The 1153433-nt window shown below is 39.8% G+C and overlaps 13 protein-coding genes, 2 long non-coding RNA genes, 5 other non-coding genes and 5 pseudogenes across 54 annotated transcripts; 14 read left to right on the plus strand and 11 right to left on the minus strand.

The window, feature by feature from the left end:
* The first annotated feature begins 9741 nt into the window (after window positions 1-9741).
* Window positions 9742-42975, plus strand: DUSP29 (dual specificity phosphatase 29). 2 transcript variants are annotated; one of them, XM_088019986.1, is made up of 5 exons: window positions 9820-9905; window positions 14829-14850; window positions 20662-20888; window positions 34328-34548; window positions 42731-42975. In XM_088019986.1, the coding sequence occupies exons 1-5, from the start codon at window positions 9820-9822 to the stop codon at window positions 42973-42975; spliced, it is 801 nt and encodes a 266-aa protein (XP_087876112.1). The 2 variants fall into 2 exon arrangements, with proteins under 2 accessions (XP_027965294.1, XP_087876112.1); XM_028109493.2 differs by lacking the exon at window positions 14829-14850 and having other exon boundaries at window positions 9742-9905; window positions 20656-20888.
* A 5108-nt stretch (window positions 42976-48083) lies between these two features.
* Window positions 48084-228205, minus strand: KAT6B (lysine acetyltransferase 6B). Of its 6 annotated transcripts, none has more exons than XM_028109534.2 (18): window positions 228132-228205; window positions 217041-217110; window positions 212814-213692; window positions 113088-113196; window positions 100978-101093; window positions 100651-100732; window positions 98085-98217; window positions 94156-95087; window positions 93009-93130; window positions 91357-91472; window positions 89464-89605; window positions 86117-86278; window positions 82703-82796; window positions 58896-59127; window positions 58423-58582; window positions 57496-57828; window positions 55104-55395; window positions 48084-52001 (listed from the first exon to the last, which is right to left on the minus strand). In XM_028109534.2, exons 3-18 carry the CDS (start codon window positions 213432-213434, stop codon window positions 49456-49458), a joined length of 6192 nt encoding a protein of 2063 aa, XP_027965335.2. In that variant the 5' UTR covers window positions 213435-213692; window positions 217041-217110; window positions 228132-228205; the 3' UTR covers window positions 48084-49455. The 6 variants fall into 6 exon arrangements, with proteins under 6 accessions (XP_027965335.2, XP_027965334.2, XP_027965333.2 ...); XM_028109533.2 differs by lacking the exon at window positions 228132-228205 and adding an exon at window positions 227818-227923; XM_028109532.2 differs by lacking the exon at window positions 228132-228205 and adding an exon at window positions 226712-227098.
* LOC114214095 (protein Largen pseudogene) lies at window positions 179206-180726 on the plus strand (annotated as a pseudogene).
* Window positions 228206-291945: 63740 nt separating the features above from the next.
* Window positions 291946-782479, minus strand: ADK (adenosine kinase). Of its 7 annotated transcripts, none has more exons than XM_028109691.2 (11): window positions 782352-782477; window positions 741110-741184; window positions 718666-718719; window positions 624068-624146; window positions 549469-549641; window positions 545828-545936; window positions 453487-453657; window positions 389483-389518; window positions 380160-380274; window positions 326505-326591; window positions 291946-292762 (listed from the first exon to the last, which is right to left on the minus strand). In XM_028109691.2, the coding sequence occupies exons 1-11, from the start codon at window positions 782414-782416 to the stop codon at window positions 292638-292640; spliced, it is 1089 nt and encodes a 362-aa protein (XP_027965492.1). In that variant the 5' UTR covers window positions 782417-782477; the 3' UTR covers window positions 291946-292637. The 7 variants fall into 7 exon arrangements, with proteins under 7 accessions (XP_027965492.1, XP_027965493.1, XP_087876002.1 ...); XM_028109692.2 differs by lacking the exon at window positions 782352-782477 and adding an exon at window positions 761112-761277; XM_088019876.1 differs by lacking the exon at window positions 782352-782477 and adding an exon at window positions 736728-736829.
* LOC114214237 (U6 spliceosomal RNA) lies at window positions 294492-294598 on the plus strand. Its single transcript, XR_003610363.1, has one exon. It is a non-coding gene; the product is annotated as a U6 spliceosomal RNA (small nuclear RNA).
* Window positions 371795-371873, plus strand: LOC114214251 (small nucleolar RNA U2-19). Its single transcript, XR_003610375.1, has one exon. It is a non-coding gene; the product is annotated as a small nucleolar RNA U2-19 (small nucleolar RNA).
* LOC114214249 (small nucleolar RNA U2-30) lies at window positions 372030-372098 on the plus strand. The gene has a single exon (XR_003610373.2). It is a non-coding gene; the product is annotated as a small nucleolar RNA U2-30 (small nucleolar RNA).
* On the plus strand, window positions 411985-412444 carry LOC114214192 (small ribosomal subunit protein eS19 pseudogene; annotated as a pseudogene).
* LOC114214253 (small nucleolar RNA SNORD2) lies at window positions 581650-581718 on the plus strand. Its single transcript, XR_003610377.1, has one exon. It is a non-coding gene; the product is annotated as a small nucleolar RNA SNORD2 (small nucleolar RNA).
* LOC114214096 (proteasome assembly chaperone 2 pseudogene) lies at window positions 752257-752865 on the plus strand (annotated as a pseudogene).
* On the minus strand, window positions 780334-780406 carry TRNAK-CUU (transfer RNA lysine (anticodon CUU)). The gene has a single exon. It is a non-coding gene; the product is annotated as a tRNA-Lys (tRNA).
* Window positions 782480-782703: 224 nt separating the features above from the next.
* AP3M1 (adaptor related protein complex 3 subunit mu 1) lies at window positions 782704-802476 on the plus strand. Of its 4 annotated transcripts, none has more exons than XM_028109654.2 (10): window positions 782704-782913; window positions 783071-783184; window positions 791994-792269; window positions 792925-793096; window positions 795855-795992; window positions 797364-797449; window positions 798416-798549; window positions 799403-799610; window positions 800877-801021; window positions 801502-802476. In XM_028109654.2, exons 3-10 carry the CDS (start codon window positions 791997-791999, stop codon window positions 801600-801602), a joined length of 1257 nt encoding a protein of 418 aa, XP_027965455.1. In that variant the 5' UTR covers window positions 782704-782913; window positions 783071-783184; window positions 791994-791996; the 3' UTR covers window positions 801603-802476. The 4 variants fall into 4 exon arrangements, with proteins under 4 accessions (XP_027965455.1, XP_027965456.1, XP_027965454.1 ...); XM_028109655.2 differs by lacking the exon at window positions 783071-783184 and adding an exon at window positions 788465-788531; XM_028109653.2 differs by lacking the exon at window positions 783071-783184 and having other exon boundaries at window positions 782705-782913.
* Window positions 802477-804971: 2495 nt separating this feature from the next.
* VCL (vinculin) lies at window positions 804972-916260 on the minus strand. Of its 2 annotated transcripts, XM_028109550.2 has the most exons (22): window positions 915994-916260; window positions 879988-880058; window positions 853224-853374; window positions 852932-853040; window positions 851145-851267; window positions 849194-849354; window positions 841326-841416; window positions 840357-840504; window positions 833255-833408; window positions 832373-832548; window positions 829203-829393; window positions 827410-827609; window positions 826154-826282; window positions 821433-821582; window positions 819453-819561; window positions 818032-818334; window positions 816632-816756; window positions 815151-815336; window positions 812076-812279; window positions 809902-810105; window positions 809380-809484; window positions 804972-807092 (listed from the first exon to the last, which is right to left on the minus strand). In XM_028109550.2, the coding sequence occupies exons 1-22, from the start codon at window positions 916159-916161 to the stop codon at window positions 806946-806948; spliced, it is 3405 nt and encodes a 1134-aa protein (XP_027965351.1). In that variant the 5' UTR covers window positions 916162-916260; the 3' UTR covers window positions 804972-806945. The 2 variants fall into 2 exon arrangements, with proteins under 2 accessions (XP_027965351.1, XP_027965350.1); XM_028109549.2 differs by lacking the exon at window positions 812076-812279 and having other exon boundaries at window positions 915994-916259.
* Window positions 900974-901740, plus strand: LOC114214097 (small ribosomal subunit protein eS1 pseudogene; annotated as a pseudogene).
* A 24680-nt stretch (window positions 916261-940940) lies between the features above and the next one.
* LOC114214199 (actin, cytoplasmic 2 pseudogene) lies at window positions 940941-942056 on the plus strand (annotated as a pseudogene).
* Window positions 942057-950067: 8011 nt separating this feature from the next.
* LOC148162169 (uncharacterized) lies at window positions 950068-953493 on the minus strand. Its single transcript, XR_015767109.1, has 3 exons — window positions 953127-953493; window positions 950951-951320; window positions 950068-950661 (listed from the first exon to the last, which is right to left on the minus strand). It is a non-coding gene; the product is annotated as an uncharacterized LOC148162169 (long non-coding RNA).
* A 31631-nt stretch (window positions 953494-985124) lies between these two features.
* PLAU (plasminogen activator, urokinase) lies at window positions 985125-990945 on the minus strand. The gene is made up of 11 exons (XM_028109749.2): window positions 990833-990945; window positions 990437-990524; window positions 989939-989972; window positions 989681-989788; window positions 989176-989350; window positions 988898-988989; window positions 988496-988712; window positions 988139-988287; window positions 987442-987582; window positions 986935-987083; window positions 985125-986264 (listed from the first exon to the last, which is right to left on the minus strand). The coding sequence occupies exons 2-11, from the start codon at window positions 990491-990493 to the stop codon at window positions 986088-986090; spliced, it is 1299 nt and encodes a 432-aa protein (XP_027965550.2). The 5' UTR covers window positions 990494-990524; window positions 990833-990945; the 3' UTR covers window positions 985125-986087.
* A 29729-nt stretch (window positions 990946-1020674) lies between these two features.
* CAMK2G (calcium/calmodulin dependent protein kinase II gamma) lies at window positions 1020675-1076271 on the plus strand. 10 transcript variants are annotated; one of them, XM_028109475.2, is made up of 21 exons: window positions 1020675-1020843; window positions 1022202-1022296; window positions 1033265-1033324; window positions 1040697-1040751; window positions 1041639-1041704; window positions 1044097-1044169; window positions 1044317-1044419; window positions 1044853-1044936; window positions 1045362-1045456; window positions 1046060-1046182; window positions 1049923-1050006; window positions 1050250-1050292; window positions 1054984-1055027; window positions 1064511-1064579; window positions 1065733-1065777; window positions 1068038-1068086; window positions 1069279-1069392; window positions 1071397-1071472; window positions 1071782-1071876; window positions 1073363-1073607; window positions 1074257-1076271. In XM_028109475.2, exons 1-20 carry the CDS (start codon window positions 1020779-1020781, stop codon window positions 1073593-1073595), a joined length of 1671 nt encoding a protein of 556 aa, XP_027965276.1. In that variant the 5' UTR covers window positions 1020675-1020778; the 3' UTR covers window positions 1073596-1073607; window positions 1074257-1076271. The 10 variants fall into 10 exon arrangements, with proteins under 10 accessions (XP_027965276.1, XP_027965279.1, XP_027965281.1 ...); XM_028109478.2 differs by having other exon boundaries at window positions 1022226-1022296; XM_028109480.2 differs by lacking the exon at window positions 1069279-1069392.
* On the minus strand, window positions 1073904-1077938 carry LOC148162170 (uncharacterized). The gene is made up of 3 exons (XR_015767116.1): window positions 1077835-1077938; window positions 1075795-1076085; window positions 1073904-1074333 (listed from the first exon to the last, which is right to left on the minus strand). It is a non-coding gene; the product is annotated as an uncharacterized LOC148162170 (long non-coding RNA).
* Window positions 1076708-1085197, plus strand: NDST2 (N-deacetylase and N-sulfotransferase 2). 3 transcript variants are annotated; one of them, XM_088019980.1, is made up of 16 exons: window positions 1076708-1076990; window positions 1077654-1077755; window positions 1079173-1079219; window positions 1079307-1080646; window positions 1080839-1080926; window positions 1081241-1081395; window positions 1081561-1081746; window positions 1082023-1082151; window positions 1082283-1082465; window positions 1082560-1082656; window positions 1083197-1083320; window positions 1083448-1083622; window positions 1083824-1083994; window positions 1084090-1084199; window positions 1084371-1084473; window positions 1084570-1085197. In XM_088019980.1, exons 4-16 carry the CDS (start codon window positions 1079642-1079644, stop codon window positions 1084693-1084695), a joined length of 2652 nt encoding a protein of 883 aa, XP_087876106.1. In that variant the 5' UTR covers window positions 1076708-1076990; window positions 1077654-1077755; window positions 1079173-1079219; window positions 1079307-1079641; the 3' UTR covers window positions 1084696-1085197. The 3 variants fall into 3 exon arrangements, with proteins under 3 accessions (XP_087876106.1, XP_027965273.1, XP_087876107.1); XM_028109472.2 differs by having other exon boundaries at window positions 1077654-1079219; XM_088019981.1 differs by lacking the exon at window positions 1081561-1081746 and having other exon boundaries at window positions 1077654-1079219.
* Window positions 1085198-1085319: 122 nt separating this feature from the next.
* ZSWIM8 (zinc finger SWIM-type containing 8) lies at window positions 1085320-1099570 on the minus strand. 4 transcript variants are annotated; one of them, XM_088019978.1, is made up of 26 exons: window positions 1099058-1099570; window positions 1096783-1096936; window positions 1096441-1096535; window positions 1096088-1096260; window positions 1095804-1095911; window positions 1095607-1095688; window positions 1095352-1095472; window positions 1094912-1095113; window positions 1094617-1094792; window positions 1093251-1094244; window positions 1092370-1092501; window positions 1092053-1092232; window positions 1091763-1091946; window positions 1091453-1091551; window positions 1090738-1090862; window positions 1089814-1090054; window positions 1089557-1089715; window positions 1089232-1089460; window positions 1088766-1089055; window positions 1088381-1088604; window positions 1087354-1087842; window positions 1086933-1087116; window positions 1086635-1086811; window positions 1086354-1086473; window positions 1085919-1086029; window positions 1085320-1085797 (listed from the first exon to the last, which is right to left on the minus strand). In XM_088019978.1, the coding sequence occupies exons 1-26, from the start codon at window positions 1099263-1099265 to the stop codon at window positions 1085337-1085339; spliced, it is 5718 nt and encodes a 1905-aa protein (XP_087876104.1). In that variant the 5' UTR covers window positions 1099266-1099570; the 3' UTR covers window positions 1085320-1085336. The 4 variants fall into 4 exon arrangements, with proteins under 4 accessions (XP_087876104.1, XP_087876105.1, XP_027965271.1 ...); XM_088019979.1 differs by having other exon boundaries at window positions 1086957-1087116; window positions 1099058-1099567; XM_028109470.2 differs by having other exon boundaries at window positions 1085507-1085797; window positions 1085919-1086097; window positions 1099058-1099568.
* A 1848-nt stretch (window positions 1099571-1101418) lies between these two features.
* On the minus strand, window positions 1101419-1102690 carry CHCHD1 (coiled-coil-helix-coiled-coil-helix domain containing 1). The gene is made up of 3 exons (XM_028109453.2): window positions 1102555-1102690; window positions 1102314-1102432; window positions 1101419-1101715 (listed from the first exon to the last, which is right to left on the minus strand). Exons 1-3 carry the CDS (start codon window positions 1102676-1102678, stop codon window positions 1101605-1101607), a joined length of 354 nt encoding a protein of 117 aa, XP_027965254.1. The 5' UTR covers window positions 1102679-1102690; the 3' UTR covers window positions 1101419-1101604.
* A 1403-nt stretch (window positions 1102691-1104093) lies between these two features.
* POFUT4 (protein O-fucosyltransferase 4) lies at window positions 1104094-1110163 on the minus strand. Of its 4 annotated transcripts, none has more exons than XR_003610340.2 (4): window positions 1109447-1110163; window positions 1108675-1109300; window positions 1106547-1107070; window positions 1104094-1105236 (listed from the first exon to the last, which is right to left on the minus strand). XR_003610340.2 is itself a non-coding variant. In XM_028109510.2 (4 exons), the coding sequence occupies exons 1-4, from the start codon at window positions 1110152-1110154 to the stop codon at window positions 1105234-1105236; spliced, it is 1395 nt and encodes a 464-aa protein (XP_027965311.1). In that variant the 5' UTR covers window positions 1110155-1110163; the 3' UTR covers window positions 1104094-1105233. The 4 variants fall into 4 exon arrangements, 3 of the variants coding, with proteins under 3 accessions (XP_027965311.1, XP_027965309.1, XP_027965310.1); XM_028109510.2 differs by having other exon boundaries at window positions 1106547-1106604; XM_028109508.2 differs by lacking the exon at window positions 1104094-1105236 and having other exon boundaries at window positions 1106064-1106604.
* A 206-nt stretch (window positions 1110164-1110369) lies between these two features.
* On the minus strand, window positions 1110370-1134902 carry SEC24C (SEC24 homolog C, COPII component). Of its 2 annotated transcripts, none has more exons than XM_028109507.2 (23): window positions 1134808-1134902; window positions 1132876-1133075; window positions 1130681-1130816; window positions 1122004-1122179; window positions 1121422-1121793; window positions 1120982-1121118; window positions 1118192-1118303; window positions 1117636-1117763; window positions 1116336-1116474; window positions 1116007-1116122; window positions 1115739-1115863; window positions 1115398-1115589; window positions 1115096-1115189; window positions 1114770-1114886; window positions 1114241-1114411; window positions 1113636-1113732; window positions 1113388-1113533; window positions 1113023-1113161; window positions 1112760-1112878; window positions 1112488-1112667; window positions 1112054-1112245; window positions 1111729-1111818; window positions 1110370-1111596 (listed from the first exon to the last, which is right to left on the minus strand). In XM_028109507.2, the coding sequence occupies exons 2-23, from the start codon at window positions 1133045-1133047 to the stop codon at window positions 1111456-1111458; spliced, it is 3291 nt and encodes a 1096-aa protein (XP_027965308.1). In that variant the 5' UTR covers window positions 1133048-1133075; window positions 1134808-1134902; the 3' UTR covers window positions 1110370-1111455. The 2 variants fall into 2 exon arrangements, with proteins under 2 accessions (XP_027965308.1, XP_087876219.1); XM_088020093.1 differs by lacking the exon at window positions 1134808-1134902 and adding an exon at window positions 1133173-1133662.
* Window positions 1134903-1141202: 6300 nt separating this feature from the next.
* On the plus strand, window positions 1141203-1149042 carry SYNPO2L (synaptopodin 2 like). Its single transcript, XM_028109520.2, has 4 exons — window positions 1141203-1141307; window positions 1142535-1142686; window positions 1143144-1143658; window positions 1146902-1149042. The coding sequence occupies exons 1-4, from the start codon at window positions 1141203-1141205 to the stop codon at window positions 1149040-1149042; spliced, it is 2913 nt and encodes a 970-aa protein (XP_027965321.1).
* The last annotated feature ends 4391 nt before the right edge of the window (window positions 1149043-1153433 follow it).

Here is a 1153433-nt window from a genome sequence, read left to right on the forward strand (position 1 = left end):
AAATGCAGCCCTCTCACATAAAACCCCAATTCTCCAAACGGTAGAATATTTGCTTAATGAAAAGAGTTTTACAGGCTCTCCGGAATCCCGGTTCATCTTTATTCTGGTCTTTAATTTAGAGAAAAAGAGAGAAAAATTAAATGTCACACACGCACGCACGCACGCACGCACGCATGCATGCACCTCCTCATTTTTTCAACAAAAACTGTTGTGATCTGGCCAAAGTCTGTGAGTATTCATGCACACAAACAAACACACACACATACACACACGCACATATATGCACACACATACACGTTTCTGAAGAAGGCTTATGAGAAAAATCCGGAATGTCCTGGAATTTTGCTTCTTTGCAATTATAGCTCAATAAAAATGTCCTCATAAAAATTCTAGGTAAGCAATCACTTAGCCAGCAGGATGGGGCTGCCCACATCCCAGGGAGGCCTGCCTGGTGAGATTGGGGGGTGAAGGGCAGGAAGCCAAAGGTGGCTCCTTCACCATCCCTTGCCCCCTATTCTCATACACAGATACCACACACACAATGAATTCCTCTAAGGAACCAGACACAGCCTATGCTAGGGAGGAGGTGGAGTGAAGCTTTCTTTCTGAAGACGCTGTAAGTCTGTCCAGCCAAGAGACCAGCAGGGGCTAAGCCTTATTTGAGGCATAATATTTTGAAAATTATATGGCTGTGTTTTTCATTGCTCTCTGCCATAGCCAAGTTCCCTAGAAGTAGAAATATCAGAGAAAACATAGGACACCAGTTAGATTTGAATTTCAGATAACCAACAATTTTTTAGTATAAATATGTCCTAAATATTGCAGAGAACATACTTATGCTAAAAATTACTTATACATTGACTACTTATACATCGGTCAACCCTACCTGGAAGTCATTTTGTCAGTATGACCCCAGAGAAATGGGAAAGGAAGGCCAAATCCCATAACAGGAGGCTCAGAGGATGTTCTGGTAAGAAAGGAAAAGCAAGTGGATGGTTGAAGAAAAAGACTGAGGAAGGGGAGCTGGTGGTGAGGCCTACAGATGGTAACCTCCATTGTGTAAGATAGCGTCCCAGGGACAAAGTGAAAAGTGGGGCACTTTACTCTTTACCCACTTAGGCATCTGGAAGGAAATCATTTTGTCCAACATCAGCAGCAGCCAAGCTCAAGGGGCCCCACACCATCCAAACCCCCTGCCCACCTTGCCTCTTGCAGTAAACCCTGAGGTACATCCATAATCCATGTTGGGGAAGAGAAAATTCTGAGGGCTTGAGCTTTTAACTGGGAAGAGACTGAGATTTTATTATTTAGCAAATGAAGTGTCCTGAATTCCCAGCAGGCTGGGCAGTAGGGCTTGTGGGGGAGATTAGATGAGCTAATGGAAAATAAAGGTACCTCCCTTTCTTTGTACATCCCAGCGAAAGGAAAAGCAGCAACATGAGGGCAGTGACATGATATATCTTGTCACTTTTCCCTCAGTTTCTAGAACACAACCTAGCACACAGTAGGTGCCATATGGGGACGGGCAGAGTAAATGAATTTTCAACCCACTGTAACCCAGACTCACTGCAGTGATGAGAGACCCAGAGACTCTCTGGGTCTGGGCTGTCCTCTCTCCCCAAGTCTGGCCTCAGGGACACTCTGAGACCATGTGCACAGATACCAAAGGAATCAGCTGCTTAGTAAAACATGAACTCCTTTCCTAACTCAATCCCTCAGCACCTTGTGCAGGGATAAGTTACATCATCAGGGTCAGAAAGCCGTTATGGAAACAGCAACAATACTAGTTCTATGCTAGGGCCTGTGTTAAACACTTTATATTATTCATTTATTCCTGAACACGAAAACCCTTCAAAGTCAAAGTTATGAGGTGATCTTTTATAATCTGCCATCAAAACACATCTACAGTGTGACTCCCTTCTCGCACACTGCCCCTACCATCCTTTTCTCTCTTTTTTTAAAGATTTTTATTTATCTATTTGACAGAGAGAGATGCAGCAAGAAAGGGGACACAAGCAGGGGGAGTGGGAGAGGGAGAAGCAGGCTTCCCACTGACCAAGGAGCCCGATGCGGGACTCGATCCCAGAACCCTGGGATCATGACCTGAGCTGAAGGCAGATGCTTAACGACTGAGCCACCCAGGCGCCCCTGCCCCTACCACCCTTGACCAAATCACTGGCATCTCTTGCCTGAACAACCAGAATGGCCCCTCACTGGTTCACCTTTTGTTCCATTCCATTCCCCACATACCAGTCAAAATGTTCTTAAAAATGCAAATTAGATCATGTAAGCATCCTCCCTAGAATAAAATCCAAACCCCTTTACGTAAACATGGCTGCAAGACCCTGCAGTCAGAGGCGCTCTCAGCTGCTGACACTCTCCCACTCACTCCCCGCAGGGCAACCACACTGGCCTTCAAATGCATTTAGAGCAGGCTACTGCAACACACACGCCAAACTGCATTGGCAAAAATGGACAGCTGTCTGTCTCTCTCTGACGTCACTGTACAGAGGTAGGTGGGCGTGGGCAGTCCAGACAGACAAGGGGACTTGGCCTCAAGAGGTCACAGAAGGACCCAGGTTCCTTCCGCCTCATTGCTCTGTCATCCTTGAGAGTGTTGTCCTCGTCTGCTGGGTTGAGCACCTCTGTATTCTATGCCTTCCTAGGTGCTTCAGCTTTACTTATTTGCTCCCTTAACCCTGCTCATACTCTGCACGTAATCCCTTCGTTAACAACTTTTCATGGAAACCATCCCTGATGAATTCTGTCCTTTTTTGGACCCCTGACTGATCAGGTTACACAAGGCTTCAAAGTCAATTCCTTCCTAAAACTGAGCTCATTCCAGCCGATAAGATTGGCCCAAGGGACCTGTCATGACTAAACTATTATGGGTTGGCTAATGTCTGTCATTGAACAAAAATGTCCATGACAGTATGAGGTAATATTACTCTCAGGGCAACAGGTATTTATTGAGTGACTACTGGGTTCACGGATGACCATGATATGATCACGTGACACTCCCATCCAGCCTTCTTCCCCCAAAGTGCCAAAGTTGGTCTTCTCTGAGCATTTTTACTGAGTCTCCCGGGTCCCCTTGGCCCTTGTGCACCCCATCACAGCCCGCACTCCCTGAGCTGCCAGAGTTCGCTGGGAGCTCTGCTTCTGTACTGGACAGTGAATTCACCCCAGGCAGGGCCTGATTTCCAGCCTCCCTGTTCTGCCACCTGCTTCTAGAACGAAGTCTGGACACAGAGTAGGGTATCACCTCAGTCAATGTCTACTAAATCCACAGGAAGATTTCGGCTCCCAACAGTTTGTTAATTCAATTCTTTTTGAGGACTTCTTCAGCCATCCAGTGAGCACTAACACAATTAACCAGAGTTGAAGGAGAAGGAGAAAAGGAACAGCAATGACTAGTATGTATTGGTTACTTCTTCCAAGCCAAGAGCTTTACTAGCATTATCTTATTTAATCTGCACAATAACCCTATAGGTAAGGTCCTGTTATGATTTCCAATGCACAGGCTCAGAGAAGTTAGGAGACTTGCACCAGCTCAGAGCTAAGTGGCAGGGGCAGGATTTGAACCCAAGTCCTTGTGTTTTAAAAGCACACACCCTTCCCTCTTCTGCTCTCCTGCCTCCACACACAAGTAACCACACTGTCAAATCTTATCATTGTCACTTTGATGCACTAACAGGCCGTGAAGAGGAAACTGCCATCTATCTGTGAAATAAACAAGCCCTGACATGAAGACAGAGGTGCTAATAGAGACACAATTTACGCATTTGCTGAGGTCACTGACAGACTTGAGCAGGGCTCAAATGGCATTTAGCCTCCTGGGAAAGGGAGGAGTTTGGGGGACCCCTGCCGTGGGTCCTAAGGGCTCCAGAGCCCCCCCAGCAGGAGGCTGGCAGTGGGCACTCCCAGTGTTTTGACAGTCAGGGAGACAAACAGAGGTATCGATTTCAGAGACACATCCTCAGCCCTTAGACCTTCTCTCCAAATACAATGTCCTCACATCGCTTGGCTATCAGAGTCAAGAGTGATAGCTTCACAACAGATGTGGCATGGCCAGCCACCAGCAAACTCTGGGCAAGCCACAGAAACCTCTAGGGCACCCACAGCACAGGCTTTGGGAACTGGGGACAACTCATGCTGGGAGGAGGGAAGGTCTGTGGTCATCCAACGGGAAGGAGGCAGGCCAGCCCTGGACAGAAGGACAAATGGAAGTCCCCATTCCATATTCCCATCCCCATACTGACGCGGCTCATCCTCAGTGATCCAGACCTGGGCTGTCTAGTATGCAAGCCATCAGCCCCATGGGGCTCTTGAGCACTTGAAATATGGCCAGTCCAAATCGAGGTGTGCTGTCAGTGTAAAATACAGATTTCAAAGGCTTTGTCTGGAAAAAAGAATGTCAAATAGCTCAATGATTTTTCATATTGATTACATGTTGAAATGATAATATGTGGGGGTATAGTCAGTTAAAGAAAATATTTTATTAAAATTAATTTCACCTGTTTCTTTTTACTCTTTAATGTGGCTACTAGAAAATTTTGAATTGCATACATGGCTTGCGTTATATTTCTGTTGGATCACATTGATCTGAAGGATCAAAAATAAAATGCAATCAAATTCAAAGTGAACAAATGTAAATATTTTTATCAAAATGTAAAGTAAGTGAAAACAATAAAAAACTAAAATTGCTTCCATGTATAATTTCAAAAGAGTTCTTTTTCTAAAACACTCAAAGTTTCTATTAAAAACAAAAGGGAATACATACTTATTGAGTATCAAAGTTTTAAATCAAAACTATGTAAATGAAACTGAAAGTCCTCGCTGACTTCTTTGAAAGGTCTTCTAAACTATTTATAAAAATAAAATCATTAAGAAAAGAAAAAGAAAAGAAAATCCTTGATAATTCTAGCAGTCAATGTAAAGAATTGGCATTATGCTTCACACTTACTACATCTGGACCTACCTATGTATACCTGAAAGAATAGTCTGAATTGTTTAATACACCAACATCTTCTTCAGCCGTCGTGTAACAGTTTGAATATCACACTGGTTCTGGATCCCCTCCAAAACCCCAAAGCGAACACAGAGAGACCATGGGCGCTCGCTACCAGCTTTTTGTGCTGGGTCGACGACTGGGTAGGCCGACTAAGACATCTTCTCTCTCACCTAAGCACTTACACAGCTCGGATCCTCCCCACACTCCAAGGTGAGCAGCAACACAACCCACCAACCTGCATGGAGTTCAGACTCAGTTACCTTTTGTTTTGAGGACCCAGCGCAAGAATGGTGTTAATCACAGAAGGGGCTAGAGCTTCACGTCACACTCGACCAGTACCGAAAGCCAGATCCCAAGTGAAAGAGGCAACTGTGTATTTTTTTTTAAGATTTTATTTATTTGTTTGAGAGACAGCACGCGAGCACACATGAGTGGGGGCAGGGAGGGACAGAGGGAGAGGGAGAAGCAGACTCCCCACTGAGCAGGGAGCCTGACTCTGGCTCCATCCCAGGACCCCGGGATCATGACCTGAGCCAAAGGCAGACGCTCAACAGACTGAGCCGCCCAGGCGCCCCACCCATGTATCCTTTTTATTTCTAAATTTACATATAGCAAAATTCACCTCTTGGTTTTACAGACAAATGAATTTAGTTGTGCAACCATCACCACGACCAAGATACACAACAGTTCCAGCACCCCCCAACATTCTTACCAGAGTTTGGTACTGTCAGGTTTTTGTTTGTTTTTAGCCATTCTAATAGGTATGTAGCAGTGTCTCAACGATTGTGCGTTTGTGATATGCAGGGACCTCTAAAAAACAAGCTCAGGGCAGGGCCTCCTGTTTCCAGGGTCTACGGATATCACTGTCTAGGGGAGTCAAAAAATTCCCTTTTTGGGTTGATGAAATAGCCAGGAAAATGCCCTGGGGAGGCTTTTTGATGAGAGAGGGAAGCCCTAGGCTCAGCCTGCTTGGGAGGTTTAGACTGAGCGGGAGCACCTGCTCTGCACAATCAGAAAGGAAGAGGGATCTGAAGACCCTTGAAAGACTCAGCTTGAGAGTGGTAGGTGAGAGACCAAGAAAATGGAAAAGAAGGAAAGCTGTGGTAGCACCTTCAGAGAGGAGCCTCGTGGACAGGGCAGGGACAGGGACAGGGACAGAAGTCTGTGGAGGGAGAAATTCCCTGGGGAAGGGGCCCAGCCAACAATCTCCTAAGAACAGGAGGCTAGACATGGAATTTGGAGCTGTCTCCTGCTTTGTGCCATGGTCCCTTCTGCCACACACAATGGCATTGGCTGGGTTGTTAGCTTTGCTTTGTTTAACATGAAAGAAGAGAGAGACCTGTGGGAGAGCAGAGGACTTCAGACTACACACATCGGCTACGGAGATGCGCCCTCGGCCCTCTGTGGGTGGGCGCCCTCCTCCCTGGGCTCAAGCTGGATTCAGTGTCCACATAAACTCAGGTATCCACAGAGCCCTAGGAGCCTCTGGATCTTTTGGACTCAGGAAAGTCATGTATGAGTCAAATCTCATGTATCGATTTCCTATTGCTGCTGTAACAAATTCCCTTAAACTTAGTGGCTTAAAACAACACATGTATTATCTTTCAGCTCTGTAGGTCAGAAGCATGAGGTGGGTCTCACTGGGCTAAAGTCAAGGTGCTGGCAGAACAGCCTTCCTTCTGCAGGTCCTGGGCGAGAATCTGTTTCCTTGCCTTTTCCAACTTGGCTGTGGCCCCTCCTTCCATCTTCAATACCAGCAACGGGGAGTTGAATCCTTCCCACACTGCATCACGCCAGCCTCCACTGCTGCCTCTCTCTTCCACTTCTAAGAAGTGGATTACACTGTAATCACTTTGTGATTACACTGGACTCAGCTGAACGACCCAGGGCACCCTCCCTATTTTAAGGTCAGGTGATTAGCAACCTTCATTTCATCTGCAACTTTAATTCCTCTTTGCCCTGTAACACGATATATTCACAGGTCCCAGGGATGGGGACGTGGACATCTTTGGCTCAGGGAGTGCATTCTACCTACCACACCTTGCCAGTGGACCCAAGTGGGATTCTGATCCAGAGAAGTTGGGGCAAAGAGCAGTCTCTACCTGTATCTGAAAGCGGGGAAAGTGTGGGAGCTTCTGGGGGAAAGAAGTTTGCTAATGAAAAGAACGTGGGTCAGAGAAGTGGTGGTAGCGAGAAACCCATGTCAAATGCTGACATGTAAGTTCCCAAGAAGCTACAGTGAACATAACAGCTGTTTCTACAGATCATACTTTACTTACCAGCACTAGTGCAGTTCTCTGTTGCATGGAGTCCTGGAGGACTAACCCTGGGCTTTGAAACAGGTGGAGACATCACCAAGTCCAGCTGATGGTTACCTGGCTTGCTCCCACCCCGGCAGAATGGTGTTTGCTGAGTCCACATAAGACAACACTTGGGAGAACTACCCAGTGCCTGAGTTCTGCCCTTAGAGTTTTGTAGGAAGGACTATTGTAGGGGCGCCTGGGTGGCTCAGTTGGTTAAGCCTCTGACTCTTGATTTCAGCTCAGGGTTGTGATCTCAGGGTTGTGAGATCGAGCCCTGAGTCGAGCTCTGTGCTTCGTGTGGAGTCTGGTAGAGATTCTTTCTCCCTCCCCCTCTGTTCCTCCCCCTACGTGTGCTCACGCGGTCTCTCTCTCTCTCTCTCAAGTAAAATAAATTAAAAAAATCTTTTTTAAAAAATGGGGGCACCTGGGTGGCTCAATTGGTTAAGCGACTGACTCTTGATTTCAGCTCAGGTCATGATCTCAGGGTCCTGGGATCGAGACCTGCATCAGGCTCCCTGCTCAGTAGGGAGTCTGCTTCTCCCTCTCCCTCTGTCCCTCCCCCACCCTGCTCTCTTTCTCTCTCTCTCTCAAATAAATAAATAAATCTTAAAAAGAAAAGAAAATGCTATTGTTTCCATCACAGGTCAGCCCTTTAGCTGCTAGAGAACAGACCAGATGTCTTCTGACACCACCACCACTTTTTTCCAATAACATCTTCCCAGGACTTGCTACAATTCCTCCTAATTACTGATGCGGTTTTCCACCCTTCCCTAGTCTTGTCACCCTCTTTTGGGCATACTTGAATGTGTGAAGTACTGAGGGCATATGGGGTGTGGGGAGAGGGTCACCAGTCTTCTGATCAATTACATGTAGAGTCTACTCTAATGCAGGTGATTATCCAGCAATCCACCTAATTCTTTTCTTGCCTTTATTTACTTGAATATCCCTCCTAGACAGTGTGAAATATTACCTCCCACTCTTATCAATCATTTATCTACCTATCTATCTCAGGTGTCTTTAGATATTTGATTTTTGTCCCCTGATGAACCTACATCTTCAGAGGCCCCTTTTGCTTCCTTAACCCTTGACTTGGGCTGGGGTTGGGGTAGGGGATGGGACTGGCCCTTCAGGCTCCTCGCTAGATGGAAATCATCCTCCAACTTTTGACAATTCCAGCATCTCTGACTCCATCAGTTCTTGGGGTAATTGCAGAAGAGCCTTTGACCCTGCTGCCCTGGCTCCAGCACTTGACCGAGAGGACATTTGGACCCTGACGTTTTGACCTTATTATACACTCAGGTGCTGAGTCTCTGCCTTGTGAATATTCTTTGCACCAAGAAATCAATAAAAGCTAAGTCTTTCAGGAGTTTCATAATGAAAAATGCTGGTAGAAATAATCACCCTAAATGAAACCGGCAGTAGTTAAACATGCAAATTGTGAGAAAGATCTTTGGGTTGCTGAATACAAAGTTGCAGTGGACAATTAATGACCCCAACACAAGGCTTTGTTAAGTGAAGCATATGGGGAGACTAGTAACCCCTTCACCCTCCCCCTGATCCTTCACACAGTAAAGTATGCCCAAAAGGGGGTGACAAGGATGGGGAAGTACAGAAGAACACCCTATTCACACAAGGAACTGTAGGAAGCCCTGGAAAGATTTTAATAGAATATTAGTGGAGCCTTGACAGGACTATGGCCCTCAGCACTAAAAAGGGGGATCATAGTAGCAGGGCCTGGGAGGGGGCTCCTGGGGCAAAGAAGCCTAGAGCCCAGGAGGCGGGAGGTTGAGAGAAGGCACCACCAAGAAGAGAGACCTGGGAGTGACTGTTGAACTGGAAATATTTTTGGGCCTCCTCATACCATTTTTAAATGTTTGCTAAGTGTTTTCCATACTTTATCTCATTTAGCCCTCTTAATCACAAGAGGACAGTATTATGATTATTTTCCCCACTGAAGCCCGGAAGGGTTGGACACTTGCTGGAGGTCTCACATGAAATGACACAATGCAAACGAACTCCAGCTTACAGAGTCTCTGTCTGCTGTGTTTCACGGATTGCCCCCGTACTGCACATGCATTCCATCCGCACCCCCCACACCTCCACCCAGAGATGGCTGCTTGAGCTCCTAGAAGAGGACTGGAGTGGAGAGTCCTTCTCCAGTCTGGGTGCTCCCAACCCTCCCACAGGCTCTGCATCAGCTGGCAAACCTCCCCTGTTTCAGCTGTTCTGGAACAAAGCCCAGGGCAGGGCCCCACGGACACCTGGCCTCGTCCATCCCAAGAAGACAAAGCTGGGAAATCCCCCTGCCTGTCCCCACGCTGGGTGGCCATGTGTCCTGCCTCTGGGACAAGCATGTGGGCTCCAGGTACAGGGCTCCCAAAGTCAAGGGTTTCAGGTCACACTGGCACATCATTTTGCAAGCAGATGCCACGGGTCTCTTCCCAGACTGGGCAGCAGGCAAGGTCAGCGTCAGCAGATCTGACCCTAAAAATAGGCTCTTGGATGTCAGTGGAGGTGGCCGGGTGTGCGGCTGCCACACGCCACACAGACCAGCACCTCCTGACCCAGCCAGGCCCCAGCGCACACAGGTAAGGCCCTTTGGCGGGGAGGCTGACACCTCTCGGGCCCAGCCACGTTCTTTGGGGGCCTGGGTGTGGGGGTTAGAAGATCCCTTTCCACTCTGTTTCTAGAATGGCAGAGAACAGCCGACATCCTTTTAGTATGACAGGCTTCTTGTGGCCCCATCTTTCTCTAGAGTCTCCATGGAATGTTCTCAACTTCCCTCCCTCTCAATCTGAGCTTCCAATTCAGTGACCATTTCTAACGGATAATCGGGTGGGTCAAAGCTTAGCGGGCCCTTGTGAGGAATTAGATGTACTGGATCACATGTCACTTTCCAGCTAGGTTCTACATTTGTCCATTTGGCCAGCAGAGGGGAAGGAAATCTCAGCAGGAGATCTCTCAGCAGAGAGAAACACTGCAGGGACTCACATCCTGTGTAGGGCAGCACAAATTACAAATAATAGGACTCAGAATCCCAGGCATGAGAACTCTTTCTGTGTTCTGGATAATGCTAAGCATCATTTGGAAAGAGTGACCATTTTTAAAGCTTTTCCCCATGCTGGTGGGATGAGTGCCCTGGTAGAGAGGGGGAGACTGGGTCACCAAGGGACAGAACCACTTGACCAAGACAGCAGCATGTATAGATAAGAAAGTGGGAAGCCATCCTGCCTCTGAGACCAGGGCTCTCCCAGTAGACCCTGGTGCTCTTGTCCTGAGGCCCAGTGGCTCCTCATGGGCCTAGAACCCGAGAGCTGTGGGGAGAGGGGGGCTCTGACTGTTCTGGAAAGCTGAAAACGTTCCAAGGGAAAAAGCGCCCAAGTCAGAAGGGAGGGGGCCTGAGGTGCATGCGTGGAGAGGCCTCCTCACTTCGGGCCCCAGCACTCGAGTGTCCCTGGTACCTGGTGTTTGTTCAGTTGCCCTGACCTTTCGCTTGTGGCCCCCTCTTGTTCTTTTTGTGAGAAAATCACTTGGGTCCCACCAATGACATTTATAAATAATATTTGAAGGGCCTCTGAGCTGAGATCTGTATAAGGAAAGAGGCTTGGGCCTGGGTTTAGGGGGTGGGTAGTGGGAGAGGGTCTGAGGAGTTAGGGGGCTGTTCACATCTGTGCTAAGGGTGACAAGGGAGGCCATGGTTCACCACTATCCGGTAAGCTGGAAGCCCTCCCTGAGAACATTTCAGTCCTGGGGTGTCACTGGGTTGGAAGGGACTCTGAGTTCTGTCTGAGGGTAGGGTTCCTATGGCTCTTGCCTACCCCACAAGGGATGAGGAGCAGAGCAGGGGCACTGAGGCTGGAGGCCTGGCTGTTCACATTTCCCGTCACCCTGCTGAGGCCCAGCTGGGGCCACCTGGAGTGGGGGCCATCTGCCCTCCACGCAGTGGGTGTTGGCTCTGTAATGTTTCCTGGTACTGACAACATGTCCGGCATGGTTCCAATAGCTTTTCTTGTAAGTATGAACACATTTACTCCTCAGAACTGCAACAGCCCTATGAGGGAGGCACCTCATTATCTCCATTTTCAGATGAGGAAGTTGAGACACAAAGGAGTGGAGTGGTTTGTCCATGTCACACAGCCCAGACAGTAGCAGGGCGTACCTTCGAGTCTTTCAAGTCTGACGGCACAGGCACTGTGCTCTGGTGCCCCTCCACGGGTGGGCGCAGGGGTGACATCGCACTCCCCTGCTTCCCTGGATGCCGGAGTGCCAACCTGGGCCTGGTCCCCAGAGAACAGCCACTCCAGATAGTGGTGCCTGGGGTCACAGCTCCATTTGTCCTCTGCAGCCTGTCTCCACAGCAGACAGTGTTTGAATTTTTGTGTCCAGTGACCGTTGATGGTCTGGGCCCCCCACTTCCACAGTAAATAGAGGGGCGAGTCTCATAGCAGCCAGGCGTGGCCACCAGATGTCAGCAGGCTGGAGAGAGTCCTTTCTCCTCCTCCCCAAAGCCTTGCTTATACTTTGCAGGTGAGCAAATGAGCCCCATCACCCATGGGAAGATGTTCAGGCTTATTTGTGCCCCATCTTATCATACCCTACAGAGACCCTTGGCCCTGGCTAAATGGCTCTACCTACTATTCCCTACTCTTGGCTCAGAACTTAGCTCCCAACACAGTTGGGAATTTACCATCCAGCCTCCCCATGGCTTCCTTATCCCCTTTCATGGAACATTTTCTCATCCCCTGTTGATGTGCCAAGGACTTACATCATCTCATTTAGTCCAACAACCAGTGATGTGGATATTATCCCCATTCTACAGATGAGGAAGCCAAAGCCCAGGTTTGTTAGACCCCAAGGCCAGCGAGAGCTCTTTGCATGACTGCACATTACTCTGGGATGCACCTTAGGGATGGAGGCCCCAAAATGAAAGGCCCAGGCCTGCCCTCAGGAGCGTAAACCTTGTGACCAAGAATACAGTGACCTTCTATTGACAGGGGTGGGGATGCTTGGCTGCCTGGGTGGAGTCCCAGTCATACCACTTAGTGTCGTGGTCCTAACCTCTGACCCTCATTTTGCTCATCTGTGAAGTGGGGGCAGCTATTCGCTGAGGGGTTTGAGAATAGATTATCACGGGGTACACAATAAAGGTAACAACTGTATGATTATTTCCCGGGGTCCTGCCAGGCCTTGATTACTCAGTGAGCTTTCATGGCAGCTTTAAGAAGTGAGTACTTGGCCCAAAGCTCTCCCAAGGCCCAGAGCCGCCTCTGCACAGTACTTAGACAGGCCTAGTGAGTAACAGAAGGCTAGATGGGGAAATGGAGAGGTCACAGGCCCATGGCAAGGGCTGCACCCCCATCGTCTTCCCCACCTCGTCTTTTCCTCATTCACTGAAGCCTCGTGTTTTGGGGTGACGCATAGTGGGAAATAGTTTTTAAAAGTTGTGGGCTAAGAGGCCATCTATTCCTGAATTCATGAGCTGTGAAATCTCCTGCAGTATTTCCACACATCCTCAGAGGAGGCAAAAAGCCCAGCTGCTTAGGAGTCAGGAACCACAGCTGGCCCAGTCAGACGTCATGGTCTCTGGTCCCCTGTGCCAGAGCCTCTTCTCCCCTACTGGGGTCCAGGCCGCAGAGGTAGAGTCCATCTCAGCCCGCTCCCATGTCTGAGGAGGAAGCCGAGTACGGGCCTCCAGCCTCCTCATGGTTTCCGGGAGGCTCAACTCTGCCAAACCAAGATTGGGGAAATCAATTAGGAGTTCATAAATTACCACCCTGAAGCGCTTTGAAACCATTTGAAGAGTTAATCAAACAAGTTATGACATCAACACCATCACAGAAAGAATATTAAATTACCTCTTTAAATGAAGGCTTTTCTGTTTTTTTAATAAAAGGATTTTCTGTTAATTCACATAATTGCCTCCTGTTAACATGCTTGCCAGAATTGAAAAGAAAAAAAATCCGTTAAACTTGGATTGTGTCAGATACGTTAGGAATTAAATTATAGGCAACAAAAAATTCCCGGGTTTTCACGTCTGGGTTTTAATTTTTTTTAAAAATCCACAACTTTTATTTCCTAGTTGGGATCATTTTTATAGGTTTAAGATGCGTAAAGACAAGCAGTAACTTGCAGTAAATTAAAAATATGTTTATTTATATACCCACACTGCTGCCAAATTCCAGCCCTCCACATACCCCAGCAGAAGGTATTACTCTCCTACTACAGTGACTTACCCAACCACAGTAACATTTTTATTCTCCCTCTTCTTTCAAGGCACATTCCAAGCCCAACTTGGGTGGTGTCGCAGAAGAAGTGTGGTGTGCACGCATTTAAATACAGACTAACTGTCCCCCATGATCCCAATGCACTAGCGAGGGAAATACGCAATGTACGCATATGCACCGATACAGGATGACTTCAAAGAGAGAGGAGATTGTTTTAAGATTACTGTAGAAACTGCTCTACTAGACCAAAAACTTCTAGAAGGCAGAGCTATCTCTGGCCCAACCCATACCTGGTGCTTAAGAGAGGAAAGCCTGGGGGTGGAGGGCAGGGCCAGGCCTAATCTATGAGGTGAAGTCAAAAAGAAAATGAGGTCACTCCTCATGCCCATTTGTGACCCACTGGAGCACCCCTGATGTTGGCTAACTCAGGCTAAAGCAAGACCAGGTGAGGCAGTTCAAGGACCCCGGCTTGGGCACCGCAGGGCAGGGGAGGGGCGCTAGGCCCTTCAAGGACCCCGGCTCGGGCACTGCCGGGCAGGGGAAGGGCGCTGCTCTCTTCACCTGGGGTCTGTCTCCAGTCAGAGCAGAAGGAATCCACCTCAGAGGTGGATTTACCCCAAAGCTTCAGAGCCCCACACTTACATGGGCCTCTTCCAAGACCCTGTACCTATTTGGTTTTTCTTCCCCTTCTTTTCTTTTATTGTCTGTCTGTCTGTCTGTCTATCTATCTATCTATCATCTATCTATCATAGAGAGAGAGAGAGAGCACAAGCAGGGGGAGTGGGAGAGGGAGAAGCAGGCTTCCCGCGGAGCAAGGAGCCCAATATGGGGCTTGATCCCAGGACCCTGGGATCATGACCTGAGCTGAAGGCAGATGCTTAACTGACTGAGCCACCCAGGTGCCCCTAGAATGACCTTCTGACATGACCTAGGCCTGGCTCTGCTACCAGAGGCTTCAAGGAGGGCATGGCTCCATTCGGGGATCTCACACTTACTGGGAGGGCACTCAGGGCCACGGGAGAGCACTGGGAATCTCTGTTCTCAGCAGAATGGTGTGCGCTGGACACTCCACACCTGGCTGTCTACGGCCCGCATCCTCCCTCCCTTCCCTCCAGCAGGGCCCTTCGCCCCTTCGGGGAATGTTCTAGGAGGCTCAGAACTCCCCTTGCTTTTTCCTCGTACAGAATAATTTAGCTCTTTTTGCTTTGTGCTACCACCCTCCCGGTCATACTTCAGGACTTACTTTTTTCTCATCTAAAGGGTCCTCAAATGGTATTTTTTGTCGAGCAAGAGGCAGGAGGCCCATTCTGTGGCTTGCATTCTGTGGTTACCTGGCCAGTCTTTGCAGGCTCAAGGGTCTACTTAGAGATTTAATTTTCCTACTGAAATAAATAATATATCTCTCCACCTGGCTGCTCCCATCCTCCACCTTAGAAAGAATTCAGATTGGGTTTTTGTTTATTTGTTTTTATTTTTTAAATTTTTAAAAAGATATATATATATTTATTTATTTACTTGAGAGAGAGAGACAGTGCATGAGCAGGAGGGGCAGAGGGAGAGGGAGAGAGAATCTCAAGCCGACTCCTCGATGAGCATGAAGCCTGATGCAGGGCTCGATCCCACAACCCTGAGCCAATACCAAGAGTCGGACGGACACTCAACAAACTAAGCCACCCAGGCACCCTTATTTGCTTGTTTTTAAAACTATCTTTACCCTTCTTGTTATGGCTCCATTTTATCAAGAAGAAAGTGCCCCTCGGGGAGGATGCGATGTATAGATCTGAGAGTCTTCAGTGATTGTTGGGGCTGTGAGAGCAGGTGAGGGCCTCGAGCCTGTAAATGTAGGGAGAGAGGGACAGGGAGGCCGAGGGGCCCCAGGAAAGTGCCAGGGCCCGGGAGCAAGGAAGATAGAGTAGAAATCACAAAGTAGAAGTCACAGGCAGCTTCCTGTCCAGCTATTCTGTTTGGTCAGCACAGTTTAAAAATATAGACATGGTGATTTATTCTAAAATGTGATTATTTATTCAAAGAATCCCAAAACAGAAAACAGAAAAAAAAAATCTCCCGGAGTCCTGCCACTTGCTCATGGCATTGACATTTTGCTTTTTTTCTTCTAGTTAAAAAAAACAAACAAACAAACAAAACTAATAAGGTGTTTTGTTTTGTTTTTACATAAAGTCCAATTACGGTGTTGAAATGACAGTTTCGAATTCATTCAAAGCCTTCCCTCATTGGGCAGGGGAACCCTTTAACCAAACGTGAGCGGTACCATCGAAAATTGTGAAATGGAGTCAGAATTAACAAGAGGCCCCTGTGTTAATTATTCCTGGAAACAGCACCTCGAAGTCAAGGCCACTGTTCGACAGAGGGAAATGCCACTCTAGGTCTTAGTGGTCAATTATCACTTGGCCTCTGAATTCTCTGTTATCACAGTATCTTCAAATGTTTTAAAATTAGCAGTAAGTGTCGAGCACCTGGGTGGCTCAGTCGTTAAGTGTCTGCCTTCGGCTCAGGTCATGATCCTGGGGTCCTGGGATCGAGCCCCACATTGGGCTCCCTGCTTGGCGGGAAGCCTGCTTCTCCCTCTCCCACTCCCCCTGCTTGTGTTCCAGCTCTCGCTGTGTCTCTCTCTGTCAAATAAATAACATCTTTAAAAAAAAATAAAATAAAATAAAATTAGCAGTAAGTGTCTTAGTTTAGGTTCCCTCAAGAGCTGACCCTGAGACAAGGGTTTGGGTTCAAGTTGTTTATTTGTAAGGCGCTCCAGGAGCGCGGAGCTGAGTGAGGTGAGTCTGGGAGGGAAGAGAGCCCGACAGGATGAGCAGCAGCAGGTTAGCACTCTGGGCAGACTTCCCACCGAGGTCCCACTGAGCGGGGAGGAAGCTGGGGTGCCTATTCACCAACACCTGCCCCTCATTAGCAATAACTTTTGAGAGTAACTCCTCCTATTTTAGCCCTGACCAGCACAAAGACCAGAAAACACCCTCCAGCAGGGAGATATGGGGGCTTGAGGGAGGAAGCCTTTTGTGTAGTGTAAGGGGGACTGCCCACTTACACGGCCGCCATCTGAGCCGAGGAATGGAACAGGGCAAGGATAGCCTCTCCTTCAGCTGCCTACATGTAAACAGCAGCAGATTTCTCCCAAAACTCTGGCTTTCTGACTTCTCATAAAAACATCAGACAATCTGGGCTCGCATTCCCACAGGGAAGGATAAGCTGCTGTGCCCTTCAGGGGAGAAGTTGCTCTCTTTGCTGCCACAGTCCCCACCCCTCCCTGTTGTCTCCTGCCTGAGGCCAACAGTTAGGGGTTTTGTCTGTTTTATTCTCTAACACCCAACCCACTTCCCTCCTCGATGTTACCTGCGGCCCCTCCAGGAAGGAGCCCGAGTTTGCTATCCTTTGAGGAGGAGACAGGCCAAGTAGTCTTCAGGTTGGCATTTGGTTTCCTGGGACCAAACCTTTAAATATGAAGCTGTAACAGAAACCTGGAGGCCTCTCTTGACAACCTGCCCAGCTCTCATTATGACATTTAGCCTGTGATTGATATTGTGTGTGTCATCGAGACCTTGGCAGTTAATCTCTGGGTCGAATCTATGGAAACCAAACAGAACAGATTTGTCTTCCCCTTCCATTTTGGCTGTGGTCTGGGAAACAGACACTCTCGGCCTCTCTGAGATTCAGAAATTTGGGAGCCGTGCAGAGAAGGATGCACACAAGCCGCCTTCAGGATTTGGAAAGATTACAGGTCTGTGGTTTCTGGACTGTTCTGTGCTTTGTTCTCTTCCCCCATCAAATCTGCACACTGGAGGATAATAGATCCCAGAGCTCCTTCTGCGTGCCAAGCTGCTCTGGGTAGACCGCACCACTTCCTCTTCTGTCTGGAAATCCAGCCGAGGCTTTCAGCACGGGGATGGGGATGGAGATGGGGGTGGCTCCTTCCACAGTGTAATGAAGGAGGAACAGCCTCCGCAAGGGTGAGGTCAGCTTCAGTGATCAAAGGAGGCAGGCAGAGGTTTCAGAATGCAATTTACTCCAGCGTAATCACCTCTCTAAAGCCTCCTTTAGTGGCCGACAGGGTTGTTTGGGCTGGTTCCCACAACAGAAGTTTCTGGCCATCCCTGGAAACAACTCCTCCCTTTGTGACTGGAAACACCAGCAGGCAGGCCCCACAGCAGAGTTTGGGCCTGAGCAACCACAGGAGACTATCTGTGCTACATGGTGCCCATCGCTCACCTTTGCCCCTCCTCCATTAGCCAAAAGACTCAGACCTGCCTCATCACCTCTGGCTGAGTCCTTGTTAGCACAGGCCTTATTCCCTTCCCCCTCAGCCATTCACTCACTCATTCCATCCATTTGCTACCTGTCAGACACTGGGGCTCAAGAAATAAAGCCATCATCAGGGAGTCCCTGGGTAAGGTCATCCAGCTCTTCCCTCCTCCCAGTCCTGCACCTTATTCTGGGCTAGAGATATGGCCTCTCCTTCAGTGAGAAGATAGGAAGTATACTGAGCACCTTCAATCCTTCTCTACCCTTCTCTTGACTCACCAGTTCCTTGACTCTTTAGCCACACTCTTGGGCAATCATTGTCAATCTTCAGGGAGCATCGGACTCACTTGGGAGCTTGTTAACATACACACTCCTAGGCTCCGAGCCCCAGTCCAGGATGTAACCCAGGAATCTGTATTTCTAGCAAGTGCCACATGATTCAGACCCACTCTTTAGATCACACTTCGAGAGAATCCAGTGAAGGTTCACCTCTGTTGCCGTCACCCCCAACCCAGGATGTTGCAGGAGGAAGTCACAAATCCTGGCTTCCCATAATCCGCAAAGACACACAGCTAGCTAGTGATCCTTTAATTCATCTGCTGTGAACTTGGGAGAATCCAGTTCCTCAGAGCAGGTTCCTTAACTCCTTTTCTTCTTAACATTTTTTAATGAAAAATATCAATGACACACAGAGAAACTGTGGCTACCTTGCAACCATCATCCAACCCCAACCACCACCATCCATGGGCAATCCTGCCTCTTACCTACCTCCACCTCTACTCCCCACCCCATACACAAATGTATTGATATATTTACCCAAGAATATTATTTTTGAAGCAAATCCCAAACATTATATCATTTCATCTGTGAATATTTTGATATGTATTTCCAAAAGGTAAGGACCTGTGGTATAATTTAGCTGTCCTTGGAATCTCCTGCAAATTGGTTGTTAGGTCTACTCTGAGGACTTTGCTAGGATTCAGGTTTTCCTTTGGCGAGATTCTCATGGCAATGGTGTGTTCGCCCAACAGAAGGTCTGTAATGTCTGATTCTCTCTTCTTGTGTGGTGAACAGTCAGAGTTGAATGCCTATATCCAATAGTCCATCAGGTGTTGTAAAATGGGGCTTTCTTCCTTATTATCTGGAATACTTCTATAAAAGAGCAAATTTCCCTCATCTACAGAGTAGTACGATTTGTATCGGAAAGGAATAATAAATGCTAGATTCTTTCCTTCTACTTATCTGTCTGCAAAATAATGAGCGGGTCCCCTACATCTTCCAACAGTGAATAGTGTTTTAAGTATCATTAAGATTTAAATGTTTGATGTGTTTCAGTCCATTGCAGTTATTTTTATTATTCATATTCAAATTGTCCCCTTTTGACAAGTGGCAACCTCTCTGAGTTGTGTTCTAAGTCTTTTGACATGATCCTAGTGGTCTCTGAAGCTAGCAAACTTTTTTTTTTTAAGATTTGTTTATTTGAAAGAGAGAGAGAAAAACAGCAGTGTGCAAGTGTGTGTGGGGAGGGGCAGTGGGAGAGGGAGAGAGAGTCCCAAGCAGACTCCTTGCTGAGTGTAGAGCCCGACGCAGGGCTCAATCTCACAACCCTGAGATCTCGACCTGAGCAGTAACCAAGAGTCGGAGGAGGCTTAACCGACTGAACCACCGAGGCACCCTATGCTAGCAAACTTTTTTTATATTCTTCAAATCCCTGACGTGCCCCCCTCACACTGCACCCCCACCCCTATCTCCCAGCAACTATTTCTTTCTCAGAAGACCAAGACCATGTGTTACAGACATTCTCAATTTACAATTCTCCTCATCTGTAAAATAGAGATAATAATAATAATGCCTACCTCAGAAGGTTGTTAAGAAGATTAAATGACTTAATAATTGTAAAGTACTTGGAACAGTGCCTGGCGCAAAGTAAGGCCAGCTAAGTATTTGTTAAATAAATAACACTCCCTCTCCATCACTCACCTCCATGGTTCTCAGTCTTGCTGCCCTTTTCAGTCTAAGAGTGTAACTTCCCCTCGGGCTGGCTGAGTGTAGATGCATCGCTGCCCAATTCCACAGTGAATTCCTTTCCTTGGGGACAATGGAAACTCTTCTCCCGCATTCCATTTGCAGAGCCTGACATGCTCTCCAAATATGCATTTCAATCTCCAAACACAGCTTTCCAGCTTGGAACATCTCCTCTGACCCCCGGTAGGTTAGCACAACTGCCAATCCCCTCGAGTGAGAGCCGCCAACATTGCCTTCAACTGCCCTAACGCGCCGAGGGACCCTCACGCAGCCAAGCCTCCTCCCAGCTGAGGGCTCCTGAAGCTCCCAGAACGTGCATGGCTGTTTGGATCAAACAGGCTCTGGGTTTACAGGTGTGCCCTTTCCACCAGCCGACAGCTGCCTGCAGGTGTGGAGAATCACAGGCCTGGAATGGCAGGAACCATGGCCAGAGCCCACAGATTCCAATCAGATAAAGGAAAAACTAGGCACCAAAGGGGGGCTAAAAGCTAAAAGAAAGGAGGCAAAGGACTGGCAGCCTACAGGGATTTCTGAGCCTTGAAGCCTGTCTTAGGTCTGCTGCAAACCCTCCTTGGCCCATGTCAGAGGGCCACCAACCCTCTCACACTGAAGGAGACTGGAACGTTGGTGAAGTGTTGTGTAACTGCCATCATGGCCCTCCTTGGTTACCCCTGTGGCCCTGGGGAGAGGAGGAGGGAGCACAGCAGGCCGGCGAAATGCCTGCTGATTCTGAAGATCAGCTTAACCCCACCTCTTTTTGTAAAGACCATTCCCTACCTCTGTCCCCTGCTAACCCATAGTCCTGACCCCCTCTCATGACCAATTGCAGAAAGGAAAAAAAATCCCGTGGCTCCAAATGACATCCAGAGAACCAAAGACAAGCCTCCAAAATGCCTACCCACCTGCCAAGAGGCTGCCGCCAAAGGTGGAGGGAGAGGTAGAAGCGGATGAGTACTGCACTCCCGGAGCCTTCGAGCTGGAGCGTCTCTTCTGGAAGGGCAGTCCTCAGTACACCCACGTCAACGAGGTCTGGCCCCAGCTCTACATCGGTGATGAGTAAGTGTCCAGGCCAAGCCCCACCTCCGGCCTCACCCAGGAGAAGGCAGCCAGCCCCCCTCCCCACATCACACCCTTCACCTGCTCTTAGCCAGGAGCTGTTGCTTTTTAGCTTAGTGGTGTTGTGAGCACTCAGTTAGGGCTGGCTTTATTTTCATAGTCTAGGAAACCCAGAGAAGGGGCTTATGCAACATAGAGGTTTATTGCTCTTTTGTATAGAAGAAGTCCAGAGGAAGGTCAGCTGGGGCTGGCATGGCAACCCCAGGAGCATCAGGGTCTCAGGCTCCTGTGCTCCTGCCCCACCATCCTTCCTCGAAGTTGTGGCATGGCCCAAGAGTGCTGATAGGGCTCCAGCTACCATCTGTGGGATGGATCCAGGCCACAGAAGCATAAACAGAAAGGAAGAGCAAAAGGGCATCTTTCCAGAGGGAAGGGTCACCCAAGACCTCCCTGGCCCCTTGCTGCAAGGGAGGCTGGGAAACGGAGCCTTTTCCTTTAGCTGGGGATAATACCAGCAAGAAGGAAGTCAGTGCTCAGATCGGTGGCACGTCAACCTAGGTGTTGGGAAGCATGGTAGGCCTGGCAAGGTTGAGGTCATCATCCGCTCCTCTAGATGTTTATAGCCATTTCCCACTCCCTCAAACAACTGGGAAACATCTACTGTAAATAATATTAATAATAATAATGATGCCTAGCATTTATTGATTACTATGTTCCAGGCACTGTGCTAAGCATCTTGCATGAATGATCTCATTTTATTTTCACGATAGCCCAATGAAAGAGGACATCTAATTTCTCCCACAAGGCACAGGGCAGTTAAGCAACTGGCCCAAGGTCCACAGCTCAGTAGGTGGTAGAGAGCTGGGATTCAAACGCACTTCTGCCCAACCCAGAAGCTTTTACCTTAACCAGCACTCCTACTCCTCCCTCCATTCCCCAGGATTCCTACTCAGGTTCCATCTCTCCCCGGAGGTGATGGTGAAGGACCCCTGCATGTGTGACGTTAATAAACACCTTGCTACTTAAAACCTAGAGATAACTGTCTAGACACGGGAAATCCCAAGGGCAGCATCTCTTGTCCTTTTTTTCTTAATATTTTTAAATTGAAAAAGTTAGAAAAATTACATGCCCTTTTATACTGAATTAAACTAAATAGAGGGTTGTAAAAACAAACTGCATAATTTCCCTCTGTCCTCTCTTAATTCTGCCATTGAGTAACCAGTATTACGCTCACTTGCATACTTGCATTATTTTATGTACGCTATTGCAAACGTAAGGTAACCTATACACACATATAAAGGGTCTTCGTTTCTTTTAAACAATTTTAGGGGGGGAAAAAGGAATCGTACTATTCTGTACTTTTACTATTCCATAGTAGTGCCATCCTGAAATTTATGCAATAATTTCCCAGTTGTGAACATTAGGGGAACCTCAGTGATGGGTATATGGGACTCTCTGTACTGTTTTTCTTTTTGAAAATAATAGCTTTATTGAGATATGGCTCACATTCCATAAAATTCACCTTTCTAAAGTGCACAACTCAGTGGCTTTATTACATTTACCAAGCTGTGCAACCAGCACCACTCATTCGAAAGCATTTTCAAAAAGAAAGAAAGAAAGAAAGAAAGAAAGAAAGCATTTTCTTTTTTTTTTAAAGATTTTATTTATTTATTCATGAGAGATGGGGGGAGAGAGAGAGAGAGAGAGAGAAGCAGAGGGAGAAGCAGGCTCCCAAGGAGCAGGGAGCCCGATGCGGGACTCGATCCCAGGACCCTGGGATCATGACCTGAGCTGAAGGCAGATGCTTAACCATCTGAGCCACCCAGGCACCCAGAAAGAAGGCATTTTCATCACCTCAAAAGGAACCACCTCAAAATTCTCCATTCCCCATCTTCTTGCCACGCAACCACCCATCTGCTTTCTAAGGTACACATATACCTTGACCCCAATATCACTTTAAGAAATGTAATTTACCAAAATAAGAGTAACAGTACATAAGGAAACATGCAGAACAATGTGTATTTTATCCCTGCAGTAGCAAAAAAAAAAAAAAAAAAAAAAGGAAGGGGGTGGGAATCTGAATCTCTTGTCTCTTAGTTATAAAGTATTACATAAATGCAGTGAATATCTGGTTTCCCTATTATACAAGTAATTACATGGTTATTGTATAAATATAGAAGTCTTAGGTTCTCTATTTGTAGTGGGTTAACAAGAGGACCTTCCTCATTGGGTTGTGTGGATTAAGTGAGATGGTATATGTAAAATGTGAGTGCAGTGCCTAATACATAGTGAGTGCTCATTAAAGGTTAGCTCTAGTAATAGTGATTAATGTAAGGAAGAAAACTTAAATCTCTCAGAGCAATCACCAAACCCCATTCTCTGAAGCCACTCCTATTAATATTTCCTCCTAGACTTTCTGTGTATTTTATTTATTTATTTATTTATTTATTTATTTATTATTTTGGCTTTAAAACTTGCTTTTATATAGTTGTAACCATACTGATTATTCATTTTATCTTTTTTCCCACATAGCGTCATTCATAAACTTTTTCCTTACTACATACTTCTCATACATTTAATTATAATATCATGCTATATATCAGATAATAATATATCAGGTGGATATAAGGTCATTTATTTAACCACTTCCCTATTGTTGGGCTTATCAGTTATTTCCATGTTCTCACCTTTATAAATATTGCAGTGCCATCTTTATGCATAAATCTTTTCATATTTAGGATTATTTCCTTAGATCTGACCCTAAAAATGGTATAACTGGGGGAAGGAGGATTAAGATTTTAAGACTTATGCTGTCCCTGTGTCTTTTATCTATGCCGTTCCCTTTGCCTAAGAGGCCCTGCCCTTCACCTCATCTCTGTGTCCAGATTCCATTAGACCTCTACAATGACCACTCAAATAACTTCTGCCGTGAAGCTAGATTTACCCAACCCCCATAGTGAGAAGAGTTTTTCTCTGTATGTCATATACTATATTTACATTTCCTACAGCTAATAATAGTAACAGCTACATTGTATCATATACATCTTACCATGTGCTCTGCCCTGTGCTAGTCAACCCAATGAAGGAGGTTCCATTATTACTCTCATTTTACAAATGGGCAAACTAGGGCTCAGAGAGTTCATCCATTTGCTCAGTCAGTCGGTATTTACTAGGCACCTTGCTAGGTGCCGTGCGGGATACAAAGAGGAAATTGAGGCTCAGAGAAATTAAGTGATCAGCCCGAGGTCATACCACCAGTAAATGGCGGAATTTATACCTAAACTCAGATCGAGAAAATGTGGTCAATCAGGTAAAGAAGCACTATTATAGCTGAGGAGAAGGGATGTGTAGAAATGTAACAGGGAACAGAAGGAGAATGGGTAGTGGAGTGGAAAGAGTGTGGGGTTCAATCTTGGCTCTGCCAATCACCAATTCTGTGATCTTAGACTATCTGTTTTACCTCTCTTCACCTCCTATGGCAGCAGAGATAGGGCTCATTTCATGCTGTGAAGATGAGATGAATTAAAACAAGTAGAGTTTGCTAGGCACATAGTAAGTAAATGCTGCTAAGTGTTTGGTACTATTATGATTCTGAGGAAGCGTCACAGAAGAGGTGAATTCCAAACATGACTCCGGAAGACGGGTAGGACTTCGACAGAGTCGTGGGCAGAGACCGCAGGATGAAGAAATGAACGGGGTGAGAATAAGCAGGGTGGTTTGTCTGGAACACAGGGGATAAACGTGGTAGAGCTACACTCTCAGGAGGTCTAGAACCGAGCCACATTTGACCACCACGTGGTCAGCTCAGACTTAGCCGTGCTGTGGCAACAGGTGACCCCAACATCTTGGTGGCCTACCACAGCAATGGGTCATTTCTCATGCACATGACATGTCCGAGGTGGGCTAGTTCTAACTCTGCTCGACCTACATGTCCCTCCAAGACTCAGGATCTGGGCTGACAGAGCAGCCCCTACCTGGGATCCTGCCTGTCTTCTGGTAGAGAGAAGGGACATGGAGAATCACAAGTGGACTCAGAAGTGACATGTGCCACTTATGCCCACATATTTCAGTGGCCAAAGCAAGTCCAAGCCAAACCCTCATGTTACTAGGGCAGGAAAGTGTAACCTGTCCCTAGGGAGGGGCAGCAACTACTCCAAAGGGTAACGCATAGTCTACCACGGCCACAGTCTACTCCGGGTGTAGTGGCTTTGGGCAGGTCCTTTCACTTCTCTGTGCCTATGTCCTCATCTCGAAAAATGATTACGAAGAGGATTCAGAGAAATACGGAATATAAGAACATTTTGTATAGGCAAATACAAATATTACCATTATTGTAGTTAGTGAGAAAGAAACGTGGGAAGGTAGGTCAGGGCCAGCTTGTGGAAGGCTGAATGCCAGCCAAGGCACTCTCCTCAGGAAGCCACGGAGGGTCTGAACAGGACAGACAAATTCTAGTTAATAGAGTGCCAGACAACAGGGTGTGATGCAGTAAGATATGCTTGCCTCTTTGACATCTGACCACAATCTTGCTTCCTTCAATCAGGGAAATGTCACTGCCCTTTCAAATCATTCCAGCACCGCCTGGTCGAGCCCCAGAACAAACACACACACACACACACACACACACACACACACACACACACTCACACTCACACACACACACACACACGCCCGGTCTGGGCAGGCTCCACAGTCAGTGTGTGTGACCTGCGTACACAGTGGGGGCAGGGGTGCTTGTCCTCATTCCTGCTCAGGGTTCCTCCCCGACACGCTTACAGGGTAATGAGACTCACAAATGCTTCTTGAGAGAGCAGTTAATTCTGCTGCCAGTGCAACCACATGGAGGTTATAACCCTGCTGAGAGACCGCAGGGCTGCCTCTGTTTCTTGGTCTCTTTGGTAGGTGTTGCCCAAAGCAGCAGCAAGAAGCTCACCGCTGGCCCCTCATGCATGAAGCCTCGGTTTTAATTTGACAGTTGCATTTAGGTTGAATTTTTCCTTCCCTTAAAAGCACTGAAGATTTTTGAAAGGCGAGTAGCGAGGCTCTGGAAGTTAGGGTGGTCAGGATCTAAGAGTGAGGATGGATGTCCTGGGGTAGCCAAAATCTCTGGCCTAAACCAGTGATGCCTGGGACCCGCTGGGGACCAGACTTAGCCTAAAGAAGCAGCCACTTTTTCTCCTTCCTCTCCCCTCAAGGGCCTCTCTATGCCCCTCAAGGGCTTCTTTATGGAGAGAGGCAGAATGGCTAAGGCTCTGCTCCAAAGCCACAGCGCCCGGTCAAATACTGGTCCCCATGTGGCCTTGGGCAAGTCACTCACGCTTTCTGAGATTGTTTCTTTACCTATAAGATATGGATCCAGTGAGTTAACACATCTACCACTTGGCACAGTGAGTGGCACACCAAGTAAGTGTGAACTACAGACCAGGCATGTTCTCGAAATTCAACTCCCAGTGTGAGAAGTAGGCAAAGAACAGTCATTGTGCTCTGCCATGAAGGGTCCTTCTGTGCTGAGGGCAGCCTTGAGGCAGAAAACACCTCTGGGCAAATTTCTCTCATGAGATGTTATCACGAACCCAAGGTGTCAGGTTGGAAGGAAGGTCCCTCCTAACGGGGCTTTCTCTGGCTCGTGCACCAGCCGCCCCCACAGATCCTGCCCTGGCCTCCCATGAACCCACATGGCCTACGGAGGCAGTGCCACACTAAAACCCTAGGGGCCTGGGGATTTCAGAACTTCTAGAGCATTTTCTCAGTCTCAGCTTATTCCAAGGGGATTCACCAAGTGGAGTGCCTGGTGACTCCGAGTCCCCATTGCTTGCCAGCCCACGGTGGGCAGAGTTGACACCACCGCTGCGGCCGGCCTGGTGAGAAGGAGCTACAGATGGGAGGGAGATCTGGTTAGTATTGAGTTGCTGGGTCAGCAGAAGGGGCTGGGCCAGGCCAACTGGCCCCCGGTCAGGTATTCTCACCAGGAAGTCATTCTGGCTGGCTCAAGGCATAGCCACCCTCTCCCCACCCATTTCCCAGAGATTGGTAGGGGGTCTGGAGTAGAGCATAGGGCCTCAAATGGGAATCAGGGCACAGAGTTCAAGCCCCCCAGTGAGGGTGCTCATTATGTGTGGCCTGTAGCACAACATTTTCCTGTTCTGGGACTCAGTTTCTTTATTTGTAAAATAAAGGGATGATTTCAAAGGTCCCTTCCAGCTCTAAAATGAAATTCTTTAAGAAATGTGCTATTAAATAAATTAGGCTTTATTAGGTTCAAGCACATACTTGTTTTATTACTTTTAAGTCATTCAAATTAGATTCAAATTAGGTTAACCAAGTGTTGCCCTCCAGAGAGCCAGGGACCGGCGTCAATGATGAGATAAGAATAATTCATCGCCTCTTATCAATCAGCAGTCCCTAAATGGGTGCTTCAAAAGTGCTTGAGTATGCTTGAAAGCACTAAGTTTCTGTAATTTAAATATTCTCCCTTTAATCTTATTCACATCTTTCATTTGCTTAGCAAAATCTTTTTTCTTTTTTCTTTTTTTTCCCCCTGCAGTCAGCAGGAGGGGAAATATCCTGGCTACTGTTGAAGTGATTGCAAATTCCCAGGCAGGACAGCCTCCCATAGGCTTGGCTGAAGCAGGAAAATTGAGAAATCGCTCTTCTCCCTCTCCACGTCAGCATCCCTGTGAGCCAACACCATGGTGCTAAGTTGCTCTGTCGCCTGAGCGGCGGGGCTGGTAAGCAGCTCTCCATTTTTATTAGAATACAGTTGCCTCCAAGGTCTGGCTTTTGGGGGTCATCAATAGCCAGCCGCCCTTCCCCATAAAGCTGGACTCCTCCCTGTGGCCGTTCCTACTCAGCCTGACCACCCTTTCAAGTTGCTCTCTTGCCCTTTCTGCTTTTCTCCTCTCAGCCAGACCAACAGCCTCAAAAGCAGAGGCATCTCCCCAGGCCTGGCCTGTAGTTGAAGAGGCTGGAAAGTGAGGTGAAAGCAAATCAGCCAGCTGACACGACCCTCAGCCTATGAAGAGGGCCTCTCACCGGTGCACCCGGACAGCTACACCCTCTTCCCACCAAAAGAAGGAACTAATTCAGCCTTCAGGCACCAAGCAGAGCTAACCCTTGACTGGCTTCTCCAGGGTGGGCCATGGCTGCTTTAGGATGCAGTGAAAGCACAGCCAAGGTTCACAATTTAACGAGCTGAATGTTAACGGAAAGAACTAGAAACCCTGGATTCTGAACCTCCAAGTACCAAAGGTGACTTGAATACAACTGGGGACCGGTCATGGGCAGAGTGAATGGGAGAGGACCGGGCTGGGCCTTTCCAGCTTCTCAGTGAGGGCCTCAAGCAACATCAACCACTTCCTTTCACGCATAGCCAAATGCCTAGTCTAGTTATTAATGCAACATCATTTCTCAGTTCCAGGCCTCCCTCCGAATATTCTCTTTCTCCTCTCAGCCTCCATCCCTGGGGCAGACGATGAAGAGGTTTCTAACAAGAGTTAAAAATGCTGGGGCCACCTTATATCTTTGAGTAGCCAGTGTCTCCTGAGAACTAAGGAAAACATCAATAAAATCATGGCATACGCTTACTTATTAAGTGAATATCTGACATATTCATTATGGAAATTTACAAATGAAAAGAAGACAAACTCTCCATAATCCCCTTACCCAGGGATAGCCACCGATAACATTTTGTTGTACATCTTTCTACTGTTTTTCTCCCTTGAATTTTTCTTTTAACCTTTCAAAGAAACTAGAGTATCGCGTCCTTCACTTTACAAGCATCTTGTAAGGAAAGTGCCGTCAGAGTAATTGGTTCTGTTTAACAAAGAAAGAAAACTGAAGGTCCCAGAGGTTCAGCTCTTCTAGTTCGTGCAGCATTGTGTAAGCTTACACACTGCACCTGTCAGCCCTGTGTGTTCTGAGGGGCCTCAAAAGCAAACAGCTTCATCGTCAGCAAGTAACAAGAACACCCAAGAAACTAGAAAGCCAGGGAATTCCCCTTTCATAGCAGGTGAGTTGATGGAGATCAAAAGCTCAAAATGTGCCCACTGTTTTGAAATCTACCTGCAGGGGGTAGGTATGGTGAGGACTCCAAAGGAGAGGGTCCCCATCAGGGTCATGCCCAGGAAATGACGCCCACATGCGTCAGACACACCAGAAGGAACAGGGTGCCAGATTACAGTCGGGGGCAGGAAATCAGCAGGTCCTCCCAGACATAAGGGTGTGGAGAACTGCCTGATCATTAGCGGTCTTTCTTCAGGGTCCAGTGCAGAATCCTGGCAACGTGGGAGCAGCTGGTTTCCCACCGCATGGGAGCTGGGGGAGGGCTTGTGTAGATGGAGACATGCGAGTCCCTCCTCCGCTCTGCGCAAGAGCCTACACCTGCGGAAAATGGGCTTTCAGGCAGATGCTGAGGTCTTTGGGCTGGGAGTCAGGAGGGCACCGAGAGGTCTGGAGAAGTGAAATGTCAGGAGTGCTGCCCAAGGAGACTGCTTCACCAAGAGTGCTCTTATTCGTAATTCCTCAAGGGTGGTGGGTTGAAACAAGCTTCCTGGAGGAGCTTCAGAGGGGCTGGAAGGAGGCTGGGCCAGGCCAGGTAAGGAGGAAGAGAGGGGAGGCCCCTGAATGAGGAAACTGGTCCATGCCAGAAGGAAGTCATTTCCCTGGCCCTCCAATCTAGAGTAAGAATCCAGAGCCAGGCCAGAGGTTTCACACGGAGAGGAGATAAAGGGAATTGGGCCAAAAACAGAGCTATGGCAATGTTCTTCAAAAGTAAACTGCACGAGTCCAACAGACATGTGAGAAAATGTCCAACCTCATTGTTAAAAGGAATGAAAATGAGACATCTTTTTTTTTGCCTATGAAATTAGCAAAGAATAAAAATCAATGTAAAATGAGCAAGCTTTCTGGAGGATAATTTAGTAACACATATCAAACATGTTAAAAATGCTCATACCCATTGACCCAGCAATTCCACTTAAAAAATTAAAAAAAAGTCTCTCCTAAAAACATAATCAGAAATGTGCCCAAAGAAATCCAGCAAAGTTGTTTATTTATAGTGTTTCTTATAATACCCGCCACTCCCCCTTCAGGAGAGAGATAAAGATAGAGATAGAGCCAGAGTGAGAGGGAAAGGAGACAAATGTCCAAAAGTAGGAGCTGGGTGAGGTAAAATTGAGATTTCCCTACAGAATGGAACAACGTGCAGCTACTAAAGGCTATACATTGACAGAGGAAGACATTTACAATATATCACCATGTCACAGTTTTTGAAACTTACATATGGTATCATACCCTAAAACAAATCTCTATGTAAAATTTGTAAATCTATGCATAGAAGAGCAACTGGGGAATCTTACATCAAAAAGCAAATAGACTTTCTCTCTAGGGGGTAGAAAATTTTTGTGTCGGGGGGAGGGAATATGTTTTTCACATTCTGCACTGAGCATGTGTTATTTTTATAATTAGATGACATATTTTGATGACATATTATTCTTTAAACAAATTGCTTACATTAGGATTTTATTATTATTATTATTATTATTATTATTATTATTATTATTAAACATCCAGAAACTAAGGCTCCTGCATCACCTAGGTTCTAGGAGTAAATTTCTAAGTTTGTTTTTCTACGGAGCTTTTCTACTCAGCAGAAGCACATTTCTTAGTCTCTTTCCCACATAACATATCTAAGCAGGTGGCCCTAAGGTTTAAGAAAACCACAATACAGGGCTAGGGACCCCCTCTGACCCACCCCACTCCCAGAATCACTGAGCCAGGCATTTGGGTCAGTTGGGGACCTGCCTCCGTCACAGCCGCTATGTACACCAAGGGTTCTAAGAGTTTCTCTATTTGTAGATCCCCATTCTGCCATGGATACTCTTTTGAGACTCAACTCAGAGTCTCAACTGGACTCTGAGTGTCAAGCTAGAGGGAAATCTCCAGAGCGGTGTGTAAGGACACCACCTCCCTTGCCTGGCTCAGGCAGCCACAGGGCCCCCGAAAACCTGCAGAGGGCCTCAGACACCCCCAAGGTCTGATCCTTCCCAGGAGTCCTTTACTTGCCCTCAGACACAGCTAAAACCAGCTCTGTGGGCTGACTGTGGAGGTGTCAGGCAATGAGTCTTGTCACATATCTACCCTGATCCTTGACCCCAACAGCAGTAAAGAGCAAATTGCTATTTATTCAAACTGCCATTTGCTTATGTTGAAACCCAGTTGCTGAACCCAGAGAGAACAGTCTTTATGGTGGGGAGGAATTTCCTGTCAAAGACAGTTAATTTTAATTTTTCCACTGAGCTCAACCTCAAAGTGAGGTTGATTGCTACTCAGCAAGATGGACTGCATTAGTGGAGGCTTTAATTGAGTGCAGATCTAAGTCCCAAAAGCAAAATGTTTGTTGTATACATACTTTGGGACAAGAAGAAAAATGAGTAACAGGTCTTTCTGAGGAAAAATTGAAAGCAGAATGTAGTCCATCCATAGTCAGGATGGCAGTGCCAAAGGCCAGCTGGGGGGCTTGGGGGAACTCTTCACCATCCCGTGACTAGTTCCAATGGGCTGTTTACAAATGTTTCTAAAAGCTCGATGCCTGTGTTTGGGTCTCTCTTTCCCAAACGCTGGACTCTATCGTGGTTCCTCATGACCAAGAAAAAGCTCCAGGAAAACAGCGACAGATGAGGGGCCCTTGGCCAAGGGGCCATGCCAGATGTTTCTTGCTGCAAGGCTCCTTTTGGCCCAAGGTATTGATCAATGTTGGCATTCAATATGGTGCCTCTGTCTATATCCTTTATCAGTGACCTTGAGATCAGCCCTCAGTTGGAGCACGTTGCTACCTCTGGCCTCTCATTGTTATGGTTCCAGACCTTCTCATCTCTTTCCCGAGCTGTAGAACCGGTCTTTGTGCTGTTGAGGGGAGATGTCATCTTAAAACCTAGTTAGGATCACCCCTCCTCAAACACTATCAAAAGCTGTCCTTGAGCCCTCCAGATACAGATCCAAGCACTTCCACAATCCAACCCCACACTCCCTTTCCAGACCTTTCTCTCTTCTCCTCTCACATCCTATGCTCTGGCCAAATCAGCTTCCTCCTCCCTGCCCCCCTCCCCAATCCCATCAGCAAGTCCTGTTGTGACCCCACCTGCTCCATCCACCTTCCTCTCCTGGCTGTACAACTGCAACAGCCTCCAACAGAGCTCCCTGCTTCCAGTTTTTCCCCTCTCCAGTCCATGTCCACATATCTCCAGACTGATTGTTTAAAAAGTAAACAATGCTCACCCCTTTCTTAAAACCCTCCGTAGCAGGCGGCGTTCCACCACACTGACAGTAAAACCCAAGCTCTTCCCTATGGCCTACAGGGTCCACCTTGACCCGGCTCTGCCTACTTCTCCCATTTGCTCTTGTACCACTATCATCCTTGCTACCAGAGCCACATGTGTTTGCATTCTCTTCTTAGCACTTGCTGTATCCTCAGCCTGGATGAGACACTTTTCCTCCTGCTCTGCCCCTGCCTAGCTCCTCACCCCCAGTCTTAGCTTACATACTACCTCCCAGAAAGGCCTTCCCCCAACACCTTACCTAAAGCAGGACCACAGCCATTCCGCACAGCTCATACTGCTATCTGAAATTATCTTGTTTATTCGTTTGTTGTTTATTTGCTCTCCCCATGAGAATCTATGCTTCCTGCAGGAGCTTGACTAACCTGTTCACTGCTGCATCATCAGCACCCAGGACAGTGCCTGGCACACAAGAGATTCTAAATCATTATTTGTGATAAATGATTGATTACAGGAAATAATAAACATTTCCTGAAAGGCCTTCATTATCTCCAGCCTCCACCCCTTGGGCTGTGCTACTTCCTTGCCCTTGCCTCCCTCTTCCCCTCTGTCACCAAGTGCTGACATTTGTAGTAAGGCAAACTCAAAGGGCTCTCTCCCCTGAAAGTCTTCCCTGGCCCCTCTAGACATAAATAACTCCTGCTGCTTCTGACAGCCTACCTCTGCCCTATATTCCAAGACCACCTACTTCAAATGACTTTATTCTTTGTTCCTGGAAATTCTTGCGTAGAAAGATAAGGCTATAAATCAGAAAAATCACAGTTGGCTCCAGGAACTTCCTGAAATCAACTCAAACAATAGACAGCTCAAATACCTCTCCTCAGAAAAATGCTTTACCCAACTAGGCAATGATTCACCTATCAAAGCAAGAGTTCTATTCTGTGTTCACAACCCCTGTGGACATCAATGTCAAGAATTTTGCCTAATCCTAATCAATTCCTTGCATGGAAACAGCATCTTAAATAATTCATTCAAGTCTCAACCCACCAAACCCTATAACATCTGGAAGGTTCAGAGGAGAGGCCTGCTTTAAAGCTGAGATGAATAGGTTATTCTGGTGGCCTTTTAAGGGATTTAGCAGGTGACAGTGCATAGTGTCTAGTACCAAGTCTTTTTTTTTTTTAATTAACATATATGTAGTATTTGTTTCAGGGATACAGGTCTGTGCTTCATCAGTCTTGCACAATTCACAGCACTCACCATAGCACATACCCTCCCCAATGTCCATCACCCAGCCACCCCGTCCCTCCCACCACCCTCCCCTCCAGCAACCCTGTTTGTTTCCTGAGATTAAGAGTCTCTTATGGTTTGTCTCCCTCTCTGGTTTCTTGTTTCATTTTTCCCTCCCTTCCCCTATGATCCTCTGCATTGTTTCTCAAATTCCACGTATCAGTGAGATTATATGATAATCGTCTTTCTCGGATTGACTTATTTCGCTTAGCATAATACCCTCTAGTTCAGACCACCCCGGTGGTTCAGTCGTTAAGTGTCTGCCTTCGGCTCAAGTCATGATCCCAGGGATTGAGCCCCATGTCGGGCTCCCTGCTCAGTGGGAAGCCGGCTTCTCCTCTCTCACTCCCCCCTGCTTGTGTTCCCTCTCTTGCTGTCTTTCTCTGTCAAATAAACAAATAAAAATCTCAAAAAAAATACCCTCTAGTTCCATCCATGTCATTGCAAATGGCAAGATTGCATTCCTTTTGATGGCTGCATAATGTTCCATTATATATATATACCACATCTTCTTTATCCATTCATCTGTTGATGGACATCTAGGCTTTTCCCATAGTTTGGCCATTGTGGACATTGCTGCTATAAACATTGGGGTAGCACCAACTCTTCTGTAGTTGGTGAATGATGAAAGAGTGAACGGACCAATGACTAGCTCACCTACCCCACCCTTCATTCTCTCCCTTCTCAAAGCGGCAGAACCAGGAACATGCAGCCAAGGGGTCAGTTAGAGCAGGGCTTTGGACGAGAGAAGTCCTTCGTTTCAGTGACTAGGCCTTACTTTGGAATTGATGGCAGAAACCCATGGGCAGCCCAGAGTATCCCCCACACCCATGCCAAGGCACCATGCAGCCAACCAGCCTCTCCCCTTGTGCCCAGGGCGACGGCGCTGGACCGCTACGGGCTGCAGAAGGCGGGCTTCACGCACGTGCTGAATGCGGCTCATGGCCGCTGGAACGTGGACACGGGCCCCGACTACTACCGCGACATGGCCATCGAATACCACGGCGTTGAGGCCGACGACCTGCCCACCTTCGACCTCAGCGTCTTCTTCTACCCAGCGGCCGCTTTCATCGACGCGGCGCTCAGCCAGGACCACAGTAAGAGACCCGCCACCCTTGGTAGTTCAACCCCAACAAACCCGCCTGAGGCCCCGCCCCCGCGCCCCACGAAGGCCCGCCCCCACCCCCACGAGGCCCCGCCCCTCACCTTGGCTGGAGGCGGGATCTGCGCACTCTCAGAGCGGGTTCTGCAGGGCTTGTGAGTGATTGAGTTGGGACTGTCTGAGCCCCAGGAGGCTAGGAGCCACACTGAGCGTGCTGCTGGTGGGGTTCGGGCCTTGATTACCACTGTGGGGAATCGGGATCGGAGGGTTCAGAGGAAAGGCCTTCTGCCTGAATCCCAATTCCCTAAGGCTCATCAGCGATCCTTGGAACAGCAGGGACGTCTGGATGGCCTCAAAGCTGGGACTACAGCCCAGACGCTAAATGTGCCTGGGCCCAAACCTAAAAGCTAGGGGCTTCAATGCCAGAAAACCTTTGGGGAGCTGACTTGACTGGGAATCCATGGAGAGATTTCAAAATCTCCTGCCAACCAACGAAGCCTGCAGCCTCCCCTATCCCTCCTCCTCCTGCAACACACAGTCTAGTGAGGCCTCCTATAGAAAGCTGACAACTTAGCCTTCTAAGTGGTGACCTGTATTTGAGAATCTGAGTTTTGCACCCATGATGTCCAAGTTTCCCAAGGTTAATTATCCATTTTTATTTTATTTTTTTTAAAGATTTTATTTATTTATTTGACAGAGAGAGACACAGCGAGAGAGGGAACACAAGCAGGGGGAGAGGGAGAAGCAGGCTTCCTGCTGAGCAGGGATCCCGATGTGGGGCTTGATCCCAGGACCCTGGGATCATGACTTGAGCCGAAGGCAGACACTTAACGCCTGAGCCGCACAGGCGCCCCTAATTATCCATTTTTAAAAATCGCAGTGCTAGTCCTTGCACTCAAAATGCAGTTTTAGCTGGTCTAATCCAGGTAAAGGCTACAAGGCTCTTTTGGAGAGAAGGGCCTGGCTTAGGTCTGCATTGGGGTAAGACAATATGCAGTGATTGCTGCAAGGGAGTGTTTCAGGGGCATTTCATAGAGGCCAGAGGGACTTATACTCCCTAATCTGTGCTCTGACTTTAGGCCCACGTTTCATACCCCTTTACAGGGCCATCACATAATTCAGGGTGTCCAGTTACTGAAAGCCTTTCTTGCTACAAGAGGCTGAGATTACGAGGCTCAGTGACTGGCTGACTGGCCTGCTTCAGGAACTTGCAGTCTGCAGCTGGGCCCAGGCCGAGTCCCAGACCTTGATGGCCATCCCACAGTGGTCCTGGCCCCACAGCTAGGCACCAACAGTTTGTTATTATTTTGGTTCAGAAAGCAAGGTCACCGTGAAAAAAAACCTCACAGAGCTGAAGGGCTTCTATTAGGGGATGTCTTATTTCAAAGTCGTGCTTTTATGAGACAATTTATCGACCATCTTTTGCATTATACACATTCTGGGTTTCTAAGCAGTATCAAAAAGCAACTGGACTCTGACTCATCAACGTGAGGTAAAACCTCAGATTATTTGAAGTTAACTGAAAACATATTTGACAAGAAAAAACAAAAAGCTGCCAGAGCCCAATCCTTCGGTTTCTGTTTAATGTTCTCTTTCGCCATTACTGTATTTCCAAACTTTCTCTTAATGGAAGGGGTTTGGCAGGCTTCGGAGAAGACAGGGCGGGGTTTCACACCTTACAACTTACTAACAATGTGATTTCGCTAAGCCTTGCTTTCTCAATCTGGTGATGAAAATATTTATCTTGGAAGGTTCTAATGAGGATCAGCAGTAACCCACATAGAGCACTTCGCATGGAACCTGGTGCACAGCAGGTTCTCAGATGTGTTTGATAAAGAGAGGTCATGCACCATGAAACACATAACCACACTAGCATGTGTGCATCATAATAATAAAGTTTCCAATCCCAAAAGAAAAAAAAAAGGAAAAAAGACATTCCAACTTTGAACTAGTATAGTAGACTCACATGACAGCTTGTTTTCAGTTCCTGGTACACCATTTTAGAGTCTTCCCCGCTCTGCTGAATTAGGAAAGAATGGGGCTCAAAAGTCATGTGTAGGCCTGGGCAGATCACAGAGCACTGATGAGGAAATGTCAGGCTGGAGTGGGTCCTGACCTATAGGTCATAGGTGCGAAAACACCCAGCAAAGAAAAGAAAGGGTCAAGAGAGAAAAGTATATGGTCAGGTCAGAGAACGTGCAGGGGATAGAATCGGTGGGCAGGGCTGTGGGCTAGACCAGCTGTCTGGGGAAGGAGAACAGGACATGACCCCACGGCCAGGTGGGAGGCTGGGGTCCCTTCTCAGTGCCTTTGCACTTGAATATCCTCAAGTCTGGGGCTCAAATCGAATGCGAACCCCGCAGAACCCGGCAGGGAACGTAAGCAAATGACGCTGGCTACGCGTGGGCGGTGGGGCGGGCGTGCTGGTAGCCAACTGGAGAGCCCCAAATACTCCCCAAAGGGGGCGCTGCTGCTCGGTCTCAGCCAACATGTGACCTGTGAGAATCAGGGCGAACGTGGTAGATCTGATCTTTCAGGAAAAGTCTTCAATCTGGATTTTAATGTGAAATTGCCCAATTTTTAAGTGTTGGCAACACCTTGAAAATTTCTTAAAATGCTGCAAAGGCCAAACAAAAGAAATCCAGTGGCTGTGTGTTTGTAACCTATGCCGAGTCGTCAGAGTAACGAAATAAAATGCTCCTTAGCCAGCGATGGCATTGTCACGGACTCCATCCACTGCGGATGGCATGTGCTCAGCCTCCCTGCCACAGGCCGTGGGCAGCGTGGTGTGTCTAGTCGTTCGTCGGGTGTCTAGGGGACACTACCAGAGCATACTGGAGCCAGGCTCCCTCATATGTTTCTTATTACACTCTTGATGTAAGAGGTGTTGATGGACAGTCTGGCCAGAAGGCAAGGCCTCTCTCTCTCTCTCTCCCCCCTCTCTTGTCTTTCCTGTTCTTCCTTGGCTAGTTTCAGCCAAGTGTGCGCTGTTTCCCACTGCTGCCCCTCACATCCAGTCTTGTCTACTCTCGTTGAAAAGCCTTCCTTGTGGGGCTGTAGAGCTGTACCTGTGGCCTGTGGTGAGCACCATGGGACCCACTCCTACCCCTGTCCTACACTGACCCATCCCTTCCGAAAGAACTCCCTATACAACGGTAGTCACGCTTGAAAAATCTCAGAAATAGGCCAGTCCAGTGTCCGGCCCTTAGAGCTGGGGAAACAGAGGCCCAGAGAAGGCAAGTGCTGTGCCCAGGGTCACAGAGCTAATCAGAGGCCAGCAGGAATGCCTTCTGTCACCCAGGCCTCTCAGAAGAGTCCTTTGCCCTTGTTTTGAACATCTGGTGACTTTCCTGTATAAGAGGTCACCAAAAATCATGAAAGGTGAGGCACTCCAGCTGGTTATAAGATCTGAAACAACTGAACGTGTCATTCATCAGCGGAGAGAGAAGTACTGACAAGACACTGCCCTGGAAACCCCATTTGGACGGCCTTCACTGCTCCTGGCATGACATCCTCAGAGGTGAAGTCGGGTGGTTTTAATTTGAGAAATCCCAGAGCAGATACTGTGAGGCTCTAAAGATCAGATTTTAGTATCGCCACTCTCCTTTTGTTCTTTCTTTCTTTTTCTTAAACAGGCCATAGCCTGCTTTTGAAGCCATCTTAAAATCGATTATGGATAAGGCAGGTATGGAGTAAGAAATGAAGCCGGAGCTTGGCTCTCTGGTGCTTCTAAGCTTTAATCAGACCAGATTTTCAGAGTATTTGAAGGGTCCCCTGCCCCACTGCAGCGCACACAGGCCTGCCCCCTAGCAGCTCAAAACACAACACGCACCCTTTTTCTGACGCCTTCCCACAGACCCAGAACTGTTTGGGAGAAGTATGAACTCTGCCTTTGCAGGCTGCTGAGGAAGGTAGGTGAGTGAGAGACAGGCAAAGAGCATTCCTCCAAAACCAAGGAAGGAGGTTGCTTATGAGAGTACATACCTGGCAGGGGTGGGATTGAGTTGAGGGTGGGGGTTGGTGGGTAACAGGCTTGGCCTGTATATCTGATCTGAGTGACAGAGGCCTGTCTTTTGGTCACCAGTGAAAATGTGCAATGGGGGAGCAGCAGAGATTCTGCATATGGGTTTTCTTTATAAGACTGTGGGAATTCACCTTTTGGTAAAGGCTAAGGGGAATTACTTCATTGAAATCACCATTTTTGAAACATAGATTGGGACCTGTCAGTGCAACATAAAAATCAATTTAGTGGATGTAACCAGCATTTCTTTTAAGAAAATGAATAGATTCGAAAAGAATTGAAAATATCAGCATGTATTATTGCCTGTAGTAAAAGTTCGTGTTACCCTGTGGAACTCTTGTCTGATACACATGCACTTGTGATACCACATGGCATCGAAGAGCTCCGAACCTGGTACCAGGTAGCCTAGGTGGGAATCACAGTTCTGCCACTTCCCAGCTGTGCAGATTGGACGGATCGCTTCTTGGCCCTTCATGTCCTCCGTAAAATGGGGATGATAATTGTATCTACCCTGTCCGTTTGTTGTGCCGATTGACTGACTATGGTAAACTACGTAAGAATGTACTTAGCAGGTTGGGGGGTGGGGGGAGGCTCTGTACATGTAAGCCGCGAACTGTTGTGTGCTGCGGGGGGCGCAAAGTGAGAGCCACTGAGCTAGGAAATGCCAACCCCGACCCCGCTGCCCTAACCCTGGCTGGTGTCTACCAGAGAGCCTCCCGGCCGCTTCGCCATGGGCCACGCCGGGAGCAGGCCCGATGCAGCCTTCCTTGCCCTTGTCTTCTGAACCCTCCTGGGAGCCTTCTCACCACCCGATGCTGGGCCCCCAAGGGTGGTGCTTAGCAGAGCCACGGAGCAGAGAGGGAGTGGCGCCCTGGGGTTGCTGAGACAGGCCCTTTACCCGAGGGAGACCTACCAAGCTCACAGGGCTGATGGCATTAATGTTGCTTTTGTAAAACCGAATTTTAGCTCCAGGAGCTTCTGCTGGAGCCGAGCGTGCCCTTCCCTCCCTTCCCCCTTTCTCCTCCAACCCCCTCCATCTCCCTTCACCCTTTTTCTCCCCTCCCCTCCTCCCACTTAACAGACTTCAGGCTCCCAAAAGACTTAATCAACTACAGCTTTCGCCTGTTTCAAGCATTTAGTCATGACAGAAAGAATTACCCTTTTTGCCAGGAGAGGAAGAAACGCTTTAGTTATCAGCGGAGCTGGCAAGAGGCCAGGCAGCCTCTGGAACAGTCTGTGGGGATCAGGATGCCAGAGGTACATTCCAGTCCGGGAGCACAGTCATGCCACGCAAGAGCCAGGGCCAGCCTCCCCCAAACCCGACCCAGCAATAAAGAAGCCGGCCCTGCTTCTTGCCTTCCTTTCTAGCCCATGTGTGCAAGGAAAAAGTGGTGTAGTCACATTCTTGTAGCTCAGCAACATGGCGGGTGGATTGAGGGCCCCCTGGTTAGCTTGGGGGGATTTGTGAAAACGAATCGTGATCAAATGAACCGTTCCTTAATGAAGCACCTCTCTGTGGCAGCAATGTGTGTGTGGAGAGACCAAAATGGAATCCTTACTGCGGGGCAAGGTGTGCAGGCCTCGCCAGCACTGGTTCACTGTGTCAAGGTGTGCAGGCCTCGCCAGCAGTGGGAGGCCCCCTGACCCGGGCCTCGTGGTCAGGGCCTCTCGGATTCCTCAGGCTGCCTGGGCTGCTGGCCATCACCACTGTCCTGGGCATGGTCCCCTGGCCCAGGTGGGGGGGTGAGGGTGAGAAGGACACAAGGGGGCCACACCCGTTCAGAAATGGTCTTCAGCAAGCTGTTCTCTTATCCTGCTGGTATTCCCCAAGGCCAGTGATGTCCCTAAGTCTTCCTGGTCATCCTTCTGAGCTTTAGGCCCGAGACTGAGGAATGGAGACATGACTGGCTGGGGTCACAAGAAACACAGCTCGAACTGCCCCAGCCGAGCTATCCCTCAACGACAGGAGAGGGCAGCCCCTGGGACGGCAGTGGTGGGGACTGGCGGAGAGCTTAATCTTACTACTTTCTCTGCCCGCAGAGCCCAGAGGCCGGCGGGCAGCACACAGAAGGGTCTTGATAACAAGGTGCTTTAAACTATTTCCGGCACCTGCTTTTTGGGTGACCTCCGGCATGTCATTTCACCACTCTGAGCCCGTTTCCCATCTGTAAAACAGGGATGATGATAATGATGCTGGAAGGTTCTGTGAAGGATAAAGTGAGATCACGCACACGGATGCACCGTGTGAGCTCTAGAGCAGACCTGAAGGATGCACAAGCTGCTTCACATTTGTGGCTTCTCAGTGGGCCCAGCTGACGCCATGGTAGTGTCCAAAGGGAGTTTGTTTGTGGAGATTCTTCTAGGTCTCTGGTTCTCAAACTTTTTAGTCTCAGAACCCTTTGACACTCTTAAAAAAGTATTGAAGTCTTCAAGGAGATTTTGTTTGTGTAGGTTATATCAATATTTACCCTGTTAGAAATAAAAACTAAAAACCTTAAAAATATTTATTTGTTTAAAAACCCCTTGCATGTTAAAATAATAACACGCTTTTGTGAAAGAATGTATTTTCTAAAAGAAAGCTAGGGAGAAGAATGGCATTATTTTACATTTTTTGCAAATCTCTTCAATGTTAGGCCTATTAGAATTCAGTTGGGTTCTCATATTAGCCTCTGCATCAGTCTGTTGCGATATGTCGTTTTGGTTGAAGTATATGAAGAAAATCCAGCCTCTTTCAGATATGTAGTTGGAGAAAGGAGGGTTATTTTATTTTCATTTTTTTCGGGAGGGATATTTTAATAGCCTTTTCAAATAATTGTGGATATTCTTCTTTAATACTACACCAAAACTTGACAAGTAATCATTTTTTAAAGGCTAGCTGTGATGTGGCTTCTGAAACCATCTCCACAAACTTCACAGATACTGTTATATGGAAGTTCATTGGTCTGTCTTGCACTTTGAATGATTTCTTTACCCATGCATGATTTCATGATATCCCACTTTGGTCATTTGGGAAAATATTGGTTCCCTAAGTTATGTTGATCTTCCAATTGTTGACCCTTTTCATGGTACATTATTGAAAGAACACATTGTTTGCTGGGAATGGCCAGCAATCCCTCTACCGATGGATGAAAGATGACTCCAAACTTTGCTGTGACACAGAGGAGAAGGCAAGGGGGTCACTGCTCAGAGACGAAGACCCTTTGCTCTTCTTTGCTCCTGCTTTTATTGGTCCTTCAGGAGAATCACAAATCCTTATGTTTCTCAAGCACGTGATGTGTGACAAGGTGTCTTACTGAAACTGGGAGGATTTACGGGAAAGATAAGCTAATCTGCATGTGCTACTAAACATAGCCCAAGGGACAATGCACACATCTCTTAGATCACAGGGCGGCTGTTTGGGCTGAGAGGGCTTCAGGGAAGGCAACTCCCCGCGGCATTCCTCCGGCAGAGTGGGTCACGCGGGCCCCAGCATTCCAAAGGCCCACGCCCTTCTCCGAAACCCTCCCTGCCCTCATTGGCCTCCGTGTTACATTTTAGCAAGCCGGGTAGTATGGCTGATTTCATGCTCTCCATTAACCCCAACAATTGTTAATATCACCACCAACCTTAACAGAAAAACCTAAAAGTATTGGGAAACGGTCAACCTCACAGTAATAGATACAAGTTTTCAAAAATTCTAATTTTTTGCTCAAAAGCTTGCACTTTATCCCTGGCAACAAATACCATTGGTTGTTTTCTTTGAAATGAGAGGCTTACTTTATTCACTTCTGAGACAGGATATGCCAAATACCCAAGTGTGAATTATCCTGGTTTTTCTGTCATTTGTTCTTTTAAGTAAAAACAGTGTTTCATGAACAGTGGCTAATTCAGCTTGTAACTCAATCTCCTGAGGAGATAACCATCTTACTTTGGTACTCTGCCCAAGTGCTTTATGTGTTCGTACCATTTCATCACACAGAATATTAAGTAGAAGTGTAACCAAAGGCTGAAATTTGATAAAATTCATTTTTACTGCTTCATCAAGGATATTCTTAAGGGAAATTAGCATCCCCCCCACCCCCCCCACCCCCCCCACCCCCCGCCGAGAGTGCGTGGTGGCGAAGAATGCCATGATTACTAGTATAGTTTGGTGCCTCTTCTCCCCACTGCATTTCAGGTAAGATCCTGGTTCACTGTGTCATGGGCCGCAGCCGGTCGGCGACCCTGGTCCTGGCCTACCTGATGATTCACAAGAACATGACCGTGGTGGACGCCATTCGACAAGTGGCCAAGAACCGCTGTGTCCTACCCAACCGGGGCTTTCTGAAGCAGCTCCGGGAACTGGACAAGCAGCTGGTGGAGCAGAGGCGACAGGCCCAATGCAGTGACAACAGTGAGAAGGCTGGTGAGAAGGAACCGTAGGGCCCCTCACAGGGCGCGCAGAGACAACTGAGGAATGGAGAGGGAAGGCCGAAATCGCCCTGCCCTGGGATTTGGGACAGTGAACCCAAAGCTTGACTTCTGTCCCATCTTAAACTTGCCAGGTGTGTGCTGACGAATAGGGAGGATTCAAAGCTGCCCCCTGGATGAGCACTTGGCTTCACAGCGGGAGGAGACAGCCTTCTCAAGCAGAATTGGTCACAGATGAGCCCACAGTTCTGTACCAGGGCGCCTGTACTTTTTTTATTTTTTTATCTGGTAAGATGGAAGCAGAAAATGACTGGAAAATGTGTAGGCTGTGCTGTGATTAAATGTTTTGGCTTTGCCTGAAAGTCATATTCTTTTTTTTTTTTTGAGATCTTATTTATTTGTCAGAGAGAGCACAAGCAGGGGGAGCGGGAGAGGGAGAAGCAGGCTCCCCGCGGAGCAGGGAGCCCAGTGCGGGACCCGATCCCAGGACCCTGGGATCACGACCTGAGCCGAAGGCAGACGCTTCACCGACTGAGCCGCCCAGGCATCCCTGAAAGTCATATTCTTCAAAAATAATTTTAAAATACAATTTTTTTTTTTTTTTTTTTTTTTTAGCACAGGAAAGCGCCCTGGAGGGCTGTGCTATGGGAGAGTTTGCACAGCTTATCAGCGGGTCCCCTCTCTGGGGCATCCTACTTCCTCATCGTCTCCTGCACCCTCTCTTCCGTGGAACCCCCAGGCTTGGGTCGCCCCCCGTGGATGCTGCTCTTTGCGAAGTGCAGAGAGCAACTCATTTGATAGGGCTCGGTGGGTGTCCTGAGTCCCCGTTCAGAGGCCCCTGCCTTGTGTTCTTCCTCCTCCCTCAGGAGCCAGGTCTCTTCAGAATCTTAGCCAGAGCCGCCACTACCCAGAAAAGTTCCGTGAACTGTGGACAAGAGCATGACTTTACAATTTTGGAAAAAAAGGATGCTGCTGCTGCTTGGAGAAGCTCCTTTCATTTTGATTCTAGTCAAAGCAACACAAGCTTGTTTTCAGTCACACCGGAAAGTATTTGCAAACTAACGGGAGAACAGGGCAGTCAGGTGAGCTCAGGTGTGGAGTTCCCCCCCCTCAACCCCGAGAGCTAAGCCAGGCACCACGAGTGTGTGATTTTCATTCTTGAGGAGAAAACAGCAGGAGGCACCAAGCAGGTAGATGGCTTCTGGAACCGGGAACCCTAAACTAGACAAAACCCACAGAGAGATGCCGATGGAGATGCCAGAGGTCAAGGACCAGAGAGGACCAAGGTCAGTTCCTCATAATGACTCAGATTTCAGGGTGAGGGGAGCCGTTCACAGGCTCTTGGGAAAGAGGTACAGACCAGAAGAGGCTTTAGGGTCACAGAGGTACCTACCTCGGCTTTCCTGTCACGGGATCCCAATAACCCACTCAAAACTCATTTCTCTCCTACGTCTCATCTATGCCTCGTCCAGAGAGAAATTAGTATTTCCATCTTAATGAAATATTGTATTTAATACACATAATGAAAATACTTACATTTAAGTGAATCCATTATGAAAGAAGGATGGAATGCTGGTGTTCTCTTGCGCTTCTCCCTCTTTGTGGGGCTATGAGTCCTACTGAGGACAGCAGAAGCAGGTAACTTTAGGGTTGGAGTACTGGTCTCTTCAAGATGGCTCCCGGGCGCCAGAGGTAGGAGAAAGTAGTAACAGAAATTTTTGCAGAAGCATTTCAAGTCTTCAGAGGTAAATTATTTGGTCAACAAGTCTTCATTGAGAACCTACCACATGCCCCAAACTGGGTTAGGAAGTCAAAAGTAAAAACAAACAGCATGTAGTGATCAAGTGCAATGAGGGAAATAGGTACCAAAGCGAAGAACAGTTGGGGACAGGGCAAAGACCCCTCTGAGGAGATGGGGTGAGCTGAGACTTGAAGGATCATACCTTCCAAAGGGGGAGGGATCATTTTAGGCTGAGGAACAGGACAGCACTGGTGAAGGCTCCAGGGTGACAAAGAGGTGTGTTTTTGAGCAACTGCCCCTCAGTGAAGCTGGAGCTCGTGGGTGAGAGGGGCAGTGGAAGGAGAGGATTAAAGAAACTAGATTTTATTTCAAGTGCAGAAAAAAACCCACTGAATGGTAATAAGCGGGGGAATGGTATAATCTATGTTTTAAGGAGATCACTCCTGCCTTAGTATGGAGAATGGTTTTCTGGGACTTAAGAAGGGAGGCAAGAAGACCAGTCAGGAGGCTGTTAGAACTGTGGATAGGAAGAGGAAGGTGGCCTGACTGAGACAACGCCAGGGGACTAGGCCTCAAGATTCGTTTGGAATTATCCCGGAGAATCAACAGAACCTGCTGAGAGGTGAGAGCAAAATGAAAGATACTGATTTGGTTTCTTGCCTGAATATGGAGATGGGGTTGATTAGGGCAGAAGTGGGAGAGGGCTGGAGATCACCAGTTACACCACGTCTGTAAGACCTACAAAGGTGTCTTTCGATGTCATTTGATCTTGAATCTAGAGGGAGCTTGGAGGAACGCTCACAACTGGAGATGGAATTCTAGGTCTTATCTGTATACAGGTGGTATTTGAGCTCATTGTAGTACAAGGTGAGATGAGAGAGAGGAAGCCGCAGGCCTGAGTGCTTCAACATCCATGTTTAGAGCTGGGCCTGGGTGGCAGAGGAAGATCCAGGAAAGGGGACAGAGAAGGGAGAAGGAAAACCAGGTGTGGGATTACGGACGCCTGGGCACAAAGAAATGGAAGGTACTGCTTCATAACATAACAGTACTGGTACTCTTTTGAGTTTTGACTGTAGACTGCTGGAGACAATGCTTGCTTGTGACAACAAAGTAAACTGTATTTGTATAGCACTAACCAGTTCCTATAGCATCCTGGACTTGTTGGCTAAGCCTTTAATCAGAGAGATGACAACTTATGGCCTTTTCACAAAGTCAAGAGTTGTAGAAGAGCTGCCATTTGAACTGGGTTTGTTTCAGCTCACAAAGTTGAGCTGAGTGAGTTTGGGCAACCACGTTGGCTTCTTGGAGCCCAGTCTCCCCACCCGCACGCTGGGGACAACCACCCCATCTCCTGCACACGGTGGGCGTGTGCACCCCGTGGAAGGGCTGCTTGTGAAAGTTTGATAACAATATTGAGTCTATTTCTAAAACAGAATGTCAGCAAGGAAGGCCAGTGCCTTCACACCTGGGTGGGCACCGCTTGAGCTATTCAAAATTAACGGTCGACAGCGGACGACCACTAGAGACCCTTACAAAGTAAATGAAAGAACACATTACTGGGCTTAAAAAACATGGTTAATGAAATCTCAACCTAATGGTGACTCCATGTCAGTCCCGACGAATCCAGGTTCCTGTTTTCCAGGATCCTTGGCACATTTAGGTCTGAATGGCTTTCTGTAGTCAGAGTGGGCAAGTGGGGAGGAGCGTGCAGGGTGTTCTGAGGCCACCTCAGATCAGCAGTTTCTCTCCTCCCCAGGAATGTTGGAGATCGGGCCGGCAGTGGGGGTCCTGTACCTGGCTCTGCTGCAGTCGCTTGGGAGCCTGTGACACGGAGATCCCAGGACTGTTCTTAGATGCTGGTCTGGCAGGTCTGGGGCAGCGACCAGAACTTGCCCACGAGCTCCCCAGAGGTACTATGAGGCAGGCATGGGTGCTTAGTCAAGCATTTATTTCTAGGCTTGTAGCTTGCATAGGAAAATGTTTCAACAGTCAGAACTTTCTCTGAACGCCATAAAATGTAAACAGTGACTTTTTGTGTGGGGGTGACAGAACCCCCGTTTCACCACAAACCAGAGGCGATTAGCAAGCCACTGCGGAAGGGGAAACACAGGGGAATCTCAGTCCCCAAAGAACCTCAACAGAAGAGGAAAGAGACTATATTATGTGAAGGTTTCAAGTTGGGGCCTGTGGAAGCTTCCAGATCAGCTTGTTAGCAGGCCCCCGCTCCAGTTCCCGGGCTCAGGCAGCCTCTTGCTGACGGGTGCACGCACTAGGCTGCTAAGATTCTAGGCAGCAGTTGATTCACACGAGCGGCACACCATCACCTCCTGGTCTGGAGGTGGATTAGTTTGCTTTCGGGCCAGCACAGCACCTGGAAGTTTTCTTCCCTTTGGGACGACAGCCCTTGCAGAAGCCTCTTCTTGTAAGCGCTCCCTCAGCCACTACAGATATCCCCCCACTGACTGCACCTGTAGAAGGAAAGGACCAAAGGGCAAGGTCTTGCCACTAAGCCCAGAAGGCCTTGTAACTGTGACAGAAACATAGGAAGGGTGAGAGCACAAGGCAAAACACCAGCAGGCATTCTCCCTCTGCAGGGGCCTGCGATCCTGGGGTGTATGCACTAGCCTGCCTTCCCCGTTTTACCCTGAGTTTACTTGAAGTTTGTGTCCATGATCTACAAAACATGTGTGTAGAACCACGATGGAAAAGCAACGCTCTCCCTCAGAGAGGTCTGAAGGAAGTGGCGGGGGCGTTGTAAGCACCCACATTTAGACACCTTGAGAGCTTAGCGGGCCGGTTTCACGTGGGTGCCAGGTCAAGCATTTATTTTTATGCTTGTAGCTTGAATAATAAAATGTTTGAACAGTCAGAACTTTCTCTGAATGCCATAAAGTAATGTTTGTACACAATGATTTTTTTTTTTTTTTGGTCTAAGCAACCAATCACTCATTCACAACAGAGCAAAACTTTCACACTTTTTTTTTGAGAAAATGATTTTTCAAATATACAGTCCCAAACTGGGTGCTTTTTGGGTATTAACTTTTATAAAAATGAAGTCTGCTACCACTGTGCTAAGACCCTGAGGGGTGTTTATGCACACTGTACAAATGAGGCAAATGGGTATTTGGGCAGGATACCTTTGCAAATGAAGATCAAAGTCAAAAAGAAAAAAACAAATTCACTTTATTTTAAAGACAATGATTGGCATACAGAAGGTATGCACCAGCATAAAATAAACTTTCATGAAAAGCATTAAAATTCATTATAAATTAATTTATTAAATAGGTATTTGGTATATGTGATGGTTTTATTAGATATTACTCTTATTTATTGCCAACCCCCTCCCCCAAAGTCAAAACAAACCAGAAAATCTCATAACTCCAATTTACACTAAATAATTTATTTTCCCAAAATGTGTATGTGTTCTGAGATGTGACACATGATACAGTTCAGGGGGGTCATTCTCTATCAATCATAATATGACAGGACACAAGAGGCTAAAAATGGCTCATCATAATTTATTTTATGTTAAAATGTACAGCTTTTTTTTTTGTTGGCTTTTTTTTCTTTTTTTTGAAGTGACTGACTAAAAAGAGAACAGATAAATCCAAGAGTGTCGCCGGCTCCTATTTTACACGAGGGTACGCCCCTCCCGCTGGCCCTAGGTCACCCTGTACAAGTACAAAGGCTACAAAAGAAGAATATAAACAGACACAAATAACTGTTCTGCTTTTGTACATGCGGTCGGTAAGCTTAGTTTGAGCTATTCACAAGCTACTTCTCTATTCTTCCTTAAAAAATAACTCCAATATTTTATAAAGATAGAAAAATCTACAGATGGAATGAAAATGTAAAGTTAGAGGCATTTCCATAAAATAGCAACTTTACACCAAATTCACTATTTTTTTTAAATCCTGCCAAGTATTTGGACATATATGAAATGTTTCAAAACCTGACGGATAAACACTGAGATATGCTTCATTCAATAAACAGAAGTCTGCATTTATAAAACAGAAAGCTGCCTTTTTTCCCCAAAGAAATCTGTCACCAAAATGGAAAAGGGTCTCAACTTTACACCAAACATTTAGCAATAAAACCCTTTTTGACTAACCAAATGGGAATAGCTTTTATAGCTCTTTACAGTTTTATAATTAACAAAAATATAGTTTTTTTTTTAACCCCTCAAATTAGGGCACCCTAATCAAGGCAAAAAACTTAAGAAATGGCTTACTGTTAGCACAACACTTGTACAGTACTACAAAATGCACTGTCACTAACAAAGACATTAGCGGCATGCTGAAGGGTCACCTTAAACAAAATATACAATAACTGAAATGCTAAAGGCATTTACATGGAGTGGACAGGGGGGAAAAAAAAAGTTCTAGGTTTAGTATTAAAACAGATAATTTGGTGGGGGCGGGGCTTGATATCCACATCATTTAATGGAAGCAGGCACAACAAGTGGCTGCCTTCAAATTGTAGTCCAGAGAGGCCTTCCTTTGCAGAGAATTTCATATAAAAGTAACAGAAACAAAGATACCAAAAAAGAAAAAGGAAAAAAAGAAAAACAACTTGTATAAGGCTTTCTGCTGCATACAGCTTTTTTTTTTTTTTAAATAAATGGTGCCAACAAATGTTTTTGCATTCACACCAATTGCTGGTTTTGAAATCGTACTCTTCGAAGGTATTTGTGCAGATTCAATCCAATAGTGATGCCTGGGGGGAGGGGATCTCGTGACTGCCCCTGTTGCCTACCTTCTCATGTAGGACCCGTTGAGAGACTGTTTGGACATGCCCGTGTTCATGTAGCCGTGATGTCCGGGGGCCGTGTACATCATGTTACCGTGGGGCGGGGTCTGCATCGGCTGCTGGGCATATGGCTGGGTTCCCATCATGCCCATCTGCATCTGCATAGGGTATTGGGGTGTTTGATTCATGTAGCCATGATTGCTGTGATAGCCACTGTTCATCATCGGCTGGGACATGCTATACCCATTCATGGCATTGAGTGTATTCATGTTCATGTTCACGGAGTTGACATTGTAGGCTGGGGCTGGCATCAGGTTCACACTCATGTTCATGCCCCTCTGCATCGTTAAAGTCCGTGCGGGACCCTGCATGGCTACAGTCTGGGAGCGCCCATAGATTTGCGACTGATGGGTGGCAGCGGCTGGTGACAGAGATGCCGATTTGGTTCTCATGGAGACGTGGCCCTTGCTGGCGATCTGGGTTTGCAGTCTTTGGCTGTGGGAGATGCCAATATTTGATGCAGCCATGTTCCGTTGCAGAAGAGGCGGTGGCAGATTCATCGGAGGAGGAGTCAGGTTGGGGGGTGGGGTCATGGTAGCTTGTGCTTGGGGTCCCCCAGGGACGGAGTGCGGAGACTGAGAAAGCTGAACAAGCCCTGTGTTACTTAATGGTGTGGACAGAGAGGCACTGTTTGCATAGGAAGTTACAGCAGCGGAATGGCTGTAAGGCAATGAATGATCAATAAGTGTATTAGTTAACTGCTGTAGTTTGGCAAGGCTGAAGGTGGCTGATGGCTGTGGGTAATGCCCAGCCCCAAAATCACTTTGCCCCATTCGTTCATATAAGCCAAGGTTGGCGCTGCCAGTGTCGGGGAGCTCGGCCAGCTGCATCGGCGGGCTGAAGTTGGCAGCCATGCTGCACTGAGCCAGCTGCTGGCCGCTGCTCGGAGGCCGCTCCACCACACAGCCTTGAGGAGACTTGACGCCGCAGGTCGGGGGAGAGCTGATGCTGGTCTGCTGCAGCAGGCTGCAGCTGCCACTGATGTTGGACATCTGCTGGGTGACGGCACAGCTGCTCTGTGTCAGACTGCTAGAGGTGAGGCTGCTATAGGAGCAGCTGTTCTGCGAAGAGCCGTTTCCGCAAATGCTGCCGCCCATAGTAGAATCATAGCTACTCGGGTTTTCATAGTTCTCGGTTGTGCTCTCAATACTGCCCAGGTCACTAAATCCGCTGTCCACGACTTGCTGTGAGTGGTCAGACACCGACGGGACATCCATCATTGGACTGGTCTCCATGTTCTGCAAAGATGGCACCGAGATGGCACTTTGATCCGGGCTGATTTGGGCATAGCTGTTTTCCAGGGCAGGGACGCTTGGGCTGTTGACAGAACGTACTGACTGGCCAGGATGGGAATGGACGGAGGAAACGGGGCTACTGTGGTCTGACTGCTGGCAATCGTCCAGGGCGGTGGCGATCTGTGGACTTTGGTCTGCATGGGTGTAGTTCTGTAGGCTTCTACAGGCCTCTTGAGTCTCGGCGCAATCCTGAAAAGTGTCGTCCTGTTCACTGTTCTCCTGGGTCAAGGACTGGACTGCCTGAACGGTCTCGGAGTCAATTTCCATGGTTGCAGTGTTTCTCTCTTTGAACTCAGCATCCACTTCTTCACTGCTCTTTCGGTCCTGCTTCTGGGCCTGTTCTTCTGGGGATTCCTCATCAGATTCAGGTGCAGCTTCAGTGTCTCCAGCAAGCTCCTTAGGTTCGCTGTTACAAGCAGGTGCAAGGTCAACACCACAGTCCATTAAGACCTCTGAGTTCGAATGACTAGGCCGGACACTAAGGTCTAAAAAAGCCTCCTGGTTTTCTAGTACTTCTTTGAAGGCTTCTCTTGGGCGTTCTTCCTTCTCTGCTTCTGTACACTCCATGTGACTGTCATCTTCATCATCTGCATCGTGACCCTCGTTGTGAGATGGCTCTTCCTCCTCTTCCTCCTCCTCCTCACGCTCATCCAAGGGGACAGGGTCTTCTTTGTCCATGCAGACTGCTGGTTCTTCTTGTTCCTGACTTTTAGCACCACCCAAGTCTTTCTCTACATTTTCTTCCTCCTCCTCCTCCTCCTCCTCTTCATCATCGTCGTCGTCTTCCTCCTCTTCTTCCTCCTCCTCAGGTTTGATTAGATCATCTTCTGGTTTTTCACCCGGCGATTTATTTGGACTTACAGGTGCACACGTTTCATCCCTTCTGTTTTCGTCCCGAGGCAGCAGGGGCTCCGCGGTTTCCTTGACCTCCTCCTCAGTCCTGGCGGGAATGGGGCTGGTCTTGTCCTCCGGAGCCTCCCTCTGGTCTTCCACTGTTACCTGGTCATCAGGTTCCATGGGTGTCTCCGGCGGGGTGTACAAGTTCAGTTTAAATCCGGTCTTCCTCTCTTTGTTTGGCCTCCACTTAGACAGACCACGTTTTGTTCCTTTTGGCCATACTTGTTTGCACTTTAGAGGTTCGGGATTGTCTCTATTGCTGTCTTTCAAGTTATCTGTATCATCATCCATATTGTCTTAGCGAGGAGACAGAAACGGGAGGAAGAAAAAGTCTTAGAAAGCATCACCTTGAACAACTTAATTAATTAGTATACACTGCTTTTGATTTCTAGAGTTGATGTTAAAGACACGATCAAAACTAACAGAGAATCATATTGTGCTATAAACCAAGTAAATAACCTAGGTTTGGGAAAATAATGTGTTTCACATAGTCCCTCCCTCCCTCCTCCTCCCCTTCCAACAGAAAGTTGTGCTTTTTATAGAAAGCACATGGATGCAGACAGCTATAATAAACTGCTTTGAGTTTAACAAATAAGACATTCTCTGATGTAAAAGCCCAGAATTCCACAATGTAAAAAAAAAAAAAAAAAATCAAACATGTACAAATTGGAAACTACAGGGGAAAGGGGGTTAATGGTAGCTCCATCTCCAAAGCACCACTGTGCTGGAGAAATGAACAGACGCCTAACTCACGTATCTATCCTGAGAGTGCACTTCCGTTTGTGGACATTTACTACATTTAAATGATCTCAGATGACACTATTTAACTTTGATCTGGATGTTCTCCCTGGTATAAAAATAAACTGTGCACCTCTGAAACAAATGAAGAAATACCTAAATATCCCCAATAGAAATGCATCTGTAATCTACTATAGGATCATCATTTTTGCACAACACAAACTATAATGTATTTACCATGAAATGATTGAATATTTAAACTCTAGGTATTCTTTTGATCACTAATTCTGTCCACATTGTATTTAGGATCAATTTGTTGCTCAAGTGTAAGGTTTGAACACTGCAGTAGATAAGAAAAAAGCCATAATGTTCATGTTCATTTTAACTTGGCTAATCTTATTTCTACTGTACCGTTTTGCACATATGACTATAAACAGATTTGTAAATATATTTATCTAAATATAAGCAAGCAAATAAAGATAGGAATAAATACAAATATAAAACACCTAAGTCTTCATGAGATCTTTAGAAAGAAAGTTAAAGCTCACACTGATCTCCTGGAGGGTCAATGTAAAGGACAAGCTTTACAAAGAAAAACAGCCTTATTACTAACATTACTTTGGAGAACAGACATAAGATCTCACATTCAATGTGGAACAGAGATCCTTTTTGCCAGAATGGAGTGATTTCTAATCCAATCAGTACAGAACAGGCTAAGCAATTAGTTCACTTACGTAATAAAAGGATCACACATAAACTTACCTGCAAGTATTACATTCAAACTGGCTAGCTGAGAACACATGAGTGAGGTAGACTGATTCCTTCAGAAGTACAAAGTACAATACCCAATTAATAGTCACTCCAAGGTGTCCAAATGGTTTTATTTCTAGTCACATGGGCAGATAATAGCCATGCCAATGCCCCTGGATTCCACATGCTACTGGACCTACGAGCTTTTGTAGGAACACCTCTCTAAATCAGAAGATGAGTTTTCTAATAATTACGGAGATCCTGAAAGGAATCAGGTTAATACGGCCACTCAGAATTTTAAAAGCAAAAGGCCCAGAATGGAGAATAAAGGTAGTGATGATTCCTTTACAGGCTCCTGAGAAGAAGTGGAAATAAATCTCAATGTCTACACACAAAAAACGGTATCTTGCCGCAGTTTGTTGTTGCTGTTTGTTTAAAGAGACTAAGGAACAGGGGTGCCTGGGTGACTCAGTCAGTTGGGCACCCGACTCTTGGTTTTGGCTCAGGTCATGATCTCATGGGTCGTGAGACAGAGTCCTGCGTGGGGCTCAGTGGGGAGTCTGCTTGAAAGATTCTTTCCCTCTGCTCCTCCCCACCCCTCAAGTAAATAAATAAATCTTAAAAAAAGAAAAAAGAAACTAAAAAACAAGGCTTGGATTCTTTATACCCAGGATAAGTTGTCATTCTCTCAGCAAACTACTGTATAGAGCAATAGTATCCCTGTTAATTATGAAAGTCAGGAAGATGCTTGCTGATGTCCTTAAAATTGTGACTTTTCTTTTTTTTTTTAAAGGTTTTTTTTTTTTTTTTTAAGATTTTATTTGACAGAGAGAGAGAGATAGCGAGAGCAGGAACACAAGCAGGGGGAGTGGGAGAGGGAGAAGCAGGCTTCCCGCGGAGCAGGGTGCCTGATGTGGGACTCGATCCCAGGACCCTGGGATCATGACCTGAGCCGAAGGCAGACACTTAACGACTGAGCCACCCAGGCGCCCTAAAGATTTTATTTTTTTAAGTAATCTCTATACCAAACATGGGACTAGAACTCACAACCAAGAGTCACATGCTCCACCCACTGGGCCAGGCGCCCCAAACTGTGGCTTCTCAAAAGCAAGAGACACCTGTAGTTCCCAAAGCAATGAGATGGCCCGTTTCTAGATTAGCAGGGATACTAGAATAAGTTTTTATATAGAGTCATTTCAGCTACAGAAAGGAGAGACTGTCCACAGATCCTTACGATTCAGCTGGGAACTCAAGAATCCAAGCCAAAAGGCAAGGAATGGTTGCTTTTAAACAGGGCAGCAAAGACAATTCATTGGTGTTAGGTTTTTTTTTTTTAGAGGATGGGGTGCGGTGTCCCTGCCAACAGCAAATTGTAAAATAATAAAAGGAAGGACAATTTCCTGATTTCCACATTATCCTGTATTATCAAAGCTAATACTGATGGTGTGGCTAAGTTTAAATGATTCTTGATAATAAAGTATCCTAAGACATCACTAATTATAAGCTGCATCATCGATTTCCTAAATTTATTTTTCAGGAAGAAAGAAACTACAGCATTCGATGCTCACATTGACAGGAATAAAAACCCTGACTCTGGAAATATTAAGTGTGAAAAAAAGTACCTATGAGAATCAAGGAGATGCAGTGTGTTTCTTATTGAGAGACTTCAGAATTTTTGAGGATTAGCCAATTTCTGGAAAGTAAGATGAACCCACCTAGAGGAATGTTCTGGCCTTAGAAGTTGTTTAAAATAAAATCCAATTCCAGGAAGAAGGGATAGAACCTTTTACGAATGAGAGAGGACAGATGAGCACTTACTCCTGGTGGGCCGACACAACCCCCGAGCTGCCTCTGGGCGGTCATGCGCGAGACATGCACAAGGATGAGATTTTTATCATCCCTCCACTTACTTCTACAAGGGTCAGCATTCTTAAAACAGTGATTGTCTTTTTCTTCGTCTTCCTCTGTTTGTCTTTTCTTCCCAGGCTGATGTTGGAAGGCTTTTCTTAGGACTGGCTTCCCGCCGTCTTCCTCTACTTCAATCTCACAGGTAGGCTCCAGGTGCGGCATCGGCCTCTCTTCGTCTGAGTTGTCAAAGGGCTCATTCAGGACTTCCGTCGTCTCAGAAATGGTCTCAGTTGTTACGCTGCTGTTGATCCTCCTGCGTTTACGACCCCTTTTCTTCTTTAGCACAAAAGGCCTCTGAAATTAATTCCAAACATAATACATAAGAGCTCATGAGAAATTAAATGGTTGAGTCGATAGGCAGCAACCATGTACCGAAGGCCTGTCTGAGAATCTTACACACAGAGACTTCTGTAATGCCTTTGTACTTCACCTTCCATCTGATGTTTAACACCCCTCTTGGGCTCTAACTACACAGGCAAGTGTTTTCCAAATAAAGCAATTGTTTACTCAAGAAGATGCTCTGAGAGGGAACATCGCCTCAGCTTAACTGTAGATTTTAAAAGCCAAGGTTTGCTTTTCTAGCACACATTTTCCAGTGGTACTTGCAGACTTCAAATATCCTGTACATCATCGCTCTTCAGTCATCAGAGACACAGATGTTTCCATAAATGTTGCAATAATCGACTCGCCACTGGGTCACTCATTTAATACTTGATAACTGTTCACGGAGCACCTGCTATATGCAAGGTGCTGTAGGAGATTTGATGGTGTTCCCCATTTCACAGGGCTTCAGAACGATGAAAAGGGTAAGAGGACGGGGTACTAGAAGACAGAATTACTCTACTGTTTAAAATGTTAAGAGAGTCATGTATTGATGACTGCACAGATGTCAGCAACTGATTAATTCTATAAAATATTATAGAAGGCCTCTAAAGAATAAAGGACATGTGAAATCTGTCTTAAATATTTATATGATAGGAATTTTTTTTCTCACTGCACCACAGGCTGGCACAGATGACTCACCATAATAGCAATTATAAAACACTTTTGCCCAAGCAGAAGAGTATTTAATGAAACCAAGTTAAAATACAGGAATAACACATTTGCTGCTAAAATGTAATCTGTCAATAATGGGTCTGAAAAATTATTCAAAATACATTGCAAAGAAGGTTCAATATACTTGGTTAAAACTCAAACTCTAAAGTGTATCCAAGAATTACTGTTGGCTCACATTAACTCTCTCAACGTTCACATATAAACCTGATAATCATATTCTGTAAATTGACATTTATGGTTATTAACACCCCCCAGTCGGCCTGCCCTCCCTAATCCACTAGAATTTACCCAAACATGAGTATAGCCAATATAAAGACCTGGTTTTCTCCAGATTGAATCCATTTATATGATGGGAATCCATCTCATGCCTTGGATAATTCTGGTTTTTGATGTTTTTAAAACAAATTTCTTTTGTAATATACACGTAATACCTGAATACATTTTCCTTGTAAGAAATCAAAAGATTACTCCCAAGCCTGAAGTTTAATTTATGGGATGTTCTTTTCTATCCCCTCACCATAGCTGCCCTTCCACCAACAACAGACTACCAAGCTGGGAGTTAGAACAGCAGGTTCTTGGACAGGCAGTGCGCAGTATGACTTTAGGGCAGAGCCTCAACTTGCGTTATTTCTACAAGTCTTGGCTATACTGACAATAGCTGGTCCCTCACTATGTCACAGATACTGAAGACAAAGATATCAGATCTGGGTTGAATAAAATTACCCAAGGACAAAATCAATTTTTTACTTTCTGCACAAGGTGTATCTGGAGAGACCACCAGGCTATGAGAAATTTCAGCAGTGTGACTTGGCTGCAAATGCAGAGTATCAGCATCAACATGGAGAGCCTGAAATACCTTCACAATTCTATGCCAGGAACAAGAAAAAGAGACGGTTACCAGGAGAGCTGGGCTTGGGGAGTCCGGGTACTCATCTGGTTCTGGCTCCATCTCTAAGGAGTTGTGTGACCTTGGACAAGTCTCCTAGCCTCCTAAGGCCTTGGCGTTTTCATCAAAATGCACTGAACGGTGGTGTGAGTGCTCTCCAGGGCCCTCTTCTGCTCCCATAGCCTGACTTACTCTGGTCCCACAAACCAGCAGGTGGCAGTAACTACTAGACGAGGAAGCCCGCCTGCCCCTGTTTTCCGGTCCCAGCACTAACCTCAAAAAGTAAACACAATCATGACTGTAAGATAAACGATTATGATATATGATCAGCAGGACTGAATACAAATAAACTACATCTAAAGAACAGAGAGTGAAACAAATACTAATAGATTGTTTGCAATGACAAGATTTGATTGAAACAACTCAGACTGCAAATCTAAACAGACACATACCTTTCTCTTTACGGCAACTGATTGTGGTTTAGTCAATCTTGGAGGAGAACTCTGAATATTTTCTTCTTCCTCCTCCTCCTCCTCCTCCTCCTCCTCCTCTTCCTCCTCCTCCTCCTCCTCTTCCTCCTCCTCCTCCTCCTCCTCTTCACTGCTATCTTTAGACAGCTCCATCAGCTGCCCTCGCTCCCCTGCCACTGGCCGGCTCTCCGGGGAATGCAAATATTTATTTTTCGATTGTACTTTTGCAGGTGATTGCCTACTGTTCGCCCTAGAGGACAGGATTTCTTGCTCCTCCTTTTCCCAGCAGCTAGCTTGTTCCATTAGCCGCTCAGCCTGAAGGGGGGGGGTAAAAATGGTGGGCCAGTGAAAGGGCAGTTAAGCCAGAGCCTCTAAGGATCAAAGGCAAGGACCTCTTAAGTCGTTTCTGATCAGAACAGTCAGCCAGCCAAGCAACATTCCAGCTGCATCATCTCAGGACTCTCTTGCATCAGTTAGGATAACAAATCAAAGAAGATTGGGTTTCATGGGATATTTAGCAGTATTAATGATGCAGCGAATTGATTTGAGTCCTTTATCACTACATTACATGCTCACTGGCATGGAGCACTTTAAGCAAGTTCATAAACACAAAGAATCGATTGACACTGCAGCCTTGGAGCTCAGCACCAAATGTGATCTGATTACATGCTGTCAGTAGTGAAAAATGCTGCTTTGTGATCAATGATAAATGTTTCATTTTTCATACTCAATTCAGTAAAATTATCATGTCTTACCATGCAACCTCAGTTAGGATAAATTAGTGCCATATCATTTCACAAGCTCTCTCTACATAACCAAGCCTTTGACAACGATGGTAATGACTTTCTTAGCTTAAGAATGCTGCAAGATTGAAGTCCCACAACTTAGGCAGATGAAGCCAATCATTACCTCTTTCTCAGCTTCTCGCTCTTCTTCAGAAACTGCAGCATTAGAAATTAAAATTGGGGTCCACCTTAGACTTTCTGGATCAAGTTCATTGGTCCGGGAACAGGTTTTCAGCTTTTCCATGTGGCCCAATATCAACTTTTCCCTTCTAATGATGACAAATCTGTAATGTGATGTGGCAGAACAAAGTGCAATCAAAAGCTGAAATTTCATTTCGCCTTCACACATTGACAAATGCTAGCACTATAACGCGGGGTATGACTGATGAGAAAGCCCATCGATGAAAAGGTATAGCAAATTGAAATCTGACCAGCAAAAAAGTATCATTTCCTGTTTTCTATTTAGGAGAAAGGTTTTGATAATACCTTTTATCAACCTCTTACCTTAAACTGGAATGTATCCCCCTAACACCAGGCACCCTTTCTAGTTTAAGATGCTTGGGAGGCAGCCAGTGACGCGCACGCATTGGTACTCACCTGCCATCCCGTTTGTCAATCATATGGAGGTGCTGCAGGGTGGTGGCGATGTCATGTGGGCACATGCCCGTAGCTCTGCTGATGGCCTTGATGCTGATGTGCTTCTCTTGGTGGTGGTAGAGATATTCTAAGATGACGCTCTTCCAGTAGGCCAGGTAGGAGAGACGGCCCAGATCAGAGAGTGGCTTTTCAGGAGACCCTGCTTGGCCTTCTCTTCTAGAAAGCAAATAGCCTAGGGCAGAAAAAGCCAAAGTCGACCTCACTGTGGTGTTTTCAGACATTGGAACGGGGGCCACTTGGAAATAATGTTAAGTAGCAATAAGGTAAAAAGAGCACATCAGACTTTATTATGTATGCAGTCTCTTTCCCAGTTACAGTGATTTGATGTCCATGAAGTTCATGCTTCTGAACCTTTCATGGTAGCACTGTAAGTCAATTCACATAGGTAGCGGCAGCATTCCAAATACACATCATGGCATTATTTCACAAAGCTAAGGTTGAGGACGTTACTTCTGGTAAATTTCAACATCCAAGTTTCTCACCAGCTTTAGATTCTTTCAAAAAACGAAATGTCAGGCACTTACTCAGAAATCCTGTCGAGGGACCACCCCAAACATTAATGGGCAAGTTGTTTTCCACAGGAAGGACCTAATGACCCTTTGACAGCTGGGTCTTAATAAAAGAGAAGGGTCTCTGTTGACTCAGATTCTATATTGCTTGTTACATTTAACTAGTCGGCTGATCTGAAGCTTTGTTTTAGGACTAATAAAAGAATGTCTTTTAAGTCAACTGCTGCAACTCACATCAGCTCCCCTAGCTCTATTTTCACCTCTTTCATGTAAATTAATTTATAATCCAACCCCAGAACGTTGGTTCTACAAATAAAACAACCTCCTTAAAACAAACTGTTTCTTCGTGTATATTCAGAAAATCCCTGAGCATGGTAAGCTTTTGAATGTGCATCCTACAGCATTATGGTGAAGGTTCCTTGGCAAAAGGACTTTAAAATGATTTAAAACTTTAAATCCACTTGAAGGTAATTAATGAAGACTGGCAGCTGTCTTGGTAATTAAGAGCCACTTATGGAGTAAAGAAATGCTACAAACTAATAATGTCTACCTTGCTCTAATTATCGATTTCAATAGCCTCACCTTCATGAACTTCCTAAATTTAAACAAACATCAACCACATACAGTAGGTGGCAGCAATTACAAAATCATGCTGCTCTGTAAACCACCCAAATCTTCGGCATTTTTCTTCTTTATCTACATTTCCAAAATGGCTGCATTCTCAAGAATTTTCTCAATTTTGGATTTTTTCTTAGAAGGAGAAATCATGCTTCTGATGCATTTTCCTGCCTCAAAATTACTGCAGATAATGCAGAAAGAGAGAACAAGAAATCCAACCTGACCCTAGAAGGGTGTAACCACAGCATTTTGCATTTTGACAGTTTTAATCTGAATGTCATTATAAAGAATAAGCACATATTTAACTTTAGGCTTTCCTGAAGTCTTTTGACTTATTTGTCTAACTCATGTTCAAGTGTAACCTAGCTGATTGAATGCGAACAAGCACCACAAAAATTTTACAGTCAAACCGCTGTCGACATGTCATTCAGCTGCATACTGAGGCTCTCAAGAGCAGTGTGTCAGGAATGCTAACGCTGATGACCACGGTGCTCAATCCAGCCCAGATCATGCCCTGTCAGTTTGGAGAAGAGCTCTCTGTCACTCAAGTACAAAGGGTGCCCAGACCTCACGACACAGATAATTGGCACGTCTGTCACCTGCCTCCTAAGTGCTTGGCACATGCTGAGAAATTTACTCAGTTGGCTAGAGGACCCAGCTCTGTCCCTGTGTCGGGGGGGAGAGGACCACAGTATCCAGGCTATGAAACTATCCCCCTTGTGACCACAATTAAAAGTCCCCTGCAGTGACTGTGAAATTCCCTACTCCCTCACTGGTTCTCATCTGAACCCCACAGTTAGGGACAGAAAGCCCCACCCCCGCAGCCCAGCAGAAAGATTTCTATACAACCACGGTCAGAAGGCGGCAGGTGCCCTTCCTACCTTCTGTTCTCCGCTACTAGGAGCAACCTTATCCAGGAAGCACATGGGTTTCTTTGTTCTGTCTTCTCCTCCCTCAATCCCTACCCCGGGCTCAGCCAGAATCCCCCCAAAACATACTTTACACTACATAGCTATTCATATTTTCACACCCTGGGGTAGTACAAACACACCTTTATTGGGGCCTCAGCCTAAACTGGTCAGGCCACTGGAGCTCTCAGGCAGCCTAGGGTCTGTGGAGAGCATTTAAGCATAAACTTCTCAGCACCTGCAATTCCCACCACGGTTAAGTGGCGGTCTCCTGGGACAACCCCTTGGACACAGTGTGCAGTGTGTGACTGACACTGCCACAGGAGACTCCTGGAGCCCGGGGTGGGCTGGGGAGGCGGCAGCAGGGTACCAAGCCCCACTGAGCATGCATACACTGAGCCCGTTGGGCCCACTGGACTTTCCAGCAAGTACCTCCACACCACACCAGTGAAGGCTACGAAGCAGGAAGGCTACCAACATCTGCCAGCAAGTGATACCCTCCTGGGTGCTGGGGAGAAAAAAACTGCAAACCAAAACTCCAACCAGAAAACATCAAGCAGGTTTCCGGGGATGCTGTGTGCCAACATTTCAGACCACACAGTGCCACTGTCTGAAGGCATCGCTGCATTGCCTGAAGTTAGTTTTTCCTTCTCTGACTCATGAGACCCTCAGGGAGCTTATCCCAATGGAAGGAACTTGCACTTAAGCTGAAAGCCATTTAAAAGTCCACAGTCTTCTCCTGAAGGGGACATTTTAAAATTAAATGGAATCCATTTCCACAATCAAAACGACCAAAGGTTAATTTCTTTGATTCCTTACTACTTAAGTGAAATCACTTGTAATATATTAAAACGTATAGTGTAGAAGACAAAGTTATGGTGTATTCTACCCCACTGGTGCACTAGGCAGGAGGCATGTTCCCTCAAAAAAGCTAGAGCTGGTAGCACTTCACTGCTCTGACCTTTGTTTTATTTTTTAAAAAAGATTTTATTTATTTATTTTAGAGAGGGAAAGACAGACAGTGAATGAGAGGGACAGGGAGAGAGAACCTGAAGCAGACTCTGCACTGAGCACAGAGCCCGACATGGGGCTCGATCCCACAACCTCAAGATCATGACCTGAGCCGAAACCAAGAGGATGCTTAACCGACTGAGACACCCAGGCGCCCCTACCTCTGTCCTTTGTTAACATGGAATGATTTAAATAATGAATTTCTTGCCATCTTTTGTTTCCTTCTCCTTTTTCTAGGCTCCTCAAATCATAATTACTATATAGCCAATTGACAGAATAATTTTTGGTAAGAACATTTAGGTTATTGAGTAATTACAGCAATGCGGTGGTTTAATGTTACAGCTCTTACATTTCACTTACCAAAAAGATTCCAAATAACTGATCTAAGATGCAGGGAAATAAAAAGCACTTAACTTGGAAGCCCGTGTATTATCCTGAAGATCTGAAACAAGTACAATACACCACTGGTGAACAGATTCCCACAGTGCTTGAACACCTTTCCTTAACTGAGGATACTTTCAATCAGAAAACCTGAACTATCCCTGGGGGAACCTGGCTGTTCAGGCTAAAAACAAAGTGGTGTTTGGAGGACAAATCCCAGTAGCTGCAGTATAATTAATTGCTGGTGAAATTATTCCCTTTAAATTGTCTGTGAGCCAGAGGTGCTGGTGAACAGCACTTATTCTGTGATCAGGAGACTTGTAATTGGAAATTGATTGGCCTGTAAGCCCCTCACCCACATCAACTATCTTCATACTATTGAAAGCTGGCTTTCTCTTTTGCTTTACTGGAACGACTTATCCAAAGGAAGATGAGGTCTGAGTCTCAGTGTATGGACCACACACTTAATTTAAAAGATTACCAAAGTGTTTGCTTAAGGGGAAAGTTAAGAATAATGTGATGTCTGTGAAAAGTAGCATTTCTAAACTGTACTGACTGCATAGGACCCAAATTTACCTCACTTCCGTAAAGGCTGACCTACTTGTAGTAAGAGAATCAATTCTCATGTTAACTAGCCCTGATCCCCGGTGTTTGAAATGGTTAACTCCATTCTAGGGAGAGGAAAAAAAGTGGTAGAAACAGATCTATTAGGATAAGGAGGGAACTATCTAGACAAGGTCAAGATTTGTTTTTACAAACCTAAATTCCCAAATTAATTGAGCTCTCAGTGTATTAAGTGCAAGGTTAACCCTTGTTTAATATGAAACATTCCTTCCTTTTAAACTAGTAATATTTCAAAATTGTAGACTGGACCAGAAGTGGAATAATGTTAATGGATAAGGATTTCCCCCCACAAAGGCAGCCACCCCTCATTTTGCACACCTTCATCTTCTACCATATGGAACCAAACCATACAAACCTCCTCAAATACAAAGTGTGAACTTTGGCAAGCTACTCCCAATTCCCATCTGTCTGGATTATGTGAGTCTGGGGTTACTAGCTGCTTTTAGGGGAAGATAATCTTCAAGGATTACACACCCTTCATCAGACACCTGTTTAGCTCAGCAAACCTTGCTGAAAGGTTCGTATCACTAGACAGCACTGGGTTTGCAAGCCTGGGAACTGACACCAGGCCAGGGATTTATGGCAGCTCTTGAGCAGAGGAAATCCGATGGCTCTAACCACGTATCTCGTGACTAGGGACGGAAATTCACTCGGCTGTGCTCATCTGTTACTGGTTTCTGGGGTTAAGCAGCTCTGTGAACAAGTGGATGAATGGCGTGTTATCAGTTTAAATAGTGATAAATGAACCTGACAGGCTATTTATGTCTCCTTGCTGAAATCTTGTGGTGATTTTGCTATTAGTAAGGAAGGAAGCTGAACCTTAAGTCTTCCTACTGTTTTCAGAGAACCGTAGTGTTCCAAATGACCCGTGACCTGCCAGATTTCTTACTACTTTCCATTTATTAAAAGATATAGATGCATCCCTAGCGAAAACGGAAATTTTGAATTTTTGAATTATTTTATACTTTAAGAGACTGGTTTTGAAAATGTGAATGTGACATCTCTCCCGTAATTCTATGGGCATGAAATAATTATAAAACAATTCGAATAAATACTGCTTGACTTTTCTACAGACTTCTCTACTTCCTATCGACCAGTGGTTTTCAAAGACTGGCCTCCCAGACGGGCAGTATCAGCATCACCTGGTAACTTGTTAGAACTGCAAATTCTCTCAGACCTACGAACCAGAAACACTGGGGGCAGGACCCAGCACTTCTGCTTTACGAGGTCCTCCAGGTGATTCTGATGCACACAAATTTGAGGACAGCTGCTGTAAACTCTGCTATGGAGCTGCTGCTTTTGATGAGGATGTGAAAACCACCTTTTGCAGGAGAACCACTGGGTAGACAGTGGGACTAGAGAATCTCGATGGGCAAGGACACCTCACCCAGCAACTCGGTGGTAGAGAACTAGGGACAGGAATATCCAAAGCCCCACCAGGCAGAAATTTAGCAAGAGGTCATTGATCTGCTAAATGCCTTTGTCCATAAATTTTATGTCTGTACTTCTCAACATTCATTGTGCACCTGGGCTCTGAATCAGCCGGCAGGTCGGGGGTAGGGCCTGAGATTCAGCGTTTCTAACAAGTTCCTATGCTATGGAACTTGGGCCACACTTGAAATGCAAGGTTTATATATTAAATCAGTGGTTCTCAAGGTTTTTGGTCTCGAGACCACTTTACATTTAAAAAATTATTTAAGAGCTTCTGTTCGTAAGAGTTATACCTATTAATTTTATAGAGAAAGTTGACAAGTACTTATTAATTCATTAAGAACCAATAAATCCATTATGTGGTAACTTTTTTTATGAAAAAAACTGTATTTTCCAAAATACAAAAAAAAATAGCGAGGACAGTGGCAGTTTTGCATTTTTGCAAATCTCTTCACTGTTCGGCTTGAGAGAAAAGCTAGATTCTCATATCCGCTTTGGTATATAATCTGCTGTGATATCACAGGTCATGAAATTACTTGAAAACTCCAAGGTACACTCATAAGAGTGAAAAGGACAAGTAGCATCTCAGCATTACTTTGAAAATAGTTATGACCTTGCAGACTCCCTAAAAGGGCCTTAGGGATCCCGCGGAGTCCCTGGATCATACTTTTGAGACCACCTGCATTAAATAAAAAATGACAAGAATTTTTAAAAGTTGGGCAACAAGGTCACAGGTATTTTAAAACAATATGGCATTTATTTAATACAGTATGACAGATCATACAAGGGACTACAGGTTGCGGAAGAGCAGAGATGCTAAAACCAGACCACCTGGAATGCAATCCAGGGTCCACTATGTACCAAAACCATGTGACGTTGGCTGAGCAAATTATTTAACCTCTCTGTGCTTCAGGTCCCTCATCCATAAAACTTGGGAGAATAATCATACCTATCTCTTAGGGATGTCATAAGAATTAAATGAATAATACAAAGCATGCAGAACCGTGCTTGGCATGTTACTGAAACGCTACATGTTAGCTACTATCATTATTCAACATACGAATGAATGAAACCTCAAGGGGATCGTTTGGGTGACTAGATATACTGAATGTAGGGCAAAGAAGGAAAACATGGAAGAAAATGTGGAAAATGTGGACAGAAGGAAGAAGACAGACTGCTCTATAGAATCAGATTGAGAAGAGCTACCTCTCTTTTCCTACTTTTGCCTTAGGCACCTGAAAATCATTCCATTTACTCCAATGCCTCAGACAAAAGTTCTCCTCTCCCTACCCCGCCAAGCTAACCACCCAAATATAAATTTAATTAAAGAAAGAAGCCATGAAAAAACCCCCAACATATTCTGCCTCAGGAATGATCTGAATTGGCGACTGCAGTACACAGCAAGCACAGTTCTGAGCTCCCCAAATTCCCTTTGGTCCTTAAGTCCTTAACTTCAAGGACTATCCTCAGAAAACAGCAAGGACTTCAAACCACAATAACAATGATTGCTTGAGGGCGTCAGAGGAACCCAGAGACAGTCCCAGGACAGATGAAACAAAGGCCCAAATGTTCTAGAAGACCCAAGTCTATCCCTGGGAAAATGGTCTGAGCCAGTGAAACCCAGAGAAAGGAGACAGCGGGTCTTTGGGGGAAGGCTGGCTGCTCTGGGTCACGTACCAGACTGACTCTATCTAAGCCCCCTTCTCACAAGCTCCCCAGCATACTGCTCAGAATGCTGAACTCTGGCTCAGTTATGCAGAGGCAACACTGGTTTTTCTTACTGAACCCGGCACCCGCCTCCTTCCTGGCCAGGTCCACTCGGGAGAGGAATGATGCTCCTTCAACAGCCTTCAGTGGAAGAGGGTGTGGTAGGGGCATGACCCCAGTGCTGCTGTGTGTTTGCGAAAAAACCTACAGACCATGCTGGAACTTACCAGAAGAGCTCCACGATTCTGTAACTGGGTGTGAAGGAGGTGGTCATTCTGTGTGTCAGTCACCCGCGGAACATATGAACTCACCTATTATATGAACTCACAAATAGGGCAGCAGGCAGCAGGAAAGGGGATGCGCCTCCCTCTGAGGAGGGTGAACACCTGTGAACGAGCTCCTGAGTTGGGGATGACCAGGACCAGAGACACACCTCTGTGAGATAGTCACAGGCCAAAAATCAGTCAATAACTGATAATCTACTTCACTGAGAATGTCTCTAGTTCTCCTTTCTTTATCCTCTAGTCTAGCTCAATGCTTCTCAACCCTGGCTGTACACTGGATTCATTCAGGGGCTTTTAAAAACTACACACGTCTGTACCCTACCCAACCTCAACTCATGCTTATCTTGGGCCAAACTGGTCATAGATGAATTACAGGTTATATTAAGCAAAGGGTCCTGAGGATGAGTCCATGGCCAGAATGTTAAACAAGGGTGCAACACTGGTCCCACAGCTCCAGGACCACCACCCCGAAGGGCTGTGCTAGTAGCAGACGTGCCCGATGAAGGATCCAAGTAGAAGGGGAATCCTGGGGGGAAAGGCAGCATCTAAGAGTTGAGGCTAAAGGGAGGAGATGGTCACTTGGCAAAGAGAGCTCTGTGACAGACTTCACAAGAGTTTTCTTTCTTTAGACGCCTAACTGAGGAATATTTGTTTATGTATGGCATGTCACCACAACAGCAAGGTTCTGGTCTTTTATGTAAAACATAATTTTTCTTTCTAAGAAGATGATCATATATGAAATAGATTCAATTTCTTCGTTATGAAAATGAGGCACCTCTGACAAAGGTTAAAATGGTCATGGAGCAAGAGATCTGTCACTCTCACTTACTCCCAAACGAAATCATTTGGGGAAGGATTTTCAAAAATATCTTTCCTTAAATATAACCGGGAAATAACCACATTCTTCATGAAGCCCAATGCTTATTACAAATCTAACTTGAAGCTCTGATCCATCAGCCAGAGGCACCTCTATTAGGTAATGATAAAGCACTAGGACCATGGCCTTTGAAGTGAGAGAAATTAGACATGTCAAAATAATGCCTTCCTCTTTGACCTTTTTTGATTGTCCACAGTTCAAATCACTTTTAAATCCTGGCAAGTTTTAGGAAAAACAAATTTTCAAACACAAAACATTTTTAAGATGAAGTAATTGGCATTTTAAAGTTCTTTCCTCTCTTATAAATAGGCAAAAGTCCACATTGGAGATTCAATCTGAAAAACTATTTCAGAAACAAATTTATAATTCTTCCAAGTTAAAACCTAGATAAAAATGTTCACACCTAAGTAACAAAATCCTGGTAACAGGAATTTACCATTGAGAAGCTGTAAGATTTTTAAACATTGCATAAACACATACGCACTTCAAATAAAGCATCTGCTCCAAGCAAAGAACTGCATATACTTTTAATGCCACCTCTAAGACCATTCTCCGGTTGCTAGAACATTACAGTTGAACTTTTCCTTAAATAAACTAATCAAAGCAACAACTAGAGTTTCTTTTGCCCAATACTGTAGGTCTGGGGTTCTGTGGGGGCAGCTGGGATGGTTCACAGCTAGTTATCTGGTCTAATCCTACCCGCAGACTGAGAAGAAGAGCTTCCATCAGCAATGGACACTGCCACGATTTCAGAATCATGCTCTGGGAGTCGGAATGGTTAGAAGAGCAACTCTCCTTTCCTTTGGCTCTCCCACAACCCATCCAAAATTCTGTGTCTGTGTGTGTACCAGCTATAATTTTCTGAAACAGAACAAAGAAATGTTGGAGTTCTAATTCTGAGTGATAAGCTTTCACACAGCAAACACCCATTACAGCAAGACTGAAGAAAGGAAAAAGTGGGGAATACAAATCTGAAAGTTTTGTCTTCAGATTACATTTCAAAGGGAATCTGTCAGTTTTGGGGAATAACGTTCGAAAATCAAAGCACATACCATCGCCCAATCTGACTGATCAATTAATGTCAAAAATGTAAGGTAGAGAAACTATCCCCAGTTGTCCTCGGGTCATTGAGACACACAGTCCTACCCCATAGAACTCAAAAACTTCTGTTCTCAATTATTTTTTATGTATCTCCCATACACTTTCCAACAGGATTTGAGGTAAAAAGCCTCTGGCAATAAATGGTGGTGTCCCCACCGGGTGACTGACGAGCCCATGCAGCCCACATGTAGGTTGGGGTGGGAGCAGATCTCGTGTCATGTAGATATCTAGCCTTTAATCCCCTAGGAATCTTAAAAGTCCAAAGTGGCTAGAGTTAGATGTTAGTGGTTGGAAAAACAAAACTGTATGAAATATCATCACTAGCAGTACTGATTAACAGACGCCCGTTACTAGGCCTTCAGTTAGTAGGTGATACCTTTCTCAAAGTCCACCGTTTACACTGCCTCCCTAATGCCGCAGCGCTTAAGGCTGAGCCTTCATAACAATTTATTAGTATCAGCATGGCTTTGGCCACAGTATTATCCCCATGAGCCTTTTACTGTGGGGTCACTGTTAACCAAAGAATCTCCGTTCATCTTTCCAAGGACTGGAATGGTTTAGTCCTGTGCTCAGCAGTTGAGTGCGTCTGAGGTTCCAGGCTCTTTTCTAGTTAGGGTGTGCACAGACACTCCATTTTCTAAATTTAATAAGGAAAAAATCTCTGCGAGTGTAATTTCTTAACTACTATGCAACTGCTGAACGCAAGAACCACAAACTACATAAATAACAGGAACTCAAATAGACATGTTAACAGCTAAAGTTCATTTTTAAGAATCAATTCAATATGCTACATTGCAAGCAATCAATCACACTGCAATCATCATTTACAAATCAAAGTACAAGGCAGATACTCATGAGGGTATATACAACTAGGTGGAAGTGTGTGATTATGGACGAGCAGATTGAAACTGTAAATTATGTAACTGTCTCTTGTAATTACCCTGCTTGAGAACTGAAAGAAACTTCCCGTATAATTTTGCAGGAGAATGGGGATGGAGCTACAGAATCACTTTTTAGTTGGTTTTAACCCTTCAACAGCTATTTAGTTACCTGTGATAAGGTCAAAGAAAGTTTATGCTTATTTATGAAAAGTTGGCAGGGAGGTATTTCAAAGTAATCCTCTGAAAAGCTCCAGATTATTAATGAAACCTGATGATTTCACTTCCTCCTCGGGAAAGATTTATCTAAATTATTTGGTAAAATGAACAACATTTAAAACAAATTCACAGACGTCATTCATTTTATTTTCTCTCTAACAACATTCATTATGGTCTCCAAGTTTTTAACTGAGACGTATCTTCTGCTTTGGTAGGAAAAAAAATCTCATTAACTTTCTTAAATTCATGGGGAAAAGCTCCAACACTGGGCAAACCACAGGGCAGGACTTCTAATCTATGAACAGAGAACCATCCTCTTCTTAAGAAGAAGGAAGCCTGTTTTTTTTGCAATAAATAATCAGCAAAACTTCGTTTCAGCGTATTTTTAAGACATTCTAGCTTTTTCTCTCCCTTTCTTAAAGCCTAACATTTAACATCTTTTCTCTTCTGTAAGCACGGTTTCTGGTGCCCTAAAGATCTGCCCCAAATATCAGAACTTTGACACCCACCGTTCTGGGAAAAGGAGTGACAAAGGTGCTTTCCCTCATTTTAAATCAAAAAGAAAAAAAGGGAGAAAGAAAGGGAGGGAGGAAGAAGGGAGAGACAGACAGACAAGGAACATGAGAAGTTCCAATGCTGCTGTGGCCTCTCTGTATCATATTTTCTCTCCTATCCACCCCTATCCTCAAGGCCATTCTTTGTCTGAATGCACTATTTTATCACCACTCTGTCAACATACAACTCTTCAATTATGATTCTCTAGGTTTAAGAGTGGAAACACAATTTACAGGAATGAAGTTTTCTAATGGACTAGACTCAACACTTGAGAGGATATGATTCTGGTACATTTCAGTACATTTCCTTCACATAAAGTCTGATGTTGAGAAGCTCCCAATACACCAAATACCCACATAGTCACATTCTGATTTTAAAACAGTAAAGGTGAAAAACTCTTTTATTTTACTTTTTATTTTTTGTTTATTTTATTGTTTTTTTTTTTTTTGAGAGAGAGAATGACTGCTGGCAGGGGGGTGGGGGGAGGGGGCTGAAGGGGAGTTAGAGACTCTTAAGCAGGCTCCACGCCCAGTGTGGAGCCCGATGCTGGGCTCGATCCCAGGATCCCAAGATCATGACTCAAGCTGAAACCAAAAGTCAAAGTTAAACCAACTCAGCCGCCCAGGCGCCCAAAAAACTCTATCTCTTTTAAAAACATCACTAACACAATGCCACCAATAAATCAAAAAGTTTTCATTTTAAGAGTTACAAGAATCTAAGCTCCAACACAAGATACCATGGGGCGTGAACTCCCATTTTAAGACCATCGCTTTCTTAAAAAATAAAAAAGGCAAAAATAAAACACAGATCTAGAAAATGACATTAAACAATACATAGCTTAATGAAAGGCAGCCGCCCTTGTAATCACCACCCAGGATCAAGAACTAGATGTTTGCCAGTCACCCTGAAAAACCTTCCATTTGTCCCATTCCAGTCATCCCTCCTTTTTCCCTCCCAAGTAACCACTATCCCGACTTTCACAGTGTTTCATTATACTTTTTTCACCCAACATATCCCCAGGTACTAAAACATAGTCTTGTTCATTAAAAAAAAAAAAAAAAAAAATCTTTTAAGTCTCTTTTAGTCTATGGGTTCCCCTCTCCACCCCCTTTCTTTTCATTGTAATTTATCTACTGACGAACTGGGGCCATTTGACCTACAGAGTTTCTACAATCTGGATTTTGCTGATTGCATACACATGATGTGGTTCAATTTGTTCCTCTTTCCTCTGTGTTCCTGCAAAATGGCAGCTGGATCCAGAGGCTTGGTGAGACTTTGGGTTCCATCCTCTGGCAAAACTACAGGTGATGGTGTGTCCCTTGATCAGGAAGCACATAATCTCTGGTTGTGTCCCCTTTCACAATGTCTGCTGCTGAAGTTCAAGGTCTAGATCAGTTAATTCATTGGCAGAATCGCAAAACAGCCATGTGTTAATTCTATCATTTCATTTCATTTGTTGGCTGGAATATGTTTATAAAAAGATGCTTTCCCTTATTAACTATTTGTTTACCTAGTGGTATAGGTCATATAGGAAAGGCAAGTTAAATGCTTTATTTACCCATTTATTAAGATAATGAACTGGTTCTTATCATCCTCTAAATTTGATTTTAGGTGAGATTATGAATTTGTGAGTTTATAATATTTGGTGAGTTTCAATCAATTGCAATTGTTGTCTTTACTGTTATACTTATTGTCCCGTGGGAGCCTCTTCAAGTTATATCCTGAGTCCTTTTGACAAGACCCTAAAAATTTTTGCCTCCTTGCTATCTAGTATGAAAGGAGAAGCATTCCAAACACTCCTTTTCACAGAAAGAACTCTATGTCATTTTAAATGATTCAATCTGCCCCCCAAAAAGGATATATGCAAATATACAGTGAGGTCTACCTACCTGTATCACATTTCCTCAAGATTTCACCAACACGTTTTCAATTCTTTCTGCTTTAGATAATACCACCGCATATTTTTTTCAATGTGGATAAATAGTTACATGCATAACTGAATTGCTTTTAATCCACTCAACTATTCTGAAGCACTTTATAAACTTTAAAACAATTTTGTTGGAAAAAGGAGCATAACATCTACGATGTTAACCCAAAGCAGTACTCAATAGAAATAATTACAAAACAGAGGTTTTTATATTAGTAAACATGAGCATGTACCACTAATACTAGAGTAAAAACAAGCTAACCACAAATTGACGGGGGAGAAAAAAAAAAATCAGATTCCTAACTAGTATTTTCCTACCAGAATTCTAAACAAATGAGAGAAAAATCTTTTGCTTTACCCAAAACAAACTGATGTGGGGAAAAAAATAATACTACCTCAGAGACAGCTGAAATTATAAATGTGCTGGTTAGAAATCCCATCACGGGAGGATGTTATCTTAGGGTATTGTGCTACAAACGTAAGACTACAAGCTGGAAAATATGTTTAAGGGGAATGGTTCCCTGGGAACCAAAATCAGGTATAGTACTCATCTCAACCAATCAGAACAGAATTTTTCTTGATCTTGTTTTGGATAAGGTACAAATGTTTCCCTTGCATGCGCCTGAACTGGGAAAACGAAGAGAGTTGGAGGCCTTTCTTCTCCTATCCTGGCAGCCCCGTGTGCCACCCAAACATGCAGTGTCGCACGCCTCGGATGAATCCCCCATGTGTCTGACCGCCCACTGACCTGTGGGTAAGGCCGGGATCCTTTATCCTTACGGTCTCATCACCTAGGCCAGCTCCTGGCACAGCCCGTGTAAATAGAGCATGTTTACTGAAGGAAGTGATGAGGGAATAAAGAAGGGGAAAAAACAGACTGAGAAGAGATCTCGAGTCAAGCACCAGCTGCCACAAGCCCGTCAGGGGAATGTGGTAGGTGCTGTCAGGGACACAGAAGAGTGCTGATGAGATGTCTGCATTCCTTTATTACTTACTCCTACAACAAACCCTTTTTTGGCTCACCTACTATGTGCATCCCACTGTGCTCACGGCTCGGAGTTCAGCAGTGAGCCAGCCTGGCCCTCATAGTAATACTGTCAAGCTTCCATTTACAGCTGAAGACAGGTGTTCCCGTACTAATTATGTGAATTTGTCCAGTAGTAGGGTTTCAAAATGACTCACTACAAATGCCGGTCAGTGTTAGAAATCCACACAGACAAAATATCTGTAAAAACAAGCCACCTGCATGCCAAATCTTGAAAAAATTCTGAGCTGTGTAAGGCAAAACAGTAGCTGTAGACCGTATGTTTCTTATTTATAACACTTTCACTGAAGCAATGAATACAAACTATTCTATAAGAGCTATTTATTTGCTCTTTATGACAAGCTTTGTTAAAAAAAAGATACATAAATAAATCGTTAGCTGCACTGCCTCATGCAACTTATTTCTATGCATTCGGTAACAGTCAACCTCTGAATAAATCACCGACAGCTCAAATTTCAACCTTGATGTTATCTTCAACATAGTAAAATATATTGCACTTCAGTCCAATGTCACAGAACAGTCATGACAAAGGCTTTTAGCACAACATATCATAATGAGAAAATAAGGAAAAGTAGCCATTTTCCTTATTATATTATAAACTAGAATGCTATTAAAATATATGTCACCATGCTACTTATTCTTCTGTAAGTCAAAACACATCTTCCAAAACCCAGCAGAAGTCTGAGGACGCAGCTGCTGGTCCTGTTTCCACAAGTGTCATGGTGGAGGTGTGGGGAGGGTATCTTAAAAAGGCTATAAAGGACTTGAGCCCCATTTCAAAAGCATAACTGATTATTCTTTAATGACTGCCTGGGCTGTGCTCACCCAGGGAGGAGAGCTGCCGGGAAAGCCCTGCAAAGAAAAAAAGACTTCGGAAGTTGGAATTTTCCTTCCAAAATAAATGCATGAAGAAATGAATTATCTGATAAAAGCCAGGAAAAGATTAAGTTTCTCTTCAGCCAACTGTGTGTAAATGTGAATTTTGTCACAGCTCTCATCTGTCCGCCCAGGAGTTATAGTAGATAGTGGCAATCTTCTTTCTGATGCAGCTTGAATGATAGAAGCTGTGCTTGAACAAAAACAACAGCCCTCAAAAGGAGGCAGGGCACACCCGACATCATTTGGAAGTTAAGTAAACCACAGCTGACTGATTATGTTCTAATAACATAAAATTCTTCATAAGAATCACGTGTGAGGAGAGAAAGTACATTAAGAAAGCTCTTTTCATAGTAATTCTTTCAACATTTGGTTAATAAGGACCTACTAAGTGCCAGGCTCTTCCAGGAGGTGAGACTGCCCCGAAGTCTCTATCCCCAGGAATCTTACTTTTGGTGAAGGAAATGGGCAATAAACAGTAAATATATAAAAGACACATGCAACTTTCTAAATGACTTTATACTTGCTCAGCCTTTAGCATTTCTTAATAGTGCCACTGAAAAAAAGAGAAAACTATTAAATAAAAGTTGCATAAGGAAATAAATACCACATTTCAAATTTATAGCTCCTTCATTCAATTTGCTTACAGGGAACCAGAGGGTTTCAGTTATATAACATGTCCCCAAGAGACACTGTCACAGTCTCTCAAAACCTTTGATGCTCGGCTTGTGGGGCTCAGAAATAGGGGAAAGTGAAATATTTACACTGCAACAGTGAGTGCTTCACGGTCTCTACGTCATCATGGAGAAATGGAGAGGACAGAATTCACATGTCTCGCTGGGGTAAGAGGTGAGGCTGCTCACAGTGAGGTGACAGGCACCAGGGTTCTGGCCACCATGGGGCTGAAGACAGTGCTATTTGTGCCTCCCTGTAACTATTCTCAGGTTACCCACTGGGAAGGGCAGTAATGCCCAGAGACCCTTGCTAGAGAAGTGGGATGTGTCACTAGGGCCTGTCAGGCCAGGACCCAGCTCCTGGGAAGAATCTGCTTACCCTGAAATTATACTCAACTTGCTGTCAGAGAGAAGTCAGGGACCCCTATACAGTCTCAGCAACTTAAGAGTTTACCAATAGTCAGGTAAAACATGGCTTACTGGAATACAACCAACTGGATTTCTAAATTAAAACTCCTACTTAATTGGAGAGAGGCCTGTCAGTATCAAAAATTTGTTCCAAAAAAAGAAATTTCAGGTAAGATGAAACAACTCTAAATCTCTGCTTAAAAGTCATCTTTTTTTAAAAAATATTTTATTTATTTATTTGTCAGAGAGAGAGAGAGGGAGAGAGAGAACAAACAGGGGGAGCGGCAGAGAGAGAAGCAGGCTCCCCGCTGAGCAGGGAGCCCAATGCAGGACTCGATCCCAACACCCTGAGATCATGACCTGAGCCAAAGGCAGCTGCTTAACCAACTGAGCCACCCAGGTGCCCCTCATCTTAAGTTAAGTTTTACTTAAACTGTGTTTTGAAAAATTTGTAGTGGTAGCCCTTTGAAGGAGTCTGTTGAAGGCAGACTATTTAAATTCCAAGTTGCTAACTGACGACCTCAACTACTATGGCACGTATTCCTGAATTTAGGTATCATATATTACAATATTTAAGCTAGTAGCTAGCATCTAAGATATGGGGGAAGAAGACGTTTTCTCTTTGAGAGAGTGGATATGGTTACCCTCTGAACATCACACCCTTCTAGGTAGAGATGAGGTATGTGGCTTTCTTTCTAATTCTGCTTAAGGAACCTAGAAGAGCTCTGAGAAGTAGGAAGCAGGAAACCAGACAGAGATGCTTTCTTGTTCTAAGGAATGCTTCCTCAGGAAACCAGCCAAGAGTTATAAGGAGGCTAAGAAAAGACAAGCCTGGGACTCTCTAGGTACCTGAGAGATCCCTGTCATTAGAAGCAGAAGGGGTAAAGAATGAAGGCGTGGAAGATTAACCCACTAATTCTCAGTGAGAAGGAAACTAGATATTAAATTGTACCAAGAGGCATCTTTCTTATATTGCTAAGTTTAAGTTTCTTGTATTCCTTATTTTTCTTAAATCCAGGTGTGTGTGTATTATGTGTGCCATTTTTAAGAAAAGAGAAGTCAAAGGACATTACTGACTACACTTACAACATGACCAAAGTCATAACTTGTAGGCACAAAACTGGGTTATCTGCACTCATCTTCTAGCAATACTCACTAAACACAGACTCAGTTCTTAAATGGTATCATTCCTCACAAAAGCCAAAGAGAAACCCCTCAAGAGAAATCACAGAAAAGGTCAGCAAAGGGGACTTCCTGAAATGATTGCCTAATTCATTCAATCACTCCTACTTCCTCTTGAGATCTATTCCAAGGACAATCCTGAGACACTGCACGATATTTTAATACTGAATAAAGAAAGCCAAGAATTGAACCTGCTTACAAACTTTCATGATTAGTCTACAAATAAACAGACACTAATTTTAAAAAATGCTTAAATGTACAGTTAAGGGATAATTTATATAACTGATAAACTTACTATCTACTAGTTTTAGAAGACCAAAGGTGTTAGGTTTTTAGACTTTTGGACCCACTGTCATCTACCCTTTATAAAAGCTTCCCCAAGGGTGGCTCAGTTGGTTAAGCAACTGCCTTCGGCTCAGGTCATGATCCTGGAGTTCTGGGACCAAGTCCTGCATTGGGCTCCCTGCTCAGCAGGGAGTCTGCTCCTCCCTCTGACCCTACCCCCTCTTGTGCTCTCTCTCAAATAAATAAAAAATAAAATCTTAAAAAAAAAAAAAAGCTTCCCCAAGGTTATGTCAAGGCTGAAACAAACAAGAAAGTTAGTTAAGATTTAGAATTCTTTTAATTCTAGTTAGTATGTTTGATTATTTTAAATTAGGAAAGAATGCTGAATTTCATCAAATGCCTTTTCTGAGTTTGCATTAAACAACTCATCTGGATATCACTTTTTGTTGTTCTCATCCCTGCTCCCTGGCTGCCTTTCCACCAGTGCTCCAGCCTGTGTAGTTTAAAAAAAAAAAACAGCTTCCTGTGCCCCCAAGGCCTTGATGGTTGAGCTTTCTGAATTCACTTTTTAAAATTCTAGATACACCACCGTCCTCCAAAGTATACTTCTTACACCTTACCTTAATCTTCTTCTCTGGGGCACTGAACACTGCCTGGGGAGTGATTTTGGACACGTTTCTTAGTGATAACAGTAACCAACCTCCTAAGGCCTTTGCAAGGATGAAGCAAATTGACCTGTGTCATTCAGGTGACAGTGCCTGGCACACAGTTAAGTGCTCTAGAAAGGTCAGCTAGGATTATGACTATTGTTGTTGCAACGCTGACCTCTTTTGGCTTCCCTGACACCTTTCTCCCCTGATCGTCTTCCTACTTCTATACCCTTTTCAGTTTCGTTGATTAACTTCCTCATCCTCTATTAGCCCTTAACACGTTGGAACTTCAAGCACTCCATCCTCAGCCCTGTCTCCCTACACTTTCCCAGGTTGTCCTTATCCACACCTATGGTGGCCGCCACTACGGTCTGCCCACCACTCCCAGTAGCTCCCTTTAATGCATTCCCCTGCTGAGCTCCAAACTCTCAAGGAAAGCTGTATGTGGATGTTCAAAACCACAGTGAAGGCAACATGGCCAAAGCTGCACTCGCTACCTTTCCAAGCTCAGTTCATTCATCCATTCATCTACATTTACTGAGCAGCACGAGGTGCCAGGCAGAATTCTACCTGCTGCAGAACAGGAAAATACCTGCTTCATTTCCATGTGTCCTCACTGCCACTCCCTTAGGTCAGGCCTTCGTGGATTCTTAAATTAGTTTTCTTTCTATTTACAGCAAAAAGCATGAAGAAGAAAATAAAAAAAATTGTCTCTAATTCTAATTCTAGAGATAATCTGGAAGTGTTTCTTTCCCTTTTTTGCATATACTTTTTTGTAACTAAGTACATATATATATATATACAATTTTGAAAGCCACGTATTTATCATAACCATCTTCCTATTTTATTGAAAATTCTTTAGAACATAATTCTTAATAGCTAATAATATTCCGTTATATAGATGTACCATAATTTTTCTTAGGGGAATGGTTCTCTCTTACTTTTGACTATTGAGAGGGTTTCAGTTTTTTGTTTCTACTGTAAACAATGACACTGTGGCAGACAAATGGACCAAAACATTAACTCTTTGAGTAACAGGAGTGTGAGGGATTTAATTTTCTCTTGGTATTTTATCTATGTTTTCTAACTTTCTACTATGAGTTTATACTGCTATAATTGGGGGAGGGGGTGAAAGGAGAAGGGAAGTCCACTCTTTAAAAAATGAGCACAAAACATGTCGTTACATTAAATATGAAATTAATGCACAGTGACTAAAGTATATTGGTTTCCTTAGAATAAATTCCTTTCCGATGTTTTTGATATATACTGTCAAAGTTCTGGAAAATGTCTACAAATTTACACCTTCTCCAGTGTAAATATAACAGCCCACCTATGTCAACTTAGATTTGGCTATATTTAAAAATCTTTGCTAATTTGCTAGGAAAAAAATTATAATCTTGCAGTTATTTGAATTTGCATTTTTAAGTCACCAACGATTTTTTTTTCATATTTTAATGAGCCATTTGTACTTGACAGATTTTGGAGCATCGTGGCCTAGAGTCCAAGTGCTTGGACTCAAACTAGAGCGATGCCATGTTTGTACAGCTGTGCCTTGTTTCCTCACCCATAAAGCAGGATTGAAATGTCTCAACCAGTGTCGTGAGGGTGGAATGAGCCAGGACTCTTAGGAAAGTAGCTGGCACACAGTAGGCACTCAGCAAATGTCAGCAGTGCTGCTGCCGCCAAGGAGTTTCCTTTTCTGTGCATTCTGCATTCATGGCCTCTCCTCATTTTTCTATTAAGGTTTATGCTTTAACACTATCAAACCTTTCCTTTTTAAATATTTGTTTAAATACTATAGCTGTCAAAGCTTTGCCTGGCATGTTTGTTGCAAACATCTTCCCATTATGTTTGCTTTTAAATATTAATATGTTTTATCATATAGACATTTTACCTTTTTATATAGTCAAGCCATCTGTCTATTCTTTTGTGATTTCTTTTGCTGCATTAACACTTTGTGCTAGGATGTCCTTGACCATCCGAAGTCCAGAGAATTGTATATCCTTTCTTCTACTTTTAAAAAGTTTTTGTGTTTTCATTTTTTGTTAATCATCTAAATCTTTTTTTTTTTTTTAAAGAGAGGGAGCAAGCAAGCAGGGGGAGGGGCAGAGGGAGAGAGAGAATCTTAAGCAGGCTCCATGTCCAGCATGGAGTCCGCTGCAGGGCTTGATCTCACGATCACAAAATCACGACATGAGCTGAAATCAAGATTCAAGAGCTGGACCCTTAACCGCCCAGGTGCCCTGGATCATCTAAGTCTAAGTTACAAATATGGAAATGTGGAAAGACAGAATAAAACCTTGTGGTGGTGCTGATCTGGAATGCAAGGTTACAGTATGAACTCATGACTGGGGTGTGCGGTGTGGGGTGTGGGGTGTGGTGTGTGTGTGCACGTGTGCATGTGTATAGACAGAGATGGGGACGAGAAGGAATCTCAGATGCCAGGAGAAAAGAGATGCGGTATCAACTTCAACCTTGACAGTCACTCCTTCCACTACCCACTTAAGTTCCGAGCAAAGAATCAAAAAACCTGTAAGATGGTTTATGAGCGGGCCAGGAGTTGGTACCGTTTAGTCACTTTGGCCAAGCTCCGCAAATGACCTTCTGGGGAGCCCTCTCCTGCAAACCCCAGGCAGGCTGTTCCAGGAAGAGTAAGACAACAACTTATTCCAAGGGCAGCATTTGGTCCCATGGATAACCATTCCCCCTCTGGACGGTCCTGGAGAACAGTGTTCAAACCTTTGGGATTTGCAGTTTTTTATATACATTTTCACATCGTATGGCACCCATGTCTCTAATCCAGTGTGTAAGTAGGCAGCTGGGCAGCTACAGCTTTCTTCCCACTGCTCTTGTCTAAGTTTCCTAAACTGGCAGTTACTAGAGACAAAATATTTTCTTGCCTTCCAACTTTTATTTGAATTACTGAAAATACATCCCCTGACCAAAAGATCCTCAGGCTCATGTACAAAACAGAAATAAAAGAAATCCAACAATTAAAAGGTCCCTTTAAAAAAAAAGAAAAAAAAAAAGCACATTTTAGAAAACCAGTAACCTTGGTTATTTGTTTTGCCCTGAGTTCTGAATTATGAGGCTGACAAGGATTATGAGAGGTCATGGGGTTTATCTCCCTACTCTGCAAGATTGGATCTAAATCATTCTAGAAAGATATTTATCTACTATTAAGTAACTCCAAAGAAGGAGATGCTACCAATTTTTTCAGCAGCCTACTCTATCTTCTTTAAAACTTTGTGGCCAAGGATTTTTTTTGTTTTGTTTTAAACTGAATTTCTATTGGGTTTACAACAGTTCCCATTTTCATCGAGTATTGTAAAATTCTTCCCCCAGTTTCCTCTTCCCTGAAGGCATAACACCAAGCCCTTTTCAACTTTATTCAAATCATTTACCACATTCCTTACCCCACCCCAGCATAGGGGCAATGTCAAGGGTACAGGAAAGAGAAAAATCTACAAGTTACACCCTCTGCAGCACTGTACTACCCAGACACACCCTAATGAACGGCATTCAATCATGATGGCCCTGAGCAATCTAGAAAGGTTCCAACGGGTTCCAGAGTTCTGGTTTTAAAATACAGGGTAGACTCAAATACAGAAGGGAACGTCTTTGTTCCTGGGTTGATCTCTTATGTAAAAGGCTTCTCTATCAGATCACGCTGTACAAGTAAGATGTTACTGTATTTAGAAACTTGCGTTTTTATCCGTTAAGTAGTAATCCCTTTTTAAATTTTAGGTAGAAAATCATTGTGGGCAGTACCATGTATCACTTTGAAGATTCCATTCAAATCAAGAATACATTGGGAATGCAGATTACTGTTCATACTGTCTTACTACTGAAAACAAAGAAGAAGGTATCCAAGGAGTTTACAGTCAGTTGGAAATATGACACACCAGTTATCACCACTAAAGCAGGCGTTGAGTCTAAGTGCTATGCTACAGAGATAAGGAGCCAAGAAGGGAATGAGATGAATCTCCAGGCGGTGGGATCAAATAGAAGAGGTTCTTGATCCGGCTCTTAAAAATGGGTAGGATTCTGAACAGACGAAGGCTGCGGAAGGAGGAAGTGGTCACTTCAGGAAAGGGACTGCATAGACAAAGAATGGAAATATGGAAACATGCTCAGAATATTTGAGGAAAAAAGATTAGCAGAAGCCTAAAAAAAATTAGCTGGAAGTAGGTGCTAGGATACCTTGAATACTGAGCTCTGGAGTTGCCTTATTCTGTAGGCATGCAGATGCTAAAAGTATCAAAGGTTAAGGCTCGGACCGTTGCTATGCATATCAGAAACCATAATGTTTATGAACAACTTACAAATGGTGGCCACACAAAAAAAGGGATTTGCCCATAGAACCGATTACATCCAGAATTCTGTAAAATAAAAATGGTGACCTTCTGGTAAGATGGCCCTCCATGGGAGAACTAGATCAGGAAACAAAGGATAAGACCAAGCAAATGAATTAATAACTAGAAATGTTAACTGAAAATATAAAAATAGTCGAAAAATAATACTTCAAAAAAAGAACAATATTCTCAATGTCAATAGATTGTGCAAATCTGTCCCAAACTGCTATACAGTCGTTTTATACCCCAAGTTTAATATTTCAATATCTAGTAATAAAGATCTGGACTCAGTGTATTTCTTCATGATTTTCCTTGAGCACATTTATATTATGGTTTTTGCATTTGATGTACCTTATGAAGATTATGCAATTTCCTAAATTTTCCTTCTTTCAGTTTAAAATCAGACAAACTACAATCTAGTAATGAAGAAGCACACAGTTCCTAGTGACAGATTTTTACATGGTCAGAAATTACTATTATCATGGATACTTGGCCTTTGTGTTATCTGGGTATTCTGAAATGAATTCTGCCAATGTAGCCTTAGTGCTCCATTTACACAACCCATATAATATAAAGGAGGAGGAAAAAAAAACTATCCATATTTTTTACATTATCCTGTGCATCCTTTTGTATATCATTCCAATTTTAATTGAAGAGACTCTAAAGATACAAATGTGTATAAAAAATATTTCTTGGGCAACCTTCTAGAAAAAAAAATTGTAATAATTTCCGTAATAGAAAAAGGGAAATTAACAAAGTAAGAGAGTTATTTCTACTAGAAAGACTCAAAGGATAAGCCACCTAAAGAATTGTTTTTCTAAGTAGAAATATCCCTTTCTTGCTCTGTACTGATAAGATTATAGGTAAAATTTTAGAAAGCTGAAAATCCTTTTAAATAATACTTCCGTTAGCTCTAATCACAAATAATTGCCTCTTCTGGTGCTAATGAGCATAAGCGCCATGGAATGGAATGTAATTCTGCCGGTTCATTCAGGGTAATGGCTTTGTGAGCTAGTGACACTGCCGAGAAATCTAGTCTCAATTTCCTAGAGCACAATAAGTGAGCAGCAGTAAATTTTTCACTTGAGGAAGATTTTCTAACCTATGTAAAATATAAAGAGAAAGCCTATTATCTACTGATAAAAACAACAAAGTACGTTAAATAAAGTTTTATGTGTTACTCTTTCCTTTAATAGCCATCAGCTCCCTGGGTCATGAAAGTAAGTAAAGCACTTCACTTACTGAAGTCAATGAGAAACCGTCCAAATCCTTGCCTTTGGTGCTGGGGCATGATCATTATGCAGGAGACATTATACTTCTGCTGGCAAAGCTTTTCCTGAGGGAAGGAGAAACAGATCAAGTATGTCAGAGCTCTGCTGAAGTGGGCAATTCCCTGCACCTGCCACCGTCCTTTTACAATAGTTCACTAAGGTGAGCCAATGTTTTAGGTCAGGATCAAGCAGAATTCCCCCATTGTGTTGATCAATCAAACTACCAGCTAACTACAAACCATCAACTCCAGGCACGCCTCTTAATTACGCCTTTATGCCTGAAAGTTGGTAGCATGAATCCAAGTAAACATGAGCCAAATGAAACAGAACACAGACAGTACGCAAGAAATGATTTCCTTGCTCAAACAACTTGGGAGACGGGGGAAGAACACCAAACATCCAGAGAGTCACCCAGAGGGGTAAGGCAGGACTGAGCCGGCTACCCTGCTGAACAACTTACAACTGTGACAGCAATCTGTCTTCTGCCTTTCACCAAATGCCCCAGGGCAACGAAAACGGTATATGACTAGGTAGGTCTGCGCAGATATTATTTCTCTTGTGGATAAAAGGTCAAAGTAAAAAGCAAGAGAAATAATTAATCTGCATTTCAAACTGGGAATATAAATCAAAACAAAAAGACCGGGGCAATAAGAAACCCCAAAGCCTCCACACAAAAGTGAGGCCAAAATATTACCAACACTATGAAACCAGAAGGAAGATTGGGAAGAATACGGCGGGAAACAGTTCTTATAGTTAAGGAAAAATTTGCAATTTTCATGGGACGTGGCATCAGAGCAGCAATATTTTATTCAGAATACACAGAAGCAGCCAAAGCCTGCTCAGAGAAGATCTGGAAAAGGCTTCTGAGGTTGTGAATGCTCTGGCCAAATATAAACCACAAATAAGACTGACCACAAATGGTACTAACCACATGAAAGAATTACTTCAGAACACCCAGCTCTTTAATGAACCTATTTGAAAGATCACAGGAAATTGTGGAAAAAACCCTACAGGGCAGAATTAGAGATTTGTGAAAAAGATGTGCTCCCAACATTTGCACATTTGTAGCTGTCCTTGGAGTCTCTAAGAGATGAGGAGGAAGAAATAATGTGTGTCAGTTTCCCTAAGAAACTGGATTGCAGAGGCTAGTGTTCAAATAATTAGTCTTCTTGGCAAAGTTAGACAAACGGGTCACTCTATCTAAAAAGAGATGTACTCTGGGTTGAAAGGACTCATCCTTTATGCCGTTCTTTTCTTTGCCCCAAACTATTCCTACCTGTCAATTTCATAAGCCAGCCCAACCCTCCCCTGCACCCCACTCCCACCATTTAACACACGTTACAACAGCTAAATTCCAATCTATGGATAAAATAACCATTCCCTCTTTCCCACCTGTTTAGAGTCCTCTATTATCTTCCTGGAAACTCATATGCCTGTAATGACTTATGCTGAACTTTTCTAGGTCATGTTGGCCATTCTCTAGCTCTAGAATTTGGTTCAAGCGTAACCCCAATGGGCCATAGTCCTTCATACTCCAATTGACACGTTAGAATATCGCTTAATTTGCATGTATCTAGACTTTTAAAATGTTTTTCTTAAGATTAATTTTTGTTTTGCTACACTGCCGAAGAATGAGTTTTCCATGTACAGTAAGAAATGATAGTGGCTGCTGCCATGCTGTAAAAGGAAAGTTTTGCTTGTTCCAGGTAAAATGCTGGGTCCCCTGGGAGAAGAGAGGCAGAGACTAAAACTGTCCCCATCAACGGTAGTAGACCCATTGAGATAAGGACAGCAGGCACCATTAAGCATCCACATTTAAACATAGAGACATTGGGCACCTGGGTGGCTCAGTCGTTAAGCGTCTGCCTTTGGCTCAGGTCATGATCCCAGGGTCCTGGGATCAAGTCCCACATCAGGCTCCCTGCTCAGCGGGAAGCCTGCTTCTCCCTCTGCTTCTCTCTCTCTCTCTCTCCCCATCTCTCATGAATAAATAAATAAAATCTTTAAAAAAAATTAAAATAAAATAAAATAAACATAGAGACATTGAAAGAAACACCATTTTCTTTCTTTCAAGTAGGCTCCACGCCCAGCATGGAGCCCATTGTGGGGTTGAACTCAAGACCCTGGCCGGCTGAGCCACCCAGGCACCCGAAGAAATGCCATTTTCTAACAGGAAGGACCATCCTGACCACTATTCTTTTTTTTTTTTTTTTTTTTAAGTAACCTCTACCCAACATGGGGCTCAAACTTACAACCCTGAGACCCAGAGTTGCACGTTCTACCGACTGAGCCAGCCAGGCGCCCCATGACCACTATTCCTTTCAATTCATTGGAGAAAAAGATCTTTAGAAACCTATACAAACGGTTAAGATGTTTTATGCATTGTATTTATGACCTCTGGGTTGATTCTAAAATTTAGAAAAACTGCAGTTTGTAAAGGACCTTCATATATACTCTGTCTTTTGATACTCCATGAAAATCACACTTCCATAAGGCATTCCATTTACACTATGCAAGAGTAGGGTCATTAAAATTCACTTATCACATAATATGCAAAACTGTATCATAAAATAAATAAAATACAGGGTTCAGATCATTGACTGTGTGCACGGAAGTCTTGTAATTACCATCCTGGCACATTAAACTATCTCCTAGGTGCCTAAGAAAAGTTCAGCTTATTACCTGGTAAATCTCTCCAAACTCAGTTTTTCCTTATTGCATGTGAGTTATTATCAGAAGCCTTTGTACAGAGGAATGTGAGGATAAAAGACAAACTATATCCACTCGGTATGTCAAGGGCTTCCCTATGTTAACAGCTGGAGATACTTAGGCTTTCTAAAGGTGAGGCTACTTTAGATCTTAAAACAGTAGCGTAAAGAGTTAAGAGACAAAAGAGTAAACCTGGTCATTATATAACCTTGACTGTCCAAATGCCAGTGTTCCAACTCACTGAGCTCCTGATGACCACAGAGGGAATACAAGGAGGGGAAATGAGAACCATCTCTTAAATGCTACACTACGCTGAAACCTTCATGTTGACACCACTGAGAGGGGGCAAGGGAAATAAGCTTAACATTTAAAAAAATCAAAGATGCTAGGTAGTCTCCAAGGCAGCAATTATAATGTTACATGGCTGCTGAAAGTCAAGACAGCAAACACTGCTGAGGTCCTTTACACACTTTCTAGGCACCATGTTTACTGTTTTGTTTTGTTCTTTTTTTTAAATAAGCTCTGAACAAGAACCTGAGCTTTTCAGAAATATGTATCACTTACTCAAATTACAGTCATAAAAAAAAAAAAAACCAAAAAACCCTGTTCAAAGAATTGGGCTCTACCAAAAACATTTTGAATAAGAAAATGAAGGTCATACTGGCTCTTGTTTTACCTTAGAGAAGTATCCAACCAGATGACAGCCCTTTTCATCATTTTTTGTAAGGACATAAAAAAGGAATGGCTCGACATCATAATACAACGTTTTGTGGTCCAGGAAGAGCTTGGCTAACAAGCAAAGGTTTTGGCAATAAATTTTGCTCATATTCCCATCAACCTAGCAAAGAGAAACAGACAACATTATTTAACATAAAAATACCGCTCAATATAAAATTGTTTTTATATGGTATTTTGGAAAGCATATAATTTTATTTCCAAATCCCAAACTGAGAGATTGAACTACTCCATTAAACAAGCATGAAGTCAACCAGAAAACAGCCATCACTTGGCAAGTAAGAATTCCACTTTTTCTCTTAAATTAGGGTAATTTTAAGTTAGCTTAAATCTCTCTTTAAGCTACCTGAAGAAAGCCGAAACCACTAATGAAAGAGTCATCATTCTTATTTGCAATTTACTACAAGTAAAAAATGATCAGGCATGTCCTCTTTGTTTGAACCAAGTAAATCTGAATTAAAGAAATGTAAACACATCAAAATACCGCTCAAGTAAGTCAAAATTTATGTTGTTTTCAAAAGGACTTCATGTAAAAATAAAAGAAATGAACAGTATTATTCTGATTCCTCGGAAGTGTAGATTAGCAAAAGAGGATTCCATTTTGGTTTTATCCCAAGCATCATTTTAAATATAATTGGAAGAGATAAAATTTCTATGTTGGGAATACTTACAGAGAAAGTGAGATGAATTTCAACCTACAATAAGTACCATGATTACAGTCTACTTCTCTTCAAAATAAAAGAATCAAGCTGTGATACTGATGGTTATAGACAGGAGGCTAGGCACAGATGCCAATTTCTTTGATCAAATGTAGTTACTTGTTGAAAACCAAAAGCACAGCAGATTCAAGAATTTCCCTAGCACTATTCTTAGGGGAAATGGATATTTGCTAACCAGAGCTCTGTAACAACGAACTTGACCGTTCTCCAGTCTCCTGTGAACCATACAGGTTCTCATATTGCACAAATTATTTTTAGACTTCATATAACTATTTCCCTTGGATGAAACCTAGGTCCCACGCATAGCAACATAATCAAATATGGGCAACGGACACACAGGATACAATTCTCTCTTTAATTAAAGGAAGTTTTTATGTATTTGAGAGTATGGTCCTTTCGGAAATGGTAGGGCATTACAAAAAGGAAAGACAGAGATGTAGGTGTTGATGAGCCAGAAAAACAGACAATGATGCTGAAGTAAATTCTTATCAGCTGTGTAAGGTCTAATATGCATACTTTCAAGAGGGATAAAGACAGGAAAGTATTAATTTATGATTACTCTTCATTTATTGTAAAAGTTACTTAGGAAACTGCTAAGAGAAAAGTTTCCTGTATGTTGTTCTCTAAATATTAACTTGGATTCAAGAATAGGGACCTTGGCACAGATAATCCAATTCCTTCAAGTATTTTTATGCATCAATTTTACTAATTTGTCTTTCATTTTTCCCCTCTGTTCTCGGTGATGGTTCAAAAGCACCTGCAGCCCATTGCTATGAGACTACCAAGATTGACTCTCTTATCCCTGAGAAGACTCTCCCAGGATTTATGAGAGTTTAAACCCCACGCGAAGGTTCATGCTGATTTTCTTCACCGTTACTTAAAGGCAACAATGTGTTTTGTCCTTTGGGAAAGAAAGAGACAGTGATTTTCATTTCATTTCAGTTTTAAGAAAGTATCCAAGGCATGCAGGAAGGAGCCAATAGGGAAGTTGAACTTGTGACATTAGTTCTAAGCCTCAAATGAGAATGGCTGTGTTGTCTCACCTGGTTGGGGCTGACTGAGTAACGTCCCAAGATGAACTAAATGACTTGCATTCAGCATTCCCTCTAGCCCAGGGGGCCTCAATGGGAGTAATTTTGCCTCCTAAGTGACACTACGTCTGGAGAAAATGTTGCTTGTTACAGCTGGAAGCAATGTGGTACTACTAGCATTTAGTGGGTAGAGGCCACAGATGCCACCGAACACCCTGCAAATGCACAGGATGCCCCCTACACCAAAGAACTAGCTAGCCTGATAAGTGCATAGTGCCCAGGTTGAGAAACCCTGCACCTATCCTTCCGTAGGTACTAATGTATCATTAAATCGTCCCAGCAACAATATCCTTCTTCCTTCAAGCTTACCAAAAGAGCCTGATACAACCACGAAGAAGGTCTTTAAAAAAAGCCTAAGACACAGCTGGAGTTACTGTGTTCTCTGACTGGCCGTTGGAAAAAGTAGCAGGCCCTGGCTTGTCTGCGAGAGGTAGCTTAGTCAATGAGAGAAACCTCTGTGCGACCCTCCCCTATATGAAATATAATGCGAGACATTACCCACCAAAACTAAAGTGAAATGTGGGGCAGAATGATAAATTTCAGTCTGAACAACTCAAAAATAGAAACCTAAAGTAAAACTGTATTTCAGAGGAAAAAAAAGACATCATGTCCGCTGTGTTAAGAGGGCTTGTTCTGAGCACCCATGCATGAAAACCAACATAGGTAACAGAGAAGGGAATTAGGCAGAGCAATGGAAGTGCTCAAATGGAGGAACAAGAATAAAGGAGAGAATGAAGAATCCCTGAGAATAGGCAAGAACAGGAAAGAAAGCCTTGGTCTCCTCAGGGTGCAATTGACACAGCTAAACTGGATCCTTGAAACTGACAATAGAACATGACGAAACAATGAAATGATATACAGGCAAAGACCTTCTGCTACTAAATCAGTTCTGAAAACACAAAATGTCTTTAAGAACCCACAATGACAGACGCATGGCCACAAGGGGTTCCTGCGAACAGCAGAGTTCTCCAGGGGTGGCCATCAACCCAGATGAGGGGGGCAGTCCCAACATCTGCTAGGGTCTCACCAAAAGGATTAACCACCCTGCCAAGAAATGGATGGAAACACAGGTGGTTGTGTATTGAGGAGATATGTACAGCTGCTCAATTCCCCGGAAGAGTGAGCACCTGCCAGACATTGGCTGGAGCTGCTGAACAAAGCTAATTTCTCCTGCCAAAGAAAGCAGAATTTACAAAGCGCTGAGAAGATCATAAATTCACTGGTGAATATATCTGGTGCAGACAGGGATTTGGGGGAAGACAAAAAAGTTCATGTGATGAAGTAGGAATTCATCATCAATCTAAATGGCTGTTCAATATGGTTAAACATTCCAAAACACGGAGATATTTTAAAGAGCAGTCTAAATTTGAATGCCAAAATTGAATATACTGTGCACCTTCTAGAAACAAATCAGAACATAACCGACAATTGGAAGAACTAGGTCTCAAAAGCTGAATTTTTTATTTACACATGCTTACCTCAAATACTGAAAGGTCTTTCCTTCGGTAAATTTCATTTGCTGGAGGATGAAACCATCCACATTTCTTTGAGTGTCTTAACAAAATATTTTTACTTTTCATATATTTAAGACAGAATTCACACAGGTAAAGCTTTGGTAATCTGTTAAAATTTTAAAATCAAAGAATCTATCAGATTGATTATACTGTTCAGGAAAAAATATTAAATATTGTTCAATTTTCCCCAAGTCATAATAAGGCTGTACAATAGTATTTGAAAGAAGTAGTTTCAAGAAACGAAAAAGAAAATAGGAAGCCAGTAGTAAAGAGAATGTACAAAGCTTATGTTATTTTTCAATATAATAATATTTGCTGCCATCATTTTGTGAACAAATCATTTGTTTCCTTAGAAATGTTGTACAGACAAAAAGGTTTTCAGACCTGGAACCACTACTTGAAAAATCAATAAGGATGGCCTGCTGTCAGGTGAACATGAGTATTTTTTTTCAAATTTCAGATTTAATGTCACAGTGTCAATAGTATATATGGTCAGTGGTGTAACTGTAATCATCTTTTACTCAGAGGGAAGTGAATTATTTTAAAAAATGACCTGTGTACTTATATATATGGCAGAGAAGTCCTAGAATTTAGTTAACATTTCTATTGATGGATAAGGTAACTTCAAAGTCTGATCATAAAAATATATATCTAAAGCAATAAATGTAGAAAAATAAAAAGATCCACCAACTCTAAATAACATTATACAAACAGATTTCTTTCCCATGATGACTTTTTCTCCACCTTTAAAATTGTAACATTTTTAATGTGTGCCTGATCACACTTAAACACATTGTTAGTCTTGCAAGAAAATGTTTAGAAGCACTTTCTAGGTCTTTGGGGTATAAGAATGGGTAGAATGGTTTTGGGGAAAGTTAGCTAGAGCTCTCAGAACACATGACTTATGATTACCCATACCAACTGAAGCTCACAGGTGTTTTTAAAAAATTGTTCAAGAACACAAAGCCAAGTGATATAAGCTAGAAAGAGAAACCAAGACCCCTGACTCTTACTCTGCCACTTAACTTCTAAAACACCCTCCCCATTTTCTCCAGTAGATGATGGGCCAGACACCAACGTGGTGGAGAAAAGGACAATTATCTACTCTAGAAGAAAAGCAAGTTTGTGATTATCAGAAACTTCACAGGCTAAAACATTTGAGAAGATACTAATAAAGTATACCCTGATATACCTGAAGGAAGAAATGTGTTCACAAGATACCCATTTTTAGATATATTAGTTCAAGACAATTTCACAGCTAATCTTAGTTCAAGACAAAAGAAAACTCTAGGATCATTATTTTCTGTTCATTTTTAACAAGTTAGTCACAAATGGCTCTAAAAGTGCTCTAAAAGTAGAGATTTGCGGGAAGGGTCTCTTGAGGCTACCCACCCCCACCTACTTTCTTTCATTTTTCCTTCTTCTGCTACATTTCTGTAAAAAGCTTGAAAACAAAATGTCAGATATCAGAGATAAATGAACAGGCCTAATTAGGAAAATAAACAGGGCAATGAGAAGAAACCACCAACTACTTTACAATGGCCAGTGTTTTTTTCTCCTTGTATGGTTTCATCCGCAAACAACATTTGTCCAATTAACCAGAGAGAGAAGGCATGGTCTTAAGCTCAAAGGCAAAATGTACAATGCCCGTGTAACTAAGGAGTGGAAGGAGTTTACATAGAACAGTGACTACTACTATAAAAAGACGCTGGCAGAAGTAACAGTTTTGGAAGTGCTTAGACTCAACTACCAAAATTTATGTCCTGAAAATCACCTAATTCCTGCTTCAGAACCGAGAATTCTCCTTCCTCACATAGATGACATTTAAGTTATATACCTTCTGGGCTGTTCCATTACCTTGCATATTCCTGTGGGTAAGGCGAGGAGTACCAGGTTTGGATTTCATATTTCCCGAATTCTATTACAGAAGGGTACCGGCCACAGTCTTCCACTCCACTTTCACACTCTATTTTCTGTCAGAGAAAAGAAAAGAAAGGAAATAAAATATGTGTATTAGAAGTGGATTTCTTCACTTACCTTTTGGTTCTTTCACCAGTGGATATGAAAATCTATCAAGAACAGACACTAATCTTCATGGGGAATTTTCATGTTGTTGAAAACACATTAGAGGACCTTGTAAAAGAATCATCAACTTGGTGTAAGATTCATAATAAACAAACTAATACCCTAAGAAACTGTATTACCAAGACAGGAAATGAGTACAAGGTAAACACATACGACTGTCTATTGAACTGGATGAATTTGATGACTTGGTGCAATGCATTAAAACTGAGTAAATTAGAAGATGACCTGGCTGTTAGACACTCTTACAGTCCCCTGTTCCTCCGTGAAGTTAACAGTAACCCCAACTGTAATTATATCACCAATTGTGAAAGTCTGCTGTTTAATATCCACCTCCCCTTACTTCCCTTACCCCCAAGCAGTAAGCCACGTGCGGTTAAGAACTGTGCCTGCCTGATACAGACAAGAACTGTTCTTGAGTGAAATGCTGGTGTTACGGTACTGGAAAGGAAGGGCTTAAAATTTAACAGCATCTTTCGGATAATGGCCTATTGTTTATCAAGTCTAATCTATGAACAGCAGAGGTAGGTTGAAAATTTGATAATATTTAAGGCCTTCAGATCTTAGAAACTGGGGGAATTTCTGACATTTATCTTAGCCAAAGGAAAACAATACAAAGTATACTGATGGGGCAGATGAGGAACGGAAATATCCAACAGCCCCTTAAATTAGAAACTGTCAGAATTACTTAGCCCAAGTGGCTGCTCCTAAAAATAAAGCTTAAGAGCCTACAGATAGCCCCCTCCCCACACCAAAAAGAAAGTGAGGTCTGTCTGTGCAGTTTGCCATAGAAACTGATGTGGTCTACTGATGTAACAAATTCATGCTCCCTAATAAATTTGACCTCGAAAGTCCAAAAGCCTTACCTGTTACCTGTTTTGGTGACAATAAACTACCTGGAGTTATTATTTTAAGTGGAATCATTTAAACAAATTACTGGACAATGAAAATAAAAGTGATTATAACTGATCACACAACACAATGTTGTCCTAATCAATGCCAAAGTGTTAAAATGAGACATTCTTCATATGGCTGGCCATCTGTGTTGGAAGAACCATTGGTAAATTTAAAAGCGATACTTTTTAACCATTCAAAACTGCTATTTTCTACATTTCCACAAAAATAATCAGAAATCTGGTCCTTCATACCTAGAAGCGTTTTTCCAAATCTGCTTCAACTACTGCTACTCTGGTTTATTTTCTGAGACCAGATGAGCCCTTATCAAATTTTGAGAGTGGAGACAACTCTATAAAGTCACTCTGCTTTTGAAGATAGAGTCAACAAAAACAATCATGGTAACAGTTAAAGGACCACAAAGGATTCTGAGGGGGGATTCGCTGTAAAATCAAAGCAGTAATTTTGTAATAGTCACATATATAAAAATCAGGTATTATCCTTGTTACTATAATGTGGTATCCTGGCCTTACCTCCCAAGAAAGTTCCTGGGCTTGCTTAAAAACATCCAAATCCTCTTCAGTAACGGTATCCTTGTTTCCAATCACATTTATATCTGTACTTTCTTGTTTGATGCTTATTTTGATTTCAGTATCTGTCATTTAAAACCAGCAGAAAGTGCATTCACTGACTTGAATCATGAGTAACCACCATATATTACCAAAATGGCACCAAATTAGCATAGTGGGCAAATAGGGTTTTTAAGCTTTATAAGCTTCTATATCTAAGCACTGCTCAAAAGATTCAGCAGTACCCTTTCCCTACTGTACCCAAATTTTTATTTGAATTACCACTGTCATCTTTTTATAGTTTCAACAAATAAACAAGGGAAAGAGCAATACAAAGCAAAAATCATCTTTCTCAGCCGAGATTAGAAGTTCTATCAATGTCTAGTTATAGAATTCCCATTATCCCTTTTGAGATTAAAAAAAAAAAAAATTCTACCGCTTTGTCGAAATGACACATTTTTGGTTCTTTTTTGTTGTTGTTGTTTTGGTTTATAAAGGGTAGCCAATGCAACGGGCCAATTTGTTAAATGAAATCATGAAATCCGTTTTCTCCCTACGGTGAATACACACACAGACACACACACACCCAAAAGCACACTTCACAGAATCACAGATCAGGCTTTGTGGAGAAGGAAGCAGGATGGACTCGGTCATGAGAAAGCCATGGAGCAGAGGGAGCGGCAATGAGGAGCTGACCCCCGCCCCCCCCGCCCCGCCCCGCAGCGGGAAGCACTGAGGCACAGAAGCAAGCAGCGCCACGGCCAAGGCGGCGGCACGGCAGGGAACGCGGCAAAAGCGTGACAGCGGCTACTCATGCGGGACTACAAAGCCGTGAGCAACACTATGGAGGCATCTGGGGGTCCTAGTGTCACTACGGATGGAAATAAATAATAAAAGGTGGGAGAGTATTAGTTGGGAAAAAACATTTTGGAGGTTTAGTCAGCATTAGAAAAAGGTCAAAGTTTCACTGCTTCTGTATGAAAGTGAAGTGAGAACGAGAGAAATAGCTAAGACCTATGTGACAAATAGGAATTGATTGACTCATTTTTTTCGGGGTTGGGGAGAAAGGGACGGGACGCAGGTTTGGTTGGAGCTTTGACCTTTTGCTTACCATCATCCTGATCAGGTTTAATCCTTCCGTCTGTCAAGCTCCCCTTCCCTGGTGAGGGGGTCCCCATCTGAGGGGTCACTTTATATTTTAATCTGCCTAGCATCCTGTGCTTTTTAAGGAAAGTTGTTCGCTTGAAGTGAGCAATTGCTTTAAAAATACGTCCTCTAGCCATCCCCCAGCTAGAGGAGGAGGAGTGAGCAATAAACCTACTTCTAATATCTTTTTTTCCAAAGAAATGGGCTTTAGATTTTGCCGTGGAAGATAATTCAGTTTTACGACGCATACGTTTGGGTGGTGCGTAACTTGGGTGTCCCTTTTTTCGAGACTGTCCCTGAGTGGTATAGATATGAGAGAGTCCATCAAAGAGTGCCTTCAGCTGGCTGTTCTTAGTCAGACTGCTAAAGGAGGGCACACTGGACTGGCTAGAACAACTCTGGGGAGAGGTAGAAGAAGTGGAGGTGCTGGACTTTTGTGAACTGGGGCTCTGACCAGAGATGGGGGTTGGGGGTGGAAGTGAAGAAGGTGGAGGTTTTAGCTTTTGTGTGGTACCTGTAGCCAACACATGAGAAGTGCATGACTGTTTCTGAGAGACCTTTTTCCTTGGACGATAGTGCTTTGAAAAGTCTATTATTTCACCTCGTGATCTGCGACCATCAGGTGATGGTGTAAAAAACTTAGTAAGGCCATCAATGAGCCCTTTGGTTTTCTTGTTAACTTTAAGTGTAGAGGCAGAAATGTAGGTGGAGGTGGTGGTGATTTTGGTGGTGGCACCAGGCCGAGTGGGGTCTGTAACAGCCAATCTGCTGCTTGAGTCCTTCCCAGATGCAGCATGACCAGATGAAGGTGTGGTACAGACTTTAGTCTTTTGACCCCTACCAGGTGACCCCCTTCCTGTGAATGCATTCATGGATCCTTCATCACTGGTTACAGACCTAGGCAAAAATTTAGAGAATAGTATCAGCATTTAATAATAGAATTATAAAGGTATCTAAAACAGATCTATAGCAACTAGATGCATTCAATGTGCTTAAACTTAAGAAGCCGAACTGCAACCCTCAAGAACTGTGTGTGTGTGTGTGTGTGTGTGTGTGTGTGTGTGTGTGTGTGTGTGTGGCGCGCACGCGCGCGCACCTCCATCTAGGTGTTTCTCTGTTCAGAAGGGGAGCGGCCACCACATGTGCATGTCATGATCCTCCCAGGGCCCAGCCAAGAGGGACTGGAAGAAGCCGCATGGACCCAGGGGCCACAGAAGTAAGACAATTTTTGAAGCGACTCAAAGAACACGCAATGCTTTCATTATACTTAAATAAAAATGGTACCCCCTGTGTGGTCACAAGTCGTTATGATTTCCTACGTCTTTTAAAAAGTAGTAAAGGACTTGGGGCGCCTGGGTGGCTCAGATGGTTAAGCGTCTGCCTTTGGCTCAGGTCGTGATCCCAGGGTCCTGGGATCAAGCCCCATGTCTGGCTCCTGGCTCGGCTGGGAGCCTGCTTCTCCCTCTCCCTCTGCCTCTCCCCTGTTCATGCTCTCTCTCTCTCTCTCTGTATCTGTCTCAAATGAATAAATAAAATCTTTAAAAAAAAGTAGTAAAGGACATAAGTCGTTAAGTATTATCTAGATGTGAAAGAATAAGCTCATGTAATCTCTAGTGAGAAGCAATTTTAATTCAACTGGAAAATTTATATAAATAGAATTTGGGTAGGTCTATAAGTTAGTCCTTTGTTGTTGTTGTTAAAGAAAACATTGAAGATACCCTCTTCCTGTCGGCAGTTTACGCTTAGGGCGGTGAGATAACCAATAATACTCTCTAAGTCGAGGAGACGATTAATTACAGCATAAAATATTGCTGAAAAAAGGACAACAATAGCAAAAACTGAAGAAATGATTAAAGAAAAGCTACAGCGGGTCAGACATGACATGGAAAGTCTGGTGAAGAAGCAGCACATTTACCATGGTCTTTATCAGATACTTGGCATTAGAATCTTTATACACTATTTCAGCTCATTTGAGGCTGGTTCTGCCCATCCAGCTGTGTGGTCAAGAGAGACCAGTGGCCATTCCGCTACCACAGCTGCTTAGAGGAACAGCAGCTGCCTGCCTTCACCTCAGGCTAGGGCTTGGAAAGCTACCCATTTTGCAGCAGAATTTTATACAATAGAAACATTTGCATATGAATTATGGCAGTGCTGGGGCCCAAGAATGCACTTTAAAAACTTATCAATTTAGCTGAAGGCTCATAATGAAGAAATGGAAGCCTGGAAATGATATGATACTCCATTATAAAAATATCTTAATTACAAACAGAAAAGCACATGTTAGTGGTCATCGTGAACAGTAACGAACAATTTCAGCAGTCAGCTGCCGTGGACTCTGGTGCAGCAACAGGGAGAGCCACTGGGCTCCTCTGAGGCAGCTCCACCACCAAGAGCTTTGCCCTACACCAACGATCCAGCCAAATCAGGTTAACACTGGAGATCTCTAGTGTCACAGTGAGGGTTACCAATACACAATCATTGGAGCTAAAATGTTTCCCATTAGAATGCTGCATTTGGACTGTATCTGGAATCGATTGCCCAGAAAGGATAAGATGCTTATAAAGCATGTAAAAAGGAAAACTCCCTAGACTGTCTTAAAAATTCCTAAGCTCAAAGGACAATTTTGGACAAACAAAAAGTTAGGACTGGTGCCAGATGCAATTTTCAGCTGTGTCCTTTGTTTAGAAAGTTTATATCCTAATTTGGTATTTTTAATTGGGCCCTGAGGATACAGTCCCATTTTGAGAACAATGCTTACACAGGATGAATGCAAAAACATATAATTTCTACTTCAAATGATGCTAATATGAAAGATTTTATTCATAAATGTTTCATGTTTGCCCCAAGAAATTAACAAGAATTCCATTTAAAAATGTCCACGAGTTAAAGGGCTTTCATAAAAAAAAAACAAAAAAAACCAAAATACCTATAAAGGAACATGCATTTTCTATTTCTCCGTTGGGAGACAGAGGTGCAGGAGTTGATGGTTTTTCTGAGAGCAGGTTAAGGTAGTGAATTGCTTCAGTTAAGTTAGGGGGAAGAGTAGCAAGTAAGTAAGATATCTGGTGTTTGTTCACAATGTGTGCAGAGCATCTATTCCCTTTCACTAAGCTTAAAGAGGCGGGCCATGGTCTTAGTGATAGAACTCCTTTAGATATGCAACTCCCTATTAAACGTTGATAGTCAATTCTATATTCTAAAGGTTTAAAAAAAAAAAAAATCACATCCATTTCTCCTCTTATCTAAGTAACTCCGGCTAAATGTTCTACTGGGCTTTAATGGCAACTATATGAAGTTATCATAGTAGATGTGCAGGTCACTGTGAACATATTATTTCGTATGTATGTCTGCACACATGTGCACATACCAAACAGTTCTGTCTAATGCTTTGTGTGCAAACACGAGGAAAGTCATTTACAGGTTTCTCAGAGGCTCCTATTTCATATAAGGGATCTTAAATGCTGTAATACTAAATTAGCACCAGAAAAGAGAAGTATTTTTTTCTAAAATGCTACCCGGAGTGACAAAAGAGATTCACTCATAGATGTGAATAAATCCCTTTTGTTTTAAAATCCCCATAAAAATATTTATATAATTAAGCTTTTCTAATGCTCAGCCAGTAATAAAGTAGGCAGAATGATTGTTTCCAATTCTTACATTCTGCTTCCATCCTGCTGCATCACAGATACTGCCAACAGAAGCTCCCCAAATGCCAATTGTAATTAAAAATGTTATTTTCAAAAAATTTCCACAGCTTATGCAAAAGGAGAACTATTCCTCATCCCTTGAGTTTGTAAAATGACGCTAAAAAGTTAATGGAATCTAAGGGGGTTACAATCGCCTATATTTTAAAGCACAACATAAAAGATTTCTTTTGATAAGATCTCAACCTACAACAATCGTTGCTTTAATTTATTTTTCGGTCGTCCAATGGGTTTTGCATATCGTCGTTTTATTTGTGCAGCTTTCTCATGAAGTAGTTTTCTTCCCTTTTTCTTTGGTCTGCAGACTTGGCAAATCCACATCCCTGAATTAATATATATATGAGAAAAATATTTTAATGTTTCATTTTAGGAGAAGATATTGAATATAAACTGTAGCTGAAATAAGCTGCCCAAGGGTGCCATATGCAGAACTTTATTCCAGAAGGTAGGTCATTCCCTTGTGTCATCCTCCTCAGGAAGCCATCATTAAAGGTCAATTGCGCCCCCCACCCCCCGCCCCGGTCAAGGTGGTGAGAGCAGAGGGCTGCCCCTATCTCTGAACCCTTCTATGAGGCTTTTCACAACATGTCACCAAACCTCCCTCCGCCACACAAACACACAGGAAAATCCGATCCTGTCAGATAATATGTATCTTTCAATTAGAGGGACACATTTTCAAGTCAATCGGTTTTTGGAATTTCTGGGGAAAAAAAATATTTGTTTTATTTCTTTCTGGAACTCTTCCACACTAAAAAAAAAAAGAAAGTATCAGTATAAAAGATAATTTTTGAAATAAAACAGAATTTTTAAGTACTCTGGAACGGCAATAATTAAAACTATACATCTGACATAGGGAAATAGGTCACTGGACAAGAATTTTTAGACCCAAACAACTGAAGCCTATAAAAAAATTTAGCATATCAAAAGGTCCTATTTCAAGTCAGTGGGGAAAGGATGCAATGACTCAATGAAGTGGTGATAGAACAAACAGCCATCTATAGGAAGGAAAAGAATTACTTCCTATCCTTTATAAAAATAAATTCTAGGCAGATGAATATTATGACAAAATTAAATGTTACAAGTATCAGGAAAAATATGTGGATATTTAATTTTAGCACGACTGACATTTAAGACTGAAGCCATAAAGACAAAGATTCATGGATTGGACTACATAAAAATATAAAGAGCTTCTACAAATCAGCAAGAAAAAGGTGAAAACACCAAGAGAAAAATGATTAATAGGTAAAAACAAGCATTTTACAAAGATGATATACAAACAGCCAATATAATCAAACACAAAATGCTTTCAATCTCACTGCTTAAAGAAAAAAATTACCAGACATCTTTTTTCTATTATCAAATTGGTAAAAATTTTAAATAATACCACTGTATTTCATTGAGTCTGAGACACTATTGACTACAAAAAGCATCTGATTTTTTTTTTTTTTAAACTGTGTTGTAGACTTAATGACATATAGTAATGGTGAGTGTTGGTCATAACACAGGAAAACAGGTATTCTCACACACTGGTGGTCGGTCTGAAAATTGATACAACATTTCATGTACATAGCCTTTGATCCAGCAATTCCTCCCCTAGGAATTTATCTTAAGGAAATAATTGTGGATGGAAAAAATTGAAAACATTTGTAATGTCCACCATAGGGGATTGGTTAAGTAAGTTATGGTTTGTTTATACATGGGGTTGCACAAGCAAATATGCTCAGGAGCCACCCAGGGATAATGCATGTGACTGAAGCAAGCTGGAATTCAAGACAAGAGGGAGGAGTGAGATTGGGGCAAGTTGGAACATGCATACTCCACCTAAAAGACACAAATTCAAAATTTTAAAAATACTGTGCCCGCTCGCCTGTAAGGCATTTAAAGGAATCTTAAAATAAATGTATGTTGTTCCCAACAAAGCCTAACTGCGGCCCACAGTCAATGGGTGTGTAACACCTGCTCTATACTATAGAGTTTCTATGCACTCATTAAAAACTGTGTTTAGGAGAACATTTAGTGATGTGGGGACGTTAGAATCTTATAAAGATGGGAAAGATGTAAGATTACAAAAACATGTATAGAATGTTTCTTTTTTCTAAAAAAGGGTGTAGGGAGCTGGGAAGGAATTTCTGATTTTCTTATTCCTTTTTGTCAATCTGTATTTACTAATCTTTCACAATAAAAAATGAATAAATTTTTATAAAGAGGCATTATTTTTAATGTTTAATATATTATAAAATGAGGAGAAGGAGGCTGAGCTAGGCTTACTTACGCAACAAATAGAGACAAAAATCTAGATGCCATATGGATACATCCAGATAAAAGAGTTCAGATGCTCATGTTCACATTATCGACTAATGGCCAAGAAACGTGGGATGGCTCCTGTCATAGGACTTTGGAGACATCATTACAACCATTATGGAAAATAGGTAATTTCTCACCTCTGAACCCGGTACTGAATAATATGGAGAATGTTCTAAACTTCTGACCTACCTAATCTAGATTTATTCTAATAAGGGAATGGTTTGGGGAGAGGAATGCTCTTCTTTATCCCTGTGTCTGAATTACAGTCTTTACATTGCCCGCAAACTAAATTAAATGCTTTATACTCCTCTATCCACAACCTGTGCCAAACCCATAGGAACAAGGAGGCTGGGAGGGATGAATAAATGCTTATGGAACCTGTATACCTCTGGGCTGGACAAGGCTAGTGAGTATGTAATAAAACACATTTTTACTATGGTTTAAAAGTTCACCTTTTGGCATTCTGGAAAGTGGGGGGTCACAGCACTCCATATGGAATCCTCTATCACAGGAGTCACAAAAAAGCATATTATCCTGTAAGATAACATATTAGAGAGTAACTGAGACTGAAATCAGCTGTAAAAGGCCACAAATTCTTATCTTATCCGACAAACAATAATCAAACATAATGAAGGGGTAGCACGATCCCTGCTCAAATCTGACATCACATTGTGTTTAAATCTTTAAAACAAAAGAGCAACAGTCTACAAAAATGAAAAACCTTAACACTGAAAACTCGCAATTTAGCTGGAGATAAGACTACTGAGAGCCATACTTACCGCATTTTTGCCTTGGATTCTACATGCACTGCATGTCTTGCATTCGATGCACTGCCACCTTAAGGCCTTCACGTTTGTTGTTAATTCAGGACAAAATTTCAAACATGATGGGTGTCCTAGAAGAATAAAAAGCAAATTGCTTTATGGGAATGCGGCTTTAGATTTTTTCAACTCTCATTCCCTCATATTTAACAGAGAGTGATAATGTCAGTTAAAGACCTAAAGAACTGGAAAATACAAAAAGATCAGAGAATCCGAATTACGCTTCCCTTTCTGCCTCTTTTTCCACCCTATACGTAACTGAGTAACTATACAAATGTTTCCCTAAGAGAAATTTGGGAAATTTATACCAGTTCCCATCACAAGTCTCGGAGAACTTGAAGACAACGTATGCTCCGATCACATTCTCATTCCTGTGCCTTCGGTTCGTCTCCTTCCTGCCCTGGCCCTCCTCATCAACCACCATTTACACAAAATTTGCCGGTTTGCTGGACTGTGAGGAAAGTATGAAGTTCAAAATCACAGAACTTAAAATGATAGCTAAATAAAAAAAAAAAGGGCTGCTTAAAAATACAATTACAAATGCAAAAAAAATATTATACAGAGAATATCCCATTGCTGGGACATACAAAGAAGATACTGTTGCCATCTTGCCTCTGGGTCCTGCATTTAAATTTTGGAAGTATATGAATTTGAGAGTTAAGAAGTTGGAAGATCCAGGTCAAATGGAATATGCCAAGAAGCAACACCCCTGCAGGCTTCCCCCATTTTCCTGAGTGTCCAGCTTTTTCACGCTATTTCGGGCACACTTTTCATCTAGCTTCGCTCACATCACACAGGAAAAGTGGAGACCCCGAGGGGCAACACCACTCAAGGAAGCCACCCAGACTACACAGAGTCATAGATTCCTCCAAAAGGCTTAGGGAGTATGAGCCTACACTCTTTGGAAGATAGTTCAGTTTAAAATGTGATGGTCTTTTATCACACAAACCTGAGATCTCTAAACTTGATTTTATTTTTCTAAATCTGGTCTTAAAATAGTAAGAACATTAGTAAATCCCACGTGAAAGAACTTATAACCAAGCTGCAAAAGAAACCTGAGGGTAATAAAAAAAGCAGATTCTGCAATTTCAAAACTGTTTTATAATTTCCTGACTTTGGCAGGCTCATTGTTTAAATATGTATTTTGGGCTGCTGCCAAAAAGGTCCTCCTCCCTAAAGCTTAACAGGTGCTTCATAAAATTCCACCCACTAGGAGATTTGACTTTTTAAAGTAAAAACATTCAAAATCAATCATCAATACCGTTAATAAAAGCATACTATTCCTGAGTTAAAAAAAAATCCAAACATCTGTATTTAAGATGTTGAGCAAATAAAATATTGTCATAGGATTACAACTTCAGGCTGCAGAGAGACCCAGGCAGATGCATTTAACCCATGACACCATTCTTTTATAAGGGCTCCTCTCATTCACATTAGTAGTACAGGGGGAGGAAGTTAAAATATATACAAATGGTATCAATCACGTCTTTCTGCTCAGGAACAGCAAACAAAGACAGCTTGCTGGTCCACTTTAAGAAGTATACTCTGAAGAGGGGAGGGGAGAGATCTACTTTGATCAGGGCTCCCCCCGCTATATAGTTGGGGGGGTAAGAATTCAAGTTTTAAAGAACAGCAATTTAAATTCCGCCCTTAAAATAGGTCCCATCAGCTTAAAAGTATACCATTTACTTCTCTTTTTCCTCCTTTTTATTACTTCCTGTAAGTCATACATCACTAGCACATATGACCTCGATTTCATGCACTAAATTTTTCTCTACATTTAAATCTGTTTTTGTACTTTGTAGTTTAATATTCAGTAACTAAGGTAATTCACATCTTACTATAGTTTATTATTTATTCTCACAGAGATCCTATGGAAAATACTTTTTAATAATTACACATTTTGAAAATTAACGTATTTCAGCCACTGCCAATCAAGAGCAAGGAATATTCTTCCTTTTACTGCTTTCTCTCACCTTAAGCAATATTGTATCTCAAAACTACAACTTAAGCTACCCTGTCCAATTCTAAAATCCTCAGCCTATCTTTCCTTTAGGCAGCAATCTTACCCTTATTTAGCTCAAGAGAATTGGCCATAGATCCCTTCCAGCTCTAAATTTCTATGACTCTGTAAAGGATGCTGAGGGATCAAGAAACATGTCCCATTTTATTTTCTCACGGCCACTTTAACACAAAGACTGTAACTGAGTCTTGATATACCACTACACAATCACAGTAATTAGATAAAGGACAAAAATGCTAGTGATAATGAAATTCCTTACCTCCTGTTTAGCCATTCCATAAACTCAACAATTCCCTCTACAGTGTAGGATCTCTCTGACACAATTCATGGTGGTTTGTCTTTCTGGAGTTTGTTTTACTTTTGTAATGTGCAGTTTATCAGATCTGAGAGCACAGTATGTATTTATTCACTCATTCATTCTTATTACAAACACATACGAAGCACTAGTCACTTACAGTAGTTTTATCTAGCAAAACCAAAGGAATACTGTTTATAACTAAACAAGTACCAATGAAACCACAAACCAGTAAAAATAATTTTTGGAGGAAGTATTGTGGGAGAAAAAAAAAATGGGTTCTGTAGTAGACAGGATAATGCCCCCCAAAGATGTCTATGCCATAATTGCTGTAACCTGTACCTGTATTACCTGATATGGTAAACGGGACTTTGCAGGTGTGACTAAGGGTACACGTCTTAAGACAAGGAAATTATCCTGGCCTCGGTAGGGCCAATCTAATCATGAGTACTTAAAAGCAGAGAATCTTTTCCAGATGGGTTAGTAAAATGAGATGAAAAAGGGAGGATATGAAAGACTCCACCCAGCTTTGCTAGCTTTGAAGATGGAAAAAAGAAGGGGAGACCAGAAGCCAAGAAATATGAGTGGCCTTTAGAAGCAGGGAATGTCATTCACCTAACAGCCAGCAAGAAAATGAGGATCTTGGCACAGTTAACATCATACTCAGTGGAGTTTTTGGGGTACCTCGGTGGCTCAGTCAGTGAGGCGTGTGACTCTTAGACACAGGGTCATGAGTTTGAGCCCCATGTTGGGGAGAGAGTTTACTTAAAAAATAAATAAATAAAATCTTAAACAAAAACAAAAACTGAGAACTTTACCCTTACGGTCAAGATTAAGACAAGAATGTCCACTCTCACTTTTTTTTTTTAAAGATTTTATTTATTTATTTGAGAGAGAGAGAATGAGAGATAGAGAGCACAAGAGGGAAGAGGGTCAGAGGGAGAAGCAGACTCCCTGCTGAGCAGGGAGCCCGATGTGGGACTCGATCCTGGGACTCCAGGATCATGACCTGAGCCGAAGGCGGTCGCCTAACCAACTGAGCCACCCAGGCGCCCCCTCCACTCTCACTTTTATTCAACAGAGTACTGGAAGTCCTAGCCACAGCAATCAGACAAGAAAAAGGAATAAAAGGCATCCAAACTGGTAAGGAAAAAGTAAAACTTTCACTATTTGTAGATGACATGATAGTCTATATAGAAAACCCAAAGACTCCACCATAAAACTATTAGCACTAATAAATGAATTCAGTAAAATCACAGGATACAAAAATCAATCTACAGAAATCTGTTGCAATTCTATACACCAATAATGAAGCATCAGAAAGAGAAATTAAGGAAACAATCCCATTTACAACTGAACCCAAAATAAACTTAACCAAGGAGGTGAAAGACCTATACTCTGAAAACTATAAAACAACGATGAAAGGAATTCAAGACAATGCAAAGAAATGGAAAGACATTCCATGCTCATGGGTTGAAGAACAAATAGTTAAAATGTCCATATTACCCAAAGCAATCTACAGATTTAGTGCAATTCCTATCAAAATACCAGTAGCATTTTTTCCAGAACTAGAACAAATAATCCTAAAATCTGTGTGGAACCACAAAAGATCCTGAATGGCCAAAGCAATCTTGTAAAAGAAAAACAAACCTGGAGGTATCACAATTCCAGATTTCAAGTTATATTACAAAGCTGCAGTAATCAAAACATTATGATACTGGCACAAAAATAGACACATAGATCAAGGGAACAGAATAAAAAGCTCAGAAACAAACCCACAATTATATGGTCAATTAATCACTGACAAAGGAGGCAACAATATGCAATGGGAAAAAGACAGTCTCTTCAACAAATGGTGCTGGGAAAACTGGACAGCTACATGCAAAAGAATGAAGCTGGTCCACTTTCTTATACCACTGACAAAAATAAACTCAAAATGGATTAAAGACCTAAATGTGAGGCCTGAAGCCATACAAATCCTAGAAGAAAGCCCAGGCAGTACCTTTTCTGACACTGGCTGTAGCAACTTTTTTCCTAGATATGTCTCCTGAGGCAAAGGAAATAAAAGCAAAATTAAGCCATTGGGACTAAATGAAAACAAGAAGCTTCTGCACAGCGAAGGAAACAATCAACAGAACTAAAAGACAAGCTACTGAAAGGGAGAAGATATTTGCAAATGATAGACCAGATAAAGGGTAGTATCCAAAACACATAAAAAACTTACAAAACACCCAAAAAACAAATAATCCAATTAAAAAATGGTCAGAAGACATGAAGAGACATTTCTCCAAAGACGACATACAGATAGATGGCCAGCAGATACGTGAAAAGATGCTCATCACTTCTCAGGGAAATGCAAATCAAAACTACAATGAGGTATCACTTCACACCTGTCCTAATAACTAAAATAAAAAACACAAGAAACAACAAGTGTTGGTGAAGATGTGGAGAAAAAGGAATCCTGTACACTGTTGGTAGGAATGCAAACTGGTATAGCCACTGTGAGAAACAGTATGGAGGTTCCTCAAAAAATTAAAAATAGAATTACCATATGATCCAGTAGTTGCACTCCTGGGTATTTACGCAAAGAATCAAAAACACTAATTCAAAAGGATATATGCACCCTGATGTTTATAGCAGCATTATTTATAATAGCCAAATTACGGAAGCAGCCCAAACGTCCATTAGATGAATGGATAAAAATGTGTGTTTGTGTGTGTGTGTGTGTGTGTGTGTGTGTGCGTGTGCGTGTGTGTGTGTGGAGTGGAGTATTATTCGGCTATAAAAAAGAATGAAATCTTGCCATTTGCAATGACATGGATGGATTTAGAGAGTACAATGCTAAGTGAAATAAGTCAGTCAGTGAAAGACAAACACCATATGCTTTCATTCATATGTGGAATTTAAGAAACAAAGGGAAAAAAAAAGACAGACAAGCCAAAAAGTAAGACTCTGAACTATATAGAGAACAAACAGATAGTTACCAGAGAGGAGGTAGGTGGGGGATGGGTGAAATAGGTGAAGGGGATTAAGAGTATACCTATCTTAATAGAGCACTAAGTAATAGAATTGTTGACTCACTATATTGTACACCTGAAACTAACACTGTATGTTAACTATATGAAATTAAAATTTAAAATATATATACAGAAACATAATATTCAAATTAGCTTCATGGTGAAAGAGCTTCCCAAATGTATGGGGGGAGATGATACAGAGAGTCTCTGGTGATTGATCCTGAGTTGAGAAAGCACATTTATAGCGGAATCAGGGCAGAAATCCAGACTGGGTTCCTGAGGAGCAGAGAGCTAAATTCTTTGGACATTTTTTATTTACCTCTATTGGATTAGATCCCATTTTATCTATCTTGTGTGGTTTTCTTTTAAATGTCAAGAAACATTATCTTGGAAAATAATGGAGATGACTTTACAAGGAGATGACTTTCTGAAATATATATACAAGTATTTGTTTAAAAAAAAGGGAAGGAAGGAAAGAATAAAGAAAAGAGAGAAGAAAAGAGAAAGAAAATGCGGTTCTTGGTCCTACAAACACAAGGAATTGAGTTCTGTCAACAACTTTATGGTAATTTGTTCCACGAGCAATGGAAAACTAATCAACACTCTGACACTGGGTCTCTCGATCGGCTGTCTGACCAACCATCTGTCCATACGAGATACGGTAAGGAAAAGCACAAACGTTTCAGATCTTACAGTCTAGCAGGAAAGAGACACATTAAGAATTAGAATTCATGTGTGAGAAAGGGTGGCTCAGAGAAATGGATGAATCTAGCAGGAGGTTAGAGGAAGGGCTTCCTAAAGAAGAAACCCAAAGGATGAGTGGCATTAGATGGGAAAAGGTGGTAGAAGCTGGCGTATGCTGAGGGAGAGGGGGACACGGCACACTTACGGAGGAAGGTGCAATATAACCAGTGTGCACAATATTGGGGAGGGGGGTAGTGGTGTTAACAGGGGCCCAACCAGAAGAGGGTTTGGGGGCTATATTAAAGAATTTGAATTTTTCCTAAGGGGTTATTGGTAGCCACTAAAATAAATCTGTGAATAGATTTTGAAGTTTAAAAATTCACTTAGCCTGCAGCATTGAAAATGGATGAGGAGAAGGAGGGTCAAGATTAGATTTAGGTTATTGTAACAGCAGATCTGAGTGGTTCTGGTGGGAGTGTGTGGATAGATCGAGGATGTGGGATTTAGATTAGGACACATAATCAATGTATTTTTGGTGATTCCTTAATGTAAGAGAACCGGACAGGATGGCCTGTGGAAATGAGTGGCCAGTGGGGTGCCATTTGCTGAAATGGGAAATCCCTAAGGAGAAGAAAGAGGTTAGTTTGCAGAGATTTCCACTGTTCCTGCGGTGTCTGTTGTTTTCGGGTGGTGGGGGCACTGCAAGGTTGACAGGCTATTTTGGATACTTAACTCTGAGAAGCCTATAGGGGCGTCCAAGTGGCGATACTCTGAAGGCATTTATATCTAAGGATCTGGAGCTCAGCGGAAGCTATGAGGCAAAGTAAGAAACACAGGGCTAAGGACAGAAGCCTGAAGAAACGTGTGGAGATGGAGAGAGACAAAGGAGCAAACAAAAACTGTGCCAAAGGAAGTGGTGATAAAACACACAGAGAATATGATATCATAGAGGCCAAAGGAAACGAACGGCTAAGGAAAAAGATTTTCAACAGGCCACATAGGCTGAGGACTATCAGGTGTGAACTGAAAGATGTACAGTAGAGTCTGATACACACTGAAAAGTGATCTTTAGATTTTGCTACATGCACGTCCCTGGTAATCCTGCCCTGCACAATTTCAGTGAAATAAAAGGCCGGGCGCAAGGTTTCTGCTTCCTGTTTCTCACTTGGATGGTCAGTCCAGCTGCAGGCTTGTGGAAGGTGGGGCTTACCAATCCTTCCTTCTCCTACCTATGTATTCCTCTTCAGATTCCATCCCTAGGTTTCTCTCTAGTCAAGGGTCTCCCTCCCAACCTAATCATTCAGTCCTTGTCTACTCAGTGTGAAGCTGGATAACTAGCCAACCAACTAGTCTCACAGTGACCGTAACAAACTAGTGTTGTTTAAATATACCTATTCATCTGCATGTCGCACCCACCAGCTGATCCTGGGAGCAGAAGGCAGGCCAGTTTTGTTCCAGGGTTGACACACATATAAAGACAAACCCAGCAGAGACTTCAGGCGTCCTGAGGGCAGACTGGTATTTGGCGCCACAGCTCCCATTCCCTCTGCCGTACAAAGGTGTTTTCCTCGCCTTCCCAGCTCTATTCACCGCAGCCTCTCTGCCGCCGTTTCAATGAGCTTCCACTTAGACTGATGCTGTAATTTTGAACTGTACACTTATCTTAGATTTGCTAATTTGAAAACACACATGCACACAACTCATCTGTAAGTAAGATTTAACCACCCAGCAATCTGAGCAGTAGACACAAAATTTCATTTGGTATAATATCTAATACTTATGTGAAGCTAATTAAAGATAATTTGGTCTTAATGAGGCAAAGAGAATATAACAGTGTTAATTTCAAAGTAGGCTGATCCATGAAAGTCAAGTAAAATCACTTCCCAGGCCCAACATTTCCAAAGACCTGAATATGAGTATCTGATGATTCCTGCATTCATATTAGTGGTTAGAATGTTCCAAAGACCTGAATATGACTATCTGATGATTCCCGCATTCGTATTAGTGGTTAGAATGAATAATCCTTCACATCTGTGTAATGTTTCATAGTTATTGACAATCTTCACATCCTGATCTCACTGGATGCTCACAACAGCCCTGTGGATGCTGGGTTATAGACGTCAGCCTCCACATTTTACAGATAAATGAAAACTGCAGTTACACAGCCGGCAAGCAGAAACCTGGAAAACCATATTTGAGGCTCTGTTCACCCTGCCCCTCACCTCATATTTTTACTACTGCAAACTTGAATTATTTTTTCAAAGGAACGTGCAGCAGGAAAAACATAGTTAAAGAAAATACTGCCCATTTGCAGCACTGAGCCACCTTAAAAATAGAGACATTTCTAATTGGCTTACTTTATGATGTAAGGAGAAGGAAAACATTTATTACTCACATCTATGAAATCTAAGCAGAGTTTAAGTGTGACATCATACAAATGGTACTTCAGACACAGGCGACTACAAACCAACAGGCACATATGGGAAACACATTTAAGAATGATCCGCCTTATGGGCTGCCATCTATATTTCCTCTTTCTGGTTTTTTACTGCTATGGGTGTTTTTTTCACATAAACATTTTACATTAGGGAGTCCTGTGATCATTACAGTTTCGATTCAATCCTAGAACCAATGGACTCTTCTGAGGATGAGACAGTGGCCATTTCCATAGGCCAACTAGGGGTACCACCTACTCTGTAATTCCCACTTGAGAAACCAGACTGGACCAGACCATGACAATGGGGCTTCCACCATTATTAGAGGGTACTGTTGAGCCATGCCAGCTTATTTTTTTACTTTTCCCTTCTAATTATCACGTGTCACAAAAGAACATTATAACTACAAGAATGCCACCCACTCGCGGCTCTCCAAACAACTATATTTGATTTTGATTCATCTATTTATTTATCTATTTATTTATTTATTTATTTATTTATTTATTTTGATTTTTTTTTTTGATTCATCTATTTAAAGAGTAGCACGTAACAAAGTCTACTCATCTGATCTACCAGATGAACTAAATGTCTACAGTGCATCTCCCTGAGGTAGGAACAATGTTGTTGTTTTTTTTTTTTCCTTGACTAAAGTAGCTAAATCCAGATTGGCATAGTACATTCAAGGAAATATTAAGTGAACCTCCACACTGAGCCAGATCCCATGGTGGAGTCTAGAGAAGCTCTCTCAACCATCCTCTATTCTAAACTAAGGGATATGATGCCCCCAGGGCTTGAACTGCGGCCATGACCCATACCTTGACTCCAAAGCCTCTGGCTTTTTCTAATTGAAAGGACGGGGTAGGGGAGAACTGGCTCACAGAATGACTCTAGCTATATAAGCCTTCCAAGACAGTATCCTTAGTCCATTCTTCTCCATTTGTTAAAAGAGAAAACCTAACATTACACCTACATACCCTAGTAAAGTAAGAAACTTTAGGGGAAAAAAATTTTTGATGACCTCAAAGTACAAAGGAGATCAAACTTCTCCTTTGGCAGGTTTTCAGTCTGGGAAAGACGAAGGGAGATTGATTACATCAGAAAATCTAAGATGTACCTGTTTAGAATTACACCTTTATACCTTGTGAAGGAGGCCTTGAAGTTATGATCTAGTAGATAATGATCTCAAATTTCTTATCAGCTCAAGTAAGTGTATCAGCAGAGGTAAGGGAATATATGAAGGGAACTTTTCTTCCCACATTTAAGTGCATTTTTAATCTGTCTCGGCACCCAGACAAATAGGTACTCAAAAAAATAAAACAGTGAAGGTAGTTTTTAAAAGTACCACCTTAAAAGTCACAAAGGGTAAACCCCAGACAAGTGCACACCACTAAATTGATCAGGCAGTTAAACAAAAGCATAATTCATTCAAAGTGAGCCTCGTGAGAAAACCCAAAAGATAACTTCAGAGTCAGAACTGATGAGTGAAGGACTACCTCAGCAGGATAAAATGGGGGAGATTGTAGGGTTGAAATTTATTAAACTGAACATACAGATAATGTTTCCATGCCCTTTTGTCACTATCCATGATACCATGGGCAGGTAAAGAATTTTAATGAATCCGTAAAGCCCATCAAAAAGATTGTCAGAATGCATTTCTCAGGCAGAGTTTGAAATGTCTTATTTCCAAGGCTTCCCTCCCAGTCAGGTCCTGAGAGCAGCATAACCACACAGAGCTTATCCAGTTAAACCTTTATAGGAGGACGAAGAATCATTACACAACCCTGTCATTCCTCAGTGAATGAAACATTTCCTCTATCCAACCATCAAGCAGCTGTCAAAAATGATGTTAAGATTTGAAATTACTTGCAGCAATCAAGGACAATATCAAACATGCCAAATAATGACAATGGCTGACATTTATAGCACACTTACCCTAGTTGTTGTAGACCCTGTGCTAGGCTATTCACTGGTGTTCTCTCATTGAACTCCCACAAAATCCAAGAGGTAGGTGCTACCATTATCTAATTTTTCTAGTGTGGATATCAAGGCACAAAATAGTTAAGTAACTAACTCAAGGTAAGAAGAACCGGGCTATGGCTCGCTCTTGAGTTTTTGTTAACCATTCTACTATACTGACTTCCTAAATGACGGTATGCTATGGTATTCTGCAGGTTTGTTGTTATTTTTAAAGATAACCATAATCAGAGAAATACTTGGTCATGAATGTGAAAATAACGCTTCGGGAGGAAAAACGTTTCAGTAGGCTGAGAGAAGAAAATTTAAAGATTAACACAAAGATTATTTTTTAAAAATCCAATTAACTACCACTCAATCTGTTGGGTGTGTGTGTATGTGTATACATACATAACTATATATAAAGCTATATATAGGGGCACTTGAGCGTGTCAGACGGTTAGGCACCTGACTCAGTTTTGGCTCAGGTCATGATCTCAGGGTCCTGGGATCGAGCCCCATGTCAGGCTCCCAGCTCAGTGTCGAGTCTGCTTCTTCCTCTTCCTCTGCCCCTCCCCCTGCTCACGTTCTCTCCCTCTCTCGTAAATAAAAATTAAACAAGGGGCGCCTGGGTGGCTCAGTCGTTAAGCATCTGCCTTCGGCTCAGGTCACGATCCCGGGGTCCTGGGACAGAGCCCCGCACTGGGCTCCCTGCTCCACGGGAAGCCTGCTTCTCCCTCTCCCACTCCCCCTGCTTGTGTTCCCTCTCTCGCTGTGTCTCTCTCTGTCAAATAAATAAAATCTTTAAAAAATAAATAAATAAATAAATAAATAAATAAATAAATAAATAAAAATTAAACAAAAACAAAAACCTATGTATATAAAACCTAGGCAACTATCACATGATTAGCAAGAAGGAAGACCAGCTTGGTAAGACAAATTCTTTTAATGTAAGCACAATTTGACTTCTTTTTTCCATTTTAAAGGTACGGTCTTAAAATCTTAGACTGAGAAAAAGGCAGAGATGCCAGTACCTCGAGAGCATTTTAAATATTACAGTTTGCCAATGATCAATCCAGTGTCCCCACCTAGCAATTCCTTGATTTCAACATTACCTTCTATTTGACCACTTTTTCCTATCTTATTCTAGGCAATTTGAATTTTTTTCATGCCTGATGATTTCTTGATTCTATCCCTGCAGTTTCCAGAACACTGTCCCTTTCATTTAGAGTCACAAAGAGCTGGGTTGTAATACTACATTTCACCAGCAGGTGTCATGCCCTGAAACACTGTATCTTCCAACTCCCGCATCTCTTAAATTGAGACTGAGAGTTATAGAAAACAAGTGATTCTAGTTGTATTCAGCTTGAAAACTTAGAATTCTTTACACTGGATTTACCTGCAATGTGCAATACTCCATATGTATGAAATCAAAGCTTAATTATAAATATTAATATATAGTGTTATATAGACATATAATATCTTTGTCAGGGCTAATACACTTTTTCCCCCTCTACCTGCACTTACTTTTTGAATTTAAAAACTATGCTATAACCAAAAAATTGCTTTAAAAAACAAATGCAGTTTTGACAGAGACATAAATAACATTATAGCTATGGATGAGACACTGTACACACACATACAAAACTATACCAACTTACCGCTACTGCCACAATCTGCACAAGAGAGGAGTTCTTCTGGTTTCTTTTCACGATTTGATTCTTTAGTCCCCAGACAGAAGCTACATATCGGAATGGGATCAGCACGGGGCTATGATAAAATTAAAATGAAAAAAATACTGTCAGTTTTCCATTTCAAAATTAACAACAAAACATTAAAGTCAAAGCTTCTTACATATTTTTTTTTTTTTAAGATTTCTTTAACAACAGAAAAACTGCTGGGCGCCTGGGTGGCTCAGATGGTTAAGCGTCTGCCTTCGGCTCAGGTCATGATCCCAGGGTCCTGGGATCGAGTCCCGCATCGGGCTCCCTGCTCAGCAGGGAGCCTGCTTCTCCCTCTGCTTCTCTCTCTCTCTCTCTCTGTCTCTCATGAATAAATAAAATCTTTAAAAAAAAAACAGAAAAACTGCTGAGTAAGATATTCCAATCAACATTTTCTAATAAAAAAAATCTTTTATTTGATGCTAAATTACTACCTGAATAATGCATTTAAGATTCAGAAGTAATTTCTATTAAACCAATGAAATCTAAGACATTTATAGATTATATAACTTTCCTAAAATGAACATTATTAAAGATTCTTTTGGGGGCATCTGGCTGGCTCAGTTGGTAGAGCATGCGACTCTTGATCTCAGGGTCATGAGTTCGAGTCCTGTATTGGGTATAGAGATTACTTAAAAAAAAGATTCATTCGAAATCTCAATCATTCCTCTAATTTATAGGCCTATAATAAATTGACTCATCTATTATAATTTATGAATATGTTCTAATTGTTATTTCAGATTAACTCAACTTTATCAAATGTTTTAGTGCAGGTTACTATTGCTCATCTATTAAATTTTTGACCTAAAATATCGGGGACATTTAACAGAGTGAGAACTAAGTAAGAATTTTAAAATTCTGTAGGATCACTTGGGAAGCTCAAAAGACGGTCTTCAAAAGTAAACCATACCATGCCACACAAAGGAGGTAAACTCTCAATCTCTGACGTTCCCACTTTAATAAAAGAAACAACAAAACATTTGTCTAACCCCCCTAGTACTCTTCACCTCTCACTGAGGTAATTGCTTTTAACAATGTATTAAGTTTGCATACCTCTCAATGTCTCCAATGTTATTTATGGCTACCAGCAATGTTAATATTCCCATTCATATAAATAGTTGACTGTGCCTACAGATCTGGTCACATTTATTCTGAACAGCCAAAACTGTATGAAAATTAAAATTTTATTGCATATTCTAAGCCTTCACACATGTTGTCTCTAGCCATCTGAATGTAACTATAACGTATTTATATTTGAATCTCATGAATCAAAAATTCAGGGCAAGAAAAGTTAGCATAATCATACATGTTTTTTAATGTAAATTAAAAATGAGATTTTGCAAGGTCTAACTTTTAAAATATACAGCAGCATAGAATAAACCTCATTTGTTCAGCTACTGTCTCCCAAATGCCTAATTAATACATTGCCCGATACACAGTAGGCACTCAAAATATATGTTAACTGAATAAATGGAAGAAACATATGCTAGTTAGAAGAAAAAACTCTCATCTCTAAGACACTATTTCAAATGGTTATAATGATTCCAACAAATGTCTTGGTTCCCTGTGAAAACATGTCATCGAAAACCAGAATTCATCTTATGACTGAGGATTTGCAAAATTGTTCAATATGATTGTTAATTTCGTCCTACAATGTGGGTGTTCATTATCTTGCCCTTATTTTCAGTTTAATTTGTTCTTTTAATATGCACAGGCTTTACTTTCCGAAGTAGCTATGCAAATGTGTTTTTGTAGCCCCAGTTAAAAAGCAGAGTGTAAAACACTTTGTACTAGAAAAATCCAAAAAGACAAGCTACAACAAATTGGTCACTGACTCCAGCCACAATTTTTTAAATGCCAGATAATCAGCACTGCATAATTATGGATCCATAGTTATTACTTGCAACTGCTCAACTGCAGTACCTTGGGAACACTTCTGTTCCTTTAAATAGCAATTAAAAGAACAATCTGGTTTTAAAGTGACAACATTCCCCTGATAGATTCTAGCTAAAACCCAGTCCTTGTACTAATGGGATTCCTGCTTTCATTTGATGTAACAATGCTCAAGCCATTGCTGCCATCCTTGCGGTGATAAATAACTTACAAAATGTCACGTATCATTCATGCAATGAAACAAATCCAAATCTGCAATCCCATTTTTCTTTCCCCGATGAATTTTTAGCTGTAAGAAAGACATGGCCATCAGCCAGCACTCACGCTCATTTTTCGTTTTTAACTAAAGGTAACACAAAGGACAAAGGTTGCTAGTAGTTCATGGCCAGAAAGACTGATGTCCCACACTCTGCCCAATAATAGAAAGCATAGATGCTATCACTTGACGCTACATTCAAGTGAACCCCACCAGGCTGATGTATGCTCACAACCATTTATTTTAGGAATAACTATCTCACAATACTCTATAAAACCACTGCATTATACAGAAATGTCTGCCCTGCTGAATTATTGATAATTCAAAGCACTTTTTTGCTAACCTCACTATAGCCGAGTCTAATTAACTTTAAAAAATTGTCACTTGTAAGAAATGAAACTTCTACAGTAATGCATGTAAATGGGTCACAAAATTATTATGATTCACTATTCTCAATCAGACTTCATATACACTGTTTCAAAAAAAAATCCCTGGTAATAGGTTAAAATGGACTGCAGTCAGAAAGGGGTCTGAATAAATGGAATTCAATTCGACCCAAGTCCACCACAGACAAATCATATTTAAGAGGTCTGAAAATGAAACCAAACATCTCCTAATTCTTAACCACTTTCTTTGAAATTTCACAAAAGCACCTAACCTGTTGATCACATTTTCTTGTCAACATGACTGAATATTTCAAACTAATCTTGAGAATTAACACCCATGATGGATAGGTTTAAACTCTGCAACCTGCTCAGGAAATGATTCCTCCTCATCTCTCATGGAATCGATGATCCTAGTGTAGCTGCTAGGTAAGAAGCCACTTTACACTATCTCATTTAATCATCTCAACAATCCTGCCAGGAATGTTTATTATTATTATTATTATTATTATTTTAGGGAAGAAATTAAGGATCTGAGTAGTGAGGTAACTTTTCTAAAATTGTACAGGTTCAACTGTGGAACTGGGATTCAAACACAGGTCTGTCTTCACCAAAGCCCGTTTCTCACCTTCAGTACTCTCCCACCCCCGACTTCTCTCCTCTCAGAAAAATAAACATTTAAAATTATCTTTCTATCAGTGGGAATAACTCTTTACTAATGTGCTCATAATCTTTTCCACCCTATTTCTCCCAGGACCAATGGCAGGTTTTTAAAAATATTGTAAAAGCAACCACTACTATCCTATAGACTACTAATTACAATGGTGAAAAGTACCTTTACAATGGAGCTCCTTACCCAAGTGATCAAACCTATCACCAGTATGTGACAAACTAACATTATGCGCATCCCAGGTGTGGCATTAAAGGACTCAGCACAGCCTATGCAGGATTCTTGCTGGAATTATTCACCCTGAATCTAACCATAAGGAACCAATCAGGCAAATCCAAATTTAGGGACATTCTGAAAAACTACTGGCCTGGACTCTTCGAAAAATGTCAATGACACATAAGACCCAATAAAGGGCAGAACCAATTTAGGCAACTAAACTGGCCTGAAAACTAAATACAATTTGTGGTTCTTATATGGATTCTGGGTTTTTAAAAAAATCACCTTGGGGCGGCTGGGTGGAGCAGTCAGTTAAGCATCCAACCCTGGGTTTCCGCTGAGGTCCTGATCGCAGTGCAGAGTAGGCTTAAGACTCTGTCCGCCCCATCTCCCCTTGCTCTCCTCCCACTCTCTCTCTCAAATACATACATACATACATACACACATCTTTGAAAAACTTTACCCCCAGTTATTAAGGACATTATTTGGGTAATTAGGGAAATATACACTGAATAGTAGACAATATATAAACTGGATAGAACAAATTTCTTCAGTCAACACAATTGTGTTTATATGAGAGAATATCCTCTTTCTTGGCAATTATGTGCTGAAATATTTTGGAGTAAACTGTCATGATGTCTATAACTTAAGCTCAAAAGATGCTGGGGGAAAAACTGTGTATCTGTACATGTATTAACAATGTTAAAGGATGGCAAATCTATGTAAAGTTTACACGGGTGTTCATTTTATTATTCTTTCAATCTTTCTGCATATGTACAGTTTTCCAAACAAAACACTGGGAAGGGGGTGTAAAATAGTACCCCCTCCACTCTTAAAAAAAGATCTACAATGGATTGGATTATTATATAATTGGATTACAAGCATTTATAAAATAAAGTATCTCGATCCAATTAGTGATTCACAGGCAATACAGAGGACAGAGGAACTGTCAATCCGTATAGCAGGGGGATGCAAGTACCAACACTCTCGAGGACAAATGACCCAGTTTTCTTCAACAAATATATTAAAAGGGAGACAGAATGAGCAAGCAAGGAAGAGAGAGCAATAGATTCAGAATAAGAACCAGTAAGTTAAGAGATTTAAGACTGATCTGCCAATCACAATCTATGGTCCTTATCCTGATAATGACTCTTTTTTTCTCTTTTTTAAGATTTTATTTATTTGGCAAAGAGAGAGCATAAGCAGGGAGAATGGCAAGCAGAGGGAGAAGCAGGCTCCCCGCCAAGCAGGGAGCTGGACGTGGGGCTCGATCCCAGAACCCTGGGATCACGACCAGAGCTAAAGGCCGACGCTTAACCAAGCCAGCCAGGCGCCCCCTTGATAATGATTCAAATAAAGTATAAAATAAAACAAAAGAGGGTGACCCATTAAAGGAACTGGGACTAATCAGCTTTGAACACACTGTTGGGAAGGAACAAGCTGGATGTCTTCACCCCAGGGAAAGGGCTAGATTTGTTCGTCATGGCTCCAGAGTGCAAAACTTGAACAGGGCTTATCCTAGAGGGAGTTAAACTTTCCAAAAGAAATGTCCAAAAATTGAATGGATTGTTTTTTCCTGCTTTATTTTTTAAATTGTGGTAAAACATACATTGACTCAAAATTGACCATCTTCACCATTTTTTTAACGTATACACTTCAGTGGCATTACGTGTATTCACACTGTTGTACTACCAATACCATCATCCATCTCCAGAACTTTTTCATCTTCCCAAACTAAAACTCTGTCCCCATTAAACATTAACTCCCTTCTACTTTGTCTCCAATTTGACTACTCTAGGTACCTCATATAAATGGAATCATATAGTCTTCATGGAATGGATTATTTTTGGAAGGCCCCTATAATCAGAAAACACCATAGGAGAGGGTGGACCAGGATGGTGAGGACGCCACAGAGGACAAAGCAACCTCACACAAGCTGGGGATCCGGGACCCTTCAACGGTCCTTTCCAGATCACGTATTTTAATGGTTCCATGGCTGGATAATCTCTGTGCCTCTTCCCAACTCTGCTTTAATTTTTTATTAATTCTATTATACTTAAAAAGACATTTCAAAATAAGTCTTCAGGACTCTCGACCTCAAAATTCAATAACCTTTTCTGAGAAAACATCCTTTAATTCCAAGACAATTCATTTTGAGAAGCTTTATATTTGCTTATGGTTACTTTTGTTTCTGCCCTGAAGGAAACAACATGTTTATTAATCTTGTCAGTCTAAGTAAGTGGAGAAAAATAAATGAAAGTTCATGCTAGATGGGAGCCAGGTGCACAACCTCTTTGACGAAGACACAAAAAGGGTTTTATCTCCATGATCTCCACTCACAATGATCAGGGACACAGCCCTCTCTCTTTCCATTATCCCCTATGGATTCATCTCCTCCGGTCATCTAGAACTTTCTTGAATTTACTTAAAAAAAAAAACACACACCATTTTAGGGGGAAAAAAAACCCCACACCATTTTAGTAGTTCCTAGTGTTAAAAGCAACTCAGTATTTTTCATTCATATATTCATACCTGTATCATTGTAAGACCCGGATTTAAATATTGATCTCTGAGCCGTTTTTCCTCATTTGTAAAAGGGCACAATAGTGTCTGTGTTGTCTAGTTCTGGGGTTGCTAAAGCTCAAATATGAGTGTGTGAAAGCACTTTGCGCACTATAAAGCTCTATTCAAATATTATGATTATTACAAAATTCACTTCAGCTATAAAAACAAAAAACAAACAAACAACTTCAAGACCTTAACAAACATCAGCACAAATGAATTGTGGTGGAGCTTAGAATTATTCTGTGATAGACTTTGACTCTGTGAGTCCCCATGATAAATATTAATCTTAGAGGGTTGTTACGCTGTTTTTTTTTTTTAATGAATTCATCAAGGAGTAAAAGAACAGGAAAGAAAATGTCTCGATTGAGAGCCAAGAGGCCCTGATTTAATAAAAGGAAAGGTCAAAGAAAAAGATGCCAAAGGAAGAAAAGCACAAACATATACTACAAAAGTAAACAAAGATGAATATAAATCCTTTATACCCGAGTATCAAACAGTTCATCTTTGGAAAGTGTTCTCTACACTTCAGCTCTGACAACTTAATTCGGTAACTACAAAACGCGTTGTATAAAAGGGTTTTAAGGCTTATGCATCTCTTCAAATTGCACCCTTTTATCATCTTGCACTGCAATCTGAAGTTTAAGTAATGCTTTGCTGTTTACCAAAATGCTTTCCTCAAGTGTCTCACAAGTGACAAACACAAAGCCTCCGAGACAGGATTGCGGCTTTTTCTGTCTCCGTTTTACAGGTAAGTTAAATGCCTCCCTAAGGTCACATAGCTATCAAGACAGAGGGTCCCAGGCTGCCAAATGCAAGCCCTTTGCTCTTCCACTCTTCCATGGCTGGTCCCTCATTTCCTTTGGAGCTCAGATTCAGATATCACCTTATCAGAGAGGCTTATTCCTGACCATTCTCTCTGAAATTGCATTCCACCAGCACCACTCGGGATCCCCCAGGCCTTGCTGTATTTTTCTGCATGGCATTCATCACTGCCTGACATATTCTGTATCATTTGTCTATTTTGTTTCACTTACTAAACTATCAAAGCTCCATTCTGAGGGCAGAGCCTTTGTTCACTGCTGTAGCTGCAGCTTCAAAGTGCGTTTGTTGAATAAATGAACAAATGAACAAACTGCTTTTAGGTTAGGAAGTGGTTCCTCTGGTTCAACAAGGTCCCAAAGACTATTGTTCTTTCACATGTATCCTTAATAACAATAATATGACGTGTTAAGCAACCATCAATGGCAAGGCGGCTTCCATCACTGTCTAGATTGGCTTTTATTCTACTCTGACCACTTATAATGAATGACCATTTGGGCCTAATTTTATTTTCTGGGTATAACCTGACAAGAGAGAACCAAAATTTAAGTATCAGCTGGGAGGAAGTTATCTCCACCACTATTGGGGCTCGCTCAGTGATAGTCACTGTAAGTTGTATGTAAAATACATCTGGGGCTGTGCCCAGTTGCTAGTACCTAACTGTGAGCCTCCTTACCTTTTTTCCTTTCAAGAAAGAATGTAAGTTAAAAAAAAAAAAAAAAGGAGGAGGAGGAGTCAAGGAAGATGAATACACTGAAGTGAGAATAACAAAATTATAACAAGAGCATGAATCTGTTCAATCTATTTAAAAATATTTTACAAGTTTTGGGGCTTTATTATTGCTAGTGAATGATTTCCCACAAACTTCGCAACTGATAGCATGGGTACCACAGAGGTTGAAAAATGTTTTGTTTTTAGGGAAACTTTTTTTTTGAACTTATCTAATAAAGAACTAAGTTTCATTTCTTGCCACTTAACCCACTCATTCAACTGATCAAGCCCGCTCCTAATTAAGATATAGATCACGCACACTTGGCATTTCCCTTTACAGCAATTCTGCTCTAAGATGTTACTGTATTGAAAATACAGTAACTCTAAAAGTAGAGACTTCCTGTGATGCTCTAAATTGTCTTGGATTTTAAGAGCATTATCTTGTTCCCAGCGGCATGCACTGTTAACTGTGGTCAGTAACAGACCTGCCTCTGCAGGAAGGTTTGGTGACTGGCTTGCCCTCATGGCCATACTGGGGCTCCTTCACATCTTTCAGGGGCACAAGAGAACCCTGTTTGTGACATGTCTGTTGCCATTTTCTCTACAGTCACGGACCCTTTTGTTTTATTCTAAGGCTATTCTTGCCATTCTATTATGAATTTTGACCTGAATAGATGCCATAATTTCTTCCAGAAGATAATTGGAGATACACTATAAGACTTCTCACAGGCAACAATTTTACCCTAATTTTATACTCGCCATATAGATTTTTGTTATATCACCTCCCCTGCTCATTATACTTCTCTGTGGGTAATTGGTTCTGTGAGGGAGCACTACATTATCCCCACTGGCTCTGGACTGAGTTTCTGCATTACTTTGGGCAAAAGGATTTATTATTGCTAATGTATGGAGATCTTAAATGTGACTGCTATATTTTACCTCCTTGTCACAGTGAAGAGTGTTCTCTGTATTTTAAGAGTGACAAGTAAATTAAATCTAATAAAATAAAAATATTTAAAAGCATTCCTATACATATTCATAAATGTCACTTCTTTTTTCATTTAAAGAATCACTCAGAAAAAAAACAATATCAATGGACGAATACTGGGAAATGCCCACAGTCAGAGGCTGATTCAGAAGCAAAAAATAGTAAAAGCTTGACATCAAAGAAATAAGAAAAGGAGAGAAGGAAAGACTTTCTAAGAACATCAGCCCCAACAGTTATCAATTGTGTGGAGCTAATTGAAATGCCCACACTGTATGTACTCTAGAACTTGTTCTAATTAGGCAGGTGTGCCATTTATAAGAGCGCTGATTAAGGAGAGGGATTCTATTGGAAGGAAACAAATCTAATCTGGCATACTGCATTTAACAACAGCAGCTCATTTTTTGTTGTTGTTTGTTTGTTTTTGTTTTTGCAGATAGAGCCTACAAATTTGCAGAGGGTGGGGAAGCCAATGAAGCCAACTGCCTTCCCCAGCATCTTTAATTTCTTATCTGGACAGGGACTTGGCTTTTAAGATTTCATCTGAACGTCTCTCCTCCACCCCTACCATTAGAAACTGCAGATACTGCATTTATCTTCTTAAGAGGGATCAAAGTCTGATTCAACACAGCTGGAAATTCAACACATGGTTACAGGAAGTCTGCTTAGGATTTACAAACTATTCTCTCTGGCAAGCATGTCACAATATTAGCAATATAATATAAACTCTACCCTAGGTTTTGAAAAATGGAATTTTAAAATAAATTCATATTCAAGTGTCACAAATCTTTAATTTTTTTTTCCAAACTATTTTTTTTAAGAGCAGTTTTAGGTTCACAGGAAAACTGAGAGGAAGGTAGAGAAATTTCCCATCTCTCCTGGCCCCACACATCCATAGTCTCCCCCATTATCAACATCCCCCCACCGGAGTGGTACCTTTGTTGTCAGTGAAGAACCTACAATGACATATCAAATCACCCAAGCCCACAGATTACATCAGGGTTCTCTTTTGGCATTATACATTCTGTGGGTTTGGAAAAATTTATGATGACATATATCTACCATCATGGTATCATACAGAGTATTTTCACTGCCCTAAAAAATCCGCCTATTCATCTCTCCCTCCCCTCTAATTCCTGGCAACCACTGATCTTTTTTACTGTATCCATAGTGTTAACTTTTCCAAAATGTCATATAGTTGGAATAATAAAACTAGCTTTCTTGGTTGCCCCAAGGCATCTGTTTTAATCTAGATGTGGTGCCGAATACCCCACATAGGCACAACTGCAGCCATTCTCATTACCAATTCCACCAAGAGAAACCTGCATTAACTCCTCAGAGACACAGGCTACTGAGCTTATTGTAATTAGATCCAAAAAGGGAAGTAGAACAACGAGAGGAGACATAGGTAGGTAGATTCTAACTAGAAAAGTCGTATTAGTCATTTTCTCAGTATTATCATCACCATCACCAGCACCCCTGACAATGTTCTGCATTCACCGAGATTTATGTCAGTTAAGATGCTATGTACTATTCAATAAGTTACTAATGTTTACTCAGCACCCAATTATGCCAAGGAGAATGTAACTGGTACTCCAAGTGCTTGTCGTCACAGAACCAATAGAAGTACTGTAATTCCATTACCACACTTAATTCTCAATTGCCCTGTGGGCACATAAACCATCTGGTGTACAGAATTTCCATGCCCTTGACTTTTCTGCTTTTGTTTTCCTCACTTTCAGACTACCTTTGACTCTTTCAATTACAGTAGTCATTAGCAGTAGGAGAAGAGAATTGTTTGGGTAATTACTGACCTTGTCTTTTTAAACTCTTCCCTAACTTCTTTGTGGTGGAGGTTCTAGATCTACTAATGCTTTAGGACAAGCACGAACTGAGCACTTACATGAACATTATTAGTGACACTCCGCTCTTTGGTGCTCCAGCATCGTGGCAGGCTGTGTGGGAACTGTACAAAACATAAGCCTCCCCGCTACCAATGCAAGCTACAGCAAGGCCAGGAAGGGAAACACCAGATGTCACAGGCTTTCCCCCCAAGGGCAAAGATTTTTAAGCTCAATTTCCTAGAACTTTAAGTCTTATAGAAGCCTACTACAGGGTATTCAGTAGGTAGAAGAAAGCTCTTTATTTTTGTGAAATCTTTGTGGGTTTTTTTGTATATTTTAAGTCAAAGCTTAGTACACTGTGACCTCTTTGAAGGAGACCCTTGTTTCTTTACCTAAATTAGGACACATAATGAAGAACTCTACATTGTAGATGTTTGATAAGTATTTGTTGAATATATAAATTTAACATTATTTCTCATACCTGGTACTTTCTCATTTTTACTTTAGTTTATAAATGGTAAAGAAATAATAACAGAACAGCATGTGGTTATGGGGGACAATAAATACGTTTTAAATGTTTGCCCATTTTGAATATTCACACCCAACCTCTTACGTTTTTTAAATTATAAAATATACATAACATGATATGTACCACTTTATTTTTAATTGTAAAGTTCAGTGGCACTAACTACATTCACATTGTTGTACAACTAGGATAATGTATATTGCACACATGATGAAATGGACAAAGTTCTGAACAAATGTATATACTCATGTAAACCCACATCTCTAACAAGATATAGACTACATAACCCCAGAAGTTCTCTCCTGCCCCCTCCCAGTCAAGTCCTTTCTACTGTCCTTCCCAAGCACCCACTACTCTTGATTTCTACCACCACAGTTTGATTTGATCTGCTCTAGAACTTCATGTAAATGGAACCAAACGATGAATTATTCTTGTGGGGCTTCTTTCAACTCATTATACTGTCATATTCATTCACATTGCTGCATATGTCAGTAATTCATTTCCTTTTACTACTGAATAATATTTTGTTCTAAAATCCACAAAAACTTGTTTATTCTCTCTATATAGGTGATCAGCATTTGTTTACAGCTTAGAGCTAAAATGAATAGAACTGTTATAAACACTCTTACATAAGTACTTTTGTGGACATGTGTTTTCATCTCTCTTGCGTAAATACCTAGGAGTGGAACTGCTGGGTCATAAGGTAGGAAGATGCTTAACTTTATTAAAAACCTAATTAGGTTAATCGAGAAAAGGAAAAAAGTTAACTACCAAAATAAGAAGTAACAAGGGGGTATCACTACAAATCTTGAAGACATTAAAATGATAGGAAATATCAGGGACAGCTTTATGCCAATAAATTAGACAACTCAGATAAACAGGCAACTTCACTGATGGAATGAATTAATAAAACACCACAAGAGGAAATAGAACATCTCAGTAACTCTAAATCCAAAGAAAATGATTCGTAACTTAAGCCCTTGCAAAGAACTCCAGGCCCAGACACCTTTGCCAGTGAAATCTTTCAAATATTTAAGAATGCAATACCAATCTTACATGATCTATTTCAAAAACAAAGAAAAAAACAGAAAAAGAGGAAATATTTCTCAACTAATTTTATTAGGCCAGCATAATTCTGATTCCAAAATCAGATGAAAACATTACCGTAGAAGAAAATTTAAACAACAACCAGTATCTCTCATTAACATAAACCCCAATTTGTTTTCTTCTTAAATTTTACTTAAAAAAAAATCAGTTTTACTAAGGTATAATTTATATATAATAAAATGCACCCTTTTAAAGTTTGGACAAACACATATATTTATATAATTACCACAATGAGAGAGAACCAAAACCCTTCTGTCACCTCAGAATGTTCCCTTAAGGGTGAAATAGGTGAAGAGGATTAAGAGTATACTGTAATCAGGACTGACCAACATACAGAATTGTTGAATCACTGTATTATACACCTGAAACTAAGAGAACACTGTATGTTAACTATACCAGAATTAAAACAAAACAAAAAACAAGTTCCCTCAATCATTTCTGCAGTTCTCTCTATAGACCCAGGCAACTACTGATCTGCTATCTAACATCATACATTATTTTGGCTGTTCTAGAATTTCATATATGACATCATACAGTGTGTACTCTTTTTTTTTTTAAGATTTTATTTATTTGAGAGAGAATGAAAGAGAGAGAGAGCACATGAGAGAGGGGAGGGTCAGAGGGAGAAGCAGATTCCCTGCTGAGCAGGGAGCCCGATGCGGGACTCGATCCTGGGACTCCAGGATCATGACCTGAGCCGAAGGCAGTCGCTTAACCGACTGAGCCACCCAGGCGCCCCAGTGTGTACTCTTTTGTGACTTCTTTATACTCAGCATGTTTTTGATATTCATCCATGTTGTTGCATGTGAGTAGTTTATTCCTTTTAATGCTACATAGTATCACATTGTATCAATGTATCTAAATTAGTTTATCCATTCACCTGTTGATGGACATTTGCACACCAGTTTTGAGCTGTATGGATAAAGCCAATATGAACATTCATGTAAGTCTTTTTGTATGTGTTTTCGTTTCTCTTTGGTAAATACTTAGGAGTGGAATTGCTGGGTCATAATGTAAGTGCATGTTTAACTTTATAAAAAAGTGTCAGTTCTTCCATAGTGTCTGTACCATTTTACACTCCCAGGACTTCCTCTTCGTATTGCCAGTACCATTCTAGGCAGTGCGTAGGCATGTCCTGTTGTGCTTTTAATTTGCATATCTTTGACAGCTAATGATGTTAGGTATGTTTTCATGTGCTTAGTGGCCATTCATATATCTTCTTTTGTGCAGTTTCTGTTAGACTCTTCTGCCCACCACCATGGTCTACTGCAATCTATTGCCAGATCCTTTTACAGTGAAAAATCTGTTGTCCCAGCTAGTGAGAATGCTATAGGCAGTCAGTTTTCAGTTGTCACTCCCTTCAAGGATTGCTTCAGCTGCAGAGTCATGTCACCTAAGGACATGTGACAGGCCCCTTCCCAGGGTGGCCCGCATCCAAGTGGTACAAGTCCTCATCACGGACTGATAAAGAAATATATAAAGGCATGCTCAACTTGACCCAACTCTTGTCCCAATTCTGTCTAACCCTGAAGAACCGAGCTAGCTTCAGAGCTACATATGAAGTCAGCCAAGGCTGTTACGGAGCTGCGTCACTGCTCCCCTCCTCCCTCTACACGATGCAGCTTCATTGCTCTTCCTCCCAATGCTGCTGATAATCCTAAGGGCATCCCTTAATAAATACTCTACACACAAAACTTTTATCTCAGAACCTGCTAGCCAAGGAACACAATCTGTAACACCTATTTTTCAAATTTGGTTGTCTTATTGAGCTGTAAGAGATCCTTAGATATGTATACTGAATACAGGTCCTTTGTATGTATGTGTATATATAATAGTATGTATTGTGAATATTTTCTCTCATGCTGTGGCTTGTCTCTTTATTTTCTTAATAATTTCTTTTGAAAAACATCAGGTTTTAATTTTGATGAGGTCCCATTTATCAATTTTAATCTTTGTGTCCAACCTAAGAAATCTTTGCCTATTCCAAAGTTGCAAGGGCCTTGTCCTGTATTTTCTTCTGATTTCATGGTTTTAGTCTTTAAATTAAGTCTATGATCCATTTTTTAGTTAATTTTTGTATGTGGAGTGAGTTAAGAATCAAGAGTCACTTTTCTCCATATGTATATCCAGTTATTCCAGCATCATTTATTGAGAGAATTTTCTTCTTCCCATGAATTTGTCCTCCAAATTTGGTCTTTTGTTTCCAAATTTGTTTTAGCTATTCTAGGTTCTTTGCATTGCCATACTTTTAAAAATCAGTTTGTCAATTCTAGAAAAAATAGTCTGCTGGGATCTCTTTTGGGATTGTGTTTGACTATACAGATCAGTTTGGAAAGTACTGACTTTTACTGAGTCTTCTGATCCATGAACATAGATATTTCTCCATTTGCTTAGGTCTTCTTTAATTTCTTTCAACAATACTTTACAGTTTTTGGGGTACACCTTTTGTTCATATTTTGCTAAATTTATCCCTATATACTTTCATACTGTTTGGTGCTACTGTAAATGATATTTCAATTTATGAATGTTCATCGCTACTATACAGAAATACAATGGGATTTTATATGTTAACCTTATATCGTTGCTTTAGTTCACTCTACTTTTAGTAGCTTTCTTAAAGATTCCTTAGTATCTTCTGTAATATAAATAACTGTGATCTCAAACTAGAGACAGGTTTAGCCCTTCTCCCAATCTGTATGCTTTTCATTTCATTACCTTGCCTTAATGCATTAGCTAGGAACTCCAGTACAATGCTAAATAGAAATGATGAAAGGGAGCATATTTGTCTTACTCCTGACTTTAGGAAGTGGTTGGTCTTTTACCATTACTAATGGTGTTAGCTATGTTTTTTTTTTTTTTTTTTAAGAAGATGCTTTGTGGGGTGCCTGAGTGGCTCAGTCGTTAAATGTCTGCCTTCAGATCACCAGACATCGGGCTCCATGCTTGGCGGGAAGCCTGCTTCTCCCTCTCCCACTCCCTCTGCTTGTGTTCCCTCTCTCGCTGTGTCTCTCTGTGTCAAATAAATAAAATCTTAAAAAAAAATAACGCTGCTTTGTATCAGACTGATAAAGTTCCTTCTACTCCTAGTTTGCTGAGAGGTTTTTTTTTTTTTTTAAGATGAATAGATTTTTAGTTTTGTCAACTGCTTTTCCTGTAACTATTGAGATGATCAAATGTCTTCATTTTAGAGTCTTAAGCCAACCTTGCATTTCTGGATAAATCCTATTCTGGATAAACTTCATAATATATTATCCTTTTTATAGGTTTCTAGTTGATTTGCCAATATTTCTTGAAAGATTTTGGTGTTTATGTCACGAATAATACTGTTTTATAGTTTCCCTTTTTTGCGATGTCTCTGGTTAGTTTTGGTATCAAAGTAATGCTGATCTCATAAAATGAACTGGGATGTGTTTCCTCCTACTTTCTGAAAGAATTTATCTAACACCTGCATCGTTAAATGTTTGAGAGACTTCACCATTTACATTCACTGCCTACTCTTAACAACTGTAGGTCTAAGGGCCCCGGAGACATAAATGATTTTATATGAACATGCTTTAAAACTAAGAAAAAAGTACATAAGTGCTAAAAAATCACAGCTTAAAGGGCACCTGGCTGGCTCAGTCAGTGGAGCATGTGACTCTGAATCTTGGGGTCATGAGATCGAGACCCACATCAGGAATGGAGTATACTTAAAAAAAAAAAAAAAAAAAAAGACATGGCTTAAATCACTTCAATGAAAGGGTTACTTTGTTGTTTTTAAAATTACATAGGGGGTGTCTGAGTGGCTCAGCTGTTTGAGTGCCCAACTCTTGGTTTCAGCCTCAGATCATGATTTCAGGGTCATGGGATTGAGCCCCACATCCGGTTCCACACTCAGCATGGAGTCTGCTTAAGAGATTCTCTGCCCTTCCCTCGCCCTCTGCCCCTCCCCTGATGCATATGCACTTGCTCTCTAATAAATAAAATCTTAAGAAAATAAATAAATAAATAAATAAATAAATAAATAAATAAAAATTACATTATCTACATGGTTACCAAAAATAAAGTACAAAGATATACAGAATGGAAAAGAAGTCTCCCAGCTATGTCTAATTCCTGGACATTCAAATCCCTTTCCAAATTTTCACTGACAGGCCTAGCACATGCAAACATATAGCATCTTAAAAAGAAAAACAAAAGTGAGTTACACTAAACTATTTTCATTCTAACAGACAGAAGTTAATACTACCCTTTGCTTCTACAAAAATGTACCTGTGTGCATTCGCATGTGCAAATATACCTTTAGGATAAATTCCTAGACATGAGACTGCTGAGTCACAGAACATACGCCCTTTTAACTGCCTGAGGTTGTGCCACTGCATATTCCTAACATTTTATCAATTTTTCCCATGTCAGTTTTAACTTAAATTTGTTTTTCAAATTACTTGATAGAAAGTGGATTCAAAAGTCATACTTTAAGGAAGAAATGAGCATTTTTTCCTTATCCTCTAGTATATGATAATACAAACAAAACTGTGCCTCCACAACTATTCATAATTCATGGTTCATCAGTGTTCTTGTACATCCTCACAACTTTTACATGGGAGGAAACAAACCACACAAAGGTAGAAGCACTAGCCAAACAACACAGAGAATGGTAAATGAAATGCTACTCTCCCATCCAATGATCTTGCAAGATCACATAAAGGACATCATCTTGACACCAAAAAATTAATTAAAGTAAGATTATAAGAGAACTGCACTGTGTGTCTATGTGAGAAAAAAAGAAGGGGTGTATAATAATTATTGATACTGCGAGTTAAAGGAAACTCTCCAAAGCCAGCTTGACCGATACCAGCCCGTAAAATTTCTTCTTTTCCATATTCAGTGTCACGACAAAGAACAATCTGAAATCAGTAAGCACAGACCCATCTACAGATTTATAGTATTAGTATTGTCAGGCATGGTTCTTCTTCTCTCCTTCCTTCTTCCCTCTTTCCAATTACCTGCCACATGTCTATTGTGAAGGCCTGGTTCATGTGGGACTGTTGGTTGTCCACTGTTGGTAGTGATCTCTTAATTATTCAGATCATTTTGAAGATAGTTTGGGGGGTGGTGGTGACAGGAAATTATGTAGATTAGTGCTTCTCAAACCTTAATATGCAAACAAAACACCTAGAGATCTTGTTAAAATGCAGATTCTGACTCAGCAGTTCTGGGATGGAGCCAGAGAGTGTACATTTCTAACAAGCTCCCTGGTGATACAGATACTGCTGATCTTCAAGTAATAAGAATAAAGATACTTTTAAATGGTAACCCCCAAATTACTCATATTCAACGTTGGGATAGGATTCTCCATTTCAATATGAGGATTCACAGAAGAGCGAACTCTGAAGTGAATGCCCTGAAGGGGGAGCTGTTTCAACAGTGGTCAGTTGCAGCAGCACCAACAGTAACTGGCAACAGCCAGCATCCAAAGGGCACTCACTAGGAACAGGTATTTGGGTAAGCACTTAATCAACCACTAAAATGTCAGAAGGTACGTACTGTTATTTCCACACTACAGATGAGGAAAATGGAGTTAATTTTCCCAAGACCATTATGCTCAAGGACCACTGCAGAACCCTGTCTGGTTATCAAGTCCACCATCACTGTGTAGTAATGGATGTCATCATTTCTCAACTTGACACATAGGAGGGGACAACTGTTTAAATGCCTTATTTTCTAGTTCCTGTAAAGTCCAGCTTAGATAAATAAATAGACCAATCATTGTAACTGATCACTCTGGGTCAAGGTCAGGAAGAATTTTAAACCATGGGACACTAAAGATAATCTACCCCTGAATAATCAAGACTGGCAGTGCGTTCAGAGGCCACAGACATGATAATGTTGTTTTTAAATCTCTTGGCTCTATTTGTTAACTATAGTGTGACCGAGTGAAAGAGCTTGCTTTTGAAGTTATCTGAAGATTAACTTTGGTTACAATATGAATTCCAGCATATTTGGCTTCGAATCTACATTTTACGCTTTTTAGAGATCAAGCTAAACAAGTTCTCAGTCAAAAAGCCCTGTAGAGTAACCTGATCTGAACGGGGGCACTTTAACTCAATGCCAAATAAAAAGCATGATCGCCTTATTCCACACAAATACCATTCTCGGATAGGCCAATTAATCATGAATATAACTTTTCAGACATTACATAATTTCACATAGACTTGCTTCTAGTGCCTGCCAAAGAAAACAGCAATTTGTATCACTAGGAATAAATCTACATTTGAAAAGAAATGAAAGTTACAAACATGAAATAGTGTAGCTCTGGTCACCTCTTTCATGCCATACTGCTTCATAATTTCTCTAATAATTTCATTTTACAAAACAGGCATTAATAAAACCTGAAATGATATAAGCTGTGAAGTTACATAAATAAAGTAAAATAAGGAAATCCAAGTAATTTTTATACCAACAAGAGTAGCAACCTCTCAGATATGAGTAATGTCACTAAAAATATATATATATATATTTATTATGACTTTATTAGTCATATGCACACTTCATACTTCTGGGTCCTCCAATATCACACCAACAATACCGGTACATTAAATCATTTACTGTTATTTTTAGAAGATTCTGTTTTCCTATCTAAAATTAATTTGTTTTCTAAATAAATGTTTCACTGATACATTCCATAGTAAATCAGGAATAAGGGATTAATTTAAAAGCAATCCACCAATATCTACAGTCAACATTTTAAAATATAAATAATCAATATAAGAGGGTAAGTATTCTACTCAGAAAATACACTCATCAGGGTGGCTCAGTCAGTTAAGCGTCTGACTCTTGATTTCGGCTCAGGGCTTGGAGCCTGCTTAAGATTCTATCTCCCTCTCCCTCTGCGCCTCCCCCCACCCACTTGCACGTGTTCTCTGTCACTCTAAAGAAATAAAAATATCAAAAATTTGTAAAGAGAGAGAGATAGAAAGGAAATATACCTATCAGTCCAGGATTACCTTCAGTATGTTTATAAAATTCCTTAACAGAATATTTACAAGCAACAAAACTAGGAAAACAAAAGCAATTAATTATCTTCATGCCAAATACAAGCTGTACTGAAGATATATGCTGCTTTAAAGGGTCGTGCATAAAAAGATGCAGATTTACCTGAACAGTCCCTGCCCCAAGTCATTTTTAAAGAAGGTGTTGTCCTTTGCACTATCCTTTTTTTAAAAAAGTAGTTTCTCTTTTACTTACTTAAACTGGGTGACTAGTGTTCTGCTTTTGAAACTGTCCTAAGGAAGATCTGTCACCCTTACCACTATCACTCAAAAGCATGCAAGTGCCCATAAACACATATGGGGGCTCCGGCACTCTTAGGCAAAGACCAAACCACAAATGCCAGATCTTTAGCAGATGTGCACAGTGCGCAGTGCCTCCTAAACCCTTGCCTCAGCCAAGATTTTGTTAACTTTATGTTGTGTGTTTCACATTTACAACTCTGTATTTTTTCATTTCCTTAAAAAAAAGGGGGGGAGAAGAAGTTACATCACAATTCTGAAGGTTTTTCCAAATTATGTAACTAGGTATGTGGATGTGTAGATGTGTATGTGCACGTGTGTATAAAATATGGTGGTGTGCCTTTCATTAACAGCTGGTATTTATTGCCTACTTATTTTGCGCCGGGTACTGTGCGAAGCGCTTAAATTATTTCAACAATCTCAGGTAGGTGTTATGATTTTCTCAATCTTATGAAGGAGGAAACTGTGGCACAGAAAGCTCAAATAATGGGCCCAAAGGAGCACAGCTGCAAGCGGCTGAGCTCAGATTCCAAGTCAGGCAGTTGACCTTAAAACCTGCTTTGTTCACCCCCCGTGTGAGTCTCTAAATTAGGAACAGTAACAAGAACAGGGATGGGATATACTGTTATTACACATAAGTCAAGGGCAAGGGTCATTTTGGAGGTAGGAAGCAGAGGTGAGTTTATAATGGGGGTGGATATTAGAGGAAGAAGCTATGGGAGGTCTATTATTGTGAGAGAAGAAGAAGAGAAGACCATCAGCAATTCTCTGCTTAATTCAAACTGACTTTTACAGAAGATGGGATTTCAGGAGTTATTTAGAAGAGAAGAAAAAAGAATAAGAGAATCTAAGAAAATGACAGTGCTTGGAAGATGGCTCAAAAGACTAATGGAATGAGTTCACAAGCAAGGTGGGAGAGGAAGAGAGAATGAAAAGGCTGGGGACCTAAGTAGCAGATGAGAGTAATGAGATAATCCAGAGCCTGCTGGTGACCGGCTTTGATGCATGGGACGAACAGCTAGAGTAGATGCAAAAGGAAATGAGAAAACACTGTAAAGATTTAAGGAAGGGGTAGGCATGGTCAGGAAGTCCTCACAGCAGGAGTAACCACCCATTCTAGGAACCTGGAAGAGAAGGCAAGGAGAGGAGATGGACAGGTCTAGAAGCTACTCAATTTAGTGGATTCCATGATGATTTCATAAAGCCCGCTGTTATTCTGGACAAGTCTGCATGTTGAGGGGGAAAAAAGCCAGAAATTGCTCTAAATTCAATAAAATCTTCAAAAAATATTGACAAGGTAGAAAACTTCCTAATGCCTTTGCCAGTACAGCTAATTGCTTAGCAGTTACTGGCCATGAGCGTAAGAGAAACTGTAGACATTTTAAAAGTCTTAACACCATGAGGAACTATGTCTCAAAGCCCTTGAAAAATTTTAATGCTATTTGGGCTTGCTCTGAGCAAAGTTCTCTACCCATGTCACCAGAATAAATATGATCATTTTCCAAAGAAAATTGTTGTCTACTCCATTAAGTCAGTTACTCTCAGTTAAGATGTACATTATGAATAATTTATACTCACCTGGAACGGTTAACATATGAGCATACTGTTCCAAAGATATAGCCAGTTTTCTTAACAGTCCAGATCACAGAATTCCTACCAGTCCTTCTCATTTCATTAAAGGGATAAAATATAAACACTTAAGGTGGGGGGATAACTTTAGTAGCTTATTGATTTAGCTTTAGGAGTATTTCACAATGGAGTCCTTTTTAACAGCATACAACCAGGGGCATATCTAATCAATACTGAACATCTACCTTGCAGTTGGGGCTCATGAATTAATCAGCATCTACTCAAACCCAAAGCATCAGGCAAAAATCAACAGTGACCTAAATCTTGACAATGTAGAATCTCCCAAACGATGTTATTGTTTACAATAATGACAACAAACTCAAACCCCAACCACATGCAACAAAACTAGTACCTCTACTTAAGAGTTATTTATTTTTAGGTTACCTCTTTTTTTCCAAGGAACTAAGAACGGGAATTAAGGTTGCCACTTGCAACACCTCCTACATTGCTGCATTAGCCACATCATGGAACACTACAAACCAAAAGCTGAGAAAGGGCCAGGGATAACCCCAAGGCCATGTGGCAAAATAAGGGGGTGCAGGGAATCTGGATCTCTCCACTAGACTCAATGGTCTATTGTTAGGCCAAGTAACCTATTTCCTGATCGGCATGTGAGACAATAGAGGAGAAAGTGGTGTGTAAGCAGAAAGTCTTTCCTCATGAGCTGCAAATTATATAAAGAAGGTTTTATTTCTAATTATGGTCATATAATTACAGACACTTAAAGGAGAAGAGCCTGTTTGTTCTCCCTGGTGTGAGCAACTCACTGATTTAGGCTCTCTTGAAGCCAGCAGCCAAGTGGCGGTGGCACAGATCCAGGAGTTCCTAGAGGAGAACAGATGGACAGCTATCCTAAAAAAAGAGCTCCCTGATGTCGCCCAGCAATGAGATGTGAGAGCTTGATAAATGTACCATCCTCATTCAGGTGTTATACGTATACATGAAAGGGTTCACAGCGTAAGCAGGTATTTTTCTCATTGGGTAGCAGACAATACCAAGTGTGGTCTCCTAGTCTCTCTCATTTTCTAATGAGGTCTTCCCGTGGCTTCCTATTTGGCAAAAATTTACTTCCACTAAGGATTATTTTTTAGTTTCTCATTAAGTTTGGTTAAAAGAAAATGTATATATTATCTATGTTTTAGAACTTCTTACAGAAAGTTTCTGAAAGGTTGTTGGCCCACACTGTACTACAGGAATTAAGGGCATAGAATCTGAAATCAGACTCACTGGGTTTGATTCCTAGCTTTACCATTTTCTAGTGTGACCTCAGACAAGTATTTGACTCTTCCTTTAGTTTCTATATCCGTAAAATGGGAATAACAACAGTTGTGTGAATTACATGAGATCACATTTATAAAGTGCTTAAAGACAGTGTACAGCATGTGGATCAAAAGATGTTAGCAGCTATGAGCTGTTACTGTTATTTGATGTAGATTTTTTTCAGGACCTGCTACTTACTTCAAATGGTACAAGAGCACAGATTCTCTATCCACTATGCCACACACAATTCAAAGAATGAGACCATATAACCCATGCCTTGAAGGGCTTACACATTACGTGGGGAAAGATCATACATATACAATTCACGAACATACTTTGAGACAACAAAATTCCACAAACACACGTTTCTTGTCACATTCTAAAAGGCCAGTTCCTCAACCACGTTTCCCCCCTCCCACCCCTTTTAAAAGAAAGGTATGGTGAATAGTTTTGACAATTAAACATCTCAAGAACTGTTACATTTATCAATTGTATCTCAATAAGAGTACAAGGGAAAGTTGTCCTATTATCTAAGTTCATATGGCTAAAGAAATATTTGCACACTTATTATATACAGGACATCATACCTGATACTAAAATTCAGGTTTTTGAAGTTTTGTTCCATTAAAGTTGTATAGATAGAACATAAATTATCAATAGAAGTATAAAAGTTGAGTCAAATCAATCCATAGGGCTTCTTTAAAGAGGTGAACTCTGATGCAAATTTTTAAATGGAGGGTGGGAGAGATTTTAGTTAGAAACAAAGAACAGAAGTTAAGGACATGGATAGAAAAGGGAGGGGTGGTGGCCACTGAGATTAAAATATATGCACTTGAGCAAGGATTCAGGCAGGGACTGGAGAAAAAGGGAGGTCCTTCAGACAGAGAGCCAAAACGGCAAGAGACTCAAGTTAAAAAACAAACAAAAAGCCTGTGCTCTCTAACTGACCACCATGTGACAGCCTCGGCAGTAGAGAGCTCATTTCCCCACAAAATGCTCACCACTAGTGGCTAATAAGCTATTGTGTAGGACACCTGTGCACTTCTGCTTCCACCTGTTGAGTTCTGTGCTTAATCATGATTGTTTTCAAATCTGTTTATGTCAGTTATCCCTGTTACTATAATTAAATACCTTAAGCAAACATTGTTCTCCAACATCCAGTAACCTATGTGTACAACAACAGTTGTAGCCTCTATGGACACTTAGGTGAATGTTTTTAGATCGGTTTGACTAACAATGAAAAAAAATTATTACAAGATTTGGAGAAAATTACAATCTAGAAGAAAGTCTGCACTCAGACTGCTTCACAAGTGCCTCTAAAGAAACTGAGGCTGAAAATTCTTGAGAAAAAAGATGGGACACACCAGCTCATGCTCAAAAAAAAAAAAAAAAAGCCTGGAGCCTCCATTATATAACTGGCAAATATATACATCTTATAAGTTAAAATATTAATTAAATGTTTTATTGGGGCGCCTGGGTGGCTCAGTCGGTTAAGCATTCAACTCGATCTCAGCATCATGAGTACAAGCCGTATGTTGGGCTCCCAATGGACATGGAGCCTACATATATACATACACACACACACACACACACACACACACACACACACACACACACACACAATATATATAAATGTATGTTTGTGTCATTTTTAATAAATAAATGTTTATATATATATAACTTTTAATTCCTTTCAACACACATTTTGATTAGCCAACCAATTCTTACCACATTAAATAAAAAAATCTAATATAATAGGGGCGTCTGGGTGGCTCAATCATTGTCTGCCTTCAGCTCAGGTCATGATCCTGGGATCGAGCCCCACATCGGGCTCCCTGCTCCGCGGGAAGCCTGCTTCTCCCTCTCCCACTCTCCCTGCTTGTGTTCCCTCTCTCGCTGTGTCTCTCTCTGTCAAATAAATAAATAAAATCTTAAAAAAAAAAATGCTTCTATAATGAAATCAAGTGGACCATACAATCATTCTTGGAAAAAAAATTACCAAAAACTTCACCTATATACAAGTGGGGGAAATCCTAGTCAAATACATAAATTTTTGTATCTATCCTCACTGTCTTGTCTCATTTCAGCTAAGTCTACATGAGTCAAAATAACAGGTAAATTTACAAAAACACTGTTAAATATTTTGCCCACAAAACTTCCACCTAATACTGAACTTAAATAGATATTTGTATTGTATAGACCCAACCTTAATCTGTTTTCATTTTATCTAATGCAAAATATTTTATATGTAAGACAAAGAAGTCTAAATAGATATTAAGTATTTTCACAGTTATCATAAAATAATCAAGAAAGGATAAATACTGCAAGGATACTCAGTCTGTGAAAAACAATCGTTTTTCAAATAATATGTTACTGATGGACTTTTAAGACCTAAGTAACATTACCATAAAGAATGGCAAAACCACCTACTTGTGCTCACTCTTTTCCCTGAGTGTGTTAAAACAGGTAAGAACGAGACCTCGGATGTATTAATAAGAGTTATTTTATTTACTATGAATTATTTTGGGTACACACTTACTGCTTATGTATCTGAAGCTAGCAGCCTAGTAAGCGCCACATATATTTTCCCATTAATTACCCAGAGCAGGTTATTAATCACAACTGAAACAAATTGTTCAACTGATGGTTCCTTGGTTTTTTTGACATGACCATTTCACAGATAATTAGACTATAAAACCACTAAATAGGGACTGTGTCTTGGACTATGTCCTATACATGATGATGAATACACTGGTGGCACTCAGTCAATGTATGACTAATGATAACACTACCATTCGTTTATTTTTCAAATACTTTATGTTCTCTGAAAAATATTTATCACAGGATTTCACTGTATGCAAGAGCATCTGTAACACAGGGTAGAAACGGAATGTTTTCAAAACAGAGAGCCTGGAAACATTAGCCAGAACTCAGGCGGCCAGTATTTGGGGATTTTTTTGGCTGGCACATAAAATAGATCAGACATTCCAGTTAGAAAACTAAATTCCCCAGCAATAGGTAGAAGAAGAAACCAATTTCATTCAAGATAAATGATTACTTTCAAATTCCATTAAGAGGAAAGAATCTCTGGTAGAAACAGGAATAGAATCGTGAAAGACATATATCAGATGTATGATGAGGCCCAAATCACTACCACCTCGTATTATGTAGCACTTCCCATCACAGAGCCCCAAAGGCTTTGCAAATTATTTAATTATAAATCACTACACAAATCCCGACAAGGGTGAGGACACACCTTGGACAAAAACAGTACGAACATTTCTAAGTGCTACCACACAACAAAAGAGAAAAACACTCAGCAAGGGAAAACCAAGGTTCTTGGCTTCATGCTCAACTCACCATCTTGTACTTATCAAAGTCATCTTAAGAGGCATTATTCTAGGGTTATTCTACTGTCGTCTAAAATCTAAAAAATGTACATGCATTGGCCCAAGGTCAGTGCTCAGTAAATACTTGCTGACTTGATATCTTAATTTTTCAAAAAAAGGGCTATGAAATCTTTTGGAGTTTTAACAAACTATGTATGAAAACTAAAGATGTCTTTCTCCAAAAAAGGTTAAGTTCATATGTCAAGTGACATAAATGAACTAAGAATTTTAAGGTACAGAATAAAATCCAGGCTCTCCACAGTGATTAAAGAGGTAATCCAAGTTTTTCTTACTGAGAGAATAGAAAACATTACAAATATTTATTGCTCCTGTAGTAGTGGATTTTACTAAATAATATTTACTTTTCATCTTCCTTCCTTCCTGCACGCATAGTACTTAAAACTGAAATCATGCACTATTACACTTGATTCCCAAACTATCTAGCATTCTCTGTTTCATACCACTAATTTCTTGAGAGAGGGTCTTACACTTTTTACATCCTCTTTGCAGCCTAATGCACCATCAGGATATAACACTTTCAAAACATTATTTATCTATCAGGCAAGTGATAATTTAACCAGGCAAAGAGAAAGCAAACTCTTGCATCTGGCACAAGCAAGGGATACTTGCTTGATTCAAATATCCTGGTTCACAGGGTAGGATTAACAATTTCACACATTTTGAGCAGAGTAAAGAATATGGTATTACAGCTATACAAAACACAATTTATTTTCCTCAAGTTTTACAATGTACACCCTTGCATTATTACCCTTGATGAAATAGAGGACTGCCAGTTAAAAGAAATTTCCAAATAATCAAATACCAGGTAGACCATTTCTTTTGCCTGGAGCCCTCTTTGGGGGTGAGTTCAGATGTCTGACTCATGATCTGGGTTAGATGGCATAATAAGCCTGTGGAGTTCTAGAGTTTAAGCTCGAAGGGTCTCTCTACCTACAAGCATTGGAAAGCAGTACGAGACCACTGGATCTGCATGCTTCCTAGGCTGGAGAGCACAGGGTCCAAAGGCAAAGATCACTGTGGAAACTGCCACACAGTCTCCAGATGCACTGAAGTGGTACTGGATGCTTGCAAACAGCCAAGGACATCAACAAAGGCAAGTGGGTTAAGAAACATGGCAACCACTCCAAGCCCGCATGATAAAGACACCTGAGGAAGGATGAGGGGTGAGGGGCTGCGGAGATGAGTGGCTGAGAGAACCCAGAGCTCCCAGAGGCTTCTTCAGCCCCTCAACGCCCAGTGAATAATCTAGCCCATCATTACTTCCTGATATTCTGAATCAGAAAGGATTTAAATTATCTGTTTTTTAAATGGAGATTTTCAATTTCCTCAACAAGTCTGTCAGAGCCAAAAAAATGTTTCTTACAGCAGGCTCTAGTCAGCCAAGAAGAGGTGCCTCCTGCTGAGCCGCTGGCTCCCCAGTTCAGATTTCCTGAATCATTCAGCCTTTCCTGAGAGGTTTCTTTATATTCACAGAAACAGTGAGGTCTCACTCCACAGGGATCTGCTCTAAGCAGTCCCTTGCCAGTTGAGAGATAGGACTCCTAATTCATTAGAAGTCTGTACTATTGGGGTAGGGGTTTGAAGTGATGTACAGAAGCCTGAAAGGGGCCTTGTCAAGCACCTATGCTGGGCCAACACACTAAGTGGTAGAGAACTGTTTATTACAGCAACATCTAGGTCAAACCTAGAACACTGGTGTCCTTAGTAAGATTCTGAATTATATTTCTGGAATGTGCATTCTAAGGAACAACAGTAGTGTAGTAATAATTAATGTTGATTATGAGGATTCCACTGCCTTACATTTACTGAATATGCTTAACTCTCACTTATTACATTTAATCTTCACAACCTTGTGTAAGAGGAAGGACAGATATCCCAAGATGAAGGAATGAGACATAGAGCTGACTTGACTAGAGGTCACTCCTTCCCGGGAGAGCTAAGCAGAGGTCTCCGATGTATACTGAGGAAGCTATGGAAACAGATACATTCCTTCATGAAATTTCTCTTTGATGCCTCCATGTGAAGTGGAGGACAAGCTCTAGGATTTCGTAGATAAATATAACACGATCCTTGTCCTAAAGGAGTTGTGAGATGCCAGGGAAGGAACAAGGTGGCACGTAGGCTGGGTCTCAAAGGGTGAGTGGGCACTGCTAGGTGAACATGTGCAACTTGTTCAGAGGCGTGAACCCAGGAAAGGATCTGGGTCAGGTTGTTTTTTTTTTAAAGATTTTATTTATTTATTTATTTGTCAGAGAGAGAGAGAGAGGGTACAAGAAGGGGCAGCGGCAGGCAGAGGGAGAAGTAGGCAGAGGGAGAAGCAGGTCCCTGCTGAGCAGGGAGCCAGATGCAGGGCTCCAACCCAGGACCTTGGGATCATGACCTGAGCCAAAGGCAGACACTTAACTGACTGAGCCACCCAGGCGTCCCCGGGTCAGGTTATTTTTAAAACTAAGTAGGGTAAGTAGTAATAGTCTACTATTCTAAGCAATAGACATTACTAAGAATAGTCTAAGCCTAGTCTAAGTCTACTATTCTAAGTGATAGACATACAACGGTGTTTTGTTTTTGATAATACATTCCTTTTTTGACTAGTCTAAATCTTCAAGGGTCTATCCAATTGCAAATTCAACAATTCTTTACCGCGTTCACAATATACCTATTAGTATACATGTTACGTACCCAGTTACACACTCCCTGTGCCCTGCACCTATTACCATCGTAACTGCATGGCTATCTGTGTGATGCTTTGCGTACTGGCTGCCCTGCCCGCCAGCCCACCATGGGCTATGTAAGCTCCGTGTGGTACAAACTGCATCTGTTCTGCTCACTGCTGTCGCCGGAGCACATACCATACCCACATCCGGCACATAATGAGCACTCAACACATTCTTTCAGTGAATGAATAAATGTCTATCAGGCGCTGTGTTATAAAAGAATTTCCACTCTTCAAAACAGAATGACACCCAAAAACTAATGATAACACCATGTAATGAGAGCTGTAAGAGTCATTGTTAAAGAGCTTTGAAAACGCAGATAAAGGAACAAATAATGCAGTTCAGATATCCTCCTACATAACACCCTATATAGACAGTTTCTGCCTCTTAATAATTTGCTTTTGTAACAAATACTCATCCAATAGAACCTATATTATTCTGTGAAGGAAATTTAAGCAATAAAAATGACTCAATATCCAGGTACAGTTTTCACAAAATGCTTTATTCTCTGCCAACTGCTGTGATTACCAGCGCCTTTGTGAGGATTATCAAAAAGAAATGTTATTATAAAGAAAGACTGGAACAGACTAACCCTAGACCTACTTAGGAAATCCTCTTCATTGAAAATTTGTGGGTTGGGGGGATAGCGGTGAGGCCTAGGGAGGGAGTAAGTTTAGAATGATTATCCCACCAAAAAAAAAAGAGAGAGAGAGAGAGAGAGATTTTACATTTTGGTTTGGATACAGAGGCTAAAAGATCTCCTCTAGCATCCCGTAAATTCCAATATTAGACCTTCAGCTTTCAGATGTTAAGAAATAGTTTATGTCCCAAAGGCTCAATTAAAACAAAGTTGAAAAAAATAATTCAATAGAGCACACTGACAGATTCCATCATCTGATTTCATCACAGAGCAGTAGGAAACATTTAACTGGCCTATGGAGAGATAGAAAAATGGTTCTCTTGGCTGGAAGGCACACAATCCAACATTCTAGTTTTTTGGCAAAAGGATTACAATGTCCAATCAGCACAGCGAGGAGCAAGTTGTAGAATTTCTAATTTTAAAAAGTCAATCTCAGGGTTTGAAGGTGGTGTTCACTGGTAATGAATACCTTTTCATTTTTAAAACCTGACCAGAATTAAGTCAGGAACATCCAGCTAAGATAGGTATTTCCAAGAGTAATGTCCCTTCCTTTCAAAGTTTAAACTCCTAATATTCACTTGGCTTGGAACATGTGTTTTAGTCATTCCCATTCTTTGAATCTTTGCCTAATACAAGCTTTCATTTGGATACACCACTCCCATTGATGTTTATAAGAATGTCTTGCTATTAACCTCTAACCCAATTAGTCACCAAATTGGCAGAATACATTGCTATTTGGAAGCCAAGAGCTTATGAAGCAAGTTTAAAAAAAAAAAAAAATCTGAGCAAAATGAGCTATATTATGACCTTATTTATAGTTTTTAAAGATATTCCAGGAAAACTACAGTAACAAATTCAGAATAAAAGCAAGTACACGTCCTCTGTGTGCACTGCTGCAAGGAGTGGGACTATTTTAAATAAAAATAAGTTAAAAAAATTTAAAGGTACAGCCCACCTTCTACCACTTGCATCCTTTCCCCTTTGCTCTCACTACTAGCTCTGTTCATCTCAGCAAGTAACTTCATCCTTCCAACTACTCAGGCCAGTAACCCTGAAGTCTTCTCTCTTTTTTTTTAAAAAAAGATTTATTCATGTATTTGGGGTGGGGGGAGAGAGAGAAAGAGAGAGCAAGGAAGAGCATGAGTGGGGGAGGGGGAGGGAGAATCTCAAGCAGACTCACGGGGCTTGATCTTACCACCCCAAGATCATGACCCCAGTAGAAACCAAGAGTCGGACACTCACGTACTGAGCCACCCAGGCACCCCAGTCTTCTCTTTTTATAATACTGTACATTGAAGTCTATCTACAAATTCTGTTGGCTCTACTTCAAAATATATACAGAATCCAACCACCCTCTCCACCATCAACACTGGTCTAAACCCTCATATCTCTTGCTTGATAAACAGCAATACCCTCCTAAGTTGGCCTCCTTGATGCCACCCTATAGTTTATTCTCAACACAGGAACCTTGTTAAAACAAATCAGTCAGATCCTGTCCCTCATCTGCTCAAAACCTTGCAAAGGCTTCCCATCTTACTCCCAAGCCAAGCCAGAGGCCTTCCCTTCCGACTCTACCCTCATCCCCTGCTCCTCTCCATTCTCCTTCCACTCCAGCCACACTGGCCTGCTTTCAGTTTCTCAAACATGTAAGAGCACACTCTCATTATCAGAGTACTTGGTACTGGCTAGTCCCTCCATCTAGAGTACTCCTTCCCCGAGCCTGGCATGCTCCTCATTTCAGAGTCAAGTGTCACTTTCCCAGGGAGGCCTTTCTAATCGAACTAATTTAAAGAGCAATCTTGCCTGCCCAACCCTGTCACTCACTAACCCTTCTTTATCTCCATAGTAATTATCACCAAGGGACATGCTATATATTTACTTATTATGTCTCCTCCCATTAGAATGTAAATGACTTTCACGAGGGGAGAGGCCTGTTTTGTTCCTTGGTGTATCCCCAGTGCCTACAACAGTGCCTGACATACTGCAAGTGCTCAGGAAATATTGGTTGAATGAACGAGTGAATGAATGAATGCATGCATGCTAGCATTCTCCCACTTCTCCATATTACTTCTAACAATAGAATTGTTTGCCTACACTTCCTCAATAAAATCATCTTGAATTTATAACTGTCTTGAGTTTGATCTGTTTTAAATGTACTATCCTGAGCCTGCATGCAATAAACAAACAGGAACTTAAGAAACCAACTTAGTCACCTTCTGGTTAATAAGGGACCTGAATCTTTCCAATAACCCCTGCCTGAATTCTGAGTGCCTGAAGTTTTTCTGTCACAAGGTAGTCATTCCCAGACCCCTCAGTGATTTTGCTTCATCCACACATCACCTGTGTTATTATTTTTCTGTTTAACCTGACTCACTTTTGTTCTTTTTAGAAGTATATATAAAAAGAAAACTCATCTTAAGCAATAATATCCTTGAAATGACAGGTTTGAAGCATTCCCCCACCCCATCCCTCATACTATTAAAAGTATGACATAGAAATGAAGTGTTTGTCCACAGTCCACGACCAGTGGTACAATACCATACACTCTAGGATTCACTGATATAAGCCAAAAAGTTTGCCCTGGAGCCTGCAATACCTTTAGGAAGTCACCCCAAGCTCCCCCCTCCACCCATACACACTCCCTGCTGCCCGCCTTTGCTTTACACCACATAAGAATTCAAATCACAATGGAATCAGATCATCTATGGGCTTGAAATACATCATGAAGGAAGGTTTAATTTTCTAGCCAGATTCATTTAGACCACCAAAACCAAGCTCCTAAAGGGAAAATGTGTTGAATTATCTGTTGGGTCGTTTTACAAGATATCATCTGCTAAAACGCTCTGGTGGGGCACCTGGGTGGCTCAGGAGGTTGAGCGTCTGCCTTTGGCTCGGGTCATGGTCCCGTGGTCCTGGGATAGAGCCCCACATCAGGCTCCCTGCTCAGGGAGTCGTCTACTTCTCCCTCTCTCTCTGCCTCTCCCCCTTGCTCTTGTTTGCTCTCTCTCTCAAATAAATAAATAAAATCTTTAAAAAATAAAAAAACAAAATGCTCTGGTAAAGACCAAACTTGCATGTTTTTCTAGAAAAGTTCTTTCTTTGAGCATCATTCCAATCATGTATGTATGTATCTTCTTTCCTTCCTCACTAGTTCCCTCCTTCCTTTGTTTTAAGAAGGGGCAAAGGCGCCTTTCTTTTTAGGGTGGGAGGTGCCTGGAAGACAGTTCCTAAACTTGATAGATTTCTTCATAATATCAATTTTGTAGTTTCTTTCTAGTGCTTTATCAAATTTGACGTAAGAATCTCTGATTTGAGAACAAAGATCTTTTACAACCTAAAATGGCATCCTTATTCTCAAATGTTTTAAAATGTTGAGCAGTATTCCAGACTTGACTCAGACACCCCATACAATCACAGGAGTTATTTTAAGAAAAAGCCTCAGATGGACATGTCTACGGAAGCTAATACTAATGTGCTGTTCTTCCAATGAAAAGGTTACTGACCTATCAGTAGGAGTTGTCTTTTCTGGCAGAGATGATAGATTTGCCTTGTCTTATCTACACCCCCCCGCTCTGTCCCCATAATGAGCCATGGCATACATGTGCAAGACAGCTGGCAAGGGGGAGTCAGAGTCTGTGGCCATGGGCCAGAGCAAAGCTTACCAACCCACTCAGAGCCTGGACCTATGACCTGTGTCTCATTAGCACCTTGCTCCAGGCAACTGAGCTGCCACAGAAATCAGCAGTAGCTTAAGCCATTTTGTCTACAAGTGAAACAAATCAGGTTAGTCTGACAACCAATAGTTCAAGCAGCCACTAGAGAATTGCCCAAAGTACCTAACGACCAATAGTGAGGAAGAATTACAAGGGTCTTGCAGTCCTGGTCTGGGGATTCCGCCCCCCCGCCCCATCAAAGCAAGGATGAATTTGGAAGGGGAACAAGAATGTAACAGGCAAGTCCATTTTGAATATACCAAGTATTCAGGGCATGTTAATGGGAGACAGTAAGAGAAACACAGCTATAGCTTCACAGGTAATACCCTTCTTACTCAGTGGTTACAACACACTTGGGTAGGTGCACAAACAAGAGCAAGAAACTGTTTGTACTCAGGAACTGCAAGTTTAAACAAAATCTATAGGCTAAAAATACTTAGATTACAGTAATCCATTTACATTAGGAAACCACTTGACTTAAGGCAAAATGGAAGAAACAAAAATAAATTAACAACAAATCAAACTCAAAATAAATTATACAAATATCTCATTAGCAAAACTTTGGATTTCTAAAACTTCCAAATAATCTTTCCTTTTAGAATATGTACAAATCAATATTAAGAAAAGCTCCTTTACACAAGGCTTTTAGTGGTTACTTTAATTGGGGTTATCCCACCTCGGGGTGGGACAGTAAAGGAGAGGAGAAAAGTGGACATGGCTATTTTTAAATTGTAACAAATCTCCTTTTGAGGAACAATAGCAGTCTTATGAACAATGAGGAGAAAACATCAGAGGTTCAAACTGCTGCTTTAATCTGATTTAATCAGTCAATCGACCAAGGGATAGTTACAAAGAACCAATTATCCAGTTACTATTGTAATAAATGCTAGGCAATACGGATAAGAAATATTAAGACAGAGCCCTTATCCACAAAGCTTATGATCTGGTTGAAGACCTAAGATTAACAAATGTTAAAAAAAAAAAAAAAATGAAAACAGAAACTAAAATACCGATCTAGTTTAGGCAGTAAATGCTGGAGGCACTCTTCTGGTGATGGCAGAATATACAATTCACACCAATCCTCCTGCTAAAGACGATGTAAAAAGCTGAACAAAGTAAATGTTGAGATGGGGTTGACTTATCTGTCCAAGATTGGTGAAGAAAGGAGGCTGGATCAAGAAGCCCAACACTCAGAGCCACTTTTGTCCTGAGGTTATTTACCAACCCAGGAAGAGAAGCTGAGATGAAATTGTGGTGGCTTCTAAGGCTGAAAATGTTGGGGGTCTCTAGTAAGCTAACCCCTACTTGTGAGCTGGCCACACATAAGGGGGTTGGGGGCACGAATTGTAAGTAACCAGATGTGTAGTCCAAATCACAGCACCTGAATTTGAACCTGGACTGAGAGGTCCTGAAATGCTCAACCCAGGCATAAGGCAGAAGAACATAAAAATTCTGGACCTCAATCTATTTCTATGAATATTTTTCAAAAAAAAAAAAACCCTAATATATAATCAAGCACCTCAAGAGAGAAGGTGACATGAGCCAGAACTAGTAGAAACAATACACAACAGGACCAGACCCACAGAAATACCAGATATTGAAAACACAGGCAAAGACTAAAACACAATTACCTCTACTATACTCAGAGATAAAAACCAAGCTTAAAAATTTGGCAACTGTCAACTATAAAAATGTAAAAAAAATTTGAAAAATAACTACATAAAAATTATGTATCTAAACTACACAAATATATAATTAACTGAAATGAGGAAATTAATGAATGAGTTTAATGGCAGATTGGATACAACTGTGCTGCAATTGAGACGAAATTATTCTGAGTATAGCTCAGAGATAAAAAGATGAAAAATACAGAAGAGGGGGTAAAAGGCATAGGGCATACAGTGAGAAATTGTAACGTATGTTTAACTGGAAACCCAAAAAAGAGAGAATAAAGAGGATGAAGCAAAAACAATATGTAAATAAATAATGGCTGAGTATTTCCTAAACTAATGAAAGATACCAATCCTCAGATCCCTAGCAGAGTAAATGACATCTGTATCATAGCAAAATTTCAAAGATAAAAACCAAAGAAAAGAGTTTAAAAAGGAACCAGAGAAAAGGCAGTTGCCTTAGATTAACAAATGAAGTTATAAAACAAGGGAACAGCTTCAATGTGTCCAAAGTAAATAACCACCCAGAATCTGTATCTAGGCAAGAATGAATGTGAAATAAAGATAGAATTATATTAGAACCAGAACCACTGGAATGTATTAGAACAAGAACAGGAATTTTTCTGTTTTCTTTGTGGCTATGTCCCTCACCTAAAAACAGTGTCATCATGTAATAGGTGTTCAATAGATACTATAAAATGAATTCATAGTCTCATTACTAAGAGTACTTTTAAAATAATTAGGTGCTACCAGGAGACTTGAAAATAACTTGTTCTCTGTTTCTCCAAAAAGACAATAAATTCTTAACGTGCATTCTAGAATTATAAACACTAATCACAAATTAAATGCACAAGTATGGCTAACTTGAAATTAAAAAAAAAAAAAAAAAAGCCAAAACTTGCCTCATAGGTATGGGAATATATTTATCTACTACTAAAAAACAATGAAAATCAAAGGGGCAACTATGTTTATAGCAGCAATGTCCACAATAGCCAAAACATGGGAAGTGCCCAGATGTCTTCAACAGATGAATGGATCAATATGGTGGGTGGGTGGGGAGGTGTGTGTGAGATGGATTATTACTCAGCCATCAAAAAGAATGAAATCCTGCCATTTCCAATGACAAATAAATTATGTGAGATGTACAAAGCAAATTTAATTCACTCATATGTGGAATTTAAAAACAAAACAAATGAACATAGGGGAGGGGACCTATGATACCGTAAGAGACTTTTAACTATAGGAAACAAACTGAGGTTTTCTGGAGGGGAGGGGATGGGGTAACTGGGTGATGGGCATTAAGGAGGGCATGTGATATAATGAGCACTTGGTGTTATATACAACTGATGAATCATTAAATTCTATCTCTGAAATTAATAAAACTTCGTGAATTAATTCATTTTAAATAAATAAAAATGAAAAAGATGATTCCTGACTACACTTCTAGTTTCATCTCTCACTATGTTCACCATTGACCCTATACTCCATTCCTATTCAGTGATTTGCTGGTCTACAAAGTCACCAGTCTTTCATGCATGCATTCATGCCAAATACAGCTGCCTCAGTCCACAATGTCCTCCTCTTCCACGCGAGTTCTCCCAAAACAAAACTTCATTCTGTAAGACCTACATCCAGTGTCTTTTCTTCTGAAAAGCCTGCCTTAACTGACACCCAAAGAGGTAATAACTCTACTCAGAGAGTACAAAAGCCTTCTATAGAAAGTACTATAAGGAATTGTGTTGCTAGTACTTGCATATATGTCTTCTACCTCGTTAGAGCTAGAAGGTAAGGGTCATGTCTTTTCCATTCTTTAAAAAAAATTTTTTTTTTAAGATTTTATTTAACTGAGAGAGAGAGATAGTGAGAGAGAGTACAAGTGGGGAGGAGAGGGAGAAGCAGGCTCCCCGCAGAGCAGGGAGCCCGACGCAGGACTCGATCCCAGGACCCCAGGATCATGAACCGAGCCAAAGGCAGATGCCCAACTAACAGATTTGATTTATCTCCCTACCTCGAAGTACCAATCTCAGTGACTAGGCCATAGTAAGCATTCCAAACTGTTGGCTAAGGTGATGAAGGAAAAAGAACAAGGAAATACAGCAGATTGGAAGAGGTAAGGAAGAAGCAACAACTAAAGGCAATGTGGGATCCTAAACTGGATCCTGGGAGACAAAAAACAGTAGGTGAAAAACTGGTGAAATTCAAGTAAGGACTAAAGTTTATTTAATAGCATTATGCTAATGAATTTCTGGTTGATAACTGTACATTGGTTAAGTAAGTGGTTAACATTGGGGGAAGCCAGGTAAAGGGTATATATCAATCTTCTATTTTTGTACATTTTCAAATTTTTTTTAAAAAGTGCTTGAAGAATTGAATTATTTTATCAAATTACAGATGTCACAAGGAAATGTTCAGTTTTATACCAACTGCTCAGATGCACAATGTAAATAAATAATGGGACAGATCAAAGGAACCACTGCCATATCTATACAACCTGAATTTTTACCAAGAATAAATTCATGTAAACATGCATTAAGTATAATTAAAAAAACAAAGTCAAGCAAATAAATTATGTGAGATGTACCAAGCAAGTTTAATATAGCTGCAAGTATGTGTATGGCCAATGCACTCAATAAAGATACACAACTCTGAGCCACCACCATAAGCACTCTCTGGATCATGTGGAATTTGGGAATACACAGATACACAGAAGAATATGCAAATCATAATACATGAAATCCAGCACTACTGGGCAGGGATTTCATTCCGATACATCACTTTACATAAAACCAAGCTCTACAGAGCACTGTGCCATGCTACAAAACAGAATCGAAAGCTATGCCATTGATAAAATTGTTAAGATTATAAAAATACAAATGTGAGAGGTCAGTTTAACTTAGGGAAAAATACGAATTATCGGGGAAAGCACCAATTCAGTAAAACATTTGGAACCATAGATATAAGTGAAAGTGCAAAAGTGATCTACAAGACAAGTTACCATTAAGGCATTATGATGTCTCACAGGGTCACTACGATGGCAACACCAGTATAAAAAATTATAGATTTTAAATACTACAATCACAGGGCACCTGGGTGGCACAATTGTTTAAGTGTCGGACTCTTGTTTTCGGCTCAGGCTCCCACTTAGGACTCTCTTTCTGTCTCTCTCTGTACCACCACCCCCGCATTCTCACGTTCTCTCTCTCTAATAAATAAATCTTTAAAAAAAATAGTACAATCACAAGCAATATAAGTTAATTTTAAATCCTCTTTGGAACATTGATAACAGTGGCAATGAGCAGCAATACTGGAGTGGTAGATTTGAATTGATCTAAAAGCACACGTAGTCTTTTGAAATTGTTTCCATTTCAGACAAAGGTAACTAGGTAATTCTTTACCTGAAAGAACTATGATGAAGAAAGGAAACACTCTTTCATTCTACAAATATTCCCTGAAATTTATTATGTGTCAGTCCCTGTGGTAGAGTTGGGGAATACAGAAAGATACAGCCCTCACTTTACTGGGGTTTACAATGAGACAACACTAGTAAATGTGATTGTGTTATGTTAGTTACAAACAGGAGGCAATGGAAGCTCAGAATCTAGGCAGGGAAGGCCTCCCAGATTCCAGTTACATTTACACTGAGATCTAATGGATGACTTAGAGTTAGCTAGACAAAAGGAGTGGAGGTGTGAGGTAGGGTTCTGGCAATGAGGTACCTTATGTGAAAGGAGATCTCAAAGTATATGAAACATGGTCTATTCAAGGAAGCGAGGAAAATGAGAACACTAGAATATACAGTGGGTAGAATATGCATTCATCAGCCTTGCAGTATGATTCTCAAAAATACAGAGAGACTTATACGGATGTTTTAAACAACTAGTTCTTTTAAGCCACACAAAGTAATAATTTATCATTATGATTACCACTACTTTTGCCAAAGTAAGTATATGATTTAATGAAAAGCTGTATTTTCAAATATGTTTTCTTTGCTTTTAGGGAATCTGTATAAACTAGGCTTTGAATACAAAGCAGAATCTGTCAAGAGAAAAACTAATCAATTTGTACTGAGTGTACACTGGAATCATAACCTAGCTACTCAGGCCCTTTAAATTGTTGAATACAAAAAAAGATGGCTCATTATTAAAGAAATTCCTAATTTCTTGAGCCAGCTGCTTGAAAAAGTTACCAATTTTGGCTGAAGTCCCTTACTCATAAGATCCTAAAATTTTCCAGAAGAAATAAATTGCTTTAATCTTTGCAGTAAATAAAAATTAAACATCATAAATACTGAATTAACTAAATCCAAGTTAGTTCTAAGCATCTAATATCAGGAAAATTATGTTGAAAGCTATCCACATAACAATTCTTCAATTTAGAAAGAATTCATTTAAATAATAAATCTGACTGAACTTTATTTCTCATTTTTTTTTTTTTTTTTTTTTGGTGAGAGAACAGCATCTGTTTTCTGTCCTAGGACTTTTAATTTCTGGATTAACTAATTATACTTTGAGAAAGCACAGTGATACACTGTAAGAAGAAAATGCTACAGTCTTGCTAAATAAATAACACTTAAAGCTCATGCTAGGCTTGAGGACAGGTCTCCTGTACCTGCCTGAGAGAACCAGAGAAGCAGGAGACACAGGTGCTGGGTACAGCTCTCTGCTGGGGAAGCCCTGGGTGATCCCCACAGGTCAGGCTGCTTCATGTCTCCAGCAGGAGATACATTAGCGGGCCTGGGGCATACAAGTTTTCTTTCATCCTTGTGCACTCTCTCTCAAAAATGCAAATTTCTAAAATACGCTTTTGCTTTACTAATGTCAGGGAATGTGCTTCTTTAGCATGATCGAAGTCTAATTCAATCCTTGTGAATTCTAGAAGCAATTAACATTATGAGAGTATTTAAAAATCTATTTGAAAGTTTACCAGGAGGATGCTTAACTACAGAGTCCTCTTAATAAAAGATATCTGCAGACTTCCCAAACATACAAAATAACTACACTGAATACCTTGTTAAACCAACCCTAACTACTCTGCCTACTCTTTTCCCTCTCTTTATAACCCAAATTCAAGTAATACTTCACATGACACTTATTTATCTCCAGGATTATCATGTAACTACCATTTATGTTGAGATCCCTTTTTTGCACTTGACTGAACTACCCAGTCAACAGCAACAAGGAAACCCTGCTGTCAAAAGCAGACAGCTGCTTCAGCTGCTGGCTCCCCCTGGGTTGATGTTGGGGAGCCATGTTAAAGAGCCCCTGCCAGGCCGGCGCAGTGCAACACCATCACTCTGCTCTCTCCATCACAGAGACGCGGACATCAGGTAGAGCACTAAATCACGGGTCATTAATGAACTTGGCCATTAACTAGGCAATGCCACAGAATAAGAAATGAGGGAAAGTGTCTCAATATGTGTACAAATACAGGACAGTACATCACAGCTTCCTTTGCACTTGCAATTTTGAAAGCCTAAAAACTGGATATGGATGCCCATTTTATAAACTGCATTTATATGTGTTATAACTGATGTTAAAAGAGGGAGAAATAGAAGAAGGCAAACTGCCCACATAATAACTTTTCTACAGTACAGGCAGAGAGCTAAATACAAGACACATGGCTGAACTTCTACATAAACAGATTCACAATACAGCAAGTTACATATCTGATTGCCTATTTAATAGAAAATCTATTATAAGTTGGAATTCCTCCTCCAACCCTTTCCCCCATTTCAACCTTTAACTAGCATATGTATATATGCACGACATTTGAGAACACGCCCAAGTAGCCCAGAAGTTAGGATATTTGTAGGCTGACTCAATAGCTATTAAAGATATGGCTTAGAAGAAAACCAGTGTAGAAATATAAAAGGAAATATAATTCTGGAAAAAAATCTGCTTTTTAAAAAGTAATCACAGGGGCACCTGGCTGGCTCAGTTGGTGGAGCATGCCAACTCCTGATCTCAATGTTGAGTTCGAGCCCCACATTGGGTATAGAGATTACTTAAAAATAAAATCTTAAAAAAAAAAAAAAGAGGGGCACCTGGGTGGCTCAGTTGGTTAAGCATCTGACTCTTGATTTCGGCTAAGGTCCTGATCTCAGGCTTGTGAGATTGAGCCCCGCATCAGGCTCCACACTCGGTGGGGAGTCTGCTTCAGATTCTCCCTCTCCCTCTGCTCCTCCCCCCACTCATGTGCGCTCACATGCGTGTGCGTGCGCTCTCTCTCTAATAAATAAATAAATCCTTAAAAAAAAATTAATCACAAACACTATGTTTTCCCCCCAGTTTATGGACAAAATACAGTCATTCTTTGTATAAAAAAATTTTTAAAGGAAAGATAATTTGAAATGGATGCAAGAATCCCCAATATCACAAAATAATAAAAATAAATCATAATAAGAAGAGAAAGCATCAAGAGAAACCACTGACATGGTTCTATTAGCATGGCATGAACAGCAGGTAGACTAAGGCCTAAAAATTATGTTCAATCAATTAAAAAAAATGTTCCCACATACACACAGTCACATACACATATACGCAGTCACTTAAGAGCATAAATCCCAGAGGAATCCAAACAGTGTTTATCAAATATTCTCACAGATATCATACTCTGCTAGGCTACTTATAGAAATCAAAGGAAAATACTACTTTGAAGATTTTAGAAGAAAGATGTTTTACAAATAAAGTACCCAATCTCAAAATATATTTTTTAATATTCTTTCAAGAATATTATTTCAAAAATGAAGAAAAATACACAAAATCCTCTCTCAGGAATCACAGAAAAGTATCTTGAAAATGGCGAGGGGTAGGCTAGACAGGATAAATAACTCTGAGCCCAAGATGGGAGAAGAAATGGTAAGAGAAGACACAGCTTCTGTGTATATATGTATTTATATTCCCTTTGTCCGTAAATGATGATGGTGCTATCTGCTTTATAGAAGTTCAAGTATCCAGGCCTAGACAAAGGTTCCTTTTAAATCTGAGAAGATTTACCAGGGAGGTTGCAGATCTGTAGTCCATTAAGTCTGAAAAGTCAAGGGGAGTGGCTGAGGTGCCAGAAGTCTGAATGGAAGCAGATGGTTTGTGTGTGCATGCATGCACATGCACACACAAAGAAGGAAAACTCAGAAAATAACAGACAAGAAAATACTGCATTTACTCTCTGCAAAAACTTTAGAGAAAAGTTAAACACATTCCTTCTGAGTACTCTGAAGTTAAGTATCTTTAGAAGCCAACATGGAGTCAAGTATGCACTAAACCTCTTCACTTGATCAGGTTGTTGGAACTCAGTCACAGAAAATGCTACCCAAAAAAGGCAGGTAATACATTCTCTTCATGCTAGATAGAATTATGGAGAAATGAGAAAAATTAGCTTAAAGACATATGAACTCACTAATTGACTGAACGACTATACTATGACCAAAGTAGACTGATGAATAGAGGCACTACGATGGGAGTTCTTTCCTTTGTCCCATCCTGCTCAACAGATACATGACCTCAACACAGTGGGAGAGGAAACAGTGAGAACATTAGGGGAAAGAGACAGCAGAATACAAAATATATTAGCCTCCTCAAAGTGGTTTGGGATCTAAGTTGTTTGGGGTGGGGCTTGGAAGCTGGGCACTCTGCTCATCATATGAATACTACAACTACTCCACCAAATTTCATTTGAAGCAAGAGAAAGGGAAAGAGCTGGTATCCGGTCAATAAAGAATTGGACAAGGAACCATTCCTTTGCACAATCAAGAGGATAAGTTCTACAATTGATTTTAGGGAACAGGACTGGCCTCATTTACACTTTAGTAAGGCCAAGATAACCTATCTTTTACTATTACTTTTCACAGATTTCTCATGTCCCCATTACTTACTTCCCACCACTCCTGACCTCATCATACATATATCTGTGGACATGATGATTAAGTAACCTTGGTTCAGAGTCCAAAAACTCGAGAATTTGGGGAACAATTCACAGTTTATCTGGGGAAGAGGAGCCAAGGCAGACTATGAGCTGCAGTGGGTCAAATTCCTGGGGCCTATCAGAGTAAGGATACACATAAAATAAAAAAATATATAAAAAAAGAAAAAAGGAAGAAAGAATTTACATTAAGGACTTAAATGATAGGATGTTATTTAACTGGAGGAATATATAAAACAAAAAAGCAGATCATCAGGAGGAATATATTAGGCTGACCTATATAAAATTGCTATTTTTATAGGTCAAAAACAGGTATCAGCAACTTTACAAGATTCAAATGAACATACACTGTAACGCATTTTGCATTGGGAAAGACTGACTTAATCGGTGTAACTGCACTGGAGAACACCAGAGGGAAGAGAATTTTTAAGTGCTCAATATGAAGGTTGCACCTGACAAACGGGGCAGCCAAACTGGGAACTGGAGGTGTGCAAAGACAACAGGGTAACCCTCTCTCAAGAGACTTCTGTAGTGACTGATCTTTAAGAACCCTTTTGAATTATTCTGAAGGTTCTTGACCACTGAGACTAAGCAAATTCTGGTAGCTTTTGCTCTGTGAGAGTGGAGAAGACAGGCAGATGTGAAAAGAACGATCCTGACTAGAGAAATTCAGGAAGGCAAGAAAATAACCATCTCCACCAGCGTCGGCCTACCCTCTACAGAACCTGCAGATCATCCTGCCCTGAATGCCATGTAATCTCAACCAACATCTGCAGGCACGAAGAATGAGGCCTGTAAGTACAGTCAGGACTTAGCACCACTAAAATGCAGTTAGGGGGTCTGGAATGGAAGGCTTCACTGAGCTAAAGGGACTTAAGATTGCGGAACTGTGACTGGGCAGGTTTGGGTAGTTGGGTAGGGATGGTTAATTTGGGACAAGCACAGTAGAGAGCGCTCCAGAGGCTGAAGCTCCAGAAGAAGTAGAGTAGGGAGACAATAAATTTAGCTGAACAGAGTCTGGGGCGATGAGTCAGGGAAAGTAGGCTGAGGCCAAGACTGGAAATCATCTTGATTGCCAAGCTCAGGCTTACACTATAAGTTTGTTCACGGAAGTCTTTTAAGCATGGTTTATAGACAAAATGGAAGACTAAAGGACATATGTCATGTATTCATGTACACGTCTGAAACATAAATATCACAATGTTTAGGATTCAGACAAAGAGAAAAGCAAAAATACGTTCTGATTAATCAGTTGTTTGATTTTTCTATTTTTCAGGTCAGATTTTGCTACGTTCTAGCTTAATGGTTTACAATCCATACTAAAAATGTCTCATTTTTATTCACCAATTTTTGTACACACTTCTATCACACGTTATTAGACCATGTTCACCCAGCATTTCCTTTCTAATGAAAACACAATGAAAAGTTATTAATGAAAATATCTGAGCTCAGCTCAGATGTAAGAAGGACAATAAAAGCGTACATTTTGAACAGTTACATGCAAGGCAGTGGCATTTCAAGGGGTAGATGGAAGGAGTGGTCCACCCATGGTTCAGGCAATAAGGGGGTACCTTGTCTGTAGAAAATTTAAAAACAGTAATAAACTAAGAGTCAGTCTGCTTTTTATTATCACTTTGCACTGGCAATCCTAAACAATTCTAACGTCTCCCTTCTGGGGCAAGATGGCTCCATACAGCCACCTCTCCTTGGTCCACCACTAGTACTAGTGCTCAGCATCCTATAAAGTGTTTTACGGCATGTCTCTTTTAACCCTCATTTCACGGACAGGAGAAGAAAGGCTTGGGAAAGTGGGGCAAATGAGAGAATGTGCATTTATTCCAAGCAGTCTGATTCCCAGGTCTGCCTATTTAACCTATAAGCTACTACCACTCCAGGAAAATGAGCAAATGACAGCAGATACCCCAAGTTCAGCTCAACTTGAGTTAACAGCTAAGTTTGAATGTCATCTTCCATTACCCTACCTCCTACCTTTTCCAACAATCAACAACTGACTGCCTATAGCTCACAGAACCACTTTTTACTTATTAATTCATTGCCCATTTCTTGACAGTTTCCCTAGAGAGTGAGGCAGGTTAACTCTGCCACATTCTTGGCCACCATGGCCTGAGGCAATGATCTCTCACAACAGACGGGCAACGGTAAAAATCTACCTCATGAAAACATTCTGGACTCCTTAGCATTCATTTTAATGGGCAAAAGACATCTATGTTTATATACTGTCAAAATCCCCATAATAGAAAAACTTTTTCTTAATTGCTTCAATTTAGACTATGCCTTTTACTGGAAGTCACCACACTGAAAAATGCAGGAAATAAGTAAAAAAAAATGTACTTGCATTTCTTCAATGGTTAAAAATTTAACTGCAAGCAACTCATTTCTTCTCAATTTCTCTATCTATTAAGTAGAATGTTAAGTTATAACACTCAAAAGTTCAGCGAGGGTAGAATTTGTCTAATAATCTAAAATCTTTAGACCATAAAACTACAAACAGAGGCCACTGCTGTCAGGACCTTGGAAATTACAGTGAAGACATTGCCCGTCATCGCATCCCCCAACTACTAAAGGGAGAAAGAGAAATAAAATTGCCTTCACAAACTTAAACTTTAAGATCAACACATTCTGAATATGAGTAGAACTATGTAGTAACTTTAGAGGTGCAAAGTAACTTCCAAGCCTGGACTTCTAAGCGCTGGATATATTAACACAGCTATAGAAAGAAAGTGTCAGACAACAAGGTGGTCAGTCAGCAGTGGATGCAGAGACTAATGTCTAGAAGGATTCTGAGATGGCCTTCTAGTATATACATCCATACATCCTCTAGAATTCTCTCCCAAGTGTGAGCAGGAGCATGAATATGATGGATTTCACTCCCAATCAGGTTATATTGTAGGACCAAGGTGAGGGGAATTTGCTGATGTCATTAAGACCCCAAATCCATTAATTTTGAGCCCATCAGGAGGAAGATCATCCGGGGTTGGCCTGACTTAATCAGACTGAGGTTTTTAAAAGGATCAGAGATTATAAAGATGGGATGCATATAAGAAATCCTCAAACTGCCCTTGAACAAGCAAAAAGCTATGTTGTGGAGAGGGCCATGTGGCAGGACAGCCTCTAGGAGCACAGGGCCTCAGTCCTACAACCACAAGCAACTGAACACTGCCCAAGCCAGTGAGCTTGGAAAAGGACCCCAACCCTCAGATGAGATCATAGCCTGAGCAGACATCTTGATTTCAGCTTGGTGAGAACCCAACTAATCCATACCTAGACTCAACCTATGAAGAATAAGATAATAAATGTGTTGGTTTTAGCTGCCAAATTGTGGTGACTTGCTCAATACAGCAAATGAAAACTAATACAGCAAATCTCCAGATAAGTTGAAGTGCCCATCTAAACACTGTCCAGGACACAGGGAAGGCATCCCTGTTCTGGTTAGATGCCATGCTCACTAATACAAGATTAGCTTCATACACAGGTCTCCCTTCACAGAAATAATATACTGACCATTCAAACTGAGAATCTTGGTCCTTGGGATAATTACTTCTCAGGCAAACAAATAAATACACTGGTCCCCTGACTTCATATATCCATTTCTTTAGCTGGGCTAATGTGAGTCTGTCCCTATAAGAGAGCTCTACCCATACCATCCAGAGAAAATCAGGATATAATCTGACAAAGCTAAGAATCAGCCAGATCTGGAACTGTTACTAGTTTTCCACTGATACAAATGGTGGCTTAAAACAACAACCATTTATTAGTTCACAGTTCCATAGGCCAGACATCCAGGCTTGACTAGGTTCTCTGCTTAAGGTTTCACAGAGCCAAAATGAAGGTGTTGGCTAGGATGGGCTTTTATCTGGAGCCTCTAAGGAAGAATCCACTTCCACACTAAATTAGGTTGATGGCAGAATTCAGTTCCCAGTGGTTATAGAACTGAGGTCCCCGTTTCTTTGCTGGTTGTCCGCTGGGGGAATCACAGTCAGCTTCTAGAAGCTACCTATGTTCCCTGGTACAAGTCACCTCCATATTCAAAGCCAGCAACAACACGTTGAATCGAATCCTACTCATGCTTTGAATCTTTTTCTTCCCAGTAACCAGAACAAACTGTTTTTAATGGGCTCGTATAATTAGATTAGCCTACCTGGATATTCTCCCTTTTGCCATACAAGGAAATGCTATCATGGGAATGCTATCTCAATATATTCACAGGTTTGACCCAAACTCAAAGGGTTACACAAAGGGCAAGGGTCATCTGCGTGGTCATTCTTAGAATTCTGCCCATCACACCAGACCATGGCAAATCTAACAAGATAACGAAGGCTACCCCGGGAGGGAGCCTGAAAGAGAAGAACCAGCCAGCTTCTTACAGAAGGCATCTCATACACCACATGGACAGTAAAACTTTGCATTCATCTTAAAGCAATTAAGGATATTTCCTTTACTGATGTATTTTGAACACACAGAGAAATCACATTTAATAAAATTAAGCAAAAAGCACAGACCAAACACTGGACAACCACTTACTATGAGGCACTATGTTAAGCATAAAAATATATATAATATGAAAATATACATGGGACACCTGCATAGCTCAGTCAGTTAAGCATCTGCCTTCAGCTCAGGTCATGATCCCGGAGTCCTGGGTTTGAACCCCATATCCTGCTCCCCACTTAGCAGGTTGTCTGCTTCTCCCTATGCCCCTCCCACCACTTGTGCACTCTCTCTCTCAAAAAAATAAATAAAATCTTTGAAAAAAAAAGATACGTAACTCCTCTCAAAGGGATTGATAGTAATGCAACTCTAAGAGAAGACTAATGATGCCAGTCAGGAGTCCAAGAATTAATAAAATATTCACACCAAACTGCAGAGCTTTTAAAACAATGCTTATAGCCAGAAGTATTCCTACAAATGTCACTGGTGACTAGTAGATATGAAGACCTTTAAAATATTACCAATATGAAGAAAAAATTGCCGATATGATTCTAAATTTTAGGCAGTGTTTAATGTGTATACAATTTTTTTTTAAAGATTTATTTATTTGAGAGAGAGACAGCAAGCAAGCACAGAGAGGGAGAAGCAGACTCCCCACTGAGCAGGGAGCCCAATGTGGGGCTCGATCCCAGGACCCTGAGATCATGACCTGAGCCGAAGGCATATGCTTAACTGACTGAGCCACCCAGGTGCCCCTGTGTATACAATTTTTATGTGTAAACAAGAAAAAAATATAAGAGGAAATAAACCAAAGTTGTTAGCTAATTTGAATAGTGGGATTATGGGATATTTTAACTATATTTTTATTAGTATTTTCAATGTTCTCATTTTTTTCAATAAGCATGTAGCATTTTCATAACATGGAGGAACTTATATATATGCAAACAAATATTTATATTGAGCAAGTCATGGCATTTGGTCCAACCAATCTTTCTTTCAAGCTAAAACCTGTCCTGTACATAGCCCCTTGATCTAGAAAACACAGGCAGTTTTCATATAGCACAAAAAAAGATTAGCAAGTAGAGACCCACTATCTGAAATCTGAACAAGAAAACAAACTTGTTAACAGCAAAAACTAGAGTGGAGACTAGGAAGGGCCACAATAAACTGACAGCACAGAACAGAAATGATGAATAAACCGATGCTATGCAGGTAGAAGAAAAGCTCCTGAGTGGAGAGGGAGGAAGCAACAGGAGAGCAGGGAGCAGAACAAGCCATGGGCAGAGGAAGGCAAAGACAGAAACCAGATGGGACGAGAGGAGAATGGATGGGTGCATGGCAGACAGACCAGCAGAGAGAAGGATGGACGGACTGATGAACAGAAAGCCAGAGCTAGCTAGTGTCCAGGTCTCCTAAGGTGCCTTTGATCTCTGAGAATTTTCCAGCCGCCCCTTTTTAATAAATGATTTTTCATTCCTTTTGACCAAAATGAGCCCAACTAAAATGACATTAAAAATATTACTTCTGTAAGGCTAAAAATTAAAATGATAGACATGTTTTTTATTTTTTATTTTTATTTACTTATTTATTTTTTACTTTTTTTAGACATGTTTTTAAAGGTCTTCTAAAAGACAATTTTTTAATTTAGGGTTTCTCCCCCCTTCTTCAAATCTAGTTCCTCCCAAAGGCTGGTGGGAATCTGGGAACCTCTGAATCTCCCCACCCCCAGCACTCACAAACAGAGCAATCCCAGCCAGAAAAGGATTTGCCTATTAGCCATGCTATCTCCACCAAGACAGCAGGCTTATTAAATTACAACTGTTTGAACAAGGTCAAGCACTCAGAGTTTAATTCAAAGTGTTTCCAGGTATAATGCTGTCAGGTCAACTTAAACAAGCCAACAGAGGCTTGGAGCCTGATTAAATATTAAAACAGAATCTTTCACATCTGTTTTTACCCAAGGATGAAATTACTGTACATCACTTCAACCAGCTCATTAATACACTATACACACATCTTGCCTCAAAGGTTACAGGAATATCAATGCTTCCGAGGCCTGCAGTGAAACCTGCTCACACAGCCAGAAGTGAGGTCACTGCATACTTTACAGGACGTCAATACTTCTTTACAAATGTGAGAGATAATCAGTTAGACATAGACACATTTTAAATTAAAGGATGAAAACCTCCATGAAGTTAAGCCAGTTGCTTTTGATCTGAACCTTTTAATCATTCATTCAGTTGGCTTTGATAGGTAACTTGATAGCACACGTTGAGCAGAAATCTTGATTCAACAGTAATTATTTTATAAAATGGAGGGTTGTCACATCCAAATAGATGGCCAAGGTACATTTTTTAACTTAAAAAAAGCACACATATAAAAGGCACATATAATAAATACTTGAAAGCACAAACATTTGGGACACTCATGGTGCATTAAGTAAAAGAGTAGCTGCAGATTTGCTACTTTAAAAACTACTATATAACAGGGAATGACACCTGGAAAAACAGTCTAGAATTACCTAGAGTACTTCTGTGTCCCCCATACCCAAGAGGTTTATGTCATGCATGATAGGTATGTGTTTGGGGGACAGGTATGTTTCCCCTATAACTGAACCCAGTGAACAGTTTAAAAACTGCAGTACTATCTAGGCCACCTATATTTTGTGGCTGCTGTGCACATTTCCTACCTTCTCCCCTTCCATCGGTGCACCACCCCATTTCTTCTGGGGAGTGCCACTTCCATTCCTGGTCCTGGAGAGCTGTCACTCACAGGGCCCCTGGCCCCAACCCACCAAATAAACACACCCCCAAACCACAGTCCCCAGGCCTCTGGTGACAGTAGCTGGTCTAAGCGTTGGGCACATGCCTCAGGCAGGCTCTTTCTGTATGTTTCTGTATCCATGTTGAGAGAAAAAGTCTTTGGTGGCTGGAATTGCTCACCTGGCAGGACGTATGGGCAGCCATTTTCCCACCCCCAAGAAGAGAGCAGATACACAAATTATATATAGAGAGGGAGCAGAGCTTAAGATGCAGAGCAACAGCCCTGACCACACCCTCTGAGCAACTGAGCTTAGTCCACCCTCCCCTTTCTGTTTTGAATATTAGACGTCTCTAGATAATATTAACATTGGTATTCTGACCCAAGGTACAGTTAAATGCATGCTTGCTCTAGGAAAGCCTACCGATCTCTCTCTTTTCTCAGGTTCTACAGAACCTCAGCTCCTACAACATTAGAGATTTTACCTTGCAATGCCTTCTTTGATTTCATATGTATAACTGATTTAAAATGTTAAATTTCTTATTGCTGTATATTAAAAAGAATATAAAGGCTGCTTAAATCTAAGATATTTTAAATTATGTAGTTAGTTCAGTATAGACTAGGATAGGCATAATAAATTCTAGCTATGTAATATCTGACCAAAAAAAAAGATGCTGATATTAATGTGTTACTTGTGGAGTTCTGTTTCACCACAATATTGCCATACCTCATATATTCAGGTTCCTTTTCATGAAAAGAGGTGATTACTCACTTATTCAGAGGAAGAGATCAACTTCTCACCCAAAGAAGAGTGGTTACATTGCATAGATCCCTCACAATAAAATCTTCACAATCCAATTTGAGGCTACAGAAAAATTATTCAAGAACCAGTTGTTGGACTATGGAATTTTAAAAAATCCATTTAGAATGGTGATATATTGTCTAATTTAAGGAATAATCTGGGAGATGAAAAATTAAAAGGTTCATTTTTTCCCCCAAAGGTGTAATTACATTGGAAAATGAAGGTGACTGTAAGTAAAGAATTGTTTTATGCTTCTTTATCTGCCACAGCACAGTAAATAGCATTTTCAGTGGAAAGACCACGGGATGTGGAGCCAGGAGACCCAAGCAGGAGTTCTTGCTCTGCCACCAGCTGACCATGTGAAGACAAAACAGACAAAACTTCTCTTGAACCTGTTTTCTTAGCTGCACAAGAGTAATGCCCACCTTACCCACTATATAAGTGGGCAGAAGACCCATTGAAATGAAACCCACCGACATTTCAACATCTGAAAGCAATACACACATAGAAGTTGCTGTCTAGAAAAAATAAATTAGTTAAGATCATGTGCTATGATCCTAAACCTCTTCCAATATTGTAAATGAGAAAATAAAGCTCAAAGAGGTTAATCCTAACTTGTACAGAGCTGTTCAGGGCCCACACTGTTCCCCATCAAAGTCCTGCCTTCAGTGACTACAAAACAAGAAAGTTACGTACCTCCACTCATGAGGTTCCAAATTCTAGGTCACTTTGCCTGGTTCACAAATGCATTTCACATGTGCTGAGAAGACACAAGTTCTATAACAGGCTCTTTATTTTTTGTCTGTTTTTATTAAATACAGTTTATTATTGACAAAGAAAAGGTCCAGCAAACATACATAAGGCTCTACTGTGTTTTGTTGAACAAAAAATTTTACAGTATCCATGCTAGGTTTGGTATGGTTAAAAAACTCATTTAACATGGCAAAAATATCTGCAACTGAATTCTAGTTAACTTCCTATGGAATTTTCAAGTTCTAAGAAATAAAATAGTTCCCAAATTTTCAACTTTTGGAGCCAAAACTGCAACATAGATCCCTACTTATAGGTTCATAGTGTTCATTTACTGAATGTAAACCATGATGACTATATTTACATTTTTTTTAAAGATTTTATTTATTTATTTGAGAGAGAGAATGAGATAGAGAGAGAGAGAGAGCATGAGAGGGGGGAGGGTCAGAGGGAGAGCAGACTCCCTGCTGAGCAGGGAGCCCGTTGCGGGACTCGATCCCGGGACTCCAGGATCATGACCTGAGCCGAAGGCAGTCACTTAACCGACTGAGCCACCCAGGCGCCCCCATATTTACATTTTTAATAAGATGTATTTTTTATAGAAATGCTGAAATTTCCTGACTAGTGATTTATATCATGACGTAAGTCGAAATCATTTAAAAATCAAGTCCATCCTGGATGAAGCTCACTGCTAAGACACAAAATACATGCTCACCACATCTTTTATCTTCTACAGTATGTGAGCAACATGCCTTGTTAGTAGGTAATAGAAAAAAAAAAAGAGAGTCTCCAGGTAGTCATGACTCACTGGGTGCTCCCTGCCCACAAGGCCTAATAGAAGTTCAAGGAAATAATCAACCTACAGACCAAGGGTGATAACTATGGATGCCTGAGGGGCTGCCACGGTGGTGAGGGGACTGCAGCACAAGGGCTACTAGACTGGCCACCACTCTGGGTGCACATTCTGATGATTTCTCAGACAGACATTTCATGTCATGTTGGGGTGAGGAGGAGAGGAGGAGGGAAGGCTCCCTGGTGTGTGTGCCAGAGTGTCTACGCCTGGGCTTGTTTCAAGGGTGGAGAAGGATGCAGTGAAACCAGAAGGTTAGGCTGTGGAATTATAATAAAAGCATTCGAACACTTAGGAAAAAAGGCTTTTTGAATTCTTAAACCATTAAATTTAAACACCAATAGTTAATAAAATACAAAGTAATTTGTTTAACAGAACTCCAGTACAGCGCAATCTTATACCACACACAAATTCATACTTGAACGATATAATCAAGCAGAGTAAACCATACTAAATGTAAAGTCAATAAATTCTTTTTTGATTGTTCAGCCCCACCACCACTACCAGAGAAGACTATAAGGAATTTAACAGAAGAAAATTAATCATCATAATACTTTGGTTCAATACTGAGCTACAGTGAAATAATTTGGGTATTAGTACAGTTTACTTGAAGTAAGATTTAAAGCAGCACATTTAAATGAAGCAGAATTCATTAAGCAACCTCTCAAAAGGATCATTTCCTCTAATTATTGCTTTTATAACAGAAGACAAAAGCAACCCAATATAAGTTCATAAAATCCACAATTAGCTGCCAAAATCTTACCAGATAAAATTAGAGGAGAAAGGATATTTAGAAGCACAACTGGTATAAAGTTCTGCTGTTCCTTTAAAAAAGGCATTTGCTCTTTCTTTCTACCCATAATCATTTGAAGTAGAGAAACATCATGGGCCAGATATGGTGGTGGGTCCCAAGGAATTAAGGGGAAAAAGCAGAAAACCAAGCTGGATGCTCCAGCAGCTTACGGTGCTGGGGTGGAAGGGAGAGGGTTAGAAAAATCCTCACACTACCTCCAGACAAGTGTTCTAACACGAGCTGCATCTAAGAAGCTACGAGAGAAGGAAGCTGTGACTGAATGGTTGAGTGGAGAATCTCCACATTTAAGCCATGTCTTCTAGGAGGAGAATGAGTCTAAAAAACAAGGTAAAACAAGAGGGAAAGTAAGAAACAACAGTTTGTGAAAGGGTATCCAGGATCAAACAGTATTTTAGGGAATCTGTGGACAGATGAGTGGGGGAGATTAAGAAGGCATGATGATGGGGTGCACAAAGCTGGGAAGAAGACTATGAAAAGTGTTTCAGTCAAACTATGGAATTAGTTCAAGTTTTATGCCTTACTCAATAGGGCTTGCTGGGAAGATACTGAAGACCTGATCAAAATCTGTCATATTATCTACTAAACTTTTCAGTATTCCAAAGCATTTGGTAATCATACTGTTTTAACTGCAATATATAAAGGCAAAATGAAAAGGCAACCTATGAAATGGAAGAAAATATTTTGAAACCATATATCTGATAAGGGGTTAATTAATATCCAGAATATATAAAGAAATGCTACAACTCAACAACTAAACAATATGATTTTTCAAATGGGCAAAGGACTTGAAAATGGCCAGCATGTACATGAACAGAAACTCAACACCACTAATCGTAAGAGAAATACAAACCAAAACCACAATGGGAAACACCCCCACATCCATCAGGATGGTCTCTATCAAAAGTACAGAAAAGAGTAAGTGCTGGAGGGGATGTGGAGAAATCAGAACCCCTTGTGCACTATTGGTGGGAAGGTAATTTCCTGTAGCCATTATGGAAAACAATATAGAGGTGTCTCAAAAAAATTAAAAATAGAATTACCATATCATCCAGCAAGTCTACTTCTGGGAATATATCCAAAAGAAATGAAAACAGGATCCTAAAAAGGTATCTGCAATACATTCATTACAGCAGTATTCACAAGAGTCAAGAGGTGGAAGCAACCCAAATGTCCATTAACAGATGAATGAATAAAAACTGTGGTATGTACATACATTGGAATATTACTCAGCCTTAAAAGAAGAAGGAAATCCTGTCATATGCTACAATATGGATAAACCTTGGGGATATTATGCTAAGTGAAATAAGCCAGTCACAAAAGACAAATCTTACGTGATTCCACTTATATGAAATATCTATGGTAATCAAACTCTTAGAAAGTAGAATGATAAGGGGCTCCTGGCTCACTCATTCTGTAAAGCATGCAGCTCTTGATCTTGGGATCATGAGTTCCTGCCCCATGTTCAACAGAGAGATTACTTTAAAAAATAAAAATATTAATGGGATGCTTGGGTGGCTCAGCTGGTTAAGCATCAACTCTTGATTTTGGCTCAGGTCATGATCTGGGGGTCATGAGATGGAGCTTCTGGTTGGGCTCCACACTCAGTGGGGAGTCTGCTTTAAGATTCTCTTTCCTTCTCCCTCTCTCCCCACTGCCCCACACATGCTCTCTCTCTATAATAGATAAAGCTATTTTAAGAAAAGATTTTAAAATGTACTGTACTATATACCTTAACTTTAAAAATGGCTAAGATGATAAATCTTGTTTTGTTTTTCACCACTATAAAACAAACCAATAACAAAAATAAAAAATTACAATTAAACGTTGCAAAGTTCCAGGCTAACTCATAAGGAGTCCCTAATGCCATTATGGGGGCATGACCTGTATTGGCTATATAGTGAGTTATCAAATTTACAAAGTGTTCCGCTTATAGGGAAATTTCAACTTTCTCAGATGACACAGTAATTGCCGGCAAGTTGTATGCCTCAAATCTGCAGGGTACAAAATAAATGAAACTGCACATAATTATAAGACCCAGCTCTAGTCAACTGGTGCTGAGACTGTTGACTGTGCCATCATGGAAGGATTTTTCAGGGTTCAGTAACTTACAACTACTGATTGGTAGCTAGAATTTAAAAAAGAAATCATGATCTCAAGTGAATGCAGCCAAACTTTCAGTTATTAAAAAGTCCAATCTGGGGCGCCTGGGTGGCTCATTCTTTGTGTCTGCCTTCGGCTCAGGTCATAATCCCAGGGTCCTGGGATCGAGCTCCACATCGGGCTCTCTGCTTGGTGGGAAGCCTGCTTCTCCCTCTCCCACTCCCCCTGCTTGTGTTCCCTCTCTCACTGTCTCTCTCTCTGTCAAATAAATAAATAAAATCTTAAAAAAAAAAAAAGTCCAATCTAGTCTAAACCAAAACTAATTTCATCCAATGTGAAGCTTTTCCCCTCAAACCAGCCGTTGAGGCAAGGGAAGGGCTCAGAGAGTGAAAAGAGGCAAGTGTGAGGAAAAGGAAACAGAGAAGTCTATTCACTCGTCTATGATCCCCTGGCCTGTAAAAGAGCTGCCACTTGCAGGAGTTCAAATGCAGGTTCCCTCTAGTGTGACTCCTTCACTGGGACCCCCACGCTGCCTGATGCAGGCAATGGGGGCCCTTGGCTCATCTCTTACCACCTCCTCTCAGCTCCTGCTCCTGCAGTTCGCCCACAGCCTCTTTCTGCTGGGGTCCTACAGCTGGCCGGGGGGGGGGGGGGGGGGGGTAGTCCTTGTACCAGAGACGGTCTTTCTCAAGATGACTCACAGCTGCCCTCCAGGCAGACCTCCTAGCCAGCAGGAAATGTCAAGCCTTTGGCGTCCCCTCTCCCCACCCCCCACTCCAGGGTAGCTCCAGCCACAAGGCTGCTTCCCATCACTGTGTTCACAGACATCTCCAAACTCCAGGAGATTCACACCACAGTCTCAAGAATTCTTTCTTAGGATTCCATTCTAATCTCATACCAGCTTGGGCCTCTCTCAAATGTACTGTGGGGAGGACAGAGAGAGGGAACTCACTTTCCCCCAGGGAAGAGCACACTATACTCCCAGGAGTTCCTTGCATGGAATCCTTTCTAGTCTTCCTGACATAGCCTGGGTTATAGGGTGGAGGATGTAATAGTTGTTAGACGCCTTTGGCCACCTCTTAACAAATCCTGCAATGGATGTTTCTAGAGTCTCTCTTCAAACAATGTGGGTACTTACCACCTACTGGCAACAGCTCTGGGAACTGGGTCAAAATTTTAGACAATAGGAAAACTCCCATTTAACCTACCGTAATATATCTGTATAGTAATAGGAGAGAAAAACCATTAAGACGTCATCCAACTGAGGTACTCTGTTATCAGGTGCCCAAGGGTACCTTCGCAAGGCTTAAAATTCTTCAGAGGACAGTCTGAAATTCAGCTCTATTAAATATTCAAATAACAGCACAAATAAGCACAGAAGACAGCAACACTACTGAAAGCAAACTGTTGGCTGGCAGGCAGTGTGACCGTGCTGGAAGTTCTGATGATGTGCACAAAGGGGCTATCAGCGCAAAATGCACTTAAAAGTAAACACTGTTACTAGCACTGATGTGTGCAACTAAGACTATCCAGGAAAGAAATCTTGGTAATTTTTCTAACTCTGCCACTACTACTAACTGTCCCTGCAATTTAGAACATTCTCTCCAGATTCAAACTCCAGGGTAAGAGCAGTCAGCAGGCTGAGCCTAAGTAGTGAGCCCACCCCATACGTCCCAGGAGGAAAGAACAGGAAACACTCTCATTGGGCCTAAACTGGTTTCCAAGCAGAAGGTAAACCCTACCAAGGCCCACCAGTGCATAATTAGATAGTGGACATCCTCCTTAAAGAACTCAGAATGTAAGTCGAAACAATACTAGCAATGACAAACGATGTTATTTCTGGCAGTCCGCATTACATGCCAATATCATTTTGTCTAAAATATAAGTTATAAGCATATCATCACCACAATCTGCCATCATCCGTCAGAGTCGTCAAAAAATGAAAGCTCCCGGAAGGGCTAAGATCATTAATGCAATGCTGATAACAAAGACACCAGGAGATTATTTAATTTTTTATGTCATATCATGTTAATTGTCATGTTTAAATTTGTAAATTGTTGCTTGTTTAAAAATCCATTTACTAAAATAATAAATAATGCATGTTGTGACATATTAGTGAAATTATTTTTTAAAGCATCACAGGCACAGATGAATAACCATTTCAGTGCAATTGCTTGTACCATTCAAGGAAAAACAAGAGAATCTGATTAAGTTACATCATGGCAGAAAAAGCAAGGGTTGCTACCACATTTCCCTACTGCCAACTGACCCTCGACATTTCAGATTTCCTAAGGTCAGCTCAGCTCAGCAAGGCACCTGGGGAGCCAAAGCCAGAACTTGAAGCAGTAGCATCAGCTAACAAGGAAGTTGAGCTGGCAATGGAAAGGTGGCCAGGTTTAAAAGAAAGGCTGTAAGGAACTGCCAGGACAAAAGATTTTCCAAATCATGCTATAGGAAAGAGAGCAAGGATCATGGCTTTGCTGTCTCTCACTAACTTTATTCCATAAATCTTTCATGTTGAATTTCACCTCTTCATGCAGGACTCACTTCTTGACTTTCACTGGATAAGGATAAATACTAGCATCTCCTTTGAAAGTGAAGTGGTTATTTGCAAATGCTGCCAGGCAGAGAGCAAAACCAGAGTGTGTAGCACAAATGTAATTTTGAAATTCAGCATTTTACGTGCGAAAAAACTCCTATGGTCTACAAACTTTTTAACACGAGATTTAAATCTCTACCATAAACCCTTAGAAAATAAACTTGAAGTGACTGAATTAAATAAAAGTCAAACCAATGATGTTACAAAAATACCTGGTAACCAAAAGATTAAAGAGAAAACATGAGCCTACTGAGTCAAGGTCAAAGTCCCAAATCTGACATTCTCAGCTCTCTGTGGTCTGCCCATAAGCTACCTTTTTAAATCTTACTTCCTACTGCTTCCCTTTTGTACACCTGGTTCTATATGCCTGTTTGTGTGCCTGGACCAAGGCAACTACTTACTGCTCACAGTTCCTCATATTCTTTTGTGCCTTCCTTCCTTTCCTTTGCATCCCTCCTTAAAAAACACAGGTCCAAATTCTACCACCCCAAATGACATCTTGGCCAAAAAGTCTCCCTGGATTTTCCAAGGGCTGCTTTCTCCTTCCTCTGGCTCCCACAGCTCTGCCTGTTTTAACGATAAACGATCGTCATCTTTGGTGATAGTGTCACTACTAAACTCTGAGTGTGTATCTTCACAATGCAGCGCTCACTTATGGCGAGACACCCACACTACACCCTGTTTACATACAAGGATCCCAGGGTCCAGCCGCCAGAGCGAAGCACACCCAACCTCCCACCTATGGTAGGTCATCTCCTACCTGCCTCATTACACCGCTCGGATATAAAAGCCCATTTACTCCTTTCACTCTTCCCACTAAGTCTCAGTTTTCCACCCGGACAATGCATCCTCCTTTCAATGTTGTTGGGTAATGTTCCTTGGTTTGACCTATTTTCTGCCTCACCATAGGATTCCTTCATCCAAAGAGTGGATGGGATACCACCGACTGGGTTTGCCCAGTAGGTGGATGGGTGGATGGGTAACCCGGCAGTAATTAACCTGGGTTAACCAGGCACCACCTTGTAGACTGAGGCCTTCAATCTCTTCACACAGACAGGAAAGGTTACAATGGGATGACTGGCCCTGGTCTCTATAGAGTCCTGTTCCCCCTCTTCTTGGACCTCAGCACACAATTCTCTCCCATTGAAATCTTTACAGCTATTTAACTTCTTAATGGAGTTGAACAATCTCTCAGTCATCTGGGGATTAAAGTTCTCAGAAGAAGCAAAATATCAAATATAATGGCAGAGGTAGAGAGAAAGAGCTCAGAGAAGTGAATTCATTTTCATCATTAAAAGAATTTCAGGGACGCCTGTGTGACTCAGTCAGTTGGGTGTCCAACTCTTGGTTTCAGTTCAGATCATGATCTCAGGGTTGTGAGATCAAGCCCTGCATCGGCTCTGTGCTCAGTGAGGAATCTGCTTGAGATTCTCTCTCCCTCTCCCTCTGCTTCTGTCCACACCCCCACCCCCCAACCCCCACTACGCATGTGCTCTCTCTGTCTCTCAAGAAAGAGGCTCATTCGGGACTCCAGGATCATGACCTGAGCCAAAGGCAGATGCTTAACTGACTTGAGCCAACCCTAAATAAATCTTTTCAAATAATACAGATGATACAGATGGAGTCAATCTCTACTGTCATCTCCTCAATCCCATCCCAGTCCTTCGAGTCCTTTATCAGTGCATTTATGTATCGTCTGCCATTAAATCTAGTATCACTTATAATATACATTATGCTTCACAAAGAAAGAAAAAAAAATTAACTATTAAACTATGCCAATTGTTAGATAGTGATTTTAGAAATTCTAACATGTGAAAAACATGTTTTAGAATCCATGATATATATAGATTTCATATGCACAACACATACAGAATCTATAAAATGCAATACATATAGAAATACATCTAGTTTTGAGGAGTTTTTTTTTTTTACATAAATTGTGATAATTTTATCATTTATTTTTCTCAGGAAAAATGTATCAGGGAGAGTTTCCCACATCAGTTGCTACACATCTATCACATTTTTTAAGGTGCTGCATAATATTTCATATGCCGGCTGTACTGCTGTGCATTCAGTTATTCCATATTTTACCATTACTAACAATAAAGGGATACGAGTATACACGTAGGTATCTTTGCTAGATACAGAATTACTGAATCAAAGATATCTGACCTTTTTTCATAGATAGTGCCAAACTGCTCCCCCAAAAAGGTCTGAACAATTTATACATTCACCATATGTAAACAATACCCATTTTTCATCTGTTGCCAAAACAGATTATTAATCTTTTTAATTCCTGCCAATCTAGTGGGACAAAATCATACCTGATTATTTTGCAGAAGGTTCCTTATAGTCTCTGTATTTATCCTTTGTCTATTACACATGGCCTATTTTCTCTCAGTCTCCCATTTGTCTTTTAGTAATATTTGCAGTTTTGCCTTTAGTGATACAGACATTTCAGATCTTTAAAAAGTCAAATTTACCCATCTTTTCCCATCTGTACCCATAATTACTTACTTTTGGAAATGTTTTCTTCTAATAGTTAACCCATTCTTTGCAAACGCCACTGATGTTCTGGCCTGGCTGTGCTTGAAGGGAGATGGGATATCGTTCCACAACCCACACACTGGAAAATTTCCACACAGTTATCCTGAGCCCACCTCTGAAAGGGGCAGGTGCCAGTCAGGGCCCTGCCAGCCTGTGGGCACTATTTCAGGAAAGACTGGCCAGTTCCCTTCCTTAATGGCTGAAGCAGAGGCCTAACCCATTCCAGGCTATGTGTGCCAAACCATTCCAGGCTGCATGTGCCAACCTAGTCAGGCTAACATCACAGCCCAAGGCCAGAGATCAAGGACCCAAGCACACAGACAGGCGAGCATCCCACTATCCATGGCTGAGTTGTGAGCCAGGAGTGTCTGGACACCTCGTGTGAAGACTGTCAACCCATCTCCCCATTTTCCCTCAGTCTCAGCTGTAACAGACTGTCTGAAGAACTGCCTCCCGGACCTGGCAAAAACAAACCCCAGGCACACTGGGTAACTCTGCTGACTCGATCCTGAGGGTCCCAGCTGCCAAGACACAAGTCCATGTGACACAAGTCCCCTGTCCCCGGGAGCCAAGGGGGAAAGCCTGGCTCTTCCCCCTCCACATTTGCACCAGATCAGATCAGTAATTCCTCTGCTTCCAGCTCACCACTGTTTACACGGTCTCCCTTTCTTACTCCATAACCTACTGCTCCAGCCTGCCTGAGCTTCACCCTTCAGGCTCTCATGACTCACCCAACTGCCAGAAAGAGGGCCCAGGACAGTTAGGTTCCGAGTTCCCTGACTCCAAGCAGCGTTAAGTGAACTCTGGTTAGTGGCTCTGTGGGTAATAGACTGGTAGGAACACACAAGCCTCTGCTGTAAGTTCATGATTTATTTAGCTAAAAACACAGACCTTAGTGAGCAAGTAAGGTGGCTGTACGAGTAGGAGCAGATGCGGCCTATTTTTCTGTGGCTTTTCCTTGGCCCTTGGGTTTCCAAGTAAGAGCACAGCCAAGTGAACTCAGGTGGGGTCTTACCAGTTGGGAGAAAAAAAATAAATAAAAGAAAGCTGAATTCTTACTGTGACTTTTAAAAATCTGGCTTGCCCAACAATCTCTATACTTTTGTTTAAGGGAATATTTATCTCCATTAGACAGTCCTGGTTGCTGAGCCAAACTCAGCATTATCAAGAATTCCTCCTCACCTCGGTGAGAGGAGTATGGATGGGGAAGGGTCCATGTTCAATGTCTCTCTAGCATTCCAGAGCCCAGGGAAAGTCCATCTCCCAAAAGTGGGGCAGACCTGAGGGGCCTGCTCAAACACACCTGGAACTCAGCAGAGCTTCTTGCAGCACACACCTGAAGAAATCCCAATCCCGCCTCAACCCTCTGGCGACTGAAATTAATCTTGCATGTCAGAGTTGATATGCAACTCTATGTTCTGGGATATAAACAGCTCTTCCTTGAGCCCCAGCCCTCCTGTAAAGCAATGAAGCCAAACCCTGATGATAATGCCCCACTTGGCATTCTGTGCTCTACAAGGGCAGAGCTCACCCGTGCGCCTATCAAAGCTTCTGGAGGAAAACTCAAATAGAAAGCTCCTCAAGGGTACGACCTAAGTTCCACTCACCTTCTAGCCTCCATATTTAGTATACTTCTTTATACACAGGAAATATTTACCAAATATTTGTTCAACTCATTATATGGAATTATTTTTGGAATGGATACTTGCCTTCTCTCTAATATATTTAAGTCCAATAAACTCACATCTCTGTTAAAGAAGTCTCTCTCCATGGCTAAGACCAATACTATCCATTATCAATTTCAAATTTAACCAGCCTCAACTTCCCAACCAAAACCAAGGAAATTTGAAATTCCAGGATGCCATTATACTAAATGGAAGTTTTTCTACATGCTCTAGATCTCTGCTATCCAATATGGTAACCACTAACCACATGCTACTATTTAAATTTTAGTTTTAAAGAAAATTTAAAATTTAATTCCTCGGTCCCACTAGCCACCTTTTAAGTGCCCAACAGCCACATGCGCCTATCTTACGGAACAGTGTAGATACTGAACATTTCCATCATTCTTTTGCTCTAGGCACATTATAAATCTTAAGAATCAAAGAATTCTTAGCTTGCAGCCAGTATCAGATCATCAAAGATGCCGTAATTAAATTTAAAAATATACTGCTCCTTTAATTAAAACAGAAGGAAACATTCTCACTGATGAGTAGAGAGCTTTTATAATAATAGATTTGTCTCATCACAATGAAAAATTTAAATGCAGCAAAATTCTCATCTATCTCTGGTTGCCAAAATTAATATGCTATGCAGAGGGCAATGCATACTTGGAGGAGCATGAATCCTCTCTTTGGACAGATAAGACTTCTGGTTAATGGTCATTTAGGGAGCTCAGCCCTAGGCTGAATAGAGTGTGCAAACATCTAGAAAATGTTCAACCCAGGGATTTCAAAATGTATGCATACAAAACCAAAACATCTAAGTCTTCTAAAAGCTCAAAATTTGAAGCTAAGGGAAAGGGTGCCATGAATATGTTAAGAAATTATGTAAATTAGAACAAAGGAAGCCTCTAGGTGGATCACCCTCCCTCCCCGTCCCCACTAAATGCCAACATGCCTTAACAGATAAAACACACATATAGGAGTTAAAGTAAAGGGATCTTCTATTTCTTTTATAGACGTCTAGGACATTGAAACTTCAAGGTAAAAGGCCCAGGCAGCAACGTTACAGCTCTGGAATAAAAAAGATTTTCCCCCACAGTGAAGCAATGAGAGGGATAATAAGTGTGCAATGAAAAGTAAATCAAAACCCAGATGGATAACGATGTACAGAAGGGGAAGCCTGGGGGTAAAACACAAGGTAACTTATCCAGGAGTGTCAAGGTATAAAACAATGCATTGGAGTCTGAATTTTTACACATTTTTTTGAAGTATTTGTGATGTTCTCACTGGGTTGTCCATGACACTGTCCAATGTTAAGGTTTCATTGCCCAAGGTCACTCACCAGTTATCACCTGAGAATGTGTACTACCTGAAGGACCACCCCAGCAGGTCACAAACAACTCTACTTTGTTTTCAGCTCAGTTTTATGCTGGATCCTAAGGCCTATGACATCCTACTAATGTAAAGGTCCAAGGAAATACATCCCTAAAATATTGCCAGGAGGACAGCTAGAGATATTAGGGGTGACCAACAATTTGGAGCTTAGTGATGTCAACTTTTAACTTTCATGTCACCCTTTCCCCTCTGCACTATCTCCTGGTCCTCAAACAGTGATCATCCTTTTATACCCGACTCCAGTGTCCTTGAAAAGCTATTTATCATCATAAAATCAAACTGTATTTTCTCCTTTGGGAACACACATGCTGTATGACAAGACAGAAATCCTTAGACCATGATGAATAGAACCATATTAGACTCACATACTGACCTTGACTTTACTGGAAAATTCCAAGTGGTAAAAATGTCATCAAGGTAAGAGAGGAACAAATGAGAAACATTTTTTCCTCCACTTTATACATTCATTATTTCAATTCTGTTGCCAACTGTTTGTAATAGTTTTATAAACTCTCAGGAACTCAAGAGAAAACAGTGCATGAGTCACTCTCCCAACAGTATATAAATGATGAAAAATATATTATCATATGCACACTATCAGTCATGGAAATTTTTATTTAGCTGTTTTTAATAAAAACCCATATGATCAACAAAAGTATATATTAAGCATGTTACAGATTCTAGCACAGATTTCTTAAAATTCAGAGGAAAGTATGTGAACTAAAAAGTATTAATATATCAATCTTCAGAAAAGAGGCTTAAAAGATTTAAAATATCAAAAACAAAATGTTAAAAGGCTTAAAATATTAAAAAGAAAATTTTTAACTAGAATTTATCAGATTTACTAAAAAATGTCTTCACTGAGACATTAGAGAAGAAATTAACTTTTTAAACAAGACAATTTTTTAAAGTAAGCACTCTTACAAAATGTTTATCTAACAGAATCCAGGCATTCTGGCTACAGCATCTCTATTGACATACCTAAAAAACCACAAATTACTATGAAATAGGTCTGGAAACATGTGGCCCACCTAGAAAAGGTCTTTGACAAAGAAAGAATTCTTTCTAAATTACGTTGGTACTCACGAGGTAGAACAACGGGTTATAGATGCACAGCGTTAGTCACATACTAAGTAATGCCTTTACTAATAAAAGAGTATGTCCGAATAGCACGTGTTTGTTTGTTTTTTTTAACAGAACTTAATCATCAGAGGCTAAAACTGAGAGGCATAGGGACTAGTTCCAAGATACCAGATAAGAGGATGGCTACAGAATGAAATTATCGTTAAATATTAACTAAAAGTCAAACATGCAAGAAAATATTAAATATGTATCACAGTTTTAGGATGAGGTTAAGGAAAAGAGGCAGTGAGCCAGGTTCCTATTAACAGTAAGAGGAATCTCTGTTCAAACAGGGAAGGGAGGACAGCAGAGGAAAATCTTTAAGACTCCAGGATCCTCCTGACTCCTGGGGGCGCAGCAGACACATTCAGCCCAGGTCTCAGCTTCAGGTAGAGAGGTGGGGAAGGGAAAAAAGGTTCTTATTCTCCCGACCATGTCACCCATGAAGGGTCTACTTTCAAGGTCAACCTCAGCAGGAAGCCTGGCATCAGGAGGGCCTCTGGTGTCTAATAGTCTACCCCATGTGTGCTAGTGAGTGCATACCTGCAACATAGGGTTTAACATGTATACTTGCCGGAGATAACATACAATTCTTTTCAGTATAGTAAGTCAATTAAGTACTACAGAATCAATTCCAGGCTGCTATGAGCAAAGCCCCCCTAGAGTTGGGTAATATTGTAGCCCCAAGACACCTGGTCAAAATCTCACATGCACTAAGCAGCAACATGGAGTTCCACTTCCAATCTGCTCCACGGATTCAATATCATTTATTTCTCACTGTAAATTATTAAAATATTATTTAATAGTTTAGTCATTACTTTGTATAATTTTTAATTAAGTTACTATCATATTATTATTATTTTTTCAGTCTTTGTAACCCTAGTGAAGGCGGCCCCATCCTCAAGAGATGACACACTTACCGAAGAGAATGGGACAGTACTAAGATGACAATCATACTGGTTTTCCTACAGACTGTCCAGGTTATGGCACTGAAAGTCCTACATCCCAGGAAATGTCTCAGTCCTAGGCAAACCAGGACACCCGTCACTCCCAATAAGATCCAGAAGTTGGTAACTATACCAAGATAATATTGCCCTAAGAATAGATACTATGTAGACTGATATAAACCCACTCCCACCACCTTCTCCTTTGCATTCTAACATTCTAACCAAAAAGACTGGAAAGCTAAATTCCTGACCTCCCTGACTACCTGCAGCTAAGGGATGGCCATGTGACTCACCTCAGGATAATGAAATAAGAAGCCCCTGGTGGGAAGGGGACTGCCTCACTTCCTGAATAAGGAAAAGCCTCACCAGGAGAAAGCTTTTGCTGTTACCCTTGGCCCATTCCCTCTGTTCCCTGCTGGAACAACGAAGTGATGCCTAAACACAAAGAAGTTACTTTGTGAGAAGAGTGCCTGGGTGGTTCAGTTGGTTAAGCATCTGCCTTCGGCTCAGGTCATATGATCCCAGGCACCTGGGATCCAGTCCTGGTCAGGCTTCCTGCTCAGCAGGGAGTCTGTTTTGCCCTCTGCCCCTCCCCCTGCTCATGCTCCCTCTCCTCTTCTCTCTCTCTCTCTCAAATAAATAAAATCTTAAAAAAAAAAAAAAAGAATTTACTTTGTGAGAAGGAGATGAGCATGAGAAAAACCTCTATGCTAAAGATGGTGAAGCAGGGACATGCAAAGGCCCTGAGTCTGGATGGCACTCTGCACGGAGTTCCTCCCCAAGACTGCTGCAAGAGACAAAGAACTCGGGCGGGAGGAGACGCAGGCGCGCTGCTCGCCCCGTCTGCAGCCCCGCGCAGAGCGCTGTGTCTCGGGGAGTTGGCACCACTGTGCGGCCGCCCAGCCGAGCGCCGAGCGCCGCCACCCGCCGCAGCCCAGGGAGCGTCCAAGATGTGGGGGTATCTGGGCGGCAGCGGCCGCAGCAGCAGCGCCAGGGACGGAGGCGCGCAGCAGCCTCCGCTCACCCGCCTGTGCTGACCTGCCTCGCCTGCCCCCAGCGAATGTCAGCCAAGTCCAAGGGGACCCCCTCCTCGTCCTCTCCAGCCGAGGGACCACCGGCAGCCTCCAAAACCAAGGTGAAGGAACAGATCAAGATCATCGTGGAGAATCTAGAATTAGTCCTGGGCGACCTGAAGGACATGGCCAAGGAACTTGAGGTGGTTAACCAGATTGATACCCTGACCTCCGATCTGCAGCTGGAGGATGAGATGACCGACAGCTCCGAAACAGACACCCTGAATAGTAGCTCCAGCAGCACAACGGCCTCCAGCATCGAGAAGACCAAAGTGCAGGCCCACGCACCCCTCATCAAGCCCCCAGGACACCTGTCTGCTATCTTCAAGGTCCTGAGAAAACCAAACCCTCCGCCGCCTCCCCCGGTTGACCCCTGTGAAGTGTGAAGACCCCCGGAGAGGGGCGCTGACGGTCAATCCTGTGAAAACGAATGGCACCCTCCTGTGAAAATGGAGGCTTCCCCGGGGCACCCAACAAAATTCCAAATGGAGACGTCCGAGGCATACCCACTGGTACCTTGTACAAGGCTCCCGGGAGGCCTCTGAAGCACAGACCTGAAAAAGACAGGTGCCCCCAGGCAGGGCCTCGGGAACTAGTTCGGTTTAATGAGAAAGTGCAATACCATGGCTATTGTCCCGACTGTGACACCTGGACCAACATAAATAACAGGGAGTTCCATTTACACGGGAACCTGTCCACCCACCAGAGAAGCTTCCTCACCCAGACCCCCCCCTCCACCCCCTGCCTCCTTTTCCACTGGAAAACGGCGGGGGGGGGGGGGGGGGCCCTGCTGGGAATAAGCCAGTCAGTTTCCCCTCTCAGACCTGCAACTGTGCCTCCTCCCACTGCACCAAAACCACAGAAGACAATCTTGAGGAAATCAACCACTACAACAGTGCGATGTATGCCATTTCCAAAAACCTTTTTTGTTTCTTTTAATTTCTGTATTATAAACATAAAATAATAAGTAATGAGCACTTTCTACTCAAGCAATAAAAAGCCCAAATACATTTTAAAAAGAAAAAAAAAGAGACAAAGAACTCCCATGTTCTTCTCCACTGAAGCTCCCCATTATTTGAGGTGACTATATCCCTAACATATTAATTGTGAGACTTCTTAAGAGTCAGCAAGCCACTACTGGCTTAAAGGTACTCATAGTAAACAAAAAAGTAAACTGTTCTTTTTTTTTTTTTTTCCAGCAGGTATGTATATTTTACCAAGGAAAAACGGGGTGGGGGGAAGGCTCAGGGATGAATAAGGCTTGGGTCAGACAGGGGGTAGGGGTGTTTGCTGGGTATACAGATGGGTAATTTTTTAAAAGCTGAAAGGTGAATAGTTTGTTTTCCATGGTCAGGAAACAGGTGTGAATCACAAAACAGCTTCTTCAAAATGTCAGGTAGCTTTCTTGGAGATATTCTGGTTTGAACCAACAAATGCTTTTCTTTTGAAGCTTTGATAGATACTAATCTTTCCACTTTGCAGATGAGAAAACTGTGACTTCAAGATAAAGTAAAAGGCCCAAAGTTACAGAGTTCAAAGGTGGAGGAGCCAGTATCCAAATCTAGCATCAGCCCAAAGACTCCCCCTGCCTCTGGCCCAGGGATGCGGTGCATGGACTAGAAAGCCCTGAAAGGTGCATCACTCAGTCTAAACGAGGAGAGGGCATGTGGAGGCTACACAGTGGCACATAAAACTTCATCATGATTTCTTAAAAAAAAAGTTTTTTAGACAAGTCTGATTGTACTGTAAAGAGGCTTTACTCTTAAAAACTCAAAGATCTATATGTATTAGATAATGAGGTATCATGTGGTTAGAAGTAAAATTTCTGTTAAGATATTTACTGACACAGAGGGCTAGCTGGTGGCTAGTTAGCTCAGTTAGAATGTGGCAGGAACGCCAACATCGTGGGTTTGGTCCCTGGAAAAGGGCAAGAGGGTAGCAATTTTCATACTGAATAAAAATTAATTTTTAAAAAAGATACTTACCAAGTAAAACTCGGTAAAAGATACTTACGAAGTAAAACAAACAGGCCCCTTTCCTTGACTACTCCTTGAATGTCGGTATTCCCGGAGACCGGTTCTCTCCTCCGCAACCATCATCCCTCACGGACACCTGGCTCTCATCCCATACAATTTAGATTAGAAACGTCTCTGCATTTTGATCCATCCTCTCAACCCACGCAGATACTGCTCTACAGCGGTTCTCCCTTACCTCACTTAGCAGCTCAATCCCCCGTCCCACAATCGATGTTTCACGCTTCTACCTGTTTTATACCTAAAACATAAATCTTTCCTCCTCTGCTTAAAAGCCCACTTACAGAGTAAGGTCCAATTTTTTTTTTCCTGGACACAACTCTACCATCTTCACAGCTTCATCTCCCACACACTTCCCTGAGCCATACACTGCTCCGCCGTCCGCTACTTACCATTGCTCATACATGCAATCTGGATCACACCTCCAAAACTCTGGGCTTGCTGTTCCCTCTGCCTAGAACGCCCTCCCACTTTTGGGCTATCTGGTGCACTCTGATACTAACTTGCAACCTAAAAGTTCCTCCCTCTGCAAAGCCTTCCCCCACAAAACAAAATTCTCCTCCTTCGTGCTCTCAAGGTAATTCGTTCACTACAAACCCAGGCACTCAGTACACAACATTAGCATTAGCTGTATGGTTCGTTACTGATGCACCCACCCTACTAGACCCCAGCTAAACACCCTACTATACCCATACACACCCTACTATACCCATACTGGTACTCAGTGAATAAATATGGAATATCAGATGAAATACTGACTGTAAGTGAACCCCACGAATCCTTTCAAGGGAAAGAGTTCTCTTACTCATTTCTATATTCCTAACATGAGCAAATCTGAGATGCCCAATAAATGTTTGCTAAAGGTATTATCAAAACCCCTTACAAAAATGTCTCCATTGGGGCACCTGGCTAGTTCAGTCTGTAGGGCATGAGACTCTTCTTCTCAGGGTCATGAGTTGAAGCCCCATGTTATGCGTGGAGCCTAATTAAATTAAATGAATGAATAAATAAATAAAACAAGCACACCTCCATTGAGTAATGATTTACTGTCACCCCTTTCTGTGAACTGAGAAATAGCATCATTCAAGGAAACTTCCAATACATGTATTTCTGACTTGTCTGAAATATATAAACAGCACCACATTATTTTTACAATCAGGTATTTCCCTTTCGGGGGAAGAGGAGAGAGAAGAGTAGGAAGAAAGACTGTCAATGGTGTTACTCATTGTTGACTATATAGGATTAGAATCCAAAATAAATTGCCTTTAAATTCAGAAAAAGCAGGGGGAAAATTCTCTCTTCTCAAACTTCTATGCTTCCCTGTCTGAGGATGAAAATCTTAAAAACCACATCATTCTCTTTTCTCCTTAGCTTCTAGGATATCTAGAACTAAATTATTCATTCTAGACACAGGGTTTATCTGTTCCTTCAGCTTATTTTTGATGCTTTGAAAAACAGATTAGTATACTAAATATATCCTAATAACCTTAGTGACCTAAAATCATTTTGGGATGCAGGCAAAGTATAAGCATCATGTAATGGCTGAAATTAGGCAGAGCCACTTAATGCAGCTTGATCAAAACTGCACTAAAGCCTTGAAAAAAAGTATTTATCTCAAATCTTGGCAATATCATCCCCCCTTTTCTAAATTATTTCAATGCATTTTAACTAGCTTTTTCATTTTATTTTTTTAAGATATTATTTATTTATTTGAGAGAGAGAATGAGATAGAGCATGGGGGGGGAGGGTCAGAGGGAGACGCAGACTCCCCGCTGAGCAGGGAGCCCGATGTGGGACTCGATCCCTGGACTCCAGGATCATGACCTGAGCCGAAGGCAGTCGCTTAACCAACTGAGCCACCCAGGCGCCCTAGCTTTTTCATTTTAATTGGGATCTTTAAACCATTACATATTTAGGCATCATTTAAAATCTTCCTTTGTACAGCATTAGACTGCCCATACTGACACACATACTGACTTAGCTCTACATTATCCTGTTCCCAGAAACCCTTGTGGTTGGCTTAATTTTGCCTTGGAATAAAAGGTCTACTTAAATTGAGAAGTAATTCTGTATGATAACTACAAAAGCAGTAACTCCTCAAAATAAAATTCTTCACATTCCCTACCTAACAGAGCAGACACTCTCCTAAGAAGTTGAAGCTTATTTTCCTACTGCCATAGCAGAAACATGGGAGATACATTTACATTTTCAGAGCAATGTTGACATGAAGTTGCAAGTGTAAATATTTGTTCCCTCTTGGTTTATAAATTTCAGGACGATAAAATTCTGTGTATAGAGCCACTAATTAAAAAGGAATCTATTTGCCTAGTAGGATGCTTGAGGTTGTATGTTTATTTGACATGAATAAAATGGTGCACACTAGTAAGGAATGGGAATTAGAATTTTGAACTTTATTGGTTTTAACAAGTTCCTCCTGGGAAGGAAAAGAGAGTTCATTTGTCAATTATAAAGAAGCTGCTTCAGATGATAATTTGTGTGAAGAATCATCTCCCCCTGACCTTGAAAGTAACAAAGAATGATATGTGATGAAGAAACAGCAAATTAAATGTTTTAGAAAAAGGAGACCATTTTCTATTACTTTGTTTTTAGGGTCACTTACTATCACCATTTAATGGCAATCTAGTAACAAGGTCCCCTCATTGTTCAAGATTGCTTTAATATGCTACTCAGGGAACCAGCTAAACAAAATTGATTATCACATAACACATTCAGATGACTAGCTAGCACTACTGCTATCTTTCTTCTCTACTAATCTGGAATCTAGACCTTAGGCCCAAACTGATTTCTTATAATAAGGACCACGGCCACAAACAACTCACAGTGACTGAATTCTTACTATGTGCCAGAGACCGTTTGAAGCACTCTCTGTGTATTAACTAATCTAATTTACCAAACAGCTCTGTGAAATGAGTACTATTGTCACCAATTTATTAAATAAAACATTTTAAAATTAAAAACACATATATCTTACACAGAGGAGTGAGTTCTCAAGGTAAGTAGGTCCAGAGCTCAAAAGCAGGGAGTCAACTCTATATAAACTGATTAAGCGCCCCCACCCCAAACACCTTCTCTAGGCTCCCACATGGGGTTCCTCCTTTGTCACTGGTGCTCCTTTCTCTTACCTGTCCTGGGAATCTGGCCTCAGGCCTCTGCTCTTCCAATCTACACTTTCACCCAGGTAAGCTTGGTGAAGCTCATCAGCCCCATTCCAGCTATACATTCATGGGTTTCAAATTTGTAGTTAATAGTTCACACCTCTTACCCAAGATCCCAGTTATCAAACTGACCACACTGAGTCTCTATATGGATGTCCAAGAGGACTCTCAACTTCATGGCCAGATACAGAACTACAGATTATTTTCTTTCAAATCACATTTCTCTATCAGCCTCCAGCCCTCCCTACCAGTAAACAGCACCATTACCAACCCAGATTCATCCTTAAGTCCTTTCCTCTGTATCCTACATCCAATCCATTATTAGGTCCTGTTGGCTTTATCTCCAAAAAATATCTCAAATCTGATCTCCTCTCGCCTCCACTCTCCCCGGATCCCCACAGTACAGTTTCAAGGGCCATCTTTCTGTCCTTCTAACACCCTGTGGCTTAATTCCAACTCGCGGCTTTTGACCTGGGTTGGGGCTTCTGCTTGAGACGCTCTTCCCTGACTGAGGCAAAGCAGTATCTTCAGTTTCACTCAGGTCTGAGCTCAAGTGTCACCTTCCCAGACCAGTCCTATCGAATCCTCAGAGCACCTATCGCTTAATACACCTCAAGGAATATTATGGTTTTACTTGGTGACATACTTAAATATAAGCTCCTTGAGGGTCATGTCTGTCCTGCTCATGTCTACTGCTGAGAACAATGTCTGGCACACAGCAAGCACTCAATATTTGTTGACTTTAAAGACTGAAAGTAAAGGATGATTACAAAGTCAACTAAGAAAACACTGACTTATAGCCCATCAATCATAAAAGAAATAAACAACACAAGACAGCCAAGAGTAGCCACCCAAGTGAGTTTGTCTTTTGCTTTCTTATTCCCATGGGAACTGTAAGACCTCTGTTTACAATAATCCTCTGCGTGGCTTTCCAACTTTAGACTGTAACTCAAAGTAAAAAATACATTTTATCTGATGACCTAGTATATACACATATACGTATTTAAATAAAGTTCCATGAGACCTTACTTACCCTTTCTTACATGGGACATGCTGTTTATTCAGTTTGTTTGTTTGATGATAAAGTAGCCATTCACTACACTGATTTCACAACCACCTAATGGGAAAGAACTCAGTTTGAAGAGCACTAATCCCATGCTTTTATTTGGGTTTTCTGGGTGAAGAAAATAAATTATCTTAAAAAAAAGTAAATTTTCTGCCTCTATCTGCTGACTTCCAATGAGTCACTTCTCCTCCCTGAGCCTCCCCTCACCTGTGAAATAAATCCCTGTGGTAACTACCCACAGAGGGGCTGACTGGAGTAAAACAGACTGGGGGTGAAAGCTACCGGAATTTTCATAACCATCAGGGAGCCCCCAGAGGCAACCTCTATGTCCCCCTCTTCTTGTTGGCCACCACATCCAATCCACCAGCAAGCTCTGTCAGTTCCATCTCCAAAACACACTCCCCACCTGTCCTCCTCTCTCCCTCTCCACTGTGACACCCCAGTGCATGCAGCCATCATCCCAACAGCCTCCTGCTGGCCGGCCTACCTGCCTAAGCTCCCCCACAGAACTTCCACACACAGCAGCCTCGGTGACCTTTAAAGTTTTATTTTGAAAAACTTTCAACCCTAGAGAAAAGCTGCAAGAATGTAACGTTACAATATACACACATAGGCCCTTAACAATTTGCCATCTTTGATTCCTCCTGTTTTATCCTGAACCATTTGAGAATAAACTGCAAAGATCATGACCCTTCACCCCTCTTAAGAATAAGGACATTCTCTTCATAACCACAAGGGATTATCAAATTCAAGAAATTTAACACTGATACAATACTGTCATCTAATATTTGGTGCAGAGTCAAATGCTGCCATTCAAATGCTGCTGACAGTCCTAATACTGTCCTTTAAAGCAACTTTCTTTTCCCAATCCAGAAACATACATTTAATTGTCATGTGTCTCAGTGATGTTAAAAACACAAACCGAATTGTATTGTTCCCCAGCTTTAAACTCTGCTTTAGCCACATGAGGTGCCTTTTTCTTCCTCAAACACAAGTATTGAAGCCTTTTCTCCCTGAGCTCGTCAGCTCTTCCCACAACTGACCCCTTCTCATCCTTCATCTCTCCTTGGGAACTTTCCAGAGCATGATGTCTACAGCCTCACTCCTTGGTATTTTTTCTCTCTCCCTTGACTCATGATTTCCTTCTGTCACTTAACACAGTCTGTAATGACCTTGTTGGTTTATTTGCTTATCATCACCTGTCCCAGTAGAATATAAATCCCATGAAAGCAGGGGTGTCTCTGAGAACAGAGACAGAGACAGAGTGCTTGGCTCAGAGTATACTCAATAAATAGAGATAAGAATTAATAAATAAACTGCTAAAAAAGAGAAGAGGCCATATGTCAATGACATCCCTGGGTAAGACTGCACACTGACAGGTATAGTCAGCAAGACCCCTTCTCTTCCACAGGAAAGACAGTACAGTATGTAGTCACAACTGGGAAGCATTCAACATTAACACCCACCCTAAGATGAGCACTGTGAAGGTTACCCCGATGAGTAAGAACAAGATGGTTCAGCATTCCAGAACAAGGAGGTTCACAGTGCTGGAAAGATACACATGGTCAGCTTGAAAGAAAAGCCCACAGTGGTATAAAAAAACGGGCTAGCTCTGCGGTCAGAAGATGGGGTTTGACTCCTATATGTGTGACCGTAACTCTCTGGGCCCCAATTTCCTCATTTGTTTAGTGAGGACAATGTCCACTCCATAGTTCATCTGAGAAGTGAGGGTGCTACAAGAGAGTGAGTAGCAGGCCCTTTCAACCTAAAATGAAAATTGGCTCCTGAACAGAAGTGAGGAGGAAGTAAATCATCCCTTATTAAAAGTAACCTAAACACCAGGGTGCCTGGATGGCTCAGTTGGTTAAGCATCCGACTCCTGATTTCACTCAGGTCATGATCTGAGGGTTGTGAGATGGAGCCCTACATTGGGCTCCACCTACCTAACATTCTCTCTCTCTCTCCCTCTGCCCCTCCCCACCCCTCACCCCGCTCACAGGTGCTCTTGCTTCCTTAAAAAAAAAAAAAAAAAAGGCAACCTAAACACCTATCATAATGAGCACTGGGTAATATACAAAATTGTTGGAATCACTATCCTGTACACTTGAAACAGATGTTAACACTGTATGTTAAATACACTGGAATTATAATAAAAAACTAAAAATATACACACGCACACAAACCCAGTAAGGTAAGTGAAATGTCCAGGACTGTGTCTGGCATGTCTAGGTACTCAGTAGTTCCTTTCTCCCTCCTATTCAGCCCTATTTGGACCCAGAGCAGAGAGCAGCTCCAAATAGACAAGCAGACAATAACACACCCTAAAGACAAAAGCTGCTTCTGGGGCTGCCAACCTTGCAATATTTCAGCAGAGGCTCCATGACCATTTGTGAGGACTGTGCAGAAGCAATTCAAGCAGGGGCTACATGGCTCATAAGGTCTCTTTCAACTTTTGAGATTCTATGTTTTAAAAAATTGAATCAAGCATGTTCCTGTGGTAGGCAACGTGGATGATAAAAGTTTAGTCTCTATCTGGAGAAAAAGCATTTGACAAAGTACAACATCCAGTTGTGATAAAAACCGTCAACAAAGTAGGTTTAGAGGGAACATACCTCAACATAATTAAGGCCATATATGAAAAACCCACAACTAACATCATCCTTAATGGGGAAAAACCGAGAGCTTTACCCCTAAGGTCAGGAACAAGACAAGGATGTCCACTGTCAAACTGTTTATTCAATAGCATACTTGAAGTCCTAGCCCCGGCAATCAGACAACAAAAGAAATAAAAGGCACTGAAATCATTAAGAAGAAGTAAAACTTTCACTATTTGCAGATGACCTGATACCATATACGAAAACCTGAAAGACCACCAAAATACTGCTAGACCTGATAAACAAATTAAGTAAAGTCAGAGGATACAAAATTAATCTACAGAAATCTGTTGCATTTCTGTACACCAATAATGAAGCAGCAAGAGAAATTAAGAAAACAAATCCATTTACAAGTGCACCAAAAATAGTAAGGAACAAACCTAACCAAAGAGGTGAAAGACCTACACTCTGAAAACTATAAAACACTGATGAAAGAAATAGAAGATGACACAAAGAAATGGAACAACATTCCATGCTCATAGATTGGAAGAAGAAATATTGTTAAAATGTTCATACTACCCAAAGCAATCTATAGATATGTGATCCCTATCAAAATACCAACAGCATTTTTCACAGAATCCTAAAATTTGCATGGAACACAAAAGACCCTGAATAGCCAAAGCAATCTTGAAAAAGAAAAGCAAAGCTGGAGGCATCTCAATTCCAGACTTCAAGTTATATTACAAAGCTGTAGTAATCAAAACAGTATGGTACTGGCATAATAACAGACACATAAATCAATGGAACAGAATAGAAAACCCAGAAATAAACTCACAATTATATGGCCAATTAATCTTCAACAAAGCAGGAAAGAATATCCAATGGGAAAAGACAGGCTCTTTAACACATGGTGTTGGGGAAACTGGACAGCTACAAGCAAAAGAACCAAAGTGGAGCACTTTCTTATACCATTGACAAAAATAAGTTCAAAATGTTTAAAGAGCTCAATGTGAGATCTAAAACCATAAAAATCCTAGAAGAGAGCACAGGCAGTACCTTCTCTAACATCAGCCCTAGCAACTTTTTTCTAGATACGTATCCTGAGGCAAGGGAAACAAAAGCAAAAATAAAATATTGAGACTTCATCAAAATAAAAAGCTTCTGTACAGCAAAGGAAACAACCAACAACTAAAGGAAACTTACTGAATGGGAGAAGATATTTGCAAATGACATATCCGACAAAGTGTTAGTATCCAAAATATATAAAGAATACATATATAGTATTTGCTACACGGATCATGGCATGGGGCAGTACAAAGGAGAGAGGATGGACTGTGGAAAACTCCACGGGGGCAGGAGGAGAAGGAAAGAAATAAGCAGACCTTGGCAGCAGAGGGTACACGGTACAAAGCCTGCAGAATTAAAGTGAGGGGTGACTGAAATTAACTCCTGTTTCCATTTGTTCTCCAAAGACTCAAAGGCTGATCTTCCACCCCCTCAATTCAAAACTATTCTTTTAAATGTCAAATATAAAATATGACTGTTTTCATTTGACTCTTCCTATTTTTTTTTCCATCTGCAGATATGTGCACATTAACCTAGTAAGATTTTTATAATACCAGGCAGTTAGCTTTCTTACACACCTGAAGTATCTGATTTATTTTAGACCTTCCAAATCACTATATACCCCACAGGGTTACATGTAACACAGTCTCTTCCTTCAACCAAATTCTAGTCTCAGATAGTGACAAATCCTAATATCTTTTATACTACAAACATTTGCAACTGTTTAATTTGTTTCATTAGCTCATCAAAGTGTTTCGCAGGAGAGAAATGGCAATTAAAATAATCTCTTTTAATAGATAATTTAAGTTCAAACCAGCAAAATGAAAATGAAGAGATCAAACGGATCTATCTGAAACTAGCTGGTATCTGATAGGGAGATCCACTGGTCATCATTAAATAGATTCTTGCTGCTGCTCATCCTCCAAGTGAGAAGCTTTCAACTGTGATATGCAAACCAAGGTCTACCATTCCAATAACCTGCCCTTAGGACTTTCAATTTAGGTCTCACATTTAAAATGTCTCTATAGTACCTCTAACACAGGATCAGGAAACATATGACACATGTCTCCTGATCATCCTAAACACACTCTCCATAAACCCTCCAAGTTTGGTGAAAATCTGTCCAACAGTTTCTGGACAGATTGTGTGTTTCTGTGCTGGAGTTAAGAGACAAATGGAAACCTAATTTTGGATAATAAATAATGTAACTACTTGCACTCAATCAACAGAGGTGAGCAAAGAGATAAGGTCTCTGTGTTTGTAGAGCTTTTCCATCTGGAGGGGACAACTGAAGTTAAAAAGTAACGAGACAAATAAATACATAATTATAGACAATAAAAAAGGCTAATAAGAAAAAGTATAGGGCACTTTCTTGGAATTACTAAAGAGACTTCATTTAGATGGGAGGTTCAAAAGATTAGGAAAAGTCTTTTTAAAGAATGACATTTAAAATGGAAAATACTGGCGCGCCTGGCTGGCTCAGTCAGAAGAGCATGTGACTCTTGATCTCGGGGTCGTGAGTTCGAGCCCCATGTTGGGTACAGAGATTACTTAAATAAATAAACTCTAGGAATAAAATAAAATGGAAAATATTTATGAAATAATAGTGTTTTTTCAAAAGCAGAAGACAGTTGCAGATATGCTCTGGTTATAGTTATGGAAAAGGACATGCACATAGACAAATCTGGAAGAGAAAACCAAAAACAAAATAGTTGTGTTAGGGTGCTAAGATTATGGACAGTGTTCACACTTCAAAAAAGTTTTTTAGTACAACTTGTCATATTATTTTTACCGTAATTGTGACAAGCATCGACACAGAATCTGAAACCCTAAAAGAGAACTTTCAGTTTGCCTTTAAGCTTGACCAAAAAACTAAGTAACAACACTGATCTTCATTAAAACAACAGTAGGGCAGGGGCGCCTGGGTGGCTCAGTCAGTTGAGCATCCTAATTTCAGCTCAGTGGGGAGTCTGCTTGAGATTCTCTCTCTCCCTCTACCCACCCCCCACCACCTCTCTCTCTCTCTCAAATACATAAATAAATCTTTAAAACAACAACAGCAGGGCAGAACAGAGTATGAGCCTTGGAGGCTAAGAACCTTGGACTCCAATATGGCCCAGGCTCTAATTAGCTGTGTGATACTGGACAAGTTACTTACCCTCCCTGGGAGGCTGTTTTGTCATCTCTGAGATGGAGCTAATACGACCTGCCTCATAAAGTTATTGAGGATAGAACGAAAGAACATAGAGAGCTCAGTCCAGTGCCCAGCACAGAATATGTGCTTACTAAATGTTGATAGGCATTATGATCATCACTCGCGTATCAATCCAAATGAAAAAGTGGGCTCTGAATCAAAAGTCTCCCAGGCCCAACAGATGAGCAAACCAGAGAAATGAGATGGCTCCTCACCAATCACTATTAAATGATTTCTCTCTGACAGTAAGTAAATCAATGAGTGGCTGCATTCATTTTCTCTGAGGATACCTACACTGTATCCTGAGTAAAACCAAAAGATCAGTCCAAGAAAAAATTTTCCTAAAGGAGAAATGAGCCACAAAATTTCAGCAATTTACTAAAAACAATTAAGGACGCCTTTATTAAAAATGAAGCCTCCTGGGGCAGCTGACTGGCTGAGTCAGTAGAACATGCAACTCTTGATCTTGGGGTCCTGAGTTCGAGCCCCACATTTACTTTAAAAAGAAAGAAAAGAAGAAGCCTCCTGAAACAGTTCCCAGCAATTGAGGTAGAACCCATATAAAAATATGGTAATTTACACAGCTGGAATTTGCCAAGAAATGACATCACTAAGGCATGCTTTAGTTTCCAGACTATTTGTGAAAATAAACTTAAAAAACAACAATCCCATCAGTCTATCATTCTATCATGCATCTTCAAACAGACTCTGCCATTAAATTAGAATGCTTCTAACATCAAATATTAGGGTATTTTCTTCAACTTAAAACATCAGGTAAAAAAATTCTGAAGCATTCGGCCAAACACAAAAAAACATTACTTTAATCATTTAGTTAATTGAGCAAAAAGTAAAAACATTTTTGTTCATTCACTTCCATCAGAACAGAAAACAGTGTCAAAAGAGAAGAAGGCGCTCACTATTGCTTTGTTGAATACCTGGATTAGACTGACCACCCTTTAAGATAGTCTTTGTGTACTTCAAAACTCAAACCAAGCCACACAGAGCAGCTGCTCACTGACCAACTGGTCTGCAGAATTCAATGAACGACAAAAGGTTACCTTAATTCAATAAGATAATCAGCACACATTTACCCACCACCCAGAGTCTAACCATCTGCAAGGCGGCAGAGCCAAATGCCTATAAAACAACTGGCAGCATGCAGACATGTCCTCGTGTCCCTCATGTCAATGAAATTTCTCTCTTAGCAACAGCTAAAAAGAAGCTGAACTTTCAGAAAATCAAGATATCATGATCCAACAACTTGTTAGTAAGTTATTTTGAGTGCCACTGAGATTTCCAGGCCAGATGGGTAATATGTTTTATTCAATTGAGTTTTGTACTGGGATAACAAAATGTGACGCAGACTCGCATTGTTCAAGAGGCAAAGCAACCTAGTGGCTTCCAAATAACAGCAGGAACAATATAGCAGGAAAGGAAGAAAAGAAAAGAAGAAAAGAAAAGAAAAGAAAAGAAAGAAAAAAAAGAAAAAAGAAAAGGAAGGAAGGAAGGAAAGGAAGGAAAGAAAGAAAGAAAGCAAAGAAAGAGAAAAGGAAAGGAGGGAGGGAGGTAGACAGGGAGGGAGAAAAGAAGCAGCAAAACCCCAACCACAAGAGCAACTTCAGAGCAAATAACCAGTGACAATTTAGACTGCAAACCTGACATCTGCCTTTAGCCAGGATACCATTCAGCTAAACATTCATCTGTACTGATCAAAACTACCAAATGATGATGATAATCAACATAGAAGAGCATTATAAACAGAATTCAATATAGAAGTTTATTTTCCCCCTAACACACAACACCTACATCAATGGAGGCATTATTTCCCAAGCATGGTGATGCTTTGAGGTGACCTGAATCACAGAGAGTGATAAAGCTGTTCCCTTTTCAATTTTCTTTCATACTTTCTCATTAAGTCAAGGAGAAAGTCTCAGTTTGGTGTTAATATGTCTTTAACACCTCTGTAATGTTTGCTAATGTTCCTTTGAGAGAGCAGGCCTCAGGCTCAGACCCTTGGCAGATAAAAGTATCCAGCCACATTTTAATAAAACCTTTGAAAGTAACTTTTACAGTTACCTTCTATTTATGACAAGGAATGCTTGTTTTCTACTAATGGCAATAACAGAGTTTCCTTTCTCAGTAGATCTATTACAGTAAAGAAAGTGAGGCGATTTAATTTTTAGTAAGTATTCTAATTACATTTATTTTTCCAAATTTACATATTGAAAAAATTTCGATCCTACAGAAAAGCTGAAGTAGTACAATCAATGCTTGTATACCCTTCACCTAGATCCACCAATTGACATTTCTGCCTCCTATCTTTAGCTACATCTGTATCTCTAGTCATACATATACACACATAGCTGTTGTTGAACCATTTAAAAGTAAGTTGCATCAGCATGACACTTCACCATTAGATATTTCAGAAAGCATACCCTAACTTATAAGGACATGATCTCAGATAACCGAAATGCCATTATTATATGAATATCAATGCCTTAATTTCCCCTAATATTTGGTCCAAATTTACATTATCTAATTATCCCCCAATATCTGGTCCAGGAACCAAGGTTCATGGGTGGCATTTCATTTGTTACACCTGTTTAGTGGGGCAATCTGAAAGAAAATATTAAAAATATAATTAATACAGACAGTATATGAAGCTAGCAGAAATTGTGAAGGAGGCACATTTTGGTTTGAAAATAATGAACTGATTAATAGCTTGAGGGGAACGAGGAGAAGAATAATGTAAATAATTAATAAAGAAGGAAAAAAGACCTCTGCTATTAAACTAAACTCATATTGATAGCACACAAAGCTATGAAGGAAAATATCTAAGACCTTTTCTTTTTTACAGGACCCTGAACGAAGACAAAAGTAAGTCAACAGATCACTGTCAGATCATACAGTTATATGCCAAATTGTGCTTCATTAAAAATTCCAGAGCTGATACATGTTCAAAATAACTAGCTCATCTCTTTTATTGAACAGACACCTTGCTAGGGGTTTAAATACATCAGCTCATTAAATCCTAATTGACAGCCCCATGAAGAATATTTTTTTCTTCCTATTTTACAGATGAGATGACTAAAACTCAGGGAGTTTGTATGGGTCATTGTTTTCTTTCTATCACTAGAACTTCCGCAAGAAGAATGCACTCATACATTTCTTACATACCTAAAAAAACAAATTTCAAAAGAACAAAAAACCACCAAAAGTATGAATCTATTTTTTGTTAAAATAAATATACAAATGTATATATAGTATTTATTTACAACTGCTTTAAAAGGACTTGGAAGAATACACACAAATCACTAACTACGGTTGTCTTTTAGGGGAAGAACATGCAGGGCCAATGAAGAACAACTCTTAATTCTTACTTTATACATTAACATTTTTGACATTAGGTATTATGTTTTTTTTTTAAAGATTTTATTTATTTATTTGACAGAGAGAGAGAGAGCCAGAGAAGGAACACAAGCAGGGAGAACGGGAGAAACAGGCCTCTCACCAAGCAGGGAGCCCAATGTGGGACTTGATCCCAGGACCCTGGGATCATGACCTGAGCTGAAGGCAGATGCTTAAATGACTGAGCCACCCAGATGCCCATATTAGGTATTACTTTTATAACTTCTTAGAAGTCCAAGACTGCAAATTTTAAATTTAAAATGCCCATATTCTTTCAATCATATTATGCTGCACATGTATGCCTTCAGTATTATCACCCATTAAGACATCTGGTTTTGATTTAATGGTAAAAAATATTTAGTTTAAATTATAAATTATTATATTATAGTTGTTACAACACAGATTTGGATATACCATGCATTACAATGTATTACATCACAGCTTCTAAAACCTAGGATGGTGTTTTATCTCTCTTGTATGATGTTGTACTCTTCCCCTCTCCCTTTCTCCCCCTCCCTCTCTCTCACACACAAACGTGCCCATGCACAACCCGCATGCACGCAAGCGCGCGCGCACGGAAGCGCGCGTGCGCGCGCGCACACACACACACACACACACACACACACACACACACACACAAAATCTTGTCCCCTAATATAAGCATAACAAAAGGACTGGCAACAGGGAATAAGCTTACTAATAAGAACACTTCTTTACTGAATAGACATGTATATAAAATGTTGGGGGTATATTTATTTATTAAGACAGAAATTTTAAAATATGCCGGGAAAATTTACTACTCAAAGGACTGTCATTCATTAAACTAATAATATACCATGAACATGTGGGATTCATACTCAGAAAGCAAGGATGGGTAAATTTTAGGAAATTGGTTATTATAATGAATCATATGAAAGATTAAAGGAGAAAAATCATATCGCCATAAAACCTGAAATTTGGTAAAATTAAAAATCCATACCTAATAAAACTTCTTTAGCATAATAACTGCATAAGCCAGCATCATGTTTAACGGGGAGATACTGAAGTATTCCCCAAAAGCATCTTCACTATCACTAGTATTCATTAACATCATAGAAAAAGCCATATCATGCAAACAGTAATGGCTACATTAATATCAGAAAACAGACTTTAACATAAAAGTTGTTACCAGAGGGGTGCCTGGATGGTGCAGTTGGTTAACTGTCTGGTCCAACTCTTGGTTTTGGCTCAGGTTATGATCTCAGGGTCATGAGATCGAGTCCTATGTCAGACTCTGCAGTCAGTGTAGAGTCTGAGAGTCTCTCTCCCTCTCCCTCTTCCTCTCCCCACCCCCTGCTCTCTCTCTCTCTCTCTCAAATAAATAAATCTTAAAAAATTTTTCCTTAGGGAAAAAAAAGGACATTGTATAATTATGAAAGGGTCAATAAATGAAGAAAACAAGCAATTATAAATATATATGCACCTAACAAGAGGGCCTCAAAATAGGTTAAGAAGAATGGGCAATATTGAAAGAACAGACAATTCAATATTATACTTTCAATAATAATCAAGTAAAAGATCAAGAAACAGAAGCCTTGAACAGCATTACAAAAAAGCTAGGTCTAATCAACATCTATAGATGTCTCCAGTCGTCTCCAGTCAACAACAGCAGAATACACCTTCTTCTCAAGTACACATGGAACATTTTTCAGGACAGAACATAAGTTAAGCCATTAAGCAAGTCTCAATCAATGAAAAAGGACTGAAATCATACAAACAATGTTCTCTGACACAATGGAATGAAATTAGAAACCAGTAAAAAAAAAAAAAAGTAAATTTAGGAAATTTACAGCCCAGCCTAAATCTTTGAGCAACACTAAAGAAGAATGAGGTAGCTGGAAAAGTCAGGGGCCAGGGAAGGGGCCTGAGTGTGATGGGCAACAGCTCAAGGCATGCCCAACAAGAAACCACTCTTCTAAGGGTGTCAGATTTAATACAGGAAGGATCTCTGACAAATCCACTTTTACATCATTACAATAGCTAATCAGCTAAAATAAACCCTTTTCAGAATGCTCAGTTTCACAAAATGATCATAAGAAGTTAGTGAAACAGGCTGGCTGACATACAGGGATAGCTAAGACCCTCTAGTGCCTCTTTAAGGGAAAATGATTTCAAGGGATATATCTATTCCAGAAATCCTTGGAAATGGGAATACTGTACCATGGAGGCCACTGCATCTTCTACCCTCCTCCCCAACATTCCAAAGTAAAACTAGAGACAGAGAGCTCCACAGGTTAAATAGGGTTAAGTGAAAAAGAAGTTGGAAAGTTAACTTAATTAAAATTTTCAAAGGAAACTGTATTAAGAGAGATCTGGATTTCTGATAGATACAAAGTTACTATATAATTTTCTGAAGACATCATAAATTAGTGGGGAAAGTAAGAATTATATGATATTGAAACAATCGGTCCACCATTAAAGCAAACAAAAAACAGATCCTTACACCATTTACCAAAAGAAAAATTACAATTTTAATGACTTAAGTATAACAGTACTAAAGACAAACAAACTAAAAGGAAATACTAGTAAATGCCTTCTCTGAACTCAGGATGGAGAAGAACATTCTAAAAATAACCAAAAAAAAGAAAATCTCAAAAATTGGTAATAGTATACAGTATACTTCATGGCTCCACCAGAGTAATATTTGCATACTTATAAAAATATAAACACTGAATACAAATACTGACCTAAGCAAAAATGAAGGTTTAACACTGGGATGAAAGACAACGGGAAAGGGAAGGGAATATGTGTATCAGTAAAGATTTTATTTATTTATTTGACAGAGAGAGACACAGCAAGAGAGGGAACACAAGCAGGGGGAGTGGGAGAGGGAGAAGCAGGCTTCCCGTGGAGCAGGGAGCCCGATGTGGGACTTGATCCCAGGACCCCAGGATCACGACCCGAGCCGAAGGCAGACTCCTAACGACTGAGCCACCCAGGCACTCCAGAGACCTTTACCCTTATTTTCGCTCAGCAAGAAGTCAAAAGAATATGTCTAAAGTTGAAACTTAAGAAATAACATTATAAGAATGTTGTTTAAAAATACAGAACTCTACCTTCCAGAAGAAATGACTACATATGGTTGAAAGAGTTGAGGATGGCTGCCTCCAGGGTACAGGAGGAAGGATGGGGAGATAATCACAATACCGTTATTGAACAATGACCATAAACACAAAACATGTCGGAGTTATTCGTAATCAAAGAAACACAAAGGAAAGTAACAGGGGTTCACTCTTCCCTCTACCACATTAGCAAGATAAAAAGGGGGGCTAGGAAGCCAAGTGGAGGCCCAAAGCCTCTCATAATCTGCCTACTTATTGATACTATGTTCCAAAAGTCTTAGGAAAACAATTCATGTTTATGCTCCAGTATACCTCCACCAATAATCTATCCTATGGGAAATAATTACCTCTGTATACACAGATTTTCGGTAGCAGTATTATCTGTAATAGCAAAACAGTTAGGAACATCCTATGTGTTGAAAAACAAAGTCAGCATAAATACTTCCAGCCATTTAAAGTCACACTGCAAAGGATAATCAACAATATAGAAAGAGGCTCACAACAGATTTTAAATGTAGAAAGCAACATATAAAATCATATAGTTAAGAAATAAGTCAATCAGAGAAAGACATGTATCACATGATCTCACTGATAGGAGGAATTCTTAATCTCGGGAAACAAACTGAGGGTTGCTGGAGTGGTGGGGGGTGGGAGGGAGGGGGTGGCTGGGTGACAGACATTGGGGAGGGTATGTGCTATGGTGAGCACTGTGAACTGTGCAAGACTGTTGAATCACAGATCTGTACCTCTGAAACAAATAATATATTATATGATTAAAAAAAAAGTAGGGAAAAAAGAAGGGGGGAATCGGAGGGGGAGATGAACCATGAGATACTATGGACTCTGAAAAACAAACAGGGTTCTAGAGGGGAGGGGGGATGGGTTAGCCTGGTGATGGGTATTAAGGAGGGCACATACTGCATGGAGCACTGGGTGTTATACACAATGAATCACGGAACACTACATCAGAAAAACTAATGATGTAACGTATGGTGATTAACATAACGTAATAAAATAAAATTTTAAAAAAATTATATAGCTAATACAGTCCTCTTTTTATTTAAATATAACAAATATATACATGTAAGGGTTAAAAAAAGAGTGGAAGAACATACGAAGTTTTTAACAGTCGTTATCTTTGGAGTGAAATCTGCAGTCATGGTGTATCGTCCCTGAACCTTTCTGGATTTTTCGAAGTCTATCCAGTGAACATGTGTTACTCTGAAAACATACTCTTTTTCTAACTATTTAAATAACAAGAAGTGAGGAAGCAACAACACAGAAATGTGGATTTTAGCCACTAGTGGCCTATGTGAGCAGAGCAAGCATCCAGTAGGAAGGTCTTCATTAGAAGGTGATGAAGGACACCAATTTACACTTTTCCCTCAAGAGCAGAAGGGACGCTGTCCCTTCCACAACCTGGACTCTGATCAGTGGCCCTTTCTATCATGGCCTAGGAAAAGCTCACTACCTTGATATCCGAGGGCTATGCAGTTGGAGCAAACAACCCCCATTCAGTCTGTGTATTATCTCCATTTGTCAGCTGAGGAAACTGAGGCACAGGTTGGACTTGGCCAGCAGAGAAGTCAGGATCTTGCACTAAGCATTCTGGCTCCAGGGCCTTTTTCTTTAGAATGATCTGTAAGATCCCTTTCAGCAAAAACCAGGGCCTCACCCAATTAACACATCTAGACTGTTTCCTCAACCACCTGAGTGTAGACTCTTACACATCTATAAAAGAAAGTTAGGGGCACCTGGGTGGCTCAGTCGGTTAAGCGACTGCCTTCAGCTCAGGTCATGATCTCAGGGTTCTGGGATCAAGCCCCTCATTGGGCTCCCTGCTCGGCAGGAGGCCAGCTTCTCCCTCTCCCACTCCCCCTGCTTATGTTCCCTCTCTCTCTGTCAAATAAATAAATAAAATCTTTTAAAAACAAAAAAAAAGAAAGTAAGTAAGTTAGCCTTGGTCAGTGATTCCCAAACTTTTGCTGCACACTGGCATTACCTGGAGCTTTTCAAGTAGTTCTAATACCTGCCTTCCACCCTCAACATTGATTTAGTAGGTGTGGGCTGTGATCTGGGCTTCAGAATTTTTAAATGCTTCTCAGATAATTCAAATGTGCAGCAAAGTCTGGGAACCACTGGCCTGAGTCAAATGACTTGTTGAAGGAGGGGAGAGGGGAGAAGCTCCAGAAAAATACTCATAAGCATATAAGCCCAACAACTTGCATAAAATTTCAGAGGTTCACAACCTCCTGCAAACAGTCTTTGGACCTTAGCTTAAAACACATAAACCTGGGGTCAGCTGGGTGCCACAGTCAGCTGAGTGTCTGACTCTTGGTTTCGCCTCAGGTCATGATCTTGGGGTCATGGGATCAAGCCATGTCCACGTCAGGCTCCGCACACAGCGCAGAGTCCGCTTGGGACTCTCCCTCCCTCTCCCACTGCCTCTCCCCCACACGCTCTTACTCTCTCGCTCTCTAAAATGGATAAATAAATCTGTAAAAACAACATATGAACTTGGTGATCTTAAAGTTCATCTGCAACTCTAAAATCTTATTCTTCAGTTGAAGAATTAATCATACAACAGTTTTACTGAATTAAGTCATGGTAGACAAGAAATGAATGTGATGCTTTTTGGTGTTCTACTCTGAACCATAAACTACAACTTCAATTGATCTTTGGGATGTGTATTTGGGAGATATGGGGAAAGAGATTAGTTGTATAACCTTTACTTCAGCACAATCCAAACTCCTTTTAACCAAATGCAAAGATGTCTAGACACGTGAATGGCTGTTATTTAGAGAAAGGGAGATGGGAGGGCCCATCATCAAGTCATCTTGGGAAACTGAGGGTTAAGGAAATTAAATATCAGAACTTCTCAGGGGCTTGGAATCTCAGAACATTATTAGCATCATGAACATCTTAAAAAGAGTACTTCATTCTACCTCAGAACATCATTTGGGAAAAGCCATCTTATGTCATGTCATACTATAAATTTTAAGTCTTTTCAGTGACTCCTATTATAAACACTGAAAAGGCACTTAGAGGTCCAAGTTTATAGGAACCTGGGTAACTCTTTTCAATACCTTTAAAAGAGGTTTTTCTTCATAAGGCAAGTAAGAGATAGTATAGCATAGTGGTTAAGGGTACAGACTACAGAGCCAAGATTTGAATCCTGGCTCTACTACACAACAGCTCTGTGACCGTGGGCAATTCCTTTAACCCCATGTGCCCCAATTCCCTCCTTTGTAAACTAAGAATGAAAAGAAGTACCACCTCATAGGCAACTTAACTATATCTAAAGCACTTTAAGTAGTGCCTGCCTCACAGTAATACAGGAAGTTGATGGTTATTTTTTTTTAAAGATTTTATTTTTATTTACTTGAGAGAGAGAACGAGCGAGCATGCACACTCGAGCAGGACAGAGGGAGAGGGAGACGCGGACTTCCCGCTGAGCAAGGAGCCCAATGCGGGCCTCAATCCCAGGACCCTGGGATCATGACCTGAGCCAAAGGCAGACGCTTAACGACTGAGCCACCCAGGCGGCCCGAAATGTTGGTGGTTATTATTCGTTTCTATAGAAAAGAAGATCTCACTCACTCTGTAAATGAACACGACCACACTGGTCACTTGAGAAGGAATCCTATCGCTGCATGTCTTGGAATGTTTCAATCTACACTCTTAATTACCATTTGAATATCGTTTATACTTTGTAATTTCTACAGTGCCTCGTACAGTGCTTTATGTGTTAGAATTCTGTAGATATGTGTTGATTTCATCCAAGTAAATGAGAAGCCTAGAAAGTGATGCTGTGGCTATCCTCCAACCTGTGTGCCAAGATTAAAACACCAGCTCCAATACTTCCTGTGCACTCTTGGGAAAGGTACCTTCTCTGGCCGGTTACTTCATCTGCAAAATTCCGTTAGTAACAGTACTTACTTCTCAGAGTTCATGTAATATTATTTTTATATAATAAGTACTTAGATGTTACCTGGCATATAGTAAGCACTGAGCGTTTAATATTAATTTCTTGCTTGTTTTCTATAGAGCCTTCCAATCTAATATGAACTGTTTATTATGCACACGTAAAAAGGTACATGTTTTAACCACGTTCTTTTGTTTCTGTTGTATATCACAGACAAAATGGGGAACTTTAAAATAGTCAAAAACACAAATAATGAATTTTAGAAGAGTCAAGGTATTTCCTGCAAGATTCATGGTGATGTCTACTGTGTCAGATTAAAAACAACCCAAAAAGTGGTGGTCTTGGTGATATCTATTTATTCCATTTTGCTCTGAAATTTTCAGAAGCTAGAAAAATGCATACAATTTGCACCCGATCAATGTTCTGCAAACTGCCTACAGGATTGTGTGCATACCCCAGTAAGATTTATTGCTAACCAACATGCCATGCTAAATTGAAATCAAGATATTACACAATTTTCCAATAAAGAGGTAATTTTATAAGTTGGTATAAATGCTTTATGAGGATGTAACTGTTGGCATCTCGTTATATTTCAATAGCTGGTGGAAAATGAGATAAGTTAGAAGGTTTACAGAGGGTCAGAGCTCATCAGATGACAAGATCATCTTTTTTATCAGCTCTAGAGAGCACATTCACAGGCTAATAACTAAAGTTATTCTTTAACAATTGGAACAGTCAGTATTTCCAAAACATTCCAACTAAGTGCAGCTACTATGGGAGATTCTACTAAAACACGAAGAAATGAAAGAAAAAGAATCCTTGAGGAAACTGCCTTTGTGAATCTTGATTTGATATTTATCTTTTCTTCTGATATTTACCTAAGAACTGAAAGAATACCATATATATCCACCTGCATATTCTACTTTCCAACTTTATTGAGATAAAATTGACATAATATTATAAGCATGATATTGTTCTTTAAGTAAGGCAGTTTCTTTTCAGCCTATTTAGAGTTTTCTAATTCAGGATTCAAATTTAAATAACAGACATATAATTCTTCTGATGATACTTAGTATTTAAAATATCATCAAAGAGCCTATCTTCTTATTGTCTTATATATATTTTTCATGCACTCTGGGAAATTAAAGAAAGGTCCTTCTCTACAACTTTAAATGCACTTCTCAGGGAACAGTTTGGATATCCAAACTCCTATTGTTAAAAACTGCCAAATCCATCCTTCAGTTCAACTCGTGAGTCAAGAAACACTAAATGGAAGCAGGAGGTAGCCCCTGTTCCTGTTCTTATGGATGTACCATCAGACCTGTTCATGATGTACCATCAGACCTAGAGCTCAGGCTGCCTGCCTCCCAACCTCCAGCTAGCTTTAACCCCATAAACTGTGATTCATTCTTTTCTAAGCAGATTTATACACCGTGTTACATCATAGCCCCCAAACCTTCAAAGATTTGCGACCTCCAATGTAAAAACTAATTTAGGTGAGGATACCAACACCACTGGGTGGCAGGCAGAATAATGCACCCCCCCACCACTGTCCACTTCCTAATATCAAGAACCTGTGAATCTGTCACCTTATATGGCAAAATGACCCTACAGGTACGATTAAGTTAAGGACTTTGAGATGGGGAGATTATCCTGGATTATCTAAATGGCCTCAATCTAATCACATGAATCCTTTAAAAGTTGTCCAGGTTGTAGTCAGAGAGAGATGCGACTACAGAAAAATGGTCCAAGAGATGCAACACTTCTGGTTTTGAAGATGAGGGAGATGGCCAGAGCCAAGGAGTGCAGGCAGCATGCAGAAGCTGGAAAAGGTGAGGAAACACATTCTTCCCTACAGGCTCCCTATCTACGCTTTGATTTTAACCCAGTGAGGCCCATGTTGGACTTCTGACCTACAGAACTGTTAAGACAATAAATACACATTGTTTCACTAAGTTTGTGGTAATGTATTACAGCAGTAACGGAAAACTAATACACACAAATGAAAAAACTAATACACACCATTCAAATGGCAAAGATACATCTAACAGCGCCTTAGTCAATTGATCAAATAAGCACCAACATAACGAGACAACCTAAAAGGATTTATCTCCTGATATGACATCACCCATATGGTATTCTTGTCAAAAAGGTTTACCCTGAATCTGATCATGAGGACACAATCATATAAACACTAATTTTGGGACATCCCTTAAGACAATTGTCCTAGACTTGACAAAAATGTCACTGATATATTATGTGTCACTTATACTCAAATAAAAATAATTATTTTTTAAAATTGTAAAAAAATAATCCACAAAAAAAGCCACTGATGTGAAAAGCAAAAGAAGAGGGAAAACCGTTCCCTATTAAAGATATAACAACCGGGGCTCCTGGGTGTGGGGGCGTCTGCCTTCGGCTCAGGTCATGATCCCAGTGTCCTGGGACTGAACCCCGCATTGGGCTCCCTGCTCAGCGGGAAGCCTTCTTCTTCCTCTCCAACTCCCCCACCCCCCCGCTTGTGTTCCCTCTCTCGCTGTCTCTGTCAAATAAATAAATAAAATCTTAAAAAAAAAAAAAAAGATGTAACAACCAAATGCAATGCACACTCTTTAACTGGATCCCAGATTAAAAACAAAAGTTATTAATGACATTTTAGGAATGTCATTGGGAAAATACGGTCTACTGGGTAACACTCCTGCTTCACTGTTGAATTTCTTACATGAAATAGTAATATTTTGGTTATATAGGAAAATGTTCCTCAGTATAGAATTATTATTATGACTTAATACAGCATCTTAACATAACATCTGCCATTTATCTTCAAACAGTTCAGCCAAAAATTATGACTATGTGTACGTATTTGTATACACACACAGAAGAAAGAGAAAGAACAAATGGATCAAAATGTTAACAACTGGTGAATCTAAGTGAAAGAAATACAGCGCTTATCCTATTACTCTTTCAACTTTTCTGATACAAAGTTAAGGGGGAAATACCTTCCTGGTTCCCTTCACTGCCTACCTTTCCCCATCCCCTCACAAGCCGCCAGCAACCTAACTGGAATAACTCATGTTCTTCAAACAGCCCATACTCTTCCACTAGCAGATCATGTCTTCTGCAGCGTTATTCACACCTCAAGGCTCAATAACTAGGGTTGGGTTTTGATATAAGGTAGAAGCTTCTACATGATACTAAAATACCACTTTTGGAAACAAGCTGACCAAGTATCAAATAGGAATCATCATTTGATGTCCTTTAATACTGGCTTTGCGTGTAAGCATTCTTCGCCTCTCTTAATATTGTTTCTCTTACCCCATACAATCTTTAACCTCTATTTCTTGAATTTCATCATGCCCATTTATGATCTGAGAGAATCACAAGCATGGCAGTAAACCATGGACAAAAATCAGGACTGGCCGCATCAGAAACTACTACAGAAACATTCAAGTGCTGCCTGCCTCTGGATCCCAGCCCGCATCACTTCTGAGTATCACAGGCAGCCCAGACCAAAGCTCACCTCCTTCCTGTAGGCCTCGCTGCTGTCCATATGGCAGTTTACTGACATCAAAGAAGATGGAAGAAATTATCTAAATTCACCAGGCTAGTCCCATTCCCTCCCTTGAACTGTATAGAAGAGTCACTGATATCTCAATTACCTCTCCCGCCAATACCTTTTTCCCTGCATGCTAAGATTTTGCAATGCTAAAAATAAGGGGGAGTGGGGGAGGGTACTGGACTAACAGATGGAGGATTAAGAACAAAAGACCTCCCTGACAGGGGGAACAAGAGCTAAAATGTTTGTATACCTACCATAATAGTACAGAGGAACAAAAATTGAACTTGTAAATAAAATTAAGTTGTTCTTCTGAAACGCCTGTCTAGCTACAGACAGGAAAAGGCCCAGCATGGTTTCTATGTATGTTATGCTGTTTCTAATAGAAAGGACACAATCAAGCCAAAACAAACATCTGTTAAACAGTTAAGTTTGTTAATGAAACAAAATTGCAGCTGGTTTTATCAAAGATCAAAAGTGAAGCAAATTAGAGAAAGGATGTCTGAACAAAGCTGGTTTCTAAAAAATAATGGCTCAAGAATTCTAAACCTACTTGTCAAATTAACACAAATCCTTCCTGGATTTTACTTAGACCACTGATTAGTATTTATTTTGTAGCTTTGTAAAGACCAGACTCTCAGTTTAAATCTAATAACATTCACTCTAGAGCTTTCGTCTCTATAGTTCATTTTGCAGATTTTTCAAAAGACTACCTTTCATAAAGCAAAAAGTTTTGCTCTCCATTAATATTCTGTGACTTAAAAGGCTCACATATAAAAGGAAAAACAACAGTATACAGTCTGCAGCTCCTGGAGTCGGCTGTGGGAAAGCAGTCCGGCACCAAGCAGAAGCCTAATAATGGATTAGCACTTCACAATGCACTGCCATACCTCCTCTTCTTACGTGTACAAACCCCCCATCACCACCTGAGGACCGTTAGATAAGGGCACCTACACACAAATACAAATGGGTTTTTTTCACGGCCCTGCTAACTCAAAATGTCACAAACAAATTACATGGCTGACTCATTTGCTAACTTTGATTTAGTCAGCTAATTGATGTTTATGTACTCAGAAACATCAATAGATCACAGAGATCAAGGTACCTGAGAAGATGCAGACAATGCTGGTGTAACTAGAGATGAGCAGTTTCATCAAATCTACTGTAGTTTAATGAGCTAGCCAAGAAAACAGTTTGTAAACTAAACAAAAAGTCATGGACTTGACAATCAAAATTTGCCATTGCAGTGATAACAACGACATTTTCTCATGTACCCTTTGTACATGATTAATGCACAAAGAAAAGACATAAAAAGAACAGAGACCTTCATTCTGAGAAACCTTAAAATGTACTACTTATTAAAATACAGTTTGTAGAGAAAGAATGAATAAAAATCTTTGCCATTCCACATACAATGTGAATGAATCAGCAAATAGCACTTAACTGTTAAATAACTTCAAAGCTATAAAACATAGATCCTCTTGGCACTGCAAGTGTATCAAATGTGGTTCTTATAAGCCAAACAGGTACGTGGAATACAAAGGTAAGTTCCTGAAAGCTGCTGAAAATATCCAGAATTAGTCAAAAATCCACACCCCTTGGAGTCCCTGAGGCTCGGAAGAAAATGACATGAGGCAATCAGAAAACAGACTGATCTACATATAGATCATCCAGGACAGGATCATGTGTTGTTGAAAAGGCAGCTCCAGGATCAAGTACATCTAGGATCCGAAGAGTTAAAAAGAATGTTTAAGACTCATTATGTCATGTATCATATGACCTCACTGATATGAGGAATTCTTAATCTCAGGAAACAAACTGAGGGTTGCTAGAGTGGTGGGGGGTGGGAGGGATGGGGTGGCTGGGTGATAGACATTGGGGAGGGTATGTGCTATGGTGAGCGCTGTGAATTGTGCAAGACTGATGAATCACGGATCTGTACTTCTGAAACAAATAATGCAATATATGTTAAGAAAAAAAAAAGAAGATAGCAGGAGGGGAAGAATGAAGGGGAGTAAGTCGGAGGGGGAGACGGACCATTAGAGACAATGGACTCTGAAAAACAAACTGAGGGTTCTGGAGGGGAGGGGGGTGGGGGGATGGGTTAGCCTGGTGATGGGTATCAAAGAGGGCACATTCTGCGTGGAGCACTGGGTGTTTGCACAAAAAAATGAATCATGGAACACTACATCAAAAACTAATGATGTAATGTATGGTGACTAACATAACAATAAAAAATTATTAAAAAAAAAGACTCATTATGTCAGGGGCGCCTGGGTGGCTCAGTCATTGAGTGTCTGCCTTCGGCTCAGGTCATGATCTCAGGGTTCTGAGATCGAGTCCCGCATCGGGCTCCCTGCTCAGCGGGAAGTCTGCTTCTCCCTCTCCCACTCCCCCTGCTTGTGTACCCTCTCTCGCTGTATCTCTATCAAATAAATAAAATGTTAAAAAAAAAAAGACTCATTATGTCAGAGGATTTAAGATCCTCTGACATAATGTTGCTACTTTACCTGAAGCCACTTCATTAGAAGTCTAGAGAGTCCCATCTTGATCAAAGCTCAAAGTGGAACAAGCTGTCATACCCCTCAGAGTCCAACAGAAAGACTCATTCACTCTTCATTTTATCTCTCCCTTGACCCAACTAACTAGTCTGAGACAATCTAAGTGCTCTCTCAATAATGCCTCAACAACTGGTATTATCTGCTCACAATAGTAGTCCTCAGATAGTCTGCTATTTGGAAGAACTACCGAAGCTTAATTATAGGAACAATATAAACTACAATATTTTTCCTTCCCTGACCCTGAAACAGCAGGTATTTGATCCAGCTAGACTTCTACATTGTAATAGGTTTCTGTCCAACTTTAGTCATTCTAAAACTGACTTTCATCCATACCAATTCCAAAATTCAGGTTATACAGAAGAGTATATTCTACAATGTTTAGGGCTTTATCCCACTTTCAGCTGAATACACATAGCTAAGCACTCTTTGAGAAATGTGACATCTGCAATACAAAGGACACCAATTCAAAGGAAAACTAAGAAGGTCAACAGAGAGGAGGACACTTGGACTCTATAATTAGCAGATAAAAAATACACACATTTCTGCCAAAAAGATCCAGAGTCTGAGACTATGAACGATTCCCCTAGGGCCGAGAGACTTCTGGAAGCCTGCCACATCAAAGAACAATATGGACTAGTGAATGGTCCTTCACAAAGTACAGGCAATTGGAAAAGCCCCAGAGAAAGACAAGGAGGGTCTCTCCAGGGCAGGGATAATGGGACTGGAGAGGCGAGGACAAAGTGGAGAAAACCAAAGAAAGGGATCTAAAAATAAAGTTCTTTTATTTATGGCATTTACACAACACAAGAAAGCAATGTAGGATGTACACTAATCTTATATTTACGGAAATATTTCATACTAATAACATTGCCAAAAGCCCTAATAAAATATCTCCCTAAAAGGGAGTCGGGGGACAAACAGAATAAACAACTGAATGAGCCAGGACCACAAGTGATTTTTAACACAGTTTTGCCTCTCAGCCCCATTTTGGATAGTCTGTGTTCCTTTTTAAACTCATCTTTACTTTTTTCTTATGGAGAGTATCATTGTTTTTGTAATTCTGTTTGCAGACTCTAATAGTTATTTCACTTCTCCAAGAAAAAAAACATCAAAAGCCCTACCTGATATTAGAAGCATCTCCCTTTCCAACTATAGCAGCCTAAAATGAGAGTTCCCATATTATGTACTGTAGTGGAAACAATATTTGATACTTAATAAATTACAGCAAAATATCGCCAATAAAGTGAAATACCAAGGAATCTGTTTAAAACTGAACTGATTTTATAAAAATGCTAAAGCCCAAATATTCAAATGGAATCTTAATGCTACAAAGTGTGTGGTGATAACTGAAGTCTGTCTTAGAATATTTGACTTTCCAAAGACCTCATAATCTGACCTAATTGAGCTTTACCGGTTTTAATGAGAAACACTAATACTATCCTTTAGGAGTTCCCTCACCAAGTCAGAGATAAAGTTTTATCTTCGGTGGTTTAATTCATTTCCATATCACCTCACCAAAGAGAGTTTTCTTAAATAAATACAAAGAAGTTATGCTAAGGAGCCAGTGTGGTAATATCCAATTTGAATTCTAGACTATCAGAAGATGTGCAATTACATTTCAGAAAGGAAGGAGTCCTTCTATTTTAACTTGCATTGTATTCCTCCTAGCAGCCATGCATAGGAATGATGATGATGTTAAATCTAACTAGACACAGATTTACTACTTTCCCTACTGCTTTCCCATATTGCTAATATTACAAATAGTACCTGCTTTAAGAAGTGTAATAAGCTCACTGCAACTACCACAATTTAAAATGCCGGAAATCTATTTGTTGAAGGAAACTGCTTCTAAACATCTGAGGAAATGGGAGAGAGACTTTTACTGTTAAATGAAAAGCCACCACCACTGCTGACCAGTATACAGCCCAACAGTAAAGACGTCTGGAGTCACACTGTCTCCTTAGAAACTGGGCTTCACCACTCACCACCTCTATCAGTGATCTTGAACAAATTACTCAGGCTTTGAGCCTGTTTTCCATGTGCAAAATAAGGATAATAATCCTATGGCTCTCCCAGTTTTTGTGTAAGTCAAGGAGACAATAAATGTAAAGGACCTGGCATACTGCCAGTGTTAAAAAATGTTAGTTATTATTTTTACAATTTTTGTTTTCATTTTCACAATTAAATGAACTACTCAGGAAAAGTAACTAGAGTAACAGCTTCTCTGAGAGACATCAGTTGGCTAAATTGTGAGATGACTCCATCTCTGTACAAACAGTTGTCATTTATATCATAAACATTCTCCCACAATACAAACACTAAGGATTTCTAGCACATCAAGAACAATGATAATCTGCCCTTCGAATATATTAGAGAAAGTACTATGTACATGAAACCGTAGTACAACCAGTCTACATTGAGATCCATGTTCAGCAACTATAAAAGTAAGAATAATCAAAAGCCAACAACTAGCACATTATGGTTTTAGTATAAGAAACAAAAAATATCTTCTAGAGTACTAAAATCTTCACATTGGCTATCTGACATTCTGGATCCCTTTGAGAATCTGGTAAGATGAAAACAAAACAAAAAACCACAATAGACCCTAACCTTAGAAAACGTGTGGATACAGAGACTTTCTATTGGATTTCTGTGGCCTATCCATCTATCTCAAGCTCATTCATGGGCCCAGGTTAAGAACTTCTATTACATTTACTTAGCAAGTCTACATGGTTGTAAACTATTTACCACTTGTAATCTTAAAGGGCAATATTACATTTTCAAGGAAAAATACTATTGCAATATACAATACAAACAATATATTTGCTTATGGTCAAATTGATTTGATATGATTTTTATTAAGCTTTATTTGTTCTTTTTTAAGAATTAGATTATGATTAAATTATTACTACAATTGGTCTCCAAATTCCATCAAGTAAAAATTTTAAGGACACCTTTTCTGTTTTCCTTGTTCGATGATGATACTAACTGGACAATATAAAAAGATCAGCATCATAGAAAGAGCAGTAACAATTGCAGGTTAAGCAGTAAATTACTGTGTTCTCAATTCTAGATACTTTCAGACATGAATTTTCCTTTAGACTAAAAATACTTCCATACAGATGCTGCATGAAAAAAAAGATAAGGTTAGCAAGAAATGATGGGCTAAGTTAAAGAGAAGGATAGGAAAGGGACAGTGGAAAATTTGTAGTGACTTCTATCACAAGTAAAGATATCCCCTGGATCACAAATTTATTGAAACATTCTATTAAGGTGCCTAAAGCTGCCTGAATTAGTCCATGTACCTGGTAATTATAAAACCTTAATATACCTCAGGGTAATGTAGAGGTTTTAAAAACAAAGATACCCAAATCCATCAAAAATGGCTCTACAGGGGCGCCTGGGTGGCTCAGTCGCTTATTAAGAGTCTGCCTTCGGCTCAGGTCATGATCCCAGCGTCCTGGGATCGAGCCCCGCATTGGGCTCTCTGCTCCGCGGGAAGCCTGCTTCTCCCTCTCCCACTCCCCCTGCTTGTGTTCCTGCTCTTGCTGTCTGTCAGATAAATAAATAACATCTTAAAAAAAAAAAAAGAAATGGCTCTACATTCCCTTAAGGAATTTCCCCATGGTGTATACGCTTTTATAAAAATATTTAATGAGAAACAGAAGTGCTTAATGTGACTGTCAGACACAGGAATTAGGATCTGAGTCACTCAGTACATTTTTTTGAAACAAATGTTATTAAAAAAATTTCTTTGTAGGTTTACTTCTTTCTTTATGCCCACATTTTCTCACAAAGAATTGAGGGTTGGTTACACAAAACACAAATGCCACCAGAAGATAAATAAACCTGAGGAAAACTAATAAAATAAAAATACGATTAAGAAATAAATGCTAGGGTTTAGATTAGTCTGTGGAAGGCAAATCACCTGGTCCTACCCAGTTTCTGGAGTAGGCTTCTATCAGCTTAAACCACTGAGGGAAGCAGAGTCCATCTCAAGAGCTGGCAGTATCCAAAGAGGAAAAACAAGCCACCAGCTACACAACTTTTCTTAACACTTGGGTTTCCATCACTTCTAGAAATGTAGTCAACACATACAACCATCCTTCTAACAACAATGAAAGGCCCAAATATAAACAATTTGCTCTTGCTCTACTTTGGTTTTAGTTTGGGAGGTAACCTCAGTAGCTTTGAAATGAGAAAACAAAAATCCTACTCCAATACTTAAAATTGTAGCCGTCACTTGAAGAGAAATTTGTCATACATATATATAAATACTACAGAAATAACATAAGACCCAAAGAAACGAAAGACTGTAAGAAAAGATACGGTATGAGACAAAACAAACGTTCACTTTCACCCACTGAGAAGTGGACAGTAATATGACTTTAAATAGGCAGGATTTCGGTCACATATTAAAAACAATTCCAGGAATGCAAAGGTTATCAGTATTAACATAACTAGTCCATAGTCGTCTTCTCTGATAATAATTATTATACCTCAATAAAGCAGAAAAAAATAAATTATAAATAACTTTAAAATTTTAAGAGAGAAAATAGACGATGGTCTTTCTTAGATTTTTGAAATATATATGGTCCTGCCTTGATGAAGCAGGATTAAAGTTCTCTACCCAGGTCCCTTCAAGTATTCAACCAGTTAGTTTAAAAAACAAATCACATAATCATCACACTAAATTCTTAATTGACCGGCAAGGAAGCCCTCAATACATAGTAAAACAGTATAGAACAATTTACATTATAAACAATGTATACATTTTAAAATATGAAAGCCTGCGCTTAAGGAAACAGTTGATTTTATTCAACTTCCCTTGGGACTTTTGTCCATATAAAATTTAACTGAAACTGTGCAAGTCAGATGGGCAGTATTTAGAACATATTAACCTTCTCTTCACTTACCTGGTCTTTCTCATGGGGTAGAAGGCTGACAGGTGGTAGCGAGGATGGGAAAGCACTGGGATATTTGGGAGCCCCTTTGCCATCTAAGCTTCCATAATTGACCCTGTACTGCGGTCCATCTTTCAGTAACCTCCCGTTGTTCACTGCGCGTTTAGCCCCTAGTCGCAGCCGCTGCTGAAAGGCTGGGTTGTTTGTGGTGCCTGTGAGATCACTTTGACTTCTGAGATACTTCTCGATGTTCTTCAGGGAGGAGCCATTTGGCTCCTCAAGTCCTTCAATTGCTCTCCTTAAAAGTTTATTCCAATCCACATTGCGGAGATCATTACATGATCCCCTAGACCCCTTGGTTGACTTCGGAAAAGTCCCTGGTTTAACTGATGAAAAGCGCCCAGGGTTGTCTGGGTCCTTATAGGAGGCAAGGCCTTTGTTGGTGACTTTGAGAACTGAGCCATCCTGAACACTGAGCTCCAGCTGCTCTGAGACTGTCTTCTTATCCAACCCATGGGAAGTGCTGACTGCATGGCAGATTCTCTCTTCAGAGGGTCTTTGCTTTTGCTTTTTTATTTTCTGTATAGCTTCAAGAATCCACTCTGTGTAAAGTGGGTTTGCAAGTTTTACCATGGTTGACAAATGACTTCTTCAATACCAAAGTTACCCATAGAGGTTCTCCTTGTATTTAACAGAACTTTAACATTTAAAAGTCATTTACAACTCAACAAACGGGCAGAATATTCCAGACCTTATTAAGCAAAACCTCACAAACATCCATCCTTAAGAGATTAAAAACAGGACACACTGGCAATGTTGATAGTTGTCTTATTTGACCAACAGGAAAGACTGCATTTGGGCGAAGAACATCTTTAACAAGGAAATCAAGACCTTAAAGGATAAAAAGGGGAGAAGAGGCTCTTAATAATGGAACTTCTAAAAATAAAAGGCTCTTTAGTATTATTTTTCACATGCAAAAGGACCACAGAAGTAATGACAGGCAGGTATTATGTAACAAAGCCACACTGACTAAATTTCCTAACCAGAAACTGGGTCATAGTCTCAGAAGGAAATTTTTTTAGGATTTTCATTTGTTATTTATATGAAGTCATTTATGGGGTATTTAAAAGATCATACTAAGTTATTAGTGGATTAACCCTTATTGAAATTAATACAATTACATGAATGGTTCAAGATATATGTCTATCATAAACATAAAACCAACCTCAAGGAAAAAGTCTATGACACAAAAACTCTGAGGAAAGTAAAACTGACCCTTGAACAATGGGGGGAATTGTCAAAAATCGATGTATAACTTTTGACTCCCCAAAAACGTAACTACTAATAGCCTACTGTTAGCTGGAAACCTTACACAACATAAACAGTTGATTAACACAATTTGTATGTTATATGTATTTTATACTGCATTTTTAACAATAAAGTGAGCTTGACAAAAGAAAATATTATTAAGAAAATACATTTACAGCACTGTATTTATTATCAAAAAACAAAAACAAAACAAAACAAAAACCACGTGTAAGTGGACCCACACAGTTCAAACCCATGTTGTTCAAGGGTCAACTGTACATTAACTTTACTTCAAGAAATCTTAAACTTGAAAAAAAAAAGGCAATAATCCTGATTCTCTTTCAGCTAGATATTATATTTCCCAAGTCTCACATGTAAGAAAATTTCCCAACTAGCCACTTCTACAGAATCATATCCTCCCATCCCTTTACAAAAGGTCTGTGACACTGTCTAATCCACAGGTTAGAAAACTGAAACTAATATGGTAATATAACCCTTCACCTTTTAAATAATATACCATTCTAGGTATCTTAATACCTGCTCAATACAAGGAAGGTTCATACAAATCCGATTCCAGATAAACAGTGGTACTGCTCTCTGAAAGCCTCCTGGTGTACACCAAAACCACCCTACATCTCCAGTCTGTATTGAGTGCACCTGCAAAGAACACCAGGAGAAAGTGCCCTGGCCCGGGAGTTTGGTCAGACCTGGGCTCTAATCTTGCCTTCCACTGATAATATCCACATATGAACTCTTTTTATAGTTTCAAGTTTACAGAGCAGGCTCACATGTAATTTGTCACTTAATCTGCAAGACAACTCTATGGGTAAACTGAGGTTCAGGGGAAGATGGAACTCACTCAAGTTAACAGTCTATAGTAAACTTAAGGCTCAAATGCCATTATTCTAAAAAATCCAAGTCCAGCGCTATCCTCACCTGAGCCACACCTGCCTCTGAAATCAGACTAATGGTATGAATACTAGCTCTACCAACATCTAGCGGAGACACCCTGGGTAAATGAGTTAAGTTTCAGTCGCCCTACCTGTAGGGCAATAATAGTATATCCCTCACAGGAGTGTTAAAAGAGAATTACGTGAATATGATATCTAAATAGTCAACATACAGTAGCTACCCTCACTTCCCATTAATGCAATGTCTGTACGCTTTGAAAAATACCTCATAAAAAAATTAAATTTATCTCTGGTTATTTATTTAATGTACCTACAAGGGAAAAATAACATCTTTCCTCAAAACTTTAGCCAGATATAATGAAAAACATAACATTTGCTCTGTTGCTGAAAAACTGGGCCATTGAACTATACTTGATCAGTCAGCTTGAAAGAGGCAATTTAAAAAGGACTGTCCCCTTTGCAATCAGTAAACTGTAGGTTCACTCCATTTTTTTTCCCCTCGGATTCAGAAACCTGGGGCTAAAGGGACTGGAGAGGTCATCCCATCTTATCTCTAGTTATCCAGTAAAAGATCCCTTGTTCAATAACCCCAAGAGATGGGCCATCAGTTTTAAAATACCTCCAGTGACAGAGAATTTATCACTTTTTGAGGCAGTTCACTCCACTGTTGGACAGCTCTAACTCTAATAATATATTCTTTGCTCACAGGAGCCAAAATCTGTCTTCCCATAACTTCTGCCCTTTAGTCCTGGTTTCCCTAAAACAACCCCAAGGAATTCTTACTAATTCTTTAATATGACAGGCCTTCAAGTATTTGAAAATAAGAATCTTGGGGCGCCTGGGTGGCTCAGGCATTAAGCGTCTGCCTTCGGCTCAGGTCGTGATCCCGGGGTCCTGGGATCGAGCCACGCATTCGGATCCCTGCTCAGAGGGGAGCCTGCTTCTCCCTCTCCCACTCCCCCTGCTTGTGTTCCCTCTCTCACTGTGTCTCTCTCTGTCAAACAAATAAATTCTTAAAAAAAAAAAAATGAAAAGAAACTTTTGAAAACTTCTAAAACTGAACTCCGTTCTACCTCCCGCCCTACTTTAGACCACTCATATTCCAGTTCCTTAACACTTCCACATCACATGGTTTCCAAGCACTTCCTTCCTTCTTTTGCTTATTCACTAGTTTGGCTAATGCCCATCTTAAAATCTGGCAGTCCAGGCATTATCCAAGTATAAATGTAATCCAAGGTTACATGAACTTTCTTAACAGCCCTGCCACACAATTGACTCATGCTAAGCATGCAGTCCAACTAAAAATCCCAGATCTTCTTCAAAAATGCTGTCAAGCTGAGTCTTTCTATTCCCTTCTTTGTGCAAATATAAATGCTGGAATTTAAAATTTACTCCAGTTCAAGTTCATTTTGTTGGTGGTTTGAGTCTATCTTCCAACCTGTCAGATCATTTTGAATCTCGATTCTGTCATCTATGTCATCTACAAATCTAATAAGCACTCCCCTTTGTGTCATTATATAAATCACTGAAAAAATGTTAGACTTGGAAGATGGTGTGTTTAGGAATGAACTCACTGACTTTCATAATGCAACTACTTTCGAGATAGAACATGGGAATCACTGTGTTATTAAGTTTAGAACAGGACACATCTTTTCAAAGTAAAACAGTTTGGGGCAAAATTTCATTAGAAGACATTTCACTATGTCCAAATAATTTTTTCATCTTTCATCATTTACCCAGGATGAATCAACTAGTTTAATTTGATTGTACAAAATACAACTACAGGAAGCAGGAGGAGAGGTCACAGAGAAATATCCAATATTGCAAAGGTGGTCTCAGGTATTTTGGTTACACAAGTAAATGAACATACCTTAAAACAAAAACTAATAAATACTCAAAATATACCTTCATGACAAGCTATTACCACAATCTTTACAATCAACAGAATCATTCATATCCATTAACAACACATTTCATAAAACTGACATTCTGTATCTTAAAATATAATAAGGGAAAATACCAGAACTGGAACTCCAAATGTATTAACAGTCCATGACAAAAAAGAAGATTGTCCAAATCTTCAAGCAAATCTGCCAAAGGAAAAAAAAGTAAATGTTAATTTGGTCATAAAGACATCCTTCAAATTCAGGAACCATCTATCGATCTTCACAACTATCCAATACAACAACTGCAATGAGCTTATTAGCACTTTACTTTTGGTGCTATATTAACTCTTTCCTACCACTTACGGTTATTTAAGAACATGAATTCAGGACAGGAAATGAAGCCCCAAAGCAGTGCTTAAAGAAACAAATTTGGGGACGCCTGGGTGGCTCAGCCAGTTAAGCGACTGCCTTTGGCTCAGGTCATGATCCCGCTCCAGGATCGAGTTCCGCATCAGGCTCCCTGCTCAGCAGGGAATCTGCTTCTCCCTTTGACCCTACCCCCTCTTGTACTCGATATCTCTCTCAAATAAATAAAATCAAATCTTAAAAAAAAAGAAAAAATTTTGCTCTTAACTTTAAGACCAGATATGTTTCCCAAATTTTAAAAACTCAGGTTGTGATAGGGGCACCTGGGTAGTTCAGTCAGTTAAGTGTCCGATTCTTGATCTCAAGGTTTTGAGTTCAAGTCCCACGCTGGGTGTGGAGCCTACTCCAAAACAACAACAACAGGCTGTGATAGAGTCTAAGAAAGAATCTTATCACGGGAAAAAAAAATCTTGGTATTACTCAAATAGCCCGGCAGGTATAACATTTTGTCTGAAAACAAGAAAGTCAAATGCTGTTTGAAGCTCAGTTACTAAGTTTCCAAGAAACATTCACAATTTGTCCCAAAGGTCACCTGGCATCTATGTACTGACTGGATGTCAAGATATGGCCAATAACTGCACCTAAGAGAAGAATGTACCAGTTTCCTCAAGAGTCACTTCAGGACAACAGTGATCATTTTCACTTCAAAGGCAAAAAATAAATTTAAAACAACATTGTGAATAACTGCATTTTTGATCTTATACAAAACAACCAAGCAACCTTAGATCCTCCTTTTCCCCTCCCCCAGCCACAGACACACACACACACACACACCCCACTCCTCAATTTAATCTCAAAATTAGCTCTCATCTGACACCAACCAACAGAGTTAATTAGGCAGAAGCAGATGTAACTCAGCAGCTCTATGCTACAACCAGAATCAGTGTTAAAGCATACACACACACAGAGCTAGGAGAGGAACAAAATCAGTAGTCGCTTATCTGTAGCCAATTCTCAACTAAACACATGTATCTTATCCACTGCAAATTTTTTTAATCTTAGGCAGGTTTGTTACTGACATCCCGCTGCCCCACTATAAATTGGTATATGCTAAGAGAATAGATTGAAAACCAATTTAATTTTAGTCTAAGCAGTATCTAACTAGAAAGGCAAATCTACAGGAGAAAAAATGCATAATTCATTCAAAAGCCAAATAGAAATGCTTTTTTCCCCGATTTGGAATTAGCCACACCACTTCTCTTTTTCAGAGCACTAGGATTTGTTTTACATGTAGATAGGACATTCTATCAGACATACAACCCTAAAAATCATTATTCTCTTTTCATTTTATTTCTCTAAAATGAAAGTTGGACTAAAAGGCTATCAAAAAGAGAGGGAATCATTCCAAATTAATTCTGGGGACTCATGCGACATCAAATTAAATTATTCTATTTTCTACAGTTTTGAATCACTTTATTTTTAACTACAAAATAGTATCAGTAAATTATATGGTTGTATGGATGTATTTACATCATTCATTACAAACTATTCTAAACAGATCTAGAGAAATGCTTAGTCCAACACGAGCTTTTGGCTTCATTAGTATTATATAAATATCAACACTATTCAGAAATATTCACATCAGCATAAGAGGAGTCAAAATACCCTGGATTATAAATATTATGTGAAACCTCCTCAACGCTTTCACTAAAGCTGTGTGTTGTTTCAAAATCAATGTCATTAACACTCGAGTCGTATCATAGATGAGCCAAAAACAGTGGTTAAAAAAAATAAAGATTAACAATAGAGTTCACTCTTTTGTCATCCCGGGTTTTACTTGCTAACAGTTATTTTTAGTTTTCTCACTTTTATTTGCTCCTGGATTCTTTCACAGCCTATTATGTAACTGAGTGAGGATCCACAAATCTTAACAGTATCTTCTGAAACAGAACATACAGTGCTTAAGGGAAGAGACCTTAACTTTCTTTCTTGTATAACCACTCAGCACAGGCTATTTGCACACGTGCTCAAAACAGTGTCCACAGTTAACAAGTATCTGCTACCTGACAACATCAAACATCATCCCATTTGTTAACTTTCAAGTCCTGGATATAACTATTTCCCAGAAAATTAATGCTCAAGGCCCCAAATATGTGGATTGGAAGAAGAGGATACAAATATTAATCAAAGAACCACCAACAAAATTTAGGAAGATATTCCCTGTATGCAGCCCTATGGTAGGTACTAGAGGCATAAGAAGCAATTCAAAAACAACAAAGCACTGTTTGGTAGTTCCTCAAAAAGATAAATAGGAAATTACCATAAGACTCCACAATTCAACATCTAAGTATATACCCTGATGAACTGTAAACAGTTACTCAAATAAGTACACACACACACACACACACACACACACACACACACACACACACACACACGTTCATAACAGCACTATTCGCAACAGCCAGAAAGTGGACGTAGACCAAATGTCCATCAACAGTTGAATGGAAACTGGGTGATGGGCATTAAGGAGGGCACACAATGGAGTGAACACTGGGTATTACATGCAACTGATGAATCACTGAACTCTACTTGAAACTAAGAATACACTAATGTTAGTGTATTAATACTAGTAATAATACACTATAATACACTGAAACTAATAACACTGTGTTAATTAACTGAATTTAAGTAAAATAAAAATTTTTAAAAGCAATAAAGTAAAAAGTTAAAAACAAACAGGTGAATGGATTAACAAAAGATGGTATATCCATGCAGTGGAATATTATTCAGTCATAAAAAGAAATGAAATACTGACACATGCTACAGTGTGGACGAACCTTAAAAATATGTTGCAAAAGAAGCCAGACACAAAAAGTCACATATGGTATAATTCAATTTATATGAAACAGCCAAAATAGATTAATTCATACATAGAACATAGACTGGTGGGGCCTGGGGAGTGGAGAGATGAAGAGAAACTGCTTAATAGGTAAGGGATTTTATTGTAGATTGATGAAAAGGTTTTGGAACTAGATAGAGGTGGTGGTCACGCAACACTGGGGATGTACTAAATGTCACTGAATTTGTTTACTTTAAATGGTTAAATTTATATTATGTAAATTTCACCTAAGTCATTAAAAAAAAAGAAGAAAGCACTAAACTATAATACCAACCATTTTCTGACACCTACTGTGGGTCAGGCGCTTTATAAAGATTATCAGTACATGTACACAGATTATCAGTAAACCTTAAAACAACTCTGTAAGGTAGCACTGTTGCCCGATTTTGCAAAAAGAAAACTGAGACATGACTCGGTCAACGCTTCAGATCACTAAGTCATGAATGATTTTACTTCAGATGCTAAAACCTAACTCTTTCCTGTGTCTCCACTGGCTTTCCAAATTAGACTCCTTGGATCTCTTGTGAGAAAGTGCCTCAGGTATCACCTCCAGATGCCCCTGTGGGTTAAACACAAGGGTTACATAACTCCTTGCACCCAACAAAGGAGCTCCATTTTAACACTCCCATTCCTAATAGGCTTCTCCTGAAGCTTGACTTCACAGAACGGTTCGTCTGACTACAGAAGGGTAAAAGTCTGGAAACCAGTGTGACTTTACCTTGCTGAGTGGGCACAACACCCCTTGAGTGGATGGGACGTAAACTGGACCTTGAAAGACAAGGTAGAACTTGGACAACCTGCCCGGTTTCTTCACCCAAATGAAATGAAAATACAAATTCTTCACGGTCGAGTAAAAACCGACACCGTCTCAGAAGCCCTACATCTCTTTGTCTAACAGGAAGCTTTTAGCAATCTTAATATTTTAGCATTCATTTTCCACTTTGTATTATGCTCATTTGTGTCCTGACCTCATCTCCCTTACTAGAACTGTGAAATTCTTAAGAGCAGGATTCATGTTTGATTTCACCTTTGTTTGCCCCTAGATTTCCTAGAACCACTGCTTGAACACGAGAGGGGTGCCGTGCCTATTTGCTAGATGAACGCATCAGTGAATGAATGAAGGGAATCTAGCAGAGGGCACAGGAGCTAAGAATGAACTGCCTAAAAAAAGGGACACCAAGTCCATGTGCATGCCTTGAGCCAGTTAGGCGCTGAATAGAAGTAAGAAAGTTGGATGTAACAAAAACCAGGCTGGGGCGTGTGAACATGACAGATGAAGTAATAGGAAGCCAATGCAGGAGTAGTGACACAATACGGCATAGTGAAGTGCACCCACACACATGCACAAATTTGTTGAATGTCTGAATCACTCTGGCAATAGTATCCATCCAATATAAGTTGAAGGGAAGGATGACTGCACAAACAAAAGCAACCAGGACTTCATCTCTCCCAATATCAATCTTGTTCAACTTATATTTATGAGCCTAACTCACCAGCAAGCCCAGAGTAGGCACTCAATAAATGTTAATTGAATTGAGTATTTAATTCCCCATTTTTTGAGGAATAATACTAAATTCTTTCTCACTACTCATTAACATCGAGTGTTCAATTCACAAGCTAATAATGTTTTCCAAGGATTTTTAAGAGCCTAAATCACCATGAAAATTATCATTTCAACTAATACATATATTAATTGGAAGTTTAATTTTTCATGTCATGCTCTCCTAGTTGACAATATCCTTGTTATGTCATTAAACTGTAATTGTGTAAAGCTGCTTCAACAAACAATAACTGAACCATCAATAAACTATTACGGCTTCCATAATCCCTAGCAAAGATTAGTTTCAACATCATCATCACAAATTAGTAGAGACATGCCCCCAAATCTCCTGGTGAAGCCCAAGAATTAGGTTTGCATAGTCATCCCCACATCTAAGTGCTCAATAGTTTCAGTCTCTAAACTTTAATCACACTGTTAGGAACCTCACAGGAAGTATGATCCCTTGTAAAACAGAGGATTTTAGAGACAAGATGAAAAGTCATTTGAAGTCATCAGGCCTTTGGAGCCAGGGTACACTGATTGGTAATGATATTATTATAATTAAGCACTCTCACTTAAGAAATAACTAAATTTAGAATGTCTTTTTTTGGCATTTAAAAATTCCTATTCAACCCTAGATTTCTTCCTAATTATAAATTAGCTTTAACCAGGTTTAATGACAAAGACTGAGAACGAAGTATTGAGAAAAAAAATCTGACATCTGAGTATTTAAAAAATTATTTTGAAAATACAGATCTTAAGAATTCTGCATTAGCTTTATTAAAAATGTCTTCAAAGAGGGTATCTTGTATAGCCTGAAAACCAATTACGGTTCCCCTTTGAGAACCTCAAGAAAACTACAGATCTATTTTTAAAAATGAACACATGTACATATAGTCATTTGCATACAATTTCAAGGGTGTATAGGACCTCTATCACCTATCCCAAGACGCCTTAAGGCCCACTAACTACCTACTTTAACATACACAGAGAGGTCAATAGTTTTACTGAGTTTCAAATAACTATCTCTATGTGTGCTTTTTTTTTTTTTAAGATTTTTTGTGAGACAGACCACGAACGGTGGTGGGGGGGAGGTCAGAGGGAGAAGCAGACTCCCCAGGGAGCCTAAGTGACTCTGAGGCTCGATCCCAGGACCCTGAGATCATGACCTGAGCAGAAGGCAGACGCTTAACTGACTGAGCCACCAGGTACCCCTCTGTGTGCTTTAATGAGGACATGTTACATTATAAGTAAGAAAGTTACTCTCATTGGTTTTGGATATTATCAAATAGGGGTCTGAAATCTTATTCAACAAGGAGGTGTGCTGTGATGGGACATACCTAGAGAGTTCAGGGATCAAGTCCCCACTTTGCCAGCTACCTAAGCTGTGGGATACTGGACATGTTAATCAATCTAAGTCTCAGTTTTGTCCTCGGTGAAAAAGATTATACATCCCTGTTTGGCAGAACTGTTAAGAGGAATAATTGAGATAACAAATATGAAAGAACCAAGGATGGTGGCAGACACATAGCAGGAACACAATAAAATGCTAGCTTATAAAAGGAAAAAGGGCAATACAGTCAGCTGGAGACCTGTAAAATCTAATCTGGTTGAACTTTTGTCTATATGATCATTTTCTCCTAAGAGACAGGGGAAGTCAGCACCTGGCCCTTAGTTATAGTTGCAGCCAAGTAAAAGTTCAAGACAGCACACAGAAGAAAGTGAACAAAAGCAAAAATAGATCTGTAATGGCAAGGATAGGGTCAAGAACAGTGTATTTTACTCATAATCATACATCTTTTAAGGTCAATAAAGCTTTTAGAAGATAATACCGCACAGGAGAATATCTTCTTGACCTGAGGGTAGGAAAAGAGTCTTAAAACAAGACACAAAAAGCACTAACCATAAAGAAAAGACCAATAAATTTGACTCCATTAAAATTAAGAACTTCTGTTCATTAAAAGACACCGTAAAGTAAGTGAAAAAGCAAGCCACAGAATGGAAGTAGGCATTTGCAACACAGACACATGACAAAGGATCTGTATCTAGAGTAAATAAAGAACTTCGAGAAATACCAATAAAAGACACAAGGCCAATTTAAAAAATAAATAAGGGGCAGACTTGAACAGGAATTTTACAAATGAGGAAATTCAAATAGCCAATAAATGTATGAAAAGCTATTCAACCTGATTACTAACCAGTTAAATGCAAAGTTTACCAGATTCGCTAATTTGAAAAGCTGGCAAATATGAAATTTGAAGAGGACAAGAAGCAATGGGAATTCTTGTATAGCACAGAAGGAAATGTGGTCTGGTACGACACTTTGGAAAATAGTTTGACTAGTACCTAGTCAGGTTGAAGACAAGCATACCTCATTGACTAGAGCGACCATACAACTCATCACCCAGACACTTTTGAGAATTAAAGGTATTCTATTAATAATTACACTGTGACAACTAAGCTAGCATAAATGGTCACCCTGCCTATGAACTAGCAATTCCATTCCTACGTATACACCTTAGAGAAACATATGCATGTGTGTAACCAGATGACAAGTACAGGAACACTCACAGCAGCTCTTTTCACAATTTTCCCAAACTGGAAACAACTCAAATATCCAACAGCAGAATGGATGTTTTAAAAAAAAAAAAAATTGTGCAAGATTGTGAGTCTTACAAAAAGGTGCTTAAAGGTGCTTTGGAAATGCAAATTAAAACATTTTCAGGGAAGAAAAATATCCATTCATCACACTTCTCCCAACCATGCAATATTACCATTCTGCAAGCAAAGACTGATAACTGTAGCTCACACATCCCCTACTTTCATAAAGCAATTTTCTTTCTGCCTACTTTATACAAATACAAGCAAGTATATGCATGTGGAAAACTGAAGGTATTTTGTAGAAAACGATCTAAGAGTCTGAAAAGTCACCTGTTAGGAATCCTGGCATTTAATAAAGCCAGACCAGTTGGTTAACCAGTGTGTAAAAATCCATGAAGTTTTTTGAAGTACATTAAAATTACTTATTAAATTCCTCAGCTACCTTTCCACACTCACCCTATTTTACCTTTCATTCACATTATGCCTTACATGTGACAGTTTCAATCTTATCTTCACAAGAAGTACATGAGATAACATTTGGCATAACAGCAATGACAGAACACCCACTCTACTCAGAGGCCCAGGTATGGCTGGTAAGTAAAACTTCTACTGATCATGTTATCACCCCCAACCAGTCATTCCCCTAAATTCCTCCTTTAATGTTACCACCTTCCTCTATCTTCTCTCTCTCTCTTAAGTCATCATTTCACCTCCCCAACCTTCAACCCTAAGTAGAGGTTCTCAGACCCTAAGTAGAGGTTCTCAGGTAAAAATCTTATCCTTTACCGAAACATGCAATATTTTCCTATTCTTCTTAAAAACATAAAGAGATTGCCCCAATTCATTTTGATACATATGTGAAGAATTTATGGGTAAGAATGGAATGAATGGAGTGTTTTATTTCAGGGCTATCCCCGAAAATCTAAGATACACAAGTAAGACAGAAGAATGTACTTCACTCACAATTATACCAAAATAGTAATGATGATAACTTTTTTGGAGCACCACAGAACACTATCCCAACATAATTAATTCCCATTTGCTACTTTCATCTCCTCTCCATATACAGAGGAGTCTTTATATATACTCTACCTTGGATTTCTTCCTACCTCCGCCCCAAACATCCTTGATACTAGGTTTATGGTTCTCTTTTCTTATTTTCCACATCTGTAATTCTTTATCACTATTATCTCACAACCTCTGTCCAATACTCTGTTTATCACATCCCAATACATTCTCCCAATTGCATGGCTTAAACTCCTTCATGGGGCACAGGAAACCATTTGTAATCTAGCCCCTCCTCTTCCTTTGCCCCTTGTCTCCCACAACTTCCTGCACTCTACCCATACCAAAGTACTTATAAATTCAAAAACACACAATGTCCTTTCCCAAGGTAATACTGGAGCTTCCCCGAGACAGACACCCTGCCCAGACACCAGACCTTCAAGACTTCAGCTCAAGTTTCACCCAAGAAATCCAGCCTGTCAACAACCTGGTCTCCCAAAGTAACACCTTTCTTTGCCCTATTCCCACTCCTGGTGCAGTCAACCAAATCACATTCACCCAGATCCACTGCCCAGCCCCACCCATTTTTTTTCCCACATCCACCACCTTTTCTCAATCCCCGTAAGATCTTCTGCTACAGATATTATGCAAGTTCTGCTTTGCTGTCTTATCATCATTCAAGAGTCTCCCAAGCATATCCATGTCATTCTTCCATGTTTTTTTAGTGCTTCATAGACCCCAGACTTCAATTCCAGTGCCAATTCACCCAGATACCTGCTTCCCATCACAGCAACAGTACTTGCTCCTCACTATCTACTCTGCACTGCTCTCAATACCACTCCATATCCACCACACCCAAACCTATGCTTGCTGCCCCAGATAACTGCAATCCCACCTTTCTGCATCATTTCACCTGTCCTCACATACCCCTCAGTTCCCCTTCCACATCTCCAATGTTGCACCTCTCCCTACCCTCACTTTGCACCTGCTTGCACACCTCCCGTTTCCTCTCGCACCCACCCCCTCAGTCTTTCTAGACATTCACGGGCCCCCCACCGTTCCCACCAGGTCACTCCCACTCAGAAAACCCCTCCAAACCCCCGCCTTCCAACCAACCGAGCCCCGCCCCACCCCGGTATCGCCCCGCCCCCTCCACCATCGAGCCCCGCCCCCCGCCCCGGAGGCCCTGCTGAGGGGCGGGGCCTGTCCCTCCTCCCTTTTCCCCCGCCCCCTACCGTCACGCTCAGGGGCAGCCTGACCCCGAGCGGCCCCGCGGTGACCCTCGCGCAGAGGCCTGTGGGAGGGGCGTCAGAAGCCCCCGATCCCCCCACCTTCCGCCCCCCTCCCGCCCAGTCTCCTCCCCCTGGGAATGTGCAGGGTGGGTGACAGACCTGGCCGCGCGCCACCGCCACCGCGCCTGCCGGGGGCGCTGCCGCTGCCTGAGAAAGAAGCCGCGGCTGCCGCCTGGAGGAGGTGCCGTCGCCTCCGCCACCGCTGCCGCCGCCGCCAGGGGTAGGAGCTAAGCCGCCGCCATTTTGTGTCCCCCTGTTGTTGTCGTTGACATGAATCCGACATGACACTGATTACAGCCCAATGGAGTCTCATTAAACCCGAGCCGCGGCCCCGCCCCGGCGCTGCTCCATTGGACGAGACCACAGACACTTAAGGCCAACCGTTGGCCTGCGGGTCTGTCCGTCACCCACACACTAGCCACTCTGCAGCCCATTGGGGCAGGTTCCTGCCGGTCATCTCGCCTCCGCATAGACACACCCCTCGACCCATCATCCCCCCTCCGGAACCACCCCGGGGGTGGGTCCACTGCCAGTACCAATCAACAGACTGCGGAGCCCGCCTCTTCTGGGCACCTATTGGTCCAGGCCTTTTTCTCTCTCCCAGACACCACGCCACCTCTACTGCCACCTACCCGCCCCCTCTACCTCTAGACATGGATTGGATCTACTCGCAGGAGAAGCGCTTGGCCTTATTGGCTGAAAGCAACGCCAATCAGAGGGTTTTTTCCCTCTCCCCTCCCCCACTCAACCCCAAATCCCCTAGCCCGCAGCTAAAGTTTGTGTGAGAGCTGATCGCTGGCGGCGGCCGCAGGATTTAGGGGTGGGCGCGCGCGGGCGCGCGCGGGCGGGCACGCGAAGTTAAAATTCGAGGTTCTCAGTCGCCAGCTCCCGCGGTGGAGCGCGCGGACGGGCGCGCCGCCCGGAGCGTTCCATCCCGCCCCCTCCTCCACCCTCTCCCGTCCCGTCCCGGGCGACTACTCGCCCGCCCCCTGGCTCGCATCCTTACCCCCCACACCCCCCTACCCTGCAAGCCCCAGGCCGGGTGCAGGCAGAACGATGTCGCTGCAGCCTCCTCGCCATCCCATGCCGAAGGGGAGCAAGCCCCCTACCCGCCGGGCGTGCACCCCCCGGCTCCACACTCGCCCGTGTCTGCAAGCACGTGCACCGTTCGCCGCTGCCTCCAGCCACCCCGGTCCCCGGCTAACCTCGCCTGCAGCCCGGCCAATCGCTTGCTGCCCTTTGTTGCTGCAGCCCGGGTCTCCCCGCTGCCTTCCTCAGCCTCCGCCTCGTCCTTTGCCAGCCGCCCGGGTCCGCAGCGCCGCGCTCCCCCCGCCCGGGACCCACCGCCGCCGCCTCCTTCTCCTCCTCCGCCTCCTCCTCCTCGGCTCCGGGCTGCAGCGCACAGAGCCCGAGGCAGCGCCGCCCAGCCCCGCTCCCCCCGCGCCGCCAGCTAGCCCGCCCGGCCCGGCCGGGGGCGCAGCCTGGACCCCGCCCGCCCCAGTCCCCGCCCCGGGGGTACCTGCCTCCGCCCTGGGGGGCTCCGCTTGCCGCCCTCGGGGGAGGGCGGGGATGCCGGTGTCCGCGGGAGGATGGGGAAGCCTGGGCCGTTTGGGGCGGGGAGTGTGCCCGCCAGGGCTGGGACTGAGAGGTGCGGTCCTCGCCAACGCGCCCCCCCCTCCCGCCGCTGTGGGCCCCAAACTTCGTCCTCCGCCCGGGCCTTACACCCTCGGGTGATCGCAGCAGTTTGGGGGTAGGAGATGCCTCGGGAGCTGTGTCTACCCTGATCAGGAGGAAGAGGGAGCAGTGACATTCAACGACCGCGGACAGGGCACGGCGGCAGCATCCTTGGGTGGGAGTGGGGATGTCAGACGCGGGCAGGCGGGGGAAAACTGCCCCCTCAAGATGCCCTCTCCCGGCCTGCGATGAGCTGGAGAGCTCAGAGCTGCGTTCTGAGTGCTTTCTTGGGCGGTGCAGCCGGATGGCAGAGGTGCTGGGGGCGGGGGGAGTGGGGGAAAGACCGCTGGGGGGCCCTTCCCCCCTCTCCTCTAGCCAGCGCTCTAAAGAAGGCTGATGGCGAAGTTCGGTTTTCCAGGCTTCCCCTGGGCCCCCCGAGTTCCTGAGGCCCACATGAGGGAGGCTGGGGCTCCTCTGGCCGCCCAGGCGAGGCCACTCTGACGCTGCCCACATGCCTCCCAGCGCCCTCCAGACTAAAAAGAGCGTTCCTCGCTCTTCCCGAGGATGGATGGGATGCTGGCAGGGGAGACTTCAGAAAATAGGAAAAGTAGGCTCGAGAAATGGCTCCTACAGAGTTGGAGTTCGAAGTTTCCCTTCTGAGGCGCCATTTCTTCGGGAGAGGGAGAACTATGGCTTTGTAAAAGAACCAAGTTCCAGGCTTGGTGGCCTGGATGGAAAACCACCTGTTGACTGAAGTCTGTCCCTGGAATCAGGGAGATTTGGGGCCCTGGCAGGGTGAGGCAAGGTGCCAGGGAGAGGCCCCCGGCTTCCTGCCCTGGTTGCCTCCAACATCCCCATGCCACTGACACTGCAGCAGCATCTTCAATTCCCCATTCAAAACCACTGTGCAAACTAGGTAGGTACTTTGTTAGTGCAACTTATCTCAGACAAAACAAGCAGCACAACCCTGTCAACAAATGCAGAGCACAATACACACTTCACTTTGTAAAGATGTCTGCTCCTCTGGGGGGTGAGCTGCCCCTACTTACATGCTTCTTGGCAACAAGGTGAGAAAGGAGCTAAGACAAAGGGCACAGAGTTGGATGAAAGGATAGAAAAAGGGAGAGGGGAGCTGAAGAGTTGTAATACTACACTCAAAACTGTCACCGGTTCCATTATAAACCCCTTTTATAGGTGTTTTATTACTTGGTTGTTAGTTTTTAAAACACAAACCTCTTTAGATTAAATCTTGGCATTCGCAGGCTCAGCTCAGGGAAACAAAACACAGGGAAAGTTCCCCCATCCACCCCCGGCTTGGCTACTTTTGAGCTACACTACTTTTGAGCTACATTACTGATAAACAAACAGCGGGTTGGGTTTCCTCAGTCTCTCTCTCTTATTTAGTTATCTTCAGTAGCTGGCTCAAGGTGAATTTTTACAAGCATTAGTTCATAATTCAGCCTAGTTCATTTAGGTATTTCAAAGAGTAGGACATTTATAAGGTAGGCTCTTTAAAAAATGCAGGTGCTGGGGTTTCTCTTCTCCCAAGAAGTTACTACATAAACTTAAGAATCCTGGCAGACACATTAGCCTTTATGTTCTATTTTTCCCCCCTATGGTCTGCCCAGATGCACTTTATTTTGTAACTTAGATTTGAGTCCCCCAGACTGCATTTTATCTCAAGTAATAAAAATAAACCACGTCTTAATTAAAAACAAGTTTCAAAACCCCAAATCTGTACACTCAAACTTAAGTATGCTAAAGAAGCAACCGAAGACATTAAAAGCTAAAAAGTCCACATTTAAGATTGAATTGTAGGAGATTTATGAGCATCTAACACTTGCTATCACTAATGAGTTAGCCACATCAATTTCCAGTGAGACACCTTAAGAGCCACCTTTAGAGAGAATTGGTCCTTATTTGCCTAAACTTGTGCTCCCGTAAACCCAGGAGCTGGCAAACACAGAAGAGAGAAATATCTTTACCCAACATCTTGATGTGTTTTTTGATATTCTTTTCTTAGCATAGCTCTCTAACGGCCATGGCAAGGAAAGGGAATGTGTTGCTTTCCCCTTGATATTTCCCTCTGAGGTTACTTGTCCTTTGAGAAATCTTCGCTCTTCAGTTAAGTGGAACTGGAAAGGACCACAGAGGCATAGCCAGAGATACTTAATGCTTACTCCTAAACCTTTCTCTTATCTGTGGTATCTCATGTCCTCTGCTGAGCTGAACAGCTCAATTAAGAAGGTAACCTAGAAATAACTTGATTGAAAACCAAGCATCCTGCAAAAGTTGCAAGCTAACTGTGTTCGAGGATTATGAATCCAGGGGCTCATTTAACCAGTCCTCCTGCCTCCCTCTAAACCGCTGCCAGTAGCCACCTGGCAGAATTACTGGCCACAATTACTGACAAGGACATTCATACTGCTCAGTGAGGTCCATAGATCGCTGGCATCAGAATGATCTGGGCATGAGTGCCTAAAACACAGTTTCCTCAGCCTACCCCAGAGATTTTGATTCAGTAGGTGTCAAGTACGGCTCCCAACTCCACATTTTTAGCCCATAACTTGACTTGAAGCTTATGATCACTGAATTTGAGAACCACTGGCTAGGCTGAATCCTCTTCTTCCCCAGCTGGGAAGGAATGTATATTCTCTCAATGTCTTAACCAGGTTAAGTTCATCTCCAGTACTGGGATGATTCCGAGGTCTGACCTATTTGTCCTTGAGTTGTAAGGAAGGATAAAAAAGAATGCAGAGGAACTTCAGGAGCTGAAGGGAACCTGGAGGGTTTGATCTGTTGGGTTTGTTTACTTGCTCTGAGGCAAGCCAGACAAACCGCCTGATAAGAGGTATCACTTCTACAGACAAGTCCTTCTGGAGGAAATAAGGTAAGGAGGCAGCAAGCAGGGAACGCAAACTGATTTGTCCAGACCTCAGTGCATGATGAATCTACTTATTTCAGTTAGTCATTTAAAAAGCATTGGTCTGCACCCCACTTCCCACTGCCACATGAAATCCTCTCTTTTCATTGACCAGAAACGGTGTCCCCACAGGGTCACAAGGTCTAGTTACATCAGTCAAGGACAGAGGGGTCCTTGATGGGTCAAATCATCCATTTTTTTTTATTAAACTTTTTTTTTTTTTTTTTGACAGAGAGAGACACAGCAAGAGAAGGAACACAAGCAGGGCGAGTGGGAGAGGGAGAAGCAGGCCTCCCGCTGAGCAGGGAGCCCGATGCGGGGCTTGATCCCAGGACCCTGGGATCATGACCTGAGCCGAAGGCAGACGCTTAATGACTGAGCCACCCAGGCACCCCTCAAATCATCCATTTTTAATAGGCTAGCAATTTTAATCTATGGCTTTGTATGAACAGCCCATATTATCCTAAATACCAGTATTCTGTACCTACATCCCATTTGTGTGTTCCCACTTAAAAATCGTTCATGTCTTTAAAATGCATTCTGGATCAAGTCTACACTCCTTCATTAATCTACTTCTAAGGCTGTGTACATCTGCACACAACCGATTACTCATCTCTAGCTTCTCCCAGCCCAGCACACTCCTCTGTGCACAGCACACAGAGTTCCCTCTGCAGCTCTGCCTCCCTATATTATCTGATGAAGACCTTGAAGAAGGAGTCCTCCAAATCACAGCTTGGCTGCTGCCCCTTCTATGAAGTTTTCCTGATCTTTGCAGGTAGCCCGGAGAACTTTGAGCATACCTTTACTCCAGCCCTGGCACTTGTTAAGGGCACTGTTATTATTTGTTGAATTACAGAATAAATGAAAGTGCTTACCACACTCTCTTTTCATATTTTGCCCTTCTGTTTGCTGCATTAGCTTTTCTACGAATAGACCAGCTTGATCATCTGTGTAACTGCCCTATTACCTGACACATAGAAGCTACGTAATTAAAGAAACACAGTGAGTACATAGCTGTGGTTCCCAGGCCTGGCTGCATGTTAGAATCACCTGAGGAATTTTTCAAGCAGCCTAATGCCTAAGTCCCACCCGAGGCCACTTAAATAAAAATACCTGGGGATGGGGGCGCCTGGGTGGCTCAGTTGGTTAAGCGACTGCCTTCGATTCAGGTCATGATCCTGGAGTCCTGGGATCGAGACCCGCATCGGGCTCCCTGCTCAGCAGGGAGTCTGCTTCTCCCTCTGACCCTCTTCCCTCTCGTGCTCTCTATCTCTCATTCTCTCTCTCTCAAATAAAAAAATAAAATCTTTGAAAAAATATCTGGGGATGTGGCCCATTCATCAGGGTTGTTTTTTGTTTTTGTTTTCGTTTTGGTTTTGGTTTTTTAGGGGGTTTTTTGGTTGGTGTTTTACACAGACTCCACACCCAACCTGGGGTTTGAACTCCTGTTGGAGATCAAGAGTCACATGCTCTACTGAGCCAAGCAAGCCAGGCGCCCCTTAGGTTGTTTTTTTTTGTTTTTTTTTTTAAAGCACCCTGTGCCATCAGAGTAAAAAAAATTTGATTTATATAAACCAGCAGGATGCCTCAAATTAACTGAGAAACTGAAGAAGAAAGGAGGATGGTAAAAGAGCTCAAAATTAGCTAAATGTTGCTAATTTTAGAGAGGGCAGAGTTCTCAGGGATCTTTCCATTTTTGTTGAGACTCAAAGGTGTGGTGGTCTTAATAAAGATTCAGTTTTTAGCACCAGGTTATCCCTAAGAAAATTTGAACTACCCCAATGGTTAATTTAATGATTCCCAGTTGTTTGGATCTTGAAATTTGGGGAAACTGACAGAGTTGCCAACTTTTCATTTTGATAATAAAGGCATTTTTAAAAAGAACTGCCATCTACTATCTGCATCATCTCATAGAAGAAAGGGCATTTTAGCTCCCAAAATAGTAAGAAAAACATACTCTCTGAATAAAGGATAGCCCCCCACCTCCATGAAATGAAAGTGGGCAACTTCACATCAACATGTAGAATTTTTCTTCCTCCCCCCACCCCCCACCCCCCGTTTTCAATGCAGACAGTGAAATCTTATCTCAAGTCTGGCTAGCTGACCGGAGTACATTTAGAAATCACTAAGCTATACTTTTCCAGGGGTTAAGAAACTATACATCATGTTGAGAATCTAACCACTAACAATTTTCTCCAATATGCCTTATGCAATGTGCTCAACTGATCAAAGGTGGTTTTCCCTTATTCTATCTTCAATACAGAAAGAAAATACACAACTTAGAGGGCCAGTTGCAAGAGTATATGGAAGACAGCATCAGGTTAAAAGTAGGACACCAGGTTTTTACCCATCTCTGCCACCAACTAATGTGTGTTCTTGGCAAATCACAGAGTAGTGTTATCTTAAAACTTGGGTTTTCTGGGATAGCATGCCCCATGTGGGCAGCGTAATCCTCAGAGCTTAACACAATGCCTGGTTCATCACAGATGCTCAAGAAATATTTGTGACATTAATGAAGAGATTAAATCAAGGGGATTATTTTACATCATATATGGAAAATGGTCTTAACCAAGGCTCCAAATCCTACAACTTAAATAGTAAAGTACAAATCTCTGCCCTTATTAATTTATTATTAATTTACCCTGTGATTCCTAAAAGGTCATTATTCTTGTACGTAAAGTGCCTAAAGAATTGATGAAAGAATGAAACTTCTGAATAACTTTTTTTCCCACTGCATTTTTAATTGTAAACTTTTTATACATACTTGTCATAGAAAGTATGGATAATAAAGAAAGAGAAGGAAAATAAGGAGAAACATTAGTTGTAGGTCCTTACACTGAAAGATAATATTTTGGGACATTTTCTTCTAACTTTTTACCTCAGTCAAGATTTGTATTGTTAGTGGAGGTTGAGATAAAATTTTCAGCTAAGGAAACTAGAGAAGTAAAGAGTAACTTACAAGAACTTACTAGAATGCTGAGCCTATCAGAGGGTTATTATTATTCCATGTCTGGAAAAATACCAATTTTTCAATGGCATTACAGACAGAGATCCTGACGTAAGTCTTTCCAGCTATTAGGTGTTTAATGCACTCAACCTCCCATCATTCAAGTTAGCAAACCTAAAACATCCCCAAGAAAGCCAAGGGGATCCGCCTGGTGAACCATAAGACCAGCCTGCTGCCTTTCCTGGTATTAGCAACAAACTGCTCTTGGGAGAACATGGTTGAGCTTGATCATAACAACCTTGCCAGAAATTCCTTCAGGGTTGGACCCAGGGTTGGTTTATATTCTCCAATTTGCCTTGCACCATGGTAATAATAAACGATATTGAGTAAAATTAAAATAGAGGTAAGGAATCTGTTCTAGGGCCCCTGGGTGGCTCAGTTGGTTAAGCGACTGCCTTCGGCTCAGGTCATGATCCTGGAGTCCCAGGATCGAGTCCCACACAGGGTTCCCTGCTGAGGAGGAAGTCTGCTTCTCCCTCTGACTCTCCTCCCTCTCGTGCTTTCTGTCTCTCATTCTCTCTCTCTCTCAAATAAATAAAATCTTCAAAAAAAAAAAAAGGAATCTGTTCCAAAATTCATGAATTAGATTGTAAACCTCATAAGCTTAAAGATTTCTTATGCAGTGTTTTACACATCATAAGCATTCAGGAAATATATGAAGTTTGGATAGATACATTTCCTAACCACTGTAAAAGAGTACTTCCTGTTACCAAATCGAAAACCACTTTTTATGTATGTTTGTTGAGGAGTATCTTTAAACATTTAACATTTTAGCATTTGACCAATGGGTGTGTTTTATTTATTATATACTACATTTGCTTTTTTTTTTTTGCTATATATGTATATACACAGACTGGAGCCAGTTCCATCTGACTAAGCTCAAGAGTTCCATACTTCCTCTCCTTCAGAGAGGACGGAGCTCCTCTCCATCCCCACAAAGGTTTTAAGTGCCTCCTCTATAGAGTTTGTGGCCTATTAATCCACTCCATGTGGCTCTTCAGTGGCTGATGACATATATATCTAATAGCTGAGATGGAGATCTTCTGTTTTCTTTCAATTGTAATGCCACATATTGAGTGATAACCTTCGGTAAAGTCTATAATGGCTCCGGATTTTGTTTCCTGAATCGTAACAGATGACGTGAAATAACAACTCTTAAGTTCAGTTTATTTGTTTGTAGTATCTCAATCTCTGGCAGAGAGATTAACGTTCACCAAATATTCCCCGTGCTCCCCTACATTTCCTAGCCTTCCTTCCAATTAGGTTAGAACCCTGTGGCTTGTTTCAGCCAATGGCTAATGAGCAGAAGTGGCATGCATGACTTCTGGGTCGAGAGAGTTAAGGAACCAGGGTGGTCATTCTCCATTCCTCTCTTTCCCTTCCGAAGCATCTCACAAGCCATGTGTCCCAGAGGAGGAGCTACAAGTTGGCAGAGCCATAATTAGCCTGGACCCTTAAGTGATTGAATGGAGCAGATTCTTCCTAACCTTCTCCTACACACACCCCACCACTTGCTTTGACATGTAATAGGAGAAATAAACATGGTTGGGTGAGTCCAAAGAGATGTTAAGTTTGTCTACTACAGTAGGCAATAGTGTTGCATAAGCTAAATTAATATATTCCCGAAAATACAATACTTTACAAATACCTTTCTTAAATCTCAGTGGCTGTCACTGAGGTAAGAGCACTTCCCTTCCCACAAATTATCCTTTCCTCCAAGTACCCCACTTGACAGCCCAGTGGCCAGAGTTGTGATGGATACGTGAGCTCTATCAAGTTATGTTGGAACTTCCCCACAGTACTTCAGCAAAACTACTGATGGGATGGAAAGAGTTAAAAAGTGGATTTGCTTCTCCATGTGAATAAAACCTGGGAAAGCCTGAAGCTGGAGTGTCCATTCTCAGGCGAGAATCTACCGTTTTGCCCCAACAGGGGAGAAAAGCAAGTCAGAATAACCTTAGCGCTTCAGTGTGACTACGTTGGCTTCCAAATAATTAACTTTCTCACGACTGTATAAATTGAGCTTTTTTGAAATATGGACATTCCTTGGGAAGACAGGGGCTGCTTCTGAGAGAGAAATTCTGCCCCAGTCCATTCTGTAGCCTCCTTGCATCTCCTCAGCCTAGTCCTGGAGCTCCAAGAAATGAGGAACAACCAAGGAGCTGATGTGCAACATGGCAAGGAGAAGCACATTCTATTCCTGCTAATTAAAGGAGCAGGCGGACGCCTGTTGGTCCTTGGGTTGTATACTTCTGTGGCTCCACACAAAACCTCTAAAGATAAAAAACAGTGTGGGAACTCGGGATGCTGAAGTGGACTGAGAGAGCATGTTTGCGGAACATGGCTTTAGGGTGCTCCTCGGTGTAACTTTATTATTAATAATAGCTAGCGCTTGGGCAGTACTTACAGTGCTAAGTCATTTCCGCGAATAGCCTCATTTGATCATCACATTTCTTTTTAAATACTGCTACTGTCTCCCATTTTACAAACAAGGAAACTGTGGCCCCGAGGTGTTGAGCAGCTGGAAAGAGGTCAGAATTCCCACCTGGCTCAACATTGCCCTCTGGGGCCGCCGCTGCGGGGTGTGTGGGGCAGATCGCGAGCGCTGAGAGCCACTGCGCAACCCGCCCTCCCGCACTACCCGGGCGGCACCCGTGGGCCAGGGGCAGCCCTGAGAACCGATGCCCTCACCCAGGCACGCAGGCCCGAGGCCCCTGGCCAGACCGGAGACGGGCGCCACCGATGATCGGAACGAACGGAGGAGGGACGCCAGGGAGGGCAACGTGGTGTCTGGGGCGGAAGGAAGGCGTCGCGGCACGTGTCGGAAAAGAGAGAGAGAGAAGGTGCCGGGGCAGCTACGGAGGAAAGAACCGTCCCAGGCCAGGCCTTGAAGAAGCCTGAGGCCCAACCATTTCCAGGCTGTAAGGACGCTGTAATAACCACTTTTGGGCTTGCAAAAGCCTCTCACTTCATTGCTCCAAGAATCCTTTTACAGGGAGAGAGACGAAGGGGCGAAGACACTACGGCTTCCCCCAGGCAGCGGCGGGAGCAGGGCCTTCTCAGCGCAGGGCCGGTGCCCGCCGTGCCCTCCCCCGCCAGCGCCGGGCGATGCTCTGCGCCCGTCATTCCGCATCGCACGGTGCCCGCTAAGCCACTCAGCTGTCACAAACCGGCCTGGAGCCGCAGGGTACGGAGTCATCCCGGCGAGACCCGGCCGGCCCGGGGGCGGGGGCCAGAAGGCCGGGCAGTGTCCGCGCGCGAAGGAGCACCAGGGGCATCTCGCCAAGCTGCTAAATTAGCCGGGCTGTTGTTTTGCTTTTAATTTTTGTGTGAATTCAAGAACAGGTCGCGGATGTCTTGGCAGCGTGTGAATGCGACCCTTTCCGAAAGAATTCCCCTTGCTGAAGGGCCTCTGTCAGGCGCGCAAAACTCGCAGTGAGAAGCGGGCTTTGGCAGAAGCCTCCTGCTCGCCCTCCCCGCTTCTGGTTACTCGGCCTCCCTTCCCCGCGGGCCTGCCTCCCGGAACCCCGCGCCTCCGGGGCCACCACCTCCCCGGCCTCGCCGGGCCGTGCGCCTGCCCCCTTCCAGCCAGGAAGAGGGAGCCAGGGCCCGAGTCTGGGCCTGGCATGGCCTCTGCGCCCTCCGCAGTCCGGGAGCCCTCGCCCGGCCCAGTGGCTGGGGAAAGCAGGCAGAAGGTTCTGGAAACGGACAGGCTTGCTCCTGGGCGAGATGTATAAGGCGCTGTGAAAATGTGCGCCTGCCTCCGGGCACTCCAGCCTAGGAAGTCCCGAGGCCATCACCAGCCCGACATCAACAAACAGAAGGAAAGGGCCATTCCAGTGATGATGGCCCCAGACCATCATCATCCTTTGTTGCTCTAGCAGAAAGCGATACACAGCTGGTACATCCTAGTGTTGGTTTTCTTTAAGCACCACACCCAAGTCCTTGCTGCCACCTGCCTCAATCTGCATGTGCGCGATTTCTCCCAGAGGGGTTTGCCCCAGGCCTCCTAGACCTGGCTCTCCAGCTTCCCGGCAAGGCCACAGAGCCACAACACCCCATCTGGTTGCCCCGGCTGCTGCTTTTGCCCACGCTAGCCGGTGTCTTCAGCTGAGACTAGGTTAGAATCGACAGGTTACATTTGTAAGAAAGTTTAATATATTTTAAAAGTACATGGTCAACCATGAACACTTGACGAAAAAGTACAAAACAGCTAATAAATGTATGAAAAATGTTCAGATTCACTAGTTACTGAAGACCTGTGAGACAGTATTTTTTTTCCCTTCCAAAAGAGCAAAATGAAAATATGGAATTCTAAACGCCGGCCTGTGTGTGACAAATTTAGTATTAGTACTCAGTTGGGAGTCTAACCTGATATGAGACTTCTGGAAAGTGATCTGACAAAGTTTATTGACAGCCTTGCAAACGCTCCACTCAGATGAGCGGGCTCTAAGTCAGGGGCTTGGGAGCCAAGCAGATATGAGTCCTGACCACCCACCATTGCAGCTGTGCAAGTGACTTTGCCTCTTTTAAATCCCTTTTCTCAAATAGGAAAGTGGGGCTGCTCCTCCCTACCTCACAGGGCTGTTGTAGGAAGAGAAAAAATATAGGCTGCTTAACAGTGATGCTTGCTGCAATGGTTGTTATAAATTTTTGACCCGGTAATCTGGATTGTCCCAAGGAAATACGATGAGATGTGGAGAGCGATTCATACACAAAAGGTTTGCGTGCACGCGCGCGCGCGCACACACACACACAAAGTCTATCTAGCATTACTTATGAAAACATGGAAACCACAGCCATGTACCCAGCATTAGTGGAAAAGTTAAGAAAATCATGGTATGGTTTTATAAATACATTCTGTGATAGCATATGATATGTACTGTTCTGTACCTTGCTTTTTTCAATTAATAGTATATTTTACAAGTTTTAAGTGTGTCTGCAGGATGAGAGCCTAACATTGGAATTGTTGGGTCAAAGGATGTGCATTTTACATTTTGAAAACTACGGCCAACTTGCCCCATAGAGAGGTTGTCCAATGCACACCCCCCTCACAGATACTGGAAAGCCTGTTTCCCCAGCTCTCTGCAATAAAATTATCAACCTTTTATTCTTGGCTAAGGTGGAAGTGGTAGCCCATTGAAATTTCAATTTGCATTTCTCTTATTATGAGTGAGGTTGAGCACCTTTACATATGTTTAAGAGCCATTCGTATTTCCTTTTCACTGAATTGTAGGCTCAAGTAACTTTGGCCGCAGTTTCTATTGAGTAGTGGGTCTTTTTTTTTTTTGCATTGTTTTAGCCCTCGGGCTGACACATATGCAAATGTATTTTTCCTCCAGTTTATCACTTGTTTTTAAGTTTTGGGTGGTTTTTCCATTCACCCTTAAAAAAAAATGCATTGTCTAGGTTCTAAACAGTTGCTTTTTCTGTGCGATAACACACTCTATTGTCCGCACCCACCGACTCTTCTGTCTCTGAGCTCCTTCAGGGCAGGGACCATGACTTTCATCTAGTTCACTCCGTGAAGCCCCAGTGGGCACCCACCAGATTCTTGTTCAGTGACTATAGTCCCACCTTGAGAATGAGTGCCAAGAACCTGTGCTCTTGTAGGTAAATTTACACAGTATACAAGGAAAAAACATTCTCGATTTCTATCAACTTATGCCACTTGCTACAAAACAGTCACATTCAAACTGTGACAAACACATAGTAAATTTTCACAGTCATATCCCAGCCTCAGAGGTCACCAGCCTCAACATCCAAAAGCACATGAGTTGAGAAATCCGCCCCTAGCCTCCCAGCCAGCTTAGCCCCAGCCCAGCCCCGGGCAGACTCACTGTGCTCTGGGTCCCCACTAAGCGGGCTGACGGGCAAGCCCCCATCCGCAGGGCCTGGGTCCGCTTTGGAAGACCCTCAACTCGTCTTCTCGGGGGCCTGGGAGGAAAAGGAAAGTCCCTTTCTAACAGCAGAGAGCCGGGTGGCTCAGATTGTGTCATGCAAATGATTAACTCTAATCTATGGAGATTTTGGAGCATTCCTGGCCTCACCAGGAAAAACCAAGAAAATTCAAATTTAAAAAAAGGCAGAGGAAGAGAGATTAGAACTATTTACAGCCTTGAGCAGAGGTGGGCCAGGCGAGGCAACGCTGCCAGGTGTCTCATATATTACTGCTGATCAGGGGTAAAATTGGCCAGAGGTATGAAATTAAACCTTGTCCTCGAAGCTGACTGCATTTTGGAGCTTCGCCATCAGTCTCGGTTTTCGAAGAGCCACATTTCATGAGCAAGGGACATCGTTGTGACATGAGGAGGGCTGTGTTCAGGCTTCCGATACTCTACTCACATGGCTTAACCCCCTCTCCCCAGAAAGCGTAAGGGAGCCACTCGAAACTATGACTCCAACCAGACCAGAGATAGCGGAGATATTTTTATATTTTTGCATATAGTAAAGGCTTTTTTATTTCAAATTTTTTTATTTTGAAAAATGTCAAATTTACAGAAAATTTGCAAAAACAATTCAATGAAATCCCATACACTCTTTACCTAGATTCACCAGTTATTTTTGCTACATTTGCTTTATCTCTCTGTATACAATATATACTACTCGTACCTTTTTAACGAACTATGAGGGCAAATTTAGACTTCTACCCCTAAATATTTCTATCTTTGCTGCTAACATTAAGGACAGCCTTTTAAATAATTACAGTACAATTATCAAATTCAGAAAATTTAACATTGTTAAATTACTGTTATCTAATCTGCAGTTCATATTCAAATTTCACTAATTGTCCCAATAAAGCTCTTAATAGCTTTTTTGTTTCCAGACCAGGATCCAATCCTGGCTCCATTTAGTTGTTTTGTCTTCTTAATTTCCTTTAATCTGGAAGAATTCCTCAACCTGATCTTTATGACCTTGATATTTTTAAAGATCACAGGCCAGTTATTACATAGAATTTCCTTTAGTTTGGGTTTTCTGATGTTTTTCTCGTGATTCGATTCAGATTATGCATTTTTGATAAAAAATACCTTTAATTGCTCATGCTTCTTTGTATAGTATAACCAAATTATCAAGTGAGTCATATTTTGAAACAAATTTTTTCATTACAGTTCATATTCATTTGCAGCTTATTTTCTAATACACTATTTTCTACATTTTTGTACTATTTTGGTCAATTTTCAACATGGTAAAATACATTTTTTTGCATTTAGTGTTCTTTTTTGTTTGTCTTGGATTTGGGGGGGTTTTTTTGTTTGTTTTTGTAACCTTTTGCCCAACATGGGGTTTGAACTCACCACCCAATGATCAAGAGTCGCCTGCTCCACTGTCAGCCAGGTGTTTATTATTTTGAACACAGATCAGGATGTCTCTTGCTGGCTCACTCTCTTTTCGTCAGGTGTTTTTTGCATCTGTTTATAATATTTGGATATTGACAGTTTGTCTTGAAATTAAAAAGTCGTTCCCCCCAGACCAAGTCTCTTTTGTTCTCCTTTGCATCCCTGTGTCTAGCAACAGTAATATCTGGCAACACTCAGGAAGCCTTTGGGAAACACTGGTAAACTCAGTGAATTAATTTCGTGGATGCACACTGGATTTTCTCAATTCAGGTCCTATGCAGCAAATGGTGTTGGTTTTTATTAATTACTGGACACATTGAGAAACAGAAGAATTCAGGGATTACAATTTTACAAAAATCTTTTCTACTGATGATTTAAGTATCTCAATCTTCCAATGAGCCCAAAGTCCACCATCTTTGACTGAAGCCCTACTTGAGCACTAGTACATTTGAAAAGGGAAGGCTGTGGCTGGAGGTGGGGAGTTGGCTGGTCAGAAGCTGGGTTTCTCTGAGGAAAGGCTCCTCCCAGAAATGCAGGCAGAGACAGGCCGGGGGCTTTCAGGCTCTACTGAAGGACACCAAGCCTGAATGCAGAGAATGTGACCTCAGTCACTCCTTAGTTTGAACCTTCTAACCTGCAGTCTGGTTCACAGTCACGTCAGCCTGAAGCTCTGGGCACTTGGTGGGCTAGAGTCTGCCCACCTCTCCCGGCTCAGCCTTACCATTGTTCCTCTTCTCTCCTCGGAGTTCGGATGTTTGCTTCACTGATGAAAAGAGGCTCAAATTCACAGAGAATTACACAAAAGTAAACTATAATGAAATATCCGTTTAAATTGATCAGACTGGCAAAGATCAGATAGATTAATTATAACCAGGAATGTGGCCAAAAATACTTTTATAGACTTTCATATATTTTACGGCATCTGCTTAAATTTAAGGTGTCTCTACCTGTGGATCAAACTAGTCCACCCTGGGAATCTTTCCTATAGAAATACTCGCATAAATACAGAAAGAAATACATAAAAGTATGTTTGCTGTAAGTCTTTTGTAGTAAGGAAAACACGGAAACTGCTCACTCAACTGTCCACCAATAAGGGCTTATAGGGAGATACAATTGGCTGTCAAAGAGCTTAGAAAAAGAACAAGGTAGATCTGCATGTCCAAGATATATTGTTAAACGGAAAAAGCAATTTGCAAAACAGATTAAATATGGTTATTAATATTGTGAAAATATTAATTAGCTTAATTTTAATATATGCACAGCTAAAAATCTGGAAAACCTACATTAAACTACAAACAATGATTAGCTCAGAAATGTGGGATTATAGGAGGCTTTCACATTCTCTGTTCTGTACATTTGTGGGTTTTTTTGTTTTGTTTTTTTAAGATTTTATTTATTTGAGAAAGAGAGAGCATGAGCAGGGAAAGGAGCAGAGGGAGAAGCAGACGCCGTGCTGAGCAGGGAGCCTGACATGGACTCCATCCCAAGACCGGAGATCGTGACCTGAACTGAAGGTAGATGCTTAACCAACTGAGCCACCCAGGTGCTCCTGTTCTGTACATTTGTGATGTTTAAAATTTTTGTAAGAAATATTTGAGGGGCACCTGTCTGGCTCAGTGTGTGGGGTATGCAACTCTTGATCTTGGGGTCGTGAGTTTGAACCCCACGATGGGGGTAGAGACGGCTTAAAAACGCACACAAAAAAAGAACTATTATTTGAAAATCAGATAAAAACCCACAAAGATTTAAAAAAAAGCCCACTAGTCAAAAAAACTGGTAGTGTGTGGAACCAGGAAATTGGTGGGGGTCCAGATGCAGCAAGACTGACCACGTGTTGACAACTGCTGAAGCTATGGAAGGGGTATGTAGAGATTCTTTCTATTCTCTAAATTCATACATGTTAGAATATTTCATAATAAAAAGTAAAACAACAACAAAACAACCCACGAGAAAACCTCAATGGCCAGGGCAACAGCAAGTACTGCCTGTATGTCAGTTACGGAACGGTGGAGTTCTACACAGTTCCTTAAACATCTAAGTTTAGATTTTAGTGGGTAGAGAATGAGGTGCATTATTTAGAAGTATGAAAACTGGGGGCACCTGGGTAGCTCAGTCGATTAAGCGTCTGCCTTTGGCTCAGGTCATGATCCCAGGGTCCTGGGATTGAGCCCCTCATCGGGCTCCTTCCTCAGCGGGGAGCCTGCTTCTCCCTGCCTGCCGCTCTGCTTAGTTGTGTTCTCTATCTTTGTCAAATAAGTAAATAAAATCTTAAAAAAAAAAAAAGTATGAAAACTGATTTTTAGAAAAAATTTATATTTTATGTTAAATAAAATTATATTTTATATTTTTATACTTTGTATAAATCTAGTTGGAGAGAAGGATTAGGGGTGAGGAGGCTGACTAGAAATCACTTTGCCACAGGCCAGCAGCAAAAAGGTAGAAAAGAAGGATCCGTTAGGGGGTGCCTGGGTGGCTCAGTCGTTAAGCATCTGCCTTCAGCTCAGGTCATGATCCCAGGGTCCTGGGGGATCGAGCTCCACATCGGGCTCTCTGCTCGGTGGGAAGCCTGCTTCTCCCTCTCCCACTCCCCCTGCTTGTGTTCCCTCTCTTGCTGTGTCTCTCTCTGTCAAATAAATAAATAAAATCTTTAAAAAAAAAGTATCAGAGGTAGGATGGAAGACCCACAGAAAAGTCAGGGCGCCCCGGCTGGCTCACTCAGAAGAGCATGCGGCTGTTGATCTCGGGGTTGTGGGTTGGAGCCCCGTGTTGGGTGTAGAGATTACCAAAAAAACAAAACAAGGCAAAAAACCTTAAAAAAAAAACTGTCATGGTGACTGTTGGAGGATGGGGAGGTGCAAGAGGACTCCCAGCTAACATCGCAGTTCTGCTTCAGAGAATTTGGTAGGCTGGTGGGGCTGTCGACAGACTCAGGAACCCGTCGGTTTTTTGAGTGCCACACTCCCGTCTGCTTTGTCCGCACTGCCCACCCAGGAAACCGCCCCAGACTCTCTAGCTGCCTTTGAGCTGGCTCTTGCCTGGATTAAGCAGAGCTTGAACAACTCACCTCTACCTGTATTCCACTTTTTCCTCTCTATTCCAACCAACTCCATTTTCCATTTCTTGTAGGGTTCCGTATTTGGCTATAGGAGTTAGCCAGCAGGGTGTGTGTGGTTGTGTGTGTGTGTGGGTGTGTGTTGTAATATTCATTTATTCATCTAGTGTCTTTAAGTACCTACAAACCCAGGTGTTGTTTGAGCACACACAAAAATGAATAGAATAGACAAGTTACTGGTCTTCTGGAGCCTACCATCCATTTTTCCACCATCACATAAGTAGTTGTGTTTGTTTTTCTCCTTTAAAAAATTATTATTATCATTGTAGTAAAATACACATAACATAAAATGTACCATCCTGGGCGCCTGGGTGGCTCAGTCGTTAAGCGTCTGCCTTCGGCTCAGGTCATGATCCCAGGGTCCTGGGATCGAGTCCCACGTCGGGCTCCCCACTCAGCAGGAAGCTTGCTTCTCCCTCTCCCACGCTCCCTGCTTGCGTTCCCTCTCTTGCTGTCTCTCTCTCTGTTAAAAAATAAATTAAAAAATCTTTAAAAAAATAAAATAAAATAAAATATACCATCCTAACCATTTTTAAACATACATTTAGGCATTAATTACATTCATTCTCGCAAGAGTGAAACTCCTCTCCTTACCTATTAAATAATAACTGCCTATTGCAGCCCTCCTCCCTGCCCCTAGCAACCACCATTCTGCTTTCTCTCTATTCTATTTCTGTCTCTGAGTAGATACATACCTCAGATAAATGGAGTTATACAGTATTTGTCTTTTTGTGCCTAGCTTATTTCATTTAGCATATGGTCCTCTAGGTTCATCCATGTTGTAGCATGTGTCAGAATTCTTTTCCTTCTTAAGGCTGAATTAACATTCTGTTGTATGTATAGCCCATATTTTCTTGGGTTGCTTCCACCTTTGGGGTATTGTGATAATGCTGCTGTGAACATGGGCGTGCAAATATTTCTTTGAATCTCTGCTTTCAAGTCTTCAGGTATATAACCAGAAGTGGAATTGCTGGATCATATGGTAATTCTATTTTTAATTTTTTTGAGGAACTGCCCTGCTGTTTTCTATAGCAACTGCACTATTTTACATTCTCACCAACAGTGAACCACAGGGGTTCTGATTTCTCCAAATCCTCACACACTTCTTAGGTTGTTTGCTTGTTTGTTTTTGTAGCAGCCATCCTAATGGGTGGGAAGTGGCAGGATAGATTTTAAAATATTAAACTGATTTGCAACTAATATTGCTCAAGGATACATGATTTTCAACTCGAAAGCTTCTTTCGCCCTATATTAAACCACCGCAATCAGAGGCAGGAAGCTTTGGGAAGGACCAGCGGTGAGTCCCCTTCTTGCCAGGTGCTTAATCCCAGCATCCTGAATACAGCATACTGGAGGATTCAAAACAGTCTTTTTGTTTTGTTTTGTTTTGTTTTGTTTTGTTTTGTTTTGTTTTAGTGAGCAAGAGAGAGAGCACGAGTAGGGGGAGGAGCAGAGGGAGAAGAAGCAGACTCCCCGCTGAGCAGGGAGGCTGACTGGGATTCGACCCAGGGATCATGACCTGAGCAGAAGGCAGACGCTTAACCTACTGAGCCACCCAGGTGCCCTGGAGGGTTCAGTTTACTCCATATAGAGTTGCACTTTAGATCAGTTTAAGTTTACATGAGTTAATTCATTTAAGCACTTAGAACAGGGCCTGACATATCATAAGCTCTGTGTAAGCACTTGTTAAATAAAATAATAAAAATGTTTTTCTAGTTTTGTGGCTTCTTTGGAGGTACTGATGGAATGTAAGAATTGCATATTATCCTGGAAAGAAATATTAGTTTAGCAAAGCTTTACGGAAAGCCTGTATACCCAAGATTATTTGAGGCACTGGAAGGGGACACAGGAGATGGCCCCTCACTGCGGGGGGACTGTGGCACACCAGTAGGAACAGTTTCTGAACTTCAAGTTTCGGCTTACCCTGAATTAAAAACATGAGTGCTCAGCTTGCATCGACTCTGGAACAGCACCACATGCTGGGCACTGTTCTGGGCATTTTATACGCCATTTCTAATCCTCGCCATAGCCTTCTAAAGCAGAAATTAATCCCAATGTACAGATGATGAAATCTAGACCCTATGGAGTTCAGTGACTTGTCCAAGATGGGGAGCATGGTAGGAGAGAAGTCTAGGAGGGAAACAGGGCCAGCTCACCCCAGAGCTTGAGACCTTCAGGTTCATGAGCTTCTGCCTTTTATGGAGTCTTGCCACAAGCCAGGATAAGCCTTTACATGCAGGACTCATCATGGGGCTCATCATTAGTGGAAGAACCTTCAGGGAGGGACTTTCACCAAAGAGAAACTGGAGGCAGAGTGAAGCTAAATCATCAGCTAGGAAAAAGTGGGTTCATTCCCCAGTTGCCAGACACCTGGAAGGGTGTTTAAGCACTAACTAAGGGTTTAAAAAGAGTCCTCTTGGGGCGCCTGGGTGGCTCAGTCGTTAAGCGTCTGCCTTCGGTTCAGGTCATGATCCCAGGGTACTGGGATCGAGCCCCACAAGGGGCTCCCTGCTCAGCAGGAAGCCCGCTTCTCCCTCTCCCACTCCCCCTGCTTGTGTTCCAGCTCTCGCTGTGTCTCTCTCTGTCAAATAAATAAATAAAATCTTAAAAAAAGAGAGAGAGAGAGAGAGAGACCTCTTGCATCAAAATCACCTTTGCATATCAAAATGCAGACCCCAGGGCCCCCACCCCAGGCCTGCTAAATAAAAATCCGTTTAGGATTTGGATATTTCAATAAAGCTTTCCCTGGAGCCTAAAAATGAGGGAAACAGCCCACTGAGAGTTAAACCATGAAATCAGCATTAAAGAATCCAGGCAAGATACGCAGTCACATCTAAAGGGACAGATGAGTCTTCCTCTTCCCTCTTAACACTAACCAGATTGATTGTATTTACAAAATAAGGGATGGATGAATAGGAGAAAATGTTATGACCTTGTCATAGAGGAGCATTTCTTAAACAAGGCCCAAAAAGTACAAACCTTAAAAGGATTCAAATATTCAACTGTATAAAAATTAAAAACTTCTGTATAACAAAAGATGTCTTTAAAAAAAAAGTGATGACAAGCCAGAGAGGGGAGAAGCTATTTACATTACATTTAATCAACAACAGATTGTGTATAATTAACACAAGCTCAATATCTAAAATATATAAAGAACTTTTAAAAAATCAATTTTAAAAAAGAGAGAGGGGCACCTGGGTAGCTCAGTCGGTTGAACATCTGCCTTCGGCTCAGGTCATGATCCTGGGTCCTGGGATCAAGCCCCACGTCGTTGGGCTCCCTGCTCAGCGGTGAGTCTGCTTCTCCCTCTGCCCTTCCCCCTGCTCATGCTCTCTCTCTCTTTCTCTCAAATAAATAAAAATCTTTAAAAATAAAGATAAATAGGGCGCGTGGGTGGCTCAGTTGGTCGGGTGACTGCCTTTGGCTCAGGTCATGATCCTGGAGTCCCAGGATCGAGTCCCGCATCGGGCTCCCTGCTCAGCAGGGAGTCTGCTTCTCCCTCTGACCCTCTTCCCTCTCCTGCTCTCTGTCTCTCATTCTCTCTCAAATAAATGGATAAAATCTTTAAAAATAAATAAATAAATAAAAGCTTATCTTAAAAAAAATAAAATCAAGATAAATAAATTTAAAAAGGGAGCTATATCTTAGAATATTGACCAAAGGACATGATCAGGTGGTTAGAAGAAAAGCCCAAACCACAAATAAATGTGTGGAAAGGTGTTCAGCTTTACCGGGGATAGAAAAATGCAAATTGAAACCACAGAGAGACATTTTAAGGGCCAGGGAGGCTAGACAACAAACGAAACTTCACACACAACTGATGCCCATGTAAAGTGGGACGCGCTCTTTGCAGAGAAATTTGGCAAGAACTAATAACATTAAAGAGGCAAATACCCCACAACCCCAGCAATTCTTCTAGAAAAATTCTCCCACATCGGCTCAAGGGACAAATAAAAAAAAAAAAAAGTCCACTGTATCATTGTATATAATAAAAATGGAGACAATTTAAACTAATAGAGTGAATAAATAAGTGTATATCCTAGAGTAGAACACCATGCAAAAGTTAAAATAAATGAACGAGATGTAACAATAAATATCAAATACTTGAATCAACATTTTATTTTTTTTTTAAGATTTTATTTATTTATCTGAAAGAGAGAGAGCACAAGCTGGGGGGGTGGGGAGAACAGAGGGAGAGGAAGAAGCAGACTCCCTGCTGAACAGGGAGCCTGACTTGAGCCTGGATCCCAGGACCCGGGGATCATGACCTGAGCCAAAGGCAGACACCCAACTGACTGAGCCACCCAGGTGCCCTGAATCAACATCTTAAAATAGAAGTCAGATCATCACATCCCTCCTCTGCTCCAAACACTTCAATGGTCCCCCCATTCCATGAGGAAAGAAAAATTTTCACAATGGCCTACAAGCTTCTCTGTGTTTGGCATCCTCTATCCCATCTCTTATTTTTCTGACATTACCTGGAATGTGCTCCATGACTTCCTCCTTCACTTCCATCAAGTCTCCGTTCAGATGTCACCTTTAACGTGAGGCACACCCCAATCACCCAGTTTACAATTTATAATTACAATTATAAATTACAGTCAAAAATGCCTCTCCCCTAGATGCTCAAGCCCACCTGTCCTGTTGTACTTTTCCTCTCTCTCTAGCATGATCTCCTTTAAATATATCATTCCCATATATTAGTTTTTGTCTTCCCCTAGTAGAAAGTAAGTTGCATGAGGGCAGAGATCTTTGTCAGCTTTGTTTCCTGCTGTATCCCAGACTCCAAGAATGAATGAACACAGCTAAATCTCAAAATCATATTAACCAATAAAATCATGATGCAGAAGGACATTTATGGTATGATATCACACTACATAAAGTTCTAAGACCTGTAAAACAATACTGCATATTGTTTATATATGCATACATTTAGTAAAAGTATAAAAACTTGAGGGAATGATAAATTTAGGATAGTAATTATCTCTCATTTTGGGAGTTGGGGCACGGATTGCAATTTATTTGTAAAGTTTTGTCTTAAAAAATTGATGTGAGACAAATATGACAAAATCTTGACACTTGGCAAAGCTGAGAAAATAATTCTAGTGTTTTCTTTGCAAGGCTTGAAATATTCCATAACTTTAGAAGAAAAAAAAAATAAATGGCTTCAAAAAGAGTTAGGTTAGCCTGACTAAGCTAGACAAGGACAAAAGCTTGGAGAGAAGCTGTGCCACCAGGAAATCATTGCAGTTCCTTTAGCTAAGACCACTCTATTCTGAAAGGAAGCTATCAACTAGGAAGTACTGAGCCACTAAAGGCCACTAAGTGCTGGCAAGGATGTGGAGTGATTGACACTTTCAGACACACTGGAAAACTCTCTGTCAGCATTATTAAAGCTGAACAGATGATGTCCTATGATGCAGCAATTCTGCTCTCAAGGATATAACTAACAGAAATGCATAGGCAAGACCTCAAAAGACATGTACAAGAATATTCATAGCATGGGGCGCCTGGGTGGCTCAGTCGTTAAGCGTCTGCCTTCGGCTCAGGTCGTGATCCTAGAGCCCCATGTCGGGCTCCCTGCTCCACAGGAAGCCTGCTTCTCCCTCTCCTGCTCCCCCTGCTTGAGTTCCCTCTCTCGCTGTGTCTCTCTCTGTCAAATAAATAAATAAAATCTTAAAAAAAAAAAAGAATATTCATAGCAGCATCATTCGTAATCGTCATGAACTGGAAACAACCCAAATGTCCACCAAGAGAACAGATCTATATGGGGCACCTGGGTGGCTCAGTCGGTTAAGCAACTGCCTTCCACTCAGCTCTCCTGGGATCGAGTCCCACATCCCCACATCGGGCTCCCTGCTCAACAGGGAGCCTGCTTATCCCTCTCCCTCTGCCCCTCCACTCTGCTCCTGCTCTTTCTCTCAAATAAATAAATAAAATCTTAAAAAAAAGAGAGAGAGAACAGATATATAAACTGCAGTGTATTCATATTGGAGTACTTAGAACAATGAAAATTAACTACAGCACATACAGCACCACAGGTAATGTTGAATCCAAAAAGCCAGATACAAAAAAATTCATGCTGTATGATTTCATTTATATATGGTTAAAAATCAGCAAAATGAAAATGGGGTGTTAGAAGCCATGAAACTGTTCAGTTTGGAGAAGAGGGAGGAGGTAGTAGTTGGGAGGAGTCACAGGGGGTTAGAATTTCTTGACTGGGGGGTGGTTCCAAGGTTTGGTTCACTTTGTTTGTTTTTTTTTAAGATTTTATTTTTTAAGTAATCTATACACCCGATGTGGGGTTCCAACTCACAACTTCAAGATCAAGAGTCGCATGTTCTTCCTACTGATCCAGCCAGGTGCCCCATGAATATGATTTAATTTCTAAGTGCAAGCCACATTATTTGGTTTCTCCTATTTTTGCAAGTTATTCCTTTTTTTTTTTTTTAGAGTAGTTGTTTGTTCGTTTGTATTTAAGTAGGCTCCACATGCAACGTGGGGCTTGAACTCATGACCCTGAGATCAAGATAACATGCTTTACAGTCTGAGCCAGCTGAGCGCCCCTCTTTGCAAGTTATTCATCCATTAACTCAACAACTATTTAGCCCTCTGCTACATGGAGGATATACAATGATGAACAAAATCGGACATGGTACTTGGTTTTGTGGGGCCTACCGACTCATGCTATAGGCAGTGCTAATGAACCGTTCACATAAAGAGCACTACTGTTTTACACTCTATACATAACTGGCTTTTGGCTATGCTGGAGAATGCTTTATAAAGTTAGTGTGCAAGTTTTTCATGTGAACATATATTCTCATTTTTCTTGCTTTCTTCCTAGGAATGGCTATGTCATACGGTAACTCTGTGATTAACATTTGGAGGATCTGCCAGACTATTTGGTAAAGTGGTTGCATCGTTTACATTCCCATCAACACTGTACAAGAGTTTTAACTTCTCCACATTCTTGCCAACATTTGTTATTGTGTTTTTCTATTATTATTATGGCCATCATAGTGGGTGTGAAGTGGTATTTCATTGTGGTTTTGATTCACATTTCCATGATGGCTAATGATGTTAAGGATCTTTTCACATGCTATTTGGCCATTTATATATATATATTTTTTGAGAAATATTTTCAGATCTTTTGCTCATTTTTAATTAGGTTATCTTTTTATTAAGTCAACAATATTTTGTAGTTTTCAATGTACCATGCTGCACTTCTTTGTTAATTTTACTTCAAAATATTTTGTTCTTTTTGAATAAAATTATAAGTTGTAAATTTAATTGTTTCCTTAAGTGCATTTTTGGATTGGTCAATGTCAATGTATAGAAATACAATTAATTTTGGTATATTGATCTTGTATCCTGCAACCCTTCTGAACTTGTTTATTAGTAATAATAGTTTTTTTGTGGACTCCATAGGATTTTCTATATACAAGATCTTATCACCTGTGAAAGAGATAGTTTTATTTCTTTCTTTTCAAATCTGGATGCCTTTTATTTCCTTTCTTGCCTAATTGTCTTGGCTATAACCTCCATCACAATGTTGAATACAACTGGCAAGAATGGACATCTTTGTCTTGTTCCCAGTGTAAGAGGGAAAGCTTTCAATCTCTCATTATTAAGTGTGCTGTTAGCTGAGAGTTTTTCATTGATGCCCTTTATCAGAGTGAGGAAGTTCTCAGTTTGGTGAGTGTTTGGATCATGAATGAATGGTGAATGTTGTCAAACTTTTTCTGCATCTATTGAGTTCATTTGATTTTGGTCTTTTGTTCTATAAATAGGTGAGTTACATTAATTTTTGTGTGTTAAACCAACCTTGGGTTCCTGGGATAAATCCTACGTGGTTGTGGAGTATAATCCTTTTGATATGTCACTAAATTTGGTTTGCTAGTGTGTTGTTGAGGATTTTGCATCTATATTCTTATGGGATTTTGGTTTGTAGTTTTCTTTATGCTGGTTTTGGGATGAGGGTAATATTGGTCTCATAGAATGAGTTTGGAAATAATCCCTCCTCTTCTATTTCTTGGAAGACTTTGTGAAGGATGGTGTTAATTCTTTAAACAGATGGTAGAATTCACCAGTGAAGCCATCTGGTCCTGGGCTTTACTCTGTTGGAAAGTTTTTGATGACTGATTTGGTCTTTTTACTTATTATGGATCTATTCAGATTCTGTATTTCTTTTTGAATAGTTTCAGTAGTTTCTTCTTTCTAGGAATTTGTTGGTTTCATTTAGTTTACCTGATTTGTTACCATACAATTATTCATAGAACAGTTTTTGGGGGTACAACTAACAATTCATTCTTGATTTTAATAATTTGAATATTGTTTCTTTTTTTTCTCTATCAATCAGTCTAGCTAAATGTTTGTCAATTTCATTGATCTTTTCAAAGAACCAACTTTTGGGTTGTTAATATTCTCTGTTTTTCTGTTCTTAATTCACTTACTTTTGCTCTGAATTTTACTATTTATTTTCTTCTGTTTGTGTCGAGTTTAGTTTTGCTCTTCTTTTTCTCATTTCTTAAGGTGAAAGTTTAAGTTACTAAAGTTGAGATCTTTCTTCTTTTTAATATAGTTACTTAAAGCCATACATTTCCTCCTAAGCATTGCTTTCATTGCATTCCATAAGTTTTGGTATGTTGGGTTTTCATTTTCATTCATCTCAAAGTATTTTGTAATTTCCCCTGTGACTTCTTTGACCCACTGGTTGTTTAAGAGTATAGTGTATAATTTCAACATATTTGTGAATTTCCCAAATAGCCCTCTGTTATAGATTTGTACTTTCATTGTGATCAGAGGCATATTTGTATGATTTCAATCCTTTTAAATTTATTGAAAAAATTGCATGGCCTAACATATGGCCTATCCTGGAAAATATTCCATGTGCATTGGAGAAGAAAGTATATTCTGCTGTTGTTAGTGTATTCTATAGATGTCTGTTAGTTGGCTTATAGTGTTGTTCAATTTTTCAATTTCCTAGTTGATCTTCTATCTAGTTATTCCACCCGTTATTGAAAATAGGATATTAAGTCTTCAACTATTTTAGTGAATTGTCTATTTCTTGCTTCAGTTCTGACTGTTTTTGCTTCATATATTTTGGGGCTTTGTTATACATATATATATCCATAGATGTATGCTTATTGTTTTGTCTTCTTAATATATTGGCCATTTTATAAGTATATCATCTTCTTTGTCTGTAGTAACTACTTTTATTATAAAGTACATTTTGCCTGATATTTCTGTAGACATCCCAGTCTTTCAGTTACTGTTTGCATGGCATATATTTTTCCATCTCTTTGCTTTTAACCAATCTGTGCCTTTGAATCTAAAATGTGTCTCCCTTAGGGGCGATTGCCTGGCTCAGTTGGAAGAGCATGTGACTCTTCATCTCAGGGTCGAGTTTGAGTCCCATGTTCAGTGTAGAGATTTCTTAAATAAATAATTTTTAAAAGGTTAAAAAAAATAAGGACACCTGTGTGGCTCAGTTGGTAAGTGTCTGATTTCAGCTCAGGTCTTGACCTCAGGGGCCTGGGGGGACCTGGGAGGAGGGGCACAGGGAGAGGGACAGTCTTAACCAGACTTTATGATGAGCACAGAGCCAGATATGGGGCTCGATCTCAGGACCCTGAGATCATGACCCGAGCCAAAACCAAGAGTCAGATGCTTAACTGACTGAGCCACCCAGGTGCCCCATAACAGAAGTTTTATATCAATATCATAAGTAGAAAAGCCCATATCACTTGCCTTCATTCATTTAAATATATATATTAATGTTTATTAATTTAAAAAAAAGATTCCTTTGTGTATTCCCTAAAGTGATCTTGGGTACCATACCTTGGGAAACACCACTTCTCATTCAGCACTCTTCCTATCCTATACATTGCCCATTTACTTGGCATGTGGAATTCCTGATTTCTCCATGTCCTTTGCCTTTGCAAAGGTGGAGATGCTGTGTCCTGTAGAAGACAAAAATTTATTTGGTTTAATTTGAATTTATCTGGAGTAGTCTCGAGATGGTCCGGCAGAGCCCGTCAGGCTTTGATGCTCCAGTTTGTACTCTGCTGCCCTTCATTGTTCCCATTCACTGCATCCCCCTGGTGCCCACTCCAGGGTGAAGGTGCCATGAGCTGCTTCTGAGTACAAGGCATTAGATTTTAATGATTTGTAAATCTGATTTCCCAAAAAGATGAAGATAAGTGCCTATGTGAATACTTAGACCCACCAGAAAAAAGAAACCTATCATTATTATACACCAGGTCATGGTCGTTTTTATGCTATGGAACATAAAGTATCTCTAAACATGTTAGGAGAAATTATTTTTTTTGGAGAAGTTATTTTTTGTAAAATATCCTACATAATTATATCATTGCCACTGATTTGTAATTTCCATTATAAACAAGTTTGCTGAGAGGTTCATAACTCTGCTTTAGTTTCCATAAAGCGCCTTTTTGGCAGGTAGATTGTTGAATTGGATGCAAATCCTCTCTCCAAATTAAGTGAAAACTTGTTAAGTCACTTTATTTAGATCAAGGAGGGATTTTGATTTATTTCTGGAGAGGGTACAGATACTTTTTGATCCTGCCACTTCCCGCAGCTATAGAAAGGCTGTTTTACAAGGAGAAACTGGGGAGGTTTGCCTTGGTTCACATTTGAGTACTGCTGAAAACTGGAAGGCTGTTTTCCTTCTTGGATGCTGAGGGGCCCAACTGCCAGACGACAGGGAGTTAGAAACCAGTTCCCCTGGGCTCTGCTAGGGGTGAACCCACGCCTGCCTGCAGGTGTGTCTTCCCCCCTGCAGGTGAGGCCCCCTAATGTCCTACCCCCAGCTCTGCCCCTCCTGCCTGGCTGTGGTCACCACAGTTCAGTTCTGCCACGAAGTGGCCTCCAGTGTCAGCAGGCCTGGGCAGGCCTCCAGGCTGCCATATCTGTGGTCCCAACCTCCTGCAGAATTTGATTAGAAGAATTTGGGGGGTGCACCTGGGTGGCTTAGTTGGTTGAGAGAGCAACTCTTGATTTCCACTCAGGTCATGATCTCAGGGTCCTGAGATCAAGCCCGGTGTCAGGCTACAGTGGGGGGCGGGGGGGCGGTGTCTGATGAGATTCTCTCTCCTCCCTTTCCTTCTGGCCCACCCCCCACTCTCACGCTCTTTCTCTCAAATAAATAAATCTTAAAAAAAATTAAGAAGGAAAAGAAGAATTTTAGGGGTCCTTGTGAGAGGGACTGGTCTCTGGCCAATCTGTGACTGGTTAGTTCCCCAGTATCCCAAACTGATAAGTGACTGTGGCAAATACATCACAGTCACTAATTTTTCAAAATGTAAAGTCTAAACATTCCATCCAGATTCTTGGAAAGAATATTAGCTACAAGTTTTTCTTTTAGGGGCCCAGTGAAGTCAATGATGAAGTGGTTTTGGCTTCTCTTGTGTAGGTCTTCTTAAGTGGGTGTGAAGGGGAAGGAAGGTGTCTTTTGACACCTCTCGTTTGCATTTGTTTTTTGAGCATTTTTGTTTCTCAGTGACAGCAGCTTGGTGACCACACGGAGAACAGCAGGGGCTCTGCCTTCCGTCTGAGTCATTCCCAAGTGCTCACAGTTTCATGTTCGTACAGAATAATTCCTATGAAGAAGAATTCATTCTCCGCTGTTAACATACCAGTGATTCCTGCGTCTAATGCTAGGTGTTAACATCCTGTATGTCAGGGAGGCTGCAGTTGCCCGGGCTGGTGCCTTTCATCATTCTGCTTCACCTACCTGGAAAGCCATCTGTGTTTTTAACTGCCCATCTCAAATGCCAAATCATCCAGGTTGCTTTTCCATCTCTCCCTACTGGAAACATCCATAGCACTTTGTGGGTTTCTCCTTGAGCTTCCCTCACTCTTCCCACATGCCAGACTGCGTGCACCTTGAAAACAGGACCTGTGTCACTTCACATCCTGAATCCACCCTGACGACCCGGAGGAGCTGACCACATTATTTATTGAATTCAATCAAATTTCACCTCTCTTTGCTTCTTTATTTTCTATTCCCCCCCCATTGGAACCCTTAGCTTCAGTCTTCACTAGTTTCTGGATGTACTTTCTCTTTCTATTCATCCAACTCTTCATTCATTGGACATCTTTGTGTGCCTTCCAAGAATAGGGCACTGGACTAGGCACTGGGGAGGTCACAGGAAGCCAAACACTGTCCCAGGTGCCAAGTAGCCCCAGTCTAAGGGGAGGAACAGGGAAGAGGGAAGGACACAGAGCGAGGGTGGCCACTGAGGCAGTTTTGGGAAAATGGGGAGGCCATCCACGGCTGCAGTGTCTAAGCTGAGACCCCTGGCATTTGCTGGTATATTCCCGCTGCTTGGAGGGACTCTCTTCAACCCCTGAGAGCAAATCCACATGGTTCCCTCCCCTCCAAACCCTCCTCCTGGAGGTGGCCTCCTCTCTCAGTTTTCAAGATGGTTGCCCTCCTGGTCCTTTGACATCCTGCTCTGTCTTTCTCAGAATCCAATGGTGTTAGCAAGTTTTTGTTCTCCACCTTCTCCCCATTCTTCCTGGTTGGGCCTACATGTGGATGCGGATGACTTCTCAACGAGTGTCTCTAAGACCTGTCTTCTCGCCTGAAATACATCGCGACCAGCCTGCTGGATCTAGCCTGCTACAGACATGCCGTCCTATCCTCAAACTCTGGCCCTGTAAAGAACAGAACGGGGTGTTTTCCTTCTGAGTAACTGCTCCTGAGACAGTCCGATTATTCTCTAAAGGTTTTAGGCTGGAACCAGGTAGGAGGCAGGGCACCACCTGCTTTTATCTTTTTAGGTAACTGATACAAAGTCTACCCTTGTCATGTTCTCTCCCAATTAGACACATTCTTTTGTGACAAATACAACCATACCATTTTATTATTTGTCTCTGTTCATAGGTAAGTGTTTCTACCTGCTGCATCAAGAAGCCCCAGCTCATAGCCTACCTCTCCGATGTGGCATAACCATCGCAAACGGCTGAAGAATTTGGCGGTGCGGGGTGGGGGGGCACCTGGGTGGCTTAGTTGGTTGAGAGAGCAACTCTTGATTTCCACTCAGGTCATGATCTCAGGGTCATGAGCTCCCATTGGTTGGGTTTGCTTGTGGCCGGTCATCTGAATACCAGTCAGTGCTGCTAGGTTTTGGGGAGGGGGCCATTGCTACTAATCACCAAATGCGTCCAGCTCTCAGCCTTTGCAGGACATGGTCGAATTGCATTTCTCAGCCCGCTTGTGGTTGGGTGGGGTCATGTATGTAACTAGTAGCTCGTGAGTCCTCGGGGAAGTACTGTGCCTGGGCTGAGGCATTTCATTTTGAGTGCAAGACCCTTCTGAGGTCCGTCCCTTTGCAGAGTGACTGTCAATACTTGCAACAACAGCTGCTTCCCCAGCCTGGGCCCTGCGAGGGGGAGATGGGAGCAGTGGCTCCAGCCAGCTCATGATAGACACAGAGCTCAAGTGAGAAATAAGGCTTTGTTGTTAGGAACCACAGAGGTTTGGGGTGTTTGTAATGTATCTTAAATTGACTAGCATCCTACTAGTGTGAAATGAAATCCTACTTAGCACCTTTCATATGTCAGGCATGCATCCTCCGATTTTTATAAGTAAATAGCTGACATACGCATTTCCATGAAATTTGTAGATAAAATTCCCCAAAGCAAGAGGTTTCTCTCTCTCTCAACAATGGTTGAAAATATATACACATTCTTAGCGCATATTTTACGCAAACATAACCTGTGTCCAAGCAGACTGTGGAGCGCACTGCTGAGTCCGTAAGGTAGGCTGTGCCCACACCTAGTGGCCGAGCTGCGCGAACAACAGCCCGGCCCACGCTCGCTCTGCGGCTCAGTGCTGACTCGGTGTCTGCGGCCCCGGCCGGCGGTGGCTTCCTCAGGCTCCTTTGTTTCCACTGTCACTCACTTCAACAAGTCAGAAGCGGTGTTTCCACTGGTGTCAACCCCTCCAGTCTTTCTCATCCCTGTTCTAACCTGCCACCAGAGTTCCAAGTTAGAAGTGCCCCTCGTGGTCACACACCCACTTCTCGAACCCCAGGACAAAGAAAGGGAAGCCAGGTGGGACCACCTCTGAGTGGCAGAGGACAGACCCTCCCCTCCCCCCCACGCCGGGTCCCGCCAAGGCCAGTACTTGCAGGTCCTACCATAGACCTCATTCCCTCCGCTTCAAATGCTGCTCCAATCTCTAACCCCAATGTGGGACTCGAACTCACAACCCCAGGATCAAGAGTTGTAAGCTCTACTGACTGAGCCAGCCGGGTGCCCTGCACATAGGTTCTTAATAAAGAAGCTAATGTTCTGGGCGCCTGGGTGGCTCAGTTGGTTAAGCGACTGCCTTTGGCTCAGGTCATGATCCCAAAACCCGGGATCGAGTCCCTGTCGGGCTCTCTCCTTGGCAAGGAGTCTGCTTCTCCCTCTTGTGATCTCTCTCTCACTCTCTCTCTCAAATAAATAAAATAAAATCTTTAAAGAAAAGGAAAAAAAAGAAGGAAAAGCTAATGTTCCATTGAAAAGAGGCAGAAGAGAGCTTCTTCAGCCAGATCTTCTGACTCCATGTTTTCCTTTGGCCCACGTGATCAGGAGTCACTCTGCAGGCAAGTTCTGATGGTGGCCAATGGCCAACTATTGCATCTTTTGAGGCATCTCCATTTCACACCAATTTCTTTCATTTTCGAGAGCATTTAGAATAGGACAGAATCTCCACACAAGGTCCATCCAGGTTTAGACTACCCCCCTCTCTGAAGCTTGAATCTTTCCCACAGGATTATGAATAAATTGTAGGCCTGTCTCTCTATGGATACACCCAAGGCAAGAAGAATTTTTTTGCTTTTTAAGTAGTAAGTTCAGTTAGTGGATGACTTGGAAATAATGGTAACAGCAACAACAACCACTATTTTTTGGGCCCTCACATCAAGGTCAGATATATCATCTCCTTTTAATTCTTAAAATAACTATCGGAGGTAGTTATTATTAGTCCATTTCACAGAGAAGCACAGAGAACTTATTTGCTCAAAGTCACACTATTATTTTAACAGTGCAGATCTAGGTTCAAACCCCAGACCCATCGGACTACAAAACCTGTGTTCCTAAGCACCCTTCCCATTCCAAATACATGGTTGTGGTAGAAAACAGATTTGAGGTTCTCTTCCACTCTCCGGGCACACAGGAGGGCTACATTTCCCAGAACTTTGTTGGTTAGGTGGGATGGTAGTACTATTTCTAGCCTGGAACTTCTAGGCTGAGGCATCTAAGAGCAGGTGTGAGTTCTCCACTTTCTCTTTTCCCTGTTGCAGTAACCCTGGAAGCAGTAAGATAGGGGAGCTATGACATGAGAGGTGCCTGGATCTCGAGTGGCCTGCATTTAATTTGCTTGAGCAGGATACAAACTCTTATGTGTTAAGCCTCTAGAATTTAAGGTTTGCTTGTTCTTGTAGTGTCGACTTTCCCATCCTGAGTATTAAAGCTGCATATTATAATTGCCTCCATTTATTTTCCTTTTGATTGGAGTTCTGCCTTCTAGGCAAGGATATGCCACACAGTGTCAGTTTCTGGCACCTGCTATATCGTTTTATTTGTGTTTGTCTCCTATGTGTTGATCTCATGGCACTGAATAGTTCGGATCTTCTTAGCAGGTCAGAGATTATGTTTTATATTTCTTCTTTATGCTAGCAGCTCTAGGCACAAAATTAGTGTGGAAGCAATGCTAGTTAATTGTTAAATCTGTAATACCCCAAAAAAGACTATTTGTATTTACTCTGGTTTTTATAAGTCACTATTCATTAGACTTTTAAGTTCAGTTGAGGACACTATTCTATTTATAAGTCTAGAATATTTTAGCAATTTCTTTTAAGGAACTTTTAAATAATAATTTGGTCCCATTTACAGATTCAGTTAAATACTTTCAACCATTTAAAACTGCATTTATAAATGTAATATATTCTATTTCCTTTTAAAAGTACTTCAATTGTCTGGCAAACCCTCCCAAAGTACCTAAGTAATTTGTATAAATCTAATAAATTTTTTTAAAGATTTTATTTATTTATTCATGAGAGACAGAGAGAGAGAGAGGCAGAGGGAGAAGCAGGCTCCCCCGGAGCAGGGAGCCCGATGCGGGACTCGATCCCAGGACTCTGGGATCATGACCTGAGCCGAAGGCAGACGCCCAACCATCTGAGCCACCCAGGCGCCCCTAAATCTAATAAATTAAACATACAGATATGGTGAACCTAATTTCTCTGAAATGTCTTACTACATATAAACTTGGTATGATTTCTACTTAAAAATCATAAATGTAAATCAGTTATCTGATTACATGTTTCTGATACAAATACAAGTTTATACAAAAGTTGAAAGTATAGTACAGAGACATTTTTCTAAACCATTTGAGAATAAGTTGCCAATCTGATGCCCTATCACCTCTGAGTATTTTAGTGTGTGCTTTCTTACAGACAAGGACATTCTCTTATACAACCACAACACAGCCATTCCAATCAGGAAATTAACACTGATGCATCACTATTATTAACCCTCAGACCACATTCAAGTTTTGTCTCTAGTCCCAACAATGTCCGTTAGAGCAAAGGGATTCTGTGGAGCACCATGTGTTCATGTAGTTGTCACTGTCTTTGTTCTTCTTCAATCTGAAACCATTCCTTAGCCTGTCTTTGACTTCCATGTCCTTGATATTTTTGAAGCTTGTAGGCCAATTACTTTGTAGAATATTCCCTGGTTTGGATATATCTGATCCTCATGTTAGGTCCAGGGGCGCCTGGGGGGCTCAGTCGTTAAGCGTCTGCCTTCGGCTCAGGTCGTGATCCCAGGGTCCTGGGATCGAGCCCCGCATCGGGCTCCCTGCTCCGCGGGAAGCCTGCTTCTCCCTCTCCCACTCCCCCTGCTTGTGCGCTCTCTCTCGCTCTCTCTCTGTCAAATAAATAAATAAAATATTAAAAAAAAAAACAACACAACAACTCTCCTGTCTTTACCTGGGTTTCCTGTGGTAAAAGAAGGTGAGACAAACTCATGTTAGGTTCAGGCTATGTATCTTGAGCAGGAATATCATAGAAGACACGTTGTGTTCTTCCTACTGCATTGTATCAATTGGTGTGCGATTTCAGTTTTTCTTATTACTTTATCACGTTCACTTTGATTACTTGATTAAGATGGTGCTTCGCTGTAAACTTAATTTTTAGTCCCTTTGTAACTTAAGAGTATTTCGAAGGTATACAAATATCCTGATTTTGTAAAAGTTTTTATAAAACCCTTTATTTATTTATGCCTGTACATTTCCTGTTTTGTTCAATGGGTTATAATCCATTACTACTCTTCTTGGTTTTGATTCTCATAGTACCTCTAATCAAGCTGGCTTGTTCCATTTGACATGCTGCAAGGTAATTTTTTTGAGCATTCCTTTGCTTCATGGCACAATAAGATGTTTCAGGTTTCTATTGTACCTTCCCTGCCCTAGCCCTGGAATCATCCATTTCTCCAAGGAGCCATGGAAAATAGTATTAGAAGCCAGGACCTGCCCTTCTGGGTATGCTCATTGCCATTGGGGTAATGTTGCTCCCAATCCTTCCATTGGACAGAAAACAGAGAAAATTGGCTTCCATTGCCCTTCATATGTTTACTTATCTGGTCAATAGCTATGTATTGATTAATCAGTCAATCTCCCACCTGGGCGGCCACCCACTTTTCCCTGCTTGCACTCTCTCCTCTGAGCCTCCCCCTGCCTGGATCTCCTTCTCATCCTACTTGGGATCTGACGCCCTGCCCTGGTCCGTTGCAGCTCCTCACTCTTTCTGAAGATGCAGTAGATTCTCATCTGAGGTAGTTCTGTTCTATAAAGTTGTTGCAAACACTGAATTAGTGAATACCCAATCTCTGCTCCTAAGGGAAATACAGAGTTAGGTTCCTGAGGGCCTCTGGCCACATTTTTGTCAACTAATCAATACATACCTTGTTTTATGGGCATTTCTTACTATTTAAGCTTCTTATTTGGTAGATATTGTTGATTCATTAACATTCAACTCACAGCCAACAGCACTGTAGCCCACGCCTGAGTGAAGCTTATCTACCACACATATGTTCTCTGTAAGGCACATCACAGCCTTCTTGCATTTGGGAAAAGCAGACAGAACTTCAGGACTACACTTGGAGGCCATCTTAAACAGCGAAATCAGCAATAAATAGAACCAAAATGTGAAACACGCGGCACTAACTAGACCGAGAAAAGGACAGTATTATTTACAGTACGAGAGCTGAGCAACAAGGCAGAGCCTTGTTCAGCCTCAGCTGGGAAGGTGTTCCTGGGGTGTCTCAAATTTTTTGCTGCTCTGTGCATGTCTGTGAATGACTGCAAAAGCTCTGTGAGTATTGATTTTGAGGTTACAAATGCATTTTAGTCCGTAGGTGAATTTGCAAATATGAGATCCACAAATAATGAGGACTGACTACGAATCTATTTTGCTCTGCCTCACCTGATGGCTTTCTTCAGACAGACAGGGAAGGAGAGGGAAGGGGAGGAAGAGGGAGAGATGGACCGCAGATTTGAAATTACAGACCCAAGACTGAGCTGTTACACTAACAGGCCAAATTGCTTTCAGCATGATAAGTACATAAAGAAACTGAGGAAGTACAAACATCTTAACCTGAACATATTAATTCTATGACTTTTCTTCTTTTCAACACTTCCATAATTAATTCTAAGATAATCATCCATTAGGGGAATGATATTATCTCACACAATTTCTGGAGTTATCTCACATATCTTTTTTTTTTTAAAGATTTTTTATTTATTTATTTGACAGAGAGAGAGACACAGTGAGAGAGGGAACACAAGCAGAGGGAGTGGGAGAGGGAGAAGCAGGCTTCCCACTGAGCAGGGAGCCCCATGCGGGGCTCGATCTCAGGACCCTGGGATCATGACCTAAGCCGAAGGCAGACGCCTAATGACTGAGCCACCCAGGCGCCCCTCATATATCATTTTTGAGGTTGCTGCGTTGACCTACTTGAGGTTGCAAAAGTACCAGAGAAGTGGCTGCTGATGGGATTCTTTTTTTTTTAAAGATTTTATTTATTTATTTATTTATTTAAATTGTATGTATGAAAGGCTTCCAATTTAATTTTTTTAAGATTTTATTTATTTATTTGAGAGAGAGAGAATGAGAGATAGAGAGCATGAGAGGGAAGAGGGTCAGAGGGAGAAGCAGATTCCCCGCCAAGCAGGGAGCATGATGTGGGACTCAATCCCGGGACTCCAGGATCATGACCTGAGCTGAAGGTAGTCGCTTAACCAACTGAGCCACCCAGGCACCCTATTTATTTATTTGACAGAGAGAGACACAGCAAGAGCAGGAACACAAACAGGGGGAGTGGGAGAGGGAGAAGCAGGCTTCCTGCTGAGCAGGGAGCCCGATGTGGGACTCGATCCCAGGACCCTGGGATCATGACCTGAGCCGAAGGCAGACGCTTAACAACTGAGCCACCCAGGCACCCATGCTGATGGGATTCTTGTTGGTGACCTTGACAGGACTCAGGGAATCCAAGCCACATGCCTAGGATCACAAGAGCTGGCTGTGCCATCTCTTCCCAGCTCTACATTCTGGGTTTGTGTTAGTAATTTGAAATTGGCCATGTTGGGTATATTTACCCCCATGGAAATCTGCAAATGCTACAAGTCAGGGCTTTTTTGGAGAACTGGTTGTTAAATCTTAACTGGCATACCACTGCCATGAACCCTATTTATAGTTGCTGTGCCATTGACTCTGTAACCCAAAAAGGGAATGCTCACAAAGCCAGAGACCTTCTAACCTCTACTCACAGAAGTCTTCAACCCTTATATTGCTTGTTCAGATACTGCATTTCTTTGGCTCTTAAGATACATAACCTCAACTCTAAAGATTTAAATTTGATGGAGTCCTGGGGCTCCTGGCTGGCTCAGTTGGGAGAGCATGCGACTCCTGATCTTGGGGTCATAAGTTTGAGCCCCATGTTGGGTGCAGAGATTACTAAAAATAAGTAAACGAATAAACTTAAAAAAACCTGGATAAATTTGATGGATTCCTGCATTCTTTTACCTTCTTAGGAACACAACTCTTACAATATGGAAATAAAATCTGCTGAGTCTAGGCCCTCTTTCTCAGCTTTGTCCAGTTCAGTCATGACCTTGAAGGTGATTCTATGTACCCCCCCATCTCCACCTCCTACTTGATGCATGTCCTCCTGCAGTGTCCAGCCCAGAATCCTCATGCTATAAATTTTCCTTTCTTTTTTTCTGTGTAGGGTCCAGATCCAGGCTCCTTTTGTGGATAAGTTCCCTGGCTTCCAAGCTTGGGGTGCAAGGACCCCCTGCCCTGCCTGCAGGTCTCCTTGAGCTGGGTGAGCCGCCATATCCAGCTCCTTTAACACCTGGCACCAGCATGTGGACAAAGAACTCATGCTGTTTGCTGCTCCTGGGGACTCAGGCTGTAAAACTACAGGCCAAGTTGTTAAACTCAGAGGCAGGTAGACAGCCAAACAGGGCCATGGCTGCCTGGCATCTGGGTTTTGGCAGACAGAGCAGTTTCTCCATCTGTGGGGGCCTTGGTGTGGCCTTTCCCTCCAGGAGGCAATGCCAGTATAATTTATTGGGCCATAATTGTTGAAAGGAATAGTCCTTCAGGCCATTCATTCAGGCCAAAAATGTTTCTTTATGGAGCATTCTCAGTGTTCTCAGCCTTGTGCTATGTGGAATGTGTGTGCGTGTGTGTTGTGTGTGTGTGTGTATGTGTGTGTTGAGAGGAGAGTCACCAGAAAGACCAAGACCCAGTCCCTCTTCTGTGATTTACCAGTTGAGCAACAAGAGAAAGCAGAATATGCTAATTGTAGGGGCATCTGATGGCTCAGTCGGTGGAGCATGTGACTCTTGATCTCGGAGTTGTGAGTTCAAGCCCCACACTGGGTGTAGAGATTACTTACAAAAAAATATTTAAAAATAAATAAAAAAATAAAATGAAGGTATTTCTTAAAAAAAAAAAAAGAATATGCTAAATGCCAAATAAGCAGTAGAAACCGAAAATGCTAAAGAATTTCAAAGGAAACACTTTTCATCACCATGATGAACAGCCTTCACAGGGTTGGTTTGAAGGATGGAGAGGATTCAGTCAGTGAAGAGCAAAGTGAGAGAGCACCTCACCGGGAAGAAGAGCTCACAGGATGGGAATGGAAGGACCCAGGACCCGTCCAGGGAGTGGCAACTTGTAGGCATGCAGTTCCCGAGGTTGTGGCTCCTGGGGAAGGTCTCCTGAGAGAAGAGCTGAAGATGTGGGCAGAGGCCACATGGGAGAGGACCTTAAATAACAGGCAAAGAAATTTAAACTCCACTTGGTAAGAAACAGAAACCCTCCCTGAAAGTTGTTTTGTTTTTAAAGATTTTATCTATTTATTTGAGAAAGAGACAGAGAGAGAGAGAGTGAGCGAGTGCGTGCAAGTGGGGGGGAGGGGCAGAAGAGAGGGAGAAGCAGACTCCTTGCTGAGCACAGAGCCCAACATGGGGCTTGATCCCTGGATCCTGAGATCATGACCTGAGCTGAAGTCAGACGCTTAACTGACTGAGCCACCCAGGTGCCCCTCACCAAAAGTTTTTAAGGAGAGGAGTGGCATGATCTGGTCTGTGTCAAATGAAGTCAAAATTGGGATTTCTGTTCTTATCGTTGGAGGTATTTTCTCTAAGAGGAGCTTTAGCGATGTTCTGAGATTGCCAGGCCGAGGGGGTCATGAGTGAAGGAAGAAAGACGGGTTTCCAAGAACATCTCTTCTGTGCCCACGGGGCTGTTCTCACCTGGTCACCATCTGTAAGCAGATGCCAGAGATGATACTGTGGTCCATAATAATAATGACAACCATAACAACAAGAATAGGTAAAATTTACTGATCAATTTCTAGGTGCTAGATCCTGAGCTAAGCACTCTACTATGATTTTGTAAAGTACTTATATCAACTGTATGAAGTAGATACTATTATTATCTCCATTTTACAGATGAGAAAACTAAAGCACAGAGAAGTGAAGGGATTTACCTAAGGTCACAGTGGTCCAAGTGACAAGGTCCAAGTGACAGTGGGAAGATGAGGACCCAGCACTGGCTGAGCTCTGCCCTCCTACACTGTATATATTCTCTTCTGAGATGAGTCGCTTTCTCTCTGGAGCTGTCCCCAGGATATCTGGGCAAGGTTGTGAATGGAAGGCTGGATTTCAACCCAAGCAGGTGGTTTAGCAAGTGGTGGACAGACCACATTCCAAGGGTGACAGAGAGTGAATTCAGATTGCCTTGGAAGGTGTTTTCCAGGGCATGTTCCAGGTTTTGACCACCATCCTTATAGTTCAATTAGCTTAATGATGAATGAATGGGGGAATGAATGAATTGATTGCTAACTGGTGGCCCACAGAATATCTGCTCTACAGATATTTTTGTCCCACATGCCGCTAAAAAAAAAACCATAGAGTCAATGTTTTAAAATCAAGTGATTTTTTAAAAAATCCAGAATTCTAAATTCTCTTATGCAATTTGGAAATCTGGCAAGAGTACATTAGCATTTCTGCAGAGCAACAGTCAGCTGGAGTAAGCAGCAGCTGTCCCCCACGCCCGCCCACGCCAAGGGGCTTTATTCCCTGTTCACAGAGCCCACAGCACTCACACAGAGTGTGCACTTATACCAGCCTCGTTGACCCATTTATGTCACCTCCTTGGTCTCTACAGGTATTTGATTTTGAAACCCTGTTGACAGATGCTTCCCTAAATAATCATAGGTGAAGTGAAAATGGGAGGAATAGCAAGAAAATGGATAACATCAAGCTCCAGAAAGATTTAATCAATAGATGTCCATCTAGTGAAAGTTTAATAGAGATAAATATAAAGTCTTACAACTGTTCGTTAAACCAAGTGTGCTGGGGGGGGGGGGGCACAGGGATATGGCTTAACAGTAATAAACTGAAAAAAAATCCCCACAAGTTTTAGCTGATGAAAACCTCAGTGTGAGTCAATGGCATGATGTAAGTGTCAAAAAAGCTGTGACTTTAGGCTATATTAACAGAAGTATATGGCCAATGTTTTGCTTCCTCATAACAGGGATTAGAGGTGTACTGCATAGCCTCCCGGGAAGAGTACAAATTAATTTCACAGGGTGGACGCTGAGGGAGGCCAGATATTGACTCGGTGGAAGGATGCTGCCCAGAGCTGCCCAGAAGCAGAATAGCAGCTCAGGGCAAGTGGTGTGTTCCCTGGAAATTAGAGTGTTCAAGCATGAACAGGATGACTGCTTGGCACAAATCTGGAGTAGCAGTTGGGAACAGTCAGAGGATGATTGGTCTCAGAGAACTTCAGGTCCATCTTGACCCTCACATTCCATGATTCTGTGTGCTAGAAGTCTCTTTGGAGAAAGGGAAGCGAATAGTAACCTCTTTGAGCCATTTCACGTGTGAGAGCTACACATATGGTGCTAGTTTGGCAGAAAGCACTGGTTAACTGTGAAAACATTTGGCAAGATCTTTGAAAGCTGAGGCCTCCCTGCCTTAGGCTCATCACTGGTGGGCCCACTGTGGTTCTTCAGATGTGAGTTGGGCAGAAGATGGCATTTTGTCACCTCCTGGGTTTGTGGAATGGCCAAACTTGCAGTAGAGACATGGTGCACATTGAGGAGACACACAGGTGTTGAGGAATTAAGTGATAGCCACTGTATACAAACAACTTGCTAGTTATTGGGGGTCCCTGTGCAGCCTCAAGCCAAATCCAGAAGTCTGCTCCCCGACAACCCTTGGTAAGCAGTGGGTTAGCTGCGGGTCTGTTGTATCTAATGCACATGGTTGCAGCACACAGGAGAAGATTCTATGCAGAGGGAAAGAACATGGGCTCCGGAGTCAGACAGCCTGGGTTCAAATCCTGCTCCAGATTACTCCTGTGTAAAAGGCGGATAATCACACCTACCTACAAGCTATTATATAAAGTGCTTTTAACTTAGGAAATAAATGATCAACAGAAATTAACCAAAGACTTGTTTTTCTTTAAGAATATTTTGAAGACTGGCCTGTTTTTCTTGTTTTCGTCCTGCTGTGCTTTGTGAGGCTGCTTGGATTTCAGCAGCTGTGGCCCCTTAGAGAAAACCTGTGTCCAGGAACCTGGATGGAAGGATTAGGAGACAGGAGCTCCAGTTATGGGCAAGATCAACCCGCTGTTCATACAAAGAGATCATCACTGGCAGTTTTAAAAGGAAGCTCCTGGGGTGCCTGGTAGAGCTTGCAACTCTTGATCTCAGGGTCATGAGTTCAAGCCCCATGTTGGGGGTAGAGCTTACTTAAAAATTTTTTTTTTCAAGATAAAAACTTCAAAAATTAAAAAAAAAAAGGAAGCTCCTTATTTGCCATCTACCTCAGCATCTCCTGTATGAGGCTCTGCGGGAGGAATTTCTGTCTCCAGCTCCTCAAAGTGCCACCTGCAGGTCCTCAAAATGCCAAGCACACCCTGCCTGGGGCCTTTTTGCTTATTGGTTCTTCTGCCTGAAACAACCTTGCCTCAGATATGTGCATGACTCAATCTGTTTCTTCATTCAAATATCTTCTTGTTGGAGGAAACTTCCCTGAGCAGCATATCTAGAATAGCATCTTTCCCCTTGTCCCGATTTATCTTTCTTGCCCTGAACACCACCTGACATATGATGTAATTAGTTATCTCTGTTGCTTCACTATGGGTGTTCTGTAGGGGCCTGGTCATAAACGGAGCTCTTTCCCCAGGGCCTGGAAACTGCTGATGAAGGTGAGGTCTCAACGAACATTTTCGAGGTGGGTACTTTACTACGACTTTCTGGGTGGCTTTATTGCTTCCCTGAAAACCTCTACCCCAAACCATCCTGACTTTACTCTGAGTAATGGGTCTGTGGCCAAACAGCAATTCCTAGAGAGAGACCACTACCCCCTCCCAACAACCCCCCTCACCCCCAGCCCTGGGCACTGGAATGGGCCTGTTTTGGAACTGTCTCCCCTACCTTTTGCTTCCCTGCTGCTGCAGAAGGTAAACAATAACAGCAAGAGCAGGGGCAGGAGCAGGGGCTCCTGGAAGAATGAGACACTTACTCACATAAAGGGGAAGCAGGACAAAGCACCCCATTTCTATGGAGCCATGCAGAATAATCCCTGGAAATGGGGAGCACTTACCAATCCTGTCTTTCAGTAGTCCAATTGTCTGGCACCACAGAGCTGTTAAAGCTGTTTATAGATGGGCTTTCACACTCGAGCCAGGAAAGAATCTACTTCTGATTGTGCAGCTGAAGGTAGACCTTTAATATGTCTCATCTGTATAGAGCCATTGCGTTTTATTCACAGGGAAGATCATGTTGACTCCTTTGGCCCTTAAAGGGCTGATTCTGTTGAAGCAATTACTCACCACAGTTCACATGCTGTCTCAACCTGGATTTCAAAGCTGCATTTGGCATTAGAAAGAGTCAACTGGCTCTGTGTGTGTGTGTGTGTGTGTGTGTGTGTTTAGCATTTGGCCTTGTTGGGCAGTGGGAACTTTTGGGCTGACAGTTCAAGGAGTATCTTCTGATAGAAAGTGGTCAATAAAAAAAAAATCTTGCCATTTGCAATGCCATGGATGGAACTAGAGGGTATTATGCTAAGCGAAATAAGTCAATCAGAGAAAGACAAGTATCATATGATCTCACTGATATGAGGAATTTGAGAAACAAGGCAGAGGATCATAGGGAAAGGGAGGGAAAAATGAAACAAGAGGAAACCAGAGAGGGAGACAAACCATCAGAGACTCTGAATCTCAGGAAACAAACTGAAGGTTGCTGGACTGGAGCGGGGTGGGAGGGATGGGGTGGCTGGGTGATGGACATTGGGGAGGGTATGTGCTATGGTGAGCGCCGTGAATTGTGCAAGACTGATGAATCACAGACGTGTACCCCTGAAACAAATAATACATTATATGTTAATAAAAAGAAAAAAAAAGTGGCCAAATGGATATGACCATGGATCTTAAATGAGGAGACATTTTTGGATTTCTATGAATACAATTAGGTTTTGCATGATATTGATTTAAAAAAATCTAACCGATAAAAGTAAACAACTCACAGAGTGGGGGAGTGAGGGCTGAAAAACAACATTTAGATTTTAGTAAGCTAATGAATTCAGCAATTAGCTGCATTTTGTATTCTGTATCTGTCCTTCATAACATGCAGCATACGCCGCATTTGTCCTTCTCGCCAGAGCTTGCCATAAGCTGGTTCTGGCCACAGAGAATGGACAGAGGCTCCCACCTTTCCTTCAAAACAGGGGATGGAAATATGGTGAGAGTATGTGTTTGGTGACCCTGGGTATATTCAATGCCCATAAAAAATGGCCGAGCCCAGACAGAAGATTGGCAGAGATCATGGCCTTTTATTAAGGATCTTCAGGCATGTTATAAACCAACTCTGGAACAAGCAAACACGTACCTATTTCCATCTCCATGCCACTCCCCCTCATCTCACTCAATAAGATGGTGAGTCATTAAATGGTGGAGTCTCTGAGTCATTCCCCTGGGTCTAGAAAGTGCCTGGCACAGGGTGCTCAATAAGGACTGTTGAATAGAATTGAATGATCACAAAACAGAATTTCAGAAATGGAAGGACTTCAGAGATCATCTAGGCCAAGACCCTGATTTCGTAGAGGAGGTGAGAGAATTTGCCTAAGAACCCAAAGGCTGGTGGCCACCAATGACCAGGGCTCTTGCTTTCTTGCCAGACCTTTTTTGAAAAACAGGGCTGAGCGTGGCCTTGGCATTTGTGAAACATCTTTCAGGGGTGTGTGTGTGTGTGTGTGTGTGTGTGATGTGGCGTGCAGAGCCAGGGCCTCCTTATTCCCTAGGAGGCAAGCCTGGGGTTTTCCTGGATGGCCCAGGACCAGGCTCTCCATGGCACTGTGAACCTAATAGTGCTCATGGGGACGTGAGACTGTGTCATCCTATGGCAGTGCTTAGCACACAGTAGGTGCTCAGAAAGTATCCATTGAATGAATCAGCTACTAAAGGTATTTTGAGATGGACCATGTAGAAAAGGCTATAGAGTTACAGCATAAAAAGAGAAAAACACACACTTTGACAGAACATTTATATCTAAATGAATCTTGTCTTCCAAAGAATTCACGTTTTGAGGCTATATACATTTATTTCAATGTACTGCTACCGTTCAAAACTTTTGAAAGCTCTCTTTTTGGCATTTCCTCCTGAGTTCTTTAACTAAGTCATATAAAACCAAAGTCAAAAAGGAAAAAAGGGGGGGCACCTGGCTGTCTCAGTTGGTAGAGCATGTGACTCTTGGTCTTGCGGTTGTGAGTTTGAGCCCCATGTTGGATGTAGAGATTACCTAAAATAAAATCTTTAAAGAAAATATGAAATAAAACCAGTGTCATTACTTTATAGTCACGTCTTCTTTTTTGATCTAAACATAACTTCCTCAGTCAACCCTCCCATCATATTCGTTCTATTTTACTTCTTAAAAGATGTTTATTAAAAGTCTTTTGTATGCTAACATTACTGACTTCAAGATTTAGAATCCAATCATACTGTATATATGAGCAGTGAATACTCATCGAACGCCAGTCACTGTTTATAAGCACTTCATAGAAAATGATTTATTTAATCCCTACAACAATTTTATTTATTTTATTTAATTTTTAAAGATTTATTTGAGAGAGGGGGACAGAGTGCACGTGCACATGTGCACAAGTTGGGGCAAAGAACAGGGAGGGGGAAAGAATCTTAAGCAGACTCCCCACAGACCTCAGAGCCTAACATAGGGCTGGATTTCACAACCCTGAGACCACGACCTGAGCTAAAATCAAGAATCAGACACTTTGATCCACCCAGGCGCCCCTCCTCACAACAACTTAAAAGGTAGACATGAAAATTGAAGTTGAGAGAGGTTAAACAGATTGCCTCATGACACAAAACTTGGAAGAGATAGGTTTTGAATATAGGTCTGACTCCAAGCCCAATGGCCTGAACATTCCGCTATTTACCAAGTCAGAAGTTACTCTTCAACAGGACTTTTTAAAGAAAGATTTTATTTATTTGACAGAGAGCGCAGCAGAGGGAGAGGGAGAAGCAGACTCCCCGCTGAGCAGGGAGCCCAATGTGGGACTCCATCTCAGGACCCTGGGATCACAACCTGAGCCAAAGGCAGACGCTTAACTGACTGAGCCACCCAGGAGCCCCAGGATATTTTTTTAAAGGAAGCTCTAGACCCAACATGGGGCTTGAACTCACAACCCCAAGATCAAGAGTAGCATGCTCTACCGACTGAGTCAGCCAGGTGCCCCTCTTCAACATGATTTTTAAGGGCTCTGTGGTATTCCAGCATATACTTGACTATAACTTACCAAAGCAGCTTTCTATTGCAGACCATTTAAATGATTTCCATTAAAAATATTTTAAGGAATTCCATGATGAATATCCTTGAACATAAATCTTTACATATATTGCTTGATCTTTTCTTTAGAAAAAAATTCTAGATACAGCATTTCCAGGTCATATTTTAAAGGCTTTTAACCACCTTCTACAGCGTATGAAGTCCTTGCCTCCCAGTACTTATATTATCATTATTTAAATCATTGCCAGTCTGGGAGGTATAAAAAGGTAACTTATTTTGATTTGTATTTTCATGTTTATTAGTGAGGATAAACATTTCTTTTTTCCATTTGTATTATTCTTTTGTGAATTGCCTTTTGTTCATTTTATCTGAAAGTTTGTCTTTTTCCTTTTGCTTTGCAAGAGTGTTTTTCAAATTAAAGAATAGTCCTTTATCTATCATATTGCCAATATTTTACCCCGTTTGTGGTTGCCTTTTCATTTTAAAAAAATCAATCATAAGTTTTAAAATTTTATATAGGCAAATCTATGCATCTTTTATTATTTTTTAAAGATTTTAAAATTATTTTTAAATAATCTCTACATCTAACATGGGGCTCGAACTTACAACTCTTGAGATCAAGAGTTACATGCTCTACCTACTGAGCCAGCCAGGTGCCCCCTTTTATGATTTTTGCTTTAGGTACTCTCCTTTGAAAAACCTTTATGACTCATGATTATATAAACACTTTCTATATTCTCCAGTTATTTTAAGGTATTAAAAAAATAACTCATTAGGGCGCCTGGGTGGCGAAGTCAGTTAGGCTTCTGAGTCTTGGTTTTGACTCAGGCTATGATATCAGGGTCGCAGGATCGAGCCCCGTGTTGGGTTCCACATTCAATGCAGAGTCTGCTTAAGACTTTAACTCCCTCTCCCTCTGCCCCTTCCCCCTAAAATCAATCAATCAATCAATCTTTTAAAAAATAACTCATCTATTTGGAGTTTTACCTTGATGATTGACATGTAGTAGGAACTCAAGCTTAATTCTTCCAAACAGAAACCAAGTACCCCAGCACTGTTTGCTAGCATATTTTCCCCCTCTGATTTTTTTATTGAGATATTATTGACATATAACATCATATTAATTTCAGGTGTCAACATAATGGTTTGATATTTGTATATTGTGAAACGATCACCACAGTAAGTCTAGTTAACATCTGTCACCATAGTTACAAATTATTTTTCTTGTGATGAGAACTTTTAAGATCTACTCTCTTAGCAACTTTCAAATATGCAATACAGTATCATCAACTCTAGTTACCATGCTCCATTATATCCCCATGACTTATTTATTTTATAACTGGAAGTTTGTACCTTTTGACCCCCTTCACCTATTTCACCCTCTAATTTTATTTTATTTTTTTAGGATTTTTAAAAAAAGATTTCATTTATTTATTTGAGAGAGAGAGAATGAGAGATAGAGAGCACGAGAGGGAAGAGGGTCAGAGGGAGAAGCAGACTCCCTGCCGAGCAGGGAGCCCGATGTGGGACTCGATCCTGGGACTCCAGGATCATGACCTGAGCCGAAGGCAGTCGCTTAACCAACTGAGCCACCCAGGCGCCCTCACCCTCTGATTTTAAATGCTACTTTTATCATATACTAAATACTTGTATATATTTAGGTCTGTTGGAAAGTTTTAAATTTTATTTTACTGAGCTATGCCAAATCTCAATGTTTTAATTACTGTCTTTATACTTGTTTTTAATACTTAAAATATCCCCTCATATTTCTTTTTTCTTCCCCCAAAATTCATTGACTCAGCTCTTCCAAAATCTCTTTTGGATTTTAATGGGAACTGCATTACATTTATAAATTAGTTTGAGGAGAAGTGACATCTTTATAATATTCCGTTTGCCTATCCACGGATGTGACATGTCTCTCATGTATTTATCTTTTTTAAAATAGTACACGTTTTATTCTTTGTTTTCAGGATCATTTAGGAAATATTTCTTTCCTTTTTCCATCTTTATTGAGGTAGAGTTGACAATTTAAAATTGTATATATTTAAGGTGTTTGGCTTGATGATTTGATACACATAACCATTGTGAAATGATCACTGCAATGAAGGTAATGAACGTACACATCACTTCACATAGTTAACCTTTTCTTTTCTCTTTTCTCTTCTTTTTGTGATGAGAACATTTAGGATTTACCACCCTCTTAGCAAATTTCAAGTATACAATACAGTTTTTTTTTTAAGATTTTATTTATTTTTTTGAGAGAGAGCATGAGCACAAGCCTGGCAAGGGACGGAGGCAGAGGGAGAAGCAGACTCCCCCCATGAGCAGGGAGTCTGATGCGGAGCTCGATCCCAGGACCCTGAGATCATGACCTGAACTTAAGGCAGATGCTTAACCTACTGAGCCACCCAGGTGCCCTACAATACAATATTTTTAACTATAGTTGCATTGTTGTACATATATTTATCTCCTTTTATGTACCTTGGTAAAATTTTGCTCTTTCCTTCAAGTATTTCTTAAAGACATTTTGTTTATTCCTGAGTGAAACATATACACGTATACACACACACACACATATATACACTTATGCATTTTTATATACTTACATAGAATTGCTATAATTGCTACTTGAATGGGAGCTTTTTCTTCTCATTTTACTTTCAAATGGATTGATAGTGAATATTCAGTCATTCAGCAAATACTTATTGTTTACTGCATGCTAGTCATTATGTTGGATACCAGGACAATGCTATGTACCAAACAGACACTGTATATAGTATTAATAAATTCTAGAATATTGATCATCTTTGCATTTCTGGGCCAAGCCCTGCTTGGTAATGGAATAATATTAATATATTGTACTGATGGGTTAGATTTAGTGGTATTCCATTTAGGATGGATGTAAGTTTATTAATTCCATATAAGTAACTTAAGTGAGATTATTCTGGTCTAGACTAGCCTGTGGGTTGTGTGTGTGTATGTGTGTGTGTGTTTATGTTAGCTTTATAAAATAAATTGGAAACCTCCCCATTATTTCTATAATGTATATAACATTGGAATTAAGTGTTTCATTCTTATTCCTTGACAATCACATTAAATCATTAGGTATAAGCTATAAGACTAAAATTGGGAAAAGGCCCCAGGTTTTCTGAGTCTCAGACCTTTGAAGAATTTATGGAAACAAGACAGAAGGAGGATTTATACAGCAACAAGCCAGATGGCAAGAAATACATTTCATGTTTTGGTCCTGCCCCTTCTCTGGGGAACAGTGAACTTATATGTGCACTTCTTGGAAGGACTGGCTTTTTTTCCAGGGAGGACACCAAGTATGCCCCCATTCTAGAGCTTTCCAATACTCTTGGTTGGTGCCAGACTGGACTGATGACTGGAGGCAGGGGTGACCAATTGGCTCTGTATGAAGTGAGTAGAAAATTCCAGTGATGGCAAGGAGGGGGCAAAAAGCAGCACCAATGCTGTTCCTTTCTCAAAGAGCCTCCCCATAGAAACCGCAGATATTAGACACGGGTAAAAGTCCAATGTCTCCCACTTCTTGTCTTTATCCTCTGCATCTTTCTGAATTGGTACAGCTGCAGCTAAGTCTTTCAGGCCAGTTCCATGCCTGCTGCAGAACCCAGTGTCAGAGCCAACTCGTGAGCCCAAAGCCCGGGTTCTGTGATATAAGAGAATCCCTCCCACTGTATTTTTATTGATATCCCTGAATGTGTCTTCCAATTTTAAAATCTAAGCACCACTCCCCTTACCTTCCCTGACAAAGAATTTTTAAGCACATGGAGTTCCTAAATCTTTTCCTGATAACTCTTGTGTTGGTTTTTTTTCTACCGCCATGTAACAAATTGGCACAATTTAGAAGCTTAAAACAATACACACCTTACAGTTCTGTAATCACCAGTCTGGTGGTACTTTCCTTCACATTTCAAAATGCCCAAATCAAGCTATCTGTAGGGACTTTTTCCTTACTGGAGGCTCTGGGGAAGAATCCTCTAACAAGTTCACTCTGGTGGTCGGTCAAATTCACTTCCTTGTGGTTGGAGAGCTGAGGCCCCATTTCCTTTCTGGCTGTCAGCGTAGAGCCCTGGAGCCCCTCTCAGCTCCTTAAGGTTTCCTGTATTCCTTGTCACATTGCTTCTACATTTTCCAAGCCAGTGATGGTGCACCAAGTCCATCCCATGCTTCAAATCTGCCTGACTTCTTCTGCCTCATCTCTCCTACTTCCTGCTGGAGAAAGTTTTCTGCTTTTAAAGGCTCACCCAGATTAGACTGGGCTCACCCAGATCATCCAGAATAATCTCCTTATTTTAAAGCCGGTAACCTTAATTACATCTGCAAGGTCCCTTTTGCCATGTTACATAATATGCTCACAGTTTTCAGGGATTAGGGCATGCACATTTGTGGGACTGTTACGCTTATCAAAGCTTTCATTTCTTCATTTTCTATGCAGGATATTTTAGGATCATCTTTTCCCTTGAAAAGGAAGACAGTTCCATCCTTTTGGAAAAAATAAACTGCCAGTCATCATCGTGCCCAAAACTCACACAGACATCATGCTTTCAGTTTATGACCATAAGGTTATTTGATTCTTGCATCAGACTCAGTAAAATTCATTTGGTGGATTTAAAGATTGAGACAGTCAAATATTGACACACCATTAGGTGACACTTGATTAGAAAGCTTGCTTCTGCCTGAACTTTCCCAAGGCCGCAGTCTGACAAGACAGAAAGGAAACCCTGAAGTAAACGGAGCAAAGTGGGGGATGGCATCCTTAGTCATTACACAAAAATCTTAAAAGACAAAAACTATCCAAGACTTGAAAGTAATTTGTACATTCAAACTAACTTTAGAGAGCTCAATTATTACTTAGCAAATGTAAACAGGTTATTTAAAATCTTTTACACATACTTTTTATAAATCCTGGGGTCAAAAAATTACCTCTAATAAATTTTATTGGCTGCAACATTTGTCTTATGTTAATACTGAGCAAATTTCCATGGAGTGCTTATTATATGCAGGAAGGCATATCCTACTTACTCTGGCCCATATTTTGCACCAAGCTGTGTTTCTCTGAAATGGCATTGTACAACAAAAATAGAATTCCAACCATATATGTAATTTTAACAGCTTTTTTTGAAATATAATTTACATGCCATTAAGTTTACCTGTTTAAAGCATATGATTCAATGGCCTTTAGTATATTTATAGAATTGTGCGATCATCACCATAATCTAATTTTAGAATTTTTCATCATCTCCAATAGAAAGCTTTATCCATTAGCGGTCACTTCCAATTCTCCCTTACCCTTAGGCTTAGGCAGCCACTAATCTACTTCCTGTTTCTACAGATTTTGCTTTTCATATAAATGGGATCATACAGCATATGGTGTTCTGTGATGGCTCTTTCACTCAGCATAACATTTTTGATGTTCATTCATGTTGTACCATGTATTAATACTTGATTTCTTTTTATGTCTGAATATAATATTCCATTATATGGATATAGCATATTTGTTTACCATTCATCCGTTGATGGACATTTGAGTTGCTTCTGATTTTTGGCCATTATGCTGCTATGGAGATTCATGCACAAATTTCTTTGTGTGGATATGTGTTTTCATTTCTCTTGGGTAGATATGTAGAAGTAGAATTGCCAGGTCTGATGATTACTCCATGTTTAGCTTTTTGATTTGTTACAACAGCTATACCATTTTATATTATTAACACATATGGAATTTTATTTTATTTTACTTTTTTTCTGCCAAAACAAACTTTATTGCACCAAAAAGAAAAAAAAAACTTCATTTATGTACAGTCAGATATGGAATTTTAAAAATAGCTTTATTGAGGTATAATTGACATACAATGAAATATACATATATAAAGTATACGATTTCATAAGTTTTAACATATGTATGTACCTGTGAAGCCATCTCATACTCAAGATAATGAGTATATCCATCACTCCAAAATTTTCCTTGTTCCTCTTTGAAATCCATTCTTTCCACTTCTCCCTCTTAATCACCCCATTATTCCTGAGCAACCACTGAACTGCTTTCTGTCACTAGGGTTCAGTTTGCATTTTCTAGAATTTTACATAAAAGAAATCACATAATATGTATACATTTTTGTCTGGCTTTTTTCACTGAGCATAATTATTTTAAGATTCATCCTTGTTATTGAATATATTAATAATTCATTCATTTTATTGATGAATAGTTCAATAATTCATTCATTTTTTATTGATGAGTAGTATTCTGTTGTGTGTATATACCTCAATTTGTTTATTCATTCACCTATTGATAGACATTTGGGTTGCTTCCAGTTTAGGGCTATTATAAATAAAGCCACTGTGAACATCATGCACAAGTCTTTGTATGAATGTAGGCTTTCATTTTCCTTGGGTAAATACCTGAATGGAATGTTTGGATTATGTGGTAGGTATATATTTAATATTTTTAGAAACTTCCAAAATTTTTTCTAAAGTGGTCTTACCATTTTATATCCTGCTAGCAGTATATAAGACTTCCAGTTCCTCCACATCCTCACCAACACTTGATATGGTCAGTTTTAATTTGATTTGATTTAATTTAATTTAATTCTATTGATTCCAATCAGTGTGAAGAGTTACTTCTTTGTAGTTTTAATTTGCATTTTTTCTTTTTATTGAATAAATTTGATAGGTAACATTGTCTAAGTTTAAGATGTACAGCATGTTACTTTCATACACTATATATGATTGCCAATGTGGTGATATTTATTACATTACATAATTGTAGTACAAATTTGTTGTCTATGTTTATTATACTGTATATTAGCTCTCTATGGCTTATTTACCACTCATTACAAGTTTGTGCCCTTAAACACCATCACTCTTACCTCCTCCCACCCATACCCTGGTAACCACCATTTTACTCTGGTTTTTACATGTTTAACCTTTTTTAGATTTTCCATGTAAGTGATATTGTACATTATTTGTCTTTCTCTTTCTGATTTATCTCGCTTAGCATAATATGCTCAAGGTCCATCAATACTGTCACAAATGGAAGGATATCCTCCTTTTTCATGGCTGAATAATATTCCATTGTATATATGTACCACATCTTTTTTATTCATTTATCTGTTGATGAATACTGGCTTGTTTCCATATCTTGTCTACTGAAAATGTAACTTGCATTTTCTTAATGATCAATGATACTGAGCATCCTTTCATGTGCTTGTTTGGTTAAGTATACATTCAAATCTGTCTACTTATAAAACTGGGTTTTTAAAAATAGAGTTTTGAGAGTTCATTATATATTCTTTATACAAGTTCTTTATCAGATGTGTGTTTGCAAGCATATTTTCCCATTCTGGGGCTTATCTTTTCATTCTCTTAACAGTGTCTTTTGAAGAAGAGAGCATTTAATTTTGATGAAGTCCAAATTATCAATTTTCCATTTTGGGATTGTGCTTTTGGTGTCATATCTAAAAACTTTTTGGCCAATTTACTACGAAGATTTTATCCGGTTTATTTTGTATAAGTTTTATAGTTTCAGGCTTTATATTTAGGTGTATGATCCATTTTGAGATAATTTTTATATATGAGATATGCAAGATATAGACAGTAAGCTATACATTGAAGGTTTTTTTGTTTTTGTTTTTGTTTTTGCACAGGACTATCCACTTGTTCCAGCACCATTTGTTGAAAATCTATCCTTTCTCCACTGAATTACTTTTGGATTTTTAACAAAAATCAGTTGCCAGAGAATTAAAATTTCAGAAATAAATCCATATGGTTATAACCATTTGTTTTTTGACAAGAGTGCCAAGACAATTTATTCAGGAGAAAACGGACTTTTCAATAAATAGTGTTGAAGCAACTGGGTACTTATGTACAAAAGAATGAAGTTGGACCCCTACCTCACTACCATACAAAAAAATTAACTCAAATACTCATAGACCTAAATATAAGAGGTAAAACTATAAAACACTTCGAAGAAAATTAGTAAGTATTTATGACCTTGGGTAAGGCAATGGTTTTTTGGATATGACACCAAAAGCACAAGTGACAAACAAAAATAAATAAATAAACTAGGCTACATCAAAATTAGAACATTTTGCGCTACAAATAATACCACCAAGGAAGTGAAAAAGCAACCTAAAGAATGGGAGAAAATATTTGAAGATCATCATCTGTAAAGGAAATCCATAACAAGGCAAATAACACAATTAAAAAAAAATGAACTACAGGGGCACCTAGCTGTCTCAGTTTGAAGAGCATGTGGCTCTTGATCTTGGGATTGTGAGCCCCGTGTTAGGTGTAGAAATTACATAAATAAGTAAACTTAAGAAAAATGAATTAAAGATTTGAAAATACATTCATCCAAAGAAGATGAAAGCTGAAAGCACACAAAAAGAAGCTCAACATCATTAGTCATTAGGGAAATACAAATCAAAACTATAATGAGATACCACTTCATACCTTCTAGAATGGCTATAGCAACAACAATGAAACCCAAAACAACAATAACAACAATAACCAGAAAATAAAAAATGTTGTTGAGGATGTGGAGAGACTGGAAATCTTGTACATTGCTGGCAGGAATGTGAAGTGGTTCAGCTACTGTGGAAAACAGTTTAGTGGTTTCTCTAAAAGTTAAAAGTACAATTACCAGATGACCCTGCAATTCCACTCCTAAGTATATACCCAAAAGATTGAAAACAGGCACTTAAACAGATACTTGTATGATAATAATCACTGTAGCATTTTTCACAAGAGCCAAAAGATGGAAACAATTCAAATGCCCATCAACAGATGAATGGATAAACAAAATGTGGTATATAAACACAGTGGAATAGTATTCAGCCGTCAAAAGGAATGACATTCTGATGCAGGCTATATATGCCATGGATAAACTTTGAAAACATTATGGAAGTGAAAGAAGCCAGAAATAAAAAGGCAAATAATGCATGATTCCACTTATATGAAATACCTAGAAATTAATAGCAATAGAAAGTAGATTACAGGTGTTCAGAGATGGAGTTTTATTGCTTAATGGGTACAAAGTTTCTACTTGGAGTGATGGAAAATTTTGGAACTAGATAATGGTGATGGTCACACAACATTGTGAATGTAATTAGTGCCACTTTGAAGTTGTATACTTCAAATGGCATCCTTCATGTTATATGTATTTTACCACACACACACATAAAACATAATGAGATACCACTTCACATTCACTAGGATGGATATAATCAAACAGATAAGGAATAACAAGTGTTGGCAAGGATGTGGAGAAATTGGACCCTTAATACACTTCTGGTGGGAATGTAAAGCTGTGGCTATTTTATTTTATTTTATTTTATTTAAAGATTTATTTATTTATTTGACAGAGAGAGAGTGAGAGAGAGGGAACACAAGCAGGGGGAGTGGGAGAGGGAGAAGCAGGCTTCCTGCGGAGCAGGGAGCCCGATGCAGGGCTCAATCCCAGGACCCTGGGATCATGACCTGAGCCGAAGGCAGACGCTTAACGACTGAGCCACCCAGGCGCCCCAGCTGTGGCAATTTTAGAAAATAGTTTTTCGGTTCCTTGAAAAGTAAAACACAAAGTTTACATATGGTTCAACAATTCCATTCCTGTATATCTATCCAAGAGAAATGAAAACATGTCCACATAAAAATTTGTACACAGATGTCCATAGCAGCATTATTCATAGTAGCCAAAAAGTGGGAACAACCTCAGTGTCTATCAACTGATGAATGAATAAATAAAATACACTATATCCTTATGATGTAATATTATTTGGTAACTGGAAGGAATGGAGGGCTGAGGCATGCCACAATATAGATGAACCTTGAAAAAATGATGCTATGTGAAAGAAGCTAGTCATAGAAGACCAGTTGTGTATAATTCTGTTTATACAAAATGTCCAGAATAAGCAAATCTGGAGAGAAAGAAAGTAGATTAGGGTTGCTTAGGGTTGAGGGAGATAGCAGGGGAAATGGGGAGTGGCTGCTAATAACTACAGGGTTTCTTCTTGGGTGGACAAAAATAATCTGTAGATTGCAGTGACTGTTGCACAACTGTGAACTTACCAAAAAACATTGAATTGTACCCATTTGAATGGGTAAGTAGTATGGTTTATAAATTATGACTTATAAAGCTGCTAAAGAATCACTTGTCATTTATGTTTCTGAACTCTATTCTGTTCCATTTATCTCTCTTTATGCAAATGTCACACTGTTTTGATTACTGGGGCTTTATAATATATCTGGAATCAGGTAATGTAAATCCCCTAACCTTGCTCTTCTTTTTCAAAGTTGTTTTGGCTATTATAGGCCCTGTGACTTTCATTTGAATTTTAGAATCAGTTTTCACAAAAGAAGCCGGCAGAAGTTCTGATTATGATTGCATAGCATCTATAGATCAATTTGGGGACAAGTGGTATCTTCACATTGCTGAGTCTTCTGATCTATGAAGAAAGTAAGTCTTTTTATTTATTTAGACCTTCTTTAATTTGTTTTGGCAGCATTCTGAAAAAGTTGATTCTCCCAATTTTTGCTAGTTTTTAGTTGCTCTTATAGAGAGGTGGACTTTTGGCATTCCTTACTTGGTTATTTTCACTGACGCCTCTCTTCTAAGTCTTTCAAAACTGGCTTACTTTAAACTTGCAGAACTACTCATCCAATTAGCCACATTTCAAGTGCTCAATAGCCACATGGGGCTAGTAGCTACCATACTGGATAGTGCAGGCCTGTAAGAATATATTCATTATAGTTATTTAAAAAATATAAATGAGAAACAAGGTCTCTAATTGCTTTTTTGTACCTGGGACAGAACTGATTTCATGGCAAGGTAAGTACTCTATGAACCATAGGTAGCAAATAATAATAACCACCACCTCTTAAGTACTTTACTTAATGCCAGATAACATTTGAAGACTTACATGTATTAATGCTTTTATTCTTGACAACAACCTAATGGGGTAGGTATTATTGTGCTTTAAAGATGCAGAAAACAAAACACCAAAAAGTTAAGCAACTTACCCAATGTCTCATAGCTAAAAAGCATCAGTCAGGATTCAAACCTTGGAAGTCTGGTTTAAGCCCATGCTGTTAACCACCACTCTATGCTACTTAGCAGACCTTAAAGAAGGAATTCAGAGAAAACTATTTTGACCAAAGGAGAACAGGGTAGGGAAGAAACACCCCTATACAGAGCATTAAAAACATAGTAAAGTCCAAAACACACTTGCAAGAAAAAAACACCTCACATTTTTATTGAGTGCTATATACCTCTACCTAGCACATTACTTGACACTTAGTAAGCAGTGAATATTTGTTGAATGAATGAATGACTCCTGCATATTTATACATTGTGCTAGTTCTTTGAAAATGTCTCACACGAAGTCATTTTAAAGAACAGAAACTGAAGCTCAGGCTGGTGAAATAATTTTCCCCCTTAGTTGCTAGATGGTGCAGAGATTAGACTAGAGCCCAGTTCTCAAATTCTAACTCCGCTATAGCTTTTTCTGACATGAGAAAGGATCAAGAAGTCACAAAGGATAAAAGCTTGTACCATATCACACAATCATGCTTCATTTATGTGCATGTAGATTATGTAGTTGGGATGGGGAGAGAAGGTGGTCCAGCTGTGGCACCCTGGCTACCCTTTTCTCTAAGAATGAAGATAAATAAGAAAGAGAGGGTTCTAGTGTGGAGAATGTGATCAGAAATATAGGCAGATGATATAAACAATTATCGCTGTCCTGGCAGCTAAAATCCTTGGTGATTTTGCCATCCCCAAATCTTTAACTCACCACAGGCATCTGCAGAAATGGGAGAGGACTTCACTGAGCAAACATTTATTCAGCATTCACTATGTGGCAGTGGATAGTCCTACCTTAGAAAAAGGCATATACATCAGTAAACAATTATATATTATGATTGTATAAGCTGAGGTACATATAAGGAGATATGCAATGTACTTAAGGATATAAAAGGACAGAGCAGCAACTAACCTGGGAGGCTTAGAGAAAGCTCCTTAAAGGACCTGACTTTTGGACTGGATCTACAACTCAGTTGTAGAGGGAAAACAGTAATCCAGATAAAGGCGTGAGCATAGTTACATGTTTGGCCTGGAGTGAAGGGTTACAAGGAGGGATGGCATTCCGAAGGCTGTTAAAGTGGTTAAGTGGTGGATGGTCAAGGAGTTTAAACAGGCTTGTGGGGGTGGAGGCTTCTTGACACTGAAGAGAACAGAGGATTTTAAACAGATGAGGTAAATAACTGAAACATTTACAACCCTTCTGGACCCATACAACCATTGTTTTTCACTTTCTTTCTTTCTGTTTTTTTTTAAGATTTATTTATTTGACACAGAGAGAGAGAGCACAAGTAGGCAGAGCAGCAGGCAGAGGGAGAGGGAGAGGCAGGCTTCTCGCTGAACAGGGGGCCCAGTGTGGGACTCGATTCCAGGACCCTGAGATCATGACCTGAGCCGAAGGCAGCCGCTTAAGGGACTGAGCCACCCAGGCGCCCCTGTTTTTCACTTTCAGGACAGTATTCAAACATTACATGAGATATTCAACTTTATTATAAAATATGCTTTGTGTTAGATGATTTTGCCCAACTGTAGGCTAATGTAAGTGTTTTGAGTACATTTAGGGTAGGCTGGGTTAAGCTATGATTAGGTGTATTGCATGCATTTTTGACTTATATTTTCTACTTATGATGAGTTTATTGGGATGTAATTCCATTGTAAGTTGAGGAAGATCTGTGTATGATTTTTATGATGTACTGTTTTACCTTCTTCATGAGATGCTGCTATTGATCAAGTTTCATAGGTTTTCCTAAGTATTTTATATTTTTTCCCAATGGTAGGAAAGATTTCAACCATATGGAAATGTTGAAAAGCAAACATCCATTTACTACCTAGATTCCACAATTAACATTTTGCTGTATTTGCTATATATTTATTCATCCCTCTTTCCATTCATCTTATTTTTTGATGCACTTCACTGTAAATTGAAGACATCAATGCACTTCATCTCTGTTGGTATGTATATCATTAACTAGAATTCATTATTTGCTTAGGGTTCTTTGCATGATTAAATAATCATGGAACTCAAGTAGTACATTCTCTAAGTTTTGACAAATGCATACACTTGTGTATCCCCTATGATGACATGGAACATCACTGTCAGCTTAGAAAGTCCCCTCATCTCCCGTCCCAGTTTCCACTTCTACTCTCTCCTACAAAGCCCATCCTTGGTCTGATGTTTTCACTATAGGTTGGTTTTGCCTGTTGTAGAACTTTTTATGGAATCTTAAAGTTTGTGCTCTTTCATGTCTGGCTTCTTTCACTCAGTAAAATGTTTTTGAGATTGATTCATGTTGTTTCATCAGTAGTTAATTTCTTTCTTTTGCAGAGTATTATTCCATTGTTTGAATATACCAGTTTTTATCTATTCTCCTGCTGTTGGACAACTCCCCTGTTTCTAGTTTCTGGCAACAGTGAATAAAACTGCTATAAATAGTCTAATACAAGTCTTTTTGTGGACATATGCTTTCATTCCTCTTGGGTAAATACCAGAGTGGAATGGCTGGCTGAAAGAATAGGTGTGTTTAATTTTATAAGAAACTTCCAGGCCTTTTTCCAAAATGGTTGTTCCATTTTACATGTGTTGCTTCACATCCTCTCTAACATTTGGTGTTGTCATTTAAATTTTAGTCATTCTAGTACAGAGCTAACTCATTGAAATTTTAATGTTCATTTCTCTACGACTAATGACACTGAATACTTTATCATGTGCTTATTGGCCATTCAAATATTTTCTTTTGTAAGGTCATCTGTCTTTTCATTGTTGAGTTGTAGGAGTTTTTAATCTATTCTAAATATAAATTCTTTGTTGAAATATATGTGTTGTGAATACTTTATCCTGGCCTGTAGCTTGTTTATTCATATTCTTAATAGTGTCTTGATGAATAAAAAGTTAAAAATTTTTTGGAGTTCAGTTTATCAGTATTTTTTCTTTCGTGGCTAGTGCTTTCAAAACCCTTTCCAAGAAACTTGTGCCTACCCCCAACTGAAAATATTCTCGTATGTCTTCTAAAAGCATAATAGTTTTGGCTTTTATATTACGGCCATGATCCATCTCAAACTTTTATGTATGGTGTGAGGTAAGTTTCCTTTTTTCTCATATAGATATCAAATTGTTATAGCATTGTCTATTGAAAAGACTTTCCCCACTGGGTTGCTTTGGTACCTTTGTAAAATATCAAACTACTACATATTTAAGTTTATTTAACCATTTATAAAATGTTTTTACATATACATTCTCTTAACATTCTCTCACTGGGGGTGGATATGTTTTCCTCATTTTACAGTTGAGAAAACCAAGGCTCAGAGTAGTTCAAGAACTTGTCCAACGAGATACAGAGCTGGGGACTAGAACACAGAACTACTACTGAATCCTGAAAAAAAAATGTTTACATTTTAAAACTATTTTATCTAATGGAAATATTACTAAATGGACACTTTTTCTGAAGGTGATGTAGTAACAGAAATGAGTAAGTGCATATTTTTATATTTCAACACTGGTGGTAGTTTTAGATTGCCAGCCAAACATTTGCTTCCTTTGTAGGCTTATGTATGTCTAAAACAGTTTTTACATTAGGCATCTTTGTTTTAAAAGGGTAAAAAATTACAATGCTTGCCTTGCAAAATTTGGTAAGAATAATAATAATAGCTTTTAATAGCTTTTGGTAAGAATAAAAGTTGCTTGGACTTTAGTTAAGATAAAGAATGTATTTCCCTCACCCTGATCTAAAAAAAAAAAAAAAAAGGTCCTACTTTTTTTATTTTTTCAGAGAAATACAGCAGTATTTGAAGGTACACATCATGAAGATAGATGGAAAAACTGTAAGAAAACACAATAGCTACTCTTGCTTTTTTTTTCCCCCTTTCTCCCCTACTCTGTTACATACTTGAGCACCCAGCTTGTCTTCAAATGCTTGTACTACCTTCTTTTCCAATCTGATGGAAGCAGTTTTCTGGCAACCTTGATCATTTGCTGAGACTTGGCCAACCTCAATGTTCTAATTCTCCAGATCACCTATGCCTGCTCCTGAATTATCAGTCTTCTATGCCTATCTCATTTGTCCAACTGTGACTCACAAATAAATGGCCTGTCTTTCTGGCTCACTATTCAGGGAAGAACCACCTTTCCCCAAGTACAGGGAGGCAACCTTATTAAAACCACTGGTCCATAATATAATTATATGTTAAAGATGTCACAACTGAAGTATCTACATCTGGTGAATTACATAGACTAAGAGAGTCACACAGGTATTTGAAGCCAACCTGGGGCCAAGAGCTCATGTCTTCTTGGTAACTTCATTATTCTTCTCCCATACTGCATGTCCTCCCCCCAAATATCTGTTAAGCCAAGATGCTATAAAGTGAAACTAGGTTAACTATTCCTCACTCTAAGATGCAAAAACTGAGGCCATAGTGGGGAATGTGTAACAACCAATCGGAGTCAGGTTTCTGAGACCAAGTCTGTTGGGCTAGCCATTACTTTTGTCTTTTATCAAAACAGAGAACTAAAAAAGGCGTCATAAACTCAAGGACAAATACACATATCCCAATGACTATTTTTTATTACAAGAGAGTTGTGTGATCTTTGTGCATGGTAAGTGCTACCAAATAGCACACTTTGGAATCTCCTTCTGAGAGTGACTGTCAGTAGTCTAGGTAGTGAGTGGTACCTGATCAATAGTCTTGGGATAGGAAAGTTTCTCATCAGAAAAAGTAGAAAATGTTTACCAGTGCCCCTCCTATTTACTTAGGAGGAAGACATTCTGTAATAGTTTTAATATGATAAAGGTACCCTAGTGCTCAAACTAATTGTTCTTGAGAGACAAAGTTGTAGGTCTTAACTTCCTGATTTCAAAACTTACTCAAAGCTCCAATAATCGAAACAGTCTGAACTGGTATGAGGATAGACATAAAGACCAATGGAATGGAACTGAGAGTCCAGAAACTGAACCCTACATTTATGGCCAATTGATTTTTGACAAGGGTGCCTAGACAATTCAATAATGGAGAAAATAGTCTTTCCAATAAGGTGCTGGGATAACTGCAAGAGAATTAATTTAGACTCTCTACCTCACGTATCTACAAGAACAAACTTAAAATGGATCAAAGATTTAAATATAAGAGCAAAACCTATAAAACTCTTAGAAGAAAACACAGGTGTTATTCTTTGTGATCTTGGATTAGGCAAACGATTTCTTAGATAGGAAACCAAAAGCACAAATGACAAAAGAAAAAAGGTATCAATTGGACTTTATACAAATTAAAAACATTTGTACTTCAAGGGACACCAACCAGAAAGTAAAAACACCCCAGAGAATGGAAGAACAAATTTGTAAATCACATACCTGATGAGACATATCTAGAATATATAAAGCACTCTTAGAACTCAACAATGAAAGGACAAATCACTCAGTTAAGAATGGGCAAGACAGGGGCCCTGGGTGGCTCAGTAGGTTGAGTGTCTGACTCTTAGTTTCAGCTCAGGTCATGATCTCTGGGTTGTGAAATTAAGCCCTGTGTGGGGCTCCACACTCAGCACAGAGTCTGCTTAAGATTCTTTCTCTCCCTCTGCCCTTCCCCCAGCTTGTATGCTTGCTCTCTCTCTCTCTCTCAAATAAATAAATATATTTTTTTTAAGGTTTTCATTTATTTATTTGAGAGAGAGCGAGAGTGATCACAGAGGGAGATGGAAAGGGAGAAGGAGACTTGCTGCTGAGCAGAGAGCTCGATGCGGGGCTCAATCCCAGGACCCTGAGATCATGACCTGAGCTGAAGGCAGATGCTTAACTGACTGAGCCACCCAGGAACCCTGAAAATAAAGAAATCTTTAAAAAGATAAAAATAATAAAAATGGGCAAGGGATACGAATAGACTTTTCTCCAAAGAAAAAATATAAATGGTCAATAAGCACATAAAAAAGATGCTCAGTATCATTAGTCACTGGGGAAATGCAAATCAAAACCATAATGAAATATCCCTTCATACCCACCAAAATGGCTACAATCAGAGAGATAATAGCAAGCCCTGGGGATGGTGTGGAAAAAATTGAACCCTCAAACCTTGTGGTGAGAATGTAAAATGGTATAGTCTCTTTAGAAAAAGTTTGGAGTTTCTAAAAAAGTTAAACATTGGATTACCATGTCTCCCAGCAATTCCACTCCTAGGTATATACACCAAAGAACTGAAAACATATCCACACAAAAAACTTGTACATGAATGTTCATAGCAACACTATTCATAATAGCCAAAAAAGTGCTAACAACCCAAAAGTCCATCAACTGATGAAGAGATAAACAGAATCTGGTATATCTATACAATAAAATATTATTTGGCAAATAAAAAAAGTACTGATATATGCTATAAGATGCTAAGTGAAAGAAGCCAGACACAAAAGAACACATATTTTATGACTTCATTCTTAGGAATGTTCAGAACAGGCAGATCTATAGAGACAGAAAATAGATTAGTTGTTGCCAGGGGATGGGGAGTGTGGTGAATTGGGAGATACAGTGTTTCTTTTTGGGGTGATAAAAATGGTGATGGATATACAGTTTCGTGAATACACTAAAATCCAATGAATTGTATGACTTATATCTTAATTAAAAAAAGAAAAAGACAAACAAGTATAGCATACCTGAAAGTTTTCCAAAACATAAACAAAAACTTGAACACTTCTCTATGGTTTGAATTCAGTTTTATAAATGTTACCTTTTTTTTTCTTTTTTAAAGATTTTATTTATTTATTTATTTATTTGAGAGAGAGAGAGAGAGAGAGTAGGTGTGTTAGTGGGGGGAGGAGCAGAGGGATACTGGGGCGGGGGCAAGAATCTCAAGCAGACTCTACACATGGAGCCTCATGCAGGGCTCCACTTGGGGCTCGATCTCACCATCCTGACCCGAAACCAAGAGTTGGACCCTTGGGTGCCTGGGTGGTTCAGATGGTTAAGCGTCTGCCTTCGGCTCAGGTCATGATCCCAGGGTCCTGGGATCGAGTCCCGCATGGGGCTCCCTGCTCCTTGGGAGCCTGCTTCTCCCTCTGCTTCTCTCTCTCTCTCTCTTTCTCCTTCTCTTTCTCTCCTCCTCTGTCTCTCATGAATAAATAAATAAAATCTTTAAAAGAAAAATATTGTAAAAAAAAAAAAGAGTTGGACCCTTAATCTATTAAGCCATCTAGGCACCCCACCTTTTTCTTCTTCAACAATAATAATCATAGTGATAAAAATAGCAACTTATTAAACACTTACTAGGCATGTAGCAAGCATTTTATACTTGGTATTCTCTCTCAGATCATCTCAATGATCTTGTACATGGAGTTATTATCCCATTTTATAGAAAGGCAATTGAAGATAAAAAAGGCTGAGTAGGGGCGCCTGGGTGGCTCAGAAGGTTAAGCATCTGCCTTCAGCTCAGGTCATGATCTCAGGGTCCTGGGATTGAGCCCCGTGTAGGTCTCCCTCCTCAGCGGGGAGTCTGTTTCTCCCTCCCCCTCTGCTGCTCCCCCTGCTTGTGCTTTCTCTGTCAAATAAATTAAAAAAAAAAAAAAAAAGAGGCTGAGTAATTTGCACAAGGTTATGTAAAGGTAATTAAGTCTGACTCCAGAGGTTCTCTTATGCAATTCCATTTTCCTTAAAACAGTGACTTACCGGTCTCCAATACTAATTTCTTTTTCAATGTATTATGTTGTTCTTTCTATCACCATCAATGAATTAGATATCATTTTGGGGCCTAATATTAAATAATGATCTTACTTCCTTAGTTTATTGAGCACAGAGCAAAGACAGAAAAAATTCCATTATGGTAAGTTTTTATTTGTATCAAATCACAGAGTATCATAGGTAAATATAAGATTATAATTTGAATACTGTAATATAACATAATTTGGCAAATTATTTAATTATCCAAAGTTTATTACATGTTTGAGTATGTGCTAAAGAGATTATTTGGCATAACTTGGCAAGATACATATTTCTCTACCTTATTTGACCATTTATCATTTATCTATGTGGTATACGTATACGTATGCATATACACACGTACATATACACTTACACACACTCCTAAATTAAATATACTTGTATAAAAAGCTGAAGATTGATGTGTTAGAATTAATTCCTGTTTAAAAATCTATTATATTAAACTGCATCTGCATTCAAAGCAGAAATGTAAAAACTGATCAATTTGCTAAATACACATGAATTTACAAAATAATTGAAAATGAAATAAAAATTTCCATTGAAATGTTATATTCCTGTTTAATCAACATTTAAGTGGCACTATCAAACTATGGAAATTGACATTATTTTTTTAGGTTGAGAGAATAAAGATTCTACTGAGCATTACTGTATTCCCTAAATTAGGAATGAATATTATTATAGTAGGAAAAGAAGGCAGATAATTTTCTTCTTTATTAATATGGGAATTCTCAGGAAGCAATCAGGGCAGTGTCTATACTCCTGGGCTTGGGTTTCCTGCTTTTCTATCAGTGGAAGTCTGGCTTCTCAGGAAAAGTGCAGCCAGTCCGCCTAATTATGACGCTTGCAGCATAGTGACCAGCACGGACGCATTCAGTCAGGGGCTTGTCAGAGACCAGTTGAGACAGAAAACCTGGAACACAGACAAAAGGGAAGAACATGAGTATTGCTATTATAACAGTATGAGAAAGGTCATTTTGGGTCAGGCCAAAAATTAGTCTATGTACCTATCCCTTTCTTCAGTGTTGATAGTTAAGTGTTAAACCTCAAGTGTTAGAGAGTTCTTCCCCCAAACATCATGAGCTTCCCTCGATATTTCTTTTAAAGAGCTCAAGTTGGGACATGACGACTCACCATCAAGTCATTCTAGTCTTTGTATGCCTAAAGCATCATCATGCTTTCCTTTAGTTTTGAGATTAAGAGGTTGTGAGTAAGAAGTACTGGCCAAATAATATTACCTTGGGTTTTTGTAGCCGAGAAGGTATTCGTTATCCCTCTCCATCTGTCTGGACTCCTTACATGTTGTTATTCCTAGCATATTGCTTTTGGGCAAAATTCTATCATCTGGATGTCTCTCCAAGTACAGACTTAAGAGCTGAAGAGTTACAAAGGACCTTACATCTCCCTTTTACTCCAAAAAGCAACAGTGAAGTGATCTCTATAGTCAAACACCATGGACCAGCTTGACATTAAAATAAATGTGATAAAGTAGAAAACAGTGTTGAGGACTTCTGTTTCTGCCCAAGATGAAATAAAAGGAAATACACTTATGCTTTCTCCAGAAACAACTCAAATAAAGACAAAGTAAATGAAACAAGATTTTTCAAATACTGTAAAAGATCCATGAAAGAAGGGAAACAAATGGGATAAACTGTAAAATTGCTCTAGCTTACCACCTAGAGAGAGTTACTAGGCTACAACACAAGGAGCGACAACCTAGGCAGAGCTCAACAGTCTCACTGAGTTGAGGAGATGGGTTTGGGAGTCTAAGGAGGACAACATTAAACATGTAGGCAGAATGATCAGCAAATAAGAGAGAGAAGACATAAATTACCAGTATTGGGAATAAGAGAGATGATGTCACTACAGAATCTATATACACTAAAAGAATAATAAACATTACCAACTTTGTGCCAATAGATTTGACAAGTTGATGAATTGGACAAATTCCTGGAAAGACACAAACTATCAAAGCTCAAGCTCAGGAAGAAATAGATAACCTGATTAGCTTTGTACCTATTAAATATATTGATTTTACACTTAAAAAGCTTCCCATAAAGACAATTCCAGGCCCAGGTGGTGTCACTGGTGAATTCTAACAAATATTTAAGGAGTAAAAATAATATTAGTCCTATACAATAACCTCTTCAGAAAGCTGAAAACTGAAAGTACTTCTTAACTTACTCCTTGAAGCCAGCATTACTCCTACACCAAAATAAAAAAAAGATGCAAATATTTTAAAGAAAATTTTAGCAAATCAAATCCAATAGTATATTTAAAAATATAATAATTTATTATTATAAACCCACCTAGGAATGCAAGGTTGGTTTAACACTCAAAAATTAGTCAATATAATTTAGCATAACTAACAAAACCATAAGATCACCAAATACAAGAAGAAAAAGCATTTGGCAAAATCCAACATACATTTCTAATAACAACTTTAAGCAACCTAGGAATAGAAGGGAACATGCTCACCCTGATAGAGGGCACTTAAAAAATTTACAGTTAAAATTATTAATGGTGGATGATGGAATGTTTTCCCCTTAAGATCAAGACAAAAATGTTTGTTCTTCAACACTGTACTGGACACTTTAGCCAGTGCAATAAGGCAAACAAAAGAAATAAATAAAAGGTATCAAGTGCTAACTTTGTCAGCACATATACTAAAATTGGAATAATACAGAGAAGATTAGCATGGCCCTTGCACAAGGATGATAAGCAAATTCGTGAAATGTTTCACATTTAAAAAAAAAGGCATCAAGATGGAGAAAGAAGTAAAACTGTCTTTATTTGCAAATGGTATAATTGTCTAAGTCTATGGTTCTCAATAGTGGATAATTTTGCTCCCCCCCACAGCCCCAGGACATTTGGCAATGTCTGGCAATTTTTGGTTTTCACAACTGGGGCAGAGGGTGCTACCGGCATCTAGTGAGTAGAATGAGGGATGCTGCTAAAAATCTTACAATGTCTATAATCTGAGATTGAGAAACTACTGGTCTTTGTAAAATATCCTATGGAATCTAGAAAAAAGTTACTAGAACTAGGAAGTGACTTTAGTAAAGTTGCAGGATAGCAAGATCACTACACAAAAATCAACTGAATTTCCATACTGTATACACACCATACTGTGTGTATATATAGCAACTGTATGTACAGCAACAGTTAGAAATTGATATTAAAAATAGCTTTTACCATACCATGAAATATGTGTAGTAATTGATACAAGTATAAGACCTGCACACTGAAAAAGGACAAAACAATGCCGAAAATAGTAGTAAAAAAAACCTACAAAAATGGAGGGATAGAAAGTGTTCACAGGTCAGGAGATTCAATATTATTAAGAGCACTAAGAAAATTTTCTGTGGAAAATTCCAGCAAGCTTTTCTTTTTTTTTAAAGATTTTATTTATTTACTTGTCAGATAGAGAGAGAGAGAAAAACACAAACAGGGGGAGTGGCAGGCAGAGGGAGAAGCAGGCTTCCCGCTGAGCAGGGAGCCCGATGTGAGACTTGATTCCAGGACCCCAAGATCATGACCTGAGCCGAAGGCAGATGCTTAACCAACTAAGCCATCCAGGCATCCCTCCAGCAGGTTTTTCTTATAGAAACTGACAAGCTGATTCCAATATTTATGTGGCTATGCAAAAGACTAAGATTAGTCAAACACATCTTTAAAAACAAGACTACCTGAGTTAAAACTTATTATAGAACTAAAATAATCAAGACACTATGCTATTGGCATAAAGAAAGACAGATCAATGCAACTGCACAAAGAGTCCAGAAATAAACCTACTTCTTTTTTACTTTTTTCCTTTAATTTTTATTGTTATGTTAATCCCCATACATTACATCATTAGTTTTTGATGTAGTGTTCCATGATTCATTGTTTGTGCATAATACCCAGTGCTCCACGTAGAATGTGCCCTCTTTAATACCCATCACCAGGCTAACCCATCCCCCCACCCCCCTCCCCTCTAGAACCCTCAGTTTGTTTTTCAGAATCCATCATCTCTCATGGTTCGTCTCCCCCTCCAATTTCCCCCCCTCATTCTTCCCCTCCTGCTATCTTCTTCTTCTTCTTTTTTTTTTTTTAACTGATATTGCATTATTTGTTTCAGAGGTACGGATCTGTGATTCAACAGTCTTGCACACAGAAATAAACCTACTTCTATAACATCAATTGATTTTTGACAAAAGTACCAAAGCAATCCAGTGGAGAAAAGAAAATTTTTTAAACAAATGGTCTTAGAACAGTTGGATGGCATATTTGAGAAAAAAAACAAACCACTTCAACCCTTACCTACCTCACATCACCTACAGAAATTAACTTGAAATGGATCACAGCTCTACCTGTAAGAGCTAAAAGTATACAATTCTGAGAAGGAAACATAGAAAATCTTAGTGATTTTGAATTTGCCAAAAAAATCTCAGAAGACATAAAAAGTACAAACTTTTACATAGGAAAAAATAACTGGACTTTTCCAAATTAAATACTTCTACACCTCCGTAATAAGAAACAACCAATAAAAAATGGGTTCAAAAGAGTTGAAGTAACATTTTAGCAAAGAAGATAAACAAATGCCAAATAAGCTCAGGAAAAGATGTTCAACACCATTACTCATTAGAGAAATGCAAATTAAAAGCTGCAATTAGATACTACTGTCAACCCACTAAAATGGCTAAAATTAAAAAAGACTGACCATAACAAGTGTTGGCAAGGGTCTGGGTCATTTGGAACTCTCATATATTGATAGTGGGAATATAAAATTATTAATACCACTTTGAAAACCATATGTCAGTGTCTTAAAAAGTCAAACATACATTTACCATATGACCTAGTCATTCTATTTCTAGGCATTTAACTCAAGGTAAATGAAAGCATATATTCACACCAAAGATTTGTAGTGAATGTTCACAGCAGCTTCATTTATAATAGCCCCAAACTGGAAATGATTCAAATGTGGATGAGAAGAGGAAGGAAGCCAGGATTACAAAAGAGCATGGGAGTAGTGGAGATGTCTACAGTGATGGTTTCATGGATGTGTGTTATGTTAACATTTGCAAGATTATACCCTTTAAATATGTGCAGTTTATTGTATATCAGTTATAGTAAAATAAAACTATAAAAGAAGAAAAAAGGGAGAAAGTATTATAGTTACAAATAAGACAGGTCAAGAACAGAAGAATCTGGGGCTATTTTCCCTCTAGGGAAAAACGTGAGCTGCTTAGCAGTACTCAAATACTCAGAAGAACAGATAATGAGAAACTGTTCTGTAGCCAGGCTTCCAGGCTGTTCCCTAGGCCCTGGCAGCCTGCTGGGGGTGAAGATTAATTGAGAAGCTGTGGTATAATGACCTGTAGAGAGCATTATAAGAGATTTATGTTCTTTCTTCTCTACCACTCTGACCACACAAGCTTTTTCCCTGTCAGATTTGGGGAATGCTCTGTATCTAGTAAAATAAGTATTCCCAACCAAAGAATAAAATTAATTTGGTTAATGGAGTGATATATTTTGAAGACATTTGCTTAGAATGTGAAATCACTCCCTCAAGAGGTTTAGTAAGAGTATTTTATCATTTGAGTTTTCAGGTAACAAAGGTCAATGTTAACTTTCAGCCAAACTGTGAAACTAAAATGCTCAGCCCACACAGTGAATGAAGCAGACACCAAATTCAGAGTCAGATCAGCTTACAATGGAAACACGTCTATGGGAAGCCTTATATGCAACATCTGTTTTCCTCATTCCTTCTGGTATGATCTTTGTGAGAAAAAGAAAAGCTTACGTTTATGAAATATTTTTGTGAAGCATAAGTACCAGCATCCTCTTTCTAAGAGAAGAGCTAGTTGATGTCTGAAGTGAAGTGCTCTGAAGAGACATTTGCATTGACAAGTGGAAAGCCTGAATGCAGAAAAAAGCTAAGACCTTTGCCCCAGGTGAATAACAGTTTTCAATAATCTATTTTGAAAAACCAGCTGAGACAAACTACAGATGTTATATAATTAATTTTAAGTGGAAGCTTCATAAAGTAGCTGATGTGAATCTTAAAGGTTGTGTAAAATGGTTTAAACAAAGGGAGCTTATGTGTTAAGAATCATAGGGAATCCTATTATAACATGAATAAACATTCTAAGATAATTTTTTATTGTGTAAAAGATATATACAACCTAGTTTACCATTTTAACCATTTTTAAGCGTGCAATTCATGGCATTAAGATCATTTTGCAAAGTTGTGTAATTGTCACTTTTATCAATTTCCAGAACTTTTTCATCGCTTCAACAGAAACTCTATATTCTTTATTTTATTTTATGTTTTTAAAGATTTTATTTATTTATTTATTTGACAGAGAGAGAGACAGCGAGAGAGGGAACCCAAGCAGGGGGGAGTGGGAGAGGGAGAAGCAGGCCTCCTGCCGAGCAGGGAGCCCGATGTGGGGCTCGATCCCAGGACCCTGGGACCATGACCTGAGCCGAAGGCAGTCGCTTAACCAACTGAGACACCCAGGCGCCCCGAAACTCTATATTCTTTAAACAATAACTCTCTAATTCCGCCATACTTCTGGCCTCTGGCAACTGCTACTCTACTTTCTGTCTCTATGAATTTGCCTATTCTAGGTACCTCATATGAGTAGGATCACAATATTTGTCCTTTTGTGTCTGGCTTATTTGACTTACTGCAATGTTTCCCAATATAATTTTTTAAGTTAGAATTTTTAATTATTAGTTGACCAAAATGTATTTTAAATAAAACCCTTTATTTGGAAATAATTACAAATTCACAGGAAGGCTGCAAGAATAAAGATAATGTGAAAACATCCACATATCCTTTACCCAGATGCACTTATTGTTAACATTTTACTCCTTTTGTGCACATATACTCTCTCTTTATACAGGTTTTAGCTGTATTTGCATTTATCATGCTTCTTTACCTTTAAATACATCGGTGTTTCCTGAGAATTATTCTCTTACATAACCATAGTTATTAACCTCAATAACACTGTTAGAATACCGTTATTTAATTTTACTCTCCATATTCCAGTTTTGTCAATGATCCAATAATGTTCTTTTTTTTGTTGTTGTTAAAGACATTTTTATTTTTAAGTAATCTCTACACCCAACATGGGGATTTGAACTCATAATCCTGAGATCGAGTTGCATGCTCTACTGCCTGAGCCAGACAGGCACTCCCAAATAATGTTCTTTTTTTTTTTTAATGTTTTATTTATTTATTCATGAGAGTCAGAGAGAGAGAGAGAGAGAGAGAGAGAGAGAGAGGCAGGGGCAGAGGGAGAAGCAGGCTCCCCTCTGAGCATGGAGCCTGATGCGGGACTTGATACCAGGACCCTGAGATCATGACCTGAGCCGAAGGCAGATGCTTAACCATCTGAGCCACCCAGGCGCCCCCCAAATAATGTTCTTTATAGCACTTTTTTTCCTTTCAGGATAGAATTTAGTGTAGGATTTGTTATGTTTTTGGTCTTCTATACTTTCGGAACATTCCTCAGACTTTCTTTGACTTTTGTGACAGGGACTTTTTTTTTAAGATTTTATTTATTTATTCGACAGAGAGACAGCACAAGCAGGCAGAGTGGCAGGCAGAGGAGAGGGAGAAGCAGGCTCTCCACTGAGCAGGGAGCCGGACGTGGGGCTCAATCCCAGGACCCTGGGATCATGACCTGAGCTGAAGGCAGCGGCTTAACCAAATGAGCCACCCAGGTGCCCATGTGACAGGGACATTTTTGAAGCATATAGTCTTCCCCTACCTCCTATATAGCAGAGTGATTCTCATTTTGGGTTTGTCTGGTATTTCCTCATTTAATTCAGATTATACATTTCTGGCCAGCATACTAGAAAAATTATGTTGTGTCTTTCTCAGGGTATCACATTTAGAGGCACATTATGCCCAGTTGCTAGTCACCGGTGATGTTCATTTTGATTACCTGGATATAGTTTCCAATGCTTTGCAGTCACAAAGAATGCCACAGTGGATAACCTTTTGCATATATACCTTTGTGTTGTTGAGGGGTGATGTATCTTCAGGATAAATTTCTAGAAGTAGAATTTTTGGGTTGAAGAGTAGATACATTAAGTAGTTTTGTTAGATATTGCCAAATCCCCTTTCGTAGAAGTTGAATGACTTTGTATTTCCACTAGTAATGTTTAATAAGAGTGCTCATTTCCCCACAACCTCACCAACAGAGTGTACTGTCAAGCTTTGATTTTGCCAATGGGTTAGAAATGATATCTCAATGTAATTTTAATTTGCATTTCTCTTATTATGAGTGAGGCTGAACATTTTATATGTTTAAAGAACAAATCTCTCGTTTGTTCTTATCTTTCACTTATTCTTCTAAAGGATTTTTGGTCTTCCTCTATTTTTAAAAGTTATTTGCATTTTGGGGATATTATTCTAATAAAGTATTTTTTTAGATAGGGAAAAATATCAACAATAGCAATATGCTATTAATATATACAAATACTATTCAGCAAGGAAACAAAGTGATTATTCATATCTTATTCACTGAATGTGGTGAATTTTAAAGAGTACGGTTGGCACACACTATAACAGATAAATATGGCTTGCAGATATATATCAAAAAAGAAGTTTGCTCTCTTTTAGTAAAGATTTTGGGTCTATCAGGAATTCAACAAGAAAAATCTTACATGACTGACTTGGCATGTGTGCTCAACATGAAAAAGTCACCTAGGAATGCTTTTTGTTGGTGCTTTTTTCCTGGTTCTTATGGTCCTCATCAGTACATTATCTTGAAAACGAAGGGTAAGGTTCTGCATATATGCCTTCCAACATAGTCAAGAGAACAAAAACAGGAGGCATAACACTGGAGAACAAGAAACATCAGAACAGGTTTCCAATCAGGAACTCATACGCTGAGGCAGTTGTGCCTTTCTACTTTGGTTCCTCCTCTCTGGTATCTGTATAACTCCTTTCTAATCCTTCTACCAATAGGCTTATTCCCACAGCCTCTTTGACTCTTCTGAAATTTAGGTCATGTCATGAACCTTAGGTCTCAAGCTCTTGAGGCATACGGTGGGTGAAGACTTCTCATTGACAAATGAATTTGGTTCCTAGGGCTAGTGTTGGCTGGCTCTGAATCTTGGAACAATCATAGATCCAGAGCTATCAGAATAAACCTCTGTCCATTAGCAATTAGTATAGCTTCTTACCTTCTGGTTACTTTCATTTGGATTTTTCTTTTACCAGTGTTAAGGAGAGTGATCGACTTTAGCATAATTGAATGCAGTATTTGAGATGAGACCTGAAACATGCGTTTAAACTGTGCAGAGAGGAGGTGCTAGGCTAGTTTCCTCCAAGCACACAGAGGTGGGATGGCTGGTATGGACAAAAGGCAATATAATTTCCTGACTTAATTTGTCTGTTTTATGTAGTTACCATATTAGAGATATAATACCTAGAATTTCCTCAGTGTCATTTACAGAAAAGTGAGAAATATTGTCAGTAGGTATGAAAGCCTTAATCAAGACACTTAAGAGCTAGGGATATTTTAGAAAGAAATGAACAAAGTCTGTAAGTCAATTTTTTCTTTTCCATAGTTCCTTCCCTAATAGTTTTCATGGTGGGTGGAACTAAAAGCCCAGTAGACTCTATTATTTTTCATTCAATATTGACAACAAAAAGAATGACTTAGCTTTTCTGGTTGTCATAAAATAAGAAAGCCATGCCACACAGATTTTATGAATTTGGAAGAATTAAGGTTTTTGTTGTTGTTGTTATTGTTTGTTTTGATTACTGATTCAATTTCATTGCGAGTAATAGGTCTGTTCAAATTTTCGATTTCTTCCTGATTCAGTTTTGGAAAGTTATACATCTCTAGGAATTTATCCATTTCTTCTAGGTTGTCCAATTGCCATATAAGTTTTCATAATATTCTCTTATAAACATTTGTATTTCTGTGGTGTTAGTTGTTGTTTCTGCTTCATTTCTGATTTTATTTATGTGAGTCTTCTTTCTTTTTTCTTGATGAGTCTAGCTAAGAGTTTATCAATTTTGTTGATCTTTTCAAAGAACAAGCTTCTGATTTCATTGATCTGTTCTTTTGTTTTTTAAGTTTCTGTTTCATTTATTTCTGCTCTAATCTTTATTATTTCCTTCCTTCTACTGGCTTTGTTCTTTATTTTCTAGCTTCTTTAGGTATAAGGTTAGGTTGTTTATGCGAGATTTTTCTTTTCTTGGTTCTTGAGATAGGCCTGTATTGCTATAATCTTCCCTCTTAAAACAGCTTTTGCTGCATCCCAAAGATTTTGGATCACTGTGTTTTCATTTTCATTGTGCCATGTATTTTTTTTATTTCCTCTTTGATTTCTTTGTTGACCCATTCATTGTTTAGTAGCATGTTATTTAGCCTCCATATATCTGTGTTCTTTCCAGATTTTTTCTTGTGTTTAATAAAGAAAAGATAAATAAACAGGAAGGAATACAAACATAACACTAAAAAAGCCATCAAACTACAAGGAAAGAGAGCAAGAAAAGAAGAAAGGAACAGAGAGGAACTAGAAAAACAACCAGAAAACAAGTAACAAAATGGCAAAAAGTACATACTTATCAATTATTACTTTAAATGTAAATGGACTAAACGCTCTAATCTAGACAGGGTGATTGAATGGATGAAAAAATAAGACCTATGTATATGTTGCCGACAAGAGACTCACTTCAGACCTAAAAACACATGCAGATTGGAAGTGAAAGGATAATAGGAAAAATATTTACTGTGCAAATGGAAGCAAAAAGAAAGCTGGGGTAGCAATACTTACATCGGACAAAATAGACATTATTTATTTATTTGTCTTTTAAGTAGGGTCAGTGCCCAGCATGGAGCTCAAGGTGAGGCTTGAACTCATGACCCTGAGATCAAGACCTGAGTTGAGATCAAGAGTCAGACACTCAACTGACTCAGCCATCCAGGTGCCCCTGGGCAAAATAGACTTTAAAACAAAGACAATAAGAGACAGAGCTTTCTCTGTCTACATAAAGGAAACAATTCAACAATTCAACAAGAAGATATAACAATTCAACAATTCAACAAAAAGATATAACAATCGTAAATAGCTATGCACCCAACACAGGCACACAGGAGCACCTAAATATATAAAGCAACTATTAATAGACACAAAGGAAGAAAGTTATTAGTAATACAGTAACAGTAGGGGACTTTAACATCCCACTTACATCAATGGATAGATCATCCAGACAGAAAAATCAACAAGGAAACAGTGGCTTTGAATGACACACTGGACCAGATGGACATAACATATATACAGAACATTCCAACCAAAAACAGCAGAATACACAGTCTTTTCAAGCGCACATGGAACATTCTCCAGAATAGATCACATGTTAGGCCACAAAACAAGTCTCAATAAATACAAAAAGATCAAAATCATATCATGCATCTTTTCTGAACACAATGGAAGAATGAAATTTAATAATTCACCTTTTACAAGTGTTAGCATCTTGTATTATCTCAAATTGCTTCTCCAACGATACTGCATAAGTACAGCAGTGATTATCTCTTTATTTCTTATATAGTCCCCCAAACCTTTTAATATACAGACCATAACAGGCCATAATATGTATATGGAGAGAAAAATATTTGAAAAGCATTTTTAGAATATATGTAATTTTCTTTAAAAATCACATTTTATGCTAAATTTAATTCTTATACATTTGTTTACCTGACAATATAGACAAATGTATATGTGTTTGAAGTAGTTTTTAAGCCATATAATTTAAAGGTCAGAGGAAACTACCAATGTGAAATAGAGTAATACCTCTGGTACAAGACTTGAAGCAACAGCAGCTTCCATGGTCATGTATATTACACTTTCAATGACAACCCCTTATAACTTCACTTAGAGCCTATTTAGTTCAAGAACGCAAGGGAAAATTTTTTTTTCTTGATTGTAAAAGTAATAACCAATAAATGTGGAAAAAGTAGGAAAAAACAGTAAAACAGTAGAATTAAGAAGTAAATAAAACACACATAGTCCCATTATAAAGAAAAATCAGTGTTATTTAATATAGCATGGAGAGCCTAACAAGAGCAATAAGACTAAGAAAAAAAATTAAAAAGTGTAAAAAATCAAATAAATTTGTTGTTATTTTCAGTTGAGAGGACTGTATATAGAAAACCCCAAATATGGGCGCCTGGGTGGCTCAGTCGGTTAAGTGTCCAGACTATTGATTTCAGCTCGGGTCATGATTTCGGGGTCGTGGGACTGAGCCCCATGTTGGGCTCTGGGCTCAGCACGAAGTCTTCTTTAGATTCTCTCTCTCCCTCTGCCCCTCCCCCATTCTCAAATAAATACATAAATCTAAAAAGAAAAAAAAAAGAAAACCCCAAATAATCTATAAATTGTTGGACTTAAGGGACTTTGGAAAGATTGCTAGTTATAAGAAAACTATACAAAAATCAATTATTCATATATATATATCAGCAACTATTCATATATGTATATATATCAGAAAACAAAAGAAATTTGAAAAAAGATACAAAAGCAACATAAATTATGCCAGCCTCTAATGAACAAAACTATAAATCCTTATCAAGCAACATTATAAAGGACCTAAATAAATAGAGAGATATGCCAGGTTCTTGGATAAGAAGATTCATTAATACAAAATCAAAGTCTCAACAAGTTTTTAGGGAACTGACAAGTTGATCCTAAAATCTGTATGAAAAATAAAGAATCAAGAAAAGCCAAACATTCCTACTGAAGAAAAACAGGTAGGAAAGGCCAGATCCAACACTTATTATAAAACTATAATAAAAACAGTGTACAGTGTGGTATTGACATAGGTATAAATAGTACAAAGGAAAAGAAAAGATAGTCCTGAAATGGGCCTATGCAAATGTGGAAACTTTAGCTTCAGTGGAATTAGCATTATGAATACATGGTGAAAGGATAGTTTATTAGAAAACAGTGTTTAGGCAACTAATTTTTGATTTAGAAAAATAAAATTACCTTATTCCATATTAAAAAAAATCCAGATGTAGCAAGGAATTAAATGTGAATGGCAAAACTGTAGGACTTTTAGAAGAAAATGAAGAATATACTAATGTTGTAGAGGTAAGAAGGATTCTTAAATAAGACACAAAAAGCACAAACTAACTCTAAAATAAAATACTAAAATATTCAACTATGCTGAAATGAAAACTTCTGTTTCTCCAAAGATACCTTACAGAGAAGGGAAAAAACAAATCGAATTTGTTTTCTGGATATTAATATCTAATTAGTATTAATCACACATATGTATCTCGGTATCATACTATAGATATTGTCATATAGCCCTTTTTCACTTAATATATATTATCTAAACAATGTAATACCATTTTTCACTGAAGAGATCAGTAAAGATAAAAATAGTTAATACACTGTATTATCAAAGAGAGTGAACATAATTGTATACTGGAGTGTAAGTTAGCACTATTTTTGAAGGGCACTTAGGCAATATCTACCAAAACTGTAAGTGTACAGGGGTGCCTGGCTGGCTCAGTCAGAAGAGTATGCGACTTTTGATCTTGGGGTCGTAAATTTGAGCTCCACACTGGATGTACAGATTACCTAAATAAATAAACTTAAAAAAGCAAAACCAAAAACCTGTAAGTACACAAAGGCTCCAAGCTCAGCAAATCTTCTAAGAATTGGAAATGACCTCTAAGCTACATTTATGCATATATGTGTACAAAGGCCTATATGCAAGGACACTCACTGCAGCATTGTAATGAAAAAGACCAACTTAATATTAATACTATATCTAATATACAGAACATATTAAAGTATCCTTGCTTGTCACAGTAATATCCTTTATAGATTTTTTTTCCTGCTTCATTTCTAATCCAGGATCACAGTTCCATTTGGTTACCATGTTCCTTTAGTCTCTTTCAATCTAGAAAAGTACCCCCTCCCATTCAGTAGTTCAAAACTGGCATTTTTTAAGAGTCCAGCTAAGTTGTTTTGCTTAATATCCCTCAATCTGGGTTTGTCTAATGTTTCTTCATGATTACATTCAGGTTTAACAAGTTTGGAAGGGGTATCACAGAAATGATGCTGTGTCCTTCTTAGAGTATTTCACTGGGGGTACATGGTGTTGGTTTGTTCCATCCTTGATGATGTTAAGTTTGATCACTTGGCTAAGGTAGTATCAACCATATTTCTTCTTAAAAACACTGTATAATTTATGTTAAAAAAACCCATCAATTTGAAGAGGGGAGTGGCTAAATCCATGGAATGGAATAATATAAAGCAGTTAGCCAGAATGAGGTAGATCTTTATGTGCTGCTATGAAGCAATGTCCAAGATATGAGTAAATGAAAGACCAAGGGTATAAAACAGTAAGCACAGTATATAGTATCCTCATTTGATAAAAACTGGGATATTAATACATACACAAACTTGTACATGTGCAGGATATTTCTAGATGGATTTAATAAAACTAGCAAAGAGGGAGGGGGGTGGGGGGATGGGTTAGCCTGGTGATGGGTATTAGGGAGGGCACATTCTGCGTGGAGCACCGGGTGTTATGCACAAACAATGAATCATGGAACACGACATCAAAAACTAATGATGTAATGTGTGGTGATTAGCATAACAATAAAAATTATATAAAAAAAAAACTAGCAAAGAAAGCTGCCTCGAGGAGGGGAATTAGAGGATTGGGGTAGGACCAATGTTTACTTTTCATTGTATCTATTACTTCTACTATATATGTATATATCCTTTTTGTACTGCTGTATTTTCTACTTATTTTATTGTTTCTGCAATAAAAAGTATATTATTTTCCCATATTTTTAAATATTCCTAGAGGCCATGCTTTTTAAATGTGGACATAGCAGGGGCGCCTGGGTGGCTCAGTCATTGAGCGTCTGCCTTCAGCTCAGGTCATGATCCCAGGGTCCTGGGATCGAGCCCCGCATTGGGCTCCCTGCTCCGCGGGAAGCCTGCTTCTCCCTCTCCCACTCCCCCTGCTTGTGTTCCCTCTCTCGCTGTGTCTCTCTCTCTGTCAAATAAACAAACAAAATCTTTAAAAAAAAAATGTGGATATAGCATAATTTACTTAATCCTAGTATTGGCTATTTAGGTTGTTTCTATTTTTTTTTTTTTTTTACTACAAGTAACGCTGTGATGAATACCTTTATAAAATTCTTATGGCATTAATCATTATGCACATTTTTAATTTCCTTAGGATAAATTTCCTTAAGGGTAATTAATATTTTTTCAGGCTTTACATACTTATTGACAAATTTCTTTTCAAAAAGATCTTATTAGTGTACACTCCCAACAGCATTTTTGCTATTAAAAAATTCTGTTTGATAATTTGAAAAGTTAAAGGCAGAATCTTGTCTTAATTTAGTTATTTGTTATTAGGGATAGTGAAAACATTTTTGTTTATATGCCTACTAGCCATTTGTATTTCTTTTTATAAACTGAAGACAACTTTTACCCATTTTTCTGTTGGAATACTTCTCTTTTATTGATTTTTAAGAGACATTCGCGGTTTGTCTACTATATATGTTGCAAATACTTTTCCTTACTTTGTCATTTGTCTTTTATTTTTATTGTGATACAGAGAGATTAATTTTTTTTAAAGTATTTTTTTTTAAAGATTTATTTATTTGACAGAGAGGTAGAGAGAGAGCACAAGTAGGCAGAGAAGCAGGCAGAGGGAGAGGGAGAAGCAGGCTCCCCGCAGAGCAGGGAGCCTGATGCGGGGCTCGATCCCAGGACCCTGGGATCATGACCTGAGCCGAAGGCAGCCGCTTAACCGACTGAGCCACCCAGGCGCCCAGATTAACCTTTTGTTAATGAATTTTCCACTGAATTTAGGCTGAGAAAGGTCTTCCACACCATGAGATCAGATAAATATTAGACTGCCTTTTCTTTTAGTTCATTTGTGGTCATTTAACTTTTTATTCCATCTGGAAATTCTTTGAGTAGGATGATTGGTAGAGATCAACATTTGTTTTTTCCAAAAAGTTATATTTTTTTCCACTACCATGCCTTAAATAATCCATCCTGTTCCAGTTGTTTTTAAACACTTTATTTGGAAATAATTTTAAATTTTCAGAAGGACTTCACAGGTAGTACAGAGTGCTGTTGTACCCACCTACGTGTGTTTCCTTCCATTTTTAGTCTTTTGTAAGATCCATGCAATACACTTTAGAAACTTTTTTTTTTTTTTTTTTTTTTGAGAGAAAGAGAATGTGCATGAGCGAGGGGTAGGGGTGGAGGGAGCAGAGGGAGAGAGAGAATCTTAAGCAGGCTCCACACTCAGGATGGAGCCTGATGAGAGGCTCAATCTCATGAGGCTGAGATCATGACCTGAGCCGAAATCAAGAGTCAGACGCTTATTTGATTGAGCCACCAAGGTGCCCCCACTTTAGAAACCTTTTTATTCAAAATAATAAAAAGGCAAAAATCTTATGTGTATCTAAAAAGGTAACATTATCATTTCCAGATTTCAAAGATGATTTTTTATGTTATTTGCTCATCTCCTAAATATTCTACAATAAGCAATATTACTTTTATAATCCAAAAAAAGCCAATAACAGTAACATGGGGATATTTAACTATTCAGATAAATAGTTAAGAATAACTCATTCAAGAATTTCAGCTAAGTGATGTTTTGTTCTAACAGTTTTCCACTTATGCCTTTAGAATTCATTAATAATTATAGCCACTTGGGAATAGAGCTTTCCACAAAGTAAATCAGTGTCAGTATCAGTATAAGCACAATGAAATTGGTCACTCTTCTTAGAAGATTCCTCAAGGACATAAAGGTCTTTACTACTTTCTGTATTCTTACACTTAGGGAAACACAGGCTGTGTGAGAGGACATATCTCAGAAAGTTTCTGAGGAGACTTTACCTCAGTCTTTCTTCCCCAAATGAAGTCTTCCTCTATAGAAACTATATGCCAAGTAAATCAGTCTGCATCTTTTGAAATGGAAATTCAAGGACCAATGCTTCCCCAGAAGGGATTGCTGGGAAAATTCCTGACAGAATTAAGCAGAAAGGATCACTGTATTTGGATAGAGTGGCTATTATGTGCTATCAATGAAAACAAGCTTTTTGGTAAAAACGGTGAGGTCACTGGCCATAAGACACTCAGCACCATAGGACACCATAGCTGATGAAGCTGGGAAACAGGACATACACATATACTGAAGATACTAATAAAATGACATAGGTCGAAGAAAAGTTTTTTCACTTTGGCATTTTAAAAAAATAAACTCTATTTTTTGGAACATTTTTAAGTTTATAGAAAATGGAATGTACAGAGTTCCTTTATACCCTCTCATCCCTCCATACTTCAATTTCCCCTATTGTTAACCTCTTGCATTGGTGTGGTACATTTGTTACAATTGATGAGCCAATATTGATTCATTTGTCGTTTGTTTTTTGAGAGAGAGAGAGAGTGTGAGTGCCTGCAAGCTTCGGAGGGAGGGGCAGAGGGAGAGAGAATCTTAAGCAGGCTCCATACTCAGGGCCGAGCCCCACGCGGGGCTTGATCTCACGACCTGAGACCTGAGCTGCAATCAAGAGTCAGATGCTTAACCGACTGAGCCACCCAGGTGCCCCAATGTTGATTCATTATTAACAACTAAAGTCCATGGTTTATATTAGGGTTCACTTTTTGTGTTGTTCTTTCTTTTCTAGAAAAATGTTTAATGTATAGTATAGTATAGTATAGTTTTGCTGCCTTAAAAAAAACCTTTTGTACTCTACCCATTTATCTGTCTCTACTCCCCACCCCAAGTCCTTGACAACCACTGATATTTGTGTCCATAGTTTTGCCTTTCCCAGAATGTCATGTAGTTGGAATCATACAGTATATAGCCTTTTTAGATGGCCTCTTTAATTTAGTACTCTGTGTTTAAGTTTCCTCTCTATCTTTTCATGGCTTGATAGCTCACTTCTTTTTGTGACTGAATACTATTCCATTGTGTGCCACAGTTTGTTTATCCAGTCACCTACTGAAGGACATCATGCTTCCAAGTTTTGCCAATTAAATTGATCAAGGTTGTTATCGACATGTGCATCCATTTTAACATGGACATAAGTTTTCAATTTATTTGGGTATGTACCAAGGAGTATGATTGCTGGGTCGTATGGTAAGAAGGTGTTTTGTAAGAAATTGCCAAACTGTTTTCCAAAGTGGCTGTACCATTTTGCATTCCCATTAGCAATGAATGAGAGTTCCTGGTGCTGCACATCCTCACCACATGGACCACGCATATAAACTTAAGAAGTTTTGGTAAAATGATATGACCGAAAGAATGGTTTTTCCATTAGAAAAAAAAAGTCTTAATATTTACTTAAAAAGAAAAACTTCCTCAAACAAAATGGACTGTTTAAAAGTATATGCATTATACCAAACTCACTTATCTAGTCCACTGTTTGGTAAATTTATTTATTGTATGTTTTTTGTCTTCAGAAAGCTACACAGTTCATCTCAGAATCCATTGGTACTTTTCTAAGGCTTTGGCTCAGATCCTTGAAGACTGGGTCAATGATCTAATGAATCATTTGAATTCCTGAATGTTACAATACTATGATTTCCCTACTGTCTCCATCCCTTGCCCGACCCCAGCTCATTCATTTAAGTTATCAATGTTCTTTATACATGAGTAATATCAAACTACACACTGTATAGTAGTGACAAGTTAATTACATAGTTATTAAGAGATAATGTGGGAGTAGTAACATAAGTTATCATGTAATTTACCTTTGTTCTTTGAGACATTACCATGTAATTAAAGCAAACCTGATATAATATTTTACAGCAACTAACAGTGCTGAATTCTATATTCCCCCATCCTTCTCCCTGTAAAAAATTTGCTCTCAGTCTTTTCTGGGTCAATTTGATTTTTTCAATTCTTTGTTTGTTTTCCACCTTCCTTAGACATCTACACTTTAGTGATGATTTATGTGCTTTCTTAAACTGGTCTGCTATATCTTCTAGATCAATAGTTACCAGATACATGCTGCCACATGGCACACGAAATGGTCAACCTAAAGGCTGTGTTTTTTTTTTTTAAGGCTGTAGTTTTATTAAATGTAGCTGCTTTAGAGAGTAAGATACATACTAAAACTTTGACTAGTCTAGTCCTCAATTTAGTAGACTCATGCTACTACCACTCCTATACTTAATGTTTTATAATAAGAAGCAAATGAAAAAGAAAAACCCAGAATGCCATAAAAAATCCTTTGATTTATTCAATCAATCAACAGCTTTCAAGTGCCTACCATTACTAGACATCACGATTCAAAGATGGATAAAGCATAGTGTTTGTCTTTGAGAATTTTATAGTTTTAGGGGAGAAAACTATGTATATACTTTAAAAATAATCCTAGCAGAAGTGTGAAGTATGAACTTAACTAGGAAAGAGATTGTTAGCAGAGAGATCAAACTGGAATCTAGTGCAATATTTTAGGAGCGGTTCTCAAAGTGTGGTCTCTGGATCACCTGAGTCCCACCCTAGACCTACCGAATCAGAAATTGGACAGGGCCCAGCAATTGTCTTTTAACAAGTCTTCCATGTGATCCTGATGCATGTTCAAGTTTGAGAACCACTGTTCTAGGTGATAGATAATAAGGATAGGAAAGAGAAAAAACAGGTTTAGTGATTTGATGTGGGTGCTGATGAAAAGTTAGGCAGTTAAGGACAATTCTGTGGCTTAAAGCTGAGGAAACTGTGTGGACAATGAAACATGGGCTTTGTCCCAGACTCAGTTCATGTCAAGCGCTCTTCACTAGAGATTCTTATTGCTTCCTCTGGGGAGGATCTACTTTTAACTCCACTCCCACCTGCCAGTGGAGGAATGTCAGCAAAGATCCTAGGTAGGACAGGAGAGAAGTGCTGTTATTTGATGCACTGGACCTTCACTGAGCATTTTAGCAAACCAAATTTAGAGATCTACAGATATACACAATATATTCTGTGAAATCTTTTTTTTTTAAAGATTTTATTTGTTTATTTGAGAGAGAGAATGAGAAAGAGAGAGCATGAGAGGGGGGAGGGTCAGAGGGAGAAGCAGACTCCCTGCTGAGCAGGGAGCCCGATGTGGGACTCGATCCCGGGACTCCAGGATCATGACCTGAGCCGAAGGCAGCCGCTCAACCGACTGAGCCACTCAGAAGCCCTATTCTGTGAAATCTTGAGTGGAGCCTCTGACCTGTATGCTACTGCCTATTAGCAGGAGCTGATTTACAGATTTACAATCTTGAGAATTAGTTTTCTTATTTGTATTATAAATACTTAGGACAATTGATATTAGATGTTGCCTTCTTTCCTAACACATGTATACTCTCCATATTTACCTCTATTTTTTTTGAAGTAATCTCTATGTGTAATGTGGGGCTCGAACTCATGACCCACCCTGAGATCAAGAGTCACATGCTCTAGGGACTGAGCCAACCAGGCGTCTCTCCATATTTACCTCTATTTTAAGTAACAGTAAGAAAAAGGTAGCTATGATCAGTCTCTCTGTCACTGGATTAGTTACATACACGTTAGCACGGGTTACTCTTTTTTTAATTTAAAAAACAATTTTTTTTAGCATGGGTTAACCTTAAATCAAAGCGACCTGATACTAACGTATGGCCTACTCTGCTATTTCCTGACTCATTCCACACCTTCTGACAAAATTCTTTAATAACCAGTTTCTTAGATCTATTGACTAGAATGGTTTTTATTTGATGGTAGGGTACAAGTCTGCTTGCAGCTGGCCATGTGATTGATTGATTGATTCATAGAACTAATATTTACTGCATATTTACTCTATGCCAGGCACTCTGTTGGGTCCTGGGGATACAGTGGTGAATAAGACACATGGAGTCCCTGTTCTCTTGAAGCTTATATTTTAATGAGGGAGATAAAAAAAATCCCAAGTAATAAGTTAGTAATTAAGATAACTAAGATAATAAATAATAAGATAATTCTAGAGAGTGTTAAGTGCTGTTAAGGAAAATAACTGTGCGTAGAAGTAGAGAATAAGAGTGAAGGGACCCACATTACACAGGATAATTAGAGAAGAGGTGACTTTTAAGTTGAAACTGAGAATGAGAAAGAGATAGCCATGTAAAGAGTAGGGGAAGATAATTCTAGGCTAAGGGAGCTCCAGGTGCAAAGTGTATAAGGCCTGAAAGAAGAAGACCAATATAGCCAGAGCATGTAAGCAAAGCTGAGAGCAGCATGAAATACAGATTCATGGATAGCAGATCATATAGATCTTTTCAGGCCACTACAGGAGTTTAGAGTTTTAGTCTAAGTTCAACTAAAAGCCACTGAAGCAAGGAAGTGAAGTAATTCAATTTCTTCCTAAAAGCGTTATTTTGGCTACTGTGTAGAAAATGGAATGGAGAGTAAGAAAGAGTGAAAGTATGAAGATCAGTTAGGAGCCACTATAGTAAGTAGAAAACAGGCCTGACCTAAAGTGATGGGAGACAAGTGGACGGATTTGAGGTAAGATGATATGAGATATATTCTAAAAATTGACTCAAAGAACTCACTGAAGGTATGGACAGATGGAAAGGAATGCATCACTTGTACACTGTTGGTGGGAATGCAAACTGGTGCAGCCACTTTGGAGAATAGTATGGAGGTTCCTCAAAAAGTTAGAAGTAGAACTACCTTACAATCTAGCAATTGCACTATTAGGTATTTACCCCAAACATACAAAAACATGAATTCAAAGGGTTACATGCACTCTGATGTTTATAGCAGCATTATTTACAATAGCCAAATATGGAAGCAGCCCAAGTGTCCATCCATAGGTGAATAAAGACGTGGTATGTATATACGCACACAATGGAATATTACTCAGGCATAAAAAAGAATGAAATCTTGCCATTTGCAATGACGTGGATAGAGCTACAGAGTATAATGCTAAACAAAATGAGTCAGAGAAAAACAAATACCATATGATCACTCACATGTGGAATTTAAGAAACAAAACAAATGAGCAAAGGGAAGAAAATAGAGAGAGAGAGAGAACCCAAGAAACAGACTCTTAATTATAGAGAACAAACTGATGGTTACCAGAGGGGAGTTGGGTGGGGCGGTGGGTAAAACAGATGATAAGGATTAAGGAGGGCACTTGTGATGAGCACCGGGTGATGTATGGATTGTTGAATCACTATATTGTACACCTGAAACTAATATAAAACTATATGTTAACTATACTGGAATCAAAATAAAAACTTAATAAAAAAACTGAATCCTAGGTTTCCAGCTTGAGATTCAGGATATTTGAATCACACATGTATTGTGTGATAGATGGATTGTACTGAAGGGAACACTTTTAGGACCATAATTATGAGAAAAAGGGTGTAGATAGGCATACAAACATACACATTGACAGAACCCATCCATCTATCCATTACCCTTTTAAGAAAAATCACCTCCTCTCTAGCATTGCTGAGGGGGTTGGTTGATAGATTTTGTGCATGTAAATCAATCCTTACTACTAACTGAACCAAGGAGAGGGCATATGACCCAAGAGCAAACAACTTATGGTTCTGCCAGTGTCCTACTTATGAATGGCACCAAAACTGAGCTAATGGAAAGCAAAGAAAGACCAGAAAGCTGATTATGAGGTAGGAGGAAGCCCACATGCAATGGCAGCTGAATAACATTACTGTGTAAGCACTGGAGTGAAGATCCAGGAATATCTGCTGTTCAGGTCTCTAGAACTGATTTGAATCTAGAATTACCATCTGGCTCCACTCAATGAAAACCTGTCCAGTTTTGGCTCTTGTTTGAGATTCCTTTTATTACAGATAGCACTTAATGAGGCCTTATGATGCTTTACACACATTATTTAACTTTCATGATAACCCAAATGAGGTAGGTGCTCCTTATCGTCATTTTTATAGATAAGGAAACTAAGGCTTAGGAAATGTTAACTAACTTGTCCATAGTCCTACAACTAGTTAATGGCAGTACCAGGACTCAAACCTGTATCTTGTGACCCACTGTCTTAATTATTGTTACAATGTCTTCTTTAATGCTTGTGCGCTTCCTTAAAAAAATTCCTCGTCCTGAGCTAAATGAAATGAGTTTCTATTCCTTTTGTTCAAAGGAGTCAGATGAAATAGTCCCTTAAAACTGAAGTATGGCTGCCTACTGTATCTTGTCCTCCCTTCCATGCCAACAAGCTCCCTCACATAGTTGTGAGGTAAGAAGATTGAATAGAACAAAATATATTGCTGTATTGAGGGGATTTTGAAATGTACATGTAAAATATAGGATGATATGTGGGGCGCCTGGGTGGCTCAGTTGTTGGGCATATGCCTTCGGCTCAGGTCATGATCTTAGGGTCCTGGGATCAAGCCCCGCATCGGGCTCCCTGCTTGGCGGGAAGCCTGCTTCTCCCTCTCCCACTCCCCCTGCTTGTGTTCCCTCTCTCGCTGTGTCTCTCTCTGTCAAATAAATAAAATAAAACCTTTAAAAAAAAAACAGGATGATATGTTATAATCATAAATCCATATCATTTTCCCCCTGCTTTTGAATACTTTAATATAGAATGAAGATCTAACTACAAATGTGAAAGGGGCACCTGGCTGGCTGAGTTGGTAGAGCATGCAACTCTTGATCTTGGGGTCATGAGTTCAAGCCCCATGTTGGGCCTAGAGCTTACTTAAATAAAGAAATAAATACAACTGTGGAAAACCAATTTCCTCTTCTATCTTCTGAAAAATTAAAAGAAAGAGCTCTGGTGGTGTTCCATTATGTAACAAAACTTTATAATCTACTATTTCATGGCTTAAAGACTTAATTAACTCAGGGTAGAATTTGGCTTATAACTACATAGCATTTCAAAGGCAAAGAACCGCAGCTCTCTGGGGTGCCTGGGTGGCTCAGTCGGTTAAGCGTCTGCCTTTGGCTCAGGTCATGATCCCAGGGTCTTGGGATGGAGCCCCACTTTGGGCTCCTTGGTGAGCGGGGAGCCTGCTTCTCCCTCTACCTGCTGTTCCCGCTGCTTGTGCTCTCTCCCTCTTACACAAATAAATAAAATCTTAAAAAAAAAAAAACTGCACCCCCCCAACATCTTTCACTGTCCTTTTTGACAGAGTCTGTTGCATCTAGGCTTTAGAAGAGGTCATCTCTCAGATTATCATTATTTTTATTAGTCATTTAGGCAGATTGGGGCAGTAGTACCAGAGGGCATGGGAAGTTCACTATAGTGCAGTGAATAAATGATTACAGCTATGAGAGGAAGACTAATTTTAAATTTAATGGTCAAACTTATTTTAAATAAGTTTTCAGTTTTGTGTTCATCATCCCAGGTGAATGATTTTTTCCAACTATGATGTTTTTCTAGCCATTTGCAAGAGGGCAGGTAGAGTGTTTATATGAATACCTTTCATCAAATTTAATAGCTAGTTCAGTTTCCATAGAAGGTAAGCAACCCCTCAGTCTGACCTTTCCTTTTACACAGATGTGCATCAACTTTTATCTTTAAGATGATGACTAACTTATAGCAGCTAGAATATTTTAGATTTTTCTTTAATGAAGAATGATATTTAGGAACAAGGGTGGCATTGACAGTTTTATATGTCTAGGTCATGTTGTGCTATAAAAACATTTAAGTTTAATAAAGATGTTAACAGGATATTTTTTCTACAACATGTGTTTTAAATATTTTATAATTGCTTTACCACTTCTTTAAAATTGATGTTTCAGAAAAATCACATACTTCTTCTGTTGGTATGAGTATAGATCAGTGTCCCTTTACATTGTGTTCTGGTGTTAATCTAATTACTAGACTGAGAAAAAGTCTGGAAAACCTTTACCCATTAAATTCATATATTTAATAAGTCACAACCTTGAAATCTTGCTCTACCTGAAAGCACCATTAAAAGTGCTTGACTATTATTACTAGAGGAAATTTTTAATAAAAGCTAATTAAGCTACAAAACTCCCAAGCGGTTAACTGATTTTAGGGGCTAAATTTCTGGTACTTCTAATTATCCTCTGATGGCTTTACTTAGTGTTTCATAACCATGACAGATGACAATGAAAAGCTGCAGTGAAATTCATCCACCCTGACACTGTGCTAAGCACCGGTTTCTCCCTCTCCAAGTTAAATCAATACTCTGTTTGAGTAAACACATTTACAGCTTTATTAGGATGTCTTGCTTGTTCTGTAACAGCTACTTGAAGCTGTGGTAACAAATCGACTCAACTCTGTTAAACCTAGAGAGCTGGGTAAGAGGCCCATCGATAAGGTTGTTATAAAAATAAACTGCAGGAGATCAGAAAGCTGGGGCAAACAGTCTGGTAAATGTCAATATTTTCCTTTACAGAGGATGACAAAAACAGTGAGATCATGTGGAAAGTCTTTTTTTCCCCCTTAACAATGTTTCTTGTTTCAATTGGATAAAAGCATTTCTTCTTTTTGTGCACAACTCTTCTGAATGAAATTTTTGCTTCCTAATTCCCATGTGCATCTGGAACAGGAAGCTGATGTAAATATTTGGTATTTTCCCTGCCATTTCAGATACTTTATTTTCCTTCATATTTAGAGGTTTATTTTGGCAATCGGTGACTTTGTAAAGTGACTTTATTCAAGTTATCTGGAGTAGCTGGTGGCTCAGTCTTACCTTCTTTTTATTAATTAAACAAAACTTTTGTCATCTATGTTTGGGAGGTCATTGCCGTGTAGTATTCACTCTTGCTATAAAACCTTTGAGACCTGATGTTGTACTTTCCAAATTAGAACTCCCATATTTATGTATTTAACAAGACCAAACAGTGCTAGCTTTAGACAGGCCACACAATCTCCTGACTAGTAGTACATAAAAATATCTGCTACCTATTAGGAGCAAGCTTCGACAGTGGCGATAGCCCTACCAAACAAGAACTCTCATACCCTCTTTTCAATGTTCACAGGTTGCTCAAAGGACTAACATCTGGCAGGAAATTCCCACTTCAATTTGGCTAGCTTAGACTACCCAGATGTGACAAAGCAATGGTTTCCCCCAGCAGAAAAGTGCTCTGCATGTAAAGTCTTTTTCTTTCATTTTCTATGTGGCCTAGTTAGTAAAATTTTGTTTTGTTATGCTTTGACTTCATGTTGACTACCAACTAGTCATGAACTCAAGTAACAAGTTATGACCCATATGCTAGAAAACACAGATTTTTCTGGGAAAATAAAGTCGACAAACATTACATTTCGAAATAACTTAAAAAGCTACTTTGCCTGCCGGGGTAAGGTCTGACTTAGTAGGTATTTGCATAATGAAAACCAAAGCCTAAGTGGTGTCAGATGGTGCAGTGACTGACATAGACAGGAAGTCAATTCAGAGCAAAGGCTCCTTTGCAATAGCTCAGCACCACACACCCTCCCATACAAAGTGAGCAACTGAGCAGCCCGATAAAACATATAGGCAAGTGGCCAGTGCTGTAACTATGAGGATAACTTATTTCCTTTTTCTGGTGACTGAAAATGGAAACCTGTCAGATTCTGTTAACATGGCATGGGATACTGCAGGCAAATTAAAAAAAACACCAAACCCAAAAACTTTAAATGCCCCCAATTCAGGAAAGACCCTGAAGAGGACCACGAAACAGTATGTTTTACTCATATAGGTAAGTTGCCCTTCTGCCCCAACCCCTTTCAAAATACTGCTTTAAAGATCATTCCTCCTCATGAAACAAAAATGTACAAGATCAGGTTAGAATTTGAATTTTCAACCTAATGTGTGATCTCTTGATGTGGTTCCCAAAACAAAAGTGTAGCATATGCTTCTGTTTATAAGTTGAAGTCAAACATCTTGGATACCCACATGCCAAGAAAAAGTACATCAAAGGCTTCTATCCATTTGGGATATTGACTCTTGACTTATATATTTCCAAGAGGCCTATATAACAGACTGCTCAACAGACAACTTTCATTTGGGTTATTAACATGTATAATTACTGGACCATGAATTAACAAGTCAGGAGATCTGGCTCCTAATATTGCATATTTGCAATTAACTCCTTTTCTTTGGGACTCACTTTCCTCATCCATCGAATGGAGACTTCTGAACAGATCATGGTTTTCATACCCAACATTGACTTATTCCAGGTAGTTATTTTATGAGCCACCAAATAAAATGTAGGTAAGGCCAAATGAGGATTTGTTTAATCTCATTTCATTCTGATTCAGATAAGACCTCATACGAACATAGTTTCACGACTGAAAACAGTTTAAAAACCTGAAAACCAGAAAATGTGATTTTTAAAAATATTCCCTCTCAGGGAATGGCTCAGTTGGTTAAGCGTCTGCCTTCAGCTCAGGTCATGATCCCGGGGTCCTGGGATCGAGCCCCGGATCTGCCTCCTTCCTCAGCGGGGAGCCTACTTCTCCCTCTGTCTGCTGCTCCCCCTGCTTGTGCTCTCTCTCTCTGACAAATAAATAAATAAATAAAATCTTTAAAAAAAGTATTCCCTTTCAGCACTAACATATTAAGTATATAGTTAAAAGCAAAAAGACTCATCAGGACAAGGTCATACCTGCTAGAATAAGGAGATGATAACAAGCTTATTTATGTGAGCTTAATATGTCCTAATTCATAAGCAAGATAACTAATATTGTTATTATTTAACTCAGCTGAAAAACTGTTATTTGATCAAATGACAAGTTCTCAAAGCAGGGTGGTTCTAAAATTTTAAGAGCATTTGATGAAAGAAACTGGTTTTTAATCTGCCATTTATTTCATAGACTAGAAATAAAACAAACATATCTCATCTCTATAAAATGTCAATGTTAACTGGATAATTAAATGAAAAATAAATTAAGAGCCTGTGATCATACCACAGATTTGGGAATTCATATATCTGAAGTGAGAATAGTTGTAAATTTAGTAATTGTGTAGTTAATTTTTGTTTTATTCAGACCTACTGATAGTAAATAGCTTTACAACATCAGAGGTTATGTTTTACACAAATTTTCATATAAGAAGTTTGGCAAGTTGTTTCTAATGACTTATTCTAATGAATAAGACTTCTGTTAGGTCCCTGGATTGGCCAGGCTATGTATCAGTACTATGAACCTGATTTTATTTATTTTGATTTTATTAATTACAAAGTCAATAAAAGGTACAGTGTACCAAATTCAAACATAAATGAGACAAGACTTAAAACTGAATACATTTAGCTTCATGAAAACTTACTATATTGTTCCTACCTTTTTTCATCTTGGTATTAGCTGATAAAATCTGTTAGGTCATAAATAGGCATCAGTCTATGGACTAGTGTTTAGAAAACCATTTTGGTTATTTCTCCTCCCTTGGAGGGGAAGATAAGATGATATACTAATAGAGCAGAGTATAACAAAATAATTAGGGGTAAGAACTCTGGGGCCAAACTTTGAGTTTGAATCCAGGTTTTCACTGTGATTTTGGGCATACTTAATCTCTTGTACCTCTGAGACTAGAGGAACTGTCCAGCTGAGCCTAGGCCCAGTTGCCAATCAACAGATTTGTGGAGCTAAGTAAATGGTTGTTGTTTTAGGTCAAAAAGTTTTGGGTGTGGTTTATTAATTATACAACTAATACATGTTATATGAATCAGACAGATAGGGTGGGTAAAACTGACCAAATCCATGTAATAGCAGCTGGGGCCACTAATGAATTTGAGTTGGTTCCATTTGACTTACAAATATCAGGAAGCTGATACACATATATTTTGCCATGTCACAATTCTAAGAAAATTAACTTTGCTTAAGACATTTCCTCTGGTCCTCTGCCACTAAATACAATCTTATGAACATCAACAGTGTTTTCTTGGAATAAACATTTCTTAGTAATCTTCAAATATAGGAAACTTAGGTTCATATTTGAGCTTCAGGGGCGGATAGTCTTCATGGCTCAGACTATCTTTGTCGTATCCAAACCTCCAGAAGGCAAAGTCCTTTGAATTCCATTATCTATTTATAATTGCTTCTAGGTGAAGGCCATCCAGGATACTAGATCTTTGAGGAAGCATTCATGCTTGTGAGAGATTCCAGACTTTACAACCTAAAATCATCCAGTATTCCATGTGAACTAAAGTTATTTCCCTTTTTTGTCATGGCTTGAGAAGCATCTTTACCTCTTTTAACCAACAAAGGCTTAAATAATCTTAGGCAATGTTCCTGAAATTTGTTCCTGGTCCCACATCAGCTTTTCTAAATGTCTGGATGTTAACACTAGAATAGCATGTCATGAAGTGTTCTTTGAGTGTGCAAGGTGTGAATCTCCCCTCCACTTCCATGAATTTGAGCTGCTATCTGTGATGAATTTCATATTCCTAATGATGAAGTCAATTTCATACCTCATTTGATGGTTTTAAGGAAAATTGCTGCTTAAGAAAGAAAATACCAAAGATGTCCTACTTAAGACAGGGACAGGTATTATTGTTAACAGACAGGGAAAGGTATATTTTCCTTGGGTGTGGGTGTGGGGTGGGTAAGAGTATGCAGTTCTCATCTTGGTCCCCATCAAATAAATCCTCTGCATACAAAGGTCCTATGAAAGTTCTGATTTTTGAGTGAATTAGTGTGAGAAATAACATATTTAAGTTATTTCCTAGTTTTCTGAGTTGGACAGCTAAGAAAAGAGGTGGTGCAGAAAAAAGAAAAACCCACAAGAATTCTGCACCACTTCTTTGCAGAGTACAATTTAGCAGCAATTAAGAAGAATGGGAGAGGGGCACCTGGGTGGCACAGTTGGTTAAGCGACTGCCTTCAGCTCAGGTCATGATCCCAGGGTCCTGGGACCGAGCCCGCATCGGGCTCCCCCTGCTCTTTGGGGAGGCTGCTTCTCCCTCTGCCTCTGTCTGCCACTCCCCTTGCTTGTTCTCTCTCTGTCAAATAAATAAATAAAATCTTTAAAATTAAAAAAAAAAAAGAAGAATGGGAGAGTAAGCTACACATGTTTGGGAACAAACAAACAAGGTGAGACTAGAAAATACAAAGATAATTTAGAGAATCCCCACGACTCTCCAAAGTGTAGCCATGTGCTACATGAAAAGGAAATAGCATCCTTGTTTTAGTTTTAGAAACAAATCTTTGTCTTAACCAAAATTTTTTTCGAAAATGAATTAGAAAGTAAAATTAATGCTTCTTTTTATTAGATGGGAACTAGGGTAATTATTTACATTGGGAATGCTAAGTGGCTTTAATAGTCATGTGTATGCTGTAGGTATTATCTTTTAGGGCAATATATTTTCCCTGCTAAACCTGTCATGAGAAACTTAAAAAGTATTAGAGGTAGCACACTTACTTTACTGTCATTCAAAAGAAACTGTTCTAAGCTATATATGGCTCTTAACCACATTTAACGAAGCTTTTTTAATCCTAAGAATGTTGGTCCTTGGGTGAGGTCTTCAGTCTTTTATCTGAGAGCTATATATATGTGCTTGGGCATAATCTGTCAAAGGTATACTCACTTTTAGTCTAAAGATGATTTGTAGGTCTAGTCCATATTCCTACAGCTGCCATAAAACATACAACTAAATCATATTAGATTAACACAGGCTGGTATTGACAGCCCACTGGGAACATATTGATTAGGTCCTCTTTCATGTTATTTGTTATGATTTTTCTTCTCAGTTTCATTTACTGGGAAGACACAGGGGAAGAGATTTCACCAGGAACAATGACAGTGCCTGTCACAAAATGTTCTCAATGTTTCCATTTGTTACTATGGCAGTGACAAAGAGGGTTCCAAATGAAAAGGCAGACCTGCTGTGACAAAGCACAGCAGGACAACAGGAAGAAATTTTCTCCTGACCTGGGAAATTAGGAAATCACACTTAGAGATTATAGAATTGTCTCCATTTCCAAGGGTACAATCGTACCACTTGGGCTTTTGAGGGAGCATGTGAAAAGGGTAGTTCCATCAGGCCTGGTTACGGACAAATAAAAGGGCAAATGTTACAGAGTGCTTAAGCTCTCCAAATAGAACAAGGAGGCATGCTTGTAGAAACTAGAGGGAATTGTCACTGTTACTGAACCCCTGAGATGGAACTATGAATTTAATTTATGTACATGTGGGATACTCATTTTAAAATTATACATGAAAATCTATGATGTACTCTAGTTGTATATCTCTTATGTGGCTAATAAGAACACATGGCACTCTGGTACTGGGATGTGTAAGTAGCACATGGTAGATGAAGTGATGCTTTATCCAAGAGCTTGAAATTGGGACTGGAATACAGTTATGCAAAGTCACAAAAGACAGAAATACTCTTAAGCCAGCAAAACTTCAAGGTAAGAGGAGGAATATATTATCTATCTAAAGATAGAATGTGTCAATCAGAGAGGAGATATGTTAATAAGGCAATAAAATACAGCAAAGAAAAAGAAACTACATAGTAAATACAAAAGTTGCCATTGCCTCTCCATTCATGTTCAAGGTAGAGAAGTATGTTTCAAGAGCTGGAGTATTTCCAATCCTAGTAGAAAGGCTTTCCCTAGTGTAGAGATGGAAGTTGGGGTTTTTAACCAATGGATGTTTTAGTATTTCCTACTGATAAGACCATCTCTATTGTAAGATGGAATGCATTAGCCTGGTGCTATTAAATGGTTGATTCATATAACTCCTTGTATTTAGATTCCATGCTGACCCAGCAAGTTTATGGTCTGTCTTTCTGTATCTCTGTAGTGCAATCAATTCTACTGCCTAGCAAAAAGCTCCTGGTTCAAACTCACCAGGGACTATAGTCCTTCGATTATTTTCCCTTTCCCTTTCTCTTTTTTTTTTCTGCAACAATCTTACCCTAGAGTCCTCAGAATCCTATCAGGTAACAAAAGCTCCTTCCTGTTCAATACATGAAATCATCTATTCAGATAATAGAAAGATTCTCTTTGGCAAAACCCAGCTTTTGTTAGTAAGGCTGGTCTATGGCTCTCAGTCCTAATGATGAGATTTCCTTAAAAGTTTAGAGAAGCAATATAGTGCACTAAGAGCACTGACTCTGGAACCAGACTGCCTGGATCGAATCTTGGCTCTTGTACTCTCTAGCTATGAGACTTTGTGCAAGTTACCTAACCCCTCTATGTCTCAGTTTCCTCATCAGTAAAATGGGGCTATTAATAACCTACTGCAGGGTCACCTGGGTGGCTCAGTAGGTTTAGTCCAATTCTTGATTTCGACTCAGGTTGTGATCTCAGGGTCATGAGACTGAGCCCTGCTTTGGGCTCGGGCTCAGTGGAGTCCGCTTCTCTCCCTCTCCTTTTGCCCCTTCCCCTGCTTGTGCACGTGTGCTCACTCTCTCTCCCAAATAAATAAATAAATCTAAAAAAAAAAAAAAAAGCCCTGCTTCAGTGAGCTTTTATGAACATTAAATGAGTTAATATATGTAAAATGCTTAAGGTGCTTACTGGCTAGTAAGTGCTATATAAATGCTATCTATTACTATACTGTACAGTTTGACTTACACAGAATGTGCTAAACATGCCAACATAAGTCTTTCAATGCTAAAATGACTTTAGAGTGTTCATGTCATTGCATGACTCAGTCTTTCAGGATCTGATTATCCTACTCAGAGTAGGGTTAAAGTGAGAAAAATGGCTACCAGTAAAGTCCTGCCTAGTGTCAGCCTGCCTTCCACTTTATAGTGATTTCAACAGCATGTAGTGAAACCCAGTGTCTGGATCCAGGGTATGATAAAAGTGAATAAAGTGAGGAAGCTGCCAACATATTACACAAGGGGTTGACAAATTAGAGCCTGAGGGCCAAATCCAGCCTGTGGCCTGTTTCTGTATAAGTGGAGAGCTACAAAAGGTTTTTACATTTTTAGAATGTTATAAAAAAACAAAACAAAAACAAAAAGCAAGCAAGCACACAAACAAAACAAGAATAATATGCAACGCAGCTTGTATAGGACTTGCAAACTTAAAATATTCACTATCTGACCCTTTACAAAAAAAGTTTGTGGCTCCGTGTTCCACACTCTTCCCTTACTACTTACTTCACTGTACCCCAACAATAAATACATAGGTAGACAGAGTGAGATATAAAAGAGGCTGATAATCCTGTAACAGAGAGCCCAGGTGCTTTGGTGAGGTAGTTCATTTATTATCCTTACCACAACACAAATGGGTACCTAGCTGTTCCTACTTCAGTACCCTAAGAATGACTTCTCTCTCCCTCAGAAAGTCCATATGTTCTTACCTAGTACTGGAAACATTCTAGGTAGTTAGGTGTTCATCAAGGAGTCTGTTTTTGCAGGGCTAGGTGGCCCAGGACCCAAGGTAGTGACTAATTAGGTCACCATCATATTTATGATGGCCTCACAATGTGCCTTACTAAATATTTAAAAAAAAATAGAATACTTACTGTTTTAAATATTTAAAGTACTTAAATAATGCACACACAAGGGATAAGTTTTAAAAGTTATGTACTAAGATTCCTGGTTTAACCAATTTTACACAAGAAATCCATAGTGTTTCCTTAATGTATTATAGAATTTAGCCCAATTCTGGATATTTTTAGCCTACATGAATTTATAGCTCTGAGGAAATATGGCATAGGAAAAATAGCTGGAAAACACTCTAATCAATGAGGAAGCCTTTCAGAGCAAAGACACAAAAGATACAAGCATTACAGTAAAGTAGAATGCTCTCTGTGGTATGTACTCTTTCCAAAGAATAAGGCATGGGGCATGCTATGAGTCTATTGGTTAATAGCTCACTGAAAAGTAGGCATGAAGTTTCAAAGAAGAAAATATGAAAAATCTATCTTGGTGAAAAAGAGCATTAAAACAAAAGAATATCTATATTTGAAACAATACTATGTTAAAACCATCACATAATTTAAATTTCCCATGATTCAAATTATCTTCCCAGGAAAGGAGGACAAGGGTCAATTCTATTTGCCTTTGTTCCTTGTTCAGCTTGATGTTATAAGAAATAAAGAGAGATCAAGAGGGACTTTTCTCGGTTATCATTTAGGAATCTAAAGCTTTCTAGAGACCACCGTCTAGCTTAACTACACTTAACTAGAAGGGGTTTAGACATATCAAAAGAACTTTTGAACCAGATTTTAGATCAATCTAATTCATCAAGCTAAGAATCTTCCAACTGTCTTCATCTTATTTTTGAGTACTCATTCCAAAAATGACTTAGTCCTTATAAATTGTGCCAGTTCTTACTAAGCCTGAACCAGACAAAAATTTAACCCTTCCTAAAGTACATTTATGAACATTTAACTATTGTCTTAGAAACAGATGTTTTAATCAAATGATATAATCCACAGACATCATCCTTAGTTAATATTCACCACAACTTGTTTTGAAGAACAATAATATGTTAACATTTAAGCCTGAAGGCCTAAGAATATACTATATACTGTACTTGATACAGCTTGTTTATGCAATATTCTCACAGACACAATTAATCTTGTGAAAATGACTGGAGTACAGCACAATAGCAAATTATCTTTGAGCCCCAAATAAGTATTTTTCCAATAGTAAAAATACCCTCATAATACTCACAGCGATAGTAGCATATGGAAAGAACATTAGGAGTTAATTATTTAAAAGAAGAAATTATTAAATTCATAAATCTTGGCTATGTAGTGGAGGCAAGGGTTAAAGGAATGTTTAAATTGTAAGTATGAAATAAATGAATCTGTACCTCCAACAAATGCATCTCCAGCTCCATTGGTATCAACAATTTCTTTCTGGTTTTGATCCAAGACAGAAAAAGCGGTGACTTCACTTTCTGCAAGTAGAGCCAAAGAAAGGCAGACTGACTTCTCTTTGTAACACTCAATACAGAAACTCACCTAGTAAACTTTGAAGCTCCTGCATCATTCATCATTCAAAGAGAGAGACAACATGAGTTCCATATTCTCCACATGAGTACTTGGGAACCAAGGCAAAGTCATCTGTAAACAATGCTTTTTTTTGGGTAATTTTCAGCATACAGATACTGTATGTGTTTTGTTAGAGTTATACCTAGGTAGATCACATATTTTGGGAATGATTGTAAACCACAGCAGTACCTTTTTGGACAGTAAAAATACTTGAACAGAAACTCCGAGTGAAAGGAAGATTTGTAAGGACTGGATCATGGATCCCTAATAAAGCTTCAAGCCTGACTGCATTCTTGGCAGTGAAATCTTGGATACAGTTAAAGAGCTATAAATTTAAAATATATAAATAAAGAGTCTTGGGTGTTTCTCTACAGAAAAATCACAATGGCATGATAAAAACATAACTACTATTCTGTTATAATTCTTCATGCCAATGTTAAGAATTACTGATTTTACTGGGTTTATTACAAATAACCGAATCTGGTTACTTTTAACAAAGGAGTCGCTATTTCCTTTAAACTGTTAACTAACAAAAGGGAAAGCTAGGTAGAACAAAAGGGACAGTGCAATGGATCCTTGTCTTATAGCAGTCTGGACTAGGGTTTGATTGTTTTGACTATAAAGTAACCTAATACAGTACTTTAAACTTGGCACATGCCAGTGTAATGGAGTTATTTGTGATGAAATTTGGCCCAGAGGACATCTGCAAAAGATTGGACAGTGCTTTTTATTGGTGGCTGGAACTTCTGAAATCACAAATTTGCATCCCTTCTGAGGACAGATGTGGCCAAAACTTGTAAACTTCAGTCTCACCTAAGATCAAGAGAGAGATGGAAAAGGAGATACTGAGCACCTTAGGGTCTTAATAAAGAACCCAAGAATCTCAAAAAGCATATTCTGTCTGTCTTCTGTTACCTGGTATTAATGGATACTTTCAACAAGAGATAAGCACAGATAGGATAATGAAAAAAAAATCCTACTGGAAAGACTGATATTCAAGAAGAGGATTCTTCACTTAGTGATCCCTTTTGACCACATGACTGTAGAGGCTAACAGACTCCATCAGAAGCATCTATTTAAACTCTTTAAGTAACTAACTTTCCACTTTTTAACACCAGGACCTACATGGTAGTTAGCAGGATTTTGATTAATTGGAAGTTAAGGCAGAAATATCCAGGATTAAATTTTTTAGGGAGTATGCAGTACACACTGCTACACAGGCAAAAAAAAAAAAAAAAAAAGTAAGCAGACTTTACTAGAAATAATTAGGAAAGGGCTACAGTCTGATTTAGGAAAAAGGACTATACCATAAATATTTATAAAGAAATCTGATTTTATTACTTCCAAGTACAAGTCATACTATAGAGAGAATTAACAACTATAAAGTCAGAACAAACAGCCACTAAATAAGTAAAATGAGCTAAGTTAATGATGCTATTACCATTTATAATAGGGTTACATTATGTAATAATAAAATATGTCTATAAAACACTTTAGGTAATGTAAGTGTTAATATAAAATTAATTACTGGATTATAGATTTGAAAAATAATTACATATAAATGGTAAGTAAGCCATAATTAGATATAATTCCTTGAGTTCTTTGTTAGAAAAAGTCATGGATTTTTGGTTGGGTAAATCTTTATTTATGAATTAGAGCCTAATTCAAAATGGAAGAGATTACTTGTAACTTTGTTCTTGAGAATCGTGACTTCTTGGTTTAAAACTGAAAATTCTAAACGAATGCAGTTTTCTGGATATATGTGTATATCCTTGAGATGTTTTATCCTTAGGTGACATAGAAGTTCAATTTCTTGTAATATAAAGAATTATTTTCAACCTTTTCTACTCATTAATGCAAACAGATATATAAGAATATCAAGACTGCAAAAGAGCTGTCATAAATTGTTATATAGTCCAGTCTCTATTATCTTCTGTATCTAGAGTTATGAGAGCTCCCTTCAAAATAATGACCCTGAAAATTTGCAAGATCCTGAAATGTGTTCTAAATTATTGAAGGATTGAAAAATGTTCAGTAATATTTAAGTTCAATTATGTTTGGAACATTCTGATTTTTTGAAATGAAATGATCTAAGTTAATTTAGAGAGCTATTTAAAAACCCCGAACACATGGGGCACCTGGGTGGCTCAGTCGGTTAAGCATCTGACTCTTTGATTTTGGCTCAGGTCATGATCTCAGGGTTGTGAAATCCAGCCTCACGTCCTTGGTCTCTGCACACAGCATGGAGTCTGCTTGAGATTCTTTCCCTCAGTCCCTCCCCCCCCACTCTCTCTTTCAAATAAATAAGTAAATCTTAAAAAAAAAAATACCCCACACAACTAACTTCACCAGCATGACCTAGTCCACAGCCTTCTGGACAATGTATTGAATGACCATAGGAAATACCTCACTAAATCTTAAGATACACTTATAGGCATGAACATTATTCAGCCTGTGAGGCCCAGGACACTCACATGACTTATGTGGACCTAGTTTTCTTAGGTGTAAAATGGGGCTGGAGTAGCTATGGGAAGAAGTAGCAAAAATAACTTTCTATCTTAGTTGTAGAAAAATGACACTGTCAGTTCTGAGCAAATGCTTCTAAATAAGCGCTTAAGACAAGTTAGAGCCTTTTATTCCTGTGCTTTATTCATTCTATAACTGGGAGCCTGTATGTCCCATTCCCTTTCACCCATTTTGCTACTCCCCTCATCTCCCTCCCCTCTGGCGACCATCAGTTTGTCTTCTGTATTTGTAAGTCTGATTCTGCCTTTTGTTTTTTTATTCATTTATTTTGTTTTTAGATTTCACATGTAACTGAAATCACATGATACTTCTCTTTCTCTGACTTATTTCACTTCGCACAATACCCTCTAGGTCCATCTATGTTGTTGCAAATGGCAAGATCTCATTCTTTTTATGGCTTCATCATATTCCATGTGTTCCTTATCCATTCATCTATCAGTGGACACTTGGGTTGCTTTCATATCTTGGCTATTGTGAATACAGTCCATGGTACTGCAATAGCGTTGTATGGTGACAGATGGCAGCTACATTTGTGGTGAGCATAGCATAATATAGAGCTGTGGACTCACTCTGTTGTACCCCGGAAACTATGTAACACTGTGTCAACTATACTCAGATAAAAGTTTTTAAAAAGTAAAGTGTATAATACATGGGAGAATATTTCTAATACTATATGGAATTAATAATAAAAAGAATTAGTGATTTTTTTTATATCTAATGATCTTTTTTGTTGTTAAAGATTTTATTTTTAAGTAATCTCTACACTCAACATGGGGCTTGAACTCATAACCCAGAGAGCAAGAGTTGCATTCTGCATCAACTAAGCCAGCCAGGAACCCTATATGATTTTTTATACCTTAAAAAAAAAAAAATAAGTCTTAAGAGCCACTGTTTCTCAAATCTTTCCAAACTTTAGTAAAGTAAGAAGGAAAAGGATTTCCTATTTTCCAGATTTCTGTGAAACCACAAAATCATGAGCTTCCTTGAGCAGACAGGAAAGAAAAAAGAACAATTCAGTTGATACCAGATTTGCTTGGTATCATTTATTAGATAAGATCCGCAAGGCACCTTCATCAAGAACAATGAAATTTAGCTTACTTAAAATACAAAATAATAAAAATCAGACATTTTCTGGCCAGTTTATCTAAGCAAATAATTTACTCTTCACTTTACTATGATATAAGCTTCACTACCTAACTTAGAAGGGCAGTCTGTCTAGAATCAAAACATCTTCACACGCCTATAATGCTAAGTCAATTATGGTAGAAATAGCAAATTCATACATTATTTAACTGAAAAAATGATAAAAAATTCAGTCACTCAATGCCAAACAACTAGATTAAATGCTTCTGTAGCTTTACCGCTACTAAATTAACTATGTTTTAGCACTGTATACCTACAACCCCATGATAATTAATATCCTTAGAAAAGATATTTTATTTTATTTTACTTTTAAAGATTTTATTTATTTATTTGACAGAGAGAGAGATAGTGAGAGCAGGAACACAAGTAGGGGGAGTGAGAGAGGGAGAAGCAGGCTTCCCGCCGAGCAGGGAGCCCGATGTGGGACTCGATCCGAAGCTGAAGGCAGCCGCTTAACCGACTGAGCCACCCAGGCGCCCCTATTTGGACATAATTTTAAATTAACAGGAAAGTTTGATGAAAAATACAGAGAACTCCTATATAACATTTATCCAGATTTACCAGTTTTTAACATTTTGCCACAATTTTTTATCAATCCTTCCATATATATGTACATATTAATTATTATTAATTTTTTAAGCCATTTGAGGGTAAGTTGCTTATATCATTCCCTTTACTTCTTAATAATACAGTGTGTATTTCTAAGAAATAGATATTCTTTTAGGTAACCATGATACAGTTGATAAATTTAAAAACTTAATATTTTTATTTTATCTAATCTATATTCCATATTCCAATTTTGTTAATTGTCCTAGTGTCTTTTACAGTTTTTTCCCATTAACTACAGGATCCAGTCCAGAATCACAAATTGCTTTTAGTTGTATTTGCTTGTTTTTAATTTAATGTTTTGAATAGGTAATGCATACATATAGTTAAAAAACACAAATTTATTAAAACGTAGCCTATAAAAAAGTTCTTTCTCACTTCTTATCTCCAATTCATCCAGTTTCTAATCCTACTGCTTTCCAATCTGATTATCACTGTTACTGCTTTTCTGTATATCCTTCCAGAATTTCTCTATGCATATACAAGTAAACACATTCTTATTTTTTTTCTTTTTTCTAAAAGATATTATTTATTTATTAGAGAGAGGGAAAGAGTGAGTGAGCGGGAGGGAAAGGGACAGAGAATCTGAAGCAGACTCTGTGCTGAGCTCAGAGCTGGATGTCGGGCTCGATCCCACAACTGCAAGATCATGACCGGAGCCAAAACCAAGAGTCAAACCAGAGTCAGAGGCTTAACAGACTGAGCTGCCCAGGCACCCCTCCCTTTTTATTCTTAAAAAAGTATCCGTTTATGAAGGCTGCTCTGGACCTTGTTTTTTCACTTGGAAATCTTTCTATGTTGGTAAGCAGAGAATGTTTGCATTTTTATCGCTGCATAATAGTCCATTGTATGGATATACTATAATTTATTTAAGCAGTCCTTTATTGATGGACTTTGAGGTTGTTTTCAGTCTTCTGTTATTACACACACTGTTGCAAGGCACTAATGCTTTTATTTTAAGTAGACCCTGAGTTTAATTATTTTACTTAAAAGCCAAGTCAATAATTACATTCCTACTTTTTATAGGAAAACCAAACTATTATACAAAGAACATGAAATATGCCTGTGTCAAAGAAAAACCAAACTATTATACAAAGAACATGAAATATGTCTGTGTCAAAGAATAGGAAAAAAGTGAGAATCCAGGAAATGCTTTTCTTTTCATTAGGATACACGTACCAGGGTATGAGCAAAGACACCCTAATAAACAGGGTAATGAAACAGATGACAAATTCTACTAATAATAGAGATTTATAGAACAATCCTAATTAACAAGGACTTTTGGGGAATGAAGAGCTCTGGGTTAATTTAATTTTCTGGTTAACTAAAGAAAAAGCAGAAAGTCTTTTTAGTTAGAAATCTTTCTAAATGTATTAATATAATAATATACCATGACATCCCTGCTTTAATTAGTTTAGTTTATTGAACTGAAAGAAAATTTCTTTGATAATAGAAAATCCTACAGCACATGTTAATGTCATTATTCTGAACATCAATTCTTATTGTAGCTCCAAAGGTGTAAGTGCTTTCATAAAAGGCAGGATAAATGGAATGGTTGGAGGAACACTGGATTAGGACTCAAAAGACCCATGGTTTTAGTCTGGTTTTGGTTCAGCTACTTTATTCAACAAATGCTTATTAAGAGCTTATCATGTATCAGGCACTCAGAGACTGAGAATATAGATGTGAATAGGACAGACAAAAACCCTGCTCTCATGAGACCTACATTCTAGTGAGGATAGACCGTATACAAGTAACAACAACAGAAAAAATGAACACGATAATTTGAGAAAATAATAAATGCCACAAAGAAGATAAAACAGGATGATGTGATGAAGTACGACTAGGGAGGCGAATTAATTTAAATGGGTGCTACTTCTTTGCTGAGGAGGTGATGTTTGAATTGAGACTTAAATAGCAAGAAGGAGCCAGCCATGGGAAGATCCAGGTGCAGAATATACAAGAGCAGAGGCTCTGGGCTAGCAACAACCTTGGTGAACTAAGCCCGTGTAAGGTTAAGAAGGCCACTGTAACTACAGTGTAGTGAGTGTGGGGGGTTGGTAGAATTTCATTCTATGTAAAACGGGAAACCATGGGAAGGTTTTAATTTTTTTCAAAGATTTAGTTATTTATTTTGAGAGAGGGAACACATGTGTGGAAGCACAATGGGGTAGGGAGGAAGGGGCAGAGGGAAAGCGTGAGAAAGTCTCAAGCAGACTCCATGCTGAGTGCAGAGCCTGATGTGGGGGCTTGATCTCAGGACCCTGAGATCATGATCCTGAGATCACGACCTGAACTGAAACTAAGAGTTGACACTTAACTGTCTGTGCCACCCAGGCACCCCCATTGTAAGGTTTTAAACAGGGGACTGACATGATCCCATCTTTGATTTAAAAAGATTATTTGGGGGCGCCTGGATGGCTCAGTCATTAAGCGTCTGCCTTCGGCTCAGGTCATGATCCCAGGGTCCTGGGATCGAGCCACGCATCGGGCTCCCTGCTCAGTGGGAAGCCTGCTTCTCCCTCTCCCACTCCCCCTGCTTGTGTTCCCTCTCTCACTGTGTTTCTCTCTGTCAAATAAGTAAATAAAATCTTTAGAAAAAAAAATAAAAAGATTATCTGGCAGCCTTATACAGAATGGACAGAATGGTGGGGTTTGGGAGTAGAGTCAATGATGCTACTTTTTAAGACCTTGCACAAGTCACTATGTAACTTACCCTCAGTTTTATTATACTTAGAAGATGAGAGGGGTACCTGGGTGGCTTAGTTGGTTAAGCATGGGACTCTTGATTTCGGCTCAGGTCATGATCTCAAGGTCATGAGATTGAGCCCTGTGTTGGGCTCTGTGCTCAGCCGGGAGTCTCCTTGAGATTCTCTCTCTACCTCTGCCCCTCCCCCCACTTGCACACATGCGTGCTCTCTCTCAAATAAATAATCTTAAAAAAAAAGGAAAATGAGAATACTGGTTCTAGCTATTTTCTGTGATTCTTATATGGATTAAGTATTAACATTATGAAAGCACCCTTTCAAATATAAAGCCCTATCCAATTTTTTTTAATTCTTAGATATGGTTTAATACTCTTGGCCATTTCTGTGCATCACAACACGAAAATTTTGCTGCTTAGGATCTCTCTGTAGAGGTTATAGAGAATGCAAAGGCTATGTTTTTCAACCTCTCATTTATGTGTTTGTATGTGTAAATATAATGCATATCGGTATATATTGATACATAATTTTATAAGGTGTTCTCAGGAGCTTATTTTCTTCAATCAGGTAACAAATATTTGTTGAGCACTTGCCATGAGCTCCTTATACTCTGCTAGATCCTTTGGGGGAGATACAGGAGAAATATTAAGACATCATCTGTCTTCTGAAATAATTTATAATCTAGACAGAAAGAGAAATCTAGCACATGTGAAAGAATTTATAAAGTATCATACAACATAATATTTTTTATAACTGCAACAGGAGTTCAAAGAAGGAAAGAAACAATGTGAGTTTAATTAAGTGGAGATGGTTTCATGGAGAAGACTGAACTTAAGCTAGGTCTTGCAGATGTGGATAGTGAAGAGGAGAGGAAATAAAGGTATATATATTCCAGGAGGCAGAGAAAGAAATAAGTTTATATGTTATATAAGGAAAGAAATAATGCAAGATGGGTGGAGTCCAGCCATCTCTAGAAAGACAGATGTTTAGATTTAATACATCAAACAATGGGATGCAATTTCAGTTTTTGAGCTAGCAAAGTGACACTGAAGTGCTAACTGTGCACCAACTGCTTTATATACTTCATATCATATATTTCTCAATGCAATCCCATGAGTTAGGTAATAATGACCTGACTTTATAAATGAAGACATTGAGGCTCACAGAGGTTGTCAACTGCTTTAGGGTCCTGTGGCAAAGGACTTTGGGGCAAAAAAAAAATATGAGAGAATAAAATGGGATTCCAAAGTTACCATTTGACCAACACTGCTATCGTTTTTTTCTGAAAAAAGGGTGATCATGGAAAAAACCAAGATTTTGATTAAGCAGTATACAGCAGTTAATTGACATTTAAATTCCCGTTCTAACTCCTGTACTGATAACTAAATTTGACCAAATTAAGTAGATAAATACTCCTAAGGGAACAGAGGCAGTATAATATTGTATTAAGAATATAAGTCAGACTGCGTGGGTTTATATTCCCAATTACTAGTAAATTCCCATTTACTAGCTCATAACCAAGTCAAACTTTATGCCTCAATTTTCTCATGTGCAAAATAAGGACAATAACAGTAATTATCTCATAGTGTTTCTGTGAGGCTAAATCAGTTAATACATGTAGAGCACTTAGACAAAAGTTGGCACATAGTAAGCATTTCATGAATAAATGGACAAGAATATTATTAATCTTAAAATAAGACTCTTGGGTATAGGGGATTGAGATCACACTTAAAACTGCTGCTACTGAAGACATAGTTTTTTTTTTTTTAAGATTTTATTTATTTATTTGACAGAGAGAGACAGCGAGAGAGAGGCAGGCAGGGGGAGTGGGAGAGGGAGAAGCAGGCTTCCCACAGAGCAGGGAGCCCGATGCGGGACTCGATCCCAGGACCCTGGGATCATGACCTGAGCCGAAGGCAGATGCTCAACGACTGAGCCACCCAGGCACCCCTGAAGACATGGTTTTGATATGCAACACTACCATCATTGTTTGTAGTAAAGCCTCCCAGTTTGTTCATGTTTTCTTTGAATTTCCTACAAATGTTTCTAGTAAATGTCAGTTAAAATCTTCAGTGCTGAATATAGACAGAGAGTAGAAGAGTATTTGTTTAGAATATGAAAATAGTTTTCCATAGAAAAGTGACCAAGTGGGTGCCTGGGTGGCTTAGTTGGTTAAGCATCCGACTCTTGGTTTCAGCTCAGGTCATGACCTTATGGGTCGTGAGATTGAGGTCTGCATTGGGTTCCATGCTCAGCCGGGCCTCTGCATGGAGATTCTCTCCCTCTGCCCCTCCCCCCATTCATGCTCTCTCTCAAGTAAATAAATAAATCTGAAAAAAAAAATCCGTAAGAAAAATGACCAAGAAAACAATGATAAATGGAATCACTGCTTTAAAACCTTATTTCCCCTTTGTTTGGTGTCTGCCTCCCTCCCTCCCAAGGTTTCTGATACCTTTAATAGGTTCACCACATAAAGCACATCTCTTTAACCTTATATAAAGCAGTTCATTTAAACTGTTCTCTCTCCGGCGCCTGGGTGGCTCAGTTGGTTGAGTGACTGCCTTCGGCTCAGGTCATGATCCTGGAGTCCCGGGATCGAGTCCCACATCGGGCTCCCTGCTCGGCAGGGAGTCTGCTTCTCCCTCTGACCCTCTTCCCTCTCGTGCTCTCTCTCTCATTCTCTCTCTCTCAAAAAATAAATAAAATCTTTAAAAAAAAAACAAAACTGTTCTCTCTTCTTTTTTCTATGCACTTGCTCTATTCTCGTATCTATAAAAACTGGTTTCCTCTGTGGCTTAGCTCATATGTCACTGGCCACCTATAGACTGCCTAACCTTGTTGAGATTCCTAGCCCTGATTCAGTCAGCTGTGCCCAGGGAAGCAGCTAGGGCTCATGGCACAAACCTTGGCTACTTAGGTAAGAAGGGCTACAGGAAAGGCAATTTGTCTGATGATCTTTAGTACCCAGAACTATGCTTTGTGCATTACAGGTGCTCAGTAAACATTTGTTGAACAGACTTATTTTTTCATGAGTACAAATCCGATCATACTATTCTGTTACAAACCCTTTGATGGTTCTCTATTGAAGTCTTAACTCTAGGACATGAATCTAGCCTACTGTTTAAACCTTATCTTTCACCATTTCCTGAGCTGTGATTGTTTCTCTGTCATGCTCATAATTTTTCAAATGTGTCATGCTTTTTTTTATACCTATGTACATACATACCTGCTTTACTGCTCAAATCATCTTTCACTACTAGTTCCAAATCCCAGGTAAGGTTCCTGGATGCAGTCCCTGACTTCTCAGGGTCCTGCTTAGAAGCAGAGCTAACTGCTTCCTCTTTTATGCCATCATTTATAACCTTCACATATCTCTAAGAAAGGACTTATCATATTTATAGTTTTACTTATTTATAAGCATTTTTCTCTACTAAACTATGAGCTCCTTGTGGGTAGGAATCATGACTTAATCATAGTCCCAGTAGGCAGTAGGTGCTCAATAAACATTTATTACTGAATGATTATTTTCTACTAGATCTTAACTTCCTTAAGACTGGTCTCTTTTTCATGTAGTAGAGTATGAACTCACGATGTATTTTCTGAATGATTTTTGAGTAAGTGGTATCTAATTATAACATACTTCTCTAGGTTAGTTTAGTAAACCAAGTAAACTAAAGGTTCTAGTTGTCCATGATCCTGTTTTTTAGAGTTATTAGGATTTAGTCTAGCATTCTAAATGCTTGAATGAAAAGAAATCATACAAGTACCTGAAAATCAGAGGGTAATATACTATTTCAATAGTGAATAAATTCAACCTTGTGTAACTTGTCCTAAAAATCTTTCCAGATCTAATTGTGCTGAACACTTCCTGGAGAAATAATAAAAATATATGATCGGCACCTTCAAGCCAGTTGCTTTCCATCATTAAGAAATGAAGACATTTTTATGATTCAATAAACCTAAGTTCAGATCCTGTTTAAAGATAGAAGGTTCTGATAAAGGGACTTGGAGTTAAATCTTAGATTGGATCAAATCAGGGCAATCAAATGGATCACAGTAACAAGGGTGGGGTTCACCTCATGAAAATACCATATAAGTCCAACCAACATCTATATGTATGTGATCCTTCCTTATAAAGAAATTGTAGGCTGTTAAAACTAGAATAGGAATAGGCATTTGTTACATAATTTGGACCAAGGCATCATGGTTATGAAAAACACTGAGTGATCAAACATCAATGGCTTTCTTAAATTTTTTTTGTGTGGTTTAGTCCTAATCACTGCAGTAGGAGGATACAGGACATTATTGATATTCTAAATGTACCCCTTCCTAATGTCATGTATTTCCTTCTGAGTACAATAGTGAAGATTTTCAAAATGATATGCATATGCAAAGTTGTTCTCTTTTATTAAGAAAAAGCAATTGATGCCACTACTTCTAATTGTGGACTTCCCATCAGTAAGATTTCTGTTTGAATTATTGACGGTGGCAATGGCAAATGTTTATGAAGTTTACAAAGGAAAAGCTGCATCAGATATGACAGGACCAGTGTCTCCTTTTTTCTTTTTATAGATTAGAAGAAATCTTAGAGCAAGAAAGCAATGCTGAAATATCACTGATGTTTTAGTGCAATCTGGTTTGCAGGGATGATAATGCTTCAAGGTAATGTCATAGATTTATGTTGGAAGAAAAATGTTTTTAAAATATTTATACTGTACAATAAAGCTAAAGTTCCCCAAAGTATGAGGTCAATTTCAATGGGTGCCCTGACAAACATGGATAAAAGTTATGAGTACTATCTATCATCCAATAAACTAAACTGGAATCACAGATAACTTGACTACTTGCAGTATAGCGATAAACACCAGTCAACAACCATTCTACCCAATTTAAACAGAATACTTTTCTTTATTGAGTCATTTGCCAATCTCTCTTGCACTTAAAAGTAGATTAAAATGTGTAAACGTATGGTTAATTACCTGTTAAAAAACCCCTCTCAAGTACCATATTTTACAATGCTTTTAAAGGTTGGTTGTACTTCTCACCATTCCTTATGAACAGAAGTTGCAGCATCAGATTTTTAAAAAGTTGCAGGAATAATTTAAGGCTCATACTCATGCCTATCAGGAGATTAAGAAGAATGGCATAGCCCTATTTATTAAAATGATAAAGACCCTGTGTCAAAGCAGGCTGGTGTTTGTCATCCAAACACTGTGCCAATTACTGCAATTCCTCTCAGAATTGGTCCTACTAATGATCCTTAGCTGGTGCTTCCATTTCCCTCCCCAAAATATCATTTTAAATGTCTTCTCAAGTCACCAAATAATTCTCACCCTCAGAGAGAAGAGAAGCTGTTAGGTATCAAGTCTTTACACTTTGCCAGTTATGTTGAACTACTATCAGTTCTTCCATCAAACAATAAAAGAATCAGTATCTTTGTTTCTCAGACTGGAAGGAGGTGGCAGACAATTCAATTTATTAACACCACAATGTATAGCAGTTATGTCACATAGCTATTTATACTCTAGTCTATGTAAACGGCACCTGCTAGACTTGGCCTATTCATAGATGACAATACTATTTATACTTCCTCAGATGACCCAGAGGCAATATACAAATTGGTCAAGCTATAGAAGTCAGTGCAGCAAGGCTGGTGTCATTAATTGTGTGGTATGTGAAGTTTTAATGTAGGTTACATCTGGACAGAAGAAATTTGTGGTGTGCTAGTTAATTCTTTGAAAAGACAAAGTCTTGTACACCCAAAGAAGTAAAAGAAGCAATAACAGCCTTACAGGTCAGATACCCATTTATTCATTCTTTTCTTTTTTTTTCTTTGAGTGAGGGAGGGATGGAGAGAGAGAAAGAAAGAGAGGACAAGTAAGCGTGAGCAGGGGTGGAGGGGCAGTGTGAGAGGGAGAGAGAGAATCTCAAGCAGGTTCCATGACCAGTGTGGAGCCCGATGCAGTGCTTGATCTCATGACCCTGAGATTATGACCTGAGCCGAAACCAAAGTAGCATGCTTAACTGACTGAGCCACCCAGGTGCCTCATTTGTTCATCTATTTTAATACCTCATTTTAGATAATATTTAGGTAAATGTTCTATGTGAGCTGTAATATACAATGAAAGTATCAGCAGTTAGTTTTTGTTTCACTCTAAAGGCTGCTGATAAGGAAAGGGAAAAAAACTCAAAGTTCTGGTTAACTCATTCTGAAAGTCTGGAATTTGAGTGTCTGAGGGTAAGGTCCACATTTTCTGATGATGATGGCAATACCCTAAATACTTTGAGAGTGAAGGGAACCACACAGGTGGCTTCTACTCCTCACAGCCAGTTATCTTGGTTTTAAACGCATGGAGATAGACAAAACTTTTATCCCTTCAGGGAATCATGAGCACAAGCTTTCGTGTTCCTCAGAGAACGTGAACATTTTATCCAGCATATTCCAACACTCGGAAGCCACTCTAGATATCAGATAATGCTTCTTTCTTGATTATACATTTATGAATTAAGTGGGAAGAAATGGGGACAGCTATTGAAAGCTAGAAGAGGAGCACCTGGGTGGCTCAGTCCTTGAAGCGTCTGCCTTCAGCTCAGGTCATCATCTTAGGGTCCTGGGATGGAGCCCTGTGTTGGGCTCCCTGCTCAGCGGGTGGTCTGCTTCTCCCTCTGTGATCTCTCTCATTCTCTCTCAAATAAATAAATAAATAAATAAATAAATAAAATCTTTAAAAAAAAAAGAAATCTAAAAGAAAGTCCATTATTTTAGTACTCAATAAATACTCAGTGACTGCCAGTAGAATTTAGAAGACTTCTAAGCTAGCAATCAAGTACATTTTCTAATAAACTAATTTTTATATACTATTTTTTTTGAGAGAGAGAAAGAGAAAGCATGAATAGGGAGGGGCAGTGGGAGAAGGAGAGAGAATCTTAAGTAGGTTCCACGCTCAGTGTGGAGCCTGATGTGGGGCTTGATCCCATAACCCTGAGATCATGACCTGAGCCAAAATCAAGAAGTGGATGCTCAACAGACTGGGTTACACAGGTGCCCCTAATTTTTATATAGTATTTTAACAAGAGAGAAAACTTCTGTATTCATTAGATATTTTCTTAGCAGATACTATGGGGATTACAACTAACTTCCTAAATATATAACAATCTAGTCTGAATTGATACCAACTTAGCCTCAACAGCATACAAATCCTTTCTTCCCATATAGTTCCTTCCCTGCTTCTGTTGTTGTTATAAATTACATCTTTATACATGTGTGCCAATTAACATATATTTATAATTACTATACAATGTATCTGTCTTTTAAATCATGTATGAAATAAAAGAGTTACAAACCAAAAATGCATTAATACTGGCTATTACATTTACCATCATGGTTACCTTTGCTGGAGTTCTTTCTTTCTTCATATGGCTATGGTCTAGCTTCTGTTCATTTCAGCCTGAAGGATTCCCTTCAGTATTTCTCACAGGGCCTGTCTATGAGACCTGAACTCCTAGTACTGAACTCCTTTAGCTTTTGTTTAACTGGAAATGTCTTAATTTTTCCTTCACTTCTGACTGACAGTTTTGTCAGATATAGAACTTGTGTATTCTTAAGCCCATTTTTTCAGATGTTAAATTACAAACATAACGATCAAAAAAGCTAATTCACCAAGTAAATTCTCCATTATTGATAACGCATTTTAATATGTGGAAGGTCCAAGAAGATAAAATTGTAGTGTGGCCAAAGCTCAGTGCTGAGCTCAAGACAGGAAAGCTTTTCAAAAACTAGTTGCTGATTGTACTTTGATAATTAAATATATGAACCTATGATCCTTTTAGGCTCACCTAATTAGTATCAAATGAGTTTACTTAATTACAGCTGTAAATTAAATGCATAGAGTTTGTCTCATCTCAAAATAATTACATGTGCATTGGAATGTGAATTATGGAACATTAATTTGTAGTTTATCGATTATTCCCTAAACAGAGCCTGGGACTCATTAGGATATAAAGTTATTATCATAGCAGTTTTGATAAATAGCTCTTAGGAAGGGTTCCTGAAAAATGTCTGCATATAAGTTCTTTAAAGGAAAGGTGTACATGTATCAGAATTGGTACTGGACAGACATTTATTGTAAAGCCCCAGCCTAGAAAAATGTGCTCTCTGAAGTATTTGGGTGAGAGGCACAAATATGTATATGTATATGTATAAAATCTCCACCTTCATTCTGCATGGAGCTAGAACATTTTCAGGTTTATAGTAAAGGCTTCAATTACTTCAAGTCTTTTAGCGCAAGTCAAACTATTACCTCTAACAAACCAGTTCTTAGGATCCCTCAGAGCAAATGATAAGCTAACGATCATGCTAAAAAAGCTTCTGCGATGCTCTTTATACCCAAAAACCACAAAAAAGGGGGCAAAAACTCTTATCTTCCTTTATTCTTTGGCTACTTTACTATAGCAGGGCTTTCCTCCCTTCTTTATATGATCTTTAAAAAAAATGTGAGAAGGGAAGAAAAATTTCCTGCTAGAAAATGAATGGAATTATTAAAGGCATAAATACAGACTAATCAGGTAGAGAAAATATTCTAACTCTAGACTTTTTTTTTTTTTAAAGGAAATAACTATGTTGATCACTTGGGAAAAAATAGTTTAGTTCAAATGGGACTCACTCAACTTAAGATTTTTAATTTTTTGTGAGGGAGAGGAATCTTAATCACCAATTGAAGTATTTCAAATGCAATTTCATGAACAGGCCTCAGATTTTCCTTAAATATAAAATGAATTTAAATAAAAACATGAGATTTTCTTGTTAAAATAAGACAAGCTTTTCAGAACAGTCCCTTGCTCTACTTGCTTTAAATGTACCCATTGTTTTTCCTATTTTCCTATTCCTGCTCAATTGTGAGACAGCTCCCATTGATCACACCAATAACTTACTGTGCTTATATTATTTCTCTTCATTTTTTGTGGATATTTGGCACTGTGTGCAAAAAAGGAACTCTGCTGCCACAGAGCCTAAAGAATGCACCTGGCTGCTTACGGTAAATGCTCCCATTTTTCCAGTTAGGAGTAGTGGCATCATCAGGCTTCAAAAAAGCAACAGAGGTAAAGGCTGAACAGGTACGTTAAGGCTTTCTTCTGCCATTTGGAATTTCTAAGTTTGGCCACCATGGCTTTTTTTCTTGCTATATTTGTAATTTTCTGCCTTTTTCTCCCTTTAAATATAGAGGCTGAGGGAAAGACCTCAGCATAATAATTGTGTTTTAATTCGGCCCAATTCTGGCCTATAGCAAACATCTCACTACATTGTGATTAATTCTAAAGAACATAACTTACTCTCATGTTCAGTGGGTCTGTGTTTGAATCTAACTAGTGGCTTCCTCATTTTCTGCTGCCTTTCTTTCTTTTCTCTGTGTTAACTTAATCCCCAAAGTGACTGAGGAATTATAAACTGCCATTCTCCTGCTACACAAAATATCTGTATTATGCAATTCACATTTCAAGGGACTTACATTATTAGTCTTGAATCATGTGTTCAAATTTAGACTTCTGTAAAAAATGACAAGATGAATGAGAGCACTGTAATCTAGGCAACCATAATTATACAATTATTGATGAAGTTCCTGTTGATAAACAATGCAAACATTAGGAAATACTATTTTGCAATTAAATGACGAAGAAAGCTGTTTATTGCCTTCTATTCTATCCTCTGTTAATAAGACTGAAGTTGCAGATGTTCATGTATGCTGCATTGATGTTAAATGGTGCATGATGCTCTAGGTGGTTCCCATAACCTTGCTTTGTCTACTATGAACTGACTCAATTGATATGATAATAGAGAAAAGAGCGGGGCTGAACTGGCACAATTTGCATAGCCTTGAAATTTGCTATTATTGGACAGCCAACTGCTCCTATAAGTTCTTGTTCACTTGTCATTGACAACAATATGTTAGACAAACAATATTTTGAAATTAACCACTCAGGTGGGGGCATCACTTATTGAAGCTTTTATCCCATCAAACAAGGTACTCATCAGTGCATTTCTAAAGCCAACAATGGGAATTTTGTGATCTTTGGGATCAATTACTATTAAATTTAGTACAAAGAGAGCAGACAACTTTCAGGGGTCATAAAACAGTGGTAGTACTTGCTGCTTTTTGACACAGGAATTATATTTGGAATATACCTCTTTCCCTTTCACAGAACCTTTATTTCGATCTCATCATTAAATATTATATTTTAGGTTAAGAAATAATAAAATCTTCAATGTTGCTTAATATTACTTGTTACTTTACTCATGAAAAAAAAAATCATCATATAAGATACTCCTTACAAGAATAGTAGGAATTGCTCTGATCCATGAAAATGACACACTAGAAAACCTCACACACTGAAGAAAATCCCAATATATTCCAAAAACGTTTTGAACAAGTAATAGGAGAATAGCTAGAAAAGTACCACAATTTTAAGGGAGAACTCTGAGTTTAGAATTTATGGGCATATATAATGAATGAAAGGGTAGAAGACAGTAAATATACCTTTGGTGGGTGGGCGATTAAAACAATTAGGAGATGAGAGAAGAATTGCAAATAAATGGGAATAATGTAATTTAAAGTTAAAACAACAAAATAGTTTAAATAAAAAAACCTAGAAAAGCTAATATGGAAAATTTAATGCTCATGAAAGTGTAATGCAAAATGGAAAACACAACTGGGCCATTCTGTAATACCTAGAGGTCAATATTTAACATTTAACTCCCCAAAGAGCAAATTCCTATATGACTGGTTGGGTAAGAGATGGGATAAAGGAATTTAGAGAAATACCCTATGAAAGAAACTGTGCACACACAGAATTAATGTTTTAAAAAAGAGCCTAGAGTGGTTTTTAAGGCAAACCCAATTCTTTAGCTTAATTCAAGGTTTAAACAATAGTTTGTTCTGATGTTTTGTTTTCAGTTGGTTTAAATTCTAAATTACAACAAGACCTTTCATTCTAAGCATTAGTTTTAAAACAAGACTAGAATATATATAAACCCATGAATGAAAATGGAGCCAATGTACATTGTATTCACTGTCCCCCCCTTATTGGGCTTATCCCTGAGGAGAGAACTATAATCTGTTAAATTCATACTTCCTATCTGATCAATATCAGGCTTGGCCATGTGACTTGCTTCATCTAATGAAATGTGAAGGGAAATGATGCAAGAGCTATAACTACTATGTAGTTCTTTCATTTCCCCATCTTTAGTACAAGTAGCATGTTCTGGATTGGGGCTGTCCCTCAGTTTTGGTCCTAGAATAAATACACCATGGAGTAGTGCCTCAGCTAACCAAGTGTAGAACAAGAATGTAACAGAAAAATAAATATCTATTATTGAAAGTCATTCAGATTTTGAAGGTTATTTGTTAGGCTACTACCTGAGCCTAATCCAATTAATAAACATATAAAAAAGGCAACACTATAACTTTTTTTTTTTAAAGATTTTATTTATTTATTTGACAGAGAGAGACACAGCGAGAGAGGGAACACAAGCAGGGGGAGTGGGAGAGGGAGAAGCAGGCTTCCCGCTGAGCAGGGAGCCCGATGCGGGGCTTGAACCCAGGACCCTGGGATCATGACCCGAGCTGAAGACAGATGCTTAACGACTGAGCCATCCAGGCGCCCAGCACTATGACTTTTAATGCAAAGAGAATTCAAAATTATGAGATAGGCTATAGAGTAACTGCTTATTTGAATAATGCCTTCCCTTTTTCTGAACCAAGTATAAAATCAGACTGAACATTCAAGAAGTGCTCTTAAAGACTACCTGGATGAATGTGGTACAGATAAGATGTGTATCTGAGGATGTCCTGATAAGACATCCTGACCCTGTTTCCTAAGTATCCCAGGAGTCCAGAGAAATACTAATATTAATTTAAGTAAGTTCTAGGAGCTTTTGATAATGGCAGACTACATAATTTAGACCAACTGTCTCAAGAACAATTAGAACGTCTGGATAAAATGTATTTTTAAAAATGTGCTTGAAGGGGTGCCTGGGTGGCTCAGTCATTAAGCGTCTGCCTTCGGCTCAGGTCATGACCCCAGGGTCCTGGGATCAAGCCCCGCATCGGGCTCCCTGCTCCGTGGGAAGCCTGCTTCTCCCTCTCCCACTCCGCCTGCTTATGTTCCCTTTCTTGCTGTGTCTCTCTGTCAAATAAATAAATAAAATCTTAAAAAAAAAAAAAGTGCTTGAAGGCATTGAAGACCTAATAAAAGAGTGAAGAATTACCAGAATGGGATCTTAAGGATGACAGGGCCCAGTGAGGAGTCTGGTGTTTGAGACTGCTAGGAAGACAAAATTTGGAATCTAGAGCCTGTCAAGAGAAGTGGCGCTGGTAAAACCTCTTTATGCAAGGAAACCCAAAGGGCTGCACCTACGATTAAGGGTAAACAGGAAGTAGACAGGCCTAGGCAATGGACAACAGCTTAGTTTCCAATTCTGAATTCCTAAACTTAGATCAAGATGATTCTAGTGTGCCAGTGTTTCTGTAACTGCCAAAATCAAACATGAATCATCCTATGTCTCACATTATTTCTGCAAAGAATTTTCCAAATACACTGTCTTGCTCACAGTAAAAAATGAATAGTAAATAAATAGTAAATAAGGAGGCAAGGTAGGAAATTAAAACCAGCAGAAATTATATAATAGAAAGTAGTCCCAAATAGTTCCAGATATTGAACTATCAAACAGAAACTTTGAAATAACTATGCTTACTGAACTTCAGCAGAGGACTATAAAGTATAAAAAAATTGAAGTTAAGAATCAATAGGTTTAAATGGAAATTGAAAATATGAATTTGGTGGATAAATTCAACAGAAACTTAGACACAGCCTAGAAAAGAATTAGTGAACTGGAAGACAGATCAGAAGAAAATATCCAGAATGCAGCACTGCCAAGATGGGTAAGATATATTCTACACAGTTCCTGAAACTGGAATTAGGACCAGTGAACAGAAATGATAAAATAAATTCTGTTTAACAGAAGAAAAAACTTTTTAACATTTTGGGGTTTATAAAACTGAAATGAATAGATCTACTAGGTACTGAGTATTTTAAAGAGGATTCCTGAATTGATTTTGGAATATGATAAGATGATGTCTACTCCCTTTTTAAGACCTTAAGTTTTTGTAAGAATTCAGAGACTTATTAATTAAATGGAAGTGTCTCATGAGATAAAGTTTGGAAAAGTACAGTATGATCCTATATATGTAAAATTATGTAATGTGTGCATGGAAGACCTTAGTAGAAAGACGTCTTAAAGGATAATCACTAAATTGTTAATTTTTGCTATCTCTGATGGGGGAATTTCAGTGGATATTTTATTTATGGTCCTATGTTGAGGATGGTATTGGTAATCATGAGATCAGAGCATTATAGCTAAAAGTATTACATTAGAGTAGATGTTCTCAAATTTTTTGGTTCTAGGACTCTTATGCTCCTAAAAATTGAGAACCTCAAATAGCTTTTGTTTATGTTGAGTTATATTTATCAATATTTACTGTTTTAGAAATTTTAAAAGATGTATTAGTAAACCAGTTACATTTCAACATATTTGTATGAAAAATAACAAAATATTCCAAACAAAAATGAGAAAAGAGTGACATTTATATTTTTACTGATCTCTTTAATGTCTGGTTTAATAAAAGACAGCTGGGTTTTCATATCTGTTTTAGTATTCAATTTGTTGGTATATCACACATTATGTAGTCTCTAGAAAACTCTCCTGAAATTGAGAGTCAAAAAAGCAAATAATATCTTAGTATTATTGTGAAATAGCTTTGACTTCATGGAAGAGACAATTTGAAGGAGTCTCAGAGACCTCTAATGGGTCCATACTTTGAAAACTGCTGCATTACAGTAAGGGTTATAGTTGTCACCATACTGAGATGGTAGACCTGCTTACTCTGGATAAGCTGTAAGTACAAGAGTATGTCAGTTCTGCTGGGCTTACAGCTGTGTTTAGTGGGATAGGCCAGTAAGGAATTAATGCTCTGCAGCTTAAAAAGTGAAGATCCCAAACAGTGCTGAGATGAAAGCAAGCTGGCAAACAAGAATATTTTAGATTTCTCTAGGCAGATAAAGTGTCACTGTGCTGATCCCTTCATGTAATAATAGGCCTGAATTAATTATCCCAGCCCACAGTTGCTTTGTTGTTACAGCAAACAGAAGTAAAGTTTGATATAAATGCACTAGACAAGTAGATTAGCTAAGGCCTGAGGTGGGAGAACTAACAAAGGTCTCCAAAGTGAAGACAGACTGATTTCCACATTAGAATCCTGGTGACTTAAGACCAAGATATAAACCCAACCTGAGACAGAGGGAGATCTGAAGTCGGCCTAGCATGGCAGTCACAGACACACACACACACACACGCGCGCGCACACACACACACAGGTCTGCAGCTCACATTATCATGAAAGGCATGATTTAGCCAATTTTATCAGAAACAAAATTAAAAGGCATTGAACTTTGGTCCTACTAGGCTCAAACAATTTTGAGGACTTAAAAAGAATTATTAAGTGTTGTAGACACCATTCTTCTTCCTTAATCGAGAAAGCTCAGAGTTCCTCAATTGCAGAGAATTTAATACAACCATTTGGTGACAGGATATTTTTATCCTTTTCCCATGGTGTTAAACCCTTATAGTGAAATATCATTTTTTTAAAAGATTTTATTTATTTATTTGACAGAGAAAGACACAGAGGGAGAAGGAACGCAAGCAGGGGGAGTGGGTGAGGGAGAAGCAGGCTTCCTGCAGAGCAGGGAGCCCGATGTGGGGCTTGATCCCAGGACCCTGGGATCGTGACCTGAGCCGAAGGCAGATGCTTAATGACTGAGCCACCCAGGTGCCCCGTGAAATACCATTTTATATTTGACTAATCCTTAAAAGAAAGATGACGGAAAGAACGGTGCCAGAGAAATAAGGTTTACATCCTATCCCCCCAAAATTCTTTTAATTACATTTTCATTATTTTAATATCTAGACCAGGGGATGTCCAACTGTGGCCTGGGGGCTGAATCTGGCTAGTGCCTATTTTTGTAAATAAAGTTTTATTGGAACACAGCTACACCCATTTATGTATATTGTTACATATGGCTGCTTTCATGCTACAGAAACAGAGTTGAACAGTTGTGACTGAGACTGTCTGTGCTGCAAAGCTGAGAATATTTACTGTTTGGCCCTTTACAGAAAAACTCACTGACTCCTTATCTAGATACATAGTCCGTTAGAACCACAAGTTATATTAGAGATTTTCTAGTCCTTTCATTTTATGGTGAATAAAATGAAGCCTAGAGAATTGAAAAAAGCAACACAGTGAGCACACAGAAGACAAGTGGAAGCACCCTAGCACATGGGATTCCTTCTTTGCTATTTTCTAGCCTACTCATTCCACACTAGGAATGCTCTGCCTAAAGCAAGAGTCCTGTGGAGTCTCTTAAAAGCCACATATGGTCCTGGCACAGAAATCGTTTTTTCAACACCTGGGTAACCAGGCTGTGTAGGTCCTGGGAGTGCAGCAGTGCCCTCAGCATCAGTTCTAGCCAACCCCTGAGGAGTTAGATCTGAGAGAGAGCCACTTTCAAGGCCCTGCCTCATTAGTCCCTGCTGCCACCAATCTAGCTCAGAGAAAATTGATCCTTCCCTCATGCCTGCTGCACCAAGGCCAGTCTTGGGAAAGAGGTTTTGTTCATAGAGGATTTGTTAATTAAGTCATCACTGTATTAATGAAATCCCAGAGCTTCAGCCACTAGTTGTCTATGTTACTTTAGGGTAGCTAAATTTGTTAATTAAAAGGAATATGTTCCTTTAGAAATACCTAATAATTTAAAAAAATAAAATAAAAATAAGATATGGAAAACACATAGTATTTATCCTCTTACCCCCTATTGTAATCACTCTTGCTATTTTGATGGTAATGGTAATTTTATATTCTGATTTTTTTATACTTACATGAAAGTCCACAAATTTTAAGTTAATGAAGTTTCACAAAATGAATGAACCCATTGTTTTGGTTTACTTTTCATCTAACATACATGTAGTCTCAAACTGCTGCATTATTAATGGTAGTATCAATAAATAACATAGTTTACCCATTAAAGTTCCTTTTAATTTTTACTATTATATGTAAAAATGACACAAATATTTTTCACATGTAGTTGCTCCCATATTTTTAGTTATTTAAATTCCATGAACTGAAGTTACTGTATAAAAGGGTATAAATACTTTCACTATTTATAGTCTAGCAATATTATAAGGGCATCTGACTAACCACACTCCAAGCATCAAACAGTGTATTCTTTTGAAAGATTCTCTTATATCACATATCCCAATTTGAACTTCTTTATTAAAGTCATAGCCAGGGGGCACCTGGGTGGCTCAGTCGTTAGGCGTCTGCCTTCAGCTCAGGTCATGATCCCAGAGTCCTGGGATCGAGCCCCGCATCAGGCTCCCTGCTCTGCGGGAAGCCTGCTTCTCCCCCTCCCACTCCCCCTGCTTGTGTTCCCTCTCTCGCTGTCTCTCTCTGTCAAAAAATAAATAAAATCTTAAAAAAAAAAAGTCATAGCCAGGATGACATTGTCAGAGAGCCATTTATAGTCTGATTCTAAAAGGAAAGCTCATTAATAAAGCAAAAGTGTACAAAGGTTAGGAGAAAGTTTTATTAAAAGTGTTTATTATGATCTGGGGCACCTGAAACACTGATCATTCTGCATCTCTCACAAGGAAAAAATATTCAAACTAATGTGATATTGATGTATTCTAAAAGCTGCTTAAAAGCCAGTTTAATGGGGCGTCTGGGTGGCTCAGTTAGTTAAGTGTCTGTCTTGGCTTAGGTCATGATCTGGGGTTCCTGGGATGGAGCCCCACATCAGGCTCCCTGCTCAGTGGGGAGCCTGCTTCTTCCTCTCCCTCTGCCCCTCCCCCTGCTTGTGCTCTCTCTCTCTCAAATAAATAGATAAAATCTTAAAAAAAAAGCCAGTTTAACATCCATCCCAAAGATACCAACTCTCAAGAAAAATTATCACTAGAATCAGCATAGGTTCACAAGCATATATACACAAATGTACAGCTTTATAAAGTATATTATTTTAAGACTCTAGTTAAAAATCACTACACTCAATTCATCATAACTCAGGTAGCCTAGATTTCTTCAAGTTGTGTATATATATTTAAAAATGGCTAACTTTGGGGGCGCCTGGGTGGCTCAGTCAGTTAAGTGGCTGCTTTTGGCTCAGGTCATGATCCCAGGGTCCTGGGATCAAGGCCCGTGTTGGGCTCCCTGCTTAGCAGGGAGCCTGCTTCTCCCTCTCCTCCTGCTTGTGCTCTCTCTCTGTCAAATAAATAAATAAAATCTTAAAAAAAAAATGGCTAACTTTTTTATATGGATGATGGTGCAGAACTAAAAAAATATTATATCTGACTATTCTTAAATTAAGTTAATTTCTTTTACTAATAGCTTTATTGAGGTATGACTGACAATAAACAGTACATATTTAAAGTGTACAGTTTGATAAGTTTGAATAAATAATTCTAAAAATTTCTTTGTGCTTATTAGTAAACCCCCACCTCTTCCTGCCCTCCAGGCCCCAAGCAACCATTCATCTGGATCCACAGTATCAAAGTTTGATTTGGATTTTTAATCAATTACTCTATAATGATTCAGGTAATGTTGCCTATACTAAATGGATTTTTTTCTCCATAAATGGATATGTAATTTGAACAACAGAGGTTACTTTCTAGGAAAATTTCTGAGCTACATATTCACTGGACCAATAGCAGCTTTAAGCATTCTGCTAAGTGCCAGTCTTCTGTAGAGGCTGCCAGTCTTGTCATATATTAACACATAATTACAGACTTCCAGCATTAGCTGATAATTGGTGGTTCTTGAAACAACAGTATTTTAAAACAAATGAAAGAGGAATTAATTTGATTATTTAAAACCAAACCTTTGGAACATTCACAGCAATTCTGTTTCTTCTACAGTTATCCCATATGTATTTAAAGATTTCTTTTTCTTCTGAGTTAAGAAAAACATTCATTCAGGTAATTTTTCTTTTCTTTTACAGTTTGTAATTATTCCAATGGTCAACTGGCACAATAATCAACTCTAGGTTGTTGGTTGACTGTAAGAACCTATGTATTTGATATTTAGACTTTCACTGATTTACTGTTATTCTGCACACATACTGAAAAAAGACCTCCTAGATATTTTATGTCCACTCAGATGAAAACTATCTATACACTATGTAGTTCTTAATACTGAGTTCCTATTTCTTTGTATTATCATCTTTCCAGTCCCACTTAAATTCAAAATCTTTGGATCACTTTTGTCTTCTTACATAGTCACTAAATCCTATTAAACCTTCTTTCATGATGTGTTTTTGTCTTTAGTAATACGATCTTTATCTTTCTAGCTTCTTGTACCTATGCTTAGCTTGCACTGAAGGCATATGAAATATGCTCCCTGTGCATGATGCTTGACTCTTCTTTGCCTATGTTTTGGCATACATTGTTTCTTTTGTATAGATTTTTGGGGGGGGGTCTTCTTTGCTTGTCAAGCCTCAACTAACCATCTAATGTAAAATCTTGTATAAAGCACTTCTTAGACTCCTCCATGCAATTAATTGTTTCTTCTTCTTAGGTCTTTATAACACTTTAAGCATTCATCTACTACAGCTCTTACTAAAACAAATTGTGATTATTTCTTTACACATCTCTATTTCATATATTGTGAGTTCCCTGTAGGTAGAAACCACCATATATACAGTATATTACTAGTGCCTAGAATACATTAGGTCCTCAATTCCTATATGTGGGTTAAATAAATTATTTTCTATTAGCTTTTCACCATTCTAATTCAAATCCCTCCTAGTGCACATCCAAGTTTTTGCTTCCAAATAGGTGTGCTTGATTATAAACCCTGCTTCTTCCAGGTGATTTTATATACTAGCATGGAACTGTATCTCCTAAACTGCTGTTTTGGATCATATTATTTCTCTGCTCAAAACCCTTTAATAGGGGCGCCTGGGTGGCTCAGATGGTTAAGTGTCTGCCTTCAGCTCAGGTCATGATCCCAGGGTCCTGGGATCGAGCCCCGCATCGGGCTTCCTGCTCTGCGGGAAGCCTGCTTCTCCCTCTCCCACTCCCTCTGCTTGTGTTCCCTCTTTCGCTGTGTCTCTCTCTGTCAAATAAATAAATAAAATCTTTAAAAAAAAACCCCTTTAATAACTTCTTACATCCTTTCAAATCAGACCCAACTCCTTAATAAAGGATTCCCAAAATCTCAGTGCAATCTAACCGTAAGTTCTCCCTTTTTCTTTTGCTTTATCATCTATTCATTTTCCTTACAAAAACTCTATACTAGTCATATAGAAGTACTTATATTTTCTGGAACATCTTGTAGTCTCTATTTTTGCTACATTATTCTTTAAAAAAATAGGTTCTCTATTGTTTGCACCCCCTTTGAAAGAACACTTTTTTTTTTTTTTAAAGATTATTTATTTATTTGACAGAGAGAGACACCAGTGAGAAAGGAAACACAAGCAGGGGGAGTGGGAGAGGGAGAAGCAGGCTTCCCGCTGAGCAGGGAGCCCGATGCGGGGCTCGATCCCAGGACCCTGGGATCATGACCTGAGCCGAAGGCAGACGCTTAACGACTGAGCCACCCAGGCGCCCCTGAAAGAAGACTTTTTATTGAGGTACAACACCTATACAGAAAAGTGTATAAATTGGAAGCCTGATCCTCAAGGACTGACAGACTAAATGGAGAGACAGAGAAGGTTCTAGCCATCCCTAATGAGTCCAGCCTGCAGCCAACACCTACCTAATGCAGCCACACTAGTGATCACTGTCAAGGCCAGGGGAACAACTGCCCAGCTGAGTCTCTGGCCTTGCAGAACTGTGAGAAAATAAAACTGCTATTATTTTTAAGCTATTAATTTGTGGGGTGGTTTGTTATGTTGAAATACTCTCTTCTTGCAATACCAATCCCCTCCAAGGGTAACCTGACTTCTATTTCCACTGACTTTATACAAACAGAATCACATGGTGTGTTATTTTTGTTTATATGAAAATGTCTTTATTTTACCTTCATCCTTGAAGAAAAATTTTGCTGGGTATAGAATTCTGGGTTGGTAGATTTATTTCAGCACTTTAAAGATTTTATTTTTATATAATCTCCATTGTTAATGCAGAACTTGAACTTATAACCCCAAGATCAAGAATTGCATGCTCTACTGAGCCAACCAGACACCCCCACTTTCAGCACCTTAAAGATGTTGTTCCACTCGCTTTTTACCAACACTGTTTTTGATAATAATTGTTCATATGATTTTCCCTTTGTATGTAATGTGCTACTTTGCTCTAGCAACTTTTAATACCTTCCTTTTATCTTTTGGTTTGGTAGTCTGATTATAATCTGTTTAGTTTTGGTTTTCTTTGTATTTATTCTGTTTGTGGCTCATGGAACGTCCTCAGTCTACAACTTCATGTCTCTGATAAGAATTAGAAAACTTTCAGTCCTTATTTCATCAAATATTTCTCCTGCCCCATTCTCTCTCTCCTTTCCTTCTGGGACTCCAATTACATACACATTAAGCCCTGTGATATTGTCCCACAGGTTACAGAAGCTCTATTCATTCTGTTTCAGTCTTTTTTTTTTTTCTTTGTTCTTCGCACTTGTAATCTCTGTAGCTCTGTATTCAAATTGGCTGGCTCTCCTGTCGTCTCTAAACTGTTGAAAGAGCACCTATTGAATTTTTTATTTCAGAGATTGTATTTCTCATTTCTAGAATTTCCAGTTTTTAAAGCTTCTATTTCTCTGTTGAGATTTTCTAATTGTTCATTCATATGAGCAAATTTCCTTTTACATCTTAGAGTACAGTTAAAATAATTATTTTAAAACTGTGTGTTAATTCCAACATTAAAGTCATTTCACAGTTGGTCTCTACTGATTTTTTTTTTTTAAATGTCAGTATAGTTGACACACAATGTTACAGTAGTTTCAGGTGTATAACACAGTGTTTCAACTTCTTTATAAATTATGTTATGCTCACCACAAGTATAGTTATCATCTGCTCTCACACAACACTATTATAATAGCAGTGAGTATGCTGTACCTTTTATTCCTGTGACTTACTCTTTCCATAACTGGAAGGCTGTATCTCCCACTCCCCTTCACCCATTTGCCCATCCCTCTATTCCCTTGCCCTCTGGCAACCATTAGTTTGTTCTCTGTATTTATAGGTCCAATTCTGCCCTTTTTTCCCTGATTCTGCTTTTTTGTTGTTCATTCATTTTGTTTTCTAGATTCTACATGAGTAAAATCATATAGTATTTGTCTTTCTCAGTCTGACTTATTTCACATAGCGTAATATCCTTCAGGTCCATCCATGTTGTCACAAATGACATAATCCATCCTTTTTTATGGCTGGGTAATATTCCTGTGTGTGTGTGTGTGTGTGTGTGTGTGTGTGTGTGTGTGTGTACACACATATTACATCTTACTTACACACTTGTCTATCAATGGAACTTAGGCTGCTTGCCTTCACATCTTGGCTATTGTAAATAATGCCAAGGCTGGGGCGCCTGGGTGGCTCAGTTGGTTAAGTGTCTGCTTTTAGCTCAGGTCATGATCTGGGGGTCCTGGGATTGAGTCCCACATTGGGCTCCCTGCTCAGCGGGACCCTGCTTCTCCCTCTACCTGCTGTTCCCCCTGCTTGTGCTTTTTTCCTCTCTCTGACAAATAAAAAAATAATAATAATAATGCCAAGGCTGCAATGAACATAGGGCTGCATATATCTTTTTGAATTAGTGTTTTCATTTTCTTTTGGTAGATACCCAGTTCCACTGTTTTCTCTTTTTTTCTTCATTGTGCATGTTTCTTTGTATATCTTATAATTTTATTTTTATTTTATTTTTATTTATTTATTTATTTATTTATTTATTTAAAGAATTTATTTATTTATTTATTTGACAGAGAGACAGACACAGCGAGAGAGGGAACACAAGCAGGGGGAGTGGGAGAGGGAGAAGCAGGCTTCCCGCCGAGCAGGGAGCCTGATGTGGGGCTCGATCCCAGGATCCCGGGATCATGACCTGAGCCGAAGGCAGCCGCTTAACGACTGAGCCACCCAGGTGCCCCGTATGTCTTATAATTTTAGATTGTATCCTGAATATTGTAAATGAGATGTTTTGGAGTAGGGGTTGGCAAACTACAGCCAGTGGGCAGGTCACCTGATTTGTGAATAAAGTTTTAGTGGAACACAGCCATGTCCCCTTGCACATGTATTGTCTATAGATGCTTTTGCATTACAATAGCATAGTTGAGTAGTTGCAACAGAGACCACTTGGCCTATAAGTCTAAAATATGCAATCTTGGGGCACCTGGGTGGCTCAGTCATTAAGGATCTGCCTTTGGGTCAGGTCATGATCCCAGGGTCCTGGGATCAAGCCCCACATTGGGCTCACTGCTCAGCAGGAAGCCTGCTTCTCCCTCTCCCACTCCCCCTGCTTGTGTTCCCTCTCTCGCTGTGTCTCTCTCTGTCAAATAAATAAAATCTTAAAAAACATAAATAAAAATAAAATATGTAATCTATAACCCTTTAAGAAAAAGTTTGCTGACCCCTGTTGTAGAGACTAGTCAACTGTGTTTCCATGAAGAGGGTTATTTATTTTTTTTTCATAAAGTAGGCAGTTAATCTTTGCTAGACTCAAATTCTAACCTGTCAGTCAGACTGCATGTTTTCTATCAAGTTTTAGGCATGCTACTTAATGCCAATTTGGGCTTGCCCTAGAGATAAAAGCCACAAAAAGAGTAAACTTAAGACCATTCCCTTGCTAATACAGATTCTCCTTCAGTTTCTGCTTAATTTTCATTGTTTTCTAGTGTTCCCAGGTTGTTGCTTTTATAATATTTTGTTCAGCATTACAATTGCTTCCTTGGAGAAAGAATGGTCTAAAAGGAACTGTTTTTACTCTAAGTTGGAAGTCAGGATTCAGTCTTATAGGTATGATTTCTCAACATTATGTTTGTTATATTCATTCATATTGTTAAGTGTAGTAGTAATTCATTCTCTTTTCATTACATATTCCACCATATTAATATATCATTTATTTATCCATTTTACTGTTTATAGAGATTTGTATTGTTTCTAATTATTTTGGTCATTACAAATAGTATTGCTCTGTTATAACAAAAGACTAGAAATAACCAAGATGTACAATGGACGATTAGTAAAATAAATGACAGTGCATTAATGAAATGGAATATTATGTAGTCCTAAAAACATGGAACAATCTCCAAGATATATTAACTGAAAAAGCAAGGTGTGGAAAAATATGCATAACTGACTTCCAATAGAAGCACTGGTTGACTCTTGGAAAAAGAACTGAATAGATGAGGAAAAAGATTAAGAAGAAAAATTTCATGCTTTGTAAATGTATGATACATTAAAAACAAATTTATAGAAAAGCACAAAAGCACAAATACATTATGTATATCTTCCCATGTTAATAAAACGCTTTTATGACTAATCAATTTCTATCTTATAGATATGTTAATAAATTCTCTATGGTTGAATATTTAGACTAGAATGAGTAAGATCTCTGTGAAGTAATATGGAGAGATTTCCTAGATAGGTTACAAAGTGAAAAAAGCAAAGTACAAGAGCGTACCAACAGTGGGCCATCTTTCAAGTAAAAAGGAAGGGGAAATAAAATATTCATGTATCTGCTCATTTGGGCATAAACAAATCTAGGAATGAAATGTCTATCAACTGTTGATGGATAAATAGAATGTGGTATATTTATATATAATGGGTATCCCCCTAAAATTCATGTCTACCTGGAACCTCAGAATGTGACCTTATTTAAAACTAAGGTAGATATAATTGCATATGTAATGAGTTAAGAGTATCCTTATAATAAGAGGTGAGGACAGACAAAGATAACAGCTATAAGCCAAGACTATCAAGAAATGCTAAGGACTGATTGCCAAGAGCCACCAGAAGCTAGGAAGATACAAGGAATTCTTCCCTATTGACTTCAGAGGGAACATGGCCCTGTAATATGTTTATCACTCTACATGCTGATATCTAGAGACTTTTAGCCTTTAGAAATGTGAGAGAATAAATTTATGTTGTTTTAAGCCACCTAATTTGTAGTAATTTGTTATGGCAGCCCTAGGAAATGGAATATTACATGGCAATAAAAAGGAATGAATTATTGATACATGCTACAAAATGGATGAACCTTGAAAACATTATACCAAATGAAAGAAGCTTGTACGAAACACCTTGTAAGAGTACATTTTTGTGGGTTTCTAGAATAGGTATATGCACAGAGATTAGTGGTAGCAAAGGGCTGGCAGAAATTGGAGAAACTGAGGAGAGAGTTTCTTTTCGGGTGATAAAAATGTTCTAAAATTGATTGTGGTGATAGGTGCACACTCTGTGAATATACCAAAAAATTGAATTATACATTTTAAATGAGTAAATTATATGATATGTGAATTATATTTCAATAAAGCTGCTTGGGGAAAAATAAGATGAAATACAGGAAGGATAAATCAGAAACTAATGAATTCAGTTGTCTCCAAGAGGTAAGTGGAAAAAGGACAGAAGAATGGGAAAATGGGAATGGAGAAAGGATGTGGGAAGAGGGACAATTCACTGAGTATATCTTTGTAAATAGACACCATGGTATCTATACAGCATGGTAACTTTCTACAAATCATTAAAAAAGTTAAAATTAACCATGGGGCAAAATGCTGTTGTGTTATATTAGTGTAGGCAATATCAGTATGAACTCATATTTAAATATATATATAGGGGACACCTGGGTGGCTCAGTCAGTTAAGCATCTGCCTTCGGCTCAGGTCATGATCCCGGGGTCCTGGGATCGAGCCCCGCATCGGGCTCCCTGCTTCTCCCTCTCCCACTCCCCCTGCTTGTGTTCCCTCTCTTGCTGTCTCTCGCTCTCTGTCAAATAAATAAATAAAAATCTTTAAAAAAAAAATATATATACACATGCACACACACAGATACAGGAATAGATATAGACAAATAGATATAGAAATATAGAGATGTATGCATATATTCATATATTTCTTAATTCCATCCACAGAGAAACCTAGGAGAAAAAATAAGCCAGTAGCAATGAGAACAGCTAGTGCCAATAAAAGGAACTAGAATTTTGAGAAATGGCTGATTCCATGCTTAGGGCAGGAAAACTTGGAGCATCTTGTATCAGAATATAAAGAAGTCAAAAAATGACAGCAATATGTCAAAAGGGTATAACAGCCATCCTGAAGGCACTTCCAATGTCCAAATCTAGGACAATCTGAGCAAAAAATAAAAAAGAATAGCAAAGAATTTTAATCATAGAATAAAATGAATATCCCACAAGTCCATACTGACATAAATAAGTATATGAATAAATAAATAAATGGGCAGAAGAGAAAGCTCTTCCTGACAATAGAATTCTAATTAATCATGTATGGGGAATAATAAAAATAATCATTATTTGGCTAACACGACAGTAATAATTATTTTTATTCCCCCCCCTTTTTTTTTGAGAGAGAGAGAGAGAAGCGTGTGAGAGCAGGGGGAGGAGCAGAGGGAGAATGAGAGAGAGAATCTTAAGCAGGGTCCACGCTGAGTGTGGACCCCGATGTGGGGCTCAAGATCATGACCTGAACCGAAATAAAGAAATCAAAAGTTGGATGCTTAACTGACTGAGCCACCCAGGCGCCCCCACAGAATAATTATTACTGAGTAATCAGTGGCTGCTAAAATTAGACAGCAAAAGTATGATGAGACCAAAAAAGAAAAAAAAAAAGATGAAAGACACATAATCTCAAAGTATTTCCCCACAAGATATTTATGGAGAAATATGAGAGGCACCACCTTAACCAAGTGATCAAAATTAACACCATCACTAATGAGGCATATTGGTATCATAAATGTCCTGATGTGATATGCTGAGAGCATAATTTCATTTCTGTGGTATTCTTACCTAAAATGTATAACCTGAATTTAGTCAAACCCAAATTGAGAGACATTATATAAAATAATTGGGTAGCACTCCTCAAAAGTGTCAAAGTTATGGAAGACAAAGGCAAAACTGAAGAACTATGCCAGAGTGTCAAGAGAAGAGAAGAAATGGACTACTAATGCAATGTGGGGCCCTGGATTGTATTCTAGACCAGAAAAACAACATTAGTGAGAGAACTGGCAACATCTGAATAAGGTCTGTAGCTTTATTAACAGTATTCCTACAATATTAATTTCCTGGTTTTTACAACTGTACTATGGTTATATAAAATGTTAGTGTTTAGGAAAGCTGGGTGAAGGATATATGGAAGAGCTCTACTATTTTTGCAATCTCTGCTGTAAAATGAGAAGTTAAAAATATTAAAAAAATTTAAGATCAATGCTGTTATGAATATCCTTGTATGTAAATCTTTGTGCATATGCTAAATTATTCCATAGCATTAATTCCTGTAACTAAAATTACTGAGTCAAAGGATATGCATATTTTAAAGGCTTTTGATATGTATTCTCAAGCTGTCACCCAAGAAAGCTGTACAAAATTTCTCTCACCAGCAGTGGGTCTCAATTATTTTTCAAATTTCCAACATGTACTAGATGATCTCTAAGGTCATTTCTAGTTCTGATCTGCACCAAAACCTCACTTATGTTGCACAAACCAGTTTACACGTCACTTAAAAAATATACTGTTTTCCTGATCACTAGTGTAAAGTGAACTCATGCCATTATTTCTGCAGCCCATTTCTTGGTAAAATTCAAATAATGTTTTCTATACACGGTTTTCTAATGTGTATCTCACCTGCTTTCTTTAAGTCTAAGCTCCCTGAAGGAAGGGCCATATACCTTTGTTTCCAATATTACCCTAGCACAGTATATATGCTATACACAGCAGTGGTTCAATTCAGCATTTCAGGAGTTAAGTTGCAACTTCCTTCTTGTCATAGACATGTTCCGATACCTTATTGGTTGATATTTCAAGTCCTGTATTGTTTGCATGAGGTCCTTCCTCATTTTGCCCTCCTTGTATCTTTCCTGGGTCTTCATAGTTCAGGCTGTACTTGCAGAGTTAGATACCCCAACATTAAGCTAGTCCTAACAAGGGCAGGATACGTATCAAGAGTAGGGCACGGAATTATTTAGACTATGTAAGCTGTGGTAGCCCAAGCGGAACTGCAAAGCTTTTGTTTTACTTTAATAAATTGTCTTCTGCACTAATCAATCCTGAGAACTGGCCTGGGCTTCAGTCTAGATTGTCTATCCTTAGCCCTGAGTGATTATCCTTCCTAACATTCTAGGCTCCACCTTCTAAAAACTAAACTGTTTGCTAGCTCCTGGCAACCCTTCCTTTTAGAAGACCAGCACAGCTCCATTTATATAAGAATCGACTTCTCTGAATGATACTGATTGCTTCCTGAGAAAGAACTTTTTTCCTTTTTCCACTACCACTCCTAGCTCACATAATATCTTGGTGTGTTCATACCAGAATTGCTGAGGCTGCCGTACCCTTGGAGGCTGTACTTAAAATGACTTAGTGCCAGATTTGCTACCGACTCCTGTGTCCAGACACTTTATCTCAACATCTGCCTCACCTGAGTTAAGTTTTTTCCCAGTCCCTGCTGGCTCTGCTTTCCTGACTTTCCTATTTAACCAATCCGCTATGCCTCCATCCTGGACCATTAATCTAACTTACTATAATCTACCTTATCACAGGTTTGACTTGTCAACTATAGAAACAGCACAAAAGGTCAACACCTGGGTAAAAATCATCACCCCAACAGGATCTATTTAATATTTCCATTTTCCTCTGTTTAGGTAAAATTCAGAATAACTCAAAGGGAAAAGCTAGCTATGCTTTAAAGCTGAATTGAAACAACCAAATAATACACAGTAACACATGGAAAACTGAGCTGTAAACAGATCCCAGATTAAATGTCAGTACTGTCAATGGTGACAAATGCCTTTATGCTTTATAGATAAGCTTACAAGTGGCATGCTGGGTTGGGTTGTTGCTATCAGGTGTCAAAGAAACCTAATGACCCCCATTATGATCTACTTCTTATGCTGGCATACCAACGAGCAGGTTTCTAAAAGTTTACTGCAGCTGAATGTTCAGTTAAGGTTTAATATACATATTAAACATATATTAGCATATCCATATAACATATAAGTCAATATACTAATATATTTAACAAATATATTACATATAATAAGCATGCATTTATCTTTTTCCTCGAAATGGTTCTTTGTACTTCTAAAACACCCAATAAAAAAATCTAAATGTAGATATCCTTTATAGAGGCATGTGAAGATAGAAATGGATAAATCTAAGGCTATTTCAAAATAAAGCTTTTTTGATTATCCTTTGTGTCAAATTCTGAAAGGAGCTATAGCCAAGGCTCTAAAAAGCTTATATCTATATGGATTTGCTATAATGGCTTAAGGTTTAAATGCTTTAACAGATTCCAGAATAGCTGACTGCAAAACTATTTGTTTGATCATAACAAAGAGCACTGTTGATCTTTCACAATAATCATGCTATGATCTGTAATTTATGATGGAAATATAATGGTTAATCCTACTGCAAGTCACAAAAATTCAAGGCCATGGTTTACTTTCTAGGACTCCTGGGCATATTCAGATTAACCAGCAGTTTAGACAGAAATATGAAACTTGCTCAGGATCCATGTAACTGTTTCATGGAACCAGATCTTTTGGCTAGGCCTCCACTCATTGTTCCTCCTCCAATCTTTCTTAATACCTAGGTATACTCTAGATATTTAAGCAACATCTAGAAGGAATAAGATCATTTTAAAACAGTTTCTTCATTAAAATGTGAGTCACAGAAAACAGTGTTCTCTAGAAAATGTGATGACAAAGATTTATATGAAAAATTTCACAAAAAATCCACTTTGAATCACAGAATATTATCACATTACACAGCTTGTAAATGTAGACTCTTTAGTGGAGACATATGCCTACTTCTCTCAATTTTACTTGGCTCTATCATTCACTTATTAAACCCTAAACCAGGAATACCTCCTGGAAATGGGAGATATTTCTCTAGTGTTACCTGCTGTTTCTATATAGATTTAAAAGTGGGGTGAATATAGTTTATTTAATTTTAAACATTATTTTGAACTTCTATTTCTAGCTTCCAGTGTTTATTATCAGAATTTCTGTAATTTTATTAACAGCTATATTATCTCCTAAGTTAGTGTCAACTGTAAATTTTATTAATGGGCTATTACTCTTTTTCTTTAATTTAAGGGAAAAAATACTGAATAAAGCCAATCCAGCAGCATTTCTTTTAGAAAGCACTTTAGTATGAACTGTCTCCATGACTGAATTCATTACCCTTTTGCATTAGTCTTTGTTTATCATCTTTAAACCAAACCAATCTTTATTAATTTTCTAAGGCATTTTCCCTAGTGCTCTTACCATGATTTATATATAGCTCTTTTTCTCTACAATTTTCCTAACCCTATCAAATTTGTCTCACTTCCACCCCATGGGTTTGTTCATTACTAATACCTTTTAGAGGGATTACTGCAGCTTTTATTCTTTGGCATTTAATTAAAAAAAAAAAGATCTTCATGTTTAGTATTTGTTGATCCCTCTGAAACAGGGCTTTATAAACAAATAGAAGTGCATTATGATAAACTGATCACAAGATGTTTCTCAGCCCAAACGAGCTCTTCTTTCTCCGTATGCACTTTAAGATTTTATTTATTTATTTATTTATTTACTTGAGAGAGAGAGAGAGAGAGAGAGGGCACGTGGGTGGCTCAGTTGGTTAAGCGTCTGCCTTCAGCTCAGGTCATGATCCCAGGGCCCAGGGATAGAGCCCTACATCAGGCTCTCTGCTCAGCAGGGAGCGTGCTTCTCCCTCTCCCTCTGCCTGCTGCTTCCCCTGCTTGTGTTCTCTTTCTCTGTCACATAAATAAAATCTTTAACAATAAAAGAAGAGAGAGGGAGAACGAAAGTGAGCAGGGGGAAGAGCAGAAGGAGAGAAATAATCTCCACGCTGAGTGCAGAGCCTGATGCAGAGTTCAGTCTCATGACCCTGAGATCATGACTTGAACAGAAATCAAGAGTCGGATGCCTAACCCACTGAGCCACCCAGGCACCCCCCCCGTATGTATTTTAAGCACTTAAGCATGTACTGCCCAGCAAAGCATTCAAAGCCTTATCACAACTTACCATTCACACTTACCCACAAGTCTCTCCCCAATATTTTACGTTCTGTAAAGAAGGCCTTTATAGGCCTCTTTGCTTTTTTATCGTATTATTCCATTAATTTACATTCCTTTGTAATCTCAACTTGCCAAAAATGAACTGTATTCTTCAAAGCCTAATCAAAACATCACTTCCTTTGTGAAATTTTCCCCAATTCCTTGTGCCTTCTGTTCTATAAAGGGTAGTTCATTAAAGTCATATACTACTTCTCATTATTGTGTATAGGATTATGTCTCTCTTAGACTTTAAGAAATGGAGTTTTTGTCTTATTTATCTTTATGATCACAATTCCTGACACATAGTAGGCACTCAGTAAAACCATACCGATTTGAATTCATTTGTCCTGTTACTCTACTGTTTTATCTATAGCTATCTTGCCTCTCTGACCTGTCCTGTTAGAGATTCTCCGATTTCTTTAAGTTCTGTATTACCTGGCATATTCTTAGCACATGATCAAGAACCTTTGGGTTGGAAGAAATGTTAGAAATAGCACAACCCAAAAACTCAACCAATACAAGAATTCATTTTAGTAAATACCTCTGTTTAACTATCTCTCTAATAAGGAGCATGACAATATGGACTGGTTTGCTCAGGATAGCCCTAGTATAATTAATGGCACTGCGTTCACTCTCAAAAGTATCTGAGTTTTGTTATTTCATGGTCATCTTAATAATGAAAAACTGCTTGCTTCCTCACAAGAAGTGGACAGCTGAACAATCCTAATTATTGTATCTTTTGAATTCTGAACCATGTGGATGTATTACCTATTCACAGATCATTTTTAAAAATTTCCCCTTTGTTATAGGTGAGTAAGGGTAGAGTTGTAGGACTAAATGAAATAATTAAGAGAACAGGCAAAATTTAATATGATAAATAAATTAAGGGCGCCTGGGTGGCTCAGTCAGTTAAGTGTCTGACTTAATTTTGGCTCAGGTCATGATCTCAGGGTCACGAGATCAAGCCCTGCGTTGGGCTCCATGCTGGTGTGGAGCCTGATTAAGATTCTCTCCCTCTCTCCCCACTTCCGTGTGCAGGCATGTGCACATGCTCTCTCTCTCTCTCTCTCTCAAAAAAAAAAAAAAAAATATATATATATATATATGATAAATAAATTGAATAGGGGGTTAAGTGCAAAATGATTAATTTGACAAAAGATTAGGACATTTTCTTGAGACTTTAGATTGCTTATTAAACCAGAAAGGCACTGAATATGAGAACTTAAAATAGCTTAATAGAAGCAGAGAAAAGCTAAATAAACTTCATGGGCCAAGATTAAATAACAGGGGAAAATCCTTAGGAATAGTGGCTTCTATTTTGGCTACTTCAAAGGTCAATGAATATAAAAAATGATGTTCACTTCTAAAGAAGTTTAATTAGGATAAACTATCTTGGCTAAGGCTTAAAGGAATAAGGCAACAGATAAGTCTTCATTTAAGTATAGTTTTTAATATCCAATGAGCAACACTGTATTCCTTTTAACCCAGGAAAATTTTAACTGTTCATTTATCTGAATCAGATTTTTCTGCTATACCTACAAAGACTTTTATCTGAGCCAAAAACACGCATGCCATGTTTCAGCCAAACTAAAATTCTGCCGCCAAGCTGTAATGCTCTGAAAAATAAATTTTGGAGTCTAACTGAATTATAGAAGAATCACTCATTAGGTACAAACAATAATTATTCTGAAAAACATTTGGTAATATACTTCTTAGATAAATATCCATTTATAATATATTTTCAAGAGCTTTCAAGAAATTGATTATTTGGAGTATTAAAAGATGGAAACATTCTCTAAGAACCATTTAAGTTGATGTGTACATATATATCTATAAATGTGTAGGGTAAATGTAGCTATCATCTAGATATCCATTCACATACACATAATGCATTTATAAGATATATATACACACCTCCACATGAGAATGTTTTAACCAGCTCTAAAAAATTCTAAAGAATTTAAATCTTTATTAATATTCTATATTAAGAAATTAATATATAAAATCTTAAAATTGGAGACTATTTGTCTGAAGCTCTGAGAAAGACAGTTAACCAAATAGCTTCTAGATCATATATGGATGTTTTCTTGAGTCAAAGGTCTCTGGATGTATTCCTACAAGATTTATCCTACTAAAATCTACTGGTATTGATCTAGTGGTTAAGTGTAATGAAGAAGCAGAAAGTGATCCTTTAAATACACATTCTCAGATACAGTATAAGCCAGGGTTTTCCCAGCCTCGGCATTACTGACAATTTGAGCCAGATAAATCTCTGTTGTGGATGGATGTCCTGTACATTACAGGATGTATAAGTGGCATCTTTGGCCTCTATCCACTAGATGCCAGTTGAGTTCCCCCATTCTCTACTGCCCACCCAGCTGGGACAACCAAAAGTGATGGGAAAAATTGCTCCTGGTTGAGAACCACTACTGTAAATAAGTGAGGCAACGTGGTATAGAACAGATTAGACTGTATCGGGGTTCAAGAGGTTGGATTCTGATCCAGTTTTTTGGCTCTAACTTTGGGATCTTGCATAAATTATTGCAGCCAGCCATTCTCAAAGCAGGTTATGGATGCTGGTATTGCTAAATCATCTAAGAACCTTATATAACAGATGAATCTACTTAACTTTCTTGGGCCATGTATTTTTCTATTTTATAATTAAAAATATTGACTAGGAACTTTGATTTAGGCCCTAATGCCATAGCTTGTGATAAACCACTTCCTATACCACTTCCTATACAGCTAGAAAAGCAGTAAAAATAAAAGAATAATAAATGGAGGTATGAGAGCACTGTCAAGGTAGCCAAAATTTGCTAAGACAAGATCCCTAAGAGTAGAAAACCTTAAAGAGCTAGGCTGACATTTTAAAAGTTGATTTTCCCCTCAGGGCATTTGCAAATTTTTGGCACTTGATTAGAAGTTGAGAATCTAGGAAAAGGGCTTTTAATAAGAGGTAGAGAAGCCAACAGAGCTTTTGACAATCTCCAGCATTGCTGAGAAACTGGAGTTTGGGGCTGCCAAGGTAGTCAGAATTGAGGTGTCATGTTCTTGAAGAGAAGGAAACATAGTGGAGTAAGCCTGACACTCAGGGCTCTTCTTTGAGGTATTTGTTAAATCTGTAATGTCATAGGACAAGAAGGCAAGACACTAAGCAGAAGACCTCTAAAAGGCAGAGTAGTATTTTTAGCAGTTGTATGGTGCCAATGACAACCTACCAAGGAGTATGGACCCTAGTAAATACTGTAGGATTTCAGTTTTAATTTCAGGAGAGCTATAACATAGGAGTGGAGGCAAATGAGAAGCCTTACAAAAACTGTAAGCCAACCTTTAGTTGGTTCAGTCCTCAATAGAAATGCTGTAATTTAGCATGGACAATATTTAGCATTTAATGAAAATTTATCAGGCAAACCAAGATATAAGGCCCTCTTAAAAGAAGTAAAAAAAAAAAAAAACCAGGGGTGCCTGAGTGGCTCAGTCAATAACCATCTGCCTTCAGCTCAGGTCATGATCCCAGGGTCCTGGGATCGAGCCCCGCATCGGGCTCCTTGCTCAGCCGGGAGCCTGCTTCTCCCTCTCCCACTCCCCCTGCTTGTGTTCCCTCTCTAGCTGTGTCTGTCAAATAAATAAAATCTTAAAAAAAAAAGGAAGTAAAAAAACCAGACCCATAGATGACTGAGATATTATAATTTTTGGACAGGCAATTTATTATTACTGTGATTAACATGTTCAAAAAATAAATGACAAGGTAGATATTTATAGAATAGAACTGACAGCAATAAAAAAGAATCAAGTAATATAGGAAATAAAAACGTGACTATTGAAATGAAGAACTCAACAGATGTGCTGAAATGCAGATTGGAGAAAGTAGAAGAGAGGATAGTGAACTAAATGCCAGGTCAGTACAAATATATAAGCTGAAACTTGAGGAGGAAAAAATGATAAAAAATACAAAAAAAAATCATAAAAGACATATGGGACACAATAAAAAGGCCTAAGATATGAGTAACTGGTGTCCCAACTGGAAAGAGAGGAATGCAGTATCTAAAGAGATAATGGTTGGAAAATCTCCAAAACTGGTAAGAGTCATCAGCCACAGTTTAAGAAGTACTAAAAACCCCAGCAGGAAAAATACAAGAAAAACCAGAGACAAGTCCAAAGTTAAAGTCAAAGAAAAATTCTGAAAGCAGACAAAGAAAGTAGAAATATATCCAAAGAAGCAAGAATAAGACTAACAACTGACTTCTTGACAAAAATAAGAGAATCCAAAGATTATGGAAGGTCATCGTTAAAGAGTCAAAGAATATAACTTCCAATGTAGAGTTCTGTACTTAGAGAGGCAAAATAAAAGATATCTGCAGGGGCACCTGGGTGGGTCAGTTGGTTAGGTATCCCACTCTTGTTTTTGGCTCAGGTCATGGACTCAGGGTCGTTAAGACTGAGCCCTGTGTTGGGCTCTGTACTGGACATGGAGCCTGCTTCGGATTCCCTCTCTGTCTCCCACTCTGTATGCAAACTGCCCCCCCCAACTTGCTCCCTCTCTTTCTCAAAAAAAAAAAACAACAACAAAATCTGTAAACAAAAACTAAGAGAATTCACACACTGAGTGAAAAGTAAAAGAAGCTGTGTAGGCAGAAGAAAAATAATAATATAATTCATAATTGTCCAGATGAAAACATGGAAATACAGGAAGAGGAGAAAAACAATGGAAAGAGTAAAATTCAACTACACAAAATGATTAACAGTATTTTGTCACTACAAGGCATTAAAATGTAGAATTAAGGTGACTGACAAGAATAATACAAAAGGTTGGAAATATTAAATGGAATTAAAATGTTCTAAGATCCTACCATTGTATGAGAAGTGGCAAACCTTATAGTTTATATTTGACTTTAATATGTCAAGGATACATTTTGTAATCTTTAGAGCAAACATCAAAAGGATATACAACTGCCAAGCAAATAGAAAAGGAAATGAGAATAAAAAATACCTGTTCAATCTAAAAGAAGCAGGAAAGAAGAAAAAAAAGAAGATAAACATGTGGCATACAGGAAAAAAAAAGTAAGATATGAGATAGGAATCTAATTATATGAGTAATGTATATTAAATATAGACTCCAATTAAAAGATAGAACGAATTAAAAAAATAAAAAGTGCATTCCAATTACAAAAAAAATCTTGTATTTAAGAACATAGAAAGGTTGAAAGTAAAAGGATGGAAAAGACATGCAAATACTAAAACAACCTAAAGCTAGCATAGTTATACTAATCATAGATACAAAAGATATTCAGGTAGGCATCATTAGAGGTAAAGAAGGATATTTCCAAATGAGAAAAGGTTCAATCCATCAGGAAGATACAAGAATTCTAAACTTATATACATGTAAGCTATATACATGTATATATAACTTACACATGAAAGATAGCTTCAAAATACATAAAGCAAAATTAGATGGAACCAAAAGAAGAGATATAAAAATCCCAATCGTAACAGGACACTTTAATAAATGTCTCTCAATAACTGATAAAACAAGCAGACAAAAACTAAGCAAGAGTATAAGTGATCTGGACAACAAACTCAACAAACTTGACTTTACTGTATATACTAAGACTATATTTAAGAATGTCAGCATATTAAAAAAAGAATGTCGGCATATACATTGTTTTCAAATGCACAAAGAATGTGTATAAAATTGACCACATGATGTTCAATAAGACAAAATTTCAACAAATTTTGAAGAACTCAAAATCATTCTGCATATCTGACCACAATGAAATTAAACGAAAAACTAGAAACAAAAAGATAACTGGAAAATCTCCAAATATATTTCAGATATTTAAAAATTAAGCAAAACTTCCTAAATAACTTACGGATTAAAGAAGAAATCACAATAGGAATTAGAAAACGTTTTGTACTAAAAATAACGAAAACAGACATACCAATATTTAGAAATTAAATATGTAAAAAATAGAAGAAAGTAAATAGTATCCAAAATTCAAAAAATAAAAAACCAAACATTCAATGAAGAAAATTAACAAAGGCAGAGTTGGTTCTTTTCTTTTTTAAAGATTTTATTTATTTATTTGGGAGAGAGAGAGAGAGCACAAGCAGACTTGATGGTGACCAGGGAGTACATCACGGGGCTCAATCCCAAGACCCTGGGATCATGACCTGAGCTGAAGGCAGATGCTTAACCAACTGAGCCACCCAGGTGCCCCAGTTCTTTATAAGACTAGTAAAATTGATAAATCTTGTCATGGCCATGAAAATGTGCCTCTCAGATGTGCCAAGGGGAGCTATGCTTTGAAATTCACCACTGCATTCATATTGAGGCCATGCTTCCCATGAGCACAAGAGAAATAGCCTGGAGACCTATACCTGAGATATGTGGGACTCCTCTGGGCAACTCTGGCTTGAGAACTCCTCTCTGGCCTTGTTCAAAACTTAATTAATATTGCAATCTATGCGTCTTCCTGCCCAACTTTTCTTCAGTCCTGCTCTCCAGCACAGGGGTCAGACCTGCACCACAATTTGAGAGGTCTCCCTATTTCCTCTGGCTCCTAACTTATCTTCCATTACAGGTGTTTCCTTCAGTAAATCTCTTGAATGTCTAACTTCATCTTGGCATCTACTTCTTTGAAAATCCAAATTAGCATAAACTTATAGGAAGGGTGATCAAGGAAAAGAGAAAAAGCATAAATTTAATTCTAAGATTAGGAATTAAAAAAGGAACATCACTATAGATCCTATAGTAATTAAGAGGATGAGAGAATATTAGAAATAATTTTATGCTAATAAATTTGAGTATTTAGATAAAGTAGACAAATTCTGAGAGAAAAACAACTTATCAAAACTGACAAAGGAAGAAATAGAAAAACACGGACATTCCTATTCAATTAAAGAAGAATCTGTAATTAACAGCTTCTCTAGGCCCAGATATTTTGATGGGTGATCTCTTTCAAATATTTACATGAAAATGACCTCAAGCTTATAAAACTCTCCCAGAACAGAAAAAGGGCACTGCCTAATTCACTTTATAAGGTCATCATAATGTTCCTACCCAAACTAACAAGGACGTTACAAAAAAGGAAAATTAAGAAACAAACTCTTTCATAACAACACTGCAAAAATATGAGAAAAATATAATCAAATCAAATCCAGTGATACATTAAAAGAATATCATGACTATATTGGGACTATCCCAAGAATGCAAAGGTGGTTTACCCTTCCAAAATCAAGCTGTAATTCACACATTAAAAAGGGGGGGAGAAAAATCATATAGTAATTTCTAATAGATGCAGAAAAGTTATTTGATAAAATTCAACATCCTTTAATGACTAAAAACACCTTAACATCATCAACAATAAAACTCTTTGCAAACTATTAATGAAAGGAAACTTCTTGAATCTGTTAAGGGGTATCTATAAAGAGACTACAGCAAACTTTATCCTTTTTGATGAAATACTGAAGGTTTTCCATAGGAGATTGGGAATGAGATGAAGATACTCATGATAACCATTTCAATTATACTCATGTTCATTGTGCTTTGCTGTGCTAATCGTGCAGTAAGAAAAATAAAAAAATAAATACAAAGATTGGGAAAGAAGAGATGAAACTGTCATTATTCACAGATGATGTCATTATATACATAGAAAATCCAAAAGAATCAACAGACATATTATTACAATTAATAAGTGGAAACAATGTCATTGTAAAAAATTTATAAACCAGTGAGACACAAACAGAAACTGAAACTAAAAGGATGCCATTTAAAATGGATAGCATCATTCCCTGAGATCTGCTCTTACTGAAAGGAATCAATATAAAAATAGACAAATCTGAGCATCAGAAGACCTTCTAGTCTATCTGATGCATGATCTCTGTAGTTCTGAGAAGCAAAAGTATTTAAAACAACAAGGGCTTGTATCTGGAGTTGTGAGGTGTGTGTGCATCTTTGTGTACAAAGGTGACAGTGGGTAACTGAGGACTTGTTGATGGATGATGAGATTGGGGGGTGGATATGTGTGTATATGAAAGACTAATCAGTTCTGAGCAATGATGGAAAGGTTTTCTACTAACCTTTATAACTATGAAGGTTTCTATACTTTATCTGAACTCAGAATTAAAAAAAAAAGATAGTATCAAAAAACAAATAATAAGCGGGACGCCTGGCTGGCTTAGTTGGTAGAGCATGTGACACTTGATCACAAGGTCATGAATTCAAGCCCCATGTTGAGCACAGAGCTCACTTAAAAAAATACAAAAAACAAATAATAGGACTATTATAAAAGTTACATATATGAGACCATTATACTGAAAAAACTAACATTTTGAGAAAAATTAAAGACCACTAAATTAACAGAGAAAAATACTCTATGGATTGGAAGACACAATATTGTAAAGATGTCAATTCCTTCCAAACTGGTTCACAGATTCAATATAAAATTCAATTCAATAAAATTCTAGTAAGAACTAAAAAATTCCAAGGGGGCAACAACAATCTGATTCTAAAATTTATGTGGAAATGCAAAGAGGTAAGAAAAGCCAGGATAACCTTGAAGAACAAAGTTGGAAGTTTGGCATTACCAAATAAAAAGACTAATTATAAGCTAAGTAATTAAGAGACTGTAAACTGGTTATAAGGATAAAGAAAACAATGGAATAGAACAGTCTAGAAAAAGACTCACAGATATAAGATAATGTGAAATGTGACAAACGTGTCAATTTATTGCTGTAAAGGAAAGGATGTTCCTTTTAATAAATGATTGTGGGTCAACTCGTTATTCATATGGTCAAAAGAAAAGAATTATCCCTCTACCCTGTAACCATATATAAAAATTAATTCTAATTCCAGAAGGACTGTAAATCCAGATGAAAAGAATAACATAAAAAATTTAGGGATAAGAAAAGAACAACAGGAAAATCTCTTAATGAGCTAGGGATATCCAAAGATTTTCTTTAAAATAATATGAAAAGTATTACCCATAAGGGGAAAACATTATTAACTGGACTATATTAAAAATGAAGAGCTTTATTTCTCAAAAGATACCATACAGAGAATGGAAAGGCAAGATACAAGGTGGGAGAATATATTTGCAATACATTTATCTAGGAAAAGACTTGAATGCAGATTGCAAAAAGAATTATACATCAATAAGACAATCTAATATGGCAAAAGACAGGAACTTTACAAAAGAAGGTATCTAAATTCTAATAAGCAGATGAAAAGGTGCCCCACTTCACTAAATTAGGGAAATTCTAATGAAAAACACAATGAGAAACTAGAGCATACTCACCAGAATGGCTAAAATAAAAAACATGGACGGTAGAAAATGCTGATGAAAATATGGAAAAATAAAAGCCATTCTATATACTTCTGGTGGTCATATAAATTGGTACCACCACTTCGGAAAACTAGAAGTGGAACTCTTCTGTAGTATAACTATGGTGGTGATTGCATGATCTTATGCATTTGTTAAAGCACGCAGAACTGTGACACCATGAGGGGTGAACTGTACTTATTAAAAAACCAACCTAGATATGAAAGGAAATCAAAATGGAATACAAACTCTTAGAAGTAAACCTAACTGTATTACAAATGAATAATGTAACCACACCGAAGTGGATGTAAAAGAACTAACCTGAAGTGACTTTGGATAACAGTATTTTGACCAAACATCAGAGGGCTAAAGATAAAAAGAACTGTAAGCAAATATTGTACTCTAGGAAGTAAATATGTTTTGCACAAGGGTGTGGGTAAATAATTCGAAACTACTTTAGGATGGAACAAATAAGTAAATATATTTTAGATAATGAGAGCCAGAATTTTCAATGTCAGAGGAAGAAGTTAAACGGAAGGAAAGGGTGTAGGCTAGAATGAACTCTGTTGTTGGACTGGAATCAAAGGTATCAGCAGTTTCAAGTCATGGAATTCAAATATATAAATAGATAGATAGATATGGAAATAAATACAGATGGATATGTATGCATGAATTATTATATGTACAAATATTGCCAATCTATTTGCTAAGAGGGTCCCAAAGCAATGATTCTCAATTAGCAATGAGCATGTCTAGCACCCAGATCTGGGTTTCTAAATATCGTTTGCTAATTAAAGGAACCAGGGTTACTTGAAGAAGTGGTTGATTCTAGGACTGTAGCAGGGAAAATACAAGTACCTAAAGCATCATAGGTTGTCAAAAAGTAAGATAATGCTCAAAAAAGGATGGAGACAGAGCAAGATAAAAAGTCTATATACTGGGTGATTCTACTTCAAAAAGAGGGAGAACTAATGGTTAGTAGTAGAAACCAAAATAATAATGGCTTCTAAAGTGCTACAAGTGTTCTGTCTTGATCCGGTGGTAGTGACATAGGTATGTTCACTTAATAAAAGTAGTACCAGCTTCATATGCATAAAACTTAAAAACAAACTATATAAGATGTTCTATATTTTGATTGGTGATTATTTAGTGAAATAATATGTGCACTTTACTATATGTAATCTATACCTCAATAAATCTGACTAAAGGTCCTACCAAAATAATGCTATAATAGGGTTAACATTTGCCTAGGCTAATCTCCCAGGCCTAGGTCTCCCCAGGGCTAGGTCTGAGATCACTATACCATACAAACCATGCCCCAAAGATATTCCTTTGTCAGGAATGTGACAGTTCCACATATGTTATTCTAAATTATTTTTGACTGCTTGGTTAATTAAAGGACTTTGTCTTTTGTGGTTACAAAAATCTAAAAATGGAACATGAGTTAATATTCTAGTTGTTTATATTCCTAGTTAAGAAATATACAGTCTTCAAAATCCAAAGAACATTTTTCTATGAATGTCATACATAGACATTCTGAAAGAATGCTACTTAATTTGTTCTATCTGCACCGTCACCAACCTATACCAACAAGATCATCATTTAAAATTGTTTTGGCTATAGTAGAGAACATTTTCAAAAATGACTTACAACAATTTTTTGTAGGAATAGGAGTTGTGATGATGTGCTGACATTATTCTTCCAGCTGCTGAAGTTGTTTTTCTTTAGAGTTTACATTTTCTATTCCACACTTTCTGTACTTTATGTCTACCAGAACTGTAAAGCACATTGACCTTTTCTTATAATGTACAGCACTGAGTACTAACAAAGAACATGAAAACTTAACTAGAAAATGGGGTGACAAGTTTCTTTAAGGTCTCAGGAACATGAAGACAAGTAACTCCAATAACCCCATTTACTTATAAGGAAATGATAAAGGGCACTATGATGTGACTATCTTAAATTATAAGCTAATCAAATGCAGTTACTATTTAAAATAATATATGTAGATTGCTAGTAATAGATGAGTACATGACACTTTGTGATGTATCAAGAGAGAGAAGCATTCACCAAGACTTATTGAAGTACTAGATGCTTAGCTGCTAAAAGGTTCTGCTTCTATTATCCCACAAAATCATAAACTTGAGGCAACATTATCGAATCACCTAATCCAATGGTTCTTAAAGTGAGAGATGGAGGATAGACAGCATTGCTATATTACCTAAGGGATCTTTTCAACAAATACACAACACTACATTTCCCATCCCACAGACTCTATAATTCCCATTCTCATACATCTTCTTGAGGATATATATTCTAATACTCTTCACAGGGATGTATCAGGTTGAATCGAACATACTTCCATGAAGGCAGGGCTATATTTACTAGAAGTCCACTAGGTGATTCTGACATGGCAGCCCCTGTCTTCCAGTTGAAAACCTAATGACCTAATCTATTTCCTCCTATCGGGCAAAATTACAATTCAAACAACGCAGAAAGAATTTTGAAAGTATTCAGAAAAGTCTACAATTTATTCTTTAGTGGACCTATTTCATTGTGTCACATATGAGCCAAAGTGTGAAATGCATTATTTTCAATTTAGAATAAAAATCTTATTGCTTTTTCCAATATTTAGGGACATATTTAGTACAGAAATTTGGAGAAATGTAAACTTTCTGTAAAGACATATATATCTGTATATGTGTATGTATGTTGTATGTATGTATATATGCATGTATATAAAATATTTATTTTTATAATTGCTAGTATAATAAAGTGTTAATATATGAAGACCTCACTAGTAGGTGCTGTCTGGTAGGCAATAAAAATCTTTAGTCTTAGTTTTTCTACATTTATAGACATAGGAATGACTTCCTTGACCTGACTCCCATGCTACCTAACAGGTTCATTTAATATTTATTAAGAGGATCAAAATGTACAGAATCATATTTTCTTTCCTGCTGTTATTCCTGGCTTCTTACTCATTACTTTCCAGTGCTCCTTGTCACTCCCCTTCCCCAACACCCCCAAAAAGCTTGGAACTCAATTAGCCTGCAAGCAATGAAACAATGGTTGATAGTGACAAAACTTCTGCACTAGATGGATATACAAAATGGATACACAACTGAAACAGAGGTGACCAAAAAAAACCAGGATTCACAATTTAGCAAAGAGGAATTCAAAGAACTGCATGTATAAAATAACAGAAAGTGGTTTATAGACACCATATCTCAAAAGGAGAAAGGTCTCTAGAATTAAATACCAAGAAAACGGATTTTGTTACATTATTGTTAAATGCCAAAAACTTAGCAATGATCATTTAAAAATACTCTACCATGTGAGGTTTAAGACAATGATTCCTAATTAGTGTTTTAATAAGTGTGTTAGCACTGCCTTGTGCCATTCTGGAATGTCACTTATGGCAAATTAAGGGACACTTTCCCTCCCCATCTTCCATTAGTATTTTAATGCTAGGAGGTGGGAAAAAGCTGATCCATATTCAAGAGCAAAGGAGGAAAAACAATAACAAATTGGCATCTCTTCTGTGAATTGCCCCACAGGCCAAGCATTTTTATGTTCTTAATCATTATTAAATGACTTAACATGACACCCAGAGCCTGGCGAATGATTGCATCCTGACATGAGAACGAATTACAAATGAAATGAAAGATCAAGCCGTATTAGAGGACTGCCTCTGGGAAATGAAAATCTTTAATTCTCTTTTATTATTGACATTTATTTGGCTGCCATGAATAACAACATAGCAAAGAGATTCGGCTACGCTTGTGCACTGAATAGCTTATCCCAGGGCTCAAAACTACATTAACATTTATCATGTTTGCTTTTGTAGCTGACACCACTGAACAGATTCTCTATCCATCTTGTATTTATCATGCATTGCAGATATAGTGCATCCTCTAATTTAAGTTCATTTTCATATAGTAGGAAGAGCAAAGATTAGCCAATGTCTTTCCTCAAATAAATTCCTGCTAGTAAGTATTCCTAGGAATGGCTTAATAGATTTAATAAAGAACAAAAGGAGTTGACAAAGAAATTGAGTCACAGGAAGGGGGGGCTAATTTTAAAGGTTTCAACTTTGGGGAAATTGTGCAAATTTACAATGAGGAAGACACTTGTATGATATGTATATCAGGAATATATAAAGCCTTAAAATAAATGTCTCCATAAAGAGCAACCAAATAGCATTTTATGAATCTGAAGGCAGTACTACAGTTCCTGTAAGATGTCTGCATGTTTTTCACTTTTCCAAATAGTGTTCCTTGCTAAGACAGAACAGGCCACATACTATACGAAGACAGCAATCCAGATAGTTATTATCAATGCAGGGATATCTTTTCATGACATTTCCCTTCTCTCTTGCACAAATTAACAGTGTTGCTTTTTCTGTCATATCAAAGATTATATGGTACCTGATGCCTTTGCACATATGATCCTCTTTACTAATATGACTGGATTGCCCTCCTTTCTTTAAATTCTTCCTAGAATTCAAGGTTCAGCAAGGATATCAATGTATCTTGAAAATCACTTAGTATCTCTGATTTTTTTTTTTAAAGGCTTATTTATTTTAGAGAGAGAGAGGGAGTGTGAGCATGAGCGTGGAGAGGGGCAGAGGGAGAGGAAGAGAATCTCAAGCAGACAGCCAGATGTGGGGCTTGATCCCATGACCCCAAGATCATGACCTATGCAGAAACCAAGAGCTGAACTCTCAAATGACTGAGCCACCCAGGCGCCCCTGTATCTCTGATTCTTGACTGAAAATTATTTTTTAGTTTTCTATTTTATAATTTTAATCATGGAAAATTTTAAACATATACACAAATGGAGGTAATAACATAATGACCACCCCTTGTATACCCATCACCCAGCTTCTACAATTATTAACTCATGATGAATCTCATTTTATCTATAACCCCACTTCACTATTTGTCACTCACTGAATTATTATGAAATAAATATTTTTGGAAGTAAGTCTTTGAATCTTGCTTTTGACAATTCTAAAGTAAGAAAGTCAGAATGAATTAATTCTAAGGTTCCTTTTCCCCAAAATTTGACAATAATTTCTTCTTTGACCCTTTCCAGGCTTATAGATTTAATTCAACAAAAATTTACTTCATATTCACTATAACATCTTTCTTCAAGCTTAATCAATTGATCTCCTTCTCTGAGTCAATACAACCTATATAGTCTGTACCAATAATCAAGAAGTATAATTATACTTCTTTGGATTTATATTTTTATGTGTATTAATTTTATTTCCAACTTAGATGCTTAAGGCTCATATCTTAAATTTCTGTTTAACAGTGTACTAAAAGAAACACAAAGGTAATTAATTGCTACTGTTTATAATAATTATTAATTAACTGATGGGTTTTAATTTTAATGGTTCAGACAGAATTAACAGGTTTGTATTTGGCTTTAATAGTAGGTAGCATCATACTGACAGTATTAATCATTTTAACCAATAAAATGCTTGTTTACTAGATGAAATTCCTATTCTATTTCTGTGTCATAAAATAGATGACTGAGTAAAAACAGAAGTGAGGTTTTCTTCTTGAAGTTTAAAGCTAGAGGATGTAATTTCTCTCTGGATTTTATTTGTTTATAATTAGATAAATTCATTTAAGTTAAGCATAGGAATTTGCTAAGTAAAATTTTTTTCAGGAAAGACATTACTAGACTGACAGTATCTCCAAAATACCAGAGTAAATAAACTAAATCAAAGTAGATTTACTCAACTGAATTTTAATAAATTACCTTCTTGAAAATGAAATCTTTCCTACTGAGACAGAAGGTAGGAATATTTACTAAAATAAAAACACTACAAAAGGTACATTTTCACAGAAATAGAACAAACAACCCTAAAATTTATATAGAACCACAAAAGACCCCTAATAGTCAAAGCAATCTTGAGAAAGAATGAGGCTGGAGGCATCACACTTCCTGATTTCAAACTATATTACAAAGATATAGTAATCAAATCAGTATGGTACTGGCATCAAAACAGACACCTGGAAAGGAGTGTCTTCAATGAATGGTGCTGGGAAAACTGCCACATGCAAAAGAATGAAACTGGATCATTATTATGGATGTCCAACAAGTACATGAAAAGATGCTTAACAGTAGTAATCATCAGGGAAATGCAAATCAAAACCACAGTGAGATAACACCTAACACCTGTTAGAATGCCTATTATCAAAAAGATAAGAAATAAATGTAGGTGAGGTCATGGAGAAAAGGGAACACTTGTGCATTGTTGGTGGGACTCTAAATTGGTATAGTCTCTATGGAAAACAGTATGGAAGTTCTTCAAAAAATTAAAAAAAGAACTACCATATGATCCATAATTTCATTTCTGGGTATTTATCTGAAAGAAACAAAAACACTAACTCTATACCCCCATGTTCACTGCAACATTATTTATTAGAGCTAAGATAATAGCTAAGTGTCCACTATGGATGAATGGATAAAGAAAATGTGGTGTGATAGAATATTATTCAGCCATAAAAAAAGAGAAGAAAATCCTGCCATTTAAACAAAATGGATGAACCCTGAGTGCATTATGCCAAGTGAAATCATTCAGAGAGAGAAAGACAAATGCTGTATGATCTTGCTGGTATGTGGAATCTACAAAAAAAACAAAGCAAAACTGAACTTACAAATACAGAGAACAGACTGGTGGTTGCCAGATGCAGGGGTTGGGGTAGGGTAAGCAAAATGTACGAAGGTGGTAAAAAAGAATTATGTTGTTTCAAATAAATTATAATATAAATAATATAGAATTCTGTTATAAATGATTAATCTTCATTATACTGGGCTTTGCATACAATTTCCACACGTACCTGTAGCCATTATAGTATCTTCTCTCCCTTGGGTGAAAATCACGACTCGCTGCCTCTTCAGGTTCACCTTTGGTAGAGCTTGTGCCTTTCTGGCTATCTCTTTAATGTCTTCCGTCTATTAATAGAGAGGAGGAAAAAGTTCTCATAACCAGTACAATAAAGCAAAACTTACTAGTAGATTAAGGATTTAGCTTGTCATGTTCAAAATAGGAGAGATACACACCCCTATTATAAGAGTTACTCTTTTAAAATTTCAATGATATACAAAAGTAAATAGTACAATAGCCTCCAAGGAACCCACCATCAAGTTGCAACAATTTTAAATTTATGATAAATTTTATTTCATCTACAGTCTCACTCACTTACCTTTCATATTATTTTGAAGCAAATCCCAGATACAATATAATATTATCTGTAAATGTTTTATTATGTATCCCTGAAAGGTAATGACTTAAACATAACCACATAACTACTATATTTTTAAAAATTAACAATAATTTCTCAATATTAGCAAGTAGCCATTTTCAAATTTCCAATTAAGGAGAATTTCTAAAGAAAAATAGGACTATTTAATTATTTTAGAGGTTTGGAGAATTATGCTGACTCTGGAAATAATGTTGCTAAAATGCCAATTTTTTCAAAGAACTAAAATGAGAGAAGGAGATGCTGTTTCCTATAGACTTAATTTTATTTAAAAAAGATAAAATTACAAAAAACCACAAGGTAATTCTAGAAACTTGGATGCTATTTTTCATATCACATAGGTCACGAAGTTTTACATCATAAATGTTCTGACTTGAAATCTAACTCTTGAGCTATTATCAGTAGGATTTTTAGAATCATGGTTTTTTTTTTTAAGGATTTTATTTATTTATTTGACAGAGAGAGAGGGAACACAAGCAGGGGGAGCGGGAGAAGCAGGCTTCCCACAGAGCAGGTAGCCCAACGTGGGGCTCGATCCCAGGACCCCGGAACCATGACCTGAGCTGAAGGCAGATGCCTAGCAACTGAACCACCCAGGTGCCCCTAGAATCATGTTTTTTTTAAAAGATTTATTTATTTATTTGTTTGTTTGAGAGAGAAAGAGAGAACACATGCATGAGCAGAGGAGTGGAGAGAGAGAATCCCAAACAGACTCTAAGCTGAGCATGAAGCCCGACATGGGGCTCGACCCGACGACCCATGAGATCACAACCTGAGCTGAAACCAGGAGTTGGATGCTCAACTGACTGAGCCACCCAGTTGCCCCTAGGATCATGTTTTCAACAATTTTAGGTAATTTAAAAATCCATGTTTGAATTCAGTGGGCCTCTAATCATCCATGGTTTGGGCTTTATTGGTACTCTATCACTGTGCAGTTTCAAACAGTTAATGGAGAGAGACACAGACCAGAGGAGAAATATATCTGAGTGGCATCAAGAAAGTTTAATTAGAATATATAAGACAGAAAAATTTAGGTATTCAAGGTAGACAAGTCATAATGATTACAGTGAACATCAGAAACTATGACATTTTTAAAGGTATGAAAATTCTTAGTGAAATATTTGTATGTTGTTTATCCACTACATACTAAGAAATTCCAGATGATACATGAAGCTAAGCTTCTACTACACCTAACATGATGATTCCAGATGACCGTTGTTTCTGAAAAGAACAGCCATGTGTGGTAAGACAATGCTGCTGACCTTTCAAACACGCTGACTATTTCACTTTTGGTTGCCTATTTTAGAACAAAACTAAGCCTGAACTCTGACAATATAAGAAAAGAAATTCCCTCAGTTTTGGGGGAAGGACTATTAGAAATGACTAGTAACAGCTGAAAGGACAAAAAATAAAATAAAATAAAATAAAAAAAGGCACATGACAATGTTTTCAGTCTCTCAAATAAATGTATACATTTAATTAAAATGACTGACATATAGTCTCCCAATCTCCTTACCACACTTAAGTTTTACAACTGTCAGAGTTTTGCTTATGATTGAGTACATTCATATTTAATAAAGATAAAGGGGTAAAGCCCAGAAACACATTCACTTTATCATCTTGGGAGCAGAATACCATGTACGTAATGTTTTTTAAATAGAGGTCTTTCTTCAATGTGGTAAAAGAAATAAATTAAGAATGAGAATCTATGGTTGTCTTCTACCAAGCCAGTGGGAAGATATATGTATTTTTTATGGGAGTTTTGGTAACCTAATCAAAAAAACCTTTCTTATGTCTCAAATGAAATCTTATAAAAATGGCAATTCAAGATTGAAATAAACTTCCCAAATATAAAACACAAATCTTTACAGGATGGTTAAACTTTATTCTAATTGTATCCATGTCCACAGTTCATATGAAACTCATCTGTCACTCTGGGATCACTGTCCGTGAACACCAAATCTAAATTTCTTAACTATGCCTTCGAGGAGCCATTGCTTTGGCCTCAATAGCTGATTCTCATCTAGTATGAAAACTTTTCTTAAAACCTCAATTTTGTTTTCTCAAAGCTAAATATTTCTAGTTCTGCAGCTACCTACACTTCCCTACAGATTCTTCTCCCTTATACTTGGGCTAATATCTTAGCAGAATTATGAAATTACAAGGGACTTGAGAGTGTGACACACCTAGATGTGTGCACCTTGAGCAGGTAAATAAAACTCTATGAGGCTCCATTTCCTCATCTACAAATCTAAGAAAATATTTATGTTAAAAGACACTGGAGGAGGAGTGCCTGAGAGGCACAGTGAGTTGAGCATCTAACTCTTGGTTTCAGCTCAGTTTGTGATCTCAGGGTCATGGGATCAAGCCCTGCCTCGGGCTCTGGGCTCAGAGTAGGGTCTGCTTAAAGATTCTCGCTCCCTCTCCCTTTGCCCCTTGCCCTGCACGGTCTCTCTCTCTGTGTCTCTCTCAAATAAAATCTTTAAAAAAAATGATGTTGTGAAAGAAATATGCCCAAATAGTGGGCAAAAGTTTGAAGAGACTCAGGATATTTGCATAGTCTCAAAGTATCTCCCCTAAGATACTTCTCATTATAGATTAGTAGGTGAAATGAGATATTTGCATAGTCCCCAAATATCACCTCCAAGATATTTAATAAATACTATGAGAAAATAGTAACTTTACAAAAAATAAACTGGCAAACATCACCTTAATCCAGTGATGAAAGTGAACATCATCAACATTAAGACAACGGGACATCATGTGTGTCCCCAATATGATACACTGAGAAGTGCAACTCACTTCTGTGATATTTCTGGCAAAATGCATAACCTCAACTTAATTAACAGAAAATATCAGAGAAACTCAAATTGAGGGGCATCTATAAAATAATTGGCAAGTACTCTTCAAAAGGATTAAGATCATGAACAAGGAAAGAATGAGAAACTGTCACAGATAGGAAGAGACAAAGGAGACATGACAAATAAATGCAATTTGTTTTCCTGGGTTAGATTCTCAAACAGAAAAAGGAAATTAAGGAGAAACTGGTGAAATCAGAATAAAGGCTGTAGTTCAGTTACTGGTAGCATACTAATGTTAACTTCCTTGTTTTGATCATTATACCTTCATTTGTGTAAGATGTTACATTAGGGAAAGCTTAGTGTACTATTTTTGCAAATTTGTAAGTCTAAAATTTCAAAATGAAAACTTGAAAATAATTGTTGTGAGGATGAACGAAGATGAGGTAAGTGGAAGACCTTAATGCAATATTTAGCACATGTTAAGTACTTAATAAATACTAATTTCTTTCCTCTAATGACCATCATTTTAATACTCTCCAAAAGTGTCATATCCCAAAATCTCTAGAAAGGCCCTTAAGAGTTTTGAGTATTGGGAATTCAAGTATGGTATCTAATAAGGGAGGAAAGGAAAAAGGGGGTAGGAGTAGAAGAAAGCTCATACAATTTAGCTATGAGCCATGTATATAGCTCTGAGGGCTCACTAGATCTTAACTTCTACAGGCAGTAGGTATTATTCCTATATCCTCATTTTGTAGGAGAATAAACTGAGTCACAGAGAGGTTAAGAAGCTTCCTAAGGTCACAAATATACTAAGTGGTGGAACCAGGGCTAGCATCCACAAAGTCTGACTCCAGAAATTACACTCTTAATCAATATTCCACGCTATCCGCAGATTGTACTGCTTTTTGAATTCCGGCAACGTGCTTCCTGTTGTTATCACAAAACTATAGCATGTTCAACTGAAATAATTTTTCTGCCACATGCACAAGTCATTACTGATCTTGAATTTAAGTTTGCTGTTTTTTTCTCTTGATTATTCTGGCTTGTATTTTACCCTAGTGATTTTCAATTTTTGATTTCTAAGATATTTCTCATTTTCCAAGGTCATTTGGAAATCTAATCTCCTCCTCCAATATGTTAGGATGTGAGTAAGAAAGAAGTGTAGTATATAAAGAGTACGAGACTCTTTAAGCTCTGGTTCTGGCTCCCTGATATATTAGCTATGTGTGACCTTGAACAAGTCATGTAGCCTATTTTTTTAATCTGCTGAACTGATATGGTAATACACGCCCTACCTACCCCCAAAAGGTTTGTGTGACTATTAAATGTATTAATCATATGTTGGAAAAGGTTTTATATAAACTGTGAGGCATTTTATAAATGTTAAATTATGCTTTTATTGTCACTGCTGATTACACACTTAAATTTAGCATTGTCTTCCGAATTAAAGAAAACAGTCTCTTCTTTCCATTTTTAACAAGCTGATGATACAAATGTTAATACTGTCATAATCTACCTACTCCTATAGAATACCAATTGTGGTGTTCCCACACACTGCCTCACTTAACCATATCACATTCTTTTGTCTTCCAAACAGAACCTCCTATAATAATTATGGTGTTCACATGACGTGTCAGTCTCCAGTCTTATCTCCTACTACCTCCCCCTCGCTTACTTCATTCCAGTCACATTGGCCTTCTGTCAGTTCTTGGAGTACACAGTACCTTATGCTCTTTCCCTTTTGGGCCTATGTGCTCTTGTTCCCTCTGTTTGAAATTTGTTTCCCTGTTGTTTGTTTGTTTTGCTTTTTTCTGTCAATGCTAGATATCCGTATTTTTCAAGTTTTGCTTTCCTCAGAGAGTCATTCCTTGACTATCGCATCTAAAAAATAGGAACCCCTCCCATGTTCTCTTTCACAGTATACTCTCCGGTCATTTCTGTCTTGTCTTCAGGGTCTATCAAAGTGTTAGGCACAGAGTTAGTGCTCAGTAAATATTTACTGAATGAATAAATGACTAAATGAAGAGCATTAAAAGACTACCTTTCTCTTTCTGCTAATTTACTCTCTTAAAACTGTCCTCTTTTGGGACTCAGTCACCTAGAAAAGCAGCATTGTACTCTCTTAGCCAGCAGGACCTAACATAGTGTCTTATTTCCAGAAACTCTGGGTGATCGTTCATTGTATTCTTTGTATTTGTGAGGAACACAAGAACCTTAGAAAAATCTTGGGAGAATTCTTTGGGAATCAATACCTCCTGAATACTCTGTGGACTTTCTATCCAGTGTTGATCAATGGAATTTTCTGTGATGATGGATATGTTCTATATCTGCACTAATATGGTAGTCCCTAGCTACATAGGCTGTAGAGTGCTTTTGAAATATGCCTATTGAGATTTAGGAACTGAATTTTAAATTTTATTTAATTTTAATTAATTTGAATTTAAATAGCCATATGTGGCTAATGGATGCCATATTGGATAACACAATTCAATACTTTCCTGTCTCAGTGGTATAAGATGATAGAGTCATCAACGGTCAGAGAAAGATTACAAGTTTGAGATCCTCTGGATAGAGTCAGGGGCTGTGGGGAAAGTTGGAAAAGGGAAAAGGATTGCTTTGTTTCCTCTGTGATCAGAAGTAATAAATCTTCGAGATCCAAAATAAAATTAAAATTTGTTGCTTGGAGTAAACTGAATAAATGACCTAGTAGAGAAGGTATGAATTATCTTCATCATTTGGCATAGAGTCCATTGCACAAAGAATGATAATACAAAGAATATTATATTTAGGCTTTGGAGGTATTTTCTTTATTTAATTTAAATCAATTTTCAATACAGCTTTTATAAAAGGTTTCATAATGAAACATATTTTTAAGTTATTTTTATTTAGGTTCTGAAAATATAAACCTTTAATCGCTTCAGTTCAAGATAAAGTAGATTTAAAAACACACTGCAGTCTGAACTGATTTTCCAGAATAATAAAAGGCCTCATGAAACTTTTTACCTCAAGAATTGTCATTTTAAATTCTTAGCAGGTCTGTCATTTAAATCAGGCACTATGCAATTTTCTATCATATATATATATATATATCCTCTCTCTTCTGCTTTGTGCTCTGCCCAGCTTCAGTTTTTATCTCATTCTCCAGTGCCCTCCTAAGCTGCCTCTTCTTACTAAAAATTGCCCAATTCATTTTAAAGATTAAAGATTTTTTTAAAAAGAAAGATTATCTAAAATTTGCAGAGAAGCTAACCAGAATATCATAAACAATGCCACTGAAGATATTTCCTGATGAATAAACACTGGTTATTTTTAGAGGCATTTGGACTGGTCTGTTAACAGACATATCACTAGTGGCAATATTCAGTGGCTTTGGGAACTGATTGGGATTTATAAGAGAAAATGAGGGTATGACAGCAGAGCTGGTGGAAAGAAAAAAAAGGCACCTTTCTTTTTAATCTTTTCATTTCTTTCCTCATGCATGCCCCCATTTAGAGGTAAAATTAAGGTTGAGAGGGGTAAAATGCAGATTTTGTCTCATTTGTCACAGTAGACCAGAGAGCACTGACACAGTTCTATAGGTATTAAACCATTAAGATAAAGTGATTTATTCTTGTTTGATTCTTTAAAAACACCAAGTTTCAAACCTAGGCTTTCCTATTACTGTCTAATGGACTGAGGAAACTTTAATGACATTTTAAAAATCACTGAATTCCCCTAGATAGCATTCCATATATGGATTATATTTAATAACAAAAATATTCTACTCATGGCTCTTACATATTTTGCAATGCTTGTAGTATTTTAGGGAACCCATGAAGGGTGACATCAAGACACGGTGTGCTTTACCTAATCTAACTATCACTGTCAACATCACCAACAGAGTAGTTTTGCTACGTTAGAAGGTAATAAGATACACTATTATAAACATCATCACTTTGTTTATATGCTGTAATCAATTATGGCAGATTTATGGTTAAAAAAACAATTCTAGAATTGGTAAATAAGAACTAATAGAAAGGTTAATACGGTGCCGGTTAGCAGAAAATAGAAAAAGTATTTTGTCACTAGGACTGAATTTAAACCAAGCATATTCAAAGCATGTAGCTCAAGTGGGCAATAAAAGTACAAATTTGGGTTTAATAAACTATTTAAAATTATCTGCAGGTACTACGATCATTTGTTATGTAACATGTTATAGTTCTAAGCATATACAAAACCAGTTATTTTCTAGAACTAAAATACATTTTTTAATGTTAGCACTGAAAGCAAGCTATAAATTTACACTGGGCAAGCGCTTATCTATGGAGAATATTGATGTAACAAAAGAGAGTATCGATTGTTAATATTAAAACTTAACATTAGGGTGCCTGGGTGGCTCAGTTGGTTAAGCGACTGCCTTCGGCTCAGGTCATGATCCCGGAGTCCCAGGATCGAGTCCCACATCGGGCTCCCTGCTCGGCAGGGAGTCTGCTCCTCCCTCTGACCCTCTTCCCTCTCGTGCTCTCTATCTCTCATTCTCTCTCTCTCAAATAAATAAATAAAATCTTAAAAAAAAAAAAACTTAACATTAGTGAAACCTTAAGATATGACTGAAAACATGTACTTATATTTTCATGATCAAAACATTTAATGTTTACATTGAATATTACCCTGAGTATATTTACTTATGAATACCAATCACCAGTTTGGGAAATTACAAAGTGAAACTTAAATTAGATTCAACAAATACTTGGAAATTTTTATTCCTTCTACATGTGACTCAATCCTATATTTATAAGAATATATTAAAACAAAAAAAGAAAACTCCCAAGCAGCTATCATAGTTCTAATAATCAAGTATTTTGAGGCAAGCTTTTCTGCCCTGATATGGTTTTTTCATAGAATATGTATACCAGAAGCTACTGTCTTCCTCCAAGAAGAGGAAGCTTTATGTCTGGTTGTCAAGTCCTATGACATGGGTAACATGCACATGTATTACTTTGTTGCTCGATAATGAATCTGCCTTTAGTACATTTAAATAATAGTTCCATCACAAATTCATACAACACTTTTCTCTAAAGAGTTCAAAGTGAGCTTACTGATACATCTAATCAATGCTCACAGCTTCTCTAGATGGTAGACAATGCTGAGCATGTAAATAAAGAGTTTCTATATTCCAGCTCTAGTCAGTTTAATTTTTAAAAATTACTACCATGCAACATTCCAAGTTGCTGTAGAGAACACAGCATTCTACATAGTTCTGGCTCAATAAATATGATGCTTATAAAACTTATAAACTCAGTTTATGAATTCTCTGTCAGTTAACCTGGGTTCAGATTAAAGTCAGTGTTTTCTAATAATCAACTAGAAGATGGATATTATATAGATAAAAACATGGTCTTGTCTGTTATCCTAATTTCGCCAACAACCACCACATGGAGTTTTGAATCTTGACAACTAATACTTCCACTGGGAAAACAGAATTAGGACCTAGAAATTAAAGCCAATTATTGATACCTGGTTTCAGAAAATTAATAGATGTTTTATGCTATCCAAAAAAAAAAAAAAAAGAGGGAGATGGAAAAAAAGGATTAAAACAGGAAGTTTATATGAGCAGGATTTAAATTAATCAGTTCATAACAACTGTTAAGTACAACCTTTTGGAAATTAATTTGCATAATGATAATCTACATGTGGTAGGGGTGAAATTATTTAAATGACATTATATTTCACTATTTAGTCTTGCTCCACCACTGCTTTAGCAGTGAATCCTTATGAAATGTAATACAGCTAATGAGGTAGCTTTTTAACTGAACAAACTGACAGGCCCCATATCTGCAGAGGCAGCTTGAAACCGTGCCCAACCTCTTGGCTTCCCAAGAGGCTTTTCAAAATTCAATAAATAACATCTGTAGGCGATGTTGGGTGCAGACCTAGCAGAGTGCGTCATAACACTGTGCTGGCAGAACAAAGAAACCATGACGACTGCCAAGTTTCCATGGCAACTGCTGCGAGGCTCTGAGAGTATAATAGCACATCAATCACTGTCCAAAAGAACTTCATTATCAGCTAGAAAAAACCTTTAGGATCTGTTTAGTGTGCAATTGTGGGTTAACTCACCTCAAAGCCTTGCTCTCTAGCAAAAGTGGCAGCTTCCTGAAATAAAAAAAAAAAGAACAGTTAATTATAAAGTGCTAGGTAATGAAGAAATAATCCATTTTGAAACTCATTCAAACAGTCTTCTTTTTATACAATTATCTCAATATACCCACATAGTTCAATTTTTATTCTTACACCAAAAAAGGTTTCTTTTCTTCCCTTGCCATGAAAAAAAAAAGGCAGCATAATGTCAACACACTTCACAAGTTAGAATAAAGAAGATGTAGTGCATGTTTTTACTGTAGCTGTCACAGTGAGTTCAGGTGTTTTGACCCCAGCAAAGAAAGACAATCATTTGAAACCTAAGGAACATACTGGTGGTTGTGTTTTTAATTGAAACAATACCTTTCAGAAAAGCTCTTCTGCAGAGAAGCATCACTGCTAATAAATGTATAGATTCAGAAAAATCATTTTGCAATCCCTAATGAAATTTATTCAGGCAAGGATCATCAATGGATGCTAAATTTATTAGATAAAAGTATGACGGGAAGCTGAGTATTTCATGGAATCAAAATATCACAGATTATATGCCGGTCACGGGGGGCAAAGTGTAACTTTATAATGGAAGGATCAAGCTGTCATCACCTTAAAACCCAGTGATTGATCTTATCAGTTTTCATCATTAATACTGGAATCACCAAATATTCTGTGCCTTCCGTTATGATGCAGTATAAAGGACACAGCACCACCTATAAAGTTTTCTGACCGCATTTTTAACATTAATTAATCAAAACTTTGATTCAATAACTGCAGTCTACAGAAGATACAGAGGATAGGAGAACAAGTTAAATGATACAATGAGAAAGTAAATGGACAAATCCATAAAGTAGGACATTCTACAGGACAAATAGCTTGGTCTTTTCAATAAATCAGTGTCATGATAACTTGGGGAGGGGAAAAATAACCAAGAGCAACGTACAGACCTTTACTGAATCTTGTTTTTAACAAACGATTCAAGAAAGGCATTTTTCGGACAATTAGAGAAATTTGATTATGAAACAGGATTGAGATAACATTAGGAATTATTATTTGTTAAGGTACGTGTCCTTAATTTTAGAGGTTTCTTCTCAAGTATTTAGGGATAAAATGGCGTGATATATATAATCTACTTTAGAATACTTAAAAAAATTAAAGTGAAGTAAAAATGGCAAAATGTTATCAACTACTAAATCTAGATGTAGTTTATCACTCAAATTTTCAATATATTGTCATACAATTTGTTAGCATTGTCTTTGTTATTTGATGCTCTTTTCAAATTTGTATTTTGTTGCCTTTTTTTCCAATCTAAGTTTTTCATGGAGCTAACTGCTCAAACATGCCACTTTTTTTGATATTTTCTATTTTCCATTTTTTCTTTCTCACTGAGGTTATTCAGAATTGTATAGTCAGATGTGGGGGATGTTTTCCTGAAAAAAAAAATCTAGATGTATTTAGTAGTTCTATTTTGTCTGTTTGAAAACTTTTATAGCACACGGTCTTCCTCCTCCCCAATTTCTCTTTTATATAGATGACAGGGTAACAAAAGTTGAACATTAAAAAAAGAGTTAAAATTTTTATTTTATTTTTTAAAGATTTTATCTATTTATTAGAGAGAGAGAGAGTACGAGAGGGGGAAGGAGCAGAGGGAGAGAGAGAGAGAATCTCAAGCAGACTACATGCTGAGTGTGGAGCCTGACACAGGGCTGGATCTCACGACCCTGAGATCATAACCTGAGTTGGAATCAAGAGTCGGATGCTTCACCAACTGAGCCACCCAGGTACCCCTAGTTAAAATTTTTAAATTCACAGTTTTTCTAGGTTCCTGAATATCTTAGGGGCACAATCTGATGAACATTACTATATCCACTAATGCTCCTAAAACAGGCTATCAAATGACAAAAACACATCTGTGTAACCAAGTCCTTTCCCTTTCTGTACTCTCTGCATATATTTTAATTTTAGGACTGATACAGAAAATAGAAGCAATATTACTTTTCATCTCAACTTCCCTCTTGAAAATGAAAAAAAAAAATACTGCAGACAACTGTCAAGAGCCTCTACATCTTAACTTACATTCCTCCAAAATTATCTTTGCCAAGAGATATTAATAGAAGGATGGGATTTGAGCCTGAGTAGTGAGCAGATCCAACTCAACTGAAACGACTGCCGCACCAAACCATGTAAGGCAGAAAGTAAGTCAGTGTCTCCAGCACAAATTTGGGTACTATCTACGTGTTAAGGAAAACACTGGGAAAAGAAGTATGTATGACTTACGGTCCAATATACTAATGATATATAGAGTTAAAGACCCATTGTGAGGGCTTGAAAAGGTCGAAATGGATGATTACAGCTAAATGCTTAAGTTAATAGAAAGACATAAGCTGAAAGTACAATTCCTTAGGCTGTTCACTAGAGAAGCACAAGGGTGATCAAGTTAGCCTTGGTGATGTAGATTAACGAAAAACTGAATTAATGATCTTAACAATCGGTACAAGCAAGGTTGGCCTCTCTGATTATTTACTTATAATAGAACTTGATACACCATATAGTCAATAATATTTGCTGGCCTGGATTTCAAGGAAAAGGATAAGTTTCAAAAGATATCAATATAATATTTTTCCAAGCTGTCCAATCCAAGAATTAACCAAGCTAATTCTTATATCAAGAAGATAACTGAAAAGCTCTGCTAGAACTGCTTATTTATATAGAGCTTCATCAGAGGCATGAAAGAAGTCCAGAGAACTAGAAGACAAAATTAATATGAAGAATCTGTATGACTAAAACTGCACTAAGACATAAAAAACTCAAAATTCAACATCCAGTGGTTAAAATGCTTTTTTAATGTCCAGTTTTGCCCACACAGATGTAAGAAGCAATTAACTGTGATCTCTTATGGTATAGTGGAACTGACTAATTGCAAGAAGACACATATATAAATGTCAGATCATTATTTTTTAAGGAAACCAGGCCTGAGGACACTTCCACATCTGTAAACTATTTGTAGCGCCAACGTATTTCTGATTGAGGAAGGACATGCTGAAGAAAAGTCGACTCAGTATTTTATCTTAGCGCCCCCTCACACAGGTTTGCAGAGCTGTGCCCTATCACTGAAAAGCTAAGCACTTGTTCTATAGCTTAAAAAGATCTTATCTCCTGACTTCCTCCTACCTTCTTTTGATCTTGAGCTGGTGCCCCCAGTCACTCCATTAGAGAAGGCAGCTGGCTCACATCACTGCAGACTTTCCCACAGCTAACCTCTGATCTGAAGGTGTTTGTAGATACAATGATGGAACAACATTTATTTTTCCCTCCCAGCAAAACAAATAATAAAACAACATAGGGGAACAGTTTGACCTAGTGCATTTTAACCAGAGTTTTAGTCCTCAGATTCACTGCATGGAGAGAGGGACAGAAAGAAAAGGCATTAGGTCTGAAAGTAGGGAAGGAAAAAGGGGTATGGATGTGGGCAGAAAAGTAAGGCAGGTTCCAAATATCAGGGTTAATTCCGAGTGAACTGATCATACTAAACTGAAAAGGACTTTTTAGTGTCCTTTTTTTGCAGTAAAAGTGAGAAAAGAAAAGGACTTTTTAGTATCCTTTTTTTGCAGTAAAAGTGAGAAAAGAAAACAAGCATGTCCCCATCTGTGCTGCCCCAGGGCGCCACGTACTGAGTTCACAAATCTAATGAAGCAGTCAGGTTAAAATCCAACCGCAGAGTGGATGTGATGTGTAGAGAACAGCTAGGGTTAGAATAGAGAAGCAGGGCGGTTCCTAATGCAGGTGATTATCCATGTGATAATCATTATATTTACAGGCTTTCCATTTTGGATCTGACATCAAAAATCACAGAGGAGGAAGGATTAAGGAAATAAACAACTGACAGAGGTTATTCCTGCTCCCCTGAGAGTGCAGCACTTTTATTCATGCATGACAAGCAACAAAAGCAAAACCAAACAGGCCAGGAAAGAGTATTTCTGAGAAGGCTGGATTTCACATTAACACTTCTTTCCATTTTGATAACTTTCACTATTATTCAGTTCCCCGACAGGTCACATTTTCAGAATTAGTTCCCATTGTTGTCTATGCTCTAATACAGTATCATTTCTGGTTTACAATGAATGATACTCACATAATATGTCTTTTACAACAGCAAACTCATTTTTTCCTTCCTGGAATTGAGTGTTGTGAATAAAATGACATATAATTAAAGTCTCAGACTCTCATCTACACCATGTTATTTAGGATTTGCAGTAGGCTTGCTGCTTCATCGACCAGGCTAAAAGGGGGCTAGTGAAACAACCACCAAGTATGGGTTTTGAGTTTTTTTTTTTTTAAAGGAGCTGAAATTCATGGTTAATGAAAACTATGGAATACTTGCATTATGAGCTATTTAAAGGGATTAGCAAGCCACTATTAGAAAGCACAGTCCTCAGATTATACAGAAAGGAAGGAGAAACTCAGGTGCACGTTTGTGTGTATCAAAGAGCTATTTCCTTTATATTCAACTGAGGAGAAAACTGTTTTCTCTGCAGTTTGTCTGATAACACCTCAGTTTTAATTTATAAAGCAGAATGATATGTAATCAATATTAAACTAAAATCATAAGTTGTCCATATTCTTATTTCAATTCCAATTATTTGTTACTACTTATATGGAAATACAAATGATTTCTGTATATTTCTGTATATTGACCTTGTACCCTCTGACTTTCTGAAATATACTTCTTAGTTTAGTATATTAAATTATATATATTTAGTATATATAAAATAGAACTATTATTTTGCTAAAAAAAGATAGTTTTCTATCTTTCTTTACATACCACATACCACAAAGTTATTTTGTGAAGTTAGCAAATGCCTTTAAAAACAAAATTTACCTCTCTTTTCTCCAGGGTGATCTGAAGGGTATGACTACTAACCACTAAGTACCAGCACTCATAGCTCATAACCCTTGCCCCTGCATTTCCTGCTCTTCACTTTAAGGCACTGAATCCATTTAGAACCATTATCTGCTTGCTAATGTTACCACTCTATTTTTGATCTCAGACATGAGGGGTCCTGATATTACCAGGCTGAAATTTCATGGAATGAAACAAAAAAGGAGAAGATCCAACTCGACCAAAGAAAGGTAACTTCTGACTATCCACAGAAAGCAGCCCATCCATCCAAAACAAACTACTTTGTTGCTCCAAAGCATGGAGGAAGCAGAAAATTCAATGGAGGGCTTGCCATGGTCCTCACTCAAGTAACAGGAGTCCAGAGCTTTGGAGAAAGCCAAGGGTGAATGGAGCCACCAAACCAGTAATGTTGTTTTTACTTTGTTACCTCTTCATTCAACAAGTATTTATCTCCTATGTATAGTTTTAGGCTAACAGATACTATTAACCTAGAGGTATATCACCACTATAGCTGTTGCAGACCTTACAATGGTATTAGACTTTGATTCAATAATATTTGAAACAATACTGTAAATCCTAAATGGTGTGGTGTAGGTGAGAGCCTATAACACAGTCTTCTAAGAATGTTATCTGTCTTTCTTTCTATATACAAAATTCACATATTTGTATATACATTTAAATGTATCATGCTTTCTTTGAATGGCCTTAAGTGTAAGATAGTACTGGTCAGGAGGCCAAATGGAAAGAGTACAGGCGGTTGGGTGCCTGGCTGGCTTAGCTGGTGGAGCATGTGACTCTTGATCTTGGGGTTGTGAGTTCAAGCCCCACATTGGGTATAGAGATTACTTAAAAAAAAAGAAAAGAAAAGAAAGAAATCTTAAAAAAAAAAAAAGGAAAGAGTACAGGGCTTAGAATCAGAAGACCTACACTAAAGGTGTAGTTTTACAGCAATCTTGAACAAGTCACTCAATGTATCAGTTTATATCAATAAAATTGATGCCAATAATATCTGTTGCATTAGATTGTTGCTAGGGATAAATGGAATATTTATAATGTGAACCTTACAAGTAAAATCATTTTGCCTACTGAATTCAGGTTCTTGATAAGATCTCAGTATAGTTTAAACAAGTTCCAGAGCATCCAGAGGACATTCAGTGATTTGTCTTATCTCTGGATCATATGTGTAGCCTCCAGATTGGCTTCCAATGATCCCCTAACTGCTCGCACTCAAACTTTTGTATAATTCCCTCCCCTTGAGTGTGGGCTGGACTCAATGACTTGCTTCTAAAAATATATGACAAAAGTGATGAGATGCCTTGTTTATTCTTTTACTCACATGCTCTCTGAGCTTCTACTCTAGAGGAAAGCTGTCATGAGTATACCTATGGCCCATGGCTAACCACTGGTGAGGACCTGAGGCTTGGCAACAGACATATGAGTGATTATGGAAATGGATTCTCCCCCAGTAGTGATATGATTACAGCCATGGCTGACATTTGATTACAGCCTTTTGAGAGACTCCAAGTTAAAGGCACCAAGCTAAGCTATGTTTGGAATCACCATCCACATTTTATGTATGAGAATGCTAAGCCTTAGAGAGGTTAAGTAACACGGTCCAATTAAGATAGTTCAGATTATGTTAATCCTTACAAAAATCCTCACAAAAATCAAATGGAAGTAAATGTGGTCAGCAGATCAATCACAGGGTGAGCAAATTATGTAAAGATAATTTAGATACATACTATCTAAATGGTTTTGTATAACTGATTATGGTTAACAATTTCTTCTATACAGGTAACTGGGATATATTATCTTTTACATAAAATTTGTTTTTTGGCCTCAAGTTTAGTTTCAATTTACAATGTCTTTCATTATTCTGAAGCAATGATTACCTTACTGAGAATAGAGTAAGATATTTAAGTAGTGCCAGATCCTCAGGTGAGAAAAATATTATTGAATCAAAGTCTAATACCATCATAAGGTCTGCGACAGCTGTAGCAGTGATACACTTCTAAGTCATGCTGATATTTAATGATAACTACCTGCTGTTTATTTCTTTTCATATAATATATGATAAAGACTTATGTTGCTTAAGCTTTTAAATATTTCCTCATGCTGTCCTTCAGACTAAGAATTACCTTTTCTTTATGCTATCTAAAAAGTCATTTATATACTTTTTATGACACTGCATTAATGTTATACTATTTTTAATATACTAGTTTTGATGAGGAAAAGTTTGAATTTAAAAATAAAGTGGGGGTGCCTGGGTGGCTCAGTCAGTTGAGCGTCTGCCTTTGGCTGGGGTCATGATCCCAGGGTCCCGGGATCGAGCCCTGCATCAGGCTCCCTGCTCAGTGGGGAGCCTGCTTCTCCCTCTGCCTTTCACCCACTCATGCTCTCTCTCACTCTTGCTCTCCCTCAAATAAATAAATAAAATCTTTAAAAAAATAAAAATAAAGTAAAAGAAGGGTAGAGAAAAATCAGTAAGTAAATTATGTGCCTGGGAACTGCTTTTTAAAATAAATTTTATTTACAAAAATTTCTGTACTGGCTTTTCCAAAGAATATAACACAGAACTTTTTGGGGATTTTCAACCTGTGCTGTGACATTTATTACCACATGCTTCCTGTCTGCAGAATGCTGAATAGAAATATTATTTAACATTTATTGAGTGCCAAAAACTCAGTGGGGCAAAGTATAAGCTAAAAGACATTCATGGCCCCTATCCAACAGATTTATAATAAAAGTTACACAGACAGTATATAAATTATACCTCAATAAACATGACTGGAAAAAAAATTAGGCAGCCAAAACACAAGCCAAAAAAATTAGGTGTAGCTTAGGACATACCTAACCCTTTCACAAAGTGATTTATTAGCTGATGAGTCTATTATAGCAAGAAGAGTTGTTCATTCCCACCTTTAAGCATATTTAATAGTGGTAACTAAAGGCAAACAAAGTTAGGAAAAATACTTCAACAAAATTTGATTGATTAGCTATTTTGGTAACTTCTAGACTAACCCAAGTTTTTCAGATACTGAAGAAAGAGGAGAGATGATAGCATAAGAAAAATCTCAGACCTCTTATTGGATATTATATTTTCATTTTTAATGAGACAACACATGCTTGGCACAAAGGAAACACTCAACAAATGTCTATTATTTTCCTTATCTCATTTGATCCTCATAAAAATACCATTAAATAGGTTTCTCATATCACAGATGTATCTGAATGTTCACAGAAATTAAAGTATGTCCAAGACCATATAGCAGTAATTGTTATAGGTAGCACTTGGATCTGAGCCTTCCTAAATGGTTTGTGGTGGTCTTCTACTGATGAACTCCTTCAGCTTTTTTATGTCTAAAAAAGTCTTTGTTTTGTTTTCGGTTTTTTTGAAAGATATTTTTGCTGGGTATAGAATTCTAGGTTGTCAATTTTTTTTCTTTCAGTGCTCTATGCTTGCATTGTTTCAGATGCTAAGATTGCCATCATTCTAATCTTTGTTTCTCTGAATATCTGTCTTTAAAAAAAAAAAAATCAACCTGGCTGCTTTTAAGAGCTTATCGCTGATTTCATGCAATTTCATTATGTTTCTTGGTATGGTTTTCTCCTTGTTTTTTCTGCTTATGATTTGTTGAACTTCTTGATTTGTGGATTTATAGTTTTCATCAAATTTGGAACATTCAGGACTTCAAGTGTTTTTTCATTCACTCTCCTCTTTCCTAAGACTCCAAATATGTATATTAGATCACCTGATATTGTCCCACAGCTCATTCATGCATGGTTTATTGTTTTTCAAAGACTATTTTTTTTCTCTCAGTGTTTAATTTCGAATAGCTTCTGCTGCTGTGTCTTAAATTACTTACTTAAATTAATTACTATTTTTTCTTCTGCAATGTCTGTTTTCATCCAGCTCATTTTACCTCTCTAGAAGTTCAATCTTTTTTATGTTTCTTAACAGGCTTATGCTTTCCTTTACCTTCTTGAAATACAGAATATATTTAGAAATGTTAATCCTTGTCAAATAATTCTAACATCTGTGCCATTTCTAAATCCATTTCTATTGTTTGATACTTGTCCTCATTTTGGGTTGTATTTTCCTGCACCTTTGCATGCTCAATAATTTTGACTGGATGCTGGACATTAGGACATTTTATGTTTTTGGATGCTGGATTTTTGGTAATACTTTACATATTTGTGAGGTTTATTCTGAAATTCAGTTAGGTTACTTGGAAACAGTTTGGTCCTTTCTAGGTTTATTTTTAAGCTTTGAGAGGTGAAATGAGAGCAGCCTTTAATCTAAAGCAAATTTGGTACCCTACTGATGTAATATCTTTTTGAATACTAAATAAAATATCCCATTTATTAGAGAGAGGTTTCTCCATTCTGGCTACTGGGGACATAAACTGCTATCAGCCTGTGTGAACTTAGGGGAATGTTCTGTCTGCTTCTTTCCAATGGTTTCATCCTTTACCTTGAACACTCTCCTTATACACATGTGCTGACCAGTATCCAGCTAAAGACTCCAGGGAACCCCTTGCAGATATTTAGTGTGTGAGCTCTGTCTCTGTGCAGCTTTCTTCTCTGGTACTCTTTCCTGTAAATTGTAGCCATCTTGGCCTCCTTCAGTTCTTAACTCAGTTGGACCTCTGGTTTTAGTTCATTTGGACCTCTGGGTTTGGGACCCCCCTTCCTGCACTGCAGACTAGAAATTCTGTTTAAACAGAATGCTATGGCAATTGCAGGATTCTCTCATTTGTTTACCTTCTCTGAGGGATCACTGTCCTGTGCTGCCTACTGTCTGGAGACTGTTTTATTTATTTTGTCTGGTTTTACGCTGTTTAAGGAGGGAAGATAAATCAGGTCTCTCTTACTCAATTATTCCAGCAGAAGTTCAGTGTGGGTCCATCTTAAAGTACACATCCTAAAATATCCTGGCACATTCAACAAATCTGTAGTTTTCTACTTAATGGTTAAAAAAGCTTATGACCAAGCCAAAGACAAAAGAGATTGATCATTTATTTTAAGCATCTCATACATTGCTTTTTGCATCTTATTGTACAAAGGATACAGTTCCTATATTTAGAGCTGCTTCACTAAATCATAAACACTCTACTTTATCAGTAACTAATATTTGAAACTCTCTGAAGAATAACTCTAGTTTTAAACCCTTTTTTACTTACATGTCTTATATAATTGTCATTTTCTTGCTTTTTATCTTACCAACTAGAAAGCCCCAGATAGGTAGTAACATCTTTCCTTTTTAAAAAAATTTTCTCGCGGGGCACCTGGGTGGCTCAGTTGGTTAATCGACTGCCTTTGGCTCAGGTCATGAACCTGGAGTCCCGGGATCGAGTCCCGCATTGGGCTCCCTGCTTGGCAGGGAGTCTGCTTCTCCCTCTGGCCCTCCCCTCTCTCATGCTCTCTCTCTCAAATAAATAAAATCTTAAAAAATAAATAAATAAAAAAATAAAAAATTTTCTCGGGGCGCCTGGGTGGCTCAGTCGTTAAGCGTCTGCCTTCGGCTCAGGTCATGATCCCAGGGTCCTTGTATTGAGCCCCGCATCGGGCTCCCTGCTCTGCGGGGAGCCTGCTTCTCCCTCTCCTACTGCCCCCACTTGTGTTCCCTCTCTCGCTGTGTCTCTCTCTGTCAAATAAATAAATAAAATCTTTAAAAAAATTTTTTTTCTCCCTGATCCTCTCTTTCAACCAATAGAGAGGGTTTTACTATAATGTATGATCAACACATTATGCCCAGGGTCGGCAGCCTGCAAGACAAATTCAGCCCACTGCCTGTTTTAATAAATAAAGTTTTCCTGGAACATAGCAGTGCTCATTCATTTACATATTGTCTATTATTGCTTTCATGTTACCACAGCAGAGTTAACTAGTTCAATAGAGACCATACTAACTGGACTTCTACAGAAAAAGTTTGCTTACCCCTGAATTATGCTACTAGTAGGGTATTTATGTTTCAAAACAGATTTTTTTCTTTTTAATTAAGTTACTAATGAAGAATTGAAGGCCCTATGGGGAGCAGACTCCAGCTTATTAGCCTTAAGAAAAGTAAAATGTGTATCTTTTGACAGGTCTTATTTCTTTCATTCACTGGCAAAGAAAAAACAACAACAACAAAAAACTAAAACCATTAAAAAGACAGTAAAAGTCATAAATAACCAATTCTTATGAGTTTAGATACATACGTATGCAGGATGAGAAAGGCATTATGGATCAGTGCTAAGTATTAGACAAAGTGAAGATCTCAGATGGGGAGAGATTAGCATTCTTGTTAAGTGTCTAATGATTCCTTTCTCTCAGTTCAAAGGCGTACCAATACATTTTATATTTTCCATATTCTAAGCATGATCCTTCCCAAGTTGTCAAGGTGTGATACCACTGCCACTATAAAGCCCACCCCCTGGGACCACTCTAATGGCCCAACTTATTCTAGTTTGAAAGTTGTACAAAAATTAACTTTTAGAAAATAAGGTAAAAATAAAATGAAAACCATATATAAAACACCAAAATGGACAACTGCACAGGGCAGAGTTGTTTTTATAAACCTTTCTATGAGCAAAGTGGCAAGGGTAAGGTGTGAGATATGGCAGAGGAATATGGATGTCACAGAGATCACCAGTTTCCAGTTGTTCTGACTCTTAAGTTCAGACCTATAACAAAGCTCCTTTATTCCTTAGGTCTCTTGGTCTTCTGAGGAAGAAGAGAGAATATTAATATTCACAGTCCAAAATGTTACTGGACTAAGTAAAAAAGGGAATTTATAGGACTACATTGTGATTTAATAACATAACAAAATATAGTAAAAACAAAAAAGCATCTAGTCTCCTATCTCTAGTAGAAAAAAAAACAAACAAGAAAAAGGTAATTTCTCCCCAGGTCTGAATTTTAACCTATGGATATGTATATACAATATCACTTTTGGGGCGCCTGGGTGGCTCAGTCATTAAGCGTCTGCCTTCGGCTCAGGTCATGATCTCAGGGTCCTGGGATTGAGCCCCACATCAGGCTCCCTGCTCTGCAGGAAGCCTGCTTCTCCCTCCCCACCCCCCCTGCTTGTGTTCCCTCTCTCGCAGTCTCTCTCTCTGTCAAATAAATAAATAAAATCTTAAAAAAAAATACCACTTTCAAATATCACCAATAACCAGTATTATTTTCTTCCTTTTCGCTAGCTAATAATAATTATGTACAGATTGTATTATAATGCTGCTTTAGAAGTCCAACATATAAGCATACTTAAATTTTCATAATGGCCAGTGGGAAGTAGCTGGGATAGCCATGGAAGTAATGATCAACACAGGTATCTTCAGAAAGAAGAAAAAGAAGTCAAAGAAAAAAATCCAATGTGCATGAAAAAGAAATTAGCCAAATGTACAAGTCAGGCTATTAAAAAAAAAAATCACAGAAAAGGTAGGAAACACCAAATAGAGCATGTAGCAGGGTCTCAAATGTCAGATGGAAAGTGTGATTTCACCTACCATTGCTGTATGAAAAAGAAATAGGTTTGCAAAGATACTGAATATTTCTGAAAAGATTGGATAATGAAATGGGAGCCAATCATTTTAGTCTAAAAACTAGAATTCAAGAAATGTCTATCTTTTACCTCTTGTCCGAATCTGAGAGAACACATTATCCAATCTTAGTGCTTGCCTGTGGAGTTCTGGAGTCTCCATGACAAAGAATGAGTTTTCACTGGGTATCAACAACACATGGGTAATTGAAGGTAATACAGCACAGAGCTAGTAACAAAATACTGGCATTTTTATTGCACTAAACGTTATAAAGTGATTGGGCTAACAGATGGGATTTTGTTAACAGCAATTTTGACTTACTGTACATTGTATTACAAGTTGGCTTCCACCTACATCCATTTCAGAGACTGTGTTCTCACCAATCTTAGCCTTTCCTCTTGACTTTTTTGAATAGGACTTAACTGCTTTTCTTGAGGGAAGTAGGATTTCTGCATAGTGTAAAATTTAGGAATAATTTTTAAAAATAAGATGAGTACTCATTTCCTTCTATTCTTTCAGAGGTTTAGTTTCAATCTCCAAATTTCTTTGCATTGCCAATTACTCTTCATTTCTTGAGTAAATATTTTCCCTCCTTTGGGTCTCTGGACAATTTTCTCCAACTTACTCCTGTACATTCAAGCTCTTTTGTTTGGATTTCCCAATTCCAATGGATAATTTAAGAGATGAGAAATGAGACTTAACTGATATTTCAGTTTGAATTTCCTACCCTGTCCTAGAAACTTCCTACTTTTCTGTTGTATATCTTCTTTCCTTTTTTTTTTTAAGATTTATTTATTTTAGAGAGAGAGAGAGAGAGAGAGAGAGAGAGTGATAGTGGGGGGAGGGGCAGAGAGACTCTCCAGCAGACTCCCCGCATAATGGGGAGCCTGATGCAGGGCTTGATTTCATGACCTGAGCTGAAGTCAAGAGTTGGAGGCTTAACTGACTGAGCCACTCAGGCTCTTCTTTCCCTTTCTTCTCTCATCTTTCTGTTGCTTATCTTCTTTCTCATTTGTTAATTCTTTAAAGACAGTCTTTCTCTAGAATTCAGTTACCAATTTTCTGATCTGTTTTCTCTTTACATTTTTTGGGGGGTAATTTCCTCTATTATTTTTACTTGATATCATCATCATATATCCTGCTTCACTTCCAGAGTTCCTTTGACACTTTCTCTTTGCATCTGATAGCTTCAAGTTTTTGCCAAGTACATTTTATAAGCATAAGGCCTATAACATCTGTAACCTTGTTTTCATTCCTACCAACACAACCTTAGGTCAGGCCTGTACTACTGCTTGCCTAGATTAGTCACTTAACCAGTCTTTGGTACCAGTCACCCTCAGCTTGAATGCATCCTTGCACATGACCATTAGATTCACCTTCCTAAATATCAACTTCGATTAGCCTTTGCCCAAAAAGCTATTGCTTACTGATAAAAGTCCTAGTTCCACAGTCTGACTTTCAATGTCCTCCATAAAGTGCCCCTACTTTTCCTTTCTAGCCTGATCTTTTACTATTGCCTTATACATGTACCAGATGCCACTCAAACTAGAATACTTGCTATTCTCTGAACATGCCTCAGGCTTTTTTGCCTTCATGCTACCTTGCACATGTAGGCACTAAATGAATTAGAATACCCTTCAACCACCCTTGTCAAAATCCTATCAATCCCTCCAGGGTTAGTTCAACCATCTTCTGCTTAATGGAAGCCTTCTTGAATTGTTCATGGTCTCTCCTTTCCCTATCTCCAGATGTGGCTTTCTGCATTGCAGAAGAGTTTTGTTCAATTTGTAAAGGTCTCTCTTATGGCAATTATGTGAAGACTGGAAACATAGTTATTTGTATAGACAGTTTATCTTTCCTACTATATTACGAATTCTAAGTGCAGAAACTTTCACTTTGTATCCTAAAAGCATCTAACATATTGCTCTGCACAGAATAGATAATAAATCCTAGTTGATTCACCAAATGATAAAGACAAAGCACTTGCCTACATTAAGCAAAGAAGAAATACCTCTGCAATACCTTTATATTGACTTGATTTCTTGTGTTCATACTTTATTTTTGGGATCAGAGTTCACTAACTTAGTGCTGTGTAAATGCCTCTATTATGCTATTTCTTGCACTGCATTATAATTTATTTACATGGTCTCTTTTCTCCCCTAGTTTATGAGCTTCTTTAGAACTGGGTTTTATATCTTATCCTAGAACTTTGCCTTGCACTTAGTGTGATTAAATAAATGTGCACTGGAATGAGTTAAACCGATCAAAAGAATGTTTTTTAAAAAGGCAAAAGATCTTTGTATGTATGAGTACTGAGATTTTCAAGAATGAGATCTACGATTTGGTGAAATATTTCATAAATTGCTGGTTTGCTGGTTCTGTGAGAATATTTATGCAGTCCATATCTTGGTCATAGCTGCAGTCCTGCTCTGGAAAGTTACCATAAAGGATGTTGGCATTTGCCTCATTTCCAAGTGATATACAAATAACCAGGTGATCGTTTTTCCTAAGAGAATACTTTATTCTGAATTTTAAAATTATAATTATATTTTCAAAGACATAGAGAGTTCAGACATCACTGGCAGATACTGGGTATCACAGAGTACAATATAAGGATAAGTGTCAAAAAATTTACAATAGAAGCAGCAAGAATAGCAAAAAACAAACCAACAAGTTAACTAAACAAAAACCACAAAACACCCTACATACAGATTAAATAACAGGGGTAAATAGTAAACACAATTCAGTTTGAGGACTTGGTAAGCTACCAACTAAGCACTTTTATGACAAGCTACTATTTTACTTTGCTGAGCTGCAAGATAATTAGAAAATTTACAGCATGTGGGATAAAAACAGAAGTCTAAATGAGCTTATAACCAGCAATAAGTCACTATGGTACACTTCACAATTTTAAAATGAAACCTTTCTTTTTTCTCTAGCAAATAAATACTAATATATGCTTGTAGGACTTCTCTTGGTTATGATGATCTGGGTGGATTTCGGTTATCTGTTGTAGGCATAAAAGGGGGTAGCAATAACTATCTTCCATCTGTTTCAAGAACTTTAGCAACCAATTAACATATTAGATACCACTTATTTCCACGGTTATATGGCACTCTGCTAGACTCATCTGATTAACCAAAAATAAGAATAATTAAGATGAATGCAAAAACTGAAGTCAGAGTATAGTAGATTGCAATTGAAATTAAAAGGAAAAGGAACAAAAGAAGGCTTTATGGTGGAAGGGAAATTTTTTTTAAAGTAAACCCTACCCCCAACGTGGGGCTTGAACTCATAGCCCCAACATCAAGAGTTGCATGCTCTACTGACTGAGGCAGCCAGGTGCCCCAGAATTTGATACAAACCTAGAAAGATAGGTAAAAATTTAGGTGAATATATAATAAGGAAGGACATAGAGGTATGGAAAATGAAAGGTGTATTCTGGGAACAAGCAAGTGGTCCAATTTGGCTGGATCATAAGGGATGAGTAGAGGAGCAGAAAGCACTACAATTTGAAAGGTAGAGTTAGTCTTTAATAAGCTAGGACAATGGATTTATTAATTTATTTAACAATGTAGTATGTAGATAGAGAAGGTGAGAGACACTAAAGTTTTTGAGTAGGTAAGTGGCATAATTAGGACTAGATTTGAGAAAGATTAGCTTACCTAGTAGCATTATGCAGACTGGATATAAAAGGGAAGACAAATGAAGATTCCTACATGGCAAATCAGAAAACAGATGACTAATACAAAATATTTTAACTCAAAGAATAAAGTATAGAAATGACAAGTTCTGGGGCGCCTGGGTGGCTCAGTCGGTTAAGCCTCTGACTCTTGGTTTTTGCTCAGGTCATGATCTCAGGGCTGTGAGACGGAGCCCCACGTTAGGCTCCACACAGTGTGGAGTAGGCTTGAGATTCATTCACCGTCCCCTTCTGCTCCTCCCCCCTGCTCACACACACTCTCTCTCTCGAAATAGATAAAATCTTTTAAAAAAAATTAAAAGAAGAAAGAAAACAACAAGTTCTAAGATACACACAATATAATGAATTTTAGGTAAACAATCAGCTTGCTTTCCATGTTCATAAAATAATAGTATAAAAACAGTCCTAGAGTTGGAATAAAGAAACATGATTTCCAATTCTTGCTTTGCCTCTTACTTTACCTCTCATGTGACTTTGGGCAAGACACAAATTCTTTTTCTCAGATTCCTCATTTCAAAAATGAGAAGCTTATAATACTTTCTCAAGTCCTTCTGATTCTAAAATTCAATGACCATAAAAATGATTTTATGGAAGGTCCCTAACAACCAGACAACCTCCTATCAGGGAGAGTTTCATAAGCAAGAAGTCCAGCGACTTTGGCCTAAATCAGTGAGTAGATTTAAGTATCTGTCATTTTCTACTGCTTATATCTTTTTGCAAAAGGTAAAGTAACTTTTTAGAAGACAGGAAGATTCATTCCTTCTTTAAACACCAAAATTCAAGAAACCTTTCGCCTTATTCATGGATACTTAAACCCTTGCCAAGAAAAACAAACTGTAAAAGATGGAGGTTGGAAAATGTGAATCATCACTGGTATTAAAACCTACATTTAATAATTATGTTGTAGTTTAAAACTACTGCTGAATCCCATTAGGTTTTTAAACATAAATTCAATAAGAATTTATGATTTTATAAATGGCATTTAAATGTATTCAGAAGTAGAAACAAGAACCATCTGATAGAGAAGTGATTGTGGTTAAAACGAAAAGAAGGAGAAAATAAAGACATAAGGAGGCCAGAAGGTGAAGGAGAGGAAGGAAATAGAAAGTAATGATTCTATGGCTAGAGTTAGGCAAATGCTTATAAATTCATCTTTTGTGTTATGAATTTTCTTACTTGATGGGATTCTGAATTAATACTACAATAAAAGATGAGGCACCTGTCATTTAAGAAGCAGAAATTATTTCAGCAGAACTTTGTGCCAAGTTCTTTAGGATTTTCAGAACATATGGAAATATGCACCACATGACTGAAAATAACAATTTGGCCTTTATTCCACATCCAATTTGGATTTTATTTAACTGTCTTCTAAAATTTTTATTCCATCTTAATTTTATCATATTCATTAATCTGAAAACTAGAATTGCAAGTGGGGTCTTATAACATTGTTCCTCTTCCTAAAACAGGCTTTATGTCTTATTTTTGATACAACCACTTGTTTAAAAGATCACCAGTGTCATAGGCAGTAATCTTGAATTGTTAAAATCTTTAACTCTCTTAATTCAGTTGTAGGGAATAGTTTTGCAAATATTGTTTCATCAACTCAAGAGGCACTTACTAAGGACACAGTAATGTTTCTGGAGCACTGCTGGAGCTAGGCTGAATTCTAAGACCTGTAATTTGACTTTCCAGGCCGTAACTCCCTTTTTCTCAATGCTTTTACTTTCACCTGACCTTCAGACTTCCAGGGCTTTAAAACCATATTCAAAAAAATTTAGGGCCCCACAAGGTCTATATACTTTTTCTGTCCATGCTACTAAGCAATTTTCTTAGGGTCCTCAAGGACAGAATAGGGAAGGAAAAGAGTAAAAGGTCAATCTTTCTTTTTTTTAAGATTTTATTTATTTATTTGAGGGGGAGAGAGAGAGAGAGTGCATGAGGGGAGGGGCAGAGAGAGAGGGCGAGAGAGAATCTCAAGCAGATTCCCGGCTGAGCATGGACTCCAACATGGGGCTTGATCCCACGACCCTGAGATCATGAACTGCGCTGAAACCAAGAGTTGGTCACTTAACCAACTGAGTCACCCAGGCACCTCATAAAATGCCAATCTTGAAGGGCCAATGGAAAATGCCGAACACAAGAAGTTACATCTAAGCTACTAAAGCAACCGGCCTTGGCCAAGATTCTCACACTCCAAGAAGCATCAGAGCCACTGGACTTGAAGGGCTAACAGTAGGTATCTCTCAGTAGAGACAATGCGGACAGAAGACTTGGCGGGGGTGGGGGGGGATGTTTTACTTCGTGAGAACCTTGAGGAGGTGAAGGAAAGTACCCCAGTAGTGAATTATACTTAGTTTTCCAGGAAAGGGATTTAAAATGGTATTTCATTTAATTCAAGGAAAATAAGATTAAAGTGATTTGGACTGTGTGTGTGGATCATGTGAAATTAAGGAGCAAGAACACAGCAAACACACACACACACACACACACACACACACACATACACACACACACACAAAGGCTACAATAAAAAAGTAACGTATCTTTTATCAAATACATGATAGTATAGTGTACAAAAGTTAAGAAATATATACTCACATGGTGAAAAAATTCAGAGTTCAAAAAAAAATGGAATAGGGTTAGTCAGGAAAAGTTTGTTAGAGAAAAAAGGATTTCTGTGTTGTACCTTGAAAGAGCATCTTGGGGAGAAAAACACTAAAAGCATAAGAGCAAAAACTATTACAGGATTCTAAGGAAATCACAGGACTGGGGTACATGGACCATCAAAAAGAATAGATGAAATACCATTAGTTTTCAGGTTTTGAAAATTAAAGGTAGAATGTAATATATTTTCTTTTTTTCAAGTGGCTTTCCTCCAAATCTTGATGGACTCCTTTAATTTAAATGGTCTTTTCTGGGAGATATCAGAGATTCTGACTTTTGACTCTAAGCAAAGAACTATTAGAAGCCAAAGATACAGACAGCAGAGAGATGCCTGGGGAAGTTTATATGTGAAATAGGTTGTTTTTCTAGACATACTTGTTAGGCAATTATTGTACAACAGTATTCACTAAAGTAGTAGCTTTCAAGGTTTCTTAACAGCAACCACAGTAAAATATTCCCTTTACTTTGCAACATGCCATACACAAACATATGTACACATGCATTTATATAAATGTATATCCTTGTATCTTTTATACTGATTTCACTCAGAACTGCTAATTTTGTCCCCTAAAGTAAAAGTAGGTATATTATTTACAAAGTAACATGGGCCTTTGAAATTCAGACTTGAGAAAGTTCCTTAAGGGAATTTTATAGTGACTAGAACATAGTAAGTACTCAATATATTAATCTATCCTTTCACTTAATAAGCACCCACTATGTGCCAAGGACTGTTAAGAACTAGTAATAGAGTAATATTAAGGGGGATGTTTAAAACTGTATTTTAAGGCTGGTTGTGGTGTGGATGAAGAAGGAATCTCTAAGAGATTGATAGTTGAGGCTTAGAGAATGAGTAAGAGTTAACTGGGTGAATAATACTGAATAATGGGGTAAAAATAGGTCAAGGCAGAGGGAAGAGCATTTGCAAAGAGCCTGAGAGGACAGGAGAAAGAGTTCAATGGTTTTTATAACTGAAAATAGGCCAGTGTGGCAGCAGAATAGTTAGTGGACAGACAGTGTTATGGATTCTGAATTTTGTTCTCAGTGAAAAACCAAATAAAGCAAATAACCATATCACAATATAACCAAACAAAGAAAAAATGGTATTTGTTCAATGTAAAACTAAATCCAGAAACCAAATTTAATTTTGCCCTTGACCTGGTTTGCAAGGACAGTTTTAAAGTTATAGAGCATAAAATATAATGCAAGTGTACTTGACACAAAGAACACTGATATAATTTCTTGCCAAAGCAGGCATTTATTGAAAGCACATGTACTACACTAAAAAGGATCCTAAAATTTTATGTGCCACATTTGATAAGGGATCTAATTTATATTCTGGCATTTAGCTGGAAGCCTGGATTAGTGATGCAGTAACATAATAAGGACCTAATTTTCTCTGTTCTTTTATAGATATGTCATATTCACTTGGTCACTGGCAATTCCAATTAGCACAAACTGATGCACTAATTTCAAACAAAGGTTAAAGGTCATGAACAAGGCGAGTAAGACCATCTCTAAAGAAAATGAAACAAATTGCTAATCAGTGAAAATGGATTTGCACCCATTCCAATATACTCTAGTCCTTGAACCCATCCCCAAATCAAACTTTTTATGGCTTTTCTACCTGTTCTACTTGCCCTAGTTCTGTACAAAGTACCCTATAGACATATATTTTTAAAGTCTATATTCCTTTAAAAATGCCATATAGGCCTTATTTATTCAAAAAGCATTTATCAAGTATGTAGTATGTGAAGGCAGTGGGCCATAAAGAAAAGACATGAATCATATTTTTGTACTTCTCCTGTAATGGTATTTTCCACAATTAATGCTGGTGTTTCTCTGGCTCACTTTCCTCCTACACTATCTATCTTGCTCACTGTTTTATCAGGAGAAGTGCTTGGCACCTAGAAGGCAATTAAATATTTTTTGAATTAATAAATGGTTTTTAGGGACCTTTAGTGGTGAGAAGTTTGTGTAAATGCTCAAGAACACCAGATATAAATGACTAAGCACCAAAAAAAACCCTCCCAACTAAATGTCACTTGAATTTAACTGTAGACCATAATATCAGAGGGCAAACTTTGGGGATCCATTATAAAAAATTATAAGGTAAAGTTGGGAGGCAAGGCGATGAAGAAACAGTAAAACTGTGTCACTAATCCTTACAAGACCTTTTACAACATGCTTTGGATCCTCCAAAGAGTACAAAATTCATTCTGATAAAAGCCATGTCTACAAAATTCATTAAATATCCAGATTTTCAATTCTGCACCCTAAGAAACATATTTCTGCATACCAAGATCTCTCATATATAATAGCAATATAAAGTGACAACTAGTTTAATTGAACTGAAAATGGAGTGCTTTCAGTGTCCCACCTACTTTCTTAGGTAATTCTTATAGGGCCTCAGGTGAAAGACTAAGTCAATTCAAACATATTCCTAAATGAGGTATTTCTTTTTGTGGTATTAAAAAACAAAAATTAAGTTGAGAGCTTTAATGGGCTTCAGATTTTACAACTGTAAAAAGAAGGGATAGATTCAGATGGCCTCTTAAGGGGACCCTTCTAGTTCTAAGTCTTGTTTTATGACCAGTGACGAAGCTTATTTTCTGAGTGTGACTGTGGTTCCTGTAGTATGATTATATTACTTGAAAATATTTGTGGAGTTACTAGTTGTAGGGAAGTATTTTTTACGATTATTATGATCAAGAAAAGAATTATTTAAATGATGTCTAAAGGATTATGATGGCTTTTTTTTTTTTTTAATGTGTCTACTTGGTTAGGCTGAACTATCTTCCCCAGTTATGCAATCGAGCACTAATCTAGTTGCTGCTGTGATGGAATTTTGCAAATGTAATTAGAGTCCCTAATCAGTTGACTTTAAGTTAATCAAAGGGAGATTATCCCAGGTGGGCCTGACTTAATTAGGTGAGCCCTGTAAAAGAGAGCTTAGGCTTTCCCTGAGCTGAGAGACTAACCAGCTTATGTCCACAGGGTTTCAACCTATTTATGATCCTCCTTTCCTAACTGGATTTTGGGTTTACTTTGCTAGCCTCTAGAACTGCATACGCCAATGCCTTATAACAAATTCCTATATCTGTATCTACTTGTTCTGCTTCTCTGTTTTAACTCTGATTCATAAAATGATGCTTTATAAATTATAAAAAGGGAACACTTTAAAATATTTTAACAATTCCAATCTATTTCAATAAAATGAGTGAAGCTGAGGAATAGACATGTGTATATTGGGTGGATGAAGTCTATATTCAGAGGAAGGTTTGAGGTGTTCAAAGGTTACCTTTGATGCCCTATCCCCAGATTCACACTGTTCATCTTTTCCCCTTACCTCAGACTACTAGTCTCATTGTCTCTTACTTTTCCTATCCAAAACTGAGATGAGGAAAGGCTCTTAAACTTACTCACACTGTGGTATTAATACTCAACAACACTTAAAATGCTAAAATTTCCAGAAGGTCCTTCAACTTTAATAGAGTAAAAGCTTTAAGACAAAGGAGTAATTGGCAAGTGGTGGAAAAAGCAGACTTAAATTCATAAACTCTCAGATGACTGTGTATTCTGCCTACGTGTAAACTGGCCATGTTCAGTTGTTTTGATGATTTCTTTTTTTTAAATACCATTTCATTAAAATTAAAGTTTTGCCCTTTCCCCTGGCTGGCAGCGCGGAGGCCGCACGATGCCTGTGGTTACTGTAAAAGACATGAACCAGCAGGAGTTTGTCAGAGCTCTGGCAGCCTTCCTCAAAAAGTCTGGGAAGCTGAAAGTCCCTGAATGGGTGGACACTGTCAAGCTGACCAAGCATAAAGAGCTTGCTCCCTACAATGACAACTGGTTCTACACACGAACTGCTTCCACAGCACGGCACCTGTACCTCCAGGGTGGCGCTGGGGTTGGCTCCATGACCAAGACCTATGGGGGACGTCAGAGAAATGGGGTCATGCCCAGCCACTTCAGTAGAGGCTCCAAGAGCGTGGCTTGCAGGGTCCTCCAAGCCCTAGAAGGGCTGAAAATGGTGGAAAAGGACCAAGATAGGGGCTGCAAACTGACACCTCAGGGACAGAGAGATCTGGACAGAATTGGACAGGTGGCAGCTGCCAACAAGAAGCATTAGAGCAAATGCTGGGTCAATAAATTGCCTCGTTTGTAAAATAAATAAATAAATAAATAAATAAATAAATAAAATTAAAGTTTGACTGACACATAGTGTTACACTAGTTCTGGGTGTACAACATAGTGATTCAACAAGCCTATACTTTATGCTATGCTCACCACAAGTGTAGCCACCATCTGTCACCATACAGTGCTATTACAGTATCATTGGCTATATTCCCTATGCTGTACCTTTCATTCCATATTTCACTTATCTGTGGAATTAACAAAAAAAACAGGGGCACCTGGGTGGCTCAGTTGTTAAGCATCTGATTTCAGCTCAGGTCATGATCCCAGGGTCCTGGGATCGAGTCCCGCATCGGGCTCTCCGCTCCACTGGAAGCCTGCTTCTCCCTCTCCCACTCCCCCTGCTTGTGTTCCTGCTCTTGCTATCTCTCTCTGTCAAATAAATAAATAAATAAAATCTTTAAAAAAATAAAATAAAATAAAACACAAATGAATAAAAAAACAAACAAAAAGCAGAAACAGACCCATAAATACAGAGAACTGATGGTTGCCAGAGGGGAGGGGGGGTGGGGGATAGGCAAAATGAGTGAAGGGGAGTGGGAGATATAGACTTTTTATGATTTCTTCATTTACATTCTAGAAATGACTGTAGCCAAAGCTTCCACACCAGTAACATTTCCTTAGCAGGTAATACTGCTCCAAAAGAGACAGTTTTTTCTATTGTTTTATTTTGGTTTTGGGAAGGGGTCTTTATACATCATTGGATAATTATAATTTATTTTATTATTTAACTTTTTTTTATAAGAGATGGGAACGGGAGAGGGGCAGAGGGAAAGGAAGAGAGAGAATCTTAAGCAGGCTCGATGCCCAGCACAGAGCCCAACATGGGGCTTGATCTCACAACCCTGAGATCATGACCTGAGCCAAAATCAAGAGTCAGACACTTAACCGACTGAGCCACCCAGGCACACCTATCATTTAATTTTTATTTTTAATTTTTTTTCTTTATCATTTAACTTTTAAAGTACTTAATGCTACATATTCCAAACTAGACCACCACGAGCTCTTTGAAGACAGGCTTGTAACTCACATTAAAAACAAACAAATGAACAAAACATTCTAGGGCACCTGGCTGGCTCAGTTAGTGGAGCATGAGACTCCTGGTCTCGGGGTCGTGAGTTTGAGCCCCACATTGGGGGCAGAGATTAAATTAAAAGAAAAAAGTTCCACTTTCTTGTAAGAGCCCAGCAATAAAACAGGTACCCAATAAATATTTGTTGATTTAATAATTTCTAGAACAGTATGTAGAATGAGGATAATTGTGGTTTGCCTTTTATGTAAAGGAATTTTTCCTGCTCTGTGTGGAAATGCCAGTAGCCATGCCTTTCATAATAATACCATAACTAGGAAAGGTGTAGATGTATTAGCCACAAAACTAATAGTAAATATTAAGACACATAAAAGACTAAACTAGTTAAATTTCATAAAAGGACAAACTACTTATCTGTTGTTATATGTAGCTTTTTAGTTTTGCTTTACATATTACACATTATTTTCACTTTACAGTAATGTTCAAAAGTAGCTGCTAATAATTCTAGAGAATTTGGTCATGTTATGTGTTAATTTGTTTTACAGCAATATTCAGAAGTACCTGCTAGCCATTCTAGAGAATTGGCCTATTGCTATGCTAAAACATTGTTGCAAATATGATTATATCTTTAGATTGTACATAGACTATTGACCCATCATCTAGCAGACACCTGATATACCATAGAACTCAGATGGTTAGATTCTGTAAACAAGTGAACGAATATGTACATGAGACCCATATGAAATGGACAACTCAATATTAATAAGGGTTAGAAGCTATAAAAAACAAGACTAATAAATCTAACTATATATAAATTAAAAACCTCCATATACTAGAAAGCACCAAAAATAAAGACAAAAGACAAACTGGAAGGAACATTTACAAGTCAACTAGGAATTTTTTCTAGTGAACAAAGGAAAGGAAACACAAAAGAAAAAAGTTAGTAGGGAAAACTGAACCATCCAAAAGAAAGAGAGACAAAGAATTAAGGAGAGAACAGAAGATGAAAATACAAATGGCTTAGAAACATGAAAAGATGTAACTCTAGAAATACAAATTAAAATGATGAGATGTCATTTAAAATTTATCATTTCAGCAAAGCTTAAAAACACATTTAAATTGGGGATATGATTTGGTAGAAACTCTTAGGGCAATAGGCAATATCTATCAAAATTTAAATTTTCATTTCCTAAGAATCGGCAGTTATAGTTCTAGAAATTGAGCCTACAGAAAAATTTACATAAAAGTACAAGACATAGGGGTGCCTGGGTGGCTCAGTCCATTGAGCGTCTGCCTTCGGCTCAGGTCATGATCCCAGGGTCCTGGGATCAAGCCCCGCATCAGGCTCCCTGCTCAGTAGAGAGCCTGCTTCTCCCTCTCCCTCTGCTGCTCCCCCTGCTTGTGCTCGCTCTCTCTCTCTGTCAAATAAATAAATAAAATCTTTTTTTAAAAAAAGTATAAGACATATATTAACACAGCACTATTTACAATAACAAAAAATAGACAAATCCCAATAGCTTTCAATAGGAGAACAAATTATGGTACAGTCATTTAATAATACAATTATTATAAAAAATAAGGAAGATAAAGTCTGTATTAACAAGAAAAGCAATCTAGGTTGTTAGGAAAAAAGCTGCAAAGCAGAAGTATAGTATGCTCTCAAAATAAATGTTTTTAATACTTCTTATAATAAAAAATAATCTGGAAGGGCATACCCCAAACTAAGAGATTATCTCTTATGAGATGTGGTGGGATTACAGAAGTTTTCTTTCTGTATTACCTATTTCTGTAGTGTGCAACCTTTTTTCTTTTTAGAAAGTTTTATTTATTTATTTTTAATTTAATTATTTTTTTTAGATTTTATTTAAACTCAAGTTAGTTAACATATAGTGTATTATTATTTTCAGGGGTAGAATTTAGTGATTCATCAGTTGCATATTACACTCAGTGCTCATTACATCAAGTGCCCTCCTTAATGCCCATCATCCAATTACCTCATTCTCCCAATCACCTCCCCTCTAGCAGCCCTCAGTTTATTCCCTATAGTTAAGAGTCTCTTATGGTTTGCCTTCCTCTATGTTTTTATCTTATTTTATTTTTCCTTTCCTTCCCCTATGTTCATCAGTGTAGTGTACCATTTTTCAATAATGACCAAGAAAGAAAATAATAAGGTTCAAGTACAAGACTATAATGACATCTTTTTTTTTTTTAAAGATTTATTTGAGAGAGAGATCGCACGCTTGCAAACACACGTGCGAGCAGGCGGAGAGGCAGAAGAGAGGGACAGAGAGAATTCTCAAGCGGACTCCCTCTTGAGTGCAGAGCCTGACGTGGGCTCAATTCTAGTGCCCTGAGATCATGACCCGAGCTGAAATCCAGAGTCCAACACTTAACCATCTGAGCCAACCAGGCACACCTACATAGTTTATGTAATACTAAATCACATGTTTTTCAAATTATAAAAGGGGATGAAAAAACACAAATATTAAACAATCAACATATATATCCCCCATTAGTAGTAGCCAGCCAGACAAATATGTACGCCTATTTAGCTGCTTCTTCCTTTTTTAAAAAAGATTTTATTTATTTATTTGAGAGCGAGCAAGAGGGAGCGAGCTCGAGCAGGGTAAAGGGCAGAGGGAGAAGCAGACTCCCCACTGAGCAGGGAGCCTGATGTGGGACTGGATCCCAGGACTCTGGGATCATGACCTGAGCTGAAAGGCAGATGCTTAACCGACAGCCACCCAGGCACCCTTAGCTTCTTAAATTTACTAATTTGTGTGTGAAGACCAGTGATTCACCTCTTACAAAATTTAGTCAAGAGTATAAGGTAAGGAGGAAATAAAGCACTGGAATCCTCCGCTACCTATAGTGTAGCTGTTTCTAGTAGTTTCAGTACATAATATTTAAAAATTTTAATTTATAGTTCTAGTGACAATAGGTGTAGTACAACTGGCAGCTCAAATTGAAATTTCCTTATATTTCCTTATTTTATTCTAGAGCTTATTTTATATGTTAGAAATAGTTACAGAGTAGCATCATTCACTAACATGTTATAGTACTTGGACTATTTCAAGTAAATATATAAGATCCACAGTAATAGGGGTATGCACCTGTTTTATTTCTTGAGGCCTGACAGTCTACTACATACTCTAAAAGAACACAAGAGTAAGGTAGAAGTGGGGACCTGACGGCATCAATCACAGAAATCTGCTGTCCTTTTTGATACACTGCTGTGTAACCCATGCTTAAATCTTACAGAGCAATAATGGTCCTAAAAGGGAACTAATAGTGTATCTCCAGCTGTGCCTGGCATCCTCCTCTCCTCAAATTCTCAAAAGAATCCTATTTTTTAAAAACTTGATACATAAAAGCAAACAGTAGGAGAAAAGCTAAGATTGGTTAAGGATTGGTCAATAAGATAGAGAAAATGTTTCCATCCCTGGTATATATGCCCCTTCCGTCTAATCGCCTGAGTGGTACTGATATTCCAGTAGAAGATACTTGGTTAAATATATAATAGCAGAGTCCCTGCTGGTCAAAGCTAGTAAAGCTGTCCTTTTAGCTCAGTGGCAAAGAATATATACCATATAGTACAAGAAAGGTTGGAGACTTGATATGTACTCTTGCCAATTGCTTTTTACTTTAAAAGCTTTCTAAATCAATGACAAGCTATCTGCACCAAGAAGGGTATGGAATGGCCTCAAGTTGTAGATGCAGCCCTTATGTAGAAAATAAGCATGGCTCATATGGCATATTGCTGTTCTCTATTTTAGAACTAGCACAGGAACCATGTGATGTGTTCATTGCTATGGTAACTACATTTCAGTAGTGAACAGGAGAGCAAACGGGCATGTAAAACATGTATAAGTTGTCAATATTTAAGTAATTGCTGTCCTGGAGCTGCAATAACTTAAATTTCCTTGCTGCATGGCTTATTAAAATAAAATTCCACCCCTTACATATTTTTTTTAAATGAGGTTAATAAGCCTTCACTCCCCATAATGCCTTCCCCATTCAAGAAAACAAATGCATAATGTCTTTCAGACGGGGTTTCAGTTGCTTCATGGAGAACTACTGTTATTGTTACTAGAGATCCAGGCTTCTAAAAAACTATGTGCAGTGTACTATAAGATATAAAGACGAAGGGAGTCTCAGCCTGGTCAAAAGAAAAAGAGTGCTCTGCCTACTTTCTCTAGGGGGTTGAGTCTACTGGTAGGACCAACAAAGTCCAGTTTTTAGGTTGATTTAGGGGGGAAAAAATCTCTGATTCGACATCAGAGTTAGTTCACCTCTATGTCCTCTCTTACCAGTGCAACCTAGAAAGAAGATCCTCCGAAGACTTGGTTATCTTCGATTACCTTTAGATCGGTCTCTGACTGTCCTGCATTTCAATGTATATTTAATTTTAAACTTTTTGTATGATGCCGCTTAGGAACAGAAATCATAACAAGTTTCTCTCCCAATCCTCCCTCTCCTCTGATCCTCCCCCTCTCCCTCTCTTTTGATCCATGGTTCTGATTTGTGAAACAGCAAAAGGGATTTTACACCAATGACTTAAAAAAGGTTAATTAGTTGAATGAGTTAAAAATGTAATTAAGGGGGCGCCTGGGTGGCTCAGTTGGTTGAGTGTTGGCCTCTTGGTTTCATCTCAGAACATGATCTCAGGGTTGTGAGATCAAGCCCCAAGTTGGGCTCCATGCTGGGCGTGGAGCCTGCTTGGGATTCTCGCTCTCTCTCTGTCCTCTGGCACCCCACTCGTGCACACACTCTGTCTCTCTCTCAACAAAAATATAATGAAAAAAGTCAGCCCCTAATACAAATTATATTAAAAAGTTAAATTTATACCAAATTTCATATTATCTTAAGCCTGTGGTTACATTAATAAAATGGCTTACCACAATGACTATAATACTATGGTTATGGGGGCACCTGGGTAGTGCAGTTAGTTAAGTGTCTGCCTTTGGCTCAGGTCATGATCCTGGGGGCCTGGGATTGAGCCCTATGTCGGACTCCCTGCTCAGTGGGGAGTCTGTTTCTCCCTCTCCCTCTGCTCCTCCCCACTGCTCACGCTCTCTCAATCTCAAATCAATAAATAAAATCTTTAAAAAAATACTATGGTTATGAATAAAAATAAGCTATATCTGCATGTACACAAAATTACGTTTTTATGTAAATACTTTGGGGTTCTTTTATAAAGGACCATTTCTGTGAGAAATAAAACACTGTTTCACTAGAACAAATATTAATATCAAAATGGACTACTAAAAAAACCCATCAGAATTATGGTTATTCTTTATAGTGAATGACAATGTTCTTATAACTTGGTATTAACTTTTACCTGCAACTTTTTTTTGTTACAACCTTCAAATTTAGAAAAGACAGTACCATTTATTGGAACATGGAGGAAAATCACACTAATATGTGATAAAGGACATTATATTTACAGTCTATATTTTATACATATAATTATTCATACAGAAATTTAGCTGAAAAGATAATAAATTTGTATAAAGAAGAGTAATTTGTACTTTGTGCTGTTTCAGCAGTAAGAATAATTTCTTCACACTCATTGGTTCAGTGGCACCATATGGGGCATGTGGATCTTCAGATACCAAAAATGTCTCCAAGATACATTTCATTCTAGTGTGTTAAAACTTTCTACCCTGCAGCTGTCATTATAACTATATAATTCATACCCTACTATAAAAATGCAAATCATATAGCTTACTGTGCTTATAGGAATAGAAGGAATTTCTAATGGTATCTATATTTCCAAGTCATAAATACAACTCTTTGTTAGAAGCATTTCATACATGTGAAGTCACTGATAATTTTGCTGATTTAACAACAAATGGGGTCAAAGAATGAGAAAGGAAATGGGACCAAAAAATATTTCAACAGAAAATTATATAGCAATGTAAATTAATAAACTTTTGCTACATACAGCAACATGGATGAATCACAGAAACCTATTATTGAAGAAAAAGAGCAATACCATAATACACCATTTCTATAAAGCTAAAAGTGAAGCACATAATATACTGTATAAAAACATGTATGTATATATACACACATATATGTATACATATATATATGTACATATGCAAGGGATAGATATATACACCAGCAATGAAATGAAAATACAAAATCAGAATAGGCATAGCTCTGCAAGGGATTGCTAAAAGCTTTAAATACTTCAAATGAAGGGGGAAGCAGAGGCATCTGCTTTGTAACATGTGTTACACATATTCTTTGATCATATTAAATATTTCATTATAAAGAAAAAAGAAAAATATAAGACAAGAGAAAAAGAGTTCATCAATGTACAATTACTTTACCATGGTCAAAACATTATAGTTCACATTTTACCACAAGAAATGGTAAGAGAACAGAGTACAAGAGCCTACCGTGGGAAATCACCTTTTTTCCTCAATATATATGCAAAGGCAAAAAGGCAAAATATTCACCTTTTTCCACAGGTAATCTTTAGTCAATTTGTTTAGATAATCTTTTCATAATTTGTACACCATATATAAGTATATAAAAAATAGCATTAAATAAAAAACTGTTTTCTTTCTCTAGAAACAGAGGATTTCTTTTTTTAATTTTTTAAAATTTTTTTATTTTTTATTTTATTTTTTTAAAGATTTTATTTATTTGACAGAGAGAGAGACAGCAAGAGAGGGAACACAAGCTAGGGGGAGGGGGAGGGGGAGAGGGAGAAGCAGGCTTCCCGCGGAGCAGGGAGCCCGATGCAGGGCTCGATCCCAGGACCCTGGGATCATGACCTGAGCCAAAGGCAGACGCTTAACCGACTGAGCCACCCAGGCGCCCCGCAGGATTTCTTTTTTTTAAATTAATTTTATTATGTTATATTAGTCACCATACATCATTAGTTTTTTTTTTTTAAGATTTTATTTATTTATTTGAGAGAAAGAATGAGAGAGAGAGAGAGCACATGAGAGGGGAGGGTCAGAGGGAGAAGCAGACTCCCTGCCGAGCAGGGAGCCCGATGCGGGACTCGATCCTGGGACTCCAGGATCATGACCTGAGCCGAAGGCAGTGGCTTAACCAACTGAGCCATCCAGGCGCCCACATCATTAGTTTTTGATGTAGTGTTCCATGATTCATTGTTTCTGTATAACATCCAGGGCTCCATGCCATACATGCTCTCTTTAATACCCATCACCACGTTAACCCATCCCCCACCCCCCTCCCCTCTAGAACCCTCAGTTTGTTTCTCAGAGTCCATAGTGTCTCATGGTTCGCAGGATTTATTTTTCTTATAAAAAATGGTGAGACATTAATAGAATCGCTTGGTTGGCTCACAATTAGCTATTATTCATAGCATTTTGTATTTTCTTGTTATTGAGATATAAATAAATGTACAGTATGATGGCACAGATCTTAAATGTTCACCCCAAACAAGATACAGAACATTTCCATCATCAAGAAAGTTCTCTACTGTCCCTCACTAGTCAATCCCTTTGCCTCCTTAACAAAGAAGGAACACTTTCTGACTTCCATCATAGATTGTTTACATGGAATATAGAATGCAAATATTCTTTTGTGTCTGACTCTTTTGTTCAACATAATATTTTCTGAGATTTATCCTTGTGGTTGGGGACATCAGCAGTTCATTCCTTTTTATTTTCTAGTAGTGTACTATAAATGAATATACTATAATTTGTTGAAAAATTATCCTGTTGATGGACATTTCTGTCTCCCGCTATGAATATTTTTATGTAAGTCTTTTTGTGGATATACGTTTTTGCTCTTCTTGGGTAAATGACTTGCTGAGTCGTAGGGCAGATGTATGATGAACTTTATAAAGCAAACAAAATAACTCCCAAATAATTTTCCAAATTTGTGGTCCCATCAGCAAAGAATGAGAGCTCCAGTTGTTCCATATCCTTGCCAACACTTGGTGGCCCTATTAACTTAAACCACTGAAGTGGGTAGGCAATGGTATCTTCACTGTGGTGTTAATTTGTATTTCCCTCATGATTAAGGATGTTGAGCCCCTTTTCATGTGCTCATTGGCCATTAGAGTATTCCTTTTGTTGAAGTGTCCAAATATTTTGCCCAATTTTTTTTTATTGTGCTGTTTGTCGTCTTACTGATTTGTAGGAGTTCTTTATATATTCTGTATATAATCCTTTGTCAGATAGATGAATTGGGAAATGTTTTCTCCTCATCTGTGGTTGGCCTATTTGTTATCTTAGTGTCCTTTAAAAAAAAGTAATTTTATTAAGGCATTAATTTACACTCTACAAAAGTACAATATGGGGAGGTTAGTGACCCATGTTCAAGGGTCAATATACTAATATTGGCAAGCGGATAATTATTTAACTACCAAGAATATAAAGACTTTAAGAATTGATTCTGCTATCCTGATTCCCTACTACTATGCCAAGTCAACACATGTGTACTATACCTCTATTCCAATCTGTTAAAAACAATGTGGCCATGTCAAAGCACAGAGCTTGTAACGCTACCACCACTGCTCAAAAGCTTCCAATATCTTCCTTTTGTTGCTGCAAGCAGGACAAGACCAGGGGAGAGCAATTATGAGGCTATTGTAATAATCCAGAAAAGTGATGATAGCATCAGGAACCAGAAGGAAGGCAAGAAAAGTGGTAAGATGTAGTCAGATTTTCAATATATACTGAAAGCAGATTCAAAAGCAACTGCTTTGATTAAAGTTAATATGTAACAATGGTTATTAAAGCTTCCTGACTGCCAATCACTAGACATCTATCCCCGACCTAAAACTGCCACTCAAGGTCTATAAACTAAGAACGACATCTAGACACCATAAACTTCTTTAAGATGCTCAAAGAATCAAGAAATAATCTCTTAGATGTATATGGCATGTCTACCGCTATCAAAACCTCCATCATAATTTCAGCGAGTCAACATAAATTTTACACCTATTATACACATGAAAACTACAGGTGATAAAAATAAATCATAACATCTTTTTGCCTACTCTAATCTCTCCTTCCTCAAAGAATATATAATCTACTAAATCATCCATATATTAAGATAAAAAACCAAAGCTGTATAAGAACCAAGTGTGATAGCCTAAAGAATATTCTATAAACTCGGGGAGATGAAGATTTCATAGAAGAAACTGGATCTATCCCTTATGACACAACATAACCCTATCCCCAACTTAGGTTTTTAGGAATATACCCTCATTTTATGTGATTTCAGAACAAAGTACATTCCTTTCATAATATGTGTCTATTTGTAATTATAAGTTAATGAGTGGTTTAATTAATGTTGCCACTCTCATTAGACTAAAATCCATGAGTGTAGAAGTCCTGTCTATTCTTGTTTACCAAAGTATCCCCCATATCTGATAAATGGTAGAAACTTAATAAATCATTATATTTCATTTTAAAAATATCTTTATATTTCACATTTCTATTTCAGTTGAATAAAGGAAGGCAGGATGTCCAAATTTGTCTGCCAGGTATTCCAAACTCATGGAAATTTGATTCTTATCAACTTAGATACAACAGGTAACCTTTGTCCCAAAAGGTCTGATTTTATTCATAGTGCAAATTCATTCATTCATTTATTCATTCACTCATTCTTTCAGAAAATATTTATGGAGTATCTACAGGGTGCAGGCACTGTTTAAGGGGTTGGGGATGTAGCAGTGAATGAGACACAAAGTCTTTATCCTTATGGACTATACTTCATAGAAACTACACTCACTCCTGCTTCAGTGGCATTCTCAAGCCATTCATTCTAGGAAACGTTGTCTTCACTTCCCTCCATCACTATCATGAAGTTTTTCTGAACACTCAATCCTCCAGTAGGGTCGACAGATAAAATACAAAAAACTTAGCTAAGTTTGAATTTCAGATATGCAATGATTAATTTTTTAGTGGATATCCCAAATATTGTGTGTCCCATCTGAAATTCAAAATTAAATGGATACCCTATATTTCTGTTTCCTAAATCGGGCAACCTCATTATCTGGTAATTTCCCCCATTTCCAAATTTCCAATCTAATTATATTCAGAATCATAGAGATTAACATTTAATTATTGCCTTCTGTAGGATTTTTGTTTTATTGCTCCATGTTGTAAGCACTTAACAAACACTTGATAGATGTATTCAGAAATTTAAATTACAATTAAGATTTATTTATAAGACGTTCTTCCCAACTGTATTAGTAATACTAAAAAAATGAGAAATTGTAAAAATGTCTAATACAGGACTAATGAAAATAAAAAATATATAGCCACCCAAAATGATAATTGAAAGAACAATTAATGACACTAGAAAATGCTAAAAATGTACTAAATGAGAAAAAGGATATAAAATTATAATGGAAATAATTTCAATTTCTTGAAATTTTGCATACATAGAACAGTTGGCTCTACTCTTTAAAAATGCCAATATCATGAAAGAGAGAGAATGACCAAGGAACTGTTCCAGATTAAAGGAAACCAAGAGCTATGGTATGTAAAGGCAATGTATGCTCCTAGATTGGATTTTGGAGTAGGAAAACAAAATTGCTAGAAAGGGCATTCTTGGGAGAACTAGAAACATTTGAATATGTACTGTGGTTAGGTGTATCGTATGCCAAGAGAGGGAACGCTCAAAGCATAGGGGAGAAATGTAATTGTCCTCTTCTTACAACTCTTCTCTAAGTTGGAAATCATTTCAAACTAAACAGTTTAAAAATACATATGGAGAGGGGCGCCTGGGTGGCTCAGTTGGTTGAGCGACTGCCTTCGGCTTAGGTCATGATCCTGGAGTCCCGGGATCGAGTCCCACATCGGGCTCCCTGCTCAGCGGGGAGTCTGCTTCTCCCTCTGACCCTCTTCCCTCTCGAGCTCTCTATCTCTCATTCTCTCTCTCTCAAATAAATAAACAAAAAATCTTAAAAAAAAATACATATGGAGAAAACACTGTAAGAAAATACAAGAAAAAATTTAGAGTCATTAATGCTGGTTGATATGATGAATGTTGATTTTAATTTTTTCTTTGCATGTTTCTATATTTTTCATTCTCTACAATGAGCATGCATTATTATTATTATAGCTGGAAATTTAAGAAAATCATTTAAAGGTACTTTGATGAAATATACAATTCACAATTCATTAATTTGTCAAGTTTATCTATTTTGATGTCCCATGTTGATATTTTATAAACCTCAGGATAAGAAATTATTGTAAACATTTTATTAAATGATCATTGTAAAATAAACTACAGGACTGAATATATTCAATTACTTTCCTAAGAAGTAGAGGTAACCAAAAATGAGTGTCAGAAGTTTGTTCATCTACTAATACTAGTCTACTCTTTTACCCACTATCCAGAATATTCTACTGTCCTATAAGTAATTTTTTTAAAATACAGGTAATTTTTAAAGGCTCTAACTTGAAATTGATCTAGGTATAAGCAACCTTTCCAGAAATATTCCCTCTACTCATGTTACTTATCTTACAGAGACAAAGGCAATCTGAAAACTAAAATCAGCAATGTCTTGGGAATATTATTCTATTGCTTAGAAAAAAAAAGAAATACAAATCCTGAGGTGAGTTAACATAAATCTGAGAGTATCTAAAGAAATAGAGATGAGAATATTTCCAGAAAAGGCCTACCTCTTCCTATGCCCTTGCCACCCAGTAATTAATGTATTAAAATTACATTTTTAGAGGCAACCCTGTCTCATAGATCTTCCACTTCTTCCATTTGTTATTTGAAAAACAGTACTAAGTACCATTCAGCTGTGATAATGTTGCTTCGTAAATTTAAAACTTTTTCACCCATTGTGTAGCTGTCGATATGTCCTCAACAATAAGCAAAAATTCTGCTAATTTATTTTGCAGTATTCCTTGTGGTGCATTTCTAATCCACATAAGAAGAAATATAAACTCTGACTTTAGCGTAACAAAGGTGAAGTATGACTATGAAGGAGTAAACAATGTTCCTCCTGGAAGAGGTAGGAACTGGAGAAGTCATTTCTGAATTAATGCCATGACGAGAGAAAGAAAATATGTATTTCCTCATATGGTAAGAAATTAATTTTCTACAACCTATCAACCCAAATTGGCTTGACTCTGTAAATAAAAGAATTCTATTTATCAAATTAAGAATTCTAACTTAATTTGAATAAATGATTGCTAATATCCACTCTATTAACTACTGTCTTCATGTTTAATATTAGTTTTATTCAGATCAATTACTGAAAAAGTACACTGCCTCTCAAAATGAATTATTCATTATCGCTTATAAATAGCTCATATAGCTCAAAAGGAATCGTAGTTTAACATTAAACAACGATAACGGAAACACCATATCTGTTGGGCTTAAAAATATCTAACACAAATCCTATGAGCAGTCATATTTCTGAATGAATATTAGAACACCCTTCCAAGGAAAAGGAATTAAAAATAGGAGGAGCCCATCAGCTCTTAAATATAGGAAACCATGATAGATTTAAGTCTTCTGTTATTTAGTCAGCAAAATTTGACAACTGGGAGCTCAAGTCCTAGTCCTCTAGCCTTCTCTACACTGTCGATAAAAGCAGAGAGGAAGAAAGCTGACAAAATGCTTTTGGTGGAAACCAGAGTCCCTGGGCTTGTTAAATTAGTACAGGGTTACCATAAAACTTAGGCTTTTAAACTATTTACATTAGCTGGGACCCCTAAATTGGACCTGAATCTAATATGTGAAAACATACTGCAGATTCCTATTTTGAAAAAAGTTGAGAGGAGAGACTGTGATAAGTAACTGACTGTATATAATAGCAGTGCTAACATTATTAAAAAATTTTAGAATACCTAGTACAGAATACCAGGACTGACACAGAATATATTCTCAATAAACTCTGTTCAAATTGAAGAACATTAAATCACTAAGAGAGTACCTTAAACTAAAAGGAAGAAACTAAACTTTTAACTCCATTCCTTTCAAAATCTATCACCCAATAATTCTGTTTTTATATTGATCACTTTGGCAAAGCACACAATTTGGGTATTACCAAAATTGTGAAAGATATTCTTTCATACTTATGCCTGTACTCAAGATCATCTAGATTCTACTTTACTTGCATTGTATTCTGCGATAACAGAGAGAAGTAAAATAAGATATCACTGACTTGTTTTTACATAACATTTTGTATTTCTGAAATCATATTTTAATATTGACAAAACTAGAGTATACTTCTTACCATTTTTCAGATGAGAAAATTAAGGGCTAGAGAGGTTAAATAGACCACACAGCTTAATCTGCTAACAGATTAGAGGTTCCATTGACTCCCAGGCTAGCACTCTAATAACCATATCATACAGGAGAGTACATCTATTAAAGAGATAAAGTATTTATATATATATATATGTATATATATATATACATATATATATACCCCCATTAGTTCTTGAGGAAAAGGCTAAATGGAAATGATATAAAAACTGGGAAATCTATTGTTTATACTTGAACTCAGGTCCAATGTAGATGAGCAAGCCCCAGATACTCTGCTTCATGATATCCTTCTGACTTTGAAAAGGTGACAACTGAAAGTAATATACAAATCTTAGTCACAAATAGCAATTAATTATCCTCTGTGCCATTTTACCAAGAACATGTCATCATCCTTGACTTTTTAAGTTTTTATTTATTTACTTCAGAAAGAGAGAGAGCATGAGTAGGGGGGAGGGGAAGACAGAGAGGAACAAGCAGACTCCCTGCTGAGAGGGGAGCTTGATGGGGGGCTCCATCCCAGGACCCTGGGATCATGACCTGAGCCAAAGTCAGATGCTTAACCAACTGAGCCACCCAGGTGCCCCCTTGACTTTTTCTTTCAATCTATTAATAAATCCTTGTTGGTTCCATCTTCAAAATATATCCAGACTTAAACATTCTCATTACTGCTGCCACTGCCACCTTGGTCTAAACCTCTATCATCTTTTGCTTAGATTATTGGTATAACTTAACAATGAGTCTCTTTGATTTTGCCTTTGCGTCTTTTCTAGTGTAGTCTTTCTTACTAAAGTATCAGTTTAAGAAGGTGGGTATTTTTGTGTTTTGATTCCCGGGATTTAGCACATAAGAGTCACTCAAAAAGTATTTAATTAATAAACACAACAGTCAGAATAATCCCTTTAAGAGGTAAATCTTACCATTTCACTCCCATGTTTAAAACCACACCCATTTCCCTCCTATCTAAATAAAAGTTAAAGTCCTTTAATTGGTCTCCAAGACCCTGAATAATCTAGCACCCCATATAGTCCTACCTCATCTCTTACTGCTTCCCTTTCTAGCCATACTAGTCTCACTGAAGTCCATTTACTGTCCATCTGCCTAGAATGCTCTTTCCTCAGATACGTCCTCCAGATCTCTGCTCAAACACTACTTTTTCAGTAAGATGTGCTCTGATCATCCAACACATATGTTTTAGATATATTTTTAGTGTCTAAAATAAAGATTATTTTTTAAAAAAACACGAGTAAAACATCATTACCCATCTTTAAAAAAAATTAACAGTATTTCCTTAATAGCAACTAATAATCCAATCACTGTTCATACTTCCCCCATTGCCTTGTACGTTTTTCTGTTGTTGTTTTTTTCCAGTTTGTTCAACCGGGATTGGGACACAAAGTCTATGCATTGTTTATTGGTTGACATATCTGTTAGGTTTCTTATAACCTACACATTTTCTCTCTTCCTCTTTTAAAATGGTGAGTCATTTGTCCTGAAGAATGTCTCTGTGTTGTTCCCATGAGGCTTTCCTGAGGAAACCACTACACAATAAGCTTCAGATCAAAACTACTAAAGAAACATCAACACAGAATAAACATCACACTAAATATATAGTTACTTATAGAACTAAGAATAAATGAGAATAACAGCGAGAGAATAACATATAATGACTATATACTCTAAAAATGTAGTATAAATTGTAAAAATGGGAGAAAACAGAATCACAAGTAAAAAATTAAAAATATTTTTGATAATCACATTGGTAGTGGTGGCAGTAAGAATATTATTTTGAGACTGTTGTATATGTTCAATGGCATAAAGTAAATGAGCAAGTATATGGATTTCTACATCTATCATGTCCTATGTTCTAAAGAACCAGGATTCTCAGTGTGGGAAAAAAGGGAATAAAACATATACTATAGAGGTTAGGTAAAAACCCTGTAGCCTGAAAGCTGAATTGGAAATAACAGCACAAATTCATGGGTTAGTTAAGTTAAAAAATTAAATACACATACAGATATATATGTGAATATATATTTATAAGAATGTGTGTGTGTGTGTGCATATATAATACTCATATTTCCTAGCTCTATCCACAGAAGAGGACTACAACAATAAAGAAACAATCTTTAAAAAAAATTTTTTTAAATTAACTTATTTTTAAAATTCAAGTATAATTAACATAAGTGCTATATTAGTTTCAGGTGTACAATACAAAGTGATTCAACAATTCTACACATTACTCAGTGCTCATCACAGTAAGTATACTCTTAATTCCCTTCACCTATTTCATCCATCCCTCCACCCACCTCCTCTCTGGTAACCACAAGTTTGTTCTCTATACTTAAAGTCTGGTTTTTGTCTTCTCTTCTTTGTTCATTTGTTTTGTTTCTTAAATTCCACATATGAGTTGAATAATATGGTATTTGTCTTACTCTGACTTATTTCACTTAGCATTATTTTTTTTAAAGATTTTATTTATTTGAGATAGAGAGAGAGAGAGCGAGAGAGCAGGAACACAAGCAGGGAGAGTGGGAGAAGGAGAAGCAGGCTTCCTGCTGGGCAGGGAGCCCGATGCGGGGCTCGATCCCAAGATCCTGGGATCATGACCTGAGCTGAAAGCAGACCCTTAACCAACTGAGCCACCCAGGCGCCCCTCACTTAGCATTATATCTTTAGATCCATCCATCTTGTTGCAAATAACAAGATTTCATTCTTTTTAATGGCTGAATAATATTCCATTGTGTGTGTACACACACACACTATCTTGTTTATACATTCATCTATCGATGGACACTTGGGTTGCTTCCATTTTGGCTATTATAAACAAGGGTGCAATAAACATAAGGGTGAATATATTGCTGTGAATTAGTGTTTTCATATTCTTCAGGTAAATACCCAGTAGTACGATTACCGGATCATACAGTAGTTCTACAGTCAATTTTTTGAGGAATCTCCATGTTTTCTATGGTGGCTGCACCAGTTTGCATTCCCATCAACAGTGCATGAGGGTTCCTTTTTCTCCACATCTTTGCCAAAACATGTTGTTTCTTGTGTTTTTGATTTTAGCCATTCCGACAGGTATGAGGTGATATTGTAATTTTGATTTGTAATTCCCTGATGATGAGTGATGCTGAGCATCTTTTCATGTGTCTATTGGCCATCTGTATGTCCTCTTTGGAGAAATTTCTGTTCCTGTCTTCTGCCCATTTTTAATTGCATTATTTGTATTTTTGGTGTTGAGTTGTATCAGTTCTTTATGTATTTTGGATAGTCACCCCTTGTTGGCTATGTCATTTGCAAATATCGTCTCTCATTCAGTACGTAGCCTTTTAGTTTTGTTGATTATTCCCTTTGCTGTGCAGAAGCTTTTTATTTTGATGTAGTCCCAATAATTTATTTTTGCTTGTTTCCCTTGCCTCAGGAGACATATCTAGAAGGATGTTGCCATAGCCAGTGTCAAAGAAATTACTGCCTCTGTTCTTTTCTAGAATTTTTAGTTTCAGGTCTCACATTTAGATCTTTAATCCATTTTGAGTTTATTTTTGTGTATGGTGTAAGAAAAGTGGTCAATTTCATTCTTTTGCATGTAGCTGTCCTGTTTTCCCAACACCATTTGTTGAAGAGACTTTTTCCCGTTTCATATTCTTGCATCCTTTGTTGTAGATTAATTGACCATATAATTGTGTGTTCATTTCTGGGCTTTCTATTCTTTTTTCTAATTTTATTTAAATTCAATTAATTAACATACAGTGTATCATTAGTTTCAGAGGCAGAGTTCAATTATTCATCAGCTGCATATGACACCCAGTGCTCATTACATCACGTGCCCTCCTTAATGCCCATCACCCAGTTACCCCATGCCCCTACCCACCTCTCCTCCAGCAACTGTCAGTTTGTTTCCTATAGTTTAGAGCCTCTTATAGTTTATTTCACCCTCTGATTTCATCTTATTTTATTTTTCCCTCCCTTCCTCTATGATCCTGTTTTGTTTCTTAAATTACACATGAGTAAAATCATATGATAATTGTCTTTTTCTGTTGACTTATTTCCCTTAGCATAATACCTTCTAGGTCCATCTAAATTGTTGCAAATGTTAAGATTTCATTTTCTTGATGGCTGAATAATATTCCATTCTGTGTGTGTGTGTGTGTGTGTGTGTGTGTGTGTGTGTGTGTATACCACATCTTTATCCATTCATCTGTTGATGGACATCTAGGCTCTTTTCATAGTTTGGCTATTGTGGACATTGCTGCTATGAACATTGGGGTGCAGGTGCCCTTTTGGATCACTACATTTGTATCCTTTGGGTAAATACCTAGTAGTGCAATTGCTGGGTTGTAGGACAGTTCTATTTTTAAGTTTTTGAGGAGCCTCCATACTGTTCTCCAGAGTGGCTGTACTAGGTTGCATTCCCACCAACAGTGTAAGAGGGTTCCCCTTTCTCCACATCCTCACCAACATTTGTTGTTTCCTGACTTGTTAATTTTAGCCATTCTGACTGGTGTTGTGCTTTTTATTCTGTTGCATTGATCTATGTGTTTATTTTTGTGCCAATACTATACTGTTTTGATTACTACAGCTTTGTAGTATATCTTGAAATCTGGGATTGTCAAACCTCTAGTTTTGTTCCTCTTTTTCAAGATTATTTTGTCTATTTGGGGTCTCTTTGGTTCCATATGAATTTTAGGATTATTTGTTCTAGTCCTGTGAAAAATGCTGTTGGGTGATCTCATAGGGATTGCATTACGTCTGCAGATTGCTTTGGGTAGTATGAACATTTTAACAATGCTTGTTCTCCCAATCTATAAGTATGGGATATCTTTCCATTTCTTTGTGTCATCTTCAATTTCTTTCATCATTGTTTTATAGTTTCCAGAGTACAGGTCTTTTACCACTTTGGTTAAGATTATTCTAGGTATTTTATTATTTTTGGTGCAATTGAAAATGGGATTGTTTTCTTAATTCAATGGGGAAACAATCTTGTAGCAATGAGTATCCCTACCACCCATGCTGTAGTCTCAAAATAAACATTCTTCCAAATGTCTGTTTTCATTACTTACCTCTGTCATTTCAAATTTTGTGTACTTGTACTTTATCTCCTTTTTATGGATTAGATTATGAGATTCTGTACTCCCTTACCCCAATTATAAAGCTTGTACAAATAATAATCTATTCACTATACCCTTAATGTAGTATAATAAAGAATGTATCTGGTCCTTGTCCTAGGTTCCTGACACAGTTTAAAAACCCTTGAAATTCCCACCAACAGCGTAAGAGGGTTCCCCTTTCTCCACATCCTTGCCAACATTTGTTGTTCTCTGTCTTGTTAATTTTAGTCATTCTAACTGGTATAAGGTGGTATCTCATTATGGTTTTGATTTGTTTTTCCCTGATGGCAAGTGATGTGGAGCACTTTTTCATGTCTGTTGGCCATTTGGATGTCTTCTCTGGAGAAGTGTCTTCTGCCCATTTCTTGACTGGATTACTTGTTTTTTGGGTGTTCAGTTTGAGAAGTTTTTTATAGATCTTCGATACCAGCCCTTTATCTGTTATGTCATTTGCAAATATCTTCTCCCATTCTGTGGGTTACCTTTTTGTTTTGTTGACTGTATCCTTTGCCGTGCAGAAGCTTTTTATCTTGATGAAGTCACAATTGTTCATTTTTGCTTTTGTTTCCCTCGCCTTTAAAGACGTGTCTTGCAAGAAGTTGCTGCGATTGAGGTCAAAGAGGTTATTGCCTGTGTTCTCCTCTAGGATTTTGATGGATTCCTGTCTCATATTTAGGTCTTTCATCCATTTTGAATTTATCTTTGTGTATGGTGTAAGAGAATGGTCCAGTTTCATTCTTCTGCATGTGGCTGTCCAATTTTCCCAGCACCATTTATTGAAGAGACTGTCTTTTTTCCATTGGATATTCTTTCCTGCTTTGTCGAAGATTAGTTGACCACAGAGTTGAGGGTCCATTTCTGGGCTCTCTATTCTGTTCCATCGATCTATGTGTCTGTTTTTGTGTCAGTAACATGCTGTCTTGATGATTACAGCTTTGTAATACAGCTTGAAGTCAGGCATTGTAATGCCCCCAGCTTTGGTTTTCTTTTTCAACATTCCTTGGATATTTGGGGTCCTTTCTAGTTCCATACAAATTTTAAGGTGAACCCTCTTACAGTGTTGGCAGAAATGCAAGCTGGTACAGCCACCCTGGAAAACAGTATGAAGGTTCCTTGGAAGTTAAAAATAGAGCTACCCTATGACCCAGCAATTACACTACTGAGTATTCACCCCAAAGATACAGATGTAGTAGAAAGGGGCACATGCACTCCAATGTTCATAGCAGCAATGTCCACAACAGCCGAAGTGTGGAAGGAGCAACGATGTCCTTCAACAGATGAATGGATAAAGAAGATGTGATTCATATATACAATGGAATATTACTTAGCTATCAGGAAGGATGAATACCTACCATTTACATTGACATGGACAGAACTGGAGGGTATTATACTAAGTGAAATAAGTCAATCAGAGAAAGACAATTATCAGATGGTTTCACTCACATGTGGAATATAAGGAAAAGCACAGAGGACCACAGGGACAGGGAGGGAAACTGAATGGGAAGAAATCAGAGAGGGAGCCAAACCAGGAGAGACTCTTGACTCTGGGAAACAAACTGAGGGTTGTGGAAAGGGAGGTGGGTGGAGGGGATGGGGTAACTGGGTGATGGGCATTAGGGAGGGCATGTGATGTGATGAGCACTGGGTACTGTACACAACTGATCAATCATTGAACATTACATCAAAACTAATGATGTATTATATGTTGGTTAGTTGAATTTAGATTTAAAAAATAAAAATAAAAACCCTTGAAATTTTCTGACTGATAGGAGTATCTTTTTTATGAGGTAACTCATTGTGGGTCCCTAAATAGCTTCAAGATTGGGTTGGAACTTCAGGTCCACCCACCTTCCAAAGATGGGGGAATTAGAGATTGATCAATCATACCTATGAAGAAACTACAATAAAAATTCTGGACACTGAGGCTTAGTGGAGCTTCCTGGTGGGCAAACACACTGGTGTGGTAGGAAGGTGATACGCCTTGAGTATAATGGGAGAAGTCATAAAGCTCTGTCTAAGATCCTAATAGATGCTTCCCTATGCATCTCTGCATCTGGCTGTTTCTGAGTTGTATCTTTAAAATAAAGCTGTAATTTTAAGTATAGTGCCTTCTTGGGTTCTATGAGTCATCTAGATGAATTATTAAACCTGAGAGGGTTGTGGGAATCCCCGAACTTGTAGCCAAGTTGGTTAGAAGTGTCGGTGGCCAAAGTTCAGCTGGAATCTTAAGTAGGGGCAGACTTACGAAGAATTGAGCCCTTAAACCTTTATAAGTCTGATGCTAAATCTGGGTAGTTACTGTCACAATTCAATTGCAGCCCACCCTGTTGCTGTGGAAACAATACTAAGGTAAAAAGTGATGATCAAGGAAAAGCAAAGTACACAAGCATACATTGTGCGTGTTGTCACCTAGTGCTAGCGCCTACAGGGCAAGAAAAATGAAAAATGTATGCATTTTTAAACTATAAAAATGATAGGGCTCAGTATTTTTCAGTTTTACTTGATACATATCTACAAAATATTTCTTCACACTGTTGCAAGAGTTACGAATTTTAGGGCTGCCATTCAAATTCAAGAGCCAACCTAATAGCCCATGTAATGTACAATGTTCTATTTTAGGAAGCAATAAAGAGAACATTCAAAGTTTATTTAATTACAGGTTAATTTTAATTTTGCATAGTTTTAATTTTATGTTACATAGAATACATAAAACTGTCAAAGCAAGGATCAATATTTTATTCTAAAAATATTTTAAATGTCAAACATAAAGTAGTTAAAAATTTAGTTTGGTAGATTCAGATTTAAGATCAAATCTTAAATCTTAGATCTCTCTAAGATCAAAAGTGGTGATTAAGTAGGAGCATAAAGATTTGTAAAGGTAACTATTCTCTATAATTTGCAAAGATTCAAACTCTCCCTAGAGAGGAAAAAATTTATTCACTCATTTATTAAATATTTAATAATTACATATATGTTAAGCAGTAGGACTCTAATGAAGAATGAAAGTGTGCTGTGAAGGAACACATTCTAGTAAAAGAAAACCCACTAAGATGTCATTACTAAACAACGTAAGTTGTATAATGACACACAAAATATTACAGAATCACATTTAAAAAAAGACTAGGTGATTGGTGGTGGAGGTGGTGGAGAAGTAGGGGAGAAGGCGTGAAGGGGGTAATATATGAACTGAGGACTGTTTTTTTTTTTAAGATTTTATTTTTAAGTAATCTCTACACACAGAGTGGGGCTCGAACTCACAACCCCAAGTTGCATGTTCTACTGATTGAGCCAGCCAGGCACTCCAGTATATGAACTGAATTTTAATGGATAAGTAGAAGTTTACCAGATAGAATTGGAGAGAAATGAGGATAAAGACAGAAGGAGTGGCATATGAAAGGACATGAAGCCAAAAATGACCACGGTGTATTCTGTAGTACAGGAGAAAAAGGAGCTTGTGGGAGAGAAGTAAGAGATAAAGATAAAAATAAAGGGCCAGAAGGGCGCCTGGGTGGCTCAGTCTTTAAGCATCTGCATTCGGCTAGGGTCATGATCCCAAGGTCCTGGGATCGAGCCCTGCATCGGGCTCCCTGCTCAGTGGGAAGCCTGCTTCTCCCTCTCTCACTCCCCCTGTTGTGGTCCCTCTCTCGCTGTCTCTCTCTCTGTCAAATAAATAAATAAAATCTTAAAAAAAAAAAAAATAAAGGGCCAGAAAAAAAAAACTAACTAAAGAGTATATAACGGGGATTCATTCATATTTATCTAATGTTTTTAAACAAACAAGCAAAAATGAAATGAGTCTTTAAAATCTATACCTTAAAGAATGATCACTTTTTATTTCTTGGATTATTTCTACTGTGCTAAAATGAATTGGCTGGTAGGGCTAAATCATGTTAGTCTTAATTCAGTTTAATTCTTGCAGCAATTAAAAACAATTTTTTTTAAGTAAGCTCTATGCCCAACATGGGACTTGAATTCGTGACTCTGAGATCAAAGATAAAATGCTCTACCGACTGAGCCACTGACATAAGGCTAGAATTTTACCCTTTTAGTGAATTCTTATTAGATGGATAATTAAACATTAAAATAACTCCTTTAGATATAGGCATTCATATGCATTGCTGTTGGGAGAGCAATTTGGCAATATCTAACAAAACCACATATGTACTTATCCTTTGACCCAACCGTCCCACTTGTAGGAATTTACCCTGAAAAAACACCTCTATTAACATAAAAATGAGTGCATAAAGTTATTCAATTAAAGACTGCTTTTAACTGCAAAATACTGGAAACAACCTAAATGCCCATAATAACAAGAGAGTGACTGAATAAATTCTGGTACATTCACACAGTACAGGTACAATGCAGCTATTAAAAAAGTGAGGAAGATCTCTCTGAGCTTTTATGGAATAATTTCCAAGATACAATTAACAACAACAAATAAGAGCTAAATGCAAGGAGAAGCTAGAGTATACTGCATTTCATGTAACAAAGAAGGGATATAAGAAAATAAGAAAATACATATGTTGCTTCTAATTTATGCTAAAAGAAATGTAGGAATTTAAGCCAAAAACTAATGAGATTACCCACAGGGCAGAGAGTAGGTGGGAAGAAACAGAGTAGGAAGAACGAGAGAAGGAGCAAAGTAGATGAGAAATGAGGTCGTAGGGAGTGACACTTATAAGTAAGTTTTTTGCACACTTCTGGTGTTTAAAACCATGTAAATGTTTCACATACTTAAAAAAAATTAAAATAATTCAGAATGTTGGGGAATCCTAATAGAATGCAAATAGTAGTAAATGAACCTAACTGTAATTAAATATAATAACCACCCTGAGGGATTGGGGGGAAAAAAAAACTGACCTAAGTCACCTAAAAAAAAGTATTTTGACTAATATACTCAAAAACTAAAGACAAAAAGAGTTATACATAAATAGTGAAGTCTAGTTCATAAATCTCTTTTTCACAGCAAGTATTAGTTATCTATTACTGCATGAGAAACTGCTCCAAAACTTAGTGGCTTTAAACAACGAACGCTTATCTCATGGATAAGGAATCCAGGGCTGGCTTCGCTTAGGTGCCTCTTCATCAAAGTCTTTCCAAAGGCTTCAACCATGGCATGGGCCAAGGCTGCAGTCATCACATGTTTAAGGGCTCATGTGCTTCAAAGCTCGCTCATATGGCTGTTGGTAGCCCTCAAGTCGTCTCTGGCTACTGACTGGGGACAACATTCCTTGCTATGTGAGTCTGCCTTTAGGTTTACTCAAAACATGGCAGCTTGCTTTTCCCAGAGTGAGGGCTCCAAAAGTGAGAACAAGAGAGGGAAAATGAGACAGAAGTCATAGTACTTTTGTAATGTAATTTTGGAAATGACCTATTACCACTTTTGCCAGAGTCTATTTGTTACAAATCACTCTACCTAGACCCATGGGCAAGGAGAGGAGACTATATAAGACCATGAATACCAGGACAAAGGGATCAGTGTGGGACATTTTATAGGCTGCCTATCACAGTCTGTCTTCTAGCCTACAATTTATGTCCCTTCTACATGCAAAATATATTCACCTTCTCCCAAGGGTGGTTTTGCAATTCTGAAACTACTTTATATATACTTTAGATCTGAGCAAATAAGTCATTAAATTGTAGATAATGAAAGCCAGGTTTCTTACTGCCAAAGAAAGGAAATATGAATAAGGAAAGAAGGCTAGCTTTAACCCTGTGGCATTAGACTGCAGTCTGAAGTATTATTATGGTGTCATGTTTTTCTATTTTTTTTTTTTAAATTTAAATTCAATTAGCCAATATATAGTACATCATTAGTTTTTGGTGTAGTGTTCAATCATTCATTAGTTGTGTATAACACCCAGTGCTCATCATATCACGTGCCCTCCTTAATTCCCATCATCCAGTTACCCCATCCCTCCACCCACCTCCCTTTCCACAACCCTCAGTTTGTTTCCTGGAGTCAAGATACTCTCATGATTTGTCTCCCTCTCTGATTTCTTCCCATTCAGCTTTCCTTCCCTTCCCCTATGACCTTCTGTGCTATTTCTTATATTGTTTTTTAATATAAAGAGCTACAGATAGGTGGAAAGATACAGATGTGTATGTTCATATATACATATTTCTTAGATCTGTCTGTTGAGAGGACCCAGAAGTAAAGACAACCAACCAGTAGCACTGAGCACATCTAGTTTCCAACTCTTGGTTTCTAAATATTAATTTCTAATAAATTAGTCTCCAATGAACCAGGACTCTATAGGGAAATGGATGATTCCAGGGCTGAGACAAAGAAAATATAAGATGAACTTCGAATGACTTGTGGTACCAGAAAGTAAAGTGCTCAAAAATTAATGAGTGTACATCAAAAGAACAGAGGAGCCAACATGAAGAAGCTCCTAATAGCCCAAATCAGGACAACTGGAGAAACAACACAATGACTGCAATGGATTATAACCCATAGAATAAAATAAATGTCCATAAATTATAAGTTAAGGAATTAATAACTGGGGAGAAGGTGCAGCACAGAAAAATCACCTTACATGAAAAAAAACATCATTTGGCAAATACCAAAATAATTACTGGAGGCAAGAATCATCAGATAGATGCTAAAAGTAGTGGGTAAAATATAATGAAAGAACAAAATATTTACATAGTCTCTTGTATTTTCCCATAAGATACTTATTAATTAAATTACAAAAGGAAAAATAACCTTAAAGTACATAAACTGGGTCAACATCTCCTTAACCAAGTGATCAAAATTAATATAACTAGTAATGAGAAACGTTGAAATCTTGATACACAGTATGAAAAAAGACACAACAGCATTTCTGAGATATTCTCGCCAAAAAAGCATTTAATTAGAGGAAATATTAGTCAATCCTACACTGAAGGACATTCTATAAAATAACTGGCCAGTACTCTTCAAAGTGTCATGGTCATAAAAGACACAGAAAAACCAAGGAGTTGTTCCAGATTAAAGAGACCAAGGAAACATGAAAACTAAATGCAATACAGGATCCTAGGTTGGGTCTGAATCAGAAAAAGGACATCAGGAATTTTCCAAATATGAACATTCTACATAACCACTGTAGAATCACCATTCAGAAATGACTGTTGATAAAATACTATTACTAATTTACAGAACCTATTTAAATTTTGCTAATTATCTGCCTAACATCAAAGAGGAAAGGCACAGAAAAAATTCAAGCTGAGTCAAAAACCAGATTTTCTGAATAAAGTCCAGTGCTCTTTCCATTGTCATATAAATTTAATTTTTATGCATAAGAAGTCAGTTTCATTTAAGAAATTTAATAAGACATTTTAAAATGAATTAAATAAGAACTTTAAATATTTACTCATTACCTTTATATCATGGCATACTAGGCAGATGATAATTATGATAGCCACAAATTTGTAGTACAGTAACTGAAATAATCAAATAAAAAGATTAATTGAAATGCTGAGTAACATGGTACGTATGGCATTAAGTAAAATATGATTATCTACAAAGCAATTCAAGCTATTTCAAATTGCTGTTTTTTTGTTTTTTGTTTTTACCAATAATGGATAGTAGTCTGGGAATGACTTAAAAACCTTCCTCTTTGGAGAGACAATGGAGTTGATAAGGGGATGGAGAGAAAGGGAGCAAGAAAGGAAGGGTATATTGGTAGGGATCAGAAGAGAAAAGGAGAAAAGGAGTTAAGGAGAAGGGAAGAAAGGGAGATGTAAATCACATAGTTATATAGCCTTTGGCTCTTTCTGAATCCTTCCAATAGCACATCTTTACAACATGCTACTGACATGAGGAGCCTCCCTTGTGCTACAGTGAATTTTTTCCCCCGGGGCCAGTAAAATATATCAGAAAAACCCTAAGGAGAAAGTTAAATCCAGGAACTAAATAGTGATCTTATGATGCCATAGTCCTGTCTTAATTGAAATTTCATTATCCTCCTATAAATATGTCAAATTTTATAAGAGCACCACAAGTTTTTATTTATTTTTTGAAAGGGTTATGTATCTTCTCTGAAAACATCTCTTTCCACCTTCCTTGACTGATCTTATAACCACCTTAGATTTTGTCTATATCAAAGGCTCCTCTCACTGCTTATAGCAAAGAAAGAGGAATGGAAAGATCTGTATGAACAGTCTCAGGAAGGTGACTTCCACTTTTCCTTGGAAGAAACAAGGCCCTTCTGTATAACTAAAGGGGTAGCATTACCATTTTAGATAATCCACATTCATGATGGGAATACCTTGAAATAAGGAAAAAAAAAAAAGACCATCTCTTCTACTGTCAGAATATGGATCTGGTGAGAGGCTGGCTCTCTGCAAATGTTTAAACATCATGTATCTTAAGGACTTAGATTTGACAAAAAGATAAAAATTAAAAAAAGAAATTCTCTTAGAATAAAATATGCATAGACTTGAGAGACAAAGAACTTCCAAAATTAAAAATAATAACTTTACAAAGAAGAGAAAGTTTCCTAACCAAAGAAATTATCTGAGTGAAGGTGTATTCATGTATAGCACTTATCATATTTGGCACATGTAATTTATAGATTTATAGATTTTCATATTGAAATAGCAAATATCTTCCATTTTACAGATGTACAAAAACTGAGCAGATAAAACAGAGTTATCAAAGCAGTGCTTTTAATTGTAATTAACCTTTGATAAACTCTGTTTTATCTGAACCTTTGATAATCTATTTTAAAGAATAGATTCTTTAAAAAGAATCAATGGCTATTAGATTAAAATGGACTTAACAGTGTAAACAATAAATACCAATAAAATCCCTTCCCCCACTCCCCAAATAGGTAAACAGAGAAGAAAAACCTAATCTATTCCATTTGGTTTGGTAAAAAGATTATAAGAGTTTACTTATAAGGAAACAGCCATTGATAGGTTTAAAAAAAAAGGATTCAAATATCTAAAGCCAATTTTACATTTCTTTCAAAATGTTCTGATGCATTCTTCCAAAGTAGCATTCATGTTTTTGGCTGTGTATCACTGTCCTGATGAGACTGAAGAGCGACTCGACAATAACACAACCACATCAACAAACTGCAGAGTTATGATCACTGTTTCGTGACTCATTCATTGATAAAATAGATATATTTTTTAAAAAGTTAAATCATCACTGAGGAAAAAGTAATTTTTGTTTTCCTGGTCTATACCACAGATTTTAAATATAGTGAATCCTCTGTAGGGTCAAGAGGTTTAAAATGGATTTCCCTGCAAGATAATGGGAATATTGCCAGCAAAAGGACTGATGAAACAGAGTAATATATAATCTTTATAAATAGAAATCATCTGTGAGATTCAAAATACTAGGTATATGAGAGGGAGTTTTATCTAAAATGTTATCATTCTTAATCTGTCTGAAATAATTAAACTGAATTCTTCTGTCTGATTTTCAAGCTGTATTTTATTATTTAAATGATCTTAAAGTGCATTGTATGGGTGATGTGACGTTTCACTGTGGAATTAAGTGGTAATTCTTGACAAAGCAGTTATTATCATGAGATAATTGACCTTATTTGAGCGTTAAGCATCCTGAGGCAAAGTTGAGTGTACTTAATCCTGGCAGGTTAATTATCTAGTGATTATGGAGCCTTGAAAGGTATTACTCTTAAGAACCCTTTGCAAAATGACACTATTCAAAAAAACTTCTTAATTTAATAAAAATGAAAAACAAGAAGAATAATCAAGTTCTTTAGTCATGTATTGCTAGATAATGACTACAAAGCAGCTTTCGTTAGCAGGCATCAATGGATATAATTAACTGCATGTAGAAAGTTCTTTATTAAGCTGATTACACGTGATTCCAGCTAACAAATGTTTGTTGCTGAAGGGAAATATTTTAAACTTTGACAATGTCAAAAAAAATTAAAAATACAATATAACATTTAATGAAGCTCTATACTAGTTTCAAAACTACCTTAACAAGAAATTGTTAAATTCAGGTGTTCAGTTTCAAAGTACAAAATGCAACGTAACAGGGCACCAAAAAGTTTTGAGGTAACAGAGAAATTTGTTTCTATGCATTTCTGAATCTCAGTTAAAAGTAAACCACGCAAATCAAAATCACAAAGAGATGGTACTTCACATCCATTAGGAATGCTACTGTCAAAAAAAGGGGAAAATTGCATTAGGAAGGATACAGAGAAATTGGAACTATTGTGCTTTGCTGGTGGGAATAGAAATGGTGCAGCTGCTGTGGAAAAGAATTTGGTGGTTCCTCAAAAAGTTAAACATAGAATCTGGCAATTCCACTTTTAGGTAAATACCTAAAAGTCTTGAAAGGAGGTACTCCAACAGATGCTTATACAGCAGTGTTCATAGCAGCATGATACACAAAAACCGAAAGGCAAAAAAAAATTGAATGTCTATTAACAGATGACTGAATAAACAAAGACAAAAAGTCTGATACATGTTACATGGATAAACACTGAAAACATTAAGTTAAGGTGAAATGACACACATAAACAGACAACTATTGTGTGATCCTACTTAAATGAGGAACCTAGAATAGGCAAATTCATAGAGAGACAATAGAATAGTGGTTATCAGAGATGTGGGGAGTTATTGTTTAATATGTACATAGCTTCTGCTTGAGATGATGAAGGGTTCTGGAAATGGATACTGATGATGGCTGCACAACATTGTGGGTGTATTTAATGCTACTGAATTGTACACTTAAAAATGGTAAATTTTCTGTTGTGTTATTTTTTACCACAATGAAAGAAAAGAAAGAAAAAAGTAAATTATATCACTTAATAATTATACTTTGTTTTTTATCACATTGATGCAGCAATGGTATTCCTGCGGACACTTCTACTTTGTGTCTGGATTTGCCCAACCAAATATTTTCAGATATTCCCTAGAGAAGAATATCATTTTCTCTGGGCAAATCAGATAAAAGAAATAGTGAGGATGAGAAATGGGAAAAACTTGGCTTGAAAGGTACTACAGTTGAGCCTGTAATACTAACAATGAAAAAAGAATAACTATCTAAAATTAAATATGGTAGGCATTTTATTTTAGATTTCAGAACAAGGATTTTGCTGATTTAGAATAAAATTGGTCAGTGTTACTGAATATTAGAATATGTAAGAAAATTAATCCTTAGGTTTTTAAAAAACATTTTAAGCTCTAAGAAATAACTTAAAGGAATAGCTGACTAATAAATCAGTAAGTAGATTAAAATAAGGAAAAATCTATGCATTTTATTAATTTATAAATATATATCATTTGCTAATATTTAAAGTAGTGTCAAAACTTTGAGTTTGTGTCTGCTGACTGGTATTCTAGAATCTTTCTTATAGAACCAAATCCATAATTCATAGTTTCTGATTTCCAGTTTCAGTTTCTTTAAAGCAGAGTGAAAGCTTGTAGACATTTATAAAGCTACTCCTGAGCATATTTACAGCTTTTCTCTTCTTTTATTATTTTATAATTTTCATGCCCACATCTAATTCAAGAGCAACTTTTGAAAGCAATTTATCTTTACTGAATTTTGTACCCCACCTTAATTCATTAATCAAATCCTCATTCCATTTGTAATCACATTTATCAGATTATGTTATAACTAAATAATTAATAATGAAGACAAACTGCATTAAAAAGGTTTAGGAACAAATAAATTGACTCTTGGTAAACAAAGAACACTGTGGGAAGAGAAGTAAGGTGGTATACCAGAGAATAGTCTAATATCCATGAGTTCTCCCTCATTTACCTGTAACTACCTGTTATGTTTTATCAAAGGAATGAGGTGTGCATGTTATCTAAGCAAGCTAGTTAAGTAAAACTTAATTAAGAGAGGAATAAGATCACTCCTAATAACACTACCAATACCACCTAACAAAAACCAAATACTTTTTATGAGTAAAGCTGCAACTTTACATGCATTAGAAAACCAGCCACAGGTTGTGTATATTAAATGATGCTTTTTTAAAGATTTTATTTATTTATTTGAGAGAGAGAGAGAACATGAGTGCACAAGAGCACAAACTGGGGAGGGAGCAGAGGGAGAAGCAGACCCCCACTGAGCCGGGAGCCTGACACAGGGCTCTGTCCCAGGACCCCAATATCATGACCTGAGCCTAAGGCAGAACTTAACCGACTGACAAACCCAGGCACCCCTAAATGATGGTTTTTGTGGAAAACATTTGTAACTTTAAAGCATTACTCAATGGTGGGGTACGATAATTTATAAAAGTCTGTAAGATTAAAACCCAAGACTGTCAAAGCACTTGATAACACCACTGAAGACTGTCAATGGCTTGATAATACCATTGAAATACAAGGAAATCTTTCACAGAAATAACAAATTTGATACAGGGTCAACAAAAAAAATAAATTGGTACTTATTCATTTGACACTGGTTCTTTGGAACTTTTTATTTGAGTGACTCGATTAATTTTTCCTACATTTAAACTTCTATAAATGGAATCACACAGTACATATATTTTAAAAACTTTGAGATATAATTGTCATATAATAATCTGCACAAATTAAAAGTAAGTAGATAGGTGTTGACACATGAATCAAGTCCTGAAACCATAACCACACTCAAGATAAGGAACATATCCATTACTTCCAACATTTTCCTAATGTCCATTTGTGTGATCATTGCCTCACAGTACATCTCTATCCCTAGGCAACCATGGATCTACTCTCTGTCACTATAGGTTAGTTTGAAATTTCTAGAATTTACTTTAGATAGAATCATACAGAGTGTACTTTTGCCTGGCATCTCATCTTTCACTCAGCATATATATTCTAAGATTCATCCATGTAGGTGCATATATAAATAGTTCACTTCTTTTATAGTTGAGTAGTATTCTACTGTATGGATATGTAACAATTTGTTTATCCAGTCACCAGTTGATAGACATTTGGATTCTTTCCAGACATTGGTTATTACAAATAAAACTGCTATGAGCATTTGTGTATGTCTTTATATGAACATATGCTTTCATTTCTCTTGGGTAAATACCTATGAGTGGAATAGCAAGGTCATATGGTGGGTGTATATGTCACTTTCTAAGGAACTGGAAAACTATTTTTCAAAGCATTTGTACTATTTTACATTCTCACCAGCTGGGTATGACAGTTCTAGCTCTATACTTTGCCAGTATTTGGTATGGTCACACTTTTTAATTTTGGACACTCGAAGAGCTATACAGTTGTATGGACTGAGGTTTGCTTTTTTGGATATGGGTATTCAATTGCTACAGCATGATTTGTTAAAAAGACTATTCCCCATGGAATGACCTCTGAAACTGCTGAAAAATCAATTATGGGTCTATTTATGGACTATCCCTTCTGTTCCCTGACCTACTTGTCTATCTTTAGGCCAATGCCACATTGTATTGATTACTGTAGCTTTATAGAAAGTCTTGAAACCATGTAATATTATAGGTCCTCTGATTTTTTTTTTTTCAAAATTGGCCTGGCTATTCTAGTCCAGAATTTTCCATATGAATTTTAGAATAAGTCTGATGACTTCTACCGAAAAAGACTGCTGGGATTTTGATTAAATTATGTTGGATCCATACACAAATTTGAGAACTGACACTTAACAATAGTCTTAAAGAAACATGAATATGCTATTTCTTTCCATTTAATTCTTAAGTTTTCTCAACAATGTTTTGTAGTGTTTAATATATACAAACTTTGCATATCTCTTTTCTCAGATTTATTCCAAATATGTCATACATATTTATGATATCAGAAATAACATTTTAACTTTTTATTTATTTTTTAAAGTTTTATTTAAGTAATCTCTACACCCCACACGGGGCTCGAACTCACAACCCTGAGATCAAGAGTAGCATGCTCCTCCAAACTGAGCCAGCCAGGTGCCCTGGTATCAGAAATAGTATTATAAAAAATTAATTAATTAAGTAATTGTTATTTATTTATTTCTCTCCAGGACAGAGCCAAGCAGACTCCCTGCTGAGCATGGAGCCTGATGTGGGGGGCTCTATCCCATGACTCTGAGATCATGACCCGAGCTGAAATCAAGAGCTGGATGCTTAACTGACTGAGCCACCCAGGTGCCCCAGAAATAGTATTTTTAAATATCAATTTCCAAGTGTTTGCTGTTAATATATAGAAATACAATTGGTTTTTGTATGTTTATCTTGTATCCCACAACCTTGCTAAACTCTTTTAGTTGTAATAGCTTTTTGCAGATTTTATAGAATAAAAAAACCCAATAATGGTATTTGATAATAGACATAATTTTACTTCTTTCTAATCTGGATGTTTTTTCATGCCTTGCTAGCACTGTACAATGTTGAACAGAAGTTGAGAGTTTTGTTTTGTTTCTGATCTTATAAGGAAAATATTCAGTCTTTCATCACCAAGTATGATGTTAGCTGTACATTATTTGTGAATATCCTTTGTTGGACTGAATAAGTTTTCTTCTACTAGTATTCTGAAGGCTTTTATCAGGAAAGGATGTCGGATTTCATCAAATGTTTTCTCCATCTCTATTCAGATGATCATGTTTTCTTCTTAGTTTTATTAAAATGGATTATATTGATTGATTTCTGCATTCCTGGTCATGATGATTATTTTTTCTATATATTGTTGGGTTTGATTTGCTAAGATTATCTTAAGAATTTTGCATCTATTTTTATGAGGGATATTGGTCTGTAGCTTTTAATTCTTTGCTTGATTTTTGGTACTATTTCTTCTTCAATAGTTTGGGATAGTTTGTATTGAACTGTTCTTATTTCTTCCTTAAATTTGTGCCAGAATTCAACACAGCAGCAACACACTGCAAATCTGGGTTTTCTTTGTGGGAAAGGTTTTAACTAAAAATTCAATCTCTTTAATAGGTAACCTGAATAGCCCTATTTCTATTTCTTCTTGAGTGTGCTTTGGTACTGTATGTTTTTCAAGGAATTTGTCCATTACATACAGGTTGTCAATTATATTGGAATAATACTGTTAGGAGAGGAACCACAGTATCTTCTACTCTAGTCTAATTTGCCCCATTAGTGTTCTGAGTACTCTATCTGGAGCCCCATGAATTATGAGGTTATTTACTCTGGCTCACAGAACAAGAATGATTACAGGTTCTACAAGCACTCTGAGGATTATTCCCTCTAATCTTTTCAGGTGGTTTTAGCCTTCACTACTTTCCTGACAAATATGCACTGATTGGTTCTCAACTGAAGACTTGGGTGGGACTCTGCAAATCTGCATTCCCTGTCTATGCAGCTCTTTGTTTTCTGGTACTCTAGCTGTCCAGCTGTTAGATTTCCCGAATTTTTGGCTCCATCTCCTCAGTTCAAAAGAGACTACCAAGAGGGTCCCCCCTCCGCCTTTGTGCTGTGGCCTGGAAATTCTTTCCAAACAATAAGCTGAGGTAATCATAGGGATCACATCATTCATTCATTGTCTCACAATGATCAATGTGAAGAGAGAACCTTGGTGGACAAGGCATTTTAAAATTTTTAATATTAAGGTTATCAGGAAAACTTTAAAGCATCATTAGTAGTATATAGCCTTCTGAAAAAGGGAAGGTGGTATCAGGTAGAAAATAAGAGCCAAGTTTGTTTTGTTTTGGCTAACTGTTGACATTTTGAAAATTTATGGTAAACACAGGTGTTTTTTTTTTTTAATTTTATTTATTTGAGAGAGGGAGAGAGTGCACACGTGCAAGAGCACAAAATGGGGTGGGGAGAGAGGCAGAGGGAGAGGAAATGCAGACACCCCACTGAGCAGGCAGCCCAACATAGGGCCTGGGATCCCAGGACCTGGGATCATGACCTGAGCCAAAGGCAGATGCTTAACCGATTGAGCCACCAGGCGCCCCAATAAGCACAGATTTGATTGTTGTTTTGGGGGTGAGGGGGAGAAAGAAACATAAAACAATCCTATATGTATTCTCTGAGGAATATATTTTATACTTCATTGCATTTTAGAAATAAAATGTCCCTTTTTCTCCTGGAGACTTAAAGATAGTTTATGATTACTAAAGTATTCAAGGAGAACAATGAGAGGTGAGATTAAAGAAATAAAACAAAGCCACACTTGCTTTTTATAATCAATATGGACTCATTTACATTTATCCTTATTAAATTTCATCACTCAACTGATATTTCCAGTCTATTAAAGTTTTCAAAAGTCTCATTTTGACATTCAACTTACTTGATATTTGTTAAGGTATTGCATTATTTGCATTCTCTGCATTTGCATTATCTGCAAATACAGCTTTATCTGAATCACTGATAGCTGAGCAAAGCTCAGAATAAACACTGAGACATATCACTAGAAAACTATTTATTTATCAGCAGAAATTTTGAGACTGGTTCAACAAAATACCAAATAATTGCCCTGTATCCAATATTTATTATCCTATAATCCATATTATGACAGATGGTCTCAAATATACTATACATCCATTGTTTATTGGTCTGCCATAATAGGCACTACATATCTACTGAAATGAATTTAAATGAATAGTAATTACACCAACAAAGTAAAAAGCTATCCTGACATGACTTGTAACTTGTAATTTTACAACTTCCTCTTCTAGGTAGGGAAAAACGATTCCTTTAATTTTCTATACTATATATAGATTATAATAGCATAATATCTCTACTATTCTGTAAGTCCTAGTCTAACTTTACTGGTTTGTAGAATAAATCATTTCAACAATGTGGCAAAATATATATAAGACAAAATTTTACCATTTTAAATGTTCAATTCAGTGACATTGTACATTCATAATGTTGTGCAACCATCACCATTATCCATTTCCAGACCTTTTTTGTTATCCAAAGAAGCTCTGTACCCATTAAGCATAACTCCCAATTCCCCCTTTCCTGCAGTTCCTGGTAACCACTATTCTACTGCCTGTCTCTATGAATTTGATTATTCTAGGCACCTCATATAAGTGGAGTCCTGAAAGCCAAACTGTGGAAAGAGCCGAGATGCCCTTCAAAAGATGAATGGATAAAGAAGATGTGGTCCATATATACAACGGAATATTACTCAGCCATCAGAAAGGATGAATACCCAACTTTTGCATCAACATGGATGGGACTGGAGGGGATTATGCTAAGTGAAATAAGTCAAGCAGAGAAAGTCAATTATCATATGGTTTCACTTATTTGTGGAACCTAAGGAATAGCATGGAGGACTTTAGGAGAAGGAAGGGAAAAATGGGGGGGGAATTGGAGGGAGAGACGAACCATGAGAGACAATGGACTCTGAGAAACAAACCGAGGGTTTTAGAGGGGAGGGGGGTAGGGGGATGCGTTAGCCCGGTGATGGGTATTAAGGAGGGCATGAACTGCATGGAGCTCTGGGTGTTATAGGACAACAATGAATCGTGGGTCACTACATCAAAGACTAATGATGACTAACATAACATAAAAAAAAAAAAAGTGGAGTCCTTATAGGAAAATCCAGTCGTGTATGGCTTATTTCAGTTAACATAATGTTTGCAAAATTCATTCATGTTGCATTATGTATCAGGGTTTCATTTCTTTTTAAGGCTGAATAACAGTCCATTTTATGTATATACCAAATTTTATCCATTCATTTATCTATTGGAAATACTGCTGCCATAAATATTGGTGTGCAAGTATTTGAGTCCCTGCTTTCAGGACTTTTGGATATATACCAATTAGGAGAACTGCTGGATCATATGGTAATAATTCTATGTTTGACATTTTGAGGAACCACCAAATTGTTTTCCATAGCAGGAGCACCATTTCACATTCCAATCACCAATGCAAAAGGGTTTCAATTTCTCCACCTCCTTGGCAATTTTTTTCCCCTTCCATATTTTTGAAAATAATGTGTATCAAGTGGTATCTCATTTTGGTTTTTTAATGCATTTCAGTAATAATTAGTGATGGTAAGCATGTTTTCATGTGCTTATTAGCCATTTATGTATCTTCTTTGGAGAAATGTTTATTTAAGTCCTTTGATAATTTATGAATTGGGTTGTTTCCTTGTTGAGATATATATTCTAGATGTTAATCCCTTACCAGATATATCATTTGCAAATATTTCCTCTCACTCCATGGGCTTTCACTTTGTTTTTTTAAAGTTTTATTTAAATTCCAGTTAGTTAACATACAGTGTAATATTAATTTCAGATGTGCCTTACAGTGATTCAACACTTCATAGTGGCCTCACAGAATGAATTTGGAAGTTTTTCTTCCTTTTCTATTTTTGGAATATTTTGAGAAGAATAGGTATTAACTTTTTATTAACTTTATTATTTTTTTAAGATTTTATTTATTTGAGAGAGAGAGAGAAAGAGTGAGCAGAGATGCAGAGGGAGAGGGAGAAGCAGACTCTCCACAGAGCAGGGAGTCTAAAGTGGGGCTTGATCCCAGGACCCAGGGATCATGACTTGAGCTGAATGCAGACACTTAACCCACAAGCCACTCAGGCACCCCTTAACTTTTCTTTAAATGTTTAGTAAAATTTGCCTTTGAAGCCATCTGGTCCTGGACTTTTGTTTGTTAGGAGGTTTTTTTTAAATTTTATTATGTTAATCACCACACATTACATCATTAGTTTTTGATGTAGTGTTCCATGATTCATTGTTTGTATATAACAACCAGTGCTCCATTCAGTACGTGCCCTCTTTAATACCCATCACCAGGCTAACCCATCCCCCTCCCCCCTCCCCTCTAGAACCCTCAGTTTGTTTCTCAGAGTCCATAGTCTTTCATGGTTCTTCTCCCCCTCCAATTTCCCCCCCAGGGAATTTTTGGTTACTGATTCAGTTTCCTTGCTTGTTATGGGTCTAAGTTTTCTATTTCTTCCTGTTTCAGTTTTGGTAACTTATATGTTTCTAGGAATTTATCCATTTCTTCCAGGTTGTTCAATTTGTTGGCATATAGTTTTTCATCATATTCTAATTGTTTGTTATTTCTGTGGTGTTGGCTGTCATTTTTCCTTTCTCATTTGTGATTTTATTTATTTGGGTCCTTTCTCTTTTCTTTTGATAAGACTGGGTTGAGGTTTATCAATTTTATTAATTTTTTCAAAGAACCAGCTCCTGATCTGTTCTATTTTTTTTTAGCTTCTATATTATTTACTTCTGTTCTTTTTTTTTTTTAAGATTTTTTATTTATTCATGACAGACAGAGAGAGAGAGAGAGAGAGAGAGAAGCAGAGGGAGAAGCAGACTCCCAAGGAGCAGGGAGCCCGATACGGAACTCGATCCCGGGACCCTGGGATCATGACCTGAGCCGAAGGCAGACGCTTAACCATCTGAGCCACCCAGGCGCCCTATTTACTTCTGTTCTAACCTTTATTATTTCCTTCCTTCTGCTGGCTTTAGGCTTTACTTTTTTTTTTTTTAAGATTTATTTATTTATTTATTTAAGAGGGAGAGAGTGCAAGCAGGGGGAGCGGCAGGCAGAGGGAGAGGGAGAAGCAGGCTTCCCCGCCGAGCAGGGAACTGAATGTGGAGCTCAATCCCAGGACCCTGGGATCATGACCCCAGCCCAAGGCAGATGCTTAACTGACTGAGCCACCCAGGCACCCCTAGGCTTTACTTTTTTGATAGTGTCCTTTGATGCACAAAAGTTTTTAATTTTGATGAAGTCCAATTATTTTTTCTTGTCCTTGCTGTGCATTTGGAGTTTTGTTTTTTTTTTAAGTGAAGACCATTTTCGTATCATCAGCATTTTCTGCAGACCTAATAATCTGTGCCTCTATTTTCTTCTATTCTTCTAAATCTATGCCAAACTTTTAGCTTTATTCTCTGGTTCTATAAATGCTTTCCATCTTTTTTTTTACATGTGTTTAATAGATGTGAGCTTTTGGGGTTTTTTTTTTTAGATTTTTAAAATTTGAGAGAGTGCGTGTGTACACACAAGTGGGAAGAGGGGCGGAGGGAGAGAAAGAATCTCCAGCAGACTGTACTGAGCGTGGAGCCCCATGTGGGGCTCGATTTCACGACTCTGAGATCATGACCTGAGCCAAATCGAAGAGTCGGATGCTTAACTGACTGAGCCATGCACACACCCAAATGGGAACTCTAATTAAAGAATTTTCTGTGTCCTCTACAATGTTGTATTTCTAAGGCTCCTCCCTGTTTTCTTCCTAATTATGGTCATTTGATATTACAAAGTCAGAACTGAATTTTTGATGGTATTCAATCCTCTCAAGTTACCTTTAATTATAAAGTCTTTCTTTGGAATGATATTTATCTTTTTAAAAGTTTTAAAAATTTGTCTTTTTAAAGTACAGAGCATATATTTAAGTACTGCCAGTCTGATCTTTCCTAACTACAGAGAACTCTGAGTTCAAATATCAATTTCTCCCAAGGATTCTCAGGCCACCATACTGATGACCAATTCTTTCATGTTGTTTTATTTATTTTTTTTTAAAGGGCAGATTAGCACTTTTCCTAGTTACTTCCTTTTTCCTTCAGAAAATAAAACTAACAATAAAGGAAATATGAAATGTAGATTTTAATCAAATGAGACTTCCAGCAGATACCAGTAGTTCAAGGCCATTACCACTATTTCTTGCCATTGTCAGTTTATAAATCATCAAGAATGTAGCATTTCCTTCAAAGTGTCTTTGAAGATATTCATACCATATTATTTCTACAAATCACCAAGGTGATCTCATAAATTATGTTGAGGTCAAATTTATGTTATTCTATACAGACAACACAGTTATCTTATTTGGATACAAAATCAGTGAATATAATCAAACTGTGTTACAATGGTGTAATTCAAATCAAAATGGATTTCTGGGATAGTTAGTACAACATGTTCACTTTACACATAAAGACCCTGAGATTCATGAAAGTTAAGTGATACTGCCCAGGTCACAAGAAGATATACTGAAGGTCTCTCTTTTTTTCTGGTTCATGGATGTTTAAAGTCTATAGGTTAAACAGAAGCTATAAATACTATGTGAGCAAAAAAATTATTTTCCACTAATTTAGAATAAAAGAAAGTATAATCTTGGTAAAAAGGAAAAGCTGTGAAAGTTTTTTAAAAAACCCTATTTTATCACCTTCAAATACAACATACAAATATTAGCAAAAATGATATTAATAAAAAATTAATACAAATTATAATATACCAACATTTACTCATAATTTAGACTCATACTTTGAATAAATAGTTAAATTCATAAAACATTAATTTTATACCAAATGCCCCTTACCTTAGTCCATGAAAATTTCAGGGGAAACACTATTTAACTGGTCAGAAGAAAAATCAGTTGATGTGAAGGGATCAGGATAAGGGGAAGGGTTGATTGAAAGGGTGAAAGGGGTGACAGAAATGATTTTTATCTTGATCGTGGTCATGACTACATATCAGGTATGCATTTGCAAAAGTTCACAGAAATGTACATTAAAAAGAGTTAATTTTATTATATGTAAATTATAAACCTCAATAATCTAACCCTTTAAAAGACCAATTTTTTACTATGAAAGAAAACTAGTATATACTGAATACTAAAAATACTGAATTAGAGGGGTCCAAACTGAGGCAGTTTTGTTGTGTAATTTTCAATTATATTTATGCAAATATTTCAGTTTTTAATCTCTAAACTTATACACAAACCAAAAAAACCAGAAAAAGACCACTTATTTTTTTAAAAAGTAACTCACCGTCTCATTTCCAAAAAGTATGTCAATATAAGGCATAACTTTCATCAATGATTCCTTGTAGAACTGACTAATAAATGGTGCAGACAAATTCAAAGTGAAAACTCTGTTGTTTTCAGAAGCATGTTTAGCCACTTTTAATACCGACTCTGGGGAAACTGTAAGGAAAAAGCCCTGGATAAAGAAAAAAAGGAGGGGAAATTAAAAATGCCATCTCCACAGAGTCATTCTTGGTCAGAATAAAAGACACCTATAAAAACTACAAATGTCTATATAACATAAACTTTAAAATACAATTATAAAATTCAAGGCAGGGCGCCTGGGTGGCTTAGTCGATTAAGCGTCTGCCTTCGGCTCAGGTCATGATCCCAGGGTCCTGGGATCGAGCCCCACATCGGGCTCCCCGCTCCGTGGGAAGCCTGCTTCCCCCTCCCCTACTCCCCCTGCTTGTGTTCCCTCTCTCGCTGTGTCTCTCTCTGTCAAATAAATAAATAAAATCTTAAAAAAAAATAAATAAAATGCAAGGCAGAAAGCAGCAGCATTTGATTAGAAGAAAAATCTATCATTGAGTACAATATGCTTAGTGTGTGCCATTATGTCAGAGTATAACACATTACTTACTTCATATTAGATCTGTATACTCAATACTGAAAGAATTCTGGGAATCCACATAAGAAAAAATATTTCAAAGGTCTCATTTGAGACAATAATTACATTTAAATTACAGAAATAGTAATGAAGGCAGATTGGATTCTTTTAGCTTCTTATAAACAGTTTGGATTCTTATAAGTGACATACTATTTATTAAAAAATGAAATTAGTTTAGAAATGAAATTAGTTTCCTAAAATCATAGCTTGTTAACTTATGCCTAAAATGAATTTTTTAGGAAGATCCTGAGTTGAAAATTTCACATAATGAGAAAATAATACAGTAATAATAGAAAAATATTTTAGTTAAAATTTTGTCAGGAAAGCTGTATTTTAAAATGCTATTTATCTACATTTTAAACATTAATAAAAGCATTTTAAAAATAGATTTATACCTTCTAGATAAAAGTGTAAGCAAAGACATGGATGCTTACAAAGGAAATTGGTTTGAATGGTGCACAAGAGAGTGAAGGAATACACAAAGAGCAACAGAAGATAAAGTCAGAAAGGCCAGGTGAGTCAAGAATGCAAAAGGCCTTGAATGGCAGGTGAGGAGTCAGGGTAGGGTGGGGAACAATGATGGGTAATGAAGATTTCCTTGAAAGAAAGGAATAACAAGCTTGTGTGAAAATTTAAAGGAAAGTTGATCTGGATAGCAACAATTCAACGACAGTCAAAAGCAGAAAAGAAAAACGTAAAGGAGAGTACAAGAAGAAGGCAAATAAGGACAGTAAATGATGACAGAGAAATCCAACAAGGAAAATTTTTAAGATACTTAAAGGTACTGAATGCTATCAATGGATAGAGAAAGAAAGGATGAGCAAATGCCACTGGATTTGATGATTAAGAGAAAGTACTTATGGGATAAATGTTAAAAAAAAAAAAAAAGTCAGGGGCGCCTGGGTGGCTTAGTCGGTTAAGCATCTGCCTTCAGCTCAGGTCATGATCCCAGGGTCCTGGGATTGAGCCCCGCATCGGGCTCCCTGCTCCGCGGGAAGCCTGCTTCTCCCTCTCCCACTCCCCCTACTTGTGCTCCCTCTCTCGCTGTGTCTCTCTCTCTCTGTCAAATAAATAAAATCTTAAAAAATAAAATAAAATAAAATAAAATAAAGTCAGCTGTTAAAGAATGGTGAGAAAGTAGGGGTAAAAATTAAAAATTATTTTGGAAGATTTATCAATGAAAATTAATAGACTCATCTGAAACTTACTGATTTACTGAGCAATTATTGTGTTCCAGGCACTACACTAAAAGTTTTATGTATATTAACCCAATTATTACCATTTTTTCCTTGTATCAAATGTATGAGATGGAGACTGTTATTCTCATTTTTATGAATAAAAAGGGCAAAATAGGCATGTGAAGAAATGTCCCCCCAGGTCATACAGTTTATATGTGATGGAGCTTAGATTCAAATGACTAGAGATAATGCCCCTGGTTTGAATAAGTAATTGAAAAGAAAAGAGAAGAAAGATATTTTACTGGGGGGAGAGGAGTGGGAGAGTTGTTTTTAAGAATAGCATTAAGTTGGAGCATTTCTGATCTTTAACAAGAAGGATCTACTGGAGAAAGAGAAAAATGAAGAAGCAAGATAAGGAGGATGATTAGAAAGAACAAGGAACCAGAGGAGTTAGGGCAGTGGGAACCAGAAGGAAAGAAGAGTTAAGCTTATAAACGGAAGAAATAATCATGCAAATGTAAAGGAAACTTCTTTTAAAATTACAAAAGGGGTACTGAAATATTCAACTACAACTGAGGGACTAACCACTTTCATTATGTAAACTTTAGAAAAATTTTTTTTCTATTACTTTCAAATTGAATATTAAAAGAATATTAAAAAATTAACTTTGAGGCAGGAGTCATGTATACTTGGATTTGAAGGGTTTATTGCCCTTATAAACTCTGAGATATTAAGAGAGAATTTTCCAGTATAATTGTTTCTTATTAAAGTATTGCTAATGAAATTCTAATAAAAATGTTTCCTTATTATAATAACATAATATCTTCTCATTATTTTAAAATCCATTTATTATTTACCAATATTCAACTGTTCTAAAAGGTAACAAGTCTTAGTCCTAGGTGACGTTATTTTTTAAATGTTTTCACCTTACTTTTTTAACCAACTACCATGTCACTTGCAAACTATGAACATCCAAGCTGTTTCCTTTGCTATTTTTGTCACTTGGAGAATTAAAATGAACAGTTTATATAGCATCTTGTCTCCATAGTAATATGTATGTACTTGCTTTTTAGTCTTTCATTTAATGAGGAGCGTTTAAAGCTAACCCCCCTTCCATCTCTCCCCAAACTGTTCCAGCATGAAATAAAAACCTCCCAGAGCTAGCATTCTGCCAGCTGTGGATTAACCACAGACAACCACAGAATGGTCTACACAAATAGTAACCTGGTCAAATAATTAGGCTTCTCACCAACTTTGGACTGAAAATTTGATCTGTGCTAAAATACATCTGATTGTAATTTAAGGTACTGAACAGTATGCCCCTGGAGTCCAAATCTGGCCTCATTCCAAATGTGTGTAAGTGTGTTTTACTTTAAAATGCAACACAAGAGTATTGTGATGTGGACAATATAACTTCCTAAATTGTTTAAATACTAAATATTTACTTAAAGTAAAACAAGAGACTATTTAAAAATTGAATTAATTTAAATTGTGAATTTCCCTCATTTAAAAGCTGATAGTTTTTTATATATTCTTTATAAAATTGACAAAATGGATTTGTGTTCCATTATAGTGCAAAGACTTAAAATTGATGCCAACCATAACTTTTCTTCCTAGATTTATATCCTTTGCTAGGCGACACGTTCTAGACTGTATTATCATCAAAAATAAAAACAGTGCCATTATAAAAAAATTTTTTTGAAGTGTCAGGTTTGCAATAAAAACAGGCCAATGTTTATATGGCTATAGTTTAGAAAAATACTCTATATAATCAACAAACTCTTGTGATTTTTCTAATTAGGGGTTTCAGTCTATACAACAGTTAATCCTATTACTCTTTGTCCCTATGAGTACCAGAAAGCAAAGCAGATTCTAACACTTAAGAGATCTGATAATATTAATCAGTATTGAGAGTGAGGGAAGACGATTTTATCCATTAAAATGGTAAAACAAAACAGAATAAAAAGGAATAGGAGGAATGGGGAAAGACTAAGGCAGAGCCAAAGAACCATTTTTGCATCACCAGACTTAATACTTAGAAATCTCAAATACATGTGTTTGAACTGCACAGGTCCACTTACGCACGGATTTTTTTGGATAAATATAGCACAGTCCTACAAATGTATTTTCTCTTCCTTATAATTTTCTTAATAACATTTTCGTTTCTCTAGCTTACTTTATTATAATATGTATTTAATAGACTGTTGATGTTATCGGTAAGGCTTCTGGTCAACAGTAGTTAACTATTATCAGTAGTTAAGTTTTGGTGAGTCAAAAGTTATACGCACATTTTTTGACTGTGCAGGGTGCTGGCACCCCTAACCCCTGTGTTCCTCAAGAATTAACTGTACATATGGGGCACCTGGGTGGCTCAGCCGTTAAGTGTCTGCCTTTGGCTCAGGTCGTGATCTCGGGGCCTGGGATCAAGTCCCGAGTCAGGCTCCCCTCTCCGCGTGAAGCCTGCTTCTCCCTCTCCATTCCCCCTGCTTGTGTTTCCTCTCTCACTGTGTCTCTCTCTGTCAAATAAATAAATAAAATCTTAAAAAAAAAAAAATCAACTGTACATAAATTTGTCATCCAACTACTCTAAGTATTTCTTGGTGTAGTTTAATTTTTAAAAAAGATTTATTTATTTATTTGACAGAAAGAGAGAGAGAGAGAGTGAGCACAAGCAGGGGGAGAGGCAGGAAGCCCCATGTGGGCTCGATCCCAGACCATGGGGAATCATGAGCTGAGCCAATGCAGCCGCTTAACCAACTGAGCCACCCAGGTGCCCCTCTTGGTGCAGTTTAATTGCTACACAGGAGGATGTAAGAAATTAAACTGTTTAAATTGCTCTTCTTGCTCTTTACCAGTATATACTTTAATTCAGGAAAATCATTTGATGTTCTTTTTAATTGTCCTTACCTAAGAGCACAAATTCTTTTTATTATTTCCATTAACAATTATCTAAAGAATAGAGGTGTGTGTGTGTGCACATGTGCTCATATACATTGTAAATTTTAGGGATTTTTGGAAGTATAAAAATAAAAGCAAACAAAAGACCAGGAAAAACATCTACAGTAAGTATGACACAGTGTTAATATCTTTAGTCTACAAAGTTTTAAAAATAGATTAAGAATTAAACAAACCTGAGGACACCAATAGATAAATGTGCCAAGAACATGAAAATGCATTCCATTAAAAGCAAAAAAGAAATACACTGATAAATAAATATATAGACAAGTATTCCTTTCTAGCAATTAAAGAAACAACATGGTGAAGAAAGGTTCTTCAGTGATGAAGAAAGGTTGGTGAAATTAATATATTAATACTGCCGGTGGGAGTGCAACTGACACTTTCTCAGAAAATAATTTGAAAATACACATGAGAAACCACAAACAAATTCATACTCTTTGACCCAATAATTCTATTTTTGAGAGTCTACTTTAAGGAAATAATCTAAAATATGGGAAAATATTAATTCATGAACATATCAGTACACTATTTTACTGAAAATCTGGAAACAGTGTAAATACTTAATGATTGAGAAGGAAATAGTCAAGAAAGAATTAGCATATTCTATTTTATCACTCTGACCCTGGCTGTTGATCATTAATAATGTGGCTAGTTAAAAAAAAATGTTACTAGTTCAACTGAAGATCTGAATGTCAAATTTTATTTAATTTTAATTTAAATGTAAGAAGACATGTAGCTAATGAGCACGTGCAATGTGGCTAGTGTGACTGTGGAACTTGATTTTAATTTAATTTATTTAAATTTAGAAATAGAAGCTGCTAAACATAATTTTATTGTTTTGGTAGGTCTACATTTCATTTTGATCATTGACAATCTAATGACCGAACTGATTGCTGTAAATTTAAGATAGACACCAATTTTAAAGGCTTAGTATGAACAAAAGAATGTCAAGAATATAATAATTTTATATAATTACATGTTGAACTGAAAAATATTTAGTTATATTAAGATAAATAAAATACATTATTAACATTAATTTTACCTGTTTCCTTTTACTTTTTCAATGTGGTTACTAGAAAATTTTCAACTATATGTGACATATTTCCGTTGGAAACTGCTGCTCTAGAGAATAACTTTGAAAATTTTTAAAATTATGATTATGGAAAAATTATGATTATGAAAACTAAGTGGAAAAGTGGAAAATGTTTACACCACATAAATGTTAAATGAAACATAAAGCATACAAATAGTGTGCACAAAATATGGTTATAAAGTACACTAAATCAAAAGGAAAAAAATGGAAGAGAATACACCCAGATTAAAATGGTTAAATGTGAGTAGAAAAATTACGAATAACTTTAATTTTTTTTAATTTTTCAAATTTTGGTGATGCCATTCAATTCTCTTCTGATAAAAATTATTTAAAAGACAAAATATTTTGTTATTTGAAGTAAATCTCTACACAAACAAGAGATGTTTATAAATGGTGAGAAGCTTAATTCAAAAAACAAGAGTCAGCACATAAACAGCTGGGAGTAAGTCTATCTTGCTTCTTCAAGAAGATGGCAGAAAAAAGGAAAAAACTAAATATGAGACTGGTGACTTTGGTAAACCTAAATCACTATTCACAACAGCAAAAGAGAAAATTAAGAAGGAAGTGTGGTAACAGAAAAATATTTGGCCAACCAAAGAGTGCTCCCAAACCTGGACTACCAATGATGAGAGGGCTGAGAGTTTCAGATGCTGTGTCTGAAGGCATACCACTGTTGTCTGTTCTAAAGAACATATTTAGTCTGTTTTCCATAGCCTGATGAAGGTGCCATAGTAACACTTGTCAGAGAATGAAGCTGAAAGAATGAATAAGGGGCGCCTGGGTGGCTCAGTCTGCCTTCGGCTCAGGTCATGATCCCAGAGTCCTGGGATCGAGCCCCGCATCAGGTTCCTTGCTCAGCGGGAAGCCTGCTTCTCCCTCTCCCACTCCCCTTGCTTGTGTTCCCTCTCTCGCTGTGTCTCTCTCTGTCAAATAAATAAATCTTAAAAAAAAAAATGAATAAATGAGAAGCCAAAGAACAAATACAACCACCAAATAGTATGTTTTCTTCTTCTTAATAGGATCTACATGTTTTGTACATCTCCCAGAGAGTGTGAAATGTATTTCCTTATAGGAGAGAGAGGACCAAATATGAATTATGACAAAGCATAGTTCCTATGTGCCTGTAAGGAAAATACTGACTTTGACAACCATTAAGATAATGTATAAATTGTTTACAATACAATGTTATGATATGCACTACACTTCATACCAATGACAGCAATAGAATCACTAAAAGAAAAAAGCCAGAACAAATGCATTAGCAAATGCTTGTTACCACTGACTGAACGTAATGCATCAACGGAACAAAATAATTTGCCTAGGTCTTCCTGCCTATGTGGCTCCTTTTGGAAGCATCAGTGAAATCACTCATTCCACATACATTTTAATCTTTAGGAATTAAAATACCTTCAATCTTAACTATTCTATGAACGTATAAGTTAGCTTTTCTTCCATCTGAAATAATCCCCTGAAAAAGCATGTAACAGGAGGCAGCAAGACATAGTGGAAAGAAGACAGGTTTTAGAGGGACATACATAAGATATTAATCACAGCTTTGCTGGAAGTGAAAGGCAGTGTTAGACATCCTGCAAGTCGATTTCTAGGGGAAAAGATAAGGAAAACGTGGTAAATGCACACTATTATATAGAGATTAAAAGCAATAAACCAGAAATATATACATCGGATTGGACAAGCTATATAGTTCATACTTTTATATATTGTGCATAATGTAAACACATATCTAAAAAATGATACATTTTTCAAGGATATAAAACTCATATCAAACACATTAGAGTTCCCATGGTGAGAAGAGGAAAAGGATTAGGGATCAGGAATGATAAGAAAAATAAAATAATTAGAGAGGAGCCATGTCTAAGCCAGATGAAAATAATTTGACAGGATTCACTCAATTCTTAGCATCAGAGAGTTTAAACAAACCAGTATACTTACTTACTTACTTATTTATTTATAAGCAAACTCTACACCCAGCGTGGGGCTTGAACTCAACAACCCTGAGACCAAGAGTAGCATGTTCTACCCACCGAGCCAGCCAGATACCCCAACAGCATACTTATTTTTAACATTTTCGCCAATCTGACTACTATTTAACTGTGATTTGGGGTTATGTAACTTCCCTAGGCCTCACCTCATTGCTTTCATCTGAAAAATGGGAATGGTAATACCTATCAATGTCATTGTAAGACCTAAATGAGTGCTTAATACAATGTTTGTCATGTTATATGTGCTTCACACGTTTCCATTTTATTATTACTATTTCTGTAGTAATATGAAGAACATTAGAAAGTTGTTTTGTTTTTGCATGAATGGTGAGTTCTACAGTTATAAGTCGTACTTACAATACTGAACAAAAGTATGCTCTTTAACGTCAATATACAGTTTGATATTTCCTTTGAAATATAAAAACATAAAATCCATCATTCCCTTTCCAAAAGCTCTGCCTCCTCTCTTTCCTTGATTTAATCATCCTATATCCTGCTGACAGATTAATCACCCTAATCACTCTTCTTTTCCTAGCAAATTAAATCCAAATGCCTCACACCCCAGCATTCAAAACTCTCCACAAAATACTCCAACTTCCACAGTAAGCCAGCTGTAACCTCTATTACTCCACAACATATGTCCTTGCTTCAATCATAATGATTTGTTTCTCCCAAAAGAAGTCTTCTGACTCTTTATATTGTTCTTTCTATCCGAAATATCCACTACCTCTACCTGTGGAATTTTACCACTCCATCAAGACCCATTTAAATCTATATTTAAATCTGAATTTCATCCCAAAAAGACTTAACTACGTTCCCACCAAGATGTACTCATTCCTCATTGAACCTCCTTAATATGTAATATGAATTTTATTTTGTTTATTTTTAAACAACTTGCATTTGCCTTATCTCCCTTACCTGACTGTAAATAACCTTAAGGGCCAGTATACTTTTTAAAATGTTTGCTCCAGTACAAAGCACAGTGTATACAGTATACAGATAATTTAAAAATATCTGGTTAAATTTTTATTGAGAGTCCATCTAGATTCCCATGTAACTGGAATGCTATTTTGAAAAAAAGAAAAGAAAAAAGAACTGCTGCATTTTCACATGCAAAAAGAAGAGTATATTCATTTCAGAGCTGGACAACTCTTTAGTTCAGAGGATCTGAAACTTTCTCAGTTCCTAGCACCCTTAGGGTATAAGTAATTTTTTTCATGGTGCTCTAAGACAGGCCTAACAGCTCTAGGTGTTTTGTTTTGTTTTGTTTTTTAACAGTCAGGTCCAAATGACCTAATAAGTACTGATAATGGAAATAAGTACTGAAAATGGAAATAATTTACCCTACACAAGAGAAGTAAATCTGAGTATAAGGGTGGCATTCTGGGGAGCAGAAGTAAGAGGATTTTACAGAAATGCACTCTGACTGGATGATGGCAGTGGGGTACCCTGAAAGTAAAATACAACCAATGAAAACTTGCCTGTGGCTGGGATGCCCTAACAACTTTAGCAGTGATGATACCTAGTAATCAATTTTCATTTGTTTTCTAACCTATGTAGTGTTAAAATCCCTCTCTGCTAACCTAAACTTGCCATAAAAATTAGCTCTTCACCTTCCAAATGTGTAAATAATTTTTCATTTATGCTCAATAAAGTTTGGATTTAAGAATTATTATCTTTGGGGCGCCTGGGTGGCTCAGTTGGTTCAGCAACTGCCTTCGGCTCAGGTCATGATCCTGGAGTCCTGGGATCGAGTCCCGCATCAGGCTCCCTGCTCGGCAGGGAGTCTGCTTCTCCCTCTGGCCATCTTCCCTCTCATGCTCTCTGTCTCTCATTCTCTCTCTCTCAAATAAATAAATAAAATCTTAAAAAAAAAAGAATTATTATCTTTGTCCTCAAATCCAATGTTTAATGTCTAATCAATTTTTTAAAAAGATTTTATTTATTTATTTGAGAGAGAGAGCAGAGTGAGAGTGACCAGAGCCAAAGGCAGACGCTTAACTGACTGAGCCACCCAGGCACCCATATCCAATCAATTTTTAACTCTGTAGTAACTCTTCCAACTATGCCACCTTTCTCATTAATATAACATTAGTATTAACTTCCCATTAATATACCCTCATTATTTTGTAAACACTACTGCAACAGCTTCCTGTTTTGGCAAAATTCCTTGGTTCAAAGACCTTAAATGGCTCATTTCTTAATAATACATTTAAGTTCCTGACATGGCATTAAAAATTCTCTAATCTATCTTTCCTACATTACCTCTGATGATTCACCTTCATGAAACTCTTATTCTGACCACATGGGTCTTCTAGCTAGCCTAAGTAGAAATCCTATACTTTCCTATATACTTTCATTTGCTGGTGATATTTATTCACTCTCTAGAATCTGTTCTTTACCTTCCACTTAGTCAACAAAAGCAAGGGTTGGCAAATGTTTTCTGTTAAAGGCCCAATAGAAAATATTTTAGGTTTGTGGGGCATATGATTTCTACTGCGAAAACTCAACTTTGCTATTGTAGCGCTAAAGCAGTTATATACAATACAAAGAAGACTGGGCATGGCTGTGTTTGAATAAAACTTTATTCACAATAATAGGCAGTGGGTGAAATCTGGCCCAAGGGTCATATTTGCTGACTCTTGAACTAAAGGGAAAGAAAGAAACACACACTACTAAGTGGAAATGAAAACAATCACTAAAATACAAAGAAAGTTGGTAGAGAATATTAGCAGGAAATCCAATGTAGGGCATAATGACTGTTAGTTTCCTCTTAATAATAAAGAGCATGAAGAAATTGAAGGTTAAAGTGGGTTTAGAGAGAGAATGAAACTAGAATTATATTTCCAGATGTCCTATCTTGAATTGAGAACATCTGACTATTTTCTGAGGTTAGCACTAAGACAACACAAGTTGCTACATTTGAGTAGTACACCCATTTTCCATAGCATACAGATATCTTGTTTTAGGTGTTGTTGCTCCCCATCTGCACCCCTCCATCCCACTCAATGCTTTTCCCTAGAAGTAGAGGAAGTGGTAGAATGTGTTAATAAAGCTAACCAATATTTCTGAAGACAATTTTTGAATTTTTAAAAACAAATCATAATTGGAGTGCCTGGCTTGATCATCTGGGTGAACATGTGACTCTTGATCTTGGGGTTGTGAGTTCAAGTCCCATGTCGGGCACAGAGATTACTTAGAAAAACAAACAAACAAATCATAATCGTGGTAGAAGCCTGGGGTTCACAAACCAGGCAACTGTAGACTATAGTTAAAATACAGGGTGGCTTCTTTGATTGCCAAGGTATTACAGAGAGCAGTGCTCTTTTAATTTCAAACTTTGGCCTGCTTCTTGGCAAATTACTAAAATAAACACTGCTATTCTCACTTTTTAAAAAAGTAGCTGGCACAAATGAGCTTTCTTTGTCTTTATTTTTATGTAGACGTAAAAACTGGAGTAGTATATTCCCCTGAAATACAAAAAATAGCAACAGATAATATAGTAGCTTGTTATAGTTAAAAAAAAGAAATGAGACTAGAAATTCTAGTCTAGGTTTTAAACAAGCTACTTTGAAACATTTGAGCAATATATTTAATCTTGAGCTCTGGTTTCTTCAATTACAAAAACAGATAAAAGGTTGGGTGGATGATCTTCAGAGACCCTTCCAACTCAAAAATAGAATTCAGGGATGCCTGGCTGTCTCAGTCAGTAGATGCAACTCTTGATCTTGGGGTTGTGAGTTCAAGAACACACTGGGTACAGAGTTTACTTAAAATAAATAAATAAAGGGGCATTAAAAAACTAGAACTCAGGTTTAAAATTAACAACTGTTAACTGAGGTGAAATTCATATAACATAAAATTAACCATTTTTATTTAACTTTTTAAAAGATTTATTTATGATTAGAGAGTGAGTGTGCATGTGCGGGGCAGGGGGAGGGGCAGAGGAAGATGAAGAGAGAATCTCAAGCAGACTCCCTGCTGAGAGCAGAGCCCAACTCAGAACTCGATCCCAAGACCTTGAGATCATGAGCTGAGCCAAAATCAAGAGTTGACGCATAACCAACTGAGCCACCCAGGTGCCCCAAAATTAACCACTTTAAAGTGAACAATTCAATGTCCTTTAATACATTAACAATGTTGTACACCATCACCTCCATTTAGTTTCAAAACGTTTTCATCACCCCAAAAAAGAAACCCCCTAACTCATTAAAAAGTTACTCCTAGCCACTGGCAACTGCTAATCTATTTTTTGTTTCTATGGATTTATATATTCTGGGTTTTCATATAAATGGAATCATACATTATATGGTCTTTTCTGTCTGGCTTCTTTCACTTCGCATAACATTTCTGAAGTTCATTCATGGTGTAGTATGTTGCATATTTGTTGCTTTTTATGGCCAAATAATATTCCATTGCAAAGACATCTCACAATGTGTTTATCCATCTATCTGGTTAGAGGCATTTGGCTTGCTTTCATAACTCATTTTTTTCCATAATATTTTTAGAAGCAATAAATAATATACATGTACATATCAAAAGTGCACTTCGAACATAGGAAAGAGCAAAACTGTCAATAAATACACTTACATTGACCCTGACATTTTCTCCTTTGTGCTGCCAGCATGTCAAAAGGAAAGGAAGGATTGCTTTTAGACTTGAATAATTTCTTTACTGCTGAAGCCAAACCTGATTGCTACCTGATTAATATCCAGCCACTCACAACAGTAGCACAAGAAGTCAAAAAGGTACAGATAACTCATGACACTAGCTATGAAAACTTTATGATATTGAAAGTTTGTATGTTAATGAAATATTATTTTTCAGATCATATATCACTTAGACATTGCCTTCTGGCTATTAAGTTATATGACTTGATATAATTTTTAAGATAAGAAGAGTGACTAAAATGCATTTTTAATACTGATATAGGGCAGTAGTTTTTTTTCTTTCTTTTTTAAGATTTTATTTATTTGACAGAGAGAGCAGCAGAGGGAGAGGGAGAAGCAGACTCCCCGCTGAGCAGGGAGCCCAATGTGGGGCTTGATCCCAGGACCCTGAGATCATGACCTGAGCTGACAGCAGCCACTTAACCAACTGAGCCACCCAGGTGCCTCTAAGACAGTAGTTTTCAAAGTGTAATTCCTGAATCAGCAGCTATAGTATCACTAGGAACTTGGTAAAAATGAAAAACTTATGTCCCACCCCAGACCTATGCAATCAGAAAATGTGGGTGGGCACAGCAATCTGTTTTCGCAAGCCCTCCAGGTGGTTTTCATCCATGTTAAAGTATGAAAACCACTGATCTAGAATAATAAAAGATCCATTCATCATCCTTAAGACTCTTATCCAACATAGAGAAACTAAAAATCTTTATGAAGATGGCAAAGAGGGGACCCACTAAAAATATAAAACCTATCTGTAGTGGAGGAAATACAGGTTGTATCATTTTGTTCCAAGAGGTAGTTCTAACATTATCTAGACAAAAATTAGGATTAATTCTAGATATGTCTCCTGAGGCCAGGGAAACAAAAGCAAAAATAAACTAATGGGGACTACATCAAAATAAAAATCTGCATAGCAAAGGAAATAATCAACAAAACTAAAAGATAACCTCCGAATGGGAGAAGATATTTGCAAATGATGTATCTAATAAGGGGTTAGTATCCAAAATATATATATATATTTTTTAAATTTTTTATTGTTATGTTAATCACCATATATTACATCATTAGTTTTTGATGTAGTGTTCCATGATTCACTGTTTGTGCATAACACCCTGTGCTCCACGCAGAATGTGCCCTCCTCAATACCCATCACCAGGCCAACCCATCCCAGTATCCAAAATATATAAAGAATTGATACAACTCAATACCAAAAAACCAAATAATACAATTAAAAAATTGGCAGAAGACGTGAACAGACATTTCTCCAAAGAAGACATGGAGTTGGTCAGCCAACAGACACATAAAAAGATGCTCAACATTACTCATCATTAGGGAAATGCAAATCAAAACCACAATATCACTGCACACCTGTCAGGATGCCTAAAATCAAAAACACAAGAAACAAGTGTTGGTGAGGATGTAGAGAAAAAGGAACCCTTGTGCACTGTCGGTGGGAATGCAAACTGGAGCAAGCCACCGTAGAAAACAGTAGGGAGGTTCCTCAAAAAATTAAAAGAACAACCGTATGATCCAGTAATCACATTACTGGGTACTTACCCAAGGAATATGAAAAACCTAATTAAAAATGATATAGGCATGCCTATGTTTATAGTAGTATTATTTATAATAGTCAAATTACGGAAGCAGCCCAAGTCTCTGTTGACAAATGAATGGATAAAGATTTGGTATATAAATACAATGGAATATTATTCAGCCATAAAAAAGAATGAAATCTTGCTATTTGCAATAACATGGGTGGATCTAGAGAGTATAATGTTAAGCAAAATAAATTCAGTCTGAGAAAGACAAATACTATATGATTTCACTCATATGTGGAATTTAAGAAACAAAACAAAGGGGAAAAAATAGACAAACCAAAAAACAGACCCATAATTATAGAGAACAATCAGATGGTTACCAGGGTGGAGTTGGGCGGGAGGATGGGAAGGATATTAAGAGTATGCTTATCTTGACGAGCTCTGAGGAACTTACAGAGTTGCTGAATTACTATATTGTACACATGAATCACTATATTGTACACCTGAAACTGATATAACACTCTATGTTAACTATAGTGTAATTAAAATAAAATAATTTTTACCAAAATTAGTTTGCCTATAACTATGACATCGGCCCAAACACAGCCATTCTACTATTATTTGGTCCATTTATTGGGCTTCCAAATTATTTCCCATGGAAAGAGGGTTCTGCAGCTAAAATATTTAAAATTAAACCTCAGAGAGGTTGCTTTACTTGTCCAAGGTCATACAACTAATGATTTGAGGAGGCACTAGAATTCCAGTTTACCGTCTCTTATCTGCTTACTTGCTTATATTCAATGATGCCATGTTCTATAAATAAATAACGAAACAACTTCAAAAAAAAAAAGGTCAAGGAGAATATAACTCAGATTGGGTTAAGCCTGGGGGTAAAATGAAGTACACAGCACAGGCATCTTGAATTAACTCTGAATCTAGTTCTAAGTTTCTTGACAGCCAAAGCAAAATGTTAAGACATCCAGTTACCTGGCTTTCATTCTTGAAGAGATGAAAAATAACATTTTTGTATGAGAAACATTTGGGTTTTTTTTTAAGATTTTATTTATTTACTTGACACACAGAGAGAGAGAGCACAAGCAGGGAGGAGCAAAAGGCAGAGGGAGAGGGAGAAGCAGACTCCCCACTGAGCAGGGAGCTCAATGTACGGCTCGATCCCAGTTTTGGGATTACGACCTGAGCTAAAGGCAAACGCTTAACCAAATGAGCCCGGCACCCCAAGAAACATTTGGTTCTAAAACATACTTGTCATATAGTGCATAACATATAGTACACTGATTAATATAGAAGACTATGCTGTCTGCAACAACTTCTCAATAGGAAGTTCAGTCTATATATTGTAACACTCTTCAGTAAAAGACTATGGCCTTGATATTGAAACAACTCAGTGAAAGCAAAGCAGATGGGAGTAAAGACCAAGTAAATAGTTCTCTGATGTCTGAGCATAAAACTTGGAGTTTTTAGAATAAGGATAGACTCTATGTTCCTTAAATAATCCTCTATCAATATCAATTCTCTAAAGCATAGGGTGAGAAAACAGTTGAAGAGTAGACAATTTGAGATTGTACTTTTTTTTATAAAACCTTTTTTTTTAAATTTTATTTTATTATGTTATGTTAGTCACCATACATTACATCATTAGTTTTTGATGTAGTGTTCCATGATTCCTTGTTTGCGTATAACACCCAGTGAGTGCTCCATTCAATACGTGCCCTCCTTAATACCCATCATCAGGCTAACCTATCCCCCCACCTCCTTCCCCTCTAAAACCCTCAGTTTGTTTCTCAGGTTGTAATTTTTTCTAAGAGTCTTCTCATTTGCTACATGTTTCATAATACCAGGCCACCCACTCTATTATATAAGGAATAATCAAATTATTTGTCATGGGAATCTGCTTAGTGGTAAAACCTTTATGATTTATATAAGGTAAACGTCAGTATAAGAAGATATACATTACTGTTCTATAACACAATTTGCTCAAAGAGATTTTCACCAACTATTCTAGGTAGTACTACAATGTACTCAAACTTATCATTTTTATATGGCTTTATTTATTTTTAAACATAACATTCATCACTACCTAACATTATGTTATACATTCACTTATTTATTTTATTTGTTCTCTCTACTATTGGAATGTAGTATCTAGCAGGGCGAGAACATCTGTTTTATTCATTATTGCATCCCTAGAGCAATGCCGGGCATGTAGTTAGAAAAATATTTTAAATATTTTTTGAATGAATGAGTTTACTTAGACTGGAGAGAGGGGTGGAAAAAGAGATGGTATAAAGTTAAAACATATTAATTTGAGAAAACTAGGTAGCTGAAGCAAGGGCTGCCACCTATATTTATCTCTTTCCAAGACAGTACAGAACAAGGATGGAAAAATAAATCTACAAAAAACACGCCCTCAGCATAACCTGAAGACAAAAAAGAATGCCCAAACATCAAAATAACTACAATTAAAAAGAGAGAAACCACCAAGTTCCATTGTAAGATCTCTTACATTCATGCCCCATCCCCACTCTATCATGAGGCCTTGTGGAGAGCAAAGGTAGTTTGACAAAAACTGTTGGGTAAAGAGAATTTGGTAACTGGGCTAAAGGTCAAACTAAAACTACTGTCAGAAGGGTGATATCCATCCTAAATATGAAAATATTAAACAGGTATCCAAGTAGATCCGAGGAGGAAATTAAAAGTACACTAACTTTAAAGGGGTGTTCTTTAAAATGCACATTTCCTGAGGAAGAGAAAAAAGGCAAAAAAGAAGCCCCTTTGGCAACTAAGCAATGAAGATGAAAAGAAGGAAAGGGAAATTTTAGGGTTTTGAACGAGAGCACAAAGTTGGAGAACTCACAATCCCTAACCTATCCCAGAAGAAAAATATACTGAAAACAACTCTTATCCCCACTCCACAAAACAAATCTACTAAAGAATCTGCACTTTGATAGACTGATGGAAGAGGGTACTGTGTTTACTAGGAATCATTTAAAGGACCATAATACAGTCTCCCCCCCGCCCCCGCCACATACACATAGCCACACTGACCAAGAGGAGTAACAGACAGCTACGAAACGTCAGAAATGAAAATCAATACATATCAACTGAGGAAAACTCCATCAAGGAAAATCAATCTGAGGCAGGAGAAAATAACAAGGCAATACCACAAATGGAATGAAATATAGTCAAACAAGCATTTGAAGATATGAAAACCCATCATGAATCTGAAATTCCAAAATTAAGAACAGAAATAAATAAAACAACAGAAAGAGAGTTGACTGAACTCAGCAAAGAGAAAGGAAGACAAAGATACAATCAATTCAGAAATGAAGAATAAATTACAGGGTGCCCAAGGAAGAATAAACTCAAATGAAAATTTAATAAGGGACACTGAAGAAAGGCAGGAAACTAAAAGAGAATGAAAATGAGATAATAAGGAGGTAAAAAGAGTCAGAGACGAATAATGGAAATAGAAGACAGGGAAAAGAGGAATAACATTCATACTGTTTGAATACCCTCCTCCCCCAAAATACAAGGGAACAAAGTTAATATTTAAAACTAATATCCCAAAAAACTTTTAAAGAATAAGAAAGACTTGAATCTAGACACTGAAAGGGCCCACTGGATACCTGGGAAAATGAACCCATAATGAGCAACCTGTAGATGTATCAGAGTGAAACTATTATATTTCAAGAATAAAAACCAGACCTCCAGGTACAATAGTCAAATAATTTATAAAGGCAAAATAATTTGACTGGTTTTAGACTTTTCAAAACCAACATATGAAACAAGGCAACAATTGAGCAGCAAATTTTTAAAAATTCAAAGAAAGAGTAAACCAAAGATTTTTATATCCAGACAAGCTTTCCATTAAATATAAAGACTTAGAAAAACAGATTTTAATACACAGAATTTAGGTAATTCTGTGCCCATGAGATGTTTTGAGGGGTCTGTTAGAGAAGGAGTTTTGAAATGATGGTAAACATTTAAAAATATATACATGTACATCTATGACTACAATAAAAATAGAAGTAAGGGTAAAAGAGTAAGGTACAAATTTTATATGTTAGGAAAAGAAGATTATACGGTACAAATTTTATTTGTTAGGATAAAAAGATAATAACCTAAGTAAATGTAACTAAAAATGATACAGAAGTTAACAGAATAAAATAAAGGGCTGTTATATACACAATAGATGAGAGTTAAAGCATACCACCCAGACAAACCAGACAGTAAAAGGTAAGTAAAATAACAGGGGACTTAGAAAAGATCAAAAAGATCATTTAAAAAGGTGTAAGTAGGGGTGCCTGAGTCTGCCTTCAGCTCAGGTCGTGATCCCAGGGTCCTGGGATCGAGCCCCGCATCCGGCTCCCTGCTCAGCAGGGAGTCTGCTTCTCCCTCTCCCTTTGCCTCTCCTCTCTACTTGTTCTCTCTCTTTCTTTCTCAAATAAGCAAATCGTTTTTTAAAAATGTTTAAGTATAAAGGTAATCACTAAAACAAAAATATAAATATAAACCTCTTCCTAATAAACACAGGCAACTTTTCTAAAATTTAAAAACAAAATCGTATTTTTCACAGGCAAACTTGGATGAGTGAACTGAGAACATTCAAAAAGTCATTTCTCTTGTCTTTAAGAAGGACTGTATTTGCTCAATGAGCAACAAATACCACTGTTTCTGGCAAATAGTAGGTGATTAATAAATGTATAAGAAATGAGATGAATCTTCATTTTTGGCCACATGTTGGCAGTATGCTATTTTTATTTAGAAATGCTGCTAAAAGAAATGCCACACTTTTGCTCTAATCAAATAGAATATTAGCTATCTCAGACCATAAAACTATTGATTCCTTTTTTTTAAAAGATTTTATTTATTTATTTGACAGACAGAGAGAGAGCGAGAGAGGGAACACAAGCAGAGGGAGTGGGAGAGGGAGAAGCAGGCTTCCTGTGGAGCAGGGAGCCCAATGCGGGGCTTGATCTCAGGACCCTGGGATCATGACCTGACCCGAAGGCAGATACTTAACGACTGAGCCACCCAGGTGCCCCAATATTATTGATTCTTAAATACTTACTTAAATGGATTAGATTATTTAAAAGTCAGAGATTAAGGAAAACTTCATTATAATTATTTCTAACTACTGATAGATCTTAATGAGAAATAATTAAAAGATGTAGAGCTGGTTTTAAGATAGCATTTCTGATGCCGGAGTATAGATATTTCTACACATTCTCTTCTCAAAAATCACCTCAAAATAACACAGAGAATGAGAAACTAAAACAAAACTCCTTTATAAATAAAACTAGAAGATACTGACAATCACGGATTGTAACATCTGAAGGCAGAAAGTACATGGAGAAGTGGTGACAAGATTTGCAGAGTAAAAGACACTAAAGTACAAATTCCAACAAGAAACAAGCTTATTCACCCAAATAACCTTGGGAAGTCCAGAAAACGAAAGTGTCAGGTATCTACTGGAGCTGAAAATTAGGGAAGATGATTAAGAGTAAACTTTGAGATTTCCATTCGCATCCCATATAGCCAGACAAATATCCTTCCCTTACCTCTGCAAGAAAATGGAAAGAAGATAGGCTAGGAAAGAACTGGAAAAGTTTCAAGCTCAGGAACTCCAAGCATAAAGGAAAACAGAGTTCAAGACCAAGTGCTGAAAATAGGCCGGCATGGTTATGTGAATATCTATATACCACATAGCCCTTCAAACCCTTTTCCTGACTAGTATTCTGGCTTAAGTTCAGCCAAGCATACTGGAGGATCCCATCTTCTCTGGAGAAACTAAATAGCCCTGAAGAAGACTTTCAAATGATCTCTCCTATGAAAAAGCTGTCTTTTATTCAAATGCCCCAAGAAGTTCAAAAAAGTCTCATTTTGTGCAAGTCTAATCAGGTATTCATTCAGTGTATCACTCCAAAATATAAACAATCAGCATTACCAGATATTTGAGAGAGTCTCTAACAAAAAGTGAAAATACAGAAAAGGGAATTCCAATAAGACAGAAAAACAGAAAAAGATCAAGTGAAAAATAAGAAAAGTAGAGGATCAATCCAAGCAATCAAATTTCTGACTAACGAAAGTTCCAAAAGGAAAGGACAAAAAGTTGTAGGACAAAAACTATAAAAGAATGACATTAAAAAATTCTCCAGAACTTCCTTATTGTCTAGATTTATAGGAACCAATAGTTAACACAACAAATGAAAAGACCATTATTATTGGTGAGGAAAATTTAGAAAACCAGAGATAAAGAGTATAAATGCTTTTAGAAAAAAAAATCAGGTCACACACAAAGGTCAGGAAAAAAAGACTTCTCAAAAGCAACATCTGAGGTTAGAATATAATACAGCAATTACTGCACAATTCTAAGTGGATTTTTCTTCCTAGAATTCCATATGCAGCCAGACTATTAACCTAGAGTGAGAATAAATGATGGTGATATTTTGAAATATTTAGGTCTCTAAATATTTATCTCTTTTGTATTCTCTCTCAGAAAGTTAACAGAGGATGTGTACCTTCAGAACAAGAATTTAAGGAAGAATCCATGGAATTCTAGAAACCAAGTATTCAACACAGATCAGAGATGAAGGGAATTTCAGGATGATAGTGAAAAAAGGCATTGTATGATCTTTATCTCAAATTAAAACCATTAAGACTTTTATAAATAGCTTAAGTAGTAATAACAGACTTTTTCTTGTGTCCATTTTAAGCTGATACAGTATTTAATATTTAATTGACAAATGCTTGCATATTATCAAATCTTACTATTAGAATTTTATAGGGTCATTATTTTGGGTGACTCAATGTATCACATTTTTGAGATAAAAAGATGACATTCCATTCCACTGAGAAATACATAATTCTTCTTATGAATAAAAGATAAGAATTAAAATAATCACAGATGTACAGATACAAATCTAATCTAACACCTGATACATGAGTGTGTACAACACTATTTCTACCCTGAGTTGCAATCTGTGAGTTACTAAGAGAAAAATCAGTGGAAGTTTCAAGCAAAAGAAGTTTTTGGGATCATCTTCTTGAATCCCACTACCAGGAGAAAACTAAGACAAACATCAACCAACTGAAAAGAACTGTGTTATTCAAGAACTAATGATGTAATGTATGGTGATTAACATAACAATAAAAAATAAAAAAAAAGAACTGTGTTATTGGCAGAGATGAAAGGTATTAAAATCTTTGGCCTTTTGGATTATTTTGAATAGGAGACTGAAGCTGGAATACTGCATCAACGATTTATTTTTCTCTAGTATTATGGAAATAACCGTAACCATTAAAGCTTAAGTTAGGCTCTGAAGCTTTGTTCTAATTGTGGCAACGTATTCTGGAGATCATATGCTGCATTGGGATATAATATGGTACCATCTAGATATAAAGAATGTAAAAATACAAAAGACTACATTTTCAAGGGCAATTTTCTTCTGTATAATTAAATTTGTGGCTGTTGGTAAATCCCTGGCAATATTTTGTGGGTTAACATAGTTCTATGTTATCACTAATTACGTAATATATACCATACGTTGAACCTATTTAGAGTTAGTATTTAAGTATCTTTACAGAAACACACTGATAAAATCAATATTGCAATGAATGCATAAAGAAGTTTTTATTTCCTCATTTTTATCTAATTTGGAAAATCTCTCCTAAAACATTTAAAACATGCTTATTTTTTTACTTATTGAAATACTTTCCAAATTCAGAATAAGGAAAAGAAGAAATTTGAAAAGAATAAAGGGAAGGAATTTTAAGTATATAGATTATGACTGGCAAAATGATTCATTTTCAGAACTATTAGTTAAATGTTCTAATACTTTCAAAAATATGGGCTCAAATATTATTAAGTTAAAAATGATGTGGGCTATTTGTGATTTAACAAACTTATAAAACTCAAATCATTTTACATGATTTTATAGAATTTCTTAAAAAAGCATTTCAAACCCCACTGTATTATTCCTACTTACACAAGGCTTTTCTCTACCTGACATTTAGTCGTTTCAGTAAATTAGATATAATGTTGTGTCTTAGGTCTAAAAAAATTCTGTGCATTCCATTTTAACTGGATAAAGTGGAAATTGGTTTAATTCTGTGAGTTAGCATTTAGTAGATATACACAGAACTTAGGTTGATCCATCACACTGTGATCCAACTGGAAAATAATCAGAAAATTATCCCATCCTGCTCTGAGTCTGGCATAGTTCACAGCGGCATTTTTAGAACTAGATATACCCCTATTTCAAAAAATGCTATCAAAAACAGGGTGTGGAGGGAAATGATTTCATAACATCAGATTTTAATTCAAATTTAAACATTCCAAAGATTTTTTCTCATATATGTACACACACACACACACACACACACACACACACACACACACACACACACGGTCTAGTCCACTGAATATACAACATATATACTAAAGGTATCTGCACCCTTCCTCAAGTCATTATCTCAGCTGGGAATAAGTCTCCTTTCCTCACTGCTCTAGTCTCTACCCAAAATTGATGACCTTCCTTTACTGATACAAATTTGCTGAATTTATCTGAGTAGTATTTTTTTTATGCTTATCATAAAAGCTTTCTCCTAAGTATATTCTAATGTCTTTTGACCTGCAGTCTACCTTTTATATTGTAGAACTCAATATGATTGAAAAGATGATAAAGCATACAAAGTGTTCTTTTTTTTTTTTATATTTTTAGAGAGAAAGAGGGAGTGAGGGAGGAGGGGCAGAGGGAGAAGGAGAGAGAGAATCCCAAGCAGGCTCCATGCCCAGCATGAGCCTGATGCAGGACTCGATCTCACAACCCTGAAACCATGACCCAAGCCGAAATCAAGAGTTGGATGCCCAACTGACTGAGCAACCCCAGGCGCCCCACATATAAGCAAAGTGTTCTATATGAACTTTCTTACTATAAAATGTGTAATTATCTTCTGCGATTCAAACTATGACGTTGTGAACTCAATGGCAGTTCTGTCTTATACTGTTATTCAATTAGCAAAGATCCAGGTAATAAGATCAAGAACTGTAACGACAGTAGCAGCTATACTTTTTAGAGTATTATATGTGCCAGGCTCCTTCCTAAGTGCTCCAAATATATTAACTCATTTAATCATTACTAAAACCCTAAGAGATAGGTACTATTATTACCCTATTTGATATACTTTGAAATTAAAGTATAATTAACATACAGTGCTATATTTGTTTCAGGTGAACAGTATAATAATTCATAAATTCTATACATTACGAGGTGCTCATTAAGGTAAGTGTGTGTGTGTGTGTGTGTGTGTGTATTTTTTTTTAAGGGAAGTGTACTCTTGATACCCTTTATTTCCACCCCTCCTCACTCCCTCCCCTCTGTAACCGTCAGTTTGTTCTTGGTATTTAAGAGTGTTTTTCTTCTTTTTTATCCTTTGTTTTATTTCTTAAATTCACACATGAGTGAAATCATACAGGGTGTATCTCTCATGGACATATTTCACGTAGCACTATAACTCTATGTCCATCCATGTTGTTGCAAATGGCAGTATCTCATTCTTTTTTATGGCTGAGCAATATTTCATTACACACACACACACACACACACAGAGCACATCTTCTTTATCCATTTATCTATGGATGGATACTTGGGGTGTTTCCGTGTCTTGGCTATTGTAAATAATGTTGCAACACACATAGGGGTGTATATATTGTTTTGAATTAGTCTTTTTGTATTCTTTGGGTAAATATCCAACAGTGTGATTACTGGATCATATGCTGGGGTAAATATCCAACAGTGTGATTACTGGATCATATGCTGGTTCTACTTAAGTTTTTGAGGAAACTCCATACTGTTTTTGACAGTGGCTGTACCAGTTTGCATTCCCAACAGTGCACGAGGATTCCCTTTTCTCCACATCTTTGCCAAGACTTGTTGTTTCTTGTGTTTTTTATTTTAGCCATTGTGACAAGTGTGAAGTAACATCTCATTGTAGTTTTGATTTGCATTTCCCTGATGATGAGTAATGTTGAGCATCTTTTCATGTATCTGTTGGCCACCTGTTTATCTTCTTTCAAAAAAGTGCCTATTTAGGTCCTCTGCCCATTTTGGTGTTGAGTTGTATAAGTCTTTATATATAACCTCTTATTGAATACATCATTTACAAATATCTTCTACTCAGTAGGTTGTCTTTTTGTTGTGTCGATGGTTTCCTTTGCTGTGCAAAAGGTTTTTCTTTTGGTATAGTTCCAATAGTTTAATTTTGCTTTTATTTCGCCTGTCTGAGGAAACATATCTAGAAAAATGTTTCTACAGCTGGTGTCAAAGAAATCACTGCCTATTTTCTAACCTAATAGATATTATCGGAAAATTTCATCTGAAAGAAATTTTCCTTTCAAGTGCATAGGAACCTTCTCCAGAACAGATCAAATGTTAGGCCAAAGAACAAGTCTCAATAAATTAAAAAAGACTGAAACCATATCATACATATTTTATGACCACAATGGTATGAAACTAGAAGTCAATCACAAGGAAATATCTGGAAAGAACACAAATACATGGGGGTTAAATAACATACTACTAAACAATGAATGGATCAACCAAGAAATCAAAGAGAAAATAACAATACATGGAGACAAATGAAAATGAAAACACAATGGTCCAAAATCTTTGGGATGCATCAAAAGCTGTTCAAAGAGGGAAGACTATAGCAATAAAGGCCTACCTCAAGAAACAAGAAAAGTGTCAAGCAACCTAACCTTACACCTAAAGGACAGAAAAAGAACAAATAAAGTCCAAAGCCAATAGAAGGAAGAAAATAATAAAGATTAGAGTAGAAATAAATGAAATAGAGACTAAAAACACAATAGAACAGATCAATGAAACCAGGAGCTGGTTCTTTTAAAAGATCAACAAAATTGATAAACTTTTAGCCAGACTTACTAAAAAAGAGAGAAACACAAAGAGAGAAACAGAGAGAGAACTCAGATAAATAAAATCAGAAATGAAGGAGGAGAAATAACAACCAACACCACAGAAATACAAAGGATTATAAGAGAATATTATGAAAAATTATATCCCATTTGGACAACCTAGAAGAAATGGATAAATTCCTAGAAACATGTAACATCCCAAGGCTGAATCATGAATAGAAAATTTGAACAGACCAATTACTAGCAACGATAATCAAAAAAACTCCCAACAAACCCAAAAGTCCAGGACCAGGCGGCTTCACAGGTGAATTCTACAAAACCCTTAAAGAAGAGTTAATACCTATTCATGTCAAACTATTCCAAAAATTAGAAGAGGAAGGAAAACTCCAAATTCATTCTACAAGGCCAGCATTACCCTAATACCAAAAACAGATAAAGATACCACAAAAAAAGAAAACTACTGGTCAATATCTTTGATGAACATAGATGCAAAAATCCTCAACAAAATATTAGCAAGCTGAGTCCAAAAGGACATTAAGAAGAATCATTCACCAATACCAAGTGGGATTTATTCCACGAATGCAAGCATGGTTCAGTATTTGCAAATCTATCAGTGTGATACATCACATTAACAAGAGAAAGTATAAATACCACATGATCATTTCTATAGATGCAAAAAGCACTTGACAAATTACAACATCCATTTATGATAAAAACTCTTAGTAAAGTACGTTTAGAGGGAACATACCTCAACATAATAAAGACCATCTGAGAAAATAATCTCATTTACAATTACCCCCAAAATAATAAAATATCTAGCAATAAACTTAACCAAGGTGGTGAAAGACCTGTAATCCAAAAACTGTAAAATACTGATGAAAGAAATTGAAGATGACACAAACAAACGGAAAGATATTCCGTGCTCATGGATTGGAAGAACAAATATTGTTAAAATGACCATAATACCCAAAGCAATCTACAGACTTAATGTAATCCCTATCAAAATCCCAACAATATTTTTCACAGAACTAGAACAAATAATATGAAAATTTGTATGAAACCAAAAAATACCATGAGTGGCCAAAGCAAGCTTGAGAAAGAAGAACAAATGTGAAGGTAGCACAAGCCCAGATTCCAAGATACAATACAAAGCTAGAATAATTGAAACAGAATGGTACCTGCACAAAAATGACACACAGATCAGTAGAACAGAATACAGAACCCAGAAATAAACCTGTTCATATGGTTAATTAATCCATGATAAAGGAGGCAAGAATATACAATGGGAAGAGATAGTTTACAAATGGTGCTCAGAAAACTGGACAGCTATATGCAAAAGAATGAAATTGGGCCATTTTCTCATACCATACATAAAGATAAATTCAAAAAAATTAAAGACCTAAATGTGAGGCCTAAAACCATAAAAGTAGAAGAATACCCCATTTGATATTTGAGGAACGAGGTCAGATATGGCAAATGATTCATCTAAGATAACACATTTGCTAAGTGGTGGAATCAGGCTATAAATCTGGACAATTTTAGCCTATAAGTCATGTTGTTATCTTTTCTAACAACTACTCCTTCCTAAACTGAAGCATAAATTCATACAAGAAAATATTCTTAATAGCAAATAATACCTTTAGCATGTACAAAAATTAGGTTCCAATCAGTTTAATTACTAAAAAATACTACAAAAAGGGGCTTACTATAAAATATTTATACCCAACCCTTTTCTAAACCAAACTGCATTATTTTCAAGAATATCAGTAATTTTGAGGGCTTTTAATTTTTCATCAAGCTATGATAATCAACGTTTACAAAACCCCTTTAAGAATATAAGGCAACAATTTGAGATGCATGGATGGACCTGCCTGGAGGATATTACACTAAGTGAAATAAGTTAGGCTGAGAAAGACAAATACCATATGATTTTACTCATATGTGGAAACTATAAAAAAAACAAATGAATAAAAAAACAAAAAGCTGAATCAGACCTGTAAATATAGTGGACTAATGGTTGCCAGAGAGGGGTCTGGGTTGATGGGCCAAATGGGTGACAGGGAGTGGGGGATACAGGATTCCAGTTATGGAATGATTAAGCCATGGGAATAAAAGGCACAGAACAATGAATATAGTCAATGACATTGTAATAGTGTTGCATGGTGAAAGATGACAGCTACACTTGTGAGCATAATACAGCATAAAGTTGTCAAATCACTATGTTGTGCCCCTGCAATGAATATAACATTGTGTGTCATATACCTCAAAAAATTAACTTTAAAAAGTATAAAAAAAAGAATATAAGGCAACAACAGGGCTCTTCTAAAACTGCAAAACTAATCCTGATTAGGAAGCATTCTGAATAAGGACTTCCACATAATAAAAAAAAAGATCCAATGGCAACCATGACATAAGGCACAACTTGACAAGCTTAAATATAATAAATACTGCATCACAGATTTGTGAAATGTGAATTCTTATCGGGAATAAGAAGTGTTTATTGTTCCTGAGAAACATAATAACAAGGATGCATTATCAAGGGCATAGCCTGTGCTGGCAGGATTACATTTGTTATTTCTAATTGTCATCCAAATCCTGAGAAGGAAAATTTATTATTTCATTTTACAGATAAAGAAACTAAGAACCAGAATGGTTAAATAACTACCTTTTGACAAGTAGCTAGTAAGTGCATGACTGAACCAGGACCTAAACTCAGGTCTAATCTCAAAGGGAATAATCCACATCACTCTGTCTCTCAAGGCAATAGATTTTGATTAAAGGAATATACACATATTTATGATAAAGTCTTAAAAATGTATTGAAAGCAGCTTTGTTTAAAACATATATCATTAGCTTCAACACGCTAATCGAAATGGAAGACTGGAATCTGTGGGTGTGCTTCTGATTCTCTACTCTCTTCCACTATTTATTGTAGTACCACTATCACAATATCTTTATTACTTTTGTTATAATTTGGTTGCTCTTTATAGACAGGCAATTAACTTCCTCCATCTTTTTTCGTTTTTTAAAGATTTATTTATTTGAGAGAAAGAGTGAGTGAGTGGGGAGAGGAGCAGAGGGAGAGAATCTCAAGCAGACTCCCTGCTGAGGGCAGAGTCGGACACGGGGCTCAATCTCACCACCCATGGAATCATGACCTGAGCCGAAACCAAGAGTCCGACACTTAACCAACTAAGCCACCCAGGTGTGCTCATCTTGTTTGTCTTTAAGAGGGTCTTGAACACTAATGATTCTTTGAATTTCCAAAAACATTTAAGAATCCATTTGTCAATTTACACATATACACAGTGCTACTTGTTAGGATTTTTACCAGAATTCCACTGAATCTACAGATCAGTCTGAGCACTGATACTGGATCTTTACAAGATTGAGTCTTCTAACCCATGAATATTAAAAATGTATCTTTGTTTATTTAAGTCTCAAGTTTATGTTTATAATTTTTCATTATGTTTATAGTTTTTTGTACAGAGCTCTTGTATATGACTCATGAGATAAAGTTCCAGATATCAGATACAATTAGTGTCCAAAAGTAACAAAATTTACTGGGCTGTAAGGAATTCATATCTTCAACCTTAACAAATAATGAAATAGTGTTTTCCAAAGTATGTTAGAGTTACTAAACTTAATCCTGGGCAGCATTTGAAAGTGTTAAACTTTAAAACGATCTTTTCCTTTATGTTTTGGTGTCGTCCTCAAGAAATCATTCCTTACCACCAAAGTCATATACAGATATTCCTCAGTGTTACCTTCAAGAGGCTCTTTAACGTAAATATTTAGATCTACAGTTCACTTGAAATTGTTTTCTGTGTACGGTATACAACAGGAATTCAGTTTTGTTTTTTTCTTTATAAAAGAATAATCATCCAGCATCACTTGTTGAATAATCAACTATTTCTTCACTGAGTTTGCAATGCTAGCTCTTTCATATACCAAGTTACTATGTATGGGGGGGTCTCTTAGTCCTCCCCAACTATTTCAAAAGTCTTTCTATCATTGTGTCAATAGTGCATTGTCTAAATAACACAACTGTAAAATATTTGCACATATGGTAGGATATGTACCACCTCCCCTTATTGTGCTTCTTCAGGAGTATCTTAATTACTTTGGCTTTTGACATTCCATGGAAACTTATGGTAAAGTTCCCAAGAATCTTATTTGCATGTTCATTGGAATGGCATTGCTTTATGGCTATGTGTAGGGAGAAATGACACTTTAAATGACACTAAAACTTTCACTTTATGAATGTATTATAAGAATATTTTTGATATTAGACTTAAAATTTAATAACCAAAAATAAGAGCGTTTCATCAATAGCTGAAAGTCACTAGAAACTATGGCAAATTTTCCCTAGATATCACCAAAGTTTAATGAAAAGGAAATGTGATATAACGTGTTTGAGGATAATGACAAGAAAACATAAAGTTACTTTTTGTATTTGGTTATTTATGTATTTATGTGTTATGGCATTCAGACCATTAAATAAACTGATGCATATGTATGATAAGGAAAAATCCTGCTATTATGGAACACATTCTTAACCCCTTCCTTATATGAACTTCCTGTAAAATGGCTTAGGGAAAAAAACACACCTTCTTCAAACAGAAAAATCAAAAGGGGACCAGCTGTACAGTGATAAAAGAAAAATTAAACTCAAAATAAATGACACATGAAAGACATTTTATATATATATATGTATATATGGAACATACAAATATTCATAACTGAACACATATAGATAAATTTCAGGAAGCAAAGATCCCTATTAATCAAAGATATGAAAGCATGGAGAAGATAGTTATATATATTAACAAGGGATATATAACGTGGGTTCAAGGAGAAATGTAAAAGAAAAAAAACCAGAATAGAAATACAAAAGACATTGGTAACAACGTAGTAAATGAAACAGAGGCAGGATGGGGCAGGTAGAGTAAGCAAAATTATTGGGAATTAATGGAAGTAATAAAATAAGTTAGTAAGAAATGGGCAGAAAACCACTGAGGATATTTAGGTCAGTGAAAATACTATATATGATACTATAATGATGGATACATGCCATTATACATTTGTCCAAATCCACTGAATATACAACACCAAGAGTGAACCCTATTGTAAACTACGGACCTTAGGGTATTATGATGTGTCAATGTAGGTTCATCAATTGTGATAAATGAGCCACTCTGCTGGGAGATGTGGATAATGCGGGAGGCTACGGTTGGGTGAGGGCAGGGCTATATGGGAAATCTCTGTAGTTTCCTCTCAGTTTTGCTGTGAACCTAAAACTGCTTTTAAAAAAGAATATTTTTAAAATAAATAAGTGCAGAATTAAAAAAACCTATAAACACTAAAACAAATAAATCTATGATAATGATATTCCTAAATTACAGTAATAAAATAGATAATAAAAAGTCAAAAATGTATTTGAAGATAACTGCATTCACCTTAAGTGAAATTTTTACTCAAATCCTTTCAATAAGCAACAGTAACAAGGAGAGGAAATAAAACAACACATTATCATTTCTTCAGCTTTACTAAGGTGAAGAATTCAGGGAAGAAAGGAAAGAAAAAGGTAAAACTACTGCAGAAATAAATTACAAAATGTCCAAGAGAGATTATATTCAAATGAAAATATAATACTGGACACTAAAGAAATTAAGGCAAACAACAAAGAGAATAAAAATGAGATAAGAAAGAAAAAGGACCAGAGAGAAAATGGACGACATGGAAGACACGCAAAGAAGATCCAACACATGCACAGTTAATAGTCCCAAGAAATATAAAACACATGGATAGAAATAATATTTTAAATATCAGAAAAATTTCCAAAATTAAAGAAAATTGAATCTACATATTTAAAAGACTTAAGACTGTATACCTAGGAAAACTGGCCACAAATAATAAAATGTGAGACAAATCCTGGTAAAATTATTTGACTTTAATGACAAAATATTCTCAGAGCCTCTAAGCAAAAAGATACAATTATTCATAAGGGTAAGACAATTAGGCTGGTATTAGACTTCTCAAGAGCAATATACAAAGGAGGACAACTGAAGAGCAATACTTTCATGAAATAAAGTCAAAGATTTGTATCCAGCCAAGCTGTCCTTCAAATATAAAAGTTATAGAAAAAAAAAAAGAAAACAAAAGAAAACAGGGAATAGTATCTACATGTGCCCCTTTCCTGAATAATCTATTATAAGATAAGGCAAGAGATAACTGGGGAAAACTCCAAGGACTGTTGATGAGGATTCACTATATGTAATTATAGAACTATAATTATAAATTAAAATGATGGAAGGAAGGATCATTTATAAATATTATATACTCTGAGAAAACAGAAATAATGTAATTTAAAAGTTGAGAAGGGGGAAAGAAACAAGTAGAATAACATCAGTGACTACAGTATAGGTAGTAAGTGGGGATCAAAGAATACCATTTAAAACTTGATAGTAAAATGTTAAGAAAAAAGAGGAATAAGGGTACTATAAAAGGTATAAATAAAAGTTCACAGTGGAAAATTTACAAAAACCTTTCAAAATAAAAACAGCAAAGAAAACACACCACATGGAGAGAAAAACAGCATACATAATACATTCAGTAATTATCACATAGAATAACATGACAGAGTTGACAGAGTGAGGCTAAATACATCAGTGCCTATTAAAAGAAAATAGTTTTTTCTTTCTTTTTTTTTTAGAGAGAGAGAGAAAGAGCGCATGCATATGCATGGGGTGGGGGGAGGGGCAGAAGGAGAGGGAGAGAGAGACTCTTAAGCAGGCTCCATGCCCAGCCAGAGCTCGATCTCACGTGACCTGAGCCGAAATCAAGAGTCGGATGATTAACCGAAAGAGCCACCCAGGTGCTCCTGAAAGAAAATAATTTTCAAATTGCCTCAGGAAGAAAAACTAAACTTTCTGCTATATAGCAAAGACACCCAAACAGAGTCATTCGAAGTAGGTAGAAGAGATAAAGATAAACCAGGCCAACGGGAACAACAGTAACAACAACAACAAAACCCTGAAGTTGCAATTTTGTTACAAAGATACATTTGAGAAAAACTCTGTAGAAATAAAACCTAAGTCTGTAGCTGGAAAGAACATAACTTTGACATGTAACAGTTAAGAACAAGACATACCCTAGTAAAGGTAAGGAATTCAAATCACAAAATGAAGACTTTAGTGAACTAGCAAGAAGATCAAGTAACTTATAAGGATGGAGAATGGGACAGAATCAGTCTATTCTCAATAATTCAACAAATGTTTATTAGGTATATGCTAAGTAGTGAGTACTAACCTAGACTCTCAGAATTCAGCAGTAAAAAATTAGACCATATCCCTTGATTATTAATTTGGCATTTGGCTGGATAGAGACAGACAACAAAGAAATAAAACAAGAAATATATCTATCAGGTGGTAGAAAAGTGAAACTAGAGAAGAGAACAGAGTTACCATTGAAGAGGAAAGAAATACATATGAGTGCTCAGACTACTCAAAGCACCAGGTAGAGCCACAAGACAATGAAGCAATACTTATCATCTCAAGGGAAATCTAGCTAAGAATTTTATATCTGACTAACGTGTCAATGAAGTATAAATGAAATAATAAAACTTCTGAACATAAAAGACTGGGGTATATAGTTTCTATGTGGCTTTCTGAGGAAATCATTGAGAATAAACTTTAGCAAAACAGAGGTGAAGTGACTTAATTATTATAAAACCGTGGCAATGAATGTTTTTAACTGTTAAGAATAAGACCCAAAAGTGTGAGTGGGTCAGAATGATTATCGTTATAGAACAGAATGTAAATGTTATAAACGAGGGCAATAAAGATATATATAAAATACAGTAGATGAGAGAGGAAGGTAAGAGAGTATGAGATTTCCTTATCTTTTATAGCCTGGGGTCAAAGAGATTCTGAAAAGTTGAGAAGTCATGTAATTGCAGTTCTAAGTATACTTCGAAGTATAAAGGGAAAGAAACATTTTGTAAGAAAAAGGAATGAAGCATTCCTCATTAGAATCTATAGTTAATACCTTAAAAAGTTTTATCTTATATAAAGGTACAAATCTAAAGGTAATCATTAGAATAAAAACACAAGCCTTATATATTATTGGAAGAAACACAAACACGAACCAAAGGAAGGGGAGACCACTGCAGAAGATTAAAAAAAAAAAAACCTTATAAAACAGAAAGCATAAAAATGACAGAATTCAGCCCCCCAAAATATACTTTACACAATAAACATGAACTCTTGATTCATACAGCATGGATGAATCTGAAATGCATTTAGCTACGAGAAAGAAGACAGCTCCAATAGGCTACATATTGTAGGATGATTCCATTTAAGTAACACTGGAAAATACAAAACTAAAGAGATGAAAAGCTAATTGTTTCCCAGGGACTGTGGGTGGGGACAGAGGTTGTCTATAAAGGAGACATACTCTTGAATTTTTAGGGTAATAGTATGTCTCTGCACTGGTGTATCCATGACTATTTGTTAAAACCTAGAGAATGGTATGTCAAAATGAGTTACTTTTAGGGAATGCAAATGTTAAAACATCAGTTAGGATGCTGGGAAAACTTAGGATGGAATACCAACTGTGACAAATTAGTCTAACTATATTACATATGTATGATGCAATTTTATTGCAGGTGGTAGGGAAGAAAGGAGTTAACTTAAATTGAACAAAAAGTACTTTGTTTAGATAATATAAGCTTAAAGACAAAAAAAGAACTGTATATTAACACTGTACTTTAATTTGTAAATTTGTTTATTAGAGGAGTATGAGCGTAGCAATTTTTTGAAACTACTTTGCAGGTATACCAAGGTTGAGCAAGTAAAGTCAATATATGTCAATGAGTACCAGCTTTCTCACTATCAGAGAAAAAAAGTTACAAATAAGCAAAAAGAAATGCCACACACACACACACACACACACACACACACGTATGTATAGGAAATAAATATACTATGTGTGTAATACTTGAGCAAATAAACATAAATATATTTCCTAGCTCTATTTGCAGAGAGAACCCAGAAGCAATGACAACTAGTAGCACACCTGATGTCCAGATGTTGGTTTTTAAATATCATTCTTCAATAAATGGAACCAGGAAATATGGAAATGGAAAAATAAACAGGTTGAGGCATGGCAAGTACCAAAAGGTAAAGAAGAGCTAAAAAGGGAAGAGGACCGTCACAAGGATACAGAAGCCAGCCTGAGAGAGCTCCCCAATAGTCAAAGCCAGTATCTGAGCAATAAAATTAGTGGAGTATTGGATTATAACCCCCAAACTAAATAAACATCCATTATCCATATTGATACATTTTTCCAGCTTTATTGAGATATAACTGATAGATAACATTGTGTAAGATTAAGTTGCATGACATGATTTGACATACATATATATTATGAAATGATTATTATAAATAAGGTTAGTCAATACAAGCATCAGCTCACAGTTACCTTTTTTAATGTGGTAAAAACATATAAAAGTGAGTAATGGGTACACAGGGGTTCAATATGATAGTTCATGTATTTTTATGATTTCATATTTTCCATAATAAAATCGTTCAAAAAACTATAGGTTTTTAGAGCTGGAAGAGACTTTAAAAATTATCTATTTGTCTTCCAATTTTAGAAGAAGTGTAGGCTCAGAACATTTATTAAACTTGAACATTAGCACCAAAACTATGATTAATATTTGAAACCCGATTTGCAATCTAGTGCTTTATCTAATACACAATACAGACTCCTTCATGAAAGCTCTATCAATGAGCACAGAATATATATCATAAATTTTATTGCTGCCTCTATAGCTAGCTAAATACTAAAAACCATTCCATTAAAAATTATTAAAAATTGACATGACAGCAATGTCATATTTGAAAAGGTAACTAGATATGAAGGTTTGGAGAACATAAGTTTATTAAAATTGTGTTGAATCACTATATTGTACACCTGAAATTAATATTACACTGTATGTTAACTAAGAGGAATTTAAATAAAAACGAAAAATATAAAAATAAAAGTAAACTAAAGGCCATCAAAAAAATAAAAGTAAAGGAATTTTTAGTTCATTTTTATTTGAGTTTCTCACCTTAAAAACATCAAAAATACTACAAAGACATCCCTATTGAGTGGCCTCAAAAATAAGAATAGCAATAAGTCAGTTAAGGCACAGCCTTTGTCTGAGAAGGTGAAGGGAGGCTCTCTTTAAGAGTCGTAACTGTACATCTATCTACTTTCCTAAGGGCCTTTTAATACCACTAGCTATAATACCACCTTCTCCCTCTCCCCAGTCAGAATCATTGACCACCTGGGACCCTTGAATAGAAACAGTACTGAGTGGAAAAGGGCACTTGAGAAGAGAAGTATAGTTGTACTTTAACAGTGTAATAAAATACAAAAAGTTAAGAGGAGGAAATTGCCTATAGAGTGCAGTGAGAACTAATGAGGAAATGTGGTATAAGGGAAAAAAGATGGGGTAGTACCTGAGCTTGAAACTGGCTGTCAGAGACTAATGAGGTACGTGACCTCTATCTAGTTCCATAAAGATGACAGTTACCTTATTCAATAAACAGAGATTGCAAACTCAGCTATCATGCAAAAATAAATTATATATAAATCATGATTCTGAGGCACTACAAGATAAACTTTAATATACAGTGGTAAATAAAAATGAACAATGAGAATTAATATTGTCAACATGAAATATTTGTTATGAAAAATTCAAATAGAGAAAAAGAGTGAAAAGTTATCTATAACCTACTTCCTAGAGATAAAAATGTGTAATTTTTCTATTCATTTTTAACTACCATGAAAAAGAAAAGATTTAATATATTATTATTCTACTATGAAATTATCTGGATAATTTCCATTTATTATAATGCAGCACTGAATGTAGTAAGTAAAAAAATTTTGCCTCATTCTTTTGGATTCTGAGTATTAATGACTGGCAATCTGGACTGTGAAATCAAAGACACAAGGAAAGCCTGGGAGATATAAATAATCCGTAACTTCAGGTTAACACTTGCTGTGACTTTATGTACTATCAACTCAAGATAGAGGTGTCCAGAAATGGCAGTTCACTGTTTTTCACTGCACCAAGTAACTCACAGATTCTTTGATACAGACTTAAAACAGTGATAGATAGAGTGTTAGGTTATTCATAAGGTGAAGGGACCAGTAAAAGTACCCATGAATTTTATTTTAATGCTAAAAGATAGCCACTGTTCTTTCTTTGAGGTCATCTACCTTCACTGAAATAGTATACTAGATAAAATAAATGAAAAAAAAAAAAGAAGTAGGTAATTACATTGCTGGATCAATCAATAATCTATACTTACAAAAGATAAAATTTTGATCTATATCTTTTCCTTCTATATTTTCCAAAAGTATCTAAAATTAATCATCTCAAAAAATATATATACATACAGAGTAATACAGCCATATATATTCATTTATCATTTTACTCTTCTTAGGAAGATCTGCAATTTCATAAATTAATTTCTTTATCTAGATTAAATTGGATGGAGGATTTTAGATATTGCATGTAAATACTACTAAATCATTAGATGTCTCATGTAACATATTAAATGAAGATATGACATTTCAGCTAATGAAGCAAAGCCATTTATCTTGAAATTTGCTTGCTATAGAAAGAGAAACCTTTAAACGTGGCCTTAAGTTTGCAAAAATCAGCAACTTTAATCTATCCACTTTCTTTGACCTTTACACTCAACCTCAAAAAAATGTTCAGCAACATAAATTCAATCTCAAAAGGCTGCTGCAGATCTCATTTTCTGCTGTTTTTCCATTAGGTATTTATGGGACTTGCTAGTGTTACAAGGGACTAGTAAAACGCCAAAGTAATCCTGCAGTTCCTGTGTATGAATTCAGCTTTTCCCTTTGAGATGATAACTTTTTTTTCCTTTGCCAAGGTCTTTTCAGAATTGAGTATAAAACTAAGACTATAGGTGTAATGTTCTTTTTTAAGGGTAGGATGGGTGAGTCCAGACAAGGAAGAGGGAAAGAACATTAACCAGGTTTAGCAGTTAAACTATTGAAACAAAATTAATTTTTTCAAGCCATTAAGGTAGCTTGTTACACATTTGTACTAATTGAAATCACAGCATGATTACATAGGACAGAAACTGAATCCAATGAATTCTGAAGTTCGAAGATCTCAGCTGTGTGCATGCCTTCTCTTAACTGCACAGGAAACCAGCTGCTTCCATTTATGAACTGCATTGAACACATGTGCACCAGTAGAGCCATGACATAACATGTAACACTATACTTTAAACAAGGTTGCCAAGAAGGGGGAGGGTGTACAAATATGTTAGTGAGACAAAAAACATTATATATGCTTTTTAAAAATGTTAGGAAAGAAAACAACTTCAAGTTGTATTTCCATTAATGTGTTTCATAATTCATTACAATATAAATAATGCAATCAATGAACTTAAAAAGAAATCAATTCACTCATTATAAATATATAAGTGTATCAAAGTCCAAATCAAGTCTGAGACAAAGAGAAATATTAAATTAGTCAATCCTATCACTCATTATGGACAATGATATAGGATACTGGGCTATGAGACTAAAACGTCCCGTAATTTATACAAAACTAAACCAAATTCTCTCCATTTCCCTCACTTCAGTTAACAGAAGTTCCATCTTTATTTCTTTCTCACATACCTTACTTCCAATCCAACAGGAAATTCTTTTATACCTAGTTGCAAACTATATTCAGAATCTAATCGCTTTCTCACCACTTCCGCTGCTAATGACCTAATCTAGTCTACCATATCTCTCACTTGAATTATTGCAATGGTCTCTAAATTGATTTCCCTACTTCTATTTTTTTTAAAGATTTTATTTATTCATTTGACAGAGAGAGAGAGACAGAAAGAGACAGAGAGAGAGCGTGAATGCACAAGCTGGGGGAGCTGCAAGCAGAGGGAGAGGTTCGAAGCAGGCTACCTTCAGAGTGGAGATCCTGATGCGGGGCTCAATCCCAGGACCCTGGGATCATGACTCGAGCCAAAGGCAAATGCTTACCCTACTCAGCCACCCAGGTGCCCCGATTTCCCGACTTTTATATTTGCCTCATTCAGTTCCTTGTCCACAAAGCAGCCAGATTAACCTACTGAAATGTAAGTCAGGTTATTTTTCTCCTCTACAAAAAGCCCTCTAAAGTATTTTTTTTTTCATTCAGAGTAAAAAAATAAAGTCTTTACAATGTCCTATAAGGTCTTATTCAACATGTCCCTCAACTCTTTCCTTCTATAATTATATCTCCTACTACTTTTCCCATTGCTCACTCCACTCCAGCCATATTAGCCTCCTTGTTTCCTTTTCAATTTGTTTTTGTTTCTTTGTTTCAAGTTGTTACTTAAATTCTAGGTAGTTAACACATAGTGTAATATTGGCTTCAGGAAGCCTCCTTGTTTCTTAAATATGCTATGCTCCTAGCATAGAGCCTTAATACTTACTATTTATTCCCTGTGTCTGGATTGTTTTTCTCTGGAATATGTGCATGACTGGCTCCTTTAACATCTTCAAATTTTTACTTAAATGTTACCTTTTTGGGTAAGACTTTCCCCTCATCGTCCTATTTGAAAGTGTAGCCCCTCTCTCCAAGCCCCAGCACTCTGTAGCCTCCTTTTCTGTTTTATTTTTCTCTATAGTTCTTATTATCATATAATATACTATATATTTTGTTTCAAGTCTTTACCCACTAAAATGTTAGTTCCCTGGGGTTAGTAATTTTTAATGGTTTTGGTCACTCTATATTTTCAGCACATAGAAAAGTACCAGGCACAAAGCCTTTAATAGAAATTAGGTATGTAAAACATTTAAATTTAAGTACATTTCTTTTTTTTTAAGATTTATTTATTTGAGAGAGAGAGCAAGTGAGTGTGCAAGCAGGGGAGGGGGAGAGGGAGAGAGAATCCTCAAGCAGACTCCCTGCTGAGTGTGGAGCCAAGTGTGGGGCCAATCCCACAACCCTGAAGTCATGACCCCAGCCGAAATCAAGAGTCGGATGCTTAACTGACTGAGCCACTCAGGTGTCTCTCCCATCCCCACTTTCAGAGAGAAACAGTGCATACGCATGAGGGACAGGAAGGGGGCAGAAGGAGAGACAGAGAGAGAAAATCTTAAGCAGGCTCTACACCTGATATGGCAGCTCAATCTCATGACTTGAAGATCATGACCAGAGCTGAAACCAAGAGTCAGATGCTTAACGAACTGAGCCTCCCATGTGCCCCTAAATATAAGTACATTTCTAAAGATGTTATTTTTTGAACTGCTGTTTCTGTATCTCAAGTAAAAATGATTAAAAGTTCATGAAATATTCTTTCAAGGTCTGATGGAAACAAAAATACAGTAAAACTCTAGAATAGTATCATTCCATGAATTTATAAATTCTTATTTTAATTGACTAAGAAAGAGCACACTCTCCCCTGTTCTCACAAAGATAAAAATTCCCAGAAATCAGAACACAAAGGATACAGAAAAAGCTGAGGGTTGTGTATAAAATGTATCTTACATATAGTCCTGAAATTTTTCTTGGTAGTCATTGTTCATTAGTACAAATGCTTTACGTGGATAATTTTGGAAGCATACAGGTAATACATGTGTACAGGAATCTTTGGGTATCCCAGAATACACCAATTCAGATTAATCATAAAAGCAACAGTCCTTTCTAATTCAGTAAACATCACTTGAGGAAGTTTTGCTTATGATTTTTCCTTATAATACATTTAGGATCTATATATTCCCAAATCATAATCTAGGATCATTTCCTTGAGTTTTATTAGTATTTTATTTACAGTTTGCCTAATTCCTTGAGGATTAAGGTGATTTAGAAGGATGTAAAAAAGGTAAGACCATGACTAAAAAGAGGAAAACAGAATAAACCTTAAATGCATGCCATAATCTACACAAAAGAGATTTGCTTTTAGCCTTCTCATAACCATGGGAAAAAAGAAAAATACAGAGAGAGATAAAACTAAAAATGTACAAAAGATTGGCATCTGGGCAAAAAGCATATGGAGGTTCTTTGCTTAAAAAATATACAAAGATAAAATAATCACATTAGATAGAAATTTCTCAAGAACTTTATAGTTTTGTTGTTTAGTTCCCCCCCCCATGTTTATTAATGATATCTGAGTCATCACCATCTTGGAATTCCAGAAGACAACTATGAGAAATAACACAAATCCTTACACCCATGAAATATGGATATGCTAATTAAAACTTCTCTTTTTATCCTATGTGAGAGTCATCTTTCCTTTATGTGTATATCTAAACCTAAAGCTAATCAGTTTTTCATCCCTACTACAGCTTTCCCTTCTCATTTAAAGGTAATTTTTCAGAAAGAATCCAAGTTCTTATCATTTCAGAAGGGTAACTGTTATTTGATAAGCTGTAGAGAACAATAAAATATGTCATAATGGATGCCAAGCAGGTGACTAGGTTTATTCACTACCTAAGATCATGGCAGATGTGAGCCAAGCTATGAAAGCTAAATTTGTGAACGGCAACGAACTATCTTGTTCTTTCATTTTGAAGTGGATGGCTCAGCTATGACTAAACTGTAAGACTCTACCTGATGGCAAAAACACAAAAATTATGTGGATCTTTGAAATTAGATATGAAACATATATAAGTTATTGAATTATTTTCAAAAACTTTAATAGCTGGTTGTAGGAGAAAATGTGGTCTCTATATTTTTTAAAACTTTCTTTTCTAAGCTTTTTTTCTCTACAGGTTGATCTACAGAATTTTAGAAAAACTCTTCAAATGTACTCTTAAAAACAGTTATATTTTTTGTGGGAGTACCATGATAAATGTGTTTTTTTCTTAAGATGTTGTATAACTCCTAATTTTTCCAAATTGTTGAAAACATTTTCATGTTCCCTATAACAGGTCAATACTTTAAAAAATATATGAATGATATCATAAAACTATCCAAAGCAATGTTGTATGCAAATTTGCTGGTGCTTAGAATTTGCAGTTCTAGTATAAAAACAAAACAAATAAACAAAAAAGACACACAACAAAGAGATTAGACTGTTCTCAAAACCTGTAAGGCATTTGTCTAAGATTTAAAACAGACATGCTTTTAAAGTCAAGAACTTTCAAATGCAACAGTTAATCCACATAATAATTCAACAACCAAGATAGGTTCAAAGTTCTAACAGATACCATATGCAACCTGTAATAAAACCTGAGTTAAGATATTTCAAGCAACAGGATAATTTCATTTTCCATTTTAAGTACCCATTTATTTTTAGTTAACAGGCTATGATATAGCACATGAAAATGTTGTAATTACTGTACAATAAAACCCTAGTACAGATAAGATATTTTATTATTAGCCAGGAAGCTAGGACTTGGGGAGCAATATTTCAGAAACATTTTTCTATGGTTACTACAGGCAATACATACTGAATTTACCATTAATTGTAAAAAGTCGTGAAGTCTAGGAAATGTTAAATCTAGCTAAGAAAGCTGATGAAACAGCAGGAGAGTTATATTTACCTTGAAAATGTATGTGTTCCAAATCATCATCCATTATATTGAGCACCTACTATAAGTAAAGGTCTAGGTCAGTCATAAAGGGAATATATGTTTGTAAGGCATTCTACCACTGCAATGGTAATTACCAAAAAAAAAAAAAAAAAAAAGCATTGAGATACAGAAGGGTCAGTGATATATCTAAAATATTCCACATTTTAAACTGGAAGGAAACAATTAAATGAAGTGCAAACAGAATTGTCAGGACTTTTCTCTTTTCCAACATACAGAATCTAAATCTTTGTCCTGACAATCATAACAACAGAGGATTACATAAGCCATTCAGACTAGGAAGGTGAGAAAAGTTTTAAAATGTAATCAATGTGCAGATAAAATCAGATGTTAGCTGAGTAAAGGAAGAAGTATATTTACTGTTTTTTGCTAACAGTTTTTGAGACAAAGGAACAAGTGTCTGGCAGCTGAAACAAGAAAAGTTGGGAACTTAAACGGCATTGTTAAAAGGAAATATCATTTTCTATTTCTGGCTTCTCAAGTTTATAGTTGGTTTACTCTAAGGACTTATTCTAAGTATTCCTCAGTTTAATCACAGAAGATGTTCTGTAAATTTAAAGACAGAAAACTGGCAACCCTCATCAGCAGTATTTCAATATTACAATAGTGTCTTTTATTAGAAACTCAGTACTCCTAATTCATTCATCTGCTAGACAGAACTTCCTGGCTAAGAGTCCATTGTGATGACATAATTTCTGACAAAGGCATTCTCAGTAAAATGGAGACTACCAGGACTAATTATTATAGTTTTACTTTAAATATTTTCTTAAGCTGTTTGTAATTAATGTAATAAAAGGAACACTTTACTAGAATACACACGACACATCATGTCACCCTGAAGGAGTAACTTCACAGAGCAAAAGGCATAAACAGATAAAAATCCTGTAGATTTCATATTTTTTAGGGATAACTGTGCTTATTCTATAGTGTTTGCAGCAGAGTGTGTAAACTGTACGTAGTAGGTATAAGACAAACAGGGTAATCTGACTCTCTGAGTGAGACGGAAACAGTCACATTGAATATAAAATCCTAACTGAAATTTCAGCATCTTTGAATAGGAATCTCTCCATTATTTGCATTATAAAAAAATCAAATGGAATTAATGAACATCTGAAAAAACTACAATCTTTTTAACATTCATGTAACTTTTTTAAAGCAACAATACTATACATGTGAGATAAATAAAAATACAACCCACAAATTGGATATACAAATGTCTGAAATTTCACAATTGCAAAACAGCAGAAGCATAAACACAACAAGTGAAACAAGCTCCACCCTCCCCACTACCCCCAACAACCAAAATGACTTCGTGTGTGTGTGTGTGTGTGTGTGTGTGTGTTTTAGTATCACACAGCTAATGTCAAAAGGACCTTTTGGTACACAGAGGTATCACAAGGACTTTTTTGTTTTTCCATCAAAAACTGCTTTATCTGGGGTAAGCTTGAGAAAATAATGTTCAAAGAGTGCTCAATAGCAGGTGTTCTTTCACAGTATTTTCCCCTTGGGGTAGAGGAACAGTTAGTTAGGTAGCCACAGAGAGAAACAAGCTTCCAAACCCAAATCTCTCTCTAATTTGAAATTTGAAAATAAAACAGACTGTCTTGTATTTCTTAAAGTGTAAGTGTAATTATGGGAAGAAATACTCTTGGACGCTAAAAGCAAGAATTGCTCATGGGGGTGGGGGTGTGGGTGGGAACATATTTAGATTTTTTTTTCTTTTTAAATCATTGGGAAACAAGAAAGAACTAATAAAGGTTGGCATGGCAATTAAGCAAGGAGGAAAAAAAATCACTGCCTTATTTTAGCAGTGAAAATGTATGACTCCTGACTACAGAAAGCTGACTTTTTGTATGAGTATTTTCCAAACTGTGTCTTGCTAAACCCTAGCATCCCCTGAGAAATAAAAAGTTATTTTATGAAAAAAGGGTTTTGTCCCCCAGTAAAGAAATCTGTTCAATTTTTGCCTATCCTTACAGTTGCCAGTTAATTTCAAAATGAAACTCTTTTCTCATGGAATATAACTTGGAAAAAGATTACTTTTCACTATATGTTAAGGTAGGGTATTCATGTGCATATTTATTTATTTTTTTAATTTATTTTTTTAAAGATTTTATTTATTTGAGAGAGAGAGAATGAGAGAGAGAGAGCACATGAGAGGGGGTAGGATCAGAGGGAGAAGCAGACTCCCCACCGACCAGGGAGCCCAATGCAGGACTCGATCCAGGGACTCCAGGATCATGACCTGAGCCAAAGGCAGTCGCTTAACCAAATGAGCTACCCAGGCGCCCTTCATGTGCATATTTAAAGAAAAAATCTTTTAATCAAATTTTCATTATTCGATGTTCTTTCCCATATTAAGCCTTAACTGACCAAAAGAACTCTACAGTTAGGGAAGAAAACTAGATGGTCTGTGGGCTGATCCTAAAGGTGAGGTAGATAAGTAATTCCAAAAGCAGTATGGCAAAGAAAGGTATTTATTATTGCTTGTTTTGTCAGCTGAAACACGTGGAAGCTGGTAGTATAGGTGTAATGTGTAGAATGTCTATACCAAACTGGATCTGCATCAACTTACTAGAAGTAAGGAGCAATAATAAAATTTTCAAAGCCAAACTGAATGAGAATATACAACTTTTCTTTGGAATAGGTCTCCGAGTACCCACACCTGAATGACAGGAAAGAGCAGTAACTTCAAACTCGGGTGTGAGTGGAAACATGAGGGATCTGGGGAATAAATCTGAAGTTAAAATTTCTTAATCATCCATTTTTAAAAAATCATGGAAATACTGCATTAAAATGTTTTCACGCAAAATTAAAAAAATTACTCCCAATTTTGCATTCAAGAAGATGTGTCATACTCCTGATATTTTTCGAGCCAGTTTGAAAGGCAGGGACTTAGGTCAATTAAGAAAACAGCTAATACAAAACTGTTTGCTTGTTTTGCCAAGAGAATAACACAATGATCTGGGCCAATATTTCAAGTATCAGTCTGTCATTCAATTTACTGATCTCATGTTAGGTGCTAACCACCGTCTTTAGGGCCACAAAACATTCTCTCTCCTTTCATGACAAATGGTTCTTGGTCCTCAAAAATATCAAGCATTCTTTACCCTCTGTTCCATTTGTCTGGAACACTGGTATTTCAGATATATACATGACTTGCCCCTCAAATAATTTCTACCTCTGTCAGAAGTACTTTTTTTATCTTTAAAGGGATCTTCCAAGAACACTGTTTAGAAGAGAGTATCCCTATTCCCTGCCAGTTAAGTTCTAACTGTTTCCCTGGTTTATTCTTCTATAAAGTACTTACTGCCACTGGACTTCCATAAAGTACTTACTACCACCTAAATATATACTACATAATTGTTTATTATACCCTACTCCTTTCCTTTGCTTCTCTGGAATGAAAGGTCCCTGGAAGCAAGGAGTTTTGCTTCCGCAGTATACCTGGTATCCTGCATATAGTATGAATTCACTTAATATTTGCTGTTGAACCTGAATGCCAAATGGATTAGGAGAGAGTATATTAAATGGAAGTGACTCAGTCAGGAAGTAATGACTGAGACAAAATCTGATGGAACTGTAGAGTTAACTAGGTAAAGGTAGGTGAGATTATGAGGTTGTTCCAGCAGAGAAGAATGAAATCTAGAAATCCAGTGTGGCTGGAGCTGGGAGAACAATATATGAAGACAGGCAAGATAGGCAGGTAGAAACCAGATAAAGAAAGGTCTTTTTGGTAAGTCAAAAAAGATTTTAAATTAAATTCTTCCTTAAAGATTTGCTTAGAGCTTGAAGAGGCAGAGAATAGTTTTTGCATGTCGTAAAGCCAGGTGACTGCAATGTACATTAATAAAAAAAATCATTTCAGAAATATTCATGTAATTTAGATGAGGCAATATTTTTCAAAAAGAAAATTAAATATTTTCTATGTTACACAAACGGAAGTCACTTAGGAATCATGAAATCAAACCTGGAGCTTCTGATCATATCACTTAAATTAACAAATCACTTTACTTCTTGTATAAATGAGAGTGTTAGCTCTCCAAAGGTGTTCCTGAACAGCCAAGGAATAGGCAGATGCTACTTACTCGATATAACTCAACCAAAAACGCAAAAGTTAACCACCTTTTCTGAACTGTGAGGTTGTTTTGTACATAGTTCTGTTCCAGTGAACTATAAAGAACTGTCATTATACTGAGTAAACTACTAGTCAAATGTGTTATGTCTTTTATATATAGATTGTCTTTTTATTGGGATCCAACCTCTCTTGTTGGCATTTCTTTGACTTAACTTCGGAATAAATATATATAAAATTTAACATTGAGTCTGGCAAATAACAAAAATATCTTCATAGCAAATATTTGGTGAGCATTTCTTGTGGGCATGCACTGTTCTGACAACTTAAACATGTTATCTCATTTTATCATTATGAGGTAGGTATTATCATCTTCCCCTTTTTGCAGATGAAGAAAGTGAGGTTCAGAAGTTAACTTCCCAATCACACAGCTAGTAAGTACTGAAACTTGATTCTATGTCCTGATACTTTAACTCCAAGGTATACCCTCTTAACCAATACAATATTCTTGTCTTAAAATAGCAGAAAGTTAAGTTCCTAATGAATATTATTATTTTTATATATATTTTAATACAAAATATTAAGAATATTTCTATACATGATTTACATTTCATATACTCATTGCAGTAATTCTAAAACCTGGTCCCCAAGTTGCCTCAAATGTACTCTACTGATGGTTTCTTCAAAATAATCAAGTACAATAATGAAACAAATTGAATCAAGTACTGCACTAGGAAAACAGTTCCAAATAACGCTTTTTTAGATGGAGAAAGAAGAAAAAAATGGCACCAATGATTCCCAGAATGTATAAATTAAGCCAAACAATTTTTATCTAATCAATGCTGTAGCAGTCCCAAAGACTTAGGTGGTCTTCATTTAACATTCTTACTTCTGATGTGCTAAAGAAAGGCCCATTCACTGCAAAAGTTAAGGAACCAAGCATATGGGCATCTGTTACCTATGAGAAAATTTTAAGATATTAATAAAACTCGAATTTACAAAGTGTTTTGCCTTGCTAAAATTAAATATATGTATGCTTTTAAAGTTTTCTGGCAATTACTAAATAATTTTTAGATTCAATTCTTGTCATTGTTTTCTAAATTCATTATGGCGTCTATCATGAATATCCATAAGTTTAAAACAGGTCTTATAAAACAAAGCCAAAAATTTCATTAGTCCTTTAAAAATTGTGTTAATTAAAATATTATTAAGTTATTAAATTACAAGTTTATGAGTTGTTACTTTTTATGAAATCAATCAATGAAATGGTTGTTTCAATCCTTTTTTCTAGAATTTTATAGGTTGGGGAGGGGAGAGAAATGAGAAGAAAAGGAAATAATCATAAAATGATGAAGTAATTTTTTAAAAGCAAAATCACTGAAAGACCACTAATAACTTCAAGTGAAATGCCATATAAAAGCTTTTAATTGCCTTAAATTTGTGAAAAACTACCCAGGAGATCAACAAATTCACATCAATGAACTGCATTATACTAATAAGAGACCCCTGGCCTCTAGCCAGAGAGAACAAACAAAACGAACCATTCTCACATGGCTGCAAATTATCCAAAAGGAAGAGAAAGAGACAGTCAAAGAAACATGTTTGCACGGTGGGAAAAAGATCAAATATTGATCAGTCCAAACTGAGGTAATTAGAGCCATAGTCAAGGAGGAGGGATGTATGTTCTTAGTCCTAAGAATTGCATCCTAAATGTTGAGCATATTAGTTGTTCACTAGGACTGTTGGACTGTCCTTAAAAAAAAAAAAAAAAAATCCATGAAACATTTGCATGGTACCAGGTGGTCACACTTTTAAAATTTAATAACTTCTTGACCCTTTAAGAAATCATCTCATTTGTGTGATTTTCAGAAAGATTTATAAGATTTGCTTGAATTGTATCTCTATTACCATGAGACTAATCATTTGCCCATATGTTAAACCATGGTTTGTCAAATAACCAGAAAGTAAAATAACTGCAAAATGAAGACAATTTAAAATCACTACATCTGATTAAGTGTCTATACACATTTATAAAGTATGAAGCTTACATGAATTTTTCTAATTTTTATTATAGTAAAACCTAGGCATTTCCCCTTTTTTATGAAGATATCACCACTATCATTGTTGAAAACTTCAGTGGTTACCATAATCTAAAAAAAAAAATGGAAAAAACTCTTAATAGTTCATGGCAAGAAGCAAACCAGAAATTTGTCTATTACTCATTCCAAATGAATTTTTTCATTTAAGATTATTCTAATTATAACCACTAAGTACATAAGATATCTACATTATATGTTACATTAAAATATCTACATTAACAATTTGTGGTCAGGGGTGCCTGGAAGGCTCAGTCTGATTCTTGATTTCGGCTCAGGTCATGATTTCAGAGTCATGAGATTAAGCGGCCCCTCAGGTCACGCTCTGCGCTCAGTGTGGAGTTGCTTGAGATTATCTCTCTCCCTTGGGGCACCTGGGTGGCTCAGTCGTTAAGCGTCTGCCTTCAGCTCAGGTCAAGGTCCCAGGGTCCTGGGATCAAGCCCCACATCAGGCTCCCTGCTCCACGGGAGGCCTGCTTCTCCCTCTCCCACTCCCCCTGCTTGTGTTTCCTCTCTCGCTGTGTCTCTAACAAATAAATAAAATCTTAAAAAAAAAAAGAGAGATTATCTCTCTCCCTCTGCTTCCCCGCCCCCCCAAGCTCTCTCCCAAAATAAACAAAATCTTAAAAAAAAATTTGTCATCATGACATAAACTAGAATGAAAATGTTCACCAGAATCAACTTGCCATGAAAGACTGTTCTCAAAAACACCAGAATAAAAGTTTTATTACTGTTCTGTAGTAATATGAAGCTCTCACTTATAAATTTCCTAACATATATCAAAGGATTGTTTCTACATCTATTTATAAATTCATGGTTTTATAAAGTTGAAATAAATGTAAAGCTTGTAAATCTAACCTTATTTCTTCCTACCACATTCATGTGTGTTGATCAATTACAGACTAATTTTTAAAATTCTGTAACGGGGCGCCTGGGTGGCTCAGTCATTAAGTGTCTGCCTTGGGCTCAGGTCATGATCCCAGGGTCCTAGAATTGAGCCCCGCATCGGGCTCCCTGCTCGGCGGGAAGCCTGCTTCTCCCTCTCCCATTCCCCCTGCTTGTGTTCCCTCTCTCACTGTGTCTCTCTCTGTCAAATCAATGAATAAAATCTTTAAAAAAAAATAAAAATTCTGTAACAAATAGCAATCATTAACAGCTTTAAGGAAGGCAGTACCACAAAGCTTTTTTACCATAAATTCAGTATTTCAGAAGCAGTCAATAAGTGGAATGAATGCCTATTTCCACATTCTAGCTAATGACATAATTCATATGCAGATAAAATTATAGGTAAATCTGAAAATTTTAAATTCATTTATCTAAAATATATCTTTCATGTTTTCTTATCAACCAAGTCTGTTTTGTTAGTTGCAGTCACTAAAATACTATTTGTTCAAAATAAGGTATATTGTTCTTTTAATCACGCATGATTATATGTAACTTAATTTTTGTGTAACACATCATGTCTACACTATTAACAATTAATTATAGTTGGTTCACTATGAACAAGCAAACAGGCAATTGAGATACTTAATCAATATACTGGTTCTGATTAAGTTCTTTCATGCCTCTTTTCCCAAAATACCAAATACAGGAAAAAGTAAATAAATACTAATATAATCCTTATTTTATATTAAGAGTTATGTTCCTATGCTTTCAAAGAATCATGTATTGTTTTCACCTTTCACACTTTCTAGCATTTTACTCCTTCATTTTAGGATGGTTTTGTTCTATCATTTACTTCTTAACAAAAAGAGAATGAATTACATCCATTTGTGCCAAATGCTTGATCCCAGTGCAGCTTTCACAGCTGGAATAAAATACTCAAATAGTCACTTTAGTAGCTTTGCTATCTATTAGCCCTTCCACCCCTATGTTTTTTTCTGAAATGCTAGAAAAAGTGGATCAGGACATGGGATGAAAATGAACTGCTAATCTAGATGTCACCTCAAAAAAATAGGTTTCATTTCTAAATTTTTCATCACATTTCAAGAAATAGATATACTCATCTTTCATCATTAGCATTTTTCACCATATCTATAATCATGTGATAAAAGCCACCAGTACTCCCTGAGAAAGAGTGCAGTTAAGCCAACTGTTCCCCAGAACACTGCTTTTATCGTCTCTTTGGTAAAAAGTGAAAAAGTAAATATGCTGCTCTGCATTTTGTTACCTAGTTTGCAGATAACTCTACTGGCAAAAATAGATAATAAAGCAGTGTTTATCTTTCTAGTAATAAAATCACTAAGAAGCCATCGGAGTAAGATAGCTTGTGTTCCCTCCCACTCCCCACAAGGAAATGTCTGCATCTTATTGATTGGTATTATAAAATTAGGATCAATTGAAAAATTTATAAAATAAGTACAACTATTACTTTACCTTTTACATAAAAATCCCAGGAAAAACTAATTTAACTATGAAAGAAAATAAAAGCAGGAGAGCCATAGTTCCTACAAATTTTAAAAGCACAAAAAAGAGGAAGGATGTCCAGTTGTTCCTTTGACATTTTTCTAATACTTAGAAGCGGAAACACAGTGGGAAATAAAGCAATTTCTGTGTATTAACAGACCACTGACCTACAAATGATATAGGAAGGTAAAAAGATAGCACAGTTAATTAATCTTTAAACCATTTATCTCATAAATCTTTAATCCCCAAACAAATATTTGAACTCAGTAGGATAAAACTACATCAGCTTTCCTTTATATTCAACTGCTTTGCCTTGTTTCACGGAAAAGCTTATAAAGATGTCTTGTTCACTGAAAGATACCAAACCAGAAAAACTTTATAATGCTTTAAGACAAAATAACTGAACATAAAATTTAAGTACATAAAAGTAGGAATACTGAAAAAATCAGCTTACTATTCTTCAATTACATTATATATTTCAATTATATGATATATTTCAAATATTTTGGTTTCTCTTAGTCTCCAAGGAGATGTATTACAAAACTAAGTTTGGATTTCTCCTGTATGTTGTTTTCAGTGAATTCAACAAGCAATATTTATTATCTTTTAAATGTAAAGCAATAAAGCACTATAAGACAAGATCCAAAACTGCATAATAATTCTTGCCCTCAGAGGGTTCACAGTCTTGTGAGGGAAGATGTGTTAGAAAATGACTTTCTCCAATATAGGAATTGGGGCTGTATTGATTGTTAACTAAGTTAAATATGGTGCTTTGATTTCAAGTACAATCACCTCTGAATGTATAGGATGGATCATGCTATAACACAGGTTTGAAGTTATCCTTTTATTCATTATTTAATCCACTTAAACAATAAACAATTGCAGAACACTTTTTTTCTAGGTATTGTGTCAGGCCAGGGTGATACAAAGAAAACTAACATAAATACCAGCTTTTAGAACGCTCACAGTTTAGCTCTACTCTTGGTGTTATCATCTCTTTATCCTCTTAAGTCACTAAACATGTTCCCGCCTCATTCTATGTTTAATCACACATTGGATCAGATCACTCCTTTTCTGTCAATCCAACTAGAGTTATGATTCAAGTTTTACCTCTTCTATCAATTCTTTCAATGATTTCAGGCAGTATTTGATTGAACTAAGATTTAAGATTTGGAAAAAACTTAAGAGACCTAATGTTTCCTTTTAAAATCTCAGCAAAATACTAGGTATATATAATGTATTCTTAAAAAAAGAGTTAAAAAAACTCAAAGTGATATCGCATGCATAATACATAAAAACAAAGACCAAATACACTGAATTTGCTATTTCTTTCACAGAAATTTATCTCTGATGTTTTTGATGTGATAACTTGGCTAGGCTACAAACTCCAGTTATTCAATCCAATACTAACTTAGGTGTTACACTGGAGGTATTTTTCAGATATAGTTAAAACTCCTAATCAGTTGACATCTAGTAAAGCACTATCCATGATAATCTGGAAGGGCAGACTGAATCAGTTGGAAGGCCTTAAAATCATAGTCAAGGTTTCCCTGACAGAATAAATTCTACCTAATAAGACAGTTTTGGCCTGCGCCTATGGAGTTTGAGCCTGCTGGTGATCTTCAAAGAGATCTTTGTGCTGGTGTCACAAAGAAGGAGGACAGGGTTTTATGTAGAAGTTGCTTAATATCCTGGGGCAAGACAAGAGGTCAAGCAAGTCTATATGGAGGAGGAGGTGACATATAAGGAATATTTATAATATGCCAGATTATATATTTATATATATATATACACATTGTTCATTTAATCCTCCTAATTAAATGAAGTAAACATTATTCCCATTTCCAGATGGGAAAGCTGAGACTTAGAGTTGTCCAAGGTCACATAGCTAATAAGTAGCAGAATCAGCATTTGAACACAAGCTTATTTTTAAAGCTCCAATTTTTTAATCTGCATTGTAGACTCTTAGAAGGAAATGATTCCCTAACAATATGAAGGATCATTCCTTGAGTACTTATGATGTCAGACCATTTTATTAAGCATTTAAATGTATTTTTTAAAAAAAGATTTTATTTATCTTTTTGACAGAGAGAGACATGGCAAGAGAGGGAACACAAGCAGGGGGAGTGGGAGAGGGAAAAGCAGGCTTCCCACGGAGCAGGGAGCCCAATGCAGGTCTCGATCCCAGGACCCTGGGATCATGACCTGAACCAAAACCAAGAGTCGGACTGGACGCTCAAATGACTGACCCACCCAGGTGCCCCTGGACTTTTTAGAACCTTTTGAGGTAAGGATTTTCATAACCTCCATTTTATAAATGAGGGAACTAAGGTGGGAAATTGACACAGAGTAGTAGGATATTAGTCAAAACTTAAGAATCATCTCAATTCAGTGCCCTGGGAGTAGTCCATAGCCGATTTACTTTCTTCTGGGGGGACAGGAGAGTGGAGAGATATTTAAGTAACATAAATATTATAGCTGCTAATTTAAAAATCAGTATGAACATAATAAAAGATGTCTGATAGAGAGTATTACCGGAAAGGTAGAAAATTTGAAATGCTTTCAGTAAAGCATTACAAAAATAAGAATCAAAACCCAGACCTTCCTCAGTAAAAATCAGTGAGCAAGGGGGCACCTGGGTAGCTCAGTGAGTTAAACGAATAACTCTTGGTTTCAGCTCAGGTTGTGATGTCAGGGTCATGGGCCCCACAAATGTTCCACACTCAGCAGGGAGTCGGCTTGAGAATCTTTCCCTCTCTCTCTGCCCCTCCCATGGCTCACGGTTTCTCTAAAATGAATGAATAAATATCAGTGAGTGAGGAACATGGGCTGCTTTAAGACTAATCATATATACTTTGGCTTACAAAATCAAGGCAGAAGTTTGCTTAAAATCATTGTAATACATAAACTAGAGCAAATACAGTTGATGAAACAAGTTTATAACTGTCTCAACATATTTCAAAGCTCCAAACGTAACAAGAAACTGAAGACTACTTGAAGATAGTTGTCTTCCCATTTCATTCACTTTATGTACCTGGAAACCACTAGCATAAAGGGTTAAATGCAAATGTACAATTACCCACCCGCTCAATACTATTCTTCCAAATTATAGTCTCATATCACACTCCTTCTGAAAAGGATTTTATGGTTCCCAACTGCTTACAGTATAGAGTTTATACTTCTAAGCATGGAATATAAGGTCCTTCTGATTTTTTTACATTCTTCCACATGCAACCTAGCTTTAGTATTTCACAATCTGTTCCTCAGGAGAGGTTAATAAGTTCTCTTTGAAAAAAGCTTGAGTGGCAAATAGATTTTTAAAAGCTGCATATCATATCTCCCTCTGGGCAATTAAAAATGAACATCAGCCTATTAAGGGGAGGGGGCAGGTTGGAAGGATTTGAGAAAATAAGTAAATTACACAAGGGTTACACAATTAGTGTCAGAATACCCCCATCCCCCCACAAAGTTCAAGTAATTAGAATAAGGAGATAAATTATCAGTCTTAAATCAGTACAAAAGGAAAAGTTAAAGCCGTTTAAAGTACATACCACCAACTTTAGCATTTACCGGGCAGAATCTATTCCCAAATTATTTACTGGGTTTTGACTAACCTACTATTTAAGTGTAATAAAAAGTATGTTTAAGCTGCATGCTTCAATTAATTCAAAATCACTACTAAAGTCAAAATACTATATATGTTCATTTATGTATTCATATTTAAACAGCTCTTTTTTAAAAAGGTAGAAGTTTCAAAAATGATAGAAGTTGAGTGAATTGCAATCCCTGCGAGAGATGAGAGCAGTTATAATTCTTTCATTTATACTTGACATTTTCCATTACCCGTTCTTAGAATTCTCAGTAAACAATTACTTGCACTCACTTTATGATTTAGGTAAGGCTCAACAGCCACTTCCTCTAAATAAGGAAACCAAGGTTAAGAGAGGTTAAATGCCTCAGAGCAGATCAGAGGTGGAACTAGCTATATAACTGTGGGGTTCTCAGGAAATAATTTACTCTTTCCTTCCAGCAGGTGTAAACATACTAAGACATGTGATATTACTGACATTCCAAGAAAGCTTCTTTTACATTTCAACCACTTTCTTTCACTCAAAGGCACTTAAAAAGTATTGTATAATAATAGAAAAATATATAAAAGAATGAATAGCAAAGCAAGTTATAAACAAATATAGGAATTATTATTACAATCAGCAGGACTTTACTCTTTATTAAGTAAAAATTACATAATAATTGCTTGGTTTACTGGAAAATTCTTAAAGAATGAATAATAAGAAACATAAGGTGTTAATGAAATTGTATTTACATTAATGACATTCACACTTGTTATTAACATGTTAATCACTAAGTATTCAAGATTTGTCAAGCCAGGAGCAGCTGATTTTAACAGAAGATCTTTTCAGCAGAGGCTGTGTATAACTATCTGTAAATTTCATGTCAGATTAGGGAAAGAAAAAATTTTTTTGAAAAAACTGTGAAAGTGTATAAAAACTAATTGTGCATGTAATGAATTAATTCTTTATGAAAATACTGAAAAATCCATTTACAGCCCACTATTTACATTTATTTTTCTAAATTAGTGATTATGACATTAAAATATAAATTCTATCAGAATGCTTACTCTCAATGTCTTCTTTTTCTTTTCTAACCTCTATCTTTAATCTTCTGAGTGTATGTGCACTATAATCAGACGTTGTGAAAATTATACTGTTACAGGAAATGGATTTTGTGATTTCTGGCAAGAAATACAGCAATCAGGCAAATGAAGCATTAGAGAAAAAAACTATTTTTTTATGAAAAATAATGGATCAAGATATTAATGACCACCACCCCTAAACTCATCACTGGATGTTGAAGAAAAAGAATCTAAATCCCTTAAGGCTGAATTAAGAAGGAAAGGTTCTTTAAAAGACAAAACCTTCTTTATTCCACATTATAAATTATATGTTTATACTGCTGTAATCATAGGAGAGACATTGCCAGAGGAGAAGCTGCCTTAGAGGATACTCCCTACATCCCTCATTGCTTTCCATGTCTGCTTACTGAGGTAAGTAAGAACCTCTTTATTTTTAAAAGGGAAGACTAGAAAGCAACTGAAAGATATTTACTCTTTAAAGGTTCCTATCAGTTATATCATCATGAAGAAAGAGAAGATAAGTGAGTCTACTAACTCCCAAATATGTGTTCATCACAAAACGGACACATATGCCCCATTAACAGTACAAAACCTCAGACAGGATTTACCATCAAGAGACTTTTCCTCTGTTTTCACTACAGGTCCTCTGCTTTCACTACAGGTCCCCTGCTTTCTACCTAATTAATGCTTTAATTTAGCTATATTTAAGTGTTAAGGATTTATGGAGTATTGTGGGATATTAACCCACATTTGTACATGGGTTTGATTTCTGTGGGGAAACGAATTTTAAGCTCAAATAACTAAATTACAAATAAACTTTGGGCATGTTGCTCATTTGTTCACATTGGATGAAGTGCCCAAGAGATAATCATGTTAACTGGTAGGTCAGTTGCATATACCTGAAATGGAGAGGCAAGTGAGAGGTGATGTATAAATTTCTGATATCAATTCTTCCTCACTGGATTACCAACATTTGATTTTCATTCTAAATTCTGTAATATATTTAACCAACAAGGACTATGGTGAAATGAATACGTTAACAACACCATGATGTATCATAAAAATAACAAATAAAACAGCAGTAATAATACTTTTACATTATAAATTTCTTCAAGGTGTCCCTCTCTAAATTTATGCTTATAATACTACAAATAAATATACTTCTAAATATTAATTTCTTTGTTCTTATTAGGTATGCCAAGCAAGTCTAAGCAGTCTAAAATTTCTGTAAAACCACCTTTTTTAAAAAATAACAAATTTATTGAGACTAATTCACATACCATACAATGCACACATTTAAAGTGCATAATTAAGTGGGTTTTAGTATATTCACAGAGATATGCAATCATAGCACATTTCTACTTTTTGGGTATTATGAATAATGCTGTTATGAACATTCATGTACAAATTTTTGTGTAGATAACAGGCTTTCATTTCTCTTGTGTATACACCTAGAAGTGAAATTCCTGGGTCATACGGTCACTTTATATTCAGCCTTTTGCGGAACTGCAAACATTCCTACCAGCAGTGCATGAGGGAATCCAGTTTCTCCATCCTTGTCAGCACTTGTTATTATCTGTCTTTTGTTTATAGCCATCTGTGAGTGTGCAGTTGAATTGCATTCCAGTTTTGATTTGCTTTTCTCTGATAGCTAAAGATGTTGAGCATCTTTAAACAAACACCTCTGTTTTCTATGTCTTTCAGGAAGTGGATTTAAGGACTTGAGTTTGTAAGGCTACAGAATTAGTACAAAGGTGATAAAATTACAGTTGTTGCCTTTGACAGCTTAGCTGAGGAAACCCTCACATATACTAAGTAAGCATTTACCACTCTAATTTATATTGTAATAGATCTTATCCTTCCTAAGAAATTGGTAGTTCAATAGAGACAGAACCCCTGTTTTCTTCAGGTTGGTATCTGCCAAATTACTTAATAGGATACACAGAGTAGGCAGTCTTTTTTTTTTTCCTCAGAGTAGGCAGTCTTAATCAATGTTTAAACTAATACATTTAATGTCTGATCTCATATTACTTTCACAAATCCCTAAGATAGAATGGACTGGTAGTATTCAATCCCCTTTAGAAAAATAATGATCATAAATAATTATGCTTTCAATTAGTGAGACCATTACAAAACTCCAAATTTCCTAATCCCAAGTTTAGTACTCAGTATGCCTTTGATTAGGCAAGAGACTCTTCATGTTCAGATGATCCAAGTTTTAAAGAATGCATATATCTTATAAAGCAGTGTAGGTTTTTTTTTTTAATATTTTATTTATTGATTTGTCAGAGAGAGAGACCACAAGCAGGGGGAGCAGCGGGCAGAGCAGGCAGAGGGAGAAGCAGGCTCCCCGTTGAGCAAGGAGCCCAATGAGGGACTCGATCTTAGGACGCTGGGGTCATGACCTGAGCCAAAGGAAGATGCTTAGCCAACTGAGCCACTCAGGCATCCCAATGTCATTTTTTTTTTTTAAAGTAGGTTTCACGCCCAGCACAGAACCCAATGTGGGGCTTAAACTCACGACCCTGAGACCAAGACGTGCGCTGAGACCAAGAGTCAGATACTTAACTGAATGAGCCACCCAGGCACCCCTAAAGCAATGTCTTTATTTTGGTGTATGAACACAAATAACTACTTCACATGTATTAAAATTAAAAAATACCATCTCATTAAAATATGATAAAACATACTTTTCTTATTAATTGTGAAATAAGTGATCAATGGAGTCTTTTGTTCCTCACAAGTATAAGAGGCAAAATTGGAGAATATTGGTTTACTTTGATGAACCTGTAATGAGGGCTTGAATTTCAGTTCCAAATCTACAACTTAGGAGTTGGGTAACCTTGACCAAATTATTTAACTTCTCTGAGCTTTAGTTTCTGCATTTTTCAAGTGGAAAACAGAATTTAACTCAAAGAGCTATTGTGGGGGCTAAATATGTAATGTATTAGCATGTACCAAGCATGTATTGAAAAAAACGATTATTCAAGAAAACATTGCATATGTATCCAATGTGGAATCCATTTGCAAATAAAAAATTCTTTAACCTATAACAAGCCAGTAGGAATACTCTAAAATCTTAGCTTGATGGGGAACTAGGTGACAGAGATGGGAAAGAGATGAACCTGTACCATTTGAATTATATATTATTTGCATATATTATATATTCAAGTTAGTCAACAAAACAAATAACCAAATAGCTTTAATTATTTAATTATTAAAAGAAAAAATCATGTTATGAAAAAGCTATTTCTATATTATATGACCTAATAACATGGGTCGCTAATACCAAATGTATATGCTTATAAGAAATTACACATTTCTATATATTGAAATTCAGCCATGTTGGTTTGTAAAGCAAGTATGTGATTATTTCAAATTGGGACTTAATTTAAACATTAAATTAAATGAACATAAAATGGTTTAACACTAGAGATTTAATTTTATGTGATTCATTTAGTATGTTTGCTTGATTTACTGTATATTATACATTTTATAAACATGAAAACCATATTTACTGATTTAAATAAACATTTTTCATATAAAAGACAAACTTTCTTGTGGAAGCCAAGACAGATTATAATCCATTAATATATCTTTCAACAAAAAGGATGAAATCTTCCACTGGTTAGGCTGATAAACTCTTTCATGTCAAAACTAAGCCTCTTTATCATGATAACCCAGAATAATGGTTGGCTGCTCTAGGCACTTTATCTACTTTACAGATGAAAAATCAGCTCTACTTTCATGGAATTAGATTAATGCCATAACAGGAAATACTTCTGGGGCTGAACTTGCTTCATGCCTTCAAAGCTGCCTGTAAATTTAAAGTACTTCCTGAATTCAAAAGATAAGACAGGAGAAGGAAAAAGAAAAACAGTACAGTGACCTTTTTACTAAAGGAAAATATTGCTTCCTGAAAAAGCTGTTGAAAGCTACTTGCTAAGGGCATTATGCTCTAGAAAGCCTAGGGAAAGTCTGTTTTAGTTGAACATGGGGATTCTGGTTACGTATCAGACAGTTGTTATAAATCTGCTCTTTCTATAATCCTTTTTGATAAACTTTCTTCAAGTCATCATGGTGAAAGCTGAAGTAATAACTTTCTCAGCTTACAGTACATAGAAAACTGCTCACTATTTTACATATAACATTTTATAAAGGATTACAGTTTAACACACTTGGAAAAATGCTGACCCCAAGCTCTAGAATTAAATTTTGGTTCAGAACATGTACGAAAGGTAGCAAATCCAGTTAACACTTATTGGCAGTCTACTTAACATTAAAAAAAAAAGGAAGCATTATATGGAACAAATATAATAAAACAAATGATTATATGATCTAAAACAGAAGGGAGAAAGGAGGATATCGGACTGCAATGAAAACAACAAAGAAAAACAACAGAAATACAACAATCTATCTGTCTGTCTATCTATCAATCTATCTATCTGGCTGCTTACAATGTGCTCAGCACCGTGAAGTGTACAAAAAGGCATCAGGGTGCCAGGGTGGTTCAGTCGGTTAAGGATCTACCTTTGGTTTGGGTCATGATCCCTGGGTCCCAGTGGGCCTGCTTCTCTCTCTCCCTCTGCCCCTACCCCCAGCTCGTGCTCTCTCTCAAAAAATAAAATTCTTAAAAAAAAAAAAAAAGAAAGAAAAACATCTATAGAAGCATACTGACTGTACATTAAATACTGGGCACTATACTAAGTGCTACAGGTTATGTGATTATTAAGACAGGCAAGGACTTACTTTACACCTTCTCATCTAGCTAGCATTAGAGGAGGAAATAGACAAGGTAATACCAAATGAGATAAATCAATAAAGGCAACTAGCATGGTCATATGATAGGTAGTGAGTGGGTTTAAAGTGAACAATGACAACAGTTCATAGAAAGCAGGATAAGCAGTTTTAGACAGGTGATCAGAAAAAGTCTTGCTGAGAGGATGATACTTGAGTTGAAAGCCGAAGGGTTTCAACAAGTCAGCCCTTAGAACACTTGGGTCATAAGAGTGAAGGACCTGAAAAGGAAAAGATCTTGGATGTTTAAGGAAGTGTCAATGAGAGAAGGAATGGAATAAGATGATATGACTTGTGAGAAAAAGACATAAGACATTTAGAGTCTTATACATCATTGCACGAAGTATGGACTTTATTCTGTGAGCAACTATCAGCTATGCAAGGGATTTTAACACCAAAGTATCTTATGCTGATTTGTATTTTTAAAAGATCATCCCAATTATTCTGTGGAGAATAGCCTGGAAGAGTTAAAAAGTAAAAGTGAGGAGACCAGTTAATGCAGTAAGCCAGGAGTAAAATAATAATGTGTCATAATAAAATAATAATTACTGATAAAAGAATAAATAAATTCCAGATATACTTTAAAGATTGAGACTTTCTGAAGGAAAAAGGATAATCAAGGATGACTTCTACGGTTTGACCAGACAATCCTGAGCCTTACAGTGGTACCATGTATAGAGATGTATTAGACATAAAGTAGGATCAGGATCAAGAGTAAACATCAAAATAATATCAAGATAATATATTACTAAACAATGAATTGGTCAACCAAGAAATCAAAGAAGATATAAAAAATTACATGGAAACAAACGAAAACACAACAGTCCAAAATATTTGAGATGCAGCAAAAGTGATTCTAAGAGGTAAGTTTACAGCAATACAGGCCTACCTCAAGAATCAAGAAAAACCTCAAATAAATAACCTAACCTTACACATAAAGGAGCTAAAAAAAGAACAAAAAAACCCAAAACCAGCAAAAGGAAGGAAATAATAAGATTAGAGCAGAAATAAATGATATAGAAACTAAAAAACAATATAACAGATCAATGAAACAAGGAGCTGGTACTTTGAAAACATCAACAAAATTGATAAACCTGTAGCCAGACTCATTAAAAACAAACAAAAAAGAAGACTCAAATAAAACCACAAATGAAAGAGAAATAACCAACATCAGAGAAATACAAATGATTGTTAAGAAAATATTATGAAAAATTATACACCAACGTATTGGAAAACCTAGAAGAAATGGAGAAATTCCCAGAAACATAACTTACCAAAACTGAAGCAGGAAGAAATAGAAAATTTGAACATACTGATTACCAGCAAAGAAATTGAATCAGTAATCAAAAAACTCCCAACAAACAAAAGTTCAGGACCAGATGGCTTCATGGGTGAATGCTACCAAACACTCAAAGCAGACTTAATATGTATTCGTGTCAAACTATTCCTAAAAACAGAAGAGGAAGGAAAACTTTCAAATTCATTGTATGAGGACAGCATTACCCTGACACCAAAACCAGACAGATTCCATTAAAAAACGGAACTATAAGCCAGTATCTCTGATGAACATAGATGCCAAAGTTCTTAATAAAATACTAAGAAACTAAGTCCATAAGTACATTAAAAAAAAAAAATCAGGAGTGCCTGGGTGGCTCAGTCATTAAGCGTCTGCCTTCGGCTCAGGTCATGATCCCAGGGTCCTGGGATTGAGCCCTGTATCGGGCTCCCTGCTCTGCGGGAAGCCTGCTTGTGTTCCTGTTCTTGCTGTGTCTCTCTCTGTCAAATAAATAAATAAAATCTTTAAAAAAAGAAAAAAAATCATTTGCCATGATCAAGTTGGATTTAGTCCCAGGATGCAAGCATGGTTCAATATTCTCGAATCCATCAGTGTGATACATCACATCAATAAGAGAAAGGATAAAAATCATATGGTCATTTCAATAGATGCAGGAAAAGCATGTAATATATAATATGATAAAAACCCTCAACAAAGTAGGTTTAGAGGGAACATACTTTATATGAAAAACCCACAGTGAACATCATACTCGACAAAAATTGAGAGCTTTCCCCTTAAGGTCAGGAACAAAACAAGGAATATCCACTCTCACTACTTTTATTCAACATAGTACTGAAAGTCTTAGCCACAGCAATCAGACAACAAAGAAATAAAAGGTATCCAAATTGGTAAGGAAAAAGTAAAACTTACACTATTTGCAGATGACGTGATACCATATATAGAAAACCCAAAAGACTCCACCAAAAAACTACTAGAATAAATGAATTCAGTAAAGTTGCAGGATATAAAATCAATGTACAGAAATCTGTTGCATTACTATACACTAATAAAGAAGCACAAGGAGAAATTAAGAAAACAATCCCATTTACAATTACACCAAAAATAATAAAATACCTATAAATAAACAAAGAAGTGGAAGATGTGTACTCTGAAAAGTATAAAAACACTGATGAAATAAACTGAAAATGACATAGAAATGAAGGACGTTCCATGCTTATGGATTGGAAGAACAAATAATGTTAAAATGTCTATACTACCCAAAGCAATCTACAGATTTAATGTAATCCTGATCAAAATACCAACAGTATTTTTCATAGAACTAGAACAAACAATCCTAAAATTTGTATAGAACCACAAAGAACCCCTAACAGCCAAAGCAATCATGAAAAAAGAAAAATAAAACTAAAGGTATCAAATCCCAAACTTCAAGTTATATTACAAAGCTGTATTGATCAAAACAGTATGGTCCTGGCACAAAAACAGACACACAGATCAACAGAATAGGACAAAAAACCCAGAAATAAACCTACAATTACATGGTCAATTAATCTTTGACAAAAGAGGCAAGAATATGCAACGGGAAAAAGACTGTCTCTTAAACAAATGGTGTTGGGAAAACTGGACAGCCACGTGCAAAAGAGTGAAACTGGACCTTTCTTTCTTACACCATACACAAAAATAAACTAACTCAAAATGGAATAAAGACCTAAATGTCACACCTGAAACCATAAAAATCTCAGAAGAAAGGACAGGCAGTAATTTCTCTGACACTGGCCATTGCAACATCTTTCTAGATACGTCTCCCGAGGCAAGGGAAATAAAAGGAAAAATAAACAACTGGGACTACACTTCTGCACAGCAAAGGAAACAATCAACAAAACTGAGAGGCAACCTATGGAATGGGAAAAGATATTTGCAAATGATAAATGTGGTAAGGGGTTAGTATCCAAAATATATAAAGAACTAGACAACTCAACACCAAAAAAAAAAAAAAAAATCCAATTAAAAAATTGGCAGAAGACATGCATAGACATTTCTCCAAAGACATCCAGATAGCCAACAGACATATGAAGATGCTCAACATCACTCATCATTAAGGAAATGCAAATCAAAACTACAATGAGATACCATCTCACACTTGTCAGAATGGCTAAAATCAAAACCACAAGAAACAACAAGTGTTGATGAGGATGTGGAGAATTGACCTTCTTATTTATCATTCTGGTTCTCTTACTTTCTTCCTGTGGATTTAGGTCACCATCTAATGTCATTTTCTTACTTCAATACAGCTTTGGTTCCACCCACCTCCTTTGTGCTGTTATTATTATATATAGTACATTCTGATATGTTATAGAGATAAGAATACAACTTTATATATAATATATAAAGTTTATACTGACATATAAATTTATATGTAAATTGTTTATATATTTTAATTAATATATATTTGTATACACTTGCTTTTTAGTTGAGAAAAACAAATATGCAATAATACGATCTTTCATAATTACTTAACTAACTTTATTGGTACTCTGTTTTATTGTGTATAAATGTGAATTATGGTCTGTTGTCACTTTCAGCTTGAAAAATTCTCTAGCATTTCTTGTAAGGCAGATCTGCTAGCAACAAATTCTTTATATTTGCTTATCTAGGTAAGTATTTTGTCTTCATTTTTTAGATCTTTCTGCTGGACAGAAGGTTATTTATTGATGATTTTTTTCTCTCTGCACTTGAAATATGTCATCTCACTGCCTTCTGGTCTTCATTGATTCTGATGAGATGTCAGCTAAAAATCTTACTGGTGTTCCCTTTTACATGATGACTTTTTTTTTTCCTTTCTGCTTTCACGATTCCCTCTGTTCTCTTTCAAAAATTTGACTATTATGTGTCTTGCACTTATCCTACTTGGCATTCATTGAGCTTCTGAGATGTGTAGATTAATGTTTTTCAATAAGTTTGGGAAGTCTTCAGCCATTATTTCCTCAAATATTTTTCTGTCCTTATTTCCAGACATCATAGTAGATATAAAATAGAACTAGGCATGAAAATATTTCTATCCTCTCACCACGTGATCATCTATCATATCTTTTTCAGCCAATATACAACTGCCAATCTCTTATGTCTTTAGGTGAAATTTCCCTCTCAACAGCACTCATTAACTTTATGCAATCTGCTACTATCATCATCTCCCTGATGTAGTCTTTCTCAAGCTCTCTGTGGTAAAGGACAAATGGGTTATTTTAACCCATTCCACCCTGGACCCATATATGGCACTTCTGTGTATGACTCGTGTACAGATTGTACCACAAGAAGCTCATCACAGCTATTGCCCACCACTGAAGTTGTCCATTCCCGGTTCAATGACGAATCCAGTGATCATGCACCTGGATGCTGGGGGCAATGTGAACTTGCTAAAAAGTTTCTAAATACTTACTCTCAGTTTCTGTATTTAACTCATTGCAGACTGGGATCAAACCTTTCCCATACCATACTTTGGTCCAGTGATTTTTTTTTTTTAAACTGTCACCAGTGGTATAATCAAGGTCTACTACTCAGTTCACTCAGTGATGAACTCTTATCTTTCATAGCCATCCTTCTCTCTATCTCCTCTGTCAGTTTTAATTTTACTTCTTCATTTAGGTATTCATTACTTTTGGTATTCTTCTTCCTATATTCTTTCTCTTGATAATCTCAATACTCTAGAAGTTTTACCAAATCCATCATTATAGCAGATGCCCAAATCTGTGCCTTTAGCTCTGACTCACCTCCAAAGTGCCAGAGTTACAGTTTAGATTACCTATGGGTAATCTGGCATTTCTATTTCAACATGTCCTAAAACAAATTCATTATATATCTAGACAATCATTGCTTCCTCCGGATTTATTAACAGAGCCATATTCTCTCAACTTATCCAAGACCATAACCTCTAACTTGTTTTAGTCTGCCACACACATTCCTTTCCAAAAGCTCTTGCATGCTCTCTCCTTTCTTACTGGTATTTTAGTTAACATCCTTACCTCTCTTGACTTGACCTAGACTAAAGTAACACTTTTCTAATTAGTGTTCCTCTAAGTAATCTCTCTCAACCCAGGTCAGGTTAATATAGCCAGCACAGTTCTGATCTTACTACTTCACTATCTACTCAAAAACTTTCAAAAATACTTCATTGCTTTAGCACTCCACGATATAGCACTAATTTCAAATTTTGCCACTAATATAAATAAGTCTGACAAGCAACAATTTCCTTAACATACCAAGCAACTGTAAACATCAGTTAATAGTTACTGAATAAATAACTGAAATGATGAAAACATTTAGTTTCAAAATAACTCGGATTAAAAATCACTCTCTATTTATATGATTATATGCTTTTATATTACTATTCTTTTTACCAAAACCATCTATAACCAATGCTATTTTCACATGTCTAATAATATTGCTGCTGGTTTTACTTTTGGACGAACTACATTCTAGCCTCCTGCTGTTACTGAGAAATGCATTAAAGCAGGTCACGTGGTTTTCCTCATGTCAACAAATGATGGCTCAATTAGGCAGATAAGTATCTACAGCCCTCAGCAGAATCTTCAGTCCATTCTCAGCAGTTTAGAAAAGCACTCTGGTTAGCATTAGAGCTAAGGAAAGGAACACTTGTAATTCTTTAAGCATTCAATTAAATTTTTAAATTCAAGACTGGCTATTGAATGTTTCCAAACACAAACAGTGTGGAAGTAGACTTTCACCATGAATGAGCACTCTAAAATCTGATGTGTATGTAAATTTCTTAATGAAATGAGATTATGACATTTCTGATTCACTGTTTGCGGTATAAACACTTATGGATGATCCATTTTGCTAATTTTCTCATCAACAGAATAATTCTATGTTGGATTGCTAATTAATGGGCAGTGTTTGCTTGCAATGAAGCAAAGGACCTCCAACTAAAATACATGGAACTACTGATGAGTCACCTTGAATTGACTTGACTTGAATAAAGTCTTACAGTTAATGAAAGGAAACCTTAGGAATGCAGAGTACAAATGAAAATCAGGAAGCAGAAAAGGTGCCAGAGTAGTCAAACACCAAAATATTTAGTACTTGACTTATTTACTCTTTTCTTCCTCTTCTTTTTTCTAAAGGTGTGATTGACTGATTGATTGATTTATGGAAAGCGTGAGGAGGCAGAGGGATAGAGGGAGAGGGAGAAAGAAACTCAGACTCTGTGATGAGCTCAGAGCCCAATATGGGGCTTGATCCCATGACCCCGAGATCATGACCTGAGCTGAGCCCTGAGATCACGACCTGAGCTGAAATCAAGAGTTAGATGCTTAAATGACTGAGTCACCCCGGTGCCCCTATTTACTCTTTTCTAAAAATGATACCTACCTAGTAAGATTTTTCACAACCTAAAAAATTAGAAATAATAAAAAAAAGAAGAACATTGTTAATGATGATACATACCAGCTCTAGAAGTGGTAAAATTATTACAAAATATCTAAATGCATTTAAAAGACATAGCACTTTGGGGCCAAGTAAAATAAAATAAATGTACCGTAGAATAGACCCATATGAAAGCCCAATAAATAATAGATACTGTAAATGATGATCTTTAGACATGAAGAAAAACTGATATTCAGGGAAGTGATGGAAGAAGACTATGAATTTGAACCATTTGTATATATAGCTACATCGATATATGAAAGAAAAGAATGTAGAGAAGGTTCCACTAAATATTTTTTTTTTAAGATTTTATTTACTTATTTGTCAGAGAGAGAGAGAGAGAGCACAAGCAGGGAGTGGCAGGCAGAGGGAGAAGCAGGCTTCCTGCCGAGCAAGGAGCCCAATGTGGGACTCGATACTAGGACCTTTGGATCATGACGTGAGCTGAAGGCAGACACTTAACCAACTGAGCCACCCAGGCGTCCCCCACTCAGTATTTTTTTTTAAAGATTTTATTTATTTATTTGACACAGAGAGAGAGTGTGAGCAAGCACAAGCAGGGGGAGTGGGAGAGGGAGAAGCAGGCTCCCCACTGAGCAGGGAACCCGATGCAGGGCTCGATCCCAGGACACTGGGATCTGCCTGAGGGTCTAGCTTCAACCAAAGGCACCCTCACCCCCCACTGAATATTTTAAGACTCACTACTGTCCTTGACAATTCTGGATGAATATCACTAAACAAAGTTTTAATAATACTAATCATAGTATTAAATTTATCCCGATGAAAAAAAATTGTCTATAGATTACTTATCACTGTTGCCAGTAAAAGGATGCAATGTGAGACATCCCTCAAAGACATGGAAATAAAGGGGTGCCTGGTTGGCTCACTCTGAAGAGCATGTGACTCCTGATCTTGTGGTCATGAGTTCAAGCCCCACACTGGGTGTAGAGATTACTTAAATAAATAAACTTCAAAAAAAAGGTTAAAAAAAAAAGGAAATAAGGAATATCAATACCGTGTTTTAGTCAACAATAAAACAACAAAATAAGATGAGATATGCAATATGGCCTGTTTGAATATATTAACAAATCTAGAGAAAAGATTATGCTGAGGTTAGGAATATGGTTAATGTTGACAGGTTGTGAAAGAGAGACAAAGGCAACAGTTAAATATTACCTATTAAAGAAGAGCTCAGGAAGGCTTATCTATGGACATTTATCTTTTTTGTTCCTAAGGGATGAGATAAATGTAACATACTCAGATGCTATTAAAGTTAATTTATTCAAGTCCTCTTATTCTGACTCCACAGAGAAAATATTTAGCTTCCAACTTAAATTTATCTACAGATAGACAACGTGCAGATTAAGTGGACACAAACATTTGGGTTTGTGTGATAATTATATTTTCTACTATGAATGAATAAGGTGACCTACAGGTTTTCACATATAATTCTGAACTTGGTAAACTGAATCATCCTTGCCACACAGGGGACACTCCTTGAACACCTGGCTCTGGTGGCCAGGGAGGCTTGCACTCCTGGGTTCCAAGGGACTGTAACAATCAGAGAGACAGTTTTTGGCAGGCTACCACACTCAGGGCACTACAAAGGCAACAGACTGAAACACATCCCCAATCTTTTTGTTGGAAAGGTTTATTTACTTGTCCTCGAGTTTCAGCCAGAGGGGCAGGCTTCAGGTTTGCCATATATCTAGATGCAATGGAGGTAGTCGCAGGGAAAATAGGCCACAGGGCCCCATCTTTGCACTCTCTCTTTTGGGGAGGCAAAGGAGCTTATACACTCACCTAAAGCCACATTATTTTGCAACTGTCACCCAAGGGACACCTCCAGATAACTTGTTCTGGAGGCCAGCAGGGTTTATGACTGTGGTCCCAAAGGACTGTATATAATTGCATACTTTAAAAGCTGCTGCCTGAGGGTCTAGCTTCCAATCTAGGTACTGACTGAGATCCTCCCTTCTGAACACTGACAGGTCTTGGCACACTGTAAACAACTGGGACTTATCAAGAATAAGTCAGGTTGCTTACACAATCACAAAGGCTTGAGAGACAACCACAAGCTAAGGCAAGGATCAAAGGTAAGTTTCATCTCTTACAGAAAGTCACTACTTCAAGACCGGGAGAGGCAGCTATTTCAGCTAATACATAAAAACTAACAGAGAGTCAAGTACATGAGGAAATATAGCACTACATTCCACACAACAGAACTAAATAAAATCTCAGGGTGAAAAAAAAAACACAACCTTAATGATAGGGAGGTAAGTAATTTACCCAATAAAAAGTTCAAAGTAATGGTTGTAAAGATGATCACTGAACTTGGGAGAAGCATGAATGAACACAGTGGCAACTTCAACAAAGAGACAGAAAATATAAGAAAGTACCAAACAGAATTCACAGAACTGAGGAATATAATAATTGAGCTGAAGAATAAACTAAAAGAAGCAAAAGAAAAAAATCAGTGATCTAGAATACAGGGCAGTAGAACTCATCCAGAGTACCAAAAAGAAAAAAGAATTTAAAAAAAGTGAGGATAGCTTAAGGGAAATATTGAATGGGATATCATTTGCATTTCAGAGTTCCCAAAAGGAGAAGAGAGAAGGGGGGGGGGCGCAGAAAACTTATTGAAGAAATAATGGCTGAAAACGTCCCTAACCTGGGCAGGAAACAGATGTCCAGATCCAGAAGCCCAGAGAGGTGCAAATAAGAATCCAAAGAAACACACACCAAGACACATTGTAATTACAATGTCAAAAGTTACAGATAAAGAGAGAATCTTAAAAACAACAAGAGAAAAATAACTTGTTATGCACAAAGAAACCCCCATGAGACTATATGCTGATTTTTCAACAGAAATTTTGCAGACCAGAGAGAGTGGCAAGATATATTCAAGTGCTGAAGGGAAAAAAAACTTCCAACCCAGAATACTTTACCCTGCAAGGTTATCTTCAGAATTGAAGGTAAGATAAAGAGTTTTCCAAACAAGTAAAAGCTAAGGGAGTTCACTACCATTAAACTGATGTTACAAGAAATGTTAAAGAAACTTCTTTAAGCTGAATGGAAAGAATTAATTAGTAATAAGAAAACATATAAAAGTAGAAATCTAACTGGTAAGTGTAAATATACAGTAAGGTAGGGGATTAATCATTTATAAAGCTATTATGAAGGTTAAAATACAAAAGTAGTAAAAATAACCATAATTACAATAATCAGTTCAGAGATACACAAAATAAAGAGATGTAAAATGTGACATCAGAATCATAAAATGTTGGGGTGGAGGGAAATAAAAATATACAGCTTTAGAATGCATTCAAACTTAACTTGCTTTCAAATTAAAATAAACTATTATATATATGTGGGCTGTTATATGTGAGCCTCATGGTAACCACAAAGCAAAAACCTGTAGTGGATACATAAAATATAATATAAAGGAACTAAGCATAACAACACTGAAGAAAGTCATCACGAGAAGGGAAGATAGCAAGAGAAGAAAGGAAACATGAAGGAACTACAAAACAGCCAGAAAACAATTAAGGAAATGGCAGTAGGAACATATCTTTAAATGTAAGTGGACTAAATTCACCAATCAAAAGACAATGAGCGGTTGAATGGATTAAAAAAAAAAGACCCATCTATATGCTACTTATAAGACACTTACCTAAGATGTAAGAACACACATAAATTGAAAATAAAGGGATGGAAAAGGTGTTCCACGTTAATGGAAACCAAAAGACAACTAGGGTAGCTATATTTATATCAGACAAAATAGGATTTAAAACAATATAATAAAAGACAAAAAGGGCATTACATAATTATAAATGGGTCAATCCAACAAGAGGATATAACATTTGTAAATATTTAGGCACCCAACATAGGAGCACCTGAATACAAAAATCAAATGTTAACAGACCTATAGGGAGAAACTGGCAGCAAAACAGTAATGGGGAACTTTAACACCTCACTTAAACCAATGGATAGATCTTTTAGACAGAAAACCATTGAGGAAACATCAGCCTTAAATGACACATTAGACCAGATGGACATAATAGATATACACAGAACATTTCATCCAAAAGCAGCAGAATACACATTCTTCTCAAGTGCACATAGAACATTCTCCAGGAGAGATCACATGTTAGGCCCCAATATAAGACTCAATAAGTTTATGAACACTGAAATATCACGCATATTTTCTGACCACAATGGTGTGAGACTAGAAATCAATTACAAGAAGAAAACTAGAAAAATCACAAATATGTGGAGATTAAACAATACACTACTGAATAACCAATGGGTCAACAAAGAAATCAAAGGAGAAATCAAAAAATACCTGTAGACAATGAAAATGGAAATACAACTTCCAAAATCTATGGAATAAAAGCCATTTTTAGGGGGAAGTTTACAGGCTTACCTCACGAATCAACAAAAATATCAAATAATCTAACTTTACACCTGAAATAATAGGAAAAAGACGACAAATGAGCTCGAAGTTCATAGAAGGAAGGAAATAACAAATATCAAAGTGTAAGTAAATGAAACAGATGAGAGGTGCCTGGCGGATCAGTTGGTGGGGCATGCGACTCTTGATCTTGAGGTTGTAAGCTCAAGCCCAACGTTACACGTAGAGATAACTTAAAAAAAAAGAAACAGATGAAAAAGATAATAGAAAATATCAATGAAACTAAGAGCTAGTTCTTTGAAAAGATAAATAAGATTGACTACCTTTAACTAGAGAATTCAAATAAATAAAAGCAGAAACTAAACATGAGATTACAACCGAAACCACAGAAATCGAAAGGATCATGAGAAACTACTGTGAACAATTATAAGCTAACAAATTGGACCTAGAAAAAAATGGACAAATTCTTAGGAACATTCAATTTTCCAAGACTGAATCATGAAGAAATGGAACATCTGAACAGACCATCACTAGCAAGGAGACTGAATCAGTAGTCAAAAACCTGCCATCAAAGAAAAGTCTAAAGCCAGATGGCTTCACTGGTGACTTTTACCAAAGATTTAAAGAAGATTTAATACTTATCCTTCTCAAACTTAAAAAAAAAAAAGGGTGGGGGGGGAGGAAATACTTCAAAATTCATTTTATGGGGCCAGCATTACCCTGACACCAAAACCAGACAAGAACACACAAGAAAAGAATTGCCAATATTCTTGATGAACATAGATTCAAATAATATCCTCAATGAAATATTAGTAAATGAATTTCAACATGGCATTCAAAGGATCATACATCATGCTTAAGTGGTTTTTATTCTGGGGATGCAAATATGGTTCAACATCTACAAATCATTAAACATGACATACATTAACAAAATAAAGGATAAAAATCACACTATCATCTCAATAGATGAAGGAAAAGCATGTGACGTTATTCAACACCATTTATGATAAACACTCTTAAAACAGTGGGTATAGACAGAATGTACATCTACATAATAAAGGCTGTATATGATAAGTCCACAGCTAACATCATACTCAATGATGAAATGCTGAAAGCTTTTCCTCTAAGATCAGAAACAAGACAAAGACATCCACTCTCACCATTTTTATTCAATAGTGTTGAAAATCCTTGCCAGAGATATTAGGCAAGAAAAAGAAATAAAAGGCATCCAAATCCAAAAGGAAGAGGTAAAACTGCTACTATGTACAGGTAACATGATATTTTATATAGAAACCCTAAAGATTCCACCAAAAACTCTTTAAAATAAAAAAATTCAGTAAAGATGGAGAATACAATATCAATATACAACAATCTGATTCATTTCTCTACAATAACAAACTATCCTAAAGAGAAATTAATTATATATTTACACAGATATCTCTAATATAATCCATCCATCACAGTGTTCTTTCCTGTGTTTTTACACTTCACATTTCATTTCCTTTTTTCCACAGTGAAAACACAGGTCCCTAATGGTATCAACTCATTTACTCACATGCTCAAAAAAGTTTCAGAATTAGTTTGCCAGCACCCCCAAAATAAACAAATTTACTAAAAAGAGTTCCGGATTTGTTTTTGTAATAATTTCCTCCTCTGGCCCAAACTGAAGATCTATATAGTCCAATATTGTGCTCATAAATTACTTGGATTGGTCTTCCTTTCTTTTTTATCTTCACTGTGATTATAATATTCATTTCACTTTTGCCAATTAAGTTCATTTGTTTCAGTTTCCTTACAGTTCTAGGTCCCATATCCTACTGATAACATTTTTACTTAAACTTTTGAATAGGTAGGATATTAATATGTTATCATAATTACCAAAAAATATACCCCCAAGAAGTGTTCGTGCCCTCCCATATCTTTTCCACTGTACTTTCTTTTCTACCACATGAAGTTACTGATTTTATTGTCTTCTGCTTTATCCTCCCTGCATATATGGCATGTTTTATTTTTCCTTTTTTTAATATATAAAAAGTATTGCTCTTTTGTGCTTTCCTAACATTTCCTGGAAATCACTCCATAGTGATCTATTGTATATAGTACCGTAGAGTTTATTTAACCAATCTCCTACGATTGGTCATTTATATAGTTTCTAGTATTTAGCAATTATTAATATGCTGCAATGAATAATCTTAGGAAAATTATTTTTATATGCTGAAAAGATTGGATTCCTGGATTAAATTAATTCTCATGTGTGCAGACTTTTATTTTTACTCTCATGTGTAATTAGTGTGGGGGATATTGTGGAGGAATATTTAATGACATGAGCAAACATTCATTAATTATTAAGAAATAAAAATCATATTATGAAATAGTAGATACAGTACAATGCAAATTGTATAAAAACTCAAAGAGACACAAGTATTCACAAAATATAAACATGTATGATGGGACTGTGGGGGATTTTAACATTCTTTTTTTTTGTATTTCTCAAGTTTAATGTAATCATCATGTGTTATGTTTACAATTAAAAAACAATAAATTATACTTGCAAACAAGAAGAAGGAATTCCATTTCTGACAGTAAAGCTGACTTAAGTATCATAACACAGCCCTTTTGCTAAAAACAACAAATGATAAGTTAAAAATAGAAAACAAAAGAATCTTTTTTGTTTTAAATATACTGCTTGGTTGACACGGAATACTCAGAAAGCTAAAACAAAGTAAAATGGAAATCCAGAGAGGTAAGCAAACACTCAAATGTCTTTCATTCAGGGGATATGGAAAACCCATGAATTGAGCTTCAGTTTTCGCAGCCGTGTACAGAGAGCTGGCAGTGGTATGCTGGAGCCAGCTTGTGAAAGCTAACTATACATATCTTTACCCAAATTCATGTTCAGTGACTTCACATTGGTAGCTTGAAATCAGCCATAATATAAAATTCAAAAATATTACAAATAAGGACTTTTCCGCCCCCTCTGGAGAACCAGTTTTAAAATATTTACCAGCATACTACCGAGCCCAAGATTGAGGAGAGAAATCCTAGGTATACCAAACACAGGGAGCCTAATTGGAGATCTCCATATAAAGCCGTATGCCTAGTAGAACTTAGTAGAACACCTATCCCACAGAAAGAATCAGCAAGGAAATTTGCCTGTTTCAAACTTGGGTGGAGGTAAAAATCTCTTCCCTGAAAATTTAATCAGAAGCCCACCCTCATGAAAGTTTATGGATCTGGAACTCGTGCTACCTATGCAGCCCGCAGAACTTTAAGCCTAAAATTTATTTTAGTGTGTTCTCAGGTTGACAGTATCCCCAGGCTCTTGGCGGATTCACATGCAAATCCTCTCTTTGGAAACAAATCTTCATGTCAGCCTCAGAAATTACCACAAATAATGAACATGAGCTCACACACAAAAAGTGAGGCAGCCTGAAGTACAAGCTAGCAGAAACAACAGACAACAAAATCAGAACTGCAAAAGTTTTAAATATCAGACTAGGTACAACAAAATAGAAAATAATAATTTAATATATTTTTAAAAATAAAATTATTATAAATAGGAGAAAGCAGTGAAAAGTTTATCAAAATGATGAAAGAAGCAGATTTGAGAGAAAGAAATGAAAATCTTAAAGAAATGTATATTAAAATTCAATAGACAGATAAAACAGAATATTAGATACCACTACAGACAGACAGATGATAAAGTAAATCTGGACGAAGTGTCAAGAATGTAGCAAAGAAAACAAAGATACGGTAACTATGTTAAGAGGTGAAGAGTTGAAGAGCTACAGTAGAGGGTGCCTGGGTGGCTCAGTCGGTTAAGCGACTGCCTTCAGCTCAGGTCATGATCCTGAAGTCCCAGGATTGAGTCTTGCAACGGGCTCCCTGCTCGGCGGGGAGACTGCTTCTCCCTCTGACACTCTCCCCTCTCGTGCTCTCTTTCAAATAAATAAATGAGATCTTTAAAAATAGAATAAAATAAAATAAAATTTGAAGAGCTACAAAAAATGATCAAGGATACATATATGGTTAAGCTATAAAGTATGGTAATAAAAATCATAAAATTCAAGATCATGGTTACCTTTGGGGTGGAGAGAAACATGGGATCACGAGGAGCACACAGAGATTCAAAGATACTAATAATGTCCTGTTTCTTAAGATATATGGTAGGTACACATATTTTATTTTATAAATAATGTTTTATTTGGAAGTAATTGTGGATTTACAGAAAAACTCCAAACATAATAAACAGAGTTCCCATATACCAGTTTGCACTATGTTAAAATATTACCATGGTCCATTTGTCTAAACTGAGAAAACAACTTTGTTGCATTACTATTAACTAAAGTCCAGACTTAATTTAAATTTCTCCAGTTTTTACACTAATACCCCCCCCTTTTTTTTGTTCTGGATCCAATCCAAGAAACCACTTTGTATTTAGCTGTCATGTCTCCTTAGCCTCCTCTTGTCAGTGACAAGTTCTCAGTCTCTCCTTGTTTTTTATGACCTTGGCAGTTTTGAGGAATATTCTTTAGGTATTCTGTAGAATGTCCATCTGTTTGGAGATTGTCTGATGTTTTTCTCATGATCAGATTAGGGCTATGGGTTTGGGAAAAGAATATAAGATACTCCATGTTCATGTTGCATTTTCCCTGCCCTAGCCCTAGAATCAGCCATTTCTCCAAAGAACTCTAGGTCCTTTTATTGGAGAATGGTATTTACAAACCCAAGTCAGGCTGTGAGGTATGTTTGTCACTACTGGGATGTCACTGCTTCTAAGCCTTCTCAGTAGACAGAACTAGGAAATATATGTCTGTATCTAACCCATGTATAAACATGTATCTGTAATTATTTCTGCATTTATCCATTTATATATATTAAGCTAAACCTAAATTCATAAGATTTTCTCCAACTCTAATCCAGTACCACAGAGTTTTACTCTAGCTCTTCCCCTTGCTTCTCTTGTTTTATTTCCCTCTCTGATGGTGAGAAACCTGAATCACAACATTCATCATTTATTTAGATATCTGTTCAACCCCAGGATATATGCGAAGCAGGCTCAGAATTATTAACCCATACCCTTACAAGAAACAAATTTACCAACTAAAATACAGTGCTTCTGTAATGTTCTTTTGCCTTCAGTTTCACATTTTCCAGTCTAGACACCATTTTCCAAAGTTACTTAGGTCAGCTCCTTTTTTTCTCCCACCCCTTCAGTGAGGTAATGTCATATATTTGTAATAGAGGTAGAGTTATTTGTCACAGACTGCACTACATCCTAGGATTCACAACATTTAAAAAATTTTGCATATATTAAAGTTAACTCCTTGTAATGTACAGTTCTATGGGCTTAAGAAATGCACAGAATCAAGTATCTACCCTATAGTACTATGCAGAACAGTTCTATAACCCTAAAAATGAACATGTGTGTCCTCTTTGTAGTCAACCATTTTCTTTACCTGTCTTTTGTAATTTTTATATCTGAAATGATTAAAAATCAGAGTATAAAAGTTAAAATATCATGATTCTTCACAGAATAAAGCCTAACATTGTAAGGAGAGTCATTGCTTAAAAGTTACTAGAATTGAGAACTTATAATCTTTCACTTTAAAATCTCTAGACTGGAGAAAAGTCACCCAAGTTCTTTAACTAGCTTTTCCATGGCATTAATGTAAAACATGTGAGACTATGAGATCAATTTTGACATTGTTCATGGTTGAGAGTTGGGTTCTAGTCCCAAGCACCCATTTTCTACATTTATAAAATGTTCTCCAAGGGAAGAATCCACAATCTTTGCTCACATATATGTTTAGGATTGAACTGTTAATGGCTTATTACAGAGCTATGAAAACATAAAACTATATTGCAATGACAATAAACTAGAAAACTATCTTACAGCCTATTCAGTGTTGCTATATCAATTACATGATTATTTCATCTTAGTAGATATGCTCTGATAGCTGCCCAGTATCACAGATCTAAAGCATTCAATTTCAGGAGGGTAGTTCCTAATACAGATAATATAAGAACAATAAATATCTCCAGGCTGCTTATTTGTACTCTCTCCATTAAAAACAAAACAAAACATGAGGCAGGAAAGTTTCCATTTTACTTACACTTAAATAGTGTTGGTAAGTCTGTACAGATTTCACGTACAATTTTAGAATCATGTCCCCAAAGGCAGTGTCATCTGGTAAGGTGGTTAACTATATCGGTCTAAGCAGTACAATCTACTTGCTGGCAGTAACATCAGTTAAAGACTTAAAGTTTAGCTTTCTCCCCCTGGTGGTAGTGTCTGTGTTGATAACATTTAAAAAATATTTGTATAGTATCTTAATGTTTATGGCTGCTACAGTCAATTATAGGTAGGCAATTTGGGGATAGAAGTAGATTTAAATGGAATCGAAGCAGATATCAAAACACTTCTGAAGGAAGCACTTGTCTCCTATAGTTCCTCTTTTTTTCCAAAATGCAATTACAACCATTACATCATTGTAAATTACATGCTGGGGTTATCTCAGTAGGTAACTGCCAAATGTAAAACTTACAGAAGGTCTTCAATGTAATAATGATGTTTTATCATTTTAATTACAAACTCTTTAAAAAACTCCCTAAAGTGTACCAATTGGGGTGGTCTAAATTAACACTATCTTAGTCGCCCAAGGGTAGTAAAAATAGATTGAACTACCAAATTTCATCATACTTATAGCAGCTGTCTTCCTGCCTCTAGGAAGCTAAGTATTTAACAAAGCAGACAGCTTGGCATTGGCATCTGATTAGCAGTGTGTGTATTGTCAGATAGAATGTGCTTGGCTCTTTTGTTCCAGGGTTTGATTAGAAATCTGGAAAACAGTGCATCATGTAACTTTATTCTTAAAGCTTCCAAAAGGTAAATAAACTGTGATGCTTCCTCTGGTATTGTACATGAAAACTGATCAATGCTTTTCTGGTAATATGCTTTATCAAAACCCAGAAAATTTACATAAAAGAATTATTTTTTTTAAACACATCACAGACTGAAATAGGCAGATCTTATTATCATTTAAAATATTTTATAAATTAAAAATATTTTTATAATTAAGGCTTTGAGTCACATTGAGTCCCATAATTAAAATACTGTTGGTGGGGAGGAAATGATCCTTTTAGAGCATACAAATAGAAGATTCTATTCCTAAAATTATCATCTAGATGGAGATTCAGAAAAAAATTTTAAAACGCCTATGAACATCTTATTGGAAAAATAACAACCTTGTAAGAATAGTATTGTTTTGATGCAGGTGCCCAAACATTAAACTATGAAACGGTGACTATCATTACCTTCTCCCCACAAATTTCTTTGAAAATTTATTACAAATGATTGTGCTTATTGGCAAAGTTCAAAATCAGTAGAGCCCATGCAAACAATCTACTTCAATGAGAAGTACATTCTTTTACTCTATCAAATCCATCGGAGGTAATCAGACTGGATGTTTTATTCAACAGGGCTGAAGAAAATTGTTCTACAATAGGTTAATTCAAAATGGCAGCATAGAAAATGCATCTGTCAGTGGGGATCAAATTACAGGGCAAGCTCCTCTCAATGCTTAGAAAAACAAGTCTGCAGTTCTACAGATTATGTGCCTGTGTGTGTTTAAAGGGGTGGGAAAGGAGCTAAATATCTGAGCTAACCTCCAATTAAAGTCAATCATAAAAACAGCCAATTTAATGAGTGCGGATTTCTTTGGGTAATTATAACACCAACCACTTTTTTCTCTTTTAAATCTGTAATTCTGCCTTCTTGTTATTGCTTGCTTTGTCATTAATCGCCTCAGGACCTTGATTTCCTAGCAACAGACTGCCACCAAACATTTGGCTCCTGTTCAACATTTTCTTTGTGAAAAATGGCACTGCTGTTGCCGCCTGGGCTGCTGCAGCTAGACTGGCTGTGTAAGTGCTCTAATAATGTATTCCACTGGAAAAAAAAAAAATCACATGATATGGGGTGCAATGACTGAGCTCAGTTAATTACTGAGCTGGGAAGTTTATCTACAATCTAAAAGCTGTGTTGAGGGGAAGGGGATATAAGGATTAAAAAGGTGCTCCTTCCATTATCAATAATTTACAGGTGAGAATTTACAAAGAAATATTTTATTCTTGAGTTGACAGGCTTCTGTTTAAGTTTATTTAGAAAAGGGTACAAAAAGCCAATGTCTCTTAAATGTTGCTTGATAAATTCTTACTCTATAAAATGGCCCCAAACACACAAAAGAATCACAGAATAACTTGCTGCAATTTTAAAAAGCAAATTAACCTATGTATCTGTCAGCTGTTTCTTTTCTACTTAAGGCAAAAATCATGTGTATATGTAAATATGCTACGAGATGGCAGAATGAGGTTTTCTTTCACAATATGAACACTAGACACAATGAAAACAGAATAATTCAAAATGTTTTGATATACTGTATACTTAAATAACTATTTTATAATCCATGATAGCAGAAAAAAGATGTTTATCATTATTTTTGAAATGAGTCAACTAAGCTTGAAGAAGTCATAATTAGAAACCTAATGATAAGGTAGGTATTTTACCATTTTTTACTTGGTAGGTTTATTAAGATTTTTTCTGCCTTAGAAATACTACCAACCCCAGTAATAATAGTTATGGAAATTAACATGGCATGTCAGATATGGTTCGCTGATACCTTGCTTTAGTTCTCAGAAACACGGCTATATAAGAATGGCATGTTTCAGGATTGCTGTCAGGATATGATAATTTAATATACCCAAGAGTACACTAAGTATTATGGAAGCATCTGTGAAACTAATAAGTCAGTGGACATTCCGATTCTTAGCAATGTCTACATCCTTTATAAAAAACTTCCCACAAAGTACAGTCCCAACTCAGCTCATTTGAGGAAGAGAAAAATGCTACAGGTCTACCTGAAAATATCACAACAAACACCATAACAGACTGAAATAAAAATGACATTCGGGAATATTTATAAAAGAGCAACAGCATTAAAAGGCCGTTGGTTAATTAAGGGAGTTAAAATATACATATATTTTTAGGAGAGAGCAAATGAAGATATTTGAATGATGTTAGAGAATTCTGTATATCACTGGCCTGAAACCACATCATCTCACCACTGAATCTGACTCCCCACTTTAATATATTTTTACAAAAATCAATTCTTAACTGATATAGGAAAGTAAATACATATTCACAATCAGAAAAGTTTTAGAAATTCAGAATGGACATTTTTAAATATGGAACTGTAATGGACTATGTACCATTTTAATTCACCATTTGCTATGACAGAAGTTTTTGACCTGGGCTCCGAGAATTACAAAAAGTCTTTTGAAATCTATAAACTTCCAAACATTAAATGAAAAATTTCTGAGTAAATAAATTTTTCTGGGACAGTTCAAAACTAAGAAAAGATTAAAAATCACTACTCTAAAACTATCAATCTACCTGAGAAATGCTAGCTATATTCCCAAGTAAAATAATATTTTAAAGATTCAATTTAGTTTATTATAGCTGTCAAATTAAATAAATGTTAACCTTACAAGAAGCTATGTAAGTGTAAAAATATTTTTGAGGAATGAATAATGAAATACATGGCGCTCTTTTACTTTCTTACATGTGTATCTTTTTGGAAAAGTTGAACTAAGAAGTTTTTGGTGGGTTATTGTACATTTTATATTTTATTTCATTGTGACTGTTTCTGTCATATCCCCTAAATTTAACAATACTATAATAATATGGTGTGGTCTTAAATTCTTTATAGAATGAAGAAAGAAAGACTTTGAAAAAGGAATATACAAAATGACTAAAAAATTGGTGCCAGAAATCTGTATAGAGGACAAGAGGAATGTAATGTGGAAAAGCAGCAATCTTTCATCACATCTTCCAACTATGTAGAATTTGCTAATATCAGTACAATGTCAGAGTAAAAGATAGCAGGAATATGTCCTAGAAGTCTAGATGGTTCCCTCTAGCTTCCAGAAGCTATTTCTAAGGGGTAGAGAGAAAACACAAGAGGTTAGAGTCAAATGAGCTATACTAAACGGCTTAGAAACCTGTGTTGGTCTGAAATTGGGTAACAGCAAATATAAATTTATTTACGAACTTGCCTTCCTAAGTATTAGAAGGAAGAAAATGTTTTTTTATGTTTTCATTCCACTTTACCAAATATAATTTTTTAAAAAAACTTCATCTACTGTATGTCATCCATCCAAATAAAAAATTCATTGACATTTTAAAGAACTGACCCCCAAACATTGTTGTATTATGTATCTAGAACAAATAAAAGAACAAAAGCTTGAAAGACCCTTTTAAAGTGCCTGCAAGAGAGAAACAGCAGCAAGAAATCAAAATAGACATATTCCAACTTCTATTACATATGTCAAAGAACAAAGACATATAAATTCATTATTTATCTAATTAGGAACAATTATATCATTTGTAGCCATAACACCTGAATATCACTGAAATTATGATGAGAGATGTAGATATAAGACTGAATCCAGGGGCCACTGGGAATAACTGCTAATGGGTACAAAGTTTCTTTCTATGGTGATGTGAATGTTTTAAAATTAGATTATGGTGATGGTTACAGAACCCTGTACATATTCTATCACCCAACTGTACACTTTAAACAGGTAAACTTTATGGTATATAAATATCTCCGTAAAACTAGTATAAAAAGATTAAAGCCAATTTTATTTATCTAGGATAGACAACAGAACACATGGGTTACGTCATTTAAGATATAAAGCCTCTGTAATGTGTACAGAAAAATATGTTGAAAAACAGACTTACACATACAGATCCTAGACTATTTATGTCCAGCTTACATACAATTTCAAAGATAGGACAACACATAAAAATGTACACTGCCATCATGTTTATAAAATTTCCCTCTCTTAATCATGTTTATTAAAGAGATTTAGTAAACATTTCATCTTCTTAGTCAATTGCTGATTGGTCTGAAATACATAAATAAAGTACATGGATGTGGAAACATTTCAGTAGATGGTTTGTTAATTCATTTGGGGCTCTGTATAAGGGTTTACTGTCTTAACAACTAAGTGCTATACACATGTTTATTTTCTTACTATTCTAAGGCAATTAGCACATAGTGTGGTTTCTAACCTCATATAAAATTCCAGGGCTTCATTATAATGCCACAAGTCCAAAACACAAAAAATTTCCAATCTTTATCTTTAGAGTTCAAAACTTCTTTGACTGATACTATCTTAATTCTACAAAGAGAAAATATTATTCTATTTAATTAAAAATAATCTTACTTTGATATTCCCTCCCCTTGTTAGAGTTTTACATTTGATAACTTGACTAAATAAGACAACGAAAATTATAGGAATACAGGAGTAAATTGCACAGCTTGGAGAAAATATTTATCCACAAAAATCACAAAGTATTAGCCTAAAAAAGTGATAATGTTATTAGCATTTAATGTGCCCCCCCAAAAAACCTAGAGAAATTGGAAAGTCAAACACTTGAGCAAAAAATACAGGAATAAATCCAAATGATGATCACTGATTTGACCACTATAATGAGAGTTCTAATACGTAAGAGTTGAAAACTGCATTTAGAACACAGATAAAATGAAAAGTCAGTGGTAGTTCAACCATCCTAACTCCTTAAGCAATAATCTCAGAAGAATATTATAAAGATTAATAAATTCCAAGTGTTTTGAATTCTATCTAAATGTTTCATAAAGAATTGTGACATCATTAAATCAGATGTCATTTATAAAACAGCTTAAATTTTTAAAAAATTCCATTAGTTACTCTGCCAAAGTATATTCATTTTAAAAGTACACCTTCCAAAAGATAATATTACAAAGCCTTTTTCCATGGTCTACTATCATTTAATACAATGAGTTTAAGTAACGTCCATAAGTCAGTAAAACTTTATCTTCAAACTGTCCAGATTTTAAGCGGGGGTTATAAATCTCAAGCATACATATTAAAGTAATAGTTATGTTTCATTTTTTTTTACATTACTCCAGTTTCTATTAGGTTACCATTATAAGACAAATTCACTCACTTTCACTAGAACCTTTTTCAAATCTGTTCACAAGAGAGCTAAGAATATCAGATGATACATACTGAATTTTGAGCATAATCAAAACAAACTTTAAAATTCATAGCCAAGTTTTACTTGCAAGCATATCTTTTGGTAAATATTATCAAAAGACAACCAAATCCTAAAAAAATAGTAATTACATATTTTATTACACATTCATTCTAATTAGTCAACCAATATTCATAGAAAACATTGCTAAAAGAAAATTTTCAAATATATGATCTCTTAGACTATATTTCTTACAACTTATCACAACACCTATTTTAAGGATGTTAGTTCTTGCTTTCAAGCAAATGACAAAGGTATTTAAGTGTAACTAAGTCTAAATAACAGTTTTACTAAGATAAATTATTACTCAAGGCATCATTAAATATTTTAGTAGAAAACCCAACCAGGCCAAACAAAATGAGAGATGTAAAACCCAAACAGTGATTATTACTTGTCCTTTATATACAAATACTCCTATTTCTTTCAAAATATGAACTCTATTCTATTCTTCCAAGGTTGTACACTTCTCCAAACCATGTGTCTTCTACTCATCTCTAATCATACCTTCTTTTATTCCAGAAGCACACTTTAGTAACACTTTTCTTGAACACCCTACTCTCACAAAAGCTATCTTTCTCAAAATGGTAGGATTCTAGGCTGAAAAGAGGTAAGTGGTCAAGACAGAGTTATAAAATAAACATACAGAGGGGAAAAAGAGATCCGTAATCAGCCATGGGAACTGGAAAGAAGAAAATAAACATAGTTGCCAAAAGAAAATTCCAACTACAAGTACCATATTCACAGACAATGACTGACAAACTATGATTCTCTATTCTTTCATTTAAAGGGCTTAATTTTCAATCAGTAAAGAAGGGCACACATCTAGTTAAGTTTATGAAGAATAAGTCACAAGGTACTGAAAGCTTTTCATAAACCTATTTCTTAAATATCTGTTAAACTCTCCCCATGATAAGTCTAAACTTGCAAGCTGATTAGTATTTGAAACTTGGAACCTTTTCTCAAAAAAATGTTATTAGAAATAATGCATAGATTTCTACACAAAATCCCACTGTATTTACAATGTAGTCTAAAACACTATAAAGGGGTGATTAAAAATATTAGAAAAAATTACTATAACATTAGTAATTATACACAGATGAATAGCTATATATTTATTAAGCTGAGGATTTTAAAAATTATTTTTAATTGATAAAATGGTAACTAAAGAATTTTTACAGAATCTAGAATAATAGTTTGGGGGAACTTATGAGGCTGAATCAACCTCAAAACCAATTTAAAACACATTTCTTGGGGTGCCTGGGTGGCTCAGTCGTTAAGTATCTGCCTTCAGCTCAGGTCATCATCCCAGGGTCCTGGGATCGAGCCCCATGTCGGGCTCCCTGCTCAGCGGGAAGCCTGCTTCTCCTTCTCCCACTCCCCCTGCTTCTGTTCCCTCTGTCGCTGTGTCTCCCTGTGTCAAATAAATAAAATGCTTAAAAAAAATAAAAATAAATTTAAAAACCCTCATTTCTCAGGGTGGCAACTAACTCTTTGATTTTGGTTCAGGTCATAATCTCAGGGTCATGAGATCGAGCCCCATATAGAGTTCTGCATTGGGCATGATTCTCTCTCTCTCTCTCTCTCCCTTTACTCCCACCCCCACAAAATGATAAAACTCATCTCACCAAAACTTGAAATTTTTGCTGTTACTTGATTATTCCCTCTAACACATTTATTAGTGATGGTTCTTGTCATTCTAGCTTTCAAATAGTTCAAGGAAGGAAAAATAAAATTTGGGGACAGGAAAAGAAAAAAAATAATGAGGTTGACTGAGAACTAAATCTGCATTTTGAAATAAATACCATGTTCCATGAAAGTTAGTATAGAACAATAGACACAGAGATAAATCATGGCTAAGTTATTAACAAGGTCAAATTCAAATTCAAATTCAAAAACAAAATTAGTTAGGTGATCTTGCAGAAAAAGAGAATCATCTAACGTAAAAGGAAAATCAACCTGGGGATTTCAGCTTCCAAACAAGATGGAATAATGGGGAATGGATTTACGCTTAAACAATTTAAACTTAAACAATTATAAAAATGGAAAAAAACCATATAAAACAATCTTCAGACACTGAATAATAATCCAACAAGGAACAGTATCAGGTGAATCCTACAATTGCTCAAACTTACTCCCTGAGTAAGTAAGCTGCATTTCAGACAGCAAGAGTCTTAAGTAGAGTCATTCGTCTCCACTTGGGGAGGCCACAGTGGCCAGCACATGCAAGGGCAGATACTGGACAAGACAGAGGTGACAGAAGGAAGAGATTTGAAATGAAAACTTGAAATCTGTAGGAGTTTCCCATTGAGTCTTCAGCACATGTGCATAAGGAAACAACCCAATGGCAAGGTAAGAACCAGAAAATAAAAAAACAAAAAAACATGTGGAATAAAATTTATAGACAAGGATATTAAAACATCTGTTATAACTACACTACCTAAGTTAAAAATGAGAGATGGCAACATGAGTATGTAAAGTAGTCATGGCAGGAGTGAAGAAGGCCCAAATCAAATTTCCAGGGATGAAACTATCATGTCTGAGATAAAATATATACTCTTGTTGGGATTCATGGCAGATTAGACACTGTAACAGAAATTATTAAGTCTAAGACACAGCAATAGTAATTGTGCAAAAATGAAGAAAAGAGAGAGAAAAAAATGAAAAAAGCATTCTAAGGTAAGGGACAATCCGAGTGGCTTAATAACTGGATTTTCCAAGAAGGGATGAGGGTGGGGAGAGAAAATGTTTACAGAAAAATTTCCAAACTGAACAAACCACATTCACATGAAATACAAAAAAAATGATACCAAGGCACATCATAATAAAAATGCTTAAAACCAGTGATAGAAAATCTTAAAAGAGAAAAAGAGATAGATATGGAGAAACAATAAGGATGATTTCCTTTCTAAAAACAATGCAAGGCAGAAGACAGTGGAGAAACAGGGACTGTATATATCCTTCAACATTAAACAAAAACAGAAACAAACATGATGCATACAACAACGGTTTCTAAAAGTATGGACATCAAGGATGAAAAATACTGATCTTTGAGAGATGGGAAACCATCCAGGTGAGCCCTAACACTGAATCAGCATACTGCCTTGTGAGAGGTCCCAGGCTACAGCACCAGATGTTGAAATGGGAAGGACAGAGCCCAGGGAGTCAGGGAGACAGAGCTGAGGGTGGGAAGAAGCAGTTAGAGTGCAGAGGCTAGAACAGCAGAGAAGAGAAAACATTACAGAAGAACACTGGAAATCTGCAGATTCCTCTTGAACATTCATCAGATCAGAACCTAGGAACGAGCCATCCAAAAGAATGAGAGGGAAAAGGATTAGAGGAAACAGTACCTGGGGCACACATAATTCTGGGAATAGTGTCTGTTTCTACCATCTAGAGCAGAAGAACTCATTATTAACAGGGCATTGAACAGAGCACAGGGAAGTCTTGCCTCAGTAGCAGGAAACATGTAGCTTTAGATCAGGGTTTCTTAACCTTGGCTCTACTGATATTTAGAACTGGATAATCCTTTATTGTGCAGTGTGCTGTCTCATGCACTATAGGATGCTCAGCAACATTTCTGTCCTATATTTACTAGTATCAACACTCACTCATCACAATAATAAATATCTCCAGATTTTGCCAAATGTCCCTGAAGGGGAAAATTGTCCCTGGTTAAGAAACCACTGCCATTAAATGAATACCACTCTGGACTCACCTAACAAGGCATAAAAGCAAGATCAAAATACATCAGACTTGCCCCAAGTAACATAACTGCATCCCAGAATAAGCTTCCAGAAGATTTATCAATGATAGGTAATGATTACTATACCTACAAAGAGAAAGGAAAACACAATCCTTAATAAGGAGGATAACTAATCCTTAAAACTACCTGAGAACTGACACAGGTGTAAAGACTAACAGAGAAAGACATCAAAATAGCTCTTTTAACTGTATTTTATGTGTCCAAAGTTAAGTAGAGACAAATCAATCTTATAGATATGAAAATAACAAATGAAATGAAGAATACTCTGAATGGGGTTAATGACAGTTCAGATATTACAGGAGAAAATATTAGTGAACTAGAAGGCATAGCAAAAGAAACTAGCCAAAGTGAAACACAGCAAAAAAAAAGAATCCATAAAAAAGAAAAGGATGGTATATCACTGAACTATGAGACAACTTCATGGGTAATTTGAGACCCAAAGTTGGGGGGCAGCTGGGCAGAAAATATATTTAAAATAATGGCTGAAAACATTCCAAACATAATAAAAATTATAAATCCACAGCTGTAAGAAGTTAAACCCCATGTATAAGAAACATCAAAAAGAATACACTGAGGCACAATATAATCAGACTGATCAAAAACAGTGATAAATAAAAAATCTTAACAGCAGCCAGGGTTGGGGGTATGTGAAATGTTACATTCAAAGGAACAAAGGTATGGATGTCAGATTTCTCATTGAAACCAATTCAAATGAGAAGAGAGTAAAGCAACATTTTTCAAGTACTGAAAGAACAACAACAAAAAAAAACTGTCAACCTAGAACTGGCAAAAATCTCTTTTAAAAATAAAGGTGAAATAAAGAAGTTTTCAAACATACAAAAGCTGAAAACATTCATCACCAACAGACCCAAATATATGAAATGCTAAAAATGTTCTTCAGGCAGAAGGAAAATGATACCAGATGGAAATCTAATTCTAAGCAAAGGAATGCAGAGAACTGGAAGTGGTAATTAAATGGGTAAATATGTTTTTTAATTGTTGAAATCTCTTTAAAAGATATTTGACAATTTAAACAAAAATAATGCATTATAATGTTTATAACAGAAGTAAAAGTAAAATTTGTTGTATGGTATGTCAATTATATATTAATAAACCTGTTTAAAAAACAATTAAAAATTTTAAAAAAGGAAAATGTGACAATGATAGCATAAAGGCTTGGAGAGGTGAAACTGAAGTATGCTATTGTAAGATTATTATACTATATGTGGCAGTTTATATTATTACATAAAGGCAGACATGGCTCAGTTGATAGAGTATGCATTTCTTCAGGGTTGTGAGTTTGAGACCAACACTAGGCAGAAACCTTAATTTAATAAAAAATGAAGGCAGACAGTGATGAGTTAAAGATGTATATTATCAACCTTAATGCAGTCACTAAAATTGAAAAAAAAAGTTGAGATATTAAGGCAATGATGGAAATAAAAATACTGGATTAACCTAAAAGAAGGCAGGAGAGCATAAAAACAGAATGAAGGACAAACAGGACAAACAGAAAACAAATACCAAGATGATGAAGTAAAATCTAACCATATCAATAATCACATTAAATGGGAATGGTATAAACAGCCCACTTAAAAGGTAGACATTGTTAGGCTGCACAAAAATTAAGATCCAATGATAAGTTTTCTACAAGAGATGCACTTTAAAAATAAAGACAGGGTGCCTGGGTGGCTCAGTCGGTTAAGTGTCTGCCTTCGGCTCAGGTCATGATCCCAGGGTCCTGGGATCGAGCCCCACATCAGGCTCCCTGCTCAGCAGGAGACCTGCTTCTCCCTCTCCCTCTGCCGCTCCCCCTGCTTGTGCTCTCTCTAGCTCTCTATCAGACAAAATAGTTGTGGGTACAAAGTATAATACCACACATAAATATTTCAAAATGACAAGTGGGTCAAATAATCAATTCTACACCTTTAAACACACTGTTTAAACACACTGAAGAAAAATCTGATAGAACTGCAAAGAAGAATATACAAATCCATAATAATAGTAAGAAAAAGATCTCTGGGAAATCTCCATATTTAGAAAATAAACAACATGCTTCTAAATAACTCACGAATCAAAGAAGAAAGTAAAAGAGAAAGCAGAAAATTTTATAAGCTGAATGAAAATGAAAACATGACATATCAAAATTTATGGGAGGTAGCCAAATCAATGCTTACAGTGAAATTTATAGCACTAAATGTCTGTAGAAAAGTCTCAAATCAATGAATTATTTTTCCACCTTAAGAAACAAAGCACAGGTGGAACAGGAATGTAGGATGAGGATGAAGAGTAGAAGAGGAGCAAATCAAATCTAAAGTAAGCAGAAATACAGAAATAATAAAGAACAGAAATAAAAATCAACCTGGGCTCAGGTTTCCCATAAAGTTGCTAAAAAATGAAGCAATATTTACAAAGTAGTACTTTGTTTCACAAAATACTACAACAAGCAAGTTGTGATTTTTGTATAAAGAAACAAGAAGTAAATAAAATCTCAAGAAGAGAGAAGCTCTGAGTCCTTCACTGGGGGGAAAATGATGACAAAATGCAGCCAAATGAGGGATATTCAAAATAAACAATAAAGGAATGAGAAGACAGGGTAAGATAATTGGTGGTGGTTAAGCATTTAACTCATTTAAATGTAGAAACAAGACTGTAAGTATTATGGTTATAGAATAGAATGCAAATATTTAAATCCTCATGCTAAAATGAAGAGCACCTAAAATTTATTTTTTCAAAAATGGAATTAGCTATCACCATAACCAGTAATCCTTAATTACATACTAACAAGGAGTTTGGGAATTTGGTTTAAACTTCATAGGAGATGAAGGTAAAGGGAGATGTAAACACTTATTTAAACTAAAAGAAAATGCTAGTATATGCATATTCCACTTCAGCTTTTTATCAGCAGAGTTTTGTTTTTTTTTTTTTAAAGATTTTATTTATTTATTTGAGAGAGAGAGAGAATGAGAGATAGAAAGCATGAGAGGGAAGAGGGTCAGAGGGAGAAGCAGACTCCCTGCTGAGCAGGAAGCCCGATGCGGGACTCGATCCCGGGACTCCAGGATCATGACCTGAGCCGAAGGCAGTCGCTTAACCAACTGAGCCACCCAGGTGCCCTCAGCAGAGTTTTTGATGTGAACTCTGCATTGTAGATTTACTGAATTATGTGACAGAGAAAATGATCAAGGTTTTGGATTTTCTCAATGCTCATGACCATTATTAATTTATGGAATAGTGGAAAGAAGAGCTGAGTATGTAGATCTGGTTTACAAAATGCAGACAGATGTCTTAATTATGGAAATTTGTTAAATAGATGTACTGAGCTGCTTCCTCAGACCAAGAAATTTTGAAGTTAAAGAGCTCCCAGAATTTCAACTTGTTAAACCTCAGTAGTTTATAATGATAATGTAAGAAGATTGCTGACTCTATAGAATCAATATGGAGGAACCCAGCTAATTTGTTGAAGTAAGTATTGATATATCTACTCAATCTAAACTTGTGGTTTGAGCATATGCTAAGAAAAGACTACACTGGATGTTCTGACCTCAAAGGAAAATAAAGGTTTAAAAGAATGTAGAGGTAGTATATGTAAGTGATGAATCACTAAATTCTACTCCTGAAACTAATATTATACTATATGTTAACTAACTAGAAATTAAATAAAAACTTGAAACATTAAAAAAATTAAATTAAAAAATAATAGAAGAATGGCAGAATATCTTTGTACAAATATCATTACATTTCAGAAGAAATTTCACAGATTTTAATTAGTAAGAATTATGCTCTTAGTTAATAGCAAAATAGTTATAGAATATACAGCATCCAAGGTATCCCATAAGACTCTAATATTTTCAGAACTATTTTAAAATAGCCAAACTCTCCACAAACTATTGATTTACCTGGCACTGTAAAAGACCATTCTTTTTACGAAACTGCTGAAACAGAAACTAAAATCTAACAATTCAGCGATATCAGCTGGAATCCATTTTGATATTTGTTTCTGGCTGTTTTTTGACAAGTTTCAAAAATAATTCAGTTTTCCTTATTAATCTGACCCAAAATGATCACTCTACATTTTATATAAACTGGACTTGTATAAATAGTTAATACTATTATAAAAATTCCAATTTACCCAAAGTTGGCTAGATGCATTATAGTATATAATTGTTAAAACTGTAAGTTGTTTGCAAGTTGGGTCTATACTCCTATAAAAATTCCATTCATCCAGGGTTGGCCAATATTAGTATACATAACTGTTTAAACTGAGTGTTTCCACTCATAATTTGGAGTCCAATTGCCATATATCTAAATAAAAATATAATTGCCTGGTAAATGTAGTTTTCCACCATAATATATTGTCATACTTCACAGCCAATATAAATAATATAACATAAATAATGTCAAATTTTTAAACCATGTGTTGTAAGAAAATCAGACTTTCAAATGTACAATGGTTTGAAATAGCACATAAATCCCCCCTAAAGAATCACACTACAAAAACATGCTCCCAAGATACTAACAAAAAAAATTAGACCATTTGGAGAAATAGAAGATAATCAAGAGGGAATATTTTTTATTTTTTGAAATGTTTTCTCACATACTGTCTAAAGAGCTAACATGATTTCCCTCTATAAAATCCTTTCAATGTAAGCATTTACTTGACATTATAAAGGGGCAGGATTTGCCATACAGAAGAATCAATAATAACCTTGTAAAGCCTAAAGCAGTGAACATAAACATGCTGTAGGAGACATTAACACTAGACTGAAAGAAATAATTATACTTTCAATAAACATGCTCCTACTGGATAATCAATTTTTTACACATCTTTGCAGCTGTTTCACAGCTCAGGTAGTGAATGGCAGCAGCTGTTATATCAAAACCATATATTATATGCATATGAGGTACTTTTAATTTTTCATAGGTATCTACTTATTTGTGATCAGCCACATTTAACTCATATTAAATAAAAACAAGGTATTCATGGGGTGATTAATTCAGGAGGATTTTTAGTACCATCTTATTTTAGAAGTGAATTCTTAAACCAATTATTTTTATGTCAGAATATTTAATAATTCAAATTACATGCTGCCCTTATTCCTAGATTTAAGAGATTTGTCACAATCAATGTTTCTGAAATATTAAATTAAAACGTGTCATGGTAATTACTATGGAATAAACAGCAATTAAGATTTTTTAGGCAAATAAGCTCAAACTGTTTGCAGTGCATATTTATACCACTAATATTTTCCCACACAATGCATGCATCATTCACAACAAGCAGCCTAAAAACACAAAATGTAAATTTGTAGAATTATTTCAACAAATCTTAAGATCTTTTGATTTAATATGGAATTTGATACTTAGTTAAGAAATATCTATGTATAATGTATCCAAAAAGAGGTAGACTCGAATGTTAAGTAATACAAATAATGTTACCATAAAATGATAATGTTTTTGTTCTGTACTTGTAACATAGAACCTGACATATGCTGTAAATAATTTGCAGGATAAGTAAAAGACAATTATTTAAAAATGTATATGCACTAACAAACTATAATTAATAGTGTAAATATATACCCGAAATTTGAATTAGGTAAATACTTACTGCTATATAATAAACTCTTGCTTTTTCTACCAATGTCCAGTTTTTCTCCATATCAAGATGTTTTTCCTTTTTATAACAATTGGCAGCAGCAAGATTAGCCACAAGGGACCTAAACCAACAACAAAAATCAAGTAGGCTTTAATTCTATAGCTAAAGTTGTCATTAATACAATTAGTTAGCAATACTATTTTCAAATTTTGTTTTACACTTTCTTAATTTTTCAAAATTTCTATACATTGATATTAATAAATGTAAATAAAATTAAATTTGTTTTGAGCACTTTTTGAGACTTCTGTGTTGTCTTTGAGATAGAGATATTAATCTGTGCTCTAAATACCACCTGGTATTTTAAGAAACTGGAATTTATGTTTCCTTTGGTACTAAAATGATAAGATTATCTATTTTCTACATTTTAATAGTTCAAAATACAGTTAGGAAATTAAACTACTATGTTATTATGCAAAAAATTATGCAAAAAAGATATATACATATACATACAACTATACAACTAAACACTTCAGTTTTTAAGTATCAACATACTATATACATTGATTATTTAATCTAATGATTTGAAAGTCAACCATGGGATTAATTTCACAAAACACACCTATAAATGTAGGCCCTATTTACTATGAGGTATTAATTTGCAAACCAGTACATTTTAAAGACTGGAGTAAAATTAGTTTCTATAGTTGAAAACTCCCTATACAGGTCCAGTTTTGCAGCTGAAAAATCTAAGCAGGATACTGCATTTAAAATCTTGCTACACGTGGCAGATAGGAATTTTGGTTACTGCCCAACAATTAAAGTTAATAAAATAATTATTTATGTTAAATACAAATTAATAAAAATATTTTTTCTCATTCTGACCCAGAAATTAGAAAATAACTTGCCATGTTTTCACTCTTTCTAATCAAAAGGGAACAGTTATGGTTAAAAAATGGATACATCATTTCATCACTTGAGATTTTTATAATATGGCTGGTTCCTCTGTTAAGGAAAAAATTGATTCTCTTCCAAAACATATTTCTACTCATCTATATGCCAATTGACTACTGAAGGATATCAATTCAATTTATGCTCAATTAAATTATTAAAAATAAGAACAATGTGAATCAGTATATTTATATGCAAGTATTACTATATTATCGAGTTAGGAATTAGTCCCAATTTATAAAAAGTCAGTAATCATGACTTTAGCAAAATTCTGACTGAAATGGTTATATATAAAAATAAAAAACAAACACTTCTGCTACCAGTTACTAAATTCTATTTTGATAATAAAACTACTCTTTGATAGGAAACGACACTGTTTCTCCAAAAGGTAAGTATTCTCACTATCCAAATGAATGTGGTTCAGAGTTTAGAGAGTGAGAACCTGAATTAAGAAGAATACTGCATTACCCCAATTCTTTTATTCCTGGGTTTTAGATAGTGGTAGTAAGAGTTACCAGCCCTATCTAGAACAAATTATCCAAATCTATTAGGTCCTATAATTTAATTGATAATGTATTTGATAGTGGGAGTTTCCCCCCAGTTTCTGACTTCCAGTATTACCTGAACATCAATGATCACTATATCCATAATATTAGTATATTAATTAAGCTTCTGATATCTGGGAGACCTAATATTATCATAACTGCTCTTTAAAATAGCAATTTAGCACCAAAAAAAAAAAAACAATTTAGCAATTTTACACTAGCCTGAGAGGTAGCAGATGCAAAACCTGACTTATTTTTCACTAATGAGAAAAGCGCACCTGCATATTAAAGTTGGTTTTAGGAAAACTGAAAACGGAAAAGGTCTAAATAAGTATATTTCAATGTTTGAACAATAAACGGTTTTATTTATTAAAACCTTAATGATAAAGTTCTCCTATACACAAAAAATAAAATTACAGGAAAGGTTTAAAAATGGCTTTGGCACTCTCTAGAGCTTGTTTAAACTTCAGAAATCCTCCCCCTAAGAGGGAGGAATTCACCCCTTTTTGCAAAGAGGAAACGGAAGATTTATTTGCTTTACATCCTTGGCCCCAGCAGGATCCCTGCCGCCGGTGGTGGGGCAGGAAAGTCCAGCCTCACCTCTGCTCCTATCTCCCAGGGGCCTCATGGGCTTGTGTGCCTCTCGGGGCCCACTGCCACATGACACGATATGACCTATACTGCTTTGGTGGGGTGTTATCGGGTTCCAAAGGAATATGCTTTGCCTATGTTGTTCTTATTAGAGATCACGAAGGGGAGTTTGTTTTTGGCGATATTTTAAAAAAATGCTAGTTTCCTTCCAGAGTGGACACTGCCTGAGGGCCAGAACTCTGCCTGCCTTGTTCACATCTATATTCCCAGGAACTAGAATGGTACTTGTCACCCGTGAGGAGCACATTTTTTAAGGAATGAATTGAGCAATACCATGATATGATAACTTGATCTTTTAAAAGTTGTATTTTAGTTATTTAATGACTACTGGCCAGAAGGGTGTCAGGTCCTTAACGTACATCTGCTAAAGGTCAAGGAGTAAGCAAAGTAAGAAAGAGGAAGGGAGCAAGGGAAGAGAAAGAAGGGAGGAAATAAAGGAAGACAAGAGGCAAATAAGAAAGGAGAGGAAGAAGGGCAAGGACGGAGACAGGGAATGGAGGAGGATACACTAAATATTTCTAGGTATAAGGAAAGTAAAATTTCCAGTGAATTGCTATTTAGAAAGAGACATCATTGTTGATTTTAATAACATAATAGCTAGGGGGCACCTGGGTGGCTCAGTCGTTAAATGTCTGCCTTCAGCTCAGGTCCTGATCTCAGGGTCCTGGGATCGAGCCCTGCATCGCATCGGGCTCCCTGCTCCGTGGGAAGCCTGCTTCTCCCTCTCCCACTCCCCCTGCTTGTGTTCCCTCTCTCTCTCTGTTAAATAAATAAATAAAATCTTTAAAAAAATAATAATATAATAGCTAGAAAAGTTATTTTGTTTTTCCCTTGCAAAGGAGAAAAAAGGATGTGCTAATGAGCAACATAGTACGTACTGAAGAAAAACCTCCATGTGGCTGCAAGAGGCACGAATACAACCAATGTATGGAAAGTCCTGAGACATAGATTTCAAGTTCATAGAAAGAAGAATTTTCTAAAAAGTAAAACTGTATAGAAATGTAATGATTGGTTTTTTGAGTGGTGCATTACTCATGACTGAAGCTGTTTGATATGGATAGATGACTATTTGCCAGAAATGCTTTACATGACCTAATTCATATGACACTGGATATAACGCAGTATTTTATATATGTTACAAAATACATGCGTTAATCTGTCTATGTATCTGAATATTCCAATCTCAGCATTCTTTTCATTCCAGTTTCAGCAAGAAACTATAAGACCCTGAATAAAATGTTTTCCTTATTTTCCTTTTCTGATCCTAATTACAAAAATTAGAGAGTGGGATAGATAATCTCAAAACTTTCATTCCACATGCCTCATGAATACAAAAGCAGGTACAACAAGGGTACTTTTTTTAAAAGAAAAATTATATAAGAAGAGTTACTGAAACATTGAAAGCAATTAAAAACATGAAATCTAAATTCCAAATTCAGATTGGAATTCAGATTTTATGACTGAAATTCAATGTCAGTTAGTACAAACCTTCTTTGGAATTACACTGACCTGTTGCTACCAGTGATGCACACAGCACAAGTTCCTGTTGTTTGCTCATTTTGTTCATAGTAATGAGCATCCACATGGGCTTCAGCAGCTTTTTTCTTCAAGATCTCTCCAAATGTATCTGTCCCAATGCATCCAAAAAATGTTGCTGCTTTGTATGGCTGCTGAATCATCCACTGAAAAACAGGAACATGAATAATTTTAATGGCTTAGAAATATGGTACACATAGAATGGTGGCATAAAAGGGATACTTTGTTAGATGCTGTGGCTGTTATGAATGGAATTCCAATCCTAACGCTTATGGTAACAAACTTGATAAAACAACCACATAAAATCTTATTATACTACTTTCAGGGAGAGAAACAGAGCATAGTGGGGTTAAAAACTCAGAATCTAGTCACCTAGACTCTAGGTCAATGCTAGCTTGATATAGAAAAATAATAGTGAGTCCCAACAGAAGTAGAGTAGCACTGCCATTAAAAGCCCAGAATCTATACTGAAGACTGTCTGGGTTTAAATCCTGCCTCTGCTAATTATTACCTGTATGAGTAAAAGCATGTCACATTTCTATACATTATTTTTAATTATTGTTAATCTCTTACTGTGCATAATTTATAAATTAAACTTTATAATGGATATGTGTATAGGAAAAAATCATAATATATATGGGGATCAGTATATATTATTTCTATACATTTCTATACCTCATTTTCCTCACCTATAAATGGAAAAATATATAAGTACACCTCATGAGGTTGTTGAGAATTAAACTAAATAACTTAAATTAATGTATATGCACTGTTGAGCATAGTATCCAGCACATAGTAAACGATATACACTAGCTGTGGTGGTCACTATTATTTTCATACTTGTAATTCATATGTAAATTAAGCTAAAATATGATTAAGTCTAATAAATTGTTCTAAAAGTTCAAAAATAGTGTTAAAAATTATAATTCTAATATCTCAGTATTTCAGTAGTCTCAAACTTTAATTTCCTTGCTATAAACTGACAGTGGACTGCTTTTAAAATGTGCATTTTAAACTATACCATGAACTATTACCTTTCATAATTATCTCAAATTCCTGAGATTTCTAATACTTACATTAGCTATTCTTTTTTTAAAAATGTTTTATTTTTTAATTTAATTTGATTACATTATGTTAGTCACCATACAATACATCATTAGTTTTTGATGTAGTACTATTCTAAAACTGTCATCTATTTTGTTTGTTTGCTTCTAAAACCAGCCAAATATCCTATATACTAAGTCAAAAGACATTAAAAGCTTACCACATTCTCAAATATTTGAGGTATAAAAGAAATGCATATATACTTGAGAGTTAAAGGGATGAAGAGACAAAAAGTAACAAAGAAAACTGTAAGATAAATATACAATAACTGTCTAGGGATTTGTTCTGAGGATACATGTCCACAAATATGAAACAACATATGCATAAGTACTCGTTAAGACATCATATGTAATGCCAAAATGTCAGAAACAACTTAAATGCCCATCCATAGAAGACTGGTTGAATAAACTGATATATCCCCTCAATGGAACATCACATAGCAACTTAAAAAAAACAATCAAACAAGGATAAGCTATGCAGAGTAATCCATTTATATAGAGTGATTGCTAGGATCTTTTCTGAAGATTTAAAAAAAAGACCAGAGTTCAAAAGTGTGTCTGTATGTGTGCATGTATACTTTAAGAGACAGTGAGAATTAAAATCATATATATCCTTTTAGTACATACACATATTCTTTCAGAATTTATACATAATTTTAAGTTTCCTTATTTTGTAAAAAGAAACACAGAAAGAATAAACCATGAACTAAAGAAAAATGGTTTTCTATCAGGGTGGGTGGGAAAGGAATAAAGAAACTGAAACAGAAGAAAGATTCCTCTGAATGTGCTACTACACATAAAGTAGCCTTTTGAAATACTAAAATTGTACATTTTTGAAAGTGTAATTCAATTTGAATTTTAAATTCATTAGGAAAAAAGGTGATAAAGTTGAATACACAGAAATAAAGAAATCAAAGAAAATATAAAATTGTAACATCTCTATAGAAAAAATACAAATAACTTTCAATATACTATTACTTTTCAATATACTAATATAAGGAACAAAAACCAAAAAATATTGGAGGATAGAACATTTGAAATTATTGGCTCAGAAGAGCAAAAAGAAAGAAAGAATGAAAAAGAGTAAAAAGAAACTTACAGAAATGGGCGCCTGGGTGGGGCTGTCGGTTAAGTGTCCGACTCTTGTTTTCAGCTCAGCTCATGACCTCAGGGTTGTGAGATCAAGCCCCATGTCAGCTTAAGATTCTTTTTCTCTCCCTCTCTCCCTTCCCCACCACCTCCCTCTCTAAAAAAAAAAAAAAGAAAGAAAAAAAAGAAATAATATTTGCATTATGAGAATTCCAGAAGAAGAAAAAAAGGACAGAAAGTATATTTAAGCAATAAGGGCTGAAAACTTCCTGAACAGAGAAACAGAAAGGGACATCCAGATCCATGAGGCCAAATAGGTTGAATATGAATAGGGCTACACTGAGACACATTATAATTAAATTGTCAAAAGTTAAAGACAAAGAAAGAATTTTAAAAGCAGCAAAAGAAAATAGAGAAGTTATATACAAGAAAACCCCCATATGATTATGGGTAGATTTCTCAACAGAAACTACAGGCCAGGAGAAAATGAGATGAAACATTCAAAGTATTAAAAGAAAAAAAAATGTTAATCAAGAATTCTATATCCAGCAAAGCTGTCCTTCAGAAATGAAGGAGGGATAAAGACTTTCCCAAACAAACAAAAGCTGAGGGAGTTCATTACCACTAAACCCTGCTTATAAGAAATGCTAAATGGAGTTCCTTGAGTGGAAAGGATGCTAATTAACAACATAATAACAATATAAGAAGGTAGCATAAAACTAACCGGTAATGGTAAATATGCCATCAAAGTTAGATTCTGTAATATGGTAATTGTGGTACGTAATTCACTTAGAACTTCAGTTTTAAGTTCAAAAACATGAATGTAGTAAAAATAACCATAAACACAATAATCTGTAATTAGTTACACAATATAAAAACATGCAAATTGTAATAGCAATAACTTAAAGTGAGAGGGGGAAGAGAAGTAAAAGTGTAAAATTTAGGAATTCTAATGAAGTTAAGTTGTTATTGGCTTAAAATAGAGTGTTATAATTTTAACATATTTTATGTAAGCTTCATGGTAACCACAGGGGAAAACTTGTAACAATTACACAAAAATACATGATAAAAAAGTCAAAGCATATTGTTACTGAAAGAGATCAAAACATGAAAAATGACTGCAGGATAAGAAATAAGGAGCAACATATCTACAATACAATTAAGAAACAATTAACAAAATGGCAACAGTAAGTCCTTATCTATTGAGAATTACAGTAGTCTCCCCTTATCTGCAGAAGATATGTTCCCAGATCCCCAGTAGATACCTGAAACTGCTGATAGTACTGATCCCCACATATATTATGATTTTTTCCTATACACACGTATCTATTATAAAGTTTAATTTATAAATTACACACAGTAAGAGATTAACAATAACTAATAATAAAATAAAAAAATATTAACAATATACTGTAACAATAGTTACATGAATATGCTTTCTCTCTAAGTATCTTATTGCACTTTACTCGACCTTTTTGGGATGAGTGATGATAAAATGCCTAGATGATGAGATTAAGGCGAATAACATAGGTACTGTGACACACAGCATTATGCTACTACTGATGTTCTGATGATAGGAGAGGAAAAGGATCATCTGAATCCAGACTATGGTTGACTGTAGGTAACTGAAACTGTAGACTAGGGGGAAGGCATGGTGGGGTAATACAGTATTTTAAACATAAAAAGATTAAATCCTCCAATCCAAAGACACAGAATGTCTGAATTTAAAAACCAAGATCCAATAAGATGTTGCCTACAAGAGACTCACTTTCAGCCTTAAAGACACATATAGACTGAGAGTGAAGGGATGGAAAAAGGCATTTCAAAGAAATGGTAACCAAAACAAAGCAGGGGCAACCATGCTAATATCAGACAAAGTAGACTTTAAACTAAAAGTGGTACAAAGACAAAGAAAGTCATTATATAATGATAAAGGGGCCAATCCATACATAAGGTTTAACAATTGTAAATATTTATGCACCCAACACTGGAGCACCTAAATATATAAGAAAGAAACACAGCTAAAAGGAGTAATGAAAAGCAATACAATAATAGCTAGGGACTTTAATACCCCACTCTTAACAATGAATCATCCAGATTATCCAAATAGAGAATCAGAGAATGGGAGAATGAGAATAAGGTAACAGCGTATTTCAACAAAACTATAGATCAAATGGACCTAACAGAAATATAGCGAACATTCTATCCAACAGCAGCAGAATATACATTCTTCTCAAGTGCATACAGAGTATTTTCTAGGCTAGTTCATATGATAGACCACAAAACAAATCTTAGCAAATTCATTAAGACTGAAATCATACCAAGTATCTTCTTTGACTACAACGGCGTGAAACCAGAAATCAATAACAAGAGGAAATCTGGAAAATGCACAAACACACGAAAATTAAACAACACTCTCCTGAAAAATCCAATGGATCAAAGAAGAAATTAAAAGGGGAACAAAAAAAATTTCTTGAGACAAATGAAAATGAAAAAACAACATACCAGAATTTGGGGGATGCAGCAAAAGCAATTATAACGGGGAAGTTTATACTAATAACTGCTTACACTAACAAGCATGAAAGATTCTAAATTAACAAACGTTATGCCCTATGAAACTAGAAAAAGAAGAACAAACAGCCCAAAGGTAGGTGAAGGAAGGAAATAATGCAGATTAAAGCAGACATAAATGAAATAGAGAACAGAAAACAATAGAAAAGATTAACCAAACTAAAGGCTGATTCTTTGAAAAGATAAGCAAAATTCACAGTGCTTAGCTAGACTAACCAAAGGGGAAGAAAAAAAAAAAGAGAGAATACAAATCAAAATTATAAACAAAAAAAGAAAGCAATACAACTGATACCACAGAAATAGAAAGGATCATAAGAGGCTACTATGAACAATTATATGCCAACAAACTGGACAACCTATAGAAGTAATAAAAAAATTCTTAGAAACATATAATTTACAAAGACTGAATAAGGATGAAATACAAAATATGAATAAACCAATTACTATTAAGGAGATTGAATCAGTAATAAAAGCTCTCTAAATGAAGAAAAGCCCAGGGCTAGATGACTTCATTGGTGAATTTTACCAAAGATTTAAATAGAAATTAACATCAATCCCTCTCAAACTCTTCCAAAAAACTGAAGAGGAGGGAACACTTTAACATTTGTTTTATAAGTCAGCATTATCCTGATACAAAAGCCAAATAAAGACACTAGTTGGGGGGCGGGAATAATGGCAGGCCAATATCCTGATGAATGTAGATGCAAAAATTCTCAACCAAATACTAACAAACCGAATTCAGCACCACATTAAAAGGATCATTCACCATGATCAAACTGGATTTATCCCAAGGATGCAATGATGGTCCAACATACACAAATGATAGAATGAAAGGAAAAAAATCATATGATCATCTTAATAGACACAGAAAAAGCATTTGACAAAATTCAACATCTGTTCATGATAAAAACACTTAACTAAGCATAAAAAAACATATCTCAACAATATAAAGGCCATATATAATAAACCCAAAGCTAATAACATACTCAATGCTGAGAGATTAAAAGCTTTTTCTCTATGATCGGGAACAAGACAAGAATGCCCACTATCACGACTCCTACTTAACACAGTACTGAAAATCCTAGCTAGAGCAATCAGGCAAGAAAAATAAAAGGCATCATTATTGGAAAGGAAGAAGTAAAATCATCTTTATTTGCAGATGATGTGATTTTATATATAGGAAATCAACCAAAAAAAAGCTAGAACTAATCAATCAACTCAGTAAAGTTGTAAGATACAAAATAAACATACAAAAATCAGTGGCATTTCTATACATTAACAACAAATTCTCTGAAAAAGAATTTTAAAAATTAGTTCCATTTACAATAGTAGCAAATAAACAATAAAATACCTAGGAATAAAGTGAATCCAGGAGGTTAAAAAATCTCTATTCTTAAAACTACAAGATATTGATGAAAGAAATCAACAAGACACAAGTAAACAGAAAGTAAAATCCCATGTTCATGGACTGGGAAAATTAATACTGTTAAAAAGGCAATACTACCAAAAGCCATCTATGGATTCAATGCAAAACCTATCAAGATTCCAATGGCCTTTTCTATAGAAATAAACAATCCTAAAATTTAGATGGAATAAGACCCCAAATATCCAAAAATAAAGTGAGAAAGAAGGTCAAAGCAGGAGGTGTCACATTTTCTGATTTCGGGCTATACTATAAAGTTATAGTAATTAAAACAGCATGGCACTGGCATAAAAACAGAAAAACAAACCAATAGAACAGAATCAAGAGCCCAGGAATAAACCCAAACATATACGGCCAACTAGTATTTGACAAAGAAGCCAAAAATACCCAAGGGAGAAAACACAGTCTCTCCAATAAATGTGCTGAGAAAATTTGCTATTCACATGTAAAAAGAATGAAACTTGACCCCCTAATTTACACCACTCAAAACATTAATGTGAAGTGGATTAAAGACTTAAATGTATGACCTGCAGTCATAAAACTCTGAAGAAAACATAGGAAAAAAAACTCCCTGACATGGGTCTTAGAAATGATTTTTTGGAAATTACAACTAAAGCACAAATAACAATAGCAAACAAACAAACAAACAAACAAAAAAACAAGTGGGACTACATCAAACTAAAAATCTTCTGCATTGCAAAAGAAACCATCAACAAAGTGAAAAGAAAACCTATGGAATGGGAAAAAATATTTGTAAACCATATATCTGATAAGGGCTTAATATCCAAAATATATAAAAAACCCATAAAACTCAGTAGCAGAAAAACAATCAAATTTAAAATGGGTAAAGGACCTGAATAGACATTTTTCCAAAGAAAATATATGATTGGGCAACAGGTACATAAAATGGTGCTCAACACTGCTAATCATTAAAGAAATGCAATTAAAACCACAGTGAGATATCACCTCATGCCTGTTAGAATGGCTATTATTGGGGCACCTGAGTGGCTCAGCCATTAAACACCCGACTCTTGATTTTGGCTCAGGTCATGATCTCAGGGTCATGAGATGGAGCCCCACACTGGGGCTGAGGATTCCCTCTCTCCCTCTGCCCCTCCACCCTCCCCTGCTCCAAAAAAAAAAAGAAAGAAAGAAAGAAAGAAAGAAAGAAAGAAAGAAAGAAAGAAAGAAAGAAAGAAAGAAAGAAAAAGGGCCATTATCAAAAAGACAAGATAACAATAATGATGTGGATGTAGAGAACCATTATGAACTAATGGTGGGAATGTAAATTGGTACAGCTACTATGAAGAACAGTTTGGAGTTCCTCAAAAAATTAAAAATAGGGGTTGCCTGGCTGGCTCAGTTTGTAGAGCATGCAAATCTTGATCTCCTGAAGTCATGAGTTCAAGCCCCATGTTGGGTGTAGAGATTATTAAGAAAAAAAAATTAAAAAATAGAACTACCATATGATCCAGCAATTCTATTCTGGGAATATATCCAAAAGGAATGAAAACAATAATTCAAAAAGATATTTGTAGGGGTGCCTGGGTGGCTCAGTCAGTTAAGCATCTGCCTTGGGCAAAGGTCATGATCCCAGAGTCCTGGGATTGAGTGCCGCATCAGACTCCCTGCTCAGTGAGGAACCTGCTTCTCTCTCTCCCTCTGCCTCTCCCCCTGTGCTCTCCCTTTCAAAAAAATAAAATAAAATCTAAAAAAAAAAAAAAAAAAAGATATTTGTAGCCTCATGTTCACAGCAGCATTATTTATAATAGCTAAGACATGGAAGCAACCTAAGTGTCCATAAAGGGATGAATGGATATATTTTTTTTTATTCATGTAGAAAGCATGGTTAAATGATCAACCATGTCTGTTTTACATGGTAAAATACAAAAACAAAATCAGTAACAAATTTTAGTATGATTATGATTATTTAAATAACTTAATATGCCATTAAATAATAGGAAACTTCATTCAGTGAACGTGAAGCCATTATGATGTAATTAAGCCTAATTAAATCAAAGTTTACATGTTCAAACTACAGTGTAAAAAAGGGGTGATACCCAGCCTTAAATCTGACTTGTAACTCTTCCATTACCAATCAATATTACTTAAACCTGCAAGACAAAAAAAAAAAAAAAAGAAAAATAACAGAAATATTCAGCAGGTTTTGTTGGAATTCCATCATGGAATATTTCATCACAGGAAACTGGCTAACATCCTATTTTTGATATTAGTATATTGGGACACTGACAAAAATACGAGAACTTTACTCTTGACCAGTGATTTTGATTTAGGTTTGTCAATCCATTGTGAGAGTTTACTAGGCCAAAGTAAACACACAGAACTAACAGAAGCCAGGTTCACTGCTTCAAAGCACTTAATAACCTGGCTGAGTCATTAAAGATGTTATAATCAGAAAGTTGAAATAAATTAAAAGTAATTTTTTAAAAAGTTTATAATTTGATAAGTTTTATTAAAATTTTAGCAATTCTCTAACTTTATCTCAAATACAATGTGTTACCAATACTTCACCAATCAGTTTCCTACCATTCTGACATCCAGTTAATAAACATTTAATGCATGTCTAGTAGAGGATAAGAAGATGAAAGTGACAGTGTCCCTAATATAGTCACACCATGACATTTTCAGATTCTCCAGAAGAGATTCAACCCTTTTCATAACCTCTTATGATGCTGCTTTTAGCTAAAACAAATTGCTCAGCTTGTCTTTGTTTATGTATGTATACTACATCCTTAAATACCTATCTTTAACTCTCCTAAAATAGTCCAGAATTACATGTATGTTGTGAATAACTAGAAAACAAAACCAGAAGGAAACAAGCACAGAATTTTCAGACACTGGACAAAGGCAGAGCAGGACTGTGATCTCTGGCAGAAAAGAAACAAGGTAGGACCTTCCATCATGTAGGCTCTCTGCCAGTAGGCAATTTCCAGACTGTGGTGTGGGGAGAAAGAAGCCAAACAGAGCCAGGCATTCTAGTGAAAAGAGATAAGTGTTCAAGGAGAGTCAAGAGACTAGAAATTGTAAAAAAAAAAAAAAAAAAAAAAAAAGTTTCAGAGAGTCGTGTGCTACAATTATAACTCTTGAGGCTCTGGCCGAATTCCAACCAATCTGCAAATTTAAGGAATATATGAGATCACAAGGAATCTACATAAATGCTTCAGGATTAAAAATTGAGTTTATGAAGTTCTCAGGATTCAGCAGCAATATACAAAATCTAATGTAATTCTACATACTATCCAGGAACAGTTGAAAATTAAAGTTAAGAAAATATTGTCATTTATAATCACATTAAAAATGAAATATACTGGGATAAAATTTGAGAAAACGGGTGCAAGACCTATACATAAAACACTAAAAAGTTTGCTGAGGGGAAAAAAAAACTATATAAATGGAGAGCTATACTAAATGCATGGATTAGAACTCAATATTCCTAAGACAGCAATTCTCCCCAAACTGATTCACAGATTTATTGCAACCCCAGTCAGTACCGCAATAGGATTTCTGAAGATACCAAAAAGCTGATTCTCTAAATCAACAGTAAAGGAAAGGGAACTAGAAAAGTCAAAGATTGGGAGGTATGTCAGTGTGAGGTAAGCCAACATTGCTAAACCCCAATTTCTTCAAATATAAAATGCAGATAATACAATCTATGATCTTATAAGGATGTTTCAAGGATTAAAAACAGACTAACAAGCCATGCAATTTAGTTCAGTAAATGATACTTATTATAGTTGAATCTCTTTTATACAGAATGAAAGGGCTCACACTACGCTATAAGAACACTTAAGTGGAGATCAAGAAAGCCACAGCCATAATTGGTAACTTTAAATAAATATGTGAATTAGTTGATTTCAATTTTAAAAGCAACACTAAAGGCAGAATGCCAACAGAAAAGACCCAGGAGAGAGATTAATTGCAGCTGAGGGGATCAGAAAAGGCTTCCAGAGACAGGTGACATGATCAATTCGTCTATGAACAATGGGCATAATATTCAAAAATGGCTATAAGCTGCCTCCTTTCCTATCTTAGGAATTTTATCACGGTGTCCCTAAGGCAAAGGAAATTCTATGTATTAAATAGTTAGTTCCAAACAACTTAATAAGTTATTTATTTCCTAACAATTTAGCATGTCATGCACCATAAAATTCTCAAACCTTGGAATCAGATTGCCACCAATCCCATTTCCTGTTTCACCCTGATTCTTGTGCAGTACTTAAGTTTTTTTTTTCTTTTTTACCACCCCAAACCCAGCTTGGTAGAGTATCTGATACTACCAAAGGAATGTAGCAATCTAACTTTAAAATAGAAATATCTGGAGCTAGTGGTTCATGCTCTTTCTGATAGGTGTCACTGTTTTGTTAGAAAAATTTAAAATATCTTGTGGACCCAATGTGGGTTTGTCATAGAATCCACAGATTGGAAAATAAAAGAGTATAGTGTTAACAAAAACAATGAAAAAGAGAAATGAAGAACTATTAGGAATAAAATGACAGAGCACTACGTGGGAGGGAAAACTGTGAGAAAAGATGATCCAGGCCAGATCATTAAATGCCACATTAAGAAGCTGAGGCAGCAGGGGCACCTGGTTGGCTCAGTTAGAACATGTGACTCTTGATCTAGCCATTGTGAATTCGAGTCCCAAGCTGGGTGTAGAGATTATTTAAAAAATAAATTTAAAAAACCTTAAAAGAAAGAAGTTGAGGCAGCATTTTGTAGGTAGACAGGTGCAATGAGATAAGAGATGATGCCTCATTAAGGTAAGGAAGCAGAAAACTTACAACTGAATTTAAATAGGTGCTAAATAAATGACACATTAAGTTTCATGTTAAGAGTCTTTAACAACATACAGAAAGACTCCTAGGGGCACCTGGGTGGCTCAGTCAATTAGGCGTCCAACTCTTGGTTTTGGCTTTGGATTGAGCCCTGTGTCGGGCTCCACACTCAGCAAGGAGTTTGCTTGAGGATTTCTCTCCCTCTCCCTTGGCCCTTTCCCCCACTTGCACGTGCTCTCTCTCTCTCTCTCTCTAAAATAAACAAGTCTTTTTAATAAAAAGGAAAAAAAGAGAGAGATTTCTAGTAATATTAACTTTACCTTCCAGATGAATTTCCTCCTTGCCACCTAATGTAGTATTTAGGACAATATAACTGAAAATGATGCTCAAGAGCCAGTCACATCTAAGATAATGCTACATACTTTAGTTCAATTTGTAATAGAATAATGAAGAATGACACTAAAATTATGATACTAAAATAGTTGCAGGATAAGCCAAAGATAAGCAATTTTATATCAGAAAACCCAATGAGGAATTTCAGGAAAACTAAACCACAACGAAAAGAAATTATATGTCAACTGGGAAATAACTGCAAAAAGCAGATTGCAAAGGTTTATCAGGAAATCAAAACTGAAGTAGTTGGTTAGGAAACCAGCGTATATCACATGACTTAAAGGGCTGATTGTCTCAGATGACTGCTATGCTACCAAGTGACACAGGGAAACACAAAATTTTCAAAAATATTATTAAAGAATCTATTCTCCCTCAATAACTAGTATGTTATACTCCTTTCCTGACAAAACTGCTGTTTCCCTTGTTGACAGGTGTCCTATTAATAAAAATTGACTTGTGATAGTCCTACTATTATCCCCAATAATCTTTAGTTATTTCTCTTGTTAAATACCTGTTAACATCTATTTCTCAGAAGAAATTTTAGGAAACTTTGGCCTAGTAAGAAAAAAGCATAAATGTTAGGCTCAGATTTATATAAATTCATTCAGTTGTGTGACACTAAATTATATACTCTATCAGAGCTTTTACTTCTTACAGAATTATTGTGAGAATTAAATAAGATAAACGATGTGCCTATAGCAATGCCCGTTAAATAGCATTGATGATGATGAAAATAATAACAGGGCACTGAGATATGATTAAAAACTTCTAGTCTGATTTCATTCAACTCATTCCATAAATATTTGTGATCATTTACCAGTTGTTGGGCATTATTATAGTAAATAATGGATAAAGCAGCATTTCTCTCTCTTTTGTAGGCTTCCTTTCTTTCCCCTTGGTGTTCTGCAGGCCTGGATCCAAGAATTATCTGCCCTTTTTTTTTTTTAATTTTATTTATTTATTTAAGAGAGAGAGAGAGAGAGCATGAGATGGGGGAGGGTCTGAGGGAGAAGCAGACTCACCGCTGAGCAGGGAGCCCGATGCGGGACTCGATTCCGGGACTCCAGGATCATGACCTGAGCCGAAGGCAGTCGCTTAACCAACTGAGCCACCCAGGCGTCCTTATCTGCCCTTTTTACCCTACACACTTTTTCTGGGTATGATCTAATCTATCCCCACAGTTTAAATTCCCATCTATACACTGAGACTTCTCACCTCTCTTTTTTGTTTAGACCTGTCTTCAGATTATTGATCTGAATATCCAAATGCCTCTGACCCTATTTTGCCACTAAATCTAGACATTTCTACTTCTCTCTATCTCCATTATTACCACTTAAGTGCAAGCCACCATCTTCTCTCAATTAGACTACTCTCAAAGTTTCTTTAAAAAATTTTGTGGAAATGTATTCACATACCATAAAAGTTATCACTTTAAAGAATATAATTCAGTTGTTTCCTATATATTCACAAGGTTGTGCAACCATCACCACTATCTAACTCCAGGACATTTCATCTCTCCAAAAAGAAACCTGTGTCCAGGGGCCCCTGGGTGGCCCCAGTCAGCTAAATGTCTGCCTTCGGCTCAGGTGATGATCCTGGAGTCCCAGAATTGAGCCCCATGTCCGGCTCCCCGCTCAATGGGGCGTCTGCTTCTTCCTCTGCCCCTCCCCCCACTCGTGTGTGCATGCACACATTCTCTCAAATAAATATTAGAATCTTAAAAAAAGAAACCTGCGTCTGTTAGCAATCATGCCCCATTCTTCTCCCAACTCTAACCTCCACGACCATTTGCAAAAGATCCCTCTGCCTTCAGTTCTTTTGTGTGTGTTTATATTTATTTTATTATATTTTAATTTTTTTATTGTAATTCCAGTTAACAGTGTTGTATTAGTTTCAGGTGTACAATACAGTGATTCAACTCCCTTGCCTTCAGCTCTGCTTCCTTCCAATTCACTACACTTTGAGTTATCTTTCAAAAAAGTCTTTCAAGCAGAGTTCCAACAATTTTATGATTGAACCACCAACTGCTTCTCCAAGTTCATCTAAAGGTATTCACTCTCTGGAATGCAATGTTCTAGTATCATTCCATTCATATTCCCATTCCATTCATATTTTATCTCTTGTTCTTTCTAGCTTAGATTATAGACCTCACTTTCTTGGGTAAGCTATTCTTGAACACTAGACTAAATGCCCATGTTTTATTTTGTCACACTTCACACCAGTCAGAATGGCTAGTAGTAAAAAGACAAGGAATAAGAGTTGGCAAGGATGCGGAGAAAAGGGAACCCTTATGCACGGATGGTGGGAATGTAAACTGGAGCAACCACTGTGGAAAAGAGTTTGACAGTTCCTCAAAATACTAAAAATAGAGGGGCACCTGAGGGGCACAGTTGATTGGGCATCCGACTCTTGGTTTTGGCTCAGGTAGTGATATCAGGGTGCTGGGATCCAGCCCTGCATGGGACTTGGCCAGGAGTTTGCTTGAAGATTCTCTCTCTCCCTCTCCCCCTGCTCTTTCTCTCTCAAATAAATAAATGAACCTTTTTAAAAAAATATTCGAGCCAAAGGCAGACACTTAACTGACTAAGCCACCCAGGTGCCCCCAAAAAATCTGATCTTAAAAAGTCTGGAAAATGTCTTCAGAAACAGAATTCAATACAGCACTTCCACAACATTAAGTGAAATTACTAAATTCCCTTATATAATAAAATGATGTTGTTGATGATGTTGTAAATATGTGGCAATATCCTGATGGGGTTCAGAACATACTACTCCAAATTATGGCACACTGGTTGAAGGAATTTGAGAAAACAGCAGAAGCAGGACAGTCACTCTGACCTTCCTCCCCTTCTTCCCCGAAACAGGTCATAAAAACTTCATGTGAGAGGTGCTTTCCCTATATTTGGAGGAAAAGAGCTCCCTCATCTCCAAAGACAAAGGGACTAAAAGAATCTTAAAAAAAGGCCTTGCTAAATTTCCCTCAGTTTTACTACAGTTGCCTCATACTCTCTGACCTATCATGTTTCTACAAAATTTCCCACTATTCATCAGGCCTAGCATAAAAATACTCAGGTCAAACTGTTTCTTTGAGTCTTAATTTTCTAATGAAGGCTCTGTGTCACCACAAACTTATATTAAATAAGTCTGTATGCTTTGTCAGTTTAATTTTCAGATCTAGCCAGGGACCCTGAGAGGGTTTAGGAATACTTTTTCCTCCCCTAACCCCCAAGCAACTTCAAATTAAAGGAGATTGTAGGAAGAGCTGCTGTGGAGTTTAAATGACATTTTTATTCACCCATATGTTTATTATAATTTAAAATTAATTTCTAAAATCATATTATGATGTTTTGCATATATTCCAAACACTTTCCCCAAGCAACTTAAGAAAAACTGCACTAAAACCAAATTAAACGAAAGGTTAGCTAAAAAACATAAAATTAGTCAAAGGTGAATTAGAAAAAACAATATACTTAAGAGCTAAATTAGTGAGTACTTACCATATGTCTGCCATTACGCTAGTTCTTTACCTACTAAGTTATCTCTCAGTTAATCTTAACCACCATGCACAAGGTAAATACTATTCTAATTCACAGGTGAGGAAGCAGAGACCGTAGGTCAGTGGAAGAACTCAAGTCTGTATGATTTCAGAAGGTATACTCTCAGTCATTACTCCAGATTTGAGGAAAGAAAGGGAAGTGAAGAAAATCATGGAATGAATGTCATCAGACCTCAGTCATAGAACTAACTGGCTTGAAAAAGAATAGCTGTGTAACCTTGTAGAAGTATTTAATTTCCCTGGTTATCATTGTCCTTCATTGTAAAAGTCAGAAAATTATGGTGATTTTCTAAAAGATCTATCACTTCAAGCTATGAAAAGAACTGAAGAATATATGGTATATATACCAAGGAAAAAATCCAAATAGAACTTTATCATGGCCAATTAAAACTAGTACAGAGAGGTGAGGAGGGTAAGAAACCTTTAGAGAGAAAGCACAGTGGTCTTTAGGGGTAAAAATGTCACTCAGATGCATTTGCCCAGAAATTCTACAAAATCCACAGAGAAGCATGCCAACTAACAACCAAAGAGCAAGAAAAGAATTGAGAAAAATCTTTCCCCTTTACTATTTCTAACATACATGTTGTAAAAAGCAAAATCCCTCCAGGCAGTAAACATCTGCCCATCAACACCTATCAGCAGCAACATCAAAAACATAAGGCAAAGGTCAAGTCAAAGTTTATTGACAATGATGAACTATGACAGCCTCTATTAAATTACCCCTTCCTTCAAGGTGTATGTGATCAAAGCAGCAAAGATATTTTCACTCAGTCACATAACAAGCTATTTGTTGAGATTGAAACATCTGGTCAGTATCTCCTAACACTGCAATTTCATGCACAGTTAGCATTAGGGCACATTTCTTCTCTTCTTACAGGGTCCATAAGGGTGGCACATATGGCTGATCATTTCATTCAAAAAGGATTCAATTCAAGGCATTACACACAATCGTCTGTGCTTTATGGTGTTTTAAGTCTACCTGCCATCGTTTTCCATCATCATTGCTCACTGCTGTTCTCTTCTACTATAAAAGCCTGCAAATATGACAGAGCACTTAAAGCTTAACAGCTTTCCTCCACAGCTTTCCTCCACTGGAGTTAGAAAGCATTTAAGGCAAAGGAATCTATAAAGTGGCAAGTCATTTTCCATTGTCAAAAACTCCCAATACATTAAACTGTTTACCACTTTATTTACCACTTAAGCAAAGATCTAATACAGATTGAAAAAATAATTTTTAATGTCAAAAATCAAATGCTTGATTTTCTGCATGACAGAATTATGAAAGTACATTCTTTTGGTATAATTTTAAGTTACAATAAATGACTTGAAAACAGTATCATAGAAACATTTAAAAATTAATTTAATAGGGGTTTCAGAATATATTTTTTAACTTCACAAAAAGCAATTCTATACTAAGAGAATAGGAATGCTACAATTTTATCAGTACCATATGCTGAAAATTTTCCTCTTGAAATGCATGCATTTGTTGCCATGGTAACACGGCCCTTTCTTAAACACTTATGGTAGTAAACCTGAACTCACACCATAGATTTCTTTTTCCCTTTCTTCCTTTAGGAAAGGAAAAAACTGGGTGGGGGAAGGAGACATCTTTGAAACTACTGTTTCAGATTTCCTTTGACCCATCTCCCTGACAAGTAGTATAACTGTATGAGTAGAGTTGTCTTCTGAGATGTAAGAATTTGCACAGACAATAACCAAATGAATTTCAATAAGGAAATAGTCTTCTAGTGATAAAGAACCACTTATGACCACCTTACAATAAGCAATATGCAATGGCTGATTAAAGAAGGAGAATATCAAAATAACAAGACTGAACTAAAATCTAAGTTAGGTGTAATGTCTAGGACTGCTACCCTAGCATATAATGTAAATATAATGTTTATTCAGTTGTTCATTAATTTCATCAGTCAAGCTATTTATTGAATGGGTTTACAGGCCATGCACTATCCCAGCACTGGAACACAAAATTAAACAAGTCGGACATGTTTCTGTCTCACGGAGATTCTACACCGAGCAAAACAAAACGTAAAACAAACAAAAACATTAAACAGAAAAATAACTGTAAGAAATGCTATGAAGGAAAAAACAAATGGCTGAGAAGGATGATGGGTGAGAGAGAGGGGCAAGGAAAAGTATCTACTTTAAATAGACCTCAGGACATTTAAATTGAGATATAAATATGCAAATGAGCTAATCAGGTACAGAGTGAGCTTAGGGGTTGGGGGATTTTCCAAACAGAAATACCAAGGGCAAATCTTCTGAGGCAAGAAAGAGGTTGGCATATTAAAAAAATTGAAAAGCAGTGTGGCTAAAGCTCAGTGAAGGAGATGGAGAGTAGCTAAGATAAATTTGGAAAAATATGCAGGTTTCAGAACATGCACACCTTGCTGGCGATGGGAAGGAGAATAAATTTTATTCAGCATGCAATAGGATGTCACTGAAGGGTCCTAAACAAAAAAGCAAAATTATCAAATTTAAATAAGGATCGCTTTTGCTACTGTATTATAAAAGGATTTTATACTGTATATAAAAGTAGAGGAAGTAGGTAATTTTGTGTTCCAGGTGTTATTCACATCCCTAACCAGTCCTTTGGAAAAGCTTATTGGTTCTATCTTTAAATTATTTCCAGAATTTAACCACTTTTTTTCAACCACTTTCATTAATTCCACTGCTCTCAACCATCTAAGTTACCATAACCTCTTGCTTGGATTGTTGCAATAGTTTCCTTAATCTCCTTACTTCCATCCTTGACATTTTACTTTTAAAATGTTAAGTCAGTGAATGCCATTCCTTTGCTCAAATCCTGCAATGCTCTCCATATCACTCATTGAGAAGCAAAAATCCTTACATTAGTCTGTGAGGCCCTAAAGGATCCAGTCACTCTCCTTTACCTCCTGCTGTCTCTTGCACTTGTCTCTTGCACTTGTCATATTCTGCTCCAACCAAATTCAACTCCTTGCAGGATTTTGAAACATGCCAAGCATGCCCTCTCTTAGCAACTGCTGACATCTCTACCAGACTGGATTTCCCTAGCTAGCCAGATGGCTCTTCCTTCATCTTGAAAGTCTATACTCAAATCTCTTCTCAAGGAAATTGTTCCCACACATCCCATTTAATATTGTAAAATGCCTCTTTTGTTCCAACATTCCCAATACCATATTCTTCTACTTTTTGTTCCTATTCTAATTTCCTCATATATCACATTCATTACATTTCTCCCTTCCACTAAAATACGAGCTCCATGAAGGCAGGAAATTTTTTTTTGATTGTTTCATTAGTTTATTTTTTCCTCACATTGCAGTAATACTTCTCCAGTGGTCCCTACCTACTTTTAAAATACATTTCCTTCCTTAATTTTAAAGTTTTTTTAAAAAATAACTTTCCTATTCAATATGTTACAGTTGCTGAATCAGGATAGTATAAGAAAAGAATGCTTCAAATATATCATATTAAAGAAACAAATTATCATCAAATTGCTTAGAGATTCTGAAGAGTTGAGAAGCTTTGTTTGTCATAATAATCTGCCATTGCTTTTTCTTTAACAATTATCCAGATAATTCTTACACAACTATTCTAAATGTATTGTAAATGAAGTACCAGTAACTCTTAAAATAGTGCTATTAACTGTGAATTACTAATGGAATATAGCCTAAGGGCAAAAGAAAAAACCTCACGGCAGTAAAATCTTAAGTTGTTTTCATAATGTCAGGATAAAATTATCCAATTTTTCCAACAAATCAATGAAAGGGGAAAAGGGAGGAGGGAATTTTACACAATGAAAGAAATTAAGACACATACCAAGGAAATATAATGCTTGGTGGATCTTGTTTGGGTCTTGATTCAAACAACCATAACAACTTTGAAAGAATTGGAGAAATTTGAACCTAGGTGGATATTAAATAATGTTAACCTAATTTCTTAGGTATGGGAATAGCATTGTAGTTGGTTTTTTTTTTTAAGTCATTAAAAGTTGGAGATGCATAATGAAGTATTTATGGGTGAAAACTTTGAGATAGGAAAATGATGGGCAGATAAAGTGGGCAAATATGGAAAAATATTGATAATTGTTGAAGCTAGTTATGAGTACCTGGAGATTCATCATACTATTCTTCTTTATGGGGTTTGGATTTCTCATAATAACAAGTTTTTTACAAATGACACTGTAAGAACAGGAGTTAACAAAATTAGGACATCCTTCTGAGATGCAGAATCACCACTGCAGTTACAGATGATACCTCTATTAGATAAACTCTCCAGCCTTTCCTTGTTTCATCATTTGACATGGTAACTTCTATCTGAATAATCCTGCTCATGCATCCTACCACATGAATCTTGGGTGTTTTTCTAGTCATGGCAATGGACACATGTAAACTGCTACCTGAGGGCATCAAATTACATGTCCTGTGTGTGTGTGTGTGTGTGTGTGTGCAGGTTAGTATCTTTCTGCCTCAGTTCCTCATCTGTAAGATGGGGAAACTCACTGTAGCCCTATGTGGTAGATATCTCCACCTTACAGATAAGGAAACTGAGACAAGTTTAAATAATTTGTCCAAGGTTCATAGCTAATAATTATTCCCATAGTTCATGGCAACAAAAGTATATAACTCTGAAAGTTTTCTATATGACTCCACCTGTATATTTTAAAGAATTTCAAGGCAGGAAATTTTTATATTTTGCTCACCAATGCATCCCCAGCACTTGACACATAAGTAGATACTCCATAGGTATTTGATGAATTGTATCTTAATAACAAATCAAGAGATAGCAAATGAGAGAATAAATATCAAACATTTATTTATATGCTATCCATCACATATTCCTAAAACAGCATATTTATTTTAAAACAAGAATAAAATGAGAATAAAATAATGCTTCCAAAAATATTATCTATTAATATTACTGAAGGATGCATGTTATCACAGTCATTATTTAATAGTGTTATGGCCAGTATTATATCTTAAAATTAAATAAAGCACTAAAAACACTGAAAAGGTAAAAACATGTCACAATCTGCAAAAGAAAAGGAAAATATACATTCTTAAGATCTGCAATATTATTGAAAACAATTCACTCTTCATTATAAACCATGAAGTAGGTACACTTATAATTTCCCTTTTACAGATGAATAAACTGAGGCACAGAAAGTGTAAATAACCCAGGATTTGAATCTAGACATTTTACAAACAAAGCCCAAGTTTAAGACACTATTATATAATGATCCCTGAAGAGTATCCACTAAAAAAATATTAGAAATAGTAAAGAGAGTTTGGTAAGATGTTCAGTTACTAAAACATGTATTTAAAAACTTTCTTATATACTATTAATAACCTATTGGAAAAACAATAAGGAAAAATTTCTACATAGAATAGTAACAAGAAGAAACCACACTGAACCCACTGATCAATATTAGCATCACTAAAAGTGGAACAAAAAGATATGATGCGTTACAAATGAGATATAATAAAAATAACAAAGTACCAGTTTTAAGATTCTTGTCTAAGGAAACAAAAGCTGCATCTAAACAAACCTCTAGCTCTCACTATAAGCAAAGACTAAATATGAAGCAACTAATGAAATACAGAGAGTAAGATATTTTACAAATAAGCCCGTTTCTGTTAAAAAAAAAAAACTTTAAAAAAGGGGGAAGCAGCGGGACACCTGGGTGGCTCAGTCGGTTAAGCGTCTGTATTCGGCTCAGGTCATGATCCCAGAGTCCTGGGATCAAGCCCTGCGTCAGGCTCCCTGCTCAGTGAGGAGCCTGCTTCTCCCTCTGCCTGCTGCTGCCCCTGCTTGTGCTCTCTCTCTCTCTGACAAATAAATAAATAAAATCTTTAAAAAAAGGGGGGGAAGCAGGATTACTAACTAAATGATACAAAGTATAAATGGAATGTTTGATTCTTATTTAGATCCTGATTCAAATAAACCTATCAAAAACATGTATTTTTGAAACAATTATGAAAATAGGATTTGGAACTGGATATTAAATAGCATTAAGAAATTAATTTAAGGTAATAGTATGTTGTTTTCTTTTTAAGTGTTATTCTTGGAAAGGCAATCTCAGGATTTAAAGATGAAATGACCAGAGAACTGGGACTTACCCCATTTGAGAAAAAGAAAAAAATTGGGCCAAATGCTGACACTTACTGAAGCTAGATAATGGGCACATGGGGTTCATTATACTATTCTATTTTTTTTTAAGATTTACTTATTTATTTGAGGGGGAAGAGGAAGAGAGAGAGAATCTGAACCAGACTCCCTACTGAGCACGGAGCCCCACTTGGGGCTCAATCTCAGGACCCTGAGATCATGACTTGAGCTGAAATCAAGTCGGACACTTAACTGACTGAGCCACCCAGGCACCCCTATACTATTCTACTTCTGTGTACATTTGAAATTTTCTATAATAAAAAGTAATATACACACATACAAAGTGGGAAATTAAAATGAAAATCTTGATGTAGAAAAAAAAGAAGACATTTACTCTAAAAAGTTTATTATAAAAATATTATTTTCTCTCCAGTGAACCTATAAATTCCAATGTGATATTTTGAAAACATCAATATGATCCTTAAATTAATCTGAGGGGATAATAGGAAAGTACATTCTGAAAAGAATGAGTAATAATGATAGTAGAGGGGCACCTGGCTGGCTCAGTCAGTAAAACACATGACTTGTTCTTAAGGTTCTGAGTTTAAGCCCCACATTGGGTGTAGAGTTTACTCAAAAAAAAAAAAAAAAAATCATGTGAAGAGGGCTGGGAGGGAAGGATTTACTACCAGGTATTAAAATGTATTATTTGGCAACTGCAATTAAAACAATTTAGTACTGATACAGAAAGAAATCAATGAGAAAAGCAGAATTAAAATCACAGACCCAATGGCAATTACCTATCGCAATACAGTACAGGATACAGATGACATGTCATAGAAATGGGAAAAGAGCAAATTATTCGATATATTGAGCTAAGATAAAGAGTCATGGGGGGGGAACTCCCCTCACCCGTTAACCAAAAATATAAAAAAACAAATATAGACAATTCAGCAACATACTTTAAAACCTTAAAAGTCAGATAAATTTCCTAAATGAATGCCAACTAGTATAAAGGAAAATACTGACAGTTGTGACCAGATACAAACCTAAGATCACTACCCAGAAAAAAGTGTGCATATGTGGCAGGGAATAGAGGGTGCACAGGAAAAGGTGTATCCTTAATACATGAAGCACTCTCAAAAATCAATAAGAAAAAGATCCGAAAGATTGTCACAAGGATGGCAGTGCTTGAGAGAGTAATGACCACAGATACAGGCAATAATACACATACTCCTTTAATTTAGGTAAAAAATATAAGCATTTAAAACACCGAGAAAGCTATACATAGAACAACTGCAGCACTTTGCAAATACAAGAGCAATCTTCATTGGCTTTCAAATCTGTATTAAGGATGTGTTGATGCTATTTCCTGTTCAGAGTGAGGATGCCATATGTCTTTCAAGAAGCTCCCTTTGCCATTCTCATCATACTGCTGAGGTGCTTAAGCTATTCTTGCCTCTCCTGATTGAATCTAAGAGACATCAGCTTTGAGCCTGCCTATCCACCAAGTGTAAATAAGTGGTAATAACTGTATCATAGTACCAAGTGCTAATTTGTGAGGCCAGGTGAATCACAGGACAATTTCCCAGGCATATTTGTATCTCTGGTGGGCCCACACTTTACCCTGTCTGTATTTATTCTTACAATAAAATAAACAGCAATGAACAATAATCATGTATATTTTTTGCAAAGTAGTATCAGAATTACACAGTAACATCAGACAATTAAAATGTATAGAGTTCTTTTAGGAAAAAGATTTACATGCAAATAATTCAAGGAAAATCTTATTAGTAGCTCAATTATAACATCATCAGAATAAAAATGTTATTGGGCACACACCATGGAATTAAATACTTGTTAATCCAATAAACTTCTATTAAGCTCTTATTATATCTAAAGTACTCTATGAGGGAATACAAGCTCAAATAAGACCTTAAGGAGTTCACAGTCTACTGAAGAGCAGCAGAGAAACAATTAAAATACAATGAACATTACAAGAGAGACATGCACAAAATATTCTGAGAGCACCAAGAAGTTTGAGAGTAATGAAAACGTCAAAGAGAAAATGACAAGCTGTTTGTTGAAGGTTGAAGATTTGACCAGGCTGAGAACAAGTAAAAGAAAAGTAAATTGCACACAGAGAAAAATATGTGTAAAAACACAGAGGGATACTATGTTCAAAGCTTACTCAGGGAATTAGTAAAGCAGAGGGTCCATAATAGCATATTTTATGATAGACTAGTCATCCATAATACTGAAAAGCAGGCTGGAATCCGAGTTACATGATAAAAATGTATTTTAGGTAGACAATTTTGGCAACAATGTTCAGGACACTAAACAAAAAATGTTGAGAGACAATTCTCCATGGGTCTATCATGTCTCTATAGGTCTTTATCAAAAAAAAAAAAATTTTTTTTTTAAAGCAAACAGCCTTAAAAGATAAAGATAGTGACTTTATCTCAGGGTAAAGGTTGGGCAGGTTTCTAGGAAGCACCTTTAAAGATTGGGGTTTCTTAAGTTCAAGATTACTCAATTGTGATATAAACTGCGAACACAACTTCCACCTGGGTCAATCTCCACATTGCCCCTGAGTGACTGGGGAGACAAGCAGAATCAACAGGAATATGAAACTCGTGCTTCCTGCTGTGCCTTGAGAAAAATTCATTTGCCTCTGACACAGTAGGCTCTTGTCTCTGTCAACATCTATGAAACTGTGGAAGACTAATTTGTTAGCTTGCAAGTGGGGTAAAATCCAAGACATTTCACTGTTTTTGACAAAACAAGAGGAGACCAGAGCAGGTCACAGGAAGACCAATTACCAAGCTATGTGGTATTAAGAAAAGAAACAAAGATCTCAACATTAAGAATTTATAAGGAAAGGAGGAAACAGATGTAAGAAACATTTTTTTTTTACAGGGAAAAAGGACAAGATTCGGGACTGATTAAATGTGGGAGGTGTGGAAGAGTGTAGGTTGAGTAGGACTATAGTGTCTCTCATTGGATAACTGATGGATGGTTATGTCATTAACAGGAAAAGATAATATAAGAACACGGAAGCAAGTGCAATGTGAAAAAGCCATAGAGTTTGAATATACAGAATTAAAAAGATATTAATGTAGAGATACTGGACTATTGCAAATTAGGTTTGTAGTTCCAGAAAGAGGCCAGGAATAGAGATAAATCACTGAGACTTAGCTACTGAAAAAGGTTCAGAAGACCCCTGAAAAACCCTGAGAACTTGTCAGGGTATCCACAAAGTCAACTTTTTTATTTTCAATTTTCACACTGTTGAGGCGTTATTTGCATTTTTACTATGTTGACATTTGCTTTCATACTGCAAATTCAATATGAAACTGCTGGCACCTAAGAACAAAAAGGGGCAGTGGAACCAAGTTGTCATAGTAGTCACCAAATTTAACACAACCTTGTGCTCATAAGATACCAACTAAATTTAAGAATAGTTTGGAGAAGCAGCAAAAATCATTGATTTTTATTAAACAATGACCCTTAAATACACTTTTTAAAAATTCTCTTTGTATGAATGAAGTACAATGGTTTCCTGAGGAAAAGCACTTACGCAGTTAGTTGAGTTTCTACATGAGCTGCTCTTTTTATAAAAAAAAACAAACTTTTTATTTGAAAAAAATGATTGACAAATGATAGTTATTCAGACTTGTGTATATGGCAGACATTTTCTTGAAAATGAAAAAAAAAGGAAGACTGTCACTTAAAAAAATAACTGCCAGGAATATTGCTAATAATAAAATTTAAGCTTTCAACTGAAAATTATAATTGTGTAAAACTTATACACCACAGTGAGATTTCCAATACATAAAAGACCATTTTCTTGAGATGGGTAGTGATATTGACAAATGAGACATTTTACATTTGCAAGATCTGCATAATAAACAAAAACTTTGCAAACGACCAATGCACCTCATTAAAAGTCACATATGGATAGAAGAGTTAAATAGACCAGAGGACTTTTTTTTAACATACAGCTTTGTAGAGATACAGTCCACATACAATACAGTTCATATTTAAAGTGTACAATTCAATGGCATCTAGTATATTCAGAGTTGTTCAAGCATCACTACATTAATTTTAGAATATTTTCAACACCTCCCAAAGAACCCCTTAACACTTAGTCGTCATACCCAAACTCTTGTACCCAGAAGCCCTGGGCAACCACTAATGTATTTTCTGTTGGCATAAATATGCATATTCAGGACATTTCACAGAGACGGAATCATAAAATATATGGGCTTTTGTAAATGGCTTCTTTCATCTAACAATGTTTTCAGGGTTCTTTTATATTGTGGCATGAATCAGTGCTTCATTTCTTTTTATAGCCAATATTCTATCAGATGGATACTCCACATTCTACTTATCCATTCATCAGTTGATGGGCACCGGTTGTTTTCACTTTTCTGCTATTATGACAAATACTGCTACGAACATTCGCGTACAGGATTTTATGCACATACCTGTTTTCATTTCTCTTGGGTATATGCCAGAATTGCTGGGTCATACAGTAACTGTATCTTTAGCCTTTTGAAGAAATGCCAGACTATATCCCAAAGCAGCTGCACTATTTTTTTGTTGGTTTTTAAAGATTTATTTTTTTATTTACTTTAGAGAAAGAGAGCGCATGTGTGAGTGGGGGAAAGGGCAAAGAGAGAGCAGACTCCCCATCCCACGACCATGAGATCATGACCCAAGACAAAACCAAGAGTGGGATGCTTAATGACTGAGTCACCCAGGTGACCCACAGCTGCACTATTTTAAAACCCACCAGCACAGTTTTTCAACATCCTACCCCCAATTTTTGTATATGGTGTGAGGTAGGGGTACAACTCAATTTTTTTGCATGTAAATACCTCATTTTCTCAGCATCATTTGTTGAAAAGGCCATTTTTTTCTTTATTGGACTATCTTGATATCCTTGTCAAAAATTAACTGACCAAGAATGGATGAATTGCTGGATTCTTAAATCTATGACAACTAAATCTGACAAAGGCACAAAAATAATTCACTGGGGAAAGAATAGCTTTTTCAACAAATGATGCTAGAATTACTGGACAGTCATATACAAGAAAAAAAAATCTTCAACCCATTCTTTATAATATAAACAAAAATACTTCAAAATGGATCAAAATCTAAATGTAAAATCTGAAACTATAAAAATTCCAGAAAATGGGAGAAAATCTCTGTGATCCTGAATTGACTTGGATCAATACATTTTTAAATATAGATTTAAAATATATAACTGACATTAACTAAATGCTAGTGGTATAACTTTTTATCTTGGTCACTTAGTATCTCATACATAGATATATCATAATGACTGTAATTTCTCCCCTGTTGTTGAACATTTAGATTATATTCAATTTTCTAAATTACAAATACTGGTTTCCTATTTTCAATATTACTTATGCACATGACTTAACTAATTTTATCAGATAGATACCTAAACTAGGAATTACTGGGTCAAAGATTATGTGCATGTTAAATCTGTAAAGTTACTGCCAAATTGCTCTACCATAATGTGTATCTTACAGAAGAGTATAAAAGGGTATGAAAGAGTTCTCTGCTTTATATCTCTCCTAACACTGAATTCTAATCAGTTTATTTTTAACAATGTAACAACAAATATGGTAACTTTTATTTTAACTTTTATTTTTTATTGTTAATTAAGGTGAGGAGTTTTTCATTTACTTATAAACAACTCATATTTCTTATATAAATTGAATTACTCATCATATCTTTTGTTTACTTTTCAGTTGGGTTTTTTTTTTTCTTCTTCTTAATGATGCCAAGAATCCAAGAATCTGTTTTCATATTAGGGACATACTACCTCTTTGATGCATTTTGCAAATATTTTCCTTGTTTCTTTTCATCTTTATTTTCTTTCACCTAAAATCTTTTTGGCCTTTTAATGTATTTTGTATCTTTATAATTTATGAGATTAGAAACAATAAAAATTGACAGAGAAAGGTAAGCCAGTAAAGGGTACAGAGAAAGGACATCAAAGAGTTAATAAGCAAAGAACGAAGAGTATCATTTTTTCCTGAAAGATAATGAAAGTTCAGTTTCAAAACTGAGGGAATAATCAACAAATTAAACAACCTCAAGAGGGTCAATTAGGATCCAGATTTTTAAACAGTCATTGGATTTGACAATTAAATTATTAGTGACCTTTGTAAAAAAACATGTTTCCAAAGAGAGAGAAGATTGGGTGTTATACTCAACTAATGAATCACTGAACACATCAAAAACTAATGATGTGCTATATGGCGGCTAATTGAACATAATAATTAAAAAAATATTGAGATCCCAGATTGCAGTTATTGAATAAACAATGAGTTGGAAAGTAGAGCAGTGGTGATAATAAATGTATAGTACTGGGGGGCTTGGGTGGCTCAATCGAGGCTCTGACCTCAATTAGGGGTCAGACTCTTGATTTCCACTCAGGTCATGATCTCAGGGTTCTGAGACAGAGCCCAGCATTGGGCTCTGCACTCGGCAGGGAGTCTGCTTAGGATTCTCTCTCTCACTCTCCTTTTGCCCCACACATCTCTAAAATAAATAAATAAATCTTAAAAAAAAATTTTTATAGTATGCTGTCAATACATCTGGTAGTGAAGGGAAAGGGGGATAACAGTTTGAAGTTCTAGAGAATGAAAAAGAACAGAATAGAGTTAAAAAGACACAATTATACAAACAAGTTTGAAGACAACAGGGAGAGAAGGTGAAGAAGTTGAAACCTGATGATTTCAATTATATTTACAGAGTTGGATATGAAGTTGCTTGCTGAGGGTAGGTAGGGTAAGAGGATACAGGAAATAAAGATTTGAACAAATACATAGAAAAATGACAATTGGAGAAGAAACGGAAAGTACTATAGATGCAGACATTTGTCACTCCCTTATAATGCCTAGAAAAATGTGTTGTACATAGATGGACTCACTGAATGGGTTTAAAATTTAATTTTAGATAATTAAAAAATATACATGCTTTAGGAAATTTAGTTTTTATGTTTTTTATATATAAATTTTATGTAACCAGTATGCTAATATAAGTCCACTGTGATGTGATTTCTCAAGAATAAAGAATAATTCTATTTATTTAATTTCTATAGAAATACATAAAAAATTCAGATTAAGGGTTGGCAATTTGATGAAGTGACAGCAACTGAATTTTATATTTAAAACATAGTATGAAAAAAGAAAAAGAAGAAGATAACAGGAGAGGAAGAAAAGGGGAGTATGTCAGAGGGGGAGACGAACCAGGAGAGATGATGGACTCTGAAAAACAAACTGAGGGTTCTGGAGGGGAGGGGGGTGGGGGGATGGGTTAGCCTGGTGATGGGTATTGAGGAGGGCACGTTCTGCATGGAGCACTGGGTGTTATGAACAAACAATGAATCATGGAACACTGCACCAAAAACTAATGATGTAATATATGGTGATTAACATAACAATAAAAAATTTAAAAAAAAAACATAGTATGAAAGATTTGCAAATGTCACTACAAATGGAATATTTAAAATTTCTCTAGGCATTTAATAAATAATATTTTAAATATATATACAACCCAAGAAATAAGAAAAATTTAAAATATTATAAAATGTAAGAATAATAATGAATTAGTCAAGTTTCTATCTAAACTATATTACCAGGAGTAATTGTAAATCATTTCTAAAATAAAAGGAAAAGTAAAAAGTACTAAAATTGTTAATCAATGGTAAAGCTTGTATCTAAACAAGTTAGAATGAATACTTAACTAAACGTATTCAGCTACTAAATGTATTCAGCTACTAAAGGTACTCTGATAATGATCTTTTAAACTAACATCAAGGGGGAAATTAGGTAAGGATTATGTGGGAACTCTCTGTACTACCTTTGAAACTTTTCTGTAAACCTAAAATTATTCCAAATAATGAGTTTATTTTTAAAAACTAAAAATGAATTTTTTTAATTTTTTACTTTAAAATAATTTTATACCTAAAGAAAAGTTGCAGAAATAATAGAGAATTCCCATACACCTTTTACAAAGCTTACCCTAATATTAGCATGTTATATAATGAATATTATCAAAATCATGGAATTGTTTTCAAATTTTGAAGTGCTTATCCTGCATATCATAAAAAAATCTGTGTCATAAAGCAGTATTTTTACTGCAAAATTTCTTTGACATGGTTTGTTCTACTCATCTCAGGTGATTAAAAGAACACATTTCTATTTGCAAGCAGAGTAAAACAAACTAGTGTTTTCATCTATCAATTACATTCCTCAACTTTCTAGAATGTATTCCTATTTTGGAAATGAGTATACTTCAAGTGGATGAATATAAAGTATTTATTGAAAATTATATAAGACATTAATTTTCAAAAGAATTTCTAGAAAGCAATCTACAATTTTCAAAAATATTACAGGATGAGCTAAGTGAGGGTTTGAAGACCAAGAATCTGTATAAGGACCCACCCCATATATTATTATGATTTTCACCTAGTAGTCTCAATATCCAAGGTATGAAAGAGTGGTGGAAGGTAAGTTAGACTGATCTAGAATTGGTGGATAGGCATTGTGAAATAAAAGGACATAAAAACTGAGAGAAAAAATTAAGTGAGGTCAGATGGATTATCCAAGAGCAGTGGAATGGCAGACTTGAAGGCAGTGAAACTTAAGAGGTACAAGGGGTAGGAGAATTCTATGCAAAGAACTGAAATTATATGAGAAAAGTCAGGGAAAGATTACAAAGGATGAGACGCTTTAGTCAGACAGTAGAATATTGGAACATTAGATTTCATACATAGAACTGTAAGGGATGATGATATACAGCATGTAGACATGATAGAATGGGGCTGAAAAAGAACGAAGATCAACAAAGTCTGAAATTAGGATGATTACTGGGTTACAACAATGAAGTCAGGCTACCACCAGTTACATTATTCTATACCTTTCCAGCTTGGGAATCCTTGATAGATACCTATACAAGTCACAATTAAATTCACTTAAACATCTTTAGACTATAAAGATATAAAAGTTATTAAAATGTTCATTTTATCCTGCTTCTGTTGGACTCAAATAAATAACACAATTAAAAAAAAAAGACTGCCAAAGAAATGTTAAATTATCTTCAGAAGGGAGTATTAAGCAGGATTGTCATTTCATAATAGTTTTTTCCTATTTTTTTTAAAGATTTTATTTATTTGATAGAGAGAGACACCACAGCAAGAGAGGGAACACAAGCAGGGAGAGTGGGAGTGGGAGAGGGAGAAGCAAGCTTCCCACGGAGCAGGGAGCCCAACGCGGGGCTCAATCCCAGGACCCCGGGATCATGACCTGAGCCGAAGGCAGACACTCAATGACTGAGCTACCGAGGCGCCCCTTTCCTAGTTTTTCAAATAATGCCTACTATTATTAACTTGAACTGGAAGTAATATAGAGTTACTCATAAAAGTTTTATTTCTTCAAAAAGTAAAATCTGATTTGAAATATTTTAAAATTCAAGAAATGTATTCCAAACCAATGCTATAAAGAAATATTAAGCATTCAATAAATGCCTACTAACTCAGCATGGAAGGATCTGAAGTACATTGTAAAAATCATGCTGAGATTTAATATAAAGTCATTGTTCTGAGGAAAGCAAGAAAAAACAATGACTGAGACTATAACTGATATGAAAATATGAGTGGAATTTTTATTAAAATAAAAAGTACTGATTATCATAAATGTCCCATTTATTAGACAGAGTTAGGATTTAAATAACAATAACAAGTGATCATATAGGCACTAAGTAACAAAAAATAAAGTAAAAAATACAGGCAACTACTACTTCCAAAATTTTAGGTCTTCATTTAGTTCAGTTTTAACAGCTGTAAACACTATATGGACCCCTGGGAGTCAACTAGTATCAAAAATTACAAGTTATTAATAGATACACAAAAAAGTTTATTATTCAGAGAAACTACTACTTTGTAAGGTCCATAAAATAAATATTTCGATTCCGGGATAATTCATTACTCACTTCTAAGAAATAATTGGCACACAATGGAGATTCCTTGATAGACAAGACATGTACATAAATAAAGCATGTAATTAAACGAATGTATAAATTCTCTCTTGCAAAAAACAATCTCTTTCATACACTGATTATCAATGGATATGTCAGCATTATGGCTAAACCTCCCAGTTTTTCCTGAATATAAATAAACAATAAATACACATCTTTGCAAAATGCATATGTTAGAAATCTAAACCATTTCAGAAAGTTGAGGGGAATTGACTATCTTTTGGCATGAGTGGGGCAGCAAACTTTAGATTATGATTTTTTTAATATATAAACATGACTGATTTTACATTTTTTCCAAACCCCAAATTTGCAACTGTTAATACACACATTTCACTGTGAATTTTTCATTATAATAACAATGAGAGACTATGGACTCTGAGAAACAAAATGAGGGTTCTAGAGGGTAGAGGGGTGGGGGTATGGGTTAGCCTGGTGATGGGTAGTAAAGAGCACATGTATTGAACAGAACACTGGGTGTTATATGCAAACAATGAGTCATGGAACACTACATCAAAAACTAATGATGTAATGTATGGTGATTAACATAATAAAAAATAATATATTGTTTGAAAAGGAAACATTATGATTAAAAATGTACTAGATGATCAGTAAAGCTATCCTGAAACTAACAGTTTACCACACCTCCACAATAAAAATTGCAAGAATATTCTGAAATACCTAAACATTACTCTATATGATCTTTGAAACTGTTAATCAAAGATTCTTAATAATAAATTCTTAAATATTTTCTATCCTAAACACGCATATCCCAAACTCATTTCTAACCATAATCTATTGAACCAATTGTTTATCAGAAGAAATTGAAGGGCTGCCTAGGTGGCTCAGTCGTTAAGCGTCTGCCTTCAGCTCAGGTCATGATCCCAGGGTACTGGGATCGAGTCCCGCATTTGGCTCCCTGCTCGGCAGGAAGCCTGCTTCTCCCTCTCCCACTCCCCCTGCTTGTGTTCCTGCTCTCGTTATCACTCTCTCTCTGTCAAATAAATAAATAAGATCTTTAAAAAAAAAAAAAGAAAGAAAAGAAATGATGGCAATCATCTTTCAGGACTGACCTAAAATGAAGAGAATACTCATTGCTGATCACTTGATTATTTGGACATAATTAATGTTCCAAACGGAATACATGGCATGAACAAGAAGTTGTGGTTTGATGTGAGGTCGGTTAAATTAAACAAAAAAATGAGAGAGAGAGAGAGAGAGAGAGAGACACTTCAAAAGGTCAATGAGATTAGCCTCCTTGGCTCTAATTTGTGAATACAGAACCATTGCTCCTAGGGGAAATAAAGGGTTAGGTTCCTGCAATGCCTTGGTTACATTCTTTGTCAACAAGTTAATATCACTACATAACTTTGTTTTTTGTGTCTTTTTGTTTAGAGAGACATTATTTTATTTATATTTATATACACACATATAAAAAGCTGAACCACCCAGGAGCCCCTATCAGTGGTTTTAAATCAGTGGTTCTTAACCATTTTTGAAGTCTTGGATTTTTTTTTTTTTGAGAATATGATAAATTAAGTATCCTCCAGAAAAATCACACATTAAAAAATTATGTTTTTAATGGATTTAAGGACCTCCAATAGCTCCATAAACAGACCTCCATTTTAAATGATAACCCATACATCACGGTTTAAAAATGCCAGCTTTAAAGGTTATAGGCAGGGGCACCTGGATGGCTCAGTCGATAAGCGTCTGCTTTCGGCTCACGTCATAATCCCAGGGTCCTGGGATCGAGCCCGCATCAGGATCCCTGCTCAGCAGGAAGCCTACTTCTCCCTCTCCCACTCCCCCTGCTTGTGTTCCCTCTCTCGCTGTCTCTTTCTCTGTCAAATAATAAATAAAATGTTTAAAAAAAAAAAGGTTATAGGCAAATTTTTAAAGCCTTCATTGATAACTATTTCAGATTTCGACTAATGCTTAAATCTTTGTATTTACAAAATAGCCATCATTATACCTATAAGCTTACATTTTCTGAATGCATATTACAATAATGATTATAGTTTATCAGCTAGATACAATATACAGTGAACATAAAATGCATTTGCAGTTTTCACTCTTTCCAAAACAAGTTTTCCTTGCCTTTCTTGCAGAATTACTATTTTTTAAAAATCTACAGAATATAACCGGAAAAGCAATACGTAAACTAATTTGGAGAATTCTTCATGCTTCTTAAAACACTCCAATTTGGGGACATGAACATATAAAGTGTGAAGTTTCATAGCACATCGATATTTTTATCAACTTTATAATTTTATTTGGTTCTCTACATATGAAATATCTAAAAATATTGATTGTAATCCAGTATCCCTTCACTCTCAAAGAAAAAGTTTGACTGCCAAAAACACTTTCATTTAAAATTTTTTTCTTTTTTTTCAAAAACAATTTTATATCTGTTTCACAACTGACACATTAACTTGGTAAATGTTTGTAAAGTACTAACAAGAAAGCAAGTGGTATTTTTTATTTTATTTTATTTTTTTTTAAAGATTTTATTTATTTATTTGAGAGAGAGAGAGAGAATGAGAGATAGAGAGCACGAGAGGGAAGAGGGTCAGAGGGAGAAGCAGACTCCCCGCTGAGCAGGGAGCCCGATGCGGGACTCGATCCTGGGACTCCAGGATCATGACCTGAGCCGAAGGCAGTCGCTCAACCGACTGAGCCACCCAGGCGCCCGCAAGTGGTATTTTTTAAAAAGAGAACAGAGAAAACAAATATCAGCAATTACTTCAGCATTAACCAATAACAGTTAATCAACAAAGGAAATTACACCTTTTCCATAATTATATATTAAGGTATGAAGAACTGCTAAGTGGAAACGTTCTATATTAAAAATTTCAAATGGTACTGGATACTGGATACTTAGTATGAAGACTAAAAAATAACTTATTGCATTTTAAGTACAGAGGGTTCAGACATTGAAAACACTTCTTAATGGCTAAAATGATTGCTTAGTAGGAGAAGTTGAGAAGTTGTCTCCCAATAAAGGGATAGGAGACCGGGTAGGGGTCTGAAGATAGGAATAAATTATTCAAGTAAATTCTGAAGAAAATAAGAAAGGTGACTAAAAGCAAACAAAAGAATTGAAAAAAGGTTGACGGCCCAACTTCATCCGAAAGCTTGGGTTATTCTGCCTCTGTACAAACAGCATGATTTTATGCAAGTTTCTATCCATCATTTATTCTGTTATCATCCTGATTTCTTCTGGCATGATATGCAATTTGGAGTAACTGTGATTCAGAATATCCTAAGTAACCAGTCAATATTTACAAATTATGTATGCTGCTATTTTTTTCATAATCATCCGTGTCAGACAGTTCTAGCTATACTTCAGGAAATGTGGCTATATTTATGAATGGATATGTAGAGATGTAGTATCTGTAATAAGTGTTTGTTGATGATAGCTTATGTAAAACAAGAATACCGTCATCTTTCTCACATAGCCAAACACAGGATAAAGAATTCCTAGCTCTGGGAATGAAAGGTTTAGTCTATTTCTTATCTCCTACTATGAAATATATAATGCAAATTATATACACATTTAAGTGGGTATGAAGGGGTTTTTAATATAAAATTGTATTAGTAAAGGACTAATCCATATGTTTTTGCATAAACTATTTTATATTCTCTCTATACATAAAAATTTGAAATAAATGGACAATAGGTTTGTATTAGACACAGATGTTAATGTTAAATCAACTGTTCTATATATCACACAGAAACCTATGTTAATGCTAAATGAAGGAATTTCCCTTAAATGTTCCACAAGGTCAACTTACATAATGAGTTACTCCTTAAAACACAGGATTAATAAATAATACCCAAAGTATTACATAAGCCCTGTCATTTGAAATCAATATTTATGGATATGAGGCAATTCCATAACAAGTAATATAGAGACGCTCTAATTTTGCCTCTGTCACAATTATGAGATAGATTTAGTTTTTAAACTTTTATTATAAATAAATGATACATTAAGTCCAGTTTTTTAGTTTGCATTATAAATCTAACTACTTAGAAATATGTTAACTTCAAAAATTCTAGAATTATTTTTATTCTCTGGGCATGAAGTAGATTCTTTTAATGAATTATTATTAAAGGTGATTATACTTATTTTTAAGTGTATTATGAAATATATGTATATATTTATACAAAATTTTACCCATATAAATAGAATTTCACCTCTAGATATCCCAATCTCAGCCTACCACCTTTTTTTAGTTTAACATATAGGGGTGGAGAGAAAATATTCAGTCAGAGATCATAAACGTGCAAATGTGATAGAATATTTATGTTATCTGCTTATGCCAAATTCTAGTCATTAGCACTATATTTCCTAGGTATGTTATCCACCTATGTAAGGCTTTAAAGCCAAACTGCAGTTCTGCTACTTACTAACTGCGCAGGCTTGCACTTCCTATAAACAAGTATTAATTCAGAAACCATCAAGGGTCTACCAAATTAGCCAGTGTCTGCCTGTTTCTTTCTCTTTTTTTCTCTACACACACACACACACACACACACACACACACACACACACACACACACAGAGTGACATAAGGACATGAGACCTCTGGATCAGAGACAAAGACAATTTATTGCTCATGGCAAAGACAGCAGCCAGAGCAATAACCTAGTGCTATATCCCTGAGTTGCAATCCTCATGGGGCAATGCAATGAAGGCTGGATATTACTGGCACGTGCAGCAGAGAACAGCACAGGAGAGTAATCCTAAAACTAAGAAACTCTCATCTTCTAAAGGTTTCTACTCTGCTCCAAAAAGAAAGATTACCCATTACTCTAGTATATAAGCAAATCTACAGGAAGGGAAAGGTGAGGTCTTTTATTTTTAATTTTGGCATGTCTCCAAGGAGGGACATGTTACTTATTTGCCTATCCAGAAATTTTTCCTCATACAAAACACTGCCAATGTAAATGCCTTTGCTTAGAGACTGTGCAGGCACATGAAAAATCTATCAGCCATCTCCCAACACTCAGTTTTCCATCTCTAAATGGGGATAATAACAGATGCAATGAAATTATATTGAAGTATTATAAGGATGGAGTAACTATCTGAGACAGAAAGACCTGAAACAAGGGACGACTGGGTGGCTCAGTCAGTTAAGTGTCTGCCTTCAGCTCAGGTCATGATTGAGTCCCACATCGGGGTCCTTGCTCAGCAGGAAGTCTGCTTCTACCTCTGCCTGCCACTCCCCACAGCTTGTGCTCTCTCTCTCTCTCTCTGACTAATAAATAATAAAATCTTTTTTTTTTTTTTAAGAAAGACTTGAAATAGGCTTGCTAAAGGTGTACTGAACAGTAGGGCTCTTGATTCACTTGATACAAAATTTTAAAAAAAGGAAAACTCTAATATTTATAACAAGATACAAACCATCCTATGAAATGAATATTTTATAAAATAACCCAGTAATATCTATTATGTGAACAAGATGGAGAATATTCTTCCATTTATACTAATCAACATCTTTCAATGCTTTTCAAGCAGTAGTATGTGAGGCACTAATGGAGGATGATAACTGTAATGGGTCACAAGCATCATTTTTATAACTAATAGAACAGAATAAAAAACCAAAGTGCCTTGCAAGGTACGAAGGGCAGAAATTATTTAATGAAAAATTTCAGTTAAATATATACACACAGGCATCCATAGAAGTGATGTAAACTGTATTTCTTAGTGTGGATTGACAGACATATATATTTAGATATATGATAAGATAAATAAGTAGTTCTATAACCAAGAATTGGGAATTTATAAATAGTACCTAATATTTACCAACAAATGAGGAAACCTCAGTTTTAAACATAATGAAAATTAGAAAGAATATGGACCAACTGTCCAATTTTAACTGAAGACAAGATAGAAAGAACTGACTAAATTGTAAAAGAAAGAAAAAATTAGATGGTCCTGAGTAAGAGCTAAATATCTTAATGAAAAATTTGAATAATATTAAAAAACCTTCTAAGGACAATAAGCTGTTCTGTTCAGCTCCTGAAAATTCTATCTGTAAATCTTTCCCAACTCACCTGGCCCCACCCCCTACATTTCTAGCAATATCTAAGCATTAAAGAAGATAAAAGCCATATTAAATAACTACTACCCCAAAAGGGGCTTATAATAAAACAAAATTAAGCCTAGTCTACAAACATTGTATCATTAACTCTTGATTGCATAGGACTAAGTATATACTTTATATATCAGCTAAGATGTTTTTCTTCCTTTTTTGGGTCATTTTATTATTCCTCCAAGTGATAGAGAAGTTTTTAAAAAGCTGACATATACATACTTTGTTAATAATTCTAAAAAGTGAAATGATGAAAAAGCAACTAGGTGGTTTAACTTGTAGGAATAAATTTAGTCAGGAAAGCTGGTCTTGAACACTTAGCCCTTACTTATCACAGTACCTAGTCATGTGAGCTTGGCCAAGTAACAAATTCTCAAGATATGCATATAAAATTAGAAAAAATTTGACCACAGTACAACCAAATCCACAGAGTGAATAAATAGTTATAATGAAGTTTTGGTGATTTACCACAGTCCTCTGCTTGGACTTCATGCATTAAGTGCATATGGCTTAAATAATCATAAGCACACACAGTGGAAGCAGTGAGTGAAAAGTGAGAAGCAATAAGATATCTAGCAACTCAAATTTAATTTAAGTGCTAATAGAACTTTCCCAGACTCCCTTTGAATCTGATACGGTTTTTTAAAAAAACCAATATAATTAAAAATGGAGAGATGCCATGAAATTTTGGAACCATAATAAGCCTTAGTAATCAAGACTAAAATAATCAGTGAATAGATTAAAAAGCTGAAGCACTTCCCCAAGATCACTTACCTACCTGACGGCAGAGCATGGAGAACACCTTCTATCTTGTGAGCTCCCACCATACCTGTCACTTGTTATGACTGTTTCTATCATCCAAGAGGTTTACAAAGTTTTTCTTAAGACTATACAAAAAGAAGTCTTTCTCTAAAGAGCCACAGAAGAGTTGAAATAAACTTCATGTTTTTACATTACCAGTATTCAGAGGTAATATTCAAAACCACAAATGTTTTAATAGTAATATTCAAGGACTTCATTGATAATTATCAAAAAATGTTAAGGTTGAAGGATCTGTGTCATGGGGAAATTTTTATTATTTATAAAGGAATTGTGTAGGAGTCAAAGACATGCAATTTTTCCACAAAAGAAATCACACAAACACTGGAATCCTTCTGTGAGAGTCAATGAGTCTGTGGATGTGATTCACTTCAGGACAGCACAAGGTTTGCTACACAGATAAAAAGATAAAAATTACTATCTTGCCTCTGGCAGGAACTTATTCCAGATGCTCAGGGGAATGATGAGTTCACTTTTTCCTATTCCCACATGAAACTTCTTACTCAACAGCAGTAATCAGTAGAGAGAATAGTAAAGCCAGAGATTTAGTTGCTTGTATTATAATCCATACACCAATTGCTGAATACATATTGTAAGCACTGCTTAAAAGTGATGCTTTTTTTTAAAAAAATGAAAACCTTTTTTTAATGCAAAAGGATTTAGAGCATTTTTAAAGCTTTATTTCTATTCTATGCCTTTTTTTAATTTCAGAAAAGCATTTTTTAAGTCCCTAAGGAACTTTTATACACAAAATCAAATAAACTGAACATTTCAAAAACAAGATTGCTTTTTTTTCTTACATTATGGAATACTTTTAACTTTGCATTTGAATAATTTTAGTGTTTTCTTTCCACATTTAAGAGATTTTTAAGGCAGAAAAACAAAATATAAACAATATTGCTTCAAGTCAGACTGATTAGAAACTGAAAATCAATAAAAATGTAGACCAGTTTGCATTAATTATAAGCTAATTAATCAATTATAGTAGATGAGGCCCACCCATATTATAATTACATTTTATTGTAACTGTAAATCACTTATCAATATCATTAGTGGCATACAGGCATACAATTCTAAATGGCAATAAACTTTCAATACAAATATTTAATCTATCAGAGAAAAATGTAATGGCACATAAATTTAACTAAAGTGTTATATTTAATATTTGTATCTCCATGACAGAAGATAACCTTATAAAATACATAACCACTACTTAATAAGATTAAAATCTAGTATTCAAGAAACACCAAATAACTATTTTTATTTGTTTTTGGGATCTGCACCATGGCATGAAAATAAGGGGAATAAACATGAACTTTTGACATATTAGATAACAGGAATTTTTAAATGTAATGAAAATTAAGCTTATTCAAATGTTTTTCTCAAAGGCCTTAGTAAAAAACGAGCTGTTTTATATACAGAGTAGAAGACGTTTTATGGAAGAGCAAACTGACTCCATTCAAATAATATAAAGGAACAAATTTCATACTGTCAGAACAATAATTATGATAACTATATCTAAAAGACATGTATGGGGGTGCCTGGGTGGCTCAGTGGACTGAGCATCCAACTCTTGGTTTCTGCCTAGGTGGTGGTCTGAGGTTTGTGGGATCAGGCCCTGGGTCGGGCTCTGTGTTCAGTGGGGAGTCAGTTTGAGATTCTCTCTCTCCCTCTCTCTCTGCCCTCCCCCTGCTTGCACCCCACTCTCTCCCTCTCTCTCAAATAAATAAATAAATCTTAAAAATAAAGAAATATATGTATGTCTACAGAAGACATATTTTAGATTAAAAGTTACACAGATTAAAAGTAAAAGGACAGAAAAAGATATACAAGTTTCTCTGAAAGTGGAGTATTCCTATGAAACCTTTCAAAAGCCAAAATGGCAAGAAGAAAAGAGTATTCCCTACTTTTCGAAAGTTTGTGTTAGACCACTTCACTTTTATGAGAGACCTACAATTAGAAACTGTTTTTGCTGACCAAAACAGCAGTTTAACTTAGGGGAAGAGAGTTTATAGAAGGCACCAAGGAATGGTGACATTTGTACTAAGTATATGCTTTACATTTTTAAAATCTTTAAACATTTGAAAATACACATATAGTCAACAATTACCCACAACAGCACAAGCCTTAGCATGCTGCTCTTGCAATGCATATTTCTGCACTAAGAAAGTTCATAAATGAACAACTGTCAAAACAATTTTCAATACGGTGTCAGCCAAATAAATATACAAAACTCCAAGAGTAGTTATTTGTATTATGTAAGCAACTACATGAGAGCCAACACATGGTGGATTTTGGATTGAGGACATCCAAACATAAAAAAACTCTGAAGAAGCCATAAGTAGAAAGCAAAAGAAAACAAACGAACAAAAACAGAGAGAGCAAGAAACATAGCCTGATGATGGGTATTAAAGAGGGCATATTCTGCATGGAGCACTGGGTGTTATACACAAACAATGAATCATGGAACACTACATCAAAAACTAATGATGTAATGTATGGTGATTAACATAACATAATAATAAAAAAAAGAAAAAAGGGTAATGATTATAAAACTCCATTGAATGTAGACTTGCCATATCAAGTATAAGAAATTTTGTTGATATTATAGTAAAAATGAATTTAAATGTGAAAGAAACAAATCCAGGACATCACTGAATATACCTTGGTAGTACACTATCAAGGAGAAGAAACATAACTATAAATAGTAAACTAACTTTTGATGTCACAAGGTTATATATAGCACAAGAAAATGAGGACCAAGCGTTCATGAATAAGGGCAGGCATAAAATTTATCTCGCTTTAAATTCCTGACATAAAGGATAAAGGTATATATCTGAATTTGCTTAGATATAAGATGCAAAGGATGTGATAAATAAGACTTACTGAATGACCAAGAATTAATCTTAACAATCACTAAGAAATATCTGTTTGGGAAGAAGTTTGTGGTGTTTTCTTTACAAGTATTTGAAAGGCACTGTCCAATGCTCTACATATTATACTATTACCAGTACAATTATATTCTGCAAATTGACAAAAATTAAATATTGATTAAACAAGTTACTACTGTATAAACATGTCAGCCATTTTAACTTTTCAAAAGTATGTATTTATTTAAATTGATAACACACAGCACATTATAAAAATGATTAAAACAGTAAGAAAGCACATTGAGTGGAAAATAATTCTCCCCAAATACCAATTCCTCAGTTTTCCTATGCTGGTTACCAGTTTTTATATACTCTTACCGAATTTCCATTGCTATTCATGTTTATTTCATCACTCTGTTCTGATCCCTTAATCTGTCAATCTACATACCCCTGAAATATATATACATTAAAACTACGTATCTTAAATTTTCCAGAAGAGTCCAAACTTCTATTCACTTTATCAAAGCAAATAGTACTACCCCTCATTTTCACAAAACATCAATTGCTTACTGTTTTGAATAGTAACATTAAGAGTTCCCAAACTAGAAAACAGAGTATATGATCTGAAATCTGGTTTAGAAAATATTTTAAGAATGAAAAGTCACTAGGTGCAGAAATGAAAACTGTCACATTATTCAAACTGTCAAATAGTATATGGGAATATAGGGAAACAAGTGAGTTCTTATATAATAATATAAACAATGCAAAATGTACATACATGGTGAAACATTGAAAACATTTCCTTAGATTTTTAACCAGTATTCTACAACTTTTCCTCCCCCCCACACACACCCCCAAAAAACACTATTTTTCTGGTCAATACAGTTGAATTCTAAAATATGCTAAATGAATATAAATCAGTAGGTATTTTTAAAATCAAACGAAAGAATTTATAGTAATAGAATACATTAATATCAGCTCAAATATTTAAAATTCTCTAATATGTAAGAGAAAAATGGCCCTTCAAAACGGAAAAGAATTTCAACAACGGGTTTTAAAATAACAACGAAATAAAGAGCAGAACAGACAAGACTACTATTGGCCTCTGGCTTCCCTCAATATAGAAGTATTATAAAGGGAAGAGAAAGCCAGCATTGATATAATAAAGAAACCTCCACTTTAATAAATCATTTTTTCAGGAAAAGGAGAAGTCTGCAAAATCTGTGAAAGTGATTTATCTTCAGGTGAATAAAATGAACAGCAATTGATCTTGTACCTAGGGAGTGATTCTTCGTCCACCAGTTACAAATATATCTCTGTTAAATATCACTAGAATGGGTTGGGTGGTCTCATGTTTTGAATAATTTATTTGTACATTTAAGATTTAGGATGTATTCTGAAGTTTTACACAGAATGCCACTGTTTCAGTTGGGTGATTAACTTTCCTATTATTTGGTCATTTTGTACATCTGTAAAATGAATGCAGCCTGGTATAAGAGCATATGAATGGCACTAAACACAGATTTGAAGAGGAATATCAAAGGTAAGAACTCCATGAGAAAATGATGTTTAAGCTGGAGACACATTAAATGGGTACAAATTGGTCAAATGAAGGAAAATCATTTCATAGGCAGAGGAGATTTTATGTTTATGCCAATGAGATAGGTGACCACCAAAAGCTTCAATTTATAGCATAGAATTCTGAAGAAATCATGAGGGCCCTCTAGTTTTGTCTATAAAGTAGATCAGTTTGAAAATAAAACTATTTTAATTATACTTGCAATCCTGGAATTTTGTGAAGGTAAAAAATAGACAAAGGAAAAATAGTTTAGAAAATTTGTTTTCATCAATTAGTTCTGTAGTCTTTTAAGCCCTTGCTTTGTATTAAAAAAAAATACACATCATGGGATTATTCTGCCATGGAGAGAGAATTAGCTTAGATATAAGATGCAAATTATGTGAATAAATGGGGCTTACTCAATGACTACAGACTAATTTTAGATTCACAACAAACTGTAAAAATAGTACAAAGGGCTCCCACATCACCTTCTCCCAGCCTGCTCTAATGATAACATATTACATGACCATGGTCCATTTTCAAATTCAGGAACCTGACATTGGTACAGTAGTAAATTACTAAATCCATTCAGTTTCACTAGATTTTATATGCACTCTTGCTTGTGTGAGTGTTTTTACAGTCTATTAAAATCTTATCACCTGTATAGATTTGTGAAACAACCATCACCACAATCAATACATAGAACTGTTCCATCACCACCAAGAAGACCCCTCGTGCAACAACTTTATGTTCACACTATCCTCCTTTCCCATTCATTCCTACCCTCTGGCAACCACTGTTCTATTTTCCAAAACATATGTTTTAAATTTCAAGAACATTGTATCTTTGAAGTCATACAGAATGCAACCTTTCAGATAGTTTTTTCAAACTCAGTGTGATGCCCTTGATACCCATTCAAATTGCTGTCTGTATCAATATGTTATTCCTTTTTAAAGCTGAGTAGTATTCCACTGTAGAGATATATCAGTTTGTTTATCCATTCACCTGTTGAAGGTTATTTGGATTGTTTCTAATTTGGAGCAATTACAAATAAAGCTGCTATAAATATTTGTGTATCAAGTTTTTGTGTGAACATAAGTTTTCATTTCTCTATTTAAATACTCAAGAATTCTGAGTCATATGGAATGTATGTTTAATTTTATAAGAAAAGCCAAACTGTTTCTCAGAGTGGCTATGTCATTTTACATTCCCACCAGCAGTGTATGAGAGATTCAGTCATTCCACATTCTCACTAGCACGTGTTATTGTCAGCATTTTTAATTTTTAACTATTCAAATATATATGCAGGGATTTTGTGTAGTTTTAATTTGTACTTTTCTGATGGCTAAAGACATTGAAAACATTTTATATGCTTATCTGCCATCTTATATATCCTTATCATTTAACATTTTAAAATATATGATCTGAAGAGGGAATATACAATAATATCTCTAAATGTGCAGTTAGGAAGCTCTTCTAGGTAATTAAATAGCATGACAACAGGGATAAATACACAAAAAGTTACAGAAAATTTAATTTATCTAGAAAATATCATTACAAGGATGACGTGATTAAAGTTATGTATTATAATAATCCAGGAAGGGCACTTAAAAGTCATAAGGGTATGCATCAAATGCTGTCAATGCCCCTCCCCTATCCTTTGGACCTACCCATTTGCCCTTGCTCTGGTTACTTCTAACAGCTAGTATCTTCCTGTTTATAACTAAGAGCTTTTCTCCTGAACTGGTGAAATTTGCTATGACCACCTGAGCACTAGACAGGTGAACAATTCTATGGATTGCACTCCACAACCATTAACAGGAAATACACTCACACTTCCAGTCGGTTCATTCTGAAAGCAATTCTGACACTGATATTTCTCAAAATTTCTCCACAGTATAAAGCTCCAGCAACCTATCATGGTATCTGGCTTAATTACTTTTTACTGGTTGCACTGTCTTCCCTGAATCACCTCCCTGCCCCCTGCCGGTGTTACCTATAGCTCTCATATAGACCATTTGCTCTAAAATGTGTGTCCAAGGTTATGTTGCTGGAAAAACCTATAAAAATCAAACCACTCACCGCAACAAAATAAGTCTCCTTTAAAAATAAATATTTAAAACAAAAAGGTAGTGATAAGATGTATGCTTTCCTTTTACTATCTATTTACTTTTTATTAGTCCTATTATTTCAAAATCCCCTTCAACTAAGTTAACAGTACTTTCCTCTGCATACTGAAAAAACATTTTCTAACACATACAATTATATCAAAATCCAATAAGTGAAAATTTATATATCTATAACTATAAATATAAAGCATTTTCAACCTGTAAAATGTAATAATTTCAACTTCCAGACTCATTTTAACATGATTATAGAGACCAAAAACAAAGACAAAAAAAATCCCAAACACATCAAGGGTTACTATGAAGCTGCAGTAATCAGTTCAGCATGATATTGGAGAAAGAATAAATATACAGATCAATGGAACAGACTACAGAGTACAGAAATACAACCATATAATTGATTTTCAAGAAAAGCACAAAGGCAATTAAAACAATTTTTAAAAACTTCAGGAAAGGGTATGGACTAGAACAATTGGATATCCATATGCCAAAGAGGGAGAAAAAGAGGAACCTTGTTCCATATCTTCTTACACATACAAATATTAAATGAAAATGGATCAGAGATGTAAATATAAAAGGTAATTATTTTTATTAGAAAATACAGGAGAAAATCTTTCTGACCCTGGATTAGGCAAAGAGTTCTTAACTATCACATAAAAGCATAATCAATGAAAAACAAACTGATAAATTGCTAAGAACTTCTGCTCGTTGAAAGACACTATTCAGAAAATGAAAAGAACAGATGGGACAAAGTATTTGCAAATCACATATCTGATGATAGACGTGTATTCAGAATATATAAAGAACTCTCAAAACTCAGTAATAATTAAAATAACACAATGTTAACACAAAAACTTATACACAAATGTTTATGACAGCTTTATTCACAACCACCAAAAATGAAAACATTCCAAATATTCCTCTACTGGGAATGAATATATAAGCTGCAGTACATCTAAACGATGGAATACTAGTCAGCTGTCAAAGAAATAAATTACTGATACACAACAAAATAGATGAGTCTCAGATGCACTTATGCCAACTGAAGGAAGCCAGACTGAAAAGCTATACACTGTATGATTCCATTCATTTGTGACAAGAACTCCAATGAGCTGCCAGATTCTGTGGGAGTTAATTTAGACAAGACAAAATGTATCACCTACTATGATGCAGTAAGAGGCTAAACCAGAGGGAGTGCCAGCTCTCCACGTCCATTTTCCCTCAAGGACCAGCATACTGGCCAAGGATCAGGTGTTTCAGCACAGATGTGGGGGTTCTTTGTCCAAGGAGACCCTGACAAAAGACTCTGGCAGTTTTATGATCCTAGGTCCCAGGGAAGGTAGAGAGAGAAGAGCTAGGAGTGGAAGAGTCCTGAGTACTAAGTTACAGCAGAGAAAGAGGTCTTCAAAGTTGCCTTCACTTCCCTAGTAAGAAGCTGTTGACAGAGGCATCTGAGGCAGGCCTCTCCGAAAGGCCCAGATAGAGAGGCCCCCAAATGAAGATGCATGGGCTAGGAATGCAGATATATGTGAGAACACATCCCCAGTGGGGGATGAGTCCTTGACCGAAACTGCCTTCAGAAACTGCAATGTACTGGCTTTGCACCAGGCTTTCCCACTAAAACCAGCTACGTAAAACCTTTGTAAATGCCTCTAATTGGGCCTAAAAAATCACACGGAAGATTTTGGCCAGGAGTTGGATTCCTCAATATGAAACACTGAAAAAAGCAGAACTATAGGGACAGAAAAATATGAGATATGGGATTTGATTTTACCCTGTTTAAAAGGCTAACAAAAAAGTCGGTGACTAAATTCATAGATGAAGGCAGAAGACATAAGACTTCTGGGTCAAACACAAAAGACTTTATTACTCATGGCAAAGTATAAGAATACAAGCATATTTGCACCAATTACCCTTCCCCCACATCCTACAGAGGTGAGACAATATGGTTCAAATAGATGCTATGTAGGCAGTGAGTTTGCACTGGCAGGTGAGGAACATCAAGCTAGGGAAACCACTAATTTTATAGCAAACAGTAATGAAGTCCGTTACCTCATATCCTAAGTCCACCACCTGTATAAACAATGCTCAGAAATGTCCCAGGAAAAAGAGCAGTTAGAGCCTTAGTCTTGGCACACCAAGGAGCACTATCTCTACCAACAAAAACCGAGTAGTGATTGCCAGGAGCTGAGGTAGGGGAGGGCATGGGGAAATTCTATGGGGATGGAACTATTCTACAGCTTATTTCTGGCAGTGGTTACCTGACTGTGTGCATGTGTCATAATGTTATGGAACTGTGCATTAAAAAGGTCAATTTAACTGTATATAAATTATACATACATTTTTCAAATGGAAAAAAATACTGAAAAATAGTAAATCTAAAAGAAAAGAAAAGATACTTAGGACCTTGTGTTAACATCCACATGTAGCCCTTTCTGTATGTCTACTTTCAACTGCCAATTGCTTAATGTTTCCAACATTCATTTAAAGTTAACTGATGATACTTTTAAATATACTTAAGCCACCTATTCAAACTTATTGAATCTGGACTCAGTTTCTAAATCTCTTGTTTTTACAATTCTTGAGAAAGAAATAGCTTAAATTTGTAAAACAAAATAAATAAAATAGTAATATAGTTTACTGTTGCCTTTCAACTTTCTAAATGAAGACATCCAAAATACAGTAACATTTGCCAAGCTTCCCTTCACTCTCCCTACCACCAATATTAACTGACAAACAGAATAAATTTTAAAATCATTAAATTGCCATTGTTCATGTTTCTCCTATTGACCAGTGATCTAAACATTCATTTTAGTTAAGAAGGTTTTTAATAGAATGTAACATCTGTTTTATGTTACATGAGAGACAACAAAATTCTTCCTCTCTGACTGGATTATTAATGTTCATGCCTTCTATGGAGTTATTCTCTTCATTCAGCAGCCCCACACTAGCTCTCTAAAGTGCAACATACCCCCTGATGTAATACATTTTCCTGCTAACTGCACAATACCGTGGATATCATAACTTTAATGTGACACGCTGGTATTTCTTTTTTAAACCACAAATGCATTTCTTATTCTCAATCACAAATTTAAATTTCCTGTATATTCCCAGCCCACCAGGCATTTTTGTTTTAAAACAGCTGAATAAAAATAGATGATTTCTATTTTTTTATTTGTCATCTCATTTTTTACAGACCTCTCCAACTCTTAGAACGGAAAAGTGAAAAGGTATTTGTTTTTATGCTTTTACTACTAAATCAACTCAAGCTTCAGAAAAAGTTTAAACTAGTCCATGACACATAAAATTATTTAAAATAATGTTTGCATTAAATTCATAACAAATACCTTTCAGAGAGGCATTGTTCCAGTGTTCAAAACTATTTTAACATGCATGTTTTGTTTTCATTTTTAAAAGTTCTCAAAATTTGGTATATAGTCCTCATTTTGTTTCTGAGATTTACACCAAGATTTATCTGAGGCCATCTTATATATCATGAATTAAAATGAAGGTAAAGTAATAGGCCACATGGAGTTATTATTGCATTTATATTACCATTAGCTTTTCTTGTTTTGCAATATTTTGTTCATTATGAATAAATTCTGACAAAAATGAGACAAACCACATCACTACTGATGATTCTCAATTAGTTCTTCAGTTCATTTCCCCTGCCTAACTCTAAGAAAACTACATATGGTTTAAACCACTGGTATTTTTTACTTTCTGCCAATACACAAATCATGCTTTTTTTGTGTGTTGAAAACATTCCCATGAATAATTATAATAGTCTCCAAAGAGACCAGATGGTAATAAACTCTAGAGCAGATCTGGAAGCTAACCATAAATTTACCTTTTCATAGTCTCCCCACCATAATACAGTTCTTTGTGCTATGCTATTAAAAAAAATACTGGTGATAGAAACAATATGAGTATGCTTTGTACTTAAATAAAAAGATATACAATCATGTTAGGGTCTTTCATAACTATACACCCTTCATATTGTTATCATCAGCAATTTTTAAGACAGCATCAATCTGATAAGAGTTATGACATTATTAAACACATTTATAGTGATATTTATATTAGCAAAATTACTATTAAAGTAAAACACAAGAAATATGATCCAGTTAACAGCAACAAATGATTTGAAGTTAAAGAAAAAGAAATATATATATAAGCCAAAGTTAATATAGAATTGCCATTGATTTTTATTTTGTTATTCTTCTGGGAAACATAATTAAATTATTCTGGCCATGCTTTCAATTTAAGTAAAATGTCTTGTATAATCATTTATCACTCCAATTATTTAAGAGTACAACTTTTGTGAGCAACAAAATCAACAGTGGTTTGCAAAGACAGAAGCATGTTTCAAAATTTTTAAAACACACCATGGTATATAGATTTAAATTTTAGGCACTTCCCTGCATCTGTAAAAACTAAAAGTTAGCCAAGAACCAAAAGTTAGTTATTTTGTACTTCTTTTTTTTTAATTTTTTATTGTTATGTTAATCACCATATATTACATCATTTGTTTTTGATGTAGTGTTCCATGATTCATTGTTTGTTCATAAATTTTGTACTTCTTGATTTAAGCTACAATATTTCCAAATTCATTGTAATATATAGTCTGTAATGTTTCTGTTGTTAAATTATTCTTATAGCTCAAAACAACCAAGATATAAAATTGCAAAGAGAGAACAAAAAAATAAATAAATAAAACGAGACAAGAAAAATAAAGTTTAAACAGAAAACATAAATGCGGGGGAGCAGAGGTTGTAGACAACAGGGATAAACATAATAATATCCAGGGGCATCTGGATGGCTCAGTCGGTGGAGCATGCACCTCTTAATGTGGGGGTCATGAGTTCAAACCCACGTTGGGTGTAGGGATTACCTAAATAAATAAATGCTAATAATAATAATATCTGTCCAAAAGTATTTTATCTTTTGTTTGCTATTGTGAATGAGATTTATAGTTTGTATACCCAGTCTATTAATTTCAGTGCCTTGATACTGTAATTTTAAATCTAGCTAATAACTGAGTCTCTGTTTATAACTTGACTTTATTCCACTGGCGTTTTCCACCATATAATCAACAAAGATAGTACTAATCTATTTCCCCATTTTATCTATAAAATATGATGCTGGCATTGGAATTGAGATAAAATCTATCATGTTAAAGAGTCATATATCTATCATCATTAATAGATGCTGCTTTAGAATCTTCAGAAAAGATTCTATTACTCCTTCTTTTATTGATATGTGACCAAAATAATAGATTTTGTAGTACTGAACCATCCCTAAATTCCCAGAATTAGCCCTACTTCCCAACTTGGTCACGATTATTAACGTGGTACTAGATTCTATTTCCAAATATTTTGAGATTTTTACAATAGTCACAAAGAGAATTAATCTATACTTTTCCCTTAGTTTTATGCTCACTTATTTTTCTTTCTGCTATCCATGTTGGGTTATGGAATTGATGTGAGACCACCTTAAAACAAAAATCTAAAAGCTTTTTTTCTCCTATGCTACCAAATTATTCAGAATTTTCTCAGAATTATCTGTCCCACATAGGTTTGGTGTATTTCCCCAATGAAGCCAACTAGGATTATTACTCTTGTGGAGAGAAAGTTCTTTGATAACCTGCTCTATTTCTTGTATGGGCATTATTCCATTCAAAGTTTTCATCTCTTTCTAGAGTGAATTTTGGCAATCGATCTCTCTTGGAAAATAGTTCATTCCATCCAACTATTTCATTTCATCCACAGAAATGTAAATGTAAACTTTCAATAGGATATTATTTTTCAAACATCATATTGACAAAGAACATTCTGAATAATATTCTGAATTAGTAAGGCTGTATTAAAACAAACATGTTCAGGGCACCTGGGCGGCTCAGTTGGTTAAGCATCCAACTCCTGATTTCCGCTCAGGTCATGATCTCAGGGTCCTAGGATGGAGCCAGCAAGCCCTTCCCCCCCCCCCCCCCCCCGGCTTAGCAGGGAGTCTGCCTGTCTCTCTCTCCACTCTGCTCCTACCCCTGCTAGCGCTTGTGGGCACGCGCACTCTCTCGCTCTCTCTTAATTAAATAAATCGTTAAAAAAAAGTTCATTTAGTTCTGGTAGAAATAAAAATTTTTACATGATAAAATTTACACATGGAAAAAGCTGGCAACTTCTAAAAGTGTACCACACCTATACTGTTTGAGTCAACAATTCTCTTTCTAAGAATAAATGATAAAAGATTTACATACACAAATAGAAAATGTTACGTATATTAAGGTACTCACTGAAGCATCTTTGTAAGCCACCTAAATGTCCAAACATAAGGGATTCATTAAACAAATGACAATGCTGTCATAGAATCGGCCATTATGGCCATTAAAAAGAATTAGCCAGATCTATTTTGTAAGATACGGAACAATCTCCAATACGTGGTAAGAAAAAATCCAAGATACAAAACTACGTATATAGTATAACATACGCAGATAAAACACATTAATAGATATGCACACAGATGTAAAGGAAGAGAGTATTTTTGGAAGCATGTACAAAAAACTTGCTACAGGAATCACATATAATGAAATCAACTGGGCAAGCAGAGTATGGCCAAAGGAAAAAACACTCTACTTTTCAGTATACACTCTTATATAAGTACATTTAAAATTTTGGATTTTGTGCATATCAGTTATCTGTGGCTGCCAAACATAGTGGAAATATAATCTTACATAGTTGTTATGGCTCAGGATTTTGACAGTGGCTTAGCAGAGCAGTTCTAGCTCAGTATATCTCATTAGGCTGCAGTGAACAAGTGGGCCAGAGTTCCAATCATCTGAAGATTTGATTAGGCTGGCTCTTTCATATGGCTAGCATTTGGTGCTGGTTGGTGGTGGGAAAGCTTTACTCCTCCCTATGTGGATCTTCCCATAGGCTGGCTTGGGTGTCCTCATGACATGGTGGTTGACTTGATGGACATTCCAGAAGAAAATTATGTGGAATTAACAATGCCTTTCATGTTCTAACCTCAGAAATAGCACATGGTCATTGCCACACTTTCTGTGTGGCTCGTAAATCTGGCTCATAATCAAGGGCAGGGAAACTAGGCTCCACCTTCTAAATGAAGGAATGTCAAAGAATGTGTGAACATACTTTTAAATAACCAAAGTGTACATATCACATTTTGGAAAATACAAATAGAATAATTTTATGAAATTAAAGCAAAAGATTCACTTAATTGTGGTAAAGACAAGCTTTCATCATTAATCAAAAGAATGATGGAAAGGACTGGGGGATTTAACTTTTATGAAATGATAAACACAGTTTCAATCCAAGACGAACATATGTTGACATCTGAAATTCAACCCATAATATGTGCTTCTGAGAAGTCACAGTAGGCAGAGCGGTAATTTAATAAATATATAACTGAAAATAGAAGTCTCTGGGAATATGAATACAGGTCTCTTGAAACTGGCTTTGTCCAGTGCAATTTATCCACGTGCCCCACCTACTTCATATAAATATTTTGTGAAAATACTAAAGAATTAAATCACATAATCTTTGATGATGATGTGGACATGGAACTCTAATAACATCTACCATAACAAAGTTTTCATCTGCCAGCCCTTTATCTACTATTCATACCTTTATTTTATACTTTACTCACACATACCCCAAATGTACATTGTACATTTTACAGTGTACAAATGAGCAAAGTGAAGCACAGGAAAGCTATGCAAATTTGCCCAAGTCACATGCAGCAAGTAAGAACTCTCTCATATATTTTAATTGTAAATTTCCCAGAACTAAGCTCCAGAGTCAAGAAATGTATTGTACTAAGTCCATTTTCTTTTATTTGGAATACTATTTTTACATTATTTTCCCTAAATTGTGTTTTGGTGGCTCTATAAAACTACATGAACAAATTAAATTTACTTGAAAAAACAAAACAAAATGTTTTCTCCCCCAAAGAAATATAAAATTGTAGAACTACATAAACACACACACTGACTCACATACAACTGGAAGAAAACAAAACAAAACAAAAAGGTTATTGGTCATTTTTTCCTTTCTTTACTTTTCCAATTTTCTAACATATTATAAGTTTAACAATTAAAACCAATTAAAAATTTTAAAGAATGCTACATATATGCGGGTGTAAGGATAAGATGTAAATCTGCCACAACTTCTGAGATGCCAGGTTTAATTACCTGTAAAGGAGCCCAACAGCTTCTCTACCTACCAGATAGTCTCTCCAAAAACATAAGCCCTGTCAAATCAGAAGCTTTGTGCATGTCCCAAGTTCTATACATTACTTGTAGCCAATATGGCTACAAAATTAAGATTCATCTCTGAGGAACATAAAGGAGATGGTTAAGAATCGACAGCTGCTGCTTTTAAAAAAAAATTGCAACACTAACTACACTATTAGTGACTATGATTTTTCCCACATTTAGTAGAATTCTCCTCAGGGTAGGATTAAATCTGTGAGTTTTGGGAAGGGAAAATGACTCATTTTAAATAATTTAAGTAAGTGCTCTACATATTTAAAGTTTTAAAATTTCTCATCATTTAAGGAACACGACAATTTATATAAATGCTTCATGGAGATATTACTTCTCAGTTCCCCAATATTTTTAAATAATTCCACATTTCAAATATTAGTTTCCTATGTTAGTTATGTTAATCTACCTGAAGAACATTTCCTTTGATTTTTAATACAGAATAGGTGAGAACTATTACATAAAGCACAAAACCCTGGTGGCCAATAAGTATGAACAATTACTATTTTTAACAGAAGTGAAAAGTAATCTGATCTTTTTAAGAAAACATATCATTGTAATACTTCATATCTACATAAATGGTATGCCATCTTCATAAAGGACTCAACTGGTATTGCTTTTATAAAACTGAATCTAAGTTTCTTTAATTTGATCAGATCTCTAATTTCTAAAATTATCAATATTTTCACAGTTTTCTATTGTTAAATCACTTCTAAATACATAAATAGTAAATGGCAAAGTTTTGGGGTTTTTGTTTTTTTTAATGGCCAAGTTTTTAAGCTTAACTACACACATCTACAACCAATCTCTACTACCAAAAACAGTGTTTCTCAGTGGTCAGCTAACATCTACCCAACTAACCAATTTTCTTTTCCTTTATTTCAAGTCTGCTGCATAGCTGCTAATTTTCATGTAGAGACTTCTGAGAAAGAAGAAAATCCTGGTCTATGATGGAATGAACAGCAATTACTACCAGGTAAAACCTATGAAAATGGGGCCAAGGATTGTATCACCACATATTGAATTGTAAATGCTTTACATGGGAAGGATTCAAAAAGAAGAGTAGAAAATGATAGGGTTCCTTGTGCCAATTCTTCACTTTATCTCATCACATCCTGTATATACACACACACATACCTATCTTTAGGTCCAAACATATCCAGAGCTTAATTTCAAAACCAGAGAAGAGGTACCTTAGCCTACTTTACACCTTTGTAATATTTCAAATTCCACTAACAGAAAATCAGGGTTTTTATTTCAGATTTTAAGTATTAAACAGGTACATATTCAAATAAGTTTAAAAATCAGTGTGAATACATTCTCTTGAAAATGCCAATGATGGAATGAGACTCTTGACTGCTAAAGGAGTAAACAAAGAAAATAGGAAGTCTGAACTTCAGTCCATTCAGGATTCTGAATGCAAGGCAACAATGCCTCTGAGGGGGAAAAGGAGAGACAAGAAAAGAGAGATGGGTGTTCTGAGGATCTGGTTACCTCTATGCAGCAATGCATAACGTAGTGCATAGGAAGCCAATATTCTGGCTCGCCTTCTCACAGTTAAAAAGGAGTATGAGGCAAATAATAGCACTGGGAAAGTAAGATCACAGATTCTGAAAATTAGACAATTCATTATTATAGATTACAGAATTTGATATTACACTACAATACTCAGACTATATCTATGAAGAATGAAGAGCAATTTCCTAAGATTTAAGACAAACTCTAAATATTTTAACAGATGTACAGTTCATTTACTGTTCAAGATTTTTATCAATAAGCTATTATATTCAAAAGACTAATCATAAAGTACCGTCATAAAAAAAACCAACTCTGTTGTAAGGATTTTCTTTTTGACATACTTAGAATTTCTTCCCCAGTGGAATCACAAGAAAGTTTTGGAAAAATATTCAACTTAAAATTAGAAAAACACTATTTTCCTATACATTTTGTCCTGGATACTATCAACAAAAGTCCATGGCTTAATGATGACCTTAAATGAGTATATCCTAGAAGTGTTTTTAAATTTCTACTTTATGTAACACAGAATGTGTTCAAAATTCAAACCTTTGGCTTAACCCTCAGAAATCAGCTAATCTAGGTATCAAAATGAATCTGGACATTATTTTCTTAAGTATGGTGAATATCTTATGATAGCATGTATTCAAAAGAATGTAAAAATCTTTTTTTCAAAATTTTGTGAACACTTGGGAGTCTTTGTGTTTAAAATGTAAAACATAGCACAAATTGCAAGAGGTAAAATTTCTTTTCTACTGAAATATAATTGACATATAACACTATTATTTTAGGTGTACAACACAGTGATTCAAATTTGTATATATTGGGAAATTATCATCACAGTAAGTCTAGCTGACATTTAGACGGCATATACAGTTACAAGTTTTTTTCTTGTGATGAGCAGTGATTTCAAATTTGCAATACAGTATTATTAACTATAGTTACCACACTGTACATCACACCCCATGACTTATTTTATGACTGAAAGTTTGTACCTTTGATCCCCTTAGCTCACTTCTCCAATCCAGCCTCTGGCAACCACCAATCTGTTCTCTATATCTATGAGCTTGGTTTTGTGTATGTGTGTGTTTTAGACTCCACATGTGAGATCATATGTTATCTGTCTTTCTCCGTCTGACTTATTTCACCTAGCATAATGCCCTCAAGGTCCATCCATATTGTTGCAAATGCCAACATTTCCTTTTTTTATGGCTGAATAATACCTCATTCAATATGTGTGTGTGCACATGCATATACATCGCATCCTCTTTATTCATCCCTCAGTGGACACTTAGGTTGTTTCCATATCTTGGCTATTATAAATAATGCTGCAATGAACATGAAGGGTGTATAAAACTTTTCAAATTGGTATTTTCATTTCTTTGGATAAATACCCAGAAGTGGAATTGCTGGATTATATGGTAAATCTATTTTTGATTTTTTTTTTTTTAGGAACCTTTATACTGTTTTTCATAGAGGTGGCTCTATGTTACATTCCCACCAACAGTGCACAAGAGTTCCCTTTTTTCTACATCCTTGCCAACACTTGTTATTTCTAGTCTTTCTGATAAGAGCCACTTTTAACAGATGGGAGGTGATATGTGATGTGTGGTTTTGATTTGCATTTCCCTGACGATTTGTGGTGTTGAGCATCTTTTCATGTATTTATTGGCCATTTGTATGTCTTCTTTGGAAAAAATATCTCCTGCGATCTTCTGCTCATTTTTTTCAAGAGAAAGAGTGAGCAAGAGCAAGTGGTGGGAGGGAGAGGGAGAGACTCCCAAGCAGGCTCCATGCCCGGCATGGAACCCCACCCGAGGCTCAATCTCACAACCCTGAGATCATGACCTGAGCCACAATCAAGAGTCAGACGCTTAACCAACTGAGCCACCCAGGTGTCCCTCTTTTGTTCATTCTTTTTTAAATTATTAATTTATTTTAGAGAGAGCGCTCACACGAATTGGGCGAGGGGCAGAGGGAGAAAATCTCAAGCGGATTCCCCACTGAGCACGGAACCCAACGCAGAGCTCAATCTCACAAGCCTGAGATTATGACCTGAGCCAAAATCAAGAGTTGGACACTTAACTGACTGAGCCATGTGGCGCCCTCTTCTGCTCATTTTAAAATCAAACTTTTTTTTGTTGTTTCGTTATTTTTCCTATTGAGTTGTATGAGTTCTTTATTTATTCTGGATATAACCTCTTATCAGATATATGATTTGCAAATATTTCTCCCATTCAGTATGTTGTCTTTCATTTTGTTAATGATTTCCTCTGCTCTGCAAAAGTGTTTTGGCTTGATACAGTCCCACTCATTTATTTTTCCTTTTGAGGCTTTTGCTGTCAGATTAAAAAAATCATCACCAAGACCAATGTCAAGGTGCTTACTGCCTATATTTTCTTCTAGGAGTTTTATGGTTATAAGTCTTAGATTCAAGTATTTAATACATTTTGGATTGATTTTTTTGTGTTGTATAAGACAGTGGCCAAGTTTTATTCTTTTGCATGTGCCTGTCAAGACTTTCTGGCATCATTTATTAAAGAGACTGTCCTTTCCCCACTGTATACTTACTTCTTTGTTGTAAATTAATTGACCATACATGCATGAGTTTGTTTCTGGGCTCTCATCCTGTTTCATTTATCCATGTGTCTGTTTTTATGCCAGGACCATACTGTTTTGATTACTATACCTCTGTAATATTAGCTTGAAATCAGGGTGTGTGATGACTCCAACTTCATTTTTCATTTTCAATACTGTTTTGGGTACTTATGGCCTTTGTGGCTCCATAAACATTTCAGGATTATTTGTTTATTTCTACTAGAAAATGCCATTGAGATTTTGATAGGGATTGCATTTAATCTCTAGATCTCTTTGGGTACTTTGGACATTTTAACAATATTCATTTTTCCAATCCACGATCAGAGAATATCTTTCCATTTATTTGTGTCTTTTTAAATTTCTTTCATTAATGTCTTGTAGTTTTCTGTATACAGGCCTTTCAGGTCCTTGGCTAAATTTATTCCTAGGTATTGTATTTTTTTGATGCAACTGTAAATGAGATAGCTTTCTTAATATCTCTTGCTTGATAGTTCATTATTAGTGCATAGAAATGTAACAGATTTTTGTATATTGATTTTGTATTCTATAAACATCTTAAATATCAACTTATAAAAGGGTATTCATGAGAGCCCCACATTTTACTTTACCTTATCTATTAATTAGGTAATAAATCATCATTATATTGCATTATATGTATGAGTCTAACAAATCAGAAATGATAACTATATATAAAACACATTTTTGGAGTATCATTGAAATGATTGCTTTTACATAAAGCAAATAAGATTTTACAACTCCATGATGTCACACACCAAAAATCAAATTCAACTAAAGCAATGTAGGACAACACAGCTAAGATTTTTTGATCATTTTCTATATGCCAGGCACTATTCTAAGTAACCTACATGTATTATCACATTTAATTCTCTTAAATTACAAAGTTGGCATTGTTATGAGTTATCATCATTTTACTTGTGAAGAAACTATGTGAAGAGCAGAGTTTAAGGTCACTCAGTATGTAAGCAGAAGAACAAGGACTGGAATCCACGTCTTTGCCTCTAAAGTAGTCTATACTCTTTACTGCTTTGTTTATACTGCCTGTCAAAATGTATAAATGCATGGCATTCAAAGAAAAAAGTTAATAAATACACTAAAGGAAATACTTATATTTGTATAAAAAGCTGTTTTGGCCTGTCAAAAAATTAAATAAAATTAATACAAGTCATATAATCAAACAGCAAAAAATATATAGCTTTATCACATAGGGTTATGTCTATTAATTGATCAAATCACTCAAAAACGTTCATTGAATGTCTTTTAAATGACAGAGATTGTTGGAGATGCTGAGGATAAACAGAGAACAAAACTGACAAAGTGCCTGCCATCATAATGCTTGTATTTTAGTAAATACAAAGGTAACTAAAAAGGGAAAAGTATTTAAGTATTTTAACAATAGGATGAAAAGGGAAATAAATTATGTAATGAACTAAACACCTATTCTTAATATAAGTTGTAAAAATATGAGGATTAGAATAATTCTTCTCTAACATGGAACACATACCTTTAAAAGCCAATATTAAAATTCTCCACAGAGGTTTTGAATTCTTTTTTTTTTTTAAGACTTTATCTGACAGACAGAGAGAGAGAGAGAGAGAGCACAAGCAGAGGGAGCCGGCAGGCAGAGGGAGATGGAGAGGGAGAAGCAGGCTTCCCCACTGAGCAGGGAGCCCGTCGACTCGGTGCTCTGTCCCAGGACCCTGGGATCATGACCTGAGCTCAAGGCAGATGCTTAACTGACTGAACCACTCAGGCGCCCCAAGTTTTTGAATTCTTGATACTGCAATAGCATATGAAAAAGCATTAAACAAAAGAAAGGAAGAGAAAACAAACAGTTTTCACGGAACAGGAGTAACTGGAAACTCAAGGAAGATATTAGCTAAAAAAAGTAACAGAATCAGTAAAGGAATGCTGAATCTGAGTATAAAATAACTATATCTTTTCTATACCAGCAATAATCACCTAGAAAGCATGATAAAAAAGAGATGTCATTATAAAGTTGTAGAAATAACAAGAATAAGAATGATATCACACTACACAATGCTTACAACCTATATGAAAGTATGAGGATCTTTATTAAAAAATTATAAAACACTACTATTTAACTAAAAAAACATGTATTTGACTCAGTAGAGATATTGTAATGTCATTCTACTGATCAAAACACAACATAAAGATGTGTGTTATCCCCAAATTAATTTATGACTTGTACCAAATTCCCATCAAACCTCAGGAGGGTTTTTTTTTTAATATATAGATAAAATGATTCTAAAGCTCATTCTAAGGAAAGACTAAAGAACAGAAAATAAGTTTTGTGGAAAGAATAATGTACAACTAACTGGACTAAATATTTAGCAATAATTTAAAACTTTCTGAATCAGGGGACCCTGGGTGGCTCAGTCTGTTAAGCATCCGACTCTTAGTTTCTGCTCAGGTCATGATCTCAAGGTTGTGAGATTAAGCCCCATGTTGGGCTCAAGCTCAGTGTGCAGTCTGCTTGAGATTCTTTCCCCCTTCTTTTCCCTCTCCCTCCCTCTGCTTCTCCCCCTGCTTGCACACACACTCTTTCTCAGATAAAATCTTAAAAAAAAAAAAAAAAAACTTTCTGGGGGCACCTGGGTGGCTCAGTCGGTTGGGCAGCTGCCTTCGGCTCGGGTCATGATCTCAGGGTCCTGGGATCAAGCCCTGCATCGGGCTCCTTGCTCAGCGGGGAGCCTGCTTCTCCTTCCCTCTCTGCCTGCCTGCCACTCCCCCTGCTTATGCTCTCTCTCTCCCTGTGTCAAATAAATAAAGTCTTAAAAAAAAAGAAAGGTTCGGGGATACATCTGAAGAAAAAAAAAACTTTCTGAATCAGAGAGATTTGGGTTTCTAATTTTTCCCTGGGGGTAGGGCACTGGGGCTGAAGATAAAGAGGAGAAGGAAGTGACCAAGACAACTGTGTTAGAAACATGTTTCCAAATTCCTTTTTTTTTAGAGCATAGCCTTCTAGATTTCTGATTCCATGTTGTTTATACCTTTTATCATCTTTAAGCTATTTTATAAGTCTATACATTACTTACAGCAGTAATTCTTGTGTTTAAATCAGTAAATAAAATCTGACCCTATAGAGAGAATTAAAACCTGCCACCCCACCAAAGAGTCAGTTTTGTAATACTTCTAGATTTATTTCATCAACCACACATGTCTCTGGACTTTGAATTTTCTTTTAAATCAAATGTAACATCTTATCTGTTCATGTTCATTTTCTATGAGATTTATGACTTTACCTTTTTGAAAATATTAGGCTATAAAATTATTACAATTATTCCCATTAAAAAAAAAGAAACTGAAACTTGAAGAAGTTAACTGACTTGCCTGAGTTTTTGCTTGCCCAGTTTTGCTTAATTCCAAAGCATATCCTCTCCACCCCTAATCACTATGCCTTGCTAAAATGTAGACTATTTGGTTTTTTACTTTGTTATCTCAAGTATCTCACCATCAAAAGTACCAAAGAACACAGAAAAGCTCTAGGAAAGCTTTTCTTTAAAAAGCAGGCAGCTTGACAGTACCACTATATAATTTAATTGGCAAAGACCATCCTCATTGCCCAACCAACTAAACAAATGAGACTTTTTCTACCCAAAGAGGTCTGACTTTATTTTTCAGTTCAAACAAATGAATACATTATCCATAAGACATTTATTTTTAAAGTATCTAAATTCTAACTCCAAAACAGAATGAAAAGGAATGGAACCAAGGCAAGAGTTTTATGCCCTAGATGAAATTAGAAACTGTCACTTGTAATATTTCTTACAGAAGTCTCTTTGTTTTGCTCTTCGGCAGGAGAAACACAATCTCAAATTGTACCCATGTTTAATGTCATACCATAGAACAATGCACACATTGAAATTTATAAGATTTATACTGGTAAAAGAATCTCTTAATATAAGGTATAAAATTTAAGGAAAAAATGGAAAGAAAAAAGAAGGAAGAAAGAAAGCATAAAGAGGAAAGGAAAGGACTGAGTGGGTAAAGAAGAGAGAGAAGGAGAAGATACATAAATTTTGCTTTACATTAAAAACCCAACAGACTTTCTGGTGGTGATGACCTCCCCAGGAGAACATGCCCCTCACAAAGGACCTTCTCCACCACTCCCAGAAGAGAAGAGGAAGCACAAGAGTAAGTTCGCAGAGCCCCAACTCCTCCTTCATAGAAGTGAAGTGGCCAGGATGCTACAAAATCACCATCTTTAGCCATGCACAAATGGTAGTTTTGTGTGTTGGCTTTTTCATTGTCCTCGGCCAGTCTATAGGACGAAAAGTAAGGCTTACAGAAGGATGCTTCTCTGATGGCAGGAGCACTAAAAACACCCTGTATTGAGATGAGTAGGAAACTATCCCAATAAACAGATGCCGGATAAATAAAAACAATAATAATAATAAGCAAAAATAAATTAAAAAAAATTAAAAATCTGCCATAACTTAGAAAAATGTCACAAATCCATTAAAATATCATTTAGGAAAACAAAACACTGCTTTCTTCACCTTGTTTAGCTACTAAAGTCTCTCACAACCTAATCCAACAAGGAAAAAGATTACCAAAGAAAGGAGGTATTAATTCATATTTAAATTTTTTTTCAACTGCAGAAATATTTTGAATAGTCAACTTTATTTTGTAAGACACAAATTACTTAAAATTATTCATAATCTTAAAATTGGCACCAACAGGAACCTCCTTTTTAATGACATAAGGTTTGACAAGCCTGTGTTGCATCACCATCTGCCACATCCTGCTCTTGTATTTATAAATACAGTTGTGTTATTGACGTTTCCACAACTGTTCCAGGTGTAAGACATTAGAATGGAGAATTCTCTTTGATCACTCCAACGTCATTTCTTCTTTTTAAATGTAAGCAGTATGGACTGCTCCCAGATTCCCGGAGGTACATCTAGTAAAAAGCCTTTTAATCTCTAACTGGTTTTTTGAGGTAAAACAGGTCACAAAAAAAAAGAGATAATCAGAAATCTATATAAATACAGAATAATCACAGAGATTAACTGTTTTTTTAAAAGAAAAGAAATATGAAGGTCTTGATTTTCAATTTTAATTTCTAGATATTATGACTCAGTTGGAAATGCTATATGGTTCTTGAAATACCAGCTTTACAATTTTTGGTTCAACATGTTTCTATTCATTCAAATATGATTCTTGAAACTTAAAAAAAAAGGTTTTAGGAACTCAGTGTACATAGTTTGGGAAAGCTTTAAAACACAATTCTGGAAACTGGTTCATAAGACGACATTTGAATCAAAGAAAAACCAAAGCACACCCCTTCTCCTCCAGGTGAAATCCTGTATAAAAATATAAACACTGGTACTTAGTTCTCACAAAATTTAATTAAAATCAAAACAAAAACTTGGTGAAAATTTCAATAGTAGCTAAATATAAATATGGAGGATTATCTAACTAGGAAAAACATGAGAAATTGGAAAACTGGAAAGTTGATGATCTAAGAACCAGGTTAGGAATTAAAAGACAGAAATAAGGATCTAAGAATTCAAGAAAAGACAAAGCTAAATGTTTAATGCCTATGTGAAGAAAAAATTCAGATCCATTACTGATGGTTTTGTATATATGATTAAGGAAGAAAACCTGTAATTAGAAGGCTAGTGTCATCTCTACTACCTAAAGACAAATGGAGTCAGAAGGTAAGGAATATATATACACAAATATAGTAGTTTCTATAAAATGATCTAGAGTACAGCAAAGAAAGAAGTATTATTTTATCCCAAAGATCTCTGCTTTAAGTGAGAGAAAAATATACTTTATTTACAAAGATGGCAGTTACTAAAGTAACAGAAAAATGGTTACTCTTTATTACTGAATAGAGAGTCATAAAAATCCACATAGCCTCAACATTTTGGGGAGTGACAGGGAGAAGTAATAATTTATTCTGTTAAAAAGAAAACCACAGGTCCAAAATGAAGTCATTTATGTCAAGAGCCCCACATTAGCAAACCAAGACTTAATACCTAACCTAATTACAATTTCAATACCCCCAAGAATGTAACCTTTTAACCAGTCAACATGGAATTTCCTGGTCAGCACTAGGAAATGTACTGATAGATCCCTTTCAGTCCTCCTTAGAAGGGCAACATTTGTTCCTAACAATTTCCTTTTTCCCATTCCCTTTCTGCCTTTAAAAACTGTTCCTTTTTGGCAGCTCAGTAGAGCTCTCCTCTACTTGTAAGATGGGATGCTGCCTGATTCATAAATCACAAATCATTTAATAAAGCCAATTAGATCTTCAATTTCAGTTTTGTTATTTAACAATTATAAGGATGATCTACTTATAGTTCAGAACAAACAATGACAAACTTTTAACAACTACAGAACATTAGAAAAATCAGTAAGTCAATTTGCAGGAAACATAAAAACAAGTGAACTTATATAACTGAAAACAACATAGGAATATCACATGTAGCTGGTCATCAGGCTTCTGAAAAATTCAATAATTCAGAAAAAAGCATAAATGTCCAAGGATCAAAAAGGTATCTAAACATCAAGGAAAACTGCTGTCCCTAAGAAGCATGAAAGAAAGAGTTACTTTACTCAGAACTATATTTAAAATGATGGATCCTTGATTTTCCCTGACAACCTTCGATTCTTCCTAAATTGAAGATGACTGTAAGAAGTGGAAAGGGTATGTGAAAACACTCAAAACCTCAAACATATAGACAAGTCAAAACTGAAGTCTTCTAGGGAAGAGGGAAAAATCTCCAGTAAGGAGAGTAATCAGAAGTTCCAGTTAAAACACCTGAGTTCTAACTCTACTTTGCTTAGTTACTCATCATGGCATTTTTGTCTACCTTAATCAGAATCCTTCCTTATTAAAATGGAGACCACATTGTTTTGTCTACCTCATAAGCTGTTGTGAGGATCTAAAAAATAAGGATCACAAAGAGGTGATATTAGTAAGTTAAGTAGGCCAGGTTTAAGAAAACCAACAGCTCCAGTGTGGAAATAGAAAACAATAGGCCACTGGCCTTAATGTAGAGTAACCAAGATTTTAGAACGCTAACCCAAGAAGGGACATATCACACAATATATATATATAAATGATATAACAAATAATTATGGAACAAACTGGTAGACAGCTCCAAACTCGTTCAACAGAAACATCAAAAAAACAATCACCAAGCAGACCAACATATATATTATAGAAATCCAAGGAGAAAGAGAGAGGTATAGAAAAAAGTATCTAAAAATAGAATGACCTAAAACTTGCCAAATTTGATGAAATCCATGAATTTACAAGTCTAGAAGCCCGATGAACTCCAAGGAAGATAAAATCAAAGAAATCCATACCAAGCCTTGACCAAATTATCAATGACAAAGAAAGAATCTTAAAAACAGAGAGAAGTGACTTTTCATGAATAAGGGGTCCTCAATAAGATTAAAAGCTGACTTCTCAACAGTAACCATGGAGGCCACAAAGCAGTGAGATGACATACAAACTGCTAAAAGAAATGTCAACCAACAATTATATATCCAGCAAAACTACCCTTTATGAATAAAGGAGAAATTAAGCCATTACCAGATAAACAAAAGCTAAAGGAGTTTGTTAGTAGACTTGTCCTACAAGAAATGATAAAAGGAGTCCTTGAGACTGAAATGAAAGGACACTAGATGGTAACCTGAAGACATAACAAGAAATAAAAAAACACCGGTAAAGGTAACTGCATAGATAAATATAAAAGCCAACACTTTTGGTTTGCAATTCCTCTTTTATTCCTGTAGGAATTAAAAGGCAAATGAATAAAACAATAATTATAAATCGATATTAATAGGCACACCATGTATAAAGAAGTAATTACTGACAATAACAATATAAAGGGGGAGGATGGAAAGGCAAAGGAGAGGAATGTTTGTATGCCATTGAAACTAAGTTGGTTGGGTGCCTGGGTGGCTCAATTGGTTAAGCGACTGCCTTCGGCTCAGGTTATGATCCTGGAGTCCCGGGATAGAGTCCCGCATCGGGCTCCCTGCTCAGCAGGGAGTCTGCTTCTCCCTCTGACCTTCCCCCCTCTCATGCTCTATCTCATTCTCTCTCTCAAATAAATAAATAAAATCTTTAAAAAAAAAAAAAAGAAACTAAGTTGGTACTATTTACTAGGTTGTTATAAGTTTAGTATGTTAATTGCAATCCCCAAAGTAACCACTAAAAAAATAACTAAAACACACAAATGAAGTAAGAAAATCAAAATGGTACACTACCAAAAATACAAAACATATAAATAAGTACTTGACATGCTCTGAATTGTGTCCTACCCAAATTCATATGTTGAAGCCCTAAGCCCCAGAACTTAAGAATGCAACTATTATTATTTAGAGATAGAACCTTTAAAGTGGTAAATAAGTTAAAATGAGGCCCTTATCATGAATCCTAACTCAATTTGACCATTATCCTTATAAAAATAGATACAAACACATAGACACCAGGGGTGTGAAGAGTGACAATTATGTGAAGAGACAGCAACAGGAGAGAGGACTCAGAAGAAATCAAAGCTGGGACGTCTGGTTGTTCAGTTGGTTGAGCAACTGATGTTGATTTCCACCCAGGTCATGATCTTGGGGTTGTGGGATGGGGGCCCCCCACATGGGGCTGGAGCTCCATGCTCAGCATGGAGACTGCTTGGGATTCTTCTCTTCCTCCCCCTTTCCCCTTCCCCTGCTCCTGTGTGCGTGCCAGTCCATGCACGTGTTCTCTCTCTCTCTCTCCCCCTCAAATAAATAAAATCTTAAAAAAAAAAGAAGTAGAAGAAATCAAAGCTGCTAACACCTTGATCTTGGACTTCTAATATCCAGAACTCTGATTAAATAAATTTCTCTTGGATAACCACTCAGTCTGTGGTATTGCTATGGCAGCCTGAACAAAACAATACAGTACCTATCTGAAAGTATATATTATTCTGTATTATTTACTTTTCTGTTATATAAGTGTTAATATTTAAACAATAGGAACAATTAACAGTGATAATTAGTAATAATTAAAAGTAGGACTAATTAAATAATATGTGTGAGAAAATATAATAATTAGTTTCTTTTGTTAAAATAAATACAGCAACTTATTTTACCTTTTTTAACTCTTTATTGGAATTTAAATTTTATAGGCCATATTGTACATTCTTAATGTATATAAATGAAAGATTTTTTTAAAAGAAGAGTAAAAACAGTTGGATTAAACAGATATTGCCAGTATTTAGAAAAAATAACAATGACATGTTCCTTTTGTCCCATGAAATAGAATAGTTTTACTCTTTGTGTCTCTTTCCAATAACACTTCTCTGAACTGAGTAGAACCATTAGGACAGCCTTCTTTTTAGTGTGGTAAAACTGAATATAGTTAAATGTAAACTTCATTTTAATCACTCTGCCTGGATCAACTCCATATTCTTGGTGTCAGTCCTGTGATGATATCAAGCTAAATACCTCTCAATAAAAGCATCTGAGCATGGAATATTTAGGATTGTACTTACTAGGAATGGCCGGTATTTAGATATGTAAGAATTAGTTTCAAACTCTACAAAATATCCATCTACTTTGAATCTAAATGCTTGTTTTTGTATTCCAACTGTTTATCAATCATGTCCTTTGCACTGATAGTTTAAATTATATATGCTTTCCATGTGTAAAATGAACATCATTTCAGAAGCACACTGGTAATTTCAATTTATGCTGTCAAAGTTGCAATCCAAATGAGTTACAGTTTTAGTAAAGAAATTGAAAAGGTCTTATTTAACTTGGCTGCCCTTTTGTGGTGACTTTTTTTCCCCCACCTTGAGTTGCAAAGCAGTCATATTACACAAAAATGAGACATTTGTTTGTTGTATAAGTTTTTTCTACTCTCCGTATGGCTTCTTCAAATATCATCAAACACTTCTGGAGAAATGGCATATAAATTTCTGTTTTAGTAAAATCTTTTTCTCCATTCTCATCCTCAATGTATTGCCAAATTAGACAAGGACATTCTTCTTGTCTCACACTTTAAAAATATTTTACTGCAGGATATCTTTTCTAAGTCCAACAATTATAGCCATTTTTAAGGCACATGTCCAAGGAGGCTACCTCCTTCCATTTCTTTACAGTCAAAAATCACATTAAGTGCACCTGTACATATTGAGAAAATTGAAGTGTCCCAAAACCTTCACTACGAAACATCAATATCACAGGTAAGCAAATCATACCACTTTTTAGCAGTGTTGTATACAAGGGGTGCAGAATACTTTTCAGGTAAGATTTTCAAATTTTCATTAAAAAGAACTTTACACTGAAATTTTACAAAATTTAAATTTGCACTGTCAAACATGCAGATGAGAAAAGTCTAGAATTGTATTTGGACATCTCAACAATATTGTTTTATGCGGCCTGTGATTACAATGAAATCTCCAAGAACATAATTTAACAAATCAAAGTATCAAAGAACTAATGGAAACATTTTCTTGTTGACATGATTTGCCACATCACTTGATAATATCAAAGTATGGTTGTTGGTCAGATGTGACAGAATGAGCTGTACACTGATTATAAAGTGTTAACCTTTACTCTCTGTATGACTTTTAGTTATTTTTCCATAGAAGTGACGATCTTTGCAAATAATAATCCTTTTCAACATTTCTGCATATTTTTCCGTAGCTACCATGTAAGGTATTATTAAACCACAGAACAAGGAGAAATCCACTTAAACCTAGAACTGTGTGGGGAAATTACCCTGAAGCACTAGTAGCCTCCAAATATATAAACATGCCAGCTATCCCAGAAGGCAAAGAACAAAAAGGGCCTACCACCCAAATTAAGATGTTGATACTACAATTCATCCATTAAAAAACAACCACCACCACAAAAAACAGCAAGAAGCAAGGGGAAAACGCCAAGAATCATGGTGTAATACATTAGGAGGCAATCAAGTTAGGACCTCACTAGCTGAATGTTCAAATGCCCTGTCTATTCACCTCATCAGTCTTCCCTGATGATGTTGGTGTACTTATGAGAAGAGGGTCACAGTTTAAGCAAGGGGACCACAGACAGTAGTGCTTAGGATCACATGTACACACTCTACTTGTCCTCTAAGAGAAACTCAAGAGCAAAGATGCTAAAGCTTGAACAGTCAAGGTTTTATTTGCCTCTCCTGGGTAGTGTGTATGGGGCCAGAATAAGAACATACTAAGTGTCACTAATGAGTGGTTAATTTGGAATGATATAACTATTAGCTTAGTGGTACATGCTCATGATATGGTCCCTTTCTATAAATAATACTCTTATTTGTTACAACACAGTTTTTCTTTAGTCTATCCTTAGCAGTTTTACAGGTTACAAACTTACTGGCTATTTATATACAGAACACCAGATTTGCCTATTTCCCAAGCTACTTGATTATTTACTGTCTATACTTTAAAAAAAGTCCTATGACTTTTGGCTCAATCTTATAACTTACCAGTTTACTATATATGAATTCCATCCACCTGCTTTTTTTTCTTCTCTTTACAGAAGAACTGAGTATTTTCAAAATATATATTACATAAAACACATACAGATACAGAAAATACATATTTCACATGGTATATACCATCAAGAAGTCTATGAAAACTTAGATGGTCACTGAAATTTTACCCTTAGAATAGATCTCATCCTATTTCAGATCTACAGTTCGCAGCATCTGGCAGACATTCAGTTAGTGCAGCTCTACTGGGTTGCTAGTTGCTGCCTAATACTTGCTTCTTTAATAATGCAGAGTGATAGAAAAAATGGAAACCTGTAATCCAGGTGTTCTGGGGAGTGAAGGAGAACTCAAATGGATAAGAATAGCCCCAAACCAACCAATCAAACACATTAACACAAAACAAAACCCAGTACTTTTCCCTGGTGGGGTATCCCTGTCAACTCCTTTCTATTGTATTTGCCTCAACTTTTTAGACAGCTCTAAGCTCAACCTCAGTGTCCTCATTGAACAAGACTATATCAGAATTAGATACAACTAAGACTGTATCAGGATTGTTCACTCTAAGGCTCTATTTTTTCAGTTTTTTCTTAAAATTTAAAAAAGAGAGCTTAAGTCACCAGTTACTACAGAGCACAATGACTAGAACATAGCAGACACTCAATAAATATGAGCTTTATCTACAAATGAATCAGTTCTTCCTATTATTGTCTGCCAAGGAAAATCTGAGAAATCGTCCTTCTAAAGGAAAGTACTTCTAATGTACCATTTTTGAAAACTGTGAGGCGTCCTAGGCATAAATTATAATTTAGCAAATATGTAGTTAGATCATCAGATGGAAAGGAAAAGTAGTTTCAAAATATTAGGGGAAATGAAAAGCAAAACAAGATGGTTCAATTGAGGGCTAGACTGAAATTACTATTTTTAAGTGGATGAGAGCCACAATTCTGGTTGTCCTGTCCATAAATGGGTAAATTTAAGTTTTGTTAAGATGAAAAACATTCAGAAAAATAACAAAAAAAAAAAGTCTTCAACCCTAGTGGTTTCCAAGCTTTCTTTTTAAAAGTAGTATAATTTTTATAAACATTATCACATTAATCCTTACAACTTCCAAGATAAGCTTTAACCACCACATTTACAGATGAAAGACCCAGATAAGCTGAATAAATTCCTCACGGCTTCAAGGCCAGTAAAGTGACAAAGCTTAAACTCAAACCCAGTTCAAACGTACTCCCATGGTCCCAAGAATAAGCCCATGCTCTTAAGTTGTTATGTTGCCTCATTGATTGCTCAAGAAGCGAATGAAATCTGTAACTTGATATCATTGCCTACGGAAGCATTTTAGAATCTTTTTTTTTTTTTAAGATTTTATTTATTTATCTGACAGAGAGAGACACAGTGAGAAAGGGAACACAAGCAGGGGGAGTGGGAAATGGAGAAGCAGGCTTCCCGCGGAGCAGGGAGCCCAACGCAGGGCTTGATCCCAGGGCCCTGGGATCATGACCTGAGCTGAAGGCAGACACCCAATGACTGAGCCACCCAGGTGCCCCTAGAATCCATTTTTAAATTTACTTTTTAATTGTGGTAAAACAGACATACACTAAATTTACCTTTTTAATCAGATGTAAGTGTACAGTGCAGTGGCATTAAGTACATTCCCATTGTTGAAGAACCACCACCACTATCCATCTCCAGAACTTTTCCTCTTATAAAACTGAAACTCTATCATCATTAAGCAATAACTCCCCCTTCTTGCTAACCCTTGGCAATCACCATTCTACTTTCCATCTCTATGAATCTGACAACCTGAGGTATCTTATATAAGGATCATCAGTATTTGGCTTTTTGTGACTAGATTATTTCACTTAGCATAATGCCCTCAAGATTCATCCATGTTGTAGTATGTGTAAGAATTTTCTTCCTTTTAATAGCTCTATGTTTTCCTTTCAGCTATTGTAAATAATGCTGCTAAGAAGATGGGTGTACAAATACCTCTTCAAGACCCTTCTTTCAATTCTTTTGGGAATGTAATATGTCTTAGTCTGCTCAGGCTGCCATGATGAAATACCACAGACTGGATGGCATAAACAACAGAAATTTATTTCTCATAGTTCTGAAGGCGCGGAAATCCAAGATCCCAGGTGCAATTTGGTTCCCGGAGATGACTCTCTTCCTGGCTTGTAGATGGCCATCCTCTCACTGCGTCCTCATGTGGTGGTGGGAGGGAGGGGCGGTGCAAAGTCTCTGGTGTATCTTCTTATAAGAGAACTAATTCTTCATGATTAGATAACTCATGTCCTCATCTAACCCCCTAATACCCCTCAAAGGCTCCATCTCCAAATACCATCACAATGGGAGTTAGGGCTTCAACACATATATCTAGGGGGACACAAACATATAGTCCATAGCATACTCAGAAGTGGAATTGCTGGATCAGATGATAATTCTATTTGTAATTTTTCTGAGGAAACAACTGTTTTCCAAAATGGATACACCATTTTACATGCTCACCAACAGTGTATGGGATTCCAATTTCTCTATATCCTTGCCAACACAAACATAAAAAATGTTGATATGACAGTAGGCATCCTAATGGGCCTGAGTGGGCAGTATAACTTTTAAAATAATTCAATATTATATCAAAGTTAATATATAAAATATAAAGTAGAACAGCTCTGCTTTTAGAGAAACAAATCTAGAACAAATCAAGCATCACCCTTCCCTCCTTATGGCAGCTTCTGAGAGGCTCCACTAACAGTTGGAAAAACATCTTACAAAACAGACTGACAGTCTTATGCCAGGGGAGGAAGGGTTCAAGTCAGATAGAGAAAAATTGTTTTCATGGGTATCTCTTTTAGTTTTCCTAGTTCAAATTTAAAACTTCCTAAAATCAAGAACATGAGATAAAAATCCCACTGAGAAAATGGGAATTGTCGTGATTCAACTAGTAACTGAATATCATATTGGAGGTGTCCTTGGGAAGATTATAGAGTTTTACGTTCAGGTTTCTAGAAACCGGAGAAATCACATATGTGAGTACTGATGTATTTTTACTCTGGTTCTTGTAAACGGGTTTGTTTATCTGTCTCTTAGGGGTAGAAAGGATTGTTCCTATAACATTATATTGTACTTAATAGTTTATCATTCTTTCTCTGTGCCCCACTACCCCTTTCCCCAACTATATTTTCATTATAATGAAAGCTTCAAAAGTATGGACCAAGTCCATCATTAACATCTAACTAACATCTAATAGACTGCCTGGCACAGAGTAAGAATTTAATAAGTAATGAAGAAAAAGAGGAAGAACAGAAGAGGAAAATTTAGGATAGTGGTTAAAGAGAAAAGAAATGTTAAGTTTCCCAATATAAGCAAGAATTTTGTAAAAGGAATATTTCTTGTTTATTGATGTGTCTATCATATAGCACAGAGCTTTATACATATCAACACATGTTGGCTGAATTGCTTTGCATATGGTAAAAAAGAAAATGGATAGTCTGGCAATCAGGATACGATGTTAACCCCAAATTTACCACTAATAATAACAAAATAAAAATATTGTTTGATGGCCCCAAATTTTAAATTCTATTTACTTCCTTTTTTTAAAGCTAGGAACAAATAAAGTATTACTAGGATACATTGTTATGGGGCACATAAGATATTATGGAAGTTGCAAAATAATAATAGGAAATGACTGTTTTACTAAGGAGACTAATATCGGGTATAAATCAAATGAAGACTTTGATATTATGTTAAGTATAAACTTTGGAAAGGTAGAAATTAATGAAGATCCTCAAGTAAGGAGAAAATTTATTAGTGGACAGCTAGTAGTCTCCCAGATCCAGAAGGAAAAAAGACGGGGTGCCTGGGTGGCTCAGTCAAATGGGTGTCTACCTTTGGCTCAGGTCATGATCCCAGGGTCCTTGGATCGAGCCCCGTATCCGGCTCTCTGCTCAGTGGGGCTCCTACTTCTCTCCCTCTCTCTCTCTGCCCCTCCACCTTGAGAGAGGTGGTCTCTCTATCTCAAATAAATAAATAAAATCTTAAAAAAAAAAAAAAGACTGAAGAGGCAGCAGAATGTGCTTTAATAGATTGAGGCTTTAAAAAAATTATCTCTTGGGAGCCTGGGTGGCTCAGTTGGTTAAGCGACTGCTTTCGGCCCAGGTCATGATCCTGGAGTCCCGGGATCGAGTCCCACATCGGGCTCCCTGCTCGGCGGGGAGTCTGCTTCTCCCTCTGATCCTCTTCCCTCTCGTGCTCTCTATCTCTCATTCTCTTTCTCTCAAATAAATAAATAAAATCTTTAAAAAATAAAAAAATAAAAAAATAAAAAAAATAAAAAAATAAAAAAATTATCTCTTACAGACAGAACTGTGCTCCTCTCCCCAAAAATTCATATATTGAAGCCCTAAACCACAATATGAGTGTTCTTGGATAGCACCTTTAGTTAAAGTTAAATAAGGTCCTATGAGTGAGGGCCTCATCCAGTAGGAATGATGTCCTTACCAGAAGTGAAACAAACACCAGAGATCTCTTTCTGAGTGGACACAGAAGAAAGGCCACGTGAGGACAAAGTGAGAAGGTAGCCAGGAAGGAATCCTTACCAGAAATCAATCCTGATGGCCCCGTGATTCTGGACGTCTAGCTTCCAGAACTGTGAGAAATAAATTTCTACGGTTTAAGCCACACGGTCTGTGGTATTTTGTTATGGCAGTTCAAGCAACTAATATATAACCTAAGGACAAAAAGTAAATGATCCTATTTTTGTTAAGCTGAGTTCACAAAGTGGTCAGCAGGAAGAGGTTTTACAGAAACAACACAAATCAATCGATAAATACAAGGACCTTCTCCTCAGGCCACTCCACACAAATGACCAGACTACCTTAGAAATTAATTTTTACAACTGAAAATATTTTAATAGTATGATGAAATCTGAGTTTTAGAAGTATGTGGGATAATTACACTGTATGTCTAAGTCAACTAAGACTTAGTTCAAAAAATCAGAAATTGTTCAACTTTTGTCAATTTTCCATTTCTCTAGTCTTTTAAAGTTACTTAAAATACAAAAGGAAAGCATTAATCAATGAGAATTCAAAATGACCTAAGTCCATCAGAGTTGACCTACAACTGCAGTAAGTAGGATTCTGAGCTAGTTTTCAAACCGCAGAGGTTAAGAACCAGAGGTAGCAGGTAAAGCTTTTTCATGTCCCTTGTGATTAGAAGTACACATAGAACATTAACACTCTCATTCAAGATTAGGTTAGGCTGTTGACTTGAAGAGTATATATCAAAATGAATTTATCCAATTATCCACTGGAAGATACAGATGGGTATAGATACAGAGACATGAATTTACACACACATGTAATATGTTTATGTATGTATATATGTATAAAAGGGATATGCCTATACAGCTGCATATAACACAAGAAAATTGGCAGTATCTTGTTATATGAATGTCCTTTCTGTATAATATATGAAATACCAAAGCCATAAAGTTTAATTATGTTTAAAGAAACTAAAAACCTGGGTACCTGGGTGGTACAGTAACTTAAAGGATCTGACTCTTGATTTTGGCTCAGGTCTGATCTCAGAGTCGTGAGATCAAGCCCCATGTCAGGCTCCATGCTCAGTGCAGAGCCTACTTGAGTTTCTCTCTCCCTCTCCCCTTGCCCCTCCCCCCCCGCTTGCTCGCTCACTCTCCCAAATAAATAAATAAATCTTTAAAAAAATAAAAACAAAGAACTCTGGCACACTAATCAGAGTTAAAGTACAAATAAGAAATAAATACTTTCAACTGATAAAGGGAATAATATCCACAAAATATGAAGAATTCATATTAACACTGAAAAGTTATAAAATAAACAGTCAATAGATTCGACAAGTAATTAAGAAATATAAATGAACAATAAGCATATTAAAGGATGTTCAAGCTCACCAATAATCAAAGGAATAACAACTAAAATAAAATAATTTTTTTATTAGATGGGCAGTGATTGCTAAAATCCCAACTCAAAACCAACAAAACTATTTGACAGCAATAGTCTAGAGTCATTTTGAATCCATTTCTTTATAACTTTTAAAATAATTAACCAACCTGTGCCACTTTAATTGAATTCTGGGTAGAGCCACCAGCATGATACTCAACTTTGAATTTTTTTATAAGTTCATCAAACCTACAAGGAAATCACAGTAGAAAAAAATTAGCATCTGTCAGTTGTCACAATGCAAATTTTTCTGACTAGAAGTACATTAAATTACAATTACTAAAATATTTTGAATTACATAATTCTGTTGAATGAACTGAAATATGTACAAAAAACAACTTTGCTGAATTTCAAAACTTAGGAAATTTCTTCCACAAATCCACAATTACAAAAATTTAAAATATATAAGCTGCCCATAATTAACCCATAAACTAAAAAAGGTAAAAAATAAAAATTCATAAATTATTATAAGTAATGCATAGTTTCCCATATTAAGTGATCTCTAGGATCCTTACAAATATATATTCTAATAAGTTTCAAGTTTTAGATATCATAAAGATAATCAGTTTATAATTTAAAGAACTGGGAAACTACACTGGGTTGTATGATTCTAAGCAAGTTGCTTGGTGACATAATTTCTGTATCTGCCAAATAAAGGCATAGAGAAAAATGATTTAAAGCTTTGATATACTTCATTATTTTGGCATCTGATAAAAGATATAAGACTTCTTTCCAGGAAAATACATACATTCACTACAAATGAAGCTTTCCATTTAGGATGATCCATGTACACACCTCCTACTACACGTAGCAGCCAAAGGACTATGGACACTGATTTGAATAAATCTCAAATTAGATGGCATTTATTAATGTGGATCTCAAATCAATACTCCCTACATGTCTCTAGCATGTTAGAGTCTGTGGGAGAAACCCAAGGGACATTAAGTATGTAATTTAATTTCAAAGGGCTAACAAGCTTTGGAGGGACAAAAGGATGAATACACATGAGAAAACACAGAAAACTAGAAAACATCAAATTATTGAGTAAGAAAATATATGCAATGTAGGCAGCAAGTGCTACAGGAGGTCGGTCAAAAAGAGAGAGATTGGGAAATGAGTAGCATATTCAAGGAAAGTTTCAGTCTTGAAAAGTATTTTTAAACCTTTAAAAACTTTAAAGATAGAAGTAGATCCTTTCACTAAAATGAAACATTTCACAGAACCTCAAAATAAAAAAGACAAATATAGAGATGGTTATCTTAGGAATAGGAAAAATGGAGTTATACCCACTGCCATACCTCCAACTGCCTTGGAATTATATCTATAAAACCCTGAGATGCCAATAAACAAAATTAGCCAACCTGCCCAGAACTCTTGACAGCAGTATTTGTTACCACTAATAATACATTTAATGTAATAATAACAGTAGAGAAGGCAAAGTATATAGGCACAGATGCAGAGGTGGGTAGTTGCAGTAGTTCAAGGGAAGTTCTCTTCTACTTACTCTCTGAACTGGGTATCAGTTAAGAGTGATGTTAGAGATTAGAGGAGAAAGGAGAGTGAATGGATAAAGTAAACATACAGTGATCAATTGCTAGGTTCATTTGAGGTCCCTCCACTTTCAAAAACCAATTCCTCCAAAGGTTTTCGATCATATTTGTAATGAGTTCAATTACAAATCGGTGGCCTCCGAAAAGATACGTCCCCCCAGAACCAGTGAATGTAACCTTATTTGGAAAAAGAGTCTTTGCAGATACAAGTTAAGGATCTTGATAAGACCATCCCTCCTGTATTACTCAGGTGGGCCCTAAATCCAATAACAAGTCTTAGACCAAAGAGACACAAAGGAGAAGGCCATGTGAAGATGGAGGCAAAGACTGGGTGATAAGCCATAAGCCAAGAAAGCCAAGGAATGCCAAGACCCACCAAAAGCTAGAAGAGGCAAGAAGGATTCTCTCCTAGGCTCTTCAGAAGGAACACAGCCATGCCAACCCCCTTAATCCAGACATCTACCCTCCGGAACTGTGAGAGAATCGATTTTATTGTAAGCTCCCTATTTTATGGTAGTTATAGCAATACCATCCTTTCTCACATTCTCAAGGATTTCTTTCCTTAAGTGATAGCCTTCTTTAATCCATCATCAATTTCCCCCTTCAAACAACTACTAATGAAATAGCTATAATATTTGGGGGGGGGGGAATGAGATGGGCCTAAATTTGTTTTATATACTAAAATCATAATAAATCAACTACAGTACATTTCTAAGAACTTGGGAAAGTTTAATGAAAAATGTAAAATGAAATGTCTATTTTGGAAGGCATACACATACTGTTCAACAGCAATCTGAATGCAGATCAGAATGCAAATTGCACCACTTCCTGTGTGTTCTTGGCCACATCTATGAATCCTTCTGTGTTTCACTTTCCAGGGAGGAAAGTAAAATAGCAGTTCAATAGTACCCACCTCATAAACTTGTGGTGAGCATTAGAAAAATCACGATTTGAATAAAATGCTTAAAACAGTAACTGTAGCCATATAATAAGTATTATATAAATGTCAGCTGTGGAACCTAACCCTAAAACCTCAGAGGGTTCTGAGTACCCATAAGTTTTAGGAAAACTGAATGATAGTTAAACAGGCTTCTTCAGAATATCTCAAGGCCTTTAATATGCTGATATGCACATTAAAATTCAAGATGGATATAATACACACACTTCCTAAGCTTTTTTGGTCATGTAATCCTTTTTCTCCAGATCATCTAACAAAATTAATGTTTTTTAAACCAGAATAGTCTAGAAATATTGGTCTAAATAAGGTAGCTACTGGCTTCCTACAGCTATAGACATTCAAATATAAGCTAATAAAGTTAAATAAAATTAAAAATTCAGTTCATCACACTAGCCATGTTTCAAGTGCTCAACAGCCACATGTAAAGAGGGCTATCATACCGGATACACAAATAAAGAACATCCCACTCTTATAAAAAAGTACTATTGGATGGTGCAGGGAGAGAGTTCAATAACAAAAATAAACAACAGAGTAAACATGATCAATTTTAGAGATGAAATGGACCTAAAAGAGTGCCTTCATTTAAGAAATGGGAAAAGTTGGGGGCTCCGGGCTGGCTCAGTCAGTAGAGCTTGTGACTCTTGATCTCAGGGTCGTGGGTTTGAGGCCCCTGCTGGGTGTAGAGATTACTCAAAAAAATAAAAAAAAAAAAAAAGAAATGGGAAAAGTTAGGCATAAAGTTTGAGTGGATTGCCAAACAGAGGTCACATATGGCACAGTGGGTGAATCAAAATCAGAACTGTAGTATCAGAATACTTGTTAATCACAAACACACAAAAATCAATGTATATTTCTCCTCATTCCACCCAATGAAGAGAGTTTTCTATAGAAACCAAAATTTTGTTTATTAACATTACTTTTGGAATAAGTTCAAGAGGTACAAAAATATCAGGACCTCACATGTCAAGACAGTTGATGAAGCATATGTTTGCTTCCTCTTCCAAGTCTTACTGGATGTCAAAAAACATGTTTTATATATATTTATACATATACATATATATGAACAAATGTATAACAGCACCACTAAGCAAGCAAAGAGGCCACACACAGACCACAAATTTGAGAAATAATAAATCTAGCTTAACAGAAAGAAAATATAATGGAATTGACAAAGCAGTGATAGGAGACATAAAATAAGAGTAATTCCTTTAAACACTCTATTTGGAACACTCTCCAACCACTCCTACCTTATCCACAAGAGTAAAAGGTGTTTATATGTTCCAATCTGTAGTTGTAAAGTCCTCCATATCCTGACAATTGTGTAGCATCTTAGCCTACCTATTATTTTTTTTCTTAAAAAAAAAATTGGGGGGAGGATGCGTGGGTGGCTCAGTCAGTAAAGCGTCTGCCTTTGGCTCAGGTCATTGAGTCCCGCATCAGGCCCCTTGCTCAGTGGGGATCCTGCTTCTCCCTCTGCCTGTGCTCTCTCTGACAAATGAATAAATAAAATCTTAAAAAAAATTGAAAAAATAATTTTTTTTTGGTAACAGCTTTATTGAGATACAATTCACATACCATACAACTCACTCATTTAAAGTCTACAATCCAATCATTTTAAATATATTCATAATTGTGCAACCATCACCACTATCACTTTGAGTATATTCATTAACTCATAAAGAAAATCCCCTACTTTAGTTATTGAAACCAAATATCCCCATCCCTAAGTAGCCACTCATCTACTTTCTATCTCTGTACTTTTGTCGGTTCTGGACATTTCATATAAATGAAATCATATAATACGTGTATGATTTTGTTGACCAGATTCTTTCACTTAGAATAATGTTATCAGTGTTCATACATGCTAGAGCATCTATCAGTACTTTATTCCTTTTTATGGATGAATAACATTGTGTTATATGGATATAGCATTTTTTTTGTCATTCACCCATCCCTGGACACATAGGTTGTCTTCATCTTTGGCTATTATGAATAATACTGTGATGAATATTCAACATGCAAGGTTTTGTGTGGACATACTATCTTCATTTCTCTTGGGCATACACCTAGGAGTAGAATTGCTGGGTCAACTTGACTTTTTTTTTTTTTTTAAAGATTTATTGATTTATTTTGAGAGAGTGAGAAAGTACATGAGAGCGGGGAGGGTTAGAGGGAGAAGCAGGCCCCTCGCCGAGCAGGGAGCCTGATGCGGGACTCGATCCCGGGACTCCAGGATCATGACCTGAGCCGAAGGCAGTTGCTTAACCAACTGAGCCACCCAGGCACCCTCAACTTAACTTTTAATGGTTAAATTTAATTGTTTAACTTTCTGAAGAACTGCTGCACTATATTCTACTACCTGACTAATTTTTTCTCAGAAACAATACAGGAAAATCTGTCTGCCTAACTATCTGAAAAAGAAGCAACCAGAAAATAACAGTTTCTATAAATTAGCTTAACCTCTGCTGAAATTTTTACAAATATCAGTAGTTGAAAGGATGACCTGAACAATAAAAATGTGTGGATAAAAAATAAGATGGAAGTAAGAGAGTTGAAAACACCCAGGAAAACACCCCAAAATCCACAGGAAATATAAGAGATGAAAAGTATAAAAGCAAAATTAAGAGACAGAGACAATGGATCAGGTGGCCCAAGGTCCATTTAAGAAGAATGATGGGGGAGACTAGAGATAATGAAGAGTAAGAAAGAAATACCAGAAAAAAAGTCTTCAAAAGAGAAAAAAATATGATCTTCAGATTTGTCCAAATATGAAGCAATTCTTTTAGGGAGGGGACTAGGATCTATACTTGGACAACACCTTGTTCAATTTCAGAACGGTTTTTTTTTTTTTCAGAACTCTTTATATTAAGAGAAAACCTTAAGAACTTCTAGAGCGAAGAGTAACAGATTATCTGAAAAGGAGTAAGAATAAATACACCAGACTTCTTAAAGAATATAGGATGCCAAAAAAAAAAATTACATTCTATGCTAGAAGAAAAAAAAGATTTTCCAAATAGAATTCAATATCCTCTCAGATTATTAACTCATAAGGGAAAATATAATCTTCACATGTAAGTATTGTTTTCCCCTGCATTTATAAAACAAAAATAATATATTAATTTGGAGGTGTAACAATCAAAAAGAGACATAAGAAAGAAGACACCATGGTTGTTAAAAAAAGGGAAGAAAAAAATGAGAACTGTGTAGGACTTTGGAAGAGTAAAGGAATCCAAAAAGAAATTTAAAGAGGGCCCATTATATCTTATTACATGTAAAATTCTCCCTTAAGTAGCAAAAATTTTAATAACAAAGGAGTGTAGTTTCTGTTCTATGAATCCTTCCAATAATAGTTACCTAGTTATTTGGTAATGAGGTTTTGTTGGTTTTCAATTTTAGAATCTATGCTGAGATACAACATGTAACATTTAATTACAGTTGCAAACATTTTTAACACTTAGTAACATTTACAAAATGTAAAAACATATATAACACTGACATTTTGAAGATGGAAAAAGGGAGAGATGAAAGAGAAGTTTACTAATGTTCTTCATTTAAAGAGTCTAAGTATCTCGAATGTTAATAATCAACTTTGAAAAGAGGTTTTAAGTCTATTGTTTAAAGCCATAAAATCAGTGGAAAAATTAAAATACATAAAAAGCATAAAGAAGGCAATGAGAAAGGAAAAAGAGAAAAAACAGTATAAGTGCACTATATTCTTCATCTTCCAGAGGAGAGTCAACAGACATGTAAATTTGTTAATTAAAGAATGGGGCATAACCCACATTAAGTAAATTTATAATGTAAACTAAAAACATTAACTGTTAGTACTTGTAGGTCTGTGGCGTGGAGAAGGAGGGAAGTTATATTGTTGGGCTTTCTTTTGTTTTTTTTATAAATTTCTTAAAGATATCGAAAATAAATGTGCAATTTAAAAAAAGTTATAAAGTAAACAGTTGGGTAACCTCCAGAATCATTATCACTATAGATACATACAAAGACAGAGAGAGAGAGATAATGATATATGTACGCTTTTTTTTTTTAAGATTTTATTTATTTTTTTGACAGAGAGAGACACAGCGAGAGAAGGAACACAAGCAGGGGGAGTGGGAGAGAGAGAAGCAGGCTTCCCGCGGAGCAGGGAGCCCGATGCAGGGCTCGATCCCAAGACACTGGGATCATGACCTGAGCCAAAGGCAGACGCTTAACGACTGAGCCACCCAGGCGCCCCGATATATGTATGCTTGACCATCTCTGGGCTCTTAATTCTGACTCATTGATACATATGTCTACCCCTGCACAAACTGCATTTTGTCTTAATTACTATTGCCTTATAAGTCTTAATGAAAAACAAGTACCTTCACCTTGTTCTTCATGAGTGCACTGAATATTCTTGGTCCTTTGTACTTCCATATAAATGTACAACTAGATGTCAATTTCCAAAAAACAATTTGTAGAGATTCTGACTAGGATTGCATTAAATATATATATGGGAAAATGATAACCTTTCCAATATTAAACTGTCTAAACCTTGATCACACTGTACATCACAATATATTTATTCAGGTCTTTAATATTTCTCAATTAGTTTCATAATTTTTGCCATAAATCTTGCACATCTTTTATTAGAATCACTATTTCATACTTCCTTTATTTTAGTACTACTGTGATATTTGTTTAAACCTAATTTTTATTTGTTGATGGTATTTAGAAATATAATTCTTTTTTAAAGATTTATTTATTTATTTTAGAGAGAAAGAGAGCAAGCAAGAGCAGGGGGAAGGGGCAGAGGGAGAGAGAAAACCAAGCACACTCCACACTGAGCATGGAGCCTGACATGGGGCTCAATCTCATGACCCTGATATCAGATCTGAGCCAAAAACCAAGAGTCAGATACTTAACAAATTATGCCACCCAGAAGCCCCAGAAATAGAATTCTTTATATAACAATTTTTATCTATCCAAGTTGCTAATATCTCTAATTAATTCCAATAATTTATCTGTTTTTGCCATATATAATCATCATTTATGAACAATGACAATTTTTTTCTCTCTTTTTCTTGCCTTAGTTCAGAAACTCAGGACCTCCAGCATAACATGCACAGTTAATAGTCGGTAGTAACAGTAGTAAATGGGCAAACTTAGTCTTATTCCAAATTTTGACCTAATAAATTCTAACAAATCCTGATGAAAGGCAGGATAAGTCCATTTCCCAAAGCTAGAAGTCTTGGAGAAGTGTTTAACTTTTCACTTTATTTTTACTGTGTGTATGCACTGCTTTACTAAAGAGCTAAATTTTTTAAAATGTTAGACCTTGTATCTACTGATATTTCCATATATTTCAATTTAGAAATATTAAGTTACCAAAACAAACACACAATATAATCCAACAAAATTACAATATACATGTGCAGAGTGCAAACAAAATTACCCTACACACACACACACACACACACACACAAGGATCTGAAGAGTACAACCAAGGTGTTAATAGTGGTTAGCTCCAAAGCAGGAGCAAGTATGGATTTTATATACATTTATTTTGACAATGTAACAAGCATATAAACTGCTTTGCAACAAAAACATTTTTTAATCTACTTCATTTTATAATGGAAGAACACACAATTTTCCATACAATTATCTAAAAAGAACTGCATATACAACAAAGCTGAATAAAAAGCATAGAACAGAGAAGTGAGTGATTCTGAATGAAAGAGGCAGGGAAAATTTAACATTTGAACCAAATTTGACAGATAAGGGAGAAAAAATACTCAGGACTGAGGGTAAAACAAAAACATGACATATTCTGAGAAACTATTTTTTTTAAAAGATTTTATTTATTTATTTGACAGAGAGAGACACAGCGAGAGAGTGAACACAAGCAGGGGGAGCGGGAGAGGGAGAAGCAGGCTACCCGCCTAGCAGGGAGCCCAATGTGGGGCTCGATCCCAGGACCCTGGGACCATGACCTGAGCCGAAGGCAGACGCTTAACGACTGAGCCACCCAGGCGCCCCTCTGAGAAACAATTTAAACACAGACTAAAATATAGACCAAAATCAAAGTAGTAAAAACTGGCAATGAAAAGGTAACTCTCTCTGACAGGCTAATAAATTTAGACATTATTCGACAGGCAAGCAGAAATTACTAAAATCTGTTTGCTAATAGTGTGAAAGCAGACTTGTTTTTAAAAATGATGACACCACTGTTTGGAGGACAATGTAGAATAAAGAGAGGCAGAAGACTGCCACATTTCAAATAGTTCATACCAAAGATCAGATGTTGAGCTAAGGCACTAGAGAGAAATTATTAAACTGAGGAAGCGTTTCTGAGGTTGAAGATATAACATGTGATAAATAGCTGGAAGAGGAAGACATGGTAAAGGGATGACAATTCAGAGATTTCTAGTTTGGATGACCAGGTGGGTGATGTTGAGAAAGGAAATATAAGAGAGAAGAAAATTGTACGGAGCAAAGGGAATTCATACATAGTGACAAACAAAGAAACATTTCTATTTAGGGAAATGATTGTAATGAGGCAAGATTTGGTTTTTGGTTTGTTGTTTTGTTTTTTTTTTAATCTCTTGCAGGGAATGGACACATCTTAATTTTCTCTGTATACTTTTCTAGCTGATACAAAATTTTCTGTTTGTCTATGAATGGTCTACCTTGTCTGGGTCAAAACTACTAATGCAGCCAATGGAAAATGTTGGGGAAAGATGAAGGACTGAGTATCTTTAATGAATGGAAACAAAAATTCAGGCTGAAACATTAATGAGCTTCAAAACTAGGAGTATAACTTGATAGGTAAATAATCTAATCAACTATATAAAAATCTTAAATATTTCCTAAGTTGTTTAGGGATGAAATTGTTTAATAGCTTTACATGTTACGGGAAACTTCAACATATTTCCATTATGGGATATATTTTTTTTAAGAGACGAAGAGAGAGAGGGAGAGGGGGAGGGGGGAGGGAGAGAAAGAGAATCTTAAGCAGGCTCCATTCCCAGTGCAGAGCCCCGACACAGGGCTCAATCTCACAACCTGAGATCATGCCCCGAGCCGAAACCAAGAGTCAGATTCTTAACTGACTGAGCCACCCAGGTGCCCCTCCATTATGTGATTTTTTTCTACAGGGAATAAAGTGTGGCAATTTCAGTACTTGATAAACTCATTCTTACTTTCTCCTTTTGGTTAAATTTCTTTGTCTGAATGGAATGGGCATATCACACACTTCAATCAAATGACTGACAGGAGTGAAAAAACAGTAGCTGATCCATTTTCCTACTAGCACTCTATTTGTGAAAGCCCAAATTAATAAAATTTATAGCTTTCATAATGTTTAAAAACTTCCACAGGAAACGTTACTTAAATAAAATGCTAGAGGAAAAACTGGATTCAGTACTTATCAAAGTTCTAGATGACAGTTTCCAGATAATGCAAAGAAAAAAAGAATAAAAATAAATTTGATAATATAAAAATATTTAAAATTTTTCTATATAAAAGCAAAACTGAGGGGCGCCTGGGTGGCTCAGTCGTTAAGCGTCTGCCTTCAGCTCAGGTCATGATCCCAGGGTCCTGGAATCGAGCCCCACATCAGACTCCCTGCTCCATGAGAGGCTTGCTTCTCCCTCTCCCACTCCCCCTGCTTGTGCTCCCTCTCTCGCTGTGTCTCTCTGTCAAATAAATAAAATCTTTTAAAAAAAAAAAGGATAAAAAAATTAAAGCAAAACTGGAATAAAAAAATTTAAATATAAAGATGTTTAGCAATATGAAAAATGGTTATGATATTTACTTACATATTTTTAAAAATATTTTAAAATATTATTTTACATATTTTAGTATTAATTTAATAAATTAGTTCAGTTTTTAAATGTTATTTTAATATTCTCATACAGAAGAGAAATAAAAATGTTAAGGCTCAGACTAGACAAATGAACAAAAAATAAAAGAAAAATAATAAATGTTCAAAACAATCTGAGATGCATTTAACACATTATTTTTCTTTAGAAATTATTAACAAAATGACCAGAAGAAAATACATTAACATGCCAATGGCATTATTTATTTATTTATTTTTAAAAAGATTTATTTATTTGAGAGAGAGAGAGCCTGAGCAAGGAGGACAGGAAGCGGGAGAAGCAGGCTCCCCGCTGAGTGAAGAGCCCAAAGCAGGGCTCAATCCCAGGACCCTGGGATCACGACCTGAGCCCAACAAAGACGTTTAACTGACTGAGCCACCCAGGAGCCCCTGGTATTTTTTATATAAGCCTTTTCCTTTTTTATAGTTCCTACAATTTGACCATGTGCTTATATTTATATTCATTTTATAATGACTATTTTTATTAAAGAAAACTTTTACATACAAATTAATGTCACTAGAATATAATTCAGAATTTCTTGTGGACTAACCTTATGGAAAAAAAGCAAAAAACAATATGCCACATACCCCTAAAGAAGTTTTAGGGGTTCTTGTTCTGAGAATAGGAGAATTTAAATTGTAAGTAATGCTTTCCACTCTCATATCACATTATTAAATACTTTATAAACAACTGATAATTCCTGACAATAAGATAGCTATCTTTATATCTGTTTTGCTCTTTGAGAAAAAAGTAAAATACAAGGAAGTAGAGAAGCTTTCAAACACTAATGTTTGGTAGGCAAAGCTGTGACTAACCACTAGTTTTCTGATGCCAGGTTTAATATTAAATCTTTTGAGATACAGTACCACCTCAGCATGGAACTATACACAAGAAAAGGTATCAAATGAAATGATCAAATATGGGAATTTAAAGTCTACTAAAAGATAGCACTGATTTCTGGTAAAAATAAAAATACTATTGATGATCATAAGCATGCTACTAGCAACAGCACACAGCCCAGTTGTGGAAGGTTGGGCAGTAACTAAATTACTAACTTAAACATAAGCTAAGTAACATAATCTGTCCATTAGAATAAAAGCCCCATTAAGCATTAAAATCAAGGTACAACGATTAATAGAAATACATGTATGAAAGTATAATACAAAAAGATTCACCTTTTCAAAATAGTAACTGTACTAAGTACAACGTGAGCAGAAAGTTATGGGAAGGTCAGTAACTGAAAATTTTAATGGAACAGAATTAATTGATGCTATACTGAAAGGAGAGGAGCTCGACTTTGCTGCTTGTCATTAAAGTGGACTGATTGTTTTCTAAGACCTCCAAATAGTTTCCACTTTACAGAGTGAGGAACAAACAGTAATTGATGTTTCAATGAATTTTAAGAGGTGGATTAATAACAGCATAAACACAATAAACATAAGCAAAGTCTAACACAATAAATACAATGAGATAAGCCTACTCTGCTTAGAAAATCTAGCGGTACTGAATAAAGAATACCCAGTACACAAGAATAAAGAAAATCAGGGGTCTGAAACGTAAGGAGGACAACATCTGTTAGAAGATGATAATGAAACAATGTATATTCACTATATTGTAGAAAAACAATCCCAGGACTCTTAATTCCAATGATGATCATCCACACTCAAAAATCTAAATGTAAAAGTAAAGCCCTACTCCTATAACCTAAGGGTCAAAATGCTCCAGTTCAACTTGAAAGATTCAAAGAGTGTTTCAAAATCTATCTTCATTCAGTTTTTAAAAGGTTAAGAAATTTCTTTCAAATAACCTCTTTTATTTAAATCTTTTTTTTTTTTTAGATTTTATTTATTTGACAGAGAGAGACATAGCAAGAGAGAGAACACAAGCAGGGGGAGTGGGAGAGGGAGACGCAGGCTTTCTGAGGAGGGAGTCCAATGTGGGACTTGATCTGAGGACCCTGGGATTACAACCTGAGTCGAAGGCAGACGCTTAATGACTGAGCCACCCAGGTGCCCCAAAAACCTCTTTTTTTAAGCCTAAATAAATTACCCCAGCAATATTGTAAATTGGCAAGACAAATGGCAAAGTTACACAAATGTGAGAAATTTAATAGGAAATTTTAGAAATATAAACAGTTTTATTTTCTGACATTCCTGAAAAGAGTGACTTATTACCAAGCTATGATATTTTTTTATGTTACATAACATTAATTCCTGACAAGTCTGACAACCTATGTTCACTCTAAACAGGTCATAGTGAGTCTAACAAATAAGGGTACCAAAACACTGTTCATAATTCGACTTAAATATGATTGACCTAATATTTCAAAAATATACTTATTGTTATAGAAATAGACTTTTTAATATTATAAATATTAACTTTGAGAAGGATATACTATCCCAAAAATATAAAAAAAAAACTCTCAAAACTCAATAGTGAGAAAAAAATCCAATAAAAATTGGGCAAAAGATTAATAGGGGTGCCTGGGTGGCTCAGTCGGTTAAGCGTCTGCTTTCGGCTCAGGTCATGACCCCAGGGTTCTGGGATCAAGCCCCGCATTGGGCTCCCTGCTCAATGGGGAGCCTGCTTCTCCCACTTCCTCTGCTGCTTCCCGGGCTTTTGCTCTCTCTCTGTCAAACAGACACAGAGAGAGAGGGAACACAAGCAGGAGGAATGGGAGAGGGAGAAGCAGGCTTTCCGCTGAGCAGAGAGCCTGATGCGGGGCTCGATCCCAGGACCGTGGGATCATGACCTGAGCTGAAGGCAGATGCTTAATGACTGAGCCACCCAGGCGCCCCAAATAAATAAGATCTTAAAAAAAAAGAATGCTAGCTTAAAAAAATTGGCAATACTAAGTGCTGATGAAGATGTGAAACAACTGAAACTTTCATAAGTTGCTGATGGAAATAAAAAATGATACACCCTCTTTAGAACAATTTGGAAATTTCTTAGAAAATTAAACATACACTACCAGACAACTTAGACACATGACTGTTTAGAAAAGCCTTATTTATAACCACCAAACACTTGAAACAACCCAAATGTCCGTCAAGTAGTGAATGGATAAACAAATTATGGTACATCCACGCAAAGTTAAGCAATAAAAACAAACAATACATTTAAGAACATGCATGAATCTCCAAAGTATTATGCAATGTAAAAGACGCCAGACATAAAAGGGCTACATACAATATGATTCCATTTATTTGACATTCTGGATATAGCATATCTATAGGCAATTTAAAAAAAAGAAGACTATATTATCTAGAGAAACAAAAAGGAAATTCCAAAAGACTCTCTCTCTCTGCATGTATGTGCATATCTATCTACCTACCTCCACAGAAAGATATACACGTGGATACACAGAGATACACGTGAAACACACCTGAAACTCAAAACAAGCCTATGAGACAAGTAAGATTTATGCAAACATCCCAATTTTCTAAGACACATATTTAGAGTTTTAGTGACTTTTGATTTAGAAATAATTTCAAACTATGGAAGGACTACAATATAATACAGAGAACACTTGTATACCTTTTACCAAGATTCACCAATTTTTAACATTTTGAACATTTATCCCCTTTTCTCTATTCTTACATAGACATTTGTCTTTACAAATCATTTTGGAGTAGGTTATATAGATAATGCACTTTTATTATTTATAGTACCTCAATGAAAACTTCCTAAGAAGATGAAGTTTTTATCTGTGAAATCAATTTTATGGGTTCATATGGCTATCTCCAATTCCAATCCAACACAATTCAAAGCCATTGTCTTCTCCCATTCCTTGTCATCTTTTTTTCATTATGTGTCTCTCCTTCTCCATTGAGATCCCTTGCTCTGAGGTCCAGGACATGGTTCAGTACCTATACTGGACAAGCCCCTTCCAGTGTAAAAAAGGAGAAATCTAACTGGAATGGATTGGGAATGGTGTAACGCGAAGAGGGCCTGCTTGATGTTGCTCTATGTCCAAAGACCTGTGCTGGGCTTTTTCTTTTCAAGAGTGACTGTGTCTGTTTTTGAACTACATTCTCCATATCTCTTTCTTCTTCTTCAAGGTCTCTTAAGCACCACCACCGAATCCCTGCTCTCCAAAGGTACAGAAACAAAGAAGCAGTAAGAGCTCTACTGGAATATGTTTCTTCCTTTACTTATAAGAAATTTGATGTCTAGAATATTCTATCTCCTAGCAATTCTGAAGGTGCAGGTTATGTGTGATTCTATTTATAACCTTTGTTTTTTTTTTAAATATTTATTTATTTATTTGAGAGACAAAGAATAAGCATAAGCAGGAGGGGCAGAAGGAGAGAAAGAGAGAATCTCAAGTAGACTCTGTGCTCAGCACAGAGCCCAACATGGGCTGAGGTCAGACCTGAGCCAAAACCAAGGGTCAGACACTCAACCAACTGAGCCATCCAGACACCACTGCATCCTTTGTTTTAAGGATGAGGAAATTCAGATTCATTATCCTCCAAGCCCAGTTTAAGTGACTTTTGATGGATTTCTCACAACTGTTAAGTAGCACACTAAGGACTGGGAGATCCATCCAATAATTAAGAAAACATTACAATGATATACAATAAAAATAATATTTAGAATAAAACATCTCATGGCCCAAAACTGAATGAATTTCTTTTTAATTAAAGGTAGTTGTGGCTTAATTATTTTTAAGATGCATCCAGAAGATGTATTTTATAAAGCCAGAAAAATGAAAGAAAAGGAGAATGATGACGGAAAAAAGGAGAGGAGAAATTAAAAAGAAACAGCTCTTTAAATTTTAATGTGTCATTTTTTCTAGCTATCTGATATGAAGCAAATACTACTTGAAATGAGAAAGATTTCATGACAAGTTCCTGTAACTGAGCACCAGTTATTATTATATGGAAAAAACAGTCCTCATAAAAAAGATATAGTAAGAATTATGAACAGGATAATGTCCACAAAAGCATCCTTTACATCTAGTTCTAACCTAGTGTAACTGCTTCCCACTTTCACAGTAGCTAAAGCCTCCTTTTTCTCACTCTTGAGAAAAAAAGAGAAGTCAACATATACCAGGAGATACAGAAGATCTCACATTGTGTTAACATCACCAGAGCACAGAAACAAACATCAACAATTTTGAACATTTCATAAAGAAAGTAAAATAAGACAAGTAAAACCTTTACAGAAAAATTTTAAAAATTTAACTTCCTTAAGAAAGCATTCACAACTGCCAAGTAGGGTTTTTGATGAAGTTCTTTCTTAAACTTCTCATCTAAACAAATAATAAAATGAAAAAAATCAGTAATTCTGAACAGATTATACTTATTAAGACCAAATGTTAATAGAATAATGCAGGGGAGGGGGCAAATACATAAGCAAATTATAAAATTCAAAGCTTTGAAACCTTTTACCACAAATGTTTAGTAAGCCTGAAAAAAAATTGCTTAAATGTCAGTTTGATAAAAACCAAAAGAACATTTCCCACATGTGTTTATATTTAACCATATTTTTAAAAGATGGAAAAGTAACAGTCATTCAAAACTAAGGTTAAGCTATTAGTTCATATGAATTGTAATTTAAAGGTATTTCTCCAACCTCTAATTTTATTTTCTTTGATAAGAAAGTACTTTTAAGCATGTATTGCTTAGGTAAATCTTTATTCCATTCTAAAAAGTTTAAAGGTTTAATTCTTTTCATTTATAATTCTGAAGATTTTTTTTGCATGTAAGATAATCAAATATACTGTTGAAAGCACTTTGTACTTGAATATAATTACAATAAAATGAATTATTCCTAAATTCAGGTGCATATGTGTATTCAGTTTCTGCCCATTATAAAAACACAACAAAATTTCACTAAACCAATTTACAATTTTCATTAAATAGTAAAACTGTCTGACATACAGTTTTAAACCATACCAAAAAAAGCCATAAGAGTTGGGACGCCTGGGTGGCTTAGTTGGTTAAGCGGCTGCCTTCAGCCCAGGTCATGATCCCGGGGTCGTGGAATCGAGTCCCACATCGGGCTCCTTGCTCAGCAGGGAGCCTGCTTCTCCCTCTGCCTGCAGCTCCCCCTGCTTGTACTCTCATTCACTCTCTCGTGCCTATGCTCTCTCTCTCTAGCAAATAAATAAATAAAATCTTTAAAAAAAAAAAAAGCCATATGAGAAAAAGAGAAATAGTGCAGGACAGTGGTTCTCAAAATGAAACATGCAGCTTCCTGGTAAACCTACAGTGTCATCCATATGTCCACAAGCAGTTCCAAAACACAAATTATACTTTTTTCCTCCTTTATTGGTTTGGTTCAGCTGTTATTTCTATCACAGAATCCATGGTTTATAAGGGGGCCTTAGTTTCTCTGATCATAGAAAAATTCCAGAAACATATGTAACAGATACAAAGAGAAAGTATTCATGCAATAATTAATCATTTTTCTCTATCAAACTTTAAATATACCACTCATCAGAAACACTCAAACACTTAAATCTCTTATCAAAACAAAACATATGGAACTTCTAATTCTGAAGAGCATATAGCAGGTGACAGCCAGCATTCATACTGACAACAACTATAAAAGTCATATAAATTATAAAATATAAATCATAAATTATTAAAGGTACCAAAGAGCTGTAGAGGGAACAGGATCAAATGAATACATTTCCAAAGAGGTGAGAACTGTTCAGAGAGCAGTCTAGAACTGGCAGATGATTGTCCACCCTGCCTGAATTTGTACTCAGTAGCATGGGGTTAGAGAGACAAAATCTGACATTTGGGGGACCTCAAACAGCTGGTTTGTCCCATAACACATTTGCTGAATTCTGAAACTGAATGGTAAGCTAAGAAGGTTAACCAAAATCACCTGAAAAGCAGAAAGTTCTCCAAGTCTGGTAGGGCTTAAAAAACAAAGACAGGAATAGAGGAAGAACTAAAAACATAACAGGCTAAAAATGAAATCCCTAGGAGGAATGGAGAATAAAATCTAAAGATAACACAGATCCTTTTTCCCTGGGGACTGGGAGAGGACATATATCTATAGTGCTTACAACTAGAAGCTGGAAATTCAGACCTTGGCCTTAACAGAACACTGGGATGGGGGTGGAGGGCAAGGGGTTTAAAAAAAAAAAAAAAGATAGGGATTTCAGCCACTATTAGTACTAAGGTGATAAAATTGGAAACTGAGGCTCTAAAATCAAAGGTCAGTTTCCCACTTGAGATATTTGCCAAATTTTCAAGTGGATTAGGCTGAAGGATAAAAAATTAAGCTGGAAATCTCTGAGAGCAGTTCTGGTGCCACGTTTCAGAGCTGACGAGACAAAGACCTAATGGCCTCAATTAAAAGTCCAAGAGGGTCAAGCTGTAGAAACAGAGGCAAACAGGGTAGACTGAACCTATCAAAACTGAAAATCAACTCTGACCTAGCTTCATCTTTGATTTTATTAAGGCAATCAACCCTCCCATCACTTCATATCAGCCTCAGAGAGAAAAGGGTAAACATTCTGGTAGATGATACAATCTAAAGGATCTACAGGTCTTAAAATAATAGACAGCCGGTAGTTATGCAAAGAGGCAAAATAATTTGACTACAAACAAAAAGGGAACAGCAAGAGATAAAGTTTCAGCAATAATATAGACACTGGAAATAAAGAAAGAGACTTCCAAATAACTATGATTAATATTTTCAAGGAAACAAAGAAAGAATACATAAACTAGATAAAAGAATGGAGAATTGAAACAGAATTAAAAACAATAAAATAAACATCTAGAACTTAATTTGACATTTGAGTTTAAAAATTCACTAAGTTTAATATTTAACACAACCCCTATCAAAATACCAACAGCATTTTTCACAGAACTAGAACAAACAATCCTAAAATTTGTAAGGAACTACAAAAGACCTTGAAAAGCCAAAGCAATCTTGAAAAAGAAAAGCAAAGCTGGAGGCATCACAATTCCGGACTTCAAGCTATATTACAAAGCTGTAGTAATCAAGACAGTACAGTATTGGCACAAAAATAGACACACAGATCAATGAAAACACAGAAATGAACCCATAACTATATGGTCAATTAATCTTCGACAAAGCAGGAGAGAATATCCAATGGGAAAAAGACAGTCTCTTCAACAAATGGTGTTGGAAAAACTGGACAGCAACATGCAAAAGAATGAAGCTGGATCACTTTCTCACACCAAACACAAAACTAAATTCAAAGTGGATTAAAGACCTACATGTGAGACCTGAAACCATAAAAAATCCTAGAGGAGAACACAGGCAGTAACCTCTTTGACATCAGCCATAGCAACTTCTTTCTAGATAGGTCTCCTGAGGCAAGGGAAACAAAAGCAAAAATAAACTATTGGTACTTCATCAAAATATAAAGCTTCTGCACAGCAAAGGAAATAATCAACAAAACTAAAAGGCAACCTATGGAATGAGAGATGTTTGCAAATGGCATATCTGATAAAGAGTTAGTATCCAAAATATATAAAGAACTTAAAAACCTCAACACCCAAAAAACAAATAATCCAATTAAAAAATGGGCAGAATATATGAACAGATATTTCTCCAAAGATACACAGATGGCCAACAGACACCTGAAAAAATGCTCATCATCACTTACCATCAGGGAAATGCAAAACAAACCTACAACCTACAATCACCTGACAGCTGTCAGAATGGCTAAAATCAAAAACACAAGAAACAACAGGTGTTGGCGAGGACGTGGAGAAGTGCACTGTTGGTGGGAATGCAAACTGGTGCAGCCACTCTGGAAAACAGTATGGACGTTCCTCAAAAAGTTAAAAATAGAACTACCACATGATCCAGTAATTGCACTAATTTACCCAAAGAATACAAAACCATTAATTCAAAGGGATACACACATACCTATGTTTATAGCAGCATTATCTACAATATCCAAATCATGGAAGCAGCCCAAGTGTCCACAGATTAATGAATGGATAAAGATGTGTGTGTGTGTGTGTGTGTATTATATATATACATTTTTATTAAAGAATCAAAATCATATTGATTTTAAACTGATCAAAATCAATTTAAGAAACAAAACAAACAAGCAAAGGGGAAAAGAGAGAGAGGGACACACAGACAAACCAAGAAACAGACTCTTAATTATATAGAACAGAGGGGAGGTGGATGGGGAATGGGTTAAATAGGTGATGGGGATTAAGGAGTTAACCTCTGATGAGCACAGGGTGATGTATGAAATTCTTGAATCACTATACTGTACACCTAAAACTAATATAACACTGTATGTTAACTAACTGGAATTACAATAAAAACTTTAAAAAGGGGGGGGGTGCCTGGGTGGCTCAGTCGTTAAGCGTCTGCCTTTGGTTCAGGTCATGATCCCAGGGTCCTGGGATCAAGCCCCGCATCAGGCTCCCTGTTCCACAGGAAGCCTGCTTCTCCCTCTCCCACTTCCCCCTGCTTGTGTTCCCTCTCTCACTCTGTCAAATAAATAAATAAAATCTTAAAAACTTAAAAAAAAAAGAATTCATGAATAAGTTTAAGTTTAAATTGTTCTCCCTGAATCTTCCTGCTACTTAGGCCCAGACATGGTATCAGTCATGGAAAGATGCGACACAACTGGGAAAATAAAGCCCCAATTCTCTGGCTAGAGGATCAAAGGCAAGAACTCCAGGGAACCACAAAGTACTAGGGTTCCTGACACATCTGGAAAAAAACAAAAGATTAAACAAAGACATAGAAGATATAGAGGAAACCAAGGGAAAATTTCAGTAATTGAAATTTCAAAGCTCATTAGCTGGGCTCAATTGCAAAACTGAGAAGACAGAATTGAGACTCCATATACTTGAAGACAGATCAACAAAAATGTTCCAGTCTGAACAACAGAGAGAAAAATTATTTTTAAAAAATGAAGACTCAGACACCTATGAGTTAATACTAAAACATCTAACATTTATGTCATTAGAGTACCAGAAGAAGAGAAAAAATATAATGCAGAAGAAAATTTTGAAAAAATAATAGCTTAAAACTTTCCAAATTTGATTAAAGACACACTCCTACAGGCTCAAGAAGTTCAGCAACCCCAAATAGTATAAACTCACAGAAATCTATGCCCAGACACATGAGAAGAACCCAAAGGGTGGAACTGGGTGGTATATCAATATTTAAGAGGAAAAGGACCAACAGAGAGGAAGGGAAACACCCACCTACGCCCCCACCCCCAAAAAAAGAGCCTGGAGAGAGTGAGATATCAAAAAGGAAAGAAGGAATATCCAGCATAGCCAAATTCCTTACTAAAGGACATTAAAGGCAAATTTGTTATCAATATGATCAAAATAGGATTTCATATTGCAAGTCATTAGGGTAGGAAGCATTCCTTAATGGTTTAAAGCAAAGCTCTGTTGTCAGACAGACCTGGCTTTAATTTCATGTTCATCTAATTATCTGACATAGCACAAGTAACTTAAATTCTCTGAGATTAGGTTTCATCACTTGTAAAACATGGTATTAAAGACCATATCTGTTTCTGAATTCTACGATACTTAAGTACAGTGCTTAACAGATACTGGGTATATACATGCTGAAAAAAAATTGATAAATGAATGAATGGATGGACAGAGGAATTATGGAAGAATTAAAGGACAGTCTTCTTGCTGCTGGCTGCTGCTATTGGATTTTTTTTGTTATTATGTTATGTTAATCACCAGACATTACATCATTAGTTTTTGATGTAGTGTTCCATGATTCATTGTTTGTGTATAACACCCAGTGCTCCATGCAGAACGTGCCCTCCTTAATACTCATCACCAGGCTAACCCATCCTCCCACCCCCCTCCCCTCTAGAACCCTGTTTGTTTTTCAGAATCCATAGTCTCTCATGGTTTGTCTCCCCCCTACGATTTCCCCCCTTCATTCTTCCCCTCCTGCTATCTTCTTTTTTTTTTTTTAACATATAATGTATTATTTGCTTCAAAGGTACAGATCTGTGATTGGATTTTTAAGAAAGTGTAGACTACCAATCTGTACACATTTTAACAAAAGTAAGTTTTTCTTAAATATTTTTAGAAGAATTTGACATTGATTTGAATTTTGCCTCTGTGAGATACCTATAGGATACTAGATTAAAAAAAAAAATGCAAAAGAACCTAAAAAACAAGAATGTAGAACATTGTTATTAGTGAAAAATTTAAATAAGATGCAAATTTTAGGTTAATAATTAGACATTATGTTATCTAGTGAGAAAAAAATTATTTCTGAACTGAGATTAGATTAAGGTGCTCTGAGCTGCTCCTCCTATAACAGGCCCAAGATGAGAAAAAGTGTGTGTGTGCAGTGTACTATTTCACTCTTTCATTTTATTTAATAACTTCTTATCTTTCTTTCAGTTAACACAAAGCAATACCACTCAGTTGTGGTATGCAGTGCCCTGAATATAGTGAACACTTAATAAATGTTACCAACTATTTGTCTAATTGTGGAGGAACAACTTGTTGATTTTGCAAAGAATGTTCAATTTGGTATCATCTAAAAAAACTAAATGACTGACATCTTTACAATTTTAAATTCAAACTTCCAAAATTCCTTGAAAACATGTGATGCAAAATATTCTCAATCCCTACTTTATTAAATAAGGAAAAAATAAAATCTATTGCATAACCAAATGTTACAGTTATACAAAACCAATACTAACCCCATAACAATGTTGATTCAAAAGCACATAGCGTCACACAATATTGTTTTTTACATTACTGTTAATGGAATTCGCGTTTGGTATTACTTTTTAAAAGCAAGGATTTCGAAAATTTATCACTATAGAAGTTTTATCTTATGCATGCCTTTGCAGCAAAAGATATTAAAACCAATATGAAAAGTGTTTAGATACTAAGGAGATGTTTTCTTTCATCTTCCAAATACTACAAACAGAGATTCCAATAAAGAAAACCACAAGTTTGCTGAAGTTTAAAACATCTGGGGGATATCTTAAGATACTCATTCTTAAGAGCTCCAAGTTAAAGAACAGCCTGAAGGGTAGCTGATAAATCTGCTATAAAAGTAGAAGTGTGTTTTTAATCCCTTTGAATATAAACAGACTTTTAAAAAAAAAAAAAGGAACTGTAATTCGAAAGCAAAGTGCCAAGAGACAAAAATGTTCCATAAAAGGAAACTTTAAAAATAAACATTAGGGCTCAATTATAAAATAAAAAGAACTTAATTATTAAATAATCATGAGAATATAATGATTTTAGGACATTAGCAACCAGAAAGTAACTGTCAATAATCCTTTGTAATTGCTATTGAAGCGTATTGAGTGATGGGTTCAGATTACAAATATTCTTTTGTAAAAGATGTTTCCCCAGCTGTAAATTCTCCATAATAAACTCTCAGAAGCTATTGTAAGAAATAAATGGATAATTTATATTTTAAAAAACTGAAGATATATCTTTTACATCAAGTTAAGATAATATTAAGGCAAAAGTCTGTTTCATAAAAAAAATTATTTGCCAAAATACACAATATAGAATGTATCAGGGCATGATACATAAAATCCTAAAACTCATATATATATATATATTCTTTTTCATATCTATTTTCTTAAAGTAAGCTCTACGCCCAACATGGGGCTTGAACTCGTGACCCCGAGATCAAGAGTCATATGCTCTACTGACTGAGCCAGCCAGGTGCCCCTAAAACTCATATTTTTTTTTCCAGAATTTACATTAAAACTGCCCATAAAGCTTATTAATTGAAGAGCGTATTCATGCTATTTTTAAAACAGCCGCCAATACTGGACTCAATACAATGTGAAATATATTCTTTTCAGTACATACCAAATTTCGAAAGTAAAAACTTTGAACCAACTATCATCAGCCAATTGGGAAGCAAAAGCAAACAAGACAAGATAAAATAGGCAAAGCCCTGAATTTCCAAGTTATTTAGCTACTACAGAAGAGTGCCCTAACAAGATATACTGATATATAATTTAGAGGTAAATCTGTTTCCCACATTTCAAAGATTTAAATTTAAATTTACATTACATTGACAATAAACTTCACCAAATCTGAACATTTTTAGTACTTTTGAAATGCAATAACTCTAAAATGAGAATAAAGGACAATTAATCCAACGCATAACTGATTTTTAATTAGACAAAGAATTACTCTTTCTGGAGGGGAGGGGAGGTCAGAAAGCTTTCTCTATAAAAGGCCAGGTAGTAAATAATTTAGGCCTTTGTGGGTAAAGAGAAAACTCAAGGATATCTTTTAGGTGGTTGGAAAACAAGAGAGAAAACAAATTTCCAAAAAAATTTTTGCTGATAAAATTAAAAATATAATTGAATAGTGTTTTATTTTTTGCTTGCTAGTCTGTTTTGTAATTCAGGTCTACTAATAAGAATATAATTCTTTTGGGGAGAGTAACATTTCATTTCATTGGTGTTCAACGTTACTGTTCCCTATCATCAAAAATGACTGCAAATGTTCATCTGTTAACGTTGATCTATTATGAGATTTTACATATTTCAACTTTGAAAATGTCTTTTCACACAAATAGATACTGCCAAATACTGATATCAATCCACAAGCATATGATTTTAATTGAGTATATTCATCACATAGAAGGCATTTATAAAATTCTATTATGGGAGTCTCTTGATATTTGCCTTTTAGCATTGTCACTACCTTGTAGATTAATCACTTCCAACTCAAAATTAGATAGAGGTTCCTCAATTGCATTGTTAGAGGATTTAAAATAAGGAAGCATCCTTTGCACTATCATCAAGTTCTGAAAAATACTCCTGAAACTACTGTTTCAGCCTGAAAATTGTATCTGCTATAAATAGTGTGAGAATGGAGATACTACTTCTTGTTTTAACTTCTGACACAATGAGACATACATAAAGTAACTTGACATTATTCACGATTCAAACTATAGTAGTTGCTATCAAATGACCACTATGGTATAAGTTTCAAATGTTTAAGTGCTAGAGGCCTCACAATTAGACACTATCAGTACCATTAAGAAACAATGTAAAGACTGAAGCAACAGGTAATTTCCAAAGCCATATCATGTACTACAAAATCACTTAACAGAGCTTCTCATCTCAAAAACTTTGATTCTTGACTGTGAACTCAAAATAACTGCAGCAATCATATGGTAGGGCAAGTCAAATAGCTCAAATTTCTGACAAAAGCTTATGGAACTATCTCTTCATGAGATCAAATGAAGCTCACTGCTTATATTACTAGTTCAATTTAAATGACAGATCCAAATATTTTCCACAATTTTGTAATTATAATAACAAAATGAATAACCATAAGCTTTAAAACCTTACATTTTCCCAAACTCTGTAAATGTGTCCAATTAACTTTTTTCTGTACCACATGTATTTTTACCACCATCAGCTATAACATCTCTTAAGGGATTACACCTCAGACTATATACTAAAATTGTGTTTTCTTAACTTCTTTGAAAATAGTCTTGTCTCCAGCTGCTTGATCGAGACTTTCCACGCAGGCTAATTAATTCTCCAATCACCTGAAACTCAGTATCACCTCCGAATAAAAGACAACTGAACACTGTCAGTAAATATCTACTGACTCGCCAAAAGCTAAGGAAAACCACTCAAAATCATTATCTTCTTCTTTAACTGACTGTTGATGTTGCTACCAATGTCCTCAATTGTTAAAGCAACTATTGCCACCAAAAAACCGATGACAGTCTTAAATTCATTTTCTCTAAACACATTTCTTTGCCTACTAAATAAAACACAGTTTAGTTAAGTCACCACTGCTAAATGGCTCTCATTGCCTGGCTAAGAAATTAGACACTCCCAAACCTTACTTTGGATGTAGCTTCATTTTGATTTTTTGTGTGTATATGTGAAAAAATTCTGTTGTGATAAGCTATTATACTTTAAATTTTCTAATTGTCATACAAATTGCTTTCCTGTGAGTTTGGAATACTGTAAGTGCTTAGCCTAGTAATGGCAATCTATATGGTAGTCTTTTAATAGAGCTTAATAAACCTAATATTTTACCATCTAATTTAATAAAATAATCCATAGTTCACTATCCCTTAAAAACCAGGAGATTCAAAGTCCCCTTTTCTCTCCTTTTCTTGTTTTCACATGATGGGCATGTACTAGAAATAAAAAATAAAGTGTTATGGCATAGTAACACATGTGACACTTAAAACACCATTGAATAACTGTTTCACTGGGTTGTGTAGTATGCCAAGCAGCAGTGTGAAGCAATGAGAATGCCACATCAAATCTTCTGTAGCTACTCAACTCTGCCATAGTGATGGGAAAGCAGCCACAGATAATACATAAATAAATGAGCATGAGTACATTCTAATAAACTTTAATTATAGACAGTGAAATTTGAATTTCAATAACTTTCACATCATAAAATATTCTTCTTTTTACTAATCATTTAAAAATATAAAACCCAGGGCACTTGGGTGGCTCAGTTGGTTTAACGCCTGACTCTTAATTTCAGCTCAGGTCATGATCTCAGGATCCTGGGATCAAGCCCCATATGGGGCTCCACACTCAGCAGGGACTCTGCTCAAGGATTCTCTCCCTCTCCCTTTGCCCTTCCCTCACTTATACATGGGGACGCTCTCTCTCTCTTCTAAAATAAATAATCTTTAAAAATATATATAAAATATAAAAATACCATATATATACCATATATGGTGTGTGTGTGTGTGTGTGTGTGTTCTTAGCTTACAGACCACACAAAAACAAGGGGTGGGACAGATTTGGCCCACAGGCTGTGGTTTGCCAACCCCTGCTTTAAATAAGTTACTTATTCTCTTGGGCTCAGTTCACTCTTCCACAATAGGTAAATAAAATAATGATTGTTATACCTATTTACCACGGAGGGAAATGAAAAGGATCATCAAAGATAATATGTGAACAGGTTATGAAACTATAAAACAAATGAGTATCAACAAATTCTATTTTACATTCACAAAATATTGATTATACAACATTCAATGTATTATGCAGTCAATTCAATTCCATAAAGATAACAAAACAAACACTAAGCATTTACCCATAAAATACACAGGCACTTTAGAAATACACTATGTACACATAAAACACAAATACTTTACCTACAAACTCTCTTGATAAATGTTTTATTTCAGCAACCAGTCTTTCCTGTAACTTGTTCCATACAACCAGCACCTAGTCTACCTCATTTTAGTGGGTTCATAGTTTTCCATTGTATAGCTACAACTTAATCTCTAGAATAAACATTTAGGTTTTGTCTAATTTTGTTTGCCTTTACAGGTAATATGAAAACAAAATCCTTACACATATATATAGTTTATAGATCAAAGGGCATTTAAGACTTAAGATTTTGATAAATAATAGAAACTATTCCTTTAAAAAGTTGGGTAATTTATACTCCCACCACATTATGGCTATTCCCTATAATCCTTGCCAATATAAGAATTATCATAACAGGTTTTGAATTCCTCCTATGACCAAGGATGAACATCCTTTCATATGTTTACCTACCATTAATATTAACTTTTCTATCCATCATCACTTCACATTGTTCATTAATAATATACAATTGTTGTTCTTATTGATTTCTAGAAGCTCTTTACATATGAAGATCTTGGACTCTGATGTACTTGGGAATTATTTCTATCAGTTGGTAAAATGTCTTCTGACTTTATGCAAACTTTTTGCCATGTATAAAAACTATATTTTTTAAAGATTTTATTTACTTATTTGTCAGAGGTAGAGAGAGCACAAGCAGGGGGAGCGGCAGGCAGAGGGAGAAGCAGCCTCCCCACTGAGCAAGGAGCCTGAGGCAGGACTCGATCCCAGGACCTTGGGATCATGACCTGAGCTGAAGGCAGACGCTTAACTAACTGAGCCACCCAGGTGTCCCCAAAAATATTTTTAATATGGGCAATCATCCACTGCAGGAAAGTAAAAATAAAAGGAACTGCAAAATAAACCCAAAGATTGTAGAAAGAAGAAATTAACAAGGAGCTGAATATGTAGAAATAGAAAATAAGGCTGCTCTACAGGGAAACAATGCCAAAGTTGGTTCTTTGAAAAGGCTAATAAAATTGGTAAGCACCTCGTCACAAAGAAGGAACAAATAACCATTAGCAGAAATGCAAAAGGGTACTTTTCTCCATTGACCATCTAAATATTAAAAGATCACAGAAAGATATTATGAATATATGTCTATGTACATATTAGACAAAATGTATAAATACTTACAAATACAAATCTTACCAAAGCTGACATAAGAATAAGTGGAAAAATCTAAAAGTTCCTTAGCTTTTTATTTTTTATTTTTTATTTTTTTAAAGATTTTATTTATTTATTTGACAGAGAGACACAGCGAGAGAGGGAACACAAGCAGGGGGAGTGGGAGAGAGGGAGAAGCAGGCTTCCTGCGGAGCAGGGAGCCCGACGCAGGGCTCTATCCCAGGACTCTGGGATCATGACCCAAGCCGAAGGCAGACGCTCAACGACTGAGCCACCCAGGCGCCCCTTCCTTAGCTTTTTAAATGGAATATTCCCAAGAAAGAAAACTCCAGGTCTAGAGAGAATTATCAGTGAATTCTTCCAAATATTTAAAGCATAGACAAACCATAGGCACAATAGTCCAGAGAGCAAAAAGGATGGGAACACCATAAAGAGTATCCACATTAAAATGAAGAAGTCTATTCATGAAATGATATCATGACGAGAGTGAAAAGAACCAAGTCAGAGAAGGCATTTACCAAATAAGTCATAACCTGAATATACAGAGAATTCCTGTGAACTGTTCAAAGATTATTAATAGAAAACTGGAAAAAGGAACTTGGAATTCATAAAGAAAGTATATCGAAATGGTCAATATACAAATAAGAATATCCTTAACTGAGGCACCTGGGTGGCTCAGTTGGTTAAGCGGCTGCCTCTGGCTCAGGTCATGATCCCAGGGTCCTGGGATCAAGCCCCCCATCGGGCTCCCTGCTCTGCGGGAAGCCTGCTTCTCCCTCTCCCACGCCCCCTGCTTGTGCTCCTGCTCTCGCTGTGTCTCTCTCTGTCAAATAAATAAATAAAATCTTAAAAAAAAAAAAGAATATCCTTAACTTTATTAGTGGTCATGGTCAAGGAAATATAATTAAAACTATAATGAGATACCACTAGTCACCCACTCACCAGTATGGTTAAAACAAAAATTTTAAAGACTGAAAATACCAGTGGAACAACTGGAAACTTCAGCCCTGCTAATGGGAATATAAAACTTCGGAAATCTCTTTTGATAGTACCTAGTAAAGTTTAAGACAAGGACACCCAGTGACCCAATATTTCCATTCCTATGTGTAATTCCAACAGAAATTGTGTGCACATGAACACCAAAGACACATACAAGAATGTTCATTACTAGCATTATTTGTAACAAAGCCAAACCTGACACAACCCAAATACACATCAACGATAGAATATAAAGTTAAACTGAGATGGATTTGTACAGTGGAATTGGATAGAGAAAAGAAAATGAACAAAGCACTACTACATAAAATGATGTGGATAAATCATACCAACAGAGAGGAGCCAGAGAAGCCAGAAACAAAAAATACACACTATATGATTCCATTTATTTAAAGTTCAAAATAGCAAAGCTAATCTCTGGTGTTATAAGTCAGGATAGTGGATACCTTTGGGGAAAAAAGGAGGGGGGCCAAGGGTGTTTCTGGGCTCCTGGCCAAGTTCTATTTCTAGAACTGGTTGGTGGTTAAACAAGTATGTTTACTTTGAGGTAATTCTTTCAGCTGTACACTTATGATTTGTATACTTTTCTATGTGTGTTATACTTCAATTCATAAAAAGTTAATAAAAGAAGAATGAATGTTGAGTTTTGCAAATGCATTTTTAGCATCTATGAAAATAATCATATAAAATTTCTCCAAAAATCAAATGGTACATCAGTCTGGGTCCAATCAAAAGATTAAAACCACACAATAAGTTAAACTGGGAAATTTTAACATAAAGAATTATTAACTATGATAAAAAAAAGAAAGCTCCATATGGTACTCCAGGGCTGACTGAAGAGTACCCAAGGAAGGAAAAATTTATAAAGGATCAGACCTGATTTGAGAAAGTGTGGCTCAGCCACCAGATAGCAGAGTTCATTGGTTTAGCTGGTCTGGTGCTGTTAAGCAAACAACAGAAACCCTCTGGGAAGCAGTTGGAGAAGCAAGGTAAATCATATTAATAGATCCCCTAATTCTGAACTATCCTTTCATTTTGGAATAAACCCGACTTGTACTAGTCTCTTGATATCTGACTGTATTCAGTTTATATTGCTCTTAATTTATCATTCGTGACTCTTTGTATTAAGAAAAGTATTAAAAACATATTTTTGTATGTTAATTCTGTAATCACCGACCAAGTCAATGTTGGTTTCTAATTATTTTTCACTTGTTATTTTTTGTTTTACAAAAATATAGTAATTTCACCTGCAAATAATAGTTCCTTTCTTTACCATTTCTATATCTATTTTTATCTGAGTATCATGATCTATGTTATTAAAAAGTCAACTCGTCTGCTGGGCTGAGAATATAAGGAAAGCAGCAAGGGTGGATGGAGAGAGACTCAGTAAGAGGCCATTATAATAATTCAGGTAAAGGATGACAGTGGCACAAAGCACGAAACAGATGGTTACAGCAGGGTAGATGGTAAGAAGCGATATATTTCAAAGGTGGTCCAGCAGAATGTGTGAAGACCTGGATATGTGCTATAAGAAAAAGAAGAATCAAGAATACTTTTAAGGTTTTTAGCCTAAACAACAAGGATAAAGTTGCCATCAAGTGAAACAGAGAAGCCTGCAGGTGGAACAGTTTGGGGAGGGGGCAAGGGAGATAGGGAGTTGAGTTTGGATTTGTTGAGTTTTGAGTATAAAAAAATACAAGCACAATCATTAAATAAATGCTGAAAGAACAAATCAGCCAATCAATCTCTCAAACATGACTGATTCTCCAATATTCCAAAATTGCTATGATTAAGGACACAAAGAATTATGCCATGGCGAACAGTACTTCACTACAAAGAAATGATTCTTTGAGTCCCACAAAAAGAATAGACTTCACAACAGGAACTATCCCCCCATGGCAGAAACTGGCCTATATAGCCTGATGTTGATGTCAAGTGCAAAAAGAACCAAAATGCAGGCTTTCCTAAGGCAGAACCAAAAGGTCAAAATTCCCCTACAGTATATTACACATGATCTTTGTAAATTAAAAAAACCGGTAAAGAACTAGCATACTTTGTATGGCAAACCAACAGTAAGCTCACAATAGTTCCAGATAGATAGATAGAAAGTGAAGAGAGAGACAGATCCACGTTAAATAAATCAATCTGAGAAAAAGGAAAAAAAATCCCATAGTTCGTGGTGGTACTGATTTAGTGCTTTGTGACCAAGAAAGAACTGGCAAAGTTCACCTCAAAAAAGATAATTTGTATCAAAATTCTGAACTATAAGATCTTCATATTTTTCATTATGATATACTTCATTATTCCATGCTACCTCCTTTCATTTCTGCAAGAAAAGTCATGAGGAAAATGCAGTAGGCAAAATGCAGATGAGAAAAATGAAGTAGGCAATCACTGTGACATGTATAAAGGTAGCCAATATTAGAAATGGTATCTCCCAAATCCCTTGCCAACTACCTAACTTTCAAAGAATTTCTCATTTTGTAAAGTTGTAATACTAAATTAAATATGAGGTAACAAAAAAACTATAGAAATTTAGCACATTATCAAAATCCCAATGACTTTTTCTGCAGAAAAAGAAAAATATCCACCTTAAAATTCATATGGAATCTCAAGGGACCCCCAAAGAGACAAAACAATCTTGAAAATGAACAACAAAGCTAGAGGACTCAAACTTCCTGGTTTTAAAACTCACTATGAAGCTGCAATAATCAAAACAGTGTGTACTGGCAAAAACACAGACATATAGGCCAATGGAATAGTATAGAGAATCCAGGAATAAACACTCACATATATGGTTAATTGATTTTTGACAAGGATGCAAAGACCATTCAATGGAAAAACAAAAGTCTTTTCAACAAATGGTGCTGGGAAAAGTGGATATTTACATGCAAAGAAACAACAGACAGAAAAAATTAATCCAAAATAGATTTAAGGTATAAATTTTAAGAGCTACAACTACGAAACTCTTAGAAAAAAAACATAAGGCGGGGCACCTGGGTGGTGGAGTCAGTTGAGCCACCAATTGGTTCAGTTCTGGTTGTGATCTCAGGCTCATGAGATCAAGTCCTGGGTCAGGCTCTGCACTCAGCATGGAGTCAGCTTTAGATTCTCTTACCCTCTCCCTCTGCCCCTCCCGCTCATGATCTCTCTCTCTAAAATAAAGAAAGCTTTAAAAAAAAAATGGGGCACCTGGCTGGCTCAGTCAGTTAAGCATCTGACTCTTGGTTTTGGCTCAGGTCATGATCTCAGGGTTGTGAGATCGAGCCCCATGTGGAGCTCTGCACTCAGCAGGGAATCTGCTTGAGATTCCCGCTCTACCTCTTTTTCTGCCCCTCCCCTTCTGTGCTCTCTCTCTCAAAATAAATAAATAAAATCTTTAAACAAACAAAAAAAAAAGAAAGCAAGAAAGAAAAAACATAAGGCAAAAGCTTTATAACACTGGATTTGGCAATGGTTTTTTGGATATGACACCAAAAGCATAAGCAATAACAAAAATAGATAAGTTAGACTTCATGAAAATTAAAAACCTTTGTGCATCAAAGACAGTACCAACAGAGTAAAAAGACAACCACAGAATGGGAAAAAATATTTATGAATCATATATATGATAAGAAAATAATATCCAGAATATATAGAGAACTCCTAAAACTCAACAACAACAAAACAAACAGCCTGATTCAAAAATGGGCAAAGGACTTGAATAAACATTCCTCCAAAGAACATATACAGATGGCCAAAAGCACAAGAAAATTCCAACATCACTAATCATTAGGAAAATGCAAATCAAAATTACAAGATACTACCTCACACCCATCAGGAAGCCTACTATCAAAAAACTGGAAAACAACCAGTGTTGGCAAGGATATGAAGAAATTAGAACCCTTGTACACGGTTGGTGGGAATGTAAAATGGTATAGCCACTATGAAAAACAGTACAGTGGTTCCCTCAAAAATTAAAAATGGAATTATCATATGATTCAACAATTTCACTTCTGGGTATATATACACACAAAAAATTAAAAGCAGGGTCTCAGATATTTGTATAGCCACATTCAAAGCAGTATTATTCACAAAAGCGAAAACATCAAAGCCACTCAAGTGTCCACTGATGGATAGACAGATAAGCAAAATATGGTATATATGTAGAATGCAGTATTATTCAGCCTTAAAAAGGAAGGGAATGCTGACATAGGCTACAACATGGATAAACGTGGAGAATATTATACTAAGTAAAATCAGCCAGCCACAGAAAAAGACAAATACTATATAATTCCATTTATATGAGGTGCTCAGAGTAGTCAGAATCATAGAAACAGCAAGTAGAATGGTGGTTGCCAGGGGCTAGAGGACAGAGGAGAAGAGGAATGACTGCTTAATGGGTACAGCGATACAGCTTTATAAGAGAAAGAGTTACAAAATGGATGGTGGTAATGGCTGCACACGAGTATGAACGTATTTAATACCACTAAACCTACACTTAAAAATGATTAAGATGGTAAATTTTATGTTATGTGTATTTTACCAAAATTAAAAAATGGGAAAAAGTTAAGCAATGTAAAATAAAAATACTTTTTAAAAAAATTAGTATTTCAGTAATCATAAAACTTGCCCCAGTTACTAAAAATTATCTTTAAGATTTGACCACTGCTAGTTTCCTCAAAAAATTAAAAATATAATTACCATATAATCCAGTAATTCCACTACTGGGTATTTACCCAAAGTATATGAAAACACTAATTGTAAAGATATATGCACCCCCATGTTTACTGCAGCATTATCTACAAAAGCCACCTTATGGAAGCAACCCAAGTGTCCACTGACAGATGAATGTATAAAGAAGATGTGGTATATATACACAATGGAATATTAGTCTGCCATAAAAAGAACGAAATCTTGCCATTTGCAACAACATGGAAGTATCCTGAAAGTATAATGCTAAGTGAAATAAGTCAGTCAGAGAAACACAAATACTGTATGATTTCACATGTGGAATTTAAGAAACAAAACAAGCAAAAAAAAGAGACAAACCAAAAAAATCAGACTCTTTAAATATAGAGAACAAACTGATGGTTTACCAGAGGGGAAATAAGTGGACATGAGTGAAATAGATGAAGGGGATTAAGAGTACATGTATGAGGGGCACCTGGGTGGCTCAGTCGTTAAGCGTCTGCCTTCGGCTCAGGTCATGATCTCAGGGTCCTCGGATCGAGCCCCTCATTGGGCTCCCTGCTCCGAGGGAAGCCTGCTTCTCCCTCTCCCACTCCCCCTGCTTGTGTTCCCTCTCTCGCTGTGTCTCTCTCTGTCAAATAAATAAATAAAATCTTAAAAAAAAGAGTACATGTATGAAAATGAAGAGCACTATTATGGAACTGTTGAATCACTATATTGTATACCTGAAATTAACAAAACACTGTATGCTAACTATACTAGAATTAAAATTTTTACATACATACATACATACATAAAACTTTTAAAAAAAGATCTGACCACTGCTATGTATCCTGTATATAAGAGAATTTCATTGAGTTTATGTTAGCCTCCCATTTGCCTATAAGTCATAACAATCTAAACAATGCTTTGGTAGAAAATGCTTTCTTTTTATTATATGTGACATCAGGATTATTATTTTTTTGTTTTTATCAGCTGAAGATAATAATGAGCAAAATGCTTCTATATTCTTTAGCATATATTTTACATATGGGCCATAAAATGTATTATGAAACAGTTTCCATTTTAAGTTTGTTATTTGGCAGAAAATCTCCTACAGTGTTTAACTTATTATTATTATTTGCTACAGACTCTTCCTAAAAGCAAGAGGCAGCCCATTTTCTCCAGATGACTCATTAACAAAAGTCACAGTAGAATGAAGTGTTCCAACTTGAAATACCAACAGCTAAATATAACCTCTTCTACAACATTAGAAAATGCAGTGCCTCTCTCTTTAGTCTGTAAGAGCAATCTTAAAGGGTCACCTTAACAAAACACATTTAGCACATTAGGTGATCAACAAGAAAAGCCTGAAACAATGTATACTTTTTTAAAAAAGAAAGCATTGAGCAAAAATGGGGAAAACTTTGTAAATCACACACAAAAAAATGAAACTAATTTTTCTCCTTCTGTAGGTAAAACACATCTCTTTCATAAAAGCATTAATGCCTTAGAATATGAATACTGGTCACAAATACTAAAATTTATCTCCTGGTACCTAGTGTAAATTGATAGGCTTTTTTAGCCATTAAACAAATGACAATCCTATCAGAGATGTTTCATCTGAGATTACTCTTTTGAGGAAGAATAGTGAAATACATTGCAAATATTATAAAAATATTAAACCAAACTATTTTTTGCTGGATATTTATCTTGCATATAAATATAAATGTAAAAACAATATATGAAATAACTAATAAACAGTACTAATAATTTTTCAAAAAAGCAAGAAGAAGAACTAGCACAAAACCAAGAAAAGACAGTAGGTCAAAGTAAAAAGAAAAAGGATGAAGTAAAAAAAGGCAGTTTAACAAACAAGACAATTTTTCAGAGACAGATAAAAGGAAGAACAGAAGGAAAAAAAATTCTGGCAGCTTTTGAGTCCTTAGATTTAGTCATCCCTAAGGCCCAACTGTATCCATACTTCTGTGTGTGTGCATTTTAGTGACTTGAGTTACTAAATTCCTTTTTTAGCTAAAGCTAGTACTAGTTAGTTTTCTTGTCACATGTACCCAAGTATCTACAAAAATAAATCAATTTTGAGGTATACTATGACATCATACATTCCATCCCTTTTTCCATAAAGGAGAACTTTCTTCCCTCTATTTTAGGGGGTGGAGGTCCTTTAAAAATCATCAAAAGAAGATTCATTACAGGAGATTGCTTCAAATTTTTTGAAAAGCACCAATTTAAGAAAGTAAACTGACCAAACTTTCCTGAAGTACTCACCTCTTTAAAAAATGTACTGTTTTTAACAGAAAAATTACTTAAAAGGGAATCCAAATGGTAATCTTATTTTATTCTCAGTGGAATTACTGATGATCTTTATATTTTTCATTCTATTTTTATGTATTTTCCAAATTCTAACCAATCAGAAAGAATCATGTTATTTTTAAAATAAGGATAAATTTTAAGTAATCTTAACCTTCATCACACTTCAAAGGACATATTTGCTTGAGGCTTCATCTTCACAGTTTTGAGAGGTGAAATACATATTCAGTTCAATTCAACAAATATATATCAAATACCTACTATGTGTAAAGCAAAGTGTCATAACAAAAATAGTATGTAGTTCATGAAAGAAGCCATAAAAAAGACTTCAGTGAATATAGAATTTATGTAGTATAGGTATGTGTTGTATTTCTATGTGTGTGTGTAATATCTGAGTTACAATAAAGCTTAATCCAGGCTCTATGTCACAACCTCATGGTTTAATTCATTCTGATACTTTCATTTCCTAGCTACTGACATAATTTTCAAAGCACCCATTCTCCCCCATTCACTTGCAATACAAGCTTATAAAAGCTTTTCATATAAATAATCTCTTAAGGCAAAATAACTTCCATGGATATTAAGAAAGAAAAGTGAGGTGACAATATTACCCAATTTCCATCCCACTTTCTACTGTATTAAATAGTTAAGGTTCCATTCCACAGGTATATAAAGAGATACCTCTAGTATAGCTTAACCTCACTATAATATTGTAATATTGTAATAGTTAATAAATAGGCAAAAAACAGTAAGATCATTAGGTGAAGAATTCTATAGTCAAGTTTCTAAAGTTTACTTCTATTTACTATGGTCACTTGTTTTCTAAACCACAATACTGATTTACGTGACCCCTAGCCAAAATTTGTTTTCAGTGCTGGAGAATGTGAAAACTGAAAGTTCAGAAGCTATTTAAACTCAAGAGATTCTACTAGCTGGGTAAGTTCTAGAACTTCCACTGTGCCCCCTCTCCCAGGAACCAGACCGTAACGGAGCTGTCGGGCATTCAGGTAAGGCTTGATAAATGAGAAGGTCTCCAAGCTCACAGCTGGCCGAGGTGTTTGAAAAACAATACTTCAAATTAAATAAATGAAAATAAATACACACACACACACCTCTATCTTTATCTATCTACCTATCTATCTATATCTTGGATTGGTACAACTACTCGTCCAAGATAACCTGAGAAATCATTCCTCTCACTCACTTTTTACACCACTATGTCTGTTGATTCCACCTCTCAAAGAGCCTTCAAGTTCTACCTTTCTTCCCCTTCCATCTCAATGACATATTTCAGGACCTTCTTATTTCTTATTTAGGCTACTCCAACAAACTAATTTGCTCTAATCCATTCTTCAGAATGCTTAATCAATTAGCTCTCCTATTTAAAATCATCCCCATCACCTACTAAAATAAATCTAAACTTATCAGCGCATATATGTAATACAACCTGGTTTAATGCCTTAATATCTGCTGAACCCACTCTCAGTTCCCCAACTCAGGCACTATGGTTCAGTCATATTGAGGTCTTCCCATAAAATGTTTTCTCATGTCTCTGCATGTCTTTTGAAGACCGTTCACAAGTACAACCATGCCACACACATACCTTCCTAACTGTGTACTGTTTTTTTCTTTAAGATTTTATTTATTTATTTATTTATTTGAGGGCGAGAGAGTGACTGCGCACACAAGTTGGGGTAGAGTTGGGGTAGGAGAAGGGGAGGGAGAGAGAGAATCCTCAAGCAGACTCCCCACTGAGCACGGAGCCCGAAGCAGGGCTCCATCCCAGGACCCTGAGATCATGACCTAAGCTCAAATCAAGAGCCAGCCATTCGGGCGCCTGGGTGGCTCAGTTGTTAAGCGTCTACCTTCGGCTCAGGTCATGGTCCCAGGCTCCTGGGATCGAGTCCCACATTGGGCTCCTGCTCGGCGAGGAGTCTGCTTCTCCCTCTCGCACTGCCCCTGCTTGTGTTCCCTCTCTGCTGTGTCTCTCTCTGTCAAATAAATAAAAACTCTTTAAAAAATAAAAAGAGTCAGCCGTTTAACCGACTGAGCTACCCTGGCACCTCTCTGTGTATCATTTTTTATAACTAGCATCATATTTGTCTTGAAAGACTCCGCTTAAGGCATCATTTTCTCGGTGAAGCCTACTTTAATTGTTAATCTTCCAATCCTAAAATAGATATCTCTCCTCTATGCTCTCAGAGATCCTTTTTCAAGTAATTATCATAACACTTATCACTTGTTTATAGAATCACTAGCTGTGTGATTGCTCAGGATTCTCTATGATTCAGTTTGCTCACCTGTACAATGACTAACAGTATGTATACTGAAGGACTTTTATAAGAATAAATCCAGGAAGTGCCTAACACTTAATAAAAGTTCTAGTAAATGACAGATATATTTTGTTATTAATATTTTTCTCAAAGGCAAACACTTTAGCATTTATCTTCCTTACTCTAGCAGCTAATCCAGTACTTGGCAAAAAGTAAGCTGCTATACATTTGCAAAGTGAACAAATCCATGTTTCAGAAGGATGACTCCTGTAGCTCTATAGAAGGTGGAATGGAGGAAGTCCTGCAACAGATCCTGCAGGACCTCAGGAAGAAGGAAGAAAATCACTTTTAGGGTGTTTCTAAAACTAAATACACATTACACGGAGATTCAATATTTGGTGCCTCAGTTGAGAATAACTACCGAAAGAAGCTTCTCTTTATTAAGAAGGGGTGGAGGTGGGTGGATGGGAATCCAATCCCTCATGTGTTAATGGGATAGGAAAGGCAGAAAGAAAGAGCAACTGGAGAAATGCAGCGAGAGGAATGGGCAACAGGATTCAATGCAAGAGATGATGATAGGGGCAATAAACTTGAGAGCAGCAAAGACGGGTGAGACCTGAGAGACATCTCAGATGATAAATAAGAGCTGGCAAACAATCTGCTTCTGAAGGTTTAAGGAGTAGAACCAAAGATCACTGAAAACGTCTACTATGACGAAAAAAACTTAATTGTGATAAAAAGTCAAGAAGCAAGGCATGCAATTAAACTGACCCAGGTTTAGAAACTGGCAAGGTCAGGGACGCCTGGGTGGCTCACAGTTGGTTAAGCGTCTGCCTTCGGCTCAGGTCATGATCCCAGGGTCCTGGGATCGAGTCCCGCATCAGGCTCCCTGCTCAGTGGCGAGCCTGCTTTTCCCTCTGCCTGCCACTGCCCCTGCTTGTGTTCTCTCTTTCTCTCTCTCTCTCTCTGGCAAATAAATAAATAAATAAATCTTAAAAAAAGAAGAAGAAACTGGCAAGGTCAAAAGGGAGAGAGAACTGAAGGCAATTTTAAAATGTAGTTGAAACAACCAACCACGCCACTCAGGCTAAATAAAGAGAATAAAATAAAAATAAAAGGAGCTAAAAAGAAAGCAGATACAAAAAATTTTTTAAAGCAGTCAAGGCAAGGACTAGGTTCAGAATGTGGAAACAGGGCTGCTGAAGTGGAATGGATATAAAGCTAGTTACAATAGAGGAGTTTAAGAAGTGTAGTAACTGGTGCTGGAAATATCATCCACACAAGAACTAAGAGGGCAAGATTAAAGAGAATATTTGTAGAACAGGTACCAAAGTTTTCAAAGAATGTGAAGGGGTATAAAAGGATGACACTCAAAAAGCTTCCCAACAACCTTTCCTAAGCATGATCTAGTGTTTGCCTTTTGACTTAAGAAGTTATTTAGTTTGCTTCTACTTCCTCTAACTTAACCACTGTCTTCCAGAACAAGACTTCCTTATTTTCTGGTATTTTTTCAATAGAAAGTTCAGTTTGCGGGACAGCCGGGTGGCTCAGTCGGTTAAGCGTCCACCTTTGGCTCAGGTCATGATCCCAGGGTCCTGGGATCAAGTCCCGCATGGGGCTCCTTGCTTGGCGGAGAGCCTGCTTCTCCCTCTGCCTGCTCTGCCTGGCACTCCCCCTGCTTGTGCTCTCTCTCTGACAAACAAACAAACAAATAAATAAAAGAAACTTCAGTTTGTCATGGCCAGAGAGTACATTCTACATGAGGTGACTTTCACATACGATAAAACAAAAATAGCAACAAAAAAATCTGAGTTGACACTAAACAACACTTACTTAATGATCTTATAGTAGAAGATTATCAATGAACAATTATTCATTCTACAGGTTCTGGTAAGAGAATGACTTAAATGAAAACAAGAAAAAAACTTCATGTATATATTTGATATGGTCATGAACACATAAAAATACATGTTTTCTGGGAAACTTCAGTTTGTTATCATCATATATCAATGATTATTCTTATTGTTATGTACAGTTTTAAAAGCAACAAAACAATTTCTTATTAAAGTGGTTAAATCCAAAAACGAAATAAAACAAAATCTTGCAACCCTTAAAAGCATAGGGAATTATTACAATTTAAAGCCACTGATAATATTTAGTACGTTTTAAACCATCCAACTACAGTGTCTTTTCATAAGTACATTGGAATCACCATGCAATTTTAATCCATATGCTTAAAACCTCTTTCACAGTTTACAGGAACAAAGCAGTTTTGATTCACAAACAATGCCCTGCAGTCAAATACGCTCATGAGGTATTAATTTACAACTTCATCTGTGATCAGTTAAACTCCATGTGAAATCTTAAACATCCTTAAAAAGCTCACCACAAATAGTTCAATAAGAGATTTTTTGGTTAACATTACTTTAACAAAAAACATATAAGATTAAATTCTATTGTAAAATAAAACCAAATGCCACTTGCTTTTAAGGATAAGCCACTAACAAAACAATCTTTTAAACTGTCACCTTTGCATCTAAAATATTAATTAAAAATGTAATGCCAGTATCAAAAACATATGCTTCAAAGTTTTGGCAAGACAAGCCACAGATAAAAAGAAAAACCAGTTTCATGAAGAAAATGTACATATTTCAACAAATAAGATGTTTCTTTAATCAGTCCTAAGAGCCAGACTTATTAAAACGTCAGGTCAACCTGAATCATACCAAAACAAAAGATTAAAATTACCAGTTTCACCAAATAGCTAAAACGTCAGATCCACCGAAGTTATGGACGAAGACAACACTAATGAAAGAACATGATATAAATATCCAATTCAGCTTATTTTAGTAAAAAACAATAATTACTAACTTCTCAGAAAACTGCAGTTTTGAGCTTTAATATTTATGTAATTTGAACTTGAGAACATTTATTTACTTAGGATTTCTTTTAGCTAAATACAAGTAATGTTTTATTTTGATTGGTTTTTTAAGACAATCAGAGGAATTATTACCGCATATAACAAAACGTCTAAGGCTAAAACAGGTCTGGGATTAATTTATAACTCATCATTTGAGGCCTTGGTTCTAGCCATGCTTTCCCTGTGCCATCCTTAGTGTGATAACTTTTGTCCCTTAATGGTTCAAAACCAGCTACAATTTTTCCAAGTATCACTTTACTTAATGTCCAAAGTTCAGAAGAAAGACTGCCCCTTCTTTATATCTAACAAGAAAAAAAGGGAAAACTTTCTCACTAAACTTCAGGTGTTGCTGGCCACTTGACACTAAATCAATCACTGGAAAAGGGAATTAACTAGCCAAGATTGGTTTAGATTAATTCAGATTCAGCCCCTGAAGGTAAAGAAGAACCCAGCTTCCCATAAAGCACATTGCTATCTAGTGAGCAGTGAAAGCTGAAGTATCAAGTTAACTGTATCAGAAATGAAGAATCAAATCAATGCTATTCTCACACATTACATATATAATAATATACAAAAGTCATTATTTCCTTTACATGCTTCAAATGAATATTACATATGCCAATGTGCCCAACTCTTTTTATAACCATTAATATCTCAATTCTGACCAAATGAACATCTAATCAGGAAATTACTACATAATGCAATAATTTTCCACCTACATTAAGAAAGACAAAATAAGATAAAAGCAATAATTCAAAATATGTCACACTTTAAGTAAAAACCAAGGGACTGAATACATACACAAACTCTGATTCCTCCTGAACCCCAACTAAAATTACTCTCAAAGACAAAAAGGAAACCCTGGTGACAAAAATTTGGATACTGTAAAGCAGAGTGAGGAACAATGATTATTAACTCAACAGACCCAAGAAAGCTGAATCCTAAACAGAAGTGGAGAAAGGCAGAAAAAAACTGGGAAGCAATCAAATTTACACTGTCATACTCCCAAAAGGCACTGACTGGCATTAGGAATCTTTAGAAATGGGAGGGAAGGCAGGACGTAAATGTTGCAGGCAGACTTCCAGAGCCCATCCTGGACTCAGCACATCAGGGCAAATAACCTCTTTCTTATCCAGGCAAAAGACTAAAGAGGTCCATTTTCTGAAGAGGATAAAAAGAGGGCAAAAAATACATTGAAGTATGAGGATTAACAGAAAGATGACACAATAAACTTTGGGATCTCCCAATATTTTTCTCTTTCTTGATTCCAGAAGGCAGTTAGGAAAGGAACCTTCCTATAATCGAACTAGTTTAAGAAACAACCTAATGATAGCAACATGGAATTCTGCTACAAAACAGCCCAACCGGATCATTTAACAGTGACACAAACAGTTTGTCATTTCTACACATCCACAGTACATTTCCTGTCTGTCTTCCAATTTCCCACCCTTAAAAATAAGCAAAGAGACAAATATCACCAGATACTTAAAGAAAATCTCTACTGTGAAAGACTGAGGCCAAAATAAACAAAAATTAAAAATGACACCTTGGAGGAAAGAGAGACATACAATGGGACAAAAGCTTGAGAAAAACTTTATCTTATTATTAATATCTTCAGAGAGATGACAGGAGATATTGCATCCATGAGACAAGAACAGATGCTACTAAAAAACAAAACAAAACAAAAAACATTAAATAAAAACCCCTTGAAATAAAAATGACAGTAAATTTCTCAAAAAGCAAAATAAAATTAGAAAAGTAATTTAGAGGACCAGTCCAAGATGTCCAATGACCAAATAACTGGAGTTCAAAAAACAAAGAATGAGAGAGAGAACAAAGAAAATAGGAAGAAATCAAATAAATGATTCAAGAAAATTTCTCAGAACTAATGGACATGATCCATGTCAAAAGAATCCATCACCAATGTGTCCAACAAAATGGATGAAAAGAGACCCCTACAAAGACATTATCAGGACAAAGAGCCTAAAAGGCTTTCCCTTTTGTAGAATAAAACAAATGTTTCAAACAAAGGATCAAGAATCAGAAGGGCATCAGATTTCACGGCAGGAACACTGAAAGCCAGAAGATAATGGAGCACTGCCTTGGAAATACAAACACAATTTTGACAAAAAAATAAGTAAATAAATAAATAAAAATGAAACTAACTACTGAGACTTAAAATAAAAATGGCCTTGCACAAAAAAGGTCTGCTTTAAGTAAGTTGGTTTTATGACAGCTAGGACCCTAAGAGTGGAGTAAGATCACTCAAATCTGAGCAACTCTAAATATTTCAATTCTACACGAAGGGAAAAAAATGGAATTGTAGTTCAAATCAGGATGCTTCCAACTTTCAGTATGAAATTTCTGACAAGAATGTCTAATGTTCATGGGACACTTTCTTCCTCCTATTGGAAATCATGCAAAATCAAGGAAAACGAAAACAGCACTTTATTTTCAGTAAAATTAGGAACATATCAGAAGGTATTATAAATCAATGAGGTAGAGATGGAATAATCGTTGATGGTATGGGACAACCAAAAACATACACTGTAAGCTGCCATGCAGTAGGAAAAAAAGCACAAAGTGGTAACAGAGTCCAGTGATAGAAAGTCACTAAAAATAGGGGCGCCTGGGTGGCCCAGTCATTAGGCGTCTGCCTTCGGCTCAGGTCGTGATCCCAGGGTCCTGGCATTGAGCCCCGCATCGGGCTCCCTGCTCCGCGGGAAGCCTGCTTCTCCCTCTCCCACTCCCCCTGCTTGTGTTCCCTCTCTCGTTGTCTCTCTCTCTCTGTCAAATAAATAATTAAAATCTTAAAAAAAAAAAAATTCACTAAAAATAGCCTACAAAATAACGCTTTTTGAAAGTGAGGGGAATACCATGAAATGCATAACTATACCACTAATTTGCCAAGTGATAACTAAGACAAAAATTCCACTCTCACCACAACCATTTAGCATCACACTTGAATACTAGCCAACACCATTAAACAAAATGAAGGAAACCAGAGGAATAAATATTGGGAATCAAGAAATAAATCTATTACTACTTAAAACTGTTATTATTGCACAGCTTAAAAATTTTTCAAAAAAATTTAACAAAAAACTTATAAAACAGTAAGAGAAGGTGGTAAGGTACATGGGTAAGAAAAATAATGCATAAAAGTCAGGAACTTTCATTTATATAAACCAAAACCACTTTAAAAAGATCTTGATTCACAAAACCAATAAGAGATAAACTTTAAAAATATATAATACCTATGAGACAATAAATTTAAAACACTCCTGAAGGCATTAACAGAAACTTGAAGCAAAAAATGTACAAACCATGCTGTTGCTTAGGAAGACTCAATATTAATATGTCAATTTACCTTCATTTAATTTCTAATTTTAACATAATAATCATATCAAGAGCAACAGGTTTCATTTTTTTGTTGTTTTTGTGGGATGAGTGGTACAGATGAAACAACATGATAAAATTTTGAAAAATAAGGAAGGAAGGATAAACTAGGAAGCTCTAAAAAAAATAATGAAACGAGGGACAAAGCCCAATTGAAAACAAAACTTTCATGATACTTCAGTAATTAAACTGGCACACAATAATGAGCCATATCCATGGAACATGAGAAAAAGTCCAAAACAAACAATAAACATGTAAATTGGGATACAGTTAAAGTGGTATCTCAAAATAATGACAAAGAGATGAAGGATTCAATAAACAGTACGGGAAAACGAAATAACCTACTATAAAAAATAAGAGAGGGGGCACCTGGCTGGCTCAGTTGGTAAACTATGCAACTTTTCATCTCGGGGTTGGAAGTTTGAGCCCCACATTGGATGTAAAAATTACTGAAAAATAAAATCTTTACAATAAAATAGGGTCCATATCCCACACTGTGTATGAAAATAAATTAGGATGGATCAAATAAATAAGAGCAAAAAAAACAGATTTATAAGTCTTAAACAAATTCCACTATATAATAAAAATAAAATTAGCAGAAGAAAATCCGAATTATAACCTTGTAAAAACGTTTGCAACTCATATCACAAAAGGACTTACATTCCTAGCACATAAAAAGCTCCCAGAAATCACTAAAAAGACCAACAATTCCCCTAAAAAGTAAGTGTGGTGCAGAAGATATAAATAGACATTTCACAGAAAGAGAAAAGCAAATGGTTTTTAAATAAGATCCTCAACTTCACTTGTTAAAAAAAAAATACAAATTAGACATAGGCTGAAACACCACTATTTAGTGATTAAGTTGGCAAAAAGCAAAAAACAAAAAAACCCACAAAAATCAGAAGTTTAATAACTCCACTGGCAAGGTTCCAGGTTAAAGCACTCATTTTTTTTTAAAAAGGCAAGAAAGGAGGAAAAAAGAAAGAGGACAATTCTTAAAAATCACAATTATGCTAAAAGAGAAAGATTTTAAGATTAGATTTTTAAAATCCAACTAATGGCTGTTACAAAAGGTATATCAGAAGCATAAGGACACCTAATGTTCTAAAGTGAAAGAAAAAAAAAAGAATATACTGGTCAAATGTTAAAGAAAAGAAAGAAGTTGAACTGTAATTACTATTAATTAAAATAGAAAGGGATATTACATAATGATTTCCTTAAAAGTTCAGTATACCAGGGAGACACAGTAATTCTAGAAGTATGTGTGCTTAATAAACATCTCAAATATATTAAGCAAAAGTCTTAAAATCTTAAAAAGAAATTGACGAATCTAGCATCCCAGCAGATTTCTACATACCTCTTTTCATTATTGACCAGTCAAGAGTATAAACAAAAATTATATGCAAGAAATAACAATTTACAAGCCAGATCATGAGACGATCATATAATTACCTAATTAAATATATGGAACTCCTCATCTAACAACTAGAGAGCACATATTCTTATCAAGTACACATAAAACATTACAAAAGATATTAGAAGAGGAACAACAGATTTAACCCAAAGAATGTAAAAGGAAAGAAAGAAGAGCAAAAAAATCAATCAAATAGAAAACAAAGGTACAACAGAGATCAATTTAAAAACACACACACATAACTGTAGATACAGCGGAGATTAAAGAGATAAAAGACCAATGAATAACAGCAAGCAAACAAATGGGGACCTCAGTCCTACAACTCCAAAGACCTGAATTTGGCCAACAACTTAATAAGCATGGAAGCATTCATCCTTAGAACCCACAGAGAGGAATGTAATCCCACCAACGTTTTGATTTCAGCCTATGAAACCTCAAGCAGAGAACCAGCAGAGTTAAGACACACTGTACCAACTTCTGACAGAACTATGAGATTATAATTGTTGTTTTAAGCAGCTAAACTCTTGGAAATCTGTACAGCAACAACAGAAAACTACTGCACCATCCTTGCTTGACAGTTAAGTGCTGCTTCCTAGCCTTTACTACTCCAAGATCCTATCATCCCCCTTGCTACTTAGACTCCAGTTTTGTAAAAGCATCTTCTACCATCAGCTTCCATCCACAATAAATAGCCACTCTTGAGGCTTCTCAATGATGCTGGTGCTCCCTTCACTCTACATTTCCTATTGCATTATTGACAAACGAAGTGTCTTTCTGGTTTTAATACAGTAGATCCATTCTAGCATGCTCGCTTCTGGGAGTCTTTTGATTCCTTGCTCTACTATCTGCCAGGCAGCCCTGACATCTCTACTTCATTTAATATAGGCCATCATTTCTCCCAAGCTTCCAAGAACCATCACAGCAGCATATTACAACCAGCTCCAGTGGCCCATGCCAGGAAGTTAATTGCTGTGTCACTGGAGAATGCTGTGTCACTGGAGAATTTGGCTTGACTGTTGACCAAAATCAAAGGTTTACAATATTTAGTTTGACCCTAAGTAAAAAAAAAAAAAAAATCAAAAGACTTTCCTTCTTAAGTCTTTGATAAGAAAGATGTGTAGTTTTTAATCTACCATTAAGAATATTCTGAAAGCTATAGACCTTGTCAGAATCATGCATATCCCCAGGGAAAAAAATTGCACAGAATTTTACAAAAGATTCAAAAAACTCCCTATTACAATCTGGATTCTCTAAAACAGACACTGAGATAGTTTGGGGTATAAGATGTTTATTAAGGATCAACCCCTGTGAAAAGGGGAGAAGGGACTGCAAAGGAGGAAGTCAGACTACAGTACAGACCTCACACAACCTCAGGCAACCTGGCAGGGATCTCTGGAAATATATTATTTGTCAGAGTTGTCTCAGGTAAGAACAAAATGGCTGGGCCCTTATATCTCTATCTTGCAGGAGGGGAACTGCCCTGGGAAGACTGGGGTTTATTTAGGCAAGGAGGCTTTCGGCAAAAGAGGCAGAGCCTGAAGGAGCTGACAGATGAAAGCTTTCTGATTACTTTCCTCTCTACAGCCAGGCTGCAATTCCTCCTTGAAGGAGGACCTGGGCTGCAAAAGTCCATGTCTACCTCGCTTTTACTCAGGAACCTATTTTATCCATCCTAAAAATCCTCTCCTCTCTTGTACTGTCTACTTCTACTCTTTTCTACTTCTTCTGATTATACCAGTTTGCTTTCTTAAGACAAAAAGCCCAAGCATTTGTGGCCAAGTCTGCGCACTGTAAAGACCTCACAAGAGGTCTACTATAAATCATGGACAGACTGCAGCTGGATATAGGTAGAAGCCCCACTTGGAGCAACAGGACCTCAGTTTATTTGTAAATTGCTGACTAAGACTGTGTAAATGAAATAATTAGATAGGAATACTGACAAAATGATCTAACAGCAAACCAAGTAGTAGACTTCCACCAAACTGAACTGGAATTAAACACAGGATGACTTGTAATTCATCCATCACAATAAGAAGCAATAAGATAGCACTATTTGAGGGCTATAAAATTAAGCATTTATAACAGCACATTTTTATTATAATCAGAATTAGAAAATAAGGCATATTTTTAATGTTTTCATCATACACTGCATTTAAATACATCCTTCCTTCATGTAATAACATTTAAGTTCCTACTGTGTGTCAATCGCTCTTAGGAGCTAGATATAGAAGTCAAGAGGACAAAGCTCCTGCCTTCAAGGAGCTTCTACACTCTAGTTAGAGAAGTTGGATAATAAACAAGGAAACAAAGTCATTTCATATATGACTAGTGCTATGAGAAGTGTCATTTGAACTGAGAACTAAAAGAAGTCCAAAAGAACCATAAGGAAGAGCATTCCAAAAAGAGGAGACAACATATGCAAAGGTCTCAAGGTAGAAATGAGTACCTGTTGAAATAACAAGACAAAGATCAGTGTCACTGAAACATCATGCACAAGGGTACTCTTAACAGGAGGTAAGAGTTATACTCAAAGTTTCAAGGTCAGGATCAATCACCCTTCCTCCTACCTACTCTTTTTATTGTTGTTTACTGTTAGAGAATTATGAAAATGCTTGAGACTGACAGCTGATAAGCAAACACTTTCAGATTTTGCCAGGAACTAGTAATGCTTCCCATCATTTGTTCTATTCCTCTTATATTAAAAAAAGAGAAATCTATATTTTCATAGAAACTGAAGAAACAGAAATAAAGAATGAAAAAATATCTCACATCCCTTACAAGGAAAATTAATTCTATATTTAACATTCCGTAATGCAAAAGATAGTAGCAATACTTTCCCTTTATGCAAATTATCTACATAGATTTTGACTGAGTCACATTAAAGACAGTAAACAAATCATTTGCACATCATAACATAAGTATATGCTGAATAATTAAGCTTTCCCTACATGTTACATCCCTGCAAATAATGTAGTATAAATGGATTTGCAGTGTCGGTTGGTTTCTACGCAGAAGAAACAAGTATTTGTTTGCTGGACTTAACAAAGAGAAGGTGAAGCTAAATATGACAATACCAAATGGCTTTGTCATACTAAATAATTACAATTATTAGAATAAACAAATAAGCAAAATTGCCTTAAAATATATCTGAATGAAAGTGTAAAACAAATACTTTTAATTTCTAAGCATGAAAACTTAAATGGCTAAAGTACGTGATCAGTAGAGTTAGACATAATAGTTCCAACATTAGAGATGACAATTACTACAAGATACTGTCTCCATGCTTCACATTAACAACTGTCAATGTGGAGGTATCAAAAAACCCACAACCTGATGTCAGGGTGAATATATGGTATACTAAGAAAACTTCTCAATACAGAAAGAAGCCCTATTTATAGGTAGGCTAAGTCTCATTTGTTCCTTAATCTAACATAACCAGTCCCTACATACGGTCTGGTCAGATAGAAGATTACATTGTGATCCTCTACTCCTAACTTGATGGTACATGCATTCTACCAGGCTTCTTTCTCCAAAATATTACAGCTTTGTCTACACTAAATATTGGTTGTAAGAGAATTTCTCTCTTCTTGATGATCTGTGCACAAGTGTCATAAGAAAATTTTAGCAGCTATGGTATCCAAATTTGCTGCTCTGCCACTTACTTGGTTATCACATGGATCTGAAGGGCCCTAACCCCACAGAACTATCTCTGGCTGTGACAAGTTGGATCACCAGCATCTACACTGCTTTAGACTTTAAACCCTCAAATGCTTGGACTTTACTTTATATAAAGTTAGTAGACATCTGTAATTATAATTCACGATGCTCAATGATACTCAGACTGTCCTATAAATTCAAAAGAATTTCTACCAATATTTCTTATTGATTACTTTCAATTGTATAGACCAGCAGTTCTCAAAGCATGGTCCATGAATCACATGGGTCTCTAAAATTCTTGCAGGGAATCCACAGGTTAAAATTGTCTGCCTTTTTCCAATGTTATTCTTGTACATCTGTCCAGTGAAATTTTCCAGAGGGTACATAACATAACAACATCATTCTGGTGGCATGGAGTGGATGCTTGTGTATTTCGTTTTGTTCTGTTTTGAAAATTTTTTAAGGTAATACCTCTAGGGTATTAATATGTGTGTTTTCAGAGATTAAATTTGTTCTCCAAACTTCTACTGTCCTCTTATGAGCTATACCTGCTATAATCTAAGTATCTGTGTAAGGCAATATTTCATTCATGTATTTCAATCAATATCAATATTTGAACATACATATTTATATCAGATATTTCAATCAATATATTGCAACAGACTGAATGCAGAAGCAGATGAGACTCCATCTGCCTTCTATTAAGTTAGACATTAAAGAGATTTGCAAAAATGTAAAACAATACCACTCTTTTTACAGTATTTTTAGTCTGGGAAATGTAGATTTTTTTTTACAAAACTATGTTACTTATGTTACTCATGGTAATAATGGGTTTATTACAATTATCTTTAAATGTATTAATAAATAATTTCAAATGTCTCCATTTAAATTTTTAAATTAAAAAAAACTTTTTTAAGTAAACTCTACACCCAACACGGGTTTTAAATGCACAACTCCAAGATCAAGAGTCACTGTAAGTGAGCCAGTCAGGTGCCCCCTTTTAAATTTCTGATATGATAAATATCAACAGATATAACCTATTAAGCAATACGTCTGGGGCACCGGCACACTACTTTATACATGTTTAATCACTGGTTTTGTCTTCAAAATAATTCCTGTTATTGCAAAAACCAACTTTTCACCATTTTCCATTTTTAAAAAAAATTCTCTACTTTTAATTACCATCAGATTGATACCTCTTCTCCTTATTAGCATTTCATATTCCTATCGTTCTCACACAAATATTCTTACAAATGAATTGCAATTAAAACACAAACAAAGCGAACATAGTACAGAATAATAAACACAATAACCAACAATAAAATGACAGGGACACAGCTGTTTACAACATCCTTTGGTCTGATGTGACTTTATTTCGTTTACAAAATTTTATATGGTGAAATCTGATAAGAACTTTTTATATCTTATATTTATATTTGTCAGTTATGAATAAAAGATACCAGTATAACACAGCTTGTTATTTAAATATGCTATGAGTCAAATAATGATGTGCCACTATGTTATTTTATAAGGAAAATTTATAGTTCTATTCCATCACTATCAAGAGTTTTATGTGTATTGCTGGCTATTGGAAATGTGGGTTACCAAATATCTAATGTTCAAATAGTTTAAAAACCATTATAGGGGTTCTTTCCTTGAGACTACACACCAGTTAACTTAAATGAATTACAAAAGCCTTATAGTTGGTGAAAAAAATTATGATAAATATAAGCAATATTTTCTAACAAAGATAAATGGTAACTGAAAAATTAATGTTACATTTAAAATACATTCTGAATATTGTGCACAGCAATGAAGCACTTTAATTAAAAAACAAGTTTAAATAATATTTAATCATTCATCTTTCTCTCCTGCTGCCAACTTCCTTCTATTCCTCAAACACATGAAGCTTTTGTATTATTTGCCCAAACAATAAAACCATTTATCATAATTTCCCTATATTTATTGCTGTCTTTAAAGATAATTTATATTTTCCAACATAGATTAATTACAAAAATCTTGTAGGAATGAAATCTACACATTCAATACAAGTATAAAAATACAAATAAGTCGTGAATAGGACAGTATCTTTCAACTCTCATATTAAGCACTTGAAAGTGGTAATCAATAAATTAAATTAATAATTTTTTAAATTATCATTAAAAAAACTACTACATTTGAAATACTGACAGAGTACAAACAAATACAAAATATAGCAGTGTTGATAAAACCCAAAAGTGCCTGGCTCATAATCATGCTCAGAGGTAAATTAACATTTCTAGAATATCTAATATATGCCAGGCAGGAGGCTAGGTATTTCACATGCATTATCTTATTTCATCATCACAATATCTATAACCCCAATTTCTCAATAATGAAATGAATTCTTAGAAGTCACATAACTAATAAGTAGCAGGAATGGGATCTAAGTAAAGGCAAAGTCTAGTGAAATAAAATCAAAAGAATGAAAACAGTTTTAACATAACTTTCCTAAATAAGTGACTGTCATTTTACAACCATTCTTTATTCCCAAAACAAGACTCCAAATTTGCTTTTGGGGAACCATCTCTCCCACGTTCTTTTTTTCTCTTCTGTTAAGAGATTTTCTCTCCAACATTCTTCATCTATGTATTTCCAGCAGTGCTAATTCTATATCCAACTGCATAAGCAGGTAGGTAGCTCAAGCCAAGCTAAACAGACCCAATATGATCAAATACCACAACTTTTCTTGGAGCCACTAGAACAAATGCAAGAAAGTGCAAAGGATGTAAACTGACAGCTGTTGGCAGCTACCCTACCTCCAGGAGATGAGAGCCTATTTGCAAAAGGAGCCAAAACCAAGATAAACAGAGGGAACAGTTGAAGAGGGTCCAAAAACATTATTTGAGCCACTGGATCAAGCTTCACCTGAAACTGGCCACACCATGATCTTTTAAATTATGTGACCCAATAAGTTTCCATTTGCTTAAGTCAGTCTGAGTTGGGAGATTTCTGTCACTTGTTCAGTGTACTGATCAGTAAAAATTTAATGGTGGAAATAATCTGCAGAAATCAAATGATGTACTTAATTATTCTCAAACTGAAACCTAAAACAAATTAACAGAAATCAAGGAACTAGTTTCAGTATTTGAAAAAGCTTAATGGAGTTGCACACTGACCTGGAATAGAGCGCCTAACGCTTAATAAAACACTAAGTTCTTTCTGACTACATCATTTTAATATGAAAACTTCAGTTATCTTGTAATAGAAATAGATTTTCATATATAATCTATTTTTAAATTGGAAACAAATTGTTACTCTTAAAATACAATTTGAAAGACAAACTTTTAAAACAGGAAATTTTTCAAAATGATCACTGGAGAAGAAAATATGAAAAACTATCATATTAATTCAAAATATACTTAATAATACAATTCACACCTTTACTATATCAGCAATTCCTGACTAACCCCTTAATTTCTGAATGCCTTTCTATCTATCTTTCTACCCTGAGGCTATTCAGCCCCCTGACATATCAAATAAGCAGTCTAGGCTAATGGCACCACCTAGTGTCCGGTACTGCACTATTTTAGTCACTGTTTTTCACTTTTGCTGGTGAAGAACACAAGCTAGTCTCCCACTGTTGTTCTCATTTATAAATCTTCCCAAATCCAAGTCTTTCTTATTCATTTGTACATACACATTGTCCTAAATATCCTCTCATGCCTCTCCCAAAAACTGTCCAGTTATTTTAGAAACAACTATTTATAGGGGCACCTGGGTGGTTCAGTCGTTAAGCGTCTGCCTACAGCTCAGGTCATGATCCCAGGGTCCTGGGACCGAGCCTCACATTGGGCTCCCTGGTCCAAAGAGAGCCTGCTTCTCCCTCTCCCTCTGCCTGCCGCTCTGCCTATCTGTGCTCTGTCTGTCTCTGTCAAATAAATAAATAAATCTTAAAAAAAAAAAGAAAGAAAAAGAAACAACTATTTAGTATGCCCTTGATCTTTGCCAGGTAACTGGTGCTTAATGTTAGTTAACAGAAGCACTTTCTAAAGTGGCTTCTATGAGTATCCCATTCACATGCCAAAGCTCACAGATCACTGGACAGGCAGTGTGACTTTAAAACTCATTTTCTTAATTACTACTCACAATGCTCATGTTGCTTTTTCTTAATTCTTCATTTCATACTTGGCCAAACCACCTTTTTTTTTTTTTTTCAAAAAGTAATCATCCAGTTCTTGTCCAAGATGGCAACACAGAAACACCCTGAATTCATCTCCTTCAAGGAACACATGAAATTACACCTATTTATAAAATGATTCCTCCTGAAGAAGAACTGAGGGCTGACTGAACAGCTTCTAAACAACCAAAGACAGAAAGGCAAAAAAGAACAGCAAGAGAGATGGAGACATGATCTCCAGGAACACCCACACTGGATGCTGCAAATAGCATTGGGGAAGGATGGTACTGCGGGACCAGGAACAGATTCCTCTGTCCTTGGGCACAGAAAAAAAAAAAAAAAGCCCTGGTTTAAATAAGTAAATATCCATTTTTTAAATTCTTTCTAAGTTAAGCCAAGCTTTCCTCAAATACCGTTACAGAAAAAAATGTTCTTGTTCACATCTGCTAGTTGTACTAATAACATTTGCTAATATTTTCTATTATGAATTATAATCCTCCAGCTTATCATCAGTTAAATCATTTTTGGGGGGAGGACATAGACCTAACCACCACTGTTCCTTTTATCTTAAGAAACTTCAAATGAAATAATGGTATAGTGATAAAGAGACCAATGAAACAGAACTAGAGCCCAGAAATAGACTCACACACATATAGAAAACTCAACATATCACAGTGGACTGTTCAAAAAAAATGGCAAGATAACATGCAAAGAACTTCAGTCTCAAACTCTACCTCTACACAAAAATCCTATTCAATTGGATGAAAAGATCGAACTCTATAGAGCACATATAGGAAACTATTTGACTTTGGGGTAGAAGGAATTTCTTAAGGTGTAAAAGCATAAAAGAAAAAGATTGATATGATTACATCAAATTATAAAACTTGTACAAAAGACAACACAAAGTTAAAGATAAGTCACACAGGAAGCACAGATATGTGCAACAAATACAAAGACTTAGTATGCATAAAATATAAAGAACTTCTACAAACAGTAATTTTAAATATTCCAACAGAAAAAAATTTAGCAAAGACACTAAGTGGCAATCACAAAATAGGAAACTTTAGGCAAATAAACATAAGAAAATGTGCCCAGCCTCACATTCCTAAAGTGCAAATTAAAACCACAATGAAATATACTTCACACCTACCAAAACTGAAATAAATTAAAATGTCTACTGATACTAATTCTTAGCAAGACAACTGAGAAAAGGAATGTTCAGATACTGCTGGTAAGAACAATTTTACAATCTAGTAAAATGTAAGAGGTACCTGACCAACAATTCCACAAGCACATATAAATCCCAGGCAGCACTGTCCTACAGTGCTTTCTGGAGTAACAGAAATATCCTTTATCTATAATACCCAATACATTAGCTGTTAGTTACATGTGGCTATTGAGCACTTCAAATGTGGCTAGTGCAACCAAGGAACAAAATTAATTGTATTACATTTTAATTAAATTAAAAACCCCGCATGTGGCTAGTGGCTACCATATTGAACAACACAGCCCTAGAAAATCACTCACATATGCATATAGAGATAAATACAAGAATTTTAATTACAGTAGTGTTCCTAATACTGAAACATTTGTACGTCCTCAACAGAATAAACTGGCATATTCATACAGTACTATATGGGAAAAAATAAACTATGTTAATAATTATACTAAAAATAAGTATGTATTAACATATATAAATCTCAAGAATATAATACTGCATTAAGAAAGGAATGTGAAGACAGACACAGTAAAAAGCATTTACATAATGTTTTAGAACCTCCAAATCAATCTCTCATATTGTTTATGTGTGTGTGTGTGTGTGTGTATATATATATATATATATATATATATATACAGTTAAAGCACTAAAAAAAGTATTATAGTTAAAACACCAAAAACAGCTAAATATACCAGTCACTTTGGGATAAGGAGGAGAATGGGATTGCAGAGAACTAGGTAGAGGGCCCCAATTGTATCTGTAATGTTTTACTGCATACCCCCACCACACTCAAACCTTCCAACAAATACAGCAGTGTTAAGAAACTGGACACATGGGTGTTTTGGTATTGTGAAATTTTACTATATACTTAAAATATTTCATAAGGAAAGTCTAAAAACAAGAAAATTCATGCTCCAAACTGTAGAACACAACCACTTGAAGGCTTCTGAGTTCCAGTTTATTCTTTAATTTCTCTGCCTCTCATTCAGTTTTCTCACATCTACTACTAAAGACAATGAAATCAAATTTGTGAAGGCCTAAAATACCCAATTGTATTTTCAAGATGAAGCATAGCCTATCACTAAAACTGTTTTCTACTTCCTAGTAAAAGCAGTAAAAATACAAGGTTTCTCCTTTTCTTATGACTTTTTGACTTCTTATTCAATTCCCCTATGTAGTGTTTGTGGAAATCAAGTATTTAAGCATGAAAAAACAAAAACCAAAAAACAAAACAAAAAACTTTGCCATATAAGAATTACCCTTGGGATAATTCATGGATTCCTGAACCAGGCCATTTAGCCATGAGGTCAACTACAACATATGTTTTAAATAACATTTAATCTACTTTACTGAACCCCTTATTGAATGTTTATGTTTTGCAACAATTGAAGAACTCATAAGGATCACATATTAGGTCTTTCTGCCAAAACATTCTGCTCTCTTCTAGTTTTAAAAATCCAAAAGCTAATAAATGTGTTCATGAAAACAGAAACAAATATAGCTTTCCATTTAAAGAAAGCCTGTCTCTGAATTCAAAAGTTTTCTTGAGCTATTCAATCCTATGGTTGAGAAGCACAAAATACATGTTTTATCAATTAGACTTCTACCAATCCCTGGGACTGTAAGTTCCATGAGAGCAAGCAGAGTACACACTATATCCCCAAAGATTAACACAATATGGATGAATAAATGAAAACTCAATGAATAAAAACTACCTACTTAAGTTTATCGTGAGTATCTAATGTGTTCCACATTGGTTTGTTAGACTTCGTGACTTGGTAAGACAAAGTAAAATGAGAAACTGGTAATAAACTTGCTTGAAAAAGCAATTCTAAATGTTGAAGCTTCACACCTGAATTTGAAGTTCAGGTAGGAGAATCTCAAAGCTCCTCTCTCCCTCTGCCTTAATGGAACCCACTTTCCTTCCTCCATCAGAGGAAGCACTGATAAACAGGATGAAGGCCAAATCCCAATTTTAAGGTTAAAATCTTGTGTCTTATGGCAAGGTCTTCTCTTAGTGCTCCATTTGGCTGGGAACAAGCACCTTTGTCTACAAAATGACAAAGCCAGGAAAAAGGCTTGGACTGGATGGCTTAGGCCAATCATTGTCAGCCTAAAGGAAAAGAGATCTTTTCCGTGACCCATTAACCCTTGAATTGATTCTCTCATGCTATATTTCTCCCATTAGAATGCTGAGATTGGAAAGACAAACATTAGGGTATGAATGTCGGAGAAAATGGCCAAACAGCTCTGTCTGCAGAATGAATAAAAAAGGAGCCTTTGCAAAATATATTACAAATGACAAATAAAACAAAAATGCTCTCAACCTCAGTAATAATCAGAGAAAAGCTTATTAGAACTATTAAATGTCATATCTGTACCTCATTGTAGCATGTGTACATAAATACTATATTATACTCTATCATAAGTAACTGATACAACTTCTATGAAATTTGGCACCCTCAAAAGTTAAAATGTAATAGTATTCCTTTTTGTTATATCTTATTAAAAACACTGGCACAATTTTTTAAAGTCCATGCAAAAAGATTATAAATGTGAGTAGTTTGGGTAGTGAAAAATTAGAAAAACCCTAAGTATTCATTAATAGGAACTGGTTAATAAAAATAATTCACAGTTATAGAGAAAAAGAACAGAGAAAATGGTGAAGTGGAAATTACCAAAATGTATAATAAAAATGGCAGGAAGGACACTCAAGTTTCCAGATTGTAAGGGCCAATCGCATGCTCAGCACAGTGAAAAAAAGAAGAGCCATCCTAAGAAAAATAACATAAAGATCTCTTAAAGTACCAAGGGAAAGAAAAGATCCTATCTAAGAGATTCCAAAGAGAAAAAAACAGATGACATGTAAAAGCTCAGGAATCAGTACATCAGTCTTCTCATGGGCATCACTGGCTAGTAATGGAGAAAGACCTTCAAATTTTTAAGGAAAAATTATTTTCAACCTACAATTCCACACCTAGTTGAAATACCAATCCAATGTGAAGGTAGAATAAAGACATTTTATAGGCTTGCAAGTACTCAAAAGTTTTATATTCCACCCTTTCTTTTTTTAGCAATCTCTGGAGGATATGCCTTAGCAAAATGAGGGAATAAACTAATAAGAGGAAAAACAAACAAAAAACAATTTATCCAACAAAAAAGCAACAAAGGGAAGTGTGATCAGAGAGCTGTGGAGAGTGAAAATCAAAACCAAAACCAAACAAAACAAAAACGGATTGAAGCAAGATAGAGGATTAAGGGAAAGAAGTCGACAGAAAAATATTTATTGAGCTTTAGGGCCTTCGTTTAAGTACTTGAAAAAAAAAATCAATGAGCAATGCCTGAGAAAGCTGCTGAAACAGAGAGGGAAATTAGCAGTTTAGCCCACAGGAAACTAGGCAAATGAATAAGCAAGGCAATAAATAATATGGGATGGGGGAAAGGACAAAAAAATGTATTTAAGTATATAAACATAATATAATGCATTATGTTATTTAATACTTACATGGTCATTATAATACAAATATTAAGTATAGATTGTTTATAGACAACCAAAATTATTATATAGCTCCCCAAAATTTTAGGAGTAGTATGCAATATGATCTGAATCCCAAACTGCCATAAAAAGGTCAACAGAAAACATTTAAAATTGGTTCATCCAGGAAAGCTGAGTGAGCATATTATTAGACATAAGGTAGTATCAGAAGGAATAAATTAATGTATTAAAAATGATCATTTCTAGAGAACTGAGCTGTTACTGAATGATCATAGCTGTGGACTCAGGAAATGAACGGGTATAGATCTAGAGCGCTGCCATGGCCAACTGCTCCATCCTGGGGAATCTCAAAGGGGCTGGTCAAATCCAAAGCACAGTTCCTGGCCGGGTTTGCCAACACTGTTGCCAAACAGAGGATGAACTCATTTCAAGAAAAGCCAGTAACTCAAGAGACAAGGGTTTGGAAAAGAGAAAGGAAGACACTTATTTCAGGTATCAGCAGCTGGGAGAGGTTAAGGCTCAAGCCTTAACAACAGACCTCTTCACTGGCGAGAGGGACACCCGGTTTTATGAGGAGAGGCCAAGTGGGTACATGCAAGAAAGCAGGCAGAGGTCACATGATCCTGGGTGGGGGTTAGTATGTGTTCAGCAGTGATCACGGGAAAGGAAGGGGATGTGGCGGGGGTGTGGTCTTGTAGGCATTCTGTTGCTATCAGGATTTTTCTGGTCTGGTGATTGGAATGCTCCAGGCATTGCAAACACCTTCATAAATGCCTCAAGAAAATGTGATAAGAAATAAGCCCAACAAAGGATTTTAGTTCAAGCATGAGTTAAGCAGTCTTGTCTATTTCTGGTTTTAGCTTTTGGGGTCTATTGTTGAGCAAGAGGGCTCACTAACAAGAGGAGGGCAGGAGACTGCTATATCTTATCGTAAACCTTTTGACAACAATCTGTTTTTTACCTATATGCAAGAATTACTTTAATTAGAAAAAATTCTTACGCCCCATTGGGGCTACATGAAAAAAAAAAGTTCCCAGTATAATCAACCTTGATGATGTTAAAATTAAAAGAAGCTGAGAGACAGAAAACAGGGAACAGTTAAGTAAACATGAAATATATAAATTGGAGATGTAAAATAACCAATTTAGGAACTGGAACAGTGATCAAAACAGGGTGAAGAAAAGGTAGAGATGGTGTGAGATGAAGATTCACCTAATCATAGAAGAACACAGCAAAGCAGAAATATCAAGAAATATTATATAATCCTACTATAGGTCGAGATAACCACAATAAGCACTCAAAACAGAATTAGTTAAAAGTGGCTGCCTTTGGGGGAATGGCAAGGGGGAAATGTGGAGCAGGATTTCTCTTGTTTTTCATTATAAGACCATCTGTTCTATTTGATTTATAACCATGTACATATATCACCTTTGAATTTTTAAAAAGTGGCCGTGAGATATAATGGATCAAAGGCCCATGGGGTTCCCTGAAACTTGTTACCAAGAATAAGTTTCTCAAAAGGGTGAAATGCATTTAACATAGTCTTTACAACCTAGAAAAACTCCATCTAGGACATTCTTATAAAGAAATACAAGATAACTGAACAAAAGAATACTATTTTATTGGGAAGAAAGCTGGGCAGGGCAAGGAGTATTCCCAGTAATATGAACATGTAGAGAAAGAATGAGTAATGAAATTTAATCTGAATCACTTAATTCAATGAGGTTATTTGAGAAATATTATCACACTGAGTTCATCACTCATTCCTAAGAATTCGAAGGCACACTTAACTCACCACCTCAACAAAAATAAAACCTTAACAATAGATCACTTTGCTAAAGATTTTCAAGTTAGTTATATCTAATCATCTTATAATTCTGGAAAAAAAATATACTTGAGCACATGTTTACATGTTCAAAACAAACTACTAATAAATATTCTGTGTGAGTCATGACAAGGAAAAGGTTGAAAAGCAATGAAGGTATATATATCCGTATGATATTATATATACAACTATGCTATAAAAACAAATTTGGTAACATTTAAAAAAAGGTAAAGGCTGGCTCGTGACCTCAGCTCAGGTCTTGATCTCAGGGTCGTGAGTTCAAGCCCCATGGTGGGGGCTCCACACTGGGCATGGAGCCTACTTTTTTAAAAAATTAATTAATTAAGTAAAAATTTTAAAAGCTAAAAATTTAAGGGAAAAGCTAGAATATAAAAAACTATATTAATATCTAAAGATATTACATAATCACCATCTCATACCACAGCACTCAACAATGAACACAAATGGCAGATGCAAATCTTCATTTTTAAAAAGATGAATTTCTTAGTTTATTAGAGTTGATATGTGAATTACTTGACATTATGATCCTTCACTTTTTCCCACCTAAATAAAATGCTTCAAATTTTGATCACTTCTAAATCTGTTGTATTAAGGCTGAAACCAATTAATGATGCACTGTACCCAGATAAGTAGAATTAAATTAGTGTATAATTGATTAGTGTATAATTGAAGCAGTTGTAGATTTACCAACTTTAATTAGGATGGCTTATTACAGATAATTTACACTCAAAGAGAGAAAATAGAATCAAGAAGTTCATCAAAACCTTAAATTAAGATCAGAGATACAATATTATAGATTAGAAAGGGCTATATGCTAATACCAAGTACTTTGAAATCATTTTAGTCCAAAATCCTTTAACAGAAGAAAATTGATTATTAACCTTTTAGCCTAGATTTTTCAAGTTATTACACTATTTATGGTAATCTACTATAATAGATGATGCTAACTTATGTGAGTGAATGAAAGCATACCAATAATATTTGGTCTACCTACAACACTAAATTAGACTAAAAAGAACACATATAAAAAATACTTAAATATTTCTCATAACTCCTTTAAAAGGTATTCAGTGAATACCTTTTGTATTCAAGTGAAAAATCCCTTAAGTCTTACCCTAAAAATAAATAAAAACTAATTTACCAACAAGAAGCAAGTAAGGAGAAAGAGCATCTCAGCCACAAAACACAGAAATAAGGTCTGCAGTTCTCTCAATACCCTTGTGGGTGGTAACTACAGCCCAGAAAGTTCCACACATAAATTGCTAACTCCCCCGAGTTTAAAGCCATGGTAATTAGGTTCATTATCTTACATGCTAATGACACAGAGATAATAAGTTTGCAGTGAATAATTCATATACTACCAGCTCTCACTGTGATGCTCATTGCTAACAGTTTATTTACAGTACAAGTTACACTGCATTTTTTCTATAGTTTAAATTTATTGCCTAGATAAACAGGCATTTCCATTTAGTATGGAAATCTAATTTACTATCAGTAATGGTAGTAAATGGTAACAATCTTAAGCATATACTGGTTTGTATATTTGTAGTGTGATTTTTATTCATTATTCATTATTCATAATTGGTTATGAAAATAATCAAAACACCAAAAGAGTATCTTATAGAAAAATTAAGGTACTTATATCTATATAGATGATTATTCTAATGATATTGGATAATGATGATTACTCAAAACAATTAACCAATGTCAATAAATTTTGAATTGCTTTAGTAACTCATATTTTCAAATAAATAGTAATATCACCACAGTCCTTATCAAAAATGCACATATAGATTATTTTAGAACTGTGAATATTAAAGTGCAAATGAAGCACTTAGGTTTATTATATAAATACTGTAAAATAGTATGCTAATATGAAGTGTAAGATTAAATTCAGTGACCGATACAATAGCAGTTGTCTTCAATTTTTACCCAGTTTTGTAATGGATTTTATCACACTTGCTGTATTTATGTCAACAAATTAAAGGTAATTTTAATCTCTTTCAAAATGACTTCCTTATAGATACTTGAAATAACTCATCTCATAGACTCCACATATTATGAAAACCTTTCCATTACTATATACATGACTTACTGTGGTTTCAATACCTCTAAATAAGATTAGGTAAAAATTTTTCTCTAATTTTTATACTTCTACATGATTCCTTCTAAAATAACTATTTCTAAGCTAAGACAGTTTTATTTTTTTTTAAGATTTTATTTATTTATTTGAGAGAGAGAATGAGATAGAGAGAGAGCATGAGAGGGGAGAGGGTCAGAGGGAGAAGCAAACTCCCCACCGAGCAGGGAGCCCGATGCGCGACTCGATCCTGGGACTCCAGGATCATGACCTGAGCGGAAGGCAGTCGCTTAACCAACTGAGCCACCCAGGCGCCCTAAGCTAAGACAGTTTTAATATGCAGGTTGCATCAATGAAGACAGGTCAGGTAAGGTTCAGGTAATATTTATCAGGTAGCAAGTACAAAACCTCAGTGGCTTAAAACAATAAAGTCTTTTTCTTATTTACAGTAGATGTCCATGGGTCATCTAAGGGTTCTATTCCCTGTCTTTATTTCAGTACCGAAGAGGATAGAGCAGTCATCATCTCAAATTCCACTAGTCATCAGAGCAGATGGAAACAGAGCTCCGACAGTCTTGCACTGGTCATTTAAATGCTCCGGACCAGAAAAACACATTTCACTTCTGCTTTTAATCCATTAGTCCAATTATCTGAGAAAGTAAAACCCTGAAAAAGTTTAAATCTTTAAAAAAAGTTTTTAAAGATTTATAAAAAGTTTTTAAAGATTTATTTTTTAAGTAATCTCTACACCCAACGTGGGGCTCCAATTTATAACCCGGAGATCAAGAGTCACAGGCTCTTCCAACTGAGCCAGCCAGGTGCCCCCCCCCATTTTTTTTAAATCTCTCTTGTGATAAGCACTGGGTGCTGTATGTAAGTGATGAATCACTAAATTCTACACCTAAAACTAGTATTACACTGTGTGTTAACTAACTGGAATTTAAACAAAAACTTGAAAAAAATTTCTCAAAGACATCTACTTCACTGAGTCAGTTATAAAGACAGGTTAGATAATGTTCATAAAGGACTTTGAATACAAATAGCACTCCCAATTCCTTTTTGTATTACTTCATTATCATATCACAACAATCTATTCTTGCCAAACCTGCCAAAAGTAGAACAAAGTTAATTATTAAGCACCCTTTCAAAACTGCAAACTTGAACAGACCACCTGCTTAAAATCCTCTAATCACCCTCCATGAAATGATCCCTGCCTGCTTTCCTGTCATCTCAGAACACTCAATAAAACATACAGAATGCTCCAGGAAGACAAACTAATAAATATGCTGTACTCGGGCTTCTCCATCTTTTTACATGCTGCCCATGTCAGAGTGCTTTCTCTGTCACCTCCACTTGATGAAATCATCCTCTTTCTCCAACTAAGCTTAAGCCCATCTCCCCAGCACTCAGTTTTGTACTCCCTCAACAGTGATTCCACATCTCCACTATGACTGTTCATTGGCTACACACTAGATGATGAACTCCTCGAAAGCACTGTCATATTTACCTCTGAATCCCTAGCCCCTGACATTTACTGGCTGATCAACAAATAAATGTCTAGAACACCAACATCCCATAGTCTCAAATGAGATCTGAAAGGAAAGAAACATGTTTTGATAAAGAATAAGGGTCCTGTCAGTTCATGAAGTTACAATTGCAAAAATAAGTTTGCTCAATGAGCCCCCTGCAGTTATCTAAATGCTGGAGTCAGATTGTTGGTGGCAATTCTGATAAAATTACCTTAAAGCTATAGGATATTCAGTTCATTTTTCCTTCATCCATTCCCCAGTCTTTAATTTATTCAACTAAGATTTACTGAATGCCAAGAACTGTGGAGGTTCTAGAGATGGCATTAATTGTCAGTGGAGTTATTGTCATCAATATGAGACAAAAATAGGTCAGTTCTATATTTCGCTCAGTGATGTCTCACCTAATTTTTTCACAGTTCACTTTACCATCACCATAATAGGAGGGCTAATACTGCACAGTGTAATTTTATGTTAACATAATTCACTGTAGTTATCAAAAATTTTGGAACAAATATTATCCATTGGCCGTAAAAGTATTAACTACCTTTAGCTTAAAAATCTTTTTGTGAAGTATATTATAGAAGAACATCTTTCAAGTTCACAATTTTAATATTAAACACCTTAATTAAGCAAGAGCAAATTGTTACATTAAAATAGACGGCTTTATTTTTAGAAGCAAAATGAGGAAGTAAAAAATATGAAGAATTCAGTGGCTGGATCTGAAAGGGTCAATACTGAAAATGCTGCACACAAAAAATTAATAAAAATTATAAACCAAGTATTACTTGTAATGATACCTTACAAATGAAGGATTAAAATCTTTAGAAGTAATAAGACACTTGGAAAAACAGCATGCTCTACATTCCTGAAATATTTTCAGAGAGAGAAAAAAGACAAAGTTATCAGTCTAATACTTAGTCATTCTAGTTATCACCATTTAGTTGCCTAACACATAGCAAAAGAAAATGACTCACACTGCCACTGAACATTTTTTACGAAGCACTGTGCAGAGAATGTATTTTTTAAGAGCATATTTGTTTTAATAATAAAAGAGCTGACTAATTAGAAGCTGTATCTTTTAGTGATGATATACTATTATATAACATCTGTACTACTGCACAAATAACAAGAAGTAATGTTTATTTCTCATTTTCCATCATATAAATTTCATAACCTAACTTGATAGGAATTTTTTCAATTTATGTCAGATACATGTGGGAAGACCATTTAATGAAAGATTTTCTATATTATAGAAATTTTAGCCTCTCATATAACTGGCTTAAATATATTTATAGAATTATGAAGTATGCTGCTGATAAACATAAATTCAACCAAAAAATTTACAAGAATTATAAATGATAGAGCAGCAAAAAATCATTCTTAAAAATTAGGAGGCTACTAAAACAAACAATTGGTTAAAATCATTGTTTTATATAATAAAGCTTTAGCACAGAAATTCCACCAGATCTCATGGGTAAAATGTAATAAAAGCTGTTAATGTAATGAAAGGAAGCTCACTGAATAGCTGACTTACTAAAGTATTTTGTTCAGAGACTGGAACTAACCATACCCACTTGTAATACAATATTAAAGTACATTTATTGGTTTTTGAGAAAAAAGAATGCTAAGCAGAGGAAATGGTATGAAATGCAGGAATAAGATATACCTTTTTATTCAAGTGAATAAAAATTCTCAACTGGCAAATACTGTCAAAAAATTGGGGGATGAAATTGGCATATTTAATTGATAATTTTAAACACTCTAAAAGAAATATATGTGAAAACTACAGGTAATAATGATATATTTTAATACATCAGACATACCCAAGGATACCAAAAGACATTAATGTTATAGTAAATAAAACTTAAAATTAAAAACTCTAGTCACCATATGTTCCCAAGCTTAATGAAGAGAACTAAATGATAAAAATAATATATTGTAACTTCTAATTGTAACTTCTAACTTCCCTGTGTAAAACATTTCATGATTAATTTCCGAAAGAGAAACCTGAAACATTAAAGAAAAACATTTGGATAAAAGATCCAGTTTTTAGACCGTGAATCAATAATTGTATTAAATTTGATTCCCAACCAAACAGAATGAATTATTTTAGATTAGGAAATTTCTTTTGCTAAATAGAGTGTATTACCACAGACAACAACCTACAAACAGGATTCCAATTGTGACTTAATAAAAAACATAGAAAAGCAAAAGGCTCAACACTGTACCAAATAAACACATTGCATTGTTCTGTATGCAGTGAACTGAAATGAATTTATGAATAGGTAAGAATACACTTCATAAAAATTTCCAAAATTATAAAAATATTCCTATGATGCATGTTTATATTGCTCTTTTTAGAGATTGTTAAATTGTATTTGTTATTAACTTTCTTATATTTTATTTTATTATGTTTAGTAATAAAAGTACTATTTCCTGTATTCTGAGTTTCAGTCAGAGGAGGGTGTGTCTGTATACATGTGTGTGTGTCTATATGGGCACTTCAATGTAAAATGTATTTCTTGCTGTTAGTTGCAGTTGACAGTATTGTGATAACCACTACCTTAAACAAATTCTTGCATATGTACAAGAGGCACATATAAGAATGTTCATAATCAGTCCACAATAGCCAAACTGTGGAAAGAGCCAAGATGTCCATCGACAGATGAATGGATAATGAAGATGTGGTATATATACACAATGGAATATTATCAGCCATCAAAAGGAATGAGATCTTGCCATTTGCAACGACATGGATGGAACTGGAGGGTGTTATGCTGAGTGAAATAAGTCAATCAGAGGAAGACATATATCATATGACCTCACTGATATGAGGAATTCTTAATCTCAGGAAACAAACTGAGGGTTGCTCTAGTGGGGGGGGTGGGAGGGATGGGGGGCTGGGTGATAGACATTGGAGAGGGTATGTGCTATGGTGAGCGCTGTGAATTGTGCAAGACTGTTGAATCACAGATCTCTGAAACAAATAATGCAATATATGTTAAGAAAAAAAAAAAAGAAGATAGCAGGAGGGGAAGAATGAAGGGGGGTAAATCGGAGGGGGAGATGAACCATGAGAGATGATGGACTCTGAAAAACAAACTGAGGGTTCTGGAGGGGAGGGGCGTAGGGGGATGGGTTAGCCTGGTGATAGGTATTAAAGAGGGCACGTTCTGCATGGAGCACTGGGTGTTATGCACAAACAACAAATCATGGAACACTACATCAAAAACTAATGATGTAATGTATGGTGATTAACATAACAATAAAAAATTTAAAAGAAAAAAACTAATGATGTAATGTATGGTGACTAACATAATAAAATAAAATTAAATAAAAAAACAAACAAACAAAAAGAATGTTCATAATCACAAAACAATTGGAAATGACATAAATGTCCATCAATAGATAAATAGAAAAATAAAATGAAGCATATTCATGCAGAATACTAGTTTTTCAACAATGAAAATCAATGAACCAACAAGGATAAATCATAGAAATAGACAAAAGTGTGTTAATTTTATAGTTTAAAAACAAAACTGAAAAACATTGTTTAGGAATACATATTCATGGTAAAACTATTAAAAAATTAATTATATTTAAAAAAAAAAACACCAAATCTATAGTCAGGAGGATGGTTACTTCTGGGGGATTTGGAAGAATGAGACCTAGGCAGAGTACAATAGGAGTCTCGAAGCTATTAATAACATTAAATTTCTTAAATGAGTGATGGGTTCAAGAGGGTTAGTTTCATTGGTATGCTTCACAACATGATACATATTCTTTTGTTTATATCAAATACTCTTTAAGGAAATATTGGAAAAATATATACCAAATTATTGGTATTAGTTATCTCATGGGTAAGGAACTGTGGGGAACTTTTGCTTTCTATATATTTATGAATCATTTTGATCTTTCATAAGGAACACAAACCAAAAAGGAACACGGAACCAAAAAAGGATGAATTTTATAATTTTGAAAATTTATAATAACTAAAAAATATGAACTATTTAGAATAGCTTACTGAAGTTATAGCCTCCAGGAAAAAAAAAGCTGTTGATAGTTTATTAGTTATTTTATTAGTTATATTAGTATTTTTCAAATGTGTAACAAAACTTTTACGTACATGTTCAGTACAAATGCATTTAAAATAAATTTTAGGGGCCCCTAGCTGGCTTAGTTGGTGAAGCATGCCCGTCTTGGTCTCAGGGTCATGAGTTCGAGCCCCACATTGGGTGTAGAGATTACTTAAAAATAAAATCTTTAAAAAAAATAAAATAAATTTTATAAAATTATATAACATAGTTAAGAGGAACAAAGTGACCCAATAGCCCAGATTTTTTAAGGAAAATTACACTTTTAAATATTTAAAAATTATAGTTCTTTATATATTTAGGCACACAGAGAGAAAGCAAGAGAGCACATGATGAGTGACAGAAGCAGAAAAATATTCACTTTTAGCTCAGAAGGCTGACCTATCATCTGCATAGTTTGGATAAGGATCAAACAAGTGCTGGTTGCTACATTCTTAAAGGTTTCATGACTGCCTATAGATCTCACCAATAGTTAATATTGAACTGAATGATAAACACCAGAGAAATCTTGTGAAAGTAGTTTTACTAGTAAAAACTCGAAGAAGATATTTATGATCTAATACTCCCTGCATGTCCCCTTCCCCTTGTTACACTATTAAACGTCTCAAGAATTCTTTTTTGACTGTTGCCCTCAACAATCCCACAACACATGTGCAGGTGAGCACACTACATTAAAAAAAATTTTTGTGTAAATGTTTTATTTTTTTTTAAAGATCTTATTTTTATTTATTTGACAGAGAGAGAGGGAACAAGCAGGGGCAGAGGGAGAAACAGGCTTCCCGCCGAGCAGGGAGCCTGATGTGGGGCTCGATCCCAGGACCCTGGGATCATGACCTGAGCTGAAGGCAGACGCTTAACACCTGAGCCACCCAGGCGCCCCTGTGTAAATGTTTTATTATTTTCAGTAGAGATGAACACAGTTTCTATCTTCAAATAATATACAATTAATAGGAAATGGCAAATTGAAAATAATTTCAATACAACGCAAAAAGTATTAACATGGGAGCTCAGGAGAGGTTAGCATGACGGAGAGAGGGGGATCAGGAAGGCTCTCAGATAACCTCTTAAGGAATCCTGAATTTAGGCAAACCTAAGTTAGTATAATGGCCAAAGCAAAAACTTCCAGATAAAAAACTATGGCAGGGCACAATTAAGAAACTGTAAATAGAACACCTGGGCTAACCAGAAAACTAAAGCCTGAATAAAAGGGAGCAACTAGATAGGGTTCTCAAGTCATCTGAAAGACAACAGTAGGCTATTAGTAGTTCAGTTTTCGGGTAATCAAAAGTTATATATGGATTTTCAAATGATGAGCAACTGGCACCCCCAAGCCCCATATTGTTCAAAGGTCAATTGTATTTACAATTATAGTTTTATTGTAAATAATACAACTCAAGAACAACCAAAAGAAAAGACAAATAAGGTAAGGTCTGCAAGAGTCCCAAACACAGACTTCATGCCTTCTACCTCTGGAATCAGAGTTCAACACATTCCTGCCAAATATTTTGTTCACTAACAAGGAACTTTCACTGAGCTTCAGTATCCAAAGTTTTTACTGGGCTCTCATTACAATGACTGAATCACTGGCCACACAACTGAACTCAATCTCCAAACCCGTTTCCCAGAAGTTACGCTGGCTCAAAGTCCCAACCCTCTAAACAATCACATGATTGAGCCACCCAGGTGCCCTGTGATTCCTGCACTACTAATTTAGAATTTGTGATAACTAAAACATTGCTCATTTCCAAACCAGAAAATGATTGATTCTACCTCCTATATACTCTAAATAACAGGCTGAGATATACCTAACACCACCTCTCTCCTAACTCTTCTTTCTCTTGAGTAGGCCTTTCCTCCACCTACAACTTAAACACCTCCAACATTTCTTTAGATTTACTCCTCCAAACTCAATCTTGCAAAACCAAATTCATAATTTCTCCCAAATCATGTTGCTTTTACTTTCAAAGATAATAACATGGACATTTACCTATAGAAATGCCAAAGATGAAATTTCAAAATCTTCCTGGATACCCTCTCTCTTCACTGATCAGTCACTAAATCCCGTCAATTCAAGCCTCTGAATCATATTTTGAATCCATCCCCTTGTCCTAAAGTCACCACTACCTCATTATAACAGATCATTATCTTACTCATATCTATGATAAAGAGTTTTCAAATTACTATACCTGCCGCCAGCCTCAACTTCATCCTATATGGTATTAACTGTCTTAGTAAAATGAAAACTAAGCATGTATGCTTGCTTAAAAACCTTCCACAGATCCGAAATACCTCTCATATAAGAAACTAACAACTTTGCCCAGTATATAAGACCTCTCACAATTTGGCTCCAACCTACATGTATAGCTTCTTCTCTTACCACTCCTTGCATGACGTACCTAGTGTTTTAACCAGACTATACAATATTTCATCATTCTCCAAATACACTTTACTCACTCATGTTTCTGTGTGTTCATGCAGATCCTTGTAATGGGACACACGGTAAACTACTCCTTTGTTCATGTTGATTCCTCTGTTCCCAACTAATTTCTATTCACTCTTCAAGTCCCAGCTCAAATATCAGCTCTTTGAGATAGCTTCTTGCATCCCTCACAGCTAGACTAATCCACTCCTCTTATAAGATTTTATACATAATTTAATCATAGCAGTTTTCACACTGCATGATAGCTAGCTACTGCCTGTCTATAATCCTAAAGTGACTGAATTTTTAAGTTTTAGGGTTATATCTTACTAATCTGTACATTTCTGGCATATATAATAAACATTTAATACTAATGTTAACTGAATGAATAAGTAGTAGCAGAATATGAACTCAAGTCATTAGACTCCATGTTGTAAGCTATTTTACTCAACATTTTACTAGAAACACTTAGTTAAGAAATTTAATACTCAAATCTGTCCTCACTGTTAGATTGTGAACTCTATGAGTGAAGGAAAACTGTCTGATGCTCTGTATCCAATGTCTAAAGTGAAGCTTTATACATAGTTAAGATTAATATTAGTTAAATGAATACATGAATTAATAAGTAAAAGAAAATCTCACTACACTTACAAAATGGGATGATCACTTAATTTGTCTAACGACAACAGGTTAACCAGGAAACCCTTTCATTCAGTTCTGGTCTAATTTCTTAACTATTTAAATATCACATATAGAAATCTTATTTACACCGTATAACTGAAGGCAAGAATCTACAGTGCCATGGATCTTATTCTGAAAAGAGGTTATAATGTATCTACCAATCAATATCTATTGCTTCAAATTGGCTCATTTCACTCACTCATTTCCCACCTGAACCCTGTAGGTAATTTAACTTAAATCCTATGCCAGGACTTAAATAAATGTCTGATGAACAAATAAAACTGCGTGTGTGTGTGTGTATGTGTGTGTGTGTGTGTGTGTGTGTACAAGAACACTTTATAAGATCTCACTCTTTTTGAAAGTATTAAGAATATAAATAATATATAAAGATACATGCACACAGAATCACAAACATTCCCAAATGAAAATAAAGCCAAATATTTTTTTAAGACTTTTGTTTATCTATTTGAGAGATTGAGAGAGAGAGAGAGCACGAGCAGGGTTAGGGGCAGAGGGAAAAGAAGACTCCCCACTGAGCAGGGAGCCTGATGAGGGGCTTGATCCTGGGACTCTGGGATCATGATCTGAGCCGAAGGCAGACACCCAACCAACTAAGCCACCCAGGTGCCCCAAATAAAGCCAAATATTTTACTATTATTTATTTACTTCTAGTAATAGTAAAAATATGTATTTCCCTCTAGTACGCCAAGAAGAAGAGTTAAAAATATTAGGGTAGACCTTCTCTCCTCTTCTTCCAAAATACTCTGTTAAATTAGTAAGTTACACAACATGTTTTAATGCAGTCATCATTTTAGTGATTATATTACAAAGGACCCTACTACTTATAAAATCACCAACAACTGAGAATTTCACACAGATATGGTTATGGATAGTTTAGTTTGTTGGAATTTATGGAAAAGAAACAGACAAGAAAAGAGGCAGAAAATATTTGTGATCATAAACAAATTAGAAAATAAAATAAACCCCAAAATATCAACTCAATGTACATCTTCAAAATGGCTTTTATCAGGGAGCCTGGCTGGCTCGGTTGGTAGAGCATGTGACTCTAGATCTCCGGGTTGTGAGTTCGAGCCACATGTTGGTTATGGAGCCTACTTAAAATAAAAAATTTCTTAAAAATGAAAATATTTTTTAAAGTAGCTTTTCTCTTCCTTTTTGGTGCTTATCTTTTTCTCTTCCAAATTTTTGCTACCAATCAATCATCTCTTCAAATGGCTTGCAATGAAAGGAACAGATAAAATACACCCTCTTAGGAAAATCAATTAAATTGTTCATGGCAAAACCACAGATCCATAAAGTCATCAAGTTTATTGATTAGTTGATACAAGAGTAGAATATACCTACTAAACCAACTGTCTTTTCAAAATTAACTCTTATTTTTTTTTAAAAGATTTTATTTTATTTATTTGAAACAGAGAGAGAGAGAGAGAGAGAGAGCACAAGAGGGGGTAGGATGACAGGGAGAAGCAGACTCCCTGCCGAGCAGGGAGCCCGATGCGGGACTCGATCCTAGGACCCCGGGATCATGACCTGAGCTGAAGGCAGTCGCTTAACCAACTGAGCCACCCAGGCGCCCTTAACTCTTATTTTAAAAATAAGTAAAACTCTTATAAATTAAAAGTTATTTTCAACAAGTACACCCAAGCATATAAAAATAGAAAGAAAAAGGATTATTTAACCCAATTAATTATATCTCCTTGATTCATGTGCCAACTTGGTTAATTTCTACCAAGTTATCTGGTCTATACACTAACACCTCCGGAGAAAGGGAATTCAGTACCTCCCAAGCAAACTTGTTCTATTTTTCTATTTCTTTACTACTAGAAAGTTTTCCTTCTATCCTAAATAAATCAATAGATCCAATAGATCTAATCTCATTTCCACAGGAAGAAAGCTCATCAAATGAAGGAGGGTTATCACGTATGTACTGGTTCTCTTCCTTCCAAGTAAAAACTACCCAGGTTTTCCATCCATCTTCATAACATGATTTCAAATTCCTTCAACAATGAAAAAAAGGAATGTTTTAGAATCCACCATCTCAATCATGAGTTTCAACATGAGATATAATACATAGCTAACAAAAGAGCAATACAGAATTATTATCCTCTTAATTTTTGAAACCTAAGGATAGAATACTTTGTTCTTGTATGAGTGGACTGCCATAAACGTCCAGGGAAGCTTGTAACCAATGTTTTATTGTTGATGAAGAAAAAAAAAAAGTAAAGAAGATAGTGAAAGAGTCTCTAAAATACAAGAGGCTACCTCTTTGCCCTCAACTTTATTTTCTTAATACTAAGGCTACACTATTTTATATGTCAATTCCCTTTTCCTGCTAGAAAGTTCATACTTTATAGCAAGGTTATTTCATGTGTTTAAAAAAAAGACACCATTTTATTGCAGCTGAAAAGTCAGGTCATTGTTCCCAACTTGTTCATGTACTTAGTAAAGTTAAAACATTAAACTAGAAAACAGTTTAAGGAGCTCAGAGTTGGTATGAGTTCAGAGAATATCTAAATAGTGAAACAGTTAATAAAATAACTCAAAGGGGTCAAAAATCAGTGATGCAAGTATCAGCTAAGCCAAAAAACGACGGAGTATACTTGACTAAACCATTTAACCCTTCTGAGCCTCAGAGTACCCTCATTGGTGAAATGAAGATAAAGAATTAGGATCAGAAGATCTCATATGCTTTGATCTCAGCACCTCTTTATACTTTAAAAAAAGTACTGAGTACTTCAAACAGTTGTCATATACATCCCTGTTTACCACATTAAAACTAAAACAAAATTCTTAAATATTTATTATTTTTTAAAATAATAGAAACATTAAATGTCAACATCAGTAACATTTTATGAAAAATAAAGCTAAACTAAAAAAATTTAGTGAGAAGAGTAACATTGTTTTATAATTATTATAAATCTCTTTAATGTCTGGCTTAATAGAAGACAGCTAGCTTTTCATATGCTTACCCATTTAATCAATATCACGTATCATGTAACCTCTGGACAACTACTTTATTCGAGAGAAAATGAGAATGAAAGGGACAAACGATGCCTGAGTATAATTTTGAAAATAGTTCTGCCTTCATGGACTCCTTGAAAAAAGTCTAATGAACCCTCCCAAGAAGCTCTGTACCACACTAATCATCTGTAATTCTCAAGATCCGCATGAACCCAGACTGATGACAAGATTTTTTTTTTTAATGAAAATATACCTAACTTCACTCTGATAGAATGCATCACTATTATGATCGTAAGATATTACAGCGAGATGAACCTTTTTAAGCCAACTATAAAAACTATAAAAAGCCATCTTAGAAAGGAAGTATAAGATAAAAACACCAGAATACAGAATACTATTTGTTACTATGGAAATTCCCACAGGGAGGAAAACCTATCTATATAATTTCCTTTGTATTACAATAGTCCTAATACTTGGCATAACAAAGTTACTCTTTTTTAAAAAAATTTTATTTACTTATTTACTGTACCCAATGTGGGGCTCAAACTGATGACCCCAAGATCAAGTCACATGCACTACCAATTAAGCCAGCCAGGTGCCCCCAAAATTACTCCTTATGTAATAAGTATATACAGATCATCTGCTATATATAAAGCACTGTCCTAAGTGGAATGAGGGAAACTAAAGCAGGAAGAACTTTATACTCTTACAGGAGAGATCTGAAGGATTCCAAAAGTCAAGACAAATAAAAGGAAAAAAAAGACATGTTGTAAGATAAAGCAGTATGGTGGTTCACAATCTTAAAAGTATTATGAAGATGATGTTAACATAATTATGATTAAACTATTCACAAAGTTTAGGAATACAAGAAAATCCATCTATATTTACTAGCCTATAGTTGTATGTTTTATTCACTGAATTCAAAGTAACACATGTACTTTTCCAGAGAAAAAAAATAAAATTTAAGAAATAAAAGCAACTTCAATCTCTAATTTCACACATTCCAATAAAATCATTGTGGGCATAACAACAATGACTTTGGAAAATAGTTACAATAGCACCTACATACTTTCATGCTTCAATCTCATGGCCAGACACAAATAAAAACAGAAGTGATAATAAGACCAGAAAAACTAAGTAAACTAAAATCCTAGGATTACTGGCTGAATTCTTCGTACTTCACTGAGAAGTATATTTCATTAGCTTGCCATTTTTAACTATGATGGATAGTCATTCAATTGTAGCATCTAAATGAACAGTATACGACATACTACTTTCTTCCTAATACACAAATTAATTTAGAAGAGTCATCCTTTTCTTTTGTAAAAATAATGAATTCAAGTCTAATTTTTCTCTTTTATTTGGAAAATTTCAAGATTAGATAAAATAATAAAAATTTTTCCCTTAATTTGTAAATAATTATGTAACTCATATAGTAATATTATTTACTTGAAAATGTAAAGAAAACTAAAACATAAATTTTGGTAATATACAATTCCTTTATAAATAATTTTATTTTTCATGCCTATGGAATTATGAGTTAATAGGATTTACCTTATGTCAACCTTAAGAATATCTACTACTTAATTTTAGACTAAATAGAAGTTTCTCTGACATGTAACTCTAGCAACAGCTTCCACCTTTAAGATAAAATTCAGTACTGAATATAAGTTTATGTTTGAATACTTTCCACTGAGCTCCTCTATCCCCAAAATATGCCCTAAAAATATTAGATCCTCCATACACTTTTTAAAAAGTTCTGTATTCATTTATCCTCTGTATTTGCACAAACAAAACAGGCAAAATAGCACCATCTGGTGGGTATCACCTTAGTTTTAAAATAACTGTCTACATTTACCCTATTAATAGTTCTTTAAAAAAACTGCCTAATAGGGAATCCTTTTAAAGTACTATGAATTAATGGTGAAAAGTAGCTTAATTTGCAACCAAAAGTATACTTTAAAACTGAACCAAGGTTGCAGCATTGTTTCTTAATTATTAAGAAGTTAACTGCTTATGTGATGCCATTAAGGATAAAATCTCCTCCGAACTTAACCCTGTGGTCTCAGCTTAAAAAAGAAGTGTTCATATTCGATACAAAAATAATTTCTATTTTTCATACAATACATCTATACTATTCAATGAAAAGAATGAGATGTGAATATAATAATCTTCACAAAAGATAGTATGGTCTATTACTTACACTTAAATTTTTTTTTTTTTTAGATGTGTGTCTATATTATCCGCTGAAATTAGTAAGGCTGATCTCAAGGTTTATTAACAATAAAAGCTTTCTGTGCTGGGGCACCTGGGTGGCTCAGTCGTTAAGCGTCTGCCTTCGGCTCAGGTCATGGTCCCAGGGTCCTGGGATTGAGCCCCACATCAGGCTCCCTGCTCAGCAAAAAGCCTGCTTCTCCCTCTGCCACTCCCCCTGCTTGTGTTCCCTCTCTCACTGTGTCTCTGTCAAATAAATAAAATCTTTAAAAAAAAAAAAAAAAGCTTTCTGTGTACTAACACTGTATTGGATAATGGTCAAAACAGAAATTAACTCCCAATTTTAGTGAGCCAAATAAACATGTAACAACTACGGAAAGTAAAAACAAACAGAAGACAAAATCAGAAGAAAGGTTTTTATTTTGATAATTTTCCTATCAGGCTTTCCAAGGTGAAATGGCGAAGGAAAGCAGGATCAAAATACTAAGCCAAACAAAAAAGCAACATGCTTCTTAGATAAACTTTTATCTACAATGATAAAAACTACAAAGTATGTCTTTCTAGTAACTACTGGTTAACCACACATTAGCTTACACTATGCTCTGCACTGTGTATACAATGGAGAGCAAATACAAACACAAAAAAGATACAAACTCATTCTCTTATGGAGCTTACAATGTAGCTGCTGTTTTTCCCACTCTCGGAGCACCTTCCAGATGCACCAATTCTTCCCCATTTTAATTATACTGTTGTTTTCTAATGTAAAGGAACTGAACACCTCAATTTATACAACTTTTACACTAAACATATGCTGACCATTATTAACTTCTGCTTCAACACAAAAGACTTAAAGTTTATCTGTTCCTTGCACTGAAGTGACAATAAACTCGTAAGAACAGTATTTTTGGTGAAAAATATCCATAATATATTGAAGTCCTTAAAGTAACAGAAATACTAATGGCTGACCAAGAACACCAGAGAAGGAGGAAGAGAAGGAAGAAATAAGAAGGAAATAAGTTTATTTGCAGAATCGCCAAAGAACTCAGAGAATCCTGGAGACAAGGGCTATGTATCCATATTAAAAAGCACAGAGATTAAATAAAAGTCTGCACACAGAAGAATAAAATAACCCCCCCACACACACACACTACTACTACCCCTCTTCCTTCCCCCTTTCCCAACTCTCCCTCTCCTCCTCCCTACTCCTCCCCTTTCTCTCCCTTACCTAACAATAAATAAATAAGGTGGTAAGAAGACATCAGCATGGGAATAAAGTAATGTTCTAGAATGTTCTGATAATTAACTCTATTTTTAAAAGGATTAAGTTATGGATCAAAATCTTTTTCATATTTTCCCAAAATATTCAATACAAAGAAATCAGAATCAGTTTAAATTATCTAACAGTCCTTCTATAAAAAAACATTTTGGATTAATGATTTAAAAATTGATTAATGCTTTAAAACTAACTTCATTTTCCTAAAATTCCTGAAGCATCCCTTTCTTAAAATTTAACTTCCAATTCAAGTAATACTTATTCCATAAGCTACAGACATTCAGTTAGCTCCAACAGCATTCAATGAGCCGATCTATGTACTACAAACAAGCAGAACTGGATATGAAATAGTCACAGGCCTCAATGAGTTCAGTCTAATACAGATAACACAGACAAATTATAGTACAACAGAAGCGAATTTATTAGAGGTAAAGAGGGAGCTTTCTGGAAGAAGCAGCTAAGTTTTGAAGTTACCATAAAATGTTCACCTTTAACTGAGAAGGCTGACCTATAGCCTGCATAATTTCAATAAGGATCAAGTAAGTGCTGGTTGCTACATTCTTAAAGGGTCTCATGACTGCCTGTATATTTCACCAATAGTTAATATCGAAACGAATGATAAGCACCAGAGAAATCTTGCAGCAGTAGTTTTACAAGTAGAAACTCGAAAAAGATATTTATGATCTAATGCTCCCTGCATGTCTCCTCCCCCTCGAGCACTGAAGCGCCAGCTTCATAGAGGGCAAGTGCAAGCCCTTTCCGCCCCCACGCTACTTAAATAAACTTACTAAGTTGCACTGTAAAATGTCTCAAGAATTCTTTCTTGGCTGTTGCGCTCCAAGATCCCACAACATTCTTGACGGCCCTGTACAGGGAGTACGGAATAAATCCAAGAGCCTCGATGCGACTTGGTAAGTCATCTTTACCCCTTTGTTTCGTCCCTGTTCTTTTTCCTTCTTCAGAGATGTCCTGAATAGTATGACCCTTCAGCACATGTCTTCAGAACATGTCTTACTCAAGTGTTCAGGAGAGAGCCTCTTGCCCATGGTGGCTACACTATGGGCAGGGATGGTCCACTGCCACCCAGCTTGATATTAATACCTTGGTCATAATGGCACTGGGATCAGAAATCAGACTCTCCTAACTTTTCCTGTTCTTTTAATGCATATATTCTTGTCAGGCATAGGACAGCAACATTTGTTGTTAAGATGGCCACCAATTCCAAGACTCCCGTGTAAGGTTTCCTCCTAAATAACCAGGAGTGATCCTCAACGAGCATAAAATCCAAGTTATGTCTGACTGTGTACTTCCTGAAAGAGACGAGAGCTATTACGCAGTTGGGGAACTCACCCAATGGGGGACCTTCCCTTGGGACTGGATCATGGATTGAGCTCACGACAAGTTGCTTGGATTAGATAGGGGTTCCATACTTTATTTCTAATACTATATCCAGAGGCTTTCAAATGGTATTATTATTGGTTGCCAAATATATTGGCTGACCCAAAATGGAAAGAGGCAGCCCCAATCTCTGCAGCGATTCAGTCCATTTACCAGCATCTGTTGTCTAGAATGCAATGGGGAAGCAAAGGGAGGTCAACATCCCTTCTTAGGTAGTACAAAGGTACCAAACCAGTCAAGAAAAAAAATGCCTCCCACCACTGTGAACCCCAGGAACCTTCAGCAATATTCCTGATGGGATGCCATTCAAAACCAAGGGGGATTTTGGTAATGGACTCCTAGGTAGTTAATGTACACTCTCCTCATTTTGTACAAATTGACTATGGGATCAACTTCCTCAATCCCAAAGGATTTCCTTTGGGCTGTCTCCTAACACAATGAAATCAATTTGGAAAACAGGATTTAAAGAAGTGCCTCATCTTCTTCTGTAATAATGCCTGGCCTCAATAGTCTCTGGAGGCTGATTTTATTTTATTTATTTATTTTTTTATTATTATGTTATGTTAATCACCATACATTACATCATTAGTTTTTGATGTAGTGTGGAGGATGATTTTAAAAAAAAACAGGTCCATTAATGGGTTCTTAAGCTTCAATACTGTTTAGCAATTAGACTTTTTTTTTGTAAGCGTCAAGGAAAATGGACCAAAATCTCATAAGGTCAGGCCTTTATGGCCCTGTATCAAAACACTGATCTGTCCTATAGTCCTCCAGAGGGCCTAAGGACATCCCTCTCCTTACCCTCTACCCCTCAACCCACCATCAGCTCAGCTGCCTCAAGCCCCTCTACTGTTAATCTACAACCTCACCTGTGTTCTCTCCTTTTCACTATGTGCACTCTCCCTTTGTCTCTCTTATAAACAGGTTGCTGCCAACATCCTGTACATGAGTCTCTCTGTTTTTCCTGAGTCACTTGCCTTCTCTTTTTTTGCTGCTTCTTTTGTGTGCCAGATACGAAACATATCTTGACAGGACTGGATGAATGTTGTCTGACTCTTGTTGTATGTGGGGTTTTCGCCATCATTCTTTTCCCAGATTAATGGCTATGATAATTGGAACCAATTGTCTGGTTAGTGTGCTTCAGGATGGGGACTCTAAGGAATATTCCCAAGCAGTTGCTGAAACCCATTCTATTTCGTGGACTCCCCAACAACTGTGTAACTTAACTATCACCTTGATAGACTCTATGTGGCTGGGATAACAAAACTGCTCCTTAAAAGTCAGAGCGTACCCAACTCCATGGGGTTAGCTATGAACTTGTACAGAAAATTGATAGCCCCACTTTCCTTTTTTTAAAAAGATTTATTATTTATTTTTAAAGAGAGAGGGAGAGAAAGAGAGCGAGTGTGCGAGCTGGGGGGGGGGGGGGCAGAGAGAGAGAGAAAGAGAGAGAATCCTCAAGCAAACTCCCCACTGAGTGTGGAACCCAACACATCTCCATCCCAGGACCCTGAGATCATGACCTGAGCCAACATCGAGTCAGATGCTTAACAGACTAAGACACCCAGGTGCTTAGTGGTGCCCTACTTTCCTTTTAATTAGATTGGAGGGTGCACATGAGGATGCCCTTATCTCCTCAAGACAAGTCATCTACTTGCCAGCAATTCCTCATAATTAGGATAGTGTTAAGGCTAGACATCAGGCAAAGAAAGCTTCTTAATGGTTTTATTCCTTAGTCATATTTGTCCTGGGAGCCACCTCTCTTGATGTAAAAATTACAAACAGAAGTGTTAGCCAAGCATACAGAAGCCACCTTTAATGAAACCCAACATGAAGTCACCCACAAATTTGAAAAGTGGCACTCCAAAACTTAATGGCCTTTGATATCCTGACTGCAAATCAGGAAGGAAGTTATTATGCTAATATTAAGATGTGTGTATATATATATATATGTATCCCAGATAACTCTGCTAATGTAATCCAAATTTTTAGCTCATACACATGCAAATTAAGGCAATGTCTAACTCTTAGTTCTCCGAATGATAAGTTTTTAACTGGGAGGTAGACTATGGTGTACCCTAAAGGGTCTTCCTATCACACTTCTTATTTTTATTATATTAATCCTAAAATGTTGTCACTTTCGTTTTGCTCTATTATCAAGATACATGCAAGCAGTTTCTGACTCCTTCACCCAGCCAACAGATGATCCTTACTACTCAAAACAAATTTACCTCAATGTCCATTCTGAATTCTATCGCAATGGCCTTCCATGGTGGTTACTTGTAGAGACAGATAGTAACCAATTTCAGTCCATAGGTAGGAACATTTCTATGACCCCTGTCAGCTTGAAGAAGTTACAGAAGATGAGTCTTTTGCCCTTCAACAACCTTAAAGATTTAAGGACCAAAAATTGGTCAGGGGGTAAACGATGAAGGATAGAAGCAGGAAATGTTCACCTTTAGCCCAGAAGGCTGACCTACAGCCTGCACAATTTCAATAAGGATCAAATATGGGCTGGTTGCTACATTTAAGATTTTATTTTTAAGTAATCTCTGCACCCAACGTGGAGATCAAACTCAAAACCCAGAGATCAAGAGTCCCACACTCCACCAGCTGAGCCAGCTAGATGCCCATTCTTAAAAGGCTGCTACATTCTTTTTTTTTTTTAAGGTTTTTATTTATTTATTTCATAGAGAGACAGTGAGAGCAGGAACACAAGCAGGAGTGGCAGAGGGAGAAGCAAGCTTCCCGCTGAGCAGAGAGCCTGATGCAGGGCTCGATCCCAGTACGCTGGGATCAGGACCTGAGCTGGAGGCAGACGCTTAACGACTGAGCCACCCAGGCGTCCCAGGGCTGCTACATTCTTAAAGGGTCTCATGATGCCTGTATATTTCACCAATAGTTAATATCGAACTGAATGATAAGCACCAGAGAAATCTTGCAAAAGTAATTTTATAAGTAGAAATTCGAAAAAAACATTTATGATCTAATACTCCTTGCACATTCCCTCCCCTTTGAGCACTAAGCAGATAACCACCAGCTTCATACAGCAAAAGTGGACCCCTTCCGCCCATGGGTCCTGTTCCTGTGCTACTTAAATAAACTTACTAAGTTGCACCATACAACATGTCAAGAATTCTTTCTCGGCTGTTGCACTCCACAATCCAGCAACACTTCTAAGGGGAACAGAAGGGGTCTATCAGTGGATTACCTTGTAGTGCTGATCAGGATTCTTTGCTAATAATTTCCTTCTTTCCATTCTCTGTCTGCCTTAAAAAACCCTTCCTTTCCTGCAGCTCAATGGGGCTCCTTTCTATTGCCAGATATGAGATAGGGAAACTAAAGGGACCCCATGAAAAACTGCTTCCCCCCCATCCCCGCTCCTTTTCCTGCTTCTATTTTTGCTAGGACCTACACCCTTGCTTTACACACGTCTTATAGAAGAGATAATGTATGTCCTCCTTGTAGAAATAAAGGATTTAATAATTTCTTTGGAGTCTTCCAACACAATACATAACATCTAAGGAGTGACCAGGTGGGGTCATCATGAATTTTCCAAGACCACTGACTCATCAAGACCCTGACTCCAGGGCATAAGTGATTTATGGAGGACACCTAAACACTTCTCTGTTCCTGGATTACTGAGAAGATAAGAGGCACCAGACTACCATCCTCAATAAAAACTCCAGGCCCCAAGCAAAGACAAGACTCACCCTTCTTCCTGATACTGTCTGTATCTACCCTCTATGTCTTCAATAAATTCTGCTCTCACTTCCTCTTGGCTTGTGTTTAATTTCTATCCTCCATGAAGCCATGGACCCTCTTGGCTGGTCCTTGGATACAGCCAGTCTTCATGAGATGGGATGCTGCCAGATTCATAAATCATCAAATAAAGGCAAGTTGATCTGTAAATTTACTCAGATAAATTTTGTTTTTTAACAGAGATTAAAGTTTTCCAGATAAAGATCTGAATCTTGAAAAGGATTTGGAGTGGTGAGAGACCTACAAGGAAGAGGTTTTTAGAGGGACAAATACATGTACAAATACATGGACAAGAGGGACATGTTCAATGAACTGCAAAAAGATGCCAGAACTAGAAATTAAAAAGCAAAGAAAGTTATTTAGGTTTCATTTTGCAGAGAAGTCATTAAAAGATTTTAAACCTGGAAGAAACAAGATCAGATTTTCAATTTACAAAAATTATAATAGGCCAAATATAAATAATGTACATATTTGTGTGTCCCCACACTTGAGAACTAGTTAGATGATTCACAAGAATTACGTTATATTAACAATACAAAGGGTGACAAAAGAGCCAAAGAGCTACAACTGATTTGAGTACTCTTGATTCAACACATACACTGTGACCTTGAACAAGTACGTTAAATTTCTAGTACCCTATTCTTCACAGGAGGAAACATTACTATTACTTCAAAAGAGGTCATGACAATAAAGGATAGAACACTTAATAATGGGGTAACTAGGTAACCTGTATTCAAACTAAAAATCCACAGTGTGAAAATTAAGAACAAATCTGCTGCTTTTCTGAAAGGGCATCAATTCAAAATGCAATGTTTCCATAATGCATATATTGGGAAAATGACTACGATTTGGTAAAATGCAAAGAACAATGGACTAAAGAGAAAACCCAGTAATGGTCTTTTCCTTGCCAATTATGATTTCTATGCCTCAGCTTATTCAGTACTAAAATTAAAGGAATGATACTAAACGTTTTCTAAAGCTGAGAACATACAAGAACCTGAGGGACATTTTCATTACCTCTATAAGAGAAGAATGGCATAACCTAAAACATTAATACCTTATGAATAACTTTGTGGATGGGAAATGGAATCATTCATTTTAATCAATCATTCATGATAAAACACAACTTTACCACCAAAACAAAATTGTACATAAAAAGGTCATAAGCAGTGGGACTTAGAATCTTAACACCCTAAGTCTTTATCTAAATAAAAGTCCAACAGATTGACAGAAAGCTGTATGCTAAGTCATCCTGGAATTAAGCCTGTATAATGGCTTTATTTATTCTGCCATACAAATGTGGACATCAGGGGATAATGACTAATAACAATGATAATGCTGCCAACAACACCAGTATCAAAGTCAACCACAAGATCCCCAGAATCCAACGGAACCTTACAGTCTTCCTGATAAACTTTGTTTTACAGTATCAATAAATCATTCCAGACAGAACAAAGACAGGTAATAGACCTATACTTTCACATAGGGGTTTCCCAGTGTAACCTGAAATTAGCAATAAAAAGAAGTGCTTCGTCTCATACAATATTTGTTTTTCCAAGTTACTAACAATGGGTTTACAAGGTTAAATTATTACAGTTTTAAAATAAATACTTGGTTTATGCAGGCCCAAGTAAAATGTTTATGGAAACATATATATAACTTTAGAGTATACTTTTACAGACCACAAATCTAAGAACAACAAAAGAGTCCCTCCATTATACAAACTAATGGAAGACAATGAAACATTGATACACATTAAGTTCTCAATCAAGTCAATCAACAAATATAATGGCCAACTGAGTCCTGGAAACACAAATGACAGTTTCTACCCCTAAAAAATGTTTAATCACCTTCAAATATCTGATGAGATGTCCTATAGAAAACATAATAAATTTATAATATGCTTACAGGCTTCCAGTTATGGAATAAATAAGTCATGGGAATAAAAGGTACAGCATAGGGCACCTGGGTAGCTCAGTTGGTTAAGCAACTGCCTTAGGCTCAGGTCATGATCCTGGAGACCCAGGATTGAGTCCCTCATCTGGCTCCCTGCTTCTCCCTCTGACCCTCCCCTCCTCATGCTCTCTCTCTCTTATTAAAAAAAAAAAAATTAAATTAAAATTAAAAAAATTTTTAATTAAAAAAAGGTACAGCCTAGGGAATTTATTCAATGGTACTATAATAAGGTTATATGGTGACAGATGGTAGCTACACTTGTGATGAGTATAGGAAAACATAAAATTATCCAATCACTATGCTGTACACCTGAAACTAATGTAATATTGTATGTCAACTATACTCAAATAAAAACATTAAATAATAAATTTATACTATGCTAACTCCTGAGGGCATAATTAGAATCAACAAGGGAAATAAGAAACATACAAATGATAACAACGACAGTTAAAAGTAATATGAAAGTCTTGAAGAGAAGCTGAAAATTACCAATGTCTCAGGAATATTGTAAAATTAGATACCACTATAATCTTTGAGGAACTGCAACATTACTACTATTATTTTCCAAGTTTCACATTAACAAGAAAAGCTTTGCAGAGAAATGAAAAGCATAAATATATATAAACATTATGAAAGTTAAGGCAGAGCTTTCTCCTTAAAAAGTTCTTCACATGCAAGATAAATGGAACTTTGGTAGTTTGGCTATTACAAACTGATTAGAAGATCCCTAAATTAGACTATGTTAATTATACAATTACCTACCAATATTAAACATTCTTACACATAGTAAGTACTAGAATGACAGACCATCTTGCTTTTTCCAGAGATGATTCAATTCTACTTTTATTCTTTCTTCAAGATGGACTGAACTCAGTTGTTCCTTTCATCAATGGCTAATCTATACATACTCTTTGCGCAGGAGTTAATATATTATGGAGAAGGTCTAATCCTACCTTTGTTAAGTGACTCAGTAAAATAATTCTAAACAAGTTACTGAGTAACAATTTATAGTAGCCTAAAATAAAATCTCCAAAAGTACTAAGACTTTAAACTACCCCCCAAAAAAACTATACCATAATGATGTTTTCAGGAGGCAGTAGAAATGTGATTAGCTTCCCCACTGTGATCCCCTAAAAATATGCAGCATCTCTTTTCAAATATAAAGCATGAACCAAAGCAGCAGTTTATACTGTATACCATTCTTCTGAATGTATTTTTCTACCTTCCCTGGTTTAGAGACAGTAAATAATTTTGTTTCCTTTTAAAGTTGTCCTGCTGGGTTGCTAAGGATGAAACTGGGGAAGAGGCTGAAAATTATATCCAGAAAGAAAGGGTTTCCTGAGGATGTTCCTGAAGCACTGAATTAACCAATCTTTACCTCCAGATTTATTGTGTTAAATAATAAAATTTTCCATTTATAGATTAAGTCATTTTGTTTTGGGTATCTGTTAACTTACATAACCAAAGGCACAAATAGTAAAAACATCTCCCAACTTTGGAGAGAATTAGTTCTGGAAAAGTTTATGCTCTCATCTACCACATATTTTAAAAGAGGAAAAAAATTCTAATTAAAACAACCTAAAATAGACATTAAAAAATTTCTCTCAGAATCCAGACTAAGGGGGCAGTCACACAAATTATTCCAAACTTAATCACCAACACCAGCTGCCTACTAGAATTAGATAGAGGCACTTATAGACAAAGTCAATCCAAACGTTAGAGAAAAAACAGAAACTTGTTTGCTCTCTACTAAGGAAACTTAGTTTGATGATATTTAAGGAACAATGAGAGAAGCACTTAACTAAGGATTCTGATTTTCATAAGGAGCCTGCTGTTAAATTTGATTATATTCATGAAGACAAAACTTGGAAAACAAAACTGTTTCATTAATCATCAACCTTGTAGTAAAACCCAAACAACCAAAATTACTGCAAAAAAACCACTTAATGGTAAAATACACGAATAAACATGAATTGAAAACATCAAAGATACTCTGCAGACTAAAACAGTCTTTAAGTATTCACAAATATTTACTAAATTTCTACTAGGGGCCAGGCACTGGGAATACAAAGATGAACCTTGTGCTCAAAGTACTGAGTCTAAAGAAGGTAAACAAAAAATAAATAAAAGTAGTAGTAGTTATTCACATGCCAGGCATCATGGAATTCTCTATATATTACTTAATCCCCACAATAATTCTATAAGGTTAAGTGTCATCATTCTCATAATTTAGGTGAAGAAACATTTAAAGGAATAAGTAACTAACCCAAAGTCTCACAACTAGTAATTATCAAAACCAGGATTTTAATTCTGGTCTGCCTGATGGTTTGCACCAAACTAATACCAGAGTACAGAATAGTGTACAAGAGAGAAAGCTACCAGAAAGAATTAACATCTGAGTTAAGCCTTTAAAAGATGAGTAGGGGTGGGGCGCCTGGGTGGCTTAGTCAGTTAAGCAACCAACTCTTGGTTACTATTGGTTTTGGCTCAGGTCAAGATCTCAGGGTCCTGGGATAAAGCCCAGAGTTGGGCTCTGCACTCAGCGGGGAGTCTGCTTGTGGATTCCCTTTCCCTCTGCCCCTCCCCTTGCTCCTGCCTATTCTCTCTCTCTCTAATAAATAAATAAATCTTAAAAAAAAATAAAAGTGTTTTACCTGTATAAAAAAAGTACTTACTATAGCCACTACTGATCCATTATGACCAAGTGATTCCCAGAATACAGTATGTGTACCACTGGTGACACTTGAGACAATTTTTTTTTAAAGATTTTATTTATTTATTTGACAGAGAGAGACACAGCGAGAGAGGGAACACAAGCAGGGGGAGTGGGAGAGGGAGAAGCAGGCTTCCCGCTGAGCAGGGAGCCCGATGCGGGGCTTGATCCCAGGACCCTGGGATCATGACCTGAGCCGAAGGCAGACACTTAACAACTGAGCCACCCAGGCACCCCGAGACTATTTTTTTTTAATTTCCTATTTTGAAATAATTTCTAGCTTATCAAAAAAATGCAAAAATTGTACTAACTCCTGTATACTCATCACCTAAATTTACTTAACATTATAATACGGTTTGACTTATCTCTCACTACATATTACTATTATTACTCATAGTTATTGCTGAACCATTTGAGTACACTGCAAACATCAACACTCTTTACCCCCAAATATCTGTGTATCCTTCCCTCCCAGGATACAATGCAAGATCATGTATTACATTTACTTGTTACGTTTCTTTGATTTCTCTCAATCTAGAGAAGTTTCTCAGTCTTTATCTTTCACAACAGTGACTCTTTTCAAGAATAAAGGCCAGCTGTTTTGTTGAATTTGGGTCTGATGTTTCCCTCACAATCAGATTCATGCATTTTTGTAGGAACACTACACATGTGATAATCTGTCTTTCTCTGTGCATCGCATCAGGAAGCACATGATGTCAACTAGTACTCGAGATAATATTGAATGGCAAACATTTTTTCTTTTAATAGTTCTTATAATCAAATGTATAAAACTCATAATTTCACGAGTATTAACAAGATGAGGCTAATTTTTTAAGTTAACATTAAGAAAACTTTAAATAATACAGTTAACATTGGAAAGCACTACTACTATACATGTGACACATAAGTTAAACCAAATTCAAAATGACATGGACTTAAAAGTAGCCAATAATAAAATAAAGGAAGTTCACTCCAGATTTCTTCCAAAGACTAATGGGAGATGGGTTAGTTATCTTTAAAGACTGAAAAGGTAACTGATCAGAAGATAAAAACTAGGGGCATCTGGGTGGCTCGGTCAGTCAGCTGAGCATCTGACTCTTGCTTTTGGCTCAGGTCATGATCTCAGAGTCCTGGGAGAGTCCCTCCTCGGCTCTGCGCTGAAGCTCAGCACCGAGTGGGCTTGAGATTCTGTCCCCCTCACTCTCCCTCACCCTCTACTCCTTCTACCCCCTTGTTCTCTCTCAGAAAGAAACAAACAAACTCTAATAACCCCCAGGAAAATATTTACATATTGATACAAAGTTTTTACTGACGTAAGAAAACATTATTACTATTTCAAGGACATAATATATGCTTTAAAGATAACAAAGGATGGATTTGTTATATTAATAAAACTAGTTCAATTCTACTCTTATTTTCTTTTATTTTTTTTAAAGATTTTATTTATTTGACAGAGAGAGACACAGTGAGAGAGGGAACACAAGCAGGAGGAGTAGGAGAGGGAGAAGCAGGCTTCCTGCGGAGCAGGGAGCCAGATGTGAGACTCTATCCCAGGACCCTGGGATCAAGACCTGAGCCCAAGGCAGACGCTTGATGACTGCGCCACCCAGGCGCCCCAATTCTATTCTTTTAAATAATATCTGATCTAAATTCAGTCAAGGTCAACAAATATAAAAATGAATAAAATGAATTTCTTTGTGCCACCATAATGCATGCCTGTGTTTGCATAAACTACATTACACTTTAACAGAATAATAAATATGTTTAGTATTAAGGAAGGGTTCAAAGATAATTATCCTACAGAATTGTTTAAAAGCTTATTCATGCAAGATCTTAACAACGACATTCAATTCTACTTGGTAAGTAAAATAGTTAAATTTTTCTACATGTGTTTTTTATTATGTTCATATAGCTAAATTTTTATAAATTCAAAGAGCACATATACTTTAGTGCTTTCCTATCTTCATTACTTATATTTTAGTCCCTAGTTATGGTTGATGTCAGTTTGCCCATTTTTCTAAACACCATCTTGGAAGCCAATCATATTTCCTCTGCCCTCAATCTAGAATGGAAAGTATCTTTGAAAAAGTAATTATACAATTTAATATTTAAATATAAGATAGTTTGGGAAACAAAGGAGAAAAAGCAGTGGCAGAAGAAATATACACACTCTTGCAAAGGGAAATCAGTAAGAGGATTTGTTAACAAAGAATTTTCTATACGAGAGCATAAATTTACAGAAATTATATATGTAAAAGATATTTCATACATTTCTTGTTGAATTTTGGGATCCTACTAAGTTATCTCTGCTCTTTCTACCAAGCAGAAATTTTGTCTCTTTTCAACAAGACAAAAAAAAAAAAAAAAATCCTTCAATGAACATCTTCTCACCCAATTCAACACTGAGAAACTAAAAAAACCATAAATTCAAAATTCAAACTCCAAAACATTTTTTTTTCCAAATCTTCCATTAGACTTTTTTCTAATCTCCTGTCTAACCTAACACAGAGCTACAGACCTAGAACTTGCAAGTATTTCTGGCCTTCCCAAACAAAAAAGCATAAAAGTTGCAGGAATGCTTGAAGAAGGTGGTTTCATTTCGCATGTACTATTAAAATTCAATATATACGAGGTAAGACATTTTTCTAAAAGCAATATTTTAACAAGAAAAACTTGGAATTATTAGGATATAAAGTAAATTTTTACAATAAAAATTTAAAATCTATTCTAAATGTTTCAATCATTTTGCTAAATAATCAAACTCAAGTTGCAATCATAATGAAGTTCCACAGAGGGAGCTAGCATCACAAAGAATAAAGTTATAGTACACTGAACTTCAAGAAATGACCTAGTCATTTAGAAATACCAGATTTCCATTCATCAACGTGAACTCAGATTATCTAAGATTTTACCTTAGACATTAACAACCCCCCAAAATACAGTATTACCTACAAATTATGGCATATTTCTACTAAACTATATTAAAATTTATGAAATATAATATCCATCACAAGTACCTTTAACTACTTTGTGAAGTAGGTATGTTCATTTTAAATATTATTTCTCCCAAAAGAATAAATATTATTTTTCCTAAGTCACTGAATTTAGCAAGGTACAAAGCAATAAAAATAGACCTGAAATCAAATCACAGTCTATCCTTTTCTACTATAAGACAAGTTATGGAGCCTGTTTCCCATAAAATGGGAATGATTATAATATTTACATTCTAGGATTGCTGTGAGGATTAAATTAAAGCACAAAAGTAACTGAAATAGGGGCGCCTGGGTGGCTCAGTCAGTTAAGCGGCTGCCTTCAGCTCAGGTCATGATCCCAGGGTCCTGGGATCAAGTCCCACATCAGGCTCCCTGCTCAGCGGGAAGCCTGCTTCTCCTTCTGCGTGCCGCTGCCCCTGCTTGTGCTCTCTCTCTCACTATCTCTGTTTCTGTGTCAAATAAAAAAAATAAATAAAATCTTAAAAAAAAAAGTAACTGAAATAAGGCCCTCTTTTCCTTGTTTTTTAATATATGTGTTATTTAATCATTCATACTTTCCAAAAATAAATCAGTAAGTATAGTTAGTAAAGAAAATGTTTTCAAGGACTGGATGAGCTGCTAATAAATACTAAAAGTATCCCCAAATCCGTAACATTCCCAAAAAGTCTGACTCAATCCTTAAGGGGATATAGACAGTGTTAGCATAACCCTTACACTATTTTTCAGGCAGAAATCTGTCTTCATTCTCAATATATTCCTGTTTGGTGCAGACCAAAGAAAATAAGTATTCAACATATCAGCAGTTTCTGCTCTCTCCATCCCATAATGGCCCTAAAGAATATTTACCCCATAGATATTACATATTGAAATACTGTCAAGTAAATTATTTACAACAAAGGATCAATGAACTACACTTAGACTAAAATGCTCTGGATAAAGTTTCAGGAAACACCTCACCCTTCCACCCAAAACATCAGAGATAGAGAACAAAATAATAATAATAATAATAATAAATTTTAAACAAAAAAGAGAGAACAAAGAAGTCCATTAGCACTTTCTGCATAAAGAATTTCAGGCTAGAAACTCAGAAACTATACAATGGGATTATTGAATAGACTAAAAGAAAAGTAGCTAATTAAAGACATCATTTGCTTAATGAATAATAATAAAATAGCAAAGCACTAAAATAATCCTACCATGATATCTGAGAGGCAGCTACTCCAAGAGCAGAAGCCAGTTCAAGTTTGCATAAACATCACACTCACAAAAACTTACATCACACAAGTAACTTTATATAACCTTTTCATAGTTCAAAAACTTTTTTACATATATAATTTCATCTAAACCTCATTTAACATATTAAGACAAACATGGAATTATCACCATTTCACAAATAAAGACATTAAATTCAGAAAACTAAATGATTAATCCAAGCATGGTAAATTTTATACTTTGTCAACCAGAACTGTATTTCCCAGCATTTCCTTCTCTGTATGGTTTCAGATTAGGATTAACCACAAAAAAAAAAAAAAAAAAAAAATTGTGTACAATCTGGCGGGTACAGTGAAGCAGCAGCTATCTTATTCTAGTTATTGGTTATAGGTAGTGAAAGAGAAGTCGAGTCTTGATAAAGCTATTGAGTTCTTTATAATCAGTTACTGAGTCTTGCAATTTTTTAATAAATAATTTTTTAATTAAAAAATAAAATACCCATAAAAGTACAAAGAAGAAAATAAAACTCATCCATAATCCAGTCACCCAAAAATCTACTATTTTGTAATTTCATTCTAGGATATGTATAAGCAAGCTTTTTCACCTACTTAATCATGATAGTAAATCTTTTCCTAAAAAGATTTTAATAACTGCATAATATTCCACAGAGTCACTTTAATTGCACAGGAAAAATAACATCATTTAAGACTAACCCAGTTGTACAGTAGCTCCCATTTTAAAATGGCCGGCAAAATTTGTGTTTTCTATAAAATGTGTATATATTAAATGTTAAGACACAAGTCACGTGGTCACTGATAAGGTTCTAGACCCCTTTCCACCACCTTTTTAATTGAAATAAGTAAAGCAAAGAGTAACCTAGAGAATGTAATTTTTTATTGCTTTTTAAGCAGTGATAACAGAAAAGGTCTAATAATCTAAATGCATTTTTCTTGTTATAACACTATATACAATTTTCTTTTCCAAAGCAATTACATTAGATTAAAAATTTGAGCTATTAATCTACCATAAGACTATATACCCTGAAGAGATTTTCTAATAATTACTGCAAGTTTATGTTAAATATCTACCTTTCCCTCGCAGTCTCCGGTGTGACCAATGATACCCATTTCGAACACAGCTAGCAAAGACCAGGGACAATACTCATTTTCCTCAGAGTGAATGTAACACACAGCCAAAAAGGAGTAACTCCAATATAATCTTAGTGATAGATGTTAATTTATAAAATAATTACTATATAGCATATCCAAAGAGGAATAGAAATCTGCAAGAAGAATGATAAGAACAGGTATGTAACAATCAAATCCAGAAGATGTTCCAAGTAGCCTGAAAAAAAAAGAAAATCCTGGAAAAGGACATGTTATTGACACTGAACCAATATGTTTTATACTTGATACTGTTAACGAGACAAGACTGTACTCTCTAAGGTCTTTTTTTTTTTTTTTTAAGATTTTACTTATTTGAGAGAGAGAGTGAGAGCAAGCATGAGCACACACATAAGCAGATGGGAGCGGCAGAGGGAGATAGAGAAACAGACTCCCCACTGAGCAGGGAGCCCGAAGACTCTGGGATCATGACCAGAGCAGAAGGCAGTCATTTAACAGACTGAGCCACCCAGGCACCCCAATCCCTTGAGTTTTTAATTAGAATTCAGTAATACTTTTTTTTGGAATTAATTAATACTTTAACAGAGAGGAATTTATATCAGTCACTACCCTCATTGATTATACTTAGCAGTAAAGAAAGAAACTGAAAAAAATTTCTTGACAACCCACTATGGAGATTATTATCAAATGAGGATAGAACAAAATATGAAAATTGAAAAGCTAGCATAACAATGGGATATATCAACTGTAAGAACTCTTGAAGAAATCATTCCCTACACATGGGTCTTACCATTTTAAGATTAACACTTATTACAATGTCTTCAATATGAAAGAAGAAATAAAATAATTTGAAAAAGGTTTTTAAAAAGTTTTAATAGTATTTTCAAAAATCATTATATAACCTTGAAAAACAATATTTTGTTGGGCGCCTGGGTGGCTCAGTTGGTTAAGCAACTGCTTTCGGCTCAGGTCGTGATCCCAGAGTCCTGGGATCAAGTCCCACATCAGGCTCCCTGCTCAGCAAAGGAGCCTGCTTCTCCCTCTGACCCTCCCCCCCTCTCATGTACTCTCTCTCTCTCTCATTCTCTCTCAAATAAATAAATAAATCTTTAAAAAAAAAAAGAAAAAAATATTTTGTTGTGTGGACTTTTTGAGTATAGTTGACACACAATGTTACATTAGTTTCAGCTGTACAACATAGTGATACAACACCTTTGTATGTTTTTCTATTCTCATCACAAGTGTAGCTACCATCTGTCACCACACAATGGTATTACAATATCATTGACTATATTCCCTATGCTGTGCCTAAAAATAATAGTCTTGAAGGGCCCTAGCAAAAAAAAGTTATTCTCCATACAGATGTATACAAATTGAAGACTGTATTAAACTAAACCATAAGGGACCTGAGTTCAATGTTAAAATATCTTTAACATTAGGGAGTGTCAAACATTAGAGAAATCCCCAAGCAAGCATGTGAAATTCACCAATATATTTATTAATTAGATGGAACCTTAAGTATTATCAAGAATAAGTGTGGTCCAATGTGAAGGTGTATAGCCAGCCACAGGTTCCTCAAATTCTTAATTCTACAGTATTATCTGACATTAGGTGTTTGCAAAATAATTAAGGTCATCAGAACTTTCTTACTGTATAATGGGAAAAAGAAAGTAGACTAGAAGATAGAAGCATACAAATTCGTTTTTAGGGGTCCTCTTTGGAAATATGATACTGAAAAGATTAAGATGAATTTTTAAAATTCCCAAACCTGTCATTTTTAAATAAACCTCAAAGTTCCTATGAAGTAATAATCTTTTAAATACTACAACAGAGCAGAAATACAGCCATGGAGGGATCCCGGAATCATACTGTTCAAGTTATTTTTACCTGAAAGAACCCTAAGAACATTAAAATTTTTAAAAGGAACAAAATTTTGTTCATATTTCAAACTTCATATTTAAAGTGTTTTGCCTAATGCCAACCAATACTAGGCATTTACCTTTTCATAAAGCAACAAATTTCTCCATCTTAAGCATGAGAGTGGGGAAGTCAACTGAGTAAAAGCCGAAATTAACAACAATTTAATATTTTATCTGGGGAAAGATCATGAAATTACATATTTCCCAATATACCCTTAGTCTAGATGATGCAATACAATACTACATGTTTTAACGTGCATGCAGGAAAAACTATTTCCCATGTTAACTGTTTGTAAGGTAAATTTATCCTAATCTTACTAGAATCAAGGTCATAGTGTTAATTACATCTTTATATTTTATATAATTTTAAAAACCAGATTGTTTACATACATCTCCATAGAGTAAACTAGGGTTTAATGTACTTACAATTCCTTGTGTTTGTCTTCAGCCAAGATTTGGTCATTTGGCTTAAGAGAATACCTGTAACACAAAAAACAAAAAAATACTGGTCATATAAACATAGAAATATGTTTGCCTCATGGACATCTCACTATGGTTATCAACATACAGTCAGTTAACCCCTATCAAACAAGCACTACCACAGTGTTACAAGTCTCTGCCTTCACTGATAAAACATTAATGCCTAAGTTCTTTGTTCTGTTAATCACTTCCACAGACACCTTCCAAAGAACTGAAGTAGGATCAACCTGACCTTCGAAAACACAAGGTATCTTCAGTAGTCGTCTGTAATGAATAATCTGTGGTGTTACATTCATCCAACAGTTCAAAATTCAAGAAACTACCACAATAAGTATGTAAGAGTTCACAAAACAACATGCAGTTATTTATTCATTAAATACATAGTAAAAATCTGTGTACCACACTATGTCCTAGGTAGTGTGACATAGAAGGAAAAATAAGTTTTGGAGTTCCTTGACTAAACCACTTATTAGCTTAATGACCACAGGCAATTATTTCATTTAAGTCTCACTTTCCCTGTCTATAAAACAGAGGTTGCTATAAATACTAGAACAGGTATCTTCCAAATTACCATATATTTGTCGGGCTAAAGGTAAACAGATTTCTGAAGAGTACACAGAAAAAAAATAAACAACAGATGGCAATTCCTGAGTCTTCAATTTCCACTTGTGTTCAACCCTTTCCTAAAAACTAAGCTGCCTGACAATGAGTCAGAGGTCCAAGTGGAAACATGCAGATTCTCCTCTCTCGCCTCTCACAAGTACCTTTACCCACTCTACAAAAACAATGGCATCTTGAATAGAACTGTACTGCAATGGCTGGGGTATATAAAAAGCTCTTTTAAGTGCTAAACAAGAAATGAATGGTTCATAATATTTTTGTCTGCAATGCCTCTTTAAGTGAAATACCATAGAACTGACTACAGGGATTACTGTTTGATACATTATTTCTGCAGAGAATGAAGCTACAAATTATAAATGGGGAACCGTGTGTCACAGGATGCTCTATTTTCAGATATATTATGGAATGGGGCACAAGTTGATTATACTTTTCTTTAAAAAGTTTATCTTTTCCAACCCATGTACATGATCAAAGAATGCATTAGTTGTCAGAAGAGTCCTGTGAAGCAAAGCTACGAGAGTTTCCAATAAAAAACATGAGTGTCAACTTATTCCCTCCAAGCAACAAATTTCAAACAAGGTTCCTTGTCTTTTTTTTTTTTTTAAGATTTTTTATTTTTTATTTGACAGAGAGAGACACAGTGAGAGAGGGAACACAAGCAGGGGGAGTGGGAGAGGGAGACGCAGGCTTCCTGCGGAGCAGGGAGCCTGATGCGGGGCTCAATCCCAGGACCCTGGGATCATGACCTGAGCCGAAGGCAGACGCTTAACGACTGAGGCACCCAGGCGCCCCAGTTCCTTGTCTCTCATTTATCTACTGAGGATTATCAGTAGATATATCAGAACATGGTTGTCACAGAAACACAAGTCAAATCATTTATGTGAACTGAAAAATGAAGCCAGACTTTTTTTATCATGAAAGTAAATCTGATTTGTTTGACAATGCAGAACAATTTTACCAATGATTCCAAGGCAGACAATGGTCTTCAAATGAATGAATGATTTTGACTAAAACATGTTTGAGGCACTCAATAAAAACATTTTATCAAGAAAAATCCTTTTGACATAGGTATATTGAAATCAACAATATTTAACTTTCCCTAGCATCTCCTAAAATGTTGAGGTAAACATACGCCTATAAGTAAAATACTAACAGATACAATTACTAGCTATTTAGGAAACCTTAATAAAGGCTTTTTTGGTGTATTTCCTAGAACTGCATGTCTCTAATGTCTCTAATGACTGGAAAGTCAGGTGGTTTCTAATTCTTTGCTTCTAACAAAACTGAAAAAGGACCTAATAAAATAATCAGCTGATAGGCAAATAAAAATAATTTTTGATGATAGATAATTTGATAATAGAAAAGCTGAAATGAGTGATATGGCTGAAATAAAACTTCTCAATTACCATCCAATTAATTATGTGAACACATCTCTCAGCACTTCCACCTGTCAGGGAGCAAGAATTTCTCATCCCTTTCTCAGGGAACAAGAACTCCTGTCCCCTTCAAGGTCCTTCTAGCTGGACTAAGAATCAAATTGACAGATTAACAGGAGAAAATCAAGTTTAATAGGCGTACACACGGGGAATCCACATAGACATGGAAATCCCAAAGACAGTCAAACAAAATGAGGTATATTTATCATTCTTAAATAAGGAGAAGGGGGTGGGAGCCTGGGATTTCAAGGAAAGGAATGCACTTTACAAGGCGATAAGAGATGTTTGGGGAGTGGGGCGCCTGGCTGGCTCAGCTGGTTAAGCATCTGACTCTTGATTTTGTTTCAAGTCATGACCTCAGCATGGTGAGATGGAGGGCTCCCCGCTGAGCATGGAGCCTGCTTAGGTTTCTCTCTCTCTCCTCCCTCTGCACCTCCCTGCTCTCCCTCTCTCTCTGTCTCTCTCTCCCTCCCTATAAAAAAAAAAAAAAGATATGTGGTAATTAGATGTTTGTGCTATCATATAAATGTGTTGCTCAGATATAATTTATTGCTGCTAACAATCTTATTCTGGGAAAGATCCCCAATTTAGATTCTTCTGTACGGTTAAGGGAGGGACAATAGTTTCTCATGACCCCACAGGGTCTCAAGTGCCTTCAACTCAAAATAATCCACATGCCAAAGTGGCACATTCTGAGGGGGAGCCTATCCTGAACCTCTTCATATTTCTAAAAGACAAAAAGGGAAATAAAAATGATGCTGAGCAACACTGAGTATTATTATCCAAGAAAAGTTGAACTAAATGAAAAAAACTAGATTTGTTTCACCCACCTAATTAAAAGATGCATTTCCAATAAAATGTTTTGTTTAATAATTAACAAAATTTTAATACATTTATGTTGTTTTACTAAGTATATTTTAATTATAATTTAATGACTAGGAGGTATTTTAAAATTCATTTTATATGCATAAAAATATATTACCTTCATAATATATGCATAGCATATTACATAAAAAGATAATTCATGCACAAAAATACATTACATAAGGATAAAATCTGGTCGTAAAAAGTCTAACAGAAATACAAATTTAAACAGAGAAAGGAATATGAAATTTTTCAGTAGTAAGAGCTTGTGTCTTTTTATAAATGGATGATGGTAAAAAAAAATTTTTTAAATAAATGGATAATGTAGGTATCAAACCCCTACAGTATTTAGAGTCCACTAAAAGAATGTTTATCAGTTTTATTTAACATTACAATAAAAATCATAAATATTAACCTAATGAGTGTGGAAGTTTATTAAAGTTCATTAAAACATTTTTATGAAAATTAAGAAATTTGAAACCAGTGGATTTGATGATATCTATGTCTTAGCAAAGTGTTTTGGACATAGACAAGAGCAACTCAATCAATGTTACTTTCCCTCTCCAGCTGGCTAGTGATAGAGAATAACAAACATTTCTTGCACTTAAGGACCTCAAGATTCAGTAAGTGAATCAGAATAAAAATAACTGCTTGTGGTATGATAAGGTTACAATAAAGTGAAGCATAATGTACAGTGTTCAAACAAAACATTGAGTGACAAGTCTCCTTCCTAAGAGAATCAAAAAAGGGACAGCTTTTACCTGTTCCCCAACTTTGCCTTCCTTCCCCACTTCATCTCTTTTCTCTGTTCCTTTCCCATTAAAACAAAACAAAATAAAACAAACAAAATACCCTTCCCTTTAAAAGTCTCAGGATGGGAATGATGAAGGAAGCCAGAAAGAATAAAAAGGGGGGGGGGGTCCACATAGGCAAGAAGCAAGCAAGGAAGGATAGCCTGATTTTCATCAAATCACCAAAAGGGAAATTTTACTCTCCTAATTCACAGAGTACCTCTCCAGCTCCTCAAGAATAAATGTGCAAGATCCATTCTGAACTATTCTCCAAGCAAATTAGTTCCCTAATCCCAAACTCCAAAGCAGTTACTCTTCCCATAGCATCTCTCTCTCATCTGATTTCCCCCTACCCCAAACCAGGCAACTTTTCATCGTATCTCAGTAACTTTCATTTTTCTTCATCTTTGCTGAGGTTTTTTTTAATCAATTTAATCTTCCTTATCTCTTCCTTGACTCTTGCACACTGCATTTTAGGAAACTGGACCATACATAAATATCCAAAGTTAGCCAAAATGCAAGGTTTGAGGAAACAGTACCCAATACTATCCTCACTTCTGACACCAACTGCAAGTTCAGGAGGTTCCCAAAACCACCCTTTGATTTGGTAATTCATTAGAAGGACTTACAGAACTCACTGGAAACTATTATACGCATGGTTACAGATTACAAAGAAAGGATACAGGTCAAAGTCCAAGGGAAGAGCCCTGTGGAGCAGTGTCTGGGAGGGTTCCAAATGCAAAGTCTATTCTGGCATCAGTATTGACAATACAGCACATGGCTGTTATGTGACAACGTAGTATGCAGGACTGCCAACAAGGGAATTTCACCCAAGCTTCAGGGTCCAGATTTTTTACTGGGGCTTCATTACGAAGGCATGATTGATCAACTAACTGCCCAAGTGGTTTAACTTCAGTCTCCGGGTCAACTGATATCAGATGACCCAAAGCCTAACCCTAATCATGTAACTGGTCACTCTGTGGGTGTAGCCAGCCCTTATCCTAAACAACACAACACTTCCATCAGGTATGATGTAGATTACCTCCCAGAAATCAAGGGTAAAGTCCAGACATCTCTTTGGACAAGGCTGAAATCTTTACTACACATATACTTATGTATGTTTATTTATTTACGTATGTCCATAAATACACTGACGTGTATGTACGTGTATTTCTTTATTCATAAACTTCTATCTAGATCTACTTTTTGCAAAGAACTTTCCCTTATTAATACTCACTCTACTCAATTTCAGTTGGTTAATAACTATATGAAATGCCACTAGAATAACCTATAGTTATTATCTATCTCTCTGCCTAAATAATATTCTAACTTTTAAAATGGAGCATTGATTTAGTTTACAAATTTTAAAAAAAGGCCCTAGTAGAGAGAAGTGATGTGTTCCTCCGTGCAATTTAAATACAATTCCAAAGCTCATAAACTATAACCAAACGCTTTACTTATATAGATGGTTATTCATAAGGGAATAAAAACTTCATTTATTTTTTTAAAGATTTTGTTTATTTATTTGACAGAGAGAGAAAGACAGCAAGAGAGGGAACGCAAGTAGGGGGAGTGGGAGAGGGAGAAGCAGACTTCCAGCCAAGCAGCAAGCCCGACACGGAGCTGGATCCCAGGACCCTGGGATCATGACCCGAGCCAAAGGCAGATAAGTGAGCCACCCAGGCGCCCCTAAAAACTTTATTTTAAGGTGTTCACAAAACACCTTAAAAATGTACACAAAGAAACAGTACACACCCATAATTGTAAAAATGTTTTAACTAAGAAATACCTCAGATTTATTTTGAAAGTAAGTATAAATTATAAATGTAAAGGTAAATATATCAGGACCATAACCCCTACTAAAAAAGTGAAGCTATTTCTCACTGAAATGTACAGTCGAATGTTTATTTACATGTGGAATTATAATTACACATAGTTCTCATTTTCATTTAGTATGTCCTGTTCTGCCAATCTAACTGCTGTTGACAGAAGATACACAGTGTTTTTAATCTATCACATTTAACTTACTCTCTAAACGTTCAGTTTTATATTTTTTAAGTAGGCTCCAAGACCAATGTGGGGCTTGAACTCACAACCCTGAGATCAAGAGTCACATGCTCTACCTCCTGAGCCAGCCAGGTGCCCCTCAATGTTTTAAATTAGTAAACGTCAAGGGGAAAATTCAACGTAATAGGAATTAGAAAGTAAAGGGCTATACCTCAACTTTATACCCAAATGATAGTTAAGTACAGCCTATTTTTAGTTGGGTTTTGTTTCCTAAAGACATGATTAGATAGATGTTCTGCTTTTATATGCATTTCTTAAATTCAAACATAAACACGGCCCCTAAAAAGCCAGAGACTTCAAAATGGTATAGTGGCAGTTCTCAATCTTTTTTCTGCCTAAATTTACCAGAGGATAAAGACAAGCACTTAACTCCAATCAGCAAAAGATAAGGAAGCTGGAGAGAATACAGGGAAGCCTTCTTTATCTGCCTCTAGCCTCCACAGACAACCTCTGAGTGAAAGAACATTAGAGTAAAAGTCTAAGGCCTGTGTTACTGTCCTGATTCTGCCATTAATTAGCTTTTTGAAGTGGGCAAGCCATTTAATTTCTCTAAGGATGAAACTACCTATGCCACAGGGTTGCTATGTGGATCAAATAAGATAATACACGAAGTGTTCAAGTGCCAGCACAAAAACATGGAATAAATACTCACCTCTCCCCCCTTCCTTGTAATGCTTCCACCTCTGTAAAATGACTAATTCAATTAGCTCAAATAGGAAGGGAAGGAAGTTTGAAGTGTTCACATGGGGGCACCTGGGTGGCTCAGTTGACTGAGCGGCTGCCTTCGGCTCAGGTCATGATCCCAGGGTCCTGGGATCGAGCCCCGCGTCCGGCTCCCTGCTCAGTGGAGAGCCTGTTTCTTCCTCTCCCTCTGCCTGCCACTCTGCCTACTTGTGCGCTCTCTATTTTCTCTCTCTGTCAAATAAATAAAATCTTTAAAAAAAAAAAAGTGTTCACGTTTTGAACCAAATGCATAACTACAAATTTCCATCAAGAAAACATCAGTGTTGTGTATAAGTATGTCAATGAGCATTATTTATGGAAAAGTAAAATTGTAAGCAAATACTACAGAAAGTAGATTTAGATCAGCAAATTATAGCACGATGGGGAAATGGTTCAAGATTAAGTTTAAAAAAAAAGAAAAATGGCAATATACTCCCAAAATATTATATAGATTACAGATTATTTTTATTCTCCTCTTTGTGCTTTTTTGAAATGTAAATAATAAGCAAATTACTTTTGAAATTAGAAAAAATACATTAAAAACAAATACATATAGCACTTAAGAAGCACATAATATTCATCTGGATGTAATTTTCACTTAAATTTTTCAACCAATGAACATTTAAGCCTCCAAAGATAAGTTCAAAACTTTTCTTGTATAAAGTTTTTTTAAATAAATTTGATTTAAATATTTTTATTGTATAAATATGGACAGCAACAGGTGACAAGTGGATAGGAAGAAAGGGAGAAGGAAGAAAAAGAGGAAGAGGGAAAGGAGAGAAATAAGGGAAGAGGGAGAAGGAGGATTAATTTCCTTCATCCCTGTCTGAGCTGCTAAAGGAAGACACACTTGAAGCAAAAAAGAATAAAATCCAGGAATGGCATTCCCACCATCGGTAATGGGAAAATGGCACTGTTACTTAGGTTTATAATTAAATATCAGAACACAAAAATAAAATGTATTAATACATAATAGATAACCATTAAGATATGCTAGAACAGCAGTAGTGTGCAACTAACAGTAATAAAGGTTGGGCCTTAAGACTGAAATAATCATCATTTACTCAAATGTGCTTTCCTTGAAGATTAGCATAACATAAAATTTCAGACCTAGGAAGGTCCTTGAAGATACTGTGAAGTCCAGAAACAGCCCAGTCATAAATGAAATGGCGAACCCAGCGTCACACAAAGAGTTAATGCCAAGCTAAGATTTGCTACATAGCAGGATGACAATAAGATATTCCATAAATACTTGCAACTAAGATTGCCCTCTGAGAATTAAACAAGCCAAATTTCAAGACATCTATAAATATTACCACATGGTCCAAAGAATCCTAATAGTAGCATGCAAAGTTTTATAGAATTAGCAGATTCAATCAGATAGACAAGTGTGGGTGTGTCAAGTTTTAAAAAACATGTTTAATTAGCCCTAGCAATTAAAAAGTAAACATATCAAAATATATTCAAAAGGGAGGCCAAAAGTGTTAATCACCACAGCACTGTTTCAGACTATGGCTGAAATTTAAGAGGCTTACAAAGAAACAGATTAAAGGGTAAACCACAGGGTTAGAGTGAAAATAATAGCAAAAAGTTACAAGGTTTATGAAAATAATATTTTAAATTCTCATTAGTAAACTAAATGAGGATTATAACTCAATCACAGAAGGCTGAAGAAAAAGAATTAAACCAGATTTACACTAAAACAAATAGAACTATGCTCTTTGTATTGTTAAATTTTTTTCTTATGTTTTTATTTTAAAAAATAATTGATAGGGGCGGCTGGGTGGCTCAGTCATTAAGCATCTGCCTTCGGCTCAGGTCATGATCCCAGTGTCCTGGGATCGAGCCCCGCATCAGGCTCCCTGCTCAGCAGGAAGCCTGCTTCTCCCTCTCCCACTCCCCCTGCTTGTGTTCCCTCTCTCACTGTGTCTCTCTCTCTCAAATAAATAAATAAAATCTATTAAAAAAAAAAAAGAACAAAGTGTAGGGACTTGCCCTACCAAACATCAAGATTTATTATAAAGCTGTAGTAACGAAATAAAGACAGAACTGCATTAGTTCAAGGACAAACAGACAAGCTGAAAAAGAATTGGGATAAATAAAATAGATAAATAAAAATTGGCATTGCAGATCAGTGGGTAAAGAATGGACTATCCACAATACAGTGATATAACAGTTGATTTCCCTTAAGAGGAAAAAAATATATATATAACTGGATCCCTAATTTACATCATAAGCAAAAAATCAATTCAAGTCAATTGAAGACCTAAATATACAAATCAATATTAAAACTTCTACAAGAAAATATTTCAAAATAGCTTTATAAATAACTACAAAAGTGTCAGAGCATTTCATAATTAGTTTTTTTTGTTTTTTTAAAGATTTTTTTTTTTTTTCATGAGAGACAGAGAGAGAGAGAGAGAGAGAGGCAGAGGGAGAAGCAGGCTTCCCGCCGAGGAGGGAGCCCGATGCGGGACTCGATCCCAGGACCCCGGGATCATGACCCAAGCCGAAGGCAGACGCTTATCCATCTGAGCCACCCAGGCGCCCTCATAATTAGTTTTAAAGCAAAACAATTACAGCTTTTAACCTTACATATGGAGTATCACTTGACACTCCAAATATTGTTTTACTTCAAACCTAATATATATTTATTTACTGAAATAATTCATCTTGATTTATACAAATAATCCAGTTGTAAATTTCTGGTATTGAATAATCAGCACTGAAATTTACAACCAACTATTACAACCTTGAGTATTTTTGGAGTGAATATTATATACTGTCTTTCATTCATGCTTACATTAATCAAGACCTACCTAAGGTCTGTATGACTGCATTATTAAAGATTTAGATTGGTAAGAAAAACATATTTCCTCAACCACTCTAACCTCCCTTCTTAAAACTATTTTCATTTCTAGTGATGATTTTTACTTCCCAATTACCATGTCATTAATTCTCTTCATACCTCTTTACTTCCATGGCATTTATCTAGTGTCAGGAAAAATCCAAACCTGTCATGTATTCCTTTGCTTCCCTTTAAATATACTTCTTCCTTTACTCTCCATAATTAGGTCAACACTCATCTGGAAGTATTTCTATATTCCACATTTTATCCTCCCTCACACCCAGTGTGTCCCTTCAATATGCTAGAAAATATTATTTTCAATAACCTACTTCCTACCTCGTTTCCTACTTATTTTCAGTTATTATATTTTGGCAAATTGGACACATCAAAACTGACTAACTTAATTCTGCTTTTCTTTCAATTAGATAAAGATCCTACATTTTTTTTTTTATTCCAGGGGAAAAAACTGGCTTTATAAACTTTAAATAAACAATAGGATATTCTAGAAGAAGTTTAATTTTTAAGTACAAATAATTATCTAATTGTTATTTCAGAATGACGGCAACGCTTGTTCTATTCTGGAAACAAGTCAATTGTAGGCAACATGTCAACTCTCAACACAAGAAGTGCCTTGTTTTTGAAACTAAGTCAAGAAGAGAATTGTTGAGTGTTTCAATCTCTCACACAGGACTTATAATCTACTCTAATGCACTAAATAAAACTAAACATTAGGGCACCTGGGTGGCTCGGTCGGTTAAGCGTCTGTGCTCAGTGGGGAGTCTGCTTCTCCCTCTACCCCTCGCCCCTATTTGTGCTCTCTCTCTCTCATGCTCTCGCTCTTAGAAAAAATATATTAACAATTTTTAGAGCTAATTACACATATTTTTCTCACCTATACACTACTGAAGGAAAACACAATTTCACTGAGTTTATTTATAAACCTTTACATATCTACCATAATTTACACCAAAAAAATCTGGATATATAATTGAATTTTTCACTTCCAAATTAATACTTCCATAGTAAGGTAGCAGAAAATAATGAATACAAATTTTACAATTAAAACAAACCTGTATTTCAAATCTCTGTACAATGACTTATGTGTTTTTTGGACATGAACAAATTTCTTAAGATCTAAATTATTCTTTTAGCGATACCTACCTCATAAAGTTGTCAAGAGGACTAAACTGATACCATATACACCTACTACATGCTGAATAAATGTTATTTTTATCAGATAATAATTCTTAAAATTTATTATATTCTTATTTTTCTCTATACTCTTAAATGCTTTTCAGATGGATCGTCCATGGTCCTTTTTTTTTTTTTAAGATTTTATTTATTTATTTGACAGAGAGAGAGAGCTGCAGGCAGAGGGAGAGGGAGAAGCAGGCTCCCCACTGAGCAAGGAGCCCGACATGGGGCTCAATCCCAGGACTCTGGGATCATGACCTGAGCCGAAGGCAGACGCTTAACCCTTAACCCTGAGCCACTCAGGCGCCCTATCCATGGCCCTTCTTTAGATTCAACTCTTTGTGGTGCTCAGTCCAACATGCAAAGATCATTAGCATATGATGGTTCTGATTCTTTAAAAAACTGCTCTGGACAAACACATTATATGCAAAATATATCTAAAGGCAAAAAAAGAAAGTATCAATTTCCCCATTAACTTTAAATAATGAACACTTAAAATCCCACTTCATTGCTTTTTAAAGATTTGAGAGAGAGAAAAGGGGGGGGCATACACAGGGGTTGGGGCAGAAGAAAGAAGAGGAAGAATCTCAAGCAGACTCCTGGCTGAGCATGGAGCCTGAGGTGGGGCTCAATCTCATGACACTGAGATCATGACCTGAGCCAAAATCAAGAGTTGGCCACTTAACCAACCAAGCTACCCAGACACTCCTAAAATCCCACTTTAAAAAGGACTTTCCATAAAAATTTTTTTTCAGGCAGATGCTATTTCCCAAGTACCTAACATGTACCCAGCACTATGCTATCATGTACCAAAAATACAGTGTAGTTCCTTTACACCAAGAGTTTACTGTCTATATAACAGATTTACTAAGATATTTTCCCTAATTGTGTCTCTCCCCAACAATGTTTCTAAACCCTGCATGCAAGGCTTATACTATGGATATTTAATTATAAACCTAGTATGGGGGCTCCTGGGTGGTGCAGTCAGTTAAGTGGCCAAATCTTGATTTCGGCTCAGGTTGAGATCTCTGGGTCGTGGCATCCAGGCCTGTATCAGGCTGGGTGCTGAGCACAGAGATTTCCCTCTGCCCCCTCCCCCCGCTCATGCCCACACTCTCTCTCTCAAAAATAAATTAAAAAAAAAAAAAAAACCTGAGCTTCCTTTCGATAAGAAATTAGGAAGCAGGAAGCAGAAGACAATAAGGGAGAGCCAAGAAATCAAAGGAAACTGTAAATTAAAGGAAAAAAGCTGTCTTTTATTCTATACACTGCTTGCTTGAAAAATTATAAGATCACATAAATTATATACATTATTAAAAACTTAGGGAATAAAGCCAGCAATCAACAACAACAAAAAACAATTTGAAAAGTAAATAATCATTTATTTAAATAATCATTTATTTATCCAGTGATTGCTCTACAAGGTAGAAACCACGCCTACTCACTTAAAATTCCCAAAACGTGGCATGTAGTTATTAATTCATATAATGTTTTAATTATCAATTAAAACAAATTATAATTAAAATTAATTTAATCTAGTTAAGAAGTAAAGGTAGTTAGTGTGACATGGTGGAAAAGGAAATGAATAAGGGTCAAGAGATATGGATTCTATCTTAGGCTTATACTGCTAACTATAATCATGGGCAAAACAGGGAACTTCTCTGAGCCTGTTCCTTGGTTGTAAAATGAGTAAAGAGATTAAGTTTTCTCCAAATTCCAATCCATCTCAAAAATTCTATGAATCTGTAGTTATATATTTCCTGCTACCGTACATATAATAATTGTGAAATATTACACACACACACACACAAACACACATACACCCCTTGGACTTCCACTTAAATATGGCAGAAAGACTATCTATTCTGACTTCCAAAACTCTGTTAAAATAATAATAAAGGTACAAAAAAAAAAGGTAAAGATCTACAGGATCTAAAAGAATAGTAATATAAGCACTAATGGCCACGAGGGTTCTACAAATCTTTAGAAAAAGGAGAGCAGGGGGGCCTGGCTGCCTCAGTCAGAGAGCGTGCGACTCTTGACCTTAGGGTTGTGAGTTCGAGCCCTACACTGGGTATAGAGATTACTTAAAAAATAAAATCTTTTAAAAAAAGAAAAGAAAAGAAAAATGAAAGCGAACGAGGAACTTAGCTGAGCTGAAAAAATTAAAATCTCAATTGCAACTGATAGAAGCTATATATATATGAAAGGCAAACCTTGTCTATCTACCAGGAGAAGCCCTAAGTCTCAGAGGAAATGGATAAGACATGGAGCTAAAACTAGAGAAACAGACTACCATCTCACCAAAACAACTTACAATTCCTAAAATAAATTAAGAGATTTCTTCTCTGAAGAAACCAAACAGAAGCATCTCTTAACTAAGAGACAACAGGCAAAACAGGAAAGATAGGGAGAGACAGATCAAACCATCTGCTTAATTCTGGTACCTTTAGCCTTTACCCTGTCCAACTCTAAGAATAAAGCAGCCAGGCTTGGAAGACTTTTCTGTGAAGAAACTGAACAGACTCAGAGAACAGCCTTCCAGACATTAATTTAGGGGTCACCCCCTAAAAATAGGCTTTTAGTATAAATCAAGTATAATCAAGCCACAATAAATTCTCATTAGTCAACAAGCCTAACCTATGCATACCAACCTTTCAATAAGGTTTTGAATGTGGGGTATGGGCTGTGTGTGTGTGTGTGTGTGTGTGTGTGTGTGTTTGAAAAAAAAATTTTTTTTTGCTTTATTTATTAGTGTTCTTTGGCTATGTAACAAATTCACCCAAAACTTGGCAAATTAGGGGCACCCGGGTAGATCAGTCGGTTAAGCATCCAACTCTTGATCTTGACTCAGGTCATGATCTCAGGGTTATAGGAGTAAGCCCCATTCTGGGCTCTGCACAGAGTCTGCTTGAGATTCTCTCCCTCAGCCCTGCCCTACCTGCCCCCCAACACCTGCTCAAGCACGCTCTCTCTCAAATAAATGAATAAAAGTAAAATCTTTTTTTAAAAAAAATTTAAAAAGGGGGTTCCTGAGTGGCTCCTGGAGGCTCGGTAGGTTAAGCATCTTGCCTTTGGCTCAGGTCGTGATCTCAGGGTCCTGGGATCAAGTCCCATGTCAGGCTCCCTGCTCAGCGGAAGCCTGCTTCTCTCTCTCCCTGTGCCTGTCATCCCTGCTTATGCTCGCTCTCACTCTCTCAAATAAATAAATAAAACTTAAAAAAAAAAAAACTTGGCAGATTAAAACACTTCTCATCATCCCACACAGTTTTGAAGGGTCAGGAATCCCTGAGTGGCTTAGCTAACTGATTCTGGCTCCAGGTCTCTCATGAGGGTACACTCAAGCTGTCAGCTAGAGCTACAAGTCATCTTAGGGCTCAAAAGAGGATGGAGAATCCACTTCTAATCTCGCGTACATAGCTGCTGGCAGGTCTCCATTCCCTACTGGCTGTAGACCAGAGACCTCTCATCTCCAGCCACGTGGCTCTCTCCATAGTGTGCGTGATTGTCAAGACATGGCAGCTAGCTTCCCCCAGAATGAGTTATCCAAAAGAAAGAAAAAGTGTGTGCACAAACAAGTCAGAGAACACCCAAGATGGAAACCACAGTCTGACCTATCTGTCAAGTAGCATATCATCACACTTCTGCTGTATGCCATTCCTTACGTAGTTCAGCCTGGTACAGTGTGGGAGGGGACCACTCAAGGGAATACCAGGAGAAGGGGGAATCACTGGGAGCCATCCTGGAGGCTGCCTATCACAGGGTGTCCTCTGCCCTCCTCTCTCCCACCAAGGATCCCTGCCTCTTGTTTTTCATATCCATGTGTAGTGCCCTCCCCCATTATACCAGGTTTGGTATAATTTCTGTATGACCAATAGCATATGGCAAAAGTGACAGCATGTCACTTCTAAGATTAGGTTATAAAAGAGATTAGTTTCCATCTAGGGAAAATGATTCTCTCTCTCTCAAATCATGTATTAGTCCATCAGATGAGGAACTGAGGCCCTCAGTTCAAAAGCTCTTAAGAAACTAAGGCCAGCCAATAATGAGTCAGCTGGGAAGCAAGTCCTCCAGCCACAGTTGAGCCTTGAAATGACTGCCACCCTGGCCAAGAGACTGGAACTTGATCAAAGACATTAAGGAAGAACCACCCAGTTACACCACACTCTCAAATTCCTGACCCTCACAAACTGAGAGAGACTCTAAATGTTACTTTAAGCAGTCAACTTTGGGGGTAACATATTACACAACAATAAATAACTTTATTAAAGCTATTTTTTTTAAGATTTATTTATTTGAGAGAGAGAGAGTACAAGCAGGGGGAAGGGCAGAAGGACAAGCAGACTCAGCACTGAACGGAGAGCCGGCTGATTCCAGGACCCTGAGATCATGACCTGAGCTGAAGCCAGACACTTAGCCAACTGAGCCACCCAAGGCGCCCCAAATGCTTTTTTAAAAAATTATAAAAAACAAATCAGAATTGTTATAAAAATCTTAAACTGTACAGAATGTTGAAATAAAAGTACCTACCCTAGCCAATCTACCCTCCCATAACTGTTACTGTTTACAACATATCCTTTCATATTTTTTCTTATTCCTATACAAATAAATGGAATGAACTTTTTAACGGTTTACCCTTAAATATGAATAGATGGCCAAAGATCACCTAATATTGGAGGAAAGTCTCCATCGTGAAGGAGAAAGACTACAATAAACACTCAGAAAAGAGCAATCCACAAAAAAACTGAGATAAAGCAGGAAACAGAAGATAAAACTTCAAAAAACAAAACCATTTCTAATTAATATGCTTAGACAGGAAAAAAAACTATATCCATAACACAAGAATAAAATGTTACATAATAATAATTTGCTAACAGCAAGAAAAGAAACAAAACAAAAAAACAACAATACTAAAAGCTTCCACAGAGAAAAAGACTGGTGATCTACAAAGGAAGGAGACACATTTGATGCACTGGCAGACAATGGTACATGCCTTCCAAAATCGCAGAGAAAACCCTATCTAACCAATCAATGAGGTGTGAAGGAAAAAAAATTTTTTTTAAAGATTTTATTTATTTATTTGACAGAGAGAGATAGTGAGAGCAGGAACACAAGCAGGGGTAGTGGGAAAGGGAGAAGCAGGCTTCCCACTGAGCAGGGAGCCTGATGCGGGGCTCAATCCCAGGATCCCAGGACCCTGGGATCATGACCTGAGCTGAAGGCAGATGCTTAACGACTGAGCCACCCAGGCGCCCAAGGAAAAAAACTTTTAAAGATCATCACACATATGCAAGGATTAAAAAAAATGTACTATATGTTTACTCATGCACTCTTTCTCTGAGGAAGCTACTGAGGCTATGCTACACACACACACACACACACACACACACACACACACACAGAGGAAACCAATTAAGACGATATGAGGTATAGGAAACAAGAGATCTAAAACAAGCAGACTCAGCGAAGTTCAAGGAAAACTCCTGTTTAAAAAAAAAAAAAGTCTTAACACCACAACCAGTTCAGTTTGGGGCACAAAAATGGAAAACTCTAAAAGGGAGGTCCATCAGAGAAAAAGAGGTTGACAGACTTACTGATTTTGAGGAATAAGGAGTCAGAGGGGGAGGGAAGAGGTTAATAGGCACGTGACAGATTTAATAGACCAAGTAAGTGTACAGAAAATGGTGCAAATGAATACAAGATACAATAAGTTACTGGAAGAAAAACAAAAAGTTTTATAAGTAATCACAGTCCACAATTTTGTTCACAATGATTACTGATTTGTTTTAACATAATTTCATAATATGGCTAAGATGACAAGGAAATGGTGGTAGGTGAAAGAAAGCTAAAGCTTTCACAAACTATCACAATAGGGAGTCAATACACAATATCTAAGACTGACAAACCCAAGGGGCTTCTAGCTGGCTAAAACAGTAGGTAGAACATGTGACCCTTGATCTCAGGGTCGTGAGCTAGAGACCCACCTTGGGGGTAGAGTTTTAAAAAAATAAATAAAAATTTTTAAAAATTTTAATAAGTAAATAAAAACTGACAGACCCAAGAAATACCTAGTAATATGGACCTCAAACAGTCCCTAAGCTTGGGACTGCTAGACAGATAGTTTGCATGAAAAATTAACCTTCAATTCACCTACTGTCACAGTAAACATTCAGAAATGTACATAAGTTTTTACCAATTACTAGAACCTGGCCAGCAAGGAGGTACGTTATCAGAGGCTCTTCAACAATTAAACATCAAGAGATTATAAAAATCCTGGTAAGAATGGCAAAAGCAAAGTTCTCAGACGGCCCGAGGAAATCCTCTCCACTATCGTCAGGAACATGAACATGTTTAGGTTCTCTCTTCCTGCAGGAACCTGAAGATCAAGTGTGCCCCTCCAGCAGAATGCTGTGTTCTGGAAAGCATCCTAATGTAATCATGATCTTGTACCCTTTCCCTATATTAAAGGAACATTTATCATTTGCCTCTCCAATCAACCATCCTTATCAAAATCGCACATAGCAATATTACTGTATTATTTAGAAACAACCAGATACCAAGAAAAAAACAACTAGCAGAATTAAAAATGACTTCTTTTGGAAAAATAGCACTTACGGAGGATAGGGAAAAAGCAAGGGGAGCAGTGGAAGATGTAGCAAAGGACTAACATTATTCCTTAAAAACCTTCAGTACTTGTTTACTTTTTAACTAGCACTAGTTGTACACTGATAAGTATTTTTTCTTATTGAAAACGCCAGAAAGTTTTCTTAAAAATCAGAATCAGAAAACTTACCCCCAAAAAATTGATGGTTAACTCATTTTCATTGTATAAAATACTAATAAATATATATTTCATTTGCTTCGTACCTATCCCTAGAAAATTTGTATTTACACAATTCGAATGTAAAAAATACTTAACTAAACATGGTCTGAAATGTAAATTAAACATAGTCTACTGAAATAATAAGCAACACTTTCAAAGTATATTTTGGAAAAAAATGATCAGGGATGTAAGAACAGGGAAGTCTCTACATTTATGATTAGGGTCCAAAAACTTACTTTTTATCTCCAAGTACTAATTCAAAAATCAAGGTTAAAAATAAAAACCCTCCCGGGGCACCTGGGTGGCTCAGTCGTTAAGCGTCTGCCTTTGGCTCAGATCATGATCCCAAGGTCCTGGGATCAAGTCCCGCATCAGGCTCCCTGCTCAGCAGGAAGCCTGCTTCTCCCTCTCCCACTTCCCCTGCTTGTGTTCCCTCTCTCGCTGTCTCTGTCAAATAAATAAATAAAATATTTTAAAAAAGAGATTTATCTAAAAAAAATAATAAAAATAAATAAAAATCCTCCCAAAATAAAAATATTAAGCTTCAGCTGGCCATTCAGGATCAGCTGCTAATGAAACAAAGAAGCTACTTGAGCTCCCTGTAGTATTAGCACACAGCTGCCAGATCATAATCTGCTCACATTTGCATGAACTTTTAAAAACAAATATCCAGGGGCGCCTGGCTGGCTAAGTTGGTGGAGCATGCAATTCTTGATCTCAGGATTTTGAGTTCGAGCCCCGTCCTGGGAGTAGAGAGAAATTAAAAACAAAATGAAAACTCTAAAATAAATAAATAAAAATAAAAACAAATATCCAAAATATAGTGTAGAGTAAGAAAAAAGCAAATTACCTAAGACTATACATAGTATTAACTCATAAACACAAACACATACCTCTAGGTTGTATATGCCTAAGAGATGTTTGGAGGCATGTTCATCAAAATAGTAACACTGGTTACACACACCATAAAATTTCAAATTTCTTACTTTCTCTTTGTATTTTTATATGCCATTTTTTTAAATAGTGACTATTAATAAGTTGACTGTTTGAACAAAACATCTCACACTAAGCAAATGAAGGAGCTCTAACTTCAGGCTCATGAATTCACATTCAATTGATTTTATTTTTATATTACTGTTTTGTTTATAAAGCTCTGAGGTATAACTGACATAATACACCATATATATTTTAGTAAGTTTTGATAGATATTTATACTCATGAAATGATCACATAATCAAGACAGTGAATATACCCCTTATAATCTCTCCTTCCCATGTTCCAACACACCGTCCCCATGCATATGAAACAAATGATCTGCTTTCTCTATCACTACAGATTAAACTGCATTTTCTATCATCTCATATAAATGGAATCATACAGTATTCTTTTTTGTCTGGCTTCTTTCAATGAACACAACACAACTATTCTGAGTTTCACCCAGTCAATAATCCATTCTTTTTTCATTTCTGACTAGTACTCCACTGTATGGGTGAACAATCAGCTTAATGATTCACCTGCTGATATTTAGGTAATGTCCAAATTTTAGCTATTAAAAACAAAGTTACCATGAACATTAGTGAATAGGTTTCTATATGGACATATGCTGTCACTTCTGTTGGATAAATACTTAAGAACAGAACGGCTGGATCAAATAGTTGATGTACACTTAACTTTTTAAGACCATCGAACTCATTGCAGCTTTTTACATTCTCCTGAGTAGAAGGTTCCAGTTTCTCCACATCCTGGTCAACATCTGGTATGCTCAATTATAAAATTTTAGCCATTCTAACAAATGTGTAGTAGTATCTCACCACGGCTTTATTTTGCATTTCCCTAATACAAAAAGAGGTTGAGTATCTTTTCATGTGCTTACTTGTCACCCATATATGACATATCTCTTGCACATTTTTTAATTTGGTTGTTTCTTTTCTTTCTGAGTTTTGAGAGTTCTTTATATATTCTGATCAGTGGTCCTTTGTGAGACATATGCTTTGCAAAGATTTTCTCCCAGCCTGTGGTTTGTCCTTTCATTCCCTTAACAGTGCCTTTCCAGTAGCAGAAATTTTTCATTTAGATGAAGTCCAAATCATCAATTTTTTCTTTTAGAGAACATGCTCCTGGTGTTATATATAAGAAATCATGGCTTAAACCATAGTCAGAAAGATTTTCTCCTGTGTTATCAACCAGAAGTTTTATAGTTTCAGGTTTGACATTTAGTTTTATCAGTTAATTTTATATACAGTGTAAAATATGGATCCAAGTTGGGGTTTTTTGCATGTGGATATTCAATTGTTCCAGCACCAGGTCTTCAAGAGACAATCCTTTCTCTACTGAACTGCCTTGCACCTTTGTCAAAAATCAGTTGTCCATTTGCATGCGGGTCTTTTTCCAGATCTTTTATTCTATGCCAATAATATGTTTACAGTGGTATCACCATTTTGGTTACTATAAATTTGATTATAAAATTTTACTGTAAAATCGATTACTGAAAATTATTAGCTTTACAATAGTTCCTGAACTTAGTAGTAGTTTTTTGTAGATTTCATTAAATATTCTACATGTCTTTTATTTCTACTTGCCTGATTGCCCCAATTAGAATCTTTAGGACCACTGCATAGAGTCAACATCCTTGAATTGTTCCTAATCTTAGGGGAAATCATTCAGTCTTTCACCATTAAGTGTTATGTTACTTATTAGTAGGCTTTTCCCTAACCTAACTACTTCAAAACTTCCTACAATGCTACAATAATCAAAACAATGTGGTACTGGCTAAAGGACAGACATACAGATCAATCGAATAGAATTGGGGATCCAGAAATTAACCCACAAGTCTATGTGCAATTGATTTTCATCAAGAGCACCAAGAGCAGGGGCACCTGAGTGGCTCAGTTGTTAAGCATTTGCCTTCGGCTCAGGTCATGATCCCAAGGTCCTGGGACTGAGCCCCGCATCGGGCTCCCTGCTCAGTGGGAAGCCTGCTTCTCCCACTCCCACTCCCCTTGCTTGTGTTCCCTCTCTCACTGTCTCTCTCTCTCTGTCAAATAAATAGAGTCTTTAAAAAAAAAAGAGTACCAAGAGCATTCAATGGGGAAAAAAATAGTCTCTTCAAGAAATGATGCTGGGACAACCAGATTTCCATGCAAAAAAATCAATTGAACCTTTAACATGCGTCTCATACAAAAATTAAAACAGATCAAACACCTAAGTTTAAGTGCTAAAACTATAAACTCTTAGAAGAAAATGAATCTTTGTGACCTTGGATTTAGAATGAATTCTCAGATATGACAGCAAAACCACAAGCAACAAAAGAAAAAATAGATAAACTTTTGTGCATCAAAGGAAACTATCAAAAATGATTTTATTTTTTAAATACTCTCTACAGCCAACATGGGGCTCAAACCTACAACCCTGAGCTCAAGAGTCGCAGGCTCCACTGACCAAGCCAGTCAGGCAGCCCCCCAAAATATAATCTTTAAATATAAATGAATAAATAAATAAAGAAAAGAACAAGTTTTGGCAAGAAAATGGAATTCACATTTAACACTGGTAGGAATGCAAAAGGGTGCAACCAGTGTAGAAAAGTTAGGTAGTTCCTCAAAAAGTTAAACAAAGAACTACCATACTCGTCAATTCCACTCCAATGTATATATCTTAGAGAAATAAAAACATACGTCCACATAAAACTCGTACACAAATGTTCATAGAAGCTTGATTCACAATAGCCAGAAGAGGAAACAACCTAAATGTCCATCAGTCAATGAAAGGATAAAGTATGTGTATGTGTGTGTGTGTGTGTGTGTATATATATATATATATATACACACACACACATACAATGGAATATCATTCTGCCATAAAAGGAATAAGGTACTGATACATGCTACAACTTGGATGAACCTTGAAAAACATCATAACATCATGCTAAGTGAAATAAGACAGACACAAAAGGTCACATACTGTATGTTTCCATTTATATGAAATAAAATGTCCAGAATAAGTAAATCCACAAAAACAGAAAGTAGAATGGTAGCTCCCAGGAGACCAGGGCACAGGGCAGAGATGGGGAAGGGCAGACAGGGATGGTGAAATGATTGCTTATTGGGTACAGTTTTCTTTCTGGGGTGATGAAAATGTCCCGGAATTAGATAGAGGTGATGGCTGTACAACATTGCAAATGTACTGGCAGTCACTGAATTATACACTTTAAAATTGTTAAAATTATAAATTTTAAGTGAACTTTACTTCATTTTTTGTTTAAATGGCTGCCCTTGGGCACAGAACTTGCTTTCTCATTATTAATCCTTTTTTTACTACTCAATTTCTTCCTTGTACCAAATGGTATCAGACAACCAGAAAAATAAACACAAACTAATTTCTCAGCTAAGTTAAAAACATTCAAAGTTACTATTAAGGGAGAAATAATATAGATTCCTGGCCTCTGAATTATGTCCTGCATATTCTTCTTGTCCTCTCTAATCCTATTTTTTCTCCCATTTGTTATAGTATCATGACATATGTAGTTCACTGACAGCAATCTAAAAATTTGGGAATTAAATCATTAGGTAAATCATATATACTTCTTCCTTGCACAGAATAAAAACTAAATTTCAAGTGAAACAAGCAACAGGATTGAACAAATGTACCTAAAGTTTTCCCAGGGAAAACTGTGGTCAGTTACTCAACAAATAATGATAGTGCAACTTGCTATTAATGAGTTTAAATTTCCTGAGTTTTCCTTCAACTGAAGGTGCTGAAGTACAAAGTTTTCACTAGTTTTTCTTTAGATATAAGGTTCACAGTGGGGCGTGTGGATGGCTCAGTCGGTTAAGCATCTGCCTTCAGCTCAGGTCATGATCCCAGGATCCTGGGATCAAGCCCCACATTGGGCTCCCTGCTCAGCGGGGAGCTTGCTTCTCCCTCTCCCTCTGCCTGCCACTCACCCCCTGCCTGTGCTCTGTCAAATAAATAAAATCTTAAAAAAAAATAAGTTTCACATAGTACATATGAAGAATTTAATACTTACTTATCAAGGAAATCCTTATCCACTACAGCAGTGATGTCAAGAAGAGGATTTCCCATTCCAAAGAGAATATTTTCACTAAAAAAAAAAAAAAACACACAAAAATGCAACTATAAATTAGAAATACTTCTGAAAGTAAGTTGATGTATAAAATGCATACAAATATAAAAATAAACGTCTTCATTTTACCTTGAAAACAAACATAACATACTAGTTTATTAAACCTTTGATTTGCCTTTTGCATTTCAGGTAACATTTTAGAGTAGCACAAGCCATTTAGAAAGGATGATGAGTGGGGCGCCTGGGTGGCTCAGTCGTTAAGCATCTGCCTTCAGCTCAGGTCATGATCCCGGGGTCCTGGGATCGAGTCCTGCATCCCCGCGTTGGGCTCCCTGCTCAGCGGGAAGCCTGCTTCTCCCTCTCCCACTCCCCCTGCTTGTGTTCCCTCTCTCGTTGTCTCTCTCTCTCTCTCTCTCTCTGTCAAATAAATAAAAATCTTTAAAAAATAAATAAAAAATAAAAAGGATGGTGACTTTTAAATTGGATGAAATAGAGGAAACCAGATCCTGTGATCTTTTTCATAATATTCAACAGCTAATCACTGAAGCTAATTAATTTCAATGTTTTATTTAAAGGTCTATCATAACAAAGTTCTATACTCAACAAACATGACAATTAATTAACTCTTTTCTAGCTAGTAAGATACTGAACTAACAAAAGTTATTGGGGAGGTTGCAGAAAGTCCTATAGGAGTCCAGCCAAGAGCCCTATCCTTGAACAAACTTGAAGTGGTGAGACCTGCCCAATGGGTATCAAAAATGGTATAATTTTTAATTACATTTAACAAACTTTGAAGAAGTCTGTTTTCACAATGATCACAGTATTGATCAAAACTAAGGGAAAGCTAGAACTCCACAAGTGATGCCTTAAATGGAAGCCCAACTGACAGCAAGAAATGGACCAGTGGCCATCGTTCAGTCAGCCTTGATAGGAGGAATTCTTCTATGTTTTTCAATGAAATCTGCTTCTGTGTAATTTCCCACTGATCTCCAGTTTGCTGAAGATCTCTTCCAGTTGCCTCCACACCAGTTACCATCCTCACCATTTGGAGATCAGTAGTATCAATAGGACTGGTACCCCAGAGTTTAAGAGAATGGAATATAACCTATAATTATAGTCTATTGTGATTTAGAAGACTGAATTACAGTATCATATTAAAACAACAGATTTGGGGCACCTGGGTGGCTCAGTTGGTTAAGCATCTGCCTTCGGCTCAGGTCATGATCCCAGGGTCCTGGGACGGCCCAGCATCAGGCTCTCTGCTCAGCAGAAAGTCTGCTTCTCCCTCTCCCTCTGTCCCTCCCCCGCTCCTGGGAATCTCTCCCTCTCTCTCTCAAATAAATAAAAATCTTAAAAAAATAAAAAATAAATAAAATAAAACCACAGATTGGGCAACTATGGCTGAATATACAATGTTATTTGTCCCTTTTTTTCTTTTTAAAGAAAGCTGAATGGGGGAGAGTTAAAATAAAATACATTTATCTATTCAGACTTAAGTTGTATTTGTAATCAGAATAAAAATTTAATAGAAAAGAAAATAAGTGCTTAGAAGATAAAGGATCAACAGGAGATACAGTAAAACTTGATCATTTTATTAGAAAACTTCTCTGATTTATGTATTATTACTCAAACAATAAAAACTCCTATAACTTGATGTTTAAAAAAAGTATGGGGTGTTACTAGGATGCCTCGCTGTTTCTTTTTATTCAGCCTTTTTATTTTTTAGTGTTTGGTTCAATATATACAGTCATCAAACTACCACCAGAATCAAAATAGGGTAGATTTCTAACACCACAAATTATCTTGCTACCTTCATGTCAATCTCTCCACCCCAACTTGTCCCCTCTTGGTTTTAAGGACTATAAGTGTGACATTTCTTTTTCAGAAGTCAATCCTTTGAACACGTCCATTGCACTCCATTTGAAAATTTAGTATATTATTAATAAGTCAGTATACCCTCTCTGGGCCTAAGGTTGCTTTTTTTAAGATTTTATTTCTTTATTTGACAGAGAGAGAGAGAACAAGCAGGGGGAGCAGCAGACTCCCCGCTGAGTAAGGAGCCTGATGCTGGGATCATGATCTGAGCCAAAGGCAGATGCTTAACCGACTGAGCCACCCAGGCGTCCCGGGCCTAAGGTTTCTATAGTCAAATTAGTATGAGGGAAAAGATGAGCACACTGAATCACAGAACCCTGTTTAAACTTATATTCCTAAACTTATTTGTCTAGCAAAACTTTTTTTCCTGAATGCAAATGGAGAAGAATACATCTACACAAAGAACAAGAAAATGCTGGTACTGAATCACTCAAATTTAAGACTGGAAGTAATTTTTTATATATTATTAAGAATAATGATGGGGGACACCTGGGTGGCTCAGTTGGTTAAGCATCTGCCTTTGGTTCAGGTCATGATCCTAGGGTCCTGGGATCCAGCCCTTCGTTAGGCTCCCTGCTCAGCGTAGAGTCTGTTTCTCCCTCTGCCCCCCCACTGCCCCTGCCATGCTCCCTCTCTCACTCTCTCAAATAAATAAAGAAAATCTTTAAAGAAAAATAATAATTATTGGGAAAAAATTTAACTGGTAGCTTGTTCTTTTATTATTTGTTAATAAACTAAATAATAACCTTTGCCTTGTTATCGCCAAACAATATTACAATTCAGTTAAGGTCATTTGAAGCCATTCTCATAATAAACTAGAATTGTGTGCTTGTCATCTATTCCTTGTCATCCTCCTACTTTCACCCCAAATTTCCTCATTCAAGAGATCTGGATAAAATTGATCCACCCCAGTTCATGGACAGTGAGAGTCTAAGTAGCTTAACCTTGAGGCACAGCAAAGCCAAAACCAATCAGTACAACATATTTCTCTACACTTATTGATCAGAGATAGGCATGTAACCTAAGCCAGTGAAATCAAAATGGACCCCAGGATTTTTTTCTAGGAATGCTCACATACAAAAAACTATCTTCCTTCTGAGTAGATATAAATGCAGAAGGTACTGGGCACCTTTCGTACCTCAAGGTCCCTAGGTGGGCTGTTTTGGGATAAATCTGACATCACAGAGGGCAGAAGAGAAAAACAAAGAAACTGGGTCATCAATGAAGTTGTTGAACCAATTAAGCTTCACCTGAAACCTATATCCTCTTTGGATTTTTCAATTACATGTAGGTTAGCTATTTTGTTGATTACAATCTCAGATTCATTTTCTAATACGTTTTCTAATAACAGATATAAATTGTATTTCATTTTGTGAATCTGCTTTATTTTGTAATTCATTTTTATTATAAAGCCGTAGTATAGACAAGACTGTTAATATTTGCATTACAAATCCATGTTCCATTAAGTTCCTCTTAGGATAAAGTCTTATTCTCAGGCAGATCTCTTGGATTTCTTTTCCTTCCCTCCACGGGGAGGGTTATATGGATTTTACTTCTGTTACTGGAACAGGGGTCTTGAAAAATATGTTCAACCAACATTTGCCATTTTCTTTGTATATGTCCAATAAATGGTAATAGTAGTTTCATATATTTAAATAAATTCCACTAATTCACATACAGATGCTGCTTTGTGTCTTAACTTATAAAGTTATTTGTAATTCTTGAACTGTACACATAGACTACTTCCCCAAATATAACTCAATAAATATAAAAGAAGATACCAATCAAAATTTTAACATAAATCTTAAAAACATAATAAATTAAGATGGTGTAGAAGTTTCTAGGTTGGTGAACACAACTATTGGGAGAGTCGCACTGCCCATGGAAGTTCATTTCCCCACTCCTATACCATTTTGTGATATTGTGGTTTAGAATAAGAAATGCACACTTGGCTTTCATCCTGGTCCCTGGGAAAGAGCTACTTAAAACTTTGGCATTTCTGGAAGACTGGGATAAAGATGTTTTGTTATGTTCATGAGGCTACTTTTGGAAAACAACTCCGTAACCTAAGGATGGGTGGGGGGGAATCTCAGGTGACCAGAGAATTAGAATTTTCAGTCCCACCCCCACCTCCAGGGAGGGGATAGAGGCTGGAGATTTAGTTCAATCATCAACCATTCAATCAACTGTGCCTTTGTAATGAAGCCTCCATATAAACCCAAAAGGATGAGTTTCAGAGAGCTTCCAGGTGAGTATCTGTGGAGATTTGGTGAAAGTGGCTCATCCACAGAGCATGGAACCACCTGTCCTTTCCCACATATTGACTTATGCATCTCTTCCTTCTGGGTGCTCCTCAGTTAAATCCTTTTATAATGTTAAAATAAATTTCTAGGCCCAAGATGGAGCCATTTCATGCCCAGAGTGCCTCATCAGCAACTAAACTTTTGTGCTCGTGTAAATGGTCCAATTGACCAGAAATGTAGTATATCCAGTTAGCTATTCCCCTTATACCAGCCAACTCTACACTTATTTCCTTGTTCCTTGATCTTTCTAAATAAGATCAGATATGCAACCCTAGCCAATCACACCATTCCCAAGTTTCCCCTTTTATGACTCTATAAAACACACTCTTGCCCGAAATTCCTTGGGAGGAGTACTCCACTGCTTGTAAGGCACCGTACTCCCTGAATCCATGCAGTTTTCCTTTGAACAAAGGACATCAAGCTGTTACCAAATTGTTTTTGTTATCTGACAATAATAAACGGTAATCTACTAAGTAAAATGCTTCTCTGAGTTCTGTGAACCACCCTGGCAAATTACTGAACCCAAGGAGGGGGTCATGGGAATCTCTGATCTATAACTGGTTGGTCAGAAGTACGGATAATAGGGGAGCCTGGGTGGCTCAGTTGGTTAAGCATCCAACTCTTGGTTTCAGCTCAGGTCATAATGTCAGGGTCGTGAGATCAAGCCCCCCACTGGACTCCTTACTCAGCATGGAGTCTGCTTGAGATCTGTCCTCCCTCCCTCCCCTCCCCCTCTGCTCCTCCCTGCCACTTGCATGCCAGCTCACTAAAATAAGTAAATAAATAAAATCGTAAAAAAAACCTAAAAAGAAGTACAGATAATAAACTGGACTTGTGACTGGAATCTGAAGTGTGGGAAGGGACAGTCTTGGGGGACTGAGCCCTTAACTTGTGGCATCTAACACTATCTCCATGTAGATAGTGTCAGAATTAATTGCTTGGTAGTGTTGGAAAACCCACACATTGTACCTGCCCTATGCATCTCTTCCATTTGGCTTTATACTTTATGATAAACAGGTAACAATAAACAAGTATACTTTAAAAACATAATAAAAAGGAAAACATTCAAAAGAAATAAAATTGTATCTTAGGCTAGGTTCTCCCAAAAGCAGAGCCTGAGACAAGGGCTTATAAACAGGGCCCTTATTTGAAAAGTGATTTCCAAAAGCAGAAGTGAGAGATAAGGGAGTGAAACAAGAAAAAGTAAAAGTCTACAAAGATGTTACTGAGTTGGCCATGATGAGAAATTATATTGCTCAATCCCATCACTACAGGTGACTGTGGCTCGAACTTTTCAGGAAAACTTTTTAAAATGTGATTCAGAGATCTCCGTCTAAAGGACAAAAGGGAGAGAATTTATACAGTGACTACTCTCTCCCATTACAAGAAGTATGACGCATGGGCCCTAACAAGAAATGCTATTAGGCCATAATTATCCAAAGCCTGTGTGGAACCTGTTGCAGCAACAATGGCTAGTCTAAGAGGTGGGGACAAAATGGAAAAGTAGCACATAAGACGTGTCTTCACACAGTAAGTTAAAATTATACAATTATTTCTTGGGCACCTGGCTGGCTTGGTTGGTAGAACACACAACTCTTGATCTTGGGGTTGTGAGTTGAGTCCCATGTTGGGGATAGAGATTACTTAAAAAACTATACAATTACTTCCAAAAGCAAATACTTTAAACTACTCTCCATCATTGTATTATTAATATGACTTCATTCTGGGCGCCTGGGTGGCTCAGTTGGTTAAACGACTGCCTTCGGCTCAGGTCATGATCCTGGAGTCCCGGGATCGAGTCCCGCATCGGGCTCCCTGCTCAGCCAGGAGTCTGCTTCTCCCTCTGACCCTCTTCCCTCTCGTGCTCTCTATCTCTCATTCTCTCTCTCTCAAATAAATAAATAAAATCTTTAAAAAAAATATGACTTCATTCTAACATGACAAATTAAAACTCTGCTAAAAACATTAATTCTTCAAAATGGCCAGTTTCTTAAATACAAACACATACAAACTAGTGTCCAGGCCAGTACATACTAAGACATACATTACACTTCTTAAATGGCAAAGAACCTACGTAAGTAAGCATTTATCATGATCTTGTTCTACTAGATGTAAGCATACTGGGATTACTATTTTGTTCCAAATATTATCAATGTCTTTTTCCTGGAATGGATGCTAAGATGAAAGATACAGAATAATGTTTTTTTGGTCAGTTATTTTCAAATTTCTCATAATTTAGAACCCCAGCAACATAAACCTGTCCTATAATTATTATTTTGTTTGACAGCTAACAAATTTTATGCACTAACACAGGTATCAGAGTAAAAGTTCCTGAGAATAATTTGTCTGGACTTTTGATAAATTAATGTTATCAGCCCTCTGGCTAGCAAAAATGTTTAGTTGCACTATCGTGCCAGAATAAATACTAATAAAGGGTGTCCTTTTTTTAAAAAAAAAAGATTTTATTTATTTGACAGAGAGAGACACACCGAGAGAGGGAACACAAGCAGAGGGAGTGGGAGAGGGAGAAGTGCTGAGCAGGGAGCCCGATGCGGGGATGCGGGGCTTGATCCCAGGACCCCGGGATCATGACCTGAGCCAAAGGCAGACACTTAATGACTGAGCCACACAGGCACCCAATAAAGAGTGTCCTTAACTGTTCTACCAATCATCGTCTCTAAATCCAGAAACCTCAGCTTTATATGTGATTTCTCTTTCCACCAACAAGCACCATCTTACCAGTAACTGCATTTTCTCAGTTTTATTGAACAGTTCTTATACCAGGAACCTCCAAAACATCCCACTGGCATTGCTTTTAATTAGGCCTAAATTCATATATTACTAATTATTTGGCCACAATAAATTCTATACAGGATCACCCGAATTACATTACTTCAACAAATCTATTGTATTTTTCTACTTAAACTCAGCCTAGCTTCCAATTATATATAGGATAAAATCTAAAAGACTTAGCCTTTTTAACATATAGGGCATTGAATCTAGCTGGAACCTACCATATTTCATCAAATCTAAGATGCCCTGAACTGTAATATATATTCCAATTTCTCATGATGATTGGCAAAACACAGTTATAAAATACATGCTAACTTCAGGAATATTAAAATGGAAAGAAATGTGCATATTAAAATCACCAAAATATGGTGCCTAACTTTATCTCTCACCATTCTAATACATACATCATCTATTTGCTAATCATCACACTTCACTGTTTCTGAAAAAGACTGACTGCAGTCCTTCCCCTACTTCTTTGGCCTGGCAAATTCCCATTGATCTTTTTAAAATTTCTCATATGACACCTCTTTCAGGTATTATTCTCTGACCAACTCAAACCGAAAGGTTCCCATGTAAAGGTGCACAAGCTGTCCCCTGCACAACTCCAGAGGGTGGTGTTCACAGTATGGATGATAGCTTCTGGAATTCTGTGTTAAGTACGGCTGTCCGTCCTCCCAAAGTTTTATTCATTCTCTCCCCCTAGGTTCTGTAAGTTCTTTGATAAACTTTTTTAAGAGTGAAATGACAGAACACTAATTCAAGACAGGTTGTCGTAAGTTAAAAAGGAACATTGTGCTCCCTAGAGCAATCACTAAACAATAATACAACAAGGGGCACCTGAGTGGCTCAGTCAGTTAAGCATCTGCCTTTGGCTCAGGTCATGATCCCAGGGTCCTGGGATCAAAACCCACATCAGGCTCCCCACTCAACAGGGGAGTCGGCTTCTCCCTCTCCCTCCCTCCCCACTCATGCTCTGTCACTCTCTCTCACTCTCTCAATAAATAAAATCTTAAAAAAAAAAAAAACAATACAACAAAATCCAATAGAGGATATAAAATGAAAAACTACAATATACTCAACTTAGAAAAGGCAGGAAAGACAAAACAACATAAAGGATAAATGGAAAACAAAAGGATGGTATACTAAAACCCAACCATATTAGTAATTATATTAAATGTAAATGGATAAACACTCCAATTAAAAGATAAAGACTGTCACACTGGATTAAAAACTAAATGGGGCACCTAGGGGCTCAGTTGGTTGGGCATCCAACTCTTGATTTTGGCACAATGGTGATCTCAAGGTCATGGGATGGAGCCCTGCATCAGGCTCCATGCTCAGTGCAGGATCTGCTTGGGATTCTCTCTCTCCCTTTCCTCTGCCCCTTCCCCTACCCCCCGCAAATATGCTCTCTCTAAATAAATAAATAGCTAAAATATTTTAGAAAAACAAATTAAACATAATTTACTAGAGATACACTTTAAATATAAAGGCATAGAGAGTTGGAAAATAAAAGACTGAATAGAAAGATATTCTATGCAAACACTATAAGAAAATTGCAGTGGCTATATTAATATCATACAAAGTAGACTTTACTAAAATATAGCTGACATGCAATGTTACGTTAGTTTTAGCTGTACAAAACAGTGATTTAACAACTCTATACATTATGTTAGGCTCACAAGTGTAGCTACCATCTGTCACCATACAATGCTTCTACAGTACCATCAACTATATTCCCTATGCTATTCAGACTTTAAAACAAGGAGTGGCACCATATAAAAAGGATTTCATATAAATAAGTCATTTCATCAAGAAAAGAAAATAAATGGCTTCAAAAAACTTGGGGAAAAACTTGAGAGAAACAAATTAGACAAATATACAATCTTAACACCCCTCCTTTGGTAATTGGTAAAAGACAAAAATAAGAAAGGAATCACACTATTGGACATTTATCCTAGAAAAATGAAAGCTTAAGTTCACACAAAAACCTGTACACAAATGTTCACAACAGCTTTATCTGTAATAATAATAAAAAAATTGGAAATGACCAAATGTCCTTCAACAAGTTAGTAGGTAAACAAACTGTGGTACACCAATACAATAGACGAACAGGGAATAATAAAAAGAAATGAACTATGATATAATTTGGATGTATCTCAAAGACACATGCCAAGTGAAAATAAAAACCTTATCTATGTGTTACATACTGTATGATTCCATTTATATAACAAAGTGACAAAATTATATTGCTGAAGAACTGATTAGTAGTTGCCAGGCCTTGAGGAGAGGGGGTGAACATAGAGGGATAACACAAAGCAGTTTGTGGTGACAGAACAGTTTAGGACCCTGAGTTAATGGTTACACTAATCTGTATATGTTCCCTAAAATTTTAGGGAACTATACACCACCACCACCACCACCTGGCCAGTAAAAAACTGTGTGCAAAAACTGGTAACATTCCAGTAACATCTGTTGTCAACTTAAGAGTCCTGTATTAATAAGGAAAGTTGGGTGAAGAGTGCACAGGAACTCTACTATTTCTGTAACTTATGTGAGTCTTAATGTATTTCAAAAGAAAGGAAGAGTATATTAAAAATGTTTTAAAGACAATTAGGGTGACATTACAACAAATAAGAGCCTCCAAAGACCATCTCTTCCATTAAAGCAATGAGACATCCCCCCCTCAAAAAAAGTCAAAATCAACTTTTTCAGAACTCTAAATATTAACCAAGGGCTTACAACAATCTGGGGAGCATTAAAAAAAAAAAGGCCAAATATCATTAAAAACAGCAAGCTTTGTGCCATTTTAACTTGCCCTATCCCCATCCTCCTCTTTCCAGCTCGATGGTAGCTTTAAAAAGCAAAATCACACACACACAGTGAAAACCAGGAGCCTAGTAGCTACTGGAGGGGTCAGAAGAGGACTGGAGCTCTTTCAAAGCCCTATTTTCAGAGAACTGCTATTACTTGAGCTTACAGGAGTTCCCTAAAAAACCCCATTCCTGAGGCTTCTTATTTGACCTCAGAGCTTGCCCAGCTCTAACAGCCTTTTCCCCAGGGGAATTTGTCAAAAACAATCAGCTGCAATTGTTTAACATCCCAGCTTCTGAAGCAGTTGGCCCAAACAAGAAGCTAACCAAAAAACTTAAAAGGAAAAGTGGGGGCATGAGATATCCATAAAGGGTTCTGAAAAGTTCTGAATATTCCTGAGAATCTAGAAGGCCATGTACATGTGCCCAGAGCTGTGGCATGCTCAAGAAAAACCTGAAAGGTCCTAAGCAATCATCTCTGAACCATAAGCCTCTGCACAAGCAGGAAATAAAGGTTATGGCAGAGTTGTAAGCCTGCCTGAGTGTGAAACATATGCTTCTACAAGCACACAGAGCACTCAGCGAAGACTGGGAGACAGTAACAAGTATTGGCAAGAATGTGGAAAAATTGGAGCACCTGGGTGACTCAGTCGATTAAGCAGCCAGCTCTCGATTTCAACTCAGGTCATGATCTCAGGGTCCTGGGACTGAGCCCCCGTGTTGGGCTCTGAGCTCAGCGGGGAGTCTGCTTGAGGATTCTTTCTCTTTCTCTCCCTCTCCCTCTGCCCCTCCCTGCTACTCACATACCCGCAGGCTCTCTCTCTCTAAAATAAATAAATCCTTTTTAAAAAAATTTTCAATCTTCTAACCTTTTACCCAAAAAACATTCCAGGCCCAGATAGCTTCATTACTGAATTCTATAAAAAAGGTAAAGAAAAAATACCAATCATACAAAACTACATTACAACAGTGTGGTACTAGCCTAACAATATACAAACAGATCAATGGATCAAAACAGTGAGTCCTGGAAAAAACCTACACCGATCTAATCAACTGACGACTCTTTCAGGAAACTCTTACACCACGGCAAGAAGATAGTTTAAGATGGATCATAGATGTAAATGTGAAAGCTAAAACTATAAAACTGGTCGCTAGGAGCTCTGGGGACTCCAGTGCACCCACGTGGCGCAGCGCCCGCGCTCACCCTTTTCTCCCACTTCTGTGAGACCATATTCGTTCCCTGTGGAGAGTCGGTCCCCGAACTCACGGGCTACACTTTCCAGTGCCAGCAGTATCTGTTGGAAATGTCAGACAGCTTGCAATGGATTTGATTATTTCTACACTAAGTATGTGTAAGAATGGTTACTTCTATTCTATACCAATTGTCTTGTGCCAATGGTTGGAAACAATCCATATGCAGCTGCAGAAGAAAACTCAACAGAACTCAGTATAAATGCTGAAATACGTTCATTGCCTTCAAAGAAGCTAGTGGCTCTTCAGTTAAGATCCATTTTTATTAAGGATAAATCAAAGCCATTCTGTGAAAAACTGCTTTCCTGGTGAAAAGTAGTAACTGTGCCAAAGTTGTTCTTTCAAGCATTCATATCACCCTAATGATCTACAGCTTCGCAGATGTTCCAAAGAAATCCCAACGGTGGTTCTGCTGAAATTTGTTTCAGAAGGAGACAATATCCCAGATGCATTAGGTCTTGTTGAGTATCTTAACGAATGGCTTCAGATAATCAAACCATGTTTACAGTGTGATGACCCCACAGCATCTGCCTTGCAGTGGAAAATGCCAAGTTCATGGAGATTACCCTTTGGCAGTGGTCTTCTCCCTGTGTTTTTTTTTTTTAATCTTTTTTCAGTTTTATACCTTATGTCACAAGACATTTATTACCAACACAACTGTTAAAACAACTACATAAAAAGTTATATTATCTGAGAATGTATTAGAAAATAAATCTTTACTTTTCACAAAAAATCCCAAAGAAAATGGATTAACAAAAGTTGTTTTGCCATGCTTTTCACTATATACAACAAATGTAAATTTTGTACAATAAAATATTTCCTAAGTAATTCTGTCTGAAAAAAATAAAAATAAAACTCAAACTTCTAGAAGAAAACGTAACAGAATAGTTACACAATTTTGTGACAGGGATAAGGAAAGATTTCTAAGAACAGGTAATAATCATAAAATAAATCAAATCTATTAATTTGACTTCATCAAAATTTAAAACTTCTGCTCTCAAAAGATACTAAAATGGAAAGACATGGATCAGAGTGTGGAGAAAACATCTGCTAACATATCTTAAGCGTGTGTGTGTGTGTAAAATTTGACAAATTGCTTGTGTCCAGAATATAAAGAGAACTACAGATCCACAACAACAAAAAAAACAAACTATACATTAAAAGACTTAAACTGACAGTTCAAAAGAAAAGATAAGCAAATGGTATATATTCACAACATCATTAGTCATCAGGGCACTGAAAACTAAAACCATGAAATACAACTACAAACCCACCAGAATGGCTAAATAAAAAAATGCCAAGGGACGCCTGGGTGGCTCAGTCGGTTGAGTGTCTGCCTTCGGCTCAGGTCATGATCCCAGGGTCCTGGGATCGAGTTCTGCATGGGGCTCCCTGCTCAGCAGGAAGCCTGCTTCTCCCTCTCCCTCTGTCACTCTCCCTGCTTGTGCTCTCTGTCTCTTTCACTCTGACAAATAAATAAAATCTTAAAAAAAAAAATGCCAAACATTGTTAAGAATATGGAATAACTGGAGGCACCTTAGTGGCTCAATTGGTTAAGTGTCTGCCTTCAGCTTAGGTCCTGGGTCCTGGGATGGAGCCCCATGTTTGGCTCCCTGCTCAGCAGAGAGTCTGCTTCTTTCTCTCCCTCTGCCCTTCCTCCAGCTTGTGCTTTCTTTCTCTCTCTCTCAAATAAATAAATCTTAAAAAAAAAAAAGAATATGGAATAACTGGAAGTTTTATAACACCACTAGTAGGAATGTGGAATGTGTTCAGTTTTCCATTTTGGAAAAAGCTTGATGGTTTCTAAAGTTAAATAGACATCTATCCTAGGACACAGCAATTCCACACCTAGGTATTTACACAAGTCCATACAAAGGCTTAAAAAAATGTTCACAGCAACTTTATTTATAGTAACCAAAAACTAGAAACAACTCAAAGTCCACCAACAGGCTGTTACTATCTCCATATAATGGAATATTGCTCAGCAATGAAAAGGAACAAACTACTGCCATACACATCAAAATGGATGAATCTCAAATTATTGAACAAAAGTAATCAGATAAAAGTAAACAGACACAAATAATACTTACTGTATAATTTCATGTATATGAAGTTCTACAACAGGCAAACCAGTATCTACCAATAGAAATCAGAAAATGTTTGCCTGGATGGGAGAGGGAGTAGGATTTATTGAAAAGAGGAAGGGGAAATGCATGTTTTATATATTGACCTGAGTTGTATTTATACAAATAAATAATATATACATTCATATTCAAAATTCAATGAACTTAGGATCTGTGATTTTACTGTATGTAAATTATATCACTGACATTTTTTTCACTAGCCAAGTGAATAGAATAAGGAAATATTTATGTCCCTTAGGCTCTGTAAGGCCAATTCTTGCATTTGTATTCTGAATATGCCTTCTTGCATACTCAAGAAAATGATCTCTGATAAGGTAACTTATTTAATAAAGCTCTTTTTTTTTTTTTACAAAAAATTAGAAGTTTATAGTCTTCCCTACTAATGAGACACTAACTTATGTAGTAAATCTTTTTTTTAAAGATTTTATTTATTTGTCAGAAAGAGACAGAGAGAGCACAAGCAGGGGGAGCAGCAGGCAGAAGGAGGAGCAGGCTCCCCACTAAGCAAGGAGCCCAATGCGGAACTCGATCCCAGGACCCTGGGAACATGACCTGAGCCGAAGGCAGACACTTAACCGACTGAGCCACCCAGGCATCTCAAGTAATAAATCTTTCTGACCAAAAAAAACTCTTCCCTCTGTCCAGCTTCAACTGTTTTTTTGCTTCCTAAAGGATCATTCTTTCCGGCATACAAATAATGTTGACATTTCAGCCCTCCCCACCCCAAAAATCTCCATATATATCTTTAACTATTATTAATTCCCTGCTGCCCATTACAGTAAAACACTTATAAAAGATAGTCTATGCTCTACTAAATAGTAAGTTCCCTTAAACTAGATAAAATTGTTCATTTTATTTAATTCTTTTAGTTATCTCTACACCCAACATGGGGCTTGAACTCATGACCCCAAGATCCAGAGTCACATGTTCTTCCGACGAAGCCAGCCAGGCACTCCAAAATTGCTCATTTTAAATTCAATTTTCAGAAGTACATATGTGACATGACTAACATGTATAATTTGTAGCTTAAATATTTTTATATTACTGTAATTTTTTTTTATGTTCTCTTTAAATTCTCACAATAGCCCCACAGGGTAGGTATTGCAATTATCTCTAACAGAAATAAGAGGTTCAGAATGGTTTTATTTTTTTTTAAAGATTTTATTTATTTATTTGACACAGAGAGAGAGAGCACACGCACACACAAGCAGGGGGAGTGGTAGGCAGAGGGAAAAGCAGACTACCCACAGAGCAGGGGGAGCCCAATGCAGGACTCTGGATCCCAGGACCCAGGGATCATGACCTGAGCCGAAGGCAGTCGCTTAACCCACTGAGCCACCCAGCACCCCAGAAAGGTTTTATAACCTGCCAAAAGTCATACAACAAATAAATGATTCCCAACTTCAAATCACGTGCTTTCATGTTTTATATATTACATCTGGACATCCAGAATTCTCAGTACAATAAAAATGTCTGACCAATGAAAAATACCCAAACCCAGACAAAATACAGGCTAATATTCCATTATCTTATGGTCCTATTTCAAATCTACTACAACAAAATTATTACAGTACACAAGCAGATGACAAGATAGTTTATTACCCAAATGGGACACATTTGAGAATAAAGGAAGAGCTATTAATAATTATGCCAAGATAACTAGCATGATCCAGGACTGTCCTGGGCAAACTGGGACATATGGTCATCCTATTTATAAGCCAGCTTTGATATTTGAAAATAAAAATCCATACTGTTTTGTTAGAGTATTTTTTAAATAACAATTTAAAACTGAGGAGGCATGAAGAGATAAACAAGATCGTGCACCAATGTGACAGGAAAGGGTTAACATTCAAACAGTTTAGGCAATCATTTTGGTTTGCTTCTATCTTTCGACAGTTCTTATTGTAGCAACACTGTGGCTGAAAAGATTTGTAGTTAGAAAACCTTGTATGCTTTTTCAAACAAAGATGACCTATTTACAAATATGAGCATTAACAACTGACAACGTTGCACAGTTCTTTTTTTTTTTTTTTAAGATTTTATTTATTTATTTGTCAGAGAGAGAGAGCGCACAAGCAGGGGGAGCGGCAGGCTGAGGGAGAAGCAGACTCCCCGCTGAGCAAGGAGCCTAATGTGGGACTTGATCCCAGGACCCTGGGAAATGACCTGAGCCGAAGGCAGATGCTTAACCAACTGAGCTACCCAGGCATCCCAACATTGCTCAGTTCTGTATGAGAAGGATTTCTGTTTTCATTCTTCAGAATATTTCATAAATGAAACAATTTCATTTTATTTTAAAAAGCTCATTTGCCTAAAAGTCCCACAGCATAAAAAAGTTTGCATAGTAATCTGAAATTTACAATTCTTATAAAAGACACAGGTCCTACAATGAGTCTGAAAATTCCATTTAAAGGCTCCAAAGAAACTAACTCAACAAAGCAAGGCAGTTTCAATCTTAGCCACATTTTAGTCTCCATATGAATGTTCGCCATCTGAGTGGCTTGGCAGATCTTACTGGACGCATCTCAAAAGTCTTGAGTGTTAGAAGAAAAATACCCTAGGACCCAACCCACAGCCCACATAATTTTCCAATATAGGCCTAAACCACAAAAGTAGTTCCAGAATCATCATGTAGGGCACAGTCATGTCAAATCCCAGAATAGATCAAATCAGACCTGTCTGAACAGGCCAAAGAATAGGGTTCCTTAGCTCTATAGCAAACACTCTGACTTCCTACCTCATTTTCCTAGTATTTCTGGCACAAAATCAAGTTCTAAAGCAATGTCCAAAACCAGTATAGGCACTGATGTTAGGAAAACAAGGCAATATTCACAGCAGTATTTTGAAACAGTGTTGTTCAGTGAAAAGTACATAAAGTAGGAGTCAGAAGACCTAAGTTCTATCTTAAGCTCTACCACTGCCTAACTAGGACATACCCTTCACTTTGACCCTCAAGGTCCAGTATAAAGGAAAAGGGTAAAATGCCCTCTAAGATTCTTTTTTTTTTTTTTAAGATTTTTTATTTATTTAATGGAGAGAGAGAAAGAGAGCAGGAACAGGCAGAGGGGTAAAGGGAGGAGAAGCGGACTCCCCGCTGAGCAGGGAGCCCGATGCCAGACTTGATCCAGGGACCCCCCCCCCAGATCATGACCTAAGCCGAAGGCAGACGCGCTGACGCTTAACCAACTGAGCACCCTCTAAGATTCTCATCTAGTCCTAACACTGCACATCTTTCGATGTCTCCTGAATTTAACTCAAGCATCAACTTTCCTATTGGGCCAATTAAAAATGACAAAACCATCAATTTATCAAATATATTCTATCATTTCCCAAATAAAGACCAGTTGGAATCTGATATATATAACAAAAGACAAAAGTTATTCTTCAAGGATTATTGGTTTTAGAGGCTGTAAATTTAGACTTCATCAATAATGATGTAGCAGAATACAAGTAAGTCAAAAAGATAGTATCTCCAGCCAATTTCATTCAAAGATTTTAAGTTTTTTAAAAAATGCTTTTAATTTAAATCATTATTTATGAATTCCTAATAACTGAATGCTAAATTGTAAAGGGCACTGAACCAGGTGTCTAGAGATCTGGATTCTAGTTCAAGATCTGCAACTGCTGGGTTGAGCTTAAACAAATCGCAGTATCTCTTAGCTTCAGTTTCTTGAAATGTAAAACGAGGGAGGGAATCAGATGAGTAAGTTTGCTTCCTATTTAAAAATTTAAAATTTAAACTTTTTTTTCAGACAACACTATTCTCTAAGAGATTCAAATTGCTTTAATGAGAGAACGCTGCATTTATAAAATGCCTTACAATTTAAAAGCACTTTCATACCTACCTAACACTGTGAGATACATATTAGTATCATCATCACTGAATATTTCATTAAACAAATATCCAGAGAAGAAAAGGAAAGGAAAATCAGTGCACTCAAGAAAAATGATTCAGTTAGAACCCAGGTATGCTGACCACTAGTCCTCACTGGTTTCCAATCTTACATTCTGTCATTGCAAAGACTTACATATTACTATATTTAGCAACAATTATGTTAAGTGTGGTGTAAAAAACATTGGACATAAAGTCAGATTTGGATAATTTTGTGATCTGGATCACTCTCCTCACCAGTAAAAGCTGGTCAATAATACCTATCTTTGGGCTACTGTTAGACTAGGTACAAAATGGGAACAAGCCTAATACCATGTTTGTGAAAACTAAAACTGACAAAAATTCACCAAATGCAGTCTTCAGTGGAAAATGGCTGGTATCTGTAGGATTACCAATTCATTCAAAATTGCCACCACATATACAGTTGCTTCAACTTCAGTAGTCTCCCTGCCTACTCATGAACCTAAGTTCTAAGTTACCAAATTCCTTAGGGTACTAGAGCAAAGCAGAAGAGTTGCTATAATTGTTTCTCACAATACTTGACAATTTTTATCCATAGAAGCAGCTTTTTCAGGAAATTTAAGTATATTGTTTCTATAAAAGCATCATGCAATGCACTACATCATGGACATCTGTATTCAATATCTAACTGCCACTAAATGATTTCGCACAAGGTACTCAACTTTTCTTGGTCTGTTTCCTCAGGTGCAAATGTGGTATCTGGTTTAGATAACATATAAAAAATTTTGGGGGATCGGAGTGACTGGGTGGCTCAGTCAGTTAAGCATCTGCCTTTGGCTCAGGTCATGATCCCGGGGTCCTGGGATCAAGCCCCACGGGGGCTCCCTGCTCAGAGAGAGCCTGCTTCTCCCTCTCCCTCTCCCTCTCCCTGCCGCTCCCACTGCTTGTGCACGCTCTCTCTCTGTCAACTAATAAATATTATTAAATTATATTTATATTATATATATTTATATTATATATAATATTAAATCATATTTGTTTATAAATAAATGAATAAATAAAATCTTTTAAAAATAAAAAGTAAAAAATGTGGGGGGGTCATCATTGTAATTCAAGACTATGTAAAATACAAACTAACATCTAAAGAAACAACCATAAAATTTATCTATTAGCAATTATCAATCCTTCCATAAGTCAAATAAGGCTGATGTCAACCTTTAATTCAGTCTTGAACACAACAGCCATTGAACCCCTACATTAAAACACCCTTCCGGTTGTCACTTGCCAAGCAACAGAAGCTTTAGATTTGTGTTTCTCCACTGAAGAGCAGTCAGGACCATTGTCTAATGGTCCATTAAAATTGAGTCCACATAAGAACTGGTTTTTTTTAATAAAATGTTTTATTTATTTATTCATGAGAGTCAGAGACAGAGAGAGAGAGGCAGAGACAGAGGGAGAAGCAGGCTCCCCGCCCAGCAGGGAGCCTGATGCGGGGCTCGATCCCAGGGTCCTGGGATCATGACCCGAGCCAAAGGCAGACGCCTAACCATCTGAGCCACCCAGGCGCCCCCACATAAGAATTGATTCTTAACATAGAAAGTATTTGACCCACACTCCTAATTAGCAGCAGGCTGCAAGGATGGGAATGGAAGTGGGAGTGAGGTGAGGGGAGATTAACTTGGTTTGACAGCATGATGTTAATTCATCTGAAAACACTCTTAGCATTAAAAGCTAGATTCCCACATCCCAATATAACTTACTGTGAAACCTTTCGAAGTAGGTCCCCAAGTTTTAGCACCTGGATTTCTCCTTCTGCATAATGAGGTAAGTATTCTTTGTCTATGTTAGTATAAAATTATATAATTTAAGAAAGAAACTGTATCCGAGTTCAGCACAATTGCATCTTACCTTATCTTACCTGAGGATTAGGTTTCCAAGTCATCTCTTGAATATTATACAGTCAAAATTGCCACTGAGATATCATCAGGGCTTAGACTGTTGGCAGCTCACAAGCCAAAAATTAATTTAGTTTATTCTCTTCAATTTGTGCTAGAGCCTCCCTTTCCCTGGGACAATGAACGCCAAGGTCTACTTTAAAAGAGGCAGTTCAGAACACTGGGTAAATAAAGCAATTTATCTCTTTCTATAAATAGTCACATTAGCATAGTTAAACATTCAGTCAATGCTACCTGCAGAAAGTGGAGCGGACCATTAAGCTGTCCCCGTTAACAAAATAAAAACAAACAAACAAAAAACCCGAACCTTCACAACTTTGGAAGAGCAACTGGGGTTAAGTCTCCAGTTCATGGCTCTCATTATATACCTACTATCTCACAAAAGTCATTTCACTTATGACTCTCAGATCCAAGTAGGTAAACAGATGGTACCTTGGGGAGCCAGAATACGAATTCCAGTCATAAGCAAACATTTTAGGGACACACAATTTCGCAACCTAGGGGCTATGTAACTGCATCAGAGCAGGGCCAAATATGCTGGTCTGCTCACCGCCACCAACGAAGTTGTCAGAAGGCATGACATGCAGGCATAGCCACACACGGTCCACGTCACACTTCCTCAGGCGCTGGGTGACCCCTGGGGGGGGGGGGGGAAGGCAGCTGCATTTTTTTCATGAGAAACCCACTACATACACAAGCAAACTTCAAGCCCTGGAATCTGGGCGAGGGTCACCTCAGCGGTGCGGCTAGTTACAGGGCTCCGCCATGTGCAAGAGACCCAAAAACTTCTGAGAGCAGAAATGACCAAATGAAAAGTGCAGAGAGAACCTCCAACGTAAGGGGTACCCGTGCCACGGGGAGGTTGCAGACCACTCAAGAGAAGGGGCGACAGTTCTCAGCAGTCGGGAGGCTAACGCCCAGCAGGCGAGCACTTCAGGCTGCCGCCCTCTCTCATTACCTGATGGACGTCATGGCTTCACTTTCCAGCCCCACGCACCAGCGCTCGCCTCAGATGTTCTGCGTCCGCACCGGCAGCAGCAGCGGCAAGAGCAGCAGCAGGTACCACGGCAACTGCTCCTCTGCTCAGGCACTCGGCGACCGGGAGCGCGTCCTCACACACCCCGAACGCCGGCGGCCCCCGCCGAGCCGGCCCCACGCGCTGATTGGTCGCGCCGGGAGGGGGCGGGCGCTCCGCCCACGGCCGGCGGCCGGAGATGAGCCCGGCGCGCCTCCGGCCGAGGCGAACCGCCCGCGTGTCTAGTGTCCGCTGCCTGGCGCGCTGGCTAGCGCAGTGGCTAGCGGGCGCGGTGGCCATCTTGAGTCTTAGTAACAAGGTTCCCCCTATTCTCGGCTTATGGGGCATGAGGTTGGGTGCCCGCCTCAAAAATGGCCGCCCCAACTGGCAACCGGTCAGTCACATGGCGACGGTCTACCTCTGCAAGCTCAGGTCGCTTTAACAGGACTTCGGACAGGGACGCTGTCAGGGCAGTCTGAGGGGATGGGGTTTAACAGCCTGGAAAACCCATCTGCAGAAGAAAAGCAGCAACCTCCTGGGAAAACCTCAGCCCGGGGAAAATCGAATGCGTGGCAACAGCAGCAGGTTGTGTTAAATTCGAACTCGCAGCCTTTAAGAATCAGTTGCTGAGTCCGGTGGTCTCCAGACGTTCTTGGACTTCAGAAACACTTAGAACGGCTTAATATGGAAGTGTCCAGAGCCCACTGTAAACTTTGTGCATCAGAATCCAGAAAGGTGGGGCCCAGATACTGGTATTTTTAGCGAGTACCAGGTGATCCAGGTACACATACAAAGTTTTAAAGCCTCTGGGTCAAATTAGCCCACTCATACTGCTTACCACACTTTTCTGAAAAGCATGCAAAGCTCTGAAGCAAGCATCTAATGCCATAGAGGGGGGAAAAAATGGAAGGACCCTAACTCCTGGCCTTAACCTTACAATTTAGTGGGGCTAAAGGATTAAGAAACTGATTCTGAACCACTAATATGACAGGTAAATTTCAACTGCGGTAATGATCGGAGGGAGAAAAATCATTATAAGCTTTATGACCTAAACAGCTTTTCTTTATTCCCTCTTTATTCTCAGTAAAGTAATATTTATATTAACACACTACAGCCTCCAGTGGCATTCACTTACTAACCATATAGGGTGTGATCGATTCCATAGGTCTGAAATCAGTTACATTAGAAACACAACCCAACATATGATACTGAAATGTGCCCAATGTGATCGAAATAACTGAATTTTTTATTTTATTAAATTTTAAAACAAAGCAATGTAAAATATTTTCCATCAAACACAATTTTGTTTTCATTGAACTGTATCTCACTTTTTAACTGTTGAAAATTTAGCACCCAAATTGAGACACTGCAATTATAAAATACCAAATTTTTCAAGACTTAGTACAAAAAAAATATTAAGTATTTCAGTAATAATTTTTATATTGATTACATGTTGTAATAATACTTTGCTACACTGGGTTAAATAAAATATATTAAGATTAATTTAAACTGTTTCTTCTTACTATTTTAATGTGGCTACAAGAAAACTTAAAACATATGCGTCTTGCATTACATTTCTACTGGACATTGCTGTTCTACTGTCCAAGTTAGACTTCCTTCTTTTCTTACCTATCATTGCCCCTCTGACAGAATAATTATGTTCGCAAAATGAAATCAGCAGGGAGACCAGTTTATAAAGATCTGTGGTTCCTTGCTAACCATCTAAAACACCAAATATTTCAAGACTTCCAGTTTCATTCAAAAATGCTTTTTTTAGCATTGTTCTCTTTAATTTGGTAAATGACTATCCAGAACGAACCCATGGACTATATCTCTGGTGCGTTTAGTCCAGGACGAAAGACGGTTAAAAACCTAACTATGCTTGGCTGAGCGAGAGTTTGACCAAATACCCACAAGCAGACAAATCAGTTGTTCCTCTGGATTAAAAAAGATCTGAATCAAAGAAGCTGCAGAATAGCAATCTGAAGTGAAGGAGACGAACAATTCAACAGTTTCCCTACCCCTCTTGTGGAAAATGTTGACAGCCCACATGAACTAAATAAAGTCAAATCAGGAATAATCCTTAGAAAGGATTTCAAAACCTCAATGTAATTTTTAATATGCAATGTAGTATGGTGCTACTTTATTATGCATACATCATCATTTGAGAGAATCTTGTTAAGGGTTGGTCTCTGTGGCCAAGATTTTGCCAGTTCTTTATGCACCCAGATCTAATCAATTGCTTCTGGTCCCATGGGCCATGTTAAGTAGCAAGGTTGTAAAGGTAGCAAGACAGTATTTGGAACCTCTGCTTGACTCCATGACCTTGGGCTGGTCTTAACCTATCTGTCCCTCAGTTTACCCATTACATGCTTTTCAGGGCATTGTGAAAATTAAAAATTCTAGTAAAGCGTCTATTGGGGCCCTTGGCACATGAGGTAAGTACTACTTTGTTATAATCACACGGGTTAAAATTACATCTCTGGGAAGCATGATATGAAATGAACATGAGGGGTGCCTGGGGTGGCTCAGTCGATTAAGCTTCTGCCTTCAGCTCAGGTCATGATCCCAGGGGTCTGGGATAGAGCCCTATGTTGGGCCAGGGAGCCTGCTACTCCCTCTCCTCCCTGCTCCTGCTCTCTCTCAAATAAATAAAATCTAAAAAAAAAAAAAAAAGAAAAAGAAATGAAAATGAATTTGGTCCTATGAAAAATAAAATGCACTTTTCCTCATGCCTAAAATACTTCAGTGATTCCCACTTTTGATTTTTAACAGTAAAGGTTTTTTTAAGTTAATTTTGATACCAAAACAGCTAGACTTGAAATTTTATTTTTTAACAAATATAATGAATTCTGTGTCATTAAAGAGTCTGCAATATTCAAATCTTTAATCAAAATAAAGCCATATCACATCCTCTTCATCTAATAATCTAAACTTTAAATGTTTTTTACTCAGTCAATGCAACTTTCAAAAAGTTTATTCTTTTAAAATTTATTTAGGTACCAGAGTTCATTTCAGCAGATATACACATAAAAATGTTATTTCAGCAAATAGGGCTCATGTGTGATTGTCCTTTCAGAGTCAATCAGGTAGCGACAAGTGTAAAGACATGTTTTTCCATGCAAAAGCAGATCTTTATTCTTTCTCTCCTAAGCCTTTTATTCTTTTTCTAATCTTCCCCTACCGTCTCTTCTACCCAGTTTTTCCCATCTCTCCCTCCTTCCTTCCCTCCCTCCCACATGCAAATACACACACACACACACACACACAGGGCTAATGAGTACTATTAAACTTTTTTTAAGAGTTGTTTTTTTTTTTTAAAGATTTTATTTATTTGACAGAGAGAAACAGCGAAAGAGGGAACACAAGCGGGGGGAGTGGAAGAGGGAGAAGCAGGCTTCCCGTGGAGCAGGGAGCCTGATGCAGGGCTCGATCCTAGGACCCGGGGATCATGACCTGAGCCGAAGGCAGACGCTTAACGACTAAGCCACTTATTTGACAGCGAGAGCAGGAACACAAGCAGGGGGAGTGGGAGAGGGAGAAGCAGACTCCCTGTTGAGCAGGGAGCCCGATGCAGAGCTCCATCCCAGGACCCCAGGATCATGATCTGAGCGGAAGGCAGACGCTTAACCGACTGAGCCACCCAGGCGCCCTACTTAAACTTTTTTTTATCAATTTTTTTAAGTAACTTATTTCAAATGTAATCTTTTCTTTCACTTCAGGGAAAAAGCAGCCAACTGAAATTTCTAACTTTCAGTACCTCCTTATGGCTTAAATCGGTGCATCAAGATAAGTGGGTCAGAACAGTTTGCTCTTGGGTAGATAAGTAAATACTCTATTTTATTTAACAGTTTGGTTGGTCAGCCACTATAAAAACAAATAGATAACTAACCCTGAACAGCTAAGTGCCTCCGGGTGGCCTAAATAAATACGTAGACCCACCCTATTACATTTTTCAACAAATGCTTCAAGCCCAAAAATGATAGCAAAGTTCTCTTCAAACACAACCAGTTTGCAGTTAAGGGTGCAATAAAACAAGTACTTTCATACATGCTTCAAGCCCAAAAATGATAGCAAAGTTCTCTTCAAACACAACCAGTTTGCAGTTAAGGGTGCAATAAAACAAGTACTTTCATACATTGTTAGTGGGAGTATAAATTAATACATTTCTAGAAAGCTTTTTGGCAGTATGTGCCACCAATTCCTTTTTTAGGCAACTATCATAAATAAAATAGAACAATGTAAACAAAAATTTGTACACCCATTTATTCATTTCAGCATTAATAATAGAAAAAAATTTATGATATTCTAAATAACCAAAATAGGGTAATGGTTAAATAAATTGCAGAAGAATGTTTTGGAGCTATTACAAAATGTTTTCATAGACCTTTTAAGGATGTAGGAAAATACTCATGATATGTTAAATGAAGAAGCAAAATAAACAAACAAAAGGAATGTAGAGTATGATCTTGACTGTGTTAAAAAAAAATACATGCCATTATGCAAAGAAAAAAGATGGGAAAGAAATATACCAATATGTCATTATGGGTTTCTCTGGAAAGTGGGATTATGTGTAATTTTTACTTTCTTTTTCATATTGATCTACCTTGCAAACTTCCTACTATATATTGGTTTTATTAATGTAAAATTTTCATATTATTAAATTTTAATTATATTTCTGAAATATTTTAAAAATACAAAAGTTATTCCTTCTGTTTTTTAAAATGTATTTTTTAAATCACAACCCATCAAAACTACACTTTATTTTTGGAGGAACTGGGCTTATTTTACACATCTCATCTTTTCATGTATAAAGACTGTTTAAAACAGGAATAACAAAAATAAAATGTCTTTATGATTTTCTTGGTTAATTTTAAATCTTAACTTGACAAAAATTAAAAGCATAAATACCACTTTTAGAGCTCTGCATAGCCCTTAAGAGGCCACCTGTCACAACACTGAATGGAATGCCTTCCCTGCATATTACTTAAAAATACATCTCCTCATTTCCTATAAATTAAGATGCTAATAAAATAATACTTCTAAAACCATTTATATCCTACTCCAAAAAGAGAAATTTCTTGTCTCCCTAAAAATAAGTAGTGTGCCATAGCATAAGGTTCAGGAACCTGGGAAAAAGGAGATAGGAATTCTAATCCCAGACCTAACAAAGAACATTATAACCTTTTGCCATCAGTTTTCTTACCTGAAACACAAGGGAGTTTGTTACAGGTGACATCTTAAGCCCTAAAATTTCAGTTTTTATTGGCCAACGAAAGAAAAACGTTCACTTGTGTCTCAATACAACTCACGTTTCTTTAAAGAGTTGATAAATGTTAATACAATTTTAGTTAGCTTTCATTACGGACAAGATTATTCCAAGAAACACTGCTAAATGTATTAACTCTTCCCCAAAGACATTACATATAAAAGGTCTACTATTTTATTTTCTTTTAATTATTAGCTGTAGATTCTTATGTCACATTTCACTTAAACATTACATATTCAAACAATATAATCTTTAAATGGAACCTGACCATTTGTTTCCCAGGAGAATCTGAAGAATATAACATTTGACTGACTGAACTTTATTTAGTAAAAATTCTTAGCAAAACTCCCTCCCTGGAACACCTACACAGTGCTTCTTTATTTCCAGTGAACTACAGATCTCTGAATCTCAAAGAAAACCTCTAGTCTGAAGTATAGGATAACAGTGCTACCCAAATATTTATGCTGCCAAGAATACATTTTTAAATTATACAATTGAATACCGCTACCATTTCATGAAGAAAGGGCATTTTAACATAAAAATGTATGAAGGAGGGGCTCCTGGGTGGCTTAGTTGATTAAGTGTCCGACTCTTGATTTCAGCTCAGGTCATGAGATCGAGCCCCAGGTCGGGCTCCACACTCAGTGTGGAGTCAGCTTGTCCCTGCTCCTCTCCCCGCTCGCTCTCTCTTTGCCTCTCTAATAAATAAACAAATAAATAAAATATTTTTAAAAGAATGTTTGAAGGACATCACAAAATAAAGAACAGCTCTTCCCAAAGTATTACTGGAATCTTTCGAAGTATAATTTCTATAGAATAGATTTTTCTTATTTTTATTTCACTACAGATCTGGTCTATGGTACTTACAAACAAGCTTTTAGGAATTATTCACTCATTAACTCAACAAATATTTATTGAGCAGCTACTCGACGGCTCAAGACACTAGAGATTCAGCTACAATCACAAACATGAACTGCCCTTACATTCTAGTGAAGGGATATGGATGAATAATCCAACAGTAAGAACATCAAATGATCCTAAGTGTTATGCACAGAATTAAAACCAGCAGATCAATGTAGAGAACAGGTCCTTCAGATAGTCAGGGAAGGCTTCCAGCAGGAGAGAACTGAATGACAAGGAAAAGCCAGGTGGAGGAAGGTCATTACTGATAGCACTAAAATGATGGCTAGAAGAGCAATGTGAAAAAAGGCAAGGAAGAGAAGAAATGTTGTGGTCAGAGCAAGAAGTAGATCATGTTAGCTTTTATGAGCCTACGAAGTTTTGATTTTCTTATAAGCATGACAGGAAGCCACTGTTTTAACGTTTTAAACAGACAAATAACATGATCTAATTTTGTTTTCAAATAACCCTAGGTTATTGTGTAGAGGATGGACTACAGGAGCATGAAAGAGAGAGACCAAATTAGAAGCCTATTATAGTAATAGAGCTGACAAATAATAGTGGTGGACATAGAAGAAGACTGACATTTCAGAGACAGAAAGAACCTGTTGGAGGACTAGATATGAGAGATTAAGGAAAAGGAAGGAATCAAGAGCAACTCCTAGATTTTGGAATATATTGGGTAAATTTGGCCTAAACTGGGTAAATGGTGCTGTTTATTAAAATGGAGAAGGCACAAGAGAAGCTCAGAAGACTGGAGCTCTGGGAGAAGTTACAGTTGGAGATACAGACTTGCCAAACACATTTTTTTCTTCTAATTTTTCTTACTTCGTCGTGCCTATTGTTTTCTATTGATAGACTACAAATAAATGTCCAGAATTGAATATGCAGTTTTATTTGAACAGCACCCCAAGAGAGGAACCATTCTTGGAGTCAACTGCTAGCAGCTGTAGGTATGTATATAAGTAGAATAGTAAGTAAAACTTACTGACTGCATAGTATATCCCAGACACCATGATATATATCTTTCAAGTACTATCCCACTTTATCTCTCAAATATGAAATGTTTTATTATTGCCATTTTACAGATGAAGAAATTGAAGCTCAGAGTTTTTTGTTTTTTTTAAAGATTTTACTTATTTATTTGACAGAGAGAGAGAGACAGTGAGAGAGGGAACACAAGCAGGGGGAGTGGGAGAGGGAGAAGCAGGCTTCCCGCTGAGCAGGGAGCCCAATGCCAGGCTCGATCCCAGGACCCTGGGATCATGACCTGAGCCGAAGGCAGACGCTTAACGACTGAGCCACCCAGGTGCCCCAAAGCTCAGAGTTAAATAACTTGCCCAGTCACACATTATAGAACAGAAATCCAAACTCTAGTAGTTTGACTCCAGAACTGGGGCTAATTACTACAGTACATACATAGTGTCACTGGAATAACCCCGAAAGTCTGCTATAAGTCTGAGACTTTTATAAATACCCAAATTTCAGAACACCACACTATGATATCCCCCATAAGATGCAGTGATCCAATGAGAGCTTCCCGATGGAACACCATATGAAATATTTTCAGAAATTACTTCCTTTGTTCCCATACATGCTTAAATAGATTAAATCTATTTAATGAATGAATGAAAATGCCAATGAGTTGCCATTTTAATCTTTAATTTAACCAAGATTCTTAATTAAAACCAAAAATAATTACTTAGATCTCTTAATTTTTCAAAATTTCAACCACAATTTCATTTCTGTCAAAATCACAAGGGTGGTTTTTGACAAAAAACATGTTTTAACCACTCTGCTAGAATTTAGGGGTACACAATGAATAGCAGTGGCTAAGTTTACTATCAAGCTAAGTAAATTCCCCTTCCTAGACATTCAGCTATGTGAATCTAATTTAGGCCTTACTGAGGCCTTGCTTATCAAAATCTTTCAAGACTCAGAAGTTGAAATCACAAATGTTCACAAAAGGTTCCAAAACAAATTTACTTATATAGACCTTAGGTACATCCTTTTTTAACTCCTAGTCTCTACCATTTTCTTTATAAGAGTAAAAATAAATATGGTCTCAAATTGAATATGCAGTTTTATCTGAAAAATGTCCTAAGAAATAATCATTTCTACTTGGTTGTTTTATAAATTTTGGAACGGTTTTCCATTTTCTTTTATTCAACGTTTTTGTTTTCTTTACTGAAAAGTGGTGGAATGTGTCTAGGGAACAGAAGCAGATTTCTCACTCTTTCTGTTTTCAACAAAAACATAACAGCCTCAGACGGCCTGTATGTGAAGCGGGTTATTAAATCCAAATGTAATCTTTAGGCATTATAAGAGGGCAGCTCCTTTCTCATGCCAAGTAGACTTTTTAGGTAGTGTCAGAAAACTTAAGACTTCACAGAAAGTTTTGTATCTTTTCTTCAAAAACCAAGAACACTCAGTATTTTATGGAAAAATAGTACATTCATTTAAGTTAAATTCTGAACTTTGAAACCAAAACTAGACATATTTTCCAATGGGGAAGGGGGGACTATAAAAAGTAATCATCTTTCAAGGGGCAATAACAGAAATAAAAGCTTGGAAATATAATTCAGTCATGTTTTCCAAAATTATTTTACCATAATTGTAGCAGATTAAAAAATGGCCTGTTTCCTGGAGACAAGAGTCTATGTCCCCTCCCCTTGAATTTGGGCTAGCCTATGACTCCTCTGACCAATAGGGTTTACGAAGTGATGCTATAACAGATTCCAGGCTATCCTTAAGAGGACTGCCAGCTCCTGGCTTGGTCTCTTGGAGCCCTGAATTGCCACATAAGAAGCCCAACTAAGAGGCTGAAGAAACCACACGGAGAGATTCACAAACTACATGGAGAGGAAGAGAATAGGGTTGAGCCAAGCTTTCCAGCTATCCTCAACAAAGCATCAGACAAATTAAGTAAGGACAATCTGAACACTCCAGACCAGACCTGCTGTCAGCTAAATACCTCCAAGTAATCCTAGTCAATACCACATGGAGCAGAAGAATCAACCAGCCAAACCATGTCTAAATTCCTGACCCACGAAATCATGAACTCTAATAAAATGGCTATTATTTTAAGCCACTAAATTTTGGTATAGAAAACCAAACTCACTGTGAAAAATACATTTTTAATTGCAACCTAGTATGCTATACTTATACCTAATCAAACAATGTTTCACAAAGCAATGCTAATGCTTACCATATTGAATGCACTGGTATTTTCTATTCTATTTTCCTTTTATAAAATACCAGTTGTGCTACAACCAAATTGAGCCATGATGTAGTTTGAAAAGCATTATAGTCTATGCTACTCACTTCACAGGTACATACAAAGCTAGACAAAAACCTTAATATAGTATCCAGTTCATAACAAGAAGTTTCTCACAAACTCTCATTCACAGCTCAGAGCTCAGTAAAAAGCTGAAAAGATGAGGTATCTGAGGTTGGAGGTTAGAAATCAGAAATAGCTAAACAGAATCGAGCCTTTTTCTTTTTTATCACCTTTTACCTCCCCTTTCCTGTTCATAGATCTCTATTACCCTCCTCCCACTTCCTTTTTCCTGTGATTATCAAGCATTATGAAATTGAGGTTTTTTAAATACCATTTGAATTTAATGAAATGTTGTGGTCCTATTCTTAAAAGTAGGCTAACGGAACATTTCGTTTCCTTTAAAAGGTTGCCTTTATTATTATTTATATGAGGTTCAAAGCTAATAATGACTATTATTGGCAGGTCATTTTTTTTTTTTTAAGGTTCTGTTTGACAGAGAGAGACAGCGAGAGAGAGAACACAAGCAGGTGGAGTGGGAGAATGAGAAGCAGGCTTCCCGCAGAGCAGGGAGTCCGACTCTCGGACTCTTGACTCTCCGGGCTCGATCCCAGGACCCTGGGATCGTGACGTGAGCTGAAGGCAGACCCCCGGGATCATGACCTGAGCCAAAGGCAGACACTTAACGACTGAGCCACCCAGGAGCCCCTGCAGGTCATTTTTAATGAAAAGGAATTCTCATCACTACCATCTCAGATCTGGTAGAACATTTTCATAGGATTTCAAATTACTGATAGTATTAAAAGATTAATAGCTTTTTAGAGGATTTGTACTCTAAAAGTACTTGTTTCATGTATAATATAGGAATACTTTTTGAAGCAAAGGGTGTGCTTAATTTTTTTAATCATACAAATCACCATTGATTCCGGCTGCTGTTGGTTATAATATCTGAATATTATAGCTAATTATGAAAAATCTTTAATTAAAAAGACAGATTCAGGTTTGAATCCCATCTCTGCCACTCACTAACTGTGTAATATTGGGCATATTAAACTTTCTAATCAGTAATAGTTACCTCATATTATTATAATTGATAATGCTAAAGACAAGATTGAAACTATTAATATCAGGGGAAAGTGGAAAATCTCCAAAGTAAATTAAAACTTACTAGAAATTGCTCTCTTAACTGAACATTTTAACTCTTAAACATAAGCAAAATTGGTTTGCTCAATGCTTTTTAATTAGAAATCTGCTCAAAATTCACTGTGAATTGTGTAAGACTGATGAATCACAGACCTGTACCTCTGAAACAAATAATACATTATATGTTAAAAAAAAAAAAGAGAGAGAGAGAGAAGATAGTTAGAAGGGAAAAATGAAGGGGGCGGAGTCAGAGGGGGAGACGAACCATGAGAGACTATAGACTCTGAGAAACAAACTGAGGGTTCTACAGGGGAGGGGGTGGGGGGATGGGTTAGCCTGGTGGTGGGTATTAAAGAGGACACGTATTGAATGGAGCAATGGGTGTTATATGCAAACAATGAATCATGGAACACTACAGCAAAAACTAATGATGTAATGTATGGTGATTAACGTAACATAATAAAATAAAATTTAAAAAAAAGTGGCTGAAAAGAAATCTGCTAAAAATTCAAGTTTAAGGAGTTAATCCATTTGCAAAGCATACCATTAAGTATATCTCACAAAGGAATATAGTATTTATTCTTAGGGAGAGGGGGGTAGGCTACATACATGTCAATAAGAGAACTTGAAAGACAAAAACCTAAACAAGGTTACCAAACACAGTGCCACAGAATTTATTTAAATAGTGTGCTTATCTAGAACACACACAATTCAGTTTGACAAGTTCTCAATTTACAGCTTCATAAATGTAATGTAAACAGCAGGAAATATGAGTCCTACATCCTGAGTGTGAATTGAGAGCTCCCTACTTAGGGAATCTTAACTTCTCTGTGTTTATTTCCTCAGCTGAAGACCGTTACGTTCATGCGAGGATCAGTAAGAAAAGGTAAGGGAAAGCAGCTGATAAAATCTTTAAGTACGTTATTCTTATCTCAAAACAAACAAACAAAAAACTTCAAAGAAAACAGATACTTCATTTCTTGTTCCAGAGGATATGACTTGGGATCAAATCTCAACTCAAATACTTGACAGCTTTAAGTAACTAGCTGTGTTACCTGACTATCAGTTAACCTCTCTGGGCTTCATTCTCTCAACTGTACAGTGTAAATATTAGACTGATTTTAAGTACCTCATCAAGCACTAATAATCTAAAGATTCTAAAACATGTCCAAAGAGTTTCTAAAAATCATATGAAATTGTAAATTAAAATTTCAGAGGCACATCTTGGCTGAGATATGCTATTGTTTTCACACCCCAACTCCATAATTTGCAGGAAACTTCAGCTCTGGGAGGTACCACCCTACCAGGGAATTTGCACTCAAGTCATCACCTCCCACCCCTGTTCTTATCCCCCCTCCCATCAGCATTTTCCAGCAGTCTTTGGAAACACTTCTAAAAGGGAATAGCTTCTCAAAGCGAAAGGCTAGAGAGCCTGCTAATGAGTATAGACCTGTTTTATGAGTATAAAGATGCAACACCTTGGTCAACAGATCATTTAAAGAGCTCTGAATTGGACTTGGTATCTATGGGATATTAACAAATCTTCTCAGGAATGTAGTTTATTCAAGCTTCACATAAGTCAAAGGTCTCTGGTGTGTACATGTTTCCATTCGTGGAAAAATGTACTCCTCTTCCCTTATTTGTGCTGAATCTTGGGGAGGAACGGTACACAAGTAGGGGAAAAGGAGTACTAAAGAAGGGATTCCTGCCTGATGTAGTAAGCTGGGCCAAGAAATCTTAGTATCTCTCCCAATTCTAAAGATCTGTAAGTGTAAATCTAGAAGTTTCTATATTTTTCTATAGAGCATCCTTACAATATTCAAACATAGGGAAAGACCCAAAGAAGTCAAACCTACCATGCAGAGAAGAACCTATACTCCCCATACACCCCTCCCCGAAAGACAAATCTTTCCCTTTCTTTTTTACTAAAGTATTATTTTTAACACTAAACATTGAGTAATACTTACTGAATTAAATAGTGTAACTATGTTTTATTGTAATATTTCAAATATAACTACCCAGGTCTATACATTTGGATATGTGCTATGTAAAACTTGTAGAATTTTGTCAGTATACTTTCATGTGCGTCAACATGCTATCCCATGCTAACACGGAATATAGTCAGTTCATCGAGTGTGTGAGAAAAGAGACATAACTGAGGGTGTAAGCCTGCAACACTTCTACAGCTTAACAGCTTTAATCTTCAACAGAACTAAGAAGTAAAAATGATAACTAAGGTCTCATCTCTCTTTAGGAAAAACAATTTCTGACAAACTATTTTAGGAGGAACCTAAGACTTCCCTCAGTCATGCCTATAAAACAAGAAAATGTTCAAATCTCTAATGTGGTTAACTTCAAAGACAACATATTTGAACTGTTTATTTTTAAAGGAAATAATTCTCTTGTATTTCAACTTGTTTACTCAAAAAGTTACATGGTTTTTCAAATTTCAGCTCTAGGGCTCAGGGCGTAAAACAGTTTATATTGCTATATCAAGCTTAAAAGAATTTGAGAAAAACCTAAGACATGTGAATTTGATTCTTTTGCTGTATTTTGTTTTCAACTGACCCCCTCCTAGATGAGTCAACAGAGACAGTTTTCTTTAAAAGACCATTTGTGGTATTATCCATTGGTTACATAGTACATTATGTTACACAGTACACTACAAAATTAAGAATAGTATCGCTGGGGCGCCTGGGTGGCTCAGTCATTAAGCGTCTGCCTTCAGCTCAGGTCATGATCCCAGGGTCCTGGGATCAAGCCCCACATCGGGCTCCCTGCTCCTTGGAAAGCCTGCTTCTCCCTCTCCCACTCCCCCTGCTTGTGTTCCCTCTCTCTCTATCTCTCTCTGTCTCTGTCAAAAAATAAATAAAATCTTAAAAAAAAAAAGAATTCATTTATTCAACAAAAGTTTAGAGCCTGTTACATTGCAATGAAGTAATGAATTATGAGGCACTAAGAGTTATTCAACTAGCTTCCTGACTTCAAGCAGCAGTGAGATAACACATGCACATTATGCACAGCAGTAATGCAAAGTATAAAGAACAAACAGCCAGAAGAGGCATTTCCAAACTGGATGATTAGGAGAGTTTTATAAAGACAGACTTTGGCTACACCCTGAGGAAAGAGATTATCAGTAGGGGTATGGTTCCTTTGTTTTCACAAATATTTTCTATACATGCTATAAAAATGGGGTTTTCTATGCTATGGATTTTTCTAAGGCCCTGGTGGAGTTATTAGAGTACCCCCCTGAACTCCATCTACACCCCATACATACAAACACCACTGGCTCACAAACCCACCCACATCCACACGGGCACACATGACACACAGGATGAGGCGTAAGAATATATCCAAGGCTGGCCAAAATCCCCACCTCTGATATAGTAACTGGCTCAATAGTGGGTATGTAACCTAGGCAGTTCCAATCAAAGTATTTTCAAAACTAATACATGGATGTGGAAAATCTCTTCCATTGGGCTCAGGTGATTTTGGCTTGGGATTGAGAAATGACATCTTTCTTGTTATATTAAGATGGCATATGTGAAAAACAAATCCAATATACCCGAGGACAATGGAGGCAAGAGATGCATTCCTAGAATGAGTCATATCTGGCTGGAGTTACCAGTTATATTAGTTAATTGAGTCCCTTAAAGACTTAGAAATGGTTCTACTAGGGATGCACTAAAGTCTAGCCTCAGCCTATAGAAGGCAAATAGCCAAGTAATCACTTCAATATCATTTCTAATCAGTCCTAATTTTGTGAGTGATCAGTGATTAATGATCACATTGGCTACCTTCATATCTATAATCCTGCATTTGCAGGTAACAGCAAAATGGCAGGATTTACTAGTAACTAAATGTAGCTAAATAGCCAGAGGCTGTTGTTACAAGTAACCAAACTGATGAGCCTTGAGAAGGTAAGAATTTCTTACACAAAAATTGCTGTACATATTTTCTTACTCTATTCTAGAAAAGGTATTGAAATCAGCATGCATGCTACATCTGGGTGAATTATTCAGTACTATCTTCCAATTTACTAATCTTCCCCTCAAATATGTTTGGTGTAGAGTTTGATCAACCTAGTTTTTTGTTTTAATTTCAGTAACTCCATTTATTCTCTTATATAGCTATTTATTTCATATCTATTAATTTTTGAATCATAACATTTTTTAACGGCTACTCCTTTAAGGATCTCTGAAATACTTAAAAGTCATTTTTTTTAAGATTTTATTTATTTATTTATTTATTTGACAGAGAGAGACACAGCGAGAGGGAACACAAGCAGGGGGAGTGGGAGAGGGAGAAGCAGGCTTCCCGTGGAGCAGGGAGCCCGATGTGGGGCTCGATTCCAGGACCCTGGGATCATGACCTGAGCCGAAGGCACACAGACGCTTAACGACTGAGCCACCCAGGCACCCCTTTAAAAGTCATTTTGAAATTGCTGGGAATTCCATTAGATTTTGAGTGAATTAATCTCCTGATGGTTGTGCTTATTTTTTAAATAATGTTCTTCCTCATTATGTTTGCAGGCTCAAACTTTCCCTTCCTGTCTTTCTGGTGGTTTGAGATAGGTTACCCCTCTTCCAGATCACATGACCTCCAAGCTTGGTGCTCTTGTAGTACGTGACAGTGTGAAAATTACGGTTCCCAACTCTGAGCCATCTGGCCGCTCAGCCGTTTCTGTGCGGCCTCTTCAGGTCCACAGCTTTTTAAAGCAGCAGCCAGGAGCAAAGGCACTAAGCCTTCTTTTCATCCAGCCCCTCCCACCCCCCACCCCCCTTACCCCCACCCGGCTCCTAGTTTCATCCATTGTAGGACTCCAGTTCCCCTGCAGTTATTTCCACCAGCTCCTGAACCCAGAGTCTAACTGCATGTTTCCTTCCTGTGTTAGTCCCTGGAGATGTTTATCTTGTTCTCCAATATACCTTATCTTTCTGTTTTCTTTTTTTTTTAAGATTTTATTTATTTATTTGACTGAGAGAGACAGCAAGAGAGGGAACACAAGCAGGGGGAGTGGGAGAGGGAGAAGCAGGCTTCCTGCCAAGCAGGGAGCCCGATGCGGGGCTCGATCCCAGGACCCTGGGATCATGACCCGAGCCGAAGGCAGGCGCTTAACCGACTGAGCCACCCAGGCACCCCTGTCTTCTTTAATTTGTAGTTGCTGCATTTGGAGCAGAGTAGGGGTCGACAGTAGGATAAACAGTACCATAGTAATAACAGCTAACATTTATTGAAGACTTCTGAGCTACCAATTTTATATTTATTTTCTCATGAAATGAACACTGTTTTGAAGTAGGCATTATTATTATACCCATTTCATAGGTGAGAAAACAAAGGCAGAGGCCAATAAGCAACTGTTCCAAGACCACCAGCTAGGAAGGACCAAGAATCAAACCAGATGTCAGATTCCAGAGACCATGCTCTTTATCACTGCTCTACTGATTTCCATTCTGATTAAAATGCTCTGTATAATTCTGATTCTCTCTCTCTCGTTCACTCTCTCTTATTCACTTAACTGGGAATATTTTGCACACAGGCAGAATTTTAACTGATGGAAGGAAAGTGGAGCCATGTTCCAGGTAAAAAGTAGCACACCAGCCTCGTGTGTGTGTGTGTGTGTGTGTGTTTTTTAAAGGTTTTATTTATTTATTTGTCAGAGAGAGAGAAAGCACAAGCAGGGGGAGTAGCAGAGGGAAAGGCAGGCTCCCCCCTGAGCAAGGGGCTCAACGTGGGACTTGATCCCAGGACCCTGAGATCATGACCTGAGCCAAAGGCAGATACTTAACCAAATGAACCACCTCAGCTTGTTTTATTTAGTGTTATTCAGTCTAGGCCTATACCTAAAATCAGAGAAACACAGTTTTCAATGCCTATGTCTTTTCCTAGAGTCCTTTCCACCTTCCCTGAGCTCTAAGCATTTCACACTTGTCCCTAGACACCCAGGACCATCCATACAGGCTTTCCCATGGCTCTCTCTCTACCTCCCTCACTCTGTCCTAGCATCTAATGCCCAGGAAAGCAACTTATTAGGACACCCATGCAAAGTACCTCAGGAGACTTTTATTTTCCACTTTCCTTGATAGTCCAAAACCTTAATCTTAAAGGATTACATTTGTGAATATAAGTGAATGGCATGTAGTATCATCCAAAAAAGAGCCGCCAACTTCAATTTTAGGCTGCGTTATTAAAAATACAAGGTCTAGAAAAGTGAAGGTTTTCAGTCCCACTCTATGCTGTGCTAATAATTCATTCAACAAACGTTAACTGAACAGCTCCTAAGGACCAGGCACAACGCAACACACTAAGGACACATGATCATCCTTGCTCCTTTCCAGTCTGCATATAGTCTCCTCATTTAATCCTCACAATAGACCACTCCTGGAACAGTGTGCTCAGTTTGTAAAAATAATCTTCCAGACAATTTTCTGAAAGAGAAAAAAAATGTTTTAAAAGAAGGGGTTACTAAAACTGTTACTTGGTCACCTAAGATACTTACAGACTTTTCTTCCTATATTTACTATACAATTTTAAAACACAGGGTCCATAGTGAGGTAGGACACACAGAGAAAGAATAAAAGGATTCCAGGGAAGTGAAACGGTTAGGAAGCAATAATTTGAGAAAAGCTCAATATTTATTGATTGGAGAACTGCAGTTTGTTTCCTTTTTAATATTACTAAAAGTCATGACCTGGATCAATCTTTAATTGCTAATGTCAGAGAGTTATGATGTGGGCTCTTAGGATTCAACCCTTCCTAAAATCAACTTCAGAGCTTACAAGTATTTGCTATGATGAACAAGTAAAGCTATGCCTGAAGATTAGGAAGAACTGGACACTGGAGGTAGAGAGACTAGTTAGGAAGCCAACAAAGTCTAAGCAAGATGTTTATGCTTGAGTTGTGGCAGCAGGAATGGAAGGAAAGGTGTTTATGAAACATTACTGAAGAAGAAAAGACCAACTCTGATAACTATATGTGGGTGGAAAATGAAGCAAATACCTAGGTTCCAAACTTTGGAGAAAGAGAAGTTAGTGGTGCCATTAAGAGACACAGGGGCCATGGAAGAAGGTGCAGATTTAAGACAACAGATGGATTTAGTTTGATATATATGACTTTGAAGGGTCAGCAAGACACTCAAAAGGAGATATTCAGCAGACAGTTAAAATTAGGTTCTGAGAACTTAAGGATACAGTGATAGATCACACATGTGATCCAGTACCAAAGCCTGGATGCCCTCTACTTTCTGAACCAGTCAGACCAAACCATCTGTAGTTCCCTGACAGAGGCAGCTCTTTCCCATCTACCTCCAAACAAACTTCCCTATAAAGCCAGACACCTTACTTCATATCTGGTTAACTCCTTGTCATCTTTCAGAATGCTCAGGTATCATTTTCCCAAACCTTACTCATTTCCCACCAGGAGGATGGTACCTGTGTCTTAACTCTACATATTAGCACCTAATTTTTAGCACCATGCCTAAAATAGCAGCCATTTAAAGACAGTCTGAAAAAAAAGGCTTGGCATGTGTTCAATAAGCTTTCGAAGGAACAGGATCCTCTTAGAGGTGACCCCTGAAGAAATGAACTAGGATGAGATTTCCAAAGGAAAGAAAAGAAAATGGGTTGTCCTAAATATAGGTATTCATCATGGAACATATTCATCTAGGGGTCAGTTCCCAAAAATGCTTCTCAACTTCTTTCAGCCCCAAATACCTCATCTGTAACACAAGGATTGTTACCTACCTCACAGGTTGCTGGTAACATTAAAGGAGATAGCGTATATAAGGCACCTAGTAATGATGTCTCGCACTCAGTGTTCCCTTCTTTTCCCCAACCCAGTGTGAAAACATGTTAGAGCCTGCTTATTTCTTCACAACTTTAGTAACTGCTACAACCTGTAAAGCAATCCAACATAGAAAAATAATGGATATCTGAAAAAGGGAGGCTAGACCGTCAGATGCTCTCCTTAGTTTTTTTCCTATCTCAACACTATTGTTAATTTTGGCTAGATAATTCTTAGTTGTTGTAGGGAGCTTCATGTGCATTGTAGAAGGTTAAGCAGCATCCTTGAACTCTACTTACTAGGTGCCATTAGCACTCCCTACCAAAAATGTCCCCTGGGAGGTAAAATTTCACCTGGTTGAGAACTACTACCCTAGAGCTAACTGAAATTCTCAAAGTCCTAAGTACCTTCTCTGACATCTACACACATGTCTCATACATTTATTTTTTCCCCACCAATTGATTCTATACATTAAATTTTGCTTAGGCTTTATAAGCCGTTCCCCTTTAAAATCAACCAAAACTGGTAGCTAGCCCTTTAAATGTCAAGCCAGTCATCATAGATAACGCATGCAGTCAACTACTCAGTGCTTTATCACACTGCAACCCTTAAAGCCAAATATAATAAAAGTAGGAATCCCAAAAGGTCTTCACACAAAATTAAGAGATTTGTTCAAGTACTCAAGTGTCTAATCTTTTAACTTCATGCCTACAGATGGCACTAAGTAGATATTATACAACATGAGCTTTAGTTGCCTAAGGACTTTTCCAATTTTTGTTTTTAAGTAAGCTCTTTGCCCAACATGGAGTTTGAACCCATGATCCTGAGATCAAGAGTCACATGCTCTACCAACTGAGCCAGCCAGGCGCCCCAGGACTTTCACAAGTTTTAAACAAACACTAATGACACATACAATACATTCTGGATATTTAAGAATTAAGTATGATATGCCTATATATTGCAACGACAGAAAAAGTTATGTATATTACAACAACAAAAAATAAGCAAACGTAGAGAAACAAAAACAAGGGCTTTTGGGTAATTGTTTGAGGTTAGTTAAGTATAGCATAGTAATTAAGAGCAGAGACCTGGAATCAGACTACCTGGATTAAAATCCCAACCCCACCACTTACTAGATGGGTGACCTTGATCAATTTACTGAATCTCTCTATGCCTGTTTCCTCCTTGGTAAAATGAAGATAATTATAGTATCTACCTTCTAGGGTTGTTGTGGGATTGAATGAGTTAAAATAGGTAAATTGCTGAAACAGTGCCTGATACATACTTAAGTATTAAACATGATTATTTATCATTGTTTTTAAGGATACATAAGCAAAGAGAAGTGTTTTGTGGGTGCTTATATAAAAGAAACAGTAGAGTCAAACAACTGACTTGCATCCACTCTGGATTCATATTTCCTTAACGAATTGTTTCATTCGGGCTTCAATTTCCTCATCTGTAAAATAGGAAAGTGCTCTGAAAATGAATTAGCATAAGGGAAAATCTAAGGGCCATATGTTTAGTGGGATAGTGGGGAAAAGTTGCATCTGTCTTCTAATTTGGTAGAGGAAACTTTGTGAAGGACATACCTTTAAAGAAATAACTCTAGTAATGGGCAAAGTAGGGAAAGCACATGCCTTGAACTCAGGAAGGTCTGATTCAAAAAGCCTTTGCTTTATTTACTCTATGGTTTGAAAGCTTAAAGTAAAAATAAAACATCGTTGAGTTGTTATAAAAAAAAGAAAGTTTATTATTTTTAATAAGGTAAGCACACTAATTGAGGGTAGTAGGAATACACTGAAGGCACTGGCACTGGCAGGGATTTGATCACCATCCACTCAAAACAGCATGAAAACACTACCAGGCCCCTAACTGACCTTTCCTTTTCTTTGACGAATGCTTCATTCTTTCGGGGGTGAAGAAGGATGACGTTGGAAAAAATGAGACTTGTCTTGTATCATCAAGGAAAGTCCCAATAGTTTTAAATCAATTTATGTCTATTTTTAGACAAAAATCAATGCCTTCCAACAAACATTTCCAAAATCATTCAGGGCTGTGCATGTTGTACTTTATACTTACTAAGAGGGAATATTTTAACAAACAATTTTTTTAAAAAGTTGCAACATCAATCACACGTGAGGCAGGTCGGTGCTGGGGCGCAACTGTTTCAACTGCTGCCAAAAAGTGCAAAGAAAAAAAGAAAAATCAACAGTTCCTATCTGTTCTGCGAAATTCCGCCCCCGCAAAGCCTCGGAGGCGGGGTATCTGGGTCCCTGCACAGGGTCTTCAAAGGTGTCAACTTTCAGAGTAGTACAAAAAGGAAGGTCAAGGCGACCTTCCGCGACACTTAACGAAAAATCCCCAAGAATTTTTGTCTTTGCCCCAGGGTACAGCAGTCGCTGGACCTCATCCTCGTTACCCCCCCCCGCCCCCACCCCAGGGAATAGGAGGTGACCTCATTAGACCCTGGTCAGGTCTGGTCCTCCAGGGTCACACCGGCCCGGCCAGGGGAAGGCTCCCACGTGGCGCACTCAGCCGGCCCACAGCCGAGTAGGTGGTCCCCAAGCCGACGTTCTGATTGGCCAAGAGCAGCCGGAACCGCTCCGGAGTAGGCAGCTACTCTGCCAAACTGGGGTGGCCGCCGGGCGAAAGGTCACAGCCGTGGGGGCAGCTCTCCGAGCAGCCGGTCCTTGTGCGTTGGCCCCGTGCCGGCAGCGAGAACACCGTTCGCTGCCGAAGCCGCGCAACCCCACGTGGGCCCTGGTTGGCGACAGGCGCCGTCACCCCCCACCCTACGTCGAGTAGCGCTCACCTCAGCGCTTGGGGCACCTCCACCTTCAGCTTTTTGTGCTTCGGCTCCTCCTCGGCTGCAGCCATGTTCGTGCTACCACCCCACTTAGGCTCCGGCGTGCGCCCCACCCCTTCTGCTCCTTGACCCTACCTCCTCCCCTCATCACCGCCTCCTTCTCCCAGAACCCCGCCTCTCCTGACTCTTTCCACTTGGTGTGTTTCACTTCAACAGCCATTGGCCCAGCCCCTTTCTGGCCCCGCCCACCCGGGGGGGGGAACCCCAGACTGAGTTAGGCCGCGTACGAGCGCCTGAGTCCATATAGTGCGAAACCGGCTTTCTTCTAGGTTCTGGGTGATCTAGGAGATTTAGATCCTAAACCTCAAGAGACATCTTTCTTCTCGTTCAACGTCTTTCCGCTTATTTAATCTTTCCGATACTGTAGCCCGAGTTGGTTTCTTTGAAGCTGTCAGTCAGGCAATCTATTGGGCAACCCAACTGCGGGGTCCTCGCGGCCTTCTCAGCTGCCTCAGCCTGGGTCCGGAGTGGACCTGGCGCCGAATCACTGGCTGGCCCAGGTGTCGGGGTGAGTGTGGGGGGCGGGGAGCCTGCGGATAGGGAACAGCTCGAAAACTGGGGAGCCGACTGAGTAGCTGGGGCTCCGGACTCCAGCTTGGGCTGCGGGAGAGTCTCTGATGCTGACCGCGCCTCTCTCTCGGCCTTCTGGGCTTTCTTGCCGGCAGGGCCGGAAGGGAGAGGTGCACCTGCAGCCCGGCCTTCTCGGGTCCCAGGCCCAAGAGGTTCAGACTCGTTGGCGTCCCTCCCCGTGCTTCGGCGCGGGAAAAAGATCACCCACGGTGAGCTGGAGTACCAACAATTTGGATCTGAGCCCCAGGCTTATGCTTTGGAAGACAAAACTCCTGACTAACCTGAACAGACGTCCTGTTAGAGGGTGGCGCCTCGATGAGCTTGGGGTAGGGAATACCGTGAGGAGGGTGTTGCAGTTCTTAACGAGAGGTGACAGGAATCTAAACTGAGATGGAAGAGTGACGAGCGCTGTGGCTGGTTGGATTTGGATTGTGCCCGAAGTTGAAGCTTATAGCCTATATGATTAAGAAGGTGGTGCCATTAAAATTAGGAGACCTTACATGAAGAGGAGGAATTTTGTGGAACTTGGGATATATCGAGTTTGAAACAGTGGCTTAGGTGTGGATGGTAGAAAGAGTAAAAGAGGGTGGGGGGAAAAAGGCTGGGAAGTAAGCCGAAAAGAAACTTTCAAGGTGAGAACCAAATCAGGTGAAGTTTCACGAAATAAGGTAATAAGTATTTGTTTTGGTTTGGGGGAAGTTATCAATGACATAAAATGCTGCAAGGGTCAAAGGAGGAAGTTGAAGTCTGAGGCTAGGTAGCTGGATTTGATAGTTAGGAAGTCATTAGGCCATTTGAGAGAGGTGCTTTAATACAGTCAGTAACTGGTAAGAGAAACTGCAAGTGTAAACTATCCATCATTTGGAGCAGAAAGATTACTGAGGATGTCAAGTCGAGGATTGGGGTTTTTTTTTTAAAGAATACAAGGCACATTATGTTTTGGGGCAGAAAACAAGTAACCAATGTGTAAGATTAAAGATTCAAGAAAGAGGAGATAAGACCCAAGAAGAGAGAGAATGGAGTGGGATCAAAATTACAAATAGAAGGATTAGTTTTGGAGATAAAGGAGGACACTTTCAATTGAGACTATAGGAAAAGCTGGGGAATGAGGTGAATGAGGAATTACCTGAAATTTACATATCTTTGGTAAGAAAGCTCTCTTTGCAGTAAGGTTAGTTTTTCTTACTAAATCTTGGGATTTTTACAATATTTCTAAACATTCACCATAATGTACTATTGGAGTTCCCTGCAGAATAGATATTTTTAAGTAGCCCAATAATATCTCAATGCATGAGTAGCAAATGGCTTTTATAGAGAAGAGGAACTCTCTCTCCCTCTACACATGATCTCTCCTACTACACAGAGAAAATAGGAAGCGCTCATCTTCCTACAACCAAATGTACAAACCTTCTTCCCTTTTGTTTAAAGAGGAAAAGTGTCCAGGGGCACCTAGGTGGCTCAGTCAGTTAAGTGGCTGCCTTCAGCTCAGGTCACGATACCCAGGGTCCTCAGCAGGGAGCCTGGTTCTCCCTCTCCCCCACTTGTGCTCTCTAGCGTGTGCACGTGCTCTCTTTCTCTCTCAAATAAAAATCTAAAAAAAGGAAAAGTGTCCCTTATTAAGGAAGGCAGTTCCTTTCATCTAGTCTCCCAATACTATCCTCGCCTACCCAATGAGGATCCTCTTTTTTTCAGTTATTTCCTCTCATATTATCTGCCTTTCCCCTTCTACTCACACCTTTCCTTCAGCAGTTAGAAATAATCTTCCTTAACTGTGTGAAATACTCCCATTTATTTTCATGTCTTTTCATCCTCTTCACAGCTAGAGTTCTTGAATGTATCATCTACTCTCCTTATCTCTAATTTTCCCATTTCTTGTTATTTATTTCTTAGCCCATTTCAGCCTGTCTTGTTTCCTGCATTCCACTGAACTATCACTAAAACTACCCTTACGAAACTCACCAATGTTCTCTATGTGTTAAATCATAAATTCTCAATAGGGACAAAAATTGCTTGTGAGGCAAAAAAAAAAAAATACTCTTTATATATAGAACACAGTATATTTACAGTATATAAGGAGATACACAGAAAATATTAAAATTTTATGGGGGAGGGTGTGATTGAAGGGAGTCTGAAAAAGCCCCTTAGCAGGCAATTAAAAAAGACATTTTGTTCTTTTTTTTTCTTTTTTTGTTCAGTTCTTGTAGCTTGACCTCTTTGTGCCATTTAAAATGTTTAGTATTCCATTCTTCTGGAAACACATTAACACATGCTAGTTACTAAAAATCGTAACCCCTTTTTTTACTGCTCTTCAGCCACATCTTCTCAGCCTTTTTTTTAGGCCCACTTCCTTGGCCCACTTGCTATTCAGATGTTGGAGTTCTTTCCATAGGCTTTCTTCTTACTATGCACATTCTCTCTGTAGTGTTTTTCTCCTCGTAGCTGTAATTCCCATTAACAAAAAGTCATGTTTACTCATAAGCGTGTCTCCAACTCAGCATCTCTCTGAAGCACTAGACCTACATATATAATAGTCTTTTGAATATATCCATTTGGGTCAAATATATCCGGATTTGGGTCAATATACAGGACCAGGGCTAAGTGCCTAATTTTTCCTCTCATCTCCAACCCCCAAATCCACCTAATCTGCTCAAGCCTAAACATTTCTCTTATCTTTTTATTTTACTCCATCCCTGCTGTCAACACTGTAGTCCAGGGCGTCTTCATAATTCATCTCTGAACTGGTGTCCTGTTAATCAATTTCCACAGTGCAATCTCTCCTAAAACTGTAAATCGGATTTTATGAATTCCCTGCTTAAAACCATAAAAAATTGCACTGAGAATTAAGTGAACCAATCTCTGCTTATCTCCTTCCCAGTCTCATCTCGCCACTTCCCTTCACCTCCTAAAATTGCTAAATTTGTACTGGATTTCTTTACTTGTGTTCTCTGTCACCTCAAAGATTTGTGGAATTTTGAAGGACACTGTATTTCCCCTGTCATAATAGGAATTGCATCTTACTGTAATAAGTTGTTTGCCTTCTTTGCTGAACTCTAAACACTCTGAGTTCAGGGACTCTTTGTCCACCTTTCTATCCTTGCTTACTATATATAAAACATTCAGAACTACTTATTAGAATGAATAAATGGTTAAAATACTGTCTGAGAATTAGAGAAGCTAGAGTCTTCCCTGGTCTCATTCTCTTACCTTGCATATAGGCTCTTCTATGCCTCCGTTCTGTTTTATGTAGAAGGAATACATTTTCTTTTTTAGACATTATTCCAAGGGTATTTTGACTACCGATCTTCCTCGACTTCTGTTGAGGTTATGTCCTGAAAATATTGTAAGTCAAAGATGCATTTAATATACCTAAACCTACTGAGCCTCATAGCTTAGCCTAGCCTACCTTAAATATGCTCAGAACACTTAACATTAGCCCACAGTTGGGCAAAATTATCTAACACAAAGTTTATTTTACAGTTAAGTGTTGAATATCTTGTGTAATTTATTGACTACTGAAGTGAAGAACAGAATGGTTGTAAGTGTATTTGTTGTTTACTCTGGTGATCAGGTGGCTGACTGGGAGTTTCGCCTTGCTGCCTCTACCCAGCATCTCAGGAGATTATTATATCACTCTCCCAGAAAAAGATCAAAATTCAAAATTCAACGTATGGATTCTAATGGATGCATATCACTTTTGCACGATTGTAAAGTAGAAAAATCTTAAACCATCGTAAGTCAGGGACCATCTGTATTATAATTGCATTGTTTGTGAATCATCAGGTTGACTGTTCAGCATGGGTAAAGAGGATTTATGAAATATTTAAGCTGCAAAGTTCTGGTGGAACTTTCTCAAGTGGCTATAAAATAAGCTGATAGCCTTCTGTTTTCTGATTCAAAAGTCACTAAGAACAAAAAGATGGTTGTGGCTGCACTGAGTGTGTAGCTTTCCCAGAAAGTTTATTAGAATGATGAAAGGAGTAACAGCAGCTACTAAAAGGATAAGTAACTAAAGAAACAGACTAATTTACACTGCCACATGTGGCATTTATTTAATTCTTATGTGCATTAGGCTGTTGATCATAAAGGAATAGAAGAAATAAGCTCTCTTTTCTTACAATAGAAGGGTAAAGTGGGTTTTAAAGCTAAGCACTGTTGAGAGCTACAAGTGTTAGGCTTTCATTTCAGCACTAAGGATAATAAACCCAGATGGCCGGTTTAACTTACTGTATTCTTCTGAGATTAGAACTATTGCCAACAAAAACAACTTTGGTGCAAACTTCCTGGAAAGAATTTTTCACCAGTTTAAGAGGATGAATAGGAACTTGACCTCTAAAATAAAGGAACTATGAAATCACTTGCTTCAAGAACAAGCAGCCCTTTTAGGGGTATACTGTGGCAACAAAGTACCACAGATCCATGTGAACTATACCTTCTATAGGATGAATGGTCTAAGAAGATAACTTATGTCATCTCTTTTAAATATATTTCTGCTCTAAATAATTTATTAGAACACATTTTGGCTTCTAACTAAAGAAGCACATCCTTCAGCTCTTCTTAAATTATAAGCTCAAAGAGCACATTTGCTGCTCGGTCCAGTATGGTAACCACCAACTACATGTAGTTATATACATTTAAATTAGTTAAAATTAAAACTTCAGTACATCCATTGCATTAGCCACGTTTCAAGTGTTTAATGGCCACATATGACTAGTGGAGACTATATGGGACATCCCAGGTACAAGACATACCCATCATTGCAGGAAATCCTGTTGGACAGTGCAGCATTAGAGTATGTTCCTACTAATTAGTCTCCTGGAGTCGGGTAAGAACAGGAGCCCGAGATTCATCCAGACATGGGTTTGAACCCTAGCTCTGACACTTACTGTGTGATCTGATTTAACATTTCTAAGACTTTATTGTCTTAGCTGTAAAATGGGGATAAGCGCAATATTTGTAACATTGAGTCATGAAGATTCAGTGAGATAAGGTAGGGAAGTGCCTAGCATAGTGCCTGGCCTACAGTAAGTACTCAGTACCTTTTAGATATTAATTTATTTATTCTTAATGAATAAAAAACTTTGAATCGAGCTGAAAATTTAATTTTGTAAAAAGTACCATATTCCATACCTAGCTCACTTAAAGTGCTCAAATCTGAGTCTGAGTGGATTACAATGTTCTCCTTTCAGCTACACTTTATATTTCAGATGAAGATTTTGTTCTAAGAAAATGTGTCCTAATACAAATTTAGTTGCAGATATTATCATTGGATATTCCTATTTCATTTTTTTCAAGTGTATCAGCAGACATTATAGTTAAAGCCAGTAGGTTCTGTATAGCAAGTCTGTATTCCAGTGACACTACTTAGCACTCAAATAGAAATATAATGCTGACACAAAGAGAGTCCTTAAATGTCAGCTGCTTTCATAAAATAAATGACTTGCTCTCAAAAGAACTGGTCAGGTTGGTGTCATTGTTTTCTGTCTCAACAGAATTGAATGAATCCATTCTGGAAAGTCTTCCTTTCCTCTTTGGAATTTATCTTCATGCAGAGAAACTGTATGTATTCATTTTAAATTTTTTACAGTTAGACTACACTTACACAATAGTATAATTTTGAATTAGTTCACCACTAGGCTAAACACCTGGTAAGTATCTACATAAAAGAAAGGAACACGTTAAAGTAATTAGATATTTTTCTACTGTCCCCCATTTGTAAAGATAATAAAGTTTTTATTTGAAATATAGTTAACACTCAGAAAATTATATGTCACAATGTAAAACCCAATGAATTGTCACAAAATGAATATAACTTGTAACTATCATCTAGATCAAGAAATAAAATATATTATAAGCACCTTAGGAAACATCCCCCATGCCCCTCTTAGTCACTACCCCCACTGTCCATAAAAGATTTCTCAAACCATAGATTAGTTTTGTCTGTTCTAGAAAGTCATATAAATAGGATTATACTGTATGTATCCTTTTGCATCTGGTTTTGTTTGTTCAGTATTGTGTTTGTAAGGTTCATCCATATTTGCTTCATGTAGCAATAGTTTGTTTTCATTGCTGTATAATATTTCATTTTAATAGTATGCTATAGTTTATTTTTCCATTGTACTATTAATAAATACTTTGAGTTCAAGGTTTTCACCATAACAGTATATTTTTATACATATTTTTGGTGCAAATTTGTACACATTTATGTTTAATCCACCTGGGAGTAGATTCGTGTGTCACAGTTACTAAGAATATGTTTTAAGTGAAATATAATTCACATATTATGAAACTCATCATTTTAAAGCATACCATTTAGTAGTTTTTAGTATATTCACAAAGTTGCATAACCATTATCTCTAATTCCAGATTTTTATCACCTTAAAAAGAAATGGCAAACCCATAACCACTAACTCCCCATTCTTTCCCTTCCACCCAGCCCCTGGCAACCACTAACCTAATTTCTGTCTCCATAGATTTGCTTATTCTGGACATTTTAGAAAATGAAATCATACAATATGTGACCCTTTGTGTCTGACTTCTTTTAACTTAGCATAATGTTTTCATGGTTCATTCCTTTTTATGGCTGAATAATATTCCATTGTTGGAAAATTATTTACCTATTCATCAGTTGATAGACATTTGAGTTGTCTCCACTTCTTGACTATTCTGAATAATGCTGCTGGGAACATTTATATACAAGTTTGTTTTGTTTTGTTTGTTTGTATACACGTTTTATATGGACATCCATTTCCAGTTCTCTTGGTTATATATCTAGGAGTACAATTGCTGAGTTATTTGGTAACTCTGTCTTTAACTTTTTGAAAAACTCACTGTTTTCCACAGCGTCTGTACCATTTTACATTTCTACCAACAGTGTATGAGGAGTCCAGTTTCTCCACATTCTTGTCAATACTTGTTATTGTCTGCATCTTAATTATATCTAGCCTAATGGATATGAAATGTTACCCCATTGTGATTTTGATCTACATTTGAAAAGATGTTGAGCACCTTTCCATGTGCTCAGTAAGCATTGATCATTTATATGTATATCTTCTTTGGAGTAATGTCTTCAAATTCCTTGCCCATTTTTTTATTGTTTTTTTATTATTCAGCGGTAAGCATTCTTTTTATATTCTGGATAGTAGTCCCTCATAAGATACATGGTTTGCAATTATTCTCTCATTCTGTGGGTTGTCTTTTTATTTTCTTGACAATGTCCTTCAAAATACAAAAGTTTTAAATTCTGATACAAGTCCAGGTTATCTTTCTTTTTTTGTTGCTTGTGCTTTTGGTGTCATCTAAAAAAAATTATCTAATCCAGGGTCATGAGGGCTTAATGAATACTTTTTCTAAGAGTTCTTAATAGTTTCAGCCCTTATATTTAGGTCTTGATACATTTTGAGTCAATTTTTGTATATGGTATAAGGTAGAGGTCCAAATTCATTCTTTTGCATGTGGGAATCCAGTTGTCCCAGCACCATTTGTTGAAAAGACTGTTCTCTCTCCCACTGAATGGTCTTGGCAATTTTATAAAAAATCAGTTGACCACATATGTAAAGGTTAATTTGAGAATTCTCCATTCTATTCCATTGATCTGTATGACTGTCAGTCCGTACCAGATAGTACATTTGTAGTAGGTTTTAAAATCTAGAAGTATGAGTCCTCCAAATTTTTTCTTTTTCAAGAATGTTTTGGCTGTCCTTCGCTTTCATTTCCATATGAATTTTAGGACCATCCTCTTGGTTTCCACAGAAAAAGGCAGCTGGCATTATAGAAGGGATTGCATTGAATCTTAAGCCAATTTGGGCGGTATTGCTATCTTAACAATATTAAGTTTTCTAATCCATGAATGTGAAATGTCTTCCCATTTTTAGATATTTTTAATTTCTAATTTCTTCCAGTGATGTTCCGTACTACTCAATGTATACTAATAATGTTCTGTACAGTTTTGTACTAATGATGTTCTATACTATTCAACATATTTGCACTTCTGTTAAATTTAGTCCTAAATATTTTGATCTTCTTGATGCTCTTGTAAATGGAATTTCATTTTCAGGTTATTCATTGCTATGTGTAGAAATACAGTTGGTTTGGGTGCCTGGGTGGCTCAGTTGGTTAAGCGACTGCCTTTGGCTCAGGTCATGATCCTGGAGTCCCGGGATCGAGTCCCACATCGGGCTCCCTGCTCAGCAGGGAGTCTGCTTCTCCCTCTGACCCTCTCCCCTCTCATGTGCTCTCTCTCTCTCACTCTCTCAAATAAATAAATAAAATCTTAAAAAAAAAAAGAAATACAATTGGTTTTTTAAAAATACTAATCTTGTATCCTGCAACCTTGTTGAACCCATTTATTAGCTATGATTTTGTGCATGCGAGCATGTGTGGGTGTGTGTGTGTGTTCTTAGGACTTTACATATACAAGACTGTAATCATCTGCAAATTGAGGTAATTTGATTTCTTCCTTTCCAATTTGGAAGCCTTTTTTTCATTTTCTTGCCTAATTGCCCTGGCTAGATTCTCCAGTACCATACTGAATAAAAATGGTGAGAGTGAACACCATTGTTTATTCTTGATATTAAGGGGAAAGCTTTTAATCTGTAGTCATTAAATATGATGTTAGTTATGGGATTTTCACAGATGCTCTGCTCTCTTGGGGTTAGGAAGTTTCTTTTTCTAGTTTTAAGTGTTTTTATTGTAAACGTGCTAGATTTTATCAAATGATTTTCCTGCATGTTTTGAAATCATTATATGTTTTTTTGTCTTTTATGCAGATTGTATGTTACATTGATTGATTTTCATATGTTGAACCAATCTTCCATTCTTGGAATAAACCCCATTGGTCTAGGTGTATAATCTTTATATGTTGCTGGATTCAGTTTGTTAGTATTCTGTCAAGAAGTTTTACAGTTATTCTTAAGTGATATTGGTCTGTAGTTTCTTCTATTGCCTTTGTCTGGTTATGGTGTCAGAATAATACAAGGATACTTTTTGATGTACACTAAATTTAAACTTTTTTCCCCCCAGAAAATGATCCACAGTCTATTTCTCATAAACTGTTCCGGTGACATATTTCTAGAGAAGCACTGGAAGAGCGTTGTAAGCCAGTCTGTCTGTGATTATTTCTTTGAAGCTCAAGAGAAAGCTGCTGATGTTGAAAATGTACCACCTGTCATCTCAACGCCTCATCACTACCTCATCAGTATCCACCGGGACAGGCTCTTCTTTGTGTCTGTCATACAGACCGAAGTGCCCCCTCTCTTTGTAATTGAGTTCCTACATCGGGTTGCTGACACTTTTCAGGTTGGTTATTCATCAAATCTTTTGAACTTAAATTAATCAAGTTAGTTGGGGGTGGGACACATAATTATATTCTTTAATTATCCAGCTTTGGATGTGTCTTCCATCTGTCTCTTCAACTCAGCATAGATTCATAAACCCCTTTTTTTGTAGGGTGCACAGCAGTACACATGCTGCTCCATTCACTGTTTCAGTAGAACATAGTAATCGCATGGTCATGGAAGCCATATTTATATGTATTACAGATTATGTCATCAGGAAACAGAAATGCCCTCTACATACAGTTCTCTGAATGGTTCCAAAAGTTTTATTGGTTATGTAATCTTCTAATATTTACCTTTTATTATCTTGCTAAGTATACCAAATAATTGAAAACTTAATCTGTGTTTTGGGGGGTATCTAATCAGGGAAAATTAAGTTTATAGTTCACATCCTAGTTTAATGTTTCAATGTACTCTCTGTCTAAATATGTAATAGGAATTCAGTTCAGTCTAAAAATATTGAGAAAATATTGAGGAACAGAACTGTAGAGGGTTTTTTCCCCTCTGACTTAGATCTTAATGAATTATGCTACTCTAAGTTTATCCTTCTGAACAGAGTATTTAGAAAGCCTTTCTTCATGCCTTTCATTGTGCAATATTATGTACATTTTGTTAAGGACTACTTTGGTGAGTGTTCGGAAGCTGCAATTAAGGATAATGTGGTTATTGTATATGAGCTCTTGGAAGAAATGTTAGACAATGGATTTCCACTGGCTACTGAATCTAATATTTTGAAAGAACTTATTAAACCACCAACAATTCTCCGTTCTGTCGTCAACTCTATTACAGGTAAGGTGAAAACATGCTGCATTAGGAACTGAGCAATTAAAGCTTTATAAACAACTCCTTGTTGCTTATGATCTGGCAGACTATTAAGGTAGTGCAGTTTGGCCAGAGTTAAAGTTAGCAGTATTGTAAAATGTATGTGTATTTCTTTTCAGGGGGAAACTCGGTCTTAAATGATAAAGAAAACTTGATATTTCTCTTTTATTGTAGGTTTTTCTATAGGCCCACAAAAACATTATTACTATTATTTAACACTAAATAATAAGACTGAATAAATTTTCCCAGTTAGTCCTAAAGAAGCCAATATAGTGAGGTTATAAAAGGGAAACCTATATGTGAGGCTACTTAGAAGAACATTTAGTCTATTTATAGACTGGCATTTTAATATTTAAATTAGCATTATTTTATGTGATGTGATGAAGATGTTAACTAACACTACACTGGGTATTCATTGTAGTATATAAGTGTATCAAATCAACATGTTGTATACCTTAAACTTAACACAATGTTATATGTCAATGATACCTCAATAAATGCTGGGAGAAAAATAAAAATTAATAAATAGCATTATAAAACTGGCATTATGTTGTTACCCCCAAATTACTAGGAAATAGAAAATTTAAGACTCTCCACCACAGAGTACATATTGTCTCCTCCAAGTCTTTCTTTTATACATGCAGAAGACTTATTAAAACAAAGAGAGATAGGAAATTAGTCTATTTGTGAGATCTCACGCATTGTGGGCCTTGTACTTGTGTTATAAATTTCTAATTTTTGTTTATTTCTTGAGTGTAGCTAGAAATTAAGTACATCCAGATGATAGTATTTTTTGAGAGTATTGAAGTCTTCTAGAGAAAGATTTCTGTGAAATGTTACATGCCATACCAGCTCTGCTGTCTGCCATTTTAAACCCCTCTCCAAGTGTATTGACCTAAAAAATGGGGCAGGAGAGGCCTCTGAAAAAGCTTTATTCATCTTCTGTATAAGGCGGAGCATTAGGAGAAATTCAAGGAAAGATAAGATGGAGTAAATGTGCCTAAAACTTATGCTCTGTTTGGGAGATTGGGAAAAAAAATTAAAGCACATAAATAATATAAGATTGTAAAAGGCAATTCCATACTTTATAAACAATACAATGACACTGGAAAGTATACGCGATATACTTTACAAAACTATAAAAATTTCTCTTAATTACACATAAAACATTCGTACAGACAAAAAAGTTCTAAAATGTTTTCAATGACCATCTCCAACTAAGGAACTACATACCATCTTTATTTTTGCTTTACACTAATTTCTAAAATAAACATATATTTTATAGTTACTAAAACATAGAATAAAAATATATAGGTTATTAAGGCAGTGCATTATGAAATTAAAGAAAATGTTTCAGTAGATGAACTGTGGTGCTTGGCCCCAGGGCAGGGCCCTTGAGAATCAGCAGAATTTAGGGAGAGAGGGAGGAATAAGAGCATTCTATAGATGGAACTATATGAGAAAAAACACAAAGTGAAAAACCTTGAAATGTATGAATTCATTCAGCAGGAACAGAGCTGTTTTTTTTAGCTGAGTAATGAGATATAAAACTTGAGTTAAGTTGAGGAAATTCTTGAATGGTAGGCTAAATATTTAATTTTTATCATAAAGCCCGTGTGGAAACATTGAAAGTTTGAACAGGAAGGTGAAAGCAGTGTTTTTAGAAAATTCTTGAAAGCAAAAGCTTTGGAGAAACAAACACCAATCAAATTAGACTGTAAAGTTGTATATATAGTATGATTGCAACTATATTTTAAGGTGCAGTCAGAAAAAAAGCAAACTTATCAAAATAGAAAAAAATAAGTGCAACCCATTTATGAGGGAAATGTTTAAAGAAATGTACCAAAATGTTAATGGTAGTTGTAGTTTGGTAATAGGAAGATAGATTCTTTTTAGCCACTTTTCTGAACTTTCCATGTGTTGTTATTAAGCATGTACTACTTTTGAGTTGGAAATATAAATTAACCAAAATGTTAAATATGTCACAGCTCAAGGGTATGTTTTGGACAACTAGACTTATTTTCAGACATATGTCAATTTACCAGTAAATTAGCCAGATACTAAACATGAGCCATATTGCAGCCATATGGGTGTGCCGACCTAAAAATGGGAAAAGGCCAGAATGTGTTCTTCATCCAATTACTCCGCTGAGGCCTGCTTGGCAGCATATCATGTAGAATTTAAGCTGAATACCAAAGGGCCTACTTATCACTCTGTATTCTCAGGGGAGACATTTTATCAGCAGAAGGTTTTAAAACAACTAGCCTCTTTTCTTCATCAGTGGCAGCATAACGAGATTCTGTTGTTGAGCCACTGAAATTAGGTTAGGTTACTGTTAACACACAGGAAGCAAAAGATAAGTAAATGAATTTAACCTGATTTGGCACATAGAGGACCACATGGCCTATTTCTGTCTTCTAGAAATTTGATCATGTTAGTATGGATCTATCTCCAACAATTTTGGAAACTATCCACAACTTCAATGAAGAAAAACCCAAACATTAAAGAAGCAGCTACGGCATTCATTTTTTTTTCCTGTTAATAGCTTTTCTTTCTCTTTTTGTTTTTAAAGTAAACTATACACCCAGTGTGGGGCTCAAACTCACGACCCACAGGTCAAGAGTCGCACACTCTACCGACTGAGCCAGCCAGGCACCCCTGTTAATAGCTTTCCTGATCACCATTTTATGCATTACCTTTGCTTTCTCCTTTTCCGGTTTTCTAGGCAGTAGTAACGTTGGGGACACACTCCCCACTGGGCAACTGTCCAACATCCCATGGCGCCGGGCAGGGGTAAAGTACACAAACAATGAAGCCTATTTTGATGTCGTTGAAGAAATAGATGCAATTATAGATAAATCAGGTAATTGTGGGCATGTGGTCTTATTTGGGAAAAACAGTTGAGCTGACATAAGCTGAATAGAAAATTGAAATCCCTTGGTAGTATGGTTTCAGCAGAAAGGCATTCATTTTCTAATAGCTTAAAAAGCTGTTTATTTTGCCCAGAGCTTACATATAATTTTCATAACCACTAGCTGAGATCTGCCAAACCTTTGTAAATCAGATCTCATGCTGCCTTATTTTAAACCAGTTATTACTCTGTATGCCTCTCCCTCTTGCCGTTTTTTCAACATTTATTGTTTATCTGCCATTTACCATACTTTTGCTACCACTGTATATGCAGTACTTCTAATAAAGACCCCAGATAAAACAGCGGTACTGTATTAGAACCATAAAATTTTATTAAAAACATCTAGTCCAACCCTCACATTTTATGCATAAAGAAACTGAGCCTCAGAAGCGTTTAGTAATCTGCTTAAGGTCACACAGCTAGTTGGTGTGTGAAAATGAGTGATTGTGAATTAATAGCCAATATCTTTTCTTCAGTGAGTGCCCTTTTCATTATAAAATTCCATCATACAGAATAATAGCTGTATTATTACAGAATAATGGCTCCTATTTCTTAAAAGTTAATAGCTTAGTCCATTTCAATGAGAAATTTTCCTCATTTCTAAATTCCATTAAAAATATTTTAACTTCACTTTTTTTTTCTAAGAGGGAAAGAGTTGGGGGAGAGGGCAGAGGCAGAGGGAGGGAGAGAGTCTTAAGCAGGCTCCACACCCAGCATGGAACCCAAGACAGGGCTCGATCTCATGACCCTGAGATCATGACCTGAGCCGAAACCAAGAGTCAGACGCTTAACCGACTGAGCCACCCAGGCACCCCAAAAATATTTTAATTTCATATCCAGCTGTCTTACAAGGTTGACTCTATCAAGATAGAGGCAGGTTTGGGGCACCTGGGTGGCTCAGTCGTTAAGCGTCTGCGTTCAGCTCAGGTCATGATCCCAGGGTCCTGGGTTCGAGCCCCGCATCGGGCTCCCTGCTCGGCGGGAAGCCTGCTTCTCCCTCTCCCACTCCCCCTGCTTGTGTCCCCTCTCTCGCTCTGTGTCTCTGTGTCAAATAAAGAAATAAAATCTTTAAAAAAAAAAATAGGCAGGTTTGATATTCCTTAGAATTACCACAGTCCTACCAGAGTTAGGTGTGGGCCCTGGTACTCAGTGAAGAAGCTGTCATAACCAATGTAATGGGTCCCCTGTCCACTAACTTGTTAGTAGATGTGCATGTTTCATTATATCTGACACCCAGGAGGCGTCTCCATAACTTCAGATACAGTGATCATTCTAGTAAAGACTCAGATTCCGGTGATTTTATCCCTTTCTTTCTTTCTTCAGGATCTACAGTCTTTGCCGAAATTCAGGGGGTCATTGATGCTTGCATTAAGCTATCGGGAATGCCTGACCTTTCTCTTTCTTTCATGGTAAGTTTCGTTCTCCTGTCCTATAGCTCTTTACATGCCCACTACATATGAAGTACCAAATGAAATGATAAATACTGAGAGATGTTTGTACCTTAGATTTAAGGATTATCTCAGAAATATTGTAAGATTGACTTATTTAGAGAGAGAGAGAGAGCACACTTGAGCATGAGCAGGGGGAGGGGCAGGGGGGAGAGAGAGAGTCTCGAGCAGACTCCATGCTGAGCCGGGAGCCCAACATGGGGCTCGATCTCACAACCCTGAGATCATGACCTGAGCCGAAATCAAGAGTCAGCCACTCAACTGACTGAGCGACCCAGGCACCCCCTATCTCAGAAATATTCTTAGCCAGCTTCCCAAGATAGTGACTTATGTGATGAGCATGGCCTTTATGGAAAGCTGAGGAGAGGTCTTCTCCTGGGTGTATTAGAAGTGGCTTAAACAGCTGACTGACTTCTGCAAATCTGTAGTCTCACTTACTGAATTACTTGCTTTGCTGGTATGAAAGGGCATTGATCTTTTGTGTCATTTTAGACTCAGCATGATACACTACTAAGAAAATAGAACAGAGTTCTCATGCTCACTTGTCCTGTCCCACATATAAAATATTTGTGGGGCACCTGGGTGACTCAGTCGGTTAAGCAGCCAGCTCTTGATTTTGACTCAGATCATGATATCAGGGTCCTGGGATCGAGCTCCATGTCGGGTTCCATGCTCGGTGGGGAGTGTGCTTGAGGATTCTCCCTCTCCCTCTCTCACTTTCTCTCTCAAATAAATGAATAAATCTTTAAAAATATATATATTTGAAAGCCTTGTGAAACCATTAAGTTTATGTTATTGTGGTCATAGTAACAAACTCTTAACATGACTACTTTATCCTTAGGGAGTATATTAATTTCTCATAATATCTGAGTAGAGTTGCCATGTTCCATGCACTCTATGAATACTGCCGTCTTGTTTTCCTGGCAGAACCCACGGCTTCTAGATGATGTCAGCTTCCACCCCTGCATCCGGTTCAAGCGCTGGGAATCTGAAAGGGTTTTGTCATTTATTCCTCCAGATGGAAATTTCCGACTCATATCATATCGTGTCAGCTCACAAAAGTATGTTGATGCATCAACTAGAAATCTGCTATCACGTATCATTGTGATGGGTATTCACCTTACCTTTTTCATTCTGACAGTGGGATACTTGAATTCATCACTGCTCCATTTAGTCATGGCTCACCAGGAAACTTGGGAAGAACTGGTGAAAATATGTATCTAAAATAATCAGTATATCTTATATATGAGAATATAAAGTAGTAGTAAAAGAGACTAGTAAACATACCTGAGAACAAATAAGCATTTTGGACTCTGCATAAGCTACGCAAAACCTTGAACCCATGCCATAATTTTACTGTGGTGTACAGACTTCAGAGCTGACGGAAGGACACAAACACATCTCCAGCTCTCTAGGCTATCTCCCAACTAACTGGCTTCAGGTCATTCTTTTGTGTACTAAGGTTTAAATGAATTGGCATTGTGGGTTGTAAATGGTTTGTCCCTTGAAAATATCAGAAGGTATTTGGGTAATATCAGATGGGACTCAAAAGCAGAGGAATTATTTCTTGGCTCTTAGCACATAGGGACTATTTTATTTAGGATAATTTTAAATTATCTCTTCTGTGGGATCTTAATTCTTCAGATGAGGCCTGTTTGCCCCAGTTGTTTATACTATCTTGATTCCTGTCTTGATGTGTATACTTACTGCTCAGAAATTGTGTAATTCCTCATGTGGTGGTTGAGTACCTCTGGTGAGTACCAGTGAATGCTGAGTCTCCTGTTCTGGGGGGGTATATGGCCCTATCGTGGAGTCAGAGGTACAGTAGGATACTCTGGACTGAGGTTTCGATGCTCCCTCAAGAGCTGTCTCACACCATTAATTATGTTTGTGGTTGTGTCTTTCTCTTCTCAGTCTAGTGGCAATACCGGTGTATGTGAAACATAGCATCAGCTTTAAGGAGAACAGTTCTTGCGGTAGATTTGATATTACGATTGGACCAAAGCAGAATATGGGAAAAACTATTGAAGGAATCACAGTAACAGTTCACATGCCAAAAGTTGTGCTGAATATGAACCTGACACCAACACAAGGCAGCTATACATTTGATCCAGTTACCAAGGTACAGCCACCTCTAATCAAGAGTGAGGAAATGTTTCTGCAGGCTTTGATGACAGCAGGGATGGCAGAGGGAAGGGTTTAATGTCTTGGTTAAAACTAAAGTCCCTCACAAAACCTGGAGAGTGTACTGTGCTGTGCTCTTGCCACTGGCTGTGGAGGGAGTCCCGCATCTGCTGCTGAGATGAACCGAAAAGTGAGACTCGTTCCGTTCCCCTTCAGAGTGTGCCTTTCCTCATCCACTGGTAATCTAGCAGTGTACTCACTGAGGAAGAAGATGTAAAAAGCTTTTTAAAAAGAGAAAAACATTATCTGGATAAAAAGTTAGTATTGTAGTCTATTAATTGTTAAATTTTCTGTAGAAATTGATCATTAAGACCTTTCTTTTTAATTGAAAAGCACTGTTTCATACTCTTCCACAGGGGATGCTGGCTAGGAAAGCTGCTTCTCACCATATATAAATGTGCCTCTAGCAAACGGTTTTCAGAGAAATTGTAAAAGATGATTTTCTGTCAGCTTTCGGCTTGGGTAAAAAGTATGATTCTTTTCAACAGCAGTCATTGAGCTGCCTGATAAGTGAAAAGGCATACTTTTAAATAAAATCACTGAATGTCAGAGATCATCTACTCCAGTCCTAAGGATTTGAGGAACCTCCCCAGAGACTACCCAGGGCTGAGAAATGAAGGGAGAGCTCCACATCCCTGGCCCTTCACCTTGGCTTCAACTGTAATAGCTTCACTTTGTTGACTGTTCCTGAGCTTCCACACTAAAGATTTTACTCAAAGAAAGCTAAAAGTTTAAAAAACACCAGTTTAGATCCATTTTCTCATGTTACAGAAAAGTAAACTGAGGCCTGGAGACTTACAGTGAAGGTGGTATAGTAGAAAGAACATTTGAAATCAGATTAGGTTCAAATCCCAACCTTGCCTCTACACTAGCTGTGTGACCTTGAACAAGTCATTTGACCACTGAGCCTCAGTTTCTTTGTAAAAGAAGACACAGTCTACATCACAGGCCTCTTTGAGATAATGTATGAATAGTGCTAAGCACAGTGCTCTATCCAAAAGTCGGTAGATGCTCTACAAATGTTGGTTCTCTACCCTCACCATGCCAAGTCCCTGACCTGATTAGTGGTAAAATTCCGTGAAGATCCCAGGTCTCTTTGTTTCCAAGACACTGTGCTTCATTCTGTACAGAAGTTTATGGTGTCTTTGTGAACATTTGTCTTTAGTAAATGGTTCAGATTGTATGTTTTTTATGTCTTTTCAAGGTACTAACATGGGATGTGGGAAAAATTACTCCACAAAAGCTCCCAAGTCTTAAAGGACTGGTCAATTTACAGTCCGGAGCACCCAAGCCAGAAGAGAATCCCAGTCTCAACATACAGTTCAAGATCCAGCAGCTTGCTATTTCAGGTAAGGATAAGTTTTGACTTGTGTTTAAGGGTGAACTGAGTTTTGCTGAGGTCAGCTGTCAGGAGCTTAGAAGGGTAGGAGCCTTCCCTCTTTAGAAAGAACAGCAGCTCCAGTTTGCCTGTCACACTGGGCAACGGGGCGGTCCTCTCAGGTACGGTGATTTTGCACAGCACCTGATTTCACACAGCTTTCTTCCACCGCACCCTCTTCATCCGAGCACTAAGGAAGGATTCATTCCTGCTCACAGAAAGAATTACCCATAAAAGACATTGCTTGCCCACATGGGAATCTAAACTAAAACTACCCCCCACAGTGCTGTAATGTGTGAATAGTAGAAGGGAGATTGCTTGCAAATGGTAGAAGGGACATTTGGCTAATGTCAGATTTACTGGGTAATGTTCATTGCTAAACAAATAACTGTTGGTTACTGTGGCCAGGAAAATAATTTGTTCCTTTCCTTACCTGTTCTTTTTGACACAGGCTTAAAAGTAAACCGCTTGGACATGTATGGGGAGAAATATAAGCCATTTAAAGGAGTCAAATATGTCACGAAAGCTGGAAAGTTCCAAGTGAGAACATGAGAAGAGGCCAAAATTCCTCAAGATCTGTTTGTTTTCCTAGTGTCATTATAGTTTATTACTGTTAGGTACCAAGTGGGTGGGAGTCCATATTCTAGTCCCAGCATTCCTATTGAGCTACACACAGCTAACAAAGTTGCTTAGTAATCAATGTAGGGTTCTGAAGAGCTATAAGCTAAGGAAACTTTGAATGCCTTAGCTGATTTCGTAGGTGATTGCCTCCATAGGGGGACCTCAGCTGGAGGCTGCACATTGTAACAGTAAAGGCAAAAGGCTACAGTGATAACCTCTCCCCTAAAACAAGTGAACTGGTCTCAGCAGGAGCCCGTCTCCATCTGTAATATGATGTTATCACATGCAGCCCAAGCCCTCTCCATCTGTAATACGATGTATCAAGTGCAGCCCAACGGCACACCTGATCTTAGCCGGCCCAAATCAACATCTGTCCCAACAGAGGAAGTTCCCCCCACCCCAAGAAGTTTACAAAAAAACTGCCTCTTCAAGTGTTTGCCTTATTCAGCTTTTCACTTGTGCCATTAAGCAAGCACTGTAGCAAAAGCCACTTCCACTGGCCCTGGCAGGGAGCCCCACGGCTCCAGGCTCCATTTTCACTGTACTTGGTCTTGTATTTTTTATAAATAAGATTTTTACGTAAAGCTCAGATTTTGATTTACAGGGACCTTGCTGCAGGAAGTACCGTCTCAGTTCTGTGCCACTAGTTCAGCTGTTAGATAGCGTAGTCAAAATTATTTGTATCAAAGGGGTGAATGCTTTATTAAGGCAATAAAAGGGAACACTACTCCTGCTTTTAGGAAGTTATTGCAAGCACAAGCATTTGAGATTTGAAGCAAATTAAAGCGTAAAAGAGAAACTTAAAGGAACTTTGCCACATTCGTGTTTTATAAAGCTTATCAACACCACTTAAACCATCGTTAGCCTAAAGGCCTCAAGCCCTACTTCAGCAAAAGAAAGAAAATGTGCCTGCTTCTCACTAGCGTCACTTTTTTTTAATCTTTTATCTTTTTTACTGTTGTTCTTCAGGTCTTGAACTTAACCTGCATCCCTTGTCTTTAGGGGGAGCTCCCGTTTCCTAGTATGTGCTTCCCAAGGCTCCAGTGGCCAATAGGTTCCTTCCTGAATCTTGTCTTAATTGTTACTTGAACGTCTCTACCGTACTGTCTGAGCGCTTGGAAGTACGTGATACTGAGGCAGTAACAAGATCCTCAGTAACATTGACGAAACCATATTGATCGTCTTGGTTGGCAAGTCAGTCTAGAGTTGGATCATTTCACTCAACTTCCTGGCTTTTGATGTCCTTGCCCAGACACTTTGCCTCATTAGACATGAAGAATGGAGAAAGGCTGAGAGATACAAGTGCTTGTTCTTCGTGGTCCCATTTGTTCTCGATTATGCTGTTAGTTTTCTGCTCCTCGTGACTCCATTATTTTCATTCCTCTCGGCTTGTATGTAACTCCCTTTTCCATATCATGCTAAGAATGGCCCTTAAATCCATCCCTTTCTGCTGTCAGGGGCTAGTGGTCAATGCTGCTACAGAGAGCCCACCGGACAGCAGGCTTCTTACCTTCGCCTGCCTAGGGTACCCAGCCTGCCTTTCATCTAATAGGAGATGGCACCTTTTGCAAATTTGAAATTTCTTGGGTAACCAATATCAGCTTGGCAGCTAAAATCAAGACGTTGCCAAATATTTATTCCCTTTGCCTAACATTGATTACCCAGTCCAATTGCTTTTATTTTTAATGTCTTTTAATGTCCTATCTCAAAAGAACAATCAGTATATTTGCTTTTCTTTCTGTACAATCCCTAATCTCAACCATGTATATCTGGACTGTCCAGTTTTCTTTTTGTGCTATCTTCTCTTATATATAAATAAGCAAATCATATGCCAAGAGTCTCTTGTCTCTAGCAATTTCTGCTGAAACTTCCAAGTAGACTGTTTCCTTTTACAATTAAATTATTGTATTTATTAATTTGAATCCAGTATATCCTTTCTTTAATCTGGTTATACTGTCAATAAAAAGATGAAAGCAGCAAGTTGGTTTTTTAGCTTGACTGTTGATTGAGCATTCTCAGATGGGCATACCTCAGTGTCAGAGCAGGCTAAACATGGTCAGTTTTTGTTCTATATCGTCCCATAAGGTGTAACGGTTGCTGCAAAACACTTGCAGGTGTTCCTCTCTTAACCTCAGTATGCTAACGGCCATGGATACTTTCTCTGAGCATCACCCTCTGGCCACAGACTGAGCAGCAAGTGATCAAAGTTACTCTCCCTATCACCACCACCACCACCTACTAATAACAAAGATCCATGAATATTTAGTAGTAGTAGAATATTTTTCAAACACAGAATTCCAGCTAATCTCAGAAGTGCCCCACTTTATAAATTCTTAAAGGAGATTTCCTAAGAGCAAATGAAGTAGATGCTCGTTTTCTGCATAAGGAATTTACCATCATTCAGAGAGAATTCACGTGATGGGTTCATTCCTAAAGTGGTGCTACAGAATAGCCCTTGGAAGATGCTGGTCTTCACTGTTAGAGTCCTCTGATTTGAGAAAACAACTAAAAAATATAATGCAGCAGGAAGGCAGCACCCGTGAACATACGGTAACAAAAATGAGACCATGAAATCTGTTTTCAGATACTGCCAAGCTAATTCCGTAGCCTTGGACATTTCTCTTTAACTCCAGCAGTCTGGAATCTTGCCTCCCTAGTCAGCAGCACTTCTAAATCAGCCATAAATGTAGTCTGCAGCACTATCCCTCTGTAATGATCCCCTTTCAGATCCAGAAAATCAGGCAAAAACAGTGAGGCGTCCGTTTTCCTCCCAAGTACCTACTCCTACTTCTCATCAGTTTTTCCTCAAGCGAGAGGAGTATGTCCCCCAAAGCTAGCTCTGCCTTATAGCCTGGGTGGATCTCTGACAGCCCTATTGTTCTATATTGGGCTTTGAAATATAAAAAAAGATAGACCTGTGGTATTCCTGTCCCTGTAACAGCTTCAGCTTCTTAGGTGTGATGGTCTCCACGACTACCTAGCAGTTTTTAAGATGAAAACAGACTACTTCAACCAGAGGATGATCCACATCTTCTGGCTGTTTTCTTCCTATTGTTCACCCCGGTCACCTCCTCCTAGTGTAAAATCCCCAAAGTCGTGCTTTATTACGTAGACCCTTGTTAAGTAAATATGCTGCTGCTACTGTATAGTAGTATGTTGTTCATCCAGTACAACACTAGGATTAAATAAAAGTCTTCAGTTTCCAGATCCTGAGGATTAGTTTCATTGGCTCTTTTTCAAAACAGAGGAGAAAGCGGAACTAAACGTTTTGCTAAAATAATATACCCATCATTTAAAGCATTATTTATACAAATGCACTTTATTGTTTTAAACAGAAGAAGAGGCAGAAAATATTTGCATATAACAAATCCTAGCTTAGAAATGTAGTTTTTTAGTGGTGATGTCTCTAATCAGTCTTCAGGGGATTTTTTTTTTTTTTTTTTTTTTTTTTAATTTGCCTCACTGTGTCTTGAGCACTGATATTAGAGAAAAGCACATCGGCACAAAGTGTAAACCAGTGCCAAAGCACTGGAAGAACATGGAGAGCAAACGTGGTTTTTCTTATTTCCTCTAAGTAATCTTTCATAAAACAAAAGGTGATCTTTGGCATAGATTCATACTTTAAAGGCATTAATATTGCATTTATATCAGGTAAGCAACTATACAAATATGCTGAGGGCCTTGAAAATACTATTCATCAGTTAAAACAGAGGAAGCCTGAGTGTACAGTACCGACTGAAGACCAGTGTTACACATTCGATGTTGGGATTGAACACACATTGGAGCTGAGAAGGAAGGACCTTCAGGCAACGGTTCTTACTCCTTTACTCGTCCAGTTCTGGCTTTGGGAAGAAGTAGGATTTCGTGTGCTGGGCAATGCTTAGACAGCAGTGATAAGTGCAAAAAAGGAAAAATTCTTCTCTCTCACTTTGCTAATAGGAAACTTACGGTGCTAGTTAAATATTATACCCATTACTCGCGAGCATTCATACTTGGGAGAGAGGAGAGGATACAGGGCTTGGTTAAGGGAGGTAGGAATATACTGAGGACTATCTCCCATTGATTCATCCCCAACGGTGCCAGTATTCCAGTCTGCAAGTACCAATCTCCCTTAGGTAGGAGGTACCCTTGAGACAGGACTGCCTTTCTATTAAACATTCCGGGGGGGGAGGGGGGCAAGCACCAGTTCTTAGGACTGAATTTCAAAAGGATAAAAAGGATCTTTCAAAATTACAATGAACAAGCACATATCTTTAAAATCTTGTTTAGGAAGGGTATGAGGGAAGAATACAAAAGCCAGGATTGGAGAAATGATTTGGTTAAAAACTAAATGCAGCATTTCAGCTCAGAAAGAACAGTAAGAGCTAAGAATGAACGATAAGGCCTCAGCACAGACCTCTGCAGGCAGTGACAAAGCATGAGGCGCCTGGGAGTGGCCCTGCCCGGAAGATGGGCAGGGCCTCGCCCGGCTACTCTGCCCCTCCAGTGGCAGAGAGCACCAGGACACACAGTGTGGGGGATGCCTACCTTCACAGGCCGAGGCGGGATATAGGGTGGGAAGTTTCCCTAGCACAGAGGTTGCTCAGGGGCAAGGTAAAGACAATCGTGTGACTCTGTGATTTCCTCCTGAGAGTGAAATTTGGTTTTGCACTGTGGGAAATTAGGATTAAACTGGGGAAGGGCAAGAGGTGAATCCAGGCCCCACAAACTGGGGCTCCCCAGAGGCCTTTTTCCCTTGTAGCAGCAAAGCTCACTTCTGAAAAGAACCCAGATAGCACAGCTGGGCTCAGGAGCAACACGGAAAGCCCAAAACAAATTTTGGAGGCACAGTGATTTCCTTCTTAACAACTTGCCTGGGCCCTGGATCTTGGGAGCCTGGTGGGGAGAACTGGGGATGGGGTGGGGGGTGGCAGTGAAAAGGAAGAAGAGGAACTGTCCCCTAGGGAATGAGGGCAGAGCAGGGTGTCTTGGCTAGTGTTCAGTCTTGGATTCTGAGCTTACATGAAGTCCATGGGCTAGAAACCCAGTCTTCCTATTGGGATAGAGGGTGCAGGAGTCTAACGGTGTTTGAGAATACAGGCTTTATACGGAGAAACAAAGTGTCCATGACAAGAGTATAAATGGTTTCTAAAGTGAAGAGGCCCCATTCCTTTCTGTTAGGTCAGGCCAGGATGTGGCCTATAACCCCCTAGCAATTCTCTGCATCTTCTGGGACTCGGATCATTTCATTCTGTTTAGCAGGGGTTTCTGTGCCAGCCAGGTTTGACCAGCTGCCTACTGGTACCAGGGAGTCTTTCTAACCCAGCGCAGCGTAAATCCAGCATCTGTTCGAATTTTGATTGAAGCAGCTTCTGCTTCTCGAACAGTCTCCTTCACAGACTGCATGAGGTTCTGGGCATTGTGAACCAGCATCTCTGTGGCCTGCAAGGAAAGAGAAACTCTCTGTTACTTATCGTCCCTGATGCAGCCCTTCCTCCAGAACCGGCCTAAGCCAGGCGTGGACTGCAGGTTACCCTGCTTGCAGCTGGCATCCCCGTACTTGTCACATCCCTGGTGGGTTAGGGTGAGCACCAAAAAGAACCCCGAAAGGCCATCCATGATTATGTACTATACCCTCAGCCGGCCTTCCAGCACATACCCTTTCCTGGTCTTCAAACAAGCTCCTGCTCTTCCCTCTACCTGGAGTGCTTTTCCCTCATGGCTCAGCCCTCACCTCCTTCAGGTCTTTGCTCAGATGTCAGTCACTTTGGTGAGGCAGTCCCTGCTCACCTTATTTGAAATCACAAACACCTTCCCAAGGGACAGCATTCCTCATCCTCCAATTCTTCATTTTTCTCCATAGAACCCATCATTACTAACTGATGTGCTTTATGTAAATTTTACCTAGTTTTTTGTTTTATCTGTTTTACCTGATTTTATTTAAAATTTAAGTTCCACAAGGGCAGTGATTTTTGTGAGTTTTGTTCACTGCTGTGCCCTGTGTTAGGGCAGTGCCTGGCACAAAAGAAGTATTTCATAAATATTTAATTTTAATAATGAATGAAAAAATAACCAAATGAACAAACCAATCATCTTATAAATCCATGAAAATCTAAGTAAGTAAATCTCCTAAACACACAAACTTACAGGACTAAGATCACACTAGTACTCCCAACACAGAAACTCAGAGAACTTACTGATCCATTAGCTCACTAATTTTTTTGAATTCTTAACTATTTTTGAGCCAACAAAAAACTACCTTTGAGCCACAGACCCTTTGAGGATTTCATGCGGTCTTCCCTGGATTCTTCTCTGGAAAATGCTCACGTGTGTAAAATCTGTCCATGCAATTTCTGAGGGCTCATCAGCTCTGAGGCATGACTATGCGCTGGTTCCTGGTCAGCTGATCTTTTCACTCCGTAAACAAAGAGGCTGAGGCCCAGATAGGTTCGGAGATTTGCGACCACACTCACACAATTGTCAGGATGAGGACTCAAAACTTCTGACTTGCCGTCCTGTGTTTTTGCATTCTACCGCCCTGTCAGTTGCTAGCTTGTGTACTGCAATATGAGGGGGAACGTAGTAGATATTCCCAGAATACATTTGGGTTGGTTAATTAAATGACATGGTCTGAAAGTATGAGTCCTATCCTTCCTTCTCTGCTTCTTCCACTTCCTTTTCTTGGGGCAGATGAGATCACATGACAGGAAATAGCCCAGTGCCCAAACCCTGCCTAGAATACACGGAAGTTAGGGGAGAAGATCCAATCCCCAGGGCGAACGAGGAGGGTGAGGGTGAGAGCTGTTGGATTAAAACATGGCGGTGAGAGCAGCACCACTGACACCAGATGGTAGCCTCCCTTGTCTCCTCCAAGGCGCTCCTGGCCTAGAGATCAGGGATGGTCTCCCAAAGTACCTGGGAGTTCCCCCAGGAGAAGGGACTGTGTCTATTTTTCTAACTCCCCCATACAGTGCCCAATACAGTCTCACACGCACCCCTGTGTCCGCTGAGCCTGTCTGGGCAGTTCCAGAAAAGCCGTGCCACCCTACTGTAAGACGACCTTGGAAGCAGGGCTCACAGCAGGGCCTACTAGGGAGGAGATACAGAGACCAAGAGGTGCTCAAAGGAGGGCTTTCCCAATCATCCTGGGCCACACTTCCAGGAGGGAGCGAAGGAGGACAGACTCCAAAAAGTGGTTGCCAGCCCTTAGGAGAACCCTCCCACCATCCTTATTTCAATGCCTGTCAAAGAATCCAAGAGAAGCACCTCCTTTGGGCTGGCATTACAGCCTCTGCGCACGCCTATCTCAGGCCCCTGAAAAGCCGACACTGTTCACCCTCCCCGAGGTACTTCTCACCCAGTGAGCTGGGAAGCAGAAGTGCTCTCCAGCCACAAAGACACAATGGGCAGGAGTGAACAGGCACTGGAGGCCTCCAGAGAGTCACACCTATTCCACGGAGACAAAGAACTGAGCTGAGTCCCAAGTGTTACTGGCACTTCACCCGAGGCCTCAACTTCTCATCTGTGAAGCGACAAAAGTTGCACAAGAGCTTTCCCTTCCCCTTCGAAGTTTCTGATGCATCTGCCCAACCTTCTGAGAGAGTTAAAGACTCCATTCCGCATACTGAATACTCAAATCACAGGTCAGATTTCCCCCAAAGCTGAATCAAGTTGCTATAAAGTGGCACCAAAGATGTTGGCAAGAAACCAGAAGCAGCAGAACACATACCTGCTCAGACTCCTCGTCACTGATGTTGGTCCGGCCCAGCATGGTGGCCTTCACCGTGGACAGGATCTTGAGTTGGGTGCTTATGGTTGGGATTCGCTCGCATACCTAAGAAGCAAGCTTAGTTTAGCGTGTTTCCAATGTTTTCTTTGCCCGCAAGCTCTTTGAGGGCAAGACTTATCCACCTCTGTATTCCTAGAGGCTGGCGTGCAGAAGGCATCCCATATATTAGCAGCAGGATTCCACTTGCTTTCCCCCTAGGATCTACTGATCCTTTGTTCAGAAAGGAAGCGTTATAACTTTTTCATTTGATCAGGAAAGAAATTTTCCTGTATCTGTCTTTCCCAAATATACATGTGTATTTCCCCTTTCTGCTATTCCATCAGAACTCCCCCACCTCCTCCTTGCTCATCCAGTTTTCTCTCTCCTGCTTTCTCCCTCCCACGCCCCCGACTCTGACACACACACACACACACACACACACACACACACACGCACACACGCACGCACGCTTCTCTCAAGTACCTGTAAGAGGTTGGTTCTAATCCGCTTATCTGTGCACTGCTTGGCAACCTCCTTGGCCAACCGCGTCACCTCATCTGAGGCTTTGGCAATGTCCTTGGCACACTGAATCAGTGCCCGCTTGGTACCGCTGCCCCCTCTTACCAGCCGAGACATCTCCGCCATCAGCAGAGCCATGCGCTTGGCTGCTGCAATGATGTCATTGCCCTAGAGAGAGACGCAAAGATAGAACGTGAGCCCAGCCCACACTGGCCAAGTGAGGGAAGGAAGTAGAAGCACAGAGAAGAGAGGAGGGAGCCTGCCGCTCTAGCAGCCTCTGGAAGGGTGAGAAGAACAGGACTGCTCTTGAGCGACAGACCGCACAGGAGGGCGGAGAGAAGGGTGAGCCGGGCGCTCCGCCCCGCACTCTGAGACAGAGCGAGATGACCCCGCTGAGAAAAGGAAGACCTGCAGATTAGTCTGGAAGGGCAACAGGTGTGCCCCTGGCATAGCACTGAGCAAGCACTTCATCTCCAAGTTAATCATGTCAATCAAAATGAGGACGGGACGGAGAAGTTGGTTAAACAGGCATTCTCCTTTCTAGAGGGGGAAAGCGGGAGAGCTAGCTAGCTTGAGGGGAAAAATACAGAGGAGCCTTTCCAGACGCTGAAATCATCCACTTCACCCTAACCCTCGTTACAAATAGCAGCCAAGAACTGTGGCTGCTGAGCTAGAATTTAAACCAAGTAACTATGGTCAGCCTGGGTGAGAAAAGATCTATTTTCTCCCCTAGACAGCTCCTGCCCTCCCTGCTACTGCCTCTTATTTGTCCTGTCAGCCTCAGGGAACATGTTATTTTAATTTGTCACATTTAAAAAGGCCATGAATCAATTCTTCAGTCCTCTCAGCTAAGTGGCTTCAATTAAAGAAACCTTCAGCTAAGAGCAGAAAAATAAAAATGAGTCAAGCTGTACATGGAACTCCCACTCCAGCTCATAGTGGGTTACCTTCGAGGGGGCATTTGGGTTCATTAAAACCTTCGTGGGTCATAATAAAGAGCTGTGCAAGGAATTTACGTTATGCCCTCAAAAGGTGCACCTTTTGGCTGCTAACAACCAAAAATAACACTGCAATGTTCAAAACTACCTCAAAGGTCAGGCCCTACTCATTTTTCCCCTCATGCTTTTCAATTTTCTGTACAAGGCAGTGAGACATACACAAACCATGCCCCTGCAGGGCACACTGTGAGACACCCCACAGGCATCATGAGGTGGCCGACCGCTATGCTGGGAGGCGTGTGACATCTCAGGCAGTCACGGAAGCGAGAGAGAATACAGGGATGGGAAGAAGTGACGAGAACAGGGGCAGGTCAGACAAGGCCGTCGGGCCCATCTCTTCCAGTGTCGACCTGGGACCATTCCAGGATTCATGAACTTGATTAGAAGACAGTGTGGTGCCGGGGTTAGTTATTACCCATCACTCTTCAAACCCTTTCTTCTTGCAACATGCTACCTTCAAAGGGAAAGTGATTGCCTTCTTCCTCCACTCCCCACACTAGTGTCGGTTCAGTCCCAAGGCCAAAGCTGTGGCTGCCCGTCCTGCAGCCCCGAGTGCTCTCTGTCTCCCAGCCCCGGCCCCTCCCCCTGGAACACCTGGACAAGCAGTCGGTGAAGCCCCCTTCCCTGTGGGTTCCCATTAAGGCCAGCATCTGCCAGGCAGCCAAGTGCAGGGCAGCAAGCAGCCCGCCCCAGGGACTCTGCCGTATAAAGCCGCTTCTCATCCTGGTCCACTCTGCCTGAGCCATCATGACAGGTCAGCAGAGGAGGGGGCGGCGGGCCAAGCTCAATGGTCAGGCCAGGGGCCTTTTAATGGTCTACAGTGGTTCCTGACCTGCAAGCCATTGAGAGATCCATGGCTTCCCAAGGGGTTTAAGGTTCCAATCAGGTCAGTAAGAAAAGGAATCCTTTCAGAAAGTGACCCATCTCTACCCCCCAACAAACATAAATGCAATCCAATTAATCTGGCATTAGCAGACCTATCAAACTTGTGAAGCCAGTCCTAACAACAAGGTGCAGACAGACAGAGGCCCGCCCCGCTCAGACTCACAGGACTCGCACAGATCATGAGTGATGCAATGTGTCAGGCTGCACATGGCCGGATGCATATGGAGCAGCCCCACCGGGGGTGCTAATCAGTACCTTACTAGACCACTTGGTAGCTTCGCGATGCAAGGACTGAGCCGCGGCCAGAATGGGCTGGTTGACCGGCTGATTGGATGGCATTAACAGCAGCTCAGGTTCGAAATCGTCTTCCATGTCAGGGGGGACAGGGAACCCAACAGCATCGGCCGCATCTGCCTCAGCTACAACACCTATACCCACCTCAGCGGCCCGGTTACCCGGCTTTGTCGATGGCAGGAAGGATGAGAAACAGGGACAGGGTTAGTAAGAGCAGTAGGACGGGGGCGGTGGGGTGGGGTGGGGCGGGAGCTAAGCATCAGCTGGTTTAGTAACCAAAGCTTGCCTAAGATGGGAAAGAAAAACGGCATCTCTCCGGAAGCCAAATGAACCAAACTCCACAGAAGGGGGATTCGCAGCCTCCAGCACCAGCCCAGGCCCCCGCTGTTCTCAGTGAGAGAAAGAAAGAGACTCACTCCAGTGGCAAAAGGTTTCCAGAGAAAAATTTAAACCAAGAAAGCAAGTGGCATTCCTTTTTTATACACTTACCACCAAAGTTAAACTTGCCAAGAATAATTTTCATGTCAGAACATTTCTGAGAGGCCAAACAACCAAACAAAAGTAGCTGATTACCTTTAAAAGGAATCCAGAGGGAAGAAGTAAACGCAGCCACACAACTTGCTTTGAATGGAACAAAGTGATCCCCCCCACCCCCCACCCAAGCTGGTTCCTATGGACACTGTTCTAGATCTTCTGGGACACAGGAAGTGACCTGGGTCAGCTCTGCAAGTTGCCAGACACAGATCATTATTTCCAACAGGAGTTAAAAAGTCCCAGAATTTAAAATGATACAGCAGAGGCCACTGACAGCAAACCAGGAAAGAGGCAAAGAAAACAAACGCAATAGTGAGTGAGAAGGACTTTTCAAATACCCCATAATCAGCCCGCCAAAAGGAGCCTCCAGCAGAATGTGCCTCATCCCGCTTCCGGTCTAAGGGAAAACCCACACTTCAGAGCGGCTCTCCGCCCCCTCCAGGCCCTCGGAGACAGACGCCTCCACGACCTCCTCCTGCATCCACTACTACCACTGACTCAGAAACCTGCTCCTTGGGTACAAGCTAAATCTCTCCTGTTGCACACTAGGGTTCTCACCCCAACCTTAATTTACATACTTCACACATAACCCAGGAACATAGCTACTGACCAAGGCTGAGTTCAGAGGAGCCCAAATCAGTGCCCACGAGAGAACAGGACCCATGAGGGGGAGAGAAACGATTTAATACCAGGGATGGGGAGTCTGAAAGGCCAGGGCAAGAGGCAGTGTGATCAGATGCTGAAATAGGCAGAGGGGAAAGAAAATAAAAGGAATTGCCTCAGTGAAGCCAAACCATGTATATGAAGAATGGTGAACACAGGTTCTTCTTTAAAAAAAAAAAAAAAAATTTTTCCTTTCAGTTATCTCTATACCTAAAGTGGGGCTCAAACTCTTGAACCCAAGATCAAGAATCACATGCTCTACTCACTGAGCTGGCCAGGTGTCCCTGAACAGTGGCTCTTTATATCCAACATCTCGAACCAAGGGGAAGTAAGAGTTTGCCTGGAAGTTTATTTGAAGTTGCTATCGCTCCTAAAATTCTTATCCTGCATGGGAAACCTGTCTCCAAGAGGTGATGACAAAGTTGGAGAATTCAGGGCAAATAAGGGGTTCAGGTACATTCTAAACCCTTTCCCTAAAGTCTGTCTCAATCAGGACTCATCCCCATTCCTTAGAGGAGAGGCCAGCTCACTGCTGCTGGGGTTCAGAGTCTCAAAGTGTACAAAAACAGACAGACACACAAACACATACCACCCTCACCCCCCAAACACACACGGGTCAAGGAGCTCCTGACTCACAGCTCAAAGCTGGCGGTCCTCTGATGCGCCAAGCCTCCAGACAGTCAGACCTAAAGACTTCTGGACACAAACGGCAGAGTGGGGTAAATATGTAGGCCGATGCCGTCTGCCCCTTACGTTTGTTTATGATTCATGTATATTTTATGTCCTGCTACACGATTTATCTGGGTTTATTGTAATGAAATTTAAATTGCCTTTAAAATCTTTGAGTAAAACCAACCTCCACTGTCCCCTCCACCCCACTTTCCACATGCACTGGGACTCTGCAAACGGTCCTAGAGGTGTGCACGCCCCAGGTGGAAAGATACGATTATAAATAATTCCATGGCCAGGCCCAACACCAGCAAGGTCACTATTCATTCCTTCTTAGAACCTAGGCTCACAGCTAACAACACAGAAAAATACAGCCAAGGTCAATTTCCCAGCCTGGAAAAACCCAAGATCAGCTGCATGCAGAAGGTCCCTGAGGAACTACAGTTCCTACAAGAGCTTGAGACGGCCGAGGGCGTGAAAAGGCAAATAAATGATAGGAATAAAGATCTAGAAGAGAGAGTCCTATTACAAACAGTTGAGCACTGAGTTAGAACTACATTTCACTGCCAGGTTAGCAGTAATATTTAGCTCTTATCTAGAAAAGCTACCACGCACTTTTCATCATTTAGGGGGAAATAGGCAAAAGTTATTCACAGGGCCTGACCGCTGCAGCATCCACATTTGCACCGACCACATTCAGATTTGTGGAGCTGGAGTTAGCCTGGAACGGTCTCGAATTGAGGGGTAAGATGATTCCGAGAGAAGGACAGAGCACACGGCTCCTAAGACATCAATCTACCTGCTTTCCTGAAAAATAGAAGGAAAATGCAAACACTTCATCTAACTCTAGCAGAGCCCACAGAAGACTATTTCACATCTGGAGTGCAGATAATTAGCAAGAGAGCATCTAAAGATATTCAGCAATCCCGAGAAAGAAAAGCAATTTCTAAAAGACCCCAATGTCCAGGGTCACAGCAGCTGACACGCGCATGGACAGAGGAAAGGAACCCCCTCTCAAACATCTTACTGAGCCACAAGTAAGAAGAGGATCATGTTCCTGGCAACAGCAGGAACCAAAGCGGAGAGAGGGTAACCTTCCAATCAGCTTCTTCTTCCTGGGCTGTGTGCATGTCTTCATCCTTTTCCAGCAAGAAAAGCCTCATTACTTACCTTGCTGGACCATTTGCGAGCTTCATCATGGAGCTGCCTGGCAGCCATCATCATTGGCTGGTTAATCACCTCCCCGGCCTTCTGCTCAGGGAACTCTTCATCCTTCTCCTCCGGAGGTGGGGGCCTGGGCGGAGGGACCTCACCCTCAGGCAGAGGTGGTTTGGGAGGAGCAAGCTCATCTGCCAGCTAAGAAAGAATTAGTGGGTTGTAAGTAAAACCCTAGGAACTACTCCCCTCTAGAATTTTCCTTTCCTCCAAAAAGCATCCCCAGAAAAGCCACCCACGTTCATTCCATATAAGACCACCCACATGGAGCACAGGGACCACTTGCTTCAATCTCAACAGATGCATATTTTCTTTCCTGCTTCTCCACAAAAAGCCAACAGCTACAGTTTTGGACGTATCCCAGGGAGACATGCACAGCACTACTGGACCAAGGCTCCCCAAAGAGGATGGATCTAATTTGTGGTCCTGACTGTGGAAGGGAAGTTGCACAGGTGACTAACTTCTCCCCCGGGCCTCAGTCTCCCCATCTGTCAACGAGGGGTAGCTAAACCAAATGACCTCTAGGATCTTGATTCTAAGTGTCATGAATCTGTTGATCACATAAAAAGCCAGGCCCCAGAACAGTCCTCCCGCTGGCCCCACCCAGGCACCAAAAGCCCAGCTACAAAGAAGCAAACGAAGCTGAAGCATCAGAGGCTGGAGAAACACTGTGCCTCAGCTTGGGCAAAAGGACCCAATTCTGTCCTCAAACAACTTAGAAACTTCCATCTCTTACTGACATGAAACATGGGAAAGTAAGTCAAGGAAAGTAAATCAAATTATTGCCCTGATGAGCTATTCCCAAAGTCCAGCTACTTCCAATACTGTTAGAATAATCACTATTTCCTATACTAGGATTTGTATCTGTAAGATACTGCCCAGCTAAGCCTCCTCCAAAACCATTTACCTATGGAAGAATAAATTTATGGTACTTTGGGGTACACAAAAAGAGTTTAAATTAAGAGTTGGAGAAAAATTAATTAAAAAAAAAAACTATTACTTTTGTTACAAAAAAAAAAGTCAAGTAAAGAAAAATGTACACAAGTCTAGCCACCTCAGTTTTGCCCTTGTCAATTGGGAACACAAAAAATCTCCTCACCACCAGATCATCTTCCCACTCTTCATTAACTCGTCCTATGACCTCATCACTCATCACATCCACACTTCCCAAAGCCAGCTCCTCTGCTCCAGTCAGTCCCCACCACAGCAGGCCAGCCCCCCAGCCCCCCACCTACCCAGCACGCCCGGTGCCTAAGCACAGTGTTAGGACCCTACTGATTTTGGAATGCAAGTCAACTTGTGCGTCCGACTAAGCTTCAGGTAAAAGCTAAACGAAGACACCTCGTCAACAAGGCTCCAGAGCACAGCCTACCTCCCTCTTGCTACAGTCCCAGCACCCTCTGCTCAATTCTCCCCATCACTCTGAATTTACTTACACGGAGCTGCTCAAGATCCGGAGGAGGAGGCGGGAAGTCAGGCTCCTGAGGTTGGAAGGCTTCTCTGACCTTGGCCACAGCTCCCAGGATCCGATATCCTGAGTCCAGGAAGCTCTTTTGCAGGCCTAAACATAAGACGCCCTCACTTTCAGCTGGGCAGGACAGTGCCCTGGAGCACTGTCTGTCCAGCAGCAGAACTGGTTTCTATGAACAAAAGCTGGATGTGAAGCTGCCAGGAAGCGTCACAGGCAGTGACTGAAGGGGAAGGCACGTAAGGGCAAGGCAGATGCCATAAGGCCTACAAAGAGTCACAAGTGTCACAAACCAGCTAATCCCTGCGCTACAGGGTGCGCTCTTGCCCGTACAATTAGCAAGTACTTAAGCAAGCCGTTCCTGGGTGTGATCACTTTGGGCTCGGGGGGGGGGGGGGGGCTCATCACCTCTCTGATGATGAAGCAGTCAAGAGATAAGCCTGCCCAACTCAGGACGGGAGATGTCAGTTTCAGATTGGGCAGACATCCCCCAGAGTACGTCTCACCTTTCTCCCGACTCCTCTGCTCAACTTGGCATTAAGTGTATTAACCCCTAGGTTGAGCTGCCGCTGCTACAGTGTCCAGTCACCTGGGATTCAGGAATTCTACTCGAACTACTAGAAACTCCAATTAGGAAACGGAGCATGTCCTTAGTGACAGTGGGGTGAAGATATGAGAAAGATCCTGCCCGGGCTACGGATGAACAACGCAGCCCTTCCTTCCCACTCCCTTACGCTGCCTGGATTCCACTCATGGGCTAGACACACTGGATGCTCAGAACAGGAAGGAATCCAGATGTTTCTAACCAAAGGAGTGGTAACATCTTCAGTAATACTGAAAACATGCTCACAGATCAGCTAAAGAAAACCTGGATTCTTCGGTGCGGGATCAGGATATTCACTGAGGAGGTCTACAGATCAATTTAAGCCCTCCAGATGTGACAGAAACAGAAAATGTCTTACAGAGAAAAAAGCATTTTAAGAAAAGCAGAAGAGCAGTTATGCCAGTTACATAAGCTAAATGGTTGATAAAATGGTTTTCGTGCCTCTTCTGAGTAATTTCCAACATAATGACTAAAGAGAGCCAGGAACTATCTAGTCAAACAGGAAGAAAGCACAGAAAGGTTGGTCCAGAGCAACTAACTTGCAATGAACCTGCCAATATTGCAGAAGATAGTCTGTGTCATACTTTTTTTTTTTTGGACGTAAAAAGATTAATCTAGCATTCTCAACCTAAGGATCTGCGTGCGGTGTTTGCTCTCAGACGCGGTATGTGGTGGTGGCAGGGTGGGTGCGCATCGTCTCGGCACCCTGTCAGCTTCCTGAGGAAACCTCTCGAGTGAGGTGAACCACACCAGGCACCGCTTACCGGGCTCAGAGATGTTTCCAGCCACAGCCTTTGCGTCCATCACCATGGGGGAGATGGTTTTGCTCAGTTCATCAGAGGCGGCTTTCACAGCCTCACGGAACTTGGGGTCCTCTGAGTTCTCCACTTCCCTCTTGGCCACCAGCAGGATACGGTTGGCCCGGCGGGCGATGCTGGTTGCCCCGGCGACCAACATCTGCGGCTGGATGTTGGCCATGGCTACTTTACACTTGTCCAGGTCTTTTTTAATTGCTTCTTCAGAAGCATCCAACAGAGATTTGGTATCAATAGCTTCGTCCACCAGCCCTGTCAGGAGAACAGAAATGGAATTTTGTTTCCATTTTAGAAGAACAGCGACTCAAAAACCCTCTGGTCCACTCAAGGTTCTCACATGAGAGTAAAACACCCAGAATGTGCTCCCTCAGCTCTAACTCCTTCCTAAACCATCAAAAGCTTCCAGGTGATTACCTTAGATCAAAAAAAAAAAAAGTGAAGATGTCCAGGAGGCCGTATCGATTCACAAGATTCATACCGACCGTGGTCACTGGCCTTCTCGTGTCCACCACAGCCCACCGGAATCGCAGCGACAACAGGATGGTGTCTCCGGCATTTACCGCATCGCCACGTTATGCTAATAACACAGTCTCCCTTCCCGGCTCACTCCACAGCCATCTGTTGCTTGTTGGCAGCTTGTCATGCCCAAGACGAGCCACACAGGGGATTCTAATAAACCTAACCGCCTGCGTCTTGTTTCTGTTAGCTCTCTTCCGACATCCCAGGAGCTCCACTTTCATGTCTGGCTGCAAGGGACCCTGTCACGGCAGGCTCTGCAGGGAAGCTGAGGAGCCCACGTTCCTCATCTCTTCCCTCCTCTCCTATCCCTCCCTCCACAGAGAGTGAAGAAGATTCGGAGGTGCCGCCTCATTTGCATAGACACATGTTTGTTGGCGGCTGGTTTCTCCTTTTTTAAAAAAAACTACGTAGTTGATAAGTTGGAGGAAACTCTGAGACAAGTTGTATTAAAAGGTAGCCATTGTGGTTCCTTGAAATGTGAACCCGCCGAAAATGACAGGGACACTTACTGTATCCACAAACACCCCGCCTCCCAGCCTCTGAAACCAAACTCTGGTTCAGACTGAGCAAAGGCGCTATTCAAAGAGAAGATAGGAGCCGTAACAATAAACATCACACTGGGAGGGCAGCATTAAAATAAAAGACTCAAAGAGCCTCTCTTCAAACAAAGTTGCAAGGCTTGAATGAGAAGCCCCTGCTGCTCAGCAGCCTTAATCAGGGCCAAGTACACTGTCGGGCACATGACCGTCCCTTCATCCAATTACAGCTGAGTAACATAACCGGTCCTGCTCGAGTTTCTCAGAACTCATTCCTCAAGGACTAGACAGTAAGAACTTCACACGCAACTCTACCTGTCATTTTTTCGACATTATCAATCCACTGGTTCTTCATGGTCTCAAAATGTTCGTAAGCAGCTTGATTTCCAGGATTCCTAAGTAAGATGCGAGCAGCCGAGACGACCTGTCAATGACAAAACCGCCTTTAAACCCCAGGGCGCCCTCCCACTGGAATACAAACCTTCAGCGAAGCTCTCCCCTCTCCACCTACAGATGGTGCTAGAAAGCCAAAAATGCGCACGTCTTTGCAGGCAGAACCCAGGAGACTTGGGTCTCCTAAATAGCTCACCCGAATGGGCCCGCGCAAAAGGTTTTATAGTCACAGCCTGATTTTTGAGAAGGTAACAGAATGACAAAGGAAATGGCACTCACTTGATACTTCAGAACATACACAGAACTGACATGTTTAAACCCTTGATGTAGACTCTTCCATCTTAAAAAGCACCACCAAGAAAAATACTAAAAAAACCCTTAAAGGGGGGTTATTTATGAATATTTATAAAAAAGTAACTGTCTACAGTTAACGAAGTACTTTCACATCCATTATCTTACTGAATCCTCACAACAATCCTATGAAACAGGGCGGGTAATTTCTCCAACTTTACCGATGCAAAAACCAAGACTCAGAAAATGACTTGCTCAAAAGCTCCCAGTGAAGCAGTTACAGCAGTTAGGGAAGGAACTAACATTTACCAAGTATTTGGTAAGTTACAGGCTATACACATATCCTCTTAGTTCTCCAAAATATCCATTAGGAAAGAATTCTCTCCATTTTACAGATGAAGAAACTCAAGGTCACAGACGATTCAATTCCAGACCTGTCTCCAAAATCCTTACTCTTGCTATAGGTTGGTGTCTTTAGTTTTCGTTTTTTTTCTCTTCTTTAGGAATCTCAGTTTTATACAGAAATACCTACATTCGATGTTCCATGTTTTATGGAAATTTTTAAAGAAACTTATACGTGTTCATATTTTATGGAAGTATTTTGAAGAAGTTGGACATGTATGATTTTTCAAGAGAATCTAATTTGTTAACATGCCACGTGGGCAAAAGATAAACAATAAAGGTGTGGGGTTTTTTTCCCATCCTTTCCTGCAAGTTCCCACCAAAATCAGTATCACGGACGTGTAAAGCCTACCATGGGTCCTGATGTACTGCAGGTACATAATACATATCTGCTGAATGAAATCAATTTTTAAAAAATGAACTTTCTGGGGCGCCTGGGTGGCTCAGTTGGTTAAGCGACTGCCTTCGGCTCAGGTCATGATCCTGGAGTCCCGGGATCGAGTCCCACATCGGGCTTCCTGCTCAGCAGGGAGTCTGCTTCTCCCTCTGACCCTCTTCCCTCTCGTGCTCTCTATCTCTCATTCTCTCTCTCTCTGAAATAAATAAAATCTTTAAAAAAAAAATAAATAAATAAATAAATAAATAAAAATAAAATAAAAAATGAACTTTCTATAATTTGATTAGGAAAAAATGTGCAAAGATCACACTAAATGATGCTGAACTGGTATTTTTAAGAACGCCTACCACACATGAGAACTTTAATTCCTGTCCAATTTGTTTTCTTCTGTCCCCACTCTTCTAGTATACTGTTCACAGCATACTGGCTATAACTTGGTTATATAATGAAGTAGAAAAAAGAAAACAAGTTCTGAATGCAACCAGATTTTTAAAAACTATTCTCAAAGACATGTGGGGAAAGGCATAAGCTGTACAATCAAAACAGACTAACCTCTCAGGATTATCCAAATATTTCTCTAATTATGGGTGTGTGTGAGCAGGGTTTGCTTTACCAGTTTTTTCTACCCTGAAAAGTTATCTATGATCATTGTAGAAAACTGAAACATTATAAAAATGATTCTGACACTGTGTGTTTCTTTCATGACAATGTACAGTAGGTGTTCAAAAATGTATAGAAACTGTTCTGTAATTGACCTTTACTGACCACTATATGGTGAGCATTGAAACAACGAAGAGTGAACAAAACTCAACCTGGGGTGTGAGTTCTCGGGCCGTCTTTACTGATGCCTGAATGCCTTCCACCGTGGATTTATTAGCAGTTCCAACAGCAGCTGCTTTCTCCGCCGTGGCACCAAGCCTTCCCGAATGGTGCTCAAAGTTAGCTGCCCTCTCATCAAATACCTTGAGGAAAAAACAAAGACATTAGGAAAATTTATTTCAATAAAATGAGTCAGGAAGCCTAAGAAAAACTCTCTCTTTAAGTAGAGGCAGCAACGGTTCAGGCAAAGACTTCACAGATGACATCAAACCCTAGTTAATATGACAACAATCTGGCGATTGCCAGGTCTTGGCCTTGCTCTGTCTCCTCAGAGGTTTGGCCATAAGCATCACGCACACGCACCTGAATTTCTGTTCAACCGATGCTTACCAAGTGCAGACAGGACACACAGCACTGTGTAGTCTGCAACAAGGAGTTCAGAGACTGTGAAGACTTCAAAAATCCCCGTTCCCAAAAGTCTTATCCTGTGGTTCGAAGAAGACAGACAAGCCCACGCCAGGCTCCAGGGTAGGTGGCTGGGTACATGAAAAACTCAAGAATATCCGCAGCCCTAAGTTGTACTCCAGCTTCCTCAAGGCAGCATCCCTCACATATCCGTTACCATTAATGTTGTAAAAACTCTGCCCCTGACCTCCATGGGAAAAATGATAGCTGGTGCTCACACTCAGACCTGACACCAGGGCAAGGAAGGCTGATTTTTATTACCCCAAAACAGAACCATCTACTGAATTGTTCATTCATCTCTCAAATTTTTTTAAAAAGTTAGCTTTTCCTTTGATGCGGTTATTATGCAAGGTTGCATACAATGAAGGGGACTATTTAACTCAGATAAAATGACAAAAGACCTTCTGTCACTTGTTTGGATAACAATGCTTGAAAATACAAGGCATCCCAAACAGTGCGGGGTCAGGTTTACACTCTACCCGGAGCATGTCAGGACGGCCTGGCTGGAGCCATCCTCTTCGCCTCCTCCTGAGGGTCTGCCTGCCCTACTCGGAGACTGGCTCTAGCTCCTGGCACACCACCTCTAAAGCTCTAAAGGTCTCCGGGCTCAAGAGCAGGCTCCAGTCACATTGCCAGGGTGCTGTGTGGACCCACTCAAGTCTTTTCCCCACACTGGCCTCTTGTTTCAGTTCAGTCACCTAGGTTCTTGCCATTTAATGCTCAGAATCTCTGTCTAAAGCTCTGATCTCCTAGTCCCCTTCCCCTAGCCTCAGTCCTTAGTTCTTATTTTTTTTTTTAAGATTTTATTTATTTATTTGAGAGAGAGAGAGAGAGCACATGAGAGGGGGAAGAGTCAGAGGGAGAAGCAGACTCCCCGCTGAGCAGGGAGCCCGATGCGGGACTCGATCCCGGGACTCCAGGATCATGACCTGAGCCGAAGGCAGTCGCTTAACCAACTGAGCCACCCAGGCGCCCTCTCCTTGCTTCTTATCTTGGCTGGTCTCCCACACTCTGGATCTACAAGGGTTTCGCTTACCCTAGCTAATCATCCCAGTTCCAGCCCTGTCTGCTCCTCCCTCTGATTTAACTGGCTGCTCAGCCCACTTTTCTTGTCACTCCGTCAAAATTACTGAGCACCTACTATGTGCCAGACCCTGGAGTAGGCGCTGAAGATACAAAAATGAATAAGGCACAATTTCTGCATCTCAGGAGCTCACATCCTTGAGGTGTACAAAAGGCCCATAAGCAGATCCTTATAATAGAGTGTACTATGTACAATCATAAAGCTAAGCACTGATATCCTGGGAGCAAAAGGAAAGGCACTTAAACCTATCCAGGAAGTAAAGGATAAAGGATAAAGCGGAACTAGCCAAAAAAGAAGAAGGAAAAGAGAATTAGAGACAAAAAGAACAAGACATAGAAGGGAGAAAGGACAGAGTCTGCAGGAAACTATAAGCAATTAAATACTGCCGGGGCACGAACTGAGAGGCAGGGGTTTGTGGGAAACAGGTATAGAGAGAGCGTATCAGAAGCAGATCCTAGCACTCTGGCTTTATCCTATGAGAAAGGATAAAGGGCTGAGCAGTAAAAATAGGGTCAAATCTGTATTTTTATTTTTTTGGTGGCCGAGTGACAGATTCAAAGTCCAGGCACAGCTGTGCAGTCATTTAGGCAGCAGGGGACAGGGATTAGAACTAGAGCTGGAGCAACATGAATGGAAAATGTAAAGGATTCAAGAACTGTTTGTGAGATCAAATTAGCTTGCCTTAGTTAGTTATTGGTGTGGGAAGAGTCAATGACAACTCACAAATTTCCGAGAGAGAGAGAGAGAGAGAGAATAGGTGGACAACACAAGCTGACGTATCAATGAACCAGCAGAGACTTTGATCTACTAATCTAAAACTCAGAGAACTCTGGAAGGAAAAGAACAGCAAATCATCCTAGTACAGGGGACCATGAGCTGAACCGCGCCATGACCTAGGCTAGAGAAAGAAATGGGGGTCATCAGCAAATAAGAATTACACAAACCTCCACCCACCAATTCTACCTGGTCTTAGGTGCCTGACCCAACAACCCCTTCTTTGCCGCCAAGGCTTGCTTTCCTAGATTCCGCTACAGCTGGAGCAGCTTATGAAACATAAGCAAAAGTCTCCTCGAGGATTTCTGGGAAAGCCTTTACTTTTATTCATTCAGCAAAAACAATGTGCCAGGCATTGTTTTAAGAACTGGGAATACTTTTTCCTGCTATGTCAAAGATTAGTTGAAGGTCCATTTCTGGGTTCTCTGTTCTGTTCCATTAATCTGTCTGTTTCTGAGCCGAGATGTCCACTGACAGATGAATGAATAAAGAAGATGTGGTATATACATACAATGGAATATTACTCAACCATCAGAAAGGATGAAATCGTACCATTTATTTCGACATGGATGGAACTGGAGGGTATTATGCTAAGTGAAATAAATCAGTCAGAGAAAGACAATTATCATATAATTTCACTCATATGAGCAATATAAGAAACAGTGCAGAGGATCATAGGGGAAGGGAGGGGAAATGGAATGGGAAGAAATCAAGAGGGAGACAAACCATGAGAGACTCTTAACTATGGGAAAGAAACTGAGGGCTGCTGGAGGGGAGGGGGTGGGGGATGGGGTAACTGGGTGACGGGCATTAAGAAGGGCATGTTATGTGAGGAGCACTGGGTATATATGCAACTGATGAATTACTGAACTCTACATCTCAAACTAATGATGTTCTATATGTTGGCTAATTGAATTTAAATTAAAAAAATAAAAATTTTTTTTAAAAAGAACTGGGAATAAAGGGGCGCCTGGGTGGCTCAGTCAGTTAAGCATCTGCCTTCGACTCAGGTCATGATCCCAGGGTCCTGGGATCAAGTCCCGAGTTAGGCTCCCTGCTCAGCGAGGAGTCTGCTTCTCCCTCTTCCTCTGCAACTCCCCTGTCATGGTCTCGCTTGCTCTCTCTCTCTCTCTCTCTCTATCACTCTCAAATAAATAAATAAAATCTTAAAAAAGAACTGGGAATAAAGTAGGACAAAACAAACTCCTCGCCTGCATGGACTTTCATGCTAATAATGTGAGGGAGAAAGACAAACAAGAACTGAGGTAAACATGTCAAATGTTGAAAAATGCTGAGGAGAAAAGTCGGATATGGAGATTAGGAAATCCCTGGGGTGGTGGGGAGGACTTGTATCTTAGGCAGTGACCCGAAAGCGACATTTCAGTAGGCGCTGACGAAAGGGAACGAATAATACAAATAATTCTCTATGGGAGAACAAGAACCACGGCCTCAAGGTGAGAACACGGTAAACATAAACAGGGCAGACTGGGAATCCAGCACAAGGCGGTCAGTGTAGACCGAGGCACGTGAGGGGTGAGGGTGGCAGGACCCACGGGAACCAGATGCAGCAGTGTGCTAAAGCCGAGGTCACAATTCCTACCAGCCCCTCAGAGCCAAATGTGCCCGTCTCTTCCCAAGTCTGCGTTCGGTGACCCCATGTGGAGATAGCCACCACGGGAATATTTACATCAGGGAAATAAAGAAACATGACAAACCAGGCCTTTCTGGGCTTTAGACTTTTTTCCTGGAGTGCTGCCCTAAGCACATCACTGGCTTTACCGTCATTGTAAGGACTCTGGCTTCTCTCGGGGACAGAAAGGAGTCGTCGGAAGGGGCTGAGTAGAAGAATGACATCAAATCATTTAAAAGGACTGCCCTGACTTCTCTGTTGAGAATAAAATGTCCTAATAAAAGGGACAGTTGGGACTGGAGTGCCCTATCCCTCACTTCTTACCGTCCTGAACATGATGCATGGGGTTATAACAGCCGGTCTCACACCATCAGGAAAAGACCAAGAAAATCCCAGACATGCCAGCTCTCCTGGTCTCAAGGGCTACCTATCTCCATGTTTCTTGTTACACAATAAAAAGAAAACCCAGTGGCTTTTGTCTCTGAGAGGCAGGTCTTCTACAGCTTATGATTAAAGACAAGTCCTACAGACACTCCTGATTGATACACCTGGAGACTGAGGAAGAGGGGGCAAGGCCTTCCCTCCCCTGCCCTTCCAACCTTCGTCCACAATTTCCCAACCACTGCCCCCCATGCACACAGAAATCACATTTTACCTTTACAAATATACAAATAGATATAAATGTGTGTGTGTGTGTGTGTGTGTGTGTGTGTGTACACACGTCTGGCCAAGAGAAGAAATGAAAGACCTCAGATACCCACTTCCTCCCTACTGGGAGCATTAGGAGGTGCAGTGGCCGCCACCGCCAACAGCTTGATGGGAGTTGTGGTATCGCTGAAAACGTCTGACACCTCCTGAGTCATCGCCTCCTGCATCCGGGCTTTCAGATCCTTAAAAACATTGTTTATGAATAAAAATTACCAAAAATGTCCAAAAAGTACATCTGCCAATGTCCTCACATCAGTGACACATTCATCCACTCATTTGATCTTCGATTCAGTAAGTATGTACCATCAGCTATGTACAAAGTACTAAGCCAGCATGGAGGAGGTGTAAGATCTGAATCCCGCCCTCTAAGAGATCAGCCTGTGGTAGGGAGGCTAAGACAGGACCCACATTTCCCTGGAGACTGCTCCGCCCAAACAAGAAATCTCACTTCCTTTCTTGGTGGCTTCTAAAAAATGATACTGAGATTCACGGGATAGAACCCAAAGAAGACTCTGAAATGAAAGAGTTCCTCACCACTCCCAATGCTGGAGGAGCCTGATAATGACCACAGAAACGGTAGGGATCGTTTGGTGGATGCAGGGCCAAATTTCTAAGCATTTTCTCACATTAAGAGTAAAGAAATTAAGGATGGGAATTTTTTTGGATACATGTTTTTTCAGTTAGGTTTCTAGAAAAACTTTAGTAACCAGTCTATGTATCCATTTCTTAACATGGGTCTAAAGAGGATTCTTAGAAGTCATGAAAAGCCTCCTTTTAGTCGAACCTAAGTTTTCTGGATTTATACAAAGAAAGACGTCTCAGTCACTCCCATTGTGTCTCAAGGTGGGTTGCTCATGATACCTGAGATGATTTTAGTTGTTAGAAAGGCCAATGTTCTTATTTTAATCATTACATGTTTTCTTTTAAAGAATAGTAGGAAAAATATAACGAGCTCATCAAGCTCATGATTTCAAGATTATTATAAAGTTTTCTTTTAAATAGATCCACTTAAGTTTAAAAAGGGAGTCCATTTTAAGAAAAATATGGACCAAATAAAGAAGTACAGGTGACACCTGGTAGAGCAAATATCACGAAAGTGTTCCCACTGGACTGAAACTTGAAAAACTTCAGCTGTCGTCAAACACAAATGAGCTTTCTCCTAATAAGCTCTGGACTTCCTTATATCCTCCTCGATCCACTCTTCACTTTCCCTAGTCTCAAGAAATTATGTATTTTAAAAATCTTCCTCTCTCTCTAGTCTGTCAATAACAGTAAGCAGAGAAATGTGATATGTGCTCCAAAGTTGTACCTTTAAGGAGTCTTGGAGCTGAGAGGCAAGGGCTCTCGCCTGAGGACTCTCTCCTTCCCCTCTGGCAGCCAGGTCAGCCAGCTGGGCCGTCAGCTGGTCCACGCGGTCACACTTTGCAAGAAGATCTTGGCGATACGGCCCCATCATGACATTAGCCAGACGATGCCCTTCGGCCACAAGCCCCCGGATGGCAGCCTGACCTGGATCCAGAGGAAAACAATGTAACTCACATAGACCCAGAGAAGGCAACTGCAGTGCCATTGTGCTAAACTACTGTGTTGTTGGTTTTTGCCCCTAACAATAGAAAAATTTAGGAGATTCAGAAAAGTACAAATAAGAATAGGTTATCCACCCATAATCCTCAGAGACTGATACAGTTGAACATTTCCTTCCTGTCTTCTGAAAAATTATTCTACTAGTATTTATTTATTTAATTTTAATTCCAGTATAGTTCACAGTGTTATATCAGTTTCAGGTGTACAAGATAGCGATCTGACAATTCTATACATTACTCAGTGCTCATCACTGTTACGTGTACTCTTAATCCCCTTCACCTGTTTCACCCAACCCCCCCCCCCACCAACCTCCCCTCTGGTAACCATCAATTTGTTCTCTATGGTTAAGTCTGGGGTTTTTTTGGTTTGTCTCAATTTCTTTGTTCTTTTGTTTTTTAAATTCTACACATGAGTGAAATAATACGGTATTTGTCTTTCTCTGATTGACATATTTCACTTAGCATTATACCCTCTAGATCCAGATCCACGTTATTGCAAATCTTCCAGTCTTTTTTAATGCATCGCACATTCCTATACAAATACACATTTCTCTTTCACAAAATTGAGATCATACTTTACATTAACTTTTATGCCTCGCTTTTTTTATTTAATGGGAGCATTTTTCCATATCACTGAATATTCTTAAAAAAATCATGATTTAAAAATCTATGTAATATTTTATATTAACTACAATTACTGATCATTTACTTATTATTAAACATTTATGCTGCTATATACATTCTTATGTGTGACTCCTTAGAAAATGTCTCATTATTTCTTATAATAAATTCCTCTAAAGTCAAACTGCTAAGTCAATGAGTATCAGCTTTTTTAAAGCTCTTAACAGGTAATAGTAAATTGCTGTTCAGAATGTTTATACCAATTTTTCCTCCCCCAGTAAATTATATATCTGCCTGATTCCCCAACACTGGGAATCACCATTTAAAAATTTATCTTTTTATCCAACAAATACAGTAAATGAAGTAAATAGATCTTTCAGCTTCAGCTGGTTTGCTATCATAAAATGACCTAAATTCTTACAGATTCATCCCTAAAATCTCCCCAAAATCAAAATTCTAGGTTATGAATTCTACAGGTGACTGTGTGATGCAGGAGCCCTTACAAATGAAAATAACCTCAGTAGCTAAGTGCCTGCCTCTTCCTTATTTTCAAAAAAATTACATTTAACTGGGTATTTTCCAAGGACTATAATCGAAATACAATAGAATGGAAGTATACATAGACTGGAAATAATTAGTTCAAAGTTTCAATTTCAACCTGAGGACCTTTCTATTTATTTGCCCACAGCAAAATCATTTATTTGCGAATTCTTTTTGATTAAATCACAGGAATCATATTGGCTACACTTGGAAATGGAGTCCCACTGTAGAATGACTTACTCACCAGTCACTGAAGAACCCCTTCTGCATCTAATTACAGATGAACAAGATCTCTATCAATAACATGCTTACTTTCACTGAGGCCAGTTTAACGAGGACACGTGCACTTATGGCTTACCAACGCCCCGATCATCCACCGTGGGATTATCAATCCACCGCTGTGCTTGCTCAATCTTGCCCTCCAGGTGGACAGCTGCCTTGGCAGGCCTGCTGTTGGCCACAGCTCTATTGGTTTTGGTCTGCAAGTTCTGCAGAGCTGTGGCCACCTGTTTGGCCAATGCTCGGGCCTCTGGGGAATCTCCTTTGCCCCTGAAGAGGAAAAAAAAAAAGAAAAAAGCCATCCTGTCACAGACACAATTCACACTGAGATGGTTTGAATTGCTATACAAATGCTAATGAGATGACAAATTGCTAATGATTGTTATTAGCTTAGTTTTGGAAGGAGAGTGGTTTATTTAGCACTAAAATAAGAAATTAATAATTTAAATTCAGATTGCATTATCCCAGTTAAAATATTAAATATGAGTTTGAGTCAGTCTACCTCAATCAAGCTCAACCATTTGGTTAGCTGAGCTCAATCAAACATCCCTCAGCCAGCCATCGTGGAAAATGCTAGTTCCCTCAGGAACTAGGTGGGCCCAAGTAGCCATGTATGTTGTGTAACAGTAGTTGAAGCAGTTATAGAACTAATTATAGCAGAACTAGTAGTAGTACAATCTTTTTTTTTGAGAGAGAGAGCACGAGCGGGGGCTGAAAGAGGGTGGCAGGGAGAGGGAGAAGAAGAAACAGACACCCCACTGAGCAGGGATCCCAGGACCCTGAGATCATGACCTGAGCCGAAGGCTGACACTTAACCCACTGAGCCATCCAGGCGCCCAGGAGTACAGTCTTTTGAGTCCCAACTCTGACAGGTACTATTGCAAATACTCTTATATTATTTAATCCTCACAACAACCTTATGAGGTAGATACGAGTATTATCCCCATTATTCAAACAAAACTGAGGTGCTAAAAGATCCTATCACTTCCTTTGGTGGACTCAGGATCCAAATCCAGGCACTTTGTCTGACCTCCGAGTCCTCACTCTTAGATACTTACATTGCTATCAAGTAATTCTCCAGTCCTTGCCATAACTGATTGAACTGGTTATCCAACTCAAAGACAACATGGCCACAGTCATGCAAGATACCTACTTACACTGTGCATAAAAGTCACCTGGGATCTTAGTTTTAAACGCAGATTGTTAAATCTACCATCAAGAGATTCTGATTAAGTATGTTGGTGTGGGGTCCAGGGTATACGTTTTTTACAACCTTCCCAGGTTGATTCTAAGGTAGGCTGTCCTTGGTCCATACTTCAAAAACACTGCATAGTCAACTAGTGGTGGATCTGGAACTAGAAAGTCATACTAAGCCTGGGACATGGAAGGTCAAAGCTAGACGAAGAACCAAATAAACAAAATCAATACACAGAGTGCAACAGACAGCATAACATACAGCTACTAAGAGATGGAGGGAGGAGCTGAGAGCTGCCACCAGACCTGGTCATACTTCAAACAATTAAGTTCCATTAGATACCTCTACATATTTCTAATAAACTTCCACTTTTTACTTGAGTTAGTTCCTTGCAACCAAAAAACTTCAACAAGAACATCAACACAGAAATAAAAAGAAAACCACATTATATATCACAAAGGGAGATTACTGCTCCCAAAATCCCACTCCAAAGACTTCAGATTCTAACCATTATGAACATATAGAGTCTGACGCATTTTATACCTCAAGTCCACTTAGAGAGAACTTCAGGCTAATCTTTTGTGTCCCACCAATAAAAATGAAAATATTAGTCTACCGGCCAGAACGACTAATTTAGATACTCTTAAGAACTCCTTTGTGACTTTAAATTTCTATACCTTCTCCATTATAAAGCTGGACAAAGAAGGTATTTACCATGGCTCTGGTCATGGCTCTCCTGCTACCAGAAAGCTATGTATACGTATATGTTATAGCAGTAAGTAATGATGGCATGTGACCACACAGGGAGGTTTGCCCTTAACACCATTACCATCAATTCTCTCTTCATCATCACGAAACATTAATGAGTACCTGGGACGTATATGGAATTGTGTTACAGTCTTTAAAACAGTTTTCTGTTTTGAGTATTTTTAAACTAATAAGAATGTAAACAGATTATACAAATGGGTTAGCAGTAATGAACACAGACCTAACTGTATAGACATTATATTTTATATTTCATAATTGTCAAATTATTTCTTTTCTCCACCTAAACAATTTAAGGTTTTGGGGTATAAAACAGCAATGCCCAAATGATCAAGCTTGGTATATAATCGAACTTGAGCTGTTATTTAAGTTGGTCTCCATCACAACCTCCTGCCTAAAGTATAGCTACTCTGCTCCCACCCATCTCCTATTTCACAGTCCCAGCTAGGCAGGGATGTGCCTTCTTAACCAACATTGTCCTCTTGGTCGATGTAAGGCTTGAAAGAACTCCAAGGTACCAGTCACTGAAAAAAGGTTAGGTATGCTCCCATGGAAGAACAGGAAATGAAATATGCAAGTTAAACAAAAAGCCAAATCTCACAAAATACTTGACTACGGTTACCCCTGGAGAAGTGGCTGGAGGACTGAGGTGGGGAAGAAGCAACTTTTACTTCTGACGTTGTACTCTTTTTTTAATGTTCTTTTAGCATGTGCTGCAGTTTGTTTGTTTAAGAGAGGAAAAATATCAATCAAAAGAACAAAGCAACACCTCTTTTCTATATAATCAAAGTAGATGCCATGAAAGTCTTTAAAAGCAGCAGCTGTGGTGAGGACATTGTATTTAAGGATCTTTTATAATTGTTACATAAGAAATAACCTTGCTGGGGAAAGAAGAAAGCGTCTTCCTGTGCCCCCCTCCACTCTCCTCCACAGAATCTTTTCTTAGATAGCCACAAAAATTATTTTCCTCATATGCCTGGGAAACAGTTATGCCACAAACATGACTTAGCAGGAAAAGTCCTAGCTTAGAAATTAAAAAGTAGGTCTCAAAAAAGGAGTTCTTAGCATCCTAAATGTATTCATTTAAAACCATGTGATCAGCAATAAATCATTAAACCTCAGTTATGTCAATAATAAAATAGAATATATGACCTAGCCATGTCACACAGAATCAACGAAAATACAGTGGAAGAGCATCCTACGTGCATTTAACCTACAGCATTCGACTATCTATGTGCCTGGGGAAGAAAAGAGAGATTAAAGGGCAATATCAGAAACTAAATACATACTGTCTCCGGAGATCTGCTAATTTAGAAGTCAGAGCAGATATTTCCCCAAGAGAACGTAGAATGTCATCTCTCTCTTTAGGATCATCACATAATTCTGCTATTTTCCGGGCTTCAGCCAAAGCCCCTCGAATCTGTTCTTCTCCTTCTGGTCCACCATTTGGATCTGCAAGCCAATTCTACACACACAGAAACAGAAAAAAAGCAAACTGAGATCTCATAAACCACATTTCTCTAAACAAGGCCGTCAGAAAGATTTCAAAAGTAATCACAAGGCACACCAGTGATCTTTTACAATGCTGATTCTTATTGTTTTACATAGGTTCTTAGCTCAGGTAAAATCGAATCAGTCCTTCATTGATTAAGTGATTTTTTTCATTCCTGTTAGAATATTTTCACAAGCTTTATCTTATCTTTGACTTAATCACACCTTATTAATTCAACTTCTCAAATATTTGTGTTTCTCTGTGAAACACCTGAAAATCATTTTATAGGAGAGTAGCATCAGAAAACTTTAACCCTTTAACACTGCTATGACCAAACATAGTTGGAAATTCTAAGATGAAGAACGGTTTTTATATACTGTGATCTATACCAGGAACTAGCAGTATTCTCTTGGTACTCAAGAGTACTTCCTTTTAACTAACCAAAGTATTCAAATTAAGATCTTTCAAAATATAGATAAACATGGGTCTAAGTCTAAACCTATGGTGGGAGGAGAGGTGTTAACCCTGGTAATTGCCGGGAATCAGTCATCACTTAGAAACACCCGTTATCCACCCACAGTAAATGAGAGAGACAGACAGAAAGACACACAGAGATGCAGAATAGTTATGGAACATTTGTCTTTTACTTCCCACCCCTCCTGAAAATCATCATTACTACCTGAGCAGCATCAATCTTCTTGGCAATGCTCTGCTTGGAGTTGGTCATAGCTTCCAGCTTGCGGGCTGCATTTTCCACTTTTGCTGTGAGCACGTCCAGACCCTGCGACACCTGCTGGGCTTTCTGCATGGCCACCGGTGAGGCCCCTTGTCCTCTGCTCAAAACAGATGTTGTCACTGTACTCTCTCAAATACTTACTGGCAAGATATCATGAGACGCACAAATATGTCATTTTTGTTAACATGCTTGTCTTTTTCCTTTCCTCCAGTAAATCTGGGATAGCACAAGAAAACACAGAAATAAAGCAAAATACCCAAGCCATTTACTTTCTCCTTTTGCTTTTAAAAATATGCGTTAGCTTCCTGGAATGGCATAACCACTTTAAAGACCAGCCCGCATATTTTGTTAATAATGATTCTCCTCTTGATGGTGATTACATAATCAAGTCTGAACTTCAGGGGGAAAATGTGCTTGTGATCTTCTTGCTATGGAGGGTTTGTTACCATAGTAATGTGTGCTTTAGGGAAAAAAAAATCCCATTAGATTGTCTTATTTATGGGCAAGTATACACTGAAAATGTTTCAGGAGGTAGCATGCACAGTGTTATTGAAAGCACACCACGCTGGGACCAAGCAGATCTGTGTTCAAATCCTTACTCTTGGGACCTGTGACCCTTGTTTACGATGGGCTTCAGCTTTCTAACTTATAAAATGAGGAGTGGGTAGGTAACAATACTTGCCCTGCCTACCCAACAGTGGCTTCAAGCAAAAGGATAAACTTAAAAACACTATGGCAATAAAGCAATACAAATATGTAACTACTACTGTTATTGAACTGTCATTTATTATAATAAACCTAATAAGAATCTTAAGTGTCTACCTTCCACTCCTATGCAATCTATAAATATCAAAACCAGTTGGTACGGTGGGGAAAAAAGCACTGTTGACAAGAAACTGGGTGTTTTTTTTTTTAACCAAATTCCTGAAGAATTAATTTTACTATTTTCCTCTCTCAGAAGTGGTAGGCTACTAAAAATGATGTGCATTATTAGACACTTGTCTTCTCTTTGTAAGAGACTTTCCAAGTCATAACAAAGTAAGATTTGCCACCGTTTTGCAAGCTCAGATTTTTTAATTCACTCAGCCTGGTAAACTCTCCATGATGGGGTGGCAACTTTTTTTTTTTTATGTTATGTTAATCACCATACATCATTAGTTTTTGATGTAGTGTTCCATGATTCATTGTTTGCGTACAACAACCAGTGCTCCATTCAGTACATGCCCTTTTTAATACCCATCCCCAGGCTAGCCCATCCCCCCACCCCCCTCCCCTTTAGAACCCTCAGTTTGTTTCTCAGAGTCCATAGTCTCTCATGGTTCGTCTCCCCCACCGATTTCCCCCCCCTTCATTTCTCCCTTCCTACTATCTTCTTTTTTTTTTAACATATAATGTATTATTTGTTTCAGAGGTACAGGTCTGTGATTCAACAGTCCTACACAATTGAGAGTGCTCACCATAGCACATACCCTCCCCAATGTCTATCACCCAGCCACCCCATCCCTCCCACCCACCACTCCAGCAACCCTCAGTTTGTTTCCTGAGATTAAGAATTCCTCATATCAGTGAGATATGATACATGTCTTTCTCTGATTGACTTATTTTGCTGAGCGTAACACCCTCCAGTTCCATCCACGTCATTGCAAATGGCAAGATTTCATTCCTTTTGATGGCTGCATAATATTCCATTGTATATACACACCACATCTTCTTTATCCATTCATCTGTCGATGGACCTCTTGGCTCTTTCCATAGTTTGGCCATTGTGGACATTGCTGCTATAAACATCTGGGTGCACGTACCCCTTCGGATCACTACATTTGTATCTTTGGGGTAAATACCCAGTAGTGCAATTGCTGGGTCGTAGGGCAGCTCTATTTTCAACTTTTTGAGGAACCTCCATACTGTTTTCCAGAGTGGCTGCACCAGCTTGCATTCCCACCAACAGGGTAGGAGGGTTGCCCTTTCTCCGCATCCCCGCCAACATGTGTCATTTCCTGACTTGTTAATTTTAGCCATTCTGACTGGCGTGAGGTGGTACCCCATTGAGGTTTTGATTTGGACTTCCTTGATGCAGAGCGATGTTGAGCACTTTTTCATGTGTCTGTTGGCCATCTGGATGTCTTCTTTGGAAAAATGTCTGTTCATGTCTTCTGCCCATTTCTTGATTGGATCATTTGTTCTTTGGGTGTTGGGTTTGATAAGTTCTTTATAGATTTTGGATATTAGCTCTTTATCTGATATGTCATTTGCAAATATCTTCTCCCATTCTGTCGGTTGTCTTTTGGTTTTGTGGACTGTTTCTTTTGCTGTGCAAAAACTTTTTATCTTGATGAAGTCCCAATAGTTCATTTTGCCCTTGCTTCCCTTGCCTTTGGCGATGTTTCTAGGAAGAAGTTGCTGCGGCTGAGGTCAAAGAGCTTGCTGCCTGTGTTCTCCTTTAGGATTTTAGGATTTTGATGGACTCTGGTCTCACGTTTAGGTCTTTCAACCATTTTGAGTCTATTTTTGTGTGTGGTGTAAGGAAATGGTCCAGTTTCATTCTTCTACATGTGGCTCTCCAATTTTCCCAACACCATTTGTTGAACAGACTGTCTTTTTTCCATTGGACATTCTTTCCTGCTTTGTCGAAGATTAGTTGACCATAGAGTTGAGGGTCCATTTCTGGGCTCTCTATTCTGTTCCATTGATCTATGTGTCTGTTTTTGTGGCAGTACCATACTGTCTTGAGGATGACAGCTTTGTAATAGAGCTGGAAGTCTGGAATTGTGATGCCACGAGCTTTGCTTTTCTTTTTCAACATTCCTCTGGCTATTCAGAGTCTTTTCTGGTTCCATACAAATTTCAGGATTATTTGTTCCATTTCTTTGAAAAAAGTTGGTGGTATTTTGATAGGGATTGCATTAAATGTGTAGACTGCTCTAGGTAGCATTGACATCTTCACAATATTTGTTCTTCCAATCCATGAGCATGGAACGTTTTTCCATTTGTGTCTTCCTCAATTTCTTTCATGAGTATTTTATAGTTTTCTGAGTACGGATTCTTTGCCTCTTTGGTTAGATTTATTCCTAGGTATCTTACGGTTTTGGGTGCAATTGTAAATGGGATCGACTCCTTAATTTCTCTTTCTTCTGTCTTGTTGTTGGTGTATAGGAATGCCATTGATTTCTGTGCATTGATTTCATAACCTGCCACTTTACTGAATTCCTATATGACTTCTAGTAGTTTTGGGGTGGAGTCTTTTGGGTTTTCCACATAAAGTATCATATCATCTGCAAAGAGTGAGAGTTTGACTTCTTCTTTGCTGATTCGGATGCCTTTGATTTCTTTTTGTTGTCTGATTGCTGTGGCTAGGACTTCTAATACTATGATGAATAGCAGTGGTGATAGTGGACATCCCTGCCGTGTTCCTGACCTTAGGGGGAAAGCTCTCCATTTTTCCCCATTGAGAATGATATTCGCTGTGGGTTTTTCATAGATGGCTTTTATGATATTAAGGTATGTACCCTCTATCCCTATACTCTGAAGAGTTTTGATCAAGAAAGGATGCTGTGCTTTGTCAAATGCTTTTTCTGCATCTATTGAGAGGTTCATATGGTTCTTGTTCTTTGTTTTATTAATGTATTGTATCACATTGATTGATTTACAGATGCTGAACCAACCTTGCAGCCCAGGGATAAATCCCACTTGGTCATGGTGAATAATCCTTCTGTAATGTACTGTTGGATCCTATTGGCTAGTATATTGGTGAGAATTTTTGCATCCATGTTCATCAAGGATATTGGTCTGTAATTCTCCTTTTTGATGGGGTCTTTGTCTGGTTTGGGGATCAAGGTAATGGTGGCCTCATAAAACAAGTTTATGGGGTGGCAACTTTATCAGCAGACAGAATGGCAAGGCTTATCTTCCTAACCCAAGCTTCTGATTGTAGGATGAACTCCAAAACATCGTTGCTTCTCTTAATAGTAGCATGGTTCTGTCATTCATTTATCTGCCCTCTTAAAATTCATCTTTATTTTTCATCTACACCAATGTCTGAAATAATGAACTCAATAATATTAATTGCCAGGTATATAAAAGGTATATATACCTTTCATCTGTACTTGAGGCTTCCCTTTTTTTTTTCTTTTTAAAGATTTTCATTTATTTATTTGACAGAGAGAGACACAGCAAGAGAGGGAACACAAGCAGTGGGAGTGTGAAAGGGAGAAACAGGCTCCCCACAGAGCAGGGAGCCCTATGCGGGGCTCGATCCCAGCACCCTGGGATCATAACCTGAGCCAAAGGCAGATGCTTAACGACTGAGCCACCCAGGCACCCCGAGGCTTCCCTTTTATGTGCAGAAGAGCAGAAGACTCTTGGGACCTTTTACGATTTAATTTGCTTTTTTTCCTTCAACTCTAGTAATTCATGATGAGAAACCTTTTTAGTATATAAGTCCAACTGTGAAAATGTAAAAATATTTATGGGCTAGATAATTTTTCATTCAAACTAATAGTTTACTGAGTTCCATGGGAGGAAAAAGAGATCCTTACAACCTAGAAACCCTAGGTGACTGAAAAGAAGCTTATCAATGAGGAAACTGTTGCTGAGTCTCAGCCACTAAAATGTTAAATATCTAGGCATATTTAAGAAAGGCTAACAGGGAGATAGCTTCCTAATCTCTCATCAGGAAAGGACACTGCAGGGGCGCCTGGGTGGCTCAGATGGTTAAGCGTCTGCCTTCAGCTCGGGTCGTGATCCCAGAGTCCTGGGATCGAGTCCCGCATTGGGCTCCCTGCTCCTCCTCTGCCTCTCTCTCTCTCTCTCTCTCTGTGTCTCTCATGAATAAATAAATAAAATCTTAAAAAAAAAAAAAAGAATCATTTCTAAAGGAAAGGACACTGCAGGCTCCAATGGGAAGCAGGCCCATAGCTCCTCATCACTGTTCGAGCCTTTTCTCTTTACAGACTTACAGTCGATCCCATACAGCAACCACCTTGTTCTCTTGCTCAAATTCATCTTCCTCTAAACACATACAACTGTGTATTCGAGAATTCCAAGTGAGGACTGTCTACCACACTATGAAAAGGCTGTAGACAAAAGAGCCAGCAGTGAGAAATGAGAAGCGCCAAGAATCTTGTCAAGCGGCTTTGGCATTTCTCCGAACGGGAACAGAACTTCTTTTTGTCCTTTCTGTAAAGTTCTTGTCATGCTCATGACAGGGGAGACTGCTTCACAGCAGGAGAAAAAGGCTCACTGAGCTCAATGAGATCACATTTACTTATGCAGTTCCTTCTCCCTACAAGGTAGAGACTCTTGACCTGAAACTCCTGGAGCTTCCAGGCCTACAGTGAATCCACAAACCTCTGGAAATTATACGTAATATTATATGGGCACATTTATGTGCATCTTTTTATGTACAGATTAATGGCTTTCATCAGATTTTAAAAATTATCTTGATCCCAAAAAAGGTTAAGAACCACTCCTTTAAGAACTGTACTCTTGGGGCACCTGGCTGGCTCAGTCAGTGGAGCATGCAACTCTCCATTTCGGGGTCATGGGTTCGAGCCCCATGTTGGGTGTAGAGATTACTAAAAAATAAACTTAAAAAAAAAGAACCATATATGTGTGTGTGTGTGTATATATATATATGTGTATATATATATACATATATATGTGTATATATATATATATATATATATTTTTTTTTTTTTTAAGTAACCTCTACATCCAACATGAAGCTCAAAATCACAACCCCAAGATCAAGAGTCGCATGCTCCACCGACTGAGCCAACCAGGTGCCCCAAGAACTGTATTCTTAAGTCTATTCTGTTAATACATTTTTTTAAAGATTTTTATTTATTTATTGAGAGAGAGAGAATGATAGAGAGCATGAGAAAGAAAGAGGAGGGTCAGAGGGAGAAGCAGACTGCCTACTTCAGGACTCGAGCCCGATGCAAGACTCGATCCCAGGACTCCAGGATCATGACCTGAGCTGAAGGCAGTTGCTTAACCAACTGAGCCACCCAGGCGCCCTATTCCATTAATACATTTGAAACCAGGTCTAACAGTGTACATGTCAAGGGGTGTTACTGAGGCCTGTTTGTATGGAGACCCTGTATATTCCAATTATCTCAAGATGTTTCATGACATTCTTGAAGCCAAATTAAACTCCATCTACATTAGTATCTCAGCATATTTCAATTCTTCCCTAATGCCCATATTATAAAATTCCATAAAAATGAGCATCTTTTAGAACTTCATTGACTCTATGGATGAGGTTTTTTTTTTAAAGTTTTTATTTATTTATTTGAGAGAGAGAATGAGAAAGAGAGAGAGAAAGAGAGCATGAGAGGGGGGTAGGGTCAGAGGGAGAAGCAGACTCCCTGCTGAGCGGGGAGCCCGATGCGGGACTCGATCCCGGGACTCCAGGATCATGACCTGAACCGAAGGCAGTCGCTTAACCAACTGAGCCACCCAGGCGCCCAACTCTATGGATGAGTTCTAAAGAAGCCTATATTATACTGAGTTTTCCTAATAGCAAACTATATATATTTAGTTTACGGGGGGGAAGTTCTAAAAGTCAAGTCTTAAGGTACGTAAAAGAATTATGAAACCAAATGAATAATGATGAAATAGAAACTGAAAAAAGCCTACAAATAACCAACTTACATGATAACCAACTTAACTGGTTTTTTAAATAGTGTGAAATAATTCCAATGTTTTCACTCTTTATGCTTCTTTTTACCCATCCTTCATAAAATATATGCCTACCCATGCCAGACTCCACCACCGCCCCTTATTTATCATAAGCCCATGCCTAGAAACTAAGATACCAGATATCTATTTCAATTTCAACTTTACTACAAGGCATCTGCCTATTTTAAAAGTTCATCAAAGGAAAAGTTCCCTTCAATCTCAAAAGAAAAGAATATAATAATCTGTGTTAGCCATTAGTCGAAAAGAACACAGTATAATTAGCAGAGACTTGCTCTCTGAATCACTCTGTCAGGAGTTCCATCCAATCCGTTACCTAACTTGGGTAAGAGCAGAGGAACTTTACCTGGCTCGGAGGTCAGCCACGTGATCAGTCATCTGCCCCAGCATTTTACAGGTTCCCAGGATCTCCCTGCGTTCTTTGCCTGCACAGAGCTCACCAACTTTTCCAGCTTCATCTAAGATCTGTCTGATGGCCTGCTCACCGGCATCCCCTAAAATAAAGAGATATTCAATATCTACACTGTTGATGCATTAATTATTTAGGAAGGATGCTTTACAAGTCGTTTCATTCATGAAGGAATGGATGACTTTAAACGGCAAGACAAGTGAATAGAAGACAATACATCTGATCACTAACAGCCAAGCAGTGCCCTTAAACCAGAGGGTGAGGTTTCAACCACAGATACTTCTAAAAAAGATACTTGGAATCATATCCATCTGAAGATGATAAGCAGCTTGTGGTAAGAATATGGATGATGAAAATAGGCCCTACTCATTTAATACTACTTAGCACCTCTAACCTCCATTAGGCTTTTCACATTCATTCAAATATTAATCTAAAACTGAATATTAGATTAGAGAATCCATAAAACCTAGCTCGATAACCCATTTGGGTACATAAGTCAACTCTGCTTTCCAATTCTTATTGGCATCATCATTTAATCTGCTTAATTAAGTACTTTGTTGACATAAATGGACTCTGCCCAATGGGAACTATAAGAGTTTCTATTCAAAATAATTACCTTTCTGATTCAGAGAAGAAGTGAACCAATAATCTGGCAAAGAATGCCCAGTTCAGCCTGGCTAATTCCTCCATGAGGATGGAGGAATCCTCCTGATTAGTCTTTGTCCTTCGTCCTTTTAAGGACCAGTAATGCTTCAATTAGTCAAAACTATCAGAATATGGAGTATGCCCCTAAATGTTGCAGTAGTTATCTCAGGATTATGAGATTATGGGAAGATTTCTTTCTTTTCTTTGCTTGATTTTTAGCTTGTGACTGTATCCATTGGAAAAGAAGAACCAGAGGATTACCTGGGGAGGCACTGGGATCACGGAGCCAACCTTTGGCCTGGTTCAGCTTGGAGTCTATCGAGGCCAATGCTCTCTTCATGGCTTCAGTGTCCTTTTGAAAAGAAATACAATTATTTTCTTTGCAAAAATGGAGACACCATGATACAAAGTATGACAGGGAAAAAGTTATAGCACTTAACATACAGTAGCTAAGGTAGTCCTACAACAGCCTTGAAAATACTCTCATCACACCAGAATGCTTATTTCTGTCAAAATGCAGCATAGTGCATGCAAATCTTCAGTTAATTCTATTTTGTTTTCTGGTCTATTGCTAAACTGTGAAAACTGGTAAAAATCACTCAAGCCAAGAGATGCTTCATGTCTGCAGCAGGAAAAAGCCCTGTTGTCACATGCCTCATTATCAGCCTTCCACTCCACATTCATCTGCCGCAGCCCTGGCACAGCCCTCCCTGCATCCAGGAAGCCTCATTAGCACGGGGCGCCACAAATCACAGGTTCTCTTACATCTCGCTCTGAAATACACAAACACTGGAGGATGCTTCACGGTACTGAATTAATCTGAAAAACTTGGAACTACTGCTTGGAAAAAATGGGAGAATTTTAATCTAGCAATTTAGTTTTAATTCCACAAATAAACCGCTCCATGTAACGCAAGAAAAAAAGTGTTATTGTGGCCTTCCCTGCCACCCTCCCCATCCTCCTCATTCTTCGCTCCCTTACCATCCTAACCCGGGAGAAGAGGCAGGATAAAATAAGTGGGTCTCAGCTGATTGTTTGCAGTCAGGATTCATAATGGCTAGTATTAAACCCAGGACACAGCATGAAAAGCTGAAGCAGACTAAGAACACACCAACTGTTTGATGAAGTTTTTAAAATATAGAAAAATGTAGAGAACAATATAATCAATACTCATGTGTTCACCCCACAACTGACAGGCTGGCTATCTCGTAAATCTCTATGTAAACACCTTAAAAGACAAATGAGTGGGTGGCTTAAGTCAGTTAAGCGTCTGTCTCTTGATTTCAGCTCAGGTCATGATCACAGGGTCCTGGGATCAAGCCCCGAGTTGAGCTCCACGCTCAACACCGAGTCTGCTTGGGATGTCTTTCTCCCCCTCTCGCTCTGCCCCTCCACCCACTCACACTCTCTTTCTGTCTCTCTCTAAAATATAAAATAAAACAAAACAAAACAAAAAGACAGATGAAGTCCCTTCTGCTCTAGGGAACTGGGTCTTACGGAGTTCCGTGCATGGAAGTGCAGAGTTAACCTCTGAAATTCTAGGCAATGCCCTGAATGCCTAACTTTTTTTCACTTTCCAGTCCTGCAAAACCGGGGTTCTTAAAGGTGTTGTATCACTACTCTTCCACACGGGGGCACGAGGAGCATCCCCACTTCTAATCCAAACAAGACCCAGCACTAGGACAAAATAAGTGCGGGCAGCACTCAGAGGCTTGAGGTCAGCAGCCTGACCACAGCTTTTCCCACGTACCTATGCAAACTATAAGGACTCTCAGCTTTAGCATTTCCACCTTCCCAATCTAAACAGATACAGATTCTTTTAACCTCGGCTATCAAAGGCTCTAAATAGCAAAATTCTCAGTCACAGCAACTAAAGAGAAATGAACTAAATTACTGAAAAAAATGTAAACAAAATATTTTTTATTACCAAGTTATATGGAATTATGGAGGCTATCCCTCAATAGAAGGCAGAGAGTATCTATTTTGAAATCCATTTATAATCAGTACAAGTACACAAATGGCATTTTTAAGTGCTTTTATTCTCAAATGGCTTAAATATCTTCTCCTCCTCCATCTTGTCCTACATTAATCTACACAGCAAACCCTGCCTTTAGAAGTCAGCTTTCACTTGATTCCAGATTAACAAGGCCCAAATCAATACCTATTTAAAGAGGCTCAGGCAACTCCCAACCTCAGAGAATTAGATAGCCCTTAGGGTCTAACATAAGTTACAGGACTTTGTCTATGTACAGGAAAAAAAAAAAAAAACAACTTCACAATCTCTTATTAGGGAAGTATGTGCATACTCTAAAGAGAAATTATACCCATGTAAAAATAATTTAAAATCTGTTAACCATTTCTCTAATACGTTATTATTTTTTAGAGTGAAAAAAAAAACCGGAGATTGACTTCATTTCAAAAATCTAAATTCAAGGGGAACAAAGATCAAATATTTTGTGTGTCTACTCTAGCATTAAGGGCTACTATTTGGGGGCGCCTGGCTGTCTCAGTCGGTGCAGCATGCAACTCTTGATCGTGGGGTCATGAGTTCGAGCCCCACGTTGGATGTGGAGCCTACTTAAAAAAAAAAAATCAAAAAGAGACAAGGCTACTAGTTTGGAAACTAACTTTGAGGATTTCTTGCATGTTAGGTTCTGTTTTAGGTATTGTTTCCCCTCATTATTTCATTGAACCTCAAATTTAAATATAATTTAATTTTACAAATTAAGAAACAAGGACTCAGTCCTACAAACCCAACTGATCTCAGGTTTGCTGGCACCAAACCTATCTATTTTATATTAAATGAAACTCGTGAATTTCTTCTTTTACCAAGAAGAGTTGCTGAAGATTCTTCTAACCCTTTGTAATAGTCAGCAAGATTTTGCCTTTTTGATTTTGGCTTTGGTTAATACTGACCAGAAAATAAACTCTAGAAATCAAAATCCTAATCCTCACTACCCAAAATGACTTATTTTATTCTTCATTGCCCCAAAATGACTAAAACATAATGAAAAAAGTAGCTTTGCTCTATTCTGTACCCTCAAAAATCATTGCTTTTTTTTTTTCCCTAATAAAGCATGAATGGCCACCACACTTCAAGGAAAGAATCTAATTCTCAGGAAGTGAGTAATTTACTCCTGAGTGGGAAATGATGTGGCCTCAATAAGTTAAAATTAAGAGGTGCTCATTTTCCCCTAAAAATGACCCACAGCAAAGTTGAAATGAAGCTGCATTTTTTAAACTGGGAATTTTAGGTACCAAAGTTTTTAAAAGCATGAATTTTAGACAATTTTGATGATTTAAAACAGTAACTGAAAGGACCATCTTAGATTCTTTCTGGAACAGAGAAAGTTTTGAATACTCATTTAAACCCATTACACTTTAATGTCGTATCTATTAAAATAAAAATGTCCACGGGAACAGATATTTTGGTCTTCTAAGAATCTCATATATACTTCTTTTGAAGGGCAGTATTTATTATGGAATTGACAGAACTGTCATAAGCAGCATAAGAAGTATATTAATACTGGATATGGTTATAAACCAATTCACTGAACAACTGAGACTAGAAGTCAATTTTGAGATATATTTACAAAGAGTGAAAATAACCGTAATCCCATGTCAACCATACCATGTGTCACAAAGCTTTCAGTTAAACCATGTCAGGCCTAAGTGCCCAGAGTACAATCTGGGTATGAAATACAAGAGAAAAAAAATCTTCATTTGAGTATTTTCTCTGTAAAATCTCAAATTTGGGAAAGAGAAAAGTCTCCATCAATCTCTTCTCTGGGTTTTTGTTGTTGTTGTTGTCGTTGTTCTTAAGATTGAGTGTAAAAAAAAGACCGGATCTAGGCCTGCAGCTTTGGGGACAGCTGGTAGGGATCTGGTCACCTCCCCCAAGGTCCCTCTTACAGTAAAACTCTTAGGAGTTCAGGTTTTAAATGAAAAAACCACACTGGTCTGGCTCTGTCCCACGCACACCAAGAGGTAGAAAGACAACCTTAAAAGAACTCCTTTCTACATCCTCTCCCAGGAACTGAAACACTCCTGAAACGTAATAGAGAGTTAGATCTAAAGAACACTGAATAGTACTGAGAACCACGGAGTTCCTCCTAGAGATAATTAAAAGGAACTTCAGAAGAAAAAGTGAGGTCCTACAATGCCAGCTTCTAGAAAATTTTCAATAAGGGACTAAGGACTCCCTCTTGTTTGCTGCCCAACCTACTCTCCCCTCCCCACACTCCACACTCTGTTCCATTCCTGATGGCATTTCCACCCCTTAATCAGTGTTTTTAAAAAAGATGTTTCTGGAAAGAATAAACCGGGAAGTAGAACAAAATCTTACAAACTACACTGAAGTGACAAAAGAAAGTTGTCTACCCCTGAGACCTCAGGTAAGTTACCCTCCCAGGCTTCAGTTCCTCATCTTTAAGAATACCTTCCCAGCTCTAAAATTCAATGCCACTTATATGCAGACAATCAGATGTACCAACTGAAAGATCACTTGGATCAGAAGGGAAATGTCAATTGTTTCAATATTTTGGGCTTTTCTCCAATTTGAGGGGAGGGGCTAAAATATCATAAATGCCTGAATTAACTATTTATCTCAAACTCCAAGAGATAAGTCCTTTACTGTATTAGCTGCTAAAATAAAACACTCTAAGACTCATTAAGAAGTTCACATAGTGTCAAATCACTATGTGTACACCTGAAACTAATATAACATTGTATGTCAAATATATTCCAGTAATAAAAATAAAACACCTAAAGGAGAATCATTTTAATTAACTGATTCAATCTTAAATCATGTTTCATTTTCATAGTAGACATTCTAATAATAAAGAAAAAAACCTCGCATACTTATTTTTTCAAAAATGAAATAAAAAAATCAACACTTAAACCTCAGCTATCTGTAGTAGTTAAGAGCAAGTATTATAGGCTGATGTGTTCTATCCAATATTTCCTTCTTTGGTAGAGTACAGAAATCTTCTGTGCAAGACATCTGAGTCAGTCACCACATTTACCCCACCACCAGCCTAGGCCCACAGCAGCAGGGATCCACCACAAGAACTAATTCTGAATAACAGCATGTAATGACTCAAGGTACAATTTGTAGGAGCACCTACGGAGTGTTCAAAAAATTCTTAGCTTAAAATTTTTCTCACTTCCTCTTAAATCTCAGCATGCATCAAGAAACAATATAAATACAAAAAAAAGAGAGAGAGAGAGATTAAGTATAGATTGCTAAATTTACAAAGGGCAGAATTAGAATTGTGTTTAATTCACAAATTTGTTTGTTTCATAATGTACCCTAAATTAATTTTTAATGATCACCATACAATGACTGCTGATTTCAGGAGGGGGAAATTGTTATTTTCAAAATAAAATGAGGCATTTAAACTCAAAGTACTTTTAAATGTGTAAATCTGTAATTTGAACGTAGGTATAAAAGGTAAAACAATCAGCTACTGTATTGCCTCTTTAAAAACTTAACTTATTCGGCAAGACGCGCTTTTTACCAAAAATTGTTTCCACTTACTTTCTTCCCCCACTTTTCTAGAGGAACCATCACTTTCCAGGAGGAAACTGCACCAATGGGGAAGCATGAAACAAGTATGGTAAGACAAAGTTAATTCTTAATTGGTAGGGTCAAGAGGAGGAAAAGCATGTGTTAAATAGAATGGGGACCCAGGCCACAGACAGACACAAGGTCTGATTAATTCACTGCTTACAGTCGAGCAGTGAAAGAGCGTAATGCTACTAAACTGAAAAATAACCAAAATTCTAGTTACCCATTTCCATTTTCAAGGTAAAAATTTTTTTCTAATTATTCTTGCAACTAATAAAAACAGTCACACTTAAGGGGTAGGGGGAAGTAGAGTGGATGGGTGGGAAGTAACTTCTGTCATGTATATCTTTTTATAGCATTTTGATTTTTGAACCAGGTAAATGTATAACAAAAGCAAAATGAGATTTAAAAATAAACATTTCTTGTTTGTTCTGATGTCATTATGTACTTGAGCTTCTTTGGGCTGAACTAATTTTTTTTACTTTCTTTCATTCTGACAATTAAGTTTTGCAACACCCATTACAGTCTGGTTCCTTCCAGATCAGCATAAAACCGAGACAGCTATAAGCATGTACACAGCATCTCTCAATGGCACTGGCACAAAATAAAGCTCAGCAACCCCTATTTACTAAATGATGGATAACTTTTCCCCTCCAAACATTGAAAAACATTGAGCAGGAGATTTCCTGCTCTGCTTTTTTGCTATTTCTCATCTGCTAGAAGCAAAGGAGAGAGAATAAGGAAAGAGATTAGGTTAGGGAAAGGTGAGGTCATGGAGAACCACGGCTGATTCACAGCTTGGCAGAACATGCAGTGAACCACGGACTGAAGTTAGGAGAAACTTTAGATACACTTAACTTTTTCCCTTTTGATTTTGAAGGCTAGGACAGGTGCCCCATCTAAACTCCTAAACCTATTCATTTTCACAATGGGTTGAAAACCTCAATGACACATCTCCAAAAGCAAAATTCTAGAGCCTGCAAAGGAGACTGGGAGGAAATGCAAACAGAGAGATGACATTGGCTGGGAGTTTCATTCCCCAAGAGCAGGGTCCACACAGGTCACCTGGAGAGAAACTTGCCCCTCAAATGAACTCGGTAGGAATGACCAGGCCAAACGGTTCTCAGGAGCCTGTTCAAAAAGATGAAAGCACCCACCAAATATAGAAAGCCTGATATCCCCTTGTAATGTTTTTTCTTCTGCTTTCCCCAAAGAAATCACTCAATATGAGCCAGAGTCAGTCTGCCCGGCACAGCCCCGAGTCCCAGATGAAATGACATTCTGACACATATTCAAGCACAGTGTTACACACCGGCACACGGAAAAAGGCACAGCACACAGCACAAGAAAACCTCACAGACATGCTTTTTTCTCTTTTGAAGCAAAAAAGAGACGAGACGGCAAGAGAAAGCTTACCTTCTAAATGTGAGAAAAAGAATAAAACAAACAAGAGAACAAAAAAAGATGCATAAAGAAGTCATAACAGGGAAGTGAAAGTTGTCAAATATGCAAAAGCAAAATTAAGTAAAATACCAAAGACTTAAAATGATTTCACCATCTAGATTTAAAACACAGTCTTAAAACTCGTTCAAGAACTTTGTGCCTCTGTGAACAAATCCAGAGTTAAGAGAAGCTGATTTCCTTCTGCATATTTAGATTCACTTTCTGGGCAATGTGATTTTCAGACCCCAGCTTTGACCTTACCTTCCTGGTGTCCTGGAGAACAAACACAGCCCTACTGGGTACCCAGTGGAAGTCATACTACAAATCCCCTCTTTGCTACCAGTCTGCTGGGGAGCCCTGGAAATATCATTTGGGTCCCACATGGGGAAGCTGGATCCTGGAGACAGTGTGTTTCCCCCACTGCTCATATCTTGGGCTCCTACGAGGAGAGGGTAAACGCAAATGCCTCTGTTCTCCCAGTCACTAGACAGAGAGAAGTAGACCAGAGCAGCAATAATATAAGACCACGGCTGCAAGACTCTGGAAGGAATCCACCAACCCTTTTGGAGGCCAGGAGAAAATTCTAGATAAAGGGTGAGGGGACCCCTCAAAACTCATTGACGAATGTGAAAACTATATTTTAATTAAGCTTTCCTTAAGGAAAATGGTATGACAAATGGACACACCTAAAAATGCCAGGAGTTTCCTCTGTAGATTTCTTAGGTCAGAGGTTGGTTAAGGAAGTTTCCATAAAGTTCGGTCACAGTCATGTTCTGTATCTTACTCAGTCACCTAGCAACAACCATCCACATAAAAAGGCAGGGTTCCCACCCAGGGGAGTATACACCATATAGGAATTCCTCCACCAGACCCAATGAGTGTCCAGCTTGAAGAAAAAGCTACACGTCTCAGCCTTCAACCCCCACAGACCTACTTATTTGTTCTAGCTTGGGGCAAAGGAAGTTTGCAAAAGCAGCAAGTAACCCATGAAACCCATGAAAAGTGAAGTAGAAATTATTTCATAATACCTGCGGGGTCTTACGCTACCCACAATTACAAGATAAAGTGTGAGGGGAGAATTCAGGAGTTAGCTTATTTCTCCCCCAGTAACACTTACCTTGCTGGCCCAGGCATCTTCATCCCAAGAAGTGAGTTGTAATACACGAATGATCTCATTAATTTCAGCACTCATCTTCTCTACAGTAAAATTGCGGTTTTTCAAAGCTTCTTCTATTCCTTGGTTTTTTGAATTTTTAGTTGTTACAAAAATCTTCATAGCTGTAAAAATAAACAAACGATGAGAAACTAAGCTTGGAATTTAATCTTGCTGTATGACAACATTCACACAAGATGTTCCACACTTCGAGTACATGTTCTGGGTTTCTTAGGTCTTAAGAAGAATATACTAGGCTGGCTCAGTTGGTAGAGCATGTGACTCTGGATCTCGGGGTTGTAGGTTTGAGCTCCACATTGGGTGTAGAAATTACATAAAAAAATAAAACCTTAACAACAAAAAAGAATATATTAAAAACAAAACAAAACAAAAAACACTGCAAGTGTGCCAATAAAGTTCTAATATCAGCAACTTTAAGGTACAAGACATCATTAAAACATGATCAGGGAGCTAATTTAACATGCGTATCCTGAGTAGCTACAATCACAAAATATCCAATATCTTTCTAAATCACTTATCATACCAGCCCTGACACTGGCCCCATCTAACACACACCTAACAGGACAAGATGAAAACAGTAAAACTCTAACTGGAGTATCCTGCTGCACCCAATCCTAATGGAAGATCCCAAAGTGTCAAGTTTCTCTTCCAGAATTTCTCTCATCATGTAGCAGGAAATTTCTAACCCCCAAGAGTAAAGAACAATAATAATTTGAAGCACAGGAGAAAGAGAATATCTTCTCAGGAAATAACTGAAATTGTTAAAACAAAGACTGATCAACACTTTATTGAGTTACCCAGATGAGAAAGAAATCTTACTCCCAAACCCCTTTATCTCATGGAACAACTGGCCTCAAAAACATATTTCCCATGGAGATTTTAAGACTCTACTCACAAATGTTTTTGCTTTCTAGTTCATTTAAGGGCTTTCTGAGCTCTTACCTTCACCTCTCCTTTTCTAGCTACTATCTGAAATGACAAAGCAGGGAGGTAGGAGCTGGGGGTGACAGTGACATGCCTCGTAAGCTTCTGAAAATAGAGCTGCCCTCTGATAGTTAAACTAATTAACCCTTAACTGGATTAAGATAACTTATGTAAACCATGAGATGTCTGGTACATACTAGAGACCCAATGAGTACAGATCCCTTTTGCTAGCTGAGACAGCAGCCACCAGGCTCTACCCAGTAGGGAAGGGGTCCCATGTGGTATAGACTACCAACTCTGTAATGCAGAGAACAGTTAAATTTCTTTTAGGAAAAACAGTGTTAGCATAACACTGAAAGGGTCTTTGGGTTCACTTCTTTATCCTATAATGCTCTATAATATCCATGCCAGCTCCTAATTTCTTTTCATAATACAAATAAAAGTGTAAAAATTCCTATGTCCAAGGGCCGGCTGGGTGGCTCGGTCAGTTGAGCGTCTGCCTTCGGCTCAGGTCATGATCCCAGGGTCCTGGGACCGAGTCCTTCATCGGGCTCCCTGCACCGTGAAGGGCCTGCTTCTCCCTCTCCCACTCCCCCTGCTTACACTCGCTCTCTCTCTCTGTCAAATAAATAAAATCTTTTAAAAAAAAATTTCTATGTCCAAGACTAAAGGTTCTAGATATCCCACCTCCCAGCAAAGGGGCCTACTAGAACTTCAGCACAGAGCGAGGCAACAAGAAGGGCAGTTTCAAACAAGGAACAGGAGCCGGAGAGCATTTCGGAAGATGAATACTGGTTCTTAGCCAATCAGCTGCAGCCATCAGGTAGCACCCAATCTATCAGGCCTCGTTTTTACCCCGCCTGAAGGACATGCAACTAAGCAGTAAAAGAAAATTAACATCAGAGTTTAGAATACAATGACTTCTGTTCTTTTTTTTTTTCCTGTAAGACCAGGTACAGGCAGAAAATACCTGAAATGAGAACTGGCAGCAACTCCTTCACGGTGTTCATGGAGTTCACCAACATCACTCGGTGTTCCTGGTGAGTCAGTTCCTGCTGCCTCTCATCAATCATCTTAGCCATCTTTGTCATTCCTGGGGCACAAGGAATAAATTGTGCAGGGGGAAGAGTGAAACGTTCCAGACTCTGGCATTCTGAGCCTAAATCCATTATGAACGACTATGAAAATCCGAACTGCCCAGAGAACTATCACTGAACTGTAGCATTTATGATACAGAATCTTCTGGACAGGTCGAACTTAATGCAACTTCATTCATTTCAATTGAAAGTAATTTATTAAATGTAAATCCTAAATATGACATCATTTTCACACGTTTGACATAAATACATTCACAAACACAAAAACATACTGAAAAAACAAATATATATTTGTTTTTTTGTTTACATATATATATTTGTTTATATATATATTTGTATATATACCAGGTTCGTGTCACCTTATCTGGCCACTGCGCCTACGTAAGCATCTCATGTGAGCCTAGTACTGAGAAGCCAGTGGTTGAAGAAAATCTTAAGAATTACAACAATGTGTTTTGTTTTCATCTTTATATTTTTCTGTTCTTTCCAATCTGTCCAAAATAAGCATGTACTATTTTTATAATTAGAAACAAACAAAAATTTTATAAAAATAATTACAGTTAGGACAGCAATCAAAAGTATCTGGTGTTTTGGAATCAGCCTGCTAGCCCTTTTTGTTTACTTTGGTTATTATTCAAAGGTGCTATGTGATTCTCTACAGCTTTGGTTTTCAAACTGCTCATAGGATTTCTTAAGGTTTCACAGATCATCAAGGGGTACCAAAGGGAGATGGAACAGGAGGGGTTGTCCCTGCTCCATTCAGAGTAGCTCCATTTTTGTCTTTTATATGTTGAGATTCTGCCTAAGATTTTATTTGAAGAAATAAACTTCTTTTCCCAATGCTATGGGAAAGTTTAAAGAACACTGCTCTAAAGGCATTTCCTGCTGATCTTCAATGATGGCTCAGAGAAATTCTTAAATGCCATAAGTTTACAGAATGACTGTATCGGAACCTCATGAAAACACTGTTAAGAATCATTTTACCTAATACAAAAGACTTTTATGAGGTGGTATGCGATCTTTAATACTGACAAGTTAAACATCTGATGTTTGGTCTCAATCATACTTTAAGAACCGTCCAGTTCATGTTACATGGCTCTAACAGAAAAAGCTGGTATCTGTTCATGTATTTTGAATATTCAGTTCTCAGGTTACTAAACAATCATTTCAAAAAGAGATTTAGTCACAGTTCTTCTCTCCTTCTAGGTCTGATTATATTATGCAGCCTCAGGCTAGGGCATGAATCCATAATAGTAGGCGGGCTAATTAACGAGCTAAGAGGTCATTAAAGAGCTACAGGCTAGCTGGCAGACAGCGAAGGAATGCTGTATAATGTGGAATGGAGAGGTCAGAATTCAGGGTGGCCTTAAGCATTACAGTGATAGAAAAGTATTTCCTACATTCTCCAGCAACATTTGCAATGTCTAGTTTAATTCATTAGGCAGGGCCAGGATTTGTAGAAAGCAAATTCAGCTTTCAGAGACAATGATATCTCAAGTAGAAACCCAGTGTCAGCTCCATCAAAAGAGGAGATACACCTCAAAGCCCAATGCATCATTACTTATCTTCTGCAAAAGGCAGGGGGGAGTCCTCCTTCCACCTTGATCAGACCTAGACAATCCATAAAAACATTTTATTATAAAAACTGGACATGACTAACCTGGTCCAAGATTCTTTGTGTAGGTGACCAAATCTTCCATAGTTTCCACCACCTCTGCCACTGTAAGATATTCCAAAATTCCTTTGCAAACTCTAATAATTTTACGAACCTGAAAATGCATTTCAGTTTTTAGTCGACTGAGTGAATAATAAGTGGAAAACATGCTAATTCAGCTGGGTAGCTATTCAACATTTTCTCATTCTAAATCATCACCAATCCTCCATTATTACCTTCAAAACTATCTTTAAGACTTTTGTCTGGAAGAGGTCTGCATGGGCCTCAGATTGCCTACCTCAGCCTCATCGAAGGTGAGGAGCAGGTCTGATGTGCCAGAGAGGATGCCCCTTGACCCATCGATTAGATAATCTCGAGCAGGCACTGAGTAAGGGTCTGACTGAAGCATCTGGGCTGCCTGGACAAGCTTGGTGCAAGCATTCTCAACCCTGTGGGGAGGAACATGGAGTTAACTCCCTGGCAGAACCAAGCAGAAGAATAGAAAATGCAAATGTAAAGAATGTAAAGGGACATATTCACATTTTTTTTCAGACATGGAAAACAGCCAAGACCAAGTTACAACAGGACTTAAGTTTTTAGCTCTTAAAATCTACAGTTAAGGGCTACATATCCATTCATCCATCCATCCATCCATTCATTCACCTCATTCAAAGCACTAAGCCCTTGTTCTTTGTTATTTCCTGGCAACAAAAAATGATGACAAAATGTTTTAGACCTTTCACTTTAGGTTGCTATACATCTCGGCAACTCCTTTGTTTTCTTCTTTCTCACCCTATACACACTGCCATTAAAAGACACTACACAAAGAACAGAAAACCTTGACAACAGTTTCAGATTTATTATCTAGAACTAAAATGCCAAAGCACTGGGTTAAGTGAAATTTAATAATCAGATAACAGAAAGGATTAGGAGGAAACAAAAAGTATGAAGTAATGCATAAATTTCCCATTCATCTAGCTAAATGGATTTGACAAATCCACTGGACTGTTTGAAAACAAACCTATAAAACTATATTGTTAATTAAAATGTCACTAGTGGGGCGCCTGGGTGGCTCAGATGGTTAAGCGACTGCCTTCAGCTCAGGTAATGATCCTGGAGTCCCGGGATCAAGTCTCGCATTGGGCTCCCTGCTCAGCAGGGAGTCTGCTTTTCCCTGACCCACCCCCTCTCATGTGCTCTCTCTCTCTCTCTCTCTCTCATTCTCTCTCTCTCAAATAAAATAAAATAAAATAAAAATAAATAAAATGTCACTGGCATTAATAACTGAACCAGTTATTGATAGTTTAATGTTAATACAGTTTAATGACACAGACAACCTGATCATATGTAACAATGAATGAAAGAATGAATGAATGAATCAGTAAAGAGCAAGACCTCATTGCTGTGGCTTTGGATCACTCTTAAAACTGGTTGTTTACTGTTCCTTTTTAAATTTTAAATTAAATTTTTAATTTAATTTATAGAGATATGTATATTCATACATATGACAGTCAGTGAAAAATCACCTTCTTTCCACTATCTCCTAGTCATTCATATTCCATCTACTTGCAACCAATGTTATGAGTCTCCTCTGTATTCTTTAAAATAAGACACTTCATGCATAAGAAACAAAAACAGGCTTCCTCCTTTTTCATACAAATAGGATCATACCAGGCATACTCTCTGCATTCTGCTTTTTCCACTTAATTTAACTTAGAGATATTCTAATGAAAGTACATAAAGAGCCTCCTCATTCTTTATTTTTTTCCTCCTCATTCTTTAATACAGCTACATAACTAGTCCATAATTTATTAGCCTGCTACAAAAAAATCACCTTGAAAAATATCAATGTAAAATGTATATATCTGTAGGATACAGGCCAGAAAGGAATCGCTGAATCAAAGGTGTAGACATTTACAATTTTGACAAATGTTGCTATATTGCCATCCACAGAGGTTATTAACATCCCCCCCCCCCCCATGGATGACAGCAGTACCTGTTTCCTCAGTCTCAACAACTTGGTATAGAATCAAACTTAAGTTTATCTTCACCAATATGAGAGACCAAAGCTGGATTTCAATATAGTTTTTTAACTAAGGTAAAATTCACATAACACAATTAGTTGCTCTAAAGGGTACATACAATTCAATGGCATTTAGTGTATTCACAATGATGAGCAACTACCACCTCTCTCGGGTCAAAACTTGTGATAACACTTCAGAAATGCACCCTGAAACATGGTATGTAATCACTCCCCATCTCCCCCTTTCCCCCATCCCCTCGTGACCACTAATTTGCTTTCTGTCTCTATGAATTTACCAATTCTGGATATATCATATAAAAAGAATCATGTGACTATGTGACTTTTTGTGTCTGGCTTCTTTCACTTAGCATAAATGTTTTCAAGGTTCATCGAGGTTATAGCATGTGTCAGTAGTTTGTTCTTTTTCATACCTGAATATTTTATTGTATGTGTATATGTAAAAATTTGAAAATTTGCTTATCCATCCATGTATTGATGGACATCTGGGTTGCTTCCACCTTTTGGCAATTATGAATAATGCTGCTACTAACATTCATACACAATTTCCATGTGGATTTAGGTTTTCATTTCTCTTGGATATATACCTACAAGTGGAAGTCTATGTTAATTTTTTGAGGAAATGCCAAACTGTTTTCCACAGCAATTGCACCACTTTACATTCCCACCAGCTTTGTAGAAGGGTTCCTATTTCTTCACATCTTTGCCAACACTTGTTATTTTTTGGTTCTTAAGGTTTTGGGGGGTTAAAGCCATCCTACCAGGTGTGAAGTGGTATCTCATGGTTCTAATGTGATTTCTTTACTGATCAAAGATGAACATCTTTTCATGTGCCTGTGGGCTATCTGTATATCTTCTTTGGAGAAAAGTTTATTGAAGTCCTTTGTTCATTTTTTAATTGGGATGTTTGTCTTGTTGTTGAGTTGTCAGAATTATTCATATACTCTGGGTATTAAATCTTTATCAGATATATAATTTGCAAATATTTTTGCCTATTTTGCAGGTGCTTTTTACTCAACATAGTTTTAATTTGCATTTATTTGATTATTAATGAAGTTAAGAATATTTTTATATTTTTTAAATTGTAAAATAAAATTATACAAACACTGTATGACCATTATGCTCAAGCAAGTATCACATATACAACAATCATACTTCAGAAATGAAATATTACCAAGTACTTTAGAAGCCCCACCTAACCAGAACTAATCATTATCCTGAATTTTGTTAATTATTCTCTTGATTTTTTTGTATACTTTCAGCACCTATCTATCTATACATACCTAAACAAGTGCCATTTAGTTTTGTCTATACATATTAAAATCTTAAATTAGTGTAACTGTACTGTTACATATGCTTTTGTTCAATATTATGATTTTGAGACCCATCATGTTGAGGACTATCGCTAATGTGTCATATTCCACTGTATGGATATACCACAATTTACCCATTCGACTTCTGATTGACATTAGAGGTATTCTAGGTTATTATATTTTTTACTGGTGTTTCTATCAATACTACTACTATGAACATTTTTTTTTTTTTTTTTTAAAGATTTATTTATTTATTTATTTGAGAGAGAGAGAATGAGCGATAGAGAGCACGAGAGGGAAGAGGGTCGGAGGGAGAAGCAGACTCCCCGCTGAGCAGGGAGCCCGACGTGGGACTCGATCCCGGGACTCCAGGATCATGACCCGAGCCGAAGGCAGTCGCGTAACCGACTGAGCCACCCAGGCGCCCCTACTATGAACATTCTTACACTGGCTTCTGGTGCACACGAACAGTATATCTAGTAGTGGAAAAACTGGGTTGCAGAAAATGCTATATTCAAACTCTATCAAGGAAAGCCAGTCTTCCAAAGTGATTACACCAGTTTAATACGCAGACCAGCAGTGTTCACAATTGCTCCACAACCTTACCTTGGCATTGTAAATTTTTAATATGCCAATGCGGTCATTGTGAAATGCTAAATTATTGTGAATTTAATTTGCATGTCCCTGTTACTAATGAAACTGTTGTGGGTGGAGTGGGTTTGTTTACTTGAGAGAGAGAGAGAATGAGAAATAGAGAGCACGAGAGGGAAGAGGGTCAGAGGGAGAAGCAGACTCCCTGCTGAGCAGGGAGCCCGATGCGGGACTCGATCCCGGGACTCCAGGATCATGACCCGAGCCGAAGGCAGTCGCTTAAGCAACTGAGCCACCCAGGCGCCCTGTTTTGTTTTGTTTTTTAATGTTAATGGGCCCCAAGAGTTTTGACAGGTAGCATTTTTGTTATCATCCAGCTCTAAATAATTTTCATTATGACATCTTTGACAATGAATTGTTGGATATACTTTTAAAAAAGGGGGGCTTTTCTAGTTATCTTTTTGCTATTGATTTATCATTAACTGCAACATGCCAGAGAATGTAGCCTGTAAGATAACAAGGGTTTGAATTTTGAAATGTGTTGAGGCTAGCTTGATGGCTTAACACATGATCAATTTTTATAAATTTTCTATGTGTGCCTGAAAAGAATGAGTATGCTCCAATTTTTACGTGAAATATTTTACATATTCCACTAGCTCAAGCTTGTTAATTAAAACTGTTCAAATTTTCTATATCCTTGCTGATATTTATTGTCTTTTATCCATCAATTACTGAGCGATGAAATCTCCTACCATAACAACAGATTAGTCTATATCTCCTTGTAGTTCTATTTGTGTTTTATATATATATATATATATATATATATATATTGAAGCTAACTTTTTAGGTACATATAAATTTACAATTATTATATAACCTGAACCTATTTATCATATGTAACACCTCTCTATATCTCCCATAAGGTTTGTTGCCTTAATGTCTAATTTGTCTGACATTAATATTGCAAATCAGTTTTCTTTGACTATTTTCAATTTCTCTGTCATTGTGTTTTAGATGTATCTTTTTAAATAACATATAGCTACATATTTTTAATCCAGTTCAGGAATTTTTAACTTAATGATTTAGCCCATTTAAATTTATTAATATTACTGGTATATTTAGAATTATTTTCTTTTTTTTCCAAGATTTTCTTTGTTTATTTGAGAGGGAGAGAGAGAACAGGGGAGGAGAGGGAGAAACAGACCCCCTGCTGAGCAGGGAGCCCAACCTGGGGGCTCAATCCCAGCACTCTGGGATCATGACCTGAGCAGAAGACAGACGCCCAACCGACTGAGCCACCCAGACACCCCATCCTTTTTTTTTTTTTTAGAATTTTTTTTTTTTTATTAGAGAGAGAGAAAGAGAGGGAAGGGCAGAGGCACAGGGAAAGAGAGAATCCTAAGCAGGCTCCACACCCAACACAGAGCCTGACTCGACGCTCAATCCCACAACCCTGAGATCATGATCTGAGCGAAAACGAAGAGTCGGGGACCTAACCAACTGAGCTGAGCCACTCAGGTGCCCCTAGAATTATTTTCATATCTTATTATTTATTTTCCATATAGCCTGTAATTTTAACATATTTTTCCCCTTTTTTGGGGGGGGGGGCAAGGAGAAGATTGCTAGTTTTTTCTACCTTTTTCTTATTCCCTTTACAATTTTAAAGGTTATACACTCTGTGCTTTTTGTGGTTACCTTAAATACTTCAGCATGCATACTTGGCGTGTTAAAAATCTAAAATAAAAGCTGTCCTCTTAACACAGCTGGCAGTTCATCAGTCTCATAAAAATCTAAAATGAGTCAATATTTTTACCTTCTTCCCAAACAAAAAATGATCTTAGGATACTTAATTCCCAATCATCCCTTTCCTGACCTTTATGCTACTGTTTTCAAGTTTTGTTTTGTTTACATTGTTTTCATGTATAAAATGTTGTATCTTTCATTTTAAACCTTTAAATCTTGTTATATTTTACATTATTATACTATATAAGTCAAAGTTTGTTTATATTTACCAACAAAGTGTCCCATATTTTGGATAATCATTCCCTCGTATATCTCAGGCCTTACATCTAGAATCATCTGATGCTGTCTGAATTACATTCTTTAGAATTTCCTCTTAAGAGAATGCTGGTGACAAAATGTAACCATTTTTGTTTGTTTGAAAATATCTATTTTGCCCTCTACTTCAAAGACTATTTCAGTAGTACAGATTTCTAGGTTGACAGCTGTATTATTGCACATTGAAGGTATTATTTCACTATGATGTAAAAAAAGAAGCAGAAAAATATATGATGACAGAAGCAGAGGTAAGTGCAACCACTCTGAAAAACAGTATGGAGGTTCCTCATAAAGTTGAAAATAGAGCTACCATATGATCCAGCAATTGCACTACTGGGTATTTACCACAAAGATACAAATGTAGGGATCCGAAGGGGTACGTGCACCCCAATGTTTATAACAGCAATGTCCACAATAGCCAAACTGTGGAAAGAGCCAAGATGTCCATCAACAGATGAATGGATAAAGATGTGGTATATATACACAATGGAATATTATGCAGCCATCAAAAGGAATGAGATCTTGCCATTTGCAATGACGTGGATGGAACTGGAGGGTGTTATGCTGAGTGAAATAAGTCAATCAGAGAAAGACATGTATCATATGACCTCACTGATATGAGGAATTCTTAATCTCAGGAAACAGGCTGAGAGTTGCTGGAGTGGTGGGGGGTGGGAGGGATGGGGTGGCTGGGTGATGGACATTGGGGAGGGTATGTGCTATGGTGAGCGCTGTGAATTGTGCAAGACTGTTGAATCACAGATCTGTACCTCTGAAACAAATAATGCAATACATGTTAAGGAAAGAAAAAAAAAAGAAGATAGCAGGAGGGGAATGGGGGAAAGGGGGGAAATCGGAGGGGGAGACGAACCATGAGAGATGATGGACTCTGAAAAACAAACTGAGGGTTCTGGACGGGAGGGGGGTGGGGGGGATGGGTTAGCCTGGTGATGGGTATTAAAGAGGACACGTTCTGCATGGAGCACTGGGTGTTATGCACAAACAATGAACCACGGAACACTACATCTGTGGAGCACTGGGTGTTATGCACAAACAATGAATCATGGAACACTACATCAAAAACTAATGATGGGGCGCCTGGGTGGCTCAGATGGTTAAGCGTCTGCCTTCAGCTCAGGTCATGATCCCAGGGTCCTGGGATCAAGTCCCGCATCGGGCTCCCTGCTCCTTGGGAGCCTGCTTCTCCCTCTGCCTCTCTCTCTCTCTGTCTCTCATGAATAAATAAATAAAATCTTTAAAAAAAATTAATGATGTAATGTATGGTGATTAACATAACAATAAAAATTTTAAGAAAAAAAAAAAAGCAGAGGTAAGAGTGATGCAGGGCTACAAGCCAAGGAATTTGAGCAGCTTCTAGAAGCTGGAAAAGGCAAAGAAACAGATTCTCTAGAATCTCCAGAAGAAACACAATTAACCCATTTTGGACTTCTGAACTCCAGAACTGGAAGACAAAACATCTGTGTTGTGTTTGTTACAACAACAATATGACACTGGCCTCCAACTGAAATTTGCCAGACATTAAATAGGCATGAAAACACCACCCACAATGAAAAGAAAAAAAATAATTCAAAAACAACCCAGAAATGACACAGATGATAGAATCAATAGACAAGAATGTTAAAACCATTATTACAACTGTATTCCATATGTTCAAAAGCTAAAGGAAAGTTTGAGTATATTTTTTTAAAGATTTTATTTATTTATTTGAGAGAGAGAGAATGAGAGATAGAGAGCACGAGAGGGAAGAGGGTCAGAGGGAAGAGCAGACTCCCCGCTGAGCAGGGAGCCCGATGTGGGACTCGATCCCGGGACTCCAGGATCATGACCTGAGCCAAAGGCAGTCGCTTAACCAACTGAGCCACCCAGGCGCCCGGAAAGTTTGAGTATATTAAATAGATAAATGAAAGATATAAAAACAAGCCTCAAACACAACAACTGGAAATGTGTCTCAGATACAAAAATACACTCAATAAATTACTAGCAGATAAGATACGTCATGAAAAAAAGATCAGTGAAATTCAAGTCATAGCAATTAAAATTATCCAAAATGAAACAAGGGAGAAAAAAAGACTTAAAAAAAATGAACAGATCATCACTGAGCTGTGGTACAACTCTAAGCAGCCTGATATATTTGCAATTTGAGTCTCCAAAAGAGAGGAAGGAGGGAGACAGAAAACAATATTTGAAGAAATGATGGCCAAAATTTTTCTATATTTAATGAACACTATAAAGCCCCAGGTCCAAGAAGCTCAATAAACCCCAAGCACAAAAAATATCAAGAGAACTACAACAAGGCACGTCATAAACTGCTTAAAGGAACATAAATAAAATTGCTTAAAAATCAAGATTAAAGAGAAAATATTAAAAGTAGCAGGAGAAAAATGACACTTTAAATACAGAGGAACGAAGAATAACAGACTTCTCACTGGAAACAATGCAAGCCATAAGACAGTGAAGTACTGAAAGAAAAAAACAAACCTGTCAACCTCAAAAATCTATACCCCAAAAAATATGCATTTCAAAAATTAAGGTGAAATAAAGACTTTTTCAGATATGTAAGAGCTGAAAGAGTTCATCAGCAGCAAACCTGAACTATAGGGTAAATTAAAGGAAATCTTCAGGAAGAAGAAAAATTATACCAGATGGAAACTTGGATTTACAGGGGGAAAAAAAAATGACAACTAACAAACAACAAAATGTTATAAATAACTAAATGTTAACTATGTGAGTAAATATAAAAATAATTCTTATTATTTAAATATGTTTAAAAGACGACTAAAGAACTTTTTTAAAAATGAAGTTTCAAAAAAGTAAATTTGATTCAGCTGACTAGATACACAATAAGAACTGGCTCTGCCAATGATTATGGCAGATGTTTTCCATAAATCAAATGAACCAAAATTACATGGAAACATATTTAAGACAGGTATATAATACACAATATGGCAGAAAATACATGCTGTGCAACTAAACTTATGATTTAAAAATGTTTCTGGAATTTAAGAAACAAAACAAATGAGCAAGGGGGAAAAAAGAGAGAAACAAGCCAAGAAACAGACTCTTAACTGTTGAGAACAAACTGATGGTTACCAGAGGGGAGGTGGGGGAGGAGGGTGAAATAGGTGATGGGGATTAAGGTGTGTACTTGTGATGAGCACTGGGTGTTGTATGGAAGTGTTGAATTACTATATTGTACACCTAAAACTAATATAACACTGTATGTTTTTTTTTTAAGATTTTATTTATTTATTTGAGGGAGAGAGCACGGAAGGAGAGGGAGAGGGAGAAGCAGGCTCCCCACTGAGCCAAGAGCATATGTAAGGCTCAATCCCAAGACCCTGAGATCATGACCTGAGCCAAAGGCAGATGCTTAACCTACTAAGCCACCCAAGGCATCCCCAAAACACTGTATGTTACCTACACTGGAATTAAAATAAAATAAAATAAATAAAAATTTGTAAATGAAAAGTTTAAAATATTCAAAAGAAGTATTTCAAAAGATCTTTAGGGACGGCCAACCACTCTTTGAAGGCCATTAGTTGAAAGAGCACTGACGTCTTGCTTCAAGATTTTTTATATCCGTTCTCACTAATTCAAACACCTCTCTCTCTCTCCCCTTTTTTGCTTTACTAACCACTACTTATTCTCTCAGATTCTGCCTTTAAATGACTCTTCCTTCAGGAAACCATCCCAAATCTACAAGTACCTCTCCTATGTGCTCCCATGAGACTTATCACACCCTCTCAATTTAGTTTTCTCTATTTTCCACAAGACTCTAAGGTCAGCAAGGCCAAGAACTTTGTCTATCTTGTTCATTAATGTAGTCACAAAGCAGAATGCCTGACACATAACAAGTGTCCACTAAATAACTGCTGAATGAACAAATAAATGAATTTTCACCCAGTACAGGCCCACAGAAATCATTAACTTTAAAAAGCCACAAAACTTGATTTTATTTCCAGGTAACATGAATGCTGCTGAAATTAAAGCAAACAAACCTAAGAATCACAGAATGCAATGGTTGTGCTACACCTACTTGCAAGGATCCAGTTACTGCATAAGTGTTTCAAATGTGGGAAAAAAATAAAAAACCATCGTGGAGAAAAGAAACAGAAAAAAAAAAAAGGTTGAAAATCGAAAACCTCTGCAGGAATCAATTTGATTCTCCGACTAATGGTTCCCTTGTGTGGTAAAATGATAGGGCTAAAACAGATACTGTACCATTTTTTCTACAGATGTCTTTCTAAGACATCTGATCTGTACATTAAAATTTAATGGCATTCATAAAAGCCAAACAAATCCCACCATGACTAACCAGTGGTTAGAAACAGATAGGAGTCTGTCTTGTCTGCAGAAAATGAGATTTTATTAAAACATTCAAGCTGCCTTACTTCTTAAAGCGATCTTCTACTTTTTAACACAAATCGAAATTTTTTAAAAAGCACTTTGGAGAATGACAGTAGGGAAAAAGGTCTGTTTCCTACATAATTACATATCTTGACTATATCCTAATAATAGTGATTTAGACACTTTAAATCAATCAACTATTACAAGTTGAAAGCTTCTCTCTGCCATTGAGTCTTCAACTTAACAGAAAATTCTTATTCTGTAGATTAGTGGACCAATGACAGCCTCACAGGACCCAAAATATGTTCACTCATAACCCACTAATCCATTCTTTCCAGGATTACATGTCATATAACTTGATACAATTTAAGATATATGAAGATCCCAGGGGCACCTGGGTGGCTCAGTCGTTAAGCGTCTGCCTTCGGCTCAGGTCATGATCCCAGGGTCCTGGGATCAAGCCCCACATCGGGCTCCCTGCTTGGTAGGGAGTCTGCTTCTCCCTCTCCCACCGCCCCTCCCCTCACTTGTGCTCTCTCTCTCTCTCTCTCTCTCTCTCTCGCTCTGCTCTCAAATAAATAAAATCTTAAAAATAGAGATTGTCATAAGTCATTTTTAAAGGTTCTACTAGACCGCATCCAATCTTAAATTCCTTTAGTTTAATTCTTTCATATATTTGTTCCTCTAACTATTGAGGACCTGCTACATGATATATGAATCCTAGGTATACAAAGTATTTTTAAGTCCCTACCTTTAGAGGGTTACCACCTCCGGAGGAGAAGACATACATGTAAACAAAAATACATTAGTATTTAGAAGTACATCCAGCACATAACAAGGGGACGTAAGAATGGAAATAGTCATTTTTACCTGAGAGGTTAATAAAGTGGTGATGGGGAAGGTGGAGACAACATTGCTCCTGTCTCAGAAGCTCAGCACTACTTATAAAGATGATCCTCTGCACAGCATCTCTTTGAGTTGTTTATCCAATGGAATAAATCTCTCTCTCTCTCTCACACACACACACACACACACACACACACACACACACACACACACACAAGTCCTTTCTGCGAAAAATAACATGCATTTGCCATAGACCTGGTTTGACTAGAGAGGGCAGTCTACTATCACAAAGTGCAGGTAACTCACTCACTCTGAAGCCACACAATCTCAGTCAGCTCCTGTAAAAATCACCTAGCAAATGCCAGCTCACTGATTTAGCAGAGGAAAGTAGAGCTCAGAGCTTTGGAACAAAATACTGTAAAGGGAAGAGTGTGCTGGGCCTATTTAGACATATACTGCTCCATAATATAAAACGGAAAAGCTCTCTGAAACATTCAACAAGTTAAACTTCACCCCACCACAAACAAACAAACAAACAAACATATTGGGGGGCAGGGGAAATGATCCTATGTCAAAATCCCCGTTTTAATATAATCTGAACTTAATCAGTTTAGCCATTTAGGCTATACACACTGTCACACACACACACACACACACACACACACACACACACGCACGCACGCACGCATTCTGTTTGCTAAAGACTGAGGTGCTGTGGAGCAGAACACCTGAAAATCTGATTTCATGGAAGTTGGATTACCCTGGAGCACACCCAAAGAAGCAGGTGTTTACATTTTGGACCTGTCCTTTCAAGAGAGAGAGTTGGTCAGGCCACAAGCATATCAATCACACAAAACAACATTTGGAAGATAGGAAGGCAACAGGCCAAAGAAGAACATGATCACCTGGTCGGTGAGGCTTTCCCCCCTGTGGCCACTGCACCCAGCACCTCCATCACCGCCATTTCCTACCAGGCTGGCATTGGCATAATTATTTGGCAGGCAAAATTGACTGTCAAGGCTCTTCCTGCTCTTATCTCAATCCTTGTTGAGACTTCTTTTCCTTCCCATCTGTGTAGGGTCTCTCAGAGGTCAAAAAAGGCCCAGATCACTTCCAAGTTTGAGAAGCCCATCATATTTCAAAATTAAGAAATGCAAAAACAGGGTAATAAAAATGGTGGTGGGCGCCTGGGTGTATCAGTTGGTTAAGCGACTGCCTTCGGCTCAGGTCATGATCCTGGAGTCCCGGGATCGAGTCCCACATCGGGCTCCCTGCTCAGCGGGGAGTCTGCTTCTCCCTCTGACCCTCCCCACTCTCATGCTCTCTCTCTCTCATTCTCTCTCTTAAATAAATAAATAAATCTTTAAAAAAAAAAATGGTGGTACACTTAAGTGTACATTTAATCATTTTAAATGCATGATAAACACGTTCTTTTAAGATTTTATTTACTTGAGGGGGGAGCACAGGAGGAGGGAGCAGAAGAGGGAAAGAATCCCAAGCAGACTCCATGCTGAGCCCAGAGCCTGACACAGGGCTCCATCTCATGACCCTGAGATCATGACCGGAGCTGAGACCAAGAGTCAGATGCTTAATCAACTGAGCGCCCCAGGCACCCCAACACCTTCTTTTAAGACTTCCTCTTTTTCTCTACGACTACATATATGGTATCATTTGAAAATAGTATTAAAGTTGAGGCCTGAGCCTGAGAGAGAGGCCAGAGTGTGGGGTACGGGTCAGGCCCTCAAACTCTCTCTGCTTTCCCATATTTAGAGCCTAGCCTCAGTCGAACATACGATAAGTGAAAATGACTGCTGAGACCTTGAAAATTCTCCCTTCACCAGGCATTTAATCATTTAAATTGTTAACAAATGAGCTCCAGTGAAATTTCAGGCATCAGCAACAGACAGTTCAGCCTTTCTAGTGTCCGTCCTATAGGAAGTGCTTCCTCTATTAAGCGATTCATTTCATCCTCAGATCTTGTTGTGTATATACATGTATATACATATATACATTAAAAAGTAATAATAAAAATAACGGAAGTGAATGGGATGCCCAGGCGGCTCAGTCAGTTAAGCATCCAACCCTTGGTTTCAGCTCAGGTCATGGTCTCAGGGTCCTGGGACAGAGCCCTACATCAGGCTCCACACTCGGCGGGGAGTCTGCTTGAGGATTCTCTTTCTCCCTCTCTCCCTGCCCCTCTCCGCACTCGCACTCTCTCTCTCTGTTTCTCTCCCTAAAATAAATAATCTTTTTTAAAAAAAAAGAGATGTGAAGATTACAAAAGTCTCAGGGAGATGTGTGAAAATAAATATTTCTTTCATATACTCGCCATCTGGCACAAACTCTACTTTGAAATAGCAAAAGTAGAATCATTCTGTGGCATCCCAGGACTAGAACTAGCCAATTTGCTTTGGTCCTGGTGTTGCCATTTTGAGAAAGGTCAAGGATCCTCAGCCATTAGTCATCTAGAAACCTGAGTGAAGGCCCCAAGAATAGTTACAGTTTTTAGGAGGGAGTTGGGAACACAGAGTACAATGACAAACTTCAATCTAGTTCAAGTAGAAAGTACATGGCAGCAATTCACCCACATGTACACTGTGATAACACTAAAACAGGCTGGTCCAATCCCGGGCTCCCAGATTTAAAGATCCTACAGGCCCCATCCACCAATTATTCCTATCCCTTTCTTAACTCAGTGATAGTATAGGACACTGCATGTATACACCCAAAACTAAAATTAGAAACCACAATGAGTCATATTTAAAACATTCAAAGCCTTTCAAGGGCCACACCAATCTCTTTTTGCTGAACATGTATACTGAGATACCAAAGCTAAAAGATACAAACACCACGGGCTCACTAAATTCTTTTCTTTCAGATGAAAATAGGAGAGTATACGACCAGTTTTAACTCGGTCTTCAAACAGAACAGAATTCTGCCAGAGCTGAGAGATTAACTGAAGAGGAAGAGGCATGTTGGGAAAGAACGTTAAGAGTGTCACTAATGCCCAAACCACATGCTCTTCAAGTCCTGGTAGGCTGCTTATTTGAAAGGTAGAGTATGAGTCATACCCTTTGAATCCTTTAAAGTCTGAATGATTAGTCATAGTCTTTCTCCCCACTTCCTTCACCCCCTGTTCAAATCTGGCATCTGTGAAGGGAGAGGAGATTCCAGCCTGCAAGGTTCACAGCTACCTGTAGGTCCATTGGTTCCTATGGTCCTTCCTCCCACTCATGGTAGGATTACAGCCGAAACAGAAGAATACAGAAGCAAGTGTGTCTTACAGATACTAGTAGGTTTTTAATATATCTTAAAGCTATTGTGATGAATAAAGCAAAATTTTACTTTAAAACATTGTAAAATCACTGCATCTTTCATTCTTATCCATTCTTAATCAAATAATAATAATAAATCTCATTATTACTTGAAGGTCCTTATGCTAAAAAAAGTTGACAATCACTGTTCTACAGCAGAGTGTAATGAATGAGTTAGGGGTATAAATACCTAAATACAAAGTGAAATGGAATAGACACCGTAGGAGAATATTTTTACTTATGAAAAGAAACTGCCAAAAATTAAGATAGGGTTTACAAAAAAATCTGAAGATACAAGTCAACAGTAGACTAACATCAATCAACAGCCATTCTTTAAAAAGGGCAATAAATGGGCACCTGGGTGACTCAGTCAGCTGAGTGTCCGACTCTTGATTTTGGCTCAGGTCATGATCTCAGTCAGGGTCATGGGATCGGGCCACATAGGGCTCCGTGCTCAGCCAGGAGTCTGCTAGAGATTCTCTCTTTCCTTCCCCCTTGCCCCATCCCCTGTTCGTGTGCACGAACATGCTCTCTCTAATGAATAAATAAATCTTTCTTTAAAAGCAGTAATAAATAACAAAATAATTGACAGAATTTAGGACCCAGGGGAATCATAACCTTGTAACCACTTACTACTAATAATATTGCTTTGAAATATATAAAACTAAAGCTGACAATTCTAAGAAAAACTGACAAGCCTACAATTATTATAGGAGACTTCAACATACTTCATCATAAACTGATAGTTCAAACAGACAAAATAGTAAGGCAATAAAAAGTTTGATCAATAATATTTAGTCACGAGCTCTACTGACTCAGTCACCAGAGCATATGACTTTTGATCTCAGGGTTGTGAGCTCAAGTCCCACATTCGGTGTATAGATTACTTTAAAATAAAATCTTAAAACAATAATAATAATAAATAATAATAATAATAATAATATTTATATTTTGACCTAATTGATATAAAGAAAACCCTAACCCAAGCAAAAAGGGAATATACTTTCTTTTCAAGCACACATAGCACACTTAACCAAAACTGACCATACATTATATCACAAAAGAATTTCCAAGGAGTGATATTATATCATATTATACCAATCATGTTTTGGGCACAATGCAATTAAATTAGAAATAGAACAATAAAAAGACAGTAAAAAGAATTTTTAAATTTTTAAAACATACTCCTAAATAAAGCATATTTGTTAAAGAGAAATTCACAACCAAAATTACAACCATTAAAGTTTCTATAGCTGGAAAATTCACAATCCCATTTATAACTGCATCAAAAAGAATAACAAACCTAGGAATAAATTTAACCAAGGACGTGAAAGACCTATATGCTGAAAACAACAAGACATTAATGAAATAAATTGAAGACACAAATAAACAGAAAAGTACTCCAAGCTCATGGATTAGAGGAATTAATATCGTTAAAATGTCCATCCTACACAAAGCAATATACAGATTCAATGCAATCCCTCTCAAAATTTCAGTGGCATTTTTCACAGAAATAGGACAATCCTAAAATTTGTATGGAACCAAAAAAGATTCTGAATAGACAAAACAATCTTGAGGAACAAGAACAAAGCTGGAGGCATCACACTCCCTGATTTCAACCTATGTTACAAAGCTATACTCATTAAAATAGTATGGTACTGGCTTAAAAACAGACACATAAATCAATGGAACGGAAAGAGAGCCCAGAATAAACCCACATATGTATGGCCAATTAATTTATGGCAAAGAAGTGAAGAATATACAATGGTGAAAGGACAGTCTCTTCAATAAATGGTGTTGATAAAACTGAACAGCCACATGCAAAAGAATAAAACTGGACCTCTATCTTTTTCTTTTTTTTTTTTTAAGTAGGCTCTATGCCCAGCACAGAGCCCAATGCAGGGCTCAAACTCCCAACCTGATCAAGACCTGAGCTGAGATCAAGAATCGGATGCTTAACCAACTGAGCCACCCAGATGCCCAAAAACTGGACCCCTATCTTCCATCACTCACAAAAATTAATTCAAAATGGATTAAAGACTTGAATATAAACCTGAAACCATGATACTCCTAAAAGACAACATAAGTGGTAAGCTCCTTGACACAGGTCTTGACAATGACTTTTTTTAACCTAACAACAAAAACAAAAGCAACAAAGCAAAAATAAGTAGGACTACATCATACTAAAAATCTTCTGCACACCAAAGGAAACCACCAACAAAATGGGGAAAAGGCAACCTACTGAACGGGAGAAAATATTTGTAAATCCTATATCTGATATGGGGCTAATATCCAAAATATATAAAGAACTCCTACAACTCAAGTGCAAAAAAACAATCAATCCAATTTAAAAAATGGGCAGAAGATATGAATGGACATTTTTTCAAAGAAGACATACAAATGGCCAACAGACACATCATGAAAAGGTACGCTATATTACTAATCATCAGGAAAATGCAAATCAAAACCACAATGAGATATCATCTTACACCTTACAGAATGGCTATTATCAAAAGACTAGAAATAACAAGTGTTGATGAGGATGTGGAGAAAAGGGAACCCTTGTGCACTGCTGGTGGGAATTCAAACTGGTGCAGCCACTGTGGAAACAGTATGGAGGTTTCTCAAAAAATTAAAAATAGAACTATCATATGATCCAGCAATTCTGCTTCTGGGTTTTTACCCAAAGAAAATGAAAACACTAACTTGAAAAGATATATGCATGCCTATGTTCCCTGCAGCATTACTTATTACAATAACTAAAATATGGAAACATCTTAAGTATCTGTCAATGGATAAATGGATAAAGAAACTGTGGTGTATATATATAATTAAATATTATTTGGCCATAAAAAAAAGAATGAAATCTTGCTATTTGTAACATGGATGGGCCTCAAGAGCATTATGGTAAGTGAAATAAGACAAAGACAAATACCATACCATCTCTCTTATATGTGAAATCAATCAATCAAATAAATGCATGGATGGATGGATAGATGGATGGATGACCAACCAACCTCAAAGACACAAAAAAGAGATTGGTGGTTGCCAGAGGCAGGGGTCAGGGGTGAAAGAAATGGGTAAACTGTTTGTATCCTTTTCTTTAGTGTAAAAACATAGAATAATAACAAAACATACCAATAGCTGCTTCCAAACTTGTAGTAGAACTTAAAACAAAATTAAGAGCCTAAAATATATTTATTTAAAAACAAGAAAGCTTGAATGTAAAGACTGAAATATTGAAAGTAAGGTATTTAAATAATAAACTTAATATGGAATGAGTAAGTCTTGGGACTAAAAGGCATAGCACAGGAAATATCAATGGTGTTGTATGGTGACAGATGGAAGCAACACTTGCAAGCACAGTTCAATGTATAAACTTGTCAAAGATCTTATGTTGTACACCTGAAACGAATATAACATTGTGTGTCAACTCTACTTCAATTAAAAAACAAGTAAATAATAAATATGAAAGAATTTAATGAAATAGACCACTGAGGGAAAATAATAAAACATAAATCTCTAAAAGAGTAATAAGTAAAGAAAAAAGGCAGAAATAAATAACACTGAACAAAAAAGGTGATGTAACCAGAGATGTTACAAATGAAAAAGAGAAATAGGTTACTATGAACTTCATACTAATAAATTTGTGAGCTTAGATGAATGGATAACTTCTTAGAAAAGTATCCTATTAGCAAAGTTGACTCAAAATGAATTTAAGACCAGAATAGATAAAGAAGAAAAAAAGGGCACTGAATGAGTAATCAAGTTTCTTCTTCCAAAAGACACTAGACCCAGAGTTTCATATTCAAGTTTGGCCAAACTTTCAAAAAACAGATAATGTTTATTTTATGTAAACTGTTTCAAAAACTAGAAAAAGATCATATTTTATGAAGCTAAAATAAACTTGACACCACAACTGGATAAGAAGAGAACAAGAAAATTATAGATCAAGATACCTCATGAACAAAGAAGCAATATCCTTTTAAAATATTAGCAAATTGAATTTAGCACTGTGTTTTCTTTTTTTAAAATCACAACCAAGTAGGGTTTATCCTAGAAAGGCAAAGATGGTTCACCATCACAAAATCTATATTCATGTAGTAGACCAGAGTCTATCCCATAAAGGATAAAAATTGCATTATCATCTCAATAGCTACAGAAAGAGCTTTAAATAAAAACAAGCAGTCATGTTTTGCTTTGTTTTGTTTTTCTTAAAGACCTTACCATAGGAGACAACAAATTTGGGGAAATTTCTCTGAGAAAAGCTTAAAAAAGTAAGTGACTTCATATTTGAAGAAAAGGACTGAGAAAAAAAGACTGAGAAGCTAAGGAAGGAAGCTAATAATCACCAAATGTCTTTTTTTCTTTCCAGGTACTTTCATATACATTATCTCACTCATTTAAGTCTCACAAAAACTATTATGTTATAAGAAGTTCTTGTAACGAAGAGGGAATCTTAGCATACTGGAATGAGCACAGCGTGGGAGTCAGTCCAGGGTTTGAATCCTGCCTCTACCATTGATGTACTGGGAGACTTTGCAACAAGTTCCTGAGTTTCTCTGGGTCTTAGCTTCCTCAACTGCAAGATGAGGTGAATTAAAGAATACAACTTAAAGGACCCAGTTCATAAAAGGTATTCAAGAAATGGAGCTATTTTTATAAGGTTCTCTAAGGAAAGAAAACTAAAGATTTTAAACAGATGTGGGGGGAAAAATTTTAATCTTGAGAATTTCTTGATTTGGGACTTGCCCTATATAGGAACAATAAGGTAATAATTAAGGGAATACTTGTGTCTAATTATTCATAGCGTTTCTGTTTGGTTTGGGGCAGTAAGGCAGACAAAGCCAATGACCTCCATTCATCTATAAAATAAAGCAGCTGGAGTAAATAATCTCTAGGATTCCTTTTAACTTTAAAATGTTATGACTTTAACTTCTTTACAGCTTAAGAGTTGCAAGACACTGCAATACATCAAAAGTACATCTGTAATATTCCTTCTGTGGAAATGCTTAGGAAAAGTGTAAACTGCTATCCTCTACGAGTGGTATAAAATTAGCACTGCCTGAGAGAGAAGGATGGACTACATGACTTCGTGCAAGGTCAGAGGGTGGAAAAAACATGGATTCAGAAGCCATGAGACCACCAACAGGAACCATGTCCTGCCACATAACAAGCTGAGCAGACCCTGGGTGCGTTAAAGTTTGTCAAACCTCAGTTTTTTACCTGTAAAATGAATTTATCAATACCTGAAGTTGATGTTCTCAGAAAATGAAAATATGTAACTACCTCCCAATAATATGTACTTAATAAATGTGAGTTCCCTTGGTCCCTTGAGTTCCTTTCAATCATATGATTTTGATTACTCTGTAGAAATAGAAGCCAAAGGATTACACGTTTAAAGTTTGGTTTATTTCTTAAGTAAAGCAAGGATCAAATCCCTGCCAAACTGTTTGGAACTCTCCTGCTAAATTAATAATACAGACTCAGAGTTCATTATTGAGAAGACTAAAAACTTAAATCATTTTTGTTTGAGAAAGTCTGTGAAAAACAGCAGTACCCGATTATGTTTAATGTGACAAGTTCAAAGGTGAACTATTTAAAGTTTGAGTGTTGCTCTAGGTAAATAATGCAGTAAGTCAGCCAGCAGATGTGAATAACTGTCTCACAGAACCTTGATCATCTATGTTAAGAGACAAAAATCCTCTCTTAAATAGCAATGGAAAGGACCACAAAAAACCCAAGTTAAAAAATAAAACATTAGAATCACACACTAGCCCCAGATAAACAAAGTGCATGGAGTGGTATGATCAAAGAATTAATCCTAAAAAGAAATATTCTGGGCACTTTTACTGAGAAGAGTGTTTAAAAATATAAACTTCACCACAGATTATTTTGAGTGTTCAAGATCATAAGCAAAGGAAAAGCTAAATACAACGGCTGGTGATCTAAAAATATGACACCACTATTTTAGGTCTAAAGAGATCTAAATTAAGTGTAAGCATGTTTCAACCCTTTTCAAATTTCTTCTTTATAGTACAGGAATATCAATCAAGGTATAATTATACAAATATTACTGTAATTGGGCTTACCTAATAAAGTTTAAGAGTTAAGATAGGGCAATTTTCTAGGAAATATGATTAATGGCAATCATGCAGATTGTTAATAGTTCATAAACCCTTTCACATAGTATTTTAGGAACATTCTTTTATTCAATAGGCCTAGACATTACAATATGTTTCAAAAATAATCCAAGCTGGTGAATCAACCCAAGTTTTGATGATTTCAAGCAGACTGTTCAGAGCAACACTGAACAGAAAGTGGCAACACTTTGCGGTTCTAAATCAAACTATCATTTGCCTGCCAACAAAGCCACTGATGCCCTTTTTAAGGAGTTCATACCACAAGACCACCTCACAAGTGACACATTTTCATACATTCAGATACTCAACACCCTTGGATAGGGTCCAAAAACTGTCTCCCTTTTCATTTCTGCCCCATCCCAGAAATAAGAATGAAATTCCATTGTACACTACAACAGCAACTTTTTCAAGGCAAATAAAATAGTATGCCATAAACGTTTTTTACCTATAAGGAATCCATCTGAAGTAAATCCACACTGGCAGAAAATGAATCTGGTAGGTTCATATAGCTTACTCTCCTTCACTAGCCCTATTACTCATCCAGTATTTGGCTATGAATTGTGAAAAACCACTTTCAGCTTGTCATCTTACTGCTCAAGAACTGCAAAGCTTCTCTGCGGCCCAATTCCAGATTCCTCTGCCTGGCTTCCAAGGGCCTTAATCACCTAGCAGAACTTACCTCAGCTTAGTTCCTACCACTCCCAACATGACTGTCCCTTTCCTCACAGGCCCCATGACTTGCTCCTCTAGTTCATTCCAACCGGAGTATCTTCCTTTTCCCCACATCTATCTTTCCCAAGTCCCACTTCCTACGTGCAGGTTCTTTCTACTATTCCTACCTACAGTGATAGCACTTTCTCTGAATTCCTATTATATAGGGAAAGTCAGTCCGCATTACAGCTCCCTTACTTACTTACTTACTTACTTGAGAGAGAGAGAGAGAGTGTGCAAGTGGTGGGGTAGGGGCAGAGGGAAAGGGAGAGAGAAACTCAAGCGGACTCTGCACTAAGCAGGAGCGGACACCAGGCTCAATCTCACAACCCTGAGATCAGACCTGAGCCAAAAACCAAGAGTCAGACACTTAACCGATTGTGCCACCCAGGTGCCCCTCCACGTTACAGCTCTTCAATTTAAAACTTCTTAAAGAATTTTTTTACTTCTTTTTTTAAAAAAGATTTTATATTTTTAAAGCAACCCAACATGGGGCTGGAACTCACAACCCTGAGATCATGAGTTGCATACTCCACTAACCGAGCCAGCCAGGCACCCCCTGCTTAAAGCATCTTAAAAAAATTTCTCTGCAGCAGAAATTTGTTCCTCTATGATACACAGAAGAATAAAAGCCACATGGGGGCGCCTGGGTGGCTCAGTCAGTTAAGGACCTACCTTCGGCTCAGTTTGGATCTGGGGGTCCTGGGATCAAACCCCAAGCCGGGCTCCCTGCTCAGCAGGGACTCTGCTTCTCCCTCTCCCTCTGCCTGCCAATCCCCTGCTTGTGCTCTCTCTCCCTTTCTCTTTCTCTGTCAAATAAATAAATAAAATCTTTTTTAAAAAAAAGGATAAAACCAACATGTATGATATCCCCCCATGGGTGTATCCGGGATTATGCACAATTTCCAGCCATAACAGCTATAATTTCACTAATATCTCTCCTAAAAAAAAAAAAAGCATAATATAAAGAAAGTGAATATATTATACTTCAATAAAAATTAAAAGAAAAAAAACAATTACCTAGTAAACAGGAACGAGAGGGTTGTTATTATACATATGACTTTGAATATGCTCAATTTACTTTAAAAAAATAAAGCATTTGCAAATTTTGGCATTTTATTACTACTAATAAATAACATAATAAATCTTACAAGTGATCGTTCATAATACACTGGTAAGAACTGCCATCCTATGTAGCATGTAGTGTGCTAGACATAATAGAAGGTAATCAATAAATAATTAACCAGTGTGTCTAGCTCATTAATCAATTACACATAAATATTACTGCTGCTGCTGCCTGATAATGATGATAACTGACAATGATGCAAAATACTCTTCTGCTACAGTCTCTAAAGGAACAAATGACTTCTTACAGGGAAAATCTAACCAATATTATGCAAATCTAACCAATATTTTAACAGTAAAGCATGACCGTTACACTCCTGAAGTTTATGAAGATTGAGACAGTTTCTGTAGCAATCATCATGCAACCCTACACCTCCTGTGCAACAGTGTGGCTATTATTACAATCTTGGGTAAAATTAGTAAATTGTAAACTCTATCTGCTAGGGCAGTTAGAGATCAGATAACTTTTGCTCCACCCAAAAGAAAGCCTTTCTTTAACAATGCAAATTTTGTTCTATATTAAAATGTTCTCATTTTTACAATAAGGAATTGCCCAAGCATTAGAAGCCCCTCATCGAAAGTTAAAACTCAAATATATAATCTTTAACTGATATTAAACCCATTCTCCAACATATCAACATGCCCTTAACTGCCAGTCACTCAAATAGACTATGACTTGATTTTGACAACCCCCAAATCCTAAAAATGTCACAAGTCCTGAAAATATATCTTTCCCTAAAAAATCTCTAAACATATATCAGATTGCTTAGGTATAAATCTATCTACAGACCAAGATTCTGTTTTTCACTAGTCCTGACATTCAAACATTCTAGGAACAGAAATTAATCTAAGAACAAAATTTTAAAACATATTTTATTCTTTAGTGTTGCCTAAGCAGACACTATTTAGAAGTCTTTGTAAAAGTGGATGACAGAGGAAGCTCTGTCATGCCCTGGAAACCTCCAAACATCAACCAAACAGCCCAAAAGAATGTCCTACTCAACAGTTCCAAGGATGTCATTAATTGCTTCCATCTGTTTCCCTCTCTGTTCCCTCCCCCTTCAAGTCAAGGCATCTAGTGAAGTTATTTTCTGCTTCATTTTGCATTCTAAAGAAAAGCATGAAGAGCCGTAATGTTTTAAATTGTGGAATATTTGCCCCCGAAATTTGTTTGACAACCACAGTCATATTGTTTGTACTCTACCCTATTTTCAAATAACATATTAAGTTTTATGTACTTTTTAAACATTGCTCAGTAAATTTCTCAGTTGATCGTAACACAGTGTTTTTCCCTGATTCCCCACGGAGACCAGGATTTTTCCCCCGTGGTGGAATAAAGGTTAAAACCTCCGAATGGTTTCATCTATTGATGATCCTTACGTAAATCAACTGTTTAAAATTGCATAATTCTATTATGCATAATTAAAATTGCATAATTATGACTTTCTAATTCTATCATTAAGTCCACATTTGTTGGTTAGAATTCCCCTCATCAACTAGGGTTATTAGGCTACTGTGCAAGAGAGTCTGTAGAGGGGAGGCAAGATAGTTACAATTTTGGGTGAAGGGGAGGTAACTTTTAACGTCTATTCCCTTAGCAACTTCCAAATATACAATACAGTATTGTTAATTATAGTTACTATGCTGTACATTACATCCCCAGGACTTATCTTATAACTGAAGTCTGTACCATTCAACTACCTTCATTCACTTCCCTCATATTCCTGTGTGTGTGTATATATACATATAAATACATATATGTATGTATATATACACACACACACAAACATATACAAACATATCATATTTTCTTTATCCATTCATTCTGTGATGTATACACAGATTGTTTCCATGTCTTGGCTATTATAAGTAATGTTGCAATGAACATGGGAGTGCACATATCTTTTTGAGATAGTGATTTTGTTTCCTTTGGATAAATAAACAGAATTGGAATTGCTGGATCATGTGGGTAGTTCTATTTTTAATATTTCAAAGAACCTCTGGAAAGGCAAGAAAAATGCTTAATTTTTTTCTCTAAATTACCAATTACCAATAAATAAATAAATAACCAATTACCAGAGTAAGGGATTGGTGTCCTAGTTACCACCAAGGGTGATCAATGAAGTTTTATTTTGTTTTAAAGTTACCTACTTTTTTGAAAATATTATCACAACTAACACACACTCCTTAATTTCTCTAAGTCCCCAAAGAAGCCTGTGAGAGCACATAGCATACTTCAAGGATATATCTCTGGGAATGAGCAGAAATGAGTTTCCTGAAGAAATTCATTTACCAAATTATATTCATAGACTTAAATGTCAGGGTTGAAAGGAACTTTCTATAGGGTTATATAGTTCAAATATCTACCTGATGTTGAAAGCCTGTACATTATCTCGCCACACTGTGTAGCTTCCAGGGGGTGAGTGGCAAACAGGTACAGCTAGACCTATGTTTCTAACATAACATAAATATAAGCTTAACTATAGTGTTTAACTGACAGCATAGGACTCCTCTTAATATTACTACGCTGATGAAATGGCACATAAAGTAGGCTCATATTGCTTAGAGCTGGAAGAAACCTTGAAGGTTACCAAGTCCAAAGAAGGCAAACCAGACAAGATACTCCCACAAAACAGCCTCTACAAAAAACCAGATGCTTCTGGCCCCTTACTTCCTGACACATGAACATTTTGCAGAATTAACAGAAACACCGTTATGTAGAAGCACCCACTCAAGTAAGTTAGAAATAAGAAGACATCAATATGGGTGAAATTTTGCATCTGTTCAATGAAAATAGAACATAAGGAGGATAAAAATAAAGGAATACTTCTCACTTTATTTAAAATTGTGATATGTAACATACATACAGAAAATTCTATAAAACATGTATAATATAAAGAATAAAACAACCACCCAGATAACTCAACACTTATGTCAAGAAATACATTACCGTTTTATTTATTTGTTTGTTTTTACATTATTACCATTTTAGAAGCCCCTGTGTGCCTCTCCCCAAGTATAACCCTCTTCCTTCCTCCCAGAGGTACTACTAACCTAACTTTTGCAATCATTATTTCCTTACTTATCTTTATCTTTTAACCACGTAAGTAGGCATCCATAAACAACACAGTTTATTTCTACATGTTTTTGAACTTTAAATAAATGGGACCTACATATCTACCTACATATCTATCATTCATTTCTCTCAATTATTTTTTTTAAGATTTTATTTATTCATTTGAGACAGAGAGAGAGAGAGAGAGAGAGAGAGAGAGAGAATGAGCAGGGGAAGAGGCAAAGGCAGAGGAAGAAGCAGTCTGCCCACAGAGGCAGGAGCCCGATGTGGGGCTCGATCCCAGGACCCCAGGATCATGACCTGAGCCGAAGGCAGATACTTAACCATCTGAGCTACCCAGGCGCCCCTCTCTCAATTATTTTTGAGATTCATTCATTTTTTTTAATTAAGGTGAAATTCATATAACATAAAATTAACCATTTTCAATCCTTTTTATTACTGATTAGTATTCCAATTTATGACTATACCATAATTGTTTTCATCCATTCTACTACGAATAGATCAACGGGGTCATCATAAACAATGTTGACACTAAAATTTTCATATATAGATCCAGTGTGCATGAGCATAAGTGTCTCTAAGAATTGCCTGTCTTCTACTTTACTAACACCAAACTGTTTTCCAAAGTGGCTGCACCAATTTACGTTCCCAACAGCGGTATATGAGAGTTCCAATTGCTCCACATCCTTATCAACAACTGATACTATCAGACTTCTTAATTTAGAGATTATAATAGAATAATTTGCACTGCTCTGATGACTAATGAGATAGAGCACCTGTTCCTAATTTTTTGGCCATTTGGATTTCCTCTCTTTTGAAGTGCCTATTCAAATCCTCTGCCCTTCTTTTTGTAACTGAATAGACTTACCTTACTCTTGACTTGTAGAGGTTCTACTTTTTTCTTGTCTTATGCATTAGCCTTTACTTTTACAAAGTACTTGACTGCCACAGAAAAAAGCCATTGATCAAAGACAACATAATTAAGAACTTGACAAAGGTTTAACTAATCAGAAGTTAGTATCTCAGCTTTTACTCAGGATAGGCCAAAACACCTGCAAATTGTTTGTAGGAGTTTGGCTGATATGTAAATATAACTTAAATTTAAAATGTTACTGAAATACATTGCAATTAATTTTTTAAAGTTTGTATCTATTCTTATTCCCTTATCTCCAAGCAAAAGTGTCTAGCATATTACTCAGATTCATGCCTGCTAAGGTCAGAATGTTTCTGAATCCCTTCCATTCCAGACAATGAAACTCAGAAGTCACAGTTTTATTAAAAATTATTATGTCAAAAATACTTAACAGCAATGAATACAATCAACAGTAGGGAACCAGAGTGTTAAAAGACCAAAAGTCAAAAGTTCAACTGTAAATACATTAAAAAAAAAAAAAGTTGTTCCTGGAATCAGTTAATTTTCTTTCCTAACAAGAGGATTATTCTGCTTAGCAAGAGAAGAAAGTTTTAATTACTCACTTAATAAATGCTGGTGGCATATCTCTCTTCAAAATCTGATCCTCAGTGGTTTGAACAGTCTCTTTTCCAACCTACAGGAGAAAAAGATTCACAATTCAATAATAAATTCTCAGACTTTTTTTAAGAACTATTACTTCAACATATTTGAAATATATATTTTACATATAATCTATCATTGAAGTTTCTGGATTCGAAGAAAATTTCTGGATTTTTAAAATTATCAAGATTGTTCCCATATATGTGTCCACAATATACCTGATAACAATATGGAGTACAAACATAATGTATTACCCCTTGTTCAGAATAATTCATATGAAGGGACCACTGAGCACAGTAAAAAAAAAAGAGAGACAAATTCATCACTGAGATTTATGTGTCTATGTTTAATTGACAAATTGCTATCTCTCTCTTTTTTTTTAAGATTTTATTTTTAAGTAACCTCTACACCCAATGTGGGGCTCGAACTCACAACCTCAAGATCAAGAGTCCCATGCTCTACCAACTGAGCCAGCCAGGCACCCCTATATCTTTAGAACAATGCATGAAGTACATGAATCAAGCAAGGTAAGTAGGTTAAAATGTCTATACAGAAAAAAAAACAAATGTTACTGGACCTGGAAAAAAAAACTGAAGTAGTTATGATGCTGAAACTAGAAACCAAACATATGAAAATACACAACTTTACCCGTCATCTAATAAATTCAAACTAAAACAACATGTTTTTTCCCCTAATTATAGAGCAACTTTAAAAAGTAATATAAAATGCTGAATTCTACAATGGAATAGTTTTATAGCCTTCTGGTGGCAATGTAAACTGGCATACTCTCTTTGGAAAAGCATTTGCTAGTATGAATTAAGAAACATAAAAAAAATATCATATCTAGGGAGCCTGGGTGGCTCAGTCATTAAGCGTCTGCCTTTGGCTCAGGTCATGATCCCAGGGTCCTGGGATTGAGCTCCACATCAGGCTCCCTGCTCAGTGGGAAGCCTGCTTCTCCCTCTCCCACTCCCCCTGCTTGTGTTCCTGCTCTCACTATCTCTCTCTGTCAAATAATTTTTTTAAATAAATAAAATAAAATGTTATATCTAGGAATTCCACTAATGAGAATATACCCTATAAACAATAATACCAAATGTGGTAATAACAATATCCACAAAAATATTCACTATCACGTTAGTTATAAAAGCTAAAATATTTTTTAAATAACTTATACAACAATGAGGAACAGTTTAGTAAATTATGATATATCTTTAGATAGTGTACTAAAGGGCCATTAAAACAATGGTTATAAAGACTCAACACTACAGGAAGATGTTTATGACATTATATTTCATTTAAAAGGAATAAAAATAATAAATACACAATGATTACAACAAACCAAAAAAATCCATATGCATGAAGCAAAACACTGAGAAAGAATACAAAACAAAATGTTAACAGCGGTTATAATGATGCTTAGGAAATTCTGTATCTGTATATCCTATTTTCTAATTTTCCTAAATGTGAAGATACAATTTTTATAATTTAAAAAGTAATATTAAAATGTTACTCTGGGTTATTTAGATGCCATTATTTTCTACCTAATAACTGTAGTAATTATGTCATTTCATATAAATCTTCCAAATAGTAGTAGCTAAAAATATAAAAATATATCAAAATATTAAAAGTCACACTACCCAGATTGTGTATATGTGCAGATGTCTTTATTATACCACAAATGGTACACATACTTGCTTTTTTCAAGATTATTCCTATGTAGGGCTTGGATGTCAATTTTTCTTTCACTGCAGTTATATCACATATTCTCAAGTACTCTAAAAGAGGTTAAACTTGAATATAGTGAATGGGGAAATTCACCCGTTTTATCAATATAAAGCTACATAAAAGTGCTAAATCACAAATATAAACCCACAGTTTAATGCAGAAATCTATGAAAATTTTTAAAACCCAGAATGGAAAGTTTCTCAATCCTACTATTTAACCATTTAACTTTCGACTGAGTTTAAAGAAGAAAAATGAGTAAGAAAAATCCCTAAGTGCACAGTAAATCAGCTAAAGAAAAATACTACAATAAACTATTCTCAGGGAATACAAGTCATGCATAAGTTAATGAATACAAGTTTTTTCTCTCAAGTTAAAAGCTCAGAAAAAAGCAAAACACATATACCACTGGGAAATAGCCAGTGCTTTTGTAGACAATAGACTGTCTGTATCAAAATAAAAGCCTTTCAAATCAGCAGCTGGTTCTCTAGTTTCTCAGATCAAAACATGACAGAATATTTCCAGATATATTGTTCACTATATTTTCCAACTAAAATCAACCATTCAAAAAGCTGTGGGCCATGATTTCATGAAGTAAAAAAATGAAGTTCAGCAACAAAGTCACTAGTTCATACTAAGTATAAAGGGCCTAGAAGGATATTCACATTTAGACACATGGAGATTTCTTTTATTTTCCACATGCAGAGACAGAGCAAGGGAAGAAGAGTAGTGAGTTCCTCTTATATCTCCTTTAGGAAACATTCACTTAGTTATTCAGCATTATTAAGCATTGACTGAGTACAACTACGTAAGTCAGGCACTGTTCTAGGTACTGGGGTAGAGCAGGGAGTAAAAATAAGTCCCCTGCCCTCATGGAACTTATATTCTAGTAGTAGAGAGTACACAAGTAAATAAATAAACCAACAAAATCATCCTAGATAAAGGTGATGCCATAAAGAGTATGGGGTAGGAGTAGAGAGAGCCTTCTTCAAAGAGAGTGGATAAAAAAGGCTTCTCTGAGGAAGTAACACTGGAGTTGAGGCTCTGAAGCTGAGAAGAAACCATTCATGCAAGAGCTGGGAAAGAACACTCCAGTGGGAGAAACAAGAAAAAGACGCTATGGCAGGAAAGTCTGAGTATATTCCAGGAAGTGGAAAGAGGCCAGAGCGGCCAAAGCTCAGTGAGGGGAGAAAGTGTGGGGGTAGGGTTGGATAAAGCCAAGGGCCAGATCGCAAAGAGTCCTGTAGGCGAGGTTAAGATGTGTGGAATCTTTTCTAAATACAGTAAGAAGCAGGAGTGCTAAACAGGAGATGGACGTGTGATCTGATTTTCTTTTTAAAAAGTCATTTTGCCTGTTATGTGGCAAAGTGATCGTAGCAGGCAAGGGGAAGCAGAGTGACCGGCTAAGAGTACACTGCGGTCATCCAGGGCAGAGAGGGCAGTGCCTTAAAACAAGACATGAAAGTGGAAATGGAGAATTAGTTCCTTTGGAGGAAGAAGTAATAGGACATGCTCTTAGACTGGGAGGTGCAGGGGATGGGGAGTAGGTTGAAGGGGGAAAAAAATCAGGAATGACTTCTAGATCAATTAACTGAAAGGTCTTTGAAGGTGGCAATGCTAGAAGACTGATACATGGCAAAGATTTATCATCAAAAACTAAAACAATCGGGGCGCCTGGGTGGCTCAGTCGTTAAGCGTCTGCCTTCGACTCAGGTCATGATCCCAGGGTCCTGGGATCGAGCCCCGCATCAGGCTCCCTGCTCCGCGGGAAGCCTGCTTCTCCCTCTCCCACTCCCCCTGCTTGTGTTCCCTCTCTCGCTGTGTCTCTCTCTGTCAAATAAATAAAATCTTTAAAAAAAAAAAAAAAAACTAAAACAATCATGAGTACACCCAACAAAACCATTAAAACATTTTTGCAAATAGTCAATATTCTGACCCTGGTGGAGGACATTACTAAAGAATGAATTTTATTTAATTATTTTATGTCTCTTTTTTAAGGGTAGGGGTAGGTGGGAAAAGAAATATAGATAATAAAAATATATTCAAAGGCGGGCACCTGGGTAGATCAGTCAGTTAAGCATCTGCCTTCGGCTCAGGTCATGATCTTGGGGTCCTGGAATCGAGCCCCAAGTAGGACTCCCTGCTCAGCGGGGAGCCTGCTTGTCCCTCTCCCTGTGCCCCTCCCCTTCTCTCAAATAAATAAATAAAATCTTAAAAAAAAAAAGTTCAAGGCCACTTATCCAGAAGCTATTTTTAAGTATTTAAGTGACAGGCTACTAAATTTGATTCACTATTCTAAGCTGCATTCATACTTGTAGTGATAATATCCACAATCACTGCAAGCTTCATACACTCAGTCCAGAATTAAGTTAGGTACCATGAATAAATGATTGTATTTTTAAGGCACAACACATAAAGCATGACTATGTAGAATGAATGCCGTTTCATTTGAGGAATTGATTTTTAGCAATGCTGTCCAATATGAACTTTCCTTTATGACAGAAATGTCTTACCCAATACAGTAGCCATTAGCCACAGGTGGCTGTTGAGCTCTTGAAATACGGCTAGTACACCTGAAGAACTGAGTTATCACTTTTTATTTGATTTTAATTAATCTTAATTTTTTAAATTAAGATTTCTCTTTTATAGCATTTTAGGTTTGTAACAAAATTGAGAGGAAGGTGCAGAGATTTCCCAAACATTCCCTGCTCCATACAACGACAGCCTCCCCCATTAACATGCCCCTTGGAGAAGTACATCTGTCACTACCAATAAACCTACCATTGACTACATCATAATCACCCAAAACTCATAGTTTACATGACAGTTTGTTTGGTATGGTACATCCTATGGGTTTGACAAATCCACAAGGACATGTATCCATCATTATGGTATCATATAATTATACATAATATAATTATATATGTAGCACATTATATATAATTATATATATATATATATATATATATATATATATAGCGCATATAATAATATAATGCACTAAAAATCCTTGGGCTCTGGCTATTCATCCCTCCCAGCCCCCAAATCCCTAGCAACCACTGATCTTTTTCACTGTCTCCACAGTTTCACCTTTTCCGGAATGTCATAGAGTCAGAATCATCCAGTACGTAGACTTTACAGATTGGCCTCTTTCAATTAATTTTAATTTTTTAATTAAATTTTAATTTTTAATTTAACTTAATTTTTAAATTTTAATTAATTTAATTTTTTAATTTTAATTTTTAAATTGTTAAATTTCATTTTAATTTTAATTTCCACGTGTGGCTTGTGGCTACTCTACTGCACAACTCAGGTCTGTGGGACTTTCACTGTCTTCTAAAACTGGCCTTCTCACCTCCAGACTTCCTTCTTCTAATTCACTCTTCACAGAGCTGCTAGATTAACTTTCATTTTTGCCTCTACTAGTGGTCTCTTCACAGAAGAAAGAAGAAAACAGGCAATGGCTGGGATGTGTTTGAGCTCATGGCTGACTAGACAAGAAAAACAGGCTGGTTGCGCCTCAGCAAAAGAAATGAGGCTACAAAGGAAAGCTCCAGTCACCCTGGGAAGGGCTTTGTATGCCAACCAAAGGCAGAGGATTATGTAACTTAACCTGCCTATTTATTCAAAGGTTGTCATCCTCTGTTCTAGATCTTTCCAAGTCAGTGTTCTATCACTGAAGGATCAACTCAAGAAATTCCAAAGAAGCCAGTTCCTAAAGATATGTAGGACCAGAAAGGCATCTTCTATTTGAGATCAACTGGCAAAGTCTATCTAGGACAGCCAAGCCAAAGCTTGACATTTTTAAGCCATCAAACAGGAAATGACAGGAAATGCACTTTCCTCCTTCTTCCCCACACTATCTAAACAGAAACAGCTTTTTTAGCACGCATCTTTTCCAAATAAAAAGAGTAGAACAATTAAGAAGGGGATTAATTCACAAAACGTTCTTTGTTAACTAGCAGGAATCTTCAAGGCTTACAGAAAAACATACTCCTAGATGTCAGCCTTAGAACGGGGAAGTTTATGATTCGTAATACAGGCTACGCTTTGCAAACAAGCAGGTCAGTAATAATCTTTTTTTTTAAAAGATTTTATATATTTATTTTAGACATAGAGAGTGAGAGAGACAGAGCACAAGCCAGGGGGAGGAAGAGAGGGAGACGGACAAGGAGACTCCATGCTGAGCACAGAGCCCAGCCCAAGGCTCGATCCCACGACCCGAGATCACGACCCAGAGATCATGACCCTGAGAACTCAACCACAGCTGAAATCAGGAGTCCGAGGCCTAACCGACTGAGCCAGGCAGGCTCCCCTGGTCAGTAATAATCTTAACAAATGCTTCTCAAACCTGTGCGGCACCAGTCACCAAAACACTTGACTAGTTAAGACAAATGTTTTTGCTACATACATGTTAAGAACATATGCAAAGGAATTTGGTGACTCAGTTTTCAGTTCCAGCTTAATAATGGTCTTGTGACCTCAAAGAAATCATATAATTACTCACATATTTCTTCCAAGCTATGTGATCTCTTTGGGTATCTCCTTACTTGTCTACTGTAGGTTGGCCAAACTCCCTTTTAATTCTCTGATAAAGAAAATTTACCTTAATCTTTTCTACCTAAGTCCTCATTTATGACCTCAAGTTCTTTTTAGGAACAAGGCAAGGTATGAAAGGATTAACAAATGCAAAATTTAAAAGCTCTCACTTCCCGTATATTTTATCTATACATTTTATGATTGTGAGATTAAAGTAGATGCCTGATTTTTTAACCTTAAATCTTACTCCCTCTGGAAAAAAGACCCATAGTTAAAGGGTTAAAAAGGAAAAAAAAAGACAGAAAAGAATGACAAATAGTCTTAGTTATAGTCTAAGTTCTGAGCAGGCTTTTTCCAGATCAGCATTTAAAAACAGCCCTTTCAAAGTAACTTTATAGTAAATATATTTTATTACTTCCAAGCTTTATTCCATTGCTGAAATTCAGATTTGTTGGTTCTATTCACTGCTAAAACTATTTCTCTTTTATTTTTTTCTTCAGAGAATTGCCTCTAACTCTTGAGGCCCAATTCCGCTCAATTCAATAAACAGGCAGTAAGTGCCAACTATGTGTCCAGTAGGTGGTGGGAAGAGAATGAGATAAGAAATAAAGCATCCTTAGACAGATAAACTGAAATAATGGTAGTGAATGAGTATGAGGCCTGGGGGCATTTTTTAGGGGGCTTGGCAGGAAGCCCTGTTTCTTAAGAGCCCTCACTTTGTTCAGTAGTTAATTTAAATATCTTTTGTTCAATATGTGACTTTAGTTCAAAATTCCATGTGAGAGGCCTTTTGTCTTCTACTGTTGTTATTATTACTCCTTTTATCACAATCTACTCAGTTTGGTTCAGTAATGTAGAGAGATTTGGTTTCTTTCCAGCAAAAAAAAAAAAAAGCTTGGCTGGTTCAAGTCATTACCCAGACTAAAAAATATGTTAATGTAGATGTCTCCCTTCGCTAAACTAAGAAAACAGGAAGACAAAACACATCAGGGAGGACTTGTGCTACAGATTTGTACAGCAGAAGTGTATAGAACATAGGACACCTATAGAACATTACACTTGAAGAATGCAGGGAGATGGTAATCAACATAAGTTGGACAAGAAGATGCAAATGATGAAAATGCAAGCCTAAAGTACAGTTAAAGTTACAGTAGGCCAGCTATGGAGCCAATCGATAGGAACCAACTGATTGTGACCTGACAAGGGAATGTGCACCCATCTACCTGTACTTAGTTTGGCTCAAATCACTGTTTCTACAGTGCATTAGGCTGATCAATCCATTATACTGAACGGCCATTGATATGCAGCTGTGTCCAGTACCACATCTGGGTCATACAAGAATGATAATAATGTATGTGCCCACCATCAGCAACATTTTTGGTTATTTTCCTGCAGTGGTGATGGACTTGTGATCCATCCACCCCCACGGTACCTTCTGCATCATTCACAAATGATTTACTAGAGTCAGGTATTTAAAAAGCCATATATCCAGAAAAACTAGGACTCTCTAACGTACACTGATTTCTGACTCACTCATTTAATCAAGAACTTACTGAGTACTTCCTATGTGGTAGGCACTGTGTACAACACTGTGTGTGATAGCAATACAAAAATCAGTGAGACTCAGTCCTTGCCCTTCACAGAAAGACAAATGTTTAAACAAATCACTGTAACACAGTGTAATGCATGCTCTAACAGAGTTCCATCCAAGCTTCAGCTCTGCGTCAATGAGGCAGGAGAGGTTTCACAGAGGAAAAGAAACTCTAGAAAGGCTGGTAAGAGTTATCCAAGAGTAATGGGATTTGGGGAAGAAAGGATAGCTTCCCGGTAGTGGGGCAGCATATGTAAAGGTATGGCTGGTTCAGGGAACACCGATGCACCGGGAGGAGGTATAGAGAGGAGAGGAGCTGGAGAGGCAGAAAGGAACATTAGGGAGGGCCTCGTATGCAGCGGGCTTAGACTTTATTCTCTAAGCAACGGGAAATTATTTAATGGTTCTAAGCAAAAGACATTATTAGGTTTGCACTTCAATAAGAAAAATACAGCAGCAAAAATGGATCAAAGATTTAAAAAACTACAATGACAAGTTCATGTGTTAGTTCATTTATTTCACCGAGTATTTATATAACATACGATGTGCCAGGTATTATAAGCAGTAATGAAGAAAATACATGTGGCCCCTGACCTCACAGAGCTTAGAGTCTTCGTGAAAGATAAATTACAGATGAGCTGAAGCACCAGCGCTATGGATGGATATGAGGGCAGACTTAAGAGGTGCATCTACAAGACACTCCATGTGGAGGGTAAGGGAGAAATCTAGAATGACTCCCAGCCTCCTGACTCAATGGACTTGGGAGTAGAGGTAATATAGGAAGAGCAAACCAGATCTGAGAGGGAAACTCATTACTACCCATGGGGTGTTTAGATGGAGATAAGCAAATATTCCACAAGCGACTGAAGAGATGGTTCCTCGGTTTACTTGCCTGGCCTGAAGAAACATTGTAGCTGGTGGAAGAGCAAGTTGGTGAAAAGAGCTGAGAAGGAAATGTCTGAGAGCAGCATCTGGGGAATGGCAGAACGATGCCACGAAAGCCGAAGGAATCGAGTTTCAAGGATGTGAGAGAACAGTCATTAGTGTCAACTGCCAGAGTTAATGGTTTCTAGTATAATCACAGACTTGTGCAACCATCACCACAATCAATTTTTGAACATTTTCATCACCCCATAAAGAAACCCCTTAGCAGTCACTCCTTTCATTTATCCCCAACCCTTCTCCAACCCCATCTAGCCATAGGCAATCAGTAATTTACCTTCTGTCTCTACAGATTTGCCTGTATTCGATACCAATGGAACCACACAATATATGACCTTTAGTGACTGGCTTCTTTCATGTTGGAGTATATATCAGCACTTCATTGCTTTTTATTGACAAATAATTGCTTTTTATTGACAAATGTGGTTACACCACAACTTGTTTATCATTCAATTAGTGGACATTTGGATTATTTCCACTTTTTTGGCTCTTATGAATAATGCTGCTATGAACATTAGTGTACATGTTTTTGTGTGGATGTTTGTTTTCATTCCTCTTGGGTATATATCTAAGGATAGAATTGCTGGATCACATGGTAACTCTGTTTAAACTCTTGAGGAACTGTCAGAATGTCTTCCAAAGAAGCAGTACCACTGAACATTCCCACCAGCAATAGCAATATATGAGGGTTCTAATTTCTCCACATCCTCAGCAACATTATTATCTTTTTTATCACAGCCAACCTAGTGCAGTGGTGTCTCTTTGTGGTTTTGATTTGAATATCCCTGATGGCTAATGATGCTGAACATCTTTCTATGTGCCTACTAACCATTTGTATACCTTCTTCAGAGAAATGTCTATTCAGATCCTTTACCCATACTTTAATTATAATTTTAGTTCTGTCTTTTGCAAATACTTTCTCCCAGTCTGTGAGTTGTCTTCACTTTCCTGATGGTGTCCTTTGTAGCACAAAAAATTTTAATTTTGATGAAATTCAATGTATCTATTTTTTTCTTTTGTGGCTTGTGCTTTTAGTATAGTATCTAAGAAGGCTTCGCATAACCAAGGTCATGAAGATCTACCCCTATATTTTATTCTAAGAATGTTCTAGTTTTAGCTCTTACATTTTAGGTCCATAGTCCATTTGAAGTTTATTTTTGTGTATGCTGTAAGGAAAGGGTTACTACTTTGTTTAAATAGGAGAATGTTGACAGGCTGAAGGAAAGGAAGCAGGAAACAAGACACTGATTATGAAGCAAGGTCTCCGAAGAGGCAGGGAAAGAACCTGAAGAACAAGTAGAGGGACTAACATTTACCAGGAGGAAATCATCTCTTCCTTGGAGACGAGATGAACGGTGAGGTAATGAATACAACAGAGATATTAACTGTAACTGTGGGGTCTATGAGCTATATCTTCTTAGGAATTTACAAAACGTTAGTTTAAGGATCTAAGATAACCTTCAGTCAGGAAATGTTTAATTTTATGTAATCCACCACTTTCCAAATTATTTCTTAATACCTACTAAACTATGATGAAATTAGGATTTGTAGGATACACTTAGGGAACAAGTGATCTAGGCCACGAGTTACAAACCAGTGGCCTTTGTGCAGAATTTGGATGAAGGGTAATTTTTGTTTTGGCCACATTTTTCTTGAAATCAAGAAATCTCATAAAGATACAAATTTCTGACATCTCTTGAAATATCAAAAGATTTGGCCACATCAGATCTGCATTTCAGCAAAGAAACAATTTGCTAGAACCCAAATGTCCCATACAGGAAATATACTCTCTGCACCACTCCCTATAATCTTAACATCCACACCATTTCACTCATTTATGTCACTTCCTGGTCCCTGTGGGTATCTGGGTTTATCATTTCTGCACTAGGCAACCCTCTCAGTGTCTATACAGAGTGAAAATTCCTGAAGCCACTCTTAGAGATTCCTTGTCCAAGTCCTCTAAATATTTTGTTATAAAAGTGCTCTTCTTCTGAGAGCTATGAGAGAAAGACCAAGAAAAGTATTTATGTCAGGGATGACAAAATGGCAGTGTATGGGCCAGGTGCAATCTACAGTCCTATTTTGTTTGACTTGCACAGTATTTTTTTAAATGGAAAATTTCACATTAAAAAGAAATACAGATTTCTAGATTTTATTGGATATCAGGAAGATCTGGTAACACTAGGCTCTGTTTCCATATGGCATCAATAAGCTGGAGATTGTAGCAGTTGTTTTCAATCAGGTCCTACATGTTTCAGTTTACCACAGTCCCTACCACTCCCCAATGTCCTCTAACTGGTCTGATTCACACATTTACCTATTTAGCCGTGGAGGCATTCTGAGTTTGTGCTACTTGATTTAACAAAAACATTCAGTTCTTAATTAGCACAGTGCACAAGGCAAGATTCCCAACATCATGAGTGTCATGGGAAATTCTACTTATGCCTCAGCTATCTCACTGATGAAATATCCCACTCTCCCCCCAAATACATATCCACATCAAAAAAAAAAAAAATGACTGGGAGGAAACATGGAAAGTAGAATTTCACGTGATCTTTATTTTCTGCTGAATCTTTTTCTGTACTTTCCAGATTTTTCAAAATAGACTATGGGGGCGCCTGGGTGGCACAGTCAGTTGAGCAGCTGACTCTTGGTTTTGGATCGGGTCATGATCTTGGGGTCGTGAGACTGAGCCCAGAGTCTTCTCTCTCCTTCTCCCTCTGCCCCTTCCACTCCTGCTTGCTTTCTCTCCCTCTCTAAAATAAATAAATCTTTAAACAAATGACTATGTGGGGCGCCTCAGGAGCTCAGTCGTTAAGTGTCTGCCTTTGGCTCAGGTCATGGTCCCAGGGTCCTGGGCTCGAGCCCTGCGTCAGGCTCCCTGCTCGGTGGGGAGTCTGCTTCTTCCTCTCCCTCTGCCTCTCGCTCTGCTTGTACTCTCTATCCCTTTTGCTCTCAAATAAATAAAATTTAAAAATAAAATAAAAATACATCAAATCATCATGTTGTACACCCAAAACTAAAACAATATTACATGTCACTTATATCTCAATAAAACTGGGGAGAAAAGAAACATGAAAAAATTTTAAACTTCTTTTAGTAAAAGAAATACAAATTTATGTTTTTCTTTAAGATCTTATTTATTTGGGGTGCCTGGGTGGCTCAGTCGTTAAGCGTCTGCCTTCGGCTCAGGTCATGATCCCAGGATCCTGGGATTGAGCCCCTGCATCGGGCTCCCTGCTCCGCGGGAAGCCTGCTTCTCCCTCTCCCACTCTCCCTGCTTGTGTTCCTGCTCTCACTATCTCTTTCAAATAAATAAATAAAATCTTTAAAAAAATGACTATGCATTGCCTCATAATCAGAAAAATATAAACTAAATGTCTAAAATGGGTCAACAATATTCTTGGTAAGTAATAATCTATAAAGTAATGAGAAATCACCAGTGCCTAAAAGGTTCAAATTTTGACCAACTGCGAAAAACAGAATTTAAATGTGCATCAATGATAACACAATCACATGAGATAAACAGTAGATGAACCACGTCTGTGGCAAGTTCTAGTGTCAAGCAAGCTCATTTGCTGCATACTTTTCCTTAGAACTAGTGTTAAGTTGCCTTGGCAGCAGCTGTTTATTGTAACCCAGTATAAGACCGACTGTATCAATTAAGGCTAGATAAATGTTAGCACATCAGCCTGCTCACCAGATTCCTGTTTATGAAGATGCTGTGGGCAGGCTTCCAATTTGCAAATACTATACTTCATTCTCTCCCTCAACTCAGGATTCTTCTGTACACTTCACAATTACTTACACTTGTGCTCTGGATGGCCACTAATTTAATGATAAAGCATGTCATCAGCACAGGGAACTTCTCCCCACCACCCAGTTTCTCCCGAGCCCTCTCAAGTAAACACAAAATATGCTCCTTCCATTTCACAGAAAATTTCAGAGTAAAAAAGAATTGGGGGGGGTGGTGCCCGGCTGGCTAAGTTGGTTAAGTGTCTGCCTTAAGCTCAGGTCATGATCCCAGGGTCCTGGGATAGAGCCCCGTGTTGGGATCTCTACCAGCGGGAAGTCTGCTTCTCCCTCTCCCTCTGTATTCTTTCTCTCTCTCTCTCAAACAAATAAATAAAATCTTAAAAAAAAAAAAAAAAAAGAATTTGGCAACCTAATCCAAAAGCATCACATCAGAAAGGAGGCTCAGAGAGGTAATTTCTCTAAGAAAGTTGCAGGACTTAAATGTGAATCCAAGCCTCTTGGCTCCATTTCCCGTGTTTTTAGGTACACTGCCTAACTTGCAAGCAAGACATTAAGTGACAAATATTCCTACACTCATTTACAGCATACCAAATCCTACTTAAAGTGATTTCTATTTTGTTTTGAAACATACAGAAGCAAATAATACATCACATAAAGTTTCATGGGAAAATAAAAGGACTGTTTTTCATTCAGTTTTTCTAATTTTTTTTCAATATTTTACTTATTTATTAGACAGAGAACACAAGCAGGGGGAGCCGCAGAGAGAGGGGGAGAAGCAGGATCCCCACTAAGCAGGGAGACTGATGTGGGGCTCGATCCCAGGACCCTGGGATCATGATCCAAGCCAAAGGCAGATGCTCAACCGACTGAGCCACCCAAGCACCCCTTTAATTTTTTTCGTTATTAAAAAGATTACTTAAACCGGAACTCAGTAGTAATCACACTAGTCATAATTAAATAACTATCACATATTCATAAATACTGGTGGGGAGGAAAAGATCATCGCATGATCTGGATATAATCTTCAAAAGATGCTTCATGTAAAGAACAAATTCCATTGGGGTCAGGTCTGGATTGTTCTTCCCTCATAGCCATGATACACAGTGACTCGCAAAGTGCTCAAAAAACAGTGCGAACTAGGGACGCCTGGGTAGCTCAATCCATTAAGTGACCAACTTTTGATTTCAGTTCAGGTCACAATCGTAGGGTTCTGGGATCCAGCCCTGTGGCTGGCTCCACGCTCAGCAGGGAGTCTGCTTGTCCCTTTCCCTCTCCCTCTGCACCCCCCATCCCCTCATGTGCAGGCATATGCAGTCTCTCTTGCACTCTCTCTCAAATAAATAAAATCTTTAAAAAAAAAAAGACAAAAAAGTGCCAACAAAAACAAAACAAAAAATTAACATTTAATTCTACCATTTTCATATCAGCCCACATATACCCTTTTACTCCATTCTAATTCCTTCTTTTTCTGCACAATTAACTCAGGAAGACCTTCATTCTTTTATTTTCATTCATTCTTCAATACACTTACAAACTAATCCTCTATTAAAGTGACTAGCTGGCTCCTTTAAAAAAAAAAATCATGGATGAAATAACGAAAAAAAGAAAGCTATTGCCAAGGAAAATTAGGTCGACTCTACAACCTGTCCTATATGCCTTATACATGATTATAAGGAAATAATGCATAAGAATGTGCTCTGTACATCATCAAAGTGTTATCAAATATAGGCTGTCCAGGTGCTATAAATGTTTAGTCCTTCAAAGTATCTCAAAGGCCCCACCAGCATCAAAACAGTCTCCATCTTCTCCTTACTGCTCTCTAACCAAATCTGCTTTTCTCAAAGAAGTATTATTCCACAGAATTTAAAATATACTTTTTGTTTTTCTGCTTTAATAGCCAGAATTGCAAATGCATTCTTTCCTAATAGTTTTAGTTCACAAAATGCAGAATTTCAATAACAATGTAGCTTTTGCAGATTAAGTCTCGGTGTGTAACCACCATTTGTAACTTTGTCCCTCCGGAAAAATAACTCCAAACCAATTTGTAGATGAATTTTCAAAATGCAACCCATTTTTATGTAGGGAAATCTGGGGACCTAATGGAAAGTAACACGGAGCTATGGGAAAAGTACTGGGGCTTTGGAATGAATCTCTCCTCCTGCTCTGCTATTATTAATACTGTGTCCTTGGGCAAGTAACTTAATCTCTTTGAGTCTCAGTCTCCTAACCATGTAAAACGGGGAAAAGCAAAATCTCTCTCGGGGGCTAAAGAATGTAATACATATGTAAATTACCTAATACATATGTATCTTCCAGCGCCTGGAAGATAACAGGTACTAAATAAATATTAGTCCCTTTTTCCCTCTGCCACTGTGGTATTCATTTATGACTTCTGTTTTCTCCTTTTTAAAAAATTGTGGGTTTTTTTTTAATTGAGTACATGCTATAAGTTAGGAGCTCTTTATTATCTCACTAAATCTTTATAACAACAACCCTATGAGGTAGGAACCATTACAATCTCATTTTACAGATGACAGAGGCACAGAAAGGTTCCTTGATTTGCCTAAAATTACTCAGATAATGGGGTTGACTTCAGCACACACATGCTCAAATTCTAAACCACTCTACTGTGTATGTGTGTGTTTTTTTAATGAGGGAGAGGGATGCAATGATGTGTAATGTTTCCTATTGTTATACTGCATGATTCTGTAACTCTGTAGAGCTATCAAACGGCAAGGACAAGAAAACCTTCAGGCTCACAACGGGCAAATATAAACCATCACGCTGCTGTCTAATCAACTCATACCCAATTGTTCTGGTTGCCCTTCCCAGAAGCTGGAAAGTTTCCACAGGCAGGACAGGTTAGATTCACTAGGGCTGCAGCTGCTTCAGCTCCGTAACTGTTATTTGCTTAGGAACGATCAACTGAGTCAACCTGACATCCATTAGTTTTTAAAATTGAACCAGGACTGACAAATAATGTAGCCTTTTACTTTTTTTTAAGATAGACTGATTGATTGATTGATTGATTGATTTAGAGAGTGCACATGAGCGGGGAGTGGGGTAGAGGGTCAGAGGAGCAGGGGCATAAATGGGCAGAGGGATAGGGAGAAAATCTCAGGCCGACTCTAGACTGAGCACAGAGCCCGATGCAGGGCTCAATCTCACAACCCTGAGATCACGACCTGAGCCGAAATCAAGAGTCAGACACCAAACCACCTGAGCCACCCAAGTACTTTTCACTTTTTTTTTTAATTACAGGTGTGGTCAAAATTTGAAATAGTAACCCAATGGCAAAAGTCTTTAAGTGTCTTTACTAATGTTGGGAGCCATCTTGCTTGCTAACTGGAGATCGTTCAGAGTCGCTTTTACAGTTTAGTAATTAAATTTGGCTCCAGGCTGTAATAGGCACCCTGACCCATTAAATTACGGCCCGAAGCAAAATTACTTTATTTCTCCACTCAAGCTATGAACACACTTCTTACCAACAGCCAAAACTGGAAGAATTCATGTGACAAGTGGTTAAGGCTACTGATTTAAAATGCCCATAGAGGGCGCCTGGGTGGCTCAATTGGTTAAGTGACTGCCTTCGCTCAGGTCATGATCCCAGGGTCCTGGGATCGAACCCCGCATCGGGCTCCCTGCTCAGAGGGAAGTCTGCTTCTCCCTCTCCCACTCCCCCCGCTTGTGTTCCCTCTCTCTCTGTCAATTAAATAAATAAAATCTTTAAAAAATAAAAAAATAAAATAAAATGCCCATAGATTAAGACTTGTTTAATGGTACCTACACTAAATAAACCCCCACCATTTTACCTTTAGGCTTTTGTTTTTCATGTTTTTACCTTTTCTTCTCAATGACTACAAACATAGTCAGTGTGACTACATATGGACTGAGCAAGACTCAATTCTAAACTCACTGAAAAGTGAAATAAGAACACAGACCAAACTAGTCGAGATGTACAGACAGAAAAAAACCACAACCATCCCCAGCAATAGTGTTTGTGCCTTTGGCAGATTGTATTTCATCACTGCTCCTTGTACAACGTGAACAGATTAGACACAGCCTCGATTTAATCAGAAGACTTTTACAGGAATAATAAGTTTATTTCCTTTCGTTTCACTTACTAATACAAAAATCAGTACTACAACCTACTTGCTGAATAGTTGCCACAGATAACTAAACCCTTTAGTCTAAAGTTCTGTCCTGAGAATTCTATGTGTAAGGCAATGTGCAGGTGACACAAAGATGCAGTTAGGGAATGTATGGCCTGGAAGAGCATCAACACTACATGAATGCCACCAGGGAGGTAGGACTTAGCACTACTGGGGGTAAGTGGACAGAGAGTACAACCAGTTGTTGAGATTAGGGCAGTCTTCAGTATTTGAGCTGAGCCTTAAAGCGTGGATATAATTTCTGGAGGGAAGAAGGTTGTCTTAGAAGGAAATGCAGTATATGCAAAGAAACAGAACTGAGAAGGACTTGAATTTGCTCGTGAAATGCCAAGGAGTCTCACTGGGCTAGTACAGGCTTTGAGGGAGGGGCACTATGGTGGGGTAGGACCACCAGTGGGCTCTGATTTTGGCTTTTCCGCTGTCAAAGGTACCTGCTTCAGATACTCTGTTGATCATGTCTGAGAATACATTTTCTTATTTTTAAAATGAGAGGTTTGAGGGCATCTGGCCAGCTCAGTCAGTAAAGCATGTGACTCTTGATCTTGGGGCCAGAAGTTCGAGCCCTATGTTGGGCATAGAGCTTACTTTAAAAAAAAAAAAGAGAGAGAGAGTTGGATTAGAACATCTCTGAGGTCTATTTCCAACTTTATAAATCTAAAACTCTGGGTCAGGGGCTGGCAAACTTTTTCTATAAAGGGCCAGATAGTAAATATTTTAGGCTTTGTGGACCATATGGTCTCTGTCACAACTTCTCAACACTGTTGTAGGGTGAAAGCAGTCATAGAAAATATGTAAATGAGTGGATAGGGCAGTTCCAATAAAGCCGTATTTATGTACATTGAAATTTTAATTTTATATAACTTCATGTAACATGAGATATTCTTTTTGATTTTTTTTTCAAACATTCACAAATATAAACACTATTATACCACTCCTGGGTAGTCCACATTTTGGCCCACAGGCTGTAGTTTGCAGACTTCTCCACTCCCTAGAGAAATAAGAACAGAAAGGGGTTGGGGGTAGTAGCCCCTCAAGAGCTAGAATAAGGAGTTTAGATTAATTTAGAAGACAATTGGAGGAGGTACAAGCTTCTGAGCAAGGAAAGTGTTGAGATCAGAGCTGTACTTAGGTTTACTAAGTAAACTGGCAGTAATGGATGGGAGCGAGAGACTAGTAGGTAACTATCATGGGATACTATTAAAGCCTAATCTAGACTGGTAGCTTTGAGGAAGAAGAAGAAAAAAAAAGATATGGAAGGAAAGATCAACAGAACACTACTTGGAAAAGAAAAAAAGAAGAGGAAAAGTTTTATCTGGCAAACATAATAAAAGGGATCAATTCCTGGACAAGAAGGGGGAAGATGGGGATTTTGCATTCCCATTCCTCAGTGCCATCAGTACATGACTACAGAAGACTAATTAAGGAATTTGCCTGTGTATGGAAACTTTAGAACAAACAGCCCAAGTTGGAGCTTCCGGTTCAAAGATAAAAGTTTTCTGGTATATTTCAAGTAAAATATAACATTCATATTTCCCTGTTAGAGATGCAATAGATATAGCAGTTTTACAGATGATGTTTATTTATTTATGGCTCCTTGTTCTCCAGGGACTTTCAGCAGCCTTCTCAAATGAGGAAACAGTATTCATCTGGTGTATATAGATATATCGTTGCGCTCAGAATTTTAAAATCACTCTGCTGACTGTGACTTGGAATTTATATCTATTTCTTCTCCCTCTGATGGAGAAAAAATTGCAGTGCTGCAAATACAACTGATTTAGCATCACACATCTCCCAAGTGCAAGTAATCCCATGGTATGAGAGTACTACATGCCTTCCAGAACTCAAATTTATAAGGTGGGTGAGGTTGGAGGGAAGAGAAGTTCAAACACATGTGCACATAAGTAGCTCTAATTCATGACAGTATCTGATAAGAAACATAGGTAAGGCTTACAGAGAGATTAATTTCAACTGAGCAGCCTGGAAAGGACTTCATGGAGAAAGTGACATCAACATTGGGCCCGTTTTAACAAGAGAAGAAGGGTGATTCCAAGCATTGAGAACAGTGCAAAGAGTAACAAGAAAAAGATATGGGAAAATACCGGATTTATCTTTCTTACTTCAAAAGTGATTTATGTTTATTGTCAGGGGGGAAACATGAATTATGGTAAGAAAAAAAGTGTGTAACCTGACATCCCACCACTCAATCCTACCACATTTTAGTGTATGCTTTTCCACATATAGGATAATACAAAATGGGATCATTCTAAATATATCCCCCTACTGTTTTTTGCCTAACGTCTTACCACAGATATCTGTCCATGCCAGCCTGGAATACATACTGGAGTGATTAAAAACCACTGGCATACCTGAGTTCAAGGTCAAGTATAGCCGTTTCCTTAGAGCTCTCACTACAACTTGATCTTTATCTGTTTTCTACAAGATCTCTACAGGTAGATCTATGCTACTAGCCACTGTATTTTTCTTTCTTCCATATGAAATCAAAAAGGTATGGGTATAACTTATTTAATAAAATAATTAGTAATTTTTAAAACCATTTTGTTTTACTGGTGCATTTCTGAAATTGAGAACACTGGAATCCAAGTGTAAATTAAGTAACAAAGAGGTTCTCTAGAATTTGCCCCCTCTTTCTCTATTTGCACTCCCCCAGTGCTTAAAGGCAGCCTTCACTATCTCTTGGATGGATGGCTCTCCAACAATGTGTGTTTCACTCCCTAATCTATCTTCCTCACCACTACCAGGATTATCTTTCCCAAACCCAAAACTGTCCATTTGATACCTCAATTTAAAATCCTTCCATTGCTGGGGCACCTGGATGGCTCAGTCAGTTTAGTGGCCGGCTCTTGATTTTGGCTCAAGTCATGATCTCAGGGTCGTGGGATTGGGCCCCCTGTCAGCCCTGCACCGGGCATGGAGCCTGCTTAAGATTCTCTCTCTCCCTCTCCCTCTGCCCCTCCTCCCCTTCCCTCTCAAATAAATAAATAAATAAAATCCTTCCACTGACTTATATCCAGTGTTTGGAATGGCCCCCTTCTAGAAATTACCCCATAAATATACTTGCACAGGCATAAAATGACCTAACTGTATCATTCATTGCCACAGTCAGAAATAGCAAAAGATCATAAATACCTAAGGTCCTTCCATAAGGACCTAGTTACATAAATTATGTTACAATCATCAATGGATTATTATGTAACTGTCAAAAGACTCAATATATATTGATAAAAAATGTTCTCCAAAGTATGTTAAGGGGAAAAAAAAAAATCAAGGAACCGTATGATAGGTCACCATTCGTATAAAAGGGGAAAACATATCACCTGAATATGCATAAGCTATCTCTAGAAGCATACCCAAGACATTGGGTTTCCTATGTTCACTGGTTACCTATGAATATAAAATCTTTAAAAAGTTTTTGAACTAGGGAGCCTGGGTGGCTCAGTTGGTTAAGCGACTGCCTTCAGCTCAGGTCATGATCCTGGAGTCCCGGGATCGAGTCCCACATCAGGCTCCCTGCTCGGCGGGGAGTCTGCTTCTCCCTCTGACCCTCTTCCCTCTCGTGCTCTCTATCTCTCATTCTCTCTCTCTCAAATAAATAAATAAAATCTTTAAAAAAAAAAAAGTTTTTGAACTAGGTGAGTTTTTTACTTGTTCAAAAATTAAAGTTGGGTTTTTTTCTGATTGGTTAATATGGCACATAAGTCCCTTCCCAAACTAACACAATCTACCTTAGTAGTCTCTTTACTAAAGCCGCCCCACTCCCTCACTGCTCATTCACACTCCTGCCCTGCACAGAAGGCTTTCCCATTTTTCTCTGGCTGGCAAGCTTCTTCATGCTTCAAATACTGGCTCTCTAAGACAGAATGAACTTCCCCTCCTGTCTTCCTGCCATATTGTACAAAAGGGCCTTTGGCCTGATTTGATTACATGTTTGCTCCCTGGCATCAGTGGCTGGGTTCACAGTCTTACCTGACTCCATGAGGAGGTTCTACCCCTCAGGGACAAAGTCCAGACCTCAGAAGGCAATAAAAGACTGATGAAATAGCATTATTCACAGTAGCCCCAAAAAAAAAAAAAGAAACCCAAGTGTCCATCAACAGTTGAATGGATAAGCAAAATGCAGTACACACGGAGCAGCGCCGTGGCAGTCGGCAAGAACAAGCGCCTTACGAAAGGCGGCAAAAAGGGAGCCAAGAAGAAAGGGGTTGATCCATTTTCTAAGAAAGACTGGTATGATGTGAAAGCACCAGCTATGTTCAATATAAGAAATATTGGAAAAACATTAGTCACAAGAACTCAAGGAACCAAAATCGCATCTGATGGCCTCAAGGGTCATGTTTATGAAGTGAGCCTTGCTGATCTACAGAATGATGAAGTTGCGTTTAGAAAACTCAAGCTAATTACTGAGGATGTTCAGGGCAAAAACTGCCTAATTTCCACGGCATGGATCTTACCCGTGACAAAATGTGCTCCATGGTCAAAAAATGGCAGACCATGATTGAAGCTCATGTTGATGTCAAGACTACCGATGGTTATTTGCTTCATCTATTTTGTGTTGGTTTTACTAAAAAACGCAATAACCAGATTCGGAAGACCTCTTATGCTCAGCACCAACAGGTCCGTCAAATTCGGAAAAAGATGATGGAAATCATGACCCAAGAGGTGCAAACAAATGACTTGAAAGAAGTGGTCAATAAATTGATTCCAGACAGCATCAGAAAAGATATAGAAAAGCCTTGTCAGTCTATTTATCCACTCCATGATGTCTTTGTTGGAAAAGTAAAAATGCTGAAGAAGCCCAAGTTTGAAATGGGAAAGCTCATGGAGCTTCATGGTGAAGGTAGTAGTTCTGGAAAAGCTGCTGGGGATGAGACTGTTGCTAAAGTTGAACGAGCTGATGGATATGAGCCACCAGTCCAAGAATCTGTTTAAAAGTCAGACATTTAATGGTGACAAATAAAAAATCATATGTGTGATGTTTAAAAAAAAATACAGTACACACATACAATGGAATATTATTTAGCCTTGAAAAGAAGGAAATTATTTTTTTTTGTCTAAATGTTTTTATTTGAAACAAACAGTTGCACCAAGCAAGAGCTTACTTTCCCCACTCCAAATTAAAACAGAGTAATAGGGGCAAAGGTCATTTGGCAGGACAGTTCCAGTATGTGAACATCCTAAAAAGAAGGAAATTCTGACATAAGCTACAACATGGATGAACCTTGAAGACATTATGAGTAAAATAAGCCAGTCACAAAAGGACAAATACTGTATGATTCTACTTACATGAGTTACCCAGAGAAGTCAAACTCAAAGCAACAGAAAGTAGAACTGCAGGTGTCAGGGACTCAGATGAGTGAGAAATGGGAAGTTAGGGTTTAAAGGGTACAGAGCTTCAGTCAGGGGCAATGAAAAGGTTCTAGAGGTAGAAGGTGCTAATGGTGATACAACAATGTGAATGTACTTAATGTCACAGAACTGCACACTTAAAAATAGTTAAAATGGTAATTTCTATGTTACATATAATTTTACTGCAATAAAAAAATTAAAGAAGGGGCACCTGGGTGGCTCAGTGGGTTAAGCATCTGACTTTGGCTGAGGTAGGGATCTCGGGGTCCTGGGATCGAGTCCTGTGTCCAGCTCTGTGCTCAGTGGGGAGTCTGCTTGTCCCTCTGCCACTCCCCCTGCTGGTGCGCGCGCGCGCACACACACACACACACACACACACACACACACACACACACTCTCTCTCTCTCTCTCTCTCTCTCTCTCTCTCAAATAAAATTTTTTTAAAAATTAAAGAATAAAAGAGAAAATAATTAGAGACTTCTACAATCTCAAGACAGTCTATATTACCCTGGCATTTCTTCAGATTTCAAAAGTACGTTTCTATTCTCATCCTGGTATTAGCACTTATAGGTTCTACACTCCAACATATTTTTTAACAAACCCAAAAAAAAAAAAAGAGAATATAAAACAATCTTTTTAAAAAGGTCTGGTGAAAGAATAGAGACTATCAAAACTGCAAGTAGATTTTGAGAAAGATACAAACAGAATTCTAGAAGTAAAAAATACTGTCATTTAAATTAAAAACGCAGTAGGGGCACCTGGGTGGCTCAGTCATTAAGCGTCTGCCTTAGGCTCGGGTCATGATCCCAGAGTCCTGGGATCGAGCCCCGCATTGGGCTCCCTGCTCTGCAGGAAGCCTGCTTCTCCCTCTCTCACTCGCCCTGCTTGTGTTCCCTCTCTCGCTGTGTCTCTCTCTGCCAAATAAATTAAAAAAAAAAAATCTTTAAAAAAAAAAATAAATTAAAAACACAGTAGATGGATTAAATGACATATTAGACACAACTGTATGAGAATTAGCAAACTGGAAGAGCTGAAGAAATTACCAAGTGGAAAATATAAACTGAGAAAAGATATGAAGGGCAGAGTGAGAAAGTACAACATTTTTCCAACCAGAGTTCCCAAGGGAAAAAATAAAATGAGGGAAGAGTTAAAAACTCAAAGAGATAATGGCTAAGAATTTTCTAGGACTGGTTAAAAGAAATCAATCCTCAAAAATCAGGGAGCCCAAAAAAAAAATCCTAAAAAAATAAATAAGGTCTTAAAACCCCAGAGAGAAAAGTCATAATGTACAGCAAAACAACAATTAGGCCAATGGCTGATGTGAATGCAGAAACACTGGAATGGTATTTTCAAAGTGCTGGAAAAAAAATTACTATCAGCCCTAATTTGTTGATCTAACGAAATTATCTCTCAAAAAAGAAGACAAAAGAAAGATATTTTAGGGGCGCCTGGGTGGCTCAGTTAGGCAGCCGCCTTCGGCTCAGGTCATGATCCTGGGGTCCTGGGACTGAGCCCCACGTCCAGCTCCCTGCTCAGCGGAGAACCTGCTTCTCCCTCTCCCTCTGCCTGCCACTCTGCCTACTTGTGCTCTCTATCTCTCTGTCAAATAAATAAATAAAATCTTTAAAAAAAAAGATATTTTAGACAAACACTTAAGAGGTAGGGTGAATCTCAAGAAGTAGAGAGCTATACCTACAAGGAAGATCTATTCATCATTTCTCTTATATCTCAAAGAAAATGGTAAATGTGAGTAAATGGGGAAAAAGCAACAGTTTAAGACAACAGTTATCTAATTTATGGGGTGAAGAAAGAGGACAGAAACAAAATCTTAGGGGCCCCTGGGTGGCTCAGTTGGTTAAGCAACTGCCTTCGGCTCAGGTCATGATCCTGGAGTCCCGGGACTGAGTCCCGCATCGGGCTCCCTGCTCAGCAGAGAGTCTGCTTCTCCCTCTGACCCTCCCCTCTCTCATGCTCTCTCTCTCTCTCATTCTCTCTCTCAAATAAATAAATAAAATCTTAAAAAAAAAGAAACAAAATCTTAGACAGCCATATATAAAGGGACAATGGAACTAGAGGTATTTTACAATCTTTATATTACTCAGGAAGACAGTAAAGATGCTAATTAATTTGACTTTGAAGTTAAATACACATGTTAAAAAATTTTCCAGAAAACCACTGTAAGACTAGAAATAATAGGTATACCTTCCAAACTAGTAGTGTGACCATCATGTTCGACTCTTACTCCCATGTTGACAGGACATCTTAAAGAAATTCTAGCCCTCCTTTCAGACAAGAGATACTAAGCTCATCCAGTATCTACCATAGTATGTAGTCATTACATATTTGTTACATTAATTTGGTTGTTCCAGAATTAAACGAATTCTATTTCACAAATGGATTATACTTCTCAACTCTGCCTACAAGGCCAATTCCATCTTATTATTTTAGTGAGTGGCCTGACTATCCCTTCAATTTTTTCTTTTTTAGAAAATAGGACAATGAATGCTTGGGATAAAATACCAAATCCTAAGCCTCATTTCTTGCTTCTAAGCTGGGGGAAAAAATTTTTATATACATGCTTTTCTCCTTACTAATGCTCCAAAGGAGATATCAATCAAAAATTTAGATGTTTGATTTTAATCATGGGAAAATGGCAATCAGAAGCTCAGGCACCTAAACTGTGAGTGATATTTTCCCCACAGTTGGTAAAACTGTATATTCCACAACATATGGAATTCTACTGAAAGCTTTCACTGGCACTTTGCCTTGTTAAGCAAAAGTTAGAAGTTATGCTAAGACATTTAAAAAAAGTGAACACTGCCTTTTCATTAGACTAACATTTAAAATATGACTTAAATACCATGGAAAATATATTAATATATCTAACACTCCTGAGTTCTTAACTATATGTCAGGCATACTTCTAAACATTTTTATGAACTCATTAATCCGTACAAAAATACACGATGAGTCAGGTAGTACTGTGATTAGCTTTGCCTTACAGAAGAGGACCATGAGAAAAAGATTAAATAATTTCCCCAATTTACATACCTCAAAGGTGTCAATCAATACAGGGATGTGAACCCAAGGAGTTTAGCTCTGGGGCCTTTATTCTTAATCATTACACTCTACCGTCTCCCAAGATTCTTGTCTTGTTTATATGCTGATTTACCTTCTATCTATATCTAAAGTCTGACTGTGGTATTTGCTAACTCATACTAGATTCGTTTTGCCAAAGTTGTCTATTCCATTTATTTGCAAAGGATTAAAACTAATAGAGAAGTCCAAATCCATGTTATATTTTTACTTACACCTACAAATTCTGCATATTTCTGTACTGGGCGGGATTATTCTCATCTGCACCCCAGGACTTCATGCTTAGAATTTATTCATTCAGGAAACAGGAACTGGATAGTCCTACTACATGCAATGCCCTGTGCTAAGCAACAATTTACAGCTACTTCCTAATTGGCAGTTAAATTTCACCAAGATCACCCATAGCATGATATATATTTTTTCAAAGAAGCATAAAACAGTTTTGGTCGGAAGCAGTAAACAGTCTTCCCATTTGTTCATTCAACAAATATTCTTCAAGATTCTAATATGTGCCAAAGCACTATGATGGGTGCTAAAAATTCAGGGGCAAACACAGCAGAACCAATATTTGCCCCTTAGGGCCGTAGTGGGGAGAAAGACGTTAAATAAGTAATAATCACACAAATAATTACTCATAACTGTGATAAGCAAAAAAAGGAAAAAAAAAAAAACATAGGAATCATGATAAACGGACCTAACTCAGTTTCAGAGGTAATGTCAGGGAGGGTGTCCCTAAAACATTGACATTTAATATGGAAGTTGAGGATTCATAGCAATGACCCAAATAAAGAAGTCCTGAAGAGTAGTTCAGGCAAGGGAATAGCACTGTGCTTTGGAGGAAATGAAAACCAGGTGTGCCTGGAGTGCCACAAGACAGCAGCTAAGCCAATGCTCAAAGGTCTTTTCCTCACTACGAGGCCCACCACCTGCTCATTCTGCCGCTGGCCCACTCTTATTTTCTCCATGGCTCCAAGGAATAAAGTATGTGCAGTACTAGTGCATGACCCTTTAAAATGAATAACTTAAATTCTGCAAACAATTTCACTGGTGGAGAGGATGTGGATAAGATAAATCTTTTATAAGATTATAAATTTCATCTGTATTTTAACAACTTGAGGCCAGAGACCACATCTTATATATCCTACTATCATTCAGAACACCTAGCAATGTGCATAGCAAGGATCTGATAACTAATTTTGCTATTTGGAGAGAAAAGCTGTAGGATAAGAAATTTAAGTGTTAGTAGTCTTGATTTTTTTCTATGTAAGAATTACGTCCCCATTCATATATCCTTATCTACTTTAATTGTATGAATAAAAACATGTCTACCTCACAGATAAAAGATGAGCCAGGGCTTCAGAGATGGGTTGGAGAAAGAAGGCTTGAAATACAGGGAGCTGGATAATAGAGGTCCCTCACCTCCCAACTCTAAGAACAAATGTGCTATTTCTCTTTCTTCACAGAAAGCTTACTTCTGGGAATAAGTTAAACTTATTTCAAAAGAAGGAATGACTTTTACTTGGATTGTGGCCAGCTGCAATGAAATTCAGCCACTTTCCTCTTAAAAGTCATTCAACTAGAAATCTTATCAGTGGGAAATTCTCTAAGGGCCAAAGATTCTATTTTCTGCAACTTAACAATATTTGTAAAACATTTTTAGTTCTAAGATTCACTACTTCTCATCCTCTGTACACACATAACCTCCCACATTCATACCAATCCAATGTGCTGACTTCTAACAGAAGTGACATAAAATTTTCTGGACTCTAAAAGTCCAAATACGTAACAACACAATATAACATCATTTATGAATCTTTGTTTCTCTCTGTGATTACATAACCATTTGTATATAGCAACATTCGAGGGCAGGAAAGGAGAATCACCATCCAAAGGAGGCAAGAGACAGTGAGCTATCCTCATCAGAATGACTAGCTGGGAGAGCAAGTATCAAAGCACAATACACTTAGGGAAGGAATACCATGAGCAAGGGACTGAGATAAGAACAGCACTGGAAATATCAAGAATATAGCGCAGTCCTTGCCCTCCAGAAACCAACAGTCTAAAAGGGAGATACCCTAGGGTGGGGCGGGGGGGGGGGGTAGCCACAAATCAATCATCAAAGACTAATGATCCAGCATAGGAGGACACAGATCTACCAAGGGACTGGAAGGAAGGCAACAAATCCCCAACTTCCTGTGTCTAATTACCCAAGTCCCCTTTTATCCATTACTCTATCATATTCTATTTGTCTGCACATAATACACATACCTAAATAGATTTAATCAGACTAAAGCCCCCATTATCTTTAACAAGCATGCCCAGATTAGAAATTCTAATCTAACCTAGATTAGATTAGGACCTAGCCCATTATTTTGAAGTCATCTCATTCCACACTTACTGAAACAAGCAGTTAGCTAAGTACATCATGACTCCTTAAACTGCACATGACGAAGTCTTGGGATATTGTATCAGACTCCGTCTCCTAGCTTTTCTTTGCAAAATTTTAAACAGGAAAGTGAATTAAAGGGTTTGGGGTTTTTTTTAATGATGAAAAAGGGTAAGAACTGGTGCATCTATATACAGTTTAGTTTGCATTTATATCCAGGGAAACACAAATTGGTTTGCAGTAGAGAGAAAAGAGTAAGACAAATCAAGTTCAAATAGACTGAAAAAGGCTGAGAAAACTGAGAGATGACTGACTAAAGACAGATTTTCTAAATTTCAACAATGAAAATGTAATACTTCTGTAACAAGAAAAATTTTGTTCCTTTTGAAAGACCATTATGAAGGCTCAGCATGATAACAGTATACAGTTCAATATTATTTATATTATTATATGAAGGATATAATACTTTAATCATGATAAAAATACAAATGAAAAAAATTCCCTACCTACATATTAATCTATCCTTCCCTAATAAATCTTTTTGTAAATTATTAAGAAAAACAAGGGGGACAGGGCCATGGGTGGCTCAGTCAGTTAAGCGGGCAGCTCTTGATTTCGGCTCAGGTCATAATCTCAGGGTCATGGGATCGAGCCCCACACGGGGCTCCACACTCAACAGGGAATCAGTTTGAGGATTCTCTCTCCTTCTCCCTCTGCCCTTCCCTCCACTCTGTCCCAAATAAATAAATAAATAAATAAATCTTTTTTAAAAAAGAAAAAACAAGACAGTCTTTCCCTCCATAACCATTCCCAGTGAAAACTAAATAAGTACTAAAATGGCTGAAAAAGACAGAGAAGCAGCCACCTCAATCATTCAAAACGTTATGTCATCTGAACTTAATTCTGTGGCCCAATATCCCAAACACCTATTGCAAGAATTCTACAGTTCTGACGTACAAGGAATAGAAAGACAGATAAAAGCCTCCAATGGGAGACCCTACCTCCAATACATCGACTTTCTTCTCTAGGTGTTTTAGAGTCTTATTACATAACCAACTTTACTCCTTAAACCTCACTTTGATGTATTTAACTCCTTAAACCTCACTCTACATATAGAGCACTAAAGGCTGCTAAAGCTTAAAAAAGTCAAGGCTGAAATTTTTTTCTCCTTCTAGTCCTGTCTATATGGGAAGGTTTAAGGGCAGACCTGCCCAAAAGCAACATGAAGTCATTGAATGACTTCCTCAGCAAGAATACTGAGCATATAGCATTATTCTAGAAAGAAATCCTGCTGTGATACCAGCTAATCTCTGACATTTGCTCATTAAGGACTGCTACTTCTTTTGATACTGCTCTAATGCTGGTTTATTAGGTAAAAATGTACCCCACTGGCATGACCATGACATAAGGTTCAATGAAAAGGCTGGGCCAGATCAGTCAAAAAGCAAAAAAGACAGTTCAACTTTATGATAGTCCTTGTCTCCCGCCATATGGTTCAAGGACGTGAGGATCTTTTAATAAGGAATTCATGATTCATAGTATGCTACCACACTGTAACCAGCAGGACTCCAAATAATGTATCAACACCTGGTCTAAATTGTTAAACTTTAAGAAGACACTTCCAATTTTAAAAGAATGCAAGATCCCAATGCCTCTTTCAGATAGGAACATATTCTCACATTATGATTTTAGTAAGTGGCCTACGTAGTTGAAATGACTCTGAAACAGAGAACCACAACCCAAAATAGCCTGAACACTTTTGTTATCTCAACCAGTAGGCAGTTAGCCATTCATGCCTTCCTCTTAATATATATTCTACTCATTTCAGACAAAGCCCACAATAAATTCAATAAGACTGTTCAGATTCAGCTATATCAGATGTCTAAAAGCTGGGGATGAAAAATGTTCATTACACAAGATTTCTATTACAATATTTTGCACATAAAAAGTAAATACTATGTATATGTTCATTTAGTAAAAAAAAAAGAAAATCCTATTGTACACCTATGGTCACAGCCTGACACTAGAAATAAAATAATGAACACAATAGATGTGGTCCCTGCCACTGAGAAACCTAGAGTCTAGTGGAGAAAACAAACAGTGACCAAGTATGGTGAATGTCACTGGAACGCATATACATGCTATGAACTGCAGTAAAAGACCAGGAATAGTAAGACCCTCTCAGTTTTGATACGTATAAACCATAGGCATTTTATATGTATATAAATGACCAGTAATTATATAAGTATATAAAACGATCAAACTCCTTTTTTAACAAGTATACAAGAAATATTAAAACCCAAATAAGTCCCATCCCCATAAAAGTACTTGCCTTGATGCTGCCCTTACTCCTGGACTGTAACAGAAGGAGGCAACTTAAGATACTGTGGTTAATACCACAAGACTTTTACTCTAACATATTCTGTACCCTTAGAGTTATACCAGTGCTATTTATAAAACAACTTTGGAAAAGCCCAACTTTCTACTGTGCAGATATATAAACAAATATTTTTTTAAAGATTTTATTTATTTAAGAGAGAGGGAGAGCACACACACGCACAAGCAGGAGGAGAGGAAGACCGCAAGGGAGAAGCCAACTCCCTGCTGAGCAGGGAGCCCAACAAGGACGTGGAGCTCGATCCTAGGACCCCAGGATCATGACCCGACCCGAAGGCAGATGCTTAGCCAGCTGTGCCACCCAGACGCCCCTAAACAAGTATTTAAATTGGGGCTCTACTAAAATTAAAAACATAGTTGTAGAAATACTATAATCTTCAAAACTCTTCTGTTCTCTCAATCACATGAGTAAATGTTAAGTATTATTGGAACAAAATTCACAATCTGACCCATTCATTTATCTCTTTTGATCCAAAGTTTTTCATTTTTCAAATGAAACTTCATGATTGCCCAAAGAATCCACAAACCTACCTAGAAAACTATGTAAATACAGAAATCCTATAAAAGTACTTTAAATACTATTCTAATAGGCTTTCAAGCTGAGCAGTCATACAGACCATAAAAAGCCTTTATCTGTTTTGCAGGCATAAATACTTCTATGCTGATCTGTATCTACTCTCATGTTGTTTTCTAAAGAAATGCTGCAAAATGGAATGTTGCTGTGAAACAGAACCCTACCTTCACATCATTCTTTTCATATGTGGGCCCTTCGTGCAGGCCATGCCAAAGCCAGGCTTTAAACAGATAATCTTGCCAGGCCCAGGACACGTGGCAACTCTGTAACTAACGGCATTCTTGTTGCTTCAAATTCTAGGTGGAAAACTTCCACTGATATTTAACAACTTTGCTCTAAGTGGACACAGGATAGTGCAGTAGAGTAAGAAAAGGATACAGAGTAAGAGAAAGAGAGTTTGGGTTCAAGCTCTACCACTAACTAGCTGCGCCACTGTGGGCAGGCTACTTAAATTCTCTGACCTACAGCATCCTCATCTGTAAAACTGAGACCACCACAATACCTACCTTAAAGGATTACTATGATAGTGTATATGAAAGTATTTTATTAACTATAAAGGATTATACAAATGTTCTTTTTATTCACTTTATTAACCTTTTCTTTAATGTAGAAATATGTTCATTTTAAAAACTGGGAAATACAGAAAAAATATTAAAAAGAAAAAAATCATGACAGGCCTATCACCATTGTTGTTATTTTATGTATTTATTTCTTAAGATTTTTTGTTTTTTCTAAGTAATCCCTATAGGCAACATGGGGCTCAAACTCTACAACCCTGAGATCAAGAGTCACATGCTCTTCGAACTGAGCCAGCCAGGTGCCCCTGTTGTTATTTATTTTAACGGAAAAAATCTAACATCAACCAAGAAAAAAAAATTAGAGCAAAAATAATTTCAGATGCTAATATTGATCATTTACAAATGACAAAATTAATTGCCAATTTCTTTTTAAGAGCAGAACAGTCTTTCCCATCTATCAGGTTAAAGTAAAGACAATGCTGCTATTTGTACCAGAGCTGGTCTCAAGAGGGTATGATATATGGGCAAGGCTCATAAAAGTCAAGGCCACAGAAACTCCCAAAATAAATATTTCATGAGCCCAAGGAGAAGTTACAACACATGCCCTCAGATGCAATGGAGAAGGCAAAGGGTCTGAAGTCCCATTAATAAAACTACCACAACTGAAGGGTCACAAAGACTGACGGATTGCCATGGGTCAATTCAATAGAAAAAAAATAAAAAAGAAAAATTTATATAGCATGCTATAAGACAGGCAGTCTAAGACTTCTGACTTTTTCACACTGCTCCCTGAATCCCACCTTTGGAACTTCTTACCCCTCCTCTATTCTTCCTTTCTCACCCTTCTTTCTCTTAGACCCCCTTCCTTGTTTTATTATTGCATTAGAATCACTCTCTGTGTTTAAAATGGCCTTATTCCATACAAGAGAATATTATTCAGCAACAAAAAGGAATGAAGTTCTGATACATACTATATGATACCATGGATGAACCTTGAAAACATTATGCAAAATGAAAGAAGTCAGACACAAAAGACCACATATTTTATGATTCCATTAACACAAAATGTCCAGAAGAGGCAAATCCACAGAGACAGACAGTAGACTGGTGGTTGCCTAGGACTGGGGAGGTGGGGGATGGGAGAGACTGGGTGACCACAGTACAAGGTTTCTTCTTGAGGGGGCACAAACTTCCTAAAATTAGATTGTAGTGATAGGGGCACAACTCTGTCAATATATTAAAAACAAAACAACAACAAACAACAACAAAAAACCACTTAATTGTATACTTTAAATGGGGGACTTGTATGGTATGTGAATTATACCTCAACAAAACCGTTTTTAAAAAATGGTCTTATTCAGGATCCTGAGTTGAAAAAAGGACATGTGAATAAATACTCCCATCCTACACCTCCCTAAGTGTGCAGTAAAAGGGATGACTCAGTTGTGATAAGATGTGTATGTTAAGTGACCGGACTACACTTGTTTAACAAATATACATGAAGTTACAAATCCAAATGAGTCTTGCCCCTCTAAAAGTAGTCACCTTAATGATGCCCTAAGTCAAAACTTGGTCCTCAGATTCTCAATAATTCTATGCCTTTGTTTGGGTACTTCTTTCCGCTTATAATGCCTTTCTTACCACATCTTTAAATCAAATCCTACCCATCTCAAACGTTACATCCTCCATGAAACCTTCCGGATTCTCCCATCAAAAGTAATCTCACCTTACCTCTGAACTTCCAGGGTACTTCACTTCCTTAGAGTCACTTAGCACTTTCAATCCAGTATTGTACTTATTTTGCCTAGAATCATGCTTACTGCTTTGACATTAAAAGGGGGTCTCAACAAATACCTATTTGATAAAGGAATGACTATACTTAACAATTGAGACTTTCATCTTCATCTGGTAAACTTTAATTTTGGAAATATCCGAAGTTCATTTAGACTCAAGAATGGCACATAAAATAGGGCGAAGGAATGCCCACTGCAGATGAAATTTTCTTGATGAATTTGACATATGTATGTAAATAATCTGAGAGAAATTTCAAACAGAAGCACTGGAATAAAAACATAACCTCCCAAGGTAATTGAAAGAAACATGAATTACATTAAGTTCTATAATATTTGTTCAAAATTCAGTTTCCTTATTTTATAGTAACACCACATGCTTTTTCGTAGCACAACTGGAGAGTTCTATCATCAGGTTCTATTAACTCTTCTTCTACTATATTTCTAATTAATTCCTTCTCCATTTTCCCTGCCATACCCAAAGTCCAGGGTCTCATTATCTTCATGACCAACCAATTTAAAAGGTCTAATTTATCTCCCCTCCCACAGTTCCTTCTTTCCCTCAGCAATACTTACTGGGCCACCCTGTGTGCCAGTGTTGAGCGTAGGAACTGGGGAGCACATAAATAAATGTCAAATGAGGCTTGTGCCCCAGACACAACCTACTTGGGAAGCTGACACATGTACATAATTCATCACAATACTCAGTAGCATATATGTAAGGGCCACAATTGGCATTGAGAATTTCAAGCAGTGGGCAGGTCCTCTGGCCTCCAGAGAACACAACCTATATAGTCTCCCTCCAACACTATTCTCATCCCCTCCCCCCTCCCACTGTCTTCGTTCATCTTATTGGATAAGGCCTTCTGTTAAACTGCCCATATGTCATACGCTGACTTCGTCTCTAATTTCTCTCCAATTTACTTCCTGAGCTAGTCCAGACAACATACTTGTTGTAACCTGAAAATGACTTACCTTTGTTCACTATTGACTATCAGCACGATCCTTCCAACTTTCTCTCTGATTAATTCAAATCGACCAATCCCAAGTCCCTTTTTTTTGTATGTATTAGGATATAACTATATGTAATTTTTTTTTCAGCTCCTGACTGGCCTTATTTCTTTTGTATTTGTCTCACAATGTCTTTGCAGTGTTTCCTAACGAAGCACGTATCACAACCACCTATGGAGCTTCTTAAAAATACAAAACGCCTTGAGACTACCTCATGAAGAGCTCCTCAGTTAAGTCTGCGATGGGAGTTGGACATCTTTATTACTAAAAAGCCCCACGGGTGATTCTGATGCACAGCCCAACCTGAGAACCACTGATTTATTACAATGCTCCCTACACAGCATTCAATTCTTATTAATTCATGCACTGAAGCTCATAAATAACTTTTCTCTAAATAGCCTAACCAGATATCAACCCCTAGACTAAACTAGCTCTGTTCCAAGTGCAACATGTGGTTTTAAGATTTCATTTCCTGAAGTACTCCATGGAGGGACACTATTACCCTGTCTCTTTACATTGTTTCCTATTTGTTGAAAAATGGAGGCCTGGAATGCAGCCATGTTAGACAACACTACTTAAGAATGTACTCTGGAGTCTTAGATTAAAATTAGTTATAAAAAGAACAAGAACAATGTAGAACTAGATATTCTGAATGAAGACAGTGTTCTTACTGAATAGATTCTTACTAAATCTATACAGAAGGAAGAAGAGGAATTTGGTCAGTAGAGTTCCCCCCATCTTCCTAATGATCAGTCTCTTGAACTGCCTGAGAAGGGCCCCCAAAAACGAGGAAGACTTTCAGCAGCTACAGTGCGCCTGGTGCATTCAGTGCTCTAATCAGTTAAGTAACCCAAGCCCCACCCAGACCCACAGTTGCCTCCCAACCTGCCAACTACCCTGACACAAACTATTTTCACAGCTCAGTGGGGGAGCAGTATGAACTTTTTCCAAATTTGTCCCTCACAGGCAGCAGTGGTCTGAGTCACCCACCCAGGGTGGGAAAGAAAGTGTGATAGTAGTCAGGGCAGTGTTAGGAGACTGGTCACAGCACCTCTTTTCCCATTTCAGGAGTGAGCTCCGCCTCCCCTAGGAACCACCTAAGTTAATTAGTCACAGCTGTGGGCTACCGGGGTCTGCAAGGGCCACTCAGCCACCCACGAAAGTTGTGGGTCGGGGAGGAGACGCCCCGTCCTGCTCTCCGGCAGGGGCCGCAGATCCCAGATTCCACAGGCCTCTCCCAGCACTCCATCTTGCTTCCTGCCAGGAGGAGGGGCCGAGGAGGAGAGCCCCCGGAGTCTGGAAAGGCCCCAGGGGGCGGAAGTCGTTTGACAGCAGGTAAAGCCAGGTGGAAATCTCTTACGGGAGGGAATAAAATGAAAGGCGGCAGGGTGAAACGAAAGAGTAAAGAGGACTCGTGGTCATGAATTATTGCATAAAGAAATATAAAGAAAATTACCCGGTGTTTGAGAGTGCCAGCGGTGTGAGCAGAAGTAGAAATGCCTGGGAAGGAAGGAGGAGATCGGGATACGAGTGGCCAGGAAGCCAAGTGGAGAAAAGAGCCAGCCTCGGGGGGCGCGGGGGGAGGGTGGCGAGCGAGGCAGGTCTCAGGGTGAGAAGTATCAGAAAGGTGAACAACACGGCTCAAATAAGAATCCCTGGAAGGAAAGGCGGGGAATCCGTACGGGAGCGCGCCAGCCCATAGGCCAGACTGGGGAGGCCTAAAAAGGAGCTGAGAGCAAGGCTGTCAACGTGAGGGGCGACAGCCTGCTGAGTGAAAGGGACCATCAGACACCCTAACAACTATCATTTACTGAACGCCTACTGTGGGTCATACGCTGCGCTAGGCACTTTACAAATACCACCTCGCTGAATCAAACAAACCCGCAAGGCAGGCATTATTATGATTGCCCCCATTTTATAGATGCAGAAACTGAGGCCCACGGAAGCTTGGGAGCTCGCTCAAGGTCACAGAGTGAGGAAATCGGGATTCGAACCCATGGCCATCTGGCTCCAGAGCCCACGCGCAAAGCCACAGGCAGCTAGCCGGCGAAGGGGAGCCACTGGGATGTCTCCTGACCCCGCTCCCCACCCCAGGCCCAGCGCGCTCACCCGGACAAGGTTGCTGACGGCCGCCTGCACGGCGGCCACGGGCGCGGTGAGGTCAGGGATGGCTTTGCCGTCCACCTCGCCTTCCTCGTGCATGATCACCAGGTGCGAGATCTGCTGCGCCACCGGCTCCAAGATGCTCTCGATCGTGCGCGTATGAAACACCGGCATCGCGGCAGCTAGCGGGGCGGCGAACCGCGGGCTACAGAGAATTGGGAACGGCGGGGCCGGGAACCCGCTGAAAGACCGACTGCGAGCAGCAACTACGGAGACCGGGCTTCCCTCGGCGTAACCAGCCCTGCGGGCGCCCCGCCCCATCGCGCCGCCGCGCCCAATGGTAGCACCGCTCAGACCGGGGCCGCCACGCCTATTGGTCCCGCTTCAAGATGCTCCGCCTCCGCCACAGCGCCGCCAAGACCCCGCCCCGCCCCCATTCCCAAGGGAGGGGCCTGGGATTGGGGCTGCGCCGCAGGGATTGCAACCGGATTCCGGAGTCCTAACGCGGGGCGCTCCTTATAAGGGCATGGTGGGAGCGGAGCGTGCGGCTGGAATCAGTGGCCCCGCCCCAGGAGCCACCTCCCGCCTGGGCTCTGCAGAGCTCCGCCCCTCTGCAGAATCACCTCAGCGGGGCGGGGTCTCCTCACCTCCCGCGGCGCTGGAGTCTCCAGAAAACCTGGGAGCCATAGGTCTCCCCGCCCCCTCCTCAACTTTTCCCTTTGCACAATGCCCTCAAAATGGTCTTTCCATTTCTTCTCAGTAATACATAGAAATGTTTTTCGTAAAACATCCAAATAACAGAAGTGCATAGAGAAACATGAGTGTCCCAGTCATTCACACACATTCCACCGACTCCCATCCTCAGAGATACTCACTGTTAACAGTTTAGTATGTAGCCTTCTAGGCTTTTGCCTATTCATTTTCTTGTACATATATATTTCTAAGTAAGTGGGATTTAACATTTCCTGGAATTTATTTTTCCCCTTAATTAAAATCCCCCGGTTATCTTTCACCATTGATAAATATAGATCTATTTCATTCTTTTTTAGTGGCTGCATGGTATTCCATTGCATGAAATCAAACAATTTACATAACTAGTTTCCTAGTAATGGACATTTAGGTTGAATTCTGCTTTTCAGTATTAAAAAACAATTCTGCATGAGCATCATTGTACTTGTCTCTGTATTGTGCGCGTGTGTATTTCTCTAGGGCAGATACCTAGAAAGGAAGTGCAAATGAAAAAAGTATATACATTTTACATTTTGATACAACCAAATTACTAATCTTCTCACAGTGCACTTTGTGTATATCTTGTGAATGTCTTCCTCATCTCAAATTCTCTCTTGCCCAAACTTTCCCATGCCGAGGTAACACTTTCACTAATACGTCCAAGCTGAAGATCCTCAAGTCAAATGAAAATATTTCTCGAGATGCCTGGGTGGCTCAGTTGGTTAAGCGTCTGCCTTCAGCTCAGGTCATGATCTCAGGGTCCTGGGATCGAGTCCCATATTGGGTTCCCTACTCAGCGGGGAGTCTGCTTCCCCTCTCCTACTCCCTCTACTAATCCTTTCTGTCTCTTTCTCAAATGAATAAATAAAATTATTTTTAAAAAGGGAAAAAAAGAAACTATTTCTCAAGGTCCCAGATTTTGCAAGAGGCCAAACTCTGTGTTTTAAGCTATTTAGTACTCTGTAAGTTCTAGGCACTGTATAAGCCCTTATTCAAATTGAGGTAGATGCAGTGTATACTATTTTATTCTCCCCCATTTTACAGATAAGGAAACTAAACTCTGTAGTTTATCCAAAATTTCACAACGGTCAAGCTACCCAATTTGTGGGACCCAGTGCAAAATGAAATGTGGATCCTCTAGTTCAAAAAGCAGGGAAAACTGCTGTTAAAGACACTAAAATAGGGGCACCTGGGTGGTGCAGTCATTAAGCATCGAACTCTTGGTTTCCGCTCAGGTTGTGATCTCAGGGTTGTGAAATCGAGCGTCTGCTGGAGACTCTCTCTCCCTCTCCCTCTGCCCCTCTCCGCTCTCTAAATTAAATAAATCTTTTTTTTTAAATTCCAAAATATAAAATTTGTTCCCTTCTTTGGCAGCCTCTCAACCTGTAATGGTATTTTTTATTTACTATTTAATGTCACATTAGTCTGAGCAGAGAGCTACCTTTTAGGTGAATACAGAACCCCCACAGGAACTTGGGGGCCCATGCAACCCACTGGCTGCCTGGAGCCCGCACCCCTGCCAGCAGCTAGACTGACATACTGTTCCCAGCTAGAGGCCAGGAAGCCAAGCCAGGCATCTCCCCTTCCCACGGGCCTTCCTCCACAACCACAGCAGATGCATGACCTCAAAAGGCATCTTTTCCTCCACAAGGAGGCTTGCTCAGTAACTGGAACAAGGGGAAAAGAGACCCACTGCCATCTAACAACTGCCAAATAGGCTTTGGCACTGAGCTTGAGCTGAGAATGGCCACCATAATGCTCACCCCTAGACACTATGGGGAGGACACTGGAAATCCTGCCGAAGAGCAGAAACCAGCTGTGATCACTGGACAGGAGTGGGGAGGGGGAGGTGACGTGGGGCGGGAATAGGGGACCAAGACATTGGGGGAGCTGACATATTGACAGTCTCCAAAAACCACTGGTGGAGTTTCTCTTTTGAGCTTTTGCCTACATTTCTTTCCCAACTAGAAAGCTCTCTCTGCTTGTCTAAGTCTTACCTACTGTGGTAGGTAAAATTCTAAGATGTCTGCCTAGAATTCCTATCCTCGGTATAATCCACAAGACTGCGAATGTAATGGATTTTACCTCCATGGTGATGTTTGATAGAGCACAGTTGACCTTAAAATAGGGAGATTATCCAGGCAAGTCTGACCTAATCACATCAGCCCCTTTAAAGCAGAGAGTTTTCTTCAGCTGGTCACAGAAGAAGAAGTTAAAAATTAGAACCACAAGAAGGATTTTACAAACTGTTGCTGGATTAAAGATGCAGGAGGCCACATGTCAGGGAATATAGGCAGCCTCTAGTTGCTATGAGTGGACCCTGGCTGACAGATAGCAGGGAAACGTGGAGCTCATTTCCACAGCTGCAAGGAACTAAATTCTTCCAACAAGAGGTATGATCCTGAAACAGATTTTCCCCCAAAGCCCCCAGACTAGAACTCAGTCCATTCGACATCTTGATTTCAGACTGTGATACTGAGCACTGAACCCAACCACACCATGCAGAATGAATGTCTGATGTTTACAATTGTAAGATAATACAGGAGTGCTGTGAGGAATTTGTTACATTGCCATAGAATACTAATGTACCTACCTTCAAGACCTACTTCTAGTCCTTTCTATATGACTTCCCACCACAAAACCCCAGCATAAACTATTGGTACAAATCCTTTTTCCTTCATAACACTTGCCATAAATGTCCTTTTATCACATGACCATTTTACATTTCTCTCCTGTCTATTACAGAGACTGCTAGATGTCCCCAATATTTATTCTAGTCTTTCTCCACAGGAACAGAACCCCAGATTTATAGCTGAGCATTTAGCCACACCATTCCAATTTGACACACGGCAAGTTAGAAAGCTTTGGTTTTTCTCATCTCTAAAACAGGGATAATAATCTTTTCAATCTTTTTTATCTTTTTTTTTTTTAGGATTTTATTTATTTGACAGAGAGCACAAGCAGCGGGAGCTACAGGCAGAGGGAGAGGGAGAGGCAGACTCCCTGCTGAGCAGGGAGCCCAACTTTGAGCTCGATCCCAGGACCCTGGGATCATGACCTGAGCTGAAGGCAGACGCCACCCAGGCATCCCTCAGTCTTTTTTAATACAAAGGGCTTAGCACATAGTCAGCACGACAAAGACGTTAACCAAGGTCAATCCACAGCTGGCATTGGACTAAGAACCATGATGCAACTAAGTCACAAATAATGTGGTGAAGACCATGTGGTCATGTACCAACCAAGAAGAAATCACCATGGCCCTAAGGATAAAAAAGAGTTTATGGGACAGTGGAACTAAATCTGGCCACAAAGGAAGAATAATGTTTGGTTAGGCAGACAAGAGGCAGATATTCCAGAATGAGCAAGGCCTGGAGGTAGGAGCACATTCCAGGACAGTGATTACAATACAGTAGTCTACACTTACTCACGGGGGAATACATTCCAAGACTCCCAGTGGAGGCCCGAAACTGTAGATACTACCGAACCCTCTATACACTATTTTTTCCTATAAAGTTTAATTTATAAATTAGGCACAGGAAGAGATTCACAACAATAACTAACAATAAAATAAACAATTATAACAATATACTACAATAAAAGTTTGTGCATGTGGTCTTTCTCTCAAAATATCTTACTGTACGATATTCACCTTTCCTATTGTAATGCTATGAAATGATCAAATGCCTACGTGATGAGACGAATGAGGGGAATGGCAGGCACTGTGATGAAGCACAGGCGACTATCCACCTTCCACCATTTGTCAGAAGGAAGATCAGCTGCTTCCACAGTTGACTGTGGATAAGTGAAACCCCTGAAAGTGAAACTTTGGATGACGGGGACTACTGTCATCAGAGTACAGTGACCGTTCACACAGCTCAAAATAAGAAGGAAGGTAAACTTCCACAAGATTATAATCTACCAAGGTTAAGGACTGTGTGACGTTTTCTCATGGTCGCAGCCGGCTCGGCATCACCCTGCCATATAATTAGTCTGAAGGCCACTAATGATAGGGAACCTCGTAAGAGATGTAAAAACTTAGCATTCCTCAGTTAAAAATAATTGGGAAGAGTTTTGGATGGTGGCAATTATTTTACACTGTGCCCATTGGCATGGGGAACTTTAGATTCTTCTTAGTCTACAGCAGTTCTCTGCGATAGGTGGAAAACCAGGAGTACCACTCTCTTTCATTACACAGACTGGGAAATTGAGACATAGTAGCAACGTCGGTAGGAATACAGTTTGTGAAAATTTTAATCAAGGAGAGAGCTGGATATAAAATCTGAGTCTTCTGTATTTAGTTGTATTTATTTGTTTAGTTTCTGTGCTCTCCTCCTGATTCGCTTTTGGGCTGCTCTACTTCAGTACTCTCTAGTATACTTCACACCCACATGAGTAAGTCTACAACTCACACACACACACACGCACTGCATCCCCCAGTTCGCACAGAGGGACCTTCACTATTCAGACTACCTCACCAACCTCTTCCCCACTACTGTCCCCACAACAGAACCACACAGTAGCTCAATTAGTACTTCTTCCTTTTCTTCCCTAAGTGCTGCATGTACACCACACCCCGCCCCCCACCCCCACTCAAAACCACAACCACTTCCCCCATCACTTTGAAAACAATCTTTTCTTTTTTTACCCCATCTCTATTGAGGTATAATTAACGAAACATATATATATGTGTATATATATATATATATATATATATATACATATATATATGCATGCACATACACATAGTGTACAACATAATGTTTTGATATAATATACATTGTGAAATGATTACCACAATTAAGCTATTTCACACATTCATCATCTCATACAGTTACCATTCTTTCCTGTGTGTGAGAATACTTAAGATCTACTCTCTTCAAAAATGTCAAGTATACAATGCATTATTATTAACTCTAGTCACCATGCTATACATTAGGTCTCTAGAACTTACTCATCTGATAAATGAAAGTTTGCACCCTTTGACAAACATCTCCCCATTTCTCCAACTCCCCCCCACACCCCATCCCCTAGTTATCACCCTTATTTCTTTTTTCTTTTTTTTTTTTAATTTTTAAAACTTGAGTACAGTTGACACACAATGTTACATTAGTTTCAGGTGTACAACACAGTGAGTCCATAAGTTTCTACATGATGCTCTGCTCCCCACAAGTGTAGCCACCATCTGCCACCATACCACACTGTTACAGTATCAATGGCTATATTCCTTATGCATATCTTTTATTCCCACACCCGTTCTACTCTCTGAGTTCAACTTCTTTAGATTCCACATATCGTGTAGTATTTTATCTTTGGGTGTCTGGCTTATTTCACTCAGCATCACGTCCTCCAGGTTCATCCATACTGTCACAAATGAAAGAATTTACTTCTTTGTTAGGGGTAATATTCCACTCTATACATTTACCATATTTTCTTTACTCTTTGACAAGCACTTAAATTGTTCCATGTCCTGACTATTGTGAATAATGCTGCAATGAATGTGGGAGTACAGACATTCCTTTAAGACCTAGATTTCATTTCTTTTGGACATATACCCTGAATTGGGATTGCATTTTCCAAAGAAGACACCCAAGCAGCCAACAGGTATATGAAAAAGTGCTCAATGTCACTAATAATCAGGGAAACGTAAATCAAAACCACATTGAGATATCACTTCACATCTGTTAGGATGGCTAATATCAAAAAGTCAAAAATCATAAGTGTTGGCGAGGATGTGAAGAAAAGTGAATCCTTATTCACTGTTGGGAATGTAAATTGGTACAGGCATTATGGAAAACAGAAGGGAGGTTCCTCAAAAAATCAAAAATAGAACTACCTTATGATCTTGCTCTTCTCCTTTTTGACCAATTTTTTTAAAAAATTCAATGTGGATTTAAATCATTTTCAGCTTCACACTTTTTCCAGTGTTCTATTTTATTGCACTTCAACCTTCTACATTGTGTGAGAAAGCTACAAAGAAGGCTATTAAAAATTATGTAAAATTTCAGCTCCCTGAGATAACTACTACTAACATTTTAATATATTCCCTTTCAGCCTTTTTTCTGCTCATATATATTTTTATGTTTGTGTTCATTTTTTTCTCATACACATTTTTTATTGAGATAATTTACACATCATAAATTTCACCCTTTTAAAGTATAGTGTTTAATTTTTATTTCTGCTATTTTCACCTTACCATTATTATATCAAGAACATATGTTCATGACGTTGGATATTCTTCAAAACTTGACTTTATATAGTTAGTTTATAGCCATATTACATTTAAAGTGTGCAAGAATCAACCCAAAACCATAAGATACCCAGGAATAAATCTAACCAAAGAGGCAAAGGATCTGTACTCAGAAAACTATAGAATACTCATGAAAGAAATTGAGGAAGACACAAAGAAATGGAAAAATATTCCATGCTCATGGATTGGAAGAACAGATATTTTGAAAATATCTATGTTACCTAGAGCCATCTACACATTTAATGCAATCCCTATCAAAATACCACCAACTTTTTTCAAAGAAATGGAACAAATAATCCTAAAATTTGTATGGAACCAGAAAAGACCCCGAATAGCCAGAGGAATGTTGAAAAAGAAAAGCAAAGCTGGTGGCATCACAATTCCGGACTTCAAGTTCTATTACAAAGCTGTCACCATCAAGACAGTATGGTACTGCCACAAAAACAGACACATAGATCAATGGAACAGAATAGAGAGCCCAGAAATGAACCCTCAACTCTATGGTCAACTAATCTTTGACAAAGCAGAAAAGAATGTCCAATGGAAAAACGACAGTCTGTTCAACAAATGGTGTTGGGATAATTGGACAGCTGCATGCAGAAGAATGAAACTGGACCATTTCCTTACACCACACACAAAAATAGACTCAAAATGGATGAAAAACCTAAATGTGAGACAGGAATCCAACAAAATCCTTGAGAACACAGGCAGCAACCTCTTCGACCTCAGCCGCAGCAACTTCTTCCAGAAACATCGCCAAAGGCAAGGGAAGCAAGGACAAAACGAACTATTGGGACTTCATCAAGATAAAAAGCTTTTGCACAGCAAAGGAAAACAGTCAACAAAACCAAGAGACAACCGACAGAATGGGAGAAGATATTTGCAGATGACATATCAGATAAAGGGCTAGTATCCAAAATCTATAAAGAACTTATCAAACACAAAGAACAAATGATCCAATCAAGAAATGGGCAGAAAACATGAACAGACATTTCTGCAAAGAAGACATCCAAATGGCCAACAGACACATGAAAAAGTGCTCAACATCGCTCGGCATCAGGGAAATCCAAATGAAAACCTCAATGAGATACCACCTCACACCAGTCAGAATGGCTAAAATTAACAAGTCAGGAAATGACAGATGTTTGCTAGAATGCGGAGAAAGGGGAACCCTCCTGCACTGTTGGTGGGAATGCAAGCTGGTGCAGCCACTCTGGTAAACAGTATGGAGGTTCCTCAAAAAGTTGAAAATAGAGCTACCCTACGACCCAGCAATTGCACCACTGGGTATTTACCCCAAAGATACAAATGTAGTGATCTGAAGGGGCACATGCACCCCAATGTTTATAGTCACAATAGCCAAACTATGGAAAGAGCCTAGATGTCCATCAACAGATGAATGCATAAAGAAGATGTGGTATATATATACAATGGAATATTATGCAGCCAACAAATAAATGAAATCCTGCTATTTGCAATGACGTGGATGGAACTGGAGGGTATTATGCTGAGTGAAATAAGACAATCAGAGAAAGATAAGTATCATATGATCTCACTGATGTGAGGATTTTGAGAAACAAGACAGGATCATAGGGGAAGGGAGAGAAAAATGAAACAAGACAAAACCAGAGAGGGAGATAAACCCCTTAATCTCAGGAAACAAACTGAGGGTTGCTGGAGGGAAGGGGGGGTGGGAGGGATGGGGTGGCTCGGTGATGGACACTAGGGAGGGTATGTACTATGGTGAGCGCTGTGAATTGTGTAAGACTGATGAATCACAGACCTGTACCACTGAAACGAACAATACATTATATATTAATAAAAAAAATTTTTTTAATGAAGTGTGCAAGAATCATATTTTATTTAAATATCTTCTTATTGGACATTTATGTTGCCTCCAACTTTTCATTATTATAAATAATGCTTTGAAAAATAGCCTTGAGTTTTTATTTTTATAGGCATCAAATTATTATTTTAACACATTTGTTACTTATGAGAGGGGCAAACACCGTTGGTTGCCTACACAATAGGACTTCTCTCCTTCATCCTTAGCTTATAGAATCTCACAGTTTGAAGAGGTATATTAGCTATCTATTGTTGTCTATAAATTACTCCAAAACAACAATCCTTTATTCTCTCTCATGTTTTCTGTGCCTTAAGAATTTGGAAGTGGCTTGGCTGGGTGGTTCTAGTTGAGAGTCTCTCATAAGGTTGCAGTCAGCTAGAGTCATCTCCAAAGCTCCTTCAGTCACATGTTTGATACCTGGACTAGAAAGATGAGGAGAGCTGGGGGCTTAAATGGTAGAGCCTTTCAAGAAGCTCTTTCTATTTCTACATGGTCCCCCCACCATTATCTCTCAAGCATGCCAACTTCAGGGTAGCCAGACTTCTTATACAGGACTCCATACTACAAAAGCACATCTCTCAAGAGATCAAGAGCTAGGCAGAGGCTGTCTCAACTTCTCTAACCTAGTCTTGCAAGTCACAAATAACATTTCCCACCTGAGTCATGCATAGGCCTACCCAGATTCCAGAAAGGGAACATAGAGAAGTGTCAATGTCCCATTTAAGGAGAACATTTGGGAAATCTAACCTGCCAGAAGAGGCAGACATGCTCAGAAAATGTGGAACCCTACCCAGACCTAAGGGATGAACCATGCTTTGTCTGAACCAAGTATGCTAATCCCACTCTTTGTTGTTAGTATAAAGGACACTGGTAGCTGTCCACCCAAAATTTATTTCACCTTCCTCCTATCAGAACCCAGCTAAACATACTAAATTAACCAAGCACTCTTGCAGCTAGGATAACCAAGTGATAAATTCAGCCTTAATGAAACTAAGCTAAGAGATCCAGGAAACCTTTCATTTTCCTGATGTAGGTCCTTGCCCCTTTCTGATGCACAAGAATACAGCTCCGGGGATAGTGCCTGATAGGCACGGGCCGATCAATACTGTCTATCTACCTTCTCAGAGTGATTGGTTCAGGAATGAGCATTTGATCCAATTTGGCCCAATATGAGAAAGAGTGACTCCCAGGTATACGAGCTCCCAAAGACAGGCCTTCTTTTTCCCCTCAAGGCATGATGTGAAAATAGGAAGCATCTGCAATCATTTTGCTTTCGTTAGGGGAAAAGTTTGGAGCTCTGAGGAACACCGTAGGAGCTTGAATTTGAAGGCAATGTCAAGAAGTGACAGAGAGAGAAATATATCTGCAGTGAAATTTTTATTCTGGACTCAATCCTCACCTAAAGCCAGACTGACCTCAGGATTTTTCAGTTATTGAATCTATTAGTCAGGGCTCTCTTAAGGAACAGACCCAATAGGAAAGAAAGAGATTTATTATAAGGAATTGGCTCATGCCATTATAGAGGAGGGCAAGTCCCAAGATCTGCAGAATGATTGGCAATCTGGAGACCCAGGAGAGCAATGTTTTAGTTCTAGTCTAAATGTGAAGGCCTAAGAACCAGAAGAGCTGATGGTGTAATCCCTGTCAAAGGCCGATAGGCTCAAGACCCAGGAAAAGCCCATGTTTCAGTTTTAGTCTGGAGACAGGAAACAAGCTAATGTCCCAGTTGGAAGGTAGTCAGGAAAGAAAGAAGTCTCTCTTACTTGGGGGAGAGTCACCCTTTTTGTTTCATTCAGGCCTTCAGTTGATTGGATGAGGCCCAGTTACATTAGAGAGGGCAATACTGCTTTATAATAAGTTGGTAAATTTATTTTTTATTTATATGTGTATATTTATTTATTTATATTTATATATTTATTTACCTATTTTATTCTATTTTTAAAAGATTTTTATTTTTCAAGTAATCTCTACACCCAACGTGGGGCTCGAACTCACAACCCTGAGATCGAGAGTCCCTTGCTCTACTGATCTACTGACTGAGCCAACCAGATGCCCTATTAGGTTTTTTGTTTTTTTTAAAGATTTTTTATTTACTTATTTGAGAGAGACAGAGATAGTGAGAGAGAGCACAAGCAGGGTGGAGAGGGAGAAGCAGGCTCCCCACCGAGCAGGGAGCCCGACGACATGGGGCTCCATCTCAGGACCTGAGATCATGACGCAAGCTGAAGGCAGATGCTTAACGACTGAGCCACCCAGGCACCCCTTTGGTTTGTTTTTTAAGTACACTTTATGCCCAATGTGGGGCTTGAACTCATGACCCCACGATCAAGAGTTGCATACTCTACCGACTGAGCCAGCCAGGCGCCCCCAGTCTACCAATTTAAATAGTAATCTCATCCAAGAACACTCTTCACAGAGATACCCAGAATAATGTTTGACCAAATATCAGGGCACTCCATGGCCCAGGCTAGCTACACAAAATTAACCAGCAGAGTGAGCAAATTAATTCCTCTTGTGGTTTAAGCCAGTTTGATTCAGGTTTTCTTTCACTCGTAACCAAAAAAAACTAAATTGTTACAGGGAAGATACTCTGTGCCAGACTGTGCCAGGTGAACCAGAACAGGGAATAAGACAGAGCTTCCTGTTTGACAACATGTGTAGGGAGACCATTGCTTTTTTTTTTTTTTTTAATTTCCTTAAGTAATCTCTACGCCCAATGTGGGGCTCAAACTTAGGCAACCCTGAGATCAAGAGTTGCACCTTCCACTGACTGACCCAGCCAGGGGTCCCAAGACCATTGCTTTTTTTTTTTTTTTTTTGAGAAATGGTATTAAAGTATAACATTCATATGACCACAAGTTGGTTGACATCTTGAATGCGACCTCATGAGAAACGCCAAACCAGAACCACCCTTATGAGCTGCTTCTAAGTCCTTGACCCACACACATTTATGTGAGGTAATAACCATTTTTGTTGTTTTGTTGTTGTTGTTGTTTAGAGATTTTATTTATCTATTTGATAGAGTGAGAGAGCACAAGCAGAGGGAGAGAAAGTGGCAGAGAGAAAAGCAGGCTCCCGGCTGAGTAGGGAGCCCTATGCAGGGCTCCATCCCAGGACCCTGGATCACCACTGGAGCCAAAGGCAGACACTTAACTGAATGAGCCACCCAGGCGCCCCTATTTTTTCTTGTTTGATGCCATTAAGATTACAGGCAATTTTTAAAGATGTCCATCAACAGATGAATGGATAAAGAAGATGTGGTGCATATATACACAATGGAATATTATGCAGCCATCAAAAGGAATGAGATCTTGCCATTTGCAACGACATGGATGGAACAGGAGGGTGTTATGCTGAGTGAAATAAGTCAATCAGAGAAAGACATGTATCATAAGACCTCACTGATATGAGGAATTCTTAATCTCAGGAAACAAACTGAGGGTTGCTGGAGTGGTGGGGGTTGGGAGGGATGGGGTGCCTGGGTGATAGAAATTGGGGAGGGTATGTGCTATGGTGAGCGCTGTGAATTGTGCAAGACTGTTGAATCACAGATCTGTACCTCTGAAACAAATAATGCAATATATGTTAAGAAAAAAAAAGAAGAAGGGTGCCTGGGTGGCTCAGTTGGTTAAGCGACTGCCTTCGGCTCAGGTCATGATCCTGGGGTCCCGGGATCGAGTCCCACATCGGGCTTCCTGCTCAGCGGGGAGTCTGCTTCTCCCTCTGACCCTCTTCCCTCTTGTGCTTTCTATCTCTCATTCTCTCTCTCTCTCAAATAAATAAAATCTTAAAAAAAAGAAAGAAAGAAAAAAAAGAAGAAGAAGATAACAGGAGGGGAAGAATGAAGGGGGGTAAATCGGAGAGGGAGACGAACCATGAGAGATGATGGACTCTGAAAAACAAACTGAGGGTTCTGGACGGGAGGGGGGTGGGAGGATGGGTTAGCCTGGTGATGGGTATTAAAGAGGGCACGTTCTGCATGGAGCACTGGGTGTTATGCACAAACAATGAATCATAGAACACTACATCAAAACTAATGATGTAGTGTATGGTGATTAACATAAAAAATTTAAAGAAAAAAAAGATTACAGGCAATTTTTTACACAGGACTGTGTAATGTAATATACCTCTTCCCCAGATATATACACTAATCTGACGTCTATCATCATCACAGGTTAGCTTTGCCTGTGGAATTCTTACAGTGTGCACTCTTTTGTTCTTGGCTTCTTCTACTCACCATCATTATCTGTGAGATTCATCACATGCTTATATCTAGCAATAGTCTGTTCTTTGTTATTGTCCTATAAATATACCAAAATGTATGCTTTCTACTGGTGGTGGACATTTGATTTTTTTTTCACATTTTGACTATATAAATAAAACTTCTATGAACATTCATATAAGTCTTTTAGTTGGATACATATATACTCTTTTTTCTTGGAAGCCATTTTTAAAATGTAATATTTCTTGCTTCTAACTTTCCCATACTACTGCCTACTCTGATATTTTATTTATCAGTTTGTCCTGCTGTTTTTTTTTTAAGATTTTATTTATTTATTTGACAGAGAGCGAGAGCACAAACAGGGGGAGTGGAAGCCCCATGCGGGGCTCCATCCTAGGACCCTGGGATCACGACCTGAGTGGAAGGTAGACGCTCAAGACTGAGTTCTTTTGAAAATGACTGAAAACTCAATCTCCTCTTTTAAACATCTTCAAACAACCTTTAATTTTGTAAATCTTAACTACTTACAATGGCAGAGGAATAATCAGAGGACACTGTTTTCTTAGCTGTGTGGAGAGTGTGTTCTATCTCCCTCATTCTCATGGGTTTTTTTAATCCATCAGATGGAAATTTCAGTCCTGGATTTTTATGTACAGAGAACTTCTTTCAGCGATGTTTTTGCAGATCCCAGAATTATGCTAGTGAGTAAGACTACTACATAACAAAATTGATGAATGGCTCATTTTGTATATGCCAGCAATTCTCAAATGCTTTGGTCTCAGGACCTCAATACGCTTCTAAAAATTATTGAGGACCCTGAAGATCTTTTGTTTATGTGATTATATTTATCAATATTTACTGCTTTAAAGTGACTGATAAAACTTTTACATATTTATTAATTCATTTTTAAAATAATGATAAACCCATCGTGTGTTAACATAAATAACATATTTTTATGAAAAATAATGTGGAACCCCTGTAAGTGTCTCAAACACTCAAAGTCCCTGGACTACACTTTGAGAACCACTGGTCCGTGCAATGAGTTCTTTGCCTCCATCATATCATTTTGTAGCAATTATCTTTTATTTTGACTTTCCAGCATCACATCCATCTTTATTTGGTGACAAAACCCTTCTTTCCTTTTTTTTTTTTTTTTTGAGTTTTTTTATTACGTTCAGTTAGCCAGCATATAGTACATGATAAGTTATTGTTGTAGTGTTCAACGATTCATTAGTTGTGTATAACACCCAGTACTCATCCCAACACATGCCCTCCTTAATACCCATTACCCGGTTACCCCATTGTCCCACCTCCTCCCTTCTGTAACCCTTGGTTTGTTTCCTGGAGTCCAGAGTCTTCCATGGTTTGTCTCCCTCTCTGATTTCCTCCCATTCAGTTTTCCCTCCCTTCCCCTGTGGTCCTCCACTCTATTCCTTATGTTCCACATATGAAAACCCTTCTTTCCTAAAGAGAACCTATTCAAGATGGTTCAGATAAAGCTGACCACACCCCTCTTCTCACTCAGTGATAAGCATGTGACCTATGATTGGCTAGAGATTCTTGGGCACTCTCATGCTGAGCTATTAGGAAATTATTTCTCTCTCAATACTCCCCTCTCTCTTTCTCTCTCTTTCCTTCTCTGTCTTCCGTCTCTACCCCAGGTTGCAAATCATGGCCTAATAACAGCTTTCTTCCCCATTAAGTGGAGAGAGCCTTCTAAGAGATGGAAAGACCCAATCCTTGATGACATCATTTGAATTATTGGAGCTAGCCAGGACTAAAAAATCTCTCCTCCCTTTTCTCCGTTGTGTTAACCAGTTTGCTTAAGTTAGGTCTTTGTCACTGGCAAGTGAAGAAACACTGGTTAATACACATTGATAACATTTGTACAACAATTATAACCTTCAACATTTAAATGTAACATGAAAATTTCAGGATAGTGATAGGACAACAGTCAAAACATTAGGGGCATGAAGTCTTCCAGTCATTTAGGTCAGTAGTTCTAAAATTTGGCTGCACCTCAGCAATAACTAAGGGAGCTTTTTCAAAATACAAACTTTTTTAAAAAAGATTTTATTTATTTGACAGAGAGCAAGAGCACAAGCAGGGGGAGGAGCAGGCAGAGGGAGAGAGAGAAGAAGGCTCACCATCAAGCAGAGAGCCCAACATGGGGCTCGATCCTAGGACCCTAGGATCATGTCCTGAGTCAAAGGCAGACACTTTACCGACTGAGCCACCCAGGTGCCCCCAAAATACAAACTTTTAAAGCCCTCCCAAAATATCTGACTCAGTTGGTCTGTGATGGAGCTAAGGAATATGTATTATTAGTAAGGTCCCTTGGTGATTCTGACAAAATCAGTCCAAGACCTAGCATTTGATAAACACTAATCTAGGAAGCTATCCACTCCATCTGTAAAAACAATATTTGCTATAGTGTGGATTTCTATGCTTCTATAAAGAAAACTCCCTTGGCTGGTACAAGTATGCCATGATTTTCAGAAATTCACTTAAGAGAAATTGTGAAATTTATAAATTTAGTAAAATGGCACAGCACCCATGTACTTCCCAATCCCTTTCAGCCAAGATCATTTAGAAGTTCCTTATAGATTTTGGATACTAACCCTTTGTCTGATAAAACATTTGCAAAAGTCTTCTCCCATTCTGTAGGTTGTCTTTTGGTTTTGTTGACTGTTTCCTTTGTTGTGCAAAAACTTTTTATCTTGATGAAGTCCCAATAGCTCATTTTTGCCTTTGTTTCCCTTGCCTTGGGGACATGGCTAGCCAGAAGTTGCTGTGGCTGAGGTTAAAGAGGTTGCTGCCTGTGTTCTCTTCTAGGATTTTGATAGATTACTGTCTCACATTTAGGTCTTTCATCCATTTTGAGTTTATTTTTGTGTATGGTGTAAGAAAATGCTCCAGTTTAATTCTTCTGCATGTGGCTGTCCAATTTTTCCAACACCATTTGTTGAAGAGACTCTTTTTTTCCACTGGATTTTCTTTTCTGCTTTGTCGAAGATTAGTTGACCATAGAGTTGAGGGTCCATTTCTGGGCTCTCTATTCTGTTCCATTGATCTATGTGTCTGTTTTTGTGGCAGTACCATACTGTCTTGATGATGACAGCTTTGTAATAGAGCTATAAAGAACTTACAAACTCAACATCCAAAGAACAAATAATCCAATCAAGAAATGCACAGAAGACATGAACAGACATTTCTCCAAAGACATACAAATGGTCAATAGACACATAAAAAAAAAATGCCCAACATCGCTCAGCATCAGGGAAATACAACCCGGAAATACAAAACACAATTAGATACCACCTCACACCAGTCAGAATGGTTAAAATTAACAAGTCAGGAATCAACAAATGCTGGCAAGGATGCCGAGAAAGGGGAACCCTCTTACACTTCTGGTGGAAATGCAAGCTGGTATAACCACTCTGGAAAATGCTATGGAGGTTCCTCAAAAAGTTTAAAATAGAGCTACCTTATGACCCAGCAATTGCACTACTAGGTATATACCCCAAAGATACAAATGTAGTGATCTGAAGGGACACATACACCCCAATGTTAATAGCAGCAATGTCCACAACAGCCAAACTGTGGAAAAGAGCCCAGATGTCCATCAGCAGATGAATGGATAAAGAAGATGTGTTATATGTATACAATGGAATACTAGTCAGCCATCAAAAAAAAATGAAATCTTGCCATTTGTAATGATGTGGATGGAACTAGAGGGTATTATACTAAGAGAAATAAGTCAATCAAAGAAAGACAATTATCATATGATTTCACTGATATGTGCAATTTAAGAAACAAAACAAAAGAGCATAGAGGAAGGGAAGGAAAAATAAAACAAGACATAATCAGAAAGAAAGATAAACCATAAGAGACTCTTAAAGATTTTATTTATTTTTTGAGAGAGAGCAGAGCAAGAGAGAGCACAAGTGAGGGAAGGGGCAGAGGGAGAGGGAGAAGCAGACTCCCCGCTGAGCAGGGAGCCCGACGTGGGACTCGATCCCAGGACCCCAAGATTATGACCTGAGCCGACTATGACACTTAACCAACAGAGCGACCCAGTTGGTTAGGGTGCCCCAAACCATAAGAGACTCTTAACCATAGGAAATAAACTGAGGGTTGCTGGAGGAGAGGGGGATGGGAGGGTAATGGACATTAAGGAGGGCACATGATATAATGAGCACTGGGTGTTATATACAACTGATGAATCACTGACTTCTACCTCTGAAACTAATAATACACTATATGTTAATTAATTGAATTTAAATTTAAAAAAAAGTTCCTTGCTATCTTCAAATTTCTATCTTATCCACACCTTTGCCAATGAAATTGTTAACTGTATGTGTTAACATGCATATATAACATACAATTCTGCACAGTATCTGGCAACTTAGCATTTTGCCAACCAGTAACAGACATCATTCAAATGTGCCAAAAGCTACTAATAAGGACATAAATTTAAACAGCATAAGTCTGGGCACCAAAGCAAAATTTAGGCACAAGTTTCTAATTAATTGACCATTATCAGACTTTAGCTGCTCTAAAGTTCAGGGTAAATTTTGAGAGAAAATCTTCAAGTCCCCACTCTCAGAAATTTTTAGAAATGGTATTTGCAAATAAGGATTTCTGTATATAATAATTACGAAAGTTTTGTTTTGTGTTCTTTCAATAAAATGTATTGTGCTTTTCACACAGAGGTGAATTATTTTATGAAATTTATTTCTAAGTACTCATAGTTTGTTGATAACTGGAATGGCTTTTTAAATTATCCTTTCCAGGAAATTATTTATAATTTAAAGAAAGGTTATTTTTAAATTTACCATAAGATAAAATCTCTTATTAGTTATAAATAAGGTTTATTTTTGGTAGAGTCTCTTGGGTTTTCTTGTTATGCCATCATATCATTTGAAAAATCAAATCTAATTTGTCACTTTATTTCCAATATTTATTCTTATGTATTTTATTTTCTTATCTTACCACATTAGCTACAACCTTCAATATGTCAAAGATAGTGATGCTGATAGTCATCTCTTTTTTAATGATAATTACTTTAGTATATCACCCCTTAAAATGATTTTAGCCTTTGTTTGATAAACAGTAAAGATTATGTTTTAGTCAGAATATAAATTAGCCACCTAAATGATTTCAGAGAGGCAGGTATCCATTAAGAATGCTTTAGCTGCAAATAACAGAACCCTAAGACTGGCATAAACAAATAGGAAATTAACTTTCAATTTTGACCGAGACAGAATAACAGGAACCAGATTTACCCGCTTGCCTAAAAACTAAAAAAAAGACAAAATATTTGAAACAATCATTTTCAAACACTGGACAATAGGCAGTGCATGGTAGTGATCCCGAAAAGAAGGGGAACAAGGGGCGCAAGCTTCACAATTGCCCTGGCTCACTGCCAGAGTCCACGGCATGGAGTTGAGGAGGTTTTGATGGGATTATAGGCAGGTCAGGGTGAATCAAAACTTAAACAAAAAAAGCCATGTTTTGCACAGATAGAAGAGTATTTCAGAGAATCTGAGAGTAAGATGTACAGCCCAGCTTCATAAGAGAACAAAAGGAATCAGGGAGTGGTCAGGTATAAGAGCACTCTCTTCTATTTCTGTGTCTTCTTCTGGGGCCCCTTGTTCTCCTGGGCACCTGTTTCATTCTCCTTCCTCTGTAGTCTTGAGTTTTTCTTTACTTTTTCATCCACAGTCTGGAAGATGACTGTCCAAACTCTCTTTGTTGTCTCTCCATTTTCTCTCACATGCATTTCCCTTCATGTCTTGCACATTCAATAGCATCTTTCTTTTTTTAAAGATTTTATTTATTTATTTGAGAGAGAGAGAGTGAGAGAGAGCATGAGAGGAGAGAAGGTCAGAGGGAGAAGCAGATTCCCCCCTGAGCAGGAAGCCCAATGTGGGACTTGATCCTGGGACTCCGGGATTATGACCTGAGCCAAAGGCAGTTGCTTAACTAACTGAGTCACCTAGGCGCCCCATTCAACAGCATCTTTTTTTTTTTTTAAGATTTTATTTACTCACTTGTGAGAGAGACAGAGAGAGAACAAGCAGGGTGAGAGGCAGAGGGAGAGGAGAAGCAGACTCCCTGCTGAGCAAGGAGCCCGATGCGGGACTCGATTCCAGGACCCTGGGATCATGACCTGAGCTGAAGGCAGATGCCCAACCATCTGAGCCACGAAGGCGCTCTCAAAAGCATCTTGATTTGCTTTTTGGAGGACCTGAACTAACAAATTAGCATCAATACATTCTGGTTTATTCAGTCTTAAAAACTATCATATGGGGGCGCCTGGGTGGCTCAGTCAGTTAAGCGTCTGATTCCAGTTAATGAACTGAGGGTCCTGGGATGGAGCCCTGCATTGGGCTCCCTGCTCAGTGGAGAGTCTGCTTCTCCTTCTGCCCCTCCCCCTGCTCGTGCTCTCTCTCAAATAAATGAAACCCTTCCTTCTCTCAGTTTCTCTCTCTGTCAAATAAATAAATAAAATCTTAAAAAAACCCTCAAGATCCAGTTTTTATCAAGGTTATCCATTTTAAATATGTTCTTTCATTTAGTCTGAAAAACAACAATGTCTTCATTCATCTCCATTTTACAGAAGAGGAAACTTAATTTCAGAGAAATTGGGAAATTTACCCAAGGTTGCTTCACTGAGTCTTAGAGACAGAAATTAGAGTTCCTTCTAGCTCACAATCTCGTTGTTTTCATTACTTTTTGAGATGCCACTGAAAATCTAGTTTGCTAAAGTCTTTGTTAATGATAACATATGGATCTTTAAGCAAACTTGCTTGTCCTTTTTGTTATTTTTTTTTTCCTTGAGAGAGAGCTCATGACGTGGGGGAAGGAGGGGGGAGCAGAGGGAAAGAGAGAGAATCTCAAGCAGGCTCCATGCACGGGGCTCAATCTTAGGACCCTGAGATCATGACCTGAGCCAAAACCAAGAGTCAGATGCTTAACCGACTAAGCCACTCAGGTGCCCCTGTCCTTTTTGCTGTTTAAGAAAATGTGAACCGTGAACTGCTTGGTCAAAAAGTTGAATATACATAAATGTTTGCTATATGTTGCTCAAGTTTCTGACACATAAAAAAAAAAAAAGGCTTTTCTTTTCTCTTCCTCTCTCCCTTCACTGGGACTGAGCTTTCCACTGGTATCCAGTAAGGAGTGGAGGTTGGCATGTCCAGGTTAGGCAAATAAATAAATACAGACTTCTCACTATCAGAGAAAAGTGTTACAACTGTGGAAGGTAGGAAGTCCAGAATATATCCTGGAGTGTTGCACAGGAATTGGAAATAGCAGTATTATGGCCTGATTAGATACACAGGCAGATAAATATAATTGTGTGTAGGGCATCTGCGTGGCTCAGTCAGTTAAGCATCTGCCTTTGGCTCAGTTCATGATCCCAGAGTTCTGGGATGGAGCCCCATGTCTGGCTCCCTGCTCAACAGGGAGTCTGCTCCTCCCTCTGCCCCTCCCCCCACTCATGCGTGTGCGCATGCGCACTCTCTCGCGCGCTCTCCCTCTCTCAAATAAAATCTTTTTTAAAAAGCTATAAAAATAGTAATAATTGTGTGTGTGTGTGTGTGTGTGTGTATGTGTGTGTGTGTTCTAACTCTGTTCGCTAAGAGGGTCTAGAACAATAGCATTCTGATAACAATGAGTTTATTTAGATCTTGGTTTCTAGATAATATTATCCACTAAAAGGAACGAGTTCTCCTTGCCGAAATGGCCGACTGTAGGGGAAATATAAGCTGTATGTATTTAGAACATTTTATGACACTAGAAAGTAAAAAAAAAAAAAAAAAGCTTGAAAAATGATGGGGACATGTCTGTAAGACATAGTAACCAGCTTGAAGGGGCTCCTGCTGGTCAAGTGTGGGACGAAGTGAGTATCAAAATAAATAATGATAATAACAGATTGTAAATCTATGAGTAAAAGAGAAATCCTGGAGAAAAAAAAAAGAGAAATCCTGAGTCCATACTGACATTAATTAATAGGAGAGAAAGGAAAGTTCTATCCTACCTAATAAATCTAGAAGGAATGATAAGTTTAGAAAAACCCCATTTCATAATCATCAAAATAATAATTTATTCAGATTAGAATCATTAATCAATGCTAAAACTGGTGAAAATTTGACAAGAAACAAGATATTCAAATGATCTCAAAGATTCTTGTTATAAATAATTATGTTACAAGAGAGAACCTGGCAGACACCATCTTAACGAAGTAATGAAAGTTGACATCACCATTAATGGAACAAATTAACATCATGTGCCTCCTCATATGATTCCTGGAGACTAGCACAGCATACTTCTGTGAGATTCCTGACAAAATGCATACAAGATAAAGAAACAGCAGAGAAGTTTCCATAATTGAGACACATTCTCCAAAGTAATTGGTTTGGGCTCTCCGAAACTGTCAAGATTGTGAAAGATAACTAAGAAACTGAGAAACTTCCAGATTGAAGAAGACTAAAGAGACATGACGACTCAATGCAACATGTGATTCTAAATTGAATCCTGGACCTATAAGGGACATTACTGAGACCATGGGTAAGATTTACATGGGGTGTATACATTAGATGATATTATTGGATCAATTTCTTGATTTGGATTGTTGCACTGAATCCTTGCACTCAAAAAATACAAACTGGAATATTAAAGGGTAATAGGGCATCATGTCTACAACTTATTCTCAAATGATTAAGAAATAATAATAAGTGGAGGGTCAAGATGGAGGGTATATGGAAGGTCTGTGTACTCTTTCATCACTTTTTTTGTAAATTTGAAATTATTTCCCCAAGGAGCTCTAAGAACAGTAAAGCCACAAACATCTGTGGGATTAAAAGATTGGAAGAATGCAAACCAAAAATATTCATTTCAATTATTTATGACCACATAATCAAAACACTCCAAAATTCAGTAGCTTTATTGTATTATCTGTCATGATTCTGTGGATTGATCGGCCTCAGTTGGGAGTTCTGCTCCATGTGATGTCAGATGAAGCTGCAGTCATTTGGGTCTCCACTAGGCCAGAACATCCAAGATGGCACACCCACACGTCTGGAATTTTGCTGAGGTTGGTTAAGAGGGGGAGGTCAGAAATGGGCTGCTGGGATGGCTGGGCCTCTTTCTCCATGCAGTCTCAGGGTCTCTCCCTTTCTCCCTGGCCTCTCCTCATCACTTCTCCATGTGATCTCTATGGGGCCACCCAACTGGGTGGAGGCCAGCAGTGCGAGTGATGACAGAATTCACCCGAGATAGAAGTTTATTGACTCCACTGCGCGGGAGCAGTGGGCTGGACAGTAGAGATAGAAGAGACTGTCTGCTAGGAGGCAGTGGTGGGGGCGCTGCTGTTAAGAGGGAAGGTGAGGAGGTGTGGGAACTATGGAATTTTCCTTTTTTTGTTACCCGTGTCCAGGTGTAAGTAACCCATTGGTCTGCTAAGGCTTATGGATATTTTGAGGTGGGTCGCCTAATAGGACTGTTTGTATTCAGCTAGAGGGTAACTGTGGGCCCTTCTACCACACTCAGGTTTCCATCGTTTAAGTTGGTTGCCTAAAAGTGGTCTCTACAATCTCTCCAGCAGGGTAGCCAGACTTTTTACATGGCACTTCAGGACTCTCCAAAAGTGCAAAAGCAGGGTGCCTGGGTAGCTCAGTTGGTTAAGCGTCAGACTCTTGATCTTGGCTCAGGTCTTGATCCCAGGGTTGTGAGATCGAGCCCCACCGGGCCCCCCGCCCCGGTACTAGACGAGAGCCTGCTTAGGATTCTGTCTCCCTCTCCCTTTTGCATAAGAAATGTGCAAGAGCAAAAATCGCCAAGTATTTGTAAAGCTTAAGTCTAGAACTGACCTAATGTCACTTTCACTGTATTCCATTGGTTAAAACAAAACAAAACAAAAAAGTAGAGAAATGTTCAAAGATACAAAAAGTGAATGAGTGTTCACGCACCCATCATCAAGCTACAAAATTTTGTATGACACTTTAAATCTAATTTAAAATATTACTAATTAAAAAAAAAAGGTGAGGTCAATCCAAATTCTGTATGAGAAGGGACCATACAAAAGCATGAACAATAGGGAGTATATCAGGGGCCATCTTTGGAGCTTAGCTACCATGCCATCACAGCTAGTTTATCTGTCTCCTTTGCCAGAAATTTGTTATGTTTTAAAATAATGTTAGGGACGCCTGGGTGGCTCAGTTGGTTAAGCGTCTGCCTTTGGCTCAGGTCATGTCCCAGGGCCCTGGGATCGAATCCTGCATGGGGCTCCCTGCTCAGTGGGGAGGCTGCTTCTCCCTCTGCTGCTCCCCCTGCTTGTGCTCTCTCTCTCTCTCTCTCTCTCAATCTCTCTCTCTGACAAATAAATAAAAATATCTTAAATAAAAATAAAAATAAATAAATAAATAAATAAAACCATGTTAAAGAAGTCATCTTTAAAATCCAAATATGAGGGGTGCCTGGGTGGCTCAGATGGTTAAGTGCCTGCCTTTGGCTCAGGTCATGATCCCAGGGTGCTGGGATTGAGCCCCACATCAGGCTCCCTGCTTGGAGGGGAGCCTGATTCTCCCTCTCCCTCTACCGTTCCCCCTGCTTGTGCTCTCTTGCTCTCTCTGTCAAATAAATAAATAAAATCTTTAAAAATAAATAAATAAAATCCAAATATGAACAAATGCAAACTAAACTAAAGCTGAGACGTGTTACAGATTCTTGTATAAGTTTTCATTCTTCCTTTTTTTCTGACCATTTATGTAACTTTGTGGTTGTTTCTTGTGGTTTTAAAACATCTGCTTTCTCTTCTCATCAAAACCTTGTCACATCTGAGCAGCACACTACCTACCTTGATTTATGAAGGTGTTCTTGATTATATTTTTATTAATTCTTTAGATTTCAAGAACAGATTGAAATAACCCAATGGATTTTGATCATAACGTCCTTTCATTGTCATGAAGTTTCAGCAGCTGTAATGAGAATTACTTTAAATGCTATAAAATTCATACATTTAAAGTATACAGCTCAATGGTTTTTAATATGTTTACAGAGTTGTGAAACCATCACCACAATCAATTTTAGAATATGTTCATCATCCCCAAAAGAAACCTACCTTTTCTCAGTCACTTCCTATTACACACCTCTAACCCCAGGCCTAGATACCACTAATGTATATTCTGTCTCTATTGATTTACCTATTCTGGAGAATTCTCGTAAGTGGAATTAAATTATACAGTATGTGGTCCTTTATGATTGGCTTCTTTCAATTAGCATGTTTCCAACGTTCATCCATAGGATAGCATGTATTAGTACTTCATTCCTTTTTATTGCTGATAGTTTTCCATTGTGTGGGTATACCACATTTTGCTTATCAATCAACAGTTCATGGACATTTGAATTGTTTCCACTTTTTGGCTATTATGAATAATGTTGCTATTCACACACATGTTTTTATGTAGACATGAGTTTTCATTTCTCTTGGGTTGACATCTGGGGCCATGAATATTTAAATATATTTTATAATATATTAATTATATATAATTAATTTTATGTGATTAATTATATTTAATTACAGGTATACATATAATTAATTTCATATCTTTTATAATATATCTGATTCACTGATATTTTCATGAGAAAGCTAATGGTGATTTTCCAGTTATTAAACTTTACCTTTCTAATCTACAATGAACAGTAAATAATAGTTAATTTGGGGGAAGACGATTAGAGAAGTTGATGGGACCTTTACTTAAAGGATAAAGGAGTTTAAGAGCTTAGACGTTGAATGCAACTGCATGGTTTTTAAAATCCTGATTCTAGCTCACTCGTGGCAGCCAGCCGGTGCTCTGTGTTCTCCCGCACTCCACGTTCTCCCACCACCTTCACCGACCTCAATGGAAAAGGAGATCCCAGCGCTTGTCATTGACAATGGCTCTGGCAGGTACAAGGCGGACTTTGCAGGGGATGACACCCCCCCCAAGCCATGTTCCTGTCCATCATCTGGCAGCCCCGGCATCAGGGTGTTATATGGTGGGCATGGGCCAAAAGGATCCCTACGTGGGTGATGAGACCCAGAGCAAGTGGGGCATCCTGACCCCCAAGAACCCCATCAAACACAGCATTATCACCAACGGGGACGACATGGAGAAAATCTGGCACCACACCTTCTGAGCATGGTCCCCGAGGAGCACCCCGTGCTGCTGACTGAGGCCCCCCGAACCCCAAGGCCAACCATGAGATGACTCAGATCACAGAGACCTTCAACACTCCAGCCATGTATGTGGCCATCCAGGCTGTGCTGTCCCTATATGCTTCTGGCCACACCACTGATATTGTCATGGATTCTGAGGATGGGGTCACCCATACTGTGCCCATCTACGAGGGGCATGCCTTGCCCCATGCCATCCTGTGTCTGGACCTGACTGGACAGGACCTGATGAACTACCTCCTGAAGATCCTCACGGAGGGTGGACACAGCTTCACCACCACCGCTGAGTGGGAAATCGTGCATGACATCAAGGAGAAGCTCTGCTACATCGCTTTGGATTTCAAGCAGGAGATGGCCATCACCTCGTCCTCCTCCTTCCTGGAGAAGAGCTATGAGCTGCCAGATGGGCGGGTGATCACCAGTGGCAACGAGGGGTTCCACAGTCCCAAGGTGCTCTTCCAGCCTTGCTTCCTGGGTATTGAAGTCCTGTGACATCCACAAAACCACCTTCAACTCCATCATGAAGTGTGATGTCAACATCCGGAAGGACCTCTACGCTAACACAGTGCTGTCTGGCGGGACCACCGTGTACCCCAGAATCGCAGACAGGATGCAGAGGGATATCACAGCTCTGGCGCCCAGCATGGTGAAGATCAAGATCATCTCTCCTCCTGAACTCAAGTACTCCATGTGGATCGGGGGCTCCATGCTAGCCTCACTGTCCACCTTCCAGCAGATGTGGATCAGCAAGCCCGAGTATGATGAGTTGGGCCCCTCCATCATCCACCAGGAATGCTTCTAAATGGACTGCGAGCAGCTGTGTAGCATTTGCTGCATGAATAAACTCTGGAGTATAAATTTGCCCTGGCAAATGTATACACCTCATACTAGACTCAGGACACTGGAATCAGCCTTTGAGAAGAAATTTGTCCCTGAAGCTTGTATCTGATATCAGCACTGGATTGTAGAACTTGTTGCTGATCTTGATCTTGTATCCAAGTTAACTATTCCATTGGTATGTTTAATACCCTGTACATATCTTTGATTTAAACCCTTAGCACATGTGCTCAGTCACTTTGTCCTGAGGTTGAGAACATGTTTATGGAAGAGAAATCCATTGACTTGAGAATCTGTAAGACCATGAGGTTCTTGATCTGTGCAGGGTATTAATATGTAAGAGCTGCCTATTTCAGGATTTCTTTAGAGGCTGGCAAGAGTCCTGAAATAGTTGTCATTTCTGTCTTGCCAGTCTGACAGGGTTGGGAAGGTGAGAGCCTTAGGTAAACCCACTCTCCTTTCTTACCAGATGTTTTCCTGCCAAAGCACAGTGGATTGTTAGTTGCCTTGAGCTGGAAAATGGTTTGTATTTCCAACTGTAAATTTATTCATCCTTTTAATTTATGTAAGGTTTTTATACACAATTCTCAATTATTTAAGAGACATCAACAAATTTTGGTTTTCTACCGTCATGTGAGAACATTAGGCCCCAGCAACGCCTTAATGTGTGAGGAAAATAAAGTGCTGCAGTAAAAAAAAAAAAAAAAAATCAAATACTGATTCTACCATTCACAAGGTATGTGACCTTAAGCAAGTTACTTAACCTCTCTGAACCTCACCTTCCTTGTCTGCAAAGTGTAGGAAAATATCATAACTACCTTATCAGGTGATTGTGAGGATTAAATCGGATACCTCTAAACCTAGTGCTGGGCACTTTGTAAGCATGTATTAATTGTTAGTAATTATTAGTAATAATTTATATACTGCTGCATTCTTACATTTTTAAAAAAGATTTATTTATTTATTTATTTTAGAGAAAGCAGCAGGAGGGGCAGAGAGAGAAGGAGAGAGAAACTTAAGCAGAGCATGGAGCTGAGATGGAGCTTGATCTTACGACCCTGAGATCAGGACCTGAGCTGAAACCAAGATTCAGTTGCTTAACTAACTGTGCCACCCAGGTGCCCCTGCATTATTATATTTTTAAATTTATATATATTTATATATATTTTTATAATGAGCATGCATTGCTTTTGAAATTCCAAAACAATTTTTAAATGTATGGAATCAACCTTAATTTTAAGCGTTTACTAATTTAAATGCATTCTTAAATTATCAAATCATGCTTTGAGCTGGAAAATTTCACCCTGCTCTCTCAGTGTTTCAGAGAAAATGGAGGTTGCTGACAAGGTCTGAATTATGCTTTATTTATTTGTTTCCATTTTATAAATTTCCTGGGCACAAAAATTCATGAAGTCATGGGACCATTTTTACCAAAATTGATCCTGAAACACCTACTAGCAGTATTAAATTTCCTAATCTACAAAGAGTTCCTTTTAATATTCCATTGGTCATTTAGATCTTTGAAGCAAACCAATTACAACTAAATTTCATGTTGACCCCTAAGCCTTTTTGTTTTAGTGTAAAAGAACTCTGTTAATAATCTAGCATCTTTCCCAAGATCCTGTCTCATTTCCCTTCGGTTGATTTGAGCATTCCATTTTAATTCATTGCCTGTGGAATTGGTAACTATATGAGTTCTCTTGTGACTCCAATCTTAAATAATGATATCCCTCTAATAAGTCTTGTTCTATTTATAGGGCCTAAAGAGAAATTTGATTTTTAAGAGAAAACAGCAGCAATACTAGAAATAACTGTTTAGATGTATTCTAGAAGCCATTTTCTGGCCTGTTTATTGTTGTTTTATTTATGTTTCTGATCAAAAGGTCCGGCATGCAAAATGAGGAGTTTATGAGGTTCTCAACCCAGCTCCTCCCACCAATGCTTGGACTCAACTAGTGGCCACTCACTAGGATCTCCAAATGGATACCAGGGCCATTTTCTAGACCTCAGGAGTCCTATAGCCTTTAGCCAACCAACCTGTAAGTACCTACAAGGTAACAAGTACTTTTCTTGAGGCTATCTCTCTCTCTCTCTCTCTCTCTGTGTGTGTGTATAACAGCTTTGTTGAGATATAGTTTATATACTGTGCAATTTACCCATTTAAAATGTACAATTCATTGATTTTTAATATATTCACAGAGTTGTGCAATCCTTACCACATGAATTTTACATTTTCATCACTCTAAATAAGAACTCCATACGCATTAACAACACTCCTTTTTATATAATGACCACAAAGCTTACCAAAAATGTATTTAAATTTATCCGACTAAAGCAAAAGAGACAGATTAGAAGGAAAGCTCAAACTGTACATAGTGGTCTAGTTTTTAAATTTTGTAATTGTGTTTTGTCTTATCTCAAAATTAAGGATTTTAATGTTTTTTTAATTTGGGAAATTTATATTTTATAACTCAAAAGATTGGAATTAAGAAGATACAGAATTTTCTAGCATCTAAAATTATTAAAATGGGCACCAAGGGGGCTCAGTCTGTTAAGCACTGGCTCTGGCTCTTGATTTCAGCTCAGGCCAGGATCTCAGGATTGTGAGCTCGAGCTCCTCATCAGGCTCCTCATCAGGCTCCTCATCAGGCTCCACCCTGGGCGTGAAGCCTGCTTAAGATTCTCTTTCTCCCTCGGGGCACCTGGGTGGCTCAGTCATTAAGCACCTGCCTTCAGCTCCAGTCATGGTCCCAAGGTCCTGGGATCAAGCCCCACATCAGGCTCCTCGCTCAGCGGGAAGCCTGCTTCTCCCTCCCCCACTCCCCCTGCTTGTGTTCCCCCTCTCGCTGTGTCTCTGTCAAATAAATAAATTAAATCCTTAAAAAAAAAAATAGATTCTCTTTCTCCCTCTGCCCCTCCCTTCCCTGCCCCCCTCCCCCCATGAGCTCAATCTCTCTCTCAAATAAATAAATAAATAAAATTGTTAAAATAATTAAAAGAATCATAGAAACAAAACAAAACAAATGAATAAGAACTCCTCTTTTCTCCCACCCTAGGCAACTACTAATCTTTTTTCTGTCTCTATGAATTTGCCTATTCTGGAAATTTCATATAAATGGCATCATACAATATGTGGCCTTTTGTGTCAGACTTTTTTCATTTATCATAATGTTTTCAGAGTTCATCCATGTTGCAGCTTGTATCAGTACTTCCTTTCTTTTTATGGCTGAATAATATTCCATTGTACAGATGTGCCATGTTTTGTTTATCCATTCATTAGTTAATGGACATTTGGGTTGTTTCTACTTCTTAGCTATTGTGAATAATGTTGCTATGAACATTCATGTGCAAGTTTTTGTGTAAATATATATTTTCATTTATATTGGGGTGTATACCTGGAGTGGAATTACTGGGCCATATGTTTAACCTTCTGAGAAACTGCCAGATTGTTTTTCCAAAGTGGCTGCACCATTTTACATCAAGGCTATCTTAAGATCTATTTGGTCTTGGGTTAATTGTTGTTCTGTTTGGGTATGACCGTGGGAACAGGCCCTACTGTTCAGGTAAGAAACTTCTGTCAAAGATTCTCACTATATTATGATCTGAACTTAGCAGTCTAAAAGAGTATGTGTTTTTCAACATTTCTGAAAATATGGTGATGAGCATTCTTCTATCTAGAAGGGGGAAAAAAAAGATCCTGTTTATCAAGTTTCCAGAATTGTAGAGACTCTTATGGAGCACTTGCTCTTCTCACCCTAAAAGGCTGAGTAGGCTTTAGGGGCAGGTGGAGCAAGGCATAGTGGTATAAATGAAGGAGCATTACAAAAGAAAATATGTCTTCATTACTGCAGGGAAATTCTTCACTTCACTTACAACAACATCCCAGGTTACAGAAGTCAGAAATTCATATGGGCTAATAAATTTTTACTGTAGTCACTCACACCTTAGCACAAATTATTTTAATAATCACACTTTCCTCTTCACCCTTGGTTAAGTACAGATGAAGGTGTTCTGGTAGCAGAGGAGGTACTTTAAAAAGGATGGAAAACAAGTAATTTTAGAGCCTAAGAAGGGGAATTGGGACATTAGTATGTATTACATTATTAGGTTATTTACTGCATATTTATTAGGTTATTTACTGCTCATGACAATGCCAAGAGATAAGCAGTATCATTTTTACTTTATTTTTATTTTTTTTAAAGATTTCATTTATTTATTAGGGAGAGAGAGAACAAGCGCACAAACAGGGAGAAGGGCAGAGGCAGAGGGAGAGGAAGAAGCTGACTCCCTGCTGAGCAGGACCCTGGGATCATGACCTGAGCCGAAGGCAGATGCTTAAGCGACTGAGCCACCCAGGCACCCTTCATTTTTACTTTAAAAGAAAGGGAAGAGGCTAAGGGCACCTGGATGACTCAGTCCGTTAAGTGCCTGACTCTTGATTTAGGCTCAGGTCATGATCTCAGGGTCATGAGATCAATCAAGCCATTTGTCCATCTCTGTGCTCAGTGAGGAGACTGCTTGGGATTCTCTTTCTTCCCTCTGCCCCTCCCCACTCATGCTGTCTCTAAATAAATAAATAATCTTTAAAAAAGAAGAAAGAAAGAGAGAGAGAGAGAGAGAGAGAGAGAGAGAGAGAAAGAAAGAAAGAAAGAAAGAAAGAAAGAAAGAAAGAAAGAAAGAAAGAAAGAGAAAAGAAAAGAAAGAAAGAAAGAAAAGAAAAGAAAAGAAAGAAAGAAAGAGAAAGAAAGGGAAAAGTCTAAAAAAGTTAAATAACTTACTGAAGGTCACATTATATGTGGAGAGCTGGGATTTTAACTCCTAGCTATCTGATTGCAAAACATCAAAGCATCCACTTTCTGTCCTGAATAGAGAATAAACACTTTCAGGATGCTGGGGCTGAGAAGGAGGGAATGTGGAGAGCAGGCGTGTGCTGAAACCAAATTTTGCCTTCTCTACAATTTTTTTTTCCGTGTAGTGTCCCTGATTGCCACAACCACCTGCTGGCAGCACCCCCCAACCCCAATGGTTCAGCTGTGCAAAAGGCTAATGGGTCCCTAAATGCTTCCTGGCTTCGTGGAAAGTGGAGCTACTGTATTTGACTAAGTTAGGATGGCAGCAGCGGCTGCTGCTTGAGTCCCACACACTGCAGCAAAACTTCCTTATTTGGAAAAGTCTTTTCCATGCTATCTGGGCAGAAACACTTCAATATCACATTTAAGAAAAACAAAATGCTTTGACCTACATCAGAAGGGGCACTTGAAAACACTGAAACACAGAGAAATGAAAAAAAAAATCAAGTATATTTCTTTTTCTTTCTTTCTTTCTTTCTTTTTTTTTTTTTTGAAGATTTATTTGTTTGTTTGAGAGAGAAGAGAGAGAGAACACGAGCGCTTGCAAGCAAGCAAGCAGGGGGAGGGGCAGAAGGAGAAAGAATCCTGAAGCCGACTCCCCTGCCCAGGGCAGAGCCCGACGCAGGGCTCAATCCCAGGACCCTGAGATCATGAACTGAGCTGAAATCAAGAGTCGGCCACTTAACCAACAGGGCCACCCAGGCACCCCGTGATCAAACATATTTCTAAGTATACTTGATCACTGACTTTGGTCAAGTGGAAGGTGGGGGAGGGTGGGGGAGGGAATGCTTCATCAGATAGCTAAAAGAACATTCACGAATCCCTTTTTCTTTAACCCCAGAGCCTGTTCTAGTTAACAGTAAGCTTTGTTTCTCAGTTGTATGAAATGTAGCACACTTGTTACTGGAACGAAGAAAAAATACATTTTGGAATTATTTATGCTGTTCAAGGCAGGAGGGACCTTAGTGGCAGGATGCATTAGTTTCTCAGATAAGGTTTAGCATTGCTTCTCCTCCCCTGTGCAGAGGTTATATTTGGAAAAGGCAGGACCAAGTGGATATTTGCAGGATGGCCAGTGAGGTCAGCCTGAGTGTTAGCTCTTACGGTTCCCGGAGCAGCTTGGTAGAGAGATGAAAAGAGGAGAATTAAGTCTCAACTCTGCCACTAACTTGCTCGGTGAACTTGGACAAATGACTTAACCTCTCTGGGGGGACCTCAATTTGTTCTTCTTCGAAGAGGGGTTGGACTAAATGACCTCCAACAGCCTTTCCAGAACTGACTTTCTATTCTGTGATTTCCATGTTTTCGAAAAGGGCTTGTCTAGGCAAAAGTGTGCAATAGAAACCATGGGTTTCCAATGTCCTCTAGACACACCCCTCATTTCCTAACTTCCCTCCCAAAAGACCCATTGGTATGCAAAGCACAATAAGCTGAATATCATTCCCAGTGCTTATCAAATTTTATCTGTCCCATGTTCCATTCCCTCAGAGTCAGCTTTCAACCACCTGGCCCTGAGTGATGATGATGGATTAAAGCAGATAAAATAACCCTCACTGAGACTGGCTAACATGTAACCCTCCTCACAAAATACCTTAAAAATAATCAGAATATACATCCCTCCTCTTCAAAGGTCCCGACATCTGCATTATTCATTTATGTGGAAGGAGACAATTGATGGAGGGGTCTTTCTATGCCCTTCAGATTGCCCTAAGTTTGGACTGCCTTCTCTGACCACTGACACTTGGAGAACTTGTCCTATCTTGGCAGGAAGATTGTATGCTCAAGATGGAGATTTTGTTTTCCTCTGCATTAATCTGCAGCTAATGCCAGTGAACATTATCCTTGTTTAATTACATTCACTAACCAACTGACACAACTTCCCCTGGGAAGGAGCTTATCTGACTCTGACTCATGCTTTACAGCATGTTGGATTTGAGGAAATGGATAATATACACCCCGCTGGCTTTGGAATTTTAAACAGAAACCCACATGCCGCCAAGTCTCCAGCTTACTCCCAAATATGGGAGAATGTGTGCCCCAGCCTCGATTGCAGGAGGCATGCTCAGTGTGACAAAAGGCAAAACCCACAGTTTGTGCTGAGTGCCAGGCCCAGGCATGGAGAGCCAGAGCAAGCATCCACTTAAAGGAAAAAGAACCACCCCAGAGAAGGGAGGGAGGATGCCACCTCTAAGGACTACGTCCCTTTTCTAGAGCTCTCTTGATGATGACATAGCGAATGTCTTCTCAAATGTGAAATGAATCACCAGCACCAGGGACTAGAGAGGTGTGATTTCAGGGGGCCAACCTTTAGAGGTTTTTAAAGCAGTACTCACAGACACAGCATATCAGAACAGGAGATGAAATGATAGGAGTTTTGTGCTGAGCCGGTCAGGTCACCCTGTACCCACATCATGGCAAGAAACCCTCTGGTAGGGCACCTGGGTGGCTCAGTCGGTTAAGCGACTGCCTTCGGCTCAGGTCATGGTCCTGAAGTCCCGGGATCGAGTCCCGCATCGGGCTCCCTGCTCGGCGGGGAGTCTGCTTCTCCCTCTGACCCTCTTCCCTCTTGTGCTCTCTATCTCTCATTCTCTCTCTCTCAAATAAATAAATAAAATCTTTAAAAAAAAAAAAAAGAAACCCTCTGGTAGCCAGTATGCACTGGGATTGTCTAGAATCAGAGATGTTGCCAGAGGAGAGCTAACTGGGGCAATTGTTCTTCTGTCTGAGCTTAGGGTGCCAGGGGCAGTGACCCAGAGCAGAAAGAGGTGGCTCCTCAGCTGGAGGCCAAAAAAGAAAGGCTCACAGTCCAATTCAACCCCTAACTCCAGCTCCATGGCTAAGCCCCTCCCCACTTTTACCCACACCCCCTAAGGTTCCACATGCCGTCTTACAAACTCTCTTCCCTTTCAGGGCTGTCCTTGTGTTTTTTTTTTTTTAATCTTTATTATTTTTATTTTAAAAATGTGTTTGTTGAAAAATATCAAACAATAGAGAAATATAACAATAACTGCACCTGTTCATGGAGTATTTTCTTTGCATAAGACACCATATGAAAGCACTTAATGTGCATCATTTTACTCAGGTAGGTTTGTTATCATCCCCATTTACAGATAATAAGATGAAAGTTCATACAGGTGAAGTAAGTTGCCCGAAGTCACCTAGCCAGTACACAGCAAAGTTGAGATTTGAACCCAAGTGCTTGCTTTCCAAAGGCCATGTGTTTATTATACAGTCTGCCTTAAAGAGTACAAGAAAGAGGGAAATATCAACCTTAATCCACCACTCAAAGATAACTACTGTATTATCTTTCCAGACCACTCTTTGCATAAATGTTTGTGGTGTTTATTTTAACCTGATTTTAGGACAATAAAATCTGGGGTTGACTGGGCTTCCAGGAAGAGGGAGAATGAGTCACCCATTGTAATTTATCCAGATTTCTCTTCCCCTTAAAAAGCTATAGCTCAGGGAATCTGCACTTGGCTGAGTCCTGAGCCCTCTGCTGGTCTCCAAGAGGCGTGGGTGTCTTGCTGGGAGCATCATGCCAAGCACACAGTAGGTACTCAATTATTTCTCACCACTGGCATTATCAGGGACAGGTTTCTCGGTGATCCTTGGCTTCCGCTCCAGTGTAGGTATTTAAGAGCTATGAGTTCCTTCCTTCTCCAGATGGCGCTGGTGTTGGTGTTGGAGCCAAATAAAGAACCAACTGCCCAAGTGAGCCTAGAAATGCAGACATGTTAACACTCTGGAGAGCAAAACTGATGTCACTACTGCTGTCCTGGGACTGCCCTTTAAAACCCTTGCTGAAGGTGCCTGGGTAGCTCAGTTGGTTAAGCACCTGACTCTTGATTTCGGCTCAGGTCATGGTATCAGGGTTGTGAGGTCAAGCCCCACTTTGGGCTCGGCGCAGGGCACGGAGCTTGCTTGAGATTCTCTCTCTCCCTCTCCCTCTGCCCCTTTCCCCGTCTCCCTCAAACAAACAAACAAACAAACAAACAAACAAACAAACCTCTTACTGAATTTGTAATCCTGGTCTTTCCCATGGCTGCTGATGAAAAGAAGAGCTTCAGGAGTAGAGATAGTCACAGGCAAGGCTGAATGTGTGTGTTGTGGTAGTGAGGGAACAGAGTGGGATCTAGATTCAGTGACACTTCTAGAGCTCATAGGAGCTCCTGTCATCAGATCTCACCTGACTTCAGGGGGCTGGAGAATCACCCACAGGCAATGAAAGGACTGACTCCAAGAGGCAGTGAATTACCCTGCTTGGTCATGAGATCTTAGCTGAGCAAGCAGAGTGAATGAAGGCAGCATGACAGAAGCTGATCAGGGACACAGGAAACCTGTCTTTCCTTCTCACTTCTCACTAACCAGCACCTTCCCTGCAATGCATACAACCACACATATTCTCTTAAAAAGAAAACCAAAAGCATTAAGTAGTAAATTATATGTTACATGTATTTTACCATGATTAAAAAGAAGATACCAACCCAGGTTAAATATTCTCTCTCCTTATTCCTATGTCTATGTATTCCCCAGGGTTTTTCCCCCCCCCCAAGCACTGTAATCCACATTATTGCATTTGAATCCCCTCAATTTGTGATATAATGAGAGTAGTTATCACTAGTTTCCTAAACCAAGATTACCAATTTTTTTCTTTTTGCTAACTTTTTGTGGAAGTATAACATATACAGAAAAGTACACAAATCATAACTATACAGCTCTATAAATTTTCAAACAGCAAACACCTTCATATAACCAAAACCTAAATGAAGAAAGAGAATGTCACTAGCATACCAGAAGCCCTCCCTTGACCCCTTCCTGTCACTAGTCTCTCAAGGGTAATTCCTATTTGTGAGTTAAAAGCATAGATTAATTTTTTCCTGTTTTTGAACTTGACATAAATGGAATTATAAATATGTATCCCTTTCTGTCTTCTTCCACTTAACATTATATATGTGATATTCACCCTAACTATAGTATGTAGTTATAGACTATTTTTTCCCGTTGCTGTGTAGGACTCCATTATATGAATTCACCATGATTTATTTATCCCTTCTATTGTTGGTGGACATTTGAATTGTTTCTGGCTTTTAGCTATTATAAATAATGGCACTATGAGCATTCTTGTACATATCTTTTAGTGAACATATGTTTTTCTAGAAATGTGACTGCTTATCGTAAGGTATGCATATGTTTGACTTCGACAGATATTATCAGATATTTTTCCAAGGTGGTTCTAATCAATTTACACTCCCACTAGCAATGTGTGAGAGTTCCAGTTGCTCCATATCCTCACCAACAGGTAGTGTTGTCAGTCTTTTTTATTTTAGCCATTCTGGTGTGATGTGTAGGGATATCCTATTGTGCTTTTAATTTGCATTGTCCTGTTGATTAGTGAATTGAGTATTTATTAGCCATTTGGATATTCTAGGGACTTCTTAAAGTTTTGTTTTTCCCGGTTACTAAAGCAATACCTGCTAATTGAAGAAGGTTTGGCAAATACAGAAAGGAATCATGATGGCTTTGTACTATGTCAACTTAGCTAACCTAGAACTATGTTTTTCAGAATTTTTTTTTCCTTGTCTGGTTCTGGGCTAGAGTTGGCCACAAGAAAATTTGCATAAAACTTGAAGGGTAGACGTGAAGCAGTCATGTTTATGCTCAGAATGTCTGTATAGAGGCAGGCACTATTGCAACTCACACACATTGTCTTAGATCTGCTGGCCCACCTTGTTGGCATGGGAGGGCAGTTGGACCCACACTCCCCACCAGATCTCATCCTTCAACTTGTTCAACTCTTGGGTCAAATATGTGTTTAGCTCCATGCCAAAGGACCCAGCTCCTTTGCAAGTCCCTGACGTCACTGAAGGTGGAGGTTGTGAAGGCAGTGAGAGACTGATGCAGGATCCACGTCACCTTGTGGGTGTCACATTTTTCTTGCAATTTCCAGTTTGCCCTCACTCCCCCATATTTCATGTCTCTTTATTCTTCCTGACTACCTACCCTCCTGATTTCAGGTCCAGCACCAAAAACATAAGCAGCAAGAGCACACAAGCTGTTTAACCAGCTCCCACAATCACATTACATCAAATCCCTATAATAAACCCCTAACTCTGTGTCATTCTTAGAGGTTCTGCATCTCTAATTAACCCTTGATATAGGTGTTGAGAAGAAACCAACTTTACCTGTAATTGCACACCCAGAGTGGACCATGGTCAACATCTCAGTGTGTATTTTTCCTGCCTGGAGCATTTTCATTGAAGAGAATGAGCTCTGGAAAGGTTAGGGGCTGCTCGTTGCTCAACTGGCAAGGTGGCAGAGCCGAGCAGTCAGAGAGCTGGTTTCATCCCTGCCAAGGTGGTGTTGCTTCCACTGTGTCTCAGAATCCCTGCGTGACCCTGTGCTCCTCCAGCTTTCCTGGAGCCCTCTAGCTCTGAGCACGAGCTCTGTGCCTGGGAGAGCAGCTTTTGAACACATCTTCCTGGGCTTTGCAGCCACCTGCTCTTACAGCTTCCCCATTTTGTTCTGACCAAATTATAGGAGTTCCACCTTTCTGTTCCTCTTCAGAAAAAGAACAGTCTTTTGAAAACTAGAGTCATGCTGTGTCATCTACATCCGGAGAACCCACTGAGACGTGACGGCCACCAGGGGGCCAGGAAAAGTCCTGAGGCCTCCCCTTCCCCACAAACCCAGCTATCGTGAAGTCATTTAGAGATGGAGTCCTTTGATTTAAGCATTATTGTCTCAAGAGTTCTCTTTTAAAACATAAGTGCTCCTGAGAGAGGCAACACATGAAATCCATAATTCTTCAGAATGAATTTCCCAGATGTCGTGGTAAGTGACATCGCATCATGATAGCTTTGGTAGAGAACAGGCTGGGCAGGAGACGGCCGGCGGAAGGCGAAGCCAACAACAAAGTGCCTACTGTGTAATTTGGCTAAGAGCCTCCTGGACGCTGAGTTTTACAAAAACAGGGGTCAATAGCGCTTTTCTGCTCAAACTTGAGACTTGGGCCTGGGCTCTGCTCCTCAGCTGGAGGGTAGACCCACTAGGACAGATTTGCTTCCCTTTAGAAGAACAGAACCAGAGGGAAGCATCCGGAGATGGAGTGCAACATAGAAACTCGTGACGATGAAAAGAAACTGGGGACACATACGTTCCCAGCGTGTCAATTCTGCCTGGCTGGTTTCTTGAAGAAGAACAAAAAGTGGATGTTGTAGTTAAGGTTTCTTGCTTTGCTTACTTTCCTCTTCCAACAGCCATCCCCCCTGTGGGCCTCATTCCTGGTTTGTTCCTATCACTGCCCCCCAAGTAGAGGGGACAGTTACCCCACAGGTTGGCTGCTGAGCTGGGAGCCCCAGGGAGGCAGGGAGGCCACAGCCTGAAGCACAGCAGTGCCCAGGGTAACATTATCCTTCCAGAGCTAACAAGGAACTGAGTGTTTAGAATAACTTCAAGAAAGTCGTGGGTGTTTCCTCTGTCAGAGAAACAAGAAACCACAGTGAGATAATGGATGGCTATATTCAGTCACAGATTATCAGCTGCCATTGCTACTTCCTGTTCAGAATTCGATGAAACTTCTTTCTAGTCACTGGAGCCTCATGGATTCTGCAAGTGACAGCATTTAGTGAGGTGGGGCTTGGGAGCACTGCTAACCAGAGGTGGAACTGGGGTTTTTGTGGAGGTGGGAGAGTGAGGTTTCAGGGGCCTGTTCCTGGTAGAGTAGGAGGTACATGAGGGACCAACAGTGAGAATAATTTTTGCCAAACTCCTGGTATTTTTCAGGCTTTTGGACTTAGAGCTTTTGTGCACTATCTCATTTGACTCTTGTTTTTTAAATACTTTATTTTTAAGTACTCTCAACACCCAACATGGGGTTCGAACTCACAACCCCAAGATCAAGAGCACATGCTCCACCAACTGAGCCAGCCAGGCACCCATCATTTGACTCTTAAAACAAGTGCTACACAAAAGACAAGTGTTGGTGAGGATGTGGAGAACCTGGAATCTTTGTACACTGTTGGCGGGAACGCAAAATGGTGTAGCCACTATGAAAAGCAGTGTGGAGGTTCTTCAAAATATTGCAAATAGAATTAACCCACAACTATATGGTCAACTAATCTTCAACAAAGCAGGAAAGAATATCCAATGGGAAGAAGACAGTCTCTTCAACAAATGGAGTTGGGGAAACTGGACAACATAAAAAAGAATGAAGCTGAACCACCTTCTTACACCAAACACAAAATTAAGTCAAAATGGATTAAAGACCTAAGTGTGAGCCCCCAAACCACAAAAATCCTAGAGGAGAACACCAGCAGGAACCTCTTAGGCATCGGCTGTAGCAACATCCTTCTAGATATGTCTCCTGAGGCAAAGGAAACAAAAGCAAAAACAAACTATTGGAACTTCATCACAATAAAAATCTTCTGCACAGCAAACAATCAACAAAACTAAAAGGCAACCTACTGAGTGGGAGAAGATATTTGCAAATGACATATCTGATAAAGGATTAGTATCCAAAATATATAAAGAACTTATCAAACTAAACACCCCAAAAATGAATAACCCAACTAAAAAAATGTGCAGAAGACATGAATAGACATTTGAAAAGATGCTCAACATCATTTGTCATCAGGGAAATGCAAAGCAAAACTTCAATGAGATAGCACCTCACACCTGTCAGAATGGCTAAAATTAACAACACAGGAAACAACAGATGTAGATAAGGATGTAGAGAAAGGGGAACCCTCTTACACTGTTGGTGGGAATGCAAACTGGTGCAGCCACTCTGGAAAACAGTATGGAGTTTCCTCAAAAAGTTAAAAAATAGAACTACCCTATGATCCAGCAATTGCACTACTAGGTATTTACCCAAAGAATACAAAAATATTAATTCAAAGAAAGACTGGGGCACCTGGGTGGCTCAGCTGGTTAAGCGTCCCACTCTTGATCTCAGCTCAGGTCTTGATCTCAGGGTCATGAGTTCAAGCCCCGTGTTTTAAAAAGGCGGGGGGAGATACAAGCACCCTGATGTTTATAGCAGCATTATCTACAATAGCCAAATTATGGGAACAGCCCAAGTGTCCATCAAGATAAAGATGTGGAGGGGCACCTGGGTGGCTCAGTCGGTTAAGCGTCTGCCTTCTGCTCAGGTCATGATCTCAGAGTCCTGGGATCAAGCCCCACGTTGGGCTCCCGTAAAGCAGGGAACCTGCTTTTGCCTCTCCCTCTGCCTCTCCCCCATCTGGTGCTCTCAATCTCTCTCTCTCTTTCACTCCCTCGCTCTCTCAAATAAATAAATAAAGCCTTTTAGTATTTTTTTTTAAAGATTTTTCTTATTTACTTGACACAGAGAGAGAGACAGTGAGAGCAAGAACACAAGCAGGGGGAGTGGGAAAGGGAGAAGCAGGCTTCCCGCCGAGCAGGGAGCCCGATGCCAGGCTCGATCCCAGGACCCTGAGATCATGACCTGAGCCAAAGGCAGACGCTTAACGACTGAGCCACCCAGGCACCCCAACAAAGTCTTTTAAACAAAGAAAAAAAGATGTCACACACACACACACACACACACACACACACACACACACACACACACACAGGAATATTACTCAGCCTTAAAAAAGAATGAAATCTTGCCATTTGAAATGACATGAACAAAGCTAGAGAGTATTATGCTAAGCAAAATAAGTCAGAGAAAGGTAAATACCATCTGATTTCACTCATATGTGAAATTTAAGAAACAAAACAAATGAGCAAAGGGAAAAAGAGAGAGAGGCAAACCAAGAAACAGATTCTTAACTATAGAGAACAAACTGATGGTTACCAGAGGGGAGGTGGGTGGAGGGATGGGTGAAATAGGTGATGGGGATTAAGGCATGCACTTCTTGTGATGACACTGGGTGTGGTATAGAATTAATGAATCACTATATTGTACACCTGAAACTAATATTACACTGTATGTTAACTAACTCGAATTTAAATAAAAACTTTTAAAAATTGAAAATAGAACTATTGTGCCACCCAGCAATCCCACTTCTGGGTATTTATCCAAAAGAATTGAAATCAGGATCACAAATCAATATTAGCACTTCTATGTCCATTGCACCACTATTCACAATAGTCAAGATGTGGAAACAGCCTAAATGTCTACTGAAGAATGAATGGATAAAGAAAATGTAGGGGCACCTGCATGGTGTAGTCGGTTAAGCATCTGCTCTTGGTTTCAGCTCAGGTGGTGATCTCAGGGTCCTGGGATTGAGCCCCATGTGGGGTTCTGTGCTCAGTGTGGAGTCTGCTTGGGACCCTCTCTCTCTCTCCTCTCCTTCTGCCCCTTAACCCCCCCCCACTCACCCACGTGTGTGCTCTTTCTCTCTAAAATAAATAAATCTTTTTAAAAAAGGAAAGAAAATGTATATATACATACAATGGAATATTATTCAGCCTTTAAAAATAAGGATACCCTAAAAACATGACGGCATGGTTGACCTTAAGGATATAATGCTAAGTGAATAAGCCAGCCACAGGACAAATACTGTATGATTGTACTTATATGAGGTATCAAAAATAGTCAAATGGATAGAAGCAGAAAACAGAACAGTGGTTGCCAAGGTCAGGCTGGGGAGTTGCTAATTAACAGGTTTAAAGCTTCAGTAATGCAAAATGAGTAAGTTCTAGAGATCTGTACAACATTGTGCCTATAGTTAACAATATTGTGTTGTACACTTAAAAATCTGTTAAGAACAGCTATCATGTTAAGTATTCTTACCACAATATAATAAAAATAAAAATTTAATTTAAAAACCACCCTATGAGGGTGCCTGGGTGGCTCAGTTGGTTAAGCATCTGGCTTTAGTTCAGGTCACGATCCCAGGTTCCTGGGATCGAGTCCCACATAGGGCTCCCTGCTCAGTGGGGAGTCTGCTTCTCCCTCTCCCTCTGCCCTTCGCCATGCTCATGCTCTCTCTCGCTCTCTCTCGCTCTCAAATAAATAAATAAAATCTTAAAAAAAAAAAAACCCTGTGAGAACGGTACTATTATTACCCCCATTTTATAGATGAGACAAGAGGATCATAAATGTTAATTTGCCCCGGGGGTCACAGTGGTAGAACTGGGAACTAGAATCAGGACTTGCTCTTCTCTCTCTCTCTCTCTCTCAGTACTTTATTGAACTATCACCTACATACACTTAATATGTATATAGCCATGTGGCCACCACCCAGATTAAAATTAGAGCATTTATATCATTCCGAAAAGCTCCGCCATACCCTTCCCCAGCAAGTACCCACTCCCCTAACTTCCAAGGTAACCAATATTCTGACTTCCATCCTCAGAGATTCACTTGACCTATTCTTGAACTTCATAGGAATGGAATCATACTCTTCTATCTGGCTTCTTTGTTCAGGATAGTGTGTCTAGGATTTGTCCATATTGTCATATGTATCAGCAGTTTATTACTTTTTATTGCTGAACAGTACTTGATTTTATGAATATACTACCCAATTTACTTATCCATCCTCTTGTTGATGAATATTTAGGTTGTTCCCAGTTTTAGGCCCTTTTGATTAACAGTGCCATGAACATTTTTCATACAGTGCCATGAACATTTTTCATAAGTAAGAAGTTTTACTTTATTAAGTCCTGCCAACCAGTCTGGTTGCTCCACATCTCTGCCCCCACATGGCATTGTTGGTCTTTTCATTTTAGCCACTAGGATGAGCGTGAGAGTCAGCTCTTTCCGATTCCAAAGCCTGTGCGGCACCATAAAGCTCTGGACCTGAGCTCCTGCTACATTCAAGGCTCTCTGCCTTGGGTGGGAACAAGTGGCCTATGTACAATTTACATGCTGGCAACAAGAATGGCAAGTGGCTTTCCAGAACAGCTAGGTGCCAGGAGATCTGCCTCCTCCGTCATTTCTGAGGCGTGCCCATCAAATTCAAAATTGAGTGTGTGCATGTCATTCTCTAGGAAAAGCTCTCTTAGAGAAAGCTCTCCTGCGGCTTCTGGGACGAGGGTGTGCCAAGTGTGTGGCCCGTGTGGTCAGAGCCTACTGTGAGGTTGGGCCTGTTCTTCGCTGCTGACAACTTGGAGTGGTTCAAGCCAGAACACCAGAAGGTTCTCAAGGATGTCCTGGCCCAGGAAGCACTGTAGCCTGAAGCATAAGAACTCTAGAACTATTTTGTAGCTTGACCTTATCCCCCAGTGTGGCCTTGGGGAAGTTATTTAACCTTCTGTGACTCAGTCTTGTAAACTATTAAATGGTGCAGTAATACCTGCACTATATCTCACGCAAGATTCTTCAGGGGCTTCTTACTGTTCTTAGAGGGTCTGTTTTTCCAGCCCATCTTTCCCGACTGTGCCATATGCTTCTACCACACTGACCTATTTAATGTTCACAAGCAAGATATCTTCTTTCACTCCTCCACATTTTTATAAAAGCTGCTGTTATACAGGGTATTTCCTTTCTCTGGAATACCCTTTCCCACCTAGTCCAACTGGCAAACTTCTCTTCGTTCTCCAACACTCAGCATAAGCAACACCTCCTCTGTGAAGCCTTCCCTGGGCATTCCTTGACTCTTCTGGCAGATGGATGGCCCCATAACACTTGGTGTTATACATCCACTCCTATCACATGGTTTTCTTGTGAGGCTTCCCCATCAGACTGTGAGTTCCTTAAGAGGAAAAACTCCTAGCCCTGTGTCAGGAGAGCAGTTACTTAATAAACATTTACTGAATTAATGAGTAAACCTTGAAAGAAAAGGGAATATGGAAATAATTTTAAAAAGGAAATTAAGCCTTCATTATTGTCTTCATTTGTAAAAATAACTAATGCATATTACAAAATATTCAAGCAAGAGAAGTAAAGGTTTCCCTTAATCCGCCCCACATCCAGGGACAACCCTATCAGCAATTTGCTTTCAGACTTTTTTCTATACTTATACAACTTATGCAGAAGACTGTACTATATGTGTTGCTTTTTTCACTTAATAGCTCATGGACAACTTTCTGTATCAATAAATATATATCAACCCGTTCTTTCCGATGCTTGCATAGTATTCCTTTGAATGATGTACCATGATTTAGATGTTTTCTAACCCTCTGTTGATACAGTATAACCATTCCAAAAATACTTGTGGAGCACCCATAGAAAAAAATTAAATATCAGTGTGGAACTCACTATGACAGGTTTATCCCAGGATGTTGTGGGAGCCGAGAGGAGACACAGAGACTGGGAACCCTGTATCTGATGACACCTACAGCATCGAGGGTGGGACAGAAAGTGTGAATCCAAAAGGCCGGCTGCTCAGCACTCTCCCTCTCATCCAGGCCTTGCATCTCATTGGCTAGAACAAGAGAGGATCCAGGACCCCCAGAAGGAGCTTCCAGAACATGAGCTGAATGGAGCAAGCAGAGTTTGCTTTAGATGAACAAATTGATTTTGCAGAAACAGGAAATTTCTCTCATACTTTAAGTCCTAAAATAGAAGAAACATGCTGGGGTGCACAGGGACTTAGGGAATTTGGTTAATGTGAAGTAAAGGTGACGTGCGTTTTGAATCTGACAATCTCATCGTGAGCTATTCCTCACTTCCCAGAAAGGCTTTTATTGAGAATCAAGCAATGGCAACAACCAAGGAATGTTCACCTAGTAGTAGAATGGGGTAGGAGAACACTGCTAAGTATTGCTGGTCTCAAAGGTGCAGGAAATGGAACCCTTCATGCTCCGTTGGGGAGACTATAAGTCAGGCAGCCTAGAGAGTCAAGTGTGGCCTGGTCCAGCCTTCCTCCTCAGCCTTGACTCCAGATTTTCTCCCTGATCCTGGCCCTGGTAACCCTCCCAACTCAGCACACTGTCCACCTGAGGGCCTCTACACAGGCCTTCCTTGTCTGGAAAGCTCCTTCTTCCCCGTCTTCCGCCAGACCCCTGGTCTCTCTAGTCTTCCTAGTCACCCTTGAATTCTCAGCTTTAGGGAGGCTGTCTCTAAACCCCTAGTATCAATTAGGTTCCTCTGTCTACATTCTCCGACAACCCTGTTCTTTTTCTTCAAAGAAGTTACCACAGTCACCATAATATATTGATTCATGTGATTATTTGTTGAGTGATAATGTTTGTTTAGTGATGCAGGATAAGTCTGTGTTGGTTTGCTCCTAGCTGAATTCCTAAGGCCTCATAAATGTCTGACGCAAAAATCGTACCCAATATATGTGTGTTGAATAAATGAATGCTTTTAGAGGGTGGTCTCTATCAAAACTGTAAATGTGATACTGTGTGATTCAGCCATCCTACTGAAAGAATCTATCCTGTGGAAATAGCAAGACGGCACTAAGACATAGATGCAAGTGTCCCTGGGGATGCTTCATCTGTATTAGCAGAGGTTCGGAAAATGCCTCATACGGTACATCATTCAATGGAATACTACGTAACCATTCAAAGGAATGATATATATATTATACATATATTAATTACTGAATTACTGATATGAAAAATGTCCAGGGAGGGATGATTAAGTAGAGCACAGAGGATTTTTAAGGCAATGAAATTACTCTGTATGGTACAAAAATGATGGATACATGTCAGTATGTATTTGTCACAACCCATGGAATGTACAACACCAGGAGTGAACCCCAACGTAAACTCTGGGCTTTAGGTGATTACGGTGTTTCAACGTAGGTTCATTGATTATAACAAATATACCACTCTGGTGGGGGATGTTGACAGTGGGGAAGGCTGTACGTGGATGAGTGTAGGGAATATATGGGAAATCTTTGTACCTTCCACTTGGTTTTGCTGTGAGCTTAAAAATGTTCTTTTTAAAAGTCTATTTTTTAGGGGCTCCTGGGTGGCTCAGTCGGTTAAGCGGCTGCCTTCAGCTCAGGTCATGATCCCAGGGTCCTGGGATCCAGCCCCGCATCGGGCTCCCTGCTCAGCAGAGAGCCTGCTTCTCCCTTTCCCTCCGCCTGCTGCTCTGCCTACTTGTGCTCTCTATCTCTGTGTCAAATAAATAAATAAAAGATATCTTAAAAGTCTATTTTTTAAAAAGAAGTCCTTAGGCCATATATGGGGGATTTCTACCTTTTCATTTACACATTTATGTTTTCTGAATTTGTTACACTGCACATATTTATTAACTACCTTCATAATTAAGTAATACTAGGGGCACCTGGGTTGCTCAGTGCTTAAGCGTCTGCCTTTGGCTTAGGTCATGATCCCGGGGTCCTGGGATGGAGCCCTGTGCCAGACTCCCTGCTCAACTGGGAGCCTGCTTCTCCCTTACCCTCTGCATGCCACTAGCCCGGCTTGTGCTCTCTTTCTCTTTGAAATAAGTAAATAAAATCTAAAAAAGGAAAGAAAGAAAAAGAAAGAAAGAAAAGAAAGAAAGAAAGAAAGAAAGAAAGAAAGAAAGAAAGAAAGAAAGAAAGAAAGAAAGAAAAAAGAAAAAAGAAAGAAAGAAAGAAAGAAAGAAAGAAAGAAAGAAAGAAAGAAAGAAAAGAAAGAAAGAAAGAAAGAATGAAAGAAAGAAAGAAAGAAAGAAAGAAAGAAAGATCCAAAAGAAAGGAAGAATACTGTCAATCTGTATATACGGTATTTATGCGATTGTGTACATGCGCAGTAACAAGCAGACGTGCAAACAGGCTCAGAGCTCTCTAACCAATAATAGTATCCAAGCTTTTCCCTGAACACCTACAGGGCCGCACATTTTCATTCAGTGTAGACCTTGGAGAGGGAGAGGAAAGCTGCTCAACTCTAGGAGATTTGATCAAACCTGGTCCTGGGAGAGGATGAACCTGGGACCCAGTGTAGGTTGGAATCTGTAAAAGACATCCAGGGAAGTGTCTTCTGAGCCTGCACCCTGTTCTTTCAAGTAGGCCCAAATGAGGTTTTATTTTTCTTACAATTTTCTTACAAAAACATTTACATATTTTTTAAAGATTTATTTACTTATTTGAGAGAGAAAGCAGGGAGGGGGTGTGGGAGGGAGGAGCAGAGGGGGTGGGAGAATATCCCAAGCAGACTCTGAGCTAAGCTCAGAGCCCAGTGTGGGGCTCAGTCTCACGACCCTGAGATCATGACCTGAGCTGAAATCAAGAGTCAGATGCTTAACTGACTGAGTCACCCACGTGCCCCAACATTGACATATTTTTATTGTGAAATTTAGACAATTCAAAAAAGCACAAAGAAAAGAACCAATAACCTACAACTCCACATCCTAGTAATAGCATGACCTAGAGATAAAAACACTTTGGGGTAAATTCTTCTAAACTTAAAAATTCGCACACTTATAAACACATATGTATGCAAACATCTTATATACAACACATACTTGATTGATGTATTTCCGTATTCTCACTTCTTTTTATATGCCTTTGCACTGAAGTTTTCATTTTTTTAAAGAAACATTTTATTTTGTAATAATTTTAGATTTACAGAAAAGTTGCAAAGAGAGAGAGTTTCTGTATAACCTTCACCCACTGATCATCAAAACTAAGAAATTAACATTAGTATAGTACTGTAGTACTATTAACCTAAATTTAGACTCTATTCAGATTTTACCAGTTTTTCCACTTCTGCCCTTTTTCTGTTCCAGGATACCACACTGCATTGAAACAAATAAGTTTTCACAAATTTCATCTGCTTCTTAAGTTGCTACTGTATGTAGCACTAACATGGGTTCAGAGTGTCCTCCTTCATTTTTCTATCTCCTTGCTTTCAGGCCAAACATTTACTTTTCTTATGTGCTTCTCCATAGACTGCCTTTGGGAACCCCATAGACATGAGGTCTCCCTAAAGACTCCTTTGGTCAGACAAATCCTGCTCACTGCCCTTTCTCTGAGTAGAGTAATTCCAGCCAGGAGGTTTGCCTATTAGGAGGCATCTTACCCGGGGCCTGGATTGGATCCAGTGTGTTCTGGCTTCCCTCATTGTGGATCTTCCCTATGCTTTCCATTGAAATTCCAACACCATAACTTCCCTGAGCGTGTCACCTGGAAGCCATAAGCCTTTACTTGCTTTCTCACTCATACAATTCCTATGTCACTTTTAAATGATTCCAAGGGTGCCTGGGTGGCTCAGTTGGTTAACTGACCGACTCTTGGTTTCGGCTCAAGTCATGATCTCAGGGTCGTGAGACAGAACCCCTCGCTGGGCTCCATGCTGGGGGGTGAAGCCTGCTTAAGATTCCCTCCCTCTCCCTCTGTCCCTCCCTAAAAAATAAAATAAAATAAAATGCCTCCAAGATGCCTGAAACATTTTGTGATGACCTTTATGGGTCTTCCTTTGAAACGCCTATCCAATTTTATATAGCTGCCAAACTATTCCAATCATTAAGGGAAGCTCCAGATGCCCTTATTATTGACCAACTTTAGGGGGATAACTTTTTTTGTCTCTGGTACAGAAAGTTGGACAAATCCCTTCAGTTCATTGTACATTATTTCAACATAAGTAGGTGCCTTTTCTTTTCTTCCGCATTCATCCCCCTACACACTCATCCTCTCCTCACCCCATAAGAGGCACTCACTATAATGAACTTAATACATGTCCTTGGGACGGGGGGGGGGGGGTGCCTGGATGGCTCTGTCAGTTAAACGGCCAACTCTTGATTTTGGCTCAGGTCATGATGTCAGGGTCGTGGGATGGAGCCCTCTCTCCCTCTCTAAAATAAACAAATCTTTAAAAAAAAACAAAGAAAGTTACAAATCATATGTAACTCTTTTTAAAAAAAGATTTTATTTATTCACTTGAGAGAGAGCAGGAGCAGGGAGAGGAGCAGAGGGAGAAGCAGACTCCCCCGCGAGTAGGGAGCCCGATGCAGGGCTCGATTCAGGACCTGAGCCAAAGGCAGACCAACTGAGCCACCCAAGCACCCCTGTAACTCTTAAAAAAAAAAAAAAAAGAAAAGAAGGAAAAGAAAATTGTTATTAAAAATATACATGTCCGGGGCGCCTGGGTGGCTCAGTTTGTTAAGCAGCTGCCTTCGGCTCGAGTGATGATCCCAGGGTCCTGGGATCGAGCCCCGCTTCGGGCTCCCTGCTCTGCGGGGAGCCTGCTTCTCCCTCTCCCTCTGCCTGCCTCTCTGCCTACTTGTGCTCTCTCTCTGTCAAATACAATCTTTAAAAAAACATTTAAAAAATATATACATGTCCTTGGGTATATAGGCATTCTTAAAAGATACATAGTGTTCTTTTTTGGATAGATGTGATATTAGCCTACATAAATGGTATTATACCATAAATTTTAGTGTATTTCTTCCTTACATGACATATATTTTTAATATTGTTGTGTGTATCTAAGTACATTTGGTTCATTACATCTGACTGCTGCAGAGTACTGCAAAATGAGCATCCACACATTTCACTTCACCCTTTCTCCAGTGACGAACACCGAGATTGCCTCTGCAGACAATCCTCTAACAAATATGCTTGTTTATCTTCCATTAGGGCCATGTTTGTGAGGTTTTTTTCCAGGGCAGTATACCCAGGAGTGGGATTGCTGGCTTTTTGGGTATAGCATATTTAAATTCATGAAATAGAGTCAGATGCCTTCTAGAATGGTTCTACAAGTTTATACTCCACCCCCCGTCCATGGTTCCCTTTTTCCCACATCCTTGCCAACACTTGTTCAGTAACATATGACTTGTCTAACTTCTGCTAATCTAAGGAACACAAAGTGATATGTTTTAATTTCCATTGCTCAGAATGCTCCTAAGGTTGAACATCTCTTCACACACTGGCAAGCCATTCTGATTTCCCTTCTGTGATTTCCTAATCTATCAATTGTTCACTTTTCCATTGGGTTTCTGGTCTTTTTCTCGTTGATCTGTGGGTTTCCTATACATTCCAGATAGTAATCCTGAGTCTGAGCAAACGTGATTTCCTAAACACAGACTGCTCTAGAAATGGGCTTTTTCAACTGTTACAAATATACTTCCCCTCTTTACTGTCCATTGATAAAAAACCAACCACCCCATTGTGGTGGAGCCATAGTCTCCGGCCTGTGAACTCCACAGTCATGACGAGGGTCTGTGCAGCGACCAGCCAGGGCCGACCTGGGCATCTGAATAGAGGGGGGGCATGATTTCAGGGGCTGCTGAACCGGTCAACTGACCACGGGTAATAGACGAAATGAGAAAGCGGACAGAATTGGGAGCAGGCGCTACCACTACCAACTTAATGGCCCCAAACTTCACCCGTAAGCATTCTTAGTCCACGTGAAACTAGGCTGTTTTTTCTGTAGTCTAAAGTTTCCATCTGCGATATTGGGTGCGAAACAGGGTGAAGGCTGGGGAAAGCAAGTTGTGGTGGCAGAAACTGCTCTCTCCATGAGGACCACAACCTCCGTCTGGCTGAAGTGAGCCTTCGCGAGACCTGAAAGGCTCTATTTCTCAACAACCTGATACCGACCTCTGTCACTAGCGAGAGCAGCTGCAGCAAACTGTGGGCTTCCGTGTGTTATTTTTATCCTAAATACTCACTGGATCCCACTTGGTCACCAGTATGTGGAAAGAAGGGCTTGGGGGCCTGAATGCTTCCCTCTACTTCACGTGGGCAAGAAGCAGCATTTTTATTAAGTGGCTGGGTAAGGTGCCCGCATGCCCTCAGAACAAGATTCTTCAGTAAAAGATGGATCGGAGAACTCAGCTGTGGTCCAGAGGCTTTGGCAAGGCTTCCTGTTCCCTCTCTCTGAATCAGAGAGTTCATGACCCAACCATCTGCATGGAGGAGGTCTGCCCTTCTCAGAGAGGCCAGGCCCTTTATGGTCCATATGCAGGAAGGGATCAGAAGAGAAGAAATTGAGTCATTCATGCCCACCCAGCAACAGACCATTTCTCTCCCTGGGTTAAGCCATCTTGCCCTCACACCCGGACTTGCCTCCCTTCCCCAGCACCACTGTCAGAACGATTTCTAAAACCCAGAGAGTGCCATAAACAACCTGGAGGTAGCCAGAGCTTATCTTCTCTGAGCCCCCTTTGACAGCAAGGTCCACACACTGCCCACCAGACCATCCCACCCAGCCTTTCCTCTGAGCCAGGGTTCTGGGCACCACCCCATCCGTGGCCGCTTTCACCCCCCCAGCCCAGCAGAGGCCGCTAGAGGAATGCGGATGGAGCCAGAGTTGGCCGGAGCAGGGAAGGAAAGGCTCCCAACAGGGCCTAGGGGCTGGCGTGATAGTCTGTCCTTCAGAAGCTCTTAGTCCAAGCACCCAGCTGGGACAGCACTCTTGAGCCTCCTGCTTGGAGCTCCCCTCATCCCTCTCAGAAGTGAAGATAGGGCCAGAGTACTTCCATTTTATTATTTTTAAAAATGTTTACTATTTCCATTTTTATGGCTCCCGATATGTTTTTTAATGTCCCCCCAAATTAGTAAAATTGTGGTTTATTTCAAATGTTCATGCTTAGCAAATTAAACTTTGTGATACTCCCAGCCCTCCGACCCCCACCCCCACCCACATACTGCAACATAATGGTACCATTCACAAGCTGTGTGAAAACAATTTACAGCACACTGCAGTGGCCATGGTCTGGTAATGGGACATGTTGGGGATGCACGTTTTCTGTTGATCCCAGTGAGTGAGACTGAGTGCAGCTCTGTGATGGATACATAAGCCCCACATGTCAGGTCTGTATTTGAGGCCCTTCATCAGTGAGAGGCCCTAGCCAAATGGCCCTCCTGGTCCACTGCCTACTCTCCCCACCCCCCCCAAGGACCAGGCCACCGTGAAATATTATACATAGTGCAAAGTGGAGAAGGGGGGTGTCAGAAGTCACCGGTCCCCTTTTTCCAGCTCCCAACATGTCACCCTTAGGTGAAGGAATGCACTCAGCGGGCTTGAAGAATATAGCTAGATGGCAAGAGGGAGGCTTTTCTGCTCCCAGCTGTTCTCTGTACAAGCCTCTAACCCCCAAAACTTCCACTCTAGGCCATTATTCCCACCCCATAGGCCCCAGAGCCTTTTCCTGTGGTTGTGTTGTTTTTCTCAGAGCAGGAAGTCTTCCTGGAAATTCTCCAGGAATCCAACATCCTCCTCTTTACCCAGGGGACGCTGGCCTCGGGCGTGCAGCCCACCCCACCCACCCCACCTCTGCTCTGGGTTGGGACATGAGGCCTGAACAACAGGAATTCATCTTCCCAGAGACCTAGCATCTTGCCCTCAGAGTGCCCCGAGCCTCTTCTCGGCAACACTCAGAGCAACCACCTTTTGCAGGTGAAGAGAAAACAACCCATATTTCCACAATGCTGCTTGTCTGCACGTCCCTTTTCTTTCCTGGGACCTGGTGGATGAGCACCATGAACCCCGGCACTGCGCCCCCCCCCAAAAAAAACCACCTGTGGTTTCTGCTCTGGTGCTCAGCACTTTCAACCTCTTCCTCCTTTTTCAACCGTCAGAATCCGCATCTCATCTGGTTGGCACAGGAAAGGATAGGGCTAACGTGAATGACTGGCTAGGTCCCCAGTGTGTTCCTGTCCTGGGAAGGTTATATTATAGACTAATAGCTCAGGGTATCCTAAAGAGTCTATGCAATGCTAGTCCTGCTGGAAGCTCTTGGAAAATGGGGTTCTGTGGCCAAATATGTTCCAGGGACAACATAACATATATACATATATCTCCATGATCCTTTATTCATGATGTTGAAGTCAAAAAAAGTCCTGAAAACAAAGGTTTTCATCACTCAGGGGTAAAACCTGACCTAAATGATGTGTAGTTTTTCAGATTCTTTATTTAACCTACTTGGTGTGACTGTCCATATGTTTTGCTGCAGAAGTATGTGATTACAGGACCTGTTCCACTCTGCTGGGGATGCTATGGAATAAATAGCATATTCACTACATTATCTTATTAAAATATGCAAAATTCCAAATTCTGAATACATCTGGCCACAAGGGTTTTGGATACTGGATTGTGAACTGCATAAATCTCTTCTACTGGATATTTATTCTATCCATAGCATTTCAAGGCTCTGAGAAGCCTTGTAGCCAAGGCTACAAGGCTAGCCTTGAGCATTCCCCAAACTTATTTGGCTACAAAACTCTTTGTTCCATTTCATATCTATTAATATCTCACAAAATTTCCATGTGGACACATGAGATGTTTGGAAGAATTTGAGTCTCTAACAGTGGACTCTTAGATGTAGGAGAAGGTGGATCTTCCTGAAAGCTCTTAGAGCCTAGGTCCTAGGCTTAGTTTTTCCTTATTCTCAGGGCTAACACTGTGGGCAAGACAAAAAACTGGAATAGGGCAGACTAAGGCAAGACTTTGATGACTCATGTGGGCCTGGGACAGGGACAGGGCCTGCTAGAAAACCCAGTTAGGACAGGCACATGTGTCAAGAGTCAAACCAGAGAGCCAGACGAGAACCAGGAGGGAAACAGTTAAAAGTTCAGCTAAAGATCAGAAATCAAGAAGGCACCTGGTTGGCTCAGTCGTTAAGCTCAGGTCATGATTCCAGGGATCCTGGGATCAAGCCCCCCCACCTGGCTCCCTGCTCCGCGGGAAGCCTGCTTCTCCCTCTCCCACTCCCCCTGCTTGTGTTCCCTCTCCTGCTGTGTCTCTCTCTGTCAAACAAATAAAATCTTTAAAAAAAAAAAATCAGAAATCAAGAGATACGCAGAATTTAAAGCACTTGGGAGTTCAAGTATCGAACACAAAAATCCTGGAAACTAAGGCAACATTTTGCCCGATCCTACGAGCTTCTATATGCCTCCTATAAAGATCCACACCCATTTTAGAGTTCACAGGTAGGAAGGTAAGTGAGAGCTCCTGGCTGGTGTGTTAAATCAGTGAATAAGCAGCTAACCCACTTAATGTTCTCTCCTGACCCAGATGGAAGGGGTACTAAGGGCTTTGTAAGAATAGCAAATTCAGGCAATAAGGACTTCCAATATATTTCTTGTATTTCTGGTCTCTGGCTGCTGCTGGGTGTTGTCATTCTTTGAAAGTATGGATCGGTACATCACAGTTACCATGTGTCAGTAGGACCAGAGCTGGGCGCTGCGGCCTGTCAGAATATGCTAGTGAGGAGGCGGCCATCCCCTTAGCAGTCTTGGGTCTGTTAGGCGTCAGGAAACTTCAGAGTTAGCTCTGGGTAACTCTAGGATCACTCATTAGTGGCCATCTCTGAGCTCCTAAGGCTGGTGCTCCGAGCGGCAGGAACACACTGGGAAAAGGATGTGCCAAACCCATCGCAGGCTTTGTTGTAGCTGACCCTGCTCTTGCTACTGTGAGCAAAGTACGTTCAAGGCCTTTTTAAAAATGTCTCTTCCCAAAGTCTCACACTCACCTTCTGGCTACCTCCCTGTGCCAGCCCTCAATGGCTTATTCTCAGTCTCAGAATTTCTCAACCATGGCACTATTGACATTTGGGGCCGGATAATTCTTTGCTGTGTGTAGCTGTCCTGTGCATTGAAGGATGTTAATTACCCACTAGATGCCGGTAGCATCTCCCCAGTTGTGACAACCAAAACTGTTTCCAGAAACTTCCAATTGTCTCCCGAGGGACAAAATCACCACTTCCTGTTGAGAACCATTGCTCTATAGGAATGAGGAGGTAGCATGGCAGACTGAGTGCCTGGGTGAGACCCCAGTTCTGCCCTGGACTAGCTGTGTGCCTAGAATCTACACTATTTCCTCTATGACCCTATAATGTTTCTGGCTGAATTTAACCTCTCTGATCCTCAATTTCCTCATAAAAGAGAGAAAAATGATAATAAATATCTCATAGGCTTGTTGGGAGGGTTAAATGAAGTAACTCATGCGAAAAGATTAAAGTGCTTGGCACGAAGGAGCATTCCAAGGCCTGTGGCTTATTTTTTACCCCGGAGCCCTAGGGCTCCATACCTGCTTTCAGGGTGACCACTGACTGACTTTAAATCACCTTATAAAACAGCTCAAAACATTTCATTCTGACCTTCCCTCTCAAACTTTATTTCTTCAACATCACCTCCAACTCAGCACTCCAGGCTGTTGACTACTTGCCATTCCAGGGAAGCAGCCAACCTTTTCATGGCCCCTGTGCTCTTTGTACTGCATGTACGTTGCTCCTTATCCCTGGTGCTCTCCTTCCGTCCCCTGGCTAACTGCGGCATACCTTCCAAGTCTCAGTGCGGGAAGCACCAAGTCCAGGAAGGCTTCACCTCCCAAGTCAGGGCAGAGAAGCCTCCTTTGTGTTCACCGTCATCATGCTTCTGACCCTCGCCCGGTTCTCCGAACTACTCTCCTGACTGGGATCTCTGTGAGGCAAGGGAGGCTGTGTTGCTCTATGCAGAGGCTCCAGAACCTAGCTCAGGGCCTGATGTCCAACAGGGACTTTGTAATGTGTGTGCAGTCAACGGCTACCTTTATGAACTGCTTCAGCACTAATACAGAAAAAAAAATAAATAAAACTCTTTTTCTCTCCCTTACCAGATAACCATGTATTATTCTTTCCATCTCAATAGGTAGTATTTGAAAATGGAACAAAATTCGAGTTATCAAAAGGTATATAGAGGGGGCGCCTGGGTGGCGCAGTTGGTTGAGCATCCGACTCTTGGCTTTGGCTCAGGTTATGATCTCAGGGTCCTGGGATGGAGCCCTGTGTCAGGCTCCACGCTCAGCAGGGAGTCTGCTTGAGATTCTCTCTCTCCCTCTCCCTCTGCTCCACCCACTCATGCTGTGTGTCTCTCTCTCAAATAAATAAAGTATTTTTTTCTTTTTTAAAAAAGAGTATATGGAGAAAAGTAAGGCTCCTTTTCCCATCCTCCAGCTACCTAGTCTCCTCACCTAGAGGCCACTGTAGTACCATGCAGCCTTCCACTGATGTCCAACTATGTCCTTTAAATGGAGCCTTTGTAATTTAGTACCAGGCTTCCCTCTGTGCTACCCCACTGTCAGGACTCCAGTCCAGGCAACCAGCATGAGTCCTCCCCCTTCCCCAAATCCCACTTTCCATACTCAAGAAAATGGATGCACTGAGGCAGGAAACAAACTTTTGACTCTCTTCAAAGGTAGGAGGTAGCAGAGGACAGAGGTGACAGACAGCAAGGGGGAAATCTGGTGGATGCCAGCATGGCCACCACCCCCAAATCTCCCAGACTGTCTGCACACAGACACAGACACATGCACGCACATACAGACACATACCCAGAATAAAAGCAGAAGCTGTGGGGACACTCTAGGGGACATCCCCTGGGGCACTGTCACCTACAAAGCCTCACCCTCTCCCTCACTACCTTGAGAAATCTGAGGGAGAGGGAGCGTCAGGCCCAGCTTCAGCCTTCCTCCTCCCTCCGCAAAAGAGGAAGCAAACTTCAATGCTTAGTCATTTCCCATGGGGTTGGGTTTTACCTGGGAGTCTGAGTCACCACACAGGTGCCAGTGAGGGAGAGGTGTTCGCCACATGACACATCTGCTTGCCCAGGAGTGACGTTAGCCACCGGGAATTGCGGGGACCACTACAAGCCTGACCCTGGATGCTAAGAACCTGTGCTGCTCTGTGAAGGACTTTGGAGTTCCAGGCCAAGGGCAAGGCCTTAGGATCCTTTGCTTGTCTAACACCCTTTCCTTTCTCCCTCTCATCCCCCTCCACCCATGGGGAACCAGCCATCCTGAACTGCAGCTCCCAGCACCCCAGTGGGCAAAGCCACAACCCTCCTGAGAGGGCAGAGGTAAAGGACCCTGGAGTCCCAGGCACTTGGTGGGCCTTCAACAAATGTTATTTGCCTTCTCCTCTCTCTGAATTGAGGAGAAAGTCCAGGGCCTGAGGAGTACCAATAAGCATACTGATCCCAAGGTAGCCTCAGCACCTGACCCAACATCTCAACCACGCCAGGGGCTTCCTGGAGCTGGCCAGAGGTGACCAACCAAACCCAGGGAAAGGCTGGACTCTATCCTTGAAGTCTTTACCTGGGCTTGACTTTCACTGTGCCTATAGCAACTGATTCCACTCCTTTTAAGCTGTGCTGACTGTAGGAGGCTAAATAATGACCTCCCAAAGATGTCCACATCCTGATCCCTGGGGCTTATGAATCCCAACTTACCTGGCAAAGGAGACTTTGCAGATGCAGTTGAGTTAAGGATCTTGAGATGGGGAGATTATCTGGGTGGGCCCAATGTCATCACAAAGATCCTTGTAAGAGGGAAACAGAGGAACTGGAGTGAAAAGAGGAGATGTCATGATGGAAACAGAGGTCAGAGTGATATGGGACCATGAACCAAGGAATGCAGGCAGCCTTTGGAAGCTGGAAAAGGCAAGAAAACAGATTCTGCCTAGAGGTCCAGTCTTGCTAACTCATTTTAGACTTTTGACTTCTAGAACAATAAAATAATACATCTGTCTGTGTTATTTTAAGCCACAAAATTGGTGGTCCTCTGTTACCACAACAGTAGAAACTAATACAGATTTTTTTTTAAAGATTTTATTTATTTATTTGACAGAGAGAGACACAGCGAGAGAGGGAACACAAGCAGGAGGTGTGGGAGGGGGAGAAGCAGGCTCCTGCAGAGCAGGGAGCCCGATGTGGGGCTCGATCCCAGGACCCTGGGAACATGACCTGAGCCAAAGGCAGCTGCTTAACCGACTGAGCCACCCAGGCGCCCCGCTAATACAGATTTTGGTAGTAGGAGTAGGGTGCTGATATCACAGATACCTTAAAAACCAAGTGGCTTTGGGATTGGGCGGTACGCAGTAGATGGAGGAATTTTAAGAAGAATGATAGAAAAATCCTAGGTTGCCTTGAACAGACTTGTTAGTAGAATTATGGATGTTAAAAACTCTACTGGTGAGGAATGAGAAGGAAGTGAGGAGCACAGTAGAGAAAACCTATGTTGTCTTAGAGAATATCTAAATCATCATAAACAGAATGTTAGTAAAAATATGGACATTGAAGGTGATGCTGGTGAGGGCTTAGAAGTGAGGAATATTTTATTGAAACCCAGAGGAAGGAGAGGAAGGGTCTTTGTTATACAGTGATGGAACACTTATCTGAATTGTATCCTTCAGTTCTTTGGAAAGCAGAACTTGTGAGGAATGAACTTGGATATTTATCTTGGGAGATTCCCAAGCAAAGTATTGAAGGTGCGACCTGGCTTATTTTTGTTCTTTCTGGTAAAATGTGAGAGGAGATAAGTTGAGGGAAGAACTATAAACAAAAAGGAAGCAGGACTAGTAATTTGGGAAATTCTCAGCCTATCCAGAGTGGAAAGGATGCAAAAATTAGGAGATTCACTGTCAGAAAGGAATACTCTGGAGAGAAAGCCAAAGGTGTGACTAGAAAACCTTTTGTTAATGCCTTGAAAGGATCAAAAGGTATTCATTTACACAGAGGACTCGTCGAAAATATTAGGCATGTGACTCATGAATCCCCACAACCATCTCAGCAGAATCCAGAAATGAGGTGGGATCATCCAGGAAAAATCTGTGGAGGAGGCTTTTGTCTAATGAAGTGAATGCCTGTGACATACGTTGGAGAACCACAAGGTTCTTGTTAATTTTATACCAGCAAATACACCGTCAACCTGAACTTAAAGGGACAGAGAAAAAACAAAATGAAAGAAGGCTGACAGACTCCCAACATTCTACAGGCAAGAAACAAGATGATAAAATCACTCAGCTGCAAACAGAATTACCCTTCAAGAAAAAGGTAGAATGACAGAGAGAGAGAGGGGCAAGCCCAGAGGTTAGAGTCTCGAGACACAGAAGATTATTCCCAGGCCTTGAAACCTAAAGGAGTTTGCCCAGCTATATTTTGGAATTTCTTAGGACCCATGACTTCCTTTTTCCTTCCATTTTCTTCCTTTTTTGAGTGAGAATATCTAGAACTATTATTCAGTGCCTATCTCTGGGAGCTGAGCTGATAACTTGTTTCTTGAGTTTCACAGGTTCACAGATGGAGGGAAAATGGTCCTCAGGATGGATTGTATCCAGTGTCTCACCCATATCTTATTTAGAATATTTGGATGGCGAGATGTGAGGATTTTGAGCTGATGAGATTTAGATCAGATTTTAGACTTGAGTTAATGCTCTAATGAGGTTGAGGTTTTGTGGGACGTTGGAATGGAGTGGATGTATTTTGTATTTGAGATAAATGTGAATCTCTGGGGCCCAGAGGGCAGGCTGTGGTAGGCTGACCCTGAAGAATATCCACATCTTAATCCCTGGAATCTGTGAATATGTTAGCTTACATGGCAAAAGGGACTTTGCAGATATGATTAAGTTAAGGATTTTGAGATGGGGAGATTATTCCAGATTATCTGGGAGGGGACAATGTAATCACTATGTATAAGGGGATCCTTGAAAGAGGGAAACAGGGGGCACCTGGGTGGCTCAGTTGGTTAAGCGTCTGCCTTTGGCTCAGGTCATGATCCCAGGGTCCTGGGATCAAGCCCCGCATCAAGCCCTGCATTAGGCTCCCTGCTCAGCAGGAAGCCGGCTTCTCCCTCTCCCACTCCCCACGCCCAGCTTGTGTTCCCTCTCTCACTGTCTCTCTCTGTCAAATAAATAAAATCTTTTAAAAAATTAAAAAAAAATAAGAGGGAAACAGGAGGGTCAGAGTGAGAAGGAGATGGACAGAAGCAAAGATTGGAATGACGTGGAGTCATGAGCCGGGGAATGTAGGCAGCCTCTAGAAGCTGGAAAAGGCAAAGAGATGGACTGTGCTCCCCTAGAGCCTCCAGAAGGAACACAGCCCTGCTGACCCATTTTGGACTTCTGACCTCAAGAACTGTAAAATAATAACATTTGTGTTATTTTAAATCACTCACCTGTGGTAATCTGTTCCAGCAGCAGCAGGAAACTAACATACTAACCCTCTTCATCCACCAAGCTCCCTATCACTCAAGCCACACGACTCACCCTTCCACCCGAGGCGCTTTCCACCTTTCTATCTCCTTTAGACTTCCAAATTGACATTTCAAACTAATCCCCCCCCCCCCCAGGCTTCCACCAATCGTTTCCTTGGCACTCCTTCACTTTCTCCTGTTTCCTGGCCCTTCCCAGATCTGCAATCATCCTTTAACTCGATGGTTTAACCCTAACAATACATTAAAATCATGTGGATGCAGCTGGACGGGCTGGGGGAGGGGGAGGGGGAAGACTTGTAAAAAATACTGAAGCCCCAGCCCAGACGGATTAAAGCAGACTCTCAGGTATGTCATGATTAAAACTCCCAGGTGATTCATTGAGAACACCTGCCAACCTGTTACTCCAGGGTTATCCAACTTTCACATGCATAAGAATTACCTAGAGAACTCTGGATGTAAATGCCAGGGCTTTAGGCCCAGAGAGTCTGGTTCAATACATTAGATACTCAGATCCTTCTCTTCTAACAAGCTCCCCAGAGGGTCAGATGCAGGTGGCATTTGGAACTTTAAGAGACATTTCCACAGCCTTCTCTCTGCTCTCTCCCCAAGAGGCTCAGCTAATTGATAAGATGAATTCCTTCGATCAATGATCCTCAATCCTTGATGAATATCGGGATCACCTAGGGAGCTTTCTAAAAGTACAGTTTCCGAGACACCAGTCTAGGTTCGTTTAACCACATTATGGTTAACAAGCTCCGCAGGTGGTTTGGGTTCATACTGCTGTCTGAGAATCCATACCTTAGATCAGTGATTCTCAAACTTGAGTATGGAACAGAATCACCTGCAGGGCTTCCTAAAACACAGATGGCTGGGCTCCACCTCTAGAGTTTCTGATTCAGTTGGTCCAGGGTAGGGCCTGATAATTTGCATTTCTAACAAGTGTCAGGTGACACTGAAGTTGCTGATTTGAGAACCATCATTGGAAGACCACCGCTTTGTTCGTTTAAACAATCTGCCCAAAATGGGGCTTGAACTTGAACTCACAACCTCAAGATCAGGAGTCCCATGTTCCACCAACTGAGCCAGCCAGCCCCCCCCCTCCCAGAGAACAACTACTTTAGATTAATGTTCTAAGCAAAGTGTTTATCTCACCCTGTGCCTCTCTCCATCCTTTCTCCTGATTTTCTCAGCCATGAAAGAGTCTAGCCAAGGAGAAAGCAAGGGCTAGGGCAAGTGGCCAAGAGAGTCTTGACTTGAGGGGGCTACAAGAAGGGTTATCAGAGAAGGACTTCTGGTAAGCTCACCATGGGGCATCCTGACATAAATCTAATAGGGTCTCCAAGGCCAGGGTTGGTGGCCAAATTCCAGCAGAAAATAAAAGTGGTATGATCAATAGCTGTTAACTCCACATATACGTTCGGCCCCACTGGGACCCAAGGGCTTAGAGCTTCCCTGGCAGAGCCTCTCAGTCTGGGATGGTGAAGCGTATGCAGGTGCAGTGAGTAATAAGAGAAAATCTGAGGTCACCTTTGTCACCAAAGTAACTAGAGGAAAAGCCAAGCTGAGACTATAGAGTTCTGCTCACCAATGGTATTGACCTCAGCTTATACATGTGCTCTAGAAAGGAGAGCTAAAGAGACCAAAAAGCAAAGATGACAAGAGCCAGGTGAGAGAGGAAAGTCATTCCCTGTCCTTTCAATTAAGAGGGAGTGAAAAATTAAAGGCAACTGGCAGGCCACAGACAGCAGGGGGTTGGAAGGATTGGGCTGGGAACCCAACCAGCCAAATTCTTACAAAATCCACTTTATTTTCACACTTTGCTTGCTGAACTTGGCTATGTGCTAAGGGCACATGACCTGCCCAAACACCAGAAGTCACGTTTCAGTTTTAGGAAGCCAGAGGGCAAACAGCTAGATCAAGTCTGCAGATCCCCTTATATATGCCACAGGCCCACCTACTAACTCACTGACAGTGCATCACAGGACTGGAGGTTTTGGAGAAGTTTCTGGAGTCAGAACCACAGTCACAGGGCTGAACAGACTTGGGATGTTTGGGCAATAAGCATCAATGCCTGCAGGTTTGGATAACATCACTAAGTGATTTTGGTGATCGGGAAGTTCTCCATTTGGGTGGACAGAGTCAGAGAGACCATCAGCAGGTCTAGCTTGCCCTTTAGGGGATCAGATACTGATCCCCTAAATTCCACCAGTAATAACTCTAGTTTGTTCAACTACCTACTAGATATGTCTTTAGGGAAATCACTTATGGTAGAACCTCAGCTATAAAATTATTCAGCGTCTTACCTGTCTGAAGGCAGGGGGCTAAGCCAAATGATCCCTCCATCTCCTTCCACCCCCCAGCCAGGCACCAAGTTAATCCTATCTTCACAAAATCTCCCACATCCGCACACTCTCCTCACACCCCACTACCAATGCCCTGGTTCAGACCCTCTTCACCTCCCACTTGGCTCAGCATAGTGGTCTCTGAACCGGTTTTCCCTGTCCGTAATATTATCTAGGCTCAAGAATCTTCTTTTAATCCATCGTTCACACTGCTGCCACATGCCCCAAACTTTTTATTGACTCTCTACCCCAATAAAGTCCAAAGTCCTTCATGTGGCAGGCAAGGTCCTCTAGGCCCTTAGGTTGCAGCTCTCACCAATCCCTCCAAATGAATCACCTCTACCAAACTTGCTCTTTACCCCAACCACTTGAACCACCTACAGTTCCTTCAGTGCCCCCTTGCTTTCTCCCTCCTCTTTACTTTTGCACATGCTGTGTCCTCTGCTCAGATTGTCATTTCTCCTTTCCATCTTTGCCCTCTGAGACTACTCTTAGTCATCCATGACCACCTTGCTCATCACCCTCTTAACTATGCTCTCACTATACTCCATTCATTTGCTTGTCTGTTTCCCCACTTGACTTTTTATCCCACTGAAGCTGAGACCAGGGCTTCTACCTCCACACCCAGGACACTGCACAGTGCCAGGCCTCGAAGCAACTCTCAATAAGTGTTTGTTAAATGAATGAAAGATAAATCAATGAATCAATGAATATCTTGAGTCCCCTTCCACCCCCAGACCTCAGCACCTTGGCCTGAGTGTCCTTCTTTTAGAAGTCCTTTTAAAAAATGCGATGTCCTTGGGCTGGTAGCATATAAAAGTTAATGAGTTATTTTATACTTTAACTAGGTGAACCCGCAGAACAAGGGCACACACACGCACACACACACACACACACACAAAAGCCCCAGGAAGGGAGGTAAAAAGGCAAGGGTGGGGAGGGCACCTACATTTCCTTTAAATGCAAATAATACTGCCTTGTATGTATACACAGTTTACAAAGAACGTTCACATACTTTATCTATGATGCCTGAATCCAGAAAGTTAGGTTGAGTGAGTGTTATTAGCTACATTGTACATACAAGACTTGGAGATATTCGTGACACTGTAGGAAAAGGCTTACGACAAAATACTCAAAGGAAAAAGACAAGATACAAAATTATGTATAGACTGTGAACACAACTATGTAAAAAAGAAGCAGATAGAAAAAAAGGAAAGAAATACATCAAAATGCATTCATTCAATAAATATTTATTAAATGTCTGCCATATTCTAGACATTGTGCTAGGTGCTGGGGATACAGTAGGGATCAAAAACACATTGCCCCGGGGCGCCTGGGTGGCTCAGTTGGTTAAGCGACTGCCTTCGGCTCAGGTCATGGTCCTGGAGTCCCGGGATCGAGTCCCACATCGGGCTCCCTGCTCGGCGGGGAGTCTGCTTCTCCCTCTGACCCTCTTCCCTCTCGTGCTTTCTATCTCTCATTCTCTCTCTCTCTGAAATAAATAAATAAAATCTTTAAAAAAAAACACACATTGCCCCTCGTGGAGGTTATAATTTGATGAAAAGGCGAACACTAACCAAATATGGATGCCACAAAGGCAAGGTTACAACAATTACAAGTGCATCAGAGAGGTAGTACTTGTTGCCATGGGTCCATGGACAAAACAGAGGGACCTTATATAAATATAGGCAGGCCAGGAAAGACTCCCTTGAGGAAATGATCTCTGAAGCACAAAGAAAAACTTAACTAGTCAAAGAAAGTCCCAGGCAGAAGAAACATCATGAACAAGGGCCCCGCGGTAAGAGAGGGACTGATGAGCAAGAGAATGGTACAGTAGGGCAAGACTGGAAGAGGTCAGCGCCAGATGGAGCTAGAGAGGAAGTAGGGGCCAGACGCTGCCTAGGACAGCCAGCCAGGAGCAATGGGAGTCATTAGGCACACTTGCATTTTCAAAAAATTTCTCCAGAATGGATTGGTGGGGATGTGGGAGGAAGTGGGGGTAGGGATAGAGTGAATGGGGGAGGCCAGTTGGGAAGCTATCGTGGTAGTCCAAGCAGGAGATGATGGTGGCTCAACCAATGGTGGTGGTGCAAATGGAGAGAAATGGAGGACTTCGAGAGCCTTGAAGCAAATTGCCAGGATGGGATAAGGGGAGTGAGAGGGAGAAGCGTCAGGATGACTCCTAGGTTTCTGGATGTGAATGGAGGTGGTGCCATCACCTGAGACAGAGAGTGCTGGAGGAAGTTCATCAGGCTGGGGCCTGAAGACAGGGTCAGTTTGGGGCAGGTTGAGTTTGAGGTGCCCTGTGTGTGACAATCAAAAGAGAGTGTCAAGTAGACAACAGAAAATAAGAATAGGTCTGGCTGGAAACAAGCATTTGCAAGCCAACTGTTTATTGGTGGTAATTTAAGCCTGGGTGTGAATGAGACTGACTGTGTGAGGGAGAGTTTAGGGCGGGAAGAGGAGATGGTCTAGGATGAGGCCTTAGGGAACCCAATATTCAAGGCCAAGTAGAGGAGGTTGATTGCAAAGGAGACACAAGAAACCAAAAATGTTAAAAACAGCTATGAAATGCTATGCGAGCATTTTACTTTTACAGTTATTTTATAATTGGGTAGAATTTTTTTAAGATCCATCCATTTATTCGGGGGTGGGGAGGGACAGAGAAAGAGGGAGAGAGAGAGAATTTCCAGGCAGACTCCCTGCTGAGTGCAGAGCCCAACACAGGGCTCTATCCCACAACCCCGAGGTCACAACATGAGCCAAAATCAAGAGTCCAACGTTTAACTGACTGAGCCACCCAGGTGCCCCTATGGGTGAAAATTGTTAGTTAAGGGAAAAAAAATTTTTTTATGGCTCCTTGATTTTAAATAACTTTCTAGATTTTGAAAAATAGTATCTGAGGGCAAGAGGTAATACTCAAAATATTTAACTAGCAGGACTTCAGAGTACCAACACTTTCCACGTGAAGTGGAAAGAGGCTGGGTGGTAGGAGGCCACATGGAAAGGAATCTTGGAACAGTAGCTATTTCATGATTACTACTGATTATCAGCCCTGTCTGAGGACCCTCAACAACTGTATCTCACCAGCTCCTCCCCACCCATTCTCTGCCCATTCATTGCCAACACCCCAACTCTTTTCTCTAGCACAGCAGTTGATTCATCCTTTCTTCCTTTTTTTCAAAAGGAACCTTTATGCCCGATGGGGGGCTTGAACTCACGACTCAGAGATCAAGAGTCACATGCCCTAATGATTGAGCCAGCCAGACACCCCTAGTCATCATTTCTTGAGAATGCCTTGCCTTTTCACGTCTTCATGATCTTCCCTATGCCGAGAATGCCTTTCTCCTCCTTGTTTGGCAAGTTTCTTTGCATCTTTATAGGCCCAGGTGAAATATCACCTCCTCTATAAAGTCTTCCCTGACTTCCCAAGGCAGAATTAATGGCTTCCTCATCATTGTTCCCTGCACTTTATACATACTTTTATTATAGCACTTATCACATTGAATTGTGGTCTCCTGGCTGGGCCGGAGAAGGAGAGACTCTCCTTCGCAAAGTTGTGAGCTCCTTGAGGACTAGGGCTATGTCCCATTCATTCTGGTACTCCAGCATCTAAAACAATGGTGTCCCTTTTTTTTTTTTTCTTTTTTATCTGTTGAATAACTCTCAATGGGACTGCAAGGTCAGAAGATTATCTTTTCTCCCAATTTGCTATTTAAAACTCAGCAACAGCGTGCCTGGGTGGCTCAGATGGTTGGGCGTCTGCCTTCGGCTCGAGTTGTGATCTCGGTGTCCTAAGATGGAGTCCCACGTCCCGCTCTCTGCTCAGCGGGGAATCTGCCTCTCCTTCTGTGCTCACGTGCTCTTTCTCAAATAAATAAATCAATAAAGTACGGTTTAAAAAAATAATAAAACTCAGCTGATACATGCTACAACATCAATGAAACTGGGAAACACTATGACAAGCAAAAGAAGTCAGTCCCAAGACCACATAGTATATGATTGCAGTTGTATGAGATGTCCAGGGTAGGCAAAGCCACACAGACAGAAGGTAGATCAGGAGACTGAAGGGATGGGGAGAAAAAGGGAGCGACAGCTAACGAGTATGGGGTTTCTTTTTGAGGTGATAAAAATGTTCTAGAATTGGTTGTGTTGATGGTTGCCTTAAAGTGTTCACTTTAAGGGAGTGAATTGTATGGTACATGAATTATCTCTCAATAGTACTATTATTTAAAAAACACCTCAGCAACTTCTGCCACTGTGTCTGATTTAAAGGGAAGGTTCAAATGTTTGCTGCTGGGGAGGAAGATGGACACACTGGGTGTGAGTGTGGAGGGTAGGTGAGGCGCGTGTGGTTGTTGTGGGGGGTTGGCATAAGTGGAAATCAAGTTGAGTCCTTGTGATAGAATGGGCCACAGAATATTTCAGAAGGAGGGGTTCTGGTGAAAACGGAAACCACTTCAATGAAATCAGGTTTCAGCAGAAAAGGATGAGGTTAGCTTGAGAAGAGTGAAATTTTACTTAAAAAATGGTGACTAAGTATGGTCTCCTCACTCGGCCAGGAATCTTTAAAGAGGAAAGGGTTATAATATATAATATAGTATAATATAATATATCATATAGTATATCATGTAATACATAATATAAAATATCATACAGGCAGGGATGGAAATTCTGATACACTTAGCCTAGAAACCCAGCATCTCTGAAGTAAGGAGGGTGAAGGGGGGCTTTTCCCAGGAGAAGCTGGGCCCTGCTGGGAGGTCATATGTCACCGTGCTGGGCCTGTGTACTCTGAAGCCAGCTGAACCCTGGCCCTGCCACTTACTGGATGTGATGCTTTGGGCAAATCACTCAATCTCCCTCTGTGCTTCCATTTTCTCTACTGTAAAATGGGGTAATGATCGCACATTCCTCACAGGACGGTTGTGAGGATTAAATCAGATCACATATGAAGAACTTAACATGGTGTCCAATACAGGGGTTCCTGGCTGACTCAGTAGAGCATGTGACTCTTGAGCTTCGGGACATAAGTTCAAGCCCCATGTTGGACATAAAACTTACTTAGAAAACAAAACAAAACGAAACAAAAACAAAACACAATGCCCTGTACATAGTGAGGACTAGAAGAAGGCAGACCCCAAAGTGAGTGACAGGTTAGTATGTAGAGCCACGATTGTTGCAGGAGTGGCTGTTCCCTGGATAGCCTTGAGAGAGCTTAGAGAAGAGGTAGCAGCTGGTGCTGGTGGAGCTGGGGAGGTGGGGGTGTCAGGTCCGGGTGGTGGCTGGGAAATGGTCTGAAAAGAGTTATCAGTATCATTGCTCAGTCTGGCCGGTGGGGCTCATACTTCCTGTTTTCAGTGTGTGTGAGCCCTGATGCTGGAACGGTTCATGTTAGAACAAGATCTTTCTTGGCCACTGGGAGGGTAACACAGAGGCTGAGAAGCAACTCAGCCTGGGCTGGGCCCCTTAGCTTCACACCATGGCTTTTCTTTCCTGGCAAGTTTCAGCTGCCACAGAACCCACTAATGCAATCCTGCGGTGGAAGAGTGGAGGGGGCTTCCACTCGATTCTGTAAGAATTTACATAGTTTGGTAATAACAGCCATCATGTTTGTGCCTTTACTGGGTGCCAGGAGTTGTGAACTCATGCATCCCTATAACATTGCTGGGAGGTAGATATTATTATCTCTTTTTTTAGAGATGGGGTAACTGGGGCACAGAGAGGTTATGAATCTTTCCCAAGTCACACAGCTAGTGCCAGAGCCAGGATTCTAGTCCAGACCACCTGACTCTATAATCCATGCTCTGAACCACTGTATCACAATAAAGAAGACAACATGCTTGATTATAGGGACTAAAAGCAGAATACTCTGGGTCCCTGCCCCTCAGGGGCCCATGGTTTAGGGAGCCTCTAAACCAGAAGCCGAGGAGAACTTGCACCCCAAACTCCACGCAGAAAACTGACTATTCATGCACAGAACGTATACTGACCATATCTTGAATTTACTTGGCCCTTCACATAATCTGGCCAGATGTCCCCAAAGGATCTCAATCAGGAGTGCTTAACAGAAACACCTGAGGAACTTTTCTAAATTCACAAGCCCTGGCACCAGCCCTGACCTGAATCACAATCTCTGTGGAACATCAGCATGTATATATTTTTAAAAAGGTTCTCAGGTGACTTGATTAAGAAACACTGCCAAAACCCATTAACATAGCTTGGAAACTCCAACACTTTAGCATCCAGCTGTACCTCCCCAGCTGCCTTCTTTTTTTTTTTCTTTTAAAGATTTTATTTATTTACTTGACATAGAGCAAGAGAGCACAAGCAGGGGGAGCAACAGTGGGAGAGAGAGAGAAGCAGACTCCCCGCTGAGCCGGGAGCCTGATGCAGGGCTCGATCCCAGGACCCCAAGATCATGACCAGAGCTGAAGGCAGACACTCAACCGACTGAGCCACCCAGGTGCCCCACCCCACCTGCCTTCTACACCCTAGTTCTTCAGAAACAGATGTTTGGTTCAAAATGTGTGGTCACCTCCATTAGGATACCACCTAGCTTTAGATTCCAAGTACCCTAATATTAGGGATTGCAGTGACTGGTCATGAGCTTCATTAACACACTGAGAAAACTTAGCACCAGCCCCTCACACAGATGATGGGAAATTGTTTTCTGTTCCCTGAATGCCACACTCAAGCTGGGCCAGGTTTTGGATCAGCAATTTTCATGCAGGTATTCTCCTTGGTTGAGGTCAGCCCCAGGACTGGTATGGGCAGAGTGAAGTTAATATGGTGGGACTTATCCTAGAGGATCACTGGGTACAGCTGTACGAGATGTGCACTGTACAAAGGCATCCGGCTAAGGAGGGAATTGATGGTTGATACGCAGCCTGAACACCAGGCTGTACCTGATGTACTATGGAGGACCTACTCTACAACTCTTCAAGCCTCTGCTTCCCAAAGCCCCATTAAGTCCGGAGATTCGACCCTTAAGAAACTCTGGAGTACCACCATCATTTTCCACTTTTTATGCTCCCCAACTCCCTCCCATACAAGTACCAAGAAAGAACCAAAGTCTTCAGAAAAATCATATTTTATTGATCTTTATTCAAAATTACAAAAATAGACATAAATAAAAATAGCAGAACATAATTATTAAATATTCAGTGTATAGGAGTGGTCCTCACCTCACCCAGTGAGGATTGGATAAACTCAGATGAAAAGTCAGAAGGGATAACTGGCCAAGAAAGAACATCTGTGTAAAAGTAAAACTGAAAATTAAGTGCTGGTCACAGGCCATGCCCCAGAATGATACATTCATAGGCATGATCACATGAGAGACCCAAGAGGCCCTAGGAGTGACCCAGGACCTTTCCAGACAGACCCTTCGATGTGGCATCATAGTCCATTCAGTGTAGGGAAATATCTAGACTTGCAGTCAAACACAGGAACACCAGCTGTTTCTCACACTGACACAGCCTGTGCACAAGTGTGCAAACATATACACACATATATAATATTTCCTGATACATTCATGGAATGTCAGAGCCCTTCTCTCAAGTCATTAATGTCTCCACTCCGCCAGCCACTGGTCCACAGTGGCCAAGCTCCCTCAAGAAACCTCGGTTCTGTTCTACTTCCTAATTGAGAAATTATTCATTTCCCAACGGTGGGCCTCATGAATGCCCACTGTTGGGGTGCTGGCTCTCCTTCTACCCATGCACAGGAAATGGCGTTTTTCACTCCAGGAGGCTTTAGTTCAGAAAAAGACAAACAACTGGTCAATAACCATCCTGGGTCAGGGCCTTCCCTCCATCCTGGCCCTGGGGGATCTGGGTACTCAGCACCCAGGCCTGTATCTGAGGATCAAGCTATCATTGCTCACCCTGGTGGGCAGCACAAACAAAACCATCTCTGCAAGAGCCCATCTTCCTCAGGTTCTTCCTTATATAGAGCTGATGCAGATGGTTCTACAGCAAAAATGACACTCAGCTTGGGAGTGGGTGGTACCCCTCTCTTCCCTTGGCTCCCTGGGGAGCCTCAGAGGGTTAGACCATTCTGTTGCCCAATGTGCCTATGGATCCAAGTCAGGAAGCGTGAGACCCTTGTGTAGACGCCTGGTTTGTCCTTCATGGCACATCCACTGCCCCAGCTCACAATCCCAGTCAGAGTCAGGCGGCCTTGGATAGAGCAGACCAAGGGTCCCCCGGAGTCTCCCTGTTAAGCCAAAGACACGGAAAGGTGAGCCCTAGGAAAAGGGAGAAAGGGGCCATCTGATGCAATCACCCAATCATGCCCAAGAGGCAGACAAGAGAGAGTTTCTTAGAATTAAAGTCCTTCGTGACTCCCCATTTCCTACCATATCAAGTTTAAAACCCTCTGGGGGGCTTTCGAAGCCCTGCTACCTGCCACAACTCCATCTACATTCTCAGACCCTTTCCCTTGCCATCCTGGAGTACGCCACGCTCATTCTCATTTTTGTATCTTTCAACTGGAACGGTCTCCTTTCTTCCCTCGGCCTCCTCAAATTCCTACAGTCACATTCTCTTTGTGGCCACCTAATTGGTACTCACGTCCCACTCCCAAACATCTGATCGTTTACAGCTCATACCACACCCTGAGCATTGACTTGTATCATTTTCTATTGTTTTCCTCTTTCTCATGGTCTTATTCCCTTCCCTTCTCTAGTCTGAAGTGCCCAGCACAGAGCCAGGCTCACGACAGATGTTTGGTAAACACAGAAGGATTAGTTTAAACTAAGACCTGAGCTCCTAATTCTGACTTCTGGGGGCTTTGGCTGGAGAGAGACTCCCCAAAGCTGGCGGGGACAGGCCCAGGAGCCCAGGGGAGATTTGGGGGTGACAGGAAGAGAGGCTGGAACTCTCACCTGGCAGGAATCTGTTTCCCACTGTGGGTCAGCAGCACACAGCATTTTGGTGGTGACTTCAGAACCATAGTAGTGGGGCTGCTGACACTCCCGGTGGGAAACCAACTTCACAACGGTCATTTTCAGCTGCTCTGGATAGAAATAGTCGGCTGGATGGAGGAAACAAGAAGTTTACATTAAGATGTGTCTGTCCAGCCTTCCCACAGGGACTCTCTGCCAGGGAGGGGACCAAAAAGTGTCCCTACCAGGGAAAGCCTTTATTCTTTCCCACCCAAATCTGAGCCTTTACCCCATGTATAGCCCCTCCCCCCATCTATTTACCTTTATGGCCCATCACTCCCTCAACAGTGCTCCCCACTCCATCCCCGTCTCCTCTCATCCCTCCTTCTGCTACCTCCACAATGATCCCATTTCTATCGCCACAGTCCTCTTTAGATCAAGTTGAGCTTACTTCCAGGTTACAGTACTCCCCCAGGACCCTCTCAGCCAGCCCCAAATGTCACTTACTGGTATTCTGTTTTCCAAAGCCAGCGATCTCACAGCTTGTACCAAAATGAGCATCATCAGACCATGGAGGCAGGCAGATGGTTTGTATGTACCTGGATGGCTGTGCACACTGGCCTGTGTTGGAGCGGATCTTCAGCAAGGCTGGGGGAAGAGGGAAGCAGGAGAGGTCAGGGGGAAAGATCTCTACCTGGCCAGGTGGTCACCATCTCTCTCCCCTCCAAATGCTGAAGGATTGGATGTCTATCCCTAAATTGCTTAGGGTCAGAGGTCGTCCTGGAAGGTCTGCTGGTAGCTTATTACCTGAAACAAGCCTCCCCTGCCCCATGCCTCAAGGGCTTTGTTCCAGCCGCTGACATAGGTCTTGGCCAGCCAGGGCTGCTGTATACAGATGTAGGGGTGGCTGAGGTAGATGGGCTAAATTCAGCCCAATGCTCTAAGTTCCAGATCCTGGGACAGGCAGAGGTTGTATCCAACAAAAGAAGGGGCCTCCCAGCCCATGCCATATGCTCACGGGGCCATTGCCATCTAGAGGAGGCTGTCTGGAAATTCAAGGATTCTGCAGAAGAGCCGGAGGCCCTTTGCTACATAAAGCAGCATCTTCAGCTCCCCTACAACCTCAACCTCCCATCTGGGTCTCTTTTTGGACCCCTCTTCCTCCAACTATCATCATTATGGCAGATAAGGCTTTTCCACTCACCAATATCATTGTGGTGAGCAAGGCTGTCAGCATTATAGTCCTCATGCAAGATGAGCTTTTCCACCTCAAACATCATCTCCCCACGTGTCTTGGAGTTTAGCTTTGACCGACCCAGGTAGACAATGTAGTCCTCTTTCTTCTGGTAATGACTGTGGGAGGGGAGACTTGTCAGACAGTCTGAGCTCATGAGATCTTGTCACTCCCCCTCCACGGTGGCCTCAAGGCATGACTTGCCCCCGGGGCCGTGGACTGCATGGAAGGGGCCTCAGGGGGTAGAATTTCAGTGGCATCCTTTGCTGGGAAGGGGAAGGAGATGCGTTCGGGGTAAGGCAGGAGGGTCGGGGAGAAGAGACATACATGAAGCAGTGTGTGGCGCTGACCACCCAGCAAGGACTGATGAGGCTGCCACCGCACAGGTAGGTGACAGAGCCTCCACGGTGCCTCCTATAGATGGCCGCAAACCAAGGCTGGTTTTCGATGGAGGTGAATTCTCCGCCAACAATCTTAAAGCGAGGCCTCAGAGTCTTCTGGCCACACTGAAACTCTTTTTCCGAAGGAGACGGGGGATTTTTTTCTGGAGAAGAAAGAGAGGGATGTCTTGGGGAGGCAAGTAAGACCGTGACCCTCTCTTGTCCTCTTTCCTCCCAGTTCTTCAAGGCCAGGCAGACCCCCCTCCTCCACCCTCCTAGGATGGAATAAAGGAACACACGAGCTTGTCCCCTTCCACCCTACTGTCATAAACAGGTCAATGACACTCACCAAAAGAGCATTCTTGCACCATGCACTCCCGGACAAGCCGCTGTAGGCCAACCTGCACATAGCACCACGGCCTTCTCTGGTTGTCCGGGTTCCTGGTAATACAGAGTTGGGGGGGAGGGGTGTCACTCCAACCCAGAACGCCCCTCCTTCCCCTCCAGGGAAAACTCAGCCAGAGGCCTTGCTTTTCTCATGCTATGGACAGCACTCTGGGAACAACAGGGGATGGTAGCAAGGGTTCCTGTGGGGCTGTGGGAGGGTCTTTGCTGCCCCCACCTCACCTGCAGTAATTGTGTTTGCCCAGGCCCAGCTGAAGGGCATCGGGCCTGAGGGCATGGTACTCCTTCAGAAGAACAGCGGCAGAGTTCCAGGGCTGGCAGGGCTCGCCCATGGTGTCGGTGTTGGCCTTCCCTCGGTAAGAGTGACCATTCCCCTCAAAGCAGGTTTTCGATGTATCTAGGGAAGAATGTGAGGATGAAAGGTATTAGAAAGAAGAGGAAATTTGGACAGGCATTTTAGAGATCCTGTCAGGCCTCACATGATTTCAGGCCTGGCAGAAAACACTAGAAAGGGTGTCCTTCCCTCCCCGTCCCACATTTGTGCAGCCAGAGATTCATGAAACAGTACGGGTTTGTGTTTGACTGTGTATCTCACACAGGGATGAAGATGACCCCAACTCCACCTCTAGTTCCTAACTCTCGCCTGCTCTTGCACATTCCACCCATCTCTCCCTGCCCCCAAATCTCTGGTGCCCCCCCTCCCCAGTTAGAGTCAGGATCCCCATACCTATCTCGCAGTGCTCCCCTTGGAATTTCTTTGGGCAGCTGCATCGATGAATGTTGGAGAAGTACTTGTAGGACACACATGTTCCTCCATTCAGACAACCGCAGTTTGCTGGGGATGACAAAGATGGTGTGGTAAGCAAGGAGCGTAGGAGGAGGCAAGGGGGAGCCAGCCCTGCAGCCGTGTCAGGGAGGAGCTGCCCCCTGAGGCTTTTTCAAGAGGTCTGTACAGTCAGATATTGTGCAATGGGTGGATACTCACATGCATTAGACAGTGGATGAGGTTCATGGCTGCCCTGGAAGAGATGGAGGGGAGGGGAAAGTTCAGCAAAGGTCCCATGCTCCTGGGACTCAAGGGGGAGCACAAACTGGCGCCAATCCCAAATCTCACCCTTTCCCCTCGCTCCCTCTCTTCACCTTGTTCACATCTAACTAGCCCTCACAGGGAAGATCATAGGTTTCAAGCAGGGAGAAACGGATTGACTCAAGCAAGCTTCACATACAGGGCACAAGAAGAGGGGGGCAGTCTCTGCGGCTTCTTCCTCCCTTGCCGGAAAGTGCGAACTCCCTTAGTTCTCAGAATTCCCACTGCCACACCTGTCCTGCCCCCCCCCCCCCGCCCCAGATGGCGCCGTTAATGGAATCCAGAGGACTCCAGCTCCCTGTGCAGCCCCGTCCCCCCACCCCCCACCCCCAGCGCTGTTCAAGATCCTGCAAGCCCCCTCCAGCCGCCATAGGTCAAAGCGGGAAAGCCACTTACTTCGGAGTGGCCCACTACTAGGGCACAGAGGAGCCCGCACGCCATCAGGACTCTCATGGTGGCGAGGCTGGGGCTCTAGACAGCGGCTCTGCAAGGGAGGGGGAAGTCAGCTTGAGGTAGAAGCGAAGAAGCGAGAAGGTGAGCCGGCTGGGTTACCGCAGTTCAGGGCAGGAATCCCTAAGTCTCCAGCGGGGCTTCCCAGGCCCAGCCGTCCCTCCCCGCTGGGGGCTCAGGGGCCCAGACCCCACAGGGGGATGCACAGGCACCGGGAGCGGTGACTCAGGCTCGGCGACTCAGGCTCGGCAGCTGCCGGGCGGGGGCCGCCGGGGCCGCGGGGGTTGGGGGAAGGGAAGCCCGCAGGAGCAGCCCTGCGCAATTAGGGTGGCCTGCACTCACCGGTAGCTGCGGCAGGAGGGACACGGAGCCGGGACGGCGGGTCGGGTCGACACTCTGACAATCCGCGGGGCTCTGGGGCTCCAGTCGCCGCGCTGTGCTGCTAAGCCGGCTGCGGGGCTCTATATCAGGACCCGCCCCAGCCCGGCCCCGCCCCAGCCTGGGATCTCCCCAACCCTGCCTTTGCCTCAGCTTCCCTGGGGACAGCCGCAACCTGGACCCGTGGGCTTCCACAGCCTTGACTGAGAGCGAGGGGCAGCGCGGTCCCCGGCGGAGGGGACGAGCGAGGTCTGAACAGAGAGATCGAGAGGCATCTAAATTCCTCACCCCCTCCTCCCATTCACCTGGCCTGGGCCCCACCCCAGTGCAGAGGGCCTTCGAATCGCGCTAGAGAGAGACTCTCCTCTGTCCAGCTCTGCTGTCTCTTCCCAGATCCCCTAAATCAGCTCTTCTCCAGTCTTTCCACCTTCGGCCCCCAACTGCCTAAGGAGAGTGATTCGGAACCCTGGGTATAGGGGCATAGTGCGCACTTCCTAGAGCCAAGTCTTTCTCAATGTGAAAATGCATTTGACGGGGGCACCTGGCTGGCTCAATCCGGGGAGCACCGGACTCATCTCTGGGTTGTGAGTTCCCAGTCCCAGATTGGGTGTAAGAGATTACTTAAAAATAAAATCTTTGAAAAGAAAGTAAGTGCACATGACACGCGCTAACTCCTGCTAACAAGGGCTGCAAATACTAGCTCCCTAAAATTCATCAACATAACCAGTGAATAGGACAACGTTGAGTTTATCACTTACTGAGGTAAGGGCCTTTGGTAGTGGCTGGCCGGGGCAGCGTGTAGGCAAGGTCCGGTTTTACTGAGAATTTGCAGTTTGGTTTAAGAGTGGTCTTTGAAAGTGAGGGCTTGGGGCACCTGGGTGGCTCAGTCGTTAACCGTCTACCTTCAGCTCAGTTCATGATCCCAGGGTCCTGGGATTTTCCAGCCCCACATGGGACTCCCTGCTCAGCGGGAAGCCTGCTTCTCCCTCTCCCACTCCCCCTGCTTGTGTTCCCTCTCTCGCTGTCCCTCTCTCTCTCTCTCTCTCTCTCTCTCTCTGTCAAATAAATAAAATCTTTAAAAAAAAGAAAGAAAAGAAAGTGAGGGCTTGATAAGGATTGGGTAAGGATCGTGGTATATTATAGGATTGTAGAACAAAGTCTAAGGGCACAAACTATTGATGCTTTCTATTGAAGTATTGATGGATCTTTCAAAAAGTTCCTATAACAAACAATCCCTTTATTTGCCTGGGCCAGAGTATAGTTAGTTAATAAAGACAAAATAATAGTAGAGGCTTGTTAACATAGGCAGGAAGCTGTGGAGGGGTCGGAAGTTGTGTTTTCACATCTGAGGAGAGGAATTGGGGATCTAGACTGTATGTGCTTTTGCACTATTTAAATTTTTGAAAACATGCCTTTGTATCACCCATTCCAAAAACGCAATTACAGATTTTTTAAAAAAATGCATATGTATTTAGTATTCTAAGACTTCATCATAAAGCCTTGCTTCTAATAAGATAAAATAATTGTTTGTCCAACAAGGTGGGCCTCCAGGAAGACAGACCATGTGGAAAGGACTCCACCCGCTCTTCCTGCCTGAGGGCAAGCTCACACAGTCCTATAGACAGGCACAAGCTCTAATTCCTCAGACAGAGGTGAAGACACACAGCAGTCAACCCCATCCCTTTCCCCTAGTGTTGGGAACCAAGGCTTGGAGGTCACTTCTTTCTACCCAGAAGGACTGTCCCCCCTAATGGGAGGAAAGGGGGCTGAGTCCCTGTAACTCACTAGGGCCCTAAAGCCAGGCCCAAGGCTTGGTCCCTTTTTCTGCCTAGGCCTACAGCATTTTGTTGCCTGGCACACCCGGACCTCAGGTCTGGATCCACTTGAGAGGGGCAAGAGGAAGGCAGGGAGAATGCCAGGAGAGGAGGGAAGAGGAAAGCTTCTTTGCCCTGCTCCTGTCAGAGGTCGCAGGATACCAGCCTCGGCCTGGGGAAAGCGCGAGTTAACCATCCAGCTTTCATGAGGAAGGTGCCCCATCCTTCTCTGTAGAGAGTTCTTCTGTGCCCAGCTGAGTTGGCAGCAGCTCAGGGAATGGACTGAGGTGCTAGAGGTCTCAGAGCTGACTTCACTACTTCCTCTAGAAGACTGTAGCATGTTTTGTTTGGATTTAGAACCCATTAATTGCAAATAAACGTGATCAAAATGTAAACAGAGACATTGCAGCCTGAGGACTTACCCCGAAACTACTAGGTTAGGTATCAGGAAATTCCCAACACACTGTCATGATTCATAGAGCGCTCCCAGCAGCTCTCATGACTCCAGATTACTTGGCTGGAGGCTGTCATGCTGATTCTTGAGGGCAGGATGACCTCATTTCCTCCGGGACAAAGAGGCTTGGAGACCGTTACGCAGCTGACACTCTCCTTCCCCTTCCTTCCCCCTGCAGTCCCTTCACCTGGTTGAACAATCCTGAAGCCTCTAACTCTGCACTTTCTTTCCACTCTGCCATCTTTCGACACGCACCCTGAAATCTCCGTGTCCATCTTTTGGTGCACATCTGGTGCACAGCAATTCTTTGAGGACAGGGACCACATCGTAAATATCTTTGTCTCTTCCTCAGCACTGGGCACATGCTTTGTTCACGTTGGTGCTTTATGAGGAATGCATCAGTAAACAAGTGGGAACAGAGAGCTTTGGGGCATCCCGTTAGTTTCCCTACTCTCTTTTCTTCTTGCCATAAAAAAAAAAAATAGTACTGGTATTATTTCTGTCTTGTGCTAAAAAGCACTTTGATACAATCTATTCCTCTTTGTGGCATAGCTGGAAATCATTATTCCCATTTTGCAGCTGAGGAGAATGAGGTGGAGAAAAGATACAGACTTGATGAGCTGGCAAAGCCAGCACTAGGACCCAGGTTTTCTGATCCTTGCTCTCACGCTCTATATCTCACTGCCTCCATGGAGAGGGGTACAAGAGGTGTACAAAACAGAATGCTGTGAAGATGATGGCCAGATGATATACAACGTTCCAGCTCAGGGGAGCCCTCTGGCTGGTTTTGGAGACTGCCTTCCAGAACACTCCTCGGGCTGGGGGTCCCTAGTTCCTGGGAAACCCTTAGTGTGGAATGATTTAGTTGCTTGCCTGAGTTCCAGGAACTAACTTGGTGATGTAGGCTATCTGAAATTCTTATCAAGAGTAAGAGAATAAGGAACATAATTTCAGAATTTCAATCTGTTCCTGACACCCAGAGTCAAACTACCAGCCCCGCCTTTGTTTCAGGGGGCCAAAGTTTCAAGTCAGATGTGGCAACAGAGACTAATAAAAGGGCCCCTTTCTTGAAGCTTCTCATAAAAGAGCAGGCAGAGACCAGGTGTGCAAAGAGAACCAGGATGTCCAAACTTGGCCCTGAGACTACGTCCAGGAAACTGGGCCCCTGGAAAGACTGTTTTCTGACCAGCGGGACCTAAAGGGAAGTTCACATCAAGTCACAGGATCTATTCCTGGGTTGCTACCCCAAGAATGTTCAGCGTGGTACTATATAGAGTATACGGCGTCTAGCCCCAGGTCGGCCACATCCAAGGTGAATAACCTTAGGCAAGACACTTAACTGTTTTGATCTCAGTTCCCTATCTGTAAAACCAGGCAACACTTGCTCTCCCTGTGCCTCACATTGCAGATTGAATGAGCTCATGCTTATGTGGGAAAGCATCCGTTCATCCCTTTAACTATGTACTCAGTATTTTTCATGGGCCTATTATGTGCCAGGCACAGTTCTAAGATACTAGAGATAGAAGGATGAACCTTTAAGGGCGCCTGGGTACCTCAGTTGCTTGAGAGTCTGACTCTTGATTTCAGTTCAGGTCACGATCTCAGGGTCGTGAGATCGAGCCTGGGCCCACACTGGGCGTGGAGCCTGCTTGAGACTCTCTCTCTCCCCCTCTGTCTCTCCTCCCTCTGCTTGCACACACATGCACACATGCTCTCTCTCTCAAGAAAGAAAGAAAGAGAAAGAAAGAAAAAGAAAAAAGAAGAATGAACTTTGTAAACTACAATTCCTACCCTGAGTGCCTGCCTTGCCTTCTTGACTACGGCTGTACTGGTCCAGAAGACCAGCAATTCTCTGGAGTGGATCCCAGAATTCCAGTTAAGTGGGGATGCCGTGTCCTTAGCCAGCAGTTCCCAGCAACTGGCGAGCTGCATGTGATGCTCACCCCTCAAAGCCCTGACTCCCATTCCCTCCCCCTCTTGTCCACTGTCTGTGGCCTGAAGCTCTTCTCTTTCCCCCCCCTACACCCAGGGCAGATGGATTCCTCTGCAGTTCTGGGAAGGAGGCACTGAATGCTGGTCACATAGCTTCCGTCTGATGTTCTTCCGTGTGTTTAGCTTAGCGCTCAGGGAAAAGATGCTGTTGCCACAGCAGGCACTGAAACATCATAGGAACTGCTAGACCCCCAGCAGCCTGCGGAAAGAGTGGAAAGAATAGGGCAGAGGAAGCCGCATACTTGCTTCCTTACTCATGGAAAGCAGAGAGCCCAGGGGCTGCACCCTGAGGTTATACTTTGTCGTCAATAACGCCCTGAACAGAGAGGCCGAGTTGGTCCCTGACCCCTACTCTTTCTCACCCTTCCCTGCCTTACAATTTCTGGCCCAATTCCTAGCCCCACCCAAGCCAGTTAGCTCAGATCGCTGCATGAATATTTTGAGCCCCGGCCAAAATTTTCTTTGTCCTTAGCCCAAACCCACTTACTTCCTCAGTCAGGAACTTGTGACCCGAAAGGAGTGTTGGTCATGGGTTTCCAGACCTAGATTTTGAGTTCCCTCCAGGAAACAAAGCTAGGTCCTGGTCCTAGAAGTTCTGCCTGGGTTACCATGCTGGATGGCAATGGCTGCTTACCTGGAAGCTAAAGGCAATACCCCGGAAGAAAAGGCTGACAAGGCAAACTGGAAACTGGTAGATACTGCCAAGAAGTCAATGGTGTTTAAGGAAATACATTCAGCCAGGAGCTAGTATATTCAAAAATTTGGCTCTGAAGAGAACCAACATAACATCCATAGCCCATATCATGTATAATTTCATGTGCTCATGGCTCCCCGCAAGCTGGATTCTATATGCTCCTCTGTCTTTAAAGCAAGTGCAAGCATTTCCCTTTCCATTACACAGAGAGGAAAACAGAGGCTAATGAAGGGAAGTGAATCATCTGAGTTCATTCACTGAAAATGATGAGATTCAGAATTCATCGATTTTGAGGAAACTCATGACACATCTCCACCCTCTCCCCTCCTAAGTCTGAATCCTTACTCCTCCCTTCCTGACCACCCTCAACCCCCACCCTCAGTCTCTTCGTCTTCCTACCCACCTGCAGAAGGCACTTCTTTTCTCCAAGCAGTGATTGATAAGTGTGATGAAGCAGCCAAGTCCTTGGGCGGGGAGGTCAGTTTCCTTTCAGAAAGTATATAGGATGAGATGTATGGAAGTCTCTGAGAGGAGGGAGCAGGGACACAGCACGGAGCCCTTGAGATAGGTGTGTTTGCAGAATGAATGGAAGAACAGCATGAAGGTTGTTTAACCTGGAGGCTTCTCTTTACTCTGAGAGCAGTGATGGTGGGAAGTGTGACAGCAGTTAAAGAAGAGAAAGGCTAGAGGTACCTGGCTGGCTCAGTCGGAAGAACGTTTGACTCTTGATCTTGGGGCTGTGAGTTCAAGCCCCATGTTGGGTGGAGAGATTACTTAAAAAAAAAAAAAAAAAAGTGGAAGGCCGCTTCCACAAGGGGATATTATAATCTATTCTTTGTTAAAGACAAATGATAGTAACTGACTTTTATTTGCTTAGCATTCATTTCTTTTTCAACCTTAGCAACAACCTTTAAGGAAGGTACTATTATTTTCCCCATGTTATGAATGAGAAAGTGGAGGCTTGCAGAGTTTAAGCAGTTTCCCCAAGGTCACGCTATAGGCAAATGGTAGACTTGAGACTTACACCCATACCGGCTTGATTCCAGGAGGTGGAGAACTATCTCTGATGCAGTATCGCATTCTGTCGGGAAGGTGGGGATGCTTGTTCTTATACCTGGGAATCTTCCTACTTCTAACCACTGGTGCCATCCCAGGGTAGCCCCAGCCATCCAAGTCATGTCCATGTTGGTTCCCGCCTACCTAGCTCAAGCCAGACTTTAATAAAAATGTTCTTCCTTTTCCTTAATATAGCCAGCCACAGCTGGGTCTGGTCAGAGAAGAGATCACTGGGTCTTCTGGCTATGTTTATATATCTATGTGGATTTCTGGAAATATCAATGGCCAGTTTTCCTTTTTTGCAACCATTATTCACCCATATTAAATGATAAGGATACCCTAGGGTTCTTCTGTGGGGAAATAACAATAGCATCTCTTTAGTGAGCGTGCATTTAGCAGGCATTGGGCAATAGTCATGTGCATTCTCTCATTTATGATAATGAGGGAGATGCAACACCCATCCCCACTTTATGGATAAGGAAACCAAGGCTCTGAGTAGTTAAAGTCACACAGCCATGCCAATACCTGGCAGGTCAAACCTAGATTTCTGACTCTAAAGCCTGTGTTGATTATCACCATGATAGTGTTATCTCTTTACTCCTCCCGGAGGGAAAAAATGTACCCTGTTGAATACGTGCCCAGGAATCTGTAATAATAAATATTCACTAATGTTATGTTTCCCGAGCTTGTCTCATAATAAGAATCACCTGGCTTTGGAGCGCCTGGGTGGCTCGGTGGGTTAAGCGTCTTCCTTCGGCTCAGGTCTTGATCCCAGAGTCCTGGGGATCAGGATCAAGACCTGTGTTGTCATTGTTGTTGTCTGTTGTAGGACTCCCTGCTCAGCGGGGAGTCTGCTTCTCCCTCTCCCTCCGCTCCTCCCCACCCCTCGTGCTCTCTCTCTCTCTCTCTTTTTTTAATTTATTTATTTGACAGAGAGAGAGCTCAAGCAGGGGGAGTGGGGGAGGGACAAGCAGACTCCCAGCTGAGCAGGGAGCCCGATGTAGGACTGGATCCCAGGCCCCTGGGACCATGACCTGAGCTGAAGGCAGACGCTTAACTGACTGAGCCACCCAGACGCCCCACCCCCACTCACTCATTCTCTCAAATAAATTTTTTAAATCTTAAAAAAAAAAAAAAGAATCACCTGGCTTGAAGGTTTAAAAAATATAGAATGTTGGGGCGCCTGGGTGGCTCAGTTGGTTAAGCGACTGCCTTCGGCTCGGGTCATGATCTCGGGGTCCTGGGATTGAGCCCCGCATCGGGCTCCCTGCTCCACGGGAAGCCTGCTTCTCCCTCTGACCCTCCCCCTGCTTGTGTTCCCTCTCCCGCTGTCTCTCTCTCTCTGTCAATTAAATAAATAAATAAAATCTTTAAAAAATATATATATAGAATGTTAGGTTACTTCCTTGGAAATTCTGATTCATTAGGTCCAGGATGGGGCCTAGGAATCTGATTCTTAATATGCATCTTAGAAGATTCTTACCACTGGGGCACCTGAGTGGCTCAGTCTTAAGCCTCTGCCTTCGGCTCAGGTCATGATCCCAGGGTCCTGGGATCGAGCCCCGCATGGGGCTCCCTGCTCTGAGGGAAGCCTGCTTCTCCCTCCCTCTCCCACTCCCCCTGCTTGTGTCCCTTCTCTCCCTGTGTCTCTCTCTGTCAAATAAATAAATCAAATCTGTAAAAAAAAAAAAAAAAAGATTCTTACCACCGGGCCACCGAGCCCCCTCCCGTGGCCATCAGCGTTGCCCGCCGCTGAGCCACCCCAGCCAGGCCAGGCTGCAGGGGTCCGCCGACCCCCCCAACTGGATGCCGGATGGCGGACTGCACCCCGAAGGTGCTAACCTGGCCTGCCGGTGGCGGGCTGAGGCCCCCTCCCCCAAGAAAAGGTATTTTTTTATTTTAACGGTTTGCATAATCTTTATTATTATACATAAATAAGCACCTACAGTTTCAAAAAAAAAAAAAAAAGAATCTTACCACCAAACAACTTTGGAGAAAATGTCAGTCGATGCATATCTAGGGAGTGTTGGTTGACTCTTTTACCTGGGAAATGCCCAATTAAATCACAAACTTTCTATCTCCTGGGGCTTTTACTCCAACCCTATCCTTTGAAATGAGGGCCTGTATAGAAGTGGGAAAGATCCAGGGCTGGAAGGCCAACTTCTGGGCAGAATTTCTCAGACAAGGATGAATCAAGAAGGGAATTTACACCTGACAGTTTTGTGCAAACCCAGCCACCCTGAGGCGACTTTTCTGAAGAATCTATTCTCAAAAAGTTAATTGCTTCGGCACTTTTGTACTTGTTCTTTTTTTAGATCCTAGTGATCATTTCATTTTTAAAATGCCAAATGGTTGGCTAATGGAGGGACTTTTCCATATATAGATTGAAAGAGTTTGGGGAATGAGAGCAACCCTCAAACTCATGGCAGTGGATGAGAAATTGGTGCCCGAGGACCTCAGGAAAATTGGGAGAAACTGGGTAGAGGTGAGAACAAAGCAGAATTGAGAATAGCTGTACTTACTTTCTGTGATAGTTCCTGACGGTTCTTGTGTTGGCACCCTTCTGAGCTTCTCAATTTTTTTTTTCCTCCCTGGGATCTTCTGGTTCCACCTGAGTAAACCTGGGTTTCCAGAGCATTGTCCCTTTGCGGGGAGGGTGGGAACTATCCTCAGCAACAATGGGCCCAGCAGTTTGTGGGATGACCATGATGTTTGCATTTTTAGTCAAGAAGGAAGCAACAGTGACATTCTCCCTGAGCAGACCCTCTGCTCCATGGCACAGTAACCAAAGGATTTATTCAGTCTATCATGGCAGTGAGCTTGTGCTATTTGTAAAGAAAATTCTAGCGGGCTCTGGGTGGATCAGTTGGTTAAGCGTCTGCCTTCGATTCCGGTCATGATCCCAGGGTCCTAGGATCAAGCCCTGTTTCAGGTGCCCTGCTCAACTGGGAGCCTTCTTCTCCCTCTCCTCCCTGCTCGTGCTCTCTCTCCTCTCTTTCACTATCTCTGTCTCCCTCTCTCTCAAATAAATAAATAAAATCTTAAAAAAAAAAGAAAATTCTACCCAAAGTTCAAAAATAAAAAAATTAAGCTCAACTCAAGCTGTTAATTTTATTCAATCAACCAAAAATTACTTTCAAATACCTAAGGTGGCACCTGGTGCTGGTCTGGACCCTGAGGGCACACAGAAGAACCTACGTGACCCATACGCTGAGGAAGTTTAAAAACTGGTAAGGAAGACAAAATGAACATACCTGAAACGATTAAAACGCCATTAAGCAAGATGGGTACTATTTAGAAAAAAGAAAAGAACAGTGTTGGCAAGTTGTGGAGAAACTGGAATTCTTTGGCACTGTTGGTGAGATTGTAAAACGGTGCAGCCACTGTGGAAAGGGGCATGGAGGGTCCTCAAAAAATTAAACACAGAATTATCATATGATCCAGCAATCCCAACTCTGGGTATATATCCAAAAGAATTGAAAGCAGGGTCTCAGAAAGATATTTGCACACTGATGTCATAACAGTACTGTTCACAATAGCCAAGAGGGAGAAGCAACCCTAGTGTCCATGGACAGATGCATGGATAAGCAAAATGTGGTCTATACACATAATGGAATACTCTACAGTCTTAAAAAGGAAGGAAGTCTTATCACATGTTACAGCACGGATGAACCTTGAGAACATTATAATAAGTGAAATAAGCCAGTCAAAAAAAAAAAAAAAAAACAAATACTACATGATTCTACATATCTTTAGATATAGAGGTTTCCAAAGTAGTCAAATTCATACATCGAAATGGAGAATGGGAGTTACCAGGGGACAGGAGGAGGGGGAAATGGGACGTTGTTGTTTAATGGGTATAAAGCTTCAGTTTTACAAGATGAAGTTCTGGAAATCAGTTGCACAACAAGAGGAATGTACTTAGGACTACTGAACTGTACATTTAAAAATTAAGATGGTAAGTTTTATGTGTGTTTTTATCATAATTTTTAAAAAAATTACAGGGCGCCTGGGTCGGTTAAGCATCTGCCTTCGGCTCAGGTCATGATCCCGGGGTCCTGGGATCGAGTCCCTGCATCTGGCTTCCTGCTCAGGGGTGAGTCTGCTTCTCCCTCTGCCCCCCTCCCTGCTCGTGCACATGTGTGCTCTCTCTCTGTCTCGCAAAAAATAAATAAATAAAATCTTTTAGGGCTGCCTGGTGGCTCAGTCATTAAGCGTCTTCCTTCTGCTCAGGTCATGATCCCGGGGTCCTGGGATCGAGCCCCGTATCGGGCTCCCTGCTCTGCGGGAAGCCTGCTTCTCCCTCTCCCACTCCCCCTGCTTGTGTTCCCTCTCTCGCTGTCTCTCTCCCTGTCAAAGAAATAAGTAAAAATCTTTTAAAAATTAAAAAATAAATTTAAATAAAAACAAAACAAAATAAAATAAATTACATTAAACACTCTGACCACTGACCAAAATTGCACTAAAGACAGAGAACAGACACACCAAAGTTAGAGATTTCCTAGGCCTGAACAAATCCTAAAGGATGTGTCATGTTGGATTGGTAGAGCACGGGGAGGAAAAAAGAAGTTCCAAACAAGAGTCCTGGAAGATGACAGAAGCTGGAATAAACATTGTATAAATTCTGGAGAGTAAATTTTATATGTTCTTAACTGCAGGTGTGTGTGTGTGTGTGTGTGTGTGTGTGTACATGTGTACACATGTATACAATCAGTGAGAAATCTGGCGCAATTAGGAAGAGTTTACACTGAAGAGTAGTGAGAACGAAGTAGTGGTAGGAAGGATGAGGTCTGATTGTAAAAGGTCTTAAAAGCCAGGTGGAAGTCTGTACTTGATACCATAGACTCCAGGCAGGCACTCTAGGTTCTTTTCTTTTTTTTCTTTTTCTTTTTTGAGAGAAAGAGAGAGAGTGCAAGGTGGGGAGGGGCAGAGGGAGAGAATCCCAAGCAGACTCCATGCCCAAGAGGGGCTCAATCTCCGGACCCTTAGGTCATGACCCTGAGGCCATGACCCTGAGATGATGACCTGAGCCGAAACCAAGAGTTGGACGCTTAACCAACTGAGCCACCCAGTCGCCCGAAGGCACTACAGGTTCTTAAACAAGGATGTGTATAAGGTTTCTAGTAAAGCTGAAAGTTCCTACCAGTCTCAACTGAAATAAAAGAAGCAAAAAAGAGTGATTTGGATTATATCTGGGCTTGGGCTGGAGGGAATGGGGGAAAGATAACCCCCCAGGGCTGGGTGCCAGAGCGGGAGGGAGAATTGAAATGAAAGGACAGCAGAGGGGAAGTGAGAATGCAAGGGAAGAGAGGAGAACTACAACCGCCTCCTCATTCTTGGTCTTCAGGAGCTTTTGTTTTTCCAAACTTGCAAAGTCATGTGTTTCGTTTTAAAAAGAGCCTTAGAAAGTTCCTTTCAGGAGCTGTACCATGAAATCCGTATTTGTCGGTCAATACAATAGTCTCATGGGTTAGAGTGGGAAGAATGAGGGTAGAGAGCCCCTGCGCCCAATCCCAGTGGCACCTGTCGAGTACAAAGATCCCATCTTGGAGCATTAGCTGAGAGCTTTATCTTGAGGAAGAGGGTGACTGCCCATGGTGCGGGTTGTGGTTTCAGAGTCAGAGAATGGTATCCCATTCCCAGCTTGGTTGCTGACTCCATCCGTTCACTGGGGTGAATCACTTCCCTCCGTAGGTCTCTGTTTTTTCCACCTGCTTTCACAGAAAAGACCAAAAGAAAAAGAAATGTACATCAGGCAACTAATTTGAGCAAAGAGGTAAGGCCTGGGCTCTAGGAAAGCTCGGGATGTACGACCACGGCGGGGGGGGGGGGGGCGGGGGGCAGGTTTGATGTGCTCTGCTCTTGACATCAGAAGTCCACAGAGAAGACGTAAGTATTAAACAACACAAACAAATGTTGCCCCAGAGAGTCTGGGTTCTGGGAATATGAACTGGGAATCCCAACCAAAATTCCAGGTCTCCACATTCCCCTCAAAGAGTCATGAGGTTTATGCAGGAGGTGAATCACCACACCCAGGATCTGTCTTGGAGACCTAAACCACCAAATATGAGCCCCAGCCAAGGAAAGGACTCAATTCGAATAGCGTGGGGTTTGTAACGAGAATATAAGCCATTCCCTTGGGTCCTAATGAGACCAAGAAACAATTTTGCCCAAGGATCTGGATGCTGTTCTAGTTCTGAGGTCAGTGGCAAGTCAAAGCCATAAAGTCAGTCCCCGTGGAGTCTTATGGTCTCTGGCCTGGAAGATTACATGAATAAAAGAGTTCAGAGCACTGTGGGCCTAAAGATATTGAATTTGTTTTCCTCCCAAAGCCTATATTATTTCACAGTCCAACTCTCCACAAGCAAAAGGCGGAGAGATGGGCAGCAGCTTGTCAGAGTTTAGAAGAAGACCAGAGGGTACATGGAGAAAGATGTGTGTTGGCTGCTCATCAGCAATGGCGGTCTCTCTGCCACAGAGAAATGCTAATCTTCACAGCCAGGGGAGGTTCAAGGGTAGCCCAGGGGGAGGAGTGGACCCTGGGAATCTGGAATACTTGAAACAATGTGTTCAAAAGGGATTTCACATACCACTTTGTACCCATTAGGACGGCTGTTACCCCAAAAAGTAGAAAATAACAAGTGTTGGCAAGGATGTAGAGAAATTAAAACCCTTGTGTGTTGCTGGTAGGAATGTAAAATGGTGCAGCCACTATGAAAAACAGTTTGGCAGGTCCTCAAGAAGTTAAACATAGAAATACCATATGATTGAGCCATTCCGCTCCCAGGTATATACCCAAAAGAATTGAAAGCAGGGCCTCAAACAGATATTTGTACACCATGGTCACAGCAGCATTATTTACAATAGGTGAAGCCAAAAGGTGAAGCAACCCAACTGTCCCCTGACAGATGAATTTGGGTAAACAAAATGTGGCATATACATAGAAGGGAGTATTATTCAGCCTTAAAAAGGAATGAAATTCTGATACATTCTACAACATGAATGAACCTTGAAAATGTATTTAGGGGCTCCTTCGTGGCTCAGTTGGTTAAGCAGCTGCCTTTGGCTCAGGTCATGTTCCCAGGGTCCTGGGATCGAGCCCCGCATCGGGCTCCCTGCTCGGCAGGGAGCCCGCTTCTCCCTCTCCCTCTGCCTGCCTTTCTGCCTACTTATGCTCTCTCTCTCTCTCTCAAATAAATAAATAAAATCTTAAAAAGAAAAGAAAACACAGTATTTAGTGAAATAAGCCAGACACAAAGGCCACATATCATATGATTCCACTTCTGGGAGGTACTTAAAATAGGAAAATTCACATAGCCAGAAAGTAGAATAGAGGTTACCAGAGTTGAGGGGAGAAGGGATGGAGAGTTATTGTTTAACGGGTACAGTTTCTACTTGGAAGGTTGAAAAAGTTCTGAAAATGAGTAGTGATGGTGGTTGTACGACAAAGTGAATGTCCTTGATGCCACCAAATCGAACACTTAAAAGTGCTTAAAAAGCTAAGTATTGTGTATATTTCACTATAATAAAAATTAAGTAATTAATATTTTTAAATGGCTAAAATGGTCAATTTTATGTTACGTATATTTTACTAAAAAAATGATTGCCAGCAAAGAGGGGGACACGGGGATCTGCTGGGCACCAAGAATAAGATTCAGAGAAAGAGGACATGGGAAGGTGGCCGCAGTGACATTCAGAGTCAGGAGCTGAGATGGGGGTGGGGACCGGGATGGAAACAAGGAGCCTGCCCATGAAGGAAAAAGGGTAAAGTGTAAGAGTCAGAGACGAAGGAAGAGAAGTTGACCAGAATGGAGCCCTGTTAGGGAATAGGGCTGAGTAGGGCGGAAGAAATGGGGATTGGCAGGGCTAATTTTTTAAATGAGTCTGAAGTCTGGGTCTTTTCTTTGGCAGGCACGTGGATTTCCATGTTTAACCGCTGCAGGGCTTGTGGTGGATGCTTCCAGGACCTTCATCCACTCTGCAGTGGTCATCTGGCTGTTACCCTCGGAGGCTTCCTGTCTCCTTCTAGAGCTGACAGACACCACAGTGAGTCAGTTCTACCAAGACTTGACTCATTTTTGACCCAGTTTTGGTGATCAAACACAAAATCCTGGAATTTGGGACTGCGGCTCGAAAGGTATGAGGGGTACATGGTTCCTAGCTGCTGCCTGTTGCTAAACCATTTCTTTGTAAAGGTTGAAGTGAACTACGTTTAAAGATTTTATTATTTTTAAGTAATTTCTCCTCCCAACGTGGGGCTTGAACTTACAATCCTAAGACCAAGAGTCTCATGCTCCACCAACTGAACCAGCCAGGCACCCCAGAAGTGAAATACATTTAAAATCAGAGACTTGAGTCCAAATGCTGGCTTGCCTCTAACTAGCTAGGTGACCTTGGGCAAATTACTTAGCCTCTGAAAGCCATGGTTTCGTCACTTGTAAAATGGAGCTACGGAGCTCTGTAGCCTTGTGGTGGGGATTAGATGAGATAATGTATGAAGAGCTTCTCAGCACTTTGCTTGTCACAAAGAAATTGCCCAGTAAGTTAAGGTTATTATTATTATGACTACTATGAGTACCCTGAGGTCTTTGGTTATCTAGGGTTGCTTTGCCACAAAGGCAATGAAGACATATCTGGAGAGTCAGTAACCCAGGCTCCTATAGCCCTGGATTTAGAACAGGAAGACCTGAATCTGATCTGGGATCCCCAATTTACTAACTGTGTGACCTTGGGCATTTTCTACCCTCTTGGGTTCCTCGTCTGTAAAACGGGGCTGATTACATACAGTTGTTAATTTCAAATTAAATACTATATGTAAAGGCTTCATAAATAACAACAACCACCAAAAAACCAAAAGGTTGTATACTGTACTCAGGATCAGAAGCAAGCTATGTCTGGGCCAAGGTTAAGGTCAAGGTGGGAATCAAGGTTGGGATCAGCACAAGAGCTATAAAAACAACTATGATAGAGATCAGTGCTGGCACTGGGGTCAAAACAAACTTTTGGGCTAAAATAGGGAGGGAGTCATGAACAGGATCACAGTAGGGGGTTGGGTGGAGTTTTTAGTTTGGGCTAGGAATCCATGCGGGATGGTGCACACTGTCTGAGCCCTGAGGGATACAGCAGTTCTGTGCGGTGACTCAGAGGCAGCTGCACTCCCTGGGATAAGGCTCTAATCCAGAGAATTTGGTTTGGGGGAGAGTACAGGACTTAACAAATCCTGAGAGACTTACAGAAGAGTAGGCTTTTAGGCAGATAGTCCAATTGTAGTAGTTCAGCGACCTCATCTCCTTAATCCTTCTCCCTGCAACCTGGTAAGTAGGTAAGTCATATTAAGTATCATCCCATCTCCAGCTCTGATCATCCCTCCTCCGTCTTCCATCATCCACCACCTACCCATCATCATCCATTCAATGAAGATTTATTGAATACTTACTATGTGGCCAGCACTTTGCCAGACCCTGGGGATCCAGTAATGGATGGAGGCAAGCATGTTGTCTGTCCTCATGGAGCTTCAGTCTAGAGGGAGAGACAGACAATGCAGCTGATTTCCACCTTCTACATTTGTGTGCATTAGTGGGTGGTGGCAGATTCTAAAATCAGTGCATGAGGCAAAGATTGCAAAATTATTCTTGAAAATACCTTACGTTGCCAGGACCTTGGCATTTAGAAGCACGAAAGCCAAGAAATAACATCTATTTCTCTTTGCACCTTGGGTGTCACCCTGAGATAGTAAATGTCAAGATCTGGCTTTAATGGTGGAGTGCGATTTTAAATGAAGGAATTTCTTTGTTTCTTGCTCTTTCAGCTGAGTGTGTATAGTTGGGTTTGCATAAGTTAACTTCATTAATGATGGGACTCCAGTGTAAATACAAATTACACCAATATGTACGTAATTATTATAAATATGTAGAGGAGGAATGCGGTACACTGTGAATATGTACAGTGGAGGGAGATAGCCTAGTAAGGGGTAGATGAGTAAATGATATAGAAGGCTTCCCTGAGGAGGTAACATTTAAGCTGAGTCCTAAAGGGTGAATATGAGTTAGCATGTCATAAAGGGAAAGAAAGAACTTTCCAGGCAGGGGTATTGACCTGAGGCAGAAAGGAGCTCAGTGCATCTTAGGAACTGAAAGCCAATTAGGTTGATGTTGAAGAGATAACAAAGGGCTTCCCCAAGTGAGCCCCCAAAGTGAGGACCTATTCTACATGCTCTGATGCCGTGTATGTAACAGCACGGAGGTAAGGTGGTCTGAGACTCAGAAAATTAAATAATTCAGAGCACAGGGCTAGAGAAACAAAGTCATCAATCAACATCTTTTGGAATCACTGGGTGAGCTGCCCTGTGAGATGCAAAGAAAAATAAGAAACAAGTTATTGGAAACAGGGACAGTGGGATTCATAGCTATAGCTCTGAAGAGCCTATGCATAGACACAAACCAGGGGTCACAAATGCAAACACCCCAGAGGCGAGGTAGGTAATGTAAAGAGTAAAGCAGGTGGAGTGTCAGACAATGTGGGGGAGGGAGTGTGAGGGCTATGGCAGACAAAGAGCTCTTGTCTTGTTTAAAGGGGTACCTGCCATTCAGCTCTTGCTAATTGTTTCCGAGTAAGAAGTGAGGACCAGTTTTTGCTAGATCTTCCATATTGTAGCAGATGCTGTCAGTTCCAGCTTCTTCTGGCCTTTGGAGCCCACTCTTCTCTACTGTACCACAGGCTGGATGCTCCTTATGAATTAACACCACCATTGCCCCTCCCCACCCCACTCCCCACTCTGTAGCAGCTCCCAGCCCGTGACTGCAGGGTTTGGTGGATAAATATGCTAAATGCCTTTGCCTCTTGGGGGAGATAGCTTTGAGACATATGTCCTACACTGTTTCTCTGAGTTCCCCAGGAGAATTAAGCTCCAGATGTCCAGATGGTAATTTCCTTGGTAACCTTGCCTTATCCCTTACCTTCCCTGTCCCACTCCCTAACTGGAGTTTCCTAGGATCACCTTCCCAATAAACTACTTACAACTGAAGACTTGTTCTGGGAGAAACCAACCTAGGACACAAAAGGTTAAGAAATATTTGAAATCTGGATTTTTAAAAAAGATTTATTTATTTGTTTGAGAGAGAGAGCACGAGCAGGAGGGGCAGAGGGAGAGGGAGAAAGAATATCAGGCAGACTCCCTAAGCACAGAGCCTCATGCGGGGCTCGATCTAATGACTCTGAGATCATGACCTGAGCCGAAACCAAAAGTCGGATGCTTAGCCGACTGAGCCACCCAGGTGCCCTAAAATCTGGATTGTTTTATGTTAAAACTTCCCAATTGAAGTTGGGCAAGTCAACAAAAGCACGTTAAAGGGCTGGATTTAACCAACAGACCATCGGTTTGGGATTCCTGACGTAAACTAAGACTTCATCTTTCTTTCAACAATCACCCAGGAGAGGAATAAGTTGGCTAGAGAAAAGTGCTTAGGACTGAGTTGGATGAGAAAGTTCTAAGGGTGAGACTCAGGGCTGCACGAAAATGACTGCTTCAAATATGGGCAATTAGGGAGTTCTCAGCTCCTGCCCATGGCTCCCTGCATGCCTCCTCGTTTGAATACACCAAGGCCCCAGGCAAAGTCAGAGAGCAGAGGCAGGCCCAGCAGCTGCCTATACCGAACTGGTTCTGCAGCAAGAGGGGCAAGCCAGGGCCTGCTGCCTGCAGAGGCCTCAGAATCAGCCACTCCAGGTTCCCAGTCAGGAGCCCTTCCAGGGACCACAAGACAGCTTGCCTTTCTGCATGATCTTAGCCCAGCTTGCCTCTCAGTGCAGGGAGAGGCCCCAAGAGTGTGTGTGTGTGTGTGAGGTGCCAGCTGCGGGGAGCTGTGAGCCCCCACCCCTGGCACTTCTAGCCAAGGCAACTTTCTAGGTAGTCATCCAACTCAGCCACCTAAAGTGCTGACAGGAGGCACTGTCATCCTCTGTTGCATAGAGGAAGACACACCAGGCCATGGAAGGTTGAGGGCTGCTACCTGGCCAGGATGCCCAGACCAGCCCACTGGTGACAGGCAACACCTTATGCCCCAAGCTGTCTCCAGCGGTGTTTGCAGAGCCTGTGCTATTTTAGGTTCCTTTGTCATCACTGCAGGCAAACTGGACGGGAGGAGTCTGATTAGAAGGGAAAGAACCGGTTTAACAGAGCTGGGCTGGTGGAGGCTGCTTCCCTAAGTTGGCACCATAGCACCCGGCAGAAAAGCCTGTGTCGCTGCTTCTGAGGCTCAGGACTGCGTTAGGATTTCAGCACTGGCTTTAGAGCAACTTGTCAGACAAAAGAGGCAAAGAGGAGAACTTTGAGGTTCAAGGGCCAGCAGCTGGAATTCCCGTCTTAGGAATAACCACGATAATAATACCTTATTATAAACGTCCTGTAAAATATTTAAGTTCTCTTCATAGAGGTGATCTTATTTGATCCTTACTACAGTCCTATGGGGCAAGCCGGTATTACCCGTCCCACCTTAAATACTAGGAATCTAAAGACTCACCAAAGTCAAAGTGGCTTGCTCAAGGTCACAGTCTTAAGAAAGTGACAATGGAAGGGCCCAAATCAATCTCAGCGGGGGGGGGGGGGGGGCGCTAGATTTGCACATCTAGAGGTCTTTGAAGGAAAAGGGGGACTCAGGGAGACAGGGGGAGCCCTGGCCTTCTGCTGGTGGCCCCAGGAAATGTGGTGCTTCGTGGATCAGTGGCTGAGGAGTGGACCCACCCACAGAGCCTGCTGGTGGTCTGCACTACAGGGCAATCACAACAGGCCTCGGGGCAGCTTCATCTCCTCTCTTAGCTGGTGGCTGAGAAGGGTTTTTCTGTTCCCCTCATGCCGCCCCCTGAGTCAGCTCTCTGGCATTGCCCTGGCATGTCCTGGGCCCCACGCCTAGGCAGTGAGGAGGTGCTGGCCGATTGCCTGGGAAATGCTGCTGTCTTAACTCCAGCCAAGTCCTAGTTAAGACCCCTTCCCGGAGGCAGTTCAACAATGGCTGCATTGGGAGCTTTGACTTGTAGGCACGGGCTAAGTCTTCCTCACCCCTTGGACTTCCTGGCATAGGTGGCATTGGGCACATGCCTTTACCTAAGGGCTGCAACCTAGGAGGGGATGCAGGGACCAAATACATTTTATAGACTGGCTGAGCCAGGCTGCTACCCCAGAGCCCTGCTTGGGTTTCTGGTCACATCCAAATAGCTAGGGAGGGAGTTGCTTTTGGACAGAGAAGGGGAAAAGAGAGCCAAGACTCCAGCCTGAAGCTGCCTCAGCTGTTTCTGGGGCTCTGACTCAGAAGCTGCTTCTCAGGAATGTTGAGCACATGGGCCTCTGAGCCCCTTGTCCAGGCACAGTGGAATGAACAGCTGGGGCGTGGGGGATGTTTTATTCTCCCCTCTGTTCTCTGAGGATATCTCTCCCGGAGAAACCCTACCAGGATAGATTGAGGACTCATCTTGGAAGGCCCTGGCCTCCTTGTCCAGGAAGGAAGCCTCCTCAGACCACATCAGCCCAAGGGATCGACCCCAGCAATGAGTGTCTACAGCTACCAACTTGTACTTGTCAAAATGCTGCATTGCATGGGTGTCTGTGTTTCCCCCTCATTTTAATTATTTTATCTCCCTAACTGTTGCAACTTCATGTTGCAACATGAAGTCAACTTGTGGACTTCATGCTTCTGGGTAAAAAGGAATAACCTAAACACAAACTTCATTTGATAAAAACATTGACTGACAGATAATCTGAGAAAAAGGAACAAAGAAAAGAAAGAGGCAATGAAAAATCGGTGAGAAAAATCAGTCACACCCCCAAATCTGGGGACTCTCCTTTCCTTCCTAAGCAAAGCCCCCAGGCCACTTGGGAAAAGGAGAGAAGAAAAGCTATGGAGAGGTGGCCTGGCACTTCCTTGCCCCCAGCACCCACTCCAACCCCAAACACCCTCAGATCTGCCAAGGGCCACTGGGAACCCTTTAACCTTGAGAGAGGAGGGGGCTCCACAGTGATTCTCCAAATGTAGACAAAGGTTCTTTTCTCTGCCTCTCACCTTTATTTATTTCATTTCTCTAAAGCAGGTAGATATCCCATGGGATAATCCACACTGAAATGAGACCCAAGGAGAACTAACCCTGGAACAGAAATTATGTTAGCAGCTTATCACACAATACAGTATTTTTAGGCTTGTCTGCGTACCTCCTTAGATCATAAGAGCTGGGAGGGCAGGAACAGAGTCTGTCTTGTTCACCAAGCTAGTCCCAGAGTCTAGCACGCTACATGGTACACAGCCGGCTCTCAGTAGGGTGCTCCATGCATGTTTGTTGATTTGGCTAATTGAGGGGCATCTGGAGCCTGCCAGCATACTCCTGCTATCTAAGGGCCATCAGCCGCTTTTATTCTAGAGCTAACTCATTCCAGGTCCGGGAATCTGACGATCTATTGGAAGGAACTGGAGCCAGGTACACTGATAGGCTGTCTCTGGGGCGGTGGGCTTTAGGACAGACTTGGGGTTGGAAATGACTCCTGGGGTGGGGTCTGCTGAGTAATCCACAGCCCTGATGTCTCTCTAAACCCGGGCCTACTGCGGCCTCTAGTGGACAAGCTGAATCACTGCCCTTTTGGGGGGGTGGAGGTCCAGGTCCCTCACCTCTTTGCCCCCAGGATCTTCAGGTTCTCCACCTGTGGGCCCAGGGTCAAGAGCATACACGATGGCACACAGCAGCAAGATAATGAACCATATCATAACAATAGATCAGACATGGAACAGACCAATCCATTAAAAAGCACCCATTATGTCCAGTACATAGTAGTCTGATAAAAGCATGAGGAGAGGGAAGAGGGAGATATGGGAATAGGCAAGGATTCTGCCCTGAAGAAACCTATGCTCTAACTGATAAGGCAAAACAAAAATTAAAATAAGCCAACCAGAGAGCCTGTAATCAGGTGCCAAACATTTCAATAGCTGAGTTCAGAGAATTAGCTTAACTTCTCTGTGCCTCAGTTCTCTCATCTGTAAAATGGGGATATAAAATTTACCTTGCAGAGTTGTATGAAGATTATAATAAGACGATGAGGAGGGAATGTGGCATTATGTTTCTTGCTGTTACTCAAGTCATCTATGTTCATCATTAAAGAATTTAGAAAGCACACTTAAGGAAGAGGAAAAAGTTCACACTGATACCACAATCAGAGACAAGTACTATTAATCTAACGATGTACAGTCTTCACGTGTTAAGCATGTCTGTAGAAGCAGGGGCATTCTGGGAGTGGCATGAAATCACAAAACCAACTAGGATTACAGAGAATCTAGAAAGTTATACATGAGCATTCATACTTAATTCTGAAGGAAACAGCATTTCAGCAAAGGCATGACCTACTGAAAGCAACATTATTTCCTGCAGATCTCTCTATATATGTTCATCTTAGCAGAGGACCTTCCCTGATTATCCTATATTAAATTCTTCTATCCACTTACCCCACTTTGACTTCCTTCACAGCATTTATCACCACCTGATGTATTCAATATTTATTTGTTCATAGTTTGTCCCTCTCACTAGCAGGTAGGCTTCTTGAGGGCAAGGACAGCATCTATTCTGTCCACTGCTCTACCCCCAGCACTGAGATAGTGCCTGAAAAAAGTAGGTGTTCGACCAATATTTCTAAAAAGAAAGCACGAGAAAGAAAAGTGAAGTATAAAATAGAGTTGGCAAAGGTAGGAGAGTTACTGCATAACTCTGGAGGGTGAGGTAGGCCAAGTCTAGGGTGGTGGGAGGAAAATGTAGAAGAAGGAATGGGCACAAAGACATTTAAAGAGGAAAATATGATGGTGTTGGTTCCTGATGACTCACAGGATGGTAATAATAATAACTACCATTTATTTAGCATCAAGAAGTGAGCCATTAACCTACAAATATTATCAGTAAATTATTATAACAACCCTATAGTGAACATTAAGACATCTTTATTTTACCAATGAGGAACATGAAGCTCAGGGAGTTCAAGTAACTTGCCCAAGGTCACACAACTAGTGCGTGGCAGAATTCAAACCCAGCTCTGTCCTTTAAGTGAGATAAGGGATGAGTCAAAGTTGACTTAGAGATTCTGAACATAGGTTCATTGGCAGGAGAGTCGTGTCTCTGTCAGAGCCGAAGGAACTGGAAAAAAAAAACCTGGACAAGGAAAGAGAAGCAATTATAATAGTTGATATTTATTGAGCCCTCGATATGCAAGGCACTGTTTTACTTTTCTCATGTACTAATCATGTACTCCTCATAAACCCCTATGGGGTGAGTGCTATTATTATCCCTATTTTATAGATGAGAAAACTGAGGCACAGAGAAGTCATAAAATGTGCAGACTCCCATAGTTAGTAAGAGGCCAGGAGTTGGCTTCATTGTTCTTAACCACCATGTTATACTGCCTCTCAATCCAATTAATTTGGATTTGGATCATGTTGAATTGGGGGGGAAAGCAGGACCTTCAGGTGGGACTATTTGGTAAGTAAGTAATCATCTCTAGCCAAGGTCTGGGATCTAAGAGCCTCTGGACCTGGTCTGGACAGAAAGTTGGACGTTGGTCCTTCCCGAAGCCCATCCCTGCCCAGCCCAGAGCCAAATACTATTAACATGTGGCTGGTCCCCAGACTTATGTCTTTTTCCTCCCCTCCACCCCCCCCTCCAGCTCACCTGACCACCCAGTTTCCCATACACCTGCCAAGTCCTCAGTATCTCAGGGCCTGACGCACACTCTCTTCTCTACCAGCAATGACCCCTCACCTACAACTCCATCTGCCAGCGTCCTTCCCTTCCTTTCATCTCCTCCAGTTTTTCCAATTGTTCCAACACGATCTGCTTGCTCCCCCATTGAAAGTCTCCTAATACTCTGCTTTTACCCTCCATGCATTTACTGAGTACCTACTATCCCCCGGGCACTTGAGAGGATACCAGGACGAACATAAACAGACACAGACCCTACCCTCGTGAAGTCTGTGATCACACAAACACATGTAGGATTACACTTGGGGTAAGTGCTTTGAAGAGGTGGTGGAGGGGACTTTGGGAGGCTGTCATTCAGGGACCTGATCTGTCAAGAGGCCAGGAAAAGCTACTCTGAGAAAGTGACTCCTGAACAGAGAACAGAGCTTAGGCAAGGGGAGGGAAATGCGATTCAGGCAGCCATTTGTACTCTGGTACTAATCTTTTGTTGTATCATCGTTTTATTATCATGCTTATCTTCCTTCCTCCAGTGAGTAAAGCTCCTTTAGGCAGGACCTATTTCTGGCCCATCTTTTTATCCCCTATAAGAGTTAGGACTGAAGTCTACCCAGGGCAGTGAGACTGTTGTCTAAATGGACGGAGGGGACATTGGCTCTCTCTGCAGAACCCCTCGGCACAACACCCCCAGAGCCCCAGGAGCGCTAAGGGGTCACCCTGAGCCCACCTCCAACACCCTCCTTTGTGGTAGACAAGGACCAGCATCACTTCCAGCTTCAGGCCCATTTTTATGTCTGCCCTTGATGAAGGTATCTTCTGGCATTAAGCTGGGGTTTCAGGTGTCCTGCCTTTGAGAGCATGGAGGCAGCCTGTGACCCACAGTTTGGAAGGAGCACCAGGGGGGGTTGTACCAGGACAGTGGGGTTTACTGGGGCCTCCAGGTCCTGTCAGCTTACCGCTTCCCTCTTGCCCACTCTGTTCCTGCCACACAGGCCTGCTTTCCACCCCTCAAATAAACAGGCCTTTGCTGCAGTTCCTTCCGCCAGGAATGCTCTCGTCCTACACCTCCAAGGACTACCTTCTTATCATCATTTAGGTCTCCCTTAAAAGTCCCTTTCCAAGGGCAGCCATGTCTGAGTACCTCAGTTAAAGGAATTCTCTCTTCTTCCCCACTCTATCCCATTGCTTTACGTTCTCTGTAGAACTTACTCCAGGCGAAAAGGACTGCTTCCCAGGTTCATTGCCTGCTGCAATACAGACCCAACTCCAATGTAAGTTCCATGGGGGCAAGAATTTTGTCAAATTGTTCTCTTGGGTTTCCATGTGACTGGAATGGAGAGGTGATCAAAGAACTTAAGAAATGAATGACTGAGTATCCCCACTGAGTAAGTGCCTGGATTCAGGATGAGGATTCGATTGGGATAAATCTACCTTGGGTTTAAGATTCCAGTCTAGGTCCCATTGCTGGTATGAGCACATCTGAGCGCACCACGCCATTTACTACTCCCCCACCCCAATACCCATTTCTATTCACTTCTCTTCAGTCACATCCTCCCCTACAACATGTTAGTTGTTTGCTCTTAGGCAAGCTACTTTCCTTTCCTTTTTTTTTTTTTAAGTAATCTCTACACCCAGCGTGGTGCTCGAACTCACGATGATGAGATCAAGAGTCAGATGCTCTACCGACTGAGCCAGCCAGGTGCCCCAACTTTGCTTTTTCTAAACTCCAGTTTCCTTTTCTGTAAAATGGGGCTGATGGCTCCTACACACAGAGTGTGGTGGCAAGGGTTAAATGGAAAAGCGTAAGCTAGAGTACTTAATGCCTCCGCCTTTCTTGTAGCAGGTGCTCCCTAAAGGTTAGCTACAACTGAGGTTTTGTTATCTTCACCACACCTCTCTTTCTCATTCACATTCCTCTGGCTCCCCAGCCTCTCTCTAGCACCCTGTGCGCCTCAGGTCTGCCCACCAGGGGGCCCCACATGCCTCTCTTCCTGCCCTGACGGACCCCGCTGGTGCAGGCAGCTGGCGCCTTACCCCAGTATCTCCCGCCTTCTCTCCTGACAGTTTTGTCACCTCTCCTCAGGTGCTCCCTCTTCGTCCTAATATCTCCGTTTCGTGCCCGCAGTACTCCATTCATTCTACAAATAATTATTGAGCACCTACTACATGCCAGGCTTTGTGCTACATGTTAAGGATACAAGGAGAAATATCAGGTACCCTCTGTCTTCAAGGAGTGCAGTCTCTCTAGGAGGATGGTGGAGGGGTGGAGAGGCAGAGAGACTGGACTCGGGGGTGGGAAGGCGGAAATCAGACTGCCCTTTGGAACCAGCCCTCTAGCTAGAAAATGGAAGAGTTTCTCCCGGCCAGTCCCTCAGCTCCTCCCTCCAAATACCACAGCTCCTCACATTATCTACTCCCACAACTCATCCGAAATTCTGAACTCAGCTCATCCCCAGCACCTCAGACCCTGTTCCAAACACTTCATCTCTTCACACCAAAGTTTTCAGCCCTCGCCCTGAATGTCCTCAGCCTCTCACCCCAAAATCTCATCCCCAATGCCCAATCCTTCAGAGCTCAGTCCCTCGCTTTAAATTCCTCAGCTCCTCTTTTAAGAAATACTGGTTAAATCTGTGGTTCCTAATCCTTTTTTCAGCTCTTAGACACGGCAGGGATGGGAAAACACTCCCGCTAAGGACAATGGCTGTTGGGAGTAGTTACTGAGGATGGGGCATATCAACTATTCCGTGCACGGTTGTGATCTGATGTGTTTTCCGGGGGAGAGAGGGGCACCCCTCACCAGACCCCCTAGTTTAGAAATTGTTTATTCAAATGTTTTCATTTAAATGTGTCTGCCTGGCTCCGTTGGAAGAGCATGCAACTCTTGATCTCAGGGTCATGAGTTCGAGCTTCACAATGGGTGTAGCAATTACTTAAATAAATAAAACTTCAGAAAGAAACTTAAGTGTTTTCATTTGTCTTTCTCACTCTTTCTTTCTTTTTTTTTAAGATTTTATTTATTCATTTGAGAGAGAGAGCACAAGCAGGGACAGAGGCAGAGGGAGAGGGAGAAGCAGACTCCCCGCTGAGCAGAGAGCCTGACAATGGGCTCGATCCCAGGACCCTGAGATCATGACCTGAGCCCAAGGCAGATGCTCAACCTACTGAGCCACCCAGGCGTCCCTTTCTCACTCTTTCTTATCCCCATTATCATATCTTGTCACTAGTTTCAAATACCTCATCACTAATAATTTTCTCAGAGTCCTTGGCAAGAGGCCATGACCTCATCACCCCTAATTCTCCAAAACTAGCCATAGAATCTTAGAGTTGGAGGGGATTTCAGAAGTCACTGGTCCAGGGAGTTTCAAACTTTTTTTTTTTAAGATTTTATTTATTTGACAGAGAGAGAGGGAGAAGCAGGCTCCCTGCTGAGCAAGGAGACCGATGTGGGACTCGATCCCAGGACCCTGGGATCATGAACCGGGCCGAAGGCAGCCACTTACCCGACTGAGCCACCCAGGCGTCCCTTTTTTTTTTTTTTTTTTAAGATTTAAGTTTCAAACTTCTTTCGGGGACTTTTTTTAGCCAAGGATTCTTCTTCAACAAAATCTTAAGCAGAACCCCAATATATATGTTGAGCAGCTGCCGAGGCATGACCATGTAACCTATAGGTTTCTGTGGAATACGGATTGAAAACCCCTTATGGGCACAAGACTAAACTGTCTCCAAATTTATTTTACAACATCCCCCAACAAGCAGATTAACTATTCTTTGTTTCCAAGAGCGTCATCCCCCTTGCATTTGAACACCCCACTTTCAATTGCCCCATTTTCCTCAGGTCTGAAGAATAAGTACCTTCACACTCTAAAACTGCATTCCAGGGACACCTGGGTGGCTCAGTTGGTTAAGCGACTGCCTTTGGCTCAGGTAATGATCCTGGAGCCCCGGGATCGATTCCCACATTGGGCTCCCTGCTCAGCAGGGAGTTTGCTTCTCCCTCTGACCTTCCCCCCTCTCTCATGTGCTCTCTCTCTCATTCTCTCTCTCTCAAATAAATAAAATCTTAAAAAAAATAAATAAATAAAACTGCATTCCAAAATTAGGGAGGGAAGCTTCTCGCATTCAGAGGGGCAAGTCCCATGGTGTACTTCTTGGAGACTTCGAAGAGAAAGATCGGAAGAATGGCAGAGGGTCCCACCCAGTGGAGCACCTCTGGTGATTACTGGGGCATCGATTTCATGTGTAATCCCCTGTTCCCCGTGCTGTGGGCAGGGCCTGGGTGCTGGTGCTGCCCAGGGGACTGGCTGCAACCGGAACAGTGCAGCTCGAGGACCCCAGGAGGTTGCCATAGATACTGATGCGCAGGGAGCTGGTGAACTCGTTATTATTTATACGTACCTTCCCTCTAATTGCCGTGGGGCAGCTAGAGGTTGTGTGGGTGCTACAGCAATGGGGATCAGGGGTGTGTGTACGAGGGTGTGTATTTGTGCGTGCACACAAAAGGTGTCTATAGGCTCCAGATTGCCGCTCTGGCCACCTCAGAGTCTGACCTGTTGACAGTAGTGAGAGAGGGAGAAGCGAGGTAGAAATAGAAAGGAAAAAGGAGAGATTGATTTGAGTTTTGTTTTCATTGTGACGTCTAATTTTCCACTTTATTTGGACCTTTCTCAAAATGAGAGGCAGCGCCCAGCACATAGTAGGGAGCAAAATGAGAGGCAGCGCCCAGCACATAGTAGGGAGCAAAATGAGAGGCAGCGCCCAGCACATAGTAGGGAGGTGATAGACATTTGCTGGAAGGCAGTTAGTCCCACTTACACGGCAGTGTGAGTATCCCCCAGGCTTCCCCCCACTATTTTTCTCATCACTCTTCCTTTTACCCGGAGACTCCGTGCAAAGTGCTTTATATGGTTACCCTCCAAAACCCAGCATAGAGCGCTCACCCTCAGTGGGGAAGATAGCCCCTCTCGCAGTGGGTACCTGGGAGCTGTAGTCCTGATTTTAATTTTTTCCTGGGAGACCCCCTCTGGGGACTTCACAGCAGCCCTAGCTTGTTCTGATCTCCCTCCATCTTCTTCAAGCCACCTTACATTAATGAATATCAAGCTTCAGCATGAGGAGGTGGGGAACCAAGTTGTCCTGAGGGCTCGGGAAGGGCACACTGATGATTAATATGCAGCCCCTATTTCTGGAGTGCAGACTAGCCATCACTTCTGCCTTTAAGGTAGATGACAGGAACTCGGGACTCACTGTCATCCCCACGTATAATCTCATTGCCTTGCCCCATGCTGGGACTCCGAATGCTGCTCTCACCCCAGTGCTTTGAGATAGGAAGTGGCCTTACTCCCCAGCGCCTCACTTCCTGTTGCCCTGGGGAGGGGTGGGGCATGGTGTTCTGTTGCCTCAGCCCTTTCCTCTGGTCCTTGCTGCCGTCCTCCCAGGCAATCTGTTAAAGCTTTTCCTCTCCCATTCCCTTTATCGCCCCCACTGGGCAGTCTGGTTTTCCCCAGCTCCCAGGGCTGTTGGGTGAGGAAAGTAAGGGAGCCTTCCTTGGGAGCTTTGCTCCACCCGCCCCCTCAGGGAGGCAGCCTGGGAGGCTGGGACGCCTCTCAGCTGCCTTCTCAGTGAGCCAGCCTGCTGACAATGGAGGCCTGACTCCCAGTGGGCGTCCTGCTGTAATCCAGACTGAGCTGCAGCAGTTGGCCCAACTCTGTCCTGCCCAGTTGGGGCTGGCCCCTGACTTGGGGTACAGCTGCCTGGGCAGGGCAGGTTGGGAACCCGCCCAGCTTGTTTCTCCTCCACGGAGACAGTCATGTGCCTCAGTCCTACTGTCCTCTGACAGTGGTGACAGAGGAAGGGATGGTAACTCCCCCTGCGGGGGCCCCAAGTCGTCCCTTCATTCCACAAATGTTTACTGAGGGACTGGGGCTAAGTATACAATGGTGAACAGAGGAGGCAGAGGCCCTGCCCTACTGGAGACTTACAGCTTAGTGGGAAGGTAAATATTAAACAAATAATAATAGCTACCTCTGTCCTACTTAGGTGCCTGGAGCTATGCAAAGTGCTTTAAGTGATTTCGCCCATTTAATACTCACAACCCTGTGAGGTAGATACTATTATTCTTCTTAGTTTTCAGATAAACTATTGAAGCAGAGAAAGATTAAGTGACTTGCCCAACATCACACAGCTGGTCAATGAGTTGCCCAGAAATTCAAGCAGGCAGTCTGACATCAGAATTCACTCTTTAGAGTGAATGTGGTTACATTCTAGCTCTACTGCCTCTAATAGCAGTAAATTGAATATATCATGACAAAATGTGATGAGTGCTATAAAATAAAAATACAGGGTGCCCTGCAAGAAAAATGGGGATATTTTTTCTCCTTCCTTCCACTTGCTCTTCTAGCCCACAACCGCACAAAATCTTTTTAATCGTTCCCACTTCATCCCTTTCTTCCTGGCCTGAGAGAGAACATTCTCTTATCGCCAGGGTTGGAGTGCAGGAAGGCAGAGTTCCACCTGCATCCTTGGCCCTGGCCTGGTCTCCCTGAACAAACCATGCCTGAAGGGTTTTATCTAATAATGGCCCTGATGCTTACACAAGTCTAGACTGTCCGCTTCCAGAGGGAAGGCTGTTGAGAGAACTGGCTCTGCACAGGCTGGGGGCGCCTCCCCCGTGCGCAGTCTGACAGCGGACTTTTTGACCTTGGCCCTCTCTCCACATCGTGTGAGCCGGGCTGGGGGCTAAGGACGGCTAGAAAACTCGGTGGTCCAGACCCCACCACACTCCCAACACACGCACATTCCGAGCCCTTGCACGTCCACCCTGGGACAAACAAACCCACAGGTCGTGAGGCTTTCAGCTGCCTTCGGGTGGCCCGGGGCTGGGACCCCACCCCCGCCCCCTGCTACCCCGAGCGCGCGGCGCAGCCCGGGCGGCTCCCGGGGCGGGGCGGAGCCGACGGCAGAAGGCCCCTCCCCGGGGGCGGTCCGGGGGCCGGGCGGGGGGCCGGCGGGGCTGGGGGCGGGGCAGGCGGGCGGGCGCGGGGGTGTCCCTCCCTCCCTCGCTCTCCCCGGTAAAGTCTCGCGGTGCTGCCGGGCTCAGCCCCGTCTCCTCCTCTTGCTCCCTCGGCCGGGCGGCGGTGACTGTGCACCGACGTCGGCGCGGGCTGCACCGCCGCGTCCGCCCGCCCGCCAGCATGGCCACCACAGCCACCTGCACCCGCTTCACCGACGACTATCAGCTCTTCGAGGAGCTCGGCAAGTACGACCCGCCCGCCTCCCGCCGCGGCCCCCCACCCTGTCCCTGCCGCCCGGGCGCTATGCGGCTCCTCGCCCCGCCCCCCGGCCCTGCACCGGCCGCTGCAGCGCCCCCTCGGCCCGCCCCACCCCCAGCCTTTCCCGCCCGCCGCCTCCGGGGCCCCCTCACCCCCAGCTCCGTGCCCCGCAGCCCCCTCCGCGCCCTGCAGCAGCTGCCCGGGCTGCTGCACACCGCGCTGCCGCGGGGACTGCAGCCCCCGGACCGCTCCTGGGCGCCCTCCAGCCCCGCCCCTCCCTCACCCTTCAGGCGCCCCCCATTCTGACCCCGCTTGCTCGCCGCGCCCCCTCCTCACCCTGCTTGGGAGCTCACTCAGCACCCTGTCCCATGTCCCACGCTCCTGGCACTCTGGACCCTCCCCGGCCCTGCAGCTCCAACCCCGCTGCGGTGCCCGAGTGTGGGGGGATGTTTGGTGCCCGGCCCCGCCCCCCGCTACTGATGCTTTCAGGATCCCAGCCCCGCTGCTGGGCAGTGCTGCAGCACCCCCTTGTCCCCTCCCCCTATCCCTGCAGTGGTCCCGGGAGCCGCGCGCCGCAGCCGCAGCATCCCCCTCCCCTCTGCACTGAGCTGGCCGCTGCAGCAGCCCCGGCCCCCCCACCCCCACCCGCGGCGCCGAGCCCGGCCACTGCAGCCCCCGCCCTGCCCGCCCCCCTAGACGTTTCCAGAGCTAGAGAGTGCGAGCTCCCATTTGGGGGGAAAGTAGTGGAAAAAATCATGGGGTAGGGGAGCTGTTGATGTCTGAGACCTACAACTGGATCCTCTCTTTCCCTGCTGTCAGTTGAGCCAGGGATGCAGTGGGATGAAGCCGGTTGTGGGGGGTTTGAGCCTCACTTTCCTCACCTACCCCCATGATTGAGTGAGATCTCCTTCTCCGAGTCATACCCTCTTCCTAATCTCTCCTTCTCCTACCCTCAACTATTCCCGCTGAGAGAAGGGCAGGGTCTCTGTCCCTTCTCCTCGTTCTCTTGGCCGGTACTGCGGGGCTGTCCGGGAGATGCAGCAGGTGTGTGTTTTAAGCATTGCCCACCAGCTCCTGATGTACAGCCTGAGGTTGGGGCTGTTGCTTTGTCCAGCGAAGTAGATGTGGGGGGTGGGATGGGGTGGTCCTCCACCCACATCCATTCAGTGTCGTGCAGTGGCCACATCCTTCTGCCCCAGGTTAGAAGGTGATGGTCACTTCGCTGGTGTGTATGATTTTGACTAAAGGGCTGGTGACGGGAGCATCGCTGTTCTCAGACCTGAAAGCGTGTCTGTGTCACTCTGCTCTGCTCCGTGTCCCAGTTCTTTCCCCCTTCTCCCTCCAGGGGTGCTTTCTCTGTGGTCCGCAGGTGTGTGAAGAAAACCTCCACGCAAGAGTACGCAGCAAAAATCATCAACACCAAGAAGTTATCTGCCCGGGGTGAGTGTTCCCCCATCTTGGCCTCTCCCTAGGCTGCCTCCAAGGGCTATAGCTTCTGAAGATGCTCCAGGAATTGGGAGTTGTGTATTTTAGCCCCTGCAGAAGAATTGGAATTTCAGGGTTGGTTGACTTGGAAGCCAGGCAAGGAGTTGCATGGGGAACCAGAAGTGCTCAGGTAGAAAAGAATGAAAAAGATGTAAGACATGTAGGTAACTACAGGGAGGAGTGGTACCTGAAGGCTCAAGGGAGTTTGGTTTTTAAGGGAGGCGACATGGGGAGTGATGGGGGCATGGAACGGAGAGCTCTTAATTTGGAGTCTCTGTGTTGCGGGCAGTGGGCAGCCGATCCAGGCCTGTCCTGGTCCCTGCCCCTGTGGTGACTTAGGATGGAAATGCAGTAAGTGAACAGCTCTGACAAATCCAGCCTCCCCCTGCCCACCAGGCGGCAGAACAGACTCCCAAGGGAAGGGAATCTGTAAACATCAGGGGAGGCTGCTGCTGGCGAGGGCTTCTCGGGAACAGATCCTACCAGATGAACTTGATTGCTTTTTTGATCAAATTACAAAGTTGGTGGTGCAGCAGCAGATGCAGCCTGTCCTGGGTGGAGGGTGATGCCTCATGGTCTGGAAATCTCAGTGGCCTGGTCTGGGTAGGAGCAGCATTGCCTCCACGTCCGAGGATTGTGAAGGCCCAGGCCTTGGAGCCTTATTTGTGAGGTCCTCCCAAGTATCTGAGGCCAGGAGGGTGAGGCCCTGTCTTTGTCTTTCACACCTCGAACCTACACTCCCTGAACCTTGTATTGGGTGCTTGCCAGACTCACCTCCTCTGATAGGTATAGACCCAGCAGTGTGTGCAGTGCTCTGTGAACAGGTCCGGTGAGTACAGAGGTATGTGGATGGGTCATCATTGAGGGCTGTGGGGTGCAGCAGGGGACAAAGGTTTTTAGACCCAGAGAAAGGAGTTAGTCTGGGGCAATAGGATGCCCACACATGGATTAGGAGCCAGGACCGATGCCCTGGGGAAGGTGAGGGCTGTGGCTAGTAGTGAACCAGGCGACGCTGGGGTGAGAGCTGTAGTTGATGTCCCTGAGCATCAGAGAAGCTATTAAATTCCACGGAGATGACAGTGGGCTCCTGTCATGTGTCCAGTTGTTCTGGGACCTATTTAGCAAGGCTGTGTCTGCCTCCTGGCTGGGAGGGTTTCTCTTCATCCCCACAAACAGGGCTTGTCTTTCTGTCTCCCTCCCAGCCTCCATCTTTTGCTGTTCCTCTACGTTGGCTATAAAGTTGACTTATTTGTTTGTTTTCTTTCTCTCTGGGTACCTTGAGTCGGAGGCGACGGTTGCCATAGAGATATGTGGGCAGTCAGATGCCCTCCTCCCCTGGGGTAGGGGGATGACACAGTGGGCTGGGCTCTTTGGCAGACATCCTGTGGCCAAGGGTGCAGGGTGCAGGCAGGGACGGCAGCTCAAGAGTGGATACCTCCCTGTGCCCACACAGCAGAGCCCTGGTGCATCAGAAATGGGGCTGGTGTCTGGTGTCTCCAGTTAATGATGCAATGCTTCGTGCTCCTCATCTCACCAGTGTCCTCTGACCCAGGGGTGAGGGAGGGAGGGACGCTGGGAGCCACACTCTGAGATGTGAGGATTGCTGTCTTGGTGACTTTGTGGAGCTGCCTGCCTTCGGCTGTCATTCTCTTCTCCTTCCGTACCCACCTGAACTTCCCTGGCCTGTGTCATCATGTCCCATTCCCTTCCTCACCTCCTTTAAACCCGGCCTTGTCTTTTCCAACTGACATCTTTCTTTCCCTGCCCAAATTGGATGAGGTTTGATTTCTCTTCGATTTTTTTTTTTTTTTTTTTTTTTGTCCCTTAAGGAAAGGATTCTTGTGTAAGATCATATGTTTCAGACATCAACTCCCCCTCTTTCGAGATGGTTATGCCAAGACTGGGGCTCTGTTGTGTGGCTTGCGTACCAGGTTAACTTAGGGACAGAGGCTTGGTCCTGGCTGACGGGCACAGATGCCAACAAGAGGGGTCAGGAATCTGTCAGTGCCAGTATGGTTCGGAGGTGGGAGAGTGGGAGGGTGTTGTCTTGGAGATGGAGGGACCAAGCTGGGGGCTGTGCTGTAGGTTTGGGCACAGAGGATGTGAGCTCCTGGAGAGTTGGGCCAGGGTGCCCACTAGGCTGGTGCCCTTGGGGTTAGGGAGTGAAGGCCCGTGGCTACCCTGCAGCCTCTCGGTTTACGCTGTATATTTTATAAAGGTGCAGCAGCTGGGGCTGGGTTTCACTCTTCGCTGTCTGTCTGTCTAGGGCTCCGCAGGTGTTGGATTTCTGTGTCCAGGAATGTGGTGGGCCCACCAGGGTCATCCATGAGGGTCTGAAGGGGCTTGCCCTGTTTGCTGAGTCTCTCTGCCTGTGTTCTTTCTTGTTTGTGATTTTCCGTGCTGCGAATCAAAAGGAAAGAAAAGGGTATCAAGCTGCTTCTCCTGGGCATCTGCAGTGAAGTGCTCAGGAGGCGTGGGGAGAGATCACCTGGTCTTACGGGGGGATTGGATCTGGGTGGGAATCCTTTTACTCCGTTGTTTCTTGTCATTGTGGCCTCAGAGGCCCACGTTTGTTGCTGTGTTACAAGGTAGGGAGTTTGTGTGGCTGTGCATTGAGCACCGTCTTTGTCTGCAGGCCTGTCTACATAAAGTCACTGAAAGTCATATAACGTCACTCCCTCTGCTTGGAACAGTGATAGGTGTGGAGTTGGGGCTCTTAAGGGAGCCCGTGGTTCCAAGCTTAGCTCTCCACTAGGCTGAAGGAGGCATTTAAAATAGGCTTGGATGCAGGAGCTAGTGGGCCAGGTGATGGCAATGATAAGTCGTTATTTTAAGATTTAAGAGCACCCCCCCCAAGGAGCCTGAGCCCTTATGTCTTTTTTTATTTTTAAATCTTCAGATTCCCTTCTTATCTTTATTCATATGCATATAGATTTTCACCTCGTGGAGCATAACATTTTATATCCTGCTCTCTTGCTTACATCCAAAGCGTTTCCCCATATTGCTATAGTTGAAGGGCAAATGGTCCTTTATTCTTCCGTAGTTTAGGATTTATCCTTGGAACAGTTGGCCTCATAAGGAACCTTTGTATTTGGACCATTTATCTGGACTCCAGTTGCTTTTACTACATGGACACTTGGCCTTACTAAGAGATGCTACCAGAAACAATATTTTCAAATCTGTTACAGCGCTTGCTATTTATTTATTAATCTGTGTACCCTATGTGAAGAAGTTTCTATTGAGGCTAAATGTAAGCAAAAGCTTTCTTCTTCCTGAGGACCTGGGAGGTAAAGGGTAGGGACCATATCTATTTCTTTACCTCTGTGTGGGCAGGCCCCAGCAAAGTGCCTGACATATACCTAGCCTATACATGTCGAATGAATGGATTCAGAGGACTACATAACCAGTCATGGTCGTTTCTTGGCTTTGGCTCTCAGAAAACTCAGGGCCGACTTGTAGGAACCCTCGTACCCTGGTGCTGGCTTGGGTTCCCCCTTTCTGATCCAGAGCCAGGCTGCAGGCCTGACATGGCTGTTGGAGAGGACACATGAGGTTAAAGACCTGTGCTTGGGGCATATATAGCAGGTGGGAGATGTAGGAACACAGTGTAGCTTATGATTCTTTCTTCCCTGTCAGTAATGGCCTTATAGGGCAATGTTGGGACTTCCTCTCAGCAGTGATTTTCAATTTTAGTGTGCATATGGATCACCTGAGTACTGGTTAAAAAACACAGATTCCTGGGCTTTATCCACAGGAGGTCTGGCATTGGGCCCCAGAATCTATACTTTAAACAAGTATAGTGAATTTATGGGCCCTAGTGAATTTCATGCAGGTGGTCCCCCAGCCACGGTTTAAGAAACGCCATCTAAAATCAGCAAACGCACCAGCGGTAACTCTTGTCATGTTCTCTGAGATTTCCCAGACAAACCTTGGCCCAGCCTTCTCCAGGTGGCATCTCTGCTGGTATGTGGCCATCTGTACCCATGGGCTTTTCTGTGATTAGGGGCCTCCTTCTGAGCCCCCAGACTGGGGCGTCAGCCTGTGTCCAAGGCTGTGGTGGAGCTGAGTGCCTGAGGTTGTGGCATGTTGGCCACCAGAAGGGCAAAGGCTGTCCCTTTCTGGGTCCAGCTGGCCCTGGGGACTGAAATCAGATCCCCCTGGGTGGTGCCAGCTGTAAGTCCCCACCCCCTTAGTGTTGGCCTGAGTAGCCCCCATGACATTTGTGTCCCCTGTGGTATCTCCAAGTAAGACTTTCCTGTTAAGGATCTGGGTGAAGCGAGGGGAGGCAGGGAGGGGAGGGTGAAGCAGCAGTGCAGGGCTGGGGGTGGGGGGGACATGGGGCGGGGGGAGGAAGAGCGATCTATGCAGCGCTGGAACGCTGGGCCTCTGCTGCTTGAGGAGGCATTTAAGGAGGTTGTATACAAAACTGTGCTTTCCTCCTGAGGATAATAGGCCAGTCAGTTTCTGTTGACAGAGAAATGGGCATCCTGTATATAAATGACTGAGCTTCCACTGACTTGTTCCCCTAAGTAGATGAGAAAGCAGCCTGGAGGTCCCTTCTCTGCCAAAGGCTTTTGCTGGGCCGATCTTGTCATACAGTCAAGCTGTGAGCTATGTGACTTAATTCGTACAACACTGGCCCGTCACCCTGCCATCCCACCCACCTTCCCAGAATGACTTTGGGTTCTGGCCTCATGGGGTGGGGATGGAGGTTGGAAGGTGGCCCCATCCTTGCTCTCTCCCTGCTGCTTGCCCTGGTCTCTTGTCAGAAGCTGTGCTCCAAGCGTCAGGGCTATGCTGAAACCGTACAGGTGAATGGCTGACCCCTCTCTCTGCTGAGGCTAGAGACAGGCAAGGGGAAGAGTGGGTATGACAGGCTCCTGCCCCCAGCTCTGTGCTTGCTCTCTGGACAGCCTTGGCAGGCCAACAGGGGCCTGATCCCATGGGTGCCAAAAGGGTGATGACAGGAAGGGATGGGCACTTTGCACCTCTTGAGTGCCTCTTGGCAGAAGCCTTTTGTCATCTGCCCATGGTCAGAAAGATCTGTCCCAGGGCCAGTGGGGAAACCAAGGCACAAAAGGTTGGTTGGTTTATTTTTGAGCTGTAGGTATGCCAGTGATTTTGCCAGTGCTCAGACCCCAGCATCCTCAAGCAGTATGGTCTTCACCTACCCCGTGGCTCCTCCCTTGAAAACATAGATTCTGGGCATTTTGTTCCTGTGATACGTGCTGATATCCACACCTCCATCTAGGCCCAGAGCTCTAAGCCTGGTGGAGCAAATCCCTCTGGTTTGCTGGCTGGGGCCTCGCTCTCATCTGTACCAGCTCTCTGGGTACAGACCCCTCTGTGGTGGGGATATTTCCAGCCACCCCCTCCCCCCCAGCACCGTCTCTACTTCCTGGGTCCTATCAGCAGCAGCTTCCCATCTGCTCCCCTCTTTTCTCCTCCCTCTCTTTCCCCTCCCCCCCGCTTGCTGCTGCCCTGGGAGGAGCTATTTTTAGGGGCTGCTTCCTGGGATGTTTTACTTGGGGCTGGTTACCATGAAGGAAATGTCACCAAAACAGTGGGCAAAGGCTGCAGGCACCCAGATCCCTGCTGGGGGCATGGAGAACTCAGCAGCTGACCCGGTTCTGGCCCGGAGAGAATCCAGAGTGTCCAGAGGCTGAGCCCTGCCTTCTTGGAGCTTGCAAGTGACCCCATGGGGATTTTCTCCATCTAAGCTGGTTTGGGAGACTTTGGTTATGGGGCACTTGTTGGTGCCTCTCTCCTCTCCCTCCTTAGTTAAAGCTTCTCTTAGGACACAGAGGCCACAGTGGGACCTGGGTCTTTGTGTGAGCTGCTTGAGCTTTGTGTGAGCAGGTCCTGGTGAGAGCTGCTTGAGTGAGGACCGAAGAGAAAAGGAGGTTGCCAGGTTCAGGGACAGAGCCTGGGGGGTTGATGTGAGGACATTTCGGGCCCCATCCCACTGTACTCACAGCACGCGGCTGGTCCCGGGTGTGTGAGCATGAAGGAATTCCAAGCCGTGACCCCTGCGCAGACATGGTGGATGGACTTTGCTCTTAATTGGAGACTCTTTGCACCTTTGGAGTGAGATTCAAAGAGGAAGGGTTGTGGCATCGCAGTGTCACGATGAGGTAAATGGGATTGTGGCCTGGGATTCCCACTAGTCAGCGCCCAAGGCCAGGGGCTGTTTATAAGCAGCTGGAAATGTGGATTATGACACCAAATCCCTATGGTACCCTTGTTCCTTCTCCTCGGAGTGAGGCCCCGGGGGCCAGACGGAGGCCTCTGCCACTTGGGAAGGACGAGGAGGGCAGCAAGAGGAGATGCTCCACTTGGAGCATCTGAAATTGGGCTGTAGGAAGCTGTAGGCATCTTCTCATCATTCATGTCAGGATCACAGGCACAGACCCTTGAAATACTCTTTGGAAAGTCCAAGGTGTCATCGGGATTGGAACTTGGGGAGGGTCCTCATAGCCGGAGTAGGGCCCTGTGTGTTCTTTCCCATCACAGAGGGTGGTGTATTTAGGTGGCAAGTAGTCTTATGTGAAGCTAGCACTGGCATTTGTGGTTTTAGGGAAATGTCGCTAAATCAGTCATGTCCCTACAAGGCCATGGAGGACCAGGGGCCAGCCTTCCCTGGCCCCTGGTCCTGTGGGGGGGAAGGCAAGTGCATTTGGAGTAGGCTTCTCGTTTGGATTGAGGGGAGAGGTGGTTCTAGAACCCTGCCTCCCCTTTGCTACATGCTGTCTCCTCATTGCTTCCTCTTTTCTGCCTCCCTTGGCACTGACTCTCTGGTCACTCCTTGCCACTCTTCCTGTGATGGGTACTTGGCCTGGACCAAGGCTTGAAGTGCTTGGGCCACAGGCAGGAGAGGCAAGGCCTCCACGGATGCTTGTTTCTCGGGCCTGGCTCTACACTGGGTGGGCTGTCGGGGAAGGCCCAGGCAGGTCCCTGATAACGGCCACTTCTGCTTTCTGCTCCTGTTGCTACCTCTGCTACTGAGGGGGAAAACCTTGCAGAGAGATGTGGTTGGAGCTGGGCTGAAGGTTGGCCAGGGTGGGTCTGTCCATGGCAGTAGTACACAGGCAGGCAGGAAGTGGCCCTGTGCAGAAGCGGGAAGTGGCTGTTGTCAAACAGGAAGGGGGGGGCTGGGCCACGTGAGGAGGCGGGGAATAGCCCAGTTGAAAGGTGGGTGGGAAGAGGGTCAGCCTCTGAAGGCCTCGGAACAGCGAGCTCAGGGGTCCGTGGAAGGAGGGGTGACTCGAGGGAGAAGGCCATCTTTGGGACAAAAGCACCAGCTGTTGTGTTACCACCTCAGGATGCCCAGGCAGGCCCCTCGTGCTGCTCCTGTGGACTGAATCAGTTCAGTGGCTTCACCCCTTTTGGGGTTGTGATGCTGTGCTTTAGCCGGGACAGCCCTTGCAGTTGGGGAAGATACTCCACAAACCATATTTGTTCCTGAAATGCCACTGCTGCTGCTGGGGTGGAGCCCTCTGCTTTTTTCCCCGGACCAGGCCCGGTCCCCGAAGGGCCTCCAGGACAGGAGGTGTGTGGGGGAAAGGGGCAGGAGACAAGAGCGGAGAGCCTGGGGCGGTGGCCCGCGGTGCCCGGCGTAAGGACGCAGGGAGAGTACGGTAGGCAGAAACCACATGGCTCGTTGAGCAGAGCTTCTGGACGGCAGGACGCCACCGCCTCCAAGGGTGAGGCCGAGGAAGAGGGGGGATCCCGCAGGCAGTGGCACGGCTAGGCTGTCCTCTCTCTGAGAAGCCCCTGTTGCTCTCCTTTCCCCAGGGCGGGCCCCACCCAAAGCAGCAGCTTTGGTACTTCCAGCCCAGAGGGAATACCTCCCCCTCAGGAGGGCTGTGGCGGAGCCAAGTCAGAGGGCTCTGCTGGTGTGCTGTGGACTCTAGCCGGACTCTGGGTCCGACTCGCTCAATGTCTTTGGCTCAGGTTCTCCCCGTGTGCCAGGCACTGTACTGAGCATTTACCCAGTTACCGCATTTAATCCGCAGAGAGCCCTGCCTCCGTTTTCAGAGTGAGGAAACTTCCCCAGGATATGTGCCTGGCTCCTCTTGTCACCTCCTTCAGGTCCCAATCAAACGTCACTTCCTTGCTGAGGCTTTTCCATGACCGTCCTATTTAAATGTATACTGTTCCTTTTCCCTGCTTTATTTTCCCACATTTTGCACTTGCCATGACATTTCATGTGCCATTCCCCTTCTTCTTGTCTGTCCCTCCCCCGCTCCCAGCCCCACTAGAATATCACCTCCACGAAGGCAGGGATTTTTGTCTTGTTTTGTTCACTGCTGTAGCCATAGCTTTCAGAACAGTGTATTTGAATGAATGAATGAGGCGCAGATGGATTTAATAACTCACCTGCCATAGCCATGCTCGGACTCAACCCAGGGCTGTCTGACTCCAAAACTGTTGTGTTCATGGATGGAGTACACACTAAGGATCAGCACGAAGACTAAGGAGCAGCCTGGGATTCAGAGAAGACATGGGGACTCGGCTCCTTGGAGACAGGGTTGAATTAAGTGGCTAACAAGGACCCTCTGGACACTGGGCAGCTCCTTTGAGGAGCTGGAAGTCTGAATCTGTGTCTCTCCTCTCCCTGTTCTGAGTCACTGGTAAAGCCAGAGCACCCTTATTTTTAGTGCTGTTACTCTTGTGGGACTGTAACCATTAGCCAGTAAGAGACTTAAGGGAGGAGATAAGCATTAATCTTCCAGGCCTTCCCCTCAGCAGACACCTCTGCATTGCAAGATGCTGTTCTCCTGCCTCTGCCTGGGCAGCCAAGCCCAAGGGTTGTGGGTCAGAGGGCGGCGAGGTGAGTGGTCAGAGGGCGGAATCTTTGGGGCTGGTTCCAGGAGCTGGGAGGAAGGCGGGGTAGCCCTGACATCTTCCCGGCCAGATCTGGAAGAAGCAAGCCCCCCTGCCACTGGGCAGAGCTAGCACTACTTCCTCAACTACCTCCAGGGTGGGCAGGTCCCTGGGACCGATGGATCCCAGGTGATGTGGGACTGTGGAGTCACCTGTGGTTCTCTGGCTGCATCCTGGTCAGTGCTAATGCCAAACTGAGGATGGAAAGGAGGACCTGACCCAGATCTTTGGGCAGCTGGGGTGGATTAGCTGGGTAGCAGGAACTAATCTCTGTCTGTCCCCACCTCCTTCTTGCACAAAGCAGAGCTGTTGCTAGAGGGAAAGTTTAGGACAAAATGGGGGGTGATTGGTGAAACAACAAATGTGAATTCGTTTTAGTCTGTAATCCCTGTGTTATCTCAGACTACATTATTTTGGCAGGCCTGGGTTGGAATCCCAGTTCTTTCCCTTTCCTGCTGCAGGATCTCGGGCGAGTTATTTAACTTCTCTGGGCTTCAGTTTCATTATCTGTGAAAAGGTGACAGTGATAGCACCTCCCTGGTAGGATGGTTGTGGGGGTCATAGGGAGCTCTACAGAGGCTCTTGCTGTTGGGCTGGAGGTGGGGTGGACAGAAGCCCCTACCAAGGGAGGCAGGAATTGCTTGGCAGGTGTGGATGTGAAGGCACCTGCCCAGACCTGGAGGAATGCCTCCCAAAGCCCGGAGTCTTTACTAGCTGTCCTCACTTTATCCTGTCATCATTGCATAGTGATGGAGAAAGGGCTCTAGGCTCAGACTGCCTGCCTCCACTGCCTGGGACCTTGGGGAGGGTTACTTCAACTTTTCAAGCCTCAGTTTCCTCATTTATCATGTAATGGAGTTCATCAGATCCTTTACTTCACAGGGTCTCGGTGAGGGTGAAGGAAGATAACCCATGCCTCTGCCTGGCATATAGTGAGTCCTCAGTAAATAATGGTTGTTACTACCATTGGTGTTATTGATAAACCGATACGAAGCCCCTGTCAAGGCAGGAACTCTAGGATAGGAAGCGTCACTCAGAGAGGTCCCACCCTTTGAAGAGCTTGGGACCAGAAGATACTGGACATAATGTACGATGTGAAAATTCTAAGAAGTGCAGCGGAAGATGGGGGTATGCTCAGAGAGAAAAGAAGTCACATCTGCCAGGAGGAACAGGGGAGACTTTGTGAAGGAGGGGACTGTTGCAGCAGGTAGAGGGGGGAGGGCTGCTAATCCGCCTTGCTTTGAGTGGTAGCATCCTCTCTTTCTACTTCCTGGAGCTCTGCCTTCCTGTGGAAGGAACTGACCAATGCAGCTTGCTTGTACCTGGGGACTCCTGGATTTGGGTCCTTTCACCAAAACCGAGTAACCCCAGTGCCTGAGTGCCAAGAGGTGAGCATTCACAGTGGGCTGTGGCCAGGAGGATCCTGGGAAGAAGCAGGATTACTGCAAAGTGGGCATCATAATAGTGCCAGCCTCATAGAGTGGTTATGAGAATAAATTAAAAGATGTTTGTACCTGGTGTAGAAGTAAGCTCTCGAGGAATGTTAGCTCTGCTTATCATTTTGTCAGATCATTATCATCTTCATCATCATCTTGGTTGTCAGCATCATTATGTTTCAGGGATACTGTGAAGACTAAATCAGAGAATATTTGCAAAATTCCTAGCACGGTGCCTGGTTCTATAGTGGGTGTTCAATAAAACTTAGTTATTGGTAGTATCTCTATCAAGGAAGAGATTCTGGACGCCCTGGCCCAGTGAAATCCCTGCTGTAGCGAAAAGGGTACGAGAGTTGTAGTCGAAGACCTGGATTCAAGTCCTGACTCTGCCTCACTGACTTGAGAGACTTCCTAGGGCATTTCCTCATTTGAAAAAAGTCATAATACCTGCCTCTAGGATTGCCGTGACTTGCTGCATTAATTCAGCAAATTAGTAAAAAGTGCATAGTTGGTACCTAATCATTGAAGGACTATGAATAGCCAGGTGGCCACAAATAGAACGGATGGCTGATGGTTTTTGTTTTCTCTCTTCTGCTTTTAGATCACCAGAAACTAGAACGTGAGGCCCGGATATGCCGACTTTTGAAACATCCAAACATTGGTAAGCACCTTCGCTCGGGGTAATTCTTGGGCATCTGGTAGAAGGTAGGGAGAACAGAGATCCACTGCTTTTGTGTCTGAAACCAGTTCTGTCCCTGGACCTTTGCCTGGTGTAATTTTTTTTTTTTTTTGGTCCAAGTGGGATAGCAGTTGTGTCTTGCTCAGAATGCTGGGGCCTTCTGCTCTAGAGACCTGAGGGTCTCCATCCCCATTTCAGGGCCAGGATAGGAGGTACTAGAACAGGTTTCGGACCCCCTTTCTTCCCCTTCTCCTTCCGTCTTTGGGCTGAGGTCCAGGTCCCGCAGCGTGTGAGACTCCGGGCTAGTAGCCTGCCAGCATCCCTCACCAGGGGCCTTCCACAGCCATCATAAAAGGGTCCGGATTTTGTTTCTGGACTTGAAAGAGTTTTGTTCCTGTTACGGTGTCGTGTGTACTCTGGGGGTTTCCATGGTGCTCCCGTTTGTATTCCCCAGAGCTAGGAAAGCAAGCTGCCCACCCGCCTGGCTTCTCTGGAGAAGGGAAGGCAGGAGCCACTCTCATGGGGAAGGAGAAAAAATTGAGAGGATTTCTCCCTGCTCCCACCCTGACTTGGGGGACAAGAGCACATTGTTGGTTGTTCTAAAGCCTGAGGAGGTTTGCCTGCCACAACCCACTCCAGCTCAGTTTTACATTGTTCAGCTGAAATAGTCTTTGCCAGAAGCGTTGGCCCTGATTTGGTGCTTCTCACAGAGGGGATAGAAACCGGGCTGGCTGCAGTGTCTGAGCAGAAACCCCAGTCTTGACTTGAGGCAGAGCAGGGAGCATCTCCTAGGTTTTTCCCTGAAAGCCCTGAGTCATCACAAAGAACAACACGTGTTCTTTGCTCCTCAGGCATGGCCTAAATATCGGGGCTCCCACAGTGCCCTGGAGGCCGCCCGCTCTGCTCTGTTGGCGGCCAGGGCTGGGAGGTGACTTGCTGAAGCCTGATGCTTCTTCCGGAGCTACCCAGCCTCTGGTCTGCCAGACCTTAGGCTGGAAAGCTTAACGTGAGCTCTTAACGTGGGAGAGCTGAGGTCGTCCTCCAGTCCAAGGGGAGAGAAGTAGCTCTGAGCTAACCAGAACTCCAGCCATGCAGGGCTTTACAGATCGCAGTCGGCAGCTTGGATTACACCCGGAGCGGATTGGCATAGCCGATGCTCAGCTCTGCCGGTGCGGTGTGTCCCACCGAGCCAGCACCTCTCAGCTGACGGGTCCCGGGCTTAGAACTCCTGGAGCTCCCTGCGTGAGCTCCGAAGTCAGACGCTCACCGGCAAACAGCACAGTGGGGACCAACGTGTCACCTTGGGTAGGAGAGACAATGAGAGGAGCGCCGAGCAGCAGTTGCAAATTCGGGCATGTTTTGTTTGGCCAGCTCAGTGGTCTAAAAATATTTTATTATTTGCCAGTATTTAAAAACGAGATTTTGCATTTTGGGGAAAAAAAATTCTGTTTCCCAGTTTCGCGAATCAGACATCGGGGCTCTGCTGAGGCCACATCTATATGCGGCCAGAATCAGCTAGGGCTGGGCAGTGGCTGCCCCCCAAAGTCTCCTGGCCAACCGTCCTTTGCCATCTCCTTTGTTACCTTATGTTTGCACTGCCTACCTGGTCCCTGGAGGCTTTTGAGCTTATGACCTCTAACCTAGAAGTTCCAGAACAGAAAGAAAAAGCATGTGGGTAACTAGAGTCATCCACAAGCACGGGAGCATTTTAGTGTTCCAGCCCCAGGTCTCAGGATCTGAGGACAGCAACTTCTTTCCCTTATGCTACTCGTGACCAGCTCGTAGAGTTGTTCTCATGCCAGGAGGAGCATAAAAGGTGGGGTGGGCAATGCAGGAGGCAGAACCACATCTGCATCATCTGTAGCACAGACTTGATCAACCCTGGAAGGGTTGGGGTAGATGAAGACAGTTGAGAAATGACCAGGAAGGACAGAAATGGGATTCTAGCTGAAAACAGTCATACCCTTCTTTTTATGCCTTTCTAGAAATTAAATATATACTTTTGACTTTTTTTTTTTAAGATTTTATTTATTTATTTGAGAGAGAGAGAATGAGAGACAGCACGAGAGGGAAGAGGGTCAGAGGGAGAAGCAGACTCCCCGCTGAGCAGGGAGCCCGATGCGGGACTCGATCCCGGGACTCCAGGATCATGACCTGAGCCGAAGGCAGTCGCTTAACCAACTGAGCCACCCAGGCGCCCAATATACTTTTGACTTTTTGACCTACTCGGTTTGGTAGCTCTTTCCTTTTTAATCACCTGCCCCCAGCTTGACCTGGGGTCCTAGCAGTTGGGGGACTGCCTACGCGAGTCGTCTGCCCTGTTAGGGGCCCCGTGAGATCCAAGCCAGGCCAGGCCAGGCACACTCACTTCATCAGCATCTGATTGCCTAGAACTGTGCTTCATTTCACAACTGCTCCCAGATCTTGAGGGATGTTGGTCTGGGGCCTTATTCTGGGATCAAGAGCAGCGAGAGGGAAGGGTGAGTCAGGACTGTGTCCTGGGAGAGCTGGCTGGCCGGGCTCTCTGGCTTCCGGTGGGAACCAGGCTCCTGGAGACGTGGTGGGGCGGTAGATCCAGGAGGCTGAGGTTGCCATGGATCCTGATCTGGCTTGTGGCAGAGAGGAGGCCGTTTTGTGCCCTAATTCACTATTCTTCCCCTCTCTTCGCTGCCCTGTCCTTCAGAGTTGTGGCCCCTTTCACTCCAGCCTCTTTAACTCCGTCCCGTGGGGATACAAGTGGACCAGCCCAAGAGTGGCGCAGAGTTGAGGAAGCTGAGAACAGAGAGTACATGGTCCCCCTCTGGCTGCTGTACTTGAACTCAGAAGGATTTTTGGTGCAAGGAGCCAGGCATCCCCAGTTTTCTTCCCTAACAGATATTCTATTCCAGGAGTTAAAAAGCCTGCTGGAAGAGCGAATGCTCATGTAAAGTGTGGGGTCTGGGAGACAGCGATGTGTCAGTGTAGGTTCATCGATTGTAACAAGTGTGCCGGGCTGGTAGGGGATGCTGATGGTAGGTGAGGCCATGCGTGTGGGGGCAGGTGGTGTGTGGATGCTTTCTGGACTTCCTACTCAGTTTTGCTATGAACCCTAAACTCAAAAAAATAAAGTTTATTGATGAAAAAAAAAAAAAAGCCTGTTGGTTATGAGGCATTCTGCAGAACCTGAAACAGCTTTGGGAGAGTGGCCAGAGGTGTGGAGTGAAGAGGAGGGGCCAGTAGTCATCCAGTCTGCAGGCTGAATGGAGCGTGTTCTACCTGTGATCTGCTTGCTCCCTGCTCTAAATTCCTCTAATGAATAGACTCTGTCTTCCTTCGTGCTGAGCTGCCCCAGCAGGTTCAATCACAGTCTGGCGTGATGGTTTAGAGCAGCACTACTGAAACTTTTATGTGCTCAGGAATCACCGAGGGATCGTGTGAAACTCAGGGTCTGATTCAGAAGGTCTGGGGTGTACCTGAGCTTCCTTGGGAGTGTGGTCTCCAGGGGAGGCTCACACTGCCAGTCTGTGGGCCGTGTGTGGGGGAGCAAGGTGTGTAGCTTTGCTATTGTGTCGTCCAGGTTTGCGTGTGGGATTTGCTGGTCTGGAGCTGCGACCGCTAGCAGAATTAGCCTCTTCGTGGAGTTGTGAGAGGGTTCAGCGGGCAAAGGAGGCCTCGGCTTGGAAAGAATGGAGGCCACGAAAAGAGGGTCTCCAGCTCCCAGAAGTGACCTTCCCTAAATCCTCAGCCCCGGCTCAGTTCGCAGGGTATTTAAGCCAGGCTGCCATTTATCTTGGACCCAGGGCCCATTCAGCTAACATAAATGGAGCAGAAACAGGGGCAAAGAAAAAGAAGAACACCTTGAATCCTGACCAAGCGGCTCCTAAATCTCTGTCTTGGGTAGTCCTGCCCCCCTGCCCCTGTGGGGGGGGGGGCAGCCTCAGTCCCCCTCGGGCCCCCAGGAAGCAGGACCTCCTTTCCATCGTGCTATTGCTGCAGACACTTTGAACAGTGACACTTTCTCAGAGCTTTTTGAGCCAAGATTTGCTAGTTATAATGTGGCATATTGTTGGGTGGTTTCTAAAGAACCGGAAATAGCCACCGCATTTGGGTTATGGCGTTGTTAGTCCTTGAAGGTATGAAACGTCAAGTGAAGGTATTTAGGTGTTTGGGCCGTTTTTCCCTCCACGGTTTTTAAAGGAAAAATAACTAGTTTCATCGCTGAAATGCAGTAGATGTTTTATCATCCTTTTCAGGTCTTTCTGTCTGTGGACTTGGTCTGGCCCTCCTTGGCCTTCAAGCCATCTACTGTGGGATGGACTGAGTGTCAGGTTATTCTTTTCCCCACACATCCATAACATCCTTCACTTCTACTTCGTAGCCCTTTCCACAGTAGTGCATAGTGACATATTTGTGTAAGTGCTGGTTTGAAGCCCGTCTTCCCCATGGACCCAGAAGCTCCGTGGCAGTGCCCCATGCAGCCACACCTGCTTCCGGAAAGGCGCCTTATGCACACTGTTGGGTGGAACAGAGTGGCCAGAGCTAGTGGGGACAAGTTGGAGTTCCTTTGCCTAAGAGGACAGAGAAAGGGACTCCTCGCAGGCAATTCCCCCATATCAAGGATCTTGCTCTCAGTTTGTTTTGGGTTCAAGTCTCAGTTCGGCCACTTAGGATGACATTGGATGAGTTCCTTTCGGGGCCTCGGTCTTCTCTCCTATCAGATGGGGGTAACAGAGGTAATGTGAGAGCTCAATAAAATAACGTATATAAAACACTTGTCACAATGTCTAGCACATAGAAACAACTAATTATTAGTGCTTGCTTGGGTCATTATTATCAAGATTCTGCTGGGTAGGCACTTAGGGTGGCACAGTCAAGTTTTTCCTCTTGTTCTCCGTTCTCTTAATTTTCTTTACAAATGGAAAAAAAAAAAAAGATAGCATCTTGTTCAGCTACGAGGTCTTTTGCACCTGTCCCTTCTTGTCTCAGTGGTACCTTGCTCTGGGGCACACATCAAAGCCATTCTCTGGGCTGGGTGGCCTGGAAGGATTAATCTTCCGCTGCGGCTCTTCTCTTCTGATTCCCCTGCCCTGCTTCCTCCCACTTGGGCTCTGTGTGTGGCCTTCCTGGAGAAGGGCAAGTGCCCATGCCTCCCCGCCTTGGCATAGGCCTGGGCACCTGGACTTTGTGCGGCACTCTCAGCCCCGCTGTGCGGGACGAGGGGGCAGGGCCACGGGGCAGGACTCCCCGGGGAGTGGTTGTTAGCATCCTACCTGCTATACTGTTAGCCCCCTCCCTAATGAAGCTGGTCTGTAGCTTCTGGGACAGCTGATTTCCAGGGGATTATTTGTGTTGCGCACTTTAATGCTTTTCTATAGCAAATTCTTAATTAAATGGAAAGTCCTTTTGGACACAGGGGAGCACAACTACAACAGGACTCTGTGCGCAGCACCGACTTAGACCAGAGAAGCGCACGTGGGGAGGGGGCTGGCAGGGCTTTGGGGGAGCTCACTTGAGCATGCCCGGGTTGGTTAGGGTGGGAGGAAGGGGTTGGCTGTAGCTCCTTCCTTCTGTCATCTGGGGGCCTAGTGAAGTATGAACTTGCTCGCCCAAGTATGGGAGACAGCATTTGGAGGAGGAGGGATTTTTGAAGTACCCCCTGCCTTTGATCCCAATTGGTAAATCACAGTTGGGGGTGGAATTTGGGGTAACCAGATCAGATCAAATAAAGCAGGCAATAGGAAGTGTCAACAGACGGTAAGCCCTCCATCTAGCCCTAGCAGGCCCGAGTCCTCATTTTTGTCAGCTGAGGAGAACCACGGGGCTGTAGGAATGGCCAAGTGCCTGTAATTTATGATCTTGCTGTGGTGGGAGAGGCTGTAGGGAAACGCCCCAGCCCTGAGGAAACAGTCTGACACGGGAAATGGGACCTGTCGTGTGGAGCGGTTGGCAGGCTGGGTCCCGCCAAGGAAGAGACACGGTGACTCCTGTGTATCCGAGAACTTCACTGGCCGGCTTGGTGTCAGGCCATTCCTAAAAGCGCTCTGTGAGGTGCTCCTGAAACTGCCCAGGGCTGGCGTGAAGGTCAGACAGAGGTTCCGCATCAGGAGGGTTCAGGTGAGGGAAGGGACAGGGACAGCCGCGCGACAGCCTGCCAAAGCATCGCCTTGTGTTTGCATGAGAATGGTACTCGGGGGTTGGCATTTAAGCCCGAGGTGGCTTTGTGGGCAGAAGCTTGAGGAGGAGACCTCAGAAGACATTAGGCTGGTTTTTTGCCCAGGAGCTCTGGAGGCGGGAAGTGGGAAGGGATTCTGCCTGCAAGCCTTTGCCGGCAGCTGGTGAGCTGCCCCGCTCTGCTCGGTGCCGTGGCCTCCCAGACCCGTCCGTGTTGCTGCTGCAGGCGTGCTGGTGGGTAGTCTCTCTCACAGGCTCCATTGCTCTGGTGCCTGGCTGTGTGGGCTACACCACATTTCTTAGAGGAAGCGGTGGTGTAGACCCGTCTTTGGAGGCAGAAAGAGCTGGATTTACATCTTGACCTATTGCATCGTTGGCCTTTGGTAAGACACGATGTCTCTGAGCCCCCAGCATCCTCATCTGCGGGATGGGAGGAATCCTCCTCTCGGGTGGTCATCCGGAAGAATCAGCTCCTCGGGGACAGCCACTGTGTCCTTCCATCTAGCATGGAGTCCCACATATAGCAGGCACTCAGTAAATCCTTGTAGAATAAGTCATGTCTGCAAAGAGCCTAACCCCAGGCCTGGCACATAAGAAGGGCCGAATAAACAGTGATTGTTGTCCTTGCCTGAGTCTGCACGCTGCCTCCCATGCTCACCATCCATTAGCCTCACTCCCTGTGCCTTCCCACTGGGCGTTACCTTTCCAGCTTCTTCCCCACCCTTTAATTCCCCGTTTCCCATCTACTCCTGTGAAAGGGCTCTCGGGCCTTCCGGTCTTGTCATCCTCTGTCGCTCAGCGGTCAGCCTCCCTCGGCGCCCCTTGCTCTTGCCCTGCTTTACACCGTCACGCAGCAGATCCCGGGATCTCCTTCTCTGGGACTAGCCCCTCTGGGAAGGTTCCTGCTTCTCTCTGTCTTGTCTTCTTGCCACAAAGCTTCTCTCTCTCGTCTACATCTGAGGCTGTCTGAGGTGGCAGCCGGAGCACTGGACCCGGGGTCTGGTTGTTTCTCTGCTCTGCAGCCGTGTCACCTCGTCTTGGGTGGGGGGCGGGTGACGGGCATGTCACCGCTTCTCACTGCCACTCCTTCAGAAGACCGTCCAGGGAGGCTGGCAGGCTGGGGCAGGGGTGGGGTTGCTGAGGAGAGGAGTAGGTTTCCAAGGTTTCTCTCTGTTAATCTCTGTCCCCATCTCCTCTCTTGCAGTGCGCCTCCATGACAGTATTTCTGAAGAAGGGTTTCACTACCTCGTGTTTGACCTGTAAGTGCCACTTGCTGAGGGTGTGGGGGCCTTTCCCTCCAGCTGGCTCACCATGAAGGCTTGGAGAAAGACCTAAACTGGGTCTTCAGCCTCTGCCGAGGGCCCCCTCTCCTTTGCCTGAGGGAAAGGATTTGATTTTGACCTTCCTCTGGTAATGGCCAGGTTGCAGAGGGGACCTCATTGCTCACTCACAGTCTCCCCAGGGCTCCAAACCCCCAGATGGCATTGCTCTCGCATTTCTGTTCAGCAGCACACCTTGTGCAGATGCTTTTTTTTTTTTTCTTGTTTCTTGGTGTGTTGTCCTTAGTGGAGAAATAGACTACAGCTCTTCGCATGACCTTAAAAATTCTGGGAAATTAAAGGTGGCTTTTATTAGTCATAAACTGGACTCAACTTGGTCTCTCCTCCACTTTGGTTGTGGTTAAATATCTCAAAAGTAGCTCTTCACCTCCTGGAAATGCCTCTCCAGTATTTTCAGGGTTGGGTCTCTGTGTCCTTGATCTCATTATTCTTCAACTTTAGGAGTAGGTCTGTCCTTCTTGGGCAGCTGTGTATCTCAGTATTCATATTGGTCTCAAATAAAGCTGTGACTTTCTGAGTAGGTTGATAATTTTCTCTTAGATCCCTGTATATTCATCTTTGCCTGAGTATTAGCTAATCTGTAGGTTATAGACACAGAAATGTGCAGGAGGAAGGGAGGGCCCACGTTATCCCGGGGAGAAGCCCCACATCATTGAAGGATGGAACATGTTTGGGCTCTCAGATGGAATGCATGTGGAGTTGGGATTTCTTTAAAAGCTGTTCCGTGGTGTGACCTGTTGCCTGTTGGATGCTGGGGTTGGCCAGCTGACCTGCTTCCTCTGACCCTCTCTGTCTGTTGGTTGCAGTGTTACCGGCGGGGAGCTGTTTGAAGACATCGTGGCCAGAGAGTACTACAGTGAAGCTGATGCCAGGTGAGACAAGGACCCTAGAGTTCCGGTGAGTCTTGGCCACTTAAGGGGGGCAGGCTTTGTGCCTGTTTGAAGAGTCTTTGGATATAGATCAGAAGATCTCCTGTCTGGACAGATTCCATACAGCTGGACCTGGGCTGCATGTTATGGGTGATGTTAGAAATTAGATCCGTCTTTTTGGCGGAGGGGAAGCACTTGCAAGTCTCCTTTACCCTTTCACCCCAGAAATACCTTTTCTTTGCACTACTGTGTACTGGCAAGCCTGCCCAAGGGCCCTCCCTACCCCTGCTTCTTTCCTTTGACAAATTTTACTGTGTGCAAGGCACCCTGGGGATGATCCAGAGATGAAGAAAACGTGGTTTGCGTTCTGAAGGAGTGTAAACATCTGGGCTAATCAACCAGGAACCTTCTCAAAAGAGATTCCAGCCTGGATCCCTTAGTCTTCTGACACCACGACCAGCCCTGGTGTGGGGCTCCTCAGGCAGGAGGACCGTTCCTTGGCCACATCCCTCAGCCCCCCGTGGCAACCCTGGCAGAATTCTGCCCACACCGCAGCTCTAGGGTGTTTGTGTGGCCTCTTTCCCTCCTCGGCTCCTCCCCCGGGCCCCGAGTTTTCTCCGAGGGTGATGTCCATGCAACCTGGTTTTGATCATCCTGCCTGCAGCTTATCTGGCATATGTGGCAGCTCTGGCTGCCTCTAGAGAGTGGGGGAGTGCAGCTTCCTCACAAATTTCTCAACCTTGAGAGGCCAGTGTTTGCTGATCAACTTCAGATGCTTCAGCCTCAGGAAAACTTCTCAAGTGGGGAGATGAATTCCAGTGCCGGCAGGGGAGGACCAGACCCTGGGGCAGGAGGAGGCGGTGACCGCCCTGGGAGCCTGGCGGGGAGGAGGGAGGGCTGGCCAGGGGGAGGGGCGGGGTGGTGTGTGACTGTACCAGTGGGCTTGGCCTGGCTCTGCTGGGACACTTCGCACTTTTGCCATTTTTGGCCAGAAGACTCTCCCTGCTAGCCTGGCTCTGTTCTAATTATACATTTCTGTGGAGACTCGCCTCTTCAGCTCAGTCTTAAAGTCTCTTTGGCCTACTCATGGGCTGTGTCCTGAAGGGAGGCCTGAGCCTCAGCCTCCAGGAGCCTGGTAAGACCCGTTGGCTCTTGTGGAAGCCCCAGAATCAGATTTTAGAGAAGGAGTCTGAAGTCTGGGTCACCAGCCCAGCACCTCTCTGCAAGCCTGCTGCACATACCTGCTGGTACCTGCCGACGGGGGCCTCATTCTCTAGGCCAGTGATCCTCAACCTCAACACTACTAACATTTGGGGCCAGATAATTTCTTGTTGTGAGGGCCACTCCTTTGCACTGTAGAGTTTTAGAAGTATCCCTGCCCTTACCCACTGGATGCCGGTAGCATCTGCACCTTAATTGTGACAACCAGCAATGTCTCCGGGCATTACCAGATGTCCCCCAGTTTTCACCATTGCTCTAGATCGCCAATGCTCCCTGCCGGGAGTTTGACTGCAAGTATGGCAGGATGTTTTGGAAGGTGGGCAGCCTGATTCAAGATGGCAGTGGGGGCGCCTGGCTGGCTCAGTTGGTGGAGCATGCGACTCTTGATCTCAGGGTTGTGAGTTCAAGCCCCATATTGAGTTCAAACCCCGCATTGGGCATGGAGCCTATTTAAGAAAAAAAGAAAGAAAAGAAATAGCAGCTGAAGGTGACCTGGGTTAGTTTTGTTTTGTTTTGTTTTCCTAGCAAAATCATTACCAGAAATGCTCCTCAGTTGCCCTGTTTGGAACCTTCTTAAGGACATCTTTTCTTAAAGGGGTCTGTGTGCTGGGTTTTATCTCCCCTTCTAGATGATAAACTTCAAGGCAAGCACTAGGTCTTACTCATCTTTATAGTCTGTGTGGTACCAAGCACAGTGCCTGGAGGTAGTCAGTCAATGTTTAAATAAATGAATGAGTGTGCCCCCCCAGCAAAACAAGAGTTTTTGTTACTATAGGGGGAAGAAAAGAAGGAAGGGGTTGGATGGTCTCTGTTGCTTAAGAGTGTCCCCAGTCTCTTGTAAATGGACTGGTGGTATTGGCCCTTTACCGTCTAAGGAGGCATGGTGAACTCTGTGTTAGTCTGTCCTCCATCTAGTGTCTTATCTAGTGTCCTCTGTCTAGCCTTTATCTAGTAGGAGACCCCAGACAAACCACTTAATATGCCTGGCCCTCAGTTTATTCTTCTGTAAAATAGGTTGAACTAGATGATGTCCACAGTCCCAAGGTTTTAGCTGTTGTTCGGTGATTTCCTTGTGACTCTGTAACCCAGAGTTCCATGCTTTCATCTGTAGTGTGTGGTCGTGGATGAGTGGCTTAATCCTGTGCTGACATTCCTTCTCCTTGTGCTTTTGCAGCCACTGTATACATCAGATTCTGGAGAGTGTTAACCACATCCACCAGCATGACATCGTCCACCGGGACCTGAAGGTACACCCAGGCTCCCCCTTTGCCTCCTGCTTGTGAAGCGTAGGCGCCACCTGGTGCCAGGTGGTGGGACTGCGGGGACCCAAACTCGGCTTCCGCAGGGCCAGAGGGGGGGTGGGTGCCTCATGAGGTCTTCTCTTCCTTATACAGCCTGAGAACCTGCTGCTGGCGAGTAAATGCAAGGGTGCCGCCGTCAAGCTGGCTGATTTTGGCCTAGCCATCGAAGTACAGGGAGAGCAGCAGGCTTGGTTTGGTAAGAGTGACCCTGTCTTCCTGGAATGTGGCCCCCGCCCTTCCTCCTCTTCCTGATCTGTTTTCCTCTTTCAGAACTAGAAGCCAGACCCTTCACGGTCCCCGTCTCCTCAGAGACTGGAGAAGGGGGTGGAGGGTACAGAGCAGCCCCTGGCCCTAGGTGACTCAGTGCAGTGAGTCTAGCTGTTGTCCGCACCGCATTCTTGCTGCCCCTGGGGAGAAATGGGAGTTCCTGGTAGGCACACGGACTTGCCCTCTGATTTTATTCTGGGCACTACAAGAAACCCAGCCTGTCATCTCTCACTGCCCATGTGCTGAGAGCTTATATAGCAAAAACAGCAGGAACGAGGAGGGGCTTGGGGGGAAATTGCTGATGTAGTTTTAATGACAGAGAAAATGGGTTCAGTGTGCCTCCGCCCTTTCTTCTGCTGCAGGTTTTGCTGGCACGCCAGGTTACTTGTCCCCCGAGGTCTTGAGGAAAGATCCCTATGGAAAACCTGTGGATATCTGGGCCTGCGGTAAGCCCCTTCCACACTCTCAGCTTTTTGGTGTTCAGGGCCCTCAACTTCCAGCGATGGTGAGAAAGAAGCATCGCTATTCCTTGTGGGCCCTACAAATGTGGGGTGTGTGTGAAGTCACAGTGTTTGCTCTAGTGTCCCGGGGATGGCTGGTCTCATCACACGCTCCACCCCAAGTGTTTCCTGGATTATACTGCATCCTTCCTAAAGAGGGATTGACCCATGCCTTAGAGGTTGGGTTACGCCTAAAGAGGTCCCCGATGGGGCTCGGTGACATGGGAAGTGAAGCACAGCGTTATCAGCTGATGGCCACTTCGACCTCTGGTATAATCTTGACTTTCTGGGTGGCTGAGCCCTGTGTGGCTTTTCTTGGTTCCTCAGTGAAGTCGGTGACTGACCCCGATGACCTGTGTTCTGTCTCGTAGGGGTCATCCTGTATATCCTCCTGGTGGGATACCCTCCCTTCTGGGATGAAGATCAGCACAAGTTGTATCAGCAAATCAAGGCTGGGGCCTACGATGTAAGGACTGCTTTGTTCTTGACCCTCGGGCTGTATCCACAGAAGGGGGCCTGTTTAGTGTGTCATGGGATACAGGGAGTGTCAAGGGACTTTGAGGACCCAAGGATGGGCATACAGGTCTCAATTCTTGCCACACCGTATCCCAGGAGCAACTTTTTTTGCACAGCCTTTCTTGGTAGCTGTAAAATCGAGGAGCCCACCGAAGCTCTTTGATCCATTATTTGCAGAGAATGGCCTGAGAAGTGTGGTGTGCTGCGTAACATTGGGACAAGAATGGCGTGGCTCCCCGCACGGCCGTGGGGCCTTGGGCACGTTGTGGAGCCACTGTTTCCTTCTAGTAAGGAGATGGGGTTGAACCAGAATATGTTAGAGTCCCTGCTCTGACTGGATATTCTGGCATTCTAACCGTGATTCTGTCTTCCTCTCCTGGTCTTTAAGTTGACACAGGTACTGGGATGCCCCTTGGCTTCCCCAGCTCTCTGGCGGGTAGGTTTAGATAGCACGGAGTATCCCGCTTGTAGGAGTTGGGACAAAGACAGAGTCTTTGTTTCAGGGTGTGAGGCTCACAAATTTCATATGCCTCCTTTTCCTCTTCCTGCTTAGTTCCCATCGCCAGAGTGGGACACAGTGACTCCTGAAGCCAAGAATTTGATCAACCAGATGCTGACCATAAACCCTGCAAAGCGCATCACAGCTGACCAGGCTCTCAAGCATCCATGGGTCTGTGTAAGTGTCTTCACCCGGGGTGGAGGAGCTCAGGATGTCAGCCCTCAGTGTGCCCTCAGTACTCTCTTCATGCTCCTGTTTATGAGCAGAGAATGATTGTTCTGGGCCCTGAGCAAGGACCCAGCAGAGAGGGAGGGATTCAAGGAAGCAGGTGGCCTCGCTGGCTTCAACCTATCTCTCCCCCACTTACTTGTCAGGTGTGACTTAGTTCCGAATGAGGGCTTTCGTTGACCCTTGAGGCTCTAGGTAGCTGATGAGGGAAAGCAGCTCGCAGAACCCAAAGTGAACTGCCAAGCTTCGGGTGCATATTCAGATCTCAGCTGTCACAGCTGTAATGGAAATGTGACCAAGATCCAACAAATAAACAAAAGGGGTTTCTGGGCAGTTAAAAGGAGCATCTTGAAGTTCGTGACTGAAAAAAAATAAAAATAAAAACTCACCCTAGATGAACCCCACCCCCCACCCACCAGGCTGTCAGTGTGGATCAACATACTCTGTTTTCATAAACACTTCTGCAAAAATTCTATAAAGTGAAATGTCTGTTTTCAAACTAAGAAGAGGGTCTGTTACAGTTAGGCCTCCTGACAGCCACGATGCATTTATGTATTTGTCCTTTCCCGTGTTTACTGAATGCCTCTTCGGTGCCAGTTGCTGCGTGGGTCCTGGAGATACAAAGATGAGTGAAGCGTGGTCCCTCCCCACAAAGATCTTAAAAATTATCTGGGGAGCTAGGCACTCAAACAGGCAACCATTCTGCAATGTGACAAGTGCATAAAAGGATCTAATGAGTGCACAGGAACTCTTGCTATCTGGTGAGCAGTGAGATTACTGAAGGCTGCATGGAGGAGGTGACCCCTATCCTGGTTCTTGGCAAATGGCTGGGAGCTCCTCAGGATGATAACCTGCAGGCAGAGGGTAGCATGAGCCGGGGTGAAAGACCATGGGAAATTGTGGCAAGTTGAAGGAATGTTAAGTAGTTTAGTTGTAGATGAAGATACGGCTACAAAAATGCAAGAGAATCAAGCCAAAAAGATTCCATGACATACAAGTTTCTGCCTAATGAGTTTGGATTTTATTCAGGAAGCATAGGGAACCATTTAAGGGGTTTAAAGAGGGAACAAAGGGGTGCCTGGCTGGCTCTGGTGGTGGAGCATGCAACTCTTGATCTCAGGGTTGTAAGTTCGAGACCCACATTGGGTGTAGAGATGGCTTAGAAAAAAAATAAAATCTTTTTTTTTTTTTAAGGTTTTATTAACTTATTTGACAGAGAGAGCGCACAAGCAGGGGAGAGCCGGAGTGGGAGAGGGAGAAGCAGACTCCCCGATGAGCTCCCTAGCCCAATGCAGGGCTCAGTCCCAGGACCCTGGAGATCATGACCTGAGCCAAAGGCAGACACTTAACTGACTGAGAGACCCAGGCGCCCCCAAAATAAAATCTTTTTAAAAAATAAATTAAAAACAAAGAATGAAATACACAGTTAAGAAAGGTCCCCTTGGAAGCTGTGTACAAAATGGAACTGAAAGGAAAGGAGGCTGGTGCAGAGTTCAGGAAGCTGTTGTAATTGCCCGAGCAAGACCGAATGAGGTCTCAGCTAAGGATAGTGATAGGAGCCTGGGTGGCATGGCAAGGAGTAGACAAATTTGAGAGATATTCGGTAGATAGGCTCAAAAGGATTTAGTGACCAGTTGAATTTAGAGAGTGAAAGAGAGCAAGGGACTTATGGGGACTGCCAGATTTTGAGCTGGTAATAAGCACAGGGTTGTGCCATTCACTGTCTCAGAGGAAACTCAGAGGAAGAGCCAGTTTGTGGGAAAGGATGATGATCTTAGTTTGATTGAGTGTGGTGTCTGAGGACTTCTAGCCGGAGATATCAGATGGGCAGTTAGCAATGTGGTTCCAGAGATTAGAAAAGAAGTCAAAGTTGGAAATGCAGGTTGCGGTCGTTTCTGTGTGGGTGGTGTTGAAATAAATGGGATTATTTTTATGCTGATCGAATTCCCACTGTGGGTTTGTATTTGCTTCACTAAGAGGAGGGATGGCCACTGAACGCCAGCACGGGAAAGACAGGCAGCGTTAGGGGGGCCAGCAGAGGAGGCTGGGGGTGAGAACTTCTGTGGCAGAAGGAGGTTCAGGAGCAGGAGACCCTGAGAAACAGGAGGTCTTAGTAAGGGAGCGTCTGTAATCAGATGCCGCAGAGAGTCCCTGATAAAGATGGGAAAGAATCCATGGACTCTGACCAATTAAAAGCCAGTTTCATTATTTCACTGACAGAGGCAGTGGGGGGAGAGACCGAAACCTTTCTTCAGTGAGGATGAAGAGAGAAAGAAATGGTACTACAGAGAGAAGATGAGGAGTCAGGAGAGTTTTTAAGTTTTTGTCTAAGGAGAGGCTTGAATATAGTCTGTAGACTGCAGAGAAGAATATAGTCTAGAATAAGGGGCTTAAAATATTGGCTCACTGGGGCGCCTGGGTGGCTCAGTCATGAAGCGTTTGCCTTCGGCTCAGGTCATGGTCCCAGGGTCCTGGGATCGAGTCCCGCATCGGGTTCCCTGCTCCGCGGGAGGCCTGCTTCTCCCTCTCCCACTCCCCCTGCTTGTGTTCCTGCTCTCGCTGTGTCTCTCTCTGTCAAATAAATAAAATCTTTAAAAAAAGAAATATTGGCTCACTGAGGAAGCAAAGGTTGGGATAGTAAAAAGAGGTTGAAAGCAAATGAAAATCACTTTGTGGATGGGGGTCTGAAGTCGAAGGAGTTCTTGCGTGAGGATCTGTGATTTCTCTTTGTGGAGAAATTTATACTTTGGAGGAAGAGGTAAAATTGGAAGACTCAGAAAAGGTAGAGGAGTTTGGGAGACTTGCTCTGGAAACCAGGAAAAGGAGTGCACCAGGGGCGAGGAACAGGATTGTGGGGCAGCCCGATGGGGTTATGGGCACCAAGCTGCACGTTGTAGGATTTATCTTTCTAGCAGGCTAGCAAGGACAGCAACCGCTAAGGGAGGGGGTGGGCAACTTAAAACGGGTACTCAAAAACTAGGGATATACTATGTTCTGGGAGTCATTTTTGGAGTCCCCACCCTCCACCAACTTATATAACTCAGTAGCCCCTGAGGATGTCACTATATTATGATATTATGCAATAATTCTTACTGAGTCATCAAGGAAATCGTTGTAAATCATTTCGAGTGGACTCTTTAAGGAAGAAGGAAGTTACACTGAAGAAAAATTACCATCCAAAATGAATGCTTCAAGGTGAAGACCCTTAGCTTCTCAGATCACAGCTTTATTCAGGTCCTTGTGGGGGCGTGTTGAGAGGGGCTCTTGAAAGGACTGAACCTTCTCTGTAGAGAGCAGGAGCCCTGCCTCTTCTCTCACTGCTCAGGAATGCGGTAGGTGCTAAGTAAACAGTTGCTGAAGGAGTGAGTGCATGCGGATCACAACAACACACAGGATACTCTCCCCCGTTCCATAGCTTCCACTTCCCAAGGAAGGGAAGAGTGCTGTCTCACGCACCCTCCTAATCTAGCATCAATTATCAGTGGTGTTTTTGTGTTCAGATTATTGTCCTTACATAACCTTGAGTTTGGGTAGTGCTTTTTTTCTAAAAGCATTTTCACATCTATGACTTCATTTTAGCTTCGGATCAACTCTGGGGCGGCTGAGCACACAGCCGTCAGTGCCGGGACTAGGGTGAGGGTCAGAGGGCCCGGCTGGAGGGCTCACAGGCCTGTCTGTTTGGCTTCCAGCAACGATCCACAGTGGCATCCATGATGCATCGTCAAGAGACTGTGGAGTGCTTGCGCAAGTTCAATGCTCGGAGAAAACTGAAGGTGAGTCTTGCCTTTCCAGGCTGCCAGCATCCTGAAATCACAGCTATTGACAGTCCACCCCCTGCCCCAACACAAAAGGAAGCCCCCTTTGTGGCTGGAGCTGAGCTATGAAGGTTATACATGTTGGGGGGCCCCAAAGACCTGAGGTCTTGAAGCTCTGGCCAGTGGCTGCCCTCTGCCTAACACCAGGCTATGCTTTTCTAGAGTCCAGCTGAATTCACAGACCCCTCTTCTTTCCCCCAGGGAGCCATCCTCACGACCATGCTTGTCTCCAGAAACTTTTCAGGTATGTTTCCCCGGCCGTGCACTTTAATTCTGCTGAGGTGAGTGGGTCAGAATGGGGTGTTGCCATCCCGGTGCTGGGTGTCTCAGGCAACACCTTGACCAAGGTGAAGAAGACCCTGTTTTGAGGGGGCTGCCGCTGCTGGGTCCTATAACATGAGATTCTGGGGGACTTTCTCTTGGGTTCACGTTTATGAATTCTATTCCTTAGACCCTCCTAAGGAGTAACCTGCCCAGCCTCCCATTTACCTTGTCCCTGGGGATTCCTATTTAATTCTCTAAAGACTTTCAGCGCTTTAGGATGTTAGCCAGTCGATAGGGGACTGGACAATGGGCTGGGGCAAAGAAAGAAAGAGATGAGGTGTAGTGAATCTTCTCAACCACTACCATTAATTTGTCTACCGGGACGGTGTCTACTTCATTGTGTCTAAATAGTGATGACTAATAGAAATTTTTCCAGATGTTTAATCATTTTCCAGAGACTGTGCTTATAATATGCTTTGCGATACTAGCTGTAAAAGGGAAGAAAGAGAGAGCAGCAGGATGGAGGGAAAGCAACTTGCTTAAATTTGACGGAAAAATTGGGATAAGTTGGGACCAGTAATTTGTAAATCACTTGGCGTTTCTTTTTAAGATGCAAGACACTCCGCCCCACCCCACCCCACCCCACCCCCACCCCCACCCCCATCTTGTTTGCCCTCAGTGGGGAAGCACAGTGGCTTTCTGTGAGGAAAAGATTAATGTCAAAACTTAACTGAAGGCAGAAGGTCTCTTCCCACCTTGCCCACCGCCCCCGACCCGGCCTTCCCAGTCCTGCAACCCCCCAGTCCCACTGTTTTGGTTGAAGACTCCCTTCTCGCATTTTCATAGCGAGATTCCTTCCCTCGCTTTCCTTCTACACTGATGTGGAGACAGGGTTGTTTGGCCGCCGCTCTGGGCTAAGTTTGCTCCCTTGAGCTTGAGGGGCTTGTCTGTGCTGGTTCAGGGTAACCTAAGGGCCCCGGGTCTGAGGATGCTGTAGGGGAGACGTCCTAGGGCTTCATGCGCTCTAACTCAAGCAAGAGCCACCGGCTGCCGGAGGGGCAGGACTGGAGAGAGAGCCAGGGAAGTGTCCCACCTCAGGCCCATCCCCTGTGCTCCTGGTTTGGGTCTCATTCTTATGTGGGTATCCATGAGGGGAAGATGTGGTTGTGGATTCTACTCTCACAAATGAGAGTAGAGATGGAGCTGTAGTTCCATATCAGACTTCTTGTCCTCAGAATTACTGGAAGCTTCTACTTTCTCAGAAGTGTGAGGGCCTTTCTGGAGGACGCTCGAGGGCATTTCTGTGCCAAACTAGAATGGTGATCTGTTGTCTCTCCAAGTAGAAGAAATGTGACGACAGGCTACTACTTCCCTTCTAGCCTGGGAAATCCTCCACCTCAACCCCCCCCCCCCCCATCCATTTCAGGAAATAGGTATCCTGGTTTCAGGAGACTGGGCTGTTAGGACAAAGCACTTTCATTCATTCCTAAAGAGCCTCCTCCTGTTCTTGTTGCCCAGACCTTGTCAGCCATTGAGCTCACTTTGCCCTGGGTCAGAGGAGACCAAAAAAGTGCTACAAGCATTCTAGGATGACCTCTGCTGCCCTGACTCTGGAACAGGTGGGGACAGAGCCTATCTCTAGAAGCTTCTCTAGAAAGAGGTGTCACCAGGTATAATCAAGAAGGAAGAGCACCTGTGTGGGTTTTTTTTTTTTTTTTTTTAGACGTGAACTAGGCTGTTGGTTGAGTTTACCCCAAACAGGGGGTGCGACCTGGCCTCTAGCAGGTTGGCTAATAGTGGAAACAGGGCTTCTAGAATGTATTACTTCGGCAGCCTTTGTTTTCTTTCTGGGGGCTCATTTCTTGGGCATCTTCACCCTCAGAATACTGAAATACAGGCTGAGAAAAACGGTCTGTCCTGGCTACCTGCCTGGAAGAAGGAAAGCAACTCATGTCTCTGACGAACTAGAGGATTAAGAGAGGGATAGGGAGCTGGGGCCCATCATGAACTTAGCTGCACCAGGGCCATGCACCCTCCCTGGGCCCCAAATGCCAGAGTTCCTCCTGTTTGGAATATGGCCAGAGGACAGGGCTCTCTGATAATGTCCTCATTTAGGTCCCCTAGGGAGGGAAGATGTGATGGGGAGGCTCCGTTCCCTCACAGCCTCGAGCTAGGGCTCGGCTGCCTCAGAAAGGACACCACCTCTCACCGATTCAGGCTTTTACCTGGAGACCCTGGCCTGAGGCGCTCATGGGACAGGTGCCAGAGCTGTGGTGATCCCCACACCCTGACCGAACCTAGTCCTCTCAGGTCCCCAGACTGCTGCAGGGCTGGCTGCACCTGCTATCAGCCTGCCCCTGGCGCCTTCGCTCCCCCAGCTCGGCTGGCTTGGCCACGCCGCCTGGGCCCTGCTGTGCGTGGGCGGCCAGCGGTTCCCGCGCCTCGTGCTGGGGCATGCTCGCTGCTGACGGGCCCCTGTGGCTTTGCGGCAGCTCTGTGCACTGAGAGATTGTATCCCCTCAGTTGGCAGGCAGAGCTCCGCCCCCGCCTCGCCTGCCGCGAGCGCCGCCGGCCTGGCCGGGCAAGGTACGTGGCATGAGTCCCCCGACCGCCTGCCTCGGCTCCCTGCCACCCCACCAGGAGGGCCAGCATGCCAGGCCCACTCACCAGGGAGGCGAGTCCCATGCTTGCGGGCTGAGATGGGCATGCCGGACGGACCACCTAACTTGGCATCTGCGAGCGCATTGGTGTCACAGAGCCCCCTAACCAGCCATGCATGCTGGGCGCTTGCCAACTCTCAGGAGGCAATAGCCTGGGGACGTGGAGCTGGACAGCAGGAGGATTTCTTCCAGACAGCGGAGAGCCTGGCCTGCCTGAGGGCTGTGGCCGGTGGCAGCTACCCACCCCCCCCCCCCCCCCCCCGGCCCAGAGACAGTCCTGGGCGTGGCCGGAGCTGCCCAGTGCTAGGACTAGGCTTCGTCAGCACTGCTGGGAGACCCCACAGAGGAAGCCACCAACCCCCTCAAAACTGTGAAGTCAGGCATTTATAGACCTCCAAGTGTGAAAGGCTCTAGAGTGTAGAAGCTGTGGGGAGAGCCGTCCCTGGGTTGGATCCTAGCCCTGCCACACCCTGAGCGAGTCTCGTCAGCCCTCCCAGCCTCAGTTTCCTCTCCTTTCTCTGGTGGCGCTAATAAATAATATGGCAATGATTAAGATCATGTATGTCGAAGGCTCTCAACCCTGCCTGTAGAGGACAGTCTGTCAAACATCCTGATGCTGACACCCCCACCCCAGACAAATAAAATCAGAATCCCTAGGGTATGGGATAGGCATAATGATTTTTGTTAAGCTCCCAAAAGTGATTCTAAAGGGCAGCCAGAGTTCAGAACTCTGATGTGTATAAAGCACTTAACATAGTAGGTGGCCAGGCATCATAGTAAACACATTAAAAAAATAAGTTTCAGATCACCCCAGCATGTAAAAAAATAAGTTTCAGATCACCCCAGAATGACTGGAGATAGGCTCATAGGCCATTTTGGGAGGTCAGAATTCTTGTGAGGGAGGGATCCCTATTCTCACTGGAGAGAGATGGGACCCGGCTTGGGTAGGAATGGCCCCTGAGGGAAGAATGGCAGCAGTAATAGTGACAATGGTTTACACCTAGTGAGTACTTGCTACGTGCCAAGCACTCTGCCTAGTGCTTTTCATGCATGGTCCCCTTAGATCCCCACCCCTGTCCTGTGACCTAGGCCCTATTTTATCCCATTTTATAAGGAAACGGAGATTCAGAGAGATTAAGTAACTCACTCAATGTCATACAGGCAGCAACTGGTAGAGCCAGTGAAGTCCAGGTGGATCAGACAGTTGGGCTGATTCCATCCCCCTGTGCCGCCCAGACTCTCCCATCCCACTGTCTGCTACGTTCCTGTGGCCTTGGTGACCAGCAGGTGTCACCAGCCTTCCTACACAGAGCTCGTCAGCCTTGAGCCTCATCCTGTGCCTGGCCGGAATCCGTTTACTACCTGGCTATTCGGCCCAGTCCTTCCTGCTCAGTGGTTCCAGAGAGTAGACTGAGGCAGATAGGACCCCATAAGCCTGGTGAGGACCTGCCCAGTCAAGGCTTCAACCCCCCTGGCAAAACCCTCCTGTAGGTGGTCCTGGTCTCTGTGTCTCTGTGTCTGTCTGTCCTCACGTCTGGTCTCCTTCGTGAACTGTGACACTCTTGTTTCTTAAGAGCTCTCAGGAGATGTCTTGCATCCTTCCAGCTTGGCCGTTCTGAGGAACTCCATGGCATCTAGGGACGGAGCCCTCACCTTTCACCCTGGCACTCTGCTTCCAGACCTGGGTGGAAGCTGCTGAAGGCAGAGTTCCCAGTACCCCAGGCAGCTCCTGTACTGAATGTGGTTTCTCCTCCCACGTGCAGTGTGTCCCTGTTTCCGCTGAGCCCTCTTCCGTGGCAGGAGAGATCCTGGGGCGCCTCCCTGAGGATCTGACGCAGCTTGAGATGCCCTTCTTACTTGGGGGCTCCCAGGAAGGGCCTCTTCCAGGGGCTTCAGGAGACTCCTGGCCCCCTTGTCAGACACAACAGACTCTTGCGGATCCGGCTGCCAGGCTTCAGGCTAGGGAGAGGGGACAATGCAAGAGGCTTGATTTTCCTTTTTGTTTTCACAGCTGCCAAAAGCCTACTGAACAAGAAGTCGGATGGTGGTGTCAAGGTAGGTGTCTCCACCCCTCTAGCCCAAGAGGGGTTCTTGGCTTTGTTCCTCCTTTCCCCAGGAACCTTCCTATCCTTGCTTTTCTGCTTTAAAACCAGAAACCTTTGTGCTCAGAACAGCAGGTTCCATTGGCCTGAGAGGGCAGAAGAAAGATGTGTTTCTTTTGACCCTAGCTTGAACATAAAGACTCAGGGGAAGTGATCTAAATTATGGTTTCCTAGAGCTCAGTCCTGAACCTGACTGCAGACACATGCCTCATCTCCACGGCTTGACTCTCAGGGTTTTTGAGGTCATTTGGGTAATCTTCTTTTTTCCTTTTTCTTTTTGGAGCACAAACCCTTTTTATCAAATGAAAGCAAAGTTGGCCTGGTTGACTCAGGGTATAGGGCTTGGAACCTGAAGCCACTGTCCTTTTAGTTTTTTGTCTTATCTCCAAAGCAATTCCAGAACTCAGCTCAAATGCCACTAAGTGAAAAGTGTCTTCAACTTTCTAGAGGCATAGGCTCCTCAGAAACAGGCGAGGGATGTGGTATATCACAGCTCGCTCCCATTTGATGAGGGAGCTTTTCCCATGGGATCACAGCAAGAGGAGAGAACTAGGGGCCCACAGCGACCAGCGGAAAGCCTTAGTGGGAGTGGCTTCTTGGTGAGGGGGAAGGAAAGGTGGCTAGGGGTCCTCACAGGGCCCAGAGTGTTCTGTAAATTTGCTTTGGGGGCAGAACGGGTCCTGGGGCTGAGGCATCAGATAGGCGTTCATACTATCTTGAAGCCTACCAATTTATACCATAGGGTATTTCAAACGATGAAATTATCCAAACGTTTACATCCCAACCAAAGTTGAAATTGGGCCTTTCCCCAGGATCTTTTGCCCCCAGCTGAGATATACACGTGTTCTCCATTCCCCTCCCCACTCCCCTTCCTCTTTCCCTCATTCTCTGCATGCCTGCTTCTGTGTGCTTCTGCACCAAGGAGGGGAGCTTGGGCTCCACCCACACCAACTGACATGAATCTGGGGCTGTGACCAGCAGCTCCCCAGTTATAGGGACATGAACTGGAATAGGGGAACCAAGTTAGGAAAAGGTGGCAGGCTTAGTTGGAGAGAGATTTTGCATATTTCTATCCAGGAAAGAAGCTAGAATCAGTTATTCTTTACAAAGTATTTAATAAGTACCTATCAGAGGCCCACAAAAGGTAGAAGAGGTGATGTGGTTTTCATCTAGCTTTGAGAAGTTGCAAGGTTAATTGAGGAAATTGGACACACCTGGGATCAGCTAAGCACTGAATGGTCTATGGTACTGGACCCTACATTACATGGTTCAGTCCAAGAAGCTACTGGGCAAAAACTTACTGGAGAAAGCTTAAAGGATGTAGGAAGATTGGAGCCCAGTCAGCGATTGCCTCTAGAGAATGGGATTGGAGGCGAGGACAGGGTGGAAAGACACACCCTTCATTTTTCACTTTGTACACGTGTTTTCTTTAAAATGAGAAGGTGTTCCTGTTATAACTTAAAAACAACAAAATATTTTTATGGATTCTATCCTATATATTGATGTTCTCTGCCGAACTGGAAACACGGGGTTTGTGGTAGAAGGATGTCGAAACTACGGCTGGATTGGTCTGGTTGGGCAGTGGGATTGGAGGTTTGTGTGTCAGACCACGGGAAATGTAGGCCACTGAGCAGGGAAGCTACGGGTGAGAGCAGTGTTTTTAAAAGATATTGCTGAGTGTGTAAGGATGACTAGAAGAGGGTGGGAACTAGACACAGAGGTATCAGTTAGGATTTGTTATAATCTGGGCATAGGGTGAAGAAAAGGTGATTAGAAAGGACTAATATTGAAAATACTTCACCCCCAGAAGAACCCAGGCACCAACCAACGAGAATAGGCAGTACCTATGGAGAATTGGTCCAGCTGTCACCAGGAATGTGAGGCTCTGATTAGCTCTTAGCTCTGTTTAGAGGTGTGTCAAAGGAAGTTCGTACTGGATGTGTTTAGAAAGGACCCATCAAAGATGATGTCAAAATTCCTTGAACGTTGGAAGAATTGGTGGTACCTCTGCTAGAAATGGGAGTAGTTGTGAAGGAATACCCATTTTGATAGCAAGAGTTTTATTTGGACCCCATTGAGATGGAGAGACAGGTGGAGATCTGTGGGGGGAGAGGTCTTTTAAGGTGCTGGGGAGTACCTGATGTGGCCCAGGGAAGAGCTCAGCACTACACATGCAGATGGGGACTCATGTGAGTGAATCCCATGCGTTCATTCACTCGGCCAGTTCCATCCTTCAGGAGCTGGGAAGACAGCGACATAATCCACCCTTTAAGGTGTTCAGAGTTGGGGAGAGACAGGGAAACCAGCAGTCCTGGGTGCTCTGGGCAGGTCTATGGAAGGAGGTGTGCTCAGGACGGGCCCTGGGGGAGCAGAAACCAGCATCTAAGCCAAAACAGGAAATCTTCCTAAAGGAGATGGCCCATGAACTGAGTTGAAGGATCTTGCTAGGTCGAAGTGAGCAGGAGAGGGAGGGGGATATTCCCGGCAGAGGGAATAGCATAAGATATATAGGTTTGAAACAGTGTGATGATTCTGGGAACTTCAGTAGCTCCGAAAGGCTGAAGGAAAGAATGATTGCACAAAATAGGACTGAAATAAAGCAGTCTCAGCCAAGATGGTGGTAAAAAGATGGATAATGGAGCCATTGAAGGATAGACTTCTAATGGAACTTTCCAGATGGCTGCCCCCAGGGATGAGTGTCAGGCACAACCATGTAATATTAGTGGAAGGAGCTAATTAAAAAGATACAGCTTCCAGGGTCCAGCCTGGAATTCAGATTCAGGAAGCCTTGGGTGGGAGGCAGAATCTGAATTTTAATAATATTCCCCTTCTTCCATATGAATCTAAAGCACATGAAGGTTTAAGAGTTCAGTAAAGACAAAATTTCAGGGCCATCTGTCATTGAGAGGCTGGAAGAAGAAGAGGAATCATCAAAAGACAGAAGAGGTGGGGGAAGAACAGAAGTGTGCAACAATGTCGGACCTTACAGAGCACTGAGAAGGATGAGGGCATGGCAAGCAAATGGTTAAATAAATTGCTTCAAATGAGAACATATGTGGGGAAGCTAGTGTCTGACCCTGCTATGAGCCCAGCGAGTTTTGTGCATGAGAAAAGACTTTGAATATAGTGGTGGGAACAAAGGCAAAGATGCAAATGTTCAAGAAGGGAATGACCAGCCAAAATTAAAAGGCCAGCAACAGGTTGAGGAAAATATTCACAGCAGGTGTGATATGAAGGGTTAATATTATTTTTATACAAAAAAGCTCTCTGTAGGGGCGCCTGGGTGGCTCAGTCATTAAGCCTCTGCCTTCGGCTCAGGTCATGATCTCAGGGTCCTGGGATTGAGCCCCGCATCAGGCTCCCTGCTCGGCGGGAAGCCTGCTTCTCCCTCTCCCACTCCCCCTGCTTGTGTTCCCTCTCTCACTGTGTCTCTCTGTCAAATAAATAAATAAAATCTTAAAAAAAACTCTCCCTAGCAAATAAGAGTCCCCCCCCCCCAAAACCCAGTAGATAAATGGTCAGAGAGGTTGCACTGAAAACCCAGAAAAGAGGTAGAACTGGTTAACAAATGTGGAGGTTTAGCCTCACTAGTATCAGCAAAATGCAAGTTGAAATGAGGCGCCATATTTTGACTCTTAAGTTTGGGAGAGTAGCGTAAATAGCAGTGGCCCTTTCGGAAACAGCCAGCATGTCAAAAGCCACAAAAATTGTCCCTGCTGGTTTTACCCTTTAATTTTACTTCGGGAATTTCTCCTAAAGAAGAAATTCAAGGGGCGCCTGGCTGGCTCAGTTGGAAGGGCATGTGACTCTTGATCTTGGGGTCGTGAGTTTGAGCCCCACACTGGATGTAGAGACTACTAAAATAAACTTTAGGAGTAAAAAGAAATAATTCAAAGTATGGAAAAACTGAAAGCAGAAGGATGTTCAACATGACATTCTAACTGAAAAAATTGGAGACGATTTCAAAAGTCAATAAGATAATGACTAAATAATTACAGGAAACCCATTTACTAGACCTTTAACAGAGTTATTAATTTTTCATGACTATATAATGATATGTTGTATATTAAGTGGAAAAAGTGGGATACAAAACAGAACATACACTGTCATCTAAATTTTGCTTAAAAAAACGATGCGTTTGTCGATTATATTCAGTATATATTATGTGGATAGAAGAGAAACTGGAAGAAACCCCATGAAGTGTTAATAGTAACTTCACTGGGTGATGGGGATTTGGGAAACTTTCATTTTATATATTTTCCTGTACTTTCTATGTTTCTTACCTAGACCGTGCATTCCTTTGAAAATCAGACTTAAAATCAAAATACTATTTGTTTTCAAAAGTAAGGCATCAACTCAGATGTAGCTTATAATGACGTTTCTAAATTACATAAGAAAAAAGACTAGCAAGAGAGAGAGGATTATGGGTGGGGTTTTTTCCCCCTTTGTTTTCCAAGTTGCTCCTAACGTGGCTGCAGACCTTATAGAATTTGGAACGTGTATATAACAATGAATGGCATGGTTGGACGTAAGTGCTGCGAAAGGCAGAGGGGGAAGGCAAAGCAAGATGTGTGGGGTTCAACTTTTCTGGAATCTTTTGAAGGTCAAGGTGATGACCCGTGTGTATGAGTGAGGGAGGCCTGTGAGGTTGCTCAGAAGATGCTGACCTGTGAGCAGCCTGGGTCTCTTATAGACCCCACCTTGCTTTCCCAGCTTCTCCCTTCCCAGCTTCTCCCTTCCCAGTTCCTGGTGTTTAAGGTCTATAGGAAGGTTTCCTCCTCACTCTCCAGAAGCTTTCACAAGATGCTGGAATATTAGCATTCGTTTGAGCATTGAGTCCACTTAGTGCTCTTGAGTGTAGGGACCCCAGGTTCTGATTCGGTTTCTCTGAGAGTGGATACAGGGATCCAGGGTCTGTAGAAGAATGACAGCCACTTTCGAGGACAAGACTGGAGGGGCCACAAACACTCAGATCCCAAGAGGCCCCTAGTTGAGGACAGTTAGTGCATGTTGCTCATCCCAGGCCAGGATGGCCAGCCAGTCTTTAAAAAAAATAAAGGAACAAAAGAAAAAAAAGAAAAAGGGATATAGCCATTTCCTTAAGAACTGTTTGAATATTTGTTTAAGTGTGGAAAGTAGGTTTGAATCCTTTTCTGGCTTCCAATTTTAAATAAATATTTAATTTGTAAATAAAAGTGAGATGTGGTTCTTTAAAAATGATCTGGTATTTAAACAGTGGGCTGGTTGAGAGGAGCTCAGCTGTGCGTGGCTGAGGGCAAAGCCCTGAAAGGATCCGGGAGAGAGGAACTGACAGACGTCTACTAATCCAGTAGAAACCAACCCTTGAGTGGAAAAGGATTGTCTTGGGTTTTCATGCCGGACAGTTGAGGAAAAAGAGAGCCAGCTGCGGTTGGGAATTTCCTCCCCATTAGGTGAAGCAGACAATTGAAAGTGCTCGGCCTAAGGCAGGGTCCAGGTGAAGGCTGCCTGCACCGACCTTTCACAGCAAGAAAGGAAATCACTAGAACCAAGGGTGGGCCCCGTCAGTGCTCCTAGAGTTTTCACTCCAGTGATCCTGGGCAAGTTAGAGACCTGTGCTCTGCTTTAGCCTGAGGGAAAACCGGAGTCAGCAAACCCAGTTCAACTCAGCAAAAGTTTGTTGATCGTATGCAACTTTTCAGGGATTTTGCTAGGCACAGAGGAGATGACAGAGATGGATCTTCCCTCACGTTGTAAACCCTTGGGTTGGATAAAAGGATAAGTATGAATGTAAAGCAATGTCCTCTTTTTGAGGAATAATTTTGGAAATAAAATCCCACATTTGGGGCATAAACAGCAGGCTAATGCGAAAGAAGCCCAATTTGGGGGTGCCTGGCTGGCTCAGTGGGTAGAGCATGCGAGTCTTGATCTCAGGGTCATGGGTTTGAGCCTCATGTTGGGCATAGAATTTACCTAAAAAAAGAAGAAGCCCAATTATTTATAGGCTTTCTTTTTCCTTAGGTATAATCTTAAATTCTTTTATTTTTTTTAAAGATTTTATTTATTTATTTGAGAGAGCGAGAATGAGAGAGAGAGAGAGAGAGAGAGCACATGAGAGGGAAGAGAGTCAGAGGGAGAAGCAGACTCCCCGCCGAGCAGGGAGCCCGATGCGGGACTCGATCCCGGGACTCCAGGATCATGACCTGAGCCGAAGGCAGTCGCTTAACCAACTGAGCCACCCAGGCGCCCATTTTAAATTCTTTTAAATACTTGTAGTCCCCTCCTTTTGAATTGAATATTGTCCTGAAAAATGTCCTCTAAAGTAGAATGTCAGCCTCTGCCTAGAACAGTAGTCACACAACAGATAGTTTCCGAGGGGAGTTCTGTCTCCCAGGAAGCTAATTATAAACTTCTTAAGTGCCTTTCACCTTTGAGACAGTCTTCTGAGATGGGTTTTCAGTGTTCCATGTGGTCTTTATTTTTATGCTCTCGTTTCACATCTGAACATAACGTCCGTGAGCACCTGGCCTGAGGAATCATGCTTTCAGCATCCCCCTTGGTTTCCATCCTGATGTCTTTGTGATCACTACAGTTTTAGTCACCAGCACTCCTGTTCTCCCATGTCCCACTAATTGCAAAATGCAGTGAGATACTGAAATCTTCTGGATGAGCATGGCCATACTGACGAAGAGAGGGATGCCACCAACTCACCGTTTATCAGATGATTTTCCAAAGCTCACCGTCTTTATTCTGAAAAGCAGTGTAGGGATGCAGCAAAAAAGGCTCAGTTCGGGAGTCCAGTGTTTCCAAAGCTGAGGACAGCCTCGAATGGCTTTTGCTATTTACCTGGTCGCTGCTCAGCCGAATTTTAGGCAGACCTAGTAACAAGAGAAAATAAATAGCCGTACAGTGAGCCAGCTTTAGAAGCCCCAACCTATAAATTTGCAGCCAGATGTTACCTTTATAAACCTGCGACCTTAACCTCTTCACAAAGCTTTCTGTGAGCGAGGCTGAGAATCTTAGAATATACTAAATCTGTGTTTGTGAACCTGACGGCAAAGGGCCCGGAGGCATCTGTGTGCCTGGTGGGCTAAGTGCTGTGTGAATCCTTCTGGTGCTGGGCTCCAGGTCCCCTTCTCCCGCTCTTTTCTCCTGAGGCAGAGCCCGCGCTGGTGCACTAACCTGCAGCATCTCTGTGCTTCTCTTCTTACCTCCTCTTTCCCCTTCTCTTTCCCTTTCGCTGTGGTGTGTCCAGAAAAGGAAGTCGAGTTCCAGCGTGCACCTAATGGTGAGCCTTGCCTGCCCACCCATCTGCCTACTCCATGCTGCCTGCACCCGCCTGCCAGCCACGCAACCCCATTCTGCCATGTGCGTGTACTTCACTCATCCTCACTGCATGTCTGTGCTGTATGGGTACACGCGGCCTGTCCTGCCAGTCGGGGGCCGTGGCCCAAGGTCTCCCAGTGGCCTGACCGGTGGGCATCGGAGTGTACGGTGTGGCACCCCCCCACCCCCCGCCGCTGCAGAGCTTGGACTGCCTCCAGCAGCCCTGGGCAGGATGTGAAGCTAGCAGGGACTGGGGGGAGTCCCAGGGAGAGACCCTCACATGCCGTCGCTCAGGAGGAGAGGCCCTGCTCGCTGGGCACTTCGCACAGACTGGCAGCCAGTGGGCATGTGTGCGGTGGGCAGAAGAGCTGGTCTACAGTAGGCTCACAGCCCCGAGCCTCACTCTCTGGGCCTGTGCCCCTGGGCGAGTGCCCGTGAACAGGCCGTGCCTAACAGTCCATCCTTCCCACCCAGCCCTCACGGGGGACAGCTGAAAGACTAGAGAGAATGCATCTTCTTTCTCATGGGACCCAGGCCACCAAGGGGAGCATAGCAGCCTGAATTGTTATGAAACCATCCATTAAAGCCAGAGGTGGGGCCACGTGGGTGACATCCCAGCCCTCTGCAGATAGGGCAAGTTTAAGGGAGCCCTGGAGTCTTTGCCTCCTGCCACGGTCTCTGTCTCAGCTGGGCTTTGCAGGCAGGACAGCCTTCTCCGGTCAGCCCCAAACAGGTCGGACTTAGTAGCTGAGCAAGGACGGCTCTGCTCCTTCTGGGGGGAATGGTAGAGAGCAGAGTTCACATGAGTTTTGACCCACACCCTGACTCTTCCCGGGACCCCTCTTCTCCAGCCTGAAGGGTTCAGTGGGGTCTGGTAGCACTTGGTGCCTGGCTTAAGGTTCCATGCCTAGCCCTGGGTTTGGGGACATCTCAGCCATTGACAGCAACCTAGGATTGGATGCCTTCAGGTCTGGTCCAAGGGGCCATAAAAGAAGCCTCCAGGCAAGAAGAAATAGGACAGTCTGGATAGCTTTCCGTGTGTATCCTAGGAGAGAAGAAGCACATCCTACCTGCCAGGGTGTCCTCATTTGTGCCCTGCTCAGAGATGGTAGCTACATGTTTGTCTCTCTGTCTTTTGAAGAAGTTGCAGGCATCAGGCTGTTCCTCGGTGGCCACTGGCTCCATCGGGACTCCCAGTGAGACCGAGTACATTGGTGAGGGCATCGTAAGAGGCTCTCTGCCCTGGAGAGCAGCCTCCTTCCTTCCTAATCATCTCCCCAAACCCTCCCTTGCTGTGCCACTCGGTGTAACGTTTCAAAAGGCAAGGAGATGCCCCAAGATATCCCGGTGGCCTGCTGCTGTTAGGAATGTTGGCCTGCTAGGCAGCCTTCTCTCCCAGGGGCTGGGTTCTGGGGCTACAACCACCTCCCATCCCTGGATTCACCTGCCCCTCCCTGGAGCTCTGCCCTCACTCCTAGTTGAGCAAGTCCACGACTTACCAGGCAGAAAGGCCAGCAGCACAGCCTTGTCTCTGCTCCCTGGGGGCAGTGGGTGCACTCTGTATCCAAAGTCACATCCCGCCCCCGTTTCCTCTCTGGACACTTATCTTCTAGGCGAGGTTTTCTTTCTCTTCGCGTTCCTCCTCTTTTCAGGTCAGGCTTCAGGCTGGTGTCTTAAGGGAAAGGAAATGCAGGTGGCAGGTTGAAAGGGCAGCAGGAGACTGCCCACAGATAGGGGACCCAGAGTTTCTGCATTTTGTTCTGCTTTCTTATAAACCCCCCTTCTTTTTCCTGTAAAATGAGAAGATCCTGAATTTCTTTGGGTAAAATGTGATTGTGCAATGACATGGCATCTGGCATAAGCAGATTTCTGGAGAGATGCTTTGAAGCAAGTCTTTGGCCCGGTCCCACCTTAAGAGTGCCTCCAGCGTTAGGTCTCTGGGCCCCTCCAAATACTCCCCTCGTCCAGTCGATCATCTCTCCGACCATTGCTCCCATCCACACAGTATTACGGAGGCCACCTCAGGCCTAGCTCCTCCGGGCCAGGCCGGGAGGCAAGGGAGGTCTGGGAGTCGAACCTGAGCGGCTTTGGTGACTCCAGAGGAACTAAACCATCTGTTTTCTTGTCTCAGCCACAGAGCAACAACAAAAACAGTCTCGTAAGCCCAGCCCAAGAGCCCGCGCCCTTGCAGACGGCCATGGTACCTCCTGACTCCGGCTTCTCCACCCCTGCCCCTGGCTGCCTTCTGCTCCTTCTCCTTTCCTCTTCTTGCCCTCCCTCCCAGGCCGCCCTGGCCCTTTCCTTCTCATCCCTGTAGAGCAGGCTGCTTTGTGTCCTGCCCCGTGGGCCCCTTCCCCCTCATTGTCCCGTGTGGCCATGCTCCTTCCTGCGCTGCACAACTTCCGCTCCTGCTCCTTCTGCTGTTGGGGGTGGGGAAGAGTGGTCAGGGCTCTCAGCTAACCCTCTTAGCCCCAGGCAGAGCCCCCATGGGTCTGCTATGGGGGCCGGGAAGGTGAGTGGCTTATAAAAGAAGAGGGTAGGAGCTTTCTTGGGACCTGTCGTTCAGTTCTTGGAGGCCTCCTTGTAAAACCTGCCTCAGCCTCTCCTTTGCAAAGCTACAAACAGGAAGGAGGGCTGGGGTCCCCCACCTCTGGATGGTGCTGAGGCCTCTGAGGTCCTGGAGTGCCCCATGCTGGGGGCACCGTGTGCTCCCAGAACTCTCTCTGCTGGTAGTGACTAACTAGAGAGTTTGCAGGGGGGATGCCTGGGAGAGACGGAGGGGTGGTGGGCCTGCTGCTCCTGCCTGCAGCCCGGGACCCTCGTGCTGCCTCACAGCACAACAGGGCCAGGAACTCTGGCGAAGGCCCAAGGTGGTAAAGCAGGCAGCTCCCTGGGCTCAGCTTGCTGAGGGGGCATCCTGGGTCTTTCTGGGAGACTTTAGTCTGGTCTCTCTATGTCCCCGCCTCCTACACACCCCTTGGTGAACGCCGTTGGCAGGGCCTGGCCTGGGCCCTCAGCCCCATGGCTCCTCCAGCATAGTTGTCCTGTGGGGAAAGAACCCTCAGATCCAGCAGGAATCGGGGACAGAGGCCCTTGTCCTCTCAGCTTCTCTGATACCTGCTCCTGTTAAGTGCCAGGCCTGTCCTTCTTACTCAGCCAGTACTATCCCCTAAATCTGGGGCTTCTGGGACCCAGGTGAGCCAGGATATTTTGTCTTGTGGGAATGGCTGGTGGGCAGGCCTCCGTGGTCATCATAGGGTCTAAGAGGGACTGGGCTAAAGGATGGGGTCCCTGAGGGAAGAGCCGTAGTTCTGTCCCCAGGTCAGGAGGATAATTTTCATCTTCTCTCACAGGAGCCACAAACCACCGTGGTACACAACGCTACAGATGGGATCAAGGTGAGTGGCTCCTGAGCTGGTCTCCTGCTTTAGGGACCAGCAAGAAACAGGTGGGCTGGGTCCCAGGGTCTATGGGGCCTGCAGATGGCAGCCTGCAGGCCACGCCTTGAGGCCAGGATGTGTGCAGAGTCTAGGCTGGGGATAGTGTGTACCTGTTTGTCACTCCAGTCCCTGAAAGGGCGTTATGCTTCGTGCCCTATAGTCAGACGGGCCTGGGTTTGAATCCTGGCCCACTGAGTAAGTCCCTGTAGTACTCTGCACCTCAATTTCCTTATCTGTGAATGAAGGATAATAATAATGGCATCTCCCTCCGTGACTTGTGAGGCTTAAATGACAGCAAACAGCTAGAAAAAGAGACAAGAGTATAATCAGACCCTAGAGCATCCTCTGTTGCCTCACCCCATTATGCCGTCAATAACTTTGTCGTCTTATTGGCACCCCCATTAGTAAATATTTACTGAGCCCCAAACCATCCATGGGTCTGGTCTACAGAGGTGACAAGACAAAAATCTCTCTCCACGGGTGTAGGGGAAGCATATAATAAACCAAAACCCATATAAGTAAGATAAAATCCAATAGTGGTAAGTGCTGTGAAGAAAATGACACAAAGGAAAGAGAAGGGTTGAACAGGGCTTTTCTTTAAGTGGTCAGGGAAGGACCTCCCTCGGGAGCTGAGTCTCTGAGCTAAAAACGAAACGGTGGTAAGGAGACAGCCAGGCAGACTCTGGGGCAGAGTGCCCTAGACAGGAGAGCTGCAAGCGCAGGGGCTTAGCCTATATACAGAACAGAGGAAATGAAGCAGAGCCAAGAGTGTGAGGCCGGGGGAGAGCGGCAGGAGGGCTATGACGCTGGAGAAGTCGGAGGCCTGCTACATAGGACTTCATAGCAGTATGCATCGTCTTCCAGCAGCAAGGAGAAGCTATTGGAGGTTCTTAGCAGGGGAGTAATGGAGTCTAATTGACACTTTGAAAAGCCCCTCTGGCCATGTTAGGGGCAAGAACTTTAGGGAGGAGGCAAGCATGGATGCAGGGGGACCGGGAAGCTATTGTAGTCTAGGTACCAGATACTGGTCACTTGGACTCAGTGCGTAGCTGTGCGTTTGAAGAGAAGAGGTAGGGGTGCCTGGCTGGCTCAGTTGATAGAGCGTGCAACTCTTGATCTCGGGATTGTGGGTTCGAGCCCCACGTTGGGTGTAGAGATTACTTCAACATAAAATCTTTTTTTTTTTTAAAGATTTTATTTATTCACTTGAGACACAGAGATACAGAAAGAGAGAGAGAGAGCATGAGCAGGGAGAGAGGCAGAGCGAGAGGGAGAAGCAGGCTTCCCGCGGAGCAGGGAGCCCAATGTGGGGCTCGATCCCAGGACCCTGGGATCATGACCTGAGCTGGAGGCAGATGCTTAACCATCCGAGCCACCCAGGCGCCCCCATAAAATCTTTTTTAAAAAAATGAAGAGAAGAGGTAGGAGACAGGATTTACTTTGGAGATAGGACTGATAGATTTGAATTTAGGTTGGATAAAGAAAATGTAAGGGAAAGAGAGAAAGCTAAGATTCAACCTAGAATCAAACCTAGAAGAGGACTCCAGGTTTTAACAACAGGATAGATAGTGTCATTTACCGAGTTGGGGAAGAGTAGGGGGTTGGGGAAGACCGCATTTGGGAATCCAGGGTTCTGTAAAAAAAAGTCAGATGGCAAGGGTGAAAATCGAACCTTTTATGATTCTTCCTTGCATCTCCTGCAGGAGCGCAGAACAGCCCCCACTGTGGAAATGGTGTGCAAAGCATACATTCCAAGGACAGGGGTGGGGGTAAGAATCCTGATTGCCTGGGTCCAGTTCATGGGTCCACTGGTTGGTGGTCACGTCCTCTAATTACTCCACCAAAGATATTATATAATTACATTTATATGCAATGTCCAGAATAGGGAAAGCTTTCCAGACAAAGAGTAGATAAGTGTTTACTTAGGGATGGAAGCAGGGAATTGGGGGAAGTGGTGAGTAACTGTAAAGGATACTGGGTTTCTTTTGCAGGGTGATAAAAAATACCCCAAATTAGATTGTGGCGATGGTTACACAATATATACTTACTAAGAAACACTGAATTGTACACTTTAAATGGATGAGTTGTGGCTACGTGAATTATGTCTCAATAAAGTTGCTATTTAAAAAAAAAAAAACCTACTCTGCTTTTGTTCTGCTGGGTTCCTTTAGAGTCCAAGGGCCTGAGTGTATAGAAACATGTTCTTTTTGGCCTACAGGGCTCCACAGAGAGCTGCAACACCACCACAGAAGATGAAGACCTCAAAGGTAGGTGCTGGCCCTTGGTGAGGAAGGGACCCCAGCAGTGTCCCGGGTACACTGGCTCTTGTTTGTCCCCAGAACTGAGAATGATGACTCCTTATACTCTAGGAGAGGGCTTGGCATAAAAAGCTCCTTTTCATGGGCTAAGATGTGAGGTCCCTGTCTGGCCTGGCTGGGCTGGGCAAGAGGCTTCTCTTCTTTGACCCCAAGTCTGGAATAGCTAAACCAGAGCTTTTCCTGAGGCCTTCCAGGGCCAGGGCTCAGAGAACTGTTCCTGTTGCTGATAATGATGTGACATCCCGGTGCAGGAACGTCCTGAGTCCCTGTAGAAGTAGCCCACAAATACAGTGAGTCATTAGGAGGGTGACCCATTGTCCTGATTCCCCTAGGGTTGAGGTGATTCCCAGGATGTGGAACATTCAGTTGTAAAACCGGAACCATCCTGGGCACACTGGGACCAGTGACTCTTGCCACGGAGTCTTGTCATGAATGATGGAATCGGGACCACATTGGGCCATGTCCTGGTGGTCCCTTGAGGACCACCAGCCTAAGTGTGGGCCTGGCCAGAGGGCCATGGGGTGTGGGAGGGCATGGCAGACCAGACCACCGGGGAATCTCTGTCCCGCTCTTCGGTTTGGCCTCTTGGAATTGCTCCCTTTGCCATCAGTAAGTGACCTGAGGCCAGGCTCGCAGAACAGACGGAGAAATGCTGAAGGACAGAGCTGAGAGAGCACACCCAGGGGTAATAAAGGGGCACTAAACCTTTGGGAACCAAAAAATAGAAAGCATAAACATATAAGGTAGTAAAGAACAGTACCTCTAGGGCTGCTGGGATTCAAGCCAGAGCAGTTCAGTTCTGGTGATGCTGTGGAGTGGCTCCTTCACAGCTCTTGACCTTGTAGCCTGGCCCCCTACAACATCTTCCCTGGGAGCAGGGGTCCTTATACAGGCTATTTGAAGGCTCCTCTGGAAGCCACAAGCCCAAGTCTGCACCTTCCTGGGGCTGTCAGCTGGGAGGCCTCTCTGGCAGAGGCGGCAGCGTGGGATGTGGTCCAGGTGTCCACAGCAGCCCGAGGCGTTGCCTTGCCCCGGCTCTGCAGTGCCACGGGCTTGGGTCCTGTCTGGCTTGCTCGCTCACCTGCCTTGTTCTGTTTGTTTTGGCTGCTCTGCCTTGCCCTGCCCTGCCCTGGCTGGCTAGCTGCCCCGCTCCGCACTGGGAATGGCAGCTCGGGGCCTGAAGGACGGAGCTCCCGGGACAGAACAGCCCCCTCTGCAGGCATGCAGCCCCAGCCTTCTCTCTGCTCCTCAGCCAGTAAGTGTGAGGGAGGCACAATCTGGCTTCTGTCTCCCTGGCTCATCCTGAAGCCCCTCAGGGATCTCCCCCCCACCCCCCTAGAGCTGTCAGCCCAGCCCAGCTATCTGTCTTAGTAAGCTTGGGGAGCTCGGCCACTGCTGGGTGGGGGAGCTGTTTGGAGGTGCTGTTAATGCCAGGCAGGGGCCCCTGGGACCAGGGCCCAAAGACATAAAGGAGAGTGGGTAGAAGAACTTGGCATGGTGGGAAGGAACAGAGAGGCCCTGGGGCATTCAGTGGGCCTCACGGCAGCAACGAGCAAAAAAGAAAGGCCGAGTCCGAAATCAGAGTCAAAGGTGGTGGGAGCGGGGCTGGTGCTGGAATTGCCGTAGCCAAGAACCATGTTGAGATGTGGTGTTGCCTGAGGCTCAGCGTATCATATTAAGAGCGTGAGGCTTGGGGTGAAACAGACCCGAGTTTAAATCCCCAGCTACACTACCTCCAGAAATGTGTGAAGCAGCTTACACCTCCCAGAGCCTCAGCCTCCTTCTCTATAAAGTGGGAGTAAAACAGCACCTACCTCAGAGCACTGTCATGAAAAATAAATGAGATAGTAGAATGTCTTGGTACGATGACTTGCTGGGTTAATGGTAGCTCATATTTATATTTTAAGTTGTGTCTGTGTAGAGAATGCCTTTGTCTGCTTCTTTTCCTTCTACCATCTATCCTTTTAGAGTTTATAAACACATTCCTCTTCACCCATAGGGCCCCAGTCAGGTCCTGCAAATGGGTTTGGTGGGGTTGGGGAGGATGTGTGTGTGTGTGTGTGTGTGTGTACACGTACGTACGTACACCTACCTGCTTGCCTCTGGGACGTGGATAGAGCTCGTTTGTTCCCCTAACGTGCTGCCTACTCACCTGGAGCTGCCTCCACCACAGGACTGGTGGCTGTGGGGCCCCCACCTGACCATGTCTTTGGCTGTGCTGCCCTCTTCCAGCTGTTCTAATGCACACGTTTGTCTCGCAGCCTCCCACTCCTGTGAGGAGAGCCTGGGCCAGCCCGGGGCTCTGGTCAGGGTTAGCCTGAGCACAGTCTGAGCCCTCTCTTACCCTCGTGGTGCCCCTGCTCATGGTGGTGCTCCCTGTCAGGATACCACCAGCAGCATTCCCTTGGCTTTGGATGGGGTAGGGGTGGGGGGCTCTGAGGGCACCAATTCTGCCTACCTGTCATTCTGAGCCTTGTCCTGGTTTTCTTGAGGGACACAGCCTGGCATGAGAGTTGGTGTGAGATTTAGAGCTTTCCCAAGGCTCGTCCAGGGTAAATGGAGCCATCTCTCTGGTGAGAAGCTCCGCTTAAAAAGAATGTTTATAGTTCCAAGATCCTTTATCCCAGAAAAGTCCTGTGGAGGAGATGAGCAGGGTGAAGAGAATTAAGCATCCATCCCAGGGCTCTGTTCATCCTTTCAGAGCCCTCATCCCTGGCTGGGTTCTGCTCTCAGGCTGGCTGTTGCCCAGAGCTAGGTTGTGGACCACTGAGGGAGGGCTAGGGGTGGTGTGGTGGTGGTGGTAATTGAGACCTGACTGAGCCCCTTCAGGTGAGAGAAGTAAGCAGGTGGTGGAAATAGCCATATCAGGGGATGCTTCTTAAGAGAGGCTGAACGTGCTGGGGATGGGATAACGGACCCTGGGCAGAGTATTAATGATGGCCAGGCTCCTCAACTGTAAAAGACAAGAGTGTTTTCTGCATCCTGGTTGTTGATGGAGAGGGAGACAAAGGCGAGAGAACCATACCTAATGGGTGGGCTTCGGGAGGAGGGGGCCGTTAGCTCTATAGGACAGCAGAGAAGGAATGAAGAGAAAAGTGGGCTCATTCTTCCTGCAGAGGCCCTTAATGTTCAAGACAGGGAAGAGGGTTATCTTTGTCACAGAGATCACAGGGGATTCTCTGAAGGATTGGGGAGGGCTCTGTCACTTGGGAGCTCCCCAGTTCCGTGCAAGTAAATTGCTGGGTTTTTCCCCCCACAGTGCGAAAACAGGAGATCATTAAGATCACAGAACAACTGATTGAGGCCATCAACAATGGGGACTTTGAAGCCTACACGTGAGTAGAGACCCATTTCCTTGTGACCCAAGGCATCTCTTGAGGCCTTCCCTCCTCCCCAAAATCAACTTGGACCCTGGGAAAAGGGAAAGCTGGGCCTTGGGCATAGTGTCTGGATTAAACACCAGGCCCTTGGGCTGGGATCTCTCCCAGGTAGATACCCTGTGATAGTACCCCGCACCCCCTAAGATCTCAGCCATCTTGTCAGGCCTAGCCCACAGTTAACCTGCTGCAGGACAGATGCCACTGACAAGAAAAAAAGGCAAGTCACCCCTGTAGGAGACTGACAGGCTGCTTTTCTTTCTGCAGGAAGATTTGCGATCCAGGCCTCACTTCCTTTGAGCCTGAGGCCCTTGGTAACCTCGTGGAGGGGATGGATTTCCACAAGTTTTACTTTGAGAATCGTGAGTGGGTTCGTGCTGCTGATATACTCCTGCCTGCCCCTTCACCCCCTTTGCCTCTGTCCCTGCTCACCTTCTCCTCTTCCCAGTTGCCCGCTTTTCCCTTATTTGATCTGCTTGGCTGCACCCTGGTCTATGTGTTTGCCTCCTTGTACCCCGAGGATGGTCTTAAACTGACACCTTGGAAGGACCTGCTCCAGAGCCCCACGTGCCCCATCATTTTGCAGCGGCTTTGTGGCAGAACTGGTTTCACAATCAGGGTCACTATTCCATTCAGCCTCACCTCTTTCCGCGAAGACTGGAAACCACTGAGATCAGGTTGAGATGTCAGCAAGTAATAATGAAGCTCTTTATCTACAGGTTTCACAGTAGAGGAAAGTAAAACCAGGATAAGAATATACAAGCAAGTAGCAGGGCACTGTAGGTGATTTGTGAGATCAGAAGCTGTGGCTTGGGTCCCGCCTGAATATGGAGGGAGACAGTGCCGGCTGAGGGGCTGTGCACTCTGGACAGTTCATGGAAGTCCCGAGGGATAAGAAGATGAATCACCACCTCCTCCTATCTTTCTCGCCACTCTCTAGCACCCTCCTCCTCCCTATTTTTTTTTTCCCTTTCTTTCCTACTTTACCCTAGGCCTTCCCCATCCTGCCCCGAGTTCTGTTTTATTTTGTCACTGTTTTCTCTACTAACTACCAACCCCTTCATATCTCAGCTGCAAAGGTAAACCCTTGGCTATCTAAGTAATTCTATTAGCCAGAAGCAGCTTCAGAGTTTATAGAAGGCCTAGGGAGGGTCTCAGGTAGCCCCTGTCCCACATTTGAAATGGATTAAAATGTGAATCTCTTTAAAAGCTACCCAATCTGCCTTTGTTCGTGATAATGGTGACACAACTTCTTTTACCTTTCCCCCAGAGAAACCTGAGAACCCTGGGGATCTCCTGAGCTTGGTGCTTTGGTGATTCTGTTTTAACTTTGGACTTTTTTTTTTTTTCCTAAATCACAAATGCAGTTTGAAATCTTAAGCTCTTGATTTTGCTCTGCAGCCAGTTAGGGACAAGCCAACCCTTATGAAATCTAAACATCAGCCTGGAAGAGTGGAAAGATCTTAGGTTTTAGTGAAGAGTCAGATGGTCCTGAGTTCAAATGTTGTGTGATTTGAGCAAATGACTTAACGTCCTTGAACCTGTTTCATCATCTTATAATAAAGATAATCATATTGACCAAGAAATATAGCTTATGTATGTAAAAACCCCCAGCACGATGTCTGATTAAAGTAGCAGTTGCTATTATCATCGTTCTCCACCTCTTTCTTCCTTTTGGATAACTGAGACTGATGTTCTGGGATTTCCTGGCCTCTGGTGTGTGGGGTCTTAGAGACTCCCAGAATGGCTGCTGGAGAGAGGGTGAGACCTGAAGTGCAGGCGGGGAGGGAAATCCGTGCTCAGGCCTGACGCCCTCCTACCTCCCGCACTCTGCCTTGCCCCCTGCAGTTCTGTCCAAGAACAGCAAGCCCATCCACACCACCATCCTGAACCCGCACGTCCACGTGATCGGGGAGGACGCAGCTTGCATCGCCTACATCCGCCTCACCCAGTACATCGATGGGCAGGGTCGGCCTCGCACCAGCCAGTCGGAGGAGACCCGGGTCTGGCACCGCCGGGATGGCAAGTGGCTCAATGTCCACTATCACTGCTCAGGAGCCCCTGCTGCACCGCTGCAGTGAGCTCAGCCACAGGTGCACCTGGTGGGGGGGGAGGGAGGGGACAGATGGGGTCAGAGGAGGAAGAGGAGGTTGAAAAGTGGCACGGGGCGGGGGGGCAGACGTGGACCATCCCAGAGGAGTGGCAGCAGCCTTCAGACAGACTTGTGTCTGGCCCCAGGACTCCAAGTTGAGTGACTTTGGACAGGTGACTTCCCTACCCTAAGCCTCAGTTTCCTTAGCTGTCAAAAGAGGGGGGGGTACCTACTTCACTGAGTTGAGGATTAAATAAGATACTCATAAGTGAAGCATTTGTTCAGCAAATGTGAAGCGATGTTATATTTATTTATTTTTAAAAAGATTTTATTTATTGGACAGAGAGAGACAGCGAGCGAGGGAACACAAGCAGGAGGAGTGGGAGAGGGAGAAGCAGGCTTCCGTGGAGCAGGGAGCCCGATGCGGGGCTCGATCCAAGGTCCCCAGGATCATGACCCGAGCAGAAGGCAGATGCCTAACGACTGAGCCACCCAGGCGCCCCTGATGTTATATTTAAATTCTAGCTTCTCCCCCATCCTCCACCTTCTCAGGCAGACTTGGCCACGTGTGTCGTGTGTTGGAAGTCCCTGGAACTCATCTGTGTGCTTATTGTCCTTTGTTCTGTGACCACATCTGTCCTCTTTGACAGGGGCATTAGGAGATCCAAGCCGGAGGTCAAACCTTCGCAGCCAGAGGCTCTGGAGGGCCTGAGTGACAGCGGCAGTCCTGTTCGTTTGAGGTTTAAACAATTAAATTACAAAGCGGCAGCAGCCAATGCACGCCCCTGCATGCAGCCCTCCCGCCCGCCCTTCGTGTCTGTCTCTGCTGTACCGAGGTGTTTTTTACATTTAAGAAAAAAAAAGAAAAAAAGATTGTTTAAAAAAAAATGGAATCCATACCATGATGCGTTTTAAAACCACCGATAGCCCTTGGGCTGGGAAGAAGGCAGGAGTTTGTGTGACACCCGTCCTGGCACGAGCAGCCGGCTCACCCACCAGCCCTGAAGAGGTGAGCTCGGCCTCTGGCCTCCGTGGACTCAGGGGACCAGGCAAGAACTCTGACGGAGCTTTGGGGGCTGTGATGTGATTGCAGCCCCTGAGGTGGCCTGCCTGCCCCAGGTCTAGGAATGGACTTCTTCTGAACTTGCATAGCGCCTAGAATGAGGCTGATGAGAACATCGTGGCCATCAGACCTACTTGGGAGAGAACGCAGAGCTCCCAGCCTGCTGTGGAGGCAGCTGAGAAGCAGTGGCCTCGGGACTGAGGGCCTGGACGTTGCTGTACTGTTCCATTTAGCGTAGAAGGGAAGAGAATTGGTGCTGCAGAAGTGTGTCCGCTACGAAGCTGATGAGAAACCTCGTGTTAGTCTGACATGTACTCACTCATCCATTTCTATAGGATGCACAATGCACGTGGGCCCTGATACTGAGGCCCAATACCTGCAGCTGGGAAGAGGGAGGGGTTGCTGCTTTGCTTTGTGTTTGTTTTCTTATAACTTAGCAAGGAGAGAGCCAGGCCCTGGTCAGGGCTCCCCTTGCTGCCTTTGGCAGTTCTGTTTCTGTGCTGATTTGGACCATCTTTGTCTTGCCTTTTCATGGTGGTGGTCCCTGTGCTGACCCTCCTCTGGGCCTGAGCCCTCTGCCAAGTGCCCCTGGGGGATGGGAGGAGTGAGGCAGCGGGATTGAGTTGATGGTTGTTTCTATGCATTCAGGCTGCCCTCAGGACTGCCTCCCGTCTTACTCTTCCCTTGCTGCACGTCCATCTCTTTTCCTGTCTTTGAGATTGACCTGACTGCTCTGGCAAGAAGAGGTGTTCTCTTTAAAGAGGCCTCTCTACTGAGCAACTGAAGTGTATGACTTACTGCTGGACAATCTGCATGGGCATCACCCCCACCACCACCACCTGCATGTACCCAAAAGAGGTGTCCAGAGCCAAGGCTCCAACATTCATTGTCCCTCTCTGTGCTCGAGGAGTTCCATTACAGGAGGGAAAGATCTATACTGTAAGCAGATAGCAGAGAAGATAATGGAGGAGCAATTGGTCATGGCCTTGGCTTCCCCAAAACAACTGTGCAGACTTACCTGCACAAATATCTGCACTTTTGGGGGAAAGGTGGGTAAACCCCAGCTTCCTGGACTACCTTCAGGAGGCACAGGAGCTGGGAGAAGAGGCAAAGCTACAGGTTTACCTTGGAGCCAGCTGAGAAGAGAGCAGACTCACAGGTGCTGGTGCTTGGGTTCAGCCAGGCTCCTCTGAGCACCTCATGCATGCCTCAGCCCCTGGGCCTAGCCCTTTCTTGCCCTGCAGCCTGCAGTACCAGCACGCAGACACCTTCACCACAGGGTTTGGTTTTGCTGGCTTGAAGACAAATGGTCTTAGAGTTCATTAAGACCCATAGCTTCATATGGCTGCTCCAGCCCCACTTCTTAGCATTCTTACTCCTCTTCTGGGGCTAATGTCAGCATCTATAGACAATAGACTATTAAAAAAAAAAATCACCTTTTAAACAGGAAATGGAAGGCATTTGATGCAGAATTTTTGCATGATGACATAGAAATAATTTAAAAATAGTTAGTGTTTGTTCTGAATGTTGGTAGACCCTTCTAGCTTTGTTACAATGAAACCTTGAACTGAAGATATTTAATAAAATAACCTTTAAACAGTCCATTGTGTTACTGCTGTTGGAGGCTTATGGCCAAAGGCCTAAGAGTTTAGCCTCCTGAGTTACAAAGCTTCAGATGGAGAGATGTAGCTTTTCCCACTCCCTTGGGGGCTCATTTTAGAAGAAAACTTCCTCATAAACTCATCAGCCTCCAACCAGCCCACCGGGCTGCAGAGGCGAGTTTGGGGTGGGGAGGAAAGCTGCCGGCCCTTCGCTGGTGGGCCAGGGGTCTCGCCCCGCCCCGAGCCCCGCCCCCCGAGCCCCTCAGTGGGCCGACTCGGCCTCCCCCTCCGCCGGGCTTGAGTGGACGAGCCCGCAGCCTGGGCCCGCCCCTGCCCCGGGAGTCGCGGCGCCTGACGCTCGCCAGACTGTGCCACCGGGCGGGAAGCGGGGGGGTGCGCCTCTGCGGGCGGGGCGCGCAGCCCGGCGTCTCCGAGGCCGAGGCTTGACAGAGCGCTGCGGAGAACCGTTCGGCTGCCCGGCACCTCGGCGGTGCGGCTGCGAGGCCCGGACTCTGCGGGGACCTGAGCGGGCGCCGCGAGCGGCAGAGCGCCGCCTCCCCCCCGGGTGGGAGCGGTGGTTGGGCCCGGCTGCGGCAGAGTGTTCGCTCGGAGATGGCGGAGCCGCCGCGACGCGGCCCGAGGCCCCGAGAGCTGGGAAGCCGGGCAGCCCCGGGACGCGGCGGAGCCCGGGGCCAGCGGGGACGCCGCCTAGTCCGCCGGGTGAGCCGCCCTTGAGGATAACCACCCCCACTCAGAGTGTGACCACCCACCCACGGTCGCCCGCAGGTCCTCCCCTCGGTGTTGCCACCATGACCACCCGCGGGGTGGTCCTGGGTGGCCCCCAGTGCGGCCCAGAGCTCCCCTGTCCTGCATCCCTTCCACTAGCCTCCCTTGTGGCTTCACTGCCCTCAGCACGGGGCTCCCCATCCCCTCCGGGATCTCCCAGCCCAACGCCTGCCTCGATGTCACCCCAGGCTCTCCTCAGCGCGTCCCTTGCGCGGTCCCCATCCGGCGCTCCCTTCATATCCACCTGTGACCCCATGTTCCCCCTGAGCAGGGACCCTCCATCCGTGACAGCCCCCCCCTCCGCCCCGGTTGTGCCAGCCCCGCATTCCGGTGTCGCGGCTCGGTGCCCCCTCCTCCCACGGCGTCTGCACCGCTCGTCTCCCCGCGCGGGGGCCCCCAGCCCCACCTTCCCCGGTCTCTATCCCTGGTGCTGTCGCCCAGCCCGGGCCTGGGTGACCCCTTTGGTTTCCGCCTCAGAAACCTCCCGCTGCTGCCCACGCGTACAGCACCCCCCTACCCCGTGTTCCTATCCCACCCCTTACTGTACCCCGATAGCTCCCTCAGCACCCCTTCCCTGAATATTGCTGCTGCTTCTAGGTGTGAAGCCAACATGCAGTGGTTTAAGAGCACCGGCTGTGGAGCTTGACAGGCCTGACTCTGAATCCCAGTTCCTCCACTGACTGAGCTGTGTGATCCTGGGCAAGTTATTAAGCTTCTCTGGACCTCAGATTACTCATATGTAAAATGGGGATAATAATAGTCTCTACCTCTTACCTACCTCCCAGGGCTGATGTGAGCATTAAATATATGGAAAGCTCTTAGAAGAGTGTCTGACAAAGAGTAAGCTCTCAGTAATTATTTACATTATTCTTAACATGAAGGGGTGAGACACCCTGAGTGTCCACTTCCCCTCAGTGATGACTTTTCACTACTGTGTTTCCCCTCAAGAGTTTCCTTTAACTCTTAGGATTCACCCCTTCCCATCACCATTTTGATCCTCTCCCAGCTTTCTTTTCACATCAGTTCATTTGACCCAGGCCAAAGCTGAACTGTTCTTAAATTGTCTCTCTCAATTCTGAGGAACCCTGTCTCTGCCTAATCACCCCTGAGATGTGTGTGTCTGGGAGGGGGTAGTAGGGAGGGATTGCCAGTCACTGGCCTTCCTAAGAATGGCTAAGCTGGAGAGAGCAACAATAAAGCTTCTAGAAGTGGTCTATCTATTGAAGAAAGCAGTCCCCAGAATTAGGTCTCCCTGAAACTGTTTTCTGATCACCCTGTCCTTACCCCTCTCTTATTGGTTGGATATGACTTAAACTCCTGTTCCTCTCATCCAGCCCCATTCCATTTGCTCTGTTTTTGTAACGGGATTCAATCCCTCCTGTCTCCACAGGCTAGCTCAGGACCTTTCTGAGCTGTTCAGTGATGGGATATAGTATCACCGAGGCTAAGTTAGGAAGGAAAACTAAAGTGATAGGGAGAGAGACTCTGGACTCAGTTCTCCAGCTTATCTCAGACGCCAGTGATGTGGCCTGCCCTGGGGCTACATTTTTATCATCTCTCCCACACTGGTGCAGGTGAGGTGAAGGGCAGGGGTTGAGTAATTTTTCACAAGCCATGGAAAAGACAGTCCCCAGGTTCTGGGTTTGGAAGTGAATTGAATGATTAGCTAGCAGCATTTCTCTTGCTTCTTCAGCTCCCCCCACCGTAGTGTCCTCCTGACTACAAGTTCGTTAGTGCTTTTAGCTTGTGATGTTGGGTTTGACTGATGAGGAAGATTAACAGACTCATGAGTTTCCTCTTATCTGATATTTCGTTGGAGCGCGGGACTTGTGGGACTTGTGGGGCTTTCCGTCCCTTCCTCCCAGGCTGACCGGAGCTCCTGCTGGTTGACCGACTGCTCAGTCGTGGGCTGGGAACTTCTTTCAGAGCAGGTTCATTTTCAGCCTCCTGGGCTGTTTGGTCTCTTGCTAGTGGGAGATTTATTCCGTTCCAACCCTTGAATGTACTGCTCTAACTCAGAACTTAGCTCAGGAAGGAGACTTTAGACAGTATTCTAAGAAAGGGAACAAGCTGTGAAGTGAAGGTATGAGACTCAGATTGTGGTGTTCTTCTACAGGAGCTTTTTTTTTTTTTTTGGAGAACAAGTCGTCCTGTGAGCAGGAGGTAAGAGAGATGGGTGAAGAGGGGAGTGGATTAACGATACACTTTCAGGTGGAGAAGTAACCCTTGATTTCTCTGTCTTACAAATAGTGAGAGCAGAGATTATGAACTTTGTTGACCTCTGATGTGAGGAGCGCAGCAGGACCAAGAGTGGAGCCTGGCTAGATTTGCATCCTGAAGCCATGGACCAGGGGGCCATGGTGACCTGAGACCGATGGACTCTGTCCAGTTGCCCCTTGTGGCCCCTTCTAACTCCCCTACCCTAAAATAAGGGGACTTGACTCCAACTTTTCAGGGAACTGACCCTGAGGAATCCTTTTCCCTTGTTTTTCTATCCTTCTACCCTCCTGAGAGAGCCCCAGCCTATAGAACTCCTACCTCCCATCCCCTGAGGTAGTCCCCCTCCCTGCCTCCCCTTCCCCGCCATGCTCAAGCTGTGGAAGGTGGTACGCCCAGCTCGGCAGCTGGAACTGCACCGCCTCATACTGCTGCTGATCGCTTTCAGTCTGGGCTCCATGGGCTTCCTGGCTTACTACGTGTCCACCAGCCCCAAGGCCAAGGAACCCTTGCCCCTGCCCTTGGGAGACTGCAGCAGTGGTGGGGCAGCTGGCCCTGGCCCTGTACGTCCTCCAGTCCCACCACGGCCCCCCAGGCCACCAGAGACAGCGCGAACTGAACCTGTGGTCCTTGTGTTTGTGGAGAGTGCGTACTCACAGCTGGGGCAGGAGATTGTGGCCATCTTGGAGTCTAGTCGTTTTCGTTATAGCACTGAGCTAGCACCTGGCCGAGGGGACATGCCCACACTGACCGATCATACCCGTGGCCGCTATGTCTTGGTCATTTATGAAAACCTGCTCAAGTATGTCAACCTGGATGCCTGGAGTCGGGAACTGCTAGACCGGTACTGTGTGGAATATGGTGTGGGCATCATTGGCTTTTTCCGAGCCCATGAACATAGCCTACTGAGTGCCCAGCTCAAGGGCTTTCCCCTTTTCCTACACTCAAATGTGGGGCTCCGGGACTACCAAGTGAATCCTTCTGCCCCCCTACTGCATCTCACACGCCCCAGCCGCCTGGAACCTGGGCCACTGCCTGGTGATGACTGGACCATCTTCCAATCCAATCATAGCACATATGAACCAGTGCTTCTTGCCAGCCTTCGGCCAGCTGAGCCCCCTATGCCAGCACCAGTGCCTCGCCGGACCCGGCTTCCCACTGTCATACAGGACCTGGGGCTTCATGATGGCATCCAGCGGGTGCTCTTTGGTCATGGCCTTTCCTTCTGGCTCCACAAACTTGTTTTTGTTGATGCTGTTGCGTACCTCACCGGCAAGCGCCTCTGCCTAGACCTTGACCGCTACATCTTGGTAGACATCGATGACATCTTTGTGGGCAAGGAAGGTACCCGCATGAAGGTGGCTGATGTTGAGGTCAGTCTTTCTCCTGACTCAAATTTCTTTCCTCAGAAGCTGTTTCAAGCTCTGTCCTATCAGACTCCCTTGACTCTGAGCTTGTCCTAGGTATTAATCCCTGCCCTTTTCAGTCTGGGAGAACATTACTTTTCGTTTTTCTCCTGCTCAGTCTGCTCTCATGATTTCTCATGTTCCTGCTACCCTTCCCAGGCTCTGTTGACCACCCAGAACAAACTCAGGACCTTAGTGCCCAACTTCACCTTCAACTTGGGCTTCTCGGGCAAGTTCTATCATACCGGTGAGTGTATTCTCCTGCTCCCTCAGCGTATCAAGCTTAGTTTGATCTGTCCCTTCACTGTTCATCTTCCTGGGCAAACAAGTTGGACAAGAAGGTCAGGGCTTGGGGTCAAAATGCTGTGAGGAGCTAGCGGTGGATATGAATTTAGGTTAGCAGGGGTGGCTGGAGGTCAAGTCAGCAGGGGGGCAGGTAGGCTTAGGTAGGCAGAGGTCAGCAGTCTTGTCCCGAGAACGGAAGGTGGTCAGTGTTGTTACAGAACAGAGGAGGGCACAGGGCCTGCCTGGCTGTGGTCAGTGGTCAGTGTGTGATCATAGGGACGGAGGAGGAGGATGCAGGGGACGACATGCTGCTGAAGCACCGCAGAGAGTTCTGGTGGTTCCCCCACATGTGGAGCCACATGCAGCCACACCTGTTCCACAATCGCTCCGTGCTGGCTGACCAGATGAGGCTCAACAAACAGTTTGCTCTGGTGAGACCCTTGGATCTCTTCCCCTTACTTTTCTCAGAGATAATCGTTCCTTTTCAGCCTTCCCCTACCCTGTCCATTTTTCTTTCTGTGGAGGCGTCCCCACCCTCTTTACCCTCTACTCCCTGAACCTCACCAGGTCCTGGTGAGAGTCTATGCCATTCCCAGGAGCATGGGATTCCCACGGATCTGGGGTATGCTGTGGCCCCCCACCACTCGGGTGTATACCCCATCCACACGCAGCTCTATGAGGCCTGGAAGTCTGTGTGGGGCATCCAGGTGACCAGCACTGAGGAGTATCCCCATCTCCGCCCTGCCCGCTACCGCCGTGGCTTCATTCACAATGGCATTATGGTGAGGGACCCCCGATACAAACTCGAATCAAACTCCTTTGTTTAGATAGCCACCAACCTGCATTGACCTGTGTCCTGTCAACTACTAGTCCAAGTTCACATAATAGGGGGTAGAGGGGTAAAAAGTCATCATGCACATAGGAAGTTGTATTGGTTAACTCAAGACAGTCCTCTGCAAACCCAGGGAATTCTAATGCTGTAGGACTTTTGTCCCTTACTACTTTTCATTCGCCTTTCAAATCTCATCCGTCTCTTTCTTTTCCCCCCTTTCTTCTAGGTACTGCCACGGCAGACGTGTGGCCTCTTCACTCACACAATCTTCTATAGTGAATATCCTGGAGGCTCTCGTGAACTAGACCGGAGCATCCGAGGTGGAGAGCTCTTTCTGACAGTGCTGCTTAATCCGGTAAGGTGCTGAGAGGAAGGGCTAGAAGACTAGAGAGCCAAAGTGTATGTAGGCTGGGACCTTCGCGCACCAAGCCTGATTCTGAGGTGGGGTAGGCTCTCCGCTTCTGACATGCAGGCACCCCTTTGTAGATCAGCATTTTTATGACCCATCTGTCCAATTACGGAAATGATCGGCTGGGCCTGTATACCTTTGAGAGCCTGGTGCGCTTCCTCCAGTGCTGGACACGGCTGCGCCTACAGACCCTGCCTCCCGTCCCTCTTGCACGAAAGTACTTTGAACTGTTCCCTCAAGAGCGGAGCCCCCTTTGGCAGGTACGGATGGAGCTCAGGCTGACCAGAGAGACAGGATGAGGGTGGGAAGGATTGAAGAAAAGATTAGGCATCTGATTCTTTATCTCACCTTCAGAATCCCTGTGATGACAAGAGGCACAAAGATATCTGGTCCAAGGAGAAAACCTGTGATCGGCTCCCCAAGTTCCTGATTGTGGGACCCCAGAAGACAGGTGAATCATTCCTAGCTAACTTCTCTTCCCCTGCCTTAAACCCAAAGGATTCTTTGGCCAAAGAACTCCCTTCTCATACCCACCCCTCCTTAATCCAGTCTCTTGAGACAGTGATTCTTAATTCTGGTGGTGCATCAGAATCATGTTTGTGTGTGTGTGTGTGTGTGTGTGTGTGTTGCATCAGGATCATCTGTTTGTGTGTGTGTGTTGCATCAGGATCATCTGTAGTGTGTGTGTGTGTGTGTGTTGCATCAGGATCATCTGTAGTGTGTGTGTGTGTGTGTGTGTGTGTGTGGTGCATCAGGATCATCTGTAGTTTGTGTGTGTGTGTTTAAGATCCGCAAGTGATTCTGATGCAGTCAAAGCTGAGAACTACTATTTTAACCCTTCCCTAGGCCTCTCTTAGTCTTTCCTTCTCTCACTATAGTTTGTCCAAAGGGGATATTACTACCCAGAGTAGTTACTGTCTCACCTCCTTAAAGTTCATGTTGTTGATCTGGCTTCTTTCCCACAATAGTCTGGACTTTCTCTCCCATTTAGGGACCACAGCTATTCACTTCTTCCTGAGCCTGCACCCAGCTGTGACTAGCAGTTTCCCTAGCCCCAGCACCTTTGAGGAGATTCAGTTCTTCAACGGCCCTAATTACCACAAGGGCATTGATTGGTGAGACTGGGATCCCTTGGAATGCTTCTCAGAGGAACACTCCCTCCCCTGCAAATACCCCATTCCAGCTTCCACTAGCACAGCTCACTCTGCAAATTCTCTGCCTTTTGTCTGTACTACTTCCTAGGTACATGGACTTCTTCCCTGTCCCTTCCAATGCCAGCACTGACTTCCTGTTTGAAAAAAGTGCCACCTACTTTGACTCAGAGGTTGTACCACGTCGGGGGGCTGCCCTCTTGCCACGAGCCAAGATCATCACTGTGCTCACCAACCCTGCTGACAGGGCCTACTCCTGGTATCAGGTGAGCCTGAAACTAGGGATACATTGGGGCTTAAGTGAGGGAGGTGGTGACTGCTAGAGGGACAGAAAGCAAGAGGGTAGGGAAACTAAACCAGTTGCTTTGGGGAAGGATTCCTATGCTATTTATTCACTAGACCAAGAGTAGGGCAGAATAATTCTGTCAAATCACCCATCCCTTCCCTTCCTATTCCTTGTCCTTCAGCACCAGCGAGCCCATGGAGACCCAGTTGCTCTGAATTATACCTTCTACCAGGTGATTTCAGCCTCCTCTCAGGCCCCTCTGGCACTTCGCTCCCTGCAGAACCGCTGTCTTGTCCCTGGCTACTATTCCACCCATCTGCAGCGCTGGCTGACTTACTACCCCTCTGGACAGGTATGATCCCCCAGTAGCCCTTGTTGGGGTCCCCCTTCCCCTCAGCCTAGAGGCTTCTAAGGAATACAGAGGGAACCACATCCCTGTCCCTTTAGTTGCTGATTGTGGATGGGCAAGAGCTGCGTACCAACCCAGCTGCCTCAATGGAGAGCATCCAGAAGTTCCTGGGTATCACACCCTTTCTGAACTACACACGGACCCTCAGGTGGGAGAGTATGACCCAGGGGAGGAGGAATCTGGGGGAAATGGGGAAGCAGGTTGACCATGTCTGTTTGGAAGAGACATGTGTCCCTGTGAGTTGGGAGAGGTAGTGTACGTTTATGGGGTTTGAATTCCCTTTCTCCCTGCCAAACAGTGGCCTCTTCCTGTTGAGCAGGTTTGATGAAGAGAAGGGATTCTGGTGCCAGGGACTTGAAGGTGGTAAGACTCGCTGTCTAGGCAAGAGCAAAGGCCGAAAGTACCCAGATATGGACACTGAGGTGAGTAAAGCGTGGGACAAGGTATCCCTCTCTGCCTCTAAGATCTCATCCTTGTCACACTCCTTACCACTTCTGCCTCCATTTTTCTCCTATTAGTCCCGCCTTTATCTTACGGATTTTTTCCGGAACCACAATTTGGATCTGTCGAAGCTGCTAAGCCGGCTTGGACAGCCAGTGCCCTCATGGCTTCGGGAAGAACTGCAACATTCCAGTCTGGGCTGATGTCCGGGCCTCCTGTACCAGCAAAAGCCCCCTAGTTTGCTAAAGGGCAAGCCCAGAGCAGGGCCCACAAGGGGGATAAGAGCGGCCCAGCCCCTGCCCCTTCTACCTCAGTGGCCCCCAGGCCTGGGATGGCTGAGAAGGGAAGGGCAGTCCTTTCCCATAGCTCTGGGGTCTTATAAAGGGGCTTCCCTTGATACCCCACCATCATGGTACTAGGCACCTTTGACCCATGTTCTTGGAAGGTGGGCAGGAATGAAAGGGTCCAGGCAGGGTGTAGAGGAACATATTAATCCGATGATTTCCCTCTTTATCCTCAGCAGTCTGTCTATACCCGACTATGGGAGGGACCCCCCTACCGTGGGATCAGTGGGGTCTACCTGTGGCCCGGCCTCCCTAATGTCATTCACATTGAATGGGGATGAGGCCGGACAGTGGCTCATAGAGCTAAGTATGAGCCCTAGCTGTGGGCTAGAAATGTCCTTAATAAACATCCTTATTTTTCTGTTTTGTCTGCCTCACTGGAGTGGGAGAAACTTAGACTAAAGCAAGTTATCAGTCTCTTCCCCACCCCGGTTCAAAGCTCATCTGCACATGGAGGGAAAGAAGGCGAAGGCCCAGGCAGACTAGAGTAAAAAAGGAGTTTATATATTTATAAATGCCAAATAAATACCAGAGGCCACCCAATGCCCCCTCCCAGACAGGGCTGTCTCCCCCAACCCTAGGTTTCTAGGGTCTGAGACATCTTGGCCCCAAGCTACAGCCCAAGAGCGGCTGCCAGTCTGGGCTACCAGAGAACTGAGTGGGGATGATCTGTCCAGCCAAGATTCACTCCCTCTGTGTGAGGGGCCCCCATAGCCACAGGCCTGTGTCCCTGTATAGGACCCTAGAGGGGCCAGACTCATGGGGAGAAGGTGGTCATCTCGAGTGAGACCCGCTGCCACAGCTCCTTGGTCTGTTTGCTGCGCTTGAGGTTCTGCAGGATGTCGTTGAACTGCATCATGCCCATGGGTGTCAGGCAGAAGGCGCTGCGGGCACTGCGGATCGCATTCACAAAGTCGTCGTAGTCGGCAGGGGTCAGGTGAATCAAGCGGTGGTGGATGTACTGGAAGAGGATGAAACCACTAAGCACAGCACCAGGCCCGTCCTCCCCAGCATGCGGGGGAATTGGTTCCCTGCCTGCCCAGGAGGGACTCCCCACTCCTCCGTGCGTCCTAGGTTGTCACCTGCATGTATGCCTGCTGGCAGCGCTGCACCAGTTGGTGGAAGGCCGGGGCACGCAGGTGGTTGTGGGCATGAGCAGGGCTCAGCCGCTGCAGCGTCTCCATGACGATCTCCTGCAGCACAAACGGGCTCAGCACCCCCTTGGCTGCCCCCACACAGAACTGGTGCACGTAGTTCACTCCTGGGGGGCAGGGGGAGGGGCATGAGACGGGGGTGGCCACCTCTGCCCTAGGGACCCAACTCTCCTCTCTCAGCTCTGGCCTGGCAGAGAGCCGCCCTCCACCCCAGGAGCTGAGGTAACCCCCCACCCCCCGCGCACGCACACATACCCGACCAAGGCCTCAACTCTGAGCAAGAGCTAGGAAGGAGGTCTGGGATAGGAAGGTGGGGGAAGCGGGTGGGGGGCGGACAATGGTCCTGGGGAGGGGAGGTGTTACCCAGCTTTGCTGCCAGCCCCAGCAACCATTTGACATCATCAGTGTAGGGGGGGGAGCGGGAGAAGTTGTTGGGGTGATCATTGTGTGCTCGGCGACCCAGCATCTCCAGTGCCAGCATTCCTGGGAGAAAAGGGCGGGCACATGGTGGGGCTACATCCTTTTCCTCCTCTACCCCAACCTGACCCCACAGTAAACAAATGAAGAGCTGTGGGGAGGGAGGGGTCACCGAAGAGCCTGTGGCACAACTGCAGGTGGGGGCACAGAAGGGGTCCTCCTCTCACCAACACGGTAGGCAGCGTGCAGGTGGTGTAGGCTGTGTGGGTTGACAGGCTGACTGTGTGTCTCCTCCTCGGGTGGTGGAAACCCCCCGCTCACCAGAGGGCTGGGCTGTGTAGTCAGGGCAGGCAACGAGGCACCCTGGATGGCTGGAAACGTGGATGCTGGATGAACACTGCTCACTGGGCAGGGCGAGGCAGGGAGGGGGGGAACGAAAGCCGTATGAGCAACTCACAGCCCACACAGGGACAGAGAGGGTTCCTCCCCCATCTCCCCTGCCCAGTGTACCTCCCCTCCATTCACCTGTTCCCTGTCCCCACAACTCACAGGCCACACTGGTGGGCAGTGGGAGCCCTGGCTCTGTGTGGTAGGGATGTACTGTGATGGGTGCCATGGAAGGGACGGGGAAAGACACAGCAGTGGCAGCAAGTGAGGGGGGAGTCACTGAGTAAGGGTACTGAGCCCCCAAGAAGGCAGGATGCACACCCTAAAGACAGGGAGAAGAGAAGGAAATGATACTAAGATGTGTCTCTCCCCCTTTGGCCCACAACTGGGTGTTCCTACATTGCTTAGTTGGCCTGGGTTCCCCAGACCTCCACCACCTCACCAGGACAGCCCTGTTGTTCTCCCAGAGTACCCCACTCCAACCCCACATGAGCTCCCAGTGTTCTTCCACATGCCCAGCCCCCTCCCCCGCCGACCCCCAGCAGAACACCGGTCTCACCTGTGGGTACGCAGAGCTGGGCACAGGGAAGACGGCAGGCCGGGGCATATGAGGCATTGGGTGGGCAGGGTGAGCTGGGTGGGTGAGGTACTGAGGGCTGCAGGGCAGGTGGGGCTGTAGAGCAGTGTAGGGGTGCAGGCCAGGGGAATGACCATGCCCCAGTCCTGGACCTGGATATAAACTAGACCCCACTGAGATGACTGGCACCACTGTGGCTGCTGCTGTCACTGCTGCTGCTGCCACTGTAACCGGCTCAGTCCCTGGGCCCCCCCTGCCCTCAGGCAGCCCCCGCCCAGCCTCCCCAGCTGCCCTGATCCCACCGGCACTACAGCTTGTAGCCCCTTCACGGGCTGTGGATGAGCCACCTGCTGTCTGCTCATAGAGCCAGAACCACTGGTGAGCAACCTCAAACAACACTTCGGGGTATACACCCCCACCCTTGGCCGCCTCTTCCACCGCCATGCAGGCCTTCTCCAGCATCAGGTTATCCTGGAAGGGAGGGGCACAGAGGGTTAAGGGGGAGGGGCTGTACTCAGGCATGGTTTTAAATGACACTCCAACGTGTCCCTCTGAGTTGGCCGGTTCCCAGGGAGGCATGAGAGGTCAGGGCCAATGCTCAGAGTCCGTGTCAGAGCAATGAATGCTTCACACAGATACTGAACAAACAGCTGCTGACCAGCACAAGACCCAGTTTATAGTCCCAGTTCCAGACTAACTTAGCCACTCCCTCCCATCCAATTCCACTATCTCCCCAAAGCCTGCCCTAAGGATTTCAGCCTGGTGATCACCTTGGTCCCTAAAGTATAGGCCTCCATTTCCTTATCTATAAAACAGGAATAAGAGTTACAAGGTAAAAGAAATGATGTGAAAGTGCATTAGGATGTCAAGTATCACCATATCAGGACCAACTGGATAATTTGTGAACTTCAGGATATGGGAATCAAGAGCCGGGCCGTTAGTTTTCCCCATGCCCAATGCCCCTGCCCAGATGCCTCAAAGCAGGTCCCCAGATTGCCTGTAGAAATACCTGCTCCTTGCACTGCACCAGGGCCCGCTGGATCTCATTGGGGTTCAATGCATGGGCATGAGGCAGGCAGCTCAGGGCTAGCTCCGCTGCTGCCCTCACCATATTGGAGTCTCGTGCCCGTGACGCCCTGTCAGCCAGGGATGCAACCTCAGGGGGTGTCAGGTGTCCATCCCAGCATTCTACCAGTATAGTCAGAGCTGCACTGCCAATCTCCATTGCCTGACCTTCAGGGAAAGGAGCAAAAATCAGAATGGGGTTAGTATGGGCACTGCTGGGGAGCAGGAATGGTGTCTTCTCTCCGATCAGTAATTCCACAAGGAGAAGACTCTCCACTCTATCAGTTAACCGCCCCCCTCCCAAACCCAAGTCAAGACACTGGGTTTACCTGTAATCCAGGAAACATGGGAAGAATAAGTACGTGACAGCCAATTGGGAGAAACAAAGTTGTGCAGGCCAAGGGCATAAAGCCCAATCTCGAAGGCGCAAAGATGCAGGTTGCGGTGAGGACCCTGGTGGCCCCCTGAGGAAGATGGATGTGTGAAAATGGAAGTGCTGCTGTTGCCCCCTGCCTTGATCAGCACCGTCTTCGCCAACTCGAAGTAGAAGTGTGCAGCCGCCTCTGATGGCTGATTGGGTACATGGGGGGCATGACTCTCGGGACGGCGGCCCTTGTACCTGAAGGGGCGACGGGGTAGGGACGGGGATTGGGGTTTCTCTGAAATGGGTAGCCAGGTAGGTCGGGAGAGCCAAGGGCAAGTGGAGTCCCTGGGGGAACGACAGCTAGATGACACTAGGCGGGTGGCTCTGAGGGTGGGGCCAGATGAGAGGAGACGGGGACTTCTTCCACTGACCTGCCAACTTCAACGGTCTTTGCCCGGGCCCCTCCACTGGCACTGGCCCGGCGACTTCCACTGGACGACGAGGAGCCCAGAGAGTCCGAGGAAGAGCTGCTAATGCTGTCACTGTCCTGTCCTCGGCCCCAGGAGGTGGGGGCCCAGCCCCCTCGAAGTGGCCTCCGGCTTAAGGTGGGGGAGCTATCCGACGTGGTTTCAGGGGCACTGCTGTCGATGCTGGCCATGCCTAACCCAAGACAAATCAGTCCTCAGAAGCCAGAAGTTCCAGAGTTCAGACTTCAGGAATATCCTTCCCTCCGTATCATCCCACAGGCTGTCATACCTGTGTGTTTCTTCTTAGGCCGCCCTGGGGAGCCCCAGCCCCGGCCATTGTAGCCTCCACGACTGCCAAGTGCCAGGCGGCTGGGAACCTTCCCTTCTGGCCTTGGGGTCAAAGCTGCCTCAGATGGGAGACCCTCACAAGGAGAATGTGGGGAACTTTCTAGGTGGGGAAAACAGGACATTGGGATAAGCTCAGGAAAGGGGACCCCAACATGGTTCCATACCATTCATCCCCCCTGCCCAGTGCCCCCACCTCACCAGGCACATTCTTCTCTGTGAAGCCCTCAGTGGGGCCTGGCCCAGCCCCTGCCACACTCCCTGGCTGAGCAGGCCCTGCAGAGCCCGAGGTCAGCGGCTGCAGGGCCCCTGGGGCAGATGGGCCCCCATGCTTTGAGGGAGACCTCTGGCTGGCTGTGGCTGGGCGGCTGGATGAGTAGAACGAACTCAGTGTCTGGGGCTTATGCGTCTGGCTCTCTCGGTCCAACAGTTTGTCTAAGATCTGGAGAACAGAAGCAGTGACAAGATGCCCTTTATCTCCTGACTTCTATTTCTATTACCTTCCTCTCTCTTTGAAACAGCTTAATACCACCTCTTCGGGAAGCCTTCCCCAGTTACAACCATAGGAGAACCCTGCCCCAAGATAGGGGCTGGCTTACATATCTTGATATCCTAACAATCACAAGACTGAGAATATTGATATTCAGTAAATACTGAAATAAATGTACAACTGCCTTTATGCTCTCTGCTTCTCTTCTTCCACCCCCGGCCCAAGCACTCCTATGAGAACCACTGGTCATAGTCTTTTTTTTTTAGCGGCGGTTTTTTTTTAGTTTTGTTTTTCATTTTAGAGGGAGAGTATGCAAACAAGTACAGCAGGGAGGGGCAGAGGGAGAAGAGAGACTCCCAAGCAGACCCCACACCCAGCACAGACCCCGACACGGAGTTCAGTCTCACGACCCTGAGATTATGACCTGCGCCGAAATCTAGAGTTGAACACCCAGCTGACCGAGCCACCCACTCCTCCCTCCCCCTAACTTGGTCTTATTCTTTATGAAGCGTCCCTAAGATTCTCCATTAATCTCCTATGAGCAGAACAGCCCTTTCCTCATTGTCCTGGAATCCTGGAGAAAGGTGGTAAAATTTGCTCCCTGCTTGTCAAAGTCCCAGTTCCTCAGTCCCTACCTTTTTGAGCTTGGCTTGGTCATCCTTGTAAGTGATCATTAGTGCTAGTGCCAGGTCACCCTTCTCCCGACGTGTGCCTTCACACAGCAGGGGATGCTCTGCCTCACTCACTGTTGTCTTCATACCTGTAAGAAGAAGGGTCTCACAGGGACTGAGAATGGCCATAACTCCCAAGACAGCAAAGGTGAACAGGCCAGGGCTGCTGAGCCACCAGCGTATGACATAAGGAGTTCTGGTCCAACCCACATCCCCTGTGGAAGGTCCCCATCGCCTACTACATCCAGCCTTAACTCTGGCCTGCTTTTTAAGACCTTTGTGACCTGGCCCACTCTACCTTCACAGCATAGCCATCACTTCAAGGAAGCGGGACTCCTCACTCTGATCAAGACTTAACTGCCCCTGTGTCTTTATCCATGGTCTTTTGAGCCCCCTATCAAAAACTGAGCTGATCTTTGAACCTACATTTCATATTCTACACCCTCCCTGAGTCCTCTTCCTAGATTTTTGTTTCGCGGCCCTTCTAACCCCCAACAGCCATAGCAAACATTTTGTTCCTAATTTCTTGGCTGTCTCACAGGCACTACCTCGGCTCATTCGTGTCATTCTGGCTATCCCACTACCCTACAGCCCCTTCAAAACGGGGCCATGTCTCACGCCCTTCATGGCCTGGGCCAGGCTTAGTTCACAGATGTGCTCAAGATAACGCTAGACTCACCTAAGGCAGCAACTGCTGCTTCAAATCCCAGCTCCTCATCCCCAGGCATCTCGTTGTTCCAGTTACGACTCGGAGGCCGCGAACCCGTGGGAGAAACCACTAGATAAAAGTTGGAATAAGTCAGCCAGACAGAAGCATGATGGGAAAGAACAAAATGTAGGGAACCCGAGGACACTTATCATTCCAGACCTCTCACGAAGCTGCCTGATGGGTCCTAAAGGCAATTCAGAGCCTTGGGGCTCTTGGTTTCTCCTTAGAGAAAACTACTCCTACCCAAGATTCCTACTTGCTGTAGAGTCGTGCGCCATACCTGGAGCACAGAGAACGTCAAAGATGAAACTGGCCAACATGAGAGGCAAAACGGGCCGATAGTCACAGAGCGTCCCCTCCCGAAGCTCCTCTGCCCGGCACCGCATGGTACTCATCTCACTCGGACCCAGAGGAATCTTCTTGAGCAGGGCAGCCACCTCAGACTCCTGGTATGCCAGCTTCACCTATCAGTATAGGAAGGAGCTCAGACCTCTAATACTTCGATGGAGATCAAGCTGCAAGGCTCTGAAGAGAGGGCAGTACAAGGCTCAGACAGAAAGAACCTCTGACCTCCAAGGCCTTGGTAGAAGCTGGGGGCCGCTGTAGCTCCAAGGCAAACATGCCAACTCGGAAGGCCAGGTTGTGGTGCTCTGGACGCTCACTTAGCACTGTCAACAGGAAGGCTGCCTTGGTCAGGGTGTTGGTAGCCACCCAGGTCTGACGGCTCGTAGATACCTTGTTCTTCTTGCCCTAAAGAGGGAAGTACAAGGAGGCAGGCAGGTGAATCTGACTCGTCTTGGTGGAGTGAGGAGGAGGCTCTCGCTTGGGGTGCGGCACAGGAGAGGGTTAGGGCTAAGTGGGGAAGGAGGTAGGTGGGGGTCTCTCACCTTGGCAGGGGGCGGCTCTACCTTGAGGTCGGGTGGGTTGGCTAGCAGGTCCTGGGCAAGCTCCACGGTGAGGCGGGAGGCCTCACTGCTGTAGCCATGTGCATGCAGGGCCTCAGCACAGGCAAAGAGTACCTGGAGAGCACGTGGGCAGCGCACAGCTTGAAGCCCTAACTCCAACACCATACTCACTCATGCAGCAAACATCCCATGAGTACTTACTACATGCTAGGCCCTATACTGGTCTTGGGTAGACCACAGGAACTCACAGTCTGATCAGAGAAACAAACACACGAACACACAAACCAGTGTGAAGCCAGCTATCCCTGGGAAAGGTCAAGAGGGGAACAGGTGGGTAAGATACCTCACTGGGGCCTGGGGCAGAGAAGCAATCTCAGGGAAAACTTCCTCGAGGAAGTGATCTCTTAAGATATCTGAGACCTGAAGAAGGAACAGGAGCTGACCGGGTAAGGTGAGAGAAGAACATTCTAGGCAGAAAGGCCAATCTGTGCAAATGTAAGGATGCAAGAGAAAGCATGGCAAGCTAGAGGAATGGTTCAGCTGACCAGTAAAAAGAACAGAATAGCTACATGAGTCTGGAGAAGCAGACAAAGATCAGACCAAGTGGAGCCTCACAGGTCATGCCAAGGACCTTCGATTTTAAACTGGGGGCAGTGAGAAATACTGGAGACTTTTAAGTATCTGAGTCACACCATCAGACAGTTCAGGAAAATCAATATGGAAGCAGTGAAAAGACTGCAGGCAGGGAGGCCAATTAGGAGCCCACTACCAGATTCTAACAGCCTTGCTACAGTCCTGACACCCCCAACTAGAGCCAGCCGGCCCCGCTCCCAGCTGTGGCTAAGGAGCACCCTCCTCCTCACCTCCATGCGGCTCTCCTGTTCCAGTGGCTTCAGCCCGGCAAACAGGTCGTGCTCCTCCCCGGCCCCGCCCTCGGCCTTCTCTTCCTCGCCCCCAGCCCCATCCTGGGCATTCAGATAATATGCCTGGTAGTCATCATCCTCCTCTCCGACTGCGGTGGCTGCCTCTTTGGTTTTGGGGAGCCCACTGGCACTCTCATCTGTGGAAGGGAGGTCGTCCCGGGTACAGACCTCCCCAGGCAATAGGCCACAGGGGCCCGCAGAGCCTGTTGGAGGCTCGGGCCCTTCAGAGAAGTACACACCACCATCTTCTTCGTAAGTATCTGGGGGTTCAGGAAGGAAGGTGGAAGGACCTCGGGAGCCACCGGGAGGAGGGCAGGGTGGCGGGCTCTCAGGGAATCCACCAAAGGTGCTGGCCTCTGCACCCAGGGCCAGGCTGCTGTCATCCAGGCTCATCTCGGCCAGGTCTGGCTCCAGGGAGCTGTCTTCACTGCTCAGCCGCCGCTTGCTCCCACCGCCTGCTGAGCCCTTGCCCCCACTGCCAGCCCCACCCAGTGCCTTGGCTTTGCCCCCACCTGGACCCATCTTATGCAGAGCCTTATCTCCCCCCTCAGCAGAGAGGCGGCGGGGCCCCCGCTGCGACGAGGGGACCCCCTCACCCAATCCCTTGCGCTTGGCCCCAGGCTCCTTGGGCCGCACAGCGGGCTCAGAAGGAAGAGCTCGGGGCCGCTCCCGGGATTCCTCCAGGCCCCCAGATCGGCAGGCGCCGGGCCGAGGCGGCAGGGCCCGGGCCCAGCACAGCGCCAGCTTCCGGTCAGTGCCGCTGTAGGTGACACCGGGAAGTGGGTAGGCCTCTTCCCAGTTGAAGTAGCAGGCCTCCACCGCCGGCCGGAAGCCAGGGAAGAGCCGCTCCAGGGTCTTTTTGTGTTGTCCCCGCTTCACGTTCTCAATCACCTTCAGCTGCCACTGGCGTAGTTGCGCACACAGTTCCCGGCGGCTGTGGGAACAAAGTTGGGGAGGCTGCAGGGAGGCTACATTCCGCCCTGAGAAGGGATGGAAGGAGACAGAGCAGGCCTAAGCCCCAGGAGAGAGGCCCGCGGAAGAGCCTAGGGAAGCACTTCTTGAGCCAGCCCATACACATCACTCCGACACTCAGGTATTTGGCGAAGTGGGAGCTACTTAGGGGAGGGGAGGGAGAAAGCCTCTCAGAAAAAGGACTCCTAAGTCACTGGTAACCCTGCTGCTCAGCACCTGCCATCTCCCCAGGGCTAGAACAACAGCACATTTGTGTGTGTGCAGGACACGAGGGCCGGGTCTGTCCTGGGCTGGCCCAGCATCCGCGCTGTGGTGAGCCCGGGGAGGGACTCACCGCTGGGGGCTGAGTGCAGGGTCCAAAACAGCCAGCCTCCACAGCGTGACCATCTCGTCACACATGCTGGCACACGCGTGGGCTGCCACCTCTGACTGCCCATTGCTACGGCCCGTGTGCCCACTGGCACTGCTGTGTGAGGCAGACGTGCGCACGCTGTACCACCAACCTGTTATCTGCAAACAAAGAGAAAGATAGAGCAGCCCTCCGCAGCGCCCCTGTCAGCAAGAGGGGAATGAGGTCCAGGGAAGGAGAAAATGAGCCACGACGGGGCTAGCCAACTCTGGAGGGTTACCTGCTCATAGGTGAGGCACTGGTCGGTGAGGATTTCCAACAAGGGGGCAGCATTGCTGTCCCTCCGTTTGAACATCTCCCGCACAATGCTAAGCAGGTTCCAGACACCCTCTGGCTCGCGGCCCCTCAGAGGGCGCAGCAGACATGCCCATTCAGCAGCAGCTGGAGGCTCCGTGGAAGAGAGGTACATGGAGTTCACATCACTGTGAAGGCAGGGGAGTGGAAAATGCTCACCCTGAGATGGGGCCGCCTTCAACGGGTCAAAGTGCACCAGGGCTTTGACACAAAAGGGGTCCCGACCCAAAATACAGAGTGTAGGGGGAAAAGGATGTCCAGGACAAAAATTCTCGAAGCACGGGTATTCACAGAACAGAGGATCTGTCAACAGCCTAAGGGACACTCCCTCTGCCACAGACACAGGCATAAAGAGATCCAATTTACCTGAAGACCACAGGCGAGGGTCCACAGAACTTGTGCAGTGTCTTCTTGATGTTGTCGGTGAGTGTCGATTCATCCAAATACCAGGTACTCTGGTCAGAGGCGGAGGGCCCTGCTGTGGGGTCTGGGGGTGATAGGCAGTCAGTTACCTAGAGACAGGGACCTGGATTCGCCTGACAACAGCAAGCTTTGAGGAAGTGGTACTCTGCATGACCCGCTTTCTTCCTTCCTACTGCCCTTCCTTGTCTCCACACTCACCGGGGGCCCCACACACCGTATTGATGGCTGTTGACTGGGAAGAGAGGAGTTCATCCAGAAGACGCTGGGCTGTGGGGAGGATCTGACGGGGAAAGGGACAAAGGCATAGGTGACCCAAGGAGGCACTGGTCTAACGTGAAGACTTATATGGGGTCCCGGAGCTTGGAGTTTGAGGAGGGTCTGCCATCCTCACTCACCTGCTGAGGGAGCTCACTGATGAGGTACTGAGCAAACTTCTGCAGCTGGTCCCTCTGCAGCCGAGACAGGGATTCTGAGACGGGGGCACGCAGGCAGACTGCAGAAGCCTGAAGGGGACACAGAGAGTAATAGAACAAGCTGAGAAAAGGCTTGCTGACGCTGGAGCTGGGGAAAGACAGGCAGATTAAGGGAGGCGAGGGGGCTCACGTTGTGGCCAGGCATGCAGCAGAGAAGGGGGGGATGGAGCGTAGGATAGGGCCGGGATAAATTGGGAGGGCCTCACGTTGTGGATGCGGAAGAGACAGAGTGCCACGACGTGAGTGCACCATTTGGCCCCAGCCCCACAGGTGCAGCTGCAGGAAGTGACCCGACAGCGGTCAAACATCACAGCCACGTTGTAGGCCCCTTTGGGGGGGACCATCTGAGGTGGCACCACTGTAGCACTCAGGTGGAACCCTGGGGAGAAACATGGGTATGGTCAGGGAGAGCCATCAAGACATCACTCTCTGCCCGCACCCCTGGCCCTGCAGTTATTTCTGACAACCTGCTCTAGATTCTTGCAGTAGGTCCTTCGTTCCTAACAAAGGGGGTGGGAGGAGTGGGGGGGGTGCGCACAGGGCATGCGGGCACCCTTACCTATCTGCAGTGGGTCTTTCACAGCCCTCATGCGGAACAGCTGATCCCCTCGCTGAAACTCATCTGCACTGCCGTTGGCGAGGCATGAATACAGCCTGGTAGTGAAGAGGGCACAGGCACAGCTCAGCAAAGAGCCTTCTAGAGGCCCCATCAGAGACCACAGTGCCCTGGGCACTCTCTCCCCACTGTCACTCCCTCTTGGGGAAAATCCCAGGCACTCTCCTCCCCTTGTCTTCTTCTCACCACAGCCCCAAATACAGCATCTCATTTGCTCTGTACAAAGCCCAGTACACAGTGTGGAATATCAGGACCCACTCCCCACCATCAGTCCTTTAGCCTCACCGGATATCCTCTTCATTCTCAGGGAAGCTCCAAAAAGCAATTCGGAGCTGTAGCTGCTCAGGCACTGGGGGATAAACTTTCTCCACCACTTCAAATGGGATATGAAATGCCACCTGCTTTGCTGATAGCTCCACCAATGGGATCACCAGTCCATCTTGGAAACAAATGTTTGGGTGAGGGTAAAGAGAAGGGGAAATGAAAAGGGCCATGATTACTTGGCACCAATGCCAGTGCCTAACTTCTTGGGCCCCACTTCACTATGAAAGGAAGGGGAGAGCTGGATAAAAAACCAAGGGACTCTCCTGTTAGGATACATTAACCCTTAAGACTCCCATCTGGGGGTGGGGAGCTAATCAACCGCAGCCCACAGCCCGCTACCTAAGGTCTAGAACAGAAGATACCAGGGATATCCCAGAAACTCCTGGCCAAACAGGTGTGTTCCAGGATCTCAGCAGGTAACCCCTCTCACATGGCTCGGCATCTAATTTCCCTTATACCTAGCACTTTAGATTCATATTACGTTGTTAATGTCTCTCCTCTGACAGTCTCTTCTCTAATTGCTTTTTTACTATCCCTTTTTCTCTAGATGACTCTAGACCTCTACCCAAGGAGTGAGGATGGGCCAGAGCCCAGAGCAGTTAAGAGAGCGGGCTCCGGTACAAGAGAGGCTGCATGTCCTTTGGCACACCTGAACCTTGGCTTCCTACAATGGAAGCCTGGGAAGATGGATGGGATGGGAGAAGATGCGTTATCCCAAGGGAACCTGTTATCACCTGGAGCAGGATGGAATTGCCACTCAAGCTTTCCTACACTGTTTTAATCAAAAAGTGGTGAAACACAATAGACTGCATACATATCTCCCCAAATTGCTAGTGAGATTAGAAGAAAGATCGGAAAATCATGGAGCTGAAAGAAACCTTTTTTAAAAAAGTTAATCTCCTTATTTTACAAGTGAGCAACTGAGGATAGCCCGGGATGGCAGGGGGCTTGGGGAAGGACATGCTTTCCTAGATCTTAAACCAATTCAGGAAGATATCAGTATGCTGAGAATGTCCACCAACATGACTTTGGTTACTTCCCTCAAAGTGAAGGAGCTCTAAGCCCCAAGACTACCCACACATGCAAATGTGAAAGAAGCAAAGAAACCATAGAAAACCCACAGTGAAACTGCCTATGATCTTTGTGGGCCTGTGGGTCTGTGTACACAGAACATATGCCACCTCTCCAAATGAAGTTGAACATTACCGCTCCTACAAGTGACATGTGTACATTTCTCTCTGTCCCAGAGGGGTGCTAAAAATTTCTGTAGGGCAGTTTGGAAAACAGGACTCTTGGAATGGCCAGAGTAGAATCACAACCCCAACTGCTGAAAAAAGTCAGCTTGCACTGAGGACCAGGACAAAAACTGTGCCACGAGGAAGGCAGGGAAAGGATGTGGTGAGTCTCGAGCCTGTGGAGCTTCACTTATCATCACTCTCTCCTCAATCCCCTTTAATAAAAGGAAAATTCTTCACAGCATTAATCAGTTAATTCACTGAAAGACCCAAGGATGAAAAAAGCTTACAGCAAAAAAGCAGGAAGAGTGTTTCTTATGGAGACTCTAGAGCCAATTACCTACACTCTTCCCCGGGGCCCCAGATGATAGAAATCTAAGGCTCTAAACCAGTAGTCCCAGCCTCGGCTCCTGACAAATGTTCAATATGGCCCAGAACCAAGCCTCTGATGTGAACCTATGTAACTATGGAATCTCTTCTCACAGGCCAGTGCACCTCCACTTTCCTCTGGATGGAATCCCTTCTTGGTGTAGCCAGGATGAGATGGTCATCATCCTTAAGAGGAAGCTCCCAATGCACTCTGCAATAGGGCTGACACACCTCAAGTGGTCCCTTCTTCACAATCCGCCTCTTACCCACCTTCTCTTCTATTTTCTGGCTCGCCACGGGCTGAACTCGGTGAGTATTCCCAAGTCAGACGAGTTTTTTCTCCTACCCCATCTCTAAGGCAAATGAACCACAAAAGATCTACTTTCTGTCGCTAATCCTACCGAACCCAGGATTTCCCAGCCATCACTCCAACACACACACACACACACACACACACACACACACACGCTGGTGTGGAGAAGCCAACCCCAGGAAGACTGGAAAAGCGAATCCAGAAGTCCGTTCTGGGCTTGGGACAGCTCGCGGTCCGGGACAGCTCCCGAGCAGGGACAGCTCCCCAGCAAGGCCTGAGCAGAGCCAGCCCGCTCCCTTCCCCCTCCGCTCACCCTCACCTCGCATTCTGGTACCGCCACTGCCACCTCCGCCACCGCCGCCAGTGGGGGAATTGGGCCCCGCGGACTGTTTGCGCCATCCCCGCCAGTTCTGGCAGAGGCTCTCGGCCTCGGAGATGAAGGAACAGAGCGAATCCTCCTCAAAGCGGTCCGAATCTTCGAATGAAAAGCGCTCTCCGTCCTCCCATTCCGCGAACATCAGCTCCATGGGGCCTGCACCCCCCGGGGCCGGGTCCCCCCCCGCGGATCCGGGGCCTGGGCCGCCGGCCGGGGGCTGAGGGGAGGCCCGGGGCCTGAGGGGCGAGCCGGGGCTGGGGGTGGCCGGGGCGCTCAGGGCGGCCGTGCCGGACGAGGATCTCAAGCCTGGAAGGGATCTGGAACCGGGCCTCGCCCAACTGCGAGGTGCGAACGGGGATCGTGGCCAGTATCAGAGACTCAGGGCCCGGACGAAGCGCTCGGCAGCCGGGGCCTCTCGGCGGCTGCGGCGCCGCCTCCCCCATCAGCTGATCTGAACTTCCGGCCGCGCCGGCCACCACCACTTCCGCCCTCACGCGCTTGGGAACCGGACCCGGTCCGGGCAGATGTAGAGGACCTGTTTGTTTAATTGCTGCATTTCCTGCCTTTTTTTCTCGAACCCACCCTCAGTTACTGTAAGAGGAAGCCAACCCCCAGAGGTATATGAAATGACTACAGATCCCAGCAATAACTCGGCGTCCATAATGTCCCCAAGGAATAAACAGCCGCCATGAATGCCGGGAATCGTAGGCTGTCAAGCGATAACACAGGAACTATTGGGTGGAGTTATTGTTTTAACTCCGGATAGGCCCTGGGACCGCATCACCTTCTGGGAGTTGTAGTCCAGAAGCCTGCATTCCATCAGCGTTGTTACAGGGTCTCACCAGGGAAGCACCGCGAAAAGAATGCACTTGATTTCAGGAAATGGTTGTACTATTTTGTCAGTGGGTCCTTTGAGTTCAGATGTTTTAGCCTTTTTTTTGTGCTACGGACCCTTTGGCAGCCTGGTGAAGTCTCTATAGACACCCTTCTCAGATTGTAAATGCACAAAATAAAATATAAAAATTACAAAGGAAACCAATTATGTCGAAATTTTAAAAATAATAAAACAAATTTGTAACATAGTAATACTTCTTTATTTAGACATTAAGTAAGATCCAACAGCAAGTGTAATAACTACCATAATTTTGAAGCTAGTGATGGGTATGATATTGAGGTATCTGCAACCTACTACATGAAAATATGATTTCACAGATATTGCTGATACTGTGGTTTGTTTCCCTCAGTCTTAACTGAAATACTAAATTTCAGTTGTGGCTAAAGATAAAATTTGTTTCCCATTCCTGTCCACAGAACTCTTACTGGGAATCTACTGACCCTAGGTTAAGAACTCCTAAGTCCAGTCCAAAGTGCCTAAGCGCTGAGCTTCTTCCTACCGCTAAAAGCCTCAGCTGTTGGAACCAGGCAACTGCCCAGAGCCATACCCAGAGGGGATGAGGACTATAGGAAGAGGTAGCTGTGGGGGTCAGGGAGGCAAGACCCCTTCTTTATCTGAATAATTATCCCAATGGAGATTTAGAAGCCCCACTGATCCCTTTGTCTATTTAATGCTCTAATGTATATAGGAAAAGTTAAGTTAGCTATGCCTGAAAGGGCAGAGTATACATAAAATACTATACAATTGTTTCTAATATCAAGGGGTCACAGAAGTTAATACCTTTAGCAACTAGGTAGATAACTTAATGAGAGTGAACGGGTGATACACAAAGAAGACAACTGCCAAGTAAGTTTCAGTTTCACCATTTGAGAGAGGCCAATGCCTGGTATTCTCCAGGTATGGAGAATAGAGACAAATGATAATCAGTTCTACTCGATTATTGCCATGCAGGAATAAGATATTGGTGTTGCCAGATCCTTTTTTTTTTTTTAATGGAAAGCTCCAAAGTGGATTTTTAATGACACCTTTCCTATTTTTGAAGGTGGTCATCTAATTCAAAAAGAAATTTTTAATTGTGTTGGCTAAATAAAATACATCTGCAGTAACTTTGTGCACCAGTTTGTGAACTTCTGATTATTCTGGGAGCATTTTGCAGGGGCTATGCACAAAACAGGCAGTCACTAAATACTTACAAATGATGGCAAAAAAACTCTGCATATAGGCAAACTTCAATTCCCTTATGGCATCCAAAGGCAAGGGTACTAAATGGTGTAAGGACTTCAAATGCAGAACAAGAACAAATCTGTCCTGCTCCTGGGGCAAATCAGAGAGAGCAAAGAACTTCCAGTCTCAGGGAGGATACAGAGTTCAAGTATGGAGGGAGAACCTAATCTACAACAAAGGCCAAGTTCTCTTCAGAGGATTTTATTTCAAGATAAAGCATAACTTCCATCCTGACAATGATTCCAAAGGGTGAAAAAGGTGTCTTGCCTCCTTTCACCTTTCAAATAGAGCATGGCAGTGCAAACGTCTCCAAACACCTCTGCATAGTTCTCAGTAGCTACAGTCCAGTCATAGAAAATGCTTCTCCATTTTCAACTGACATGAGATTTGTTAGGAAATCTCTGTAACAATTTATTCAGTTTCTTGGGGGGTAAATCCCCAAATTCTCCTGTGTCCTGGATTGATCGCATCTTTCGGGCTCTCTGAAAAGACAGAACAAAAACAAAAATGACAGCTCTACAGTTTATCCTAACCTAAGCCAAAAGTTCTCACAATGCCACAAAGCACATTAATATATTAACCAGCCTGGAAATATGTTTCATCTACCCAATCCCCTTTCAAAAGGGACGTGAAACCTAAAGATGACTGGATGACCTGACGCTACCATGCGAGCTTGCAATTAATTTTAGGCTAAAATCCAAATAGTCTGCCCTTCACTATCTTTAGCTCTATTTCAGACAATAATGTCTATTTGAGCAGCACTTTAAATTTTACAAAATGATTTTCCCATTCATTCCTTCATTTAACACTCACAACATTCTGTAAGGTGGGTATTAATATTAACCTCCTTTTACATCTGGTATAGCTAAAGCTTAGAGCAGTGAAACAAATCGCTCAAAATCATAATGCCTTCAAAACAACTTTTTCCACTTTGGCTTAAGTGAAATCGCTCCCACAACTTTCCTCGCCTTTTTAAAATGAGAAGGACTTCCTATCACCTACCAAGAGGCAAGGAGAACAATTACTTGTATCCCCGCCCCATTCTCCTCCCAAGACGGCACCCTAAGGGCCTTCTGTCACCTCAGCCCTCGAAGCACAATCGAAGAAATCCTGGATCTCTTTTCTGCACGCTTCGTCGCGGAATTCATTCTGCTTCCAACACGCCATCATCAACGACATCTCTGTAATACAAGTCGCCTCTGGAGGAGCAGAACGAGAACCCTCAGTCACAAGGAAACCCTTACCTTAAGCCCTCCCACCCAGTCGCCCCGTACATCCCTCCAGCTTCCGCTCTGGAGCCTCCCTGGCTCCGACTGCTCACCGCCCTTCTCCCGGCGTCGTTCCCCAACACGGTTAGCTAGGATGAGGGGCTTGTTGGGCTTCAATATAGGCTTCCGCGGGTTTCCTAGCCGCGGTAGGCGACCGCGCAGGCTGGGCGTCGCCATTGCGCACCGAACTCCCGGCAGGCTCTGCGTCTCCGTGCGTGACCCTGCGTGACCCCTACGAGCTCGACGAGTCTGGGAGCGCAACCTGCGGGAAGCTTGGAGGCACTGCTTGCTCTCTTGGTCCTGTAGGCCCGATGAGGGGATCCAACATCGGTTGTTCAAGACCCGTGTGCAGGTTAGGAGGAGAGTTTTGGGGGCTCGTTCGCTGACCGAGACCGTTCTTTTGTGGGCTCCGGGCCCTGAGGTCTCCGGGCGGTATTAGGCCGGGAATATGCAGGAAAGGACCCGATAAATAGGACACTCGTTTATGGTGGTAGCTGGCTGAACTAGAGGATGATTGACATAGGCAAGGGCAGAGTATGGGAGCGAATCAAAATATGAGACTTTAAGATATTAGGTTGGGACAGATTCTTACTATATTTTGACGAGTCTTTAAGAACTGTTGGATTTTACTACCTTTTAAAACACCCCCAAAACCGTAAAGAAAAGTTGGGCTCATTTAAACAGTTGCTAGTACTGGGGCACCTGGTGGCGCAGTCAGTTAAGCGTCCCACTCTTGATCTCAGCGCAGGTCTTGAACTGCGGGTTTTGAGTTCAAGCCCTGCACTGGGCTCCACGATGGGTGTGGAGCCTACTTAAATAGGTAAAAATAAAGTTGCTACTACTTATATGTTCTACTATATATTCTTTGCTCTCCTTTGTAATGATCTCATTGGGTAGGGTGAGTTTTAAGCACTTTGGCATTTATCGTCTAATTTAATCCTCTCTCCAATCCTGTGAAGATACTTGGTGGTATCATTAATAGACTTGACCCTTCAGTTGTGATGCCTAGCTTCATCAGACTTGGTTCTAAGTGTCTTTTAGCTGTTTACAAAACTCAAAGATGTGCCAGGATTCTCAGGGCATTTAGAAATGAGCTTCAAGAAATGTTTCTGGTAATGGAAGCATAACTTGAACAGCTTTTAGTTCATAAGAGGACTACTTTGGAGGAGCAATATTTATTTGGTTATGTAAATTTTAGTGTGCTAAAATTAAAATCATTTATCACAGATGTTTAATCTTCCCATTGGATCTCTGCATGACTGGTTCTTTTTCTTCTGTTGAGTCTCAGTTCCTGTCAGAGAGGCCTTCCCTTACATCCCCCATCCCCCCACCATCAAGCTGTTGTATTTTTTTCATAGCACATATCACAGTCTGAATTACCTTGTTCATTTATTGTTTATTTACAGCCTTCCTTACCAGTGACACCCATTTAAAAAATGTAAGCACCATTAGAGAGGGGACCCTGTCTTACTGAATCCCAGTGCCTAAAACAGTAACAATAAATACTTGTTAAATAAGCAAATGTTTTGACATATTTTTCCAAGCCTCCAAGTGTATCATACTCAGCCCAGAAATATAACCAAGCAGAAGACTCTTTTTAAAAAGAAGTTATTTATTATACAAAATGAAACCTGAGAAAATAGAAAATTGCAACACATGGAGTAATAAAGGCATCAGTCTCATGCTCCACCGCCACCCCAGCAGCACAAATAAAACTGATTCCTAATCAGACACTTCTACCACCAATAATCTTGAGCCTGTTGCTGTTTACAGAGCAAGCGGGGCCCAAACCAGAGAAAATTCACATTGTTTGCTTTCTCTTCATACTGGTTCTGCTTTCTCTTGTGGAAATGTAGCATCTGGTTTACCGTGCTCTTTTATGAATACTTTTATGGTGATAGGATTAAAGGAGAAAGTCTGGGAAGCACTGTCCACAAAGCAGGCATGAGTCTCCAGCCACAATCATTCATAAACAACTGGCCCACTTTGTACATAAAAGTGCTAAAGGAATGCCAATGTGAACTGCTGTAATTAGGAGAGGTAAGGATGATTATACACTTTGCACTTACCCTTTTTATTGCACATAATGAAACTTGATTCCTAACCTTATTTTGCACTTGAGTAATATGTATTTTGCACTATAAATCAGCACCTGCATTTAAATAGACTGCAAGTTGAGAAATCGGAGTCCTGAATTTGACTTTTTGTGGGTTACTACTATTTTAATATAAGTATGTTTGAAGGTCTATATTCCCCTCTTGTTTTTTTCTGTACAAGCCCAAACAGGTTAAGTAAACTTTTTTTTTTTTTTTTAAGATTTTATTTATTTATCTGACAGAGACACAGTGAGAGAGGGAACACAAGCAGGGGGAGTGGGAGAGGGAGAAGCAGGCTTCCCGCGGAGCAGGAAGCCCAATGTGGGGCTCGATCCCAGGACCCTGGGATCATGACCTGAGCTGAAGGCAGATGCTTAATGAATGAGCCACCCAGGTGCCCCAACTTTTTTTTTTTTTTAAGATTTTATTTATTTATTTGACAGACACAGTGAGAGAGGGAACACAAGCAGGGGGAGTGGGAGAGGGAGAGGCAGGCTTCCCACTGAGCAGGGAGCCCGATGCGGGGCTCGATCCCAGGACCCGGGGATCATGACTTGAGCCGAAGGCAGATGCTTAACAACTGAGCCACCCAGGCACCCCTAAGCAAACTTTCCATGCTGGTGTGAAGGGTATTTTTTACTAAAAAATAAAATGGAAAAGGAACCACAATGGCAATGAAATCCAGCCCAAATTACAGCTCTCCTTGGCCATATCCTTAGATGTCACAATATTAAGGGTGGGACCCATCTAACATACGTACATACATACACATACATACACACACATACATCTGGTTGTAAATTTGTGTATATGTATGTAAAAGTACATAATTTACAAACAGATAAACTGATAAGCTATGGAACTTCTCTAGTGATAATTCATTAATACTACATTACAACCAGAGTAGCACTAAGGTCCAAAGTATTCTTTTTTGTTCCACTGGCCCAGAAAAAGCTAACGGTCTCCCTGCCCATTAAGCTTTATTTTCAAACCACAGCAATAAAAGGGTTTGGCTGTACCCCAAAATCGCCTAACAGCTTTTTATTTAGCCAGCCACTTGTGGCTATCTCTTGCCTCACCTCCCCCTGAGGTTAGGACCTTAGGTGGGTTCCATCAAAATGTAGTCTCAGTAAGTACTATAAAGTTGTACAGACGGATATTGGTAATAGAATGAAGTTGGAATATTCATTCCACATAAAGTGAAAAACGCTACATAATATGAGGTAATTGCTACAACTATATTGCTGGGCTGTTTTTTCCAACATAATCTTCATGACTCTTTGGGAAAAATGAGACTTAGAATTGTAGCATATAAAAACAATAAAATAGAGAGTTCATTAGGCAAACAGAAAAGACTAAAGACCTATAAAAATCTGCAGTTTGATTTGCACTGATCTATTTTAACATTTCAAAATCATTTAAATATTCATATATATATATATATATATGAATGATATATATATACTCTGTCATCATTTACAGCCTTAATCTCTAACCTCAAATAGAGCAGGACAATTCATTAAATTGACATGGCATATATTAGCCATTGAGTCTTTCTGTTCATGAGAAGGAATTCCAGATATGCTCTTAAAAAAAAAAAAAAAGCAAACCAGCAATAAAAAAAGCTGTCAAATCTATAGCCAGTTTAATGCAGGGGAGAATGAATGTGGGGATGGTGGCAAGGCTACTGCATCTTCATCAGATACAGTGGACAACCAGGAAAGAAAAATCCATTTAAAATAAAAAGTTTGACATCAAAGGCAAGTAAATGATATTAAAAAATACAACTCCAAGAACCAGAATACAACCCACCAGGAGTTTTGCTTCACCACCAACATAACAGTTTATAAAGCAGGAGACGAGGAAAAGAGATTAGGAAAGGTACTGAATAATGAAGAATTTAAGGAATAGCATCGAAGTTTTAAGACCATAAACCTGACCCATCTTACCTCATTCTTAGACAAGTACCAAGGTGTTGTTCCAATCACAGTTGAGAGGATGAAATGGCTAGAAAAAGATGCAGATCTTTTAAAATTCTGTTCGATCAGCACTTTGAAACAAGTGGGTGTTTCAGGCTTTTGCTTCCCACTAATCCCAAGAACTGGAGGCTTCCATCTCTCCTTGAGGACAGGCCCTATTACCACAAGCTGAGACACTGGGTACACATCATTAAGATAAAATATCAGTGGCTGTAACTGGAATTCCTTGAACTCATGATAAGACAGTGTTCATTAAGGTTGTGCAGCAGATGCCCCTCATGTCCCATAGTAGAATAAGGACTTCCATCTCCTAGCTCTGCCAAGTTAAAGGCTCTTGCAAGGGTAATTAGAGATTTTGGTTCCTTTTCATGAAGATCTCATGTAGGTAATCCCAAAATTTCATCTGCTTTGTCTCATTGTTGTGGATCATGGCAGTGAGAGCTTCCCCCTGGTCCAGACCTTGCCAATAATCTTGCAGCCACATCTCCTTCCAGCTGAAACATCAAAATGGGAGTTGGATTATGGAACCTCTGCACAGCTATGAGTCCTGCCTTCTCTGAATGGGGTCAAAGAAATCTTAAGCAGATCCAGTAGTCTCTGTCTGGGACAGGGCTCTGCTTTGAAGGGAAGGAAATGTGAAATAAATCTAGTAGTGGTACAAGTGACAGTAAGCTGCAAACACATTATCTGTCACACAGCCCACCCCCAATGAGTTACACTTCCTGTCGTGCCCACTCCGGGTTCCCAAATGTGGAAGGAGTTCAGGGGAAGGCAGGGCAAGGGCCACACTATGGAACCAGAAGTCTCTGTAAGAAAAGCCAGGGAGCCTCTTTAGATGGTTACCTTGTAAGTTGCACCTTTATTTCAATAATCAAAATGAAGGTGCAATGCTGTCCAATGTCTAGATAAAACATATAGTCTTTTTTTAATGTTTTACACTTTTCTTCTACTAAATCATAATACTATGTTCAGCATAAACCAGATACAAATTACTTGATGGAGGACTCCATTCCCAGAACCAAACTGTGTCCGCAGTGTATATAAACAGCCCTCTGCTGCCATCCACTGTGCAAGTTGGTCTCTGCAGGCCATTCTAACAGTCTTTGCTTTCTTTTTTTTTTTTTTTTTTTTTGTCAGAGAGAGAAAGCACAAGCAGGGGGAGCGGCAGGCAGAGCAGGTAGAGGGAGAAGCAGGCTCTCCGCCAAGCAAGGAGCCCGATGTGGGACTCGATCCCAGGACCCTGGGATCATGACCTGAGCTGAAGGCAGACGCTTAAGCAACTGAGCCACCCAGGTGTCCCCAGTCTTTGCTTTCTTAAGCTGAATAATCTTTTTATCACCTCTCCCTGAAAAGATGTGGTTTGCTGCAAGTGTCTTCAACATTTTCCCACCTCCCATGCTGACCTTGTTTCCCAGTGCACCACCTTCTGCCACTTACTGCAGCAGCTTCCTCACTTCTCTTCCAATTCACACTGCCCACCATTGTTCATTATTATCCATTGAAAGCAGTCCTATCTTGTTTAGAGCGAATGTATATAATTTATCATCCAAATCAGGGTACTTTTGAGAGTGAAAGGAGGTACGATTAGTAATTATGCCAGGTTAACAGATGTAAACCCTACTGCAGACAAACCTCTCTCAAAATACCCATCTTTGTATTGCTCTTCCCCACCCCACCCTTTAGAAGGTGCTAAATAAACAGCTTGAGTTGATTTTCAGGAGAGTCCAACTTCTGAGCCTGGTATTCAGGCTATGTATAGCCTGGCCCCAGTTTATCTGCCCAACTTTGTCTCTCATCACTTCCACTGAACAGGCCCCTCTGCTCTGGTTGAAGCCTTTTCTGAATCACTATTGCAAACACTGCTCACATAAGCTGATCTTCATGTTGTTGCCTTGAATTATATTTTGCATCTTTTACTGAGCTTTTTCAGTTTGTCCTGTCTCCCCCAACTAGACTCTTGACACCTTAAAGGCAGGGTAAGCCCATGTCATCACTTCCTTATACAACAATCCTCTCAGCACCTAGTATTAGTTCGCTGCCCACAGCAAGCAAGTCAGTCATTTGATTTGATGGCCACAGGGACCCCGGCTATCCTTACCTGTCATTCTCAGGAATCTCTTCCACACTGCCAAAGCCAGGTGTGGGCACCGGGCAGTCCATGTGTGAGGGCTGGGCAATGTGAGGTTCAGGGCCAGGGATGTCCCCAGGAGAGGCTGCGTGGGCTTTCTCGGCCTCCAGCCGAGCCAGTTCATGGTCACAGACGAAACACTCGAAACCATTGAGGTAGTTAGGCAGCAAAGGATCATTCACTCCCCACTCCCGATGCTTCAGACTATCCAGAAGGAACTGGTTGGTGATGCCCCCACGTTGCTTATATGCCAAGTATTTCATGTATTCCTCATCATTCTTGTCCAGAAAGTCAATAAATTCTGCCAGCTTCTGAGGTGACTCAAAGTCATCAATGAGGATGATGGAGTGATTGTTGGGCATCCAGTCCCTCACAGAGGGAGAGCCGCGATACACAGGCACAGCCCCGAGATGCATGGGGCGCCACAGTTTTTCTGTCATGTAGTCATCACAGATGGCATTTTCGAGGGCCAAGTGGAACTTATAGCGAGACAAGAAGGCCAAGAGCTCTGGATCCTCGGTGGTAGCTGTGGCTGTGTCCTGTAACCGCGGAGTGGGCAGCTCCCGATTTTGCAGGCATTTCCCATAGGAGTCCACCTGAGCGGGGTAGAGTACAGCCGTCAAGTGGGTGCTGCATGTCGGCCTGGACGCCAAGGGTCCTGGCCTCAGCCGCACGCGCCCCCTGGCCGCCCCACCCCAGCCCCGTCCCGGCCCCACCCCAGCCCCGTCCCGGCCCCACCCACCGGGATGAAGCGCATCAGCTCGCGCACGTAACGGTCCCGGTCCGCAGGCACGTCGCAGTGGGACTGCAGATAGAGCAGCGGCGCGTAGCCGCGCCGGCGCCACTCCGCGCGCTCCTGTAGCGGAGGCGCGGCGCGGCGCAGGTAGGCGGTCCCGGGTAGCCACTGCAGCGGCAGCGGGTAGTCAGAATGACGGCTGAAGGTGGCAGTGAGATTGAAGAGGCGGATGCCCGGACCGTGGCTCAGCACGAAGTTGTTGAGGGGCGACTCCTCGTGCAGGAGCGCCCAGCTCTGATGTGCCAGGCGCGGCAGCGGCGCCTCAGACGCGCGAAAGTCAGTGCCGTAGAAGAGCAGCGCGCGCGTCCGTGAGTGCCCCCGCACCCGTCGGTCCCGGGACGCCACGCACGCACCGCGCGCGCACTCGATGCGCTCCGAGTCGCCCGGGAAGTGGGGAAATAACCCTGGGCTCCACCACAACAGCACGGGCAAGTCCACCGCCTCCTCCCTCCCTGGCCGCGGGGTCCCCGGACTGCGCGCCACCCCCACCGCGCCCAGCGCTGAGGGCGGCCGGAAAACCGCACCATCCCAAGGCTCCGTCCACTCCGCCTCCCCGCCGGTCTCCCCCTCAGCCACGGGCCCAGAGCCGCTGACGGCACAAACACTAAGCACTCCAAAAACGGCAAACACAGCCCTGCTGCGGCCCGCCGCCATGTCCACTGGCAGCTGCCCCCTTCCTCCCCCCGCCCCCAACTCCTCCCGGCAGCACCAGACCCCGCCCCGCCGTCAGTCGGGACGGAGGAGGTCCTACGCCCGCGGTGCGTGTGACGCATGCGCAGTTCTGCTCAGTCGGCCACTTCCTGGGGAAGTGCTAGGCCTAGCAGGAATGAATGGAGGGAACAACGGTAAATCACAAATAAAAATGAAGCTAATTGTTACATCTTATTTTATTTCTTTACAAATTAAAGATGCATTGAAAAATAAACCAATGAAGATAAATGAGAGGTCCAGAGCAGGGGAATCCCAGGCTGGGAGCAGACAAGCCTGGCCACCATCAAGCCTAGCCCTTGTCCTGCCCCAGCCAGTTCAGGTTGGAAGATAACTTGTCAGCCACTCTGTCAATACCAAAGCTCGAGTGGTGTCCCGGCAGGAGAGAACAGAGCTCCAGCCGCCTCTGCCTCTCTCCCCAACAACTCCCACCTTGGAGAAGCAGTGTTTCCAGTGGGAGCTCAGAGTGGGATAGGGGCTGGCTCTGTGAGGTATTGCAAGTTGATGACCAGGCTCCCTACACAACCATCCAGTGTTGGAGCCTCTCCAGCTGGAAAAGAGGCTGGTACCTCTCCCAGGTCCTAATATTCTTTGCAACTCATTTCCCAGGCTCATTCATCTCTGATAATGTGCCTCTATCCATTGAGTGATCACTGATCATTGCAGGAGAGAGAAAAGCTAATCAACCACTCTCCCTAACTTTGACTTGGTTGCTGACTTCCAGGCCCAAGAAGGACTGACCAACCACTTCTCTCTCCACCATCTATGGTCTATACCCCAGCTCTTGTGCACCTGTATGTTTTATCCCTAATATAGGAAGTTGTTGATGACACTGAGCTGAATTAGCCCCTCTCCCCCATGGTAACCCTGGGATTCCCACTCCTTCCTGCCTGCCCCTCTCTTCTTGGAGGCTGGTCCAAGGGGACACATAATATTGCCAGAGTCTGGGTGCCTCCAAATCCCCCAACACCGAATCATATACAGTGAACTGAGAAACTACATTCATTACGACAGGATTAGCAGGAAAAGGAGGGTAATGTGAGGGGATAGGGGCACCTTTCATCAGCAGGACATGACAGAGTGGTAGGATACTTGATCCCAGAAAGGTGTCTCCTTGTACCTCCCCCTCCCCCCAAAGAGACTGAGGTCAGCTAACGACTTAGATATGGAACTGTTCCAATTTCTCTGCCATCCTGGGGTACTTTCTGGAAGCTGGCCTGGCACCCTATGCCATTTACCCACTTGCTCTAGCTCAGTAGCTGCCGAATTTCCTTGTGCATATGACACAGAAAGTCCACATAGGATGCTCCCCCGCTCAAGCTCTTGTCTTCCACCAGGAAGTGCTTGAATAGCATCTCCAGCTTGTCCTCCTGTTTCACCACGATAAGCTATGGCCAGAAAACAGTGTCATGAGGCAGGGATTAAACATGCCCTAAAATCCCATTGTCCAATCACTTATTCTCATCCCCCTTTCCAGGAGAGGACAAGGCTAAGAAATCCAGGGTTTAGATCAGTGTTACCTTCATGTACCGTGATCTCTGTGCCCTTAAGCCATCAATGAGGCCTCGCACCTTCTTGGACAGCGGATTATCCAGAACCGGCAGAACACTCTGCAACACAAAATTCATTTATCCTTATGGTAAGATACTCTGAGTCCAGTAAAAAAATGGGCCAGCACAGATTTATTCATCATCTGAAATAAGCCCGGGAATAATGACAGCACCCTCCCTCCTTTCCAAATGTTCCCCGCTATTAAAGGGGACTAGCACACAAACTTTATTGGTTCCCACTCATATCACAAAATGCATTTCCACACCCATATTCCCCTTGACTCCCTGCCCTCACCAAGCCACTGGTGATCTGACTGAAGGAGGAGACACTGAAGAGGCTCTGGACAACACCCTGTTGGACACTTGCTCCCACCCACAGGAAAAGGTTGAGCCCATTCTCCAGCAAATATATATCCCCATTGCTTAGACGTTCTTCAGATGCTCGAACTGCTGGTGGTTCAGTGGCACTCTCAATGGGAGACTTTGTCTAGGCAAAAGAAAGGGGGCAAAAGGTTATTTACCAAAGACTGTAAGACACATTTGCACGCCGCCCCCCAACGAAATTTCAGAGAGCTCAATCTCTCAGTGACTTTTACAGTGTGAAAATTACATCAGATAATGCAGGTTAAAAACAAAATCACTAGTGTCAGACACAGATATTAACCCTTCCCTTCCTCCTATGATACCCTTTTCTCAGCACACAATGTCTCATCCAGCCCTCAGTCGCACCAATGGTAGAAGCCGAGGATAAAAGAAGACATTGGTCTCAGCCACATCCATGGAAGTAACCAGCTGTCGGACATAGGCACGGTCATCAGTAGTAACTTCAGCTCCAGGTTGCAAGACGTCACTCTTCAACACACAGTTCAGGTAAACTGGGAGTAGCTTCATGCACTCAGGAAGGATCAACTGCAGGGGTTACCAAAATAAAGTGAATGATCATGAGCAATCTCTCCCAAATGCAAACATGTGTCCCAACAATTCCTCCAGTGCTTGCCCACCTGTCCCGCAGAGGAGGGGCTGGCACAGTTCTTTCTGTAACAGGCCAGGATCTGGGCGCACTGAGTGATGAGAGTATCACGGACAGTCTTCACGGGGCTATTGAGCACCCCCCGGTATGCTGGATGGGAAAGGGAGACAGCACAGTCACTGGCTGGCCACCCCACTGCACCTGCTTTGCTGCCACCACACCTACCTGGGAATGCTGAATCACTGACAACCACCTTTCAGCCCCAATCCCACTTCGCCCTGCCTCTACCCTCACCAAACTTGGCCATGTAGTTGATGAGCGTGTCAGTCTCACAGTTTCGATACAGATCAGCCAGCTGGGTGCAGCAGTTCAGGGCCAGATTGTGGATGCGGAGCCGTCGCTGCCCTGCACAGCTGGTGTAGAGCAGGGCACACTAGGGGAAGGGAGAAAGGGAGAACTCATACCCCTCCCTCCCCAAAGCCCTCTGAAAAACTGCTCCTTTGCCGTATTATTAAGCTAGAAGAAAGACAGGAGCCATCCCTTCCCTGGCCTCTTCCAGTCCTCTCCACCTACCTCCTACCCTCTTCCCTGCAGCCTATTTATATCCAGTACAATGATATTTGACACTTCTTCCCCAGCCCCCGCCTCCCGCCTGCTACCTGCAGGAGGGCTCCACTCTCCTCATTGAGCCGATCGTCATGCTTGAACTCCACAGTCACTGTCTTGTCCCCATCCAGCCCAGCCAGCTCCACATCTGTTGTGTTGCTCATGTAGAAAGCCCCGAAGAAATCTACAGCACGGATACCTGAGGCCACATGGATAAGGTCAGGGCTACAGATATTACAGGTGCCACTTGCCTCCCTCCCGGGTTTAGTCCCCAACCTGCTCTTCTCCAACCAGGACTGACCGGTGCTTGTCCGAACGCGCATCACAGCATCAAAGCCAACAACCTTCTGGACATCCCGACGCAGGTCACTCAGGAACCGTTCCTGGTCATTCTCCACCTGCAGCCCCCCAGGGCCAGAGTCACATCACTGACTACATAACAACCTGGAGACTATCTCCCTGCATCCCCTCCATTCTACAAGCTGCTGAGTCATAATAACAATAACAGTGAAGATAATAATAATGATAATGACAATGATAGCTTTTAAGCATTTACTATGTGCCAAGTACCACATTAAGTACTTCACATATAACGACTTGATCCTGATGAAAAATCTTAATTAAGAAATATTAAATTCCCATTTTACAGATGAAGAAACAAGCAATAATTGAGTAATTTCTCCTAGGTCATATTGCTAGTATTCTGGGAGGGCCAGAATAACAACCCAAAACTGATTACAAGCTCCATGCTCCTAACCACTACCCTTATGGCTCTCTTCTTTATATTATAGGGTTTTTTCCTCCACCAGGATTCCTATTAATGAGTCAGCAGCTAAAGAGCTGCTCTGCATGTAGGCAGACATTCTAGTCCTGTTTCCACCTGCCACCCAGAGTCCCATGCCCTACCTGAAAGCAAGCATATTTGTAGACAGAGCCACCAGTGAGCTGGGGTACAACAGAGAGTGTGGCCACATCCACATACTGGTTAGGGAAGAGGAAGAGATCTACACAGCAGCCTTGGGCCACACACTCTTTGGCCAGGGTCTGATAGGCACCTGTCTGAGGCTGGAACAGAGTCTGGGGAAGAACAGAATAAAACATTCAAATAGCTCAGCTCCACCCTACTTGAGAACTATATATTTAATATGGGATATTCAAATATATGTAAGACTTCAGATCTACTTCATAGATATTTGCAACAGTAGTAGAACATTCTCTAAAAAAAAAAAAAATCTGTCCCGGGCTTTGGGATGAAATGGGGTAGAGATGTGTGGGAGCACTGGAGAAAGCTGGCAGTCATGGACTTGACACGTGAAAGAGCAGAGTGTCTAGTCCCAGTACCTCTTCAAGCAAGTTAAGAGTATTGCATTGCATTGCAAGAATCACCACCTTCCTCTGTCATGGAAAGTCCTCCCCCCATCTCCCAAACCCACACCTTCTCCTTGTCTGTGTTGATCAACTTCCTGTCGTCTCTGTTCTTCAGTTTCCCTGGGGCCTCTGCAATGGGCAGGGAGGTATGGAACAGAAACAGCTTCCCTGCACACTCAGCAGCCTAGGAAAGAGAGGACTACTTGTTCATTCTTTCCTTTATTCAGCTATTATTCATTCAACCCTTCCCTCGTCATTTATTCAGTGTCAGTTATGTCAGATATGCTGACTCACTGGACAGTCTTCAATCACTAAAGAAAGGAGTTATATCCCAGGGTATAAGACGGTCAGAGGAAAGTGAGGCAGAGGAAGTTGTCAGGGTTCTAGCCGTACCTTTAGAGCCTCCATCCCAGCCTGGATAACTGGGGCAAATACTGTCTCTGTCTCCCTCGTGTCTGCAAACATTTCAGGAATCTGATCCAATAAGCTGAAGAGAGAGGTGATGGGAAGCAATCAAAATTGCTATCCAGACTTGATTCCTCAGTCCTTAATTCTCTGAAGAATCATGTGGCCCCTAGATTGAAAACTCCTGAGGCACAGTCCCTGTCCATCTGCTGACCCCTCTGCTCAACTGTCTGGCTTCCTGTGCTTGTTTCCGCCCCACTCCCACTTTACCTCTACAATCTGGCTCTTACCTGGTGATGACTGCCCGAGACTCACTGACATTGACAAGGAAGCCATCCAGCAGTGGCACAAACATGTCGGCCACATCAGATACAACCATCATCTGTGGCTGGGCCAAGGAGCTCTTCACATTGTAGAAGTGGAGCACCTTATTATAGGTGACAAAGCCAACACGGATTGCTGACTCTTCTGCTCCGCCCTCCCTGTAGAAGGTAACATCGTTACCCATACTTGCCACCTTCTCCACCAGCCGACTTCATGACCTCAAGCTCTACCTACTGAGTCAACAACCCAGAAACACCCCCACCCCAGCGATTATCCAAGGGAAGCACCTTGTCTCCGTAAGTCTCACCTAGGTAGAAAGTCTAACAGTGACTTGAGCTCCTCACAGAGGAGCCTAACAAGACCACTCCTGATGGCATTGTAGGAGACATCAATCATGAAGATGAAGGCAGGAGGGCTGGGGAACTTATTGTTCTGCAAAGGAAGGAAACGTTGGGGAGAGAGGAGTATTGGTAAGCAGGCTAACTAACTAGAGAGAAGTCAACATCAAAGGGGAGAGTGAAAGAGGAGACAATGAAAAGATACCCACCACTTCTCCCCATGCTAATTTCCCTTACCTTGCAGTAATCTACAGTGGCCAAGAATTCATACGAGCCCAGGGATAACTCCGGACGGTCATAGGCATCCACACGTTTGCCAGTATGATCCAGATGTTGAAAATACTGGGGGGGAACTGTGGGGAGCATGACAGAGTATTACTCGAATGTCCACTCTCAATCTTAGTAAGTCTGGCTCTGGCTGAGCTCACTCTACTGCCCCACATACCCATCTGTGCCCTACTTCCCCAGTTCCTGAGTAAAGGAACCTCACCTATCTCACTAGAAAGAGAACAATGAAGATGCAATACAGAAGAACATCCCCCCAATCCCAGCCACTGTGAACATACCATCATTGATACAACTGCAAAAGCAGCACTGGAAGCGCCTCCCTCCCTCAACGAACTGCATGAAGGGACACATATATGCTTTGCAGCGATTGCAGCGCAAAGGGCCAGATTCCCCATGGTCCACGACATACGGTGAAGCCTAAGGAGCAAAGGGGAGGGGCTCAGACAGAGGAAAGCTACAGTGGGTTGAGACATGTGGCAATAGATGAAGAGCAACAACCTGGAGGGAGGAGGGCATGGCTAAGATATTTTGCCAGAGTGGGGAGGACAGTGAAGGGGAATGAAGATAAATGATGAGGGTACTGGTCACAGGAATGTCCCTAAGGATCCAAATTCTATAGTTCCCTCTTCTTACTCGTCTCCAGAATTCCACTTTTTTGAAAGAAAAGAACTGTGTAAGTGGCCCTACCAAATCAGGGGCTGCCATAGGCATAAGAGGAGAAAGCCAAAGATTACCTAGGATTCTCATTTCTGGCCCTATCTTCAATCCTCTTCACTCTTATCATACCCTAGGGAGCTTAACTCTGCTTCCTTCCCCAGCCAAGTATCTATAACACTGATCCTCCCCTATCCCTGGGTTTCTGTGACGCCTACCAATGTCCCAAGTAGATGTCATCCTACATATAAGAGATCAGAAGCCAAGTGTCTAACCATCCCCACTGAGACCCGGAGAGAGAAAAACACAGAGCAAGACAGAGAGAGGCAGGATGTAAACTGAGTCTTGAGCTTCCAGTTATAGAGAAATCCACCCTAAATTCAATAAGCTAGGCATAAACGTGCCAAAGCCTGGCAGAGCAGCTGACAAGCTCGCTCTCTTTGCATGCTGATTTCAGGTATTGAGGTGATAAATCAGGGCCCAAGTCAGGTAAGAGATGGACTACTGGACCCTAACCTACCTTTTTTTCTTGTATGCTCTCCTAACATTCCTTAACTTACCTGGGATGATAGACAGTATAGAAGAAAAACAGGATAATGTACCTGTAATCATTTGGAGATGACCATGCTATGAGAGGCTTCTGCATTAGGCCGGTCTCCTCCCCTATAAGTTGGCCCTACCTCTTTTCATAGTTTGTTTCCCATATGGATCCTGCTCCCACCCAACAATTTCTTGGGCTTTTCCCTTCATCCCAGCCATGCCTGTCAGGCATGGGCCCTGGGATAGAAAGCTATTGAAGATACTCTCCCTTCCCGCCCAACCAAGACTTCTTCCATTATGACTGCCAAAATCATTTCTAGGAAGAAGTCTTATTCCCTCTCTCTTCCTCCCTTTCATTATACTCTAGGTCCCTTCCTGACTTACCTCCTCTGGAGGCAGCCTTGCCAGTGGCTTGATGACAGCTGCCAGGGGCACCTGAGCCTGCTTAGCCATGTCAGATGTGCAAGGGATATTATAGGATGTGCATCGGATGTATCGGGGACTTGCATTCCCTAGAGGTAGAAAACCAGAGTCAGATCAAAGAATCCCTCCAGACACCAACTCTCCATTGCTGATCCACCCCACCACCCCAACAAATGCTAGAGCTGATGGCAGCTTTTCCCCTAGAGACCAAGGAGGCACTGGTCTCTGATTAAAGACTAACAAAAGTAGCGTGCCTGGGTGGCTCAGTTGGTTAAGCAACCAACTCTTGATGTCAGCGCAGGTCATGACCTCACAGTCGAGCCCCACGTTGGGCTCCACACTGGGCGGAGTCTGCTTGAGATTCTCTCCCTCTGCCCCTCCCCCTGTGCGCATTCCCCCCACTTCTCTCTGTCAAATAAATAAAATAAATCTTAAAAAAAAAAAAAAAAAAAAGACTGACAAAAGCTTTTCCATAAGGAGAAAAAGCCCTCCAGGGAGGAATTAATACCCTTCTTACCTTGGTCTTTCACCAGGAAGTTGGTGGTGACTAAGGGTGGCACCTGTCCCCGTACTCCAGTAACAAATGGCTCTGAACCCCGGTTGTTCCTGTCATCCTCAATAACCTGAATCTGTAGAGAAGAAGTGAAATGAGTGAGGTGACAGAAGAAAGGGAAGTACCAAGTCCTAGAGAGCCAGGAGAAAGAAAGGCTGGAGCTACAGCACGGAAACTAGTAATTTGCCAAGAATACCTCATGCGCCAGGTCTGCCCTCCTTCTGGAGATCACATAAGATGCTACAATACCCATCTTCCACTCTATAGTCAGCAGCAAAACGCTTGACAGGCAACACCGAGAATGGGCTTCTTTATGAATTGCCCTGACCCCCAACCTGTGGTGACCACCCCATTATTCCCCCCACTCCAGGAAAGCTCCAGGTCTCACCACAAACCCTCCAACATGATCAGATTCCGTTTCCCTCCCCCAGCAAGCTTCCCCTCCCCCTCCTCTCACCAAGACACATTCTGAGTCAGAGCAGGTAAACAGACAACAGTAACCATGTAAAAATGAATCTACCTGGAATGACTCTACACTCGATGAAAGTCGAAAGGACAGGGTGAGGAGAGGATTAAACAGAAATGACCAGGTAAGGTGAAGAAGCAGATGCTACCTTATTTTCAGGTAAGCATCAGTGTGTCAATATGGGAGAAGAGGATTAAGTACCCGATCCTTACAAGCCCAATCCTCAGTCCCCCACAATTTTGACAGACCCAGCAAAGGGGGGGAAAAATTTTTGCAAAGTTGGTAATCAGATTTTTGTGTAGGCTGATGACCTTTGGTCAGTTACTTTAAAATGGTTTGGTAAAACCAGAAAAAGTAAAGGGAGAATAAGACTCCATATCCCATAGCAGAAAGAGCTGAAGCTTAGAAATACATCAGAGTCAAACAGACCCTCCCGATGAGAGAGTGGCCCACACTTTCCCAAAGCAGCAGCGTCTTCCCCTGTGAGAAATGCCAGTACCCCAAACTTGTCCATTAGTAGTCACCTACCCAAAGTTTCTCCACAAGCTATAGACAGATCAATCCCAAAGGGGAAGAACCTACCACTCCACTTTGTCCTGTCCTAACAGATGTCACATGCAGGCTCCTGGAGGCCCCAGCAGGACTAAAACCAAAGCTTAACATGCCACCTGGCCCCACCCTGAGAGCCTGATCTACCACCCCACACCCAAGGCGCTGCTAACAGCTTATCATTTCATTACGTGGTGACTTGAGACATGCACAGCCTTCTGGTTTGTAAAAGCGCGGGTCTAAAGGTCTGAGGGAGGAGGACGGAGAGGGATGAGCATGGTGGATGAGGTGAAGATGAGGTCACAGGCGTGCATGGGCGGCGTTAACACAGGGATGACACGCACACACACACCACCCCCTGCACTTACTGGACTAGGAATGGCATCAGGGTCTATTCTGTGCCTGGTTTTCTGCTGAGGAGGCAGCTCATTGAGTTGCTTTTAGTGTTTTAATAATAAAGGCAGCAGGGGAATACAGGGAGGGAGACAAAAGAACAAGAAGCAGATGTTACTTCTCTTGACCCTGACGAGTTAGACATGAATAGCTGGAGCCCAGCTCATACTGCTGAAATCAGGCCCTCTCTAGGTCAGAAATTCCAAGTCTCTCTGGCCCAACACAGAGGCTTTAATGGCTCAGCCAGACTATGACGTAGAAAGTAAGGGGGAAAACAGGAAGCAAGCAGGAGTTTTACAGGGAGGAGCTGAATGGGAGAAATCTTAAGAAAGAGGAAGAGGGATGTTCCCTCCAAAAGGCCAAACCTCCCATCTAAGGACTGTGCTTAAGGAAGCCTTTCTTCACATCTGACCAGACTCTCCTTTTCCCTGAAGGAGAGGCTGCTTAATCCTCTAGGGTTCCTCTTAGCCAACAGGGTCCTTCACCATGGTAATTCCCCAAAGGAAGAGGAAAGAGAACAGAATGGAATATGACAATGGCTAAGCATGGTGAGGTAATTGACATAGCAAATGTTGTAGACAGAACTATAAAGTAGCCCCCACTTAGGAGTACGGTCCCAACTTCTATTCCAACTATCCAACTAGGATAAGGAAGGCCCAACTTCTATTCCAACTATCCAACTAGGATAAGGAAGGCCCAACTTCTATTCCAACTATCCAACTAGGATAAGGAAGGCCCTTCTGATGATGGCTCTAAGGGTGAGATTCACTCTCTTCCTGGGAAAAGCAGCTTCCCCACATTGCCCTTATAAACTGTAGATCACTTTTCCTCATCTACACAGCAGGATTCTAGCCAACAAAAGTACTGGAGGTTTCCTCCTAAAACACTGTCCAACTAGGGGTAGAGAGAAACCAATGAGGCTTTCCTTCTCTTAACACCTACCATCAGAGAATTCCCACCAGCTCTACCAATTAAAAAGACTGCCATCCTACCAAATCTAAGAGGACAAGACCTGGATCCAGCTCCTACTCCAAGGGCAGAGGTTACCATGCTACGTCCAATAGTGACGGAACACAGCACTCAACCCCAAGCTCTACCAACACTACTGAACACTCTTGGCTTCCCTTCCTTCCCTGCCCAGCTATGGAGTAAAAGTACCCCCAAAAGATTTCTGGGGCCTCAGGTTCCAGTTCAAAGCGTCAAAAATTACATCTAGGTTCTACAACTACAGGATGAATGAAAAGGGAAAATAATTAGAAAATGCTAGGCAAACATCTCATCTAGGTTAACTCACTTATCTGCCAGCCACAAACTCCTTCCCTAGGACCACATAAGTATCTACTTACAGGGCTTGGGATGGCATCAGGATCCAGGCGCTTAGGAGGCAGGGGTTGAGGAGGTCCAGGCTGACTGCCAAAGGTGGGTGCTCCTGGGTAGGGACTTCCATAATTGGGCTGAGGGCCCCGGACTGGTCCAAAGGAACCTGAGAGACAAGGGCACAAGGTTGATAAATTCAAAATCTCCTCCCTATCTCTTAAGGCCCCAGGAAAATGACTAGACTCATGTAAGTATAGAATTATGAGGTAATAACCATTCAGAGAAAGACCACACTATCTGAACTAGAAGAAAAAAGAATGTCTTATAAACCCTACATCCTAGTAATAACACCCTAAAGTTGTCCATCTAGTTCATCACTTAGCAATACTAAAAGCAAGCAAACAAACAAACAAAAACACCTGAATAGCTGAAGCCTTTGGCTCCTAGTCAGACTTTGGGAAAAACTCACCATTTTGTTGCAGCTGATAGCCTGGCTGCTGGGAGGAGTGCATAGGTGGTGGTGGTCCTGGGGGCCCAGTCATTTGGGTGCCAGGAGGCAGAGCTTGAGGAGGAGGTGAGGACACATGGTTGGGCTGGCTCACGGAGGGCCCCCCAAAACCCTGTCCAGGCAGGAGTGGACCGGTCATTGAAGGCATCCGAGGACCCCCTGATGCTGGAGATGTGAAGCCGGAAGCCTGTGGTGGGGCAGATCGCTGGGGAGGCTGGGCCCCAAGATGACCCTGGGCCTGGCTAAGAGGGGGAGCCTGGCCCTGAGGATAGGAGCCATACAGACCAGAGTTGGGGAAACTTCCTGAGGCTGAGGCCAGCGATGTTGGTGGGCCTGAGAATTAGAAGAGGTAGAGTCAGATCCCTAGTCATTCTGCCTTCTTATTCAGTAAATCACTCCCTTTCCACATGAGAGGGGCAGGAATGATTGTCCCATCTGCTGGCACTCAGAAGCACAGACATAAAAGGGATGCAGATATACCCCAGAGTCTGAGGCTTCTAAAAAGAAGGGGATAGTAACATTCCTGTGATCATAGCTACTCACCATAGCCCAGCCCCACAGGGGGAAGGGCTGGGGCCACAGCACCACCGATCTGCATTCCGGCCAGCTGAGCAGTCACCTGTGCACTTGTCGGGGGAGGGCCATAGGGCTGAAGCACAGTTGGCTGGCTGACCACAGGGGCCAGTGGGACTGACCCAAAAGGCTGAGACCCAGGAAACCTGTGAAGACAAGGAAGGCGGAGGTGACAAGCAGGCTGAGACACTCTTCAAAGCTGGCAGGAGCTCCACATCATACAAGAAACTGTACTGTTCTACAGCATCTTACTGTCAGCCTGGGCTCTTTTATGGCTTTGTACTTCTGTATACTTGTAGATATATTGTGTTCCTGATGATCTACACTATGATTATTCATGGCAAATCTTGTTTTCTATTAGGTTCACTCCACAAACATATGCCAAGCACCCTCAAATATATACTAGATTATCGCCTCCTCTGACTTAATCCTTTGTTGAAAAACCACCTCAACAAACAAACAAACAAACCACCTCAGTATTCTAAGTAGAAGCCCTGAAGAAGTTGAAAGGGAAGGTGTGCAGAAGCATTAACACAACAGGCACTTAACAAATGTGGGATCGCACAAATGCAGTTTGATTGTTTAACTTTTAAACCAAAGTACTTAACTACTTTATCCTGGCAAAGGTGTTAAGAGCAGAGTAGGTCAGCTGAGTTTGACATTCTGTACTAATCAGAAAGATGATGCCAACTCTACCAGAAGAGGGCTAGAGAAACAGGACATAAACCAGACAGCCTTCTAGCTGGGTTTACCTGGCAAAGGCCTCATTACTCGGACAGCTACACTGGACATTCCCACGGTATTAGATGGCACATTAAAATATAAACACAAAATCATTCCAGTATCATTACATATCAACAAGTAACTGCACTGGTGTTTTCTGGTGATATTACTGTAGAAATTGACAACATAGATTATTATACATAACAAGCTCCACATGGGATTTCATGCATGAATCTTCACAACAGTCAGTTACACTGAAATTCTGATTTATCCTTTCTGCTTATTTTGTCTCTACGAAATAACTTGTACTTTATTATATTTGGTTAGTTCCTATCAGTGTTGCAGTTTAACACTTTTCACTCATTCATTCATTCAACTACTATTTCCTGAGTGTTATGCTAGTGAACCTTACACCTCCCTAAGCTCTTTGTTGGGCTTTGCATTTTTTGTTTTCCATACCACCTAACATACTGTTAGCTCCATGGCCAATGCTCATAAACCCTTGTCAGAATAATTATATTCCATGGTTACTACTCCATTAATATGGATAATACTATCAACTACCCACTGTTACTCCACCACATGCCCTAGTAATATTATCTGTAAATAGCCTTACAGCTTACAAAGCATCTCTTGTAAGTGCTTTAATTTAATCCTCACAGCAAAATGAGGACAGAGCAGATAGAAAAGTAAGACATGAAGAGTATAAGTAGAAAACCAAGCTACAACTAGAGCCCAAACCTGATCTTAGTTCAATGTACTTTACTTTTTAATTGTAAAATATAATGGAAATAGAAATAATACATAAAACAAGTATGTATTCAATAATTATACAAACACCAATGTAACTAAAAACCAAGTCAAGAAGTAGAACACAGGGGCGCCTGGGTGGCTCAGTCGTTAAGCATCTGCCTTCGGCTCAGGTCATGATCCCAGGGTCCTGGGATCGAGCCCCACATCGGGCTCCCTGCTCCGCGGGAAGCCTGCTTCTCCCTCTCCCACTCCCCCTGCTTGTGTTCCCTCTCTCGCTGTGTCTCTCTCTGTCAAATAAATAAATAAAATATTTAAAAAAAAAAAGAAATAGAACACACTAGCACCCAAAGGCCTTGTGTGCCTCTCCTCCATCACAGCCCTCTTTCTTCTCCCAGAGGTAACTACTTTCTTAACTTCCTAATAATCATTTCCTTGTCTTTAAAACAACATAGTTCAGGGGCGCCTGGGTGGCTCTGCTGGTTAAGCATCTGACTCTTGATTTCCGCTCAGATCATGATCTCAGGGTTTTGAGATGGCGCGCCAGGGTCAGGCCCAGCTCAAGGCAGAGAGAGATTCTCTCCCTCTGTCCCTCCCTCCGTCCTCCCTCTCTAAAACAACAACAAACCATAGTTCAGTTCTGTCACTTTTTTAAACTTTTGTAAGTAGAATCACATCATACATACTCCTTGGGTTTGGCTTCTTTTGTTCAACCACGATTATGAAATTCATCTATACTTGCACTGCCTTTCATCACTAAATGTTATTCCACTAAATAAATATGTCATAATTTACTTAAGTATTTTAATGTAGATGGATATTTAAGTTTTTCTAATTTTTTAATATTATAGACGACGTTGCTATGGACACTCATATACTTGTTTATATATACATGCATTTTTCTAAGGCATATATCTATGAGTGAATTGCCAGATCAGAAGGTATCTATAGCTTTAATTTTTTTTAATTTTTTTATTGTTGTATAGCTTTAATTTTAACAGATAATTCCAAATTATTTCCCCAAAGTAGTTGTTCTAATTTGCATCTGACCACCAGCGGATAAGAGTTCCTACTACTCCTTTTCCTCAGCAATATTTGGGACTATCAGACTTTTTAATTTTGCCACTTTGATGGATACATAGTAGAATCTTGTTATTTTTTTTTAAGATTTTATTTATTTATTTGACAGAGAGAGAGACAGAGAGAGAGAGGAAACACAAGCAGGGGGAGTGGGAGAGGGAGAAGCAGGCTTCCTGCTGAGCAGGGAGCCTGATGTGGGGCTCGATCCTAGGACCCTGGGATCATGACCTGAGCCGAAGGCAGACGCTTAACGACTGAGCCACCCAGGCGCCCCTTGTTATGCTTTTTGACTTGTACTTTTCTCATTATTTATGAAGTTGAAGAGCTTTTTAATATGTTCTATCTTATTGTACTACACTCATCCTTCTTCTCATGATAATGTGAGATGATAAAATGCCTACGTGATGAGACAAAGGGAGTGAATGATGAGGGTTTGTGAGGAAGTTACTACTGACCCTCTGATAGTACATCAGAAAGAGGATCATCTGCTTATGGACTGCGGAAAGGGAAACTACTATAGTGGTTGCTTAGGGTTGAGGGGGATTGAAGGACTAGCTAAATAATAGTAGCTACTGAGCTAAAGGATATGGTGTTTCTTCTTGAGGTGATGAAAATGTTCTCAAACTGTGGTGACGGTTGCACATATCTGTGAATATACTAAAAACAACTGAATTGTACACTTTAAACGGGTGAACTGAATGGGATGTGAGTTGTGTCTCATTTAAGTTGTTTTTAAAAATCCAGCCAGGGAACCTGGGTGGCTCAGTCAGTGAAGCGTCTGCCTTCTGCTCAGGTCATGATCCCAGGGTCCTGGGATTGAGTCCCACATTGGGCTCCCTGCTCAGCAAGGAGTCTGCTTCTCCCTCCAACCCTCCCTCCTGCTTGTGCTCTCTCTCTCACATGCTCTCTCAAATAAATAAATAAAATCTTTTAAAAAAATAAAAACCCAGCCAAATAAAACTGCCCTAAAACCTCATACCACCCTCAAGCTTTTGCTCCTCCTTTAGCCAAACATTACAAAAGAATGGTCTATACCATTACGTCTTTAGTTCCTATTTCCCTTTCTTTTTAAAGATCCTTCTTTCTGGGTTTATTTTCCTTTTTTTCTTTAGTCTATCACTTGATAATTTTCTCAACCAAGGTCTATACATGGTAAACTCTGAGTCTGTCTGTAAATGTCTTTATTTGTGCTTTCTCTCAGCTAGGTACATAATTCTACATTGACAATTGTATTCCCTTAATGCTTTCAGGTCCTAGTCCATGATCTGCTCTCCTCTAATAGTCTCTATTTAGTCTAATCAGTTGTTTTTTTTCCTCTCTCTCTGAGAATCCTTTACAGCCTGAGTTGAGGGAGTGTGGTTGTTTCACATTTGCTTCTGTAAGATACTCCAACGGTATTGCCACCCAAGATGACATTTTTTTAAAAAGCTTTGAAATACAATTTCCATACCATTAGATCCATTCCTTTTAAGTGTACAATTCAATGAGTTTTAGTAAATTTATAGAGTTCTGCAACCATCACCAGAATCTAATTTTAGCACATTTTCATTACCCAAGAAGATCCCTTGTGTCCATTTGCAGTCCTAAGACATTTCTCCCACCATTTACCCACAGTCAACCCACAAGAAATAAGATTCCTTAATATCCCCCAGTGCCAGTGTGCATATTTTTTTTCCCAGTCTACCTGTTCACTGAAGGTGCAGCCCAGGTCTAGACTTCATAAATAAGGTCTCCAGACCAAACCTCAGCTCAGAAAAGCCCAACGACTCATCCCCCATCCCCAGTACCTCCTTCAACTCAAGTTCCCAAGTTCTCAAAACGATCATTCCCACCCTCTCCAAAGGCAGCCATGGTGTCTACTTACCACTCTGATTTTCAGTTCCCACTTGGTCTCCGGCACTTGAAGATTTCACTTTCTTTCTTTTTAAGCTTGATTATGTGCTTGAAAAACATTTTTTGCTTCTATTTCCTCTCTCCTTTCTAGATGTTTGTAGCAGAAGGGTTTTCAGCTTATATTAATTTACTACCCAAGTGAAACTGTTTGACTCACTCCAACTAGATGGCTGTCTTCATATCTCACTGAAACCACATTTGTTAATGATGCCGAACCTCACCCAACACAATGACCAATTCTCAGTCCTGGTCTCACCTTTCAGCGGCAAATAACACAGCTGATTACTCTCTTACCTTCCTGAAACACTTTCTTCACCTAGTTTCAGGATGCCACACTCTCCTGGCTAATCTCCAATCTCACTACTGCTCTTTCTCATTGTTTTTTCATGGCCCCTCCTCAGATCTCCTTTTAAAATGCTGGTAAGCTCCAAGGCTCAGTTCTCAATTTTCTCTCTTTTTTTTTTAAGATTTTATTTATTTACTTGTCAGAGAGAGAGAGAGAGCACACAAGCAGGGGGAGTGGCAGGCAGAGGGAGAAGCAGGCTCCCCACTGAGCAAGGAGCCCGAGGCAGGACTCGATCCCAATCAGGACCTGAGCTCAAGGCAGATGCTCAACCAACTGAGCCATCCAGGCGTCCCCTCAATTCCGTTCTTTACTGTCAGTGATCACTTTCTTTCTTTTTTTTAATATTTTATTTATTTGTTTGACAGAGAGAGGGAACACAAGCAGGGGGAGCGGGAGAGGGAGAAGCAGGCTTCCCGCTGAGCAGGGAGCCCGATGCGAGGCTCGATCCCAATCATGACCTGAGCCGAAGGCAGACGCCCAACAACTGGGCCACCCAAGCGCCCCCAGTGATCACTTTCTAAATGATTTCATCTATTCAGTCCTATGCCATTGAATAACATCTCTATGCTGAAGACTCCCAAGTTTTTATCTCTAGTCCCGGCATCATTCCTCACCTGCAGATTTGTATATACAACTACATATTCAATATCTCTACTTGGTAGCTAGTAGCTTCTTAAACCTATAATGTACAAAAGAAAACCCTCCAATTCACCCCAAAATCTGCTCCTCAAATGTACCTCACCTCAGTGAACGGCATTACAATTTATCCAGTTGCCTTCAGCCAGCAGGTTAAAAGATACCCAGACTTATTCTTTCTCTCTTATCTCACATCCAATCCTATTGACTCTTACCTATCCCAAATCTCTTTCTCAGCACCTCTACCACTACCATCCTAAACCTGAACTACTACAACAACCTCCTAATAGGATTCCCTACTTCTACTCTTAATTCCATCAGTCACCTCTTTTTAAAAAGTAAATATTTTTTTAAAAATTATTAGAGAATGAGGACAGTATATGCAAATTTTTAAAAAGATACTGTTTTTAGTAATCACATTTGTGATAGTGTTAGTACTATTGTACTGAGACTGGTGTATATAAGAGATAAAATGAATGAGAAATTATGGCATATTTCAATATTCTATCATCCCCATGGCCTCAAGAAAAGAAGAGACGGGGTGCCTGGGTGGCTCAGTGGGGTGAGCATCTGGCTCTTGGTTTCGGCTCAGGTCATAATTTCCGAGTGTCAGGCTCTGTGCTCAGCAGGGGGTCTGCTTGGCGATTCTCTCCCTCTGCCCCTCCCCCTCACTCACCCACATACTCTCAAATAGATAAATAAATCTTTAACAAAAAAAAGGGAGAACTGGTCATCTTCAGTAGATAAGAGAGGACCAATTCATTCCCTTATAAACTGGTAAACAAAGGTAAATGAATTGCACAAGCGGTAACCAAATAACACATGAGGAGAAATGTCAATAATGGTATTCAAACAAATAAATGAAAAACAAAAGAATTAAAAAGTATCCCCATTTTGTAAACCCAACGAATTCATATATATATGTATTAATAAACACCAACAACTGCTAACACAAAACTACTATCACATACATACACACACACACACACACACAAACCCCCAAGATATTAAGATAACAAGTCTCTGGATCCAGGTGCCAAGTGGCAGAGAATACAGAGAAAAGAGGAACACGTTGAACTATAACATGAATTTGCAACCAGGAGATTCCAGACTGTGGGGAACTCTTCAGGTCAATCAGCTTCAATTCTTCAACAGATAAACAGAAAGAAAAAGAGAGAGGGGGGGAACCTATAGACTTAAAAGACACGTCAAGTTGTTGTTGTTGTTGTTTTTAAATAGGCAAAATTAAACCGTGGGGCCTAGGGATGTACATTTGGGTGTAAACTATATTTTTTTCTTTTAAAGATTTTTATTTATTTGAGAGAGAGAATGAGAGAGAGAGAGAAAGAGCATGAGAGGGGGGAGGGTCAGAGGGAGAAGCAGACTCCCCACTGAGCAGGGAGCCCAATGCGGGGCTCGATCCTGGGACTTGATCATCATGACCTGAGCCGAAGGCAGTTGCTTAACCAACTGGGCCACCCAGGCACCCTGGGTGTAAACTGTTTTTAAAAACACAAGAAAGTGGTTACTGTAAGTTAGGATAATCATTATTTAAGGGGATAAGGAGAGAGTTATGACTGAATTGAGGCATGCAGAAGGGGCTTCTTCTGGGGTGCATGGCAGAGTTCTATTTCTTCATCTGGGTTGTAGTTACAAGGGGGTTCCCTTTATGATAATTTATTAAGCCATACATTTGTTTTGTATGGTTTTTTTGTGTGTTTTATATTACAATGAAAAGATCCATTGCATAAATGAACAAATGAACACATAAATCCAAAGGCTTCTCACTGCAACTAAAATCAAATTTACACTTCTTAAATCTTTTTTTCAAGATTTTATTTATTTGAGAGAGAGAGAATAAGAGAGGAAGAGCATGACAGGGGGAGGGTCAGAGGAAGAAGCCGACTCCCCGCGGAGCAAGGAGTCTGAGGCGGGACTCGATCCCGGGACCCCCCAAGACCTGAGCCAAAGGCAGTCGCTTAACCACCTGAGCTACCCAGGCGCCCAAATTTACACTTCTTACTATGGCTTACAAAGCACTACATGATATGGCTCTTGCCTATATTCCTATCTTACCTCCTGCACTCTCCAGTCTGCTCTAGCCACACTGGCCTTCTTGCTCTTCCTCACATCTGCCAAATAATTTCTCCATCAGGGCCTTTACACTTGTTGTTCCCTCTACCCAAGACACTCTTCTCCCTCCTTCAGATAGCTCCCTTCTTCATTTCACTGAGGTTTCAAGTATCACTTCAGAGAGGCTTTCCTTGAGCAATGCATTTAAAACAGCTCCCTACCTCTTCACCAGGCATTCTGTGTATCCTTACTCTGTTTTATTTCTTATTTCTATTTGTCTACTTGTTATGGTCTGTGTACTCCACTAGATTTTAAGTTCCATCAGGGCAGAGATTTGGTCTGTTTTGTTTACTGCTTTTATCTCTAACCACTAGAACAACAGTCAACACACAATAACACAAAATAAATATTTTTGGGTGGATTAATGAATGAATGAATTCCCTATACCAACATACAAAGTTAGGGAGCATTTCCCAGGCTCTTTCTCCAGGCTATTGTTCTATGCTAAATATGTATATTCTAGACACTTAATAAAAATGCCAGAATGTGACTCTTTCATTACCACACACCCTACTCACAGTTATACTTTATTCTTTGTTTACCAAGAAATAAACAACAGTCCAACAGAGATGACTGTCTTCCTTTAATGGACTTCCATACAAAGACAGGTGTTTATTGGATCATGAACCACCAAAGTTTTTATCATTTATGTGGTTTTTCTTTGAGTATCTTTCCTTTCATTACCGGTCACACCCAAACTTAACCAAGAAGTCCTACTAACTGCTGACTGAGAGGAAAGGAAGAAGTCAGAAGAGACATAAATCTGAGATCCCTTTTTCCTGTTTCCCCGATGATAGATTCGGTAGGATTACAACTATTATTGAAGATATATGTCTAGTCAAGAAAAAACTCAAGTTTACAGAAAAAGAAAAAATACACAAAAGAACTTAATGGGTTAATGATCTACAGAGTGGACAACAGCAGCACCTGTAACCTGGAAAAATGAAAATAAAATAAAAAAAAGTGAGGAAAGAGAAAAGAGGATCTAAGAGAAAGGCAAAGCAAAAAGAAGAGGAAACAGGCCCTCATCCGTTCCTAATTCTTCTAGCTTCATCAGACCAGTTTTAGGTAGACCCAAGTACATACCTCTGCATCTGAACAGTGGAGCTTGGCCCATTCTGTACATCTCCTTGGCCAAACTGGCCATATGCAGCCTGGCCACAAGGGGCCTGTGCTGTTGAGGCTGGAGGTGCCTCTGAAGAAGGTGGGGCTCTTGACACACCTGAGGGTAAAGGACAGAAACTAAATGATTGAGAAATAACTTTCTTCTCCGCCCTGAGCAAGGAATGTAAAGCAAGGATAAATAAGCTCAGACCTTCGCTGGCCCAATACTACAGCTTTGCAATGAAAAGGATACCATGAACATGCAACTCTAGTTACAGATTCTGAACATGGATGACCAGTCAGAGTGTCTCCACTCTCCTAGACAGATATACTACAGATGAAGCTGTAACCAGAACTGCAAGAATGTAGGGGCTTCCTGTGATCACCATCCACTCCCACTCAATCCAGGTCAGTCTAATGTTCTTACCCTAGACAAAAAGTCAACTCTTAAAAAAAAAAAAAGGTTTTAAGTAATCTCTATACCCAACATGGGGTTCAAACTCACAACCCCAAGATCAAGAGTCACATGCTCCACCAACTTAGCCAGCTAGGCACCCCAAAAAGCCAACTCTTTTAAGGAAAAGATCCAACTCCAGAACTCAGAAACTTAGAGCATATGAGAAAGTTGATGCAGAAGATGATCAAGTAATACACAGAACCAGATTGTAAAGAAAGGCTCCTCTTGGGGAGACCATTCTGTCAGCCTCTTTTTCATATATTCTAATTATCTTAACCATCTTCTTTTCATCCACTTCTAAGTGTTGATGCTCCCAATATCACATGGCTCAGGAAAGTGTTCTCAACAGTTTGGAAATTCTGCCCAGTGGTTCAGTCAAGACAACTGATTTGCCCTCCCATTAGTGCTGCTACCTTTAGCTTCACAAAAGCTGTACTCCATCCTTTTGCCCATCAGAGATGCATCAAAGCTATTTCTACTATCCCCCGCCAACCATCCTTTCTGCATACCATCCCCAACCATCCTTCCCACACGAAATGCAGGGAATTAGTAAGTTGGCACATCACTTTGGAAATGTTGCTGACCTCTGTTCAAACAGTTGTTTTTCTTTTGCTCTGTTCCTCAGTAGAGATCAGACAATTTAGAACCTGCCTACAAGTTGATTAATCTGAACCTGCTCACTAGCTATCACAGAACCAGATACGTTTTCCGTTCAATAACAAAGCTTCCTCTTGGGGCAATGCCAAACTCTATCCTGATAAGCCAGGACTTGAGAGATCAGAGGTGGACTCTGTCCAGCCAAAGTCTCAATCCAGAATAAGGCTCTTCCAAAGATCTGAGACCTAATCTCACCACTACAAATTGTTTTCTCAAAATTATAATTAAAATGGTAATATGTCATTCATTTCCCAAATCTTACTTATGCCCCCTTGGTGCCCTCTTTTCCCCATATCCCTGTATAGAATTTACTATCCTAAAAAGCATAAAATGTTTGGCGTACCCTAAGTCTTCAGCTAGCCTAACCAAAGATCTACTGTTAGCCATTTTCCAAAAAGCCATTCGGACAATCTGTAGAGTACCAGCTGCTCTTCTTGAAAAAGTAACGTAAAAGCCAAACACTGATCCTAAAGCAGCACCAGATTAGTCTTCTCTTATTGCCCTGATACTACAGAGCATCTAAGAAGCAGATGAAACTCAAGCAAAGGCAAAGAATGATATGAGCAGAAAGACAGGAGAAGCACACAAACACTACACTTTTTACCCATGAATTAGTTTCCCTGTCATAGAGTCATTTTATAGATAGAACCATTAATCCAATGAGAGGCATTATCAATATATACGAGGAATAAGTGATTTCAGGGAGACTTTAGGTCAATAGGAAATATTCAATCCTGGTCACAGGCTCTGGAGGAGCTGTGACCACAACCTTTCCATCCAGCTTTAAGCAAAGCAGGCAGCTGAGGCTGTACAGGGTGACATTCACATGAAGTGAACTGCCACTGAAACTGGAAGATGTGCTTCCACTAGATGTCTTAAGGCAGAACTTATGTAAAAACAGGGAAGGGCAGACTGCCCACAAAGTTCTCAGTGACTGAGAGCCAGAGTCATGTTCCTCAATCCCAGCCACTCCAACTCTCTAGGCAGCTTAGGTAGGGCAATACCACCCAACCTGAACACTACTGATTCCTCTCCTTAGCTCAAAGGAAACTTGGAAACACACCTGGGAGAGGTGTTTGCTGATAGCCTGGTACTGGGCCATTGTAGGCGCCATAGGGAGTTGGTGGGGCTGTGGACCCTGGTTGCCCACCATAGCTGGATTGATGATACCCTGTGTAGACAGGCTGGGGCTGCCCAAATGGCGGCACAGGTGGAGCTGACTGGTTGACGTTCATTATGAGTGCATCCCCAACTTGGTCTCACCTAAAAGATGAAAGAGAAGAGAGAAATTAGTCAAAATCAACTTCCTAAAGACAGATCAACTATACAGGGTAGGAAGTAGACATAAAAAAGGACTGACCTTATCAGGCAGTTATCAGCCTAATTGTTCCCATACTACGACAGGATCTTTGTAATTTTCTGCCCCAGCCAGTAGCCAGATTATCTCTTCAAAGTAAAAATTTATTACTGTGAACCCCATGTTTTCTCACTGCCAAGAGGGTATAAATTTCAACTTTAGACAAGCCCAATGGAATGGAGAAACAGCCTCCATTCCCCAGGGGTAATGATTTCTAGTGTCTACTCACACAAGGAGTCCTGCCACTGATGAACTACTGTGATATTATAAGTAAGTGAAACAATGTTCCCACCTCCCATTCATTCACTCTAGCATGGACTCACTCAACAAACACTGAATACTCTCTAATGTGCTAGCCATTTTTAATCACTCAGGCTACACATATAAAACAGGTCAGCTAAGTTCCTTCCTCCTCAAAAGACAAATTTTAGAGTAACCGATTAGAGAAATGAAATTTTGTCTGAACTGCAATAATTCAAATGTTACTCCATTCCCCGTCTTCCCACCAAAAGAATGTGTGGATTTGAGAACTGAAGCATTAAAATCATTAAATGTAAAGGACACCCAAAAACTCCAGCAAGGTACCAAACTCTATCAAGTGCAGGCCAGGCACAAAAACTTCTCACAATAACCTAAGAAAACAGCCCAAGGATCAATGACAAAGTTAGATTTCATGTAGAAAGATCATCCATCTACCCTTCAAGCAGAGGAACTAGGAGCATTCCAAATCCCATGAACTTCTCCAACTATCCTGTTTCTGCTTTCCTTATATGCCTGTCATGAATCTAGGCCACCACTGAAGTTATTACAATCTTGCCCAGCAACAGAGGAATGAATTAGAGGGCCTTTCCCGGGTCCTTCCAAAAACACTATCTAATCACATCTAAACAGCCTGATCATTCCAACTACTCTATAGACAGATGGGGCACAAGAAGCAGGAGAGTTCACAGCTGCTGCAGAACAATGGGCCTCTCCCATTTGCCAGAGAGGGTCATCTTGAAAAGCCGAGCTGCTTCTGGACTTAAATTCTTTAATCTTGCAGCCATCCAAAGAACTGTTCTTCCAAACCCTTAACCTTGCACAGGTCACAACACTAAGCTTGACAGATGACCCCTTCCCCTGTACCTTCCTAAAGTCAGTGTGGGGGCGGGGGGCGGAGGAAATAAGCTTCTTCTCCAGGAAATAATCTCACACCCAAGAGTTTGGAGCAAGGCTCAAGTCTGGACTCCATTCTGGGTAGACAGCCGAGGGTGACAACCCAGGGGGCGGGGCAAGCTTCCTAGAACTCTGAAAGTAGTTGAGCTTGTGGAGGCTGGGAGCGCCGGGGATCAAGACCAAGAAGCCAAACTAGCCTCTCCAGCCACGACGAGAGGGCTGGTCCATTAAGCATGGAGATCGAGCGTCTTGCGCCCTTCAACAGGCTTGGCGCAGGAAGCGGGAGCCGGAATCTGGGCCGGGAGGAGAGAAGGGAGGGTCTAGAACTGATCCAGGATTGTGGATGCGTGAGGTGAGGGTCTCTCCCCGTGCCCCGCCCCCAGGCTCCTCCCTTCCTTCTAAGACCGGACCCCGATCAAGCCAGTGATACCCCGGCCTCTCCCCTGCTTTCCTACCCACCAACCTCCCGATGCCACTCCTCACCCGGCTCCAGATCCAGGTTCGACTCCGTTCCTAACGTCAAGGCTCCCAGGCCCAACTTCCGGTTCCGAGAGGGCCGGAGCGTCGTACCCGGAAGTTCCTCCCCCACGCTCCGGGGCGGGACACTCCTTTTGCCACGTCTGCCGTAGTCGCGAGCGCAAGAACCCGGATGCCGCGCATGCGCCACTGCTCCCTCCCATTATGGCTGCCCCCTGGGAGGCTCCGTAGATTCTTACGGCTTTCCGCCTTTTATTTTCCCCCAGATGTTCTGGTCACTTTACGGTCCCACTAACTGAGATGCGATCGAGAAGACTAGGTCAAACTATCTTTAGGAACGCCCCCACAATCCTCTTATGACACATTAGTGACCTCTAAGCTAGAGTCCTGTAGCCACTTCCTGCTGACCCCTGACCCCATTGATTTCCGTCCACGAAGTTGCTTTCACCTATGACTTTTGCTGTTTATGAGATTACGGAACTTATAGTAAGGGGTACTAACTCTGCTTTCAGACTTCATGTGTTCAAGTTCTGGCTCTGCAGCTCACCAGCTTGGGAAGCTATATCTGCTTTAGTTTCTTTCATCTGTAAAATGGGAGAGAATACTAAATGCCTTTCTAATAATAGCTTGTTGAGAGGATGGAATGAGACAAGTCACATAGACTGCCTGGCACCATAACAATCACTCAGTAAATGTCGCATGTTATTAGTTAACCATTTTTATACAGTGGGGCTTCGTTTAGATGCAGAGCTCTGCCAGAGCCTGAAGATCTCTGCACTCAGGATGCCCCCAGCCTGTTGGAAGAATACAATTCCTGGAGTAATTATTATCCCATTTAATGACTAACAATATTGTAGCTAATAGTTGTGGGATTTTTTAAAAACATACATGACCTCACTTAATCCTTTCAATAATAGTTTTAATTTTAACTTTTTTTTTCTTTTTTTCTTTTTTTAGCACTGCTGTGTGCCAAGCCTTGTTTTTGGTTCTGGGAATACAGTAGTGAACAAAAGTTCTTGCTCTTCTGTGATTGACAGTAAATAAAGTTATTCTGAGGCATGGAGTAGTTCATTCATTGAAAAAGATTGTACTTCTAGTCTGTGCTGGAAGCTATGTTAGGCATTGAGCATGCTTTAGTCAGCAGGTCAATTATTCCTGTCCTCAAGAGTTTATAGTTGAGGTCAGTGGTTTTCCAAGTGTGATCCTAGGATCAACAGTATCAGTATCACCTGGGAACCTTTTAGAAACACAAATATCAGACCCACCTTAGACATATTGAATCAGAAATTTGGGAGGTGAAACCCAGTAAGCCAAGGGTTTAGGCCCTCCAGACAATTCCATAGCATACTGAAGATTGAGACCTACTAATCTAGATTAGTAATTTGCCAAATTCAATTAACATTTGTTGAGCACCTGTCCTAAGCTGTGCCCTTTGCTAAGCATTTTCACATAATTTATCCCATTTAACTCTCATATCACCATAGGAAAAATATTTATTATATTTATAAATATATTTATATTTATATATTATATATGTAATATATAAATGTTAGATTATTTCATTACACAATCATCTAATCCTGTATATATTACTATATGTAATTAATGATATTACATATTACATGTAATTAATTATATTACTATTGTAATTAATACATATATTACATGTACATATATTACTATATGTAATTAATTAAATTAATTGCTATAGGTATTAAATATATAAAATGTATTAGTAGATTATTTCATTACACAATCATCTAATCTTATATACACTGTCTTATTTTAGGGAACTAGTAGCTTTAAAATTTTTCCAGGTCTATGTGGCTCAATCGGTTAAACGTCTGCCTTCAGCTCAGGTCACAATCCCGGGGTCCTGGGATGGAGCCCCGCATTTGGCTCTCTGCTTGGCAGAGAGCCTGCTTCTCTCTCTCCCTCTGCCTACTTGTGCTCTCTCTCTCTCTGTGTGTGTGTCAAATATATAAATAAAATCTTTGAAATAAATAAAATAAAATTTTTCCAGGTGAGGGGCACCTGACTACCTCAGTCAGTAAAGCATGCAACTCTTGATTTCAGGGTTCTAAGTTCGAGCCCCACATTGGGTATGGAGATTACTTAAACATAAAATCTTCAAAAAAAATTTTTTTGCCAGGTGATTCTAATGTGCACTCAAGGTTAATTGAAAGTCACTGGTATTGCACAATGGCTGACATGTAGCAAGTAATAAATATTTGACTACTGAGTGAAAGGATATTTAGAGGGGCTTCTGAGTGGCTCAGTTGGCTAAGCATCTGATTAAGTCGGTTAAGCATTGCTTTCTGCTCAGGTCATGATTTTGGGGTCATGATCTTAGGATTGTGAGATCAAGCCCTACCTTAAGCTCTGTACTGGTTGTGGAGCCTGCTTAAGATTCTCTATCTTCCTCTCTGCCCCTTCCCCAGTTTGCTTGAAATCTTTCTCTCTCTAAAAAAAATAAATAAAATTCAAATTTTAAAAAAGGACATTTAGATACTCTTTTTACTGATGAGGTCAAGTAACTGTCCAAGGTTACACAGCTAATAAATGGTGGAACAAGAGTCCAAGTCCAGTCTAGACACTAAGCCCCAAGTGTTTTCTATGACTACATCATACACCGAGGCAAACAGCATTTAGCACACTAGTACAGCAGCTATTCCAGGAAACTCTGTAGCTTTTGATGACTCTACTTACAGCATCATTATGTTATGATTTATAACAGAAAGCGATCTCTTAGAGTATATTCATTGAATTGGAAACATAAAAATAGAGATTTTATTATTAACATGGGTTGGCATGTTTATGCACACCTATCTGTATCTATCTTTCCATGACCACCTGTGCACTATAAGAAGTTATTTAATTTAGCCAACATTTATTGAGCACTCATCACATCAGGCATTGCTCTCTGGGCTGTTGATGGGCTATTGCATATAGTCCTTTCAAATTTCTCACCGTCTAGGAGGAAGACAGGCCTATAAACAAACTACAATATTGCTGAGAAATGCAATATAAATATGAATGAAATACATATGTTGCCCAGAGGAAGAAAGGATTAATTCTATAGGAAGGAAATTGGGAGATGGGCAGGAAAGGCTTTATGGAAGAGGCAACAGTTCAACTGAGGTAGGGCTGATTAGAACTCCTCTACATTGCCCAGCACTGCACATTATAATCATCTGTGGTACTTTTTATTTTTAAAAAATATTTATTTATTTATTTATTTATTTATTTATTTATTTATTTGATTGAGAGAGAGTGCTCAAGCTGGGGGAGAGGTAGAGGGGAAGCAGACTCCCTGATGAGCAGGGAGCCCAAGGTGGGGCTCAATATCCTGACCAGGAAGATCATCACCTGAGCTGAAAGGAAAAGTCAGACGCTTAACCAACTGAGCCACCCAGGCACGCCTTCTGTGGTACTTTTTAAAATGACAATATTAGGGGTGCCTGGGTGGCTCAGTTGGTTGAGCGGCTGCCTTTGGCTCAGGTCATGATCCTGAAGTCCCGGGATCGAGTCCCGCGTCGGGCTCCCTGCTCGGCGGGGAGTCTGCTTCTCCCTCTGACCTTCTTCCCTCTCATGCTCTCTCCCTACCATTCTCTCTCTCTCTCTCTCAATAAATGAATAAAAATCTTTAAAAAATAAAATAAAATAAAATAAAATGACAATACTAGGTGCAACAACATGGATGGATCTAGAAGGTATAATGCTAAGTGAAATAAGTCAGAAAAAGACAAATACCATATGATTTCATTCATATGTAGAATTTAAGAAGCAAAACAAATGAACAGAGAAAAAAGAAGTCAAACAAAAGAACAAACTCTAATATAGAGAATAAACTGATGGTTATCAGAAGGGAAGTGGGTGGAGGGATAGGTGAAGTAGATGAAGTGATGATCACTGAGTAATGTATAGAATTGTTGAATCACTATATCATGCATCTGAAATGAAAGTAACACTGTATGTTAACTACACTGGAATTTAAATAAATAAATAAACCGACCAATCAATCAATCAATCAATAATTTTTAAAGATTTTACTTTTATTTATTTGACAGAGAGAAAGCGCGAGAGCAGGAACACAAGCAGGGGGAGTGGGAGAGAGAGGAGCAGGCTTCCCGTGGAGCAGGGAACCCGATGTGGGGCTCAATCCCAGGACCCTGGGATTATGACCTGAGCCAAAGGCAGATGCTTAACGACTGAGCCACCCAGGCACCCCAAAGTAAAGAAATTTTTAAAAGAAAGAAAAATGTGGGCGCCTGGGTGGCTCAGTTGGTTAAGCGACTGCCTTCGGCTCAGGCCATGATCCTGGAGTCCCGGGATCGAGTCCCACATTGGGCTCCCTGCTCAGCAGGGAGTCTGCTTCTCCCTCTGACCCTCTTCCCTCTCGTGCTCTCTATCTCTCATTCTCTCTCTCTCAAATAAATAAAATCTTTAAAAAAAATAAAAGAAAGAAAAATGTACAAGATTTACACAAAGAAAGTTTAAAACACTTCTGAGGAACACAAGATCAAAACAAGTGTAAAAGCATCCCATTCATTCATTCATTCATTCATTCAGTAAAAACAGCACTTACTATATGCCAGGTATTTTTCTAGGCTTTGGAGATACACAACTGAACAAAACAGAGCAAATCCTTGCCATCTAGGAACTAATATTCCAGTGGATAGCAAAACCTAACATCAAAAATATGTCAATTCTCCCTAAATTAATCTATAAAGTTCACAATACCAATAAAAATGCCAGTAAGGGGGCACCTGGGTGGCTCGGTCAGTTAGGCATCTGATTTGGCTCAGGGTCCTGGTATTGAGCCCAGTGTCAGGCTCCCTGCTCAGCGGGAATCTGCTTGTTCCTCTTCCTCTGCCCCTTCTCCCCACTCGTGCTCCCTCCCTCTCTCAAGTAAATAAAATCTTTTTTAAAATGACAGTAAGATTTTTGGGGGGCCAAGATATATTTAATATTATTGCAAAAATGCAAAAATGGAACATGCATCCTTGCAAAGATTCTGTAAAAAAAAAAAAAATTGTGTTCCCAAAGTATACCTGTTTAATGTTGCTATGAAAGAATACAGAGAGCCTGTCCATGATGCCAACCTGAATGATGCATTAGAGTTATGACTCAATGTTACACTACCTATTGTTACTCCCCAAGGGGGATTATAAAAAAACCAGATACCCCGGAAGCATGAGCCTGGAGTGGGAAGCCTGGCAAAGCCTCTGTGTCTACCTCCCAGATACTAGTTGGCCTGGATCTGCTTGACTACCCCAAAGGAAAAAAAGAAAAAAGAAAGAAAGAAAGGGAAGGAGGGAGGGAAGAAAAGAAAGGAAAAGAAAAGAAAGAGAAAAGAGAAGTAGCATAGAATATAGGACATTCAGAACCCATTATTAGGCCATCTTAGTGTTTTGTGATACTGGTTTGCATAAAATAAAGGTATGGCATAAGAATCATGTTTTGTTCTGTAAAACTCTTGGTGTCTAGACATTCTTGCCTCATTGCTTATTTAAAAAGTATAATTAGGCTTAGACCAGAAAAGGGAGTTGCTTCTAATTTTTGGCAAGTCCCTAAAATTCAGGGTCTAAATGAACAGGGAATCACAAAGTGGACAATGGCAACAGTTGCCAAAAGCAGGAAAACATAAAAAATAAAATAAAATAAAATAAAACGGCAATACTGGGTACCAGACCAATAAAATCTGAATTCCTAGAGCTGAGGCCTGGGAATCATTGTGTATATACATTAATAGATTATTTCATTATATAATCATCTAATCCTCTGTGCTGTCTTATTTTTGGAAACGAGTAGCTTTAAAACCTATATTGCACCCAGCACTGCAGTGGGATATGGATCTCCATCATGATTAACAGGCACATTCATACAGCAAGGGGGCACACTTCTGGGGAGCTTGTAAACTTGTGGGACAAGTCCAGCCATTCCTTGCCATGGAACTGAAGCCCCTGCCGCTGCCACTTTGAAATGAGCTTTGGAGGAAAGCAGTTGGGATTAGTCCATGATCCTATCAGGGAAGGCACAGGTCCCTGAAAGTATGTATATTAGTTAGAGCTAGTACTCTGAGTCCTGAGTAAAAGGCCCACGCAGGAGAATGGGGGAAAGGGGAGGGCAGACGTTTTTACTATAATTAGCTTTGGGAGTAATACAGCTGGGGGAGGGAAGGGAGTACAGCCGGCAACTATTTTGAGCACGGCTCGGATTGACAGGACATGTGTGCTGGACTGTACTGATCCCAGGGCCAAGTTGCCTGCCTGTGGTGTGTGGTGTGGGGGGGGAAGGCCCGGGACAGCCATACAGACAGGCCGGACGGGGTACCAGCACCTCGACTTTTCTCCCTGGGACAGTGTCCAAACTCCGAGGGCCATAGGCCAAGCTGAGCGATGGGTGCTGAGGAGAAGGTGCTGGTCACATTGTCAGGGGGAGCCCCCTGGGGCTTCCGACTTCAGGGGGGTGCCGAGCAGAGGAAACCTTTACAGGTGTCCAAGGTAAGGGAGAGCCCCTATTATTGAGGTTTCAGGGAAAGGGGAACCCAGGGGAATTTGGGAAAAGTCACGTGGTGGCCTTTTGGGGGAGAAGTGGGAGGCTGTGAAGAAGAGGAGTGGGGGTGGCAGGTGGGCAGTTGGGCAGGGGAGCATGCTCATCTGGTGGGAGGAGTGGTTTCTGAGCACGAGCTTCTTGCAGGGGGGCTATTAGAAAAGAATTCCTGGTTTCTGGGAGCAGAAAAAAAGAAAGACTGCCTCAGTTCCCTGAGCACCATAGTAGCAGAGACCCAGTTCTGGCTGGCCATCCAGTCTTTGCTCTCCTGAGTCTGTGCCTCTACTCCAAATTCCAGGAATATAGGGAAGGTTCTAATTTTTCTTTAACTATATTGGTATGTGATGAGCCGAGGCTGTCTTACCCAGCCCAGCCCTGTCCTTCCCTGCCCTGCCTTACCCTACCCTACCTTGCCCAGGCCTTCAGTGCTCCTCTTTCCCCTCACCAGACCCTTTCTCTCATGAGGCAAGACTTTTTAGGTGCTAGGAAGGTTACGGGAAGATCTGGCCTGTCAGATGAACTGTTAATGTGTTTGGTTTCACCATGCAGGCTTAGTTTTCTCAACCATAAAATGTGGGTAATAACAATACCTACTTCACAGAACCAGTCTAAGGATTAAATGCAATGATACATATAGAGTGCTTGGCAGCATACCTAACATTTAGTAAGCACTCAATAAATGATAGCCATTACTACTATTATTATTACTTTCACATATGTACGCGTGTGTGCACGCAGGGGCACACATTTACACACATGACTACAATCTCCCAGATTCTGCTGGCCTCCCTCCAATCTGGAATACTGTTCTAAAATCTTGACTGTGTAGGTAGTGGCCTAGAAGAGAACTATTGGCGAGTAAAGATATGGGCCTTGAAGGGAAATCTTCAGGGGATACAATTGCCATCTAGTATCTCCCCTCTGCAGTTCTCCCCAAGCCTCTTTATTTGGTGATTTCCCTACCTCCCCTCATGTGATGTATATTACTCCCTCTAATCTGCGCCTTCTTCCCTCTAGATAGGCCCCCTCAACTGTAGCTCCGTGTCCCTCCTCGCCCTTTCATACCCTGCAAAGTATATCCTCCCCACGCATAGGTCCTTCCTGTCCTGACTCCTTTCATTCTATTCCCACTTAGAGCCCTCCCTCACCTTCAATCTCTCCTCCCAACACCTCCTCAGATCCGAAGACGGAGCCAGGCTGGCAGAGCAGGACTCCGAGAGAGGGACCAGCTTTTGGCCATCAATGGGGTCTCCTGCACCAGCCTCTCTCATGCCAGTGCCATGAGCCTCATTGATGCCTCAGGGAATCAACTGGTCCTCACGGTGCGGCGGTATGGACCCCTCCTACCCCAGCCCACCTCATCCCCCTAGCCCAGGGCTCCCAATGCCTGTTTCAGCTCTATGTCTCACTGGCCTGGCTTCAGCTACTACTAAGTACCCACTTCTGCTTGTAAGTTTGTGCTGGACTATAGATGTTTGTCTATGCCTCCCAAGGGGTTTCAGTGTATCTGCAACTAAGGGCTGGGGGTGTCAAGTGGGTATTTGAGTGTGTGGGCTTACTTCAAGCCCTTGCCTGTCTCCTCACCATCACATCTCCCTCCAAGCCCATGTCCACGCACAGCTCTTCAAGCACTTTGCCTCCTGGTTTGTCTTCAGATCCCCACTCTTCCCTGCCCAGTCATTCAGCCCGTATGCCAGTCTCCTCTCTCCCTTCCTTCTCCCATCCCCTCTAGATCTCACCAGCTCTCAAGAACCCATTTCTCAAGTTCTGTCCTCTTTCCCATCCAGGGTAGAGGATGAAGGGCCTGTGCGGTCTCCATCCCCTGGTGAGCTTCAGGTGTTGTCACCCTTATCTCCACTGAGTCCTGAGCCCCCTGGCGCTCCAGTTCCCCAGCCTCTTCAGCCCGGGAGCCTCCTCTCACCCCCTGACAGTGAGGCTTACTACGGAGAGACAGACAGTGATGCCGATGGCCCTGCCACCCAGGAGAAGCCCCGTCGACCCCGCCGCAGAGGTCCCACGAGGCCCTCCCCTCCAGGAGCCCTACCTGATGAGGTCTACCTATCCGACAGCCCTGCAGAGCCAGCACCTGCCATCGCTGGTCCTCCCAGTCAGGTCGATAGCCGTGTGAGCTCCCCATCTTGGGAGGATGGGGCAACCCTTCAGCCACCCCCAGCCGAGGCCCTGCTGTTGCCCCACGGCCCCCTCCGGCCTGGCCCTCATCTCATCCCTATGGTGGGGCCTGTTCCCCATCCGGTGGCAGAAGACCTCACTACCACCTACACCCAGAAGGCCAAGCAAGCCAGTGAGTGCCTGAACCCTTTTTTCCCTAGCCAGGATCCTTCAATCTGAGTCCTAAATCTACCCCTCCATAACCATACTTTATGCTTCCTTTGGATATAGTCCTGGGGACAAGTGGAGAAGAGTGATGAGGAGAAGGGGAAAATAATTATTCTCACAGTCCCCATTACTTTTACTGTTTGAACCAGTGTGGCAAAAGGTGTAGGTGGTTCAACCCAATCCAGGAACAAAGTGAGTCGGGAAGCTTGGAAAGGGACATGAAATCAACAAAGGGTTTGCTTGTTGTTGCTATGATTTTGCTAAGTGTCAGACAGGGTGAGGGCAGAGCACAGACATGATGCAGGGGAGTATTTGGAAGCAGGGCAGGGGTTTTTCAGTGTTAATTGCAGGCAGAGCATCAGAGATACCTTTGACATTTGTAAGTTCAGCTGGGTTCCTGGGGACTGAGAACCTGTGGGATAGTCAGGAGATCCCTAGGAAGTGGTAGAGGGAGGGATCTTCGACTCCTTATCTCATGCAAGAATGTAGGCCTGGGCAGAAAACGCCAGTTCCACTTATCTCAAGCTCTTTGCTATTTTTGATGTGAGCTACAGAACAAGGTCTAAGGGTGAACTTTCTCCCTGTCCCATGCCTCTAACCCAGAGACCATTCTTGTCACCTTGAAAATCTAGGATTACACCTGTGGTTTTCATCTCTCATTCCTCCCCTCTACCATTCTGATTCCTGATCCATAGAATTTTGTGTGTCTAAGTCTGGAACAGAGGCTAAGGACATTGATAATTTGGAGTCTGACATCGCTGAGAATGTCCAATATCCCACAAAGAAATTCCAGATGCATGCCCAGGATCCCATGCTTATCCCCAGTCCTCATTTTAGCACCCCTCCCTTCCTATCATGCTGGGTAAGATGGCAGTTAGTGGCTCAGGGATATTTTTAGGCAAGCAGACCTCATTGTCCAGTGGGGTGGGGTGGGGGGAAGGGTAGGCAGGTGTCCACGTCCATCACACCGGGCCTTGTGGGGCAGCAGAGAGAAGGGAGGGGGCTAGGCTCCAAAAATAGCACAGTGAGCTCATTCAGCTGCCAGCTCTGGGGACAAGACAAAGGGGCTTTAAAAGGCATGGGGGTGGCTCAAGCTGGTCCTGCTCCAGCCAACACTGCATTTCTCAGCATGGAGACCTTTGAGCCCATCGGCCAAGAGCCCCTCAGCCAAGCCAGCTGCAACAAAGCCCCAGATCCAGCTTCTGGGCTCCAGGACCCATTCTATGCAGGTACTACCTTCCCATAGCTGAGAAAGTTCTGGGATCTGGAATGGAGGGGAAATACATCAATAGTTTAGGAAGGGATGTCTTTGGGAAAGGTCTTATTCCCTTATTCCTTCCTCCTTTTTGACTTCTTCTTCCTTCTTTTCTCAGGAGAGTTTCACTGCCCGTTTCTCAGAATGGGCTGATGCTATGGCCACATGTCAAAGGGGTTTGTGACCACATGAGCTATAGAAAACTCATGGGGAGGGAGTGTGTGTGAGAGAAGGAAGTGTGAATCTGTGAATCTGTGAATACATGAAGGCGTGTATATAGGAATCCATGGGAGAACATACGTGTGGACAAGAAAGTGTCTGTATTCATGTGTAGCTGGTGTCAAGAAAGCTTTAATAGTAATGGTTACTCACCGTGGGCCTTAGGGCTGCCGTGAGATGCTAAATTTACCTACACTATCTCATTTAGTTCTCATAGCAATCTTATGAGATAGCCATTATCATGCTCATTTACCGATGAGGAAACCTGAACTTCAGTAAAGTGAGGTAACTCTACCAAGAACCAAAAACCTGAACTGAACTCTGACTCCAGTGCCTATCTCTTATGCACAGTACTATTCTGTGGTACAAACGTTGGGATGGGTGGAATGAAAGTCCTAATTAGAAAGGAGCTTGGTATCTTGAGTGGAAAGTGGATGGAATTTCAAGAATTTTTCAGGAGGAACTGGGGATGTAGATCAGAGAGAATCTGTGTCCAAGGCAAGGTCCTAGCAGCAGGGCAGCCTCTCCCAGTTCCTGGCCCCACCTCCCAGGACCCACATGGCATGGGAAGTCCTGCCCAGGTTCCCCTTAGTACATAGTCCTTGTGTGTCTGCCTGTTAGTAGCTGCCTGAGCTCTCTACCTAGAAGGCTGACCCCCAAAGAAGCCCACCCCACTCCCACCCCAGCTGGGCGTGGGGGATGGTGGTGGAATATATTTAGCAGTGACCTTGAGATATCCTAAAGATTTGGAGGGTTGCCTTGGAGAGCAGCACTCTGGCTTTTCCTGCATCTCGGATCTGAGGCTATCCCTGGGCTGTGAGTAGCAGGGGTGTGAGGCACAGAGGAGTGCCCTGGTGGTTGGAAGGTCATTATCAGTTGTAAAATTTTGTCCAAACTGTTAGCAACAGGGTCTCTGCAGGGGGAACTCTGGGAAGGAGTATGCATGTGTGTGAAGGTATTTGAGTGACTGTGTTTTTGTGAGGGTACATGTGTATTTATATATGTATATGTGAACTAGGGTGTATATAAGCTGGGGTATATGTGAATGAGAAAAAAAGTGTATAGGAGAAAATATGCTCATAACTGGCCTTCACTAGACCCATATTCTTGTTGAAATATGTGGTGGGTGTTATTTCCATGAATGTGTATGATGTGGACTACATAATGCGGGTGGAATTGTGAATGAAGATCCTTCTTCCTAAGCATCCTCTGTGTCCCTATCATAGGGGTAAGAGGTGGGAAGAGGAAATAAGTCCCTAGGTTTCTGAGAAGCCCCCTAACATGGTCTCATTTTGTCTCTCCCTGAGACCTGCCTCTTCTCCCTGGCTGCCATGGGAAGTGACTGCTCTCCCCCTTCCCCACCCAGCATTGCCAGCCAGGAATGGTGGGAGGCAGGGGAAGAATGTGTGCGGGGTGGGTAAGAGCACATCTCTGGGAAGACAGAAGCAGAGTAGGTGGGAGAGAGATTAGAAGGAGAGCTGTGATCAGAGTGGTGTCAGGGAGCCAACCAGACTCTGTCTTCCCTTCAACTGTCCTTGGTCTCACCTTTCACCTACGACTCTGCCCTCAAATCAGAGGACTTTGCCACAGGCAAGAGACAGTGTGGATCAGGCCAATGAAAAAGCCAGTGGGTGGGAGGACTGCAGAAACTGGCTGGGATGGGGCTGGGGTGAAAGCTGTGGGGAACAGGACTAGAAGAGGCTCACTGACCATTCTCCCTCCTGACCTCCTCAGAACTGCAACGGGCAGAGAGCCTCCAAGAGAAGAGTGTGAAGGAGGCCAAGACCAAATGCCGGACGATTGCATCCCTACTAACTGCAGCCCCCAATCCCCACTCCAAGGGGGTGCTTATGTTTAAGAAACGACGGCAGAGAGCCAAGAAGTACACCCTAGTGAGCTTCGGGGCTGCAGCTGGGACAGGAGCTGAGGAAGAAGACGGGGTCCCTCCCACGAGCGAGTCCGAGCTGGACGAGGAGACCTTCTCTGACGCCCGCAGCCTCACCAACCAGTGCGACTGGGACAGCCCCTATCTGGACATGGAGCTGGCCAGGCCAGGCTCAGCTGCAGCAGAGGGCCAGGGCGGGCAGCTGAGTGAGGCCTCGGGCAGAGGGGCCCAGCTCTTTGAACAGCAGCGCCAGCGCACAGCCTCTAGCACCCAGGAGCTGGCCCGGGATGGTCCAGCAGCCATGCTCAATGGGCAGGGCCTGCAGTCACCACCTCGGGCCCAGAGTGCTCCTCCAGAGGCGGCTATGCTCCCATCCAGCCCTTCGCCAGCGCCTGTAGCCAGCCCCAGTCCCTTCCTCTCAGGCGGTGGAGCCCCAACCCCAGCTCCAAACATCTTTAACCGGTCAGCCAGGCCCTTCACCCCAGGCTTACAAGGGCAGCGGCCAGGTACCACTTCGGTGATTTTCCGGCCGCTAGCTCCCAAGAGGGCGAACGAAAGTCTGGGAGGCCTCAGCCCCGCCCCACCGCCCTTCCTGTCCCCTCCACAGGGGCCCACCCCTCTGCCCAGTCACGTGCCAGCCTCCGGTTCCCCCAGCACTCCACGCTCCTCGGGCCCCGTGACAGCCACAAGTTCCCTGTACATCCCAGCCCCCAATCGTCCTGTAACGCCAGGAGGAACCCCAGAGCCTCCCGCTCCCCCTAGCGCCGCTGCCATGACCTCCACCGCTTCTATCTTCCTATCGGCACCTCTGCGACCCTCTGCGCGCCCAGAGGCTCCCGCCCCAGGCCCCGGGGCACCTGAGCCCCCCAGCGCTCGGGAGCAGCGCATCTCCGTGCCCGCTGCCCGCACTGGCATCCTCCAGGAGGCCCGGCGACGGGGAACCCGGAAGCAGATGTTCCGGCCGGGAAAGGAGGAGACGAAGAACTCGCCCAACCCCGAGCTGCTATCGTTGGTGCAGAACCTGGATGAAAAACCCCGGGCCGGGGGAGCAGAATCTGGTCCAGAGGAGGATGCTCTGAGCCTCGGGGCTGAAGCCTGCAACTTCATGCAGCCACCAGGGGGCAGGAGTTACAAGACTCGGTCTCACGTGACACCTAAAACCCCGCCTCCAATGTCTCCCAAGACCCCGCCCCCAATGCCTCCTAAGACTCCACCCCCAGTGGCTCCTAAGCCCCCATCTCGAGGGTTCCTTGATGGGCTAGTGAATGGGGCAGCCCCTTCGGCTGGAATCCCTGAGCCAGCAAGGCTTCAGGGCAGGGGTGGGGAGCTGTTTGCCAAGCGGCAGAGCCGAGCAGACAGATATGTGGTGGAAGCTACACCTAGTCCTGGCCTTGGCCTTGGCCCTCGGCCCAGAAGCCCTTCCCCTACACCCTCACTGCCCCCTTCCTGGAAATATTCACCCAACATTCGTGCCCCGCCTCCTATTGCTTACAACCCACTGCTCTCACCCTTTTTTCCCCAGGCTGCTCGAACTCTCCCTAATAAGGCCCAATCTCAGGGTCCTCGGGCAACCCCCAAGCAGGGTATCAAGGCTCTGGATTTCATGCGGCACCAGCCCTACCAACTTAAAACTGCCATGTTCTGTTTCGATGAGGTTCCCCAGACTCCTGGCCCCACTTCCTTAGGGCCCCCCAAAACTGCCCGAGTCCAGGAGATCCGCCGATTTTCCACTCCAGCACCCCAGCCCACTGCAGAACCCCTGGCCCCCACTGTGCTTGCCCCAAGAGCAGCCACTACATTGGATGAGCCCATCTGGAGGGCAGAGCTGGCCTCAACCCCTATACTAAGCCCAGCCCCTCCTCCAGAGTCTCCCAGGGGTCTCGGGACTTCCCCCAGCTCCTGTGGCTTCCAGGTAGCCAGGCCCCGGTTCTCAGCCACCAGAACTGGATTGCAAGCTCATGTGTGGAGGCCGGGGGCAGGCCACCACTGAGCAGGGCACAGCTCCCAGGACCAAGGAGAGGTGGAGCATCCAGTTCCTAAAGTTGCTTCTCCTACCCATCCCTTGTCCTATCTCAGGCATCTGGAGGCTAACTTCCCTCCTGCCGGAGATAGTTTTGGAGTTGGTGTCCCATCTCCACCCACACCCCTCCACTGGTCTCTATTTCTCTACATTTGTGCTTTTCTGTGAGCCTCGTTTTAATGTTCAGTGAGAAGCACACAGAGAAGTTACTAGTGAGACCTCAGGCAAGAAGCTCACCATCAGGTAGGCCTCAAAGGGACTGAATTGATCTCTGCACTAAATCGCTTGCTACTCCTCACTCTCATTTCCCAAGCTTGGCTGGCATATATCTAGACACGTATGTGTGCGTGTGTGTAGGCACAGATGTGTTCTTATGTCTGAGGCAAGAGTAGGAGGAGCGGTCTAAATAAAGACCCAATCTGGGTCTTCCCTTTGTACTGATTAAAGGGTCAGATAGCCCCTCATGGATAGTCTAGAGGGGAGAGAGAGATTGACTAGAATTAAAGACCAGTGCCTGTAGCAGCGGTACAGCATCTTGTGAAACTCACAGATTATGAGAAGACCTGAAGGGCTGGGGCAGTTTATAAGGGCTGAGTTATAACAGCTAGACCAGGAACAGAACTAAGAATTCTATTCATCAGGGGGCGCCTGGCTGGCTCAGTCAGAGGAGCATGCGACTCTTGATCTCAGAGTTGTGAGTTAGAGTCCCACACTGGGCGGTAGAGATTACATGCATACATACATAGTACTATTCGTCAGGATTTCAGAAAGTTAGCAACTTAAGAGGCCCATGCTGTGCTACAAGCATCCAGGAAGTGAAAAAGAAAGCCAGAAAACTTCCTCTGGAATGAAAAATCCATTGGCTTCATTGCCTCATGCACCTGAGACAGAGAGGAGGGTGAAAAGAGCCATGGTGTGGAAAGTGAGGCAGAAACCAGGAGCAGAGTGGAATGAATGAAACTGATTGAACCACAGGGAGGAACATGGGGAGGGAGAGTGCAGTGTTGGCAGACAGGAGAGTTGGGTTTCAAGAAACTCACCATGTACAACAGGGGGATTAGGGAAAAATTTGAGACAGAAGAATGCATTAGTTAAAGTGAGGACAGATGATGGTGGGGGGATGTGAGAGTGTGGGCTGAGTGCTGAAAGAATAGGTAGTGTCTGTTCTACCTCCTTTGAGTCTGTCCTTCTACCCTCTGCAGCTTGTCATGATGACCTGGGAAAGGGCAAGGAAATACCCAGAGCCATAATCTCTTTTCAGTCCAGTCCCATCCCCTGCACCCTAGCTCTTATTCCTTTCCAGCTTTGGGTCCTGATCTCTGATCCTAGATGGGTATGGACTCCCCTCTCACCATGACCACCACCAGCCAGCCACGTTTGCTGCTTGATCTGGATTGATCGTTTCCTTTGCATATTGAGTGTGAGTCACAGTACTTTGGTTTGTGCACAAGAATAAACTTATGCTCCAAACCTTCTGTTGCCATCATCTCTCGTAGTTTTATACCCAAATCCTGATTCTCCTCCCTCTTCTCTAACCCATTTCCCTGATCTCTTTCTCCATTCCTGCCCTATTCTTCACCCTTTGCCTTTCACCCCCTGGTCTTTTGCTCTTCTTTACCAGTTCTGTCCCACTCTGATTTAGCCACCTCCACCATCCCCTTTGGTTCTCTCTCCCTACATTCTCCATCCAGATTCTCCCCTTTTCTGTCTCCTGCTTCATGCTTCCCAGACAAGACCTCAATTTCGGAACCAAGAGGAGTGGAAAGGCCCTCTGAGCTTTTGCCAATATCATTTCCTAGCTCTCTGGAGGAAACGATGTTTCCATGGGAAAGCAATGCCTAAAGGTGAAGGTGGGGTGGGAGAGGGGAGGAGAAAGAGGGTGGATCAGTGTGGGTTGAGTCTAATATAGAAGAGAAGGCACCGGAGGCAGGCTAGAATTAAGGACTTCTGAGAAGGAAAGTTACTCCAGCAGGGGGCATATTTGTGCAAATAACCAGGCCCAGGACCCTGATGCTCCCAGGTAGTAGTATGGCCTCAGAATTCCAAAGGAAGGGGCCTCTGGGTGGCTCAGTCATTAAGTGTCTGCCTTCAGCTCAGGTAATGATCCCGGGGTCCTGGGATCAAGCCCTGCATCGAGCCCTGCATCGGGCTCTCTGCTGGTCACTCCCTGCTCGTCACTCCCTGCTCTTCGCTGCCTGCATCGGGCTCCCTGCTCGTCACTGCCTGCATCGGGCTCCCTGCTCGTCGCTGCCTGCATCGGGCTCCCTGCTCGTTGCGAAACCTGCTTTTCCCTCTCTCACTGCCCCCTGCTTGTGTTCCCTCTCTGGCTGTCTCTCTGTGTCAAATAAATAAATAAATAAAATCTTAAAAAAAAAAAAAGAATTCCAAAGGAAGGACCCATTGAGCATAGGTTGAATATTGTCTTCATCCACTCAATCATAGGAGACCAAAATTCCGGTTTGTTTTTGTTTTGTTTTTGAGAGTAGGATGGTGGTGATGACAAAATCACCATTTGCCATTTTTATTTTTTCTTCTAATTGCTTCTTTGGGTTGGGAGGGAATGGAGAAGGAAGACAAAAGATGAGGGATCTGGAGGCTAAACTGGTTTGGGCAGAAGCCAGCTAGAGGGGGGTTGGATGATCTTTCAGTCCCTGGCCTGAGCCTGAAAAGTTCAGGATGGGAAAAGGACATGGTCAGGAAGAGTGGAGAGCTCAGAGTGACAGGGGCATTCCGGAAGCTGCAAAGTCACTTCCTAAAGCAGCCACAACAAGGATGGTGGTGACAGCAACAGAGGTGCAGCTGCAGCTGATTCCAGAATCTGAGCAGGTGGAAGAGGATCCAGGATGTCCATGCAGCTACTGAGGAAAGGTCTGGGTAAATGACAGGCTTCCTTCAAGGAGGCTCTCAAACTTGTGCCCTTGCCCAGGGGATCCTCTGGAAGAGTATGAATGGGACAATCTAGATCCTATGGGGTGTGTGCTCCCTTTGAAGAAAATCCCAAGTGGGAACCCCAGAATGTATGGACCTGGCATACATGTACTTCTCAGACATCAACATCTATCCTGCAAAGCAGGCCAAACTGAGTACCCCAACAGCAAATGGGGATGAAAAGGCAAAAATTGGTCAAGTCTTCTCCACATCATCCCTGACAACATAGGAAGCACTGAATTTGGTTAATTTGGTTCCTTATCCTGCAAAGATCTGGCTTTTCAGGAAAGACCAATCCATCAAGGAACTGTCCATGAGCAGCTCCATTGTGTACAGACTTCCTTTCCCCAAACATAGCACCTTCAGCCCTCCCACTCCCAAAATGCACCCACATGTCTCTCCAGCTCCAGCCTGGAATGGTTTTGAGTGGCTCTCCAGACATGTTCTCCAAGTTCTTGCTCTCCCACTCTGAATTCCTACCCACCATTTTCTGCTTGCTTCCTCTTTCCCTTTCAGTTTTCAATTTCTCCCTGAATGCTTCTTTGGTTCTCAGACTCTAGATACCAAGAAAGGGGACTCCCTGGGCAGACTGATCCTTGGCTCAGACAGCTTAGTGGGAGAATCCCAAAGGTCATTCCTCCCCTTCCTGAGACTCTGGGCAAGGAGGGCGGGATCTTGGTTCCAGGGTCTCAGTACCCCCAGTGCCATTTGAGCTGCTTGTACTCATCATCTCTATTAATAACTACCCTCCCTCCCCCACTGCCAGTGCTGCCCCCACGCCTGCCCAGCTCGGGTTCTCCGGTCACAGCAGCTCAGTCCTCCAAAGCTGCTGGACCCCAGGGAGAGCTGACCACCGCCTGAGCAGCCGGTAAGTTTCCAGCTTTATGGCCAGAGGGGCTGGAGCCCATTCTGTTGACTGCTCTGTCTGTGTCTGCAATTGTGACCCTTGATCCTCCCTTATCTATGCTCTGTTCCCAGCTGTCTAGTTCAGGGGAGCCACAGAGTTGGAAGGAGAGGGGCCCAGGAGGGTGGGAGGAATGGAGATGTTGGAGGAGGCACTGGAATAGTAAGAAGGGGGTCTGAGAGGCTGGATGGGAAAAAAAAAAAAAGAACCTAGCTGGTTAGGGCTGAGAGAGGTATAGTGAATGCCCATTTAGCAGTTCCTGGAGTCGGGCCTCAGCATACCTCATTAAGTTCGTAGAATTGCAGATGTGTTGTAAAACAGGACTCAGCAGAAGACAGTGTTTTGCTGAGTGCCACCTTCTGTGAAGGAGAGGCTGGAGTCTGTATCTTTTCCCAGCTTGTCCCCCTCCACTGCCAGATGCTATTATTATGTTCCTGCCCCCCGTCAATTCCCCACTGCTATGATATTGCTGAATTGACATGCGTCAGAGTTCAAATGCCCCCGGCTCTTCTCTCCACTCTAGCTCTGG

This window comes from Eumetopias jubatus, unplaced genomic scaffold, assembly GCF_037043125.1.
Source record: "Eumetopias jubatus isolate StellerSeaLion01/CBP00866 unplaced genomic scaffold, mEumJub1_p1.0 scaffold_17, whole genome shotgun sequence".
In the NCBI taxonomy this organism is placed as follows: domain Eukaryota; kingdom Metazoa; phylum Chordata; class Mammalia; order Carnivora; family Otariidae; genus Eumetopias; species Eumetopias jubatus.

Coding starts and splice junctions, on each gene's coding strand:
- DUSP29 (XM_088019986.1), top strand. CDS start 9,820: ATGTCAGTGGAGGTGGCCGGGTGTGCGGCTGCCACACGCCACACAGAC. Junction 9,906..14,828: donor CCAGGCCCCAGCGCACACAG/GTAAGGCCCTTT, acceptor TTTTTTGTCGAG/CAAGAGGCAGGAGGCCCATT. Junction 34,549..42,730: donor GGCGCTCAGCCAGGACCACA/GTAAGAGACCCG, acceptor ACTGCATTTCAG/GTAAGATCCTGGTTCACTGT.
- KAT6B (XM_028109534.2), bottom strand. CDS start 213,434: ATGGTAAAACTTGCAAACCCACTTTACACAGAGTGGATTCTTGAAGCT. Junction 100,733..100,977: donor GAATCCAAGGCAAAAATGCG/GTAAGTATGGCT, acceptor GTTATCTTACAG/GATAATATGCTTTTTTGTGA. Junction 58,583..58,895: donor ATTGACAAACGGGATGGCAG/GTGAGTACCAAT, acceptor ATCACATTACAG/ATTTGTCATCATTAGAAGGG.
- ADK (XM_028109691.2), bottom strand. CDS start 782,416: ATGGCTGCAGCCGAGGAGGAGCCGAAGCACAAAAAGCTGAAGGTGGAG. Junction 549,642..624,067: donor ATTCAATTAAAGTGGCACAG/GTTGGTTAATTA, acceptor CCTGTTTTTCAG/TGGATGATTCAGCAGCCATA. Junction 389,519..453,486: donor TACTTTTTGGAAATGAGACG/GTGAGTTACTTT, acceptor TTTTTATTTCAG/GAAGCTGCCACTTTTGCTAG.
- AP3M1 (XM_028109652.2), top strand. CDS start 783,023: ATGCTGACCGCGCCTCTCTCTCGGCCTTCTGGGCTTTCTTGCCGGCAG. Junction 783,185..791,993: donor CGGGAAAAAGATCACCCACG/GTGAGCTGGAGT, acceptor TTTTCCCCCCAG/AAAATGATCCACAGTCTATT. Junction 793,097..795,854: donor TGTCGTCAACTCTATTACAG/GTAAGGTGAAAA, acceptor CCGGTTTTCTAG/GCAGTAGTAACGTTGGGGAC.
- VCL (XM_028109550.2), bottom strand. CDS start 916,161: ATGCCGGTGTTTCATACGCGCACGATCGAGAGCATCTTGGAGCCGGTG. Junction 833,409..840,356: donor GTGGCTGACCTCCGAGCCAG/GTAAAGTTCCTC, acceptor TGTTTTGAGCAG/AGGACAAGGGGCCTCACCGG. Junction 827,610..829,202: donor GGTGGATGATCGGGGCGTTG/GTAAGCCATAAG, acceptor CTCTGGATCCAG/GTCAGGCTGCCATCCGGGGG.
- PLAU (XM_028109749.2), bottom strand. CDS start 990,493: ATGAGAGTCCTGATGGCGTGCGGGCTCCTCTGTGCCCTAGTAGTGGGC. Junction 988,288..988,495: donor AGCGCCACACACTGCTTCAT/GTATGTCTCTTC, acceptor CCCCTCCCACAG/TCATTACCAGAAGAAAGAGG. Junction 986,265..986,934: donor GGGAAACAGATTCCTGCCAG/GTGAGAGTTCCA, acceptor TTGGCTTAACAG/GGAGACTCCGGGGGACCCTT.
- CAMK2G (XM_028109475.2), top strand. CDS start 1,020,779: ATGGCCACCACAGCCACCTGCACCCGCTTCACCGACGACTATCAGCTC. Junction 1,064,580..1,065,732: donor CGCCCTTGCAGACGGCCATG/GTACCTCCTGAC, acceptor CTTCTCTCACAG/GAGCCACAAACCACCGTGGT. Junction 1,065,778..1,068,037: donor ACGCTACAGATGGGATCAAG/GTGAGTGGCTCC, acceptor TTTGGCCTACAG/GGCTCCACAGAGAGCTGCAA.
- NDST2 (XM_028109472.2), top strand. CDS start 1,079,642: ATGCTCAAGCTGTGGAAGGTGGTACGCCCAGCTCGGCAGCTGGAACTG. Junction 1,080,647..1,080,838: donor TGAAGGTGGCTGATGTTGAG/GTCAGTCTTTCT, acceptor TACCCTTCCCAG/GCTCTGTTGACCACCCAGAA. Junction 1,084,200..1,084,370: donor AACTACACACGGACCCTCAG/GTGGGAGAGTAT, acceptor CCTGTTGAGCAG/GTTTGATGAAGAGAAGGGAT.
- ZSWIM8 (XM_088019978.1), bottom strand. CDS start 1,099,265: ATGGAGCTGATGTTCGCGGAATGGGAGGACGGAGAGCGCTTTTCATTC. Junction 1,096,536..1,096,782: donor GAGAATGAAGAGGATATCCG/GTGAGGCTAAAG, acceptor CTTCACTACCAG/GCTGTATTCATGCCTCGCCA. Junction 1,086,812..1,086,932: donor GTTGTGGGGACAGGGAACAG/GTGAATGGAGGG, acceptor CGCCCTGCCCAG/TGAGCAGTGTTCATCCAGCA.
- CHCHD1 (XM_028109453.2), bottom strand. CDS start 1,102,678: ATGGCGACGCCCAGCCTGCGCGGTCGCCTACCGCGGCTAGGAAACCCG. Junction 1,102,433..1,102,554: donor ACGACGCCGGGAGAAGGGCG/GTGAGCAGTCGG, acceptor CTGCTCCTCCAG/AGGCGACTTGTATTACAGAG. Junction 1,101,716..1,102,313: donor ATTGTGCTTCGAGGGCTGAG/GTGACAGAAGGC, acceptor CTGTCTTTTCAG/AGAGCCCGAAAGATGCGATC.
- POFUT4 (XM_028109508.2), bottom strand. CDS start 1,110,154: ATGGCGGCGGGCCGCAGCAGGGCTGTGTTTGCCGTTTTTGGAGTGCTT. Junction 1,109,301..1,109,446: donor AGCTGATGCGCTTCATCCCG/GTGGGTGGGGCC, acceptor TACCCCGCTCAG/GTGGACTCCTATGGGAAATG. Junction 1,106,605..1,108,674: donor GAGATTCCTGAGAATGACAG/GTAAGGATAGCC, acceptor ATCTTTTTCTAG/CCATTTCATCCTCTCAACTG.
- SEC24C (XM_028109507.2), bottom strand. CDS start 1,133,047: ATGAACGTCAACCAGTCAGCTCCACCTGTGCCGCCATTTGGGCAGCCC. Junction 1,121,119..1,121,421: donor CTATCAGCTGCAACAAAATG/GTGAGTTTTTCC, acceptor CTTGTCTCTCAG/GTTCCTTTGGACCAGTCCGG. Junction 1,115,590..1,115,738: donor CTGTTAGACTTTCTACCTAG/GTGAGACTTACG, acceptor TACCTTCTACAG/GGAGGGCGGAGCAGAAGAGT.
- SYNPO2L (XM_028109520.2), top strand. CDS start 1,141,203: ATGGGTGCTGAGGAGAAGGTGCTGGTCACATTGTCAGGGGGAGCCCCC. Junction 1,141,308..1,142,534: donor AACCTTTACAGGTGTCCAAG/GTAAGGGAGAGC, acceptor ACACCTCCTCAG/ATCCGAAGACGGAGCCAGGC. Junction 1,142,687..1,143,143: donor CTGGTCCTCACGGTGCGGCG/GTATGGACCCCT, acceptor TTTCCCATCCAG/GGTAGAGGATGAAGGGCCTG.